At 43.7% G+C, this 1042401-nt stretch overlaps 3 protein-coding genes across 6 annotated transcripts; 1 reads left to right on the top strand and 2 right to left on the bottom strand.

The window, feature by feature from the left end:
* Nucleotides 1-90602: 90602 nt before the first annotated feature.
* On the bottom strand, nucleotides 90603-95981 carry LOC118089943 (endogenous retrovirus group PABLB member 1 Env polyprotein-like). 2 transcript variants are annotated; one of them, XM_060278360.1, is made up of 2 exons: nucleotides 95528-95981; nucleotides 90603-92493 (listed from the first exon to the last, which is right to left on the bottom strand). In XM_060278360.1, the coding sequence occupies exon 2, from the start codon at nucleotides 91962-91964 to the stop codon at nucleotides 90954-90956; it is 1011 nt and encodes a 336-aa protein (XP_060134343.1). In that variant the 5' UTR covers nucleotides 91965-92493; nucleotides 95528-95981; the 3' UTR covers nucleotides 90603-90953. The 2 variants fall into 2 exon arrangements, with proteins under 2 accessions (XP_060134343.1, XP_060134342.1); XM_060278359.1 differs by having other exon boundaries at nucleotides 90603-92695.
* A 338343-nt stretch (nucleotides 95982-434324) lies between these two features.
* Nucleotides 434325-974886, top strand: CTNNA2 (catenin alpha 2). Of its 3 annotated transcripts, XM_035103044.2 has the most exons (19): nucleotides 434325-434521; nucleotides 491548-491654; nucleotides 533581-533776; nucleotides 555247-555413; nucleotides 568763-568882; nucleotides 571259-571525; nucleotides 592559-592762; nucleotides 817849-817929; nucleotides 838032-838184; nucleotides 891336-891428; nucleotides 891765-891921; nucleotides 894839-895039; nucleotides 917439-917590; nucleotides 927527-927640; nucleotides 933578-933759; nucleotides 935774-935879; nucleotides 941933-942067; nucleotides 955794-955937; nucleotides 973636-974886. In XM_035103044.2, exons 2-19 carry the CDS (start codon nucleotides 491553-491555, stop codon nucleotides 973921-973923), a joined length of 2862 nt encoding a protein of 953 aa, XP_034958935.1. In that variant the 5' UTR covers nucleotides 434325-434521; nucleotides 491548-491552; the 3' UTR covers nucleotides 973924-974886. The 3 variants fall into 3 exon arrangements, with proteins under 3 accessions (XP_034958935.1, XP_034958937.1, XP_034958938.1); XM_035103046.2 differs by lacking the exon at nucleotides 955794-955937; XM_035103047.2 differs by lacking the exons at nucleotides 434325-434521; nucleotides 491548-491654; nucleotides 533581-533776; ... (2 more) ...; nucleotides 571259-571525; nucleotides 592559-592762 and adding an exon at nucleotides 766227-766331.
* LRRTM1 (leucine rich repeat transmembrane neuronal 1) lies at nucleotides 763262-766104 on the bottom strand. Its single transcript, XM_035103048.2, has one exon. The coding sequence runs from the start codon at nucleotides 765215-765217 to the stop codon at nucleotides 763649-763651; it is 1569 nt and encodes a 522-aa protein (XP_034958939.1). The 5' UTR covers nucleotides 765218-766104; the 3' UTR covers nucleotides 763262-763648.
* Nucleotides 974887-1042401: the final 67515 nt, after the last annotated feature.

Below are 1042401 nucleotides of genomic sequence, written 5' to 3' on the forward strand. Positions count from 1 at the left end.
ACCACTGTGGTGCACCAATGTAACACGATGTCATGACATCATGACGCCATGAATCTCATTACATCGTGGGCGCCATTGGGCACCCATAACCTGGGGCCCAAGTCGACACCCTTGCAAGGAACTTACCACCTCTGCTGTGCCCAGTGGGGATGGTCTGTGCTGTTTCACGAGATGGTCTTAGCAGGCCTACACCACCACCTCCTCGGCTGATATGATCTCTGTGGTGGTCACAGCTGAGACAGATCCAGATGTTCCAGTGCCCAGGAAAGTGGGAAAGTCACAGGGTTAAAGGAGGTGATTTCAACCAGTGGTGACTTGCCTTCAAGCAGGAGGTTTGCCTCCTTGCAACACAGAGGGTCCCAGAGGCCCCTGACAACTTTCTTGTCCACCTGACATATGACTCACCTCTCCAAAAGGGTATGGGAGGATGTGATGCTAATGATCAACACCAAGACGAAGGAGGTCTACCGGGCTTATGTGTTGAGCACTCTGCTTTGTGGTAGGGAGTTGTGGGTAACTGACACCCACCAATGCTTTCCACGTGTGCTGCGTCAGGAAGAGTTTGGCCATCACATTGCAGGACAGAGTTGCAAACAAAAACCCAGGTCTGCTCTCTGACTCTCTTACAATTACACCACCCTAGCAACTTCCATGTGAGACAAAGCCCACCTCCAGCCCCAGAAAGGCAACTTCTGTGGCCCAATAGGTAGATATTTCAGGGGGCCATCGCCACTCAGAAGTGGTAACTTAACCTCTGTGCTCCCCGCGAGATTTGGGAGCCCATCAAATAAACCAAACTGCACAACCCAACTACCAGGAACTTGAGATATGTTTAAGGAGATCTTGTATTATCTATGATGATCATTTCAATGGGGCAGATTTAAAAATAATGCCCCCCCCCAAAAAAAGCAGAACTGTGGATCTTGCTGAATGGCAGCATCTTAGGACATTTTTCTCTCCCTGATAATTCATGGAAGCCGTTGTTCTCGAGGGTTATCAAGAGACTGCTGTCTGCTCCCTTCCCAGTAGTGTTGCTAAGCGCCTTCTGCACTTCCTGTGTGCTTTTTATTGGCATATTTGCTGCTAATTGGCCTGAATTCTCATCCCACAGTGGTCCTGCCGAATGTTAAACTGTTATGACCTTTCTTTGTTTACAGCGTTCCACCATGGAGAAAGTCCAGAGCCACACTCTGGAAAAAAATAAATCATTTCCCATCCATCTGTTATCTGATGTGTGGCTGTTTTTCTCAGAAAATGTGCACATTCAGCTTTCCAACACTCATGCCCGGACCCTCAACCACACAAGCACAATTTCGGAACAGCTCATCCGTCAATATATGAATGATGGGTTTTGTTTAATGGCCGCCAGAGCTTAAGAGTCCTGTATGACATCTATGGGCATCACATAATCAGGGCTCTTGTTCCCCAGCAACTGGCATCCAGAGGCATGCTGACCCTGAGCAAGGAGTTAGGATATAATCGTGAGGACTATTCATGCAAATGAACCAGTGTGGTGTAGTGTGGGGAATCGGGTTCGCGTCTCCACTCCTCCACATGCAGCTGCTGGGTGACCTTGGGCTAGTCACACTTCTTTGAAGTCTCTCAGCCCCACTCACCTCACAGAGTGTTTGTTGTGGGGGAGGAAGGGAAAGGAGATTGTGAGCCGCTTTGAGACTCCTTCGGGTACTGATAAAGAGGGATATCAAATCCAAACTCTTCTTCTTCTTCAAATGGAGAAGGAAAAGCCCTCTGCTGCCTTGCGGCTGTCCTCATTCAAGAGAAAGGCTTGGGGAGTAAACACAGAGGAAAGATCCATACCAGCTGCCTTGAAGGACATATTCAGCTAGACTGGTGACTGGGAGCAGCCGCCAAGACCACATAACACCGGTCTTGAAAGATCTACATTGGCTCCCAGTATGTTTCCAAGCACAATTCAAAGTGTTGGTGCTGACCTTTAAAGCCCTAAACGGCCTTGGTCCAGTAGACCTGAAGGAGCGTCTCCACCCCCATCATTCTGCCCGGACACTGAGGTCCAGTACCAAGGGCCTTCTGGCAGTTCCCTCATTGCGAGAAGCCAAGTTGCAGGGAACCAGGCAGAGGGCCTTCTCGGTAGTGGCGCCCGCCCTGTGGAATGCCCTCCCATCAGAGGTCAAAGAGAAAAACAGCTACCAGATTTTTAGAAGACATCTGAAGGCAGCCCTGTTTAGGGAGGCGTTTAATGTTTAATAGATTATTTTATTTCATTTTTCTGTTGGAAGCCGCCCAGAGTGGCTGGGGAGACCCAGCCAGATGGGCGGGGCATAAGTAATAAATTATTATTATTATTATTATTGGCTCAGGAGTAAACCCTACACAAATCCAGAGTGGAGTCCCTAAGGCAGTTGGATGGCATCTTGTATGCCTCTTTCCAACAACTCCTGCAGCCAAGCTGGTACCAAATGTATGCTTTCCTTTGGAGCACATATGTGAGGCCGAGAAAGGGGTCTTGTTGTCTGGGCAGACCAGGACCTCCATACACACTGCCCAGGCTTGTGCCTCGGGGAGGTCACTTGGGTGCTGCTAACACAGCAGAAACAATGCGCAAGGCAGCAATTATGAGTTACCAGTCTATGCAGCCACTGCAGGCGCTGTGATTCTCCAGCGGTTTGACTTCACCCCTTGAGACAGATGGATGCCAGCAACAACAGTCATGCAAATGGGGCATATTACCCATGACTTATACATGGGCCAGCCCCAGAGGCTTGTGCCCAGCGGTTGCGTGGCCACTTCTGCATTGCCCAAAGGGGGCAGATCAGCATAAGAGAGATTGATTGGTAACCAGATTTCCTACTGGGTCCAGCCTGACATTTCTTAAAAACAGGCAATATCTAATTGTCTGCTTGTGCTCTTAACATGCAGGGCCGACTCTAAGGCAAGGCTGGGTGGCGCAAGGCGCCAGGGTGCCTGGCCGCCAGGGGGCTCTGCACTGCAGCGCCCGCCAGGGGGGCGTGCTGGGAAACGGGGTGGGGGGTGGAGGGCGCTGGAGGGATCTTTGAACCATGGCGCCAGGGCACCAGATATGCTTAAGATGGCCCTGTTAACATGCATACTGTAGTCCAGGCTTCCTCAACCTCGGCCCTCCAGATGTTTTGAGACTACAATTCCCATCATCCCTGATCACTGGTCCTGCTAGCTAGGGATGACCATGGGAGTTGTAGGCCAAAAACATCTGGAGGGCTGAGGTTGAGGAAGCCTGCTGTAGTCATCTGCTGGCTGTAGTGATGAGATGCAACATGTGTCTCTCTCTTTTTGCCAAACAGATAACATTTGTCTTGCAATCTGCTTAGCAGTTATATTTATGCCAACTGCATAAAACTATGCTTTTACTGAGCAAGTTTTTGAAAGCGTAAAGCTGTAACCCATTGCTGTATTCAGTGGCTTCCACTATCGATCAACGCACCATCTTCAGAAACAGTCCCTGAAAAGGTTTCAATTTGGCAAATGGCTTCCGTGTTATTAAAAGGCACATAAGAACATTCATTTTCGGAGTAGGAGGATAAAAGAACAGATCAAAGGATGCTCAGTGAAAAGAAGGGTGTGGAGAAAATGGGAACAAAACAAACCATCACATCCAGGGAGGGAGAAATAAGCTGACCAGAATAGAGTCACTTTAAGAGATTTCTTTTGGGGGAAGTGGGGAAGAGGAGGAGGATAGAATTAGGGACATGAAGAAAGAGGAAGTGAATCTAGTTATGAATGGAATGAATAGAAACATTGCTTCTCTCCTGATTTCTCCCCCCAAATCTAAAGAGGCCCTCGTGACCCACAGGAATTTGTGAATAACATCAGTGTCGTGGCAGAATCTAGGGTTTCTTTATAAGGCATGGCATTTCTATGTATCCCCCACCCACCTCCACTGTTCTGATTTAGCAGATGATGGATTGTTATTCCTATTTATATGGTGTACTCAGGATGCTCAGTGAAGCCCCGACGGACATCGGAAGAGGCTGTGAGCTGCTCCTAGAGTCCCACATGAATGACATCTCATTCTCATATGGTAGCTAGCTGTATGCAGGGCCGGCTCTACCATTGGGTAGAGTGAATTGGCTGCCTCAGGCGGCAGATGCAGTTGTGTTGGAGGGAGCAAAAAATGTTGGAGGGCACCACTGTGTGTGCCATGTCACCAGCCCGGTATGAGCTTCCTGCCTTTAAAGGGCAGTGAAGGACACTATTCTGTTGACAGTAATGGAATAAGATTCAACTGCCGGTTCAGTTGGCTTCTCTACGTGAAATGGGACAGGATTACCATCTTGTGCTTGGCCTCTGGCAGCAAAATCTCTTAGGCTGGCTGTGGCCAAGTGAGGATCCAGGGCCGGTTCACAGATGCTTGATTTCTCTAGACCACAACTGGGGAAACTTCTTCAGCTCCGTGGGCCAGATCCTTCTCAGGACTGGCCTTGTGGTTCAAATTTGGTAGGTGGGTGGGATTGACCATCGGTCAGTCTTCTGGTAGGGAGGAAGGCAGGGAGCCCCAACAGCAGGTGGAGCTAGATCCCATGGCAGGCAGAACCAACTAACCCTAGTCCCCCCCCCAAAAAAAACTTCTTTGCTGAGTTCTACAAGGGCAACACTGAGACTCAGAAGGAAGAGGACGTTGTCAGGCAGGACCGGGGCCGTCTTAAGCATATCTGGCACCCTGGCACGAAGATCCCTCCGGCGCCCCCCCCCGCCCCGTTTCCCAGCGCAGCTGTCTGGCGGGCACAGCGTGCAGCGCCCCCCCCCACTAGCAGCCCGGCACCCTGGTGCCTTGCGCCACCCAGCTTTGCCTTAGAGCCAGCCCTGGGTAGGACCACAAACCTGGAGGGCTTGTAAGAAAGAAGTCAGGCAAGTGGGGGATGCTGAGACCTTGCCTCCATTGCCCTGATGTAACAGCCTCCGCTGCTCCCTTTTACACAAGCACCTACACTTTTGTAAAGTTCCAGACTTTAAATCTGAGTGCCCCTTTTAAAATTTAAGCCAGTCTTTGTATCGTTTCCCTACCTCCCCTCCCCAGCCCCTCCACAAAACCCATCACATTTGGTAGTCGCGGGGCTCTTTTGCTCTAGCTCTCCAAAACTGGGGAATACCTTACGAAAAAGAGAGAGAAAGAAATAAGGGGAGCTTTATCAGTTTATTCTATTTACTGTGCATTCAGAGCTAATAACACCAGCTGGTGGAAGGACAGCAAAATGCATTACACTGCAGTTGAACTGGAATTTTAATGCCTTGTAACACAAGATTGCATTTTTATGTATCCCAGTGAATACATTATATGTTCGGCGCAGAGAAACTGTCAGCCTCAAAAGGCGGAATAATAAAGAAACACATCCTCTAATCAGTTGCATGGGGGTTACATCTGGATGATGTTTCTGAATCCTGTTGAGCTATTCCACATTTAGTCCCAGACAAACACCTTTTCAATTTAGCCCCCAAGCTATTTCCATAAATCTTTTCTCCCTCCCATCCCCCAACCCATCCTCCGCACTTCTACGTCCTTTCAAATGTGTGAACAATTTTCTGTTCCATTGCTTTTCCGATGGACTGTCAGACAAGTGTGAAGAAGCGCAGAATATTTATGAAAAGCAGAAACCGTATAGCTCTAGAAACTTCCCTAATGTTGGGATTCTATGCATGTCTGTTCAGAGGGTCTGCCCCACTGTGTTTGAAGGATCTCACTGTCAGGGTCAATGTGTACAGGAGTGTAGCCTCAGGCTTACCCAGGAGAAAATAGGGATAGTGCAAGCTCACCTAATTCCATGAACAATCTGTGAACCGAAACACACAAATTTGCCTTCAAAATCTGTACTCCTCTGAGCTTTGCACCACAGTTCCCCAATGTAAATGCATATCTTAGGGAATATAGTTATACATATGCATATAATTAGTGGGAAAAGAAAAAAAAATCATTGCATTAAGCAAAATGGCTTTCAAAAGCCAAAATTGCAGCCAGGCTGTGTATGTTAAGAGATATGCAGATTAAAATGCTGATGAATTTGTGTCCACCAGGACATATGGCAGCCCTCAAATAGGATGTCCCTATTTTCATCAGCACGAGGTAGACAATTAGTCTGGCTTAGGATAAGACAGTTTCATATGCTCCTGTGATCTGATAGGATGGGGCTGAACTCTTGCCTCCCAGTCCTTGCCTAATCACACTGCTTTTAGAAGGAGGATGAAATCCCCACCCCCCACAATCCCTCCATAGGGCACACAATCCTATTTCCCCCCTCTCTCTTTCATTCACTCATAGATCAAGAGCGTGAGAAGCAGGGGGGGGGGGCCTAAGGCAGTTGGCACCTGAAGCAAACCACAAAACCATGTTGCTTCTCCTAGATCAGGGGAGAAGGAGGGGAGTGAAAACTTACATCAGGAACAAGGGTGGGAGGAGACCAGCAGAGGGCGCTGTGAGGGCGCCAGATCAGGCCTCCAAGGAAAGCGCCACAGCCGTCGCTGCCACTGTGGCAGCAGCAGTGGGCAATGCATTCCTTGGTGATATGGATCTGCTGCCCCGGGGGATCCTGCCACCCGGGGCAGCTGTCCCGCCTTGCCTCAAGGGTGTGTCAGTCCAGTTAAGAAGGTCCTGCAGGATCAGGCCTATGGCCTTCTAGTCTTTGGCCCAGTTTACCTGAAGGAGCGTCTCCACCCCCATCATTCTGCCCGGACACTGAGGTCCAGCTCCAAGGGCCTTCTGGCGGTTCCCTCCCTGCAGGAAGTGAGGTTACAGGAAACCAGGCAGAGAGCCTTCTTGGTAGTGGCACCTGCCTTGTGGAATGCCCTCCCATCAGATGTCAAGGAAATAAACCACTATCTGACTTTTAGAACACACATGAAGGCAGCCCTGCACAGGGAAGTTTTTAATGTTTTGTCGTGTTTTTAATATTCTGTTGAGAGCCACCCAGAATGGCTGGGGGAACCCAGCCAGATGGGAGGGGAATAAACAAACAAACAAAACAATTTACCTGTTTTGTTTTGTTCATGGTGGCAGGAATTTGCTTTTTGTAAACAACCACCACCACCCCAAAACACCTTTCTGAAAAGCAACTTTTTTTGATAAATTGGAAGACTGTATTTTAGGCAATTTCCAACATCATAAATTGTAAAGGGGCTGTGTGAGGAGAGTCTGTGCTTTTGTTGGAATGGCTGTGGCGTTTGAGAATTACGATGAGTCCAGTCTGAGTCATGCCTGGTCGTAGTTGAACAGTCTGCCATAAGGGGAGGACAAAAAGTGTATTCCAAGAACTTAATTATCTGAAGAGTTATGGTTAGCATTTTAAAGTTCCTCTAAGGGCAGGGTGATCTGGTGTCTAAGAACGTGAGGATATGCAGCCTTCCGCCTGCAACTGCCCTTGTCCTCATAATTAGGGACGTGCAGCACCTATTTTCACAGGCGCTGCCTTCATTAGAAACTAACAGTGCATGTTCGGGGCACTATTCTGGAAGAGGAAATCAGCCCAATTTTCGCAATGCTAATGTGAATAATTGCTGCACATTAAATATGCCCTGCTATCCACTGCCTCAGTTGGCTTATTTGTGCATCACATTCCCTATTCGAAAAGTGCAAGCAGCTCCCTAGGCAGAGTGATGCCGATCTGAATCATTAGCTCATCACAAGGGTGTGATTGACTTGCTTTTGCATCCATTCATGCAACTCTCCCCAACAATTCTCATATAACAGAATTCTAAAGCCTGCTGCCTGCTCAGTAAACAATGTAATCCCCCCCCCCCCGGAGTGGAATGTCACAACTGCTTGGCAGCATCCCTCCTAAGAGTAATTTATATCTTACAGCTGCAGGATCATGCGCAATAGACCGCAGGCACAATCCACTGGGAACGGTGGAAGCACCAACTCCATTGGAGTGAATGAAAATGATTGTGCCCCCGGGTTTTAGATAAGGATGAGGGAAGCTTTTAATTGCAGAGGAATGGAGGATATATTGTCACAAGGGAAAAAAAACAAGGACGCATTTTAAATTGGTGCATGCACACAGATGATTGTGTCTATAGGTGGTGAGGTTTTTTTTGTTGTTAAAGTCATCCAGGTTGTAAACATGGGGAGAGAGACATTTTAAATGCAACTGTTTTCATTAAGGCAATGAATCATAGAGTTGGAAGGTACCCTGAGGATCATCTAGTCCAGCCCCCTGCAATGCAGGAATCACAGCTAAAGAATCCCTGACAGATGGCCATCCAACCTCTGCTTAAAAACGCTCAGTGGAGGAGAGTCCACCACCTCCCCAGGGAGACCGTTCCACTGTCGAACAGCTCTTACTGTCATAAAGTTCTTCCTCGTGTTTAGTCAGAATTTCTTGCAAGTTGAATCCATTGGTTCAGGTCTTATACTCTGGAGCAGCAGAAAACAAGCTTGCTCCATCTTCCTAATAATAATAATAATAATAATAATAATAATAATAATAATAATACCAGGTTTGGAAACAAGACAAAATCCCAACATTAGAGGATTGGCGTAAAAAGATGGTGGAATTTATGGAAATAGCCAGACTAACATAAAAAATAAGACAACAGGATAATGAAACGTATGAAAATGAATGGGGAAAATTTGTGAAATACATAAACAGAATGTTAATACCATAAGCAATACCAGCAAAATGAATATAATCTCACAATTATGGCTTAAATTTCTTTATTGGCAACTCAAGAATAATAACAAATTCAATGTATTAGATAAGAACTCAATTTGACAAATATACGAAGTGGAGGAGGAGGATTGACATAAGCATGAAAAATGAAATTTAGTACATTTATGAAGTGAGTGATAACAATGGATTCATGACCTTAAACATAAAGAAAGTAAATTGCGCAAACTGAAAATAAGTCTTTAATAAGGCAATCGAAGGCAGAGTGGAAGTCATATTTTGAGTATTTGTAATAATATTCGTTATATATATAATGAATTTTTTTTCTTTTCTCTTTTTTGTCTTTTTAGCTATTGTAGCTTCTTCTTTTTTACCTTCTTTCTTAGGTTTTGAAGAGTTTTGTTTTATGTGAAACAAAGTTGGAGGAAAATTGATGTAAGTGAAATATATCTGGTGGTAAATGTATAATAATAATAATAATAATAATAATAATAATAATAATATACCCCCCCCCCATCTGGCCAGGCTACTCAGCCACCCTCGGCAGCTCCCAGCAGAATATTAAAAACACGATTAAACATCAAACATTAAAAACTTCCCTAAACAGGGCTGCCTTCAGATGTCTTCTAAAAGTCAGATAGTTGTATACTTCCTTGACATCTGATGAGAGGGCATTCGACAGGGTGGGCACCACCACCGAGCAGTTCCTCTGCCTGGTTCCCTGTTACCTCACATCTTGCAGAGACAGAACCACCAGAAGGCCCTTGGTGCTGGACCTCAGTGTCCAGGCAGAATGATGGGGGTGGAGACGCTCCTTCGGGTATACTGAGCTGAGGCCGTTTAGGGCTTTAAAGGTCAGCACCAACACTTTGAATTGTCCTTCTTGAATATTTTTGAAGATATTCAACTTCGTCATGTAGACAAAGGGGCCCAGCCCTACCATTAGGCAGAATGAGGTGGTGGATTCTGTGAGGTGGGGACAGGGAGAGTGGTGGCTGGCCCCCAGCCATCCCTGCTGAGCCACCCAGCCATCCCTATCCTCCCGAGTTAGCACCCCACAGTTTGTGATGTTCATGGAATGCTGGCCTGGACTGGCTGGCTGCCTTTCCCAGGGAGCTTCTCTCAATGTGTCACACAGAGCAACACGGGAATAGGCTGCTGAACAAGTGAGCAAGTGGAGAGGCAGGCAGGCCTTCCTGGCAATGTACACCAGCAGGCCTCATGCACTGCTCAGTTCACATGCTGGCACTGTTGCTGAGAGACAGCAAGTGGAAGCCGGCAGAGCCGTGAGTGAGTAGCAAAAAGAACAGAGTGTGACATGTGCATTTTCTGATGAAAAACAGATGTCCCGTTCCATCATCATCACCACCACCACCATCATCAAGAAAACATTTAACTTAGGACCCTCGTACCTGTGTAACACTTTGGAGATCCCAAGCCATAAGATGGTTAGGTTGGTCTCAACTAGGGCCAGGGCCTTTTCAGTATTAGCCCCAACCTGGTGGAATGCTCTGTCACAGAAGACCAGGGCCCTGCAGGATTTGACATCTTTCCGCAGGGCCTGCAAGATGGAGCTGTTCTGCCTGGTCTTTGCGTTGGACTCAGTCTGACCCCTATGTCCCCCCCCCCCCTTATGGTTTCGATTTATGGGCTACTTTAAAACGAGGCTGCATTTTAAGTTTTTAAATTTTAAACTGTATCTTAATTGGTTTTAATCAATTGTTTTTCTTTCTTTTACATTTTATTGTAATTTTATTGGTGTCAGCCGCGTTGAGCCTGGTCTTGACTGGGGAGGGCGGGGTATAAATAATAAAAAATATTATTATTATTATTATTATTATTATTATTATTATTATTATATTAACTTTAAAAAATTCCCTATCCAGGGTTGCCTTCAGATGTCTTCTAAAGGTTGTATAGTTACTTATCTCCTTGGCTCGGGGGTCGCATAACTTCATGTCCTCCAACATTTCTCCAATAGGAAGTCCTAAGAAAAAGTGGGACATTCTGGGATCAAATCAGAAACTGGGACCGCTTCTATAGATCTGGAGAATAAGGACACTTGGAGGGTCTGTATGTGGCCTGCCCTGTCCCTGGAACCCCAAGCGGAGGCCACCATCCCTCCATTGCCCATGTGGCGGTATGATTCAACAGTCAATTGGGTCGGCTACTGTGCATGGGATGGTGTGAGGCACCATCTTGGCCTTTCCTCCATGCAGCAAAATGTCTTGAACCAACCCAGACTTGCGCACCTCTTAGTTGATCAAGACTGCTGTGTTTCAATGGGAGTATGTTGAGTCTGTTGTAGGAGATGCTGGTGGGGATGTTGGTGTGGTTGCATACTTGCAAAGCATCCCTGAAGCTGGAGGAAACCGCTTTGTGTCAACAAAGAAACCTGCAAGAATAATCCATTCACAGGCAGCAAAAAGGGACAGGAAGTTCCTTTGGCATTAAGCTCCCAATGAATAATTTAGCCTCTTCAGTGAGAACCAAGGGGTTGCTTGACCTCTTGTATTCAGAGGAGACCTATGAAGATAATAATAGCTCCAGAAGACAAAACAGAAGGAGAAAAACTGATGGAGCTGTGGCCTAATGAAAACAAGGAGTGGGTGGGAAGACTGTGGGAGGATGTGTTGACTGTATCTGTCATGAATTGCTGGTCAAATTCTCTAAATTCTCTATTGCAGATTCTCCCTGGATGTGCAAATTTGCATGAAATATTCTCATAAAAAATGAGCAATTACCATCAACGATTCCTAAAGTGGCTGTTAACCACTGAGAGTATCTGACAGATGACTTGTAATGGCGTTCAGTAAAGTTCCTTATAATATTATTTGTTCAGTTAACCAACTGGGAAGCATGTATTTGCAGAACCAGGGATGGTTGTGTGTGTGTGTCATGAGTTGAAAGCTGAATATTGTGGTTAAATGCTGACATTAAAATCCAAATGGAAAAATGTGAAAGTTGTCTGTCTGTCTGTCTGTCTGTCCATCATGTTTCACTTCTAGTATTAACAGTTTTGAAATAATGGATTTCGGGTGCTGGTGAATTGCATTCCCATCTTTCCATAGGAGGCCCACTTAGCACAGCAGGGATTCTCTTACTTCAACTGGGGTGGGTGGGCATAGGAGCATAGGAAGCTGCCATACAGAGTTAGACCAATGATCCATCCAACTTAGCGATGTCTACAATGACTGACAGCAACTCCTCCAGGCAGGACCAGCCCACTTAAGAGGCGGACTGAAGCAGCTGCCTCGGGCGGCCAAATCCTAAGGCGCAGTACCCCTGTGGGTGCACCGCCTGCCCACAGCACTGTGGCATGACCTGCGTAAGCAAGGCTTAGCAGCGGGGTGTCCTGGGCATGGGGAGAAGTGGCATCTACCAATCTTACCTCAGGTGGCAAAACAGAATGCCTCCAGGGTTTCCAGTAGGGGATATTCCCAGCCCTACCTAGAGATGTCAGAGATTGAAACCAGGACATGCAGAGCTTTGGACTGATCTTTGGACCACAGAGATCAGCCCTTGTGTGAGGGCAACCAACCTTCCACAACATGGGGCCCACTGAAACTCTTTGGACTGCAATTCCCATCACCCCTGACCATTGGGCATGTTGGCTGAGTCCTATAAAATCTGTAGGACACGGGATGGGGAAATATGGTCTACACACCGAGTGATAGTGGCTCTGCAGGGTTTCATGCAGGAGACTTTGATCACACCCACAGCCTTCACTGAAAGCCAATCCATAGGACTGCAACAATCATGGCTTCCTCCAAAGGATCATGGGAGTTGCAGTTTATTGAGTGATCATTACCTCTGAAAAAAAGTACAGTTCCCTGATTTCTTTTGGGAAACCCATGTGTTTTAAATTTGAATGTGACCTTTCTCAGATTTACCTTGAGATGCTGGGGACTGGACGTGTGATTTTTTAAGGGAAAGAGATGCTCTACCACAGATCTATGGTTCTTCCAAATGGGGCCTCTGATCATGGCTCCAGGTATTTTGATGGAGCTGCTCTTGTGAATGAGAATTTCTGAAAAAGTGCTGGACTTTGTTTTTATGAAACTCTGTAAGATTTTCCCCCTTCCTGGTGTCTTTTAACAAACGAATAAATTCACGATATTAGGCATTTCATTTTTTATTCTGTTTTATTGCTGAATTATATTGGCTATAATGGTGTTATTGCAGTTTTCCTCTTGGGCTGTGAACCACTTTCAGAAGTTGACAATGTGTGCTTTTAAAGAAAATGGGATAAAAACGGTTTTGCACAAATAAATTGACCAATGAGGTTATTATAGCCAGAAGCAATTGCTGGTTTATGCGGAAAGTCTGACCGTGGATGGAGCAGGGTAGCCGCTTGCTCATCGCCAAAACAGAGGGCAAAAGAGGATACATGGATTTGCACTTGTTCTTTTGTTTGTGAAGACCCAAACTGAGAAACAATGGCTTTGATTTAAACAAAAATGCAATGCATCTCATCCTGGTAGGGAAGACTGTGAACAGAGGACCTTTATGCCTTTTCAGTCTGTTGTCCAGGTTCTCAGTGGATGGACAACTTCAGTGGCAGGTCCTGAGCACAGTTATACTCTCACCATTTGTGATTCATAGCGACTGGCATTCAAAGGCACAGTGACTCCAACCGTGAGTCACAAGTCACCAACTAGCCATAATGTGTAGCAAAGTGGGATTCGAACCAGAGTCTCCTCCCCAGCCCTAATATGATCCTCAAATAACGACACCACACAACAAGGGTGAGCAAATTTCAACCTGCTCCCACTCCCACTCCATTTTCGTCTCCATTTAAAAAGGAGGGAGGTGAGCTTGCCCTGCATTTTTATCCTGAACCCCACCCAATTCAGGGGGCACTTTCAATATTTCCAAAATTTGGCCCAGCCATAGAAGTAACAAAACACCCCTTGATGGGCGGGCCAACTGCACAGTTCTGTTTTCTAACAGCCAAGACGGCCCATAAAATCCTGGATAAATTTAGCAGGAACTCTTGTTGTGTTCCATGCATCAGGTCTCTCAAGTCTCCCAATCCAACTTCCATCTATTGCACTCCAAATCCTCGTGGCAAAGCCAAGTCAGCAAATGTTTTTGCCTTGGAAAAGTATGTCCATTTATCGGGGTGAGGAGGAGGAATGGGGTAAGCAGCTTTGTCAACAGCCCGGCTGCTGCCCCGTCTCTCTCTTTGCAATGACTTCCTTGGTGACTTCTAGCTGTCTCAAGGAAATTCCTTGCACTCTCATATTCCCCTCGTATCCCGGCTGTCAAAGGGAGCCACTGGCTCATTGAAAGCCGCACTCGGCTGCATGTTTTCAATCGTTTCCCCTAGTGTCTTCCCCTCTCTTTTCAACTCATCTCATGGAGTCCCAAGGGATATTTTGGCAAGGAAATAATCTGGCCAGTTTATCTGTTGTTCCGATAGCGTGTGGGAACAGCTTACAAAGGACACCATTGCATTGTTTTCCCTTGGGAGTAAACAAAAGGAAATAAAAAGAGGAGAGAGAATGAAATGTGTGTGTGTGTGTGTGTGTGTGTGTAATTTGATTTCTATATCTTTCTCAAATAAATAAACATCTCTCATCACTGCACAATAAAACTTGCATGGGGGCCATATTGGATAATTCCAATATGGATTTTCCCTTAAACTAAAACTGAGTAAACACAAGCAATTTAAAGTAACACACTACTTTATTCCCCCTTAACTCTGTTTCTCTCTCCGCACACACACTCATGCTTCCCTTTGTTTTGCAGGACAGCTGTAGCATTTTTTCTTTAAAGTCTACAAGGCTAGGATATATTTCTGATTCTCTGGGAGCTCATTCACTTCCCTTGCCGCTTTCCCCAAGCAAAACGTTCTCTTTACCCCTGAAACAGAGGAAACATCAATTGGGTTTTCCATGGATTGATGTTCGCTCTGACTCAACTCTAAAGAGCAGGTTTTCCCAGGGAAAGCAGTGGGACAAACAGAAAACTGGGCCTAGAAAGTGTGGGAGAAGTGGAAAACCACCTGCACTCATGATTTCTAGCCATGGGAGAAGCAGAAGTGTGGATGAGCCCTATATCTTACTATATCATAATATTTTAAGCCTGGCATCATGCTGTATTTCATGTGGCTGCCAGTAGGTGAAGTGGTGGGGGTGAACTGTGAAGGGAGGGTTTGGGAAAGCTGCAAGGGTGTAAGCCAGGGGGTGGGCGAGGTTTGATCAGAAGTGAAAGGGAGAGGGGTTGGCCAGGTGTAATAAACAGCAGTAACACTGCTCCACATTAGAACATTGTTGTGCAGGGATAGTGTATTAGGGCATATCCAGAGGGTCATTTTATTACGAGGAGCTGGGGTGATACTCTGCAAATGTCTCCTATGGATGCCCTCAAAGATGCCCAGACCTGGGCCTAGCACTTGCTGGTAGTAAGTCTATGGTAGATTTGTAGAGCAGAGTTCTGTAAGGGTTCATCATAGCTTGCTATAATCAGTGCTCATTATAGAAAAGCTACCTGACTGAAAGAGTGGGAGAAATGGGGTCATGTGGCTTTGTAGATCCGGCCACCTTGGGTACCCATGTGAGTCATAAGACTCTGGCTCTCCTGTGCTGAGAACCACAGGATTCTTGCAGCCGTCAAATCCCTTTGTAGTCCACTGTTGACTACTCCTCTGACCTTGCCAGACATAAACATAGACATGGGAAGGTGACCCTAAGCACATGTGATCAAGTGCCATCAGGCCTCCTAGCCAGCATATAAAGCCCAAATGTATCAAGTACCAATAGGAATCTCAAGGCAGACGTTGCTGTTGGCACTGATGCTGCAACTTATAGGGAGTCCTATGCATTGCTCAAGAAGGTAAAGAGATTCTCTGGTAGCAGATGGGGCCAGAAGATGTCGTCTGCTTCCTTCTGCTTTGTTCTCTTGTTTTCCTCATCCTGTAAATGAAACCTGTAGAGAAGCAATTTGGTGGTCTTCATTACCCATCTGGAATCTGTGGCAGCACAGGTTGTGTCATAGAATCACAGAGTTGGAAGGGACCCCAAGGGTCATAAGAGTCCAACCCCCTCCCATGCAGGAATGTCAACTAAATCATACATGACAGGTGACCATCCAAGCTCTTCTTAAAAACCTCAAAGGAAGGAGAGTCCACAACCTCCCAAAGGAGACCATTCCACGATATGCTAACTACCGTATTTTTCCATGTATAAGACACCCCCATGTATAAGATGACCCCTATTTTTTTAACCCAAAATTAAGAAACAATAAGTTGTTTAGCTTTGGGGGGTGGGGTGGGGGAGGTCACTTCCACTAATCGCTCACCCACCTGCCCACCACTGCCTATCACTTGCCACAGCCACTGCCAATCGCACACCTCGCCGCAACCGTCAATTCAATTGTCTGCCTGCTCGCTGCCACCAACAGCCCACTCGCCCACTTGCTGCAGCAGCCAATCGCCTGCCTACCTTGCTACACCCACCAATCACCTGCCCAATTGCCGCAGCCTCAGCCAATCGCCAGCAGCCCTTGTCACAGCCACCAATCACCCGTGCAATTGCCACCACCAATCTCCTGCTTGCTGCTGCCATTAATCGCACGTCCCCCCTCTGCATTCACTATCCGTGTATAAGACGACACCCAATTATTAATATTATTTTTTTAGCAAGAAGCATCATCTTATACACGGGAAAATATGGTACTCCTCCTATCTCCCCTGGCTATTGGCTGTCTGACTGGAGCTGATGTCACCTTGGCTGCCTCTGTTATAAGTATTATAACAAGATGACGGTTGAACACTGCAAGCTGCTGTCTGAATGCAAAATATTAATTACGATAAAGCTAGCATGCTGGCTTGTGCTCACAATACAATGAGGACTTCCAGGAGCGCATATGATTAAACACAGAAACCATAGCACTTAACGGAATCAGTTTACTTTTTTAGAGACAGAAAGAAATACATTCCATAGCTCCTGATAAGCAGGAAGAATACTCCATGCGCCCTCCTCCCGAGTGATCCCAAATGAGGAAGCATCAGACATAATAGAATTTAGCAATTTAACAAGCCACTGAAAGATGTTGGCAGATGTTCCGTGGATGTTTGGCAAGCTGAATCAGCGGGGAAATAACAAAGCCATGGTAATACAGTCCTTAGATTGACTCAGAACAATACAAGACACAAACCCATTTAAAAGGCGGGGGGAACACCTATTCCCTTCCTTTGCATAATTAATTGAGCTTCTGAGATGTCAGGTTTTTTCTCTGCAAAGAACTTGGACTTTTTTTGGCAACTCTCAGAGTGGCAGGCGGGCGCTGTGGAAAGAGAAAAGAGGCAAAGGATACATGGAAACATCAATGGGGATGTGTGTCGTATCTGAAGAAGCCAGGAAACAGCTAAAATTAACCTGTTGAGGCTGGTCCTTTAGGACAAATGGGGCATTGTTCCACCAAACTCAGTCTGCCCTTAGGCAGTCGCCACCTGCCTAGCTGTCTCCAAGTTTAAAAGACCAAGACCTGGTTGTGCTACCTCACTCCTGCATTTAAAGAGAGATATTGTGTGACGTCATGTGACATGCAACGGGCCGCCTCAATGTTGGGTGCAACTTGGCGCCTCTGGTTTGAGCCCCATGTTGGGTGAAAGATTCAATTCTGTGATTCGAGCAACACTCTCCCAGCTTCTGATTCCCAGCCAACTGGTATTCAGAAGCATGCTGCCCCCAGAGGCGGACCACAAACTCCTCAACTTCAATAACATTTCCCCCACCCCACCCTGATGTTTTCTCCACATAGCTGCCAAGTTATCCCTTTTTAAAGGGATTTTCCCTTATGCTGAATAGGCTTCCTCGCGAGAAAAGGGAAAACTTGGCAGCTATGTTTCTCCACCATGTTTCCTGTGACTGAAAATTCCACAAAGGGGTTACACAGTTTGAGAAACTCTGGCTTGCAGCTTTTGACAAAGCTCTCCTCCAGCCCCAGACGTCTGGGAACGACAGAGAAACTTGTTGACTTAACAGGCTTTGGAAAGGAAAGTCAATGGTAAGGCATGTCTCAGGGAGAAAAAAAACAAGGTAGGATGACACAAAAACATCCCTACCGCTAACCTAGGAACAAAAATAATTCCATGCATCAACAGCTTTGTGGCAGTCAACCGAAAGCAGGAGATGGGGAGAGGCAAAAGAGGTGTGGCCACTTCCAACAGATGCACCAGCAAAAGATACCAGAATGATTAAATAATAGTATTTGTTCTTACAGACCTCAAAGCAGAGTGACAGTGGCTTTTGCCAGTGGCTTTTTTTACTCGTATTTTTTGTGGTTTTAATGATGATTTTTAAAATTGTGTGCGTTGTTGTTTTATGACTGTTCATCTCCCTGAGATTGTATGAGAGGAAGGGGGTGGGTATCTGCTTGCCATGCAGAAGGTTCCGCGTTCCATTTCCGGCATCTGCAGAGAACCCTGATGGAAATCCTGGAGAGCCTCTACCAAGTCAGTGTAGACAATATTGAGATAGGTGGAACGATGGGCTGGCTCAGTAAAAGGCAGCTTCCTGTGTTCTGGATTGGAGAACCACATGGGTTAAATATATTCCCGTATATAACCTGCATATTGTGTCCTTCTGTTACTCAACAAAAGTATTGTTCTGTGGGAAGAGCCCCAAGGAAATTTTGGAGAGCTGCTCCCAGTCAGGGCAGGCCCTCCAAGTGTCCCTATTTTCCAGGGACAGTCGTGGATTTACTGTAGCTATCCCAGTTTCTGATTTGATCCCAGAATGTCCCGCTTTTCCTTAGGACGTCTCTATTTTCATTGGAGAATTGTTGGAGGGTATGGTAGGATGTCCCTATTTTCATCAGAGAAATGTTGGAGGGCACAGAGTTACCTGAGCCATGACGGTGTATTATTTTAATGCTCTTGAAGATGTGGTGCCCATTGCCTAGCTGTTACGCTTCGGCGTGTCTCACATTGTATTGCATAATTAGCGAATATGCGATTTCATTGTTGTTAGTGGAGACGAGAGCCTGCCAGTGGGCTGGAATTGGCGAGATCGAAATGTCAGATGAAACGTAAATAATGAACAAGTCCTCGAGAGGGAGTACGTTTCGATAGCGAACCACCAAGGTTGACAGACAAAGCTCTGTAGGTGGCAGCTTTTTCTCAGCAGATTTACTTCAGCTGCTTTCCCCCGGAGGCAAAAAAAACCTTCCAAGGCAGTCTTCAGCCCTGATTGATAGTATGCTGTAAGTGGTGTGCTTTCATATGTTGATGCAAGGCACTGGTCTCAATTTATCACCTGTTCCCTAATATAATCTAAGAGCAGACATTGTAAGGTGGGAAAGCCCATGCTTTTCACGCAGAAGTTCTCCTTCCTTGGAGGTTTTTAAGGAGAGTTGGATGGCCATCTGTTATGTATGGTGTAGTTGAGATTCCTGCACTGAAGGGGGTTGGACCCTCGGAGTCCCAACTCCACAATTCTATGATTCTGTGAAAGTTCCAAGGTCCCCCCACAGCAGTTCCTGGTAGGGCCAGAAAGAGATTCCTGCCTGAAACCACTGCTGGCAGACAGTACTGAACGAGATACACGCATGGCCTGAGTCAGCGTGAGGTGACTTCCTCTGTGACGTATTATCGCAGTCAAGGAGATTAAGCTCAGATGTCTCATACTCTGTTTCCCTGCAGCTACCAGAATCTGCGTGTAGGATTTTTCCTTTCTCACTTGCACTATCTACGAGTTGCATCATCAGAGAGTTCGGAGGGCAGCTCGCAGCAAGACACAACATCCGCACAGGACCTATTTATATAAATGCTTATGTTCACAAATGCTCAAACCACACAGCAGAAAGTCCACATGAGATCTGGGAAATGACTGTGCTTTTCTTAGGGGTGGGGCAATGCATGTTGGGGGTTCCATGTATAAGCTCAAAGTATATGAAATATCAAGTAGGATAGATTAATAATGGGGGAGAAATCCAATTCCGTTAGCATTTAAAGGCAAGCCTATCTAATCTGTACTTACATGAACCGAAACACAGCCATCCTTCAACATTTACAGGTGTCTGAATTTTGCAACACAGTTCTCCAGCTGGGTAATGTGCAGAAAAATGCACAGCCTCAGGCAAATTTTGCATAAAATGCATATTTTATTGGAAATAACATAACAAAGATGCATTATGCATGGTGTTGGGGGAGGGGTAATTGTTTTGCAAAGATGTGAATGTAAGAAGATAGTGCATATGAAAATGTGTACAGCAGCAGATATTCACATGAAAATGCTGGTGAATTTTCATGAGGACTGGGGCCAGCTCAAGACATTTTGCTGCCTGAGGCAAAGGACAAGATGGTGTCCTCCCCCAAGACCCATATAGAAGCCAGTTGGACTGGTAGTTGAATCTTACTCCAATACTGGTGAAAGGACAGGCATCGTCCCCAGCACTTAAAGGCAGCAAGCTATCGTCGGAGGCACAATACACTCACAGCACTGGCAACTCCCTGCACCTCAGCATCCACCGCCTGAGGCAGCTGCCTCATTCGGCCTCATGGTAGGGCTGACCCTGATGAGCAAGTTTTGCTCATCTCTAAAGATAGGCACATTGATGGGTTGAGGGGCATGATCTGACAATATTTCACCATGCATAGGCTCCACACCATGAGTAGCCAACTTGGTCCCTTCCACATAATGTTGGATTCATATCTTATCGTCTCTTAACGTCGGCCAGGCTTGCTGTGGATAATGGAAGTTGAACAGCATCTGGGGTGCAACAGGTTGGCTAGCCCTGCTCTACACATTAAGAGCCTCAACCTAACATGCCCTCAAAACTGAGCGCTTTATATTTGGTGAAATCTTCAAAGCTGAAGAAATAAGTTTTTGTATCTCTTGGGATGGGGAGCTGCAGTTTCTCGAATAGCTCCTTGACCTTTCCCTTGAGTTTCAGAAGCAGATTGTTTGTTTTTTTTTTTTAACATAATTTTTATTGGTTTTTACAAATTACAAAAAATGGTACATACATAAACACCTTTTCCACCTTCTTCCCACCCCCCTCCATGGGTCCTCCCCTGCCACAGAAGTATCCCACGCAGGTGATCAGTCAGAAGTGGTCCATTTTATGATTGGGTTTCTGTCCTCCTCCCCCTCCCCTGCCCCCCAAGCCCCCCCCTGCCACCAGGGAGCTCCAGTGAACCAGGGCAGTACGCAGGAGTTCATCCATCCAACCATCTATTGTCATACCAAAAAAAAAAAGAAAATACAAAAAGAGAAAAAGAGAAAAAAGAGAAGAGGAAAAAAAAAGACAAAAAGGAAAAAAGACAAAAAAAAAAATTCATCATAATTGTTAAATTCATAATTGTTAAACCATATTTTGTGGGCTTCCCCACCCTCCCACCCTTCCCCGGTTTTCCTCCCTTATTTATCATCTTCAACAGTTTCATAGTTCATATTTTATAACATACACCTTTATATCTTATACCACTTTTAAACTATTATCATTTTCGCCTATTGTCCAATCACTGAGAAATCAAACTCCCATTTTTTCTTCCCGTGCCTAATTTTTACCCCTCTATAGGCCTCCATATTTTCACCTAGAAGCAGATTGTTTGATTGAATAAATGTATAGGCCATGCTGTAGCTGGGGGCTCCAAGTGTACTGCACACTAAAAACATATTTTAAAATATACACATCAAATGTGTATTTAAAATCTATAAAGCTGACAAGAAGAAGACCTTGATGAGGTGATGAATGTCAACAGAAGGAAGGAGAGCTGTGCAAAACAACTCCATGGTGTAAAAGAAGAAGAAGAAGCAGCTTTCTTTGTATGTTGCAGGCTGGTTGCAGAATTAAGATTTTCTTGGTTTCCAATTTAGATTCAAGTGCCTAACTCAATATGAAACTGAAATGGCACAACCCACCCCTGAGAGAAAGGGATCGGATTCAGCAGGCTGTGGGGAACTCTGAGGTTTGCAAGGGCACCAAAATATATTTTAGGGGGTGGAACCAAAAAGGGACAACCATCATCTTGTAGACTGTGGTGTAACACTGAGTAGGGCCTCAACCAAAGACTTGAGAGTACAGGAAGGGCTTTTCTATATTTCGGCTTATCTTAGGTCCACATTGTTTCCCCCCCCCCCTTTCCCACTCTTTTCCCAGGGAAAACCTGCTCTTTAGCTCTAAATTGGGGGAGGGGGGAAGCAATCTGTGGGAAACTTGATTGCAGTTTGCTCTGATTGAGCAGTAAAGAGCAGTTTTCCCCGGGGGTAAGCAGGGGGACAATAGGAAGTGTTGACAAGCCTATATTGTAGACTGATCTACACGTTAGACAGAGCAAGGTGTCAGATGGACAGAAGGTGGTAGAAGTCTGCATTGTATCACTGCAGTCTGCCACCGAGAGATTGTATCTTTGGATATTCCCCCCAAAAAGAAGCAGGGGTGGGGTGGAGGGGGGAAGAATCCCTGCATGTAGTAAATAAACACCCCACAAGTGTTTATTTATTTGGGCAATTCATGGACCACTTCATATTTCAAAGAAAATCTCTGCACAGTTTACAACTTCCTAAAAATACCACAAAGCAAAGGAAACAAAACAGGGAAAAAATCCATCTCTTAGCGCAGCCCAGATAACACTTAGATCAGATATTCCCTTGTAAAGCGTGTCCTCCCTAAAAGAGGGCAGGAAGTATTTGTCACTTCGCCTGCCTGGGGATGGTCCCTTTCTGGTTCACGTGGATGGGAACCCATTGAGGAGGCATCAATTTGCTGCAGTGATGTGTAAGGCAATTGCAGCCTGTGGCCTGTTGGTCAGTGAGTTTGCACCTCATTCCTTTCACATTGGTGCTGCCTCCACTGCTGGGCACTGGGGCCTGTCTGTTGACAGGATCAAGGATCTGGGCCACTGGAAGTATGATGCATACAGGATTTATATTCAGAAGCGGCGCTGAGGTGCAGTGGTTAATATTCTTTTGTTCATTCCTAGGTCTGCCTGCCCTGCACATCTGGATAGTCAGGCACAGCATTGTCCACTGGGCCAGCAGGAGGACAACGGAGTCTGGATTCGGACGCAGGCTCCGACTCCCCGACCACATGCACGTCTCCTGGATATCCAGACAAGGATTGCGTTGGGAGTGGGCGAAGGTGTCTGTGGAAGGCACGCCTGTGGCGATGATGGTGCAGCTGGGCAAGAACGATTTGCCGGAAGCTCCCGGATTGAGCCTGAGGACCTGTATGCAGGAGGACTTGGAAGAGTTGAAGGCAGCTCTTCGTGGACTCAATATTTTTTGGTCGCAGCTGTTGCAGCGACGTGTGTGGCAAGGTAGCCAATGCCCAGCTGCCACCAAGAGGGCCAGGAAGCGTGTCCAGAGCATTGTGGCCAAGAAGGTTCTGGCCTTGGGTGGGATGGTGATCCGTCACCCGAGCATTACCTTCCATGATGCATCCTTTTACAGGCTTGATGGGGTTCATCTGTCTGTGATTGGGAATGATTTGTGGCAGACAGCAGTGTCAGAGGGGTTAACGGATTGGTTGCAGGTGTGAGTGGTTGGCGGCGAGCGTGGGTGATCGTGTGGCGGATAGGCACTGGTTAAGGTGATAGGGATGGGAGAACGATCTCGCCATCCCTATGTGAAGGGTATTCCGTTAAAGGAATCCAGGGACTCAACTTGGTTTGGTCAACCCCCGAGAGGGGGTTGTGCTCGTGCCTGAGTCCAGGAGAGCATTTGGGGAGTGAACAAAGTCTATCCCCGGTGTGAGGGACAGGGGATATCGGGAGGTCCCTCCCATCTTGAGCTCCAGCCCATCTCCGAGCGCTGGGGAAAGCAGGGAGAGCTCCGACTCAAGTGGAGAAGCAGGAAGTGGTGTCCGAGGCTCAGGCAAGGTAGCAGAGCCACTGCCCAAGGTGGGAAAGGAAGGGGGGAGCAAGGGGGGAAGGCCAATCCCACCGACTCCGGAATTGCGCAAGAAACGTCGGGGGAAGAGGCTGGGTCTCCCCAAGCTTTTATGCTGGAGGAGAACGCGCCAACCTCCATTCGGAGGTACTGAAGAAGACGGATAAGATGTGTCAATCTCTGTAAATAGCACTGCCTTTAGCACTGTAAATACACAGCACCAATAAAAGAATAAAATGCAGAGCTGTGTGGAGTCGTTACTCTGAAGTAGCCCAGCCAGGCCACTGTGACACCCGGGTTTTTCACCTACCTCAGGTGTTCACCCTTGGCTGACCTATAATAGAGTTCTGGGTCAGTGCTGCCTGCAAGGGTGCAGGGAGCTAGTTGAACCAGAGCCAATGCAACCACTCACTTTCTGTAATCAATAAAGTTGTGGCCTAAATTCTGCCAAAAACCAAAACTAAAATTTGAGTCAAATGTGTGTTTATTTAGGGGGGAGGTCTCTGGGTCTGAACACCCAAAGCCATTTGCACATGTTGCCATGCAACCAGTCCATGCAGAATGTAGACACCCTATACAGTGGTATCTTGGTTTGCAACCGTTTTGGATTACAACTGTTTTGGATTACAACCACGTCAAACCCTGAAGTGTGTGTCCCTTTTTTTGGATTACAACCAATTCTTAATTATTATTTTTTGGGGAGGCCCCATTGGCAAAAGCGAGCCTTGGGTTACAACCTGCTTTGGTTTACAACCGGGCCTCTGGAACGGATTATGGTTGTAAACCAAGGTATCACTGTACAGTATATAGAAATGAGCAAACCAGAGATATTTTAGGGAGCAGGCAAGCAGGAGGGGCCCTTTACTTACATCATAGAAGCCTATTCAACACAAAACACTGTTGTTGTATGGAGGCTTTATTTTATTTGTTTTTAAACTTATGTTTTGGAAGTGTACACCCAGTTTTTTTCCTTTAATTTTTTGGGGGCGCCCCAAGACAGTGGGGCCCTAAGCCAGGCACCCCCAAACTGTGCCCTCCAGATGTTTTGGCCTACCGCTCCCATGATCCCTAGCTAACAGGACCAGTGGTCAGGGATGATGGGAATTGTAGTCCAAAACATCTGGAGGGCTGAAGTTTGGGGGGTGCCTGCCCTAAGCTATAGCTTGTTTAGCTTATACGTAAATCCGGCACTGGGTGGGGAACATTTTCTGTCTGAGGGCCACATTCCCTTCTGAGCAACTTCTGAAGGCCGCTTGCAAGGCTAGAGTGAAAAGCGGGAAGAGCAATGATTGCAAATTTCACTTCGGTACAGCTGGCTAGTTTCAGCTCACAATCACACAGCTCTCTAGCCTGCGGAGCAGAGTTCTAGGACATAATACAGCCACACAAAGGCAACTTAAGTGATTATCCATATTGAAAGGATGAGCTCCGGGTAGGATTTTCAAGCACCCGCCCGCTGCTGAGCCTTTCAATCTCCAATTCAGAAGTTGAAAGGATCACCATGGGGTCGGCTTGGCAAGGTGCGGGGAAGCTTGGAAATCCATCCGTGCTTCAAAGGATGCGTGCAGGGATGCTACCGGAGGGCAGAAGGATTCTCTCCTTTGCTCCCCACCTGCCACAGCTGCTACCTGGGCTGAGTAACAGGAAGAAGTTTGCATTTTGAAACACAGGCTTTCCTCTCTCATTCACTGCAGCAGCAGGAGGGGCGAAGGGGAGAAATAATTCATTGTGGTTGTGGGTTCCCCTTCACGGGAGGTTCTTAAGCAGGCGTTAGTTGGCCACCTGTCATTGATGCTTTCATTGAGATTCCTGCCTTGCAGGGGGTTGGACTGGATGACCCCTGGAGGCCCTTCCAACTCTGCAGTTCTATGATTCTATTCCTGTTTGTCCTCCCTTGAGCTGCTGCACTACCACTGGTGCTGGGTTTCATTCATTTGTTCATTTTAGTCGCTTTCCCACCAAAAATAAATAAAAAATGCTTATGTAAGCAGCTTACAACAAAGAAACAGGGGTGCATTTCATTTTTAAAAAATTTGTTTTACATAGTTTTATACAGTGCCGGATTTATGTATAAGCTAAACAAGCCATAGCTTAGAGCCGCACTCTCTTGCCCCCCCCCCCAAAAAAAAAATTAAAGGAAAAAAACACACCTGGATGTACATTTCCAAAATATAACATAAAAAACAAATAAAATTAAAATAAAGCCTACATACAGCAACAGTGTTTTGTGTTGTGTAGGCTCCTATTTTTTATGTGCAAATGGCTTTAAATGCCTACTAGGTCCATATTACCTACTAGGTCTAAATTACCATATAGCATATATCCAAGTCAAAACTGTGACAATTTGTTGTTGACAAAGGACAGCTGGACATATAAAGGGCCCCATTACTTTCAGTAGCTTAGGGCCTCATCAAACTAAATCCGGCACTGGTTTTATACATTTTAACTTAAACCATTTCAAATAAAAGGTTCTTTCAAACCTTCGGACTACCATCCCTCTCTCCATGGGTTCCATATTTAAAATAAAGTATTCTCCACCTGTTGTATATCCTTAGTTACCATAGTTGATTCCACATTGCAAGTGTCATGTATATCTATATACATGTCATTTTCAATGCTATACATGCCATGTTCAATGCTATATAAGTCACTTACATTTATAATCATATTGTACTACTTTGGCTATGTGTTTAATAAAATATTTAATTCTTGCATTGTGAAAAACGAATATTCAGGTGAAAAGTGAAAAACATAAATTGCAAAAGAAAACTAGAGCTTACAGAACAAAACCGACTTCAGATATGGAATCAGCATTGAAAAAACATATAAGAACAGTTGAAAAATCTCATGCAACAGAAATTGAAAAAAAAATGTTCCTCAGATTAGTTCACGATAACGTATCAAAACAATAGCATAGGAACAATTTCATAATAAAGTAGCAAAACAAAAATGCAATAATCTTTTTTATTTTTTTATAATAATTTTTATTAATTTTCAAGAGATAACAACAAAACACAAAACACATAAAAATACAACTAAAATAAAGAAAAAAGAAAAAACAAGAAACAAGAAACAGAAAAACAAAGAACAAAAATATTCCTTTTTCATATCACATTGTCTATTGGGACCCCCTCGGGTTCCCATCCACTGCAGTTCTCCTACCAATTACATTTTAGCAATTTCTAATACATTTCACTCACATTATCTAAACTTATTTTACTCTTCCATTTAACATACTTCATTCCTTCCACAGCTTCTTTCTATCCTAATTCTATTCTATTCTATTCTCAATATATAACTTTAGCATATTTTTTCAAATATAATTTAAAATCTTTCCAATCTTCTTCCGTCGCTTCTTCTCCCCGGTTGCGGATTCTTCCGGTCATCTCAGCCAGTTCCATCAACTCCATCATTTTCATCTGCCAATCGTCCAATGTTGGTAACTCTTGAGCTTTCCAGTTCTTGGCTAGTAAAATTCTTGCTGCTGCCGTGGCATACATAAAAAACGTTACATTTTTCTTGAGAATCTCTTTACTTACTATGCCCACTAGAAATGCTTCTGGTTTTTTAACAAATGTGGTTTTCAACACCTTCTTCATTTCATTATAAATCTTTTCCCAGAAGTCACTTACTAGTGGACACGTCCACCACATGTGGTAAAAGGAACCTTCCTCTTTCTTACATTTCCAACATTTATTATCATGGTTATGATAAATCTTGGCTAATTTCACTGGTGTAAGATACCATCTATACATAATTTTCATTATGTTTTCTCTTATCAAGCTACACGCAGAAAATTTAATATTTTGTTTCCACAACTTTTCCCAATCCTCTATCATGATGTTGTGTCCCACATCCTTTGCCCACAAAATCATAGCATTCTTCGTTAATTCATCTTTCGTATGCCATTCAAGCAATAATTTGTACATTCTGGAAAGTAATTTCGTCTTAGGTTCTAACAATTCTGTTTCCAACTTTGACTTCTCTAATTGAAAACCAATTTTTTTATCCATTTTAAATACTTCATTAATCTGATGATATTGGAGCCAATCATCAAGTTTATATCTTAGTTCATCATATGTTAACAAAAATGCAATAATCTACAAAACACACACACATTTCAATTCTATAAATATAGCATGATTACTTAAACAGCATGCTGCATCTAATAGCAAAAATAACCCAGGAAGCTTCACAGTTTCACCTTAGTCCTAGAAACACCCCTCCCACGTTGTTGCTCACTGTCATTCTCTTGCAAGATTCTTATAAGATCAGTGCACTGGGAGGGAGAAGAGGGGGATGCAGACTTCTACCCCTTCCTCATGGGGAAATCTGGAGATTAAGCACTGATCACAGAATCTAGATACTGTATTTCTCTGTATATAAGATTATTTGTTTTCCTTAGAATTAATAGGCAGAAATTGTGGGTCGTCTTATACACAGATAGCAGGGGGGGGCAGTCGATTGGTGGCCGCAGACAGCAGGAGATGGATAGTGGCGATTGTACTTGTGATTGGTTGCAGCAATACCTGCTGCCGATTGGCTGGGGCTGCAGCAATTGGGGGGGCTATTTACAGCAGTGGCGAGGCGTGCGTGCAATCAGCTGTGGTTTTGTTGAGTGTACAGGTGGGTTTTTGTCGGCGAGTGTGGAGTCGATTGATGGCCTTGGCGATGCGTGCAATTTTGGAGGTCTTTAAGCAAAGGCTTGACAACCATATGTCAAGAATGTTTTGATGGTGTTTCCTGCTTGGCAGGAGGTTGGACTGGATGGCCCTTGTGGTCTCTTCCAACTCTATGATTCTATGATTCATAGGTGGGCAGGCTGTAGGCAGGCAGGCTCATTAACTCTGGGCAATCTCCCCACCCCCCAAAAAGCTCAACACATTTGGCAATCCCCCCCCTAAAAATTTTTTTGTGGCCCCCCAAAATAGAGGTTGTTTTATACATGGGGGCATATTATACACAGAAAAATACAGTAAATTCTATAAACTCATCTCCAGTGCTCCCCTACCCTATAAAAAGCATTATTCAGAAAGAGTGGTTTGCATGGCCCACTAAGGAAGATAATACCACAAAAATAATGTGGCCCCCCCCGAACAAAAACCAATTAAAACTACTTGGTTTAATTAATTCAATAAAATTGATGTACTGTGATCAGGTGTCCCCTGTACTGCCCACACTGGGAACTCCTAGTCTAAAGGAAAACACAAACAGCATCTAAATCTGAATTATTATTTTTTACATGTAATTTGGGGCCAAGCGGAATTTAAAGGTCACTTCAGGAAGGGAATTATGAGATTACTGCATAGGGAGGGATTCATGAGGGCTAGGGTGAGAATTTCTGAGCTCCCATTCACGATGGCTGCCTGTTGATTTAAGCTGCTCTCAACAAATAGGAGGCGCTGTTGGTCTCCTTCCTCCCCTAGGGAGGAAATGGCAAGCGATGACCTCTGGGGTTCCCTGGGCTCTGTGATTCAGAGCAGGCTTCTTCCTCCACCTCCTTATAATGGTCTTTGATTCCAACTTCAGCTGTTAAGTAATTGATTGCACCCATGCTCCCATTGTAGATCTTTGCTCCCTCTTTTCCCAGTGAAAGTCTTTGGTTCCCCCTCACCTTGTTATCCTTTCTTCAAGCGTTCTCTGGCCACATTCAACTCCCGATTCTTTTCTGCTCTGCGCTTCCCTAGGCCCACACCTGCTGAAATCTTTCTGCATAAATAAAGGAGATGGCATTACCTTGCAATGCAAAACTCCCTTCAATTCCAGGGATGGAGGTGGATGGGGGTGTGTGATTTATGTGCTTTCAGTCTCACACTGTATGACCTTGCCTATTTTTACGTTTGCCCATTTACTCTGCTTATCGTCTGCTTTGTATACCAGGAATATATATTCCCTGAGTGATTGGTTGAAGAAATCTAATACTGAGAAAAATAGCGATGGCTCAGGGTGACCCAACGGGTGATGCTCATCTTGGTGCAATTTGAGGCAGTAAGGCTGGGTGGATTCTCGGCACTGCGAATCTCTAGGAAACCAGAGCTCACAGTTCAGATTTCTAACAGGCCCAGTTTCTAAGGGATTTATTTCCCCATTGTAGTCAAGCAGGCTAGAAACCGTCGTGGGTTATGAATCCAGATAACATGGACCAAGGCTTCTGAAGATGTTTTCAGGGCACCTGTACCTTCTCTCCAGTGCTTTTTTCTAGGGAGAAAAGGTGCTGCTACTGCATACTGTTGAGTACCGCCAGAAAAAAACACTGACAAAAAGAATTCTGGGACCTGTAGTTTGCTCATCGGTGCTGCATTTCCCAGCACACTTAACATACTTTGAAGTATGGGGTGTACACAGCCTCAGAGGCAGGCTGCCTCTGGCACTGGAGATCACAGAATCATAGAATTGCAGCATTGTAGAGTTGGAAGGGATCCCAAGAGTAATCTAGTCCAACCCCCTGCAATGCAGGAATCTCAGCTATATCAAACATGATAGATGCCCACCCAACCTCTGCTTAAAAACCTCCAAAGAGAGCCCACCACCTCCTGGGGGAGACCATTCCACCGTCAAACAGCTCTTACTGTCAGAAGGTTGTGGCTTATGTTTGGTCGGAATCTCCTTTCTTGCTGCCATCATGACTTACCGCCACTGATATGTCTTCGTGGAACGGCGATATCTCTGGAGACGGACTAGTGTGTTAATTGCCTACATTCATTAAGTGCTATGAAAAGTATATTTACAGTGCAAGCGTATGCATGTCTTTGCAGAAGCATGCCCTAGGGGATTCAAGCAGACTTGCTCCCCACGTACATGCACACATAATTGCAAACCTTAGACTAACTTGTCTTCTTCTTCCTCTTTGGTGATCACTCGTTGCTGAGTAAGGTTGCCTTCCATAAACGCGGTTTTAACAGTGAGTCCGTAAGTGACTGTGGAGGCCAATTCTGGATCCACACGTCCTTCCACAGTGGGGACATAGGTTTCCTGGTGGGAGTTGATCATGGTGAGGGTTTGCCAAGCGTTCCTTCCTTGTAGCACATTTCTCCCTTGTGTCCTGAGTTTGAGCATCTTCAAAGCCCATGGCACCTTTGGTAAAGGCTGTTCTCCAATTGGCGCACTCGCAGGCCAGTGTTTCCTAGTTGTCAGTGCTTATACTACATTTTTTTTAGCTTTGCCTTGAGAGAGTCTTTAAACCTCTTTTGTTGACCACCAGCATTACACTTTCCATTTTTAAGTTCAGAATAGAGTAGTTGCTTTGGAAGATGATCATTAGGCACCGACACAACATGACCAGTCCAATGAAGTTGATGTTGAAGAATCATAGAATCATATGCCTGTCAAGCCTCTGCTTAAAGAGCTCCAAAGAAGGAGACTCCATCATACTCCTTGGTAGCAAATTACACTGCCGAACAGCTCTTACTGTCAGGAAGTTCTTCCTAATGTTTAGGTGGAATCTTCTTTCTTGTAGTTTGAATCCATTGCTCCGTGTCCGCTTCTCTGGAGCAGCAGAAAACAACCTTTCTCCCTCCTCTATATGACATCCTTTTATATATTTGGACATGGCTATCATATCACCCCTTAACCTTCTCTTCTCCAGGCTAAACATACCCAGCTCCCTAAGCTGTTCCTCATAAGGCATCGTTTCCAGGCCTTTGACCATTTAGGTTGCCCTCTTCTGGACACGTTCCAGCTTGTCAGTATCCTTCTAGAACTGTGGTGCCCAGAACTGGACACAGTACTCCAGGTGAGGTCTGACCAGAGCAGAATACAGTGGTACTATTACTTCCCTTGCTCTAGATGCTATACTCCTATTGATGCAGCCCAGAATACTACTCTGTCCACACTTTCCAAGGGAGTGAAATCCCACAGAACTGCATGAGATTTAATTCCTAACAGACAGAGAGATGATGACATTGTTAAATTGGAGTCCAATACATACATTACTGGGGAGTCTTTCTGAATAGGCAGCTCTGGGCCTGCACTGTACATATTTTGAATAACAAAAACCTTCCCAAATCTCCTGACACCCCCAGAATGCCCTTTTTGCCTACCAGCTTTTCAGCTTCATGAGACCAGCAGTGACCCCACTGATGCTCCCCTTCAATGCCCTCCAAACAGCCCCCATCATCACCCCTTCCACTCAGGCATCAGCGCCCCCAAAGCTACCCTTGCAAAGATTTCTCCATCCCTCCCTGCAAGGCTTCCTCAACTGGTACCTGCCACCGGACCACTTCCGAGTCACGGTAATACTTCACAGCCAGCAGAGCTGCTACTAGGACCAAGACTAGATCCAGTTGGGGCAAGCTCGGCAGTGGCAGATGGCACCAGGAGCTGGCGCCACTGGCCACATTCTCGGCCTTGCCAGATGCACCTTCTGGCAGAGCATGGAGCAGCTAGGCCTCTGCATACTCCATCAGTTTTGTCTGCCACTCCTCCTTTGTTGGTGTTGTTCTCTCCTTCCATTCTGAACATATATCATTCAGGATGCCATGGTTGCAGAGAGAAACAAATTCTTCTGATCTCTGGGGACATCTGTTCCTAATATTCCTAAAAGCAAAGCTTCTGGTCTTTTATAAAGGCCTTTTAAAACTCCCCCCCCATTTCATTATATATTCATGAGTAATTTCGTTGTTCCCGCAAGGGGACAATGACAATAAAGATATCATCTCCGAGAAGTCCTTAGATAATTGACATGTCCACCACATATGATGAACGGTACTCTCCATTTCTTGACATTTCCAATCTCCATTCCTATTGCTGCTTCAACAACACTCCAATGGACATTTCTTCCCAGCTGGCCTTGTTAGCATGCTGTGTTGGGGGTAAATGGATTGACTTTTGTGTCCTGCTTCTACTTGCTCCCTTGCTGCTGTGTAAGTTTGAAAAATCTGTGCAAAAATTGAATTGATCTGCAAATTTCATCCCGAATTTTGGATCAGGAAAGCAGTAGCAGAAGCACAATGTCTCTCAGAGCTCATCATGGCCAGCAAATTTGATATCTAAAATTGATGAACTCTCCCCCTCCCGCAAAAAAAAAAATCTAATAAGGAGCAGGAAAACAAAATAAATAATCTCCCCGGAGGCATGAATCCAACATCTGGGTCTATGAAAGAGATATGCGCACAAGGGTGTAATTAGGCTCTCATTTGAATTACAGCAATTGAATTTAATTATTCTTGTGACTTTCCACTGGGAAGGAGCATTTTGCAAATATCTCTGTCAGACGTTGAAGCGGAAGACACCCTCCCTGCTCTGCACTGGTTTATTTGAATTGTTCTCCAATTCTAGCATTTGCCACGGACAAAATGAACTTAATGAATAATTTCGTCTCACCCCATTTATCATTGTAAGCTAGAGTTCCAAACTGCCTGCCCTCCCAAGTTGCAGGAGATGAAGATCTACAGCCGTCCTTTACTGGAATGGGCAATTAGTTTTGCAATCAGTGCAAACACCTTCCGCCGTGTAGGGAGTGGTGGTGGAGGCAAATGCCCATCATTATGACAGATGCCTGTGGACAGAACGCTTGCATGCTGAAAACCCCCAGGATTTGGGTGTTTTGTGTTTCTGTGTGCTCTGCAAACAGAGGATTGCATTGAACTAAGTTCCTCTCAGAGTAGGACCATTAACATTAATTGATCTACTTTGAGTAGGACTGATGTTTGCTGCAAGTCACAGCCATACAGATGAAGCCAAGCCAAACCAGAGTTTAAATCAGGCATCCCCAAACTTCGGCCCTCCAGATGTTTTGGACTACAATTCCCATCTTCCCCGACCACTGGTCCTGTTAGCTCGGGATCATGGGAGTTGTAGGCCAAAACATTTGGAGGGCTGCAGTTTAGGGATGCCTGGTTTAAATCATCAGCGTCACCCACAGTTGCAGCAAAATGTCCCATTTAAAATGTCGGCAGTTGCTGAGATGTAAACTGATCATGCTAGACTTAATTTCACCATCACTCTGCACTACTGATGCTGGTGGATTTCAGAACTGGGGAAAGTTGTGTAATCCACACCTAAGGATGGGCAAATATGTCAACTTTGGCTTCTCTCCCTTTCTGCTTTTTCCAACCTTCAAGTCTCCTCATTTTCAGTTCAGTTTGTGATTTTTGATGAAATGCTTATGAAAACTCAGCAGCATCCCAACCAGATGTCCCAATGGGAAGACTGGAAACAGCACCTGAGCACAACAACACTCTCCCCATGTGTGATTCCCAGAAACTGGCATTCAGAATATACTGCTCCAGACACTCGTTGACATAATATAGCCAGCATGGCATGTGGGTATTGAAGCACAAACAGGGCTGGTGCTAGGGTTTTTTGCGCCCTAGGTGAGATCACCTTCTGCCCCCCCCCCAAATTAAATAAAAATAGAAAATAGAAAAATAAAAAATAGAAAAAATGAAAATGAAAATGAAACATAGGAAAAAAATAAAAATTAGAAAAAATAAAAATAAAATAAAAAACAGTTGAGAGGCGCGGGGAGGTGGTCCCAGGCTCTCGCTCCCGCGCACCTCCGGAGCTTTGCACAGGAGCGCAAGCCTGGGGCCACCTCGCTGCGCCTGTCAGCTGTAGCTTAAAGAGTGGCTTCAGGCCGCTCTCCGGAGGCATGCGTGCACCTCGGGATAGCGGCCTGAAGCCGCTCTACAGCTGAGAGGCGCAGCTACCGTAGGTGGCCTAAGGCTCATGCTCCCGTGCGCCTGCGGAGCCTGTGAGCCCAGGGCACCTTGCTGCGCCTGTCAGCTGTAGCTTGTAGAGCGGCTTCAGGCAGCTCTCCGGAGGCACGTGTGCGCCTCGGGATAGCGGCCTGAAGCCGCTCTACAGCTGACAGGCGCAGCTAGGTGGAATAGTGGACATCCTTATTTTGTGCCTCTTAGAATTTCTCTGTCGCTTCCCTTTGGATTTCTAACTAGACTCCGTTATTGATTCTTATTTTCGCTGAGGCCTTAGAGTAAATATGTTTAAGGATTTGTCAGAAGTTAGCACCAAATATCATTCGGGTTAGTACTTTCTAAGAGGTATTTCTGGTCCAGACCATCAAAGTCTTTAAGGATGTCTAGAGACATGACCATTAATGGGGATTTGCTTGTTTTGCTGTGTTCTATCAGGTTTAGTATTTTCCTAATGGGGTCTGTTTTATTCCGATCTTGTCTAACCTTTTCTCTCTTTAAAGCCCTCCAAGTTGCTGAGAGCAAATCCCATGGTTTATCTATGCACTGCCTGAAGATGTAGCTCCTTCTGTCTGTCCTGAATCTTCTGACACTCAGCTTCTCTGAATGGCCCTGGTTTCTAGTATTTTGAAAAGCAGAGACAAACTGTTCTTGAGCCAGTTTCATTTTATGAACGTCTGCCATGTCTCCCTCTCGTTCACCTTTTCCTTCTAAACCGAAAAAGCCGCAGATGTTGTGACCTTTCTCCGAAGGGGAACTGCTCCAGCCCCTTAGTCATTTTGGTTGGCCTTTTCTGAATGTGCGGTGTGTTATTTAAAATGAGATACAAGGCCAGGGAGAAAGTGGGGAGGTTGTTAAAAAGTTCGCAGCATGTAGTAAGAGGAGATTTTAGCCTTCTCAGCCACAATCTCTGTGAAAATAACACACCCACACCCACAGCGATCAGCATTTGGGCGAACCAACATTCACTGACACTAATAGGAGCTCTCTCTTTTTCCTTTTTTTGCTAAAACTAATTGCCACATGGTAGGGCATCATATAAACTTCAGCTGGAGATGGAAGATTCAAACGTCCACTCCCCATTCACTGCAATGTTGTTGAAGGGTGAGAAGAGCATGTACCTGGTATTTAAATTGTTAAAACCCTTTTTCTTTTATCTATTTAACAGGATTAATATACCGCTTAGCTAAGTGGCTTTTTAATACATAAAATATACATCAAAATTGCCAGCAAAGCAAGTTATTATTAAACACAAGTTAGCCTAATTTTCTTCAAAATAAAACCAGCAGTTTTAAAAATATGCAGCACCAAATAAAACCATGGGCTAAAATACTTGCCAAAGGAACACATCTGGGCAGGCTTGCTTTAAACAACAGCAGCAACGGTTTTAGCCACAAACAGCACAGTGGCACCTCTGGTTACGAACTTAATTCGTTCCAGAGGTCCGTTCTTAACCTGAAACCGTTCTCAACCTGAGGTACCACTTTAGCTAATGGACCTCCCGCTGCCGCCGCCGCCGCACAATTTCTGTTCTCATCCTGAGGTAAAGTTCTTAACCCGAGGTACTACTTCCGGGTTAGCGGAGTCTGTAACCTGAAGTGTTTTTGTAACCCGAGGTGTTTATAACCCGAGGTACCACTGTACTGTAAAAGCACCCACCTAATATCAATGGGTAGGGAGTTCCAAAGTGTAGGGGCTGCCACCCAGGAAGGATCGATTCCTTGCAAGTGTGGAAGGAACATTACGCGGCACTTTCAGCTTGCAGATACACCTGGACACGATGTACTCAGCTCTTCAGGGCCCTTCCTGAGCGCAATAATCTCGCTCAACCACCCAACTTGCCTTCACCTCCTTCCTAAATCACAGCACATTCCTTGCTGACAGAGCCCACACATCCAGCTTTGGGTTTGTAGAAGGAGAGGTGTCAAAACTGCTCCTGGGCACTGTTCTTACTGCCAGCTTGGTTTATGAACGCTGTTCGCTCTTTTGCTAAGACTCATAAACTAACAGTATACAAAGCCAAAGGTGAGTAATAAATTTCCCCCATGAAGCTTCAAACACATTGTTTTATTACCTAAGAAGTTTCCACATATTTTCAGTCCCGTGGTTATATATTTCTGCAAAAGGGCAAGAGAGTAGGAGGAACAGAAGAGGCTACTACAGCATAGCTGCCAAGTTTTCCCTTTTCTCGCGAGGAAGCCTATTCAGCATAAGGGAATTTCCCTTAAAAAAAGGGAGAACTTGGCAGCTATGTACTACAGCACAAAGCTGTACTCGTTCAACCGCTCTTGACAGGGCTACAACAAGCTGTCATGCTAGGGGTCCACATATTCAGTTATGACAGTTGTGGGGAAGCCTGAACACATAATTTGGTGAACTGGTGAATGGGGGTGGGGGAGCCCCTGACTGGCTGTAGGGCTCCTCTTTTTCACCTCCTCCATACTGATGGGGGGGGGGTCCTGTTCTTGGAGTGGCATTTTTGATTGGTTTAATTGGTTTTCAGTTTGGGCAGGAAAGACTAGTTGTGATCTGGTGTGGTAAATACCCAAGGCATTAATGGATCAATGGCAGTCTTGTCACCCTACATTGCCTTGGCGTTGGGTCCATTGGGGTGCCCTGTAGACTTGGCAGGCGCACTGGGGTGAACGTCAAACCAGTAGGGCCACAGCGTGCTTGCTGGGTTCACATTCTCAAGGTTTTCATAGCAAGGAGGAGGAACGCCTTCCAATCCTTTCCTGCGGGTCCACAACTGGACCTTGTAAACATGCCTAGGGTTGAGGAGGGCATTTCCCTGCCAGGACTATATTTTGGTTTTGCTAACTTTACTTATACTTTGACTTTGATAATTTACATTGTATGGACTGTCCCATTTGGTTCCCTCCATCGGCTCCCATTCTACGGATTCCTGTTCAACTGAAGAATAACACTATTGATTTAGTCCACCTGGCAACTCGGCCATGGTGCTGTGCCATAATAACGGACGATGCAATTAAACCATTGATTCATTGGTTGACCATTTTCCATGGAGAGAGTCCTTTACAGATACTTTCCTCTTATCAAATACTTTTAGAGCTTCCTCAGATATGAAATATTGGCTTAACGCCCTGCTCAAATTTAAATGCAAATATTGACAGCACACTGTATATATTAGATGTGAGATTTTAAAGTCCAGCAATCTCTCCCCATTTCCTCCAGCCCTCCCTATGAGTTGGTGGGCAAACTTAATAGCGCAGAGTCCGCTCTGTCAAGTTATCGTGATGGCATCACCCATTAGGATTTCCACAAAATTGCATCTCCCCTTTGATCACATTTTAATGCAATTTCTTTTCTCATTAATTAATAGGGAATGGCAGAATAATAAATAAAAAACCACTTGAGAATTTCCCCAGCACAGCACTCATTTCCGATGCAAAATTACCTGTTCTGATAGGAGTCTGCTTCAGAAAAGACAGAACCAGTTCCCCATAGGAGCTTTTATGAATTCATTTATTTCTCTTGGTACATTAGTAGTTCTCCCAAGACACGCTAATGTGCTCTGGTACATCACATAGTAATGACTCCATTAAAAAACTTAAATAGTTGCAGGGAAGTTTTTTTTGGGATTGCTACTAATCATGGTGCTGGAGGAGACTCTTGAGAGTCCCATGGACTGCAAGAAGATTAAACCTATCCATTCTGAAGGAAATCAGCCCTGAGTGCTCACTGGAAGGACAGATCGTGAAGCTGAGGCTCCAATACTTTGGCCACCTCATGAGAAGAGAAGAATCCTTGGAAAAGACCCTGATGTTGGGAAAGATTGAGGGCACTAGGAGAAGGGGACGACAGAGGATGAGATGGTTGGACAGTGTTCTCGAAGCTACGAACATGAGTTTGACCAAACTGCGGGAGGCAGTGCAAGACAGGAGTGCCTGGCGTGCTATGGTCCATGGGGTCACAAAGAGTCGGACACGACTAAACGACTAAACAACAACAACAACTAATGTACCAGCAGAGTTATATAGTCGTTATAGGGTGGAAGGGAGCAATTTCCTAGGTTGATTGCCAGCTATCTGGGTTGGACCTCTGGCTCAATGGGGTAGATTCATAGAATCATAGAACTGTAGAGTTGGAAGGGACCCTGAGGGTCATCTAGTCCAACCCCCTGCAATGCTGGAATATGCAGATGTCACATATAGGGATTGAACCTGTAACCTTGGTGTTAATAGCACCGTGCTCCAACCAAATGAGCTATCCAAGTCCCTAGCTGGTAGCTTACCGGTTCAGATCATCCCAGTTTTATGGTAATTGCTAGGATAGGTTAAAAACAGCAACACCCAATCTCTTGAAAATTGGGGGGAAATGATGTGTGGTCTTTCCACTTATTGGAATTTTCTGTGCATTTATTGTACAGCAAAATGGGGCATAAGTAGCATTTACTGGTGGATACTGCTGGAATGTTTAGGAATGTTTGTGGGTGTTCTAAACTTCCCTGTGTTAGGTGATCTTCTTTATAGTGTAAATGAGATATTAGAAAATGGACTGGCTGGCACTTAATGAGCTGCCATGCGAAGGATGTTTCTCATGAATAAGCAATAGAACAAAGCCATTACAGTACCATGGACAGCTTGAATCATCATCCACGCAATTCTTCAACTGAACTTATGCAAAGGCATAAATGTAAATGTTACCTCTGCTTTGTTTCCACACTTTCCCATTATTTCGAACTATTCCACAGCAGGGTGGAAATCTGCGGCTAGTCAAGGTCACCTTTGCTGCACGAAAGCAACCTGGGGGCCTGTAAAAATCCACCTTTTTCTTCTTAGAAATAAATGTGCAAGGTTGTCAGCCAGCAGAACTATGCTCTGACAGTATGGTTAGTACAGTATTAGAGAGCTGAGAATTCAGTCAGTGTCAGATTAGAGATGGGGAAAACTCCAGCCTCAGGGGAGGGGGGATGAAAGGGAGGAAAGAACTTTGCTCATTCCAAGAGCAATTCAGACGACAACCACATTCACACTACATTTTTAAAGCACTATGATATCACTTTAAACAGCCATAGCTTCCCTGAAGGATTCCGGTGCTTGGTGGGGGAACTGCGGGGGGGGGGTTCCAAACCCTGTTGCATTCCTGATGACCCTGCTAGGGGCATGACAAGGGTTACACACCACTTTGGGGAACTATCCAAATTTGTAATCCCCCCCAAAAAAATCATTGATTATAATGTTAAAATAATAGTTCAGTGAGAAATATAGAATGAAATAAAATAACAAAAAGAGAAACAAAAAAGAGAAAAAACTGTGCAAAAAACAACAACCTGGGTTCACAGCCGTTACTGTGTAAATTAAAGTGCAATCTCAAGAAACGGCACAATAAATTAGATGCAACAACATCAACAAAACCCTGACTTTATGCAAAGAGAATACAAAACAAATGTTATGACTAGCAAATACAGCCATATTTTGTCGGGACTTGCTATCCCTGTGACTGACTTCTCATATAAATAAGAAATGGTCACCAAATGGCCACAAAATCCATTGTTTAGCTACACCCCAAGATACCCTTAAATTATGAGTCTTCCCCCCCCCCCCCAGAAACACGGATAAACATTTGCATTTCTGAGCCTGAACACACAACATTTTGTTGCACCACTCCTCTGAAAACTTGCTCATGTCTGGGGACCCTGCTGGGCTAAAATGTGGGGTAGAATTCTTAGCGATGAATAAGTAAATTTCCATTATCGTACTTTTTAGAGTGTGGTTTTGTACTTTACATGCACTCCCTTTCCACCTCCTAACTTTCACACATTATGAACTTTACTACCGGTATTTGATTCCACTCACATTAAAATATTTCTTGGGGAAGATGTTAAATGCAAGCCTCTGGTCACAGTGTCTTCATTTCTTCTCCTGCAACGAAGAAACAATGGCTCAGAGTTAAAGGGTAAAGGGAAGTCTTCTTGTGTGTGAACCAGTTCACTAGGAAATATATCAGCATGTTGGATGGGACACGGGTGGTGCTGTGGTTTAAATCACTGAGCAGGGGACTTCCGGTCCGTCGCGCCGGCAAAGAAGGACGCAGGGACTTCGCGCTCCGAAGTCCCTGGCCTCGCGGAGGGGGGGGGGAAGTCCGCAGAGCGAGCGGACTCCCCACAAGAGCACCGGGAAGGGCGTCCCGGTGACTGAAGCGCCCAGCAGCTGCTCCGTTCGCGGCTCCTTCGCTGCCCGAGAGCTCCATAGAGCGATCAAGAGCCAGCGGAGTGGAGCCGCGGGAGCCATTTTGGGATCCAACTTACCTCCTAGAAGCGAAGCTCCGAGTCCTCACCCGGCAAGCGGCAGATTCTTCCAAGAAATAAAAGATTTGATCAAAGTAAGTGAAATCTTCATTTGGACTTGTGGATTTCAAAAATAATAATTCGGAAAACAGGGAGAGATTCAAAAACGGGAGTCGATCTCTTCCTAATGGTCAATCAAGAGGCGTATTAAATATTCCAAAGCTGAAAGGGATACTTTGTTTTTCTGTATCCGAAAGAAACAATCTTTTCACCCCTTCTCAAACCCCGGCGCCGGCAACTCCTGAGGAACAGCAAGTGCGTTAAGGGGAAAAATTTTGACAGCTGTCAAAGCTGTCAAAACTGCTAAAAGACAAGAAAAATTTATAAAAATTCGTTGAGAGTTTAACCGGCTGCAAGATCTTATTAAAAGAGAAGCATTTGGACTTAAGAGATGATTTATTGTGGAAAAGTTAAAGACAATGGAAGGAATAGCCAAGATGGAGGAAAGCGTGAGTGAATGGAAATTTCCAGTATGCTCTGTCTCCTAATCTCCTGCCTGTTTGTGGTTAGAAGGAATGAAAACAAGGTATTCACCAAGCTTCCAAGAGGCTGTTTTGAACTATTTAGAGATTCTGAAGGACATCCATAAGACATTGCAACACTCCAGTCTAACATGTTCAGAGACTTTGGTTCAAGATCAGGACTCAGAGGATAATGTTGAAAGCCAGTTTGAGATTAAAGAACAAGAAGTGGACATTGCAAAAACTGAGGTGGATTATAAAAAAGATGACTTGGAGGAAGAACAACAAGGACTTGGAAAAGAAAAAGACTGCTGCAAGGAACAACAAAATGAAATAAAGACCCAAGAAAAGAAGGCCTCTGGAGAGACTGAAATTTGGGGATGGGCAATAGAGGGAAAGGAAAGGCAGAAGGGGGGGGGGACAAAGGCCTGGATTTGGAAGTGGGAAAGAATTGGTGTGGGGTGAGAATTTTAGTTAAAAGGTACTTTGGTGGTTGAACAACGGTTTCTGAAATCTTGGCCTGTTAAAGGAATGCTGATCCGGGGGGGGGGGGGGGAGGCACCGGGAGGGGGAAGGAGAGTCAACAGATATAAAATTGAATTTTCTGGAGGGAGGTAGAAGAGTGGTTTTGGAAACAAATTTTAGATTTGTATTAACATTTTTGTGTTTAGATGAGTGTCTGGGTAGAGGGCTGACTTCCCTCCTCTCTTTGCTCAGAAGCACCTAGTGGCAGGGGGTGCTCTGAGGGGGGAGGAGGGGGCGGAGGGAAGCCCAGACACAAAAATGGAACCTTTGAAGTGCTGCGCCCCGCAGGTTCCTCTTGTGGCAGGAGGGGACTTGTGGAGGGGCAGTATGAAGAAGGAGGAGGATTGAGTGAATATTATAAGGATAAGATTTGGAATTAGAATAGAAAATCCGCCATAATCAATTAGAGAAGTTAAGAAAACCAGGAAGAAGAGAATCGAGGAAGTCATAATGACAATGTTAAGAAAATAAGAAGTGGGAATCTTTTTTTGTGTGTGTGTGTGTGTGTTGTGTTTTAAAGTTTGTTTAAGGGTTGTGTTAAAGGAGCAGCTGGGGGAAAACCAATCCTCAGAACCCCTCCATCCCTGTCCTTTCAGTGGCAGGGAGGGGATGAGGGGGGAGGGGGGAGGGGGAGGTCAAACCCAGCCTTACAATGGACCCCTCTGATTCTCAATGCCCACAGGTACTACTGGTGGCAGAAGTGGACTTGTGGGGGGAGGGAAATTGGAGGGACAGATCATATATTGTGTGTTTTGTTTGTTTTGTTTCTATAAAAAAACCAATAAAAAATTATTATAAAAAAAAATCACTGAGCAGAGGCTTGCCAATCAGAAGGTCAGAGGTTCGAATCCCTGCGACGATGGAGTGAGCTCCTATTGCTCTGTCCCAGCTCCTGCCAACCTAGCAGTTCAAAAGCAGGGCAGTACAAGTGGATAAATAGGTACTGCTGTGGCGAGAAGGTAAATGGCATTTCTGTACGCTCTGGTTTCCTTCACAGTGTCCCATTGCTCCAGAAGTGGTTTAGTCATGCTGGTCACATGACCCAGAAAGCTGTCTGTGGACAAACGCTGGCTCCCTCGGCCTGAAAGCTAGATGAGCGTTGCAACCCCATAGTTGCCTTTGACTGGACTTAACCGCCCAGGGGGCCTTTACTTTGACTACATTACCTCTCAACTTGAATCCTCACTGAGCTGTTGATCTTGCCAAGAACGATACAAGCTGGAAGTGTCTTTCTCTTCGCTATTCTCCTCTCACTCTCTACTGGAGCTTAATCACGAAGAACAAAGTTCAAAATTCAGGCATGGAGTGATGTGAAATCCAAGGGATGGTGTGATCATGCAGCCGACATTTTTCCGAAGAACATGCTTTCACAAAGGGATGCAGGATCCAAGAGCTGCGTCCATCATACATGCAGGGCATAACAATCTGCCACCCCCCAAATTGAGGATCCTGCTGTTGTTGACTGATTATGCTAGCATCTGATTTGCAAAAGTTCAATATTCAATACAGTATATATATAGTTGTGTGCATCCCGATATGCGAGCAGCAAGAGACACCAGGTGTGCTTGTGCTCTCAGGATATTGTTGTTGTTGTTTAGTCGTGTCCGACTCTTCGTGGACCAGGAGCACGCCAGACACTCCTATCTTGCACTGCCTCCTGCAGTTTGGTCAGACTCATGTTGGTAGCTTCGAGAACACTGTCCAACCATCACATCCTCTATCGTCCCCTTCTCCTTGTGCCCTCAATCTCTCCGAACATCAGGGTATTTTCCCACAAATGGGAAGCCACTGCAAGAAAGTCCTGTTTCTTGAGTTGCTGTCGTCTCATGGAGGAGGTACATAAAGAAAGGCCTCAGAGGATGGTCACAGGGTTTGGGGTGGTTCATATGGAGACATGTGGTAAAGTATTATGGTCCTGAGCCATTTAAGGGTTTATTAGTCAAAGCAGTGCTTTGGGGGGGGCACACAGGGGTACATATACCCCTAAACATTTTGTGAATCCTTGTACTTTTGTCCATTTACTGTATTTTTTTCTGATTTGAACTATAAAATGGTGATTTTCTTGAGTCAAAATGAGAGTACTACCCCTAAACATTTCTATTTTTAAAGAAAAAAAGCACTGGGTCAAAGCCAGTATTTTGAATTAGATCCAGAATGAATGAATGAATGAATGAATGAATGAATGAATCTTTATTTGCATCAGCCATCGGCCATAGCAATAAAACAACAACAATACAATATACAAAGAATAGAAATAAAAAGTCAATGATATAAAATACATTTCAGGGTTTTGAATCAATAGTCAAATAGTGGGTCTTATTCTAATTGCCCCAGCTAAAAACCCTTGCAGCCTTTGCTGTCATCTGCTCATCTTGTTGTGCCAAGAGAAAGGACACTGTGGCAGTGGTTGGGTGACCTGAAATGGACAATAAAAGAGGGGTGATAACTTCACTCCTCAAGTCTTTAGAACTAATTCAAATCTAGTGCAGTCGGGCCAGGATTGGCATTATATGCTTACACTGTCTTGCCCCGCTGAGCCACCTGGCCACTGAATTCTGCACCAACTGAAGTTTCTGAACCGTCTTGCAGCAGGCAAAACAGATACCAGGATGCCTTGGTCTTACTGCTCCAGTGCCTGCTTTGAAACCTCCAACACCTCATACGGAAAGGACACCTACTTCAACAGGTGTATTTCTAGCATTCGCGCCACACAGGAGTTGCTGTGAGAGCCGGAACAGACAGTATCATGGAGAACAGCAGAGGTCTAAAGGGAAGTGCAATATTCATAGCAAATGAGCATGCATCTCCCCCTCTCTAAACAAGTGTCGTGACGAAGGAAATAAAGATGACTGTGCTCCCTTGGGGAAATGTGGAGCTCATACCCCAGGACTTTATGTATTTGTTTAAGCCTATATGGTCCTTAAAATTACCCTGGGAAATATAGTCACAGGGTACAGGAAGGTTATGTTTCCTCTGAGCTGTAATTTCCCAGATGAAATTAATACAGGCAGGCAGAACATAAGGATTCCCCTTGGACTTCTGACTTGTGGAAACACAGTACTGTCACACCAATCTGTAGCTTCTATCTCCTACTCTACATGTCCTATTGATATGAAAATGACACCCTTAAACACTTGACTATGGTTGTGGTTCTTGACCTTGGATCTACAGTCATACCTCGGTTTAAGTACGCCTCGGTTTGAGAACTTTCAGTTTAAGTACTCCGCGGACCTGTCTGGAACAGATTAATCCACTTTCCATTACTTTCAATGGGAAAGTTTGCTTCAGGTTAAGTACGTTTCAGGTTAAGTACGAACTTCCAGAACCAATTACACTCATACTTTCGGTTGAGTACGCTTCAGGTTGAGTACTCCGCGGACCCGTCTGGAATGGATTAATCCACTTTCCATTACTTTCAATGGGAAAGTTCGCTTTAGGTTAAGTACAGTTCAGGTTAAGTACAGACTTCCGGAACCAATTGTGCACTTAAACCGAGGTAGCACTGTACTCAGAAGAATTTCTCCAAAGGGTCCTTTTATTCTTGGGTGGTGCCTCTTCAACAACCACCCTATGATAAAGCTTCTCATGGCAAGGGGTGTGGCTTCCGGTTGGTCTCCTATCCTGGTACTTACCTGATCTGGACTTCTTAGCTTCATCTTGGTGGTGGGCACTGCCCATGTTGGCTGGGGTTGATAGAGTCCAACCATTTCTGGAGGCCCACAAGTTCTCCAGGCCTGCCTTATATGGGGAAATATTTTTGTCCGAGTCTTGAGAACTGGGAAATGCCTCCTATCCCAGAAAACTAAGTTTGTTTTTCCTTCTTGCTCCTCTCATCAGGTTGTATAAATATCCACCAGTGTCCTTTGTCCTCCATTTCTGTCCCTTTATTTTTATTTTCCCCTTTCCACAGTAAAATTGAAATAAAATCTTTGGTAATAACATCAACTATCAACTTCATAAGAACCTAAGAAGAGCCTAGAGGCAGGGGGCACTGTGCAGCTGCGCCCGCCCACACGCCTGGCCGTGCAGCTCCGGCCGCCCCCCGCGCTGGGAAACGGGGCGGGGCAGGGGCGCCGGAGGGATGCGTCACACCACGGCGTCAGGGCGCCAAATATACTTAAGATGGCCCTGCCTAGAGGCTCGGGCAAATGCCCATCTAGACCAGCTTCCAGTTCCAATCGTGGCCGACCAGGTGCCCATGGGAAGCCCATAAACAGGACAGGAATGCAACACACTCCCCGCTTGTGATTCTCAGCAACTGGTACTCAGAGTCATATTGTCTCCAACAGCACAGGAGGAGCCTAGCTATCCTGGTGTCAGGGACTGGGCAGAGGAGGAGTGGTGGAGAGCACTTCCCCATCCTGACCCTTCCAGGGAGGAGGAAGAGGAAGACAGTATATATTTACAACAGTGGCTCAAAGGCAGATTGGGGGGGGGGGGAGTTGAGAAATAATGGGAGAGGAAGAGAAGGAGGCAGAACCAGAGCAGCAGCTGGCAGACACAGTGTCATCAGAAAGTATCCCAGACCCTCCATCTCCCAGAACCCAGTGAGCCTTAAAAGTAGGAGAGCAAAGAGCTCAAAGACAGAGGGCACGTAGCAGCACCTGTAGAAGTGACAAATGAGGAAGTGGGAGAGGCGGGTGGGGCAGGGGTGGAGAATCACTCAGGACAAATGCCATTATCCAAGAGGCTGGGTCTTTTACCTTTTAAAAGAACCTTTCCTTGTCTTTATACTTTCCTAGGCAACCAGCCGGGAGCCGCTATCAGCATCCTGACACCTGGCTCCTAGCCATTGCTAGCCTTGATCTCCATGAATTTGTCTAATCTTCCTTTAACGCCATCCAAGTTGGTGTAGGAGTGAATTAAATAGTTGAACTACATGCTTTGCAAAAGAATACTTTTCTGTTTTCTGTCCTGACTCTACCAACATTCAGCCTCTTTGGAGGCCCCTGAATTCTAGCATTATGAGACACTATGCTTGATTTTATAGACCTCTGTCATGTCTCTACTTACTTGCTTTTTCTCCAAACTAAAAAAGTCCCAAATGTCACCCCTTTGGTTTTAGTGATTTTTGTTTTTAATCTGTATGCTGCCTTGAGTCTTGTAAGGGAAAAGTGAGGTATAAATTATTTGATGATGATGATGATAATGATAAATGTTGAAACTTTTCCTCATAGGACAGTTGCTGTATTCCCATAATAATTTTGGTTGCCCTTTTCCAGTTCTACAATATCCTTTTTCAGGCGAGGTGACCAGAACTGGACATAGTGATCCAAGGCTAGATCTATACTGATTGTAAAAACACTTTAAAAAATAAACGCTATATAGCTCTCAATGCAATTTTACATTGATGATGTTACATTGCTCTACAGCACCCTCTGGTGTCACATGCTTACAACACATTTATAATGTTTTACATTGACTAGTATAGATTAGCCCCAAGTGTGGTCTCCCAGTTTAAATGTGTTGTGATATTTGCAGTTATAAGAATGCAGGCTATACAAATATATGGGGCAACCTCATTTGAAAGATTGCCAACAATGCTGTACATCTTGGGCTCTTCAAGCAGATGGTTTTGCTCAGACCCTTCCTAATCCCCCAGCATGCATTTTTCAGAGAACACGCTCAAGTCACAGAGCAGCAGAATCATTTGCACTCTCCCTCACAAACAACAGAAGCTGGGGTGAAACACCTGTTAGCAATTATGCAAATCAAGCATAATCATATGAATCTCCTTTGCATAATAATTGCCATATCTGATCAGCATAATGTGTCAATTATGTTGACTGGATCTGGGTGGGGACAGTGGGCATTGCCATGATATTTTTGACTGATGGGAAGATGTTGGGCTACAGCTCTCATCACCCATGACCATTGAGCACGGTGGATGGAGGCTGATGGGAGATGGAGTCCAACAACATCTGGAGGACCACACAGTCTCCCCATCCTTGACCCACAGAAGTAGGGTATGGTTTTGGTTAAGGTCAGAACTGGGGTCGATAAAAAGAGGCTAAAGGGGAGCCTGTGGTTTTGTCTACTAACAATGCTGATTGGAAGAGGATGATAGGCAGGCTGAGACCCTACCTGCCCGTGGACTGTCGCGCCAGTGGTGCATGCTCTAGTTATCTCTCGCTTGGACTACTGCAATGCGCTCTATGTGGGGCTACCTTTGAAGGTGATCCGGAAACTACAATTAATCCAGAATGCGGCAGCTAGACTGGTGACTGGGAGCGGCCGCCGAGACCACATAACACTTGAAAGACATGCATTGGCTCCCAGTGCTTTTCCAAGCACAATTCAAAGTGTTTGTGCTGACCTTTAAAGCCCTAAATGGCTTCGGTCCAGTATACCTGAAGGAGTGTCTCTACCCCCATCATTCTGACCAGACACTGAGGTCCAGCGCCGAGGGCCTTCTGGCGGTTCCCTCATTGTTAGAAGCCAAGTTACAGGGAGCCAGGCAGAGGACCTTCCTGGTTGTGGCACCCGCCCTGTGGAACACCCTCCCACCAGATGTCAATAGAGTATTGTATTTTAATATTCTGTTGAAAGCTGCCCAGAGTGGCTGGGGAAACCCAGCCAGATGGGCGGAATATAAATAATACATTATTATTATTATTATTATTATTATTATTATTATTATTATTATTATTGGACTCCAGTAGTTGCTATAAAGAGATGATGACTGTCTAACATTTACAGGAGAGAATTCCAATGGGTAGGTGCCACATCACTAAATGTCTGATTCCCGCGTCACGGGGTTCCTGATGATATGGAAGTGCAGTTATCGATCAAGTATATTGGGGATGAGACAATCTTTTAGGTATCCTGGTCCCGAGGCATAGAGGACTTTGTACACCAGTACCTTGAACTTAGCTCGGTAGATTTTGGTTGAATGTAGGAGGAAGTTCTTGACAGTAAAGGAGCGGTAGGGCAATGGGATAAATGATCTAGAAGGGTGATGACCCTGCTTACTGGGGGTCTTCAAGCAGATGCTGGGCAGCCTTCTGTTAGGGATGCATTGAGAAGGGAGTTGGGCTAGCTGGCATGAAAAGAAGAGCTCAGGCTGAACTGGCTGTTCTTTGTGACCATCAGTAGAAGCAATTCTGCTCTCCTGGGAGCAGCCTTTGCCACGCGGAAGTGAAAATGAAAAGAGAATGTTTCCTGTGATCTTCTGGGAATCTGAAATGTGAATGGAAACAGCAGGAGCTGCAAGCAATCACAAACTCTTTGTAGAAACTCTCGGCAGCTTACAAGGAGAGAGAATAACCTAAAGGTTGTGAAGACAAACATGCCTGATGGAACACGGGGCTTTGTGTTTTCTGAAAAATGATTGAGGAAGTGCTGGAGTTGTTTGTGACTCTTCCCCTAAATATCTCGTGGTGCTTATTTGTTTTGCTTTGAGCTCTCTTCTGAAAGGATCTAAGAAGTTGCATTACACCAATTCAGATCACTGGATCAGCTAGCCTAGTATTGTCAATAATATCTGGCAGTGGCTCTCCAGGTTTTTCAGATGAGAGTCTTTCTCAGACGGATCTGGAAATGATGGGGATTGAACCTGCGACTTTCTGCATGCAAAGCAGATGCTCTATTTAAGTTACAGGTAGGTAGCCGTGTTGGTCTGAGTCGAAGCAAAATAAAAAAATTCCTTCAGTAGCACCTTAAAGACCAACTAAGTTTTTATTTTGGTATGAGCTTTCGTGTGCATGCACACTTCTTCAGATACACTTGAAACAGAAGTGTCAGACCCTATATATATATACAGAGGGTGGTGGGGGTGGGTGGGAATGGGTGATGGGAGTGGTAAACCTGTAGATGGCTGTTAACGACTGCTGATGACTGCAATTAGTCCTGGGGGGGGGAAGCAAGGGCTGAGGCGCTAAAGAAAGCTTGATCATGCATAATGAGATAAGAATCTGATGTCTTTATTCATCCCAGGTGGCTCCATGGTTTTAAGCTTGGTAATGAGTTCCAATTCAGCAACTTCTCTTTCCAGTCTGTTCCTGAAATTTATCTGTAATAAAACAGCTGCTTTGAGATCTTGTATAGAATGTCCTGGGAGATTGAAGTGTTCTCCTACTGGTTTCTCTGTCTTATGGTTCCTGATGTCAGATTTATGTCCATTTATCCTTTGGCATAGGGTTTGGCCTGTTTGTCCAATATAGAGAGCTGAAGGGCACTGTTGGCATTTGATGGCATACACAATGTTAGAAGATGAGCAATTAAATAATCCTGAGATGGTATGTTGGATGTTGTTGGGGCCAGTAATGATGTTGTCCGGGTGTATGTGGCAGCAAAGTTGGCATCTGGGTTTATTGCAGGCTCTGGTACCAGTGTCCATGTTAAGTCTGGTGGTTGTATTATTGTGGGTGAGGAATTGTTTAAGATTGGGTGGCTGTCTGTAGGCAATGAAAGGTCTTCCTCCCAGAGCTTGGGAAAGGGAGCTGTCATTGTCAAGGAGAGGCTGTAGATCTCTGATGATGCGTTGTACTGTTTTAACTTGGGAGCTGTATGTGATGACTAGTGGTGTTCTGTTATTTTCTTTTTTGGGTCTGTCTTGCAGCAGGTTCTCTCTAGGTAGCAGTCTGGCTCTGTTGACCTGTTGTTTAACTTCATCAGGTGGATATTTTAGTTCTAAAAAGGTTTGCTGTAGATCTCTTAGGTGAGATTGTCTGTCTGTAGAGTTGGAACAGATGCGGTTGTAACGTGGGAGAAGATGATTGCATAGAGGGTAAACAGCTAATATTTAGCCTATATAATGTGTACTATTTAAATACATTTTTAGCTGTTTTTAACGTATGTGTGTAAATTGCCGAGACATCAAGAAAAGGAGATTCATAAACAAATACACAAACACAAAGGCACCAGAAGGCTATCCATCTGTGAGCACTACCTAAGTCTAAGAGGATGAAGCCAGAATCTGAAGTTATCATGAAGGAGAAGGCTATCAGTAGCTGCTAACCAAGATGGCTATGCTCTGCCTCCATGGTCGGAGGCAATAATGCTTTTGAATATCATTTCTGCAAACCACAGGTGGTGAGAGTGCTCTTGTGCTTGCGCCCTGCTTGCTAGTTTCCTATGGCCATCTGGTTGGCCACTGTGAGAACAGAATGCTGGATGAGTTGAGCCATTGGCCTGATCTAGCGGGCTCTTCTTATGTCCTTATATTTTCATGAACACAATCTGAATAAGGATACTACTAATGTTCTAGGAGGGACGTGGGTGGCGCTGTGGGCTAAACCACAGAGCCTAGGGCTTGCCGATCAGAAGGTCGGCGGTTTGAATCCCCGCGACTAGGTGAGCTCCCGTTGCTCGGTCCCAGCTCCTGCCAACCTAGCAGTTTGAAAGCACGCCAAAGTGCAAGTAGATAAATAGGTACCGCTACAGCGGGAAGGTAAATGGTGTTTCCGTGTGCTGCTCTGGTTCGCCAGAAGTGGCTTTGTCATGCTGGCCACATGACCTGGAAGCTGTATGCCGGCTCCCTCAGCCAATAATGTGATATGAGCGCCACAACCCCAGAGTCGGTCACAACTGGACCTAATGGTCACCAGCATTAGACTTACCATTTTTAAATTCAGAGTAGAGCAGTTGCTTTGGAAGACAATAATCAGGCATCCACACAACATGACCAGGCCAACGAAGTTGATGTTGAAGAACCATTGCTTCAACACTGGTGATCTTTGCTTCTTCCAGTACACTGGCACTGGTTCGCCTGTCTTCCCAAGTGATGTGTAAATTTTTTTGGAAACACCGTTGATGGAATCAAAGTAAGTCCAGGTACAAAGCTCTTTGCATGCTTCCTGGCTGTTGCTGAAGCAACATCTCCTTCTAACTCATCTGCTTGTGTTGCAGTTTGACTCCTGTGTTGGACAGCTCTTCAGCTCCTCCAGCATATCTTGCCACAGACCTGCTCTTGTCCTGCTGGACAGCTCATGAGTCTCACTGATATGACCGGAAACCTAGCAATCCCATTCAAGATTGGCCTGAAAAGGACATGGGCTGACAGTGTGTATTGTGGAATCATTATTTAAAAAGTTTAAAATAAATCACAAGAAATGCAAACAACTTGCAAATGCATCATTTTATCACTCCTATTAAAAAGAGCCTTTTTGTGCCTTGCAATGTAATACACTGTAGTTCCTTTAAAAAAAAAGCACAGAATCCCAGAATGTAATAGTCCAGAAAATAGATTGAATTCCATTTTTTTTTTATTGCAGTGTGCTTTCCTTCTGACTCCCTGGGTGAAACTTCGGGTCATATTATGCTGCACAATATGTGGAAAGAAGGAAGGCGCTAATGCCTTCATAAAGTCCATTCCACAGAAGATTTAATGGCATTAATATGAGGGGGGGGGGGAATAGCAACTGGTGCTTTAATTCCAGTTAACTTGTGAACTACAGCAGTGTTGTTTTCTTTTCTGTTTGGGAGTTGTTCTTCCAGGGCTTCCTTTTGTTCCTTGATGCTTCTTCCTTCTTCACGTTTGCTGCAGTCCCGTGCAACACCAAGGACATTGAGCTTACCAAAGAAAGTAAAGCTGTGTTTGGAACCTAACACTATGCTTCAGATCCAAATATCCAGTGGTCTATGTGCATGCTGAAGTGTGTGGCCTGCAAAACAAATGGATAACAATTGCATTTCAGATGAGGTAGGGAGGAAATAGAAGAGGGTACATGTCTTGTGCCATCATATTCAGAGCGTCTAGAAACTTTAAAGAAACTTACACTTTTAAAAAAGCTGGGGATCTGGGAATTATGAGTCATATGGGAAGGGGAAGTGACCCCTGGAATAGGGTAAAACTGAAATTATGAGAGCTAAACTAAAATTTGACTTCGAAAACTGGAAAACCATGTTTCCAGTTGGGAATTTAATCCCTAGAAGAGCTGGGTGCTCTTATGTGTCATATTCCTTTCTGCATCATTAGGGGAATGGGCTGGCCATTGGGTTGCCTGTGATAGTCAAGAGGAAAAGGAATCTAATTATTGTTATTCTTAGCAGTGGGGAACTTTTCTTCTTCATGAATGCATCATTTCATTAAGCATAATGTGTATAGAGCTGTACTCTAAACTTTCAGAAAATGTAAGGGGAAATTCAGAAATCATTGCTGCATGGGGTCATTTTCTTTGTGACTCGAGTCTAGTAGTATTCTGTGAAGGGCTTTGATGCCTTCTGCATAATGCTTTTCAACAAGTACTCCAGAATACAGCCAATGTAATCATGCCTAATTGAATATCAGGGGTCTTTATGTTATATAAACTGAATGGGAAATGAAACAAGAGATCGTTGAGCTGGAACAAAAGGCAGGGTAGGAATTAATTTGTTTCAGAACAGACCTTATATAATCAAAAGGAAGGGGAAAAGGAGAAACTGAGCTGGTAGAACAGCCCACTTTGTTTAGGATAACAGGAATAAAGAAAAGGCTTTTGGGGTGAAGAGACAAGGATGCGCTCTTTGGATATCTAGCCTGGACATGTAAACCACAAAGAAGGTTTTCCATTTGAAAAGAAATGCTTTCAGGTCATTCTGCTTACAGGTCTTCAAGACCTTCATGCAAAAGGTGTGACATTTGGGAGTGGACCATATGACAGACACTTTTGCCCCTGAGTGTCAAAGCTGAACCCTTGTAGAGGGTTAAGGAAACCTTCCCAGGTGTGGTGGATGTGGTCGCTGAACACACTTTCACAAGATTCTCATTTGTGGCCTGCACAAGAAGGAGGATGTGGTGGTAAAATCCTGCGGAGATAGAAAGGGCTGTGCCAGATCAGATGGCAGAGCACAGGTCATTTCTTAAAAAAACAAAACAAAAAAACTTGCAAATATAAAAGGGGCACAGTAGAGAGTAGACTCTGCTAGGAATATCCTCCATGGCTTGATTCCACCCCCACCCCCGTCTTTTCTGCAGGAAGTTTGATGTGGAGAAAGATCTTAAAGTAGCATTTCCCTTAGGTAGCCTGAAGTGTTGGTACTCATGTTGGTGTTCTACCATCTCATTCTGCTGCCTGGGCCAATGAAGTCTACAGCAGTGGCTTTCATAAGATAGAGTATGCCTGCTCAAACTCTCTCCCCCATACTTAGAATCACGCATGCCAAAGAAAACTTTGAAGAAGCCAATAAACTCGAAGTGTATTTGGGTCTACAAAACGAGTAGACAAACCAGTTCTTTGTACCTTGGCTTCTGACTCCCAGGGCCGGACCTGTCATTAGGCAGGCTTAGGTAAAGGGACCCCTGACCATTAGGTCCAGTCGTGACCGACTCTGGGGTTGTGACGCTTATCTCGCATTATTGGCCGAGGGAGCCGGCGTACAGCTTCCAGTTCATGTGGCCAGCATGACAAAGCCGCTTCTGGCGAACCAGAGCAGCACACGGAAACACCGTTTACCTTCCCGCTGTAGCGGTACCTATTTATCTACTTGCACTTTGATGTGCTTTCGAACTGCTAGGTGGGCAGGAGCTGGGACCGAGCAACGGGACCTCACCCTGTCGCAGGGATTCGAACCGCCGACCTTCTGATCAGCAAGCCCTAGGCTCTGTGCAATAAAATTTGTCATAAGGCTGCAGTCCTATGCCCACTTAGCTAGGAGTAGGGATGAAGGAGGAATGTGATCCCAGTTTGCATTTAAAGGCGAAACGGATTTTCGAAGTCAAAATTCAGCACATCAAGAGAAAAAGTTCTTGCTGAGACTTCTTCCTGACATGCTCTTTTCCTATCTGTGCAAAGGGGATAATTCAAAAAATGTAACCTGCCTGGTGTAGTCTGATATGGCACAGTCCATTTTATCCTCCACCTGCAGCCTGATGTGGTATGATCCATTCTGCCACCTGGAAAATCTACCACTTCATTATATAATAATAAAAATAATTTATTATTTATACCCCGCCCATCTGGCTGGGTTTCCTCAGCCACTCTGGGAGGCTTCCAACACAAAATTAAAATACAATAATCTATTAAACATTAAAAGCTTCCCGCAGGGCTTGTTGTTGTTGTTGAATAAATATAGACGACACCCTTCATCCAGGGACTATAGGGTGGTTTACAGCATACAGTTGGGAACCTCAGGTCTAGTAGCCAAATGAAGCCCCCACCCAGGAGTCTTGCTAGACCACACTACTCACTGGCCTTGCTTTGCACCCTCCTTGAGTTGCTCTTAAATACATGGAGAGAAGTGCTTGTGGTCTGTGGGCTTGACTTTGTGTGGTGGCTAGAATGTCTCCCCCTGTACATTGCCCCACCCACTTTAATCTCTGACCCCGCCCACCACTGTCATGTGACCCCTGGAAGGTTGCTTGCATTGGATTTTGCCCTCAAGGCTGAAAAAGATTTCTCCACCCTGTTCATCCCTCCTGGAGCATGATCCTGCCAGTAGGATTGACATCTGGGTGGCTCACAACACTTCCACTGGAGAACCATGACAGCTGATGGAAGAATTTAAACATTCAGCAATATCTAGTTTCCAGAAGAAAGGAACCGCACGATAGATGTGGGTTTTATTGTTATTAACGATCTGCCCTGTAACGTTAAAGCTATGCCATCACTGCTGCCCTGCTGGTCCAGCTGTGGGGGAAGGAGTAAAAGCGGCAAGATATATATATATATTTCTTTTAGTGTTTTTTGCTGGGTGAGTGCAAGTATGAGAGGTCCCTCTGGCACTTGCTCTGACAAATGCCAAGTGCACATCTCCGATGAAGGGATGAATCATGCCCATTTACCATATATTGTGCTCTGTGCAGACGTTAGCTAATTAAGCAGAACTCTCCCAAACAATGGGGAGCGGAGATGAGCGGGAAGAAGAGGAGGAACAACAACAGAAGGAGACAGATAAGACGTGGGGGAGGCCAAAGTTACATCTGTTGCTTCAAACAAACACCAAAGGTAACACAAAGAAATCTCTGGCCCTCTCCTGTCTACGCTAAACAAATGAGCATCAAATGATGGCTCCCTTTTATTTTAAATGCCGTATTCATTATTTGTGTTGGTATAGCTAATCCAAAGCACTTGCCATTTCTTTACTGCCATGATTTATAGCACCTTCAAGGTAAATGCATGTTCCTGAGATGGCTCGTGTGAAACAAAATAAGTATATTTTAAAACAGAGAAATAAATAAAAAAAAAGGATACAAACAAACACAGCAAGGTAAATCAGCAAAAGCCCATTAAAACAGAGAGAACAGCTCATATTTATACATACTGGCTCTTAATATAGCATAGGGAAAGATAAATGCTTTTTCCTGGGGTTGACAGAATGGTAATGAGAGCAGCAGGTGGGCCTCCCTAGGAATGAAATGCCGAAGTCAAGGAGCCACCACTAAAAAGGCTCTCCCTGCAGTCAACAACCACATAGCAAGCCATTCACGTATTTATATTTTCAGGTTACATGTAGATGTGACAGCAGATTTTTGATTGGACATTCTGCTTTAAACAAATTAATAGCAGCAAATGGGCAGGGGGAAATCTGAACAGCGCAATCAAGGAATCCTGAAGTGCTTTAGCCATAACACCTATATCACCATCTTGGGCTGCCAAAGAAAACAGCAACAAATTTTAAGAGCAGTTGTGGTTACCTGTTTATATCACAAACTTTCATAATGCTGTCTATACACAAGTCAAACAGTTGGCTATTTTCAGTGGTGGACTTGGGTTCTATGATGTCCTATATGAGGTCAAAATTTGGCACCCAGCGCCCTTTCCGAGGGTGATGTCAGGTGCTGGACTGAGGAGGAATGATGGGGACAGCCCCCCTTCTCCTGAACCTTCCCGAGAACAGGAGGACAGTATAGATTTAGAACAGTGGTTTGCAGAAGGGCATAGTTCAGAGGCTGTAGAGGGCAGAAGCTGGGAAATATTGGAAGAGGAACAGCAGGAAGAAGAAGCACCAGGGGAGAGACAGCTGACAGACTTAGTGTCATTGGAAAGCATTCCTGACCCCCCCCTCCCAGAACCAGGTATTAGAACAGAGAGCGCAGAAGCAGAAAGCTCAGATTAGCCAACACAGGAGTGACATCTAATAGGGGAGACGTAGGGGAGTGGGACTTTACTTGGAGCAATGCCATTATTAGGGAAGGCTGCATTCCTTCATCGCTCTCTGTGAATTATTGGATAAATTGTTTGGTAATAACTTTATTGTTTCTCTGATTGCCCAAAGCCTGACAGGTGGGTAAGGAGGTGCCTAGACATACTGACCCATTGCACCACAGAGCCTGTTTGCATTAAGGGAACCCTTGAGAATAATCATAACTTGAATAGCAACAAGTAGAACTGCTGGATAAAGGGAAACATCTGGTTCCAGCCATAGCCAGATGCTCACTTAATTTAAATATCTGAAGCTTCCTTATGCCAAGGAAGACCACGGGCCAACTTAGCTCAACACAGGGATGCCAGACAATTCTGACCAAAAATGGAAACAGAAGCAGAAACTGTAGGTGTCTGTTTCTCCATCCCGTGCCCAGAATGAAAACCAATCCCCCCAAATACCAGTTGGTATTCAATGTTGTTTCACCCACAATAAGTAATTGTCAATGTTTTCCAATTTAAATTGTGTTTCTCTTGCACTGAGATGAATGGCGGAGGGGATAATGACATCATTAAATATGCTAAATTCGTAACTCATGTAAATAATTGCACAAACTGCATTAAATGGTGGACAGCAAGTTAAATAGTGTAGTGCTTGGTGGAAACTGAGCTGCAGCAGAATGGAAACAGCGGTGACAGTGATGGAGACAGTTCGGAATGGCAATTGCTGTCTTAGACTTACGTCATAGGACAGTACTGCCTCTTTGGATCGGCGGCAGTTCTCCACAGTCTCCAAAAGACCTGCATGTCTTCCCTTCCCTGCTGTCACAGATCCTTTTTAGCTGAAACTGCAGAGAGTTGTACCTGGGACCTTCTTCATGCAAACCATGCTCTCAACGACAGAGCTCTCTGCCCCAAATGAAACTCCAACTACCGCTGACAGTAATTTATATGGACATCTACAATGCCTTTTGGGTTGCGAAGGCTCCCAAATGGCGGTAATAAATCCCTGTGGTGGGAAAAGAAACCGTTAATTAAAAGCCACTTTTCTGACATTGTAATCAAAAGCTGGCTTTGCCATTTGGAGATTGCTTAACTGCCTGGAGGGTTCTAAGGCCACCAGCTGGAATGCGCCTTCTGAAAGCTTCCTTTGTCATCGCTCCAGTAAATTAAATGTGCCCTGTATACAACTGTTGGGGGGGATCCATCTTGGAAAGAGGCGAGGTATGCTAATGGACTTCAAATTTCGCCTCTTTCTGAGCTGAAAAGACAATAGACGTGCATTAAAGGAAGAGGATTATTTACATTTCTTTCAAAAATCCAGTTAAGACCCAACTGAATTAGCTGAAATGTAAAAGAAACAGCTACCGGTACCTCCTCTCAACCCTCGGCTGACTTCACAACAACCACCCCCAGGACCAAATCAGGTCTTATTTCCCTCCCACAATGCACTAACCATCACCATCAGAGCTTTTTTTCAGCCGGGACTCATTTCCGGCACCTCTCAGGTGGACGCCATTACCATTGTAAAAGAATGTGAGGCATTCATGGTGAGTGAGAACCTCTTTTTTCTATAAAAATAGCATTGATAATAATAATTATTATATGCCATTCATCTGACTGGGTTGCCCCAGCCACTCTGGATGGCTTCCAACAAAATATTAAAACACAAGAAACCTTAAACATTTTTTAAAAACCTTCCAACAATGAAGAACGTTCATTGGCCTGGTTTGTTCTGACTGGTAATGGCACAGCTTCTTGAAATGGGACATGGGTTGTCCTTGAAATCAGACATGTGTTGTCCTTAAGGGTGTTGTTGTTGTTGTTGTTGTTTAGTCGTTTAGTTGTGTCCGACTCTTCATGACCCAGGGAGAGAGGGAAAAACAGGGGAAGTGAACAACTGGCTTCGCAAATGGTGCAAACAGGAACGGTTTGGATTCCTAGATCACGGTCTGCAGTTTCTTGAAGATGGACTTCTGGCAAGTGATGGACTGCACCTCACAAAAGTTGGGAGGAATGTTTTTGCCACGAAACTCAAAAACCTCATCAGGAGGACTTTAAACTGACTTATGTGGGGGAGGGAGACAGTGGTCCTGAAGGTAGGAGTCTATCAAATGCTGAAGATGATCATCCGAATGTCAAGGACCAAATGGAGCAAGCAGCATGCAGACCTAGTGGTGGGACGAAAATATCCTTAAATAAGAGACATGGGGGAATGATCAACGGTCTTCAATGTCTGTATACTAATGCACAGAGCATGGGAAATAAACAAGATGAACTTGAGCTCTTGGTACAGCAAACTAAATATGACAAAATAGGCATCACTGAAACCTGGTGGGATGAGTCTCATGTCTGGAATGTAGTAATAGAGGGATACAATCTATTTAAGAGAAATAGACCAAACAGGAAAGGAGGAGGAGTAGCTTTATATGTTAGGGATATGTATACCTGTGAAGAGATCCAGGATTTAAAACTTCAAAGCCAAATTGAGAGTATCTGGGTCAAAATTAAGGGAGAGAAAAACAACAGTGATCTCATTGTGGGAGTTTACTATAGATCCCCAAGCCAAACTGAGGACACAGATGATGCCTTCCTGGAACAGATGGCCAAGCATTCCAAAGGAAGTGAGATAGTAGTAATGGGGGATTTCAACTATCCTGATATTTGTTGGATGTCAAACTCAGCCAAGAGCATAAGGTCGAACAGATTCCTCACTGGCCTTGCAGACAACTTCATTGTCCAGAAAGTGGGAGAAGCAACAAGAGGATCAGCCATTTTAGATCTGGTCCTAACCAATAGTGATGACTTGGTTAGTGGGGTAGAAGTGGCAGGATCATTAGGTGGGAGTGACCATGCTCTTCTGGAGTTTATTATCCAGCGGAAAGGAGCAACCAAGCATACTAAGGTCCAAATTCTAGACTTTAAGAAAGCCGACTTCAGAAAACTTAGGGAAACGCTGGGTGAAATCCCATGGACAGTAATACTAAAAGGGAAGGGAGTTCATGATGGTTGGGAGTTTGTTAAAAGGGAGATATTAAAAGCACAACTTCAGGCAATACCAATGAGACGGAAACATGGAAGGTGCCTAAAGAAGCCAGGGTGGCTATCTAAAGAACTTTTGACTGAGTTAAGATTTAAAAGGGATATGTACAAAAAATGGAAAAGGGGGGAAATCTCCAGAGAGGAATTCAAACATATAGCCAGCACGTGTAGAGACAAAGTCAGAAAAGCTAAAGCACAGAATGAACTCAGGCTCGCCAGAGAGGTTAAAAGCAACAAAAAGGGCTTTTATGGGTATGTCCGTAGCAAAAGGAAAAACAAGGAAACAGTGGGGTCACTCAGAGGAGAAGATGGTGAAATGCAAACAGGGGACAGAGAAAGGGCAGAACTCCTCAATGCCTGCTTTGCCTCAGTCTTCTCCAAGAAAGAAAAAAACGCCCGACCTGAAGAATATGGAGCAGATGATTCAGCAGGGGAAACACAGCCCAGAATAAGTAAGGAGGTAGTACAAGAATACTTGGCTAGTTTAGATGTATTCAAGTCTCCAGGGCCAGATGAACTACATCCAAGAGTATTAAAAGAACTGGCAGAGGTGATTTCAGAACCACTGGCAATAATCTTTGAAAATTCCTGGAGAACAGGCGAAGTTCCAGCAGACTGGAGGAGGGCAAATGTTGTCCCTATTTTCAAAAAGGGGAAAAGAGAGGACCCAAACAATTACCGCCCAGTCAGCCTGACATCAATACCAGGAAAGATTCTAGAGCAGATCATTAAGCAAACAGTCTGTGAGCACCTAGAAAGAAACTCTGTGATCACTAAAAGTCAGCATGGGTTCCTGAAAAATAAGTCATGTCAGACTAATCTGATCTCATTTTTTGACAGAATTACAAGCCTGGTAGATGAAGGGAACGCTGTGGATGTAGCCTATCTTGATTTCAGCAAGGCCTTTGACAAGGTGCCCCATGATATTCTTGTAAAGAAGCTGGTAAAATGTGGGCTAGACAATGCTACCATTCAGTGGATTTGTAGCTGGCTTACTGACCGAACCCAAAGGGTGCTCATCAATGGCTCCTCCTCATCCTGGAGAGTAGTGACTAGTGGGGTGCCACAGGGTTCTGTCTTGGGCCCAGTCTTGTTCAACATCTTTATCAATGACTTGGATGATGGGCTTGAGGGAATCCTGAGCAAGTTTGCAGATGACACCAAATTGGGAGGGGTGGCTAACACCCCAGAGGACAGGATCACACTTCAGAATGACCTTAACAGATTAGACAACTGGGCCAAAGCAAACAAGATGAATTTTAACAAGGAGAAATGTAAAGTACTACACTTGGGCAAAAAAAATGAAAGGCACAAATACAGGATGGGAGACACCTGGCTTGAGAGCAGTACATGTGAAAAGGATCTAGGAGTTTTGGTTGACCACAAACTTGACATGAGTCAGCAGTGTGATGCAGCAGCTAAAAAAGCCAATGCAATTCTGGGCTGCATCAATAGGAGTATAGCATCTAGATCAAGGGAAGTAATAGTACCACTGTATTCTGCTCTGGTCAGACCTCACCTGGAGTATTGTGTCCAGTTCTGGGCACCACAGTTCAAGAAGGATACTGATAAGCTGGAACGTGTCCAGAAGAGGGCAACCAAAATGGTCAAAGGCCTGGAAATGATGCCTTATGAGGAACGGCTTAGGGAGCTGGGTATATTTAGCCTGGAGAAGAGAAGGTTAAGCGGTGATATGATAACCATGTTCAAATATATAAAAGGATGTCATATAAAGGAGGGAGAAAGGTTGTTTTCTGCTGCTCCAGAGAAGCAGACACGGAGCAACGGATTCAAACTACAAGAAAGAAAATTCCACCTAAACATTAGGAAGAACTTCCTGACAGTAAGAGCTGTTCGGCGGTGGAAATTGCTGCCAAGGAGTGTGGTGGAGTCTCCTTCTTTGGAGGTCTTTAAGCAGAGGCTTGACAGCCATCTGTCAGGAATGCTTTGATGGTGTTTCCTGCTTGGCAGGGGGTTGGACTGGATGGCCCTTGTGGTCTCTTCCAACTCTATATTCTATGATTCTATGATTCTATGATTCTACCCCATGGACCAGAGCACGCCAGGCACTCCTGTCTTGCACTGCCTCCCGCAGTTTGGTCAAACTCATGTTGGTAGCTCCGAGAACACTGTCCAACCATCTCGTCCTCTGTCTTCCCCTTCTCCTAGTGCCCTCAATCTTTCCCAACATCAGGGTCTTTCCCAGGGAGTCTTCTCTTCTCATGAGGTGCACGTGGGCTTCCAATAGGCATCTGGTTGGTCACAGTGATAACAGGATGCTGGACCAGATGGGCCATTGGGCTGATCCAACAGACGCTTCTGATGTTTTAAAGTTCTTGGAATGGACAGCTACAGATTTTAAATCCCAGGGAATTGTTTTCCCAGGGCAGGGCACTCCAATTGCAGAAATTTTGAGGGGGTGATAGATTAAAAGCTGTGTCTGTCATGTGGATCTATATCTATTTCTATGCAATTGGATCATGTCCAAAAAAATCTTGGGATGGCGGGCAACAGTGTCCTTGCTGTGGGGCTACATTTCCCCCACCACAATCTTTCCCGGGGAGTTTTCCTCCACCACCTTCCCCTATGAAAGTCAACGGAGAGCATTCTTTCCCAGGGAGAAAAGCAGCTGTATCCAGTGGCAGAGCATATGCCCGCACTGCCCAAGGCGGGCATGCTCCCGAGGGGGGAGGGGGGCGGAGGGTGCCCTCCCAGGCACAGGATACACGGGGTGGCATGGGCACCCTGCAGCTGGGGGCAGAGTGAGCCACCCACGGGGGTGGAGCGAGGCACTGATGAGGGACATTCGGTGCGTGACTCCCAAGCCTCCCCCAGCTGTCAAAATGAAGGGTGAAGGGGGGTGTGCCGCCAGCAAAGCAGCGCAGCTCCCCCTTACCCCGACAGCTCGGGGTAGGCTTGGGAGTTGCGAGCAGGCGGAGCACCGAATGTCACCCCCCCTCAGCGAAGCCACTCGGGGCGGTCCGCCCCACCACACCCCCTTCCTCTGCCCCTGGCTGTACCCCCCCCCCAAACCGCAGAAGGCAAAAGGCCGCTCCCACCCTTGGGGTAACGGTGTCCTTGCTGGGGTTGGTAGGGGTGGCAGTTTTCCCACCCAAGTCTTTCCTGGGGATCTATGCTCTTTTGCCCCACTCCCCTGGCCCTTAGAATTCATGTTGAATCCACATCAAAACAGTACAGCATGCAGGCATTATTCTGAACTTGCGCAGGCTTCATCCCCTCAGGGAGGGGTAACAGGGCCTGCCAACTGCATACAGTTCTGGCAGAAAATGATGGTAGATTTTTCTTTTTTTCTTTTTTAATCCAAGTTTACACTTGCTCTGCATTTAAAAAAACACAGTGGGTGTATAATCTGCTTACAAGTTGGCAGGCTTCATCTACTCTGCTTGAAAATCTCATCCACTGATGTGAAATGGAAGAGGGGGTGGTCTGAATGCAGAAGGTCCTATTTTCAATTCCTGGCCTTTCCAGTAAAATAGTAGCCTTAGTAGCAATAGTAGTAGTAAATGTTCTAATAGGTGAACCAGAAGATATCTCTCTCTCTCTCTCTCTCTCTCTCTCTCTCTCTCTCTCTCTCTCTCTCTCTCTCTCTCTCTCTCTCTCTCTCTCTCTGTATGTTCTAGCCACAATAGCTTCATTCTGCTAGAAGCCTGACCTGCTCTGCTGTTTTATATATGCTTGGCTGCATAGCCCAGAGGACTGTCTGTAAGCTGTTATTTACTCCATTCTCACTGCTACCGTTTTTGTCAGCCAATGACTTAGCATAGTTTGTCACGTCCTTCACTTTCTTGACTCAGTCTGCTTCATTTGGGACTGAACGTGTGCTTTTCTGTACCTCCAGCCAACATGGCTGACAATTAGGGAAGAGGGGAGTCCCAGTCCACAACAACTGGAGAACACAAGTCCCAATGTTGTCATCGGCCTACAGCCTCCATCATCCATGACCATTGATCATACTGGCTGGGGTTGATGGGAACTGGAGTCCAATAATGTTTAGAGAGTCACAGGTTCCCCATCTCTGCTTTACAGAAATGCATGTGCTCAGTCACTTAGCTATGGTGGAGCCCCAAAATGGTAGCACAGTTGCCCTCCCTCCCTCCTCCGTTCAAAGGATTCTGAATCCTTTAGAAACCCGCCTTATTATTTCTTCCAACGCTGGATATATTTGCTCACTTGATCCTAATGTTCACTTTTCAGATGCTCTCATCCGTGTTCCGTTCTTGGCAACTATCTTGGTGTGCCCCTGTTATATTTTCTCAGTTCTTTCATAACCCTGGCTTGGATTCCAAGACATATAACTGAATGTTATCACACCGCAATTAATTACACCAAATCTTTTACAAATCCCTCTGTCAACCTCTCAAGGGCATTCGAGGAGAAATCCGTTGGCTTTTGTGCAACGCTCAATAGGAAGAAGAGCCAAAATATTTTAAAGCCTCAAGAGATTTGTTCTCCACATGCATCGACAACCTGCTGATAGCATCAGCTTACAACCCACACTGCCTAGGGTGTTGTTGATCCTTTTGGGGGGTTGTTTGTACTCGATACTTGGAAGGCCCCTTGAAACATTTTTTTAAAAGATTCAAAGCTAGTTGTCTATGAACAGAACTACACATTATTTTGTTAAATATTTCCAGAATCATCATCATCATCATCATTCTCCCAGGGATGGTTGGTTGGTTCCCATTTGGACTGGTAGGGTGAAAGGCAGGGAGGCAAACAGTAGGTGGCAGCAGTCAATGACAGGCAGACGCAATTGTTTTGCCCCAATCTTCCTCCCTGCTAAATTCTAAAATATGAAGCATTGAGACTAAGGAGGAGGAAGCAGATTGCCAGGGCAACCCCATGGATTGTAAGTAAGAAGACAGGAAGATGGGGGCTGGCTGAGGTTAGACCAAGATTGCTGGGGCAACATCCCACTGGCCCTAATGGGGCAGCCCCCTTTGTCTAGGCTGTGTAGAAACAAATGATGAGGTGAATTCACTCACATTTCCCGTTCCTTTTTACAGATGGATGAACCAGACTAAATCTGTTCCACATCACTTTTGCTCGCATTCAGTCTTTGGTCCGTTTGAACCCATTTTTTAAGGATTTTCTAAAAGAATGCATGAAAAATCCACATGTAAATTCAACTCATTTTGAACGTACCCTTCTCATGAAATATGTATCTTAAAGGCACTACAGAGCATTTACTCTTCAAACTCATATTTTGTACACACTTTTTAATGCAAAACACATTTAACAAAACTACATTGCAAAATTTGGAGAAGTGCATTATTTCTCAGATGGTTTTGTGTTCTAATCTGCATGCAAATCCTGGAATGCTGAAGAGAGCACATTGCTGGGGGAGTCATGTGGTCTGGGGAGCGGGGAATCTTCAACACCAGATACAGAAGCCCAGAGGGCTAAATTGAGGTTAGGGCGTTCAACACATGTGAAATGGAGACCTTGCAGAATGTTTAATGTATTCTCTCCTCCTGCATTTTGTGACAGCGTTGCATTTAGGTTTAGAAAAAAAGGTGAGTAAGAGTAATAAAATTATGCCTAGTACAGAGAAAGCAAGTGGAATACTAGACATCCAATGGAGCTGTATGCTGGAAGATCCAGGACAGACAAAAGAAAGCTCTTCTTCACACACCCAATGATGGGCACCAACTTGGATGACTTTAAAAGGGGATTAGATAAACCCATGGAGGATAATGCTATCAATGTCAATGGCTACTAGCCATGATGGCTAGGTTCTGCTCCACCGTGGGAAGCAGTACGCCTGTCAGGGGCCGGTCTGGATCAGAAGATCGGGGAATGCAATCACAGGAAGATCAGTTCCTAACAGAAGAGGAGGGGGAATATTCAGCCCACCTGCTTCCAGTGTTTCCAGAAGCAGAGAGACAGGCAGACACAGAAGTTGCACAGTTGAGAGAGGAGCTACCCAGCTATGAGATAGTAGCTAAGCAACCAGAAGGGTCTTTCAGTTCTTGGCTAATAATACTCTTGCCGCCGTTGTAGCATACATAAAAAAATTAACATTTTTCTTGGGAATCTCTTTTCTAACTATACCCAATAGAAAGGATTCTGGTTTCTTAATAAATGTGTTTTTCAACACTCTCTTTAGTTCATTATAAATCTTCTCCCAGAAATCCCTTACTAGTGGGCAAGTCCACCACATATGATAAAAAGATCCTTCCTCTTTCTTACATTTCCAACATTTATTATCCTGATTACGATAGATCTTAGCTAGTTTTACTGGTGTAAGATACCATCTATACGTAATTTTCATTATATACATCATTTTCATTATATTTTCTCTTAAAAGAAAAAGGCAGACACAGAAGCTGCACAGTTGAGAGAGGAGCTACCCAGCTATGAGATAGTAGCTAAGCAACCAGGAGGGAGGGAGCAGCTGGGTAAGACATCAATCAAGAGGGGGGAGCCCCTCCCTCCCCCTGAACTTAGAGGTCCAAGTGTGTCAGAGAACAAAGGTGACTCAGGGTGGGGAGGAACTTCCCATTGGCGCACTGCGGAAGTGGAAAGGAGTCAGAGTAGGCAACTGAAATCCTTGTGGAGGGTGGCCTGTTTGTGCTTGTAACAAAATGCTGTAATAAAAGGACTATAAATCTACCCAATGCTCATTAATTCTTATTGGTGAGCCTCCGGAAGAGAGAGGGAAACTCCTGTACCTGACAGCGCTTCTGAGTGTCAGTTCCTGGAAACCACAAGTGGGATAAATGCTGTTGTGCTCAGGTCCTGTTTGTGGTCATCCCATTGGGACATCCCATCATTGACCACTGTGAGAATAGATACTTGGACTAGCTGGACCATTGGTTCAGCAGAGGTCCTCTTAAGTTCTTAAAAATGTCTGATGACTCAGAGTGGTACAACTGAGCTGTTTATCAGTTCGTGAATGGAAGACGAGGACAAGTTTATGCCTTACTTCTTCTGACAAAGCTGTTGACTGAAAAGCACTGTAGGCTGGTAGAAGCAGAGATGGTTTGAGCTCTCTCTCCCCCCCTTCACCATTGGCTAGCATTCATTCCTTGGTGCTGCATTCTGGCCTGCAGAAAAGACCAAGAGGTGACATGATAGCCATTTTCCACAGGGATGATGGAGCTCCAGATCATAGGACCTGAACTGATGGGTTCAAATTACAAGAAAGGAGATTCCAACTAAACACCATGGCAAGAGCTGTCTGACATTGGAATGGACTCCCTCAGGTGGTAGTGGGCTCTCCTTCTTTGGAATTTTTAAAGTAGAGGTTGGATGGCCATCTGCCAGGGTTTCTTTAGCTGTTGCTCCTGCATTTCAGGGAGTTGGACTAATCCTTGGGGCCCCTTTCAACTTTGCAGTTCTATGACTAGAGAAAACACTGCATAGGGAAAGTGAGGAATATCCCATGTGTCTTTATTTATTCATATTGGTTCTCTTTTATAGGAAAAGAGCATGGTAAGTGAAACAAGAGCAGTATTGAATGCAAAGCACATCCCATTGAACATCCATTCATAAATATATCACACTGTCTGCTTTTGTCCACATGAACAAAGCCTATGAGTTCAAGTTCAATGCATGAAAGCTGGATCCTCCCTACTTTGTACAAGCTTTCATTCTGCGGGAAACATCCAGCCCCTTGTTCAGTCAATTTTCCCCCAGTTTAATTAAAATGTGCTGGTTTTTTTTAAAAAAAATTATCTTCCCTCTCAGAAGCACAGAGTCATAATTTTCAAAGACGATCTGAAGTATCGCTCCGTTTCCACCCTTCCAATTATCCAAATGTGACTTCAAATATGTCCTATTTCAGTGCTTTCTCAAGCCCATCTGTTATAAGCACCCCCAGCCCACCCCGCAAGAGTCATGCTTTCTTATACAAGCACTGGTTGTATAAGAACTCTGCAAAGTACATTGTGCCATCTTCCATGCCTTCCTTTGGTGTGGTGGATCTGATTGTAAACTTATGGTACATTATATCTCCTGCCTAGTCTGTGCCTATATAAATCGTAAGCATAACTGGGTTTGGAGAGGCTGGGAGCTCTGATTTCATATCAATGATCATCACCTAGGAAGAGCCTGCTGGATCAGGCCAATGGCCCATCTAGTTGTCAGTTTGCATTTCTTACTTAGTGTAGAGATCTTTCCTATTCTACTTATTTCAAGAGGGTTCTGGAAGCTTCTCTGTGTGAAAGAAGCAAGCAGAAGGTTCATGATGTTTGGGTTATTCTTTCAGAGAAGCTGAGTACAGCTGGTTTAAACTGGTTCTGTTATCTCTTTCTGTCAAGGTCATGCTGACTATAAAAGTAGGGTCAGAAGGAGCCTGGGTTTCACTCTTTCTCTTTCTATCTCTTTTCCTTCTGGTGTGTTGTTCTATACATAGTATGCTTAGTGTTAAGGTTTAGACTTATTATAAGTTATTGTAAGTTTGAGTTAAGTCTGCTGCAACTGAATTTCTTATGGACAGTGTGAGTTCTGGATGTATTGGATTTGTGACCATTATGCTCATTTGCCTTCAGTAGCAGTAAAGCTCTGCTGGATGAAATACAATTGCCTCTGGTCTATATATATATATATATATATATATATATATATATATATATATATATATCCTACAAGGTGTTTAAGTTTTTACTTTGCTAACTATACGTCGGAGTTCTGCTCTGGATCAATATTGAGTAGAATTCCATGACACTAGTCCAGCATCCTGTTCTCACAGTCACCAACCAGATGCCTGTGGGGAACCCAGAAGCAGGGTTCACACACAAGATCACTCTCCCTTCCTGTGGTTTCCAGCAACTGGTACTCAGAAGCATCGCTGCCTCCAACTGTGGGGGCAGTGCCGAGCCATCATGGCTAATGGCTAATAGTCTTAGCTTCCACCTCCTACATCTCTAGTGGAATGAACTTCAGCTGGCAAGACTGAGATAAGACTCTGCCAAGGACCCTGGAGAGCTGCTGCCAATCAGAGTAAGCAATACTGGGCTAGACGGAGTGATGATCCGACTCAGTGCAAGACAGATCCATATGTTTCCATTTAAGTGGCATTTCAGAGCTTTCAACAAGCTTCACACACATTAGCTGGTAATATCTTAGAAACATATGGAGGAGGAAGGAATTGGGGGGGGGAGAGTTATTTTTTTCTGGGTCAGAAAATTAAACAAAATGAAGAAGAATTGAGAAAGCCTCAGAGAACGCAGTTGATTAATATAGCGTTAGACAAGAGTCCTTAACAAAGAAACAAAGTGAGTAAGGACAATTGTTTTTTCACTGGAAGATGAAACTGCCAAGCGAGGCAAAATTGTTCATCTTTCATTTGACTGTGCCAAATGAAGCATGGCTGAATTGAACTGGACAGGAGTTTTGTTAAAGAGAAAGAAAGATTTCTAAAGACCTGTTTACAAAAAAAAAAGGGAGGGAGGAAGATTCAAAGCAATATATTTGTATTGTGTATTCCAGTAAATCAAGATTGGAGTTGATTTCTGTATTATAGAAGCTGAACAGTACCTGTCACTTTTTGTCTTGTTTCAGTGCAATCTAGGAGTAAGTCGCATTGTACTCAGTGAGGTTTACTACTAAGCAGAAATGTATTGCATTGCACTGCTAGGTGCTAATAACACACTAAAAGGTGAGAAAAATGAAGACTGCAGAGTGTCCCAGAAACAGCTGAGGGTAAACAATAACGTAAGCCTCTACCATTTTCCTCTTGAACTCCTTCCTAGGACTCTTAGATAGGGTCATCTCCCTTTAGCCAATTCATGTAAGGTAAAGGTAAAAGGTAAAGGACCCCTGGACAGTTAAGTCCAGTCAAAGGCAACTATGGGGTTGCAGCGCTCAACTCGCTTTCAGGCAGAGGGAGCCAATGTTTGTCTACAGACAGCTTTCTGGGTCATGGGGCCAGCATGACTAAACCACTTCACAACAGAACACTGTGATGGAAACCAGAGCACAAAAAAACACAATTTTCCTTCCCGCTGCAGCGGTACCTATTTATCTACTTGCATTGGCACGCTTTCAAACTGCTAGGTTGGCTGAAGCTGGGACAGAGCAATGGGAGCTCACCCCGTCATGGGGATTCGAACTGCCAACCTTCCGATCGGCAAACGCAAGAGGCTCAGTGGTTTGGACCACAATGCCAAGCAACAGGATAATGAACATTTGGAGGGCAGGTAAATTGAATCATTGCAGCAGGCCCCAGCATCCATATCACATAGCCGGTAATAGTTGCTAGCTGGGGCTGATGGGAGTTGCAGTCCAATAACTTCTGGATGACACCATGTTGGCCTGCACCATATGCTTTCTTCTGTAGATGTTGGACTACAACTCCCATCAGACTCATCCATAATGTCCAATGGTCAGGGCTGATGGGATTTGTAGTACAGCAAATATCCAGAGGGCCAACCTAGCTTTACAGCATTACTTCCTTTGATTATTAGGCTCCTGTCCCAGAGGAATCTGCACTTAAATTCTTATTTTCCCCCCTAGTTCTGTAAAAATCCTTAATTAGTTGAGCTCTGAAGTAGGAGAGTGAAAGAGTCTATTTATAGCAATTGTAGAATGGAGAGATAAAAACAAAATGAATTTGAAGCATAAATTTTGGAAGAAAGCATGAAGAATTAACTTTCAAAACATAGATTATACAGGAAGGAAAGACCAGTTGCTATCAGAAATCTCCATTGCATTAAAAATGGTTTATCAACTAGTTTTCCCCAAGGAAGCTATGGGGATTATTATTATTTGCTTAAAGAGGTCAGCAGGAAATAATGTGAAAGCGGAACTGCTGAGTAAAGAGGCTCAGAATTTAGAAATGCTTGGCATAAAGAATAGATTGATTAAATCAGTAAAAATCCTGACTCCCATCTGCTTGCTTGCCAGGAAGAGAGCTAAAAGAGCAAGCAGGAAGTACCAGCCAATGCGCCTACTTCTCACCAGCACCATTCCCTTCCAACTCTATGATTCTACGATTCTCCAAAATTCCCCATCCCTCTCTCACTCCTTCCCAAGCTGGTTGTGCTACCCTAAAACCACCTCTGATTCAGGGAGGAGAAAAGTATGGCAGCTCCCCCTGGCCAAGAAAGCAGAATGGAGCAAGCAAGCCTGAGGCCTTGTATTCCATACATTTTAAAATGTAAATCCCCTCCCCCCACATCATGTGGTTATTTGATAATTGATTTTATACTTGTAAACTGCTTAGAAGCCATTTTGACATGCAAGTGCTATCCTACTCCTACTCCTACTAATAATAGTTGTCGATGTCTAGCAACATCTGGAGGGCATACATATCACTGATGTACAAAGAAGGCTTAATTCTTTTCTATAGGAAAGTGCTGGTTATGCATCCAATGAAAACAATAGCACCATTTTAAAAAGTAATATAGAATCCCCCCCCAAAAAAATACCTCAATTGCCCATGAATTTTGCAAGCTCATATTGCAGTACAGCCAAGATTTGCTAGCTTAACGGTTATGTTTTCCTGCAAGTCTTATCTAATGTACACGGAGAATAATGTTTCCTTCCTTCCTTCCTTCCTTCCTTCCTTCCTTCCTTCCTTCCTTCTCTCTCTCTCTCTCTCTCTCTCACTCACACACACACACACACACACACAGTGTCACACACACAAACACACACAGTGTCACACACACACACACACACAAACAAACAAACACGAAACATGAAACACACACATAAACACACACCCCTTGAAGGAGCAGCAGCTGTGGAAGTGACAAAGAATTTTAAGGATAAGATGAAAGGAATATGTTTATGTGTAAATTAATGCCATTACTGTTCCCTCTTGGTGGTATCTTTCATCTTATGGTCTAGAAGATAATGGATAAACAAAGCAAGCCCATGCAGTTGAGGAAGGTGAGGCTTAAAGAAATTGGGTTGAAAGGTGAAAAATATACAGTTCTTCGTGCTCTTTTAAGCAATTTTCAGGCTCCCAAACTCCTCAGTTCTGACATCAAGAAAGGATGGCAGGACCATCCACTGCTTCAAGTCATACTATTTAGCATTTACAAACACTACCACCATAATGAACAAATCACAAAAGTGGCCAAATCTGTGTTCAGAATCCATATAGCTGACCAGGGATGGCAAACCATGGCTGAATTCTTGTGTGAGTCACCATGTGAGGAGGAAAATGGAGTTTCCAACTGTGGATTTTCCTTAGAAGGGAAATATGAAGAGGAGGGTCACAGATACTAAAGAATCTACCCTATTGTGTCAACTCACTGATTCTCTACTCCAAATGTCACTGATGGTTTAATTGCTTACCCCCTTCTCCAGTATCCAAGTAGGATGTAAGTCTAGCTTGGGGGAAGCATTTGAAGAATGAATAATTGGTCACAGATTTGTGGCTAAGCACCCATCCCTCTGATTCAGCTCTATAAAACCACCTCCCCGATCCATTCAGGGGTGGCTGAATGTGTCAATTTTGGTTTCTCTCAGTTTCTCATTTTCCTCATCTTAAGTTCAGTTCTCCACATTTGCACGTCAGTTTGCAACTTTAAAAAACAGCAACCAAAATTTCAGCATTTTAGTGTGAATCTTTCCTGCTGCACACACTTTTTTTGCAAAGCCACTTCCAGAACACAGTTACAGGTAGGTAGCCATGTTGGTCTGATGCAGTCAAAAAATATATAAAAAAAATCTTTCCAGTAGCACCTTAGAGACCAACTAAGTTTGTCATAGGTATGAGCTTTCGTGTGCATGCACACTTCTTCAGATAGTACACACTGAAGAAGTGTGCATGCACACGAAAGCTCATACCTATGACAAACTTAGTTGGTCTCTAAGATGCTACTGGAAGGATTTTTTTTTCCAGAAAACAATGCATATTTGTGTTGTATTTTCACACTATGCATTTCTGTGCATATAATTTGGTACTGGAAAGTTTGGAATCGTGTGAATTTGAGGGATGGCTGCAGTGCTTTTTTTTCTGGGGGTACGCCGGGGCACGCATACCCCTAAACATTTTGTGAATCTTTGTACTTTTGTCCATTTACTGTATTTATTTTTTCCTGATTTCAACTACAGTCGTTCCTCGGGTTACGACCACCTCGGTTTGCAAACAGTTCGGGTTACGAACTGCGCAAACCCGGAAGTGTTTTCGCCGCGTGCGCACGCGCAGAAGCGGCGTGCGCGCGATCTGTGCATGCGCAAAATGGCGGTGCCCATCGCGTTCGGTTTACGAACTATTCGGGTTACGAACTGCGATCCGGAACGGATCGCGTTCGTAACCCGAGGTATTACTGTATATAATGGTGATTTTCTTGAGTCAAAATGAGAATACCCCTAAACACTTTTTAAAGAAAAAAAAAGCACTGGGTGGCTGTCTTTAGGTTCTCCTGTTGTTTTGGAAAGTGTAGGCAGAGTTAAGTTCCTGAGTTAAATGTCTCTACCATTCAACATTCAAGTTGTCTTTGCAAATTAGGCTTTGAGAAATAGTATTTAGGTAAATTAGTCTGTACCACCCTAATTGCATAAACTTATACTGGAGTTGCACACAGTTCCTCTTCCTTCTTGACCTGAAATTTCTACATAAAGTGTCACCAGCATCACCTGATCAAAAAGAGCACGAGTCTCTGATCTTGCATGGGAGGCTGGCCAACCTCTGCACAAATCTGAAGACTTCAGGACAACGCTAGTGCAATGTGGAAGCGATGTGTTTCTGAAATGTGTGAGAATTTTCTCCTTGTGTCAGCAAAACCCTGATAGGAGGCTGTACAAGTTCACACCTTAAATTTAACCAGTGTAACTTTCTCTGTAGATCAACCCTGATTCTCCAAAGTGATGACAACCTTCTCATGAAAAAGAGCCACAAAGTTCTATTGACTTCCGAAGTTGTTAAGGGTAATCAACACTTTCTCTCTCTCTCTCTCTCTCTCTCTCTCTCTCTCTCTCTCTCTCTCTCTCTCTCTCTCTCTAAAAAGCAGCAGCTCACAAAAAGGAGGACCTGGGTTTTAATGAACCCACCAACTGTACATCAACTTTGTTTTTTTGCCCAACTGTTAGAAGGGCATCTTTTTCTTAATGCACTAATTAAGAGAGAAAATAAGAGTCAGGTAGGATAAATGGCTGGTTTTACCTGTTAAGTGCACTGTGTGTGTTGAAAGAGGGAAGAGATGTTTCTGAAAAGATGTAGGTGGTAAAGCTGTCCATGGATCAGCAACTTTTGAGAGTAAATATATAACTTTGTATTTCTGAAACACTTTGTTTTCTCATATCTTGTTAGTAAGTTAAGTTCTGTTGTTCCCCCCCTTATGGTTTCGATTTATGGGCTACTTAAAACGAGGCTGCATTTTAAATTTATAAATTTTAAACTGTATCTTAATTCATATTTTAATCAATTGTTTTTCTTTTTTTTACGTTTTATTGTAATTTTATTGGTGTCAGCCGCTCTGAGCCCAGTCCTGACTGGGGAGGGTGGGGTATTATTATTATTATTATTATTATTATTATTATTATTATTATTATTATTTGTCACAGATGGGTGTTGGCTACTCCCGAGTAAGCACTCCACACATCCTCTGGATTTTCATAGTTTTATTGTGCATGCTATATACAGTGGTGAGATGTCTCAAATCATGTCTGCTCTGCATGGGGCAGAAGCCCACAATGGCGTCTCGTGGGCTCTGACCCCCCTTTTAAGACTGGGCATCCACACGCCCCTCCTCCTTGCTCTATGGGTCCTCCGTGGTCCCAAAACAGGCTCCTGAGGTGCCCTTCTACTTACTCCCTCCTTTCCAGCCCCTGCTGAAGCTAGCTCCTCCCCTGCTTCCCTGCTACCAACCTGGAGCTGAGCCACCAGGACTCTGCAGAGCCCTGGACCCGTCTTAACCCTTCCTGTTCCTGATTTAAACTCCCAGACTTACTGCTGCTCTCCCATCTGATGGAAGTAAGCAGAGTGGGCTGCTCTCTGCAAGCCCTCTCTCTTACATCCACTCCCCCTCCAGGCTCCCCCCTCCGTCTGTCCCCTCTGCCTGGACTCGCCTCTCAGCCTCCTGCACTTCCACGCCACCATGCCTCTCAGCCTTAGAGCCAGCTTGTGCTGAGGGTCGCCCTACAAAGCGCTGGCCCGTGGCGGCAATCAGCTCCTCAGCCCTCCTGAGTGTCCTCTCTGCTTGTCCAGCCTCCGCTCCTCCGGCTTGGCTGTGTTCAGAGCTGCTCGGTTCAGTAAGCCTGGCTTCCCCTGTGCCCGGGTGCCTACCTGGTGCTTGAGCCGTTCCATAGTTGCAGAGTGCTGGCTGCAGCTTGCTCTCTGCTGCTCCCCTCACGCGTGCCAATCCTTCCTTGGCATTTCTCTCTTCCGATTTAGATGCTGCCACGTTCCCAGGTCTCTCCCCTCGGGGTAGCCATCAAAAGATTGTGGGCTTGCTGTCACAGTGGCCGGATGGGGCTACTTCAGAGTAACGACTCTACACCGCTCTGCATTTTATCTTTTTATTGGTGCTGCGTATTTACAGTGCTAAAGGTAGAGCTATTTACAGAGACACATCTCAGCTTGAATCAGTACCTCCGAATGGCGTTTGGCGCGTCTTTCGCCAGCATAACAACTTGGGGAGACCCATCCTCTTTCCCCTACGCTTTTTGCGCAATTCCAGAGTTGGGGGGATGGGTCTGCCCCCCTTTCTTCCTCCTTCCTGTCCCACCTGGGACGATGGCTCCTCTACCCTGCTAGAGCCTTGGACACCACTTCCTGTTTCCCCACTTGAGCTGGAGCTTTCCCTGCTTTCAGCCGCGCTCTGGGCTGGGCTGGAACTCAGGAGGGGAGGGACTTCGCGATAGCCCCTGTCCCTCACATTATTATTATTATTATTATTATTATTATTATTATTATTATTATATTAAGATCTGGAATGGAACTCTTAAATGGGGTGGTGAACAAAGAGGGCATATTTTAGCTCAGTCTTCTTCCATAAAGTCTTTGGCTTAACTCTTTAGCCTTTGGCTTAACTCATCCCACATTGGAACTAAGCTTAAATATGTGTAGCTGGGGCATAGGAAACCTGTGGCCCTCCATATGTTGTTGGACTTCCATCAGTCATAGAAGGGGCAATGGTCAGAAATGATGGAAACTGTAGTTCATCAGCATCTGGAGGGTCACAGGTTCCCCAGCCTTGGTGCAACCAAACTAAGAAATAGGCTTCCCCTATTACTCTTGCCTCGTCTTCCTTTAGTCTCCACGTGTCCCCCTCCCCATAAATTAGATGGAAAGCTCTCCAGGTCAAGGCCTGCTCCTGTTTTTATGTTGCTGTGTACAGGGCCATGGGAATGATGATGATGTGTTAGCATTCTGTATTTTTCACTTCCCCAATTAATTGATATTTTTGGTGAATCTGCAATGTTCTGGGCTGATGTCAGATCTGTAGAGAAAGTGGGAAGGATGGAGGCAGGTTGTATGCTGGTGGACCATGGATAGCAACAAGTGAGCAACTTACTGCAACACAGGTTGGGAATAGACCATAGCTGCCAAGTACCCCGTTTTCCCCGGGAAACCCCCGTATTTTCTTACCGTTTCCTGCAGGTGTCCCGAATGGCAAAATATTCCCCCGGATTCCCCCGGATTACGGAGCTCCTGCCGGCGGCCATGTTCTTCTGGTGCCGCGCCGGCACCGGAAGTCACTTCTACGCACTTCCTGAAATACCTTGGTGTTAATATGACGTCAAAGAATTTGAATCTATTTAAGGACAATTATGTTAAATTGCGGAATGAAGTTAAGAATGACCTAGAAACCTGGACGAATTTGAAATTGTCTTTGTTGGGCCGTATAGCAACTGTTAAGATGAATGTATTGCCAAAGATGTTATTTCTGTTTCAATCTCTGCCAATAGTCGATAAGATGGAATGTTTCAAAGAATGGCAAAAGGTGATATCGAAATTTATATGGCAGGGGGGAAAGCCAAGAATTAAATATAAGATACTTACTGATGATAAACAAAGAGGAGGCTTTTCCCTGCCTGATTTTAGAATTTATTATGAAGCAGCTGCCTTTTGCTGGATGAAAGATTGGTTCTTGTTGGATAATACGGATATATTGGATTTAGAAGGTTATGATAATGTTTATGGTTGGCATGCATATTTATGGTATGACAAAGTAAAGGCCCACAGAGGCTTCAAAAGCCATATAATTAGAAAATCATCGTATAATGTCTGGTCCAGATACAAAGACTTGTTAGAAAGAAAAACACCTAAATGGATTTCACTGTTGGAGGCCAAGGTTCGTAAAAGATTAAATATGGAAACCAGTTGGCCAAAATATAGAGATTTGTTGATTGAAGAAGGAGACCAATTTAAGTTAAAGACATATGAGGAGTTGAAATGTAAATTAGATGATTGGCTCCAATACCATCAGATAAATGAAGTGTTAAAAATGGATAGATTACTTGGTTTTCAATCAGAGAGGTCAAAGTTGGAAACAGAATTGTTAGAACCTAAGACGAAAATACTTTCCAGAATGTACAAATTGCTGCTTGAGTGGCATACGAAAGATGAACAAACAAAAAATGTTATGATTTTGTGGGCAAAGGATGTGGGATATAATATTATGATTGAGGAATGGGAAAAATTGTGGCATGAGAATATTAAGTTTACTGCCTGTAGTTTATTAAGAGAAAATACAATGAAAATGACGTATAGGAGGTATCTTACACCAGTAAAACTAGCAAAGATCTACCACAACCATGATAATAAATGTTGGAAATGTAAGAAAGAAGAAGGTTCCTTTTACCACATGTGGTGGATGTGTCCACTAGTAAGTGACTTCTGGAATAAGATTTATAATGAACTCAAGAAAGTGTTGAAAAACACATTTGTTAAGAAACCAGAAGCATTTCTAGTGGGCATTGTCGGAAAAGAGATACCTAAGAAAAACGTACCCTTTTTTATGTATGCTACGACTGCGGCTAGACTGCTGATTGCTAAGAACTGGAAATCACAAGTATTACCAACGATTGATGACTGGCAGATGAAGATGATGGAATTTATGGAACTGGCTGAGATGACCGGAAGAATCCGCAACCGGGGAGAGGAAGCGACGGAAGAAGAATAGAAAGGCATTAAGTTGTATTTAAAAAAATATGCAAAAGTGACATATTAAGATTAGAAATTAAGTTGTAAATAAACTGTGGAATTTATGAATATTTATGTGAAAGGGAGAATATAAGATTATACAAGGTGATTAAAATGGTTCAGAATTTGCTAAGTATAAACGAGCTAAAGAACCACAGGGGAAGGGAACCCGAGGAGGTCCCAATATACAATGTGAACAAACAAAAGAATATGTATTTTTAATATGTACTTGTTTTTCCTTTTCCTTTTCTTTTTTCTCTTTTTTCTTTGTTTTGTATTATTGTTCTATCTTTGAAAACTCTAATAAAAATATTATTTAAAAAAAAACAGGAAGTCACTTCTACGCACTTCCAGACATGATGTCCGCAGCGCCAGAAGTCGCTTCTACGCATGTCCGGAAGTGTGTAGAAGCGACTTCTGGTGCGGCGGACATTTTGGAAATGGGCACAGCGGCATCGGAAGTTGCTTCTACGCATGTCCGGAAGTGTGTAGAAGCAACTTTCGGTCCCGTGGCGCTGCTGATCCCGGATTTTTCAATCCAGAACTTGGCACCTATGGAATAGACTGAGTCTTTTTAAGCCTCGGTCTCCAGCCTATCTCCTATGGGCTCAACCAGTGCTTTTTCTTCTTCTAAAAATGTTTAGGGGTACTCTCATTTTCCTACTAATATTCAAATACTGCCCTTCAAATACTCCCCTGCATCCCCCCAGAAAGAAGCACTGGGCTCCACCCCCCTTCAGAGTATTAATGGGCCATCCCTCTGACCTTACAATGTGCAATCTTCCTTCATTCCACAACCTCCCTTCTAGTGTTCTTTTTGCACTGGTGATGTCTGGTGGGAGGCATCTAGTTCTTCAGACTAGGGGGTAGGTACTGGTGAGGGTCCAGGCTGTGGCCCTATAGACCCCAGTACTCTTGGCTATCCTCTGCTGGGCCCTGTATAACCTCCATAGGCACAACACTCTCCCTATCTTCAGCAGCCAGCTCTGAAACTCCGGTGTCCCTGCAGTCTCTATGTGTCTGGATTACTGCCAGATTCAGGGCTTACCCTGGCCAGGGATGGGGAAGCTTTAGACTTCCAGAGCCTAATGGACTACAAATCCCATCATCCCATATCACTGGCCATAATGCCTGGGGCTGATGGGCGTTGGAGTCCAACAACATCTGGAGAGCCAAAGCTTTCCTGCACCTGAGCTGGACCAGCCAGGTCCTTTAAGATTCTATCCATGATTCATTTCCCCTCACCTGGCATTACAAATGATGCATTTTCTTTTACTCGTAGTGAAAGTGCTGGTATTAATTTATGTTTCTCCTCACAGTAGCAAATAGAATTATCACTATAAATTGATAAACTGTGGGGGTTTTTCCTCTCCTTCTTCCGAAGCAAATACCTCAGGAACAAGCACCGGAGATCCCATCATTGGTGTGTGGTGGTTCCTCACACCTGTAAGACATATCTTGCACTTTCTTTCTTGCTACCTTTCCGCACACCTGCCGATGTGTCTTCCCACCTCTTCATTTGGGGAAAAAAAGTTCCATCTCACCATCTGGCAGCCCAGCATCACATTTGAATGAGGTGTTCCACCTAGCTACTTCAGATCTCTTGCGCTTATTTCTATTGGATATCAAGTTCTAGGCATTGGTTCCAATATGACTATTGTCATGGTCTCTAGAGCAGTGCGCAAATGGACTCTGGAAAATTCTCCATCATATTTGTGGGGAGAGAACTTGGGGAAGGGGAGGGGAGATGGACCATATCACCAAGTTTATCCAGGAGGAGGAAAGAGAACCTTCAGGTATCTGAAGAAGTGTGCATGCACACGAAAGCTCATACCAAAATAAAAACTTAGTTGGTCTTTAAGGTGCTACTGAAGGAATTTTTTTATTTTGCTTCGACTCAGACCAACACGGCTACCTACCTGTAACTCTCCATCCCTGGCATCTCCAGGCGGAGACCCCAGTCTGAAATCCCGGAGAGCCTCTGGCAGTCAGTGTAGGCAGTATTAATCTAGATCAGGGGTGGCCAACTCCCAAGAAACTGCGATCTACTCACAGAGTTAAAAACTGGCAGTGATCTACACCCCTTTGGGGGGTTCAGGTCAAAGTTGTTGAGCTTTTTCAGGGAGGAGATAAAATTTTGAGCTTTTTAAAGGGGAGCCACAGTTGTTCAGCTTCTTTGGGGGGTGCCAATGATCTACCAGTGATCTACCGTAGACGTCCAGTGATCTACCAGTAGATCACAATCTACCTGTTGGACATTCCTGACCTAGATGGATGAAGGACCTAACTATCTACTCCAGCTTCCTGTTCTCATAATGACCAATTAAATGCCTACGGGCAGCCAAACAAGCTGGACCTGGGCAACTAAAGCAATCTCCCCACCTGCAATTTCCAGCAATTTGTATTCAAAGGCATACTGCATTCAACAGAGAAGGTAGAATACAGCAGTTGCAGCTAGTAGTCATGGATAGTATAAGGCAGTTTCCTCTGCTCCTGTTTTTCTCTGGGAGCTGGGCCCGCCATTATCAGTAGCCATGGAAGAGCTTCTTTCTTTTTTCTTAAGGTCTTTTGTTTTTTTTGCTTTCCCCCTGATCTTTTTGTTCTCGTCATGTGACAGGTGTTTTTGTGTGGTAGTCCCAGGAGGGATGCACCTTGTGATCTTTTTCTCTGAAGAAAATTCTCACCTGCCTCACAAATTTGCATCTCTGTAATAGAAGGCGTAGAGGGCATTCAAGGTGCTAGACAGGTACTAGATTGCCTCTCTGTTACAAGAACAGAAGAAACTCAGGGAAATCTCAGGTCCACCAGAAACAACCAAGTTCAGAATCTCCCTGTGGCACTGTCTGAACAATCTCCATGCTAAGAGTCAACAGTGAAAAGCAGTTGCCTGTTATGTTCCAATCTCAAAACACAATAAAGTGGTTCTTTTTCTTTCTTTCTTTATACAGTATATATAATTTTTATTTATTTCCCATTTAATATCATACATACATTCACATCATCATTATCCACTTTGCCTCTTTAGAGCCTATCGACCTCCCTCTCTCCCGCCTCATGGCTTTCAAAATTAACCTTTATGTCATTGCATTTTGTATTTTTTCCAATTGCGTGTTCAGACCTTTAATCCTCCCCCTTAAATAAATTCAGACAAGACTTGAATTTTGGTTTGGTTTTTGGCAGAATTTAGGTCACAACTTTATTGATTACAGAAAGTGAGTGGTTGCATAGGCTCTGGTTTGACTAGCTCCCTGCACCCTTGCAGGTAGCGCTGACTCAGGGCACCAGCATAGGTCAGCCTAGGGTGAATACCTGGATAGGTGGAAAGCTGGGAACAGGCTATGCCCGCCACCCAGATGTTCCCCTGGACTCAGGCACGGGCACAACCCCCTCACAGGGTTGACCAAACCATTGAGTCCCTGGATTCCTTTAACGGAATACCCTTCACATAGGGATGGCGAGAGTGTTCCCCCATCCCTATCACCTGAACCAGAGCCTATCCGCAACCTTACAAGTTGTGACGATTTGCTACGCTGCAGGCGAAACCCAAATGGCACCAGCCAATCAGGCAAGTGGGGAAATTTCCTGCCATGCCCCTGTCCCAATGACAAATGACACACGATGGCATAGCAAGGTCAAGCACACAAGCCCTAAAAGTAGGGAGAGGTGGGCGGGTGTTCCAATGCCGAAAGAGCAGCTCTGGGTCACGTGCACAGGTATATAGGCATAGGTCCTTTGATCCGTTTAGCCTGCGTCCCATTGGCCTGATTAAACCCTGCATCAAGGGACCTACCGATTGGGTGTTGTGACCATCCAATCATACCTGAAAGAGTGTCTCCACCTCCATCATTCTGCCCGGACACTGAGGTTCAGCACCAAGGGCCTTCTGGCGGTTCCCTCATTGCGAGAAGCCAAGTTGCAGGGAACTAGGCAGAGGGCCTTCTCGGTGGTGGCGCCTGCCCTGTGGAACGCCCTGTGGAAAACAACTACCAGACTTTTAGAAGACATCTGAAGGCATCCCTGTTCAGGGAGGCTTTTAATGTTTAATAGATTATTGTGTTTTATTTTTCTGTTGGAAGCCGCCCAGAGTGGCTGGGGAAACCCAGCCAAATGGGCGGGGTATAAATAAATTATTATTATTATTATTATTATTATTATTATTATTATTATTATTATTATACCCATCCACAACACAGGGTTTGGTTGCCAGGTCTCACCGCAACATGTGCCCTCTTTAAGGGAGGACCCGATTTCTAATTACACTCATTACAAAATAACTCAAAATTTCAATAAAAATAGAAAGATAGAAAATTTCTCATTACAAGTCTTCTGACAACCCTGCTTTGTTGTTGTTGTTGTTGTTGTTTAGTCATTTACTCATGTCCGACTCTTTGTGACCCCATGGACCAGAGCACGCCAGGCACTCCTGTCTTCCACTGCCTCCCGCAGTGGAGACTCAGACTCACGACAACCTTGCTAGTGATGTTAATTGCTTAGAAATCTTTCAGATATCGTATGAATTTACTCCAGTCCTTTTGGAGTGTTTGATCATGCTGGTTTGGGATTTTTTCCTGTCAGCCTCACCAGTTCTGCAAAGTCCATCATCTTCATCTGCCACTGTTTCGCACAACAAAGCGATTCTTACTTGAGACTAAAGGAGATAATTTTACTCATGCCAATAACAGTCAAGGCCTAGTAGCAAACACTGGATACTCTTGCAGAGACAGTGCTCTTGTGTAGATCCTCCTTGAAGGTTTCCCACAGAAATCTGGTTGGCTACTGTGAGAAAAGGATGTTGGACTAGATGGGCCATTGGCTGGGTTTAGCATGACCTTCTAATGTTCTTATGTAGAGACATCAAGATCCCAAGGCACATGAGCAAGGCAAGAGACACAGAATTGAACAGAAGCAAGGAAGATGTCCCAACATCCAGCATGCCCCTCCTCTCAAGCTTTTAAAGATGAGGTGGGACCACCACATGTTCAAACATGCACTCCATCTGGGCGGCACCCACGTTCAAACATGCACTCCATCTGGGCAGTTCTCAGTAACAAGACAGTGTCCTGCCCCCTGACTCCACCTCCTCCTGCTCCTGCTCTGCCTCTCCCACTGGCTACTTGAAGTCCCCAATGAGGCTCTGTGCTCCACAGGAGTGGCAATGGGGGGGTAGAGAAGGCAAATCTGTCCCCCCTTCGATGTCTCAAATCACAATGTGAGGACCTCCATCCCCCATCACTGGGTGCCAGCCTTCAAGCACCTCACCCCACAAATTAAGAACATAAGGAGAGTCTTCTGGATCAGGCCAATGGCCCATATAGGCCAGCATCCTGTTCTCACAGTGGCCAACCAGATGCCTGTGATAATCCCACAATCAGGATTCAGGCACAAGATCACTCTCCCCTCCAATGGTTTCCTGCAACTGGTATTCAGCAGCATTGCTGCATCCAACTGTGGAGACAATAGCTATCATGGTAAAGGTAGGTAAAGGTAAAGGGGCCCCTGACCATCAGGTCCAGTCGTGTTCGACTCTGGGGTTGCGGCACTCATCTCGCTCTATAGGCCAAGGGAGCCGGCGTTTGTCTGCAGACAGCTTCCGGGTCATGTGGCTAGCATGACAAAGCTGCTTCTGGTGAACCAGAGCAGCGCACGGAAACGCCGTTTACCTTCCCGCCGGAGCGGTCCCTATTTATCTACTTGCACTTTGACGTGCTTTCGAACTGCTAGGTGGGCAGGAGCTGGGACCAAGCAACAGGAGCTCACCCCGTTGCAGGGATTCGAACCGCCGACCTTCCGATCAGCAAGCCCTAGACTCTGTGCTTTAACCCACAGCGCCACCTGGGTCCCAAGCTATCATGGCTAGTAACTATCAATTTCCTCATCTGCATGAATTTGTCTAATTTTTTTTTTTTAAAAAGCCATCTATGTTGGTGGCCATCACTCCCTCCTGTGGGAGTGAGTTCCATAGTTTAACTATGCACTGTGTTTCCTTTATCTGTCCTAAACCCTCCCTACTTTTTCTTCCTCCAGCTCCTCTTCTATCTGGGGCTGCCAAACTATGCCCGATCCTGACATGGCTGATGAGCCCATAACAGAGCACAGCTAATCTTCTTTCTGGCTCACCGAGAACCAGTAAATGATCTGATCCTAGAAGGTCTTTTACACCTTGAGCTGTTACGAAGATATGCTGACATTAAATGAGAAATAAATCCATTGAGCTAATTCTCAAGACATTTATTCATGATTTATTTGCACTAGCCATTTTTGTCTCTTTAAAAAAAACAACCCAAAATGGCTGACAAGAGTGGAAAATAGCAGCACAATAACAAAACAGCAATTAAAACTAAATACTTTAAGACCTGACAGCTTATAAAACATACATAAAAGCCGCCACCCCAAATAAAACCAGCCATTAAATGTCTCGTGGAACGAAAAGAGCTTCAGAGCCCTTCTGAAAACATGAAGTCTTGGAGGAGATCCCCAGGGAAGAGTTAGAGTTGCTTTCTTGATGATTTTATAAAGCTTATTCAGAAAGGAAATATGTATCTTAGTGGCTCCTCAACACACAGATGTATTCTGTTTTCTTTTTCTGCTTATTACAGTGATAGCCCACCTTTTTGTCAAGGACCTCAAGGTAGCACACATGGTTCTCCCTCTTCCTTATTTAATCCCCACAGCGACCCTGTGAGGTAGGTTAAATTGAGAAACAGTGACTGGCCCAAGGTCACCCAGTGAGCTTCGTGGCTGAGTGAGGATTCCATATTGTCTTCCATATTGTGGTTATTAATTTTGTACATATGGAATGAATAAAAAATACTCTTCTCCAGTCCAAAAATAGGGTTCAAAGGCTTTACTAACAGAACTTGTTCCAAAACAGACAACTTAAATCAAAAAAGGTTACATCCAAATACACGCACAGGCAGAGCATCTTAGAAATATGAAATTACTTTGTCCAGAACTGAAATCAAAGTTCTGCCTCTCTCACACACAGACTCCATTTGCCTGAGGCTGTGTTGTCCTAGAGAGAGAATAAGCACACATCCTTTCTCTTCCAATGCTTGAGAGAGAGAACAAAGACCAGCTCACACAAAACAGAGCTTTACAACTGAATACTCCCCATGTGATCTAAAGTTAAACACCTTGCGTCAGAGTAGCAGAGATACATTCTAAGTTAATTATCAACCTGTTAGGCTCTCAGCAACTCCTTTGTTTAGCTACTGCAGAAGTTTCCATGCTCTGCATTTAGCAGTACACATAAAGAGTTGTTTTCCATCAGACAATTGTACTTAACATTCCAGGTCGTACTCTGACACTCTAGCTGCTATGCCACACTGGCTCCTGGTTTATTATACTCTGCATTGTCAGTATGAATGACTCCATTCAGGGGAAAATTTAGAGGCATGGTGGTATCACCAATGCACTGCAAAAAAACGAGGACTTGATTTGCATTTGCTAATGCATATGTATAGATGCAAATTTAGAGAAACTTTGTATAGAACTATCTCTCAACATAAAGAGTAAGGCTGTGAGCAGGTGGCCTTTGTGCTTGCTCAGTTTTCTATTCAAAGGCTTCCTGCAGGTGGGCTGTTTCCACCACCACCGCTGCCGCTCTCCTTTTTTATGGTTTTTAAAATCTTTAAACTGGACCTGGACCAGACATCCCTTCAAGCAGAACTTTCCTCTGAAAGACCTTCTGGTAGATGGCAGACACATGGCAACTGCCTTGGGGAGAGCCTATCAAGGGCTATTGTAAAACTGGCTGCACTGATCTATGGTCAAATGTGTATTGACATTTCGTGTGTGCGTGTGCTATTTGCATGGAAACAACACAACATCAGTGCCCATTAATCAAACACTATGTATGTGAGAGATTGTGATCAGATCCATGCATGCAAATGTATTGCCATCTACAATGGGGATAAATTGTGCATGCAAAATCATATCTGAAAATCCTGAAATGGGCTATAAATGAAGCTTCTGATTTATTTATCCATCTGTAGTAATACTTCTTTCCCCTTTACTAGGGTGGGTTGCAACACTAAAATGTGCAATTAATGAGCAAAGAAAATGGGGAAGCCACAAAACAAGAAAAGGTTGAAAACCATTCCATATATAAATTATATAAAAACAATTCAACATCTAAAAACGTTTTGAGTACAGATATGGACTGGGATAATGAGCTCCATTTTAAAAGTATTGTTGAAAGGGAGAGATTTTCAGTAAGTGCTGAAAAAACAGCAGAAGTGGCACATGCCTGATATTTAAGGGGAGGGAATTCCTAGGTTATGTGCCACCACATGAAAGGCCTGATTCCTGGATCATACAGAATGAATCTCCTGATAAGTTATTATTTGATGGAGGCCCTCTCCGGCAGACTACAGTGAGACAATCTTTAAGGTGAAGGATAAAAGAGAAGATAGTCAGAAGCTGGGGGGAAACGAGGGTATCAAAATTGCTCTTCAGTTGGTGTTCAGCTAGGTATTTGCCATTCCGTATTTGCCATTCTGTGAGGGAAGGGGAAGTTGTCAGTTTGGCTGGCATCAGACTCCACACAGACCCAAGGGTTCAGTGGCTTTTGGAATCAGGCTGAAGACTGGAAAGGCAAGCCAGGAAGCTGAGAGGCTAAGAAGAAGGGAGCCCCAAAATGTAGCAGCTGCAGTGAGGGTGTGTATTAAACAAACTGAGAAATGGAACGCCATGGTACCAGTGGTAAAGTAGGTCTGAGGGAAAGAAGGATGGAGACAGGCAATTGGGATGAGAAGGGGCTAACAAGAAAGTTAGTTTTCCCACCTCAAGTTGAACTAACCAATGGTTCTTGGGTAGTACGTGTGGGTGTTCTGAGATAAAACAGAGAGTGGGAGAAAAAAAAGGAAGATTGAAAACATGTCTTTCCAGCAGAGTGGATCCATAGTTCATTTCCCTCTTCTCTTTGGGGTGGTGGTAAGAATTTTTCCTTGGCAGCCCTGAAGTAAGACTTTCTATAAAGTTTTGTAGCTCAATCTATTGTAACCAGACAATGCAATACCATTGCACCAAAAACAAGATTACAGTATAAGTGATTTATTATTTATGGAATGCAACTCATAAGGTTTTATATAAAAATTGCTACATTTTAATAAAAATCATGTTCTGAAAACACATCTCGTGTATATATATATACAGTGGTACCTCGGTTTAAGTACTCAATTGGTTCCGGGGAGCCAGTCACTCCTTGAAAAGTACTTAAACCGAGCACCGATAGCGTGCGTGCGCAAAGTGTCGATAGAGTGCTTCTGCGCATGCACGAACCGCGCAGATCGCTTCTGTGCATGCGCGCACCGTGGAATCCGGAAGTAAACACTTCCGGGTCCACAGAGTACTTAAACCGAAAGTACTCAAACCGCAGCAGACTTAAACCGAGGTATGACTGTACTTTCAAAAGGCATTCTTTTTGTGCGTCTTAGTGTTGTGAGAGCTCTCTCTCTCCCCCCCTCCCTCCCGTTCTCTCTCTCTCTTTCTCTCTCAGAGGGAGAGAGACCAGACCAAAATGCGTCTCTTTCTCTCTTAAGAAACCTGACTGTGTGGAGTGGTTGTAAATTTAAAAGAGAGCTGGGTGCTCTGGTGTGTCTTCTGGGCCCTTGGATGTAGCCTCTAGCAAGTTTCCTCCAAGGAAATTGAACCGTCAAGGTAAAAATGTTTGGCCAGGGCCACTTAAAATATATGCTGTTATATCTGCAGTGACCTATTTAAATATCCAGGGCATGCAGTTTTTTTTTTTTTTTAAGAACTCATGAATGAGCACAATGCTTGATGATCTCAGTGTCGACATTCAACTGCCAGTCATCAGGCATCGAGCAATCAAGTGCTGTGCATCTCTGTGAGAATCAGTGCTCCATGTCATTCATTCATTCATTCATTCATTCATTCATTCATAACATGTTTTTAGCCGCCGTTCCAGTATTTGCTCAAGGTGACATCCAAGAGTAAAAATAGGCTGCAATAAACCTAACATTTCAAGCAAACAAATCGTTCATCAGACAATCAAAACATCCGGCGTGAGAAAAGGAAACGCAGCAGAAAACGATCTCAGACAATGCTGGAAAAGGAATTAAAATGCCTTTGGAGAGCAAGGTACAGTTGAAGAAGCTGAATGCATGGATATACGGATGGAGAAATAGCACACACTGCTCACAGCCACCTGTCACTTCTTATGGTTGCAAAGCCAGGGGAACTGAGTTCCAGGACAGCATGACTGCAATATAATTGGACAAGAAGAAAATCAGGTTCCAGCAATTGAGGCCCTGAGCTACAGGTTGAATATAACCAGGGGCGGAGGAAAGGGGGTGCGGTGGATACGGGCTGCCCCGAGTATCACCACTGGGGGGGGGGGGCAAAATGCCGAGCGGCACTCACGGCGGGGCCTGCAGCACGCCAGAGCCACACATCTCTCATAGGAGTGACATGGTGGCTTGGGTGCATGCAGGCTCTGAGCTGCCCAAATGGTCCGCCTGCTGCCTCCCCCCCCCCCAGCTGTAGGGTGGCTGAGTGGGAGGAGGCAGGCAGACTCTGGAGGCCCTGTGGTACACCCCGCCCTCACCCTGCCCCTATGGGCGGCTCGACCTGCCACTGGGCATGCCGCCCCAGGCGCCTGAGCGGCTTCCTCCGCTGCTGCATAAAACCATGTATCCTTTGTAGGGATGTACCAATATCTATCAATTGTAGTTCCTCTTGGTTTTTCACCTTTCCAAGCTCCAGTTCAGTTCTGCACATTTCCACATCAGTTTGTATATAGAAACAGAAGCCCTCATGAAAATACACCAGCATCTAAGTGTGAATTTATCTTATCATGCACATTTTTCAATGTAGAGCCATTTCCTGTGATCCAGTGCCTTTTCTATGTTATTTTCACTAATACGTGCATTTTTTGCACACTTTATCATAGTAGAAGCATAGTATCTCCATCGTACTATAAACACATGGCTGGAGACAGAAATGCTTATGAATGCCAGTTGCTGGAAACCACAGGAGAGGAAGGTGTGCTCAGCTCCTGATTACCAGCTTCTTACAGGCATCTGTTAGGCCACTGTGAGAAGAGGATGCTAGAGTACATGGGTCATTGGTCTCAACCAGCAGGCTGGTTCTATGTCCTTATGTCACTGCATAGCGACAGCCAGGAGCCTTCAAACAAGCACCACATTGCTTCTTGGCAATTTGGCACAGTCTGTCCTGACTCCTAGAGGGAGCACTGATCCGCTGATTTGTGCTTATAGCAAGCCCCCTGCACCTGCCAAAATGTCCTGCAGGGGTTGGAGGAGTTCAGAATCTGGCCCAATGGTCAAATCCTATTCCTCACACGCGGTGTATAGCAATTGGCACTTCTCCTAATTGTGCAGCAATAAAACTGCTGGCACATTTGCAAAGCTAAGCAGGGTCCAATATGGTTTCAGATTGGATGGGATCGTTGTTGAGATTTCCTGCATTTGCAGGGGGTTGGACTAGATGATTCTCTGGACCCCTTCCAACTCTACAATTCTATGATTCCATGACCTGTCTTTAGGTGATGTTATTCCACCCACTACAGAGCAGCCCACTTTGCACGAATGAAATGGAAAAAGAGAGCTTTGTGTCTGACGGATTTTTCAATCTCTTTGTCAAGTTCACATCCAACTTTGGAAGAAAAAGTAGCCAGAGGTGAAGATCTGAATTCTCATCTCTTTCTCTCATCTAGCCATGCTGTTTGTGCTTTAATGATATTTTGGCTGAAAGGGAACAGATGAGGTCATGTATCTATTCTTTGGCTCTTCTTGGATTTTGTATCCAACTTTCTCTCTGAAAACACTGTAAGATCTGGCTTCGTTAAGAAGACCTGCTTCAAAGGAAACCATACATTTAAAAGTCTAGGTTTCCATTCTCTCCGTCCTCCCAGTCCTGGCAGGGAAGGTGAGGTCACCTCATACGGTGCTTCAAATGGTGAGCTCTACTCCAGGTTCTTCAATACTCTCTGTCCTGCCCTCAGGGCAAGATGGTTCCTGGGTAACACTGTGGTGAAATTTGTGGAACCCATGTTGTTATGTATAGCTTGGATCCTAGAACAATAGGCAAGTAGGATCCTAGAATGCAGCAACTGATTGGCTTGCAGGAGAAGACCAATCAGGCCCCAGGAGGGAAGCAGAACCAGCCAATCAGACGGGACTCATTGTGTAAATAATGTATATAAAAGCCTGAGGTTTGGGTGGCATTTCATTCACTGTTTTACAAGCTGCAATAAAGAGCATGAAGTCACTGCAGGACTCCGAGTATATTTCACATGTCAATGCAGCACCAGGAACCAGATGATGAACAGCTCTTTAGGCTGTTCCACCTTCTCTCTCCCCTTCCACCAGAACAAGATGGTCCTCATATATTTGTTTGTTTTAAAAAGCACTCCAAGAAGGAGGTAGGAAAATGGAAGGCTCCTTCAGAGCAGAAGAAAACTCTCCAGAAACTAGAAGATGGGTTTCAGTACAGCGCAAGAAAGAAAAACAGGAGGAAATGCTTCCGGCTGCTAAAAAGCCAAGACATTGTGGTCTCCAGAACACCTGAGAATGTGAGGAAAACATCTCTCACTTCTGCAGCCTCATCTCTGGGCTGTGAAAATGAGATGCTGCTCTCTGATTGATCCTACTACGAGTCTCGTTCACCGTTCCTTTGAGCAGCTGGCAGAGCTTCGTGACAAAGATACTGCTTTACATCTCATCTCCTCGCAGCCTGGAGCTGTGGGAACAATGGTAAATGTTAGCATGGAAATCTCACTGTTTGCACAATGCATCTTGGCAAATGTCACTGTGCGGTGCTAGATTCCTTTTTTGGCTCGCTCACAGCGCTTGTGATCCCCCCTCCAGTGGTAGCTACTGTACTGGTGGGGGAAGAAAACAGGGTCAGCTCAACTGAACAAGCAACCCAGGTGATCTCTTGGGGGGGGGGGTCACAGTAAATTCAGGACAGCAGCAGAAAAGTGTTTCCAGATGGAAGCACATTTCAATCTAGGCAATCTTCTTAGTGGGGTGGATGAGCACATACTAATGGTGGAGTGAAAGGCAAAAACAGATGCAGTATGTCGGAGAACCAGCCGACTCTTAGGTGCGAGGAAATCATGAGACGAGAGTCAGGAGTTTCAGATAGAGAGCATGAGCAGAGTGCGCTGACTGCCTCTCAGCCTCAGCTCCTTTATTAAGGATTCTGTCCTCGTAAAAAACATTAACCTTTTAACCTATACATGACTCATGCAAACAAGGAAGATGTGTAAACAGACAGGCTGGCGCCAGTGGTCACTTGATTGATTACCCCCAATAAACCTGTGCCTTACACAGCGAACTCCATTTGTACATTCCCACAGAGTGTTTCCTGTGTATTTTCCCACAGAGTGTTTCCTGTGTACATTCCCACATCACCTCTTTCTTTTTATTTTTAAGCAACAGGGTAAATTAACACGTGGGAAGCCAGATAGGGAGTCGCTGATACCTCGCAATGAAGGCTCCACGTGAAATTCCAGTGGAGAGGTGTGCAGCCTGAAACCAGGTCATACATTGACCAAAGAGGGAGGGTAAACATTGAATGCAGCAACATAACATAACCAAGCCACAGGCTAATCCTATAAGCGTCAAAAGTGTTTTCCTGATCCAGGCACCGTTAGGCAACCAAGACAGCAGCCATTCCCATGGATCAAAACCCACGGCAGGTTGCAAGGGCTGTGCAGCCACCAAGTTCTCCATTTCTTGTATAGTATGAGTAATGTTAGGACCATTATCTTGCACATACATGCAACAATGACTATGTATTAAGGCACATACGCCTCTTTCCGAGGCTAAAATAACATCCTGTAATTCTGTATTGATCAATTTCATGCCTTTAACTGTGTCATTGAACAAAGCCTCTGTCCAGTTAGCTAAGTGATGCAAATCTCTATAATTCATTGCTACTCCTAATAATGGCAAAATACTACGAGCTATCTGAGTATCAGTATATTGTGTAAAAGGGGGATTGACTTCGTGTTTATTGCGCAAGCGGGTGTGAGGAAGAGCATCTAACTTATACACCAGTTGTATCACTACCCCTAGAGTGCAAGTCCCTGAAAAAGCAGAGGGAATCTCTTTGTATGCTTTCTTACCACACAAAAGCCACATATTTGATTGTAACACGCATGTGGATCTCCAACTCTTCTTCATCCAATCAAACCATGAATGAAAATCACGGCATGTAGCCTGTTGGTAAAATGTCATGTATCTGGTAACATTATTAATTGTTACCTTGGGCCTGCCTCTTTGGGTAGTGACGTTAAGAAAACAAGAGCTACCATTAACATACTCATAAGTCCAATTACAATAAGGATAAGGACCTAAAAATCTGCTACTATCGTGATTAAAACGAAAACATCGTGGAGCTACTTCTAATAATGATAATATAACAGGGGGTGAACTAATACGATTATCACTCATATTATTACTAATTCTAAAAGAGTCATTAATAGGAATACCATGCAGTAATATACCCAAGTGTTGTGACTACGAGGGAATATGTAAGCAAATCCAACAATCAGAACAGTCAAGCAATTTCGCAAACTGAGAAATATCCTGTACATAGGTATTATTATTCCATATGGAATGATAAGAGTCATGTCTTTGATACTTCTGTAAAATGGCAGCACGCCTAGAGCGATAATGGCTTGCAGATCGAATAAATGGAAGGTGATCTTAACGGAGTGCAGCCATATTTAGAGCACGATGCCGCCAGATGCAATGGTGTTTCAGACCGGGTGACAGGTGCTGTCCTCCAGAAAGAGTGTAGAAAGGTCTGCCTCCTCCCTCAGCGGCATCTGCGACTGAATGGGCTGAAGAAGAAGCTGTAGATGATTGCCAGGGTCGTACACAGCGTGCTGGCACCCACAGAGGGTCCCCATCGATGGCATATCCACGTCCCCAGGTAATCAGCAGTACAAGGCCACGCCATGCTGGATCCGGATGTTTCCTGAAAGACACAAGGGGGCGAGGCAGCTCCTCCTCTTTTCTAAAATGTAATTCTGCTGGAGGAAGCTGCTTATTATGTGGACATAAAAGATTAAAAAGCACTTGATGCACAATATAAGATATTTTAGCAATAGGAGCGTCCTTTCCCCTGAGTTGTGGAAAAAGCAGAGATTGAAAAGATGAATGCTCAGCAATTGCTTGTCCTGTAGAATTAAAAGGAACACCGTGAGTTAATTTCACATTCCACAATGTACAGAAATCAGAAAATCGCTTAGAAATGTACGCTGGGCCATTATCCGTTTTGATGCTGCTAGGCTTTCCCATGACCGAAAAACAGCGCAGAGTGTGCTGTATTACGTGCCTGGCTGTCTCCCCTTTTAAGGGCGTCGCCCAGATGAAGCCCAAAGACGTGTCCACCGTGAGGTGCAGTCTTGAAAAAAGAGGCTAACAACGGGGTGAGAGTGACATCCATTTGCCAAATTGAGAGAGGGGCAATCCCTCTGGGATTGACAGCATCAAAAGGAAACATGGTAGGGGCTTTAGAACAAGAAAAACATTGCGAGATAATGTCTCGTGCCTGAGAAATTGATGTTGGAAAAGACTTGGCAAGAACCTTGGCAGATTGGTGAAAGGTGGCATGGCTCAGCAGAGGGTCAAAAAACAAAGAAAAGACCTGCTCTTGCTTCAAAGCAGCATCTGCTACAGCACCTTGTAGCAGACGCTGCAAAGAGAGAAACAATTGCAACAAAATCATCATCCAGAGCAGGGAAATGTATGCCACTGACAAGAATGTTAAAAATCTGGAGACATACTGAGTATCAACAATCAGGTTAAACTTCACAGTCTGAAATGGATCAAATGCCAAAATCACCACAGCCAATTCAGAACGCTGAGCGGAGTTCTGCTCCGTTGTAAATCTTGTCTTCCAGGCCCCCTCCTCCCTCCACACAACCACCCCCCTCGTCTTTGTCCCATCTGTGAAGAGGGTGAGAGCAAAGGGGATAGGGGAGGGGGAGCACAGTGAACAGAGGAAATAGGAGACAGAGGAAAGAAAGATCAATGCCACAGCACATTGTCTTCCCTTGATAACAACGTCCATAACAACTGCTGGAGAAGTATAGACATTTTGCAGTGGTGCATGGGGCAGGTGTAGCCATTCAACAAGACAAACGCGAGACTCAGAAAATTCTGCAGGCCGGTAGAAAACAGCTGTGGGCAGCAATTTTGTGGCAAAAACAGCCAATGACAATAGTCCTGTGGAATCCAGGCGATCCACCATAGATTTTTGCAAATGGTGATTAATCGTTGCCAGGGCTGATTCCATATCCAGTATGATGTCTGCCGGTTGCTTATGTCCTTTCAGGGCATTGTACAAAGGTGATAGTACACACGTTGGCAAGTCTATGTATGATTTTGCCCAATTCGAATGTCCTAACAGCAGTTGTAGATCCACCAGCCAGAGTACAGCTGGAAAATGCAGCTGCAGTATCAGGGGGGGTGCTGCTTGTTGCGTTTCCTTGTGTTCCAGGTATGTGATAGGCAGGGTGCGTTGAATTTTTTCCGGGGCGATTTTAAGCCCTGCAGAGGTGAGATCCTCTGTCAGCTGGTGCACCCATGTTTCAGGAATGTCTTTAGCGGCAAGCAATTTTGCTGTGTGGGATTCAGAGCCAATTGATTGACAGGCTTTTAACATGTCGGCTATTGCCACATTAGGTGTAGCTACCAGCGGGCGCAAAGATTGTTTACAGTCTTCATTGGCATTATCAAAGGCTAATTGTCTGATAATTACTTGTGGTGCTGTATCTTGAACCTGGCGTCTGAGGGTATTGTACAGTCTATTTATGAAAGCGTCATAAGGTTCAGTGGGTCCTTGCTGCACGCTCCCCCATCGCCCCCCTTTTCCTAACTTCTCAGGAGGAACAGACATCAAAGCCTCCTGGGCAGCTGAACTTGTGGCGTCCCAGTACTGAGGATCCAGAGCCAATTGCTGCGCAGTTGTTAAAAAATTTCCAGACCCTGTGAGACCATCCAGGACGTCTGCAGGTGTTAACATAACAGGGGGAGGGAGGGGGGGTGCCCCTGCTGCCAAGGCTGCAACGGCATTGGCATGTGCTGCCAGTGTAGCATTATTCAAATATATTTGGATATCATGGACTCGGCGTTGACAAGCCCAGGTCCAACTTTGCATAAAAATGATCACTTGATTTGGTTTGAGCACTGTTCTAGCCAGTAATTTGATATCCTCTGGCAATAATTGCTGTTGAAAAATAGTGCCAAAGAGACCAAGAGTATATGGGGAATGCAATCCATTGTCTCTTACTGACTGATACAATTCTTTGATGTATCGGAGTTCAAATTGCTCGTGCCGTGGTGCCCCACCCCCAGGTCCCACAGGCACAATCACAGTAGACTCAAAAGCCAGCAAAGGAGCTGCTGCTTTAAGAGATTCCTGGAGCTTTGTAGTATTCCCCCCCTCCTGCTTCACAGTGGGCATGGTACTTTGAAATGCAGGCAAAACCTGAGAGACATAGGCTGGAGGGGGTGGGGTGGCAGACAAAGAGAGTTGCTGTTTTCCTGGCGGAGCTAAATTAGGTGGGTCCGGACCAGGGGGGATGGGGGCAGGCAATGCTGGATAAACAGAAGGCTTCAGTGGGGGGGGCGTGCATGCGGGCGGTGCAGAGGGGAGGCTTGAAGCAGCTGCCAGAAAGATATTCTTTGGCACGACTAGTGCCAAGCATGCTCTTATTTTCCCCCACGTATTTAAGACACGTATTCCAATGCTGGGATGAGCATGAAAATGTTCACCTAGTTTGTCCCAAAAATCTAATTCCCAAGTTCCATCCTCCGGAAACCATGGACAATGCTCATAAGCAGTATGAATAAAAGCAATGAGATCGTCTTCTGAGGCATGCTGATTGTTAGAAGTCAGCAGGTATTTTAAGTCTTGAAGAAAACGTTTCTGTGGCACGGAAAGCGAAGAGCCCATTGTAAATGCAGGAAGAGAAAGATAAGCAATAGCTGGGAGCCAAACTCACCGGGGATCCTGAGATGAGGTAGACGTCTGAACCCTTGCCGGGCGGGTGAGTAGCTGATGCAGGACCACGACGTGCGTCCTTTCAACAATGGCGTAGAACTTTTTAGCCTCACACGGGGCACCACTTGTCGGAGAACCAGCCGACTCTTAGGTGCGAGGAAATCATGAGACGAGAGTCAGGAGTTTCAGATAGAGAGCATGAGCAGAGTGCGCTGACTGCCTCTCAGCCTCAGCTCCTTTATTAAGGATTCTGTCCTCGTAAAAAACATTAACCTTTTAACCTATACATGACTCATGCAAACAAGGAAGATGTGTAAACAGACAGGCTGGCGCCAGTGGTCACTTGATTGATTACCCCCAATAAACCTGTGCCTTACACAGCGAACTCCATTTGTACATTCCCACAGAGTGTTTCCTGTGTATTTTCCCACAGAGTGTTTCCTGTGTACATTCCCACAGCAGTAATGGATATGAATTGTACCTTCGTCCACAGAATCATAGAATTGTAGAGTTGGAAGGGACCCCAAGGCCCATCTAGTCCAACCCCCTGCAATGCAGGAATCACAGCCAGGCTACATTCCGGCATCATCATCATCATCATCATCATCATCATCATCATCATCACTTATTACTTATACCTCGCCCATCTGGCTGGGCCTCTTCAGCCACTCTGGGCATCTTCCAACAGAACATTTAAAACACAATAAAACATCAAACATTAAAAACTTCCCTAAACAGGGATGCCCTCAGATGTCTTCTAAAAGTCAGATAGTTGTTAATTTCCTTGACATCTGGTGGGAGGGCATTCCACAGAGTGGGTGCCACTACCAAGAAGGCCCTCTTGCCTGGTTCCCTGTAACCTCACTTCTCACAGTGAGGGAACCGCCAGAAGGCCCTCGGAGCTGGAACTCCTTCAGGTACACTGGGCTGAGGCTGTTTAGGGCTTTAAACATCAGCACCAACACTTTGAATTGTGCTCAGAAACATACTGGGAGCCAATGTAGATCTTTCAGGACCGGTGTTATATAGCACACTCAGAGCCAAACACTCAGATGCAATATCCAGGCAACCAAGAGGCATTATCACAGCTCAGGGACATATTGCAGCTGTTAACCGGGTGATACACACCAAGCCAAATCCTGGCCAATGTACTAGCATTCAAGGGATCCCAATCAAGCTTTGATTTTGCTCAGTAGCATCCCAGCGGAGCAGGATATAAAGCTTACAGCCTCCCCCGCCCCATGACTTTTGGATGTGACCGGGGGAAGGGGGAGATCATTGGTTTATTGATGTACAAAGCTTAATAGAAATGAAAAATTGGAATGATCTGAAATGATGTTGGCTTTATAGAGAAAACAGAATTTGAAATGTACAGGGATACATACAAAATTAGGTAAAATATGATTGGATAATTAGGAATTGGATATGACTCCCCTTGAACTAAAAAGCAGCATCGACAAACAATCCATCAAACTAAGTACGGTAACCGTCCTGAGCAAACCCAGCCCAAGAAGAACAAATGGGTGATAGCTTAATTTATTATGGCAAAGCACTCAATTGCAGCGACTTGCAAGGGGCACAAGGGTATACGCACCTGCTGCTTAGCTAGCTAGGCATCTAATCCCCAGGCTTGAGCCCTGAACTGGACCATTGGAGCAACAGTGTGACCATGTCTCTTCTCTAACTTAAACCCCTCACCTGACGGGTGCACACAAGCAACCTGAAACTTCTGCATAGCAGCTCCCACTGTGCCTGGTGCTTTAAACTCATCCTTGCCTTGGCTGCTTTTTTTAAAAAATGTTTTGTTTATGTTTTGAATCCTGCTTTCCCCCCATGTTGTAAACTGCCCTGAGCCTGGTTTTACGGTAACTGTGGAAAGGTGGCATAGAAGTAAAATTATGGATGTATGATGCTGCCCCTGCGACTCTGGACAAATAGACACAAGGGAGCATGTGCTTCCACAGTGCATGTGTTACAGAGACATTCATACTACAGTAGCTTCATCTTACCAGGCGCGTAGCAAGGGAGGGGCATAGGGGGCGGTCTGCCCCTAGCTCCAGTCTGGGGGGCAGCGTGTGGGGGCAGCACCCCCCGGCCCCTGGCCCGCCCCTTGCCTCCTCTGTCCGAGCAGAGCATGCTATGGAGCAGGTTGCTGAGTGGAGGCGGCGGCAAACCGCTCCATAGCGCGCTTTGCTTCAGAGCGTGCTGGCCGAGCAGAGCAGCATCTCCAACCTGGACGGACTGTGCATGTGTGGACACAACGTCGTGCTTCGTGACGTCACAACGCATGCGTCATGATGCATGCGCGCTGTGGAGCAACGCCCCACCCCAGGGGGTGCCGCCCCGGGCAGCCAAGCGGCACCGTTCGCCCCTGCATCTTACCATTACTGCATAAATACCCAGGGGGCACAGGACAATTCTATACCTCCTTGCTGCTTTCAGATACCAACCCTGCTACAAATACAACATTGCCAGATTCTGCACAGCAATGCTCAAAATTCGTCGGACGATGACCTGTGTCACAAACTAGATTTCATCAGCACTCATATTAGAGTGCTCTGTAGACTGATAGCTTTAGTCTTATCAGGGCCGGATTTAGGTTTGATGAGGCCCTAAGCTACTGAAGGTAATGGGGCCCTTTAGATGTCCAGGTGTCCTTTGTCAACAACAAGTTGTCACTGTTTTGTGTGTGTTGAATATATGCTATATGGTAATTTATGGACCAAATAGGTAACTAAAGCCATTTGCACATAACAAAACATGTATTTTATCAAAGTAATTGTTGAACTGAAATACAATTAAGAAGAAGTATATTAATAGTGAAATACAATTAAGAAGGGTTTGGGGGGGGGCAAGAGAGTGGGGCCCTAAGCTATAGCTAGTTTAGCTTATACTGTACATAAATCCGGCACTGAGTCTTGTATATACTAACTTCTGCTATGCCACTCCCATCTAATGTTCCTTCTTCTAGACTTTCCTTGCTTCCTTTAGATTTTTATAGACTTTTAATTCTTTTTAGTTTTTCAAATCGTTTTTCAGATTTTAAACGACTTTAGTCCCTCCTCCATATGCTGGTCTATGACTGTAATAAAGATTTGATTTGATTTGATGTATATTTGTAGATTCATTGGAATGATTTCCATTTTGGACATTGGACAAATAAGCAAACATTGCCAGTTTCTGCTCCCGTTTCGGTTTTCATCAGACTCCACCGACACCTGTAGTTACAGGCCAGATAATTATGCTTTCTTCTTTTTGTTCTTTGCCCCCCCCCAAAAAACTTTGGTTACCCTGCAGTCCTTCCCCAAGCTGTGCATGAAATAAAGAAAGGAGGAGATTCCAGCACCCACAACCAAACAGCTTTGGGAACAAAGGAATAAGATTAACCAGCTTCCCATCTGTAAAACACAGGCATTGATATAATTATATCGGGACCAGTTTGATTCAGAGGGCTGAGAAAACCACTCTTGATAACCCAATTAGCCGATCATCCTGGCAAGTGGAGCCAACGGGGGTCCTGACACATCATGAATCCCAACCCTGTCCAATTTGCCTCATCAGCTGCTTTATAGAAGTGTGTTTTTTGCTTGGTGTGCTCCGAGGGACAATCTGTGAATACGTGATTAGCGGAATAGCCACATTTGTTTGATCGAGATGGAGTGAGCTAGATCGAATGCAACGAAGAGAAGCTAAATCAGAGACCAGGGGTGAGAAAAAAGTTTCTGGCTCAAAATGAGGAAGGAGGGAGAGAACTCTGACTCCTACTTTTGTGGAACTCACGATTTGTAACATTTAAAATTGCACTGGATGCGCAAGATTGCCAGAATCAAATATGCTCCATGTCTGTGTTGTAATAAGGCCCAGAACTGTCCTGATCAAGTATCCAGCCACTCCCTTCCCTCTTTTCCTTTCCCTCCGGCTAGGAGAAGCCATGCTGCAGGCCTGTGCTAGGAACCCTGCCAGGCAACTGTATATAACCTTGCAAATGAAGCAGTGATGTTATGCATGCCCTTGCGGAAATCCAATAGCCACGGTTCAACCAACAGTCCAGTGCCAGGTTTTACACATGGATATCACCAAATGGGCAGCATCGAAATCAGATTGATTATATTCTCTGCAGCCAAAGATGGAGAAGCTCTATACAGTCAGCAAAAACAAGACCTGGAGCTGACTGTAACTCAGATCATCAGCTTCTTATAGCAAAATTCCAGCTTAAACTGAAGAAAGTAGGAAAAACCACTGGACCAGTAAGATACAATCTGAATCAAATCCCTTATGAATACACAGTGGAAGTGAGGAACAGGTTTAAGGATTTAGGTTTGGTGGACAGGGTGCCTGAAGAACTATGGATGGAGGCTCGTAACATTATACAGGAGGCAGCAACGAAAACCATCCCAAGGAAAAGGAAATGCAAGAAAGCAAAATGGCTGTCCAACGAGGCCTTACAAATAGCGGAGGAGAGGAGGCAAGCAAAATGCAAGGGAGATAGGGAAAGATACAGGAAACTGAATGCAGATTTCCAAAAAACAGCAAGGAGAGACAAGAGGGTCTTCTTAAATGAGCAATGCAAAGAAATAGAGGAAAACAATAGAATGGGGAAAACCAGAGATCTGTTCAAGAAAATTGGAGATATGAAAGGAACATTTCGTACAAAGATTACCATAATAAAGGACAAAAGTGGTAAGGACCTAACAGAAGCAGAAGACATCAAGAAGAGGTGGCAAGAATACACAGAGGAATTATACCAGAAAGATATGGAGGTCTCGTACACCCCAGGTAGTGTGGTTGCTGACCTTGAGCCAGACATCTTGGAGAGTGAAGTCAAATGGGCCTTAGAAAGCACTGCTAATAACAAGGCCAGTGGAAGTGATGATATCCCAGCTGAACTATTTAAAATTTTAAAAGATGATGCTGTTAAGGTGCTATACCCAATATGCCAGCAAGTTTGGAGAACTCAGCAATGGCCAGAGGATTGGAGAAGATCAGTCTACATCCCAATTCCAAAGAAGGGCAGTGCCAAAGAATGCTCCAACTACCGCACAATTGCGCTCATTTCGCACGCTAGCAAGGTTATGCTTAAAATTCTACAAGGCAGGCTTAGGCAGTATGTGGACCGAGAACTCCCAGAAGTGCAAGCTGGATTTCGAAAGGGCAGAGGAACCAGAGACCAAATAGCAAACATGTGCTGGATTATGGAGAAAGCTAGAGAGTTCCAGAAAAACGTCTACTTCTGCTTCATTGACTATGCAAAAGCCTTTGACTGTGTCGACCATAGCTGCCAAGTTATCCCTTTTTTAAAGGGATTTTCCCTTATGCTGAATAGGCTTCCTCGCGAGAAAAGGGAAAACTTGGCAGCTATGGTGTCGACCACAGCAAACTATGGCAAGTTCTTAAAGAAATGGGAGTGCCTGATCACCTCATCTGTCTCCTGAGAAATCTCTATGTGGACAAGAAGCTACAGTTAGAACTGGATATGGAACAACTGATTGGTTCAAAATTGGGAAAGGAGTACGACAAGGTTGTATATTGTCTCCCTGCTTATTTAACTTATATGCAGAATTCATCATGCGAAAGGCTAGACTAGATGAATCCCAAACCGGAATTAAGATTGCCGGAAGAAATATCAACAACCTCAGATATGCAGATGACACAACCTTGATGGCAGAAAGCGAGGAGGAATTAAAGAACCTTTTAATGAGGGTGAAAGAGGAGAGCGCAAAATATGGTCTGAAGCTCAACATCAAAAAAACCAAGATCATGGCCACTGGTCCCATCACCTCCTGGCAAATAGAAGGGGAAGAAATGGAGGCAGTGAGAGATTTTACTTTCTTGGGCTCCTTGATCACTGCAGATGGTGACAGCAGTCACGAAATTAAAAGACGCCTGCTTCTTGGGAGAAAAGCAATGACAAACCTAGACAGCATCTTAAAAAGCAGAGACATCACCTTGCCGACAAAGGTCCGTATAGTTAAAGCTATGGTTTTCCCAGTAGTGATGTATGGAAGTGAGAGTTGGACCATAAAGAAGGCTGATCGTCGAAGAATTGATGCTTTTGAATTATGGTGCTGGAGGAGACTCTTGAGAGTCCCATGGACTGCAAGAAGATCAAACCTATCCATTCTTGAGGAAATCAGCCCTGAGTGCTCCCTGGAAGGACAGATCGTGAAGCTGAGGCTCCAATACTTTGGCCACCTCATGAGAAGAGAAGAATCCTTGGAAAAGACCCTGATGTTGGGAAAGATTGAGGGCACTAGGAGAAGGGGACGACAGAGGACAAGATGGTTGGACAGTGTTCTCGAAGCTACGAACATGAGTTTGATGAAACTGCGGGAGGCAGTGCAAGACAGGAGTGCCTGGCGTGCTTTGGTCCATGGGGTCATGAAGAGTCGGACACGACTAAACGAGTAAACAACAACAGGCAGAAGCAGGGAGGATATAAGGGAGAGAGTTGGAGGAGAGAGGGTTAGAACAGAGCTAGGGAGGTGAGCTATTGTGCTGAGTCTGAGAGAGAATTAAGAAGGGAATTTCAGAGTCAGGAGGACGTTGGGGGAACTAGGAGGAAAGGATAAGTTTAAGCAAATGTACCTGAGAAACTGTGAAGAATTTATTTGCTTGTGTGATCATCTTAAATAAACTTAATTGTTTGGTTTACCTTTCACGGGGGCCCTTTGCCGGTTTATCATGCCACAGTGCCCTCCAAACAGCCCTGGAAAGAGTGGTCAATGGTCAGAGGGATGATGGACCATTCTTGCAGGAGTGGCAAATCATTTTTCAGTCTGACGGCCATGTTTCCTTCTGGCTACCTCCCAGAGGCCACTTCCCTGCCTGGTAAGCAAGGTCAGAGGAAAAACGTTTGTTGCTTTGTGCAGTAGGCTAGTGTGTGTACGTGCACGCACACCCCAGGGGTGGAGGAAGGTGGATCCGGTGGGGGCGGTTTGCCCCGGGTGTCACCACTGAGAGGGGTGACAAAATGCCAGGCAGCACCCACCACGGGGCCTTCAGCGCGCCTGAGCCACACGTCTCTCCTGGGAGTGGCGCATTGGCTTGGGTGTCCGCAGGCTCCGCGCTGCCCCAAATGGTCTGCCCGCCGCCTCCTCCTCAGCTGTAGGGTGGCTGAGTGGGAGGAGGCAGGCAGACTCCCCGGAGGCCCCGCAGAGTGTCCTGCCCCAGCTCACCCTGCCACACGGGTGGCTGGCCCTGCCCTGGGCACAGGGAACACGTGCCACCCCAGGTGACTGATCAGTTTGCTCGGCCACACACACACACACACACACACACACACACAGCGTTGGTTGCCAGAGCCTGGGGTGGGCGAGAATGCCAGGGGTTGTGTGCATGTGCCGGGTGGGGAGATGCCAGCCAAGACCTCGCTGTCGATGCGCTGGAATGACCCAGCCCCAGCAGAGCAAAGTGAGATGCCTGCCCATAAGGGGAGCCTGGCCAGCTGATGCAGTCCTTGGCAGATGGAAAGGAGCACTGGGCCAGGCTAGGCTTGGGCACCTGCTTCTCACCTACTGAAAAATTGTGCCCCATGGCTCCCCTGGCATCCCCTTGGCTGTGGGTTGTAAGTTAACTGAATTTCCAAGTGGGGGGTGGAATGTTAGGGAGTGAAAGAATGAATGCAGCTCATAAACATATAACCAGTGTGATTTGTGGGTATTTTGTGATGTTGCTCTTTTATTTTCGAGTGGTTTATTGCATTTATTTTACTTTTATTGTGCATTTCTTTTGGGCCACATTAACATGCTGTTCAGGACTTCAGGCTGAAAAGTGGAATATAAATAAACCGTAATATAACAATTAAGCAGTTTTCAGATGCAACTTCCAACTGTAGGCAATTTCCCAGTCGAAAGACACAAGGTTTATTCCTGCTCAAGAGGACTTGCATTTTTCAAAGCACAAGGTGTTCTGTCTTTTCACGCCTCCTCCTTGAAGTATTTTCCAAGGGAGCAGGGGGGAGCCATGGTGTTGAATGAGAACATGACAAAATCTAATTTCAGAAGGATATGTTTGCACTGTGTTCCAAAGCAGACTTTGCTGTAGTGTGGGGAAACCAAGTTAGACATTTCCTTTCTGCAATCTCATTGGTATTCTCTTACCTTTGCACACAGAACTCGGTGAAAGGTATGTGCCATTAGCTTTAAAAGAGACAAATGAATGAATGGAGTTGTTTGCTCAAAACATCCAAGCTTTCGGCAATCTCCATAGTGACGTTGTACTTAGACGTTGAAACAAGATTTTCGTTTGATGATTAAATCCAGCTTTCGGAAAGACAAAATAATTGTATTTGATGGCCGGGAATTTAATCTGTCAAGCCGAAAACATCAATTTTTGTTAGTGTTTACAACTTCCAACAAGCAGTGTCCTTTATTTTGATGAAATATTCAGTAGCGGATAAAAAAGACACATAAATCATCAATTTATTGCATCTCCTCCTCTTTTTTTGACAATGCAGGTGGTGGTGAGGAGAAACACAATACAAAGTTTAAAACCTACCTAAGTCAGCTAGGCAGGTGGATTGATGTTAATTGTATTGCCTGCTTTGAAACCTATAACTAAGCTGTCGAAAGCTACGGCTCGGATCTCAGGGATGTTTTCTTAAGGAAATTCCACTTTTTAAGCAATACTAATTCATTGTTAAAATGCAAGTGTTTTGGCACCTGTACTGCGGGCAACATCTCCGAATAATTTCTAATGGTTTTAATATTTCCACCTTGCCACTTCACTATAATTAGAAATGGACTCATTGAATCAGAAAATTGTACAGTTGGAAGGGATCCTTAGGGTCATCTAGTCCAACCCCCTGCAATGCAGGAATCTCAACTAAAGCATCCATGACAGATGACCATGCAAATTCATTGGATAGCTAATGGGTGCTTTAAGTGCATTTATTTTCCAGATAACAGCTCCAGGGGCTGGGAATTGTATTATTTAATTTTGATGGAGGAAATAACATTGGATAATTATGGTTTCTTTTGCAGGGAAGGGCCATAGCTCAGCAGCAAAGAATCTACCTTGAAAGCAGAAGGTCCCAGGTTTTGTCCCCAGGATCTCCAGGTAGGACCCTTTATAAAAACCCCGGAGAGCTGCTGCCTTCCAAGGTATGACTGTATTCTTTTCGACCAGAACCGTGCCCAGTATTCCATCTCCAGTGACAATGATCATGACTGTTGTATCTTGGGACATGGTAAGCCCACAGGATGGGGAAAGCTTTAACACAAGGGTAGGCAACATGTCAGCTCCAGAGATTGTTGGCTTACAATTTCCATCCAGCCCAAAAGCACGGCCAATAGCCAGGGCTGATTAGAGTTGTGGCCCGATAACATCAGGAGGGCACCATGTTGTCGACCCCTGTTCTGCAGAGCACCATGCTCTAACCAACTGAACTATTCATGGTACATGGGGAGGGACAGTTTTCTTTGCCAGAAGGGCTGTATAAAGCATGCACACAAAATCCTTTTTTTGAAAATAATAATAATAAGTCCATTAATTACTGGGAAAGGAGCAGAGAGACATATAATCCAACATGAGAAAAAGAAGCAAAAGGGAAAGAGTGTTGCATGTGTAGACCCTTTAACCACCCCCAAATAAATTCAGACAAGACTCAAAATTTTGGTTTGTTTTTTGTCAGAATTTAGGCCACAACTTTATTGATTACAATCAAGTGAGTGGTTGCATAGGCTCTGGTTCGACTAGCTCCCTGCACTGTTGCAGGTAGCGCTGACCCAGGGCACACCATAGGTCAGCCTTGGCATAATGGAAAGTGGGGTCAAGACAGTCCACCTGCCAGGTGCCCCCCTAGACTCAGGCTCAGGGCACAACCCCTCTCAGGGTTGACCAACCAAAGAGTCCCTGGATTCCTTTAATGGAATACCCTTCACCTAGGGATGGTGAGACCGTTCTCCCATCCCTATCACATGAACCAGTGCCTATCCGCAATCTTACAAATTTGTGACAATTTGCTACGCGGCAGGCGAAACCCAAATGGCACCAGCCAATCAGCCAAGTGGGGGAAATTCCTACCATGCCCCTGTCCCAATGACAGACGACACACGATGGCATAGAAAGGTCATGTGTGCAAGCCCTAAATACAGGGAGAAGTGGGTGGGTGTTCCGATGCACTGGCCCAAAAGAGAAAGCTCAGGGACACGTGAATGGGCTTAAATAGAGGTCCTTCGATAGAATCTAGCTGACATCCCATTGGTCTAATTGCACCCAGCATCGAGGGACCTCCAATAGGGTGTTGTGGCCATCCAACCTTCCCACCCACAACACAGGTTTTGGTTGCCAGGTCACACTGCGACACATGCCCTCTTGTTAGGGAGGACCCGATTTACGGAATAACTAAAAAGGAGTAAGTGTGACAACAGGCCCTTTAGGGATGTATTTGCAGCTAAATAATGTGTGACGCTCATAATCTCAGCAGCCTGTTCTGAATCAATGAGCTGAGAGCCTTGTAATGTTGCTGTTAACACCTCCAATAAGGAGGCAAATATTTCCCCATTATGTTTCCTTAAGCATGAAGGGAAAGTATTCATTGGGTTATAACGGAGTTATGGCAAGGAGCCAGGGTTCTGCTGCTACACCAACCAATACAGTGGTACCTCGGGTTACAAATGCTTCGGGTTACAAACGCTTCAGGTTACAGACTCAGCTAATCCGGAAGTAGTACCTTGGGTTAAGAACTTAGCTTCAGGATGAGAACAGAAATCGTGCTCCGGCGCCGCCGCGGCAGCAGCGGAAATCCCCAATAGCTAAAGTGGTGCTTCAGGTTAAGAACAATTTCAGGTTAAGAATGGACCTCTGGAACGAATTAAGTTCTTAACCAGAGGTACCACTGTATTTCCCTCTGGATCTTCAAGTACAGAACAGCTATTGGGGTGGGGCGCTCAGAACATTAATTGCTTTTGCCAGTGCTTTTTTCCTTAAAAAAATGTTTAGGGGTACTCTCATTTTCCTACTGCACCTCAATGAGGCCAAAATTAGATTCACGAAATGTTTAGGGGTATGTGCACCCCTGTGTCCCCCCAGAAAAAAGCACTGGCTTTTTCACAATTAATTTCACCTTTATAATTCCTATTCAGTGATATTGATTTCCTCTCTGCTGCTGCTCCATTTTTTTTCCTCCTGAGGGCTTTCATTTTCCTTCCCAAATTACTCGCACAATGGCCGTAGTCTACCAGGGATCCTATAACAGACAAGGTGTCGTGTTGGACCAGTCTCTCAGATTTGTGAGTGAATCCAGAATAACCTTATTCAGTTGTTCACATGCACACCATCCCTCAAACAGAATCGAAGGAAGGGGAGAACAGGGGTACCAAACATGAGAAGAAGGCTAGTGAGAACATTTATTGCTGCATTAGCCCCATAAATGATCCCGTCTAGTCCAGGATAAAGAACCAAGAGAGATGATGTAACACCACTATGTCGCTAACAAGATATAAAGGTAAAGGGGCCCCTGACCATCAGGTCCAGTCGTGTCCGACTCTGGGGTTGCGGCGCTCATCCCGCTCTATAGGCCAAGGGAGCCGGCGTTTGTCCGCAGACAGCCTTTGGGTCATGTGGCCAGCATGACAAAGCTGCTTCTGGCGAACCAGAGCAGCGCACGGAAACGCCGTTTACCTTCCCGCCGGAGCGGTCCCTATTTATCTACTTGCACTTTGATGTGCTTTCGAACTGCTAGGTGGGCAGGATATAACAAGGTGCTAATGCCACCAAGAACAAATTAAATTGTTGCCGCGGTGGCTATTATATTTTATTACCCTCCCGGGCTGAGTTGCAATCATTTAAAATACAACATTAAGAACAGCTTTAAAACACACACACTTTGCAAATGCGTAGGTTCTCAGGTGTCAAAGGCCAGGATAAAGAGGTGCATTTCCAGCATTTGCCATAAACCATTTAATGAAGTTGCCAGGTGCATCTTTCCACAACTTAGGGGACACCACAGAGAAGGTCCTGTCTCGCCACCACACTTGAATTTTTGAGGAAATCAGAACTACCGAAAGGGCCCCCTCTGCTGATCTTTACACCTGAGGGGTTTTGTAGAGAAGGAAGAAGTCTCTCTGATATTCGGGGTCAGAGTCATTTAGAGATTTCATCAGAATAAGGGCAGTGCATCCTTTTTGGTAACTGCAAAATCACTGCAAGTGGTGTTTTGTTTTGTTTTGTTTTTTGTTATCATTTTTTGATGCTGTCACAAATGCAGAAATGGTGAATAATTTTGCCTTAGCCATACAATAAGTTACTTGAAATGAATCTCCTAGTTTGGGCATGGGTGCAACAATAGGTGCTATGAGCAGCACTTTCTGGGACACTTTCAAGTCTAGGAAAAGTAGTTTAACTAGTTTAACTATCCATAGTTCAAGTACCCCACAGCACAGCAAACCATGACTTGCTGGATTCCAGCCTAGGTTTTCCTAGGATCTACTACTGGATTCCTCAGGGGAAAGGTCATTGGCTATGTGCCACTGCTTAAATACTTCCCAGAGTCATAAGGCTGAATGCTGTTAGAAGCAGGATGTTGGACTAGATCAGGGTTGAGGAACTAGTGCTGCTTCCCAGATGTTGCTGCACCCCAACTTCCATCAGCCGCCCACAGCATGGTCAAAGGTCAGGGATGATGGGAGTTGTAGTCCAGCAACATCTGGAGGTCTTGACAGGCTGGGTATTACTAGCCTAGATGGTGGTTTGGTCTCCTCCAACAAAGCTCTCTTTAGGATTTAGGTTCTTTCATTCTTACGAGACATTCTCAGCGCATTGTGTCTCCATTCTTTTTAAAAAGAAAAATAGTTGATTGCAAAGCTGAAATACAATTGAGATTAGAAGTTTGGTAGCGTGTGTGTGTGTGTGTGTGTGTGTGTGGATCATACTGTGAGCAAATTAGAGAGACTTGAACAAATCCAGTAGGCTAAATTTACTGAAGAGCTTTCCTAATGCCAAAGACGAAAGCATATTTTTTTAAAAAAATAAAATTGGACATATTCATATTTGACAATTTAGAGATAAGGGAGAGAGAGAGAGAGAGAGAGAGAGAGAGAGAGAGAATGAGAGAGAATGAGAGATGATGGTTTAATGAGTAGGTTAGTTATACATTCTTCCAATAGCCTGATTGGAGAAATGAGACATTTGTTCAAGACAGTCTTTAAGAAGTACTCTGTATCCATCTCCTCAGTGATCTTCTCTAATGTATATCTTTTCATTATTCCTGTGAAAGAAGAAAAATACAAATCACTTCTTTCAAAAACAACCACAACTTCAAAGAGGAAAACTTCGTGTTACAAAACAGCACAAACAACTGGAAATGTCTGTATCGAAATTATGATTACACTTCCAGAAATGGACGAATGTGCAACAGCTTTTGCCATTCCCCACCCCCACCCCCTGGCCGCCTCCCATCTCAAAATCTTGTCAGTTGAGTAAGTTTTTGACTTTGGTGTGATAAGCCACCTTTTAGGCCAGGCATCTTTTTACAGATAATATTTTAACACCAAGTCTGTTCTTTGTAAGTAACTGTTAGGAATGTGCCCCACCCCCAACAGCGCAGCGGAAGGGTCTCAGACATTGAGCTTCAGAAATTGAGCTAAGCGAGCAAGGGGCCAACTCTGCAGATGTAAATAAACATACATAAAACTGCTTGCCTGCCAAGAGATCATTATAGTAACTGTTATGTATTAAGTTAACTGCAGTACTCCTTCTGGCCACTGTGGCTGCAGTTCTTACCCTGCTCACTGTGGCTGCAGTTCTCACTCAGGTCCACAATGGGTGTTATGTATTGTTGTTTAGTCGTTTAGTCGTGTCCGACTCTTCGTGACCCCATGGACCATAGCACGCCAGGCACTCCTGTCTTGCACTGCCTCCCGCAGTTTGGTCAAACTCATGTTCGTAGCTTCGAGAACACTGTCCAACCATCTCGTCCTCTGTCGTCCCCTTCTCCTAGTGCCCTCCATCTTTCCCAACATCAGGGTCTTTTCCAAGGATTCTTCTCTTCTCATGAGGTGGCCAAAGTATTGGAGCCTCAGCTTCACGATCTGTCCTTCCAGGGAGCACTCAGGGCTGATTTCCTTAAGAATGGATAGGTTTGATCTTCTAGCAGTCCATGGGACTCTCAAGAGTCTCCTCCAGCACCATAATTCAAAAGCATCAATTCTTCGACGATCAGCCTTCTTTATGGTCCAACTCTCACTTCCATACATCACTACTGGGAAAACCATAGCTTTAACTATACGGACCTTTGTCGGCAAAGTGATGTCTCTGCTTTTTAAGATGCTGTCTAGGTTTGTCATTGCTTTTCTCCCAAGAAGCAGGCGTCTTTTAATTTCGTGACTGCTGTCACCATCTGCAGTGATCAAGGAGCCCAAGAAAGTAAAATCTCTCACTGCCTCCATTTCTTCCCCTTCTATTTGCCAGGAGGTGATGGGACCAGTGGCCATGATCTTGGTTTTTTTGATGTTGAGCTTCAGACCATATTTTGCGCTCTCCTCTTTCACCCTCATTAAAAGGTTCTTTAATTCCTCCTCGCTTTCTGCCATCAAGGTTGTGTCATCTGCATATCTGAGGTTGTTGATATTTCTTCCGGCAATCTTAATTCCGGCTTGGGATTCATCTAGTCCAGCCTTTCGCATGATGAATTCTGCATATAAGTTAAATAAGCAGGGAGACAATATACAACCTTGTCGTACTCCTTTCCCAATTTTGAACCAATCAGTTGTTCCATATCCAGTTCTAACTGTAGCTTCTTGTCCCACATAGAGATTTCTCAGGAGACAGATGAGGTGATCAGGCACTCCCATTTCTTTAAGAACTTGCCATAGTTTGCTGTGGTCGACACAGTCGAAGGCTTTTGCATAGTCAATGAAGCAGAAGTAGACGTTTGTTATGTATTATTCTACAGTAACTGTGCTAGCGGCTCAGGACTGTCAGGTGCCAAAGAGTCATATTGGTTCCATACAATGTAGCTCTGGGTTCTCCAGGCGCCCAAATAAAGTTGAGAATGCTTGAAATAAAAAGAAGCGGTACCCAGTGGAAACCGTCACAAAATCTGCTTGTCCATTTGTTGCCCTTACTACTTAGTTAGTGCTGGGCATCAAGCGATGCCACCTGGGCACTCACAGATCACAACACACAACACCTGAACCGCCCCCACCAGCCCGAAAACAAATCATTAGTCATTTATGCACCCAAGCTGCTGGACCAGATCTGCCAGCAAAAGGATGCTGCTATATCCAAATCATTTCTTAGATGTTTCCTAATAACCCCTGCAAAGCTCGAGGCAACTGGCGAAAGAAAGAGCAAAACATTTCTCTGTGGAAAGTGCGCATTCTCCATGTGTCCTGCTGTAGGACTCTCCAATTATTCCATCTCTTCATAACTGGCTTCTGTAGGTGAGGGGAGTTAACCTTATAAATTCGCAAAGGGCCCCTTGTGATATTAAAATTCTGCGGTTCCTAAATATTTAATATGTATCAGCTGCCTAGCAGAACCGGAGTTAAGAAGATCATGCCAACACATTGCTTTCCTTCAAGAAGATTGCAGATGCTGCTCACGAATGGCAAAACATTTTGTGTTCAGACCAAGCAGTTCAGTGTGTAAGAGAATCTATGCACGTGCTTCCTCATTTTCCATTTAGAAGATCCAGTAAAGGTTACTGTGGGCTATGTACCAACATTTTCTGCCCACTAGCACATGAGTTCTTGTGTGGTATAGCGGTTAAAGTGTTGGACTGGGACTTGGGACACCAGAATCCAAATTTCTACTTGGTCACAAAGATCACTGTGTGACCTTGGGTCAGTCGCTGCCTCTCAGCCTTACCTACCTCACAGGGTTGGTGTTGTGGGAATTAAAGGAAGAGAGGGAGAGCCATGTATGCAACCAACAACAACAACAACAACAACAGGCAGATGAGTTTTAATGCTGTGCAACAGAGGAAGCCAGCAGAGCGACTGCACTAGCAGAATCTCATTGTGAAATGAATTGTGCCGTCTGTATTGCAACAAGGTTATCAGCAAGCAGCTTATGCGTTCTCTTGTGAAACCCTGTTCCACTAGTGCAAGACATTTCACCAACAGACCATGCATACTACTAAATGACTTTAATTTCAGCACTACATTAGATAAAACCACCCATCCATTTCTAGTGCGCTGGGTGGATTATTTTAAGAAGAATAGAGAAAAGATTGAAAATGGAAACCATGGAAGGGTGGAGGGGAGCCTAAGGATTTAGGGCAGCCTAAATGATGATGATGATGTCTAATGTTTGAATTTAAATGTGTAGTGTAAAACTGAATAAAAAAGATTTTTTTAATATAAAAAAGACAATACATAGATGGGTCTGACTTGGTGAAAGGCAGCTCCCTGTTGCTCTCATGTTGTTGCTATGAGATCTTACTCATTTTCTCCTACATATTCAAGGAATTGAGCAACAGCAGGATTGTTTCCTCACCGCTTAATCTTGCACCAGCATGCAAAAGCTGCAAAACAAATTCCAAGGAAACAAGGCAAAAGTTAAAAACGCAGACGCGAAAGGGATGCCACGACAATGAGGCTTTGCCAAAAGAGGCTAAACTGAAGCAAACAAGTTATTTTTCCTTGGTCTAAGAGAGCAGGAAATGAATTGGTTTTTGAAGTGTGAGAAATGAAGCAGGAGTAGCTTGCACTTCCATCATCTAATAAGGGACAGAACGAGAACAGAAGAATTGCTTTGCTGGATCACACAAAGTAAGGGATGTCAAATCTAGTGTTTGGGTTGCAACAAGAGCCAGTCTGCTTTTCCCCCTCTTCGTTTTTTCTCAGGGAGGCTGTGAGCCTCAACCACATCATGCACATAACAATTTCTACTCTTTGCACAGAATAGACTGCCTCTGTAAATGAAGGTTTCATGTAGTGATCACAAATAACAGCCATTGCAGGTGTTGGGAAAACATTCTTTAAGAAACAGATAAAAGTTCCTGGAAGCTTTAAATTGGGTTCCAGAATTTTCTTTAGTGTGTAGGAGGTTTGATTGGTGTCAGCTGGAGGTGCAAATAAAGAGAGGAAGTTGCAGGCTGCAATTTCTGCATGAGGAAAGCGTGTGTGTGTGTGTGTGCGCGCACACACACACTGTCAGCACACACACTGACAACCAGGTTGGAAGTAAGATAATGTGTGCTGTTGATACTGTGTCAGGATTGTTAATTACTGAACTGAGATTATACCGTGCTAGAGAGATAGAGAAGGAATGTAAATACAGTATATAATAGTAACAGAAATTCTTGTACAACCAGTCAAGCAATAAAGAAGCTCTTTATTGAAGAATTTCAGTATGACTCCTGTTCTTGTCCTCTGCCTCCGGGGAAAACTCTGCTACAAACAGTAAGAAGTGGTTTTACTGAGGTTCCACCACACAAGCAGAAAAGCGCAGCGGAAATGCGTTATTACAGTACAGTCATACCTCATGTTATGTCCGCTTCAGGATGTGGCCTTTTCATGTTGTGAACGGGCCTCCAGAATGGATCCCGTTCGCAACCAGAGGTACCACTGTACCTTGTCTTTTTATTGCTTAGTTTTTAATCGTTTTATGCTGCTAGAACACTGCTCATATGTCCCTATGGAGCATTTTACCTTCTTACTGCATTCAAACTCCAACCCCCCTCCAATGGCATTCAAAGGGGTGGTGTTCAGTTTCAACAAAGGACACAGAAGGACAGAGGGAGGAAGAATTGAAATGTGACACCCGAGTGTGGAGGTATTTACTTACAATTCAAAAAACAAAACAAAAAAAACAAGGTATTTTTTTAAATTAAGAAGTATGCCCTGTGACGTTTTAGAATGACATATCTACTATTGTTCTAATAGGGGAAATAACACTGAACAGGTCATTGTAGATCCAGCCCTGGTTATGGGCTCTGGCTAGGTGTGTGGCTAGTCTGCTCACCTTTTATCTGGTGGGCGGCGTTGCAGACAGTCAGCCAAGCCTCGACAGTTTTCTGGAGTAGGGAGAGGTATACTCTGCCTCCCCCACCACTTCATGGCCAGCTGTGTCACCTGTCCTGGGGACAACCCCAGCCAATCTGCTGCCAGGGTAGATGTGGCCGTGGGCGATTTCATCCCAGAGCAGCCAATCGGCGCCCTCTTCTCGCCAGTACTGGGTAAGCCCCCGTTTGGTTGGAGGGAATGTTGTTGCCTTTGCCTGCCCCTCCTCAATAAGGGTCTCCTGTTAAAGGGATCCAGGGTGTGAATACTGTCCGAAGCCTTGGCGTGGGCTAGGGTCATGTCACAGGCCCTACGGGGACCCCTCGGGTTGCCACAATCTGTTGTAAGTTATAGAGCACCCCCTATCGGGGGTTTACCTTTCCATGGACTCCTCCCTGCAGACAGGCCTGCCTTCACCCCAATGCCTAAGCCAAACCGCTCACATCTGTAAGCAATAAAGTTGTGTCTTATTGGAACCCATAAACCAAAATACTCTGTGTCAGTGTGATTTATTGTTCTCCTGGGAACTTTGTGGCTCAGGTGCCTTGGCATGCAATGGGCAATTCTCGGAAGGATGGCTCTGAACTCCTTTGAGGCACGGCTACGGACTCTCCTTGTATGCAGGGGCGTAGCAAGGGGGGAGCGGAGGGGGCGCCAGGCTCCTAGCTCCGTCTTTTGGGGGGCAGTGCGAGTGGCACCACCGGCACCCCGCTACGTAGTGCACATGCGCAGCGTCGCTACATAGCAATGCATGCGCCATACGTAGCAACACATATGTCGTACGTAGGGATGCTGCACATGAGTGCTACGTAGCGACGCCCCGCCCCTGGGTGCATGTCATGTTTGCCGCTCCGGGTGCCCAAGTGGCTTCCTACGCCACTGCTTGTATGTGTGTGGAGGGGTATCTATAGCAGCAGTCAAGATAAGCTCCTGCACTTCAGCATTCACCACTACCTCAGTGGATTTCCAGGTGAGGCCAGCCCTGTTCCAAACCAGGTGGGAGGCTTCCATTTCATGTACCCAATGCTGCTATGTCCCATTTTTTTTTTTGAGAAGAGAGGGAATAAATGCCCCATCCCTTAATTGCACTCTACTATTTGATGAGCATTAATGCCACATGCGGTCTTTGCTGTTTGTCACAGATTTGTTGTGCACAACGGAAAAAAAGCAAATGTGTCAACACAGATAGGTTCAAGGCATAATTACTGAGTAATACTGCGACGGCTGGGACTGAATTTTTTTTTGGGGGGGGGGGGAGATGGGGGTTCTGCCAGGAAAAGATAGCATCGATTTCTTGATTCCCTGGGTCTCATGACATACGATTTATGTCCAGCCAAACCAATTATTATATTAAATATGAAACTGCTCCCAAGAAATGATCTGACATCGTTGCCGACGGTATGCCTTATGTTGTTTACTGCAATCAGGAAAGCAGGCTATATAATTAAGGAAAGATGTGAGAGGACCGGCACAGAACCAAGCAGAGCACAGAACCAAAGACTGCCTTTTATGTCCATCAGTAAAGAGGAGCAGAACGGAATAAAAATCTGGAGCATTTTTGCTCCCGCTCCCAGGCAGCCACTACAAAAGGCGACAAATTTCTCAGATTAGGAGGCTTTCCCCAGAAGGAATCTCAGCAGAGAACAGAAAACCCCAGCAAGACACTGTCTGTGATATAGTGGTAAAATTAAATGACTACAGTATCTTCATACATACATCGTATGCAGAGACATCACCTTGCCGACAAAGGTCCGTACAGTTAAATCTATGGTTTTCCTAGCAGTGATGTATGGATGTGAGAGCTGGACCCTAAAGAAGGCTGATCACCGAAGAATTGATGCTTTTGAATTATGGTGCTAGAGGAGACTCTCGAGAGTCCCATGGACTGCAAGATAATCAAACCTATCCATTCTGAAGGAAATCAGCCCTGAGTGCTCACTGGAAGGACAGATCCTGAAGCTGAGGCTCCAATACTTTGGCCACCTCATGAGAAGAGAAGACTCCCTGGAAAAGACCCTGGTGTTGGGAAAGGTTGAGGGCACAAGGAGAAGGGGATGACAGAGGATGAGATGGTTGGACAGTGTTCTTGAAGCTATGTAGATGAGTTTGACCAAGCTGCGGGAGGCAGTGGAAGACAGAGCCTGGCGTGCTCTGGTTCATGGGGTCACGAAGAGTCGGACATGACTAAACGACTAAACAACAAACAACAAACAACAACAACATCTTCTTCTTTGGTGATCACTCATATAGCTGAGTAAGATTGTTTTCCATAAAAACGGTCTTAACAGTGAGTCTGTGACTGTGGAGGCCAATTCTGGACCCTCATGTCACTGTGGGAGGACAGAGGTTTCCTAGCAGAAGTTGATCATGGTGAGGGTTTGCCAAACGTACCTACCTCTTAGCATGTTTCTCCCTTATGTCCTGAGTTTCAGTGTCTTCAAAGCCTATGACACCTTTGGTAAAGGCTGTTCTCCAATTGGAGTGCTTGCAGGCAAGTGTTTCCCAATTGTTGGTGTTTATACTACATTTTTTTTAAAGATTTGCCTTGAGAAGTCTTTAAACCTCTTTTGTTGACCACCAGCATTACACTTTCCATTTTTAAGTTTGGAATAGAGTAGTTGCTTTGGAAGACAATCATCAGGCATCCACACAACACAAATCACAACGGTCCAAAATATATAGTAGATAATTTGCACCTAGATCCTACCCTTCACGGAATGCTCCCAGAGCTGGTTACAGAAACATCACAACTATAACAAGTAGATAGCATAATAAAATTATAAAACACAACCACAGAATTAATCAACAACTCAGTTAATGCGTTGATGTGTGGAACATCAGTGAAAGAAGTGTGAAGAACACACCTTAAGCACAGATATGTCATGATCAATAGATGGTGCAAGATAGATCCCAATTCCACAACCTGGGGGCCACCAAAAAGAGGTCCCTGTATATGTCAAAAGTCCCTTTGGCTCCAATTTCCTTTGAGGCATAGGAACCAACTCCTAGGGGCCAAGGTCCCTTCGGCCTCCCCAATAATATATTTGAGGGGCCCGGGCCCCCCCAAAGTTCATAAGCATTGCCATTCAAATGTACCACCCCTCTCTCCCCCCCTCTTCCCCTTAAAGCCTATACTAGATACAACATGGTCTTACATTGAACATAACTAAGGGACTCTATGATCTTTGGGGGGGGGGAGGAGAGACATAGCACATTTTTTTGTAATTCAAGAAAAAGTTTAATAAAAATTATTTCCCCCAAAATGGTGTGTGCGCACCGCAGATTGTGATCAATTATGTGGGACGGGGCTTACCTCTCCGCTCGCCCCAAATATTTTATTCAAGTCGGTACCCGTGCTCTGAGGCCACTACCAAATGAATACTTGTGTAATGTTCCTTTCAATTCTTTTCTTCCAAACTGATCACCGCTCATTTAAAGACTGAAGGGATGTCCGAGCTTACCCTCCCCCCCGCCTCCCAACAAGCACCTTCAAATCCGTAGCGCCAAATATCTTATATAACCCAATATCATTTTATGTGCCAGTCTGAGACTCCACAATGCAAGGGGCTTGTTTTGATCTCCAAGAGCCCAGCTCCATTCAGGTCTCCTGTCCCATTTGGCACTGGAAAGGCAATTAAATATATTGTTTGTTTGCGCTTGAACAAAGCAATATGTCTACAGAAGAAAGGAGAGGCGGTGTTTTTTGGGGGGGAGGTGGGCTTATTCTCTCGGCCAAATGAAACTGGAAAAGTAAAAGTAGATTCTGTTTTGTTATCGCAAGGTACAGTCTTAAATAAACTTCATAAATCTCCTGGACTGGAACATTTCAATGCTGAAAGAACAAAGCAAAGGGCTTTGTTGGAGGTGTTCCCTCCCTCTATTACCCCTGCAGCTAAATTATCAAGGTGGTGAAAAGTAGCCAGCAAGAAGTTGTCAGAAGTGCAATAAATACTTTTCAGCGGAAAGACGCACAAGTGCTTTCTATTTGAAGTTAAATGTCAGTGATTGTATTAACATCCCGCTATAAAACAACTGCAATAATTGTCAAAATAACTGTGTGTGCAAGATGGGAAGAGGGACACACCTCCCCCCCCCAGTGCTATTCTTGCACATCCCTCATCATGTTTAATCTGACAAAAGATTCAGACAAGCTGTTTCAAAAGTGGTACAGTCATCACATGGGCTGATACATCCAATAATAATAATAATAATAATAATAATAATAATAATAACAATAACAACAATAATAATATATTATTTATACCCCGCCCATCTGGCTGGGTTTCCGCAGCCACTCTGGGTGGCTTCCAACAGAAAAATAAAACACAATAATCTATTAAACATTAAAAGCCTCCCTAAACGGGGCTGCCTTCAGATGTCTTCTAAAAGTCTGGTACAGTAGTTGTTTTTCTCTTTGACATCTGATGGGAGGGCGTTCCACAGGGCGGGCGCCACCACCGAGAAGGCCCTCTGCCTAGTTCCCTGCAACTTGGCTTCTCGCAATGAGGGAACCGCCAGAAGGTCCTCGGTGCTGGACCTCAGTGTCCGGACAGAATGATGGAGGTGGAGACGCTCCTTCAGGTATCTGGGTCAAGGCCATTTAGGGCTTTAAAGGTCAGCACCAACACTTTGAATTGTGCTTGGAAACGTACTTGGAGCCAATATAGATCTTTCAATACCGGTGTTATGTGGTCTCGGCGGCCGCTCCCAGTCACCAGTCTAGCTGCTGCATTCTGGATTAGTTGTAGTTTCCGGGTCACCTTCAAAGGTAGCCCCACATAGAGCGCATTGCAGTAGTCCAAGCGGGAGATAACTAGAGCATGCACCACTCTGGTGAGACAGTTTGCAGGCAGGTAGGGTCTCAGCCTGCGTACCAGGTGGAGCTGATAGACAGCTGCCCTGGACACAGAATTGACCTGTGTCTCCATGGACAGCTGTGAGTCCAGAATGACTCCCAGGCTGCGCATCTGGTCCTTCAGGGGCACAATTACCCCATTCAGGACCAGGGAATTCTCCACACCTGCCTGCCTCCTGTCCCCCACAAACAGTACTTCTGTCTTGTTAGGATTCAACCTCAATCTGTTAGCTGCCATCCATCCTCCAACCGCCTCCAGGCACTCACACAGGACCTCCACCGCCTTCACTGGTTCTGATTTGAAAGAGAGGTATAGCTGGGTATCATCCGCATACTGATGATGGGGAATCTGAAAGCAGTCTGGATAAGGCTGCTAAGGATCAGACCAGGGATCCTAATGTTGGGAACATCATTTGGGAACTCAGGGCTGAGAACCATAGCTGCCAAGTACCCCGTTTTCCCCGGGAAACCCCCGTTTTTACTTACCTTTTCCCGGTGGTCCCCCGTATCACTTCGTCTCCCGTTTTTCTTCGTTATTTTCTCCTGCCGGCGGCCATTTTTTTTCTTTCCGATTTGCCCTTCTATGGGCACCCAAAATGGCCGCCGCTGGCTTCAAAAGTCACATCTACCCATGTCTGGAAGTGCATAGACACGACTTCCGGTGCCCATAGATGGGTGGAGCGACACCGGAAATTGCGTCGATGCACTTCCTGACATGCGTACAAGCGACTTTCGAAGCCGGCAGTGACCATTTTTGGTGCCCATAGAAGGGCAAAGCGACACCGGAAGTTACGTCGACGCAACTTCCGGTATCACACGGATGCCGGTCCCGGATTCTGCAGTCCGAGACTTGGAAGGTAAGCTGAGAACATGATTCCAATACTGGAGTTAAAAAAAATATTATTATTATTTTACAGAAAACCAAACTGAAGCTCCAAACAGATTGCCGCATCCAGTATCAATTAACTATGGTTCAGGCTGTCCAAACAGGAGCTGGCAGTCCTTAGCTAGGCATCTCTCGGAAGGCAGGTGCCCAGAGATATGTGCAGTGCATTAGCACATGACTGATGAATGTATCAGTTTCCAGCTTGGAGACCTGTTCTTTCAAAAACACATTTAATTTTGCAACCAGCACAACACTGGATAGCAGCGAATCCAGTAAGCCAAAGGTTCATTATGTGAAGAATTCATCCTTCCCCCTTCTAGGTATAGGTTCAGATGTTTATTGAGTGTACCCTCCTCCTTTCCTTAGCCTGAAAATTAAATTTTGCTGCATGGGCTTCTCTGTGTTACAGACAAACTGCTTTAATATTAAATTCCTTCTTCTTCCTCCCACAGAGTTCCGAGAATTGTTGTTTCTTGATGTGGAGTAAAGGTCTTTTGCAGCACCCTACCGAATCCAAATTCCCGGGGTTTTTTGGTTTTTTGCTGTTGGAGAGCTCGGATGCAGGGTTCAAGGAGACTATAAAACTGATATATCTTTGTGGAGGAGACTGGGCTTGTTTAAGGTTGAATCCCTGCCAAGGGGGTAGTGAAAATTCCTGCACACACACCCCTTTTAAGGACCCAGTGTTGTTATACATCATAAAAAAAAAATTGGCCTGCACCTAGAACTTGTGCCTGTTTTAAAAAAGTAAAGTACAAGCTGTCCACAACAGCTTTTGAAATGTATGTTTCATTGTTGTGATATAAGTGCATTGGCTGGAGATATGTGAGGCTGGGAGATTTTTTAAAAAAGCAAAAATAGGAAATGGACCTAATTTTAGAGACAGAGCAGGGCCATTATGATTAGAGTGCTTGCAGAATATTCTGTACCAGGGTCGGGCCTTGTTAATGATTTCTCTGAAGTAGCACAAAATCATTGATTATATTTGAGCAGGTGAATTCAACCAGCACAGCTTTGAGTGCCAAACATTACCTTGGATGGGGTGTAATTAATTCTATAATAAGGCTTCAGTGTGCTTTATTACAAAGCCCCTAATAACCGTAGAAGAGCCTTGCTGGATCAGAAAAAAATGTTCAGCTAGACCAGTGTCCTGCTTCCCACAATGCACAACCAGGGATGTCCTTGAAGCCCCCCAAGCAGTCGTTGCAGGCCCAGGGGCTGAATGTGGCCCTCAAAGCTAGCAAAAACAAAATAACGAAGTTGAACATTGTCTTGCTATTTTGTTGTTCCAGTACAGAACAAAAGGAACCCATCTGTCAACACAATCATGTATTCATCCCCCCCGCGTCATCAGCAATAAAAGACAACATTGTCATTAACACTGTTGACCAGTTTCTTTTAAACCATCCCAAAATGGATTTTGCACAGTCAATAAATTTGCTCTCCCTTGGCTGCTAATGCAAAGCAGCAGTAACCTCCCAGCTGGCAGCATGCCACCATTTCCACATGTTACGACAGTGAGGGGCGTACGTGCGCACCCCTTGCACCATTGCCAGCAGAGAATTCTCGTTTCAGTGTTCATGAGGTCCTGGCCACAGTGTAATCAGCCTGCGGGTTAGATTAATTAGATTCTATTGTGTAATTACATTCCGGCCGCTCTGGAAGAGAGCAGAAGGAAAGCAGGTGCATGCTTGGTGAAGAATCTACAAGTAACGGAGGGAGCAAGAAGCTATCATCTTGATTATCACGATTCTACCTCGGTTTGCAATCCATTCTGCGGAGGCGGTCGCTCGCCGCAGGCACGCTTCTGCGTGTGTGCGAAGCACTGATAGAGTGCTTCTGCGCACGCGGGTGCCGCGCAGATCACCTCTGCGCATGCGTGCACTGTGCAGATCGCGTCTGCGCATCTGACGCCGCGGAACCCAGATGTAAACACTTCCGGGTCCGTGGTGGTCGCTCACCAAAGCGGTTGCTCGCCAAGGTAGGTGTAAACCAGGCACCCCCAAACTGCGACCCTCCAGATGTTTTGGCCTACAACTCCCATGATCCCTAGCTAACAAGACCAGTGGTTGGGGAAGATGGGAATTGTAGTCCAAAACATCTGCTGGGCCGAAGTTTGGGGATGCCTGGTGTAAACCAAGAGTTGCCGGATCTCTGTACAGCTGCCCCATGTGATAAGAGATAATACGGGTTGCGGAAGGGCTGGAAGAAGTCCTCAAGGTTTGGGGAGGGCTGAGCCGAGGCAGGCTTGAAGTCTGGGGGGCGTGATAACAAATAATGTCAATTTTGATTGGCAGGACGGCCCCTATTTAATCTCAGCGTCTTTTGTTTTTGGCCACTCTGGCTGGCGTTTTGAATCTCCCTCCCACCCGCCGCGTGTTAAAAATTGCTATGCCTGTCATGGGGTCGCCTGTTGAAGGGGCCCAGTAGGAATTTTGCCATCTGGCTGATTGGCTGTTGCCATTTGGTTTTTGCCTACTGCTTAGCAACTCATCACAACTTGTTAGGTTGGCGGTTAGGCTTTTGGTTAATGAATTTGGTTGGAGGAGGGGTGTGGCATCTACATGCCTACCCTCTTCCTAACGTTGCTCCACATAGAAGTATTCCATTAAAGGAATCCTGGGGCTCTCGGCTCTAGTCCTTACATCCCTGCTATAGGTGGGGCTGAGGGGGCCATTACAGAGTTTGAGCCTTGGGAAACATTCATGGTCGAGAGGGGGGAAGGCCTGGGCACAGCTACCTCCTCTCCCATGGGGTGTTTACCTGACTTCCCTATTCGCATGGGGAAGTCGGAGCTGGTCCTGTCCCTAGTGCACAGATGGTGATGGTCCTGACCCAAGTGGTCAGATGGAATTGGTCCTGTCCCAAGCGGGACAGATGGAAATTGGTCCTGTCCCAAAGAGGGGGACAGATGGTTTAACCAAAAGCCTAAGCCAACACTCAAATAATAAATGTATTTAAATAAAGTTGTGGCCAAAACAATGCCAAAAACCCAAACCTAAAATCTTGTGGTTACAGGTAGGTAGCCGTGTTGGTCTGGATCGAAGTAAAATAAAAAAATTCCTTCAGTAGCACCTTAAAGACCAACTAAGTTTTTATTTTGGTATGAGCTTTCGTGTGCATGCACACTTCTTCAGATACCTATCTGAAGAAGTGTGCATGCACACGAAAGCTCATACCAAAATAAAAACTTAGTTGGTCTTTAAGGTGCTACTGAAGGAATTTTTTTATTTTACTAAAATCTTGTGTCTGTTGTGAGTTATTAGGGGGGATTTCGGGCAGCTTCGTCTCGCAAATCTGTGAATTGCGCTTTGCCTTGAAGGACCTTCAAGCCCAGGCTCCTCAGATTTTGTTGGACTACTACACCCGGACTACTACACCCTCCTTCTTTCACCCTCAGTCGGCATGGCTTCAATGGTCAGGAATTATGTGTAGCCCAACAACTGTTACTGATATAGGTCTAATTGGTCTTGTAAGCCAAGATTGATTCGTGGGAGATTTGTCTTTGTTTTCATTGACTTGTCAAGTGACTCAGTGCTCAGGGTTTTGTTGTTGTTCTAGTTTGATTAAAGATCATATTCTTAAAGAGATGCTGAGGACCCTGAGATCTAACTAGTGCTGCCCCCAGGCCTATCATTTGCTCTCCATTGTTCAGTCAGAATGCAGTTCTCTGCTAGCTGCATGCCCATTAATCTGCCCCCTTCCAATATCCTAATGATCGTCATTTATATATATAAACTACTGTATAACTGTGGAAAAATGCTTCCAGCATTCTCCTAGGACACCAAAACAAATCTTCAATACAACGAGCTGAGCCTTCCACTCAATCCAGTGGATTACTGCAGACTGTTAATTAAACTGGCAGGAACTATTAATTCTAAAAACTCATTCCTTCATCATGTTTCCCCCCCCCCTTTGCTAAATGAGTGTGTAGCATATGTATACGCTGAAGCTTAGGAAATAATCCATCACTAAGACACAGCTGGATACTTGGGTAGAAATCTACTTACATTTCAACAGAGCCCCCTTCTTTCCTCCCTCAAGATACATCAAAATAATAGAGTTGGGTTGTTTCAGGAGGTCCAGAGGGTCTCCAACAGATGGTTCTCCAGTCTCTGCTTGAAGATCTCAAGTGAGGGGAAGCTCCTTGCACTCTAGATAATTAACTGCGTTGCTGAACTGCTCTCAACATCAAGAGGCTTCTTCTAATTGCCAACCAAAATGTATGCTCTTGTAACCTAAGACCATTTGATCTAGACCTGGGATGGAGAACCGGGTCCAGCCAGTGGGCTAGATTTAGAACATTACCACCCTCTGGAGACCACCACTGACAGAAGGGTGGGACCACTGAATTCAGCACCAAACGGAAGCTCTTTGTTCAGCATGCATCTCTTCTTATGAGGTGGCCAAAGTATTGGAGCCTCAGTTTCAGGATCCGTCCTTCCAGTGAGCAATGAAGCTTTTGCATGATAGCTTTAACAATAGTAGAAATCAAGCATCCCTACGACCTCCCCAAAGTTCCCAGATGTGTCACTGTAATTAGGTATTGTTCTGCCTCAGCCAGCTGTCACTATTGTAGGCAGTGACTAAATGAAACTACGGAGCTGGAAAGCTCAAAAGGAATGTAATTGGCAAGCAGGACAGGACAGAGCTGTGTGCAGATTATCCTTTATTTCAGAAGGCAGAGCTGCTGACAGGGGACTAGTATGGTGATCAGGCATGAATTTGCCATTTTGAGACAAAAACAACAACAACACTGGCAGAACTCTGAAAATGTGTGCCAAATGAAAATCAGGGGAACGAAGAGCATGGCTCTGCCATGTAAAACCAAGCAATGGTTTGGCAAGAACTTAGAGCAAAAATCCGGTCCATCTGAGCTCAATATTGTCTACACTGACTGGCAGAAGCTCTCCAGGGATTCAGGCAGGAGACATGCCCAGCCCTACTTGGAGATGCCAGGATTTGAACCTGGGGCCTTCTACATGCCAGGCATATGTTCCGCCACTGAGCTGTGGCTCTGCACTGATGTGAGCCAAGACGAAAAAGGCAGTCACTTGGATGTGGCGCAATTAAGCATATGGAATACCATTAAGATTCTCTCCTGTTTGTGAGTACAAGTTGTAATCTTTGCAATACAAACATTTGACGGTGGTTTTAATTAACAAGGCAAGGTTTAGTGACTCTAATGCCTCTATAATTAGTTTACAGGCTGCAGTAACTGTGTATTAGATATATGTGGCCATATATTCAGTTTATGGATGCTGGGATAGGGTAGGTTTTTTTTTCTTTTCAAAAAGAGAGAGAGAAGGGTTTTGCTTGTAGATTTTAATATCAATGGAATCACAGAATCATTGAATTGTAGAGTTGTAAGTCACCCCTAGGCCCAACCCCCTGCAATGCAGAAATCTCAACTAGATAATACATGTAACCACTGCTCAAAAACATCCAAGGAAGGAGAGCCGACACTGTCAAAGAGCTCTTACTGTCAGAAAGTTCTTCCTAATATTTAGTCAGAATCTCTGTTCTTGTAACTTGAATCCACCCTACCCTCTGGAGCAGGAGAAAATAAGCTTGCTCCACCATGACAGCCCTTGAGATATTTGAAGATGGCTATCATAACACCTCTTCACCTTCTCTTCTCCAGGCTAAACACACCCAGATGATGATCTGTTACTGAGATGTGGTCCTTCCTAGAGAGTCTTTGCAGCAACAGTCTGAAGGTAATGTGCTTGGTAATAAAGGAGGTGGAGACTCATGGAAGACATAGTGTGTTCCATTATCTTTGGGCAGGTTCAAATACTGAAGGTGACAATTAAAAGTTGATTTAATTCACTCTTGGGGTGGGGTATCTCTTTCTCCTAAGCTTCCTTCAAGTTTGCTTATAATGGCGACTCCTATCCAAATTGACCCTGAGGGAAATCATGCTTTTTACCAAAAAATGGTGTCATGGGGAAATCTGAGCACTGCTGTTTGGATGGTAATTGGATTTTCATATACAACGACGGCTTAGGATCCCAACACTTGACAAAAAATTTCTCCTGCCATGAACCAGGAATGTAGGAAGCTACCTACCTTATGCTGAGATCATTGATCCATCCAGCCCAGTCTTATCTCCATTGACTGGTACCAACTCTCCAGGGTTTCAGACAAGGAGTTTCTCCCAGCCCTACCTGGAGTTGTTGAGGATTGGACCTGCAACCTTCTGGATGCAAAGCAGATGTTCTACCACAGAGACTGATATTGATGCAACCTTGGTTTTGCCACTCACTGTCGCTTAGTTAGGAACACTGCTGTCCTCTTTCTAGATAGATATAGACAGAATTGTTTGTTCTCCATCATAGTTCTGTATCAATACATGATGATCACAGTGCAAGGCTATGTATGCATCTACTCAGAAGCAAACTCCACTGAGTTCAATGGGAACTTTTGTTGTTGTTTAGTCGTTTAGTTGTGTCCGACTCTTCGTGACCCCATGGACCAGAGCATGCCAGGCACTCCTGTCTTCCAATGCCTCCCGCAGTTTGGTCAAACTAATGTTCGTAGCTTCGAGAACAGTGTCCAACCATCTCATCCTCTGTCATCCCCTTCTCCTAGTGCCCTCAATCTTTCCCAACATCAGGGTCTTTTCCAGAGAATCTTCTCTTCTCATGAGGTGGCCAAAGTATTGGAGCCTCAGCTTCAGGATCTGTCTTTCCAGTGAGCACTCAGGGCTGATTTCCTTCAGAATGGATAGGTTTGATCTTCTTGCAGTCCATGGGACTCTCAAGAGTCTCCTCCAGCACCATAATTCAAAAGCATCAATTCTTCAACGATCAGCCTTCTTTATGGTCCAGCTCTCACTTCCATACATCACTACTGGGAAAACCATAGCTTTAACTATACGGACCTTTGTAGGCAAGGTGATGTCTCTGCTTTTTAAGATGCTGTCTAGGTTTGTCATTGCTTTTCTCCCAAGAAGCAGGCGTCTTTTAATTTCGTGACTGCTGTCACCATCTGCAGTGATCAAGGAGCCCAAGAAAGTAAAATATCTCACTGCCTCCATTTCTTCCCCTTCTATTTGCCAGGAGGTGATGGGACCAGTGGCCATGATCTTGGTTTTTTTGATGTTGAGCTTCAGACCCATAGCTGCCAAGTTTTCCCTTTTCTCGCGAGGAAGCCTATTCAGCATAAGGGAAAATCCCTTTAAAAAAGGGATAACTTGGCAGCTATGTTCAGACCATATTTTGCGCTCTCCTCTTTCACCCTCATTAAAAGGTTCTTTAAATGGGAACTTACTCCCAGGTAAACGTGTATGGGATTGCAGACTTATTGCTCCAGTGCCCCCCCCCAAAGCATGTGACTAACACACCAATATTTAATGTCAGGAGGGTTTCATTTTCTTCCGTGAAGTTCGTACAAGTCAAATATCTATGAATATAAATGTATGATTTCTGCCTGGGTGATGAATGTTTTAAGTTGAGCACACAACTAATATATGCTAAATCGTTAACCTTGGCAAGGACCAAAGCAATTCCTAACTGTGCAGCTACATAGCTCCAAGTAGTCATAATGTTCCCCTTCAGAGATAGGCATAAGATGACTGAAATTGACAACCACTTTAAGAAGGATAATTTACATTCAGGCATCACAGCAGGGAGAAGAGGATGGAGGGTGTGATTAGTTCGAGGAAAAAAGGGAACAGTCTCAGTGGTGCTGTGATGTGGGGTCCAGTATGGATCCTGTCAGGTAGAAACTTGTATTCTTTCCCTACCAATGTTGCCACAACCTGACATTTCAATGGTGCCAACTGTGTGCAGGATGCTGTGCATAATCAAGAATTGTAGTATAGCTTACAACGGGAGGATCCTGTTTTGAATAACATCAAATGGAGGATTCCTGTGGATTCTAGTATAATTTGCACCTCCTGGACCAGAGTGAAAATTGGAATTAATTTATCCATTGGCTTTCATACTTCCTGTATGTTCCATTGCAGTTCTTGGTTCAATGAGCATATCGAAAACCTTATAAACTGTGCATTTCGAGAGAAAATCCATTTAGAGAGGCTTAATTTGCGAGGAAACACGTTTAGTAATGGTATTCAAATGTGCATTTTTCTGCACCAGGAAGGGGGAATCACAACTTAATGTGCAAAGCAGGATGGATGGGTCAACAAATGTGAAAAGTGACATGAACTGCAAACAGACTGATAGGAGGCATGAAACTTAACCTCAGAGTTGCACATGGGGGGGGGGGGTTCCTGAAAATTGAGGTATACATTTCTGTGGGATGTCTAGCAGAGAATTAATGCACACAATTCATGCTTTCGTACGCCTTACCTACAACACGTATATGTGTTATACATGGAGGTATACATGGAGGTTCAAAGTTCACAAAACGTACCTGAACTTTGAGGAACAGGAGAAGGTAGAAGGAATGAAAAGATGGAGAAGAAATATTAGCTGGCTCCTGCAATTTGTGTAACTTTCTGGCTGCTTCAAGCAGTGAGCATCATCCAAAAGAATATGAACACCCAAGCTCAGCCACTCTTCAAAATTCTCCACATTTTGCTGCTTGGCAGATCTCCAACCAAGTCATGTGTACAAAACTCACATCCTGGGTGGGGGAAGCACACAAAATAATCTGTATAGGAGTGAAAGCGATGTACAATAATGCGTGTGTTTGACAAAATGGCATAGAAACATGCATATTTGAGAAAATTCACACTAAAATGCTGATAAGTTTTCATGAGGACTGTTTCTTAAAATTGCAAAATGATTTGAAAATGTGGAGAACTGAACTTAAGACTGGAGAAAAGGAGAAACAGGGAGAGGCTGAAATCAATAGTTTTACTCATCTTGAACCCAGGCTAGTAGAGTTAAGGCAAAAGGAAACTAGTTGGAAGTCACTTTGGATAATAGTAGCCACCAGATAAGGGGCAAGGAACCTTTAGCTGGCCAGATATTACTGAACTACAGCTGCCATCATCCCTGGCCTTGGCCATGCTTGCTGGGACTGATGGGAACTTTCCTTCACCAATATGTGGAGAGCCAAAGGTTGCCCATTCCTGGTCTAGGTGGTTGGAGGCTCTGCTATCTAAAGCAAAATTCACAATCCTGAGTGAAAAAAACATAGTACTTTTGTGAAAAAAGAAAACCCAGAAACTCTTAATTCTGCATTGATGGAATCAAAGAGAGGGATAGTCCCATAGTATGAATATGCAGTGCATCTTTCATAATCTTTTCCAGAAGGGAATATCGCCTACAAGGACAGGACACTACATAACTGAGCATAAGTCGAGCAAATGAAACGTAAAGGAATTTGACATGCTATTCTGCAGGCTGAAAAGCGAAGGAAGGAACACACAATTCTCAGCCAACCACGTGCTGTAATATATGATCTTGCTCATTAGCCGTGCAAGCTATGAATATTATAAACAAGTTTTCAAGATCCTATTAAAGCAATTTCTAGCAAACTGCAAAAAACTTTGTAGGAAGGGGGAAATAGAATATATATCACTGTACGCATGACTGTCTGAGAGATTAACGCCGTGAGGACAAAGTAAGTGGTACTTAGGAGTTATTAACTGCTGGTGATTAAATTAGCCAAGCGTGAGCAAGCAATTGCTGTGTAGCCATTGTGCAGAATGACAGCAAATCAGATAAGCAGATTATACCGAGAGAGCACGATGTTAATTAATGGTGTCAAGATATGAGGGACAACCCACACCCCAGCAGCAGCCAAGGCCTGCTTTGAGAGTAAGACATTCACCCATGCTTCCTTACATAAAGGCATAAGAAGAGCCTGCTGGATCAGGCCAGCGGTCCATCGAATCCAGCACCCTGTTCTCATAGTGGCCACCCAGATGCATTGTGGGGAACCTTCAAGTGGAACCTGAGCACAAGAGCACTCTCCCCTCTTGTGGTTTCCAGCAACTTGTATTCAGAAGCATCTCTGCCTCTGACTGTGGAAGCAGGATGTCAGGGCTGGACCACGCATGAGGCAAGGTGAGGCAATTGCCCAGGGGTGGAGAGTAGAGGGGGGTAGACTGCTGGGGCACATAGCTGTCAAGTTCTCCCTTTTTAAAGGGAAATTCCCTTATGCTGAATAGGCTTCCTCGCGAGAAAAGGGAAAACTTGACAGCTATGCTGGGACATGATGTCTTTGGTTCTTCACACTGCCCTGCCAGCCCTGTATCTCTTTGCGAGGCTTGCATCTAATCTGAATGATTTGCCTGTGGTTTATCTCAGGTTCCAAAATGGCTAGTAGACATTGGTAGCCTTAGCATTGGGAGCGGCCAACAATACCATATAAAACCAGTCCTGAAAGACCTACATTGGCTCCCGGTACATTTCCAAGCACAATTCAAAGTGTTGGTGCTGACCTTTAAAACCCTAAATCAGGCATCCCCAAACTTCGGCCCTCCAAATGTTTTGGCCTACAACTCCCATGATCCTTAGCTAACAGGGTCAGTGGTCGGGGAAGATGGGAATTGTAGTCCAAAACATCTGGAGGGCCGAAGTTTGGGGGTGCCTGCCCTAAATGGCCTGCCCTAAATGGCCTTCAGTATACCTGAAGGAGTGTCTCCACCCCCATCGTTCAGCTGGGGTCGTTCACTGAAGTCCAGCTCTGAGGGCCTTCTGGCGGTTCCCTCACTGCGAGAAGTGAGGTTACAGGGAACCAGGCAGAGGACCTTCTGGGTAGTGGCACTTGCCCTGTAGAACACCCTCCGATCAGATGTCAAGGAAATAAACGTTTAGAAAACTTCTGAAGGCCACCCTGTATTGGGAAATTTTGTATTGGGAATTTTTAAATGTCTAATGTTTCACAATTTCTTACGTGCTGTAAGCCACCCAGAGTGGCTGGGGAAACACAGCCAGGTGGGAGGGGTATAAATAATAAAATGATGATGATGATGATGATGATGATGTTATGGAAATTATGGGGGGCACATCTTTAAAGTTATTAAATGTTACAAATATTATGCTTGAATGTATCATTTCAACTTGACAGCTCAGGGAAGTTATTTAGCTTTAAAAATAATATAAAATCAACTCCTTTGCCAGTTTCCTCCATTCCAATGCTATTTTGCCCCTGAAAAAGGGACTCCAGGAAGTGCCCAGAGGTGACAACTGCTGAGCTGATTGTTGGCCAAGGAAAGCCTTATCCCATCACCAGACTTGCCAAGGGGTCCAGACATGCAAAGGAAGTTATATTGTACTTTGGGTTGTGGGATTTCACAGGTGTTTGCCTATGCTAATCTTATACCTGGGTCTTGCCCTGTTTATGCTAATCTTGAACCAAGGACTTGTCTCGACATGTTTGCCAAGCTTGAACTAGTGTAACCCCTGTCTACCCCTCCCCTTTGGTGACATGTCAGTGATGTAAAGATGATGTATCAATGATGCTGTGCAAACTGTATTCTGGGATGTGGTGGGAAGTTTTAATAGTCAATGTGCCCCCGTTCTCTGGGTTCACTCGCTACTGTTGTTCCTATTGTGCAAGAATAAAGGCTCTAAGTCAAACTGACTGCTGATTTGCTCCAAATTGCTTGGCTGGAATTTCCTTCTTTTACTGACCGCATGGACCCATGGGGGGACTGGTACCCCAACAAGCTGGGCTATTGAGTAGTCTCTCAATCCAGAATTTTCCTTAACAATTATTATTGTTATCCTCCATTAAGTTGCCCAACCCTCTTTTAAAGCCATCCAAGTTGGTGGCCATCACTGCCTCCTGTGGGAGGGAGTTCACAGTTCAGCTATGGGCTACATCAGGCATGGCCAAACTTGGCCCTCCAGCTGTTTTGGGACTACAATTCCCATCATCCCTGACCACTGGTCCTGTTAGCTAGGGATGATGGGAGTTGTAGTCCCAAAATAGCTGGAGGGCCATGTGTGGCCATGCCTGGACTACATGAAGAAGTACTTTCTGTTATCTGTCCTGGAACTTGCAACATTCAGCTTCATTGAATGCCCAGGAGTTCTTCAAGCATCACAGACCCCCTTGTGAGGATTTGTGATCTGCTTTCCATATCTGATTTATAGTGGAATCACAGCTAGTGCTACTCCATATTAATGCATTGAGGTGGAATTTTTCTTTGCAAAACTTCCATATATTCATTGATGTTTCCACAAGGGATGTTTCTAAAATTCTCTTCATTCAGATCTCTCATCTGCAGAGTTTGGAGTTTCAGCTTGCTTTGTGACAGACATCTGGGATTCATGCTGGGAGGGGGAAGAAATTGCTGGGAGCGAAAGGGCAACTTGTGACCCCAGGGCTGTGTGTGAGCGTCAGGATAATGTCATGCAGGGAAAATAAATGACACCCTACGCAACCTGGAGCAATATCACCTTAGGGTGCCAGGGCAGCATGTTGAGTCAGGGTGATAACTGGCAGTTCAATGCCTACTTGGAAGCAAGTCCCACTTTAATGGGCTTGCTCCTGAGTAAACAGGCACAGACAACAACTTTATCATAGCCATCTCCAAATATTTGGTGATGGCCACATAGAGCAGGCATAAGGAACCTTGGCTCTCCAGATGTTTTGGAACTACAACTCCCATGATCCCTAGCTAACAGGGTGAGTGGTCAGGGATCATGGGAGTTGTAGTTCCAAAACATCTGGAGAGCCAAGGTTGCCTATGCCTGACATAGAGGATGGAGCAAGTCTGGGGCAGCAATAAACTGTTAGCACATTTTCAAAGCTAAGCAGGTCATGGCAGCAGCTTTGAAAAGATAGCCCCCCCCCCTGATAGAACAGAACACAATAATAATAATAATAATAATAATAATAATAATAATAATAATAATGGTTCTTTCTCTACGGAACACCCCTTGACATCAGCGTTGACTCTGTGATAATATTCTGTCCCAAGAGGTTTGAATGACAAAAAATAGGTTTGGCGGAAACAAACATTAGGAAGGAAATCCTGATTGTATAGGTAGACTGCCTTGGAAGGTGATGTACTTTCCTTTATTAGAGTTTTGAAAGTAAATGCCACCCATTAGAGGTAGCGCAGCAGTGAGTTCCCTGCATCAACCGGGGGTGATGATCTGTTTGGTACCTGTCCACCCGATGATTCTACTCCATCCTTTCACCAGGCCCCTCACTGATGCCGCAATCCTATCCTCACTTACCTGGGAGGAAGCACCATTTAAGTGAATGGGACTAACTTCTGAGTAGATATGTAGAGAATGGTGCTATGCAATTGCCCTAACATTGTATCCATGTGCTGGTGGGTGGACAATAAAAATTAGTTCAAGCTGTCCACCGATAAAGGAGTTTGTATTACTCACCAGCCGTCTACAAATGAGTCAGTTAATTAATTATTATCCTCAAATAAGCTGTTATATTGTCAGTATGTAAACACAGGTGCCCTTTGAGATATTAAAGGGAGTATGAGAACATTTAATTATTTTTTTAAGGGAGGGAGAGAGAGACCACCTTATTCCAGTCATTATAGTAAAATATCAGGACAAAATTAACCTCGACAAGCAAGAGAAAATGCCCTTATTTCAGCCCCTGACAATGAAAGCTGACCTCCATCTATCCGTCATTGCAAGTTTGAGTCAGCCTAGCAATTAGACCTCGCAGCCTTGGAATTAATATGTCAACAAGTAGCCAACTTAATCTCTAGTGCAATTATTTGCAATGCATGGATCACAATGGCCAGTTCTGTGGCCAAACTTTCCCATAATGCCTCGAGGGAAGGGAGGGTGACAATGCTCGAAGGAAGAGCAAAGGAGGAAATAATAGGCGAGCATCTCAGACAAGTCACTATCTCAGTGACTTGGCACAATGCTAACAACAATTTATTATCGTCTTGGCTATTTCCCCCCTCAAGGGAACCTCATAAGGCAACCCGACCTAACTCATAGTGTTGCTGTGGGAACACAATTAGTCAAAGTGATTTGTTTTAGCTAGTGCTTTTTCCCAAATGCTATGTTGACTTTCTGCAAAAGGAATGATAAAATATTTTTGGGGACCACTATGACTTAGAGCCATGTTCTCAGTGATACAGTGGAAGGGGGAGTGTTACAGAACTTAATGCACCTTCCACGCTCTGGTGAATAAATGAGGGAATAACAAGACTTCCAAAATTTACTATTGTTTGTGACAGATTAGCCCAGAGGAAATAATGAAGCAGGAGGTTGAATACTAGGAAGGGAGGGAGGGAGGAAGTTATTGCCAACCATAGGATAAGTAAAAGGTAGAGGGTCAAGGACCCCTAGACAGTTAAGTTCAGTCAAAGGTGACTATTAGTCCACAGACAGCTTTCCAGGTCCTGTGGCCAGCATGACTAAACCACTTCTGGCGCAACGGGACATCGTGATGGAAACCAGTGTTCACGGAAACACCATTTACCTTCCCATCACAGCAGTACCTATTTATCTACTTGCACCGGCATCCTTTCGAACTGCTAGGTTGGCAGGAGCTGGGACAGAGCAACAGGTCATCACCCTGTTGTGGGGATTCGAACTGCCGACCTTCTGATAGGCAAGCCCAAGAAACTCAGTGGTTTAGACCACAGCGCCACCCAAGTCCCAGGATAGTCATCTGGTGACTGGTGGTAGTGGAATTTGTCTTTGGAGACCTCCCCTAATATCTAACTCACATAGATCCAGGACCAACCCAAACTGTGTCCTGCTCTGAGCTCTTGAAATCTGCACCTCTCTTGCCTCTGATAATTCATCTTTACTGCGTGCCTTAAAGCTCAAACAGGGTGAAAAAGGAACCCATCCACCCTCGTGGCTCATTCTTGTTCAAAGTCATTCAAATCCAATTGCACATCCTCATAGTTTAATCCCTTTAGATTATAACATATTGGCCTCACACGGGGCTGCCAGTTCATGAAGCCCATTTTCCGGGGCGTCTTAATCAATTTAATTAGCTGCCATGTAATTTCAATCTGAACAGCTGGAATACGGCTTCCTCCATCAATTAAGCCTATCAAATCAATGGCATGGCATGGCTGAGCAGCCTCCTTTGAAGCGTGTAGCTTTGAGATCGTATGCGTGAACAAATCCCTCTTATGCAAAAATGGCATTTTACAGGTGCCACATAATATCTGTTCAGCATTTGCAAGAAATTGATCTTTTGGTGTGGCAGCACCCACACTTCGAAGCTCTCTGGCTGATGACTTGGGACAGGTTCCTTCTCTGTGCTCTTTTTGGTGCCTCCTTAAAACATTTTTCTTTAGACAAGCCTAGCCAGAGATGTCAAATGCCAACATGTGTCTTAATTTGTTTTTAGCTTATCCTTGCTTTTAATTGTTTTTTTTAATGTTTCAAATAGCTGATTTTAACTGTTTTTACTTATAATTTTATTGTTTTGTCCTGTGTGCAAACTGCTTTATAGGTTGTTGGTTGTTGTGTTGTTGTTTTTTTTACCGTTAAGCCGTGTAGATTTCTTTCATGAAATAAATAAATAAAACAATGCTGAAATTTGGGGGAGCATTCTCGTTGCTCAAAAATCATTTCTCTACTACATTTTGAACCTTCTGTACTGCACTTGGATTCTATGAATGTGTCCTTCTATTCTGCCATTTCCATGCTGAAACTCATCAGCAGATGTGTGGCTCTTTGCTGGCCAGTCTGCCAGGAAGGTCAGCTCAATTCTGTGTGAAACATTTGCTGTGAGATATAACCCCATGGGTGTCATAGGATCATAGAATTGCAGAGCTGGGAGGGACCCAAAGGTTCATTTAGTCCAACCCCCTGCAATGCAGTAATCAATAGCAGCCAAATTTCTATCTGTGCCAGTGAGAATCAGGAGGCAATTGGAGCTCGGGGGATTATTTCCAGTGAATCATCTGAGGCAATTGGTTATTTCCCATAAAAATGAGCTGCTGTTTCTATGTCCTTGCACTCTTTTTGTATTTTGTTCTATATTTAAGATTTTGCTGTACTGTGTGCTTTATTTCTAGGCTTGTTCAGACGCTGTTGGGCTGTAACTCCTATCGTCATCCCTGGCCATGTTGGATGGGGTTAATTTGAGTTGGACTCAAGCGACAAGTGGGGGGGCTATAGGTTCCTCTGAAGGAGAGGCTGCATCATGGGGACTGAAACCCTAAACTTTAATGACTTGGGAATAGGGATGAGCAACTCTGTCAATTTCAGCTTCCCCCGGTTTCTCATTTTTCAAATCTTAAATCCAGTTCTCCACATTCTCACACCAGTTTCCTATTTTTTCTTAAAGATGTCCTCATGAAAATTAATCAAGATTCTAGTGCAAGTTTCTCCTAATGAATAGATGCATGCAACTTTGCCAAACGTACAGATGCTTTTGGAGCAATTTCCCCGCATATAATAATGCATTTTGTATATTATTTTAACTAAGCATTTTACGCTCCTTTGCACTTGTTACTGGGCTGGGGGAAGAACCTTATTGTAAAATCTGGAGAAGTAAAAATTTCAAAGGGTGGCAGTGTTTTTGGTTCTTGTATTGTTTCCAGAAGAGTGATTTAGGTAGGTTTGCCTTTGAATGCACACTGAATTGAATTCATCCTCCATCCCTAATTTGGGAGCAACACACTCTGAGGAACTCAAATCCTCGGCAGAAGCTGGGCTGCACAACTTCAGCAGACGAGGGAGTTCTGCTCTCAAATACACTTTTCTTCCCCTGCCTGCCTGTTCTTCTTTCTAAGGCAAGGGGAAAGTGTTGCCTTGTTATTCCCTCTTTCATCTTCTGATAACGTTGTCATTTCCCCCTACAAAGCCAAAATTATTTGTGGCTAATGGACTGCAGAGTAGTAGATTGCTGCTGTGTGGTCTCTGTAGCGTCAAAGAACATTTAGGGGGAACACACACATACAATGCTCCAGTGAACCAGGTAGCAAAAACAGAAATGCTATTCAATTACCTAAAGTAAATTCTGAGACATGGCTGGTTTGTGAATGTCCAGTGTGCCACTAGCCAGCCGAAATGCACATTGTTTCCATTAAATGGATGCAGCCCTCTCCCCAGCTCTGTGGGTAATTCCCCCAGGAATGTGGATCTACAGTGGTACCTTGGTTATCAAACTTAATCTGTTCTGGGAGTCCGTTCGACACCAGGAACCATTCTAAAACCAAGGTACGGCTTCCGATTGGCCGCAGAAGCTTCCTGCACTCAATCAGAAACCGTGGAAGCCACGTTGGATGTTTGGCTTCTGCAAAATGTTTGCAAATCAGAACACTCACTTCCGGGTTCGCAGCGTTCGGGAGCCAATTTGTACGGGAGTCAGGCTGTTCAACAAACAAGGTACCACTCTCTGAGAGGCACAACTTTCAGGCTCAGGATATAGTATTTGTTTAACTGGAAGTCCAGATCCCATTTGCAATGATGTTCCTGTTTCTACTAGCTGGTAAAAAAAATCACATTCCACAGGATTTCCCAAAAATATAGTTTTTAAAGAAAATATCACACGGGCCTCAGGGTACTCACCATATACCGTATCAACCTCCCCCATTTCCTACACACCTAACAAGTCACCAAAGTCAGTTAAATCAATCTACCTATTTTCTCAGAACCCATCGCTAACTACTCTCTACTCAACAATGCAGTGTGGACTGGGGGGAGAGGGATCTCTTCCGCTAGCCAAGCATACGAAAGGATTAAAAAATCCCTACTTGCTTCCACTGTGGCAGCCAGTTAAACCCACAAACTGTATACCAGGAAGGTGGAGCTGGGTGTCATGCTCCAAAAGGAGGAAGAGGAGGGTGGCCCAGCCTTCAGTTTCTCCACCTGTCCTTCCCCCTAGCTGGAGCTTCCCAGCTTCTGGTTTCATGCCAGTCACACAGCAAACACACTCCTGAGCAGATCTCTTTTAGTGCTAGATAGAAGGGCAATACTGTCTCATGCAAGAACTGTGTTGCATCCATCTGGAAGCCACAGATGACATACCCAACTTTGTTCCATCTATCAAATGCCATCTTAAAATGGGATTCTTACATAGGAACCCCATTAGGGCAATGGCATCTTTTCCCCATAAGTGTTCATAGCTGCCTTATGAAGAGTCAAATAAGAGAAGCTCAGCAGTGGAACGAACTCCCTTGGGAGGTGGTGGACTCTCCTTCCTTGGAGATTTTTAAGCAGAGGTTGGATGGCCATCTATCATGGTTGCTTTAGTTGAGATTCCTGCATTGCAGGAGGTTGGACTAGAAGAGCATTATGGTCCTTTTCAACTCTACAATTCTATGATTCTCTTAATTGTTATTAATTTGATATCCCACCATTCCTCCCAGGAGCTCAAAGCAGCATGCATGGTTCTCTCCCCTCTGTCCCCATTTTATCCTCACAAGAACTCTGTGAGGTAGCTTAGGCTGAGAGACAGTGACCGGCCCAGTGAGTTTTATGGTTCAGTGGGGGATTTGAACTCTGGTCTCCTATGGTCCTAGCCTGATTCTCTAACCACTACACCACCCTGGCTCTTAGTCCATCTGGCTCAGCCTTTGTAAACCCTAACTTCTGGGATACTTGCCATTCTGCCTCACTCTACTTCATGTAAATGGCTCATGCCATTTCTGTCCATTTCATTTTGTTTGCATTTTCGCTAGGCGGAATGACTTATTCTCCTCCTGCTAAGCACTTCTCATTGACTGCCTGGTGTCTACTAAGCCAGTCTCTCTGCCCACTGCCAGCTGATCTCTGATCATGTCTTTCTCTGCTTATTTTGATGTCTCCATACCCAGCTTCCAGTAAGACTGGCACCGAGCCACAGTTCTCTTTTAAGCAAGCGTCTGTGAAAGACAATTCCTCGGAGAGCCAATTCCCAAGTTTGTCGTGCTGCCTGTTCTCGCTCAGCGGGTGTTTGGCACTCCATCAGAACACAGAGAAGCAATTGCCTCTCAGCCCTGTGTCTTTCAGACTTTCTGCTTCCAAGGGCAGCATTTCACACTGACTCATCGACAACCGGACTCCAGAGGATTCTGGGACTCGCGCTAGGGCACAAATTCAGTTATTGCAGGACTCACTGCTGCCCCACTTCAAATGAGAAAATCATTGATATGGGCAACATTCTCTCATGGTGAAACCATGCAGAGAAGGATTTGCAGGCGTGGGCAAGCTTAGAGAAGCTTGCCCACCAGTATTGATCTTCTCATTGAGACCTTGAGAAACCTCAGATACCGCCCGAACCAGAGTCTGGAATCACTGCTGTAAAGCTTAACCTCACTGGGCAATCATAAAGTGTAGGTTTCTTCAATGTCCCGTGTCCCCATACTTCTGGTTTTGGTTCTGTTCGTACAGGACCACTGGTCCTGATAGCCAGGGATGATGGGAGCTGTAGTCCCAAAACAGCTGGAGACACAAGTTTGGAAAACCCTGCTCTAATTGAACAGAATTGGGACGACAGAAACAAAGGGTTTGGCTGGTGCAGTGGGTTTTGTTCAATCTCCATGCACAGCCCTTGGTCCTGCCTGGTGCACATGCTCTGGGCACCAATAAAGGATGTGACGCCACTGCTCTAGGATATCAGTTTAAATGGTCATGGTTTCCCTGAAGAATTCTGGGATCTGTAGTTTGTTAAAGGAGTTGTTAGGAGACCCCCCGCATTCCTCGCACAGAGCTATAATTCCCATAAGTCCCTGGGAAGAGGGATTGACTATTAAACCACTATAGCTCTCTAGTTCTGTGAAGGGAAGAGGGGTGGTGTTATGTACTGAGCTGAATCCTAGAACAATAGGATTCAGAATCAGCGGGAGCTACCCAATCCAACTCCAGGTGGAAGTGAATCCGCAACCTGATTGGCCTGCTGGAGCAGCCAATCAGGCGGCTGGCAGAAGTGAATCTGCTACCTGATTGGCCTGTAGGAGCAGCCAATCAGGCTGCAGGCAGAAGTCAATCCACAATATAATTGGCCCACAGGTGTAGCCCTGAAGTAGCCAATCACGCAAGGCCCATTGTGTAAATAATGTATATAAGCAGATGGTTTTGGGAAAAGAGCCATTCGTCTTCTCTTCTTCTCCTTGATGAATATGAGCTGAATAAAGAGCATGAAATTCACTCTCGACTCCGAGTATATTTCACTGGCGACGAGGATGGGATCCTGCTGAGCTGACCGCCACCACGCACTGCACCGCAGCACCGCCACCTGCTGCACCGCTGCATCGCACCGTGCATCCAGGCTTCAGCTCCAGGACCCAAGGAACCCAGAATGGCAACCGACAGCAGCTTCTTGCCATTCAAACCAGCATCAGGAGACTGGGAAGGGTACGCCGCCCGTTTCAACTTCCTCCTGCAAGCGAAAGAAGTCACCAACGATGCCATGAAGAGGGCGACATTCTTCAGCGTCTGTGGAGAGGAGACGTTTTAAATCGCCCGGGCTCTCCTTGCACCTAGAGATGTCGCTACCGTCTCTTACAAAACAATAATGGAACGGCTGAAGGAGCACTTTTCACCACAGCCCTCGGTGGTAGCTTGCCGAAATGCCTTCTACGCAAAGCGGCAAGCCCCGGGGGAAACCATAACTGGGTTTGTGACCTCCCTCCGCCAAGCCGCCCGGTTATGCAACTTCTCAGAGTTGGAGAACATGCTTCGTGACCGCCTCGTCGGTGGCCTGAGGGACGAGATGTTGCAACGACGCCTCTACGCCAAAAAAGACCTCACGTTCCAGATTGCTCTGGAGGAAGCCCTGGCAACCGAAGCCGCCGAGAGGTCAACGCAAGAGGCACGACCGGCCCCGCCATCCCAACCGAGGGTCTACCACGAAGACCTCACCGACGAATCCGAATCTGACAGGGAGGAAGTACACCGAGTACAGCGGCGCACTCAAGCAGCACACACACCACAGCAGCCTCGACGAGAAGGAGGGAACTGTGCAAGCTGCGGGGAGAACCACGAGAGGAGGACCTGTCGTTTCCGCAACGCAGAGTGCAGGCAGTGCAGAAAATTGGGACACATCGCCCGGGTGTGTCGGGCTCGACTCACCCGTCGACAAGCATCAGATGACCGACCCAGGAGCCCCAGGTCACACGGCACCATGCACCAAGGCAACTCGACGGAGATCACGGACTACCAGGTATTCCAGTTGCCCCATCCCAGCACAGAGAAAATTTATATAGAGGTACAGATAGAGGGAGCCCCATGCCGCATGGAGCTGGACACGGGTTCAACTCTATCCATAATCTCGGCCCGAACATTAAGGGAACTGTGCCCTAATGGGGGTCCCAAACTAAGGCCGGCCCCATTCACCCTCCGGGACTTCCAGAAACGTAAGGTCCCTACAATGGGGGTGGGGACATTCAGGGTGCAATATCGAGGGCGAAAGCAACAATTGGACTTGCTGGTAGTTAAGGGCCCCTACGTTAGCTTACTGGGACTGGCATGGTTTGGACCTCTGGGGCTAGCCGTTACCGGGGTGAACCGCACTAGCTTACAAGTGGACGTGGACGCCATATGCAAAGAGTTTCCAGGGGTTTTCGATGGGGCATTGGGACGATATACAGGACCCCCCATTGCCCTACAGCTAGACCCCACTGTACGACCCATCAGGCACAAGGCCCGCCGGGTCCCGTTCGCCCTGAAACCCCGCATAGACGAGGAATTGGACCGGCTCATGGAGCAAGGAGTGCTGGAGCCGGTGCCCAACGCCCCCTGGGAAACTCCAATTGTCACACCCGTCAAGCCTAACGGTTCGGTCTGCATCTGTGCAGACTACAAATGCACCATAAACAAGGCTCTCACGGCCCATGCATACCCAGTGCCAGTGGTCAGCCATGTCCTCGCCACCCTGGCTGGGTCAAAAATCTTTGGCAAACTGGACTTGGCCCAAGCGTATCAACAGTTGCCTGTGGACGAAGCCACAGCAGAGGCTCAGACGATTGTGACGCACAGAGGGGCATTCAGAGTAAAGCGGCTGCAATTTGGCGTTAGCGTGGCACCAGGCATATTCCAGAATCTAATGGACTCTCTCCTTAAAGGGATTCCTGGCGTCACCCCCTTCTTCGATGATGTACTGATCGCCGGGCCCACACCAGAGGAATTTGAGGACCGCCTCCGCTCCGTCCTGCACCGTTTCCAGACGGCGGGCCTCAAGGTGAAGCGGGAAAAGTGTTTACTGGGAGTGCCGCAGGTGGACTTTCTGGGATTTAAGGTGGACGCAGAAGGGGTCCATCCAACCGGTGACAAGGTACGGGCCATTTGTGAGGCCCCAGCGCCCAAGAGCAAGCCCGAACTTCAGTCATTCTTGGGACTATTGAACTTTTACCATGCCTTCCTTCCCCATAAGGCAGCGGTAGCGGAGCCCCTACACAGACTCCTAGATAAAAGGGCCCCTTGGGTGTGGGGCCAGCGACAAAGGGCCGCATTCCAGGCAGTCAAGGACTTGCTCGTCTCAAACTCGGTCTTGGCACACTTCGACGAGAGGCTGCCAGTGGTGCTGGCATGCGACGCCTCTCCCTATGGCATCGGCGCTGTCCTGGGACACCAACTCCCGGATGGAAGAGAGGTGCCGGTGGCATACTTCTCCCAGACGCTTGCTGCAGCCGAACGAAACTACTCACAGATTGACAAGGAGGGTCTGGCAATCGTGAAGGGCGTAAAAAAATTCCATGATTTCTTGTACGGGCGGCCCTTTACCATAGTGACTGACCACAAGCCGTTGCTTGGCCTGTTTGCCCCCGAGAAGCAGACCCCCCAAGTGTTGTCTCCACGTGTCCTCAGGTGGTCAATTTTCCTTGCCGGCTACCAGTATGCACTAATCCACCGCCCTGGGAAGGCGATGGGCCACACAGACGCACTCAGCAGGCTACCACTACCAGAAACAGGCCCCGACCCAGCGCCTGCGCAAGAGGTTATGACCCTGGAGCTGCTTCCCGACCGACCCATTCAGGCACAAGAAGTTGCGCACCATTCCACAAAAGATAGGGTCATCTCCCGGGTCCTGGACGGGGTGTGGCGAGGATGGCCCAGCAGCAGCCCCGGGCCAGAATTCGCTGGCTACACAAACCGCAAACATGAACTGTCGGCCCACAAGGGGTGCCTGTTATGGGGAAGCAGGGTTGTTGTTCCCCAGCCCCTCCGCAAAAGGGTCCTCACAGCCCTACACGAGACACACCCAGGGGTAGTGAGGATGAAGGCCCTTGCCAGGAGTTATGTGTGGTGGCTTGACAGAGAGATAGAGGCCTGGGTCCAACACTGCCAGACCTGCCAAGAATCCCGCCCGGATCCCCCAAGGGCCCCAGTCCAGCCCTGGGAGTCCGCCCGACATCCATGGTCACGCTTGCACGTGGACTTCGCTGGCCCCTTCCAGGGAAAAACATTCTTCATAGTGGTGGATTCCTACACCAAATGGCTGGAGGTCGCACTGGTACCGTCCACTTCTACGGCGGCAGCCATCCGGGTACTACGTAAGCTGTTTGCAACCCACGGGCTCCCTGACACCCTCGTCTCGGACAATGGAACCGCATTCACGTCAGAGGAGTTCCAGACCTTCACAGCGCAGAACGCCATCCGCCACATCCGCTCAGCACCATTCCACCCTGCCACCAATGGCCAAGCGGAGCGCATGGTGCGGACCACCAAGGACAGCCTCCGCCGCATAACACAAGGGGACTGGGAATACCGCCTTGCCGCGTTTCTTCTAGCACAGCACAGCACCCCAAGCACAACGACGGGCCGGAGCCCAGCTGAACTACTCATGGGCCGGCGCCTTGCAACTAGACTGGACCGACTTCACCCCGACAGAGCTCAGGATGAGGTAGTGGTGGGGAAAGGCAGGAACCCCCGGACATTTGTGGCCCAGGACCCAGTGTATGCAAAGAATTTTGGGGCAGGCCCAGCATGGGTACCCGCCACAGTCACCAAGGTGACCGGTCCCGTGTCGTACGAGGTACTAACGGAAGGGGGGCAATGTTGGCGCCGCCACTGCGACCAGCTACGGCGACGATTCCCAGGAGGAACCCGGGAGGAGAGCGGGACAGAGGGGTCCCAAGGGGACAGCAGGGCAGTGAGGCCTGTAGAGCGAGAGGGGTGGGCAGGGGAAGCAGAAGCAGTAGGCACAGAGGGGCGCCCCGAGGCTGGAAGGACACCGGAACCAGAGTCACAACCTAGTGGTTCAGTGGCGCCAGACCAGACAGCCCCGGCACAGCCAGCAGCCTTGGAACACGAGCCAGAACCAGAACCCCTGACCAAGGAACACCCCAGGCCACAACGCACACGGAGGTGGCCAGCAGACCTTGGGGACTACGAATGCAACTTCCCGGGCAGGACTGGAACTTAGAGGGGAGGGGTGTTATGTACTGAGCTGAATCCTAGAACAATAGGATTCAGAATCAGCGGGAGCTACCCAATCCAACTCCGGGTGGAAGTGAATCCGCAACCTGATTGGCCTGCTGGAGCAGCCAATCAGGCGGCTGGCAGAAGTGAATCTGCTACCTGATTGGCCTGTAGGAGCAGCCAATCAGGCTGCAGGCAGAAGTCAATCCACAATATAATTGGCCCACAGGTGTAGCCCTGAAGTAGCCAATCACGCAAGGCCCATTGTGTAAATAATGTATATAAGCAGATGGTTTTGGGAAAAGAGCCATTCGTCTTCTCTTCTTCTCCTTGATGAATATGAGCTGAATAAAGAGCATGAAATTCACTCTCGACTCCGAGTATATTTCAGGTCCCCTAACAGCACTCAGTACCCTTAACAAACCACAGCTCCCAGGATTCTTTGAGAGATGCCATAACTGTTTAACTTGGTATCCGAGTGCTCTAAATGTATGGTGTGATTTTGGCCTAGATGGGCATTTGACCTGATACAACAGCCGGGATCTTTTATGTAACAGGAGGGCCTTCTGCTTTTCCAGGAACTTAATTTCAGAAGAAATCTGGTTGCACCTCTAAAACCAACACTAAATATCCCATTACAATCCAACAAAAACACAACTGAGCATTTCAAAAATAGCCTTGAAAGGGCAACTTTCACTATATTGCTTTTCCACAACGCAACATGCAGATCTTATGTTGAAAGCCGCCCGGAGGTAATACTAACAACAACAATGATAATCATGATAATCAAGCATAAATCCTTGAGGCCTCCAGCTCAATGTTACGAGCTGGAGCCTTCTGTTTTTCTCGCAATCCCATTTTGAGTTTCTTTTTATTAAATCCTCCATGCAACGGTTGACATTTCTACCTAACAGTTCTCCCCAGTGTTCAGCTTCCTTTTGCAGCGGCAGTTTGGTGGTGCAGAGGAACGAAACCCACACACAAATCTGTCATGAAAATTCTCCTGGAAAGATTGCCCAAAACTTTTCGTTTACAAAACAAACAAACAAAAAAACCCCACCCAAATCCCCCTCATCCATTTTCAATAAGATAAATAGGCCGTTGATTCACTCTGTTATTTCCCTTGACAGTTCAATAATTATAAGAAGCTTTGCTGCGCCTGCTTGTCTTTAACTTAAGGCATAAATTTCCCATCCTTAACTTAAGGCACAAACTTTGGGAAGCTTAAGTGTTTCTCAGCATGTTAATGTGGAAACTTTGCCAGCTCCCAAGAGTTGTCCCAGCACTGTAAACAAGACATGGGAAAGGCAGGGATGAGAAAATGAGAGAATCAACAGCCCTCGGGGGGGGGGGGAAATGACACATTCCCAGAATTGTTTGGAGATGCCTGCAAAAAAAGAAAAAAGAAAAAAAAAGGGAGCCCTTGTTCTTCTGATGCCACCAATGGTCCTTGGTTGTTGGGAGAGATGGTGGCCATCCCCCTGTTCCATAACTCACTTCAAAGTCTGGGTGAACCCAGACCCTCCATGACAATTGATGCCCAGCTGCAGTGAAATCTATGTTGGGTCGATCTACACTCATGGTTTTTAATGTTAAGGAATGGTTTTGATAACGTGGATGGACACATAATGTCCTACTTTTTATGTTCAGAATGTGTGATTACCTTGTCTTTTTATCACTTCATTTTTAATCCTTTTATGCTGCTATATCGGCGAAACGCTGTTCATATGTCCCTATGGAGCATTTTACTTTTTTAAAATTGCATTCGAACTCCGACACGCCCCCTTCCAACGGTATTCAAGGGGCAGATAACAAAGAACATGGAGAGAAGGAGGGAGGGAGGGAGAATTAAAATGTGACACCAGAGGACAGAGCAGAGTAACCAGTGAGCAGCAGCAGGGAAAGAAACAGCGTTTTGGAAAATGGTGTGGCCAGGTATTACTTACATTTGATGGGAAAAAACCAAGGTAAAAAGTGTTTTAATTAAGAAGTGTACCCTGTGACGTTTTAGAATGACATAGCTAATATTGTTCTAATGGGGGGGATGACATTAAACAGGTCAGTGTAGATCCAGCCTTTGTATAATTTCTCTTCCTTTTTATTTGGCCAGAGTAAATCATACCTCTGGTGATTCTAAGCCTTGAGCCTTGATGTCAGAGGCAATATACTTCTGAATACCACTTGAGTAGACCCACTGAAATTTATGGACGTAATTAACATAAGCTCATTCATTCCAGTGGATCTACTCTGAGCAGAACTTAGTTGGACTACAACCCCAAAGGTTTTGCAATTTGAATGTATGGCATATAGAAGACATGGCTAACCTGTGTCCCTCAATATGTTGCTGGGGTCCAACACCCATCAGCCTCAGTCAGGGTTGTAGTCCAGCAATATCTGGAGGTCCATGTGTTAACTACCCCTGACTGTCATGGGCTGCTTGGGCACAGAGGAATGGTGGGAGGAACCAGCTGGGTGACCCCCAAGGAAAAATGGCTCAGAGATCAGGGAGTGGTGGTGGGACAACAAATAGGGAGAAGAGGGAGCAGACTGGGAGGAGGAGATGTCAGAAGCTGGGGAGGCAACAGGGCTCAGTGAGCTGGGAGAGTCTGTGGCAGAGAGAAGTCCAGAATCAGAGACAGAAACTGAAGCAGGAGAGTGGGATGAGGGAGGCCAAGAGGCAGAGATGGGTCAGGCTTCTCTCTCCCTCCTGCTGTGGCCAGCTCCCAGAACCAGAAGAGGCTTGAAAAGGGCAGAGGAAGGATTGGCGATGCATGGGCACAGCCTCCAATTGCTTGGGAAAAAACCCTGGAGGGGAGGGGACTTAGGCAGTTGTGGGGAGGTAGGGAGCTTCAATCTCTGCAAGTGCTCTGCAGGACTGGGTTCGCGTCTCCGCTCCTCCACATGCAGCTACTGGGTGACCTTGGGCTAGTCACGCTTCTTTGAAGTCTCTCAGCCTCACTCACCTCACAGAGTGTTTGTTGTGGGGAAGGAAGGGAAAGGAGAATGTTAGCTTCTTTGAGACTCCTTAAAGGTAAAGGTAAAGGGACCCCTGACCATTAGGTCCAGTCACGGATGACTCTGGGGTTGTGGAGCTCATCTCGCTTTACTGACCGAAGGAGCCGGTGTCCAGCTTCTGGGTCATGTGGCCAGCATAACTAAGCCGCTTCTGGCAAACCAGAGCAGCACATGGAAACACCATTTACCTTCCCGCAGGAGCGGTACCTATTTATCTACTTGCACTTTGACGTGCTTTTGAACTGCTAGGTTGGCAGGAGCAGGGACCGAGCAACGGGAGCTCATCCTGTCACGGGGATTTAAATTGCCGACCTTCTGATCGGCAAGCCCTAGGCTCTGTGGTTTAACTCACAGCACCACCCGTGTCCCACGAGACTCCTTAGGGTAGTGATAAAGCAGGATAGCAAATCCAAACTCCTCCTCCTCTTCCTCTTCCTCTTCTTCTTCTTCTTCTTCTTCTTCTTCTTCTTCTTCTTCTTCTTCTTCTTCTTCTTCTTCTTCTTCGGAGCAAGACCTACCAGAGAGGAGTTGCTGTGCTCATTAGTCCTAACATGCCTATGTCAATTTTGTTTTTGCTTATAAAGAGTTAATTCAAACTTTCATGGTGTGATTTACTGCTGACTTGCCTCTGACACTGATTTAATGCTAGCTCTTCCTATCCCATTTTCTAACATTCCTTTCACATTGTAGTACCTGCTGAGTTACATAACTGGCTTTTTGACCAATATGCCGCACAAAATTTCATTCACACCAGTGAATGTCACTGGACAATGTCCTTACTCCCCGATGAGCATGCATGCTTTTGTTTTTCCATGATTCACCCACGAAAACAACAAGAAAGTACTGTATGCTGGTATACAGTTCAAATTTTAACATTTTGCTTCTGTGATTTTCTGGGATTAATGGGGTTGCAAAAGGATTATTTCTGGAACCTGTCCTTTGTATTTTTGATATGTTTTATGATCTGTGATATTGTGCGTGTTGATGCTGGTCTGCGACCGTATTAATAAATTCATTCATTCCTTTCTGGAACCCATTAACATGGAAGTGATCTCTAAACTTTCACTGTATTCTGCTACATTTCCAGAAGTTGCTTTTGCAGCATGTAAAACCTCAATTGTAATATGGAAATTAACAGTTAGGGAAACATCGGGGAAACAGAATGAACTGTCATGCGAACACAGCCTTATATGGTCATTCTCCTATCAGGAGAGACATACTGTGTCCAAAGAGGAAGCAGAAAGTTGGATGGGGAAAGTAGTTCAGTCTTCACTTGATATCTCTAATTAAACTATGGTGCTGTTATTGAGAAACCTCAAGCCCAAAATGTCATTTTTTGCTTTGATTCCCCCCCCCCCAAGGACATGTATCTGTTTTCTCCTAGACTCCCATTCAGTCAGTTGGATGACTACGATACAACATAATGGTGAGAAGAAACAGCCCAAGAGGATGAAGTTCAGGTGGGGGTGGGGGTGGGGGTGGAGGGGGTGAAACAACATGTGAGATGTGCTAATGCTTCTCTTTTAAATTGAGGATTTGGGATGGGAATAGACCCCAGAGTAACTCAACAGATGTTGACACAGATGTTTCGGAAGCAAAAATAAATAAATAAATCTTGGAGTCAATGGTAGAATGATTGAAGAAGAAATGGAAATTATTACCTATTTCATTTCAAAATACATAGTCATGGGGTTATCATTTCTATATATGAAAGGAAAAGGCTCCATTGAGAATATAGTACTCTGGGCCGGGCCAGGCCAGATCTGTATGACCGCAGAGAGTCCGTCTAAGAACTGAGGGTGTTTGAAAGGTACCTGGTCAGAGTAGGTCAGAATCTGGGCAGTCTTCCAGGCAAATACATCACCTGGATGTATTTATGGCCTGGCCAAGCCAGAGAGAACCAATGAATTGCCTCTGTGTGAAAAGCTACAGGGGAATCTGGGAGAATAGCACAACTGTTTGAAGTCTGAGTGGTTTGCCCCAAGAGGCTAAAGACCAGAAGCAAGACCTGCGTATTACACCCTGCTTTGAATCCCCAGCTGCTCCCAAGTCCTGACAAATCCATGTTGTAGATGTTGTTGATGCTATATTTGATGATAAAAGTGGAAATCAGGTATTATTTACAATGTGCGTTCACAGGGCCGTCTCAAGCATGTCACGCACCATGGCGCCATGGTGCGGAGATTGCTCTGGCGCCCCCGCCCTAGTGGGCGGGCGCAGCGCGCAGCATGGCTTCCACACGGCTTTGCTGCGCGCCAGCCCCCTGCCGGCCCAGCGCCCTGGCGTCCTGCGCCAACCAGCCTACCCCTAGAGCTGGCCCTGAGCGTTCAAGATCTGGTCTATGGGCTGCCTAAGGTAGAACTGTATGTCAGAATTCCACCCCAAATTTCACCATATGACACGATCCATGAAAATGGCGGGGAAATGACAGCGCAAAACTCCCCCAATCGGGGTGGGAGGCTGACAATGGACTATTTCTGGAAGCAAATGAAATGGAAATGAGTGCTAAATATTCACTATATTATGCTGGTCTTTTCTGTTGTGCGGAAGATGAAATAAAGTGTGGAAATTACCGGGTAAGGAAATATTAGGAAGACAGAATAATCTCCCATGTAAACATGGGCTTAGAATTCTGAGAACCTCAAGTTCTCTAGGCCTCATTAAAAGCTAGAAGGTGAAAGCTTTGCACTGAACAGGTTAAGAGTCAGTTTTCAGCATATGGTTTCTCTACAGAGAGGTACATAGGAATCTTTCCTGCATCTTAACAACGTGAGCTTGGACTACCTGGGTTTCAAGCTTGTGTTTCTTCCACACCAGTTTACCAAGCTGCATGAAGAAGCCGCTCCTGAAACTGTGTGGAATTATAACATATACTTGCTGCAAACGATAATATGAGACCACGGGAGATTGAAACGTGAAACACAGTGAACTTCATTTAACTCTTGCAGCACCTACTTATCTCAAAATACCCACTGCTTTAGATTTCTGCTGATCTCCTCAAAATCTAAGTGCCTCTTCATTCATCCACTCAGGGAGCACTTTGATTCCTGCAGTAATGACAAAGGCAAGGGGCATGGAGAGGGCAGCAGCAGGAGGAGTCAAATACAGTATTTCAGATCCCCACTGCAAAATCTGAAATGAAGCCTGTTTTTGAGATGTGGGAAAAATTTGGTTTTTGTTCAGATTATCCTTATGAATTTTATTTTATTTTAATGTGTATTTCTTTCTTTTATTTGTGCTTCGTAATTAGTTCAGGGTTGGCAAGGGGAACCTGTTTCCCCACCCCAAATGCTGCTGGATGCCAACTCCCATCAGCTCCAGCCACCAAGGCCAGTGGCTGGGTGTTGTAGTCCAAGGCCACAGATTCCCCATCCCTGATCTAGGCTGCATTCGGACATGCAATTTATTGCATTAGTTTTCCTGGTTATAAAGCTAGCACTTCTGTCATAAAGGTCCTTTTTGACATAGTGCTACCTGTGGGTGGCGCTGTGGTCTAAACCACAGAGCCTAGGGTTTGCCGATCAGAAAGGTTGGCTGTTCGAATCCCAGCGATGGGGTGAGCTCCCGTTGTTCGGTCCCAGCTTCTGCCCACCTAGCAGTTCGAAAGCACGTCAAAGTGCAAGTGGATAAATAGGTACTGCTCTGGCAGGAAGGTAAACGGCATTTCCGTGTGCTGCTCTGGTTCGCCAGAAGTGGCTTAGTCATGCTGCCCACACGACCTGGAAGCTGTCTGCGGACAAATGCCGGCTCCCTCGGCCTATAGAGCGAGATGAGCGCCGCAACCCCAGAGTCATCCGTGACTGGACCTAACAGTCAGGGGTACCTTTACCTTTAACTTTACCTGCTGTATTATGGAACTATGGCTATAACTTCCACCTCTCCAACCCCCAACTTCCCCCCTGACCTGCTAGAGTTCTCAGTGTTTCTTTTGTTTCTCAAAAGAAAAAAAAAATAGGTTGGGTGTTTTTTGGACAGGTGAGGCCACAAAGTAACTCAGAAGCTCTGTGAGCTTCCATTCTAAGTCAAGGCAAGTTGCTAATCTAATTTACAAAGACCTTCCCCAAATCACCCCAATTCAGCTCGCAATTTGGGCACACACAGGGCTGATGCACACCCTCATAACATCCAGGTCAGCCACTAGTTGTGTTAGGTGGATACTTTGCAATAGCTTGTTGCTGCAACCATTGCTTCTTCCAGATGTCCAGGGATGGCTTTGACTTCAGGGCTGCAAAAATAATTGACCTTAGTGCTTCATCTCCACCACCTGTTGTTGTTGTTTAGTTGTTTAGTTGTGTCCGACTCTTCGTGACCCCATGGACCATAGCACGCCAGGCACTCCTGTCTTCCACTGCCTCCCGCAGTTTGGTCAAACTCATGTTCATAGCTTCGAGAACACTGTCCAACCATCTCGTCCTCTGTCTTCCTCTTCTCCTAGTGCCCTCAATCTTTCCCAACATCAGGGTCTTTTCCAGGGAGTCTTCTCTTCTCATGAGGTGGCCACCACCTAAGCAGAGAAATTACATAAAAGGCTCCAATAAATTTTGACTGGATCTCACCCTGCTTTATTGAAAAAGAACTTCAAAACGTTTTTGAATTTAGTTTCTCCTGTTCCCAAGCACCCTGTGGCACTCATTCGTTACCTTCCCCTAAAACTACATCTGTCAGCATGTTTTAAAATCCAAAGCAAACACCTACAGTATAGCTTTGTCACTTAGCTCATGAATGAACCGTGGGTTGGTAAAAATGTCACTCCTCTATTGTTTGGAAGACGCTCAGAGATACCACCTTGGGAAGAAGTACAACAGACACACAAATTGCCCTATTTATTTGTGAAGTACTTCAAGAAGGTGGGTGGGGTGGGTGGGGGAGAGAGAGAGTTTGCTGACAAAGACGTTAGCAGTCAATCTCCTAACTCATGGGTAGGCAAATGTTTTCAGCAGGGGGCTGGTCCACTGTCCCTCAGACCTTGTGCAGGGACGGACTATATATTTTTTTTGTAGGGGATGAATGAATTCCTTTGCCCCACAAATAACCCAGAGATGCATTTTAAATAAAAGGGCACATTCTACTCATGTGAAAACATGCTGATTCCAAGACTGTCCGTGGGCCAGATTGAGAAGGTGATTGGGCCGGATCCGGCCCCAGGGCCTTAATTTGCCTACCCATGTCCTAACTCCATGCACTACAGTTGAGTTAGGATTAATCATTTTTTGGTTTGCATTTTCATGAAAAACAACCTGGTTTGCACTTCTTGAACCTGTATGTGGCCTGAAGCACCAGACAAAATGGGATACAAACGGCATCCCTTGGGAGAAACATACACAGAAATGTGTACAGGTTTCCTAGCAGAATAATTTTAGAAACATTTGCAAATGGATGCAGAAATCCGATGAACAGAACTTAAGGCTGGAAAAGCAGAGAAAGGGAGAGAAACTGAAATTGACAAATCTGTTCATTCCTATTCCCTGCCCAGGTGGAGCAACGAGAAAGAAGCAATAAAGAGGAAAGGATGAAAGAAAGAAAGAAAGAAAGAAAGAAAGAAAGAAAGAAAGAAAGAAAGAAAGAAAGAAAGAAAGAAAGAGGCAAAGGCAACAAGGACTGAAAGTAAACTTATACTGTTAGATTTCCTGTGCCTTTTTTTGTTCGAATGCAGAAGCACTCCTACAGTTTTCTCCTCCCAATACCTGATGGAGTTCATTTTCAGCACACACACACCCCAAATCCCATTAGGATATAAATAAACCTTCTGAGTTTTACTTCCCATCAGCTTTAATTACAAGCTTCACTTTCCCTCCTCCAGTTGTGTCCTGCCTCTCTTTAACAACTAATTTCTCACCGAACAGGAATCTAGGTTGAAAAACACTTCTGATGCGGGTGGGGGGAACATACTTTCCTTGCTGAGTGATTCTCAGGAATTTCACAGTCTTTCCTTCCTTGCTGCCCGCTTTCTTCCCCCAAACCATGATGTTTTTAGGACCCACCTTAATTTTATGATTGCATGTTGTCCTGAATAGATTTTAGTTTGGTGGGTGGGAAGTAAATAAATAAATGGCAGCCTGCTGGATCAGGCCAATGACCCATCTAGTCCAGCATCCTGTTCTCACAGTGGCCAATCGGATGCCTCTAGGAAACCTACAAGGAGGAACCGACCACAAATACACTTGCCCCATCCTATGATTTTCACCTGACAGTGGAGGCAACGCATAACTATTATGCCCATCACAGGTCTCCAACATGACACTAGTGGGAACAAAGTTTCCCTTCCGGTCTTCCTCTGTCATTCACAACCCACCTCCCTGCCCTCCTCCTTCACTGCCCCTTTGATCATGAAGTACTGTTGGTTACCTTTTCCTGCCTTGAAAACCACATAGAGATGAAGTAAGAAGTTCCTAGACTGGCAGTCTTTCCCACTTCCTCTTTCAGCTCTATGTGCTTTTCAGTACTCAGAATAATTCTACTGGATCCTACTCTGATCCTTTGGATAACAAAGTGTGCATGCATGGGCATTTTTCACACTGTTTCTCAGTAGGATGAACTGGTGAGCAGGGAGTGGCATGGCGGAAGGGCATGGCACCCACAGCACTTGCTCAAAAACCCAAAGGTGCCCGCAGGTCTAAAGTTGTGGACCTCTGCAAGAAAAATGGGGGCAAGTGAAGAATGCCATAGAATGGCAGCTTGAAATCAATTTGGTGGGGAACTGGCCAGGATCTGCGGGAAGTGAGGAAGGCTGAAGTCTACATATTGCTCTGGAAAACTGGCCAAAAATCTGAGTATAGAGCCCAGCTCCATCTTTCATGCAGCTTTTTACTATAGTCTTACCTTGGCTCCCGAACGCCGCAAACACGGAAGTGAGTGTTCTGGTTTGCAAACGTTCTTTGGAACCCGAATGCCCTACGGGGCTTCCACAGCTTCCAATTGACTGCAGGAGCTTCCTGCAGCCAATCAGAAGCCTCACTTTGGTTCCGAACATTTTGAAAGTCAAGTGGACTTTCAGAGCAGATTCCATTCGACTTCCAAGGTACGACTATACTTGGCTCTTTCTTTCTTTCTTTCTTTCTTTCTTTCTTTCTTTCTTTCTTTCTTTCTTTCTTTCTTTCTTAAAGCAAATGAAGCAATAGCCTTTAGCAATTATGGTTTTATTAGAGGTGGGGACAAAGAGGATTAAGAAATCTTACAAGGTCAAGCTCTTTGAATTAAGACAGATCAAGAATGTCCATTGGCAAGCTGTGATGAAATGCATTATACCCTTGCCCCCAGATGACAGCATTTATACAGTCCATGTCTGAGGATCGCTAATGGCTTCTTTTGCTCTCGGTGCCATAAGAATGAATGATCATCTTCCCAGGGAAATGAAGGTGGGGTAAGAATATCATCCTTCTTTCCTTGTAGACCTTTCAATGAGCCATTGACACATTTGGTTCTCTTGGGGTATCAGAGTTCCAAGAGTTCATCTGCACAGACATTATATGGTTAGATCATTGTCTCTGCAGAAGTGTGTGGCAGTATTTTTCCTCTCTCTCCAGATATTTTTTAATCTTCTATGGCATACCGTCCAACATTTCTCCAATAAAAATAGGGACGTCCCATTCCATAATGATAATTTTACTATTTATACCCCACACATCTGACTGGGTTGTCCTAGCCACTCTGTGCTGCTTCCAACATATAAAAAATATTAAAAAAACATAATAAAACATTAAACAAACTTCCCTATACAAAATTGCCTTCAGACAGCTTGGGGGGTCAGATAACTCCACACCTTGCAACATTTCTCCAATGAAAATAGGGATGTCCTACGGAAAACTGGGACATTCTGGGATCAAATCAGAAACCGGGATGGCTTCTCTAAATCAGAGACATCCCTGGAAAATAGGGACACTTGGAGGATCTGCTGTGACACCCTTGCATCTATTTATTTTTAGTGATAAATTGTGCCAAATTCAATCAGCTGTATTTTTGTCGGGCTCCCCGGTTTTTGCAATGCAGCACCGTGTGATCTGCAAAGTTCTGTAGCAAACTGCTCAGTCCTCTACCATCAGTCTCAGACAGGAACAGGAAGACTCAGAAAAACCCTGATTCAGGTGGTGGATTCTGACGTAAAGCATGCATGGGTGTGCATTCACCAAAAATTGTATAGTGGAGATACCAAATGCACCTCTGTGGGGAGGGAATTCCACAACTTAGGGGCTGCCCCAGAGAAAGCCTTTTCTCAGGCTGCCACCCCCTGAACTTCTGCAGGATTTGGAACCACAAAAAGACCCACTGCTGATCTTAACACCCAGGAGGACCTGCATTGAAGGAGGCGATCTTTCAGATATTTGGAACCTAAATTTTTTAGGGTATTCAACACTAATGTGAGCACCTTGAATTGGGCTCAGAAATGAACTGGCAGCCAATGCAGCTGTTTTAAAATATGAAATCTAAAGGGAACTGCAGCCAGGAACCAGGCTGCTGCATTTTAGACCAGTTGAAATTTTTGAGTCATCTTCAAGGGCTGCCCCATGCAGACCACATTGCAATAATCCACTCTGAAAGTTACCAGAGCAGGGAATGCTGTGGCCAAGTCACCGCTGTGCCAGAGGGGTCATAGCTGGTGAATCAGCTGAAAGAAGGTTACCCAGTGAGCTTCATAGTGTCATTAGCTGAGCAAGGACTGGAACTAGGCTCTCACCAGTTTAAGGCTGGATCTACAGTGATCTTCTGAACGTTATAAAGCATAACGTTCTTTAATGTTTAATGGCAGTTTCCCTTTGCCGGTGGCTCGCTGCTCTGCAGCACCCCCTGGTGTCACATTTTAATAACACATTTTAAACGTTATAAACAATGAGTGTAGGTCCGCTCTAAGTGTGATGCTAGCTAGCATACCTTTGGATAATGTGCTAGATTCTTCCCATTCCCCTTCTCCTGCAAAAAATTAATAAAAATGCATTCGAGTAAGAATTCAACAGCAGGCAAGGCTAGCCAGCATGATGATCACCAGAAGTTGTTGGACTCCAGCATCAAAATAATTTTTCTTTTGAGTATTTAATGAGAAATACCCTTTTAGAATTCTGGGTCTCACCTCTTCACCCTGTACACACGTCGTCTGCTTTGTTTGCTAACAAGGTATTAATGTTTGCTCTGAATTGCTTTGATATGCACCTGACACCCCGTGTTCTAGCATTATTAAATTAGAAGTGTAGACGATTAATCCCAAGATGTTGGTGATTTTTTAAAAAACAAAATATGATAAACAGCCACCCACAAGCTTGAAACCATCCATTTCTAATCACTGATGTAACACTCTATAAGGGGGGAAAGCTCCATTGTCTTCGCAACCATGTCATCAAGTGAGTCATAGCTGTCCCTTTTATTAAAATTGGAAGCTGAGAGACCTTTTAATCTGTCAAGGGTGAGGAATTTTTTTTTTCAGCCCAGGAGCCACATTCTCCTGTGGGCAATCATCTGAGAGCCACATGCCAGGGCTGGGTGGAGCCAGAGAGAAAAGAGAGTGGAGCAACTAAATCCAGCCTTTATGCAGAAGGTTTGTTTCTACACCCATTCACACAACATTGTTTGGAGACCCCTGTATCCTCTCTCCCACCTGAGCTACAATTTCATACCCTCTAACATCCTGCAGGAAATTATCAGGATGCACATCTTTCGGGGGCACGCTCTCGCAGCAGCCAACTGACTTACATGAGAACACAACCCCCCAAAACACGCATCGTTCAGGGCCATGCTCTCAGGAGAGCCAGGTGACTCTCATTTTAGGGAGCATGGCCCCCTAACATGGGCGTCTTTGGGGACTATACTCTTGAGAGAGCCAAAATGGGACATGCCGTTGGGGCGTCTTCTGTAATTCTGGGGTGTCCCACTTGGGACAGTTGATAGGTATGCAATTTCCAGTGTGGTTCAACTATCAATCCCTCTGTGAACTGTACCTCTGGGAGAATTTCGGGGATCTTCTAACAGTGGTGTAGCATGGGTTGCCAGGGCCCGGGGCAGGCAAGCTGCTAATGCAGCCCAAGGGCCCCCACTGGAGCCAAGCTGTGCTGTGCGATCTGTCTGCATAGGGAGGAGCCTGACCCTTGGCAGGTGAATCCCCCTGACACCCGAGGAGAAGAGCACTGGGTCGGGCCTCTCTGGGGTCGCTCCCTACCAGATTCCCTCCATCCACACCCACTCACTGTGGGCCTCAGCTGCCCTGCCACCTTTGAGGTGGGGATCACCATGGAAGCTGGCATCTGTTGGGGGGGGGCACCTGGTTGCATCCCCTCAGAATTTTGCACCCGGGGCCATGGCCACCCTGCCCTACTCACTCTACACCACTGTCTCCTAATTATAGTAACAGGTAGGTAGCCGTGTTGGTCTGAGTCGAAGCAAAATAAAAAAATTCCTTCAGTATAAACCTAGTTGGTCTTTAAGGTGCTACTGAAGGAATTTTTTTATTTTGTCTCCTAATTATGTTCAGCATCCTGAACAAGCTACAGCTCCCAGAATTATCTGGGGGAAGCCATGACTGTTGTATCACCATGCTTTAAATGCATGGTGTGAAAGTGGCCTTGGTTGAATTAGTATAAGGCAGTTTCAAGCAGCTCATCCCACCTCAAAGCTGCTTCCTCATTTGGATGGTGACTGAGAGTGGCCATGGAGACCATATAACACCAGTCCTGAAAGACCTACATTGGCTCCCAGTACGTTTCCGAGCACCCAAGTGTTGGTGCTGACCTTTAAAGCCCTAAACGGCCTCAGCCCAGTATACCTGAAGGAGCATCTCCACCCCCATCATTCAGCCCGGACACTGAGGTCCAGCTCCGAGGGCCTTCTAGCGGTTCTCTCACTGTGGAAAGGAAGGTTACAGGGAACCAGGCAGAGGATCTTCTCGGTAGTGGCACCCACCCTGTGGAACGCCCTCCCATCAGATGTGAAGGAAGCAGACAACTGTCTGCTTTAGAAGACACCTGAAGGCAGCCCTGTTTAGGGAAGTTTTTAATGTTTGATGTTTCATTGTGCTTTTAATATTCTGTTGGGAGCTGCCCAGAGTGGCTGGGGAAACCCAGCCAGATGAGCTGGGGTATGAATAAATTATTATTATTATTATTATTATTATTATTATTATTACTATTATTAAGTGGCATGATACCCCCTACAGCCTGCCTGCTCTTCCAAGCTCCCTCTGATGGGGAGGCAGCTCCATCCCTTTGAGTCTTTCCATTTCCATTAAGCGTTTCTCTTCCTTATCCAAAGCTCCCCCTCATATTTCAATTACTTCAGCGTCTCTCATGCTATTTAGATAATGAGGGTTTCTTTCCAGGGCCCACTTAAGCATAATTCAATTATGTTGCAATGTGACACCCACCAGAGACACACTGGAGAACCACATTTGCCCTGGAGGCCGCCACCTGCTCCATGCAGCTGTGATTCAGGCTGCAGGCAGCACCTTGGATGGAGCTCCTTGCTTCTGTATGGTATTATGGATGTGCAGAAGGCTGCATGGACAATATCATAGGGAAATGTAGCCGGGGTGGGGGTAGGGGTAAAGCAGTGGACATGACATTTGTGGGAGGTAGGGAAGTGATGTGGAGGAGAAAGGAGGTGACAAAGACCCAGGAAGCTGGTTGGAGATCTCATGGATGTTCTTTGCTCTTTCTTTTTTTAAAAAATAATAATCTATTTTTTATTGATTAAAATGAAAATTTACAAAAAAAGAACAAACATAAATACACAAATACAAACACAAAGCACACATAAACACAAACACTAATACAAATACAAACACATACAATTCATTTCAGTTTCTACTATTTACACTATTTTCACTTTCCGTTGACCTCCAATTATACTTGCTGCATCGTTTTCAGTTAAATGAGTAATTCCGCACAGTTTTTTTTATCTAAGTTACCTTTTCCCTTATTCTATTCATATTCTCTGTCATATTTGTAGTATCAGTTAATAATTTACCAAGGTCAGTCTAGTTTTTCCAGTGGAGTTCTTATTACATTATTATTTTTTAGATATTCTTCAAAGGATGTTCTTTGCTCTTTCATTAAAATAACTGAGGCTTTCTATTTGGTGTTTTAGGCTCTTTTTATATAGCGATGGCCAATGTAGATGGCCAATCTGGGTGGCTCGAAGCCATGACCTTGAGAGTTAGGGTCTCCTGCTCTACCAACTGAGCTATCCCACATAGAGCTTCTTGTTTAGTCGTTTAGTTGTGTCCGACTCTTCGTGACCCCATGGACCAGAGCACTCCAGGCACTCCTGTCTTCCACTGCCTCCCACAGTTTGGTCAAACTCATGTTGGTAGCTTCGAGAACACTGTCCAACCATCTCGTCCTCTGTCGTCCCCTTCTCCTTCCTTGTGCCCTCCATCTTTCCCAACATCAGGGTCTTTTCCAGGGAGTCTTCTCTTATCATGAGGTGGCCAAAGTATTGGAGCCTCAGCTTCAGGATCTGTCCTTCCAGTGAGCACTCAGGGCTGATAGAGCTAATAACAACCAATTTCACCATTGTTCATATCAGTGTTACTAAGCATCACCAAAAGGGCAAATTCCAGAAACTGAACTACTGGTACTTCTCAACTGCAGCCTCACACAACACAAAGCACTTTCTGATCTTTGTTAATCATATTTAGGTGGGGATGATACAAAGCTACTGATATATACAGACAAACAATCCGGCCACCAACCATCTGAAAACAGCAATTATAGGCTGTGGATCCACAATGCTTGCCTGTTCAAGGAGAATAAAGAGATGGGAGAAGAAGAATAGACTGATAAGCTGTTGCTGCTGGAGGGAAAGATGGGCTACGCCTAAGTGCACTGGAGAAATTGCTTCAGGGGAGCATTGCTTTGTGAAAATAATATGGGCATTTGAATGCAAGCGATTGTCCGCATGTTTGCATTGAAAGGAAGGAAGAGAGCATACAGGTGAAAGGTCTCTCTCTCTCTCTCCCCCTCCCTCCCTCTCTCTCTCTCTTTGGGGGTGGAGGAGGTGGCTCTCTCAGGACATCTTTGGAGTCAGTTGAGCACCATGCAAAGTAGAACTCCTTTTGACAGATGCCTGGAAAATCCCAGGCATTTGCCAAAGGGGAAAATATATCTATAATTTGGCTCTTTACTGCTTAGTGCAATCAAGGACACATCTAAAGGAATTGAAAACTGCATTGAATAGGTAAAATAAAAAAAATTCCTTCAGTAGCACCTTAAAGACCAACTAAGTTTTTATTTTGGTATGAGCTTTCGTGTGCATGCACACTTCTTCAGATACAGTGAAATAGAAGTCCCTGTATCTGAAGAAGTGTGCATGCACACGAAAGCTCATACCAAAATAAAAACTTAGTTGGTCTTTAAGGTGCTACTGAAGGAATTTTTTTATTTTACTTCGACCCAGACCAACACGGCTACCTACCTGCATTGAATAGGGTTCTTTCCGAGCTGTGGTTTTATAGGTATTTATCAGTGCCATTTATTGTATTGCTGTTGCCATTGTGTGATTTCACTGATATATTTTATTTCTATGGAATTATGTTTTTAGTTTCCTGTTTTTGTTCAGCTATATAGAGGAAGGGTGGGGTATCAAAAACATCATTTATTTATTTATTATTATTATTATTATTATTATTATTATTATTATTATTATTATTATAAAAAATGGAACAATGTTGTTGCCAGGGCCTCCTTAATGGGTTAAGAGTAGTGATGAGGGAGAAATTTGCTTTGGTGTGCATATTAATGAAAACTTACTTAGTTCACACTAATTCCCCAAACCACATGTTAGCTGAAATGCAGCTAATTCTCAGTCCTCTATTTGGTTGCAGTTTTCCAACCAAATAATTCATAGAAAAATGTGTCTATTAGGGGAAATGTGCTTTAAAAACAGTGCTATTTTTCTAGAGAAAGAGATGCCACAACTCACCATGAACACCTCCCCTGTTCTCTTATCATGACAATGGTGCCCTGCTGAGAGGTGCCAGAACTGAGTTCCGGCAAGGTCAAGCTGAAAAAATGTTATGCTTAAAAATATGTATGTTCATGAAAATAATGTGTGTGTTTGTGTGTATTTGCGGTAGGTGGGTGTTAATGTGGAAATGTGGTGAAATGAAGCAAAAAATCAACAGGTTTTTCCATTCCTAGTCAAGAGAGTCCACTTGGTTGCCAAATAGCATGGAGGAACGTCCTGTTGCAAAGATGGAAAGATGGAAAGCCGCAGTTGCTGGTAGTGGCCTTCCTTGAATAGCCATTGGTCTTGTTCATTCATCTGAGCACACAGATCTTCTTTACACAGTGCACAGTTAAAGAGCTTCAATATGTTGATGACAATGTAGTGTGTGTGTGTGCACACTCGGAGGAAGACCTCCAGACAATCCCAAATACCTTCACAGAAGCTTACGAGAAACATGGCCTATCACTCAACATCCAAAAAACATCCAAAAAACCAAAGTGCTGCACCAACAAGCACAAAACAACCCCTCTGCAGTGCCACAAATCCAAGTCAATGGTGTAACATTGGGTATAAATCACTTCTCCTTCCTGGGCAAAATAAAAAAAAATTCCTTCAGTAGCACCTTAAAGACCAACTAAGTTTATATTTTGGTATGAGCTTTCGTGTGCATGCACACTTCTTCAGATACACTAGAAACAGAAGTGTCAGACCCTATATATATACAGAGGGTGGTGGGGGTGGGTGGGAATGGGTAAACCTGTAGATGGGTGTTAATGGTTGCTGATGGCTGCAATTAGTCCTGGGCTGAGGTGCTAAAGAAAGCTTGATCATGCATAATGAGATAAGAATCCGATATCTCTATTCATCCCAGGTGCTTCCATGGTTTTAAGCTTGGTAATGATTTCCAATTCAGCAACTTCCCTTTCCAGTCTGTTCCTGAAATTTCTCTGTAATAAAACAGCTGCTTTGAGATCTTGTATAGAATGTCCTGGGAGGTTGAAGTGTTCTCCTACTGGTTTTTCAGTCTTATGGTTCCTGATGTCAGATTTATGTCCATTTATCCTTTGGCGTAGGGTTTGGCCTGTTTGTCCAATATAGAGAGCTGAAGGGCACCGTTGGCATTTGATGGCATACACAATGTTAGAAGATGAGCAATTAAATAGTCCTGAGATGGTATGTTGGATGTTGTTGGGGCCAGTAATGATGTTGTCCGGGTGTATGTGGCAGCAAAGTTGGCATCTGGGTTTATTGCAGGCTCTGGTACCAGTGTCCATGTTAAGTCTGGTGGTTGTATTATTGTGGGTGAGGAGTTGTTTAAGATTGGGTGGCTGTCTGTAGGCAATGAAAGGTCTTCCTCCCAGAGCTTGAGAAAGGGAGCTGTCATTGTCCAGGAGAGGCTGTAGATCTCTGATGATGCGTTGTACTGTTTTAACTTGGGAGCTGTATGTGATGACTAGTGGTGTTCTGTTATTTTCTTTTTTGGGTCTGTCTTGCAGCAGGTTCTCCCTAGGTATCAGTCTGGCTCTGTTGATCTGTTGTTTAACTTCATCAGGTGGATATTTTAGTTCTAAAAAGGTTTGCTGTAGATCTCTTAGGTGAGATTCTCTGTCTGTAGAGTTGGAACAGATACGGTTGTAACGTAGGGCCTGGCTGTATACGATGGATTGTTTGGTATGTTTGGGATGGTAGCTAGAAGCATGTAGATATGTTTGTCGGTCAGTTGGTTTTCTGTATAAGGTGGTGTCTATACGTCCATCCTGTATTTTTATAGTAGTGTCCAAAAAATGTATTTCTTGCATAGATTGGTTCATTGTTAGGTTGATGGTGGGGTGAAAGTCATTGATTGTCTGGTGGAAGGTTTCCAGGGTCTGTTGTCCATGTGTCCAGATAATAAAAATATCGTCAATGTATCGAAGGTACAAGAGAGGTTTGAGTGGGTAGGAGTCTAGGAAACCATGTTCTAAATCTGCCATGAAGATGTTGGCATACTGTGGGGCCATGCGGGTGCCCATGGCTGTGCCGCTGATCTGGAGGAACAGGTCATCACCAAATTTGAAGTGGTTGTGGGTAAGGACAAAGTGGCAGAGTTTGGTAGCAAAGTCCGCTGTGGTTTTATCTGAAATGGTGTTCCTTATGGCTTGTAAACCATCATTGTGTGGGATGTTGGTGTATAGAGATTCCACATCCATAGTGGCTAGTATAGTATTGTTAGGAAGATTGTTCAAAGATTGTATTTTCCTCAGAAAATCTGTGGTGTCACGTACGTAGCTGGGAGCACTGATAGCATATGGTTTCAGAACAGAGTCCATATAGCCGGAAACACCCTGGGCAGTTATCTTTCCACAAAGGCCAACATTGATGCCGAAATCCAGCATCGCCTGAGCTCTCCGAGTGCGGCTTTCTCCTGATTGAAGTGCAGAGTGTTTGAGGACTAGGACATTCACTAAGAAACCAAAATGCTTGTTTACAAAGCTATTGTACTACCTACAGGTGAAACTCAGAAAATTAGAATATCGACGAAAAGTGCATTTATTTCAGTAATGCAACTTAGTATTTTTTCTTTTTCTTTTAATTTTTACAAGTGCTTTCTTTTGGAAATTCCACAGTAATAAAACAAATAGTTACAATAATACAAAAATAAACAAAAATAAAATCGCTATTACATTTCATTAATTCCATTTCATTTATAATTGACCCGCCTAACGACAAATAATTACAATTACAACAAATAAAGGCTTGACATATCTTGCTTTGCATGTCATGCATCTATCTCATATATTGGTTCCACCTTTTAAGTTGCATTACTGAAATAAATGCACTTTTTGATGATATTCTAATTTTCCAAGTTTTACCTATATTTTACTGTATGCTTGTGAAACATGGAACACTTACAAACGCCATCTCCAACTCCATGCAAGATTTCATCAACGGTGTCTTCGAAAATTGTTACACATCACTTGGGAAGTGTGTAAAGGAAGAAGCAAAGATTATCAGTGTCGAAGCAATGATTCTTCAACATCAACTTCGTTGGACTGGTCATGTTGTGTGGATGCCTGATGATCGTCTTCCAAAGCAACTACTCTATTCTGAACTTAAAAATGGAAAGCATAATGCTGGTGGTCAGCAAAAGAGGTTTAAAGACTCTCTCAAGGCAAATATTAAAAAATGTAGTATAAACACCGACAACTGGGAAATACTGGCCTGAGAGTGCTCCAATTGGAGAACAGCCTTTACCAAAGGTGTTATGGGTTTTGAAGACACTCAAACTCAGGACGTAAGGGAGAAACATGCTAAGAGGAAGGCACGCTTGGCAAACCTCACCGTGATCAACTCCCACCCAGAAACCTATGTCCCCACTGTGGAAGAACATGTGGATCCAGAATTGGCCTCCACAGTCACTTACGGACTCACTGTTAAAGCCGTGATCATGGAATACAATCTTACTTAGCTATGAGTGATTGCCAAAGAAGAAGAAGAAGAGGAAGAAGAAGAAGAAGAAGAAGAAGAAGAAGAAGAAGAAGAAGAAGAAGAAGAAGAAGAAGAAGAAGAATTAAAGAATGGAATTTGCTCCCACATGAAGCAGCTAAGATTAGACCATGAGACTCTTAATCTCAGGGTTGTGGTTTCAAGCCTCCTTTGGGTGAAATATTCCTGCATTGTGGGGGGTTCGACTAGATGACCCTCGTGATTCTTCCAACTCTGCAATTCTATGATTATATGGTTCTATGAGGTAGTGATAGCCAGCAACCTTGGTGACCATAGGCACATTCCTGGAGGGAATGAGAAACCAGATATTGCAGGATTCCAACTTCCATAAGCTCCAGCCAGCATGCAGGATTCCAACTTCCGTAAGCTCCAGCCAGGGATGAGGGGAGTTGTAGTCCAATCAGGCAACAGTTGATGCTGGAGACCCTGAAGTGCTGCTGCCAGTCAGAGGAGGCAAGACCAGGCTAGCTGGAGATAATGTCTGGTCTGGTGTAGAGCAGCCTCCCAAACTATACATTGCATTATTGGGTATTGGGTATGACTTTATTGGATTTTGTGTTAGTAGTTGACCTGGGAAAGCTGGGTTATAAATTTTTAATGTTCCTTTTCATTTCCTCAATTTAAGTTTCCATTGCTATTTGGATCCCTGCGCATTTCAGTCAATCTCTTCAATTAAATAGCATATGGTATCTACTGGCAAATTGGGGGCAGCAGGTGTTTTACAGCCATGGGTGAAAGCAGACTTCTGTCAGTCAGAAGAAATGGGGAGAGAGGAATCTTTTTAAAATGCAAATTTTGAGTCTTTTTTTAGGAACCACAAGAAAAATCCACAGAGTAAACACATCTGTCTTTGGATGAGCTGGGAGAGTTTTAAGGCTCAGGAACACATTGAAGCCTGGATATTTGGAGAAAGTTTAATTGGTGTTTAACTGGCTGTTTTCATCCTTATAGCAGAGAAAAGCAGCCCCCCCCCCAAAAGCATTAAGTACTGTATTGTCAATTTCTGATTTAAGGGGAAAAAAGTAGTTCCCCAGGTAGAGACAGAAACAAAGCAAAAGACACACCACACACACACACACACACACACACACACACACACACACACACACACACACACCTGAGGCATTTGCAACCCCCTCATGGAATCATAGAATTGTAGAGTTGGAAGTGGCACCAAGGGTCATCTAGTCCAACCCCCTGCAATGCAGGAATCGAACCTACAATGCTGAGATTAAGGGCCCTCATGCTCTATCAGCTGAGCTGTCATGGATGAATTCCTGCAGGATGTGCCACTCAGTTGAATTATTACTTGGCTAGTTGTGACACCTTTCCCCTCCAATGCAATTAAGCAGGAGTAAGGATGGACCTGAATCCCAAACTGGAATTAAGATTGCCTGAAGAAATGTCAACAACCTCAGATATACTGATGACACAACCTTGATGGCAGAAAGTGAGGAGGAATTAAAAAACCTTTTAAAGAGGGTGAAAGAGGAGAGCACAAAATATGGTCTGAAGCTCAACATCAAAAAAACCAAGATCATGGCCACTGGACCCATCACCTCCTGGCAAATAGAAGGGGAAGAAATGGAGGCAGTGAGAGATTTTACTTTCTTGGGTTCCATGATCACTGCAGATGGTGACAGCAGTCACGAAATTAAAAGACACCTGCTTCTTGGGAGAAAAGCAATCACAAACCTAGACAGCATCTTAAAAAGCAGAGACATCACCTTGCCAGCAAAGGTCCATATAGTTAAAGCTATGGTTTTCCCAGTAGTGATGTAAGGAAGTGAGAGCTGGGCCATAAAGAAGGCTGATCGCTGAAGAATTGATGCTTTTGAATTATGGTGCTGGAGGAGACTCTTGAGAGTCCCATGGACTACAAGAAGATCAAACCTATCCATTCTGAAGGAAATCAGCCCTGAGTGCTCACTGGAAGGACAGATCCTGAAGCTGAGGCTCCAATTCTTTGGGCCACCTCATGAGAAGAGAAGACTCCCTGGAAAAGACCCTGATGTTGGGAAAGATTGAGGGCACTAGGAGAAGGGGACGACAGAGGATGAGGTGGTTGACAGTGTTCTCGAAGCCTCCAACATGAGTTTGACCAAACTGCAGGAGGCAGTGGAAGACAGGAGTGTCTGCTGGCATGCTCTGGTCCATGGGGTCATGAAGAGTCGGACATAACTAAACGACTAAACAACAACAACAACAACAAGGATTGACATTAAAAACAGCTGTAATGGCTCAGTTTTGTTGGAGAGAGGGCCACACACAACCTTGGCCAACCCCCCAAGGGCTGCATGGGTGTGACTAAAAGTGGGCATGGCCACCCAATGCTCTTTCAGAGAGGAGGCGCACAGAGTGAGAGATCAGCAGGAGAAGGGAGTTAAGGGCTCCTTCCCCACTCATAAAATGATCAGTCTGATGACTGAGGAGGAGACAGCTTAAACCGCTATCAAGGCACTAGGATGGGCACAGAGGTTTGTATCTGTAACTAAATTCTCTCTCGCTCTGTTCTGCCATCACCAAAATCAATGGGGTCTTGGAGGGAGGTTACTTGGGAGGGAGGCAGATCAGCCCCCCCCCAAATAGAGAGTTAGCCACCTTGATAGAGAACTGTGTTGAATTTGTAGTGGCAGGGTGGCTGTTTGTATCTTTTACTTTCAGTTCCCTGCTGGTTATCAGATGAAGACAGAGCCGGGGGTGGGCAGATTCGCAGATAACAGCACGAGAGCAATTTCATATTCCTCACACAGCTCAGGCAATATTCTTGTCCAGAAACAATGATTCAGTGCGGCCAAGTTAGGCTGAGATTAAGCATAAAGGCATGACATTCTTAATGCCAAGAGCAAAATGAAAATGAAAAGTCCAGTAAACAAAGTAGCATTTGTGGGCTGTGGGTATAATTGGTACCTGGAATAGTATGCTTTCTTATTGATTGGAAGGAAAGATAAAAGGAAGTACTTACACTATGGAACTCCCTCTCACAAGAGGCCGTGATGGCCACCAACCTGGATAATAATAATAATAATAATAATAATAATAATAATAATAATAATAATTTATTTATACCCCGCTGAGGTATAAATACTCTGAGCGGCTTCCAACAGAACATTAAAATATAATAATCTATTAAACATCAAAAGCTTCCCTAAACAGGGCTGCCTTCAGATGTCTTCTAAAAGTCTGGTGGTTGTTTTTCTCTTTGACATCTGTGTGGGTGCCACTACCGAGAAGGCCCTCTGCCTGGTTCCCTGTAACTTGGCTTCTCGCAGTGAGGAAACTGCCAGAAGGCCCTCGGTGCTGGACCTCAGTGTCCGGGCAGAATGCTGGGGTGGCTTTAAAAGAGGATTAGACAAATTCCTGGAGGAAAGGGCTGTTGATGACTACTAGCCATGATGACTGTGGTCTGCTGCCACAGTTGGGGACAGTAAAGCTTCTATTTACCATGGTCAGAAATACTCAAAGAGGGGAGGGAGTAAAAGATGGATAGGAATTTCTTCAAGCTGACATATTGAAGGCACAAATGCAGACAATTAAAAAAAGGGGGCAATTGGGGTGCTGCAGGGTTCTGTCCTAGTTTCTGTTGTTGTTCAACATCTTTATAAGCGACTTGGATGAAGGAATTGAGGGGATGCTCATCCAATTTGCAAATGACACCAAATTGGGAGAGGTAGCTAACACTGCAGAAGACAGAATTAGGATTCAAAATGACCTTAACAGATTGGAGGACTGGGCCCAAAGTAACAGAATGAATTTCAATAGGGACAAATGTCAGGTTCTGCACTTAGGCAGAAGAACTAGCTGCACAAATATAAGATGGGGGGCACCTGGCTTGCCAGTAGTACATGTGAAAAGGATCTAAGGGGTCTTAGTAGACCACAAGGTTAGAATGAGTCTACAGTATGAAACAGCAACAAAAACTAAAACTAAAACTAATGCTATTCTAGGTTGCATCAACAGGCGTATAGTGTCTTGATCAAGGCAAGAGTTCTGTTTCTGGAATAAGACTGAGATCAGAATACAAAACAACAAAGTTAATGAGTAACTGGGGGCTCAGATGAACTTCAAATCACAACACAAGGGAAGACTTCCCCTAAAGGGAGGACTTAGAACATAATTCAGCAACCTATTCAGAATTAGACAGTCCACATTTGGCGTAATGCCTCCAGCTCTGGTTACTGTAGTTTAAAAATGATGTTGATAGACTGGGACATCTTCAGAGGAGTGTTAAAGCTGTGATAAAGGTTCTGGAACACAAACCCCATAAAGGAAAGGAAAAGCAATTGGGTATGTTTATCTTAGGAAAATAAGCAAAACATGTTCCAAATACCCTGAAGGAAAGCTTAGAGAGAATACAAGGGGCACTGTTCCTATGAAATCCAATGCTAAAAGCTGTCATTTTTGAGAATTGCAATGTAACTGGGAAATTCCTGAAAATGATTGATGCTGTTTATGGAAAGAATAATTGGATACTGGATTCCCCATATTTTGGCAAGGATAAGGAACATGACGTAAGAAGACCCTTCTGGATCAAGCCAATGGTTGTCCACTTACTCCAACATCCTGTTCTCACAGTGGCCAGCCAGGTGCTTATGGGCAATCCACAAGTAGGGCCTGAGTTCAGTAGCAGTGCTCTACCTTTTAATAATAATAAATAATAATAAATTTTTATTTATACCCCGCCCTTCCCGGTTTAAAAACTGGGCTCAGGGTGGCTAACAGCAAATATAAAACACTGATTAAAATGTGACTTTAAACAGCATAAAACAGCATAGAATACAACATAAAATGCAGCATCAATATCAATAAAATCCAAAAATCCAGGGGTCATTTTTGGAAGGAAAAAACCCCAGTCAGCAGACATCGAATTAGTTATGACTTCCACCAACTGATATTCAGAAGTATTCCTGCCTCTGACAATGAAGGCAAGACCTTAGAGGCACAGCACAACCATCATGCCTAATAGCCATGGGATGCCTCTACTAGGACTGTCAATTTATTGGATTCATCTTACCGGAATGTGTGTTCAAATGATTGAATATTAACTGATCTTCATATGTATGCATTAGGACTTAAACAATTGCTTTGAAGAGGGAAACATACTTCAATGCATGCATATATTTCAGCAAGAACCATTGTGGGAGGGCAGTCTCTTTAGAGAGAATGCCATTTGACAAATATGCATGCCATCTGCAGTTTTTAAAATAAACATTTGTATTCAGGTGAATTAACCTTTTTTAAAAAATACTGCTCAATTAATGGATGTGTTTTTAGTCAGTGGAATTGCAGTTTACTTAATCTAACCAATAAATCAACTGAAGCTTGCAGCCCCAGTCTCACAAATATTGTAAAGCCATAAACGCTACAGAATTGCTAAGAGGTGGTGGAAGCATGGCAGGTTCTTTTGCCCTTTGCTTCGGACGGCAAACTGTCTTGGTCTGGCCCAGGGCACAGGTATAGAGATGCACTGGTGGGTCACCAGCTTCCATCCTTGATGCACATCCTGTCTTTATTTTATTATTATTATTAATTATTATTTATTCCCCGCCCATCTGGCTGGGTTTCCCCCGCCACTCTTATATAATTGATGACTGTCAGTTGAATGCATGAACTAAAGTCACAGAAAAGCTCTTGGTCTGGGCTGCTTTGAAGCAAAATTAAATGAATATGGCATAGAGATTCCAGAGGCGGCGGCAGCAGCTGCATCTTGCATCTGCTGAGGTTGTCTTTAGGTCCTGAGCCTTTTCCTTGCTTCTGTGGCCTGTTCACCAGCCTTCTCCATGTGTTATTGCCCTGGACCAGGACTTCTCAGGGTGGGGTCTGGAGACAGTGACTGATGGCTGGTCCACAGACTCTGTGGAATCAAGAAAGCCCAGAGGAGAGATACAGTACTCACAACTGGAAAGCCCATTACTTTGAAGGAGACGAGCTGCAGAAGAAGGCACCAGTCATTTAAACAGGTCAGTACTAAAAGGGAGAGCATCCAGCCAATGGCTTCCTATCCTTGCTATAAAACTCAGCCAATTCCTGTGGAACCTTGCTGAGACAACTTGGATACCGGTACTTGGCCTCAGTTGTAAGAACACTGTCCATGGTCCTGAAACCACACCTAATCCAAGGGGCTGAAATTTGCCTTGCCTTGCACAGCCGTGCTCTCCTGCCTCCATTGAGGAACAGGAACCACTGACTTCCCTATGCTTGGACCATCAACTCTCATCATTGTTGGGCATTCCCACGGATCACAACACTAAGTGATGTGGGATAGGGGCTAAAAAGAATGAGATGTAGCCTTGTTCCACCTTGCTCTCTTTGTTTTGGTAATGATGCAGATTGCTCCCACGTTGCGCCAAGTAACTCATTTCGTCAATGCAAGGATTCACACTTGCACAACGGAACTTTCCCCCCAAATCTATTCTGCGTTTCCTCTCCCACAAAACCTACAAAGCAGATTTAGGCAGAGTATAGGGCATAGGGAGAGGAGAAGGAGGAGTTTCATTATGCAAACATAAATCCTTGCACTAATGGAATGGATGTGTCGCATATTGCCCACAGCAAGGAACTGTGCGGCAGCAACAGTAACTAAGAAGTGGAGCTACTAGGGGTAGGGGGATCCTGAGGGCCTGTTACTCCCCGCCTCCCCAAATCAGAAGTTGACACTGCTCATTCACAACATGCAGGTGATCACATGGTGTTGCAGCCAGGAAGCCATGAGTGTCTATTTTTAGCTATTGTATGTTCCAAAGTATAGTTGTGATTTTATTTCTCAATTTCATTGTTTTATCTATTTGTAAACAGCTTGGAGGTTTTCTTTTACAATCAAGTGGTGTATAAATTTTACAAAATGGAAAAAAAAAATGTGTGTGTGAACCTCCCTTTTGGCTCCCAAAGCCCACTTTCCATAAAGTAGGTACAAATGGTCCAATTGTTGCATGCAAGGTTCCAGAGATAATTTTGGATGCTTCCTTTTTTTGTTCCTTGCCTTTTCAAAGGCCACTTTAACTTCACAGACCCCAGTGCTGAAATTCACTGCTTGAGTTCCATTTTATCCGAGAGCCAGAGAAATATGTGTCACGTTTAAAAATCTTTCACAGTTTGCTCCACTTTCTGTGCCAGATGCTGCCCATTTCCCCTGGCAGCCAATCCCCAGGAGCCTGGCTTTCAACTCCCCAGGCTACTAGTTTTCAAACCAGGAATGTGGGGTTGCTCCTAGCAACCCACTGGGCCTACCTACCATTTTCCCTCTCCGGGACAAATAACTCTTGTGCAGCAAAGGTCACCATATGCCCATTGTCTCCTTGCAATCTCCTATTATTCTTACAGACTTACAGAGAGAATTCAGCCTAAATGTGGAAGTCCAATTTAGCTTGGGTTGAGCTGCCTTCTAACCTCAGAGGCAAAAACCCCTGTGGAAATAATGATATAAGTGGCAGTTTTGCCCAAAGAACAGGTCCATTTATTGCTTTTTTGTGTGACTTGGTTAACCTTGTTTTCTGAAGCAGAATCAACAGCATCAGCCCTAGACTTGTCCTGTGATTGACCAGTTGTAACTTCATAAAAGCACCCAGATTGTGGTTCATTCAGGGGATTTATCTAAAAAAGAGCATTATATAGAGAGCTGCTTTCCAAGTGAGGAAGACTGAAAATCATTAGACGTGGTTGATGGAAGTCCTAGCCTTATAGCCAAAATCTTAATGTGTAAGATAAAAGGAGGTGTTATGTTTTGTTTGGAAAATGTATATAAAATAATAAATAAATATAAATAAATAAAAAATAGAAAGCTGCTTTCCCTCTCCCCCCCTCCCCAGGTGAGACTATTGATCCATCTTAGCACACCACTGTCTACACTTGTTGGCAGTAGCTCTGCAGGGTCTCAACCTGAGGGCCTTTCTTATCCCCTCCTTCCTTATTCTTTTTAAACTGGAGAAGCTGGGGTTTGAACATGAGACCTTTTTCATGCATCGTGGATCCTTGTCAAGAGCTCTGCACTGCTTTCAGCATCAGACTTCAGTAGACCACAAGCTTACCATGAGTTAAATGCTATTCTAGGCTGCATCAACAGAAGTATAATGTCCAGCTCAAGGGAAGTAATAATACCACTCTTGGAATACTGTGTCCAATTCTGGGTACCACAATTTAAGAAGGATGTTGACAAGCTGGAAGGTGTGCAGAGGAGGGCGACAAAGATGATCAAGGGTCTGGAAACTAAACCTTATGAGGAGCGCTTGAAGGAGCTGGGTATGTTTAGCATGGGAAAGAGGAGACAGAGAGGAGATATGATAGGTAAAGGTAAAGGGTAAAGGGGCCCCTGACCATCAGGTCCAGTCATGTCCGACTCTGGGGTTGCGGCGCTCATCTCGCTCTATAGGCCGAGGGAGCCGGCGTTTGTTCGCAGACAGCTTCCAGGTCATGTGGCCAGCATGTCAAAGCTGCTTCTGGCGAACCAGAGCAGCACACGGAAACGCGGTTTACCTTCCCGCCGGAGCGGTCCCTATTTATCTACTTGCACTTTTGATGTGCTTTCAAACTGCTAGGTGGGCAGGAGCTGGAACCGAGCAACGGGAGCTCACCCCGTTGCAGGGATTCGAACCGCCAACCTTCTGATTAGCAAGCCCTAGACTCTGTGGTTTAACCCACAGCGCCACCTGGGTCCCCCAGCATGGGAAAGAGGAGACGGAGAGGAGATATGATAGCCATCTTCAAATATTGAAAGGACTGTCTCATGGAAGAGGGAACAAGCTTGTTATCTCCTTCTCCGGGGGGGGGGGGTAGGACCCAAACCAATGGCTTAAAAGTTACAAGAAAGGATAACCTTGGCCAAGTCACTTTCTAACCTCCAGTTTCTCTCACCTCAATATATAAAACGGGATATAATACTAGGTCAACACAAAGAGTTGTTCTTGTTACTCTGTCTTAAATGGTTGTTGCAAGGATTACTCAGATCACAAAAAGGCACTTTGGATTAGAGAAGATTCAAGAAAATCAGGTGTCTGAAGCAGAAAATGCAAATAATGTGTCCCTTTAGGGGAGGTAACAAAATAATGACAAACAAAGTAATGGCCAATCCCCTTTCCGAATTCCAAAATCTAACTGTGCGAGATGGATGGCTTTCCCAGCTTAAAGCCAGAAAAATACACACACAGAGAGAGTGGACATTTTAAATCACTACATGAATGCAAAAATAATAAAAAAATTAAGGATTGCAATCCTTACTCCTCAATGATGAGAAAAGATTTAACATCTCTCTCTACATGCACTCCAAAAATAACATTTGTCAAACAGAACAAAAACATGAAAATTAAGGCCCTTAATTTGGCTGCTTTACTTCAGCAACAAGGATTTGAGCTTTCTGTTTGCACAAATGGGCACGGAGGGGATAAATACAACTTTCTGGATCCCTGCAAGGAGAGAAATGGACCTTGTGGCTTAAGTACGATGTTGTGGGATCCTCTTTGTATAATCCCCTCCCCCCAAATGCAAAAGCCTTTTACGTTGGAATCTATCTATCTATCTATCTATCTATCTATCTATCTATCTATCTATCATCTATCTATCTATCTATCATCTATCTATTTCATAGACTCATAGAATTGTACAGTTGGAAGGAACACTGAGAGTCAGCTATTCTAACCCCCTATGGCGATCAAGGGTCTGGAAGTCAAGGCTTGTGTGGAGTGGTTGAAGGAGTTGGGTATGTTTAGCCTGGAAAAGAGGAGACCGAGAGGAGATTTGATAGTCATCTCCAAATATCTAGAGGGTTGCCACATGGAAGTTGGAGCAAGCATGTGTTCTCTTGCCCTGGAGGGTAGGACCCAAACCAATGGATCCAAATGACAAGAAATGAGATTCTGACTAAATATTAGGAAGAACTTTCTGGTGGTAAGAGCTGTTTGACAGTGGAACGGTCTCCTCAGGAGTTTGTGGGCTCTCCTTCCTAGGAGGTTTTAAAGCAGAGGTTGGATGGCCATCTGTCATGGATGCTTTAGCTGAGATTCCCACATTTCAGGGGGATTAGACAAGATAATCTTTTTGATCCCTTCCAACTCTATAATTCTATGAAATGCAGTAAAGACCCCCATTTAAAGCATCATTGGGGAGTCTAGGAGTGAGGGAGAAATTTGATTCCGTTAACATCTTGGACCAGACGCTGCCTCTCAGCCTAACCTACCTCACAAGGGTGTTGTGAGGATAAGATGAGCAGCAAGAGGAACCATATACCCCACCTTGAGTTCCCTGGAGAAAAGGTGTGATACAAATGCAATAAATAAATGAAATAAATAAGATTGAAAAGTGAATCTATCTAATTCACACTTTTCCTCTGAAAGCTGCAATGCATATTTTGTGTGCTATTTTCACTAATGCATGTAAGTTTATGCACACTTTAATACAACGTGGGTTGGAAAGCTTCTCTGCAAAATTCAGAGATGTGCAGATTTTGAAGGATGATTTGAGTTTTTTGATTTGCATATTCTTTCGGAAGGTGTGGACTAAGGTAGGTTCAGTTTTAAATGTGAGCTGGGCCAAAAATCTCTCCCATCTGTAGCCTGCAATTTAATTCATTGTTCAGTCTTAAGAGTTGCCTGTGGACTGAGATTTTTTGACATACGTGGACTCTTAGACAATGGCAAAGCAAGTCAAATACTCCCTCTGCAGGAAATGGCAGGGCAACGAATTTCTTTTTTATGCTAGAAACCCACTTACTTTCTGCTTTGATGTGGCAAATAACAGAAATACATAATTGCCGACTCTGGCTTTTTGGTTGCCAGGTATCTGAGTTACTGAGTTATTTATTAGGGGTCATTTCATCTTCCTGCCTTCAACTCTAATGGACTTGCTGGAGAGCAGAGCTGTGTTGCAAAGTGTTTGGATTTCATCTAACACCGATGTAAGGAAGCAGTGGCCTTGTAGACCAGGGTTTCCTGAACTAGGGTCTCTAGCTGTTTTCAGACTACAACTCCCATCATCCCTAGCTAGCAGGACCAGTGACCAGGAAGGATGGCAGTCCAAAAACAGCTGGAGACCCAAGTTCGGGAAACCCTGGTCTAGACATTGCTGGACTACAACTCCCATCAGCCTCAGCCACTAGCATGGCAAATGATGAGACATGATGGGAATTGGAGGCTGGCAACATCTGGAGGGCCACGCGTTCCCTTCCCCTGATGTACTAAGTCCACCACATACTATATAATCTTCCATGTATATGGGGTGCCCCGTGACCCGATTCTCTTATATTCATTGAGTGCAGTCCAAGACCCAATCTATGACCTAGTATCAGAAGCTGTATTCCTCTAAGTATCAGTTGAACTCATATCCTGCTTGTGGGCTCCTCATAGGTCTGTCTGGCAACTGCGCTGACAGCATGCTGGATTAAATGCAAGGCTCTTCCTTTGTCCTTAAATTCCCAAGTAGTTTTACAAGCAGAGCAGATACGGATGGACAACAGAGGTCAACAGCATGGCTGTATGGTGGCAGTGAGAGTGCTTGCAGTGGTGGCTACCATCTTCATTTTCCCAGAATGCCTCTGGAGCATGTTGCAAAGGATTTCTGGGGAAATAAAAAACATGGTGGCTGCTGCAGGCACTTTGCTAAGTACTTTCCTTATCAGGTCTAGAGTAAGTGACGCCACCCAATTATTGGGGTTTATTTTAGGCAATGCCGGCAGTTGGCACCATTTGGAGTGGGCTCTCTGGGCCCCTGCAGTTGCCCCACCATGTCAGGTGTTGATGTTGGTCCTGGATAGCCTCTACATCTCTCCTCCTTCATATCAGTGTGCAAGAATAACATCAAGGAACCCTCCTTTTTGGCAATTCTAGTCCAGTTCTTTTGTCTCCATTTCTTTGCCTCAAATGAAATGTAACTCTTTCCACAAACTAAAAGCAGAATTTGTCATGGGGCATTAACGCCGGTGCTTTCAAAAGCTTACATTACACACTGAGCAAAATCAATTACAATTAAGCTCTATTTTTCATAATGATGATTCCTTACTTCTGCTTTATTTACGTTCAAAAGCAAAATGAGCTCTTTCTTCCCCAATATATCTTGGCCGTGCTTCTGCTAGGGGAGGGCCACAGAGCCTTGGGGTCAGAAGTGGGTCTCAGGTTGTTGTTTAGTCGTTTAGTCGTGTCCGACTCTTCGTGACCCCATGGACCATAGCACGCCAGGCACTCCTGTCTTGCACTGCCTCCCGCAGTTTGGTCAAACTCATGTTCGTAGCTTTGAGAACACTGTCCAACCATCTTGTCCTCTGTCGTCCCCTTCTCCTTGTGCCCTCCATCTTTCCCAGCATCAAGGTCTTTTCCAAGGATTCTTCTCTTCTCATGAGGTGGCCAAAGTATTGGAGCCTCAGCTTCACGATCTGTCCTTCCAGGGAGCACTCAGGGCTGATTTCCTTAAGAATGGATAGGTTTGATCTTCTAGCAGTCCATGGGACTCTCAAGAGTCTCCTCCAGCACCATAATTCAAAAGCATCAATTCTTCGGCGATCAGCCTTCTTTATGGTCCAGCTCTCACTTCCATATATCACTACTGGGAAAACCATAGCTTTAACTATACGGACCTTTGTCGGCAAGGTGATGTCTCTGCTTTTTAAGATGCTGTCTAGGTTTGTCATTGCTTTTCTCCCAAGAAGCAGGCGTCTTTTAATTTCGTGACTGCTGTCACCATCTGCAGTGATCAAGGAGCCCAAGAAAGTAAAATCTCTCACTGCCTCCATTTCTTCCCCTTCTATTTGCCAGGAGGTGATGGGACCAGTGGCCATGATCTTGGTTTTTTTGATGTTGAGCTTCAGACCATATTTTGCGCTCTCCTCTTTCACCCTCATTAAAAGGTTCTTTAATTCCTCCTCACTTTCTGCCATCAAGGTTGTGTCATCTGCATATCTGAGGTTGTTGATATTTCTTCCGGCAATCTTAATTCCGGCTTGGGATTCATCTAGTCCAGCCTTTCGCATGATGAATTCTGCATATAAGTTAAATAAGCAGGGAGACAATATACAACCTTGTCGTACCCCTTTCCCAATTTTGAACCAATCCGTTGTTCCATATCCAGTTCTAACTGTAGCTTCTTGTCCCACATAGAGATTTCTCAGGAGACAGATGAGGTGATCAGGCACTCCCATTTCTTTAAGAACTTGCCATAGTTTGCTGTGGTCGACACAGTCAAAGGCTTTTGCATAGTCAATGAAGCAGAAGTAGACGTTTTTCTGGAACTCTCTAGCTTTCTCCATAATCCAGCGCATGTTTGCTATTTGGTCTCTGGTTCCTCTGCCCTTTCGAAATCCAGCTTGCACTTCTGGGAGTTCTCGATCCACATACTGCCTAAGCCTGCCTTGTAGAATTTTAAGCATAACCTTGCTAGCGTGTGAAATGAGCGCAATTGTGCGGTAGGTGGAGCATTCTTTGGCACTGCCCTTCTTTGGAATTGGGATGTAGACTGATCTTCTCCAATCCTCTGGCCATTGCTGAGTTTTCCAAACTTGCTGGCATATTGGGTGTAGCACCTTAACAGCATCATCTTTTAAGATTTTAAATAGTTCAGCTGGAATATCATCACTTCCACTGGCCTTGTTATTAGCAGTGCTTTCTAAGGCCCATTTGACTTCACTCTCCAAGATGTCTGGCTCAAGGTCAGCAACCACACTACCTGGGGTGTACGAGACCTCCATATCTTTCTGGTATAATTCCTCTGTGTATTCTTGCCACCTCTTCTTGATGTCTTCTGCTTCTGTTAGGTCCTTACCACTTTTGTCCTTGATTATGGTAATCTTTGTACGAAATGCTCCTTTCATATCTCCAATTTTCTTGAACAGATCTCTGGTTTTCCCCATTCTATTGTTTTCCTCTATTTCTTTGCATTGCTCATTTAAGAAGACCCTCTTGTCTCTCCTTGCTGTTTTTTGGAAATCTGCATTCAGTTTCCTGTATCTTTCCCTATCTCCCTTGCATTTTGCTTGCCTCCTCTCCTCCGCTATTTGTAAGGCCTCGTTGGATAGCCATTTTGCTTTCTTGCATTTCCTTTTCCTTGGGATGGTTTTCGTTGCTGCCTCCTGTATAATGTTACGAGCCTCCATCCATAGTTCTTCAGGCACTCTGTCCACCAAATCTAAATCCTTAAACCTGTTCCTCACTTCCACTGTGTATTCATAAGGGATTTGATCCAGATTGTATCTTACTGGCCCAGTGGTTTTTCCTACTTTCTTCAGTTTAAGCTGGAATTTTGCTATAAGAAGCTGATGATCTGAGTTACAGTCAGCTCCAGGTCTTGTTTTTGCTGACTGTATAGAGCTTCTCCATCTTTGGCTGCAGAGAATATAATCAATCTGATTTCGATGCTGCCCATTTGGTGATATCCATGTGTAGAGTCTTCTCTTGTGTTGTTGGAAGAGAGTGTTTGTGATGACCAGCTTGTTCTCTTGACAGAACTCTATTAGCCTTTGCCCTGCTTCATTTTGAACTCCAAGGCCAAACTTGCCAGTTGTTCCTTTTATCTCTTGATTCCCTACTTTAGCATTCCAATCCCCTGTAATGAGAAGAACATCCTTCTTTGGTGTCATTTCTAGAAGGTGTTGTAGGTCTTCATAGAATTGGTCAATTTCACTTTCTTCAGCACCGGTAGTTGCTGAAGAAAGGTAGGGATGGGCAAATCTTTCAACTTCAGTTTCTCTCTTCCTCATTTTTCCAACCTCAAGTTCAGTTCTCCACATTGTCCACATCAGTTTCTGATTTTTTCCAAGTCCTCATGAAAAATTATCAGAATTTAATTGTGAACTCCTTATATATACAACATGTTTCTGAGCACAATTCAAAGTGTTGGTGATTACCTTTAAAACCCTAAATGGCCTCGGACCAGTATACCTGAAGAAGCGTCTCCACCCCCATCGTTCAGCCCGGACACTGAGGTCCAGTGCCAAGGGTCTTCTGGCGGTTCCCTCATTGCGAGAAGTGAGGTTACAGGGAAGCAGGCAGAGGCCTTCTCAGTAGTGGCAGCCACCCTGTGGAACGCCCTCTCATCAGATGTCAACGAAACAAACAATTATCTGACTTTTAGAAGACATCTGAAGGCAGCCCTGTTTAGGGAAGTTCTTAATATTTAATGCTGTGTTGTTTTTAACACTCAATTGGAAGCCGCCCAGAGTGGCTGTGGAAACTCAGCCAGATGGGCGGGGTGCATATATTATTATTATTATTATTATTATTATTATTATTATTATTATTATTATTATTACAGTTTTGGTGTCTGCTCTTTACCCTGAGCTTGACTGATTCCCTTTTAAAGCCATCTAACCTAGTGACCATCACCACATTGAAGGAATTCATGTCTATGTGAGATACTTTCAAATGTGGCCTCAGCACCCTTCAGCAAGTATTCCACCACCTTGCTTAAAGGTGTGTTTTTGTAGCCTGTAGGAGCGCTTCCCGCCCCTGCCCCCATCTGAACTAGGTAGTGACGGCCGAGACAACTTCAAATGATTGTAAAGTTTTATCAAGCTACAACTGCCACAAACACATACAAAAGAATAAGCAACACATACTAAAGCATTGGATTATAATGGCCTCTTAGCTTGGGGTGTCAGGGGAGGGGCAGTACTTCTGGTGGGCAACATGTCTTGCTCCTTCTGCGGTAGTTTGTCCACCTTTGGTCCCCACCCTGCACTCAGCTCTCTCCTAGGAGCTGTCAGGTATTCTTTAGTTGTGTTGCCTGCCTTGCAGAGGGTTGGGCTAGATGACCGTTGGGGTCCCTTCCAACTCTACAATTATAGGATTCTAGGAGAAGCTTCCTCAGTCACACTGGGCACTCTAGAGCGAAGCATCCCACTAAAATGGTGAAAAACAAACTTCACATTTCAAGAAATTTTAGTTGTGATAGAGCAAGGATGGAGGGGGGGGGCATAGCGGGATAATTTCACCCACTCTGCTACCTTGCAATCTTCTTGTCCTCTAAATGCCTTCTCCAATTTGTCTCAGATCTCCCAGGAATTACTCCCCGCCCCCCATTTATATAATAAGCACAGGCCTGCAAACCTTTAGGCACGCTGGTTTAGTGTTGTTGACACTGTGATTTGGCAGGGCCATGGTGGAAAAATGTTAGGTTTAGTTGGAAAACAAATGGATATTTTTCTCAAACGTTTATTGTGCATGGCTTTGCAGGGGATAGCAACAGCATATGTGACACGATCCGGGTGCAGGGAACAAAGGTTGCTGAGAAATTGCCTCCACCATTTGCTAACGGTGGCTCCAGACTGTCAGTATTTTGTGGGAGAGATTCTTGGAAATTCTGGTTTGCACAATTGAAGTGGATCGAAGCACAAAAAACCCCCCACATTTAAAAAGAAACAGACTTTGTAGAGCAATAGAAAAGTAAAGAGGGAATGCATTCGGAAGTGTGACATGAAGAAATGATTAATAAGTCTTATAATCCACTTTTACAAAGAGACAGACCTTTTGGAAAAGTAATGAGGAAATGCGTTGAAAAATGCAGGGTGATTGAGGAGAAGACTTATAAATGGCCTGCAATGAAATCAGAACAAATGCTCAATAAAGACTTGATATAATCTAACCTCCATGGATGCCGTGTGAAAGTAAATCAAGATTAATGCCCAATAAAAGTTTCTATTCTGCCAGGCAATTAAGAACACATCTTTTCATAATAGTTAGTTGATGGTCTCTGATTTTAAATTTGATGGATTTCTATTATGTATACAGATATCATTGTAAACTGCTTTAATGTTTTTAAAATATGGTGACAGCTGATTTTTAGCAAATAAAAAAATAATAGGATGGCTGTATGAGCCCTGAGCCAGGTCCCCCTGCTCGGCCCCACTCCCTTAACCCCATTTAAGATAAGTCTCCTAATTAGAGAAACAGCAAACCAGGAATTTATCTCAAACAGCCAAAAATAAATAAATAAACCCCCATCATTCAGCACTTAACCTTGCCAACTCCTCTCATTAAAACGTGGCTTATGATAGCACTTTCAAATAATCAGGTGCATGTGAAATGTCATTTGGAGAGAATGAAGAGCTTTTCCTGCAAATGCTGTAAATATATGGTTAATTACACATTAATGAGTACTTTTTTCCTGATCAAAATAGCACTGAGATCACAGCCAAGAGTGTTGATGGATTAATTGGCTCTCACTGTTGTGCTTTTTTCACTGCGGACAAAATGTATCAAACTCCTGTTAAGGCCGCTGACAGCACAATCTTGTGCATGTCTATCTGCTGAGAAGTAAAGCTCATTGCGTTAAATGGGAATTGCTCATGTGTAAATGGGTATAGCAGGAGTGGCTAACCCTTTTATTTTTTTTGCTCAAGGGCAACAGCCAGCCTTAAGCAAATTTCTCTCTCCCTCCCTCCCTCCCTCCCTCCCTCCCTCCCTCCCTCCCTCCCTCCCTCCCTCCCTCCCTCCCTCTGTGTGGTAATAATATACAATGGACCCTCTGGATACGAATTAAATTCATTCCAGGGGTCTGTCCGCAACCCAAAAAGTCAGCAGGCAGAGGCACTGCTTCTACGCACATGCACGGCGTGATCGAACACTTCTATGCATGCGCACACGGTGAAACCGGGAAGTATACACTACTGGGTTTGCCGCGTTTGTAACCCGAAAGTTACGTATCCAGAGTGGTACGTAACTAGAGGGTTCACTGTATCACATCTCCCTTGCTGTCGCGGTGAGTGGGTTTGCACATTCCTATGACCCTTGTGGGGACCCAAGTGGCGCTGTGGTTAAACCACTGAGCCTAGGGCTTGCTGATCAGAAGGTCGGCGGTTCGAATCCCTGTGACGGGGTGAGCTCCTGTTGCTTGGTCCCAGCTCCTGCCAACCTAGCAGTTCGAAAATACGTCAAAAATGCAAGTAGATAAATAGCAACCTGGAAGCTATACGCCGGCTCCCTCGGCCATAGCTGCCAAGTTATCCCTTTTTTAAAGGGATTTTCCCTTATGCTGAATAGGCTTCCTCGCGAGAAAAGGGAAAACTTGGCAGCTATGCCCTCGGCCAATAATGCGAGATGAGCGCGCAACCCCAGAGTCGGTCACGACTGGACCTAATGGTCAGGGGTCCTTTTACCTTTACATGACCCTTGTGAGCGAAGCCGTCGGGAATCTCTTACTCCCAGCAGGGTCAACCAAGGCGGTAATGTCAAAGGGGGAAAGCTAGACAAAGAATGATCCAAGAAGTCCTCAACGGCAGAACAGGCGGATGATAAAAAGCAGTATGTAACAATGGCTGTGACGGCAGATGAAGGCTGCAGCAGATAAGAATCTACCGGTCGTTGTGATTCTCATGACATCGGAATAGAGCCTTACTGCGAAGACTGTGCGTTAGTCAGTGTCACTGATCTACACACATAAAACAAATTTACGCACAGGCACCTTCCAAAAACCCATCCCAAACCCCCAAAGTCCCATGGGGATTGGCAAATGGTGTAAACCCTCACCATGATCAACTCCTGACCAGAAACCTATGCCCCCACTGTGGAAGGACACGTGGATCCAGAATTGGCCTCCACAGTCCCTTATGGACTCACTGATATCACACGAAGCCCACTCTGATCACATATACCAATGGCTCCATCCACCAATCTGGCCCTCAGAGAGTTGCCCATGAGGAAATTTGGACCTTGGTCTAAAAAGCTTCCCCCACCCTCCCTCCCTCAGCATTGTTAAAACCAGCCCGCCCCACAGTAATCCTGCATGTGCAGCACAAATTAACAAGGACACAGCTGTTCCCACGAGGTCAAAATATCAGAATTCTGAATCAGAAAAGTAGATCATTTTAATAGTACCTACAAAGCACTAAGGCTGTTAAAAGCGCTTCTCTTCACATGAGGGGGGAGAACTTGGTCCATGGGGTCACGAAGAGTCGGACACGACTAAACAACAACAACAATAGGCAAAAGGGACACTGCCACATGTCCAGATATCCCCAGACATTTTTAACGATTTACGCCCAGATGCTGCTGCCAGGAAATTCCAGGAATTGCCAGGAAATTCCAGACATAGGGCAACCCTAGATTCCCCATGCTTTACACCTAGCCCCAAACTCCTACATCTCCTTCCACCCACAGCCAACCCAACAGCTCCTCCTGCCCACCGGTCAAATTGCCTGACATCATAGTGACATCAGGCAATGCTTCCTGAAATATACTCGGAGTCGAGAGTGAATTTCATGCTCTTTATTCAGCTTGTAGTAGCAAAAGAGAATAAGAGAAGAATGGCTCTTTTCCCAAAACGTCTGCTTATATACATTATTTACACAATAGGCCTTGTGTGATTGGCTACTTCAGGGCTGCACCTGTAGGCCAATCAGATTGCAGATTCACTTCTGCCAGCAGCCTGATTGACTGATCCTGCAGGCCAATCAGGTTGCGGATTCACTTCTGCCTGGAGCTGGATTGGGTGGCTCCTGCGAACCAATCAGACTGCTGCATTTTGGATCCTATTGTTCTAGGATTCAGCTCAGTACATAACATTTCCCTTAGAAGCCCCAATTGTTTGGACTTCAAAGTGAATCGTGGTGTTTTCAAACTGCCATCGAAAAGCAAGAGGATACCTATAAAGAGCTTTCAAAGACCAGTGGGAATTTGAAGGAGATGGCGGGGGCTGGATGCAAGCTTCTATCCACCCATCAGCTTTGCCAACCCCACCTGTAATAAGGTTTAATGGAGGGGAGCGCTTCACAGAACAGCTCACCTCTCTCCCTTGCAGCCATTTTTAAGGGTGGGGCAGGCTCTTCTCCTAGCGGCTTGCTAACCCACAGGGTGAAAGCCCTCCCCATCCCTCCATTAAACCTCACTGTGAGCATGTTTGATGGAGAGGGGCAGGTGTTTCACACCTCCTGCTCCCCAGTCTGTTGAACAGCTTGCTGGGGCTGTTCCTCATGCTGCCAATAGACGGCTACACTAAATGCAGAGCGTGATGACACCTTACATTTCTATGCATATAGGAAGAAACACTTCTCCCATTGCTAATGGGGTTTCTACCTCAACTTTTAAATGATTCCATATTCTAGCATCCTCTGGGGACCAGGACGTGGTGGCTTTTTTTGTGATGCTCATTTCTGCACCCCACTGCCGCCGCCCCGCCCCCAAATTATTGTGCACATGGGTATGCAGATGGTACATTCATGGAATGCCACTTGTGAATAACTATTAGTGTACAGGGCAGGTATTTGTGTACACGGGTACACAAACTGTACATGTGTTTGATGATGTAATGTGTGGATGCCACTACAGTCTACAGCCATTGCAACTGCCAAGATTTTCTTCACATTTTGAGAGAGGGGAAAGAGCAGAGAAGTCCCACTCTACTCTAATAAAAATATATAATCGATAGTACTAGGCAAAAACAACAACAGCTCTCTGCTAGAATCCAACCACTTGATATAATGTTCCCCTTAAGAAGACTTAAAGATAGCTGCAAGTCAATAAAAAGTGTGTATTCACTGGTCTAGTCTAAGGTGGGCTGCAAGGAACCTTAGTTCCTTCCAAGTATCCTTTTATTCCAAAGGGCAGTGTGACATGGCATGAATAAAATAAAAAAATTCCTTCAGTAGCACCTTAAAGACCAACTAAGTTTTTATTTTGGTATGAGCTTTCGTGTGCATGCACACTTCTTCAGATGCATGCACACGAAAGCTCATACCAAAATAAAAACTTAGTTGGTCTTTAAGGTGCTACTGAAGGAATTTTTTTATTTTACTTCGATCCAGACCAACACGGCTACCTACCTGTAACCATGGCATGAATAGAATGTAATGAGTTGGAACAATTTGCCAGAGGAAATTCTAGTGGCCCTCTTTAGCTCAGTGAAAAGTTCTCCGTTGGTTGGAGTCAGTGAGCTTTGATGGGGGGGACGAGGGTTGGACTCCCCATCCCACAAGCCAACTGAAGCAAAACTAAAAGCATTTTCTGTTTGTTGTTCAAGTCCATGGCTCTAATCTTAGCTCTGGCAGAACTGTGCAAAACAAACAAAAACATAAAAAAACCTGGAAGCTGGTTTTGAAGGGTGGGGGATATTTTGCAGTCCTCAACGAACCAGGGGAAATCTTAGTGCAGGATGAGCTTCTCTACAGCGTTGCAACTCATGGGCTTATACGTGGGGTTTGGGGGGTGGCTCTTTTATCAGTCACATGACCTGTGGGAGGGCTCACAGAGAATATATAAAGGGAGTCTGCTTAATCACCGTTAACATCAATATTATTATTATTTAAAAGGTACACCAGAGACTGTATTTCTTGCGACAACTAAGGAAATTTAATCTGCCCCAAGAATCGCTGGTCCAATTTTATATAGGTACTATTGAAACTGTAATTCCATTACTGTCTGGTATGGTACGGCCTCTAAGCTGGGGTCTTTTTGCTGTGCTGTTGTATTGTGAGGGGAATAGTGGTTGTATGAGGTACTTTTCTTTTCTTTTCTTTCATTGCAATGTAAAGGTAAAGGTAAAGATAAAGGGCCCCCTGACCATCAGGTCCAGTCATGTCCGAATCTGGGGTTGCGGCGCTCATCTCGCTCTATAGGCCAAGGGAGCCAGCGCTTGTCCGCAGACAGCTTCCAGGTCATGTGGCCAGCATGACAAAGCCACTTCTGGCGAACCAGAGCAGCACACGGAAACGCCGTTTACCTTCCCGCCGGAGCGGTACCTATTTATCTACTTGCACTTTGACATGCTTTCGAACTGCTAGGTTGGCAGAAGCTAGGACCGAGCAATGGGAGCTCACCCTGTTGCAGGGATTTAAACTGCCAACCTTCTGATCAGCAAGCCCTAGACTCTGTGGTTTAACCCACAGCGCCACCTGGGTCCCTTACATTGCAATGTAGTCGAAGCAAAATTCCAAGTATGGTTGATACTTGACCAATAAATTATTCTATTCTATTCTATTCTATTCTATTCTATTCTATTCTATTCTATTCTATTCTATTCTAGTCTAGTCTAGTCTAGTCTAGTCTAGTCTAGTCTAGTCTAGTCTAGTCTAGTCTAGTCTATTTGGCATCGGCATCATTCACTTGTTTGCACCCAGGGTCAAGAAGCTTCCCTAAGGGGAAGCAGGAAGACTGAGGGATGCTCACCATTTTGTGGAGCAAGAGCAAAGAACCTCAGGCCTGGATCTAAAATATGGCCCTCCAGATCTCACTGTCTGGACCTTAGGGTTCTCCCCAAAGCACACCCTGCCCTTCCCCTCTGCTTGCACTAGTCAAGTGTTTTTAACTGCTGGAATATATCTGTGAATTGAGGGGGGGGGACACTTTTTGCATGTTCAGGTGGAAATATGTCTTTAACAGGGATGTAGTAAAGCATTGTCTTCTTTTCCATACTATATTTGTTGCATGTAACACTGTATCCATTCTGCTGAATATTATCTTCTGCAAAAAACAAAACAAAAAACACAACCCACACCTACATTAGCCGTTTCACTGTCCTCTGTTGCAAAATTACATAAGTTACATGATTTGCATAATTAATTACATATTTTAGCCATTGTGGCTAGTAGCCATTGGTAGCCTTAAACTCCATGAACAACAACAACAACAACAACAACAATTTCAGGTCAGGTAAGATGACTAGGAATGGTTTCTGAACTTCTGGATATTCCTTCCATTTAGCTCATGGAGTTCAGACCTCCTCTTTTGCTCCCCCTGCTCCATAATTCCAGCTCCTTCCTTGCTGAGTTGTCACCGAATTCTTCCTGAAGTGAAATTTCAAGGCATATTTGGAGGTTCCTATTCAAGCCAAAAAAATATTGTTTCTATAAAAAAAGTAAAGAGAACTTTGATAGGATGAGCCAAGTGAAAAGGAGGAGAGTTCCAAAATGATATCAACTCAGAATTAATACCCAGTGAAATGCCAAGGCAGGCATCTGCTATCAATGCATAACAAAGAGGAATTGCCATCTTTGTTGACATGCGCGTGCAAATAGTGGTCTGAAGCTGACTGGCAAGAATTGCATTTCCTTGGCAAATGACTGCACTGTGTACACATGATTAAGCTTCCAGCTTGAAATAATAAACCACACTGAGTGGTCATTTTTATTATTGCCAAAATCGGGGATTAATAGATTCCGAATGAAGTTGTAGCTAAATGCAAATGGCTTGAGGGCAGGAGACTGAAGGGTTGAAAGCTTCAGGGATTTCGCCAGTGAATTTTGCCGAAGCAAAGGTAATTTTTTGCAAGTCAAGAGTGTGTACGAAAGAGCACAAACACAGCCAATTTATACTACATGAATAAATTCAGTCCACATTCCTCATGCATATATATTTATTTGCCATAATTGCATCCATACATCCAAGACATATCATTATCTATATATCCAAATTATCAAAATAAAACTCAAACAGAGAAATGTAAGTCTTCAAATCATAAGTTTGGTACATAGTTCAACTTCCCGTCCTTTTAAACATCTTTTCACTCTAATAAACCCATTGCCTTAAGTTATCAACATATTGATGATAAACTAATAATATACATCTGTGTAAACATACCTTATTCTTACCCTTATATCCTTAATTATTCACAGAGCTTACTCAAATGCTGTAGCCGAATTGAAATTGCAAAACTTATTTTTTAAATTTCACTTTAGAGGTCCCCAGTAATCCTCATGCATTCTTGAATTCTAGAAATACCACCAAGGGCAATTCAAGTATGTGACTGGGGCTATAGCTCAATCCATTGCTCATCATGCCATCTCCTGTCCAGTTTTCCTTTCCTCTTTTACATTGTCCTGACTAGAATGTTAGATATATTCAGCAGTTTTGCATTTTCAGACCTTGCTGGTAACTATAGGCTCATGGGAACCATTGGCGCATTCTGTGTCAGATGCCTTGGTCCTTTGAGCTCAGTCTACATGGACTGGATGGGTGGCGCTGTGGTCTAGACCACTGAGCCTCTTGGGCTTGCCGATCAGAAGGTTGGTGGTTTGAATCCGCACAATGGGGTGAGCTCCTGTTGCTCTGTCCCAGCTCCTGCCAACCTAGCAGTTAGAAAGCACGCCCCAAAGTGCAAGTAGATAAATAGGTACCACTGTGGCATGAAGGTAAACAGTGTTTCCGTGCACTCTGGTTTCTGTCACGGTGGTCCGTTGCACCAGAAGCGGTTTAGTCACGCTGTCCACATGACCTGGAAAGCTGTCTGTGGACAAACGCCGACTCCCTCGGCCTGAAAGCGAGATGAGCGCCACAACCCCATAGTCGCCTTTGACTGGACTTAACCATCCAGGGGTCCTTTACCTACATGGACTGGGAGCACACTGGCTCCCCACACCTTCAGATAGGGGGCATTCCCTACCCTAGTTGGAGAAGACGGGGATTGAACCCGGGACCTTCTGCAAACAAAGCGTCTGCTCTGCCACTGAGCTACAGCCCCCAGAAATATCAAACTTATTTAAAATCAGATCATTGGCCCACCTAGTTCAGTACATGCCCTCCATTTGAAGAATAAGTGTACACTCCCTGGTCACTCCCAGGTTGTATGTGTCCAAGTGTGGTAGCTGGTTCTCACTGCAAATTGGTACAAACCATGCAGCGGCCACCTCACCACATCCTAGATGCAAGGATGCAAAGGATAACATCACGTCCCGTCTGCAACTAGCCATACCTCCAGGGAGAGGTTAATCCCCTTAATTTGAGAGTCCCTGACCGCTGACAAAAACGGCCTTGCAGTTCTGGTGATTTTAACAGTGCCTCTGTAAATCCAAATTTGGTAGGAAGAGAATCTCCAGGTGGAGGGAGGGGGAGAAATCTTCTCCCTGACTCCATCATCATAATTGACTTGGCTGCAGAATAGATAAACCAACTTTGACAACGTATTATTGTTTTCAGCTCTTGGCTGAAGACATGTTTATTTGCTCTCCCGCTGCTCTTGTGCGAATCACAATCTGCTTCCAATAGCGTCCTTTGTGTGGTGCCTTTTTGCTACCCTATTTTATTTTAAATAGATTGCTAAGGAGAAAGAGAGCCTTGCGCCATGTGCTCCATTATCTCTGCACATAAATCAAAATAAACAACAATGGTGAATTAATTCAGCCACTTGAGGCCTTTCGGTTCAAAGCGGGGGTAGGAGGTTGGGATGTATAGGAATGTTAGCCAGGAATCTTGAAGGCTTCTTTGCACAACCAGCTCATTTTGTGTTGCTCTCAGAAAAGAGCCAACCTAGGCCAACTTCTAATTGTTTTGACCCAGAGTAAGGATGGGGAATAAATACAATTCAGCTCGCACTTAAAGGCAAATCTATTGAATTCACATTTTCTGAAACATTAGGTGAAGCAAAACGTAAGTTATTCTTTGAAATTTACATTTTTCCACATTTTGCAGTGCAGTTTTCCAGCCAACTAATCTGCACAAAGTGTGCATAGATTAGGGTAAAGGGTCCATATAAATAAATACCATAGCCAAAATAATATTCAAAATGCATTATGTACTGCAAAATTGCAACCGCAAAAGTGCATATCAGGAAAATTCACACCCAAAGCTGATGAGAGTTCATGAGGTCTTTAAAAAAAAAAGCAAGCTGATGCAGACATGCAAATAGTGGAATTTAAGATTGGGAAGAAGAGAAACTGAAATTTACAGATATGTCCACCCTAGCTCAGAGTAAGGCAATCATGACACAGAACTGCTGAGGTTCCAAAAGCAAGCAGGGTTTGTCGTGGAGTAGCTGAAACCATGTTAGATGCTAGTCATGTCCTGACAATTGCTCCTGCACAAACACAATGCTAATGAACCCTGGTTCCAACACAGGGGTGCAAAACCTTGTCAATCAGGACCACTGCTTAATTTGGGGACTCCTGCTTAATTTCTAAAAGGTGCCAGGTGCTACAGACTCCTGCTACAGACAGTCACCTTCCACAAGTTGAAAGTTGACAGAAATTGGGAGGAGGGAAGAGGGAGCGTGCTCATTTCCACATTCACCCACCTACCCACCCACGAGTTAGTTAGTACTTTAACCTAGCACCAGAGGAAGGCTATAGTTTCTTAAGGTTTCACACGATGGGAGTGACATGGGATGTACGAAGGCATTGTTTTCCCTTCCACTTTGCATTCATCACACACACCACTGTTTCCATTCCACTGCAGTTTGCCTTCAGCCAAAGCCTATATTATTCATCTCTCATAAATTCCATTGTCGTTATGTTATTTCTCCCCACTCATTTCAGTGCAAAGGAAATGCAATGCAAATGGAAAAGTGGGGGACCATAATCAATAATGCCTTGTTTGTGAATGGAGAGCATCAATAACAGTCCATAAACAGAGATCAGCCATTTTTGCTCCCATTTCCGTTTCCATTGGAATTCTCTGACTCCTATTTCACTTATTTAAAGATGTGGTAAGACAGTTCCAATGTATTTGGGAGGGCACTTCTTATTCTGCTGAGGGGGCCTCTGGCCTTCTGCACCCAAGGCCCAACCTGATGGAGCCACTGACATTTGAGAAGGGGTGGGTTTTGTCTAAAATTGTGAGCTGATAGGGCTTGTGGATTTCAGAAAAGGTTTCCCCTACCCTTTTCCTCCTACAATTCAACCACATATCTACTATGGACATTTCACAGGAATCTCATATGCACTTTTGTGACTTTTTTGTATGTCCGCCGACATTGCCTAAGCGAAGCCCTCTGGCAACACAAACCAATTTTAGAGTAGTTGCAATTTAGCCAAAGAAACAGAATACTTTACTGCATTTTCCGCCCGTAATTCAGACCCTTTTATAGGTTTCAGCAGGATGATTGGTATACCAGTAAATTCACAAAGGCGAAGCATCTGGAAATTTTAATAAGCTGCACCCCTAGCATCTGATACCATAAATTCTTTTTATTTATATAAGTCCTAGAATTAGTAAATGCTTTCTAGCAATGAGTCACATTCATTTCCCTTTCACTGGCAGGACGACCCATCAATTCTGTAGCACATATTACATTTACTAGCACGTAAGTCTCTCTCTCTCTCACACACACACACACACTCCAGTACATTTTTAAAAATCTTTTACCCAATTGTTTGAAACTGATAATGTTATGAACTTTCAGAATGTACAAGGCAAAAAGAACCCAAGGCTTTGGTTAACCACTGCATTGACTGAAAGGTTGTCGGAACACTGCAATGAAGTCATCAATTGGATGAAGCTGTCGAAAGGGATTCCAAAAATCAATGGGGAAGTGGGAAAAGTGAAAGTTCATTGGCACTGAAAGGGGGGGATGGAAAGCTATGAATATGTATAAGCTAAGAAATCAATTGAATGCCATGGAAGGACAAATTACATTGCCCAGTATCTCAAAACAGTAGAAGGGCAGCATGGAGCCCCAAATATAGTTTCATCAATCATTGGGGGGGGGGCAATATGGGCTTCTAGAGGCAGAGATTAATTCAAGTGTACTCCCAGAATATGTTACTGTTCCATCAGGATTGCAGTCCCATCCAGAAAATGCAGTTTATCTAATTTCCAAGCATTGAAACTACCTGTCCACAGGACCTCTGACTCACTGGGATTCAGCTTCAGTTTATTAGCCCACACCCAGTCCATCCCTGGCTCTAGACACCAGTCCAACACTTCTGATTCAATGAATTGGAAAGGCAGAGCGGGTATCACCAGCATCGTGATGACACTGTGCTCCCAATCCCCTGATGGTACCTTCCAGTGGCTTCATATAGATGACAAACAGCATGGAGACAGGATGGAGGCCTGTGATTCTACATAGCATAAATGTCATAGGGCCAAGGAGAAGCCCATCATTGCCACCTTCTGGAAATAGCCCTGCACATAGGAGTGGAACCCCCATTTCACAGCACCTTTAACCCCCAGTCCAGAGAGGCAAGTCAAAGAGATACCATCTTCAATGGTTTCAGAAGCCACTGAGAGATCTAAGAGGATTAACTTCCCTTGCTTTCTCCTGGGGTCATTTCAGGATGACTAAGGTCATTTCCATTCTGAAGGAAATCAGCCCTGAGCGCTCCCTGGAAGGACAGATCGTGAAGCTGAGGCTCCAATACTTTGGCCACCTCATGAGAAGAGAAGACTCCCTGGAAAAGACCCTGATGTTGGGAAAGATTGAGGGCACTAGGAGAAGGGGACGGCAGAGGATGAGATGGTTGGACAGTGTTCTCGAAGCTACGAACATGAGTTTGACCAAACTGCGGGAGGCAGTGGAAGACAGGAGTGCCTGGCGTGCTATGGTCCATGGGGTCACGAAGAGTCGGACACGACTAAACCACTAAACAACAAAAGGTCATTTCAGTGCCCAAACAAATTGAAATGGTTCTAGATCAGGTTCAGATTTTTGGCCTTCTAGAGACTACAAATCCCATCATCCCTGGCCATTGGCCATGCTTCCTGGGGATGATAGGAGTTGTAGTTCAGTAACATCTGGAGGACCAAAGGTTCCCCACATCTGGTCAAGGTAATACACTTCCTCCAAGTAGGCCGCCCTGAACCCACAACCAGCTTCTCAAGCACTTTGACCTTAGGGCATTGCAGATGATGGTATTTCTTGCATCTTGTGTCAAGATGTATTGCCATGTTATGGATAGAGGATTTCATTTGGCACACACTTTTAAGCAAAGCAACTCAGTACAAAACTCCTGAATACACAGATTGGAACCCAATTAGCAATCTTCGCCAAAGATTGTTCTGTGAATCTGGAACAGACATGGAGCTTCAAACTGGGAACTACAATGTCTGCATGAGCAAACCAAGTTTCTTATTAATGACAGAGATCATAAGTATTTTTAAGGGGCTCGTCTATGGTGAAGAGTTCCAAAGAGTAGACTGACACTTAGGTAGGCTTCTAAGCAGCAACATTCCCTGGCTCTCTCTCTCTCTCTCTCACCTTCCCAAAGAGGAGGTCAGAACTTTCCCACATTCGCTCCACTTACAGTAAGTACCAGCAGTCAGCAGAGAATTCCCAGAAGATCCTTGAAGGCACAGAGGATTTGCATGTGGATGGCTGCCAAAGATGAGTTCCAAAGAGTGGAAGTTAAGCAAGACTTGAAAACTCCCAGCTTGGGCTCCTGAAATCTAGGACGAAGCCGACATCCTGGAAAGGGATGTTTGTTGTTGCTGCGTTTGGCAGCAATCAGCTTCCAGTCACCACTGCTACACGACTTGAGTCAAGCTCTAGCCACTTGCATCAGACCCAACAGTCTTCTTCCCTTGTTGTCAGGCCACACAGGGCTTAAACCAGGGATCCTGAAGGAGATGTGTGAGTTTCTTTCTCAATGCACCATTTTGAAAACCCATAGAATCCTAAAGTGGTCATGCCTGGTGGATTCCCCCCCCCCCCACACTTTTCCCTTCCCTTGGTCTGTCATATCCCACAGTGCCCCTTTGTCCATAGCCTTCTGCTCTGGTTTTAATCATTCACCTGCCCACAGGAGTGGATCTGCCTGTTTCAGTTTCATGCCAGCTGCAGCAGTGTCCAATCATAAATCCATTCCACCTTGTGTTCTGCAGATTTTTGTAAAACCTGTCCCCAAATTGCAGTTAGAATCATAGAATCATAGAGTTGGAAGAGACCACAAGGGCCATCCAGTCCAACCCCCTGCCAAGCAGGAAACACCATCAGAGCATTCTTGACATACGCCTGTCAAGCCTCTGCTTAAAGCCCTCCAAAGAAGGAGACTCCACCACACTCCTTGGTAGCAAATTCCACTGCCAAACAGCTCTTACTGTCAGGACGTTCTTCCTAATGTTTAGGTGGAATCTTCTTTCTTGTAGTTTGAATCCATTGCTCTGTGTCCGCTTCTCTGGAGCAGCAGAAAACAACCTTTCTCCCTCCTCTATATGACACCCTTTTATATATTTGAACATGCTTATCATATCACCAGTTAAACTGGATATTTCCCTAATATTGTGGGAGAGACAGGGCTAGGAGTGACCCTTGTCTGGAAACTCAGAGAACCACTGAGCTGCCTGATAGGGCCCATTCACACCCCCATTTGCCCCAGTATTTCCCCTTGGGAAAACCTGCCATTTACCACTGAAATGGATCAATTGGCAATTCAGTTTTCCACAAATGTTAGATATATGCTGTTTGTTCTGATTCAGGAGTAAAGAATGTTTTCCAGGGACAGCTGTGGGACAAGTGCAAAACCGCTGGACTCACGCCTAGAAAGTACAGAACAAGTGGAAAACTGCTCAGATATGTGTCTTCTAGGCATGGGAACAACAAAAATGTGGACAATCCCTTAATGGAGGCCCCCCAATAAAATATTTGAGAGGGCTGAGTCCCCCTAAAAGTTGATGGGCATTGCTATTCAAATAATGTGTGTGTGCCGCATCATGTGATTGGTTATAGCCATCTTCAAATATCTCACAGGCTGTCACATGGAAGAGAGAACAAGCTTGTTTTCTCCTGCTCTGGAGGGTAGGACCAGTGACTTCAAGTTACAAGGAAGGAGATTCCGACTCAACATCGCGAAGCACTTTCTGACAGTAAGAGCTGTTCAACTGTGGAATGGACTTCCTCGGATGATTGCGGACTCTCCTTCCTTGGGGGTTTATAAGCAAAGGTTGGATGGCCATCTGTCACAGGTGCTTTAGCTGAGATTTCTGGTTGGACTAGATGACCCTTAGGGTCCTTTCCAACTCTACAATTCTCTGATGATTTAGCGGAGTTTCCTGTATTGCAGGAAGTTGGGCTAGATGACCCTTGGGGTACCTTCCAACTTTGCAATTCTACAAATCTATGTGGGGTGGGGCTTACCTGCCTCCCCCATATTTTATCCAAGTTGGCACCCCTGCATGGATCGGTGATCCAACTCAGAATAAGTCAGTTTCATTTGTTCCTAATATATGCATTATTAAGGCACTTCCTCATAAAATAGTTTGTACACATTCCTGTCTAAAATATTAAGTCTGAGTATGCATTTTAAAATTCAGAGAAGTGTGCAGTCCACTTGATAAGCACTTTCTGATCTGTGTAAATGTATCTGGGGACTGCAGATTAGGTCAGTTTCAGTTTAAAATGTGGTCTGGACAAAATTGTCCTCCATCCCTGTCTGCCCACGAACTTGCAACGACCTGGCCCTATCTATCTTGTCACCCAACTCCCTGGATCATCACCTGTGATATTCTCAACTTGATTTTTGTATCTACTCTATGCAGAGGCTAAAAAAGATATCAATAAACTCAATGACTCCTCTCTCACTTTCTCTTTTTGGCACCACTTTTAGTAACTGACCTTTCAGCCATCCAGGATAATCGGTTCTGCAGTGTGATTGTGCAAAAGTGATTCTCTCCCCTCCCCCTCCCCCCCCCCCCGCTTGAAACTTGCTCCCTGTTAAATGTCATCATGCGTCCTTGAATTATGGAGGATGCTAAACAGTATCCACTAAAAGCACGTGCAGAATGGAACGTGTCTTGTTATATTTAGGTAGTTAATGGAAGGAGGGACTTTTATACTCATATTTGAGCTCCTGGATATATCCGAGTCAGTATTCTATTTCCTCTGTACCTCTCAGCCAAGCCTAAAATAAAAAGTACAGCTATTGCAAAGAGATCCCTCCCATATGTCTCTGGGCACAAAACCCATGTAAAATATAAATATTAGGACGACTGCCAATTTTTCAGCCCCATATGTGCAGGTTTCCACTCCCTCCTGTTGCAGTGAGGGTAATCCAAGGAGATTACATTGCCTGGGGAGGACTGCGGTACTTCCCGTGCTATCAGAATCATACATCTGTTCTGAGCATGCTCAGAGCTGTTTCCTTGAAGGCCACACCCACAGAGCATATTTCGTTCAAGTAAACGTGATGCAATAACGTTTGTCTAGAAAACACAGTACAGTGGTACCTCAGGTTAAGTACTTAATTGGTTCCGGGGTGCCATTCACTCCCCGAAAGGTACTTAATCTGAGTGCCGATAGCTCGTGTGCGCGAAGCGACGATAGAGCACTTCTGCACATGCGCAAACCGCACAGATCGCTTCTGCGCATGCATGCACGGCGGAACCCAGAAGTAAACACTTCGGGGTCCGCAGAGTACTTAAACTAAAAGTACTCAAACCGCAGCATACTTAAACCGAGGTATGACTGTAGGTGGGGGAGTCCTCTGGCATCTTAAGAGGAGAGTTACAGTGCAATTATATGCATGTCTACACAGAAGTAAGTCTTCCTGGGGACTTAGGGAAGAGGGAGCATATGTGTTAGGGGCCACAGATGAAGCCAATGCAGATTGATGAAGGCAGTGCAGGATGCTTCTTCAATGTTGAGAGGATATAATTTGTGAATGAAGAAGATTGGTGTCCCTAAGCATGCACAAAGTGCCTTTTCCTCAGTCCTGCATAACTGCAATCCAGTGCCAGCCAGTGCCTACAATCACTGTACTGAACCACCCATGATTTCTATTCATGGTTACAGATTTTCACTTTATAACTGTCACTTAAAACATGCATTATCCTTTTCAACGGCAAAATGGTTGTTGCAAATGTGCTCAGCAGGAGAAAATCTCATTTTATTCCTGCAGTCATGACAGTGTGCCAGATTGAGTTAAGCAAGTTTAAATTGTGAAACTCTGTACGTGTGCCATGTCGCATATATATATATATATATATATATATATATATATATATATATATAAGCAGAATTGTCATTGCTATTGCTGCTGTCATCATAATTCTGTTGTGAGGAATGAACCAGCATAAATCATGGAATGTGGGGTTGCTTGACATTTCAAGTAGAGTGAAGCACATCCTTATCTGGGATGGAGTCTAGGGTAAAAAAAAAGCCTACCTGCCCCCTGGTCACAGATGGCAATTTACTTGTAGAATTTAAATATATGAAGCAGCACTCCAAATTTGAAGAATAGCGGAGAGGTTACTTCTGGTGAGTAAGTGATCAGTTATACAGAGAAACACCGCTGCTTGCAAATTGACTCAATATAGCCAGGAAGGGTGGATTGCAAAATTGGCCTGCAATTTTACCTTGATAGGAACTGAAATTTCTGGATAACATCACCCGAGGAAACAATCCAAGAGTTGGCTATTTCATGCTAACTGGGAAATTATAGGCACAGAAAATTCAATCCAGAGATGCCTATAAATGGTGCAGATTTGAATAATTTCCCTTCTTTTTGCAAAATGCATTTTGTAGTTTGTTACTCTTTTGTATATTCCCCCCTCTCCACATTGCAGAAACTCTCTCCTCAACCCAGTGGTGTCTGGTGTCTGCTGGGACTGGTAGGGAGGGTCTAAGGGAGCCCACCAGTAGGTGGCGCCAGAGTCAATGGCAGGCAGAGGCAACTAATTCCCATTTTGTCTCCAACCCCCTCCCACCAGAGTTCTAAAAGGGCAACACTGTCCCTAAGGAAGAGGAAGGCCGACCCGCAGGACTCAATGTGACTTAGAAGATAAGCAAGTGGGAGCTGGCTAAGGATAGGCTGGATTTTGTGGGGAACTGTCCAGTTTGCCATAATGGATCAAGCTCCACCTCCCTCATCCCTCCAGCCATCTCTCTGGCTTCTGAGATTATCTGGACATAGTTATCATAAATTATTTATTTATATCCTGTCTTTTTCCTAGGCCTGGACTCGATGAGGCTTACAGATAAAATAGAAAAAAAGCTAAAAACACAGAGAAGATAGTAATTAAAAACAATTAAACATTAGAACAATATTAAAAAATCTATTTAAAAATACAGATAACAACAACAACAGAAATCACAGCAACAGTCCTTTGCAGGCATTTTCCAAATGTCTCTTGACCTAAAACGGTCTTCACCTGCCAGTGGAAGGACAACAAGCACGGAGCCCGTCTAACTTCTCTAGGAAGAGAGTTCCAAAGTCTGGGAGCAACCACTGAGAAGGCCCTGGTGTTTCCTTGATGTTTCCCTGTTAAATTCTGCATTATATTTGAGGTTTCACGTGATGTAAAAGCCAGTTCTGGCAATCTAGTAAAATCTAGTGAAAGCGTAGTGCTAATTTCTGTGTTAACTGGTTCCAGCAAAAACAAACAAGCAAACAAACAAAAACACTTTTGCAACACCATGTACCCAGAAAATTGTGCAAGTAAAGTGACAAAATATGGGACTGTATGCCAGTTCAAAGTCCTTTCCTGCCATTTACATGGGGAAACTAAAGCATGCATGTGTGGAAAGGTTAAGGAGACAGGACATTATTCAGCAACATTCGTTGCTGTGCTGTACCACACGCACTGGTGTGAATGAAATTTAGCAGGGCATGTTGATAAATTGGTCAGAAAGCTACAGTCCCATAATGCAACAAGGACTGCAGTGAGAAAGAAATGGTAGAAAACAGGAGAGAAGCACTAAGATAATCAGGAAGACTAACACAATATTCCCCATGACGGAATACACCCTGAACGGTGGTGGCAGGAACCACGTACGCAAGACACTTCCTGTGAAGGCGGTCATAGGCATCTAATTCTGTGCTGCTGCTGCTGCTGCTGCTGCTGTTATTTAGTCATTTAGTTGTGTCCGACTCTTTGTGAGACCAGAGCATGCCAGGCACTCCTGTCTTGCACTGCCTCCCACAGTTTGGTCAAACTCATGTTGGTAGCTTTGAGACACTGTCCAACCATCTCGTCCTCTGTCGTCCCCTTCTCCTAGTGCCCTCCATCTTTCCCAACCTCAGGGAGTTTTTCCAGGGAGTCTTCTCTTCTAATGAGGTGGCCCAAGTATTGGAGCCTCAGCTTCACGATCTGTCCTTCCAGTGAGCACTCGGGGCTGATTTCCTTCAGAATGGATAGGTTTGATCTTCTTGCAGTCCATGGGCCCATCCCATGTACACGCTGTCAACTCTTTTTGCCTTGCAAAAGGAAAATGCAGAGAAACACTCCGTTTGGCAGGACAGGGCATCAGGCAGCCTTGCAGCCAAAGTTTTTCTCTGTCACGTATAAACAAATATTTTCGTCCAATGTTACCCATGTAGGCTATTAGCCAAATGGACCAAGAGTGACAGAAAGCACTTTGAAACCAAGCTGGGACGGACTCAGCTGCATCCCGAGAGATTGCTCGGGATTGTTTGTGCTGCCGGCGAAAAATAAAGCAAAATAACAAAGCCTCCAATGACAAACCTAATCTAGCAGCAGATTTTGAAACGATTTGTATTGAAATTACTAGTACTGGCAGCACCCAGCACTGTCCCTGCAAGGCGTACAATGATGGCAGTTTGGGTTCTTATAGCGGCCTCCAAGTTGGAATCCGTTTCCGTAAACTCAAGCCCTGAGGAGCTGAGCAAACTGGGAAATTTAGCAGAACTGCAGAGTGTTATGCGGTTTGAATTCATACCTCTACATCCCAGATGTAAACTGGCACAGACCAAAACCCCTCTCTACTCTGGAAGCCACGGGAACTGTACCTCTGGAAAGGTGCTCTAGAAACATAAAATTCTCATCCAAGATCCTTTGTAGCACATTGTGATAGCAGGTACAGCAGTAGGTGGAATATAAGAAGCCTGAGGAGCTTACACCAGTTTACATAAAGCCAGCATAGAACCACAGAACCGTAAAGTTGGAGGGGACACCAAGGATTATCAAGTCCAACCCCCCTGCAATGCAGGAATCTCAGCCAAATCATCCATGACAGATGACCATTGAAGCTCTGCTTAAAACCTTCTGAGGAAGGAGAGTCCACCACCTCCCAAGGGAGACTATTCCACTGCTCGGTTCTTAATTGTATTTTTATTGGTATTTATCTCTGATACTTTTATGATGCTGCAAACCGTTTAGAGCCTTCTTTGAAGTATGACATGGTGCATAAACGACCTCAGTAAATAAGTGGTGACTCATATAATTTGGATGCTTATTCATACAAAACAATTAATAAATCCATAGCTGTACTGCAGTGATTTGTCTACAAGAGGGTTGATAATAAGATGGGCTTCATGTTGATCAATGAGAAACAGCTCCATCCAGTCTCTTGCACTAGGAAACTGACAGAGTTCAGCTGTAGTGAAGCAGGTCAGTTGTACTCAAGATGAAGCAAATACTTTAAATTCCAAGGTGGGGGAGGGTTGGCAGAGAGAGAGGAAGAGAGAGGAAAGAAAATGAATGAATGCCAGAAGGAGGAGGACATTCTAATCTTCAAATAGGTTGGGCTTTAGAAATCAATTCCACCCTAGGAATGTCAGGTGTCCCTTTTTCTCTGAAGAATTGATTTTATATACATATATATATATATATATTAAAAATATTTATATCCTGTTTTCTTGGAGAATTCAAGAATTAAAGGGGAGACAAAAAAGAGTTTACTGAAGAAGACATTAGAAAAGTAATGGAAGCAGTCACTGAAGCACTCTCAGATTACAGACAGGCGATTTTAGTATTCTCAGAGGCCACTGTCTGGGCTGAAGATAGCCAACATGGTGACCACCAGCTGTTGTCAAACTACAACTCCCATCAGACTCAGCAAGGCCAATGGTAAAAAATGATGGGAGTTGTAGTACAACAACATTGGGAGGGTTCCATGTTGGGTATCCCCAGTCTATATGGTGTTCCAAGTGTACTGCCCTACGATTTTATTATTATTATTCTCTTATAGAGTGATCCTAGCTTCCCTAGAGTTCCCTAGAGTCTCCACCCCCATCGTTCAGCCCGAACACTTCTGGTGCTTCTCTCCCTGCAAGAAGTGAGGTTACAGGGAACCAGGCGGAGGGCCTTCTCGGTAGTCGTGCCTGCCCTGTGGAATGCCCTCCCATCAGATGTCAAGGAAATAAACAACTACAGTGGTGTATCTGACTTTTAGAAGACATTTGAAGGCAGTCCTGTACATGGAAGTTTTTAATGTTTGATGTTATATTGCTATGATGATGATGATAATGATAATGATAATGATAATGATGATGATAATAATAATAATAATAATAATAATAATAATAATAATAATAATAATATTCTGTTGGGAGCCGCCCAGAGTGGCTGGGGAAACCCACCCAGATGGGCAGGGTATAATTATTAAATTATTATTATCATTACATAGAGTGGCCATGGCTGCAGGAAGAGGCAGGCAACTAGTTGGCCACTGTGAGAACAGGATGTTTCCCCCCTTTTTGTTTGTTTTTCGTTCCTTAATAAATTTGCAACAACAACAATCCATCCTTATCCACACCTATCACCTCAATCACCTCACCCCAATGCTATCAATTTTATAATCAACTTTACCTTGTCCATCATGGGCCACTGAGTCTGAAGCTCAAGAAAAGAAGACTGGTTTTGTGGGAAGGAATCAGAACTATGGATTTCTGGAAGAGGCATAGTGTTGGGGGACCATGGCCCCAGGCACACATTTTTGAGTGGGCACAATCAGGCACCCCCACGACGGGCACAGAGCTCTGGCAGCTGAGGCATGACAGCAGGTAGGTTGGTCTAGTAAGGAGGTGATGGGCAAGGAGCCTGTTGGAGGTGGGCTCGGTTCACCCTCCACCCCAGCTTCCCAGTTCATCAGGGGGCAAAACACTGGTCCTGTCCCGGGCCTCTCAACCCTTGCTATGTCACTGATTTCTGGGTCTTGATAACCTCACTAAACTAATGCTTCCCAGAGGGGGCTATAAAGGAAACATGGTGGCAATTCTAACTCCAGTCTGCAAAGTTTACAGTTTTCATTCTCCCACTGTTTTTAATTCCAATATAAGAGAAAACCAAACAATTTGAGGGAGAACGCAGTCTGTGGTTTGCATTGCAGAGGGATTATCTGTATTTAATTCTTTAAAAAGAAAGATTGATTAAAGGCAGGGAATTAAACAATAGCCATTTCCTCTTCCCCATTATTGTAAATCTCTGTTTTAAACCTCATTTCAAAACTGCTTCTTGAAAGGCAGAAAGCAGATATAGATAGTGCTCAGATCCTCTACTATCCTGTCAACAGAGCATGAAATTTATGAGTGTTGGGCTGGAAAGGTCTAAGGGTTCTTATTTAAGAAATCCCTGAAGATAAAAAATAAAAGATAAAGATAAAAAGAGCTGACAAAAACAAGCACTGTTTTACAATTAGTGCAGTGAAGTAGAACTGTTATTTACTTACCTATTAATGCAGGCTATCTGAATGCATATAAATGGGGGAAATGTAAGTTAAGTGGTTAATGTGCAAGGCATTGAACATAAAATCATAGAATTAGAAGGGATCCCGAAGGGTCATCTAGACTAACCCCATGCAATGCAAGGATCACAGCTAAAGAAGCCCTAGCAGATGGCAATGCAAACTCTGCTTGAAAGCCTCCAATGAATGAGAATCCATCACCTTCCGGGGGAGTCACTTCCACCACTGAACTGTCAAAAAGTTCTTCTTAATCTTTAGCCAGAATCTCATTTCTTGTCACTTGAATCCCTTGGTTTGGGTCCTACCCTCCAGAGCAAAAGAATACAGGCTTGCTCCTTCTTCCATGGGACAGGCCTTTAGATATTTGAAGATGACTATCATATCTCCACTCAGTCTTCTCTTATCCAGGCTAAACATACCCAGCTCCTTCAACCGTTCCTCATAAGGCTTGGTTTCCAGAACTCTGATCATCTTGGTTGCCTTCCTCTGCACACGTTCTAGGTAGTCAATATCTTCCTTAAATTGTGGTCCCTAGGAGAGTAGTACTATTGTTTCCCTTGATCTGGACACCATACTTCTGTTGATGCAGCCTAGAATGGCATTATCTACTTTTGCTGTTGCATCACACTGTTGACTGTTTGGGGCAATGGATGAGGAAAAACAGAGCGAGATCAAATTTGGGAAGACAGAGGCACTGTGGGTGAGTAGTTCCTTTTTCCTCCAAATCATATTTATTTGATTTTACAAATACTAAATTATAACAATCCAAATGCATATCCATATACAGTGGTGCCTCGCAAGACGAAATTAATTCGTTCTGCGAGTCGCTTCGTCTTGCGATAATTTCATCTTGCGAAGCGCGGTTTGCAGTGGCAAAAAAAAACCCCGCAAAAAAATTCGTCTTGCGAAGCACGGCCATAGAAAACTTCGTCTTGCGAGTCACCAAAAACATCGCAAAATGTTTTTGTCTTGCGAGTTTTTCATTGTGCGAGGCATTCGTCTTGCGAGGTACCACTGTAAAGAGATTACTCTGAATATCATGGCTTCCCTCTACCCCCTCCGGGGGCCCTATTCTCCAAATTTATAACTGCATATTATTCCACAATCTCTATTTTATATCAATCCATATTATCCATAATATCCATTATTTGACCATTGACCCAACCGCCCCCCCCAATGTATTTTATATAACTGACTTTTTTACCTTTATCCTCTGTATACCACATTTTGTTTGTTTTATTGCTGTGGCTGGTGGCTGCTGCAAATAACGATTCATTTATTATCCATGGTATTTGTTACATTACAAGTGAGATTAAAACTGAGATTAAAATCCTGCTAATATTTCCAGCTGCTTGCATTGGTCTCCTAAATAACTTATAATTTTTTCCCATTCTTTTAAAAAAGTTTTTGTCCTTTTGGTTCCTGTGTTTTCTAGTCAGCTTTGTCATTTCAGCACAGTCCATCAGCTTGGTTTGCCATTCCTCTCTGGTAGCGACTTTGTCTTCTTTCCATCTCTGGGCTAGTGGCATCTGAGTGGCTGTTGTCCCATACATAAAAGGTCTCTTCTGATCTTTTAGGAAGCTGGTACCTATAATTCCTAATAAAAAGCTTATGTTTTTTTTAATAAAGGTTATTTTAAACATTGTGGGTGAATAGTTCCTGTGTCTGAGAAATTGGTCAGTTGCCTAACCTGGATAGGGTTGTACGACCCCTGAAGAGCTAACTGGAAGGACAGATCCTGAAGCTGAAGCTCCAATACTTTGGCCACCTCATGAGAAGAGAAGACTCCCTGGGAAAAACCCTGATGTTGGGAAAGATGGAGGGCACAAGGAGAAGCGGATGACAGAGGACGAGATAGGACAGAGGATAGTGTTCTCAAAGCTACAAACATGAGTTTGACCAAACTGCGGGAGGCAGTGGAAGACATGAGTGCCTGGCGTGCTCTGGTCCATGGGGTCATGAAGAGTCGGACATGACTAAACGACTAAACAACAACAACCCCTGAAGAGTTCTAGTTACAAGTAGGTAGCCGTGTTGGTCTGAGTCGAAGCAAAATAAAAAAAATCCTTCAGTAGCACCTTAAAGACCAACTAAGTTTTTATTTTGGTATGAGCTTTCGTGTGCATGCACACTTCTTCAGATACACGAAAGCTCATACCAAAATAAAAACTTAGTTGGTCTTTAAGGTGCTACTGAAGGAATTTTTTTATTTAACCCCTGAAGAAGCAGGTTTGCAGTTTGGAGATGCTACTGGGTTTAGTTTTGCCCCTGCAGGCTCTGGTACCCTCAGTAGTTGAAAGAGCATTTGACCATCTTACATCAAAAGGTGTACCAAGTTTCTCCCCTATCCCCCATCCAATCTACAACTGAGATAAATGCATGAAAATGAGATGTGCTCCCTGATGGTAGCAGTGATTGCATTCGGTTTGGAAGCCTCTTCCCTTAAAAATTTAGATCTCACAGAGATGGCAGATCTTTGTACTGGTTATACCACTTTGGTCTGCAGAAGGGGTTCCATGATGGAACAACCAAAAGGAGGGTATAAATTATGGCCACTGGGGTCCCTTCCAACAGTACAATTTCATGATTCTATGAAATAATAAAGGCTTGGATCCAATGCCAGGCCTATGTGGAGCTGACCCACTGAAATTAATAGGCATGTTTAACATATCCCCATTAATTTCAATGACCTGCTATGAACAGAATTTTGTTGGATGCAGCCCAAAAGTCATGCATTCCTCAAATTCCATTTAATACATTCCTATTCACATCTGATTGCTAGGATATTTAATAGCAGCCTTTGCTCCAGACCTTGATGTGGGCATCACTGTCCACTGTTAATGAAAACCAGTATGAGAAATGGCAGTTGCTTTAAAAAAGGAAAGAAAAAGAAAAAAAAATCAAAAACTTCGTTTCTTAACATGCATCCGTGTTTCTTTCTTGTACTCTTTTTCTTTATTGCAAGAGTTTAAAATAACATAGTAAAGTTGTCTGCCCCAGAGCCCTTTGACATCAGTTCTTGAAAATTTCCAATCCTGGGGACAGAATCTCATCTGTCCAAGGTCATGACAACTGATATCTCAGAACTTCATCAGCAATTGAACTATGCAGAATGTTTCCTTAGAAAATTCTTCTCACCAATTTCAGATTTCTTCTTGTGCCACAAGAACCTTGTTTTTTTATCATTCCATTTTGGATTCCATTTTGAGTTCAAAGCAAAATGCCTGGGGCCATGGAAAGCAAAGTTTCCCTAAAAGCAGAGGTCAGCCCCAAAGGCTTGGTGCTTCCTAGGAGAGCATGTCCTCTCCATACTGGATCCAAATGAGCCAAATTCTGCACAGCACATGGTGAAAGTGGATAGAGAAATGCTTTTCATAACACTTGAATTCATGGGCATCCAGTGAAGAAGAGTGAGGAAATCAAACCCTGAATATGATACTGTGACTCTTCTTTCAAAATTGCCATTGCGCTCAGCTCTCATTCGGCACAGAGATCTAAGCGCTCATATAAAAACCCAGTTAAATATATTTCACACCAAAGTTTACTGTCTAGAAAATTTATCCCAATTTCCATTTTACATGCTCCCTAAAATGGAAGCTGCTTGGGATAATCCATTCATTGTTGGAGCACCACAGATTATAATAATAATAATAAAGAAAACTGCCCCTTAATTATTATTGTGTATAGGTAAGATCATGAAAACCAAAATTTGGGAGTTTGAGGCACCCAGCTGGGAAGATTTGAACAAAAAAAAATCTATTATTTATCCTTAACTATAACTTAAAGGAGAGAAAGGGAAACAAATATATAGGAAATGACACTTCCTCTCCCTCTCCAGCATGGACTGGTACTGTAGGCTCATTTACACTTGCAGCAGTCTCCATGAATGTTGAAATTGCAACAGCAGGGATCATCTAGTTTGTAACTTAAGGGTTAATTCTGTTAGTATTAAAGTCTACCAGCCATAAGGGGGAAGAGTGGAGGTGTTCTTTAGCAACCCAGCAGAGCAGCATGAATTTTACTGAGGTAGCACATTCTCTGATTTGCCATCCAGTTTCTGAGGGAGCTTTCCCCTTGCATGTTTAGTTGAATGCCTCCCTGCTATAAACAAGGCCTGAACTAAGAAAGCCCAGACATCTCTGTTCCATTTTTCTTCAAATTATACACAGGGTTTTTTTATTCGGTATCAAAGTGTTTTCAGGATTTCCTTTCTCGTCAGCAGCCATCTCTAGGCCTCACTTTGTATGCTCTTAATCCCCCAAGCTTGTGGGACAGGGCCTCACATAGCCTCTCAAAGACTTGGATTGCCTGGATTGTTACCTAGAACACACTGAGAAGAACTTGGTGGCTTCTCTGTGCATTATGGGAGTGGATTTTGGGCTCCGTTCCAGATTACAAAAGTTGGGAGAAACCTTGAAGGTTAAAAGACCTGCCTGACTCAATGCATGGTCTGCATAGCTGCCAAGTCTCCTGTATTCCCCGGGAAACCCCCGTTTTTCCAGCTGTTCCCAGCCGAAAAAATGGATTTTTTTGTTTTTCCCCGGTTTATTCTAACACGGCGGCCATTTTGGAACTGGGCAGAGCATGCTCAGAAGCGACTTTTGATGCTGCTTTGCCAAGTTCCAAAATGGCTGCAGAGCGACTTCTGGTGCGGCAGCCATTTTGGAACGGGGCAGAGCAGCATCAAAAGTAGCTTCTGAGCATGCTCCGCCCAGTTCCAAAATGGCGGCAGCGCTACTTCCGGTCTGCTACTCCCGGTCCAGTCCCTTATTTCTCAGGCCGGAACTTGGCAGCTATGATGGTCTGCAGGGGCAAGATGCAACCATTGGTATCTGTCCACCCTCCTTGCTTAAATATATCAAGCAAAGGAGAGTCTCCTGGTTCCATTGAGGAACAGCTCTTAAGGTCAGAGTTTTTCCTGTTGTTTTTCACTGAGCTCTGCTTTCCTGCAATTTCCAGCCGTTGGAACGTACGGAGCTGCCTTGTACCGAGTCTCCGACAAAAGGACCAAGTCACCAGGAACCCAATTAAGAGTGATCCCGATATAAACATATGCATCAGCCTCATGCCAAGGACACTGAGTAATTACAAGCAAAGGCTGCTACGTGAACAACAACGCAACACTCCAAAGAGTACAGCACATGGAGACGGCAAAACAATTGTCCAAACAAACCAGGACAGCATCTCCAAGGCTGAGCATCATTCCATAGACACCAACTGGAGGATATACATGTATGGCAGCTATTAACCCTTTACTGCCTCAATTCTTCTTTCTGGTAAAATAAAAAAAAAATTCCTTCAGTAGCACCTTAAAGACCAACTAAGTTTTTATTTTGGTATGAGCTTTCGTGTGCATGCACACTTCTTCAGATACAGTGAAATGGAAGTTTCCAGGCACTTATGTAGAGAAGGGGTGGGGATGGGGAGGGGGGATCACGCAGAAGGGTGGTGGAAATGGGTGATTGACTGACTGATAGCTGTTGATGACCGCAAACGACTGCAAATGGTTTTGCATGAAAAAGCAAGGGTTGAGATGGCTGAAGATCGCTTATCATGTATAATGAGATAAGAACCCGATATCTCTGTTCAAACCAGGTCCCTCCATGGTTTTGAGCTTGGTGATAAGTTGCAATTCAGCAACTTCTCTTTCCAGTCTATTTCTGAAATTCTTTTGTAGTAAGACAGCTACTTTGAGATCTTGTATAGAATGTCCTGGGAGATTGAAGTGTTCTCCTACTGGTTTTTCTGTCTTCTGGTTCCTGATGTCAGATTTATGTCCATTTATCCTTTGGCGTAGGGTTTGGCCTGTTTGTCCAATATAGAGAGCTGAAGGGCACTGTTGGCATTTGATGGCATACACAATGTTAGAGGATGAGCAATTAAATAGTCCTGAGATGGTATGTTGGATGTTGTTGGGGCCAGTAATGGTGTTGTCTGGGTGTATGTGGCAGCAAAGTTGGCATCTGGGTTTATTGCAGGCTCTGGTACCAGTGTCCATGTTAAGTCTGGTGGTTGTATTATTGTGGGTGAGGAGTTGTTTAAGATTGGGTGGCTGTCTGTAGGCAATGAAAGGTCTTCCTCCCAGAGCTTGAGAAAGGGAGCTGTCATTGTCCAGGAGAGGCTGTAGATCTCAGATGATGCGTTGTACTGTTTTAGCTTGGGAGCTGTATGTGATGACTAGTGGTGTTCTGTTATTTTCTTTTTTGGGTCTGTCTTGCAGCAGGTTCTCTCTAGGTATCTGTCTGGCTCTGTTGATCTGTTGTTTAACTTCATCAGGTGGATATTTTAGTTCTAAAAAGGTTTGCTGTAGATCTCTTAGGTGAGATTCTCTGTCTGTAGAGTTGGAACAGATGCGGTTGTAACGTAAGGCCTGGCTGTATACGATGGATTGTTTGGTATGTTTGGGATGGTAGCTAGAAGCATGTAGATATGTTTGTCGGTCAGTTGGTTTTCTGTATAAGGTGGTGTCTATATGTCCATCCTGTATTTTTATAGTAGTGTCCAAAAAATGTATTTCTTGCATAGATTGGTTCATTGTTAGGTTGATGGTGGGGTGAAAGTCATTGAATGTCTGGTGGAAGGTTTCCAGGGTCTGTTGTCCATGTGTCCAGATAATAAAAATATCGTCAATGTATCGCAGGTACAGGAGAGGTTTGAGTGGGTAGGAGTTAAGGAAACGTTGTTCTAAATCTGCCATGAAGATGTTGGCATACTGTGGGGCCATGCGGGTGCCCATGGCTGTGCCGCTGATCTGGAGGAACAGGTCGTCACCAAAATTGAAGTGGTTGTGGGTAAGGACAAAGTGGCAGAGTTTGGTAGCAAAGTCCGCTGTGGTTTTATCTGAAATGGTGTTCCTTATGGCTTGTAAACCATCATTGTGTGGGATGTTGGTATATAGAGATTCCACATCCATAGTGGCTAGTATAGTATTGTTAGGAAGATTGTTCAAATATTGTATTTTCCTCAGAAAATCTGTGGTGTCACGTACGTAGCTGGGAGCACTGATAGCATATGGTTTCAGAACAGAGTCCATATAGCCGGAAACACCCACTGTAATGGTGCCAATACCTGAGATGATGGGGCGTCCTGGGTTTCCTGGTTTGTGTATTTTGGGTAGAAGATAGAAAGTTCCTGGCCGAGGTTCCGCTGGTGTGTTTGTGAGGATCTGTTCTTGGATGTGTAGGGGTAGCTCCTTAATAATCTTGTTCAGTTCTTTTTTGTATGCTTGTGTGGGGTCTGAGTCCAATTTCATGTAAAAGGCAGTATTGGAAAGTTGTCTGTGGGCCTCCTGGATGTAATCAGTTTTGTTCATGATGACGACAGCTCCACCCTTGTCTGCCTCCTCTTCTTTCTGGGTTTTCTTCCTCTCAAGGAAAATCCTGCTGAAAACCCGTGAAGTGCTCCTGAGAATCCAAGTATAGCCAAGGCAGTTTCAACTCCAAACAGTTCAGTAAAGGAGGATTTCCCCCCCCACCACGCATAGAGGAGGGGCGAACATATAAAAGCTGCTGGTCCATCAGGCTCAGTATTGTTGACACTGACTGACAGCAGTTGTCCAGGATAAACATCTAATTGACTTTTAGAAGACATCACCACAGTTCGAGGAGGATACTGACAAGCTGGAACGTGTCCAGAGGAGGGCAACCAAAATGGTCATATGAGGAACGGCTTAGGGAGCTGGGTATGTTTAGCCTGGAGAAGAGAAGGTTAAGGGGTGATATGATAGCCATGTTCAAATATATAAAAGGATGTCATATAGAGGAGGGAGAAAGGTTGTATTCTGCTGCTCCAGAGAAGCGGACACGGAGCAATGGATTCAAACTACAAGAAAGAAGATTCCACCTAAACATTAGGAAGAACTTCCTGACAGTAAGAGCTCTTCGGCAGTGGAATTTGCTGCCAAGGAGTGTGGTGGAGTCTCCTTCTTTGGAGGTCTTTAAGCGGAGGCTTGACGGCCATCTGTCAGGAATGCTTTGATGGTGTTTCCTGCTTGGCATGAGGTTGGACTGGATTGCCCTTGTGGTCTCTTCTAACTCTATGATTCTATCTGAGGCAGACCTGTACTGGGAGGTTTTTTTAATGTTTGAGGTTTCTTGTGTTCTTTGTTGGAAGCAAGAAATCAAATGCTGCAATAAGATGCTCTTACCATTGAGCTTCCCCAGATGTAATGGCAATGGCATCCCGATGCTCACAGTTCTCAGCTTTATGGGTTGGAAGCAACTCCATTGTTGGATTGGGGCACTCAGGGCCGGCCTGCCCGTAAGACTAGGTTAGACAACCGCCTCATGTGGCAGGACCCCAGGGGTAGCAGATCCCAGGGTTGATCTTTCTCTCCCCCCCCCTATTTCCCCTCCCCCGTATATTGATCTTCACTCACCCCTTCTTCCCTAGTGGGGAGGAGGGCACCCCATTTTGGGGTACACCTCAGGTGCTGAAATGCATTGGGCTGGCCCTGGGAGCATCAGCTTATTTTCTGTTGCCCAGAGGGAAATGTTGTTTTCTCCTTTTCCCAAATAAAGAGATGCTTTTTTAAAAGAAAAGCAATGTTTTAAAATATTTATCAGTAGAATCAGCTGCGAGTAAATCGCTGCTTATTTTGGATCAAACTTCCTGTGGCTCACAGCCATGAGAATCAAATGACCAACATTTGATATGTTGTTATCACGTTGTCACTTCATTTGCAGCTTAACTGAAAAGAAACTATTCCCCCCCCCAGTGCCTTTTTTTCAAATATTTTTATTGAAGAAAAAGAATTTTCAAACAACACAAATGACCAATAACATAGCCGATTGCAATTCCCCCCTCCCATTCCCCCCTCTCCTATCCTCTCCCACCCTCTTAGGACTTCCCTCATCTCCCCTCTCTGATTTTTTTTGTACATATTGTTTTCTGCATGTTATAAAATTGTACATATCATTCCTTGTCTATCATATGTTCTACTAATAAATGGTTGATGTTTATTCAAAACCTGCCAAGGAGTCCAAATCCTTTTGTTGTCTTTTTAAATAGCTTGTAAAAAATTCCCATTCTTCCTTTTCCGTTCCATCACGCGTTCCAGCTGAATTCATTTTCTTGCTGCATATCAGTACAAAATGTGTTAAAAGTCATGGAATCATAGCATCATAGAGTTGGGAGGAGCCCCAAGGGTCATCTAGTCCAACCCCCTGCAATACAGGAATCACAGCTAAAGCATCCCTGACAAATGGCCATCTAACCCAGGCATCCCCAAACTTCGGCCCTCCAGATGTTTTGGACTACAATTCCCATCATCCCTGACCACTGGTCCTGTTAGCTAGGGATCATGGGAGTTGTAGGCCAAAACATCTGGAGGGCCGCAGTTTGGGGATGCCTGATCTAACCTCTCCTGAAAAACCTCCAATGAAGGAGAGTATTCGAAAACTAATAATAAACATTAGGTTTCTGTGCAGACACAATTCTAGAACACTTATTAGAAGGTTACACATTCATCACCAGGATCTCATGCTAAGGCAACTATGCAAAATGTGGCCTGCCAGAGACTATTTTCCCCTTAAAATTGTGCATATAACCCATAGGACAAATAAGGGTTGTATTCACAGGGTGGAAAAGGCAAGCAGGACCAGCAACAAAATGTTGCAGCATGGAATATGCCTACTCAGTGTTTCAGCCGGCTTTCCTTCTTTCAAGATCTTCTTCTTTGGCTATCACTCGTATCTGTGTAAGATTGTCCTCCATAAACACGGGATTAACAGTGAGTCTGTCAGTGACTGTGGAGGCCAATTCTGGATCCACACGTCCTTCCACAGTGGCCAATTCTGGATCCACACGTCCTTCCACAGTGGGGACATTGGTTTCCAGGCAGGAGTTGATCACGGTCTGGATTTGCCAAGCATGCCTTCCTCTTAGCACGTTTCTCCCTTGCATTCCTAGTTCGAGTGTCTTCAAAGCACATGACACCTTTGGTAAAGGCTGTTCTCCAACTGAAGTGCTTGCAGGGAAGTGTTTCCTAGCTATCAGTGCTTATACTACATTTTTGAAAAAATGCCCTGAGAGAGTCATTAAACCTCTTTGTTGACCACCAGCATTATGCTTTCCATTTTTAAGTTCAGAATAGAGTAGTTGCTTTGGAAGACGATAATCAGACATCCGCACAACATGACCAGTCCAACAAAGCTGATGCTGAAGACTCATTGCTTCAATACTGGTGATCTTTGCTTCTTCTAGTACACTGGCATTAGTTTGCCTGTCTTCCCAAGTGTTGTGTAAATTTTTGCAGAGACATCGTTGATGGAATTTTTCGAGGAGTTGGAGATGACGTTTATAAGTGTTCCATGTTTCACAAGCATACAGTAAGGTTGGTAGTACAATAGCTTTGTAAACAATACTTTTTGGTTTCCCTGCGAATGCCCCGGTCCTCAAACACTCTGCAGCTTCAATTGGGAGAAAGCTGCACTTGCAGAGCTCAGGCGATGCTGGATTTCGGCATCAATGTTGGCCCTTGTGGAAAGATAACTGCCCATGTAGGAGAAGTGATCAACATTTTCCAGAGTTACACCATTGAGTTGGATTTGTGGCAATGGGTTGTTTTGTGCTTGCTGTTGCAGCACTTAGGATTTTTGGGTGTTGAGCGATAGGCCAAGCTTTTCGTAAGCTTCTGCAAAGCTATTTAGGATGGTTTGGAGGTCATCCTCTGAGTGTGCACACAAAATACTCTATGCCAGGACAGAAGAAATCCAGTTCGTAACTCAGAAGTAGTAGCTGCTCTGACTCCCCAAGTGGTAAGTAGGTCAGCCAACCTGGATTGGGTTTGAGAGCATGGCCAGAGATTGCATGGAGAGAGAGATTGCTCTGGCCAGAGAGCATGGCCAGAGAAGTACCAGGATTTCTTGTTCTTCTGTAGTTCAGTAAAGAGGCATTCAGGCAAGGAAGCACTTCAGCTGGAATTATGCCCACTTCCTGTTGTCTTATCTTCATCAGTGATTTGTCCAGCTCCGGGACATTGAAGAAATTCAATTCGATTCATGTTGCAAGGTGAACGCCTACCTAATAAATCACAATTTCTGAAACAGTGCAACCCAAAACACAACCATCCTTGAAATTTTGCAGTGCGGTTTTTCAGCCAAGTTATGCATATACAGTGTATGAGGGTATAAGTAACATCAGCCTTCACTGTATTCTTTATTCTTAACCTTCACTGTATTCTTTATGGCACCTGCCAAAAAATTATTTTTGTTTGGGCAAACCAGGCCCGCCTCAATGATATTGGGCGGCGCCATGGTTCATAGGTCCCCCCGACGCCCCCCCCCCGTGTCACCTTTTTACAGATAGGGCTGCTTGGGTTGCGGAGAGGGCGGGCGGGCGAGGCAATTTCTCTTTCACACCCCGTCGAGGAAGGGGTGCGAGGAGAGGAGGACGCCGCAGCAGAAGCCCGCGGGGGAAGGAGCTGCGCCTCCGGGAGAAGGAGGGCGAGCTGAGGAAACGCCAGTGTGGGAACTCCTGAGCTGGCATGAGGCGGAGGTCTTGGGAACGCACACGAGGCAGCGGGGAGATTTGGGGTGTCTGCCACCTGGGCTTCTCTGGTGGCGGCTGAGGTCTTCTCACTGCCGCAGCTCCCGAAGGAACGGCAATCTGGTCTATGTGGGCAGCGGCTGGAGGGCAGCTCCTCCGGCGGTACGGAGGCTCCGGGCGCCACACGGCATGGCGGGGGCGGGCGAGCTGATGTGGAGAGGCACCGCATCCAGCCTCCGCCTCTTCCGTGGCGCCCTCCAGAACTGGGCGTCGTGGTTGCCCGCGCCACTAGCCTCTATGGCTAAGACGCCCCTGAGGCAAACCTATCCTGACATGTAGAAAGTTGACTTGTGTTTTAGTCTGGTTTTTAGCTTGTTGGTTGTGATTATTTTTGAATGTTTTAAAAGGTTGTTAAATTTTTTCTTACTGATAACTTCATTGCATAATTACTTCATTCTTTTTGTACATCACTTTGACAATGAACACGACCAATGATCAGGGATGATGGGAATTATAGTCCAGAAATATCTACAAAGTCACATCCTGTTTATCCCTGATCTTGATGTTTATTTGTTGCTTTTTCTGCCACACCATTTGAGTTGTTCTGCTTTTGTGGCTGTTTGGGGAGGCTCCTTGCACATTGCTTTAGAGACTGACCCCCCCCCCCCCAGATATTCAATTGTCTCTTGTTGTGGGTCACTTCTTAAAATGCCTTTTGCATTTTAAAACACCTAGTGGGTCTCTACAAGAACTGCAACATGGTCTACAAATATAGTAAACATGTGGATATCAATAAATGTAGCATTCTTGTGGGGAAGGCGCAAAATTAACAAATAACCCACCCTATCCCACCTGATCCCTTTCAGTAAAGCCCATCACAGACACCCATTCCTTTCCTTCAGACTCAGCCCTACAAAAAAAATCCACTCAGCTCTATTTCTCCTTTACATCTGCAGGTGAGGCAGTGGAAGTGCTGAACCAGGGTCTTGCCTCGGTAATGGACAGGATGAGAGCCAACAAACTGAAGCTCAATCCAAATAAGACTGAGGCACTGTTAGTGGGTAGTTCTTCAGACCAGATGGCTGAGAGGTCACCTTCTCTTGACAGGGTTATGCTTCCCCTGAAGGAGCAGGTTCATAGCTTGGAGGTACTCCTGGATCCTTTGCTCTTGCTCAAGGCTCAGGTGGCCTGGAGTGCCTTCCATCAGCTTCGGCTGGTGGCCAAGTTGTACCCCTATGTGAACAGGGATAGCCTAACTACTGTTGTCTATGCTCTGGTAACCTCAAGGTTAGATTACTGCAATGTGTTATACATAGGGCTGCCTCTGAATTGTCAGGAGTATGGGCAGGAGTCAGGCTCTGGGGCCTGTAGTGCTTTGCAGGACTGGGGCCTGCCTCAGCTTGTGCTGGAGAGGCAAGGAGTGGTCACTCAGGTGAGGCCACTTGATACCTCACTGCACCTGGTGGCAGGAGCTGGGAGGGAGAAAAGCTCAGCATTTCCCTTCAGCTCTTTGCCACAGCAACACTATCCCTGCCTGGTTACCTCTGGCCTCTTGCTCCATGGACCCTTGCCTTGCCGACGCCTTACTCCTCGAACCTTGGACCTTTGCCTTGCTGACGCCTTGCTCCTTGACTCCCAGACCTTCGCCTCTGCCTTTCTCCTTGACCCTGAGACTGCCTGCTGCTGGACCCTCAGCCCTGCACCTGCTCCTGCTTCTACACCACCATCTTGCCTCTGGTCCTGACGTCCTCAGCCAGGGCTTCAACCGCCCGCCGACCGGACTGTGACATGAATACGGTTCAGAAACTTCAGCTGGTGCAGAATTCAGTGGCCAGGTTGCTCACTGGAGCAAGACGGTTTGAGCATATTACACAGATCCTGGTCCAACTGCACTACCAATTAGTTTCTGGGCTCAATTGAAAGCACTGGTTTTGACCTATAAAGCCTTAAACGTCTCAGGACTGCTGTACCTCAAGGACCGCCACTTTCCATATGAACCTGCCCACACCCCGAGATCATCCTCTGAGACCCTTTTTCGTGTGTCTCCTCCTAGAGAGGTCCGGAGGGTGGCAATACAAGAACAGGGCCTTCTCTGCAGTGGTTCCCCATCTGTGGAATGCTCTCCCTAGGGAAGTTCGTCTGGCGCCTTCATTATACACCTTTAGGCGCCAGGCAAAATGTTCCTTTTTAACCAGGCCTTTGGCTGACCTAATCAACATCCTATACCCTGTAAAATGTGGCTCCTTTGGGGGGGGGTGTTATTGGATTATTGTTTTGATTTTGATTTTATATATTGTGAGCTTTTTTGTGAACTGCCCTGAGACATCCAGGTATAGGGTGGTATATAAATTCAATAAATGATGATGATGATGATGATGATGATGATGATGATGCAAACTCACAGTGGTGGTGGTGGTGAGGTTTTTTTTAAAGACATCAGAAGAACATCAAATGCAGATGTTAATTAGAGCAGCTTCTAAAGAGGCAAGCACACAACGCTCCTTCCTGATCATATAGCTTGGTCTAACATAAGTTGGAGAATCACCCAACGTCCCTGAGTTTGCAATCAAACTGAGACAGCTAATTAAAAGAGCTACCCAAACATATAAAGCTTCTAATGAGATGGTGAGTATTATCAGATCTCTGCAAACTGGTTATTAATGATGAGTAATAGCTTAACGATGCTGCAAAGCTGAATGCTACAGCAGAAACAAGGTTAGGATAACTGTTCAGTCCTGTGGGTTCATCTGAGGAATAGCAGCAAAAGCAATGCAAATTGCCCATATGACATCACAATCTTCTCAGAACTGTTGGAGCAGCCCCTTTTCTCACCTATGGTGGGACTGCCCACAGATATTGAAATTCTGGACAGTTGCTTGTGAAGAAGTGACCAAATGCTCACATGGTGTCAGAGACCACGTTGAGGAGTACTGCTCTGATGAGGAATGGTGGGAGCCTCCCCCTCCTCCTGACCAGGATCCTGAAGCTGCCCAGGAGCAGTGGAGCAGTATAGATTTGGAACAGTGGTTTGCAGAGGGGCATAGTTCTGAAGACAAAAGTTGGGGTGAACTGGGGGGTGAACAGCAAAATGAAGAAGAACTGGAAGAGAGAGAACTAACAGACTCTCTTGCTGGAAAGTATTCAGTATATCAGTCCAAGGTCATGAAGAGCAGATAAGGTGGCTACAGGAAAAGCACAGTGGTTGTGAGATCAGGTTGCAAGGCACGGAAGTGACTAGGGGGAACTGGGTAGAAACCTTAATTGGGAACACCTTCATTCCGAGAATGGCTGCTTTGTTTTTTGCTGTGATCATTAAAGACTCTTTAAATGGTAAGTGATTCTTTTCACTTTGTCCTGCTTATCTACGGCATGAGGGGGAGGAAGCAGAGTCCCCAAAGCCTGATGCACATGCCATTCCAATCACCTTCACTACAATTTTGCTTACTAAATCTATGGGATTATCAATTGAAAGAGTTTAGCACTCAGGAACTCTTGACATGGATGCTGGAAGATGCCAGACCCTCAATTGCCCCCAATTGGAAAACCTTACATGAGTTGCAACTTTTGCTCTGGTATTTTAAAAATGTGGAGTTTAGCATTAGCTGAAAAAATAAGTCATCAATTACATGTTTCAAAGGCTTGGATGACCCTGAAATATCCTATGGTGTTTGGTGGAATTGTGTCTTATAAACAACAAATACAGGTGCACAGGACTCCCCCTCTGCAACAATGTGGAATTTGGATTTTCTAATGGTCTTAAGTACTTTAACAACCTAATATTCAGTCTCTCCTGAATGAGGTGCTCCTTTTTGTATGTTCAGACCTTTAAACCGCCCCCTTAAATAAATTCACACAGACTCAAATTTTGGTTTGGTTTTTGTCAGAATTTAGGCCACAACTTTATTGATTACAGCAAGTGAGTGGTTGCATAGGCTCTGGTTTGACTAGCTCCCTGCACCCTTGCAGGTAGCGCTGACCCAGGGCACCAGCACAGGTCAGCCAAGGGTGAACACCCAGATAGGCGGAAAGCTGGGAACATGCTATGTCCACCACCCACATGTCCCCCTGGACTCAGGCATGGGCACAACTCCCTCACAGGGCTGACCGAACCATTGAGTCATTGGATTCCTTTAACGGAATACCCTTCACATAGGGATGGCGAGAACATTCTCCCATCTCTATCACCTGAACCAGAGCCTATCCACAACCTTACAAGTTGTGACGATTTGCTATGTGGCAGGCAAAACGCAAATGGCACCAGCCAATCGGTCAAGTGGGGAAAATTCCTGCCATGCCCCTGTCCCAACGACAGGTGACACACGACAACATAGCAAGGTCAAGTGTGCAAGCCCTAAAAGTAGGGAGAGGTGGGCGGGTGTTCCAATGCACTGGCCCAAAAGAGGAAGCTCAGGGACACGTGCATGGGTATATATATAGGTTCCTTGATTCGTTTAGCCTGTGTCCCATTGGCCTGATTAAATCCTGCATCAAGCGACCTACCAATTGGGTGTTGTGGCTATCCTATCATACCCACCCACAACACAGGATTGGGTTGCCAGGTCTCACCGCAACATGTGCCCTCTTTAAGGGAGGACACAATTTGAATTTTTATTATTTTTATTGCATTGATTTTGCTTCAATAAAATCTTTAAAAGGATAATAAAAAAGCAAAAGCAATATGTTCCAGAGCTCACGTTGCCCTCAACAAGTATACAATCTGTATACACAAATAGTTGAGTTGCACGGTCATAGAATTAGTCACATGTAGCATTCAATGAGTGTACTATCTGTGTACACAATAGTTCCACAAATGTTCCCTGACATCTTCAGCTAGGGCTGGGAATGTCTCCTATATGAAGTCCTAGAGAGAGCTCATTAACCCCATAGGGAATAATGGGTGTTGCGGACGGACCCAGCAGAAAAGCCTGTGTGTGTGTTAAGGGGTGGGTCTAAGCTAAAAGAGAGAAGATGATTGGAGGGCTGAGTGTTGCTGGGGTAAATTGCATGTATCCATTCTATGATTGACAGGGCGAGTGCTTAAGTACTCAGCGTTTTCGGATACAGCTCATTCCTGGGTAGTGTTTTGAATCTCCCTCCTGCCCATAGCAAGGTTTAGAGTGTCCTTGCTATGGCGCCACCTGTATTCAGGGGCCAGTAGGATTTTTTTCCATTTGGCTGATTGGCTGTTGCCATTTGGTTTTTCGCCTACTGCTTAGCAATAGTCACAACTTGTTAGGCTTTGGTTGATGTGTTTGGGAGGGGCATCGCATGGAGGTGCATGCCCCTCAGTGTTGCTCTTATAGAAGTATTCCGTTAAAGGAATCCTGGGGCTCCGGGGCTCTAGTCCTTACACCCCTGCAATGGTGCGGGGCTGGGGCCAATACAGAGCACGAGACTTGGGGAACATTTCTGGTGGGGGAGATGGCCTGGACTCAGCTATGTCCTCCACCATGGGGTGTTTACTTGACTTTCCTACCGTAGGAAGTCAGAGCTGGTCCTGTCCCACTGTGGGGCAGAAGATTAACCAAAGCCTAAGGCCAAAACTCAAATTAATTTGTGATTTTTTGAATAAAGTTATGGCAAAAATTATGCCAAAAACAAAACCTAAAATGAAGTGTCTGTCTGAGTTATTGGGGGGAATTTTCTGGGGGTCTCATCACGCAACTGCTACCCATCTGTGCAGTGCTGATCTGGATAGACCAATGGTCCAAATCAAGGATAAGGCAGTTCTCTATTTTCCTTTGCTTTTGTAGACTCTGCCTTATATTTACCATCTCAATACTCACCTACCTGCCCAAATTCCAGCTCCTACTTGATTCCTTCAGCTTCCTGAAACCTAAAGCACACACTTCAGTTCATCTCCCATCCAGTTTCCATCCCACATTCATCATGCTCTGTCTTGCCCATTTATACGCAACAACCAATGCTGCAATCTGGATTGCCCCCACACTCCTGGCACAACAGCAGCTAGCATTCCAACACTGCGCCTTTTCTTGCTTGTAAAATGGTGGAGTAATCATCAAGATCAGGCTACATTTAAGCTGTCGTACAATGCTTCCAGATTGATTCCAAAGACCATTCTTTTGTTCTTTAACCTTAAGGTGACACATGTAAAAATAACAACACAAAAAATCCCCAAACAGCTTGTGTACTATGCTGAATGTCCCTAAGTCTCCCTTTGTCATGGAAGGAGCCAAACTATTGCACAACATGCCACCAGGATTTCTCCCATGTGTTTCTGAAGATCCAAAACAAACATGCCATTGCCATGGAGAGGAACCAGCAGACATGTGTGCTCCCAGAGACTTAGGGCTTTAGTGCTATTGTTATCCTGTTGCTTTTTAGTTTGAATATTTGTCACTGGGAAATCACAAGCGGGGAGAGTTCTGCTGTGTTCAGGCCCTACTCGTGAGCTTCCCATAGGCATCTCATTGGTCACCATGAGGCCAGGATGCTGGACCAGATAGGACCTCTTGGTCTGATCCAGCAGGGCTCTGTTTCTGCTCTTAGTTTTACAGGGGGGGGGGTGTAGCTGTGGAGCTTCATTCACAATGGCTATGTCCTACCTCCTCTGTCAGAGACAGTATGCTTCTGAATCCCAGTTGCTCAGCATGTTCTTGTAAAAGTCAATACTTTCCTTACTGGTATTGAGAGCTAAAGAGTTAAAACATTGATCTCCCTGCTTGCATATGGTTGGGAGGAAGTCGACAAAGGCTTGATCATGTAGAGCAGGACTGGGGGACAAGGGCAGGTATGACCTTCCCGTTGTTCTTGAACTACAATTCTTATCAGCCAAAGCCATCGTGGTCAATGGTCAGGGATGATGGGAATTGTAGTCCAACAAACACGTGGAGTGCTGTAATTCTCCCATTCTGAATGCACTTTACCCTAGAAAAGCCCTAGGAGCTTTTCACATTGCCTGCCAGTATATAGTGCTGCTTTAACATGGCTACTAGGAGGCAGAATATTATTTATCACATTTGCATCGTAACCCTCCTTCAAGGAGCTCTGAGAGGTATTTTGCAGCCTTATTCCATACGTATTTGATTATAAATCCGTTGAGCTGACATCAGTGGAGCTTAGCATTTAGATTCACATAAAGCTGGTGAAGTTGATCAATCTGATAAAAGGTCACAGCCAGTGAGCTTCATAACTGAGCAGGGATTTTATTCTTGTGCTCAACAGCTGCTATGCCCCATATATTAGATTCCATTTCTTTTAGAAAGAAAACCCCTAAATTCTTATTTGAACATTGGCTTCGTCGTGGGTTATTGGGAAGGTTTCAAAGACATTGATCGGCAGCAGATGTAGGGCAGGCAAATGAACACGCTCCGAACCACAGCACATAATTAGTGTGTGAAATTACCCGCTGCAAGATGTGGTTGGTGGCCTCTTGGGGATGAAGCACATTCATAGAAGACAGGTCTATCAATGACGTCAATTTGGTCTTGATGGCTGGCTGGTTCAGAGATCATATGCCAGTGAATATCGTTTGCTGGGGAGCTTTAGTGGGAGAGGGCTGCTGTCTTCAAGCTCTGCTTATGGGCTTCCCAGAGGCATCTGATTGGTCATTGTGGAATCAGCATGCTGGACCAGATCTATACCTCTGGTCTGATCCAGCAGGTCTCTTAAGTTACTATGGGCACTCACTGTCATACTTCTGATGGTGTAGAGATTTCCCTTAATGTGGTGTGGTTTCCTCTCTTGGGTCCTGTTTCAAAGACCTTCATTTTAGCAAGGTCCCAAAGCAACCCCCCACCCTGATTCTGGAAGGGGTTTCCATGGAAATCTTCCTACACTTGTGGTCAGGAGTTAAATCCCGCAGACTTGGCAGCACAGTCTGTTCCCTGCTGGGAACAAGCAAGTGCAGCCAATGCAGGGTTTAACCCCGTCCTCCCACCAAACGTCATCAACCGCTGGGCAGCTGGCAACAGTTGGGAGAAAATGGGTTCGTGGGCCAATTGGACCCTATAGCAAATCGAGATTGGCTTGTGGGCCAGAGACTCCCTACCCCTGCTATGGGAGGGCAATGAAAGGGGTAGTGCCAGAATCCCTACTAGCCCACAGTTGGGGAATTTATGATCCAACAGTTGCACTCCAACTCCCATCAGCCCCAACCAGCATAACCAATAATCAATGATGATGTGAGCTGTGACCCTACAACACTGGAATCCCTGAGGTTCCCCATCCCAGATTAAGCCTAAGGCTGTATGATTTTATCGCACAAGCCCAGTGTCAAAGCAAGACTATGGAGGCCTCTTGTTATTGTTGAATATCTGCACTCCAAGGTCTTCCAAAGGATAAGTCCAAGCACCATTAGGATTCTTGGATGTGATCTGCTTGAAAACAAAAACAAAGAACCATAAATCATAGAGAGGCTCTTTTGCTTCCCAGCCAAATGCTTAAAGCCTTGAGGTCAGCCACCCTGACCTCTCTCCTTTCAGGCCCAGCTGTGAAGGAAGAGCTAAAACATCATTATAGGGTTTTGTTGCACAGTGTAAAAATAATTTTAGTTTTTAAAACTTTCCTTTTGTTCCTACGTAAGTGGCTTCCTGTTGTTTAGAGACAGGCTCCCACCAGTTTCTGGGCAGAGAACCTGTCCTGAACACAGGAGCTGCCTCTTGCTCAATCGCAACATGGTTCAAGTAGCCTAGGATCCTTCCTCTTCCGAAAGCAGCGGGCCTTATATACTTTTGCATTTTCAAAAGTAGGGTTTATAGGCAGATGAAGCCTGGTCCAGATGTAGTTAGGATTTATTTAAATTGTTTTTAGCCATGTCTTCAGCCAGAAAGCAAAGCTCACAGAGTGGCTTGCGAACATCCATTTTAAGATAGTCCCTGCCCTCTAAAATCTATCATTTATAATCTAAAATGACACAAAGGGAGGAGGTGGAAAAAGCAAACACCACACTAGTGGAAGAACTTTCTGGTGGTGAGAGCTGTTTGACAGTGGAACAGACCATGTTGGAGGGGGGTGGGCTCTCCTTCAATCGAGGTTTCTAAACAGAGGTTGGGTGGACATCTGTCAGGGATGCTTCAGGTATGATTTCTGCATTGCAGGGGGTTGGACTAGATGACCCATGGGGGATCACTTCCATCTCTACAATTCTATGATTCTATAAACAACTGGCTGGAACGGAAAGGGCTTTAGGAAAAGAGGAGCCAAATGTTCTTGGTGGAGATGACCTATAGCTCCACCCCTCCTTTCAGTGGCACCAACTCCAGGGGGCCCTGGGGGCCCAGGCCCCCCACAATTTTTATTTTTTTTGCTGTGTGTGCCCTGCCTCTCCCCCTCCCCTGTTTTTATTTCTTGCCCACCTAGAAATATACTTTGCTCTTTCTGTACCCCCACAAACCATTTTTCTGCCTCTGATTGCAACTGCTACCCAGCATGGCCAACAGCCAGGGATGATGTAGTCAGCAGCCTGAAGGGGAGGGGGGCTGCAAATGTTCCCTGCACCTGGTCTAGAGGATGCTAAGCTTTTTACCTCTCCCTGTGCCTTTATGCTGCAGCTTTACGTGCCAGCATTAGGCAATTTTGTTTATCTTATTCATGCTGTGAAATCTACCGATTTCTGCTGATGAAGTCATGGCTGAATGCACAGGAGCAGGCCAGGCTATGTTTTTCTGGTCAGTTGGCAAACGTAGAACCACCTGAAAGGAAACTTTGCCTGGAGGAGAGAAAGAGAGAGAAATTACTTGCATTCCATGCTAACTGCAGAGACATAATGGTCTGACATGCTATTATTATTTTTATAACGTCAGTAGCTTATGACTCATTCCCAAGAGAGGGAGGGTTTTTGAGGTTGGTTTTTTTTTTTTTTTGCCCCTTCCTGGTCAGTCTTCATATTAAATCTCCATTTAAGCACCACACACTTAGAATGCTGCTTTATCTGCATCCTAAATAGGTACACGAAGCTTTGAGAAAGACGGAGAAAAATTAAGCTTATCTAGCTTTTCATTGTCTGTTTTGAAAAGTTAGCTTCTGTTTCTTCTCTAGTCTTTGTTCCCTTCAAGGAAATTAATGTACCTCTTTGAAAATAAATTCATGGCATAATCCTTTACTTGAGGGTTGCCACGGGGTGGCCAATAAGATTCGACGGAAGTCTGGCTACACTGAATGAGAGAGACACTGGGCAGGACACACCAAATATGGTGATGAAATGGCCAAAATGAGCCAGAGTCACAGGGTGTGAGCAGATGAGGTGAGGACCAGATAATATCCTATACCCCTTCAATCCTCAGGCATGCCCTCCCCAAATTGAGGTGGTAGCTTTACATTGGGCCTGGAGCAAAGAATGCATTTATTTATTTACTTAATCCATTTTTAAAAAAATTTAACACTCAATGTTTTATTGCCAAAAGGTAGAATCCACAAAGTCCAGGCACTAAGTGGGAGAAGGAGGGTGGGAAGCAGATATGCATGTGGTCTGTCATCAAAAGAGTGTGGGTCCAGACCCCTGCTGCAACCTGTTCATGGAGGAGAGGTTGACTGTTGGGCACTAGCCAGGATGCCTCTGCTCTGCCTCCACAACCAGAGGTTAGCTGCCAAGTATCCCGTTTTTCCTGGGAAACCCCCGGATTTTAATCCGTTTCCCGCTGTTCTCCCGAATGGAGGAAAATCCCGGAAATCCCCCGGATTTCCTACCTGCCACGGAGCCTCCATTTTGGGTGCTGCTCTGCCCATGTGTGGGCACCGGAAATAGGGCAGAGCGGCACCGGAAGTCGCTTCTACGCATGCCCGGTGCTGTGCCGCTGCTGATCCCGCATTTTTCAGTGGGAGACTTGGCAGGTATGAACCGGAGGCAGCGATGTTTCTTAATGCCAGTTGCTGCAGATATTGAATGAGCCATGCAATATAATGTATTTGTTAGATAAAGTTAAAGTAAGTTAACGAAAACAACTTCATGCAACTGTGTAAATAATAGTTTAATTGTAAATTAGTACAATGGGTATAGTCGGAAGTTTCTTTTCTTTGCTGATCCAAACAGTAGATATTATTATGTCTTTGCCCTTAGTCACACTTTCATTCCTCTTCTTTCTCTTTGTTTTTTCTTTCTTCTGGTCTTTTCTGGTCTTTTCTTTTTATATTTATAATCTTTATAACATAGTGAATGTTATTTTGTTGGTATTGCATGTATTTTAAGAATCAGTTTGTCTAATAAAATCTTCAATAAATAAATAAATACCAGTTGCTGCAAACCACAGGACGGCAGAGGGCTCTTGTGTTCAGATCCCGCTTGCTGGTTTCCCAGAGGCAGAACATGTTGGACCAGAAGGGGCATTGGCCTGATCCAGCAGGCTCTTCTCAGATTCTTGTCAGCAACTTGTCCCACATCCAGAGCTGTTCAGTTCTTGCCTGTGCATTCGTGAATGTCCAAATACTAGGAGATGCAACAATCCAGGCATACAGACTCCCCCTCAGACAGCTCAGCCTCCTTGCAGTGTGGAGGGGCACATTTGCAATGGTGGGCACTGATCATTCTCTTCTGCACATCAGCCATCATCTCCAGTTCCTGCCAGCTGCTGAGCCTGCACGGAATTCATCATGCATCCAACTATTTGCCCTTGAAGCTCCAGCCACCGACATCAGCCACAAGGAACCCACTTCACCCAATTTATATATCACTCAGTGATAAGAAAACCTCTAAGTAGCTTACCAAAACAAAACAAAAATGGTGGTTTTGCGCATCTCTGATATCATTGCCAGTGGAGCAATTTCATTGAGTGCTGAATTAAACCATAGCCACATTCCTTCCCATTGACTTCCCATTATTCAAAAAAGGTTTAAAAGAAGAAAATACCCACTATCCCCATACACAGTCTCTTCCACGAGCTCATCCCATATTCCCCCAACAGAGCACGGGATATGGTGTGATTCAGCACCCAGTGGAAGAAATTAAACTTCACACTACATTGATTGTACCATCACTGCCGTCTACTGACTGGAGGCATGCAAGGCAACTTATATCCAACGCAACATCATCTGTGGAGGGGCCACAGATTTCCCATCTCTGGTTTCTTGCGTGCCAAGGCCCTGACACCCCAGAATTCCTTAGGGGATGAATAACCACACAAGAAAACACACATAGATTTATGGGTTCAAATAGTTCACAATTTTATTGGTTGCAGATGTGAATGGTTTGGCATAGGCATTGGGTGAAGCCAAATTATACCACTCCATCCCATATGCTGGGGGTGAATAGAAGTGAAATATACTCGGAGTCGAGAGTGAATTTCATGCTCTTTATTCAGCTCATAGTCATCAAGGAGAAGAAGAGAAGAATGGCTCTTTTCCCAAAACCATCTGCTTATATACATTATTTACACAATGGGCCTTGCGTGATTGGCTACTTCAGGGCTACACCTGTGGGCCAATCAGGTTGTGGATTGACTTCTGCCTGCAGCCTGATTGGTTGCTCCTACAGGCCAATCAGGTTGCAGATTCACTTCCACCTGGAGCTGGATTGGGTAGCTCCTGCGGACCAATCAGACTGCTGATTCTGAATCCTATTGTTCTAGGATTCAGCTCAGTACATAACAAGAAGGATAAACCACCACTTGGGGGGGGGGCGGGCTATGACCTGCATCAAACAGGGATACCCACGATGGGTACCCACTGGAGGAGTGCTATGGCCCTAGCCCCCGCCTGGGGGGTCATACAGAAGTCACTCCCCATGGATCCGTTTAACAGGATGCCCTTAACCCAAGAGGGACAGGCAGAGGCTAGAATCTCCTCTCCAGCCAAGACCAAGGCTTACCTGATGCCTATCCTAAGTTGTGGCGATTGCTATGAGGTAAGCAAAGAGCAAATGGCTGGTGCCAACAGCACCCACCAATGACGGTGAGCGGACTTCTTGCCTATGACACTGTTTTTTTGTTTATAGCTCACTCTCCCCTCTTCTCAAGCAAAAGTGTGATGCCTTCAAGAGTAAACAAACCTGGACAGAATTCTCCTGTCGTCATGGCAGGAAGAAGAATTAAGTTTCTTGATTATTCTCATCACCAGGTCTCAGCCTGGGGAATATGACTCATGCTGCAGTAAACGGATCACGGACAACAATAACTTCTGGATTTTGGGCCTGTGTCTTGTATACAATCGAGTCCTGTCCCTTGATCAGAACTTTTGCAAGTTCCAGCCTCATGGATCAATTCCTTTACGCTTGGAAATGAGACACGAGTATCTTCATCTGTGTTACTGCAGGGTTTGTAAAGCCTTTCCACCATTGTGGCCCAATCGTTACCCCCCCCCCTCTATCCTCTCAACCTCAAGCATGTGTTTGTGATGAAATCCGAGCAAGGAGAATCCTGGGTACTGTAGTTCCTCTCCTCATGGCGATATCATTCCCCAGAATTCTTTGGGAGAAGTCATCTGCTTTAAAAGTACATTGAACATGCTTTAAATGTATAATCCCCATGGAACACCCTCCCTTCAAAGGTCAAGGAGATAGAGAATTACACAACTTTTAGAAGACATCTGAAGGCAGCCCTGTATTAGGAAGTTTTTAATGCTTGGTGTTTTATGCTTTTAGATACAGTCATATCTCGGTTTAAGTACGCCTCGGTTTGAGTATTTTCAGTTTAAGTACTTCGCGGACCTGTCTGGAACGGATTAATCCACTTTCCATTACTTTCAATAGGAAAGTTCACTTCAGGTTAAGTACGTTTCAGGTACAGTACAGACTTCCGGAACCAATTGTGTTTGTAAACCAAAGTACTACTGTATGCCGTAAGTTGCCCAGAGTGGCTGAGGAAACCCAGTCAGATGGGCGGGGTATAAAAAATAACATTTTTACTACAGTATTTCTATTACTTTTACTATTACGGTACTAATCTAGCCAGGAGCTGCCCTCCCAGGTCATTGTGGTTTCTACTAGATCAGTGGTTCCCAACCTTTTTTTGGCCATGCGCCATCTAAGCATCTCTAAAATCCTGATGACACCCCCCCCCCCCGTGACATAGAATTCTTATTGAACTCCTATTCACATGGAGGAAGCCTTAAAAAGCCATTCGCTGTTAATAACTCATTCTTGAATTGCCCCCCTTAAAAATCAAATTGTCTCCCTGTGGGGTGTGTGCTCCACGTTGATAACCACAGAACTAGAGGAACCACATGCCAATATTTAGTCAATAATGAATACACCTCCCACCCCCCACCCCCCGTGAGTACTTCTCCCTGGCTTGAATGTGTCATTGAGCTATGATAATTCGTCTTGTTTACATGGATGGAGAGTTTGCTTAGGAAACTCTGAGCCCTGGCCACACCCAGCACAGTCACGGGACCCCCTGCCCAGAAGGTTGCATATGACAGAAGGAGGCCCACAGACTGAAGAACATTCTTCATTCCAGTTCTAGAGCAACACTGTCAGGAGTTGGTGCAGGAGTCAGGCCCTGGGACCAGCAGGGCTTTGCAGGACTGGGATCCTCTTCGGCTTGTTCTGGAGAGGCAGGGTGCAGCCGCACAGGTGAGGCCACTTGGTATCCGCTGCACCTGATGGCAAGAGCCGGCAGGGGATATAAGGCCAGCATTTTCCCTCAGCTCTTTGTCGCAACGCGCTCTCTGCCTCACCTTTTGACCGTGACTTTGTGCTTAGACCTTTGGACTATGACTTCTTCCCTTGTGCTTCTTGACCCTTGAACCTCTGCTCTCCAGATGTTTATGCCTACCATCTTGCCCCCGGTCCCGGCGCTCCTTGCTGGGACTTCGCTCGTAAGCAGCCCGGACCATGACAAACACAATGCTAAGAATGGTGGACTGGGTGAATGGAAAGGAAGGGCATATCTCTATATTACATGCCCTACTTGGTGTCCTGGGTACCGCTTGTTAGAATGATGAAGATCATATGAATTTCTCCCTCCAATAAACAACATCTCCCTTATCTCTCTACAAAACATTGTTCACCATTACTCACTGCAGTAACAATATTACCAAGAAGATGCTCCCAAGAGATCAGAGATTTTACTTTTTAAAACAAGAGGTACCAACAAACATTAGGGTTGTGTGCCAGATCCGGCCAAATCTTGGATAACAAACTGGGGGGGGGGGCAGAGAAGGAGACATACAGGCAGTGGCCAGCAGTTTCCAAACAGCATACCCTCCAACATTTCTCTGAATGAAAATAGGGATGTCCCATTCTATAATGATAATTTTACTATTTATACCCCACACATCTCACTGGGTTGCCCCAGCCACTCTGGGCAGCTTCCAACATATATAAAAACATAATAAAGCATTAAACATATTTTTTTTAAAAAAAAAATCCCTACACAGGATTGCCTTTAGGTGGCTCGGGGGTCAGATAACTCCATACCCTGCAACATTTCTCCAATGAAAATAGGGACATCCTAAGGAAAAGTGGGACATTCCGGGATCAAAGCAGAAACCAGGATGGCTTCTCTAAATCAGGGACGTCCTTGGAAAATGGGGGCATTTGGAGGTTCTGAAACAGGTCTGGGACCGCAGGTGAGGCCACCAAATGTGTGATAGCCAAAGGCATAACCACAGCAAAATCCTACCCCTCATAAACACAGTGGAAGAGTCTTGGAGGGTGCAGCAAAACTTCTGTGTGGTCACATGCCGTTAGCAACAATCAGACCCTTGGTCCACCTAACAGTGTTGCCTACACTTTGGGACGTGGGTGGTGCTGTGGTCTAAACCACTGAGCCTCTTGGGCTTGCCTATTGGAAGATTGGTGGTTCGAATCCCCACGACGGGGCGAGCTCCCGTTGCTCTGTTCCAGCTCCTGCCATCCTAGCAGTTCGAAAGCACACCAGCGCAAGTGGATAAATAGGTACCTCTGCGGCGGGAAGGTAAATGGTGTTTCCATGCACTCTGGTTTCCGTCACGGTGTCCTGTTGCGCCAGAAGCAGTTAATTCATGCCAGCCACATGACCCAGAAAGTTGTCTGTGGACAAATGTCGGCTCCCTTGGCTGGAAAGCGAGATAAGCACCACAACCCCATAGTCGCCTTTGACTGGACTTAACCGTCCAGGGGTCCTTTACCTTTACCTTTATTGCATACACTGACTGGCAGCAGCTCTCCAGGGTTCCAGACAGGAAACCTTTCTCAGTCCTTCCTAGAGATGCTTAGGGATCAAACCTAGGAGCTTTGATGTATGGAGCATATGCTCTAACACTTGGGCCTGATAAGCCTCAGCTTGGGTTAGGAATATGACTACGGTATTACTCACAGATCCTTTGTATTAGAGTGACACCATGAGGCTTTGGAGAGTGGCTGCATCCAGTTATCTAATCCACCCACCAGGCAACAATAGCGCCGTGCAGAAAGACCTTTAAAGTTCCATGTAATGGAACTGTAGTCCACCTACCGCTTAAAGCCACTCATTCCAACACTAGCATTATTAAAAATAAATATTAATCAGTTGCCCTTTAGCACTATCATCTTCCTACTCTCACTGTTTCAAATGGTGATGTGAAAAATATATGATTTGTTCTTGGTGAGGAGCTTGGAAGCCCACTCCTCCGTGCTTTCTTGAAAACCCCCACATTTTGATACTATTTCAGAGCCTAATGAGGAGAGATTAAGAGTCATCATGGATATTACACTCTGCTCAGTTGTGGAGTAAAGGCTTTACATTACAAGTGGCCTATATAAGCCCTTCTCCTGCTGAAGAGTCATCAAACAGGTAGCAAGAACCAATTTAGTGTCATCTAGGCTGGGGCTGGGGAAGCCTTTTCAGCTGGAGGGCCACTTTTCCTCATTGGCAACTTTCTAGGGCCGCACACCAGCAACGGGCAGGTCCAGATGGCAAGGTAGGCAGGGCAACGGTTGTGACGGTTAAGACCACATCCCTGTTGTGCAAAAAACCAGAGGGTTTTTTTTTTTGCATGCATGCATGGATGCATGCATGCATGCACACAAACACTCTGTTCAAGGGCTACAAGCCATGATGATAGCCTTGCTGACAAAGGTCCGTATAGTTAAAGCTATGGTTTTCCCAGTAGTGATGTATGGAAGTGAGAGCTGGACCATAAAGAAGGCTGATCGCTGAAGAATTGATGCTTTTGAATTGTGGTGCTGGAGGAGACTCTCGAGAGTCCCATGGACTGCAAGAAGATCAAACCTATCCATTCTGAAGGAAACCAGCCCTGAGTGCTGAACTGAGTTCCTAACTGAACTGGAAGGACAGATTGTGAAGCTGAGGCTCCAATACTTTGGCCACCTCATGAGAAGAGAAGACTCCCTGGAAAAGACCCTGATGTTGGGAAAGATGGAGGGCACTAGGAGAAGGGGACAGCAGAGGACAAGATGGATGGACAGTGTTCTCGAAGCCACCAACATGAGTTTGACCAAGCTGTGGGAGGCAGTGGAAGACAGGAGTGCCTGGCGTGCTCTGGTCCATGGGGTCACGAAGTCGGACATGACTAAATGACTGAACAACAACAAAGCCATGATGGTTGGAGGCAGCAGTGCTTCTGCCAGAAGCCACAGGAGGGGAGAGGGCTTTTGTGCTCCGGTCCTGTTGGAGGATTTCCTACAAGCATCTGGGTCGCCACTATAAGAACAGGATGCTGAACTAGCTGAGCCATTGGCCTGATCCAGCAGGCTCTTCTTACCTAGAGACACTGCTGCCTCCAACTTTATTGCATGATTTCCAATTTCCAATTTCCATAATTCACTAATGATAGCGGGAAAAGATGCACAGGGGTGATTTAGGGAAACTGATTTTGCATTATCTTCCCAATAATTTGGAATGCCTTTTGTGTTTTGGTTTTCAGTCCCTAACCTCTGACTTGTTCACTGTTGGAGGCATTACCAGATTCTTAGTCTTACCATTTGCCTTCTGATGAAATGAGTGCTTTCTGACTTGTCATGTCAACCAAGGTAGCCACCTTGTGAATGGACACCCACCCACCCCATTTTGTAATGACACAGACACTCACCAGACCAAAGAAGCTGCATACAAGATGGGCCTTCCCTTACAGATTTCATTTCCAGTAATGAGATAAGGGCCACTGCTCACTCACAGAACATCTGCTTTGCATGCAAACTGGCATCTCTATGTAGGGGTGGTAGAGACTCATGTCAGAAAGCCTGGAAAGCTGCTTCCATTAAGTGTCAACAATTCTGAGCTAGATGGACTAATAGTCCAACTCAGCTTCCTGTTTTCCAAGCAATGTCTCATAAGAACTACAGTTGCCATGATGCAGCGTAACTGTAGAAGAAACATCGCCATGCAAAGGAGCTGTTAAGTTTTCACTAGAACTTCAGGTACATTGTTCTGACCCATCTCAACCTCACACGTTAATGTGAATTCTATCTTAGTTGAAATTCATAAGCAACCCTACATTTCCTCCTAGGCTATGCCTCTATGTTTTCTACTTGCAGTTAATCATCTAGGAATAGGGGTTGATGAATCTGCCGATTTCAGTTTCTCTCGGCTTGTCATTTTTCCAGTCGTGAGTTCAATTTGCCACATCTCTACTTCAGTTTGTGATTTAAAAAGAAAAAAGAATCCTCAGGAAAATTGATTGGCAGTTTAAGGTGGATTTCTTCAAATATATGCATTTCTAGACAAGCAGACACACCTGCTGCATGTAGACAATATTCATCAGAAACATGGGAACAGTGTGGACAATTTGTACGATTAAGATCCATCTTGAAGAAAAAAATTATACAGTAATCAGATCTAGAATATGACAATTCACAGCACCCAATTCTTCCCCAAAAGCATTTCCTTTATGTTATTAACCCAGAGGGAACAGAAAAGAGAGGGAAATGTCTGGGAGCAAGACAATATGTCTTGATGAGCCAAACGAGAAAAGAGACTTTGGGAAATTCTAGAGCAAAATTTCCACAAAAAGTTAGGCCAACAGGTGATGCATTTATTGCATAAGATGTCCACTGATTGGCATTGGAACAAAATGCCTGTGATGAGGCTGCCATAAAAGTCATTATCTTGCAGCAGTCAAGAGCATTTCTGCAAGCTCAGAAATACCTTTAGATTCTAGATGAATGGGAAACTCAGTGGGACGTCATTGGTTAAAAGCTGCCAATCATGGCAATGGCTACCCGATGCTTTTAAAAGCTGATGAGATGCCAAAAAATTCTGAGCCGGGGCAGGTGTGGGGATGAGAGGAATACAGATAAGCGTGCTGTGCTGAAACATGCAGAATTCTATATTGAATCAAAGGGCAAGATGGGGATCAGAAAGTTGTTTCAAGTTAGAGTCCCAAGATAGCATCCTTTACATAAACTACATATGGTCCCCCCCCTTTTCTTCTTTTTAGAAAAGCAAGAGAACGATGTACCAAGCCACTAGCTAAGAAAGTAGATTCCAATCACTTCCGCTTCTGAGTCCAGTGATACATTACAGGATAAACCTTAGACATTAAGGCACCCCAAATTTCTCAGAATAAAGTTATTTGAGTGGGGGAAACTGATGGAGAATCCCACCTCTTCCCTGAATAGTATTTTTTTAAAAAAACTCCAAACCACAAATAATATGGAGAATGTTCGGATGTCATTTTCATTCAGTCCAGCCTTGAACTTCTCACCTGAGATCAATTCCCCTAGTTTCAAGCACCAGGTTGCAGAGGACAGAACTCTGCAACCATCACTTCTACAATACAGACCACACAATACAGACCTCTTCAGGTGTTACAGCAGCAGAGATGAGTGTGTTAACTCCACCACCTCTCTGTCACCACCAAATTCATGGAAGGCAAAGGTCTGAAGAGGTGAAGGGGGATTTGAGGTGACTTTCAGCACTATTTAGAACTCCAATTCTACACAAGGCGTCTCTATAACAGAGGCGGGGGAATGTTTCTCAGCTTGAGGGCCGCATTTCTTTCTGGGCTAGCTTCCAAGGGCCAAGCAACAACATTTGAGGTGTGGAGTGGGGCTGGTGAATGTTGCATTCTGGGCAGAGGGAGTGCAGCCCAGGGAAAGGTCTGGGGTAGCAAAAGAGGCATGGAAAAGAAACTCAGAAAGTTTGCTTTTTGTCACCTTTTGTGCTCCACCGATGACTTCCTTTGCAGCTATGGAGGTCGGGTCAGGTCTGCTGCTCCTCCCCTCCTCTTCCTCCTCCATCAGTCTATCTGCCTGCCTTCCTCTGCTCACCCCCAGCATGCCTCAGCTGGACCTTCCAGAGCAGTGGAGGACAGTCCACTGGACAGGTCTGGACAGTCCAGAGCTCAGGGAATTCAGATGATCAAAGAGCCCAAGGGTTCAGATGGAGAGCTGGAAGCAGCAAGGTAGAGTCAGGAACCAAGAGGTGTTGTTTCAAGCATCTGACCGCTGCTGAGAGTTCTATTTAAGAAGGCTGGAGCTAGCTGGTTCTCCTCAGGGCCTTCTCCTCCTGTCCTTGAAGGCTGATGCTCGGCAGGTGGAGTCACTCTCCCTTCTCCTCCTTCAGGCTGCTGTTCAGCAGGCGAAGCTGACTCCTGGACCATGACATCCTGGGTGGGCCTGGGCCCTTGGCAGATGCCAACCTGGCCAATCCCTAAGCATGCCCCTGGAGAGGGCTCTTGTGCTCAGGTCCTGCTTGCTGGTTTCCCGCAGGCATTTGGTTGGCCTGTGTAAGAACAGGATGCTGAGCTATGTAGATGGACCATCAATCTGATCTGGCAGGCTCTTCTGTTCTTAAGTGGGCTTAAATTTTACCAGAGCTGGGGGGGACGGGACCCTGAACATACAACACAAATCATTTTGAATCATCCTTCCTCCGCCACCCTCCCATGCACAATTGCCTGTGTGGTTTGGAAGCTTGCAAGTTTCCCAGCATATTTGCTGTTCCACCAGAATAAAGCAACCTCACCTCCTCTTCAGGTTCACCCGGGACGGTTTCCATGGCCTTTTCGTGCAAAGGCTTTTTATTGAAATCCTTTTCATAAATTTCTCAGAATTAGCCTTTAAAAGCTGTTGACACTCGGAGTCATTCCCATTTAATAATGTCCTCCCCTACCGCTGCAGCCTATTCACAGAGGAAATGGGAAGAAAATGAAATTTCAATATGCGATAGAACGTATTGTAGCAAATCTTCAACAGAGGAAAAAAATGTACCTCTGATCCCCCGAGGAAATATGGTTTTAATTGCTTATTCCAGCAGATATATTGCTTATTTATCTAAATATCAAGTTATTCAGATGGGGAGAATGCAAAGGAAGAATTGAGGGAATCAGCTGAATTGTACTGTGACAAAAACCATTTATATTTTTCAAGTCATGCGTTGGCTGCTTACGCAAATATGATGAATCCTCCTAAGTAATACAAACATTTCCGTTCTACTAATATGTACCACTGCTAATAAATTAATCTTGCATTGCACTATAACCCCAAATAAAAAGAATAAAGAGACATAAGTGATGGGATAAACTGGGGCAGCAGCTTTATCTGAAGGTGCAAAATGCTGTTTTAAATGCTGTTTTAATTGTATTAGCCTTTTTAAAGCAAAATTCTGCAGCAAAATCTGCAAAGCCTGCGTGGGGAACAGCAGAGAGAAAGGCTACCTCTTTCTTGCCTTTTCATCTTCAGTCCCGGACAGAAACCTCAAGATTAGGGGTGCCAACTTGATTAAAATATTGGGGGGGGGGAGGTAAGTCCTGCTCTACATAATTGATCACATTATGTGGTGCATGCACACCATTTGAATTGCCATGTCCATCAACTTGGGGGGGGGTGAAGGGACCCGGCCCTAGGAGTTGGCTCCGATGCTCAAGATCATTAAATGGAAATTTGTTTTAAATTGTCATTGTTTCCCAAAAGTTTTGATCTGTTGCAGAATGGAAAAGGTCCTGTGTTTCCCCCTCCACAGCATGACTGATGGCAAGGCAGAGAAAATTCCACCAAAATTCCCTCTGCGGAAAAGGAAAAGGAAAGGAAAAAAACATCAGAACAACTTGAAAGACCAAGAAAGGAAGAAATAATAATGCATGGAGCATTGACAGAATTGGTTATTGCTGTAAACTTGCTGCAATCTTGTAAGAAATAATTAATATTTTATCTCGGTTTCTTTTGCACGATTCAGCCCTTTCATTCCCTTCTGAAAGATACAAAGGATGTTTGCTGAAACAGAAATGGCTGTGTTCTCTTTTCTTCTCCCTCAACACAAGGGATTGCTTACTATTAAACAATGTTTGCAGAATAACTTTCAAAATGCTTTTGGGGGGAAAGCTCTTGTAGAACTAAATAGAATCTTTATTATTAAAAAAAAAGGGGGAGGGAAGCTTTGTTCTTGAGGTTCCTCTGGGACTTCCAGGTTTGCTCATTTTTGTTTTGTTTTTTGCTCGTAGTTCATCATTTGGGCAACATTTGAAGGAAATGGAAGATACCATCTTCCAGTTCTGCACGTCATCAAAGAAGAATGAGCTTTGGTTGGCCCTCCTACTTTGAGCAGAATTACAACTTATTACTAAACTGAAAACTATGGAGAGACCTGGTCTGAATAGAGATATTAGATTCTTATCTCATTAAATATGCTAAAGCTATTTTTGGTCATTTGCATACTATCCCTTGCTTTTTCCTGTAGGACTAATTACAATCGTTATCAATAGATCAATCACAGTCGTCAATCACCCGTCTCCTACCGGTACTACCCTCCTGAAAAAAACCCCATCCCACCCTCCCACTATATATAAGGGTCTGCTGACTTCTCTTTCAGTGTATCTGAAGAGCTGTGCATGCACAGAACTATAGATAGCTCTTAGCCAAGGGTGCCAACTTGAATAAAATATTATTCACACGATAGCTTATACCCAGAACAAACTTAGTTGGTCTCTAAGGTGCTACTGGACAATTTTTTTATTTTTTTTATTTGCGTGTTCAGACCCAGAAACCTCCGCCCTAAATAAATTCACACATGACTCAACACTCATCCCCCCCCCACTTTCTGAACATGGCCCAGGAGGAAGGAGCGGAACCATTGTATGACAGTGCCCCCAGCTCCCAACCCCTCTAGATGATCCAGAAGGATGTTATGGTTGATTGTATCAAAGGCCGCTGAGAGATCCAGCAGAACTAGGAAACAGCTCTCACCTTTGTCCCTAGCCCGCCGGAGATCATCAACCAGTGTGACCAAGGCAGTTTCAGTCCCATGATGAGGCCTGAATCCCGACTGGAAGGGACCCAAATAGTCCCATCACTATCACCTGAACCAGAGCCTGTCTGCCACACGAGCACCCGCACTCGCCGCCAACCACTCACACCTGTAACCAATCCCTTAACCCCACTGACACGGCAGTCAGTCATAAATCATTCCCAGTCACAGACAGATGAAGCCCATAAAGCCTGTAAAGGGATGCATCATGGAAGGTAATGCCCGGGTGCGTGTGAGGGGCTTAAAGTCAGCAGCGTATGCCTAATTGCAGTAGGGAACGAGAACAAAAAGGTTAAGGTAAAGGATCTGGGTGGAACTCGCCCTCCCCTGACTAAGAGGAAAGGAAGACACAATTAGGTACGTCAGCAGAGTGTTCTCTGCTGACGGGTTGCTAATGTAATAGGGGTGTGACCTTCAGAACTGCCACAGGAAAATGTCACATTGCACATAAGGTAACAAGATGTCTGTGGCCACAATTAGCTTGAGAACACGAGGAGGCTGAACTTAGTGGGTGAGCACAATGGCATGGAAATCATCACATCACCTATGCAAGGAGGATATCAGGTCTGCATGGGGATGGAGAGCCTGAACAGCGAAGCAGGAAACCTCTACTTCAAATCTTGCTGCTGCCATGAATTGACAAGGCATTCCTAGACAAGTCACTTGCTCAGCCTCAGTACCTCCTCCTGCAATATGGGTATAATAGCAACAGCAGTAATAATGGCTACATTGACAAAACTGCATTTCCAAAGAGTCCCTTTCCCTGCATTGCACTGACATCTTCATGTCTGTGATCAAAGCACAGACAAGGCCCAATACTCTCTTTCTTAAATTTATAACTTGCCTTTCCTCCAAAGAGCTCAAGGTGGCCAGTATAGGTAGGTCTGGCTGAAAGAGGTGACTGGACCAAGGTCACCCACTGAGCTTCATAGCTGGCTAGGAATTTGCATCTGCGTTTTCTCAGTCCAAGAATCTAACCACTATACCACATTGCTCTTCATGTGATGATTCTACAGAGTACTGTGCTCAAACAGTGACTAATAAGTTGGAGGCATGAGTTAGATACCAAGGATCTGCCTAACTGCAGTGCTTAAGTCATAGAATCATAGAATCATAGTTGGAAGAGACCACGAGGGCCATCCAGTCCAACCCCCTGCCAAGCAGGAAACACCATCAAGGCATTCTTGACATATGTCTGTCAAGCCTCTGCTTAAAGACCTCCAAAGAAGGAGACTCCACCACACTCCTTGGTAGCAAATTCCACTGCCGAACAGCTCTTACTGTCAGGAAGTTCTTCCTAATGTTTAGGTGGAATCTTCTTTCTTGAAGTTTGAAGTGACTTTTGTGATTATCCTTGAAATGAAGGAAGATGGAGAGGCAACCAGAACAGCTGGCCACACCCCTCTGACCTCATTGGTCACACCCCGTGACTTCCCAGGAGCCCTGCCAGGTCCAGAGGCTACCACCTGCTACTGAGCGAGGGCAAGGCATCCCTTTCTTAACCTGAGAAAATCATTCACAAGGAGACACAGAGAAACAACAGCATCACATCCAAGCATCCCCACCCCACAAAAAAACACTCTTTAATCTTGATTATCTACAAATCGGGTCCTCCCTCAAAGAGGGCACATGTTGTGGTGAGACCTGGAGACCGACCACCTGTGTTGTGGGTGGGTAAGATTGGTCAGCCACAACACCCGATTGGTAGGTCCCTCGATGTTGGGTTCAATCTGGCCAATGGGGCGAAGTCCAAAAGGATCGAGGGACCTATATATACCCATGCACGTGACCCAGAGCTTCCTCTTTTGGTGCGTGCATTCAGAACACCCGCCCACCTCTCCCTACCTTTAGGGCTTTGTTGCTATGCCGTCGTGTGTCGCCTGTCGTTGGGACAGGGGCACTGCAGGAATTTTCCCCACTTGGCTGATTGGCTGGTGCCATTTGGGTTTCACCTGCCATGAAGCAAATTGTCACAACTTGTAAGGTTGCGGATAGGCACTGGTTCAGGTGATAGGGATGGGAGAACGCTCTCCCCATCCCTATGTGAAGGGTATTCACATCCAGGGGCTCAAATGGTTTGGTCAACCCCTGTGAGGGGGTTGTGCCCATGCCTGAATCCAGGGGGACATCTGGGTGGTGGACATAGCCTGTTTCTGGCTTTCCGCCTATCCAGGTGTTCACCCTTGGCTGACCTGTGCTGGTGCCCTGGGTCAGCGCTACCTCAAGGGTGCAGGGAGCTAGGCGAACCAGAGCCTATACTTTCTGTAATCAATAAAGTTGTGGCCTGAATTCTCCAAAAACCAAACCAAAATTTGAGTCAAGTGTGCTTTTATTTAGGGGGGAGGTCTCTGGGTCTGAACACGCAAATAAACTGCATTGCTGTCAGGGCCGGATTTAGGTTTGATGAGGCCCACAGCTCCTGAAGGTAATGGGGCCCTTTATATCTCCAGCTGTCCTTTGTGAACAACAAATTGTCACTGTTCTTTGTGTTGAATATATGCTATATGGTAATTTATCAACCTAATGGGTACCTAAAGATATTTGCACAAGCAGAATGTAGGCACCCTATATATAGAAAGGAGCAAACCAGTGATATTTTAGGGAGCAGGCTAGCAGGCGGGACCCATTACTTATATCAGGAGCCTACACCCCACCAAATACTGTTGCTGTATGCAGGTTTTATTTTATTTGGTTTTTATCATATATTTTGGAAATGTACATCCAGGTGTTTTTTTCCTATAATTTTTTTTGGGGGGGGGGCAAGAGAGTGGGGCCCTAAGCTATAGCTTGTTTAGCTTATATGTAAATCTGGCACTGATTGCTACAGTGGTGTCCTTCCAACTTCTTCCTTTTCGTATGTGGGAGGAGGGGAAAGGAAGCAAAACAATAACAAAAAACGGTCTAGCATTTATCCAAACCATTTATAAAACTTTCCCCTGTAGCAGAATACTGCGCATCACAGGTCTCTCCTTAGTTTAGGATCTGAAGACATATGTTCCCTCACTCTTCACTGCCAAAGCCAAGCCTGGGCTCCACCATCCATCCATCCCCCTCCATCAATAATATTCCGCCTTGCTGGCGACACTTTACATTGGCTAGAGGGATTGTCTTCCTTAATTGCGCCATTCATCCTCGGCGACATCTCAGCATAGTTCTCTCCCGCTCCTGCGACGCCAACCCAGAGACAAGATTGATCATGCCCCCATCATAGGTTCTCATTACAAGGTTGTGAAATCATATTTATGGCAGGACCGCGGGGCACGGCAGAATCTTGTCTGTCCCTGTGGCCAGTTGATACATACTGGTACTGTAGCCATTTCATAGGGCTGTGAATGAGGACAGAAAACACCTGGGGCTGGAGAGCTTCTGTAATGAAAAGGAATTCCCTGTTCTCTGGGAACACCCCAGCAATGCAAGATAATTCCTTCTCTCACTCGATGCCAGCCTGGCAAAGGAGAAAGAGGAAAGGTTGCTGCCGCGCCGGGGGGGGGGGGCATGTTCAGAGAAAAAGTGAGCAAGAAGTGACACAATAGAAGTTTGCAAAATCATTCATGGCATGGAGAAAGTGGATAGAGGAAAGTTTTTCTCCCTCTCTCATAATGCTAGAACTTGTGGATATACAATGAAGCTGAATGTTGGAAGATAAAAGAAAATACTTCTTCACGCACCACATAAACTATGGAACTCACTGCCGCAGGATGCAGTGGTGGCCACCAACTTGGATGGCTTTAAAAGAGGATTAGATGAATTCATGGAGGAGAAAACTACCAATGGCTACTAGCTATGTTGGCTAGGTTCTTCCTCCACAGTCAGAGGCAATAATGCTTCTGAAGGCCACTTTTTGGAAACCACAGGAAGTGAGAGTATTGTTGTGCTCAGCTCATGGTTGTGGGATTTCCAGAGGCATCTGCTGGATCACTGTGAATACAGGACGCTGGATGAGACTGGCCATTGGTTTGATCCAGCAGACTCTTCTTATGTTCTTGAGTTCCTATACTGAAGCTCCTTATACCGTTAGACCACTGGTCCATCAAGCTCCATGATATCTGCACTGGCAGAAGCTCTCCTGGATTTCAAACACAGGTCTCTTCCAGCCCTACCTGGAGAAGCTGGGGGTGCCAACCTGGACCTTCTGCGTGCAAAAGAGATGCTCTACTAAGCCACAACCCTTCCCCTCTCATGTAATCTGACATTGGCCTCTGTTTCTGCTTTCCGAATGACTTTGGTAAGTCTTTTAAACCCATCTTCTTGTCAAAGTGTATTAAAATTCAAAGTAGATGGCAGTAGCATCAGCAGCTGGCTAATTTCTGTGCGCAGTGCAGTAACTTGCTTCCCTCGCTTGCAACAGAAAGCTGTTGCTTAAGACTTCGATCCCACATCCTTATGCATAAATCACATTTCAAGTCAATGAGATGTACCCGCCAGATAATAGACAGACTGCCATTACCTGGATTTCAGAGCCAAGAGGTAAGCTAGGCTGCAGCTATGAGTTACTATAACCTCAAAGCCTATTCTCCATTGCAAAGCAGTCTAGCTGGGACTCTACCCCCCACCTATTCCCCCTGTCTGAGTTCTAGACCACCTCCCCACAACCTGGTGTTCTCCAAATGTTGCTGGACCACAACTCCCATATCCCCTGACCATGGGCCATGTTGACTAGGGCTGATGGGAGTTGCGGTAATGGAGGGTTGGGGATTCTAGATGTTGTTTGATCCCAATTGCCATGTGGACAGCACCAGGCTGGGGAGGTTGTAGATGGCCTGTGATATGCACACAGAGAGGGAGTATAGAGTCTGACTTTGGAGAGCAAACATGGTTGGAAGAAAGGCTTGCAGGACCTTGGACAGATCACAGGAAAGTATTTGATCCAGTGGAATCCCAGCTGTACCTGAACCATAAGTCTCTTGGCCCTTAAGACAGTTCCTGTGTTCCACCACCTTGTTGAGGCATGAGTACCCTTAAAGAGGAAGCCCTCAGACTTGGGGATGTGCATTCCATCACTTCTCTGGTACTCTGCTTGCAGCACTCCCTTCACTTGTGAGTGTGCTTTGGAGACCTGGTCCTTGGAGCCTTTTTGGGGAAGAATGGTCTCTGGAAACCCAGGTTCAAAGGTCCTGAGCCCCAGAAGCTCTTGGCTGCCAGATTTAGGCTTGGTGTGATGCATGAGACCCACACCTTTGCAAGTGACACTGGTGACCCAAATTGGACTGATTTTCCCCCTTCCATGTCAAGAATCCTAGTCCAGAATCATGAGCCAGGCAGACCACCAAACCCTGATCTCCCCTACCCAGGTTTGCCTTTTATTTTCCCACCCTGGTTCTCATTTAAAGGAGATGTTTAACCCAGTGCAACAGAACTTTAGGCAATGGCATCCATCTCTGCCAACTCTGCCTTTGTTCTGGTCTCTTTGTTAGCTCATTATCATGTCTTTAAAGCCCTGGTATTCCTCTTAAAGTTTGTGAGTGGCATGCTAAAGCCATCTGCTGCTTTAAAAAAAACCAACAGTGTTGGAATAACTCTTTGTTCCTGCTACATTTTACATTGTCAGTTGCCATTTTGAGTGTAATTTTGCAACCCAGTAGTACAAAACAGAAACAGAAACAAAATCAATTTCGCTTAAAACCCAGGACAAGTTGTGGGGCAGTTAAATCCAAATGAGAGAAGATATTTGTAACTGCATTCTTGGACTGTTCTATGCCTCTCATTCAACAAGTGGAAGACCAAATGTGTCTGCCCAAATCTTCCATCTTCTGTGAGTTTGCCTTGCCCTCAACCAGTCTGCCCCAACTGCATCAGATTTTTTAAAACTTTTGTGCCACACTGCATTTCATGGTGTGGGGAAATGTAGAATATAATGGCTAAAAGAAAAATGAAACATTAGGAAGGACTTTCTGAAAGTAAAAGCTGTTAGACAGTGGAGCTGACTACCTTGAAATGTGGTGGGCTCTCCTTCGTGGCAGGTTTTTAAACAGATGATGGATGGCCATCTATCAGGGATTCCTGCATTGCATGGGGTTGGGCTAGATGACCCTTGGCAGTCCATTTCAACTCTACAATTCTATGAAAGCTATAAGAAACACCAAAACCTAAAGCTATTTGTTGTGGGTGTTTTGTTTGGTTTTAAGATTCTTAAGGAAAGCTTAATCCACACAAACATAATTTTCTAAGCAAGCCAAGGGAAATTCACCTATCTCTAGAAACCATGCATTTAGCAGACTGTGCAGAACCACACACAGCTTCTGTGTCTCTTTACAAGGATACAGCCACTAGCTTTGGGTATCATATTTTTTGGCACACCTGTGGCAAGAATCCCAGAAATGTGTTCATCTCTTTGCCGTTATAATCTGCTTAATAGTGTTCCTAACTAAGTGTGATGCTTTAGCACAATGCCAATAAAACATGATTTACAAATTCTCTTAAGAGCTGAATTACATTCACAATGTGCGCAATTAAGAAAGAAAGTCATAAAATGTGCCTAATTGCATTTGCCTAATGCAAAGCCTGATATATTTAGCATCGTTTTTCTTGGCACAGGTCCCAACCAGCTGTAGAAATGGGACTAGAGTCTTTTCACATTGTGGACAGGGCAAGGGTCCGGTTTTCATTGCTCAATTCTTCCATGCAATCCTATATGCTAGTAAAGTACTAGCATGATATCGCCACCTTGGGTTCCAGGAGAGGAGAATGGCAGAAAAGGAACATAAATAAAGCTGGGTGGAACATTCTCAATATTAAATTTGTGTCACACATAAAACAATTGTGCAATGAACAGAGCACAGACAAATATTTATGGGGCACATTTATGGCACTATTCAACAAATTGACTTCCTTGTCTGTGGATTTGACCACTAGGCACAATGAGCAAGAACTCCACAGTGGAGATTTACTTCTGGCTTAGATGCCACAGGATTTAGACCAGAAGCCCTGAGTATGAAACCGTGGTTTCCTAAGACACAAAATCCCATTCATTTTCATTATTAAAAATGTTGTCCACTGTGGATATTTGTTGCCTGCTCATTAAAATCTCACTTTCATTTTGTAATTTGTTTGTCAGGGACGTACTGATTTTTGTTACTCAACTTCGTGTGTGTATCTTCCTAATCTTTGTTTATTATACAATGTTAGCCTGAATGACATCCACCATTTTTTGTTCCCCCAGAATAATAATGCAGTGCTCAGGACATTGCTTGCAAATAAGATAGCAACTACCGGGAGTCAGTCATTGAGTGCACCTCTGCTGCTACCAGAAAAGGCAAACCTCTCGCTCCAAAATGAGCAAGCAGACATTCAAAATCCTTTGCACAAACTGGATAATGAAAATGAACTCTGCTGGTACCCAAAACAGAAAAACCAGTAGGAGAACACTTCAATCTCCCAGGACATTCTATACAAGATCTCAAAGCAGCTGTTTTATTACAGAAAAATTTCAGAAACAGACTGGAAAGAGAAATTGCTGAATTGGAAATCATTACCAAGCTTAAAACCACGGAGCCACCTGGGATGAATAAAGACACAGGATTCTTATCTCATTATGCATGATCAAGCTTTCTTTAGCCTCAGCCCTTGTTTTTTCCCCCCGCAAGATCTATTGCAGTAATCAACAGTCGTTAACAGCCATCAACAGGTTTACCACTCTTACAGCCCATCACCCATTCCCATCACACACACCCCACCCTCTGAATATATATAAGGGTCTGGTTGCTTCTGTTTCAAGTGTATCTGAAGAAGTGTGCATGCACACGAAAGCTCATACCAAAATAAAAACTTAGTTGGTCTTTAAGGTGCTACTGAAGGAATTTTTTTTATTTTGCTTCGACTCATACCAACACGGCTACCTACCTGTAACTAGAACTCTGCTGGTACCCGTTCTTCCTTCTTTGCATAGGTTTTGTAATTAATGAAATCATTTTTTTTCATATGTTACAAAACAAGCACACACCCTGACTTTTCATTGCACAAAAAAGCAGAAGGCCCAGCTCACTGCAGTTGTTCTTGAAGAGCTGAAACAAACTTTTCCAAGTTGTTCTTAAAAATCACTTCCTTTCCTTAAATGCGTTGGGAACTCAGCATGGATCTGACATTGCATTCTCTTAGTAGCATCAAAATCCCAGTACAAGCCCATATACTGTATGTATTAATCCTTGCTCTCTCTTCTTCCTTCAACCCCCAGTCAAAAAACACAAAAAAACCCACAACTCTGCAGCATCAGATGTCGAGCTTAGGGCACCCTCTTGTGTCCATATTCCATAAATGCATACCAACTAAGTTTTTATTTTGGTATGAGCTTTCGTGTGCATGCACACTTCTTCTATCTGAAGAAGTGTGCATGCACACGAAAGCTCATACCAAAATAAAAACTTAGTTGGTCTTTAAGGTGCTACTGAAGGAATTTTTTTATTTTACTTCGATCCAGACCAACACGGCTACCTACCTGTAACCATAAATGCATGACTGACTTTTATTCTGTAGCTGCTTGCTGTATTTTGCCACTGCTGATAGAATCATAGAACTGTAGAATTGGAAGCGACCCCAAGGGTTATCTAGTCCAACACCCTGCAATGCAGGAATCTCAGCTAAAACATCCATGACAAATGGCCATCCAACCTTTGCTTAGAAACCTCCAAGGAAGGAGAGTCCACAACCTCAGGAGGGAGTCCATTCCACTGTCAAACACCTCCTACTGCCAGAAAGTTCCTTCTGATGCTTAGTCTGAAAAGGACCCCCTTGCTTAGTGAGCCTTCTGGGAATAACTGGTTCTAAACGTGAGACAGGAACCGATTCATCTTGAGTCTTGTGCCACATCAATGCAAACGATGCATGCATAAACGCTGGGGCACCTGTAGTGTGTCATTTCACACACCGTAGCTCCTGTGATACATTTCAAACTATTGAAAAGATATTGTAGATCAGTTCCATTTTCCCTAATATATCTAACAAAAGAACACCATATTCCCCCCCCCTTTTTTAATCTACGCGGGATTGGCTGTTGCAGAGTAAATTATCACAGCGGGTGGAGAAAAGGCTTGAACTGCAGCCTGTGGTGGATCAGCCTGCATCTCATGTTTGGCCATAAGCAGAGGGCATGGAAGAGGTTGCCAGCGAAGGCAGGAGATGCAGCGATGCCTCCAGGGAGGAGGAGACTGGCGCTGAGGACAAAGATCACCCAGAAGGGGTTTGCTTGGGAGAAAGTGAAAGCGAGGGTGAAGAGTGCCCTAGGCTGAGTTGTCAGGAGGATGAGGCGGACATGGGTAACCCAGAAGAGGGCAGCTTACTGGAGAGTGAGCACAGAACCAGTGGAAGAATTATAAGAGAAGTCTGAGACAATCAAGAAAGGAGCCAAAACACTCCCCTCACCTCCACCGCTGTCATCTCAAACCCAAAGGTGGGCAAGGAGGGAAGAGCAATGTTGTTTGCCTGGGAGAAGGAGTGAGCAGCTGGCTGAACATGTTAAGCAGCCTGGAGAGAATGACAGGTATACACAGGTGGGGAATGCCTGAGGAAACACTCACAGCTGTGCCTAGTGCAAAGCATGGGACCCCTGCACCTGTAGACTGTCCCACCATGCCAGGGCAGTTTCAAGCAGGTTGGGCGCCCTGGCGCTGAGGCGCGGAGATCGCTCCGGCGCCCCCACCCTCGCAGCGTGCAGCATGGCTTCCGCGCGGCTTTGCTGCACAGCGCCCCGCCTGGCGCCCTAGCACCCTGCGCCACCGGGACTATACCTAGAGCCAGCCCTGGTGCATGCTCTAGTTATCTCCCACTTGGACTACTGCAATGCGCTCTACATGGGGCCACCTTTGAAGGTGACTAATCTAGAATGCGGCAGCTAGACTGGTGACTGGGAGTGGCCATTGAGACCATATAACAGCAGTCCTGAAAGACCTACATTGGCTCCCGGTATGTTTCTGAGCACAATTCAAAGTGTCGGTGCTGACCTTTAAAGCCCTAAATGGTCTCGACCCAATATACCTGAAGGAGTGTCTCCACCCCCATCATTCAGCTCTGAGGGCCTTCTGACGGTTCCCTTGCTGTGAGAAGTGAGGTTACAGGCAACCAGGCAGAAGGCCTTCTTGATAGTGGCACCCACCCTGTGGAACGCCCTCCCACCAGATGTCAAGGAAATGAACAACTATCTGACTTTTAGAAGACATCTGAAAGCAGCCCTGTTTAGGGAAGATTTTAATGTTTGATGCTTTAGCGTGTTTTTAATGTTCTGTTGGGAGCCACCCAGAATGGCTGGGAAAACCCAGCCAGATGGGCAGGATATAAATAATAATTTTTATTATTATTATTACTGTAGTTGAATTGGATTGAAACCCGCCCTAATAGTAGTGCCCTATATAAGGAGAGAAGAGGCAAGCCCCATGTAATGGGCACAACTCTTCAGAGTAGGCAGGAGGAGGAGGAGGACTATCATGAAGACCAAGGGCAGGCTTCCTGAACCTCGGCCCTCCAGATGCTTTGAGACTACAATTCCCATCATCCCTGACCACTGGTCCTGCAAGCTAGGGATCATGGGAGTTGTAGGCCAAAAACATCTGGAGGGCCGAGGTTGAGGAAGCCTGACCAAGGGGGTAATGTTGGAGTACCAAGGAGGAAGAAGGAGCAACCTACACTGGATGAAATTATGTAATTGTTTTATATATGGAAGTTCTCTTAATTGTTTTTAATGTCTGATTGTTCTTAATTGTCGTAGAGTGATCCAGAAATGGAATTAACCAGATAAATAAATAAAGGCATGCCCCCCCATTAAATGTTGCAGTATTTTATTTGTTTTGGTTCGGTAGAAACGAGAAGCTGGGAGGGGAAGGGGCCCTGAGTCCTTAAATTCACAACTTTATACTTTATCTCATTGAACTGAACAGCTATCATTTTCTTCCCCAGAAAGAAGAAGGGAGGTGGGGGGAATGGTTTATTAGTTTAAACCAGTACTGCTTTATTGTATCCTTGGGGTCTTAAACTTCTCAACCCCTTTTCCTTTCCTAAGCTTATAAAAGCACTTATAAAACCATTGATGGATGATCTGTGATATCTAAAGAGCTTTTCCTGATCCCCTTGCTTACCCTGCTCTTCACACACACACAGATACTCCCCCCCCCCCAGTCTGCTCTGGGCATTTTGCCTGAACCATTCTTTCTCTACTGCCTGGTCTTATTCCCAAGGGAGGAAAGGATCCATCAACCCTGTATCGATCTCCATGTTGTCAGCATAATTTCCTCGTATCAATTTTCCCTTCTGTTGGCTCCAGCCCCACCATTGCTAGGCCCATTCAGAAAGCTCTCAAAGGCCAAGAGGTCAGCGTGCAATTCTCACATGCACAGAGAGGTGGAGGAAGAGGAAGAGACTAGGATTGTCACAGGCTTTTTACAGAAAGAAAGCACAGCTCTTTCCAGCACCACGAAGCACAGTGAAGACCTAAACTTGCAGCTGGTTAATGATCAGTCATGAGGGCGAAACCCCACTTAGGGATGAGGGGAGAAGCTGAATTCTGTACACGTCTAAAGACTAAGTTACCTAATCTGCATTTACTGAAACACGGCCGTCCTTTAACATTCACACCTCTCTGAATGTTGCAAGGCAGTTCTCCAACCAAGTAAGGTATACAAAAAAGCATGTACTGGGGTAAAACGTGCCCATAAATGCATATATTTGTGAAAATAACAAACAACAGTGCATTGTATTCAGGGAGATATTGCTTTGCAAAAACTGCATGCATTAGCCAAAATTGCATACAAAAATGTACGTTTCTGGTGAGATTCGCACTAAAATGCTGAGGAATTTTCCTGAGGGTTTTAATCACAAACTGTAGCAGAAATGTGGTGAATTGAATTTAAAAGTGTTAAGTGTCAATGACTCAGTTGCCAGGAGGTCATTTGAGTGCCTTCCACTTCTTGCCCCTTCCTGTACTGATGAAAGTCTCCCCTTGCCACATATGTTACCCAGACACCACCACCACCACCCCAATGACCTGGTAGATGAAGGGAACGCTGTGGATGTAGCCTATCTTGATTTCAGCAAGGCCTTTGACAAGGTGCCCCATGATATTCTTGTAAAGAAGCTGGTAAAATGTGGGCTAGACAATGCTACCATTCAGTGGATTTGTAACTGGCTTACTGACCAAACCCAAAGGGTGCTCATCAATGGCTCCTCCTCATCCTGGAGAGTAGTGACTAGTGGGGTGCCACAGGGTTCTGTCTTGGGCCCAGTCTTATTCAACATCTTTATCAATGACTTGGATGATGGGCTTGAGGGAATCCTGAGCAAGTTTGCAGATGACACCAAATTGGGAGGGGTGGCTAATACCCCAGAGGACAGGATCACACTTCAAAATGACCTTAACAGATTAGACAACTGGGCAAAAGCAAACAAGATGAAATTTAACAAGGAGAAATGTAAGGGGTAAAAAAAAAAAGAAAGGCACAAATACAGGATGGGTGACACCTGGCTTGAGAGCAGTACATGTGAAAAGGATCTAGGAGTCTTGGTAGACCACAGACTTGACATGAGTCAGCAGTGTGATGTAGCAGCTAAAAAAGGCAATGCAATTCTGGGCTGCATCAATAGGAGTATAGCATCTAGATCTAGGGAAATAATAGTACCACTGTATTCTGCTCTGGTCAGACCTCACCTGGAACACTGTGTCCAGTTCTGGGCACCACAGTTCAAGAAGGATACTGACAAGCTGGAACGTGTCCAGAAGAGGGCAACCAAAATGGTCAAAGGCCTGGAAACAATGCCTTATGAGGAACGGCTTAGGGAGCTGGGTATGTTTAGCCTGGAGAAGAGAAGGTTAAGGGGTGATATGATAGCCATGTTCAAATATATGAAAGGATGTCATATGGAGGAGGGAGAAAGATTGTTTTCTGCTGCTCCAGAGAAGCGGACACGGAGCAATGGATTCAAACTTCAAGAAAGAAGATTCCACCTAAACATTAGGAAGAACTTCCTGACAGTAAGAGCTGTTTGTCAGTGGACTTTGCTACCAAGGAGTGTGGTGGAGTCTCCTTCTTTGGAGGTCTTTAAGCAGAGACTTGACAGCCATATGTCAAGAATGCTTTGATGGTGTTTCCTGCTTGGCAGGGGGTTGGACTGGATGGCGCTTGTGGTCTCTTCCAACTCTATGATTCTATGATTCTATGATTCTATCTCCAGAATGTGAACTTGTTTGTTTCATGGAACCCCATGCAGAAGACCATCTCCAAACAAATAACCTGCTCTCCCAGAACCTCCGTGTTGTTGGGATTGTGTTCCAGTTTATGGACCTCCTTCCCGGTTCTGGGGAACCTGTGTGAATTCCTGTATGAAGCCATCTGCTCCACATCTCACAAACCAAGGTGTGGATCTGAATTTTGTCATCCACCAGATTTCTCGCTTCCCCATATGTTGCAATGCCATTCTCAGCAGTTTGAAAGCATCGGCATATGTAGCTAAGTGTGTGTGCAGACAGTAAAGGAAAAAGAGTCACAGAGGAGGTGGCAATGAGATGCAACAACAGGTAAAAACACTCAGAAGTGCCGTGGATGATGAGGTCTGCTTGGCACCTTTGTTGAGATCTTTTTGGTGCCAGGCAAAGTCATAGCATTTCCCCCCAGACTTTTGATGAACTCTGCTTTTTCCTGGGGTGACACAGGGGGGCGCGTACCCCTAAACATTTTGTGTTGCCCTGACTGACCAACGGACAGAATGACATGCCAGCTGTCTCCACAGTAGCAGCGTAGACTGGAGCTCCCTCATTCTCTCTGCTGGTGCCCGGGGAGGGAAAGAAGAAGAAGAAGAGTTTGGATTTGATATTCCGCTTTATCACAACCTGAAGTAGTCTCAAAGCAGCTAACATTCTCCTTTCCCTTCCTCCCCCACAACAAACACTCTGTGAGGTGAGTGGGGCTGAGAGACTTCACTACACCACTACACCACACTGGGGAGTCTGGAGCAACCACGGTGGAGGCTCTGCCTCCTCTTGCCACTCTGTAGCCAGCCAATGAGTGCTCGCCCCTCCTCATTCAAGCCAACCCCACCACCATTGCTGGGGACCTTCCCATCCTCTCAGTGCTGCCACCGCCTCGAGTCCCTCGTACGGAGGTTGGGAAGGGGTTGGGGGAGGGGGGAGGGGGAGAGGAAGCAGCCAAAATGAGAGTACCCCTAAACATTTTTATTTTTATTTTGTAGAAAAAAGCACAGGATGAACTCTTGCTTTGTTTGACAGTGTGCCGTCACTGTTCAGGTGGAGGTTGCTTCATTTATGTTTTATATAAATTGCATGTGCTTTTGCGTGACTGAACATAAGAGCATAAGAAGAGCCTGTTGGATCATCAGGGGGTTTGGGCTGGGTGTTCATCAGTATGCGGATGATACCCAGCTCTACCTCTCTTTCAAATCAGAACCAGTGAAGGCGGTGAATGTCCTATGTGAGTGCTTGGAGGCGGTTGGAGGATGGATGGCAGCTAACAGATTGAGGTTGAATCCCGACAAGACAGAAGTACTGTTTGTGGGGGACAGGAGGCGGGCAGGTGCGGAGGACTCCCTGGTCCTGAATGGGGTAACTGTGCCCCTGAAGGACCAGGTGCGCAGCGTGGGAGTCATTTTGGGCTCACAGCTGTCCATGGAGGCGCAGGTCATTTCTGTGTCCAGGGCAGCTGTCTATCAGCTCCATCTGGTACGCAGGCTGAGACCCTACCTGCCTGCGGACTGTCTCACCAGAGTGGTGCATGCTCTACTTATCTCACACTTGGACTACTGCAATGCGCTCTACGTGGAGCTACCTTTGAAGGTGACCCGGAAACTACAACTAACCCAGAATGCGGCAGCTAGACTGGTGACTGGGAGTGGCCGCCGAGACCACATAACACCGGTCTTGAAAGACCTGCATTGGCTCCCAGTACATTTCCGAGCACAATTCCGAGCACTGTGTCCAGTTCTGGGCACCACAGTTCAAGAAGGATACTGACAAGCTGGAACGTGTCCAGAAGAGGGCAACCAAAATGGTCAAAGGCCTGGAAACGATGCCTTATGAGGAACGGCTTAGGGAGCTGGGTATGTTTAGCCTGGAGAAGAGAAGGTTAAGGGGTGATATGATAGCCATGTTCAAATATATGAAAGGATGTCATATAGAGGAGGGAGAAAGGTTGTTTTCTGCTGCTCCAGAGAAGCGGACACGGAGCAATGGATTCAAACTTCAAGAAAGAAGATTCCACCTAAACATTAGGAAGAACTTCCTGACAGTAAGAGCTGTTTGGCAGTGGACTTTGCTACCAAGGAGTGTGGTGGAGTCTCCTTCTTTGGAGGTCTTTAAGCAGAGGCTTGACAGCCATATGTCAAGAATGCTTTGATGGTGTTTCCTGCTTGGCAGGGGGTTGGACTGGATGGCCCTTGTGGTCTCTTCCAACTCTATGATTCTATGATTCTAATTCAAAGTGTTGGTGCTGACCTTTAAAGCCCTAAATGGCCTCGGTCCAGTATACCTGAAGGAGCGTCTCCTCCCCCATCGTTCTCCCCGGACACTGAGTTCCAGCACCGAGGGCCTTCTGGCGGTTCCCTCGTTGCGAGAAGCCAAGTTGCAGGGAACTAGGCAGAGGGCCTTCTCGGTGGTGGCGCCTGCCCTGTGGAACACCCTCCCAACAGATGTCAAAAAGGAAAACAATTACCAGACTTTTAGAAGTCATCTGAAGGCAGCCCTGTTCAGTGAGGCTTTTAATGTTTAATAGAATGCTGTGTTTTATTTTTCTGTTGGAAGCCGCCCAGAGTGGCTGGGGGAACCCGGCCAGATGGGCGGGGTATAAATAATAACTTGTTGTTGTTGTTGTTGTTGTTGTTGTTGTTGTTGTTGTTGTTGTTGTTAGGCATCCAGATATCTGTGGGAATCCCTGGAAGATCCATTCACTAGAGTACCTTTCTCTCCTGAAGTTTCCAGCAACTAACATTCAGAAGAATAACGGCCTCTGCTTGTAGAGGCAGATCATAGCCATTGTGAGGCAGATCAATAGCCCTCTCATCCACGAATGCACCGTAACCCCCTTTTAAGTGGGGGGGGGGATGCCTGCACCCAATTCCCTCAATCCAATTTCCTCAACAGAGCAGACTGGGCCTGAGGGTGCTTCACTGAGAAGCTGCAGTTCAGTGGCTCCCCACACGAGGCAGATGCTTACAGGAGCTCCTGGCAAAGGGTTCTGCATCCCTTCAAACTGAGGAAGCTTCTTGCCCGAAGGGGGGGATTATCTGATAAGTCATATCCGTGTCTCTATGCAATTTGTTTTGCATTGCGCAAGCAACCCAATATGGCATTAACACTAAATCCGATAAGGTGGGAGAATGGTCTTGTGGGCGCTGATAAAAATCTCCAGATTCATTTCCTTGTTGTTGTTTGCTTGGCAGCTAATCAGGATTTGGCAGCTGGGTGAAAATCTCAGCGCAGTCAGACATAAATATGTAAAACAGAGGAGTAAGCTCTCTGGTTAATTTCCAAGGAGGCAGGGGACTTAGTGGGGACCACAGTTGCCGTGGCAACCAAGCATGACAATGTATCAGACAAGTTAATTTTAGGAAATCAACTGTTTCTGAAAGTTGTTAAATAAACAGATGGGTTATGTCTTAAAACAGCTCTGGAGCCTTTCTTCTCCCAAAATAAGGATGGATGCAGTTTGCACAAAACCTGCTCACATGAGTGTTTTGCTGAGATGATAGGGTACTTTGAGGGTACGTTGAGAGAAGAATGGCGCAACCATTCACCTGAGCACCCTTTAGATCTGGCTCCCCCCCCCTTATAATAGACATGAGCAGCCTTCCCCAACCTGCTGCCCTCCGGATATTTTTTTAACTACAACTCCCATCATCCTTGACCATTGACCATGCTGGCTGGGGCTGGTAGGAGTTATAGTCCAAAATATCTAGAAGGCTGGGCTAAGAAATAATGATCTGTGGGTGAGCCAGCCAATGATGGCTCCATTTTATGGTCTGACCTTCAGGATACTTATAGCCTCCACAGGAATGGAGCACCATTTTCTATATTCCACCCCTGGAGAATGGTGAGCTGGATGGCTTTTTAAAAACAACAGCAACAATTTTAGGGTGTTTTGCTGTACTTTTATCAGGTGAACCTGCCAAAGCCCCTAGCATCTGCTTGGAATGAGGGTTTGGCTCCCAGACCATTGATACAATCACCCTTAAATATCCTAAACTAAAACATGGAGACATTTTTGCTGGAGCTGAAGGCAATGAAACAATGGAGCCAACAGCAATTATTATTATTATTATTATTATTATTATTATTATTATTATTACTAATTTATAAACAGCATGACAGCCTAGGGCCATCTAGGCTGTGTAGAAAAAGATAAAATGAAATTAAGAACAATTAAAACCCCTCCCACAATTAATATTTAGTAAATGACTGGGTTACACTTCAAGGAAAGCCTTCCTACCAAAATAAAAACTTAGTTGGTCTTTAAGGTGCTACTGAAGGAATTTTTTTATTTTACTTCGACCCAGACCAACACGGCTACCTACCTGTAACCATTCCTAAACACAAACAGATTCCAGTGTTGTATATAGGAAACGTGCATGGAAACTCAATTGTATCCCAGAAGTCATAACACCCAGTCTCACCAGGTCACGGTCAACTCTTAATTAGAAGCAGATAATCTCAACCTGCCAGGACAGCATGCTTACTTGCTGGGGCTCTATGAAAAAAAAATAATTGTCTTCTCAGTGGTGCCGGGTTCTGCAGGAACTATGTTAGCACAAACCCTTAACAGCATGTTTTCTCCTCAGTGAGTATCAATTAATTTTTCTGTGGAGCTTGGTATTCAGGTACATGGCCTGCAGAAAACTTGTATGGTCCAATGAGTAGGGCTTATCCTCGCCTCCCATTGCTCCTGTCGTATTGCATGAGGAAGTGGGAATCAGGGCTGTTTCTAACCTCACAAGGTCAACCAACATAACAAAGTAGTATTCCAGGACAACCTCATTTCTCTTCCGTACTATCAGCCTCAGCTGGTCCCAGATCAGGAATTTTTCTGATACTCCCACCACTGTCAAATGCAAATACTAACTCTAGCTTGCTGAAAGAATAAGGAGTCAGTTGGCTGCTCTCAACAACTATTATTAGCTTGACTGTCCCCATGTCTCAGGCTCCCCACTGACCACTGCTGACCTTGTCTGGGAATAACCAGAGCTTCCGAGTCAGCACTCTGATCTTCCTTGAGCAACTGGACTTGGTCTATGCAAGCGTGAGGAACCACAGGCCTGGGAAACAAATGTGGCCCTGCAGGCCTTTCTGTGTGGCCCTTGGCTCTCTCCAAAAGTCTTGCCCCATCTCCACAAGCCACACTCTTCACTGGTCCGACTCCACCCCTTCCCTGAGTGTCCTTGAATGGTGTTAACCCCTCTGAGCTGCTTGGATGGAGGATTTAGAGGTGGGAGGGAGGGGTCCACCACCTTCTTTTGTCCATTACTTTCTCTACACTTCCCTTAGTGATGACCTTCGCTGACTACGTGCCTTCACATGTGCAAAGCCCACATTTACAACTCATATGTCCTCCCAACGTACTGTCTATGAGTCAAATGTTTCACCGTTTCCCTGTGTATGTATGTGCTTCTGTAGAGAATGGGCATGTGCAGAGTTCCCAGTCCTCTTTCTTATTGCTAGCTGTAGCCTAACCACAAGCTGTATTTACTGTTCTGATGCAGCAGCTTTCTTACTTTTGAAATGTGACAGGTACTAAGCCTCAACATCACCCAAATGAAATTAATTTCATTTCTAAATCTCTCCTACAGTTTCAATCTGTGTTTGAAATCAATAAATGTGGCTTAGCAGGAGAAGTGGGGAGATATTTTTTAAAAAAATGTAAATTCTTATTATCCTAATACGGTTGTACCTCAGAAGTCAAACGGAATCCATTCCGGAAGTCCATTCGACTTCCAAAACATTCAGGAACCAAGACGCAGCTTCCAATTGGCTGCAGGAAGCTCCTTCAGCCAATCGGAAGCTGTGGAAGCCGCGACGGACGTCCGGGTTCCAAAGAACGTTCACAAACTGGAACAATCACTTCTGGGTTTGCGCCGTTCAGCAGCCAAAACGTTCGACTCGCAAGGCGTTCAACTTCTGAGGTACGACTGTACACATGTACTTTTCAATAACCTAATATATTCTGTGTAAACTCATTCCAAATATCATTGTATTTATCCAAAGACCATTTCTATAAGCTGTCCATTCATATGTTGCCAATGTTGTCATGTCACCAAGCCATAGATTAAGGGGAATCATATCTCTATTCTTCCAATTCATCATATCAGTCTCTTGCACCTTTATTGTGCATAGAATCCATTTTTGCTGTCCTGTTGCCAATTTCCATACAATGGGTATATAGTTCAAGAGCATATTCGCCTCTGAAAATCTTAATTATTTCCACAGAGTCTTGTTTCTATAGTCCAGCACTTTCTCCCAAAACTTAGTAAGTGTGGGACACAGTAAAATCATATGTTTCAAAGAACATTGGTCCATATTGAGTGAGGAGATCAGATTATCTCAAAACATAATCATATGATGTCAAGGTGCCTACATATTGTTTGATTCACTACCATGGTGCACATGATTTCCCTCACCTTATGGCAGTGATGTAACTACATCCCATATCAGCATTTAACATTGCACTCTGTCATGTCTGGGTCTTCACTGACTGCGTAATATCACATGACATAGCAGGTGTTATTGTCTGCCGCTGAGACATCAGAGCTGGAGGCAGTTGCAGTTCCTTTTCCCCAAGCGCATAATAATGTATGCAAAATGACACAAGTTGATGCTCTCAATTGTACAAATGCAAAAAGAAAATAATTCTGCACACCTATAATTAGATTATATTCTATTGCAAGAACACAAAATTCCACAATACTAAAGGAATGACAGAGAACTAAACCGAGGACCTACCATTTCAATGTAAAAAAAAGAGTATTTTCCAAAGCAAGTAGAAGAAGAAGAGTTTGGATTTGATATCCCGCTTTATCACTACCCGAAGGAGTCTCAAAGCGGCTAACAATCTCCTTTCCCTTCCTCCCCCACAACAGACACACTGTGAGGTGGGTGGGGCTGAGAGACTTCAGAGAAGTGTGACTAGCCCAAGGTCACCCAGCAGCTGCATGTGGAGGAGCAGAGATGTGAACCCGGTTCCCCAGATTACGAGTCTACCGCTCTTAACCACTGCACCACACTGGCTCCCTAGATAATTCACCAATCGAATGAAAGGGGTTGGGAGTTTCTTGGTAATGGCCCCCTAAGTCTGCACCACTAGTTAGAAAGAAAAAAAGGCATAGTTGGGATATGTGAGCTAGAAGCTAGAGGCAGGCTGCGGGCTGGGCAGCTGAGAGACAGGACCATGCCTGGTTTCTGCTGGGATCCAAGGCTGTGGCTACGGGAGAAGCAAGACCTTATCGGAGGGGCTGGGAGAGATAATGCTGTGAGCCCCTCCATTGTAGGCTCAGGTTGTATATATGTGTAAATGAACCCTATATCCCAAAGGGCAACACAAGCTCTGTGGCACCTCATTCCAAGGAAACCAAAACCTGGTTAAGCGCCTGGAAGCCCTGGAATCTTCTGCCACTTGAAGATTGAGGTGGAGTGCAACAGCAGACAGACTCTAGAATTGTAACATGCAGAAAAATAATATTGCTAACATGTATATGATGGTACTATTGTATGTCAGTCTATAAGTCTTATCCCATTTCTCTTTTCAATGTATGGTTCTACTTGTACCTGTTATTGTTTAGTTGTTTAGTCATGTCCAACTCTTCGTGACCCCATGGACCAGAGCACGCCAGGCACTCCTGTCTTCCACTGCCTCCCGCAGTTTGGTCAAACTCATGTTTTTAGCTTCGAGCACACTGTCCAACAATCTCGTCCTCTGTCATTCCCATCTCCTTGTGCCCTCCATCTTTCCCAACATCAGGGTCTTTTCCAGGGAGTCTTCTCTTCTCATGAGGTGGCCAAAGTATTGGAGCCTCAGCTTCACGATCTGTCCTCCCAGTGAGCACTCAGGGCTGATTTCCTTCAGAATGGATTTCCTTCACACTGGTCCTGCTAGCTGGGGATCATGGGAGTTGTAGGCCAAAAACATATGGAAGGCCGAGGTTGAGGAAGCCTCTGCTAGCAGATTCTTTACTGTGGACAGGCCGTTTCTCTACTAATTCCACACTCTGTTTAATCATGGTGTGTTTAATGGGGATCCCAACTTCATAGGGACCTCTCCTATAGACCTTATTTGCCATATGAACCAATCTGGACCCTGTATTCATCTTCTGAGGCCCTTCTTCATGTGTCCCCTCCTCAAGAGGTCTGCACAAGAATGGGCCTTTCCTGTGGTGGCTCCCCGTTTGTGGAATGCTCTCCCTAGGGAGGCTCATTTGGCATCTTCACTCCACTTCTTCAGTCAAAAACATTCCCCTAGGAAAACCAGACCTTTGACTTTTAACTATCTGTGGCCTTTTACACGTGGGTGGGCTGTTTCTAATGTACTGTATTTCTATTTCCTCTTGGTTTTAATGTATGTGGGGTTTACTGTCTGGTTGGGTGGTTGTATGTTGCTTTGGGCTCCCTGCAGGCATCTCCCTCTCTCTCTCTCTCTCTAAAAAGAAAAATGCAAATTTGTACCATGTGCCTTGAATCCTTTAAATACCCAGCAACACCCTGCTGGACCTGCAAAATATCTTCTCTAATATTGGCTAACAAAGGAATTCATCTGATAGAAAGGAGATCATTGACTGATCTACAAAGAGGATCTGATCAGCCGACAGAACTAATCAGCACACCCCACCACCCCAGAAGGCCTTTGTCTAACTCGAGGTAGGTTGCAAGACAGATGGTGAATGTCGATAGCTGCTGGTTGTTCCATAGTTTCTAATTCTCTCGAGCAGATAACAGGCAGCACCGAGAGGCGCTCAGAGCTCAATAATTGGTTGATGACTAATCCCTTCTTCAAAAATGAGAAAGCAATCAGTCCTGTGTTTTGCTGTCTGGGCTTTCCTCTACAGGTGGTATTAAACTTGGAGCCAGCCTTCCTAACGATAATATCCACAAAATGAATTTCCCCAGACTGGCACTTAAATTAAATTTAACCAGAGGCCTGACGTGATTTAACGAAATCTCGGGAGGTGGGGGCTGGGATCTAATTCTTTGTCAGAGTAAAAACCACACATAGAGAGAGGAAAACCAGGGCAGCAAATGTCTAACTGTGTAGCTTTGTGGGGTGATTTGCTGAGCATTTTAAAATAATGTTTATGAGGATAACTAGAGAACTGAACTCCACGCACAAACAAACGCACACATATTTTTTAAAGACACACTCAGGAAAACCAGAGGATCCAACATCTAACTTGTGTGGCTTTCTTGGTGATGGGACTACAGCAACAAATGCTTAGATGCAGCAGTGGAGACCCTCTGGCTGGTCTGCCCAAGCCCACCAGCCAGTTCCCTCTGTTGGAAGGCAGAGCCGTGTGTGCCACACAGTCTGTTCTGAACAACTAATCTGATCCCTCAGAGATGTGATGAAGCATTACTGATGCTAAATATAAGATTCTGCTGCTGACCCAGTCGATTTCTGAACAGGGAAAGAGGACCAGGTGCCATCTTGTTCTTGCATTCAGGCAGCAAAATGTCCTGGGCTGGCCCTGTTTGTATTTTTAAAGAATATGTATTAGGATAAATAGATAACAGAACCCTAGTGCTATGGAGAAAGATACACACTCACACACTTTCATAACTGCAGTGTGTTCTCCCCCAAGGCATAGCTGTCAACTTTCGGATTTGAAAATAAGGGATCAGCAGCCTCACCTGTCCTGGGGACAGTCTATGGTGGTGGTTGTGGTTGTTGTGGTTGTTGTTTAGTCATTCATTTATGTCCGACTCTTCGTGACCCCATGGACCAGAGCACGCCAGGCACTCCTGTCTTCCACTGCCTCCCACAGTTTGGTCAGACTCATGCTGATGGCTTCGAGAACACTATCCAACCATCTCGTCCTCTGCCGTCCCCTTCTCCTTGTGCTCCCCATCTTTCCCAATACCAGGGTTTTTCCCAGGGAGTCTTCTCTTCTCATGACATGGCCCAGGAATTGGAGCCTCAACTTCAGGATCTGTCCTTCCAGTGAGCACTCAGGGCTCATTTCCTTCAGAATGGATAGGTTTGATCTTCTTGCAGTCCATGGGACTCTCAAGAGTCTCCTCCAGCACCATAATTCAAAAGCATCAATTCTTCGGCGATCAGCTTTCTTTATGGTCCAGCTCTCACTTACCATACATCACTACTGGGAAAACCATAGCTTTAACTATACAGACCTTTGTCGGCAAGGTGATGTCTCTGCTTTTTAAGATGTTGTCTAGGTTTGTCATTGCTTTTCTCCCAAGAAGCAGGCGTCTTTTAATTTCGTGACTGCTGTCACCATCTGCAGTGATCATAGAACCCAAGGAAGTAAAATCTCTTACTGCCTCTATTTCTTCCCCTTCTGTTTGCTAGGAGGTGATGGGACCAGTGGTCATGATCTTAGTTTTTTTGATTCCTTCAGTAGCACCTTAAAGACCAACTAAGTTTTTATTTTGGTATGAGCTTTCGTGTGCATGCACACTTCTTCAGATACAGTGAAATAGAAATTTCACTGTATCTGAAGAAGTGTGCATGCACACGAAAGCTCATACCAAAATAAAAACTTAGTTGGTCTTTAAGGTGCTACTGAAGGAATTTTTTTATTTTACTTCGACCCAGACCAACACGGCTACCTACCTGTAACCAGTTTTTTTGATGTTAAGCTTCAGACCATATTTTGCGCTCTCCTCTTTCACCCTCATTAAAAGGTTCTTTAATTCCTCCTCACTTTCTGCCATCAAGGTTGTGTCATCAGCATATCTGAGGTTCTTGATATTTCTTCCAGAAATCTTAATTCCGGCTTGGGATTCATCCAGCCAATCCTTTCTCATGATGAATTCTGCATATAAGTTAAATAAGCATAGAGACAATATACAGCCTTGTCGTACTCCTTTCCCAATTTTGAACTAATCAGTTATTCCATATCCAGTTCTAACTGTAGCTTCTTGTCCCACATAGAGATTTCTCAGGAGACAGATGAGATGATCAGGCAATCCCATTTCTTTAAGAACTTGCCATAGTTTGCTGTGGTCAACACAGTCAAATGCTTTTGCATAGTCAATGACCTGTCCATCGTGGGTGGCCCTGCACGGCATACCTCATAGCTTCTCTGAGTTATTCAAGCCCCTTCGCCACGACAAGGCAGTGATCCATGAAGGAGAGTCTACGGTATATCTAACAATCCAGGATAGCAGCAGGAAACGGCACTGAAATAAGGGAATTTCCAGCAAAAAAAAAAGGGAAGGCTGACAGCTGTGGCTTGGAATAAGGGAGTTTCCTGCAAAAAATGGGTTGACAGCTATGTCCCAAGGGGATTCATTAATTGGGCAGAATTAGGGTGGCTAAGTGTCCCACTTTATGGAGGACAGCCCTCTATTTTGAAGGGCTGTCCAATGATGGTCCTCTCTTTGGGACTGTCCTCTATTCCAGCCCAAGTCTGGTTTAAAAGTGAGGAACTATTAAAAGAGTCGGACACGACTAAACGACTAAACAACAACAATGAAAAGGGAGAGCAGGTGAGCCTTGAAGTTGCTCATCAACAGCTATGTAACAGTGTACAGTCAGCAGACCATAGCACGAGCCACTTGGTGTCCAATGCAATGAAATGCATTGTATTTCTGTTCAAATTTTAGTTGATGTGTCTAAATTTGCACCTGATGCGTATGCATTACTGTATGCAAACTGGTGTGCTCTCTTTTGGTGATGCAAATCCTCTGCTTTGGCTATGCATCACAGGATACAACCTATGGAAAATGCAACACTGAGCAATTTATATCAACTAGCAATGTTCAAAAGTGATACATACATTAATAGCCATAGTCTGTTCATTTATACACTGCATTTCCACAAATGTATTGTTTGTGCTGTGGCTGGTGATCCAAACCATCCTTGCAACAATCCTGAAAGGTAGATCAATGTTATTATCACCATCTTGCAAATGTGGGGCTGAGGCTCAGAGAAGGCGGCTTTCCTGGGGCCACCTGCTGAGGAGACTGTGTCCATTTGAAGCTTCTCCCAAACTGGTGGAATTCTAGCACAGGATATTTGTGTCCTGAAACATCCTAGCACATTCCTCTACTTTTCCTCTGCTATCTTTATCTTTTAACAGGGAACGATCTCAGCGAGGAGAGACATGAAAACGAAATTTAACAAGCACTAAGAAGTGTATTTCTGGCTTTTCCAAATGTGTGTGCGTCTGTCTTTTAACTGAACTTATAAATCTGGAGAAGATATAACAGGGAGTGTGAGCGGGGGTGGGGGGGAACCTTGCCTGAAGAAAGATAAGGAAGATGAAATGATAAAAGTCAGAGGCAAGCTGTTAAACTAATTTAGCAATCGAATGAATGAAAGGATGCAGAGCTTTTATCAGGGTGGGTTTGTACTGCCTGCAAAATTTGCCTGGAGCATCACTGACCTTTAAAATTACATTCTGCGCCCAAATATTGTTCTGTTTTTGCTATTTTGCAGCCTCTGTTTATCAAGCTGCTCCCTTTCTATTTACCTTGGGCCTTTCAGAAGCAATTATACAAGAGATGAGAAGCAGCCGCAGATAATATGGGCATGGAGTAATAAAAGGAAGGAGAGAGGGAGAGATTCTTGGGCATAGCTGAGGAAGAAGAGGACCCCAAACCCTACTGCACAAAGCCAGTTAGAATGGTACCTGTTCCCATTTGGCCCCGTGTTTGGCGGTGGGGAGAGTACCTTTCCCCTCCCTCCACTTCTGGTGCTCCTGGTGACATCTCAGCCCATGGGCTCATCTTTGGAGGAAGACTTGGGAAGACCCCAGCATTGTACCAAGTTTCAGGTCTGGCTCCATCTGGGGATGGCGAGCCAGGACCCTTAGATGAGTCCAAACCAGGGCTTCTCTGCATCATACATGAGTCAGGCTTCTGATGGCATGGTTGATTGAGTTCTGAGCCTATGGGGGAGATGGTACCTCAAAGGCCAGACTGAAGCCCGTCCCATGCAGAGTAAAAGCTTCCTCTCAAGGAGACCTCTGGACCAAGGCAGCAGATAGGAATCAGCTGAGGTCAAGGTGTGGTTCCAGGACCTAACAGAATCATAGATTTATAGAGCTGGGATGGACCTCAGGTGTAATCTAGTCCATTGCGGGAATTACAGCTAAAGAATCCCTGATAGATAGCCATCCAACCTCTGCTTAGAAATCTCCAAGGAAAGAGAGCCCACAACCTTCCAAGGGAGTCCATTCCATGGTCAAACAGCTCTTACCACAAGAAAGTTCTTCCTAATGTTCAGTTGGAATCTCCTTCCTTGCAATTTGAAGCCATTGGTTTGGGTCTTTGTGGGATGTAATCCACTGGGAGCAGTCAAGTACAGCATTCCTTGTAATGCTAGAGAAGACATGTGAGGGAATGTTTGGTCCAGCCAGTTGAAACTTCCTGTTCCTGTTCCTCCTGGCTGGAGCATCCTTCCTTTTGCATGTGATAGAGGGCGTGACCTAACCTGTCCAGGTAACAAAAGGACGAGTCATGCAGCGCACCTCTCTCTTTTTCCATCTTCCTTTCACCGCGTGAACTGCTGGACTGCTAGCATGCAGTCACTAGGATTATTCTCCCACATGGGGTAGATCCACATGTATATATTTGTAACTAAGTCTGCCTTCAGGGATCACACTGTGCTCTGCCTGATGCAAGTAAACTTCTTTTATTAGCTTTGAATAAGATTGTGATGTCTTTATTCTGTTAAGAGGGATTCAAAGGAACTTACCAGGAACATGCAATTCAATCTGAGACAGACTGAATTGTATAATAGTGAGAGGCTCACACGAGCCTGCAACCAGCTCTCCTCTGTGCTGTGTAAAGGGGAATGCACTATGCTAAGTAAAGAAACTTGCTAACGCAAGTTAGGAAGCATATTAATACACAATATATCCTCTCCTGCCACCCTGAACATTCCCACAGTCTTCCCGTCTGGAGCAGCAGAAAGCCTCCAAATTAGTCCACCCCATGGCAAGACTGGAAGAGCCGCTGGAACAAAGTGGTGTGCCAGCTCTGTGCTTTGACTTTAATTGGAGCTGCTGAGCATGACCTTGGCCTGCCTTGGCCTTGTCTCTCGCCTGCAGCTGTTTGACTATGGAACACCCTGATTGTGGTCTTGCCTCCCACCTGACCCTTTGCTTTGTATTCCAGTTACCTGGACTAGACTTAGTCCTAGTATTGATGGTGGTGACCATGATGATGGCTGAGAATGGATTTGATCCTGCCTTGCCCTAAGGGTCCCTTCCAATTCTACAACTCTATGATTCCTGATCTCCCAGGTCCTGATCTGGCACTTTAGCCCATATATAACAGAAGGACTTATCCAAGTCCTTCAGTGTCCCTTAGATGCCCAGTGACCCTGCCATCTCATGCCTGTTCCAACATCACCTTAGCAGGGTGTTCAGTTGTTTCTTTGGGTGTTCCTAGAAAATAGCAGATGACATGTTTTATTTTCCCCTCTGGGATAGGCAACAACCATGCATGTTTTCCATTCCAGAAAGAAAACATGCCAATTAATTTGGAGTGGGGGAATGAAGAAACATAACCAAAGCCTGATTCTGCCCCAGCCTTTCAAGTTGTATTAGACAGAGCAGTGAAAGCAATCATTAAAAGCAACACCCTGCAAGCATTTGGCTTGGTTTACCGTACATGGAGGCCGAAAGCAAAAACAACATAAAGATGGATGAGTTTGTTTAAAAGGAGAGCAGGATTCAGGTATCACTTGTGGAGAAAATGAATAGCCCTTTCTTATCCCTGGGAACCGGCCCCAAATTCAGCTTCCCTTAATGACCCAGGTCATTAGTAGCTTACAGACCGACTGAAAAATAGTGACAGCCTGGCATTCACTGATAGAATGAAAATGTGGTGCCATTCAAGGTTGATGTCAGGGAGATGCAATTCAATGGTTGTGATTTCTGTTTGGGCACAAACTCTTGAGTAACTCCCATCCACTTCACGGAGGCTTACCTAGGAGAGGCATAATAGATGGTACCCATTAATTGTATTGGTGTGTCTTATGATTTTGTACCACACAATGTTGTGTTTTCATACACTACAACTGGCAGGGAAGACCCTGTTGTAATGCCACCTCTGAGTTCTGCCTGACTAGCATTGACATTTATTGGGGTCTTTTTGGTGGTGGTTCCCCATTTTTGGAATGCTTTCCCTGGTGAGGTGTCTCTCTCACCATTAACACACGGGGGGGGGGGGATTTGAAAACACTGTTTACTCAGGCATTGGATGGCTGAAAGATACCATTCCTGGCAACAAACCATTTGTTATTCGGCATTTTTTTTTTTATGGGGGAAGGCAGGAGGGACTGTTGCTGCTCAGTGTGGTTAAGCAAACATATGAGCAAGCGTTTTGGGTGGAGCGTCCCGAAATGAAATTTTGCACCATTTCAAACATTTTGCAACCCTTCAGAAAATACGTATTCCATAAGACAAGTTGTGAATTCAAAAAACACTTGCGGGGTTAGAATTCCTTTGTTCAGCCTGGAAACCTTTCAACACAGAGACTCATTTGTTCTCTTTGAATTAATTGCACAAATACCTGAAGCGTCTTGTGTCAGTTAATGATTTGTCCCCACAACACATGGAGAATGGTGAACTGCAGGACAAAGAATGTCAAATGTTGGATCTTAATATACAGATAGTGATTGGGCAGACAACAACAGTGCCTGGAGACAGACAGACAGACAGACAGACAGACAGACAGACAGACAGACAGACAGACAGACCATGCATCTATAGCAGTGATCAGAGGAGGAATGACTGCTGAGAGGAGTACACAGAAAATAAACACAATGATGCATCTGTAGCAGTGAAACAGGATTCCTTCACCTGCCCAGGCTGCAACGAAGCATATCTCTACAGCTGCAGCAGGCACTGTAACTTTCCAATGGTTTGACATCACCCCCAAAGGCACACTCCTCCATTGCCTCCCGAGACAGATGGATACCAACCAGGGCAGCCGTTTCATTCTTCATAGAACCATCTCATCCAACCCCCTGCGATTCAGGTATCTGAACTAAAGCATCCATGACAGACAGCCATCCAAACTCTGCTTAAAAACTGCAAATGAAGGAAACTCCCAAGGGAGTCCGTTTTCCTTCCCTGAACTGCAGCTGTTATTTGGTATCGTGGCACATTAACAAATGCATCACCGGCAATCCTGCAAACATTCCTCAGCCCCTTACCAATGGAAAGATGAGAAAACGGAATTGGCCGATCTGCCCATCTTTACCCACGAGGCCAAATGCAGCTCAACAGCTGAGTAACTGCCATGATCCTTGACCATCTTAAGAACATAAGAAGACTCTGTTGGCTCAGGCCAAAGGCCCATCTAATCGAACATGATCTTCTTGCTTTTGCAGCTAACACCCAGCTAATGGCATGCACAGATTGCAAGCCACTAAGTCAAACACAATGAAAGGAAGAGATGTGGCAGGCTCCTGGAGGGGCCCTAGTGTTTTTTTTTTAAAAAAAAAAAAAAACCACACACAGTTAATCTTAAACAACTCACTGGTTTAGGATTTCATGAGCCAACCTGTGCCAGGCTCTACAGGGGAGAAAGCTACGCAAGCAGATCCAACTTGATTTTTAAAGAAAACTAATTACATCAACCCCGTGTTCCTTCAAACAGGCTTTTTTAATCAAACAACGCTTACATCGTGTAGGGTGCTTGTGAAAATATAAACAGCTATTCACCTGCTGAAAATCCTATTAGAGCAAAAAGAAAAGAAGGTGAATTGAACTGAATGAAAGCCTGAACTTTCTCAAAATGTATTTGGAGTCTGCTGTTTAGTAAATAATTAATGGGTACAAATCCTGGCTTTGGTTCAAGATTGTAAAAGAGCAAGTATTTTAGAGACCAGAGCAAGTATTTCAGATACCAATATTCCCCGCGGGGCATCCAAACTCCCCACTGTTGACAAAACTGAAAATATAAAATATATATATTTTTATTTCATTTCATTTTATTAAGTGGCAATCAATTCCTAAACTTACATCCTTCCTTTTCCCATGGACTATGCTTTTCTGGATTCATTGCAGCGTTGAGGGGGCTGGCCCCCCTGATTCAAAATATTGAGGGGGCTGGAGCCCCTTGGAGCCCATATACCCGGAGCAGGTGGGCACGTCTGTGCAATTGAGAACTGTTGTGGCCATTCCATGCGCACCACAACTCTCTCATCCTCAGCTGCAACACATGCCAACATTTTTCCCCACCTGTCCCTAGAAAAAGGCGACCATCCTTTTCTGGAGAAAAGTGTCCCCTGTCCTGTTTGGATGCCCTTTTCATGTATTTGAGCTCAATCTATTTCTCATCCTCAAAACTGTGTGGGCAGAGGGTGGGTCCGGTTGCAGAAGGAGAGCTGAGAGTGAGAATGAGAGTTATTGCAGGATGTGAGCAGAAAGGGGGGCGGGAGGAGGAGTTTGAGAGAGAGCTTTTGCACAGACAGAGGGTGGGTCATGGAGAGCAAGTGAGGGGCGTTGCATGGGCCTGGTCTGTCCCGTAGAGGGGGGGGAAATGGTTTTTGCTTGGGCAGAGGCAGGTGGGGGGTTGAAGAGCAAGAGGGGGTGTTGCACTTTGCACATGCCTTGTGCATCTGGTCTGAGGGAGAGTTTGCATGGGCAGCGAGGAGGAAGGACAGCTGGCCGAAAAGCAAGATTGGAAGAAAAATTAATCACTGAGTTCAGTGCAGCAGCCAAAATACGATGGCACAAAACTCCTTCCTTGCAAAGTATTGGTGTGCCAGCTCAAATTCTTGCTTTCTGATTATATTTACAGTTGTAAATCAAAGTGCTTTGTTGTTGTTGTTGTTGTTGTTGTTGTTGATATTTTTAATAAAGCACCGTAAACCATGTGTACCATTGCAATGGATTGCTTTGAAGTCATTTCTGCAGCAGGTAAATTAAGTTGTAGCCTCCCTAATTCGCCCTACTGACCTGTCCCATATTTTGCCTGACCAAAGGTGGCAACTTTACCTGCACATCCTGGTTAGGCTTCTGCAGGGAGGGGGAGAATTCTTTTGGTTTAGAGGTTGTATTGCAACCAAGCAGTAGATAAATCTTGTTAAACAAAAATAAATAAATAAATAAATAAATAAATAAATAAATAAATAAATAAATAATAAAATTGCATACAGAAATGTAAGCAGAATTTCACTGACACTGATGAATTTCCACAATGAGCTTTTTTTAAAAAAGAGAAAAGATCTTTTAAGAAAAAAAAGACTGTATCTAATGTGGAAATTAACTTAAGATTGGGGGAGAGGCGGAGGAGAATGAGAAAATGAGATGGACAGATTCACTGATCCCTAATTAAAACAAATTTACAAGTTCTATGACAAAAGCCAATGGAAAGAAACAAATGGTTTACTCTTGACTTACCATTCACATTTATCTTGCCCTAGTATTGTTAAAGGCTCTCATAATTTATCACAAGTTTTTGGCATCCAGTTCCATCATTCCCCGATAACTATTGGCCTGTTTGGGTAATTAGCATCAGCTATTGAACATTCCAGCGACTTTGCTGTTGATCTACTGTGTAAAAATGCTTGATCTATAGCTGCAAATATTTGACTGATCCATGGATCCTCTGTATTTATTTATCACAGTTGAACAAGAACATGCCCTATAAGGCTAACAATAAAATAAGCCCATGAAAGATGCTATCACATGAAATATCACAATATAAAATCCGGCATGGCCAATGGTCCATAAATATTTGTAGGGCAATATCTGGAGAGTTTGTTTTCCTTACCCCTGGGCTAAGAAACTTAGGAATGAATGAAGTAGTTTTGGGTTCAAACATTGCATACCCTCCAACACCAGAGTGAGGCAAACCAGGACACGACCTCGACAGAGGGAGCACCCCAACTCACTCAAACCCTGCCCCCCTCTTGGCTCCCTCCCACCTTCACTTGCTGCAGCTCGACGCAGTCACTGCGGCCACCACCACAGCCACCGCCGTACTTCCGGAAGCTGGTACCACTTCAGGAAGTGGGGCCCTGGCTTCCTGAAGTATGTCAACCGGAAAGTCATAGTGGAAGGAGGAGGACAAGTGGACAATGTGTGGGAATAAAGTTGGCGTTGTCTTTTGGTTCCTTTTTTTATTTTGTTTTGTTTTGTTCCACACTCTGGTGTGAGCCAACTAGACTTACTTCACCTATCCAGGCAGGCTATGGGAGCCTTCTGGCCAGGAAGGAGCCAAAGAGGGCTTCCTGATCCCGTTGAGCCTAAAGGGTGACATTGGATGCCTGCGGTGCTTCAGATATGAAATCTTCATGGCTCAATGCCACTCCTCGCATGCACTTGAGAACTCCTACAAGAGCAATTGCCGTGCACAAGCACACAGGCACATTAGCATTTCCAACAGGATGTGCAACACTATTTTGATCCTTCTGGCAAACCCTCACTATGATCAACTCCCACCCGGAAACCTGTGTCCCCACCGTGGAAGGACGTGTGGATCCAGAATTGGCTTCCACAGTCACCTGCGGACTCATTGTTAAGACCATGTTCATGGAAGACAATCTTACTTGGCTATGAGTGATTGCCAAAGAAGAAGAGAAATACCATGTTTTAAATCAATGGTGTGCGGTGAAATTTTCCGTAGGGGAACAGTTAAGGCCAGAGGCACCAGCTTGAGAGGGTGGTGGGAGGGCAACACGCATGGGATGAGTCTCCTTCCCTAAGCCTTGCAGAAGCTTCTTGGGCTTTGGGAAGGTGGTGCCAGGGGAACATTTAGGGAACTTACCTAGATAGAAGGGGAGAGCTGCAAGCTTTAACTTTATTTATTTATTTATTTTTGTTCTGGGAGCCTGATTTTCAAGCTGATGTCTCTCTCTCTGCTGCTTTGAAAACATTATCTACTAGCACTGCATTCTTTTGTTTCATTTTGCCTAAGGGACTACCCAAGCCCTCATTTCTTCTCAGAGGTTTCCTACAGCCACCGTTAAAGGGATTTTGCAAGGCCTGAGCTTGAAGCAAAGCTCTTTCCAAGGCCTCAGCTTCTCCGCAAGCTCATTAGCTTGTCATAGGGCTACTCCAGGGCAGGGGGTGAGGTAAAGGTACATCATAAATCACCCTGAAATTTTGGGACTGGGGCGAGAAAGAAATCCAAGCAAGCAATAAAATAAGCCCTAAGGCATTTTGAACGAAAGAAAAGCTTTTTACAAGATAATTAAAATAGAATTGGCTTAGCCAGCTACACCACCATTTGATTTTAAGGGATCCCAGTTGTGCCCAGTGTAACTTTAATGGGGAATGGTGAGATGTTCCCAAAGCAGAGATGAGGAGATGATGTTAAACTGCAGTTCCTACCTCCCCTAATTACTGACCATGGTCACTAGGGCTGTTTAGAAATGGAGTCCAATAACATTTGGAAAGAAACAGGTTCTGATACGAACATAGCCTTAGTCAGATCATTGGTCTATCTAGCTTGGTGGCAGTGGCTGTCTAGAGTTACATGCAAAGAACATTCCCAGACCAACCTGGGGATACTGGACATTGACCCTGGGAGCTTCTGCATGATCCATGCTGGATCAAACCAAAGATCTTTCTATCTAGCCCTGCATTCTGCCTCCAACAGTGGCCACTCTGGGAAGCCCACAAGGCAGACCTGAAGGCAGCAATTCTCCCTTGCTTCTTGAAATTGGCACCTGACGCTCAATGATATATTTCTGCTCAACATGGAGGGTCCGTTTAGTGACCGTCGCAAATTGCCATTGATAGGCCAGTCCTCTCTGCATTGCACTAATCGCTTCAAAAAGCCAACTGAGCTATCAGGTATCAAGGACGTTCTTCAGAGTTTCCTTTTAAGAACCCCAAACTAATCATTGCAATAATGGCAACACCTCATTAAATTATGATTGACGGTGATAAAAGAATTAATTCTGCCAGAGTCTGAAGAGTAATTGAATATGCTGCTAGCTTAAATGACTTCTGTCCTTGCAGTCATTCTCACTTAGAAGCTGAAGATGCCATCTGTTGGGGCTTTGAAGTGCGAGCATCATTAATTTCTTGCCATCCAATCACAGCGTATGAAGAGCAATCGACAGCCCTGTTTATTCTTTCTTCTCCAGCTGATGATGGCATTGTCACACATTTTAAACTAGGGAATGACAGCTAGAGCCCTAGGGGTTCAGTCTAGGGGCTTCCTTCATGCTTCTGGAAAAGCCCCCCCCCCCCAAAAAAAAACCTCCTCCATTTATTATACATCTCAGATGTTCCTTCTCATCTACACTACAGCATTATTGTTTATATGGAAGCATCCCTATAATAGAATTGTGAAGTTGGAAGGGAATCTGAGGGTCATCTAGTCCAACCCCCTGCAATGCAGGAATCGCAACTAAAGCACCCATGATAGATAGCCATCCAAGCTCTGCTTTAAAGTCCTATCCTTCTAGTTCAGCTTCCAGGACTTGGGCAAGTACCTTAATGCAGCCTTCGCCAACTTGATGCGCTCCAACTGTTTTGGACTCCAGTTCCCATCAGCCCCAGCTAGCATAGCCAATGGTCAGGGGTGATAGGGGTTGTAGTCCAACATCTGGCATGTATGCATGTATCAGGGTGGCCCAACTTTTCATACTAACTGGGCCACAAGAGTACTTCAACACAGAACCCACAGACCACACACTGCCTTGTCGGGGGCGGGGAGCTAAAACCTGAAGCCCCCCCTTCCAGCCCTTGCACTACCTTCCCAAAGCTAGCTAAGTGAAGGACTCTGCCAGAGCCCTCATGCCACTTCTTTTACAAAATTTCAGGAATTAGTTAACTTTTTCAAGCTTCTCTTTCTGGCAAATCACCGTCTGTTGCTCTGACCTCCTCCAGGTTGGACGAAAGTGGTACCTTGCAGCAGTGATCACCAAAAGCCGTGAAGGATCATTGAACCAGCAGATTGCCTGTCTTCTCCTGCTCTGCTGGGAAATAGAAATGTATTTCTCTGCTGTAAAGAATCTGGGAAGGGAAAGTGAAATGGAATTTCAACTTTTAAGGGTTCTGAATGAGGCCTCCCCGGAGGGCAGTAACTCTTGGTGTAAGTGCTGAAAGATACTGTTATGGTTTATTAATGCACAGTCATCGTGACCTCCAAGGGTTAATTAATAATGCTGGAATCTTTATGCAATTACCTCTCAGAAACATTTCATGATCAAAATCCTTTTCTTCGGGTGATAGACAGATACAATCAGGGACTGATAGAGAGGCATCAACCAATAAAGAGGCTGTGCAAAAGAGGTCTGCCAATTTAGGAAGTCGGCTGCTTACATTGAAAGGTGCTCCAACCCCCTGCAATGCAGGAATCACAGCTAAATAATCCCTGAAAAATGGTCAGCCAGCATCAGTTTAAAAGCCTCATGGAAGGAGAGCGCATCACCTTCCAAGAGACTCCATTGCATGGTCAAAAATCTCTTACCATCAGAGAGTTCTCCTAATGTTCAGTCGGAATGTCCTTTCTTGTCATTGGAATCCATTAGTTAAAGTCCTATCCAGTGGCAGAACTTCATGCTCCGGCACCGGGGGTGGGGGTGGAGAGCAGGTGGGGCGAGGCTGGCGTGCGTCCCAGGGGTGTGGCATGCCACCTGCGGGGGTGTGGTGCCCAGCGTGGGCAGGGAGGACAGCCACGATGGCACCCCACCGGGATCGCGCTGCCGGGGGGCAGTGCGCTCCCCCCGCACCCCTCTTCCTCCGCTAGTGGTCCTGTCCTCTAGAGCAGCAGAAAACAAGCTTGCTTTGGCCCAGTATACCTGAAGGAGCGTCTCCACCCCCATCGTTCAGCCCGGACACTGAGGTCCAGCGCCGAGGGCCTTCTGGTGGTTCCCACACTGCGAGAAACGAAGTTACAGGGAACCAGGCAGAGGGCCTTTTCAGTAGTGGTGCACATCCTGTGGAACACCCTCCCATCAGATATCAAGAAAATAAACAACTATCTGACATTTAGAAGACATCTGAAGGCAGCCCTATTTAGGGAAGTTTTAATGACTCATGCTTAAATGTATTTTTAATCTTTTGTTGGAAGCCACCCAGAGCGGCTGGGGAAACCCAGCCAGATGGGACAGCTAACCTATAATTGGTTTGATTATTTAATTTCTACACCACTACATACAGGTATAACTGCCCACTCACAACTGGCAGATGCAGTGTATTTATTTTGAACAGTACAGTACTTCAAAAATGTTTTCAGCAGTGTGCCTCTCTGGGTTCCTTGTTCCCCTCTCATCCCAAATGACACAGCATATGCTTGTAAATTTCAAACTGCTAATTAAACTAAACGTGGCTAAGTAAGGAACTTTTAATATATTTCTTCCAAAAAGAAAAAAGAAAAAGGAAAGACAAACATGGTCTCCCATTATTGAGAAGCAAAGCAAATACCAGTCTGCTAAAGGAGTTTTAATGGGCTATGCCATCTGCATTTCAAATGTTGGCCGCCCACATTGAAATCTTTTAACTCCAACATCCTCACTTAACCTCTCTCCACAGAAAGTGACACATTGGAGACCCTGCCTGCACTGCTCCGGCACAACCGCTGTAATGTTTTGTGGTTATTAAAGTCACTGGGGTACAGCCGCCAAAGCACTCGCTGCCAGATTACTCTAATCGAAAATTGCACGATGCAAAATTGAACCATCCTTTAAGAGCTCAGGAAAGGGAGTAATTGGAATGAAATCGAAATCCTTCCCTCTCCCTGCCCCCCCCCACTAAATTAAGGAGTAGCAGCCTAGTTTTAAAATCCCTTCTAACATAGGGAGACCCATAATAATAATAATAATAATAATAATAATAATAATAATAATAATAATTTATTTATACCCCGCCCATCTGGCCGGGTTCCCCCTGCCACTCTGGGCGGCTTCCAACAAAACATTAAAATACAGAATATAGACTGCAGGATCTCTGGACAGCTGTTTGTTGGACTGAATTCTTCACGTGAGGGTGGGTGGCACTGTGGTCTAAACCACTGAGCCTCTTGGGCTTGTCGATCAGAAGTTTGGCAGTTCGAATCCCATTGCTCTGTCCCAGCTCCTGACAACCTAGCAGTTCGAAAGCATACCAGTGCAAGTGGATAAATAGGTGGGAAGGTAAATAGCATTTCCATGTGCTTCATCATGCTGGCCACATGACCTGGAAAGCTGTCTGTGGACAAACGCCGGCTCCGTCAGCCTGAAAACGAGATGAGCGTCGCAACCCCATAGTTGCCTTTGACTGGACTTAATAGTCCAGGGGTCCTTTACCTTTTGCCATACCTTTCAAGTACCCCAGAAAAAAATGAGACATCCCATATTTTTCTTGCTAATTAAAATCTTTAAAAATAAAATATTTTGGTTAAATATAATACCCTGTTTCCCCGAAAAATAAGACATACCCATAAAATAAGCCGTAGCAGGCTTTCTAACACATTTGCACAATATAAGCCATGCCCCGAAAATAAGACATAGTGATAGGCACCGTTCTGGAGGGTGCCAAGGAAGAGGCAAGGCTGGACGTGTAATAAAAAAATAAGATAACCCCTGAAAATAAGCCATAGTGTGACTACTTGAGGAAAAATAAATATAAGGCAGTGTCTTATTTTCGGGAAAACACGGTAGCAGTGACAGATATTGAACTTCAGTATACTTTATTCATCTCCTTTATTTATACCATATGTGCTGCATCAGGAAGATTTTGGACATAACTTGGCGGAATAGAATCTCAAACAAAGATGTGCTCTTCCAAGTACAGATTCCCAGCGTGTTCACACTCCTACCTCAGTAGGAGCAGACTCCAAATACATTTTGAGAAAGTTCAGGCTTTCATTCAGTTCAACTCACCTTCTTTTCTTTTGGTCATGCCCACAGAATGGAAGATGCCAGGATCTCCAAGGATGTGTTCTAAGGGGAGATGTCTTTAGGCACCAGGACCATTGGCAGACCAGCTCTGCATTTCAAAGTTCTCTGCAACCATGACATAAAGGCTGGCAACATCGAACCTGCCGTGTGGGAATACCTTGTAGATTATCAGAGTGCCCGGAGACAGGCAGTCTGGTCATGTATCCACAGCAGTGAGTAGAGGAGGAATGACCGCTGGGAGGAGCGCAGAGAGAATAAACGCCCTGGTGCATCTGCAGCAGCATGAACAGATGCCTTCATCTGCCCCAGCTGCAAGAAAACATGTCTCTCCTGTATCTGTCTCTGCTTCCCCAGCAGGCACTGTAACCTTCTAACAGCTTGACCCCCCCCCCAAAGGCTCACTCCTCCAATCATAGCTGCCAAGTTTTCCCTTTTCTCACGAGGAAGCCTATTCAGAATAAGGGAATTTCCCTTTAAAAAAGGGAGAATTTGGCAGCTATACCTCCAATGTCTCCCAAAACAGATGGTTGCCAACAACATTTATTTATTCGATTTCCCTTCACTTCTTAGCTGACTAGTTCCCAGAGTGGCTTACAGTAACAAAGTAATCACATTAAAATGCAACAGAGCAGCAATTAAAATGATATTTAAAATCCATCAGTCATAACAATCAAGGGCAGGCAGAATGACAGATCTGTTGGTTAGGGAACCAAAGTGTGGCAAACCCCACTGAGTTATAATTAATAAATCCTGAAGTGCTGATTCAGGTGGTTGTGTTTGGGGAAAGAAGGGAATGTTGCCTTCAAGCTGAAGAATATTCCCCACCCTGCTCTACGCCCATTTTTTCTATTAAAAAGAACCTGGCCCTGAGCTCAGAAGATCATTCCACAATAGGGGTGCCCATAAGGATCTGCTAGTACCTTGGATCTGGTAGCTTGTTGTGGTTGTTGTTTAGTCGTATCCGACTCTTTGTGACCCCATGAACCAGAGCACGCCAGGCACTCCTGTCTTCCACTGCCTCCCGCAGTTTGGTCAAACTCAGGTTAGTAGCTTCGAGAACACTGTCCAACCATTTCGTCCTCTGTCATCCCCTTCTCCTTGTGCACTCAATATTTCCCAACAGCAGGGTCTTACCCACACATTAAAGTTCTGATGTTGGGGGCATCCATAAGAGACAGTCTCCCACTGATTTCAAGAATCAGCTCAGGACAATGAGACTTCAGGAGCTGAAACCTTTGAAGCAAACCCAGGAACTAAGCATGTGCCTTCTTAGAAAATATAAAGAAGAGCCCTGTTCAGATTTAACTCAGATTTAACTAAAATTAATCAGAAATAAGTAACTCTAAATTGAAATTTCATTATTTTCCATTTTCTTTTTCTTCCCCATTCTAAATCTAAGGATTTGCTCTGCAACCTGGCATTGCTGTGTCCTGTGATTTGCATTAGGAAGTGAAGGGGACAGCATCCCTGAAAACACATGGTTGGGGTGAAACCACCCATCCATCAAGGGACCTGTTCTCCCAAGTTTCCTTCATGGGAGGAAGGTGTTGAAAATAACTGAGGCAGGAAGCCCACTCCCTGCCTGGAACCCCTGGAGCAATGGGGTCCTTGCTGAGGGGTGGGGTCTTCTGCCACCAAGGTATGGGAAGCCAAAAGCCCAACTAAATCTGAATTAGCAAAATTCAAATGGAATTATTATAAACAGCATTGCAGAGGGTTGGACTAAATGACCCTTGGGAACCTCCCAGCTCTACAATTCTGAGTCACGATGACTCTGCGATTATGACTATAGTTTTGAAGTAAACAAAATGAAAGTATAAAGAAGAGATAATCCAGTGCATATTCCTACAAGAATTTCAGTTGTAGCCAGTACAGCAATTTGAGAAGTGCTTTTTAGTGGTCTCTCTGAATCATCTTTGCCTCCATATTCTGGACCAGTTGCCATTTCTGAACACCTTCCAAAGGCAGGAGATTGTAGCTATCCAGTCATGTATTACCAGGGCTTGAATCAGTGCCTAGGTCTCTATTCACCAGGAGAGGGTGCAGCTGGCACAGAGTTGGGAAAAGTCACTCTTGATGACCATCAATCAAAGCCACATAAATATGAAACAGCACAGCCTGGTTCAGAATGCCCCAAACTCTTAGAATTATAGAATAGTAGAGTTGGTATCCCAAGGATCATCTGTTCCACCCCCTGCAATGCAGGAATCTCAACTATAGCACCCTCAAATGAAGGCGAGACTACAAGCTCCCAAGGGAGTCTGTTCTTGAACCCAATGTGATTACTATCATATCCAGAACCATGGCACCACAGAATTGTAGAGTTGGAAGGGACCCCAATGGTCATCTATTCCAACACCCTGCATACAGGAATCTCAGCTAAAGCATCCATGACAGATGGCCGTCCAACCTCTGCTTAAAAACCTCAAATGAAGGCATAGAGCACAACCTTCCAAGGGAATCTGTTCTTGAACACTATCACCCAATGGGATTGTTACCATAACCAGAACAGCTGGGATACCACATCCTATTTTAGAAGAAGAAGAAGAAGAAGAAGAAGAAGAAGAAGAAGAAGAAGAAGAAGAAGAAGAAGAAGAAGAGTAGTAGTTTGGATTTGATATCCCGCTTTATCACTACCTGAAGTAGTCTCAAAGTGGCTAACATTCTCCTTTCCCTTCCTCCCCCACAACAAACACTCTGTGAGGTGAGTGGGGCTGAGAAACTTCAGAGAAGTGTGACTAGCCCAAGGTCACCCAGCAGCTGCATGTGGAGGAGCGGAGATGTGAACCCGGTTCACCAGATTACGAGTCTATCACTTTTAACCACTACACCACACTGGCTCTCAATAGGTTAAAGAGGTGCGTCTTCAGCAGCCCAGCTGGTGCAAAGCATATTGCTCTTCTTTTGTTTAGACCATATCAATGAGGACCAGAGGGGGGTCTTGTCATCTGAGCAACCTAGGACCTCCATACGCATTGCCCAGGCTTGTGCCCCAGAGAGATCACTTTGGTGTGGCTAACACAGCAAAAACAATGCAGCATCTACGAGTCTCCAGTCTCCAGGTTGACTTCACCCCCAGGAGTCTCACTCCAATGTCTCTCAAAACATACAGGTGCCAACATTTTCAGCAGTCCCCAAAAGCTATGTAATTGAGGTCTCCTGGACTGCCACCCTCTGAGTGCCTAAGTTCAGAGAAACAACCAGGAAGGCCCCTTCCACTGATCTTAGCATCTGGGTTGTCTGTAGGGAAAAACCAACATGACCTAGGGAAAATATTGGGTAGATTGGTGTACTCTCAGCCCTCTCCCACTCACTAAGATCATAGGAAGTATCCGGCTGGATCAGCCCAAAGGGCCATCTTGTCCAACACCCTGTTCCCACAGTGGTCAACACCATTGGGAAGCCTGAAGCAAGACATGAGCGCAACATCACTTTCTTGTGTTGCGCACTCCAAGAACTTGTATCCAGACACTAATGGATGTCTAGAGCCTCATCATATCTCAGTGACTTGGACCATGCTGGCTGAAGACATTTTGCTGCTTCAAATGGAGCCCAAATATGCTTCCTCTTGCAAAGATCAAAATGTTAAAATGAGGGTGTGGGATTCACCTGATGAGAGATGGGAGGATGGAAAATGTAGTTTTCTGGGACATGTCCTAGTTTTTATGGAGTCAGAGAAATGCCTTTCTATGTATAAAGGAAACATGGAGAACTTGTGGCCTTCCAAATGACATCAGACTCCAACTTGTATCCATCCTGGGCACATAGCTGCCAAGTTTTCCCTTTTCTCGCGAGGAAGCCTATTCAGCATAAGGGAAAATCCCTTTAAAAAAGGGATAACATGGCAGCTATGCCTGGGCACCACAGGCAATGTTCAGGGATAGGGAAAGGTTGAGTGCGACATCATCTGGAGGGATACAGGGACTCTATCACTGCTTTTTAAAAGGGTCCTGCTGCAACATTCAGACACCAGTCGTGCCTTCATGGGCTCAGGTGAATTCAGGTTGCTACAATCTGAGGGTGCGGAACAACCCTTTGCAAATTTTTGTACTTCCTGGCTCATTCTGGTGATGAGCCAGGAGGTGAGCTTGTGGTTTCTTCTGCTGGCAATGAGAAAAGCATGGAGGATGTTCCCATTCATTTCCTTAAAGCCACACATAGTGATGGAATCTTTTTGCAGTCCTGCGTAAAAACTGTTCCCACTGCATACTCTGTACCCATTAGGGGACCTGCATTCAGAATCCAGCAGCTGTCTGAGTTAAGTGTTTAATATACACATTGGCAGGTGCTTCACAGTGGAAAATCCATTGCAGGGTTTTTTTTTTTCTCCCTCCAAGCCAAAGCAGGTGTTACAAGTGATGGGCTAATTGCTCCATTACTTGTCTTTAGAAACTAAGGAGGATAGTTAACAGTAATTAAGTTGGGAGTAGAAGGGCTTATGGATGGGGGGCAGAGGAAAAGGATAATTTGTAAAGTGCTGCCCAAGACTCTAGGTCTTTGGACCTTGGAATCCAGGACTGACTGCCATCAGCTAGAAATACAGTTAAAATATTACATTTATTCTCATAGATGATACATTGGAGATATATATTTGTTTGCTGGCACAAATACACCCATGATGGCTTTATGGAGTCTCCTTATAAAAGCAGAACAGGATTACCAGCCATTGCAGTTTGTTTATCGTTCCAAAATTGTTTGAACCATTTCCAGTGTTGTTCAAATTCCATGCAAGCATACATTTCCCCGGCTTGCACAAATAGCCCAAGTTAATTTATTTGGGGATGCCATATCCCATCATTTAATACACTGTTCTCTGAGTCCTGGTATCTGATTTGGTTTCCTTTCGCTTGTAAACAGCTCTAACTGCCACAATAATATCTCTAAGAAAGGAGCCTTTTTATCCTTAGTCACCTGCCCTTTAACGTAAGTTAACAAGAATACTTTAGGGTCAAGAGAGAGGTTATTGAGTTTTTCTTCATAAAGAATTTTATTTATCGCTGCCAGAAGTCATTTCCAGAATCTCTTGGCTTCTTTGCATTGCTGACAGCAGTGATAAAAATCTTCTCCTTCTTTGTCGCATTTCCAGCAAACATCAAAATAATCCTCCTATATCTTCTATATTTTTTTAGCAGAGCCATTAGCACAGCTTTCTTTTAGAGATGTAGCTGCTGTGTATTTATATATCTGGCTCCACATAAATGTTCACGAGGCCACTGCTGCTGCTCTTTGAAAATCCCTATTCCTGGATGATCCTTCTTTATGTTTAATAAAATATTATAAATCTGAGATAATGACTTTGGGGAGTTTGTTCACTAAGTTCGGTTCAAACTAGGTCAATGGTCTAAAGCAGGGGTGGCCAACTTCCAAGAGATAGAGATCTACTCACAGAGTTAAAAACTAGCAGTGATCTACCCACTTTTTGGGGTTCAGGTCAAAGTTGATGAGCTTTTTTGCTTTTTTTTAGGAAGTAGGAAGGCCCATTTGGGGGGGGGGGTTCAGGTTGAAATTGGTGAACTTTTTTTAGGGAGGGGAAAGCCACATGTTTTAGGGGTCCAGGGCAAAAATGTTGAGCTTTTTGGGGGGGAGCCAAACTTGTTGAGCTTCTTGGGGGGCCCCAGTGATCTACCACAGATGTCCAGTGATCTACCGGTAGATCACAATCTACCTGTTAGACGTGCCTGCTCTAAAGCAACCTGATACCCTCCAGATCTTCCCATCATCCCTGACTATTGGCCATGCTGGCTGGGACTGATGGGAGTTGTATTCCCACAACATCTGGAGAGCATCACATTGGGGGTTGTCAGTTAAAAGTCATTAGTCCCTTGTCTAATACTCTGCTGCTGCTAAAAAAAAAGGCCCTCTAATATGAAATATGCATAAAGAGCAGTGCATCTCCTTCTGAAATAATATGTATATGATTTAGCATTGATAATTGTTTCATCTTAAATCTTTATTACATCCAGGCTGATATTTTTGGCCAAGCTGGTCTTGATCATTTGTGGATAGAGAGTCAAAAGAAAAGATAAGACAGATGCATGGAGGATAAGGCCATCAATGGCTACACAGCATGATCTGTATGTTCTCCTTCCATGTTTGGAGGCAGTGAATACTTCTGAATGCCAGTTGCTAGGGATCATGAGGAGGAGATGCTGTTTTCAGCTTCCCATTGTGGCATCCTATTGGCCACTGTGGAAACAGGATACTGGGGCACATAGACCTTTAGTCAGACCCAGCAGGGCTCTTCTTGTAATCTTCTGAAAGTGCCTCCTCACAAAATAGAGGCTGGTGGGAAGGGAGGCATTTCTAAGAATTTACTTTACATATGAGGTTGCTTAGGGTGGGTTTTCAATTCTAGTTTTCTTTTTTTTTTCATTCTCTTGTTTAAAAGTGCTGCTCCTGCCCTCAAAATGCTTTGGGTCCAGGATACCCATAAGTTCATGATCCTGATCGTCCTTTGATATCTGTTAGAGATGCTCTGCCCTTCCCTATCACCATTCAAAGTTTGTTTGCTGGGCATCCAGGGCTTCCGCTGTTGCACCCAAGCTTTGAAACTCTTGGAAGAACCATGTTGACCCTTCTCTTTCCATGTCTATCGAAAGGAAAACTGCCTTGGTTAAATGGGCTGTCAGTTTTGAATATATATATATACCAATACTGCCATCTAGATGCCACCTACCTGTGAGTGCTGAATGGACAGCACCTTTGGGGTGTCTGTTCATGAACCATCAGCTTTGAGCGCTTTGAAATCTCCTGTAATGCTGCAGGGAATAATGGGATCTTTGCTGTGACCTTCATGACTGAGTGGGAATTTGAACCCTGGTCTCCCAGGTCCTAGTCCAGTAGTCCGACTACCACACAGCTCTCTCCACTCCCCTACTCTTTTCCGCTCTCACATGACAAGGGGGACCTCCAGGGGACCCTCAATAAGCTGCTCTTAGCTCTTTGGAAGCACAGCAGCCTAAGAGTGCAGTCAATCCATCCATCACAATTAAAAACTATTTAATTAGTTTTTTGAATACTCCTCCACCTGGGGTTTGGGGATGGGCTATAAGCTCAAATAAATAAATGAAATAACCCAAATATAGAAATGAAAGATTGAAAATGAGGAATGCTCAGCCTTTGTTTTGTTCACTGTCACTCCCTCTCTGCCTCTCTGTCTCTCTCTCTGTCTCTCTCTCCATCACACACACCACAATTTCCCTCCTTCTCTTGCAGTTCCTGTAATCTGAGTGAATACTTCCATCTGAGACCTGCCTGGTATAAATGATTCATTGGGAACTTTTGTCAACCCTATTAGCAGTGCAGGAATCAAGGTAAATGTCAAGCCATCTCTGTTAATCCCCCATCCAGGCAGCTGGGAGTAGTTCTCCACCAAACAATAATGTGTTTGATCTCCAGGAATGTCTGTGTTGATTGCGCACTCTCTTTTGATGGGTTAGCAGCAACAAGTCTTGCTATCAGATAGACAGCAGCTCATCTTCCAAGCACAGGGAGGTCCCACGTGTTTGTGTGGATCAGGGTGGAGGGGTATTATTATTATTTCCACACACTAGAAAATGGTTTCGTCAACAGGTGTTTTTGAACTCCAGCTGTGAAGGCTTCCCATAGATGGATGGTAGGCCACTGTGGGAACAAGATGCTAGAACAGATGGTCCCTTGGCATCCTCAAACAGGACTTTTCTTATGCTCTTGATGTGCCCCTGCATTAGAGTGTGTGTGTGTGTGTGTGTGTGTGTGTGTGTGTGTGTGTTTGGGGGGGGGTGATGGCTGATTATAGCACAAATCAATGTGACACTTGGCTTCTACATGCACACCTATGCACACATTTAAGATGCACCTTTGACCTTTCTGCATCCGTGATTCACACATCCAACAATATTTATGTATTTACTTAGACAATTTATATACCACTTGGGCATGGCTTCCAGAAAATGGCTTGGTGGGCCAAATGGTGATGACAGGTGGGCCACGTTTGGCTCATAAGAGCCAACTTCTAGGGGCTGATGTCCCTTCGTCGTCCCCCCATAAAATATTTGAGGCCAAAGTTGATGGACATTGCCATTCAAATGGTGTGCATGTACCACAATTTATGATAGATTATGTGGGGTGGGGCTTAACTGGCCCCCCATATTTTATTCCAGTTGGCACCCTTGGGGGCTCATGAGCCACTGGCTCCCAACCACTACTTGGCAAGCACTGATGGATGTGTTATTCAAACACAAATAAATCCCTATCTCCTAACCATTCATTTCCAATTAAGGAAGCAACAACCAGCCAATCTAGCTAACAAAGAAATGGCCAGCCAGAAGTAGTAAGAATATGTTTGCATCCATATGCTTGCAATATCATTGGGGTGTGAGAAGATAATGGCAGTGCCCCACTGATAAACTGGAGTGGGCTTATAGCTGACTAGCAGAGCACACATTTGTTTTATATGTATAAGGCATGGGTAGGCAAACTAAGGCCCAGGGGACGGATCTGGCCCAATCGTCTTCTAAGTCCGGCCTGCGGACACTCTGGGAATCAGTGTGTTTTTATATGAGTAGAATACTGTATGTGATATTTTATTTAAGATGCATCTCTGGGTTATTTGTGGGGCATAGGAATTCGTTTATTTTGTTTTATTTTTCAAAATATAGTCTGCCCCCCCCCCCAAGGTCTGAGGGACGGTGGACTGGCCCCCTGCTGAAAAAGTTTGCTGACTCCTGGTATGATAATAATAATAATAATAATAATAATAATAATAATAATAATAATAATAATATAATCTATACCCCGCCCTCCCCGGCCAGGGCCAGGCTCAGGGCGGCTAACACCAAATATGAATTGCAATAAAATGTAATAGAAAACAACAACAACAACAACAACAACAACAACAACAACAACAACAACAACAAAGACAGACAGACAGACAAACTAACAAACAAATGGTTAATTAAAATATGGCTTAAAATACAGCTTAAAATGCAGCCTCATTTTAGTAGTGGCCCATAAATCAAGACCATAAAGGGAGGAAACATCAGATATTCACCTGAACCAGCTATCCATGCTGGTCCTACAAGGGTCAGCAAAAAAGCCAAGAGAAAATTTTTATACCAAATCCCATATAAGGGGTCAGAGTGAGTCTAAGCCGAAGGCCACGCAGAACAGCTCCATCTTGCAGGCCCTGCGGAAAGATATCAAATCCCGCAGGGCCCTAGTCTCTTGTGACAGAGCGTTCCACCAAGTCAGGGCCAGTGCTGAAAAGGCTCTGGCCCTAGTTGAAACCAATCTAACCCCCTTGAGGCTTCGGACCTCCAAAGTGTTGTTATTTATGGACCTTAAGGTCCTCTGCAGGGCATACCAGGAGAGGCGGTCCCGTAGGTACTAGGGTCCTAAGCTGTATAGGGCTTTAAAGGTCAAAAGCAGCACCTTAAACCTAACCCTGTACTCCACCGGGAGCCAGTGCAGCTGGTTAAGCACTGGAGAATGTGATTCCACGGCAAGGACCCCATAAGGAGCCTCACCACGGCATTTTGCACCCGCTGAAGTTTCTGCACCCGGGTCAGCTTCAAGGGCAGCCCCACCTAGAGCAGCCTGGAGGTGACCGTTGCATGGATCACTGTGGCCAGATCAGGGGGAGAAAGGTAAGGGACCAACTTCTTAATATGGCAGAGATGGAAAAATACCACCTTTGCTGTGGCTGTAACCTGCACCTCCATAGAAAGGGAGGCGTTAAAGGTTACACCCAAAGTCTTGACAGAAGGCATATAGGGTTTCTCTGACATCTCTAATATTAAAGATCTTAGGCAAGAGAGCTGGAGGGGATGGCTGTTTCAGACTCTGGCAAACTGTTGGCCTTCAGAGTATCTAGGACTGATGACCTGGCTCCTATGCGAGGCAGCTTCATATGTTAAGCCTAAAGCCCCGAAGTCATGTTTGTCTATAGAGTATTTCTCACGCGGAGATGTCAGGAACAGCTTACAACCATTAATTTAAACTCCGGACAGTCTGCCATACACTACAGTGCAGCATTAATTTGTTGGGCAACTGGGTCTCCTGAGATGCAGGCTTGATGTTGATGGCTTAACAGTTCCACACTTTTGTCAGACATTTGCTCCTACCTGAACTGAGTGCAAAAGCGCTGCCAGGTCAGAGTCCCCTTCACTGCAAGCCTTGCCTTTAACTTTCTACAAAGCGGAATGAAGACAAGCGAAAGAGAATTGTCCTAAGATTCATTCGGACATCTTAACTTTGTCAAATCCTTCTTCATACCTTATCAGGGTTCAGAGATGGCTTGAAGAAATGCCCGGAGGATGATACAGGCAAATCCATAACTGATGAAGATTGGCAAAAAAAAAAAAAAGCTTGGGTGGGATTACCTGAAACCAAGAAGGATTACCTCTTAAATCTGTTTCAGCCTGAGTGAAGGAGAACACAATTAAGCTCACTCATTGCTGGCATTCATACTTGCAGAGATTTTGCAGGAAACTGGAACTGGGGAGTAATCAATTCTGGAGAGGGTGCAAAACCATGAGCTCCTTTTACCAGATGCAGTGGTCCTGCACTAAAGTTGCATCATTTCTATGAAAAGCTTTTAAAGAAACTGAACACATAACTAACCACATCTTACCACCCAATCCCAAACTTGTGTTGCTTTCCTTTTTTTTATCCCCGTTCTGAAAAGTTACCCTTTAATGACTGATTTTGGCACCTAGACTGGCAATTGCCAAGCAACTGGGGACATAATGATGGAATGGCCTACTCAAATTTGGACATTTGGCATTGATGGAATGCTTGACATACAAAGAAATAAAGAAATGAGAACATATCAGAAAATTTTATGCAGGCTGGTAAATTTTTACTTTTTTTTGCTCCGCTACCGAGGAACACAGCTTCCATCCATCTGGTACCCATGGCCACACATGGACTAGTACCGGTACTTTGGGATGTCTTTAGTTTTGCTTGCCAGGTTGACAGGGGCTTGGTGGGGCTGGAGCATAGGTAGGCAAACTAAGGCCCAATCACCTTCTAAATCCAGCCCGCAGACGATCTGGGAATCAGCGTGTTTTTACACGAATAGTATGTGTGCTTTTATTTCAAATGCATCTCTGGGTTATTTGTGGGGCATATGAATTCGTTCATTATTTCCCCCAAAAAATATATTCTGGCCCCTCACAAGGTCTGAGGGACAGTGGACCGGACCCCTGCTGAAAAGGTTTGCTGACCCCTGGGCTGGAGGGTGTGTTCTTCTCTTGTTCTTGTTTTTCTTCTTCTTTGTACCTTCTGCTTCTGTAAAACAAAGCAATTTATTTTTTAAAGATTCATTACAACTCAGGGTTACTGTGCGGAATGGACTGGCAGTTCATAAGTTCATGATTGACATAATGAAGTGCTTCCTCAAATGCCCATGTACTCAGGATGGAAGAGAATTGTGTCCAGTTCCCATTTTATTGCAAACCTAGTACATTTGCATTTTTTCAAAGAGCTCTCCTTTGAAATCCTCACTTCTCCAAATTTTGTGATGCAGTTTTCTGACTAAAGAATGCATACAGAAATTGTGTGTGCTTATGAAAAATGAAAGGAGGATACCAGTGAAATTATGGGCAAAAATGAAAGGCCATTCCATTAAGGTAAATAGTGGGGCTGTGCACAGTCTCCAGTACTCTCAGTTTGGAGTGGGGGGCATGCTGGTTCTCCACCTTTCCACCCTGTGCATTTGCCCCTGGCAGCATTGGAGCATTCCAGGTATTCTGGGGTTCGTCCTGCCCAACTGGGATGCAGCCCAGACCTCCCAAAATCAGTTTACTTCAGTTTGGTATTCAGCTGAATACCCTGCACAGCCCAAGCAATTGATTTGAAACATCCATATACTCAGCAGAGTAGTGTACCTAAGTCCGTACATAGGAGAAATGTGCAGAAAAAAATGCATATGAATTTCCATGCAGGCTTTTTATTTTATTTTATTTCAAAATAAATAAATAAATGAAAACATCTGCAGAAAGGTGGCAAAGTGAACTTAAAATGACAGGGAGAGCTAAACCAAGACTAATACATTCCCCATCCAAACTGGGGACTGGGAACGAGGGTCCATTTTTATATGTATAAGCCACTTGCCCTCTGTTGCAAGAAACCAGGAGCAATTGTGGCTTATCATGGTATATTTGTGTGCACCTTACAGCAAAAATACAGGTGATCTCATTGCTCAGTTCACCTCAGGTGAAAACTAATTCTTCATTGCAGGCAGCATCCCTTAGAGGTCAGTGTCAAGTAAGGCATGATTTCTTGTATTGCTCAAAACACAGAAGCCCCTCCGGTCATGTTATCGGATATGGCAAATGACATTAGCTGAAAAGTTGAGTCAAGAATGTAAGGTAGGCAGAGGAAGGAACTGAACAAGGTTTGCTTTTTAGATACGTGGTTCCATTTCACCTCTTACGTAAATTCTACTCTTGGTTTGACCTCAGATTGCTCAGAATTCACCTTGAGGGGGGCACGCACACACGCAATCTTAGATTTTGTTGTGCTGTCTCACACCCTGCAAGTGGATGTCTTGCTGACGCAAGACAGATACTGAAAAGAGCACAGGGCACCATGACTCACAAATCTTGTCTTCTTTGAGCTTTGATGTATGCCTTCCAGTGGTACCTCAGGTTACAGATGCTTCAGGTTACAGACACTTCAGGTTTCAGACTCCACTAACCCAGAAATAGTACCTCGGGTTAAGAACTTTGCTTCAGGATGAGAACAGAAATCACGTGGCGGCGCGGAGGCAGCGGGAGGCCCCTCTAGCTAAAGTGGTACCTCAGGTTAAGAACAGTTTCAGGTTAAGAACAGACCTCCAGAATGAATTAAGTTCTTAACCCGTTGTACCACTGTATATTGTTAGGTACAATGCTGAAATCTTTTCAATATGTTGTGGGGGGGAGGCTCCATATATGATGCATAAAGAAGGAATGCCATGACAAAGAGAGGGAGGATTTTGTGATTTTGAACACTTGTGTAGCATCTGATAGGGTGAAGAGCCAGCAATCAGGGCCGACCCTATCATTAGACACAGTCAGGCAGCAGGTGCTAGAGGCGCTGGAGGATAGAACTGTGTGTTCCAGGTGGCTTGCCCTGGGTGCCGTAAGCTAGTCTCCTCCCTTCAGGTGCCATGGAGGATGCTGCTTTATCTCCAAGTTTAAAGAAATATTCTACTGCCAATCTGGTTGGCTTTTGTAAGCGGGCAACATCTTGTCCTTTGCTTCAGGCAGCAAAAGATCCCGTGCTGGCCCTTCTGTCAACCTGTTGCACATGGGTTTAGAGCATAGCTGCCAAGTCTCCCGTTTTCCCTAGGAAATCCCCGTTTTTCCAGCTGTTCCAGCTGTTCCTAGCTGAAAAAACAGATTTTTTTGTTTTTTCCCCGGTTTATTCTGGCGCGACGGCCATTTTGGAACTGGGAGGAGCATGCTCAGAAGCGACTTTTGATCCTGCTTTGCCCAGTTCCAAAATGGCTGCAGTGTGACTTCTGGCGTGGCGGCCATTTTGGAACTGGGCAAAGCAGCATCAAAAGTCACTTCTGAGCATGCTCCACCCAGTTCCAAAATGGCGACAGCGCTACTTCCGGTCTGCTATTTCCGGCGCGGTCCCTTATTTCTCTGACAGCAACTTGGCAGGTATGGTTTAGAGGTGAGCTGAAACCCCTTAATTCACATCATTTTCTTCTGCTGAATCGTGCCCCACAGTTTTCCACACTCAGCCTCCTTGGCCCATGCTGCAAAAGTTGTAGTCCTGTCAGAGAAAACTTAAAAAGGAGTTCGTAGACTGGAGGCCTCCCTCCCAGAAACCCCAAATAAAATGATTCAGGCTCCGAGTGAAAAGATAGACCTCTATTGAAATACAAATGCACCTCAAAAATAAGGAGGAGGCTGCAAAGAACCGCATCCAAACCAATGGGTTTTATACACTTGCAGATTACACATATTAATAGGTACAACCCAATCACCATAGCTGCCAAGTTATCCCTTTTTAAAGGGATTTTCCCTTATGCTGAATAGGCTTCCTCGCGAGAAAAGGGAAAACTTGGCAGCTATGCCAATCACATCATCCTGACCCCAATCAGCATCATTTAGTTCTTCAGATCAGCTGTCATCATAATATCATGTGATTACATATAACAATTTTTCAGTCTCTTTCTTTGCCTTTGACTAGTTCTGTGCTGTAAAAATGGTTGGGCACAGGGCTTTTCAGTTTAGCTAGGCCATGGGCTCAAAAGAAAATGGAATCCTCAAAACAATACCTTCATGAAATTATTAATTTCTCCAACGGTCCAAAACATTTGGAGAGGGGGCACCAGGTTGGGGAAGGCTGATTTACAGATGAAACAGCTATGCAAGCAACAGTGAGAGGAAAGCATCAGAAGCAAGAGAACTGAAGTGTGTTGAACACTAACACAGAAATGCAAATGTCTGCTAAGATATCTTGCAGCCGCCACTACCACTGCTTCTTTCAGCTGCATCAAATGTGCTCCTTTGAGAGCAAATCTTGAAAATAGAAGATACAGTATTCAGTGCAGTCCTACATGCGCCTCTGCTTTGGCAAGTGCTGTGTGTCAAATGTCAGCCTCACAAACACCCCTGGAGTAAGGCGCAGGGGAAGCAGAGATTTGTTGGAAGCCAAAAATCTGTGCCCGCTCCGATAACACAGGCGCCCGACCAGCAAAGTTGAAAATGGTTCTGTTTAAGGGGAAAGCGAAGGGAGGGACCTTCTACCGCACGGAAGCCTGTCAGCTGCTAAGTCGCAGATGTTCTTTTATGCGCTGACCTCCTTCTTCTCGACATCCAGAGGAGGAGAGAGAAAAACAAACACCCCACAAGGAATTTGGTCGCAGGGAGTTAAGCACACAGCCAAGCTCACTGAAAAGAACAAGCCGAGGAAAGACTGGGTTCATGATGGATTAGACAAGCTCCCCGCTTCACAGTGAAACTCAAGAGAGTTTGCAAAGCTTGTGTCTGGTCCAGGCCTCTTTTTATAGTCTTGTTTTTGTCTTCAGCTGTCATGAGGCTCCCTGGCTCTCCTCTTCGGCTGGGAAGAAACATCAGGATTCTGCCAGGATTTGGCTGGCACGCAAAAGCATGCAAAAGGTGCTTGGAGTCTCTAAGGGAGCTTGATTGGTTTGGGCTGGAAATGAAATCACTAGTCACAAGTGGTGTTTGGTGGATGGGTATCAGGCTGCTCCAGCATGACCCTTGGAGTTGCAGCCTCCACCACAGCCTCCTGGTGGAAGTGCAGCAGCAAAGATCATTCAGTTTGTAACATAATGGGTTGATTCTGTTCTCAGTGTTAGACAACTACAGTGGTACCTCGGGTTAAGAACTTAATTCATTCTGGAGGTCCATTTTTAACCTGAAACTGTTCTTAACCCGAGGTACCACTTTAGCTAATGGGGCCTCCCGCTACCACCACACCGCTGCCACACGATTTCTGTTCTCATCCTGAAGCAAAGTTCTTAATCCGAGGTACTATTTCTGGGTTAGTGGAGTCTGTAACCTGAAGCGTCTGTAAACTTGAAGCATCTGTAACCCGAGGAACCACTGTACCTGGAAAGTGGGGAGAGGAGGTGTTTCTTAGCAGCCAGCATGATGTTTACTGAGGCAAATCATGCTCTGATTGGCTGTGTATAGTTCTGAGGGAATTCTCTCCCTGTATGTTTAGGCAAATGTCTCCCTGCTATGTTCGAGGCCTGAAGAAAGAAAGACAAGATCTCTCTGTTCCTTTTCTCTCATCTTATGTACAGTGGTACCTCAGTTTATGAACACAATTGGTTCCGGAAGTCTGTTCATAAACTGAAGCGTTCATAAACTGAAGCGAACTTTCCCATTGAAAGTAATGGAAAGTGGATTAATCTGTTCCAGACGGGTCCGCGGAGTACTCAGCCTGAAGTGTACTTAACCCAAAGCATGGGTGTAATTGGTTCCGGAAGTCTGTTCATAAACTGAAGCGTTCATAAACTGAAGCAAACTTTCCCATTGAAAGTAATGGAAAGTGGATTAATCTGTTCCAGACGGGTCCGCGGAGTACTCAGCCTGAAGTGTACTTAACCCAAAGCATGGGTGTAATTGGTTCCGGAAGTCTGTTCATAAACTGAAGCGTTCATAAACTGAAGCAAACTTTCCCATTGAAAGTAATGGAAAGTGAATTAATCCGTTCCAGATGGGTCCGCGGCATTCGTAAACCGAAAAATTGTAAACCGAGGTGTTCATAAACCGAGGTTCCACTGTATTGTTTTACTCAGTTTTGGTCAACCAAGTGTCATCAAGACTTTTGTCTCTCTGAACTCTGCCTGCTTCTTCATTGAGGGACTGAAGCTTCAGTCCTCTGTTGAATTTCTGTCTCCAAGGTACTTGATCCTTTCTCCAAGGTATGTTGAACTCCTGTCGAGCTCAACATACCTTGGAGAAAGGATCAAATAGAGTTTTAACTCCAAGTGTAAAAAGAGGCCTGCATGATCTTGTCAGGTGTGTCCTGCTATGATCTATAAAGGACTGTCAAGTATCAGAGCCTTAAATCCCCTTTCATGCATGGAGATCATGTGATGAGTCTCTTATACGTGAAACAGGAAGAAGGTCCACCTCGTTCAATACCCTGTATGCCCCCAAGGGAAGCCCACAACCAAGACCAGAGTGCAACAGCCCTCTCCTACTTTTGATTTCCAGAAATTGGCATACAGAGCAGAACAAAGCCATCACAGTGACTTGCAGCCAACGATAGCCTCCACTATATTCTGGCAGTGGGTGGATCCATAGACTGTGTTGGGTGGGGCAAGAGTCAATAGGGGGTGTGGCTACCCATCTCCCTCTCCCTCCCCACCCTGTTCTGAGACATTGCAAGCAGGGATGGAGAGAGAATAGAACCTGCCACACACAATATGGTGGATAAGGTGCACAGAAAAAAATTGCACAGTAGTTTCCTTTTTCGAGCAGAATGGGGAAAAGGGAAATCTCAGAAGTTTCCTCAGCGGGGGTGGGAGGAGGGGGAGAAAAATGTCTTCTGGCAAATTTTGGCTGCTCTCTACTCCTCACTTTATTTCAGAGCCAGGCGTCATTAGAGAAGCTGTTCAACTCCTTGATGCCTGCAGTAGGGCATGGAAGCTGCACAGCTACGCCTCAGGATAATCAAGGATGTATCAAAGTGTGAGCCAGGACACATTTCATTCTGTGAGCTCCATATATTTGGGCTGCTTTCTTTACTGCTTCCTCTGGTGCAGCTTAAACGGGGCAAGGGGATTCCAGAGGCGTAAGTCAGGAAGGGCACGGCCCACTGTTGCGTTCGATCAGTTTTGTAGGGGGGAAAGGTTTGATCCAGACTTAGTCAAGACCCTCCCAATGAGAGAGACCACTGCGCTGGTATTAATTCTGTTTTTTTGCTCCAAAGCAGCCCAGGCAAGCAATTTATGGCCTCACTAATTTGCCATTGCTGCCAGGGCTTATTGATTTCATTTTTATCTCTACATGGCCTTCAGGCTGTGTTCGCGGCGTCTCAAAATGGAACTCGTATATTTGAGAGAGGGGAAATAAGTACTGGCCATAGCTTTTGCAAGTGATGTGGGGATTTTATAACTGAGGAGGGGAGAGAGGAGGTGTTGTGGATTACAAAAACAGCAAAACGGCGTAGCCGGTAATATTATGGGAGAATATTGAGATAAATTTTATGGCCGTCGTACAGAGCAATTTGTATGCAGGGAAAGATAAAACCAGCTGCTGTCCATCACCCTACGGGCAAGCGGGGTTTAGAAGGAAGATGAGGGCCAAAAGTACTTTTACATTGCCATCTGCAAGAATATTGCTATCTGGAAAATTAGAACTCCATTAGTTTTAGTCAACTGGATCTAACAGAGGGAAATAATCAGAAAATGTGTCCCAGAACTGTAATGCCTTTCCCCTGCACTTTCATGTACCTTCCTGAAAATCCAAATATCATAATTAACCAGATATAATCCTTACCTAAAGCTATTTCTCAGGTTGCCACCTCTCTCCTTGACTAAGGATCCTGTGTCTTGCAATGGCCACATAATGGTGGAGAATGCTGCTCCCACCTTGAGTGGGGGTGAATTTGCCACACCCCAGATCCATGGGGAAAAGACCCAAAATGGTTTTGACCTAGGGAGGATTATTATTGTTATTGTTATTAGTGGGATGCGGGTAGCACTGTGGTCTAAACCACTAAGCCTCTTGGGCTTGCCGATCAGAAGGTTGGCAGTTTGAATCCCCACGATGGGGTGAGCTCCCGTTGCGGTCTGCCCCAGCTTCTGCCAACCTAGCAGTTTGAAAGCACGCCAGTGCGAGTAGATAAATAGGTACAGCTGTGGCGGGAACGTAAACGGCATTTTCATGCACTCTGGTTTCCATCACAGTGTTCTGTTGCACCAGTAGTGGTTTAGTCATGCTGGCCACATGACCTGGAAAGCTGTCTGTGGACAAACACTGGCTCCCTCGTCCTGAAAGCGAGATGAGCGCCGCAACCCCATAGTCGCCTTTGACTGGACTTAACCGTCCAGGGGTCCTTTACCTTTACCTTTTTATCTACTATTATTATTATGGGGAAGGGTCAGGTGGGCCATCTGGCCAATAAGCTGGCTCTGCCACAAACACACTGCAGTGCCCTCTTCCTCTCTCTGCAGCATGGGCTTTGCTAGTTTCCTGTGGGGAGGCTGTGTAAGCATTTTTGTGTGGGGGGGGAGCCCCTGGAATGATGTGGTTTGTTTGTTTGTTTGTCTGTTTGTTTGTTTGTCTGTCTGTTTAATTGGCTTTTAGTCCAGGCATGGAAGATAAATTAACATGTTGTTGTTGTTTAGTCGTTTAGTTGTGTCCGACTCTTAGTAACCCCATGGACCAGAGCACGCCAGGCTCTCCTGTCTTGCACTGCCTCCCGCAGTTTGGTCAAACTCATGTTGGTAGCTTCGAGAACACTGTCCAACCATCTCGTTCTCTGTCGTCCCCTTCTCCAATTAAGATATGGTGGGGTAAATGCCTGGGGCATAACTGAGTCAAGGGCACTCTTTGTCACCCTACACTGCCTTAGCACTGGGTTCTTTAGACCTGACAGGCTCTCCAGAGTGACAGCCAGCCTGGTGGGGCTACAGGTCAGAGTCACATAGCAAGGAGGAAGAGTTCCATCCAGCCCTTTGCTGCAGTGACACACTGCACACAGCTACCCCCAGTGCTCTGAATGTGAGTTTTATTTTATTAGATAAAGCTACACTGCCTGTTTGGACATATTTATGGGTTATTCCTGTCGCTTTTACAACTGTGTATTGGAATAGATAAGATATTGTCCCTTTAAGAGAGTAGTTGACGGCTGTTACAGCTCAGTGTGGAAACAGACATTGTAACATTAACTTATAAAAGTGCTGATACTCTTTCATCCAAACCACCAGGGGTAACTTTCTGTAGTGCAAAAATCCAATAGGGTTCCAGGTGATCTATAATGGTCGTAAATTTATATTAGTATAACATGATACTGTCCGGATGCAGTTCCATATTTTTGTTTTCTGGGAGAACTGTTTAGAGACTTTAATATTGTGCACCGTAATATTCGCCACTGCGCTAAAATATAGCCCCTCTGAGACACGAAAAAGGACAGTAGCTCAGTGGTGAAGCAAAAGTTTTATGTGCAGACGGTCCCAGGTTCAATCCTCAGCATCTCTATGTAGATTTTGGAATGACAGACATCAAATAATAATAATAATAATAATAATAATAATAATAATAATAATAATTTATTTATACCCCGCCCTTCCTGATTTGAAAACCGGGCTCAGGGCAGCCAACAGCAAATATGGAACATTAATTAAAAGCAACTTAAAAAACAACTTAAAAACAGCTTGAAATACAGCATAAGTATAGCATCCATGTCAATAAAATTCAAAAAATTCAGGGTCATTTTTGGAGGAAAACCCCAGTTTAGTAAATGTCAAGCAATTGCCAGGGCTAACTGGCCAAGTTTGGTCATGCTAGGGCCAGCAAGGAGACCAGGGAAGAGTTTAAATGTGGGGTCCCAAAAGGGTTTCTTCATAGAAAAAGGAAAGGGAAAAAGGAATGGGGGATCAGGCTAAATTGAAGGCCAGGAGGAATTACAGGCCCTGTGGAAGGAGATCAAGTCCTGCAGGGCCCTAGTCTCATGGGACAGAGCATTCCACCAGATCGGAGCCATCACTGAAAAAGCCCTGGCCCTGGTGGAGGATAATCTGGCTTCTTTAGAACCCAGGACCCTTAAGCTATTATTATTCATGGACCTTGGGGTCCTCTGTGGGACATACCAGGAAAAGTGGTCCCGTTAGTACAAGGGTCCTAGACCACATAGGGCTTTAAAAGTCAGAACCAGCACCTTAAACCTGCCCCGATACTCCACCGGGAGCCAGTGCAGCTGGTAGAGCACTTGGTGAATATGCTCCCATGGCAAGGACCCCGTGAGGAGCCTTGCTGCCTGCAATGAACTCCTGCCTGCAATACTAGAAGATAAGGCTATGAGTGGCTGCTGATATGATGGCTATGCTCTGCCTCAGTGATCTGAGGTGGTAACGTTTCTGAATACCTGTCAAGGGGCTGTCAGGAGAATGCAGGTCATCCACAGGTCAGGAAAAGGACTTGAGACACGAAATGCAATTCGATTTTATTCACAAAAGTAGAAACACAATAGAGTCCATCTGGGCTAGTCTCCCCTAGCTGAAGATGTTGCTGGAACTGGCATATGGCCCCCTCCTCCCCTCTCTAGCCTCCTTAGTCTTGACTCCTCCCAAGTAGCTATAGACTGAGGCAAGGGAGAGGGCTTCCCCTCTGGGCCTGTCTAGGCTGTTGCTCAGCAATGTGCAGGACTTTTCGCATTCTGGGTGTCAGGGTAGAGCCAGGAGGGATGCTAGTCCAGATGCTGAGCAGTAGAAGCAGCTTCCTCCTCCTCTGACAGAGAGCAGTCTGCTCACACTCTCAGCATTCAGCCCTGTCCTAGAATGGCTTCCTTCTTCTCAGACCTCCTACTTCTAGCACTTCCCAGCTCACCCCTTCGGGAGACTGATCCCCTGTGTCCCACCACCACTGTTCTGTGTCTAGCAGGGCTTCACCATCCCTCACTGTTGTCAGACAGCAAAAAAATTATGGCAACTATCTTTCGACTCACAAGTGAAGAATGAGCCAGCCCTTTGGATCCTATTGCAATTAAAACAAATCAGGAATATTATCAAGAGGATTCATGGTCTGGACTTCCTCTGGGCAACTCTCTCTTGTTGTCATGGATATATATTACTAATCATACAACCGCAAGCCACTGCTGCAGTGAATTTTTTTTGCTTATTTAAAACAGTGAATTCTCAAGGGCCCCAGTGATTTAGATTTCACTTCCTCCTGTTCTGCCCCTTGTCTAATTTTCACTCTTTCTGCATTTTTTAAAAATGCACCTAATGTTGTTTCATTTTCCCACCACCAAGTCACTGCGGAGAAGACTGATGCCGTTATCATGTCACCAAACAAATTAGCATCCTGACAATCTTGCTTGCAAAGGCAAAAGGTGCTAGCAAAATGGATATCGTTGAGGAAGGCAATAATTTGGTTTTAAATGGGTAAGAGATCCTGTGGGGAATTGATAGTGACTGAGAGTATGCAGGGCAACTGAGTAATAAATCCAAAGGTGGGGAAGGGGAAAGGCTTCACGTCCCTCGATCCGTGGGTGGGTGGGTGTTTTCCCCATGCTGACATTATATATATATATATATATATATATATATATATATATATATATATATATATAAACAGACAGAGAGAATTTTGTTGTTGTTGTTGTTGTTGCTGCTGCTGCTGCAAAGTACAATAGACTTTGATTTCCTGTGCAGGAACATACAGTGGTGCCTCGACTTACGAATTTAATCCGTTCCGAAGGCACCTTCGTAGGTCCAAAAACTGTAAGTCAAAAAGCGCCATTGGAAACGCGATTTCCCATAGGAATGCATTGGAAAAAACAGAAAAATTCATTAGTCCAAGCAACCCCATCTAAAATTCGTAAGTCGAAAACCCTGTCTAAAACCGCCACGGTTTCCGTTCGGATGTCAAGAAATTTGTAAGCGTGTGGCCATTTGCCCCACTCGTAAGTAGAAAAATTCGGTTGTCGAGTCGTTCGTAAATTGAGGTACCACTGTACTCAAATGTTACTGAGTGCATTCTAAACATAACAAGAGGCGGCTCTGCCTCTCTATTTAAAGCTCTGTAAAAATATGTTTGCAGTGAAGAAAGAGGTACATTAAAGCCTTGGTAACATCTGACTCATGTATCATAGCTACCTCCTCATAATTTGGAAGAATTCCATTCCCCTTCTTATATGGGGGTAAATTTGCCGTGCCTGGTCACTCAAATGATTTCACCTTGGGGAGGAGCTGCATGAATTGTCAACCGACCAATCTGGATTCCACAGTTTTTACAGGTCCATACAATACACTTCTCCATCCTGCCAAACCAAAAGTGCCATTGCAGTTCAAGGCCTCATTCAAAGCCAGGACAGGCATTGGGCAAGGCCAGTGAAGTCCATCAGAGGCCTGGGTGGTTCCCCATCTCTGCCTTAACTGAAATAAAAGTTATAGAACTGGTTCAGAATGGTAGGGGCCCGGATGGCAAAGAGCAACCTTGCTGAAATGTGAAGTGCAGCCTTTGATTGACCCATATTTCCAGCTGCAAATTCTGCTAATGATGAAATAAATGACAGGCTGCGTGATTCCTACAAAGCCTTTAGGAGGTGTTATCCAGTTCTGTCAAAGGAATTGTTAACAAGTCCCATGGTGAACTGACATGGAATGTATTAATATCTGTAAAAAAAAAAACTTCTCCATAATTAGCAGAATTGGGCAAAACTTATGCTCATTCAGTTAGAAAATGGATTTCATAGGTATGGGATGTGACAGGCATGGATACATTTTTAAATGCCACTAATACTTTTCAAAAACAACCCAAGAGCTTTGTGCAACCTTATTATGGCTCAAACATTTGCAGACGACAGTCACTTCATCAGATGCATGGAATGAAATCCCAGGTTGTTACACAAACACACACATACACAAGGATGTAAAGAGGACAAAATTGTGGAGGTTGGAGTTAAATGGCAACAGGATTTGTTTTTAAAAAATCAATTGATGCTTAAATATATGGAAAATGACCCTTCACCTCAGCAAGAACTGGTGGGAACACACTTGCTACAATCGCATTTACCTGAGTAAATTGTGTAAAAATAAATTGATTGTATAAAATATTGATTGTATGCAGGTAAAACTAAGACACTGATCAGCAGTGGTTGGTGGGAGCAGATTCTTTGTATCACTGTTGAGTGAATGAGTAACTGCAGTGGGTAAGGAAATTGTTGCTTCTCTTCAGAAGATCCAAATGAATAAAATAAAAACCTTTAAAACTATCAAGGGGGCCTACCATTTTCACATTTTGCCAATCTTAAATTCAGTTCTCCGCATTTCTGCAGCAATTCATGATTGATTTGTTTTCACATCCTCATGAAAATTCTTCGGTGTTTTCATTTCAATTTCTTCTAATAAACACATCTTTGTATGAAGATTGTACTCACCTTTTTTTTTACATTTTTGCAAGCTATCCCCAGTTATGTGCATTTTTGTAAATATTATTTGGAGAACCACATCATCAAATTTGGATAAGTGCACATGTTGAAGGATTGCTGTTTCAATTCTCATATTGTTCCAAAAAGGGCAAATTTGATCAAGTCATCTTTAAGCATGTATGGGGTCTGCATGAACTGACAAGCTTCAACCCATAAGCCAAACTTATGCAAGTCTCCAGCTCATTATATTAACTTTGCTGGAGTTTCTGTAAAAATAACTGTACACCCTCACAGTTGGGTCCAAATTTGTTGTTAACATGGAAAATGTGATTCAAGAATGTTATCAAAAGCCCTGAGTAACTGAGAGAGCAGGTTCTGAGCAGAGCAGCCTAAAATCAACTCATCGCATTGATTTCCCTTCCCAGAACCACTGCCTTAAAATGTAACTCAGCTGAGCACATAAACGTTTAATAGCTGTATATAAAAACATGAATGTATACCTATCTCAGACCACTGGAGCTGAAGTCAGGAGGGATGTGCTTTTGCATTCATTGGCACAAATCTCTCTCTTTGAGTGCTGGTGTGTGTGTGTGTGTGTGCAAAACCCTGACCCCTTCGGTTGCTGTTGGAGATCTGACAACTCTGGAATGTGCTGGTTGCAGTGTTGTATTTGCTTTTACCGCTCCAGCCCCGAAAGAATCTGTGCCTTTTGAAAATTTTATGTCCTTCCCTTTGTTTGCAGCGTTTCGAGTTTAGTGCCATCAGCACATTGCAGGCGGTGTTGTCTATTCAGCAATGTCACTCTTGGAAAGAGGAAAAGGTCAGGACTCAGGAGATTGAAATATGGGAGTTCTCACTGTCCCTCGGGAGGACCACAGTCCTCTTATCACAGGTGCACACAAACAGAGACTGTATTGGCACCCCCTCCAGAAAAATAATCACTTTATTGCCAATGCCCATTAGAAATTACAATGTTTTACATGACCCAAGTACTCAAAGCATCTGGAGTGAGGGCAAGGAGAAGTGGAAGGGTGGGGGGGAGGGGAATGCATTCCTTTGCTTTAGCTGAGATTCCTGCATTGCAGGGTGACCCTTGGGGTCCCTCCCAACTCTAGGATTCTAGGATTTGTGCCATGATACAAGGACAGAAAGCTTATCCCACATTTGATCTCATCGGTGGTTGTCTTCTTCTTCTTCTTCTTCTTCTTCTTCTTCTTCTTCTTCTTCTTCTTCTTCTTCTTCTTCTTCTTCTTCTTCTTCTTCTTCTTCTCTCGTAGCCGAGTAAGATCGCCTTCCATAAACATGGTTTTAACAATGAATCTGTAAGTGACTGTGGAGGCCAATTATGGATCCACACATCCTTCCACATTGGTTTCCAGGTGGGATTTGATCACGGTGTGGATTTGCCAAGCGTGCCTTCCTCTTAGCACATTTCTCCCTTGCGTCCTGAGTTCAAGTGTCTTCAAAACCCATGACACCTTTGGTAAAGGCTGTTCTCCAACTGGAGCACTCGCAGGCCAGTGTGACACATCCCCCCCCCCACACATCACAGTCCATAGTCCGATATTTTTGCACACATCCTGTGGCCTGTGCACCTGGTGGGAGCCAGTTTTGCTAACCTCCAGGTACATCTCTGCACACAAACTTCTCTTGCTCAGAAGCAGGGCAGCCTTTTATTTGAACCCTTCTTCCCTGCTCAGTTTTCATGTTAACATGTTTTGCAAAGGCCTTCCTAAGAATCTCAAAGCCAGCCAGAGCTGTGAAAGATGTTCTCTAATGCTGCTGTTTTTTTTTGGTGTTTTTTTTAATGTAGCACACTGGATGGAGCAGTTTACTGAAAACAATCTCGCCTCACCAAATATGGGGAAGGGATATGGGTCAGTGGTGTAGTGGTCTGGGGTTGCAGAAGGTCAAAGGTCCATTGCTGTTTCTGCAGTCCTACAGCCAGCTAAACAGCATGTATGCTCCAAAACGAAGCATTTTTTGTTGTTTAGTTGTTTAGTCGTATCCGACTCTTCGTGACCCCATGGACCAGAGCACGCCAGGCACTCATGTCTTCCACTACCTCCCCCAATTTGGTCAGACTCATGTTGGTAGCTTCATGGATCACTGCCTTGTCGTGGTGAAAGGGCTTGGATAACTCAGAGAAGCTATGACCTATGCTATGCAGGGCCACCCAAGATGTCATAGTGGAGAGTTTTCACTAAACCTGATCCACTTGGAGCAGGGACTGGCAAGCCACTCCAGTATCCCTGCCAAGGAAACTCCATGGACAAAGACAACAGGCATATAAACTAAGCATTTAGGAACACAGAAAACACAAGATGATTCAGTGTCAAGATGATGCTGTCCAGGTTCACCATTCTGTGTATTGAGCTAGATGGACCAAGATTCTTACACAGTGAATGTTCTTTTATTTTTATTTTTTTTAAACTGGCTTTGACATTTTTCCATCAGCTCTAATTACTATCTTGGCTTCTGAAAACATTGTTCAACACACCATTCTTCATGTGTATCCTGTGTCGATACAGACCTTTTGACAGTTTTCAATCAATGTCACCCTTTCTCTGACTCAATATTCTCAATAAGAGGAGTTGACAGGCCTGGTTATTAATGCTTGCTGCCAACCTATCCCCAGTTTCCTAATTATAGCTAAAGTAACACTGCATGGGTTTGTTCATATGCTTCAGTAGAGATGTACTTTCTTGGTTGTAACCAGCAGAATATTTCAGGGTGGGCGTTATTTGCTTTTAATACTTGCCTCAACAATTCATTGCCCCAAACAATATGATTCTATCTTTAGCCGTATAAATCAATATCACTTGCATTCTGCAAGCTGGGTGACATTTCTGAAACCTCCACCCACTCCTGAGTGTTGGTAAAGAATGTGGAAGTGGGGAAGGTCTATCAATGTCCCATTTCCAGGCATCCTGTCCTGCTTGCCACTTAATAATAATAATACATTTTTATTTATACCCCACCCTCCCCAGTCAAAACCGGGCTCAGGGCGGCTCACACCAATAAAATTACAATAAAACATAAAAAGCAATTAAATAAAATGCAGATTAAAATACAGTATTAAAATTTAAAATGCAGCCTGATTTTAAGTAGTCCATGAATCCAAGCCATGAGGGAGGAAAACACAGGGGTCAGACTAAGTCCAACCCAATGGCCAGGCGGAACAGCTCTGTCTTGCAAGCCCTGCGGGCCCTGGTCTCCTGTGAAAGAGCGTTCCACCAAGTTGGGGCCAATGCTGAAAAGGCCCTGGCCCTAGTAGAGGCCAATCTAGCCCCCTTATGGCTCGGGATCTCCAGAGTATTGTTGTTTGTGGACCTTAAGGTCCTCCGCGGGGCATACCAGGAGAGGCGGTTCCGTAGGTACAAGGGTCCCAAGCCACAAATCTTTCAAATCTATTGTCACCCAATCAGAAGCTAGACCAGAATCCCCAAAGTCCAACATTCCTTCCCCTATTGAAATAGACAATGCCCCAGGTTTTTCAGGGAAAGAGGTAAATATGTCTTTTTTTCATGACTTTACTGGGAAGGAGCTTGACAGTAGACAGAAGTCTAAGAACACTTTCAAATTTCATAATATTCCAAATGCTGAACCCAAGAAATTAATGAATGTTAGGCTCTAGCTGATATTTGGAGTATTGAAGGGAAGATTCAAGGCCAGTGGAAGAATACAGTCTAGACTTCTTTTCCAAACCAGGGTCTCACATAGGATAGATTTGTTAAAATGGCAAGAGGTGGTTCATATGAAAGATGAATCCTCTCCTGGCTAGACAGGGGTTGCCAAGGTGACAGGGAGGGGTCAAGCTGTGTTCACACGAAAAATGTCTCTTAAAAACTAGGTGGGATAGCAGGTAGGTGGGGAGGAGCTGCTTGAAGCAGGAGTTGCTGGGAGCAAGAATGGAGAACAAAGGGCAGAATCATCTTGGCTGCTGACTGGAGAGGCTGCAACCCAGAGGTTGGGGGCATGGCTGGATGATCTGGACTCAAACTGGCTGAAGCTATGAGAGGGTCTTGAGGGACATTCTTGGAGTACTGTATAATGTTCTGCACCATCTCCATGGAAGACTTTAGGTGCATATAGGTGTACAACAGACTACATAGCGAAAGAAGAATGGATACAAAAACTTGTGGAATATGCAGAAATGGCGAAAATTACTGGAGAAATAAGAAATCCAAGATAACAAACTTTTTATAAAAGAATGGAAATGATTTATTGAATATTTACAAACAAACCATAAACAGATAAGAACATTGGCAGGATTGTCATAATAGCTTGCAGTTTTATAAGAGTGTATATTTAAAGTAGATGAATAAATGAGTAAATTTAGTTAATCTGGAATATGCAGGAACTATAAAGAATAAATTTAAGGAACCGCAGAAAAAGGGGAAAGGAAGTCAAGTTTTGAAATGTTAAGATGATTGTAAAATTATTGAAATGTCTATAACTGAAAATCATAAATAAAATAATAATGCTACACACACACACACACACACACACACACACACACACACACACACTACAGCCTCTGCCCTGAATTCACAACAGACCCTGAGTGAGTTCCTTCCATACCTGGAATCTTGCAACTTTGCAACTGCTTGGCAGAGATTGGGGTAGCATGTAATAATATTCAGCCATAATGAGATAGGGGTGGGGGGAAGGAGTTGCTTGAGGGGAAACCTCAAGATGTGTTTTTGTTTGTTTGTTTGTTTTGTAGCACAGCTGCAATTGTATGGCGAGTTGGTGTGCTTAGTTAAAACCCTATGGGCTAGGAACTTGAAAAATCAGAAGCTACATTTCTCAAAAAGATTATTTGAAGTGCAGATGAGTGGAATGCAAAAAAAAGAGTGATGAACAGTTGGACCCATTTGAATTGCAATAGCACATCGCATGATAAATCTTCAGGTCTAGCAGAGAGACATCAAGGACTGCTGAAGAGTTCAGTAGAGTTTGAAGATGCATTGAGTTCAGGGGAGCAGAAGGAAGCTCAAATTGGTTTTCTTATGAAAGCCCAGCCGTCTCTTCCAATTCCTACCCTGTGCTTGTGAGGTATTTTCTTTCAGATCAGAGAATCTATGATGGGGGGGGGGGGTATAGACAAATCTTCTCCAGGTGTTCTGGCCTGTGCTTGAAAAGGTGGTTCAGGCAGGAGGACAACAAATCATTTTATTTCCACTCCAGTGACATTTGCTACATCAAGGGGTTTACCTCTGCAGAAGTGAGCACTTTCATAAATAGAATCAAAAGGGGGAGAAGAGGCAGCTAGCTCTGGCAGAAGCAAACACAGGAAGAAAAGCAGGCAGAGTTGTGATCTACTGCAGTTGCAGAAAGAATGGAGACATTCCTTCCTTCAGTTACCAATAGCTGCTTTTGTTTCCCTTCTCTTTCCATCACTTGCCCTCACTGTTCCAAAGCAACAGCAGAAGAATGAAGAGGCAACCCCAGCTTCCCTGTACAAAAATATGTTTAGATTCCCCTTCCCCTTTTCTTTTCTCAGAGGATATGCTCTTAATGGTCTTGCCTGGGTAATTGCTTCTCAGCTACCAAGAAATGTCACAGGAGTGTGCAGGTGCATAATCACACAGTTCAAAGTTGAAGTTAACTCTTTATTAGGAAACACATGGTCTCCACAGACTTGGTTGCGTGTCAGGCCTAACGTGCAGAGCAGCTCGTTCCCGGTGGTCTTACTCCATGAAAATTAGTTGCTGAGACCCAAAACCATTTTGGGTCTTTTCCCCATGGATCTGGGGTGTGGCAAATTCACCCCCACTCAAGGTGGGAGCAGCATTCTCCACCATTATGTGGCCATTGCAAGACACAGGATCCTTAGTCAAGGAGAGAGGTGGCAACCTGAGAAATAGCTTTAGGTAAGGATTATATCTGGTTAATTATGATATTTGGATTTTCAGGAAGGTACATGAAAGTGCAGGGGAAAGGCATTACAGTTCTGGGACACATTTTCTGATTATTTCCCTCTGTTAGATCCAGTTGACTAAAACTAATGGAGTTCTAATTTTCCAGATAGCAATATTCTTGCAGATGGCAATGTAAAAGTACTTTTGGCCCTCATCTTCCTTCTAAACCCCGCTTGCCCGTAGGGTGATGGACAGCAGCTGGTTTTATCTTTCCCTGCATACAAATTGCTCTGTACGACGGCCATAAAATTTATCTCAATATTCTCCCATAATATTACCGGCTACGCCGTTTTGCTGTTTTTGTAATCCACAACACCTCCTCACAGCCGTCTATGTCTCCTCCTTGCCAGGGCTTTTCCTAAGCAATCAGAGACTGCACCTGCGTGAAGATAACCTCTCCTCCATCCTTTTCATGCCTCTTTTGGTTCTGAGAGACAAGCAGGAAGTGGAGCAGGCGTGAAAGACACCCGTAACTCTTCACCAGCCAAACTCATCTCTGCCTCTGGGCCTTCCTCCTCTCCTGCTTCAGCTTCTGCCTCTGGTTCTGGTCTTCTCTCTGCCACAGACTCTCTCTGCTCACCAAGCCCTGTTACCTCTTCAGCTTCCGACACCTCCTCTTCCCAGTCTTCTCCCTCTGACCACTCATTGTGTTTCCACCACCACTCCTCGGGCTCTGAGCCTTCTTCCCTTGGTGGTTCCCCAGCTGATTCCTCCCACCATTGCTCTGCATCCAACCAATCAATGACAGCAGAAATTTCTGTATACTGAACTATTTTAATGCTACTTTAGCTGCTTGTTTGGGTGTTTTGCATATTCTTGTTGTTGATGTGCTTTCAGATGATTTTTTTATAAACCATTTGGATGTTTTCTTTTAAATAGTTGTTCTTAAGCTACACTCACACCCAAGGGCTTAGCTGAGCATGGTTGGCAAGTGAGAAGTGAATGAATGGATGGATGAAAATCCTATTAATGGCCACCCCACCATTTGCCTTCACTGTAGGTGATCAGGGGCAAGCAAGGTTGGTTCTTCACAGAACTCTTACCTGGTAAGACCTCTCACTTCTCTGAAAAGCCACCTTTAGCCTAATGCCTTTGGCCAAACTGTTCAGTGCTCCCTCCCAAATGAAAGTAAGCATACAGGTTTGTTGCAGTGTTTGATCATTAAAAGGAAGAAAAAAGGAATAGTGAAAAGCACCAAAAGCACCTCTCCAAACTTGGTAAATGGGCATTACAATAGCAGATGCAGTTCAATGTAACCACATTGAGGACAAAAGGAAATCCTAATTTCATATATACACCAATGGGGTCTGAACTGGTGGGGTCTGATGGTGAAGGAGACCTTAGGGTCATGGTGAGTAGCTCAATGTTAAGCCAGTGTGTGTGCAGAGGCTGTGCAAAAGCGAAATATATGCTACAGAATATTAGGAAAGAGATTGAAAATTAAACTGGCAATACCATAAAGCCTATATTATGATGGGGTCTGAGCTCACAGTGCCTGAAAGAAATTGTTGGGTTATGCATGCGAAGAGCCTCATGAAAAGGTCAACATAGCGTGTGGCTGCTACTGCAGCAATAACAATAAAATCATGGAGGCTATATCTTATGGCATGCCACCCCAATCTCTGAGCAGTACAAGATTCAAGGGTTTCCAAGTGTTTACCCTCGGGTTCGTGTTTCCTAATGGAAATAAGGCACAGGGGAGACTGTGGTATCTTTATGATATATGGTTTATTTACACATATATACAACCTGAGTATATGATGGAGGGGTTCACAGCAACAACATCCCAATTGCTTTGCCTTTCTGCCTTTCCAGCCTTCAGCTTCTGCTTCTAGGTCACATCACACCCTAACCACTCTATTCTAAACTCTGGCTTTATCTGTTGAAGGAGTAGAGTTCTACCCACCTGTCATTTCACATGTGCCCCTTGATTCTTTGTTCTCTTGATGGCCCATCACTTGGGAAGCTAGCTAGCCTGGATCCAGGGATTAGACGTCTGGCACCCAGCTTCATGCACCAAGCCTTGAATAAATTCTAACATTTACTGGATCCGTGAATTTAGAGGGGTCTGGCACCCCCAAACTTTTTGTGACATGAGGTGAGGGACAATTTGGCACCCTCCTCCAAGGCACATACAGAAGCCAATTGGACTTGAAACTGGAGAAGGAACAATATCTTCAACTGCAAGTGAGGGCAGCAGGCTACCATAGGGGGTACAAGACAAACCACATGGCATTCGCAGCTCTGTCCACTCCCCGCAGCTCAGCACCTGCCACCTGAGGCAACTGCCTCACTCTGCCTCATTGTAGGGCCGCCCCTGGTATGGGCCCTCAGTCTGAGCCAAAAGGCCTCTTCTCATGTCTTTATGTCAATCAACAGCTGCCACCCTGCCATGTCCATCTGCAGCGCTCTCTGGGTTTGGCAGGGAATTCCCTTCCCACTCCCTGCCCTACATGCCAGGAATAGAAACTCACGGTTTCTCGCTCAATTTCTGCAGTGCAAATCAATGCTTGCAAGGCAACAGCTCAAAACCAATCTATAGGTTCAGGCTGTTAGCTAATGACAGAGGTGCCATCTCCGTCAGCCAGTCTGGGAATCGGCTGGTGGGGGGGAAGCATTGGAGAGAGGATGGACAGATGCAGCAGCTGCGATGCCGTGCTCCTGTAAAACAAAGTGTCAGAGTCTTGCGGTGCAGCAGAATCACTCCCTGTGTCCCAGCTGCTGGCAAAATTGCATTTCCTGACCTCCCAATTGATAGCTGGAGAACCTTCTGCAGTGACGCTGCTTATTAGCACTCCAGGCGTTGGAATAAAAAGAGAGTGCTCCCTTGTAATTATCATCCTGACAATGGTATTTGCACAGGTGTGAGCTTTGGAGGGAACTCTGCAAACCTCAGGGGCTAACTACAAGCTGCACATTAATGCACAAAACACTGCCCTGTTTAAGACATTCCTCTGCCACTCTAACAGTCATGACTTCCCCCAAAGAATCTTGGAAGCTGTGAATCAATACAGGTGCTGAGAGATGTTAGGAGGCCCCTATTCCCTTCCTGGAGCTACACTTGCCAGAGTTCCCCGAGAAGAGGTTTTGATTTTTTAAACTACTCTGGGAATTGGGGAAAGGGCAATGCCTTTAAATGCATAGTGCCCTAAATATATGGGGGTGGCCTAAAGAAAAAAAAAACTTTGTGTGAGAGGGTATTTATTGCATTTCTTTCTTTCTTTCTTTCTTTCTTCATTCATTCATTCCTTCTATTTATATTCCATCTTCCAACTTGCTGAAGGTGGCACACATGATTCCCCCCCCCTTCTCATTTTATCCTCAGGACAAACCCTGGAAGGTAAGTAGACAAGTAAGGCTGAGAGATAATTCATTTTGTTTATTATATTTCTATGCTGGTTTTTACTCACACAAGTCACAAAGCAGTTTAGAAACAGTAAATGGCAATAACAGAAGAGAGCACCACGGCCACAACACAAATAATATAGAATGATTACAAGATCATCAGTAGGACAATTGCAGATCATCAGTAGAACAATTACAGATCATCAGTAAAACAACCACCTTCTATTTTTAAAAAATCTGCTAGCAAAACAACTAATGAAATAAGCTAAACAGTGCAGCCACAACAAAAGGCTTGTTATAAGGTTCAAAAAGTGTTACAGCACTCATAATCCACAAAACAATATTAACATTAACAAACCAACAACCAAAACCAAACTAAGCACTGTTGGGATTCATGCACTCACTCTCTCCCCATCCCCATGACTCAGAATCATAGATTTGTAGAGGGTACAAGGGTCATCTAGTCCAACCCCCCGAAATGCAGGAATCTTCCTCTCAGTTCATCAAAAGACTGGAGGGTGGGGCAAGGCTGGAAGGAAGAGCAATTGCCTGATGGTCGGCATTCCCCTCACAGATAAGGACTGGCCCAAGGTCACCTAACAAGCTTCATGGCAGTGTGGGATCCCAGTCCGACACCCTAACCACTACACCATACTCTATTTAGAGAGGCTATTTAGAGAGAATGAGGCAGAGGAGGAGGAGGAGGAGTGAACCCTCTCCTTTCCCCACCCCAAATCACTCCCTCTGTTAAGGTTACCAGATTATTTTCAATGAATCCGGGGACACTTTTCAATTTCAATGGATTTTGTATGGGGGCTGATTTGTAAATCCGGGGACTGTCCCCGGGAAACGGGGATGTCTAGTAAGCTTACTCTGAGTTGATTTCCCCTTGTCCGTGAGACTTTGTGGTACTTATTTCTATATCACCTCACAAAGATATGTTTTGAATACCACTGTTGGGTGGAGGGCATGATTTGGAGCTGGGGGAAGAGGGAAGAGTTCGGCACCCTTTCTCCCCGGGGCCCACACTATCCTCTTATGTGATGGCTTTGCTTTTTGAAAAAAAGGACTTGGAGCTCTGTTGCACATGTTTTCATGTCACACATTCTCCCCTCCCCCCCGAATGCTTCCCGTTACAATATCTATTGCAGCTGCTCTTGTTTCACCCTTGCTACCTTGGGCTACCCAGGTAGGTCGTGCCTGAGATCCTTGTAATCATTTAACAGCTCTGAGACATGGGGATTTGCTCAGTCTTCTAGATAACAGAGCCGGAACGTGCATACACAATTCAGCAGACAGGCAGCTTCAGCTATTGCTAATACTTAGAGATCCAAGAGGAGCAGGGGTGATAGGAATCAGGGCTCATGCCACCAGCTTCTCTGGCATGTCAGCTGTATCAGGCATCCCCTCCCAGCCCAGCCATTCATGACAAATAGCTACTATCAAACTTTAAAAATTGACACCCAAGTTTGATTTTCTCCTCTTCCCTCCCAGTTCATTTCCCCTTTCGTGTCATGTATTTTACATTGTAAGCTTTTCTGTCAGTGACTGTCTTGATTTAATTGATTACATGTGAGTCACCCTGGGAGCCTTTTTGGCTGAAGAGTTGAGTATGATGACTGTGGGTTGCTTCCAGGAAAAAAAAACACCCCTTGAATATTCAAAGAATGCACAAAGAGCTTACATGCCTCTGCCTTGCCTCCCCCTACCTCCCAGTGGCCACACATCTATGCCACTCAGTTGTGCATTCAACACACATAGGAAGGAGCTGTACATGCATGTGCACAGAGCTCCAGTAGGAGGTATCATGATTGGTCCAGGATTCACTATCTCCTGGAGGAGTTTGATGCATGTACATTGGGCTGCTTCCTGCAGATGGCAGGAAGCATAGCTGATGTTTAACCTGGCAGGAGGACACGGCTACTGGGTGTTTCCGCACTCCACAACATGTTGCACAATTAATTGAGTGGTGGTAGTGAGAGGTGGTGATTCTGACACTCACCCCCTCAAGTCCTCTGCTGTCTCAGTAGAGCAGATGCAATAAATACAGAATAACTGATCACAGCCCAGCTGGAATGCAAAGCAAGAACGAAAAGGGTTGATGACCCACTAGGCTAAATGTACATCTTATTTATAAATGAAAACGTTGCAATGGAAGAATCTGAAGAAATGGCCGTGGCCCTGGAACAGGTGCAGAGACTTCCTATAACAGTATTTGCTCCTCAGTATTTCCCAAGTGTTCCCATGCCAACACCAGAGTCTGCATCTCATTCTCCAAAAGCAGAGAAGATACATCTGTCCCCAGACTCAATGACTTGGTTTCATACTTCTCAAAGGATCAGGAAAGACACACACACCCCCAGGAAATTCCTCCAAAAATGTCCCTACATCTTGAAAACTGTGTTGCCTAGAGGAAGCCAGTGGCTGTGGAACAAGACCCTGGCTAGTGGTAGTGGCTGGTGCCCATTTGAACTAGTAGGGAAGGAGGCAGAGGTCACAAGAAGGAGGTGAATCAAGAGCCAATGACAAGCAGTTTTCTCTCTATCCTAGCACAGATGATTAAGCTCTAACAATGGCTCCAATACACTGCTAAGCCTACTTGCTTTTTCTGCCTGAGTTGTAGGACTGCTGGCCATGGTACTGAACCAGCCCCTTGATCCCTGTCCAAGGTCCTGACTTTGCCTTGTCTTACGCAGGCGGCGCTGTGGTCTAAACCACAGAGCCTAGGGCTTGCTGATCAGAAGGATGGCGGTTCGAATCCCAGCAACGGGGTGAGCTCCCATTGCTCGGTCCCAGCTCCTGCCCACCCAGCAGTTCGAAAGCACGCCAAAGTGCAAGTAGATAAATAGGTACCGCTCCAGCAGGAAGGTAAACGGCGTTTCCATGCTCTGCTCTGGTTTGCCAGAAGTGGCTTTGTCATGCTAGCCACATGACCCAGAAGCTGTACGCCGGCTCCCTCAGCCAGTAAAGCGAGATGAGCGCCTCAACCCTAGAGTTGTCCACAACTGGACCTAATGGTCAGGGGTCCCTTTACCTTTACCTTTGCCTTATCTCCAAGTCTGTTGCTCTCCATCTTGCTTGAGCCATCACCTTCCCTTGATGGACATCAAAGACATCACAGTGGATTAGGACAAAAATCACAGCCATAGCAGACGCAATGTGGGTCACTGCTTAGCCTGCCTCTCAGGGTTGTTGTGATGGTAAAATGCAGAGGAGGAGAACCCTGTATGCCATCTTGAGCTCTTTGAAGGAAAGGGGAGATATAAATATAACAATAACAACTTGATTAATAAAGCATGTGCATTTGTATATGGACACCTTCCAATGAACATTCTCCAATAAGTTAAGGGTAGTAATTGTAGGGTTTTCTTATTTCTTTATCTCCACAATAGTCCTCTAAGGCAGGTTAGGCTGAAATAGACTTAATGGCCCAATGCCACCCAATGCGCTGTGCAGGGATTTGAGCCTATGTCTCCCCATTCATCTAGCTATGACAGCACCAACAGCTATAAAGCCAAGCATGTGCAATGGCTGAGCAGCAATGCTTCTGAATTCTAGTCTCTGGAGACCATGGGGCTTGCTCTTGTGTTCTGTTCCTGCTTCAAAGTTCCCCACAGGGATCTGGTCGGCCACTGTGAGAACAGAATGCTGGATTAGAGGCTTTTGGTCTGATCCAGCAGGCTTTTCTTGTGATCTTGTGTCTATCATGCCACACCTCTGAAGGAGGACAATACCTACAAGCAATGCAACACTCTGTTGCTGTGATAAATTATGTGATCTCACCAAGAAACATGTTGCTCTTGTTCATTTCAGTGGTGTACACAGGATAACATCTTGGTGCATTATGCCCACGGTTTCATGAATTGCCAGTTGATAGTTAGAGAAATGCAGTATGCCTATCATATATGCTACCAGGTTCTCTCATCCATCCTTTAGCATAGATTGGTTTGGGGGTGTTTTGTATGCCACAGAGCAAGAGCTCTGATGCTTCTGCATGTGCATACTCTTAGCATCCCTTTTTAAAACAAAAAAGAGAGAGAGAATAGAATACTTCCTAATCATGGCTAAGTAAGAAACCCAAAATTACTATTTACCCTCTGCTGGGATAGTTACTTACACGCAAAGTGACAAGGTAGCAAACAGCCCACACACACAATTGCTGTGATTATCCGTTCTTTGTTGTTTGAGATATATTTATTTTGAGAAGAGCTGCAATGGGCTTATGCATTTTTACTTGATATGAACACAGCTCAGAAGCTGAATTTTACACCTCATCCTGGGCTCAAATTCAGGGAATGTGTGTGTGTTGCCAATCCTCTTTGAACTGCATTATGAAATACAGAATACCTGTATTCTCCCGTCTCCTCTCTCACCTTGGTTTTCAAGAAGCCATACAATATCCCACCCCTACATTCTGCAAATCCGCTGCTTCTATTATGATGCCGGTAAAGGGAATGTGGGCTGCTATATAGAATAGATTATCCACATTGGTCATTGTGCTGGCTTTCCTTGGTAGCAAAATTGGGCACAGAGTCTAGTTTCATTATCTCAGTAAATGAATTTAGCATAAGTGAATTCTCCGCAGTACACACACAAAAACTCTTGCTGCACTTCCCTGAAGCTCAGCATACAATTCTTGACAGCATAATGGGGTCCAGAGGTGGAATTACTTCCCCTCCAGGGCAAGGGATAAGTTGATAGATGTGTCAGAAAGAATCTCTCACCAACATTTGTGATTAGCTGTACATCTGTGCTGGAGAAAAGACTAAGCAGCCGAACACTGAGTTGGGCCACTGGTCCATCGAAGGCCACAGTTGTGTACAGTGACTGGCAGACAACAATTCTCCAGAGTCTCAGGTAAAGAAGGCCTACCCAACCATGCTAACTGAGATTGTTTTAACTGATGATGCCACAAAATGAACCTGGGGTTTTTGGCATGCAAAGTATGTGTGCTATCTCTAAAGTACAGCCCTTCCCCCTCTCACCCATGCCCAGCAGACTTGGCAAGCTGTTCATGAGTGAAGCTGGCAGAGGGTCCTGGATAGTGCCCTAGGTGAGAACTGCAGTCACAATAACACCTTCACAAGTCTGCCTCTGAGAAGTCTGCAAGCAGATTTGAGTGCAGCACCCATCTCCCCACACTGCCTGGTCCTAACATTGCCTAGTCCTTTTTTGAAGGCATGAAGGTTGGCGGTCATCATTGCCTCCTGTTAGAATAGCTATGCAACTATGTGAAGAAGTACTCCCTTTGCCACCCTGTCTCCCCTTGCTTCCATTTCCCTCCCTTTCCTGTAGTGTTTCCTGTGTGGAATTTCAGATTGGAAGCTCTTCAGGGCTGGGACCTGTCCTCTTGTATACTGTTAGGCACTCTTGCTGTGATACTCATCACCACCACTTGCATAACTGTGCTATTTTAACATCCTTTCCAAATTGAACCATCTCCTGTTAGCTTGTCCCCATTTCCCAGGCTAGCATCTTTTCACACTAAGACTGTGTGGGCTTTTCTATACATATGGCAATGCAATGCCTCAGCACAGCGACAGGCAAACAAGCACATGCAATGGACCTGTGTTTCTGCACATTTAACAGGGGCTAGCAGGCAGATAAATAGGTACCGCTCCGGCAAGAAGGTATATGGTGTTCCATTGCACAAGAAGCGGATTAGTCATGCTGGCCACATGACCTGGAAAAGCTGTACTTGGAAAAACACAAGCTCCCTTGGCCTGTAAAGTGAGATGAGTGCTGCAACCCCAGAGTTGTGACTGTGACTGGACTTAACTGTCAGGGGTCCTTTACCTTTACCTAGGCAGCTCCCCAGAGTAACTGGCCCGGGCAGATAGAAACAAAGCCAGGCTGGGCATGGCTTGGAAGTGCCAGTGCTTGGGCTCTGATCTTCCAATGCAATCCCAGCGGTTATATATGCCGCTGCTTCAGTTGGAGCTGTGGGCAGCAAAGAAGCATGCAGAAGGGGACGGGGTTGGGGGAGGAAGAGGAAAAGGAAGAGAAAAGGGGAGAGGCCAGAGAGTTAGGCCACATTCACAACATTTAAAGCATTGTTGAAGCTCTTTAAACAGTCATGGCTTCCCCCAGAGAATTCTGGGAGCTGCAGTTTACTGTGCTGAGAGTTGCTATCACATCCCTATTTCTCTCATAGAGGTACAGTTTCAGAGTTGCCTGTGAAAAGAGATTGAGTGTTACACCCAGTCCTTTCTTTCTGGGGGGATGCAGGGGTACACATACCCATAAACATTTTGTGAGTCTAAGTTTGGCCTCATTGAGGGGTAGTATTTCAATATGAATAGGAAAATGAGAGTATCCCTAAACATTTTTAGGGGGGGGGAGCACTGGTTACACCACTCAGATTCCCTGAATGCTTCTGCTAGGATTGCCATGTTTCAAAAAGTGAAAATCCCAACAGAAACCTTGTTTAGTGGGTTGTTGTTGTTTTGCAAAATCTCAAAGATTTTTTGAAGTTTTCGAGCTATTTTAAGGGAAATCTACAAAAACGACACAACCAACATGGGTTGCAATATGTACGGATTTCCCATGACATTCAGCGATTTCCACCCAGGCACTGTTTTCGACACCCAATTGCCTGCTATGTCCAGGAAATTCTGGAGGTGTGGCAACCCTATCTGAGTTTTAGCCTTTAAGGCTCAGGACCCCAATACCTCTGGCTAAGAACTTAATTCGTTCTGGAGGTCCATTCTTAACCTGAAACTGTTCTTAACCTGAGATACCACTTTAGCTAATGGGGCCTCCTACTGCCACCATGCTGCCGCTGTGCAATTTCTGTTCTCCTGAAGTAAAGTTCTTAACCCAAGGTACTACTTCTGGGTTAGCAGAGTCTGTAACCTGAAGCGTTTGTCACCCGATGCGTTTGTAACCCGAGGTACCACTGTATCTTCTGGAACACCTCTCCCAAAATGAACCTACCTGGTCCCTCCAATCTTCTGAGGTCCTTCTCCAGGTCTGCTCTCTGAAGAAGGCTCACATGTGATGACAAGGGAGACTGTCTTTTTATTTGTGGTTACAGGTAGGTAGCCGTGTTGGTCTGGATCGAAGTAAAATAAAAAAATTCCTTCAGTAGCACCTTAAAGACCAACTAAGTTTTTATTTTGGTATGAGCTTTCGTGTGCATGCACACTTCTTCAGATACAGTGAAATGGAAGTTTCCAGGCACTTATGTAGAGAAGGGGTGGGGAGGGGTGGGGATGGGGAGGGGGGATCACTCAGAAGGGTGGTGGAAATGGGTGATTGACTGACTGATAGCTGTTGATGACCGCAAACGACTGCAAATGGTTTTGCATGAAAAAGCAAGGGTTGAGATGGCTGAAGATCGCTTATCATGTATAATGAGATAAGAACCCGATATCTCTGTTCAAACCAGGTCCCTCCATGGTTTTGAGCTTGGTGATAAGTTGCAATTCAGCAACTTCTCTTTCCAGTCTATTTCTGAAATTCTTTTGTAGTAAGACAGCTACTTTGAGATCTTGTATAGAATGTCCTGGGAGATTGAAGTGTTCTCCTACTGGTTTTTCTGTCTTCTGGTTCCTGATGTCAGATTTATGTCCATTTATCCTTTGGCGTAGGGTTTGGCCTGTTTGTCCAATATAGAGAGCTGAAGGGCACTGTTGGCATTTGATGGCATACACAATGTTAGAGGATGAGCAATTAAATAGTCCTGAGATGGTATGTTGGATGTTGTTGGGGCCAGTGATGGTGTTGTCCGGGTGTATGTGGCAGCAAAGTTGGCATCTGGGTTTATTGCAGGCTCTGGTACCAGTGTCCATGTTAAGTCTGGTGGTTGTATTATTGTGGGTGAGGAGTTGTTTAAGATTGGGTGGCTGTCTGTAGGCAATGAAAGGTCTTCCTCCCAGAGCTTGAGAAAGGGAGCGGTCATTGTCCAGGAGAGGCTGTAGATCTCTGATGATGCGTTGTACTGTTTTAGCTTGGGAGCTGTATGTGATGACTAGTGGTGTTCAGCAAACCTTTTTAGAACTAAAATATCCACCTGATGAAGTTAAACAACAGATCAACAGAGCCAGACAGATACCTAGAGAGAACCTGCTGCAAGACAGACCCAAAAAAGAAAATAACAGAACACCACTAGTCATCACATACAGCTCCCAAGCTAAAACAGTACAACGCATCATCAGAGATCTACAGCCTCTCCTGGACAATGACCGCTCCCTTTCTCAAGCTCTGGGAGGAAGACCTTTCATTGCCTACAGACAGCCACCCAATCTTAAACAACTCCTCACCCACAATAATACAACCACCAGACTTAACATGGACACTGGTACCAGAGCCTGCAATAAACCCAGATGCCAACTTTGCTGCCACATACACCCGGACAACACCATCACTGGCCCCAACAACATCCAACATACCATCTCAGGACTATTTAATTGCTCATCCTCTAACATTGTGTATGCCATCAAATGCCAACAGTGCCCTTCAGCTCTCTATATTGGACAAACAGGCCAAACCCTACGCCAAAGGATAAATGGACATAAATCTGACATCAGGAACCAGAAGACAGAAAAACCAGTAGGAGAACACTTCAATCTCCCAGGACATTCTATACAAGATCTCAAAGTAGCTGTCTTACTACAAAAGAATTTCAGAAATAGACTGGAAAGAGAAGTTGCTGAATTGCAACTTATCACCAAGCTCAAAACCATGGAGGGACCTGGTTTGAACAGAGATATCGGGTTCTTATCTCATTATACATGATAAGCGATCTTCAGCCATCTCAACCCTTGCTTTTTCATGCAAAACCATTTGCAGTCGTTTGCGGTCATCAACAGCTATCAGTCAGTCAATCACCCATTTCCACCACCCTTCTGAGTGATCCCCCCTCCCCATCCCCACCCCTCCCCACCCCTTCTCTACATAAGTGCCTGGAAACTTCCATTTCACTGTATCTGAAGAAGTGTGCATGCACACGAAAGCTCATACCAAAATAAAAACTTAGTTGGTCTTTAAGGTGCTACTGAAGGAATTTTTTTATTTTTATTTGTGGCTCACCATCTGTAGAACTCTCCCCCCCCCCCCTTGAGATCTGCCTGACACCTTCACCAATATCTTTTCAGCACCAACGACTTGACTTTCCCCTAGGCTTTTGATGGACTGAAATTACCATATTTTCCCATCTATAAGATGCCCCCATGTATAAGACGACCCCTATTTTTTGAGCCCAAAATTAAGAAATAAATATTTTAAACATTCCATGTACAAGATGAACCCCCAATTTTAAACTTTAAAAATTGGGGGGAAATATAGTCTTATACCATGGAGTTTTCTTGGCAGGGATACTGGAGTGGCTTGCCAGTTCCTTCTCCAGGTGGATCACGTTTAGTCAAAACTCTCCCATGGACTGCAATAAGTTCAAACCTATCCATTCTTAAGGAAATCAGCCCTGAGTGCTCCCTGGAAGGACAGATCGTGAAGCTGAGGCTCCAATACTTTGGCCACCTCATGAGAAGAGAAGAATCCTTGGAAAAGACCCTGATGTTGGGAAAGATTGAGGGCACTAGGAGAAGGGGACGACAGAGGACAAGATGGTTGGACAGTGTTCTCGAAGCTACGAACATGAGTTTGACCAAACTGCGGGAGGCAGTGCAAGACAGGAGTGCCTGGCGTGCTATGGTCCATGGGGTCACTAAGAGTCGGACACGACTAAACGACTAAACAACAAGTCTTCCCAAATGGCAACAACTTAGTTGTGTGCAAGCCTGCCGCTTCCAAATTGCCGAGCCATTCTAGTAACCTTCTTGCCTCTCAGCAAGATGCAAACAACTGAAAGGTTTACAATGGTTTGGTTTTTTAAATTGTTGTTAAAAAATACAGCTGCTGAGCTACAAGTATTGGAGTATTTAGATCGTGGGAATGTTACTGAGTGGTTTCTGAGGCAGCCAGTGTGCTGTTCAGCAAGTGACAATTTCCTGCTTAGTTTGTCCTCCAATACGTGGGATTCAGAGAAATGCTTCCTCTAACATTAACTCCCTGATGAAAGCAAATGCCATCTCCCATCCCCCAAGAAAAGGAGGGGCCTACCCCTAAAGTCTAGATAGACTGCAGGGAGCCAAGGCAACATAAGATGCACTGATTATTTGATAGATCATTCCTCAGTTCAGCTTCCTGATCTTCATCAGGAGAATCTAAAGAAACATACCCACAAATCTTGCTAGGGTTATTATATAAATGTATGGTTATATATTCACTTTAATGACTTCACTTTAATGTTGCTGGCAGATTCACAGTTACTGGGAGGATTATTTTTATGCCATAGTTAAATTATCTATTTGCGGATATGTGTTTTTGTAGATTCCCTTGGTGAAGATCAGCTAATAATAATAATAATAATAATAATGTTGAGATTTATTAGCTACCTCATTTTGACTTTGCCTCTTTCATTCATTATCCTTTCACCCCAATAACAGGTTATTTATTATATAGTTAGCATTTTTTAAAAGTCCGCAAAAGACAGAAGATTGAAACAATGGAGAAGATAAAAGATTACCCAATGCAAGAAGATGAGGAAAAGAACAATAATTTTGATGAAAGTATTTATTTATAGTCTACCTTCTGCCACGCTCAATGTAATCTGATCTCATCCTCTACCTCCAAATACTGGTGTATCTTTTAAAGCTTGCAAAACTATATACAGGACCTTCTAAAGCAGAGATGGAAGCCAAACAGAGTTTGAGAGATCTTGCAATTACAGTGAAGGCTAATAGGATGTTCCCAGGTTATATTCAATGAGTGTACACTCTGTGTACTGTTTGTTTGTCACATTCATATCCCACCTTTTCCCAAGGAGCTCAAGGTTCACCCCATCTCATTTAATTCCCATGACAACCCCGTGAAGTAGGTTAGGCTGAGAGGCAGTGACTGGCCCAGCATCACCCAGTGAGCTTCAAAGGCCAAGTGAGGATTTGATCCCTCATTTACCAGTTCCTAGTCTGACACTTGTCAAGGTTTCAGGAAAGCCATTCCTCCCCCTGTTGCAGCAAATATACGGGAAACAAGGTAGAGTCCTTTTTAACGAGTGAGTTCATTCATAATAGCGAGAGACAACAGAACGCAGCAAGCCCTGACAATGGCGTTCCTCCAACTAGGCTACTCCTTCCTAGCAACAGCACCTCCCCTTATGGTGGCCGCTTGTGGCCAGGGGCATAGGAAGGGGGGTGCAGGGGGTGCAGCCCACCCCGGGTGCCACCCTGATTGGGGGTGGTGACAAAATGGTGGGGAGGGCACTTGTCACCACGGAGCCTACAGCGCGCACGAGCCACACATCTCGGTGCCTGCAGGTTCCACACTATCTGCCTGCTGCCTCCCCCCCCCCGGTGGTGCCACGGTGCCCATAGGGATGGCACAGGATGGCATGGCACGGAGTGCGCGGCGCCCATAAGGATGGGATGGCACGGCATGGGTTGCGCAGTGCCCATAGGACAGGACATGCCACGGCACCCGTAGGTATGACATGGGACACCAAGCGCCCCATTCTGTCCCTATGGGCACTGTGCCCCACCCCTGGGCACTCTACCCCAGGTGCCCAAGAGGCTTCCTCCGCCACTGCTCGTGGCCAAGTGTCTCTGAGTCCTTTGTTCCTGCACTCTTAATGAACACCGAGTTCTGGGAGGAGGAGGGGGGGTCATAAATACTCTCCAGTGACAACATGTCAGCTGGCTGCCCTGCCTCTGTCTCTCTCCCCCTTCTTCTAACACTTCCTAACTCTGCTGTTCATCAGTCTATGAGCTGTGACCTTCCTCAAACCCCTGCTGTAAATCAAGGCTGCATTCCTCTTCTCCTGCAGCATCAGGAGAACTGAGGGTGGGGTGGGGTGTTGAGCTCCACCATTCCTCTTCCCTCTCATTCCCTTGAGTCCAATCCCTGACAACACACTAACCAACAAGCATACACTCTTTTACACAAACACTTGTATATGTATAGAGACAGCTTGTAAAGTGTCCAATGTAACATGTGGACAAGCCTTACACAGAAGGCCTGGTGTATGTCCCATGTTGGCCAAATGGCTGAGAACAAAGTTTTGGGATCTTATTTTCAAGCTTTAGACCTGCAAGTACTGATACCCCAATATTTGCAATTCTGACTGTCATACTCCCATGTCTTCATTCAAAACAGTATATTTCCACTGCTAGGCAAATGAATTTTACCCTACTAGACTGGGTCAAACTTTCATCTAGCCCAGTATTCTGCTTCCAGTGGTGCCCAGCCAGATGCTTCTTGGAAGCAGATGAGAACTCACAAGGGTGACGGCCCTTCTCTTTTCCTCCAGCATTTGGCATTCAATGACAAACTGCTCTACATGGAAGTCTCATTTAGCTAATAGCTCCTATGACTAACAGCTAACCTGTCTGCCATCAATTTGTCTGAGTGCTGAGCCAACATTTTCTCAGAAGGGAAACATTATTTTTTTCACACACACACACCCCACCCGAAAAAGACCACTTTCAAGGATTATCTCCCAATTTTCACCACCATTTATTGTATTTTTTTTTTTTTTGCAGCGCCCACAATTACCTCCCTCCCTACAATGTCTGGGAATGAGGTTGGGTCAAGGACACTGTGAAGGAGAAGCAAAATGGTGGCCAGGCTGCTGTCATGGGCAAAGCCATCCCAGAAAGAAAATCTGACAAAAGGAGACCAAAAAATACCACACACCATGCTACTGCCTATTCAACTACGTTTCACTCAGAGTAGACCCAATGAGAAGAATGAAGATACAGTATCTAAGTTATCTCCACTGGTTTCCATAGGCTAACTCTGAGTGAAGCCTAGCTGAATATCACCCATTGCTGAAGGTGAGCCCAACCCCTATTTTATTCATTTTTATTTTATTTAACAGGGTTTCTATATATCATTTGAATTGTCAACACCTCTAAGCAGTTTATGTAAAATATGCATTAAAACTACTGATTTTGACGTAAAGAGCAGGTCTGTCTGAAAACCCTTAGGAACTCTTGGAGAATTTCTCCTCCTGTGAAGAATTTCATTGAAATGGTTCTCCTCTCCAGCTCAATTTCTGTGCCCATAAATAGGGTGCAGAACATTAGGTCTGTTTACACATTACACTGAATGCAGGTACAGTCTGTCTCTACACATGCACGAAATGATTGCATAGCTCAGTTCTTTGTTACACGTAGGTAGCTGTGTTGGTCTGCCATAGTTGAAACAAAATAAAAAAATCCTTCCAGGGTCACCTTAGAGACCAACTAAGTTTGTCATTGGTATGAGCTTGGTGCATGCATGGTATCTGAAGAAGTGTGCATGGACATGAAAGCTCATACCAATGACAAACTTAGTTGGTCTCTAAGGGGCTACTGGAATGATTTTATTATTATTATTATTCAGTTCTTTGTGTACAAGTTGCAAGGAATCACAAGCTGGGAGATTGCTGTTGCACTCAGTTCCTGCTTGCAGGTTTCCCATTGGCATCTCTGGCTTGTGAGATACATGATGAGATACATGACTATAAGGTCTTTTGGCTGATCCAGCACCTAGGCTGGTCTTATGGGACTTGCTACAGTCTCCTTGACACATGTGGTAGCATGAGCCTGGAGTTCAAGCTACCTGCTTGTCTAGGTTGCTGGAATATATGTTGGCCTATATATATATATATATATTACAAGAGAAGGAAGATGCAGTCCTTGGGCACCATAGTATGAGAATCCATAAGTGAGAGGGGAATTCAACAATTCCAGATGTTCAGATATGCACATCGGTCTGGGTGCATTGGATCCAGAGCAGCTCACCAGATTCCTTCCTCCCCAATAATTGCAGGCTGCAGATTCCAGATTATGTATGCATTTCCTTGGGGGGGGGAGAGGGTGTGCTGTTTTGAACTTACTGGTAATCAAATCCCCTGGGTGACCTCAACATTTACTGTTATGAGACAGGGAGCTGGGGTATTGTCAGTGCTATTTTTCTTTTCTTTTTTCCCTTTCTTTTTTTTTAAATGGGTTTTATACACAAGAATAATGCTATACAAATAAGTATACCAAGTTTTCTCATGTCCTTTCTATATCACAAAATTAGCATAATAAATGTGGAAAAATATCTACAACATATGTTTCATTATTAGTGGTCAATGTATAAATTATTGGTTCATGACTTGGTTACTTGGTTTAAAGAATGAGGAAGAGGAGGAGGAGGAGGAAGAAGAAGATGAAAGGGGGGGAGATGTCAGCATGTCCAGGAGGATGCCTACTCGTGAGTAAGGCCATGGCAGAGACACATACGTGACTGACATGTTCCCTCCCTCCTGGGAGATCGTTCTGGAGCTTCTTGAGCATTCTTCAGCCCGAACATCACAGTGACTGGTGTGATGAAGCACCAGCACACCTTCCACATCTGCAGAGGCTTGTGCAGTTGCGTAACAGGCTCAGCAGCACAGCATTCTGGCTAAGCTAGTTTATTTACATGTAAACAGACTCGGAGCTCTTCATCATGGCTCCCTCTCTCTCTAGCATCACAGGCAGTAAAGAGAAAGAACAAAGGAACAACAGTCCCACTTAGGAACACAATAAGACAAACATCCTGTCTACGTCACTTCCACTGTGTGGGAATGAAAACACATACAGTCATATGACAGACAATAAACCTATGACTGCAGATGGGGAATGAATCTCCCAACAGAAGAGGGGCAAAAAAGGTGCTGGAGCTCACCATGAACTTCTCCCTTGTTCTCTTAGACTAGCAATGGCACCCTCCTGAGAAGTGCCGGAGCTGAGCTCTGGTTGTTAGGATTTTGTCTATCCTTAGCTGCTACAGCAAGGACTATTGGGTTTGGTTTAAATCACATGAGTATCTGAGAGAATGTGAGAAAGGAAGTCTATCTTATCTCTTCCGCCTAAGTGTTGTTATTGTATTTGTTAGTTTCACTTCTGTCGTGTCACATTTCTGTACTCTTGTTCGGAGAACACAGATGTGATTATGGAGTCTCTGTATGTAGACTGAGGTAGTTTAGAACTACAGATGAGTCGTCTTTCTTCTTGCTACCTGATGCTAGAAGACCTGCGTGCTCTTTTCATGAGGAAAGGGTCACACATTACTGGCACTCTGGACTCAAGGGACATGCCAGTCAGAGAGGGCCACCAGAAAGACACTCCGGAGTCTTGGGGAGTACGCCGTCTCCCCAGAGTGTTTTTCTTACACTGGTGAGCTCCAGCTAAAACAAAAGCCCTGGGTATTGTCTACACACACACTGTGTTTCCTCTCCACCCCCCAAATTCAATGTAGAGACATTCTGAAAACATCTGGATGTTGCAATCAGAACACATTATTTGAATGCATTATTTCCCTGCCCCTTATGAGATGGAGGAGGGAACCAACCCTTGTGTAGATCATGCATTTCCTTCTGTATGCAACTCTCCCTTTTTTTCCCTCCCCGCTCCCCTTTTAGTTCCAGATTAGCAAAATAAAGCAGTTCGAAGTACCGGAGTCTTTAGCAGAGAAATATTACAGAGAATAAAAATCTGAGCAGAAGGAAATTATTCTGGTGCGAAGAGAAATAATTTACTCTTCTCAACTAGAAGTGGGTGGCAGGGAGAGAGAATGATATTTGTGATTAAAAAGATGCACAGATATTTGCTTTCATGCAGATGCGCCAACTTGCACAGAAGATTGGGGAGGGGAGGGCGATGATGCAGGCTTGACATCAGGATGCTGGGAGGAGCCAGGGGGCAGAGCTGAACATGGCAGCAGTGCGGCTTCAGTGGCCAGCAGGTCCTCTTCTCTTGTGCATGGCCTCCTGCTGCTGCTGCCACTGCTTGGGAGCTGCTTCCCCTGCCTTCCCCATACATGGTAGGAAGAGAAGGAGCCACCAGTCACTGAAGCTGCCCCAAGCTGCACCGTGCCTGGATCCATGATCGGCCACCTCCTCCTGCCTCTGCCACTGGCCAGCAACTGCTTCTCTGCTCCTTACCCTCCATGGCAGGAGGAGGAAGAGCCGGTCATTGACGCCATGCCATGCTCAGTTCCATGCTTGGTCTCCTCTGCCCCATGATTGGTCTGAGCATTGGAGGAGCCTACCACCCAAAAAATAATTATCAGGGGGTCCCAAAAGAGCTGGCCTCCATGAGTTGGCACCTATGCTTTTTTGTGTGCAGCATGGTAAAAGTAGGGAACTGGTGGCCCTCCAGATATTGCTGGACTACAACTCTCATCACCCCTGCTACTGACCAGGCTGGCTGTGGCTGATGGGAGTTGGAGTCCCTTCTAACTCTACCATTCTATGATTCTGTGATTCTAAGGCAAACGTAGCCAGCCAGTTATTGTGGTCTGTCAGCATGTAAACCTCATGTTTAAAGCCAGTGGTTAACACCAGTGGTTGTCCTATCAGGATGCTCACAACTGCTGCTTCTGTGCAGCGAATAGAGTTTCCGGTATCTCTCAGCTCAATGGTCAACCCATGTATCTGCATAGTGGGATGTGCATATTCTGTGATTCTATTTGTTGTTGTTGTTTAGTTGTTTAGTCGTGTCCGACTCTTCATGACCCCATGGACCAGAGCACACCAGGCACTCCTGTCTTCCACTGCCTCCCGTAGTTTGGTCAAACTCATGTTGGTACCTTCGAGAACACTGAATAAAATTCACAGCTGTGTTTGTGTGTGTGTGTGTGTGTGTGTGTGTGTGTGTGTGGACGGGAAGGTGCTGTTGTCAAAAGAACAGGGGTAGTCTGATTTCACTGTCAGTAATTTGAAATGTTGGCAAGTGCATCCATATGGGAATTAATGGGTCATGCCCTACAGGCTGCAAGAGATCCATCAGCATATATTTTTTCATCTGGTTTAAATAATTTGCAAACTGCAGTCTTAGATGATTCAGGTCTCTGACCCTTAATGTCAAGTCAAAGTCAAAAGAAAAAAGCTGAATCAGGAACACTGGCTTAGTTGCTTTCAAATATATAAGTTATCAGAAGATACACACACACACACACACACACACACACACACACACAGAGAGAGAGAGAGAGAGAGAGAGAGAGAGAGAGAGAGAGAGAGAGAGAGAGAGAGAGAGCATACCAGTTGAGGCTGAAGAGTTTGAGTGTCATTGAATGACCTGTGAACTCCTGCTGTCTCACTCTTCACCTGACTCAAGAGCTGTTGACCTTTGATTGCTTTTAATATAGTTTGTTGTTTGATTCAGATGGACATAGAATCATAGAATTGGAGGTGACCACGAGGGACATCTAGTCCGACCCCCCTGCAATGCAGCAATCTTATTGCCCAGCATGAGGCTCGAACCCACAACCTTGAGATTAAAAGTGTCATGCTCTTACAAACTGAGCTATCCTGGCCCATTCAAATCAGTGATAGTGTGGATGCTGATTTATGAGGCTTGTTACTTACCCAAAAGTCTACAAGCACCTTACAACACATTTTAAAACATTAACATAAATACACTGTACCATCTCTCTTGCACAAAAACATGCCCCCCCCCAACAGAAACAGGGAGCTTGGGCAGGCCACAGACAGCAAAACAACATACCGTATTTTTCTGTGTATAAGATTATTGTTGTTGTTTAGTCGTTTAGTCGTGTCCGACTCTTCGTGACCCCATGGACCATAGCACGCCAGGAACTCCTGTCTTCCGCTGCCTCCCACAGTTTGGTCAAACTCATGTTCGTAGCTTCGAGAACACTGTCCAACCATCTCATCCTCTGTCGTCCCCTTCTCCTAGTGTCCTCCATCTTTCCAACATCAGGGTCTTTTCCAAGGATTCTTCTCTTCTCATGAGGTGGCCAAAGTATTGGAGCCTCAGCTTCACGATCTGTCCTTCCAGGGAGCACTCAGGGCTGATTTCCTTAAGAATGGATAGGTTTGATCTTCTTGCAGTCCATGGGACTCTCAAGAGTCTCCTCCAGCACCAGAATTCAAAAGCATCAATTCTTCGGCGATCAGCCTTCTTTATGGTCCAGCTCTCACTTCCATACATCACTACTGGGAAAACCATAGCTTTAACTATACGGACCTTTGTCGGCAAGGTGATGTCTCTGCTTTTTAAGATGCTGTCTAGGTTTGTCATTGCTTTTCTCCCAAGAAGCAGGTGTCTTTTAATTTCGTGACTGCTGTCACCATCTGCAGTGATCAAGGAGCCCAAGAAAGTAAAATCTCTCACTGCCTCCATTTCTTCCCCTTCTATTTGCCAGGAGGTGATGGGACCAGTGGCCATGATCTTGGTTTTTTTGATGTTGAGCTTCAGACCATATTTTGCGCTCTCCTCTTTCACCCTCATTAAAAGGTTCTTTAATTCCTCCTCACTTTCTGCCATCAAGGTTGTGTCATCTGCATATCTGAGGTTGTTGATATTTCTTCCGGCAATCTTAATTCCGGCTTGGGATTCATCTAGTCCAGCCTTTCGCATGATGAATTCTGCATATAAGTTAAATAAGCAGGGAGACAATATAGAACCTTGTCGTACTCCTTTCCCAATTTTGAACCAATCAGTTGTTCCATATCCAGTTCTAACTGTAGCTTCTTGTCCCACATAGAGATTTCTCAGGAGACAGATGAGGTGATCAGGCACTCCCATTTCTTTAAGAACTTACCATAGTTTGCTGTGGTCGACACAGTCAAAGGCTTTTGCATAGTCAATGAAGCAGAAGTAGACGTTTTTCTGGAACTCTCTAGCTTTCTCCATAATCCAGCGCATGTTTGCTATTTGGTCTCTGGTTCCTCTGCCCTTTCGAAATCCACCTTGCACTTCTGGGAGTTCTCGGTCCACATACTGCCTAAGCCTGCCTTGTAGAATTTTAAGCATAACCTTGCTAGCGTGTGAAATGAGCGCAATTGTGCGGTAGTTGGAGCATTCTTTGGCACTGCCCTTCTTTGGAATTGGGATGTAGACTGATCTTCTCCAATCCTCTGGCCATTGCTGAGTTTTCCAAATTTGCTGGCATATTGGGTGTAGCACCTTAACAGCATCATCTTTTAAAATTTTAAATAGTTCAGCTGGAATATCATCACTTCCACTGGCCTTGTTATTAGCAATGCTTTCTAAGGCACATTTGACTTCACTCTCCAAGATATCTGGCTCAAGGTCAGCAACCACACTACCTGGGGTGTACGAGACCTCCATATCTTTCTTGTATAATTCCTCTGTGTATTCTTGCCACCTCTTCTTGATGTCTTCTGCTTCTGTTAGGTCCTTACCACTTTTGTCCTTAATTATGGTAATCTTTGTACGAAATGTTCCTTTCATATCTCCAATTTTCTTGAACAGATCTCTGGTTTTCCCCATTCTATTGTTTTCCTCTATTTCTTGGCATTGCTCATTTAAGAAGACCCTCTTGTCTCTCCTTGCTGTTTTTTGGAAATCTGCATTCAGTTTCCTGTATCTTTCCCTATCTCCCTTGCATTTTGCTTGCCTCCTCTCCTCCGCTATTTGTAAGGCCTCGTTGGATAGCCATTTTGCTTTCTTGCATTTCCTTTTCCTTGGGATGGTTTTCGTTGCTGCCTCCTGTATAATGTTACGAGCCTCCATCCATAGTTCTTCAGGCACTCTGTCCACCAAATCTAAATCCTTAAACCTGTTCCTCACTTCCACTGTGTATTCATAAGGGATTTGATTCAGATTGTATCTTACTGGCCCAGTGGTTTTTCCTACTTTCTTCAGTTTAAGCTGGAATTTTGCTATAAGAAGCTGATGATCTGAGTTACAGTCAGCTCCAGGTCTTGTTTTTGCTGACTGTATAGAGCTTCTCCATCTTTGGCTGCAGAGAATATAATCAATCTGATTTCGATGCTGCCCATTTGGTGATATCCATGTGTATATCTTCTCTTGTGTTGTTGGAAGAGAGTGTTTGTGATGACCAGCTTGTTCTCTTGACAGAACTCTATTAGCCTTTGCCCTGCTTCATTTTGAACTCCCAGGCCAAACTTGCCAGTTGTTCCTTTTATCTCTTGATTCCCTACTTTAGCATTCCAATCCCCTGTAATGAGAAGAACATCCTTCTTTGGTGTCATTTCTAGAAGGTGTTGTAGGTCTTCATAGAATTGGTCAATTTCACTTTCTTCAGCACCGGTAGTTGGTGCATAAACTTGGATTACTGTGATGTTAAAAGGTCTGCCTTGGATTCGTATCGAGATCATTCTGTCATTTTTGAGATTGCATCCCATTACAGCTTTTGCCACTCTTTTGTTGACTATGAGGGCCACTCCATTTCTACTACGGGATTCTTGCCCACAGTAGTAGATATGATAGTCACCCGAACTGAATTCGCCCATTCCCTTCCATTTTAGTTCACTGATGCCCAGGATGTCGATATTTATTCTTGTCATCTCATTTTTGACCACATCCAGCTTACCTCCACTCATGGTTCTTACATTCCAGGTTCCTATGCAATATTTTTCTTTACAGCATCGGACTTTCCTTTCGCTTCCAGGCATATCCGCAACTGAGCGTCCTTTCGGCTTTGGCCCAGCCGCTTCATCAGCTCTGAATCTACTTGTACTTGTCCTCCGCTCTTCCTCAGTAGCATGTTGGACGCCTTCCGACCTGAGGGGCTCATCTTCCAGCGTCATAACTTTTATATGCCTGTTGTCTTTGTCCATGGAGTTTTCTTGGCAGGGATACTGGAGTGGCTTGCCAGTTCCTTCTCCAGGTGGATCACGTTTAGTCAAAACTCTCCACTATGACCTGTCCATCTTGGGTGGCCCTGCATGGCATAGCTCATAGCTTCTCTGAGTTATTCAAGCCCCTTCGCCACGACAAGGCATTGATCCATGAAGGGGAGAAGAAGCTTGGGAAGACTAGCTTGTCTTTATTCTCCCAGGGTTGTGGACCTTCTGAAATAACATGATCCCAAGCAGAAGTGAAGTGGTTTGGGGTTGTAGGGGTTGAACCCATACTGCTATTTCCATAGCAGGGTCCTATAGCTGCCCAATCAGCATGAAAGGAGAGCTTTTTAGCCATTGAGAAGTTATCTCGCTGATTGGAGCCAATCAGAGTGGAAGGACGTAAGTCAGCCACTGCGGATTGGCTCCTAAGGTCACTCTGGAGAAGGCACACAGCAGGAGCAGTACAATGGATCAGAGGGCTGGGTTGCTCTGTTAGTCAACCATGGTTGCTGTGCAACTTGACTTAGGAGGAGAGTGGGATTGCATTCTGCCCAAGGCAGTTGTTTTCCTCAAGCATCAAAATGTATTGGCCAACCGTAAAGTCATATTATGCAAATATGATGATAAAGGATCTGCTAAACTCAGCTCTATATTTATATTGCCATGCTGACATGGACAGAACTTCCTTTCTTAAAAAGATGAATAAACCCAGTTTTCCCCTACAAAAAAAGCTTAAGAAGACAATGTAAATTTGCAATATACCCTATTGTGAGTTTTACTTTCAGTGAATTTACAGTAACTCTGAAAAGAGAATATGTGAGTGAAAATTATTAGTAGTTTTGTTTAAAACCAGTCTTTAATGTTGCTTGATGTTTTGGTCTTTTGTAATTAAAAAAAATGTTCAAAGTCATTTTTAGAGTCTTTCTATAGAATACAAAGGGGAAATGGATGGATCCTCTTCTGAACCAGCAATGTCTCCCTCACATTCTTAGATCTTCGAATTTGTTCATGCACTGGATGCAATAAAAGCATCACAGTTTCCCTACAGACCATCTACTGTGCGAACAACCTACTTTCTCAGAGAAAATGTTTCCCATTTAAAATAATGATGGGGTTTCAACTGGAAGAGCAAAGTGGGGAAATGAAGTCTGCAGCTCAGAAATCAAAAACGTGGCTGTGATTCACTTGAGTAAACATGGTTCTGTGTGAAACCCAAGCCAAATGATCAGGCGGCGCAAGTGAAGCGCTTGATACCTCCTTTAATTTTGAGTGCACAAAATCAGACACTCCTGAGATATACCCTGAGAATTGCCAGCATCCTTTCCTTGAGTGAAGTTGGTGTTTTGTCCTCCTTAATGTCAGGCACACAACATCTGTAGGAGTCTAAATTGCTTAGGAGTTGCCCTTGAAGACATATCAGGGGTGGAAAAGCAGGATCTTGAGCTACATGCCAAAAGGCATCATGCTTATTTTCTGGTGGTGGAGCTCCTCTAGGAGAGTCCCAAAAGAACATAGGAAGCTGCCTTTAAAATAATGTCAGGCTACTTGTCTATCTAGCTCAGTATGCTCAGCACTGATTGGCAGCAGCTGTCCAAGGTTTCAGGCAGGAGACATTCCCATGCCTTGCCTGGAGATGCTGGGAGCTTCTGCCCTTGCCCTATAGCATATAATGGTACAACCTCTTCGTAATTGTTATGGATTATTCATATTGCGGGAGCTCTATCTTGAGCAAGTCTATCTTGTGTTGTCATTAGTTATTTTCCCCCCTCCAGAAAATAAATTCCTAAAGGTTAATGGCAAATGGCACACTGATAAATTGAATGCATTGATATTTTCACTGCCTACGAAATGCAATATACAATGCAATATTTATTTTCCTTCTGTATTTAATACTAGTATGATTAAAGCCACATCGTCTACGATTGTACTGCAGCTGCAATTAGCCTCTTGCTGCCCTACCCATATTTCCATACTGACATGACAAATGCCGAGATTGCTCTGAACTCACTCAGCAAAATGGCAGTGACCTTAGTGTCTCCCAGTACCTCCCGTAGCCAGCTACAGGGCACAGTCCATAGATCCCAAGGAAGAGAACGACTCCAATGTCTCGTCATGTTTGCTGCTCCAGGTGCCCAAGCGGCTTCCTACGCCACTGGTCTGTCCTCAAGGAACATAGGAAGCTGCCTTAGACTGAGTTGGAGTAACACTCCATGAAGACCAGTATTGTTTACAGTGACTGACAGGGAGCCTTCCCCAGCCTGGAAATGCTGAGGATTGAACCTGGATAGAGGACAGAGAAGAATGTGTGTGGACAAAGGAGAAATAATAAAACTTACCTCTGTCTGGAAGGAAATGTGACCCTTGGGCTGAAATGTATTCCCTCCTCCTGCCCCCAAAGGTGGTTCCTCCTCCTCCTCCTCCTCAGCATCACCATTAACTTATTATTTACCTTCTGCACAAATAGTCTCAAAAACACAAACACAAGATATAGAATCATAGAGTTGGAAGAGACCACAAGGGCCATCCAGTCCAACCCCCTGCCAAGCAGGAAACACCATCAAAGCATTCCTGGCAGAATATATTTAAAGCAAAGCAGAAAGGACACAAAATAGACACTAATGGCAGAGACCTATTCATGAAGCCCATCCCGGGGGGGGGGGGGGAGTTTCCAATTATTTCCAGAAAGTGCATGTAGTAGGTGCTGGGGAGGGGCCTCAGGACACCCCTGAAATTTTCAAGGTGGGTCAGGCTCCCTCCAAATCCTGCATGTGACGTGAGCATGTCGCATGACACTGGCCCCCTGAAGTGCAGGAGGAAGTCGAAGCGCCTGGTGGGCGACTGCCATATCTTGACAGGAAGGGTGCCATACTGAAAGCTCTGCTCTAAGTTAATGCGGAGCAGGCTTCTGGGTACTTGCAAGAGAAGCTCTTCCTGCAGACTGCAGCAATCTGCTGGGTATTTGAGGGATAAGGCAGCCTCGCATGTAACCTGCTCTTGAGCTTTATAGGGCCTTATATGTTTGTACCAGTGTTTTGAACGTGGCTCAGTAGCAGGTGGGAAACCAGTGCAAATTCCACACAAAAAAAGGTGTTACGTGCTGGTGGTAGTTTCTCCCCACAAGCAACCTAAACACCACATTCTGCACCAGCTGCAGCCTCCAGAACAACCCTAAGGGTAGCCCACATTGGGCACATTGGATTAATCCAGCCATGAAGTTACGAATGCAATTGTGCTGGTCAATAATGCTGTTATTCGATTGCTTGATGCACTTGTTATTTATATAAAAAATACAGTTTGAATCCATTCTCCCCACCCCTCAAAAAAGGACCTTATGTTCAGATGAATGGAGCTGTGATTACATTTGCCTAATCTTTTTTCTTCGCTGCCTTTGAAATCCGGCACAGTGTTTGCAGGCCACATATTGACAGCAGTCTCAGAAGGCGTTTCGGAGAGGCAGGTTTGATTGCAATGACAAACCTCTATTCTTTTCCTAATAAGCACCAGGCAGAACCTGGGCAATGTTGCATGTGCACAACCGGCGTCAAGGCCACTGGAGCGTAGGGAACAATTGCCTTAATTTGCACAGGCAGGACTTGATGCAAAAGATGAACACTGTGATCCTATTAAGTCTGCTACACTCAAGCTCTTAACTTGCACAAAGGAAGCCCAGTTTCACTTCCACCTGTCTAATAAGAAAGCCAACATTCGATCAGCAGTGGTATGTGATGGGGGTCGGAGTGGCAGTGGCACCCTAATGCAGTGGCTCTGCCATTCATCACAATGGGGTGAGATGGCTCTGGAGCACAGACACTGAGAGTGCTGACGACATGCGCACAATGAACATCATGTGTGTGTGACACCTATTGCATCAGGAGAGGTCAACCAGACCTCCTCCCAATGCAACATTTGCATGGCAGGCCAAATTAATTTCATGCATGGGATTGGTTCACTGTTGACTCCCCGCAAGGCCAAGTAGCATCGGGAGATGCTGTGTGGCCGGGGCGACATCCCACCAGGCTTCCTCTTCTGCCTCTAGACTGAGGGGGGGTGAGTCCTGTCCCAGCAGATATTGGGGAAACTATAGAGGCCTCTGCCCCATAGAGCTGGCACACCTGCTATGCTGTCAGAGGAGGAGGAGCCTCACAGGTATGTGTGGACCAGCAGAGCTGTCAACCCAGACCTCCTCTGAATTTACCACCACAAGGAGGCTGCCACTGTTGTGTGTTCAATACAAATAATATAGCATCATCATTGCATATCAAGATGTCAGAAGAGCCCTGAATATGGGCAGGGTAGCCTATGTGTAGAATAGTTTGCCCCCATAATCAGGGTGCTTAAAAAGTGCTCATTGGGTAAGATGTTTCACATCCTTTGTTCAATTCATGTTCAAGGGTGAATTTGGGATGCTAATCCGTGTTTGCAGTGTTGAATACAGAAACAGGATGCAACAGCTACTCTAGATATTTCCCCCCGATAACATTAGAACTCGTGGACATCCTGTAAAGCTGAATGTCGGGAGATTCGGGACAGACAAATGAAAGTCCTTCATCTCACTGTGCATAGTTAAGCTATGGAATTCACTGTCTTGGATGGCTTTAACAGAGGATTGGACAAATCCATGAATGGCTACCAGCCACAATGGCTATACTCTGTCTCTATGGTCAGAGATGGCATGCCTCCAAATACCAGTTGCTAGAAACCACAATTGAGGAGAGTGCTTTTGAGCTCAGGTCCTATTTGCAGGCTTCCTGTGGGCATCTGGTCAGCCACTGTAAGAGCAGGATACTGTTGAATTATCTGTTCTAATTATCTGTCCGGGTATCAATGTCAAGCTCACTAGTCGTAGTTACCTGGGTCTTCCTCCCCCCCCCCCTTGAATATGGGGACAACATTTGCCTGCCTTCAGTCCGTAGGGACCTCACCTGTTATCCAAGAATTCTCAAAGATAAAGGGCAAAGGCTCCAAAATTACATCCACAAGCTCCTTTAGCACCCTAGAATATCATCAGGCCCTGGATATTTGAATTCATTTAAAGTAGTTAGGTGTTCCCTTACTACTTCCTTTCCTATCTTGGGCTGCGGCTCCCTCCTTACATAATTTGTTCTGTTATCACCAGGTTGGGCATTGCTTTCCTTTTGGGTGAAGACAGAGGCAAAGTAGGTGATGAGTAGTTCCGCCTTCTCTCTGTCACCCAATAGCATTTCTCCATCTTCCCCATGCAGAGGATTTACCATGTGCTTGTTCTTCCTCTTAATTAGGACATAGCCAAAGAAACCTTTATTATTATTTTTTAACCTCTCTTGCATGCCTGAGCTCATTCTGAACTTTAGCCAGCCTGACTTTCCCCTTGCAACTGTTGGCTACTTGTGTCTTCTCCTTTGTGATTTCCCCTTTCTTCCATTTCTTATATGTTGTTGTTGTTTAGTCGTTTAGTCGTGTCCGACTCTTCGTGACCCCATGGACCATAGTACGCCAGGCACTCCTGTCTTGCACTGCCTCCTGCAGTTTGGTCAAACTCATGTTCATAGCTTCGAGAACACTGTCCAACCATCTTGTCCTCTGTCGTCCCCTTCTCCTAGTGCCCTCAATCTTTCCCAACATCAGGGTCTTTTCCAAGGATTCCTCTCTTCTCATGAGGTGGCCAAAGTATTGGAGCCTCAGCTTCACGATCTGTCCTTCCAGTGAGCACTCAGGGCTGATTTCCTTAAGAATGGATAGGTTTGATCTTCTTGCAGTCCATGGGACTCTCAAGAGTCTCCTCCAGCACCATAATTCAAAAGCATCAATTCTACGGCGATCAGCCTTCTTTATGGTCCAGCTCTCACTTCCATACATCACTACTGGGAAAACCATAGCTTTAACTATACGGACCTTTGTCGCATAGCTGCCAAGTTTTCCCTTTTCTCGCGAGGAAGCCTATTCAGCATAATGGAAAATCCCTTTAAAAAAGGGATAACTTGGCAGCTATGCTTTGTCGGCAAGGTGATGTCTCTGCTTTTTAAGATGCTGTCTAGGTTTGTCATTGCTTTTCTCCCAAGAAGCAGGCGTCTTTTAATTTCGTGACTGCTGTCACCATCTGCAGTGATCAAGGAGCCCAAGAAAGTAAAATATCTCACTGCCTCCATTTCTTCCCCTTCTATTTGCCAGGAGGTGATGGGACCAGTGGCCATTATCTTGGTTTTTTTGATGTTGAGCTTCAGACCATATTTTGCGCTCTCCTCTTTCACCCTCATTAAAAGGTTCTTTAATTCCTCCTCGCTTTCTGCCATCAAGGTTGTGTCATCTGCATATCTGAGGTTGTTGATATTTCTTCCGGCAATCTTAATTCCGCCTTGGGATTCATCTAGTCCAGCCTTTCGCATGATGAATTCTGCATATAAGTTAAATAAGCAGGGAGACAATATACAACCTTGTCGTACTCCTTTCCCAATTTTGAACCAATCAGTTGTTCCATATCCAGTTCTAACTGTAGCTTCTTGTCCCACATAGAGATTTCTCAGGAGACAGATGAGGTGATCAGGCACTCCCATTTCTTTAAGAACTTGCCATAGTTTGCTGTGGTCGACACAGTCAAAGGCTTTTGCATAGTCAATGAAGCAGAAGTAGACGTTTTTCTGGAACTCTCTAGCTTTCTCCATAATCCAGCGCATGTTTGCTATTTGGTCTCTGGTTCCTCTGCCCCTTCGAAATCCAGCTTGCACTTCTGGGAGTTCTCGGTCCACATACTGCCTAAGCCTGCCTTGTAGAATTTTAAGCATAACCTTGCTAGCGTGTGAAATGAGCGCAATTGTGCGGTAGTTGGAGCATTCTTTGGCACTGCCCTTCTTTGGAATTGAGATGTAGACTGATCTTCTCCAATCCTCTGCCCATTGGTGAGTTTTCCAAACTTGCTGGCATTGCTTGCTGGCATTTCTTATATATGCCCTTCTTACTCACAGCTCATCTGCAAGCTCCTTGTGCAGCCACATCGGTTTCCTTAGATGCCTCCCACTTTTCTGTATTGTCTGCATTTGGGCCTTCAATATTTCTCCTTTTAGAAACTCCAATCCTTCTTGGACTCCCTTGTCACTGAGTATTTCTGACCATGGGATCACACCCAGTAGCTCCTTCATCTTTTTGAAATTGGCCGCCTTAAAGCCCAGAGTGCATGTCCAGCTACACTCAGTTTTCCCTTGCCTCTGTATCCTGAAACTCAGGAGAACATGATCACTTCCTCCCAAGCTTCCAAGCACTTCCACTTCAATCAGTTTCTCCCTATTGGTGAGGACCAGGTCCAAGATAGATGATCCCCTTGTTGGTTCTTCCACCTTCTGGGAAATGAAATTGTCAGCGATGCAATGGAGGAATTTGTCAGACCTTACACTTTTGGCAAAGCTTGAATCTCAACAGATACTGGGGAAGTTGAAGTCCCCCTTGGTTACTATTTCTCTCCTTTTTGAATGTTTTGCAGTCTGCTCTAGTAAGGTATCATCCAAGTCTTCAGTTTTGAGAGCCAGTGTGGTGTAGTGGTTAAGAGCGGTAGACTTGTAATCTGGGAAACTGATCAGTTCGTTTGCGTCTCCGCTCCTCCACATGCTGCTGCTGGGTGACCTTGGGCTAGTCACACTTCTCTGAAGTCTCTCAGCCCCACTCACCTCACAGTGTTTGTTGTGGGGGAGGAAGGGAAAGGAGATTGTGAGCCGCTTTGAGACTCCTTCGGGTAGTGATAAAGCGGGATATCAAATCCAAACTCTTCTTCTTCTTCAGTCTGGCTTGGCAGTCTATACCAGACACCCACAGTAAGGTCACTGTTGTTTCTCTCTCCTACAATTTTTACCCATATACTCTCAATCAGCTTTTCATGGATTTCTTCATAAGTGTACACATATCTACAACGCTGCTGCTACTCCCTTCCTGTTTGGTCTGTTTGTGAGCTAAGTTTGACTGCTGCTGGTTGCTAACTCCTCCCCCAGCCTGGCTTCCTCTCAGCTGTAACTCCTCCCCCTCAGATCCTGTGTTCCCACAGAGCAATCAGCCACACACACCCTCAGGCCTGCAATGAAAGAAAAGTAATCAGGAAAAGTAATCAAGCCTCTAGCAGAGCACTCAGCCACTCCCTGAGGCCTGCTATCAATCTATCAAATTTATAAACAGCTCAGAGAAGCAAGCAAGCAAGCATACTCCAAGAGACACAAGCTCACTCTCTTCAGTCTCCTCCAGCAATCCTTGTCCCTGGTCGCGAACTCCCAAGATCTGCACAGAGCTAAGTTTGACAGCAGCTGGTTGCTGCTGGTTAGCTTCTCTACACAGCAGAAGTAAAAGTCAAAAACATGCTGCTCCAGATCTAAATAAAAATGAAGCAAGGCAGAGCAAATATCTCATCATGAGCGCTGAGAAATTTTGCATTAACCAACAAGCGCATAGAGGAGTGATAACTAAGGAGACCAAAGACACGAGTCAAACATGACACTCCCTGTTCCCTACCCCACTGAGATGAAAGACTATCACATCTAAGCGAAAACTGTAGGAGGCTGCAGCAGCAGAAAAAGATTTTCTAGTGGTGTTCTTTCACTAGGTGAGAAAATGTGAAGCTTTTGGAGGGAAGCCAGACTCTGTTATGGAACCGAACATTGTTGTTGTTGTCAGGGCTGGCTCTAGGTAGACTCCCAGTGGTGCGGTGCACCAGGGCGCCGGGCCGGTAGGCTGGGCGCTGCGCGACGAAGCAGCGCGGAAACCATGCTGCCCCTGCAAGGGCGGGGGCGCCGGAGCGATCTCCGCCCCTCAGTGCCAGGGCGCCCGACCTGCTCGAGACTGCCCTGGTTGTTGTTGTTTTTAAAGTGAACACTTTCCCCATGGCTCAGGCATTGGCTGGGTTTGCACATCATGCTAAGCCAAACTTTGGCTCGGCATCAATGTGCAAATGCACAGGCTGCTGGAAAGGAGCTTACAGCTGCTTTGTTCCTCCACAGTCCTCATAGCTGCCTGCCACATCACGCTGCATTAAGCCTGAGTTTGGCTTTACATGTTGTCCAAGCCAGGGCTCATGGTTAGACGCTCTCCTGATTAACCTCAAGCTATAATCAAACATTAGCACAGCTCAGCAGGGAAGCAAAAATGAACCTGAAAAGAGCAAAATGGCTGTGAACTCCTTTCTGGGAAGCTGCATGGCTGTTTACTGCCTCCAAGATCAAAGGCATAAAAACAGAAGACAAATCTGTTGGATCAGGCCAATCGCCAACTAATCCAGCATCTTGTCCTCACAGCGACGATCAGACACCAATGGGAACCACACACGCAAAAGGTAAGCACAGCACAGCAGCACTCTGCCTGCTTGTGTATCAGGGACTGGCTGGATGAGGCAGAGTGGTGGGACCCTCCCACCCAAAAGCCCCCCCAAGGAGGACAGGGAAGACAAGGACTTAGAGCCCGGGTCCTGGTGGTGAGACAAGAGGGAGGAAGGGGCTGGGGAAGAAGCAAGCTCGGAGGTGTTGGCAGCCAGGGGTTGGAGTGCAAGAGGAGTCAGAAGAAGAAGGCCCTTCCAGGATAGGACAGAGGTGGGTTTCCAACAACATCTCAAGCTGAAGGAGTCGAGTCAGGGAGACCCCACTGTGTTACTTTCTGTGAATAAAAATTCACAGCCTTGTGAATTCACAAAGCCTTGCCCTGACTTGCGGAGACCTGCATTTCCCTGTCAGCCTCATGACATTCTGCCAACCAGAGGCATAATGCCTTTGACAGTAGAGAGTAGTAGCCATTGATAGCCTTGCCCTCCATGAATTTGTCCAATCCTCCTTTAAAGCCATCCAAGCTGGTGGCCATCACTGCCTCCTGTTGAAGCATGTTCCATAGTTTATCTATGCACTGCATCTTCCAATATTCAGCTTCTTTGGCATCTTGCTTCTCACCTGCCAATCACTGGGGCACACTTGGGGCTAATGTGCTCATGACCTGTTGCAGGTTTCCAAAAATCATCTGATTGGCCACTGTGAGGAACACAATACTAAACTTGATAGGTCTTTGGTTTGATCCAGCAGAGCCCCTCTGGAGTTCTCCCGCATTTCATTCTGTTTTCTTCTATTTTGTTCTTTTCATGATGCAGCATGCAGCAAATAAACAAGATTTTTGCATTTCTCACTTATAAATAGGAATATGGTAGGAGTTGCCTGAGTTTCGGATGCATTTGGAGCTTTTCCAAACAGGATGAGAAGCAGAAACTCCTTGCTTAAGTGCTGTTCTGCTGTATCTTGTCATGAGCAAAACTACCACATCACAGGCTAGTCTTTTCATCCTTCACACACATCTAATTCTACATAAACCATAGAAAACACAGTTGCTCCACCACCTGTAAAGCCTCACTAAGGGTTCCATTCCTCAGTCACACACAAGTGTGACCAAGAGATGGAAAGCTGGAACTGACTCACCCATAGGCTGCCTACCTGTCTGCCACCCTGATGAGTGGGAGAGAGAACTTGCATAATATGGGGTTCACATTATTGCATCCCTCACCTGAATAATGTTAAAAGCATTGTGAAGTGATCACACTTCCCATCCCCGCCTTTGCTGATGAAGATGTGTGCATTGCCTACCCTCCCACACCAAAGCACACAACAGCTGCTCTCCACCAGACATGCATTTGGTGCTTGTGAGAAGTGGTCCCATAGCTGTACTAACACATGGATGTAAGATTTCGCTAATAGAGGTGTGAGGTGAGATCCTGAGTGACCCAGGATCTGCCCTCAGTGGAAGAAGAGCCTGCTCATAACCACTGAACACATGGCTGTGGAGTAATTTTTCCACCCTGAGGGCCATATTCCCCCATGAGCATCTTTCCAGGGGCCACATCCCAGTGGTGGGCAGGACCACACAGTGAGAAACACATTGCATGGGACAATGAGAAGGGCCCCCTCAGGGTGGGCCCAGGCTGGCTGAGATGAAGAGGCACAACCCTTCTGAAGGACCACAAATTCCTGGAGGAAAAGGTTCTCAGAGGCTACCTGCCATGATGGCTATGCTCTGCCTCAATGGTCAGAGGCAGTGACATTTCTGAATGCCCATTGCTGAGAACTGCAGGAGGGAAGAGGGCTCTTGTGCTTGGGTCTTGCTTGAGTGTTAATCACAGCCATCTGGTTGGCCACTGTGAGAACAGGATGCTGAACTAGATGGGCCATTGGCCTGAATTAGAAGGTTCTTTTTATGCTATGCACTTTAATGACTATTATAAAATTACAGCTGTGAGGATAGGTGGTCCTAAACATACTTGGGGAAAGGAGAATTGACACAGTACAGTGCATAAGATATTTATCTCATGTGGCAACGCAGAATGAGCTTGTGTGGACTCAAATTCAGAGGAAGCCCCATGGAAGTGAATAGGGCTTGCTAGCTTGCTTTGTGGGTGCAAGACTGCACCTTTGATAACAGCTGAATGCTCTCTCGCTCTTGCTCTTGCTCTCTCTCTCACACACACACTGCAGTTCTGCATTATCTTGCCCAGCACACCATGCCATCAGTATTAAATTGCTTCTCTATATCAGTGCTGCGTTAGTCACTCACTGTTATCACCGGCTCCTTCTTGTTGAGACAGCTTGATCTCCCCACTGCTTCATTTTACCTCCTTAAGCACTTGCTCTTCTGCACCTGAAGTCCCTGTGAAGACAAATGGAGAGCTGGAGGGCAGGCACAACCCAAAAAAAGAACAACCCTCATTTATTTTCATGCTCGTATTGGCCCACAACCAAGACCGTGGGCTATTCTCGGTTTTTCTCTCTTATAAACATTCTTCCAGCCCACTCCTGAAATGTTTGCCTGGGTTAATTTAAAACCAGCATACATGACTCAATGGGAAGGCACATGACATGAAATTCTGACTGCACAATTAATGGAGCTTGCATGTTCCCTGATACCCTGTTATGGCCCATGCAACTAGGCCATGCATCAACATGTCCTTTTGGTTGCTCAATATAGAGCCTTATTGGCTGCATAAGAAGAGTCGGATGGATCAGGCCAATGGCCCACCTAGTACAGCATCCTTTTCTCACAAGTACCGTAGCATCTCATCTTGATCTGGTTCACTTGATACATAAAGGCAGCAGTTGATGAACAGCAGTCAAGCAGAAGATAACCCTGTGTTCTTCTCAGAATGTGTCATAAGGTGGCAGAGGTATGAAGGGTGATATCTCCCAGTGCTATGTGGGCACCTGGTAGATAGCCCTGTCTAATGTGTACAACAGCTGCCCCATCCACTTGGCCAGGAAATTGTCACATGCTCTGCTCCTGGATCTGATCACGGTGGTGGCAGTGGTGGAGAAGAAATTGCCTCCCAGGAGACAGCCAGAACCACCATTGATATTGACGAGGTGTTGCTGCTCTTGTGGACATCCATAATCTGCATAGACAGGACCATAGGTCTCCACAGTGCACTTGCTTCTCCCTCTTTCCACCCATTCTGGTTTCCCTGTGTGTTCTGTCTTTTTAGATTGTGAGCTTGAAGACAGAGACAGCCTTAAGACTGTTTTCTTGTACAGGTATGTTGCTCTGAGAGCATTTTGAGGGGAACGAGGAAGAACAAATCCCTTTCTCTACTGCAAAGCGGTATGCCCCCTTCCCATTGCAGCTGGGCTGGCAAATGAATCTGCTAACAGAATAGCATCCTCCAATGCAGCAGGAAGTGTATGAGAGGCATACATAGCTCTGATCTCCAGCAGAGGGGAACGGGCAGTAGGCTCTGGAAGAAAGGCAGAGGGGACACTGCTGTCCCTCCCATTATGCCACCTGAGATAATTACTTCAATCTGTATCATTGCAGTCCATGGGTCATGATGTCAGCGACGAGTGCTAGGCACTTACTAGTCATTTGATCACCTGCATGTTGATAATATAGAAACCCCCAGGTCTCTACCACCACTTCAGAAGGGTGCTGCCTCTCTCTTTCCAATGACCACCACTACACGAGAGCTGGTTTTCCACCTTTGGAAAACTCCTTCCCTAGCTGCTGAACTGATTCCACCCGAGTCCTTCTGCTGCAGCCGTTTCGCTCTGTCCTTTTGCAAATGCTGAGGCCCTGGTAGCTTCCCCTCAAATGCCCCCACCTTCTAGTCACGGCTTCACAACTCTCACCCCAAAAGCATCAGACTTCAAGGGGTGAAACAGCCTTTTCTAATTGGCCATCCCAACTGAACCAGCAGAACCCAATTTCCACCTACCCCACCAATGCGGAGCAAATGTTTCGCGAAGCTCATACTGTGATCCCAACGTGCTGTTCCTTTCTAAAGGCAATGGTGATTTCTTTGCATAAGAGGTTGTTTGATGCTTCAAGCAGGGTGGCTGTGCAAGGAAGAATACAGTCACACACACTGGTTGGAAGAAAGAAGTTTAATCTTAACAACAGCATTCAAGCACATGGTATTCACGATCTATTATACATGATGCTGTCCCAGTTTCTGGGAAGTTAAAAAGACTCCTTTCCGAATTGCCAGCTCCCTCGCTGGGAAGATATGAGTCAGAATTATGTTTGTCTTGCTTATTTTATTTCCTGATCCTTGAGATCTGGCCATAGAAAGGAAGGGGCACGTAATTTATGAAATGCAGTGGTGTGCCATTATGTCCAGCAGCGCAGATGGCTTTAAAAGGAGATTAGACAAGTTCTTGGAGGAGAGATACATCAGTAGCTTTTGGTCATCATGGTTACATGGAACCTCCAGTTCAGAGGCGCTCTACCTCTAAAGACCAGCTGATAGGGAGCAGCAGTGAGAGAGGGCTGTTGCTGCATGCCCTGCTTGTGAGTTTCCATGGGGCACCTGTTCGGCCACTGTGGCAAGTAAGATTTGTTTTTTGTCTAGATCAGGGGTGTAATACCTCTAGAAGCTGTTGAGCTACAAGGTCCATCAGGTTCAGCAAGCATGACCAGCAACATTCGAAAGGTCAATGGTTCCCCACATTGTTCCCCACATTTGGACCTTTGTTCAAATACAGGAGAACTCTTCTCGTGGGACACAGTCACAGAACAGATGTTTTTAATGGTGCCAAACCAGCTATAAAGTTCCCTTAGATAAGATCCAGCTCTGAGGGCCTTCTGGCCATTACCTCATTGCAAGAAGTGAGGTTACAGGGAACCAGGCAGAGGGCTTTGTTGGTGGTGGCACCTACCCTGTGGAACGCCCTCCTGTCCGTTGTCCAGGAAATAAACAGCTATCTGAATTTTAGAAGACACCTGAAGGCAGCCCTTCTGATGTCTTATTGTATTTTAATTTGTTGGAAGCCACCCAGAATGGCTGGAACAACCCAGTCAGATGGATGGCATATAAAATAACAGCAGCAGCAGCAGCAATAATATTCCATCTAAAATGCATTTACTTTCTTAAACCTGCATATTTACTTCACATTTCCACCTCCCCACATCTTCTATGTGCTAGACAAATTTCACAGTCATTGGAAACGTTCTCCCACCCATTGGGCAGATGTGACAATTGTCCTGGTTTGCTAATTTTCAAGTGCTAGTAAACAGCCGCTATTCTGTTGCTGCTTTCATAACTTGCAGCTATGTTAGAGCTATATTGTGGATGGATAACTTGATGAACACATTGACCAAATGTGGGGGGAAAGGCAAATTACAATTACAAGTCCAAGAATGTGCTATCTCCCTTGCTACATCTAGGGCTTCCTTCTGTGCCTAGGCTGCACTACTTGAGAGCACCAGTGAGGGCTCACACACAGGACAAGGCTGTAGCTCAGTGGCATCTCTGCAAGAGGGCCTCTGCAAGTCAGCATAGGCAATTCTGAGCTATAATGATCAACTGACGCAATAACAAGTCATTTTCTCTGTTCCTAAAGTTCCTCTCTACCATGCTTGCTTTCTACAGCAGAGCATTCCCAAAGTCAATGGGAACTAAAATCCACTTAAGCAACAATTAAGTGGATTAAGTGGACCAATCAGGCCTCATCCTATTCTCATTCTAAATGTGATAGATATAACTTTAAGTACTGCACGGACTTGCATTCCCAAATACTGGTGTAGTAACCAGAGCATTGAGATTTGATGGGGGAAACTTGATTCCAAAACCTTTACAGCCCTAAAAGTCTTGGGAAGATCTCTCTTTAGGGAGGGGAGACTTTGAGGGCGGGACCCACTCTACACGCCAAGCAGTGTTTGGCCCCCTACTTCACCTATACCTGCTGTCGCGCTCAGGCTCCTGGCTGGCCAATAGGGCCAGCTCATGGGCGGGGTTTACCTGCTTTAAAACAGCGCGGCAGCATCCTTATCTCCCCTTCTGCTGCGGTGACACCAGGGGGAGCTTTCAGTTGTATTTGCATCAACAGGCTCCTTCCTCGGGGTGTTAACCTGATATGACCCCCCACAGAGTGGGGTGGAGTCATGCTTGCTAGGAGTCCAATGCCTAACCCAATACCTCTCACTTGCTCTATCCAATAAAGTTGTGGCCTTATTTTACCCATTAACTCAAATACCATGTGTCACTGTGTCTTTATTTCTCGCCGGGGGGGGGGGGTCTTGAACCGCAAGATGCTATCTCTCACACTTATCTAGCTTACACTGCCACTCTGAGATCAGACTGGCATAGCCTTTGGTCTGCTGGTGGGGTATACATTTACTTTCAGGTGTGCACCAATGTGGCCTTGGTAGCTCCAGCTGTAGGTTACAATAAATCTGCCTGGTCATAGCTGCTCAAGAAACCTCTTTTGCATGGTGTGTCTGGATCAGAGGGTCGAAATGACAACATTAATGCCTGGTTATAAAATCCAATGCCCATGTCTCCGTTGTTTCACATATATGCTTTGCCTCCCTTTCTCAAAGTTACCCACTGCTTTATGCAACCATCGATTCCATGGCGCCTCCATGTGCAGCATATTTTCATCAAGCGTCAGCCACGAGGCAGCAGCAAACAGGACTGTACAAAAGATCCTCATTTGAAAGGATGACATGCAGTCTTTCAGCCCCAGCTGAACTCCTTTCATTTCTAGTTAGCTTTAGAGCAGTATTTTCAGGGACCCAGAAATACATCATTGCCCACTAATAGCAGTGGTGACCTCCGATCCCAGCATCTGGTGTGGGTTTTTTCTTTTTCTTTTTCAAAGCTGCTTTATAAAAAGGGCCTGCTAAATAATCCTGCTAAGAGTTTTGGTTATTTGCTTGCTCTTTATATTCCAATTCCTTCTGACCTTTTTATGCTGCTAATTATCAGAGTGCATTTCTGTTTCGGGCTGAAGCAACGCAGCTCCACACTGCTTTAGATTTCAATTGACAGTGACAGCTTATGGGCTCATAATGCTATTAAGACATTCCCCTTGAATTCGTGACCTCACCTTGAATTGCTTCATGTCAGTCCCGTTCCCCCCCTTTTTTTTAACTAGCGTCCCTTTGAAAAACAGATGGCACACATTTATATGGGGGTGATTTCACAGTGTTGGAAACTGAACACTGGGATAGAAATACGTTTTGGTCCAATCTACCAGGGCTCTTGATATGTCCTTAAGGGCAGGATTCAACAGATGAGTCCTACTAGCAGGAGACAGCATATGGACTTTCACCCGAGCAATGGAAATTTTCCCCCTCTCCCCCCTCATGTGCTGTCCTTCCTACTTCCCCCCCCCCTAGACAGTTGTGGTGGACACATGAGGGGAGAAGAGACATTTCACTAATCAAACTCCTTTTCACCCTACTGTCAAAAATCTTTGAATTCTCCAACTACTCCTTGAAACTCTGGACTCTCCTTTAATCCATTTAGTTTATTTCCATTATGATAAAAAATCTCACCACTAAAATAATTTCACAAAGGGGGGGAGAGACCTCTTAATACAACTTGTTTCCTGTTTCCGGCTTCTGTTCTCTTTCAATCATAATTCCATCACACCTTTTGAAAAACTTCCTTAGTTTCCACACATTTGTTTTTCACTCCCTCCTCTGACAACCCCTGAGAATTTCAATGCTGCTCTCTTTCTTATTTTACCAGCTTTCAGCTCATTTTGAAATAATAGTCAATCTTCCTTGTTCTGTTGTATTCTTGCATCAATTGCATCTTTCTAGAAATTAGGGATCCCTTTACGACTAAAAAGTACTGCTTCCGATGTATGCAAAACATTGCTGTTCGACAGATCTTATAATAAGCTTTTGCACCAAGCAGTCATTAACACCGCAATAAAAGCTAGATAATTGCATGACAGGATTCACATTCCTTGATAAAGTGTCCTATAATAATTCGCAAACATTGCTGATCTTTCATAGGATTGTTTAATCCTCTTCCTTCACTAATGAGTGTGCATGATATAGCCATTATTGCAAATGTTTCAGGGCAGGGGCGTACCCAGGATCAAAATTAGGGGGGGCAAGGAGCGGGGGCAAGGGGCGGGAGGGGAGGGGCCACAGTGGGAATGTGGGCAGGGCTACATTGCCTGCGTCACCCAGCTCTTCCAAGGAGGCGGCCCCACGCTCCCGCTCCAAGCTCCAGAGGCGTGCAGGGAACACGAGCCTGTGGCTGCCTCCTCCACTTACGCTCCCCGCTCCTGCTTAGCGCTCCTCTGCTTACGCTCCCCGCGCGCCTCTGGAGCTTCGGAGCGGGAGCCTGGGGCTGCCACGCCTGCGCCCCTCAGCCTTTTGCTTCTGGGGGGGGCAATTGCCCCCCCGCCCCCTGCCTACGCCCATGTTTCAGGGAGAGGGAGCTGGGGATGGGTTTTTATCATTCAGAGGAGTGTTCAAAAAAACCCTCTGTTGACTGAAGTGCAAAAGCAGGCACCAGGGTGGCACAGAGTGGCATTGCTCACCTCCCTTCTCAGCACAAGCATTGGCTGAGATGTAGAGGAGGAGGGGCAAAGTGGTGCAGGCATAGTGGTAAGGAACATCAGATAGGCTTCGTTGCTGTGCTTGTACCACACTGAGCTCTTTGCACCTCCCCTGTCTCTCTTGGGAATCAGAAGCAATGCTCAATGTGTTAGGAAGGCAAATGAGCAGGGCCACCTTACCTGAGCCATCCCATTGCCCACGATCGCTGACTTGAGTCTACAGGTGGAGGAGAAATTCGGTTCAACTTTAAAGGTGAGACTGCCTGTCATGATAAACAGTATGGGAATTATAGAATAGGACTTGTAGCGTAGACAACCTTGGTTCTGTAGTGATGCATGTTGGGAGAGAGCAATGCAGACTGGGCTTTTAAACACCAGCCTGTGCCTTTCTCTACTTCCTCCCATATAGCTGTCTGTAGAGAATGTGTTACGGGTAATTGCCTCTGGTTGTGAAAGAGGCCCAAGTGTTATCCATTTCTCTGATTTACATCTGAATGGCCGGGCTTGTGGCATGTGATGGGAGGATGGACAATAGATCAATAAACTCTTTCACCTGAGAGTCTGCTTTCCCTCAATTAGGCTGGGACGAATAGGGGAGTCGCCCTTAGACATTCCAATACCCAATTAAGGTACCTAACTGTGGACAGCTGAGAGTTATGCCTCACACCTAACATCATTGGTGAGAGCTAATTGTTGTAATATTTTCATTGGTTTAATTTCGGAACCCCTTGTGGGGTGTTGTTGTTTGTTGTTTAGTCATTTAGTCGTGTCCGACTCTTCGTGACCCCCATGGACCATAGCATGCCAGGCACTCCTGTCTTCCACTGCCTCCCGCAGTTTGGTCAAACTCATGTTTGTAGCTTCGAGAACACTGTCCAACCATCTCGTCCTCTGTCATCCCCTTCTCCTAGTGCCCTCAATCTTTCCCCACATCAGGGTCTTTTCCAGGCCCTTTGTGGGGTATTTTGGGATAAATATGGAACCTCCAAGAACAGAACTTGGCACTTTGCCAACTTGCCAACCCTGCCAGAGCCTGTGTCAACATGAGGCTGTAAGAAGGAAGGGGGGCTGGGGGACCTCGTCTGTCTAAGACCTTGCAACATGATTCTATCTCTATTTTAGCTAGAGCAACTGTATGCTTTTGTTATTATTTTCTATGTTTGTAATCTTCCTAAGAAATGTGCACCATTCTTTTAAGCGGTCTTGTTTTATATTTTAAATAAATCCTAGAAAAGGAATACCATTGGGTCTTATGTGCTTTGTTGAGGGTGGAGGAATCAATCTAGTCCCTTTAAGCCATTTGGTCGCTTACCGCTTGTTTAAGTCCTGCTGGTGCCACAGTAATTAGTGGGCCAGGGTCTTGCAATATACCTTTTGGAAGTTAATCCTTCCGTGGGCTGCACAAGAGAGTGGGCCTGGGTTTGAGTTAAGGAAAACCAAACTGGATAATTTCTGTCTGCTTCATAAGAAGAGACGAAGAGCCTTGCAGCCAAGTAAAAGGCAGAGAGATTTCCCTTTTGGTCTCTCTTCCCAGGTGCAAGCGTGAGAATGGGTGGTGGCAGCTTCTACTGAAGTTTGTTTTGTCCAAAGTGTCACAGATACGTGACGGGGTTTGGCTATTCCCACCAATCTGTCCGAAGTCAGGAGAGAGGGTTGGGAGGAGCGACAGGTGCCACAACCTTACACTGCCCAAATTCACTACTTTTCAGAACCGAAGGAGAGTCAACCTTCGAAATTCGCTCATCTCCGAAATTTGCAGTTCAGTTCTCCAGCCAAGCAATGTGTACAAAGATGACTATTTAGCAGTGCAAATGACACACAAACATGCGTTAAATTGAGCAAATTTGCATACCTCAATATGTACATTGGACGAAATTTGCAGTGAAAAGCGGTTGGATTTGTACTTTCTGATTTGAGAGCCCTCTTACTTTCCCCGTCATCTTTGCCAGTTTGAGGTATTCAGTCATAAGAGTCTGCCATGCTATTATCGTGGGTAGTGTTTCATTTTTCCAGTTTCTTGCCACTAATATACTGGCTGCTGTTGTTCTCTACACAAACAATGGTCTTATATCTTTTCTGATTTCCGCTGACATGTCAGCAGTAAAACATAATTTTTAGGGGAAATAACATTTTTCAAAAATGTGTATTAAAATGCTGGGGGGAGGGAATCACGAAGACTTCTTTTTTTAAAAAAATACACAAAATGATGTATGAACATGGACACAGCCAGGAGGCAGGGGGCAGATGCCCCTGATCAAGTAGATTAATAAAAATGCTTAACTAAAAGTAGAAATTGTGGAAAGTTTTTGACAGATTTTTCTGAGTTGTTGTTGTTGTTTAGTCGTTTAGTCGTGTCCGACTCTTCGTGACCCCATGGACCAGAGTGCACCAGGCACTCCTGTCTTGCACTGCCTCCCGCAGTTTGGTCAAACTCATGTTCGTAGCTTCGAGAACACTGTCCAACCATCTTGTCCTCTGTCGTCCCCTTCTCCTAGTGCCCTCAATCTTTCCCAACATCAGGGTCTTTTCCAAGGATTCTTCTCTTCTCATGAGGTGATTTTTCTGAGTACTCGGGGTCAAAAGAAAGTAAATTAAAATGATTGTTAAGACATTTTGTTCCGAATCTGCTAGACAGAGGCCATCAGAGGATGGTGATGGATGGATGCCCCCCCCAACATAAATCCTAGCTACCTTCCCCACCCCCTGCAACATAATTCCTGGCCACATCCATGTGTGCAAATGCAGAGAATTGAATTTAAGATCGGGGGGGGGGGAGGATGAAAAACGGAGAGAACTTAAATTGACCTTCTTGCAATGGGTTGCAAGGCTCTTGTGTGTTCAGCCTCCTTGTAACTGGAGACACTCTTTAACCAGCGTGTTCAGTTGAACAGACTTTAAAGCCGCATCATATCTTTGTGCAAATGTTAGGAGTGGAGAAGGCTGGCTGAGAGCACACGAGGAAGCTGAGTGCAGGGCTAGTGCATACGTACCTGGTTACCCTCGTTTTCCTTTCTGCCAAGTGGTCAGGCTGAATGCCTGAAGAGGGCTATAGGTTGTAAGTTGCTGCCATGGAATGGCCAAGTTAGTACAGTGAGAATGGAGGATTGGTTGATGACCTGGGGGAGGTCTCTAGCAGGACGTGTGTCAGGGACTGTGCTGAGGAGGGCTGTACTGAGGAAGAATGGTGGGAGCCACCCCCTCCCCCTGATCCTGAATCTTTCCAGGAGCAGGAGGACAATATAGACTTGGAACAGTGGCTTGCCAGAGGGGCATAGTTCAGAAGGAGAAGCTATGAAATACTGGATGGGGAACAGCTAACAGAAGAAACCCTAGAACAGATTCACAGTGTCTGGACAGCATTCACACACACACCTTTCTCCAAAAGATGGAGAGCTCAGAAAGTGTTAGAACAGAAAGCACAGAGACTAGAAGCTCAGATTACAAGACGTAGGAGTGACGTAAATTAACAGGATGGGGGGAGTAAACCTTAATTGGGAGCACCACCATTTCTAGTAGACGTGTTCTTTTCTCTCTCACTGTGATTATTAAAGAATCTAACTAGTAAGGCGTTCCTTTCATTTTATCTCTTCTTATATACTGTCATGGGGGAGGAAGTTGATTCCCTGAAGCCTGACAACGTGAAAGCCTCTTCCAGAAGTGGGGCAAAATAAAAAAAATTCCTTCAGTAGCACCTTAAAGACCAACTAAGTTTTTATTTTGGTATGAGCTTTCGTGTGCATGCACACTTCTTCAGATACAGTGAAATGGAAGTTTCCAGGTACTTATGTAGAGAAGGGGTGGGGAGGGGTGGGGGTGGGGAGGGGGGATCACTCAGAAGGGTGGTGGAAATGGGTGATTCACTGACTGATAGCTGTTGATGACCGCAAACGACTGCAAATGGTTTTGCATGAAAAAGCAAGGGTTGAGATGGCTGAAGATCGCTTATCATGTATAATGAGATAAGAATCTGTATGTGATGACTAGTGGTGTTCTGTTATTTTCTTTTTTGGGTCTGTCTTGCAGCAGGTTCTCTCTAGGTATCTGTCTGGCTCTGTTGATCTGTTGTTTAACTTCATCAGGTGGATATTTTAGTTCTAAAAAGGTTTGCTGTAGATCTCTTAGGTGAGATTCTCTGTCTGTAGAGTTGGAACAGATGCACCACTAGTCATCACAGAACACCACTAGTCATCACATACAGCTCCCAAGCTAAAACAGTACAACGCATCATCAGAGATCTACAGCCTCTCCTGGACAATGACAGCTCCCTTTCTCAAGCTCTGGGAGGAAGACCTTTCATTGCCTACAGACAGCCACCCAATCTTAAACAACTCCTCACCCACAATAATACAACCACCAGACTTAACATGGACACTGGTACCAGAGCCTGCAATAAACCCAGATGCCAACTTTGCTGCCACATACACCCAGACAACACCATTACTGGCCCCAACAACATCCAACATACCATCTCAGGACTATTTAATTGCTCATCCTCTAACATTGTGTATGCCATCAAATGCCAACAGTGCCCTTCAGCTCTCTATATTGGACAAACAGGCCAAACCCTACGCCAAAGGATAAATGGACATAAATCTGACATCAGGAACCAGAAGACAGAAAAACCAGTAGGAGAACACTTCAATCTCCCAGGACATTCTATACAAGATCTCAAAGTAGCTGTCTTACTACAAAAGAATTTCAGAAATAGACTGGAAAGAGAAGTTGCTGAATTGCAACTTATCACCAAGCTCAAAACCATGGAGGGACCTGGTTTGAACAGAGATATCGGATTCTTATCTCATTATACATGATAAGCGATCTTCAGCCATCTCAACCCTTGCTTTTTCATGCAAAACCATTTGCAGTCGTTTGCGGTCATCAACAGCTATCAGTCAGTCAATCACCCATTTCCACCACCCTTCTGAGTGATCCCCCCTCCCCATCCCCACCCCTCCCCACCCCTTCTCTACATAAGTACCTGGAAACTTCCATTTCACTGTATCTGAAGAAGTGTGCATGCACACGAAAGCTCATACCAAAATAAAAACTTAGTTGGTCTTTAAGGTGCTACTGAAGGAATTTTTTTTATTTTACTTCGATCCAGACCAACACGGCTACCTACCTGTAACCAGAAGTGGGGCAGTCTGCTAGTGAGGATCCGGGGTTGTGGGGTTCCCTCAACATGCTGTCTTGTCTCATCCATCCCTGCTACAACAGTCATGAGCCCTGCCTCCATCTCCATCTGACATTCCCATGTTGCTCCTTGCACTGCCTACCACGACACTATCAGGTACTGGGAGTAGCTTGCCTACTGAGAGAGGGATGTTCCACCACAGTAAGCTGAGCATGAAAGCCTTTGGGGGGGGGGAATCATTCTTTGAGTCTTTCTTCTTCAGAAACTGGGAGCCAGGACAGTTACCATCACAGCTTCCGATAAGAAGAGCCCTCTAACCCAGCCTTCTTTTTACTCGCAGTGGCCAATATGTTGTGCCTTATTTAAACTCGGTATACTTACTAAAGAATATGAAAGCCCTATCTGTCTAATTAGCTGTGTATTTAAATCCAGAGCCTAATTCCTCTCTTCAAGGCAGACGAAATGAAGTACTTCTGCACACATCACAGAGTTAAACTATTCACTGTAGTGAGTTAATTGGCGTTGGCCACCAATGTGTGTGGCTTTAAAAGATTAGACAGATTATTGGAGGATATCAATAGCTGCTAGTCATGATGGCTATATTACTGCAGCTTCAGAGGGATATATGCATCTGGGTACCAGTTGCTGGGAATCACAGGTGGGGGAAATGCTGTGGGCTTCGCACAGTGAGCATTCATGTGCTGGCAACTGTGGGTCAGCGTGAACATATGACACCTATATTATGACCACAGAATGTAGGATTGCCAAGTTTCAAAAGGTGGTTGAGCTTTTCTTGAAAAATCCATCCACCCTTCTGAGTAATACCTCCCTCCCACCATCTGACTATACATAAGTATCTGGGGACTTCTGCTTCAGTGTATCTGAAGAAGTGTGCATGCACACGAAAGCTCATACCTATGACAAACTTAGTTGGTCTCTAAGGTGCTGCTGGAAGGAATTTTTAAATTTTGTTTCGACTACGTCAGACCAACCCGGCTACCTACCTGTAACTAGAAAAAATGAAGTTTTTGAACTATTTTTAAGGGAAATTGCCCAAAATGGCACTGCCAACAGGGGTTGCCATACATCCAGATTTTCCTAGACATTTCAGTGATTTTCGCCTGGACACTGTTTCCGGAGGCCGATTGCTGGCTATGTCCAAAAAATCTGGACATCTGGCAACCCTAGAGAATGGAAGATGGCAGGATCCCCAAGGACACACTCTGGCACCAGGCCAATTGGTAGACCAACTCTGCACCACAAAGATGTCAGCAAACATGACACGAAGGCTGGCAACATAAGCCCTGCCATGTGGGAATCCCTTGCAGACGACTACAGTGCCTGGAGACAGCCAGATTGTGCACCCACAGCAGTGACCAGAGGAGGAATGACTGCTGGGAGGAGCTTAGAGAGAATAAATGCCATGGTGAATCTGCAGCAGCACAACCAGATGCCTTCATCTGTCCCAGCTGTAACAAAACATGCCTCTTCCTTGTCGGTCTCTACAGCCACAGCAGGCTCTGCAGCCTTCCAACAGCTTGACCTCACCTGCAAACGCACACTTCTCTGTTGTCTCCAGAGACAGACAGATGCAAACAACTACTGGTATGACATCTCCATTAGTTGATGGTTTGCTAGTGGGCACAATTCCAAATACTGGCTTTAACCCTTAAAGCTCCCCGTGGACAGGGCCCTGAGTACCTCCACTGAATGTCTTCAGCTGATAGGTGCCATCAACTAGAGAAAACCAGTTTGGTGGTGGTTCCAGAAGTGCTCTGTGCTCTTCCTTTGGAAATGTGCTTATTTTCCTCTTTGGTCTCTTCCTGGAGGCATGTAAAAACATTTGTACAGTGGTACCTCGGTTTAAGTACACAATTGGTTCTGGATGTCTGTACTTAACCTGAAGCGAACTTTCCCATTGAAAGTAATGGAAAGTGGATTAATCTGTTCCAGATGGGTCCGCGGAGTACTCAACCTGAAGCGTACTTAACCTGAAGTATGAGTGTAATTGGTTCTGGAAGTCTGTACTTAACCTGAAGCGTACTTAACCTGAAGTGAACTTTCCCATTGAAAGTAATGGAAAGTGGATTAATTCGTTCCAGACGGGTCCGCGGAGTACTGTACTTAAACCGAAAGTACTCAAACCAAAGCGTTCTTAAACTGAGGTATGACTGTATTCTGAATGAGTTAAGTGTCTGTCATTGTTTTCACTGTTCCTCTGAACTTTAAATGTGTTTTAAAGTGTCTTTTGCTGCCTTGATATTGACACTTTTCAAGCTGATTTTTCCATCCATTGGATGTGTGCTTTTTATACACATACAATCAGATAGACACAACACATTCCCTACCCACATGCCTCTGAGGAACCATTTCCACTAACTGCCTGAGCTTAAAATCATATTTACCTCTGAAGGCTTTTGCAAATATCCCAGGAATAAGCATATTGCATGTGTATTTGCTTAAGGCTTATACTGGAAGCAGATATAAATGTGCATTTCTCTGTGGGAGATGGCGGTTTTCTGCAGGGATCTGATAAGGATATCAGAACAATGTGGTATCAACATTGCACACAGATACACTACACACACACACACACACACACACACACATATGGAAAAATGAAGATTTCCATGGACGCTGTTTCTACCCTCCCGCTTCAAAGACCAGTTGCTTAATCTATCTTGAATAAGGAGCAAAAATCTCTGTGCATCTCTTTGTCAATCATTTTCCTCCTCCTGGGGTTTATAGATGTACTTCTTAGAGAAGCATTGACCTGATAAGAATATGGATAATGTACCTCTGAACTCTTCAAAGCCTCTGCATTACAATGATACCAAATGTAAGCTGTTTCTTTAAAAACCTGAAAGAAAAACCTGAAGCCGTGCCAATTTTTTTTTTACCTATCCACCTTTAAAAAATTTTTTTAAAAAACTGACCTTGAACCTCAACTTTGCAGGTGATTTTCTCAGCAGCCAAAGCAGTGATTTAACAAGTAGTCACATTTTTCAAGATTACACATAGGAATAATACGCAGTCTTACAAAAGTTGGGCACCTCCTTCTCCACTCTCCACTCTTCCTACCAAGCGGTAGGAAGATTCCAGGGGGTTCCAGACACATACCCAGGGTCTGGGTTCCTTTGAGATTCAAGAGGCAGCAAAGACTTAGCATTGAGAAATATAATTTATTCACATATTTACACCTTCCGTCTGCATGGAGGGAGTCCAGATCTTATGGCATGGTCTTCGCAGGAAGGGCTTGTTCCTAACAGCAGTGCAGCATTGGAATAAAAGTCTTCAGCCCAGGCACAACACATGTGCCGTACGCAGCAGCTCCGCACATGCGGGCTACGCAGTGGAGTCGCCGGCAAACCACCCAAGCGCTGTACAGGGATGCTGCCGCCTGGGATCCTCTGCTCACGGAGCCGCGAGCAGAGGATTCCGGCAATAGAGCGCTAGAGCGGCACTACCGGCAAGCCGCGAGCAAGCCATGGAGCGAGGTTTTTTAGAAAGCCTTGCTCTGCAGCTTGCTCGCTCACCGGCTCAGCACAAACTTTGCTTGTTCCTGGGCGAGGGGCGGGCCAGGGAGGGGCATCAGCGGCTGCCACACTGAGCAAATGAGCAAGCAGCCAGCCGCCGAGCGAGCGAGGCTTTTACCAGGTGGCGGCTGGCTGCTCGTTCGCGGGGAAGGCCTGAGTATCATCCTCCCCAGAGTGGAACCTGGGGCGCCCCGCCCCCATTGCCCCCTTGCTACGCCCCTGCTTCAGCCAGCCTGCCCAAGATGGATCCTAGTCTTTCTTCTTCCCACCACACCTTGCTAAAGACTCTTCCTGTCACCTCAGACACCCAGCTACCCTGGCTGGCAACCTTCGAAATCCGCAGTCTCTGTTCAGGGCATGGAGGGAGGGCAGTGGTCTTGCATTGCCCGTGGCCCCGTATTGTTTCCTCATGGCCATCGCTTGGCCAAGTCATGTTCCATGGACTATCTCAGGAATTCCTCTGCAGCTTGCATTTCTTCCTTCACAAATCAAAATAATACCATTTTAAATTTTAGGGATGGGGGTGGCCCCCCTCAACCTATAACAGTATTAATATTGTGGCATTTGTGCGCTTAAGCAAAAAAAAGTTAGCCCCTACCCCACAGCATAAATTTTGAGAATGGGGAGAGAGCAGAGCTGCTTTGAATGCTTATAAAAGTATAAATGTGAATGCATTTTGAATGTCCTTTCAACTTGTAGAATCTGCAGTGCAACATCCATTGCCCCATATATGCATTTGTCTGTATTGCGGTCTGGATCAAGCATGGAAGTAGCAGCACAGTTACATGTGGTTCTTTATAAAGTAGCATAAACAACAACAACAACAGTTCCCTGTTCCAAGGAGCATGCAAGTTAAATTACATCAACGCCTATCATACCCTTTCACAGATAAGTAAGAGAATTAATTTGATTCAGTGCTGGTACTTTTTATTCTGTTGGGTTTTTTTAGGATTTTATAATTTTATGATGTTTGCATTGTTTTATTGTGTACCGCCATGATTTATTTTCAACGAGTGAGGGGTTTAGAAATACTCATAAATAAAAAAGCAAAATTCAAGGTGGCTGCGTGCATTCTCAGAAATTTCTGTTTTGACAAAGACTGTCATTCCATCAAGTACCAACCCCGGTAGGGACAGAACAGACACGTTCATGTACCAGAGAAAAGGTTCCAGCTACTCAATCAGTCTAGCTTCAGACATTCCATAATAAACAGGAAACATTAACTGCAGCACAAAGCATGTGGAATGCAATGAGAGAAATCAGGGGTTTTTTAAGTAGTTACAAATTCATCTTTAACAGAGCTAGAGCAGCACTACCTTGTCATTGTCATTATCATTATTATTAGGCACATCTGTGTTTTGTGCACACATGTTCATCATTTACTTTACTAGGGAGAATAGTTCAAAAACAAGGGGGAGATTGATGCCATAAGTGCTAGCCAATAGACACATGCAACAGCCGATCACATGAATTTTCTATTTGATTTGTACACTTTAAGGTAGAAGCACAACTGGTGCTTTTAAAAAAGAAAAGATGGAAAAATAAAGCTACACACAGTAGCTTCGCTTATTTATTTTTAAAATTATTATTAAATTGGTATATAGTGGTACCTCGGTTTGTGACTGCAATCCGTTCCGCGGGGGCGTCTGCTCTTCGAAGGCACACTTCTGCGCGTGCGCAAAGTGCCGATAGAGTGCTTCTGCACGCGCTGCGCAGATCGCTCCTGCGCATCCGACGCCGCAGAACCCGGAAGTAAACCCTTCCGGGTCCGTGGCGTTCGCTCGCTGAAGCGTTCGTAAACAGAGATAGTCATAAACCGAGGTTCCACTGTACTGCTCTTCATCTACAGATCTCAAGGTGGCTCACAATATAAAAATACAACATAAAATCAGAAAGCACAAGATAAAAACGAAGAGAAAACACACACACACACACACACACACACACACACCAATAACGCCCCTCTTCCCCAGTTGGGTAGCCTTATCTGCCTTCATGAAGAGGAGAGGTTGGCTTTCCCCTTGTTCAACCTGAAATGAACCGACCCCCTGCAAAATCATTGAAGAGAGAATGACACAGGAAACAGACATCTGTGCTGCTGACAGTGATGACAATATCAAACTGCTCTCACTGCTCATCCCCATTCATTATTTAGAGAAGTGTCTACAATGTGCTATGCAAAGACAAAGGCAAAGCGATGAGGCCCTGCCTGAAGGCTTGCAATCGAACAACAGCAACACAAAAGGGAAGGTCAGTCAGAAGGGTGATTGTGTTGACCCCCTTAGTATCAAGTGGCACTGTGGGTTAAACCACAGAGCCTAGGGCTTGCTGATCAGAAGGTCGGTGGTGCGAATCCCCATGACGGGATGAGCTCCCGTTGCTCGGTCCCTGCTCCTGCCAACCTAGCAGTTCGAAAGCACGTCAAAGTGCAAGTAGATAAATAGGTACTGCTACAGCGGGAAGGTAAATGGCGTTTCTGTGTGCTGCTCTGGTTCGCCAGAAATGGCTTAGTCATGCTGGCCACATGACCCGGAAGCTGTACGCCGGCTCCTTCGGCCAGGAAAGTGAGATGAGTGCCGCAACCCCAGAGTCGTCCGCAACTGGACCTAATGGTCAGGGGTCCCTTTACCTTTACTAGAATATGGCTTGTCAGCCTGGAGGATGCGGTTCCTTCTTGGAATGGGAGAGGACCTGCAGTAAACCCTGACTTTGAAGCCTAGGAACTCCTGGTTTAACCACTGGCATCAGGGAAGGAAGGAAGGAAGGAAGGAAGGAAGGAAGGAAGGAAGGAAGGAAGGAAGGAAGGAAGGAAGGGAGGGAGGGTCCTGCCAGTGGTATAGCAGGGGGCGGGGGGGCATGGCCCCAGACACAGAATTTTGAGAGGACGCAACCCGGCACCGCCATGGCAGGCTCCCTCGCCTTAGTCACGTGGCTGCCACATTCCAGAGCCGCAGGGAGGCGAGCCGCATCCAGGGTGGGCATTCAGGAGCGGTGGCTGCAGTGACGCAGTGGCATTGCTTGACCTGGGTGCTGCCAGTGCATGCTACGACGCCTTCTTCCTTCCATACATAACTACAAAGCCCCTTTCCACCCAATTATGATGTCACCATCATCACCTGTTCTACAGCCACTTTTGTACCCCTCCTTTCATCTTCACTCACATTCCAAGGCATCCGACTCCCTCCTTTTTTCAAACCGTTCTTTGCACACACACACTCGTTTCCCTTCCCGTCTCCTCCTTCCTTTCACTGTTGGAGGTAGTTTTGCTTCTGAATACCAGTTACTGGAAACTGCAGAAAGGGAGAGTGCTCTCTTGCTCAGGTCCTGCCTGCGGGTCTCAACTGCAGGCATCTAGGTGGCCATTGTGGGAACAGGAAGCTGGATGTCTGTAAAAGAATGTATGGAGCATCGTATGTTCATGTAGATGCATAAGAATGTTAAGAAGAGCCTCGTGGATCAGGTCAATGGTCCATCATGCTGAAATTCAGCATCGCCTGAGCTCTGAGAATGTGGCTTTCTCCTGATTGAAGTGCAGAGTGTTTGAGGACCAGGACATTCAAAGGGAAACCAAAATGCTTGTTTACAAAGCTATTGTACTACCAACCTTACTGTATGCTTGTGAAACATGGATCACTTATAAACGCCATCTCCAACTCCTCGCAAGATTCCATCAACAGTGTCTCCAAAATTTATACACATCACTTGGGAAGACAGGCAGACTAATACCAGTGTACTGGGAGAAGCAAAGATCACCAGTGTTGGAGCAATGATTCTTCAACATCACCTTCGTTGGACTGGTCATGTTGTGCAGGTGCCTGATTATCGACTTCCAAAGCAATTACTCTATTCCGAACTTAAAAATGGAAAGTGTAATGCTGGTGGTCAACAAAAGAGGTTTAAAGACTGTCTTAAGGCAAATATTTAAAAATGTAGCATAAACACCAACAATTGGGAAACACTGGCCTGTAAGCACTCCAATTGGGGTACAGCCTTTACCAAAGGTGTCATGGACTTTGAAGACACTCAAACTCAGGATGAAAGGGAGAAATGTGCTAAGAGGAAGGCACACCTGGCAAACCCTTACCGTGATCAACTCCCGCCCGGAAACCTATGTCCCCACTGTGGAAGGACGTGTGGATCCAGAATTGGACTCCACAGTCACTTACAGACTCATTGTTAAAACCGTGTTTATGGAGGACAATCCTACTCGGCCATGAGTGATCGTCAAAGAATTAGATAAACCAGCATCCTGTTCTCACAGTGGCCAACAAGATGCATCTGTGAAGTCCACAAGCAGGGCCTGGGCACAAGAGCACTCTCTCCACTTGTGTTGCCCAGCAACTGGTGTTAGAAAAAGCCACTTTCAATTAGGCTCATGCAGGAACACTCTCAAAACCTGATATGAGGACGGAAAACATTTTCATATAAATGCAGCCATAGAACCCTGACTCTTTTAATTTTAGAAATTAACCCCTGGCCTGTGTTGATGCAGAAAGATAACAGAAAGATCTGAGTAAAACTGTATATTGAGCATTGCTCAGCTACCCCAAGGAACTGCTGTTTTGCTACACACAAACGACAGACTTTAGCCAACAGCTGTGCAGCTTTTTTTTCAGCTTTTGAGGAATGAAATCCCAAAGCAGCCCCAAGAAGTAAGACTTGTAAATCTTTTACTTTTAGTTCATTGTTAATAAATGATTTCTCCTCACCACTCCCCTCATTATTATTTTTAGGGTTGCTACCAACTCCAGCAAAGAAAACCCCCACAGAGATCCTGAGATGGCTGCACACACAGAACAATGTTAAATTTAGCCACCGCTGTGTTTGCATATTGGAGACAGGGGTATTTACTTAAGTTAATGAGGAATGTGATCGGCTCTAATACATGTATGCAAATGAAAGTAATTAGCATGAGTAAATGAGCTATAGGTTCCAGGGGAAGTTTGCTGTTTGCTTTCTAGTTGTGTGTGCCAGTGATCAAAATAAGTTTGGTAAATCTTCCTTTCCATATATATGTTGTAATAACAAGGATGCTATTATGATTTTCTGGACTTCAAAATGTTAGGGCTCACCACAGCAATTGGCATGCCAAATATCATTTCACCTGGGGCCACATTTGGGCCAGGCACTGGCAGAGGAAGGGGGTGCGGTGGGTGCGGTCCGCCTTGGGGACGTTTACCGCTTGCTGCGGGCAGTCTCCTGAATGCTCGCCCCACCCCCACAGGTGGCTAGCCCCGCCCCCAGGTGCACAGCATATGCGCCGCTCTGGGTGCCAGAGCAGCTAACTCCAACTCTGGGGCCAGGGACATCTACTGCAGAAATTGAGTGCACACACCTCAAATCCATTTGTATTATCAGTACCTACTGCAGCAAAATCCCTCAGTTAAGATGGGAGCGGGGTAATGTGACTGGGTTAAACACTCCCAGCCTGAGATTCTCTTGATGTAGTAGCAGTTACTGATATCCAGCAGCAAGGAACCTAAGCAATTATTATTATTATTAATAATAATACCCCACCAATGTGGCTGGTTTTCCCCAGCTACTCTGGGTGACTCCCAAAAGAATATTAAAAACACCATAAAACATCAAACATTAAAAACTTCCCTAAACAGGGCTGCCTTCAGATGTCTCCTAAAAGTCAGGTAGTTGTTTATTTCCTTGACAGCTGATGGGAGGGCATTCCACGGGCGCCACCACTGAGAAGGCCCTCTGCCTGGTTCCCTGTAACCCCACTTGTCGCAGGGAGGGAACTGCCAGAAGGCCCTCAGAGCTGGACCTCAGTGTCTGGGCTGAACGATGGGGGTGGAGGTGCTCCTTCAGGTATACTGGACCGAGGCCATATAGGGCTTTAAAGGTCAGTGCCAAGACTTTGAATTGTGCTCGGAAACATACAGTGTGAAAGGAAAACCTGTGACCACTTATCCCTCAGCTGGAGGATCAAGGTAAGGATGAGGCACTTTGAAAACAAAACTGGAATTTTATGTAAACGTTCTCGATGAGGGTTAGTGCTTAATAGTTACTTTGATAAAGCCAATCACTTTACTTAGAACAGGCATCCCCAAACTTTGGCCCTCCAGATGTTTTGGACTACAATTCCCATCTTCCCTGCCTTCAGATGTCTTCTAAAAGCCAGATACTGTGGTTGTTTATTTCATTGACATCTGATGGGAGGGCGTTCCACAGGGTGGCGCCACTACCAAGAAGGCCCTCTGCCTGGTTCCCTGGAACCTCACTTCTCGCAGTGAGGAAACTGCCAGAAGGCCCTCAGCGTTGGACCTCAGTGTCCGGGCAGAACAATGGGGGTGGAGATGCTCCTTCAGGTATACTGGGCAGAGGCTGTTTAAGGCTTTCAAGGTCAGCACCAACACTTTGAATTGTGCTCAGAAACATACTGAGAGCTAATGTAGGTCTTTCAGGACCAGTGTTATATGGTCTCGGCAGCCACTCTCAGTCACTAGCCTAGCTGCCACATTCTGGATTAGTTGTAGTTTCCGGGTTACCTTCAAAGGTAGCCCCACGTACAGCGCATTGCAGTAGTCCAAGCAGGAGATAACCAGAGCATGTACCACTCTGGAGAGACAGTCTGTGGGCAGGTAGGGTCTCAGCCGCGTACCAGATGGAGCTGGTAGACAGCTGCCCTGGACACAGAATTGACCTGTGCCTCCATGGACAGCTGTGAGCTTTTAGTTGTATGAATATAGAAGTGAGTCATGGGCAATTTACACCCACCAGGAGTAAGAAATCTTGCAAGTAAAACCTTTTTTATATGAAAAAGAGAATAAAAGAATATCTCCCAGCATAAGGTGACCTGAAATGCTTAAAGTCCTTCAAAGTCCTTTAGAGAGTTGCAAGAGAGTCCAGTAGCCAGGAACAGCTGGAGCCTCTGTGACCTGAGATGATCGCTGCCTAAAACAGCTGGGCTGTTAAAATATCTTCAGTTTCTCTGTTCATGGACTGGCACTGAGGGGGGGGGAGGGCAGGGGAGAGGGGAGAGGAAGAAGCACTTCAAAGAGTGAGCCCCTTTGCCCAAAGCATTAAGATCTGAGAGTCCTGCTGCTGAACATGGTTACAATTCCCAAGCTAGACCGAGATCAAAAACGGGAGCTTCACGAGCTCTCCCTGACAATAAAGCTAATCACATTAGCCACTTCACAAGTAATAAATCTTTCATTTCCATTTCACTTTGATTCTTCCCTTTCTGGCTTCAGCCGCAATGGGAAGTGGTTTTGCACACAATCACATTCAGGCAAAAGCAATGCACAGAGTACACATTTGGGACCGCTTTGCGCCAGCTCTTAATAGTAACATTACCTCTTCAGCCATTTCAAACAGCCGCAAAAACAGGGTGGTGGGATTCTGCAGAAGGTTTTGGTCCTCCCATGCTCAGGTCTCAGGCTTTAGCACCCCCTGGGGGTAAATGCAAGGGTCTCGCCTCTCCTGCCACCCCCACCTGCTGCAGAAATAGCAACTTAGCACTACCTGCCAGTGAACCATTTCTCCCTGCGGTCATTTCTGATCAGGCTAGAATATGATTCCCGGGTCTCAGATCTCGGCCGTGTGATTCAGGCTTTGGGGCAGGGAAGCTTTTTGGACCAAAGACCACATTCCCTTCTGGGCAATCACATACCTGTGGTGAATGGGACAAGAGGCAAAAGTAGGGAAAGCAACAGATGTGAATTTTACCTTTTGCACAGTAGGATATCCTCCATGCAGACAAGCAAGATTTTTCAGGCAGGCAAGGACACTCAAGGTGGATGCAAAGCAGGCCTAGGGCAGGGGTGTGGCCTTGTGAAAGTCACGAGGACTAGAGAGGACTGGAGGGCCACATGTGTTATTCTAAGGGCACTGCTAAAAAAGCAGGTGAATGTGGGGAACTAGAGATTCAAAAGAGAAACAGGATTGGGTCTGACTCCCCTGCCAAGAGTGCAACTGGTGGCAAGCCTGAAGTTCGCGTACAGGAACATATTACCGGTAGCTCAGGGCTGAATGAGATGGGATGTGGGAAATTCCTGATTGACTTCACAGTGTCTTATTCAAAGCTTGCTGGGGGTGGGGCACTCTGTTGCAGGACGGTGGCGTTGGATAAGAGGTTTTACTATTTTCCCCATGCGGTTTTCCCAACCAAAATCTTGCCCCCTACAATGCAGGGGGGGGGGGAATCTGCAATGCAGGAAAATATCAAATGCCAAGATTGAGAAGAAAGTGGAAACTTCTCGAAAATTAGAAGAAATTTTGATAGATTATATGGACAATAAATACCAAGGGGGTCCCTTCTATTGAAATGGTTAGTTTTGTTGTTGGTTGTTTTTTTGTTGTTTTTAGGTTTGGAAATTGTAGCAAATTTTATTAGTGGATGAATGGTGATAGGAAAAATTGGATACAAGGAAAAAACTAAATCAATAGCAAAAACTTGACAGTAGGGCGAAGAAACACTATGAAAAGAAATATGTAAAAATATATCAGTAAGATGTGTTGAATGCATTAATACTAGCAAAATGAATTCAACCTCATAACTAGATGTTATAAAATACTTTATTACAATAAAATAACAGGGTATGAATATTAAAACATAACATACGATACAAAAGAAGTTCATTAATTTGGTATAGTAAATACATGATATATTAAAAGTCAGGTTATATACTGTATGTATATTCAATGTTATGTTTATAATTTGTGAAAGAAAGAAGAAAATTAAAATGAACTGTGAAAATATCTGCGAAAAAGGGAAAGATGACAGAAGGAAGACAGAAGAAAGAAGAATGGAAGTCCAACATATAAAGTTGAATAGAAATTGGACTTAATAATGTTTTTGTTTTAGTTTCTAGCTTTATGTTTTCCCCTCCTTTTCCTTTCTCCTTTTCTTTTCTTTCTATTTGATTGGAAATATAAGAATTTAAAGTCATGATAAATGTAATGAATATAATGTAATGAACATAGAAATGGAAAACTTAATAAAAATTATTGAAATTATATATATATATATATATATATATATATATATATATATATATATATATATCAGATGATTCAATGCCAGATCTCCCGCCTAGTTAAGAAGAGCCCTTCTGAATCAGGCCAGGGGCCCACCTAGTCCAGCATCCTGTTCCCACAGTGGCCCATCAGACGCTGTGAGAAACCCCTTCTATGGCTTCTGGTATTCAGAAGCATTGCTGCCAGCCTGTGGAGGCAGAGGATAGTCATCAAGGCTAGCAGCCGCTGAAAGCCTCCTCCTCCACAGATTTTTCCAAATCTTATTTAAAGCCGCCCAGTTCAAGCCCAAGCATTGAAGCAGGAGGGATGCAGCAGAAGATAGAAGACCTCCCCAGGCATGCAGCAAATGGAGGAGAAGGGGAAACTGCTGTTGGCCTGCCTCTCTATTGCCCAGCAACCCTTTTTTGTTCTGTTCCCAGGGGAATGGTCTTTTCCCGGCAATGCTGGGCACTTTGCTCCACTCCTCAATTCTCCCAGCCCGCCCCGCCCCCACTTTTGGAATGTCAATCTCTGTGCGAATGGAAGAAAACTCATCTACTGAATAGTACCGTCTGTGACATCCAGGGATAGAATACATGCGTCTGCAGGGGGACAGGCAACATTTGCATTTAATTTCCTTGCTTTTTAACATAAAGGAGAGGAAAGAGAAAAAGAAACCCTCCGTCGCCAGCATTTATATTTCCATGAATTGCCTCCGCTTCTTTGGCAGATCTCTAACAGTCTAACACACAAAAAAGCTCAGATGCTTTCCTTCATGCTGCAGTCACTGCCAGGGAAGGCCAGGAACTCGCTTGGTGTGGAAAAGAGGGGATCTTTCTGATCCACTTGCAGCAATGCTGGGGGAATTTCGAAGTGGGACTCCAGATGTTCAGTCCCAAACAGCGGCATTGATAGCCACATTCTCTACCAAGGCCACTAATGGTTCAAGACCAGCAGCAGAGAGTTTGCTATTTCCACCCAGGGCAGGACTCGGAGGGAGTCCGCTGTAGCCACATCAGCCCAGAACTCACTGCTGCCACCAGCCCTGTGCAGATTGGAGAGGCCGGGGCAGAAATTTTCTCTTTTGCAAGCTGGAATCGGCACCACCATAATTGCAGACACACATTCTGGAATTCTGCTACAACTGAGTTATTCCTGATTCAAATATTTCCCTTTGCAGCAGGAGGCGGGGGGGGGGGGATCCTTGCCTCTGAAACACAAGAAATCCTTCCATCTTAGCCCCAAGTGATCACTTCAGTCTAACCATTTATCCTGAGGGCAATTCTTAACTTCAGTCTTCCACAGCAATTACTCCAACACAGCAGCTCTTAAAATGTGGCCAGGGGAGCACCTGGAGCCTCTGACGTGCTTTCAGGGGATCTGGGAGATCATGATGGAAATAATCAAAAGTGCTGAAGACCTCGGGGCGGAGAGTAAGCAGCCACGATCCTTAGTCATTTCCACTTGGTGCTGAAGGGAAAGCTTGCTTTTCTGTGTACATTTTAAACAGACAACCAAGAACCTTGCCTAGAGCCAAATGGATGCAGAAATTCGGAAGAAAGGGAAGGGAGGGATAGGGAATGGAACTGCATAGAGAGGGCCAAGTTTCATAGTAGGAAACATAAAGGCAATGGACCAGGAAGTGTGCCGGAACCAAGCTGGAACTTGCCGGAACTGAGTTCTGGCACCTTTCAGGTGGGTGCCATTGTCATTGTAAGAGAACAAGGAGGCATTCGTGGTGAGTTCTGGCCCTTCTAAATATGTGGCAGTGGTATCCATTTAAACTGGTGGGGTGGAGACAGGACCTGTCATAGGAACAACTTCTCTCACAGGTGCACATCACATTGTTGCACTTAATACAGCCACACACACCTCTGACACTGGTGTGCACGAGAGAGAGAGAGAGAGAGAGAGAGAGAGAGAGAGAGAGAGAGAGACCCGCTTCTCTCTTCCCTATTGTATGAGACTCAGCTCACAGATCCAGCCACCCCTCCACTCCACTCCCCAATTTGTGTGTGTTGTTCCTAGCTAAGTTCCTGCCTCCCCCCCCTTTGCTCTCACCTTCCTTCTCATCCTTCGTGAGCAGGCTGATTAGCTATTGAGCTGTTTTCTCACTCCCTCACTAGCTTGCTTGGCATCCAACTGGGCAGCTGTTCCAACAGCGATTTGCAAAACATTAAAGCAAACACAGGGAAAGGAAGAATACACGGACAAAGTGAGCCATCATCTTTAAATGGAAATAGGGGGAGGACCCTCACTGTGGTCCCTAATAACATGGTGATATATTGTGAGCCTTGTCTAAGGCTTCATGCAGTGCATTGAAAACTAGGGAACTTGCTCCCCCAGGAGGTAATGATGGCCACCAACCTAGATGGCTTTAAAAGAGGATTAGACAAATTCATGGAGGAGAGGGCTATGAATGGCTACTAACCAGGATGACTATGCTCTTTGGTTGAACCACTGGCACCTCTTAGACTATGTAATTGTCCGAGCTCAAGATCGCCATGATGTGCTCCTTACCAGAGCTATGACGAATGCTGACAAGTACTAGACAGATCACCAATTAATACATTCCATGAGCAAAATGAACACTCAAACCCTTCAAGATCCTATTAAGCGGGATTGCTTCCAAGCGACTCTTAAGGACCATCTGCTTTTGGAGTTCTACCATTCCACCTCTGCCCAGTCCCTGACATAGAGCTACAGTATGCTGATGACAACATAATGTGTGCACACTCAGAGCATGACCTCCAAACCATCCTAAATATCTTCACAGAAGCTTACAAAAAGCTTGGCCTATCGTTCAACATACAAAAAACCAAAGTGTTGCTCCAACAAGTACAAAATAACCCCTTTGAAGTGCCACAAATCCAACTCAATGGTGTAATGTTGGAAAGTGTTGATCACTTCTCCTACCTGGGCAGTTATCTTTCCACAAGGGCCAACATTGATGCCGAAATCCAGCATCGCCTGATCTCTGCAAGTGCAGCTTTCTCCCAATTGAAGTACAGAGTGTTTGAGGACCAGGACATTCACAGGGAAAACAAAAATTCTTGTTTACAAAGCTATTGCACTAACAACCTTACTGTATGCTTGTGAAACATGGTCACTTGTAAACGCCATCTCCAACTCCTCGAAAGGTTCCATCAACAGTGTCTCCAAAATATTTTACACATCACTTGGGAAGACAGGCGAACCAATGCCAATGTACTGGAAGAAACAAAAATCACCAGTGTCGAAGCAATGATTCTTCAACACCAACTTTGTTGGACTGGTCATGTTATGTGGATGCCTGATTATCATCTTCTAAAGCAACTACTCTATTCCAAACTTTAAAATGGAAAGTGTAATGCTGGTGGTCACCAAAGAGGTTTAAAACTCTCTCAAGGCAAATCTTTTAAAATGTAGTATAAACACCAACAACTGGGAAACACTGGCCTGAGAGAGCTCCAATTGGAGAACAGCCTTTACCAAAGGTGTCATGGGTTTTGAAGACGCTCGAACTCAGGATGAAAGGGAGAAACATGCTAAGAGGATTGGCAAACCCTCACCGTGAGCAATTCCCACCCGACAACCTATGTCCCCACTGTGGAAGGATGTGTGGATCCAGAATTGGCCTCCACAGTCACTGACAGACTCACTGTTAAGACCGTGTTCATGGAAGACAATCTTACTTGGCTGCAAGTGATTGCCAAAGAAGCAGCAGCAGCTCTGGCATCACATTTGGAGGCAGCAATGCTTCTGAATTCCTGGTGCTGGAAATCACAGGAGGAGTGACAGTAGTGAGTTGGCAGTAAATCCCACAAAGTAAAAGGAGTTAACTCTTTTTTTAGAAAAAAAAACAGGATCTGCACAGGCATGTCAAACCTAACAAGCACAGCAACTCTTCTTTGGTAGGCCTTGCCCCTATGAAGCAGTGGCAGAGACTGCCTTCCAGCATGTGTCTGTCCCCTCCTACCCAGGGCTTTTCCCAATCTGAGACTGTGCCTCTGTGCCTGTCTTTGCTTCCACTTCATGCCTCTTCCAGTTCTTGGGAGAGCAGAGGGGAGGGGAGCTTGCTGCAGCAGGAGAGGGAGACACCCATGCCTCTTCAACAGCTGGACTCCGCTGTGCCTTTTATCCTCCCTCCCAATTCCAGTGAGGAGCTATATGTTCATGAAGTGGAGATACTTTTCTGCTTTGGTTACTGCTTTCTCGGGGCAACCTCTGTTGCAAAAATAGGAATTGAAATTAGTAAACAATTAAGAGCCCTAATTCTCTCTTTCTTTCTTTTTCTAAATCAATCAGGCTGAATTATCTGACACAAGAGAAATGAATCTTAATGGGAGCTTCTGTTTGCTTGCTTGCTTGCTTGCTTGCTTGCTTTTGGAGAAAGGAAATGCATTGAAAACCGGAAGACTTTAATCCAACAGAAAACGATGTAGAAAATAAATCTAACAACAGGATGCAATTATAAAGCCAATATTGATTTCTGCCAAGTAAGATGCCTAGTCTGAAACCAAATGGTTCCTAATGTGTGTGTGTGTGTGTGCGTGTGTGCGTGTGTGTGTGTAGATAGACAGATAGACAGACAGATAGACAGATAAACAGACACACAGATGGACAAGAGAGTTCTTTGAGAGTGTCAATAAGCATATAGAAAGAGGTGACCCACTAGACATCTTGTACATGGCCTTAAAATAAAAAAAATTCCTTCAGTAGCACCTTAAAGACCAATTAAGTTTATATTTTGGTATGAGCTTTCGTGTGCATGCACACTTCTTCAGATACACGAAGAATATCAGTACCTCTATCTGAAGAAGTGTGCATGCACACGAAAGCTCATACCAAAATATAAACTTAGTTGGTCTTTAAGGTGCTACTGAAGGAATTTTTTTATTTTGCTTCGACTCAGACCAACACGGCTACCTACCTATAACTATGGCCTTAAAAGTACAGGTAGGTAGCCGTGTTGGTCTGAGTCGAAGCAAAATAGAAAAAAATTCTACTGAAGGAATTTTTTTCTATATGGCCTTAAAAGGTTTGTGGTAAAGTTCATCATCAAAGACTCCTGAAAAATCTTAGTAGCCATGGGATGAGAGGAAAGATTATCCTTTGAATCAGTAACTGGTTTAAGAGCAGGAAGTTAAATGGACAGTTCTCACCTTGAGAAGGGTCGTGAGGCCACCCAAGGATCTGTATTGAGTTCAGCACTTTTAAACTTGTTCATCAGTTACCTGGAGTTAAGAGTTGAGTGGTGAGGTGGCCAGGTTTGCTGACAATACCAAGTTGTTTGGGGTTCTAAAATTAAGGGGGGGATTGTGGGGAGCTCTGAAAAAGATCTCTCCAAACTGTGTGAATAGGCATTGCAAAGGCATCGCCTTCTATCACATTTGTAATCTGAATAACAAAATCCATGCATGCATTTAACATATCATCCAGTTGGACTCTTGGCCATTTTGCAGTAGCACAATCTTCATCAACCTGATGGCCACAATTCTCACCAGCTCCAGCCATCTTTGACATCTCAATTAAAGGGAAAGGAGTCCTTTTACAACAGTGTTTCTCAACCTTTTTTGGGCCACGGCACACTTGTTCCGTGAAAAAAATCACGAGGCACACCTCCATTAAAAAAGTTAAAAAATTTAACTCTGTGCCGCCCTATATTATAATTATGACTGTAAGAAACACTTGCCAAATATTGCTTTCCGGCGGGTCAGTTGTGTATTGGCGGCCGCCAGGCTCGTTTGCACTGAGCTTTGGGAAAGAGGAGGAGAAATATTGCTTTCCGGCGGGTCAGTTGTGTATTGGCGGCCGCCAAGCTCGTTTGCACTGAGCTTTGGGAAAGAGGAAGAGAAATATTGCTTTCCGGCCGGTTAGTGCAGCTTATTGGCGGCCGCCAGGCACGTGACAATGCAAATCGCCCTTCTCGTCGCCGCACGTCGCCGCACACCAGCCAGTGTCTCGCGGCACACTAGTGTGCCGCGGAACAGTGGTTGAGAAACGCTGTTTCACAATATGGCAATCACAATCAGCATACAGAGGGGAAAACACATGCACAAATTTTTGGAGGAAAACTGAATAGGAGCCTGCAGAAACCAGAAACAGGAAGAAAGAGAATGAGGTTTGGATGTAAACAGAGGCAAGGTTGTGTATGTGTGTGCGCGCACGCTTGTTGTTGTTGTTGTTGTGTGTGCGCACACACACACACACACACACACACACACACACACACACAAATAAATAAGTTTGCTTATAACACCATTTGATCATTAGTGTCCCTGCATGCTTCAATTTAACATTAAACAAGAAAGACCCTTGATGATTTACACCCACACGGTTTTTTCTGCAGGATAAACACATTTGTTTTTACAAAAATGAATGACCCACTCCAACACCTGATATTCCCAGTCTGCTTTTTGCATAATCTGTTAAACACACTCTATTTAACTAATTTCTCTTTATAATCTTCTCTGTTCCTTAATATCACTGTTAGTTTTTTTAATCAGATATAGCTGTTCCCAGTTTTTTTCTAATTACATATTGTTTGTCTGGTTGAGGAATAATTTTCCCAGCCATGGCACATAACACTCAGAAATGCTCAGAACAGCACCTTTGCCTGCAGAATATAACAGGGGATGCTTGTCATGGTGCATAGGGAAGAACTTAAGAGTCCTGCTGGATCAGGCCAAAGGCCCATCTAGTCTATCATCCTGTTCTCCTGGTGGCCCACCAGATTGGATGCCTGTGTGAAACCTAAGAACTGAATCAGAGCGCAGCAGCCCTCTCCCCACTCTGGCATTCAGAGGCATACGGCCTCCAACTGTGGAGGTACATAGGCAGTTACCACCCCACGAACCATCATTCCCCACTTTACTCTCCATGACTTTGTCTAGTCTTCTTTTAAAGCCATCCAAGTTGGTGGCCATCACTGTCTTCTGTGGAAGCAAATTCCATAGTTTAACACAGGCATCCCCAAACTGCAGCCCTCCAGATGTTTTGGCCTACAACTCCCATGATCCCTAGCTAACAGGACCAGTGGTTGGGGAAGATGGGAATTGTAGTCCAAAACATCTGGAGGGCCGAAGTTTGGGGATGTCTGGTTTAACAGATGCACCTTCTCCAAAACTACACTTCCCAAGGTTCTTTGGAGAAAACCAGGGTATGTGTAAATGAGCACAAAACCAACATAAATCTGTCATGTCAATCTGCCCTGCCCCTACATGCATTTAACTAAAATGATCAGACATTGCCATTTTCAAAGGCCCCCCATTCCTTACTGGCATCTCCAATTAATGTGACTCATAGTTTCATTAAACTTATATACAAAAGTTATTTATGTAAAGAGCACACGCATTCTGTTCGACAAGGCTCTCGGTTATGCCAGGCATTTCATAAGTTAAGAAAACTGTGATTAAACCTTGTTAAGATTCAATAAGCGCAGCAGAGGTTAATTAAATCTTTATAGATTTATTCTCCATTCGGGGTTTCCTCTATTGCAACGATCATTGCCAACTTGGTGATGGGAGAAATTGAGAACTCCAAGCTACATCAATCTTTTCCTTAGATTGCCATGGCAGTATGAAATGGAAGGGAAATTGGAGGGGGAAATAGAACGAAAACATTGCTTTGACACCATTTAGATGGCAAGTAGAACATTTTCTCTCTCATACAGACACTAAAGAATGAACTCCAAAATTCAATCCCTTTTCACACATTGAGCAGCTGCATTTGGGGTGTTGTCTTTGGAATCAGGATCATCAGGACTGACCCAAGATACTTTGCTGTTTGAGACCCAAGTAGGGAAGTAAGAAGGCAAAGTTTTCTATCCCACCTTGTATTTGACAGTTGCAGCATTACTTCCATTCTGCTGCAATTCATCATCCACCAAAAAACTACGTTATCCATCTTACTGTCTGCCATGGTGGCAATATGTAACTTATGTAATTTATGTAATCAATAATGGTGGTGGCATCTGACTGGATTGCCCCAGCCACTCAGGGGCAGGGCAGCTTCCAATAAAACATATCAGAATACAGCAAAACATCAGACATTAAAAACTTCCCTATACAAGGATGCCTTCAGATGTCTTCTAGAAGTCATAGAATCATAGAGTTGGAAGAGACCACAAGGGCCATCAGGTCCAACCTCCTGCCAAGCAGGAAACACCATCAAAGCATTCTTGACATATGCCTGTCAAGCCTCTGCTTAAAGACCTCCAAAGAAGGAGACTCCACCACACTCCTTGGGAGCAAAATCCACTGCCAAACAGCTCTTACTGTCAGGAAGTTCTTCCTAATGTTTAGGTGGAATCTTCTTTCTTGTAGTTTGAATCCATTGCTCCATGTCTGCTTCTCTGGAGCAGCAGAAAACAACCTTTCTCCCTCCTCTGTATGACATCCTTTTATATATTTGAACATGGCTATCATATCACCCCTTAACCTTCTCTTCTCCAGGCTGAACATACCCAGCTCCCTAAGCCGTTCCTCATAAGGCATCGTTTCCAGGCCTTTGACCATTTTGGTTGCCCTCTTCTGGACACGTTCCAGCTTGTCAGTATCCTTCTTGAACTGTGGTGCCCAGAACTGGACACAGTACTCCAGGTGAGGTCTGACCAGAGCAGAATACAGTGGTACTATTACTTCCCTTGATCTAGATGCTATACTCCTATTGATGCAGCCCAGAATTGCATTGGATTTTTTAGCTGCTGCATCACACTGCTGACTCATGTCAAGTCTGTGGTCTACCAAGACTCCTAGGTCCTTTTCACATGTACTGCTCTCAAGCCAGGTGTCACCCATCCTGTATTTGTGCCTTTCATTTTTTTTTGCCCAAGTGTAGTACTTTACATTTCTCCTTGTTAAAATTCATCTTGTTTGCTTTGGCCCAATTGTCTAATCTGTTAAGGTCATTTTGAAGTGTGATCCTGTCCTCTGGGGTATTAGCCACCCCTCCCAATTTGGTGTCATCTGCAAACTTGCTCAGGATGCCCTCAAGCCCATCATCCAAGTCATTGATAAAGATGTTGAATAAGACTGGGCCCAAGACAGAACCTTGTGGCAGACAGAACCTTGTGACAAATAGTTGTTTATTTCCTTGACATCTAATGGGAGGTCATTCCACAGGGAGGGCACCACTGCTGAGAAGGCCCTCTGCCTGGTTCCCTGTAACTTGACTTCTTGCAGTGAGGGAACTGCCAGAAGGCCCTCAGAGCTGGACCTCAGGGTGGAGACGCTCCTTCAGGTATATAGGGCTGAAGCCTTTTAGGGCTTTAAAGGTCAGCACCAACACATTGAATTATGCTCATAAATGTACTAAGTATAGAGTGGGGGGGCGTTATTTCAGCAGCCATGTATTTTGTGGGGGAGGGATGAAATCGAAAGGTTTTGTAATAACCCGTGCTTGAAGGTTTTCCCCACATAGCAGTCATGAATTCCTGTTTAAATACATGTAAACAATCACAACAAAGTTTGCACTAAAGATTGTGCAATTGTAATGCACTAGCTAGTTGTATCATTTCATACACGTGACCCCTAATTGCACATCCAAACCAATACTCCTAGAGTATTAAGTCGCTTGTTACATTGGAGTTCGAATGTTTGCTTTGTGCTAGCTAGTTCAACATTTTTAAAAACCAAAATTACCAAAAACCAATGAAGGAAACCAGAACAAATACTTTTTTTTCAAAATAAACTACATTGATTGCTGCTAAAAACCTCATCAGCACTGGAAACTGGCTTTCAAACAACTGCCCCCAGATTCTCGCTTCATACTTCAGAAACCCACTGATCACCGACACGGCGTAGGGGATTTTCTTGTTCTTCTAAGCCCCATTGTTGTGCTTGTTTCCATATTCATGACAATTCAAATAATTTGACATTGTGCGCTTCCAGATTAAATTGCTTTATTTCCGCCGAGACATTAGAAGCATGCCGTTTCCTTCACAATCATTTGTGTAGCGCTGGGAATCATTTTCCCTACGTGAGTGCATTTTGCCTGCACATTTCCTGTACCTGAAAGTTCGAGGTAACTGCCTAAAATTAATACCGAATTGCTCGGCATCACTCTCAATGGAGCGTTCATCTCTGAAAACATCCCGTCAAAATCCGAAACAGCACATACTAAGAAAAGAGAGGATGGGGCGAAAAAGCAGGAGTATGATGTGAATGGGAAACCAGACTGAGATACGTTCCTTGCAACAGGGGATGTCGCCAAACGGGCCCATATAAACGAAATGTTTAGTAAGAGAAAAGAAAGGCTCGCTGCACAATCCTCTTGAGTCTTCTTGGGCTGGGACTTATTGTTATTGCCCAGTAGGGCTGCCTTTCTTAGAAGCTGACTCCAGGGACTTCAGGTAAACTCAGTTTTATTTTTATATAGTAGCTGATAAGGCTACAACATGGGTTTTGCAGCATTTCTACCTCAGTCACAGTCTTATCTAAATTAGCTGCAAGAGCAATGGTACCACCAAACAAACATATAGTTAAGGAGGAGGAGGAGGATCCCCAAATATACATTTGGGATAAAGGTGGGTATTGAATCTAATGGTGGTGGACCTATGCTTTCGCCAACCCCAGAATAAGACAATTCCTTCTCCTTCAGCCAAGACTAGTCTCTTCCAGCACAACCAGAAAACCTTCCTCAATCATAAACACAGACTCCATATCTGGCCACCAAGTCCTCCCCTACATAACCCCCCCCCCAGATAGCAATCAGCCATATGCATGTATAAGCTCCCCACCCCCAAAGCCAGCTACCCCACACAGCCTTGTACATGCCACTCAACCTACCACCACAGGTAATTTCACTATTTCCCATCTTGATCAGGTTATCAAGAGAATCCTCACATTCTTTAGGAAATGGATCACCACGTTGGGGTATTAATGGCTAGCTAACAAAATGTTCATTTTAATTTTATTGCAGCACTCCATGTCCCCGGTCTGTGCTGCACACTGGTGCTATCCAGATGTTGTTCTCAGCAAGCTGAGAGATCCTTTTGATGAAACGTCCTCTCCAGGAATGCTTGGAATTGGCAGGAGCACGGCATAATCCAAAGGGCATGCCTTTTACATTGTCACAGTCCTTGTCTTGCTTTAAAAGCCTGGCTCTCTATGGATCCTGCCAGCGAGCAATCGTTAGATTCCAGAGAGAGAGAGCCAAATTGACCCTCCTGTAGCATCCAACAAATCATTTATTCATGTCAGATCGTCTTAAACCAGCGAAACCTGGAAGGCTGCCCACACACTCAACTCAACTCATAGACATATAAAAAGATAATGGATAAAATTTGACCTACATAAATAATCAATAAAACACTGTGAGCTTCACCATTTTGGCAGTGCACGGTGTGTGGGTGTGGATGTGGATGTGGATGTACTGGGGGTGGGGATGTAGCTCAGTTTTTTTAATTCCCTGAATTCCTGGATGAAGCAGCAGTCTGGGCTCTGACTCAAGAAACGAGGGGCTGGCCAGATTCATCAGCCTTATGAGACAAAAAGCATATTGCTGTGGGTTGGGCTGGGTCAGTCTAGATGATGTCCCAAGTCCCTTCCAATTCCTGGGGTCCTGAGGCTTAGTGCCTAATAGAGGATTCTATTGCTGAACTAGTCAGACAAGTTTCTTTGTAAGACAATGACCTTAGCTGGCCTCTTAAGTGTCCTCTTCAGCATCCCTAAAGAATAAGCTAGGTAGCAAGAGCTAAAACTATGGGATGTTGTTGCCCTTTAGGACAATGTGTGGGCCTTCCCTCCACCCCACTCACCTACAGTAGCTGCTAGGTATGAGAACAATAGCCAGAGTGGTGTATAGGAGCTGAGCTGGAAACAGGCTGGAAGCTGAAGACAAAGAGACACACTTGCTCTGTCCTGGGTCCAAAGCTGTCACTAATGGAGAAGCAAGGTATTTGGGGGCCTTAAAGCTGTAAGCACCTCCATCGTCTGCTCAGCTTGTGTATGTGCATAAATAAGACCATATATCCTAAAGACAGCACAGTCTGATCTGACCTTCATTCCCAGGAACCCAAACTTGGGTAGGACTCGAACCAATAATAATAATAATAATAATTTATTATTTATACCCCGCCCATCTGGCCGGGTTCCCCCAGCCACTCTGGGCGGCTTCCAACAAAACAGAAATTCTAAAATACAGAGATCCATCAATGGATTCAAGTTACAATATTCTGACTAAACATCAGGAAGAACCTTCTGACTTGACAATGAAATGGAAGATTGTGGACTCACCTTCACTGGAGGTTTTTAAGCAGAGGTTGGGTGGCCATCTGTCATGGGTGTTTTAGTGAGATTCCTGCATTGCAGGAGGTTGGACTACATGGCCCTTGGAGTCCCTTCCAACTCTATGATTTATGAAGAGCCGGAACCTATGAAGTGTCTCCTCAATAGAAGGTTGGAGTGGTGTGTAGCAATATCTTGGTGCACCTGCCTGGTGCATCAGCCTGACTCTAGCCTGACTCTAGCTCAGAAGATCCAGTCCACCTATCAGCATCAGGGGTCAACTCAGGAGCCAGCACCGTGGCCATGGCTGATCCACAGTTGAACCAGGTCATTTTGAGTCTGTATCTCAGCCAGAGAAGTGTTGGAGGGTATGCATTTATACCCCCACCTTATTCTCCAAGGAGCTCAAGGTGGTGTTCACTCCTTTCTAATTTAATCCCCACAGCAACCCTGCAAGGTAGGCTAGGCCTGAGAGTAACTGACCCAAGGTCACCAAGTGGCTGAGTGGGGATTTGAACCCTCACCTCCCAGGTCCTAGTCTGGCAGTCAGACCGCTACACCACACTGATGCTCAAATAGCCAAACATCTGAGAAATCCAGAAGAAAAACACCAGTTAGGATCAGGCACTGGAAGAGAAGAGGCTTGTGTGGGAATGTTAGGGATGTGGATTAGGATATATTATTAGATAGATCCTATCCAAGCTTGTGTTAGCAAGCTTCCAATATCAGCAGAGTGACATTCCCCTTTTGCGCGCAGCAAAGCATGTGCGTTAGGTTCGCTAGAACCTCTATAACAATAATATTATACTTTATACTTCAATATTACACTTCCTGGCAAAGGTCCCCTTTGTCCCTCTTAAAAGAAATACACAACACAGTATTTATAAAATAAGATAGAGTTTACTTACAGTTTCATCCTGAGTTACAGCATAGTCTCAGAAAGGCAGGCTTGCTTAGAAAAGTTACAGATATATACATGTGGAGACTACTTTGTAAAGTAAGGCTCCATTGGTCTCACTCTTGGCTGCAGGCCTAGAGTGAGAACCATCCTAACTAGAGATTCTCTGGAGATGTGTCCTCATCGAAGGAGGAAGTAGCTAAGAGAGCGAGTGAATGCAGGCTAGGGCTCAAATCAGCTAATCTCATCTGCATATCAGGAGGGGACAGGAACTGACCTGTAGTCAGGTGTCCCTTCAGGTGAGTTCCTGTTAGTGGACACTCTAGGAACTGTTGTGACTTGTCTGCCCCAGTGTTCCATCCCACAGCTTGCACCTGCCATTTGCTCTATTTCTGGACAAAAATAACTCAGGAATTGGCTGGGGTAAACACATGCCCTCAGAGAACCAGCCGCTCATATCCCATCAGCACATTTTCATGACCCATTAACAGTCAATTTGTTGACTGCGTGTTCTTTCCTAAGGCATGCAAAAAAACAAAAACAAAAAAAAACAAACTCACTTTATGCTTACTGAGTAGTTACCAAAAAGCCTTAGAGGGCATCTTGTGTCTAATTTTTCTTTTATGTCATCCTCATTATTTGCCCATTCAGTTTGTTCAATGGAATCACAGCATCATAGAACTGTAAGTTGGAAATGCTGCTGAGTGCCGTCTAGTCCAATCCTAGCAATTATTTCTCCCATTTGCTGCTTGTGCGCGAACACTTGAAATAGTTCTGACTTTGAATTGTGCATCTATTTGTCATTTTGAACCCTTTTAATTTTTTGCCTTGGCAGAGAGGAAACCAGCATGACAAAAGGCATAGGTCTTTAGATTGAAGGGGAAACGTTAGCAACCAAAATGCAAAAATCTATTTTTGCCATAGGTCCCAAGGGGTTTCTAGGATTACAATGCCCCTCCACCTCCACTTATTCTGACCTTTAGAAGCTCCATACTTGTCAATGTATACTTAATAGACGGTGCAACAAAATGTATTAGTTCCCAGGCAACAGAATTTAAAATCTTATTGTCCTGCCAAACCAAGACAGAATCCATCAGAAATGTACAAAGTTAATTAGCAAAGCCAAAACAGTTCAGAATTTTAAACCTTTAGTTTAAAAATAACTTATTGGATTAGTTCCATTACTAGTAAGTTCAGAGTTGGTGTGGTCTATGAGGACCAGATCTGCTGAATATTTATCTGTATATTATATTTTAATGCACCCTTCCTCTGAAGAGCACAGGGAGGCATTCATTCCCTCTTTTTTTAATCCCTGTAACAACCCTGAGAGGTGCCTTAGGGCAAGGCAGAATGTAACTGTCTCAAGACCACCGTACATTAGCTACAGAGCTGAGTGGAGTTTTGAATACATGTTAAAGAGTATCATACCACCTCAAACAACCACAGCTTTCCCGTAAACAATCCTTGGAACTGCAGTTTGTTCAGGGTGCTGAGAATTGTTAGGAGACTAGGGTTGCCATATGTCCGGAATTTCCTGGACATTTTGGGGAATTGGCTGTCATCAACAGTGCTCAGGTGGAATGAATGGCAAGGAGGTATGGATTTTCCATTTGCCCATCAACTTTTTTTAGAGAGAGAGGTCTTGCAAAAATGAAAAAAATGAAAAAAAAACCCCAACAACTTTTGTGTCCAGATTTTCCCTTTTGGAAATATGGCTGCCCTACTGTTGACCTCACAGAGCTACAATTTTAGAGCGGCTTAACATTCAACTACTCTTCCCAGAGAACTCTGGGAATTGTTGTTCTTTGTGGAGAATAGGGGCCCCCTGGCAATTCTCTATACCAGGCAAGGCCAGACTTGGCCTTCCAGATGTTTTGGGACTACAGCTCCCATCATCCCTAGCTAACAGGACCAGTGGTCAGGGATTATAGGAATTGTAGTTCCAAAACATCTGGAGGGCCAAGTTTGGCCATGCCTGCTCTACACTGTTAACAACGTACAGTTCCCAGGATTCTTTGGGTGAATCTTTGACTGTTTAAAGTGGTGTCATAGTGCTTTAAATGTATAGTGTAGATGGGGACTGGGTCTCTCTAGGTCTAGCTACAAATTGTAAACACTAAACCATACCATTCTGGGTTTACAAACACATGCACCTATATTGTCCAAACATAAGCAGTATCATCTGGGATCTGTAGTTTGTTAAGGGTGCTTAGAGTTGTTAGGGGGCACACACCCATTCCTTTCCCAGTGCTACAATTCTCAGAGTTCCATGTGAAGGATTGGGTGTTAAACCACTCTGAGAATTGTAGCTCTGGGGTAGGAGGAATATAGGAGTCTCCTAACATCTGCTTAACACCCCACCCACCCACACATATTTGCAGAGTGGGGTGTGGCCTGTGAAGACTCTCAAGGGCCTGACAGAAGCATCTGGAGGGCCACATTCAGAAAGTAGTCTTGAGGCTTCCCACCCCTGAGCTAGAACATTCCACCGCAGTGCCACAGATCAAAACTGCTCTGACTGAAGGAGTACACCCTGGTCATATTATTTGCATTTGAGGAAATTAGGCATTCTCACGCCAAGGAGAGCAGGCAGTTCAGATCATCCTGTGTGTTTTGTGTGGAAACAATGGCTTTCTGCTGGAATTAATCAAAGGTTCCATACATATGTTAGGCACTGAGCTGTTTTCTAAGCAGACAAAGCAGCAAAGCAGAAAAACTACCAGCGTTAGCGACTAATTAATTGCATGTGCCAATGGTAATTATGAAAGGATAATGCTTGGTATCAATAGTATGTGAAATATTAGGAAACATTCTCTATTGTGGGGATAGAAGATGAAAACAATATGCAGATTTTTTTTCCACAACTGAAAATGATTCCTCGAGCACTGTTGAAAACATATTGCTTCTTCTTTTTTAAGTGAACAAAAAGCTAAAAAGATACAAGTCATATTGTGTCCATAGTTGCATCAGGGCAGGGAGGAGATGATGAAAGAGCATTACTGGATATTGTCACCTCCTAGACTTAATACTTTATTTAGAGTGTAATTTCACATAAAGGTCTCTGTATTTAGATATACTCTCCAAAATGTTGAGTCCCAAAACAGGAATGCTGTCTTCCTGTCTGTGCTCCTGTGTGAGTCATGTGACCCATGCAAGATAATGGAGCCCAAAAGATGTACTCTTTTCGGGGCCATGCTCTCATGGTGCCCCTAAAAATGCATGTGACAATTGATAGAACCTCTGCTGGTTTTACAAAGTGCTCTCCTGCTCTTAATAATGTATGGGTTGCCCATACATTGCATGAATTCAATCTATAACGTTCATCTGTGTCAAGCTGTGAAAACACTTAAATCTTCGTAGTTTATTCTTGGATGGAGGAGCCGCCAGTTCAACAAAAGCATGGCAGATGTTAGTTGCAGCCGCCATAATATTCAGAACAATATTTCAAAATCTTTGGAGCCATGGGATTCAGCTTGAATTTTGCTTTGGACTAATTTCAGTGGTAGCTCTGGAAACAGCCGCTTAATGTGGCCATGTCTAGGCTTATTAATTCCACCAGCAAAGCCAAGGATGTAGCGAGAAGGCTTCTATTTAAAGCACTGGAGTAAACAGGCACATTTAGTAGCAGCCCAGGAAGCACTGTAATAAATTCGCATGGAAGCTCTTTGGGCTTCAAAGTAAACAACAGAAACATCTGCCAACTCCAGGGAGGGTAGCCGTCATCTAATCCGAAAGGACAGATTCCAGAAAAGGAGCCCAGCTAGTCTGTAGCAACAAAAAGGCAAAAGGAACTGTGCCGCTTCACACATGCATATCATTGCTCAGAATCTCATTGATCACCCGTAGTTACTCAGCTAAATGCATGGCTTGCCCCCACTGAAAAATGTTTGAGACAATGTCAGGTGCCATGAAAACTCTGCCTGTGGTGTTTGCCCCACACTGTCCATTACACACATACAAGTTGCCACGCAATAAATAGGTAGGTGAGAACTCAGGCTAACTGGAAGAGGTTAATGACAAGGCCGGCTCTACTGTTAGGCAGTGTGCGAGAGGCACCTCAGGTTGCAGAACCTGAGGGCATTGGAGTGGACACAGCTGTGTATACTATGCAATTTGCCCTGCACCCCCTAAACTAGGCTACTGCCCTCAGGTGCAGGTGAGGATGCTGTCCCCATTGCCAGTGCTGAAATGAAATTCATGTGCCAGTCCGGTTGTGCTAGGAATGGGGAGAAGGCACCGTCTTTGCCTCAGGCAGCAAAACGTCTTGGGCTGGTGGTGAACAGGGGTTCTGGGTTTATAGACGAGAGCCTGCAGGATCTCGGGGATTAGGAGTAGGATTCATAAGATGATAAGAAGAGCCTGCAGGACCAGGCTAATGGCTCAACTATTCCAGCATCCTGTTCTTATAGTGGTCAGCTACCCAGGACCAGAGCACAAGAGCACTGTCGCTTCCTGCTAGCAACTGGTTTAAAGGGTAAAGGTAAAGGGCCCCTGACCATCAGGTCCAGTTGTGTTCGACTCTGGGGTTGCGGCGCTCATCTCGCTCTATAGGCCGAGGGAGCCAGTGTTTGTCCCCAGACAGCTTCCGGGTCATGTGGCCAGCATGACAAGCTGCTTCTGGCGAACCAGAGCAGCACACGGAAACACCGTTTACCTTCCCGCTGGAGCGGTCCCTATTTATCTACTTGCACTTTGATGTGCTTTCAAACTGCTAGGTGGGCAGGAGCTGGGACCGAGCAACGGGAGCTCACCCCGTTGCAGGGATTCGAACCGCTGACCTTCTGATCAGCAAGCCCTAGACTCTGTGGTTTAACCCACAGTGCCACTTGGGTCCCTAGCAACTGGTTTATGGAAGTGTTATTGCCTCCAAAATTCAGGAACTGTGGGGGCCCAGCATGCAGAGAAATATGCCCCCAATGAAGAATGATAACTGGCAAGAGTGACCATTGGGAAGAATGGTCCACCCCACACATGCCCTCTTGGCAGCAAAGTCACTGCTGCCTCCCAGGAGACAGAAGGCAAGGGTGGGGATTCAAACCCTGGTCTCCCAGGTCATAGTCCAACACTCTAACCATTACATCACATTGGTTGTCCAGGGAGAACTGGATACAAGGCACCATTCATATTTCAACTTCTGCTTCCTGTTAGAAGACCACCTCAAGACACCTCCACATGAAGTCTTTCCCACCACTGCCTGTGTTGAGTTCTATCCTTAGTTCCTTGCAAATTTATCGCTCTCCAAGATCAAGAGTGTTGGAATTAAAAGGGCAAATAAATTCGCAGCACCCAATTAAACCACCATTTAATGATTCCAAAGCTGAAGCACACTTATATTCTGAGAAGTAGCTCTTCTGGAAAACAGAGGGAAGAGTTGACAGCTGGGCCCATCATTAAACATTAGAGGTTTAACGGGCTAAAGGCCCATGATTCCACACACAGTGCATGTGCAGTTGAGGCAGAGAATAGGCCTGAGCTTGTTTAAAGGTGCAAGTTCCACACAAGCATTTTCAATGTGTTTATGCCATAAATTCTATTTTAAAGGCATGGAGGAAAAAATAGGTCACACTTATTTTAATGCATAAACTGAAGGTGTTGTAGGTGACTTCTGTGATGGATCCCCCACCTCACTGCTTTAACCTCAGAGGCTCTCCCTGTGCTTCTCCACAAACAGGAGAAAAAAACCTCCAGAGTCCAAATTGGACTTGTCTCCAGAGTACCTCAGGCTCTGCGTTCGAAACTTATTGCCACCAGTGGGGTCTCCCTCCCTGGGATCCCTACTGCTACAGTGTGCCTCTCCCTTAGGCAACTATGTGGCTCCTTCGGCTTCGCTAACCAGCCCTTTGTATGACAGGAGAAACAGCAAACAGTTTCCTCTTCCCCAGGAAAGTTTTGTTCTCCCCTCTTTGTCACACCTCTGAAGGTACTGAGACACTGCCGAGTCAGTGAACGTTTAAGCACATTTAACTTTATTATTTAACTTATAAACATGAGTTTCTTTGGTTCTTAAAAGCACATATCTTCTTTTTTATTTAACACAGTTTTCTTCATACAGCTCCTGCATCCCTCTTTAACACTCTTCTCTCTACCAACTCCCAACTGTCAACTGCCAACCACCTAACTGACCAAACCGCTCCTCTCTCCTTTTAAACTGGGAACAGTCCCGCCCCCATCAGAATGTTATGTCAGTCAGGCTGGAGGTGGATTAACTCTTTTCCAGCCAGGTAGGAATAAATATTTCAAAACTGTGTCAATCCGTTACAACTTCTAGCTGAATCACTTCAACCTTCTTCAACCTTCAAATAGGCTTCTCAGTGGCTCCTCCCAGACCTTGGAACTCCCTCCCTAGAGAAGATAGGCAGGCTCCCTCCTTGATGCCCTTCTGCTGGTAGGTGAAGACTGTCTTATGCCAACAGGCATTTGGGAACTGACTAGGTTTTTTGAAAAAAGGAAAGGGCTTTAATCGTGCAATACTGTTTTTGTTATCTGTATTTTAATTGGTTTGTTTTATATATTGTTTTAATTATATTAATTACTTTTTCATGATTATCTTTTGTATGTTTTTAGCTTTTTGTATTTTAGCTACATTGTTTTAAGCTGTGTAGCCTGCCTTGAGTCCCAGTCTGAGGAAAATGCAGGATATCATCATCATCATCATCATTAGCCAGCTTTCTGATCAATCATTGCTAACCTACCTCACACGATTATTGTGAGGATAAAAAGTGTAGGGGAGAATCATGCATGCCACTTTGAGTTTACTGGAGGAAAGACGGGATATAAATATAATGATAAATTAATTTAATTGATTGATTGATTGATTGATTGATTGATTGATGCCTGGTACTAATACTGTGTGCTATCAGCACAGGTTCTGTCAGCACAAGTATTTATAATTGCACAATGGAGCTTCCTCCCTCCTTTCTCTGTGCTTGCCCCATGGCCACCACCAACCCGCTCCAGAAAGTTAAGGGGAACCCCAGAACAAATTTAGGGGGTGCACAGATGGAGGGAAGTTCAATTGCATAAGAAGAAATCGTTGCACAGACAGAAAAAGTTAGTTGCTCTTTTCATTAAACTCTGTCCCCTAATTTTAGCCCTCAGCAGAACAAAGTTTTATTGTCACCAAGGACATAGCAAATTTGCATATTTTCCCATAAATCCACCGGGTGCAGCTCACTCACATTTGATGCAACAATAATAAATAGAACAAAATACCCAAAATAGTAATCATAATTTTGCAAAGGCTCCTTCGTCTCCCACAGTGACAATCAAAGCCAAACCAAGAGGCATGATTTTGTCCAAAGATCTGACAGAGTTCATGCTGACTTTGCTCCTTGAAGATCCTCAAGTTGTTTATTTCACTTTCTTGCCTTTCATCCCTCCACTGGTGTTGTTGCTGGGCTCCGCAAGGGCTTCTCTGAGTTCCAAAAGAGCAGAGATTTGTTCTCTCATTTCTCCTGTCTCGAGATCCCTGTTCCAGCTCTCATCCCAAGTGAGCCTTCTGCCACACTGAAAAACCTGCAATGCTTACCAACGGTCCTGACAGCTCCGATCTTCCTTACCTCCATGCCTTCTGCCACAATGGCATGCTGCTGAAACACTATTTCTGAACAGCATTTGGTATGCTGCTTCCGAGTCTGAAACCCTACTGTATGTCTGATTCAAATCCTTCCCTGCAACCTCATATACGTCAGGTCCACTCCCCACACTGAGAAGTAGAAGAATCTTCCAGTTCTGGCACCGCAGTTTAAGGAGGATATATAGGTGCCAGCTCCCACAAAATTCCCCATGAAGGGCCCAAGAACCCACAAATTATGGTGCAGGGCCATGCCCGTTGTTTGGCACCCATGGTCATGGGGCCAAGCTGGCACTCTTGAAGGAAGATATTGGCAAGCTGGAAGGTGTGCCAAGGAGGGTGATCAAAACGATCAAAGTTCTGGAAACCAAGCCTTAGGAGGAACTGTTGAGGAAGTTGAGTACAATTCTATGATTATTTGAGAGAAGTAACATTCAGCTGGCAGTGGATCTGACTATTATGGGCTAGTCAAGTTTGTATTCTAATCAGAGATGGGCAAATGAGTCTTTTCAGCCAGTGTGTGCATCCCATTTCTTCATTAATCTGCCTTTAAAAATTGTATTTAAATAGTGTTTCCAGGCGCGTTCTCTCAAAGTACACTTCTCTAAACACACATTGATACGCGTTTTGACTACATCATGGGGAAATTTGAAATCTGGTGGGTAGCTATTAATGTCCAATCCATATGTTGCCCCACAAGGTGTGAAACGAGTCTGCCCATATTGGAATTAAAAAAGAAACCCAATGCCTCAGTCAACCTGAATTCTGAGGAGAGGGGAGTATTTGGTTCAGCAACAGCACATCCTCCATTCGCCACCTGAACTGCATGCCAGGAAAAAGGAGGGGGCTTACTGCCGACACATTGAGTCCTGCTCTGAATTTGTCAAGGGCCTATTTCTAACGAGTTGGTAGCAAAGCCTTGCAAATCCCAGGTGTCTTCATCAGTCTTTTCCAATCCTTCCTGTAGAGCCACAGGGCTCTGCTTTCAAAGGGATAACGGTATTCATGAGGCCATCTCCACTCATTCAAGCATAGCAGGGTCACATTTTCCAATCTTGCAGTAGCTGTAGGTTTCCTCTTGCCTCCAGTTTCACAGTGTCTCACGTGATTATTGAATTTACAGTAGCTGCATGGTGAGTAGCGATCCATTTCCTTGTTTACTTTGGGCTCAGCCGGCCAAAGCCATCTCCTCCATATTCTTTGGCACAGCGGTGGGAGGAGTATATCTAAACAATCCATTACAGCAAATCAATTCTTCTTTGCTTCTTGGGTGCATTTAATTGCCTTTGTAAACTAATTACATGTTATTTGAACAAAGATGGGCTGAAAAGGAGGCTTAGAGCACCGTTGTCAAACAGAGCTGGGATTCCACCACGTAGATCAGATTGTTAGATGAGAATCTGAGCATCAGCTTGTCTAAATTGATACATGGCAGTTTTTTGACAACCTAGCACCCTCTAGATCAGGCATCCCCAAACTGCGGCCCTCCAGATGTTTTGGCCTACAACTCCCATGATCCCTCGCTAACAGGACCAGTGGTCAGGGATGATGGGAATTGTAGTCCAAAACATCTGGAGGGCCGAAGTTTGGGGATGCCTGCTCTAGATGCTTTGAACTACAACTCCCATCAGCTGGAACCAGTACAGCCATCAGTCACAAACCCTATGGCTGCTTTAGACTGCAACTCGCATCAATCACAGTCACCACAGCTGTTTTGGATAACAACTCGCATCACTCATATAACAAAAACACTGGGGACCTCCAGACTGCCTGTATTTTGTGGGAGCACTGGGAGATTTGGGCTTGCACCATTAAAGTGGGTTAAAGTCCTCTGTCACCCTATTGCAGTAAATCAGCTTTTGAAAAGAAATGGACTATTTGCAGATAAGAAAGTGATGGGGAAATTCATTGACCAATATGGAATGAACAGGTGATTAATGGGAAGATGTATTAAACACCTTACAAGCAATTCAGGATAACTGCAGGATGACTGCTTATTGTCATATAACCTCCGTGCAAACCAATCGGAACAAATGTTTAATCTCCACATAAGCTTTGTACAAACAAATCGGAATCAATGCAATGAATATGTATGAAGAGGAGCCTGTTCTGTTGCAAAGACATGAGAACATAGGAATCTACCTTTTAGTGAGACAGACCATTGGTTCTTTTAGCTTAGAAATTTCTACATTGACTGGCAGCAGTCTCCTTGGACCTTCTGCATCCAAAGCAGATGTTCTACCAAGAACATGTGAAGGAAACCAAAAATGTGAAGGAAACCTTGGTTGAAGACTGAGCAGTCAAGGAATGTCCATGGGTTATGAGGCATATTTTGGCTCTGGCTGAAACTTCAAAAGATTGACCGATGTTGTTCATGGATCAAGACTGTTCTAATATGACAATTATTAGTCTAACTTTCTACATCACATCTTGCTTTCTCTGTATTTTTGAAGATACCCTTGTGAGGCAAGAAAAGCTGTGGTAGCTCTGTTAGGGACCTAACAGGGAAACAAGCAGCAGATTTCACCTGCTGTTTTTATCCCAATTAATTTCACTACAGAACTGAGGAATCTGCTTCCAAACATATGACAATTGTATTTTAGGAACATATACAAGGAAGCCTCTCCGGTTTTAAAGGGACAGGTAGATCCAGGGGGCTTATGAAAAGCATAGTGCTTTGAGAAAGTTGACTACAGCTTCCAGTAAAGTGGAATACTTTGAAAGGTCTATCATTATTTCCATATGCTATTGTGGTTGCATAATGTTTGATGACAATTATGTGCAATTTTTCAATTTTCTGGAGATGCATTTTTTAAGGATGCAGCATTGGCAAGAAGAACTGGCATAAGGGGGAACAAATAGAAAAGTGGATTTGGGGGGAATAAATGGCCACAGCTAAATGGATAGTTGAAAAGTTGCCAGCTGAAGCCTTGGCTCCTTGCAAGACCTATCAATGGGGCTGTAAAGACCAAGTGCTGCATGGCAAGGAAAGCTTTTGAACACATGGAACTGTTTCATATGTGATTCATGAAACTGCTTCATATGTGGTCTATCCCAACCTACAGTATTGACAACAGCTCTCTCTCCAGTTTTGGGTAGCCAGGGGGTCTTATTCAGCCCTTCTACTCCCAAGCCTGTTTACACAGCGAGGTGATGATGGCTGCGTTCTAGCTCCACTGACACAGAGGCTGTTATTATATACAGTGGTACCTCTAGTTACAAACTTAATTCGTTCTGGAGGTCCGTTCTTAACCTGAAACTGTTCTAAACTAGAGGTGTGCTTATGCTAATGGGGCCTCTTGCTGCCGCTGCACCACCAGCATATGATTTCCGTTCTCATCCTGGGGAAAAGTTCTCAACTTGAGGCAACTCTTCCAAATTAGCGGAGTTTGTAATCTGAAGCGTTTGTAACCTGAGGCGTTTGTAACTCTAGGTACCACTGTACAGTGGTACCTCACGTTTTGGTCTGTGGCCATTTAATAAAATTTGATTTGATTTGATTTGATTTGAGTGGTACCTCGGGTTATGAACACGATCTATTCCGGGACGCAGTTCGTAACCCGAAATGGTCGTAACCCGAAGCGCCATTTTGCGCATACGCAAACCACAATTTCTGTGATTTTCACATTTTGCACATGCACAGAATGCGCATGCAGTTTGTAACCCGAGGTGTTTGTTACCCGAGATGTTCATAACCCGAGGTACGACTGTACTGCAAAGTTACTGACTCACACTTGTGTGCATGAAAGGGTTAACCTGAGCCCTGAGCTCAATTTGCCAGTGGGTGGAGCTTAGCTGGCTCCCAGCAGCCTTTGCTCTCCCTTCTTTCTGTCTCTGCCTGCTTCCTCAAGGAAGAAAGAAGTCAGTCAGAATGGCTCCCACATAAATGCAATCTCTCTAAAGGGGTTTTTACAGCCTGCATCTTTGCGAATCCAAATACTGCATGATTCCTTTTGTAAGGAAACCAAGTTCTTTTTAAAAAAGTTTTTAGGAACCTTTTTCTTCTTCTTTTTACTGCCAACAGATGGATACTTGCTTGCTGTAACTCCTGAAACGCTGAGTAAAATCTTCAATTACTTACAAAGCTAAATGTCTGTGATTTATTCTAACCTAGGTACTTTCATGGGGAACATTTGTTTAAAAGTAGATGAGGGCAGATGTAATTCTAACCAAGTTTAATGTGCTTGGAGCAATCACCATTGTGCTAACTCTGCTATGAGAGAGTAAGGAATCTCTTCCAAACCTCTCATCTCCAGCAAAAGCCTTTGAATACCCGGTGCTGGAAATCACAAGTGGGGAGAATGCTGTGCTCAGGTCCTGCTTGGAGGTTTACCATAATGGGCATCTGGTTGGCCACTGTAAGAACAGCATGATCCAGCAGGCAATTCCTGTGTTCTTAAGACACTTTGCTGAGAGCCCTCAACCCTGGAACTGACCCCACTACAGGTGGCAACCATTTTGCCTAGGCGTTCTGTTCCTGGTCCCCATGCGCATTGGCAGAGCGTTCATAAGCCTTCCCCACCCTGCTTCACCCCATTCCTCCCTCTTCTGGGTCCAAAAGGACCCATATGTTGGCAGTCATGTGTAAACTGAATACGCCTAAAATCGTACCAACTGTGGTTGTACAAACACAATCAAACACCATATTGTAGCTCAGCCTTCCCCAACCTGTTGCTCTCCTGACCCATCAACAGCCCAACAGCCCATGAATGGCCAATGGTCAGGGGTGGTGGGAGTTGGAATCCAATAGTACTAGAGCATTGGGAAGACAGCCTTACTTTGTCACCCCATGTAACTCTTTGTGTCATTGTAATAATGGAGAGGGCACTTGGTCTTTTTCCTCCCTCTTGTCCTTTGGAGAGTCCCCATTGAATTGAAGAAGAGCAAATGAGGACACTAATTAAGGGAAGCCTGAAAGAAAAGAGAAGCAAAAAATAGGTCATAGCTGGGTTCTGAGTGAGTAAGAACAAGGACACTTGCATTTGGCTCTTTTGTGGGAGTGGGATTCAATTAATTTAAAGCCAGCCTCTTAATAGCCACCCACCTTTTTATCTTGTTGACCAGCATTAGTGGCCTTGGACAGACAAAGGGAAGTCTTTCCTCATGCAAAACCATCATTCTGTTGTGGCGAAGGCTAAGATGACTTTAAAAAGACTCTGAGACAAAGAAAGGAGGTTTGTTCTTTCATGAGATTTTATGCTGTTCACCGCTGATATATTTTCTTTTGATATAGCTGGATACATAGTTGTATAATAAATAAATATCCATGGCTATGAGTCAAGATGGCTATATTCAATCTCCTTGTTTAGAGGCAATATACCATTTGGGGGGGGGGCATAGACTGGAAGAGGGCCATTGTCTTCATGTCTTGCTTCTACTTAGGATAGCTATCTCCAGGATCAGAGCCACCTGGCCTCTGAATACTAGTTGTTAAGAACTGTGAGTTGGAGAATGTTGCTGTGTTCATGCCCTGTTTTTGAGCTTCCTGCAGTGGCAGACTTTGGTACTATGGCACCCTGAGCTAGACTAAAATTTTGCACGCACCACCTCCAGCCTCCGCACTGTGCCGGGCTTTGGGAAGAAGGCACAAGGGCTCCAGCAGGTCCTAGGACCTTCCCACTTCCTTCCCAAAGCAGGGTAAGCCCTAATTAGGCTTTGGGGAGGAGGTGGGAGGACTCTGGGACCCTATCAGAGCTCTCACTTGTAGCTGGACAAGTGCTTACTGGGTGCACTCCACCTGGCGCTCAGTGTAGAGGAGCCGGTCAAATGGCCCTAAAAAAGAGATTCTCTGCTTCCTGTAGGCATCTGATGTATTGTCTACTGTTGAAAACTGGGCGTTGGACTAAATGGTCCTTTGGTCTGATCCAGCAGCCTCTCAAGATCTGAAGTGGTTCCTCTGTGGCATGGTGGGGAAACACTAGAGAAACAACAATCCTTGACAGCCTCCTGGAACAACTTTTGCCTAGACTCCTGCTTAGAAAGCCATGCTGGTTTCGGAACTGCCTTATGCACTGTTACATCTAGCCCAGAATTAACTTCTTTGTCAGGGGATCTCAGGCAAAAGAGGTCTTCCCCATCACCTGCTACCTGACTTATTCGACTGGAGATGCCAGGGACTGAACTGCTTGTCTGATTGTTGAACAGTTCTTGTCTGTGGGTTTGGTTGTAAGTCACTTAGGGTTTCCCTGAGCAACATAAAGTGACTGACAAATTGAATGAATAGAAATATGGGTCTTTCTGCATGTAAGACAGCCACTGAGCTATAACCCTGGCCTAGTTAAACTGGCTTAGTCAGTCTTGAACTTTGTTGGGTCCAAAGCAGGTGTCGACCTCCAGGTGTTGCTCCCATCATCCCTGGCCATTGGCTATGCTGATGGGAGTTGTAGTCCAGCAACATCTGGAATCTTGTTTAGCTCCGTTGGCAGAGCAGGAGACTCTTAATCTCAGGGTCATGGGTTTGAGCCCCACATTGGGCAAAAGATTACTGCATTGCACGGGGTTGGACTAGATGATCCTTGTGGTCCCTTCCAACTATGTGATGAATTTCAATGAGCCCAAGGTTCCCCACATCTGTCCTATGAATAAGGATGCAATTTCATATACAGTTATCAGACTGGGAGTAAGTCTGACTGAGCTCAGTAAGATTTACTTCTGAAAAGAGGCATGTAGCTCTGCACTGCACAGAACTATCATTGCTTTGTAAGTGCAGGTGAATGTTCAGAAAGAAAAGAATGACGGCACGATAATTAATTGGGCAAACGAGGCATTTGGCACCGATTGGATAGCTGCAGCTGAGTCTTCTGAAATGTTGGTTAGAGAAGTGTGATCGCATCATGAAAATCAGCTGCTCTGCATTCTGATCATCAGGCGCTGATGATATAATTGTGTTATAATGAAAAGTGTTCAGTTGATTATTCCACAGAGACCTTCTTTACAGATAATATTCAAATTTACTTTAATTTGGCATCATTTCAAAGAAAATGCAAATACAATGAGAACAGCTGGGCTGTGAGATTCAAAGCGTATGAAGTGCATCCCTTATTTTCACCCGCTGTCTCTGCAAAGTCCTCTTTGAAAAGTTTCATCACATAAATAATACTAACCCCAGTGTGTGTTTCTCTCTGTGTGCGCTAAATGCCAGCTTATTATGCAATTTGGAATTCATGGTCAAAATATAAAGCTGCAGCTTCATTCAGCCATTCCATGTATATAATCCACAATGGCTTACTTAATAAAAAAATTAAATTGCAAGGACACCCACTCAATAAATACAATGGAATCTCTACTGTCTATCCAGAATACAGAAATAGAATACTACTAAACATTCCAATGCTGCAGCAGAAGCACCAATACAATATTCTTTCATGGAGTCTCTCTTGGAAGGGAAACGTCTTCATCTGATGTCTTAACCATCAAGGATGGGAAAAACCATTCCATAGGGAGTGAGTTGCACCAATGGAGGCCATCACGAAGAAGGCACTGTCCCACATCCCCATATGGTTAGCCCTCCTCGCAAAGAGGGGCCACGAGGTTAGCCACTAGGCCACTGGGTTCAGCCTGGCCAAGAGTGGCACTCCATCAAGTAGCTGAATCCTAAGTCATTTAGTTACAGGTAGGTAGCCGTGTTGGTCTGAGTCGAAGCAAAATAAAAAAATTCCTTCAGTAGCACCTTAAAGACCAACTAAGTTTATATTTTGGTATGAGCTTTCGTGTGCATGCACACTTCTTCAGATACACTAGAAACAGAAGTGTCAGACCCTATATATATACAGAGGGTGGTGGGGGTGGGTGGGAATGGGTGATGGGCTGATGGGAGTGGTAAACCTGTAGATGGCTGTTAATGGCTGCTGATGACTGCAATTAGTCCTGGGCTGAGGTGCTAAAGAAAGCTTGATCATGCATAATGAGATAAGAATCCGATATCTCTATTCATCCCAGGTGCTTCCATGGTTTTAAGCTTGGTAATGATTTCCAATTCAGCAACTTCTCTTTCCAGTCTGTTCCTGAAATTTCTCTGTAATAAAACAGCTGCTTTGAGATCTTGTATAGAATGTCCTGGGAGATTGAAGTGTTCTCCTACTGGTTTTTCAGTCTTATGGTTCCTGATGTCAGATTTATGTCCATTTATCCTTTGGCGTAGGGTTTGGCCTGTTTGTCCAATATAGAGAGCTGAAGGGCACCGTTGGCATTTGATGGCATACACAATGTTAGAGGATGAGCAATTAAATAGTCCTGAGATGGTATGTTGGATGTTGTTGGGGCCAGTAATGATGTTGTCCGGGTGTATGTGGCAGCAAAGTTGGCATCTGGGTTTATTGCAGGCTCTGGTACCAGTGTCCATGTTAAGTCTGGTGGTTGTATTATTGTGGGTGAGGAGTTGTTTAAGATTGGGTGGCTGTCTGTAGGCAATGAAATGTCTTCCTCCCAGAGCTTGAGAAAGGGAGCTGTCATTGTCCAGGAGAGGCTGTAGATCTCTGATGATGTGTTGTACTGTTTTAACTTGGGAGCTGTATGTGATGACTAGTGGTGTTCTGTTATTTTCTTTTTTTGGGTCTGTCTTGCAGCAGGTTCTCCCTAGGTATCAGTCTGGCTCTGTTGATCTGTTGTTTAACTTCATCAGGTGGATATTTTAGTTCTAAAAAGGTTTGCTGTAGATCTCTTAGGTGAGATTCTCTGTCTGTAGAGTTGGAATAGATACGGTTGTAACGTAGGGCCTGGCTGTATACGATGGATTGTTTGGTATGTTTGGGATGGTAGCTAGAAGCATGTAGATATGTTTGTCGGTCAGTTGGTTTTCTGTATAAGGTGGTGTCTATACGTCCATCCTGTATTTTTATAGTATTTTATATAGGAACAATCTTCCTAACAATACTATACTAGCCACTATGGATGTGGAATCTCTATACACCAACATCCCACACAATGATGGTTTACAAGCCATAAGGAACACCATTTCAGATAAAACCACAGCGGACTTTGCTACCAAACTCTGCCCCTTTGTCCTTACCCACAACCACTTCAAATTTGGTGATGACCTGTTCCTCCAGATCAGCGGCACAGCCATGGGCACCCGCATGGCCCCACAGTATGCCAACATCTTCATGGCAGATTTAGAACATCGTTTCCTAGACTCCTACCCACTCAAACCTCTCTTGTACCTACGATACATTGACGATATTTTTATTATCTGGACACATGGACAACAGACCCTGGAAACCTTCCACCAGACATTCAATGACTTTCACCCCACCATCAACCTAACAATGAACCAATCCATGCAAGAAATACATTTTTTGGACACTACTATAAAAATACAAGATGGACGTATAGCCTTTGGCTATTTAAGCAATCTATGGCCTTTAAAACTGTGGTGGTGGAGGCTATTGTTTTTGTTACTACGTTATGTATTTTTTGTTAGGAATCTGTTCTGGTGCTTTGTTTTCTCTACCCCATACAATGACAAGCCCAGTGGGTTTGCTGAAAAACAGCAGTACACGCCCACATTTTAGGAAGTGCGTTTGGTGATTATGTTTTAACCACCAGAAAATCATTTATTGCTCTTAACGGGGCACAGGTGAAGCCATCCGGAGGTCTTTACCCACCATGTAATCACACGTTAGGAGTGACCACTTAGAGGGATAGCTATTTTCTCAAAGAAAATTGTCCGCACTTTGTATGCTGTGCATTAGGGATTGACCTATTCCCTAGATCTCTGCCCTCTGTACGGTTTATTTTTGTCCAATGTATTTTAAGCTTCTCTCAGACCTTTCTCAAAGTCCTGTAAGGCGTAGTTTGCTCTGATGCTCAAGTTCTCTACAGTTTCATTCAATCTGTTACAGCAAGGGTGGTGAATGAACCCTTTTCAGCCTGAGGGCCATGGTCCTCTCTGGGCAAGCTTCCAAGGGCCACATCCCAATGGTGGGTGTCAGGGCAGTCTCAAGCAGGTCGGCCGCCCTGGCACTGAGGGACAGAGATCGCTCCGGCGCCCCCACAGAGCGCAGCATGGTTTCCACGCGGCAAAGCCGCGCGGCGCCCTGCCTACCAGCCCGGCACCCTGGCGTACCGCGCCACCGGGGGGCTACCTAGAGCCGGCCCTGGTGGGTGGCAAAAAAGAGGCAAAAGTGGACAGTGGAACTCATGCAAATTTTAACTTTGTACAATAAGCTACTTCTGCAGCTGCCCAACTTGAATTCGCCAGTATGTGACAGAACCCCACCCAAAATAATGGCAGCCTTGAAGCACCCCTATTCCAGTAGTATCATATTCTCATAGTGGCCACCCAGATACCTATGGGAAGTCCACAAACAGGGCATGAGCACAGCAGTCCTCTTCCTTCCTGACGTTTCCAGCAACTGGTATTGATAAACATGCCACTTCTGACAGTGCATAACCCAATGCTGTAGCCACGATGGCCATGTGAAAAGTTATCACCCTGTCTTTTTCCTGCATTTTAATTTCCCCCTTACTGGGTCTCATATTTACAACTCTATCAGTATTGCAGTGATCTCTCCCTTTCTCCACATCATCCTCTTGCATCATTTTGAGACCTCATTTTTCCAGAGTGCTTATCCTATTCCCAATTACAGGTAGGTAGGTAGGTAGCCGTGTTGGTCTGACGCAGTCAAACCAAAATAAAAAAATCCTTCCAGTAGCACCTTAGAGACCAACTAAGTTTGTCATAGGTATGAGCTTTCGTGTGCATGCGTGTGCGTGTGCATACCTATGACAAACTTAGTTGGTCTCTAAGGTGCTACTGGAAGGATTTATTTTTATTCTATTCCCAATTGTGAAGGAGGCAAGTAGGCACTTATATCTCTGTTGCACTCCCAGCATAACCACGTGCGGTTATGCATACATTCTGCTGCACCCATCTTTTTGGCATTCATTATTTGGGAACCTAGGGTGGAAGATACAGAACCCAGTGACCTTGAACTGACCTTGCCCTGCAAGTCTAGACCCCATGGCAGAGGAGAAGGACCTCTCTGCCCAATGGAGGATTCCCCCCCTCCTCTTAAGTTCTGCAGGATCCCTGAAACAGCAGCCAAATTTCATCTCTCCCAATGCCCTTTGTGCTTTGCTTGCACAGGATCATGGAACATAACGTGCGTTAGCCCCAATGCCCCCTAAATCCACCCCTGATGCACACACTCCAGCGCCAAGATGCCTTAGCTCATTCCACAGTCTGTTGAAGCTAATTGGAAAAGATGCTGCAACTCATCTATATTCAAAGGCACAGCAGGTGTCTGCCATTTGGCTGGCCCTCGCAATATTCTGTACCCTTCAGAAGATAGAGGCGTTTCGATTGCCTTAATTGAAAGCCAAACTGTGACATGAGTTTCTGCTTTTGAAGAAGTTGGACACAATCTGGATAACATGAGGCATGCCATGGATCTCATTGGACTGACTTTTTTTTTAAAGGGTGGGGGCTTGAGGAACACGCTTAACTTTTGACATGCTGATTGCAGGGTGGAAACATCAAATCAAGGTTGTCCATCCATAGCTGTTCCTTTCTTTCCCAGATCCAGTCTGGGGTCTGTGAATGGAGCTGTAATGGTAGGTTGATGTAATGACAGAGTAAAGTTAGCGAGCGCTGGTTTGACAGCTCTGACTTGCCAGCTATTACGATTTCATAGAAAGTTGGCTTTTTCGCACTGGTGTAGGAGTAGGTCATTCTTTGATGACAACCGGGGCCCAATTCGTTTCTGCAGAAACCAAGCAGATCTACAATTTTTGTGGTTTTATACTTCACTGGGTAGAGCGGGGGGACGACATGTGGCTCTCCAAATGTCATTGGACTCCAATTCCTGGGCTGCCCAGAGTGTGGGGGGGGGCAGGGGTGCATGGGGATGCAAATACAGCATATTATGCAAATTTCACTGCCGTTGGTAGCACTTTGGGAATGCTGCCGAAACAAGAGGGCATATTTTCTATCTGGGTTTCTGTGCATATATTAGAGGACAAGTTCTAGTATCACTGAGGTCAATAACACATGCTGCACAAATTAAGAAGGTAAAGGTTATGGCCTAGAGGACAGAAAAATGATTTCCACTTCATACTGCATGCATATTTCAAGCATTAAAATGAATGTTGTATTGGAAAGTTTGCAATGGGGGAAATCAAGGAAGTGGTTTATTAATTGTCACTTCTGCAGGCCACACTGTTCAGAGCCAACATCCTGTCCCTGCTGTATGGAGATGTAACAGAATTCATAGAAGCTGGACTTCAAATTCCCAAAGGCAATAAGGAAGTTACTGCAAACACAGAAGACAAGGACAATCTCATTATAAGAACAATTAGTGTGAAATTACAAAAAAGCTTTGTTCATCTCACTATAATTAAAGACCTTTCTGTGCTTCCAATTAAAGCACCTCCATTGAATTAGCTGCAAAAGTTCACTTTGGGCTAAGTTGCAAGGTTTCAGTCTTCGAAACCATTACAACCAGGAGGGTTTTTTTCCCTTTCCCAATTTAACTTACGAGTGTGATTTGCTAATTAAAATTGACTGCATGTTTAAATGGAAGCGAGGTGGAAAGTTATTCTATTATATAAAATAATTGCTTCGTTATTTCTCTCCTTGTTTAAACTGCCAATTTGTACAGCCAGTTCTCAACAGTGATCATTCATAAGGGGTTGTAATTACATGGACATTATGCTGATATGTATAACGAAAGCTTCATAGAAGCTACACGTGTCATTTATTGTAAAAGGCATCTTTAAGGTTCTAAAAAGGCCGCAATCGGTTGTTCTGGGATCAGAATCCTAGCACTTGAGGATTGATTTGATTGGTATGCTAGATTCTCGAAGACTGAATCAGAGGTTTAAGTCTGGCAAACATGATTCAATAGCCACTTGTCAAGATCAGGGATAGCTAACTCACCCCCCCCCCCAAGGTTGTGATCAAGTAAACAACTGCAGGATTCCCTTCAGTAAATCAAATTCATAGATATACAGGGCAGGTTAGATGTTTGGGGGTTGGCAATGCCATTGCCATGGAAGAAAGGTAATCACTTTTTTGTATGCTGCCTGGGTAAGTTAGAGCCAACTGGCCAAGTCTACCCCAAGGCAAATATTTTAAAAAATACTCTGTTTGAATATTAATGCTAGTGACAATTACAAGAATGCAGTTGGCTTCCAGGGTCTCCTTTAAACATTCAAAAACAGCACTGCGGGGTACAGTTTTATTTGCACTATTTAAAGTTCAGCACTTGAATCAATCTTCCCTTAGAGTCGAATTAGACATGTGTGAACACAATCAATGTGTACATAGAAAAAAAAAGAATTATCAGTCCAGCAATTACACTTTTCCACTCAAAAGTTATTCCTGGTGATGGAAAAGACTCCTTTATTGCTGAAATGATTATGCCACTGCAGTTTAATTTGTTCAACTAGTGCTGAGTAGGGCTGGGTGATATGTCACGAATCAGTGTGTGTGTGTGTGTGTGTTACACAAAAAACACAATGCGGGGAAAACCATGAAGCCCGCCCATGTCTCTGCATGTCTCCATCCTTATTTCAGACATGGTGATATATCGGTATAGTGCAATGTTTAGCTGGTGATATATCATTATGTTGAAAACCAGATATCACCCAGCCCTAGCGCTGAAAAACCTGCACAGGTTCTATTGGATTTTTCCTTTTTTCCTTTTGTTAAACAAACAAACAAACAAACAAACAAACAAACCCTTTTATTGAATGTTTGAATCAAATTCCAATAGAACATAACCATGAACCCGAAGACAACTTTACATTACTCCTTTTGGCCAGCTAAGGGTCTGTTTCCTAATATCAGTAAAAAAATGGCCACCATTATTTTGTTCCTTTCTTAAAATCTCTGCTGACACCTATCAGGACCCCAGATTGGACCGAGGCCATTTAGGGCTTTAAAGGTCAGCACCAACACTTTGAATTGTGCTCGGAAACGTACTGGGAGCCAATGGTGTTATGTGGTCTTGGCGGCCGCTCCCAGTCACCAGTCTAGCTGCCGCATTCTGGATTAGTTGTAGTTTCCGAGTCACCTTCAAGGGTAGCCCCACATAGAGCGCATTGCAGTAGTCCAAGCGGGAGATAACTAGAGCATGCACCACTCTTGCTAGACAGTCTGCAGGCAGGTAGGGTCTCAGCCTACGTACCAGATGGAGCTGATAGACAGCTGCCTTGGACACAGAATTGACCTGCACCTCCACGGACAGCTGTGAGTCCAAAATGACTCCCAGGCTGTGCACCTGGTCCTTCAGGGGCACAGTTACCCCATTCAGAACCAGGGAATCCTCCACACCTGCCCGCCTCCTGTCCCCCACAAACAGTACTTCTGTCTCCAACCGCCTCCAGGCACTCACACAGGACCTTCACTGCCTTCACTGGTTCTGATTTGAAAGAGAGGTAGAGCTGGGTATCATCCGCATACTGATGAACACCCAGCCCAAACCCCCTGATGATCTCTCCCAGCGGCTGCATATAGATGTTAAAAAGCACGGGGGAGAGGACAGAACCCTGAGGCACCCCACAAGTGAGAGCCCAGGGGTCTGAACACTCATCCCCCACCACCACTTTCTGAACACGGGGGGTGGGGCTTATTGGGTTGTTTTTGCTTTTGTTTTGGTTATGTATTTTGTGGTTTTATATTCTGATTTTATCCTGCGAACTGCCCTGAGACCTGCGGGTAGAGGGCGGTATACAAATGTAATGAATAAAATGACCCAGTTGAAGTCCTTTAGCTGGGAGGAAGATTCAGCCTTCAGCTACTCTTACTGAGCTGAAGTTTCACTGTGGGAGTCTTTCTCTTTCCTGATGGCAATTTTTTTTCCTAGGCCACAAACGTTTTGCTTTAACACAGCAGGCCTTGGGGGAATGAGAACATCGCAGCTAAGCTATTTTTTTAAAAAAGAAAGAAACAGAAACAAAAGTGATAACCTAATAGCATTGCTGCACATTGATCAGCAGTAGCTGGTGGAGCTGAACCGTGATGTCATAATCCTGTTATCCAAGCAGAGTGTGTTGAGTTTCTGCTGTTGCAGGGCAAGGACATATACTGGAAAGCTATAATTACAACAACAATTCTTGTTCCTCTGTCTATTGAGTTTATAAGCGAATGCAGTTATGGGACTGGGGTGGGTAACTGGAAGTTTGCAGAACCCCCCATTATGTTTTGCTTGATAGATCTGTAACTGAAAGAATAAGGGCACTCTTTGGCAAGTGGAGTGGATCCTTTAGCGGTATGTAAAATCGGAGGCGAAGATATGCTCGGCAATTCATGGGACAAAAATAGAGCTGTTTATATGGTTAATTCAAATGGGCCCCTTTCACTGACATGCACAGGGTCACTAACTTACATTTATATCCCATCTTTCCTCCAAGGCACTCAGGGACATAGAATCAAATAGAATTGTAGAGTTGGGAGGGACCACAAGAATCATCTAGTCCAAGACCCCTCAATATTTCACTCAATGTGGGGTTCAAACCCATGACCCTGGGATTTAGAGTCCAATGCTCTGCTGACTGACCTATTCCTCTTAAGACATGTCATGCGCTCCAGGTGTTTCCCACCCACTTTCCATTTTATCATGACTACTGTCTTGATGGACTTTCAGTGGCCCAAGGTCACCCAGTGAGCTTCATGGTTGAGTGGGGATTTGAATCTTGGTCTCACGGGTCCACAACTGACACTTTAACCACTGCACCACGTTGCTTGAAGACATTCCAAGAGAACTTTGTGCTTCTATAACCTCTGCTGCAGTTCTTTTTTAAAAAAAATATGTAATGAATGTTACAAGGAATTTACAAATGGCTCGTCTTTAATAAATATCTTCCGTCCTCCATTATTACACCATCATTATAAATAGCCATAACTGTCTAAAGGTTGCACGAAGAGCAGTTTTGTAATAATTCATTCTGAGCCATGGGCCTATTTATGGAAACATGTAGCAACCCCAAGCTTTTTGTCAGCAAGGTTAACAGTAGCCTTCATTCTCCATTCTTCTTTAGGTCCCACATGTAAGACCTGAACCATCCTTCCCCAACCTTGTGCTCTCCAAATGCTTTGGACTATTATCCCCAGCTAGCATGGTCAATGGTCAGACATGATGGGGGGAAATAATTTTAAGTGTCTGGAGGGGTCCAGTTTACATTCCCCAGCAATTTTCAGATCTGTCCATCAGACCATTTCCCCATCTAACTCAGCATTGTCTACACTGAGGGCCCATCTTCACTATATATGTAAATTCCGTATGTTGTTGTTTAGTCGTTTAGTCGTGTCCGACTCTTCGTGACCCCATGGACCATAGCAAGCCAGGCACTCCTGTCTTGCACTGCCTCCCGCAGTTTGGTCAAACTCATGTTCGTAGCTTCGAGAACACTGTCCAACCATTCCGTCCTCTGTCGTCCCCTTCTCCTAGTCCCCTCAATCTTTCCCAACATCAGGGTCTTTTCCAGGGAGTCTTCTCTTCTCATGAGGTGGCCAAAGTATTGGAGCCTCAGCTTCAGGATCTGTCCTTCCAGTGAGCACTCAGGGCTGATTTCCTTAAGAATGGATAGGTTTGATCTTCTTGCAGTCCATGGGACTCTCAAGAGTCTCCTCCAGCACCATAATTCAAAAGCATCAATTCTTCGGCGATCAGCCTTCTTTATGGTCCAGCTCTCACTTCCATACATCGCTATGTAAATACTCTCTCTCTCTCTCTCTCTCTCTCTCTCTACATATATATATATATATATATATATATATATATATATATATATATCGAATGCCCATGCGGGGTGAGCTCCCGTTGCTCTGTCCCAGCTCCTGCCAACCTAGCAGTTTGAAAGCACACCAGTGCAAGTAGATAAATAGGTACTGCTGTGGCAGGAAGGTAAATGGCATTTCTGTGCGCTCTGGTTTCCGTCACGGTGTTCATTTGCACCAGAAGCGGTTTAGTTATGCTGGCCACATGACCCAGAAAGCTATCTGTGGAGAAATGCCAGCTCCCTTGGCCTGAAAGCGAGATGTGCGCCGCAACTCCATAGTCACTGGCGGAGGAAGAGGAATGTGGGGGGAGCGCACTGCCCTCGGCAGCGCGATCCCGGTAGGGTGACATTGCAGCTCACCCCCCCCCCCGCGCTGGGTGCCATGCCCCTGCAGGTGGCATTCCCTGCACCAGGACGTGCACCACGCCCCCAGGACACGCACCAGCCCCGCCCCCGCCTGCTCTCCGCCCCCTGGTGCCTGAGCATGAAGCTCCGCCAATGCCCATAGTCGCCTCTGAGTGGATATAACTGTCCAGGGTCCTTTACCTTTTTTTACCTGATATGTAAAGCTGCATCTTATCGCTTGAAACAGATATGGCTAGGAACTATAGTTTGGTACGAATCCTCAAAGTTGTTAGGAGACTCCTATTCTGCTTACAGAACTCCAGTTTCCAGAGTGGTTTAACAATCCAGCCAATCTTCTCTGGGAACTGAGGGGTATTCTGCTGCCCTCAGCAGGGAAAATCATTGTGTTTTTCATTTCATTTTTATTTATTACACTAGCTGGCCCTGACACGTGTTGGTGTGGGTCCCCCGTTCCGTTCCCTGCAAACCTGAGCTATACTGTCCCTGCCCTGCCCCCCACCCAGAATGCAGCCAAATCCCCAGCTCTGTTCCCTGCAAACCTGAGCTGATGTGTTTTGGGACGTGGGTGGCTTGGGGCAGTATCCCAGCGTGGCCCTTTGTGGAGGAATGGCCGTTCTGGCAGGTATAGCATATTGGTTGCTGAGACGCAGGTTCGGCCTTCTATTTCTCAGGATGCACTCTGTCCCGCCCTTGGAGACGAAGCTTCTGGGTTCTATTTCCCAGCATGCCTGGCAGTGTCTGCTGTCTGAGTTTTGAGGTCCACAAAATGGGGTTTTACCTTGCGCTGCGGTGTCATCTGTGTACGCCAGGCATTCCCAAACTGCGGCCCTCCAGATGTTTTGGCCTACAACTCCCATGATCCCTAGCTAACAGGACCAGTGGTCGGGGAAGATGGGAATTGTAGTCCAAAACATCTGGAGGGCTGATGTTTCGGGATGCCTGGTGTACACAAATTGTATGTGGATACTTGCTTATTCACATGTGACATTGTGTCCAAATTTCATTGGCATTGGTCAAGCGGTTTTGGTGAAATGTGGAGACTAACACACAAGCCCCTTTCACATTTAGATAGATAGATAGATAGATAGATAGATAGATAGATAGATAGATAGATAGATAGATTTATATACCACCTTTATCTTCCAATGATCTTAAGGTGGTGTGCATGGTTCTCCTCCTCATTTAATACTCACAACAACCCTGTGAGGTAGGTTAGGCTAAGAGATGGTTACACTTTGGTAAAAACCAGAGGAAAACATATTATAACTGGGAAAGTCACATCCAAAGATCCACCCACTTTTGCCTCTGGCCCCGCCCACCTCTGGCATCTTGTCTTTGGTCCTCAAAAAGGAACGTGCTTCTTGGCTGGGAAAAGATCCTTCAATTCCTTCTTCATTTCCTGCTTCTGGACTTTCCAGATGTACCTTGCTGGCTAGGGTTCTTTTTTTATAACAAGCCATCTTTTCTATCCATAGAAACTCTGCATAGGAAGATACTGTCCTTTTGTGTTTGAGTGTCATATAGCACTTTGCAACTAGGGAGACACCATATCTACCCATTTCAAATTCATGGCACTGTGAAGAGCTCAACATCAGGCCTCCTCTCATATCTTTCCAAACCGACACAAATTGCTTGTGAGAGCCAAACTCAAAGCACTTACCATCAATCCTGGGTCATATCATTGTATCACCTATACTTATCTTAGGGAAAGTGTCACCTTCAAACGCGGAAAGATTGGGAAGGCCAATTACATTAAACATCAGGATCATCCACTAAGTTTGAGAATGTAATACATTTTATAGACTACAAATGTCCTGAACACCACATAGAGCAGGTTGGGAAGATGACAACAGACCAATGTAATCATTTCAGAAATCGCACGTCTACAATCACAATGAAAAAAGCTTGAGCCAATTGTGAGTCATTTTGATTAAGACAAACACAAAACGTGGAAATATTTCCAATAGACAATAGATTCAATCCAGGGGTGTTAAAAGGAAATGAGTCTGTATCTGTATTGGATTTGAAATTGTTTGAAATTAGTTTTTTACATATGAAAATATTTTAATTGTTACATATGACAATATTTTGTGTGTGAAGCTTTGTAATTGATTTATATTTCTGATGTTTTTTGTTGTGATATCTCTTTGAGATGTTTTATGGGAAGTGATTCATAGAAGGAAATAAATAAGAGAGAACTTTTAAATATCAAGAGTGAACATACCCTAATACCCCATGGACTCAACTTGGATTTAAACCCATAAACCTTTACCTATGCCTTTAAATCTTTGCAGAGCAGCTCTCACAAATCTGCCCACAACTTGGGGTTGTGGATGAAAAACTGATTGCTTTCCCCTTATTGGATTATCCATCGAACAGGAAAATCATATTAAATTGGAAAACAGGGCAGGCTGGCCTTTGGATGCATGCATGGTTTTCCTCAGATCCACATTAAACTGTCTTGTGTACAAGCTCCCAGTCTCTGATAACAGCCTTTCCCAACCCATCGCCCTCCAAATGTTTTGAACTACAACTCCCATGATTCCTGACAGCTGACCACGCTAGTGTTAGGATTCTTGCTCTGTGTTTGCAGTCATGGGATTGTTGTCTATCATATGACGGTGTATGTTTTCATTCCACAGTGTGGGAAGTGACGGAAACAGGATGTTTTGTGTTACTGTGTCCCAGAATGTGGGAATGTTTTTCTCTCTTCGCTGTCTGATGAGAAAGAGGAAGCAGCTAAATCGGAATGCTCTGAGTGTATTATATGTAAATAAAAGTAGATTACCCAAGATGCTGAGCTATTGAGTCTGTTACTTGAACCGCCAATGCTCTGCAGGATCCCTAAGCGTGCTAATGCCTTTTGGTATCAGTCGCTGTGATGTTCGGGCTGAAGAAAGCTTTTGAAGCTCCCAAACGATCGACCAGGAGGGAGAGAACATGCCACTTGGGCATGTGTCTCTACCAAGGTCCTACACTAGAATAGGACATTCCTAACAGCTAGCTGGGGGTCAGTGGGAGTTGTGGTACAAAAACTCTGGAGGGCACAAGGTTGGGGGAGGCTGTGCTATAGCATCTTTCCTGTGTATTTGGGGTTCCTGAATCCTAAAGAAAGCTATAAAAGAAACTAGTAGTAGAATCTTCCTGGTGCTGTTCCCCAAAATGACCTTGCAACTGTTCTCCATCAATTAATAAGAAAAACACACAATTGTTTTTGAAAATTATCAAATAGGGGATTTGTGTGAAAGCTTCATGAGTGGCTCCTGCTGTTGTGCTTACTTTGATTTTGAGGTAATTGAGGAATTTCATCAATTGAGGAATTGAGATTATGCAAATCTCTCTGCTGGGCTGCACTAGGCATCTTTCTCAGTAGCTCCTGCTTACAGGAAACTCAGTCAAGGATATCATGGAGTTTTGAGAAATCATGACAGGTGAGAAGGCTGCAGATGGTTATGCTATTCAGGAGGACGCTCATTCCCACACATACCTCAGCCACCTTATAAGTAAGTTCAAGCTTTGCTAGAATGAAAATACAAAATACAAAATCTTTTCTCAAGCATCCTGAGACATTGGTGTAATTGGGGGGGGGGAGACTCAGCTACTTTTGCAGGGGGCAAAGACTAACTATAATAAAAAAATATAATAATCTATTATTTATACCCTGCCCATCTGACTAGAAATTGGAGAGAGCAGAATACAGCACAGGAAGGCAGGAAGCTGCCTTATACTGCATCAGATTATAGGTCCATCTAGCTGAATATTGTTAACACTGGCTGGCAGCAGCTCACCATCATTTCAGATCGGGAATCTTTCCCAGCCCCAGCAGGGATCGAACTTCGGATCTTCTGCATGCAAAGCAGATGCTGTACCGCTAAGCTACAGTCCTCCCCCAATCTCCCATAGTAAACAAATAAGCAGAACATCCCACTGGCGGTGATTTTATTCGAAGCCAGTGAAGCTAAAATGCCATATTGAGAGCATTTGCTGATTGCTTAACTCAAACACCATCCACGCTCCTACCAGAATGGGAAAGAGCACTGAGCATAAACATTGGCCAAGAATAGCAGAGTGGTAGAGATTACTTCCTCTTTAAAGGATTCATCTGTCTCTATTAGGCAGTTCCAACCACAGTTTAAGCCATTAGCAAGAATGCACCCGGCAAATGAGCTGAAGGTTTCAATCCAAAACTCAAATAGGCTGCAGAAGCTGCAGGCAGAAATATGCGTCTCTTCCAGGACTCAGAAATGAGTGTTCTCTCCTAGTCAGTTCTATGCAGAGCAGACATAACAACATCAAGGATGGTCAGCTTTATTTGCAGCTGTGAAGTATGGCCAAGAGAGGTGGTGGCACCTTCTGCTCCTGCAAGAATGCTGTCCAGTGGCTGCAGTTTAACAGCTCCTGAATTTTCAGAGCAGAAGCTCCCCTGTCCTAAGTGAATTCGTCCTATGAATGGCAATAACCCAAACTAGTTGTGACGATAAATATAGAACTCTTCATGGAGGAGAGGGCTATTGATAGCTACTAGCCACAGTGGCTCTGCTCTGCTTCCATAGTTGGTCTTCCTTGCGGATTTCCCAAGGGCATCTGATCATCCACAATGAGAACAGGAATGCTGAACTAGATGGGCTATTGATCTGATCCAGCAGACTCCTTGGCAGCAAATTCCACTGCCGAACAGCTCTTACTGTCAGGAAGTTCTTCCTAATGTTTAGGTGGAATCTTCTTTCTTGTAGTTTGAATCCATTGCTCCAGTTGTTCCTCCCTCACACTAGTTGCCTCACCTTGCCTCATAGGTGGACCGGTCCTGGATGGGGTGGTCCTCCTGGTCACACCTCCTGTGTCACATGATTATCACCAGCCTCATCCTCCTCCACACATTGGGGTTTGAACTTCTGCAGTGGGGAGCCAATTCTGTTCATAAAGGCTCCTAGCACAATGCTGGTCTGGAAATCAAGCCTTATGAGGAATGGTTGAAGGAGCTGAGTATGTTTAGCCTGGAAAAGACGAGGCTAAGAGGAGATATGATAGCCACCTTAGAATATCTGAAGGACTGTCACATGGAAGATGGAGCAAGCTTGTTTTCTCCTGCTCCAGAGGGTAGGACTCAAACCAATTGATTTAAGTTGCAATAAAGGAGATTCCGACTAAGCATCGGGAAAACTTTCTGACAGTAAGAGTTGTTAGACAGTAGAGTGGATTCCCTTTTGAGGTTGTGGACTCTCCTTCTTGGTTTTTAACCAGAGGTAGGATGGCCCTCTGTCATGGATGCTATAGCATAAACAAATGCAGGGAGGATGAGCATATCCAGAGACTCATAGAATCATGGAGTTGGAAGGGACCATGAAAGTCACCTAGTCCTGAAATGCAGGAATCTTTTTGCCCAATGTGGGGCTCGAACCCACAACCCTGAGTATGTAGGAATAGTCACCGGGCGCAAGGCACACCACTGCCCACAGATAAGCCAAGGCTTGACCTGAACACCTTGCCCTCGCTCTGACCTTTGGCTTTCTCAGTAGCCTGTCGTGCCCTGTCTGTGACCTTTGCCTCCTTTTGGAGAGGCATGGCTCACTTTCCACTTGGTGGGAACATGACATGGTGGAGCAGGTCTCGCAAATATCAGAGGAAACATACCGTATGTGTCAGTTCATGATGTAAAAGTGCTAAAGGTCAGACTGTTCCTAAACGTGTGCATATTGTGCTAATAAAAGGAGCCTCTGTGGAGCTAGCAATCAGCTTGCTTACACGCAGCTCACCTGCAACAACTCCCGACTGCGTACTTCACTTCACTGAGATGAAGAGTCACATGCCATATCACAATGCTTTTGGATCTCAGCCCACACTGATATTTCTTTTTTTCTTTTCTTTTTCGATTTTAAGTAGGTCCCTGTTGCTATCTTCTTTGGTGCTTATGCAAAAAACTGGGGCGGCAGCGGGGGGGGGGGATCGTCATTTTGCTTTAGGCCCTTTTCAGACCATTGTTTGATTGTTGCATAATTTAGCAGACACCAACTTTAAAGCAGTTAACTTTTTGTTTTTTTAAACATTGTTTTCCCCATCATCACCAACAATCAGGTAATTGCAGAACACATATTTTTAGTTTAAATGTGTGTTTTTTGTGGTGTTTTTTTTAAATAAAAAAATCTCACTATGTACTCTCTCTCACTTTTGCGGTGTGGGGAAACACTGCTTCCAAGATCTATAACAGCATTTCTCAACCGCTGTTCCATGGCACACTAGTGTGCCGCGAGACGCTGGCTGGTGTGCCGCGACGTGCCGCGACGAGAAGGGCGATTTGCATTGTCACATGCCTGGCGGCCGCCAATAAACAGCACTAACCCGCCAGAAAGGAAGCCGGCCGGGTCATGACGCGGAGCGAGCGCAGCTCTCAACAGCCACCACCACGGGAGGGTGGTTTTAGACAAACTTAAAGAAGCTGGCTGGATGAGCTCAACCTGAAACTTGCTGAGCAAAGGATTGTGCTGGCAGAGAAATCAGCGGCTTGTGAAGCCTTATTACAGGAGATTGCAACCAACACAGCAATTGGCAAGTGTTTCTTACAGTCATAATTATATAGTCAATATAGGGCGGCACAGATTTAATTTTTTTAACTTTTTTAATGGTGGTGTGCCTCATGATTTTTTTCTTTTTTTCTTTTTTTTTTTTAAATTTTAAAAACAACTTTATTTCAGATTTCAGAATATACAACAAAAGAAATAACAAACTTAAATGAGATAAAATCCATCATTTACATAAATGCAACCCCCCATTACCCTCCCTCTCCCTCCCCTCCCCTCCCCTCTATACTTCCCTCCGCACTAATTCGACTTCCTTTTCCATTCTTGTACTCACTCGTGCATTTTCTTCCAATATAATTCCACTCTGCTATTTAAATTTCCAATTAATTATTTTTGTTTTTATTCCCTTCATATCCCCTAGCCTACACATATTAACATATCTTTTTTCGAACAATATTTCTTCATATACTCATCGTAACTTTCCCACTCCTTTCTTAATTTCTGCTTCGACTGATTCCTTACAGCTGCTGTTAATCTTGCCAATAATAAATACTCACTCAATTTATTAATCCATTCTTCTACTGCTGGTATCCTATTAGATTTCCAATTTGCTGCTATTAGCATTCTTGCCGCTGTACTTGCATATAGGAATACTTTTATATTTTCTTTAGGGATTTCCTCATTTACCAAACCTAATAAATACATATCTGGTTTTTTTGATATTGATTGTTTCATCATTCTTTTCATTTCTTCATGTATATTGTTCCAAAATTTTACTATCTCCTCACATTCCCACCATAAATCGATAAAGGTTCCCGGTTTTTTACCACATCTCCAGCACAAATTGGATTTGATTTTATAAATCTTCGCCAGTTTCACAGGTGTTAAATACCATCTATAGTAGATTTTCAAGAAATTTTCTTTTAAATTGTTAGCAGCTGTAAATTTGATGTCCTGACCCCACAACTTATCCCATTGTTCGATAGTAATTGTATGGCCAAGATCTTTTGACCATTTTATCATTGCCTCCTTCGTACTCTCCTCCATCAGATCCCAGTTTAAGAGTAAACTATATGTTTTAGATAATACTTTCTTTTGATTCTGAATGACCTCTAATTCAAATTTAGAACTTTCTTTTATAAACCCTAATTTTTTATCTTTTTGAAAAACACTAATTAACTGTATATATTGCCAATTGCTAATTCCTAACTTTTTTAATTCTTCATATCCCTTCAATTTATAATTACCTTGTTCTTCTTTTACTAGATCTCTATACCTTGGCCAATTCTTTTCATTATATAATCTTTTGATGGCATATGCCTCAATTGGTGATATCCACCAAGGCGTCAACGGTTCCGCAAATCTCTTATATCTCCTCCACACTTTATATAGCGCCCCTCTTAATATGTGGTTTAAAAACTCATTATTTACTTTCTCTTTTTCATAATGTAAATACGCGTGCCAGCCGGATCTGCAATTATAGCTTTCCAAATCTAAAATTCTATTTTCACCCAATTTAATCCAATCCTTTATCCAAATTAGACATTCTGCCTCATAATATAATTTCAAATTTGGCAATGAGAACCCTCCCCTATCCCTTCGTTCTGTTAATAATTTATATTTAATTCGTGGTCTCTTTCCTTGCCATATAAAATTCGTTATATCCTTTCGCCAGACTTCGAAACATCCTTCCTCTCTAATAATGGGGATTGTTTGAAATAGGTATAACATCCTTGGCAGAATATTCATTTTAATTACTGAGACCCTCCCTAATATTGATAATTGCAATTTTTCCCACTTTTGTAAATCCCTTCTAATTTCGCCCCACACTTTCTCATAATTATTCTTATACAAATTTATATTTTTCATCGTTATATTTATACCTAAATATTTGGCTTTATTCACAATTTTTAATCCAATTTTGGTTTCTAATTCCTTTTGCTCTTTTTCTTGCATGTTTTTTACTAATAACTTTGTTTTTTCTTTATTTAATTTGAACCCTGATACTACCCCAAATTCATTGATTATCTCCAATGCCTTGCTTATACTTATCTCAGGGTCTTCCACCGTTATTATAACATCGTCTGCGAAGGCTCTCGTTTTGAAAATTTCCTTCCCCACCTTTATGCCTTTTATTTCTTCCTCTTCTCTTAATTTATTCAATAGTATCTCCAGTGTAAATATAAATAGCAACGGAGATAGGGGGCAGCCCTGCCTCGTACCCCTCTCTACTTGGAACCAGTCCGTCCTGTCTCCGTTGATTACTATGTTGGCCCTTTGTCTCTCGTAAATGGCATTTACCGCCCTACAGAAATCCGTCCCCATATTGGCCATCTCTAAGGCTTTCTTTAAGAAACATCTAGAGATACTATCGAAAGCCTTTTCGGCGTCCACTAACATAAAGCCTGCTTTTTTACCCGGCTGGAGATCTAAATATTCAATCAAATTGATGATTAATCTCATATTTGTTTTAATATATCTATCTGGTAAGAACCCTACTTGATCTTCGTTTAGGATATCCTTCAACACTCCTTTTAATCTATTGGCCAAAATGCCCGCGTAGATTTTATAATCATTATTCAAAAGAGAGATGGGCCTATAATTTTGTACTAGCTCTCTGTCCATATCTTGTTTATGAATCAAAGTTATTGTTGCTTCTTGCCAGGAATTTGGTACTTTGCCATCTTTCATGATTTCATTCATTAATCGTTTTAATGGTATAGCCAAAGATTCCTCTAATTTTTTATAATGAATTGCTGCCAAACCATCCGGCCCAGGTGCTTTGCCAATCTTCATCTTTTTAATTGCTTGATGCACCTCCATCATTGTAATTGGGTCATTTAGTATTTTGATATGATTTTCACTTACCCTGGGTATGTTTTTCCTCTTGAGATAATTCTCAACATCCTTTTCCGTCTCCAATCCTTTAGAATATAAATTCTTGAAATATCTAAGAAATTCTGCTTTTATATCCTCTTCTGTCTCTAATACTTTCCCTTGATGTTTTATTTTATTTACATACCTTTCTTTTTGCCGCTTTTTAATTTGCCACGCTAGCATTCTCCCTGTTTTGTTTCCCCATTCAAATGTTTTTTGCTTCATCCATTTTAATTTGTTTTCCAATTCTTCAGCTAATAATGTAGATAATTGTGCTTGAAGCAATTTGATTTTCTGGCTTAATATCTTATCTTTTGGTGATCTTATTAACAATTTTTCATTTTCTTCTATTTCTTTTTGTATTTTCTTTAATTTAGCTTCTCTCACTTTTCTCTGGGTTGCATTCTGCTGTATATAGAAACCTCTTATGTATGCTTTGCCCGCATCCCAGACTGTTCTAATGTCTATCCCATCTCTCAAATTTAAATCAAAGAATTCTTTCATTACTTTTTGTGCTTCTTCAGTTATTTTCTCATCATTTAGCAGCCATTCATTCATTCGCCAACCTTTATTTTTCTGTTTCATTTCTTTGATTTCCATTCTCACTGGGTTGTGGTCGGTTATTGATTTTGTCATGATTTCTATTCCCGCTACTTTTGTTATTAATTGTCTCGAGACCCATATGGCATCTATTCTACTAAAGGATTTATTCGAATCCGAATAGAACGTGAATTGTTCCTCGCTATCGTTTTTATCCCTCCATGCGTCCACTAAATCAAATTCCTCTATAAACTCAAAGAAAATTTTTGGTAATCTGCCCGATCTTAACCTTTGCTTTCCTTTTGATCTATCTTTTTGCACCGATACCACTCCGTTCCAATCTCCCATTAACACCAAATCTTCATTTATATAATCTAATAATATAGTTTGTAATTTTTTAAAAAAGGATCCTTGATTATTATTTGGGGCATAAATACCAACTAACAATAATTTTTTATTATTCTTAACTATTTGCACCCCCAATATTCTTCCCTCTGCATCCCTAAATTTGATTTCGGTCTCATACTTGGGGTTGATATACATTACTATTCCCCTCTTCTTTACTTTATCAGACGCTATGAATTCATTCCCTAATCTCTTATTTATTAGCACACGCTCATGTTTTTGGGCGATGTGCGTCTCTTGCAGGCAAATCACGTCCCATTTTCTTTTCTTTAAGATATGCTCTATTTTATTTCTTTTCTTCTTATCGTTGAGTCCATTGATATTCCATGAAATTATATTTAAATTCATTTTACTAATTGAAGACAAAATTATTCAACAAAATTTATTGATATCCTCACAAAATCATCTGTAGAAATTCATAAAATTAAAATAGCAATTTCCCTTCAGCTAGAAGTGCTACCCTCCTCCTCCCCCTGTTCTTCCTCTCTATCCAAATTCCCCTCGCCTCCCAGTTCCTTTCTATAAGTCCTTCTACATTTATCCATTTCGTCTACAGTCCTGATAAACTTTTTCCTCTCTTTAATTGTAAAAGTCAAACCTTCAGGGAAAAGCCACTTGAACCTAATACCCTTCGATTTTAGGGCATCAGTTAAATCTTTATACTTTTCCCTTTTTTCAGAATTCTTTTGGGTATTTCTTTATACACCAACACGTTGTGTCCCTCCATTGTCATCCTCCTTTTCTGGACTATCTTATCTCTCAGAAGTCTCGAATTGAAATAAACCAAACAGTCTCCGGGGCCCTTAAACTGCTTTTTTGGGTCGGGTCTTACTCTGAACACCTTATCTACATCTAGCAGCAGATCTTCCTCTTGTACATCTAGACCGTCAGCTAATTCCTTGACTATTTTTTCTGTTATATTCTCTCCCGGCGTCTCAGGAACACCGCGAAATCTCAAAACCATTTCTTTTTGATACATCTCTAATACAGCAATTTGATCTAACATCTCCTCATGTGCCTTTTCTATTTTGCTCATCTGTGCACCTGAACTTTCCTGGGATCTCTTAAAGTCTCTATTCTCTTGCTGCAATTTTTTGGTCATTTCTTTCAGTGCTTCTTCTTGTTTGACCACTCTAGTGTCCAATTCTGTCACTGACTTTTCTATTGTCATATTCTTTATTGTTAAATCCTTCATTTGGCCCGACAGCTCTTGAATCATCTTTGAATTCTGCTCTATCTTCAGACCCATATTGTCTAGTTTTTCATTGATTGTTTTATTCATGTTTACTATTAGCTCCCGAAGGTCTGCATTGGGGTCCAATTCAGCCGTTGACTGTCTTCTTCCTGTCAATGTTGCTGTAATTGTTGTCTGGGATGGAGTTTTCTTTGTAGAAGTCATTTTTCTTGTTCTATTTTTGCAATATAGAGAATTAATAAATTGCTGTCCCAGTGTATAATCAATCTTTCCTGCTGATATTCCCAACATTTAATGATGTCGGACAAGGAAAAGCACCAAATTTATCAATTAAGATACCTCAAGACCAATATTTTCCTTATTTAGAATTCATACCCCACATTCATCAATTTTACAATTTGGAATTTAATATCTAATAATTTACTGTAACCACTTCTTCTTAATTAATAATTCTTAAATATTTCTAAACAATCAATCAATAATACCAAATTAATTATGCGGAAAGAATCAATTATACAGAGAGAAATTCATTATCTCAAAAGAAAATTAGATAATACCCAAAGCACTCTGATGCCCCCCTTTCTGAATTCCTATTTTATCAGGCTTTATTTTAACTCTACCTCTCCCATTAAACCTGGGGGCACATGGGGAGATTGGAGTTTTCTTAATTCATCTCTTTTTTTCCATTACATATATCCTCCTGTCCTCTAGAGAGATTTATATTCAACCTGTTTTTCCAATCCAAAAACACAAGTGGACTTCTCTGTATCTCTTTCTCCCTACTTCTTCCAATTCCTGTCTCTGTGTGGGTTACAGTTGAAGTCAAAAAGACTGCAGCCCCGTTATCAATTTAACCTTAGTCTATTTCCGCATTGGCCAGGAGGTGTCGCTCTTCCTTGTCCTTTGCTTAGCGTTCTCTCGCGCGACTTTATAATCTCCCCCTCGGTGAAGAAGACGGAAGATGATTCAGCTTTTATCAGTCGCCATTTTTAAATCCGCTTTAAGGCTCTTAGAGTGTCGGATTTTGAAGATCCTCAAATAAAAACCCTGTAATCTTTTCCACGTTGCGCTCTCCCTCGATTTCCTGCTTCTTCCAGTCCTCTTCACTTCTCCCACTTCTCCCTTTGCCTTTTGCTCGCCTCATGATTTTTTTCATGGAACAAGTGTGCCTTGGCCCAAAAAAGGTTGAGAAACACTGATCTATAAAACAAGATCTGCTTGGAAGCAATGCTTCTTCTCTTGGACTTTCAGCTTTGAACACCATAAACCTCCATCCCTGTTGCCGCCGCAACTACCAAATGGAAGTACGGGAATAAAAAATATATCAACATAGGAAGCCACCTTATATCTTCACCAGTCTTTGTCCTCCGGATGTTTCGGACCACAGTTCCCAACATCCCCATGATGCTGGAGCTGCTGGGAGTTGTAGTCCGAGTTATCTGTACAGCACCAGGTTGAGAAAGAGTCAACCAATTGATTACAAAGTGTAATCAGACCTTTTTTTAAAAAAAGATTCCCAAAGGCCAGTGATTAACTAAGAGAGATCTTACACAACCTTACATTTTAGTATGATTATATCATTGCCATTGTGATGGGACATTTTCTGCATCCAATGCTAAAAAATCTCCTGGATTAACTAAAGCAGAATACGTGAGTTTTCATATTGCATTTGTCACCATTATCCTTTGACACATCTAAAGATAAATTTTGGATGCATAGCATACCTTGAGGCTAATTTCAGGGCTTTAAGTACTACTACTGTCTTATTCGTGAGCCAGTTCTCCTAGTCTGTGTTATTATCATTGCTGATGCTAGGGATCAAGTTCATCTCATTAAACTGATGTTCTTTCTTCTTTAGAGATAAGCCATTTTTAATGGTCATGTTATGTAATGCACAGCCAGGAAGGAAGGTCTTAGACCGTGCTCTTCAAAGACAGCCCAGCTGACATTTATTAGATGTGTCTGATCTACACCACTCACTTAAAGCACATCCAATGCACATGACTTCCCCCAAAGAATCCTGGGAGCTGCAGTTTGTTATGGGCACTGTGATTTGTAGCTCTGGGAGGGAAATACTACAGTTCCCAGAATTCTTTGGGAGAAGTCATCTGCTTTAAATATGCATGGGATGAGCTTTAACTCTATGGTGTGGATCTGCCCTTAGTATCCTTAAGTACAATCTTAAATATATCTACTCAGAAGCAATTCCCATGATTTTCAGTGGGGTTCCCTCCCTTGTAAATGTTTTTTAGGATTATGTGATCACAAAGGAGGAATGTTGTGGCACTTACTTCTCAGGAAACATGTACACTCTAAGGCAGAGGTTTTCAACCTTTCTGAGTCCACGCCTCCCTTGACCAACTACATTCCTTCTGCAGCACAACTGTGGGGCTCAGAAGTCCAGTTATGTCACCCCTTGCCTGCAGAGCGGGCAGCCTCTCGCCATTTTTCAAACACCCTCCCTTGTGGAGTGTTTCCTCAGCCTCCTTTCCTCTCCCCTCTCCTTGGGAGTCCTCTGGGCAGCCAGAGCTGCTGCCCCTGGTCTCTGAGCTGCCCCCCCCCCGCCCCAAAGACAGGTGCCTCCTCACACTGCCCCACAGGGGCCTGGGGAGCACCCCATGGCACCATTCAGCTGGGGAGCTTGAAGCCAGGGCTGCTGCAACAAATAGCTGTGCAAGCCTTTGGGAGGCAGAGATGGAAGCGGGGAACAGAGGAGGGGGAGAAGGAATCAGGGACAGAGGCTAGTGTTGCCCGTGGCACCCCTGACCATCATTCAAGGCACCCCCACTCTAAAGCATTGTTTTCATTGGAGCTTACTCACAGCCATATCTATGCATGCACCTGAGAGTAAAACCCAACAAACACAATGAGATTGAGTGCAAATGACACATGTTGTGGAATGTAATGATAATAATAATTTTATTTATATTCCACCCAACTGGTTGGGTTTCCCCAGCCACTCTGGGCAACTTAAAGGTAAAGGGACCCCAGTCATGACCGACTCTGGGGTTGCGGTGCTCATCTCACTTTGCTGGCAGAGGGAGCCGGCATACAGTTTCTCGGTCATGTGGCCAGCATGACTAAGCCGCTTCTGGCAAACCAGAGCAGCGCATGGAAATGCCGTTTACCTTCCCGCCAGAGAAGCACTTTGACGTGCTTTCGAACTGCTAGGTTGGCAGGAGCAGGGACCGAGCAACAGGAGCTCACCCCGTCACGGGGATTCAAACCACCGACCTTCTGATCGGCAAGCCCGAGGCTCTGTGGTTTAAGCCATAGAGCCACCAGCGTCCCTTACAGCATATATAAAAACAATAAAACATCCAACATTAAAAACAGAATATCTTATACAGACTATAAATAAACCAATAAATCAATAGAAAATAATAATAAATAAATAAATAAATAAATAAATAAATAAATAAATAATAAACAGTTTGCGGTTATACCCACATTAAAATAACTGCCAACCCCAACTAAACATTTAACCAACCCTACAAAAACAACAGAGGAACCAAAATAAAAACCATTTAAAACATTTCAAAACATTTTAGCCAGTTGCCCCAATCCAACCCATTGTTCCAGCAATGTCTCTCTGGTCTCCCAGGAGCCTCGTTTAGCTGTTCTGCTAAAAGCCCCACCCCTAAGCTACCAACTGTTCAGGTCCTACTATTGGACAGGGATGATCAAATTACTACAGCCGTAGCTGAATTTTTGAGTGCTGTCCATGCAGAAAGGCTGGGCTATTACAAAGAGAGTTAGTGCTCCTTAATTGGTAGGCGATGCGGCAGTGTTGGGTTGTAGTATTTATATATATTTATATTCTTCCTGGAGTTAAGGACCTGACTGGGATAAGCTTTGCTCAACTGAGCTTGTATTTTGTATTTTGTATAACTTTGTATAACTTGTATACAAATTTTATGTGATAACTAGTGTTATTCAGCCCGTTCAGAAAACGGGCGCTAGAACATGTGAGAGGAGCGGCAGCCTTCTGAAGCCCGCTTCCTCCCGAGTAGACCTGCCTTCCCTCCCTCTCTGCGCTCGGCTGCTGCGTTTGCTGCGTCTGGGAGGAGAAGGGGAGGCAGCCTTCTGAAGCCCGCTTGCTCCCGAGTAGACCTGCCTTCCCTCCCTGTGTGTGTGTGTGCGTGCGAGAGAGAGAAAGAGAGAGAAGCGCACGGGTCTATCTCGCAGCCTCCTCCTCGCACTGCTGCTTAGAAGCGAGTGGTTGGCGGCCGCAGGTAGGTAAACGGTAGGCAGAGGGGTTGGGGGGAGAGAGCGTGTGCGTGCGTTCTAAGTCTCTTGTCCAATCCCTGTGTTCCTGGCGCACATGCGCAGTACCCCAGGGACACACGGGACAACTTGGACGCAGGGACAACTTGGACTTTATTATATAGGATGTGTGGTTTGAAATGCCTAATAAAGGATATTTGAATTTGAAAAAAGCCCCACCCCCTAAGTCAGGTAGAAATGGGCCTTGCAACAGGGAGCAGGTCTTCCTCACAGCAGCAGCAATATCTGTGGTTGACTCTCCCAGCATGTTTGAAAAACAAAACTTAAAATCACCCGCAGGTGGGAGATGAGGTAACTGTCTGTGTGATGTAAGAATTAGAGCAGGGACTCCCAAATTGTGGTCCATGAGCTTCATTCAGTTGCCCCATGGTGTGCCTGTCAAAATGCAATTAAAAACCCTATAGCACATGACAATTGCTACAACGGACGGGGAAAAAATAGTCAAGTGGTCTGCCAAGACCCTCAACAATTTTCAAGTGCTCCAGGGGGTGGTCAGCTTTTTAGAATGGAAAAAATGCCAGACTAGGACTGGAGAGCTGCAGTTTCAAATTCCCATCCATCCATGAAGCTCACTAGATAACCCTGGGCCAGTCACCATTTCTCAGCCTGGCCGACCTCACAGTAGGATAAAATGCAAGGATAAAATAGAGAAAGGGAATGAACCATGGACCCTGCCCTGAACTCCCTTGTGGGAGGCCTGGATAGGAATGTCTAGATGAATTAGATCAAAACAGATCCCGGGGAAAGATGGTTTAACTCCTACTCCCGTGACACCTTCTTCAATCAAAATTGGACCTTAGGTCTGGGGAGAGGCAGAGGTACAATGGTTTTCCGCCTTTCTTCTCCAACTGGAGCAAAAATGGCTCTAGGGGGGAGGTTTTTGATCAGGGAAGTAAAATCTTCACTTGTACGCTCCCCACCCCTCCCCGAGCAGCTACTTTTAAGCCTTGTTTTAAAATGTCAATCTGATCAAAGGGCATTCACCATTGTGTATTCGCTTGGCCCTTCCTTCTGAACAAACATGCACAGATTCAGGCTGCATATCACACTTTTAGGACACCAACTGTTCTTTCAATTATCATTCTGGTCACTCCTGGAATCTCATTATAATTTATAATGATACAGATTTCAGAGGGAGTCTGGAGATAAAAGAGTGGAGAAATTAGACTTTTTTCCTTCATTTTGTTGTTTTTCAAAGGCTATCGGCGGCGGCTGAAGTCTCTTTTTTCTTCCTTTTTATTATATATCTATACTGGTATATATACATAGAGAGAGAGAGAGAGAGAGAGAGAGAGAGAGAGAGAGAGAGAGAGAGAGAGAGCTGGAATAAATTTCTAATATCCTGGGATGTTTGAGGGGTTGTCCGTTCTCAATCTGGCTTCCCGGTGAATTGCTACTTGCAAACAAAACGAATGAAAACACACAGAAGTGTGGATGTGTTAGCAATTAGCATGCAAAATGCTTTCGACCCTGCTTTCAGTCATCTTAACAAGAAACCTGTGAGGTTAAACTCTGCTGGGGGGTTGTGTGTAGAAGACAGAATTAGATGGGATTCTCTCAAGGTCATCAAGGCAGAGAGGGATTCCACAGAGGGAAGAAGTGAACCCACGAGGGGGGGGGGGCAGACTGCCTAGCTGTCCTCTGAAGCCTGCATGCTCTTATATTTTCTATGGTAGGAATAGCCAACATGGTGCCATAGATGTTGTAGACCACAACTCCCATCAGCCCCGGTCAGTGTTACCAACAGTCAGTGATGGTGGGAACTGTAGTCCACAACACCTGGACCGCACTATACTGGCAAAAGAATGGGCCCCTCTGGTTTATGAATATGCCTTTCCAAAGCCTTTGGGAAGCCTTGCAGGGACAGGCCTAATAATTCTCAGAGGGTTCAGTGCCTCTGTGAACTTAGATGCAATAGCAATGAGTGTGATTTGTCCAGTACTTGTATTAACATACCCTCCAGCACGACAAGGAATAGGATAGAATACTTAGCTCCAGCTAAGTATTGGCAATGGGTTTCCTGGGTAAAAAGGGAAAGGAGTAAGCCACTCAAAGTTGCTCAGTTTTCTAACTGCTAGACACCCCTTACCATTTCATTAGTAGTCATAATTGGTGAATTTACCAACTGCCTATCAAAAGTGGTCATTTTGGATATGGAGGAGGCAAGATGCTGTGGGTTGCTGATAATGAAAGGTGTGGGGAGGAGTCCCCTGGTTTTTTTGCCTGTATTTAATTTGGGGAGGGGGGTTGTAGGTGTTTTGCCTGTTGTTCAGGGATGTTCTGACAGTTGTAGGGTATGGTATTAGCCATTTGCGGTTCTGCCTCAGGCAGCAAAATATCTCGGGTGGCTTTGACTGCAGGAGAGGCTGCATACAGGGGAAAGGCATAAATCAAATACCAGGCTGGTTTTTCTTTGCACCTTTTTTATCCCTCTCCTAAGCATGGACAATGATGAGAGATTGGGGTCACTACTAATCCTCAGTCTCAGCAGCTCAAGAAAATCCACCTATGGCCATATGAGTGGACAGGGAAGCAGCTTGCCCTATACCCAAAGACCATGGTCACTGGTTATTTTGCCTAAATTGGATTCCTCACAATGCGGGTTGACGACGTCGATTTTGCAGCGTTCAAATACTCTCAGAGTGAAGGTGAACACTCTGCCCATCCAATGAGGGGATGGTATTTTATTTCACCGCAAACATATGCACCTCTCTCCCATCTGGAGCCTGGAAGATGGAGATCTCTGGGGAAAGGCTGGAAAGGACTTGGCAGGCTAAATGGGGCCGAATGGGCTGTCACGATTATAGCAGGTTTGCGGATGTACATGGGATGGAAGGAGGGCATATGATGAACTCCAGTCAAACGGCTGTCCTGCAGCATATTTCGCCATTTAATCTCCAGATCAGCATGTTGACAAGAACGACCTTGATAACAGCGCAATTCACAATCTGTTGGAGCTGGCACGTTGCTTGCTGCTGGGTACAAGCCAGGTGGCTTCAGAAGGGCTAAGCCAGCACAGAATTTATAAAACAAGAGGTTGCAGGGGGCGGGGAATGTCTGACTGCCCTAATACTGAGGGATGGTTCCTGTTACTCAGTTGAAAGGAAAAGTGTGTGCAGAGAATGGCTACCAATGGCTCCTAGCCATGATGATTATGTTCTCCCTCCACAGGCTAAATGCCTCTGAACACTAAATGCCTCTGAATACCAGTTGCTAGATGGGCCTTCGCCCTGTTCCAGCAGAACTCTTTTCATGTTCTTAACACACGTGTTCCTTACAGGACTCGGTGCTGTAAGTAAATAAGTAAATAAATAAGAGTAAACCTTGTCACAGCCTAACTTTTCAAATGCAATCATTAGTTCACACATTATATTGGCTTGCTCAATATAGACATTACTAGGGGCTGCCATCCCTGTTCACTCTGGTCACCAGCCCAACGAACCCCTTAGCCAACTGCCCGTCCCCACATCTGACCAAGCCCCTTTCCTTCACATCTCATCTCACCTCACCTCTCACAGTTCACCCAAACCCATTTTAAAGGAGGGGGGGGACACTTCACACAGTGGTGAAACAAGCTGCTCCTCCCCCATTAAATAGCTCACCTGGGCTACCTGCTACCTGCGTCCGTGCTCATTTGCTTGCCTGCTGCTTGTTATGCTGGAGTTGGCATGACCACCTATTGGGAGCCATACAAACTGCAGAGTGACGACAGTATTACATTTTTATGTACAGCATATAGGAAGGTATGCGTATATAAGGGATGGAGAATCAGTGGCCCTCCAAGGCTGAATTCACACTATGGGTGACATTCAACTATGTTCTACTCAAAGGAGACCTATTGAAATTAACAAACGTGACTAAAGTAGGACTGGTTGATGATTGATGATTGGTTCAAAATTGATGATTGGTTCAAAATTGGGAAAGGAGTACGACAAGGTTGTATATTGTCTCCCTGCTTATTTAACTTATATGCAGAATTCATCATGCGAAAGGCTGGACTAGATGAATCCTAAACCGGAATTAAGATTGCTGGAAGAAATATCAACAACCTCAGGTATGCAGATGACACAACCTTGATGGCAGAAAGTGAGGAGGAATTAAAGAACCTTTTAATGAGGGTGAAAGAGGAGAGCGCAAAATATGGTCTGAAGCTCAACATCAAAAAAACCAAGATCATGGCCACAGGTCCCATCACCTCCTGGCAAATAGAAGGGGAAGAAATGGAGGCAGTGAGAGATTTTACTTTCTTGGGCTCCTTGATCACTGCAGATGGTGACAGCAGTCACGAAATTAAAAGACGCCTGCTTCTTGGGAGAAAAGCAATGACAAACCTAGACAGCATCTTAAAAAGCAGAGACATCACCTTGCCTACAAAGGTCCGTATAGTTAAAGCTATGGTTTTCCCAGTAGTGATGTATGGAAGTGAGAGCTGGACCATAAAGAAGGCTGATCGCCGAAGAATTGATGCTTTTGAATTATGGTGCTGGAGGAGACTCTTGAGAGTCCCATGGACTGCAAGAAGATCAAACCTATCCATTCTTAAGGAAATTAGCCCTGAGTGCTCACTTGAAGGACAGATCCTAAAGCTGAGGCTCCAATACTTTGGCCACCTCATGAGAAGAGACGAATCCTTTGAAAAGACCCTGATGTTGGGAAAGATTGAGGGCACTAGGAGAAGGGTATGACGGAGGACGAGATGGTTGGACAGTGTTCTCGAAGCTACAAACATGAGTTTGACCAAACTGCGGGAGGCAGTGGAAGACAGGAGTGCCTGGCGTGCTCTGGTCCATGGGGTCACGAAGAGTCGGACACGACTAAACGACTAAACAACAACAAAGTGGGACCATTAATTCTAAGGGGCCTAATCTGATTAAATACCACCCCATGCCTTTAAAGCACCTCACCAGAATGCTGGGAACTGTTGCTTACACCTTCCAGACCTCTGATTTCCAGCTCACCATTAACAAACTAAAGTTCCCAGGATTTGGGAGTGTGCTTTAAATGTTTGATGTATACACAGCCTATAGGTCATGAGACTCCGATTCCAATCATCCTTGACTCTTGGCTGTGGCTTATGGGTGTCGGAGGTTGGCAGGTACTCCCTGTTCCTTGCGTGTACCTTTAAAATAGAAAATGTGGGGGCAAATGAAACGTTACAGGCAAATGTGTGTAATGAAGTTCCAGGGGCTGTGTTTTAAAAATAAACTAAAATGAAAGCAGCCTCAGAAGACTGACTATGGCGAAAATGCTTCCCTACTGGCTCCTTTTCCACTTAAAAAGCCCACCCAAGTGGCTTCCTCCCTCTCCACACACACACCCCCCCGCCGCCACCAAGACTTGAGGTTCCAGATGCATATATAGAAGGGGAAATGTTTGCAAGTCATTTGGGGGCTGCACTGTTTAGCTTTCAGCACGTTGCGGCTGAACAACTAACTGCGCAGGCTTGCCATTATGCAGGCCGTGTCCTGTCACTTACCTTCGTGACATTTCGAGTTAGCCTTGTTTGCTTTTCCTTGTACCGGTGGCTGCAAATACATCTATGAGACCTGCGAAGCATCCGAACTGCTTGAATGGCACAATGAGATATTTCGAGTCCTCAGGAATACCAGACAGAATGGTTAGCTTTGGGACCTCCTCACTCATCTCTGGGAGCTAGTTCAAATGTAGACGATTTTCTCATGGCACTGGGTAGCACCTCACCATTCAGGCAGGGGATCTCTTGCTTGAATGCACCCTGTTGAAAGCTCCCTGCACATGAAAAGGAATACTGTACATCAGGGAGTTTCTGTGGTACAGACCTATGTTCATATAACATGGTATTGGGCTTTGAAGACAAGATAAGTTGCAAGAAATCAAATCACTTGATTTGCGGACAAGCCAGTAAAAATTAAACAGGAAAATAAAGACCTGTATTTTAACACTGAAGAGGAGGGAGTGCAAAGAAGTCAAGACAACTACAATAAAATGGCCCAGAGATGATAGAACACTCCTTTAGGGGAGCAGCAAGCCTTGCAAACACTCTTTTGGGGGGTGGCTGCGTGAATGAGAGGGTGACACAGGTTCTGTTTATTTGTAAATTACATTCAGCTTACAAAGTTCATGGATAAGAATGTTCTGTGCTTACTATTTTGGGCACTAGCCAATAGGTGCAAGTGTGACGCATTCCATATCGCATGCAGTGCATTAGACACAGCCGTGGTAAGAAAATTGTATTTTCCCAGTGGTGAAAAAATATTATGATTTTTCTGCTTGGATACCTTTGGAGAAAGGAATCTGAGTTCCCCTCTGAAAATTCAGTAATCGCTGCACAACATGATTGCCTGGAAAGACTCAGTAAGTCACCTCAGCTAAAGGTATGAATCCACCTGGAAATGATCACAGCTGTGAGACTAAAATCTATTCAATGAATATGTGAATGCTTAGCCGGTTAACTGAAATGGAAAATAATAATAATAATAATAATAATAATAATAATAATAATAATAGACTGAGCTCTCTCAGAAATAATAACAACAATTTTAAAAGGTGGTATAAAAGAAGAACTATGGATGGAGGCTCGTAACATTATACAGGAGGCAGCAACGAAAACCATCCCAAGGAAAAGGAAATGCAAGAAAGCAAAATGGCTGTCCAACGAGGCCTTACAAATAGCGGAGGAGAGGAGGCAAGCAAAATGCAAGGGAGATAGGGAAAGATACAGGAAACTGAATGCAGATTTCCAAAAAACAGCAAGGAGAGACAAGAGGGTCTTCTTAAATGAGCAATGCAAAGAAATAGAGGAAAACAATAGAATGGGGAAAACTAGAGATCTGTTCAAGAAAATTGGAGATATGAAAGGAACATTTCGTACAAAGATTACCATAATCAAGGACAAAAGTGGTAAGGACCTAACAGAAGCAGAAGACATCAAGAAGAGGTGGCAAGAATACACAGAGGAATTATACCAGAAAGATATGGAGGTCTCGTACACCCCAGGTAGTGTGGTTGCTGACCTTGAGCCAGACATCTTGGAGAGTGAAGTCAAATGGGCCTTAGAAAGCACTGCTAATAACAAGGCCAGTGGAAGTGATGATATTCCAGCTGAACTATTTAAAATTTTAAAAGATGATGCTGTTAAGGTGCTACACCCAATATGCCAGCAAGTTTGGAAAACTCAGCAATGGCCAGAGGATTGGAGAAGATCAGTCTACATCCCAATTCCAAAGAAGGGCAGTGCCAAAGAATGCTCCAACTACCGCACAATTGCGCTCATTTCACACGCTAGCAAGGTTATGCTTAAAATTCTACAAGGCAGGCTTAGGCAGTATGTGGACCGAGAACTCCCAGAAGTGCAAGCTGGATTTCGAAAGGGCAGAGGAACCAGAGACCAAATAGCAAACATGCGCTGGATTATGGAGAAAGCTAGAGAGTTCCAGAAAAACGTCTACTTCTGCTTCATTGACTATGCAAAAGCCTTTGACTGTGTCGACCACAGCAAACTATGGCAAGTTCTTAAAGAAATGGGAGTGCCTGATCACCTCATCTGTCTCCTGAGAAATCTCTATGTGGGACAAGAAGCTACAGTTAGAACTGGATATGGAACAACTGAGTGGTTCAAAATTGGGAAAGGAGTACGACAAGGTTGTATATTGTCTCCCTGCTTATTTAACTTATATGCAGAATTCATCATGCGAAAGGCTGGACTAGATGAATCCCAAGGCGGAATTAAGATTGCCGGAAGAAATATCAACAACCTCAGATATGCAGATGACATAACCTTGATGGCAGAAAGCGAGGAGGAATTAAAGAACCTTTTAATGAGGGTGAAAGAGGAGAGCGCAAAATATGGTCTGAAGCTCAACATCAAAAAAACCAAGATCATGGCCACTGGTCCCATCACCTCCTGGCAAATAGAAGGGGGAGAAATGGAGGCAGTGAGAGATTTTACCTTCTTGGGCTCCTTGATCACTGCAGATGGTGACAGCGGTCACGAAATTAAAAGACGCCTGCTTCTTGGGAGAAAAGCAATGACAAACCTAGACAGCATCTTAAAAAGCAGAGACATCACCTTGCCGACAAAGGTCCGTATAGTTAAAGCTATGGTTTTCCCAGTAGTGATGTATGGAAGTGAGAGCTGGACCATAAAGAAGGCTGATCGCCGAAGAATTGATGCTTTTGAATTATGGTGCTGGAGGAGACTCTTGAGAGTCCCATGGACTGCAAGAAGATCAAACCTATCCATTCTTAAGGAAATCAGCCCTGAGTGCTCCCTGGAAGGACAGATCGTGAAGCTGAGGCTCCAATACTTTGGCCACCTCATGAGAAGAGAAGAATCCTTGGAAAAGACCCTGATGTTGGGAAAGATTGAGGGCACTAGGAGAAGGGGACGTCAGAGGACAAGGTGGTTGGACAGTGTTCTCGAAGCTACGAACATGAGTTTGACCAAACTGCGGGAGGCAGTGCAAGACAGGAGTGCCTGGCGTGCTATGGTCCATGGGGTCACGAAGAGTCGGACACGACTAAACGACTAAACAACAACATAAAAGAAATCAACTTGTAAACACTTTACTGCATAACTTTGCAAGCTGATATTTTGTTTTCTCCTTTGGATAGATTGCAACCAGATTTCCTCTGGGTGGAAAAAGGGTATTTCAGTTGCACATTATCAAAAAGCAACTCCAGATGACCTGTTTGTTTATTCACCATTCATCCTGATTTGCATGTATGTGGTGGTTAGTCTACTTCCTGTCATTACTGAGCATTCAATCTCATTTGCATATGGGGCTGTTATATGACAATGTGCATTCATTTTCATCAGCTAGCAGGATGTTTCCATGTCTTTCTTTTAATCATTCATTCATCTTTTCAGTGTGTTTCCCCATCACTTTCCTAACTGCAAAAGGACCATTTAGGAAGAAGAAGAAGAAGTTGAATTCTTGTACTAGGGTGCTTTAATCAGCTTCACCTGAGCAAACCCAAAATTTCAGTATGCACTTAAATCCCTATTGCAAAATAATGAATCTGGACGCACTCAAAATTCATGCCACAGGATCCTAAGCATGTTTATTTAGAAGTCTCAGTAAATGCCATGGAACTTGTGCTTACCCATGCAGCTGCTGCTATAAATGCTTACTCAGGAGCCAAACATGGTTGGTGGTTCGAGCCCACCCAGTGACGGCTATGGGCAGGATTCCTGCAAATGAAATTAAACTGTTTCATATGAAACAAAACACGCCTTGCTCGTTCCCTGAAATGCAAGACACAGAGGATGGTGGCAATCTCCTCCCATTGCCACATGAGCCGATTACTTCCTGTTTCATTTGGGCATATGTTAACATCCCAGAGGCATCTGCAATCATTTCTTGCAAAGGATGCGCAACACTAGCACATTTTTATTGCTGAATTACAGGGAGTATTCCTGCATTGCAGGGGGGTGGACTGGATGATCCTTATGTTCCCTTCCAACTTGACAATTCTATGATTCTATATTTTAACTATCCTTAATGTGAAAATGTTGTGTTGTTTTAGGAACATTAGACTAGGCCTGCTAGATCAAAGGACCATGCACTCCAGCATCCTGTTCTTACAGTGACCAAACGGATAGCTAAGTTGTGATTCCCAATAACTGCTATTCGGAGGCAGATTGTCAGTTGTAGTGGAAGCACAACTTATCCATATTGGCTATCGAAAAGGGTTATGGAGAGAAGACCAATTGAACTCAGTGGGGATTTACTTTCAAATAATTATTATTTATTGAATTCATCTACTGCACTATACCCGGAGTTTCTTCAAAAGAACCTGGATCTGGTCTGCGACCACTCACCCCAGAACCTTGCTCAGGAAAGGGAGATTAGCAACTGGCCAGTAGTTAGTTAGGTTTTACGAATCCAGGGAAGGTTTATTAAGGAGTGGTTTTACCACTGCCTCCTTCAAACAGGCAGGGACCCCCCCACCCTCTTGTAAAGAGGCATTAATCACCTCCCTGGCCCAGTCAGCTGTTCCCTCCCTGCTGGTTTTTATCAGCCAAGAGGGGCAAGGGTCTAGAGCTCAAGTGGTCGCCCTGGCTGATCTGAGCACCTTGTCCACATCCTTGAGCCTTACCAACTGAAACTCATCCAACACAACAGGACTAGACTATGCCCTGGACACCCCAGGAGATTCATCTGCTATAACCATAGCTGCCAAGTTATCCCTTTTTTAAAGGGATTTTCCCTTATGCTGAATAGGCTTCCTCGCGAGAAAAGGGAAAACTTGGCAGCTATGGCTATAACAGCAGAGTCAAGGTCTTGGTGGAGGCAAGCGGTTTTATCCTCAAAATGCTACCCACAGAATTGGGCTCTGCAGTTGTGATCTTAAACACGATCCCTTGAAATCAACGCGGTATATGTTACAGTAAGTAAGACTAGGATTTCAAAAACGTTCACATTTGCCACCAAGTGTGTTTCTAAAAGCTGGATGTGCTATAGAGCAAGACTTTTGAATATATTCCAGGTTTCCAAACCGCATTCCTAATAGCAAACAAAGGATGGATCTTTCATGTGCTGCTCACGTCTGAAAACTACAGGAAGGATCACACAGCAAAGGGGGAGCTAGGAAAGAAAGAAAGAAAGAAAGAAAGAAAGAAATTATTCCTAGGACTCTGAAGGAAAAGCATTAATAAAAGGATGGTTTGTAGAGAATTGATGATATGCACATGTGAGGCTCTATCCTATGCATGTTTACTTGGAAGCAAGACCCACTATGTTCAATGAGTCTTACTACGCCCAGGTGAGCATGAAGAGGACTCTAGTCCCGAGGGTTCTAAATCCAGCTTTATTAAAAAGGGAGATGGAGGGAGATGTTACCCCATCGCCTTTGAAATGTAAATGAGGGTAGAGGGCTCCCCTGGGGTTTTTCCAAAATAAACTACATCTGCTCTTTCCCCTTCTAGCTATTGCATACACAAGCTAGGATAAGTCCTTGGCTGCTTTGAGTGACAGGTTGTTCCAAGCCAGACGAGGAGGAACAGAATGACTGAGGGCATGGCGAGTGACCAAGAGTGCCAGACCTCAGCTTGCTGATGACTTTGCATACAATGCCTACTTTAAACGACTTGTGAGATTTGATAGCTTTACTGCCACACACTGGGCTTCTAATACTAATACCTGTCAGTCTGAGGCCTTTAGACACCAGGAGTGGCAAATGAAACAAGAAAGGACTTGATTAGGTACCTGGCATCAAGGGCCTAGTACTCCAAGGAGGTAAACTTGCATCTGTGTGCTACTATTTCGGAATGCAGACAGGATCATGGGATTGAACACTCCTCCATACAAATATATTCCTACCAAGTTCATAAAAATAGATGGCACAGAGAGAAGCTAGCTTTATGTACACAAGGATTATTATTATTTGCACAGAGCAGCGTTCAGCCATGAAAGCCAGCAGCACGCAACTGAGACTTTAGTTTCCCACCTCAAAAAGGGCAGGGACTTTCAAAGATAGGATGCACTGGCAGGGCCGGCCCACACATGAGGCAGGTGGTAGGGACAACCACCTGTTGGTCCCCTGATGGCATACAATTCTTCCTTTCCAGTCTTGCTTGAATTCAAGTCGCAGCTGCAAAGATCCCTGCTAAAACCAAGGTGGCAGGGATTCTCTCCATTCAGTAGTTCTTGAGTGAAGCCAATCCAAGCAGGCTTTGCACTCAGTGCTGATCTGGCCTATGGTGCAGAGGTTCTGCATCTGTGGTGTATACTTTGCAGGAAACACTGACACTGCCCCAGTTCTGTGATGTGACTTGGCCCAAAATGTAAAGGAGCAGTGTGGTGCTTTCCCTTCTGCCTCCTCTTCAGTATCCAGTGATATAAAGATGAAATGAGAAACAACAAAGTGAAAGCAGAACAGGTCAGCCTGTACGCAAGAGAATGGACACAAATGTGACATTAAAAATGGCAGTGTTCTGAAATTAGTGGGGGGGACATTTCACTTTCCCAGGACACATTGCCGCTGACCTCAGTCACCAGACTTCAAGAAAAATAAACTTCAAAAGGACTCTTCAGTATGAAACTGCTGAAGTAGAATTTATTAGCAAATGCAGTTCTGTAGAATAGAATTCAGGCTCAGGTGAGGTTGGGGATTTCTGCCCCACTAGACAAACTAATTATTCTGCTTATGGTGTTCCTTTAGTATAGAAAGCAGGAGCATATTTCCACCAAAGACTGCAGTTGTGAAAGGTCATTTTGTTCTTAACTTGTATATATTTGGATCTTTATGGCCATTTCTACACACAAACATGCTTGTTGCTGGCATCCATGTATCTCAAGAGAGGAGGGATTGCATCTCTGGGTGAAATCAAACCACTGCATTAACAGCACTGAAGTGACTGCCCTGGGGCGCAAGCCTGGGCAGTGTGTATGAAGGTCCTGGGCTGCCCATGTGACGAATTTCCCTCTCTTGGCCTCGTTGATGTGGTCCAAAGGAAGAAGAGCAATATGTCTGGCACCAACTTGGCTGCAGGAGTTGCTGGAAGGTGTACAAAGTGCCATCCGACTGCCTTAGGGACACCACTCCAGATTTGTGTTGGGTTTACTCCTAAGCCTTTCCTTCTCCTGAAGATACCCCACAAGGCAGCGTGTCTTTGCATGCAGGGGAAGTTCTATCTCAGTGAGGGTTTGAGGCCCATCGGCTACCCTCACCCAGTTTAGACGGCCAGTCAGAGCTGTTCCTGAGATGTGGTCACTTTTGCATGCTGACAGCTTCTAGGAGCCACAGGTGAGAGCTGAGTGCAGTGTCAGGAGGACCAAAGGTGGACAAACTACCCAAGGAGGAGTATGATGTGTCCTCCACCAGAGGTGCTACCCCTCCCCTAACACCCCATACACACTGGCGGAGGAACAGGAGTGTGGAGAGAGCAGACCACCCCCGGTACCAGCATTCCAGTAGGGTGCCATCGCAGCAGTCCCCCCCCCCCCCGGACACGTGTTGTGCATACCCCCCCTGGTGCGCTGGGTGCCACGGCCCTGCGGGTGGCGTGCCATGCCCTCGCGGGCGGCATACCATGCCCCTCCCCCAGATGCACGTTACACCGCCAGGGCACCAGCCATGCCCCCGCTTGCTCTCCACCCCCAGTAGCAGAGCATGCAGCTTCGCCAGTGCCCATACAACAAACATACTTAAGCCACAATAAATATGTTAGTCTTTAAAGGTGCCAGAAATCTAGTGATTCTAGCCACCATGTGGAACTAGTTCACATTACATAACAGCACATAATATAACTATGGCTGTGGTTTTTTATCATTGCAGCATGCAAGCATGGAATTTGACATCAAATGCACAATTCCGCATACTGAGCATCTCAGCAGACTTTTTATCTAAAAAGCAACAAGTTTCTAGCCCACGTGACTGCAAAGTTTGAAAGCATGTAGGGCCGTTTAGGGCTGTTGATAATCTGAAAATATCAAAGTGAGGTTCAATGGGTAAAATTATACAGCAAATAATAATCATAAAACACCGAAGTAAAATACAGCATTATGGTTCTAATCTCTAAATGATTGATAAATGCATTCTTATTGGAGAGCAAGTCCCCCACTGAGATCAGTGAAATTTGCTTTCAAGTAAACATGCTGAAGACCGCACTGCAAGATGAATTGCTATTTGTCAGGGCATGTAAGTGCATTACTAGTCTGCACAGAATCTCTTTATCACAGACAGAAGCAGAATTGTTCATGCAAAGAAGCAAATATGTGCACATTCAACTTCTCCGCATAATCAGAATGTAGAAAATCATGGTTTTAAGAACAAAATTCAGGATACCTTGAAAAAGAATTTTCAGTATTTTTATTCTGTTCAGCATAACATACCATTTGCAGTCCTGCAGCAACCCATTAATGAATACAGTACCTAAAAAACCCCTCTCTTTTGCATTCTATATGGCATCTAGACCACCAGCAGCTTTGTCATGAAATGTTGAGTCCCACCTTTTCGACTAAAGCAATTATGGATGCCTATCTAACCCAGGTGGGATCAGGAAATCAAAAGGCTATTGTGAGAGTTTGTGAAAATTAACACTTTTTTGTATTGCAATCCTTTTGTGGCTCTAGCTAAAATACCCTTTTCTGGGATGTTTTTCTGGTGGCTGCAAAGCTTTACTGCAACCCAAAGTCAACTCAGGGATGTCACAGGAAAGCACATCCCTCTACACACCCAAGCACTTCTCACCCACCTGGCAGTGCAAACTTGAGTACTGCAACATGTGTTTTGCTCAACAAAGGCACAATTGGCTAATTTGTGGTCTAAAAGCATTTCTGGAAATTTCCCGCAAGCTTTGTTTCAGCTTTATTGAGTTATTGATGAGAATTTTTTTTGTACACCACTGTGGCTGCTAGAACATTAATTGCCCAGAAATGGAAAACACAGGAGATTCCTTCGATAGTGGAGTGGCAAACGAAGGTATTGGAGTATATGGAAATGGCCAGATTAACCCACAGAATCCGGGAGCTGGGTGATGAGAAATTTCAATTAGCATGGAGTAAATTTATGGATTACGCTAAAGAAAATTACAAAGGTATGAAATCGCTAGCGGTATTGACATAACTCCTACATCGTTGGGAATGTATTGGATTTAGATAATACGAGAACGGAGTGAATTAGTTTACCATTTGATGGGAGGAGGGAAGTCGAAGAGTCTGGAATTATATGTTGCATAATTGTATAAGCGTATTGTTGTATTATGGTATAAATGAATAAAAAAATATTGGTTAAAAGAGAGAGAGAGAGAGAGAGAGACTGGGTTTCAAAATCTAGAAGTACTTCCCTGTACAGTGGTACCTTGGTTTACAAACACAATTGGTTCCGGAAGTTTGTACTTAACCTGAAGCGTACTTAACCTGAAGTGAACTTTCCCATTGAAAGTAATGGAAAGTGGATTAATCCATTTCGGACGGACCGTGGAGTACTTAAACTGAAGCGTACTTAACCTGAAACAAACTTTCCCATTGAAAGTAATGGAAAGTGGATTAATCCATTCCAGACAGGTCCGCGGAGTACTTAAACTGAAAATACTCAAAATAAAAAAATTCCTTCAGTAGCACCTTAGAGACCAACTAAGTTTATATTTTGGTATGAGCTTTCGTGTGCATGCACACTTCTTCAGATACACTGAAGAAGTGTGCATCTGAAGAAGTGTGCATGCACACGAAAGCTCATACCAAAATATAAACTTAGTTGGTCTCTAAGGTGCTACTGAAGGAATTTTTTTATTTTGCTTCGACTCAGACCAACACGGCTACCTACCTGTAACTGAAAATACTCAAACCGAGGCATACTTAAACCGAGGTATGACTGTATTGGAAGGGTGTTTTTCCCTCCCTAAATAACCAGACAAAATTAACATCACAGGCAGAATACTTTCTACAGAAAATGGCAATGTAATTGCCTCATCAAGTTTTGTGAGAATGGGAAAAGACTGTCCTTTGGTTTCTCCAACCTGATAAATGTTGCCTTCTCAAGCTAAGAGGAACAAGCATTTTGCTTCAGTTTCACTTGAGGCAGTTAACAGTAATCAAAGAACATCAAGGCTTGTTTCTAACTAGCTGTTACCATAACATAGATAAACACAATTTTGTACTGCATATTCCTCCCCTCGCTTCATCTTCCAGAGCTCATGACTGCCTGGGAACGAAGGGGGAAAATACATTTAAAAAACTGCTTCTGATATTCAGCTGTACAGATCATTAGACTGAAGCTTCTGAAATCCTGACATCATGCCTTCAGAAAGGGGGGTGGGTGGGGAGTAATCAGCCATAAATAAGTAGGGAGAATGACACAGTGTAAAGATGTATAAGCATGGCCCATAGAAGTCACCTGCAGCTGAAATTACAGTAAATGTTTCCAGGAAAGAAAAAATACTGTACTGTAATGTTCCTCTTCACAGCTTCATCTGCTGATTGTGATTTCTTTATTAATGCTGTGGGGTGAATGGAGTGTTAGGGGAGGGGTAGTACATCATGCTCCTTCTGGGGTACTCTGTCCACCTTTGATCCCCACCCTGCACCCCACTGTTTCTTGAAACAGATGGATGCCAACAACACAAAGTCCTTGAGACATTATTATTATTATTATTATTGAAACGTTTAATGTTTAATAGACTACAGTCATACCTCGGTTTAAGTATGCCTCGGTTTGAGTATTTTCAGTTTAAGTACTCCGTGGACCTGTCTGGAACGGATTAATCCACTTCCCATTACTTTCAATGGGAAAGTTTGCTTCGGGTTAAGTACGCTTCAGGTTAAGTACAGACTTCCGGAACCAATTGTGTTTGTAAACTGAGGTACCACTGTATTGTGCTTTAATATTTTGTTGGAAGCTGCCCAGAGTGGCTGGGAAAACCCAGCCAGATGGGCGGCGTATAAATAATAAATTATTGTTGTTGTTGTTGTTGTTGTTATTTTTATTATTACTATTATTAAAACTGATATTTACATTATGCCGATTTCTAACCCTATTTTACATGGTCGACTCATCCTCATTTCATTTTCTTGCCCACTTTTCACTATAAGGTCCCAAAGCAGGTTACAGCAATTTAAAATTATTAAAATCAGTTTTGTTTTTTTAAAAATTAGTCAAGGAAATAGGGAGAGCCTTTGGAGTCAGCCATCAGTGATGAGCAAGTGAGATGTATCTCCCAAGGGCCTCTTATCTCACGGTCCACACAACTCCCTTCTTCACTAAATCATCCACAGACTTCCTGTGAATTTCATTGGTCACCATCCCTTCCTGCTCTAGACTAGAGTTTAATTTTTATTTTATTATTTGGCCTCCAATGATTCAACTCATGATTGGGGACTGGCTTTGCATTTTTTTTTTAAGAAGATTTATACACAATTCAACAAAAATAAATAAAACCAAGCTGTTTATATATAAAATAATACCCAAAACCAACAGACTTTAAAAACATGTTGATGCAATAAAATTATAAACATCTTTATAAAATCAGTCTGAGTGGGCTTGCTATACATTTACAGGTATAGTTTTCCTCTCTTGATGAAAGTTAATAGTTGTACTATGACATTAGAATGCTAAAAGAAAGTTCAGAAAAAAGTCAATTTCATATATGTTACTTATGTGTTAATATAGTTGATTGTGAAATTAGCAAGAATTGGATTATTTCAAATCGTTATAGAAATACAGTATGTATATACACTGGTGCCTAGGTTGTTTCGGATTCTGTTTCTAACCCTCCCCCACCCACTTGCCCTCCCTCACGCCCTTATCCTTCTCTCTTCCCACAGGCCGACCCTCCCCCTCACGCCCCTCCACCCCCCCCGTGCTTTGTAACGGGCGGCGCGTGGCCGCCGCGGGCGCTTAGCAACGCCGTTGTCATCCCCACAGGCGGCGGCGGCACATGCGCACTGGCCTCTGGCCGGCCCCCGCTCGCCTGTTCTCTCAGGTAACAAGCACCCCCCCAACCATCCGCCCTTCGCGAGCCCCCCCTCCACGCCCCGAAACGTCTCCTCAGCGGGCGCCACCTGCCGTTATTCCCCCAGCGGCGCAGGCGCGCTCGCGGAACCGTTGGCTGCTGCGCGTCGTATCTCTCACTGCGCCCTTCCCTCACCGCCGCCGCCGCCGCTTGTCAGGAGGAGGGAGGCGGAGGCGGGCCTGAGCTGGAGAGAAAGGACGGGGAGGGAGGAGGACGAGGAGGTAGGCGGGGACCGCCTTGGCCGCCGCCAGTCGCGCTCTCTGGCGTGCGTGAGGAGAGCCAGGGGAGCCCTCGCGAGGCAGCGCAGCCCGCCCGCTCGCTCGTTGGGCACCACAAGCCCGGCGTGAGGAGGCGAACGAGGCGGCGGCGGCGGCGGCTCTCCCACCACGCACCGAGCGGAGGTGAGGCCGGGGCTCAGCAGCCTCCCCTGCCATCCCTCCCTCCCTCCTTCCTCTCTTCCTCCTGCTGCTGCTGCCTTTCATCCTCCCGTCTGTCTCGCCTCCTCCCTGGCACCTTCCTCCCATCCCTCCTTCTCTTCTCCCCCTCTCCCCCTCTTTTCCTTCCCGTCCCCCCCGCCCCGCGACGCCCTCTCCCCCATCCCTCGCCTCCCATCTGCCACCTTTCGCCCCCTCCCCATCCTTACCTTAGCATCGCTTCCTGCATCCCTTCCTACATCCCTACATCCATCCTCCCTCCTTTGTGTTCACCCGCTTTCTCTCCACCAGCCAGGCTGTCACAGCGCTCACTTAACCCCCCCCCCCCAACCTCCATCAAAATGCTTGTCTATGTACAGGATTTAAAATCGGGAACACATACATGCACAGTGTGTGTGTGTGTGTGTGTGTGTGTGTGTGTGTGTGTGTGTATCTATCCCCCCCCCCGCCACCGCCTCTTTTCCTCTTTTCCTCTTTTCCCTTCTTCTTTCTCACATGCGTCTCTCTCTCTCTGTGCGCTTGGGAGAGAATCAGGCAGAGAATCCATCCCTCCTGTCCCCCTCCCCCTGTTCTGAATAAGTGGTCATTTTTCTGCAGTGTGTGTACTGTATATGTGTGTGTATAAAAGGAGGGGGGACCAGAGGAGCTTTTTGGTGTGTGTGTGTGTGTGTGTGTGTGTGTGTGTGTGTGTGTGTGTGTGTATGTCTGAGAAAGAGAGAGAGAGAAATATCTCCTTTCCTCCTATTCATAGGGAAGGGATGCTTGCTTGTGCCCCTTTCATGTTAGCGGGTCCTTTATTCAATACAACATTTTCTTTTCTCTGGGCATTGGTTTTATGGTTCAGTGTATGCATTTAAACTCGTCCCTGGGCGGCCTCTAAATTACAAGTCTCCTCCTGCTTTTAATTGTCTCAGTAAGATGCCACCAGGAAAAGGGAATAGAGAGAGTTGAAGAAGATAAGCCAGCCCTTTTGCTGCTCATTCCCTTTAGGCCTATTTAAGCTTCTGAGCAACTTCAGGCAACCTGCTTTATATCTGAGTCAGGATCCAGCTTGAGAGGTCTCTGGTCCCGCCAAGGCATTTGTTGAAAATGATGAAATGACATGAATTTATAACTTAGTATAGTTATTACGGTATAGAGTTATTTATACCCAATTGGTTTGAGTATCTTCCTCCCTCTCCAAGCAATCTAATAAACAGAGGTTTTGGAATGGGAAGTAATTGTGTACAGTATATGTGTGAGCATTACGTTGGCAGAGTAGTATCTGAACTGTGTTAGACTTTGCGTCTTGCGTTTGTGTTGACTTGTGTGACAGTGTTGAGAAGTGTGCAGAAAAGAGATGCTTGATTTTAAAACTTCTACAATTAGTAGGCAGCTGCTTGATGGTTCAGTGTACCTTTGACTTATCACAGCTGGAAAAGGGTGATGACATTACACTTGCAGTTCACATTTTAGCTGCTGGGTTATGTGTTTTCTAATAGATATCATGGGAGTGTTGCCATTTCGCCCTTCCCGTAGCAAATATATCGTCAGCAGTACTGTGACATTTTCAACTGTGTTGTTAGATAATATATTACACGTAAAATTCCATTTTGAGTTTGCCTATTGAATGAAGAAGTTTATTATGTACTTTGTCAACCTGAGCCTGTACTCTGCAACTTTGACATTTCCAAAATACTACAATCAGCATTGTGCGGGTTTGTGTGTTACTCCCGCCACATATTTCCATAGAAAAGTTATGTTCTGTTAACTTGTCAAAATTATTGGCAGGGTTCTTAATTGTGTATTCTGAATATGTCGTATTCGTTACATAATTTTTTAAAACTGCTTTTAAAAAATCATGTTTATTTCCTTAGTTGGAAGAGCATAAGACTGGCATTTTATCATTGATAAAAGAAAATTCTATAAACAATATCATAATTACAAACTAAATAAGTATATAATGATGGCTACTTGTGCAAGTGTTTAATTTAAAATGGTTTGTCTAATGTTGCAACTATATTTAAACAGAGCAAGTTTTATCTTTGTGAAACACGGTGAGCAGCTGTTAGTAAAGGCATCTCAAGATGTATAAATTAAAACCCTAAATTAAAACTTAATTGACATGTTGAGTTCGGTAAGAACCTACTACGCATGTGAGTGGTTTTAGAATTGAGACTTTTTCACCTGCATTTATGGGATCTGTTGGTGGCCATGTGAATGAAATTTCAATGCTCTTTCAGGGCCAGAACTCTTAAGGCAGAGTTATGACTTTTATTTTGATTGTCCTTGCAGAGGGGGAATATTGTTAAATGTGAAATATGACATCAGTAGTGTCACTGATGTGGCTGAGTCACGTTTGTTACAAATCCCTGAAATATATATGCAATTTTGTGAGAAACTGTAGGACAAAGTGGATTGATGTCAATATACTCTGGATAGCTAAGTTGATAGAGCATGATGAGACTCTTCATCTCAGGGTTGTGGGTTCAATAGCCATGTTGGGCAAAAGAGTCCTCTATTGCAGGGGGTTGGACTAGATGACCCCCCATTGTCCCTTCCAACTCTACAAGTTTATGATTCTATGATCTTACAAGGTTGAAATAGGAAGATTATTACCTGTATTAAATACACATGCATGTCCTTAAACTAGGAAGACAATATTGATGCATAGTATATCCAAACATAATGTGGAACTTGTAATGTGAAACTCACTGTGGCAGTGTACAGCCAATACATTGGTTTTCAATCCATTCACTTAAAAGATATGTCTCTGTGTCTCTATGTTGGTGTGACTACTCTATAAAATTCTATCTATAACACTGCTATGTTGTAAGTCAGTTTAGAAAATATGTGATTAATGGGGTAGAATGAGTTGCATCTGGGGCAGGGCTACATTTGATGGGATCCTCAGTGGTAGAGGAACCCTCTCCTTATCTTGGTAGTGTCAGGTGGGTATAGCGCCAGCAGGATTTTTTTATATTTTTTTAAAAAAACTCATCTAGCAGGCCAGCACTGCTTCTGTTCCTGCCAATTAAATTCCCCCAAAAGGTTTTTGTGCATCTGGTAGTGTGTCCCTCTAGAGCAGGCATGTCAAACCTGCGGCCCTCCAGATGTTTTGGCCTACAACTCCCATAATCCCTAGCTAGCAGGACCAGTGGTTGGGGAAGATGGGAATTGTAGTCCAAAACATCTGGAGGGCCGCAGGTTTGACATGCCTGCTGTAGAGCAACACTGTCAGGGACCCAGCTGCATTGTGGGGAGATTAATATGGCAGGTGATAGACTCCAAGGAGTGCTGAACCTGGATGACTACAGCTGTTGTTCTGGGTGATGACTAGGTAGGCAGCTGTCCTTCTTGTGGATTTGGGCTGTTGACCACTGTACAGTGATGCTGAACTGGCACCAGGCCTGATCTGTAGCCCAAGCCTGCCCCTGATGATGTTGAAATTCCCTGAAGTCCCCTGTTTTGGTTAGAATGGCTCTGTTAATAGTGTAATCATACACATCTTTACTCATATGTTCATCTCACCAAGATGTGTTGAGGACTGTTGGATTTAATTTTCTAATCTTGATAGTGCCTTGATAATCACATTAAATGTACATTTCAGACACTTAGAATTCTGCTGGAGTTGATTAGCCAGAATCATAAGCACAGACATATCTTCCTTTGTTCCCAAACAGAAACAAGCTGGGGATGAATTTTGTCCTGTTATTGTTTCTCGCTTTGTAGAAGAATTGCATGTGTGTCCTACTCCACTGCAAACAAGCTGTTTTTTTCTCCACTGATTCAGAAGGGTTTGCTAGCTGGTTGTGCATCACCCATTTGAACTTGCTGTCTGCTACCATTAGCATGCTTTTTCAACTGTTACTAGGACGTTTTCACAGTTTCAAATAGAAATATTTGAATCTTAAAGTTAACTGTGTACATCTCCCAATGAAAGTGCCTTGTAAATAATATGAATATAAAATTAGGTCAATCACTGCAACCCCAAATTAAATCCTTATTCCTCCCATTGGTTGTATGAAATGTTCAAGAGGTTCACATCTAGGCAAAATGTTGGGATCAGGTCCACTGGCTCCAGCTGAGGAATACTTAAGCCAAAAGAAAGAAAGAAAGAAAGAAAGAAAGAAAGAAAGAAAGAAAGAAAGAAAGAAAGAAAGAAAGAAAAGAAATTAAAAGGAAAAATAGAGGAGAAAGAGCAAAAGAAAAATCTACTCCCTGTGAACCTTGTCTTGAAAGAAGAAGAGTTTGGGTTTGATATCCCGCTTTATCACTACCCTTAGTCTCCTCTTAGCAAGAAGACAAACTTGGCCAAGAAAATGGGCTAAAAGCAAAATGCACAAAGCTTACAACTCATCTCCTCAAAACCCCATGCCACAACCTTGAGCATTTAGGAGAAATTCTGTTAGGCAAGGGCGGAGGGACAGTGCACAGAGTAAAGGAAGAGAAATAAGGATAGAAGTAAGGTAAGGGGTAGGTAACTCTTTGTGTGTTTCTCAGTATAAAGACCTCTCTCATTTAAAATCTTCCCCCAAACTCTTACTTCTCTTTCTTGTTATACTCCTGAATAACTTTCTCCTCATTAAAAACTGTTCCATTAATTTATGACTTTCATGAAGATCCATGCCTTCTTTGTTTCTTACCCCTCCCTTTCATCCTTTAATCTTTCAGCTTTCCTTATCAAAAGTACCAGTAAGTTGCAAAGTCTGTCCAGGCCTGGACAAAAAAACACACCTTCAAACCACCTGGTTTCTAACTGTCTCAAAATGATTGCCCCAAACAAAGGTTTTTATCTCTAAACTGGAATGAAAATGTTGAGTAAAATAAAAACAATGTACTATAAAGGCAAACACCTGGGCAATTACCAGATGACAGGGGAAGATGTCTATCACCACAATACTGAGTGCCCAGTTCATATCTTCACCCCAGAGTTTATAATAGGAGATTCCCTCCTCTTGAATAGCTGCTTCATAGTTTAATCAAACAGACACAGATAATTCCTAAACTCTGATGAGGAAACATGTACCCAAATATATAATTGAATAAAAGTAATATTTCATTCCTAATTAAACCAAAATTCTGTGTTGTTCCAGCATAAGCTCTAATTGGTTAGAGATAATTTTTCTCCCTTTTCTTGTTAATTAGAACATGGAATAACCAGATTGTCCTCGTCTAGGGGTCCCTTGGGTGCTGCAGTCAGAGAACTGTTGACCATCCGGACACCCATCTTCAAAGGACGATATAGGGCCCATTGCTGTGCTTGTCTCAAAGTTTGCATGGTAGGCAAAATGATACATGCATTCAAGAATGATTCAACGGTATCTTTTCTGCTTCTCCAGGCTTCAGTTTAGGCATAATGATCATCACTGCTTTCTGAAACTAAACTTTAGTTCATACAATATGTGGATCTGATCCTTCCGTTTAGTTCCCCAGAGCCCAGAAAATAAGTTCAAAGAGGACATAACTAACAAAGGGATGCCCTATTGGCTCCCCAAATGGGTTCAAACACCCACTGACCCTTACTAATAGCTGATGGGTTGAGAGAGAACAACATCATAGAAGTGGTGTTTCCAGCTACCCATCCCCTGCCCTTCGAAGCCTTGCAAGTGTTTGCAGGAGAGAGACTATGAGCAACATTATGGGAGGTGTGTTTCTAGGACTAAGGTGAAACAGTGAAGTTCTCTTGTTACTTTTGCTGTTGGATGCTGCATGATGTTTAAGTAATCTTGTTAAATTTATAGTATTGAAATGTTGCTTTTTGTATATTATTATACTTGCTTTTGTTTTGCTATGTTATTATGAAATTGTTTCCATAGTGTTTGTTTGAAACATATTCCTGTTTTCTTTGTAAGCATGATTTTGTGTGTGGAAAAGCGGAATACAAATAAAATGAATGAATGAATCTAGGAGCAGGTGCAAACCATGCTCTGGAGCTATAGTCCTAACGGCTTCGGCTCTGTCTACCTGAAGGTTCTTCTCCACCCATCGTTCAGCCCAGAAACTGAGCTCCTGCTCTGAGGGCCTTCATGGTGGTTCCCTCATTGCAGGAAGTGAAGTTACAGGAAACCAGGCAGAGGGCCTTCTTGATAGTGGTGCCCATCCTGTAGAACACCCTCCTGTCAGATGTCAAAGAGAAAGACAATTATAGGACTTTCTGTAGACATCTAAAGGCAGTCCTGTATTGGGAAGCTTTTAATTTCTGGTGTATTGTGTGTTCTTTATATTCTTTTGGAAGCTGCCCAGAGTGGCTGGGGCAACCCAGTCAGATAGTAGTATACTATCAGATAGTCAGATAGTCAGATACAAGTAATAAATTATTATTATTATTGTTGTTGTTATTATTATTATTATTATCCACAACATCTGAAGTGTACCATATTGGCTACATGTGTGTGTGTGTGTGTGTGTGTGTGTGTGTGTGTGTAATATTAGATATAGCTATTCTCTCTCCTTTTTAAAGGTGAGAAGATTTGGATAATTTATATACTGTGTCAAATCAGTGTGGTATTGTGATTAGAATCTGGGTGTAGACATTGGACTAGAGGGTTCAGCTCATTAAGCACTTATTTATTCTTTAGGCTACAATCTTGTATACACTTACCTGGGAGTGTTGCATTGAACTCAGTGGGGTTTAGACATGCATAGGATTGCACTTATTAAGGACTCATTGAAGAGGGAAGGAGGATTTGCTGACTTGAAGCCGTGGAGACCCTGTCTGTAGCCGTGGAGGCTACAGACTGAGCTCTGCGTTGACCACACCAGGCCAACTTGATTCCTAAAGTTTTCTGAACAGGCTCTTCCTTCTGACCTTACCTATCCCTAAGCGCTTCTCAGCTTGTAGAGAACAATTGGGCTTGTGATAATTAGTTACTGCTTGTAGCTGGAGGGAATTATTTAACTCAGTGAAGTTCCATATTAAAGTACCACAAATTTGAGAATGGGTGGAGTTAGTAGTTTATTTAGGCTGCGTACATACTATACACACTATAAAGCACATTTGAAGCAAATTTTATCCCCTCAAAGAATTCTGGATGCTGTAGTTTGTTAAAGGTTGCTGGGAATTGTAACTCTGTGAAGGTTAAACTACATTGCCCATAATTCTTTGAGAGGAGAAAGTGTGCTTTGAATGTGTTAAAAAGCTATAGACTGTACACAGCCTTAGATTAATTACCCTGCTCAGGACCGCAGTACATTAAGGACCGCCTTTCCCATATGAACCGACCCAGACTCTGTGCTTGCCATCCAAGGCCCTTCTTTATGTCCCCTCCCTGAGAGGTTTGGAGGGTGACAGCATGAGAACAGGCCTCTTTGTCATGGCTCCTCCTCTGTGGAATGCTCTCCCCAGAGAGTCTCATCTGGTACTTTCATTACATGACTTTAGGTACCAAGCGAAAACATTTCTATTTACTCAGGCCTTTGGCCATTAAATAATCTATGGCCTGTTAAATGTGGGTTTTGGGGAGCAGTTATTATTATTTAATTATGATGTTGTGTATTATTAGGCTCTTTGTGATGTTTGTATACTGTGTTAATTATGTCTTAATGTTGTTACACCGCCCTGGGATCTTTGGATAAAGGGTGGTATATAAATCAAATAAATAAGAATAAAAAGTGAAATAAAGGTTCTCTGCTGTAAACTAAAATACATTTATGCTTTGTTATGCACATACGTTTCCCTATTTTTTGTGAACATTAAAACCTGAGTTGAATAGTGTGTGTGTGGGTTGCATTCTTGTGTTTTGGTGCTCTAGAAACAGTCTGGGCCCATTTGCATTGTCTTCTATGTTCAGGCAATTCCAGCCTGAATTTTTCCAGGCCCCAAGTATTCATGCAAGAATACAGGCTACCTCCAGCCTAATAATTCTCCCCAGTCCACCAAATCATGAAATGACATTGAAGTATAATGGTGGTGGAAGCATGCCCAGGTATTCTCCTGACAGCTTAAATGCACAAAGCTTGTTCTTTGGTTGGCTGACAATCAGTCAGCTAGGCAAGAAATTGTTAAAGGATTACATGCCCCAAAGAAATTTTCCTCACTGAGATCTTCTAAGTACTTAATCTGTAGTTGAGGTGGAAGAAATCAATTGAACAGCGATTTTTTAAAATTCCAGTTTTTCTAATCTTAAACTGTGAGTAATTAAGGATAGTGTTTGCAGTTTTTATTAAAAGCTTTACTGTTGCTAAAGCCACATTGAAAGAGGAAAAGGTTGCCAGGTTCCATGTGGGCCAGAAAAACACTATTGTGGAAGAAGATTAATCTTACTTCTTCCTTCAGTGTACAGAAGTTGCAAGGACCTTGCCCTGTACTAAATCTTTAATTTCTAAAAGAGATTTGAGATACGTTGGTGGAAAAATTTCCTTAGATTCTGAAGGATATGCTTTGTAACACATCTGTTTTCTGCCTTTCTTTGGGATGGGATTGAAAACAGCAGTCACTATCTCTCAGCTCTCTCTTTTACATCATTGTGACCATATTACTACTTTCTTGAGAAGGACAACCAGAGGGAGGGATGATCTAGTGAGAGATCATCACATGCTCTCATATCCCATTTCCCTGGCCATCCTGCTTGTTGTGTCTCTCCCTGTCACCCTGCTAACTGCCCATTAGTTTTCCCTGTCTATATCTGTTGTCTCATTTTGTTCAGCTTTTGGCTGCACTGTTTCCATATTTCACTGCCATTTGCCTTTCTTGACGGAAGAGTGAGGGGCAAGGGAAGCTTTAGGAGCTGCTGATTTAAGGTGCATGAGGTGCCTTGAAGAAGTAGCTCCTGCCCTTTGTCAGGAATGGCAAGGGGTGGGAAAGCAGTGGCTCTTGAAAGGGAAGTGTGGAACTCCCATGGAGGAGAGACTATGGGCTGTGGTATACACAGCAGAGTGCATTAGTCCATGGGGCCAACATTTTTCCCCTCCTGCTTTTGGTCTTAGTCTCCTTTTTCACAACCTGTCAAATTGGTACATAGCCAGTTTTGGAGGCACTGAGTACCAATTGCTGAGAATCACAAGTGGAGATAGTGCTGTTGCATTCATGTCCTGCTTGTGAGCTTTCCATAGGTATCTGGTAAGATGTTGTACTAGGGCAGTGATGGCGAACCTATGACACGTGTGTCAGACATGACACGCAGAGCCCTCACTGCTGGCACGCGCCCCATCGGCCCATTTGTGCTGATGTTGTTGTTTTTCTTCCCCCATTTGTTCTCTCGCTCCTCCTCACACTACAGCTTGTCTCCGCTGTTAAAACCCATTGTCTCCGCTGTTAAAACCTGATCCTTCTTCTTCTTGTTGTTGTTGCTGGTAGCCAGAGATTGGTTTTTTAACCCTTTCTGTGCTGTTTTTTCTGGCGCTTTGGCAGACGATGATTAGGTGTAACAGTGTTCATTTTTTAACCTGTTCTGTGCTGGTTTTTTGGGTGCTTTGGCAGACTATGTCGGTGCTGCGTGTTAGTTCCAGCGAAGGTATTATTCGCCATTTATTTCTGTTCTCTTTCCCTCCCAAAAAGCGCAGCAGCTTAGGGGCACCCCCACCAAAAGCAAAGAAACTTTTGCACCCCCCAAAAAAACCCTCCAAAACTTTGGTCAGCAGCTCCCCCCCAAAAAGCTCTACAACTCTGGGCAGTTTGTGATAAATAAGGGGTTTTTGGTTTGGTTAAATAATTAGTTATTGGTTTATTAAATACAGTTATATATTACAATTATACATTTTTGTTATTTAAACTATAAATATCGTGAAATTATGTTTTTCTCTCTCGAAATGACACACCACCCGAGTTATGCTCGGTTTTTTTGGCAAATTTTGACATGCCAAGCTCAAAAGGTTGCCCATCACTGTACTAGGGGGCCTTTGGCCTGATGCAAGGCTCTTGTATGCTAAAAATTGCAAGTCTAGTAATGTACATTTGAGGTGCTCTGCTCAAAATTCGTTTGAATGTGCTTTTTTCTCTCCTGCTGCTGTTTTTTTAGTTCTTTGACATGAACTTATAGACTTTTCCACAATGATTGTACAGCTTAACAAAACAGTAGTCTGAAAAACTGGCTCATCTGAAATATTATGTATTTAAAGATGGCTTGAGTGTATAACTAAATACATCAGTACTTGCTGATGTGCACAACAAATTAATATCACTATTAAAAATGGATGAAACTGTTTCCACAACTGTGTTACTCTGGTTTCCGCAGGAAAAAAGGCATGCCTTTGGGTTGGGATGATTTGCCATACATTTTCAGTCTATGGGGCAGAGAAGGAATGTTTTCTGGATTATCCAGTGTGTCTGCGCACAATGGTTTTTTTGCACAATGCTTCCAAGTCTTTTGCACATTATTCTAACTTTGAAAATTAAGTTTTAACATTTCAGTTTCATAGGATTCCAAACTTAGTTGCCTAGCATTAAAATATTAATAAGTATGGACAAGTATAATGAAGATGCTTTGAAGCCTGGCATTATGACATGGCCCCCAAATTGCCCCAGCATTCACATTTGTGTGTGGGGAAGGGTATTTCCACCAGCTTCTATTAATTGTTATGAATCATCTTACCACTTCTATGTCTATTTCTTATACCTATATAATCTGATTTATGTCTGCTGTTTTTGATAAGGCTGTGTATGACTAGGAGGACTCTGACACAAATGTGGTATATCCAGAAATACTTTTATTATTTTATACTAATCAATACTCTACTGCAGAGAAAGATACTGTATTGGAAGAACTGCTTTTCAGAGCTGTATAGTGTTTTGAAAACCTAATATATTTTGTATGCAGTGATTAAAACATCTGCTGTTATGAAGATATGATAGCATTTTTAAAACAAAACTCAAATACTGTATAAGTGATATATTCTTTTTTTCCCACTGGCCTTTTTTATTTAACCGTGAACCAAAAATAACACGTTGGTTATAGGAACAAAATGTCAGCACTGTTGCCAGAATATTCCAGTGCTATATTTCTTGAACAGTACGAAGTGTGAGATATTTAAGTAAAACAGCAGTTAAATTTATCTTTTGAATATGCCATAAATCTTTTCACAATCAGTTTCTTCAACACTTGTTTTACTGAATGTTGTTTGCCTCCTTTCTACACATAAGAGAGGCAGGTGCTCCCCCCCCCCCAGCTTAGAGATATCCTCCAACCCATTGCATTCCCTTTATTGCTGCTTTCCGCTTCTCCTTTCCTTACCAGGTGGTAGAACAGAAAGGGGTTCTTCCCCCGTCCCATATTTTGCATTTCAGGGAAGTGGCTTCCAGTTGACTGTAGCCATTTCTGCCACCATTTGACCAAAGTGGCTCTGGGCCCACCTAAAGCTATTCTTGACAAATATAGTGCGCTTGGCTGGAGCCAGGCCAGGTGCCAGTTGCACAGGCCAGGCTGGTGAAATGGGGATAGAGCACTCTGCTTCACCAGCCCTGGCAGCTTCTGTACTGATTGTGGAGAAAGTGAAGCCACTTTTGTAACCACTGAGGAAACCAATTGGGCCAATGAAGCAGAGTGTTCTGTTCCATACTTTGCCCATGATTTAAGGCTCCATCTCTGAGCATCCTCTTTCACCTCCTCCAGAGCGTTCTCCACAAAAACCCTCTCTTTAAAGCTGCGGAAACTGCGGAAAACCTGAATTTACATTTGCTCCAATTGAGCACTAAAGAGCAGATTTTTTTGTGGGGGAAGCTTGGCGGGGCGGGGAGGGAGAAAACGGCTTGGACAACAAGCATTAAAGTGCAGACCTGTGCATGGAAAGAGCAGGGCTAAAGGTCAAGTGTGGATAAGCCTTAACTTGCATGGAATTCCTGGTTGCCAATGGTGGCCACCAGGTGAGTGCTTAAAAGGCAAGATTGTAGAGAATAACCACCATTTCTTTTTCTTCCCAAATGCAGCATACATAGAGATGGAAATAATATTTTCCATATCAGAGCCCTGACATCTCGATTTTATGAAGCATGAGAGTGGAAGCCAAATTAAAACTACTAGTGTAAATAGTTAAAACTTACCCTAATGTGGCAGTAGCACATTATCAGTAGCACACTTTGGAAGCGAAGCCTGAATTGTGTTGCCAGCTAAACATACTGGAGTTATTGCTTTCATTCCTGGTTATGGTTCTTTTGGATTGTGGTGGTGATTGAAAATGCTATCTTAGTTTTTTCTGCTTCTTATTCAACAGTGGAGTGTGCCTTTTGTAACATCATGGTGGAGATGCTAACTGTTTTCTTTCTGGGGAAAACATGTATCACAGATTGTGGAAGTAGATTTTGTTCTTTGCAGATAGTTCCTCACTTTCAGCTCAGTTCTATTCTGCGTGAGAATTTATTATTGTTAATAGCAAAAACACATTGTGCTTATATCTCACCTTTCCTTCAAGGAGTTCAAGGCAGTATTTCTGATTCTTTCCCATCCTTCTTTATTCTCATAACATTTCTCTGAAGTAGATTAGGCAGAGAGATAAGTGACTGAATGAAAATCACCCAGTAAACCTCATTCCTGGCGCTGTTTTCATGAGCTTCTATTTTCCATATTAATGCTGAATTCATTAATATTTGTTTGTGGGGAAAAAGAATACTGTTATTTTGCAAGTGGAGAAGATAACAGCATGTAAGGGCATTAATAAATGTAAGGGAAGAACTTGCTGTTGCTGTTGCTGAAGAAAACATAAAAATAACAATTAAAGATAAATTAAGTTCCTGAGCCCACAGATATAAAATAGATGTAAAATTTTGTTTTCTTTTAAACACACAGGATAGCTATCAGTCAAATTGAAATCAGCATGGGGTAGATTTACTGCATGTCACAACAATAAGCAAATCATTATAGAGCAGATGCATCATTATTGGCGGACGTAAGTAAAAAGAATGTGAACATGTACTTTAATCTCAAAGCTAGTAGTTTTGAGGATGGATGAAACCCTTTTCACACATTGAACTAAATTGTGGGAGGGGCGTGAATCCTAGAAAACATAATTTAAATCTGTAACTTAGCGTCTTACTGGCTGAAGGTGTTGATCCTCTAGGTGCGCACAAAGCACCCATGAGCACATATTAATCTGCACATGGGCAAATATTAACATGGGAGAGGGCAGATTCCTATAAACCTTATTAGCATGTCTAATAAGTGCTCACATTAATACTATATCTGGTGAAGGGAGGAGCTGCAGGGTAATTATTGTCAGGAGATTCAGTTCCACCTTAAGACTTAGGCATGTTGCTGCTGATATATGTCACATGTCTAGGTATATCCGTTTGGACTTTTACTTTCAGTTCTGTTCTGAACTGGTTTGGTTCTGATCTGTTTGATCTGATGGAAGAGAGTAAGCATTGTTCGCTCTCTCTTCATGCTGTAATATAGCTGTAAATAAACCACTTTAAAATGCCTCTCTGCTGCCTTATCATCTCCGCTGAAACTGCGTGGGCATCTCTGCTGATTGCGTGCTCAGCTTGCTGAGACCCTGAGTCGTGTTCGTGTTCCATGGGAATCACCGGGACTGAGGAGAAGAGGGAGCTGCCGGCTGGACCTCCCAATGGTGAAATCCCAACAAAAGGGTTCCGGGCCCAGAAGTACAAGGGTCGTCAAGCCCAGAGGAGATGGTTGGTGGTCTCTGGACCAGCCAGTTATGGATCCAGGAGCAGGCAGTATGTTCCGAATGCGGCTGATCAGTGCTGAAAACATCGGAGCATTTGAGAGGTATGTGTGGAGAGCGAAAGGCAGCAAAATGTTTATTCAGCAAGCTGCTGGCTGCTGCCGGAGAAAGCTTTGAAGCAGACAGTCGTAAACCTGTCCCAGTGATTAATTGACTGTGAGATAGAGCTGGAATGGAGGCATTTTTCCAAAGTGATTGCCTGTAACGGGTGGCTGGAAAAATGGAGAATATGCTTGGAAGCTCTAACCAGATAATTCTTCTGGATGGGACTAATTATCATACATGGAAAATATATGTAGAAGGCAAGTTAAGACTTGCAAAGCTCTGGCATGTGATTGATGAGAACCCCCCCGTGCCAGTGACGAATGCTTGGACTCAATGTGATTCACAAGCTCACGGTTTGATTACTGGATGTGTCTCAGCTACAGAATTAATTACCCTTGTTGGAAAAGCGTCTGCGAAACTAATGTGGGAGGGACTACGTGAAGTCCATGAACGCAAACAGGCAGGGTCAGTTCTATTGTTTTTTTGGACTCTGCACAACATGAAACTCCAGCCGGGAGGTGATTTACGTGCCCACATTCTTGAAATGCAGCGGCTGAGGGAGGAACTGGTGAATCGTGAATTTGTTTTGCCAGAAGCTGTGTTTGCAGTGTTGATTCTGGATTCTTTAGACCACAGCTTTGATGCCATTGCTAGCCAGTTAGCAGCCCTCCCCACAAGAGATTTAACAGCAACTAGAGTAATTGCTGTATTGCAAAATGAGTGGGATCGGAGGAGAGCTGAGGGCGCCAGTTGCAAATCACAGGAGCCAGCTGCTACGTGCCAATCTCAAGCTGATAACGCTAGAGCCTTCACGATCAGGTGCTATGGTTGCGGAGGTCTGGGTCACGTAAAACGAAACTGCAGGAAGAAGCAAGATAAGCAGAGACCGACAGCTGCTGCAAATTTCAAAGGCAAACAAGGAAAGGGGGGTGGCAGCGGTGGAAAGCAGCCAAGTGGACAGCGTGAAGCTATGATGGCTAAGATAACAGCTTCTTCAAAGGCTAATAACTTTTTTGTTGTCGATTCTGGTGCCACGAATCACATCTGCCGAGACCGACATCTTTTTGTTTCATTTCAAGCCTTTAAAGGGAAGATTTTACAGGCAGGTGGATCATCTTTGGACATTCAAGGAACTGGGACAATTGTATTAGAATCTCTAAACCTAGAGATTGCTGATGTGCTTTATGTGCCAAAAGCAAAGGATAATTTACTTTCAGTTCCACAGCTGGACAGAAAGGGTTTTCACATCTCTTTCAGGAATGGCATTGCCATTATCACTAAGAACAATGAAGAATACGTACGTGCTGAAAAGATTGATGAACTGTTTTTGATGACTTTTGATGATGTAGAAGTGTCTGAGGGTGAACCTGATGAAAATGTTGCTTATGTTGCTAACACAACTAATAGGCCTCTTCATGCAGGTTGTATTCACGAATACCATTGTATTTTTGGACACTTAGGCTGGCAAGCAGTGTCCAAGATGCCCAAGGTTGTGCAGGGCCTGAAGCTTAAACCCTGCAAGTATCATATGAAGTGTGTTTCCTGTGCACAACATAAAGTAAAAGTTGCACCCAAAGGGAAAGTGTCTGGGAGGAAGGCAACCCAGCCTTATCAGATGGTCCATGCAGACCTGGTAGGTCCACTTTCACCATCTGTGAGTGGATATAGGTATTTTATGATCCTAATAGACTCCTACACCAGATGTGTTCACGTGTTTGTGCTAAAACAGAAATCAGATGCCTTTTTAAAGTTCAAGGGTTTCTGTGCATGGCTTGAAAATGCCAGGGGCCAAAAGATAAAGTGCCTATTCATTGACAATGGAGGGGAGTTCACTTCTCATGAATTTGAAGCTTTTCTGTCTGAGAAGGGAATTCAACACGATCTGGCATGCCCCAGAAGTCCTTGGGAAAATGGTCTATGTGAAAGGGCAGGACAAACTTTACAGCAGGGACTAAAAACCTTGCTGCATGATGCCAATTTGCCAGAACAGTATTGGGCCGAAGCACTATCTAATTTTGTTTACACTCTTAATCGCAGGTGGCATTCAGCGATTGAGTGTACCCCTTATGAGAAGATGTTTGGCAAACAGCCTTACATCAAACACATGAGGATCTTTGGATCTGACATGTGGGTAAACACCCCACAAAGTGGTAAGCTGGGGACACGAGGTGAACCTGGTATATTCTTGGGATACGAAAATGGAGCGTACAGAGTGTTGATGAAAAACACTCAAACTGTAAGGATCACCAAGAGTGTCCAGTGCAATCCCAAATGGGGGGAAATGTGGGGATTTTTCAGATTCATCCTGTTGATGAAGATGAAGAAGAAGCACAAGCTGAAGTCAATGATGAGCAGGATTCTGGTTCTGATTCTGATTCAGTAAGAGGCGCAGGTGCACTATCAGCATCTGATAGTGTCACTGCAGATTATTTAAGTGCAAAAGCCTCAATCAGACCATCAGATGCGTCTGACACTGAACTAGAAGAACCTCTGTTCACCATTGGTCGCTTTTCTCCTAAAAAGGAGGAGTTAAGTAAAGATGAAGAACGGACTGTTCGAAGGTCCGAGAGGGCCACAAAGGGGAAATCACCCAAGAGATATGCTGACGAATATGCAAAGACAGCTGTTGCTGTTCTTGGTACCTCTGAAAAAATCTTTGAACCTGCGAGTTTCCAAGAGGTTCAGGAATTGAACCCTAAGCAGGCTCAGCCATGGCTGGAAGCTATGAAGGCTGAAATTGACTCCTTAGATAGAAATCAAACCTGGGAGCTAGTTCCAGTTGTCCCGGGAATGAGACTTGTTGACAGCAAGTGGGTGTTTAAAGCCAAGACTAACCAGAATGGAAAGATTATGAGACACAAAGCAAGGTTGGTCGCCAGAGGATTTTCGCAGGTACCGGGGGAGGACTTTCACCAAGTCTTTGCTCCTACCGTGAAATACGAGATGGTGAGACTCATGCTTAAATTTGCGTCTGAACAAAAGTTTCAGGTCTCCCATCATGATATTGATACAGCTTTTTTATACGGGGTTTTGCAGGAAGATATATTTTTACTGCCCCCTGCTGGTGTGGATGTACCAAAGGGAATGGTATGCAAACTAAAGAAATCACTGTATGGGCTCAAACAGAGTGCCAGGTGTTGGAACACCAAACTTACAGAAACATTGCTTTCTTTAGGATTTAAGCAAGGTATCGCTGATCCGTGTGTATTTGTCAAACAAGAGGGGGAGCAAAAACTGTATTGTATTTGTTTTGTTGATGATTTGCTGTTCTTCTGGAAGAACAAAGAGTTGTACTAGAGTACACTTGTGCAGTTGAAGGAACACTTCAATATGAAAGACGTAGGTGAGATTTCCAATTATCTTTCTCTACAGGTTGAGAGAAACAAAGAAGGTACTTTTCTGGTACACCAAACTCAAAAGATTACTGATGTGCTGAACAAATTGAATTTAATTGATGCAAATCCTGTTGACACACCTATGGTACAAGGTTATAAAGTTGATGATGATGCAGAACCATTTACCGACACTACACTGTATAGATGTGTGTTAGGTAAGTTAAACTTCATCGCAAGAGTTTCAAGACCTGACATTGCTGTTAGCTGTAATTTGCTGAGCAGACGTGTCAACAATCCTACTGTTCAGGATTGGCGTGCTTTGAAACACATTTGTAGGTACTTAAAAGGAACCATGCACTACAGATTGCGTTTCACAAGTCAAAAGACTGGAGGTCTGGAAATCTTCGCAGATGCAAGTTTTGGTAGTGATGTCACAGATAGCAAAAGCACTTCAGGTGTTATGTATACAACCATTGTCTTTTTGATTGGATGTGCAGGAAACAGACAACCGTTTGTCAGAGTTCCTGTGAAGCAGAGCTCGACGCTCTCTCACTCTCCTTAATGGATTGTGAATGGTTGTTGCAACTGTTCAAGGATATTGGAGTCAATGTGTCTTGTCCTATTCAGGTATATCAAGACAATCAGTCCTGTTTAGCTTTGCTAGCATCCGAGAGTTGCAAGCAGAGGACCAAATATTTGCAGATAAAATTACATCGTGCAAGGGAATGCATAAAGAAAGGACTGGTCCAAATATCATACATGCCAGGTAATGAAATTCCGGCTGATATGTTGTCCAAGGTTGTAAATAAAGAACAGTTGCACAGTTATATGCAAAAGCTACAGTTTGGAACTGCTGAGCTTAAGGTTTCACAGAATGGGGGAGTGATGTCAGGAGATTCAGTTCCACCTTAAGACTTAGGCATGTTGCTGCTGATATATGTCACATGTCTAGGTATATCCGTTTGGACTTTTACTTTCAGTTCTGTTCTGAACTGGTTTGGTTCTGATCTGTTTGATCTGATGGAAGAGAGTAAGCATTGTTCGCTCTCTCTTCATGCTGTAATATAGCTGTAAATAAACCACTTTAAAATGCCTCTCTGCTGCCTTATCATCTCCGCTGAAACTGCGTGGGCACCTCTGCTGATTGCGTGCTCAGGTTGCTGAGACCCTGAGTCGTGTTCGTGTTCCATGGGAATCACCGGGACTGAGGAGAAGAGGGAGCTGCCGGCTGGACCTCCCAATGGTGAAATCCCAACAATTATTTGGATGAAGGATGGTATAGAAATTCAATAAATAATAATGATAATATAACCAACCCATTTTGTAAAGATGCTCTTTAGTGCTGTATGAGGAAAGCCCAGCAGCTATGTTGTGGAATTGCAGTTGCTTTCTAAGTAGTGATTTTGGAGTGTGTAAAGTACTTAAGGCAGGTGTGGGGAAGCTTTGCCCCTCCGCGTGTTGCTAGACTACAGCTCTCATCACCTCCGACCACTGACCATGCTGGTTGGGGTTGATAGGAGTTGGACAGCTATGTAGCTGCTCACCAGCATATGCAGAACACCATTGCAACTGCTGGTTTTGTTTTTGGCAAGTGCCATAGGTTTTTGGCAACTGCAGGCATGTTAGACCATGTAGGTGGCTTGTGGCAGTGAGCTTGGCTAAGTGTCCTCTAGATTCCTGCCCATTATGGTTGATAAAATCTAGTAGGATGAGTGGTCACTGTCACATTGTGGGAGGTAGTTATTCCCAGTGCATTGAAAGTAGAATTGGTGCATCCCTGTTTTATGAGGTTTTCGGAAAATACTGCCCAGTATCTAATATTCCTTTTTTGGGCAAGGTGACTGAAAGGGTGGAGGCTGGCTGGGTGCAGGTATGGCTGGAGGAAGCAATTTTTCTAGACCCAATTCATTCTGGAACCTTAGCACTAACACAGCTTTGGTTGTTCTTGAAGCTACCAACATGAGTCTGACCAAACTGCGGGAGGCAGTGGAAGACAGGAGTGCCTGGTGTGCTCTGGTTCATGGGGTCACAAAGAGTCAGACATGACTAAATGACTAAACAACAACAACAACAACAACAAAATGACCTGTATTTGGTGAGAGACATGGAGGGTATGGTTCTCCTTGACCTCTCAGTGGCTGTTGACACCATTGACCAAGGTGTCTCAGAGTGACTTAAAAGGATGGAAGTTGAAGGCATTATATTATAGTGGTTCTGCTCCCAGCTGCAGGGATGTCACCAAAAAGTAGTATTAGAAGATTGTTGTTTGACCCTGTGTCTTTTGAGTTGTAAGGTCCTGAAAAAGAGTCCATTCTGTCTGCTATTCAATATATAGAGCTGTCATTGGGCATTTGGAGCATAGTGCCACCAGTATGGTGATGAAATGCAGCTCTATCCTTTTCATCTCAGTTGGGATGGGGATTGCACTTCCCCTGAAAACACAATCATAGTTTGACAGTATTCCTAGATTCTAATTTGTCACTGAAATTTCATGTGGCATCTATGACATCAAGTTACAATGCTTATCTTAGGCTGATTTGCCAGGTATGGCCATTCCTGAACTGGGATAGCCTTGCCTCAGTTGTCCATGCTCTAGTAGCGCCACCTTAGACTACTATAATGTGCTGTATGAGGGGCTGCCCTTGAAAACATTCTGAAGGCTGTAGCTACTGCAGAATGTGGCTGATAGATTGGCAGGAAAAGGAGAACCTTGGAATAGTGGCATTTTAAAAGGAAAATTTCTGAACCCTTTGCACCAAAGGATCAGCTCTAAAAATAAAATAAAAGGCACCCCAAAAGCACATACACATAATAGGTTACCAAGTTGAGGCAATGGAGTAGGTTTGGGACAGCAGTGAGGAGACTTTTCAGGCACCACGTGACTGGTTCTCCAGATGTTTGAACTAAAGGTGTTAATTATCCTCAAGTTGCAAATCTTTGGTCAAGCTTTAGTGCTGACTTGAGCTGCTTCTTACCCTCCAAGGATTTTATGGCGTTGCTGTGAAAAGTGGGAACTTTTAAAAACCTTAGCAGTTTTTAATGTGTTAACTACAGCACTCTTAATTTTACCTCCCCTCTGTTGTTGTTGTTGTTGTTTAGTCGTTTAGTCGTGTCCGACTCTTCGTGACCCCATGGACCATAGCACGCCAGGCACTCCTGTCTTCCACTGCCTCCCGCAGTTTGGTCAAACTCATGTTCGTAGCTTCGAGAACACTTTCCAACCATCTCGTCCTCTGTCGTCCCCTTCTCCTAGTGCCCTCCATCTTTCCCAACATCAAGGTCTTTTCCAAGGATTCTTCTCTTCTCATGAGGTGGCCAAAGTATTGGAGCCTCAGCTTCACGATCTCTCCTCCCCTCTAGTACTTTTTTAAAAAAGTACTATTTACTATTGTTGTGCATTTATCTATTATCCATTGCTGCTTTCCTATTCAAGCCTTCATAGGTGTTACCAGAACAGAGTGGACAGTGAAACCTTTAAGTTTACCCCACACTGGACCGTCTGTGAAACAAAGCTGAGAGCAGCTTAGTTTTGGAAGCAGCTTAGTTGCTTTAATAATGAGGAAAAAATAAATAAAGTGAAGATGCCTTAGAAGTCGAATCTTGTACAAAATATCTGATTATACAAGGTGTACAGGGCTGTTGATTCCATAGCTTTTCTTAGGTTCAAAGTTCTTACATGTGCATATACTGTTACATGCCACCCCAATCTCTGAGCGGAGCAAGATTCCAGGGGTTCTGGTGTGCTTTACCCAGAGACCATGTTTCCATTTGGAAAATGAGGCACAGCAGAGACTGTGGTGTTTTGATGATATGTGGTTTATTTACACATATATACAACCTGAGCCTGCAGTGGAGGGGTTCCCAGCATTATACTCCAAGAGGAACTTGCCTTTTTGATAGGTGCAGCTAGTGATGTGAGGTGAGAATATTCTCCAGAGAATATTCTCGAGAATGAGAATATTCTTGAGAACATTCTCTGCTAGAAAATTCTTCTGAGAATATTCTCCACAAACTGTAAATTCTAATGTAAGAGCCAGTTTACAACCCACATTTATAAAATCTAGTAAATAATAAGTCACGCTGTGGTATTGCCAGTGTAAGTAATGAATAATGATATTTTTTGATCCAGTTACATTACTGGGCATTGTGTCATTCACCATTGGCAGTTCTGAAATGTGAGCTACAGAAAACATTTTTTTTTTTGGGGGGGGGTTAAAAATGCTATTCATTTAATTTGATGAACATCTGAATTTGTATGTATTTCAACTATATGTAACAGCCTCCCCCCCCTTGCTATTTTGGTGTGACCTTATTCTTAGCAATTCTGTACAATTCTGGCCATACAGTGAATGAGAAGCAAAGAATGTGAATTCACTGCATTGCCCCATTGAATAAAAGTATCTGTACAGATTTTGGTTGCCATCTGAACGAGATTATCCATGAATAAACATGTATATTCACTAATTATATCATTTTCAATGCATTAAAATGAATATTCTCCTATTTTAAATGAAAATTCTCTAATATTCTCATTAATTGAGAAAATTCTCCAAAAGATTATTCTCAAGAATTTAACATTACTAAGTGCAGCTCTGAATCCTAACAGACAACAGCCATCATCCTCTCACTCCAGCCTGCTACTTCTACGTTGTACTACAGTGGTACCTCGGTTTATGAACACAATTGGTTCCGGAAGTCTGTTCATAAACTGAAGCGTTCATAAACTGAAGCGAACTTTCCCATTGAAAGTAATGGAAAGTGAATTAATCCGTTCCAGACGGTCCACGGAGTAAGCGTTCATAAACTGAAGCAAACTTTCCCATTGAAAGTAATGGAAAGTGGATTAATCCGTTCCAGACGGGTCCGCGGAGTACTTAAACTGAAGCGTTCATAAACTGAAGCATGGGTGTAATTGGTTCCGGAAGTCTGTTCATAAACTGAAGCGTTCATAAACTGAAGCAAACTTTCCCATTGAAAGTAATGGAAAATGAATTAATCCGTTCCAGATGGGTCCGCGGCGTTCATAAACCGAAAATTCATAAACCGAGGTGTTCATAAACCGAGGTTCCACTGTACTTCAAACTGATCCAAACATTCAGCTTACCTTCAGCCTAATGTTAATCTCATAGAATAAGCATGTGTTAACATTGTCTAGTACACAGTTTGATATACATGGTTCTGGCTTAATACACATTGGGTCTGGCTTAAATACACATTGGTTCTGCATACTCAGTTTTAACACTCCAAGCACTGACTAACACCTTTTAGACCCAGGAATTTAGGGTGTCTGGCACCCACAAACTCATTCATTTAAAGCTTTCAAACTTGGAAGTATAGTACAGTCATACCTCGGGTTACAGCCACTTCAGGTTGCGTCTTTTCGTGTTGCGCTCCTCCTGGAAGTACCGGAACTGGTTACTTCCAGGTTTCGGTGCGTGCACAAGTGCTAAATCATGCTTTGAGCATGTGCAGAAGCGCCGAATCATGACCCACGCATGCGCAGACGTGCAGGCACGGGTTGCGAATGCTGTGGGTTGCGAACGCACTTCCCACACTGATCACGTTCGCAACCCAAGCGTCACATAGACAAGAAAGGAAGGAGAGTTTGGATTTATTTCCAACCACCGTGATCAAGTAAAGAAACTACATAAGCGCTATCAGTATTTTGTTCTTTCCCTTTCAAACTCCTTTAACATAAACACCCAATAAATATGTGTTGAAAACATGTACAGCTTTTCTTTGGGGCTGATACTTGCAGGGCCAAGTTTCTGCCCGAAGCAAATTTTTACAACTCTGCTTCAGACTTGGCGTTTATAGCAGAATTGCTGACATGTTATTACTGTGGCAGCCCTAATATTTCCCCATAGAGGTTGTGGGGGGGGGGGTCTATTGTGAGTGGCCTGAGGTATAGAAATCATGATGAGACACTTTGGAGTTTCTAGAATATGATTCAAGCAGTGCAGAATATAATCTTTTTTCAGGACAAGGAAATATTGCTATGCACTGCATTTTAGGAGTGAATCATTGACACTACTGGGACCTGTGCTTGACCTGGGCAAAACGTGATTGGTGTCTAAATGATCATAGTAAATGTAATAACTAATCATTTGTACGATTTTTGACAGCTTAGAATAAGAGAAATGTAGTATAAAAGGGCCTGCAACTGTGGATCCAAAGCTAGAGGAATCACTCTCTGCATTAGTCTTGATGCTTTCTCTATATATGCATGAAGTTTCTAATCTTTATACTCACAGATCTTTCCTCACCAGTGACAGCTTAGCTTCTTGTTGCTCTTACCACAGTCTTCTTCTTGCTGTCCTTGACTTCTCTCTTCTTTTCCTGTTTTATATTCTGCTGTGTGACTTCCTTTGCCAGGAATAGCCTTTTCATCAAGCCAACTTTCTCCCCTTTAATTACTCTAAAATCTGACAAAATTGACCTTAGTTACTATTGTTTCTTTCTCCTCTGCTACCACATAAACATCCTCTACTATCAATTTAAGATCTTACAACTTTGGTCAGTCTCTAGTAAAGTCACCCACCCCCAACCCCAGGAGGAAGCATAATATAGAATCTAGCACACTGGGGAGAACTGCTATGTCGTGGCAGGTAGCTGGGAAATGTGTAATAATAATAATAATAATAATAGGAGATCCACACAGGAAATAAGAACCAATCAGCTAGTGTAAAATCCCAGTAAAATGTGACAATGGATTGCCAAAAAGAACATAAGAAGAGCCCTGCTGGATCAAACAAAAGGCCCATGTAGTCCAGCATTCTGTTCTCACCGTGACCACCCAGATTCCTCTGGGACGCCTGCAAGCAGGACCTGAGTGCAATAGCACCCTCCCCACTTGTATGCCGAGGCATACTGCCTCTGACACTACACTGGAAGCACCAGTTTATGAGCCTTGTAGGCTTGGTTTGAGTGGAATCCCAGACAATACTAAAGATCTGACTAGATAAACTTTGGGGTCCTATCCCTACAGGTGAAACTTGGAAAATTAGAATATCGTCGAAAAGTGCATTTATTTCAGTAACGCAACTTAAAAGGTGAAACCAATATATGAGATAGATGCATGACATGCAAAGCAAGATATGTCAAGCCTTTATTTGTTGTAATTGTAATTATTTGTCGTTAGGCGGGTCAATTATGAATGGAATGTAATTGATGAAATGTAATAGCGGTATTTATTTTTGTATTATTGTAAATATTTGTTTTATTACTGTGGGATTTCCAAAAGAAAGCATTTGTAAAAATTAGAAGAAAAATAAAAAAATAAGTTGCATTACTGAAATAAATGCACTTTTCGATGATATACTAATTTTACGAGTTTCACCTGTATTTGTATGAAAGAGAAGATGAGTGTTTAATGAAGCGTATGCCATCTCTAGTATGATGCATGTTGCAACTTTTGAATCAAATAATTGTCTATCCGGGAGCTATTTTTACACTGGTAGGACACAGTTTTGTTTGGCATTTGCTTTCTGAACAGGCCCTGAAGCCCTTAAAATTGTTCTCTGTCTGGTATGAAATGTGTGATTTGGTGTTGGCTTTGCATGTTCCTGTAGGGAGCATGTTCAGTCTACATAAACTCTGAATGTACCTAATGGGAAAGCTAACCTATCATTTTATTGCATAATTGAAAGAGTGATACAGTATTGAGGTTGCTTGCATTTAATGGCTGCCCTTGGTAAACCATCAAAATCCTCGCTACATAGTGATTTTTATTAAATATATTTACACCTAACATTTCCCACTCTGCCTCCTCAAGTCTCGATGATACATATTGTTAGGAGCCCATTTTAAAGCAGAAAAGGGGCTGTTTGGCTTTTCAGATCTAGGAGTATGTCCACTTCTTTATAGTCTTTGTGCTCTCCTTTTATACAATGATTTCCTACTAGGTAAAAAGGTAAAGGGTAAAAGACCCCTGGACGGTTAAGTCCAGTCAAAGGTGATTATGGTGTTGCGGAGCTCAACTCGCTTTCAGGCCAAGGAAGCCGACATTTTCTCACAACAAACTTTCTGGATCATGTGGCCAGCATGATTAAACCGCTTCTGGTGCAACGAAACACTGTGACGGAAACCAGAGCACATAGAAATTCTGTTTACCTTCCTGCCACAGTGGTACCTATTTATCTACTTGCACTGGCGTGCTTTTGAACTGCTAGGTTGGCAGGAGCTGGGACAGAGCAGGAATATACTTTGTATATATACTTTGTAAATACCAGCATCCATATACTTTGTAAATACCAGCATCCAAACATCCTTTTTTTGTACCCAATACAAACTTGTAACATGTCCACTCCACCTTACAGTATATAATTTACTCATTAGCATGGTGATTGATTTCCTTGATAGAACCTTCTGTCTGAGCAAAGGAACCACCAGCAGGAGTGAGGAAATTCAAACAGGGTGTCATACTGTCTCTTATATTTATACTCTAGTGCAGTGTTTCCCAACCTTGGGTCTTCAACTGTTTTCAGACTTCAATTCTCATCATCCCTGACCACTGGTCTTGCTAGCTAGGGATGATGGGAGTTGTAGTCCAGAAACAGCTGGAGGCACGAAGCTGGAAAACACTGTACTGTATAGTTTCTCATTTTTAGAGGTGGGCTTAGGTCAGCAACTCACTCTTAGTTTTTTTGTTTCACTCCAGCAATTTTCACAAATTCTCAGATCCTATATAGAAGCATGACAATAAGATTGCATAAATCTCCTCAGCTGTAATACAGTGGTACCTTGGTTCTCAAACTTAATCTGTTCCAGAAGTCTGTTCCAAAACCAAGGTGCACTTTTCCATAGAAAGTAATGCAAAATGGATTAATACGTTCCAGACTTTTAAAAACAACGCCTAAAACAGCAAATTAGCATGAATTTTACTATCTAACAAGACCATTTATCCATAAAATGAAAGCAATCAATGTACTGCAATCACACAATCAATAGCTGAACTGGGCTCCATACAGTCACAAAAACAAAACAAAAAAAGCCACAAGAACGCAAAATAAATAGCAAAAACAGACCGACCTCAGAATAACACTCAAAACGGAAGTGTGGCACTCAAAACGGAAGTGTAACACTCAAATGGAGTATGTTCAGCTACTGAAAAAAATTCACAAAGTGGAACACTTACTTCTAGGTTTGTAGTGTTTGGGTTCCAAGTTGTTTGAGTACCAAGGCATTTGAGAACCAAGGTACCACTGCATATGAATAATTTTGTCCTCAGTTCCTCCCCTCTCCCATTGTAATGAATGTTTAGCTCAGATTTGAGGACCTGCATATCTGAATAGTGCCATAGCCACATTCGAGCCCCATGATAGACAGCTATGCATGCTGGCCTGAAAAAAATATGATGGTTGGTAGTGGGTGACAGTCGAACTCTATTGGTGCTAATGCCTGGCTTGCCGATTATTAGCTGTGTTTGGTTTTTTGACAGTCTTTGAACAATGGCTTAAGCTCACTACACCACAGTCATGTCTTTTTACAGTAAAAAAAATGAACTAAAATGATGTACTCACCTATACTGCCATAAGACATGAAGGCTTCATTGGTGACCCTAACTGCTGCTTGGTTATTCAGTGGCATGCCATTAGAGCCATATTACACCTATTAAGTCACTTACACTTACCACCAGAACCATTCAGAGTCCAGTTCAAGGTGCTGATGTTGGTTTGTGGCCCAAATACTTAATGGAGTGCCTCTCCGGGTTATGTGCCAACCTGGCTTTTAAGATCCTTGGAGGGAGCCAGTGGACAATTCCAAATTGGCAGTGATTCAGGTTGGGGCCTTCTTTGGTAGTGGTTCCCTCTCTGTAAGTCATAATTAATGAATTCACTGTCTGCTTATGACACACCTCTTTACCCAGGCTTCTAATACTGTTTGTCGTTTGTCCTTTGGATCTTTTGTCCTTTGTCCTTGGATCTTTTGATTTGTTGCACTGTTCAGCAGATTTGTTCTAACCCTTATTTGAATTATGTAATGGTTTTAGAGATTTCAAACATGTTTTATTATTTTTTTGTGCTGTTTTATATTTATATCAGGGTTTCTGAACCTCTACAATTTTTTTAAAAAAAGTAAAATCAGATATACATTAATACACTAGAGATGCCAGCAGAATTTGTTATTTCAGGATTCTAATAAAATTTCAGGGGCTCTTAATACTCAGCTTCAAAGAAGAGGCAAGTATTAGGAGCCCAGGTTCTATGGCTTGAATTAAAATCAGAGATAGAGAAGATTCCTATCCAAGCATCCTTCCCATCTAGCTTTCCAACTCCTCTTTCCCTTTAAAGTAATTTTACTTCATTTGTGTAGCCTGTGATAGAAAGTAGTTATGGAGAAAGGAAAGGAAGAGGATATTTGTTTCCCCCATCCCCAACATCTGGTATGCCACCTTGCAACATACCAGGAGGACAAAAGTCCTTAACAACCCTTAGGAAATGTAGTTTCCTCAAGGGTGATTTCAATGTCAGTAGCACTTGGACAAACTACGGTATGTTTACCTGGGACAGCCAGGGTCGTGCATTTTCCTGGCATGCAGCTTTGAGAAAAATAGGTCTGGCTAAGTTCAAATTAGCTTGAAAATGAGTGGACCTTTCCTCCATTTTTTTGGGTGATTGTTAATAACTTGGCTTATTTTTGAGCCACTAAGTTTGGGTGGTTCACTCATCTGTAATATGGAGCGGTGGTTTGTGTAGTAGAGACCAAACTAGAATTAGCTGGGGTTGGGAAGGAGACTGCATTTTTAATTTTGTGATTTCAATTGTTTTTCTATATATAATATGGGGATGCCATGTGATTCACATATAGCTTAGGTTCTACTTACCCTAAGTGGTGCAGGATGATAAATACAATTGATTGAACAGGAAAATGTAACCATCTTACAAGAAAACACAGTATTGTGCAATAGAATGAAGTTACTCTGTCTTATTTCATCAGCTTCAATTAAAGAAGTGACCATATTTTGTTTCGGTTTTTATGGGTTGTTCTGCTCTGAAAATTTCAGGCAACATGAAAATCATACTACCGTATATAACAATTTATCTTGCCCTTGATTTTCTTATGGAAATGGTATAGGAATGAATATCAGGGCAACTGGAGTTGAAGTGGAGGAGAATTTTGTCAACTCTGATTTATTGGATACTAAAAATCCATTTGGATGCAAATCATCGTTCAGGAACTGATGTGATGTGACATGTGTCATTGCTTTACTACCATTAAACTGTTTTTTCTTTGGTTAACAAATTTACTTTGAATGAAGTTTCCTTATCGGGTTCCGGTTTCCGCCGGCAGGAATGGCGGACCTGTTTTCCATCTCTCTGACCTTCGTAAGGAATTTGGCGGTTGCTAGGGGAGTAAATGGCAACCCCCTACCCTCTCCGGGGGTTACGGAGAGGGGCCGCTGGCCCGCGATGCCCCCAGACCCACTCCGACTGTTTTTGGAGTGGGGGGAGCTTGGGCTGAGCACTTACGAGGGCCAGGACTCCCGGACGCTAATCTGCATGGCGGGGATTTCCATGGTTAAAGAAGATAATTAGGCTTAAATCTATGGACATACTTCAGAAGGAGGGGAAGAAGCGCTGTTTACTGCTGAGAAATTTATGCTGCTGAGGGAGAGGAGTCAAAGGCTGTATTTCATCTGAAAGAAGGATTGATGGGGACGGAGCGATAAGGGAAGTGAGTTTTTTTTTTTCTTCATATGAGTTACTTCGTACCTTCCCAGATGCGATGTCCTGGTTTGTTTGGAGTGAAAGAGAAGCAAAAGACTGTGTGAGTTGAACTTTATAAACTGTTGTTACTGAGCATATTTTTTAAAGATGTGGAGTTGCCGACGAGAAAAGCCCCCCTCTAGTTAGACGGAAGGAGTGCCTGGACGCGTTCGGAGGATTTATGAGCTGTGACGCACTTTGAATTGGAGCAGCGACCTGAAGCTAAGTTCAGCTATAGGGCAAGGAGATCCATTAATTTACCAAGAGTCTATGGTTTGATGTTTGGGTCTTCTGCCTGGAAAAGCTGTAAATTTTATAAAGATCGTTAATCTACCCGGTTATGAGAGAAAACGAAAGTGTTTTGAGTTTTTTTAAGATGGCGCTGCTTCGTGTTGACGCAACAGGGAGCTCCAGACCAAGAAGATTTATGGGGAGGCTGGACTGATTAACCCACACAGGAGAAAGAACATTTGTGAAACCTTGTTTGATATTTATCTCAGCAGCTGGGAAACAATCGGTTGAAAGTGGAAAACATCTATGTGATTGTAAGGGAAAGATTCGGATTATTATGAACTTGGAGAGACGATTTGAACTTTAGAAAAAAGACGGCAGTGGACGGTTGCGAGGAATCCCCAATTTCTTGAAGCATGGGAACCCAAAAAATTTTTTTAGATGATTTGGCATAATATTCGGTTTGATTGATATATATGTGTATAATTTGAAATAACGAATGTGATATAATTGGTTTTAATTGGAAAATTAATAAAAATATGTTTTAAAAAAAAGAATGAAGTTTCCTTATCTAAGAAGAAAGTTAGAGTTAAATGCAGCAAATAATAGAATTACCTGCTTGTCTACTGATGCACACTATCACAGTTTGTTTCTTTGCTGCTTAAAAATACCACAGCAGCACTGCTAACTCCTCTTTATCAGGAAGGGCAAATGTTTTGGAGAGAATTGTGCAGTCACAGTTGTTAGTTTGTTCATATTAATATTTTTCCAGTTAAATAATTAAAATACAAAACATAATGGATGCATTTTAAGTTTTACTTATTATTTGAATTTTTAAAATCTGCTCATTTGATTAAGCTCCACTGGTTAAGCAAATCAGTGGCCAGTCCACTCTGTATATGTCTTTGTGTTTTCCTGTGTATTTAGTAGATTTTTATACCCACTGCCTTGTGGGACATCTTCAAGAGAAGAAAAGGGTAAGGAGTAAGCCCTACACAAATCTTGAGTGGAGTCCCAAGGCGGTTGGATGGTGTCTTGCATGCCTCCTTCCAGCAACTCCTGCAGCCTAACTGGTGCCAAACATACTGCTCTGCTTTCATTTGGATCACATCAGCCCAGGACCTCCATACATACTGCTCAGGCTTGTGCCCTGGAGAGGTCACTTCAAAGATTAGGGGAGTTGTAATCCAAAACACTTAGATAATGGAGAAAAGTTGTTTATCTCAATTGGTTTTAGTACTTCCCTGCTGCTTGTTGAGTTTATTGTTTCCCAGTTTGCAAATGTTGAAGACAGAAGTGATGGAAACCTTCACCTTCCCTATACAGCCATTATAATAATAAGTTATATGATGATTTGAACCACCTGTGGTGTTCACGTCTGTTACAGTACTTTGAGAATTTGATGATCTTTACATTGTTTATGCACCCTCTCTTACATAAAATCTTCTCTGGGTAGGTGTTTGTTGAAAGTTGCACTTCTACACAGCATTTTTTATGTCCAGCAAGCAAGCACTTTGTACAGAATACTGTTGCTTTATTTATATAGCACCATCTATTCATGGCACCTTTGTTAGTCCCTAGTGAAAGGGACCTGCAACCTTAAAAATAGGCACGGGAAGCAACAAAGGCAGTGGTAAAATATGCAATTACTTCAATTACATATACTTGTTACAGTAAGGCATTGAGACTAGAGAGTTGTTCCAAAGTATTCAGGGAACCAGTATATTCCGAAAACAGGTATGCAGGAAGTAAGAGGATGGATGAGGTATCACAGAGTGTTCTGGGTGCAAAGATAAGGGGCAGCAAGGGTGGAGTAATTTCAAGGAGTAGGAAGCTTCTCTGGTAGAAATGTATGAGGATATAAAAGCAGAGAGATAAGGTTGGCAAGGCTTAGGGGTTTTAAAGGAGGTAAAGTGATCAGAGTGATGAAATAAATTATCATGGCAGCAAAATCATGGCAGCAAAGTCAGACAAACGCAAAATGATGAGGGCATGGATAAAAAAGGGGGGTTATGAGGAAAGGCTGTATTTTTCTTCTAATGTTAAAGAAGCATCAATATGATTTGGTGATGGATTGAGTACAAGGAGCAAATACAAGAGAGGAGTCAAAACAGAAATTGCTAGACACAGCATGAAGCTCCGCCACCGGGGGCGGAGAGCAGACGCGCTGCCCCCAGAGACGTGGTGCACATTTTGGGGGCGGGGCGTGCGCAGGGGCGGGACGCATGTTTGGGTGTGTGTGTCAGGAGTATGGGCAGGAGTCAGGCTCTGGGGCCTGTAGTGCTTTGCAGGACTGGGGCATGCCTCAACTTGTGCTAGAGAAGCAAGGCGTGGCCACAGGAGTATGGGCAGGAGTCAGGCTCTGGGGCCTGTAGTGCTTTGCAGGACTGGGGCATGCCTCAACTTGTGCTAGAGAAGCAAGGCGTGGCCACACAGGTGAAGTCCTCAGCTTGTGCTGGAGAAGCAAGGAGTAATCACCCAGGTGAGGCCACTTGAGATCTCACTGCACCTGGTGGCAGGAGCTGGGAGGGATAAAAGCCCAGCATTTCCCTTCAGCTCTTTGCCACAGCAACGCTATCCCTGCCTGGTTGCATCTGGCCTCCTGTTCCTTGGACCCTTGCCTTGTTGCTGCCGTGCTTCTTGGACCCCTGCCTCGCCTTCGCCTTGCTTCTGCCCCGTGGACCTTTGCCTTGCTTCTCGTTCCTGGATCCTTCGCCTTGCTCCTTGCTCCTTGGACCATTGCTTCGCCTTCGCCTTGCTCCTGCCCCGTGGACCTTCGCCTTGCTTCTTGTTCCTGGACCCTCGCTTTGCCTTTGCCCTGCTTCGTGCCCCGTGGACCTTCGCCTCTGCCTTCGACCCTGCTTCTTCACCACCATCTTGCCTCTGGTCCTGACGCCCGCCGACCGGACCGTGACAGGGTGGGATGGACAGCCGCGATGGCGCCCCTGGGATCGTGCTGCTTGGGGAGGCCCGCCCCCACCGCCCCTATCTTCCTACGCCCCTGGCTAGACAACAGTGTGAATAGTAAGGTTGTCAATACATAAGCGTGAAAAAGGAGAAGAGGGCTTGGGAAGAAAAGTAAGATTAGTACCGTATCAAACTTCACCCCCTTCAGATTAATCTGTGTATGTAGTAAACTCACACAGGCATTTAAACCTCTGCGCCCACCCCCAACACCACACTGGTGATGAAAATCATGCCATTCCGGTTGACACTTTCCCAGTGGCAGCATTGCTCCTGCTGGAACATTGGATCAGTGGCTGTCAGGCAACTTAGGTCAGGAAAGCTTGGTGGAATGCATCAGGTTCTCTGCCTTAGGTGGTTCCTCTTGTATCCATTTTAGAGACAGATAAAAGTCTATGAAAACTGTTTCAAGGTAAATTGAGTATGTAATGTGCTACAAAAACCAAGGCTTTTCTTTTTAAATAAATAATAACAAGCTCCCACTGCTCTTCACTTGAATTTTACCAACAAATATAGTGTACTTTGCTAATCGACATTTCATGTTCAAGACCCAGCTGGAAATAAATAAATAAATAATGAGCATTGGCTGCCTATTTGGCTGGCTAATGCTTTAAATGATTTCATTCTGTTATACGTGGCGTTTCCACCTAGTTTACTTGCATACCAATTCCCACTCCAGTTCTGAGCAGTTTAAAATCACGATTATGCTCTTCACTGTTCCCAGCTGATTCTGCTCACAGTTGATGGGGATTCAAAAGACTCTTTCTTCTTCTACCTGCCAATGCAGAAGGTCTCTCCCATCATCCCTTCTTGCCACCACCTTGCTTGTGCTTGTCAGAGTTAATTGAGCCTTCTCAAAAGTTCTGTAGCAAGCTTTGCAGATTGGCCATTTCTATTAATCTCAGAAATGTTAGTAGTTTATGAAAGGTGTTTTTAGAACTTTGTCTCATTTAAATAAATAGTAAGATATTTAATTCCTCAGGCACTTAAAATGCAAGAGGCCTCAACAGATTTGTTTGTATTTGGGTGCTGAATTACTGTAAGGATTATTGTTGTATAGCCTGCTTTCAATTAAGTTCATTGGCTTTTGCCTCCCATATCTACTGCAACAGCAAAAAAAATAGCAGATACATTCATGCACACACACACACACACACACACACACACAGATGTGTGCGTTTTAAATGGGAGGGGGTTTGAAGATTGAATGTGGCAAGGTTTGTGATTGAAAAGTTGAATCAACTGTAAGAAAGGAGCAGAGAATATAGGCACAATAAACTTCTTGATATCAGTAATTTTGCCTATGATTCACTTCATTGACGATATTAGTTCATTGTTTTGTATCTGTTCTCTAGAACAAAGATATGACGGTGTACCATGTCTAAGGCACTCTTTCCCCTTCCCATTATTCTTAAGTGTTTCTCTCGTGATTTTAACAGCTTAAAAAGATATAACAATTTCTCACCATGTCCTTGTGAAAGTCAGTTGTTGAACATCTGCTGACTGAATGGAACTTTTGTTGTAAATTTACTAACTTGAGATTTTTTAGCCCACTCTCCCTTTGTGAGTAGCAATTTGTACTATAAGTTTCATTGTATATTAAAATTTAGCAAGTGGCATGACTGCTATCTACCACTCTTTTTGTTCAAGGATTAATCATATCTGTTGCAGTGCTGGCAGTTGAAATGGAAAGAGTTTGCCAGGTGCATCCTTGCCAAGTAGTATGCACATGTAGGCATTTGCATATTGGTGGAAAATTGTTTCTTCCTTGGTGTTAATGCTTTCCCAAAGTATGTGTTTGCTGAAAAAGTTAAGATAAATTTTCTACATGACTTCAGATACAGCTTAGTATGGATGAGACTTCACAGTACACAAGTATAGTCGATGAGCATAGTAGTCTGCCAACAGGTCATCCACACTATATAAAAAAGGGTATTTGAGAATTTTAGGGGAGGGCTAATATAGGTGGAATACATTTAAGAAAAGCTTATCTGAACCAGTTGTAGGTATTATCATTTCTGTTTTATATTTGCATATATAGTCAGAGATGGGAGTGACTAATGAGTGAGGGTGTGTCCTTAAAATATAAGACACTTTTTGTTTTCTGTCTGTAATTTTTCTTAGTGACAACTTTGCCCATGGGCATGCTACTTTATTACTCCATCATCTGTGGGTGCCGTCATTCCAAGTATATTTGACAGACAATATATTTCCTGATACTGTACAACCTTACAGATAGGGAGGGTTGGGGGACGCAGCAGTACCTAAACATGACTTTGGACAAACTATACTGGAAATGCTAGAAACCAGCCAACAAAAGTAATACTTCTCTACCCAGTTCTTGTGCCAAAGCCCCAGTGGGCAAGGCCTTGGAAGTGCTGGCATGTTGACAAAGTTACCACGCTGCCAAATCAGTCTGGACTAATATAGAGTATAATGCTGGCACTGCAGTTTGCAATCTGGCACCATTCCTAGATTTGAGAAGATATTGCCAACATTTAAAAACATCTTGGCCCCTTTATCATTGTCTCATTCAGTTTTGTTCATGCATCCTCATTGAGTTGCTTCCACCAAATCTGGCAATTGGTGAAGCAGGCTGCAGTGCTGAAAATGTGATAAGAGTATATATCCCAGTCAATAATATTACTAAGTGGTTGCTTTCAGGTTTTAGAGTGCAGAGTTTTAGGGCTACCAAACTTAATTCTATAGTAGAATAAGTCATTCACATTATTTTTGGAGTACTTGTGCTCACTTCTCTGTCAGGCAGGTTCAAGTTAACTTTTGGTAGTGCCAGAGAGACATAATAGTATTTCGCAGCAAGAATTTTCCCTGCTTCGTGGATTCTGATTGTTTTAGACTAGCATTGTAACTGAATCTCATATATTTGCACATTTGCTTAGCACATGTTCAGATGTATTTGGGTGATAGTTAGCTCCCCCCCTATAACTCTGTATATATAATTCATATGCAAATTGCTAAAATTAAATAACAATAGACAATATAGTAATTCCCATATTGTGGGATTTTGTTTTTAACAGCTTTATTATGAGTATGAAAATTATATGTAATAAAATATAATTACATTTCATTTTTTCATATTGTTTTCTATTCATTCATATTGCTCAGAAATGCTGGGATTTATTACCTCCCTCCACCCCATAGATTAGCATATTTTGGTTTCTCTGTGAATGTTTCAGTCCTCAAGCTCTCTGCTATTTTACTACCAGCTTTACTGTGAAACATGGACCACTTATAAACACCATCTCCAACTCCTTGAAAGATTTCATCAATGGTATCTGAAAAAATCTACACATCATTTGGAAAAACAGGTCAGTGTGCTGGAAGAAGTGGTGGTTGGGGGACGGGACAGTGTCAAAGCAATGATTCTTCAACACCAACAGTTGGACTGGTCTTGTTCAGATGCCTGATTATCATCTTCCAAAGCAACTACTTTATTCCGAACTTAAAAATGGAAAATGTAATGCTGGTGGTCAACAAAAGAGGTTTAAAGACTCTCTCAAGGCAAATATGGAAAAATGTAGTATAAACTACATTATATACACACACACACACACACATACACATACGTAGAACCAATGTGGCGTAGTGTGTTTAAGAGTGGTAGTCTCGTAATCTGGTGAACCAGGTTCACGTCTCCGCTCCTCCACATGCAGCTGCTGGGTGACCTTGGGCTAGTCACACTTCTCTGAAGTTTCTCAGACTCACTCACCTCACAGAGTGTTTGTTGTGGGCGAGGAAGGGAAAGGAGAATGTTAGCCACTTTGAGACTCCTTAGGGTAGTGATAAAGCAGGGTAGCAAATCCAAACTCCTCTTCTTCTTAAACAACAACTGGGAACACTTACACTGGACTTCCGCTTGGATCGCCATAGAAAATGGCTGAAAATACCATCTCTCCGGTTACCACGGGGTAATTTACAAGGCTGTAAATGGGAGTATGCAGCCTCCCAAAGTTTTCCCAGGGGGTACGCGAATATGCAGTCTCATCTACAGATGCCCACCACCAGCTTCTACTTCCGAAGGAAGGAGGGGCTGGGGGCACTGGATGAAAAGCCCCCATCGGAGCTTGGATCTCCTGGGAAGCCGATTCTACGAGCGAAAACAGGCTCCATGACAAGAGAAAGATTGGATATAAGTCATGGACATGCTTCAGACAAGGAAAGAAGATTTATTCTGCTAAGCTCAGCCACTGAGAAAACAAAAGATAACAGAGAAATGTACCCAAGAGCAAGAAATGGTATGTGACGGAGCTGAAGGGGGGAGTGAGAACTTTATATCGTTGCTTTACTGTGTCTTACAATTTACTTAACAAAACTCCCTCCTGAAGAACCATAAACAACATTTACAAGGCAAGCGAGATCAGAAAGTGGGAAATTTATTGAATTAATATGGTTTCTTAAATATATAAACTGTGTGAATTGAAAATATGTATGTATTCTTGGATTCGCTTGGAATGTGGTTAAAGATTCCTTAAAACATGGACATCAAAGAGAAGCAATCTCATTAGCGGCTGGAAACTTGTCAAGAAACTTCTGAGTTATGATGCAGTTATAATTTAGATTCCGCCATATTGGAGATAAAGCCGGCTATGATATTATTCAAAGGGGGAGGGAGCCATAAATAAGACATTAGATGTGTGTTTATAGCTCTGACCTGGCAAAATCTCCCCTGAAAAGGCTATATTGAGTAGCGATCTGGAGAAATCATCACAGAGGCTTAAAGCTTTGATTTATGGGGACTGCTCGAAGATGGCGGCAGCTGGCCTTGAGAAGGATCTTTGGATTTCTGGACGGACTTGGCAAGATACCAGCGTGCGAAGAGACAGTGCTAATTTACAGAGGAATCATAGGCATAAATTCACACAGAAATATACGGTTTGGTCAAACTTGCTTGCTCGAATAACTCAGGGACTTGAAAGTAGATAGAAGGATTTTAATAGACTATTGGATAAGATCTGGACTATATTGATTAGAAATGCAATGACTATAAGAGGACTAGGCTTTCTGAGTCTGAAGCATGGGAAGTCAAATTTAAATTTGTATAATTTGGCAGAAGATTTGGATTAATTGTTTAATTGATATTTGTATAATTTGAAAATGGATTAGATATTTAAATAGGAAAACCTAATAAAATGTTTATTAAAAATAAAACAACAACTGGGAACACTGGCATACGAGTGCTCCAATTGAAGAACAACCTTTACCAAAGGTGTCATGGACTATGAAAAAGCATGAACTCAGGGTGAAAAGGAGAAATGAACTAAGAGGAAGGCACATTTGGCAAACCCTCACTGTGATCAACCTCTACCCAGAAACCTGTCTCCCCACTGTGGAAGGGTATGTGGATCCAGATTTGGCCTCCATAGTCACTTACGGACACACCATTAAGATTATTTTCATGGAAGACAATATTACTCGGCTTCAAGTGATCACCAAAGAAGATTAGTGTATAGACACTGTGCCGCCCCCCTCCAGTACACTGCATTAATCCTTAGGAGGCTTTTTCTTTATTAATAACATGTATGGTTGTGAATCTGAAAAACTCATAGAATATTATTAGAGTTATTAACATGTATTCATATTTGACAACCACACCAAACATTTTTCTGCCTTGCATCAGGAGAACATAGGATCAAATTTCAAATTAAAGAAAGAAGCAAATTAATTCCTCGCTAATAACTTTTGCTTGACATGTGATCTGCTTATCTTCTGTTAAATCAGCCAGTTGTAATTAGATCACATTTCAGAGCAGCATCGTGAACTGGAACAGTTCATGTCAGCCTAATTACCAAGGAGTGAAACTTGTAGAACTGTACATGTATACTAGTGTATCTGTTTGAATTTGACTTTAAGTTATTCCTTTTCCATGGTGCATTTTAAACAACAAATCATTGAAATGTCGAACTCCAAGGATTATTGTCTCATCTGCTGTTAGTTTATTTAGTAATTAGTAATAGAGATAATAGAAAAGAACAAATGGGCTCCTTGAAGATTAGTTGGTGTTCAAAAAATAAACACTTCTGAAGAAGTGTGCATGCACATGAAAGCTCATACCAATGACAAACTAAGTTAGTCTCTAAGGTGCTACTGGAAGATTTTTTTTGTTTTGTTTTGTTTTGACTACGTCAGACCAACACGGCTACCTACCTGTAACAAAAAATAAGTGTATGATTGTTGTTATAATTTGCCATTTTGTGTTTTTTGATATAAATATAAACTGGGCAAAATGTTCAGGCAACCCTTGTAAGGTCCAGGTCTGTTTCCTGCCCTATAACAATGGTAGTAGTGCCTTGGAGGAAAAATTCCTGGATTGGTCTCCCCACCTAGATCCCTTGATGAGTATTGAGGTGGTGCAGATAGGGACTCCCCACTCCACAGTCACAATTGCATTTGAGTATGATGGTACTACATACTCTCCAACTTCTCTCAGATGAATATAAGGACATTTTTCACTCCCCCCTCCAAAAAACCCCCCTGACTCTCTGCGACTCCACAATTTTTGCCCCCGCCACCAAGCATTTCCTATCATAATAAGGTCCAGTGCCATCACCACTACCCCAATGAGACACAGCACACATGCACTTCACCATCTTAATCCCAATTTTATTTCTTTGGCAGATTTACAAAAAGAAAACCTACACCAATAATTAGACGTGGACATACAAAACATTTTGTTTAAAAATTGAGATTCCTTGCAGTCCACTCCGCTCCCCCATTCTTTCTATCCAGGGTAGCCCTGTCCTCTGCCTGCTCTTCCAAGCCAGCACACCACATGGGGCTGTGCCTTGGTGGTTGCAGCCTCTCCTCCTCCTTATCCGCTCTCCAGCAGCTGCTATGAGCTGCCCAAGGGAATAGGCTGGCAGCAGCAACCATAGGTGGGATGCTCCCTTGCCGCCACTCAAGACATGCACTGGCTCATCCTCCTTCCCAAGCTCGGCAGCAGTAGCACTGGCAAGGGAAATAGGGACATTTCAGGATCATCTCAGAGGCCAGGATGGCTTTTGTAATTCCAGGACTATTCCTGGAAAACTGGGGCACTTGGAGGGTATGGTACCAGCAGCTTCTATGAGAAAACAACTCTTGTCAAATTTCAATTGCTTTGGGCTTGCAAAATACTACAAATTAAATCTGTATAAAGAAAGAAATAGCGCTTCTCCCTACCCCTCTCCCATTCATATTTTATTTCCTTTAAGTTTTAGATTTAAAAAAATGAAGTCAGAAATGCTTTGAAATATTTTCCTATGCAAAATGCCAGTCTTTTATGTTAATCTTTGAATGAAATCTTTTGTACTAAAGAAAAGGCGAAAAGTTATAGAAAAACATCTTCAAAGCTGATGCACATAGAACCCAATAGGTAGAATAAGTTATAGTTCTCATTCGATGTCATTGTTTGAATAAAACATCTTTTGAGTGTGGAGAAAGCATTAGTATTATAATTTCTCTTTTAATTGGAGTAATACCATTCTTGCAAATGTGTGAGAGGGACCTTACAGATATTTAACATAAATGTAACAAAAATCTAAGTAATTGCTTCAGAAGGAATATGGGTGATACAAAGGTGAGGAATTTTTTCTTATTATTTTAGTGTCTAACAACACAATCATGTGCATTCTAGTTGGTCCCACTAAATTCAATGAGTTTTATTTACAGGTAATCTAGTATAGGATTGTAAAATTACTGATTTTGCTGGGAATGGGGCTTAAAGGTAAACATGTACAAAAGATACACCAATAATATTTAAACATGCAAGGATGTAACCTGCTTTGTCTGTTCTGTGCCCGTTTTAGAGTTTTCTATGTGTATGTATGTACATGTTTGTAGATGCTCTAGCTAGTCATTGAATAATCCTGATCACTTGGAATAAGTTTTTAACCCCTATCGCCTTCTTCAGTATTATTGGTGGCCTGTTACCAATAATAGTGGAAGTGTCCCTCATGTAGATTTCCAGTGAGATATATATGTATATGTATATGTATATGTGTATATATATATATATATATATATATATATATATATATATATGAGAGAGAGAGAGAGAGGTTTCCACAATTTTGGCCACTAGTATAAATGCACATTGCTATCTTTTAATATCCTCTTTATTACTTTTGTGTGCAGAATCCTAATGCTTGAGTTCTGAACTAAAAGATGCTGAGAACCTGTCTAATCCATTAAAGCACTTCAGAAGGTGCTTATGCTTGAGGAATTCCACTGGAGTCGAGACTAATCATGTGCAAAGAGATGTTTATGCCTGGCTGCTCCATCAGATGAAACTACTTAGCAGTTTGTTTCAGGAAAGAGACTTTGAATCCTGCTTCTTCACTTTTTACATTGTATATTTAATTCACTCATACCGTATTTATCCTCTGATTACCAATACTGTAAAGGCAGGTATTCATAACCAATGAGTGGTGGGGTTGATGTTTCTCTCATAGAGCTATAAACAAAAGCAGTCAGATTTTGGCCTGCTAGTGGTAATACCCTTGATTTAGTACTCTTTCCTCAGTGAGGTATACTTGGCTGGTTCCCGGATCAGTTTCCTCAGACTAAGAAATACCTTCTTTAAAAAAGAGGTCGGTCTTCCATCACTCATTGGGGACAGTTTGCTTTATTTTAAAATCTTAATGTTGACATATCCTGCCAACCTAGCAGTTCGAAAGCACGTCAAAATGCAAGTAGATAAATAGGAACCGCTACAGCGGGAAGGTAAACGGTGTTTCCATGTGCTGCTCTGGTTTGCCAGAAACGGCTTTGTCATGCTGGCCACATGACCTGGAAACTATACGCCGGCTCCCTCGGCCAATAATGCGAGATGAGCGCGCAACCCCAGAGTCGGTCACGACTGGACCTAATGGTCAGGGGCCCCTTTACCCTTTACCTTTAATGTTGACATATAGCTCTCACATCATAGCTCTGTGGGAGGAGAGTAAAGGAGGGGGAAGTATTAGTATTTTATTAGTATTATTAATATGGTTTATGATTTTTTAAATGTATGAATGCTTTAAATTTTGTAAGACACTGTAGGCATCCTTTGTGGACTGAGTGTTGCGTGGTAAAAGCAAATAACAGAAAAGTCAGTGGAGGTGGATCTACTAGGAGTTTGCAAATAGTGAGAGCAGTTCAGGAGATTTTGAAGCTGGGTTCCTAGAAAGTTTATCAGAGATTCAGTGGTGGCAATCAGCTTTCCTGAAAGGCAGCTTGGCCAGTGTCCACTGTTGTTGATTTCTTCTACATTGCACAGCCTCAGGTGTGTTTTGGCTGCATTCTAGGCTGTTTTCAATTTGCCTGCTGTAATCCCTTCACAAAGCCTAATAGGATGGCCCCGTGCCCAGGACAAACTGTTTGCCTTAGAATGCATTTTAGGGGGCTTGGCAGCACAAAGGGAATTGTTTCTTTGGCAAATGGTTAGCTTTAGGGGAGTCCTTGGAAGACAAATCATTGCCAAAAATAGGAAGTGAGCATCTCTGAAAAGGAGGTAGATTGGCTAACAATACAGCAGTGGGGAAAAACAGGTAAAGCAGTCAAAACAATTTTTTAAATCTAATGCACAGACGTGTGAAATGTAATACAATTGGTATAAAATCCCTACCTCCCAGCTAGTCCCCCTCCCCATTTTTTTTCTTACTAAGACAAGACTTAGTTGCTATGGTAGCCTATGGCAATTTTGCAGCTATATAGAAGAATTGCGTGTGATTAGCCTAGCTACAGAAAATCCATATAATCCACAAGATGACTTCCTATATGAAAGAAAGCAACAAAAGCTGTAAATTTATAGGTTTGCAAATTGAACTTGTTGACAGAATAAACTTTCATTTTTTAATGTTTTTTGAAGCTAATGAAAAGCAAGAACAGATATTCATCCAGAAAGAAAACAGTAATAAATGTTACATCAAATCACAATAAATTCTTCTTAAAATTATAACGACTTCCTGTCACCCCATCATGCATCTACCACTTTTTTTTTCTAACACACTACCCATTTTCCTTAATTAATTTCCATTAAAGATTTATTCTATAAGTATCCACAATATCACAGAAATCATTCAAGGCCTGCCATTGAAGTCATGTTATTACAATGCTCCTTACGGTATTTTTTTTGTACATGTCCCATTCTTTAATAAATGTCTGTTCACTATGATTTCTCAGTCATTTTTGCCAACTTGGCGTATTCTAACAGTTGCCACTCCAGTTTAGTTGGGTTTTTTTCCCCCTTTTCAATTTGTAGCGATTAATATTATTGCAACTACTGTGGCGTACAAGAATATTCCCCTCACTTTTTAAGGTATATCTGTGCCTAGTATCCCCAGGAGGAAGGCTTCCATTTTTATTTTTATTTTAAATAAAAGATATCTTGAACATCCTTTTGATCTCATTATAAATTACATCCCAAAAATCCTTTATTTTCTTACAGGTCCACCACATATGTAGCACTGAACCTTCCGCTTCCCCACATCTCCAACATTTACTTGAAGTGTTTTTATACATTTTAGATAATTTTAATGGTGTCAGGTACCAGCGGAATCACATTTTCATGAAAAATTTCTTTCATGGCACAACATGCGGTGAACTTCATATCTACCTTCCATTGCTTTTCACAAACATCCATAGGGATGTTGTAACCAAAATCTTGAACCCATTTAGCCATTACTGATTTTTCCTCCTCCCCCTTGACTTCCCAGTCAAGGAGGAGTCGGAACATTTTAGTGAGAATTTTCCCTTTAGAATTGATCAGTTCTTTTTCCAGTCTGGAGGGTTCCATTGCAAAACCATTTCTTTTATCAAGTTTAAATATCTTGTGGAGTTGGTGATATTGTAACCAACCTGACAGGTACCCCCTAATTTCTTCAAAGCTTTTTAGTTTCAAATGATTTTCTTCCTCTTTTAACAATACTTTATATGTTGGCCAGTTCCCTTTCATATTTTTCTTCTTCACTGCCAGTGCTTCTAGGGGAGATATCCACTATGGAGTTTGGGGCTCAAGCAAACCTTTGTATTTTGCCCAAACCGTATATAGAGGCTTCCTTATAACATGGTTTAAAAAACTTTTGTGTATCTTGACCTTGTCGTAGCCTAAATAGGCATGCCAACCGTAACGAAGAGGTCTGTATTTTGTAATATACACCATTCCCTGATCCAGGATAGACAGGCCGCCTCATAGTAGAGTTTCAGATCTGGCAGGGAAAATCCCCCTCTTTCTTTGAGATCAGTTTATAATTTATGCTTAATCCTGGTCTTTCCCCACTGCCAGATATATCTCGTTGCCAATCTTTGAGGCAGTCTGCTCCCCCGATCACGGGAATTGTCTGAAATAGGAAATAGGAAAAGTATTTTCGGTAAAACATTCATTTTGATGGTGGATATACCCCCAAAAGATAGTTTTAATCTGCTCCAGATTTCTAGATTTCTTTTAATCTCCGTCCAGATCTTAATGTAATTATCTTGAAATAGGTTGATATTTTTCACAGAGATCCATATTCCCAAATATTTTGCCTTTTTACAAATCATCAAGTTTGAAGCTCTTTGTAAATCATCTCTCTCCTGTGCTGTTAGATTCTTAACCAGGAGCTTTGTTTTAGAACTGTTTAGTTTGAACCCCGCCACCTGCCCAAAATCCTTAATCGTTTCTAATACCTTTAACAAACTTTCTTTTGGGTTCTCTGTCATAATGATGAGATCATTGGCAAATGCCTTTAGAGAATGCTTTCTTTCCTAATGTTATTCCTTTTATATTTTTGTCCTCTCTTATTCCCCCCCCCCAGCACCCAGCACTTCCATTACCAGAATGAATATTAGCGGGGATAGCGGACACCCTTGCCTTGTCCCTTTTCTTATTACAGTCTTCTTTAATGTTACCATGTTGCCAGATCTTAGCCCGTTGGCTGCCTCTTCGAAGTTCCACTTGAGAATGCGAAGTTGGAATCTTGCATTCACCCTAGATATAGTACATACACTTCACATTTTTTTTAAAGAATGGTAAACTTTATTGATTTTTGCCATGCTCATAAATTCTTATACCTTTCATGAATTTAAGAACCCTTAGGAGCTGGGGCAGTACCTAAACCCACCATTTTTATAACTTGGTTACTTCCTTCTCCCTTTCTTGATATGCAAAATAGTTGAGTAGTTCTTGCTCACTGGATTATACACAGACCAGTTAGGCTTTGTCTAGTTATTTTATGTTTTAGTGCAGAGATTTATTGTGTGTTTCTGTGAGCTTTCCTTGTATCTTTAGAATGTTGTCAGAACTTTTGAGTGTCCACTCAAACGGGCTTGTGCAAGTATGGGTTTTCTGTTCATTTGCATTGATTGTCTGGGAGTAGATGAATATGAAATTGTCAATACTTCTTGGAATGACTTAATGAAAGGTATACAACATATAGATCTTTAAAAGAAATAAATACACATGTTTTACATTCTTGGGTTGTGTAAATCCCTCTTGGTTTAAATTTGCTTTTTTCCCATGAAACAAAACAGAAGGTAAGTAATTTAGGGTTGCCATATGCCTGGATTTTCCCAGATATTGCTGGGATTCAGCCGTTGCAAATAGTGTCCGGGTGAAAATCTGGATGTGTGGCAACCCATTTTGGCAAAATCCCTATAAAAAATGCTCAATGACTCCGGATTTTCACTTCTCGAAATATGGCAACCATAAATAATTAAAACCATTTCTTGGTTTCTTTCTAATAAGACACAGTGTGTTTGTGTCTAGGATGGAATTGTTGCTCAGAAAGCTAAAATCAGGGATTAACTTAATCTTCATTTTATCTACTCCTACATTTTGTGATCTAATACTTAATCTTGTTTTTAGTCATTTGGGACATTGAGCTAATGTTACAAAGGGGAATGTAGCTGTATCTTTAACCTGAGCAAAGATAAAATGCAATAACAACATACAGGTCCTTTCAAAACAGCAGAGTCTGCTAACCTATGAGATTATTTAGAAAACCATGCATGACAGTGTTCTTAGATTCATACGAGTGAGCCTGAAGTCATAACTTTCTGTTGTGTTCCAGGATTTTGTAAGCAGCTGAAACTAACACATCTGATAGGTCCAGCTTTTCCTGTTCAAGTTGTGCAGTACTGGTAGCTGCCTGCTTCTCATCAATTGGGATATTCTCATGCCCTGCCCCTGCCTGTACAGTATCTGATGAAGTATCTGCAGTATGTGTCTGGGGCTCAATATATGCATAGCTGCCAAGTTTTCCCTTTTCTCGTGAGGAAGCCTATTCAGCATAAGGGAAAATCCCTTAAAATAAGGGATAACTTGGCAGCTATGTATATGTCTTCTGCTTTTTGAAGTAGTTGCAGATATCCATAGCTCAACAAATAAAACCAGCTGTGCTGATTTGCTCTCTCTCTCTCGCAACCTAAATGGAAAAACTTCATGCCTTTCTGTCAACCTTCAAACCAATCAAAATGATAAATTTCTGTTTCCTAGGAAAAGGATTTTTGCTATCATTTCCTGAGAACCTCGCAAGTGCTTTTAGTTCTTACTCTTCTGGGCTAGTTTTATTCTTGGCCACAGCCTCTCCCTGCTCCTCAGAAAGCATGATCGGGTTCAGCTGCAGCTCCAAGTGCCTCACCTAATCACAAGAAGGCATAACTCATTTGCTTATATTATCATTGCTTTTTAAGGGTTTTCAAATCTTGCAACATTTGCAGAAGCATCATCATTAGAGCAGAACAAGCAGCATTCATCTGAACTGCCTACTGGCCCCCAGAAAAGTGCGGTGTTTGGCAACCAGCCTCAACAGGAGTTGTCTCAGATATCATTCTAAACCTCTTGTTGACTGTGTGTATCTGTGTACATTAAAACAAATGCATTTAGGACTCCTGGGGCGTGGGGTAAGACTGGCTGATTATTTCTGTTATGGTTCCTTGATTGTTTCACTTGGCATTTGTTTGCTTGTGTTTTATTTGTGGGACATTTTCTGTTGTCTAATTGTTTTGCTCTTACGTTTGCGAGCAGTTCCCCTGCACGGGGCACCAAGTGGAGGGGACACAAAATCAAGAAGATCTATAATCGAGAAGATTCATTTGGGGGTGCCAATATTTGGCCTTTGTCAGGGCACCATATTACCAAAGATTACCAAAGTCTCCACCCCTGGCATAGGTGTAGATATTCAGAGTTCTTAATGTTTCTTTGCTTATTTTTCTTTGGTGGGGAAAAACCTATCTATTAGTGCATAAACCTGTAATGTCTCTAATCTCAATTTTTGTGTGTCCTATAACTTCTGTTTGCCAGTGTTATGTGTATTGCTGATCTGTTCATCTGCCTGTATTAATTTGGCTGTGACTATAGGATTAGCCCCACTGTAGTGAAATCTGCTGCTGCTGTCCTGCAAATTCTGCCAACTGGACCCTCATTATACTAAACTTGTCCCGTATTTATTGCGGTCAGCACATTTTCCATAGTGCTTGAAGCTGAGAGCTTAGCAACTATTTGTTTACTTATTTCAAAGAACATTGTTACAGTCTAGACAGCATTACTGGAATGAAGTACTGTAATGCTGCCTTGATTATGCCATGTGAATGACAAGCAGAAAACAAAATCTGAGGAAAAAAATTGAAAAATTATTTTCTGTGATTTAGTCCAATTTACATGCAGGAAAAAATTGCTAGCTTCTAATTAATACTCCTAATTGATACTCCTTAAAAAAAATATCCAGAAGAGTAGTTCGGTAATGTGCAGTTGAGTGGTCTGCTTCCTTGGAAACTAGCATACTGTTCTGACTTTTGGCTGTAAAATCTCAGGCCATAGAGTATCAGTGGCCAACTTTTTTGGGACAAGTGTGGCAAAGTCAATTTTTTTAAAAAAATATTAAGACTGTAATGTGTGCTGTGCTACACATGGCGATCACACTGAACATGTGCTCTATGCTTTGGAGGGTTCTATCTTTTGTCTATTATTAATAATTAATAATAATAATAATAATACATTTTTATTTATACCCCACCCTCCCCAGTCAAAACCAGGCTCAGGGCGGCTGACACCAGTAAAATTATAATGATGTAAAAGAAAGAAAAACAATTAATTAAAATACGGGTTAAAATACAGTTTAAAGTTAAAATTTTAAATTGCAGCCTCATTTTAAAGTAGCCCAAATCAAAACCATAAGGGAGGAAAACATAGGGGTCAGACTGAGTCCAGCCCAAAGGCCAGGCAGAACAGCTCCGTCTTGCAGGCCCTGTGGAAAGATGTCAAATCCCGTAGGGCCCTGGTCTCCTGTGAGAGAGTGTTCCACCAAGTCGGGGCCAATACTGAAAAGGCCCTGGCCCTAGTTGAGACCAATCTAACCACCTTATGGCTCAGGATCTCCAAAATGTTGTTATTTGTGGATCTTAAGGTCCTCCGCAGGACCTTAAGATTCACAAACTGAGTCAGGATTTAGGGAAAAGTGCAGTCCTGACTATATCATACCTACATCTATAGGTCCTCCTGTTCATGCTTCAGCAAACCCCTGCTGCCTGTAACATCTGTGCCATGATGGTCCATGCCAAAGTATATTTCATCAGATACATACAGTGGCCTGTGCATTTAATAATGTTGGCTGGTTCTTCCTGCAAATGCATGTGTCTAGGATTTAAATTAAGCCTGGGCTCGGTGCCAGGACTTTTACAATGATGTAATAGTTGGGACATTTTTTTCCTGTACTTCCATACTGCTTTGAGAGGACAGTGTGTCTGAGCAAGTGCTGATTTGTTCCCACATAATGAATAATCATAGTTGGTTGTCACATATATGAGTTTAGGAGCAGGGTCTTCAGGTCAGTTTTTAAAATAATGCTTGATGCCAAAGAATGCTTCTATCTTACGGAAAATAGTAGTATTTGCTTAGGTTTTTATGTTAGTTTTAGAACTTGCAAACCAGCACAGAATGGGAATCTACTATAAGCAAGTTAAAGAATGGATTAAAGAGCATAATGTGGATACATGAACTACAGAGTGTAGTACTGCTTTAAATGTTGCTATGGAAATGATTGTTGCAGATTTTTGGGATACCTGCAAGGAATTGGAGGCAGAGGAAAGGAAGGGAGGATAAAAAATTCAAATGTATAGAATGGAGTGAGGCCTCTGTGCAAGTTGTCTTTTCCTTATTCAATTGGATTTGGAGCAGTGGGAGGCAGGGAGGGGGAAGTTTGGGGGTAATTAATGTGTCAATTTCTATAGGTGAAACCACTGCAGGAAACAGTATTTCCTCCTTGGCACTTACATGGAAACTTATTTCGTGAAGGAGCACTTTTGTAGTATGGTTGCCAGTTAAGATATTCAGAAAATAACCAGGATGGGAACCTCAGGGTAGGGCACCTCAGGTCTGAGGTTGAAATGTGGCCCTCCAAGCTTCTTTTTCTCACCATAAAGGCTTTCTCCAGGCTGCCACACTCCTCACCAGCTCTGCTTCACACCCTCCTCCAAATGCTTTTGCCTGGCTGGAATGTGTTTTCACCTGGATGGAGGAGAGATAAGGGTTGTTGAAATAACCTACTGTACAAACGTAAAATTTTGCATTTCTTGCGCTGCCCACTTTTGCTTCTAGCTGCACCTACCAGTGGCATGTAGTCCCTGGAAGATTGCCCAGAAGGGAATGCAGCCCTTGGTCTCAAAAAGATTCCCCATTCCAGAATAAAGTAAATTATAGTCTTACTGTGCTGATGTATGTCTTTGTTCCACAATGCCACATCATTTCCAATGGCAGGAGCTGTTCCGCAGTGGAATTGACTCCCTCAGAAAGTAATGTACTGTCCTTCATAGGAGGTTTTAAACCAGAGGTTGGATGGCCACATGTCACGGATGCTTTAGTTGAGATTCCTGCATTGCGGGGAGTTGGGCTAGCCAGATGACTCTCAGGATCCCTTCCAGCTCTACAATTCTATGATTCTATGTTTCACCACCTCTCAATCTGTCAGCTGAGCCAATAGGCTCACATTGGCTTATGGATGTTACAGTCCTGGTTCTTCACTGCACCTCTCCTCCCAATTCAGTAATACTGTATATGGAGCCACTCTGAGTGAGTAATAAAAGAAAAGTGTCAGGCACACCCTGTAAAACTTAACTCAAATACATTTATTTGCTTAATTTTTTAAAAAAATTACTACCATTGAAGATGCATAATAATATTGAAAGTTAACAAATTTTAACATTTAAAATGACATTCAGTGTTTTAAATCATAGAATTTTAGGGTTAGAAGGGATTATTAAGAGCAGGCACCCTCAACCTGTGGCCCTCCAGATGTTTTGGCCTACAACTCCCATGATCCCTAGCTAACAGGACCAGTGGTCAGGGATGGTGGGAATTGTAGTCCAAAAATCTGGAGGGCTGAAGGTTGGGGATGCCTGCAGGAGTCATAGCTAAAAATACCAAATATATGGCTTTCCAACCTCTGGTTAAAAACCACAAATGAAGGGGAGTTCACCACCTTCTGAGGTGGTCCTTTCAATTGTCAAACTGGTCTTACTTTCAGTAAGTTATGCCTAATGTTTATCTGGAATCTTCTTTGTTATATATCAAACCAATCTGTTAATCCCTGTCCAAAACATGAATTCTTTTGTATTAACATTGAGCAATTTGAACACCAGCCTTGCTGGACCTTGGAAGAAAAGACTATAGAATTAACATGCCAGTCCTAAGTGCCTCTACCTAATAAAAAATTGCAGCATGGGGAGCGTCGTCAATAGTCCATTATTGGTTAAAGAAAGATTGCCCTGAGAACGCTGGACCTTAATGCCAGGAACAAAAACAAGCAGCTTTTTTGAGGAGCGGATGGGTGGGTGGGGGGTGTCAATTTAGTAAACTTTTAAATTCAGGTACTTTTATCTCCTCATTCTTTTCTACACATGTCTCCCTAGTAAGGCAGTTATCTTTGTAATATCACATTGGACATGGTAGTTCTATATTTACAGTAGTTTACAGATGTGAAAGTGAAGTGCAGTGATCAAGTGTCTTATCAGATGATACACAGGGAACTGACATGATGGCAAGGAACTGAACAAAAAACCCCAAGTTCTTGTAATAGGGCTAGACTGCCTTGACTGACAGAAAGAGGGAATATTTACTTTGCTTTTGTTAATTTCATTGATCTTTAACAAAGCGCAAAACTAGACTGCAGTATTGAATTGAAAAGGCTCAGATATGAAAATGAAATATTGAGATCGCCCCAGGCAAGAGTACCCACACCGCAGACTGTATTCCAGCGCTTCACAGAACTCTTAATTCATATATGGGTATGTTTACAAAACTCCACATACATAAGATTGGCTGTCACAAAGGTAACTGGGAATGCAAAAGTTCAGATTCTCAGGGTCTTTTGGGCTAGCAGACCTTCATCACCTTGGATGTGTTTTGGCACAATGTTGCATAGTTTGGGCTTGTAGCAGTGATTCTTGTAATTTTTAGAAGCAATGATTTTGGTCTGCGCTATACGGAAGCTGCTTTTACTCTATCTCATAATGTCTTTGATGGTTCTGTTAACATGCATATGTCTCCTTCAGAAGTTTTAGAATTTGCAGAACATTGTTTGAAGCTTGTAGTCACAGTGGGAGTCTATATAGTCAAGCACTAATTAAATCTGGGAAACATTTGCCTAAGCAAGTTGACTTTATACCATTAACATTTTTGCTGTCATTCACAACTTTGAATCTGCCAGTTTTGACACAAAATGGTTGCTTTACAGTCTGACAGTCTAATCTTCTGAATTGGCTTCCAATAGTGCTCTGCACTAGCCTTGCAGGTGGTAGAGAGTTAAGAGAGCTGAACCAAATCAGTGACAATTTTTAAAATGTTACATCCAAAAGGCTTATGTAGAATAGGCAAGAAGCTACAACCAATGACAGTTTCTGTTTTGGTTTACTGTGCTTGCCATTTGGCGAGCCAGTTTGCTGGATATTTTGCCAAAAGGGCCAGAGGTCTTGGCAAAGTGCAAGTTCATCCTTATACTCTACTCTCTTTCCCAACACTGGGACAGATATAATTGACATGTTGTGTTGTGGGATACATGATATGGCACTGACTCTGTCATTGCCGAACTTCTGATCCTTAAAAAGTTGTGCTGGCCTAGGTCCCATTTAAGAAGGGTATGACTTTCAGCTTGTGGAGTTTGTTATGGCCTGGGTTGTAAATTGGTTTATAGATAATTATTGCACTGTGAAATTAAGTCCTCAATTTGCTCCATAAAACAGGAATTGCAGGAAAGTAGCAGTAAGCTTCCTCATTCTCTCCTGCCAGTTCTTCCTACCAAGCTTAGTAGACCAACTGTGCAGTGACAGTGATTGTCTCCCCATGGCCACTTTAAAGACATTAAGTGAATGGCTCTAGGTTTTTGGGTTGAATGTTAATCATTAGCATGCAGTGTCTGCTCCCTACAGCAAGTGCTCTGGTTTCTAGCTGCAACAATTTCAAAATGCTAGTGACACTCCTGTCTTCTCTGTCTCCCTACCCTCTCCAAAAACATGGACTGTGATTTATGGCCAAAGTTAGAGATAGTGAATTAAGTCCACCCTTAATTTTGAAAGTGGGAATATGGTATGTATTCAACTAAGTTTTACGCAGAGTAGTCCCATTGAAATTTATGAACATGACTAAGTTAGGTCCATTCATTTCAATGGGTCTGAGTGAAGCTGTTGAATACCACCCATTATTTTTTTAGAAGCTCAGTGGGAAAGGAAAAGTATTATTAGAGTGAGACAGATCTCTTCCTCTATCCTACTTGTGCCTGTGAGGCAAAAAAGAACACGCTTCAGTGCACCCACTTCCAGGCCACTCACAACTCGTAACTGCACAGGTTCATTATTACTCTTGAGATATTTGGTCACTGTCAGAGGGTCGTCGTGGCTACTCTAGACTAACTCCGCCTGAGTCTAGTTTGTCTTCAAAGACGTTTATTGTGCTATTTATTTACAGTGTAGAGACAGCTTAAAACATGACCTCTCATCCCGAATCAGAATCCGGCAATGGCATACGCCTGTTCCTACGCCAGCAAAGTAGTCTGTGCACCCCAAAACGCCATCCCCTTGACCTGCGTTGTGGTGCTCTCCTTACTCTTGCGCCGGAAGGAGTGATGCCCTTTCAGCTTCCTCCCTAAGCGGTCGGTGCCCTGGCTCTGCAACATCCCTGAGCATCTGCCTGCATCCCTCCATCCCCGAGCTTTCCCATTGTTCCTCCCTCTGATTTCTCTCCTTCTCCGAGTCTCTCCCTTCCCCTCTGGCTGCTTCAGAACCACTGGTGCTCTCTGTACTTGACGCGGTGGACATCAGGATGATGGGGGCTGGCTCCCTGTAGGGAGTCACCCTTACAGCCACCTTCGGATTTTACTTTTGCAGGCCTCTTGAGAAGATTGGTATGAAAATCGACTGAAAACACTGGCTCTCTTGTAAACAGAGTTTGGAAAGAGCGAGATCCTCAAAATTTTCACTGTTAACAGTATGCAGTGGAGAGGTGGTGTACTGTGTGGGGTAGCATGCATAGGACAACATTCACTTAAGTAGAAGAGTTAACATGTATGTGCAATATAGAAAAGTGGAAGCTATAACTGATGAGAGGATTTGCTAAATTGTTAGAAATTTAGGCCAAATGCTGTGCATCTGTTTTTTTTTTAACCTAACCAGAGGTACCACTGTATAGGTTTGCTCAGTCTGACTCCACCATTCTGAACACTGATTTAAAAGAAGCAAGGCTGTTTCTGTTTAAGATATTTGTTTGCTCCTTTCTCATTGATAGCATGGCTGTCTATGCAGCGAAGTGTTCATTAAATCACGAATACCTGTTTACCCATAAATTTTGTAAAATTCTAATTAATGTCAAGTTATCTTGTTCTTTGAGGAAATTAAAGGATTAATTGCAATCTAAATGGGAAGGTTAGCTGCAGTCAAAGGAGATTATTTCTTTCAATTTAGTAGTAATGACTGTCCAGAATTGTTTAGCATAATCTAAGAGAGGTGGGTAACACACCCCATGCATTCTTGATTTCATGTTTTGAACTCCAAAGTCCTCTGAGAGAATCAGTTGAGGCATTGCTCCCTTTTCCTCTAGGGCTCATACTGGCCATTAGCTCTTCCCTTCGATAACAGTATTTCCCATCTTTAGGCAGGTAGCCGTGTTGGTCTGACGCAGTCGAAAAAAATAGTAAAGTAGGCACCTTTGAGACCAACTAAGTTTGTTCTGGGTATAAGCTTTCGTGTGCATGCACACTTCTTCAGATGCCAGATATGTCTTCAGATGCTTCAAAGCATTTTATTTAACCAACATGGTTTGCTCATTAGGTCATGTATGTCATCATAATTGTCTGCACCTGGAAACCTTGAGGGTTCAAGATCATTTGTCGGATGAGGGCAATTGCTGTAAAAGTAATGAACCTCTTCCTGATTTCCTTTTCCCTGTGTTCATCACATATATTATTCTGTTAATTCACAAATCTAAAAATTTATTACCTCATCCTGGAGCTGCTCAGTTAAATATTGTAGTGGGATTATAAATTCTTTACAGTGACAGTGACTATTTTAGCTCTGGGATAGAGTCTAGCAGAGGAAGGTAAGGTGGAGCTACACCATTTTCTGCATTTGAATGAAGATTAGATGCCTTTCTGAATGAGAGGCAGTGGCCAAATTCAAGTTAATGGGCCCTGATATTGTAATTACTGGAGGAAATTCAATCTTCTATTGGAATCCATTCTGCTAGCTATGCTTGAACTGCAGAGCCAATATTGCTGGTTGTGATATGCATTCCGTTTACTCTCAGGGATTATGGAGAGCGCATTTGGAGAAGTGTAATAGACCCCTTCTATATCAAATGGATTGTATGAAGAACTTCACAGGCGATTTCTTCAAAAGCATTTGAGTTCTTTTCTGACACCACTAGGGAGAAAGCTTGAGGCATTTATTCAAAAGTGTTGTCCTCTGGATTGTGAAGTAGTTCAGTTGGTTGAACAGTATTATGAAAACGACTGACTGAAGAATAAGCTATCAGAAAGTCAGGGATATAATATTTTCCTTCCTTTGTGATAAGTAAATGCACAATTACAGTACTCAAGTTCCTTTTCCATCTCTTGCCAGATTTCCCAATATTAAGTCTCCCCCCTATTTATTTATTTATATATTTTACATATCTTAATACATTGATTATACAGTCCAATATGTGTGTGTGTGTGTGTGTGTGTGTGTGTAATTTGTTTGTTTTCTCTACAGGCAAAGGGCTTTGTTATATATTTTAGGACACCTGGTGCAGCTAGCTAACATGATTGTTGCAGTCTCACATTAGTTTTTCCTACTGAAAACATATGATATGCATGCATACATATGTAAGCAGTTTTCAATGTGTTTTGGGCTGCCTAGCCCAATCAAGACTGGTGAGCATTGCTTCCTCCACCATGTTGTATGAATCATTCTTGATAAAAGAGAAGAAATGCTGGATTTCCTTTTTTCAGGGCAAATGTTTCCAGTCCATATGCTTAATCTGTAGTTTAGAGTTCCCCCTCTTTGTTCAAGGTAGTGGAACAAACACAACTACAAATCTTAACTATGACTGCACAGGCATTGATTTAGTAATTTTTAAATTTAAGAATAGTTTGTAGTCCAAGCTGTAGAAGTAAAATGCTAGCAAAGTCAGTGTGAGTTATGACACATATGCCATTTGTAGACGTCATTCCTGCCCTCTTTAAAGCTAAAGGGTGGCAGTCACTGTAAGGCTGCAGGTTAGTGATTATTTCTGTTCTGTTCTTCTATGAACGTTATAGAAATCATTTTAAAGGTTATACAACTTAAAAGTATGTAACAAAGTATGCCAAAACCATGAAGTTTAGTGGTGCAAAACATCCATTGGAACTATCTGCCTGAGTTGCATCTATTTTTTTCTGTGGCTAAAAGACAGCTTGGGCCCCCTCTGTCATCTCTTGGAGGTTGCACCGCTTGTCAGTGAATAGTGAGAGGTGCTTATAACCAATGTGTGTTTTCTTGATGCTTGTTGCCTTTCTTTTCTCTAAATTTTACCTTCATTTCTGTTGCCTCTGCTTCTTTCTTCAACAATCCCACAATCCCTCCCATATATTTTTGTTTCCTTCTTTCTCCATCTTTCTCTCTGCCCCCCCCATCTCCTTTCTATTCGTAACTGAGTTCTAGTTGTATCTGTTTCCATACATCACTGTGATATCCATAATAGGATTCATTATTTGGTTGAATACAAATTGATTAACCTCTTTGGTTGTTTGTCTTTAGGTTAGACAGCACACCCCTAGGGGATGCAAATTTGTTTTCTAATATTTATAATCCTTTATATGAGGTAGCTATGTAGCATTTTATACTACTTATAAAGGGTTTTATGCTAGGTAAAAGACTGCAGAGAACTGGCAGAATTTTTTTGGTCCCATATATTATTATTATTTATTAAATTTATATACCACCCTTCATCTGAGGACTACAAAGTGGTTTACAGGATACGTTTGTTCAGACATAAGAAACCATGATTGTTGTTACAGGAATGAACCTGCATTAGCCTTCGTCTTGCTCTCCTCCCCTCCCCTTCTGTTTATATGAGTAGACGGTCAAAAGCACCCAGCCTACAGCTCTGTTGGTAGAGCATGAGACTCTTAATCACAGGCTCATGGGTTCGACCCCCACAATGGGCAAAAGATTCCTGCATTGCAAGGAGTTGGACTAGATGACCCTTGTGGTCCCTTCCAACCCTGAAATTCTATGATCTATTTTTGAACCAACTACAGTTCCCCATTATGTCTTAATTCAGGAAACTGTGCTTGCTTTTAAAAGTGGATAGTTAGAAAACCTGAGTGTCAAACCATGGCACTTGTGTAGACTTATTTTCATAATAACAAATCATGGATTGTTGTTAAACATCTGAACAGGACCTTTTCTTTGGATGGGTTTATCTGAACCAGTGTGGTCTAGATGGGTCAAATTGTACTTAAGTCATGAATTTACTGGTAAAACTAAGCTAGATACTTTTGACTATGTCTAACATCCTCACTGATACAAATGGAATAAGTGCCCTACATAAAAAGGGTTGCCAAGGGATTCTGGATATTAAACTATGAACTTTGTGGCCTAGATAGGAGACCTAGCCTGATGAAGTTGCCATAGATCTTGTATGCTGAATCTTCTTCAGAGACAGATAGAAGCAGGTGTATGCAATAGCATGATGCTTCTGGACTGGCTGAACTTGGTATAGGGACTTTACCTTCAGATGGGTGCATACTGCACTTAGCACCAAATTCCTGCTTCTTTTGGACACCCTCTGGCCTCTAGGCTAGATTTGGATACAGCCACTCAAGTCTCCAACAGATGCAATAATCTGTGAAGATGACCCAAAGAAAGATAGTAGAGTATATTGTAAACTGAAAGAGCAGTTGAAATTATGATTTTTTAAAATTCAACACATATTTTCTATGCTACATATCAACTTCAAAAATGCTTCCTTACATGTACAGTGGTACCTCTACTTACGAATGTAATGTGTTCCGAATGCACATTCGTAAGTCGAAAAAAATTGTAAGTCGAATCCCATAGGAATGCATTGGGAGAAAAAAATTGTAAGTAGAAGCAACCCTATCTAAAAATTCGTAAGTAGAAAAAATCCTATCTAAACCGCATCCAAGATGGTGGACAGAGCTCCGTTCGTAAGTAGAAACATTCGTAAGTAGAGTTATTCGTAAGTAGAGGTACCACTGTAAATTTTTTTTTGTAATTGTAGGTATGGAATGGAAAATGAGTTCGTATTCACTGGAACCAGCCCTAAGTCAACAATAATTTAAGTTGCTATCATTGCCATCAGACTTTTAGGAAACTAGGAGATAGCGTATTCTCAGTGTCTACGTTGCTGTTCACAGGATTTTTATTTTATTTTTTAAAAAAGACTCTTTGGCCAAAAAGACCCCAACAACACATTTGTAGAAATGTTGTCTTGCTGATTCAAATCAGAAATAACTCTTATGGGGAATGTAAACCATCTCTAATGTAAACCATTATTATTATTATTATTCCTATAATTAGTAAATGTAACCCTTTTCTAATTTGAGTCTGATTTAAGTTCTTAGTGATATGCAACTATGTACACAGGTTTAGAATCATAATTGACTGATTTGTTGTTTTCTTGCTCTAGGGAGCATGACTTCTGCAACTTCACCTATCATATTAAAATGGGATCCCAAAAGTTTGGAAATCAGGACCCTTACTGTGGAGAGACTGTTGGAGCCACTAGTTACACAGGTAAGCACAGCATTAGCTGCTGTTCTGTTTGTTTGGTCACATTTTACATACAGTAATTTTCAGTATTTATAGCATGGTGGTAGCATCGTTAACTCATGAATGTAAGACGGAAAGACAAGGTAGGTTAAAGAATATCTTTAGCTGAAATAGTTGTACAGTCGTACCTCGGTTTATGAACCGCTCGGGTTGCAAACAGTTCAGGTTACGAACTCCGCAAACCCGGAAGTGTTTTTTGGCGCGCGCGTTTTGCGCATGCGCAGAAGCGGCGCTCGGTTTGCGGCCTTTTCGGGTTACGAACTGCGACCCGGAACGGATCGCGTTCGTAACCCGAGGTACTACTGTACAGTATTGCACATTTTTCAGGCTGCACCAAGATTTGATTTTGAGGGAGAGGGTGAGCCAAATTTCAAGTCGGATAGAATAATGTTCTGAATTATGATGGGTGGCCTTGAGTTGTCAGGTTTTCTTTGTCACAACTAATCATATACTAAAATGTGGATAGTAATTTAGCATTAAGAAGATGAAGAAAACCTTCAGTACATGATATGAATGTTAATGGTGGTTACGTGTCTAAATACTTCAATATCATTCATAGTTGTTTGCTTGCTGCCATAGTTATCAGAAGTGTTCAATTAACAAAAAACCTTTTCTTTAAACATGGTGTGAAAATGCTTTTCCATGTCCATTCAGGTTACAAAATGGCGGGCGATTGCATCTGTCAATGGCCACACTTTTAACAGATTTCTGCTGAAAACCTTTATATTCTGACAGGCTTATTCAGGCAATTTTTTAAAAAATACATTTTTCTATAATAGTTAAGTGATCTTTTATCTTGAAATTCTATATGTTTTTATTGAATGCTCTTATGTATAACTATTGCAATCTACGCTGATATTTTTATGACTAGCGACATATAAATATTTTTTAATAAAAAAATAGAATGAATTATAAATGAGTATGATATAGTAGCCCAACCTGTGGTTAAACTTCGCCAGTTCTTTGGCTCTAGTTTGCTGTCAGAAGCAGAGCAGTCCCAGATTTGTATGTTCACTGGAAGCTACCATTCCACATTACAAGTACTCACCTGGCAACCAGGACCAGCCCTGTGAAAGGATACAGTTTGGATGGCCCTTGAGAGACTGCTGCCTCTTGAGCACTTTGTCCCCTTGCCTCCACATCTGTGAAAACTTAAGCTCCAAGCTCTTTGAGGTTCAATCCTATTTTTTGTGCATTGTTCACATGTGAAGTCCCATATATATTGTAGTTCCATGTAAATAATAACATTGCTATTAATTTTCCTAGTTTTTTGTGGCTTACTAAGACTATTGCAGCAAAATATTAAGGAAAACCCTTTTTCTTTTTGACATCATTAGAATAAAGGCCTGTTGCCAATGTGTTTCACAGTTGGTTATACCAAAGATAAGATTGCCCCACCCACCCCGTCTTCACAGAGACGTCTAAACACTTTTATTAGTAGTTGCAGAAGCACTAGTACTGGCCTATTGTGTAATTTTAAAATAAATGAGTGCTCTACTAACTATTGCTCCTATGTGAAGAGACACTTATTATTATTTTTATCTCTCATGCATTTCTGTTTTGTAGACCATTTTGTCATTTGTGCAAGGTAGATAGATATGGAAATAGAATAATAATCCAAATTATAGAAGCACAAAGTATTTGCTGCAGAAGAAACTAAGGCATGCCCAGAATATGAAAGGGTGAGAAAGGTCAAATGCACTTTTGTAGGATAAAATACTTTAAATATTTATCAGTAGCAATTGATAAATACTGTGGACTCATTCAGATATAATTACAAGGAAAGGTAAAGGTAAAGGGACTCCTGACCATTAGGTCCAGTCGTGACCGACTCTGGAGTTGCGCGCTCATCTCGCATTATTGGCCGAGGGAGCCGGCGTATAGCTTCCAGGTCATGTGGCCAGCATGACAAAGCCCCTTCTGGCGAAACCAGAGCGGCACATGGAAACACCGTTTACCTTCCCGCTGTAGCGGTTCCTATTTATCTACTTGCATTTTGACGTGCTTTCGAACTGCTAGGTTGGCAGGAGCTGGGACCAAGCAACGGGAGCTCACCCTGTCACAGGGATTTGAACCGCTGAACTTCTGATCAGCAAGCCCTAGGCTCAGTGGTTTAACCACAGCGCCACCTGGGTCCCTATTACAAGGAAACATTTCTGTAAATAATAATGAACCTGGGAATTATTAAGAAAAATAATTATAGTAACAGGAGCAATATTGATGAACATTAAAATATATGCTCTTCACCAGATAAAGACTGGAGAAATTGCAATCAGTCTTGCTGAAATCTTGCACAGTACAAATAAAAAAGCAAGTTGCATAAAAAGGCTAGGAAACTACTTTCCAGTATGAAATAACTTCATTCATTCTTTCATTCATTCATATATTTTTATATATTTTATTTTATTTATATACTGCCCTTTATCACAAGGTTTCAGGGCAGTTCACGAAATAAAATATGAAGTAAAAGAACAAATTAATTGTTAAAACATAAACAACAAAGTCTGTGAAATATTAAGCACCTACAGCTTGCCTGAAGAGTGTTTTCTCTTGGCGCTTAAATATATACAGTGGTACCTTGGTTTATGAACACAATTGGTTCTGGAAGTCTGTTCATAAACTGAAGCAAACTTTCCCATTGAAAGTAATGGAAAGTGGATTAATCTGTTACAGACGGTCCACGGAGTACTTAAACTGAAGCATTCATAAACTGAAGTATACCTGGAGTGTCTCCACCTCCATCACTCTGCCCGGACACTGAGGTCCAGTGCCGAGGGCCTTCTGGCGGTTCCCTCGCTGCAAGAAGCCAAGTTACAGGGAACTAGACAGAGGGCCTTCTCGGTAGTGGCACCCGCCCTATGGAACGCCCTCCCACCAGATGTCAAAAAGAAAACCAACTACCAGACTTTTAGAGGACATCTGAAGGCAGCCCTGTTTAGGGAAGCTTTTAATCTTTAAGAAATTAGTGTATTTTAATATTTCTGTTGGAAGCCTCCCAGAGTGGCTGGGGAAACCCAGCCAGATGGGTGGGGTATTAATAAATTATTATTATTATTATTATTATTAAGCGAACTTTCCCATTGAAAGTAATGGAAAGTGGATTAATCTGTTCCAGACGGGTCCGCGGAGTACTCAACCTGAAGCGTACTTAACCCGAAGCATGGGTGTAATTGGTTCCGGAAGTCTGTTCATAAACTGAAGCGTTCATAAACTGAAGCGAACTTTCCCATTGAAAGTAATGGAAAGTGAATGAATCCGTTCCAGATGGGTCCGCAGCATTTGTAAACCGAAAATTCGTAAACCGAGTGTTCATAAACCGAGGTTCCACTATATAATGAAAGCGCCAGACAGACCTCCCTGAGGAGAGCATTCCACAAATGGGGAGCCACTGCAGAAAAGGCCAGCTCTTCTGTTGCCACCCTCCTGACCTCACGAGGAAAAGGCACACAAAGAAGGGCCTCAGAGGATGAATGCATGAGCCTGGGCTAGTTTATATGGGGAGAGATGGTCCTTGAGGTATTTCGGTCCTGAGCCGTGGCGCTGTGGGTTAAACCACAGAGCCTAGGGCTTGCTGATCAGAAGGTCGGCGGTTCGAATCCCTGCAATGGGGTGAGCTCCTGTTGCTCGGTCCCAGCTCCTGCCCACCTAGCAGTTCGAAAGCACATCAAAGTGCAAGTAGATAAATAGGGACCACTCCGGCGGGACGGTAAACGGCGTTTCTGTGCGCTGCTCTGGTTCGCCAGAAGCAGCTTTGTCATGCTGGCCACATGACCCAGAAGCTGTCTGCTGACAAAAGCTGGCTCCCTCGACCTATAGAGCAAGATGAGCGCCACAACCCCAGAGTCTGACTCGACTGGACCTGATGGTCAGGGGCCCTTTACCTTTACCTTTACCTAGGTCAAAACCAGCACTTTGAATTAAGCCCAGAAGCTAATTGGCAGCCAGTGCAGCCAGTGCAGGATGGGTGTAAGATGCTCAAACCGTCTTGCCCCCGTGAGCAACCTGGCTGCAAAATTCTGCACCAGCTGAAGCTTCCAAACCATCTTCAGAGGCAGTCTTGCATATAACGTATTACAATAATCCAACCCAGAGGCTACCAGAGCATAAACAACAGAAGTTAGGCTCCTTCTTCTTTTCTTCTTTGGGGATCACTCATAGCCAATAAGATTGCCTTCCATGAACATGGTCTTAGCGGTTTGTCAGTAGGCAACTGTGGAGGCCAATTCTGGATCCACACACCCTTCCACAGTGGGGGCATAGGTTTCTGGGTGGGAGTTGATCATGGTGAGGGTTTGCCAAGCGCGCCTTCCTCTTAGCACGTTTCTCTCTTGGTTCCTGAGTTTGAGTGTCTTTAAAGCCCATGACACCTTTGGTAAAGGGTGTTCTCCAACTGGAGCACTTGCAGGCCAGTGTTCCCCAATTGTTGGTGTTTATACTACATTTTTTAAAAGATTTGCCTTGAGAGAGTCTTTAAACCTCTTTTGATGACCACCAGCATTACACTTTCAATTTTTAAGTTCAGAATATAGTACTTGCTTTGGAAGATGGTAATCAGGCATCTGAACAACATGACCAATCCAACAAAGTTGATGTTGAAGAATAAGCATCACCCTCTGGGAACTAAGTGCTCCCCCAAAATACATTTTGTGGAATTGAATTATCCACCTTCTAGTATAGTATGATGGGAGCAGTGCAGACTGAAGCTGTGGATTGGAATTAGAATGTCTTCTTGAAATGGAGGGATTGTTATTTTGAACTTCAATTATTTAATTTTGTCTAATAGTTATGAAAGTTTGCTCACTGACAGTGCCTTTCTGCAACTCTTGAATTAGATTTATATTCATCTTAAGAAAGCCATTAGGAAAGAATAACAAAATAGGATTGGTAAATGTTCATTAAGAAGATGGAAATGCAATGTCTCTCTCTGCCCTTGGCAGGATGGGGAATGAAAATTTCCAATCTAAATAAATACAGTTGGCAGCTCATTTTGCTTCCTTGCTGGCAGCAAGGTCAAGGACAGAAATAATCTTCCACCTCTCAGTCATACCTCACTTGTACTTCCCAGATGTCATGATTCAGCTTGTTGCAATGGGTTACTCGTATAGGAAAATGGTTATGTAGAAAAATGTCCAGAATTGTCCAGTGATTAGGGCACTTTTTAGCCCACAGATCAAGATGTTGATGACAGGTTTATTGGACTAAGTGGACCTTTTTTTGGCCAGAATCACTGTCTCCCTTAAGAATCAGGTCAGCTAGTTGGCAGTACCCCTGGAAGCGCAGTTGGCATATATGGATGAGAATCCTTTTTCCAACTTTGGCTGAAAAACTTCCTGCAATTCTCCTAGGAAATGCTGGACACTAGTCACTGTTTTCTGTGCTCTGTTCATTTCAGATTGGATCTCTGTAGTGTTCTTTGCTGTGTTGCCACACAGCAGAGCAGAGATTTCAAGGTGTTTTAGAATTTGGTTGCTCAGTTATTTCCTGGTGCAGGTCACAGAGCCTGTATTTATACTTTCTTTAAAGGAGCTTTACTAATTCCCAGTTAGTTTCTGGGTGAAATTTATGGTATCAATTACTTTTTTTCAAAAAAAAATCTAAAGCAACTGGGGCCATGATCTGACATTGTTTAAAATGTATGCAGAACTCTATAGAGTATTCAAAACTTGTTGAATATTTATATTAGCTTGTTATATATTAGTTTGTTGAAATGTTAATGAATTTACAAAGCAGGTCAGTATTATCACCCCTATATTGCAGATGGTGGGACAGTCTGAGAGAAAGAGTGGTATTTTTTAAGGTTAACTACTGAATTTATGATGGTGGTATAATTCAAACTGGGATCCTCTTATCCATAAGTCAGTCAAACATTATGCTCTCTGAGCACATGCTCCCAGTTTCTCAATCATCTGAGGTTTGACTGGTTAGTATGGCACTATCTGTGGTCCTTTCCTCATTGTAGAGTGGATCTTTCTTGTGATGTTTAAACTCTGGAAGCTTTCTGTTCCACTGAGCCTTTTGTCTGCTCTCTGAACCTTTTATTATGATCCAAGCAACTAGTTTCAAATCTGGTTAGCTTTTGAAATTGTGTTTATTCATTTACTTTTTTGATTTGTTGTGCAGTTTTGCATTGTATTTTACTTCGTGAGCTACTTTGTGGCCAAAATATATAAAAGGTTGTGTGTGTGTGTGTGTGTGTGTGTGTGTGTGTGTGTGTGTCTGTTCCACATCACTGTGTAGTGCTTTGATTAAATATTCTGGTGTTAAGCCAATTTGCTTCATCATATAGTGGTTGTGAGTATGGTGAAATTGTAATTGTACAATTATTTTGTAAAGTTAATCCTCTAAAACCGACTTCCAGTAGGATTATATTGGGAGTAAGTTAAAAATGATCTCAATAGCCTTGCAAATATATCCACAAAAGTTACTTGAATTTATCTCAAACCATAAATTAAAGTTAGTGTTATGCTGATTAAGTTTCAGACACCTTTGTTTGTATCAGAATGTACCTACCCCTTTATTGCGGCTAAAAGCCCACACAAGCAAAGTACATCAAACAGAAAAAGTAAAACGACTGCATTTCAGAAACAAAACAAGAACAAACAGCATCTCTATAAAAATTACACCACAGCCATTTGGGGTGAACGCAGTCGAATATCTATATAATTGTTTGTATTAGTAAGTACATAATTTAGCTCTCATAAACTGTATTTGGCATAGGCATTAAAGAGAACCTCAAGCGTCATCTTCATTACCTTTCTTGGCATATGTTTGCATTGTGCATAGGAGGCCAAGTGACCAAAGAGCCAAACAGTCTGGCTTAGCCTTTTCTTGCCAGCTCCCTGGGAGAATTGTCAAGATTCCCAGTTACCCCTTCAGCAAGGCTCATATGTGCAGAATTTTGAAAACCCCATAGGAACCAGGGCTGGTGCCAAAGCACAGTGAACAGTTGTGGCATCTAAGAAGCCAAAATGCCCCCAGCTGAGAATCAGTGTAGTTTAGTTTAGTGTATTGGGTTCAGTCTTGCAGATTTAAACATGCTTCTACCAAAGGCTCAGTATTTGGGTTTCAGCTGAAACAGGATGACTTGCATATCTTGCAATAAATAACTAATTTGTTGCTGATGTAAATGTAATTAAGACTGGCACACTCTGTGAAAGTTGAAAAAAACGTGTGCAACAAAAGGACTTGTGATGCTGGGCAAATCAAATTAGAGGGAGAAACACCAGACCAATTCTGGAAGTTGCTAGTCAGAATGCCTTTTGACAGCTAAGCTGGCAAGCAAAGAGTATAGTACCCCTTGGACCCTAATCAGAAATGACTTCTAGATTTGGAAGCTTTGGACAGTATGAATTGCTAGCTTAGTGCCAGAGCCGGCTCTTTGGACAGCGCCCTGGTGCTGAATCATGCAGGGCTCTAGCTGCAGGCCTTAGCAATTAAGAGGCTGAAGCAGTAGGAGGGCCATAAAATGAACACTGGAATCAGAAGTGTATTTAAGTAGGTTTGGTGCAGAGAATATATCAAGAGCACAGTTAGTTGAGTAAACACTTAAGGCTTTTCCTTCTACACCCAGTTATTTTTGGAATTAACCTATAGATTCCTATTAGAATCTTTAAATCTTATTGCTTTTAGCATAGTATACATGAGTCGTTTTGTTTTGAATTTTTGCTGCCCTTTTGCAGATGAGCAGAAATCTGGAAGGAAGAACTCCAAGTTACTAAATGGTTTGGGAATGTAAAGAAGCAAGTAAATACTAAATTCACCCCCTCCCCCAAATGCCCTACTGAATATTTCTAAGATCATCTATCTCACTGGCTCTCTCACTCTTAACATTTGAAAGTATCAGTTACATAAGAAGAATGTGGCAGAGCTAGTGGTATCTGTCAACTTATTTTAATTTCTTACAGGTTCATGAAAATGCTGTCCATAATATGTTAATAACATGCAATTAAAATATGCAAATTTAGTGTGGCTCATGATCTACTTCCTACTTAGCCTTTGGTGCTGAACAAATTGTCCATTCCTAATTTAGCACAGGAGTCTGCATCTTCACTTCTATGATTCACCAAGATTCATGGAGTAATAGGATTTGACCCTGAAAGGGAACTTAATTTGTTTCATTCAGAGCCTGACACCTTAATTATGCTTCTGAGCCAAGGGGAACAAGCAGTAAATGGAATGTAGGACAGATGCAATATTTGGCAGGACAATTCTATAATCAATATATAGGTTTGGTAGGATGTGAGCTGGCTACATATTTGCCTCCTTCAGTGTTCAGGTCATAAATAGCATCACTTTTACAATAACCTTTGTGTATATTTGCCTGCACTTCTTTAACTGAAACAATATATACACATTTTCCTTAACTAATTCTACAATATTCCAATTGCAGAATATTCCACTATTCATGTTACAGTCAAGCATGCTAATTTTTACATTCTGCGATGGTGCCATACTGAAACAAAAGTTCCTTAATTATTCAGATGTTTTTTTCAGCAGAGTTTGATGGAAGGCAGATAAAGGAAAATAAGGACTATCTGAGTCTATAATATGCTTATGAGACCCTCCCTACAGGAGGTATCCTGAGGAAGGGGGAAAAAGCCTCACAAAATGCTGACCACCAAGCACACTTATTAAACAGGGAAAGCCCTTAGGTTATGTATAAATTTGGGGGACATTCACATTCTTTCTCTTGGAACAATACAGTCACACACACCCAGTCATCAGAAAAGCATACAGGCACTCTCTGATTACAGTTTCATAGGCAGGTCCCCCTTGCATCTTGAGAACCCAGCCTATGTATTATATTCTTACTTCATTTGCTGATGGATTATATTTGGTTTACACTTTACACTTTTCCTTCAAGGTTGACAGATAGGCACAGTAGCTGCACAATTCTGTGATACTTACATGGTGTTCAATGATACTTACCCCCAGTCTCAGATAAATTCAGGGTGACTACCTGACAGATTGATGGATGCAAAGCACAGAAATGTGGGAGATCCTGGGATCAGTGTGTGTGTGTGTGTGTGTGTGTGAGAGAGAGAGAGAGAGAGAGAGAGAATCTGACCCCTGAAATCCTACCTGCATAAGATCCAAGCACACGGAACAGGAGTCAAAGTGACCCCCCAAACTGTTGCCACCCCACCCCACCCCTCCCATGCAGTTGCAGTTCTGACTACAGTATCTCTCTACCTGTCCATCCTGGAGGGGGTGTGGGGAAGAGGCAGATACGAGGTATCATTTCCTTATTATTACGTGTGTGTGTTGGATGAGGTGGGGATATTTAAAAGCTCCCCTCACCAATCTAAAATCAGGAGCCAGAATTTGCTCTTCCATGCCAAGCAGGGTTTTTGTTTTGTTTTTGTTTGTTTTTTGCACTGCCAAGATCTACTACTCTGCTGCTCCTCCCCATCCCACTGATTCCCCTTCTTCAGCCCCCAGCCAGGCCCTTGATCTGCATGCACAGGAGAGAATGAGGATTTCCTGTAACTGAGCAGCAGCAGCATTGCCGTGTCTCTGCTGATTTGGGGACTTTGGGGCGGCTATCACCTAGCCCCCTCCACTCCCTCCTTCCTGGCAGTGGTGGGCAGGGATGTAACCATTCCCCTTGGCGTTTTCTCAGTCTGGCAAGCGCTTCCCTGGCTTTGGGGGAGGAAGTGTGAGAGCTCTGACAGGGTCCTAGAGTCCTCCCGCCTCCTTTCCAAAGCTGGGAAAGCACTAACTAGGCTTTGGGAAGGAGATGAGAGGGCTCTAGGACCCCATTAGAGTCCTCACGTCTCCTTCCCAGTGCTGCCATCACTACTACCCCAGGAGCTGCTTCCTGTTCCCTGCCCCGAGGCTTCCAAATGTGGCCCACATGCCATGTGTTGGATCACCCTGGGTTGGTCTGAGAGACTGAGACACGCCCAAAGTCAACCAGCTTAGAATAAATATGCAACTTGTGTTTCTCACATCAAACCCCATTTATACTAAAACCTGGTTGTGGTTTGCCTTTGTATTTGTCTTTAGTATGTTTCTACTATGGATGTAGCCTGTATAAGTACTTTTGTTTGACCCCAACATTGAAGGCTTGTATTCTGAAACTGTCTTCTATTTTATTTTTTGTAAGAGGGATAATACAGCTCTCCCGAGCCTTCTAAATATATTACTTCCTAGAGGTAAACTAATAAGATAGTAGTAAAAGGACCTGATAATGTAAACAGAAGTAACACAAATTAAATAGTTATGCATTTCACACTACCTAAAGAGCTCCTAGAATATCATTTAGAATATGGATTAGTTTGAAAGCTACACCAAGAAATAAATAACCATGTATTTTAATAGCAAATGTGCTAATACATAAGTGCATGCACCTCCCACCAATTTGAATTCTTAAGTCCCCTTATTTGAAAAACTTTCATAGAGAAATTGGTACAGATTGTGGTTTCAAGATAAGGTCATGTGAAGAAAGAAAACAGATAGCTGTTTAGTAAGTTTCTGGAAGTGTAAACTAAAAAACCAAGTGTCTTAAGCAACCAATTGCCACAATGATTTGCTCTAGTCATCTCAATGCAATTATTTCATCAAAAGATTATTTGTAACTATGTCTGCTTTATTGCTCTTAACCCCCTACTCCCCATGCCCCAACCCAACTTACAGAGTTTGAGGATAGCTTTATCATGCCTTCTTGGTTGGATGACTTTCCATGCAATCAGCGAGAGCACATACCACACACACACACACACACACACACACACACACACACACACACACACATGAGACAGATTTCCCCTAGCTCACCTCTGATGCTTTCCAGGAGCAGAACATAACATGAGGATCATTAATAATTAATAGAAAGGTTTTAGCTGAGAAAAATAGAAAAAAGGTATGAAAGCTCTTCCTAAAAACAATATTTATCTCTAATGTAGAATCATAGAATTGTAGAGTTGGAAGGGACCCTGAAGGTCATTACTCCAAACTCCCTGCAAGACAGGAATCACAACTAGATCATACATGATAGATGACCATCCAGTCTCTGCTTAAAAACCTCCAATGAAGGACAATCCTAGGGAGTCTGTTCCACTGTCAAACAGCTCTTACCAAATTCTTCCCAATGTTTAATCAGAATTGCTTTTCTGGTAACTTGAAGTAATTGATTCAGGCCCTTTTTCAACAAGCCTTTTAAGCTGAGATATTTCCTTGTCTGCACCTGTATTGGAATTGTTTTTATGATAATTTAACTGTTTTATAATTCGTTGTTTGCCACTGTGGATGGGATATAAATATAATAGATAGGTAGATAGATTTTCTTCCTAGCATCTTAGGAAGAGATTACAAAACATCCTTAGCAAGTTACTTATTTGCTGAAATGTTCTGTTTTATTTCTGTTCATTTGCTTAATGACATACATTGTTTAGCATTAAAGCTAGAAAAGCTACCCAGTTCATCTCTGCTATTGAAGGGATAAGCCAATTATGAGCTCTTGCTTCCCAGCTTAATTGTATAAATATGCTTTTGTGTGGCCATTTGGAAGGAAATGCTGTTATTTTTCTACTCCCAACATCTGAGAGCAGAGTTTCTCCCAATATTCTAAGATAAACTGAACTCCATTTTATCTAATCAAATGCTTCACACTTTAAGAACTTAAAGTGGATCTTAAGAACATAAGGAGAGCCTACTGGATCAGGTCAATGGTTCATTAATAATTCTAAAATAATAATCTTGTTTTCACAGTGGCCAACCAGATGCTTGTGGAAACCCGCAAGCAAGATTTGAGCACAAAGGCACTCTCCGCTCCTGATATCAAACAGAAATTCTTACGGTCATTTTCTGTTTCCGGGGTTTCCTGGAGGCCATTATCATAGGGTCATGATGTTTGGTAGTTGGTTCTGCCAGCGCCATATATATGGGGTGGTAGACAGAGACTGGGATTATTCTCTCCCTCTGAATTTCTGTATGTTCATGTGTTCTCATTCAGTTATAGTTAGCCAGTGTAGCTCTTAGAATTGCTCACAGGCACGTCTCTAGCATATTGATTGAGTTGATTATAACAACAAGTGATTTCATTCCTCTATAGTCAGTATCCTGTGCAATTTGTTCGCCATTGGACTACTGGAAGGTGTTATGCTGTGGTATGTTTGTAGCATTTGTTATTCCTTCTTTAAGGACTTTCGTATCTGTTTATGCATTTAAAACTCTGAATATACTTTGCCTTCTATTGCTATTTTAATCTGCTCATGTGGAATCATAATCATTCAAGCATTCTGAACCATTGCTGAATATTGAGCTATTTCTAGAGGACATATAGTCATCTATTGAAGCTTTCACAGCAAATTAAGCATATGTGTGCATTGCAGAACGGAGTGATTAAGCTTTAATTCATGGTTTGAAATGCTTTAATTAACGACACATTGTTACAAAAGTTTATACCGAGCAAAGTGCAAAATAGTAAAAGTTAAGGCATTTAAGACATGCATTTAATGTTTAAAAAAGTTAGACCTAAAACAAATATTGCTTTTGCAATAAATTGTACACTTTGTTAGATTTCAAGACTTACACAATTTTGAATTAAAAGAAAATTTTCAGTGTTGAGCATTCCATCATTAGTTGAATGATACATTGATCAATATTGATCAAATTTTGAACAACAACGGGCCCAGGGTTGAACTCTGTGGCACCTCGCTTGTCAATTTTTACCATGATGCTGAGGAACCGTGACCCCCCCCCCCCCTTGCCAGGAAACTAGAGTAGCAGCTCCACACCACCTGGCAATCTACTTCTGATAAGTACCCTTCCTTCTTTCCTGGCCAAAATGGTGAATGGTGTTTCTTAAATGGTGTTGTCAATCTGTGATGCTAATGTTTGGGTATTAATATTTTCTTTTTCCAAAATTACATCCCAGACATAACAATGTTGAATTCTACAACATTCGTAATAAACAGATTTGATATACAGTGGAACCTCGGTTTACAACTACCTCTGTTTATGAACGCCTCCTGTTTACATCCGGGTTCTGTGGCATCGGATGCGCAGATCGCTTCTGTGCAGCTCGCGCATGCACAGCAGCCATTGCGCAGTGGTGCTCTATCGGCGCTTCACGCACGTGCAAAAGCGTGCTTTTGGGGAGCGAATGCCTCCATTTACAAACGCCTCCGTGGAACGGATTGCGTTCGTAAATTGAGGTTCCACTGTATTTGTATTCATTGCCTTCTTTACCACATATAGCAGTCTATTAGTAACTGTAACAGTAATTTAAGAAAAGTTGTATGCATAGCAGCACTTTGGCTGTAGTTTCTATATGAAACAGATATTCTTAGAGGCATGTGAAGTACCAGTGAAAACATGGGTAGCCTACTCCTGTTCTCATGTGCATTGAGCTATCAACCATGACTTCAAGATTTCTCTCCTGGTCAGTCACTGTCACTTCAGATCCCATTAATGTATATATGAAGTTTGGCTTTCTTGCCCCAATGTGCATCAGTTTACACTTGCTTACGCTGAGTAACACTTGCCATTTCAAAAACCATTCATGCAGTTTGGAGGGATGTTTTTGGAGCACAAATCTTTTTTGTTTTTTATCACCCTGAATGCTTTGGTGCTATCAGCAAATTTAGAACCTCACTGGTTATGGACTTGCTTAAACTTGCTTAAACAATTATGGACTTGCTTTAAAATTATGAAGAAGTTCAAAAGCACCAACCCAGAGGCACCAACTTGCAAGGGAAATTGGGGGGGGGGGAGCACCAACTTTGCACATGATTTCCTGACATTGCATGCTTGATGTCAGGGCATTGAGAAGAGCTGGGGTGGGGCCAAACGCTGTGGTCGCATGGTTTCAAGGCCGGTGACTCAACCCTCTGCCGCCTCCTGGCCAGGGCCATCTCGAGCAGGTCGGGTGCCCTGGTGCTGAGGCACGGAGATTGCTCCGGCGCCCCTGCCCTCGCAGCGCGCAGCACGGCTTCCGCGCGACTTTGCTGCACAGCACTCCGGGAGTGCACCTAGAGCTGGGCCTGCTCCTGGCACTGCCACTGGCGGGAGGCTGCTTCCACCCTCCTTCCCCTCCACAGAAAGAGGAGAAGGAGCTGTTTACTCCACTCTGCACTGCTCCATCCCCTCAACATTGGCTATTGAGGGGGTTCAAAACAGCTCAGGCCCTCAGAAGCTGGTGCTCCTCCTATTACCAGACTTGATGAAATCACACACACATATGTAACACCCAGTTACATATGTAACTTTGATTAGCATGCAGAAGGCATTGCCACCACTTATCTTTTTAAAGTTACACCACAGTTACACCACCATTCTGAAATGGTGATGCTTTGTTTGATTTGTGTATTACCTATTTTAACCAGGAGATGCTTTAAGTAGAGGAGCGTGTTCTCAGGCTTCTATTTGCAGATGTCTATCAAGATAGAGACGTCAAACACTTTGAACCTTTTTTCCTCACTGTTTGAAATGTTAGTAAAAAATCTTTAAACAAAAACTAAACATTGATTCCATTTTCTTAGTGGTTTTTTTTCCTTGCAGAAAGAGTTGCAAAATGTCAATAGCTGTGTGAATCAAATCCTGAGGAAGCAAGTTCCCCCATATAACGGAAAAATCAATTACATTATAATGCCTGCAAAACTGGCAGTTCAGAAAGTATTATTATGGTTGAGGAAAGTGGGCTGCAGACCAGGTGTTCTCGTCACCTGTTTACTTTGGTTCTCCGCACAATTCCTGCTGCTGTTAGGGCTGAGGGGGATATTGTATTAGGCAGGATTGTGGTATCCAAAATTCAAGTTGAGGCTGAATTACACATCAGTTTGGAAATAAATTCAGTTTTAAAGTTATGGGCTCCAAATAAATGCGTTCACAATTAAGTTAGCACTCCGAATTGATTTTGTTTTTAGCCTGTAATATTGTCATTTAAAAATAAATTTTGGCTGCATTAGTCACAAATACTGGCGATAAAATGCATCCATTAGCATTGCTGGGGCTGCTACTAGGAATAGGACCATGCATTTTGGGTTTCTGGGTGTTACTATATCTCATCAATCATTTCCTCTTCTATGCAGAAATCTTAAAACAATTCTTCTTTTTTTGGCCTAGAGTCCAAGCCAGGCTTGGCTTAACACACCTAGATAGATAGCAACAGCCTGCTGGACTGTCCAGCTTACCAGCTTCTTTCCATCTGTCTCAATAAACCCTGTTCCTGACAGGGTTATTACTATTACTATAGTATTACTATGCCCACCAACCCGTGCTAACATGTTTTGTGCCCAGTAGACCCATTGTTGCTACTAGGAATCTTTTTTGCTTATTGCATGCAGTTTCTTTCCATATAGAGAAGCAAAGGTTTTGTTCTCCCATTCTTTTCCTCCCCCCACCCTTGAATAGCTGGAATATGGGAAGAGAAAAGCTTTGTTGCCTTACTGTCAACAAAGTGCTGCCTTGTAAATGGAAAGGGCCACATAAGCAATGTCTGTTCTGTGGTGTTCCTATGTGGGAAACTGTAATGTATTAAAAAAGGGTAAAGGACCCCTGATAGTTAAGTCCAGTCGCAAACGACTCTGGGGTTGCAGCGCTTATCTCACCTTACCAGCCAAGGGAGACAATGTTTGTCCACAGACAGCTTTCCTGGGTCATGTGGCCAGCATGACTAAGCTACTTCTGGCAAAACCAGTGCAGCGCACGGAAATGCCGTTTACCTTCCCGCCGGAGCGGTACCTATTTATCTACTTGCACTGGCAGAAATAATAAAAGCTAAGGCGGACTGGTGGGCACCATTCTTTTTCTTTTTCTTTGAAGATTTATAATATTTATTTATTAAAACTAAATTTGATTTTCAAATCAATCCAATACAAATCAATACAAATCATAAATTTCCAAACTGAAGGATATATCCAAACAATGTTATATAGCATTGTTAATCCCACCACCTCCCCTCCACCCTTTACACCACCCTTCCCTCCACCCCCGCTTCCCTCCACCATTCTTAGCCAACCTCTTTACTCACATAGAGGATACTGGCCGCATCCCCAGGGATTGGGGAACAGCCATAATGGTTCCATTCTATAAAAAGGGCAACAGAAGGGACCCAGCGAATTACAGGCCGATCAGCTTACTAAGTGTGACTAGTAAGCTCTATGCAAAACACCTCTTTAACAAGTTTACAGAATGGCTAGAGAAGGAAGATATCCTGGCAACTGAACAAGCGGGCTTCAGACCCGGCAGGTCCACAACAGACCACTGCCTAATGTTACAACATCTCATAGACAAGTACAAATCATGAGGGCAGGCCTCACTATATGCCGCCTCCCCCCCCCTTTTAATAATATGTTTATTGAAGATTTTTGGGTAGAAAATATAACAAAAATACAGAAAAATAAAAGAAAAAAGAAAAGTACAAAAAAGCAAAAAGAAAACAAAACAAAATGCAAAAAAACCCAATCTTGTTAATATCGTATCATCGACTTCCCTGTCCCTCCCTTCCTGAATCTATTTTAAATCCCATTATACAGCTTTCACAATGTTTGCAAAATAATTCAACAATTACAAATCTTATTCTTCACTCAATAATATATCTTACTCAATTTTAAACGACTTCTTAACTTCTTCTAATTATATCCCTTAGCCTTTAATTCCTCCCTGAAAAATATATCGTTTTCCCAAATCTTCCTTCTTCATATGTATTTACAATTTCTCTTAAATCTTCCCCTCCCTCCCCTGGGTAACAATTCCCTCTATTCCCCAACCAGCTCCTTAATCCTTTCTGTTTTCAGACCTCTTTAAACCATCCATTAATTGATATTCCATAAAAAATTTTCACCCCACACCCTCTCTTGACCACTCCAACCCACACCATTCGCCTCTCCTCCCCTTCTGTTGTTTCGAATCTTCAGCCAGTCTCCCTCCCACATCTTCATTTTCCTTATCCCCTGTTATCACCCATCTTCTGTCTGGATTGTGTCCCCCTTCTCTCACTAGAGAGGCACAAAACCAGACCCAATCATCTTCATCTACCACAGCTTGATTGTCTCTGACTGGGGCCTGATCTCCCTCTCCCACTGGAAAATCAGGACCCCAAGTTCCATCTTGATCTGGAGATCCTTGAATCAAATAAATGTCCTTCGCAGCCTCTCTCACAGGTTGCTCTTCAATCTGCTCCTCCTCCTTTTCTTCTTCTTGTGGATTTTCATTATTGTTGTCTTCTTCCTCCTGCTCTTGTGATTGTAAATTTTCTATTAGGGGCTGTGAGTTTCTATTACAGTTACACATTTCTTGAGTCATTTCTTGGATTAATTCCAAAATGTACTGTAAGCTGTTCTCTACTGACTGTAGGTTGGGTGTTTTGTCTGGCTGCATCCTTTGTCTTCTCATATTACAACGGAAGGCATATGTTATAGTACCAGAGGTGGTGCTATATTCTTTTGTTGTATTTTGTCCAAAATAAATCCTTTCTTTTGTTTCCAAGGTCTGGAAACTTCTTATATTCCAAAGTCTCTTAGAAGTCAAGTTAATACATCGATAGTATTGTAGCTAAAAATCAAAAGTTCGCCATTGTTGATACATTCTTTCCCTTCGTAGCCTCGCTGTTTCAGCTGGTCACGGCTTCGAGGGTCTTGCTCCCAGATTACAGAGGGGGGGGGGTGTACTCCAATCGTATTTTGCAGAGTTCAACAATTTAAGTATCTTTATGAGAGTTCACAACCTCCTTCAAACAACGTGGCTGCAGGCTAGTTAGCTGCGAAGTGGTTATATCGGTGTGGGGGGAGCGACCTCCGTTTCCTTTTTTAACTCCCCTCCCGTGACCCAATTTTTTCTAATTTCTCAAATCAATCTTGCATCCATTTACTCACGATCAAATTCTTTTTTTGGAGGTATCTGCCACTCCGTTGTCTTTGGATCAGAGCTTTTCGTCGCCGAGGTAGCAAAGGACCCAAGGTTCTGTCACGATCAGTCTGCTCTCGAGGCTCCAAAAAGGGGCTTTCCGGCAGCGATTGTAACTTCAAAGAGCACGGCTGGGAAATCCAGGTCCCCAGAACGCTCTATCTGGGGGTTCTCTGGGTGGTTGTGGCGCTCACGCGACTCACCCCCCCTTGGCGGCGATGGGGGCCTCAGAGACCGAGACGCTCCCCGCCGAACGACACTATACGCCGCCTTTGTAGACCTAAAAGCAGCCTTTGATACAGTTTCCAGAACTAGACTCTGGGACAGACTACAGGGCACCACAATTGATAGACAGCTTCTGCTACTAATTCAGGCACTGCACGCAAACACGGCTCTCAGTCAGGTACAGCCGCCTAGGACACCTAACAGGCCACATTAAAATCTACAAGGGAGTCAGGCAAGGGTGCCTTTTGGCCCCACTACTATTTAACTTTTTTATAACTTAGTAGCCACACTTAATGACTTAGAACTTAATCCACCAAGGCTCGGAAACCTGCACATTTCAGTCTTGTTATATGCCGATGACACAGTAATTCTATCTAAAACAGGGGTCCCCAGACTTACCGGGCTTCGGGCCGGTGCCCGCCGCACCGACCGCGCGTCGGGCCGGAGGGCAGGGGAGTGCGTGCGCAGCGGGCCGGAGGGCGGGGGAGTGTGCGCCCGTGCGCATGCGCGCACGCACACGGTCAGAAAAAAATCGCCGAAAATCGCTTGTGTGCATGCGTATGGACCTCCCCAGACCCGGAAGTGCATCGGAAATGACCTCTTCTGGGTCGGGAGAGGCCCATACGCATGCACACAAAGGATTTTCGGCGATTTTTTGCCGATTTTGAAGATCGCCGCCGCGCGCCGCGCCGTAAGAGCGGGCAGCGGCAGCGGGCGGCGGGGGTCGTCGCGGGCCGGATTGGGAGGAGCCGTAGTATGGGGACCCCTGATCTAGAACCCCTATTGGACTCAAAAGGGCACTAAGAAAGCTTGCTATATACTGTGAAACCGAATGTCTTAAAATCAACTATCAAAAAACCAAGATACTAGCCTTTGGGGAAAAACCAAAGCTTAGAAGCTGGGAACTTCAAGGCCACAAATTAGAACAAGTCTCAAATTATAAATATATTGGAATGGTGGTACAGGCTTCGGGATCCAACAGACTTCACATAAATTCTACCGGAAGCTCCGTGGAAAAAAACCGCAAAATGCATCCTCAATTTTTTGAGAGCTCAAGGGGGATTTTTTGTCCCCACAACCCTTAAACTATTCAAGGACAAAACGCTGGCACAGCTCCCTTATGGAGCCTTTCTGGGTCTGCCTTCCTCTACCTTCTCCCCCCTGGAGTGTGTGCAATCCAAATTTCTTACAGCTCTCCTACAAGTCAACAGATGCATTTCAAACAGATGGGTCAGACTAGAAACGGGGATGATGAGAGTGGAGGCTTTCATCTGCCTAACATCAGTTTACAAAAGGCTGGCATTAAATCTGCTCCCTCGAGGAATAGCTCATTTGGTCCTCTGCGACCAGTTCCAGTCAGGCTGGCTGACAGCAGTCCTGAACACCCTCCAGAAAATGGGTTTTTCCTCCCCAAGCCCTTCTAAGTCTGGGGTTAGGCCAAGTAAAAGCCACGGTTAGACAAAGAATCATAGACATTGAGAGACAACAGGACTGCTCAAGATGCCCCGACTATAAAATTGGAGAAACAGAGAGATATACAGCCGCTCTGGCAGCTTACCTCTCCTTCCTCTTAGCCAAAAAGGCAAGAAGGGCTTTCACACTCACCAGAAGTTCAGCCCTGCCTCGCCAGTCCTGGAAGGATCCTACAAAAAAGTACCATACACCCAAAGACTCTGCGCCTGTTCCTTAGGGGAAATAGGAAGCCCAGAGCATCTATTTTTTAGATGTCCCTTCTATGAAGAGGCTCATAGGGAGATCCTTGATTCCATGCTGGTGAGGCTAGCTGACCTCCTAGAAAAGCAAATATACAATCTGCTCCTGTTAGGCAAAGATCAGAAGACAACCTGGATGGTCGCCAGATTCTGTGTTCAGATCTGCAGACATAGACCTTCCCCTGAGCCAAACTAGTTCGTTTGAAAGTCCCTAAATCCAGTTCCCTGAGCGACCCAGGGCCTGTTCTCTGCGGCAGCTTATCTTAAAGTTTTAAGTACTGTATCTTTATGCTCACTGCATTTATAAACATTAATGTTATCATTGTACAAAGTTTTATGTGTATGTTTTGTCCTTTGGGATTGTTCCCCCAAATGTGTTTTAAAAGCTGGTCTCCAACCATAATAAATTATTCATTCATACTTGCACTGGTGTGCTTTCCAACTGCTACCGTGTTTCCCCCTTTTTAAGACACCGTCTTATAACTTTTTTTACTCAAAAAAACAGACGGTGTCTTATTTTCAGGGGATGCCTTGTACCTTAAGGCCTCCTCGGAAGGGCCAGGCCACTGGCTCGGGGTGCTGCTGGGCGCTCTGCGCGGCACCGAGGTGGCAGGCTGCTGGCTCGGCGCTCTGCCCAGCGCTGCTGGGCGCTCCAGGCGCTCGGCGCTGCAGACTGGCGGTTCCGGCGGCGGGGGGCAGGCCTCGGGCAGCTCTCCCCCCAAAAGAAGAGGCCAGGCGCTGCAAGGCGCTCCGAGCGCTTGGCGCTTCGGAGCGCTCCGCTATGCAGCCGCCGCTTCCGACGGCGGGGGGCAGGCCTCGGGCAGCTCTCCCCCCCAAAGAAGAGGCCAGGCGCTGCAGGGCGCTCCGAGCGCTCGGCGCTTCGGAGCGCTCCGCTCTGCAGCCGCCGGCCTCGGGCAGCCAAACAAAAAGAGAAGAGGCCAGGCGCTGCAGGGCGCTCCGAGCGCTCGGCGCTTCGGAGTGCTCCGCTCTGCAGCCGCCGGTTCCGGCGGCGGGGCGGCAGGCCTCGGGCAGCTCCTCCCCCCCAAAAAAGAAGAGGCCAGGCGCTGCAGGGCGCTCCGAGCGCTCGGCGCTTCGGAGCGCTCCGCTCTGCAGCCGCCGGTTACAGCGGCGGGGCGGCAGGCCTCATGCAGCTCCCCCCCCCCCCGCAAAAGAAGAAGCCAGGTGCTGCAGGGCGCTCCGAGCGCTCGCTGCTTCGGAGCGCTCCGCTCTGCAGCCGCCGGTTCCGGTGGCGGGGCGGCAGGCCTCGGGCAGCCCAAAAAAAAGAAAAGAAGAGGCCAGGTGCTGCAGGGCGCTCCATGCGTTCACTGCAGCAACAGCAGCCGGTTCCAGGCCCCTTTGGCTGGCTGGGGCGCTCGGCGGTCTCGCATGGAGGTATGTCTTATTTTCGGGGGGTGTCTTAGATTTCACTAATGCTAAAAAATGCTGCCATGGCTTACTTTCTGACTACGTCTTAAAAAAGGGGAAACACGGTAGGTTGGCAGGAGGTGGGACCGAACAATGGGAGCTCACCCTGTCGCAAGGATTTGAACTGCCAGCCTTCCGATTGGCAAGCCCAAGGCTCAGTGGTTTACATCACAGCACCACCCACGTTTCTCTGTAATGTATTAAGAGGTCCTTAATGAGTATTTTTGGGTTAGTCATTGCCTCTCCACTTCATTTTCTTCTCTTTAAGCATGTTGAATCATGTGGAAAGCAGTGTTCAGCATTAATATTACACTACTTAAAGTATTATCTCAGTAACAGTAGGTAGCCCAATATTATTATCCCAATATTGCCATGTGGGGTGAGCTTAGAGAGAGGCTGTGTCTTAATTGGGGGATGAATGAAATAAGGATTCTAAATCAGGATGCGTAGTAGTTTTATTAATTAACAATGATTAACAATAGTAAATGATTAAGTAAATTGGATAGTACATCTTTTTCCTCTTCTGCAGCTGTACAATCGCAGATAGGTCTGAAAATTCTGTCTGAAATGAAAACCAAATAACAGTGAGGCAAGAAGGAATAAAGCAAAAGACTCGAGCCTTTTTATTTTATGATTTCCTCTGATATCTCTAGGGACTCTTTGAAATCAAGTAAACGAACTGTTCTGTGGATGGTAGATATGAAAAAAGGAAAAGAAAAGAGGCATTACAAAAAGGGAATACATTTAAGTACCAACTCATTTTAAGGAAGTTTTATTGCTTAAAGAATGCATTGAAATGCCTTTAAAATTAGGACATGTGTTCATTTGAACAGATGCTGTCTCATATTATTTGGTTGGATAAAAGAAAAATGCTCTCACTGCATGATTAAATGGAAAGCCGAGATTACCCAAAAGTTTTATTTAAATATGTTGCCAGATTTATTTTTTTGTTTTTGCAGATGCACTCTTAACACTAAAACATTCAAGCTAAACGCCTTACATTATTCATTCAGTTACCTCAATGAATATTGGGCAGCCTCAGTAATGCAAACCAATACATGTAGGCAGGCTTTGGCAGTTTGACAGCATCTCAGTGGATCTGAACAACCCAGCTGGTTTGCATCCTACAATACAGATGTTGTTGTTGTTGTTGTTGTTGTTGTTGTTGTTGTTGTTGTTGTTGTTGTTGTTTATTAAATTTCTATACTGCCTTTCATACTAAGATCAATTTTAACAATATAAAAACACAAAAATACATACTGTATCATAATTAGGCACACATGTACAAGTAGACATATTTAGTCAGAATCAGAGGGGTGTGTGTGTGTGTGTGTGTGTGTGTGTGTGTGTTACAAAACAGACACCCACATGCAATATGTTATAAAATGCATTGGGCCACATTTTAGCTGCTGCTACATTGTGAAGGAACCTTTGATCTTGGGATTCTTATACAGTATGTGTGCAGCAAGAGTGCAGTCCTTCATGAGCCTTTCTCCTGATCTATGAAAGCTAGTTCTGCCACAAGTCAGAGAGGGCATTGAGTCTAGCAAGCCAGAAATCCCCCAAAGGGGCAGACTCCTCCATGAAATTGTTGTGAGTGGTGATACCGGATGAAGAATGAAATCCAGGAAACATCCAAAAGAGGAAATGTTATACTAATGCATGACTTCAACTATCTTCACATAATCTGGCTACATATGGACATTTCTCTAGTAACTCATAGTATTTATCACATTTCCTTAAAGGCAGAACCCTGGAATTCACTTCGAATTTTGCTTTAGTGGAGATTTTGGTAGTAACTTTAGGTGAGAGAGTGAGCCTGGCAACTACCAACTGTCAATTACTTTGCTAGCTTGCAAATACTGAAAAGGGGGGGGGGGGCTGTAGTTGATTAACTTTCTCAGTGTGCATTGAGTCAGTCTCAGCATGTACCAGAGCATTTATCTGACAAAATAAATAGCATATGATGATTACTTTTAACATATTGCTACCATATCCAAATGGGCCTGTCATTATTTGGAATGGTGAGGCTGCTTTTGATTAGCCATTTTCCTTGTATGGTCCATCTTAAAACAAGGCCCATTTTAAAAATAAAACAAATAGTAGCATATCAACAGTTTATACTTTTTAATAAGACACAGGAATTGCTATGTGCTGCTAATTTCTTCAACATTTCTGGCCTTCTGAATATTGTAATAGGTTAAAAGGAAAGTGATAAGAAAACTATTTGTTCCTGTGGCTTAATTAGAATAAAGGATGATAAATAAAATGAATTTATACTGTTATGACAAGTAACTCAATATAGCCTTTCCCCATCTCAATAGAGTTCTACTGTTTCTGACAACAGTGACTAGATATTTCAGAATGCGCAACTTAGACACTTTTATAATTGACCATATGTGCTGTGCAGTGTTTTTGCTTTGTAACTTGTAGTATCTCTGCTAAATAGCTTGTCCTGCAGATAATGACTCTGTATTGTCCATTTCTGTTATTCAAAACCCTTGCCAATTATTCTTACCATCTGTTCACTGATAGATTTTCAGTGATATGTTTTCTTAGCTCAATTAACATAGTACTAAATATATTCTGCTAGTTCCTTGATAATGTAATGAAATTGACTGATCAATATATTATACTTTTATTTGCATTTTCAGTTCCCTAGGGATGTGTTGGCTGGGGCTGTTGGGAGTGGTGGTTCAAAACATTTGGAAGGTGCCAGGTTGGTGGACACTGCCCTGTATGATAGCGCCTGTGTATCTATTTTGCTACTCCTATAACCTGTAGTGTAGAAATGCTGCTAGTAATCAATTCAAATAACATAAATTGAACATTTTTCTTGATACAATACAGAGCCTTTCATTCTTGGGACTCCTTGTGTCTCTTGTTTATTTCAGCTATAGGTTTTGTTTGTTTGTTTCTGTATCTGTTTCTTATTATTCTTATTCTTATTTGTTTGATTTATATACCACCCTTTATCCAAAGATCCCAGCTGTCTACTCTCTTTTCTTACAATGGTACTCTTCACTTACCTGTCTGTGTCTTCTCACAAATATTCAGATAACCAGCTTTATCATTTCTCATTGTGAATGTACCATCCCAATGCCAACCTAGGTTTGGTTTGGTTTTTCTGTGTTTGTCTCATGAAGTTCTGTTTCGTTGTTTGGTTTACATGGGAAAAATTCAATAAAAATACTTTTTTAAAAAAAGTCTTGGGTTTTATATATTTATTAATTAAAAGATTTCAACACCACTTTCCATTTAAAGAAAGAAATGCCAAAGTGATTTATAGTAATAAAACATAACAAATTAAACAAAAATAATTGGCTTTTGGAATACATTCATTGGGGAATGAAGGAACAGAATATTAAATGTGGGAAAGGACATGAATTAAAAAGGAGGGGTGTTGTAACATATGTATTGATCACTGTATATTATGTATGGGATGGTTGCGTTTTTCATGTGCCAATTCAGAAGAGCTTTTTGAAAGGTATGGAGAATTTATTTTCTGAAATAGTAACTGGTGGAAATTTTGTGTGTGCCTCTTTCCCCTCCATATTCAACCCCAAATTGATTTATATTAATCAGCGCAGGCAACATGGACCTATCTTATATATATTGCCTTCATAATACATCCACATCTTCAAAATTTGATTTGCAAATGCTTGCGTAACTATGCTTCTAGAATGAAATAGTATCATTTTATTTAATTGAAGGGCTGCAGAAATAATTACATGCGATAAACCTTTCTGATTGAAAGAAGCAACCAGTGAAGATTTGTTGATGCAGTGCAAATGTTACTTCTGGTTTTAGGAAAGTTAGCATATTAAATCCCTATGTGTGGAGAGCCTTGTTTCCCTTACCTGATGTTGATTTAAAGTCTGAATGGCTCTTTGCCGATTTAGAATGATGCACAAGGCGATTTTGTGAATTGATTTTTTAAGGCTGATCTGAATGCTGCCTTGAATTTTAGTTCTGCCTTCCCACTTGAGAATTAATTAAATCTCCTTATTGTTTTAACTGTGAAAAGAAGTCTTCATTATTGGAACAAATCTCACCGTTAATAACATTTAAGCTTATGTTTTAGGTGCAATACCCAGGTGCCCAGTAAATGTAAATTTTACATTTGCTGTTTTACTGAGCTATGTTGACCTTTGCTGTTCTTGCTTATTGAAAAAAAAGAGTCTCTAAAAACCGTATCAGAAACTTTCACATAGCAATGGCTCAAACTGAGTTGGAAAGTCAATCTTGCATTGTTATCCATTGAGCACAAACCATTTTTCTTATTCAGAATTGCTGGTTAGAGACTAACAACAACAACAACAATTTTATTTATACCCCACCCATCTGGCTGGGCTTCCCCAGCCTCTCTAAAATTTGGCCCTACTCCTTTCCCACTGGGTGGGAAGGGGCTGTTTCCCCCTTTTATTCACCTTTAGTTGGGTATATGTGTTGTGTGGTGCCATCACTATCTGCATCTCAGCACTCTTGGAAGATGAGGATGGCAGGCCCAGATGGAATCTCAACACTGGGTTCTCTGCTATGCAGTGCTCCGACTGAAAGGAAAGGAAAGAATGGGACCCCATCAACCCTAGTCACTCCCCTAGTCAACATCAAGTGGTGGGAATAGCAGGAGGGGGTCCTTTTGCACCATTTAGTCGGTCTTCCAAATGCACCTTGGTGAAATAAAGATGGCGTTCATGACCAGGGCTTCGCCAGGCAGTTGCTGTGCAGTGTGCCCGCCTAACTTAAGGTTAAGGGGTGAGAGTGGGGGAAGGGTGCAGAAAATCATATACTGACTGGCGGGAGCCCTGGGATATAGCCGCCCTTGGCAGTTGCTAATGTTGTACCTGTTGTTGCTAATGTTGTACCTGTTTCTTCCTGTGCCGCCTGCAGTTTCTGCTTTTGTCAATCTGCCATTGCTTTCTGTTCAGCAGCTCCAGCTTTTGTAACTGGAGTCAGTTAGGGACCTGCCCTCCCAGGCCAGGTGGAAAAGGCATGCTAGGCAGGTCTCTAAGAACTCACAGCCAATATTTAAATTTAAATAGTTAAGCCACAGAGCCTAGGGCTTGCCGATCAGAAGGTCGGCGGTTCAAATCCCTGCGATGGGGTGAGCTCCCGTTGCTCGGTTCCAGCTCCTGCTCACCTAGCAGTTCGAAAGCACATCAAAGTGCAAGTAGATAAATAGGTACTGCTACAGTGGGAAGGTATAAACAACGTTTCTGTGTGCTGCTCTGGTTCGCCAGAAGCGGCTTTGTCATGCTGGCCACATGACCTGGAAGCTGTACGCCGGCTCCCTCGGCCAATAATGCGAGATGAATGCCGCAACCCCAGAGTTGGTCACGACTGGACCTAATGGTCAGAGGTCCCTTTACCTTTTAAGTATGTGGTGAACTGAGAATAGGAATTATTCTGTAAGTAGGTCAGAGTTGGCAACAGAATCCAGAAGCAGAGCAGGGTCTGCTGAATTAGCATCTTCCCTAAATTGGACCTTTCTTTCTGATGGAGGTAGAATAAATAACTAGAGATGTTGGTGTGAGAGAGGGAAGCTTCTTTTGAAAGTTATGTGGTATTCCGAGGCCTGCCTTTAAAAAAATGTATTTTTTTCTTTTGAAGATAAGAGCCACTCTGTGTAGCTAGAAAGCTCAAAATCGGCACACAAATGCCCACAGGAGCAACAGGGCTGCCCTATCCTGGATAGCAGAAAGGAAAGAGTATAACCAATTAGAAATCAGATTACATTTAATCAAAAATTGCTATGCAGAAGCCGAAGCATTGTGAGTTCAGCATTACTATCCCCATATGGCAGCTGAGGCATAGAGAATAGTAGTTTTTCTATAGTAACCTAGGGACGCGGGTGGCACTGTGGTCTAAACCACAGAGCCTAGGGCTTGCCGATCATCGCAGTTCGAATCCCCGTGATGGGGTGAGCTCCCGTTGCTCCGTCCCTGCTCCTGCCAACCTAGCAGTCCAAAAGCACGTCAAGTGCAAGTAGATAAATAGGTACCGCTCCGGCGGGCAGGTGAACGGTGTTTCTGTGTGCTGCTCTGGTCCGCCAGAAGTGGCTTAGTCATGCTGGCCACATGACCCAGAAGCTGTATGCTGGCTCCCTCAGCCAGTAAAGCGAGATGAGTGCCACAACCCCAGAGTCATCCGTGACTGGACCTGACGGTCAGGGGTCCCTTTACCTTTACCTATAGTAACCTAGCAGAGGACAAATTTGAGCCAGGAAGTCCTTCACCAGGTATATGTGCCTGTTTTCTCTTGGCTTTTCTCTGGCCATTAATACCAGTTCCTGGACTTCCTGGTTACTGTGATTTATATTTTAACTTTGTTTTATTGTGATATTTTGCTGTGGTTTTATTTGTTTGTAAACTGCCTTGGTGTTTCTTTTTGAAATAGAAGGCAGTATATTAATTGTTTGTAAGGTAAAGGTAAAGAGACCCCTGACCATTAGGTCCAGTCGTGACCGACTCTGGGGTTGCGCGCTCATCTCGCATTATTGGCCGAGGGAGCCGGCGTATAGCTTCCAGGTCATGTGGCCAGCATGACAAAGCCGCTTCTGGCAAACCAGAGCAGCACATGGAAACGCAGTTTACTTTCCCGCTGTAGCGGTTCCTATTTATCTACTTGCACTTTGACGTGCTTTTGAACTGCTAGGTTGGCAGGAGCTGGGACCGAGCAACAGGAGCTCACCCCATCACAGGGATTCGAACCGCCGACCTTCTGATCAGCAAGTCCTAGGCTCAGTGGTTTAACCACAGCGCCACCTGGGTCCCATTAATTGTTTGTATAAAGCATTAAATAAATAATAGCTCTGCCAACTGTTGGTAGCCATTTTTTGTGAAAATAGTGCAGTGTTCTAAACTCCTGCAGAAGAATCTAATGCTTTTTTTTTTTTGCTGTTGCTCCCTGCGAATTTGATTGGTGAAAATGTAACAGGAAATGGATGAAAAGGTTACATGTGTTTCATTTCCCCCTTCTGAAAGCTTTACAAAAATGAAGTAGGTTTTATAAAGGTGATTAATTTGAGAAAGTTGACGAAATGTGAAAAAATAAACTGCATTTCTTCCCAACTGTAATTACTTACAACGAAACTTTCAACAGATAACTTAAAAAGGACAGTTACAGGTAGGTAGCTGCGTTGGTCTGCCATAGTTGAAACAAAATAAAAAAAATCCTTCCAGTAGCACCATAGAGACCAACTAAGTTTGTCATTGGTATGAGCTTTTGTGTGCATGCACACTTCTTCAGTTAAGTCTTCGGCTTTATTGAGAATCTGTTTTCACAGAGAGCAAACGGCAAAAAGGAAAATGAGACATTATGTTTAAGTAGCTAAATTAAATACCTGCCCAGTTATTTCTAGTTTGGCAGAAAACATATTGTAATATTATACACTAAAATATGACAAAAGTGATTAGGGTCACTTTAATATTTAAAGTGTTGCTTTAAAATATTACACTATTGCACATGTAGTTAAATAACACTTTGCGATCTAATTGGAGTACAATGAAGTACAGATACAGCAACAAGGCCCCAAGTTGACAGCTTTACTGTCTAATACTGTAGGCTGATGTTGGAAACGAAGAGGCCCTTTGGGGCCAAGTGATAGAAAATGAGTGTGTTGCTTTCAGCTCTGGAAAATGTTGAGAATGTTTTGCATGTGAGCATTTGTACTGTGTAATAGATAGACTTAATTAATTTCATAGCCAGTACCCTGTACTCATGTTAATTAAAAATGAAACATCATTTGGAAAAAAACCCTAGCATGAACTGTATGGATTGTAGTGGTGGCATTCTGATTATGAGAAGCTTCATGCTGGGCCTACTGAAGGATTCTTGCCCCATTCAAACTTGTCTGCACATTTGTGTGTATAAGAACATTGTGCATGTGTCTATGGGCATGCAGTTCCCCCCTGCAACTCACCTGGGTTTGACACTCCTGCTTTAAAAGCATATTGTTTATACATAGATATAGACTAAATCACAAAAAAATGAATGTATTTCGAGAGGATTTGGTCCTTTCTGTAATGCCTCATAATTACAGCATTGTTATCAGGCAGATTTCTGTAAGCAAAAGCATTTGTGCCTTTTGCATGCACTTTTGTTTTTGTGGGTTAGGTATATGACATTTACTTGTATGTAAAAGTGGGGGGTTCTCTAGAGCTGATGGGTGGGAGGTTGCCTGCTCTTGATGGGGTTATGTTTCCTTGGAAGGAGCAAGTTCGTAGCTTGAGGACGGTACTCCTGGATCCTTTGCTGTCACTTGAGGCTCAGGTGGCCTCAGTGGCACCAAGTGCCTTCCATCACCTTCAGCTGGTGGCCCAGCTATGCCCCTATCTGGAGAGGGATAACCTAACTACTGTTGTCTATGCTCTGGTAACTTCAAGGTAAGATTACTGCAATGCGTTATATGTAGGGCTGCCTCTGAAGATGATTCAGAAACTTCAGCTGGTGCAGAATTCGGTGGCCAGGTTGCTCACCAAGGCAAGAGGGTTTGAGCATCTTAACACCTATCCTGCCCTGACGTCACTGGCAACCGATTAGTTTCCAGGCCCAATTCAAAGTGCTGGTTTTGACCTATAAAGCCTTAAACGGCTCAATATTGCAATACCTCAAGGACCGCCTCTTTCCATATGAACCTACCTGGACCCTGAGATCATCTTCTGAGGTCCTCCTTTGTGTGCCGCCTCCTCAAGAGGTCCGGATGGTGGTAACACGAGAACGGGCCTTCTCTACAGTGGCTTCATGTCTGTGGAATGCTCTCCCCAGGGAAGTTCACATGGTGCCTTCATTATACACCTTTAGGTGCCAGGCAAAAACGTTCCTTTTTAACCAGGCCTTTGATTAACCTGATCAACATACCATACCCTTTTAAAATGTGGCTCTTTTTTTAGGGGGTATTATTGGGTTATTGCTTTTATTTTTATTTTATATATAGTGATCTTTTTTGTGAACTTCCCTGAGACCCCCAGGTATAGGGTGGTATATAAATTCAATAAATAATAATAATAATAATAATAATAATAATAATAATAATAAATTTTATAGCATTGTATAGAATTCATGACTTGGCCAATACAACTTTGCTTCCTTTCCTATCAACTTCTTCCCCAATCCTCCTTACCTCTCTTCAATCTTACTTTTATACTTGAGTTGAGAAGAAGTGCAAAGCTCACATATCTTATTGTTATCCAATGGCCAAGAGTGTCTGATCCTCAATAATTTTTAAGGAGCCACGTGTGAGCTGCCGTGTTCTGATCCTTAGGACAGCCTCCTGATTAATTGCAACCCGTTGAAGAAGAGCTTCTTCCAACTTCCTTCTGCCATGGAATAAGCAATATTTACTCTGACAGGGGAGGTGTCCCCCGCCCCCGGTGGCATAGAACCCCACAACTCACTGGTCTCTTCTCCATGGTTATCCTCCTCCTTATCCCATCTCACCACTGGCAGAGCCTTAGTTTCACACTCTATCCCATCCCCTCTCTCTGGGGCCCCTTCATCACCCTGCTAGTCCCTGGCATTTACTTTGAAATATATCTTTTGAGATAATGTAATTGAAATGTTAGTAGTATTTGTTGATCTATGAAAGTATGGTTATGGGTAATGCTTATACCTAAAGTACTATTCAGTGTAGTCGTGACAAGAAAATGGATTTGTCCAGAACAGTTCACACCGTTTCCTATAGGCAGCATGAGAAAAAGAAGGGTGGTAGAAAAATAAGGTAAAGAAGCTAATTCAGAGATCTGGTTTGTTTGCTTTGAAGGTGACCAGGTGCTTTTCGGTGAACAGGTGCAATTGACCACTGATGCTGTCTGGGGTGAAATATCATCCCAGGCCAATGAAGTTGCTTGTCTATCCTCTTGACAGCTACCAGACGGAATGTTTGACTCAATGAAAAATCCAGTACTTGGAAAATAAACCATTTGAAGTATGGACTCAGAAGTCCTAAATACAACTTGCATTCTTTTCCATATTTTATCCCTGCCCCTCACCAAAATATAAGGGTTCTGAAAAGCTGTGCTTTGAGGGATGCTACTGGTAAAATCAGTCATGCAACAAGATAGTGCATTCAAGTGGAATGCTAGCATCACATCTAAAAGGGATAAAGTCTTTATACTAAAATGTCAAGGCTGCCTTTTATTCAGGTCATTGACTATTTCCAGCAGCTCAATGATATATAAGAATTTTATGAAGAGTGAGAAGAATACACAGTCATTTATGGTTTGTTGTAAATTGCACTATGTCTGTGTGTGGTGGTGGGGATATTTATATCAATGCTGATAGTATTGCTGCATACGGAACTATTGCAGAAATTCTATTTTTACGTAGTAGCTGATTTCCTTTTAGTTATCTTTCTCTCTATTACTTTTAACAGTGGGCTGATTCATACAACCAGGTGTACTAGTTAGAAGCTCCCTTTCCATTGCTGCAACTTATGGCAACGCAATGTGCATTAATGTCTCTGTTTGTGAGGAATCACTTGCATATCTGCACCAGAGATTCAGAAATTAGTATGGAAGTTCCAGTTTTATGTTAACTTAGAAGCAAACTATTAAACAGTTCCTTTCATTTTCCAATGTTGGGTTTTCTTTCTTTCTTTCTTTCTTTCTTTCTTTCTTTCTTTCTTTCTTTCTTTCTTTCTTTCTTTCTTTCTTTCTTTCTTTCTTTCTTTCTTTCTTTCTTTCTTTCTTTCTTTCTGCTTCAGTGCTCTTTTCAAAATATTTTAGTCAGTAGACAGAATCCTGTGATTCTTCAATGGCATCATGTGTCATGAAATAATAACATTTGATGTACTAAAAGGTAACAATTTTCTTCCACTTGTTATTTTGTTATACAGTTCTGCTTTGCTTCCACTCGTTATTTTTAACAAAAACCTGGATACAACTGTTTTGGTTGCTTAAAACTCTGTTTCAAAACTCCCCCCTGCCCCATACCAAGGGAAGCCCAACATAAGTTATCTTTCAGGGTTTTTGAAAACCGTTTGAAGAGAGGTCTGACAAAACTGACTTTCTTAATTGGCTTCTGTTGGATAGTGACTGCTTAGAAAATGCCTTTGCTTATCTCAGTTATTTTTGATATGATATTATTTGCTATTGATTTTGGTCGGGATACAATCCTCTTGTGCACACGGTAGAATGAGAAGGACAATTTCCCCTTCTGGATGCATCTTCCCCAGCCAACTGAATTTCCTATAGAGGTTCCCTGAAGGTCAGGGGAAGCTTTCAGGTTGCATTAGGGAATGATTATGGAAAACCCTGGGTGCCTGCACTGTGTAGGCTTTTCAGGCTTGGCCTTTTGAAAGAAGAGGGGTTATGCCATGAAAGAGCAAGTTGCTGAATGTCGGTTTATTGTGCATTTTATAATGTGAATTATAACCTTTGCAAACCATCTCTGTGTTTAAACTTTTATAATAATTTATAATATAATATTACCATCTTGTACATATTCAGTGTGACCTTTTTGGAAATTCCTATTAATGAATATATTTACTACAAAACTATTTCACCATTTACTACAAAAATCATGGTAATTTCTGGATTTCTCCATTGAACTCCCATGTGTGTGTGGTGAGAGTCATACATTGCTATTGAGTGTATACAATAATATGGCTGCAATCCTGTACACACTTGCATAGCTGCCAAGTTATCCCTTTTTTACAGGGATTTTCCCTTATGCTGAATAGGCTTCCTCGCGAGAAAAGCGAAAACTTGGCAGCTATGCACTTGTCATACATAGCAGGAAATAAACCCAATTGCACATAGGGTTGCCAGACTCAATAGAGGACAGGACTTCTGTGCCTTTAATTGCCCTGCTCTCTTTTGAGTCTGGAAACCTTAAAGAGAAACCAGCAGACCCTTTGTTTAATTTCCAAGCAAAGTGTCTGCTGGTTTCTCTTTAAGGTTTCCAGACTCAAAAGAGAGCAGGGCAATTAAAGGCACAGAAGTCCTGTCCTCTATTGAGTCTGGCAACCCTAATTGCACACATGCATACAGTTATATTTCAGTGCCCAGAATCCCAAAGAGATACTTGAAGCCAGCCCAAGCCATCAGGTTATGACTTTCCTTTTGAAAAACAAATGTGTGCCATCTATGTATATCATAACTTGTTTCTGAAAATCCTATTAAGTTCAGAAAAAGTTTGACATGTGGCTTTATGTGTTGCTGTCCTAGAAGTACCAGTTTTAAAACTCTCTGGGACATACTGTCATCCCATTTTTTTGTCTTGTTTTTAATCTAGTCAAGGCTAATACCTGTAGTTCAATGATTTCATATATGGCATATTGAATTCTATAATTTTCTAACAGCAGAACATTGCAGCACATTGTTGAAGAAAATGTAATTGAAATCACTTTTCTTTAAAAGGTCAGATTCAAATGGCATGACCAGGCATTCAACATAGAAGCTAATATTGTAAAGTGCATGTGCAGCAGAAGGCATGTGTGAGTGTGTGTGCATGCCTGTGTTGGGTGGGTTATACAAATGTGTCAAACCTACACACAATCTGGCTAGGTATCCCCAGCCACTCTGGATGGCTCCCAACAGAATTAAAAGCACAATAAAACATCAAACATTAAAAACTTCCTTCAACAGGGCTGCCTTCAGATGTCTTCTAAAAGTCAGATAGTTGTTTATTTCCCCATTGAAAAGTGCTTTCCACTTCTTTGTTTACATACCTGCTTACTTTGCTGCTGGATCCTTGACTGTCTATCCATGGGAGGTCCCTCCTTGATTGTCAGCAGGTTCTTCATAATTAGCTGAGCTCTGAGAGTTTTTGAGAGCAGGAAGTTCTGCTGAAGAAGTTGGTTTGTGTGTTTCTGAGGGGTTAAAATTGGCTGCAGCCTAGGGCTTCTATCCTTTTTTTTTCAGCCAGGGGAGGAACAACAAAGCAGGGACAGAGGTGACTATCTTCTTGCTGAGGAAAGTAGCAATAAACATACCAGTAAAGCTGAAAGAGTTTGCTGGTTTGTGTGAGGGCTTATGCTCATTTCTTATCAGTTAGAAGGGAGGAGGGAGAGAGCAAACAAACCCAGAAAACTATCAGCAAAGTATCTGTAAAAGTATCCATTCAGCTGAGCTACCCCCCTCCCCAGCTGTCAAGTCTCAACCTTTTGTTCACTGGTATATTGCCTTGTTTAAATACTTATCACAATGTTATTTCAATACATTCCTACCTTGGTTCTCAAACGGAATCTGTTCCAGAAGTCTGTTGACTTCCAAAAATGTTCGAAAACCAAGACGTGGCTTCCGATTGGCTGCAGGAGCTTCCTGCACTCAATCGGAAGCCATGGAAGCCACGTCGGATGTTTGGCTTCCAAAAAAAGTTTGCAAACCGGAACACTCACTTTTGTATATGCGGCGTTCAGAAGCCAAAACGTTCAAGTTACAGGGTGTTTGAAAACCAAGGTTTTCAATTGTTTGGCGCTTTATTGTACAGCCCTAGATGTCTAGTTGAGAAACATTCTTTCCAGTTAGTTATGGTGGTCTTATACTTGGCTATATCTTTTAGTTCTAATGTGCAACAGGGGTTCTGGAGACTGCATGTAAAGCTGAAATCAAGGAAGAGCCAGAACAATCCTGTTCTGGGTGTGACTATTTCTACCTTTCCAGAGCTGGTGCACCAAGCAGGCCTTGTCCTTCATGTAAAGCAGAGAGCTTTTAAGCCTAGCTTACCAGGCCCTGGGAAGGTCTCACATGGGCTCTGCAGCCCTTCATGAGATCTCACATTGCCCCGTAATATCTTGCAAGACCTTCCCAGAACTCTGAAGGCAAGTCTGTGAGAGCTTAAAAGCACTTTATGCGTCATAGCTTTTAAGCTCTCCACCTTGCATGTGTTTAATTTGTGCAATTGCGTGAGGCTGGATGCCAAGTGCGCAAATTGCAAGGTGACTGTATACAAATGAATAAGGATTTTGCAGGGACAGTTACTTGGACTTGTAGCAAAGTCACAGATGCAAGAAATAAATTAGTTGTGGGCTCAGCAAGTAGCTGAGAGAATCAATCTTTTCCTTGAGAAAATTCTGAGCTGTATACTGTATAGAACTTCCAGGAAAGTAGTCTCTTCAGCAGAATGTATTTGAGCTGTTGACAGTTATTTGCACTAACCTGTCTCCGCTCTCACTTTACGTGCCCTTCCTGCCCTTTATGTCTCTCCAGACTCCCCCAGGTGCACTGGAATTGTACTTCAAACTGCAGGTCTTAGTATTTGAGCTGTGTCAATCTGAGGTTGCTTACACAGGTCTTTCAGTGTTGTCAATCTACAAAGCTACCCATATTTAAAATTAGTGCAGTTATGTCTCTGGCTGCTCCTCTTGTTAACATTAATATGTCTGTTCATCCAAGACTGGAACTTGTATAATAATAATAATAATAATAATAATAATAATAATAATAATAATAATAATAACAATAATTTATTATTTATACCCCACCCATCTGGCTGGGTTCCCCCAGCCACTCTGGGCGGCTTCCAACAAAACACTAAAATACAGAAATCCATCAAACATTAAAAGCTTCCCTATCCATTCATCACATAGCTTTAAACATTATCCTTTGTTCAAGGTAATGTCATGAAATATATTATTCAAGACTAGAAAACACCTGCAGATTTCCCTTCTCCTTCTTGAGACATATTTTTCACGTCCCAACAGGGTTTAGCAGAAGCTAAGGAAGCTAAAAGGGGCTGATTAATTCCAGAGTACTTTCTTTTGAACAACCTTTGTCTTGTTAGCATGCTTATTGTCATGCTTAGAGGTCTTCAGGAGGGAAGGAAGGAAGGAAGGAAAGAAGGAAGGAAGGAAACAACCATTATTCAACATGCTGGACATGTCTATAGTTTTGCACAATGTAAGACACTCATACCATGTCTAAAGTGTCCCTTCGACATTCAGAACTATCTATACTTTTCTTTAAAAATATATGTGCCATATCTGTTTAAACTCAGATTCACAGCTCAGAGTGTCATATCCTGGTGCCTTCAAGTGTTCCACTGAATTTCAGCATGCTGACTTTTTTGTTTAAAACAAGCTGGCCTAGATAATGATATTTTTAATCCCCTTACACGGCAGCATAAAAGCTGCTTAAGCCTTGTTAGCTCAACATCTTTTTAGCACTTTTCAGATTTGGAAAGTAGCCTGAATTAACAACATTTCTTTTTAGATTTTAATTGAATAGGAGGGATGGACTTTGAGATGTTTTGCATGTTTTGTACCAATGAACCCACATGCTATTGCAAGAGAGGGATTCCCCTTTTGGACTGCTTGTGTATGATTTATGACTCATACTCTAGTAGTATGCTCACTGTCAGGGGTGATGGGCTTCCTCTCTTCACACAATCACCACGAGAGGCTCCTGATGTTTATATAGTCTTTACAGTATTTACAAGCGGTCATTAGCACATAATGATCATTCATCAGAGTCACTCAGTTCAGATCTCTGCTGAGCTCTGTGTCCACCCCGCCAACACGCCAGGAAATGGCGAACCTGCTCACTTCGTCTTTCCCTCCTCCTTTTCTCCACATGTCTTGCAAGAGCCAGCTTAAACCTCCCCCTGGAGTCTGAGCTAGAACTTGACCCTTGCTGCTCCTCTCGACTGACTTCAACAACTCTTTCTCCCCCCCCCCCCATTGGCACATCTTCCTCCATCACTGCGTTTCCCCCTCCCTCTGGGAAACCTGACACCTCTGGCTCATCCCTGACACTCACATAGTAAAACAAAATAAATTTTCTTTATTTTAAATAAAGTACAAACTGATATGTGGTAAAATATGTTTATATGTTTCAACCTAAATACATTTTCGGGTGGAAAGAACTATATGATACAGCTTTATCTTCTCTTTTAAATCTATTTATTGAATATATATTTAAAAAAAAGCAACCACAATGCATGTTTACCTGAAAGTAAGTCCCATTATAAGAAGTAGGGCTCACTGCTTAATAAGTGCGCCCAGTATTGCTCAAAATCATCATGTTCAGAATAAGAAATTGAGCGCTCTGTAGAAACAAAGTAAACTGCCCTTCAGAACTCTATTACAGAGTTGTATTCTGTATAGATGACTTTTGATAAATTATTTATTTAGGCTTAAAGTCTGGAAAAAGGTTTACCCCTCTTAAGTTTGCTTCATTCTTGCTTAACATTTGGCAAATGTCAGTATGGCTGCTGTCAACACATATATATGAGAAGTTTGACAGTTAATGGGTGAAAACACTTTTTCATAAGCCAGGATCCAAAGAAAGGTGATTTGTCATGCTGTATAGTATAAGGGGACACTTCATACGAAATGAAAGTCCAAGCTTCCATTGGGTACATGGAAAAGAAGTTGTCTGGTTCCTTAGATCCATACCTTATTTAAGAAAACTTATTAGAAAATCTATCTAACATTAACTGTATCTTCAGAATCTCTTGAAAAGTAGTCATAGTCATAATCATAATTAAATACTCTCTCCAGCTCCTTTTGCATAACCACCACATCACATAACTACATTTCACTATCATCTGCTTAATATCAGCATCTGTTATTATCTGCTCTTGACCAAAGTGGCAGATGGCAGACCACTATCTCATACCACTTTAGAAAATCATATTTGCCAAACCTCCTTTGTGTTTAATTTTCTAAATTTTCACCCCATTTTATACTTAATATTTATGCTTACTCTAATTCATCTTCCAAGAAGATACAACAACTTTTTGATCATTGTATTGGTTCTGTTAGTATCAATTTATTCTAATACTTAGGGCCATGGTGGTATGTTTTACTTGGTTGTTGTTGCAAAGATAATAGAAAATGCTTTATGTAGTGATAGAGATTCAGTAGATACCGGTACCACATTCCAATATAATCAAATATTTCTTATAAAGAAAGTTTAATATCAGTCAAATCTCTACACTTAATGTATCCTAAAATCATCTAGGTATATAATAAAACTCTGTGAAATATCTCTAAATCAGATGGCAGAGATGATGCACTGGGATTTTTATTCCACTTTGTAGACCAGGAGATGGAGTGTTCCAGCTTGTATTCAGCCTCTCTCAAACCATAATATGTGCAAAGAAAGAATGACTGGAGAAGGAAACTTGGGTATATGAATTCCCAGTTCAGCACCACAGGACTCAGGCATGACTGCCTTATTACAAGAGCTTCTGAGGATTAAGGAAAATCCAGCTGGATACTGTACACAAGGTTCTAATTAGCCCTCTCAAGCTTTATTTATTCATTCATTTTTTAAAGACACATCTATACCACCTTTCAGACTAAGATTCTTCTCCAGGTGGTTCATATAAAACATAACAATAAAATACAATAGGCATTGAAAAAATATCAACAAAACAATGTCATATTATTTAAACTAGCAGTCTAATATCAAAAGTATACCATAATAGAATCACCATGATCAGACCACAAAGCCACATCCCCACAGCAATTACTTTCAGTAAGTCAAGTTAAAAGGTATCCCCTTACCCTTATTGATGATTTAGTTATTTTACTCTTTCCTAAATGGTCCATGGGACTGCTTTAATCCCACGACACTGGTATTGAACTACTTGAATATGAATTTGTTATACACAACTGAATGTTGCCAATATTGAATCTTCTATTCTAATGGGGAAAATATGGAGAAAGGAATTGTTTGGTAGTCCATAACTAGAATGATTTTTTACACTTCTACATATTTGGCAATTTATTTTGCATTGTTTCCATTAATTCATCAACATTGAGTCTTGCTGCTCCGAGGTAGTAGGCAGCAGGAAGAGAGGACTTGAAGTCCCTTATGCTGTTCTGGGTCCGATGCAGACATTAGTGACATAGTTGCACTATCCATCAGTCTCATTATATATTTCCCTGCTCCACTTTGTGTTGGCTTTGAATCAGTACATAATCTGATGCAGGTCACATGGTGTCTTCAAATACTGAGGCATGGTTGATGTTCAACATCATCTTTGGATTTGTGTAGAACTCATTACAGCCTTGGGTATATCGTCCAAACTGGCACATTAACAGTAAATCTAAGCCTTTAGTGTCTTAAATAATAATAATGATAATAATAATGATAATAATAATAATAATAATAATAATAATAATAATAATAATTTTTTCAATACAAACAACCACAAAAGACACGTACAACAAAAAACATAATAACAAAAATAACACAATTTGACAATTCAGATTTGAATACACTGATATACCTATGACTACACCTTTTAAACAATATTTTCCCACCTCTCTCTCCTTCCCCTACTTCCCACCACTATCCGCCTTATCGTTTAAATATTTGTTCCAGATTTCTTCATATTTATCCATTCTTATTTTGCATCGTATGTAGCTAATCTGTCCATATTATCAATCCATGTGCTGAATGGAATCTTTCTGTGGCTCTTCCAATTAATCAAAACAAGGTTTTTTTGCTTCTAATATAGCACGGTACATCCATTTTTTTTGACCCCTTGAAATCTCCCACGTTTCCGGAATATAATTTAGAATTAAATTCAGTTCCCCTTGCCTTGCCTTTAGTGTCTTGATTTTTTTTTTGTCCAAAAGTTCACTATATGTAGAACAGACTCAAATTGCACTTATGATTCATACACAGCATAACAGAACTACAGTTTAGTGTCTTTGGAGATAATCCTTTTATAGAATCTCAGTTGTCATTTCAGTAACTGATCCAAGCTTGCATGTGTCTGCCAGTATGTGTGTCATCTATACAGCTGAGTTGAATAAAACATTCCTGAAGCTGGAAATTACTCGGTTCATCTTTCTTTCCATAATCTTTTGCTCTCAGTATAGCATGGTAGGCTGCTTTCAGTTCATTGTGTGAAAGCTGCCAGAAACCACTTTTCTTTGTTTCAGATGCTACTAGTTTGTGCTAAGCAAGCTGTCTATTGTAAAAAAACAGCAAGCCATCTGTAACTTTCAATCACTGAGTATCTATTATTGGTGACATTATACCTTTAGCACTCTTTAGTGCCCATTCCCCTGCGTCCTTTAGCTCTAACTGTGTGTGGCATGTTGTCACTGTGGGAATAACATTTTAGCACTGTGCCAAATACCCACAAGATCTGCTGTAGTTTTATTTTGTATGGTAATAGAGGCAGCACATAAGAAACGAGAGTTTAGTACAGAAGCAAGGATTTGTATAATTATTCCATCGAGGCATTGCACTTATAAGGGAATAATACTTTAGACTACAGGATTCCACTTCTTTCATGTAAAAATATACTTCTGTAAAATATCTATAAAGCAACTTTGCTGAACATACCTAATTTTCAATGCACTTTCTCTCACCTGGTTGCTTGTGATAATAAATAATCATATTGGGATACAAGGCAGGGAAGTTTGTTTGGTTTTCAACCACAAATTAATTTAATTGGTCTGTGTGATGCACGTAGGTTAGGAAAAAAATATGTGTGGACTAGTAACTTCTGTGAACTCACATGCAAGACTGCAAATATATAGTCCAGGATCCATCCAAAATCCAGGGGCCAATGTAAACCCTCTGGAAGCTGCTGTAGGGAGGAGACATGTCCTTCATTCATTGGATCTCTGCAGCAACCGTCACCAGAGAGTTTATGGCCAAACTGCGTGGTGCGCAAGAAGGACAGCTTTCCCATTACCTTAATGATAGGGCTAATGCTGTGCTTGCAATGGGGAACCTGGAATTCCTTTGAGTGGACAGGCTGGTTAGGGTTGCTTGCATGGCATGCCACATTGGGTTTAAAGGAGTATAGGGGGTTGAGAAGTAGAGAAACTCAGTGTTTTGTGGTTGTTTGCAAGAAAAGCAATTCTAGACAGAAGGAGCTAGACCAGGCATCCCCAAACTTCGGCCCTCCATATGTTTTGGACTACAATTCCCATCATCCCAGACCCTGGTCCTGTTAACCAGTCAGGGATCTGTTGCTCTCTTTTGCCAAAGAAGGACATGGCTGTGTTGTAGATTGCCTCTTTGATGCGGTTCCACCATGCTCCAGCACTATCTCTAGGGCAGTTCAGTAGAGCTTCTTCAATGGAATCAGAGAAGTCTTCACAAAGCTCATATATGACTGATAAAAGTAGTGTGGAAGTTTTCCTCATCTCTCCTGGCTTCACATGCTCTGACAACATTGGTTCTCTTTTTGCTCTCAGGATGAAGGGTAGATGAATAAAGTTGGTGACATCTCTAATCAAATTAATGAGCATAAGTTTTAGACTATCACTCTGCATGTTGAGTGTCATTTTCAATTTTGATATAATAATAATAGTAATAATAATAGTAATAGTAATAATCACTAACTGTGCATCACCATTAGTGTGCATGTTGTCTTAGAATTATATGGACAAAGACTAAGCTGTCTAATATAGACAACAGAGAAAACAGAGAAGGAAAGAAGGAAGAGGTGAGACTAGAATCCTGTTTTTGTGTTTACTGCTCTCCTTGAAGTCAGTACAATCTCAGGGTATCCTTGAAGGTGGATTGTAGCTGGAGCTGTTTTGGTGTATTTATTAATACTATCATAAATGCCTTTATGGTGCCACAAGACTTTGTTGTTGTTGTTGTTGTTGTTGTTGTTGTTGTTGTTGTTGTTGTTGTTGTTATTTTAAAAAAACATTAGAAAATGTTGAGTCATGTGTCTTATGTCTGCTGAGAGAATTGTAAAACAAATTAAAGTTATACTCATTAAACTTCTTTTTTAAAACTTCTTTAAAGGTGACAACCCTTGTAAATACAAGTAACAAAGGGCCATCTGGTAAAAAGAAAGGTCGATCTAAGAAGGCTCATGTGCTGGCTGCTTCAGTTGAGCAAGCGACTCAAAACTTTTTGGAAAAAGGAGAACAGATTGCAAAGGAGAGCCAGGACCTAAAAGATGAACTGGTGGCTGCTGTGGAGGATGTGCGAAAGCAAGGTGTGTATCTCCCTCTCCCCATCTCTCCCTGTCTCCCATGCCTCCCACCTCTTTGTTAACATCAGATTACAGGTGTCTCCTTGATCATGACAATGCCATTAAAACTGCTTATATTGAATGCTGGGTATATTATTTATGTATTGTGGAGGAACCATTTAATTTTCACATATGTGTGCAAGAGCAATTTGATTGAAAAATGGTTTTAAGGTGGCACTACCTCTTCATGCAAGGTTGTACATTGAAAAATGAACAAATTGAGATGCTCTTGGTAAAAGTGCCTCTTGAAATCATTATTGCAGAAATTTGTTTCATGTGATTCTTCTTCAAAAATGCAACTTTATCATGGGAAAAACCAAAACACACATTGTACAAGGTGAATTTTCCCCTTGAATCCATCCTCACAGTTATTTCATGTGACTAATAACCAAAACTATGCTAGTATGGTATAATCAGACTTTTTAACTGTTTGGCTTAAAAGTTGGGATAAATGTTGGCTTAAATGTTGAAGTACCCATTTAATGGCAAAATTTGGTTGTAATTTTTTTTAAAAAAATACAACTATTTTGTTGCATTGGTTTTGGTAGACTCTGTAATAAAAACAAATTTTTAAAAGTGTCTTACATTGTGTAGGGTGCAATGATACCTGTTATATTCTATATGCTGTTGGGTGGGTCCCATGATGACTGGCGGGGGTGCTGCTGCCATGGTCACTCTGTCACTCATCTCCCAGCTGCTGCCCCTGGAATGGCTTACAGATGCTGACACTGCCTCTGTGCCACCATGGCCGAGGATGAGAGTGAGAGCCTGGAGTTTCCCAGCAAAGGGTTAGGATGGCTATCCAGTTGACTGCCTGCTTCGTGTCCTATATCACTGTTAGGTCTTAAGGATGCTGAAGAGCAAATATTGAAATGTATCCCAAGTACATACAGTAAACAATATGTCTTTCTATCCAATGAAAATAAAATTTAGACACTAGTGTTCTCTCACAGCCTCTTGCAGAAAACTCCACTTGTTCTTCTCCATGGATTTGGAGGAGGTGTTGGACTTTGGGCACTGAACTGTGAAGATCATTGTGAAAACAGGACTGTGTATGCATTTGATCTCTTGGGATTTGGTTGCAGTAGTAGGTCACAGTTTGACACAGATGCAGAAGTAGCAGAAAATCAATTTGTATGGACTATGCAGAACTGAATAAGATGATGGGAAGAATTTGAAACCGACGGGACCAGAGGTTCTTAGAAGATTGGAAAAAAAATTGTGAACTATTTGAAAGATAGCTGTAAACAACAGATCACGCGAGTAGGACTACAAGAAGTTCTGTAAGGAGGATTATATGAAATATTGCAGGGAAAATTTAGGAAGGACATTGAGTTATGGTGTATTTGTAAGTAATAGTGAAGATAATGAAATGTAAGACTAAGAGTGATGAAGAGGGGAAATATTTAGGCGTGGCTGAGGAAAGTCAAAAAATTGTATAATATATGAATGAATGTAATAAGAGGTTGGGAAATTATATACAAAAATAGTGTGCGTGTTTATATATATACCTCTCGGGGGTTGACCAAACCAAGTTGAGTCCCTGGATTCCTTTAACAGAATACCCTTCACATAGGGATGGCAAGACCCACTCTGGGTGGCTTCCAACAGAAGTATTAAAATGCAATAATTTATTAAACATTACAAGCTTCCCTAAACAGGGCTGCCTTCAGATGTCCTCTAAAAGTCTGGTAGTTGTTTTTCTCTTTGACATCTGGTGGAAGGGCATTCCACAGGGTGGGTGCCACTACTGAGAAGGCCCTCTGCCTGGTTCCCTGTAACTTGGTTTCTCGCAGCGAGTTAACCGCCAGAAGGCCCTCGGCACTGGACCTCAGTGTCCGGGCAGAATAATGGAGGTGGAGACACTCCTTCAGGTATACTGGACCGAAGATGTTTAGGGCTTTAAAGGTCAGCACCAACACTTTTGAATTGTGCTCGGAAACGTACTGGGAGCCAATGTAGGTCAAACATGAACCAGTGCCTATCCGTAACCTTACTTGTGATGATTTGCTAAGTGGCAGGCGAAACCCAAATGGCGACAGCCAATCAGCCAAGTGGGGGAAATTCTTGCCATGCCCCTGTCCCAACAACAGATGACACACGACGTCTCTTTTAGGGAGGACACGATTTAACAGAAAGTATATGCAGTATCCAATGAAGTAGTACCATGAGTGCAAGGGTTTCTGTTTGTGCAGTGGAACTTCCTTCTCTTCTCCCCATGCACCTCACATCCTTCTCACATCTGCTCTGAGGGGTTGGGGGGGGCATGTAGAGCAGATCTGGGGCATGGGTGCAATGAAGAGAGAGCAGGGAAGTTCTGTTGCACAGCTAGAAATCCTTGTGCTAATGAAACTACTTTGTTGGATTCCAACCTACGTCTTCATAAAATGCATAACTGAATGAAATTTGCTACCAAAATGTGCTTGCCAGAGTGGCACCCACAGGTGCCAATGTGCTTGCTACAACCTCCTGTGGGCACCCAAATATCCCGTCCTGACTAGCCTGCTTTAAAAGTTGGTTCATTTGGACCACTATAAAATTCTAAATAAGACGCCTTATTAAACTTGGCTGCATCATCATTAAGACCAGTGTTGATGTATCCATAACCATTTATCATATTTTATTGCGGGAAATATTCATAACCTGCTCTAAGTATTTGCCATCAGTTCCAATTGTTATTCAGGTTTGCCAGTTCTCGTTCTGTGAAATATTGTGCACTAAATGTCATTCTATGCAAATATTCTATTGTTAGTCCTCTCAGACTCTCTCTAAATCCATTAATTATCTTTCAGCTCTCAGAAAATGGAGATTGTGAAAGGCATTACATTACCTGTTCCAGGATGATACAAAGCACTTGTGATAAATGAATAGACATTGTGTGGGATCTTAGAGGTGAGGGAGATATGTTCAATTTACCTTTCTCAAGAACACAGAACTGTTTTCCATTTGGTAAACAGACTTTAAAAGTTTGTTGTCTAATGAGGGAAGAGCAAAAGCCAAAGCTGCCTTTTCTCAGTTCATCATCTACTGCTTTAAATTAAAGTAATCAGTCTGTTTGAGTGCAATTTTTTTGTGGTAACTAAATTCTGAAACATTTGCAGTGATTTACTTCCTTGTGTGATTCACTGTAGCTCAAGGTACTTCTTGCCTTTTTACTGAATTTCTTCATGGGCACATGCCACAATGGAGAAGTAATTTCTAATCTTCTAATGGGTGGGATACCTCCTTCCCAAGAACTGCATTCCTGTGGGGAGCAGGGCTTTTTTTCAGCCAGAACTCATCTCCTGCACCTCTCAGGTGGGCGCCATTGTCATTCTAAGAGAACAAGGGAGAGGTTCTAGAAAAATAGCACTGATGAGGGCTATGAGTTTTGGGGGGGCACATCAGTCTGCAACCCCCATGCGTCCTCAGCCACACAAGAACAATCTCTAGTCTCACAGCTGTCAATGGAGCTGCAGGTTAATTCTGTGTCCAGGAAAGCTGTATACCAGCTCCATCTGGTACGCAGGCTGAGACCCTCCCTGCCTGCAGACTGTCCGGCTAGAGTGGTGCATGCTCTAGCTATCTCCCGCTTGGACTACTGCAATGCGCTCTACTTGGGGCTACCTTTGAAGGTGACCCAGAAACTACAATTAAACAAGAATGCGGCAGCTAGATTGGTGACTGAGAGTGGCTGTTGAGACCATATAACACTGGTCCTGAAAGACCTACATTGGCTCCCAGTACGTTTCTGAGCACAGTTCAAAGTGTTGGTGCTGACCTTTAAAGCCCAAAACGGCCTCGACCCAGTATACCTGAAGGAACATCTCCACCCCCATCGTTCAGCCCCGTACACTGAGGTCCAGCTCCGAGGGCCTTCTGGCGGTTCCCTCTCTGCGAGAAGTGAGGTTACAGGGAACCAGACAGAGGGCCTTCTCGGTAGCGGTGCCTGCTCTGTGGAACGCCCTCCCATCAGATGTCAAGGAAATAAGCAACTATCTGACTTTTAGAAGACATCTGAAAGCGGCCCTATTTAGGGAAGTTTTAAATGTTTGATTCTGTTTTTAATCTTTTGTTGGGAGTCGCCCAGAGTCGCTGAGGAAACCCAGCCCAATGGGTGGGGTATAAATTATTATCATCATCATCATCTGTCTCCATTTGTTTTCTTTCTCACTCACTGCCACTTTCATCCAGCCTAGGGCGACTCTCGCTTTCAGCCCTACCCCCTCTTCCCTTTCCTCTCCATATTGCAGCTACAGGTGGCCTGAACCAGACCAGGGCCCTGGTGTGGGGGCTGTTGTTGTTTAGTCGTTTAGTCGTGTCCGACTCTTCGTGACCCCATGGACCATAGCACGCCAGGCACTCCTGTCTTGCACTGCCTCCCGCAGTTTGGTCAAACTCATGTTCGTAGCTTCGAGAACACTGTCCAACCATCTCGTCCTCTGTCGTCCCCTTCTCCTAGTGCCCTCAATCTTTCCCAACATCAGGGTCTTTTCCAAGGATTCTTCTCTTCTCATGAGGTGGCCAAAGTATTGGAGCCTCAGCTTCACGATCTGTCCTTCCAGGGAGCACTCAGGGCTGATTTCCTTAAGAATGGATAGGTTTGATCTTCTAGCAGTCCATGGGACTCTCAAGAGTCTCCTCCAGCACCATAATTCAAAAGCATCAATTCTTCGACGATCAGCCTTCTTTATGGTCCAGCTCTCACTTCCATACATCACTACTGGGAAAACCATAGCTTTAACTATACGGACCTTTGTCGGCAAGGTGATGTCTCTGCTTTTTAAGATGCTGTCTAGGTTTGTCATCGCTTTTCTCCCAAGAAGCAGGCGTCTTTTAATTTCGTGACTGCTGTCACCATCTGCAGTGATCAAGGAGCCCAAGAAAGTAAAATCTCTCACTGCCTCCATTTCTTCCCCTTCTATTTGCCAGGAGGTGATGGGACCAGTAGCCATGATCTTGGTTTTTTTGATGTTGAGCTTCAGACCATATTTTGCGCTCTCCTCTTTCACCCTCATTAAAAGGTTCTTTAATTCCTCCTCGCTTTCTGCCATCAAGGTTGTGTCATCTGCATATCTGAGGTTGTTGATATTTCTTCCGGCAATCTTAATTCCGGCTTAATTCTCTGTGGGGGCAGAGAAGCTTTAATCCTTTGCCTTTGTCAAGTGAACAATTTTCTGCCCAGTGCTGCGAAAGTCCCATTGATCAGCTGATTGTTGGCACTTGTAAAGTGCTGTGAAGGAGGCTATGCAGGTGGGGCTTTCAAACACCCTTTTGGCCCATCAACATCTTTATTTGCTTCATACCTGATGTCAGATATAGGATAGTTGGCTGTGACTTCACCAAAATGACCTCATGGGCCAAATGGGGAGGTCTGGTGCATCTAATTAGGCACACATGCTGGTGGTTCTAAACCTTGACCCACAAAATTTACATGCTTAAACGTTAGAAATGAGATGTATTCCAAACATTGTCAATTTTAAGTTAAGATATTAAGTATTTATGATATACATTAGCACTTGATTATGTCTGAGTGTCTAAAGTGTTAGTGCTTATATAATTAACATTGGCTGGGTTTGTATCAGGCAGTGCTGAGGAGCTCATACTAATGACTGACTGATTATGGGATGGTATTTATATGGAAATGTACTGTGTCAAGAATTCCTGACCTTTAGAGAGGGGATGGTAAAATGTATGTACAACTTTGCCTCTACACTAGCATTTTATATTTGTTCATATGAATAGTTTATATCAGGGATGGGAAAATGGTGATATACTCCAATTTCCATCCGTCTTAGCCAGCATAGGATGATGGGACTTGTAGTCCAACAACATCTGGAGGACACCAGCTGACCTACCCCTGGTTTAAGCCTTAGCCATTCATTGAATATCTCATTTATTTCACTGGCACTACTCTGGAGTTCTCTCTCTCTCTCTTTCTCATAAGAAAAATTTGGCACATGGGAGGAAAATATTGAATAACAGGAAATTTGTTGTTTAGTTATAATTGGAATTCTAATTAGACAGTAAAGAGTGGAATAAGGACTGGGGCAAGCAGTGTAAGATTTGTATGCCCAAATCATGTGTTTTCCGTATCATTTTCCTACTGGTATTAGTGGGATTTGCAGCGTACAATTCTAAACTAAGCATATTAATTCAAAAAGAAAATCATTCAGATTTAAATGGGTTTTGTTCCATATTAATTATGTATTGGATTGCTGCCTTAAACACAAGTGCGGATTTGTCCTTTGGATTAAAATAGGGCTGGTAGATTTGTTTTTGTCTTTCTCTTCATGCTGCCTTTCCCCCCTTCATCTAAAAAACACACACCCATTTCTCTCCTCATAATGTTAACTTTACTTTGAGGAAGGAGAAGGGGCATAACTCTATTAGTTTTCACAGTATTGTTCCCTTTATGCCTCTGGACCATCTTAGATTGTGTTATAAGTGACATTGATTTATTGATTGTGGACTACATGTGCTGGGTTTTCCCTCCAGAATAACTGAGCTATGTGCTCTAACCAACCTAGCTCTCTAGGGACACTTTGCTTTCATTCATATTCTGCAAGGAAATACCATGGCTTGTTTCCCTCTCTTTCAAGTGAAAACATGTCGAACATTATCGCTTTATGATCCCGTAAGTTCTTCCTCATTTTCAGATGTGTTTTCTTTCTAAAGCTTTCAAACGTAGCACAAATAGAACAGACAGGACCCCCTGCCTGCCTTTAGGAGGTGATAACATTTTTATAGCTATGGCGCTAGGAAGCTATCAAAACTCCACACTATTAAAAAAAAACATTTTGTCATTGAGAGCAAATAATGAGCTTGGGCTGGAAAGAGTTTGTTTTTTAGTTTAATATAACATCTATGGATTGTCTTCTTGTCTAGTAGGGGTATTATCCTTTATTTTAGGTTTTCCACTGTGCTACAGAATTAGGTAGGCAGTTTAAGGTGTATTCCCTGCCAACCTTTGTTTGGAAGCCACATCTTCCTCCCAGTTTCTTCAAGGAGTAGTGGCATATGTAAAAATAATAATAAGCATAAAGTGTTCCGTTATCACTATTTTGGTAGTGTTCTATTCTTCAAGCATTTATGCATTATGCATCTCTTGATAAGAGAAGGTTATCCATTTTGCATTAACATAAACTGCCACAGAATTCTGATTTTTATCAGTAGCAAAATGTCAAGTATTAAAATTTTACCAGAAATCAAGACTAGGTCATTGCTTGTTACAGTTCATTGTGTTTTCTTCTAATCTAACACCCCCTGTTTTTGCCTTGATAAACAAGAAAATGGATGTACCTTTCTTACAAGCTGACAAGTATGCTTGTTTATTTTTTAAGCAAATGATTATTTCTTTGTAGCGAGACTCCAAAACGTGGACCTTGACTTTCTTGAAGTTTCCATCTCCTTCTGTCTTAACAAGCCCATTTGTTTCTTTTCCGTTGAAATATTCCAATTTTTAGTTCTTGAACTATGCCACGCTTGCTGCTGCCGCCACACTAATTATGCCGTCTTCTGATTTATATAGAAGTAGGCTCTACCTACAAATGCTGCCTCCCAAACTGCAGAGGCATGGAACTTTCCATTCCCGCCCCCTCCACAAGGTATCTCCACCTCACTGAGCTCTTACTCCACACTGGGGACAATTCTGAGGTCTATCCAACTTTTGTCATTATTGTTCTCCTTTCAGAGCATGGGTTGGATATGATGTGCAGTGAGCCTGTCACTTATGCAGTGCTTCGGTTCTAGGGGTCCATGCACAAGGGCAAAATTGCTTAAGGTCAGGAACTCTGAAACTGCCCCCAACCCGTGACTCTCCCTACCTGTCTGGACTCTGTCTGAGAGCCAGTGTGGTGTAGTGGTTAAGAGCGGTAGACTCATAATCTGGGGAACCGGGTTCGTGTCTCCACTCCTCCACATGCAGCTGCTGGGTGACCTTGGGCTAGTCACACTTCTCTGAAGTCTCTCAGCCCCACCCACCTCACAGGGTGTTTGTTGTGGGGGAGGAGGGGAAAGGAGATTGTTAGCCGCTTTGAGACTCCTTAGGGTAGTGATAAAGCGGGATATCAAATCCAAACTCCTCTTCTTCTACTCTGGGAAAGTTAGGTGAGGGCCTTGGGGTACATCCTTTCCAAAGGCTGGTAAGCAAGGTGGAGAGCTCAAAAAGCTATTTCCAGGGCGGGCAACCTGGTGGGGAGCTAAAAGGGGTAAATGGGACCTTAGAAAAAAAGCTTTATTCAAAAGTAAAGGCAATGCCTTCCTTACCAGCTTCTGGGAAGGAGGTATGAAAGCTTTGTGAGCTTCCCAGAACCGGGTAAGTCAGGCAGAGGCCTTAAAAAGCTCTTTCTGTGGCTCTTTCCATCGACCCACCAGGCCATATTGGGTGAATCTTAATTTGCAGCCACAGCTTAAAGTTTCGATCACCTGATGTCACCTGGTGTCATATGTCATATGACATCAGGTGATTGACAGGTAGACAACCCCACCAGCCTAACCAAGCGGCCATCAGAGAGTTGGCAACTTCGGGTGTAGGTAGTTGTGAATTATGGGGTAGCGGTGGCTGCTGGCCATGTGAAAATTATGTAATTGAGATTTTGGCACATGGCTACTGTTGCCCAATAGCCAAGGAAGTGCTGCACCGAGACAGGAACACAATCTGTGGTTCTGACCTAGGAAGTGATTACTGCTCCTCTGTAGAGGTTGCTAACAGGTGTTCTGGCAAATCTAGATAGCGAAACTGCATATTGAACTGCAGCCAGGATGATAGAGCAATTGCTATTGTGCCTAGGATACAGGTGTGGCGTATTATATTCCTCTACAAAATGGGAGCTATAATCTGCCTTAAGTAGCAGTGTAAAAGCAATACTCTAAGCAGTATAAGAATCTGCCTTGTACAGGATGTTCAAGTGTGTGTACTTCTTTTTGCTACTGTGAAAAAGCTCCTGTTATATGCATGTCACATTTAAGGTTAGCACATTTATGTAACCATTTCAATCTTAGTACATTAAGTCAATACACTTGATTCAACTTCATTACACAGTTCTATCTCCCTCTCCCTCTCCCCTCCCCCAATTTTTTTTGCAAACACCCTTACAGGATTGCATGCCATTAGTGCCTCAAGCTATTTTATTATGAGATTTGCCAATAAACAACATATTTTTAAAATTGAATTTCCTTTCCACACATTGGATTTTGGTGTAAGAGTTGTTCGAATGCTACTTCTTTATTTAGTAAGAAAAAAAATACAGTTTGTGGAAGGACTGGTTAAGATTGTATTGGAAGTGCATGCCTGACTAATGAAAGTTAATAAAATGCTGTATTCAAGCCTGTATTCTTCTTAAAATATATATAATCAGATAAGTTTGTTTGTCTCAGGCCAAGCTTCCAGCATTTTTTTATACTGTAACTGTTGACAATCTTTATGGAATATAGTACCGCACCAGTGGTTTGATCATCCACAACTCTGCAGTACCAAGATTCCTTTGAAGGGCATGTGGGGGAGGATGAGAACATCTGTTCAGATAACCGGTATTAGACTTTTTGGGTGCTGTCTTGTCCCTCTTTTCCCATTTTGATTCAATAGGGTCAAAAGGTCTTCCTCTGCCAGTCTGTTCCTGAGAGGGCAGGGCTCCTCCTGGAGAAGCTCATGAGTTTGGCCCTGTCTGCAGACACCAGAAGGAGATAGATGGCAAAAGGCCTGCAGGAGACTTGGAGAACAGAAATTCATGCTAAATAATTTCATTTTGTCATACTTGGGAGATGGGAAGTCTTTTCTTGAGTGGTTCCTCCCATTGTTCCCAGAGTGGCTGGGGAAGCCCAGCCAGATGGGCGGGGTATAAATAATAATAATAATAATAATAATAATAATAATAATAATAATAATAAATATTCAGGTAGCTGGTCCTTGTCAGATGACCATATTCTTCTGCCCTAGTCTGTGCTGATGTGTTTATATTTCAGACAAGGTCATGCACTGTGCCCATGACAAGGCATGCCTGATTGTCCAATAACTTGTATGTAGCGATTTCAAATAACTTACATGTAGCAATTAATTATCTAATAGTGAGCCACTTGCCTGAAGTTGCCTGTTTTTTGCAATCATAAAAAAGTCTTCTAGGCTCACACTGTCAGAGGTTATGTAGCTGTACAGAGGAAGGACTTTTTCCATATGGTAACAATTTCCCAGAGAGCCATCAAGTACGTAATACAGGCGGTGACCATTTCATGCAGAGGTTCCATTCCTGGCCCCCCTCACACATCAGCAGAGCGGACATAAGCCCATCCTACCCTGCCCCTCGTTCTGCCCTCTTCCGGGTCCAAAAGGACCCACACATTGGCAGTCACATATCAATTGGACATGAACAAAATGGTCACCGCCTGTCTCCTAGTCTAGTGTTTCAGACAGCAGGGTCAATATGGTTTAATTTTTAGCCCGGGGTTTTAATAAGCAATAATTTGGATGGTTTTAACTGCTTTGAATGTTTTATTATATTAATTCATTCATTAGTAATGATACAGTGGTGTTTTTATGTTTTGTTGTTGTTGTTGTTGTTTAGTCGTGTCCGACTCTTCGTGACCCCATGGACCATAGCACGCCAGGCACTCCTGTCTTCCACTGCCTCCCGCAGTTTGGTCAAACTCATGTTCGTAGCTTCGAGAACACTGTCCAACCATCTCATCCTCTGTCGTCCCCTTCTCCTAGTGCCCTCCATCTTTCCCAACATCAAGGTCTTTACCAAGGATTCTTCTCTTCTCATGAGGTGGCCAAAGTATTGGAGCCTCAGCTTCACGATCTGTCCTTCCAGTGAGCACTCATGGCTGATTTCCTTAAGAATGGATAGGTTTGATCTTCTTGCAGTCCATGGGACTCTCAAGAGTCTCCTCCAGCACCAGAATTCAAAGCATCAATTCTTCGGCGATCAGCCTTCTTTATGGTCCAGCTCTTTTATGTTTTACCTGGCTCTTATTTGTTATTGGAAACATTAATTTTGGATTCAAAAGTTGGATACAGATCTCAATAATAGTTGAAGATCCTTTGTGATTTTCATCCCAGTTATTGAAATGCTACTTCTAGGTAGTGCTCCCCCCCCCCAAGAGGGTACTCAAGGGCGCACAGTTCCGATACCTCTTTTGTTGTTAAAAAGTGTGGGACTTACTTTAACAACTTCATGGTGAGTATCAGCACCTCTCTTTTGTTGTTGTTGTAAGCGTCACACTTTTTAACTGTAACAACTTCATGGTGAGTACCGGCACCTATTTTTATAAAAAAGAAAGTATTGCTTCTAAGAATAGTGAGAGTTATGACATGCAGAAAATGCTTAAAGTTTGCAAGTTTTCAGTCACAAAGAACCATTCATATGAAGAGGATTAAAGGTCATTGAAATGAATTTCTGGTTTACATAAACTTATTTACAGCTTGGGTGGTGCTGTGGTCTAAACCACTGAGCCTAGGGGTTGCTGATCGGAAGGTTGGCAGTTCGAATCCCAGTGACGGGGTGAGCTCCCGTTGCTTGGTCCCAGCTCCTGCCCACCTAGCAGTTCGAAAGCACGTCAAAATGCAAGTAGATAAATTGGTACCACGTTTGTCCACAGGCAGCTTCCGAGTCATGTGGCCAGCATGACTAAGCTGCTTCTGGCAAACCAGAGCAGCACACAGAAATGCTGTTTACCTTTCTGCCGGAGCAGTACCTATTTATCTACTTGCACTTGATGTACTTTTGAACTCCTAGGTGGGCAGAAGCTGGGACCAAACAATGGGCACTCACCCCGTCACGGGGATTCGAACCGCCAACCTTCTGATTGGCAAGCCCTAGGCTCTGTGGTTTAGACCACAGCGCAACCCGTGTCCCTTATAGGCATGGTACATAGGCACAGTGAAGAACGGGATTAGTGTAATGGCTAAGACTTAACCGAAAAAAATTGTGCTGTTAACAGCAAGGTGACATTTGTGAGGTGCTGTACATCAGGTTGATAGTTTTGTGGCCTAAAAGATCGTCAAGTTCAGCATTCTCCTCCAGCTTCCCCTGGGAAAGACTGTAGTTACGATAATTAAAATCTATACATTTAATGGCCTGTGCATTATGTGAAGCTGTGGGTGATTGGATCTAAAAATGTTTCACAGCCTTAGGAAAATCCAATACGCTATATAATCTTTAACTGACATTGATGTTGATTTTGTGATCCTGACACAACTCAGTCGTTACTAGCTTTTTAATACATAACGGTACATAAGCCATTGTGAAAAGGCAAAGGCAATAAATAAATAAAAATGATATGGCTCTAAAGAGTTGCCTGGGACAAATAGATGGAAGCTATTTAAAGTAAGTTAATGATGCAGCTTAGCATTTAGAAAGTTAGAGTGGGAGTGTGAATCATTGTCAGAAGAATTGCTAATCACTGTTATTTAAAGTAGTGGTGCACCTTGAGCTTCATTAAATATAAAGTGTTGGTAACGTTTGGAGCTATTATACCTGACAATCGTGGGTGGATGTCTTTTTTCCTCTCCCCTGTCCCCAATCCCGCAGTCTTTTTTGTTGTAAGGCAGGAATACTGCCAGCATATGGGCACCCCTCAGACTAGGAAACAACTTATGTCCTTAGCAGAAAGGCATGGGGTTGGGGGGAGGGTGTGAACAGGTACTGTAAGAGAACAGAAAAATATGACATTGGATCCCAGCTTGCATTGGGCTCCATGGGAAAGCAAAGTGATGTAGAGAATGGAGAAGACTGTCCTTTTCCTGTTCAAACTGAGTGACTGACTTGGAGTACCTAGGATCCAGTTTGTGTTGCTTAAGACAGGGTGAGAGGTAATTGTTTCTTTTCCGGTCAGCATGAACAGCTGGGAGGACATATGGTAAAATTGCCCTGCATTCAGAATAGAGAATAATGATGCTCACATCGCTCTTGGAGATGTGGGAAGAGAGAGAAAAAATAAGGATGAATAAACTTCTCCAGTAGCTACTGCATACGGCTCATAATTAATCAAACCCCTTTGGGGGTTTTCTTGTAGATGCCTGCAGAATTTTCATTGATTGGTTCTATAGCATAAAATATTGGGTGCTGAGTGGTCGAAGGTTGCAGACTCAAGCCAAAGCCAACCCTTATACCACCATGTGTTCCCCTTAAAATGCAAATGAGGTAGTGGGTTTTGGCTCCCCATGTCAGTCACTTGGAGTTCTGCTCCTCAGAGTAGAATCATAGTACAGTATTGTGGAATTGGAAAGGACCAAAGGATCATTTAATCCACCCCCAGCAATGCAGGAATCTCAGCTGAAGCATTCATGGCAGATGGCCATCCAACCTCTGCTTATAAACCTTCAAGGAAGGAGAGTCTACAACTTCCCAAGGAAGACCTTTCCACTGCCAAAGTTTCTCAGAAGAAGCTTTGCTGTTGCCAATGATAAGCCCCACTCTGAGAAACTGTTGAAAATCTTTTTCTTTTCCTGGAGAAATCAAGTGAAATAGCCTCCTAGTTTCCCCTTACAAACAGGGAGGAGAATTTAAAGAGGCCTTATATGTCTAACTCTAGAAAACACAGTCTTCTTAGCAGCTCACTAAAATACTCATTAGTTTAGATTAATTTTTAAATCACTGTATACATGTAGGGTCATGTGTGCTGTGGATTTTCCAGTAAGAAAATAGTTTTTGTTTTTCTTCAATCTCTTCTGCAATATTAGATGTTTTCTAATGTCTCATACTACCAATGTGCCAAGCGATAATGTGGAAAGATGGCTGAGAGCTGCAGATTTCTTTTTCAAATATATATATATCCTCCACATGTGGCAAGCTTTGCCCTATTTTTTCTTAAGTAGGTTTATTTCTGTTTATTTCCAAAGGCAGAACTGCTGAGGTGTGGAGCTTGTACCATTTTATTAATGTTTTCCCCCTCTCTCACTAGATTTTCAAAATGCTTTAGGATTACTTGATATGCATCCTGCCTCTAAAATAAAGCCACATCACCTAGTTTATTTTAAAATCTACAAGAAAATCATTTGACTCATTTCTCCCCTACTTGAATGCCATTCATTTTTAAATTAAATTTTCTGTTGAGCTTGGCTGAGTGCTATGCTTAAAATGAAGTGTCTGGCATGTGTCACAAATTACTTTTATTATACACATACACCTCTGTGTTACAAACTTAGTATTCAATATAAAAGTAGAAGATATGCAGTTTATTGATTGATTGCATTTCCAACGAATTCATCATGGTTCACACAATCCCAGAGTGAAGAACACTAAAGACCATACATATACAGTATAATGTGTATGCTGCCTTTACACAGTTAAAACCATGCTGAAGGCAGCTTACGACATGAAAAATATATTTAATTACAAACATAACAAAAGTAGTTATAAACAATAAAAACATCAAAAACAAAACCTAATTGAAACAATTTTCACATAAACCATAATATCTAAAATAAAGCTACAAAAATATCAATAACAGCAACAACCCCCATCCAACAAAATCCCGTAAAAAATACCCCAGTTTCTGCATCCAGAGTCAATGAGGGCCCGCCTTCCGAGGCAGGTGGAAAAGGCCTGCAAGGCAGGGAGCCGGTCTTCCAGGAGTCACAGGCAATATGGTCCCTGGCCTCTTCAGCATACAGAAAAACATTTAATTTAAATGCAACATATAAAAACAAATATACTCATAGCTGAAGTACACCAGCCACTTTAGTAAGATGCTTGGGTAAATAGCCACATTTTTACCTGGCATCAAAACTTCATTAGAGTCGCAGCTGAGAAGGGAAGGCATTCCAGAGTTGTGGGGCCACGTACTGTATCTCAGAGACCTGTGGCATCATGAGAAGCTCACCCCACTAGGACCTCAAAATCCAGGCAGCTGTAAAAGGGATCAGGTGATCAAGGGCTTTATATGTCAAAGCAAGCACTGTAAATCCAGCTTGGTAAGCCTGGCAGCAGTCAGTGCTGCGCTTTCTGCACCAGTGTTATATGTTGGTGGTAAGCTGCCCCTGCAAGCAGTCTTGCTGCAACATTCTGCTCTAACTGCAGGCAAGATAATTTTGCAGGCCTGCTTAGATCTAGTTGAGGCAAAGACAGAGGCATTATCATTGGATCAAAGCAAGGCCAATCCAGGGCAGAGACTCTGGCCTCTTGCTTCTATTATTTTGAGTTAGCTTCACATTTGTATCTCAGCCTTCCTATAATGAGCTTGGGCTGGCAATTGCCGGCCCAAGGTCACATCGCCTGTTCTTCATGGCTGCATTTCAATTCCAGTATGCATCATACAATTTGTTTTAATATTATTAATGGAGTGGGTGGTCCTAATTTACCTCATTCTTAAAATGACAGTAGCTTTCCTCTACTGCTGGCATTCATTATGCCCAAACTTCTGATTAAGTTATCAGACAATTCTGTGTAGAGCAAGTTAGTGTCATGTTTATTTTCATTTTCTGTACAGCTGTATTGAAACTATATTAAATCTCCCCAGGATTTTGACAAGTGACCTTATATAATTTCTAATATATATGTTTGTTAGGGGAGAAGGTGGTGAAGGTGAAACATATCCAAGCAATATGTTTCTTGAAATAGGCTTGAAAGAGTATAGCCCAACCTTTGCAATCCAGGTGCCCTCTAGAGGTTTTGCGCTACAACCCCCAATAGCCCTAGCCAGCATGGGTGCTGGTGTAGTCTCACAAATGTACCATGCAATCCCACACAGTACAGCCCTGGTTCCAAGAATGTAGAAGATCTTGATTGCATTTGATTAAGTATTCTCTGCAACTCGTGGTTGTATAATTCAATTTTGGTGCTCATTATTTTACGTAAACTTAAGTTGTTTCAGTCGGTAGAGATCTGCACCAATTTGACAGCTTCCAAAAGTATAAAATCACTCGCACATATTTAAATTATGATATCAGCTCTTCAACAAGAATAAACTGCAGTTCATAATTTGCTTTAAATCTTTACAGCTTCAAAGAATGTATTAGCAAGTGCAGTTCAGGAAAGTGCATGTTGGGAAAGATTGAGGGCACTAGGAGAAGGGGACGACAGGACGAGATGGTTGGACAGTGTTATCGAAGCTACGAACATGAGTTTGACCAAACTGCGGGAGGCAGTGGAAGACAGGAGCAATAATCATTGTCCATTCACTCCAATGATTATAGACTTTTAGTTCACAAAAAAGGAATTTGTGTTTGTGGCAGCCAAGCACTCCAAAAAACAAAACCAAAAAACCCCATAATGGAAACCCTATGATCACCTCGCCTTCTAGATATGATTCCTTTTACCTGTATTTTCAAGTGTGGGTGCTGATGTAACCAAAACATCACCATCAGTTCACAAGAGATGAGTTATCAGCTGCCCCGGGCATGTTTTGTAGAAGTACCCCCCAAAATGCGAGGGGATCAAAGGAGGGACACCCTCCCGAAAAAAAGGACTGTGAATACACAGTGGCAAAGAAATGCTGACTGATTGATTAATGAATGAATGGGTGGGACAGAAAATTGGGTGGGGGATTGCATGGATCAGAATGCAGTATTCTGGAGGAGAGCATGGCTGGCTGCAACACTAAACACTTCCTCATTTTGTTACAGGCCCTACCTGTCTATATTTTTCTCACCTTTTCTCACCTTTTGTCAGAGAAATGACTGTATTATATTGTTTCATCCCTGACTCCTTATTGTATTCACAATAATATTTCAACCCTCTTCCTCTTCAAAACTCTTTTGGCTGGCTGGGGGAACAAAATATGAAGTTTGATAGATATAATTCTGATGTTGAGGAAGGTGAAAGCCTCTTCTTTGTTAGAGAATAGCTGGCCACATATCAGGGATGCTATCATAGTGGATTTCCTGAATTGGTAGGGGATGGACACTGTGATCCACATCCTGTTTGGAAAATGAGCACTGAAATTAAGACACAAGTTGGACATCAAAGGCAGCAGTCTTTTTTATATTATTATTTGTGTTTGTTTCATTTGTTCCTCTCCAGATGCAGTGTTCATTGTCAGTGTGGCCATGACAGTGCCACATACTGTGTGTCACAATGTTGTCTAGTATTGTGCCACTGAATGTGAGACCATGTGGATCGGAGTGGGTAATTCTTGGTACAGTGGTACCTCGACTTATGAAGGCGATCTGTTCCGCGGCGCTCTTCATAAGTCAAAACCTTTGGATGTTGAAGTGTCCATTTTGTGCATACACGAAGTGCGATTTTGCGCTTTGCGCATGTGCAGACCACGCACGGCGAAAATACTTCTGGGTTTGCCGACTTCGGAAGTCGAAACCTCCAAAAGTCAAGGCATTTGGAAGTCGAGGTACCACTGTATATGGGAGGTGACAATAATGGTGATGACAGCTATAGCAACCATGGACTGGGCAGCACAAATTAATTGGCATGGGATAGTGACAAAAGTACCAGGGGAATTGTAGGTTCTTTTTTAAAAAAAGGCTCTGAGGGAAATGTCAGTATGTCTGTTTCAAGAAAGGTGTCAAAAGCCTGGGGAACTCTGCAGTTCTGTGAGAAAATTCTTTAAATCTCCCTAGTTTTTACACAAAAGAAAAATGATTTATTTATTTTTAGGACAGACCTAGGCTGGTCCATTTGCTCTTGTTTCTAGAGTTCTATCAGCTTTTCTTTAGAGACAAGGACAGAATGTGTGTGTACTTCGACAATGACAGTAATTTTCTTTATTCAGAATATTTCCCCACTGCTTAACTGCAAATTAATTTTTATTAATATTTTATAATGTTTAATATTTAATCAAGAATTTTATTCCCTCCTACCCTGAAAGATATGTCAAGACAACACACATTTTTATCAAGCTGATTTGTATATATGGGTGCTGAAAATATAATGGATTCAGTTTATTTCTTTTGAAGCGCAGTTTCAAGAATGAAGAGTGAGAAAAGTAACATCTTGGTACCCTGATGTATTGATTCAAATTATACTCTGGGCTACACAAAATGTAGCAATAATTAAGCTTAAAATTGAGTACCAAGGGAAAGAAGCATTTATTGGATGTAGTTCTCAGTTTCAAATGCCTGTGTCTGTCCTAAGGGCTATTTGTACTGCTTTCTGTGTAATATTTTATTTAAATGCACTTTTAATGCCTGTATAAACTACCAAGATAAAATTGGATTGTAGAGAAAAGAATGCTGTTCTACTAAACCTCTGTGTGATGCAGAGAAATTTACAATTTTACGAAAGACCACTTCCTTCCCTAATGACACTCTTGATGATGAGCAGAGAGGACTTTCTTGGTAGAAGTTCAGGGTAGAGACCAGGAGAGGACATTACCTGTGATAGCCCCTAAGTAGATGTAGAATTCCCTTGCCAAAGAGGTTTGCCTGGCACCTTCATTATATCATTTTTGTCCTATACTCTGGGTTTTGACACTTGAGATTTATTTATTTTTAAGGACTCAGACTATTCTTGTGGCTGTAATTTGTTTTAAACTCTATTACATACTGTATTTTTTAAAATTTCTGTAACCCACCCTGAGACCTTGTGGTGAAGTGTGGGTACGAAATTGAAGTAGTAGTCGTAATAATAATTTCTGCTATTAGATTCTACTAATTAAGGGGTACATAGGGAAATGTTGGTTTTCCTGGGATTTGTGGTATTTGGTACTAATTTGCAAACTTACAGTATACAAATAATCTTCTCATTGGATCAACACCTTTGGTTCGCAGTTTATGTAATAACAGAGTGAAATGTAACACGGTATCTACCAGATAGTAATTCAAGATTTTGGCAAGAGTTCTCCTGAGCTCAGCTCAAAAGATGAACTTCAGTCACTCATTAAAAACTCTGTCAGAGAAGAGGCATGCTTTACAAAACAGCTTGGGGGGACACACAATTTTGACTAGAGAAACGAATTGAGGAGAAATAAAATCAGTCCCTCTTCACTGCTCTGATTAGATTCACCATCCCCTGTGGCTGATTTTTATTTATTTTTTTAGTCATTGAGAAACTGATCTTAACCCACTGTTTGGGCCCTTTTCTTACTTTGTAAGGAAAGAAAACAGTTGAAAGTTTCTGTGTCGTTAGAGTCAGACTAACATCATGCGAAGAAGAAGGAACTTTGTTTGTCTTCTGAAGAAAAGCTCTTCTCCTGTTCAGTCTTAAGACTCCCTGCCCCCACCCCCACCCCCAGATGCTTTGGATAGGATGTGTCACCTACTTTTCTAGTGCAGCATCTGAAACCAGGCTGTTGGGAAGGCTTTAGAGTGGTGTGTAAATGTTTTAAGGTTGTGATTTAATCATTAAAGGTTTAAACCACAGCACCACCTGGGTCCCTGTGATTTAATAATTGCACATGCATTAATTCTGGGGTGGAACTGATAAAACTGGTTGCATGGCTCCCAGAGGCAGCAAAGGAACCGGCCTTCAAACTGATACTAGGATAAGTGTATTCCAAAGTCTGGCAAGTGCTGCCATACTTTTTGCTGTCCTTGTGGCATCTCATAGATGTTTAGCTGTCCAAGAGCAAATAACAGCAACCCAATCCTGTCTGTCTTTGTTTGCAAAGATTAAGCGGTTTTTATGACAGAGTGGCACAGCAGAACAAACCATTAGCATCAGCAAAATACAGGATTTTGTTTGAACTGCCTCGCAAATAATTAAGAGTGCCACCGCTGTGGCTAGTTCTTGAGAGCAGGATGCTATTGTTATACTAGTCTCAAATCTACCATTCTTGGGCAAGGTGATTGAGCGAGTGGTTGCTGAACAACTCCAAGCACGCCTGGAGGATGCGGACCATTTGGATCTCTTCCAATCGGGATTCAGACCTCATCATGGGACTGAAACTGCTTTGGTTGGGGTGGTTGATGATCTCCGGCGGGCTAGGGACAAAGGTGAGAGCTGTTTCTTAGATCTGCTGGATCTCTCAGCGGCCTTTGATACAATCGACCATAACATCCTTCTGGACTGTCTAGAGGGGTTGGGAACTGGGGGCACTGTCATACAGTGGTTCTGCTCCTTCCTCCTGGGCCGTGTTCAGAAAGTGGGGGTGGGGGATGAGTGTTCAGACCCCTGGGCTCCTACTTGTGGGGTGCCTCAGGGTTCCGTCCTCTCCTCCATGCTTTTTAACATCTATATGAAGCTGCTGGGAGAGATCATCAGGGGGTTTGGGCTGGGTGTTCATCAGTATGCGGATGACACCCAACTCTTTCTCTCTTTTAAATCAGAACCAGTGAAGGCAGTGAATGTCCTGTGTGAGTGCCTGGAGGCGGTTGGAGGTTGGATGGCGGCTAACAGATTGAGGTTGAATCCTGACAAGACAGAAGTACTGTTTTGGGGGGACAGGGGGCGGATGGGTGTGGGGGACTCCCTGGTCCTAAATGGGATAACTGTGCCCGTGAAGGACCTGGTGCGCAGCCTGGGAGTCATTTTGGACTCACAGCTGTCCATGAAGGCACAGGTTAATTCTGTGTCCAGGGTGGCTGTCTACCAACTCCCATATGGTATGCAGGCTGAGACCCAACCTGCCCACAGACTGTCTCACCAGAGTGGTGCATGCTCTGGTTATCTCCCGCTTGGACTACTGCAATGCGCTCTACGTGGGGCTACCTTTGAATTAATCCAAAATGTGGCAGCTAGACTGGTGACTGGGAGCGGCCGCCGAGACCACATAACACCGGTCCTAAGAGACCTACATTGGCTCCTAGTACATTTCCGAGCACAATTCAAAGTGTTGGTGCTGACCTTTAAAGCCCTAAACAGCCTTGGTCCTACCGTATATACCTGAAGGAGCGTCTCCACCCCCATTGTTCAGCCCGGACACTGAGATCCAGTGCCGAGGGCCTTCTGGTGATTCCCTCACTGCGAGAAGCAAAGCTACAGGGAACCAGGCAGAGGGCCTTCTCGGTAGTGGCACCCGCCCTGTGGAACGCCCTCCCATTGGAGGTCAAGGAGATAAACAACTACCTAACATTTAGAAAACACCTAAAGGCAGCCCTGTTTAGGGAAGTTTTTAATCTGTGATATTTTAATGTACTGTATTTTGATATTTGTTGGAAGCCGCCCAGAGTGGGTGGGGTATAAATAATAAATTAATTAATAAATAATAATAATAATAATAATAATAATAGCGCCTTCCCTATACACCTTTAGGCACCAGGCAAAAATGTTCCTTTTTAACCAGGCCTTTGCCTGACCTGATCTACATCTTACACTCTTTTTAAAATGCTGTCTCTTTTGGGTTGTTGTTTTTTAAATTGGGTTGCTGTTTTTATTTTTATTTTATGTATCTGATATTTTATGTGAACTGCCCTGAGACCTTCGGGTATAGGGCGGTATAGAAAATAAATAAATAAAATGAAATAACTTGAAATTATGATTGATTCTTTAGTATTAGATACTATAGTTCTTCTGGAATAATTTCATTTTTCGTTATTGACTTGTACATTTTTTCAAGAAGCAGGGAGTAAGAAGTGGCTTTTGTAATCAGCTTTTAAAACATGCTTGTTTCTAATTGTCCTCCAGGTGAAACGATGAGAATTGCTTCGTCTGAGTTTGCCGATGATCCCTGTTCCTCTGTCAAGCGAGGCACCATGGTCCGAGCAGCACGGGCTCTGCTCTCAGCTGTCACTCGCCTGCTCATCCTGGCTGACATGGCAGATGTCATGAGGCTTTTGTCCCATTTGAAAATCGTAAGACTTCTTCAATACGTTATGCTCTTGTATGCGCTGTGGTGAGCAAGTGGTGGAAGGGATATGGTATGCTACATACAAAGGAAGGGCAACCAGGTTTATATGGGGCTCGTATTTTGTACAGTGGTACCTTGACTTACAAAGACGATCCGTTCCACAGCCGTCTTCGTAAGTCAAAGTCTTTGGTTCTCAAAGTGCCCGTTCTGTGCATGCGCCGACCCCGCGTGCCGCTTCGGAAGTCGAGTCATTCGGTTGTCGAGGTACCACTGTAGTTGCAAATATTTTGGGGAAGTATCATCATCAAAACCAAATACCCCACCAGTATTACTTCCTAGGCATAACTATGGCTTACTTCTGTTTGGTAGTGGGTGGAATTCTGGATGGCCACAGCTGGGTCTATTCCTTGGGGTTCGGCTTGCCAGCTGAGTACTGCATTTGCTTATTTGAATGCAGAAGTACATCACAAATAAGAATTGGTAGTAAGGGTTCTGGGGGGTGGGGGATTAAAGTGTGAGCCCATTGGGATGTATTCAGACGCTCCATCAGACACACCTATTCAACATTGCTATGTGTTCTGTAAAAAGCTACTGTTGCTTCTCTTCACCATGCTTGGTTAAAGTTTGAAACTGAGAATGGATTTTGTTATGCAAATTTCATGTCTGCATAAAATAATAATGAAATCTATTTTTTTGCTTTGTTACATATCATACAGACATCCACACATATTATTACATGCTGTTGACTAATCCATGCATACTATGTGTAATGCATCACTGGGCTATGCAGATGCCTTTCCAGTAGTGTGTTGTCATTGCCTTGTGGACATTATCACATTTTTTTAAAAAAATTGAATGGCCATAGTTGGCCTCACATGCACAATAAACCACAGACAAATTAATGTAGGGTCACAATAGCTTTATGCTACCCCCAGGATTGAAGGCAGCATCCTTGAATACCAGTTGCTGAGGACCATGAACAGGAGAGAGGACCGTCCTCGCTTCCTGCTTTCTGGGCTATTCAGAGGCACGTTGTTAGCCCTGTGGAAAAACAAGATGCCAGGCTAGACATGACTTTGCTCTGATCCAACAGGGCTCATCTTTATTTTCTTATTGGGGCGTGGGGAAAGTGGTTTAGCCGTAACAGGTGCACACTGTGTCTGTGCTTCTATGAGAGCTGCTTTTCAGACTGTCCTGTAGCGTAAGGAAGCTGTAGACTTACCACCCTCTTGTGGTAAAATTAAAGCACAGCAGTGTGCTTTTGTCTGTGAGCCACAGTATGAAATTAATTACATCCAAATGTCAGAACACTTTTGATTGGAGATGGAAACAGTGAGTGCTTAATGAATCATCAAAGATGAAAAAAATATATAAGAAAACCACAGAGGAATCGCAGAGCGGCAAATGATTTACTGTGGGTTTGTATTTGGTTTGCCACTGTCTGCCTTCCTGCCTACAGAGGCATGTAACAAAATGCTTTGTAATTGGAGCTAACCAGTGTAATGATTGATTTCCCCATTCCTCTCTTCATAATTTAGCATTGCTAATTATGCTGCTGGTGGAAGATCTGTTGTGTAAACTGGACTGAACAGAATGTTTATAATCTTTTATTTTCTTGATCAGATCCCCCCCTTCTCTGCCCCCTTCCTTTTCCCCTTCAAATGGCAGTAGAATGTTGTTTCCGAGGCAATGGTGCATTGCAACCTTTAGCTTGGAATGAGATCTAGGCAGACTCTTCTTGAATTCCCCAGAATTAAGGTTTGCAATGGAAAAATGCCAGATCCTCTCTTGCAGGAAGGTGACAGTCCATGCTTTAATGAATACAGTGCTTTTCTACTCAAAAAATCAACCACATTACCCTATAAATATTTGCACAGCTAGCAATGCGTGTGTGACCATATTTTTCATTTCCTAATGAAGACTGGTCCAACTCACACAATCTCTTGACACTGCAAACTTTCAAAGTCGTTTGGCCTCAATTCCCCTTCATACAAATACTTGAAGGATAAAAACTCAGTTTTTATAGTTTAACTACAGCCATCATATTTATAGACTTGATTGATTAATTTGTGGGCATCATGACACATTAATATTTGGGAACACTTAGTGGGAGGGTGGGAAAGGAACATATGTAACCACTCCCCCCCCCTTTCAAGAACTTCTGTAAATCATCATCATCATCATCATCCACTTAAATATATTTTGTTTACACTATTTAAAATTTGGATTACTTTAACTTTTAAACATTAATTTGTTATTAATTAGTTTTGGATATTTCAGCCATAGTCATTTATTTAATACATTTATAATACCAACCTTTACACCCTCATATATGTTGTATATGTACAACGGAGCTTCCATTCTCACTCCTGTCCCCTCCAGCTCCCACCACCTAGAATTGGGGGACCTTCTACATTAGATTTGGTTGGTATGCAGGGCTAAGAGAGGAAACAAGTTTCACTGCAGTTGTAGAAGTAAGCTTATGGAACATTGAAGACAGCCCAGTATTAAGATACAACTTTCTACACAGACTCCCCAGCTGAGACACTAACATAATTTTGGATCCTACCTTGACTAGATTCCTTCCACATCTCTTGTGCCACAGGCCTGTGCCTTGCTGGAGTGGGAACTGTCAGGAGATGTGAACTACTGTAAAGTAGACCAGGTTTAGACTTCACATCTCAAGATCCTCAAGCAAGTACAATCTGCTTCAACAACAAATAGCTACTTTCATTACTTCACAATATTTATTCATATCTTCTAATATAGACAGAGTTGGAAGAACCATTTTGCTATGTTATTACCTGGAAGTTCACCTCATCCCTTACCTGGTAGATCACTACACTCTGCAGGCGAGGGCCTCAAGCAGAGATCATCTTAATCAGGTGGTTCCTTCTGCAGAATACAGGAATTGGACTCCAGTTTGGAATTCCCCCCAGTAAAATATCAGACAGGCACTGCTTCGATTCTCTTTTCTACTGAAGACCTTCCTTCAAAGAAAGCCTTTTAAGCTGAGATCTTTTCCAGTCTGCATCTACAATGGAATTATTTTTAAGTGACTATTTTTTTATTGTTCTATCTCTTTTGTTTACACCCTAGGCTCCTTTGGAAGGAAGAGAGGGATATAAATTTAAACTAATATAGGAGCACTACTACAACCTCTAGAGGTTCCATAAAATTCCTTCAGTAGCACCTTAAAGACCAAACTAAGTTTTTATTTTGGTATGAGCTTTCGTGGTATCTGACGAAGTGTGCATGCACACGAAAGCTCATACCAAAATAAAAACTTAGTTGGTCTTTAAGGTGCTACTGAAGGAATTTTTTTTATTTTGCTTCGACTCAGACCAACACAGCTACCTACCTGTAACTAGAGGTTCCATACTTAGTGAAAAGCAGCAAGATTGTGAGAAACACTCTAAAGTTATTTATAATATAAAGTATTATATTATACAGATGCATTTGGATTGTGTATTGCCCCCACTGACCATGGGGAGATCCCATTATACAATTAAAATAAGTGAATGCATCTGTATATGAGAGAGAAAGATGTGAGAGTTAAGTTCAGTGTGCTGTGGCTTCTAGATATTAGGTGTGCTGAGAACCTTTAGTCTCCTGACCCCACTAGAAGCCTTCTACCAATGTGTGTATATTACAGTGGTACCTCGGCATTCCGTTCCGGAAGACTGGTCGAGTTCTGAAACATTTGAAAACCGAAAACTCAATAGCCGACAGCTAGGCCTCCGGATTTTGCACTCAGTGGAAGCTGCGTGGCATGTTCAACTTCCGAGGCATGTTCGAAAACCGAAGCATATACTTCTGGGTTTAAGACGTTCACAAACCAAAATGGAAACGTTCGAAAGCCGAGGTACCAATGTAGTTCTAAGCTACTTTAAGAGTTCTCTTCAGCTCTGCTAATCCCACATCACATAATATAGTAATAATAATCAAATTCTTTGAGTGAAACTTGGGATGGATAAAATTGGCTGGTGCACTTCAAGAACTTTCTGCATCAATATGACAGCCAGATAGTGGAGTACAGTAACACTATTCATTGTGGCAAAGGAGATGTTCATAAACTATTATACATAAAAAGGGGATAGCATGGGATAGTCATCGCCAGCTTTAAAAGAATATTACATGCAAAAATATTAAAAAGTATACGAAGGGTTAAAACATATTCCACACTTTTCTGGGCAGGCTTCTTTTCTCTTGTTCAGTTTCAGAATAAGCCTCCCTTTCCGTCAATGCAGCCTGAATAATTTGTCCTTCCAAAAGAGCCAGAATCATATTGCCACCCATTCCACAATCTCTATTCTGACCCACTCTCCATCTCATCTCACTCTTGTGCTAATATCCAAGTTTTGGTGCTGAAGCAAGGCCACTTAGCTCCTGTTCTGGTTCCTATCAATCATGTCTCCTCCTGGTTTCCTGCAAAACCCTTAGGAAAGAGGTGGCCCAGTTTGAGGAGAAGCAGCTTTAAAAAGCTTGTGATGCATTCCCCTGCAGGTGTTCCATGCAGTGACAGCTCCCACCGGAGCAGATGGGACCTAGGTAATTCTGTTCACCTTTGAAAATCAAGCTGCTCCAGAGAAATTCTAATTAATTATGTAGAAGTGTCACTTGGTAGCAAGCTGGCTGAGCTAACAAAGACTTTGACCCTAAAAATAAGTCACTTTTTTCCCTGGCACTGATGTCTGGAGCAAACCACTGTTTTAGACATTCTGATGAAATATTTACACCTACACAAGTCAAGCAGTGTTACAGAAATGACACTTTGTCCCCTAAATATAGTTTGCTGACATGAACGTAACTTTGCAGTGTTTTGCTGCAAGCATACTTTCTATTTGTACCTCTACATATATTTCCCTGAAAAGTTTCAGAAGTCATGATTTGAGGCAGTTATTCTAAGACAATTGCCTAATTGCATATTGCACAAATACGCACAAATATGCAGTAGAAACATCTAATAGCCTCACAACCTGTTGTTCTAACCTCTCTTTTTCTCTTACACCAACCCACCCACCCCTGGACTGAAGACATTGACATTAATTGAAAAAGGAGGGAAGCTGGTCTGTAATAGAATGTCAGCAACTTCATTTGCATAAGAATGGAAGTGATAGTGGTCCTCTTTATCCTAGGATTGTAGCAATTTTCCACGTCACAAAATCAGTATTTTTAGTGGTGGTGAAAAAGCAACTGGAACAAATTGCATGATGATGAGATTCTGGTTTTCATAGTAATTTTCTTAACTGTCATGGCAATCAGGAAGGTTTTTGTACCTGCACTTCTTTCAACAGGAATGGAATGAGTTGATGCTATGATTGCTCAGTTATAAGCTGAATACTGTTTACCCAAATACTGAATATTATCTACAGGCACCGATTCAGTTATGCATGTTTTACTGTAGAGCTTGCAATAGTAGTGGGTTTCCTGTCTCTATCCAGGTAAAGTCTCAAGTGGTGAAGCTGATAAATGGCACTTTGAGGTGCAGAAGCTACCTGGCCTCTACTGAGAGTGCTGGTTGAATAAACTTCCCCAGACTGTAATCCTGATCCCCATTTAGAGCAGGAGTGTAACATCCTCTAAAACAAAAAAAAACCTTCAGTAGCACCTTAAAGACCAACTAAGTTTTTATTTTGGTATGAGCTTTCATGTGCATGTACACTTCTTCAGATACACTGAAATAGGAGTCCCTATTCAGTGTATCTGAAGAAGTGTGCATGCACACGAAAGCTCATACCAAAATAAAAACTTAGTTGGTCTTTAAGGTGCTACTGAAGGAATTTTTTTATTTTACTTCGACCCAGACCAACATGGCTACCTACCTGTAACCATCCTCTAAAACAGTTTGACCCAACATCCTTCTTTGGTGTCATTTATAGTAGGTGTTGTAAGTCTTCATAGAATTGGTCAATTTCAGTTTCTTCAGCACTGGTAGTTGGTGCATAAATTTGGATTACTGTGATGTTAAAAGGTCTGCCTTGGATTCGTATTGAGATCATTCTGTCATTTTTGAGATTGCATCCTGTGAGGGACAAGGGATACAGGGAAGTCCCTCCCATCTTAAGTTCCAGCCCATCCCCAAGCGCTGGGGAGAGCAGGGAGAGCTCTGCCTCCAGCGGAGAATCAGGAAGTGGTGTCCGAGGCTCAGGCAAGGTTGCGGAGCCCATGACTCAGGTGGGACAGGAAGGGGGGAGCCCGGGGGGAAGGCCAATTCCCCCAACTCCGGAATTGCGCCGAAAACGTAGGGGGAAGAGGCTGGGTCTCCCAAGGCTTCTTTGCTGGAAGAAAACGCGCCAATCTCCATTTGGAGGTACTGACACCTCACCGTAAGCATGTATATAGATCGCTCTGAGCACTGTAAATAATCAGCAGTTAATAAAAGTCTAAAAGGACTATGCTGCGAGGAGTCGTTACTCTAGAGTAGCCACATCAGCACCTCTGACACATCCCATTACAGCTTTTGCCACTCTTTTGTTGACTATGAGGGCCACTCCATTTCTTCTATGGGATTCTTGCCCACAGTAGTAGATATGATAGTCATCCGAACAGAATTCGCCCATTCCCTTCCATTTTAGTTCACTGATGCCCAGGATGTCAATATTTATTCTTGCCATCTCATTTTTGACCACATCCAGCCTACCATTATCTATGGTTCTTACATTCCAGGTTCCTATGCAATATTTTTCTTTACAGCATCAGACTTTCCTTTCGTTTCCAGGCATATCCGCAACTGAGCGACCTTTCGGCTTTGGCCCAGCCGCTTCATCAGCTCTGAATCTACTTGTACTTGTCCTCCGCTCTTCCTCAGTAGCATGTTGGACGCCTTCCGACCTGAGGGGCTCATCTTCCAGCGTCATAACTTTTATTTGCCTGTTGTCTTTGTCCATGGAGTTTTCTTGGCAGGGATACTGGAGTGGCTTGCCAGTTCCTTCTCCAGGTGGATCACATTTAGTCAAAACTCTCCACTATGACCTGTCCATCTTGGGTGGCCCTGCATGGCATAGCTTATAGCTTCTCTGAGTTATTCAAGCCCCTTCGCCATGACAAGGCATTGATCCATGAAGGGTCTCTCTCTCTCTCATTACAATGGCTATTTTCCCACTGTCAGGAATCTGAGGGACAAGTTGCATATTTTTGTTAGGAGGTCAACAATTTCACATTTGAGTTATCTGAGAGCTCTTGGGTGGGTGCCATCTGGACCTGGTGATTTGCCAGTTTTTCTTTTGTCCAGGAGGCCTCAAACTTAATCTCTCATCACCACTATCTGCCTCATCTCGTTAGACTCCTTTCAACAAAAGTTACCGTAGTTCAGCCACTGGGATCTGTCATATACCTTCTGCTGTGGAGACAGATACCAAGTATTCATTCAACATCTTTGCAGTCTCCTCACACTCATTCAGCACACTTCAACTCCCTTGTAATCCAAAGGTCCAACAGTCTCCCTAACCAGACTTCTGCTATGAACGTATTTTGCTGTTGCTGGTCGTTATGTTTTTGTTTGTTTTGTTTGCCATGTGCTCCTCACATTCCCTCCCTCCCTCCCTCCCTCCCTGCATCTCTCACTGTCAGATCATATTTGTTTGGTCAAAGTTTGGGTTCCTTTTCGTTTCTCTTATTTGAAGGAAGCCTTCTTGCCTGTAGCAGCTTCTTTTAATTGGCTTGTTAACCAATCTGGTGGTATACATTCTCAACCCTTTTCCAACCATGGCCCCCTTCTGACCTTGTTTCCTTCCTGTGCCCCCCTCCTGTCCTACAGGTAGAAAGGTAGCTATTTACGGTAAATGTTTTGTTTTGTAACAGCAAATCCCCCCCCCCAAACACTTCACAATTCTTTGATATTTGCTCCCTGTTCCAAAGAACACCACTTTTTGCATCTTTCAGCTACTACCACAGGAGTAATGCTACAGGACTAATGACCAGGCACACTATCCAGTCTTGGTTTTCAACTTTGCTATTAGGATGTCTCAGAAAAGAATGTTGCTTTTTTTCTATCATTGTTAAATCAGTCATGCCCATAGTTCTGCTGATTAGATAATGTACTCAGAATTTCCTAGCAAAGCTGTTTGATGCTGGAATTACTAGATCACACGCCCCCTTCTACTTTACCCTGTACAAAATTTGGAGCCGCTTGAATTAATTCTATGTTTTCATTTTACTGTAATTTAACATTTTTTCTCTTTAACAAAACTCTCACAAATATCCAAGTAGTCACTTCCTTATTTGTATTATATAAATGAGGGCTACTGATGTACAATAAGTCCGAAAGCTTAGAATCATCTCTGCTAGCTGGGAAATATTGATGGCCTTTGCAATCTTCTATATTATTGACATACAAAATTGAGAGAAGGCCGAAAGGCATCCCTGTGGGAAATATACTCTGAGAAACTCACTCTAAATGTCTGTTCTGTTCCTATATAGAGTTTTCTTCAGGACTGATGCTTATCTATATTGGTATTTAAAAGTTTAAACTAGAGTTGTTCTTTATTGACCTGGTCAAAGGCCAACGCTGAATTAATAAAAGCTACATATAGCTCTTGTCTTGTTCTTTTGACATATTCTTAAATCAAATGATCTAAAACAAAGCATTGATTGATCGTACTTTTCCATGTACAGAATCCTTCTTGCCTTCTGCTATAATTTGTCCAATTTTCAGAATGAGGTAGTTGATTGCCAATGATTATGTTCACATGGCATGGTAAGCCAGACTATGATTTACCTTGACCAATTTTAGGAGCAATCCCAGTTAAAAAAATAAGCGTGCAGATTTTGAAATAGTTTTAACTTCCTTTTTAAAGGATTGACATAGCAATGCTAGATTCCCATCCCTTTGAAGGCTGTACTTGTGTTGTTAATAAATATAACTGAAATATAGTGAAATTTTCCAGTTATTATACCTCTGGCACTGCCTTTTGTATAGAGGAAGCTGCAGACTTCCTGTTAGTCTCAGGCTGTCATCAGTGCCACCTGTTTAAAAAAAATCTGTGTTGAGAGACTGCTCAACAGCTCAGCTTGTCGGGGTACAAGTCCCCCACGGGTCCATGCAGTCAGTAAAAGAAGGAAATTCCAGCCAAGCAATTTGGAGCAAAATAGCAGTCAGTAGACTTATTTATTGTTGAGCAACAGGTTCAACAGCAGCGAGAGAACCCAGAGAATGGGCGGGGCGACATTGACTTTTAAAACTTCCCCACCACATCCAGAATACAGTTCACACAGCATCATCAATACATCATTTTGACATCATTAACATGTCACAAAAGGGGAGGGTTACACAAGATTACAATAGACAGATATGTCAGGGCAACACCAAGTACAGTATAAGATTAGCATAGGCAAACATGTCTTAAGTACACACCGCCCAAAAGTACAATAGAACTTCCTTTGCGTCTCTGGAGCCTGAGGCAAGTCTGGTGATGAGATTTGGCTTCCCTTGGAGAACAATGAGCCCAGCAATTGTCATCTCTGGGCATTTCCTGGGGTAGGAGGTGTGTATACATGTATTCAAGCTTGGGGAGGTGGCAGGGGAAAGAGTCCCTTTTCCAAGGGCAAAATGGTGTTGGAATGGAAGAACTTGGCAAAGGGGTTGATTTTATATGATTCAAAAAGCCAGGTATCTTTCCTGAGCTGTCAAGTCGAAAGGATACATTCAGGCATAATATTTGTAACATTTAACAACTTTAAGGATGTGGGTATGTAATTTCCATAACATACCCAACAGGGCCAATGGTCAGAAATTATGGCAGTTGTGGTGCAAAAAAATATAAACAGGGCAACAGGTCCAACCCCTGTTATAGAGGGTTTAGCTTCATGTAACCCATATCATACTAAACCCAAAATTTTGCTCAGTTTCTTTCTAATGTAAAAGGTAAAGGTAAAGGACCCCTGACCATTAAGTCCAGTCACAGATGACTGTGGGGTTGCGGCACTCATCTCACTTTACTGGCCAAGAGAGCCGGCATTTGTCCACAGACAGTTTTTCCGGGTCATGTGACCAGCTTGACTAAGCCGCTTCTGCCGAAACCAGAGCAGTGCACGGAAACACTGTTTACCTTCCTGCCTGAGCAGTACCTATTTATCTACTTGCACTTTTGGCGTGCTTTTAAGATTTCATAATTTTATAAATAAATATTTTCATAATTCTATAGAAACTGGGCTAGGGTATTGTTTGGTTTTTTGTTGTGGGTTGTTGCATATGCAATTTTATTATGATTCATGTGGAAATTGTTCAGTTTGGTTGCGTATTTTTTGATGTTTTATTTATTGTTTATGACTACTTTTGTTATGTTGTAAGTATGTATATTTTCATGTTGTAAGCTGCCTTGATCATGGTTTGAACTATGGAAAGGCAACATACAAATATTAATTTCATTTTATTTATTAAATTTCTAGACCACCCTTCATCCGAAGATCTCAGGGCGATGCAGTAATCTAATCTAGAGGTTGCCAGAGCATAAACAACAGAGGTTAGGCTATCCCTGTCCAGATAGGGGCATAGCTGGGTCACCAGCCAAAGGTGATGGAAGGCAGTCTGTGCCACTGAGCCTACCTGAGCCTCAAGTGACAGCAAAGGATACAGAAGTACCCTCAAGCTATGTACCCACTTCTTCAAGAGCAGGCAGTCTCCCATCCATCTGGTCTAGGGAACCACTAACAGTGTTTTAGTCTTATCTGGAATTAGTTTCAGTTTGTTGGCTCTCATCCAGTCCATCACCAAGGCAAGACACTGGTCCACCATATCCCCTGCCATACCTGCATATGTAAAGGAGAAATAGAGCTGTGTGTCACCAGCATATTGCTGACAATGCACTTCAAAACTCTGGATAACCCTACTCAGCAGTTCCATGTAGTTATTAAATAGCATAGGAGAGTAAATTGAGCCCTGAGGTACCCCACACTAAAGGCTCCATGGGGCCGAAGAATACTCCCTAAGCATCACTCTCTGGAAACAACCAAATAGGACCGGAACCACTGCAATCAGTGCCGCATACCCCTTACTTTGTCAGCTTGTTATTCTGCCCTTTGACACACTAAATGAATCAGAAATTCTGAGAAACCTGCAGCAATCAGTCTTTTACATTGGCCTAATCTATTAGCATGCCACTGCTGCTCATTTAAGGCACAAGATGGCAGGTAACAAGGCAGACAGTCCTTCAGATACTTGGGCCCTAGGACTTCAAGTGTGTTATATAACTCAGTGCCTTAAATTTGGCCCAGTTGCAAACAGGCTGGCTGTGTAGATACTTAAAGACAAATCTCATTTTTCAGCACAGGTCCATGACCCGACATTCTGCATCACAGTGTGAAAATATATATTTTTTTAAAAGCACAAATCACACTATCTCCTTGCACATAAATGAAAGCAAAATTCCCCAGTGAATCATCACTTCCTCCACTATTACAGATATTCATCTGGTGTTTGTATGCCAGTTTGAGTTGAAAGTGGCTATTCCTGTTAAAAAGGCTGTACCTGGATGTTCTTTGTGACTGCTCATTTATATCTTCTACTATGATGCTTGCATTTTCACAAATGGCTTAATTCCAGGTTACCTAAATAATGTAGGTTACCAGCCAAGAAGTTAGAAAATCTGATCTAATGCCATTTGTTTTCCTTAAAACATTGTCCAGTTCTTCCCATGTCTCCTTCTTCCTACTATTAGTATTTCAATTATATTCCATCCTTTGGCTCAAATGAACCCAGGGCAGGAAACACATCAATAACAATATCATTAAAAATTTCCTGAAACCAAAAACATTATAAAAACAGTTAAAAAGAAACAAATTCTTTCGGCCAATGATTTCAGGATTGCCAGGAACAGTATATTCCAGCCATCAAATATCTGGGTAAACAGAAATGCTATTAAATTTACCCTGGAAGTCAATAATGAGGGAGACAGTGCACCTCACTTTGGAGGGCATTCTGCAAATAGGGAACTGCCACAGATCAACACCCAACTGGGCAGCCCCAGTGGAGGTACCACCAACAAGGCATCACAGGCAAATCATAGTGTTCAAGATGTTGGTATTGGGTAAGGTGCACATTTAGGTACTTAGATCCCAAGCCATTTAGCTACCGGTATATGCTAGTACTAACATCTTGGGGCTGGTAGCTCACTGGCAGCTTGTGCACTGCTTACAGGACTAGTGGTCCATGGTCCCATCAGACCACTCCACTTACCAGGTTAGCAACTGCATTCTGCATTAGATGCGGTCTCTGGACAATTTTCAAGGGCAACCTTACATTACAGTGCATTACATTAGTCCAGATAGAAGGCAATCCTTTTTGAATAACCTTCTGTATGAAATGTTACGACACCTGTAGTATGAGAGAGGCAAGAGACAGAGATGAACAACACTGTAAAAGTTTTGCATAGCTTGACTGAAATTAAGGTGACCAAACCTGCTTTGCATCCCTCCTAGATTAATCTTACAAGAATTGTGTAGACCATATATATTGTGTTTATCAACTTGATTTCCCTCCAATAGGCAGAACCATTTTTTCAAGCTGACTGAATACATATTTGGATATCCTTTTTCATAATCACCACAATGACAAACTTTTACATGAACAATCCTGAAGTAGTATGGCAATTTAGGGTTCTTTTTGAGGGGTTGGGGATTGGGGATTAGTAATGTGATGAAAACTTCAGAGTTGCTCTTTTCGTCTGGCAACAAAGAACAACTATGGGTGTATGTTCTTTTCTGCCAATAGTTTTGCAACAGATTGAGTGGAAGCACACATGTTAAAAATGGAAGGTTCAAAATCATCCTGATTGCACTGCTGCCATTCTTTATTTTCAGCTGTTCTTTTGTTGCGGGAAATGGGTGGATTATACAGCATATGGCATATCATAAATAGTTTCAGCACTGCATGTTTCCCGGTCATCTGCTTTCCCAACTGTTTGAAGTGTACATGCGAAACACACAAGGATATCTGCTTCATACATCATGACAGACACCTCCAACCTGGTCCCTTCCTGTTGATTTGAAGTCCCACTCCCATCAGCCCCAGGTAGCATGGCCAATAGCCAGGGATGTGAAAAGTTGTATTCCCAAAAGCCTAAAGGCCAACTGGTTGTGGATGTCTGTGTTATGGGTTACAAGCAGGTGCATGCTAATGCATAAATCCAAAGAACCATGCAATATTTTCCATATGAAATCCACACTGTATCTATGTTTGCAGGTATTTAACCTTTAATCAAATTTTACATGAAAATCTGTTTGCTTCTTGTGATGCAGGATATAGGCATATATGTGCCAAATCTGTAATGTGTGAAGCAGCTATTAGGCTATAAATAATATCTGAAAATCAGCTGGCAGGAATTTAACCTTCTGTCATATTTTTCTCCCTTATAGGTAGAAGAAGCATTGGAAGCCGTGAAGAATGCCACAAATGAGCAAGACCTTGCAAACCGCTTCAAAGAATTTGGGAAAGAGATGGTGAAGCTTAACTATGTAGCTGCTAGAAGACAACAGGTGGATATAATTAAAAACAGTAAATGAAGAAAAGAAAACAGTACTATTTCAACATAGTATGCAAAGATTATAGATCTTTTATCAGTTTCAGAGACCGGGAAAGGGGGTGCGGCTCCAAAGAGCCCCTGTAATCTGGGGTTCCTGATGTTATCCTTTCCCATTGCAGCCTCTTCAGCCCCCTGAAAAGCAACTCCAAAAATAACCATGTATGCCATCTTGAGCTCCTAGGAGGAAAAGTGGGATATAATTGCAACAGTATATAGAATAAATCTTGTAGAGTGGCACAGCATGAGGAGCTATACTCATAGGAAACTTCCTTGTATCATATGATGGGTCTACCTTGAGCCTAATTCCAGATTCAGAAATCCCATTGCATTTCCAGTTAGGTCACTGGAGGGATGGTGGGGTCACCAATCCTAAGGCACATTTGGGGAAATGCCATAGCTCAGTGGCAGAGAAGCTGTGGTGCATGAAAAAACTCCCTTGTTCAATCCCTGACATCTGCAGATAGGGCTAAGGAGAGGCCCTTACCTGAGACTCTGGAGTTCTACTGCCATTGTAGACAGAACTGAGCTAAATGGGCCACAGGTCTGATTCAGTAGAAGGCAGCATCCTTATATGCCGTCACACATGAATCGAACACCCATAAGTGGGGAGATGCCTATACTTCTTCTGAGCCTGGGAATTATGAACTTAAGTCTCAACGTTAGATAAAAATCCCGCTGTGATTGTGGATATGCTTCTGTGCCTTCTCTCTTCGCCTTCTATTTGGAGTCATCTTTAGCGTAATTTCTGGAAGAGGTCAGGGTACCAGTGACCCCTTATAGATAACCAAACTACGTTGGGATGAGTAATTACTTCCTGTGCAGTAGTAATGAGGATTTTATTATGCTTTACATGCAGATGTGTGATAAAAGCAAACCCCTAATAGGTCATCTTGTTATACTGGTTCTCAGCTGAAAGATTTCATCTGAAGCTGATTCAAACCAGACTGAATGAATCAGGCTGCTACTGGGCAGGGGCGGGGGCGGGGAAGTGTGTGTATTTTTTAAAATGCAATGCAGAACGTCCTCCTTTTAAGAACCCTAATCATGATGTGCTTCCTTCCCAAATGGGCCATGCAGTGCTTCAATGGGAAAAGAGGGCTGAAAATTAGGCCAAGTTTAACCCATATTTTAAAGTTTTGAGTACAGAAAATCTTTTTCTTTCTTTCTTTATTTATTTTTTTGTATAAAAGGCACTACTGTTAATCTTAAAGGTAAAGGTAAAGGGACCCCTGACCATTAGGTCCAGTTGTGACCGATTCTGGGGTTGCACGCTCATCTCGCATTATTGGCCGAGGGAGCCGGCGTATAGCTTCCAGGTCATGTGGCCAGCATGACAAAGCCGCTTCTGGCAAACCAGAGCAGCACATGGAAACGCCATTTACCTTCCCGCTGTAGCGGTTCCTATTTATCTACTTGCATTTTGACGTGCTTTTGAACTGCTAGGTTGGCAGGAGCTGGGACCAAGCAACGGGAGCTCACCCCGTCACAGGGATTCGAACCGCCAACCTTCTGATCAGCAAGCCCTAGGCTCAGTGGTTTAACCACAGTGCCACCTGGGTCCCTACTGTTAATCTTGGGATGGTTTAAAAAGATGACTCTTTGGCTTATTCTTCCCATTAATGAAGGCAAAAAAGAGAGTGGTTCAAAAGTAATAATATGAAATGATCTGCAGTTATATCCCCATTGTTCCTAAAGAGCCTCTGGGTATAAAAATAAGTAGCCTATCTAGTCAATTTTGCTTGTCATGCTGCCCAAGATTTTAATTGTGCACACGATTAATTCTGAAGCCTTGCTTCAACCTCCACATCACTCGCCTTTTCAATTCCATCAAAAGTCTCTCATAGTCCTTTCATAGAGCACACACTTTGGACACATCTATCCAAATCATAGCCCTGGTTCATATGTTCAAAAGTCCCTAATGATGACCTGTTGGAACTTGCAGGATAGGAATTGTGTGGAAACCTGGTATCTACCCCCCCCCTCAATTCTCTGCCCTTTTGCTGCTGCCACCTGCATGATCAAGACTGTCCTTTTTTGAGCAGCTGCAATTGCGTGGACCTTGTCAGCAGTCCTGTTATGGAGGTCTTGGCTCATACAGTTGATGCAGCTACAGTTCCTGTTAGGATGTAAGACTGCCAGGACCCCCTCATATGTCCATAGAAGATGGTTTTAGGGCTCTTGAAGAAGAGAACTAAGGTGTTATGTATGCTCTCTGAGCTCCTTGGAGAAAGCAGAGGGTCCAAACCAGACTTTTAACATTTCCTCCAAACCATTGGTTAGGGGAAAAAACCCTATGCTTATATATGTATGTCTGTATATTTTGCAACAGGAACTCAAGGATCCCCACTGTCGGGATGAAATGGCTGCTGCTCGTGGTGCCCTGAAGAAGAATGCCACCATGCTTTATACTGCTTCTCAAGCTTTCCTCCGTCACCCTGACGTAGCAGCAACCAGAGCTAACCGGGATTACGTCTTTAAGCAAGTCCAAGAAGCTATTGCTGGCATCTCAAATGCTGCTCAGGCCACCTCACCAACTGATGAAAACAAGGGACACACTGGCATTGGGGAACTCGCTGCAGCACTGAATGAGTTTGATGTAAGTGTGTGTGTGTGTGTGTGTGTGTGTGTGTGTGTGTGTGTGGTTTTTTCCCCCAGCGTGCATGAAAAGAAAGAGGGGGTGTTTACTTTCACATTGCAATGATTTCTAGGAGTGAAGGCTAAAGTTGGAATTAATACAACACAGTGAAAAACAGTATGCAGGACTGGCCTCAAACATTCTGTGTCTTCTGGCACAGAATAAGAAGATGTCTTCTCTTCTTTCCATATACCTAACCAACTGGACCAACAGTTTACTCTTCCTTTAGTGCTGGTGATGGCACTGCACCTTTATCACATCTTAGTGTAGCACATTAGCTGAGGAGGGACGGAATGGACCACTTTGGTATATACAGCTATGTCCTTGAGTAACTTGCTGCCACTTCCTGCCTCCAGCATCTGCTACCCAAGGCAGGTGCCTCACTCAGCCTAATATTAGGTCTGACCCTGATGCAAAGCACTATACTATTGGGAACATGTTATCTGAAAGATCTCCTACAAACCTACCTGGCACTAAGATTTTCCTTGTAGGCACACACTTTTACAATTCATTTAGTTTCTGTGCATGAGAGATACAGTTTTTCCTTTAGGAGTCCCCAGATTGTGGAACTCCCTCCCCATGGAAGTGCAGGTGGTTTTAAAAACAAATTTCATTTGTCCCACATTTTCGTTAATTTAGGCCTTACTGTATGGTTTTAATTTGTAGAGGTGTTTAAGTGTGTATTACTTTTATCTGCCAGGATTTATTTTCATTACAATTAATTTTTTTGGAATTACGTAAATAAATTGTTAGCTTTTTGGTTTGGTTTTGTATTGCATTGCAATGAATTGTGTCTTTTACTTATGTTGCCTCTTGTGGGCTATTCTCAAAAAGGCAGCCTATAAATTAGAGTATAGCTAGATAAGTACTGTAGTATGAAACTCTTTCTGGCTTTTCCTGCCAGTGTATCATAAGCCTTGACCAACTGAGGGTTCCATTGAGGGTTCCTGCAGCAAATGTGTGATGAATTTACTTGCCATCAATGGTGGCTTTGCATAACTTAATTAGAAACCAACAGCAGAGCAGGTTGTTGTTGTTGTTTAGTCGTTTAGTCGTGTCCGACTCTTCGTGACCCCATGGACCATAGCACGCCAGGCACTCCTGTCTCGCACTGCCTCCCGCAGTTTGGTCAAACTCATGTTCGTAGCTTCGAGAACACTGTCCAACCATCTTGTCCTCTGTCGTCCCCTTCTCCTAGTGCCCTCAATCTTTCCCAACATCAGGGTCTTTTCCAAGGATTCTTCTCTTCTCATGAGGTGGCCAAAGTATTGGAGCCTCAGCTTCACGATCTGTCCTTCCAGGGAGCACTCAGGGCTGATTTCCTTAAGAATGGATAGGTTTGATCTTCTTGCAGTCCATGGGACTCTCAAGAGTCTCCTCCAGCACCATAATTCAAAAGCATCAATTCTTCGGCGATCAGCCTTCTTTATGGTCCAACTCTCACTTCCATACATCACTACTGGGAAAACCATAGCTTTAACTATACGGACCTTTGTCGGCAAGGTGATGTCTCTGCTTTTTAAGATGCTGTCTAGGTTTGTCATTGCTTTTCTCCCAAGAAGCAGGCGTCTTTTAATTTCGTGACTGCTGTCACCATCTGCAGTGATCAAGGAGCCCAAGAAAGTAAAATCTCTCACTGCCTCCATTTCTTCCCCTTCTATTTGCCAGGAGGTGATGGGACCAGTGGCCATGATCTTGGTTTTTTTGATGTTGAGCTTCAGACCATATTTTGCGCTCTCCTCTTTCACCCTCATTAAAAGGTTCTTTAATTCCTCCTCGCTTTCTGCCATACGAGACTATAGGACCGTGTGTTACAGTCTCTACCTGCTCTGCTGTGGCAGACAGCAGAGCAGGTAGAGACTGTAACACACGGTCCTATAGTCTCGTATGTTTAGGCTAATATACACGTTATACAAAATGCCTACAGTGATGAGAGGAATTTCCCAAATATATGCTACTTTTAGTCTGATCATGTTCTGGAACTGGCAGAAAATTCATTCCCTCCCCATTTCCCACATGGTAATATGCACTGCACATTTTAAGCTCACTAAAATCACCTGATGCTTGGCAGCTTCAAGCTAATGCTAGTCAATGCCATCCAGAAAGGACTGCACTGAACACCAACAGGGGACATTGTGTTGCATCATAATAAACACAGTAACAAATAGGATGGAGGACACTATGCAGAGCTTCCAGCAGATACTCTACATTGCTGTATTTTACTTGCATCCTTCTAACTACAGGTAATTTTTTCACACTTTTTGATGGGCTTGAGAAATGTCATTTTATCTCTCTAGTATAATTTGTAAGTTGTTTAAAAAGGGGAAGTGATTGTGCATTATTAATATGACAATATTTCCAGTTTATGTGTGAGTGACTTGCTTCCTTTGCACTTTTTTGTTCTTCAGGTGCATGTGATATTTCGTGAGGTTAATATATATGGCCTTCAAAAATAAGCCTTGTTTTCCCTTGAAACATAAACATCATCCTTTTATAGCTTCAGCTGCTGCCTACATTTCTGAAATTGTTCTTGGTTCTTGCATGTATATGTTAAAGCTATCAAACAGACCAGTATAATGTGAACATTGCATTACACAGATTTCAGATGAAGGTCAAAATAAATCTTCTAGAATAAAGTAATGGGAATATTTTAAATAAGACAGGACTGGAACTTCTGATGACAGGGAAAATATTAGAAAGCAGCAGGCCATCCTGGAAAGTAGGCTTTTAAAGAACTGAACCATCAATTACACTTTACAAAATGAGGTCTGGCATGTATTTTAACTTTGATTGTTTGCATCTCAGAAACCCCAAAACTGCTATCTGGATATTTCTGCAGAGTAATTGTTGTTTTGTGTAGTAGCCAGAAAAGTAATTTATTTGTCTGGAAGGATCATTTGTGCATATACCAAAACTTAGAAATCCATTACGTGAAACTTTGTATTTTCAATCTTTTAAAAAACTTATACACCTAGGGTTGCCAGACTCAATAGAGGACAGGACTTCTGTGCCTTTAATTGCCCTGCTCTCTTTTGAGTCTGGAAACCTTGGAAATTAAACAAAGGGTCTGCTGGTTTCTCTTTAAGGTTTCCAGACTCAAAAGAGAGCAGGGCAATTAAAGGCACAGAAGTCCTGTCCTCTATTGAGTCTGGCAACCCTATATACACCTCTTTCCTTTTATCCTGCATTCAGTATTTAACATACTGAATAGCATTCAGTATTTAACTACTTAAAGTGCACCTTAAAAGTTGAGGTTAGATTGTGGCAGTTACTGTACTTCTTCTAATCTAGAGTAACACATATTCTGCTAGCTACTTTATTCTAGGACACAAAAATGTAGAAGATGCATTTAATGATTTGAGTATATAGGTACTAGGGAACAAGTTCCATGCTACCTTGGAAAAAGAAAGAAACACTTTAATGAGATACAGTGGGTTTAGCAGCTAGCCAATTTATTTTTATTTCACATAATTTGCATACTGCTTCAGTCTAAACCTCTAAGCAGTTTACAGATAATATAAAATATGCCTTGCAGTTGTCAAAAAAAGTTTTTTTTTAAAAAAAGGCAAAGTTAAAAATCACTTAAAAAACCCAGAATATAAATAAAACCAGCAGTTCTCTCAAGCCATTAGACCAATCCAACTCCCCTTCCCCATAAATTATGACTTTGATTGCGCTTGAAAACAAAGTGAGTTTTGACACATGTGTGCTGTTTTGCACCTGTGCTTTTTAGAATTCCTCAGACTAGGTGGCTGGTTTTGGCAGGAGCTCAAAAGCTGATTACTTTAAATCCCTTATTTGGTCTCAGTGGAACTGTCCTAATTACTGTAATTGATTGAGTAGTTTGTGAGTTAGACAAGAAGCAGAAAGCAAGGATCACACATCTCCACCCGCTGTTGCTCTCACCAGCTGGGCCAGGGGATGGTGAAATGGATACATCCCATCAACCATGAAACACTTTGTCAATCACTTGAGGTCAGGTCAAGGAAATTCAGAAGCACACTCTGCATGCTCAGTTATTCTTTTCTTCCTTTAAACACAGTGCCAACTTGCAAACACTGCTTTGGGCAGATATTGGTTTCACGCAGGAGCTCTGATCAGGAGACCCTGAGTGGACCTGATTTTCGTGGGCCTTGCACTCGGTGCTTAACTTGAATTTAGTGTCAACTTGCAATCTGTTTTCAGCAGGGATGAGGTCCACTCAGAAGTTCCCATTGAAGCAGTCCTAGCAGGGCTTGCATTTGGCACCAAATTTTAACGGGAGCCAAATACAAGCTCTGCTTGCCAACAAACAATTGGGAACACACTTTAAATATTCCCTTTCTCTTGCAATTGTACCTTTATCTGCTCCACACCTGATATTATAGGTGGCTTGGAAGGGGGGGGGAGACTGCCTCATAGGCCAAATTTTGACAGCTGGTGAGCCTGCTTTGGCTTGTGGGCTGGAGATTCCCTGTACCTGCTGTGAGGCAGGGGTGGGTTAAGTTGTGATCATCCAAAGGTTGTTGCAATTACAAGTCCTATCCAGGGGTGTAGCTTGTTCCTCCAGTACCTGGTGTGGAGTGACCTGCCCACAGGGCCGCCACTGCAGCAATCCTCACGCGTGGACTGCCACCGCGAGCCTCGTGTGCCCCCCCTCCCGAGTGGATCGACATGTCGGAGATCGGCTGGGGGTTGACAAAATTGCCCCCTGGGGAAATCGCCGACATGCCAGTCATGCATGACACCTGGGCAGGGTGCCCCTCCGCCCCCCTATTCCTGCGCCAGTGGTCCTATCACCCCTGACCATTGGCCATGTTGTTCAGGGCTGATGGGAGATTCGAGTTCAACACCATATGAAGTGGGACAGGTTCTCCTCCCCTACTGAAAGGCCAACAACTCTGATTGGGAGGGTTAGGTTATCATGTTTTTCCCCACTTCAGGGGCTGTTGTGGTTTAGTCGTTTAGTCGTGTCCGACTCTTCGTGACCCCATGGACCATAGCACGCCAGGCACTCCTGTCTTGCACTGCCTCCCACAGTTTGGTCAAACTCATGTTCGTAGCTTCGAGAACACTGTCCAACCATCTCGTCCTCTGTCGTCCCCTTCTCCTAGTGCCCTCAATCTTTCCCAACATCAGGGTCTTTCCCAGGGAGTCTTCTCTTCTCATGAGGTGGCCAAAGTAATGGAGCCTCAGCTTCACGATCTGTCCTTCCAGTGAGCACTCAGGGCTGATTTCCTTAAGAATGGATAGGTTTGATCTTCTTGCAGTCCATAGGACTCTCAAGAGTCTCCTCCAGCACCAGAATTCAAAAGCATCAATTCTTCGGCGATCAGCCTTCTTTATGGTCCAGCTCTCACTTCCATACATCACTACTGGGAAAACCATAGCTTTAACTATACGGACCTTTGTCGGCAAGGTGATGTCTCTGCTTTTTAAGATATTGTCTAGGTTTGTCATTGCTTTTCTCCCAAGAAGCAGGCGTCTTTTAATTTCGTGACTGCTGTCACCATCTGCAGTGATCAAGGAGCCCAAGAAAGTAAAATCTCTCACTGCCTCCATTTATTCCCCAGGGGCTACCAAGACCTAATTGTTTTTAAATTGCGAACTGTCCATTTTCATACAAGCTGGTCATATGTAAGAACCTTGGAAGGTTAAGGGGAAGGTTTGGTACCTGAGTTTGCTTCCCTTCTTTCCTCTACCCTCACCCTACATTTCATTTTCTGTCATGTATTTTTAGATTGCAAGCCTGAGGGTAGGAACTGACTTGGTTTTTATTGATTCATAAGCCACTGTGGGAGTCTTCCTGTTCAAGAGTAGGGTGTAAATGCCTTTAATGACTGAGTGAATAAAGTTGCAGTGCAAATTACAGAAGATAATAGAATATCCTGACTCTTGAAACTAGGAGAGTGAAGTATACCTAAAGGGTATCACATTGATCATGTAAATGTGACCTTTACATAATGTAAATGTAACATTTTTTTTTCTTCTGCGGGAGAAAAAAAAAGCAAGTGGCATTTCAAGAATGCACATTCACAAAAGCAAAACCATGAATGCTTGAAACAAAGCCAGTTGATCATTTTCGATCAATTGATGGTACCTCTCATAACAGGCACTGCAGGAACCTTTCTGTTTACTATTGAACCACATAACCTTCCTCTTCCTTGTTGTTGTTTAGTCGTTTAGTCGTGTCCGACTTTGTGAACCCATGGACCATAGCACGCCAAGCACTCCTGTCTTGCACTGCCTCCCGCAGTTTGGTCAAACTCATGTTCGTAGCTTCGAGAACACTGTCCAACCATCTCGTCCTCTGTCGTCCCCTTCTCCTACCGTGTTTCTCATATTATAAGACATGTCTTATATTTATTTTTTCCTCAAAAAAAACCACTATGGCTTATTTTCAAGGGATGTCTTATTTTTTTCCTCCTGCCATGGCTGGCATTGCTGCTGCGCCTATCACTATGTCTTATTTTCGGGGTATGGCTTATATTCCTTGAATGCTTAAAATCCTGCTATGGCTTATTTTATGGGTATGTCTTAAAATATGAGAAACAGGGTAGTGCCCTCAATCTTTCCCAACATCAGGGTCTTTTCCAAGGATTCTTCTCTTCTCAGGAGGTGGCCAAAGTATTGGAGCCTCAGCTTCACGATCTGTCCTTCCAGTGAGCACCCAGGGTTGATTTCCTTCAGAATGGAGAGGTTTGATCTTCTTGCAGTCCATGGGACTCTCAAGAGTCTCCTCCAGCACCATAATTCAAAAGCATCAATTCTTTGGTGATCAGCCTTCTTTATGGTCCAGCTCTCACTTCCATACATCACTACTGGGAAAACCATAGCTTTAACTATACGGACCTTTGTAGGCAAGGTGATGTCTCTGCTTTTTAAGATGCTGTCTAGGTTTGTCATTGCTTTTCTCCCGAGAAGCAGGCGTCTTTTAATTTCGTGACTGCTGGCACCATCTGCAGTGATCAAGGAGCCCAAGAAATTAAAATCTCTCACTGCCTCCATTTCTTCCCCTTCTATTTGCCAGGAGGTGATGGGACCAGTGGCCATGATCTTGGTTTTTTTTGATGTTGAGCTTCAGACCATATTTTGCGCTCTCCTCTTTCACCCTCATTAAAAGGTTCTTTAATTCCTCCTCGCTTTCTGCCATCAAGGTTGTGTCATCTGCATACCTGAGGTTGTTGATATTTCTTCCGGCAATCTTAATTCCGGCTTGGGATTCATCTAGTCCAGCCTTTCGCATGATGAATTCTGCATATAAGTTAAATAACCTCATAAAAATCCTCTTTTATATATCTTTGTAAACTTAATCCAGAATCCCGATTCTAACAGGAGACTAGCCAGATGCCTGCAGCAAATCAGCCAAGCTGCCATTGGTCCCCAGTCCCTGGCATTCAGAGATCAACTACCTCTAAAGCTGGAAGTTCCATTTACTCTAACTTACCTTATTTATTTGACAGGATGTAGAAAGGAGACTATTGCAATATGAACTCTTAGCATCATGATTAAAATAGGTGTATAAAACAGAAGGCTGGGCAGCTGGATGGCAGCACTGAGCACAGAGGTGTCACATGGACTGCTGGATATCAAATGACTTCTGGCATAACTGATAAACAGATCTATTGTGTTTGTATTTTAAAATGCAAACTGAGGCATGAAAGTTTAGAATGGTAAACACAGGGAAAAGTATAGTAAAGAAGCAACAACAACAGAAAATCATGGGAACCTCTTTGCTAATGTGATTCTAGAATTACCCAGTAACAGAGGAAGCAACAGAATAAAAGCAACTGTTTTCAACAATGCTGTGTTGACAGTGCCAATGGCAAAGAAATAGATACAGGAACAAAGAGCAGGCATAAGCCTGGAGGCAAAGCTGTGGTAATGCAGAGAAAGAACCCTTTTTTTGCATCCTTTTACAAAGTACACTCGTGCCATATACTTTGGACATGGGAAAATACCCCCTGTGTGTAAATTGATGCACAAATGCACTATAATTGCCACTATAATTACAGAAGCAGAAGCAGCAGCAGGAAAACTGTCAGTCAATCGTTCTAGGAAAATACAGCTGGAAACAGGAGAAAACTCTTCAATAATTTAGGCCTCTTTGTGACCTGTGCTCACATTGGCTTTCCTCCTCTCTTTTTAAAAACCTTTTGTATCCCCCCCACCCAATATCAGCCTGGCTGAACTGTTGTGCTTCTGTTGTTAGAGGGTGAAGATATTGATAAATGCAGTCAATGAAGGGTCAACAAAGTCAAAATGCTTAAGCATTTTGCTTCCAGTTCCTTTTCTTGTCAAAATCCCTCCCCCACGTCTTTTGCTAGGAGGGACTCAGTTCTCCATAGTATGTGTGTGTGTGTGTGTGTGTGTGTGTGTGTGTGTGTGTGTGTGTGTATGTGCGCGCGCGCACACACACACACACACATAGGGAGGGGAGGGGAGATGCAGGCAGAAAAGGGGGTAAATAGCATTTGCCCCTCTATTCCTCCAGTGAAATTCTCAACTTCTGTTTTCTTTAAAAATAAAACAAAACAAAAATCTGATAATAGCTACTGTCAGGGGTTTCTTGCGACTACTCTAAAGTAATGACGCTCCTCAGGTCACTTTTTCATAATGTGTTTATTGGTGCTGATATGTACAGTGAAGCAGGTGCAGAAACATGTCTCCTTACTCCGATGCAGAATCAGGAAGTGCCCCTTGGCGCGAACGCCCCCAACATAAAAGGTGCGGGACACTGAATCTCCTCCCCTTTCGTCTTCTTCGTAATTCCGGAACCGGAGGAAAGGGTCTGTGTTCCATGTTTTCCCTCTCCCCCTTGTCCCCTTCTCTCTCCTCCCGTCTGTGGAGTCTGGGCTCTTTCATCCTGCCTGAGCCCGGGCACTCTCTCTCTCTGTGTCCTGACTTTCCTCCCCCGAGTCTGTGTTTCCTTCGCTACTCTGTGAGGAGCTACTCTTGATTATAGGGGGAGGTATTCTGTACTCTCTCCCCCTTACAGCTACTTTGTGTAATTTATAGTTTCTCTCTCTCTCTCTCTCTCTCTCTCTCTCTCTCTCTCTCTCTCTCTCTCTCTCTGTGTGTGTGTGTGTGTGTGTGTGTGTGTGTGTGTGTGTGTGTGAGAGAGAGAGAGAGAGAGAGAGAGAGAGAGAGAGAGAGAGAGAGAGAGAGAGAGACTCCTTGCCCTGTCTCTTTCACCAATTCAGCAATGGGAATTTGCTATCTGTTATAATTTTTGTTGTGTGATAGAGACATCTAGTGGGCATTGCATGGAACATTTTCCCCCAAGTTAAAAGTTAAAATTCATGAAATGCTCCGTGCAGTGAGTTTCTTGTGGTAATTGTATTTCACATTTGAAGACGAATGCTTTCATGTATAGTTCATGATATGGCCAAGCTTTATCTAAGCGGAATCAGTCCCTTTCTGGCAAATGACTCAGGCAATTCATTCAATAGGTTTAGTTAACATTCTGGCTAACTCCTTTAAAGAAGGACAGTAATAACTGAATATAAACAATTCTTATGATACAGAGGAATGGAAAGAATTCACAGCCCTACAGGTATTACTGTGGTAGAACTTTGAAACAGAGACAGGGGTGGGTGTTGTGTTATAATTATTATTTTCCTGGATTCATTTCCAGCCAGGTCTTTCTCTGTAGGACAAATAACCATTTTGGTTGCCTTTTTTGCACTACAGTTCCCATCAGACCCAGCCTGTGTTAACAGTAGTCAGGGCTGTTTGGAGTTGCAATCCACAACTTCTGGAGGGCATCCAAATGGATACCCTCAATCTAGGGAGTCTTGTCCAACCCAAATGTGTAAGTTGCCCCAGTTGCTGCTGTGGCATTGATGGGACTCCCAAATGCTGTCACCTCTCCTACCCTCAGTTTTTGCAAATTACAGCAGAAAGGAAATCAGCCCTGAGTGCTCACTGGAAGGACAGATCCTGAAGCTGAGGCTCCAATACTTTGGGTACCTCATGAGAAGAGAAGAGAAGAGAAGAGAAGAGAAGAGAAGAGAAGAGAAGACTCCCTGGAAAAGACCCTGATGTTGGGAAAGATGGAGGGGATGACAGAGGACAAGATGGTTGGACAGTGTTCTCAAAGCTACCAACATGAGTCTGACCAAACTGCGGGAGGCAGTGGAAGACAGACAGGAGTGCCTGGCATGTTCTGGTCCATGGGGTCATGAAGAGTCGGACACAACTAAAACGACTAAAATACAGAAGAAGAAGAAGAAGAAGAAGAAGAAGAAGAAGAAGAAGAAGAAGAAGAAGAAGAAGAAGAAGAAGAAGAAGAAGAAGAGGGGATGATGGCTCTAGAAACCCTATGGCAGGAGCACAGGTCTTGGATACAGTTGCATTCCAGTAATCAATCTTGCCACCCACCCAGCTTTTTAAACTGCGGAACCCACTCCCCCAGGAGGCAGTGATGGTCACTAACTTGTGGGGCTTTAAAGAGGACTGGCCAAATTCATGGAGGGAAAGGCTATCAATGTGTCAGGATTACAGATGTCCCTCTTACACCAAGAACACAGCAAGTTGGCTGTTTAATTGCACTTAGATTTATTAATAATTACACAGTAGTTTCAGTCCCAGCTCACAGCTCAATCATCTACTGAGGACGATGTTGAGCTCACTAAAGGGGGGGGGGTGCTCCGCCAACAGGATATCCTCCATCAGCCGCTCCTCCTCCCATTGGACTGACGCCAAGCCTGGACCCTACTCCTTCTTCGTGTCTGTGGGGACTCGGGGGCAGTTTGCCCATCCCTCCCTGTAGCTGTCTCTAAGGCTGCAGTTCCTCTGAACCTGCCTCTGTCTGACCTACCCTATCTTGGGAATTTACAACCGGCACTCCAGGACAGAAGGGGCTTGCATCACTCTCAGTATGGAAAGGGAGGAAGCCTCTGTTTTCCCCCAGCCTGCCATCTCTCCTCTTCGGAGCCCTTCCTGACACAATGGCAACTAGCTACAATGACTATGCGCCACCTCTGTTTCAGAGGCATTGTGCCTCTGAATGTCAGTTTCTGGGAATTGGAGGTGCTCTTGTGCACACATCCTGCTTACCAATCTTCCATGGGCATCTGATTGGCCACAGTGAGAAGATGATGCTGAACTAGATGTTCCATTGGACTGATCCAGCCTGCTGTTCTTGTGTTTTTGGGTTGCTCAATCCCTTCCCCCCAGTTTCTGTTTTGTTTTTGTTTTTGTTTTTAATGGTCATTGATCTGAGATATATGGAAAGGGTACAAAGCCATCAGCGAGCCTTGTTTTATCACCTTCTGACAGCTTCCTAATCTACACTAGTTTTTTGTGACAGCTGAATTAAAACCACAAATGGTTATTCTTGGATCTCAGTGTCGCGAATCCAGTCATTACAGCACCTTTCATTACCAAACAAACAGTCTGTTGTCAGACTTGTCAATGTGAGGTGATTTAAAGGTCCATATTTTAAACATATTGAAGGAACACTGCCAATTTCAAAATTTAACACCTGCAAATTAATGCCAAAGACACTGTATTTAAGTAAAAATGATTTAATTTCCTGTTTATGTGTGTTTTTCTATTGCTCATTCACTTAGGCATTTTTTTGTAACTGACTGCATCTGCCCATGGATGCAGCATTTCATGAAATCCTAAGTGCTGAGGCCAATTGAGCTTTTGGATCAATACCCCCCCCCCACAGGCCTTGCTTACTATATTCCATCTGTGCACATTCTACAAAGAATATTGTAATCTTCTCTGCCTTGTGATTGTTATTTAAAGTAAAACTGGAAAGCCAAGGGAGCTGAAATTGCAAGGCTTTACATACAGTTGCAATCGAAATTATTCACACACACACACCCATTGCAAGTCAGGTTTATTATCTAAATTTACAAACTTTCAGCTGTTTGCAATGAACAAATCAAACTAAAACAATTGAAGTAGTGCAACACAACAATGCTTCAATGCTTCAAGTGGTCTCCCCAAATTCAGCTGAAATTGCAGCTTATACAGGCTTTTCCAGTCTTATTATTCAACCCCCTGAATAGAATCCCTCACAACATCACAATACAACAAGTGTTGTCTCAAGCACACCAGATGCAACTAATAAATGGATTCTTTAGTTGCACCAGGTGTGCTTGAGCTGGAACACATGAAATACCTGAACTGGCTAGGGGTTTGCTGAATGTCATATTTGGCTGCATGTTAGAAATATGGCTAAATCAAGAGAATGATCCAAGAAGGTAAAAGAAGAGATAATCACCCTTCACAAACAAAGAGCAGGATACAAGAAAATAGTGAAGGCACTGAGTGTTCCCAGAGACACCTTTGGAAGCATAGTTCACAAGTTCCAAATGAAAGGAACAGCAGCTACACTACCTGGACAGGGCAGAAAAAGCAAGCTATCTGTGGCAGCAACCAGATGGGGAAAACCCTTGAGCTGCAGCAAGACTTGGTGGCAGCAGGCACTAATATTTCAGTGAGCACTAAAAGCAGAAGGTTTCCATGCCAGAATTCCAAGACGTACACCACTGTTGTTGTTTAGTCGTTTAGTCGTGTCCGACTCTTCGTGACCCCATGGACCATAGCACGCCAGGCACTCCTGTCTTGCACTGCCTCCCGCAGTTTGGTCAAACTCATCATAGATCAATGCCTTGCCGTGGCGAAGGGGCTTGAATAACTCAGAGAAGCTATGAGCTATGTCATGCAGGGCCACCCAAGATGGACAGGTCATAGTGGAGAGTTTTGACTAAACGTGATCCACCTGGAGAAGGAACTGGCAAGCCACTCCAGTATCCCTGCCAAGAAAACTCTATGGACAAAGACGTACACCACTACTGACCCACAAGCACAATAAAAGTCGGCTCCAGTATTCTCAAAATCATATACTGTAAATAAGCCACAGAAGTTTTGGGATTCTGTTCCATGGAGCGATGAAACCAAATGGGAGCTTTTCGACCCCATGGATCAGCACTATGTCTGAAGGAAGCAGAATGCAACATACGCTGAAAAGAACACTCTGCCTACAGTGAAGCATGGTGGTGGCTCAGTGAAGCTCTGGGGCTGCTTTGCAACCTCTGGCACTGGAAACTTGCAGCATTTGGAAGGCAGGATGGATTCATTTACGTATTGGGAAATCCGGGGGGGGGGGGGGGGACATCATGCCAAGGATACCTCAAATTCCATTAAGGCTTGGTTGCAGAAGTAGTCCTGGAAGGTTCTACAGTGGCTATCACAGTCACCTGACTTGAACCCCATAGAAAACCTCTAGTGGGAGGAATGGGCTCAGATTCCCAAGGAATGCTGCAGGAAGCTGCTGTCTGGCTATGCATCCCGTTTGCAGCAGGTCATAGCAGCAAAAGGCTGCTCTACTACCGTAATTACTAAAGATGCCATTACTATTTGACATTCTAGTACAGGCACCCCCAAACTCGACCCTCCAGATGTTTTGGGACTACAATTCCCATCATCCCTGACCACTGGTCATGTTAGCTAGGGATGATGGGAGTTGTAGTCCCAAAGCATCTGGAGGGCTGAGTTTGGGGGTGCCTGTTCTAGTGCTTCCGCACAGCATAACATCTGGAAACTGCTTGTTTTGTGGATCAGTCTGAGGGTCACTACAGTGATACCTTGGCTCTCAAACGCCTTGGTACTCAAACAACTTGGAACCCAAACACTGCAAACCCAGATGTAAGTGTCCCGGTTTGCAAACTTTTTCCGGAAGCCGAACATGCTCCGTTTTGAGTGTTACGCTTCCGATTTGAGTGTCACACTTCCATTTTTAGTGTTATGCTGAGGTCTGTCAGTTTTTGCTATTTATTTTGCAAATGAGGCTCTTTTCGTTTTGTTTTTGTGACTGTGTGGAATCCAGTTCAGCTACTGATTGATTGATTGTGTGACTGCAGTACATTGTTTATTGCTTTCATTTTATGGATCAGTGGTCTCGTTAGATAGTAAAAGTCATGTTAAATTGCTGTTTTAGGGGTTCTTTTTAAAAGTCTGGAACGGATTACTCCGTTTTGCATTACTTTATATGGGAAAGCGCGCACTGGTTTTGGAACGCTTTGGTTTTGGAATGGACTTCTGAAACGGATTTAGTTTGAGAACCAAGGTTCTTACACATTTATATTAAACTAGCTGGCCCTGCCACGCGTTGCTGTGGGTTATTTGTGTGATTTCCCCTACCCTGTGCCGATCCATGACATATCCCTGTGATTCCCCCACTCCTCCCCTCAACCCCCTGGCTTATCCCTGTGATTCCCCCCTCATCCCTGTGAATCCACCAACTCTGTCCTGATCCATGACCTATTATGCCCCCTCTTCCCACCCCCCGGCTTATCCCTGTGATTTCCCCCCTCTCCTCCCCCTACACCCCCACTTACCCCTGTGATTTCCCTCCTCTCCTCCGTCCAACCCCCCCCCCCCCGGGTTTTCCCTGCGACCCGTTTATTTTGCACACAATCATTCCCCCAATGTGTGTGTTGAACCCTGAGGGGAAACGGAACAGTCGTTTATCTTTGGTCATGGAAATAATCATAGAATCATAGAGTTGGAAGAGACCACAAGGGTCATCCAGTCCGAACTCCTGCCAAGCAGGAAACACCATCAAAGCATAAAATCATGTTGTTGTTGTTTAAAAATAATAATTTATGGTTTCCAATTACTGTATATACATTTCAATAGTTTTATAATCATTCTAACATTTCAAAACTCGACTTCCTTCCACCGTTTCTGCAGTTCCTTAAATTTATTTTTTTACATTTCCTGCATATTCTAACTTACTCTTTTATTCATCTACTTTAGATATATGCTCTTATGAAACTTTAGGTTATTACAATAATCCTGCCAATGTCCTTATCTGTTTACAGTTTGTTCGTAAATATTCACTAAATCATATCCATTCTTTTACAAAAAGTTTGTTATCTTGATTTCTTATTTCTGGAAGTTTCACCATTTCTGAATATTCCGTAAGTACTGTATCCTTTCTTCTTTCATCGGAACTTCTTTCCACTTCCATTCTTCTTTCCACTTCCATTATTCTTTCCACTTTTGGGCAAATAGCACTCTTGCCGTTGTAGTTGCATGCATGAATAAATTTCTATACTGTTTAGGTAGTTTTACCCCTATAATTCCCAAAAGGAAAGCTTCTGGTTTTTTTTTATACAAATGTTATTTTAAACATCTTTTTCAATTCATTATATATCATTTCCCAGTAAGCTTTAACCTTACTACATTTCCAACACTTACTTGATTTTGATTTATACATTTTTGCCAATTTACTGTGTTAGATACCATCTAGATAACATTTTCATGTAGTTTTCTCTTAGACATAGCATGCTGTAAATTTTATATCTGTATTCCACAATTGTTCCCATGCTTCTATATCTGTCTTATAACCAATCTATTGCCCAATGTATCATTGAAGACTTTACTTACTCATCTTTTGTCTCCCATTCCAATAATATCCTAAAAATTTTAGACAGCACTTTAACATTACAGTACATTCCAACAGATCTCTCTCCAATTGTGATGTTTGTTCCCCAAACCCTTGTATCCTATCTTTCTTAAATACTTCATTCAAATGGTGATATTGTATCCATGTTGTTAGCTTTCCTGATAAATCCTTAAATTCTTTTAATTTATATTCTACTCCCTCTTTGTTTTAATAAATTTTTATAAGTTGTCCAACCTTTGATCATATTTTTTTTTCTTTACCGCTGTGGCTTCCAATGGTGAGAGCCAAAGTGGTGTTTTGTCTCCAATAAATTTTTATATTTATCCCATACTCAATGCATTTTTTCCTAATTAAGTGACTTGTAAATCCTTTATGTACTTTCACTTTTCCATACCACAAATAGGCATACCAACCAAAAATATTATCATGACCTTCTAAATCTAAGATATGTGGATTCTTCAATGTCATCCATTCCTTCAACCAACAAAGACAAGATGCTTCATAATATAATCTCATATCCGGCAGGGAGAAACCTCCTCTCTCTTTTGGATCTCTCAGTATTTGATATTTTATTCTCAGTTTTTCCCCTTGCCACAAGATATATTTAGAAATACCCTTTTGCCATATATTGCAACAATCTGTCTTGCTGATCCTTGGAATTGATTGAAACAAAAATAGCATTCTTGGTAATACATTCATTTTTATAGTCAACATTCTACCTAACAGTGAAAGTTTCATTCTGTTCCAAATTTCTTTTAATGTCTTCCCAAGTTTTTAAATAATTATCCTTATACAGATTTATATTATTTGCTGTTAACCATACACCTAGATACTTTACCTTCCTTTCAATCTTTAGTCCTGACACATCTTGTAATTTATTTTTGCTCTCATCATATTTTTTACCAAGAGTTTAGTCTTTCTTAATCTTAAAACCTGCTACACTCCCTCCCCCCTTTTAAATCTCTTGTAATACTTTCAGAATTAACTCTATTGGTTCTTCTAGAGATATCACCATGTTGTCTGTAAATGCTTTTAGTTTATATTTTCTCTGTCTCACTCTTTAATTTATTGGTTACATCTTATTTTTGTGCCAATACTTCTAAAACTAATATAAACAACAATGGACAGCCTTGTCTTGTTCCTTTAGTTATTTTGCAATTCTCAGTCAGGACATTATTTACTATCCATTTGCCTGACTGTTCATTTGCCCTGACTCCATTTGCCCTGACTCCTTTTATAGAAGTGTCTCCACTTTTACAAAAGTGTGTAAAATCATGTGTTGACCATCCCACTACAGACACATTTTCTATTACTTTGTCGTTGGCAGCTAGGAACCTCGGAACAATTAATCATAATCTGGATTACATTGTCAAGCTTTGATTTATGACTTCAATGATTTTGATTAATTACAAATGTAAATGAACTGGAACACTTTACATTAGTCATTCACTAACTGATTGTCAGTAGCTATGGGAAGTTTAAGGCTGCCATTGTAGAACTTTTGAGTTACTAAAAGTAAGACTTTCATTTATTTATGTTTGTATCAAAACTTATTTTTCCTGTTAAAAATGAAAAATGTAAGTATTGAAACAGGCCATTATTATTATTATTATTATTATTATTATTATTATTATTATTTTAAAAAGTGTTAGAAATGATTCTCACATGGTGGCATGGGTCATACTTGAATTCAGGAGTTTCATTTATAGCTCATTTTATCAGTGTGTGTGCAAGCATAGGTGCCAACTCCCAGATTTAAAAATCCAGGATCGGCATGGTGTGGCACCGAAAGTCGCGCTGTGGCCATTCTGGAACTGGGCAGAGTGGCACCGGAAGTTGCTTCTACGCATGCTCTTCTTATTTCCAAAATGGCCGCAGCACCAGAAATCGCTTCTGCGCATGTCCTGAGACTCCAGACATGCGCAGAAGGAGCCTCCCCGGGCCGGTAAGAATCCGGGGGATTTACCGGGTTTTTTAAAAAATCCGGGCTGCCCTGCGGGAAACGGCTGGAAAAATTGAGGTTTCCCAGGGAATATGGGAGACTTGGCAGCTATGGTGGGTGAGAGAGAAAGATGGAGAAAGGGAGAGAGAACGAACGTGGTCAGCTCTAGTCAGAACTTCAGCTTAGCATGTGCAAGTCATGGAATAGAGCTACTATATATATATATATATATATATATATATATATATATATATATAATTTAAAGCATTTTCCTTCTACCCCTTTCACACTATATGATTTTGTAGAACTGAATAGGGCTCATTGGGTGCAAAAAAAAAAAATCAATGTGCATTTTTCTTCTTCTAATTGACTAGGAGTTTTGGACCCGCACTAATTTCCCTATTACATTGTTTTACAAATTCTGTGAAGGCGGTGCCAAGGCGGGGAAGGCCTCATCCTTTGTTACCAGGGGAAGCCATTATGCATTCTTATTAGTCTATCTCTTCGTAGCACAATAGTTAAATATTTATATTAATGTAGGGGATTTTGCCAGCCTGTTTTGTTTCATGGCTTTCTTGGTTTTCCTACTTGGTTTTATTTCCTTCTTTTTTTGAAGTGCCTTTCGCTTTATGCTCTGACTGCAGAGAAGAAGGCAACTTTCTGCTTCCGCAGACAGATTTCTCTTAAGCCAATTCTTTTGCAGCCTGTTTTATTGAGCAGCTGGCAGTGTGGGTAAAGTGCCGCAAGACAGGAGCACAAAATGACACTGTTTCTTGCAGCTGCCACCTTGAACTATAAAGAGACTATCATGAGTTAGAAAACAACCCAAGGGTGACCTAAAGCCCCTTATCATTGGGATGAAGGATTCTGCAAAGGGGGAAGGGATGTGCCACCTGGGATTCTGTCTTGCTGCCTGTACTGGAAATCAAATTGTAGGTGGCTGCAGAAAGCATTAGTGTGGCGATAAAATGTCCTTAACGTAGTAAGACCAGAAAATCAAGGAAATTGTATCCACAAAAATAAATATTGCTTTGAATTGGTGTACAACTGTAAAATGGATCACTTTGTGGCTTTACACTTCAAAAATGAAAGAACAAGTGTGATTAGATGCTCACCGCTCAGGGTCTAATCTATTTGTAAGATCCATTCAATTCAGTAATCTGCTTTTGTGAGCATTTTTTTTTCCTGGCTCAAAATCTTTCAGGTTAATCCAATCTCTGCTTTGCTATATGGTTTGAATAGAAATTTTCATTTTACCTCCTTCTCCTCCAGAATCTGAGTAATTGCTCCCTGCAGTTGCCTTACCTTTGTCTGCATGGGAGGTGCAAAGGTCATGGCTTAGTACGTACATTAGAGGAAATAAGGGTAGAAAGATCACATGGGGCAGTGACTGCTTCATGTCACTTACAGGTAAGGAAAGTCTAAGAAGAGGGATGGCATGAAATACTGGAGATGTGAGAGGTGAATTATTTTTACAGTGGGGTTTTGAGATGCAAGAACAGAGAGGGATAGACTTACAGAGTTGGAAGGGACCCCAAGGGTCATCTTGTTCAACCTTCTGTAATTGCAGTCATTAACAGTCGTTAACGGTCATCAACAGGTTTGCCACTCCTATCAGCCCATCACCCATTCCCATCACCCCCCCTCTGACTGTACATAAGGGCCTGGTGACTTCTGTTTCAGTGTATATGAAGACGTGTGCATGCACACGAAAGCTCATACCTATGACAAACTTAGTTGGTCTCTAAGGTGCTACTGGAAGGATTTTTTATTTTTATTTTAACCCTCTGTAATGCAGGGAATGCGAAAGGCTGGACTAGATGAATCCCAAGCAGGAATTAAGATTGCCGGAAGAAATATCAACAACCTCAGATATGCAGATGACACAACCTTGATGGCAGAAAGTGAGGAGGAATTAAAGAACCTTTTAATGAGGGTGAAAGAGGAGAGCACAAAATATGGTCTGAAGCTCAACATCAAAAAAACCAAGATCATGGCCACTGGTCCCATCACCTCCTGGCAAATAGAAGGGGAAGAAATGGAGGCAGTGAGAGATTTTACTTTCTTGGGCTCCTTGATCACTGCAGATGGTGACAGCAGTCACGAAATTAAAAGACGCCTGCTTCTTGGGAGAAAAGCAATGACAAACCTAGACAGCATCTTAAAAAGCAGAGACATCACCTTGCCGACAAAGGTCCGTATAGTTAAAGCTATGGTTTTCCCAGTAGTGATGTATGGAAGTGAGAGCTGGACCATAAAGAAGGCTGATCGCCGAAGAATTGATGCTTTTGAATTATGGTGCTGGAGGAGACTCTTGAGAGTCCCATGGACTGCTAGAAGATCAAACCTATCAATTCTTAAGGAAATCAGCCCAGAGCGTGAAGGTGAGGCTCCAATACTTTGGCCACCTCATGAGAAGAGAAGAATCCTTGGAAAAGACTCTGATGTTGGGAAAGATTGAGGGCACTAGGAGAAGGGGACGACAGAGGACGAGATGGTTGGACAGTGTTCTCGAAGCTACGAACATGAGTTTGACCAAACTACGGGAGGCAGTGCAAGACAGGAGTGCCTGGCGTGCTATGGTCCATGGGGTCACGAAGAGTCGGACACGACTAAACGACTAAACAACAACAACAATGCAGGGAAGTCAACTAAAACATCCATGACAGATAGCCATCCAACTTCTGCTTAAAAACCTGCAATTAAGGTTGCAGTAATCAAGAGATTACCATAGCTTGAATCTTCCTTCCTTCCTTTCTTTTTCCTTGACACTGAACTGGAAGATCTAAGAGCAAAGGGTGGACATTTGCAATTTTGTGTAGACAAAAGTCATTTGGTGACAGATTGAATAAAGGGCAGAACATGAAAAGGACCTGAATCAGTAGTGTGGTGGGAATGTGAATGTAATGTGATCTGATCCTGTCACATAACTTAATAGTGACATCATTTGCATGCAACATTAAGTCAGGAATCCTTTGTCATAAACCTACTTTTGGTGCACAACTGCAGCCAGGCAGCATCTCTACTGCTTTGCTCCCTGTTTCAATGAAGTGGCAACAAGTCAGGATTTAATATTTAACCATGGCTTCCTCTTACGTGCAAACCCCAAAACGATGCCAAATGTGTTCCAAACAAACCACAATATGAAGGCAACTTTAAACTATGTCATTATATTGTGGCTTATTTTGAAGCAATAAACCATGGGCTCCTGGTTGGCATGTAACAAGAAACAGTGCTTAAGGAATGGGCTCCTGATTGGCATGTAACAGGAAACAGTGCTTAAAGAATGAACCCTGCCTTGTTTTGGTGTTTCAGCAAAGAGGAACAAAGCAGCCGCAAAAGGTCAGTATATATGTTTGACCTGCATATGCATTTTGTGACTTATGGAACGCAGGTGCAGATGCAGTCAATGTTTGCTACATTTCAAAAAGGACGATTTAGGAAAAAAATATACTTCTAACCACTTGTTTTCATTTGAAGGTTACATTTTTATGCTTTAAGTATTTGCAGTGCTTTCCTTCACTAGATATATGTTGAACTTTAATTTTGAAATTTGAAACAATTATATATACATTCTTTCAGGACCAGCTGTTTTGGCATGAGTTCCTTAAGTAATTGCTAATGGTTTTTTATTTTTCAGAACAAGATCATTTTAGACCCCATGACATTCAGTGAAGCCCGATTTCGACCATCTCTTGAAGAGAGGTTGGAGAGCATTATCAGCGGTGCAGCGCTCATGGCCGACTCCTCCTGTACTCGTGATGACCGGCGGGAGAGAATTGTAGCTGAGTGCAATGCTGTACGACAAGCCCTCCAGGACTTGCTTAGTGAATACATGAATAATGTAAGTGACATTCTGCTTTTTGATTTCTTGTTCCTCTCTGATTGTTAAATGGTTCCATAGACATGGTTAAAGGTGTGTATGCTGTGGTAGATCCTAAGAGTCCTGACCACTCGCAACCATGGCAGACAGTTTAAGTAACAGAAAGAATTCCCCATTTTGAAGTCTTGTGAGACCATCCTTCGACGAATGATGTAAAGGCACACAAGGTTCATCTGTGGTGGTTCGACCCTAAATAATGCTTGGGTTGCTGCAATATTGGAGGTAACCTCCAGCACACTTCTGCTGCGCTACTCTGCTTGTGTGGTGACACTTCGGTAAAACCACTTCTTATTGTTTGTAGTAGAGTTTTCCCTGGAGGCGGAGGACAAGAACAGGAGTCATACTCAAATTCACAATCAATAGCCTTTTTATTGCTTGAATGGTTGCACAATGCACAAACATTTCTGTTACAATTATATACAAGCTATTTACATTCCTTCTCTATCTCTCCAGCACGGTATAACCTCAGTCCAGTAATTAACCATCCTGACACAGCAAAACTCACAGTATCAGCAGCACATACTGTTTTACTTCCAACCTTGTTGCCAGTGTGTGTGTTGATAGTGTGTGTTTTAGTCGTGTGGAAATTGCAGCCTGCAACTTCCTCCCTTTATTTGCACCTCCAGCTGACACCACTCCTACACACATTAATGAAAATTCTGGAACCCTCTTTAGAGCTTCCAGAAACGTTTATCTGTCTCTTAAAGAATGTTTTCCTAACATGCAAATCATGTATAAAGCTCTGAGAACCTCAGAATAAGAGTTAGTTAAGAGCTTAAGAAGGATTTTCTTTCTTTCTTTCTTTCTTTCTTTCTTTTTAAATAGGCTATGATTTGGCCTGTTATTAAATAGCTTCTTCTGTGGCTGTAAAGAAGGCAATTAATTAGGTAATTATTCAGCAAACAAATTGAATTGATTATATACAAATTGCATATGGGCCTATGCATACTTACTCAAAATGGGGGGGGGAGCCTGCACAGATCTCTGTTAATTGTTTTACTCATCCACATTAACAGATGACTGAAATTACCATCTCAAAGCACCTGCTTATGTATGATGTATTATCTTTTAAACAGCCCCTAAGGAACACCTTTAGTCACAGCAGGCCAAAACATGTTCAGCTGTTTCTAAAGAATAAAACCCTCATTTCATAAGCATCTTGAGATACCATCTCCTTTGTTTTGGATGTTCACGTTTTTCTGCATAAAAAAAAAGTTTAAGAAACAAATTTGTTTTCTAACATTTGTTTTCTAACATTTTATCATCTCGTGAAAGGGGACTGGGCATGTTCTCCTGACAACATATAATTCTGACAAAATACCTGCAAATGTTTTTGAACTTGCACTTTTTATATTTCTAAAAAGCTCAAATTCTGCCACATAGTGGGTAAATTCTGCTAGATATGTACTCAGCAGGAAAATGTGCAAGTCAGGTGAAGCCTTAAACAGTTACCCTATGTTTCTTACACACACACACACACACACACACACACACACACACACACACACACCAGTTCCTTTTATTAGTTAGAAGCATAATTTCCTCCATTATTAACTGTTATGACAAATGTGGGAATGTGCGTGGGAGAAAGTGAAACTGTAAAGGAAGGATAGCTGTTTGCTAACAGTCTAATTGGAGCTATTAAATGAGTGTGACTTGCCTGAGTTCCCTGGAGGTGCTGAGTAATCTCTTATCATTATGGCAAGCACACTCAGTGAAATATTTGAAATCTATTAAATACAGTGATTTGAATTTCCAGGCATATGAACCACAACCTTACCCAGCAAAATACACAATACTTTATATTATTCAGGGAATATTGCACTTTGCAATATTGGGGATAGTCTTTCCATTAAATGGTACATCACAGCAAAGTACTTCTGGATTTGAACCATTAATGGTTTACTCTACTATTTCCATTTCTGAAATGTACAACATAAAAAACCACCACCAGTCACTTAGCATTTGGTATGTTGCAGAATAATTTCTTTGTTTGTTGTCAAGAGTTGTATATTTCTGAATAACAGAGCATTTTATAATCATGGATAATACTATAGAATAGCTTTTCAGAGGGCTGCACAGGCATCCATCAATGTTCCAAAGCCATTTTTTCTTGACAATTTCATGTACCGGTATTGTGCCATTTCATGTTCTAAACTGGGGTGTCAGTGTGGGTTTTCAGTTGTGGACTGTGCTTATCAAAATGAATTGTTTAGTCCAGCAGAAATAAAGTGCACTGCAAATTGAGCATTATCTCTTCTTCACCCCACCTCCTTTGAGATGTAAAGGTTCAAGAAATATTGAGTTATTTATTGTATCCCTCTTATGAAAAGCCATAAATGTGCAGCATAAAAATGAAATTCTCATTGCTTTATTTTATGTGTGGCAAAGGCAACTTTGTTTTAATGCATCAGATCACTTTTACCATTCAGTCGAATGGCACTGACTTCAAAGAATTTCTCCTTCCCAGATAGAAATAGCTTGCTGTATTTTATGAGGTGACAGTTAAGATGTTTGAGTACAATTGACAATAAAAGGTGGGTGCAGGTTTATCTTGAGGTGAGAGCTATAAAATGAGAGGGTTAAAAAAACAGGTGATTATGATGATGTGAAATATACTGCTTTGGCATTGCTGAATATAAAGTCTTATCTTATGGAATTACTGCTTTTTGGTGGAAGCTCTAAAAGGTCTTTCCCTTAGATGGTTCGTGGCTGATGGATGGTTGTCTTCCCTTACTAGCAGTGCATTTAAAAAAAAAAAAAAACGTGCAAACTTCTTTGTGATAGCAGAAGACATTTACCCCTTTATATGAAAGTTTGATTTTATTTTCTGAAGCTGCGTTTGGAGAAATTCTTAAAGTTGATTTTGTGTGTGTATATATATCTACATGTGCATGTTCTATAGCCATATTAAACCTGTGCCTTAAAGATGTAAAGGGATTTGGAGGGGGGCTGTGGGTTTCACCCCACAGTTGCGATATTATCCACACTGAATTGAACTAGCAACAATCAGCCACAGAGCAACTGGCCCTGTAGGTCTGTCATGAGAAGTTGTCGTTCACACAGCTGGACCTTTTATTTGTGAACACTAGTAAACCATGATAGTTAGAAATGTTCTGTAATATGTTGTTTCATGAGGCACAGATATTTAACAAGGCTGGTGCGCTTGAATGTCAATATAATCATGTCAATGTTTTTAATCAATATTTTGGATTGCTTTTTTTAAAAAACAAAAACACGCTTAGAGGTCTTTTGTTCAGGTAAACAGCATATAAATTTTATTAAATAAACAAATAAATGTTGTGACCAAGAACCTTTCGGTTCAGTTTTGCTACGAAGAATGTAGAACAGACAACCATAGTGGTTAATTTTATATTTCTGCTCACCAGTAAAAACAGAATATTCTGTAGGATGAACAAAAAATGTGACCCAGTCAGCACTTGTGCTATATTTGTAGACTGAACATTTATACAAACAGTGGGGCCAATCCACCACTTTGCCATCACAGATCCATTGTGATTCATTGAATCACATAGGTTTCTAAAATGTGCCCAACACTGAAGGAGAATGAATATATATATATATATATATATATATATATATATATATATCAGATTACATTCCAAGAATTGAAAGATAGTATTTGTACCCGTCTTTTTAAACCAAGGAGCCATTTTTCCATTTTTAGGATTGCTAGCAGTGTCAAATCCTGCTTTGCAGAAACACCTGTTATCTTCAACTCAGTGTCTAAATTAGCAACTGATATCCTGTCATTCACAGTACCTCCTGCTGGAAACTTTCTGAGATGATTCATGAGCGTTCATCTCAGTTATACTGTCAGCTGACCAAACCTGCCAATCTGCCCAGTGAATCATTAGAGAGAAGAAGTTCTTAGCAGAACTCCCATAGCAGTGGAATGGAGAGTCAGACCCCTAAGCAATGTCGAAATGGGGCTAAACAGATTTGGGATTATTTTAAGTCAGTTGGTGCAATCCAATCACATAGCATATCAATGGTTATTTATTTTCTTGGTTTAAATGAGTGGTTGGTTCAAGCGTTAGCCTCAATGAATCATTGGGAAAGGGTGACATCATTCTTAATGTGTTTTTAAAAGTGAACAAGATAGCTGGCAGCTGTTGTAAGCAGTTAGCATAATTACAAGCTGTACTTTGTGCAGTGAAAGGCTGTGGAGAATGACAACCAAACCAGAAAGACTGAAATTGAAAACCCAAAGAGATTCCCTATACAGTGGGAAAAAGCAACATAAATGTCCCATATGGATTTTCTATGGTAGTTGGGTTCAGACAAGGAGGGGTCCACTGCAACAAGATGGTCTATCCATCTGATTCTGTTTGAAAGATCTTGCATTTCTAAGGTAAAGAAATCACAAAGCATTGGATGGTTTTGCTCCATGTAGTACAATAAATAGTTTTCATGGACCCCAAAATAAGACTATGTCAAGTAGGCTTGACGGTAAATGAAAGATGAAATATTTTATTGAACACTTAGAGGCAGCTGTTCTAGAAAGCAGAACGAAACTAAAATGAAAAAGGTCGCAGGCAAATGAAAATCTATGAACTCACAAGATACTACCCAAGCCCATATTTAACATCTCTGGCTGAGCCTCATGCTTGAAAGGAAAGGAGAATAATTTTTGTACTCCTTCAAATGGTGACTTGGAACTGTACAAGGTTAATCTGGGAGATAGTGAGCAGTAAATTACATTCATGAGACAGCAAAATATCCATAGCTGTCTCCAACTCACTCATCAGTGATTGGTGCGAGCTGAGTCATCAGGATTGCCTAATTTAGTTATGGTAGCCTAGAAAGGGCTATATATCAGTTGGTCACAGTATTGTATTTCTGGTTTTTCAGGGAATACTGAGAAAACCCAGGCTATTAAATGTACATGCTAGCAATCTGAACATTATTATCTCAGCTAGTTTTGATAAGTCCTAGGAAGTTTTGTCCCTGAGTTTGGATCAGAGATGTGAATTGCAAGCATCATTTTCTCAACACAGTAGACTTTATTGCTTGGAAGAAAAGGATTTGCTGGTAAACTCATCTTCATTTCAAATGTCAAAGCAACTGAATCCTTAGAAGAAGTGTGCCAAACTAAATTTTGTTTGAAGAGGTAATTAAAATTCTGAAATGGATTGTTTCAAAGCCATTGATCACACTTTCTAGTTTGTCCTCCCTGTATATTGAGGGCATTCCTGGCTGCAGAAAGAATTAACCTTGCCTCCTGATTGCTTATGATCAAACTTGTTTATATTTATTTAGCAAAAAATGTCTACTGCTTAATTGCAAATAAAACCTGTAAGTTATTAGCAAAGAATATAAAAGAGTATAAAATACACAATAAACTACATCAATAAAAAGCAGAGTTGGAAACAAGTTTTGTAAAAAATCAAAATATTACAAACTTCAAATACATACAGTGGAACCTCGGTTTATGAACACCTTGGTTTATGAATTTTCGGTTTATGAACGCTGCGGACCCATCTGGAACGGATTAATTCACTTTCCATTACTTTCAGTGAGAAAGTTCGCTTCAGTTTATGAACACTTCAGTTTATGAACAGACTTCCGGAACCAGTTACACCCATGCTTCGGGTTAAGTACGCTTCAGGTTGAGTACTCCGCGGACCCGTCTGGAACGGATTAATCCACTTTCCATTACTTTCAATGGGAAAGTTCGCTTCAGTTTATGAACGCTTCAGTTTAAGTACTCCGTGGACGGTCTGGAACAGATTAATCCACTTTCCATTACTTTCAATGAGAAAGTTCGCTTCAGTTTATGAACGCTTCAGTTTATGAACAGACTTCCGGAACCAATTGTGTTCATAAACCGAGGTACCACTGTATTAAAATACACATCAATTTGCATGTCAGTTTAGGCTTGCCTAAACAGAAATTTGTTAGTCAGCACTAAAAGAATGCAGTAAAAAAACACCCTGCTTAATGTGAATGAGTAGGATGTTCTGGAGTATAGGAGTCACCATATTAAAAAATTGATTCCTTGTGGGTGCGGAACAAATGTTATAAAAAGTAAAAGTTGTAAAAGTGCCAGTTTCACAGATTGAAGTGGTCAAGTGGGCATATATAGCCATCTGTTTTATAAACTAGTCCCAAGCCTTTAAGGGCAATATATATATATATATATATATATATATATATATATATATATATACACACACACACACACACACACACACACACACACACACACACACACACACTAATAGTAACACCTTGAACTTGGCCCAGTAACAAATCAGGAGCTAATACACATGGGGGGGGGGGTTTACAGACAGACAGGGTCTCAGTCTTGTCAGCAATCACAGTGCAGCATTTGGCACTAACTGCAGTTTCTGGACCAGGCGCAAGGAGATCCATACACAGAGTGCATGGCAGTGATTCAGTCTTGAAGTTATGACTGCACTATTGTGGTCAAGCTGCCCCTGTCCAGGAATGGAAACAGCTGCCATCCTTCAGCCCAGACACTGAGGTCCAGCTCCGCCCTCTCATCAAATGTCAAGGAAATAAACAACTATCTTACTTTCATAAGACACCTGAAGGCACCCTTGCTCAGGGAAGTTTTTAATGTTCGATGCTTTATAGTGTTTTTAATATTCTGTTGGGAGCCGCCCAGAGTGGCTGGGGAAATCCAGCCAGATGGGCAGGGTATATATATATATATATATATATATATATATATATATATATATATAGTCATGGCACCTGGAGCTTCTAGAAGGCACTTCTAGCCACTGAAGATTTCCGGGAAAATCTGGACCTATGACAACCCATATCAGAAGTGGTGATTTTGGCATTGGGGGGGGGGTAGCTCAAAAACCTACCCCCCCCCAATTTTGCAAAGAAAAGCTCACTTTCTGAATTATGGAAACCCTATTTATTGTGGATAGTACACACACACACACACACACACACACACACACACAAACAAACACACACACTACAAAAGTAGTTTTTCAAACAAACTACAAAAGTAGTTCAAGACTTGTTTTGCTTCACTTTTCCTTGGTAATCAGATCTTGGCCTTACAAGCCATTGCTCTGACTGCTCGAAAACTCGTACAGGCGGAAGCCTCCAAGCAATCTCTGGATTCCATTATTTAATGGGAATTGCTTGCACTCGGACTATCCTGCTCTTGGCATGTCTTCATTTTTCAGGTCCAGAATACTAGGTTGCAGTCTTCCAATAAGTACAAGTCAAAACAGAGTAGCAGTGTGGAACCCCTAGGATTGCCAATAAGGCATCTAAACAATTTGTTGCAATTTTTTGCTTCAATGGTCTCATTCCCTCTAGCATGCTGTTGAAATGCTCAACTAGATCTTCCATTCACAGAGGATAGACTGATGCTTTCTCTAAGTTAATATTCGAACAGGCAACATATTTCTTTCAAAAGAGAGACATTCTGTGTTTTGGTCGTGGTGGCGGCAACGACAGCAGCATCAACAGCCATGCTTCCTAAAGGTGCCGATCTTGGGCTTCAGTTCTCAGCTTTTTGCGGAGAGACTGTGTATTTCCAGGACTGGAACTTTTCTAATCTCAGAATAATACACTTAAGCTAGACCAAGGTCCCATCCTTCCTTAGCTGACCATAACTTCAGCAGCAGATAACAATCTTGTGTGAACATGTGTGAGGAAGGAGATTATTGAAGGAGAAAAGTTTGATACAACATTGATCTTAGATTTAGGCAGTAACTGGACTAGATTAAAATAATAATAATAGCAGTAACAACATAAGACTCTTTGACTACTAGTTCATCCTGAGTTACAATTTGTTCGTGCATAATCTATGGATGTTCCATGTTACCCTGCTTCGTTGCTATTGTTTCTTCTGTGTGTACGTATTAGCCCAGTAGAAATACTGTGGGAAAGCCAATCAGCTTTTATTCTTCCAAATCCCTCTCTACAGGCCAGTCAGTGAATCAGATTTGTAAGCTGAAAACCATTGGCCATCACAAGACTGCGAACGATAGATACATTTTTAAGTTGATGATCCTCAGCACAGGGGCAGAGGAAGGGGTGGGTGGTGGGTGCGGGCCACCCAGGGTGTCACCACAAAGGAGAGTGACTAAATGCCAGGCGGCACTCACCGTGGGGCCTGCAGTGTCCCTGAGCCACACGTCTCTCCTGGGAGAGACACGGTGGCTCGGGCATGCGCAGGCTCCGCGCTGCCCAAACGGTTCGCCCGCTGCCTCCCCTCCCTCCAGCTGTAGGATGGCTGAGTGGGAGGAGGCAGGCAGATTCCAGAGGCCCTGTGGTGCACCCCACCCCTATGAGCAGCTCGCCCCAGCCTCACCCTGCCCCTATGCATGGCTCACCCCTGGGTGTGCCACCCCAGGCACCCAAGTGGTTTCCTCTGCCGCTGCCTCAGCAGATTGTACCCTGTTTTGTGCATGGTTACAAATGCTTTAAACATCAGTTTACAAGTACCTCCCCTCTAACCATACTGTGGGCATATTTTGGAAACTCATAGCAATACATGCTTTTCTCATTGCACCAACGGACAATGCCAAAAAGTAATCTGGAGGACCACAATCAGATTTAACAAAATGGTAAAACGATTACAGCCACACAGTGTAAGGATGACATTGTTTTACAGCTCTTTGACTAGTTACTATTAGGATGTTGGGAATTTGCCCATACTTAATTATACAAGGATTTCATATTTATTGTCTCAGCTATTAGAAATTCACTCCGGATAACATTTTTTGGGGGGAAGGGGCTTGTATCTGGCTTAGGCTGTGATTTCCACACATATTCGTTCCCTCTCCATGTTCAGGCAGTCGACTTTTAGTAATATAAGTCAGGTATAATTGGCATTTGGGTTTTTTTACCTGTGAATTCAAAGGAAAACCTTGCAAATATAGTAAAGACCACTTGTTTCAACTTCCTATAGTGGCTTAGCCTAAGTCAAGTTTTTCTTTGAACAAAACCTAAGGATAAATTTAAATTTAACTTTAGAATAATTTATTAGAAATGACATTACTGTTTTTTATTTTTTAAAAAATTGGGTTTTATGGTCTATCTTTGTGAACAGTCTTGAACTTGTATAAAGGTGAAATATAAATATTACACTCTATAGAGTTGTTTTTGTGTCAGGCATAAAGTACCAATGCAAAGGAAATACCGTTTTTCTGAGCTGCTGAGATAATCTCTGCATCCTGATGAAAAACAGATACTTAATATTGCAAAGTATGTCTGTGTGTGCTCATGTAGAGACCCCTGAGAGTGCTTGTGCAAACTACATTATTGCCAGAGCTTGGGAAAGTGTGCTTTGAATGTGCATCATATTGCAATAAAACAGCTGAAGCCAATACAGAAAACGGGTTTAGTATGCATCTTCTTATTGCAAATGCAGAACAGTGAGATAATTTGTGGCTTCCAGTTTGTGATACCTCCACTAGGTGCCACTGCAACCTGTACAGTATATAATATAATGCAGTTAGAATTCAGTGCCCTCTATTCTCTGCAGGTAGAAAACACTGTGTGACATCTTGAACGTCTCATATGGCTTTCTGTTTTACTCTTGAGACCTTCTCTTTCCTTTTTGGGGCCAGATCTACAACATTTGGATAGTGTACTCAATATTTAAATAATACTCTAGTTTGCCCCGTTTGGTCATGTGAGATGAATTCAGTTTTGTTTTGTTCCACTCAGGATCTTATGTTTCAGCTCTTGGGTACTTTAGATTATGGCTTGTCTGTCATACTGTGAAACTGACTTACCCTCCATGTTATGCATCCTGCTGGATGGGTCCTTTTATGGATTGTTGCTTAGTCGTTTAGTCATGTCTGACTCTTTGTGACCCCATGGACCAGAGCACACCAGGCACTCCTGTCTTCCACTGCCTCCCACAGTTTGGTCAGATTCATGTTGGTAGCTTCGAGAACACTGTCCAACCATCTCGTCCTCTGTCGTCCCCTTCTCCTTGTGCCCTCCATCTTTCCCAACATCAGGGTCTTTTCCAGGGAGTCTTCTCTTCTCATGAGGTGGCCAAAGTATTGGAGCCTCAGCTTCAGGATCTGTCCTTCAAGTGAGCACTCGGGGCTGATTTCCTTAAGTATGGATAGGTGTGATCTTCTTGCAGTCCATGGGACTCTCAAGAGTCTCCTCCAGCACCATAATTCACATAATTCAAAAGCACCAATTCTTCGGTGAGCAGCCTTCTTATGGATTAGTAAGTAGTTAAAGGACAGGATTCAGAATGGAAGCATATGTGCAGAGTTTTCATAATGTGGTGATAAACAGACAATGGGACCCTCTATTTAAGGTCTGGTACTAGTGCTATCCCTAAATTATCTGGATAGGTGACAGGGAGATACAAAGTTGGCTAAATTATTAATGAACATTAACAACATCAGAACTGACTATGACTAATTAGGGAGGAGATATTGGTGTCACTGTAGTTTGCTCCATGAAAATGTAAATGCCAGGTTACAGATTATTAGGGGTGGGGGGAATTGAAAATAAGACTTGGCTTTACGTCAATTGTGGTGTACAGTCCCAGTTTCCTCATCCCAGTTGCCTCAAAAACAGAGCTGGGAGAGCTGCAAGAAACAATAGCTGACGAATTTCAAGGTCTGGGCATCTTCCATATGAGGAAACATCTACAGCGTTTGAGGCTTTTTAGTTCAGAAAAAAAGACACCAGGCATGATAGAGATAAAAAAAAAAAGTTGAAGGGAAAAAAAATATCAAAGTGATACATGCAACAAAATGTAACAGTATATCCCCCTGACCCTTGGAATGCTGCTGTTCATCATACCAGCTGGTTATGCTCTCCAGGATACTCTGGGCTGAAATCAGGTAAATTCACTCAACATTCTATAGCAGGGGTCAGCAAACTTTTTCAGCAGGGGGCCAGTCCACTGTCCCTCAGAACTTGTGGGGGGCCAGACTATTATTTTTTTTGGGGGGGGGAATGAACGAATTCCTATTTTCCACAAATAACCGAGAGATGCATTTAAAATAAAAGCACACATTCTACTCATGTAAAAACACCAGGCAGGCCCCACAAATATCCCAGAGATGCATTTTAAATAAAAGGACACATTCTACTCATGTAAAAACATGCTGATTCCCGGACCATCTGTGGGGCAGATTTAGAAGGCGATTGGGCCCCCCAGGCCTTAGTTTTTATACCCATGTTCTATAGCTCTTAAGGGACCCTAAATATATTGTTGCACGCCACCCCAATCTCCGAGTGGTATGAGATTCTTGGGGTTCTAGGAAATAAGGCACAGGGGGAACTGTGGTGTCTTTAGGATATATGGTTTCTTTGCACATATATACAACCTGAGCCTACAATGGAGGGGTTCACAGCATCAAATCCATAGCCACAGTCTTGGGTTCAAGCAGAGATCCTGCCTGGCTCTCTCTCTCTCTCTCTGCTTGCTGCTTTGCTTCTAGCTCAGGGGTGGCCAACTCCCAAGAGACTGCAATCTACGCACAGAGTTAAAAACTGGCAGTGATCTACCCCCTTTTTGGGGTTCAGGTCAAAGTTGTTGAGTTTTTTCAGGGAGGAGGTAAAATGTTGAGCTATTTTTAGGGGAGCCACAGTTGTGCAGCTTCTTTGGGGGGAGCCAATGATCTACCAGTGATCTACCACAGACGTCCAGTGATCTACCTGTTGGACATGCCTGTTCTAGCTCACATCCCTGCCCAAAACTCACAGCTCTCAACTCTGGCTTGCCATCTCCCACAGAGCCCCTTCCTTGGTTCTCCTTACAGCTCTCCAGGAGGCTAGCCTGGCTATTCCTAGAAGTAGAAGCCTTGATTAGATTTTAACGCTTGTTGGATCCAGAGATTAAAAGGGTCTCTGCACAGTGTACTTCAACACTCCTTCCCACAAACTCATAACAATATGTAGTCCTTGTTGGGTTGTCTCCTCTCTCTTTGTGCATATACAACACCTTTGTTTCTTGGTTTCCTCCTTGTTGGTTCCAATCGTGGTGTGAGCACTAAGTTGCTTGACTTAGCTGTTATGGGGTTGGGGCCAGTCTGTAACAAAATATTGCAGGGCATATCCTTGGCATTTTACAGCAGTATTCCTACTGATGGCTCCAGTCAGCATGGAACAGAAGCCTTATGCTGCAGTTCAGCCTCTTTTTTTTTGGGTAGGGGGGGCAGAATGTACACAGCACTAGGAAGCAGTTTGTTGAAACTCAAGTATACATATTGTGGTTGAAGGTACACAGTTCTGCAAAATAGAAAGTCCATCCCCTAATCTAAAGCTTCTAAAATGACTGGGCGTATAAGACGAAACCCCCCCCCCCCACTCAGTTAACATATACGGCGAATATATCCCAAACTATATAAGAAATACGACCCGGCATATAAGACAACCCCCAACTTTTGAGAAGATTTTCCTGGGTTAAAAAGTAGTCTTATACGCAGGAATATACAGTATTTTCAGCTATCAGCAGCTATCTCATTCTCTACCTTCCCCTTCCTCTTTCAACTCACAAACATTCTGTCTCTCAAACTGCTCTTGGACATTGACTTTATTAGTAAGACTCACACAGACCTCTGGTCCCCTTACACATTTCCACTGGTGTTGAAAGAACTACCCTTAGAATTCTTACTAAATGTCTTGCCTTCTCTTTTGACTCTGCTCTTGGGAGAGCTTACCCCTTGCCACTTTTCAGACTTCAATTCAGCAAAGTTCTTGAACATTAACTTAAAATTCAGTAGATGCTTGGCTTCTTTGCTGGTTTGGGGTCACTGTAAATCATCCTTGGCTTTCTGCTCTTGACTGCAGGCACTGCTTTAGAGGAGAGCTGTAAAAGCAGAGTAAAATAAGATAGATGTGCCCCTGTTGATAATTTTTGGCTGCATAATTTCTGTAAGAAGATGTTAGTTATACACACACTCACAAAATTATATTATCAACTTTGCAAAGTGAGCCTTTTTATGTTATAGTGTTAGGCTGAAGAAATTAAAGGGATCAGTTATACTGAATGACTGAGCAGACCCCCCCCCCAATGACTTTACCCAGGGAAAGGGGGGATCAGTGGAAGATTGTACTCTAGAGCTGTGTGGGGTTTGAGAATATGCCTCAGGAATTTGCTTTAACCCCTCTATTTTCTGGGTATAACATGATCTAGGAGGGACGCTATTAAGCTGAAACCCATTTCTTGCAAAAAAATTACCTGGCTTAATCACATAACCTGCAAATGTCCTGGAAAAATCAGGACATCCCATTTCCCCTTGTGAGAGCATAGCAGCCATTTTGGTCACCATGATCTTGCACAATTTCACATCAAGATCTCACCCTGAAAAGTGCTTTTGGGGAGCCCTGATCTCATGCAGCAGCTCAAAATGCATGTTTTTGGGGGCGCCGTAAGAGCACGGCCCTGAAGAAAGTGCATATTTTGGGCTTCATGATCTCGCAGGAGCACAGATGGGAAGATGTGCATCCTAGTTTTGGGACTCAACTTGTTGGAAGGTATGCAATCATCAACTCTGATTTATTGGAAGTCTCACTAGGCCCCACAATGTGCAAAGGCTTCCACAACCTTCTCTTCTTGCTCAAAGACTTGGCTAAAATGTGCCAAGATCTAGCAGCCTTACACAACATGTTGCTTGCTTTTCTTCATTCTAAAGTCCAGCTACATTTTCCATTTCTGGGTTGCCAGGTTTCCAAGGAAGTGCCTTGTACCCAAGCTCACCCTGAGATATCCTCCGATGGAAGGGAGTTGACAGTCCTGTGCTTTGCAGAAATATTTATTTCCCAATGGAAACTCAAGGCAACTTGTTCCCTGTATGTTGTTTCTTTCCCTGGTGATGTCTGTGAATGAGCCTGAGGCATGTAAAGGCTAAACTAGAGCTTTAATAAATATCCTGACTCTCTGTCTCTCTTTAGAGTGGAAAGTCTGTGTGAAGGAACTTTGGGGGATGAGGGGCGGTTTATACATTTCAGCTAAGTATTTGACTAAGTCAGCCCTGATACTTCAGTTAGCGAACTGGCTAGGCATAGGCTAGGTGTTAATACCATATGCTGTGGAATTGTACTTAGAGTGTCCAGAAAGGGGGGGGGGGAGAATTCCTATCAAAATTGTGGATGCTGCAGTTGTGAGAGGGATAAGCTAACATCCAAAGATAGGAATCAATTCAAAATGATTTTGATAGAATAGGAAACTGGGCCAGAATGAACAAAGCATGCTATTAGGCTACATGAAGGAGACCCTAGTTTCTAATCACAAGAAACCATAGTGTCACTATTTTCTTCACTAATCTGCTGTTACCTGTAGCACTGTGTCTGGCTCTGACTGTCACACTTTAAGAAGGATATGGACTAAATGGAACATGTTCAGAGGAGGGCAACAAAGATGGTAATAGGACTGCTAAACAATCACCATGAGGAAAGGTTGCAGGAACTGAAGACATTTAATCTAGGGAAGAGAAGACCCTGCTGCCCCATAGGGCAGGGCAAGAACAAATGGGCTTAAGCGACAGGAGGGTAGATTTAGGTTGAGCATTTAAAGAAACATCTTAACAAGCAGTTCAACAATGGAAGCAGATACTCAGAGGGCTTCAAGCTGAAGCTGGGTTGATTTCCTGTGTCAAGCAAGGAATTGCACTAAATGGCCTACAAGGCGTCCTCCAACTCTGTGGTTACTTTGAGAGCATGGGCAGTAAAGGACTTGTCATCTATCTCTTTGTTGCTTTTAACATGCAAAAGCTTAATATTCCTGAATTTCATTGCTTTGCGAATCTAGGCGCAGCAGCAGGATTGTTAAGCTGCAGAGATTCTGGACAGGTCTGCACATTATAACAGCTGCAGTGAAACACCTTTTCCCCAAAGCAGATGTTGACATTTGGATACCATACAAGCATGCCTATGCACAAATATATGGCAAAGGAGCCTATTGCGTTTGCACAGGTTGGGGTTGCCAGTGCATTGCAACAATGGTGAACTGCAGCATGAAGGGTTCTTCCCACCCCCACCCCCCAATCCCATAGCAGTCTTCAGTATGGAATATAAACATTCCCTTGATATACAAACGTTTTTGAATGTATAAGTTTTCTATCTTTTGGGTGGTCTTGAATGTGTGGTCCCCCCCCCCCATCTGCAATTGATTCCTTGTTTTTGTGAACCTATCACCTTTCTTACATGAATGTAAAGATGAAGACATATATGTATGTTTGATATACACATGCCTTTGCTGTAATCAGTATTGTAATTGTGGGTTGTTCATTTTTTTTGCAATGGTTGTAATGTGAGAGCTTTACAACCCTTATAGGAGATTGTTAAAACACTATATAAAGTGCTTTCTTGGCCAGCCAGAAGATGGCATACTTGCACACTACAATACTTTTCTGCATAATTGGAAGATCTGTATTCTGCTGTGGTACAGCTATAATAAAAATGAAATTTAATAATAATAAACAAAATGCAGAGCTTAGTTTTATGAGGTACAGGATCTTTAACAAGGCACTGTATTCTGACGGTTTCTCCAGCATATAATAACGATGTAAATGGTCCTACAAAAGGTCAAATGGAAGCCCCACTTCTGGTATTTTAACATAAAAGTATTAAAAGATTTGGGGACTTACTGGTGGTTGTGGCAGGGCATCTGTTGGCAGCAAGCTGCTTCTTTGGGAAGGTAATGGGTATATAGGAGCAAGAGTAAGGTAAAATGCTGATCACTGTGTACTGCATGTGATCAGTACAAATATATATATATATATATATATATATATATATATATATATTTACAGGGAGAAAGCTTCCTGTTGCCTTTGTTTAGAGTATTAATACAGAATCACTTTGTGAATGAACTCCAGTTCTGCAGTTCTTGCTCCCAGTTAACACCTATGGTCATCACATTCTGAATCCCTGTATATTAAATCCCACAGCTGGATATCTTAAAATTAGGGGTGCAGAGAGGCTTGCATTTCATTTATTTTGAATGTGCTTTTACCATAAAGGTAAAAAAGCAGGCATCACAGGAGAGAGACCTAGTTAACTGACAATATATTCACATCCTGATTGTAGTGTGAGAAGTGGCTCGTTATAATAGTTCCATGTAATCAGTAAATTATAAAATAAGCCGGCAAGCCAGTCATTAAGTGCTGACTTGAATAGGGCGGTGTGCTTGGGCATTTCATTTTTTGTCCACAGAGTTTATTGACTAGCAATGCTTGTAAGCTAGTTTGTATTATTGCTGGGAAAAACATTTTCCCCTATGAAATAGAACAGAAAAAGAAGATAAGAATAGCCACCCTTAAGTATGTTACACCAATAGGTCCTAGATAAGTTTTATGCAGATGTTACTGTATATATTCTCACTTGAAAAAGATAGCACCTTGCACTTTCATGCTGTAGTCTTTTGTAAACTTTCTAACCTGAGACCGTTAATCAACTTCAGCATCATCCACAGAGACAGAGATCAAGGAACCAAGCCATGTACTATTAACAGTACATAACGTCAAACGTATTATCTCATTCGCTGGCACATTAGATAACAAAGTGTTCCTGCTTAGAGCTTTCTTTACAATCAAGCAGTTTATGAAAGTTGTGAAATAAATAGAAATATACATTTGTTCCACTTTCATGCTATAGTTGGTTCCTCCCTAAGACTACTTACAGGGGACAATGGGTGTCCCATGCTGGAGATACATGACTACATTGTAAGATGGGCTCACAAGGGAGTCATGACAGTTGCCAATCTATGCAAAATCCAAGCACAGTTGAGATGTAGAGAGCTAAGGACTCTATCTTTTAATAGCATTTATTTTATTATTGCTATTAATTTGGTACTATGATCAGGCAAATTATTCTGCATTGTGAAATCAAAGAGCCCCAGCTATATATTTCTTTGTCTTTTAAAATGGACACTGATTGGATTTTTTAAACACTATCCAAAATACCTTAGGGTACAGTTACTGCAAGGCTGTCAGATTCATTGTCAAATAGTGTTCTGAATCCAGAGATCAGATAAATTAGATTTTAATTGGGTTTTAAGGCTAAACGGAATAAGTAGATAAGGTGGAATTAGACAGAACGACATTAATGCAATGAAACCCCTGGTTACTTTTAGTCTATTGTATTAAAGACCATGCCATATATCACTGATAGGAGATGTCGTGCTAGGGTTGAGAGAGATTGACATTGATAGGTAGAAACAAACAGTGGTTCTAATGTAATCATGTTACCTTGAACACTGGAAATCCCAGGAAATGGGCAAGCCCATGTTGGTTATTCTATAGTATTTCAAAACCAAAACCAAATTGAGTTTCACAATGCCGGTAGGGGACCATTTGAGCAGAGAATTGAGGTTTTCTTTTCTTTTCTTGAAAGAAGGCAAAATAAATTACTGCTTACTCTGAGAGGATAGTAACATTAGCCTATTTATCTCACTTATTAACAAGCTTATGATGTTTTTTTAACAGTGCCAAATGTAATTTTCATTGCAGACATGACCTTTTTCCTAATAACCTCATTTTGTCTTTCATTTAGCTTTTAACGTAGGCATGTTCAAATGACTGAAATTTAAATAAGGCTGTAAAACTCAAAGCACTGAATTAACTCCGTATTCCATTAGTCAAGTTAAAATATCTGTCTGTTAAGAATTGCAACTATGCAGTGCTTTACATGCAGAAGGGGTTGGTGCTAGCCAGCATTTGTATCTGCAGATCATCTCTTTAAATGGATTATTTGGCCAAATGTCTGTCTGGGCAGTAAACATTTGTTGTTTTCCACTCGGGAAAAAATACATATATTCAGAAGAATCCAGTTAGCAAATGAGCGTTCATAGAGTGGCACATGTACAGAAAGGTGCTGCATAGGATGCCTCTCTGCAACCTCCACACTCACATCATGGTACTTGAGCTGGCTGCATGTTTGGTTGTATGTACCCTTCTCTGCCAGATGGTCTGTGTCCTCAACTTTGATAGTACCCATCAGCTGTTGTGAAAGGGCTGAATCTACGCTCTTAACTCGACTGGTGATCAGTGGACCTGACTTGACTGCAGCAAGTCAAGTGATATGCAGTATAATAAGGACTCAGGCTTCTGCTTTAAAATTTGCCCATGTCTTGATGTCATTAGTATATGATGTGATGGGAAAGATGATGGGGCCAGGAACATAGGAAGCTGTGTTTTACTGACTCAGAACACTGGACCATCTAGCTCAGGCATCCCCAAACTTCGGCCCTCCAGATGTTTTGGCCTACAACTCCCATGATCCCTAGCTAACAGGACCAGTGGTCAGGGATGATGGGAATTGTAGTCCAAAACATCTGGAGGGCCAAAGTTTGGGGATGCCTGATCTAGCTTGTTATCATCTACACCAGCTGGTAGCAACTCTCTCTTTAGTTGAGATTCCTCCATAGCAGGGGGTTGGACCCTTGGGATCCCTTCCAACTCTACAGTTCTATGATTCTCTCAGACATGGAGCACTCCCAACCCTAACTGGAGGTGCTAGGGATTCAGCCTGGGACTTTCTGCATGCCCAGCAAATGCTCTGCCAGTGAGCTACAGCCATCCATTGTTCATCTTGCCATTTTAATGGCTTAAACAAGCAATGACTTCCATGTTCATTCATGCTGTGCTCAAAAGGAAGGGAACTTCCTGTTCCCTTAAGGCAGTGGTTCTCAAAGGGTGTGGCATGCCACATTGGTGTGGAAGGAGATAATGGCAAGTGTGGTGGAAAGACTTAAGGATGATCAAATAAACATTTGAACATTCCAGCATAGCATAGCATCAAAATAATTGTTTTATACTTTCTGGATGTCCCATGATCATCTTATGAAGTAGTTGTGTTATATGTTATAAATCAAGCACTGCTATGAGTTATTGTCTTTTGTTTTCCAAAGTAATTCTTATTGAGAAAAAAAATATCAGTGTGGCACAAGAAAATTTTTACTCTGAAAATGAGGTCCAGAGGGGAAAAAAAGTTTGAGAACCACTGCTTTAGGAGTAGTGATGTGATGATGAGAACCATCATCCTCATACCTTGACCTTTGAATAAGCAACCAGTTCACAATGTATAATCATATGCTCCTATTCAGGATTCAGAACTGGTCAGTCACATGTTGTCTGCTAGGATACAGTAAGCATGACTTCACCTTCTCCCCCAAAAGAAAGTTTTCCAGTTTACTTTTCTGTCATTCAGCATTCTAGGGCTCCTGAAAAAGTTCAGTCCTCATTCTCCTGTTTTGAAGTGTTGCTGTTTTCATACTTTGGATCTTAAAATAATAATTATGTACCCCACCCAACCCCCCGGCAAGGATTCTGATAAACCTGTATAGTTTCTCAGTGGCACTGTTTTTCCTCCATTTTTTAATTTATGTTTGCTATTATAGGAAGCAATGCATGCCTGTAATGAAGATCAGACACATTTTTGCCAGAGATTAAGAATAATTAAGGATGGGGGGGGGAGTATTTATTGAGGAGAGTTCAGATTGCATGCAAAACGACCTTCAAAATACTGCTTTGATATTATGGCATAAAGAGGAATTAGTGTGTATGTGTGTGGAAAGTGTCGTCTGATCCAGTTTTTCATTTTGTATCTCCAAGGTACCCCAAGCAGATGGTTGCTTGATCTCTTCTTGGAAATCTCTGAATCATGGAGACTCTGTAGCCTTCATATGTATTCTGCGAGTAATGCTAAATAGGCTTGGCATAACTTGGATCAAATTCTGATCCAAGAAAATCTCAAGTGTGCTTCCCCTTCTTAAACCTTGAGTGTATACCGTGAAATTGTTTGTACTTAATAATTTAAGAGATAAGGCCACCATATTACTAGGGCTCAAGGTGAGTGGTTAAGCTGTGCTAAAGTTATGCAAGTGAAAATGCTAATTGTCCACTATTCTTAATATTCAGTCAGTAAAATCTATGACCCGCTATAGGTATGTGATAACAGTAGACTTTATCTGAGCCGATCCACACACATCTATTGTAGAGGTAGCAGACAATAAAACTTGAAGGCTCATTAGCTTGGAATGACCCAGCTGTGTTTTATGCATAGGGGTCATTTCTTTACTAATGAGCCACTAAACCAGATGGCTAACCCCACAGTAGTCTAACTGCATTAGTTTGATTTAGCTCTTTAGGCAAATTACTTCGGGGAACAAAAGTACTCAGCCTTTGAAAACCTCTTAGGTAGATGTGAGATGGCTGTTACTTTATTTATACAAACCATCCACTCATTTGGGTAGAAATACATAGCATAATGATGATAGTACCTTGTAGCTTCTAATGGTCCATGGGCTGCCTGTGAGTTGCTTTTTGAGTAATGCCATTCTACAGCTGGTTCCTGGGCGAAGATGGAAAGTTAATCCATGCATTATGCTTATCACATGGCCTGTGTTACTGCTCCTTATGTTTCACATAGTGATTTGGTGATGATAACTGTAATGTGCTAATATTGGCCCACTAGGGCCCTTTCAGATTTGTATAGAATTGTATAGAATATAGGGTGTTGGCTCTATCAAAGCTAGGCAAGAGAAATTTTTATATTTTTTTTGGAAGTTTTATTACCTCAGTATGCAGTCAAGTAAAAACATCCATGTGAATGCATGATGCATACTTCCTCTTACTCAGTTGTTCAGACACTTTCCTTCAGGACACGATTGCCTTGGCAGTTCTGATAACCATTTTCACCTCCATGTGGTTGATTGGTTTGATTATGACTATGCCACCTCATTGTTATCAGGATCAGCCATTGCCATCTTCAGATTTATATGGATATTGCACTCTGTTGGCCAGAAGGATTCTTCATTGTGCTATCTATCTATCTATCTATCTATCTATCTATCTATCTATCTATCTATCTAATTATTAGGTTGTTTCCTTTTTTAACATTGTGAGTCAGCATATAATATTCAGCAATTAAGAATTCAAGCAGAAAATTATGATCAGAAGAAGGAAACATTGGAAGCTGCATTATTGGTCCATTTAGCTCAGCATTGTGTGCACAGACTGGCAGCCGCTCTCTGGGATTTCAGACAGGCTTTGCCCTCAGTTCTTTCTAGTGATGCCAGGACATTTTTGTATGCAAAGCATGCCTGTTGCTAGGTTATCCCCCTTCCTTGGAATTTTTTTATTCCTTCCAGATGAGTTGTGTACAACTAGAAGGAGAGTAATATGTGTAGATATGCTTGTTTTTCACCAGTGTCTATTTAGGGCTCTGAATATACTTTAAAAGGTTGTGCATATTGGCCAGAGAATGTACTCTAAATATGTACATGTTCCACAAGTCCTGTTGAATATTATTCATATTGACTGGGAAATGTGCACAGTTCCCTCTTTGTAGACAGATATGTACACATCTACCATGAAGTATGGTGAATATCCACAATGGCTGGTTGTTCATGTACATTTATCTAGCATATGTATAGTGAAAAACTGCTGCTGCCTTAAATGGGATTGCACTATCCAGCTGTATGATGTGCTAAGCATTGGTAAGTCTGCCTGCCTGCTATCTAGCTTAACAAATATCAAACTGGAAATAGATTTCTGTTTCTGAAAACCATATGGTACTCAGTAAAGTCAGATTGTAATTTTGATCTAAAGAGGGTAAATTCAAGGCAGAGTTCTTCTCCTTTGATTTCCAGATCTAAACTGCTTTAAAACTTTCAGATTCATATTAGATATGTTGGCAATGAAAATGTCCGAGGCCATTTCTGTTTATAAACAACACATATCTGATTTTACAGCTTGACTTATCTAAGGAACAACAAATGCAGAATTTTGTTCAGCTTCACTGATTGCTTAACCAAGTGCTGCTTCGTATAGGATATTTTGTGTTCAGGTAGAGATATACACAAATTGTGCTGGTTATGAAGAGTGCACTCACATACAAATTATTTTCCTACCAATTAAAATTCATTAACCCCCCCCCAAATGATTGATTAGTTCAAGATTTAGTTGATTGATTGATTTGCTGGTTAAACAGATGAAAGCTTGCTGCTATGGATAATACATATTTATGGGAAGGCTAATACTTTGCTAAAGAAGAATAAAAATGTTTACTTACCAAACCAAATATGTGTTCAAGCCACTAAATTTATTTTCATGACAAATGGATTAATATTGCAGGAAGAAGAGTGAGGACTGCATCCATATGGTTAAAAAGGTGCATTTCAAGAACATTTGATTCATAAGTTGATACTCCTAAAAGTTCAGTGCCAATAAAGCAATATGTTTTGCCCATTATAATAGGCTTGACGATGGGTGAACCCTGCAGTTGATTGTTGATTATATGAATAGTTGTGTGATTCAGCATGGACTAGGGAAATTGCCCAGTCTCCTCCCTCAAAAGAATTATGAATGGGTTTTGAAATGGAGTGATGGTGGTGGTAGTGTGTGTGTGTGTGTGATGCAGGGGTAGGCAATGTAGATAATGTTGGACTCTGGAAGTCATTAGCCCTAGCCAACCTTGGCCAGTGATCAAGAAGGGTGGATGTTTGGGTCCAGCAACTTCTGGAGGAGGGCACCACATTGCCTACCTCTGGTGTAAGGGATGTAATTTTGCGATCTACTTCCTCTCACTTTTATATATATATAAATATAACACTAAGCTGAGAAAGACCTTCTAGTACCAGTATTGCATAATGGGGGTATGTATTGATTCCCACTAACGGGCCTCATCAACTCTATATAGTAGGTGCTCTAGGTGGTTGGGGAAGCTCCATCCATGTGCTGTTGCCCTAGAATAGACAAAGCTACACTATCTGGGGACTGGAGGAGGAAATGCTGAGATGAGGGTGAGAGTGTCCATCTTTTTAGGTGAATCTGGAGTTTGAAGGGGGTGTAAAGAGATCCAGATGGGATTTGAGGAAGAAACCAACACTCAGAAAGTGAACATATACTTTGCATGCAGAAAGCCCTGGCTTTAGTCCCTTTGCCTATCCAATTAAAATAATCCAGTTGCAGGTGATTGGGAAAACTACTGCCTGAGATCCTGAAGATCTGCTGCTAGGCAAGAGTAGATAAACTTGGGCTAGTTGAGCCAAAAATCTGAACTGCTCTATGGTAGCTTCCTGCATTCCTGAGAGATGAAGAGAGTGGTCCAGATGAGAGCTGGATGGTAGCCTGCTATGAGTGAGAGATGTGGCTTCCATTCAAGGTAGGTCTGTGATTTGTGGCTCACCCTGTTGCCTTCAAATCTGCTGACTCTGCATGCAATACACTTGGTATGTTTTTGGTATGTTTCCGAGTTTCCTTCCTGCTTCCTGCTGGCTGGTATGATTGCACTTTTTGGAAATTTATATTTATTTTTTTAAATAAACTGTTTCTGAAATTATTTTTGCGTTTCTTGATAAGCAGTTCTTCATTACTTGCTATACTGATATTGTTATGTTGGTTGAAATGTTATTTCATGTTCCCATTTTTAGAAGGAATAGTTACTGTTGTTGGGATTATGAGGTGAAAAAAAACAACGTGCTAATATCAAATCAAAATTATGTGAGTCTCAGAATGGAGCATATTGAGTGATGGGGATATATGAAACCCTTATAATGCTCACAAAATATTGAGGGCAGGAGCCCCAGATCTGTTTAATATAATTTTTTCCATCCAAACAAATACTACTGTAATAGTTCTAGTTACAGGTAGGTAGCTGTGTTGGTCTGAGTCGAAACAAAATAAAATAAATAAATAAATAAAAATATTTTTTATACTGTCATAGTTGTTTTTCTCCCTCAAAGTTCTAATGCTCCACATCTACAATATATTTAAAATTAGGTGGGCCGAGTGCCTTAGATCTTCCATTAGAAAATGGCCACAAGAACATATATCTTACCACAAGTATAGTGTTATAAATTCTTTTAAGAGACTATAATGTAATTGACTTCAAACGAAGAAGGGCAGAACTGCTGATGTTTGCATGTAATTTTTAATTTCCCCTTTTTTTTATGTGAGAGAAGCTAAAGTTGGGCTTTCTAGTGACCTGTGGAAAGAACTATTAACAATTCAAAACGGTTCCCAACTGTTCTTGCTTTGACGACGTCTCTATTTTTCTTTATGGGGTCATTTTCATTTCTCTGACTCCTTTCAAGACTTCATGACACTCAACTGACAAAGCCCACCTGGAACATAATGCATGAAAGCTCCAGTGAAGGTGTTGGCAGAAGCAAGATGACACTTGGATATTAAATGCAACCTTTCCCTGACACTTTGTTCTATATTAGAATCATGAATGGCAGCACCAAGCAACATACCTTTGTTCATCTGCCACAAAAAGAGATATTGGTCTACTAAGGTGAGGAGAATCTCTAGAAGTCTTTCTCCCATCTTTTATGATACTTGGAGATTTATTGCATTCTGTTCCATCATCTTCTTTTAATTCTCTTTAAGAACATAGGCAGAACATAGGAAGAGTCTGCTGGATTAGGCCAATGGTCTGTCTAGTTCAGCATCCTGTTCTCACAACAGCCAACCAGTTGCCTGTAGAAGACAGGCAAGTAGAACATGCTCCCCTCCTGTGGCCCTCCAGCAATGGGTATTCAGAAGCATTACTGCCTCCAACTCTGAAGGTAGAGCCATCATTGCGAGTAGCCCTCTCCTCCATGAATTTGCCTAGCCCTCTTTTAAAGTCATCAAGGTTGGGGGCCATCAATGCCTCCAATGGGAGTGAGTTGCATCATAGCTTAACAATATGTTGCGTAAAGAAATGCTTATATCTGTCCTGAATCTTCCAGCATTCAGCTTCATTGGGTGTCTACAAGTTCTAGTGTAACAAGAGAGGAAGGAAAACTTCATGTTTCCTTTAGTTTCAGCTCCACTTTCTTCATCTACACTTTCTTCATCTTTATCTTCATATGAACCTGCTATGGTACAACCTATCTTACAGTGTAAAGTTGTAAAGATTTCTTTACAGTTGTAAAGATTTCTGAGAAAATATGCCTGCCTAATAAATGCTTAATGCTACTACTACTATTAATAAGCTGCTTGAAGTCCAGCTTGCTTAATAGCTGATGCTAGTGAATACTATCCCGTGGTCTTCAAAGCAGCAAGTAACTTTGATGCTCTTTGTTCACTGCTTACCTAGTTCTGCAAAACAGGAAGATACCTACCACCAATGCTATTTTATTTTATTTTATTGAGGTTCAGTTTTCAACAAGAAAAGTGGACTTCTGAGATACAGAAATAAACCATCTTAGAAGTCTCTAACTGTTTGTGTGCTCTTGCTTGCAGTCCGGATATAATACTGCTTCAGTGTCACTATCCTTTTCCGCTGCATGGTCCCCGTCCAGTTAGGAATCACTTAGTTAACATTCTGATGCTACAATGATAGATATAAGGGCAAACAAAGTCTTCCTATTATGCTTACTCTGAATGAGATCATGGAGAGAGAATATGTCTCACAGTCTCTCTTGTCCAGGCCGCTGGTATTACCATGTGTCCTTGTCCTCACATGCAGGTTGCATATGCACAGAACATTTGTTTTCAGGCCTTTAGCTCAGAGTCAGAGTGCATCATGGGGAGGGTATACTTAGTGTTTTTGTTTTTTTCTTTAAAAATGTTTAGGAGTACTCTCATTTTCCTACTCATATTGAAATACTGCCCTTCAATGAGGCCAAACCTAGATTCACAAAATGTTTAGGGGTATGCGTACCCCTGCGTACCCCCCAGAAAAAAGCACTGCTTATACTAGTGGTATCAATGGGAATTAACAACCACACAACAAGTTTAGAATTAACTGGCAACTTTGGAGTTAACTCTAAGAGGCTGTATTGACAGAAGGGATCTAGTGCCAATTACTGAGAGAAGAGGCAAGCAGGTACCAGATTGGCATGTGTAAAGGTTAGACAGAGAAGTTAGGATGTGAATACACATTGTGCTTGAGTGACAGCTAGGAAGAGAGAGTGAGAGACTCATCCCCAGGAATTGCACTGAATCAGAAGGTTGTCCTCAGCACTTGGAGACCATGGATTACCTGGGCTCTTCCTTGCAAATTCTTAAGACAATAAAATACCTTGTACTGTATAATAGGACTATCTTCCATGAGAAAAGCAGTGATGGGGTACTTAGACCTGTATTTTCTGGAACTTCTTTTTCAGTGAAGGGAGATACAGTCATTCAGACTTCCTTTTGTGCCACATTTCTAGGCAGAGGTCTGTGTCCTATGGCTCTGTGTCCAAACACTTTTTTTTTTTTGCCCTGGTGCTTTCAGAAAACCCAGATTGCTGTTTGTTCCAGTGCAGCATTAAAGAGCAGGTTTTCCTGGGAGAAACAGTTTGGGGGGGGGTGTTGCTTGGACACAGAGCTTTAAAGCATGGACTTGTGCCTAGAAAGTGTGGGGCAAAATGTAAGTGTGGATGAGTCCATAGTTGTGCATCTAGGCACTACATTGGTGTACAATATCATATAATTGAATAAAGTGATCCAATGCTGATGTCAAGGCAGTTTCAATGAGAAGCAGATGTGGCAATACAATTTCTCTTTCCACCAATCAATTTTAAAGACATATAGACCCCCCCCCAAAAAAAACCTTCCACAACTAGTTGTCTACCATCTGACTACCAAGAAAAGACTAACATATCAGCAAATTAAATTATTTTCTGCTTAAAAAGTTAGAGGGGGTTGTTGTTGCTGCTGCTGCTGTTGATTTTCCTATTAGCAACAATTTTAGAAGTCATCCAAGACTTTTGAAAACAAACCAAAATAGGGCTCTGTTTCAGGTCTGAATCAAGGTGACTCACTATCTGAAGCAATGAAGTGGGTTTCAGTTTGAATATTACTGATCTTTTTTTGCACAGACTCAATAAGGCTACAACAGGGAGTCTTTTAATCCTGCCGACAGTCCTTCCACACTGAAACCCCACTCTTTGGAACTGAATTTTGCAATGATACTCCTGGGAGCAGATGATAGGTGGAAGTCATAACGTTTTCATGAGCCAGGTTTGTAACATTTCACGTGGAGGCATAGTCATGGTGTCTATCTGTTCATAACATTTTTAGAAAAGTAGTAATACCAATTAAGTGTATAATGAGTTCAGTCTACTGAACTTCCACTGTGTATAGGAAGCTGGCAGAAGCTGCTAATGGTGTAAGAGGACAACTTATCAGAAATAATAATGCCAGCTGTAACTGTGCCTGCCCTGTGCAATTAATTCTTAGGGTGCAAGGTTGTGTTCTTTCTGTGGTTTGTTGTGAGATGTTTTTTTGAGCTTATCTCCTAAAGATTTTAGCTTGTTTGCACTGGGCTTTAACTTGATAGTGGTATCTGGGGGCTGATATGACTCATTTATCAGCCAAGCATGGAGAGATTCAGAGTGATACTTCTGTCATTTACTACTGTCAAAATGATCTATTTTCTTACATCCTAGGTACTGCATAATAGCTCAAGTTTCACATATTGTGCAGGGCAAACTTGTAGGAAGAAATGCCATGAGGAAAACAAACACAGATGGCAGATGTGGTACACCTTAGGGCACAAAAAGGTGGGAAGCTGCTTCTTCACTCAAAGCATGGATTTGTGGATAAATAGTAAGGTAGAATGACAGGAGTTGTTTTAGTTTGTTGTTCTGAAGCATAGAGTAAGGAGGTGGTGGAGGATAAGAACATAAGATGAGCCTTCTGGATCAGGCCAATGGTTCATCTTGTCCACTGTCTTGTCTCTCAGATACCTGTGGAAAACCTGCAAGCGGAACCTGTGCACAAAAGCACTCTCCCCTCCTGTGTTTTCCACTAACTGCTGTTTAGAAGCATTACTGCCTCTGACTGACAGTTGCTACTTTACAGAGGCAGAAAATACACCAGGTGGGTCCCATGTTTGCCAGTAATCTGCCACGGACCTAGTTTACCTTGATTTCAGCAAAGCATTTGACAAGGTCTTCCATGATATTCTTGTTGTCTAGATAGTAAAATAGGAACTGGAGGGTACTACTGTGGATCCACAGCTGGTTCGACAATTGTACCCAACAAATTCTTGTTATGGGCTCTGGAGCTCTATTAAACTAAGCTCAAGGGACTGTGTCAAACTGGAGAGAAGTCTTGAGTGGAGTGGCTCCGGGCCCTGTTCCAAGCTCTGTGCTCTTCAGCGTTTTTTTATTAATGACTTGGATGCAGGCATAGGGAGGATGCTTATCATATTTGCCCATGACACAATGCTGGGATGGATAGCCGATGCCATAGAAAGTATCAAGGTTTCAAACAATGTTGATAGGCTGAAACACTGGGCTGAAACCAAAATATGAAATTCAGTGGAAATATATGTAAAGGCCTGCATTTAAGTACAACAACAACAACAACAACAACAACAACAACAACAACAACAACAACAACATCAAATCAAAGGGACAAGTAGATGGGGTAGAACTGGCTTGGCAGAAGTACATGTGAAAATGATCCTAGCATCCTAACAGTTCACAAGCTGAACATGACCCAGCAGTATAATGCACCCACTGAACAAGATAATGCAACCTTAGACTGAATATACAAAGTATCCAAATTACAGGAAGTAATAGTTCCACTAATGCTGCACTCGTCAGGTTACATTTAGAGGAGGGTAAATGAAATGATATAATGTCTGAAAATCATATGCTGTGAGGATTGGTGGAAAGAGCCAGGCCTGCTTAGCCAAGAGAGGAGAAGAGGAAGGGGAGACATGGTAGTTAATACAGTTAACACAGAAGATGGAGCAGACTTGTTCTCTGTTGTTCCAGAAAACAGGAGAGTAGATTCATAGAACTGTAGAGTTGGAAGGAATCCCAAGGGTCATCGAGTTCAACTCCCTGCAATGTAGGAATCTCAACTAAAGCATCTATGACAGATGGCCACCCAACCTATGCTTTAAAACCTCAAGTGAAGGAGAGTCTACCTCCTTCCAATGAAATCCCTCCCACAGTCAAACAGGTCATACCATCAGAAAATTCTTCTTGATCAGGCATCCCCAAACTTCGGCCCTCCAGATGTTTTGGACTACAATTCCTATCTTCCCCGGCCACTGGTCCTGTTAGCTAGGGATCATGGGAGTTGTAGGCCAAAACATCTGGATGGCCGCAGTTTGGGGATGCCTGTTCTTGATGTTTAGTCAACTTCAGTTTACAAGAAAGGAGATTCCATTGGCTCCAGTCCTACCCTCCGAAACAGGAGAAAACAAGCTTGTCCCATCTTCCATGGGACAGCCCTTTATATATTTGAAGATGGTTAGCATATCTCCTCTGTCTTCTTCAACCGTTCCTCATAATACTTGGCTTACAGACCCTTGATCATCTTGGTTGCCCTCCTCTGCACATGTTCCAACTTGATCATTCTTCTTAATTTGTGACGCCCAGAACTAACAGGTGGAAATTGCAGGGAAGCAGATTTCATCTTAACAGTTGGAGAAGCTGTTTGGCAGTGGGACAGATTGCCTTGCACGGTGGTGGGTTCTCCTTCACTGGAGATATTTGAGCAGAAGCTGGAGTGCCATCTGCCAGGGATGCTGTAATTGCATCCTGCATTGTAGATCTTGCATTGATCAAGCAGTTGGATTAGATGCCCTGCAAGATTACTTCACTTTCTTTTGTCCCAAACTCCATGTATAGAATGGTTGAACTCTCATGAGATCACATATTGGAACATGCTTGACATATTGACTTGGTTATATAGCACTTGAAATTAATGAAATACAGAGAGAGAGGGAGGGAGGGAGAATAATTGCTGTTCATGTGTATCATCTAATATCGTTTTGTACAATATACCATGATCATGTTACTTCTCACCTTTCGTTGTGGTCATGACATTCTGAGTGAGGGCTATTGAAGGTTGAGCAACTTTAAATAGCTTAGTTAGGCTAATCCAGGCATAGGCAAACTCGGCCCTCCAGATGTTTTGGGACTACAACTCCCATCATCCTTAGCTAACAGGACCAGTGGTCAGGGATGATGGGAGTTGCAGTCCCACAACATCTGGAGGGCCGAGTTTGCCTATGCCTGGGGGCTAATCAAACTATTACATGATAGAATTCAAGATCTCCAGAACTTTTCATCAGAGTAGATGTTAACGAAAGCAGTGTGGGGTTGGGGTGAAGCCATGGGTCATCATCTGGCCACAATCTTAAGGGAGGAGCAGCTAGCAGACATTCAGATTAGGGTATTTTAAGTTTTATGCAGGCTCGAGCCCTGCACCAAGATATTCTGGGAACAAGAAGCATAGAAATGGCTGGTTTTTCATCTTGGAAAACAAAACAGCACAAAAGCTGTTATTCACATCTGATACCCAGATGGAGGCACACTTGAGTAACAGACAGTTCCTCTTCTCTCTCTCTCTCTCTGACACACACACACACACACACACAGAGAGAGAGAGAGAGAGAGAGAGAGAGAGAGAGAGAGAGAGAGAGAGAGAGAGATGGACTATGGAGACCTACTCTTCTGTCTCTCTTTCTTACACAAATCACATATCTACTTGCCTCCTGTTTCTCTCTCTCTCTAACCCCAACCTGCCTGCTTCCCTCTCTCACACACGCTTCCTACTCTTCAGTGGCAGATTTATGGTTTGTTGGACTTGCATGCAGCCAGGAATGGGGGGGGGGGTCGGCTTTATTAATTCATGTAAATAAACATGAACAGCTTTTTTATGTGTGACAGAACTAGATAAAACTGATGGCTGCTCTGCTGCCGCTCATTTAGGCTTTTCAAGTGGATGAAGAGGGAGGGGGCCGTCACTCTTAGGCTTCAGAAGAAGGTGTGTACAGTGGGGAGGGCAGCTCAGAGGCCTTTTGGAAATGTCCTTGGTGTTTTGCTTCTTGATGATTCTCACAACAGTGATGAGAAAGCCTGTCACTGTAAATAAGACTGGGGTGGGGGGGCAATCTTGCTTCTCCTGCTGCTTGCTCCTCATAGCAATGAGAAGGCCCACTGCCAAGAAGAAGACAGGAGTGGGGGTAGGGATTATGGCTCTAGGCGGAGGGCTGACCACAGTCAGTGGCAGTGGTAGATTTATAGGTGTGCAGTAAGGGTGTGCTGAGGGACCCCCCTCAGTCACACGTGGTCCTTCTTCTTTGCATATTGCATGTGCCTATAAATCTGTTGCTGCCTCTCTGTCACACACTCAAACAATAAATCTCTTCCTTCTTTCTCTCTTTCTCTCGCTCTGACATTAGGGATCTTTTGTGTGTGTGTCCACACAGAGAGAACACAGAGCAGCACCTCCTCCCAGGGCCATCTTTAGCATATGCGATGCCGGGGTGCAAAGATTCACCCAGTGCTCCCAAATTATTATTGGGGTAGCACAAAGTTGCTGCTGAGCTTTTTTTAGAGGAGCAGCTATAACTCTGTTTTTGCAATCATGTGAAAATGAAAGACACCATCCGGGGTGCTGCTGCATATGTTGATTCTGCAGCTGTTATGCAAAAGAGAATGGAAATGACCCATCGGCCGCAATCACCCAGAGGTCGCAGTTAAGAGCTTAGGCGGCTTCAGCGGTGGGCACTCCCCAGAATTTGGTGCCCTGGTGCACCACACCCGTTGCACCCCCTGGTAAAGAGGGCCCTGCCTCCTCCCGTCTGGAAACCTCCTTTACAGAAAACAAACACCCAAGAACAAAGCCCTGTTGTGGCTTCTTCCTCCCTTAAGAATTAGCAATGCCCCTTCAGAGGGCAGAAGATGTGGCTGGCATCAAACATCCCAGTTGCTTCTCCTCTTCATGCTCCTCTTTGGATGAAGCAAGCAAACAGGTGCCAGCAGCACATTGATCCTTCCTCCCACCCCTCACGTTCAGGAAAACCCTTTCATGGGGAAAAACAAGCAAGTTCCTCCCCGTTCCCCAAAACCCCCTGCTCTCCCCACAGCTCATGTCTGTGTGTCCTGCTGGGGAGGAGGGCATCAGGTGAGTGCTGATGGACTGGTACCTAGAGGCCATGGCACTGCTGCTGCCAGCCATGTATTTTTACCATCCCTACTTCTTTCCTGTTTGCTGCTTTGTTAAAGCTGAGCTTTGAAATTTCGATCCACTTTCACCTTTTCTTCAGCTGTGCTGAAATGCCACCCACACCCTCACACTTTCCTTTCTCGTGATATTTAACTTTGTCTTCTGCCATCTGCGTTTTTGAATTGGCAGTTTCAGTGTAAAATTTGGAATCAAACTGAGTTGAGAGCTATAAAATATTTTGTTTTGATTTAATCCTGTGCTTCAGAGCTTAGCTGGTTTTAGAGCATGCACCTTTTAATACCTATTAATGTTTACTAAAGCTGTAAAACGTTTCAATCTGCATTTGCTAAGCAATCTGCTGTATCTATTTATCTGCAGAAAGACTACTTTTAGGGGGGGTGGAGGTGCAAGGCTGATGTTTCTTCTTAACCATGATTAAGCAATTGAGAGGAACCCTCAGGGTTGTTTGTGCTACTTCCCCAGCACTGTCCTTCCATGTGCAAATTTCCAAGGTTGTCCCTTCTGCTGCCCTCCATCATCCATCAACATTATATCTCCACTGTCAGGTGCTGTTAGCCCTATCTAGGGTTTTCCTCAACCAAGCACCTGAAAGCTTCTGCTCAGAGCAAGCTGAATAATATTAAATATTACTTATAGAAAAACTCAACAATAACCCCTCCCATCCCAGGGTGAAGCAGAACTTCAGCTGATGCACAAAGTGGCAGCCAGGGAGGTGCCCTAGGCTCATAAGGGACGCAGGTGGAACTGTGGTCTAAACCACTGAACCTCTTGGGCTTCCTGATCAAAAGGTCGGCAGTTCAAATCCCTGCAATGGGGTGAGCTCCTGTTGCTTTGTCCTGGCTTCTGCCAACCTAGCAATTCGAAAGCATACCAATGCAAGTAGATAAATAGGTACTGCTGTGGCAGAAAGGTAAACAGTGTTTCTGTGCGCTCTGGTTTCTGTCATGGTGTCCTGTTGTGCCAGAAGCAGTTTAGTCATGCAGGCCACATGACCCGGAAAGTTGTCTGTGGACAAACACTGGCTCCCTCTGTCTGAAGTGAGATGAGCGCCCCATAGTTGTCTTTGACTGGACTTATCCATCCAGGGGTCCTTTACCTTTTTTTTAAAAAAACAACAACTACAAATTCAATCTCAGCAGGCCCATGAAAGGGAAATTGTAAAATATATCACAAGGAGCACAACAAGGAAGGGTATTAGAATTCTCTACTACCATCTTTGGTCTACAACTGATCTCTAATATAAAAAGTAGTGGTTGTCTGTTTTGCATCTGACCATATCCCACAGAGGACATTGTCATTGTCTCACAGCCATTGTGTGTGGCCCTTTCTTTAGTACCACAGCTGTGAACTATGTCAAGCAACACACTCATATATAAAGAAACCTTCAGTGGAAGAAGACTGTTTTATCCACCTGTTTTACTTGGATCAACACCTTACCCTTTCCTTTGATTTTGGGACAATTTATCTCTTCCCGAAACCAAACTCAAACCATGCTACCTTGCAGCCTTGACCCTTCCCTCTAGAGTGTGAGTTGAACCAAGGTGCTGAGAAATGCTTATGCTCATGGGAAGCCTAGAAGCCTAGAAGTGATGCTGGTTAGGAGGAAAACTTGCTACTTCCCTTCCACTCTGTGTGGGAGGCAAGGAACAGTATCCTAAACCCGTTTCAATGATCAGTTGGTAGAGAGACTAGCTGTATTGTAAGCAGGCCAGGTGATTAATGGTCCTGAGGCTTTCTAAGGATACCTTCCACCTATTTGAAAGCACCTTGATGATGATGTCAGCTTCTACCAGTCGAGAAGTATAGAGAAAGTGAAATGTTCCATTTGGCATTCATATACTTGTTTTCTTCTTTTAAACTTTCCATGACAGAGTTTGAGAATCTCAGCAGTAAACAAAATTTAGTAGTTAGTCTCTGAACTGAAGGAGAATTTTAGATCCATAAATCCAAACCGACCCGCCTTCCTTTTCAATGTGTTGAGTTCAGTAGATAAGAACTAGGAAATGGATCATTCTGAATTATGGCTCACCTCCCCCACCTAATAATTTTCCCTTGTGAGATTATAGAAATATCAATATATCCAGGGTAGTTTATTTTACATATTCATCTTTCTAAGAGATTTGTCAGAGGAATGACATGTGAGAATCTCATAAATCTTTTGTGTCATTCTTGCAATAAGCTGCTATGATAATAGCTACTTGTTCTGCTTCTACAGGTTCATAGTTGATATAATTATTTGTTACAGTGCTGCTCATTGGCCTGATGGATGCTCAGTTGCAGATGAGGACCTCTTTCAGAAGAAACATTTTCACTGGGGTCAAGATCAGCCTAAAGACTCTGTCATTAGGTTTCCAGCTACCGTACCTATGCTTTAAGCACAACTTTATGTCACCATCTGCTGTGTTCTAGCCCTTCATCTTCTAGCTTTTCTTCAGGCTGTGAGCTGCCTTCTTGTTGCTGATTGAGTTCCCAGTGACCAAGACAAATATCCCATTGCATGCAAATACATGCAAATATGTGAGAGTGAGGGGGAGGGGACTCTGCTGCCCTTTACACTGACTTGTGAGAAAGGGTGCAAGAGATCCTGCATCTTCTTCTGCAAAAGCCCCCCCCCCACCCCATACCTCTCCATATGTAGTGTACTCAGGGTCACTACAAACAGTGACTGGTCAATGCTAAGCCAGCATTTGTGAACCCCTGATTAAAGCAAATGCAGATACAGACTTTGGCTATGTACTTTTGACATCTCTTATTATATTGGGATGTTTTACTTTAAATGAATGTCACGGTTAAATCTTCCTTGTTTCTTTTGTTCTATAAATGGCTTTGTCTTCCATCTCTATGGCACTGACAGGTATTGATGTACTTTGTCAAGGAAGAAATATCTTCTGCAACTAGGACTAAAAATTCAATGATTTTCAGCAGACTTTCTGAAGATAATAAAGTAATTTGTCTTCACGTGGGGATTACAGTCAAACCTTGAAGGTGGGGCGAAAAGAGAAAGAAAATAACTCCAAATTAAAGGGAACATCTCTGAAAAGACAGCTTTTGTAGAAACTTGCATTAATTCTTCCCTCAAGTCCTTTCCAGCCACAATAATTCTTTAATAATAAGGTGGTCTTTAAATTAGGAATGTTTACATGTCTGCACATGTATAACATTTGTTATATTGGGCTTGGTTTGTAAGGCAGTTACACCTTTTCAGGGTGTGAAGTGAAGGTGCACCCCACAGCTCTGTAGCCACACCCCCAAGACACACATGTCATAGCAGCCTTCAATGAAATCTGCAATTACAGTATCCCCAGCCAATAGTGACAAGCCTGTGGCTCCTGTCTTCTCCAGCAGCTTATAAACCTCCATGGATTTGCAGTGGTGCCTTAAGATTTGCTGCACAGAAACTAAACTGTGAAGTTTTGCTGGAGTTCAGCTCCCTCCAGTAGATGTTGTGGAGCAAGGGGGGTGGGGTGAGGAGAGGGGACACACCGGCACAATGGGCCACTTTTTTGGACAGCTTCCTTTCTTGTTCCCATTGGCAGCTTTCAGACAGAACACCTTAGCTGCAGTGTATACAGTAGTATCTTAACAAGAGATCTGTTCAACATTCTTTCTTTCTTTACTTACGTTGTGCTATGTCATAGTTCAATTTCCCCCCTTTTAATCAGGCAATGGATTATTTAATGAATAATACTGATACAGTAAGGAAGAGGCATTAATGCATGTTCTGGGATTAATCTACATAGCAGCATTTCTTTCTTTCTCTCTGTCTCAAACAAAAACACACAGACAAAAAAATGCTGAGGATGCAACAGGTTCCAATTTTGTGATCCCAATGCTTTCTAGGGGCATTTCCTGACTTACTGTTTTCAAGTGGGATTTAATCACATCCCAGTGAATTCAGGTTGTATAATTAAAGCTGATTTGGAAGGCTGGCAAAACAAACCTGTTTCCCAAAACGATTAGGCTTTTTGCAATAAGGAAAGTCAAAGGAAAATGCACTATAAATTCTGGGATAATATTTGTTTGACACAATGTTGTCTAATCACCCACAAACAAACCAGGATGAATACGCATTCAAAAGCTGGTGTTGTCTAATCTCTTGACAAACAAATCAGGAAAAATGTTCATTAAACAGGTTGTTTGGAAGCAACCTAGTAAACATGGGTTTGGCATGCAGAAACATACCTGTTTCTCCAAAAATAAGACATACCCATAAAATAAGCCGTAGCAGGATTTCTAAGCATTTGCGCAATATAAGCCATAACCTGAAAATAAGACATAGTGATAGGCACAGTTCTGGAGGGTGCCAAGGAAGAGGCTAGGCTGGACACGTAATAAAATAATAATAAGACATCCCCTGAAAATAAGCCACTTTGTGCTTTTTTGAGGAAAAATAAATATAAGACAGTGTCTTATTTTCGGAGAAACACTGGTACTTGAACGCAAAGTTACACATCGAAAATCATCAGAAGATTCATGTAGACTATACTACCTGGGTATATTTTACATGACCAACAGAATATAAGATAATAATATATGTTCTATTAAATATATACAAATCTGCAATATTCATAATATGAAGGGGAGTGTCTGTTAGGTGAGAGACATCTGAAGTGGAGAAAAACGTAGTATTTATCTTGCTACTGTTTTTCTGTTTAATCATGCCGTTTTGATAGTTATGTCATGTGGACTTAAAGAAGCAAATGGGCCAAAGGTCTGGAGTCCCATTGGATGCCAAACAACCAGACTTTGCTGATTTGCTATATGAGAGGTGTGCATAGTTTTGATACAGTAAGACTAGAAACATTTTGGAAATTCATGCAGGCCTTGAAAGTCATCTTCATTGTTCTGGTTGTTCAAGTCCCTGCTCTCTATGAAAGGAAATGCATGGTTAACTTGTTTCTATAAAATCTCTGAGTACGTAGGAAATGATCAGAAGTAGCTTTATGAAGTCTCACCTATAAAATGGAGCAGGTTTGGAACTATCCAATACCTGGCTGGGGGATCATTTAGGAATGTCAAATAACCAATTCTGAGGTTGTTGTAGGAAGAATGTGATATAAATGCAGAAAATCAAAATCCAACTCAAATGAGTCTTCTTAACTATCTGTATTACAAGACAACCTATATGGGTAGTACAGTGGTGGCCAATTTTTTTGCTTTCCCAACCCCACATTCTGATCCTGTTTGCACTCCTGTTGCAGTGACATCTACACTGGCTTGGTCATGTCCACAGAATGGAAGATGGTAACATCAAGACCTTGCAGATGGCTGCAGTGTCTGCAGACAGACAGTCAGGTTGTGGTGGCACTGTGGTCTAAACCACTGAGCCTATTGGGCTTGCTGAATGAAAGGTCAGTGGTTCAAATCCATGCAACAGGGTGAGCTCTTGTTGCTCTGTCCCAGTTCCTGCCAACCTAGCAGTTCAAAAGCATACCTGTGTGAGTAGATAAATAGATACCACTGTGGCAGGAAGGTAAATGGTGTTTCTGTGCGCTCTGACACTCGTCACGGTGTCCCGTTGCACCAGAAGCAGTTTAGTCATGCTGATCACATGAACCAGAAAAGCTGTCTGTGGACAAACACTTGCTCCCTTGGCCTGAAGTGAAATGAGTGCTGCACCCCATAGTCACCTTTGATTAGATTTAACTGTCCAGGGGTCCTTTACCTTTACCTTTTTACCATATGATTGGCCAGAGGAAGAATGGCCACTGGGAGGAGCACATAGAGAAACAACGCCATGGTGCATTTGCAGTAGCAGAACTGGACATCTTCATTTGCCCCCGTTGCAACAAAACACGTTTCTCTCACTTTGATCTCCACAGCTACAGCAGGTTTTGCAACTTCCTAACAGTTTGACTTCATCCTCAAAGGCACACTCCTCCATTGTCTCCAGAGACTGACAGATGCCAACAAAAAATGATAGCCTATGGGGTAATGATTCATTAGCCCGAAAAAGGGTCAAAGGAATGGTACCTCTCCCTCAGTTAGAAAAAGCTGGAGTTCAGGGATTGCAGTTAGATGTTATGCAAGGGAGCTAGTAAGCAGGGGGCTAGAGAGTCAGAGAGCAACCTTTGCGAGCAATGGTTGGGGTCTGTTTAAGTCCAAGACTGCTGAGGCTATGGAAGAAGCCAGAGCCTCTTGGGGTGTGAATGTTGTGTACCCCTCCATCATAGGCTCAGATAAGTATATACAGCATATACACTGTATATGGAAATAGACCACATATCATAATGGCACTGTGTTGTAACAGTATAAAATGAATAACAGTTAGCTTCCTTCTGTGGTGTTAGTAGAGAGCAAAATGTTCCACTAAAAACAGGATGATCTGAATAAGCTAACTAAAGTCTTTTGTTAATGCTGAATCTTAAGCGAAAGATTATTGTGCTTACAGTGACAGAAAGAGTTCTTGCAGTTCTTTTGTCTGATTACATCATTTGCTACATTAAGTTCATTAGGAATATTAAGTAGAAAATAAAGGGCAAGGGAAATGAACCATTTTTTTATTATTATAGATGAGTGATGGGTATTACTGAGACCATTTATTGAGTCAGGGCGAATAGCTAATAAAACCAAGACTTAGTTTCCTTGACAATCTATTAACATGTGGGGTGCTAAGTGTTTTCATTCAAGCACATAAATACATTTATGAAGAATCAGGCTGTAAGATAAATGCCAAAAGCATTTGGAACCCTAATATATTTTATTTTATTTTATATGTTTCAATCAGTTTTCTTGCAGTACCCAAAACTTTTGCAAAATATCCTGGTAGAACTGCCTTATTTGGTTCGAGGTGATGAACTGTATAAATAATTATCTCATATGTATAGGTTATTGTTTTGCAGTCATTTAAAATGTATCCTCTTTCCATCTCAGAGAAAGTTTAGCCGGTACTTCAGGTCAGAATTACTACCCTCATCCTCATCTTCCTTGATGGAAGAAAGGTGGGATAGAATGTAAGAAAATTAATAAATCAGTTCGTATATAAACGAGCTAAAATTTTTTTTAAAGCAAACCAGAGCTGCTAGCCATGATGAATGTGTTCTGTGAATACTAGCTGCTGAGATTCACGATGTGTCTCCAACCAGATATATACCCTTCATTTAACATCCCATACAACCTGTATGTGCCATTTATTAATATACAAAGTGATTCACCATATTTTCTGTTTTCATAACAATAGGATTATATTTTGTTGCCACCCATCCATGTTGTGTTATTGGATGAATAATATTGCCTCGGTAGTTTCATTCAACAGGCAGCAAACATGCTATATACATCTTTTAGTCCTTTTTAAGGTATGGTTGGGAGAGAGAGAGAGAGGGAATTGAAATAAACTCAGCTGAGAATGAGTAGGAAGGCAATCTTAACACACTAGTAGCTATATATAGATTGAAGTATGTGTCTGCATTACCAATTACCTTCCTTTGTTTTGGTGTGATGGTGCTTTGCATTGCTCAGAGCAGATTTGTGTCTAAATATCTAATATTATGATATTATGAGAGTGCCATCTGCCCCTCATTTCCCACTGCAGCACATGCAGTAACCACCCGCTTGATTGTTGGACCCACTATTGCTCTTGTCTGCTCAATCTGCCAGAGCCTGTCTTTGTATTCAGGGGAAGTCCCTAACTCAATGAAGGTAGGAGACCCTTTGCTACCCTCACCTGGTTTAGCCAGCCAGTCAAAGCCATTCCTGGGTTGTGGCGACTGTTTCATGCTGACAGCTAATAGGAGTCACAGGTGAGAGTTGAAGTGCAGGATGGGGAACCAAAGGTGGACAAACTATGCCAGAAGGAACACGGCACATCTTCCACCAGAGGTACTACCCTTCCCCTAACACCTTCCCTCTGGGAAGGTAGGCTCTAAGTAAATTGATAACAAAAAGGAAAGAAGCCAAACTTGTATTGGAGCCCATTTGTTTCTTCCTCAAATGTAACTGAATATCTGCAGGGGTTCAAGCACTTAATCATCCTGAAGCATCCTGGAGCATTTGTTGCTTATTCTGAAGAGAAAAGGAGGCGAGTGCTGAAATGAAACATCAGCTGTCGCATCCCAGTGGCTTGGCATAGTTTAAGAAGCTAATGCAGCCCTGACAAGGAATTTGATTTTCTGCTGCTCCTTTCATTTCAAGGTGAAGAAACAACGCTGAAAGGCAGTGTTATTTAATCTAAGCCTAAGGAATGATGCAGCAAACAGGGCAAAAGCAGGCGGAAAGAGACACTATGTTTAGGGGGCCAGATTGCTGGGATGACTAAATTAGAAATTGGCAGTTCATCCAGCTCAGTCAAAGATATGTCAGGGTAACTTGCTTAAGGTGGCTCAGATGGCTGAGCAGAAACTGGTATAAGCACCCCCAAATGGCTGTGGCAGGGGCGGGACCAGGTAGGGGTGACTAGCTGGACTTTAAGAGTCCCCTGAAAAGAGGAATTGCTTGACAAGCCACTTTGGGAATTGTAGTTTTCTGAGGGGCATTGGGGTCTCCCTAGAACTCTTGACAACCTTGACAAACTACAGCTCTCATGATTGTTTTTAAAGGGGCAACTGTGACTTGTTAAAAGTGACATGATATTGCCTTAAATGTACAGTAAAGATGGAACCTTGGAAGCAGCTCACTTGAGTTAGATCCTAGTTCAGTTCAAGCAGAGTGCTTTATATGTTCCATGCTACTCCCATGAGTGTTTTTTCTTTGTTTTCAACAATTGGATCAACAAAACAGGCTTTTGCTTCCCCCTGCTCTTGGGCCTCTCCTTCTCTCTCCTGCTGCTTTATTGTTGATAGGGCCAAATGAAGTGCTTCACTGTGACCACTGAGTGAAAGCAAGGACTTTCATTCTGCAGCAGCTAAACATGGACAAGTTACATTGATTTCACTGGGAATTTACTTGTGCTTATCTGTCACATTGCCACCAATAGATACAAATAAGTAGGTTCAAGCTTGCTAAGAGCCAGATTTTAAATTATTTCCCATTAGGAGACAAGTCAGTGGTATTTTGTGGCAGCTTAATTGGCCTATTTAGAATAAACATCATCTGTTTCCTATTTCCCCTGAATGTTATACTCCTACTCTTGGACATTAAGTGCTCATTGGATGGGCAATCAGAACAATTCCAGCATCAGATAGCCAAAATGAAGAGTTGCATTGCTTTCAAATGTACTTTTGCACATTTCCCCTAAACTTTAGTCAAAATTTTGGGGAGGGGGAATCCTGTTTCATGCAATGTTCCTAAACAAACTACTCCCCTAATATCTTAATGTGGTTGTGTATTTCCCCAGATAACATTAGGTGTTTTCATTCATTGCTTAGTGATTAATTTAACTTATTTCAGCAAAGAGTTTTAAGAGGTTGAGAGGGGATAATTCAAGTTGATTTAGAGGTGTTTCTGGTTGATTAAACATGCTTAGGATTGCAACCTAACTCTCTTGTTTCTAGTGTGAGTTGTTGTAAGATTATGTCATGTGCTTGAGAGGTAATATTCTTTAACTATACATTCCTCTATGGCCTGCTCCCAATGACTTTTAGAGGGACACTTACTTTCTTAGTGATCTTTCATGTGTTAACCCCTGTTCCACACACATGTAAGTATTTTTGATCTAGATTTATACACTGCCTTTGGGCAGAGCTTCCAGGATGGTTTACAGAAACAAGATAAAAACCATAAATATAAATAACTTGTTAAAAATGGAAAATGCACTTTAAAAGTAATTTTTACCACTTAGGCATTTTAGTGGTTTGAAGGCTTTCATTTGGAAACCAAATAAAAATTAAGTCTAACAGTGTAAATAAGATGTAATTCCTCATATTCAGTTTTGTTATACTCCCCACCTCTTCCAAATGGTGAAATGACATTATTGAAAGCTTTCAAGATAAATATATATATATAATTATACAAACAAAAATGCTTAGGCACTCTATTATCATCTCTCCTCCTGTAGCATCTCATTTTTAATTGGCATATTTAAAACATGTGGAGGTGGGGGTGGGGAGAGAGAGATTCCTACCCTCCCCCTTAATTATATTTGAGGAACTGTGAACTTGTTTGCAGAAATAGCCACGGTAGAAGCTGAAATCACTGGGCTTATTGGGAGTGTTGACAGCTTCTGGTGAAAATCCCCCATGCTTGTTTCTGATAAATTAGTCTACTCACAAATTCTGAACCAGTTTATTTGAAAGTCACTCTGATTCTAGTGGAACTTATTTCTCAGCAAGTGCTAAACCACATTACCCTCCTATTTTGATGGAATTGTGTGAACCAGTCCCCTCTTCCAGTTCAATCTAGCCAAGTCCCATTTGTTTGTTTGTTTGTTTTTCTTGTCTGGGGTGGGTACAGATGTTACACCATTATTTCTTTAAACACGTTTCAGAGATTGGAAAGGGGCTACAGAAATACACTTTCTTTTTCTCACATGTAAACTGCTTGCCTCCTCCTCTCAGTGGCATTAATCATAGCTCAAGTCTTCAACAATCTGGCTAATGCTAGCCAGCTAGATTTGAAAGCATGCTTAAGTTCACGATTAGCATTAACCACTGTTCAGGCCATCAAGGAAGGATGTGGGAATGGACATAAGTAACTCAATCCCATTTATTTCAGTGGATCTAATCTGATTATGGCTGACACTGGGTATCATCTATTGCTCATAATACACTCAGATAATCATAGAGAGCTGTCTTACACTGAGTTGGACCACTGTTGCATCTAGCTCAACACTGACTGCCAAGTGGTCTTCCAGGGTTTCTAGCCCTATCAAGAGATTCTAGGGATTGAACTTGAGACCTATGCAAAGCAGAAGCTGAGCAACTATATCTCTTTGGTATATGCAATGACTACTTCAAGGTCCAACTAAGTGACACGCTAAATATGTGGTTTGCTGTATTTTGAATAATTGCCAACCATCAGTAGCGATAGAGCCAATCCACCACTTACTAGCTCAAAAAGTAGACTGAAGAGTCTTTTCACGTACTATTTAGGACTGCAACCTTCATGATGTGTTTAGGAATTGGCAGAAGTCATAAAACATATAAGCTACATCTCAGAGCCTGCAGTCTATTTTACTTCATTTCTTTATACTTTACACTATCAAATACTTTGTTTTTGAGCTCTTTAAGTTTTTCTTTGAAATATAGATAGAAGCACTTGTTCCAAAATTGCTATCCTGCACTCTATAATCAAGACCTTGTCTGTCATGCTTGCTCACTACAAAGTTTTATTAACCCTGGAGTGAATTTAGTGTTCAGCTCTGACTGTGAGCTACCTGACATGCTGTATATAACAGAAATGAAAACCGCTTGATATATGGTTGGAGGGTAATAGACTTCTCTCACCCAGACTGATAAGTCATTACTAGCACTTGCATTCAATAAATCAGAATTTGTTCCTAGACTGCAGTCTTGGGTGGGTGTTGGAGGGAGAGTTCATCTTGTTTCTTTTAATACTTGTCAGTCTTGCATTATCATACGTGAGAGATGGGTCGTGGTGGGGAGAGATTAAGAATAACTGTGAACTTGGTAGCAAAGTGAGCAATGGAGCCAGAAGATGTTGAATCTGTATTCTGGCCAGTCGAACTCTCACATTTCCTCATGCTTACATTCATATATGGTGCATTATTGTTAACACAGAGTGAAATGGCATTCTTTGAAACAAGGATGGCCCTCCAGATATGAAGTACAGCTCAGTGACTATTTGTCATGCTCTCTGGGACTGATGGGTGTTGGAGTCCAACAACATCTGTTGAGCCACAGTATAGCTGTACCCACTTTAAATTTTAAAGAAATAAAATGAATTTATATTCTAGTGGCCATGGATGTTGAGGAGGAATGAGAATGTTATTAGAAGCATGCAACAGGGTCATAAACCAATGTACCTGTTATTGGTCGCAATCTATTGGAATTGGATTATCTGGCCCATTTGGTTCATACAGGATCCAGCTATGGCAGCAGATGGTATGCCAAGACAATATCTCTTTTGAGTTTTTGCGGCTCACAACTGGTGGAGTGAAGCTTGGATAGTAACTCAGGTACTTAAGGACTTAAGGCATATGTGACACACATTTAAAGCACATGACAACCCCCCCCCAAAAAAAAAAATTCCTGGGAACCCTAGTTCATTAAGGATGATAGAAATTGTACCGGTAGCTATGTGAGGGAGAAACTCCACTTCCCAGGATTCGTTGGGGAAAGCCTTATGTGTGTTGCATATGCTTTAAATGTACAATGCTTTTCTAATTTCTGTTAATTCCTGATCCTTGTGGAAGCAACCAATGTCTTGTTCTCCCTGGAAGTTTTCCCACATTCTTACTTTGGTCTCCTGCTATCACCCTTTGCTTCTAGCTTACTGATTGTTGTTACTATTTCTCTCCACTAGGGCCATCTTAAGTATATTTGGCACCCTGGCGCCATGGTGCGACGGATCCCTCCGGTGCCCCCACCCTGCCCCGTTTCCCGGCACGGCGGATGGGCGGAGCTGCGCGGCCGGAGCTGCGTGGCTGGGCGAGCGGGCGGGCGCAGCACAGCTGCCGGGGGCACAGCTCCACGGCAGGTGGGCGGGCGCAGCTCCGTGGCGGGCAGGCGCCCTGGTGCCCTGCGCCACCCAGCCTGGCCGTAGGGACGGCCCTGCTCTCCACCCCATTCCAGGGTGTTTTGTATTTCTTCCATGCTTAATCATCATAGAAATGCAGTGTCACAGCATAAAACTATATCAGAGGGTTTGGTTTTTTTTAGGGGGAGGGCTGATTGAATAAGGTGTTTATAGCCCTGTTTTTGCCACAGGACCATGCAGTTATATATAACCAAAATAAGCATTACAGAACCCTCAAATCTCACGCAGCTCTGGGGGGGAGAGTGTAAAGTTGCCTTGTCAGGCTTCTACAGCTTTATTATTCTAAGTCAGACAGGGACAATTGCTCCGTTATCTTCGCAGAATGGAGGAGAGCAAGGTCAACACCAAATCTATACCCAGCTGGTACTTGGCCAATTGTTTCTGCAAAGTTTTGCTTGGATTGATTCTGCTGTTCATGATAAAATAGTGTTCCACCAATAGACAAGCAAGTAGCCAGAAAGAGAGAAAAGTTTTTAAATATTCACCTAGGTTAACTGCAGCACTAGACCTATGATATGACAAGTTAATGCTGATTCTACAGACAGTGTTATCTATGGGCAACCTTTAGATGACAGTTAGCTACAGTTGAATGGAATTGACAAATCAGGGTGGATCAACTTAATTTGTTTTGAATACATTTCACTAATTGTTCTTTAAATTAGATTGTAAGAGAGTTCGACCATAAGCACTTGGAAGAGCATATCAGAGAAGAAACTGAAAACTTGCTGTTGTAAGAGAAAATACTTAATTTTAGGGCCATTTGTACATAAAGTTTCACCCTAACTGATAGTGTTTGAAATATATGGCTGTGCAAGCAGCAGCAATGAAGAGAAGCTTAGATATTTAAGTGGTTGTGATGTGGACAACCAGAATCTAGTCTACACTTTGAGATGCACTAGGTCTATAGGTTATAGAGTGTTCCACATTGTGTTAGAAATGCTTTTTAAAATAAGTATTTTGCATTTTAAAAAAAATCATTGAAAATAGAAAATATCACTGAATGTGGATTATGTGAAATTTCACCCAGTGCATCATTGTGTTTTATTAGTAGATAACTAAACCAGTCCACTGACTTCCTATCATCTTCAGTTTTTAGCACACAGTTCTTTTGAAGCTCCCAATGTCCTTGCCCCACCCTATCTTTCATCTCTTATTTCTTAAAGTATCAGTTCTTGCTACCTTTCTTTCTTCAGTGCTACATACTCATTCACCAAATAGTCCCTTGCACCCATAAAATCTGTGTTTTCCTGTTTCTCTTCCTTCCCCAGTTTGAAAACTCAAGTACTCCCTATTGTCCAGATGTAAAGTGCAAACTTATAGGGTGCAGATCTGAGATTTTTGGGAGCTATGTTAGTTAATGAGGCATGTGCAGTACTGGTGCTAAAAGAAAGAATGATCGAATAACATTATCTGTTAAGTGGATAGGAACCAACCTGTCATTAAATGATGTATTGAGTCTCACCCTTTCCTTTTCCAAAAGTAGCAAGGAAACTATATCAATGATTTCAGTTGTTTAACCATTAAAAATACTTTTCATGCACACACACACAAATGTGTATAAAGATATCAGCCTGAAGCAAAGGAGAATAGGGTGCAATATGCTGAAATGAACATTGTGAAAAAATCACCAGTATGATTCAAAGAGGCAGAGAGCATATGAGAGGAGCAATAGCAATGCAAGTGAAATGAAAAGACTCAAACAATAATCTATGTAAGAATCAACATTATATATGCAGGTATTCATCATGACAGAAGCTGAAGTTACTGTTGTATTTTCATTGTTCTTATTTATAGGAAAGTTTCTACTTATTTTGTTCTCAGTATGCAACTGCAGATGGTCCAGGGCAGGCATAGGCAACCTTGGCCCTCCAGATGTTTTGGGACTACAACTCCCATGATCCCTAGCTAACAAGACCAGTGGTCAGGGATGATGGGAATTGTAGTCCCAGAACATCTGGATGGGCAAGGTTGCCTATGCCTAGTCCAGGGATGTAGTGACCAGATTATTATCAAAATTTGACTGTAAGGTCCATATAGAACTCTACTCAAAGAGCTGTACAGGTTCAGTTAGCCTTTGGGTCAAGTTTACAGTAATAATACTCAGTCAATCTTCTACATCCCAAAAAAGGTGAGTCTGGGATGCTCAAAGGATAACTTCATCCAAAATGTGCTCCTACACCCCAACTCTGAATTAGTCAGGGCTTCCAGTCCCGCCTGCCCTAATGGAGGCAGCCCCCACAACAGTGGGGGATCATCAGTGAATGAAGAACAAGGATGACAGAGAGTAAATCATCCTTGAAAACTCCCCCAGAGGCGGAGGGAATGGGCTTCACTTGCAGTTCGTCTCAGTACCTGGCCCTCACTCCGGCATTGAATGTGTGAGGCAGGGAGTTGCTGAATGGGATCTCGGATAGCAATTTCTGTCTGAGAGTCCATGGTTGGTCAGAGTAAACGACAGTGCGCTAGATGAACCAGTGATCTGAGAGCAGGCAACTCCTGTGTGCCACTTGGAGGCTGCCATTTCATATTCGGAGAGCAGTTGATCTTTGTTACCAGGTTTAGATGACAACCTGTATCAATATGATTCAGCAGCAGTGCATCACCATGCACTCAAACCTTGGTCTACTTTTGATTTGTCCTGCCTCTTTGACTTCTCTCCCCTCCCTCCCTCTTGATTTTGAATGTTGTCGGGCTTATGTTACTCAGTAGCCCCCTTTCTGGATGCACAGATACTCTTGCTTCAAGAAGCGCACAGTTAATTCCATTGGCATCAGAAACGTGGAAGCCAATTCCCCGAGGATGTATATCACAGCTAGCCAAAGGCATTAGTAGAAATTCACCTGCAATTCTTCACAATCCCCCATAGATTTTAATCAAGGGAATTTGCAAATCTCACTGTGTGTAGAATTGCCACCTGGCTTATTCTACAATGAAACTTTCTCCACCCCTTCCAAACATTCACCCCTCCACTGTTTTAGGTCTGCCTCAGTGCTAGCATTGGGCAGTTTTAACTTGGCATGCATTTAAATGACTTTATATATGCAAATACAAAGTGGATGAAGTGTCTTTGCTCAGTACCTCCAATGGTTTTGATGACTATCACAATAGTCTCTTGTCTTTACCATTCATTCATTAATTCATTTGCAACGTATTTATTTGTACCAACTGGTCCAAGGGCAGTGCACATATGTAAAACAATAGAAAGCATCTAAGTTAATAATTAAAATAGCTTTTTTTTAAAAAAAACACACAAACGGTTGAAGGAAGTAGCTACCTTCAAAGTAACACATACCCTGTCCCCCTCCCTCTTAATTGCCTGCATCGGCCTGGACAAACATCTATTTACCTGCTGAGGTGAATGCCTGCTGAAAACATGTCTGTTCCGCCAGGCCTATGTAGGTAATTAAAGAAATCCCTTCCAATAGCACCTTAGAGACCAACTAAGTTTGTCATTGCTATGAGCTTTCGTGTGTATGCACACTTCTTCAGATACCTGAGTATCTGAAGAAGTGTGCATGCACACGAAAGCTCATACCAATGTCATACCAATGACAAACTTAGTTGGTCTCTAAGGTGCTACTGGAAGGAATTTTTTTTTATTTTTTGTTGACTACGGCAGACCAACACGGCTACCTACCTGTAACTACGGCAATTAAAGAGTACATTCTGCACAATATTCTATTGATGTCTGGCTTTATTTTTAACTTGTTTTAACTTTTTATGATTTTATTGTCTGAGTCTACGTTTTTATATTGTTGTGAACCGCTGTGATCTATATATATTTTCTTCTACAGAGGATATAAGTATTTTCAATAAATAAATAAAGCAAGCATGGAATGTTGGTTTGAGGACATTCCACAGACCAGGGGCCACTACCAAGAAGGTCTTCTCAAGCAACACTGCTCCTGGACCACTGCATCCATGGCAACTGGTTTATTATAAATCACCATACCACCACATGGCTAGCAACCTGCTTTATAGCAACGATAAGATGAAGAGTATTTCTTGCCACATGTATTTGTACCTGTGATGTATTGATGCAGCCCTATGGCTCCCCTGGAGGCGTTGAAGCCCCAAGCAGGCATTCTGGGTGCTGCCTCGGCATTCATGCCGAAGTCTACCAATGCCACCTCTGAGGCAACCTCTGCCGCTCTAACAAGAGAGGTGGTGGGTGGCCCATTCGCAGCATTCTCGCTCTGTCTCTCAGGCCCAAGGCTAAGAAGAAGCCATCAAGACTGGTCCCAGAGTGGATCGGCCTCCTGGAGACAACTTATGACTTGCTGCTTTAAAAAAACCAGCACCTTAGGCTTCTGTACATTTGCTTCTGTACATTTGTCAAATCATTAAGAGGTTTGACAATACTTTCAGGGTACAAGTAGTTTTACATGTCTTACCTCATTTACCTTGACAACAAGCTTTCAAGTCACATTAGGATGAGGATACTAACTTTTTCCTGCAAGATGGCTATGTTACTGAGATAATTAATGGACCAGAAGATTATTCTGAAGGCTATTCAGCCCAACCATCTGCATCTAGGGAAGTTTTGCCATGAGGATTAGACTCACTCAAGTAACAGCCTTTAAAAAGTGGGGGTGAGGAAAGGTATCAGCTTGCCATATGATGTTACCACTTCAGCAATGTGTGCTTTCCTGGCTCTTTTCAGGACCTTGGACAGAGGGATCCTGAATTCTTTCACAGCAAACAGAGGTGGGATCTCTTGCCCGGATTTTCTGGGACCATGTTCATGAAAGCCATGCTGATTATTACTGAGCTAAGAGACCTTTCCCATTTGCTTAGCAAAGTAATACCCTGGTACAAACTACTAATTGTGATTTTAAAATAAATGCTTTCACTTTGCATCACATCACTTGTTACAGCAGTGATAAAGCTGAAATGCTGCTGCAATTTGCGTGCCAAAAGAAAAGTCAATTTTTCTTTGTCTCTGCCTCTTTAGCTGATGAGTTTCTGCAGGCGCTGCTTCTCCAGGGTGTGCACACCAGACAGCCACAGTTGAATGGCAGGACAAATCTAATCTAATCTAAGCAGAAGGCAAAAGCAATGTTGAAAGTAACTTCAAAGATGTGATTAAACATATTTATAACAATTAGTTTCAAAGGATCCACATTTTAGTAGTGTTTGAGGAACACAGCCTTTAATGAAGCAAAATAAATTACACGCCGGCAAATGAGCACTTTTCTTTCTCTAACTACCATTTATCTCCAGCTCCATTCAATGTAAAACATCTCAGCATTTCTTTAAATATAGGTATTCACTCCAAATCTACTTTTCATCTTCACTTCCCACACAGCCACATAATGAAATTGATTATAACATTTCCATTAGATTATCCTACAGAAGAATAAAAAAGAATTACTTATTTCTTAATTAGATTTTCATCAAGAAAAACTGATGCAAGACGAGTGTTCCATATCTGAAGTGAGCTCTCACTACTATTATATTTATACTTTTTTTAAAAAAAAGGAACGCACATTTGCAAGTGTTACACTGTTTAAAAAGGTCTAGATAGATACATGTACTTAATTAAAATTCAATATTTTAAAAAACCAACAAAAAACTTCAGGCTGAAGTAGCTGAGCCATATAAGTACCTGGTGGTATTCAGCTGCTGTTTCTCCACCGATGGAAGTACTCATCAGAACCGGGTAAAGGTAAAGGGACCCCTGACCATCAGGTCCAGTTGTGACCGACTCTGGGGTTGCGGCGCTCATCTCGCATTATTGGCCGAGGGAGCCAGCGTACAGCTTCCAGGTCATGTGGCCAGCATGACAAAGCCGCTTCTGGTGAACCAGAGCAGCACACGGAAATGCCGTTTACCTTCCCACTGTAGCGGTACCTATTTATCTACTTGCACTTTGACGTGCTTTAGAACTGCTAGGTTGGCAGGAGCAGGGACCAAGCAATGGGAGCTCACCCCATCGCAGGGATTCGAACCGCCAACCTTCTGATCGGCAAGCCCTAGGCTCTGTGGTTTAACACACAACGCCACCTGTGTCCCATAGCCCCTGTCTTTTCCAACCCCAGAGAAGCAGGAAAAGACATGTATTTGCCACACACAAAAATACAAGTTGCACAGAACGTTCCAAGGAGTCCCCTTCTCTGTACATTTACCTCAAGGACAAACTCTTTCTCTCCTAAGAGGGAAAGGAAAACACTAATTGAAACAGTAAGCTCATTGTATTTATTTATTTAAAATACTTATGTACTCCCGTTAACTCAAAGTTCTCAGGGTTGTTAACAATAAAATGCAACAAAATAGACATATATAATAACACCAGAACATAAACTTACACCCTATATCAAACCCTTTCAGCTGTACAACAGTGATACCCCAGTGTTGGGTTCTAAAGGCATGGGTAAACAAGTACATTTTAATCTGGCATCCAAATTTCAACAGAGAAGGTGTCAGGTGGATTTAAACTGGTAGGGAATTTCAAAGCTGAGGTGCTGCAGCTGAGAAGGCCCACCTTCAAGACTCCAATGTATGGAACAGGTGACACATAATTACAATTTCACATTGGTAGGAACTCCTTGCCTATTAAGATCAAGCAGGCACCGGGACTTCCGGCGGATCGCGGAGCAATGGTGGGCGCCATTTTCCTCAGCTGAGGAGAAGGCGGTGCATTCGAGGAAGGGGGAACCGCTCCAGCGCAGCGGCTCCCCAGAAGAAACCCCAAATCAAGCGTTTTGAGGGACGTGGATCCGGCAGACACCAGAAGTGAGCTCCCCCCTACCTGGTTTGCCTATTTTTAGATGACGAGAGAGCAGGGGGTCAGAGCAAATTGTGGCGCATCGGAACAAAGCTACCTCGGAGGCACGAAGCTGCGACCCTGCCAGGCAACAGCGATTGGTTCTTCAAAATAATAATAATAATAATAATAATAATAATAATAATAATGAAATTTTAAAGAATGTGAGTACTGAAACAATTGGATTAAAGGGGTAATTAGTAAAAATGTGGTCACAGGAGGAGATTTAAAAAGGAAGCCGGTCTCCCCCATTGTGAGAACAGAGATGCAGTTAACTTGCCTATAGCCAGAATAAGTGAAAGGAACTTATAAATTACTAAAGAGTGGACTTAAAACCTTCCCCCTGAGGCAGGGTAAAGGGGAGAAGGGTTAAATTCATTAAAATCCCTGTAAGAACTTTATAATTTGGACGGGGGGAAAAACCCCTGGAAACTGGCTTTGGGTCCCTGGAAGGATTAGCGAGCCACCATTGTGACATCACAATAAGAAAGAATTTGTTTACCTCTTTGAGGCTGAGAACTGTTAACTTTGAAGAGAGTGCAAAATATAAGGCTGTGGACAAGAGGTTTGACATATGCTCTTTTCATGAATGGGCACATGATTTTTTTAAGACATGAAGAAGAATTAAAAAATTGGTTTTGAAATACAAATAGCACCGTCTCCTGCTTGGTAATCTGCTCTTTTCCCATGAAATCTGAGACGACCAGGATGTCTGTAGTCATAACATCATTTGAGTCATCTGAGTCCTAGGACTTTTAGAAAGTACTTTTGGAACAGCTTTTGGACCTTAAAAATGATTTGATGCAAAATAATATACAGAATTTAAACAAGAAGAGGAAGATGCATGGACTATTGTTCCCCCAGTAAGAGTGGGGGAACAGGACATCTGTTTGATTCAAGGAGTGCTCACAGAAGAACCAGTGTGGAAAAATGTCCTCTCAGTGAGAGAGGGAGGGCAGGATCCACACTGGGCCCATAATTTAGAGGGAAAGAAAATTGAGACAGAGCTGGAAAGTGGAAATATAACTGGATGGTTTTGTGCTACAATTTTTAAAGAATTGGTGAGACAGCAGGGGAGGATCAAGGAAGAATGGCAGTTAGGATGGGATAGAGTGGGAGTGGGATGAGGGGTATTAATGGATGTAAATTTTATGGATGGATTTGAATGGTCCGAAACTGGAATGATTCATGGAACTCACTGAAACATCTGGGAGACCTTGAGCTCAGGGGAAGGGGGGGTCGTATTAATTTTAAGTGTTAAATGCTATTGTGATATAAGATTCATTATTGGAATTTATGGGAAATCTTTGGTAATAAAATTTGGGCTAAAGGGAGAAATAGAAGATTGAAGGATGGGAAATAAATTTTTGATTGGGATTAATTGATTAATTATTAATTATAATACTATATCATTATATATAGTTGATGTTTTTAGAATAGAATAATTGAAAGATAATGATAAAAGGTATCAGATTGAATTAAGGTATCAGATGGAAATTGCTTAAATTGAACTCTAAAATGGACCCAGTGAGAGAGGAATCGAGAAAGTCAACAATGTTAAGTAAAATGTAACAAATGATGTTTTTCTTTTTCATGGGTTTTTTGTTTGTTTTTTGGATTTTGGTTTTACTATTATTATCATTTTTTTTTCTTTTGTGGTGTTGTTTTTGTGTTTTGGCAATATTGGAAAACAAATAAAAAATATTGGGGGGGGGTGGAGAGAGAGATCAAGCAGGCACCTTCACTGTACTCTTTCTGGGTCCTGCCAAAAACATTATTGTTTAGACAAGCCTACCCAGATGCTTAAAAAGTTGAGGTGATTTTAGTGTTTTAATTTCTGTGTTTTAAACGAAGGTGGCAACTTTTTCTTGATTTTTGAAGGCTCCTGAATGAAGGTGACAATTTCTCTTAAAATACCAGAAGTTCAGATTAACAAAAAATCAGCCCGCTTAAACCAACAGATAGACTTACTTTCATCAAATTTGTGAGTCAAACAAATGCTAGTCTATAAAGGTAACAGGTGAGGCCTCAATAAAGTGACTTTTATTAGCGAAGCCCTGGATATTACTGGAATCAGTTGGCACTGGGTCTCCCCCCCCCCTTTAGGGCTGCATTTATAATGTTCACAGTTCACAAGGCCAGTAGAAATCATACAGCTATAGACATGTAGGCAATAAACAACTAAGGGAAGGCCAGAGAATTATGTCAAGGGAGATTTGATTCCACCTTTGGTGTGCCTGGGTAAGCTGAAACATTTGGAAACAAGCCGATAAGGGGAAGGTTAAAGCAATGATACTTCACTTTGCTGTTAATAAATGAATATTTTTATTAGTGAACATCTTTATGCATTAATAAACATCCCATGTGTGCTGACTTGGTTGATGTGAAGGGAGAAGGCAAATGATAAAATGAGACCTTGATAATGTGACCAAAATAAAAATAAAAATCTATCTATGGTTGCTGTAGGCTTGCTACATGGTTTTAATCTCTTTTGATAACCAAATCAGTTTGTTAACTAGGAATCTGAAAGTTTAAACCAGCCTTTACAATTTGTTTAGCCTCTGTAAGAGAGATTGGGGGGGGGAAGAGATTTTAAAGTACTAATTAATAAATAAAATACTCTGACCCATTTTGGTATGCTTCCCTTTTTGGTCAGAAGAATGTGCTGTCTTACGCACCCCTTACTGATCCCTTACTGAACAGTGGAGGGAAAGGAAGGGGGCTGGCTTGCAGAGCCCCACTGGCAGGAAGAGTGCCTCCCTCGCCAAAGCAGCTGTCAGCAGGTAAGCGATGGTGACCTGAGTGGAGGCCTCTTCACAAGAGGGACAGTGCCCCAGTAGGGGGGTGGGCGAGGGAGCATCAAACTGCTAACCCACCACCACCGACTCTCCCCCTGCCTGACTGTAAACAATATTTAAATATCTGAAGAAGTGTGCATGCACATGAAAGCTCATCTCAGTGACAAACTTAGTTGGTCTCTAAGGTGCTACTGGAAGGATTTATTATTATTATTATTTAGTTTTATCTTGTTTCAATATATAAATAGATTTTAAAATGAAATTAAATGAAAACACTGCAGCTGTGTTGTGGCCAATTAAAAAGAAACTGGTGCAGTTCAGGTTCATCAGTTCATCCATGTGTCAGTTTTGGTTTTATTTCAGACATTAACTGGTTTAAAGTAAGCAGTTTCCCCAACTTTATAGGCATGATTGAGTTCTTCTTCTCTTTGTCCCAAAAGGGGTCAAGGCTTTTGTGCAGGCATTGGAAGTGAATGTGCACTGTACAAGTGTTGGGAAAATCTTGCTTGTTGCCACGCACCACTCCCCTGCAGGAAGATAATAGAATTTCATTTGGGATGAGGGTATGCAGAGTGCTCACAGGTCCCACCCGAGCATCTTTCATTTCTGGGATGATAAAGTTCAGAATCACTGGTAGGAAACTGACATTCTGCATGTCATTCTCACAAAAAATGGAAAAGGCGGGCTCATGTTTGCTTAGACTAGATTCACATTGATAAATGAAGGCAGAAGGGTTAGATACATTAATGGAGCTTGCTTTGGTCAAGCATTTTTAGCTTGGAGGAGTAGCTAAAAATAATAATTTGAAGTTTTTTTTAAAAAAAAAACAAATCAGCCACATTCAGTGGTGAAGCTGCACGATCCAGCACCGGGGACAGGTAGCAGGTGGGGGCATGGCTGGTGTGCGTTCCGGGGTGTGTGACATGCATCCCAGGGGCATGACACGCCCCCGCGGGGTGTGGTGTGCATCCTGGTGGCATGGCACCCGGTGCGGTGGGGGTGCGTGGCACATGTCTGGGTGTGTGTGGCCGTGATGGTGCCCCCTTCCCTGATTGTGCCGGGGGCGGTGCGCTCCCCCCTCCCGTTTCTCCACCAGTGGCCACATTCACTTAATTATTTGGAATATTCATCTTTAGAAACTCCTACAGTTTAGATTTGTGTTATTCTTTCTCAGAGTGATGCTCATCTCACTTCTGAGAAAAACTGTTTGTAGTTAGAGTTCAAGGTAAATGATGAGTCACTAAAACTTTGCCTCCAACTCCCTTCCTTTGGTTTCCTAAAATAAAAAAAATAAAAAAAATCACTTCATGTCTCTACGGTTGGTGGCTCTTATTAGTGCCCAAATAAGTTCCTGAGTATTGAACCTCTTTAAAAAAAAAGATGATCCCTGTTCTTGTGTTTAAAGGCTCATTCCCGGTTTCTACTGACTCAGAAATGTTGGGTTCAATTTTGTTTCAGTTCCCTGGCTGCATCACTACAGTTTTGAATTTTGAGCTCCATATCAATTTGCACAATAAAATATTATTATTTTTATTCTCATTATTTAGAAAACTCTAAACTGTCCAAGGGGGTTAATGCCTGTCCTGATTAATTGGAAGTCTGAAAAGCCATGCCAATTAAAACTTTAATTGAATAATCAGTATAATTAAAGCTTGCTGCTCTATATTTTTTAAAACACTCAGAATAGTACAATAGTAACTGGTTGATACTTTAACATAATACATTTTGGACTTAATTAAAGTTTCGTTTGTATGTCTTGTGTGATAAATCATACTGTGTGTCATTTTGAGTGTCTTTGGGGAACATAGCTAATAAATGTCATAAATGATAACTTGAAAATTTTCTGGTTGGAGTCACCTTGGGTGCCCATGACTTTATGGAAAAAATACCACACAAACCTCATCACTAATGATTTCTCTCACAATCCCCTTTTGCTGAAGCATCAATGACTGTCACATGTAGTCTGGGATGTTGCTAGGAGGGATGTTTACCAGAAAAATAAAATGGATTTTTATAGAGGTTAAAAGGGGGTGGGGAAGGGAGGAAAGAAGGAAAGTTTCCCCCTTCAGTGTAGTGTAGGGTAGTTCTCAGTTGTTTGAACCATCTTGTAGGTGAAGTGTATTTCAGAAGAAAATAAAACTTCAAGTACCTTTGGTATAAGTCCCTTTATCAGAACTGCCTATGACTTATGGTCATGATGAGATTCAATCTAAATGGCTTGGGCCCAGGATACCGAAGGGACTGTCTTTTCCTATAACAGCTGCCCCAGTCCTTAAGGTTTGTTGGGGGAGGCTTTCTCTGCATCCTGATGGCAGCACATGTGATAGGGATTTTTCTGTGGCTGAGTTTAGACTGTGGACCCCCACCCTCCATTTCCTAAACCTGCTTTCCCCTCCTCTCCTTACCGTCTGTCATCTAGCTAAGAACATTTCTACTCCAGGCTTAGGAGTTTTAATGATGGCCTGTTCTTAAACTAGTTTACCTATCAAAACTTTCTTTTTTGCTCTTTTACACTTTTATATTGTAGTATTAAACCTAAGCACAAATCTTAACCAATTACACGACCTGTCCCATTTCCCCATGCCCCCATTTCATTCCTCTCTGATTTTTTTGTGTGCCGTAAGAGCAGAGACCTATTGTCTTTTCCTTTGTGTAGCACCATGGAGGGAAAGGAGAAGATTTGTACTGTTGCAAGCTTCCCTGAGTGCTGTAAATATTGTAGAATGAATGGGATATGTGCTTTGTGAAATAAATTACCAAAAAGGATCCTACTGGTAGGTAGGTTTATTTTTTCCTGGGGTTGGGTAGGAGAAGTCTAGAATGAATGGCCTTTGAAGCTCCCCTGTGTGAAACTCCACCTCACAAATTCAGTCATTATTTGTGGGCACAGAGGGTCAAGTGAACATTCAGTGAGACAATCATTCATTTCAGTAAAGGTGGTAGGCACAGGTACTCAATGAGACGTATGCATATGCAACAGCTCCTCAACATTGAAATGGACAGGAAGCCTATTTTTGTAGGAGTTGTGTGTGTTCAAAGAAGCCCATGTGGTGCTGAGGATCAGGCCATTCTTCCCTTTCCCTCCCTCCCTCCCTCCCTCCCTGCCTCCCCACTATGGAATCTGGAATTTGTATGCTGCCACTCACTCATGGAGAATATCTGTAGCAAGTCACAGTTCATTTGCTTTGAATCCTAAGTTTCTGTAAGTTGCATCTTGCCTAGGGAAATATAATTTAAATGACTGTGTTACACTGCAGAAGGCAGTATGCTGAGCTGCTATAATAACATCCCTAATGATAAAAACATTGACAAATGAATTTGGTACTGATAATTTTGAGGGAAAAAATGACTTATTTATCACTAGGAACTACTGCATTTAAAAATGAATTCTACATTCACCTTTTTTCAAGAAACCTTGGAGTCAATTTTTAAACAAGTTTCCTCGTTAATTTTCAATCTGTAATGTACATTGTGAAGAGGCATTTTAAAACATCTAGGGATGGTTCATAATGGATTTCCCTCTTGAGCCCTAATATTCCTTTCATTATGATAAAATGAATAGACAAAGAAGTAGGGGGAAACTAAACACATAAATAAATAGTTGCCGTAATTATAAGATTTTTAAGCTGCTGGCTTTAAACAGGAGTGGGAGAGAGAAAATGTATTGTAGTCAACACATAGGATGTGACAGGAAGTAACCCAGGATATACATATGTGTGACAATGTGTTATATTTTCTGTTAAAGACACTTCAGTTTATTGAGTTGATTATCTGTAAGGAAAGCACAATTAGTTGCAACTTGATATTCAGTTTAGGCTTATTGGAATGGAAAGCAATTGAATGTAGGAAAATGAAGGAAATAAAAAATCATTCATTAAATTGCTATGCCATCCTTCATTCAAGGATCACAGGATGGTTAACAATACAAAAATAAAACTAAATAAATAAATAGCATAGTAAAACAGAAAACAACACACACACACCTAGTTTAAAAGGCCATAAGTTGTTTAATTAGCCAAAGGCTAATTATAAGAAATCCTTTTTTCCTGGTGCCTAATGATATGTAATGAAGATGCCAGGCGAGCCTCCCTAGGGAGAACATTCCACAAAGGGGAAGCCACCACAGAAAAGCCCCATTCTGGTGTTGCTCCCCTGCAGACTTCTTGCAGAGGAGACACATGAAGAAGGGCCTCATATGATCTCATATGATCTCAGGTTCTGGGTTGGTTCAAATGGGGAGAGGTGGTCCTGAGCCATTTAAGGCTTTATAGGTCAAAACCAGCACTTTGTATTGTGCCTGGAAACTAATTGGCAGCCAGTGCAGTCATGCCAGGATTGGCATTATATTCTCAAACTGTCTTACCAAGAAGTGTGCATGCACACGAAAGCTTATACCTATGACAAACTTAGTTGGTCTCTAAGGTGCTACTGGAAGGATTTTTTTTTACTTTGTTTTGTCTTGCCCCTGTGAGCAACCTGGCTGCTGAATTCTACAATAGGTATAGTTTCTGAACCATCTTCAGAGGCAGCACTACATATAACACGTTGCAGTAATCTTCATTAGAGTTTACTAGAGCATAGACGACAGAGGGTAAGGCTATCCCTGTCCAGATAGGGGTTCAGCTGGGCCACCAGCCAATGCTGATGGAAGACACTTTGCGCTACCAAGGCTGCCTGAGCCTCACACCACAGGATGGATCCAGCAGGACCCCCAAGCTGCAGACCTGTTCCTTCAGAGGGAGAGTAACCCCATCAAGAGCAGGCAATCTCCCAGCCATCCAGTAGAGAACCATCCACTCAGTCTTATCTGGATTGAGTTTCAGTTTGTTGGCTCTCATCAAGTCCATTACTGAGGAAAGATGAAGTTCCAGAAAATCCACTACCTCATGTAAAGGAGCTGTGTATCATTAGCATATTGGTGACAACTTAGTCCAGAACGCTGGAGAACTTCACTCAGCAGTTCCATGTAGATGTTAAATAGCACAGATGATAAAAATGAGCCCTGAGGAACTGCACATTGAAGGCTCCACAAGGCTGAAGAGCACTCCCTCAGCATCACCCACTTGATGCTGAGTTAGGGCATCCACCCCTAACTCAGACAGCCACTCCAGAAGGATACCAGGCTTGATGGTATCAAAAACTACTGAGAGGAGAAATAACAAGGACAATTTTTCAGTCTTTCTCCTGTGCCCATTAATCATGGGAAATATTTTATGTACACTGCATGCACCAGATGGATCAATATCTAGTTGATAAGCTCTTCATGTTGGGCTTGCACGTTTCCCCTAATGCACAGATTCACAAACTTGAGAACGTCAATCCATTTATTTTACTTTATTTTATTTACTTTATTTATACTGAAGTGGACTGTAAAAGCCATGCAGGAACTACAGATCTGCAGTTGAAGTGTCTGACTAGCTGCATGTAAGGTTAATCTGAAGGAGTGGAGTTTCCAGCTCATTTATACTCTCCCTCTCCCACTCCCTCCCCCCCTCCCTCTGTCTGTGGTACTTCATTGCTGAAAGTAGCAGACATCATCTAAGCTCCAGTCTTACTCATGTGGGGAAGTGATTTTGTGCAGATATTGCAATTTTTAATTTTATTTTAAAAATTAAGGGAGGAAGGTGTGGAGAAGGGTAAGGGCAGTCTGACTGTTTCTCTTCTAGCTGTTGATGCATAAATAGAAAGGAAAGGAAAGGAAAAAGCAAAGCAACATGTAGGAAGGGGAGAACAGTCAAGTTTCTGGCTGGACTGCAATCTTTCTTTGAGGGTTGCTCCTCATTTTCTCTTCCCATCACTGCTTTCCCTTCAGCCCACAGAAGGTTGAAAACCAGCAGCTTGAAAATCTGACAAGCTGTGTTTAACAAATGCATTATTAAGTTGTCTTCCCCTCTGCTTCTCCCGACATTATCTCTTAATTGCTTAATCATTCTTGTTTTATATATCAAAAAAGCTAAAATGGCACTGAAGGAAAGGAATGTCACTGTGAAGATGAAGGTACAGCCAGGGGAGCTGAAGTGAAGAAGCAAAGTTATTTGGCTCAGCTTCCATAACCATCACCAACACCATGCTCATGGTGAAAGAGCTCAACCTCCACATCAGCACCATGTGGAGGAACAGCAGGGAACATGTGAGGCTCCCCACACCCCAATAATTCTGTTGAGTGGATGCCTTGTAAAAAAGTGAGTGAACAAGTGTGACAGTTTGAGACCAAACAACTGGTATAGAAGCAGACATCATTATTCAATTGCTCTTTAATAATGTCCATGCTTTTCACAGCGATCACCTGCTATGATAATAAACTCATCTCTCTTTTTTCTTCCAGTTGTTGATGATTTTATTCTTTCCCAAAATTGTGTATCTGTGAGTGAGAAAATAATCAACCCCAATCATATGGATTTTTGAACTGCTAGGCTAGATTTTATTGTGAAATAACTAAGTCAGGTAGCACATGAAATCAGGGTCCTTGATTCATTAACATGTCCTTGGTTAAGTTATCACCAGCTCTGGAAAGTCCTGTTTTGCTTGTTTGCTTTTATTTTCTCTCTCTAGCTTGTTCACCCAGCTTGAGTCTTCAGTTCCTTTGAAGACAAATAGTGTAAAGATTTGGAATTCTTTAGCAGCAATGGCCCATAATTGATATGGGAACACTAATTTTGGCAGCGATCTGATGCCAATATATAGGCGTTTAAACCCACTGACTTTCTTAGGACTACATGTGCATCATTTGGCATTGGTTTACAGTCTGAAATTGTTATTTGCCTAAAACAGCAGTCAGGGGTAGAGATTATCCAGTACAGCAATCCTTAATGACATATCCCATAGGAACCAATGAATTTCCACATTCCACCGTTTATGCTAAAGATGGTTAAAATCGCCACAATGCTATATTTTAACACGGTATCAAGAAATTAAACCCTCAAGCTCTACATAAAACATAATTCCTAAACTCCTGAATGCCGTGCCCATTAATGCTGAAGGTTTTATTTAATCATAGAGCAATAGGGAAATATGTGTGCCTGTAATTGCTCACAGCAGAGGTTTCATGCAGGTTGTAACTATTTGTAATTCTGCAGCTGCGTCTTCCTGTAGCAAAGAGACAAAGTTTCTTCATGCTTTGAAATAGTTTGTATAATCTGCTCCGTTATTATCACTTCATTTATTTAATCGGCTGCTAAATATACTAATTAGGGTTGTGAGTGGTGCCTGGTGTGCAGTGCAGTAAAAGGGGGGGGGGAATCAGAGTTAGTATATTTGCTTCCTTAAACATTTGCAAATAATTAGCTATATAGTGTGTTGACTCTTATATCCTTTGTTCTAGTATTGAGTTCTGTTAACACAACTGGTGCTTAGGATTTTGCTGACACCAAGTAGAATGCGTTTAGGTTTTGCAGAAGTGTCTTCACACTGTGGGTGGGTTGGAGGTTACAGCATATAAATCATTTTAGGAATTCTCCAAATTGTGTAAAATTCCTTATCAAGCAAAATAAAGCATGATTATTGGTGAAAGAAACCCAGCAGCCATAAATCTCCTAATAAAGTGACATATTCAGATATGTTAAGTCATAGCTTCCATGATACCCTAAAAACAGACATTACATTCAGGCAAGCAAGCATGCTACATTGTTGAACCTGCAGGGTATCTTTAAACTAAATTCTGATGAAGACAGAGCCAATATTACAGATGTCAGGAACACTGAGTCCTGGGGGAAATAGCTTAATTGATGCACAGGAAACTGAGGTGGTGGTGCTACAGAAACCCGTTAAAGGGCCGGAACTTAAAAGAAGGAAGCAGCTAGAGGGAATAACCTGTGGATTCAACTGCCTCTATACTGACACACAGACTATGTGAAACAAGCAAGATGAATTTCAGCTCTTAATAAAGGATAATAAATACTGCCTAATAAGCATTACTGAAATCTAGAAAAAGCTGTAAGACCTGTAAGACCAATTGCAGTTAACAGTCGTCAACAGCTATCAGTCAGTCAATCACCCACTCCCACCACAAGGAGGGAGTAATACCCCTCCCCACCCTCTCACTATATATAAGCATCTGGTGACTTCTGTTTCAGTGTATCTGAAGAAGTGTGCATGCACACGAAAGCTTATACCAATGACAAACTTAGTTGGTCTCTAAGGTGCTGCTGGAAGGGATTTTTTTTAATTTTGTTTTGACTACGTCAGACCAACATGGCTACCTACCTGTAAATGAAATCTAGATGATTGTTCCTATACTGACCAGCAGGCATAGTTTAGAGGCAGGAAGTGCCTGATGGAGCGGATGCAATGAGCTCTGCTTCCTATTTCTCCCACTGAGCCAGCCTGATGACATTCCTGCCCCCAGATGACAGTTGCGAAGAGAGAAGGCCTGATAGAGCTGGCCTGTCACAGCAAAGTCGATGATGGAGTGAGCTCTGTAGGTTTTTGGGTTTCTTTCTTTCTTTCTTTTGAGAAGTTTAGCAGTTGTGCCATAACTTTCACTAGAAGTAGTCACAACAGCACACTTGCCAACCCTTGGGTTCTCTGTTGTTGCTAGACTACAAACCCATGAACCCCAGCCATTATGGCCAAAGGCCAGGGATATGGCTAGTTGCAGCCCAACAGATTCTGTGGATTCAGAGTTGAGGAAGGCTGTTATAGAGGTGGTCTGCCTCCAGACTGACCACCTTGGCAGTTTTCAAAAGAAGCAGATCTGTAGCAAAAGTGCTGATTAGGTTATTGGAAAAGGGGACACACATTAATGTGTCTAAATCTTGCTATGGGAATTCAGTGAGTGTTTTCAGAGAGGGGTCCAGAGTACTTTTAAAAGGTATATAATTATATTTCTGCATCTAATCACACATTTGTTCAGGGCTTTTAAAAATAAATAAATCAGGAATTCTCCCTGAATGCCAAAAAGCTATTTCCCCCCCAAAAGGTTTAGTGCATAATTGGCTGCTTCTCATAAAAAAAGTGGATGTCAAGGATCATAAACAAGAGGGCAGGACCATATTGCCTGGTGCCACAGGTAGGTTTGAATCCAATTGTGGAGCTGTCTGTCTTAATAACAGCTTGCCTTGTTATGGCCACCCGAGAATGTGCTCAAATAGTGACTTAGTACATCTCCTGTGGAAAACCATGAAATTTGCGACGAGAATGCAACACATAATTTCAGGTGTGAGTCAAAAGAAATTGAACTGCCTGGTGCAGTGGCAGCTAAGATGATGGGCTGAGGTCTGCTATTGGTTGGGGGGTGAATTAATTCATGCCTGTCCTTCCTTTTCACTTCTGCATATTGTAGACAGTCCATATCGCTTCAGTGAAATTTATGCTACAATCACACTTTTCTTTAAAATGATAAACATTTAAGAAAGCCACACAAAATCTTTGTGCACACCTTACTGGGAGAATAATTCATCCCAATTATTCTGGACTCTTGCAGTTATGCTTGGCTGTATTGCATAGAAAAGAATTTTATTGGAAGTGGGGTACATCTAGAAAGACAGAGCTGTGTGTGGTGTATTCCTTTTTTCTTTCCCTTCAACTCCAGAAAGGATGAAGTGCAAGTGGATAAGAAGACATTTTAAGAGGTAGCATATAGTAAGAGCTGGAAACCATATTCTGCCCCATGAAAAGAAATATGCTACTCAATTACTTTATGGAAATTAATACTAAGCTATGCATTTCAACCCCCTCCCATTCTGCATTGAGTGAACACTGTTTAGCTGTTTTTACAAAGCTGAAGCTACAGCTTTTAAATTCATGTTTAAAACATTGTGCTTAAATATACAGACCATTAAGATGAAGGCTGGATACGACATTTTTAATTTATTTTGTGGGAGAAGGCACATGCTTAAAATATTTTTTCCCTCTCCCTTCCTCTTCGTTTGCAGAAATCACCTGCATGTTTTTCTAACGGCTTTATACAAACTATTGTTTATCTCTGTTGATCATCGGTAGGCAAGACATCTTCTTCCCCACAGCCCAGAAGTAATCTTTCCTTCCTTTCTGAAGCACTATTCCAACTTGCTGGCACACAAATACCTCAATTTGCTCCACTGCTACTGCCCATCTAGTCACCCTGTTACCACCTGGCAAGCTTTTTTGGGGGGTGGAGACGGCTGCCCCGGCCTTCCAGGGCCTCCTCTTCTTATTCACCCAAAAGGGTATCTATGCAAGAACTGCTTTGAGATCCCTCAGTAACAGCATATGTTTATGCAGGCATGACTGGGGTGGCTGGCAAGGGCTAGTTGGTACCAATAACCAATTGATACAAACACAGTTAACAGGAGTGGGGAGGAGAGGCATGGTGACCCTTCTGGACACAGAGACACAGAGCTGCTGCCCTCAAACTAGATTTTTCCACTCCTGAATAAGTCAGACCTCATCCTACTGAGGCATTAAGGGCTTGTAGAGGGACCACCTATGGTGCCAAGGGAGCATGTCATCCACCGTATAACAACAACCCTTCCTCCTTTCCCTGACCAAACCTCTGGCCCTGGGAGGGCCCTTTCCGTCTATTCCTCTTATGTTGGCCTCATGGCCAAACATCTTGCCTTCCTTCTTTTTTGAGTCACAGCTCTTTCATTTAGCTTTCTGTCCATTTGTGAGACCTCTTCACACAATGCATCCACCGTGAATCCCACATTAGGGCCAAAATATGGGACCCCACAAGACTTTTTGGCTTCACTTAGTTTCACGATGACCATAAGTCATGGTCTTTGAGAGGCTGCAGGAGGAAGAAGAGGTGATGTGTCCCTCAATAGCCACAATCACCCACCTTTCCCGATGGGGAGCTCGATGGAAGGGCGAGGGCTACGTGATTAGGTCCATATTCTTTTACCCAGTACAGTAGATTCCATAAGATCTCTCCCCACCCCCACCTGGCCGCTTCACCAAATAAAAGTTGCCAGTTGTGTTTTTATTTAGGAATTGCTATGAGGTTTCCCCCATCCTTTCATGTTTATGATAGCTTCTTCCTCTCACTTTCCACTGCCATGACATTCACCTAGAACGCTCTTAATGTTTCATTCTTGCAAACATTTTTGAAGCTAACCAATTAAAAACTGGCTTGGGAAAATAATTATGTGGGGTGGTTGGAGCCGAGAGATAAAATGGGATTTGAAACTCACATTAGCTAATGCTTATTTTGTTACTACTATCAGCTACTTTCTGAGTGTTGTGTTTGCAGCTTCAGCTCCTCTACTTGTCATCCTAATTAAACCCAGCAGCATGAATAAAAAAAGATGTAAAAATGCAATGTGAACACACATCCAGAACAGTTGTAACATTTCATTGCTGTAATTTAATTGTTACTGAGGGTGCCCTGCCTATAAACAAAGGGACCTTGAAATCCTTGAATACTGTATAGGAGTCTTCAACCATTAAAACTGTTGGAATCTTATGCATGTGCAGAGAAAGAAAGAAAGAAAGACAGACAGACAGACAGACAGACACACACACAGAGAGAGAGATATTTTTAAACACATCCAAGGTGTGTCAATGATACCTCCCATTACATTGCTGAAAATAGAAATATGCTGCTTCTTTCTTTTAAAAAAAGATGCTTATGTCTAATTGACTGACCCATGCACTAAAAATTGTCTCAGAATCCAGCTACTTGTATGCCATAGAAAACTGAAATTAGTTGCCGTGGTCTAACAGGTGATAAATGCAAGCAAGTCTCCGAAACAAGATTTTATTATTTTAAAAAAATCTCTGTCATTTAAAATATGGGATACACCTCTTAACAACACCCAGCAGCATTCATGCGTGAAACAAGGCAAGGCATAGTTGAGATTGGGCTGTTCGAATCACTCTTCGCACACTCGAAGCAGTATCAGATTGGGGGGGAAAGGGAGAATTTACTGTAGATCTACCACATTTGAGAGTCCATTGCATTCTCTTTTGTGTGTGTTGGGGGAGCAGTTCTGTGGTAGTGATTTATCATTATTGGGAAAGAAAACAGTGCAGCACTGGATGTGAGTGAGTTTTAATGCCACTACTTGCTTATGACAGAGGTGCTGAAAAGGAACCCATCACTTTGGCTGGGTGAACATTACCATTTATTCTGGCTCCGATGTGCTCCCACCAGTGTTGTTTGAAGAGGAGCACACGTAACATTAGCCACAATCCGTATCTTTCTTGAGAAATGCTGCTGTTTGATACATTTCCTCTTAAACAAGTTTCCACTCAATTTGAAAACATAAGCCACCATCATTCTGCAATTAAACTATGCACATTTGAGACAACCATTGCACATGCACAACTGACAGCTTCATTGACAAAGGTGTTGGGGGGCTGCAGACGCAGGAAAACAAAGTCAGGTAGTGGAGTGTACAGCAATATAAAACACAACTCCAAACACAGTGTGGGGAGATAGCCTTGCTGTATTTGAAGAGTGTGTACATGCTCTTTTGTCTCTTGCTTGGGTCTGTCAGAATTGCCATTTCCAGTTTCCACATATTATTAATATTCATTTGTATTGGGTTTTGTGTATTTCTGAGAGGTGTGGGTGGTAATATCGCAGCAGCCTCTTGTTTGTTTGTGCTGGTTTTATGTGTTCTTTGTCAATGAGAATTCAAAGGTATTGTGAATTGACTAGTTTCAAGGCACACCTTTTCTGCTTAACACAAAGCAAAGTGTCCTTGCACTATGTGGGTCAAGCGAAAAAATCAATCCCTTCTTTGGCCCCAGAACTCTTCAGCTTGTGGCTTTGGCTAAATGAACTACCAATGCAATATTTTGTTGACACTTTCCTAGCTAGTTAGAGATAGGGATATGTCTCTTTCTTTCGTAAAACCTTATAATGCTGTGAAAGGGAGGGTGCAGTATGCTGATTTTCAAGTGCATTTTTAAGGATTAGGCAGGGATTCAACCAAAAATCCTCAGCTCTGTTTGCAAATGCTCCTGCTCAGATGGTTCCGAGAGGAACTGAGGGAGGGACAGCCTGCTGTGAGCAGCCCTTTCAACTCATGATCACAACTCTTCCTCAAAGTGAGGGCTTTTCCATTTCTTGGACAAGAGGGTGATAGGGAGGAAATGAAGGAGGGTGAGCAGCTCCACCCTCTCAACATTAAGATGAATATATGGAAAGATTCATTGATGCCCTGGGGCAAGAAATAATACAAAGGAGTTACCGATATATGGTGAGGAGAAGCCCTGCCCTTTTTTGAACACTGAGATCTTCATAACTAAAATAATAATAATAATAATTGTCCAGTAGCACCTTAGAGACCAACTACGTTTGTTCTGAGCTTATACCCAGAACAAACTAAGTTGGTCTCTAAGGTGCTACTGGACAATTTTTATTTTTTATTTTATTTTTTATTTATTTTGACTGTGTCAGACCAGCATGGCTCCAGTTAGCAGCCATGTTTCTTGGTGTTAATGTCCAGAGAAAGATGCCCTCCATGTGCCCCGGACTCATATACACCAGTGTCCTGTGCTGCCAACATTTCTAGCAGCTATCGATCCTGAAACTAATGGAGTGACCAATGCCATCTGCCATATGAGACTACAGCATCCAAGGATTTCATTTTTGATGAAGAAAGCCGAGGATGAACTGCTATGAAACATTTTAGAGTTAAGATGTCTGGATGTTTAAATACTCTGTATAAATACTGTAAGTAAGCAAGTATCTTCAGAGTCTAAAAGCTGCCTGAGCTTGACATTGCACATCTAGTTTCTGCAGCTCCTGGCAAGGTGATGAAATTCAACAGACACGCTTCTGGGCTTATCCACACCTCCCCGCTGTGCTCTTTCCAGGCAAAAGTCCACACTTTAAAACTCTGTGTCCAAAAGGTTTTCCCCCTGTGTTGGTGCTTTCCCCACAAAACCCTGCTCTTTAATGCTCAATCGGAACAAACATCAGTTTTCTGCGAATTGCTGTTTCCTCTCATTCAACTTTACAGAGCGGGTTTTGACAGGAATAGGAAAGAGTGGAGGAAAGGTAAGTGTAGATATGCCCCCTGCTGGACTTTCTACCAGATTTTTCCTCTGCTGGTTCTTTCCTGTCCTCTTTACCTTGACTTCAGATGCTGTGGCCACAGCTATGGTGTTTAACGTTATGAGGCTATATTACTTTTCCATTTCCAAAAGTGAATTGTTTCATCAAATTAATCAGTGCCACTAATGAAGAGATGCAATACCAGTAAAATTGGGCAATTTCTAAATTGTAATTAACTTTCCCTGGTGACTGTACATCTCAGGGATAAGTAACCCGTCACCCACATCCTACTGGTATATACGTAATTAAAGCACAGTTCATTGATCCTGTTACATTAGTAGGTTTTTTTTAATTAACCATGTCAGGAGTGCATGCTAATTGAGCCATCACATTTTAAAATATTTACAAGTATTCTAATAAAAAACCATTTGAAAATCCGATAGTTCCAAGGACCGGGCTCCGTTCTCCTACTACATCAGCCAGCCTCATTCTCTGTCCAGTGCAGTTGAGCATAAGATGACTCAAAGCCCTGATCTGCCTTCGCTCTTCTTCCCCCGCAGCCCTGATATTTCTCTAAGCCCTGCTCAGCTGTAACTGAATATAATGTCTGTTTGAGGGACAGAACAGTGATTGCACTGAATGGAGGCTGGAGAGTTAGTGAAACAGCACTGAGGCAGAATTTGACAGTTCCATCAATTTGGTTCAGTACAGGTAAAACAGGTTACGGTGCATGGAGAAAAGCCAGTCTATAGTGCAGAGAACATTTTATTTAAATTTCAACTGGTACTTTCCTTATTCCAGAGGTGCTATGGAAATGTAAAAGGAGCTGAACCTTTAGGGACATTCTCTTTATTTCTTCTTTAAGCTACAACATGCAAAAACATATCAGGGAAATCTTCTAAAGGTTCACACCTTTAAGACAGCTTTGAAACAGTTGAAACAATATTTCTTTACTCCTCGAGCTCCAGCAAGCCAAACAGGATCTCTTCTTGAACAATACACCTGGATTTAAAATCCTTCCACAAAGTGCATTTTGAAGTAACACTATTAACAATTAATATTCTACATTTTAATATACATAAGTATAAAATTCCATATGAACTAGTGTCTTTCACCAACAACGGCTTCCAAAGCAGGATTGGGCAGTGGGTGTGGGAAAGTCATATGCCTTAAAAAGTTGTGGGGAAGTAGAAAACTGGAACAGATTTCACGAGACAGAATTACAGTACAGTCCTAACCATATATTACCTAACTCCCAGGTAAATGAGGTTCGGATCACATCCTTAGTCCCATTTCTGTTCAGTAGAAAGAATTCAATTCTAGCCCCACAAAAGCCGAATCAGCAGAACATAATTTCCCAGGTGAAGGCTGTTTTTTTATGTGACAGACTGTGTAACACAACCCAATTTTCTATTTTTATGTGACAGAACAAACTGTGAAATATGTTACTGTTTTATGGATTTGTACAACTTCAGTAGTGGCGTAGAAGGAATGTCAAACTTTAAATAAAACCAGCAGTAATGGTCCTGCGTTCTGTAACACTCCCACCTTTTTATTCTTGTTTTGCAGTGTAACAGAGTGCAGCATTCTTTAAAATAACTTGTAATGTATAGCATGAAGGAGAGTATTTGCCCTAGCTTCTCATAGCTTTTTATCTACTGCTTGTGGCCACATCATGTTCTTCCCACACAGAACATCTGAGTATATTTCCTGTGCAAGCTTTTTTACTTAACACTTACCATGTCTGCACTACCCTTAAAACACCTATTAACAATCAAGTTAAATGGGCCTAATTCTTTCAGATAGTGGCATTATTCTTTGCTTTGGGAGGGTTGTTAATGTGATGCAGAACCTGATTGTCGCATTCTGCATAGCTTGTATCATAGCAACCTTGCATAGAAGCTACATGACAGGATCATGTTAAAAGAATTACAAGGAACTTTTCTTTTCTTTTTCATTATGAACTGGGAGGAACCACCCATCTTTTGACAGTTAGGCTCAAAGGAGAAGTGTGTGCTCTTATTCTGGAAAGTCTCGACTCTTCTTCTATTAATAATACATCTCATTATTTCCAGTAGACATGGGGGATTTGCCATTGGGAATGATCTTAATAGCATCTTAAGAAGCAGCCTTCCTTTTCAGATGGGATTCCTTCAATTTTGTAATGTCTCCTTTGCTGGTTAGAGTGAGCTGGCTGCGGTTATATTGGGCATGGTGTTGGAGGAACCCAGAACTGAAGATGCTTCAGGTCCAGCTTGGAAGTTCATGGTCTCCATCGCAACCATGAGCCTGTCTCAAATAGTCATCAGTCCAACCCACAGGCCAGGACATACCCTTCATATAGGCCTTGATCTAACAACTACCTTGGCTTGAGTGGGCAGTCTACAATTGCCATTTTAAAGCTTTTTCACACTGTCCTCTCACTCCGAAAGGTTCCAGGAGCATTTTTGGGGCTGCAGTTCTGAGTCTAGCAGGACTTCCTTCTTTGTAATATTGCTAGAATTGAGCACTGTGGCTTATATTGCTTTTCTTTGCGGGTCTGCAACTAGAAGTATTTCTAACCTGCATGTAATATACCAGCACAATACTATGCCTCAAACCATTTCTAATGTATGTTTAGGCGGTACTGCTATGCTGTAGCTGTGAGGTACAATGCAAGCAGTAGGGAGGTGAGAACATTATCTACCAGAAACACAGAGCTGAAGAGAGTTACTTTTAGCCTGCTGGAAGGTCCATGGGGGATCCTGTCTAATGTACAAAAGGCAAGAATTCAATATGAAAAGTGATGTGAGGAAAATGCAGCTGCAAATTGCTGTGGTAGCATTTGTCCTTTCCCTCTTTCCCCTGTTATCTTGCATATGGCAGCTGTGTAAAATATGCAAGTAGAGGTAATGTGTTATTGATTCAGTGTATGTGCGCACGCGCACGCGCACACACACACACATTATTGACATGCATCTTTTGCTGTAAAGCAAGCAATGGGAGAATTCACATGGAAGAATATTATATCCTCCCCTCCAAAAATGCCCTTCAAATGTGGGTTTATTTGGTAAAGTCAAAATTAGTTAAGTGATCATGCATAAAAACAAAAAATATATGTGTGTTTTTGTCCAGTTCTTTCCTGTAAAGGGGTGGGGCAGCTTAGGAAAATTGTTTGTTCTATATTTATTGCAGAAGTTATGGACAGTAATGGAATCATCAAAGGCCCCTGCCTTGCGAGGGAGACAACTACTGGTAGCTGAAGCATCTCAAACAGATAACACTCAGCTTTTGGGGGGAAACTTCAAAGAAAGAAGCTCCATAAACATCATGGGCAGAGGTTCCCATTGCCAAATTTTATGAAGAATTTGACTCACATCTGCATGCCTGTAGTTAAACACATGAACTGTCACTATTTTGTAGGTGAGAATCAGACATGTACCAGAACCTCAGGTTTGTGGAATTAAAAGGAATTAAAGCACTCTGTAGCCCTAGTACAACAATTGTACTTCTTTATTTCTTTTCTTTTTAAAAAGATGATTCTTTGTTGTTCCAATTAGCAGAGAAACTCATGGGGAAACAGCTTGAAAAGTGTGGAATAAACTAATGATTCATGGAAAGCTGTGTAAATACCCTGCAAGAAAATCAGGATGAATGCTGTTTGTCACATAACCACCCCATAACAAAATCAGAATGAATGCTCAATAGCGACTGCATTTAGTATTTGTGACTTAACATGGACACTGGTACCAGAACCTGTAATAAACCCAGATGCCAACTTTGCTGCCACATACAGCCAGACAACACCACCACTGGACCCATCAACATCAAACATACCATCTCAGAACTATTTAATTGCTCATCTTCTAACATTGTGTATGCCAACAGTGCCCTTCAGCACTCTATATTGGACAAACAGGCCAAATTCTATGCCAAAGGATAAATGGACGTAAATCTGACATCAGGAATCACAAGACAGAGAAACCAGTAGGAGAACACTTCAATCTCCCAGGACATTCTATACAAGATCTCAAAGTAGCTGTCATATTACAAAAGAATTTCAGAAATAGACTGGAAAGAGAAGTTGCTGAATTACAACTTATTACCAAACTTAAAAACATGGAGAGACCTGGTCTGAATAGAGACATTGGATTCTTATCTCATTATACATGATAAAGTATAATCATTATACATGATAAAGTTGCTTTCTCCTGTAAGACCAATTGCAGTCATTGTTGTTGTTGTTTAGTCGTGTCCGACTCTTTGTGACCCCATGGACCATAGCACGCCAGGCACTCCTGTCTTGCACTGCCTCCCACAGTTTGGTCAAACTCATGTTCGTAGCTTCGAGAACACTGTCCAACCATCTTGTCCTCTGTCGTCCCCTTCTCCTAGTGCCCTCAATCTTTCCCAACATCAGGGTCTTTCCCAAGGATTCTTCTCTTCTCATGAGGTGGCCAAAGTATTGGAGCCTCAGCTTCACGATCTGTCCTTCCAGGGTGCACTCAGGGCTGATTTCCTTAAGAATGGATAGGTTTGATCTTCTTGCAGTCCATGGGACTCTCAAGAGTCTCCTCCAGCACCATAATTCAAAAGCATTAACAGTCATTAACAGTCATCAACAGGTCTACCACACCTATCAGCCAATCACCCATTCCCACTACCTTTCTGATTAATACCCCTGCCCACCCTCTCACTATATATAAAGGTATGGTGACTTCTGTTTCAGTGTCTCTGAAGAAGTGTGCATGCACATGAAAGCTCATACCAAGAACAAACTTAGTTGGTCTCTAAGGTGCTACTGGACAATTTTTATTATTTTTTATATACTGTATTTCTATTGTCAAACAAACAGATCATCTGGAGGAGTTGGCTGGTGCTTTGCCACTGTGAGAACAGGCTGGGATAGTTGTGGCGTGTTGCAGAGTAGGTTTTGTCTCACCATGTTGAAGGTGGGCATGGCTATAAACTTAAAGCTGGATTTAGTAACAGTACAAGTAACTCACAACTTACACACTTGTTACTTCTACAATTTCTCACCCAGCCCACTATTTAAAACACATCCTATTTGTGTCCAACAGTTAGTTTTTCATGAGCCATCTCAAGGCTGGAACATTATGCTGGCACAGTGCTATAATTTTTTTGTCAAACTCATCCAGAACTTCCACATTGCTCAACGTGTTCAAGTGGCAACAATCGTCCACATCCAGGTGTTCTTGTAATTGAATGAAATGCTAATGAACAAAATTAGTCTCCCCGCATACACATTTACTTGTAATATTTTCCCAAATGTAGGGTCCCCTCCCCCCACAATCCATGTGGTGATCACCTATAATAAGTCCTGCAGTATGAAAGGGAATACAATTGATATGCCATCAAATTGTTCCTGACAGAGAAATTTTAAAAGCTTTTAGAGTGGCTGTAAAAAAGGAAGTTTTTTCTTCATAGAGTCCACTTAGCTCATCTATCTGCATTAAATATCAAACAGTTACACTGAGCAGATATGACATTTTAAATAAGAGTAAGTGCTGCTTAACTTTATAATTCCATGAACATCTTCTTGTTTCATCATTCTGAGCTATATTTTTTTTAAAAAGAAGTTTGGTGATTGGTTTGATTTTCTTTTTTCCCTTCTTTCACTTTTTGTGAGTTGCCATATTGGCAAATCTGAGCCATCTAATTTCACTTAATTCTTTTGATATAATATTTATCAAGGACAAAGACTCATTCGTGCAAACTCAACCTTTAGTATTGCATGGATTTCAGTTTTAGGGATGGGTCAACCCAGTACTATTTTTCTAGAAAAAAAGTGGTGCCAGAACTCACCATGGACACCTCCCTTGTTCTCTTAGAATGATAATGGCGCCCACCAGAGAGGTGCCATAAAGTTCTGACCAAGTTCTAGCTGGAAAAAAGCCCTGAATCAACCTGTAAATGAATTGAGAAGACTTCAGATGGATCAAATGAACATCAACATCATTTCAAGAGAGACTAGTGCTTGAATGGGTGCTTTAAAGGGGGCTCAGTTGCAACCCATCCAACTACTGGGTTCTGCCAATCCCTGGTGGGGGGGGGGGAGAAGAAGCTTACCTTGGAGGCCATGGAGGCTAGCAAGGAGAAGCAGCCCTGGTGGCCCATCCAACCCCCATTTGTTGCATTCCAAGCTAAAGGAGATGCTTGGAGTGTCCTGATACTAAAGCTTTTCCTTCCACCTTGGATTATGGGGGTTAAACTATAACTCCCTTCACCCATAGCTGGAAATTCCCGTGGCTGTCGAAGATAGGTGTTGTATTCCAGATCTCATGTGGAATGTGACACCTGAAACATCAACATTCTCTTGGTTTAAAACAGCAACAACTCACTAAAGAATTGCAGGTGTCCAGTTGGCTTTTAACCATTGAAAGAAGAGCCATAGCACTGATAGAGTTGCCACTTTCTATTCTGTATTAATCTCTCTTTTGGGAACTATATCATCATCATCATCATCATCAACATTTATATACTACCCTTCATCTACAAATCTCAGGGCAGTTCACAACATTAAAAAATGACAGCTGGAGTATGCACAAGCAGAATAAGAGTGAGTGGCCTGCCCATTCCCAGATGAGATGTGCTGTGTGGTTTGATTCTGTTCCCAGAAATCTAGCAGGAATGCACTGCTTTGATGTGGATGTGCCTACACATAAGTGGGTACCTACACTTCTCTCGGAGGACTCTTCTGCTCTGAAGATCTTCAATGGCAGAAACCACAGCAAATTTTTATTGTCTTCCAAAGGATGGTGTCCCCAGGCAGTTGTTAATTGTTGGTATAAGTCACATTGAACACTTTTCGAAATGCACAAGCTGCTTGAAGGCACACATGCCACATTTCCATGATGGAGCAATTCAATGCAATCGTCCGGTCGAATGTCCCTGCGTAAACCAGCTAGTTGTAAGTCCAATGGTACACACATATTTATGGGGAAGCAAGGAACACTATCCCAGCACAGATTTTGCACTTGCTAATCTTAATAATTGTTTCATCGATAATATTGTTCAGATGGTCTTTATAGTGCACCTGAGAAGTCATTATGTGATCCCCCTCAAACAGAGGAAGGGTTGAAAGGTAGCCCATATAAGACAAAAACAGCAACTTAAAGGTAGGGTCACGTATGGCTGAGCACTATCCTGAGCCCTTTGGGATGGGATGGCTATAAATATAATCAGAATGCATTTGGTTAGCTTACTGGGTAGATTTCCCAAACACGTTCAGATGTTTCCTGTAATGCTCCCTTTTGTTTTCTTAGCAGCTGAGGTTGGGCAGAGGAATTAGGGAGATATTCTGGATCTTAAAGTTCTAATCAAGCAGAAAACCTCTTTATCCTCTACTCCTCTTTCCCCTTTTATCTTTGCAATCATTGAGATAACACAGTCCTGAATAATAATTTATATTGATTTGTCTTATGTTTCTCTTTTCAACATTTCTCAGAAATTGAACATGATATTCCTTTGTGTACCAGAAGATTAAAAGATACTCTCTTTGCATTTATCCATTTAAAGGTTAACAGGCTAATCCATTAAACCATTGAAAATAACACCCTTACTTGTATTAGTTTACACACACACACAAAAATAAGACGAGACTCAAGTTATTGTGGGAAATGATTCTTCCACTTCCTCCAACTAGAGAATAAGCTATTGCAGAGAGAAATGGGGGGGGGGGGTATTCCAATGAATAGAGTTTCTGTGGACATGTTTTAATACACTTAAACATTTATGGGGTGAAATTAGTGAGTCTGTTGTCATCTTTTTCCTACCATTCAGAATTTAGTTATATGAAGGAAAGTCATGCTTAAGTGCAAAACTAGCTTCAAAAGTTGCAAGGAAGAAGTCATTTCAGTGACCCTTTGCACTTTGAAGGTGTGTGTGTGTGTGTGTGTGTGTGTGTGTGTGTGTGTAAGAAGTAGTGGTAAACATTTTGTTATCTTTTGATTTGCCAGAGACCCTGCTGATTCTCTCACTTTCTGCGAAGCCACACATACTTCTCAGCTTCACCCAATGTAGCACTTATCAGAATGTTTCATTTTCTTCATCCAAGGTAATACAAAGTATAAATGTGTGACTTGCATATGCTAAAATTATTACGGGTCACCTGCCAGCCTTCCTTAATACCTTCCTGAAACCAGACCCAGGTACCTCTCTCATTTGGGTTATGCTGGGCTCTTTGATAAATATATCAAAACAAGGAGATGGACTTTTATTTCTTTCCTGCTGTGCTGAACGTCTTTTGAAGAAATCAGGATTCTCCACTACATTTAAAGAAGCCCACATATCTATAAAATACTGTTCTTTGCTTTGTTCCCTTTGAGGAACATATCTGGCATAGGTCTTGGGTGAAAGGGATTCACATAACCCTTGGTTCTTTGATGTGGCTTGAAGATGTTATAAAAAACCCTAGTTTTTATTATTACATTTTAGTCTACAGACTGTAAACATTACACATGGTCAAAATAGATTCTAACAACTGGGAACACAGCTTGAGCTATCAAGGCAAAAAAAGATACTTCCCCAAAACCACAAGACCAGAAGAATGTGTGATAAAGCAAACAATGGAACTCATTGGAAGAATGACAGACAGACTTGTTTCAGCTCAGTACCCCAACCCAAATAAGCCTGGGTTGCTCCTGAAACCATTTCCTTCCTTGTATCCAATTGCAATGACAGTTACCAACTGCAAAAATATCTCACTTATCATTATTATTACTTATTGAATTTGTTAGTTGCTTTAACTTGCCCAGAGCAACCCAAGTTACCAACCAAACAGATGGATACCCCTCCCCCATAAATACATTAAAACTAAGAGGGGAAATGTGTGTGTGTGTGTGTGTGTGTGTGTGTGTGTGTGTGTGTGTGTGTGTGAGAGAGAGAGAGAGAGAGAGAGAGAGAGAGAGAGAGAGATCACTTTTCTAAGGCCACAGATAGTTAAATGTCAAAGGCTTAGTTACCAAGGCATGTTTTTGCTTGACACCTAGATATATATATAATGATGGTGCCGGGCGAGCCACCACAAAAATGCCCTTTCTTAGGTTGGTACCCTCCAGACCTCTTGTGGAGGGTGGCACGCACAGAAGGGCCTCAGATGATGACTGCAGGGTCTGGGTTGGTTCCTATGGCTCTATGTGGCCAGTTTATGCAACAGAATAAAAGAGTTTATATTGCCCATGCTATGTGTTTGACTGGTCTCTAATCAGAGGAAAGCTGGCTGGAATTTGTATTATGAGTTGAGTGTGATGTGAGTCAATATTTAAAATTTAATCTTTCCCACACCCCCACTTGAACAACCCAGAATGTACTAAATGAATGAATGCTTGAGCAACTGCATTGCTAATGAACGACCACAGGGAGTTGCTGCATGAGGATGGACTGCTTTCTGCACCGCTCCTTGCATCCTACTTTATGTGAATGAGGCTAAACAACAGCCGTGGTGCAGCACCATCAGCAGCCACTGTGATTCTTTTATGTGAGGCTAGGAAAGCTCAACTCAGGCTGTGGACAAGTCTATTTTTGGATGAAATTTCCAGAGCAACTAGACAGCTCTGTTGAATTTAATTAGCAATTGCAGGATTTTAGATGTCAGTGTGCTCCGCTATCTTTAAACTATGTGCACGCTCTATCAGTCTCTCCCCTTGTTCATTATAAATGGGCCGCTCATCCTTTTAAAAAGCATACATGATCTTCTTCTTAATTTTTAAACAGTGAAAGATTGGAGGGGGCAGGGGGGAGACCCAGAGGGGACAACATTTTCTGTAAGTGACAAGCCTTTACCAAGCTTCTTGGCTCATCCTCTTTCTCCACTAAAACTACAGTTTTCCTGATGTAGGCTGGCAGTTCTAGTGGGCTCTCTGTATCCTTTTTTACGTATAGCCTGAGATTTGGGGATTGCAGAAGTGTGGAAGTGACTTGCATTCCTGATTCTCCACTTCTCTTTAACATCAGAAGCAGGGCTCAACAGAGCTCACCAACAGGGAGATACCTGAACTGCAGCAAACATCAATTTCACTCATCTCCCTGTTTCTGCTTCTTTCCTTTCCTCCCCCTAGTAAGGTGGCTTGTGTATGTCCTTGAGAAAGGAGCTTTTCATGTATGTTGATGGTATGTGAGGGAAGAGACTTTAAAGATCACAGTTTCCCAGGTTTTGTTAGGCAAGCTTCAAGCTACCTGTCTGACCCATTGGCTGTGTTCACATCATACATTTAAAGCACATCCACTACAATTCCCAGCAACCTTAGCCCAGGGGATGCACTGGGGAAAAGATTCCTGCGTTGGACTAGATGACTCTTGTGGTTCCTTCCAACTCTACAATTCCATGTGTAATGTGTTGGCAGCCTAAAACTTAGTGACTGTTTTCTGGGTAATGTTTAAGCCAAGTTAGTTGAGTGAACACATGCAAACCAGCTGCCTTCTTTGTATTTAGAGTTCTTAAGGAGGAAACAGGCATCCTCCATTCCACAGACAGCAAAGGGGATGGATTTCCATATATTAGTTTGTTAGGCTGAGATGTTCCCGAGCCTTCTGTTCATTTGTAATGCCCTTTCTTATGGCTTCCATAAGAAAGCCAGTGTGGCTTCCATAAGAGAGCCAGTGTGGTGTAGTGGTTAAGCGCGGTAGACTCATAATCTGGGGAACTGGGTTTGCATCTCCACTGCTCCACATGCAGCTGCTGAGTGACCTTGGGCTAGTCACACTTCTCTGAAGTTTCTCAGCCCCACCCACCTCACAGAGTGTTTGTTGTGGGGGAGGAAGGGAAAGGAGATGGTTAGCCACTTTGAGACTCCTTCGGGTAGTGATAAAGCAGGATATCAAATCCAAACCACTCTTCTTCTTCTTCTTCTTCTTCTTCTTCTTCTTCTTCTTCTTCTTCTTCTTCTTCTTCTTCTTCTTCTTCTTCTTCTTCTTCTTCCTTGAAATATTGGCTGGAACATCTCACCATACTATCAATGGAACCAATGGAAACAATTCGAATTCCAATATTTAACTTTTTAAAAACAAACAAACAATGTGGGAGCAAACTGTGTCCTAGTGTAGGATCTGTAGTAGGCACTAATTTGGAGTGAAATATATAAAATTGAGTAGAAAATCCACATCATGCCCACCCCCACACCCCATACGTTTATGGGGAAAAAATGATTTGTGTTTTATCTCTGGAAGTAAGTATATGCTGGAAATTCAGAACACCACAGGGCAGAGGAGGGTTGGGCTCCTTATGGGGGTGGGGGTGGGGGATACCATGTGGAAATTTATCTCTAAATTTCTGCTCATTGGAAGGTTTTAAAAAGCTGCTAGTGTTTGCATTTGTGTGAAATGTGGAGGGGGATTGAGAAAGAGAAGATAATTGCTATGTCATTTGACTTGCTTTTAATGTTTATGGAATTCACTCAAATTACTTCAGCCAACATAACCAAATATCTGAATCACTTATCCACTTGGGAAAGTTGTTTTTTTTCCCAAACAAACAAACAAACAAACATGTAAATTGCCAGACCTGAGAACTGTTTTCATGATAACTACAACTGAATCATATGTGCTATGAGGAATTAAATTTCTGCTATATTGAACAATGAGTTGAAAGAGGAAGGGGTTTGTTTAAGGTTAGTGTGCAAAAAGTATATGTGCTGGTGGGGAGAACTGATGTGGTTTTTTTTGGGGGGGGTCAGTTTCCCTAAATTGTTAGCTAGCACTTAACACATTTAGTTTATTGTCATTTTTAAGCATATCATTTTAATGTTACATGCTTTTTAATAAAAAAAATATTGTTTTCTCACCCCCTCAACTGAGCTGAATTTTGCTTATTTCCAATAAGTGGGTTTGGGTTTGCAGGGCAAGGAGTGACAAGACTCCTGATCTTCTCTTGCTCCCTCTTTCACTTGCGCATAAAGACTTGCTAGCACAGCTTCCGGGTTTTTGTTTTGGGCAAACCATAGTTTATATGTGAATATTACAAACCAGTTTGGCAAGAGACTAGAAGTCATTTAGGACAGGGAACACATGAGCCTGCAACTTGCTCCCCCTGTTCACATAGCATTAAATGAAAAGTTGGCAATACATGTGAATGCAGCCTAAGCCTCATAGAATGGGCCGTGGCAAATATTTCACCCAAAGAAATATAACACAAACAACTCTGGGATAACAAGTAGTGACAAGGTAAAGTCCCGAATATAATAATAATAATAATAATATCTAATACTGCTTTAAGGCTGCTGTTTAATACTTTAAAAATTAAGGTTAGCTTCAGCTATGTCTAAAAGAAGATAATTAATGGGCTAGTTTATTTATTTTATTTTTGTTTGAAGTTAAGGTGACATAACTGTCAGCATGAGTAGTACAATGCTTGTCTCATGCAGTGATACATCATGTCAATCAATAGCATCATATTTAGCAGAGCTGCTGCTACTCTTTCTTCCCGTCAGCCAACATTTCGGTTGAAAGTTGAGAGCTTTAACTTTTTTTTAAAAAAAAATCAAACTATATCAGAAACCATTTTTCGGTAAATTGGGCAGCATATTTCACAAGAACATGAGAAAGGTCCTGCTGGATCAGGCCAATGACCCATTTGATCCAGCATCCTGTCTTCACAGTGGACAACCATATCCCCACCAGAAGCCCACCAGAAGTATCTGAGCACAACAGTACTTGACACACTTGTGGTTTCCAACAAGTCATATTGAGAGGCAATACTGCCTCTGTCAGTGGAGGGAGAACATAGTTGTTGTGGCTAGTCTTCATAGATAGCCATATTATCTGTGAAGTTGTCTAATCCTCTCTTAAAGTCAACTGAGTTAGTCACCCTCACTGCTTCTTGTGAGAGTGATTTCTCATCTCTACCTCTTGTAAGAAGAGCCCTGATAGATTAGGCCAAAGGCCTATGGGTTGCAGCATTGTGTTCTCATGGTGGCCAACCTAGGGGAATCCCACAAGCAGGACTTCGAGTGCAGCAGCTCTCCTTTTCTATTAATTTAGTCTCATGGTTTTTCATTTTCTCTTCTGTGAATTGGACAACACAATCCCTTGAGTTTGCACAGCTCATGGAAACTATGTGAGGTGCTGTGCTGTGATGTGATGTGAGGAGTAGGCTTGGCCTCAAGCACTGAATTTTCATTTTTCACAGTTGGCCAGCTTTTACTCAGATTCCATTTTCCCCCTCTAAATTTTATTAAGGAATATATACAGAGGTAACAGTGGGTGTGTATAACAACCAAAAGTAACAAAGCTGTTCCGATTCTGATTTCAAACTATGACATGAAAACGCTGGCCTGCTAATACTATGCTCATGAATTACAACTCCTCTGGGATATCACTGATCCTTGCCAAGGGTGCTGTGGAGGAAGCAAAGAAGCTCTCTAGTTATTGTCCAGCAGATGCCTGGCACTGGTATGTGCTTTGGTATATGTAATAAAGCTTTCCTGGACAGTTCCACCAAAGGTGGAGATAAGATCCCTTTTGTTTACAGCCTCTCTGGCATTTCTGTCACTGACTACTTGCTGTGTGCACAAGTTTAATTGGTGTGTAGTGCCATCCATCTATCAACTAGCTTAAAAGAATTTTATTTTGTGTGTGAAGAGATGGATTTATGCTAACATACAACATTCCAGCGCATGTCACCATGTTGACTTAAGTCTCATTTGTGTTCTTGTAGATTTTGTGATTAATAATACCGGTATATACCTACAGAGGGACACACATATTTGAAACCAGGTCTTTTAAGTTCCCCCTTTGCTTCCAACATTACCAAATCAAATATTGTAACAGGTGCCTAGCATGGCTTCTCAGTTAGCATGGATGATGATGATGATTTCAAAGCTACTCAATAGAGTTTGTAGAACCAGATATGCAATAAATGTGAGAAATGAGCCCATTACTGCCTTTCATGCTTTTAGGTAATGAAGGACATAACAACTACAACTGAAAGTAAGAGTGGTAGCCATACAGGCAAAAAGTGTAATATTCTTTCTTCTACCTGAAAATTTTCGATCTCTATGCCACTACCCTATGAACCCCACTCCCACTTCCACCACCAAATAAATCTCTGAGATACATTTTCTTTTACTAAGCAATTTACATGGGTATCAAATTAATATGCTCTGGTAGGCAACATGTGAGTCCTTTGCAGCTTTAAGAAGTGATATTTCTCATGCAATTTCCTTGATGTTCCTCATCCCACAAATTCTCATCTGGAGGAAAAGCACTAGACGAGTCTCAGACCTATTACTCTGTTTGATTTGTTCAGCCAAGTACTGGTTCTGTGCTTTCAGCTTGAAAATAAGGACCGAAGAACAAATTTCACACTTAAAATGAATGTATTAATGGTGGTAACAGTGAAGAGCATGGGAGGTTCTTAGACTAACATGAATCAATGGGGAGGGTGGAGGGTACTGAGATAATACAAAATGTAAATTGCTGAATATTGCAATTACCAGGGTCAAAGCATCTATAGATTAGTATTTAAATAATATTCTGAATTAATGTTTACTTAACATTTTGCTGAGTGGGTGGCTATTAATACTGGAGGGCATGGAAGTTTCTGAAGAGCAAGATATGCTCAGCTTCCAATGCTTCCCCACATTATCAGAAAGGCTGACAACATGATGTTTCTCTCCCCTGAAAAGCTCCGGAAAATTCCTCTAATTTATAAGTTGAATGTAGGGACTCTGAAAAGAAAAGAAATATGATGCTGAAAAATTGTTCTTAGATTGCGATAGGACTGACCAAATAACAATTTATTATATTAACTTCCCTCTATAACAAACTGTTGTGCCTGTGTTCGAAATGCGGTTCACAAATCAACTTCCTTCTGCACATGTCCATATTTTATACAAGAAATTGATTGGGGGAAAACGATTTTCTTTTTAAAATTAACTGATGCAAGATTACAGCTATGTGCTGTGTAAAAATCAAATGCCTCTCATTTATGCAATCAATACAGGCACTTGTGTCCCACCTTGATAGCTGGGAACCATGCAGACACCCTGTGGAGAGAGAGCAAATGCAGAGTATTTGTAGTCCACTCATATTCTTTCTGGAGCCTCAGAGTCTCTGCCTCCCCCCAAAAAAATGTTTAGTGAGGAAATGTAGAACATAATACACAGATATATGGAACATGGCAAGCACAGATGTGTTTAAATACTTTTAAGTGCATTTCGATATACCTCCCCCGCCCCTCAGAAAATAAGCAGGGAGTCAATGTCCCCAGTCATTTAACACAGCTGAGTTTTTAACGTTTAGAATTGTTTAAAAAATGTGCTTCTTAGTTTTGGAGATCTTTCTCAGTTGTCTGGAATTGTATTTGCTTTCCTAAACCTAGCATAATTGTAGCTGTTCTATGGCCCTCGTATGTGTAAAACACAACTGGATGTACGAACCTAATTTTTGAATGCTCTAATCCAGTGGTTCCTGCTCCCGCCCCAGACCACTTGAAAATTGTTGAGGGTCTTGGCAGACCCCATAATGATCCCCCCTTGCCTGTTGTAGCAATTGCAATGTGCTGTGATAGATGCTGAATGATTTTTAATTGCATTTTTATTGCAAAAAAATTGCAAATTGTTTTAAAGAAAACAAACAAAAATACAATTAAAACACAACCTGAATATTTATTGTGCTGCATCCTGTTCGTGGTGGCTGCTCTTGCTGTTTTTCATGGAAACACCTCAGATCACCTGGCTGAAGTGTGTGGACCACTAGTGGCCCACAGACCACAGGTTGGGAACCCCTGCTTATTTCTCATCTACCTGATTTGAAGACCTACCACCACCAACACCCAAGCAGTGTCACCACCCACAAACATTTCCTGAAGAAAAATGTTAAGCACAAATTAGCTGGGACTTGAGGGCTCAATGCATGTGTAAAGTCACTTGCTCTTTTCCATTTTTTTACCCCATTGCTGCACAGAGATAGTGGCAACAATCCTCTTGGTGGCTGTAGGCTGGTAGCCATATTCCCCACTCCTCTGTCTGTGCAATGTTAACAGGATGGGGGCAGGGGTGTGTGCTTTTGGAAGGCAAGAGTAGATCTTGAGAAGATTGCTGCTGCCCCCACCAAAAGGGAAAGCTCAACCTAGCCTGAGATGAGAGATCACACACAAACACACTCCCAGAAAATTACTGAATGATGGCGAGCATTTCAGTTCTGCAATAGTCGCAATACCAGAAATGAGATAAAAGTACTCTGAGAGAGCAGCTGAAGAGAGGGTTCAACTTACTTGCCGATGGACTTCTTAAGCTTTTAAATTTGACCTCCTCTTTCCCTTCACTGGGAAGCAAGCTGTTCCACCACCATGCCCTATTGGTAATGGTAGGATTAGGAAATGAGAGACTAAAACCAATCCATTTGAGTAATCTAGAATGATAATGATGATCATGGTGATTTGAAACTGCTGTGCTCCTTGGCTCCAGTACGGCTAAAATTAGCTTTTGGGAATGATCACTGGTCTGGTTTGCACAACACAGGAAGAAAGATCTCACTGGCATACCCACAAAGGAAATGGCTTATTTTGTGCTGTCAAAAGGGTGCCATTAGAATGCTGGAATTAATAAGGCAACTTTGACTAGTTTATTATTTTTGTATTTTTGACACTGTTGTAAAAATTTTGCAGAGCTACACGGCCCTAGAATTAAGTGGATCCTTGACCCAGGAAGAGTCCAGGTATCCTGGCAAGCAGACAAAGTTTAAGCGTCTCCTGCCCACCAAATAACAGAGACCAAACCAGGACGTGCGAAGCAAGGCACTTTTATTTTTGCTGTTGCAACAGGGTCCTTCCTCTCACACAGGAGAACAAGGAAGGAACCCCAAACAAAGATGTCTTGCCCTTAAAAAGAGATTTGAAATTGGTTTCAGCCCACCCCCCAGAAGCATCATCCATATGTCACAGAAGGGGTGTAGCCCAAGACCCCCCCTCCCTAGATTCATCATAGGTACATCATGAAAGGGGAGGTCTGGTGGCAGTAATCTGAGCACCCTGGACCCTGCCCCCTGCCCCCAGAACCTAATCAACAAAATTGAGAGATATTTACATTTCCCTGTTTCCCAGCCAAGTTAATCACACCCTTTTGTCTGGCAGTCAGGTATCAGGATGCCAGGGATTATCACTTTAATTCCTGAGACAATGAGAAGGTTCCCCCCACCCCCCTTCTTCCTTGCAGAGGAACACCTGGTCAGAGAGAGTCAAAATGGTGTCAGTCAGGCCTGTTTTCCTGTGCTGCTTCAGACATGTTTCTGTACATTCATGTACATGTTTTATGAACAATTATTATATATATATATATGACCTCAAAATTCTTATAACAATATCCCCCATTTGGGGCTATAATTTTTCTTAAAAATTGTTGCCCCACAAAAGAATAACCAGATGTGTTGTTTTAGTACTTTGGGAGAAGCATTTCTCAAAAATGGTCTACGTATTTCATTTAACAGGATGGTCCACCAATATTGACTGGAAAGTGCAGTTTGTTTGTTTACCCTTTTGTGTGTTCTTCAGGTGTCAAAAGCTAGCTCTCCTCTGGTTGCACACCTCCATCGTGGCACAACAGCAACAATCCCTGGTGAATCCCCTTAGGGCTTTCATATTGACCATGTCGCCTGGCACCCCCCATAGCTGCCACAGGTTTGGACATGTCATGAGAGAGATGCCTTTGCCTTGGGCTTCCTATGGGCCTTTATTATAGGCTCTGGCCTTGCACTGTAGGGAGTTGCCCAGTTGCTCTTAAAGGAAGAAAGCTACTTGCACCTTGGATACACTTGCCCAATTAGAACTGACCCAATTAGAATTTATACAGCCCCATAAAACATGTCCAAATTAGTCAAATTTAACTCTAAAAGGGATCATTCCTGTTAAATCAAGACATAAATACCTTCAATTATCTGGTGTTTCATGGATCTTGGAGCTTATTCTTGGTAAAATGAGTAAAAACAATTTTAAAAAATGTGTAGAGAAGGTTGGCACACTGCAGAGTGCCAGGTGGGACAAGAAAACATGGTCATAAGTTGATCTAATCTAAATACTGGACTATGCAATATCCTGATCCTTTAAAAGGCATACAATAATACAAAAAAAATCATTGGGACACTATACATTAAACATAAAAAAACAATTAAACACAAAATTGGTTCACCCCCCCTCCTTGTGGAAATAACATACTGTCAGACATAGTTCAATGTTTCTGTCGAATATCACACAACATAAAACATAATCATATATCAGTTGTATGTCTTGAGGCCATCATGATCTTGAGACAATTCCGGCTGCTTTTAAATCCTAGGGCACAGAGTCTTGAGGTCAAGGAGAGAGAATGTCCTTGCAATTCACTTTCCCCCTTTGTCCCAAAGTCATTTGACACATTTCAGTGTTCCTATATAACACATAATGCACAAAACCTTCAAATTATTAATTATACGCCACTTGTATATCTTGAGGCAATCAGGTGAACTTGAGATAATTCTTGCTGCTTTTGCATGTATCTCCAACAAGGGGGTTTTCTTGTCTGCCTTCGAGTCACTGGGAGGAAGTTAACAGTACTTCTATGCCAGCACTTCTAAACCTTGCTGAAACGTTATAGCTTTCTAGGTCCTCCTTCTTAGGTTGTGATCAAAGAGATAAAATGTCAATTTGGTTTCCTGTAAAACATCCTTTTGAAAATAGGCCTGCAGGGGGTTGGGGTCTGAAGATATAATTAGTTAAAAAATAATAATAATAAATAGTATAATAATGATAAAGTCAAGAAAGGGGAGAATATTCTAGAAATTTCTTCTTGGGAAGCTGCAAAGAATATAAGATCATAGTTAAGCATTTTATTCATCTAAATATTATTATTATCATTCATATTTAATTACTGCTGTTATTGTCTGCTCAGTCAGTTTAATTTACTTCACCTAGTTTGGCTGTGGAGGAAACAAAGGACAAAAATTTTGTTAATTAGGACACAATCGATAAGTTATTAACATTTTCCTTATGTGGTTCTGAATTCTCTTTGAGGTTCACGTATCTTGTTTGAAAGGGATTAATATTATTATTATTATTTACAGGAAAGAATGAGTTAGATGCTACATTTGTATGTACAGAAAGAAAAAGTAGAAATACCAAAAAAAAGATACAAAAATAAAATAAAATTTAGATTACCACTCACACAACAATTTTTCAAATGAAATTGGACTTGACACAAAGATATCAGATTTTTTTTAAAAAAAGAATTATCATTAAATAATACAAAGACATTATAAATTGGAGAGGAACCTTAAAGATCTGAAGGTGAAATATCCAATTAAGATGGGAAAATGGTAAAATAACGGAAAAAGCTTTGAAATTCATCATAATAAGAAATACTCAGGCAAGACTACCTGACAAAATACAGTCACAAAACAATACCTGGTTATTGTTAGAATAATTTCATAGACATAATGGAAAAACTGATTTAATAAATGGAAGCAGATTATTTATAAGCTAAAGAGAAGCGCCAAAGAGAAATGAAATTACTGTTTGTATCTCCTCACTCCTCACTTTTTCTTTCTTTTTTTTTTTTGTGCTGTGGAAGAAAAAAATTGGCAAAACACTCAATCATTGCTACATTAGAAAAGGGAGGGTTATATTAACATAGGGTAATGCTTCGGGGTGAAATGCAAATGAGAGATAAGTATCCATCCTGAGTACCTGCTAGGAAAGAAATGGAGCCTTTTGTTTGCATAGTCTGTCAACTGGTAGACAGCAATTTTCTATGAATTTCCAAGTGTGGAGGGGGCTTGTTTAGGTGGCGTCCCCCCCCCCATTGGGAGATAATTTTGCATTAAGGTTCTGAAAGAATTTCTCTGCACACTGAATCTCAGTATCCTGCTGGAAAGGGAAAATTATTTCATGTGAAAATCAGTCAGGAAATGTTCCTAAAATGTACAGAGTTTTGCATGTTGAACTGGAATTGGCAGCTTCTAAACAGTTGATGGTTCTCAATGGTTCTTTATCTATTTATTTATTTTTACATAAAGAAATTTAAATTTAAGTTTCATGTGCAAAGCATAACCTTGAACCTCTTAATTAATTTATAAACTACTCAAGAGACAGACTTATAGTAGTACTCTGCTATTTATACCTGTGGAAAGAATCTGGCATGTTAAGATTTTGAAACTTGGCAACCATTTAACTTTGATGGACCAGTAACATACATGAGGTTGTTTTCCCTCAGTGGTTCAAAGCTTTACATTAAGAAATTTGAATAATATTTCATGAGCAGATTATAACCTTTTCGCCCCTTAGTTTAAACCTCCTTTTTCTCCTCTATTTTCCTCTTCAAGCTGACATAGCCTCTGTGCATGTACAGAGTTCATGATTCGGCAGTCTATTATACCCTTTTTTTTTTTTTTTTTAAAGTGCTGTACCTCTTGACAACATTACCATCTGAATAAAGGAAGGGAAGGGGAAAGAGTAGATTTTAAAGTAGGGTTAGATTTCAAACAAAAGATAGAAACATAGCAGTGTTTTTTTTTTCAGAGCCAGTTTAAATTCTTTTTCCTTGTTTGGAGTCCTAATACAATTTGATACATTGTTTCTTGTTTCTTGCTGCTTAAGAAGCAGGCTTATAAACCTTAAACTAACTTGGAAGCTGCAATAAAAGTTGGGTCAGATTAAAGTCCTAATGAAGTCACCAAATAAACACCTCATACCCCAGGCAAAATAAATCTTGATTTGCCCCCTTTATCTACAGGGTTCGGGGTGAATTCGTAATTGCAAATGTTTTCGTTTGTTTGTTTGTTTTTAATTAATTTATTACAGCCATGGCAGACTAAATTCTCTGCCCCTTTATCTATGGGTAATATGGCCATAGAGCCAGAATTCATAAAATCCTTTGCATTCTCATTGATTTTCAGCCTTACCAATTCCAGACAAAATTTTCTGGCCCTTTATTTACTTGAACTGTTGGCTGGAGTTTTGCAGTTAAAAAAAATAGCTGACAATATGGTGGAAAAAATAACACCAGACATTCATTTTCAATGCATGATATACCATCTCTACCTCTTTCTGAATGGCACCTCAAACTCTTCATGCCAAACTTTAAAAATCTATCTTTCCATCCTTCTCCACCAAAGAGTAATGCTTGACTGAATTCAGGCCATTTCACTATACCACCAGGGTTTAAACTCACTTTTCAGTGCTTACAAACACATTTTCTCTCCCTCCTTTTTCTAAGTTTGGAAAGGGTTGGAAGGGATCTTGAGTAATCTAGTCCCCCCCTTCTGAAATATGGGGATCTCAACACTATCACTGCCCTTAGGATACACATACATTTGAGTACAGACGCCTGACTGGGAAGGAAACACAGGCTATGCCCTATCACGGAAGCACATGTGTGTACTAAGGGAAAAATAAGGAAGGGGAAGATTAAAAGTACCAACGTTATATAGAAGCCTTTAGCAAACCTTAAGATTGGATAAAGATTGGGAAATGTTCAAGACTTTCATATGTGCTTAAACTTTAAACCTTAATAGACAACGTGATAAAAACTTATATAATCACTCCATAAAAAAAAACAATTACACTCTTGTTCCAACTCTGAAAACCAATAATCTTTCCTTGCCAGAAAGCAGAGCTGGGCTGAATTTCAACCCATCACCACATCAGACACATTGCCTTTCACATAGCTCTAAAATGGGGGTTAGAAGGGACCCTGAGGTCATTTAGTCTAACCCTCTAAGATACAGGATTCACAAGATTTGAATGAAAATACCAACTTTATACAGAACCCTTGAGCAGATGAGTTGTTTTTTTCTTAAGAGACTGATATTAGGAGCCCAACAATAACCCTTCTGTCCAACACAATTGAAGTTAAAACTAGACTCAGATAGACAATTCCTGGCTATGGAAGCTCTACCTTTGACAAACAAATCACCTTTATTGGAATAGCTGTTCAATTTTCCTTTAGTCAATATTCATCTAGTCACTTGGAGAAAGACTCCCCTTTGGAGCCTCTCTCAATAACAAACATTTGCACACCTCATTCTCATATTTATAATGTTTAAGATTGATCGGTTCAACATTGTTTCTATACTAGAAATTTAAACAAGTTGGCAGTTTTAACTATGCACACTTAAGAAGGCAGTCTATGGATGTTGTAGCCAATTTAAACACACCCCATAACATTCTAAACCTTGAGTACATCTCTTATCCACTTATAGCTGGAGTTTATGAACATTTTCAAGTTTAAAATATTTTCAAAGCATTGAGCAAGCATTTTTAAACTTACAGCTCGTTATTTTCCTTCATCCTGCCCCCTCTTTTTACTTTTGGAGAGGAAACAATGGCCTTCTACAGCCTCTTTAAAACAAACCTTTACACACTACCTCCACTCTTTTAAATATTTGCCATGTTTTTGGGTTGATCAAGCCCTTACATAAGATTATTTAAGCAAGCTTGCCTTAATTTTTATATTATTTTAAACTATGCATGCTTTAAAAAAGGCAGTCTGTGGGTGTCATGGCCAAATTTTAAACACAAACCCCTAATTTCCTAAACCTGGATTATATCTCTCATTTACTTTAAAGGAAACAACTATCTATAGCAGACACAAGGAACAGACGCACATACACGTAACAGACAACACAGACAACATGTAACATGCAAACATATATAATTTTATACCATAACATACTTTGCAGGATTCCTCACAAAACTTTTCCCATTCAGAGTTCACCAGGGTTAATTTTAAAGCGGAGATTCACTGTATGTTAAAGGAACCTCCTGGTAGCCATTTCCCCTCATCTGGGTGGTCCATAGTAAATCGGACCCTATGTTTTTTTCTTACAAAGTTTTTGCAATTGGTTCCCTTCAAGCTTGTCCGCCCCGGGGATTTCATGCCAATTTAAGAGAACGAATTGGAGTGGACTTTCATCCTCAAAGTCCTTACCGGAGCAAAGCCTCAGTTGTGCTTTGCCTCGGTTGGGAGTCTGGGAAAGGAATTCCTTAGAGTGGGTTGCACCCATTTTACTTCTGTCTTTTTATACTGCAGTTCTGGGTCCCCGACCCTGTTCCTGGACACTCTTAACTTCCCGAGTCTATGACTCACCCCCACGTCCTAGTGGTGTTCCTGCCTGCCGTTCGCGTGCACTAACTACTAGGCGGCCTGGTGCAGCTAAAACCCTATTGGAACCCTCCCACTGGTCATCAATTGCCTGAGGGTTCCACAGCAACTTCCTGCCTCTTACAATCTAATAGAAAGACTACCTGCCCTGGACGCTTGCCCACGCAATGCCGGGTGGTTAGCCTTGGAAGGAAGGTTTTTTGAAAAGAACGGGTGACCTTGCGATCTAGAACAACCCCGTCACTTCCCGGTGGGGATCGGGGGTGTCTAGGGGCGGCTTCACCCGAAGATTAAGAGCAGAGGAATAGGAAACAGAGCTGGGATAGCCAGATTCCCAGATTGGTAGAAAAGCGACAGTTTGCTCAGACTTCTGCTCAGTTTGGCAGAAGGGAGCTGGGACAGTCTTTCTAAGCTCTGCGTTTAACGTAAAGACTGTTGCCCGGGACCTCAGTTCTACTCTGTAACTGTGCCTGGCAGCCTTGCTGCAACTAAGGTCCAAAGAGGAGAGTAGAAAAGGATAGTCCAAGTGGAGAAATAGATTTTTAGTTGCTGTGGTTCTTAGCTCACCCAAGGTGTCCCCTTTTAATACTCACGACCGATCCTTTCAGTCGAATCCCGTTGTCTCCAGCTTCCAACTGGTTCCTAAAAAAAAACAGCCTTGTCCCTTTAAACGTTGCTTCGTCCTGGGGGTCCCGCTTGGACTCTCAATTACTACCAAGTGCCTCGGGTCCTGAGGTTGGTTTACCCCCCTGCAAAAGAGGCAAGGGCGCGCTGGGCTCCCCTTCCTCAGTGAACCCGGAGCTCAAGGCAAAACTGGGTCCCCGAAGTGGTCGCCAAACTGTTGTAAAAATTTTGCAGAGCTACACGGCCCTAGAATTAAGTGGATCCTTGACCCAGGAAGAGTCCAGGTATCCTGGCAAGCAGACAAAGTTTAAGCGTCTCCTGCCCACCAAATAACAGAGACCAAACCAGGACGTGCGAAGCAAGGCACTTTTATTTTTGCTGTTGCAACAGGGTCCTTCCTCTCACACAGGAGAACAAGGAAGGAACCCCAAACAAAGATGTCTTGCCCTTAAAAAGAGATTTGAAATTGGTTTCAGCCCACCCCCCAGAAGCATCATCCATATGTCACAGAAGGGGTGTAGCCCAAGACCCCCCCTCCCTAGATTCATCATAGGTACATCATGAAAGGGGAGGTCTGGTGGCAGTAATCTGAGCACCCTGGACCCTGCCCCCTGCCCCCAGAACCTAATCAACAAAATTGAGAGATATTTACATTTCCCTGTTTCCCAGCCAAGTTAATCACACCCTTTTGTCTGGCAGTCAGGTATCAGGATGCCAGGGATTATCACTTTAATTCCTGAGACAATGAGAAGGTTCCCCCCACCCCCCTTCTTCCTTGCAGAGGAACACCTGGTCAGAGAGAGTCAAAATGGTGTCAGTCAGGCCTGTTTTCCTGTGCTGCTTCAGACATGTTTCTGTACATTCATGTACATGTTTTATGAACAATTATTATATATATATATATGACCTCAAAATTCTTATAACAACACCCTGTTCCAAAGGCTCAAGGCAGCTGGGAATAGTCTCATATCCACAAAAACACTGCTAGAACAATCTCCTTGATTATCTTCTGGCCAGCAAATGTCTGCCTGAATGATGCTCAAACCTTGGTTTAGCTCAGTGTGGCAAGGCAGTAAAAAGAAAAGGACTGGGGAGGAGCAAGGTGGCTGCAAGCTTGAGCTTCTCCCCGGGAGACAACATGTTCTTGTGGCACCAGTAAGCGTGACCAGCAGCAACATCCTTCCAAATCAAAAGGAATTTGGCAGACATTCTCAAGACGGGGGAAGTTGATAACATTCCTCTGCTCTCTTTGCCCCAGCAACTTTGCCCTGACAATAACCCTTATCCACAGTAGGATATTTACCCAGGATATTAATCCACAGAAAAACCTGAATTCTCATTTGTTCTGATTCAGCGGGGGGAAAGGACTGGGTCAAACAAAGAAAGAAAGAAACCACCTCTGTTTGGACACGACTCTTTAAAGCACAGACCACTGCCCAGAAAGCACAAGTTTTTCCCATTATTTCTAGCCACAAATTCCAGACATTTTTATTCGCCGCCGCCACCACTTTCCCTGGGAAAAATTACGGTTTACTGCTGAATCAGAACAAATGTTTTCTGTGGGTTGACATTTGCTCTAATTTAGCTGTAAATGGCGAGTTTCCCTGGGGAAAGCGGTGGGATGAAAGAAAAACATTGAAATCACCGGACAGAAGGCAGCATGGATGAGCCCTACCAAGCTTCATGCCAAGTTTAAGTTTCCAAATACAGTGGTGCCTCGCTTAACGAACACCCTATAATATGAAATTTTCGCTTAACGGAAGGATTTTTCGAGTGGAGGTTGCCTCACTAGACGAATTCGTTTTTACGAAAAATTCATCTAGCGAATCACGGTTTCCCATAGGAATGCATTGAAATTCAATTAATGCATTCCTATGGGCAAAAAATAATTTTAAAAATTCAATGCATTCCTATGGGATTCACTAGACAAATTTTCCGTTATAAGAATTGACCCGTGGAACGAATTAAATTCGTCTAGCGAGGCACCACTGTATAGGAACTATTCAAAGAAGAATCTGTCAGAGCATGGGAAGAGTACCTAGCCATCACTACTGAGGCTACATTAGATCTCAGCCTGACCTTGTGTATGAGAGAGAGATAGAAAAGGAGGGGAGTGGTAGATGGATCTGCATGTGTGGGAGAGGGAGATAGTCAAACGTAGGTCATTAGATGTGCATGAGAGACAGAGGAGGGACAGGTAAGAAGGTAGGTAGGTCTGTGCTCCTTGTGACTAGATAACAACCTCATCAATGTGTAGGGGAAATAATAAGGATCAGCAGGATATAGCTAACTTGGGGTTTTATTGTGTTTGCGGGAGTTGCACTGCCAGACATACAGTTCTCTAGACATGTTGATACCATGAGGAGGTTTTGTTGGAGTTGATAGTCTACATGCAGCTTGGCAAGTGAGCAGTTAGTCTTTTGACTACAGGCTAGGGAGACAGAGCACGGGAGAAATTTGCCTGGAGATAAGAGGACCTAGTAACAGCTTGGTGATTGGCTGAGGTCTTTCATATAGGCAGTATGACCTATGACATTGTTTGACTAGTTAGGAGTAGTCTAGAGTACTTGGAGAGTGATGAAGTTCGTGTCTGTATATAGTAACTTGTATATAGCTTGTGAGTTTACTGCTGTATATAATGAACTACAAAATCAAGTTACTAATTGTCGGCTTTGTTCCTGATCGTCGTCCTGACTGAGCAGTTGCCTGACTGAAGAAGTTCAGAGATGAAGAGAGTGGTTCTAGTAGCATGTGAAAGGACTTCAGAAAATGCTCACAGGCTTTGGAGTTTTAGCAAGTTTATTTGTTAATCCAATCTGATAGTCTTCAAGGTTCAGATGTAGGGAAGCTTTTAATGTTTAATAGATTATTGTATTTTAATATTCTGTTGGAAGCCGCCCAGAGTGGCTGGGGAACCCCAGCTAGATGAACAGGGTATTATTATTATTATTATTATTATTATTATTATTATTCAACACATAATTTTTCTCCCTTGCTGAAACATCAAAATACCAAATTTCAAGGGGAGGGGGTAAAATTTACTATGTTTTTTTCACTTTGGGCACGTGCTTTTTCTGTGCATGTATCTCTTAAGTTATACACTGCAATCACATGTAAGCCCTGATGAGTTCAATGGGTCTCACTGCCAGGCAGGTGTGTTGAAATTACCTTTAACTGATATTGGTGATAGAAAAGCTGAAAACAACAACTAGTGAAATAGTGAAGTTTGAGCTTTTCCTTTGACAACAGACCATCTCCCTATTGGTAAAAATTGTTTTTATTTAAATGGGTGGAGTCAAGAGGGGAGAGTTATGGTTTGAAGAGATAAGGAATGGGCCCAGTGGCCCACTGATACCCTGTGGCCATGATCCTGCCAATAATCCATAGTTTGGACTAGCATGTTGTGTGAAGGAGGCCATCCTGAGTGGACTGCTTCTACTGGTTTCAGAGGAATGTAGTCATGATGAACAAGATGAGCTGGATAGAGGGACCTCATCACTATCAGTGCAGTGTGCCGAAAGCAGCCTTTGCAGGACACCCCCTGGGTATGTCTGAACCAAATTGAACCAGGCACATTGTCCGTCTCCGTTTGGAACAGCAATTAATTTATATTCCATTAAGATCTTTCCCCTGGAGGCATTTTCTTGAACCTCATTCAGGCAGACATTTGCTGGCCAGAAGATAATCAACGGGATTGTTCTAGCAGTAGGGTCTGTGGATACGAGACTATTCTAAGCTGCCTTGAGCCTCTAGAGAAGGTTGCTGAATGAATGTAAAATAATAAACTAGTCAAAATTGCCCTATTAATTTCAGCATTCTAATGACACCCCTTTGACAGCACAAATAAGTCATTTCCTTTCTGGGCATGCTAGTGGGATCTTTCTGTTAGAGCTGGAGAAGGTGCTGCAGAGATGAGTTACTGAATTAGAATTCGACTGAACTGCAAGCTCCAAGATATTCCTTTTTATCTTTGGTAAACACACATTCTCAGGCACAACCTCATGAGTGTTTTCTTCCAGCCAGAGCTTTCTAAGGGCTACCCAAATAGTAAATGTGTTGATATAAATTAAAGTGGGTATTATTCTCCTTCCTCCTGCTTCTCCCCACCCCCCTTTTACTGGTCTTTTCTTTGTAAGTCAAGCAATGTGACGTGATAGGAGCCGTTGCTCGACTTAGTCTCCCATGAGATTTGATATGCTAACTTCAGAAGATATTTGATGCTGCCGGTGTCTTGGTCATGTGTGGGATTGAGAAAACTGATAAAAGTCTCCCCTCCCCATTCTCCTGAACACCCCGGCTACATAATATAGTTAGAATCAGGGCTGATTACCAGCCCTGATTGTGAGCACTTTATTGCTTATATAGCCTAAGGAAGAGAGAATAGTGTGGGCTTGGAGAGGACATTTTTATTTTCATTAAAAAAAAAAAATACCCAACTTTTTGGCAGGTGTTCCCCTGATCCTAGTGCTCACAAACTTGCAAGACTGTGTGCGCTAGTCAACACTGTATACATAAATATTATATTATGAGAAAATCTACACTAAAATGCTGATGGATTTTCAAGAAGGGTTTTTAAAAAAATGAAAATTACTGTAGAAATGTGAGGGCTCATCCACACTTCTGCTTGTTCCATGCCTAGAAAGCATGGGTCTAATTGGTTGTCTTGTGCTTTCTGTGCATGGGTTCAAGTGGTTTTTCCTTTGTCCTGCCGCTTTGCCTGGGAAAACCTACTGTTCACCGCTGAATCAGAAATAAATGTCAGTCCACAGAAAAGCCAAAAGTCTTTGTTCCGAGTCAGTGGTAAACAGTAGGTTTTCACAGGGGAAAGCGGTGGACATGTCCTTAATGTGTGATCAGAAAAATGTGAAACTGTGAGAAAACAATATTTACTTATTTTTCCATACCCAACTAAATTATACTATGTGCTGTTTGGGACTTAAGCACACCAATATCCCTCGTCCTTTCAGCTAGCACCTTCAGAATTCCACAGTTCAAATTGGTCTCAATTGCTAGACTACCACAAATTCAGACTTTTGTTCATGGGAGGCTCCCAAATGTGTTCAGCTGAATGTGCTTAGGATTTCTATGCAGACATTAATGGGCCCTACCTTTTGAGTAATCTCAAAATACACACCCAAACATTTGGTTTCATAGGAGAATGGAGAGCAGGCAAAACTCCAATAAATGTTTAAAGAAAAGAAATGTTTCAGGCATTCTTGTTGCATGCCCATTCAGTTTCACGTATAGGTCCTCCTATCTCCTCTTACAAAATGATTCCAATCAGAAGAGCTACCAGTGGCTTTTCCTTTAATTATGAAGTCTTTATTCCTATCAAATAATTGGATTTTTATGATACAGATATGCAGTTCCTGTGACTTGCAGCGATTTTTTAAAAAAGTTTTTCTCTGTACAAGAAAACTGCAAAACAAAAGAGTGAAGGGGAGATCATTGAGATATTGAGTTTTCATTTTCCCCTTTAAGAAAAAATGAAAGACTCACGGGTGTATTCATTAACTTATGTCTCCCTCTGAAGAAAGCACTCTCACATTCTTGTGTCTGCTGCCAAAGGAACACTAAAGGCAGCGGGTTGAGTAAATGACAGCAAAACCAAATCAGTTTGCCATCCCAGACAAGTGTGAGTGACACTCTGCATCCTATCAATCAGCATTTAAGCTGTCCAAGAAGGTGCAAGGGGGGAACTGGAGTTCCTTTTAAGGATTGCTTTCAGCAGTCATGCTAAAATAAAAAAATTCCTTCAGTAGCACCTTAAAGACCAACTAAGTTTTTATTTTGGTATGAGCTTTCGTGTGCATGCACACTTCTTCAGGTATCTGAAGAAGTGTGCATGCACACGAAAGCTCATACCAAAATAAAAACTTAGTTGGTCTTTAAGGTGCTACTGAAGGAATTTTTTTATTTTACTTCGATCCAGACCAACACGGCTACCTACCTGTAACCAGCAGTCATGCTGACACAGTCAGGGATGGTTGCCAGATCTTGGGGTGGGGAGGCCTGAATGCCAAACAAATGGACTTTGTCTAATGAGTATCTAGGAGGTGTTCTTTGTGTGTGTGTGTTTGTGAACTTGACTCTCCACTTCTCAGATTGATGGGTTCAGATTCTCTTTAGAACCTGATGGTGTGTCTTTAGCAATTTCATTTGAATATGTTTGTCAGTGTGAGGCTGCTGGAAGCTCCTGTTTCCTCCCTCACTTAGTGGGTAGGGCATGCAGTTGGGCTGTTCCATGAAACAATTGGGCTGTTCCTGGCTACTTCCATGAAATCCTGGTGCTTATTAATTGCAGTGCTGACTTTTCTGAATTGCTGCCCTGTTCCCCAGTTGCATCACACTTCCCAGTGGAAGACTATGATGGAACACTATATTATCAATGGGGTGGTCCTTGTAACCCACCCTGGGACCTTAGGGTGAAAAGTGGTTAATAATAATAATAATAATAATAATAATAATAATAATAATAATATGCTTTGGGAGACATAGCTGACTCGCTGTCAGGCACATCTCATGAGGAGGCTCTTCCATGACAGGGGACGACACCAGAGGCACCCCACAATTGTTGACATACTTCTTGGGGTGTCTGATATCACATAAGTAGGGTGCTGCCCTGAAATGCCACTACATCATTACCCTGAATCCAGATCTCAAGTTCTCATCCCACAATCTGCTAGGACCTTTCCCTAGGTTGGCCTCCTATATTTCCCAAATTCCTCCTATGGCGGGGAGGAGGGTTATTGGTTTTTGTTTGTTTGTTTTGTTCTTGTTCTTGTTTTTGTTACGTATTTTGTGTTTTTGTCTTGTATTTTATTCTGTGGACCACCCTGAGGTCTATGGATGAAGGGCAGAATGCAAATTTAATAAATAATAATATTAAAAATAATGTATCTTCTGGCCATCCAGCCATCCTCTGTGCATCATCTCCACAGAACTCACAACACACCCCAGTCTACTAAAGCATCTGCTGATTTATCTGGGAAAGGGCTGTATGTCAGTGGCAGTTCATGTGCTTTGAATGCAGAAGGATCCATGTTCAATCCCCAGCATCTGGGCTGGCAGAGACACTTGTCTGAAACCCTTTAGACTTGTGATCTGTTAGTGTAGAACAGGGGTAGGCAACCTAAGGCCCATGGGCCACAAGCAGCACACGGGGGTTGTTTAACTGGTCCATGAGCTGCCCACGAACCAAGCCACCCACTCGGTGAGTCCCCATGCGCTGCACTAAACCGGTGCAGCACGGCGCAGGGACTCGCTTCCGTGGCGCCGAAAGTCATGTCTGCAAATGCACAAGTGCTGGATATTGTGTCTGTACAGATGCAGATGCCAGAAATCGGAGGCACGCACACTCACGCTCACACTCAATCTGGCCCACGAGGGAAACTCCGCTGGAGTGAACCGGCCCAGGCAAGGTAAATCTTGCCAACCCCTGGTGTAGACAATACAGCTCTGACTCAATACAAGACAGCTTCCTTCACTCCTACAGTGGTACCTCAGGTTAAGTACTTAATTGGTTCTGGAAGTCCGTACTTAACCTGAAGCGTACTTAACCTGAAGTGAACTTTCCCATTGAAAGTAATGGAAAGTGGATAAATCTGTTCCAGGCGGGTCCATGGAGTACTTAAACTGAAGCGTACTTAACCTGAAGTGTACTTAACCCAAGGTATGACTGTAGTCACAAAAGCATGCAGTCTTAATAAAGATTTTTTTGAAGTGTCTAGCAGGGGAGAGAAATCCAGTATAGGACTGAATGTGATGTATGTTTGCTTGATTCAATTTGATTTATTGACTTCTTTAATGGATAATTATAATCAAGCATTCCCCACTGGCAAGAGCAGCTGCTACCTTGACAAAAAAATCAAAACAAAAAACCCTGAGATGCAAACTTACAAGAACCTACCGGGCTATTTATGTTTTATTTTGGGGGTGACACTTTAGGGGGATGACTCTGCCCTCCTAATCTGGATGAGGAAGTCACTAGAAGCAAGAAGTACCCAAAGGCCATTAGAGAGGCTCTCTTGGATGCTGCAAGACAAAGACTTAGCAAGCCTTATTATCATCAAGCTACCTGGCTTCTCTCTAGATGTGGCTGCTTGGAAAGAGAGAGGCTGAAAGCAAAATAACTTTGATTCCCCCTTCCTCTACCAACAAAACAAAACAAAAAATGCATTCTGAGTGGATAGGCATGAATAAGTCACTTATTGTAGCCCTCTTCTGGCGGTGTTCTGTAAGAAAGTGAAAACTTGTTAGATCCTCAGCTGCTCTGGAGAGTGTCCTCATCACCCTTCAGCAGGGTGACTGTCTTGAGCAGGGAGTCTTCTTGCACACTTGGAGGTCCTTTGTGTGTTTTAGAGGACTTTGTGCTTTTTTTCCTGTGGGTTTAAAGAAGCGGCCCAAGGCAGTTTGCTTCCCTCCATTCCACATACAGAACTGACTGGATTGGAAGCTCAGCCTGGCAATGAGACAGTTTCTGCCACTGCACCTCAAGGGGAGAACAGGCTAGCTTAAGGCGTGCAGAGAAAACTGTGTGGCACACAAGAGCTTTGTCCTCCAATAGAAGGTCTGGGGAGCTCAGGATGAATGGCCGGGGGCCTGATGCACCTCCTCCTCTCCAGAATCTACTGCCTGAGGTGGTCACCTCACTAGTCCTAATCGTAGAGTCATCCCCCTAGAGTGGTGGCACAGGAGTCAGCTGGTGCGGAGGTTGTCATGAAGTGGTGTGTGCCTTTTATTTCAGGTTTGCCAATGCTGAATTTGTGCTGAAGGCACCAAATTAATGAGGCAAATTGCAGTCAAATATAACTAACAAGCATAGGGCAACTCAATGCATGAAAGGTTAAGAGCACCTCACTGCATTCCTAGACTCAACTAGGTCACACCCCTCACTTGGAAGGAAGGAAGTTAAGTTCCCTTCTTATTTCATTCTCTTTCACCATGTGAATTCACTGAGATAGGAGGTGCTGGAGCTTGTCTGCTACAAGCTCAGACTGTGTGCTTATAGCTGTTTCTGTATTTTGTAATCCCAATACTTTCTACCTGTGTGCTTCGTGCTGCTGCATGGAATAACACATGAACATGACCTTTGGAGTTTGTAAGTAAAGCATTTAAAATTACTGATGGTGTGGTCTGTTTTTTGCAAGAGGGATAGAATTGGAGAGCAGTACAAGCAACTCAGGATGAGATATTTAAAAGGTCTAACAGCCTATATTCCTCACGCTTCATACACTTAATGTGCTTCATGATCTGTGTTTTAAAACTCTGCCTCTGGGGGCTCTCTCTTGCTGGAGAGTGTGTTTAGCCCTGCACTTTGGGTCTAGGGATCCAGCCAACTCTTTTGTTAATCACTCCACATGGGTGATCTATATATATTTCCCCCCACGATTAAATTGCCAGCCAAAGGTTTTCATTGTAACAATGACACTTCAGGAGTTGCATAAGGGGAAGGTCCAGTTTTCTTTCTGACAGATGAACTGACAGCATCATGCCCTTGTTTCTCCTCCATTTCGTCCCTGCAGTCACTCATTCCTCAGATGGACGTTTATGAGCTCTGGAATGATGAGTGCCCAAATGGCAGCTGCAAATGCCAGTATTTTACATCCCAGCCTTTGCTGGGATCTGATGTGCTGCTGAAAAACAGGATTTTGGCCTCAGATTTGATAGCGGCTTTGGGTTCTGCTGTTTTAAAGCTATGTTTAGGGAATTGTGTTTTGTAGGATGATAGTGATTTGGAAGAGGTTGTGTTGTACACACACATACACAAACACACTTGCCTGTGAATTTGTAAATCATGAAATCTTTATGAATTATTGAAGTAACACATAATGGGGGGAAAAACAATCTGGAACACAGGGCAAGGAGAGGAAAGGGAAATATCCCTGTAATTTACTTATTCACACACATAACTTAGTTGGTCTTTAAGGTGCTACTGAATAATTTTTTATTATTATTTTGTTTCGACTCAGACCAACACGGCTACCTACCTGTAACATAAGCATACATTTAGATTTGTACCTTATAGTCATATTTAAAAGTCATGGGTCTCCCTATGTTGTAGAATTGCTGTTATGCGTCCTGGGTTCTTCAGATGAAGGGCAGGTTGACTAATGATAATGCTGCTGATAATAATAATAATAATAATAATAATAATAATAATAACAACAACAACAACCTCCATTTTCAGCACAATCGGAATAGATTTTAGTTCAATAAAACAGGAGTGCTTTGTGGAGCTCCTGTTTGTTTCTGCGGGGCTTGTTAAAGCAAAACTTTCCTGCAAGTTTTCTTCAAAAAGAACTTACTTGTTATTGCTAAAGAGAAGAGAAGACGGCCCATGCAGAAAACCCCAAGTTTCAATTTCCAGCAAATCCAGAAAGGGCTGGGAGAGACTTCCGTCCAAGATGCTGCCAGTCAGTCTTTGCAAAGCTAAGCTAGATGGATCAAGTCTCTGATTTGGTATAAATCTTTCCCCTATGTTTCTGTTTTCCTAAATTCATCTGTGCCTCATATATCACAGCTCGTTGCCTCCCATAGTGTTAATGTGCCCCAAGTTTGCCATTTGCTGCAGCTGCTTCACATTGTCCCACTGCAGAGCCAGCACAAAATATAACCATTTTTAAAAGAATGAATTATTCCATACAGTTTAAGACCAAAGGAAATAGGGTTCTGAAGCTTGAAAAGTAACTGCTGTGGGATTTATTTATGTCCATGCAATATGTGTCCTCTTTTTTGCTTTTTTTATCGAAAAATATATATATGGTTGTAATCATATCCCCATGCATCTCCTTGGGAAAAGGCTGGTTTTGTTTGTCATGAAAATATTACCATCTTTTCAAGCAGATCTTTTAAAACTCAGATATAGATCTGTGCTTATAAAGCCTCCCCCATCCCTTAACAAAGAACATTTTATGAGAATTTCAATTTGCATTGCTTCTACATACAAGTCACAAAATCATATCATGTATACAAATAAACTATTTTGATAGATGAGAGAACGACAGACATTTTACATAGCCTCTCTTCTCATATGCCATTAATAATTGTTATTTGTGATTCTGTGTGTATGTGTCTTTTATTTAGAATGTCCATTAAAAATGTCTGTTGTTTTGAAACAACCTAAATTATGGGGGGTTTATGGCACCAGTTGAAGGAACAGGTTCATAGCTTTATGTTCCCTGTAAATGTCATTCAGCATTTATCAGTGCCATTTGGGCCATTTGTAGATCACATTTCAACGTTTTGTTTTTAAAGCTAAATAGTGTTGCCTATGGTAGTCCATTGCCAACTTGGGAATTTAATTCTAGTCAGGCTAACGTATCTGAACACTGGTTTTATGTCCCTTTATGATATCTGAACACTGGTTTTATGTCCCTTTATGATATAAAGAACCACCATTGACAAGGTTCACTGATCAGGTATGTGACCTGGTCTAAAGTAGCTTGATCAGGACAGTCACAGTTTTCTTTAAGAAATATGGATGGAAGCAAATAGTAGTTTATTTTTAAGTCATTTGTAGGCAGTTTGCAAGAGGGTTTGCAGCTTTCATTCTATACACACACTTTTGTTTCTGATTAGCAGGTTTTGTACCGTATCGTTTCAAAAACATGCAAAACTTGTTTGATCAGGGGCAGCAGTCCTCCCCTAGAGCTGGCCCTGTGATAAGGCAGAGTGAGGCGACTGCCTCAGGTGGAAGATGCTGAAGGGAAGGGAGGTGGAAGATATTGTCCTTTCATCAGGATTGCAGTAAGATTCAACTACCAATCAAATTGTCTTCTGTATGTGCATTGGGGAGGGTGTCGTCTTTCGCTTCGGGCAGCAAAATATGTTGTGCTCACCCTGTCTCCCTCTGCCTGAAAAACACTCACACCATGTGTAATTACACCTTCAGAATCTCAAGAACCACTGTCTGTCTTTGTCCTAAGTGGAAACACGGAGCTGGGCTCAGCTTATGGGAATAAGGATAAGAGATGTGCTTGGCACCGTAAATACTTTGCCGTAGAGACTCTCAGAAAGTGCTGGCATGTCTTTCCTGGCTGCCCCTGCTCACCCTGCTCTCCATTTGACACTGTTTTGAGTTAAGAGATATCTGAGTCGCTACTGTGGTCTGATCCTTTGGCCCGATCCGGCTGGGAGCACAAGTCCTTATGAGGCTTCAGTTGCCTGTTTTTTTTTGTTTTTTTTGTTTTTTTTTTTAAATGAACAAACTATCAATCTGGGCATGCTTTTATTGCAATTATTGGATAGATGAGCAGTAGACGAATGGATCATGGGTATAATTGCAGCCAAATAGTTGTACTGCTTTGAACCCTAGCACATTTCCCCCCAAATCCCCACCCTGAGTTTCTCTCCATGCAAGGTGAAATGCTGTGTGTGAATTAGCCCATTAGTCCATTATCTGACGAGATTTAATTCATTTCCAAAGCAGCTACCTAACCGAAAGATGCCTCCTGTATACCAGGCACCAGAAATGTTTCTAGATCTGGTTTGATCACAGACTTGAATGAAGGGCTCTCGACCAGGTTTGCCTTGCAGGCTAACTCACTTTTGCTTTGCCACTCAGTGAGCTTCCCAGATGAAATAGGAATTGACCTTGGGTTTCCATCTAACAATCTTGGGGTTGTAACCATCACACCACAGCATCTCTTGTAACTTACTATGGACATTTACATTGATAAGAACAGAAATGCTGAGGCTCTACCACACCTGAAGTTATGTGATGTGAGGTATGAGGCAGGTGGGAATTGGTGGAGAAAACAGCCTTTGCAAATCCTGGTGGGCCTAAATCGGCCTAAGCCTTTGAAGAAGAAGAAGAATCTGGATTTTTCCAAGGTAGTGTGATGGATAGTGTTGTACATAGCTGCCAAGTTATCCCTTTTTTACAGGGATTTTCCCTTATGCTGAATAGGCTTCCTCGCGAGAAAAGGGAAAACTTGGCAGCTATGGTGTTGTAGCTGGACAAGGTGAGCCTGGCTGACCTTGGACAAGTTACTATCTCTCAACCTCAATTACCTCATAGGATTGTTTGGAGGATAAAATCAGCCAACACCTTGTCCAGTTCCAAGAGCTCCTTGAGAGATGTACGTTCACGGTCACTTGGACAGTTCATGAAGCACAGCATTGGACATTGTGATCTGAGCTCCTGTATTCCAATTTTGCAGCCTTAAGAGGTACCTACTGGACGGATTGATGCAGAGCCTGAACATTAAATGTGTGCCTGCATTTGGGGTCAGAGAGAGTGCTTGAGCTGCTCTTGGTAAATTAAAGAAGCAATGAGAAGAAAGCAACTGAAGCAGGAAAGAGTCAGGGGCAGAGAGAGGTCATTTGAGCTGGACTGTGAGCACCTAATCATATATGATGCTGAATGTAAAGGGGTTTGTTTATTAAATACAGGTTTTCTTAAAAGAGCAGGCTGGGATTCACCAGTGGGTATTGGGCCACTTTTGGTTGAACACCAGTACTGTCCTGTAATTTCTCATTTGCCTCCCCACCTTCAAGCCGAGCCTTAGACTTTTGGTGGGACCAATGCCAACACCAGCAATTCTTTGCATGCTGAGTAAAGGTGGCCAGGAGACAGCAAAAATCAAGGTGGGGCTGGGGTGAGGATGGAGAAGGGGCAGTCTATCCCCTCTGAGGGGAAAATGGATAGTGGAGGTATTGAGGGAAATTAGAAAGTGAAATAAAGGGGTTAAATATCTGTTAATATTAACTGTAATATTATATAAGAACAAATGTTGCGGGAATGGAAAGGAAGCAGATGAGAACAGAAGGCTGTCACAGGAGGAAGAAGTAAAAAATGTAAAAGGATCAGGGAGGAGGGATGAAAGAATCTGGTAGTTTGGGGAGGGGTGAGGGTAAAGTACATGTCAAATGTGAAAGGAGATTGGGAGAAGTGATTACAGAAGACTGGTAAAATTACGGTACTTTGAGATACATGTGAATTTGAGCTCCTGAAGCATCACATAAAATGGGAAGGGTGAATCACTATACCTCTAGAACAAATTCTTTGCTTGTGGAAATTTGAGCTATGTAACTCCTTGACACAAGGAAAATGTTGTAGCAAAGAATTTAGGAATAGGAATTTCTAAAGGTGGGTTAGATATCAGTATAATTATGCCAAAATCCACCTCCCTCTCACCATTTTGCGACTGGGTGTGTGTGTGTGCACTGTAATTATCAGTCATCTGTAGTGGAGCCTGGAAATAAAACATTTGAGAAACCACAATTTAATGCAAAGGTAGCCAAGGTAGTCCTTTCCAGATGTTAGACTTCCAACTCAGACCCAGCCTGCATGGTGAATGGTCATGGATGCTGGGAGTTGTAGTCCAGGAAAAACCAGATAGCACCATATTGGCTTTAAGTAAGTGCAAGAGGGTTGTTGCTGTTGTTTTGACACTGCACCACATAGGGAAAAGTGGCTTTCTCCACTCCCCGCCCCGCCTGTGTTTTATGAAAAATAAAATTAAAAAAAAAGCTTTCATTGTTGCCAACATTTCCCATTCACAATGACATTTAGCAGCGTTAGGTGGGATCTGTATATAGGGTGTCCAGTTATGCATTGCCAAAAAGGAGGAACCACATTACCAAAAAAGAGAGCCCTTATCTGCATAACATTTGCACATGCTAAACTGTTAATGCCAATTTATTTAGATTATTATTATAATTTAAAATAGGCATGGAAACTTCTCGTAATTGTTCCATTTGGGCAACATCATTGCAATGAAATTTAATTTTGGTCAAAATAAATATCTTTAAAAAATAAAAACAAAGGTGGTTATTGAATGTTATTTCTTGAGCCCAGTGTAAAACATTTTGCTTTGGGTCTTCTAATGGTATAACCTTTTTACTGAGTTGTTATTTGGTCTTACCTACAATTGAATGCAGGAAATTGGATGATGGAAAAAAAATCAACATTTTTGCCTGCTTAAATCTTGTGTGTATTAAAGGGTCTTTGTATGTATTTTGGGGTGGGTGGATGTGGGGGACACAAGCAGGAATTGGAGTTTATTGTTATTTACATCTTTTTTATTTTGTTAGTCGATACTATGGGTGCAGCCTCTTTGAAGAAAGTGAGGTTGGGGGGGGGAAACACTTTTGCAAATAACCTCTGACATCTTTTGTACTAATGGAAGTAGGAAAGACAGCATTACAAGCTCTATCTTTCTGACCACCAGCCATTATACATTGTGGGTGTCTGCCTGTGACCAGAGCCTGAACATTAGAAATGGTGATAAATCTTTCCAGGCCGCCATCAAAGAATCCCATTCTTAATATGATTAGAGGCCTTGTTCTGACCTCTTATCCCACACAGGTTGTCGCCCACCCTTCCAGTTTGATCATATGAACTTGGCATTGGGTCTTTGTGGGTCTATCTCATTAGCGAGACAGCATGACTCTGGATCCACTTATTGCTGCTTTCCCAGCCTTAGGTGGTTCTCGTTAAAGTGCCGCTGCATCTGTTCAGGAATTGCAAGCATAGCTTACAATGGATGGTGTTTGGTTCAGGATCAGAGGTCAGCTGTGAAAACAATATCTACAAATGAACAGCCCATCTTTTCTTTTTAAAGAAAAGAAATAAAGTTAAAAAAAATTGTGTGTTTGTGTGTCTGTGCAGATATAACCTTGAAATACATTATAGCACCATGCCATGTGTTGCATAGAGTTCAAAGGAACTGCGTGAACCCTGCCAATTTTTAGGAGATTGCAGACCCTTGGAAATGCATGCTCCCCCACTTCCCAGCCAATGATGCCAAACGTGGAAAAGCAAAGTCAATATAAGAAAAGACTTGCTGGGTCAGACCAATAGACCACCTAGTTTACCTCCCTGGCTCCAGCAGCTGCCACCCAGATGTTTATGGGTAAGACCACAAACAAGGCATGGAATCTACTCCCCATTGTTTGTCCCCCAGGAATTGCTTTTCAGAGGTACACTGCTTCTGAACGTGGACACTCTATTTAGCTTCATTGTATGTATTGGGTGGGTTAGTGTCATGGATTGGCTGGTCACAGAGGAGTGGTGGCAGGTATCAGCTGGGGAATCCCCCAGGGAAGAAGGCTCAGAGCCAGGGGATTGGTGGGGGGATGGCAATGAGTGGTAAGAGGGAGTAGACTGGGAGGAGGAGGTGTTGGAAGCTGGAGAAGTAACAGGGTTTCGTGAGCAGGGGGAGGCTGTGGTAGAGAGCAGTCAGAAGCAGAGGCTAGAAAGGAGGGGGGTCAAGAGGCAGAGATGAGACAGGCTAGCGAAGAAGCCAGTGTGTCTCTCCCTCCTGCAGTGACCAACTCTTCTTTCTCTTGGTCTCCCGAAATACGGAGCGGAATGAAGAGGGTGAAGCAAAGACAGACACTGCAATGGAGTCTCAAATTGCTTGGGAAGGATGCAGTGGACTTAAGGAATTGTGGCTAGCCAGGGACCTTCATTCCCCATAACTGCCTCATAGGGGCAATATCTACTGGGACGAGCGCTCACTAGGCCTGGCCTCCTGAGCAGACCTTGCTTCCTTGAATAAAGAATTAACTTCACTCATGCTGTGTGATTTATTGCTTACCTGCTCTTGACTCTTGCTCCTGACAGATGATTATTTTTATGCTGTAAGTCCCCCCCCCCCTGCTGATGGATACTTTTAGTATATTTGTATTGTTGTCATGAATTTTAATTGTGTACATCTTGAAGATCAGGGGTGGGGACCCTTTTCAGCCTGAGGGCCACATTCCTTTATGGACAAACTTCTGGAGGTCATATGCCAATGGTGGGGGGGCAGTGGGTGGAGCAACAAATCTCAATGTTAGCCTTGTGTAGTAAGCTAGTTTCTACCCACACCTTCTCTAGCCTGCATCCATGGAAGCAAAACGTATCATCAGAGTTCAAGGACACATTCCAGCCAGGCAAGAAACACAGAGGTGCAAAGCAGGGCCAGAGAGAGCTGTGGCTTAAGGAGAGTGTCAAGGGCCGGAAAGAGAGCCCCAGAGGGCTACATTCGGACCCCAACACTGAGGTTACCAGTGGTTTTTTTTTTCGGGGGGGGGGATGAAGAGGTACGCATACCCCTAAACATTTTGTAAATCTAAGTTTGGCCTCATTGAGGGGCCAAATATGAGTAGGAAAATGAGAGTATCCCTAAACATTTTTATTTTTTTTTTAGAACAAAAACACTGTTATAGGTTGTTGTAAATCTCTTCTGGACTTTTTCTGTGTGAAATAATTTAGGAATTGAATTGAATTTTTTATTATTATCATTATGTAAATTTGGAATGCAATTCAGTTTGTTCCATCTGAGAAAGGGTTTTCTTAGGGCTGGAAGGGTGCAAAAAGGGGGAAGCTCAAACTAACAAGGGTAGTTCAAATACCCTCCCAGGAAAACAAAATAAAACTATGACGACTGGGACTTTTTGGTTTGGGGCCGGGGGAATACTGTGGGGGTAATGACAGAGGTTTGTAAAATGGTTATGTGAAGAAGTTCCATAATTTATGAAAGGTTTCTTTTTCTATGTCTGGATCAAGGGAAATAAAATCAGTTCAACAAGATGTCACTTACAATGGTGTGGAGAACCTTTATCCCTTCAGATGTTATTTGAGTCTCATCAGTCCCAGAAGCTATCATGGCCTACGGTCAGGGATGATGGGAGTTGTAGTCTAGCAATTTCTGAAGGACCAGAGGTTCCCCAAACCTGACTTAAGGAGTTCATTTGAAAAGTTGCTTCTGCATGATATCCTCCCCCCCTCCCCCCCACACACTTATTGGCTAAGGAAATGGAAAAAAATTGCATAGGATGGTCAGGCTAAGTGCAGATTTAAAGCACCCAACAAACAAATGCATGCAGTAAACTAAAAACCTGTTGACTCATTGTCCTCAAGGGGAGTTGAAAAGTCTGCTTGGCATAGCAGTGGGCAGTGTGTGTGGGCAGAAGAGGTTCCTCTTAGCTGGGTATGAATAAGCAAACCAGCATGGTCCCAGTGCAGCACCACTGTAATTTATTCCAGTGGTCAAGCCCTGAATGCCTCTTGTTCAGTCATCCTCTTTTGGACAGGCTGCATCAGATGGCTGAATCTCATCACAGCAGGGCTGACGGCAAAGTTCAATGTTACTTAACCACCCTTTTCATTCCTCAGCCGTCTCCCTCTCAGGCTTCCCAAAGAGATCCTTTTTCATACTGACAGTCTGCTTTCCAGGGACAGGAGAGACAGTGAATCCTTATCTTAAGCGTGGCTGGGATCAGTTGCCATTTGCCTCCTCTCCTTCCACAACTCTGTCATGATGTGGCCCTGGATTTTCTGGTTCCCCTCCTCTTCTGCCTGTCCCTTTGCTCTTTAGAATTGCCTGTATACTAAATTGCCCTTTTAGAAACCTGAATTGACTGGAGTGCATTGGCAGAAAGACAGTGCATAAATACAGTAGCTTGCTTGTTGAGCTGGGACACCCCACCAATGGCTTCAGCCACCTCTTCTGAAGGAGATGTACTGGCTGCCAATAGGGTACCAGATGAAGATCAAGGTACAGTGGTACCTTGGGTTACAAACACCTTGGGTTAAAAACATTCCGGGTTACAGACTCCGCTAACCCAGAAGTAGTACTTCAGGTTAAGAACTTTACCGCAGGATGAGAACAGAAATTGTGTGGCGGCGGCAGCGAGAGGCCCCATTAGCTAAAGTGGTACCTCAGGTTAAGAACGGTTTCAGGTTAAGGACGGAGCTCCGGAACGAATTAAGTTTTTAACCAGAGGTACCTAAACAGCTTGGGGCCAGGTTAGCTAAGGTTACCTGATCAAGCCATCCCACACATTGCAATCAGCCAGGAGGAAAAAATAAAACCCTCTTACCTGCAGGCAAGCAGCAATCACACTCAGAAAGGCAAACTCTCAGGCTTATGCAGGCAAAAGAGACACACTCCTGCTGGCTGCACTGGCGGAGGAAGAAGAATGTGGGGTGGAGCGCACCGCCCCCGGCAGCGCGATCCCGGTAGGGTGCAATCACGGCTGCCCCCCCACCTGCACTGGGCACCACACCCCTGGTACGTGCACCAGCCCCACCCCCGCCTGTTCTCCGCCCCCCTGTGCTGGAGCATGAAGCTCTGCCACTGGCTGGCTGGGAGAGAAAATTGGGCAGGGGCCAGGATGATGCCAACCAGCCACTCCCTGCTTTGTTCTCCTGTACACATGTTCCCTTATATACCCCCTGTGCAGTTCCTGCAGGAGAACTTTCTTTTCCCAGAGATCCCCCCCAGTGTTACTTTTATATATTTATTTATGTATTTATTGCATTTATATCTCAGAGGCGCACTTAATTGTCTCACGAGAGTGATGGATCCCAGCACTATCCCACCTTTTCACCCCCAGGAGTTCAAGGTGGCATGCATGGTTTCCCCCTTCTTGTTTAATCCCCACAACAACCCTGTGAGGTAGGTTTGGCTGAGAGGCAGCGAGTGGCCCCAGGTCACACACAGTGAGTTTCAGGGGGATTCAAAGCCTGGTCTCCCAAGTCCTGGTCCGACACTCTAGCCCGGCCTTTCTCAATCACAGGTTCGCATATGTTGTTGGACTATGACTCCAATCATCCATGGCCAGCAGGAGCAGCAGTCCAGGATGAAGGGAGTGGTAGTCCAACAACATCTGGGAACCCCAGGTTGAGAAAGGCTGCTTTAACCACTGCACAGCACTTCCTTGAGCACCACCCTACCTGACAAACATGGTAAATAAAATAAAGCATTTATTTTCACAAAGTTGCTAATTTTTTCCACCCTGCACAACAACAACAATATGGTGCATGTTTCTTTTCTTTTCTAGCATTCTGTCAGTGTAAGTATTTGAAAGAGTGTGCATACATTTCTGTGACTGTAAACTTTGGGGAGAGAAAAACACTGATAAGCAAAAGTGGGAGTTCTAAAAGTAACTGGAGGGGGACAAAATGAAAAGTTGGCTGGGAGACTCTGAAAGGAAAGTCCTTTGCCACAATTCATGTAATAAGAAATAAGCAAAAGTAGCTGTAGGCGCCACCTAGTGGCTTAGAGTCTGAACTGCAAGTCAGAGAGCCACTGAAGAAAACTGAAGGTTTGGGAGCTGGTGGAGTTTCCTCTGCTGCCTGCCAGGTACTTTAACGGGGGATGCAGAGTAATATTCAAGCCCATTTTCAATCCATCCTATTCAAGTTGTTTCATTTGCAGTAGGGATACCTAGATATCCTACATCCCCACTGATGAGGAGAGAACATGCAACCTCTGTTCCACATAACGTCTCTTCTCTGCAAGCCCTCCTATTAACCTGTTTCAGGATATGTGAAACCTTGCTCAGTGACACAATCAGTTATTTACTGTTGGTTGCATTGGGGCTTGTTGGGGATAGCAGTGAGGATCAGAGTTTTCTCTTCACAATTGGGACGTGTAGCTGGCAAACTTGGTGTTTTCTAAAAGGCTAGTTAAGGCAGAACGTAGGTCGAATTAAATAACACTACCATAGCTAATTAAGCAAATGAATGCTTGCAGAAGATAGAGGGGGTAGCACCAGTAAATTTTCCACTTTAGGAAACAGAAACACTCATATGGCTTTTGCTCTGGGCACACGTCTTGCAGAGACAATTAAGCAGTTTAATTTGAAAGTGTAGGAAAAAGTACCCCCCCCAGAAGATGGCAGAATTTAATGTGCTGGCACCACTTCTTTGCAATCCCAAAGTCCAGCCCCACAGTCTCCTATCATGCAAGAGAACACTGAGGAAATCATTAAACTATCCTAAAATTGCAGAGAAACAAACAGACTAGATAAGAAGATTGCTGAGTTGGTGTAACTTTCAAGTTGAATTCCTGAGGCCACACATTTCTTCCCTAGGGGAAGGAGATGAGGGCAGGTCTTTGAGAACCATCTCCTCCTATTCTGTTGTTGCACCCATAATGATCAAAGTTGAATTTAGATTATAGCATTAAGCACTGATGCCTTTTTCCTTCCTCCTTTTTCAAGTTCCATCACCAAGAGACATAAGGGTTTAGCCTGCTGTGAATATTTATAAGACTTGCTGCAATGGTTGAGTGTTTTGTCTTGTACAACCACATCTAAAAGCCTTGTTTTGAGAATAATACTCTGAGCAATAGAATTCAGGCAGGACACAGTGTGATGCCTGCAGTTAAAATAAAATTAAAGACCTTGTTACTCTATGAAAGACTTTCAAAAATTAATCTGCAACACCCCACACAGCACCAGGGGGCTTAAATACTTTATTGACCAAATGAGCATTTGCAGTCTCTGTTGCTGGAGTTAGGAGGACCCAGCAGCCATTTATCTTCCCCCACACAATCCTCTCACAGCCATAAATCTTTTGCCTGACTCTCTGAGCATTAAGAGTAGGCTGTCATGACTGCCTTTACTTGTGTTCTCCACAAACCAAACCAGAGGTTTCAGTGTTTCGTGAAAAATCATACACAGTTGGAAATGTAATCTCTCCAGGTGCATGCATATGGATGCATTTTCTGTGCCCCATATTTAACAGCTTGTAAGATGAAATGAATGGAACGCAGGTGGTGCTGTCATCTAAACTACTGAGCCTTGGGCTTGCCAATCAAAAGGTTGGTGCTTTGAATCCCTGCGACGGGGTGAGCTCCCATTGCTTGGTCCCTGCTCCTGCCAACCTAGCAGTTTGAAAGCACGCAAAAAGTGCAAGTGGGAAGATAAACAGCATTTCCGTGTGCTGCTCTGGTTTTGGTGTTCCGTTGCACCAGAAGCGGTTTAGTCATGCTGGCCACAGGACCTGGAAAAACTGTCTGCAGTGGACAAATGCCGGCTCCCTTGGCCTGTGAAGCGAGATGAGCGCTGCAACCCCAGAGTCATTTGCGACTGGACTTAACTGTCAGGGGTCCCTTTACCTTTACCTCTAAGATAAAATTAGGAATATTTAGCCTGGAACCAGCAGTTACTAGATGATCTCTGGAGTTTGGCTACTTGATATCAGTAGTTGGCTTTACTTCCATCCTGTTCTACTTATTCTTTCTTGTTCCAGTAACATTATTTTTTCTGTTTGGAATATATTCTACAGGAATCCCACTAGATGGAGCAGGGCTGCAAATTTGAATGGTGTGTGATGGTCAATGCAGTTGTTTAGTTGGAAAGGAGTGTGTCTGGGAGGAGAAAGGTGAGGATCATGTGAAGGCATACAAACCCCACTGTGGGAGATGATGTGTTTTAGACTTCTGCCATAGAAGGAAGGAAAGAGAAAAGCTCAGATAAGGTATAAAAAAGCACATTGAAATAACATGATGGAAAGTGGGTTTACTTTTTAAAATACCATCATAGAGTGGTAGAGTTGGAAGGGAACCCAAGCGTAATCTAGCCCAACCCCCTGCAGTTCAGAAAAATCAGCAAAGCATCCATGACAGATGATATCCAACCTCTGCTTGTGTGCACAATGTCTACATTTGGCCATGTTTACCAGAATGGGAATGAGCTTGAGTGGTCCTCAAGTTCATGTGTCTCTTCTAACCCAGCTGCAAGGAGATCAAAAGTTTCCATGTCCATTTTGGATGAACCAATATTGAGTATTACATCTGAACCATAAACTATGGTTACTCTTAACTATGATTTGTTGGAAACAAGCCAGATTCATAACCTGGGGTTGGAAGCTGATGTTTGAAACAAGCCATGGTTAAACTTAAGCACACTTTGTCAGATTTGGACGACATAAGGGACCATGTTTAGTTAAAAAAGAAGCAAAAGCTTCCAATACTTTTTGGGCATTTAGGGGTGAAGAGGCCATGGGAAGTAAGTGAGAGGTGAAGGCTTGTACATGTTCATTTGTTTCCTAATAAATCATGGCTTATTACGATATCTGAATGCAGGCATTGTGTCAGTGTGCTCATTATTCGATGCCTATTAATGTTATTAATATAGAAAGCCTCTTTTTTGTTCTTAGTGCTTATGCAGAGACACCACGGTCTCTGCCAGCAAACTTGTGGTCCAATAGACAGAATACAATAGGCAGAATTCAAAAGGGAAAAGGAACAGGGAGAGCAGCAGAAAATGGGAAAATCAAGGTGCCAATTCTTAGAGCATTATACATGTTTCTCTCCAACCATGTTCAACTGAAAGTGGGGCAACTTAGATGGCCTGTGTTTTGCAGGGAAATCTCCTCATCAGGTAGCATTTCCCTGTGTTTCATCCCACATTTATTCATCCCTATAAATGCCCTCTCATATGCTGAAAATGCTCATGTGGTGGTGGGAAATTCAGCTACTGAACATGAATATTAGATTTTCTGGGGCTGTATTTAAATGTTTCAATTTTGTGATGATTGAATGAATGGAACCGAGGGGCCTTCAGAAGAAAGTCCTCCCTGCTAACACCACAGGGATGGATTCAACAACCCTGTTCTGCTAGCAGAAGCCAGCACAAGGACTCCCACTAGTGAAATGGGGCTCCTCCCTCTCCTCTCCTGGCATCTCCCTGAAATGTACTATGGGGTGGCCGGGAGAATCCCCCGGAACAGTCCAGGGAGGCAGAGATGTGTTTCATCGGGCAGCAGAAATGCTTGCAATGATGGAACAATCTCCTTACTGTAAAGCTGAATTCCAGCTAAATCATTCCTTGCAGGGGGCTGGACTATATGAATCTAGGTGTCCCTTCCAACTACAATTCTATGATTCTATGCAGCTAACATTTATTTATCTGCTTGCTTGCTTGCTTGCTTGCTTGTTTCTTTATTTAGGGGTTTATAGGCCATCCATCACTGTGGCTATTTCCAAGGTGATTCACAATATAGTAGTTTGAAGTGTATAATTCAAAAAGAAAACAGCATGTAAAGAGCACACCATCTCCTGACATGTCAAATAATGATAACAGTAATAATAGTAGTAATTTATTTATTTATTTATACCCCACCCATCTGGCTGGGTTTCTGAGTCCAGAGGCCAATTCACATGACAAAGTTCCAATTTCAGAAGCCAATCCCTGCAAAATCCAAAGATAATAATAATTTATTATTTATACCCCACCCATCTAGCTGGGTTTCCCCAGCCACTCTGGGCGGCTCCCAACAAAAAATTAAAAGCATGACAAAATATTAAATATTAAAAACTTTCCTAAACAGGGCTGCCTTCCGATGTCTTCTAAAAGTCAGGTAGTTGTTTATTTCCTTGACATCTGATGTGAGGGCGTTCCACAGGATGGGCACCACAACCGAGAAGGCCCTCTGCCTGGTTCCCTGTAACTTTGTTTCTCTCAGTGAGGGAACCGCCAGAAGGCCCTCAGCACTGGACCTAAGTGTTTGGGCTGAACGATGGGGGTGGAGACACTCCTTCAGGTATACTGGGCCGAGGCTGTTTAGGGCTTTAAAGGTCAGCACCAACACTTTGAATTGTGCTCGTACTGGGACAGTGGAAAAGCCTTTCCTTGTCTGGCCATCAGATGACATCAGACAAGTTGGGGCTGACAAGAATCCTTGGGGAGACCTCTTCCAATCAATAACATTGCCATTCTGGGGGGAGTTCCTTTTTTCGGTCCAAATTGTGGTCACTTTTTGCACCCAAACATATACAGTCATACATCGCTTTACAACCGCCTCAGTTTACAAACACTGCAGACCCATCTGGAACAGATTAATCCACTTTCCATTACTTTCAGTGGGAAAGTTCGCTTCAGGTTAAGTATGCTTCAGGTTAAGTACAGACTTCCGGAACCAATTGTGGTTGTAAACTGAGGTACCACTGTATATACAATTAGAAGAAGTCAAATAAGACCTCAATTTTTCTACACAATTAGAACTGTCTGACTAATTATTTAGTTCAACTAAAAATAGGAATTACTTGAAGCTAAATGAATCACATCAATTGTAATTAGATTCTATAGCAAAAACCAGACTCAAGTCAAGATTATTATTGAGCTGCTAATATGTCAGAAGAGGTAATGGGGCATAGACCAAATTAGGGGTGTATATGTGTCAGGCAACACATCTGAGGCCCAGGCTCAGAATCCCTCCAGGATCTATGATATTATAAAATAGATTTTTGGCCCCCACCAACAAGCTTTCTCCTCTTTCTCACGTGTACCAAGGTGGAAGGAAGGTGAAGTAAATATTTCATGTTTTTAGTAGCCCTGACACTTGCTGTATGTGCTTACGGAAATGTCCAGTGCCTGAAGCATGAGCCACAATAGGAAATGGGTGCCTTAGTGGGAAAGGAAGTGCATGTCTTCAGGATGCAGCATCTCAATGCAGAACTGACCGTGTTTGAAATGTGAAATGGGATTACTTTTGAACATCTTGCAGCTGGTATTCTCCAACTGAGACTCAATCTGAATCACATGTGGTTTGTGGTGTTTGGAAGGGACATGGGTGGTGCTGTGGTCTAAACCACTGAGCCTCTTTGGCTTACAGATCGGAAGGTCGAATCCCCACAAAGGGGTGAGCTCCTATTGCTCTGTCCCAGCTCCTGCCAACCTAGCCATTCGAAAGCATGCCAGTGCAAGTAGATAAATAGGTACCACTGTGGCAGGAAGGTAAACAACGTTTCCGTGCGCTCTGGCACTCGTCACAGTGTCCTGTTGTGCCAGAAGTGATTTAGTCATGCTGGCCACATGACCTGGAAAGCTGTCTGTGGACAAACACCAGCTCCCTCGGCTTGAAAGCAAGATGAGCTTCACAACCCCATAGTCGCCTTTGACTGGATGTAACCATCCAGGGGTCCTTTACCTTTTTGTGGTGTTTGCCCATCAGTGGTCATAAAATGGGAGCTCCCAAGGTGGGCTTATGTAGGTTTATATTCAATAGCAGATGTTGTAGAAGCAGACAAATTTGCCTTGTCATGAAAGCAGGTTTCCCAGTAAGAAGCATGACAGTTGCACAGTGGTGGGTGGTCATAGGCAGAATGTGGTGGTGACAGTGTGGTGTGCAGATCACAAGTGACCACCTGAACCCGATTATGTGGCTGCCTTTGTTAATGTGGAGCAGCTCCTTTACAGCCTGATCTTAAACAAATTCTCTTCACAGTAAGGATGCTTTACCCTGCCAATTAGGATGCATAAATCCAATTGACTTTGTCAATAAGATTTTAGCATAGCTGTCAAGTTTTCTCGTGAGGAAGCCTATTCAGCATAAGGGAATTTCCCTTAAAAAAGGGGAGAACTTGACAGCTATGGATTTTAGATGTCTGTCTGCAGCATTGCAGCATTGTTGCTCAAAAGAACTGGCCCATCTGGACCCCCCTTCTCATTTTGTACCTAAAATATGCAAAACAAAAACAGCTCTCAGCAACTCCCTCTCCCTGCTCTTCTGCACTGTAGGAGCAGATGAGCAGCATCTAGCAGCAGAGGAAGTCACCTGGAACTGCCTGACAAATAGAATATACAGCAGATGTATTGCAAATGTCCACTTTTCCATCTGGGAAACCTGGACACATGACATTCTCCTCCAGACTCTGCACTAACCTAAAAGAAACAGAAAATTAAAGGAGGAACAGAAAATATTTTCCACGCTGCTGAGCCTTGAAAAATACATTGAATAATTAACTTCCTGTTGTGAATGCATTACCTAAGTAAATAGTTACAGGTAGGTAGCTATGTTGGTCTGAAGAAGTGTGCATGCACACGAAAGCTCACACCAATGACAAACTTAGTCTCTGAGGTGCTACTGGAAGGATTCCCCCCCCCTAAGTAAATAGGTTTTGGTTTGGGAGAACACTTGAGGGGATTGGCCCTCCCCCCCACATCCATTATTTTGTTAGTTGTGCTAGGCAGGTTTTGCAAAATGATGCTTTGCTCTGAGTTAACTGCATTGCTGGCAGCATTTAACTTCCTTCACTTAATTTGTATTTGATAGGTATCACTGCAGACAATGGCTTGTCTCCAGCTAAGTTATATTTAAGAGTAGACCCATTGAAATTGATGGACCTAAGCCAGTTTGTGGACCTATGTCAGGGTCTACTCTGAGTAAGAGTAATTTTGTGTGTGTCCACATTACACACTAGCAGACCTGAGTTGTTCTACTGCATTAGTATTATTATTGTTATGAAAGTTATATCCTTCCTCCCAAAGGAGCCCAGGGTGGCAAACAGCAAACACTAAAACAATGAAAACATCTAAAAGCAGGTCCAATACAGATGTGGACTGTACTTAAAAGGCTTGTTGGATGTGGAAGGCACTGAAAAGACCACAGATATAGTGGCCGTCTAACAGTGAATGGAAGGAAATCCCAAAGAGTAGGTGCCACAACACTAAAGGCCTGACTCCTCTACTGTGCAGAATAGAGCTCCTGTTAAGGTGGTACTTGCAGGAGTCTCTCACTTTCAGACCTCATTGGTTGACTAGGTATAAAAGAGGTGAGTATCTTGGTCCCAAGCCCTACAGGGCTATACTCACCAAGACCAGCACCTTGAACTTGTCCTGGGAGCCAGTTGGCAGCCACTGCAATTCTTTCAGCAGCAGCGTAATATGGTGGTGATATCCTGCCCCAGGGAGCAGTTGAGTTGTCACATTTTGCACCAGTTCCAGCCTTTGGGGGAACTTCTCAGGCAGCCCCACGTGGAGGACTTTGTCTGAAATTACATGCATTCTCTAATGATGGGAAGGGGAAGGGCTCCCAGAATGTTTAGCTGGCTCAGATCACTTGTGTTCTGCAGTACTAAGTGATTTCTTGCATGGATTGAATTCACCACAGGTGTAACTTACCACCCAACAGACATTGGGTGATCTATTGAGTAAAGTTACTTCCATGGCTGGATCAGTCTGTAGAGCAGAGCTAGAGGACTTTTTCAGCCCTCTCTGAGTAACCTCCCAGGGGCCACATGCCAGTGGTGGTGGTGGGGCAGAGGCAAAAGTGAGCAGAGCATGTAAATTTGACCCTTATACAGAAGGGACACGGGTGGCGCTGTGGGTTAAACCACAGAGCCTAGGGCTTGCTGATTAGAAAGTCAGCGGTTCAAATCCCTGCGACGAGGTGAGCTCCTGTTGCTCAGTCCCAGCTCCTGCCAACCTAGCAGTTCGAAAGCATGACAAAGTGCAAGTAGATAAATAGGTACCGCTACAGCGGGAAGGTAAACGACATTTCCGTGTGCTGCTCTTGTCCGCCAACTCCCTCAGCCAATAATGCGAGATGAGCGCCGCAACCCCAGAGTCGGTCACGGCTGGACCTAATGGTCAGGGGTCCCTTTACCTTTACCTTTACAGAAGGCTATTCTCTACACAGATTCACACACCCATTCAGACAAGCATGAGGCTTTATCCAAGTTCAAGGACGCATTCCAGCCAGGCAAAAAAACCCTTAGGGGGCGAAGTAGGACTAGTGAGCCATGTGGCCTAGGAAGAGTTCCCAGGGTCAGATAGAGAAGTATGGAGGACCACTGTGGTTTCACACTCCTGCTATAGAAGGACTAAGGAGCACCACTTCGTTTATTGCACTGATTATGTAACACAATTGTGCAAATTCTTCCAGAGACATTTTGGTGCCCTTCTTTCTGGCATCACCAAGGCACTTGCTCAGAGCACAGGTCAAATAGTTGCTCCTGTTTTGCCTGACTCCTGCCCATCGCTCTCTGGAAATAAAACAAAAAAACAAAGCGGTCACTGAGAACTCTGGGCCTTGCATATGCATTGGGAAAAAGGAAAGGAAAGAAAAATATGCATTTTGAGTATGGCATTGTCTGAAAGAAAGGGCCCTGCAAGAAACGTGGCAGGCATGACTGGGGAAGAAGAGACAACCAGAATTATTCCCCACCCACTCCTTTGAAATTCTGCCCAAATGATTTACTAGAAGTAAAAATGGTGTGTTAAACCACAGAGCCCATCTTTGATTTCAAGCCCTGGTGCACCAGTTCCCCAGTGGCAAATGATCCTGATGGTGGTGTGCACTTTCCCAGTCTATCCTGCCATGGCAAGATGGTTGTAAATACCCATAGCTGATGCTTATTGCCATTTGTGAATGGATTTCTAAGGTGTGTTTTAAATGTGCATTTGTATTGTATTGATTGGGATTCTGTCTGAAGGTCACTGGAGAGATAGAAACCGAGTTCACCATAGGGATTCAGAAGCCTGATTAACTAAAACATGTCTAGTTTTGTGAAAAGTGAAACCTTTCTATCCAGTCTCTTAACATTTATCTTATATGAATTAGTAATGTAAGGCAATGTCCCCCCCCCCCAGTAAGAAAATTATTTATTGATTGAAGTTAATGGTATGTAGCTTGTGGACATTTCTCCTCTTGTGCCTCGTTGGACTTTAAACTCCTAACAGTTTATGAGAAGTTAAGGTCACACCATCAGTCTTTCAACAGGCATTTTCCCTTCTTTCTAGTGAGAGTTTCAGATGTGATATGAGATTACTGCACTCCATCAGGCTTCAGTTATCTTTCATTTGTGAAATCCATGAGCTGAGACAAGTTGATCTGCCTTGGCTTTCTGTCTAAAGCTGTGTTTGTAGGGGCCAAGGCAGAGTCTGCTGAAACTAATCTAAGGCAGAAAATTCTGGACTGATGTTGATGCTTGCCACATAATAAGTTGTGTTATGCTGCTCTGAGAACCAGGGCAGTTAAAGTGCACGGACAGTGGAGCCAGCCCAATACATTTTGGCAGCTGAGGCAAACCACAAAATGGTGCCTCCCTCCCTGCCAGGCAGTGGCGTAGCAAGGTCAGGTGGAACCCGGTGCGGAAAATTTCTTGTCCCGTCCCCCACATTGAAATCTAGTTGGACTCCCAAGAGACTGTGACTTACTCACAGTATAAAAAAGACTGGCTGTGATCTACCCATTGTCATTGGCAGGAGTTGTTCAGCTTTTTGGGGGGAAGGATTGACCAATGTTGTTGAGCTTTTTTATGGGAGGGTTGTCCAAAGTTGTTGAGCTTTTATGGGGGTTACAGTTGAGGGAGCTTCTGCTTCTATCCTTCCCTCCACCCTCTGCTTGTTGTTTGCTCACCAGCCTCCTTCCCGTCCACTCCCTGCATGCCTCCTCCCTCAGCCCAGGAGCATGGGGCTGCCAAAACGGCAAAGCGGCACAGCTTTCCACCTTCCCTGACGGCTCGCGGTAGGCGTAGGCAGGAGTCACGGTCAGCCAGCACACAGAATGCTGACACCTGGGGTGGACCACCCCCACCTTGCCCCATTTTTCCAGCTGTTCCTAGCTGAAAAAATGGATTTATTTGTTTTTCCCCGGTTTATTCTGGTGCGACGGCCATTTTGGAACTGGGCGGAGCATGCTCAGAAGCAACTTTTGATGCTGTTCTGCCCAGTTCCAAAATGGCTGCGGTGCACTTCTGGCGCGGCGCGGCGTCCATTTTGGAACTGGGCAAAGCAGCATCAAAAGTCACTTCTGAGCATGTTCCGCCCAGTTCCAAAATGGCGACAGCGCTACTTCCGGTCTGCTATTTCTGGCCCAGTCCCTTATTTCTCTGACAGCAACTTGTCAGGTATGAGAGTAATGCTCAACTGGAACAGGATGGGCACATAATATCTGGCCCACCCATTAATTCTCCCCGTTAGAAATAATCCTTAACAGGTTTTCTATTTAATTTCTGGCTTCACAACTCTCTTTGAGAAAGCAATAATGTTTCCAGATTAATTATCCCCTAAATAATTGTTTAGTTCCTTTCAAGCAATGGACCTCTGAGCCACCTAAAACTAGCTACCTCTCCTTATGTTAAATACTTACCGTACCTTATTTCTAGTATATGTAGACATTTAATTATTATTTTTAATGCACATCCTTCATGTTGCTAGGTCCAGGGATTGTGTAAGCTTCACCAGGAGTCATCATGAGTTTAAGTTTGCTTGGAAGATTTTAGATTGATTGAATCAATTACCTTTTTGGCTGGTGTGCAAGAAACACATTTAATGTGAAGTGTTTATTTCCAGAGATGAAAAGTCAGCTCCCTCCGCCCCAATGAATCGTGTGCCCTTTGAGTATTCCACTGAAAGGCTCTGGGGCTTTTTGAGTGTTCCATAAAAGAATTATGGAAGAGTCTTGTTTCCCTTTGCCTGCCTGTCTTGATCCCCAAGGGAAGAAGGAACCGTTCACTGAGGGCAGAGAGAGAATGTGGGAGCAGGTGACTAAAGTGTCTTCCTCATAGATGGGAGAAGCTAACCTGGCTTCTCCTTCCCTCCTAACAATTTATATAGTTGCAGCCAGTATAGTGATGTTGTTTGTGTCTTTTTCTGCCAGGGAAGTTGAACTGCAACCCCCCATTATCCCAGTGCAAAACCCACCTGCTTAGGGCTGATTGCACCCATTTTAAACCAAGGACAGCAGATGACTCATTTACTCTGAAAATCACACTTTCTCTCTTTTTTAATGAATTAAGAAGGTTTTGAGTAGCCTGGGAACACAGGCTAGGACAATGCTAAATATTAGATTTACAAGTATAGAAGTATGATGCTTTATATTTGTATGTTTTCATAGAATTGTAGAGTTGGAAGGGGTCCCAAGTGTCATCTAATCCAGGCATCCCCAGACTTCGGCCCTCCAGATGTTTTGGACTACAATCCCCATCATCCCTGACCACTGGTCCTGTTAGCTAGGGATCATGGGAGTTGTAGGCCAAAACATCTGGAGGGCCGCAGTTTGGGGATGCCTGATCTAGTCCAACCCTCTGCAATGCATGTATCACGGCTAAAGAATCCCTGGCAGATGGCCATCTGACCTCAGTTCAAAACCTCTAGTGAATAAATGTCTGCCACCTTCTGATATAGCCTAATCATTTACTCAATAGTTCTTTAACGGCCAAAAATATATGAACAACACAAATCTCAGAAGCCCACAAAATTTTCTTAAATGACTCATCACAGGCAAGATGTAGGGAAATGTCTCTCGGGCTTCAGCTTACAAAAAATGACCCATAGTAAGCAGCATGAGCACGTGAAATTGCCATGTCTTCTTAAAATCAAAGGAAGTAGTTTGTACCTCTCATAGTAGGAGATACTTCTGATGAAAGGTGTAGGTAACAGATGTGATGTTGATATTCAGAAACAGGTAATAAAATATTAGAAGGACAAACCCATATCCCTGCAGACTTGCTCAATGCTGCTCAAGTCAGAGGAGCTTTCCTTTACATGAAACTAACATCCAAAAAGTTTAAAATGGACCCTCAGCTGTTTTTATAGGAGCACAGAATGACACAGATTTTAGTGGAGCTTCATTTACTGCTGCTCTCCAAGGTTCTGACCTTCCATGCCTGATTTCATTTATACCTGTTTGGTGTTAATTCAGTGGCAGCACTGTCAATAGAGTTGCTGGATTTCTCCTCTTTAGGGTTTTGAAATTGCATTTTCATTCTCAGGAGCTGCCTTGCATTTTATAGATGTTCTAAATTTGATGACCATCAAGGGTTGTTAAACAATATCCTGTGGTTTTAAAACCGCCCACAATAGTTCCCTTTGCTGATACTAGGTGTTTTCTAAAACTGTCTCGATAAATCTGATGAGCAAAAGCCATTTACACTTTTAAGATTCATGCCTTTCAGGCAGCCATGCTAATGCATGTCCCTTGAGTCATGAGGAGAGAACACAAGGATGTCATAGAAGGCATCCTGCTGGATCCAGCCAAGCATTTATCTGGTCCAATATGCTGCCCCCCCCTCGATTGCCAGACAGATGCTTGCGAGAAACATGGAGCTATCTGGATCTGATTATCCCCAGTATGCCTGGCTTACGCCAACGATGGGCAAACTCCAGATGTTGTTGGACTCCAAATTCCATCAGCTCCAGCCAGGATGATGAAGGATGATGGGAGTTGTTGTGCAGCAACATCTGGTGGGGCAGAGGCTCCTTGTACCTGGCAGAGAATATGCAATATTTGGCACCTTCATTTTCTAATAGCCAATTAAGGAAAGACACTGTCCGTTCACATTGTACAGAGAGAAAATGGATTCAGTTCTACTTGTGTGGGAGCTGCTCCTAGTTTAGCACTTGGATTCCTAACTAGAAGTATGGAAAGATTACCCTTTTGCGTCCCCATCCCCATATACATCACCACCTTGTGGTGGTGGTGAATCTCCATACTCACATTGTACCTTCACTCATGTCTGCATTGCTGGGCTTAGGTTAGTCTGCTATGCTCTGAAAAAGTGCATCCAATACCTAATAAAATCCCAGTAATTATACACTCTGGGTTCACCTGGGTTCACACTGAGAACCAGTGTGGGGTAGTGGTTAAGAGCGGTAGACCCGTAATCTGGGGAACCAGGTTCGAGTCGCCACTCCTCCACATGCAGCTGCTGGGTGACCTTGGGCTAGTCACACTTCTTTGAAGTCTCTCAGCCCCACTCACCTCACAGAGTGTTTGTTGTGGGGGAGGAAGGGAAAGGAGAATGTTAGCCTTAGGGTAGTGATAAAGCGGGATATCAAATCCAAACTCTTCTTCTTCTGGTGCGTTCTTAGCTGGAGCTGTTATTTGTAACCTGTTTCTTTTAGAATCATAGAATCATAGAGTTGGAAGAGACCACAAGGGCCATCCAGTCCAGGAAACACCATGAAAGCATTCCTGACAGATGGCTGTTGAGCCTCTGCTTAAAGACCTCCAAAGAAGGAGACTCCACCACACTCCTTGGTAGCAAATTCCACTGTCGAACAGCTCTTACTGTCAGGAAGTTCTTCCTAATGTTTAGGTGGAATCTTCTTTCTTGTAGCTTGAATCCATTGCTCCATGTGTTCACAGCCTCACAGGAAATAACCAATAAGTCACAGGTTCAGATGTCCCACCCCCATGATTTTTAGATGTATTAGGAAAAAACTTGTTTTTCACCAGGTGGTCTGTGCCAACCATCTACTTAACCCCCCCCCCATGTTATATTTAATATACTGACTTCTGTCTTAATAGCTTTGTATTTTTTTGTCTCCTGTTCACATATTTTTATTTTATTGGGTGTACACTTTTAAGGGGAAAAGGGTTGGGAATGCTTGTGCTTGTGTGTGTGTGTGCACAGACACATGCAGCAGTTACAGAGGCAAATGGCTACAAATTTCAGAGTTGGGTAGTTGTTCTTCTCTTTAATATATTAAGTAGGATGTGCCATGCTATTTTCCAAGTTCAGTTAGCTTTGGAAGGACATTACCCATCCGTTGATGGCAGAAGGAGACCCAGAACTTCAGCATCAGGCTGCCAGACTTATTGGGGGGGGGGGGAGAGACATAGAGACAGAAAGAAGTACCATGGCTATGTTGTGTGAATAGGAGTTTTGCATTTCATTACCTTGACCAAATAGTTCAAGGAGCAAGATAAGAATGAGTCCTTTGGGTGATGCAGAAAAGTATCAGTTGGGTGGAAAAGAAGAGAAAGGAAATCCTCTGGAGCCAGGGAAGCCAATACAATGGAATTACTAACAAGGGCAGCATGGGAGAAAACTAACAATTGTGGCAAGAAAGGTCACCCAGAGGAACAATGACTTGATTATGCAGCTAATCAAAGAAATCAGAAAGACATTCCTTTTTTGGCAGCTTTATCTGCTATTGTTTCCTCCAACCCCCTTCTGAAGAATGCAGCCTTGAGAGGATGATAATTACAGGAAGGTGTGAAAAGCCACCCTCCCTTATCTTGGAATTTGTCTGTATTTGTCAGGTTAAAGGACAGTTCATTATTATTTTTTTACATGTCCACACTTCACAAGAGATGAAAGCTGTGAATTCTAAGAGGTAATGAGTTGTTTCTAGTGATGTATAAAAGAGTGGAGGACTATTAAGGATCTTAAATGTAGCAAATCACATTTGCAACAAGATTGTGTGGGCTCTTTAATGAAGCCTAAGAAAATGAGGTATTCATATTCCACTGAATAGGCAACAAATAGCTGAAGACCTTGAAAACTGCTACTTGTTGAGGTGGCCCACAATGACAAAATTTAAGGCCTTTCTTTATTTAGCACCTACAACATGTTAGACAGTAAAAAGGGGCTATCAATCTTGTTCATGATCTAAAGCACTGATGACGAACCTATGACACACGTGTCAGACGTGACACGCAGAGCCCTCACTGCTGACACGCGTGCCCTAGAGCCGTCTTTACCTTTGAGCTGACTGGCAATACCCGCTAGTCCCACCAGCTGCGCCCCGCCAACTATATGGCTGGCGACAGTGGCAGAGAAGCGCTGGCACCCCCCGGCGGGCGGGTGCACCCATTGGCTGCCCTGGCGGGTGGGCAGATCACGTGGCTGCACCAACCAGCACCCCCGGCGGGCGAGCAGATGGTGTGGCCGCGCCAATCAGAAGCCCCGACAGGGCTCCTTCCCTCCCTGGGATCTGTCCTTGCTCTCAGTGGCGGGGGGAGAGGAACGACCAGCAAGAAAGGGCTGCTTTCTCCCCGGTTGTTCCTCTCCCCTGCCACTGACGGACGCACAGATCCCTCCCTCACCAGGATGTCCCTGAAGAGCAGGGCCAGGTTGGGGGGCTCCACTTTGGGGCTGGGGCCGGCGGCAGGAAGGAGTTTGCCAGGGCAGGAAGGCCCCCTTTGCTGGCTGAGGTGGCATTGCCGTCGCCCACGGCCAGTAAGAACATCCCCAGAGCAGCCGCTGGGGCCGAGGGAGACGGAGCAGGCAAGGGAGGCTCACCTTTGTTGCAGAGAGGAAGGCTGGGGAGGCGCCGGCGATGGTGCAGCCGCCGCTGCGCCGGGAAAGGGGGCAGCCGGGCAGGAGTTTGCCAGGGAAGGAAGGCCCCCTTCACCACAATGGGGACAGCCTCCTAAGCCAGGCCTTGCCCCTGCCGGCGCCACAGCAGCCCCTTTTCCCTTCAAGGGCTGGAGGCTCCGATGCCCCGTGGGATTACTCTTTTTCTCCCCCCCCACTCGCTGCTCACCCCAGTTAGGCCGCCTTTGCTAAACGTCACTCATTCCGTGTCTCCCGTGCCCCCCCAGCATACACGACAGATATTTCCATATCGCACAAACACAGACTTATTTATTATTCTGAAGTCTCGTTTCCCGTATTTCTGCATTGTGTTCCTGCATTGTGTGCAAAAACCCATAATGAAAACCACCACTATTTAAGCGTGCGCGTGCGAGGTAGGCTGACCAAGCCTTTAAAGAGCATTGCAAACACGTTCTTTTCTATTTTATCTTATTTTTATTGTTGTTGTTGTTACCTGTGCTTCTATTATTACTTTTATCCCTATTTTTATTCTTACTTTTTCAGTTTCACTTTTTTAAACCCCCTTTGCTTTCCCCCATATCAACACTTTTATATCATTATTATTACCCCACCCCCACCTTTAATACATAGACCCCCTTTGTTACCAACACCCAACCCCCCCCCCTTACTCATCTCTTCCAGAAAAAGAAAGTATTTAAAATACCTGTTTAAAACTGGAGGGGTGTGTGCTTCCCCTGCCTCCCCAGTAAAATAATATGCTAGTTCACAGCACACCACACAAGTTAAATAATATCAAGACCAAAAAGGAACCGACTGACAGATTAGTTTTTGGTTTATTAAATACAGTTATATATTCCAATTATACATTTTTGTTATTTAAACTATAAATATCGCGAAATTATGGGTTTTTTTCTTGAAGCGACACAACACCCGAGTTATGCTCGGGTTTTTTGGTGACTTTTGACACACCAAGCTCAAAAGGTTGCCCATCACCGATCTAAAGCAACAGCGGTGGCTGGCACTCACTGATACTGCTAGGGTGGAAATCAGGGAGTTCAACAGTAGGTGGAGCCAGAGCCAGTGACAGGCAGAGTTGGTCATTTGTAGGTGTGCCCCCCTCCCTGTTGAGTTATAGAAGATTAACACCTGAGACTAAGGAAGAGGAAACAGTCACCCAAGGGCTATGCCCTAGACTGGTTGTAATTAAGAAGATGGAGCAGCTGAGGGCAGACTGAGGTCAGTGGGACAAAGTCTCATTTGCTGTAATGGGCAAAGTGGGCAGTCTTCAGCCTAGTCCCGTGCAGCCTGCTGGTTGCCTCACCAGGATTGTGAAATGTATCCCATTGCTGCATTAGGAATTTGGTTCTAAAGGCAGAAAAAAGGAAGGAAGGAAGGAAGGAAGGAAGGAAGGAAGGAAGGAAGGAAGGAAGGAAGGAAGGAAGGAAGGAAGGGGAGAAAAAGTATGAAAGTGGCATATTAGACTGTGTGTTGGACTTGAAGAGAATATTCAAAATGCTATATTGAAGTACAGTATAGACATATTTCTCTGAAAATAGCTCTTCTTTCTTCTTTGGCAGTCACTCGTAGCTGAATAAGATTGTCTTCCATAAACACGGTTTTAACGATGAGTCCGTAAGGGACTGTAGAGGCCAATTCTGGATCTACACGTCCTTCCACAGTGCGGACATTGGTTTCCATGCAGAAGTTGATCACGGTGTGGATTTGCCAAGCGTGCCTTCCTCTTAGCATGTTTCTCCCTTGTGTCCTGAATTTGAGTGCTCAGAAATGGGATATTGCCATTCAGAAATATTTCTTTGGCATGGGCTTGACCAATGTAAGAGTGCACCTGCGCCGTTCACAGAAAAAGTTGGCCAACATCTTAATATATAGATAATATACTGGACTTATACTGTATCTGGAAGCTTGGAACATGTTATTTTGGGTGGGGAAGAGAGAGAGAGAGAGAGAGAGAGAGAGAGAGAGAGAGAGAGAGAGAGAGAGAGACTATAATTTGCCTAGGATTATGCTTCGAGAGCAGACATGATTTGTATCATTTTTTGATAATTTATCTGCAACAGGTGGTTCAGAGAGAAAGGTGGGGTGGGGGTGGGGAGTGCCTCTTGAAGGTGCTATGTGGTGTTTTCACTGGAATTTAGTGTAATCCACTGTAATGGCTTCATTACAAATCTGTTTGTGTGCTGTCAAGTGCTACAGGAGGTAAACTTTAAATTATAGCTCATAACAGGTTGAGACTTCTCATAGGTAGCAGTAGATCTTTGGGCTAATGCAAACCGGTTAATCCAAACTGGCAGGATGAAACATAATGGAAATGAATCTAAATCTTTCTCTTGAGTGTACACTGTGATCATGAGGAGTATAAGTAAGTCTGTGATTGTGCATGCTCATTAGAAAACTTCAAAAGCCAGCAGATTAATAGTGCAACAGTGGTCTTTTTAAATGATTCTTTGTATATTAATTGGAAACCTTATTTGTGCATGCTATTTTATTTTGCACAAAGGGCCAACAAAGTGGCCAAGCAGATGCTTGCAGAGGTTTGCCAAGCAGATCCTGAAGGCCACAGCACTCCGCCCAACTGTGATTCCCAGCAATTGGTACTGCCTCTGACCTTGGATAAGGATAAGCTAATAAACTGATGATCTGGGCAACAGATGAAATGACAGTTGAGCAAGATTATGTGTGAGCAGTAGCAACCCTGTTTGGTACCACGACTTCAAGAAATATCAGACTTGTCTTTGTGTGCAGAGAAGTTAGCCCAGCTTGCAGACTCAGGCTGCTGTATGATCTCTGAAGGTTATGAATGCTGGTCATTGCAAGCCCCATAATTCTTCTGGCTGGCTGGAGAGACACACAGGAATAGTGCTTAGGATGCCTCTGAATCCAGTGCTGCGATGCTGGGAAGGACAATCCCCTCTTGAGATATAAATGCTGTCAACTCTCTCTCCATAAAACTCAGATGTAAATATGTGTGAATAAAACATATTTCATAAAGACGCTAGTCTCTGCCGTGCCTCATTTCAAAAGAACACCAGCCCTGGTTAAGTGCCAAGACCTCTGGAATCCTGCTACTGCCTGGCAAAGATTGGGGTGGCTTGTCACATTATTTACTCTCTCTGGCATTATTAATGTCCATTACATGGCTGTCAGTGCCACAACAATATCAGCAATATCTGCCTGTTGTTACAGCTGTGCCTTAAGCCTTGTGGAGTTTTTGATGCAAGGAGAGCATCATAATCCCATCGTAGCAGATCATGCCCTTATTTTTCAGAGCAAGCTGTAGAGCTGACCTCTCAAGTTTTGATGCAGTCTGGATAACGGGGATGGGGGTGCTTTGTAGCTGACTTCGCTGGGAATCAGCATTTGCCAATTCTCTCTTGCTTCTTTTTGTGTGAGTGGATGTGCATGCCTGGTTGCCTCATTTGTGGGGAGGCATTTAAAATGAAACATCTGAGGAATAACTCACAATGGGTTTATTGTCGTCTTTGAAGCTGTGCAGAACTACTGCAGTAGGTAGAAGCATGGAACTATTCTTTCGAGAATTTGTAAACATACCGTTTTCATTAGTGTTCTGATAACTCTGCAGATGTGGAAATTAGGAGATAAAAATTAAATTAACTCAGATGATTGTTTTAAACTTTTGTCTGGCATTTTGCAGGCTAGCAGATGTATGAATACCACCTCTTCATTTGTGTTCTATTAAGATTTGGAAAACCCTCTAAGCAACCCTTTTGTTTGAGCAATGAAATTTAGAGGCTAATGGATGCTTATTGTTCCATGAAGATGGGCTAATTTCTTTTTTAATCAAAGGAATAAGACATAACTAGCCACCATTACCACTCCTTCACCTCCTTCAGTTATTTCACACTGAATCTGGACTTACAAGCACACAAGAGATGAAGCTATCCATATTCATACCATTTCTATATCTGGGGCTGCATTTTCCTCTCTTGGATATAGTTAGTATGTGGGTCATTTTAGGAATCTCCCCGTGACACAGATTTTGATTGAAGTCAATTTGCATATTGACTTTTTTTGAAAATGCAGTATATCCCCTTTCCTGAGTCTATAACACACAGGTGGACTGACATACAAACTGATGGCTGCACGATTTCCTGTGTGCTATGCATTCACCCACTCCCTGTATTAATAACGGTAGGCATGGAAAGATGCTCAAATGCAATAATAGCATTAGCTCTCGTGAGCTCCATTGGGATGGTCCTATCCTGAGGCAAAGAGTAGGTCCGATCCTGAGGCCTGAACCAGAGAGGGGGCCAATGATCGAGGGAGCCAAGTGCTGAATCCCAGGGAAGCTGTGAGCTGGTTTACAGAGAGGTATGCCCATAGCTGCCAAGTTTTCCCTTTTCTCGCGAGGAAGCCTATTCAGCATAAGGGAAAATCCCTTTAAAAAAGGGATAACTTGGCAGCTATGGGTATGCCACCCTTGTGTTCTTAGAACAGATGGAAGTTAAATTGTAAAGGTCACAAAGAAAGCAACACACAGGCAGCTTTTAAGCTTAGTAGTAAATACTGTGCCTCTCATAGAGCCTGTGTGATGTTGTGATTAAAGAATTGGAATAGGGTCTTGGAGACCCAGGTTCAAATCCCTACTCAGCTATGACACTCACTGGGTGACCTTGAGCCAGGGACTGTCCCTCATCCTAACTTACCTTACAGGGTTGTACTACCTTGAGCTCCTTGGAGGAAGGGTAGAATATAAATGTAACGACAACAGTTGGCAATAGCTGTAATCTCTTCCTCCCTTCCAACCACTACACTGCTGCTTTTGCCTTTTCCCATTCCCTCACCCTCTTGCACTGGGCCTCATTGCTGCTGATTTTGTCCGAAAGTCTGCTATGCTGTTTGCCTGACTGAAGACAGACTTTGCTTCTTCTCAACCCCTTCACTGCACCCCCACAGCTCCTCTCCTTGGCATGGCTTCCTTCCAAACCATGTTCAACTCACCCATCAGATAGTTTCTGTGAAATATGTTCTCTAGCTCCTCCTTTCCTGCTTTGACTTCCAAGGTTGGTTGGAATATCCCTCTCTCGCTCTCTCTGCCTCTATATATCCAACTCTTTGTCTCTCTCTGTATATAATGTGAGAAAAGGAAGGTCTTTTTTCTATCAAGATATCCATTAATGTTTCCGTATTGGCGTAATAAAGCGAATAAAGGAACTTCATTCCACTGCAGATCAAGATAGTTTCCTAAGAATTGTAAATTATACACTGCCTCGAGATATGCAGAGGCTATCTGTTGGCCTTTTAAGGCAGTCTAAATTCAAAGGACTGAAGTAATTCACATAGGGCTGGTTAATATTCCCATGGCAGAACATCTGATAAACAGAGCAATATCACACAGAACCCATTCTCTCTTTTTTTGTAATCTTAGGTGCAGTCATTTCCCCCTCCATAAGGTAGTGAGTTAATTAGCAAATCCAAACGTATTCTCTGGTAGAAGCCGTTCTTCTCCTTTCTTTCCTCTTCTTTTTTTTTTTGCAAGGAGAGCTGCAAAACCCACATGGCTATTCAGGCAAAAAACCGGACAAAAAAGATTGCCTTTTGAGTCCTGTGAGCAAAGTCGGACTTAGTGGCTCTGGCGCTGGGATGGGGAACCTCTGGCCCTCCAGGTGTTGCTGCGCTACAACTCCCACTAGCCCTGACATGCTGGCTAGGGTGGATGGAAGCCGGGGCCCAACAGCATCTGAAGGGCCACAGCTTCCTCGTCGCTGAAAACACAGCACCTGGCACTCACAGATCATCTTACCTAGCCAGCAATTTGATCTGTTTATCAAATGTCTATCCTGCTCTTCCTTCAGAAATCCCATATGGTTGATACCTGCTTAGAAGTTGCTGCTCTAGTTGCCTTGGACCGTTTGCATAATAACTTGTGCATTTCACCCCACTCTGTGCATTAGAACTAGAACTGAGCTGAAATAGAAGATAAAGCCAAGAGAGATTCCTGCATTACATAACCCTTCTTATGTGCAGGGATGGGGATAACTTTTCACTTTCATACTGAAAGTGTACAGCAAGCATTCAGCATAATGAAAACTGCTGCTAAAATGAAAAGAACAAAAGTTTTACCACTACAGTACAGTATTTATATTTTGGCATTACAGAAACCTGGTGAGGCCTTTGTCAGAAAAACAAAAGAAAGCATTATATTTTACACACCATTCCAGCATAGAGGAAATTAAAAATAGCATTGCAAAGTTGGAAAGGAGCTGAATATTTAATGTAAGGTTTTATGAGAAATACAAAGATCACATTTTGAATGTGACTCAGCAGAAAATGCCTTCTATCTATATTTTTAATCCCTCACATGAAAAACGCTGAAAGACTACTGCCTTTAAATCAGATGTGCTGATAGCACTGCCTGTTTTGTGTCAGTATTAATTAATAAGAGGCTCTTCCAGATAAATATTTTTTCCTTGGTGTTACTTTGTTTTCCATGCATTGAAACTACTCAAAATAATAGTTCTATAGCACTTCTTCATCGGCCATCTAATATGACTTACATGCCTGAAACATGTATGTTTCTGTTCAGCCTGAGCGTTCCATTTGATGTCATTGCTCCATTCCAAGAAATGATGTGTTTCGCTTCAGTGACAAGATGGCCTCCTATATAGACACGTATTCAGAGTAGATCTGGGAAACCTTCTCCATATGCTGTTGGAGTACCTTGTCATTGCCACCTGGCCATTTAGTCTCTTGTTTGCCCTTTGGCTGCTTCCGTCTTGCATTCTTACACTTTATCTGGATCTCACCACTCTTCCTGCTTTGTCATCACTGATCCCTGCTCTGGCTGCAGCTTGGATTCCCAATTAATTGTTTGCACCTAGTTCTGTCTCCACTGTGCTTTGCACTTTAGTTCTTGAGCTTGCCCTCTTTTTCTTCTCTATTTCCCCATTATATCATGACTCCACAAAGCCAAGTATATATATCTTCTCTTATATCTGAACATGAGACCCTACCGTGCTTGTTGATGCTTCTGGCAATTAGAAACCATATTTTGAATGTGGTCATTTCCCAGGGACTTTCAGTGCAACCTTGCACTGCCCTTGTGCTATGATAAAATTCTTTTGGTTTTGTATTAGTGCTGTTATGGTGGTGGTGTCTTAATTAAATTTGCTTCTTCCATGCATTGCTGTGCACTTATCTGTAATAATTTATCAATGAGAAAGTGCTGAAGAAATGAGAGATCATCTCCTGTAATAACAACAAGCTTTTTGGAGGACATCAAATCCCTTGACAGATGTAGGCAAGGAATTATTTTCTTCAAAGTTTAACTAAAAAAGTGTCAGGCTTATTTTTACTATTTAAAGATACTGAAGGCAAAGGTTAGAACAAAATGATTTATGAATGATAATTCAATAACCACATTTCATAGCTTATCTGTTTCTGGAAACGATATCAACCTATTGTTAAGCACAAACAGCACTGGATGTGTATTATAATAGGTGAGGCAAAATATGACTTTCCATTCTTGTGTTCGAACCTAATTCTTCTTCCTCCTGCTCCTCCTCCTCCTTCTGTGATCACTCGTACCCAAGTAAGATTGTCTTCCATGATCACGGTTTTAACAGTTAGTCTGTAAGTGACTGTGGAGGCCAATTCTAGATCCACACGTCCTTCTACAGTGGGGACATAGGTTTCCTGGTGGGAGTTGATCATGGTGAGGGTTTGCCAAGCGTGCCTTCCTCTTAGCACATTTCTCCCTATTGTCCTGAGTTTGAGAATCTTCAAAGTCCATGACACCTTTGGTAAAGGTTGTTCTCCAATTGGAACACTCACAGGCCAGTGCTTCCCAATTGTCGGTGTTTATACTACATTTTTTAAAAAAATATATTTTAAAAAAATGCCTTGAGAGAGTCTTTAAACCTCTTTTGTTGACCACCAGCATTACACTTTTCAATTTTAAGTTTGGAATATAGTTGCAAGAGGCCACAGGAAATAATGAAGCACTAGCCAATTGCTGCTTCAGAAGGACACTGTCGCAGTCTGCCTCCCTTCAATGCACTAAATGGTTGTGTGAAGTGGGTGCAGTTAGGTTTTACAAGTTTAATCCTATAGTATAAAGGTCCATGGCTGGGTTTGCACCTTGCAATGGAGAGCTGGAAATGGTGCATTTGCCTCAAATGTCTGATACTCTAATATACTCCAGTATTATTTTAATGTGTACATTCGAGTCTCTGGCACAGGTTCTCCCAGTGCAACTAATGGGCCCTCTGACATTCGCCAAGGTGGAAAACAATGTCCATCTATCAGTTGCATTTTCACCATAGTGGGTTATGAAGCTTGTATTCATAGACTGTTAAATTGTCAAACAAAACTGATGTGATGCCCATGCATAATGTAAAGATGTTTTCTTCATCGTGCTTTAGCTCAAGGGCTTGGATGTGCTTTCCATTTTTCTGATATTCATCCTAGGGTAATTTCTATGCACCCTGTCACAGTGGCCGGAGCGGACTACTTCAGAGTAACGACGCTACGCAGCTCTGCATTTTATTCTTTTATTGGTGCTGCGTATTTACAGTGCTAAAGTCATTGCTATTTACACGGAGTGATGTGATCAGTCGGTTTCAGAACCTCCTAATGGCTTTTGGCGCGTCTTTCTCCAACACAAAAGCTTTGGCAGACCCATCCTCTTTCCCCTCCTCTTTCTGCGTAGTTCTGGCGTTGGGGGGATGGGTCTCCCTCCCTTATTCGCCCCTTCCTGTCCCGCCTGGGACCCTGGCTCCTCTACCTTGCCTGAGCCTCGGACACGACTTCCTGCTTCCCTACTGGAATCGGAACTCTCTCTGCTTTCCCCTGTGCTCGGTGATTGGCTTGAACTCAGGAGGGGAGGGACTTCGCGATATCCCCTGTCCCTCACATCCACCCCCCTCCCAAGCTCTCCTTCACCCCTCCCCAGGTCCCCCCCAGGTGTCGGTGACGACTGGAAGCCTAAGAACTCAGTGCTTTCCGAGCCCGTTGGTGTGAACACCTCCCCCCAGTCCTGCAAGCCCCCCCCCTTCCGCCTGGGAGGATGGGAATCCCAAAAAGTCCGTGGCGTCAGAGCTGGTGGGGGTAAAAATGTTCTGCCAATCTGCTCCTTCCTCTGACTGGGTGGATCTCGGTGACACCCATACCTCATCCTCTGGTTCCTCAAACTCCGCTTCCCAGCGCCATGGTGAACTGCTCTCCCGTGCTTCCTCCCCCTCCCCCTCCCTTTCCATGTGCCAGGGCTTGGGTCTATGGGGAAAGAGGGCGTGAAATTCTTCTACCAGGAATTCCTCCTGTATCTGAGTGGCTGGGACCCATTCATTCTGGGACGGTGGAGCATCCTCCCATGCCATGAGGTACTCCAGTCCCCCCACCCCCCACCTTGAATCCAGGATGGCCGTGGCCTCATTGAGTTGCTCCCTGCCTTCCCTCTCCCCCCCTCCCTCAGGGGTTTGTTCGCTGTCTCGGAGCCTGCTGCTTTCCCTGTACGGCGACAGCAGCGATCTATGAAACACAGGGTGCACCCTCATGTCCTCTGGCAGTGCCAGCCTGTATGCCACCGGGTTGACCTGTTGCGTGACCGTGAAGGGGCCCAACCTTCTGGGCGCCAGCTTTTTGCATCGCCCTCTGATGGGAAGGCCCTCCGAGGACAACCACACTTTGTCCCCCACCCTAATGACCTCCCCCGGTCGCCTGTGGCGATCTGCCCCCTTCTTGTACGCTTCCTTGGCTCTCTCCAAGTGTTCTCTGAGCTGCTGGTGCACCGTCTCCAGTTCCTCTGCCCAATCCTCAGCCTGTGGGCCCTCCTCCTCCTCCTCCCCCTCCCTCTCTGGGAAAGATCTGAGGTCACGCCCGTAATTGGCCTTAAAGGGCGACACCCCTGTGGAGACGTGCACCGCATTGTTGTAGGCAAATTCTGCCAGTGGCAGGCGATCCACCCAGTCCGTTTGCCGCTGGCTGACGTAGCATCTCAGGTACTGCTGCAGAATGGCGTTGACCCTCTCCGCCTGTCCATTGGTCTGCGGGTGTCTAGCCGTCGACAAGCTGACCTCCACCTGCAGGAGGTTCATGAGCCGCCGCCAGAACCTGGAAACAAATTGGCGGCCACGATCCGAAATAACCCTTAAAGGTAATCCATGCAGTCTGAATACGTGATCCACAAACAGTTTGGCTGTCTCTTCTGCAGAGACCGCCCTGGCACACGGTATAAAGTGGCACATTTTGGACATGAGGTCCACCACCACCAACACTGCGGTCTTGCCCCTGGATGAGGGCAGGTCTGTGATGAAGTCCATGGACACTACTTCCCACGGCCTGTGCGGTGTGGCTAAGGGCTCCAGCAAACCTGCTGGTGGCGCTCTGACCACCTTTGCCCGCTGGCAGGTGTCACAGCCCCTTACATAATCCCTCACATCCTCCCGCACCCCTGGCCACCAGAAGTGTCTCATGACTAGGTGAGTGGTTTTATCCCTCCCAAAATGACCCGCCGTTGGGTTGTCGTGCATCTGCTTGAGGACCGTACGTCTGAGCTGGGTGGTGGGCAGGTACAGTGCACCCTTGTAGAAAAGCAGCCCCCTGCGTTCTGCAAAGTCTTTTGCCTGCTCCCCCCCCTCAGTTCTCTGAAGATGCGGTTGGCAAATTCATCCGCTGCCGTCAGTGCTGTGAGTTCTGCCTCGCTTACCACTGCTGCTCCGCAGGACCAAGCTGACGGGGGGAAGATGTGCCTGGGTGCCGGTGGCGCCTCCTCCTCCATGTACTCTGGCTTGCGGGAGAGGGCATCCGCCCTGACATTCTGCTCTCCCGGGATGTAGTGTATGGAGAAGTTGAAGTTCGAGAAGAACTCTGCCCACCGTATCTGCCGCTGGTTGAGCACCCTGGCAGTTCTCCAGAACTCCAGGTTCTTGTGGTCTGTGCACACCTGGATGGGGTGCTTGGCGCCCACCAGGAAGTGTCTCCAGTGCTGGAACGCAGCGTGGATCGCAAGAAGTTCCCGATCAAACACCGTGTAGTTTCGCTCTGGCTGGGTCAACTTCCTGGAGAAGAAGGCACAGGGTCTCCACTCTCTGTTGGCGTCCAGTTGCAACAAAATGGCGCCCACAGCTTTATCAGAAGCATCTGTCTCCACGCGTAGGGGCGCGTCCTGAACCACGTGGAACAGGTTCTGGTCTGAGGCGAACACCCTCTTGAGGCTTTCAAACGCTGCTTGCGCCTCTGGAGTCCACCTGAACTGCTTGCCTCTCAGGCAGTCAGTGATGGGAGCCGTAACGCGAGAGAAGTTCTTGATGAACTTCCTGTAGAAGTTGGCGAAGCCTAGTAGGCGTTGGGCATCTTTGCGCGTCCTGGGGCTGTGCCAGTCCAGGATGGCCTGCACCTTGTCCTTGTCCATCGCCAGCCCCTTGTCTGACAGCTTGTAGCCTAGGAAGTCCACCTCCTTGGTGTGAAACTTGCACTTCTCCAGCTTCACATACAGGTGGTTCTCCTTCAGGCGCTGCAACACCTCCCTGACATCCTTCACATACTGCACTGGGTCATCGGAGTAGATAAGGATGTCATCCAGGAAGACCAAGCATTTCCTGAAAAGGAGGGACCCCAGGACGTGGTGCATGAAGGCCTGGAAGCATGCTGAGCCCCCTTGCAACCCGAAGGGCATCACGAGATATTCAAAGGAGCCCAGAGGCGTGAACATCGTGGTTTTCCATTCATCGCCTTCCCGGATCCTGATCAAGTTGTACGCCCCCCTCAGGTCTAGCTTGGTGAAAATCTTGCCCCTGCGTGCCGCTGTCAGGAGATCATCCACTCTGGGCATGGGGAAAGCCACTGGCTCTGTCACTGAATTCAGTCGTCTAAAATCCACCACAAGACGGCGCTGTTGCGTGTCTTTCTTGTCCACCCAGAAGACCGGGCTGCCCCCTGCTGCCTTGCTTTCTCTGATGAACCCCCGCTTGAGGTTCTTGTCGATGAAAGCGCGCAGATCCTCCAGTTCCTGGTCTGACATGGCGTACAGCTTGGCTGGGGGTATAGTTGCCCCTGGCACCAGGTTGATCTGGCAGTCAAAAGGCCTGTGTGGGGGTAGGTGGTCGGACTCCGCTTCGCTGAAGACCTCCTGCAGGTCCCAGTACGGCTTGGGTATCGCCTCACCCCCTTTGACGTGCATGGTGGCCACCGTGGCTATCGGAGGCCCCTCCCCTGGTTGGTGCTGCATGCAATGTTCCAGGCAAAAGTCCGATCCAAAAGTGATGCATCTTTGGTGCTGTGAGGGACAGGGGATATCGCGAAGTCCCTCCCCTCCTGAGTTCAAGCCCGTCCCCGAGCAAAGGGGAAAGCAGGGAGAGTTCCGATTCCAGTGGGGAAGCAGGAAGTCGTGTCCGAGGCTCAGGCAAGGTAGAGGAGCCAGGGTCCCAGGTGGGACAGGAAGGGGCAAGTAAGGGGGGAAGACCCATCCCCCCAACTCCAGAATTACGCAGGAAGAGGAGGGGCAAGAGGATGGGTCTGCCAAAGCTTTTGTGTTGGAGAAAGACGCGCCAAAAGCCATTAGGAGGTTCTGAAACCGACTGACAACATCGCTCCGTGTAAATAGCATTGACTTGAGCACTGTAAATACGCAGCACCAATAAAAGAATAAAATGCAGAGCTGCGTAGCGTCGTTACTCTGAAGTAGTCCACTCCGGCCACTGTGACAGCAACCTCCTAATCATTTTTGGGCTACTTTGGAGTTGCCGGGATGAGCGTGTCAGAGGCGGAGAAGTGGCGGCAGATCGCTGAGCAAGCCCAGCTAGAACTGCAACAGCTGTCGCTGCAGGCGCAGGGAGAATTGAAGGCAGCTAAAGAGGAGACTAAGAAGGTCCAGGACGACCGGCTACAACTTGCGGAACAGGTGAGAGAGCTCCAGGAAAAAGAGCAGCATTTAAGGGCGGTGGCGGTAGACCTCCAAAACAAGCTGGATGCAGAGAAAAACAAGGCGGGAGGGGCACCCCAAGTCCAAGTGCTGCCAGGAAGGAGAGCCGGGACCCTAGTAAGCAAGTTCAATGGAGACCCGAAGGAGTTTCAGGGCTTTGAGACTGAGATTGTGTATGCTCTTGAGCTGCACCACGATGAGTTCCCTGATGATGAGCACAGAGTAGCGTTTATTGTGGAGCACCTTACAGGGGCGGCCAGGGAGTGGCTAAGACCGTTAATTGCAACAAGGAATCCTTGCATGAAGAATGTCAAACTATTTCTAGAAGGTTTGAAAACGATGTATTCGTCCGATAGTCATATGGACCAGACTAAGGAGGAACTTCATAATTTACGCCAAGGAAATATGACAGTTCGCGCGTATTGGGCGAAATTCACCATGCTGGTGCACAGATTGGGGTGGGATCTGGAGTCTGCCCCAATGCAAGCGGCGTTTTACTTGGGGTTGCATGGGGAGGTGAAGGATGAGCTCTCGAGAGGTCCAAAGCCCAGTAATATGGATCAACTGAGCAAAGCGGCTCTGGCGGTGGGGGTGAGGCAGGAATCCAGATGGAGCGACAAGCAAGCAACGCGCGCAAAGCGGGCTTGGTTCCCACGGTCGCAGGAGAAGCCACTCCCTCAACAACCCTTTCAAGCCACGCCTGGGGCCAGTCAGGACCAGGAACCCATGCAGATTGATAGCGCGCGAGCGCGGGCTTTTCAAACCCCAGCGGCGCCAAGACGCAAGGAGGGAAGGGGTGGGAATTGCTTTCTCTGCAACTCCCCCCAGCATCTCGTCAGAGACTGCCCACATCGCAGGGAGTGGCAAGGAAAGGCGGGAACGGTTGTGCCCTCCCCCACTGACGCAGCACCACAGCAGGGAAACGGGAAAGCCTGGCTGCAGGAGACAAGGGGCGGCAGCCAGGCACAGTCAGCAGACAACAGCCCCAGCCCACCCACCCGCACAGAGAGGAGCAGAGCCAGCCCACCCCTCCCAGAGCAGGAGTGGTTCTAGAAGTGACGCTCACGCTCCCAAATGGCTATCCATTGACGGTCCTCGCCCTAATTGACAGTGGTGCCTCAGCCAACTTCTTCTCGAGAAACTTTGCAGAAGAGCACCAGATCCAGCTTCTGCAGCTGGATTTTCCTCTGCACGTGGCAACCATTGACGGCAGAGAGCTGCTGGGAGGGGCCATCACTCATCAAACCCCCCCCATGAGAATGACGGTTGGACGGCACTCAGAGACACTGGCATTCAACGTCACCACCATCTCAGACCCCCCAATCGTTTTGGGCATGAGCTGGCTGGCGCGCCACGACCCCTCCATAAGTTGGCATCAGAGATGCATCACTTTTGGATCGGACTTTTGCCTGGAACATTGCATGCAGCACCAACCAGGGGAGGGGCCTCCGATAGCCACGGTGGCCACCATGCACGTCAAAGGGGGTGAGGCGATACCCAAACCATACTGGGACCTGCAGGAGGTCTTCAGTGAAGCGGAGTCCGACCACCTGCCCCCACACAGGCCTTTTGACTGCCAGATCAACCTGGTGCCTGGGGCAACTATACCCCCAGCCAAGCTGTACGCCATGTCAGACCAGGAACTGGAGGATCTGCGCGCTTTTATCGACAAGAACCTCAAGCGGGGGTTCATCAGAGAAAGCAAGGCAGCAGGGGGCAGCCCGGTCTTCTGGGTGGACAAGAAAGACACGCAACAGCGCCGTCTTGTGGTGGATTTTAGACGGCTGAATTCGGTGACAGAGCCAGTGGCTTTCCCCATGCCCAGAGTGGATGATCTCCTGACAGCGGCACGCAGAGGCAAGATTTTCACCAAGCTAGACCTGAGGGGGGCGTACAACTTGATCAGGATCCGGGAAGGCGATGAGTGGAAAACCACGATGTTCACGCCTCTGGGCTCTTTTGAATATCTGGTGATGCCCTTCGGGTTGCAAGGGGGCTCAGCATGCTTCCAGGCCTTCATGCACCACGTCCTGGGGTCCCTACTCTTCAGGAAATGCTTGGTCTTTCTGGATGACATCCTTATTTACTCCAACGACCCAGTGCAGCACGTGAAGGACGTCAGGGAGGTGTTACAGCGCCTGAAGGAGAACCACCTGTATGTGAAGCTGGAGAAGTGCAAGTTTCACACCAAGGAGGTGGACTTCCTGGGCTACAAGCTGTCAGACAAGGGGCTGGCAATGGACAAGGACAAGGTGCAGACCATCCTGGACTGGCACAGCCCCAGGACGCGCAAAGATGCCCAACGCCTACTAGGCTTTGCCAACTTCTACAGGAAGTTCATCAAGAACTTCTCTCGAGTTACGGCTCCCATCACTGACTGCCTGAGAGGCAAGCAGAAGTTCAGGTGGACACCAGAGGCGCAAGCAGCGTTCGAAAGCCTCAAGAGGGTGTTCGCCTCAGACCAGAACCTGTTCCACGTGGTTCAGGACGCGCCCCTACGCATTGAAACAGATGCTTCTGATAAGGCTGTGGGCGCCATTTTGTTGCAACTGGACGCCAACAGAGAGTGGAGACCCTGTGCCTTCTTCTCCAGGAAGTTGACCCAGCCCGAGCGAAACTACACAGTTTTTGATCGGGAACTTCTTGCGATCCACGCGGCGTTCCAGCACTGGAGACACTTCCTGGTGGGCGCCAAGCACCCCATCCAGGTGTGCACAGACCACAAGAACCTGGAGTTCTGGAGAACTGCCAGGGTGCTCAACCAGCGGCAGATACGGTGGGCGGAGTTCTTCTCGAACTTCAACTTCTCCATACACTACATCCCAGGAGAGCAGAATGTCAGGGCGGATGCCCTCTCCCGCAAGCCAGAGTACATGGAGGAGGAGGCGCCACCAGCCCCAAGGCACATTTTCCCCCCGTCGGCATGGTCCTGCGGAGCAGCAGTGGTGAGCGAGGCAGAACTCACAGCACTGACGGCAGCGGATGAATTTGCCAACCGCATCTTCAGAGAACTGAGAGGGGGGAGGGAGCAGGCAAAAGACTTTGCAGAACGCAGAGGGCTGCTTTTCTACAAGGGTGCGCTGTACCTACCCACCACCCAGCTTCGACGTACGGTCCTCAAGCAGATGCACGACAACCCTACAGCGGGGCATTTTGGAAGGGACAAGACCACTCACCTAGTCATGAGACACTTCTGGTGGCCAGGGGTGAGGGAAGATGTTCGAGACTATGTAAGGGGCTGTACCACCTGCCAGCGGGCGAAGGTGGTCAGAGCAGCGCCACCAGGGTTGCTGGAGCCCTTAGCCACACCACACAGGCCGTGGGAAGTGGTGTCCATGGACTTCATCACAGATCTGCCTTCGTCCAGGGGTAAGACTGCAGTGTTGGTGGTGGTGGACCTCATGTCCAAAATGTGTCACTTTATACCGTGTGCCAGGGCAGTCTCGGCAGAAGAGACAGCCAAACTGTTTGTTGATCACATTTTCAGACTGCATGGATTACCTTTAAGGGTTATTTCGGATCGTGGCCGCCAATTTGTTTCCAGGTTCTGGCGGCGGCTCATGAACCTCCTGCAGGTGGAGGTCAGCTTGTCGACGGCTAGACACCCGCAGACCAACGGACAAGCGGAGAGGGTCAACGCCATTCTGCAGCAGTACCTGAGATGCTACGTCAGCCAGCGGCAAACGGACTGGGTGGATCGCTTGCCACTAGCAGAATTTGCCTACAACAATGCAGTGCACGTCTCCACAGGGGTGTCGCCCTTTAAGGCCAATTACGGGCGCGACCTCAGATCTTTCCCAGAGAGGGAGAGGGAGGAGGAGGAGGAGGGCCCACAGGCTGAGGATTGGGCAGAGGAACTGGAGACGGTGCACCAGCAGCTCAGAGAACACTTGGAGAGGGCCAAGGAAGCGTACAAAAAGGGGGCAGATCGCCACAGGCGACAAGGGGAGGTCATCAGGGTGGGGGACAAGGTGTGGTTGTCCTCGGAGGGCCTTCCCACCAGAGGGAGGTGCAAAAAGCTGGCACCCAAATGGCTGGGCCCCTTCACGGTCACGCAACAGGTCAACCCGGTGGCATACAGGCTGGCACTGCCAGAGGACATGAGGGTGCATCCAGTGTTTCATAGATCGCTGCTGTCGCCGTACAGGGAAAGCAGCAGGCTCAGAGACAGCGAACAAACCCCCGAGGGAGGGGGGGAGAGGGAAAGCAGGGAGCAACTCAATGAGGCCACGGCCATCCTGGATTCAAGGTGGGGGGTGGGGGGCCTGGAGTACCTCATGGCATGGGAGGATGCTCCACCGTCCCAGAATGACTGGGTTCCCGCCACTCAGATACAGGAGGAATTCTTGGTGGAAGAATTTCACGCCCTCTTTCCCCACAGACCCAAGCCCTGGCACATGGAAAGGGAGGGGGAGGAGGAGGAGGCACGGGAGAACAGCTCACCATGGCGCTGGGAAGCGGAGTTTGAGGAACCAGAGGATGAGGTATGGGTGTCGCCAAGATCCACCCAGTCAGAGGAAGGAGCAGATTGGCAAAACATTTTTACCCCCACCAGCTCTGACGCCACGGACTTTTTGGGATTCCCGTCCTCCCAGGCGGAAGGGGGGGGCTCGCAGGACTGGGGGGAGGTGTTCACACCAACGGGCTCGGAGAGCACCGAGTTTTTAGGCTTCCAGTCGTCACCGACACATGGGGGGGGCCTGGGGAGGGGTGAAGGAGAGCTTGGGAGGGGGGTGGATGTGAGGGACAGGGGATATCGCGAAGTCCCTCCCCTCCTGAGTTCAAGCCCGTCCCCGAGCAAAGGGGAAAGCAGGGAGAGTTCCGATTCCAGTGGGGAAGCAGGAAGTCGTGTCCGAGGCTCAGGCAAGGTAGAGGAGCCAGGGTCCCAGGTGGGACAGGAAGGGGCAAGTAAGGGGGGAAGACCCATCCCCCCAACTCCAGAATTACGCAGGAAGAGGAGGGGCAAGAGGATGGGTCTGCCAAAGCTTTTGTGTTGGAGAAAGACGCGCCAAAAGCCATTAGGAGGTTCTGAAACCGACTGACAACATCGCTCCGTGTAAATAGCATTGACTTGAGCACTGTAAATACGCAGCACCAATAAAAGAATAAAATGCAGAGCTGCGTAGCGTCGTTACTCTGAAGTAGTCCACTCCGGCCACTGTGACAGGTGCCAACTGATGGAGGGGTCGTGGCGCGCCAGCCAGCTCATGCCCAAGACGATGGGGGGGTCTGAGATGGTGGTGACGTTGAATGCCAGTGTCTCTGAGTGCCTCCCCACCGTCATTCTCATGGGGGGGTTTGATGAGTGATGGCCCCTCCCAGCAGCTCTCTGCCGTCAATGGTTGCCACGTGCAGAGGAAAATCCAGCTGCAGAAGCTGGATCTGGTGCTCTTCTGCAAAGTTTCTCGAGAAGAAGTTCGCTGACGCCCCACTGTCAATTAGGGCGAGGACCGTCAGGGGATAGCCATTTGGGAGCGTGAGCGTCACTTCTAGAACCACTCCTGCTCTGGGAGGGGTGGGCTGGCTCTGCTCCTCTCTGTGCGGGTGGGTGGGCTGGGGCTGTTGTCTGCTGACTGTGCCTGGCTGCTGCCCCTTGTCTCCTGCAGCCAGGCTTTCCCGTTTCCCTGCTGTGGTGCTGCGTCAGTGGGGGAGGGCACAACCGTTCCCGCCTTTCCTTGCCACTCCCTGCGATGTGGGCAGTCTCTGACGAGATGCTGGGGGGAGTTGCAGAGAAAGCAATTCCCGCCCCTTCCCTCCTTGCGTCTTGGCGCCGCTGGGGTTTGAAAAGCCCGTGCGCGCGCGCGCTATCAATCTGCATGGGTTCCTGGTCCTGACTGGCCCCAGGCGTGGCTTTAAAGGGTTGTTGGGGGAGTGGCTTCTCCTGCGACCGTGGGAACCAAGCCCGCTTTGCGCGCGTTGCTTGCTTGTCGCTCCACCGGGATTCCTGTCTCACCCCCACCGCCAGAGCCGCTTTGCTCAGCTGATCCATATTACTGGGCTTTGGACCTCTTGAGAGCTCATCCTTCACCTCCTCATGCAACCCCAAGTAGAACGCCGCTTGCATTGGGGGTGACTCGAGTTCCCACCCCAATCTGTGCACCAGCATGGTGAATTTCGCCCAATACGCGCGAACTGTCATATTTCCTTGGCGTAAATTATGAAGTTCCTCCTTAGTCTGGTCCATATGACTATCGGACGAATACATCGTTTTCAAACCTTCTAGAAATAGTTTGACATTCTTCATGCAAGGATTCTTTGTTGCGATTAACGGTCTTAGCCACTCCCTGGCTGCCCCGGTAAGGTGCTCCACAATAAACGCTACCCTGTGCTCATCATCAGGGAACTCAGCGTGGTGCAGCTCAAGAGCATACACAATCTCAGTCTCAAAGCCCTGATATTCCCTCGGGTCTCCATTGAACTTGCTTACTAGGGTCCCGGCTCTCCTTCCTGGCAGCACTTGGACTTGGGGTGCCCCTCCCGCCTTGTTTTTCTCTGCATCCAGCTTGTTTTGGAGGTCTACCGCCACCGCCCTTAATTCCTGCTCTCTTTCCTGTAGCGCTCTCACCTGTTCCGCAAGTTGTAGCCGGTCGTCCTGGACCTTCCTAGTCTCTTCTTTAGCTGCCTTCAATTCCCCCTGCGCCTGCAGCGACAGCTGCTGCAGTTCTTGCTGGGCTTGCTCCGCGATCTGCCGCCATTTCTCCGCCTCTGACACGCTCATCCCGGCAACTCCAAAGTAGCCCAAAAAGGATTAGGAGGTTGCTGTCACAGTGGCCGGAGCGGACTACTTCAGAGTAACGACGCTACGCAGCTCTGCATTTTATTCTTTTATTGGTGCTGCGTATTTACAGTGCTAAAGTCATTGCTATTTACACGGAGTGATGTGATCAGTCGGTTTCAGAACCTCCTAATGGCTTTTGGCGCGTCTTTCTCCAACACAAAAGCTTTGGCAGACCCATCCTCTTTCCCCTCCTCTTTCTGCGTAGTTCTGGCGTTGGGGGGATGGGTCTCCCTCCCTTATTCGCCCCTTCCTGTCCCGCCTGGGACCCTGGCTCCTCTACCTTGCCTGAGCCTCGGACCCGACTTCCTGCTTCCCTACTGGAATCGGAACTCTCTCTGCTTTCCCCTGTGCTCGGTGATTGGCTTGAACTCAGGAGGGGAGGGACTTCGCGATATCCCCTGTCCCTCACACACCCCATACCATGTTTTATGCCACAGGCCAGGACTGCCAAGCTGCCAGGGCTGGACTTTTGTGGGGCCTTTGCCAAGAGAGTGTCAGCAAGCAGTGTTGATGACCAGGGGGGGGGGGGGACAGCAACCCTAAGCTTGGCTTATAACACTTTTTGTTGCTTCCAAGTCAAAAAGAGGCAATTGCTGATGTGGGTGGGTGGGTGGGTGCAATCGTTCTGAGGCCTAGAAGTATATCACAGCTCAGGGAAGCCTCCAACACATATGGAGAAGTTCCACATGGATCCATGGGTTCCCATTGTAGCCCTAGCAGTTCCTGTTCTACACAATGGATGTGTATGTTCAGTTTGCTTGGTTTCGTTTTCAACAGCTGCATTTTACTTTGGCAGAGTCAGCCCTACCGTGTTTCTCCGAAAATAAGCCATACCCCCCAAATAAGCCACACACCCCAAATAAGCCATACCCCCAAAATAAGCCATACTCCGAAAATAAGCCATGGTGATAGGCAGTTTAACCTTGTAGGTTAAACTGTACCATACTTCATAAATAAAAAAAAGACATCCCCTGAAAATAAGCCACTGTTTTTTGTTTGTTTTTTAGGAAAAATAAATATAAGACGGTGTCTTATTTTTGGAGAAACACGGTATACTGTAGAAGTGGCTTAACACAAAAGATAGTGTGCTCTGTATCGGGCAGGTGCCAGCTATTAGACCAAGACAGACTGTCTGCATGATGCCATCTTTAATCATGCTGTAAATGTCCTGACATTTGATGTAAGGTGGCAGTGCCAAAGATACCTGTCGTGCCAGGAGCCTAAGGAAAATTAATCTGGAGGTGGACTGGAAGGAAATTCTTTTGAGCCACTGCAACCATTTGATTCATTTTTCTTTTCCTTTTTTTAACCTTGTATGAGAAACATGGGATTGGAAGTCCAAATAGCTTTTGCAGTTATCGAATACATGATTAGGTTTCCTGTGCTTGTTGCATTGAAAATGCAGATGATAGATGGGCTTTCTTTAATTTTAATAGGATCCCAAAGGTATTCCTGGATGCACTCCGAACTATCAAACATATACAAATACTTAGTAACTCTTTACTGTGAATTTAGATGCCTACTGAGTTGCTAATTTGTTTCTAAGAGCTGTTGGAATATTACACATATGAAAGGTAAATAGTGTTGAGATAACATCCAATTGTAACAACCCCCCCCCCATTTTTAAGCAAATGTTTTACAAATGTTATAGTCATAGACTGTTAAATTGTAACCAAGTATAATTCAAACATTTTGTATATTAGTTTTTGGTCATGGTTTAAATGATTTCTTTAACATGACTACTCAGGCTAATCAAATTACACAACTAATGTGTTGTTGATTGGTCTTACTAATTTAGAAAGTCAGTCATTCATGTCCATAAACATCTGCAGGCAGTCCACTTCCTCTTGATCCAGGTTGCAACTCAGCAGCATGGACCTGAAGGGAAGCAATTATATAGCTGACCCCAATGTCATCTTCCATGGTCATGGTTGATATGAGAGAGACATTCTTGGCCCAGCGCTCCACAACTCCATAGCACTAGACTGAGCTGCTGCCCCAATCTATGCGAGCCAATGTGTGCATGTTTTTAAGTTATCTTTGAAAGTGTACTAAGCTCTTCATGACCTACCATCAATGCTAATATTAACATTACTAATGATAAGAAACAAAATAATGAAAATAATGGCTATGCACCCTACTCCAATATCCAACTTAGACCAAAACAGGAGTAGCTAGTGTGGTGCCTCTCATTTTGTTATTGGTCTCCCAACTTGCACCATCCCTGATCATTGGTTGGTTTGGGATGGAGTCATTGTGAGTGGGAATTCAACAGCATCTGGGGCACCATGTTGGTCACCATGGATCATAGCATAGAAGGCAAACACAGAAGTAAATGGGAGTACCCAACCAATGTGCTCTGTCAATGAAGGATTCCCACTTCCCCTCCAAACACGCCTAAACCTCTTCTATGAGTCTCCCCAGTCCGTCCGTCCCCCCAGTTGATTTGGAGGAGGGAGGGAAAGTCCCATTGCACAAATGGAAATCCTTGCATTGACATAATGTATTAGTTGGATACTGTCCAACATTTTTAAAGTATAGTTCAACTTCCTGCTCAGCCATGTATGCAATCTTGGGCTCCTTGAAGGGAGGGATATAATTGTCATGAAAAATAACAGCAACGAGAACAACAAACTCTAAAACCTTGTGGTGAAATATGACAAAATCAGTGTAAAGCCATCTTCTTTCAACAGAACTTGTTCTTGTCCTCACAACGCCAACTTTATCTCATGCCAAGGGTGGGATCAAATTCTCAATAGCAAAATCAGAGCTCTTCAAATAATAAAATCAAATACCCTCCCCTCCTCCCATCTGATTCCAGATGATACATTTGGTTTCCTCTTACAGATAGTGATTCTTCAAACCATACACATCTTAATATGGCCTAGAATCTCTTGCATGGCTGCTTCGATCCTATTTGGTTGCTTGTATTTTTAATTGTTGCAGTGTCCTTCTAATGACTGATATAAGAGATTTGGGGGTGGAGGAGAGTTCACCAGCAGTTCAAGATAGCTACTGCTCAGCAGGTTTTCTAAGAATGCAGGTATTTTGGAAATGAAGAATCAACCCGGCATTGTCTGGAAGCACTCATGCCCTGTGTGCAGATTTCCTATAGGCATTTGGTTGGCCACTGTGAAACCAACAAGCTGTACTGGATGGGCCATTGACCTGATCCGGGAGGCTGTTCTTATGTTCTAAAGACTGCAGGATAGTGGGAACCAAATTGAAACTTCATAGCAAATCCACAAATGCACTTTGTAATACAAAATCATCATCATCATCATCATCATCATCATCATCATCATCATCATCATCTATTTTTAGTTCCATCACTACAGGGCTGAGGGACCTTTGGCCCACAAGTTGTTGCTGGTTCCACCTCCCATCTGCCCCAACTAGAAAGGCAAATGGTGAGGTTTGGTGGGAGCTGGAGTCCTACAACATCTGGAGGGCCACTGGTTTCCCACCCTTGTTTTAATAGAAGTAGTTTTTGGTGGACAAATGGGTCAGAGGCAGTTAGCAATGTGCCTCTTTATTCAGAAGTGCGTAGCAACTATACACATCTAAAGGTTTAAACAAATATCTATGCATGGTTGAGGTCAGGGATAGATAACCTGTCAGTTTTGTGTTTGCTTTTGAATGCACAATATTGTTCATAGGTGGAAGTGGCACAGTGCATATGACCACCCCCAGCTCTGTGGGACTGGCTGTTTTCCACCTACAATGGGATATCACATTGGGTTAAATATGAAATAATAATAATACCACCATTTCCCCCAAGCACATGGCATTAGCCAGATGAGCTTGTGTGCATAGATCAGTTGTTCCAGGCATGGAATGGGAGTGTCTCAGGAGCTCTTATGTGTGCTACGGTGTATTTCTGCAAGTGGGAGAAGGTGCACATTTTAGATTTTGTTTCTCTTAACATTGTGACAGATTCTGGGAACCTATGGATCAAGAAGCTGCTGAGCTTTCGAATAGGTATTTATTCATGTGCAAGAAGTATCTGCCCAGTGTAGGCTGTTTTGTAAGAGCTTTTTTTCCCCATCTGGCAATGCCAAAATGTTAAACGTTGTAGGTTTTAGGGGGAAGAACATCTTTCATTTTCATTATTTGCATGACTAAAGTCATTCAATTATCATTCCATTTAATTAAAGAGCTTTTTTATTATTTTATTCTAGTGAAGGGAAAAATGATCAGCCATTAAAGTTGTGATTAAATAGTGGGGTTTATTTATTTATTTATTTTTAAAAAATGGGGTAGATTGCAGGAAAGAGCCTTGGGATAAAGTTAGCAGGGTGCGGTAAGGAGTCCTTCTGATAATGTGGGAAATGTACTATCAGCAATGAAAATGGAATTGGTGTTATTTACTAATGAATGATTAACTTGCATGCCTTTTATTTTACTTCAGTAAAAAAATTTCGCCTACTTATTTTACTCCTTTGAAATAAATCAGTTTATCGTAATGGAATGGGGAAGGGGGGGGAGAGAGAGGAGAGGGCTGCAATACACAATCAAGTGTGTGTGTGTGTGTGTGTGTGTGGAATAACAATTCAAAAGTGGTCCAGTTATCACACTTTTCTCAAAACTTCAGTGAACTGCTTTTTGTTTTGCATCATTGAGTTCTTCCCTCTCAATTTGAATAATAAGCCACATTTTTTTTTAATGACATCCAAAATATATGCATAGCTGCCAAGTATCCCGTATCCGCCGGGAAAACCCCTTTTTTCTTACTGTTTCCCGGCGGTCTCCCATTTGGTGATAAATCCCGGCATTCTCCCTTAAATTCGCTTCTTCCCGGCGGCCATTTTTCTGGTGCCGCTTTGCCCTTCTATGGGCATCAGATAATGGCGGCGCCGGAAGTCGCTTTTACGTGTTTCCGGTCATGCGCGGAAGCAACTTCCGGCGCTGGCGCCGCCATTTTCTGATGCCCATAGAAGGGCGAAGCGCCACCGGAAGTTGCGTCACACAACTTCCGGTCATGCGCGCGCTGCCGATCCCGGATCTTTACGACCCAGACTTGGCAGCTATGAATATATGTGGTTCTGAGATGACATCAGGACATCTGTAGGAGGTGACGACAAATTAACCAGTTTGGTACCGTATTTGCCTGAGTTGCACTAACAGTGCAATTCTAAACTTACTCAGAAATAGGTCTTGTGAGTTTAGCATGGGTCGGCAAACTAAGGCCTGCGGGCTGGATCAGGCTCAATTGCCTTCTAGATCCAGTCCGTGGACGGCCCGGGTATCCAGACAGCTGGCATAGTGTGTGCGCACGATGGTTTTTGCAACTCAGCCAGGCTTGGGGATCAAAAGTAGAGGTGGGCAGCTGCTCAGGACAAGCCCCTTCTCCATCTGTCGTGCATGCACAGCAATCTTTTCTTCCAGGGTGGGGGAGAAGGAAAATGAGCCACAGTTTGGATTTCCACCATGGAGCTGCCAGCGACTGACCTCAGGAAGGGCAGTTGTGGTGGCAGGGGCTCGGAGGTGCCTCGAGAGCGATGCCTGCCAGTGTCTGTGGCGCCGCCGCTCCCTGCTGGAGGAACCAGGGAGTGTTTGGGCAGCTGCACTCCAAACCAGTTCTGTGCTCTGCTGGGGAGGTCACTTGTTAGCTACACGGTGTGAGCCATGGAAAGGTAAATAGTCGCCGCCTCGTCTTCCCTCACGCAGGGAAACACGCATTTTTGCTTGAGCAGCACCAGCCTGAGTTAACGTGGCCAACGGCTTTGCCCTTCACCCACACATGTGCACACGCTCTCCAGGGCTGATAGGAATGGCACACTTACCTCAGCCCCCCACCCCCACCCCACCTTATGAGAGAAATAATAACACAAAGGTAGCAGCGTGGGTGTATGAGGGAACACCCCCCCCCAAAAAAAAATCACATTTGGGCAATGTTGGGGTTGGCCCAATAAGGGTTTTTGCCAAAAATGTGGGCCATAATCTTGGCAACATAAAGTCTGGGCCCCCCACAAGGTCTGAGGGACTGTCCCCCTGCTGAAAAAGTTTGCTGACCCCTGGTTCAGTGGATCTTGCTTCCAGGTATCTGGGGCTGTAGCCAAGATCACTTGATACCAAGAAACACCAAACCATTTTTTCCCACCCTTTCCCCCCTCCATTACTTTTAATGTTACGGTCCAGCCTGCTGCCATCAATGTCTGTATCCATTGACGTAAGTCATTATAGCTCATACATTTTCATTTGTGTGGAAAGGAACAGACATTCATTTGTATTGCAAAGGAAGGGTTATGGTTTTTGTTTTTTGTGGTTTTGTTTTGCAATGCAGAGAGGAAAGTAAGATGTGCACAGCTTGTTCCAGCACTGGCCAAAATACTTGCAGTGGCATAACTAACTGCTGTTGCTCAATCCAAGGGCTATTGGGAAACGGAGCATATTACATTACTGTATGTCTGGAGTGGAAGATAAGTACAATATAAATACATTTCTGACCTGGGACAGGCACTGCAAATGGGCTTTTGGACTTTGGCACTTCCTTCTATGCTGGCTGCATTATGAGGTGGTAAAAATTCAGCTGTCTTGGATTTATTTGTGTGCTGTTTGTGATGCCAAATGGTCCTCTCAGTCTTGGGCTGTGACCTGCTGTACTGACACATGATGTTCTCAATGTAGATTTTCACTCACCCCTTCATCCCTGGTGAGGGGAAGGGACCATTCTGTGTTTTGCCTCAGGTGCCTAAAGGTCGTGGTCTGGCCCTATGCTTTACATAATTGTTTCTACTTGGTTTTTTTTTTGGGGGGGGGAGGAACTGCAGTTAGTACAGAATGTGGCATCTTGGCTGTGGTCCTGGAGCTGGCCACTTGGCATGCATTATATTAATTTTAAAAGAATTTCTAGTTATTTTTCCAAGATAAATTCAAGGTGTTTATGTTAACTTTTCAAGTTCCTATAATTTCTATTAATAATTGTAAAAAGAATTGCAGTTGTATTCCCCCTTTCCCATCCCACCCAGGATCAGAGGGGTTATTGTGTGTGAACTTTATGTCACATATTAGTGAATTAAATAATTTCCTTTCTGATTTGTCAAAATTTACTATGAGGCTGTTCTGATAGTAATACTGCAGGTAAGAACCTTCATGTAACATGTTGATTTTCCTACTTTCTATAGATTCCTTCTTGGCCCTACCTTAATGTTGTGTGGGCGTGGGTGCTATTTATAGCTGTAATATTTTCTTTTTCTTTTTCTCTTCCTTTTCTCTGCATTTTCCTTTCTTCTGAGATCTGCCACTAGAGGGAGAGTTGTTACACATTTTGCAACAGCGTACCAGTCTTTCTTCATAGGGACATTTTTCCTATATCCATAAAAAAAAACATATAATCAAATGAACAAACCCCTATTGTCTCATTCTGCTGCCATATCCCTCTTTTCTTAATAGGGTGACCCAAATAAATGTCTTTCATGGATGCAATTGGAAGGGCTATATTATTCACAGCACGGCTATCAATCCCTGTATGTCTTGTATTGCTTTGTATCTTCACCATTGCTGTCCATTGACTAGTGGTCATCAAAAGTCTTCGAGTGGTGGGTAGGGAGCCATAACTGTTTTGCATCCCCATCTAAGGTTGGTTGAAGCAGTGACAACATCATAATTTTATTTCTTGATGTAATAATTCCTATGGTCATACTGAGATGCTTTTTCACTGTTTTACCAGTGACCAGGAACATGTGTGCACTTAAGTGAAACTCCATCTAAAAATGATCAGTTGGGTCACATCAAGTTTGCTATTTTTTATTATTATTGTTTGATCAGTACATGTGTCACAGAAGTTTATGCTTCCCATTTTAGAATGGCCCTAGTTAAAATGGGCTTTAGAAGAAGTGAGACGCAGGGCAGAGGGAACCCTTAAAGAATAAAGAAATGCAGTGGGGAAACCCACTCATGTCATTAAAAATGCATACAGTCATACCTCATGTTATGTCCGCTTCAGGTTGCGTGTTTTCATCTTGCGTCCCGCAGCAACCCGGAAGTACCAGAACAGGTTACTTCTGGGTTTTGTCGCTTGTGCATGCACAGAATCGCTAAATTGTGTTGCGCGAATGGGCCTCTGGAACGGATCCTGTCCGTAACACAAGGTACCACTGTACAAGTGCTTGGATCCATTCCTGCTTGGACTCAATATTAGGGACATAGTCCATAGCAGAAGTGTGCAGAATCATGTCAACTGACATTGTCATATGAATTTTTTGCTAACCATGCCAGCTTGATCATCTTTCATCTTGGCTCTTGAGGGAAGCTGTTGAATTCAACCCTACTCATCAATGAAATGCCATTGCAGGGAGGAGGGATATTGCCTGTTCTCAAAGAAGTGATTATAAGGCCCTTACTGAAGAAAACATCTCTCTCCTCCCTTTACTGTGGAGACCAGTTTTGCACTTGCCATTCCTGGCCAATGTAAACAAGTTGGGACGGGAATACCCTCAAGGAGCTTATAGATGAAATCTGTTTTCTGGACTTGTTTTAGGCTGGCTTCAGGGTAGTCTTCAGGAAGGAACTGACTTGCTCACTCTGACTGAAAAAATGCATAAGGGAACACATCATGGAGGTTTATCCATTTGATCATTGTGGATCTCCCAGTAGCTCTGGATATTACTGATCATTGTCACTGGTAATGGAGCTACTGTCCACTAAAATAAGGTTGTTATTGTTATTTGCTACTTCCTGGAACTCCCTCTGTTGCATTGAACTGAGCCACCTACTGCACCAGCCTTTAAAACAATCTTCCAATAGCTTTTAAAGATTCCTGTTTGACTTTTACTATTTTGTGGGTGTTGTTTCAATTTAGGTTTTTCATTGAAGACACTTTAACTGAATATTTTAAAGTGTAGTATTTTTTAGAACAAACAAACAAACAAACAAACAAACATGTTAATGGTTTTATTCTAAGACACTTCAATGGTTTAATGGCAGAAAACCATTAAAGCATTTTTATATCTAAATAAATAGTTTATTTTGGCCCTATTTCTGGGTCCCAGGACTGAAAAGACTAAAAATTGTACATAGTCATTGTTATACCTTTACTTAATTCGTAATTAGTTCAGTGTCTGAATTAAAACTAGTAAATAATTCAACTTATTGGACGGGATTCACCTAATTTGCCCCATCAGCAGAAATCCTATGCAAGCACTTCTGCTTGTGCTGTGGATCTTGTATGCCCTGCCCCCATAAAATTAGCTGTGCAGGGCTTGAGAGAATGCCCAGAACAGCACATGGAGGGAGGAAAGGGGTGATTGTTCCATCTGGCAAGCTGCAATGCTTGCAGGAAGGGAACATTTGTGATAAGGTGATGTTGAATTCTACCCATTATGTGCTAAATTCACTGATAGATTCCTTAGCACTCTTATTTTGTCACCAGTTTGGACCTATCTTTATCACTTCTCAGAGATGTATCTTTGGCCTCTGTCTTCTGACTTGTTGAAGGTCAGGAAGAAGGTCCCACTTTAAAAGTCAGCTGTTCCGTCATTAAAACACAGAATTGACTTTTCGGCCTTCTGCACTTAACCTTATAGGCTGCCTTCTCACAGACATTTTGCCTCTCTGTCATCACCGCTCATCATTACTGTGACTCTTTCTACTGTTTTGAAAGCTCATTTTGAGGGATTCCTTCATGGGTACCCCAAATATTTAGGTCTTTTACACTCTCTTCTCGTTCCTCCACTGTAACCATGTCCAAAACAGAACAATCCTGTCATGGGCCCTGCAATATGGAAATAAAACTGAATTAAAACAAAGGGAACAGTGACCACCAGCCGGGCGGTGATGAAAGGACTGCTATCCTCATGCTGCTAAGGAGCACAGGGAGAGCAATTGCAGCAGCCTCAGGGTTGCTGAGGGGTGGGGGCACCAAGTCCCCCTGCTTCCCAGTGGTTCTGATTCAGCTAAGATATGTGCTGCTAAGAGGATTGCTGGGGAGTGGATGCCTTAACCTCCCCCACTGCAATCCCATTACAACCTAAATGTGTGCAAGTGTGTGCATGTATTAGTGTGTGTGCCCACATGCCAAACGCCATGCGCATGACCAGCATTGCACACACTCAGCATGGGCATGTGGCCCAAGAGTAACCACACACAACTGCATGCAACCTCTGGAGGTGAAAAGGTTGCTGACCCCACCTTATAACCTTAGGATACTCAATTGGGATGGCGCTGTGGGTTAAACCACAGTCTAGAGCTTGCCGATCAGAAGGTCAGCAGTTCAAACCTCCACGATAAGGTGAGCTCCCATTCTTCGGTCCCAGCTTCTGCCAACCTAGCAGTTCGAAAGCACGTCAGAGTGCAAGTAGATAAATAGGTACCGCTCTGGCGGGAAGGTAAACGGCATTTCCGTGCGCTACTCTGGTTTGCCAGAAGTGGCTTAGTCATGCTGGCCACATGACCTGGAAGCTGTATGCCCGCTTCCTTGGCCAATAAAGCGAGATGAGCGCTACAACCCCAGAGTCGGTCACAACTGGACCTAATGGTCAGGGGTCTCTTTCCCTTTACCTAGGGGTAGTATAAAGTAGTCTGGAGGTTCATACTATGAAGGTTTAGGTAGTTATTTCCCCCCTATTCTTGTGCTACTGGAATATCATGATTCTTTTTACCTTTACAAACACATGACATAAACATCCAAAATAAAAATAAACTATATCAATTATGGTCTAGTTTTATGGGTTTCCCCCTTTCTTCTGTTGTGGTGATAAAGTTTATTAGATGGTACCGTAGTATTGCTCCATGGGAGAGTAGTTTATTTTTAGAAGAAGAAGAAAAGCTCTGCAGTTTCATCCATGTCGTTCAGAATTTCTGTATTTCATCTGATAACTTGTTGACACTTAATATATCTCCCCGCACCGCTCTCCTGGATGACTGTGTCCCTGACAACACTAGGTGTTATGATTCTATATAAAAGAAAACTACCCACCCACATTCAGAATTTAATCATCACGGTTAATTCTCTGGGAGGGAATTTACCTGGGCTGTTGTAACAGGGAAACTCATATAACGAAACCTGCGGCTTTCCAGATGTTGCTGCAGTGCATCTCCCATCATCTTTGACTATTGGCATGCTGGCTGGGGTTGATGGGAGTTGTTGGAGACTGACAACATCTGGAGGTCTACAGTTTCCCTACCCCTAGAGCAGACCCACAAGATGGTTAGGGTCCCTGCTGTAGTGTATTTATCGAAGAATGCCTTGATAGAAGATGGAGTATCATCTGGCTTCCTTATCACTCCCCACAGCTGCAGGAATGGAGCAATGTTTCTGATCTGAATTACAGAAAGACAACATGATTTTGGCCTGTCCATTGTGAGGAGAAGAATGGTGTGCCTGCTATTAATATGATCGAACTCATTATGGGAGCAGATGAAAGGCTGCAGAAAACAATGCAACTTGCTTCATAGAAATGGCGATCAGGGTCAGGATGAGACATGACAAACATTTTAGGATTCAGATCCTATTGGATCTTGAGGGAGCGGGAAGGAAAAGGTTGAGACAGGAGGGCAGCATGTTGACACTTTACAGCAAGAGTGACCAATGTGGTGCCCTCCAGATGTTACAGAACTCTTAACTCACATCTGGGTCAGAGATTCTGAAAGTTGAAGTTCAATAACATCTGGGGGGGGCACCACATTGTCTGGCCCAGATCTACACATATTTGCAAAGATCCAAGAGTATTTTCCCTTTCCAAAGGGAAAACAGTGGAAAATATTGGCCATAGCTCAGTGACTGAGCACATTATTTGAATGTCAAAGGTCCCAGTGCCTCTGGTCCTTGTATCTCCAGGTAGGGATGGGAAAGACCCACCTGAAATTCTGAAGAGCCACTGCTGGTCAGTATAGTAGGCTGTTCCGAGCTAGTTGAGTCAATGGCCTGATTTGTATATAATGTCAGCTTCCTACATTTCTATATCCCTCTGAACTGCATTTGGTTTACATGATAGAAAGACCTTTATTATTATTTTAAGAGAAATTCAGCTACTTATGGAGTCCAACAGAATGTATTTCTCTGGAGGTTCTCAAGCAATAATTGGACAAGAGTTTTAGAACGTTCCAAGTGCAAGATATTATGCTTCAGGGCAAGGGGTTGGTTGGGATTTGCCATTGGGTCCTTTTTAAATCATACAGTTCTGTCTATACATAAATCTCTAGATATATCTATGTTAGAAATGTAAAAGTACACCTTATTACCATCTCCACACACACATTCACCCACCCACCAAGGAATTATACTGTGAGGAAGTGTTCACAAAACTATCATTTCCAATATCATTTTGGTTTATATTTATTGCCTACTTCTGGCCAATTTTCCTTCAGGCAAAGGACCATGTGCAGTGCAGGATCAAAGATGAAGAAAATTCTCTCTCTCTCTCTCTCTCTCTCTCTCTCTCTCTCTCTCTCTCTCTCTCTCTGTGTGTGTGTGTGTGTGTGTTTGTGTTTGTGTTTTTACACACACATGCACACACTCCTTATTCTTTGCTTATACAAATTAATGACAGATTGGGCTAAACTTATCCAAGCATTAAAAGGGAAAGTGTTCATATGACCTGCAAAGGGAGTTCATTGTGTGGATGTGTACCTTGCATAGTATGTGAGGTGTATTTTGAGAGCAATGTCCAAACAAAACGTCAGCAGGGATTGTAAAGGAAGCAGAAATAATTTTTGGAGGATTAGGAACATTCCTCTTGTGTTTATGTGCATACACACGCACCTCCAGACCATCGTTGAGTTTTACCTAAACTAAAATTGATGGTGAATATATTTGGAGGATCTTGCTCATACACCTGTGTTGATTGAACTCTAGATGACATGGCCTTTTTATTTTTATTTTTGCAATCCAATTCCTAATGGCATTCTGGTTGAGACCTGCCAGTCAGCCAGAATTTACTCTTTGAAATGTTTACTTTAGTGATTGTGTTTGTATGCTTTGTATGTCACTGTGTGAGTTAAATCCTTTAGATACTTGCTTCTGTCACAGGAAGACACTGGATAAATGTTGGTGTTTATAATAACTCCCTGAAGATTCAATATAGGAACCTTGGATGGTAAAATAGTGAAGCTAATCAACGTGGTAATGCAAATATTTAGCTAACTGGAAGGTCCATATAGAAACAGTATACATCTGAATACCAGGTGTTGGGGTTCAATAACCCAATGTAGGTATCACCACCATGTTCTGCAGGCAGGTTCCCCAAAAGCATTTAGGAGGTGGTTATTTGAAATGGAATATGTGATTAGGTGAGTCGTTGGTCTGATCCCTCAATGCAGCTCTTATGATATTTTTAAATAGGAATCAGATATCATTCATCTTCCTCCAGACAACCTGCTTATTAAACTTTCAATCTTAATTTGCTTGCACAAATCTTACACGGGTTATGCCTGGTCTTTATTGAGCATAGAATGTTCAACCAGCCAAACGGCTGGTTATAGTGATTATTATTATTATTATTGCCTGACACCTAAAGATATGCAAGGAAGACACCAGGTGATCCTTCCTACATCCCTAGCAGAAACAGAACTTCATAATCTCGACCTGGAGAAGTTCTACTAGAGATTTAGACATGTAGCTGGCCTTTTGAGAAGCGGGCACACATTTGGAATAACAGCTAGTTTGTGCCTGTGGCTTCCATACATTTCAAGTGCCTGCCAAAGTCTCCTGTAGTTAATTGGGTTATCACCACTTGTTAATGAGAGCACTGTTGGCAACATAACATTGTAGAATTTGAACTGGTGAAATCTCCCATTTGGTTGTAACTGTTGATTTAAAGGTGGGAGTTAAAAAGGCTTCCGCCTTGTAGCTTAAGACTCTGCACAGAGACAACTGAGGCAGAAAAGCCAAGGGAAATGGCATCCAAAGCTGTTATAACATTTACATGAAAGTGGAGCAAACATTTGGTATTCAGCGACCTCTTTAGCACAGGGGACTGAAACCCCCTTGACAGCGGCCGCAAATGTATGTTTGCTGTTGGAAAATTGCTTTGGGAACTGGTCTGGGTTGGGGAAGCACATTTGCCATCAGGATAAACTTTCATAGTAAGCCAAGTTTAGTCTTTAAAAAATAATAATCTCCAAGTGTAAAAACATTGTTATTAAATTCTTTTTAAAATGATGCTTTCTTAGCAAGCCAGACTGTCAGTTAAAGTGCTGAAGCACAGACAATCAGGTTTCCTCCAGAGAGGACAATTTAGCTCTGGTTCTGCACAAACACGAGCTGTTGATGTGAATCATAGAAATGACAGTGGCTGAAATGATTTTTCTATGCACATATACACACACTTAGAACATTTCATATCACATTTCTTGAGGCTCTGTGTTCTAATCTATGTTCCGAGGAGGTCTCAGCAGGCAGCCTTCAGTAAATAATTATCTCTTAACCTCAGGTAGTTAGTGGAGAAATGTGTTTAAATTCCTGCTTGGCCATGAAACAAACTTTGTGATCTAAAGAGAATGCCCTTATTGATCAGACAAAAGATGTATGCCATAGAGGGTTGAGCAACCTTTCTTGAGGCCAAGGGGCTGCATTTTTATGCAGCTCTAGACAACTTTCCCCCGTATCAGTAGTTGTCCCTTCCTTCTCTCTCTTTTCTCTTCTCTGTCTCTGCCCTCCTCTTCTCTCCATTCATATTTCATTCAGCCTTCAATTGCTACCAGACTTTTGTTCTCCTTCCACCTTCTCTTCTCCTTAGATGACACATGCAGGCAACTTGCAAAGATGTCCCCTCATTCATTTCCAGCTTTCTCAAGATGGACCTGATCCTCAGCCTAGGAAAAAGTCCATAGAGGTGAGGGAAGAAGTCGGGAACCATGGAGGTTGGGTGCAGCCTGGCCATGACTCCCTCTCGGGTGGCGGATTCTGGAGGAAGATGAGGAGGATGTGGAAGGCTGGAATACAGAGAGGGCCTCCCTTCTATCTGTTCCCATCCAGTTCTGTATTTTAGAATTTGTTTTTTTGGAAGCTGCCCAGAGTGGCTGGGGGAACCCGGCCAGATGGGCGGGGTATAAATAATAAATTATTATTATTATTATTATTATTATTATTATTATTATTATTATTATTATTATTATTCTAGTGTGGAAGCATGACTTCTGTCCCCTTCCCTTCCTGATAGTAGCAGAGAGTTGCCAGAATCTAGGAAGGGCTCTGTTGGGATGGCTGAGCAGGTCCTGAGCAGTAGGGAGGCAGGTCTGATACTCTCTCCCAGAATCAGGTGCCACCTCCAGACAAGGAAGGAGAAGTGTTCTGCGCCACCCAGCCTTGCCTTAGAGCCGGCCCTGACAGAGACCACAGGCTATGGGTTTTCAAATGTTTTCCAATTGTAACATTTAGATAATTAAAATGTTCTAACTATAATTTTTAGATAATTGTAGCTATAACTCCTCCCATCACTGTATTTGGGGGGAACCATATTCCTTCTGGCCAGTGTCACATGACTGTTTTATGTAGTAGGAGAAACGATTAGACATCAATTCTACTCAAGTGAGTTTCATGGGTGATGCATCTTTTAAAAGTATCAAGCCTTGGTCTCCCATTCGCTACACAACATTTGTTTGATCAGTGTAAAAAAATGGGTAGACTGTGAGAAACACTAATTTGAAGATTGCGGAGAGGATGGGAAAACTATATAAATGGATAAAGCTTAACACTGATTTTCCCCATTGCCTTTTTTTTTTAATGTGCCCAATCAAAGCTCTATATCTGCTAAGAAGCTTCTTTCTTAGACTCCTTTCCCCCCTCCACTGCCTCCCTTAGTAACCATTAGAGCAGAAGGAGAGCATAATTGTTCCAATGAGGCTGAAGAGCTTAATTGGATAAGCCCTTTCTCTACCAGCTTAATACACACATGTATATTTCTTGTCAGGGACTTTATTGAGAAAACAATTTGAGGTCTTCTGTCATTAAACTCTGCAGTTACACAGCTTGCCTGTTTGCAGGAGGGGGATGAGAAAGAACAGAACAGCACGTCTTGAAAATGAGCACAGAAGGGCAAAATATGTAAACAAGGGGGACTGTGTGCTTACCCAGTAATGACATCAGTCAAGCATAATTTAATGCTGTGCCATCTTCATTAAGAGGGGAAGGGGGAAGGTTAGATAACACACTCAGCTAGTTACCAACCTGTTGCACCTGACATTGTATTTTGCTTCAGATCTCTGTAATGTTCCCCACATTCATTGGGGAGACGTTTGCATGGCTGGGGGGAGGGGAGACTTTGCACAACCCTGTAGGCAACATATATGCTGGAAGAATGCAGACTCCGAGGCAGTGCCTTCTGCAATACATGAAATCTGCGAAAAAAGTAATTGATTATTTGATTGACTAAAACTCTTAGGACTCAGCTAGACTGGTAAAGACAAAGGGATTTATATGTGTTGCATGTGTGATATAACATTGTGCCACCAGGTGGCGACGTGGAGTCCCATTTTTCTCTACCTGTTTTCCCTGTTTAAATTTACGATGCTTTAAACTGAAACACTTCTCTGATGTGTCTTGATCCAGCCTTAATTAGCCAAGAAGTGTGGCAGCAGTCCTGCATTTTACTGTATGCCACCATACTATCCCCATTCTGCAGACATAGGGGAGGTGCTGAGGCAGAGAGAGAATGCCTTGCACTGCATGAAGACCACCAAGCGTGTTTATGATGGAGATGTAATTTGAATTAAAAACTCCCTGTGTCATAATTTACTGTCTTAACTGTGGCAATGCTGATTTTTTAAATTTTCTTTTAAGGAAAGGAAGGGAAGATTTAGAGGAATACAAAATATCATCGGGGGGGGGATAAATAGACAAAGTGTGCCACCTCTCTGTGCCCCACCTGATTCCCTTTGGTCTTGACCCACACTGTATAGTCAGGGCTCACATAATGAGATGTCACACCTCTGTCCAGCCAGCCATGTATGTGCTGCGCTGTGAGGGCAAGCACTGCCATTGCCACAGCACAGGAAGGGTAAGCATGGAACCAGGTGCGAGTTTTCCCACTCCCAGTGCAGTTCCATTGCCACCTCCAGAGGGCAGCATGGTGAGAGGGAAGCAGCAATGCCCAGTTCCCTGGGCAAGACAGTGATGCCCTCCTTTCCTCTACACAATGGCAAATGCTTGGGCCCCTGTTGGCAAGTTCCCTGAAGCAGCACTGAGTGGGGGGGGGGGGAGGCACCTTGTTGAAGGCTCCCAAATAAGAACTGTGAATTCAGTGGCCAATCTTGCTTCAGCCCAAGTTTCAAGCACTGGAATACTCTGGCTCTCTTAAGACGTTAATTATGCTATTAATAGTACTATTAATAGCACATTTCGGGGGGGGTGCATTTTCTTACCCACCTTAGCTAATGACCATGCACACATCATAAGGGGTATAATCCACCCCATCTCAAGCTCTTATATTCATTTTTGGTTTTGTAGAGAGAGAATATAAGGACATAGCCCTTCTCATAAGGATCAGTGAGTCTTAAAGGCACTAGGGCTGACTGGAGTTTTCTTTCTTTCTTTCTTTCTTTCTTTCTTTCTTTCTTTCTTTCTTTCTTTCTTTCTTTCTTTCTTTCTTTCGTCCTCCTGCATCGGATCACGTTAAGCTAATTCATACCGTACCTCTCGTTTCTTTTTGATACTTTGCCTTTCATTATTTATCAAAAAGAAATTAAAGGGAGATAAAAGAAAATCACATCTCCTCTTTCCTTTTCCCTCCCTTTGAAAATTAGAGTATTATGGATGATCAATACTAGAGAACAAGAGCGGGGAGGCGGGGGAAGTGGCTTAACTGCGAGGAAAGGGAGCATGTGTGTTCTTGAATACCAAAAATGGCATGATGCTCTTAATAAAAGAGAGAGGAAGAAATTGCATGCACCTTGGAGATGCTCACCAGGTTTCACAACAAATGCATTCATTATAAAGCTAGACACAGTCCCATTTAAAAATAAAATAAAATCACAGTGTTCTTCTGCATTCATGTGGGTTTCTCTCACCCACCCACCAAATTGCTTCCCCTCCCTTTGTGTTGCTAGAATATTGTATAGTTTAATTTACCTCTTTTCCAGACTATTTTTCTGACCACAAGGCATTGTCTCCTCTCCCTCCCACCACCAGGTGCCTATGCTGCAGCAAATGTACCTTTGGGGAGATTTTAATTTATTTTCTTCAATTATTATTATTATTATTATTATTATTATTATTATTATTATTATTATTATTAACAGCCAAACCAGTCGCTCCAAATACTTGTCTGGAATAAGAGGATGCTCCAGCAACACACCAGCTAGACAAAATGAAGAAATGAATTAATGCAGGCTCAAGAAAAGTGTGTGTATATATAGCTCTTTCGGACCAGAGCCTTGGGTGTCTTCACACTAGACTGGTATATGCATACAGTCAGGACGAGAATGTGTAATAAGAAATCTTGTGGCTTGTTGACCAATCATCCATGAAAGGGAAGTAAAAAAAGAAACCCAATGGGTATGTGGCTGCCATTGCATTGGCTTAAGAAAGCTGGTCCTAAGCAGTGGTGCGCAGTGAAATTTCTCGTAGGGGAACAGTTAAGGCCAGAGACGCCAGCTTGTGAGGGCGATTTTTTTGGAGGAGGGGGCAATGTGCACATTACGTGCCTCCCTCCCTAAGCCAAGCAGGAGCTTCCTGGACTTTGGGAAGGAGACGCCAGACCTCTGACAGGATGCTGGGGCCAGGCAGGGTTTGGGGAGGTGGTGGGAGGGCTTTAGGACTATCTAATCCCCCTAGTCCACTGGCCACATGCCACTGGTGCTTAGAGTGTGCCTGAGTCCAGGGCCTGATGATACAATGGGAGATCTGTTGTTCTTCAGCCTGGGTCTCAATATATTTTGAGTGATTCGCTCCGCCATCCATAGAAATAGCTTGTTTTCAACAACAACAACAACAACAACAACAACAACAACAACAACAAAATAAATAACAAGTGCCTGGTACTCTACAGAGAGAAGGGATAGAGGTTAGAGATAGAAAATGATTTCCTATTATGTCTGGTAACAACAACAACAACAACAACAACAACAACAAGCCATGCCTGTCACAATAATTTCCTTAATGTTCTGATATTTTTATGGTTTCCATTTGCTCCTTGGTTCTTTTTTTAAGTGTTCCTAATTTAGAGCTGTCATATTTTAGAAGTATTAGGAACACTTCTTTGTTATCTGTACCGAGCTCTCAATAAATTCATTGCAGGGTGGGACCCTGCAGCTGGTTCAAACGAAGTGCACCATGGTTGGTTTTGCTGGCAAGAGCAGGGGGAGAGAATGTGATCTGGGAAGTAAGTCTGCAGACACCTTGAGGAGGAAGAGAGTTTTGTGTCTCTTCCTCTCCTTGCAGGAAATGTGGGGGTGAGCATGCGACATAACCATTTTTTTTTTTTATGTCAGAGTTTCCCCTTGGTGACCCCCTGATAAATGCTGCTTCGTGTGGTGGTTTGGTGGTGGTGATGATATTCCACAGGAGAAACTCCAGTGGCCGCAATTGCTGTAGTTGCATGGAAGAAGCTGAGACAGTTTGATTGATTTATTTTTGTAGTGTTACATTAGCTGTGTACCTGTGACTCTCCCTACTCTGTTCTACTACACTTCCATACCACCAAGAACAAACATACTCTGAAAAAGATAATAAAATACCATTTCAGAGCATCCCCATCTTCATTACATCCTAATGCCTTCTAATCTTTCTTGCAAAAGACATGTGCAATTTTTGTATCGTGTTGCCCTTTCATCTTTACTTACAGTTTCTGCAAACCCTTTCTCCTCTGTCACTTCCCTGAGATGTATCCTCTCCTCCCCCCCAAAAAAAACCCCACCACACACCCCTGTCAAGGAGGTGTCAACCCATCCTCTTCAGATTCAGCATCTCAGTGTTGTTTCCTATGTACCTCTATGCTTTTGGGGGGGGGTATGAGAGAGGGAGAGGGACACACACACACACACATACTCATACTCAGCTTCACTGATTTCTTCCTTCCTTTTCTCCCATTGAATACATTTCTGTCCCAGCTATGCACCCTCTAAGCTAAGTCATGTTGCTCCCAGTTCCGACAATCTAGGCATTTGGTATAAGTGGGGCTTTGTTCAGCATCCCTTTCCTCTCAGGGGCAGGCAGGCAATGAAGGAGCACGTTCTACATGTTCCTCTCCGAAGCAAGCTCTGTTTCCCTCTCCGAGCTGGTGGGATTGCTTGCCCTCCTCCCCTGAGCAGGATCCCACAATCTGGGGAATATTTTTATAGGTTTCTGCCTTTCAGCTGGCAATTGAGCTCCCCTCCTTAGTCCACAATGGGGAAGGCAGATATTGCTGCACATACAATGCCCAGCAGGCTTCCCACTGAGACCCCTGCAAGCACTCAAGTCAGTGGCTCACAGGTCCTCCACATTTTCTTGATGCAAAACATATACGGAAAGTGGCACCTTGGCACTGATTTTGCAAATTCTTCCCCTTCCATACTACAGAAGAGGGAGACCTGGAGGAAGATAAATCATTCCTAATGTGCATTCAAAACTCCGCACTGTCGGGGTGCCCAAAAACATGACTGTATGCACTTGTGTAGGTGTGTAGGTGTGTAGAAAAGACACATGCCAACAGGATTGATGCTTGTACCAGAAAACCTCCTGTGAGGCAGGGTTTAAATTTTGGGGGGGTGCCTGCTTGTCTGCCTGTCTCATCGCCAGTTTAATTGGTGAAAGCAAACAGATGCTTTTGATAATGTGGTCAGTTAGCTCAGTGTGGGAATTAGAAAGAGCTCCGGTCAGAGCTCTTTCTCCTGTTGCTGCTGTTACACATGCACTTTAAATGCAGTGGTGTTTAATCAGATCTCTGACAGCTGCCTGGAAAGGTGGGAATGACTGCAATCTGATTTGGGTTGCAGGAAATCAATTTTTTGCCCTTTGGGTCTGCAATTATTAATTCATTTCTTATGATAACTTTTCATTGTCTTGAAAGTAGCCCATGGAGTACTAGGGTGGGATTGTTTGGGGTTTTTTTTTTGTGTGTGTGTGTGTGTGTGTGTGTGTGTGTGTGTGTTACTTCTTCATTTGCCCCATGTGTTGGGATTTCCCATGTGTCCTGTTCTGCTTATTCTCCTTCTTTTACTTTACCCGTTTCTTACCACTTTTGGTGAAACATCTAAAAGCAATTGACACTGCAATGGGTTTTTTCATGCAATATTTTGACAACAGCATGCACTTTACCTTTCAGAACTAGATAGCTAATGCATTATTATATTGGCTCATGCTGGCAAAGTAGCAGCAAAGGGAATGGACTTCCAAAGCATAACTCTGAAATCAAATCAAACCTTGCAGCACCTGGTTTAAAATTGCAACCATAGGAAGGGGCCAGACATCTTTGCTCTTTTCTGTCCATTGGTGCTGCTACCACACTAGTTCTTCTCCCCTGCCTGTCTACCAGCTTTTCTGTCTGCTCATCCTCAACTGGAAACACAGCCAATTCCTGATCAAGTTCTTTCAGAGTCTCTTAAGTGCCATCTTGTACACCCTGTAACCTTAAAGCAAAATCATGCAATTCTAAACAACCGTACACATCCATGAAAACTCATGCATATGTCTTCCCACCCCCAATAATATATCCATGCAGCAACAGGAGTCAATGAGAGCTTCCCATTATTGGCAAGGATTGTATTGCTATCACTTATATATAGCAGTTCCACTGGAGTATTTCTCATCATACCTCTTTGCATAAAGCATCTAAATAAATATTTACACAAAAAGGCACTGCTGGTAGCTTTGTACAGATTTATGGGACTTTTGAAAGCTACATTCTCCAAATCTTCACCAAGCAAAGTGCCGAAAAGGATATCATGATTAAGAGGAATCTGCATGATTTCCTCTTAACTCAGCATTGCACAAAATATGTGTTGTTCCTAACTATGCCACCTTTGCTCCAGTAGGAGGCTGCCTCTAGCCATTCTGCAAATGCCAGAACCTTTAACTAAAGTCTAACAGGGTTTGGGACATGTACATTCAGTGTGGCATTGGGCTTTGCAGGGAAGAATGTGCCCTCTCCGAACTTATCTATCACCTGGGGCTCTGTAATTCAATTTTGGTTGTGCTTTATCAGTGGTGCAGGAGTTTACCAGAGAGAGTAAACATAGCCTATTTCCCTGCCAGGAGAAGGAACTGCTATGTGAGGAGGGGTTTGGGGGGTTGGGAGGGGGAGTCTAGCTGTACCCATGCCTTGTATGCATTTTATGGACCTCTAGCCCCTCCTCCACCCCACACTTTAATTTATTTATTGCATTTTCAAGCAGGTGTTAGCTATCTCCTTCCTACATCTATTTGCTTCAAAGCAGTGACATTTCGAGATAATTAAATGTAAGATACCACAGTGGCATTTGCTTCTGTCTCTGCCACTCTGAAAAACAGGCAAAGCATGTGTTGTTGGTGGGGGTGGGGGTGGGGGGAACCCACCCATCCTTTCTTCATTTCAACAATAAACTACCTGATTATGATGAGAAAAATATGCACTTGCCTGATTTTGCATTTTATGGAGGGGGAAATTCCACAGGTATGGTGTGTAGGCCTGGATACTGTTCTAAAAGTGCACTTGATAGATTTGGCCATAGCCTAGGGGGTGGCAGGTTTTTTTGAAAAAAAAAGAACAGGAGGGAGGGGGCTAACATAATGCAGCCATTTTTTTAGAGGGGCACTGAAACAAAACCACCAAGTGGCTTTGCTGGCAAGTTTTGCTGATTGTACCTAATGACATCCACTCAAGCAATGAGCCAGAGATGCAAAATGTGTGATTTTCTCTCTCTCTCTGTCACATTGACTAATAAGGCCATCTAGGGATGGGCTACCTCCCCCTTCCCCAACTTCTTCTTATATGGTCTCGCTGTTGCAACCAGAGGCATGTTCTAACCATTCTGTATGCAAAGATACCGTTGGTGCGTTATGCTAAGGGTTTTACTCCCGAGCCACATGCACAGAGCTTTTGCCATAACAAATGAATCTCTCTCTCTCTCTCTCTCTCTCTCTCTCTCTCTCTCTCTCTCTCTCTCTCTCTCTCTCTCTCATCTTGCTCTGGGGAGCATGGATGGAGTAGTTCCCCTTACTTTTGGGGGGCTACCACATAAAACAGTGGGTTTGGGAGGAGATAGTGAGACCTGATATAAGTCTGAGTCATCAGAGGAAGAGGTCGAAATGGCAAGTTGGGGCAGGCTTTCTGTTGCTGTTTTGCCCAACCCTATCCCACCAATTGACATATTGTGAAAGAGGGAGAGAAAGACAGGCAGGCAAGCAGACAGAGGGGCTGCATTTTGTGTGTGTGAGGCTCTTAAAGCAACTTACAGGGAAGGTGTGTTTTAAGCCCTCTGCAGTGTTGACAGAGTGACACAGCAGCTACTGGTACATCCACTTTTCCAATCAGACCAGCCCCTTGGAGACTATATATAGGTTTTACAGGTAGCATAATAAGGAGGAGAAAATAATCTCCAGTGCCCTGTATTCAAATACACAATCCACATCATGGTACAACCAGCCACAAGTACCCAATAATTTTCGCTACATGGGCAAGAGAGATAAAATTCATGCTCCCTCCCTCCTCTCTCCCTCCCCCCCTCTCTCTTTTTCTCTCATTATTCCTCCTCCCCCCCAATATATATTAATATACACAATCCAGGCAATGTACACCAGTCTGTAAAAACTGTAAATGCTATTTTGCTTTTATTTTAAACATATTTTTGTTGTAGTTTTACAAAAAAAATCAATAATTGGTACTTTTTTACACTCTGATTTTTTTTTCTGAATATTGACAGATCTGTAGAGAGAGCTGTTAATGTGAAATATCTTATTTCTTTTTGAAAGTTGAATGTCTTGAAGGTTTTAAGCCACAATAAAGCTAAAATATCAAGTCTCTCTTTTTTGGGACAGCTCCTCTTTTTTATTTTTTTAAAATAATTTCAGCAAAGAAGGGCATTGGTAAGCAAACGTCAACCCTCCAACTGTCCTTTAATTTGCCCACTGCTATTTGGTTGCACACACCGTGTTAAATCCCCCACTGGAAAAGAATTAAATCACACCTCACATTCCCTTGCTGGCTGCTGGTGGCAAGTACAGGATCCATACTCATTAATGATCACCAGAGCACCTTCAATATGGTTGGGTTTGTAATCAACGTAATACTCCTGGGCTGACATAGCAGCCATTTGATGCATGGTTTGTTTTTGCTTTTGCTTCCTGCGCTGTGTCACAAAACACTGTCTCAGTTGCCTAAGGCTGGCAGGGAAACACTTCCATGAAACGTACAACACCAAAACTACTATGAGGAACGAGAAGATGAGGGCCATGGTCCCTGTGACCACCTTGTGGATCTGAACAGCATTCTCGGTGTTCTCGTTGGGCATAGTTACCGTGATGGCATTTGTCGTTCTATCCCCTTCGATATCCTGCACATCGTAGTTCATTGTGGCAGGGCTGTAGCTGAATGTTTGGTCACTGTTGTTTGCTACAGCAGACAGGAGGTTAATGTCCATTGTTGGGTCTGTTGCATCTTCGCATAAGTGAAAAGCATATACTGCATCTAAGACATCCTCACCCTGTGTATATTCAGGGGTGGCACAGAGGAGGTTGCTGTCGTAGCGGCCTTTGAAGTTGCTCAGCCAAGAGGCCAAGGCGCAAATGTTACGTCCACAATCCCAGACATTTGCAGAAAGGCTGATGCTCACGAGGGACTTCCAGGAGTTTAGGATCCTCGGGTGGATGTAGGTGAGCCGGTTGGAATCCAGCTGCAGGTACTGGAGTTGAGGTACACTTTCAAAAACATGAGGCTCCATGTATTCAATCTCATTGCCCGAGAGGTCCAGTTTCTCTAATTTCCATATCCAGTCCAAGGAATTCACCACAATAGTGACTTTATTCCTGCGCAAGCAGAGGGAGTGCAAGGAGATGAGCCTGGGGAAATGGGCCAAGTTCACTTTCACCAAGTCATTGTGCTCCAGGTGCAACTCGGTGAGTTTGAACAAGCCTGCAAAAGAGTTTCGAGCCAGGCTTTTCAACTGATTGTATCCTATGTCCAGAAACTTCAGGCTGCGGCAGTCTTGGAATATTCGGACAGGCACAAACTTGATGGCGTTGGACCGCATGTGCAACGTCGTCAGCTTCCGCAAGCCGTGAAACAGGTTCGGCTCCAGAGCCTGCAGGTTGTTGTAGGATAAATCCACACTGCGCAAGTTGGGCATGGGCCGGAAAGTGGTGTTGGGCAGTTGTGTGATTTTGTTGGAACTCAGGGTGAGCTCCTTAACTCGCCGCAGCTTTTCAAAGGCATTTTCCTCCACTGAGCAAATGTGATTGTGATCCAGATATAGCCACGTGAGTTGCATTAACCCTGTGAACTGTCCGTCAGGCAGCTCGGAAAGGCTGTTGTACCGCAACGACAAGCCCATCACGCCCGACAAGTTGTGCGGCATCTCTGTGAGATTCAGGGATTCGCAGTAGAAGAGCCTCCCCTCGCACCGGCAGAGCTGCGGGCACCCACTATTCACGGCTGGAAGCATTTTGAAAAAGAGACCCAGTGTGCACAGGATCAACCCTGGGGGCTTCCTCAGCAGCCAGTTTAAACAGACACCAATAAGAAGGAAATCCATTAGCGAGAATATCCCCAAATGCGCTCGAGAATGTCCATTGAATCTTTTGTCCGACAGTTCCCTTTACGAATTCTGCATCATATTGTATGTAAAACAGGGGGTGAGGGGGTGGGGGCGAGGCAAAAACAAGAGAACCATGGGGGCTAAAGATGTCACTTTCGGGGCTTTTGCCCTGTTTAAAAAAGAACAAAACAAAACAGCATGCAAAAATCTGTACAGCATTAAAGTTCAGAGAGGCATTCAAAAGGTACAAGGGGTCTTGTCCATTTTTGCTGCCGCAGCATAGAAATGAACAATTCTTTAAAAAAGAAAAAAAGACCTCTCTCTTCACGAAAGAATGAAATTAAAAAGTGCCTTACCCACCCTTTTCCAGAGAGTGACAACCTCCATTCAGCGGCTTCCTTTGTGTTTGGACTTAATTATATGCAAGGCTCCAAAAGAGCTCTCTGTTGCTACAAATTCTGTCTCTTTCAGCGTTCTGTGAGGCTGGCAGGCTCACAATGTCTCACTTTGCTCCGTCTCAAAGGGCGAGAGGCAAGTCCAGCTAGCTTCTCTCCCCTCCTCTCCACTCTCCTCCCTGATTTTTAAGCTGACTCCCAGGACCTTCAAGTTTCAGAAGTATGGGCATAAGGCTTGATCTTCCTTCCTCTTCCTTCCTTCCTTCTTTCCTTCCTTCCTTGCCTTCCCCCCCCACCTCTCCCCCTCTGTCCTTTTTTTTCCCCTCCCTTCCTCTGCGGTTAATACTGTGACGTGGGGAGGGAGAGAGAGGAGGGGGAGGGCAAGGAGAAAAAAAATGAAGGGGGGGGAGAGAAAAACCCTTTCCAAAAAACCACCCCAAAAACCAAAACCTCTTTACTTAACGGCTTCCCAGGATTTGACATTCCCTTTCATGTCCATCCTTGCAGACGCGGGCGGCGGCAAGCACCAAATTTTTTGTTTTGGTTTTGGTTTTTTATTGACTCCGCTGATGCAGCTTTACCATTCCTTCCCTGACCGGACCGGCGGCATAAAGATGGCTTTATTCCCCATTGCTGGTTCGCCTTGCTGGTTCGAAGATGCTTAAGAGCAGAGAGCGAGAGCGGCAGCCCAGGATCCCTTCCTTCCAGCAGAAGCAGTATGTAGCTACAGCACGCAGAGGCACCGAGCGCTCACTGAGCGTCGTGAGCTCTCGGCGATTGTATGCCTGCGCCGCGCTTCGCAGCAGACAGGGGCGAATGGGAAAAGGGGTGGGCATTAAAAAAAAAAAAAGCCAACATTTTAGTGAACCAGTAAAGGGATATATGTTCTCTGATGAAATGGAAAATACTTTAAGCTCCGCTCGCCTTTGCTCAAACACACACACACGTATGCACACACACACACGCTCGCGCAATCGACAGCTGCAGCGGCGAGGCATTTCTTAAGGAGGCGACCAAAACAGGGACCCTTTTCCCTCTCCCCAGCAGCCGCTCCTCTTTGTTTAAAGGGTCCCAGCGCAGACGAGTCAGGCTGAACGTGGGGGGGGGCCTTTCAGGAGAGATGTGTCCAAATTGCGACATTTGGGGAATATTTGGTTGCTCGAGATGAGGCATTGACTCCCACCCACCCCCCTTTTCTTTTCTCGTTTAGTTCCTGCGGGCGAGAAACGTGCGTGGCGCGCACCCTGTCCGTCCGTCCCCCCTCAGTTTGACGCCTGTTTTGGAGCAACGTTTCTTTCTTTTTGCGGTGGGGGTGGGGGGTAGGAGGCTCATGCTGCCATCACTGGGTTCATGTGGGAACGGAATACCCTTTGGGCTTCCTACCCTACTGCATCTAGGTGTTTAGCATATGCTCTTGCTAATGACATCTTTGTGACAAAAACAAAATTGCAGCGCTATACGCTACAGCATTCGGAAACGTGATGTGTGCGTTTTGGATGCAAGCATTTGGGAATCTAACTACCATGCAGTTTACTTCGTGTGTGTGTGTGTGTGTGTGTGTGAAGGGGTGAAGCTGGAAGGATTAGACTCCCAGCCCTCAAAGACTCTTTTGTTGTTTTGTTCGATAGACTAAGAATTGCCTGCCTGCTAATTTTCGACCTTCATTGGATTTGGAAAAGGCCATTGTTGACAGGCGTTTTCCCCTCATTTTCCCCTCTTTTCAACATACCCCAAAGTCTGCTGGTTGCCAGTGCTTTCAGAACAGGTGGTTCACACCTCAATATTTTGATACTTGATTTCTCAATCCTGGCACAGTTGACGTGTTTATCGAGGTGTTGCATAAAATAGGCATGCCAGGTAATAAAAGGGGTGTTCCTTTGAAAGCTGCTCCACTGAGGAAGGTGTTGAGATGATGGGCTTCTTATTGTCCTTTGGCTAGTATTGACTGAAATCTTGAATTTGCATTTGGTGTGATGCATCATTGAACAGGAAAGAAAGAAAGAAAGAAAGAAAGAAAGAAAGAAAGAAAGAAAGAAAGAAAGAAAGAAAGAAAGAAAGAAAGAAAGAAGATGCATTAGAATTGCCATTTCGGAAAAATCCTCCCAAACATCACTTATGGAAAACAATGTCAAAAATGTAGAGAAGAAGCATTCAGGCACAGTGTATTCAAAGCTTGCCTTTATTATTTGCAAAGTTCGGTCTGCACTTTTCAACATTTCTCATTTATTTTAATATGCATACCCGGGCGCTTAAGCAAAATGCAAAGCCTGACTCCCAGGTGCATCTCTTTTTGGGGAGGGGAGGAAGACTCAGACTCCTCCCCCTGTTTCTTTATTCCCTGCTCAGATGGACCTTTGCTGCTGATCCTGCCCAGTGGAAGCAATGTATACAAAACCAGCATGGAAGTTGATAGAGAGCAGGCAGGCAGGCAGGCGAAAGGATGCACTGGATGACAACTTTCTGTATCCTAGGAGTGGGTCATGGTAAACATGGAAGGTTGCTTAAGTCACAGTGGATGTGGAAGGCATTGGTAATGCAGATCTTCAATGGGTCAAGGGGTCAACCTGAGTTCCTGCTCAAAGCTTTTGACTGCCCTCTGCAAATGGAGACGTGGGAAATCTGCCTGCAAGTTTCAGAATTAGTGGTAGCAGTGTGTGGTGGTGATCAGTAATACTATTTCAAAAACCTCTTTAGCACATTCCAGTACCTGATTGCTTTAAAGATGTGGAATGCTCAGATGAGCTGCAAAACGCACGGCCTCTCTAAGGCTAAAATCTTAGGAGTATAAAAAAGATGCCTTATACTGAGTCAGACAAATTGGTCTGTCTAGCTTAGCATTGGCCATCCTGACTGGCAGTGGCTCACCATGGTTTCAGACAAGGGAGTTTTTCCCAGCCCTGCCTAGAAGTGCCAGGGAGACCAATGAACGCAGATGTGCTGCCCTAAACCATTGGAGTCCATGTGGTGGTAAACAGCAGAAAGATGTTCTTAACACATGCTTCTAGATGTCTACTGAGAAATGAACCCCAACTAAGGCGCATGTGCACAGATTCACAGACTTAGTTTGCAAAGGTGGGCAGAGTGCAGAATTGGCTTGAGAATACACAAAAAGAAAAAGAAAAAAGACCTGAAGATGGGCAACAGCAGGAGTTCAGCCAAAATTAACCTAGAATTCCTTGCCCGTGTAAAATTGGGGCTGTTGGTCTTGGAATGTGTTCCAAGCAGTGCAGGTTGGTCTGTTCAGGTGAATGGGAAGCTGCCTCAGCAACCTTATTCTGTTCACAGCCAGCCCCCACCTATCTGCCTTCTATGATAGATCTAGTCCAGAGGATGAAAATAGTCTGTCAGCTTCCTTCTCATAACAACAACAACAACAACAACAACAACATCAACTTCTACCTCACCCATCTGGCTGAGTTTCCCCAGCCACTCTGGGTGGCTTTCAACAGAACATTAAAAACAGAATAAAACTTCAAACATTAAAAACTTCCCGAAACAGAGCTGCCTTCAGAGTTCTAAAAGTCAGAGAGTTGTTTATTTCCTTGACATCTGATGGGAGGGCGTTCCACAGGGTGGGCACCACTACCAAGAAGGCCCTCTGCCTGGTTCCCTGTAACCTCACTTCTTGCAGTGAGGGAACCACCGGAAGGCCCTCAGGGCTGGACCTCAGTGTCCGAGCTGAACGATGGGGGTGGAGATGCTCCTTCAGGTATACTGGGCCAGTGTTGCCCTTCAACAATGCAACAGGGAAGGATGGGGCAAAACTAGAATTAGTTGTCTCTGCCTGTCACTGGCTCTGGCTCCCTCTACTGTTGGCCTCCCTACCTTCCACCCTGCTAGTCCTAACATACAATAGGCACCATTGTTTCCAAGGGAGCCAACAGTCTCAGGTTTCCCAGATAATATTTTTCTTTTCTTTTTTAATAGCAAATTTAACTAACAAGAAAAACAAAGTAAGTGGAGGAGGAAAAACAACAACATTTCTGTGTATTTTTAAACCATGTTGATGCATCATTAAAATGCTGGTAATCTGCAATGTCTAGAGTGTTGGGTTCCCTAGAATTGTAGAGTTGGAAAGGACCCCAAGGATCATCTAGTAGTCCAACCCCATGCAATGCATCTCAACTAAAGCATCCATGACAGAGAGATCTGGTTTCCAAATTCCTGTTAAACCATGAAATCATGGGATATTTTTGAATGGATCATTACTCCTTAGTCCTAGTTTCCTATCTGCACAAGAATACTCATGGGTGTCCTGGATTTTTGCTGCCTTGGGATGACTTGTGAACAAGAGAAGAACCGTGCAAAGGACTCTTTGTAGAAGTGGTCTCTACAAAGTATAATTCACTTGTGCTAGTTGTGGGACATAGAAGATCAGTCATTTAACAGACATGGAAGAAATGTATCTCAGGACCTGCACAGAACAGGATGTGCTGTAGAACTCCCACCTCCCGATTTTGTTTTTAGTGGTGGGGGAAGAAGCAACCACTGGAAACTGTAACTAGGAACTGATGGAAGGGAGACTGGAGGCCATGTGTTAGATACTAGACACACATCTTTTCTATAAAAAGTTGCTGAGAACTAGAAAAGAAAAAATTACAATGGTATTTGAGAAGGCAGTAGAGGAAGAGTTTGCATCCCTTCCTTATCCTGCCTTTGCTGGTTCCAATTAAAAGCCTCCAGTACTCACTCTTAGAAAGCAGCAGCATGTAACTTTGGGAGAAATTATACAGAATTCCATGGATATCTATCTAGACAGGCTGCTCTCTCCCCAGCATCCCAAGTGGTAACCAATCAGCAATGTCCTGTGTCATCTTTTCCCCAGAAACAATTCCTGGGCTGCAGTCCTTTGCATACCTGGTAGCAAGTCTGATTGGATTCAGTAGAGCTTAGTTCTTAACAAAGGGGGATAGGATTGCACCACACTGCTTCTTTATGGTAGCACTTACAATAAATAGATTCTGCCACAAGTGGTTTGCAGCAGTTGTATCCTCCCTCCTAGGTGTTGGACCCAGCTCTTTTGAGCTTGATGACAGAAGTGAGACACTTGTGGTCTATAGCAAGTAAGACCGGTGAGATGACTTCATGACCTGAGCACACCTAGCCCTAGAGGACAAAGAGACTGCAGTTTAATTCTCTGTTGAGAAAGCACACACTTGCAGGTGCACTGAGCAACCCCCCCCCCCCGTTTTGGCGACTAAGTAGCTGGTATCTCCTCGCCAGGCTTCTGCCCTGAGCTGGACTGCTGGAACAATGGTGTGACCATGCCTCCATCCAAACTTAAGTACCCTCACCTGATGGGGCATGCACAAACAACCTGTGATTTCTTCTACATGGGAGTTGCTGTTCTGCCTGTCTCTTGAAGCCCCTCCTGATCCTTGGAGACAGCGGGGAAGGGGACAGAGGGGAGTCTATCATCCTGTTCCTCTCCAGAACAGTCTCTTCCGCTATTCCTGCCATATCCTGCACCTCCTTCCATCTCTGACTGCTTAGACTTTCCCCCTTCTTCTAGTCCCTTCCCCTGGATCAGCTTTGGGGGCCCTGCCTCTGCCACACACTCCTCAGAGACCTGCCAGTCCCTGACATCTGACCTGGAAGCTTTTCAAGAGGATTCTAGGAGTTCCAGCTTATTACTGCAAGGAAGGTGTTTGCTCCCTACAATACCTTCCTTTGCCCATCTGATTCCACACCTGGTGTCCTATTGCAGTATTGAGGATGGCACAAGTAATTGCACAACTCAGAGGAAGATGAGATCAAGTAAATCCAATCCCATCTCATAGCAAGGTCCTTCAGTGACTAAACACACATCAATTCCATCAGTACCACACATTAATCCCATGTGGACAAATTTATGAAATTGCTATGTTATTGTTTGCCTTCCTGCAACATTGAATGGGGTGTGCCATACAGGAATTCTTTAGGCAAGGAATACAGGTCACCCAAGTTGGCTAAACCACTTCGTGCAAAAAAAGGCCATTCCCTCCCTTAATTAGGAATTCTTATTAAACTAACCAATCAAAACATTACTTCCTCAGTCTCTCTTTGCTATATCAATACCAATATCAATATTTACATATATCTATATGCAGTGAAACATGTTTCTGATCAAATTATTCTGGAAGTGTCCTCATTCTTTCCCTCACTTTAGGCTTTCATCAGTGCTAAAACACTACACTCGCACATTCTTCCCAAATTTTTTAAATGTACCCAGTGGCAGATTTGTATAAATTAGCAGATTTAAATGAGCTTTTATTTAAAAAAATAGTTGTTAGATGGTAAGCAGCATACATGTATTTAGAGGAAAGTGACTAAAAATATGCAATATTACGCTGCAAAAGACCCATTTAAGTAAACTTGTGGGAAAGGAATAAGCCAAAAATATTCATAGTGGTAACACTGGTGTAACTGGTATCGTTTTTTTTAAAAAACAACAACACTATTCTCTGAATTATCTTACACTAAAATATTGCCCCCCAATCATATTTGTGATATCCTGTTTTGTTGACACAATGTTACCTTCACATTCATATTCTCTAACTTGAAGCCAACAATGGGAGCTACTTACAACATGGGACCCACTGTTGATTAGAAAAAGGTGTCTGCCTGTTTCTCCACTTTGCAGGATGACCAGGTGCAAAATAGGACAGGGCTTATCCGGTTCTAATGACCATGTAAAAGAGGAGAGTGTTTGTTTGTTTGTTTGTTTGTTTACAAGTGTGGCCTGTTCCATAGGAATTTTATCTGTGTGTTTGTTTTCGAACCAACTCAACAATTTTTTAGCAGAAAGATGCATTGCTGCCGCTGAAACTCAGACGTTCTATATTTATTTATTTTAGCAAGATTTATATGCCAGAGTAAAAAAAGAAAGGAAAAAAAAGCTAAGTGGTTTGCATAAAATGGTGTAAAATATTCATTAAAAATAGCAGTAAGGACACTTTAAAACAGCCGCCCTAATAACATTACCAAGATATAGATAAAAATCAACATAATTTAATAAATGTATATAATTAAGTTGTATGCTAAAGTTGAGATACATATGGTCAAAAACAATGCAAAAAAGGTGCCTGTCTAATATCGATCTCTTTAAAACTCCCCTCCTTCATTCTTAAGGGTACAATCATAGCTCAGTGCTGGAACACTCATTTTCCATGGAGAAGGTGTATCATTCAGACTGTGGCATCCCCGAAAGGCATATCATGTATTAAGGATGGGAGGGACCTGAGGCCCTCCTAGACAATGCTGAACCCCAAAGCCCATCAGTCCCACCCAAAGATGATTGGAGTTGTAGTTAAGCAGCATCAGTAGGGCCACAGGTTTCATGTGCCTGCCACAGAGCAAGGCTCAGTAACCCACCTGCCAAGGACCTGGGGGCCATTGCTGGGCAAGGTACGCTATACTTGGCTCGACAGATCGGTGCACTGATTCAGTATGGCAGGTATTCTTCATTTTTTTCCCCCATTTAAAACCGTGTTCCAGCTACCCTTCAGTTAAATTCTCACAGCAATATAGAATAAGGATGATAAAGGACCAGAATAAAAACAAACTACAGAGAGCAGAGCAATGGTGAAAACAATCAGGCTGAATCTTTCCCAAAGCAGTAAATTCATAGTGATAGTTCAAACCGTGGGCAGTAAATAATGTATTTTCTAGACACTGGGGTGACTTCAAGGATGTTGTTGGGTGAGCCTCCCTGGGGAGGACATTCCATAAATGGGGTGCAACAACAAAAAAGACCCTGCCTCCTCTCACCACCAGCTAACCAGGTGGTCGTGGAATATGGAGGAGAGCCTCAGTTGTTGAACACAGTGTTTGAATAGACTTATGTGATAAAATAAAAAGGCAGTTTTTAGACACCTTTGTCCCAAGCTGTGTAGTGCTTCATAGGCACTATTGAATTGTGCCCAGAAACATACCTGTAGCTGATTAAGAACTGAAAAAATCTGTTACATGTAACCAGTTAGCAACGCTTGCTAACATGAAGTTGCAGAATACCAACAAAGGCTGCCCTGGCAACCCATGTGCATTCCTTGCATGAATATTGAATAGAATGCTAGTCTGATTGCAGTTTTTAAAACATGCAGGCATATGGATAAAATGGACCTGTGTGCAGTTGTTTCGTGTGTTGGCTTACACACATTTAGCACATTGCTTCCTTCTGCAAAATACTTCCAAGGAGGAGTTCTATAATGTGCAAAAAGGCCTTAAGATCACCCAAGAGTGCCTTCTTAGCAATATAAATCAGTTTGTCACATTTAAATGGCAAAACACATGGAGATATGTTTGCTGGCGGTGTGCCAAAGCTCTAGCATCTTTGAGGAATGAAGGCATGTGTATACATGCATATATTTAGCCAGCCTACCAGGGTTTAAGAAACTATAAAATATGTGCTATTTTTACACTGGTGGATGAAGTTATTTTCCTTTCCTGTATACTTAATATTTATATATTACTCATGCAATATGATATGAAGATAAATTAATAATATGTCTCACCCTATTAGGGAAACAAAACTGTGTTTAGGCCAGGCAAACAAGTACATAGAACCTGTCACAATCCACAGATCGGGTGCACTGTAGATGTTTCAATGATGTTGCATTAATCCGAGCGATTGCTCCAGAGTAAATGGATGGTGTGGCACTTTGAGATGTTCTGTTTACTGTGGTGGGGAGTGTGAAGTGTGGGAATGTTGTGGATAGTAGGAGAGGATATATTGATTAAATATTCTCCTTCTTCACTCACACTCGTGAGCTAGTAAGCAGAGCACATTCCCTTGCACATTGCTGGAAGCAAGTTGGTGGTTTGTTAGAATCATTTGAGTTGAGCAATCCAGTCTGGCGTGTCCAGATTGGATTGTTCCTGGTAAATTTTCCCTTTAGTTCCCTCTTAAAAACAATAATGACATGACAGTCTTCTTTTAAAAGTAATGGTAAAGTTTACTTACATTCAGTTCACAGTATTGTCCTGAAGGCAGCCTTTATTTTTGTAGTTGCAAGTAAATATGTAGAGAAAATAAGTCTGAGCTAGGCATCAGACTTTCTACCTTGTGGCTTCCATCCTCTGTAGGGATGAGCCATGTGCTGCTGGCTAAGAGCCAGCAGAAGGAAGATGGCAATGTATGACAGGAAGTCCTCCCTGTCTGGAGCAGCATTCCCCTGTGTGTCCTCTCTAGGAAACAGGAAATGTTGTATTTGACTGCTTCAGTGAATGATGCATCCCACAGGGTGTGTGTCCTTTAAGTGCTGCAGTGGTTGTATTCATTTAAGGAAGGGATGTGAAAACTTTGCCTGTCCTCCCAGGCCATATTCAGCCCATCTGTCTTAGGAGTCTCTCCTACCTGACCCATCTCCCTGAGTTCCATGCTGGCTGTAGGAGGGAGGGGAAATGCAGCAAATGACAGGCTGGTGCAACCTAGACTTGGGTGGTGCCTAGGAGGTCCCTGACCTCCCCACCCCTTGAAAAAGAAACAGTGGACCCTTTAGCAGTACAACCGCACAAATACTTGGCGTCTATAGTGTTGTGCCTTGGTTCAGAAGAGGTCTCTGTTGTCATCATTGCTTCTTCTCCTGGGAGAAAACTTGTGTGGCCCCCACCTGCCTTGGTTCTCTTATTTGGAAGGCTATGAACTACACAGACACACAGATTCGGAAAGAGCAACACCCATACGAAGAATGCCTGGCTTTGATTGGCTTAAAGTGGGTGGTCATAGGCTTGTCCTTCCCCCTGCTTATTTTTTTGTGTGCTTTTGAGGCTTGTCCTGCTTTAGCTTCCAAGAGAGAGAAAGGACGCAGAAGGGGTCATCACCACTCTTTCCCTACCCGAACCCTTTTCTATGTGAGATAGTTTCATATTTATTTATCAGACTAAATGTTTTCCCTCCCTGGAGATAGATCTGAAGATGAAAACAGGTCTGACACTGCCTCCTTAAATAGAGCTATTTAACCACCCCTTGAGCAGCTATGTTCCTCCATGTGAGGATGGGAGTGTTTCAATCTCACATGGTCTTAATGCAGGCCAGGCTGGGATAGTGATGGATCCAGTCCCCACCCCTGAAAAAAACAAAAAACAATCCATCATAACAGCATTGGACTAATCATCCTGAAAATGATTATGTTTGACATTAGCTTTACATTTGAATAATTGTTGTTCCGAAATCTGCCACAAACGGGAGGGGGGGGGTACCATTTGGTTAGCTTCTTCAATGACCATGTGTTCCTTGCTCATTTTAGTGATCAGCAGGAGTCAAAAGTTGAGAGCTTACTCTTCAGGGTACAAGAGTAGGCTTTCTGATGCTTATATTTTTCTCAGCTTATAACCATCAGCAAGCTGTAAAAATGGAATTTGAGTAGTGATTTTAATTTCCCTTTGTGGCTGGCAGTGGGCAAACTCAAACTTTGATCTTTACTCTGTTGTCTTTAATTTCCAAGTGCAGTGAACCATGGTGCTTCTTATAAAGGGAACATTTAAAGAGAAAATCAGGGAGGGAAAGATGACTTCAAGAGTAGTAAGTTAAATGAGTTATTTCTCTGATATTTACATCCGGAGTGCTGCTGACATTTGGTACACGGACCCTGCTAAATGGGTTTTTTAAAAGAATTTCAGTTGAATAAGGAGCCAATAAGATAGATTAATGTGGCATTTGACCTGCTTCCCCACCCCCACCAAAATGTCACTAATTTTCAGCCCAAGAAAACTTCAGGGTGCTGAGGTAAGTGTCATTAATTTTCAAGCTGTTGCTTCATTAGCACATGGAATGTGTTATCCTCTGTGAGCATTGGATTTGCTTATTAATATCACCCTATTTATTTTGACAATGTGCTAAATGCACAACCATTCACTGTAGATGCACTTGCTGTTATCACCAGCAGCTTCCCAGATAGCAGGTACAAGTGTGTAACTATAAAGTCTGTTAATGAGGTGACCTACATGCATATTTATTAGTAGTAGTAGTAGTAGCAATTTTTGAATACTAGGATGCAATAGCTTCATGGGTCTTTTTGCAGGACTGTTCTCAACTATTATCTCACAAAAACCAGACCAAATGTGAACTATTATTATTTGGATTTCTTACCTGCCATTAGGTTCCAAGTGGGTTACAACCATTTAAAGAAAGAGTATTAAAATCAGATAAAGCAGATTACAATCATAATGCAATGGATTCTACAATTTGAAATTTTAAAGCAAGCAAATGGTATGTGTGGTTTGAAATAAATGGATGAGGAGAGCCTGGCCTCAGCTGTCCATGCTTTGGACCTCCTTTATGGGCTATTGCAATGTGGGGCTTCCCTTGAAGATGACCCAGAATCTGCAGATGGTACAGAATGCAGCTGCAAAAATGTTAAGTGGAGCAGTCCAATGGGGTCATGTGTTGCTGGTCCTGAAAGTGCTGGCAGGCTGCACAAAGTGACTTGGGACCCAAGTACCTAAAAATGCACCTTCCCTAAATCAGGCATCTCAGACCATACAGTAGGCAGGTGAGGACAGGTTATGTGGCCATCGGCAGGGCTGCCTGACTGGCATAACAGGCCTTTACAGTGATCGCTCCCCACTTCTGGAATGTCCTCCCTGGTGAGGTGTGTCTACATCCCTCATTATTGACTTTCAAGAGGAATTTCAAAACATTCCTTTGATAGCTGAAAGACACTGTTCTCCAGAGATCCCTGAGGTCCTTTTTTTTTGAATTGTTCTAACTGTTTTTAGGGTTGCTGTTGTTTTATTTTAAGTTTTAGTATTTGTTTGTTTGTTTATTCATTCATTTCCCACCATTTTCTCTGATGGGACTCAAAGTAGTTTAAAGATAACAGCAATAGTCTCAAAAACAGCAACAACAATAAATAAACAATTATTTAACATTGATAGAATTACAATAGAGCGAGCGAAAACTAAAACTATTAAAAGCATACAAATAATTGCAATAAAAACAGTACAGCACTGGCCTTTTCATTAAATGCAGTCAGTTCCCCAAAGCCTATTGAAGAAACAAAGGTTGTCACCTGTTGGCAGAAGGACAATAAGGAGGGAGGCAGCCTATGCAGAAACCCCCTTCAACAGTAAACTCAGACAGAGAGGTTCTATAGCTAACCCCCAAGTATAGCTGTGGATCTGGACATTCATCTGCACTCTTATGAGATGGTCACAGTATATGCCAAAATTACCAAAATGCCAAATGTGTCCAACACTCTATTGAGTTGGGTGGGTGGAATGCAGGGCCCTGTGAATTGACCTTGCTTTTGAGGCTTGACTCAATTTCAGGACATTGCATCATGCATTTCATAGCATTCAAAGCAGGCAATATTAATGCCCCTTTTCTTTCCATCCAGTTCGGAGATGTAAACCATTTCCTGTTTTGCTGCCTGCTTGGCGCCTGCTACTTAATGGCTCTGTGTAATGTTGTATTCAGAATTGAATTAAAGACCTTTGTGGTTTACTTGTTGCTGGAAAAGGTTATGGGTGTAAATAAATGAACCAGGCAACACGGTATCTAGAAGGATGGAGCAGTCTTCTCTAGCCTGGTGCCCTCCAGATGTTTTTGACTACAACTCCCATCCATGGTGGCTCAGTAGAGTTATAGTCCAACACATGGGGGGGGGCGCATCGTGATGGGAAGGGCTATTCTATGTATATGTCATAATCTTTTGAAATATTCAGAGGAATGGACCCTGGGACCCTCACAATCTAAAAACAAGACTTGTTCAAGTTATATAGGCATGCATGCCACAGGCTCAACCTACTGTAAGCTGCTTTCTTCTCTTCTATTAAAACAGCCACCTCTTTGCAATATCCACACACCTGTTTATTTTTCTAGGTATGGCCTGTTTATTTAGCTGGCTGTTTATTTATTTAGCTGTGGCCTGTTTATTTATCCTTCACTTCAGTCATTCTGCCACATTGCAATAAAGGCAGAACTTGTAATTAAGAAGTAGAGCACACAGGGCCTAAACTGGATCCAGAACTGGCCTGGGACTGCTTGCTTCAAGATCTTTCAGAGATAAATTCTTTGAAGGTCAACAATCCGGGAAAGAGATGGAACAGGCAGTGCCTCTGAAACATGAAAACTTATGTTTATGCAACAGGTTTTATTCTGCTGTTGCATATAACTCTGATGTAAGTGCCATGACAACCAGATTGAACAACTTGAGAAGAGAAGAAAAAAATCCTCAGGCTGCTAATATCAGCAGCATAGCTGTCAAGTTTTTCCTTTTCTCATGAGGAAGCCTATTCAGCATGAGGGAATTTCCCTTTAAAAAGGGGAGAACTTGACAGCTATGATCAGCAGTCACTTTGAAACACAGTCCCAAATGTACATACAGACTTCCCTGTGAGATGGGTTCCTTTCCATGTGCACCAAGCCTGCATGGAGAACTCCCTGGTTCAACATGGATGGAGGGAGTCCTTCTCTAGAGGGAAGCAATGGGTGCACTTGGAAACCCTGTTTCCATAGCAGATTGCTGGCTCTGAGTAATCACTTCAGAACGAAAAGACTTTGCATCAAAAAGATGTTCCACTTCAAATTTTGTAGCATAAGATTAGTCCTACATGAGAAACAGAGACAAAGAAACAGTAATCTGCACTTGTCTTTTCATCCTGTCTCACTGCCCTTCCCAATCATTGAGGATCACTTCCTACTTTGGAAAATATTTCCCAGCCATTATCTTACCTGTTCTCACAATAACCATGTGAAAGTGATGCAATACAGTGTTACCTTCTTTCACAATTTGGGAATATAAATTGGAAGAAGATAGCAACTTCTCCAATGGATTTTATTAGGTCTCTCTCTCTCTCTCTCTCCCTCTCTCTCTCTCTCTCTCTCTCTCTCTCTCTCTCTCTCTCTCTCTCTCTCTCTCTCCTATATGCCAATGCCTGACAAAATATATCCTAACATGCAGTAGAATATGTGCCTTTCTTCCTTTCTTATTTTTTCTGCCCCCAATTCATCCCAGATTGATGTTCATTTGAGATGCACCGATCAAAATCTTAGATGTAGTGAAAGTGTCAGGTAATAATTGATTCCCCCCTCCCCCCCAGGCATTTCTGGGCCATGCTGGAGAGACTTGTTTTAGTCTCATCAGAATTGTATGCACTAGAAGAGTGCAGCTGTTGGTGTATATAAAAAACAAAAAACAAAAGAACCCCCCAAGCTGTTAATTGCATTTCCTCACCTGTTACAAGGGGTGCTTCCATTTCATTACCTGTGTATTGCCCTTCAAGCAGATGTCAAATAGTTAAACAACTGTATAATTTTTCATAGACATATGAAGGCAACCCAGTTTCAGGAAGCTTTTAATGTTTTTTTGCTGCTGGTGTTGTTGTTTCTGTATTTTTGTTGAAAGCCCCCAGAGTGGCTGGGGCAACACAGTCAGATGGATAGGGTAATAATAATAATAATAATAATAATAATAATAATAATAATAATAATAATGTTCCATGAGCATCCATGCTGATTTGCCTGCAGGGAGGCTAGGCAACATTAGCTGTTTAACAAACATTCATTCTCATTTGTTTGTGAGGGAGGTTAGATGATGTTGTGCCCAAGCAAATGCTGTCCCACACTTTCCAGTGACTTTTCCAGTGACTTTTCCCCATCCATCATAACAAACAGCCTGATCTTTTGGGAAAGTACAGAAGAGCTCCCAGCAGGCCTGGCTCACCCATGAGCTGAGGTGAGGTGTCTGCCTCAGGCAGCAGGATCCACAAGGTCAGCAGAAGCCAATGTAGAACTTAATTCTCTCCCCCCCCCCCCGAGTTCTACATCAGGATCTTCACTCACTCCTTCATTTCTGGTGGCAAAGGGGGCGCCATTTTGTGGTTCGCCTCAGGTACAAAAATGTTTTCAGATGGCCCTGGCTCTGCTCCCAGTCAAGCATAAATGGGCAACCTGAATTTTCCTGTGTGTGAGTGAAGCTCACCTGGAAATAGTGACAGTCTGGAAGCATTCAAGGACGGGGTGGAAAACATATTATGAACAGCAGTTCATGTTTGAGCAGAAATACATGTGTTGTTCTTTCCAGTGAAAAGCTTAGACAGGAAGGAAATTGACACTAAATACCCGCGTTTTTTCTATGCTTTGGTATTTCATTGGAGTTTAGTACTTTTCAATAAAATTCCATATTCGTGTAGAAACAAATGTTACTTTTGGTAGGGAACTTTCCTTATTTATATTGCACCGTTCTGGACAAACCAAATGGCTACTTTTTCAGTTCTGGCAGTCGCAATCCTACTTTTTAAATAGTGGACCTTAGGAACATATTGCCTTCTGCTGAGTCTGACATCTGGTCCATTCTAGGTCACTACTGCCTACTACATTGCCTGGCAGTGGCGCTCCAAGGTTTCAGACATGCTAGATCATGATGGGTTGAACCTGAAACCCTTTGCATGAAAATCATGTGTTCCACCCCTGAACTTGATCATTCCCCCCTAGAGCCATGGCCCTTCTGGTTCTTCTTTACAGCATCTGGCATAAGGAGGAGGAAAGCAAAACTCAAAATTTAACAGAGCTCAGTTATTTCCTGTGCCCCCAACCCAGTTCAATCAAAACAGCTTATAATAAAAGTATAAAATACACCAGACAGAGTAAAAGCAATTGGAAAAAGTCCATCCATCACAACCATAAAAACGGTGGCAGCCAAAACATCAAAAAGCAGTGCAGAAAAATCTTAGAAACTCCAACAACTGGCAGAATTAAAAGTGTAAGCAGCAAATCTCATATGTCAAATGTCAGCTGAAATATATACATACTGAAAAAGGCTTTACTACCCATATGAAAGATGGGAAAAGTGAAATAGATAAGGTGTGGTCACAAGGAGTTAAGGTTTACTCTTACAAAAGATCCTGGACAAAGACATGTAATGTAACTTTCAAATATTTCCCCGGGAAATTGTATTTCTCTCCAAAGGTTTAGTAGTCTTTGCAAATGCTCTAGGCATGCCGCCCACCCGCTTGCAGGATTTTAAGCTATTATGCCAGTTGTCATTCTTTGCACATTCCAGCAGATGGCAACTCCAGTCTTCTTGACATCAAATGTCTACGGAAAGTAGAAATATTTCTCTCTCCCCCACCCCCACCACTGGCTCAATCTTTCATCTATATACACAGATAAGGCATAGATAGACACATGACTCAGTTCTATTTTTACTGGAATCACCCAATAGAATATGATTTTAGACCAACCAGAGAGAAATGGCTTGCCACCTCAAAAGCAATAGAATTGCATGCATACACACACACACACACACACACACACACACACACACATATATACACCCACTGCATGCGTGGATGTAACACCCTTCCTCCGTAACCGCTGAACCAGATTGCATCAAATTAGGACAAAGTGTATCTTGCCCATCAGGGAGGGATCTGGCATATTTTTTTTTCCTAAAAAAGCACACCTTTCATACCTGAAATAATGATTGAACACAAAAAAAGTGGCGTGCAAATTATACATCACCAGCAGAAGCTCTAAAGATTCCAGCAGCATTCAATAGAAAGGCAGATTGTGCACTGTCACCAGCAAAAACTCTGACGGGTGGTGCCAAATACTGATATCATCAACCGAGCAACTGAAACCACCAAGGCGGCCATTACCAGACAACCCACAGAGTCAGGCCGGGGCCAAGGAATGGAGATACAGGGCGGAGGCCTCGGCTCGCATTTAAATACTAGCCCAAGCCAACGCTGACAGACTAGGCCTCGCCTCTACTTTAAAGCCTACAAGCTAGGGCTCTGCTCTACTTTACAGACTAGGCCTCAGCTCTACAGCCCTTTAAATACTACCCTGAATGGAGCCCTGGGTGGGGGGCCGGATGGGAGTGAACACAGGGATGAGACACAACCAGGGGGGGGCACATAGTCCAGGGGGAAATGGACACATCCTCCCCCTTTCCTGGGAAACATTGACCCTGAGCATAGCTGTCAAGTTTTCCCTTTTCTTGCGAGGAAGCCTATTCAGAATAAGGAAATTTCCCTTTAAAAAAGGGAGAACTTGACAGCTATGACCCTGAGTCACTCACAGTAACGTGTCATGGATCGTCACAGGGTGGGGGCAGCCACAGGGATAACCCACAACAATATATGATTTAGAGATTGTGTTAGAAGGATTGGTGATTAGACATTCTGTAAGTTGAAACAATGTTGAAAACATGGCAAGGCCAAACTGTTCTTTACAACATGTGAGCCTTTTGATTATACAGTGGTACCTCGGTTTATGAACACAATTGGTTCCGAAAGTCTGTTCATAAACTGAAGCGTTCATAAACTGAAGCGAACTTTCCCATTGAAAGTAATGGAAAGTGGATTAATCCGTTCCAGACAGTCCGCGGAGTACTTAAACTGAAGCGTTCATAAACTGAAGCAAACTTTCCCATTGAAAGTAATGGAAAGTGGATTAATCCGTTCCAGGCGGGTCCGCGGAGTACTTAAACTGAAATGTTCATAAACTGAAGCATAGGTGTAATTGGCTCCGGAAGTCTGTTCATAAACGGAAGCGTTCATAAACTGAAGCGAACTTTCCCATTGAAAGTAATGGAAAATGAATTAATCCGTTCCAGATGGGTCCGCGGCGTTCATAAACCGAAAATTCATAAACCGAGGTGTTCATAAACCGAGGTTCCACTGTACTCTTGAAACCAATGGAACATCGATGTTCAAGTCAGATTGTTTTGTGCACAAGAATTCCTTGATCAGACCTATGTAAAAATGCTGAAGAATGATTGACTAGCCTTCAGAGATGAAGAAAATACATCAACTGGATGTGTTTGGAATGAGAGGGATTCAATCATTTGAACTGAAACAATTACAGTGGTTTGGGTGATGTAGCTGCACATTTGAAATGATGTAAGCAAGCTCAAATTCTCTGTTCCTCTCCTCTTGAGACCACTACTAAGCACAGCCTTTTTTGTTTTGTGCTTTATTTATTCCTCCCTGCTTTTCCTTCAGCTCCTGTCTTAACCTTTTTACACATAAAATCTGTGTCTGGTGGATACTTGCCTGCAGAACTTCTAGCAGCAAAGGTCAACATCTTCCCTTGAACAAACACCAGCTATAGGCTACAAATAGGTATCAAATATGCAAGTTCCTTGTCTACTCATTGTAGAAACTAATGCTCTATATGAGGCAGACTGTCCCTGTCTCTATACAGACCATAGCCTATTTTCCAATGGTTTCCATTTTCTGGAAGGTCCTTTGTTTGTAAACATCTCAATGGTGAATAGGGGCTAGAGAGAAGAGGTGCACTGATTTTTGACACCTTGCATGAAATATACTGCTAAGTCCTCAGGGATTCAGGGTGCTCCTTCTTTATTCATTTGGTCCATTTGGCATCTGCCTAAGATGATTTCGCACCTCCAGCCCAATCATAGGGTGGGCTGAATAATAATGCTCACACTGGTGACTATATTAACGACACCTAACATTTATGCAGATCTTTGAGTATTTTAAGTACTTCACATAAGTCCTATCAGTGATCCCTGGGATAAGGCTGAGGCTGAGAGAATAGTGCCTCTCCTAAAGCCCACCTATTGTGTCCATTTCAAAAGTGAAATCTGAACCTACCTGGGATTTCCTCCTTGACTTCTCAGTTTTTGAGCTTCTACAGTGACCCTCAGGTAGGAAACTTGGATTGTCATTGAGGGATCCCAAAATTTGGACACATTTAAAATAACTCCCTATCTCAGCAGTGGATTGGGGAAGCCCCTCTAAAATGGTGCTACCCCAGAGCAGTTGACATTAAAACACAATGCCTATCTTGGAGGTACTCTGTAGCTAACACAGCAAAGGAGGAGGCAACCCCAACTTCATGGTCGTAGGTAGATTACTGATGCTTGGCAGACATAGATCTTTCATTCTGGGCAGCCATTGTGGTAAGGTTGCTTCTAGGTATTTCAAATTTAGAAGCCCAGGCATGAGGAGGCGGCACATTGCAGTCAGAAAGGGCCCACGTGGTTTTGGGTGCATTGTAGCAAATTACTACTTGGTAACTAAATGGTCAGCCACAGGGTTTAGCATTTTCTTTTGTTCTGGAAATGGTCTCTGAATATGTCAGCACGGTGAGCTTGACTGAGTTATATGTAACAAATTAGTGAGCAAGGTAATTAAAACTCTTTTTGGATGTTAGCTTCATCTCTGGAAGGAATCCCCAAGAAACTGACTTTTCAGGTTATATACAGGTCCTGGGTCTATCACTGCTAAGTGGTTTGTTTCTCATTATCGCATTTAGTGCTACAGCAACGGCTGCACCAGAGTCTTCATTAAAACTTGCTTAAGGCTAGCATTTTCCCCCGGGTCAATAATGAGTTTAGAGGAATGGATGTCGAAGCGCCATCTCTTCTAGCTAGTGGAGTGAATTATGTCTCATTGGGGGCCCCAGGCCAGCATTTCAAATTTGCCACAAGGTGCTTCATCAAAAATTCTATTTCTGTGCTGAAAATACACCATGCATCTATTAGCAAACGCAGAGCACACAGGAGGGTTTTATGGGCGAGCGCTTAAGATCTTGATCTCTCCTCTTTTTTCGGGTGCAGTACACACTAATGCATGGTGTTTCCACGAACACTTGTCCAGAATGCATTTCCGAATTAACCCACCTGTATTGCTGAGGAGGCTGGCAGCTCTTTTATTTGAAAGGAAGATAGTGCATTACAAACCGATTACTAGACTCCTTTGGGTCATTAAAAAAACTATACAGTAGGGAGGGATGAATCTATCTACTTCCAGAATACATATATTCTTTCTTTCAAAATATGCATTCCTAAAATACACATCAAGAAATGTACATTGAGATGCATTTTTAGAGCCAGACACTGTGCTTGGCAAGAGCAATAGCCAGTGAATGACCGTATTCAGATTCACATATTGATCCGAAAATTGTGAATCATGTCATGAACTGAATCGGAATTTTCGAAGACTGAATTCATCAAGCATCCCTATGTCACAACATTCAGGATAGGGCCAGGATTTGAATGCAGCACTTGGTGCAGTGACCCATGAGAAGTAGGTGGATCATCTCAGAAACTGCTACTCACAACTCGTCCAACGTGACTTGTTTGCATTAGTATTTCATCAGACACCATGTTCCTAAATGTGCTATTTCATGTTGGTTAATTAGGGTTAATAATATCAATCTCGTTTCTTTCACTGGTGTTTATAGAAGACAATGGACTGCCCAACACCAGAATGAGCCTATGGACAGGAACTAGCTGCATCATATTCATCTCAATCTTAGTATAATCAGTCATTGGCTGCAGTCACTAGAAGTGGGAGAGTATCTTATTGTGTTCATCAGGGTACAGATTAGACACAAGGATCCTAGGATTTATACTTTGTCTAGTCAATCCAGAACCAACAGACTGCTTGCAAGTCTCTTGTTGTTGTTTAGTCATTTAGTCGTGTCCGACTCTTTGTGACCCCATGGACCAGAGCACGCCAGGCACTCCTGTCTTCCACTGCCTCCTGCAATTTGGTCAAACTCATGTTCATGGGTTCGAGAACACTGTCCAACCATCTCGTCCTCTGTCGTCCCCTTGTGTCCTCCATCTTTTCCAACATCAGGATCTTTTCCAGGGAGTCTTCTCTTCTCATGAGGTGGCCCAAGTATTGGAGCCTCAGCTTCAGGATCTGTCCTTCCAGTGAGCACTCAGGGCTGACTTCCTTAAGAATGGATAGGTTTGATCTCTCTCAAGAGTCTCCTCCAGCACAATAATTCAAAAATTATTAATTATGGTGCGAGTCTCTAGGGAGCCCTATTCTATGCCTGAGCAGGATTCTGAACAGTGGTGTGTGGTCAGTCGACTAGGGAGACTAGGCTAGTCCTCTAAATGTTCCCCTGGTGCCTCCTTTGCCAAACCAGGAAAGCTTTTGCCCGGCTTTGGGAGGGAGGTGTGATGCGCATGTGCATGCCGCCCCCCCCCAAAAAAAATGTTCATGCAAGCTGGTGCTTCTGACCCTAACTGTTCCTCTACAATAAATTTCTCTGAATGCCACTGATTCTGAAACATGAGTACTTGAAGGCCCGGGTATCTCCCTAAGCAAGTGCAAAGCCCTAAAACATGAGGCTCCAGGTTCTAGTTCAAGGGCCCTTCCAGATGTCCCTTTTATTGTGCATTCATGATTATTCATGCTGCTGGTGATATTGGGTCTAGTTATATGTGGACTTGCTTTCAATTCTGTTTGCACCTGCAAAAGTACTGCTTTGCTTCCATTCAGTGCATAATTCCATTCAAGTCCCATAATCTCCTGCAGAAATCTGGTAACGTTTTATACCACATATATTCCAGTTTGATTTTTGTTCCATTTTTGTTGCTCCCAGATGGCAATCATCACAGAACAGCTGATGAAGTGGAATGATGTGAGGCTGGTTCAGCATAAATCTACCGCTAGCGCACGATTATTGCATCAAGTGATATGTTGCAGAGTATACCCATGCACAAAGACACAAAACACCACTCTGGAAGGCCCATAAATTAGATCCAATGCAGCAAAAAAGCACACATTTCAAGTCCTGTGCTGTCTTGGCTAGGTAGGGTATATACTGCTTTGTAAGGTAGTGAACGGTGGCTCTGTAGTGGTTAAAAAGATGGCTGGCAGAGATGGCAGCTTGCAAGGGCAATTGGTGGGTCAGCATTGTGCGCATGATGTCAGAATGTCAGGCGGAGCCAAAAGCGGCAGCCATGTGACTTCAATGGCTGGTGGCCCCATCTCTGCCTCCTCCTAGTACTGCCACTGGTGGGTGGCTGTGTTGTTGTCGTCATCATCATCAGATTTTAATGATAATAATATATTATAATTATAATTTTATTATAATATTATATAATAATAGCAATAATAATAAGTTTCCATTTTTATCATTTATTTTTTGTGAAATAATTTTTATTGATTTTACAAATACAAAGTGTAACTAAACACAAACTAATGATAACATATCTATATAAAGAGATTCTCTGAATCTCGGGACTTCCTCCCATCCCCTCCTTTTGAGCATTTACAACTGCATATTCATCCGTACTCAAACCACATTGTCCCATAATTATTTTTATACTATAAGTGAATTGAATCAAAATTCTGCTCTTATTTCCATCTGCTTACAGTGGTCCCCTAAGTAACATATATATATATATATATATATATATATATATATATATATATATATATATATATATATTCCTATTCTTTAATAAAGTTTTTGTCCTCTTGGTTTCTGAGTGTTCCAGTCAGCTTTGACATCTCAGCATAGTCCATCAGCTTGGTTTACCATTCTGCTCTGAGCTAGAGACTATCTTCTTCCCAATTCTGGGCTAGTAGCACCCAGGAGGCCATTGTTCCATGCATGAAGAGTCTCTTCTGCTCCTTTGGTATGTCAGTACCTGTAATTCCTAGTTAAAAAAAAGCTTCTGGTTTCTTATCAAAAGTTATTTTAAGCATTTTTTTTCCATTTCATTATATATCATTTCTCAGAAAGCTTTTATTACCTTGCAAGACTACCACATATGATAAAAGGTACCTTCTTTTTCTTTACATTTCCAGCAGGTATTTGAACTTGTCCTATACATTTTTGCTAAATTTCTAGGAGTTAAATACCACCGGTACATCATTTCCCTGTAGTTTTCTTTCAATGTACAACTTGCCGTAAATTTAAAATCTGATTTCCATAACCTTTCCCAGTCTGCCATCTGAATATTATGTCCCTAATCCTTTGCCCCATATATATTAGTTTTCCAATATACCCCCCATAATGGGCAAATTATGACAATAACAATTAATTCCCAAATTATGCATTTATCAAAATGCCTATCAGCTTCCAATTAATACATTTTAGTGAAAGTGGCTCCCCCACATGATGGTTTGGGTGCTGTTGCGGGTGGTTGTTTCAACCCTCCTTCCCCTCCATAGCAGGAGGATGAAGAACAGGAGCCAGCCACTGGAACCACAACGTGCTCAGCCTCTGCACTTTTTGGAAATTGGGGACCCTGGCCCCCTCCCCCAAAATATTGGGCCCCAAAAAAGGGATTGGCCCCTCTGATGGCTGACAAGCAGCCCCTCCAGATTTCAGATCAGGAACTGCCCTCAGACATGCTAATATCCATCAGCCCCCAACTTTAATGGCATACCACCAGACTACCTTACAGGACAGTTGTAAAGACCGTTAAAATACTGTGTGTGTGTGAAGCACTCACTAAAAAGATCTGTATGTGTCACTTGTATTGAGCAAAATCAATAAAAGCTTCACCAACAAATACAGTTGAGGCATTATGAATATATGGAGGAATCAGTCATTACCCCCCATGCACACATACAATCAATACTTATTACATTGGGTTTGCATGCATTTTATTGTCATTTCTCCCCAGCTCTTCAGATTTGGCAGTCTAATGGAGAAAAGCAATATAATAAAGTGGTTAATATACTTCAAACTTGTCAGTTGCCAAGACACAAACAGGAAGGTGGGAAGATGTGAGCTTGCGTCAGTTGAGCAAAAGACCATGAAGTCCCACCGCCATTTTCTCATGCAGTTTATTCAAAACTGAAGATCTCGGCTGACTGTAGCAAATCAAGGGGGCTTAGGTCTGAATAAACAGGCTTGGGGTTGAGACATCCTTCTGTGGGGTTGTGTAACAAAAGCAGCAAGCCCATGGGGCACAAGACTGGCAACATTGGTGGTGTCTTTTCCTCTTGTGAAAGTGCCTCTTCTTATTCTTGCACACAATCATTCCTATGAGGTTTTATTACTCAGAAAACAGTAAAGACAATTCAGTGACTTTTTGAGGTACAGGCAGTGCTTTTTCCCTAGGAAGAAAAAGGTGCCGGTATTCACCATGAAGTTGTTGCAGCGAGGGCCACACTTTTTAACAACAACTAAAAGAGGTGCTGGCCCTTGAGTACTTCCTGGGGGAAAAAAAGCACTGGGTATAGGGATGAGTCAGATCATTGGTCCATTGCCGAAGAATTGATGCTTTTGAATTATGGTGCTGGAGGAGACTCTTGAGAGTCCCATGGACTGCAAGAAGATCAAACCTATCCATTCTGAAGGAAATCAGCCCCGAGTGCTCACTGGAAGGACAGATCCTGAAGCTGAGGCTCCAATAGTTGGGCCACCTCATGAGAAGAGAAGACTCCCTGGAAAAGACCTTGATATTGGGAAAGATTGAGGGCACAAGGAGAAGGGGACGACAGAGGACGAGATGGTTGGACAGTGTTCTTGAAGCTACGAACACAGGAGTGGAACACAGTGGAACACAGGAGTGCCTGGCGTGCTATGGTCCATGGGGTCACGAAGAGTCGGACACGACTAAATGACTAAAGAACAACAGATCATTGGTCCATCTAGCTCAGTATTGTTTACACTGACTGTCAGGAGCTCTCCTCGTTCAGAAGAGGCATGCCAGGGAGCAATCCTGGGAACTTCTGCACTCAAAGAAGATATGTTAGGTGGGTATGGCTTGGGGAAACTGCCTCACAGGCCGAATTACCCCAGACCCCTCAAGTGTCTCAAATTATTCAGGACATCCTGAATTGGCAGAAGATGTCCCCACTTCTCCTCCCAACCTGAATGTCCAAATTTTGCTTCCCCACGCTGGTCGTGCCAGAGTGAGTTAGCGAAAGATAGACGTTATTTCGTTCAGCTGTGGTGCCAGTCCAGAAACAGGACCAAAAAATGGGAAAAAATCTTACCTTGATGTCCTCTTCCAGAAGTTTGTCTGTGGTGCCGGAAGCAGGTCCAGTCTGTGCCGCATCGGGAGGTTTCATGTGGCAGATATTCCTGATGTAACTAACGCCTGTTCATGTGCATTTGGTCTTACGCAGCCTTTGAGGTACCAGTACTTTCAGAACTTAGATATGCTCTGAAACTCTTCATTCCCAAATATGGAATGGAACAGTTATCCATATTTGAAGATACTGCCTTTGGTTTTCTGCTGTGGTATACAAATTTAATAAATATCAATAATAAATAATAGCACAAATAAAATTATTCAGGTCGAATAATTTAGAATAGATCAAAATGTTAATGGAAATTTGAGGGACTTAGAAGTGCTACATAGTGGAATGACAAGATCAAACACCTCTGATAAAGCCTGCAGACTGAAAATGGCAGCTTGACGTCAACATGGGGGTTAACTCTGGTTTGTGATGCACAAAATAATTGATCTTTGACATTTCCCTTCCCAAATAGGTAAAGCTACTGTGGGGGGAAATGTATCCACCCTAAATGAGCACGCTTACCACTCTTGAGTCAGCATTTTGCCAAAACTGCTGCATCATCCCTAATGTCTAATGAAGATGAGAGGCTCTGAATGGGTTAGGCCACTCCCCATCTTATGGTGGCATTTAAGGGAAGGAGGTTGGTTATTTAATGTGCAAAATGTGGACACCAGTTATTTAATATGCAGAAAATTACAAAGTGAGCCAGGTTAGCACTGCAGACTTGGCATGCTGCCTAATGATTTGGGAGAAGAATTAGAAACTCTGGGCAAAAAAACCCTACCTGATTCAGTGGCTGTTGGACAAGACAAATGGAAAACAGTAACAAAAAAAACCCAACAACAGCAAGCGAGGGAAGTAAAAGAATGAAATTGCAATTGTATTTACAAATTAATCCCTTCTATTCTGTTGCTGCCAGGAGGGGTTTAAAACCACTGTGATTCATGAGGTTGCTTTTTCACTAGGAGAGACTGGATTCTAACTAGTGATAGACAACTGTCTCTTTCCATTCCTTGACACTTTTACATGTGTTCACCTTTAAGCCCCTTCAGTCCCATAAAACAAATTAATCTATACAGTATTCTTAAAAATAAAAATCTGCTTGGAAAATCGTTTTAAACATGTATTTATGTATGTTGCACACTGCTTTGATATTATTTTAACAATAAGCAGTTTAGAAATGGTTTCAAATAAATAAAATATGTATTTTCAAATGTATTTTCTCTCAAAATACTTTTAAAAAAAAATAATATTTTGAAAGGTGATAACAGGGTCAACTACCTGTTGAAACACTTTACTTTGCAGAATGAGCAATATGTAAGCTAGTGAGTCTTGGCTAGACAGCTGACTTTACCTTTTGCTTCATATACACATAGACAGAAAGGCAGGAAAGTAAGAAAGTGGTTTATTGTAGGGCATGCATAGCTTACCAATAACAGTTTCTAGTTCTAGTCTAACAACCTATTCCAGAGGAGAACAAGGCAACAATGCTCTCTTCTTCCTGCTCTCAGAGAATATTAAAGATGGCCTTTCATCTTGAGTTTGAGAGATAAGTGTGGGAAAGATGAAGGAGTTGTAAGCAGGATGCAACCTGAGAATATCAGTCTAACACCAACGAGACAGTGTGGTCAGCTAAAGAGGTTAAAGAAACAGGGATAGTCTGAGAATTTGGAGGTCCCTAACTGTATTTGTCTTAACTTATACAAAAGCACTCTTCCACAAGTTGAGTTGCACCCAAACATCCAACACCAAAACCGCACCAGAACCTTTGGGATTTCCGATTTGCACATTAGTCCAGAAGCCACAGATCAAGTCAGTTCATATCCAGATTAGCAAATACTGAACTCATTAAGCTAAGGTTACCAGATGTCCCCGTTTCCCAGGGACAGCCCCCGGATTTACAAATCAGTCCCCATACAAAATCATTTGAAGTTGAAAAGTATCCGCGGATTCACTGAAAAAAATCTGGTAACCTCACCTTGAGCACACTAATTTTAACCAATTGTGTCTATCCAACTAGGTTCCTGTTGGTGAGGGCAGAGACCCTGCAGTGTATAGAAGCAAGCAAGTGTCTTATAAATAAATATAGCTCTTTTGCTTATAAAATAAGATGATAAAATCTGAGTTTCATTTGATTTATTGGTGGTGAAATTATGTTGAACCCACTTCCCACTGTTACATCTTCATTGCGACTCCAGAACTCAAGAGAATTTAATAGAGAAAATATCACTCTGTGTCCCCAGGATAATATTGCAATTATAGGGGTGGGGTATCTCTTTCTATGACACACACACACACACACACACACACACACACACACACACACACACACACCTTTTCATCTGGAAAGAAATATTAGCTGGAATAAGGACAGCACTTCTAGCAAAGGTTTCATTGCTGTGATCTGCATTGTAATTTTAGGTTAAAACAAAATATGTTACCAGCATATAATATTGTTTTCCGCTACAGCACATTGCCAAGCTATATTATTGACTCAAAACAACCCTGTTTTCTAAAGGCATGCCAAACAACCTTAATATTAAGTTCTCCATTTTTCGTCAAACTAGTTATTAATCATTGTTTCATATTTCATCTTTCTCAAGCTGTGCTGGATTTCTTTGTGACTTATTTGAAACAAGGCCAGGCTTTAGACATTCCTGAATTACAGAGGAAAACTTGGATTGGGGCCCTGATATTGCATCATGATACCGAGTAACATGCAAGGGATAGCCATCTTTTACAACTATATTCTCACTTTCTGTATAGTATGTGAACAACACATTCGGCTCTAAATTATTTTCCTTCATCTCAACCGAGAAACTAAAAGATGTTCAAAGAATGCATGCCTATTGCTATCTGTTGGTTTGTTTGCGTTGCCCATGAGGCTATTCATTAATTGGCTGGACTGCTATGATGTCACTGAATGTTCTGAAAGGGAGAAGTCAGACACAAGATACTGACAACTAGTGCTAGACTTAACCTGGCCTGATCATTGCATTATTTTTGATGCACAACTCCCTCTTGAGTTTAGTTGAGCTTACTCTCAGGGTGAATGTGCACAGCTGACTGATTCCTACGAGGGGCTGTCTTAGGCCTGTAGTCACATAGGATGGGGAATTCTGGAAAGCAGAGTGATCTCCTTCAATTTTAAAGATTATTGCTATTATTATTTTAGTTTTCCTGTTGCAGAAGGTGGAACAGTCTAACTCAGGCATCCCCAAACTGCGGCCCTCCATAAGTTTTGGCCTACAACTCCCATGATTCCTAGCTAACGGGACCAGTGGTCAGGGATGATGGGGGTGCCTGGTCTAACTATTGAAGAAAATGCTTAGAAGGTTGCCTGCACATTGTGTCTCATAACTTCCTTTCTACAATAGCTAGAGACTTCTTTATTAGAAAAAGAAAGAAAGCTCAGAGTCTACCCTTTCTGGTGGCTCCCAATCAAGTGTTAAAAACAATGCAACATTAAATATTAAAAACCTCCCTAAACAGGGCTGCCTTCAGATGTATTTTAGAAATAGGATAGCTGCTTATTTCCTTGACATCTGATGGGAGGGCATTCCACAGGGTGGGCGCCACTACTGAGAAGGCCCTCTGTCTGGTTCCCTGTAACCTCACTTCCTGCAATGAGGGAACCGCCAGAAGGACCTTGGAGCTGGATCTCAGTGTCCGGGCTGAATGATGGGAGTGGAGACGCTCCTCCAAGGCCGTTTAGAGCTTTAAAGGTCAGCACCAACACTTTGAATTGCGCTCGGAAACGTACTGGGAACCAATGTAGGTCTTTCAGGACCGGTGTTATATGGTCTCGGCAGCCGCTCCCAGTCACCAGTCTAGCTGCTGCATTCTGGATTAGTTGTAGTTTCTGGGTCACCTTCAAAGGTAGCCCCACATAGAGTGCACTGCAGTAGTCCAAGTGGGAGATAACTAGAGCATGCACCACTCTGGCGAGACAGTCTGCCCTACCACTGCAGACAGGTCTCAGGTAGCACCAAGCTCTCTCTCTGTGTGTGTGTGGTGTGTGTTCAAATCACTGATGATGCACTGTTGGTGAATGCTTTGTTCATCGGCACCCCACCTGGTGAGCTACAACATTCCGTTGTTGGCAGCTCCCCCTGAACAGTTTGAGTGTTTGTGGACATTATATGGCATCATAGGAGAAAAACCGTCTCCGCCCAGCTTCCCCTCCCCTTTTGGTCTCATATGGTTAAATGAAAATAGTGTGATACAGGTGAAGGAAGACGGGTCTAAACTTTTGTTTGTCAATGTTTTCCTTCCCCAGAAGTAAAATAAAATAACCACTTAAAAGTGCCTTATCGCAAAATAGATCCCATCCTTCGCGGTGGCATTGTTCTTTCCCTTTGACAAAAACCTGGACTATATAAAATGATAAATAGCTCTCTATGGCAGTTTCTCCCTTTTGCATGTCATTGCAATTTGTTTCTGATGTCAAAAGTGTACATTTCTGAGAACAGAATGGTATTTGGCGAAGAGGACTTTGCTCTGGGAAGCATTTGTCACATTATCCTGCCCCCGGTTCTCATCTTTCACTGGGGATGCCACCCTCGTCAGTCATTCTGCCGCCCATATTTTCAGAAGTGGGGAGGGGGAGGAAAGTCGCAGATACCCACCTGCAATTTGCACTTCTTAACTAAATCACTGCATGAAAAGTGCTTACAATTTTCCTTGATTTACTGGGTTACCCTGAAAGTGACATTTTTATCCTTGAATATTTAAGCATGTGCTATAGCGGGAAGTCCCAGTAGCTCTGTTTTTCCTTGTCCCCCTCCTCCAAGAAAAACTTATCTATGCTAAACTTTTTTAAAAGATAAGGAGAAACACCTAAAAGTTTGATTCATACCTAGCCAACATGGAAAACGCTTGAAAACAGGCTTCATTGCTAACTAGTTCAGATGACATTAACATTCATCTTGTAATTCTGAAAATTCCTCTCTTAGCCCCTCTCATCCACTTCTCTCGTTTATCTTGCTTCTTGATTTGGTAAAAATGACTATTGAGCAGTATAATATTTGCTGTGTATTTAAGTATGTACTGGGGAAAGGTTGTAGCTAATGGATGAGTACATGTTTTGCAAGAAGGAAGTTCAAACACTAGTCATTTAAAGGAACTCCAGTGAACCATTGCACTGCAGTGGGGAACCTGTGACTCTATTGGGTGTTGATGGGCTACAACTCTCACCATCCCTCACTATTGGTCATGCTGGATGGGGCTGATGGGCGCTCATTCATTCATCTGTTTTATTTGTAAGCCATCTTTGCACAAGAAGATTGTGCCCAAAGAGGCTCACAAGAAATGAACAACAATAACAATTCAACAGTTGATATCCAATAGTACCCGTCTGCTAATGGTGCATAATTATTATGATTAATCATGATAATTTATTTATACCCTGCCCATCTGGCTGGGTTTCCCCAGAAACCCTGGGCGGCTTACAACAGAATATTAAAATACAATAATCTATTAAACATTAAAAGCTTCCCTAAACAGAGCTGCCTTCAGATGTCTTCTAAAAGTCTGGTAGTTGTTTTTCTCTTTGACATCTGATGGGAGGGTGTTCCACAGGGCAGGTGCCACTACCGAGAAGGCCCTCTGCCTGGTTTCCTGTAACTTGGCTTCTCACATCGAGGGAACCGCCAGAAGGCCCTCGGCGCTGGACCTCAGTGTCCGGGCAGAACGATGGGGGTGGAGACGCTCCTTCAGGTATACTGGACTGAGGCCGTTTAGAGCTTTAAAGGTCAGCACCAACACATTGAATTGCGCTCAGAAACGTACTGGGAGCCAATGTAGGTCTTTCAAGACCGGTGTTATGTGGTCTTGGCAGCCTCTCCCAGTCACCAGTCTAGCTGCCGCATTCTGGATTAGTTGTAGTTTCCGGGTCACCTTCAAAGGTAGTCCCACAAGGAGCGCATTGCAGTAGTCCAAGCGGGAGATAACTAGAGCATGCACCACTCTGGCGAGACAGTCCGCGGGCAGGTAGGGTCTCAGCCTGCGTACCAGATGGAGCTGATAAACAGCTGCCCTGGACACAGAATTGACCTGCGCCTCCATGGACAGCTGTGAGTCCAAAATGACTCCCAGGCTGCGCACCAGGTCCTTCAAGGGCACAGTTACCCCATTCAGGACCAGGGAGTCCTCCACACCTGCCCGCCTCCTGTTCCCCACAAACAGTACTTCTGTCTTGTCAGGATTCAACCTCAATCTGTTAGCCGCCATCCATCCTCCAACTGCCTCCAGGCACTCACACAGGACCTTCACCACCTTCACTGGTTCTGATTTGAAAGAGAATTGTGTTTGCTCAATGAAGTTTTCCCTTCTCCCCACAAGCATATTCCCCAAATTTGCTTCAGAGGGTTAGGGGACTAATCTCATATCATAAACATCAGGCTCTTCCATACTGTCATTGAATATGAATAGTAAGCATCCTATACTTCTGTCAGTTCTTGCTTATTCTCCTCCAAATCACTACCTTACCATACTTCCCCTCCCTCAATCTGGATTTTCTCATATCAGGGGCACTCAGAAATGAAAAGCGCATGACAAAATCTGTCTTCTGCAAGGGAAAGGTGATTTGGCAAAGAATTTAAGGCAGTACAGGAAGCTTGCTATTCACATTAAAGGACAGTATATATGAGCCCTGTATACCATTTTACAAACATGGAATTGAAGAGCAGAAGCCGGGAGCAGGGGGAGGCACACTTAGCTCAGATTTTAGTCCCCATATTTAAACCAATGGTCTGATTGTTTATCATTAAAAGACCCCCCCATCAAACTTTTTCTAGTTGATTTGGAGGCCTAAACCCTCAACATATTGCTACATTAAATGTGTCTCAGAGAAAATGTAAGGAAGACAGAGCCTTTGCTTGGTAGCCTGTTCCCCCCCCCCCAAAAAAAAACAAGGTAGAGAAGCATAACCTCAATTACCTCGAAGCTCTTTCAAGATCAAACCATAAAACCACTTTCCCCTTCATCTCTAGGATAGCAGCAGTGTGTTTATTTAGATGAATGCCAGCATTGCTTATAGGTAGTTTGTTGTCAATTATAAAGGCGCCTTTTGACTTTTTTCTTCTTCTCTGCACCCCCTCCTGCAACTGAATACACCAAGCAGAATCTTGCTTGCAGTTAGTCCTCTTTTGTCATCTCAGCGGGGATTATCGGTTACCACTTTGATTTTTAATTTGAGAAAATAGCTCTCTCTTATCTCTTCGGAATGAGCATCCCATATAACAACTTAGAAGACCTGCAATTTGTGTTGGTCATTTACACAGATGAACAGGGCCATTAGCCTAAAACTCTGTGTGCTTCAAGTTGTGGCTTAGACTGGCACTGCATTAGCACAATTCTCTAAAGCCTAATTTTGGATAATATTTAAAGTGTGGGCATCTAAATGGCTTCAGAACTTTTGCTATAAGGTTTTATCCTGCAGCTATATTATTTTAATCCTTGCTTTGTAGCACTTGTACTTGGCCCCGTAACATAAAGTCGTCTGGGCAGTTTATAATGCACATCAAGTATTTTGCAGGAAGCCTATGGGTTGTGGTACCCTGTGGTACCAACATGATGTGTACCAGTGGGAGTGCTCTGGAGAATAGATTTCCTCTTTGCAAAGGAGGAGAGGTTCCTGTGTCCATTTGTAGCCAGCCTGTAGGATCAGGGTTTGATTTCCCAAAGTCATCCCACCTTCTGCCCTGTACACATTGTGGTAGCTGGTGCAAATGCCTGCTCCTTGCATTTCTCCATGATGGTGTCTTGCTCCTTTTTGAGCAGCTACATGACACAAGCAGCACTGGAGGGGGCGGACGAGTTTTTTTTAGGGCCCCTGTTGAAATGAAGGAAGCCTGTTTGGTCATCAGAATAAATCAGTTGCACAGTTTGCTGCAAGGCAAAGGAAAACAGAAGCCATGCAAATCAGTCAGTTCAGGACAGGACATTGTGCTGAGATATATATCTTGGTACATCCCTGCCAACTTTTGTTACTATAATTGAAAATCAAGGTAGAAACCAATACGCCTGCGAGTCTCGGAGGAGCAGGAGAGAGATGAATAGGCAAATGAGAATCAGCCTAATGCTCTATGCTTGGAATAACAGTAATAATAACAGCCAAGTGGGTCCGTGCCCCAAATGAATGCCTGGTGTGTATGTGTTACCTGAGCCATTGAGGGAGGGAGGTAGTAAATTTAGCATCAAATACAGTAACCCCTTCTCTAATTTGAGTCTTACTTACTTAATTTTAATTTAATTATTTCAAAGATTTGGAAGTGCAAGCTGTCTATGTCAGTGGAAGTCAGCCCATTGGGTTAAATGGGGCATTGTCCCGCTAACCTCAGTCTTAATTCCTCCAAGTCCACCTGCCTTGGCAGAGGGTGGCTAACCAGAGGGTGGCCCTGACTGTCTGCTTCCTCTTGTTGGTCTCAGCGTTGCCCCTTGATAGACCTCAGCAGGGAGGTGGATGGAGACAAAACTAGAATTCATTGACTTTGCATCTAATTGGCTCTGGCTCCTCCTACTGGGGGGCTCCTTGCCTTCTGCCCTACCACTGCCAATGAGCAGCAGCCATCCCTGGTCTACATGCAGGTCAGTGGAGCATGCAGAAGATCCCAGGTTCACTTCAGATCATCTCCATTTAGGGCTGATAATGTGATGATTACTGGTAGTCGGGGTAGACAGTGAGCCTCCTCCACATGAATTTGCCTCGTCCTCTTTTAAAGCCATCTAAATTGGTGGTCATCACCATATCTTGTGGTAGCAAATTCCACAGAGTAACTATGTACTGTGTGAAACACATTTTTTAAAAAAATAAATAAAAATACATTTATATACCTCCCTTCCTCTGAGGATCGCAGGGCAGTTAACAAAATAAAAATACAAAAATACATACCATAGTAACAAACAATAATTCCCCCACTCATGGTTTAAAAGGCCACAGGTTGTTTAATTAGCCTGAGATAAGAGGAATATTTTCCTCGACACCTAAAGGTGTGTAACAAAGTTGTCAGGCGTGCCTCCCTGGGGAGAGAATTTCACAAGCAGGAAGCCACTGCAGAAAAGGCCTGCTCTCATATAGCCTCTCACGGAGGATGCACATCAAGAAGGTTCTCAAGTGATGGGCCCAGCATTCAGGTGGAACTACGGAACTTGCTTCCGCAATAGCAGAGAAGGCCACCTCATTGGATGACTTTAAAAGAGAACTAGTCAAATTCATGGAAGAGAAGGCTCTCCGTGGCTACCAGCCATGATGACTATGTTCTGCCTCCATGGTCAGAGACAGTATGCTGCTGAATGGCAGTTGTTGGAAACAACAGGAGGGGAGAGGGCTGTTATGCATGGGTCAAGCTTGTGGGCTTCCCACAGGCATCTGGTTAGCCACTGTGAGAACAGGATGCTGGGCTAGATGGGCAATTGGCCTGATCCAGCAGGCTCTTCTTATGCTCTTTTGATTAAGTACTTCCTTCTTTTTCTTTCTGCCCCCCTCTCCCTCTCCCTCTCCCTTGTCCTACCAGAGTTCTCAAATGATTGCTTGCAGAGAGGGGTGCTGACACTAGGCCAGCAGGTGCCTGGGGTGCAGGTTCCCTACCTGTGTTCTGTGTGCTGGATAACTTTATCTTTAAATAAAACTTTCATCAATATACCCAGGGCAGATGTTAAGCTAACTGCCGTATAATTTCCTGGGTCCCATTTTTTGAAAAATGCTGCTACATTGGCCACTTTCCAGAATTCAGGTATGGAGTCTGATCATATCAACTGACAAGTGGCATATTTTCCGTTAGAAGATCAGCAATTTCACATTTGAATTCTTTAAGAACTGTTGGGTGGATACCAGCTGAACCTGATGAGTTATGTTTTTAAATTGTCAATTGGGCCTTGAACTTCATATTTTGTCATCAGTATTTGCCACAGTTCGGTCACAGGTGCCTGCCCTTCATCTTCAGCTGTGAAGACGGACATTCAGAATTCAAAATGCATGTCGTCCCCCCCCCACTGCAATTGCCTTATCCAGCTTAAGCTTCTGTGTCCTTGTCATCCAACAGCTGGCATCCTGCTTTTGATGTATGTTTTAGTATATGTTGGGCTTTAATGGGTGTTTAATGTTCTTTTTCTGCTAGCACAAGAGACTTCTTCTCATAGAATAGAACATCTCCCTCCTCTCCCCTGCAGCACCGACCCCCTGCACCTTCAAAATGAGAAGAGAATGTGTGTGTGTGTGTGTGTGTGTGTGTGTGTGTGTGTGTGTGTGTGTGCACCAGGCAGGGAGAAGACAAAGGGGAATAAGAAGTGCAATGAAAATCAATGAGAAACATATTGCTAGAAACATTGTAATGTCAGTCTATAGTTCCAATATGCTCAGGGAATCATAGAATTGTAGAATTGGAAGGGATCACGAGGGTCATCTAGTCCAAACCCCTGCAATGCAGAAATGCAGGAATATTTTCCCCAATGTGGGGATTTTGAGGGGTATGGCTGTGTTCCTTTCGTTCTTCTCAACTGGGTAATATTTCCATTTGTAAAAAAAAGAAGAAGCCTTCATGTTCCCAATAACTTTATTTACCCTGCTCATGGACCACCTGGCATCCTCTTGGACTTTACGGGACCTCTCCTGTTCTAAGTTAAATACTCCAGCCAAGCTTTTCTTATTGGGAGTTTGAATTACCCCACCAAGCATTCTGGAGACATCCCCATTCAACTTCCTTTTTTACCATTTCATTTATGAGGAACTTCATCATTTGAAGCCGCATGGGACTGTGTTGGACTTCCTTGACAGCTGTCCACTTGTGTATATTTTGAATTTGATTAGCACTGTGGTCACCGATCCTAATTGGTTCAACTACATTTAGTCCCACGCCAGTTCCTGGATGCCAGTTAGGATTAAGCCCAGGGCTGCCTGCCCTCTAGTCTATTCCTGGGCACAGTCATTTAGGGTATCTAGAAATGTTACCCTCTGTGTTGTGACAGCATTCCCTCTTTTGATTCCTTCTTGATTGTATTCCCCATCTCAAGATCTCCCTGAGCATTTTTGCACATTCCCTGTTACCCAGTACTAAATTATGACAATTCTATGGAGGATTCTGTCCCTTTTAGGATTTCTAACTTGTTGGACTTTTTGCCTTCTTTTTGCATACAGAGCAGCATCACTCACAGGGCTCTCATCCCTGCTCCAGGGGTAGCAGTATCCCACTGGTACTTGTCATTCTACTCGATTTCCTTTATTCCTACTAAGTTCTGCCTTTGAGCCAAATGCTCCAACTCCCCCATCTTGACTGGGAGGCTTCTAGCCTTGGCATTTGCTCTCCAAATGTCTCCAACCATGTGGCTCTTCCCTTATTGCCCTCTGCTGTTGCTTTATTTTCCCGCTCTCCCCCCAATGTGAAGCCTTCAAGGTGCCTTAGCCTGAAGGGAGGATTATGGGAACAGAAAGATTTCCCTTTAAAATGTGCCTGGTTTATTTCATGCTCCTTGTGCCAAACGACAGCTAAGGAAAGGCCAAAAAACCTCCTCCAAAATAAATATATGAGCTTTAATTAGTGCATAGATGAAAACAGTGTTCATTATTAGTGGCACTTGCTATATTCCCCCCCTCGGGTAATGCTTTTAATTAAGTTTTTTGATGGAAAATGTCATGTTGGTTGGTTTCTCCAGCTGCAAGTATCCCAAATGGACCTTTTGCACTGGCTTTGCACTAATGCCCTGTAATTGTGTTTCACTTTCCCTAATTAAACTGACAAGCAAACTTGAATTGCTATCACTTAGAACATTGATCTGAAGAGGTGGCAGGAATATATGGTCTGGTGTTCCTGGCCGGTGTGTCTTATGCAAGATTTGTTGTGGAGGTGCCTGGAATGGCGAGGAACCACGGATGATTCCTTCCCAGCTGTCACCCTTTGTGTTTCTCTTCCCATGTCCACTTAATTTAGAATATATATTATGTGTTTCCGACTCTGTCAGGCCTCATGACAGGGTCCTAGAGGGAAATTCTTAAGACTCAAAGAGCAGAGCTAATGCTCAGCAGTGCTTCATTATTTACACTAATGAGAATCTCTTCATCTTCTTAGCCAGCCAGCCATTAATTCAGAGTGATAGGGGGAAGTTATGCTACATGACCAAATTAATCATATATATATATATATATATATATATATATATATATATATATATATGTGTGTGTGTGTGTGTGTGTGTGTGTGTGTGTGTGTGTGTGTGTATGTATGTATATGTATATATGTATATATGCAGTGCAGGTGGGGTTCTGCTGGGGGATGGCCAGCTGGACAAGGCTATAGCTCCCAGGCATGCAGGTCACTGCTCTCACTAAATTTGACTTGTTCATTAGAGGATATGTGGTATATGGTTGCTACCTCTCTCTGTGTATGTATGTGTTTCAGGAAAACACTAATAATGACACCAGCAGTGGGGAACCTCTAGCCCAGGGGCTAACAAGACCCACAAAGCCTTCCCATTTAGCACACAACTCTCTGGGATACAAGCCTGGGCAGAGTGTATGGAGATCCTGGGCTTCCCAGATGACAAGACCCCACTCTCAGAGTCACTGATGTGGTCCAAGGGAAAGCAAAGCAATACCTTTGATGCCAGCTTGGCTGCAGGAGTTCCTGGAAGGAGGCATACAAGGTGCCATCCAACCATCTTAGGGACTCCACTTCCAATATGTGTAGGGTTTACTCCTTAGCCTTTTCTTCTCCTGAAGATGACTCTCAAGGCAGCAGAGGTTTAGGATCGGAGATGTCCTTCTCCTAGATGAGCTCCCATCTGCCCCTCACTTCTCTCTACGTAACATGCAGAAACCGCCTTCTTGACCATCGGACCCACTATTGGTCTTGTCCGCTCAATCCACCAGAGCCTGTCTTTACATGCAGAGGAAATCCCTAACTCACCGAAGGTTTAAGACCCATTGGCTACTGTCACCTGGTTTAGCTGGGCAGTCAAAGCCATATCCTGGGGTGTGGCTGCTGTTGTATACTGACAGCTTCTAGGAGCCACAGGTGAGAGCTGAGTGCAGTCCAAAGGTGGGCAAACTACCTTAGAAGGAGCATGATGTGTCCCCCTCCCCGTATACCCCATACAGACCAAAGGAGGCAAAAGCCTATGGCGCTTGGTATTCCCATTGCAAATACCAATGATCATCACTCCTTGCAAGTACTGTACAGAACTGTGCCTTTGTCTGCACAGTTTGCTTTCAAACCCTGTGGGCAAAAATGAATAACCTGACTTAGTTGTGACATCAGGTGATTGAGAGATGTGCAGCCTCATTCACAGCCAAACTTGGCCCTCAGGTGGGTGAGATAGGAATCTAGCCCACTGGTGTGATCCAGTTCCCCACCCCTGAATTGGGCCTTTAAAAACAAGCAAGGACATATCCAAGCATGCACTGTAGTGTAAGGCCGACAGTGGAGATTATCAGTTCCAGTGGGAAGTTGCCTAATCCTATGTCTACATGGCATGTAGAAGGTGGATATCTTCTCATAGTCAGCAAGACCTGAAAACCTAGATCATCATAAAGGTTGGTGCAGAGAATGGTGTAAATGTTAAACATAATTGTTTAATTTCACACTGAAATGGAGAATGCCTATATTGCTGGAAGGGTTTAAGACTGGAAAATTCAGTTGAAGCATACTGAAGCTCTCTGAGCTCTAACAGGTTGTTGAATAACTGTTTATGTCCTCTGCTCTTACATGTGAGTGTTTAACCTTAGGTATTCAATTGCAAATCTCCATTATGAGAGGGAGTTGTCTCTTGAGTCTTTTGTTCCCAGGCACAGTCAGAAAAAGATGTGATAATGAACCCTCTCCAGGAGCTGCAGAGGCTTAGGCTGGATGCAGGCCAATGAAGGCTATGGGAGAGACAGAGCTTTGATTTTTGCTCTGGTCATAATTATGTTATATATTTAAGAAGAAAAACCTATCCTTGGATAAGCATATGCTTTATACAACTATTTAGATGATCCGTTGATTGTTTTTGTACCTGTTTTGAAGAAGTTCTGATTAGTAAAGCTTTTAATCATAACTGTGGGTCTGGGCAATTTTTTATTCTAAATGGGTTCAGTTTGTATACTTCCAATTGCTTCAAGCTGTGCAACATTAGTCTCTAAAATAATAAATTTATGTCTCCCTTACCTGTTTTGTTTGCTTCTGCTTCTCTCGTTCTGTAAGAAATAGATAGCATGATGTGTTACATTAATATTCCACCTTATATGGGGATCTGGATAGATCCATAAAGCTAACAGGATGGAGCCATGAATGGGAGATTTCCCACAAACTGTTATTATTTGGAAGGATTATTATAGATAATTAAGTAGATGGTTCTCTTACCTTGGAGCCATCTCTCTGCCAGAGAGTTAATATTCTTTCATCAATGTACTAGGAGCCCCCCTAACAAGTGACTACACTTGAAAACTTGTTATCTGAATGACAGTTACCCGGAACTCCTCATTTTTCAGATTCACAATCTTTCCCCATGTGAGTATAACTCTATAAATAGTACTCACTTCTAATTATTAATTGGATAGAGTTGGCAGACATCTAATGTTGCAGATTAGTATAATGGACTCTACATTGATAGAAGCTGATAAGGTTCTAGAGGAGGACAGGCCTATAGTGCTTGTAGTGGGTATCAAAATGGGCAAGATTTGGGACCCATTGCCATGTTTAATATGCCTTGAATGAGTTGGGTTGGTTCCCAGGAATATTATGGCAATTGTTATATGTACTTATTTCCCCATCCCCACCAGTATGTAAGCTGTCTAGATCGGGACAGCCAATGTGATACCCTCCAAATGTTGTTATATTACAGCTCTCCCCATCCCTGACCATTGGCCATGTTGGCTGGGGTTGATGGAACAGCAACTGGGAAGGTACCACATTGGTTTGGACCAGGCACAGGGAAGGTTTTTCCACAGCCCAAGGGCCACAATTCTTTGTGGCTAATCTTATGGAGGCTGCATGAGAAAGTAGGCTACATTCCAACCATGGAAAATCCAGAGTTTTTCTCAGAGAAAAGCACCCAAGGTGGGCACAGGTTAATGAGGGGTATAGTTCAGGGAGAGTCTTGGGAGTTATACAGAGAAGCCTATAGAGCAACATCTATTTCTGCCCCTGTACAAGGTTCCTCACCCATGCCCTGATCCTCTGTGGTTCATCCATGCAGTACTTCTCTTGCTTTTTGCAGTACCATACCTATAGAGGGATGCTGATGGCTTTTAGGAGTGATTAGTGAAAGGAATGGGAATGGGACCCAGGTGGCGCTGTGGTTAAACCACTGAGCCTAGGGCTTGCTGATCGAAGGTCGGCGGTTCGAATCCCTGTGACGGGGTGAGCTCCCGTTGCTTGGTCCCAGCTCCTGCCAACCTAGCAGTTCGAAAGCACGTCAAAATGCAAGTAGATAAATAGGAACTGCTACAGCGGGAAGGTAAACAGCGTTTCCATGTGCTGCTCTGGTTTGCCAGAAGCGGCTTTGTCATGCTGGCCACATGACCTGGAAGCTATACACCGGCTCCCTCAGCCAGTAATGCGAGATGAGCGTGCAACCCCAGAGTCGGTCACGATTGGACCTAATGGTCAGGGGTCCCTTTACCTTTACCTTTAGTGAAAGGAATAGGTTGGAGGACTTTAAAATAACACTATGAGGAGGTCCATAGTTTTCCTGTTGAGGACTAGAAGTGAATGGAGTTTGAGGAGTACCTGTGAGAACAATTGGAGGAAAGTGTATTTTGGTATTGACGTCTTTTGGTAATGATGATCCTCTGTGAAAGGGAGGCCGCAGTAGCAATGATAATCATTGATAATGATTTATAATCAATCAAATGAAAGGGCTTTTCTTATTTTGCTTGTGATTTGATTGTTCCAATTCAGGCCAGTGCCCTTTCCTCCTCTGTTGCAGATTACTGAGTATACAGTATTAACAACACTTGCTTCCTGTGCATTACCTTTGCCCAAGCATCATTTGCAACTGGGAAGCAGAGCAACTGAAGTGAAAATGGAATCAATACAGATTGCAGTTTGCAGCTGGCAAACTGTGGGTCCTTAAATTATGAGTTTCTTGTGAATGGTAATTAGAAGATTAGCTCTTTCAATGAAATGTTGGCTGCCATCTAAGCAAAGACATCTGCAGGCTTCCCTCTCAAAGGCCAGTTGCATGCATATATATATATCCCTGACTTAAATGGACAGTTAACTAATTAAGAAAAGCATGTTCTTACCTGATCAAAAGGCTGTGTCTTTAAACAGAAGAAGAAAATAAGATGAAAGGACAGTCAAGGAAACTGCTCAGGTCATTACTTTTCAGCATCTGGTTGATGATCAGGCCTATGATGGAGGGGTTGACAACATCAGCACCCCAAGGTGGCCTTGCTTCTCCCATAGTGTAGCCTTGGATTCAAGCAGACATCAAGCATGGCTTTCTAACATTGCTCCCCACCTCGCCTAGGCCCTCTACTCTAAACTCTGGCTTTATCTGTTGAGGGATGGGGGCTCCATCCAGTTGTGCATGATCCTTTGTTTTCTGAATGGCCCTTCACCCAGGCCTGGCTTGATTAGCTTTTAACACTTATTGGATCCAGGGATTAGAGAGGTCTGGCACCCACAAACTTATAACACTTGAATAATATTAATTATGTTGCATATTTGCTTTGGTTTTAGTGATTGTAATTTATTGTTATTTGTTTTGAGACAAATCATATGGCTGGAAAGGCAGGATACGAATTATGCACACAAACAAATAAAATATATCAGCCTTGCGTAAGACAAGCATATAGTTCGGCCACTCCACAGCATCTCCTGTGGAAAGACTGCTGAGAAGTTGCTGGTCTATGGGGGTTCTTGTTAGTCCTCTGAATTTTTGCAACGTCTGTGGAGTAACTGGAATAATCTTTCTGCCATTCCTAGCATCATATAGACAGCTCTTGCTTTTACAACCCTCTAATTTTAATATATAGATGTGTTGGTTGGTGGTGCTTCTTTTAGAAACCTGACTTTATTTTAAGTAACAGTATTCAATGCCCCAACTTTTTTTCCCAACCAGCCACATTATCACAATTCTTTTATTGTGTAATAAAGTAACTCTGTTTTCCTACCAATGTTGCTCTCATCTTTGATCTGTTATTATTAGTCACTTTCATCACAAGTGACCCAAAGCAACTTACAAACAGTATAAACCCTACAACTATATTCAACAACCAATATAAACCTCGAACCCAGCTATACATCTGAAAAGATAGGTCTTACAGATCCTGCCCCACTAAAAGAGGCCACAAGTACTTAAAGCCCTTGAAATGAAGCCCAGGTAAAAAGGAACATTTTTGTCTGGCATCTAAAACTAGGCAAAGATTGCGCCAGGTGAGTGTCCCTTGGAAGAGCATTCCACAAGCAGGGAGCCGCCACTGAAAAGGCCTGTTCTCATGTTGCCACCCTCCAGGCCTCCCCTGGAAGGGGACAAATGGAGAAGGGCTTCAGATGTTGATTGCAGGGACTGGGTTGGTTCACGTGGGGAGAGGCAGTCCTTGAGGTATTGGATTCCTGAGCCACACAAGGCTTTACAGGCCAAAACTATCACTTTGAATCGAGACCTTTCACAGGTTGATTTTGCCAACACCAGAATTCCCAACGTCCTAATTACTAGTTCTTTAATTGTTTTGAAGTTTGCTTTTCTCACTGTCTTCTTAAAATGGCCAAATAATATAGACTTCTCAGAGGAAAACTGCAAAGCCGAACTTTATCCTTAAGAGGATGTGCAAATGGCCTAGGTAAGAGAACACTGCCTTCATTAACATACCAGGTATCTTCAACCTAGGATGCAGTGCAGGTGTGCTAATGCAGAACAGACACCAGTGGGCATTCCCAGTTTCTTCATGTTGGACCCCTTCACAGAGAAGGAGATTGGTACCCAGCCACGTCTGCCACAAGCAAATAAATGTGTTTTTACCAGCCAAGTCTGTAAGGAGAAATTTTAAATGGTCCTCAGTAATAATTTGAAGCATTTGTAGAAAATATGTGGTTTTTCTTTGGCACACTTGTCCATAGAAGGGAGCAGGAAACCCAACTAGAGAAATTTCATTTTGCTATCGAAAGTTTTTTTTCCTGCAGTCAGGAAGGAGTGGGAGGACAAGCTGTGTGCGTTTGGGAAAACAGAAGTTTGAAGGTAGTTAGTTCTGATGCATTTGAAATAATTCTGAAAGCATTAGAAATCATTACCAAAATTGGCTTTGATTCTTATCTTAGTTCACCAGTATGGAAATACTTTCAGATGTCTCATCTATCCATCAGTACATGTGTGCCCATTTCCAAACTTGTCCCATTCTCTTGATGTCATCATTGGCTCCAAGATCATATCTATTTATTTAAATCTCCCCCCCCTCTATCTGTATTTCTCTTGCTCGTGTGTGTGTGTGTGTGTGTGTGTGTGTGTGTGTGTTCATCTGTGCTCTCATGTTAATTTTTAAGTGCTCTGTAGGAGGATGAGTCTACTACCTCCTGATAAAATCTCCTTGCACAAAAACATATGCCTGTGTTAAATTGGAGGCACCTGTTTTCTTCGGATGTAATAAAGTGGGTGTATTTTTTTACTCATTTAGAATTGAAATAGTGCATCATTTCCTGAAGTAAAAGTGAAGATCACTGATAGATCTTTGAAATGTGGATTATTCTAAGAGTTTTGATGCAAATTTAGATAGCTCTTTGGCTACAATCTAAAGTGTCCTTGAGACTTCTATTGTTTCTCCCAAAAAAAAAAAAAAGATTATTTGTGGCCTCTAAGCCACCTGTTTGAGTTGCACTGTGAATGCACTCTAGTGTATGTGTAATCCCAAGGATATGTGTATTTATTAAATCTAACAATTGTAGCCATCACAAGTTAATGGGTGGAAAAATGTTACTTTAATTGATGGAATTTTCTTCATCCCCCCCCCCTTTCCTGTTTTGTTCTGCAAACATAACTGTACCTGATTATAGTACATTGACAGAGGATATGCTGTGAATGAAGATGAGCCTATGTCCAGTCCCTATCCTCTCCAGATTGCAAGGCTGAGAAAGAGCTTCAGTTGAGATATTGGAGAGTGATTACTATTTCAAGTAACTAATACTATAGTAGATTGACCAAACTCCATATGTATATATGCTTCTTTGTCACCCACCCAATTGTTCTTTGCATACATATTTTCCAGACAGCTCAAAAAGTATCAAAGAATGTGGACCTGAATATCCCATATTTTGACCTATGGCAGTCTTGACAGTGTCAGCTCAGTGCTCTGTAGACCCAACTGACCTCGAATCAGTTACTGTGTTGCATGGTGGTTCTTCTGCTCTTGGCAAATATCTTGGCACTGCTGCACTGGCTGTACATTTCTGGGCCCAATTCAAAATGCTGACTTAAATATTTAAACTCCTTTACAGCTCAGGACCCCAATACCTACTGAGACTCCAACCAATGTGAACCTGCCCAAAACTTTTTCTGGGTTCCCCCTCTGAGGGAGGAGGACCATTTAATGTTTCCCCCAGTTAGGTCTGTCTGGCACTACCATTGATACCCATTTGGTGCTAGGCTAAATCTCTCTTCTCAGGAGTTTGACGGATTATGACAAATTGGCTGATGGCCTTTAGGATGAAATACCATTTTTATTGATTTTGTTTGTTTTGTTTTCTGCCGGGTTTCTTTGTGAGCTATTGGAATGATGTCATTGAAATGTATTCTAAATTCAGGTAGGTAGCTGTGTTGGTCTGACACAGTCGAAATAAATTTTAAAAATGTCCAGTAGCATCTTAGAGACCATTTTTTTTTAAAAAAAAAAATAGATTTTAAAAATTTATTTCAATTGAAATGTATTGTTTTTATATGAATATGTCGTCTTGGCGCTTAACCTTTCTGCAAGTTTCTTAGAGACTTCTTTGCAGTCAGCAACTGAAAAGTCAAATGAATCATCACCTTCTAGTTATGTTATATGTGTGTGGCTTGCTACTGAAAATAAGTGTGCTGGCATAGATTTGTATCAGGGATCCTTTATAGCCACAGCTGGAGTGAGTCATCCCTTAGGAATGATTCTCACAACCCAGTCAGCATGTGACATTCAGGGCTTTAGATCAGCCAAAGACTTGGTCCATCCATGCATGTATGCCTCTTGATGTCACTGCATCTCATTTCATTATTTAGAATCATAGAATTATTGAGTTGGAAGGGACAATGATGGTCATCTAGTCCAACCCTCTGCAATGCAGGAATCTCTTGCCCAATGTGGGGCTTGAACTCACGACCCTGAGATTAAGAACATCATGCTGTATCGACTGAGCAGTTTTGACCATTTATACACTGCATAATTGCAATTCTCTGTGTATGGTGTACAATATTCTTGATATAATGCAAATAAAGATCTGTTAAAGATATAAAATCACAATTCAGTTATAATGCTAGTTGGGATAATAATAAGTCTTCAGTAGTTGCTGGAAGTTGAACAGGGAATGGACCTATCTGATCTCAACTGGAAGGGAATTCCATAAAATTGAGTCCGCAGTACTGAATGCATGGCCCTTAGTAGATACAAGCCACACATCTGCTGAGGACTACTGGCTGTGACTCCACAGAAGAACTCAGTGACTGAGCAGGGATATAAGGGATCAGGTTGTCCCTGAGGTATTCCAGGCCCAAGTTGTTAAGGGCCTTGTTAATTGATACAACAACCTAAACCTGATCCGGTAGCATATGAGAAATCAGTATAAGCTTTTGAGCACTGGAATTATAATCTGTCCCCATCAGCAGTCTAGCTGCAGAATTTTGGTTACAGTGGTATCTCGCAAGACGAATGCCCTGCAAGACGATTTTTTTGCAAGACGAATGCATCTTGCGGTATGATGGTGACGCGCAAGATGAATTCGTTTTGCGAAAAATTCATCTTGCGAATCACGGTTTCCCGTGGAATGCATTGAAATTTAATTAATGTGTTCCTATGGGCAAAAAAAAAGAAATTTCAATGCATTCCTATGGGAAACCACGATTCGCAAGATGAATTTTTCGCAAAACAAATTGATTCGCAGAATGAATTAAATTCATCTTGTGAGGCACCACTGTATCTCTCAATGATCAGCAGTTCTTTGTGTGAATTGACTTCATTGAATGTTATTTCCTGAGAGACAGTGTAAGAAGGCATAAAATTATTACATGTGGAACTCTTTGTGATCACTCATTCACACACACACACACACACACACACACACACACACACACACACAGACATCATCATCACTGGATACTGAAAGTGGATATGGATAGCATGAACCAGCCTTGACTCACAGTGAGTGTGTTGACCCACCAAAACCAATTACAGGTCTCTTAATTTGTGAACAAGGTCCCATCGCACATTCTCTATCAAAAGACGCATTCACTCCAAGAGCTCTCTCTGGTAATCCTTGTTGATGTGGCCACCTGCCCTAGTTACATATGACTGCTAGAACACAGAGTGCCCATCCATCCTTGGGTCATTTGGGAGGGAGGAAGCAGATGGGGTAAGAGAAGTCAAAAGGAGGAGGAATGTGGTGGCACATATAATTAATGGTCCTTCCTGGAGAAATAAAATTGCTATGTCTACCAAATGTTCCTGTGACTGGGTTTTACTTCCTTTTACTATTACATTTCTGCCTACCAGTTCTGAGATATTAAGGAGAATTCCTTTAAAAGAATGATGATGTTTTCTAGTAGGAAGGAAATACTGGGAATCATTTTAGGGTCATCATCCCCAAATAGTAATGCATGCCTTAATAAAAGAGTGTGATATTGAAGTTCTGAATGAGCTGTGAATAACGGTGTCATCTTCCTTGCTTGATGATCTGACCATGGGTGGGAGGGAGTGAAGAGAGAAAGAGAGGGATGGAAGAAATGTACATTAAGGCACTATAGCTGTTAGATCGATAGATAATCTGTCTGGCTGTCTCTTCCTGGATAAATTACTGTGTAAATGGCACCGGGATGTTTTGGACATACAATGGGTAATAATATGTTAGTAGGTAAGCTGCCGGAGCAGTTTTAGCTTTCACTTGTATATCAGTTGCACAGACTCCACGAGGGAGCATTTCATTGTTGGAAAACAATGGCCCTTGTTTTCTATTTTTTTTTATTATTATTTTTTGCAGAGCTATTTGAAAAAGCAGGAATATGTCTGTGTTATGAATTGATGCATTGTAAATTGCCTTATATTTGCGGCTGGTGCTTCTTGTACAGGAAAAGGGGGGCCTTGTTTCTTTAAAACCCCTTAATTCTAAGGCTCCCTTCATCTCACTTTCGTTACTAGAAGCACGATGGCACTTTGGTACAGCAGTAAACTTGAGTGACATGTACTTTTCCTGTGCAGCTTTTGCTGCCACCATTCTTTTAGTTAGTAAATGGTGCTCTTGCAAAGGTTGCAATTCTGAATGCACTTGTTACAGATTCCAATTAAATCAGGACTAGATTCATGTTTGACTGATGCCCCTAGTTTTTTTTGTTTTGTTTTAGAGGTGTGTGTGTGAGAGAGCCACACATACACACAGAGAATGACTAGCATTTGTTCTCTAGTTTATGGAGCCAAATTAATTTATGTCAGTGTATGCTTTTGACTGCAGCACTGGGGAGTGTAATAGCCTCTAGGAATTTGTAATAGCCTCTAGGAATTTCATTCCAAATTCACAATTTTGATACATAGGAATTTTCCAGACGTAGATGGGATTTGGTTGTTGGAAACAGTGTTAAAAGTCTGGGAAAATCCGGACATATGGAAGTGTAGATTATCACTAATGACCTTAAAAATAGCTCAAAAACTTTGCTCTCTCTTTTTTTAGATTTTGCAAAAAAAGGGGGGGTCAATAACTTTGGGCAAAACTAAGAAACAACATCAACAAAGAAAAAGAAAAGAGGCTCAACAACTTCCCCCCAGAAGCTCAGGATTGTCACTTTTTGAAATATGACAACCCTATGATGATGAAATGTTAAAGACTGAGATACACTAAGTATACTTTAATAAACACATATATTTCCAGCATACAACAGATGACATACAAAAAAGCGGTCAGCAGCTATGATCCATCACCTGCCCCCCCTTTAAACTATTTAAACTATATGTATTCTAGTTCTCTGGATGTCTTCCTTTAGGATACCTGGATCATAGGTTCAAGTAGAGGGGTTTCTTTCCCACACCAAACTCTCTCACACATTTAATTTCCCTACATATTAAGAAAGAGTACAATTGAGTGCCAGGTTATACTCTGGGGGCAATTTGATCTATTAATAGTTATGCAGTATGGCTGCCCTTCTGTGTGTGTGTTTGTGTTGATTGTACCCATTACCAGATGAAAGAGAACATCATGTTAGTGTTAAAAGACCTTTAATGATATAATGCACATATCATTACAATAAACATTAAAAACAAAAACAAAACAAAAGAACCAAACCAGCTTATAATGTTGTTTGTTCACATTATAGCAATACCCAGCTCTATTTTTTGTGTCTAGATGGGGAGTATACAGATAAATACTGAGTGCCCAGTTTCCTTCTTCCACTCTTGTGGGAAGGTGGCTTTTCCAATCTCTCAAGCTAACCTGTCATAACACCCTCATGTTTGGGTGCAGGGGAAGATCCTGCCGAGAGTTTCTGGAAGGTGCAGTTGTTTTGCTCTGGTTATCTCCCACTTGGACTACTGTGCAATGTGCTCTGTGTGCAATGTGCTCCAGAATGCGGCTGCTAGACTGGTGACTGGGAGTATCCACCAGGGCCATGTAACATCAGTTCTAAAAGATCTGCATTGGTTCCCAGTACGTTTCTGAGTGCAATTCAAGTGTGGGTGCTGACTTTTCAAGACCTACATGGCCTCAGTCCAGTATACCTGAAGGAGCATCTCCACCCCCATCGTCTGGACACTGAGATCCAGCTCCTAGGACAGGGGTCAGCAAACTTTTTCAGCAGGGGGCCGGTCCACTGTCCCTCAGACCTTGTGGGGGGCCGGACTAGATTTTTTTTGGGGGGAATGAACAAATTCCTATGCCCCACAAATAAGCCAGAGATGCATTTTAAATAAAAGGACACTTTCTACTCATGTAAAAACACCAGGCAGGCCCCACAAATAACCCAGAGATGCATTTAAATAAAAGGACACTTTCTACTTATGTAAAAACATGCTGATTCCTGGACTGTCCATGGGCCAGATTTAGAAGGCGATTGGGCCGCATCCGGCCCCCGGGCCTTAGTTTGGGGACCCTGTCCTAGGACCTTCTGTTGGTTCCCTCACTGTGAGAAGTGAAGCTGCAGGGAACCAGGCAGAGGGCCTTCTTGGTAGTGGTGCCCGCCCTGTGAAGCGCCCTCCTGTCAGATGTCAAGGAAATAAACAGTTATCTGACTTTTAGAAGACAGGCATCCCCATATAGAATAGTTTTTAATGGTTCATGTTTTACTGTTTAAAATATCAATTTGTTGTGAGCAGGGCTATTTTTCTTGAAAAAAGGGTGCTGGAACTCTCCATCCTCTCCTCCTCCCTGCTGTGGGGCTCACAATGGCGCCCACCTGAAAGGTGCCGGAACTGTGTTCCAGCTGGAAAAAAGCTCTGGTTGTGAGCCATCCAGAATGGCTGGGGCAGCCAGAATAGATGGGCTGAATACTACCGGTACTACTACTACTACTACTACTACTACTACTACTACTACTACTAACAATAATAATAGAGTGGATTATACTAGCAGTATATGTGAACACATGGTAATTCTGAATAATAATAATAATAATAATAATAATAATAATAATAATAATTAATAATACGATGGTACCTTGGTTTATGAACACAATTGGTTCCGGAAGTCTGTTCATAAACTGAAGTGTTCATAAACTGAAGCGAACTTTTCCATTGAAAGTAATGGAAAGTGAATTAATCCATTCCAGATGGGTCTGTGGTGTTCGTAAACCGAAAATTCGTAAACCGAGGTGTTCATAAACCAAGGTTCCACTGTAATAATAATAATAATAATAATAATAATAATAATAATAATATAATTTATTATTTATACCCAGCCACTCTGGGCGGCTTCCAACCAAATATTAAAAACAATACAGCATCAAACATTAAAAACTTCCCTAAACAGGGCCGCCTTCAGTTGTCTTTTAAAAATAAAATAGTTGCTTATTTCCTTGACATCTGATGGGAGGACGTTCCACAGGGCGGGTACCACTACCGAGAAGGCCCTATGTCTGGTTCCCTGTAACCTCACTTCTCGCAATGAGAACCACCAGAAGGCCCTCGGCGCTGGATCTCAGTGTCTGGGCTGAACGATGGGGGTGGAGACGCTCCTTCAGGTATACAGGACCAAGGCCGTTTAGGGCTTTAAAGGTCAGAAGAGAGGGGAGGTGCTGTAGCTTAGTTTTCTACTGCAAATGCAGAAGTTACTCAGTCCAGTCCCTGACATCTCCAGAAGAGGACTGGGGAAAGGCCCCATCTGAAAGCTTAAAAAGCCACTGCCAGCCAGCATAGACAATACTGAGTTTGATGGAACGATAGTCTTCATATATTCACATGCTCGTCTGTTGTCTGAAGCATTGCACAATACCAGCTGCTATAGTGTATCCATTGTTTTATTTTCAAATACTTCTGCAAGTATATGTGTTGTTAATGAGGTCTGGGTGTTGGAGTTGTCTGCAACAGTTTGCTCAGATTCTCTGATGTAGCCTTGTGCTCACTGCAGAAAGTCAGACTTTGTCTCTTGCAATTTCCAAGTGTGGCCACCCACTCATGGCTATGTTTCCTGCACTAGTAGAAAATACATTCATTTTTTGTGGAGTTCATAGTAACCTCTGACTATTCTAGTTTTCAGAGAATAGAAGGCAGCACTAAGATTCAAATTGTGCAGTTCTTGGTTGTTGTTGTTTTTATAAAATATGTGATTAGAGATTAACCAATCTTTAAAGAGACAAGCTTCTTCTCAAAAGCAAGATAGCACATACCCTAAAATCATTTAAAGCTTTCCCTCCCTTTATTATTATTATTATTTGACCGTGAACTATAAAATAGTTTCCACCCTCCCAACTTCCTTTTTTAAAAAATCAAACTTGAATTGAGGATCTTTTTGTGTTGAGACTTCCTGCAAGGGGGAAAATGTTTTAAGTGGAAGTTGCCTTTATCCTGCACCTAATGTCTGCCAATGTAAGCCTTGTTACCGTCATAAGGAACATTTTCCTTCTGTCCTCAAGCTGTTTTGCTGCTTATTATCATGTTTTAACATCCCTGCTGCCTGGCAGGATGGAGATTAGAAGCTCTTAATATTCGTTTTATAGTGAGGAGTATTGCCAGATTTTTTTTTCCTAGAGCAAAGGCTACAGTACAGGGATATAATGCATTAGCACAAAACTTCGGTGCGATCTACCGAGTCACCTTAATCTCCCCTCTTCATCCTTTTATGATTTGTTTTAAAGTAATCTGCTGCACTCAGCAGTTATCCCCTTAATATTGGAGTTGAAAAACTTAATATAGGAAATAACTTCCGATTGGCGATGAGACAGAAACAAGCAGTATAAAGAGGGAGGGCACAGTCCTACAGGCCAGGATGTTTCCCCATTAAACAAAATGGGGGCTATGCAAGGCACAGCAAGAAGACATCCAAGCAGACTTGTCAGCCAGGTAGCTGGAGGCTGGGTGGAGGGTGGGGAGGTCTGAGATTGGGTGATGTGCTATGTCACCCATGTAGAGTGCAGGAGAGAGAGAGAGAGGAATAGAGGTGAAATGAAGGACCTGAAAAGGAAAAGGGTATTATATGTGTACAAATAATCTGATGTGTAGGAGAAGTACCAGCTGACAGTGGAGTCATGGGCATCTACAGAATGAAGGATCTGGCAAGAAATTATGGCCAGAGTTTTATCAAATGTCAAGGAGGATGCATTGGAGACCTTTGGGTTTTGCAGTTGCAAGGTCACTCTTGTTTTTATCAAGGTCTGTCCCAAAGGAGTGCAGGCAGCTAAGATAGGTGTTGGAATAAAGTCCCCCAACAGAACACACCTCTATAGTCCCAAAGTTGTTTTGCTGCTAAATACATGGCATTTGTTCTTATATCTGATACTAATGAGGACCACTCAAAAAGCTGAACACTCCCATTCCTGGACTGTGTTTCCTACAATCTAGGACACCACATTCATTCTGATGCATTTGTGTGCTCCTGGGTAGACAGATTTCAACTTCGGTGGAGGGCAGAGATGGCTGCTAGTTGTGATGGCTTTGTTCTCCCTCCACCATCAAAGTAATCTGAATATGTGTAGCTGGGAAATGCCATTAGGGAGAGTGCTGTTTCACTTGAATGCTGCTTGCAGACTTCCAATGGGCATCTTGTTGACCACTGTGGGAGCAGGAGGCTAGACTAGATGGATCTTTAACTTGATCCAGCTGGGCTCCCATATGTGATCAAATCTTTTTGTGTATACTGGAGTGGCTGCTGCTGGAAGGGAGTGATGTTGTACATATTTTATGCAAGCTGAAGTTCCTAATGTATTTTTTTTCATTGTGTTTTACCTAATTAATTTTTTAATTGTACTTTATCTTTTGAACAGACTGGAAGGAAGGAGAAAGGAGACCCACTTAACATAGCAATTGACAAGATGACCAAGAAAACAAGAGATCTACGAAGACAGGTACTTTTTGTTCGCTGAGCTTTTTATTATTATTTATTTTAAGGAAAGCTTCCATACTGGATAGCCAGCTGCTGAGCCAATAATAGACCAAGAGAGATGTGTCCTATTTTGGCAAGCATCTCCTCGCACGTCTCAGTGTGGACTCTTTGCTTCTGAAACTGCAAGCTTCCAAAGTAGGAGCAAGGGAGTCTGGCAGAAGCATGGATTTGCAAATGTCTCTTGTCTATTATCTGATTCCCGTCCCCCACTTATTTTTTTTTTTTTAAATATTACTATTTTCCCCTTTGGCTTATCAGTTTTTGATGCAGATCACAAAGCTACGCAAGCAGCCAAAAACAATAAAATAAAATTAGTGATGGTGATATGAACCTGAAAAAGTAAAAATGCTGCTTAGAGTACCTCGGGTTACAAACACCCTGGGTTACAAACACTTTGGGTTACAGACTCCGCTAGTCCGGAAGTAGTACCTCTGGTTAAAAACTTTGCCTCAGGATGAGAACGGAAAACGCATGCCGACGGCATGGCAGCAGCGGGAGGCCCCATTATCTAAAGTGGTACCTCAGGTTAAGAACGCTTTCAGGTTAAGAGCGGACCTCCGGAATGAATTAAGTTCGTAACCAGAGGTGCCACTGTAGAGACATTGTGGTCATCCTTGGGTGAAATTACATTTCTCGGGGGCTAGCAGAGCCTTTTGCCTAGGTGCCAGAGAGGAAAAGAAGAGACCCCATTCCCTTCCTTATGGTGGCTTACCTCTGCCAGCCTGGTAAGCAAAGATTAAGTTTGTTTGTTTTTAGAATGGAAAGGATTGGGTAACAGGTGGGTACCCATTGAGAGGGGCAGGGCCTTGGGCTCAGAGAGGTAAAGTTAGCTCAAATTTGAATTGATCCAAATTTCATTCTTTCTTTCCTTTTTTTTTAAAAAAATGAACAACTCTGTTCCAAAGCAGTCTGATGTGAACTAAAGAAGGGAGGACCACCCACTTTTAACACAGAATAATAGCATCAGATTAACTGTAACAGATCTAAACTTTAACAGATCTAAACTTTAGGGAGCTTAGAGCTAGGCTGGATATATTCTGGGCCATCCTCCCCCACCCCTTATTATTTTTATTTTTTAAATGCATATCGTGTAACATTGCCATTTCAAAAGGTCGGGGGCAGCAGCTGAAGCTGAACACAAGTGATAGGAACCAGCAGATCAGCCCATTGCTTAGAAAACCATCAGAAGTAGAACATTTGGAAAATGAGACCCGATTGTAATTTGAATAAATTATAAAACAATGAATATGTTGGCTTGTTCTGCATAATTTATTCTACTGTGTTTGAAGAATTTGAATGGGGGTGGATTTTTGCATAATTTGAGGCGTTGCAAGGATAATTGAAAGTGTCTTGACTTTTGTCTCCCATCTTAGTACTGATTTCTTTTGCCGCTGAAGCTATGTGACTCAAAAGCTCACTTCTAACCTTTAGCAAACTGTCTCGTCCAAATGGTGGAATCCCCACCCCCTCACACTTCCTCTCTGTTTCTAAGTATTATACAAATATTATTGGTTGGCTGCTAAAAGTGATTTGTCAGCTAAGCATGATAGATTCATCATGGCCTCTTGCCTGCTCCTTTTAGTTCAGGAGGGGAAACCTCAGGCCTAGGGGCTGAATACTGCCCCCAAAACTTTCTATTGTACCCTCAAGACTTTCCCCACAACATATTCACTCCCCAGATACCCCCCTTGCTTCTCAGGCCATGTCCATCATTGACCCTGATTCAAACCCTCCTTGAGTGTTTTTGCCTGGCTAGAATGTGGCCTCAAATTCTAATAATGCCCTTTGCTTGCCTGGAGAAAGGATAAAAAGGTGTGTGTTGATTTGTGTAGAAAGTAGTTTACTATACAATGGCCAAATTTGCATTTGTTGCTCTGACCCCTTTCCCCTCTGACCCCACCCATCACTGTCATGCAGCCCTTGGAAGATTTCCCAGAATGGAATGTGGCCCTCGGGGTGAAAAGGGGACCCATCCCTGCTTTAGATAATACTACCAATTTTGCTCTTGTAGAGAGTTTCATAGCTGAGCCAACGGCAGGTATGAAATTATATTCCAACGACATAAATACAGGGAAGCAACACCTAGTGTTGCTGCTAGGTGCTGTTTTTCAGTGTTAAGGCACCCGGAGCTGCTTTGGTGGAGCTGCTTGAGCCCAAATGTGTGATCTTGCTTGGATATGTGATGGTGATTGGTTCAAGGTGCTCAAAAAATTTCTGCCTTCAAGATCCCTGGCAAAGTTTATCTGCAATTTGTCATGCAGCTAATACTCTTTCCAGTTTGAGAGGAGTGAACATTGGGTTGTTCTCACTTAACATTATTCCTTGAGTACATTAAACATATACACCTCCATGCATCCCTTTCAAACATCAGTCAACGAGAAAAGCAAGGAACAAAACCCGGCTGCGAACAAATTGCTTAGGAGCGAGCAGTCATGTCAGAGGCAGCAGCACACAGCTCTGGCTGCCTCTCCTTCTGCTGCATGGAAAAGATGGGGAGTTTGAAGTCTGAACGGAAGTTGTGCCAACTGGCAGGACTCTTTACTCTTCTCCTGCAGAGAAGCTTGTCAGACAGAACAAAACAAGCCTCTTTCATTGCAGGCTAGGGCACAGACAGACACATTCACAGCAGCAGGGTGATTCCCTCCTGCCGGTTATTTTGGGTTCTTTAATGTTTTATATCTTCTGGGGGAGAGGGGGAGTAGAAACAAAAGGAAATCACTAAGTTGATAATTTCTTAATGGTACAAGTTGTCCTACAAGAGCAGAGAGCACATGGTTCCTAAGAGACTATACTTCTGCAGTTGCATTGCATTGAGTGAGGAGGGCAGACTGAGGAGCTTGCCTTCTATCCAGGGATGCCACAAGCCTTCCAGGGCCCAGCATCATTTCGTATACATCTCACTGCCTGCTGTTTGCCTGTCTGTCACTACCCCAGCATCCCACATATTCCGACTTTTCCCTCCAGGCATTGCAATCGCACCCCGTATTGGATGGTTTCTGAGCTGACTGGGCAACTGGTCCTCTTCTTCTCTAGCTTTTTAGGCTGTCCTCCCATTTGTTGTCTTAGCTAGGCAAAGTATGTTCAGAGAGCCAGATCTTCAGTGCCAGAAAAGACAATAAGGTCAGCTACCCTTCATCCTGAGAAGGTACTGCTACCATCCTGAGAAGGTACTGCTACCGTTCCAGGCAATAAAATGCACTCAAGAGTGTGGCCTCGGGATAGGGGGTCTGGGGGTCCCAAAGGCCATATAGAGAGGCCTGGGGTGCACATGCTCCCACCCCTGTATTGAAGCAAGCAGGGTCTCCTTTAAGGGATACCTGAAGGAAGTCAAAATCCCATTTTAGGTTGGCTGCTGAAGGAACATTCAAGTACTACTTGTTGTTGTTTAGTCGTTTAGTCGTGTCCGACTCTTCGTGACCCCATGGACCATAGCACGCCAGGCACTCCTGTCTTGCACTGCCTCCCGTAGTTTGGTCAAACTCATGTTCGTAGCTTCGAGAACACTGTCCAACCATCTTGTCCTCTGTCGTCCCCTTCTCCTAGTGCCCTCAATCTTTCCCAACATCAGGGTCTTTTCCAAGGATTCTTCTCTTCTCATGAGGTGGCCAAAGTATTGGAGCCTCAGCTTCACGATCTGTCCTTCCAGGGAGCACTCAGGGCTGATTTCCTTAAGAATGGATAGGTTTGATCTTCTAGCAGTCCATGGGACTCTCAAGAGTCTCCTCCAGCACCATAATTCAAAAGCATCAATTCTTCGGCGATCAGCCTTCTTTATGGTCCAGCTCTCACTTCCATACATCACTACTGGGAAAACCATAGCTTTAACTATACGGACCTTTGTCGGCAAGGTGATGTCTCTGCTTTTTAAGATGCTGTCTAGGTTTGTCATTGCTTTTCTCCCAAGAAGCAGGCGTCTTTTAATTTCGTGACTGCTGTCACCATCTGCAGTGATCAAGGAGCCCAAGAAAGTAAAATCCCTCACTGCCTCCATTTCTTCCCCTTCTATTTGCCAGGAGGTGATGGGACCAGTGGCCATGATCTTGGTTTTTTTGATGTTGAGCTTCAGACCATATTTTGCGCTCTCCTCTTTCACCCTCATTAAAAGGTTCTTTAATTCCTCCTCACTTTCTGCCATCAAGGTTGTGTCATCAAGTACTACTAGAAGCTCTCTATGATACTACTTTCTCACTCTGTTTATTGGAGATCTGACCCTGCTTTTTTTAAAAAACATGCATAGGAATAACAGGGGATAATGGGCAACGGAGCTCACATATCTATTAAGTACAGTTTGCTGTGATGATCCTATCATTGGTTGGATTTTCCAACTAACATTCCATCCAGTGCTGCCTCTGTGCTCAGTCCCTGGAGGACAGTCCCTCAGTCAGTTGGTTAGAGCGTGGTGCTGATGATGCCAAGGTTGCGAGTTTAGTCCCCATACAGGCTACCTTCATAGTCCTGCATTGTAGATGACCATCAGGGTCTCTTCCAACTCTTCCAACTCTGTGTTTCTATGGACAGCTAGGAAGGGGTTGAAAGCATCCCTTGCAGCAGCTGAGAGTTGCACCAAATCTTAATTAAGGTAAAATCTGAGGTCCCTTGTTACATTAGCAACCTGAGGAGTTCCAAGCACTGCCACAGATACTTTTGATCAGACTAGTGAAAATCCTAAGCGGGTATCATCTAAATTTCACTCCTGGGCAAAATTGCAACCAAATTTCTCAATTTTTATTTTAACAACAAAATTTAAGGAATCAAGAGGAAAGTTAAGAGTTTTGCAAAGACCGGCAACATATTTATAAGGGGGTTTCAAGCTTCCCTGGTTTTCTCCTATGGGACTCTTCTGGCACTGCAGCAGTGATGTCTCCATAACTATGCCAGATATTGGTGATTGGTTTAGAATAGGCATGTCCAACTTCCAAGAGACAGCGATCTACTCCCACAATAAAAAAAAATCAAATCTGGCAGTGATCTACCCATTGTATTCACCAAAGTTGTTGAGCTTTTTTGGGGAGGGAGACCCGGAGTTGTTGAGCTTTTTGGGAGAAACTTCAGCAGAGTTGCTGAGATTTTTGGGGAGGGGAATGTCCAGCGACCAACCGGTAGATCGTGATAGAGCTGTTGGACATCCTAGTTTAGGACTCATTCACAGCATTAAATTCAGTGTATAAATTCAGTGTACTATAGAATTTACCATCCCAGTTCTTTGGGGATTTAGCTATATAAGAGCCACAAATTCATTATGCTGTACACCAATAGTGGGGAACCTCTGGTCCATGTGCCTAGGGGAGTCCAGATTAGGATTGCATTCTCCAAACTGCACCCACCTGCCCACTTGTAACTTCAGGTGTAGGGCACATAAATATGTGGCTGGAATCAGCTGCATGCAGACTTCAAAGGGTCTCTCTCCATGTCCATCAGCTGATTGGCATCAAAAGTGAACCCATTGGAAGAATCACTGTCAGTGCCAGTCACCTGAGTGGGGACCCCCTTTGAAGTCAAACAGGTGATTGGCACTGGCAGCGGACCTTCTTCTCCGTGGCCATGAACTGAAGAGTGCTGAGATAAGGTCATCTGAAGATGATGCAGCACCTGGTTTGCACTGATGGCACAGGAACACGGTGCAGGACAACTTGCACTGAGAGGAAGCCCCCTGTGGTTGACAGATGGAGGGCCCAATCCACTTGCCTGTGGGGTTGGGGGATGTAAGGTTCTATAAGTGAATGATCATCTGAGACTCTACCTACATCAAGCATTTAGAGCATTTAGAGCTAACATTCTGATACAATGGGAGGCATTGGGTGGCACCCCAGTCATTGTGCAGCTGCAAAATCATGCTTATTGGATTTATCTCTACATAACAAAGATTTGTTATTGGAGTCAACAAGCTCTCTGTCTTTGAAATCTGGTTTTATGGAAGCAGTAACAACAAGCTATCTTTCCATCTGCCAATCTCCCCAGTGACCTTTAAGAAATTAATTATTTGTTATCCTGTTCCTCACAAAGAGATATTATTAAACAAGCAGCAAATTGCCATCAGAAAGATGGGATCTCCGTTCTGTTTAGCAGCTCCAGTGCTGAAGTCAAGGATCAGGAGCACACACAGTAATGAGGACTTGGGGCTGTTTTGTCAATATCTATTTTTTTCATCTGTCACTGTAAACACATAGGGCAGCAAATGCCTCTTCTTCCTGGGTAGCATTGCCTGAAAAGAATAGGGACATTTGTTCACAATCCTTCAGAAAATGCCCTCTGATAATTCTACCACAAAGTACTGTACCCAAAGATACTACCTTAACTTTTTCTAGAGCCTGGGAGCACGATGACAAATGCAGCCCTCTATGCTTCTCTCACTGGCCCAAGGTACTCTCCCAAGCCTTGTCCCCTCTCCAGCAATACCTCTTCTCCTCTTATCATCCTTTGTCGAGTGATTTCGCCTGGCAGGAATGTGTCCTTGAGCACTGATACTGCCACTGGCTGGTCTGGATGGAGGGCATGTGCATGCAGTATGTCGGAAGTAGCTTACTGTTCAGAGACAATTTTACAGTGGTTGCATTTGATCCTGTCCACCCCTGGCCTGTGGCCTTCAGAAGGGAATGTGGCCATTCACCTGAACATGGTTTTCCCTCCCCTGATCTCTAGCCTGCTTCAAACATGAGGCTTAAAGATGCTCTACAGGGTAAGGTTGTAGCAGCTGTTGGTTCTTTCAGGTACTAACTAAAAGACTGCTAGTCCAGACTATTTCCTGCACCAGTGCTGGAGCCGTTACAATGCTAGAAGGGTAGGAAGGACCTGCTACCGGTACCTTCTTTCTCTCTGATGCTGCATTCATGAAGGATCTGTGTGGTGATGGAGAAGGAGCAGCAGTGCAGAGATAGGCTCTCCATCTGACTTTGGTTCCTGCCAGATTCAACAGGACTTCCATTTGGAGGCAATCTGGGCCCTTTGATGTCCATGAATGTCAAAATATCTAGTGCAAAGTTGGGCTGTCTATTTAATTTTCCCTATGCCTGCCCACCTAAAAAAATAATATAAAATCATAGAATTGTAGAGTTGGAAGGGACCCCAAGGGTCATCTAGTACAACCCCTTGCTCTGCAGGAATGTTTTCACCTGGGATATGCACTGTTCCTCAGATAAGGATACAGCTTAATAAGAGAGCATTCCACTGGCAGAAACTTCTCTTTGCCATTGCAGAATGTCTCTACTTAAGAGAATACACATTCCATGGAAAAAGGCAGTAGTGTGACTCTTTCCACATTCTGTGTACAATATGTCTGACACTGGTGAGACAACACTGTTATTTTCTCCCCCTTCCCATTGTGCTGCCATCCTAGTTGAGTTCATTATTCAGTCTATTTCATTTCCTTGGTGTGTTTTTGTTAAGATCCTGACCCAATTTCAGCCTCATTAGAAGCGTACTTTGGGGTTGTGTACACATACACACACTCTAAAAATATATATGCAAAACTGAATTTTAACTTTAGATTGGGCTGAGCTTATTCCTAGGGATGATTTGTTTTGTGGATGGGGATGTTGAGTTATTGGAATATTGAGCTGCACTCATCTTGCACCTGAATACATTAGCCATTGTGGCCATCTCTTTCTAAGGCTGCATGGCGGCCAAGAGATGAGAGATCTGTTGTCCTCCAAGAAAATATGCTGCGTATGATTGGTCATATAGCTTCATCTCAGTGTTCTGGCACTTCTGAGATCGAAGCTGCAAGGAATCAACATCCAGCACAGCTTTGAGCCCCAAAGCACGGATGGAAATTGCACCAGTCTTTGCTCATCTCTGAAATCCCTCCATGCCAAGTCTTAGAAGTCCAAGAGGTAGGACTTGGTAAACATTTTCATGACTGCAGGAAGGAGCCTGTTTTAAAATACTTTTCCACAGTGTCCTGGAAATGATATTACAATGTTCACGTGAGGCAGAGAATGCACAGCAAAACATGGAATTAATTTAAAATATTCTAAAAACAAACACATACCCTCACAGTTAATAGTTTCAAAGTTGCCAGGGGTTCCCATCTAATGTCTGGGAAAGTTTCAAAGCCCTCCTGAATATAATGAGAGAGGTGGATGAAATTCACCAGGAAAATTCTGCACATGAGGAGCTGCCACTGAGAAGGCCCTGTTGCAGGTCTGTGATCTGGGCAGGAGCAGTTGTTGTTTCAAACACGCCTCTTCCTTCTTTATTGAAGCAGCAGCAATGGGAGGAGCAGATGGCCTTTCCACAAATCATAGCATCATAAATGTGTAGGTTAGCACAATCCCAATGTCTTCCCCTGAGTTTGTAGAAGTCCCATAGTTTTCCAGCACTGGTTGTGTTATATTTTGTAGCTGGGGAAATGTGATTAACCCTTCATCTTCAGGTAGCTTATTCCCTTTAATGGACAGGCAGAATATAGTTTTGCAGTTGACATTAGTGCTATTTATTGGACATTATCTGTGACATGATGTAATGAGTGGTGGTGAATTCATACAACTCTAAGTTTAGGGGCTGTCTATATTTAAGCTTTAAACTTTGCCCAGTCATTGCAGGAACTTTGATTTGTATATGTTGCTTTGGCGTTGTTGTTGTTTAATTGTTGTTGCCACTGTGCTCCCCTCCTGTGCAAAGCCAGCACTAGAGTGGGTGTTCAGCCCCCATTATTTTAAAATTAATATCGCTAACAACCATTTGGTTATTGCTGCACAACAAGTCTGCCTACATAGATTACATTGGGGGGTAGAGGGTAAGGAGGTGGATACTTCACTACCAGATCCAGATGGATTTGAGACCATTATGCGTGTAAAACAAGCTATAAAACATGGCTGATTCTCGCTGTGTGGAGGGGCTCCAGATTTCAGCACCATGGAGAATGGTGGTTTGGTTGGTGCCTTGCTTTGGCTTCAAATTACTCATTCTGCTACCCCCCCCCCTCGCCCAACCGAATGTCTTTCCTGAGATGTTTATCACTGTGACATGGTGTGTGTTGTTTTTTTATGGCACTCTAAATCACTTCAGAGCAAATGGAGAGTGTGTTAATGTTGCTGATTTACTTTGCAAGGTCTGCCGTAATTTCCTTGCTACGTAATTATAGGGTTCAGATTCATTTACTCTACACATAATGTTTACTGAAGCCATATGTTCCCATGTTATGGAAGACTATATGCCACTTCCTTGAGCATTAACCATGGATGGCTTTCACAAAGGGTTGTTAGTTAGTTAGTTTGTCCACCACAGGCCATGTCTCTTGTTCCTATGTACTCCATGAGACAGCACTCTGGGTCTCCCCATCAAAGCAAGCTTGCAAATGCCTCTGCTCACAAGTTCTGCTCATGAGCTCCCAGAGGCTGGAATCCGCTAAATAGAACTGCTGCTGGCTGCAAACTCCTCCTGCAACCCACTTCTTTACTCGGCCATATATTTGTATGGAAGTAGTGCTGCTGTTGTGGCCTACCTTACATCAGGCCAAGGCCCAGAAGCAAGTACCAACACACCAGTTGAAGATCATTGGTTTAGACCACTCAGAGCACTGTAGGATCCATTGCTAGAAGCAGCCGGAATCACTTTTGTGAAGGATGAGCCTGGCCAAGATGGAATCAGTGGGGGACCCTTGTCTGAGTTGTTCTGCCTCCTTGCTTCTGCTAATGCTGTCCAGTCACTAACCCTCGTCCTCTGGGCTTCTTCTGCCAGAAGGAGAAAGCAAGGCAAACAGAAGCCCCTGCCATCAGCAGTAACAAGGAGGAGGAGGAGGAGGAGGAGGAGGAGGAGGAGGAGGAGGAGGAGGAAGGCCATGGGTCTCTGGGAGTCAGCAGTTTATCCTGACTAAGAAGTGGGCATGTCACATGTCCGACAATGCCATGCTGATGGCAGCAGGATGGAAGATCCATTGTTTAAAGTGAAAACTGATCCCCCACAATAAAATAAACTGGCAAATTTGGCGCTCCCTGAAATTGACACTTTCCCCTTCAAAAGCTGAAACTAATGAAACTTCAGTTTAGCAAAGCCCAAGTCATTTGTTAGAGATTCCAAGGGTCTCTTGCATGTGTGCCAATGTACTGCATGGACATTCTACAGTAAATGGGTAGTGTCCACGTGGGGATCTGGGGCCAAAATCATGCCTGCTAGCCCTGTCCATTTCCAAGGTCCATCCATTCAGAAGCCTTTGCTACGATCCCCGGCATGCGAGCTATATCCATGGAAATCAACAGAAAAGTTTGCTAAAGGTTCACCCCCCCCCAAGATGATTATTTTTTTCCCTCTTCTGATTCTCAGATTTTTGTTTCCTTTTAATGAAACTTTCTGACATTGATAAAATGTACAGGCACTATTTCCCCCCCCCCTCAGTTTTGGGGCAGTGGGTGGGCAGAAACTAATTTTCCCCCTCTTTCAGTGTTTGCTTTCCCCACCAGAAAAATTGCAGTGGGTGCCATTTTCACCACCGCTCATTCTTCTGGGTCTAATCTGCCTACAAGGGGGAAAGCGAGATGAGAAGATTCTGTGGCTCCCTCCTCTTTAGAACATTTGTTGTGGCTGCCAGTGTCTGTGTCCTGCAAAAACTGAGGGCACCAAGCCCATTCCTGTTGGGCTTTGCATCCATAAGCAGGGCTTTAGAATGTGTGAAGGTTGGGTGGTGTCAGGGAGTAGGGCCAACACACATGATGAGGATGTTTTTATTATTTATATGCTACCCATCTGACTTGGTTGCCCTAGCCACCCTACAAAATATTTTAAACACAGTAGAACATCAGCCATTCAAAACTTCCCTGAACAGAGCTACCTTCAGATGTCTTCTAAAAGTCAGATAGTTGTTTATTTCCTTGACATCTGATGGGAGGGCATTCCACATGGTGGGCACCACTACTGAGAAGGCCCTCTGCCTGGTTTCCTGTATCCTGACATCTCCCAGTGAGGGAACCACTAGAAGACCCTCAGAGGAGGACCTCAGTCCACCTCAACACACACAATTGTCCACTCTACCAGTATAGGGAAGGTTCAAGTGCTCTGCCACCGAAGCTATCTCCTTCTCCTAAATACATCAGTCAGTTCTCATAATGGGAAACGTTCGTTCCCATCAAATAAAAAAGTGAGATTGGGAAAGTGGAAATTTCCCGCTTGTCTCTTAGGGGTTGGCAAGTGCTGTTTGGAACCTTTTGATGTACAGTGCTCCCTTAACCTCCCCAGCGCTTACCACAGTCAATACCTTGATTAACGTTAATGCTTAGCTTGGCTAACTGCAGGCGCTGGCTGCCATTTGGAGCAATTAGTAAATATTTAATAAATTCTCTTAGTTTCAATATCTTTTTATGGGGCTGCATCAGCCATAAAGCACACCCAGAGCTGTTTGCCGCTGGATCCCTGGCCGTGTTGCATCATTTTGTGGTGACAGTTATGGCCGTACTCAGCTTGTGGACTGTGCTGAGCAGTGGTGGCCGGGTAGGGGGTGGTTTCAAGAATGAAGTCTGTGTGTGCCACTTAAACATGGAAAATTCTGTAACGCCAGTTTTTTTGTGCCAATATGCCCAGCCACTCTCCTTAAAATAATTTGTTATAGATTAGTCATTTTTGAAGAAGCATACATGTTTGGAAAGGCACTGGAAGAAGCCAGCTGCCTGTGTAGCAAGAGGAACAAGCACAAAAATGAAGTTCCTGTCAAGAAGCCCTGCTTGTGTAGAAACCCCAAAAAATCATTTCAGGTAGGATTCAGGCAGCTAGGCTATATCCCCACCCCTCCATTGTGAGTTGAGTTGTCAGTCACAATGCCACTAAATTCCAAATTCCAAAACAAATGGAATCAGGTTGTCTGAAGGAGTCTATCAGTAATGGACATTGCAACGAATGCTGCTGGCATTTAACCAGTGCCGGATTTACGTATAAGCTAAACAAGGTATAGCTTAGGGCCCCACTTGGGCCCCCCAAAAAATGTAAAGGAAAAAAATGGGATGTACATTTCCAAAATTTAATATAAAAATAAAATAAAACAAAACTTACATACAGCAACAATGTTTTGTTTTGTGTTGCTCCTATGATGTAAGTCTAGCCTAAAATACCACTGGTTTGCTCATTTCTATATCAATTACTTTGATAACATACGTATTTTGTTATGTGCAAATCGCTTTAGATACTTATTAGGTCCATAAATGACCATACAGCATATATTCAACACAAAAAACAGCGATAATTTGTTGTTGACAAAGGACAGCTGGACATATAAAGGGCCCCATTACCTTCAGTAGCTTAAAGGTAAAGGGACCACTGACCATTAGGTCCAGCCGTAACCAACTCTGGGGTTGTGGTGCTCATCTCGCATTATTGGCCAAGGGAGCCAGCGTACAGCTTCCAGGTCATGTGGCCAGCATGACAAAGCCGCTTCTGGCGAACCAGAGCAGCGCACAGAAACGCCGTTTACCTTCCCCCTTGAAGCGGTACCTATTTATCTACTTGCACTTTTATGTGCTTTCGAACTGCTAGGTTGGCAGAAGAAGGCAATGTATAAATCTATTTTAAAAATAAAACCTGTAAGTTAAGAGGAAATTATTACTATTAATCAATTTTCTTTAGCTTCCCTTGAAATGCTTATAAATGTGCCACTGAATCTGGGATTTTCAAAAATTTCCTGTCATTATTACCTACCTCATTCTGTCAATATGGAGTGGACCGGATGTATGGCATGTCCATTTTCTGCCTCTTCAAGATTCACAGCCTTCTTTTTTAGTTCCTCAGCAAAAAAATTAAATAAATATTTGTCTTGTTTTATGAGCACAATTCCCAGATCTCCCCCGCACCTTCCAGTAATACAGCCTTTGACTTTAAGGTACAATTTCTGTCTCCAGGTGTGATTAAGTTGCAGTGGAAAGGCTTGCTTCTGTTTGTGCCAATCAATATTTGATTGCGCCCACACAATAGCCAACACAAGTCATAGGGTTGTCAGTGGGTTCTCAAGACACCGCACACTAAACGGGGAAACATTGAAAGCAATGCTGTTTGCAGCAGTTGCAAAGAAAGGTTTGGCAGACTTTTGTTAGTGGTGATCTCTGCAGCCCCGGGAACTTGATGGAAGTATGGCATCAGTGAGAGCCATAAGTCTTCTATTATGTTATTAACTCTCCATAACAGAAATTGACAATTTAATTTCCTTCATGACAGTAAGCAGCAAACAGGTAATAATAATAATAATAATAATAATAATAATAATAATAATAATAATTTTTTTATACCCTGCCCATCTATCTGGGTTTCCCCAGCCACTCTGGGCACCTCCCAACAAGATTTTAAAAATAGAATCACAAATTACAAACTTCCCTAAACAGGGCCGCCTTCAGTTGTCTTTTGAAAGTAAAATAGTTGCTTATTGCCTTAACATCTGCTGGGAGTGCATTCCACAGGCCAGGCGCCACCACCAAAAAGGCCCTCTGCCTGGTTCCCTGCAACCTCATTTCTCGCAGCGAGGGAACCGCCAGAAGGCCCTTGGCACTGGACCTCAGTGTACGGGCTGAATGGTGGGGGTGGAGATGCTCCTTCAGGTATACTGGGCTGAGGCTGTTGAGGCCTTTAAAAGTCAGCACCAACACTTTGAATTGTGCTCGGAAACATACTGTTTGTGTGCAGGGTAAAATCATTATAGAACAATAAAAAGTGGCATTCTGAAGGTCAGTTTAACTTCTGAATGCAGTTAGAAGTGGGGCTGGTAAGCGGAGCACCTGCTTTCATAGAATCATAGAATCATAGAGTTGGAAGAGACCACAAGGGTCATCCAGTCCAACCCCCTGCCAAGCAGGAAACACCATCAAAGCATTCTTGACATATGCCTGTCAAGCCTCTGCTTAAAGACCTCCAAAGAAGGAGACTCCACCACACTCCTTTGCATGGATGAGACCCCACGTTCAGTCTCTGGCATCTCCAGGTAGGGATGAGAAGTCACCACACATGCAGCTTTCTATGTTCCTGCAACTGGAAAGCCTATAAAATTTCCAGTGCACCTCACCTTGGGTATTGTGGCCAATTTGCAAAATCACTTTATAACAGGTTCGGTTGCACTGGGTGCGGAGCCTTAGGGGTGCTGAAGAGGGAGACACAACTATGATTTAGAATGGAACACGAGCAGCAGTGGGTGCCAAATTTTGGTGTCACACAGGGCTCAGCTGAAATTTGAGGTCTTAAGTGAGGTCCTGGAGTGAGCTAGATGGACCAGTGGTCTGATTCAGTATAAGGCAGCTTCCTATGTTTCTGATGACAAAGTAGCCCAGAATGGGGCGTAGGGAGAAAGAGAAGCTTTCCCCGCCAGCTTCCCACTTCCTAAACAGGACGCAGAAACCTGCCCTCGTGATATGCCATTAATTGCTTTAGGTTAAAAGTATGGATATGTTATGTTGTTGTATAATGTGATACGTTGTTTGGGAAAATCCTGAGCACCTTCCTGATCAACTGGACACCTGAAAAGAAAAGTTGATTGCTCAAGTGTATGTGAAGCAGAGTGTTTCTGCCCATCCGCCACCACGACTGCTGCAGGCAAATGCCAGCAAATGTTTTTTTTGGGGGGGGGAGGGGGGCTGAATAATGAATTGGAGCACACCTGACTTGAATCAGTATTGCATGTCATTTGTACTTAATAATAGATGTGGTAATAATATTTAGCATTTATATAAGGGATTTCAAGGGTTTTCTGTCATACATCAGCTGAGTAATCCTTTCAAAGCTCTTGCAAGGCAGGTCAATATTGATTATCCTCATATTACAAATGGGGGGGGGAGAGAGAGGTGGGGCTCAGGCTGTGCAAATAGCTGCTTGCTTACACCCCCCCCCCTCAAGAGTCCACGGCTTCCGCACAATTTGATTATGTATTTTCCCATGAGATTTCTTGCCTACACCGTGAGGTCCCAGGGCAGGTTACAACAATACCATCAGGCGATGATAGAATCAAGGGAAGGGGTTTGAAAAATTATTAAGTAAGGACTTCCCAGGTCATACTCATAGCCACTACGAACACAGCATGGTATTTTGTATACTGCCTACTTCTTTATGGAGCTGGTGATAGCACCTGCTGGTCATGGTTCCAGCAGGAGATATGAGTTTGAGTGGACTATTTACCACCAAATATATGCCTTTGTGCTTCCTGGCAGATGACACTGGGGACACAATAGCAGAAGTGGTAAGGAGAGCAAGTGGTGGGCATTGTTCCTGTGTGGAGTTCTCTGTGGAACTCTTTCTTTCCCCTCAAAACAACTGTGCTTCTCCAAACACATTCCCCATGCTCAGTTGTTGGAGAGGACCTGTGGATGCTGATGCCAAAATGCTTTAGTAGGCCTCCAAGGTGTCACAAGTCTCCTTGGCTCTTTCTTTCTTTCTTTCTTTCTTTCTTTCTTTCTTTCTTTCTTTCTTTGCCGGTGACTAGCTTTGCTGGCCTTAAGGAAGAATTGCAAGAGGAACCTGGTCTTTGTTGCAATGCATAGGTGGGTGGGTGAATAAGATTACCGTAGCTTTCGAACAGTTATTTACATTGATGAATGGCCCTAATTGGATAGAATAGACTGGTTCTGCTGAGCTAATACCTTTGAATATCTTGTCTGGGGCAATTAATATTCCCTTGTCACGCATCCGTTCAAGCTATTAGAAGAACGCCTTATGTTCACACTCCTGTCACATTTAACAAATGATTTTGTCAAGACATTCCTTATAGGCTATTGTTGATAGATTGCTAAATTTTTGGTATCCCATTACATATGTAAAAGCTGTTAACTGTACCTTTCAACATGCATACAAGGGCACTTCAAAAGCTCAATTCACAAAGACATGACACTTGTTTGCTGAGAGTGCAAATAAAATTTTATTCTGATAGAAATTGGGTTAATCTAGTGTAGAGAAGTGAAAAGAAGATGTGCTGATATGCATTTTTTGGTAAAGAAATTGTACAAAGTAGCCTCTCTCTCTTTAGAACAAAACCTATGGGTGATATGCAACTATGTTTTACTTAGAGTAGACACATTAAAATTAATGGACTTCATTTAGTCATGTTCCAGAATTCCCATAGGTCTACTCTAAGTAGACAAAGTCAAGGACCCCTGGACGGTTACGTCCACTGAAAGGCAACTATGGAATTGCGGTGCTCATCTCACTTTCAGGCCGAAGGAGCTGGTGTTTGTCCACAGACAGCTTTCTGGGTCACGTGGCCAGCATGACTAAACCACTTCTAGTGCAACGGGACATCATGATGAGTGCCAGAGCACATCAAAACACTGTTTACCTTCCCGCCACAGTGGTACCTATTTATCTACTCATGCTGGTATGCTTTTGAACTGCTAGGTTGGCAGGAGCTGGGACAGAACAACAAGAGCTCATCCCATCATGCAGATTTGAACTGCTGACTTATGATCAGCAAGCCCAAGAGGCTCAGTGGTTTAGACCACAGTGTCAACTGTTCCCTTTACCTCTACTCTAAGTTGAGTGATTCCAATTGCATGTTGGAAATATGACCCAATGGTCATCCTCACTTGTATATTATAGTGTCACCTGCATAATGAGCCACAGTTTGTTTTTTGCTGCTGCGTCACACTGCTGACTCACATCAAGCTTGTGTTCTAGTAAGACCCCTAGATACTTTTCACATGGCAATCCAGGTGTCCCTTGTTCCTACCTAAGTGCAGAACCTTCCATTTTGTCAGGAGTATGGGCAGGAGTCAGGCTCTGGGGCCTGTAGTGCTTTGCAGGACTGGGGCCTGCCTCAGCTTGTGCTGGAGAAGCAAGGAGTGGCCACTAGGATATAGACCTCAGTTTGTGCTGGAGAGGCAAGGAGTGGTCACTCAGGTGAGGCCACTTGATACCTCACTGCACCTGGTGGCAGGAGCTGGGAGGGATAAAAGCTCAGCATTTCCCTTCAGCTCTTTGCCACAGCAATGCTATCCCTGCCTGATTGCCTCTGGCCTATTGTTTCTTGCTCCTTGGACCCTCGCCTTGCTGACGCCTTGCTCCTCGACCTTGGACCTTTGGCTTGCCGACATATTGCTCCTTGACTCCCAGACCTTCACCTCTGCCTTGCTCCTTCACCCTGCGACTGCCTGCTGCTGGACCCTCAGCCCTGCACCTGTTCTTGCTTCTACACCACCATCCTGCCTCTGGTCCTGACGTCCTCAGCCAGGGCTTCAACCGCCCGCCAACCGGACCGTGACACATTTGTCCCCATTGAAAATCATTTTGCTAGTTTCGACCCAGTTCTTCAATCTACTTAGGTCATCACGAATCCTGATTCTATCTTCTGCGGCATTGGCTACCCCTCCCAGTTTGGTGTCATCTGAAAATTTGATGAACATATCCTCAATATCTTTATCCAAATCATTCATAAAAATGTAGAACAACAATGGGCCCAGCTAAAAAACGTTGACATCAAACCTCTTATCCAGCAAATCATCACTATCTGCCAAATGCCTGAGAGTATAAGTGTTTTCCTGGTGTAGAAAAGATGTTAATGATGGTGCCAGGTAGACCTCACTGAGGAGAGTATTCCACAAATGGGGAGCCACAAATGAAAATGTTCTCCCCTTTGTTTCCATCCTCTAAACCTGCTTCAGAGAGGGCAACCAGACAATTGCCTCAGATGAAGATCTAAGGGTCCAGCTAGGTTCATACCAAGAGATTTCCCAAAAGAGGCGGTGTTCTATTTTGTTTTTTGTTTTTTTTAATAAAAACTTTTTATCACATTGGTGTGATAATGGTCCTTGATAGACTAGCATGTTGATTTCACTTGAAATAAAATTCTTTTTAAAAAAGAAACGATTAGCATTGAATTTAACAGGGTTTTTTTTTTAATCATCTGGTTTTATTGATGGAACTTCTGAAGAAAGTGAAGGAAGTGCTGTATTTGTAGCAAAAAAAACTCTACATGTCTTTGAAAGCAAACTAAGAGGTTAAAGATGTGTGATTCTCACAAACAACAGCAAACAACACAAACAACAGCTAAAATATCACTTAAAAATAACAGCACCATTTTCTCTTGTGTCACTCTAGAAACCACACATTAGTCATACTTTTTCCCAATTTTTGTAAGGTAAGGAAAGATGATTGAATCCTTGGGACTGCAATAGTTCGGCGATCATGTAACACTCATTGCTTTGTGCATTTCCCTAAGGTTTTGGGGTATAATTCTTATTAAACATGAAAAGCTGTGCACTCAAAGTCAACAGGCTTGGAGCCATGTAGCCTGAGGGTCTAACAAGAAATTAGTCTCATTTAATCATATATCTCTTGGGTGGACTGGAGGTCAAATAAGGCAATTGCTCTGGTTTGTAATCCACCACAATATACACCTAGTGAGAATCAGCTAGGTAGACGTCTGGCTGATGTTGTTCTGATTTAAACCTTCTAGTCCTCAACAAAGAAAGCCTCTCTGCCATTGACTGAATCCCCCCCCCCACACTTATTCCTCTTCTCACACTTTCCACTTTGTGCAACCTAATCTGCTTCCTCCCAGCTTTTTCTTCTATAGTGACTCACATTGAATAGTTGAAGTAGAAGGTAACTCGATGGATCATCTACCTACCTCCATTAGCTGACACCCATCCCCTGTTATCATTCTCCCATTTTTCGGTGTCTCACTGTGGTTCTTAGGACAGAGACACACGTGCTTTCTACTAATTCTGTCTTGCTGCAAAGCAGAGCCTACACTGATAGTTCTGTAAAACAAACATCCCCACAATCATTTAGTTCAATGGCTTCCAAACTTACTTTCTTCTTGAGAGTTTTGGTGGACCACTTAAAACTTTTTTCCCCTGCCCGTTGTAGCTATTGTAATGTTCTGTGCTAGATGCTTTGTGGTTTTTAATTATACTTATATTGCTTCTTCTATTTCTTATACACTGTGTGTTATTGCACTGGAATTCAAATTGTAATGCAACAAAATGCAATGTAATAAATAAAAGAAGCAATAAAATGCAATTGAAAATCAATATAGATGTTTCATGCAATGGGTGTTCCATCACCCATCTTCAACTACATGTTGTGGACCACCTGAGCAAACCTCACAGGCCACTGGTGGCCCACAGACCATGGATAGGAACCCCTAATTTATTCAACTCACCTGTACAAACCCTGGGTGTCCTTATATAGTCATACCTTGGATCACAAATGCCCTGGAACTCGGACATTTTGGCTCCCGAACACCGCAAACCCGGAAGTGATTGTTCCAGTTTGCAAATGTTCTTTTGGAACCTGAACATCCGATGGGGCTTCTGCGGCTTCTGATTGGCTACAGGAGCTTCCTGCAGCCAATCAGGAGCCACGATTTGGTTTTCAAATGTTTTGGAAGTCGAACGGACTTCCGGAACGGATTCTGTTTGACTTCCAAGGTATGACTGTACATGTCAAAGAGGGCCTCTAATTAAGGGGATTCTAGTCCCCTTTCCAGCCCCCTCTCTACATGTGTGAGAGTTTGTGTTACATTATACCAGTGTTTCTCAACCAGTGTGCCTCCAGATGTTTTGGGACTACAACTCCCATCATCCCTAGCTAGCAAGACCAGTGGTCAGGAATGATGGGAGTTGTAGTCCCCAAACATCTGGAGGCACACTGGTTGAGAAACACTGCATTATACCATCATAAGATGTCCTTTCTCAGACACCAAAATGTCTTGGGTTGTATTTAAGGTCTGTAGCCGTGATGATCGACCTTCCCTACAGGTTCCGTGTTAAGAATTTCATTTATTTTATCTTGGCATCTTATACATTACTCTCTCTTGATAACTACCCTGAACATTTTGGGACTGAGTGCCCAAAACTGAATGAATTTAATGAATAAGGCTTCAATGGGATTTTTTTTATATAGTTGAAAGAGATCTGTGACCTGTCCCTGCCCTGGTCAGTGCTATCTACTTAATCAGCAGCTTGGGTTTTTTATTTTTATTTTTTACATTCAAGTTGGTTCCATTTGTTCTTAATGCAAAAAATGAAGGGAAAGGCTAAAAACCAATTCTTACAATACCTTGGTAAGGGACGGTGAATGTATTCATAATGGCAAATGGTAGATCAATGTCGTCGGCACCATGTACAGATAAATGTTCCGCCGCTTACTGCTCTCTGCTTTCTTTTATCACAGCTCCGGAAAGCAGTGATGGATCATATATCTGATTCTTTCCTCGAGACCAACGTTCCATTACTGGTTCTCATCGAAGCAGCCAAGAGTGGTAATGAGAAAGAAGTGAAGGAATATGCTCAAGTGTTCCGCGAACACGCCAACAAGTTAGTGGAGGTAAGAAGACAGTGCTCTAAGCACCTTGCCTTGGCAGGAATGTGGCAAAACAGCAAAGTGGTATGTTAAAAAAGTAACTTGTGCAGCACACACACACCCACACACACACACACACACACACTTACCCTGGAGCAAGCCCCAATGCACTCAGTGGGACTTGCATCAAAATGGTCGCATATACATTGCAGCTGCAAACTTTTAGGGTTTATCCTGAGCCACTACTTACTGTGAAGCTAGTGGGGTTGCCAACAAGAGTGGCAATGTTTGCACCTAACAGTTAAGTTGTGATTTGTTTTAGCCATGGTTTGTTCAACAAACCACATGCATCCCCTAGATGAGCAAACAAGCCACAGTTCTTGCTTCATTTTCCTGTTTTGATTGGACATAACGCCAAAACAATAGAGTTTAAAAGCTATGGTTTGTAAGGCAGCCACAAACCACAGCTTTACATCATGATTTGTTGCTTGAAAACAAGCCATAGTTAGTCTACTGGATGCTCCAACAAGCCATACTTTGCCGAAACAAAACATGATTTAGCATTTTATACAAACCAGGACACAGTGTGTATGTTAGGGGGGTTTTTTTGTTTACTTCAGGAGAGGAGATGTCTCAGGTTTAGCTTAGTTGAAATCTATTTACTTCCTCAGTTTAGTCCTATAGGGCCTTATATTTCACCACAAGCTTAAACTGCACCCAGTCGATTGAGAGCTAGCTCATATTTCCTGTGTCTCGTCAATAAATGCCTCTAACATCCACCAGTAGATTTCACTTAAATCTTTGCCAGCCAAGCAGTACAGCAGGGAGGCTGTCTGTACCAGGCACAGGGCCAAATAGATGTTCCAGTGCACTGTAGCTGACACAAATGGATTAGAAAGCACATTGGGTAATTATTAGATTGTCTCTCCAAAATAGTTAATGCAGTATTAAAAAGAGGATGCAGGGTGGCTTTCTAGTGAGTGGTCCTTATATGCCTAAATTCAACGTAAGATAACCAGAAAGGCAGTTGTGTTTCTTTTAGACTTAAAGGTTTACATCCTTGGAGGGTAAAGTGGTTTCAGGATCTCAACCTAAAGATTTGTGCATGCATTGTGTTTCCTATAACACACCTGCATAAAACTCCTTGTTTGGCATATTCTCACTGAAGCTGGAACTGCGCAAACCTCCAGGCTCCTGCAAAGAAGTTCACTGCCCTTTTGCTCCACCTAAATACTTAGCTAGGAGAGAGCTTAACCACAAAGCCATGTCCAGGTGTCAAGCTGAGACAAATTTTGGAATAGCTCAGGGCTTCTCCACACTTCTGCTGCTTCCCCCCGGGGAAAACTGCTCTTCAGTGCTCAATTGGAGTAAACAGCAATTGGGGTTTTGCCTGGATTGCCATTTGTTCCGATCCATCACTAAAGAGTGGGTTTTCCCATGGAAAGGAGCAGGGCGAGGGTGGAAGTGCTGTGAGTCGGACCCATCCTTTCTAGGCATGGCCATTGCTTTTTTCCAGGGGGTACTCAATGGTATGCAGTCCTGGCACCTCTTTTTTGTTGTTAAAAGGTCTGGCACTTACTGTAACAGCTTCATGGTTAATACTGGCACCTGTTTTTCTAGGAAAAAAGCACAGGCCACAGCACAAGTGGGACAAACCCGCAGTCAAAAAAGACTTGGGAGGAGCAAAAAGGCTGCCAGCTCCTTTCCAGTAGTACCCATCTTTGCATGGTCCCAGTAAGGCGTAATGTGGCTTGCCATGATTTGTCAATGAGGTTGCTGTGGCATGGGAAACCCTTTCACTGATATCTTCTCTGGGGTTGTGTGGCCACTGCAGATTGCACCAATCTCACTGTCATATTTTCTGCCATGTTGGAGGACCACTGTAAACCTCAAGGGCTCAGGGGTGGGGGTGGGCCAGGGTTGAATACAAACCGACAGGGGGGAATGCACAGGTCCAGCTCCCACTCCCAAGGCTCTGGGTGGGTACTTTACGACTATGGAAACTATGGCTCTCAGTCATGCAGGCTTTTCTCTCCTGCTTTCTGAAAGTGGCAGCCAAGTGCTTCAAGTGGTCATCAGCAAGAATGAGAAGGCTGATAGAATCTGAGCCTATAGAGGAAACAAGTAATCAAACATATGGAGCTTTTTTCCCCTATGAATAATCTTCACATAGCAGGGTGGTTTTTTCTTCTTCTTTCCTTTTTGCTTTCAAGCATCTAGCAAGGCTCAAAGAAGAAAAGAAAAGTGAGGCTCGCAAGGATTATATGGTTGCTGGGCTACTGAATGGGTTGCTAGTTCCATGGGGAGTTCAGGACTGAGATGACTGGTTTGTCTCAGGAGAGACTTGCTCACTCTCTTCGATTAACAGCAATTGAAAGCATATTTGTTTCTCAAGAACACAGCTATAGTTCCGTTTTTTGTTTTTATGTTCGCTATTCTCGCATGGAGTTACTGACCATTTGTTATTGGCCTCCTTTCTCGGTTGAGTTGGCAGATCCTCAGCTGTATTGCGTTGCTTCTCATGCTACATATGAAATCAAAACATAAATGGGATCTCCCCAAAAATGCAGTTAAGACCCACCCCTTCTGCAGTCTCTATACTTTCTGGTGCTATTAACAGAATGGAGGCCTGTGGTCTGTCTTGACCGGAACTCCCTCAGGTAGAACTGTTGCTTCAGCAGCCTGTGGAAGCCTTATGAAGGGTGTCCAGCCACAACCTTAATGTTTTCCTCACCCCTGTCAAAGAAGTGTCTGTCCTTTTAAAGGGCAATTGCCCCACTTCGGAACCACAGTCTCCTAAGATGTGGAGGCACGGAGGGCTCTTGCAGTTGGCAGCTTTTAAACTGATTGTTTTCCCACCACGGCAGGGAGGGGAAATAAAATGGCAGCCCCCCCCCCCCAGTCAGTGTCCCCCCTCTGAAAGCGGCAGCCACCATTTGCCACCTGCAAATGGAGGTTGAACTGGGACAGCTGCTTTGGTTTGGCCCTAAAAGGTTCCATGCTCTCACTTACAAACCTGTATATGAGGAAGCAGTTCCTAAGTGCTGCTATTACTCTTAATATAATTACTTTGCCCCCCCCCCCTGCAAATCTGCCAGTCTCAGCAGAGCAAGGAAGTTCTTACCTCCCTTTGGTCCCCACCCGTTTGGGCTCAGTCTCCTTCAGAGCCTTGTTCCCAAAGACAGTCACTTTGCATTAATAAACTGCAAAGGAGGATGTTGTGAAGCCTAACTCTGTACCAATCACTTTCCCCTCTTACAGGTTTCTAGGGATGCCCAAAATAATCAGCTGTCTGCAAAGAGCACTTGTTGGTGGCAAAGCTGTATAAGCCTATATTTTATGGTGATTAAAATTTGATATAGTGCAGGCAAATCAATAGACTCGCAGGGCAGGATAGTCATTTGCAACAGATGGAACTAAAGAACAGCGCTTCTATTTCTGCTTTATAGTCTCTTTGTCTATTAGGCTCACAGGAGCTGTTCATTAATATCCCCTTGACCATACGGATGTCATTTGGGAAAAGATTTCTTTTGGTTTTGCAAAGTCAGGAAACGGCGTCTTCCCTTCGGTCTCTCCCTTGTGGAATTGTGGCACCTTGTTCTAGACAAGACTTTGTTCTATTTTCCCTGCTATGCCCTCACTGGATTCCTCAGCTTGCATTGAACCCCTTTCTCTGCATGTACTTACTGTAAGGTCCAACTATGTCACCCATTTTGCTGGGTCCATAAACCAGGGGTGGGGAACCTCAAGCCCAGGGGCCAAATGTGCCCACCCAAGACTCTTTCTCTGGCCCTTGGGACTCTCTCCCCTGGCCTCACTCCTCGCTCCTCCATGCCCTCCTTAGCTGATTTTGTCCAGCCAGAATGTGTCTTTGAGCTTATATACTGTATCTTGTTTGCTTGGATGGAGAAGCTTTTTTTGTGGACGTTTTTGTGGACAAAATGTAAAGGGACACATCGACTGCTTCCTGCCCACCACTGCCATATGGCCCCCTGAAGGCTGCACATGGGGGAATGTTGCCCTTGGGCTGAAAATGTTTCTCCACCCCTGCTGTTGTGTGAGAAGAGAAGGAATGAACGGAACTTGAGTGTCTCCTGTGGTATGAAAGAGAGTGAACCTCCTTTTGCAAACTGAGTGTCTGAGCAGGGCATCCAAGTGGCCATTAGTAGCATGTGTGTTGGGCTGGAACCGCCCTCTCAACACTGCAGCTTATCTCCTGGAGTGCACATGGCAGTGGTGAGGTCAGGCAGGCATGCTGATGCGAGTGCCAGGTTGGGAGTGTTGCTCCCACTGGTGACCCTGCATATCACAGACCTCATAGCACCAGCCAAGTGTCTAGAAGACACTCTCCACTACTGGAAGGGGCCAGACTTTAAAACCTACATGTCACATAAAATCAGGTTGCAAATGTTTTCCTTGTGTTAGGCTTTCCAAAGTATTCTACATTGTTTTGTCATGATCCTTACAGCTGGTAGAATTGTACATTTGAGTGAGGATATCAGAGACTAAGTGGTGGCTTGCCTATGGCCACCTAGGAGGTGCATGGCAAAGGTAGGATTCAGGTGGGTGATTCCTGGCTCAATGGTTATGCCACTGTGGCACATGCTACCGGCAGCACTAGCCTCCTTATGAGCATGAAAAGCATCCCAGCACACCAAACTAGCAAAACCAAACAGCTATTTATTGTGCATCCGCTTCAAGAAGTAGTACAATCCAACCACATTTTAGTGGAACTTTATTTCTGAACTGGCATCATTGTGAGAATGGAATGCATCCATGGGATTTGTCTCCAAGTGTGGCAGGAGGTGCTTGATATGTCGGCTGCTTGTCTATTTAAGCCTTTCTTATTCCCAGTTCTCAATAAACACACACTGACTGCTAGACAGGTGGGATGACAGGAATGGGCACATAGTTTGATTCTCCCATCCCCCCCCAACAAAATGAGCAAGGTAATAGTTTGATGTTCTTCTAAAATGATCTTGGTTTGTGCTGTTTAGCCCCCACGTGCCTGAGGAGCAAGCATGGCTTGTGCCAGCCTTAGGTCTTGGCGTAAGACCCCAGGAGCTGGGGATTCTGGCAAGGAGACGATGCAATTGCAGATCCTGGCTGCAAAGCTCCCCCTGTGGCAAGCTGGCTTTGCAGAAATGGGTCGAATGGGCTGCAGATGGAACGAGGGGGCAGCCCAGACAGCTGGTGTTTTGCCGGTTTCAATGCATCCCTTAACAACTTTTACTGGCAGAGCTTGTATGCAGCAAGGGGAGTTCAGGGAGGTGACATGTTCAGGACTAATTTGGGTGATAATAGCCCTATGAATTTTTAAAGCAGTGCCTTGGAAGCCATAGATTACCCACTGCCATTGTAACATCTCCCCGGGGGGGTGGAGGAGGGGGTGGGGCGGCTTGAGCAGGTGTATTTATGGGCTCCAAAACTTGAATTCACCCTGCATAAAGCTGCCAGGATGTTTATACCAGTGGAGGCTGCACAATAGACAACAAAAGCTGACCTTATTAAGAGGATGCATATCTGAGACCCCATTCATAAGGAAGAAGAGAAGAAGAAGAAGAGTTTGGATTTGATATCCCGCTTTATCACTACCCAAAGGAGTCTCAAAGCGGCTAACATTCTCCTTTCCCTTCCTCCCCCACAACAGACACCCTGTGAGGTAGGTGGGTCTGAGAGACTTCAGAGAAGTGTGACTAGCCCAAGGTCACCCAGCAGCTGCATGTGGAGGAGCGGAGACGCGAACCCGGCTCCCCAGATTACGAGTCTACCACTCTTAACCACTACACCACACTGGAAGGACTGTATGTAAAGGAGGGCAGGCCTATGAGGGTGTTTCAGGATGTGTGACCTTTCTCTCCCTCCCATGATGAGCAATGCCTTCCAAAATACCCCTCCCCCAATGCAAACCCTTGTGCCCAAGATCAGTTGTTTAATATTTGTACCACTTGATTTATTCCTCGAAAGCATTTTCACCCCACTTTTCCACTTGCAAAAAAACCAGTAGTAACACAATCCCTGTCCTCAAGCTTACAGTCTAAAAGACATGTGCAGCAAGGAAAGGGGGTGGGTTTGGAGGGGGGCGGGAGAGTAAGCACAAAAACCAGATCTCAAAATTAAAGGTTTTAGGCTCATGCAGGAGGGAGGTCCTGTATAAATGTTCCACTATGAGACAACCCCCTGCACATATAGAAAACTAGCACTTCAGTTTAGGAAGAGATCCTCTCCATGGCATTGTAGTTTATATTAATCAGATGCAGGAAGCTTGGCAGGTTTAAAAAGATCCCTCTGAAAGAGAATGCAGAGAAAGACTTTCATTCTCTTGTCTTCCTTTGTGGCTCATACATTCTTACATGCCAGTCCTAACTATTTTTATTTGAGATAAATGGGAATTATTTCTCTCTGTGTGCATGCATCTGCATGTTTTGGATTGTGGTCTGAGTTGTTTATCTGGTGCATTTGAACCTTATCCACCCTCTGCAACATTGTTGGGAATCCTGTGGCCCTACAGATGTTGTTGGATTCCAATGGGAGCGTTTTGGAGAGCCATGATTTCCCCATCCTTTGCTCTTAAGGGCAGTGTTTTGGGGAGTTCCACAGTAATTTTATCTTCTCAGTATAGGTTAGGCCACAGGTGTCAAACCCAAGGCCCGCGGGCCAAATGCGGCCCGCCAGACCTCCTCATGTGGCCCGCCGAGCGCCCCAGCCAGCAGGACCCAGCAGCGGGACCTTGCTGCTGAAGCGCCGCGCTGACAAACAGGCCGCTATCTGGAGGCGCCCAGGGAGCGCTCCGCTTGGAGACTACAGCTCCCAGGGGCTCCTTTCGGGAAACCATTCTCGCCTCTTACTCTCGCGAGATGGCCCGCCGCCGCTCCCTTCCCCAACCCCACCTCTCGCAACTTCGCGCTCGCTTTTGGCGCGGTGGTTGAATGTGGGGCGGGGCGGTGGCGGCGGTGGCAACGCGCTCCGCTGCCGCGTCGTCTCCCCTGACGAAGCTGTCCTTGTCGCCGTTCGTCCGGAAGCTCCGTAAGTCCTCCAAAGCCCCTCTCCCTTTCTGGCTAGAGGAGACAAGCGCGCTGGAGCCGCAGCCGCGGCTTCCAGAGGCGCCGGAATGAGCGGCAGAGGCAGGGCTGGCTGCTGCTGCTGCTTCTCCCTCTCGCTCGCTCACTCTGAACTACCCAATGAAGGGTTGCTTCACTGGGAGGGATCAAAAGAGCAGCGAGGGGTGTGGGAAGGGGGAGGGGTGGGAGAAAAGCAACAGTGGGGAAACTGAGGTCGGGCTGCCTTTAAATAGGAGTTTTTTTAAAAAAAGGTTTCAATCCAAGTGGGGGGGGGGAGGAAAAAATCAACTCCTCCTGATTCCCGAGGAAATCAGAAGCAGATTTCAAGACATTTAATCACACACAGGGTGTCACTCTCGTGTGTGTGTGTGTTATGTTTTTCAAAATCTGCTTCACCCAACAAGGACAGCGAATTTGGGTTTCCTGTAAATTTCCCAAATGGAGAAGGATTGATTGGCGAAAAAGGGGAGGGGGAAGGGGTGGGCGGCTAGCAAAGGAGCGGAGAAGAATGGCATATTATCTGGCAGGGGAGGGGTGGCAGGAGGGAGGCAGCCCTCCATTCCTCCCTGGATAGTTTATATAGATCAGGGGTGGCCAACTCCAGAGAGACTGCTTGAGTTGTTGAGCTTTTTTTAGGGAGATATATGGTCCGTTTTCTGAGGAACGAACAGAAGCAGCCACTAACGTTACGGAAAGGGTTAAACTCCGGCTTCACTTCCGCACAGGGAGAGGGGGCGGGGCCAGAAGGGCAGAGCCTCGCAGGGATCGACCAATAGACTAACTTGCAGGCTGCAGCTAGCTGCAACAGAATATTCTAAAGTAGAGCGGTTTGAGAATTTGTTGAATATAAAACATTTTTACTTGTCCTAGATACCTGCGTGCTTTGCTGATTACTGGATCCATGGTCCCTTGTGTTCACATTAATGTTTGCATATCGTATGACTTATGAGGCTCAACCCAAGGCTGCACTTCCACACCCATTTATACAAACCTATGCTCCATTGGGTATTAAAGATACATAGGCTTGCAGTGCAGAGAATTCTTACATTTGCCCTCTGCTCCATGAAGCGCCAGAGCAGGAGCCCCCCCCAGCCCCCTTCTGCCCCCCCCCAACCAGCAGGAATGAGGAAGGGCTGAAGGCTTCCTCACTCAGCCCCACACCCAAGCCCCTCTCCCCAGAGAACCCTGTGAGGCGCAGGGGGATGATGGGGGACCCTTGTAAATCCATCTTCCTGAACAGCAGCTCCAAGCGTTTGGCAATATTTGTATGTTAAAAAAAAATACTGTCGGTTACCAAAAATCATTTTTCAATAAATTGTACAATAATTGTACATTTGAATATCTACTTGCCATTATTCTGACTATGTTTCTGCTTTCAGAGCTAGTTATTACTTACATTATTACAAAAAACAGTAATAATTGAATGCAGTGACAATAATTTATGATAATAAAGAGTGGACACATAGTCCTACAGATGCAACCGGCCCTTTGAGGGTGACCAAACTGCTGATGCGGCCCTCGATGAATTTGAGTTTGACACCCCTGGGTTAGGCTGATGGACTCATTTATCTGAAGCCATCCAATGAGATCTACAATTGAGTATTTGAACCCTGGTCTCCTTTCCAACACATGCACACATACACACCATGGCATTGCTTCTAGTGGTGGCCTTTAGCCATGTAGTTATTTATTCAAAATCCTTCAGCTCTTTCCTTGCCTTTTCCCTGTAAGTCACTGAATTTTGTGTCCCTTTATATACTCACAATATTGTGTTAACACAAACACCACCCCTCCTCATTTGATAGTCTCCCGCTGTGAATAGCTAAAAGGGGGTGTGATGTGTCTGAAGGCAAGGAAAGTTGCTTCCTGCCCATTGGCCTCTTTTGGAAGAAAGCCAGATGTCCTTGTTTGTCTAACTAAAATGCCTGGCAACTTCCAAAGCAAATGTTGGACACGGCAGAGATGGATGTTGGGGTGTGTGGGCAGAAGTGCGGGGAGAGGGGTGGGCAGAAAGACATTGAATCCATAGAGGGTAGCCATGCTAGCCTGTTGTTAATAAGGACATCAGACGAGCCCTGCTGGATCAGACGAAGGGCCCTTCTGGTCCAGCATCCTGTTTTCACAGCAGTCAACCAGATGCCTATGAAAGGCCCCAAAGCCTATTATCATAACTCATGTTCAGTCTTATTGTGTTGGGTTCCCTGTACACCTCATAGATGGGGCTGTGGTTAAGTGGTATGCAAATAAATAAAACAAGCAGGATCTGAGTGCAACATTTGTGCTCCTCAGCAACTGGGATTCAGAGATATATTGCCTCCTATTGTGAAGGTAGAACAAAGGCATCGTGGCTCATAGCCATTGATAACCTTATTCTCCATAAATTTGCAGTCTTTCAAAGCGATCTGGATTGGTGGCCATCATTGCAACCTATGGCAGTGAATTATAGTAGTGGTGGTGGTAGTAGTAGTAGTAGTAGTAGTAATAATAATAATAGCTGTTGTTATTTGTTGAAGTACAACTGTGCTTAATAAAATAAAATAATTCATAGCTTGTTCCCTGTAGCAAAACCAAACCAGAGCCCTATAGCAGTTGATGTTAAGCTTGAACTAGGCCTACTTTGGATCATGTGTGAGCTCCCTTCTGCACCAGAGATGCAGGTCAGTCATAAACATAGGTGCCAAGTTACGGATTGAAAAATCCGGGATCAGCAGCGCCGCAGCACCGGAAGTCGCTTATACATACTTCCGGACATGCATAGAAGCAACTTCTGGCGCTGCGGACATTTTGGAAATGGGCACAGCGGCATCGGATGTCGCTTCTACGCATGTCCAGAAGTGTGTAGAAGCGACATCCGGTGCCGGCGCAGGACCAGAAGAACATGGCCGCCGGCAGGAGCTCCGTAATCCAGGGGAATATGGGGTATTTTGCCATTTGGGACACCTGCGGGAAATGGTAAGAAAATAAGGGGGTTTCCCAGGGGAAATGGGGTACTTGGCAGCTGTGGTCATAAAACAAACCATTACCTTTCTGGCCTAGGAAGTCAGGTGGCACTAGGGGGCCAGCAGCTGCTATAATGCTCTTAGTGATACTGCCTCCTCTCAGCCTTGTAATATATTTCAGAGAAAGTCCTCACCCTGAGCACTTGATAGCCATAATAATTTTGTTAACCATGAAGCACCACAAGACTCATATTTGTGTGTGTGTGTGTGTGTGTGTGTGTGTGTGAGAGAGAGAGAGAGAGAGAGAGAGAGAGAGAGAGAGAGAGAGAGAGAGAGAGAGAGAGAATCTGGTTGTGGTAGTTTGCTTTCTGTTCCTGGAACAGGTACCATCATCTGAAATTTGCTATGAGTGCTTAATTAGACATAAAATGGACACATTTGAAGCACTGATTCACAAAGCATTTTTGCTTATTTTTATTAGAGGGAGGTTTTTGTTTTGTTTTGTTTTGTTTTTAAGCTCTAGCTGTCTATTTACAGATCTCAGTGTTCTGTTTGTCTACCTCTAGAATGACCAAGGTTGCAACCATGTGCTCATTTGCTTGCGAATAAGCCCCGTAAAAAACAATAGGGCTTCCACCTGAATCAACATGCATAGGTTTGGGCTATAAGAAATGGAAATCCAGCCATTGCCTTCCTGCCATTTTCAGCAAATAGTTATTTGTTCTTAATAAAACTGCTTGTGTCTTGATTTGGAACATCCACTGCTTCTGATACTGTGTTCTGTGATCTTCTCTCACTTACTAATACCTGCCTAGGATTATCTCTAACCTTCTTTCTAAATGGCTAATCCCTTTTCGTACCAAAGTTGGAATGGAGAAAAGAAGAACAAACATATTCCAAATGGAGAGGGCTGGATTAAAGACTGCCAGTGGAGACTTGGGGCTCTTTCACTTTCACGTACATTAGCTTTGCAAACCGATACACAGGCTTCTCCGCTGTCCAAGCTCATTTTGCTGTCTGTCCCTCTCCCCCCTCGTTTTGCAGGACATTAACATGGTGTCGCTGCACTGTATTTTCATGTTGGAAGTTGGAAATGTGGGGCTGTTCCTTCCATCAGTCCCAGTTCTAAATAGTCTGTGTTGGATTGGACACCCTGCATAAATGCACGTGTCACAAAAAATAACACACACAACTCCATATCCCACTGTGCAATGGGCAGTCCTCTGGTTGCAGGGCTGTCTGGCCCAAGCCCAATGGAAAATGGGAAGGGGGAACCGAGAAACTTTGCCCATCAATGGTGAGCACCTGGAGAGAAGATTGAGCCTGGTCACAGTCTTTCTCATTGTTCTATTTAAATTGCAACTGTTTCTCAATTTCCATCTGTAACATAAGTTAGTTAGCACATCGACTTTTTATGGCAAATCAACAACCTCTTTTGTCCCCTCTTCTTGGAGGCATTCCTAAGTGGCTACCCCAACACTCATGGGCCACATTCACACCATACATTTAAACCACTGTGGTCTCTAAAATTCTCCTCTCCTTCCTCTTGCAGTATGTTGGACTTCAGATGTGAGGTGCAAGCACAAACTTACTTGTTTTTACTTTTTACTTGCTATAATGTTGTGGCTTTGTGATTTAAAGAGGCTCGTGAGAACAAGTTTTGAGCCTCCAAACTTCAGAATGAAGGATGATCCATGTTTTATTAGACTTTTCCAAATACACAATTAGTGTTCCTTCGATAGCTACATTGTATCCTGTCCAGGATACACTTAAATGTCTTGCTTGGTCATTTTTAAAGTTATCAATGGCAGCAGCAGCTGACATGTGGGGAAAGTTAAGGTTCCTATTGCTGCAAAAGACTGAGGAATGTGCTCTTGGGTTTATGCAGGGAGGCGGCAAAGACCTCTTGGCTTGAAAGATTGCCTTTTTCCAATCCAGCTGGCTGCTCTCATCCATTATAGTGGTGCAAAATATATTTGCCTAGACTTTCTGATGGGCAATTAAGTTAGTAAAAAGCAAAAAGGGAAAGTTAGCAAGAAACTCAGTTGTGCTGGAACTTGCAGTGTGAAGACCAACTGGACTGTGATGTTCAGTGAAGATTGGGGTTATGGGAGAATCCAGAGCATAGGGAGAAATAAACAGAAGTCAACACAGCATGAAATGTTTGCTCAGGAGGTAGCTTTTACAGGTTCATTAAGGGTAGTAGAGTAGATGCCAGATAAAGCCATCTTACTGTGGGTAGATTTAGTAAAAAAAGATTTAGTTCTTGTGGAGGAGCCCATAGAGCAAAGCAGAGTAGTTTTCACAGGACCATGGACAGCTCATAGTGAGCAACCTGCTCTGAAAATGATGGAAATAAATGAGGCCTTTGGAGCAGCTGCCTCACATCCATCTCCTATGTTCCATCCTTCTTTGGCAAAGTAGAGTCTCATAGAAAGCTTGAATTTGAGAACATCTCCTGCACTACGATCCTCTTTGCACTGGCGAGGTAGTGTAGGAGGCACTTTGTGGCTCAGGGAAAGGTATCCATGAAGGTCCTGGCCCTAGTGGCCCAGGTCATAGGAACTGGTTCAGTGGGCATCTGCCTTAGGTTCAATGGGCATCACCAGCATCAGGCTCAGAGCCAGGAATTCAGCTGGCTTTTCAGCCAGTCTTGCTATAGTCTGCAGCTTGATCACTGCTGGAGCCTGGAGTCAGGACAAGAAAGCTCTCCTGCCAAACCCCAAATGGAATGGAATGGAGTTGTGCAACTCCCGTTCATTTCAACCAGGTTTGAGTGGGAGAACTTCCTGATGTTTTTTACAGCCCTGTAATTATATTGTGTGTGTTTGGAGGGCCCCCATTTTGATTTTCAATTAGGCTTGGTCCACCTTTGGAAACCCTGGAGAATAGACAGATGACAAGCATCCCATTTCTTGGCACTGCAATGTACACGCCGGGTCCTGGATCTCAGAAAGCTCCTTTGTGACCATATCAGGCATTGTAGTATGGAGGAGGAGGAGGAAATCTCAGTTTCTCTGTGTGAATAATTACTATTTTCTCATGCTCAAACACCTTAAAGAAATGGTTGAATGGATTTTCTTCAAAGCCCCAGCAAGATTTCACCCACGGGCTCAGAAGCAAGCATGAGAAATTTTCAGCCTCAGGGCAACAGCTCGAGAAAGTTTATATGAGATGGAGAATAAGGGCTTAAGTACGAGCGTGCCATCTCAACCTTAAGAGCCGTGCCATGGCAGATCGGCTGCAGTGCACTTAAGAAAAAAAAAGTGTTTTTCTGATCCTGTGTTGACTTTAAAGACTTCAGAAGTTCAGAGGATTGCAGTGGTGGAATAAATCCTGGAAACAAGTGTGCTTTCACAGTAGTTTATTGTAGATTTATTTTATTTTTTAAAAAAAGATAAAATCCAAGGAGAGATCATAGGAATCAAGTGATGCTTACCAAAAGAAGCAAGCGCTCTGTATCTCAGGTAAGCTGTGTAGACTTAGAAACATAGGGGAGCTGCCTCATTCTGAATTGGACCATTGTTCCATCAAGCTCAGTATTATCTACACTGACTGGCAGGGACTCTGCAGGGTTTGTGGAGATGTTGGGAACTGAACCTTGATGCTCTACTGCTGAGCTATGGCCTTCCCAGCCTATCATATCAACCCTCCCCCTTTATATATGCACCTGTTAGTGCAGAGCCAAAATGCTCTCCAATGTCATTTTTGTTTCAAAATTGTTGTGGTGGAGGGGGGGGTCTCCCCTGGAAAACCAACTTTCCAGTGACTAGTCCCCCCCCTGTTTCAGAGAACCTGTGTGTGTGTGTGTTTGTGTGTGTGTGTGTGTGTGTGTGTGTGTGTGTTTCACTGCTCGCTTGGGTTTTGTGCTACTAACCTATCAGGCTTACCTATTTGATTGTGTCACTAAGAGCAAGTAAAAGCTCGTTAGAGTATCAACAATGCTGACTGTGCTGGTCACATGGAGAGATTATATGATAGCCATCTTCAAATATCTATAAATGGCTATCATGAAAGACGGCACAAGCTTGTTTTCTCCTATTCCAGAGGGTAGGGCCCAAATCAATTCATTAGATTCTGACTAAAGATTAGGAAGAACTTTCTGGCACTAAGAGCTGTTTGACAGTGGAATGGACTCCCTCAGAAGGTGTTGGACTCTCCCTCATTGGAGGTTTTATAAGCAGGGGTCGGATGACCATCTGTCAAGGATGCTTTAGCTGTGGATTCCTGCATTGCAGGGAATTGGAACGAACTATGGGGTCCTGTTCAGTGCTACAATTATATTATTCTATGAGTAAGGGAAGCAACAGTAATATGCAATAGAAAGTGTGACAGCCTTCCTGCAAGGTCCATTCTGCCCACCCACCCCCAAAAACCAGGACAAAACGGGCAGGTTGTCTTCAGTGGCGGAGCTTCATGCTCTGGCACCAGGGGGCGGAGAGCAGGCATGGACGGGGCTGGTATGCATCCCAGGGGTGTGGTGTGCTCCCCCCGCATTCCTCTTCCTCTGCCAGTGGTTGTCTTCCACATTCTCTGACAGCTCTGCTCAATTTCCCAAGTCTGTTGGCCCTTGCAAACCTCTCACTTATTGCCCTGTGCTCTGGGACAGGCCTAACTCTGCCCCTCTTCACATCCAGTGCCTGAATCACCAACCCAGTGTCTGCTAATGGTTGCCTTACTCGTTTCATTTACTTCTCTGGTGAGTCCCAGGTTTTTATGCCCCCCCCCAGCATTCCTCTTTCCACACTGAGTTTTAGCTGCTTCTCTTTCAGCTTAGGAACACAGGAAGTTGCAGGATACTGGAGGGCACCACGTTGCCTGCCTCTAACCTACGCTGACTGGCAGCAGCTCTTCATTATTTTAAGAAAGGAATGCTTCCCTGCCTTAGCTGAAGATGCCGGGGATTCAGCCAGATCCCTTTTGCATGCAGAGCATGTGCTCTACCGGCTTCTTCACAATGCAGAATTTAATCTCTTGTTTCCTTCCTTAAATTTTTTATATCAATTGCTGCTTTGATTTAATACCCGGCTTCCTCTTTTTAACTACGAGTGTTCTTTGTTCATAAATGGGAGGACATACCAAGCACTGCTGCATTACTGTTCATGTGGTTTCTCCTTTTACGATTCAAAGCAGGCGTTGCTGTTATTTCTGTTAAAAACAAGGTGGACTTGCCATGCATGCAGACACATTTCGTCAGATTGCACTTTCATCTAAAAGAGCCAGGTGCCATTTTTTCTCTGTAGCCAAGACAATAGCCTCCCAGTTCAGGGTGTAGGCATTTTAAGCCCTGGGAGGGTGTATTTTGAGTAGAGGAGTTGCAGGTCATAAGAGGGAGCTTAACCATTTCTGCCCTTTCAGCATTCAGAATCTTCCAAGATGCCCCCAACCACCCTCTGCACAGCTAGGGTTCCAGATATATGTTGCAAATCCACCTAGAACCATAAGAGTTGCAAATCCACCTAGAAGCATACGAGAAAAAGTAGCCAGGGAGAAATTCTGAGTGGGAAAATGGATGGCAATGGAGATACACCCCTTGTCCTCCTGAAGCTTTTCTGCTCAAAACCGCAGCAACCCTTGGCTGTTTTTGCTTTCTTTTCTTCTTACAATTTTTGCTTGGGGTTTTCATTATATGCCTGCATACGGAAAGCAATATGGAGAAGTTCAGTAATGAAAGAGGAAGAGAAAGCAGAAGCTGGATGAGTTCCACTGGGGCCAGTATGAAGGGTTTTAACTTAAGTTCATAAGGGTTTTAACTAAACCTTCAACAGAAAGGTTGTATGCCTACATTAAATTCCCTCCTCCTTGGCTATCAGGAATTTCATACTGGGGAAATAGCATTGCATTTGGTGGGCAATGTTGGTCCTCACATATAACAGCACTCCACCTGGGATGTTACCAAGAAGCTCAGTTCAGCTGGATCTCTAAATGTGGCCCGAAACATTGTGTTTGTTTTGGCTTCACTCTGAGGAAGAGTCTGATGCTAGCACAAGTAATTACAGGGAGCTCAAGCCAAGTATAAATTAAGCTTAATCCCAGTATCATTTATTCAGGGGAAACCCCAGTGGCTCCTGCCAAAGATCTTCCCCAGAGTCGCTGCTGAACAGGGCAATCTATTCTACAATACGCAATCTCTGCAGTGGGATCCCTTAAGTATAAGCCTAATCAGTCACCAGAACCTTAGCCATGTTGAATGCAGGTATATTCCCTTGTTTAGCATCAATCAAGTATAACATAGTCGCTGAAAAACATATTCATTCCAGCGAGCATCTCCCCCAAGTAATCTGATTGCGTACATTTACATTTCCTGGGATAGTGATTGCCTCTTTTAAAATAAACAAAAACAGATTTATTTATTTATTTATTTATTTTTAAAAAATGATTTTCAACAAGTTACAAACACAAGACAGAAATTTATCTGTTTCCACCCTGCTCCCTCCCAGAAGAGGTCAGTTTATCGAGTCCCGCCACAGTGTTGTTTGTGAACGCAGTGGATGCCAGTGTTAGAAAATTTTACAAAAGGGTACCATATTTGAATACAGTCATCCACATCACATGTGCTGTTCAAAACATGCACCCTTTCTGTCATTTTGGTTGGCAGAAGCGAACACTGAAAATAGGATTTCATCACTAGATCATAACTCATGATCAGCAGATCAGACCATCTCAGCCCTTCCCTTGAGACAGTCAGTTTCAGTCTTCAAGTATAGAGGTTAACATTAGGAACAACAATCATTCTAAATCCAAAAGGAATCATTTTAGTAAGGAAGAATTAATCCTGTTTGCCATGCTTCAAGTAATAACTCCCCAGTTCTTGGGGGTCAGGGAATGTAACATTTGCAATGCGTTTTGGGTGCTGTCCTGCTTGCCCTTTCCCTTCCAAACGCAATTAACAAGAGGCAAGTCCACACGTGTCCTATATTGTAATTATGACATTTTGTGTAATGTGGTAGTTGCATTGGTTTTAGAACTCTTGGTCTGCGGAGTTATTTAGAATTGATGGGAGTTGTTTCAGGGAGGGAGAATGAAGGGGGACAGAAATGAATGGGAAACCAGAAGCATTACTTTTCTTGCATTCAAAAAATGGTGGGAAAGTATTGGCGTTTGAACTTGAACATTTCAGTATCTCAGTCTTCAAGCAAGAAAGAGCATTATGGTCTATTTTGCATTGTTACTCCTTTGATAAATGCCTGTGTGAGAGAGGGGGTTGACACAGGGCTTGGCATTATGTTGGAAAATTGCATAATCATAAATGCATATTAGCAAGTTTCTGAGTGGTATCTCAGCACTAAAAGGTATCTGTGTGTTATATCTTTACTTACCATCTTGATCACTGGTGCAGAAGTGAAGCTGGCAATGGAACCTGAATTGCAGAATTATGTCTTGAAATTTATTTCCAGTGTTTCAAGGAAGAAGAAGGCAAAGTATCCCCCCATGTTCATCATTAGTATAATAGATGCTGCACTGCATGCCATCTGTCATGCATTTCATAAGAGCCAAGCGGTCTCCTTTAGCATTTCTGTCATGCTAGACTCTGTGGCTCCTTCTGCTAAGTATTACTAAGCAGTGCAACAGTGCTATATTTTATGATAGCAGCAACATGCAGAATTGGGGGGATGCTTTAATATGTCTGGAAATGCTCAAACTGTCATGGAGCTGATGATAATTGTGTGATAAATACACTTGTATCTCGCAGTGAAAGACTGACATAAAACTGAGGAAAGTGGCAGTGCAGCAGACGAGTGTCAGTTAAATGAGAGATAGGTAGACATTTTCAATAAAAAGGGCCCTCTGTTCATATATTAGACAGTTTGTTGACTTTTGTTGGCAACAGCGAGACACTAATCTAAGCACGAAGGCAATATTCCTGGGAGTAAAGGATGAAGACGATGGGTGACAGTTAAAAGCAACCACACTATTCCTGCCGTGCTGTCAAGATGCAGGACTTGTTATGAAGTAAATGAGCAGGAACTTGGCTTGAGGTTCAAAGGCTTGTAAGTTTCAGAAGAGGCCTCGGCTGCTATCCAACCCAACCCAGTTCTCTGCATTACAGCAGGATTCGCACCTGCACTTAAATTATTCATTATGAGCCTCTGTCCCAAAATTCCCTGAAACTGTATGCTGTTCAGACACACGTATATCAGTATAATGCATTTGCCAGCAGGGTGGTGCAGTTCTATCAACAACCTAGGGAGATCAAGGAGGCAGGATGACCAACTTTCCTTTTGGTTAAAATCAGCTGTCCACTTTGGTTAGTTAGTTTCCGGAAGAGAAAACAAGAGTCTTCAATATTGGAGGCTAAAACTTGAAGGTCACTTCTGTAACCCACCAGAAGAATAGGCTGAACAGCTGTCATGTTTTGGAAGGTTTCTGGACATTCAAAAAGTGAAAAGGAAGCACTAGTCTTAGCATTAAGAGCCTGTGCTGCTACTGCAGGGAAAATGGGCAGGTGATTTCAGCTGAAAGACTGAACAGAGTAAAATGATTCTTATTCTTTCTTTTGGAGTGTAAGTGTATACACTCTTAAAATACTACAATTCAGGACTGTCCAGTTTATCATTTATTAGCCAATGAAATTGATGGGCCACACGTGTAAGAACAGGAAGTGCTTGTGCAGAAAAAAATATAAAATTAATTGTCACAATATGTGCTGGATGGCTTTTACAATAAATGAGACAAATTGACGGAGGAGTTGTACTTCTGATTACAAAATTCAGGGGCAAATGGAAGCCTTTGTTCCCATCATGCCTTGCTTATGAGCTTTCCAGGTCACCCAGCTAGCCCCAGTTAGCAGGTTGATCTAGATGGAATCTTGGTGTGTTCCACTTGTAGTTAGTGCTCTTCTTATGAAAGAACATCCTTATACAATATATAGGGCAAGTTATAGGGTTTCAATGGGGAGAGAGGCAAGGAGGTTAAGAGGCAGAGGGGCTTTTGGTCAGGAAGTTGGGAAAACCAAGCAAACACGGGAAAGGGGATGTCTGAATTGATCCTGTTGGTTGCAATTAATCAGCAGTAGATCTTCGCAGAAACAAAACAGAACAGATGTCCATCTAATTATGCACTTAAAGGTCAGCAAAGCATAAAGTAATAGCATTTCCCGAGACACTCTTTGAGATAACCTTAAAAACCTCATTGCTGATATGTGTTGAAATTTACTCAAATCAAAGCAAGAGGGCTATGCATAGGAGCTGTTTCTTTGGCTTCCTTTGTTTTGAATTTTGGATGTTGCTGAAAGACAAAGGAAATAGCAAAACATTTTAACAAAAGGGAGTCATCAACTGTTAAGAATCTCATGGGGACTCCTGAAGAATGGAATGTGGGTGTCTTTTTTATCTGTCTAGAAAGCAAATGAGTTCCATTTAACATGCAGAAGTAAGATTACAAACGTCTGTGTTGGAAAGGAAATTATTTGCCACCCTTTTCATTCAAGCAAATCCACTCTTTTCACCCCTACTGCGTCCTGAGCCTGCATTTGTGATGTTGTGTTCCAGGCTTCTGAGGCTGAATTTAAAATGTTCTCTTACCTAGAGAGTTTGGCCAGACCAGTGCTGGTGTTGGTTAGGATTTTCAGGGTGATTCCTGAGCTAAGGAGAAACTTATGAGAATATCTGTGCCCCTGTTCTTATTGTTTGCATGTGGTACAGGAGTGGTCTGTTGAAAAAGGTGCTGTTAGCTGATCTTAGAAATTGCAGTAGGTGAAGGCAGTTCATGGTGTAGGCCAGGAGTTGCAGTACCACGGAGAGCTCCAAGTAAGCTTGTTGCTCTGACAAAAGTTGAAAGCAAAACAAGGCTTTTTAAAGGCTTTGCCTCCAGATTACCTCTCCCAGACTCTGCCTCCTTGTGGATAACTTAGCTTCTTAAAGGGACATCCCTCTGGCCTGAAGATGAGCACTTCTCTGGCTTTCCATAGCCTTTTGCCTGGTGTGCTCCTAGCACTGCTGGACTACTAAGGTATTGCACGTGGTATATGAGGGGAAGATGCCTGTGAAGTTCTTGAGTCTAAAGCCCTCAATGCTAGGGAGATTGTTCTGTGGACTCCCATCTGTCAGCCAGGGAAATGCGCTTTTCTCACAGTGCATGACAGTGTCAGGTCACCTGGGAAAATGGCATTTCCCAGTGCTGTTGGTGCCAGAAAGACTACAGGTGTAGGAGGAGGAGGAGATGAGAAGAGACAGAAAGTCTCCTGCTTCCTGGGATGTGACCTGTGGATTAGATAGATTTAAGTCTATTTCGTATCTATGATTCTAGTATGTTATTTTTGTCTGTCAGCAGCTTCATTATTGCCAGTTATTAATATTTTTGACCTAAACTAAAAATCCCTTCATGGTAGAGATTTGAAACAGCATTGTTGCACCAACTTAGCCTCCCACACCTCCCCTGGAGGGGGAAAAAAACTAGACCATTTAATTATATGACATCCCCCTTGTTAGGATGGGCTCGGGATGGGGCTCATTAAAGAACAAAATGGCTTGATAACAGCAGACGTGGTTCCCGTGCTTATTACAGAGAGATGATTATCTTAGTTAATTTGAAAATGGCCTCGGTGCCAGCAGGTGAACACGAAGGGAAGGGAAGCCTGTAGCCCTCTCAAATCTCTACAAATTGTTCTCAGCTTTGATAGAATAATTATGAGTTAGGCTGTGCCAAGGTGGGGCTTCAAAACTGAGCTATCTCTGGGATTGTGTGTAAATGAATAAGTCCCTCGTATACGGAACTGAAGAACCAGACATTAGTATTATGGATTTCAGTCTCCACTGTTCAGATTTCCCCCCCAACCATACCTGCTCCATGGTGATGGGCAGTGCCACTTCTCCCTGTCCTCTACTGTTGGAGGCAGTTGCCAGGGATCAGAAGCTTGTGGGCTTCCATGAGCATCTTGTTGGCCACTGTAAGTACAGGATGCTGGACTAAATGGGCCCTTGGCCCCATCCAGCAGGGATCTTCTTCTGCGCTTATTTTGATGTTCTTGCTTTTGCTGCAAAAGCACACAGCCTGGATGAGGGTCTGGGTCTCAAATTCAGGTTCACACTGCATCTCTGTGCTGTGTTGCCTTGCTGCCACTCCTTCCTCCTCCATTTACCTAGCCACATAAGTCTTTTCTTGAGGAAAGTGGTAGCAGGCTATGGAGGGCTGCCTCAGGACAGGAAATGGGGCTCTCCCCAGGGGCAGTTGACTTCTGGGGCATTTTTTTTTTTCTGCCAGAGATCATGAGGCTTAGCTATCAGCACCATATTCCTGGCATAAAATACTTCATATGTGCATTGCTACCCATGAGAATGCCCCACGGTGGCTCTGCTGACTTGAATGAGATCTCACTGCTTGCTGGCCCCTCACCCAAGGAAAGGCCTTCTAGGTTGTGGGAGGGGCAGCTGGGATGGTGGTGCAGTGGTAAGAATTTGACATGTTCTGGTGCATATCAAATCAGTCACTTGAAAGACACCTTCAAGGCTTTTGGAGTGATCAACATACACATACTAAAAATACTGGTGATGGATTAATCAGTTGATTGAAATGCAGTGATAGGATTCAAGCAACGTAAGAGCATAAGAATACCCTGCTGACCAGGCCCATCTAGTCCAGTATCCCGTTTACACACTGGCCAACCAGGTGCCTGTGGGGAACCACCAAGAAGGATTCAAGGACATGAGCCCTCTCCCCTCTTGCATTTTCCAGCAAGTGGTATTCAGAAGCATGGCGACTTCCAACTGTGGCAGCAGAGCATAGCTAATAGCCATTGATAGTCCTCTCTTCCATGAATTTGTCTAACCTTTTAGAGCCATCTTTACTAGGGAAGAAATAGTTATATATCACAAAACTCACAGAGACCTTGTATGTACAGGAAAAAGTGAAGGGGAAATCCCAGTGGGTGGACCTTAAACTCAAGCTCATCTACCCACCTGCTGATGCTCCAGAATTTGCAGAGAAAGCACAAATCCATTCACATCAAGACCTAATATGGTGCTCCATCCGCTATCCACTTTGAGCATAGAATTCCTCTTGGAATAGAAGTGAATGGAGAATGCTGTCCCCTGAAGCCATCAGAGCTACATAAAACTGGCTGAGAAGTGTCCAGATAAAATCATTCCAAATTACAAGAAAGTCCATTAGCTTCAAAAAGTGCAGAATTTCAGTTCCGGGCTGCCACAATTGTGGCTGGCTTTTGCACCACCACCCCTCACTGCTTTTTTAAAGAATTCAGAATATGAGCATCTCTGAGCCTGCAGGTTCATTTGTAAATTATGCATGTTTGTAAGGATTTATACATTCATTTAGTTTAATTTATATTCCGCCCCATCCTCATGGCTCAAGATAGGTAATGATGCTGTTTAAAACCACATAAAATACACTAAGTTGAAAATTAAACACAGACTTGCTTGCTTAACCCCCATCACCAAATGCTGAACCAGCAGAGAAAAGTCTCACATACATGTTCACTTGGAGCAAAGCCTTAGTTTGCTCAGTTGGACTTATTGTCTTGAAAAGAGGACACTGGGTTGCACTACATGATTACTTCTGAAAGCTGCTCAGGTACAGTTCAGGTGAATCTTTCAAAGGAGAAGTTCTGCAGATAATAAACCTGCCTACCTGTGAACACCTAACCACTGCAGTTCATTCACTGGTAACTTCAGACTGGATTACTGGAAGGCATCCAATGTGGGGCTCACCTTGAGTCTTGTCCAGAAGCTTCCTTCTAGTGCAGAATGCTGTGGCTAGACTGGTGATGAGACCAGATTACCATGGACACATGACAGCAGTGTTAAAAGAGTTGCTCTGGCTTCCTATCTGCTACTGGGTCAGGTTCATGGTTCTTCTGTTAGTGTACAAAGCCCTGGACACTTTAAGGACCCCCTTATCCTATATGTCCCAACTGTATCTCAGAAATAAAACTAAGCATTGTTCAAAACAGGGCATGAAAAACATGCTAAAGGCCTAGGTCAGGGGTAGAAAGCAGGCCCCTGCCCCAAGGTTTAGACTTTCTTTTTTTTTTTTTAACTTTTTAAAAATTTCTTTATTGAAATACATTATTTGTACAAACAAGGAGAATAGAAATGAAGAAAACAAACATTAATAAATAACAAAATATAAAACATCAAACAAAAACAAAACAAAAATAATACATTTTTTCCAAGTTGTACATATTTTCTTATACTCCTATTTCCTATATCCCTCCACCCTGCCCACCACCCACCGTGCGTGGTTAGATACTTCCAGCCTTATTCTATTCTGCGCCTTTCATGTTCTTGCGTGCAATTGTATACCTGATTTCTTATTGTGGTACTGTTATTAAACCTTTTTGTATCTGAGCCCTCATATGGCTTCTGCTACCGAGGGATTTTCCACCAATGTTCTTAGATAGTTTCTGTATTTCCCCCAATCTTTGTTTCTAACTTCCTCATTTATTCCTTTAACTTCAGCATTTTTTGTTGCTGAGTTATAATATATAAACAATTTATTTTGCCAATCCTCTATGGTCGGTATCTTATTGCTTTTCCAATTTGAACCAATTAAAGTCCTCGCTGCTGTTCCTGCGTACATTACTATATTTCTGTCTTTTGGTCGGATTTCATCGTGAAGCATTCCCAGGAGGAAGAGTTCCGGATTCTTTTTAAAGGAGTATCTGAGCATTTTTTTCAATTCCCTATATATCATATCCCAATATGGCTTGATTTCACTACATCTCCACCATATGTGAATATAATTACCTGTCTCCTTTTTACACCTCCAACACTTTTCATCTGCTCCCTTGTACATTTTGGCCAATCTGTGTGGGGTTAGATGCCATCTATATTGCATCTTGATTAGGTTTTCTTGCAGATCGTAGCTTGGTGTGAAATACGTATCTCTGTTCCAGAGTTTTTCCCAACTCTCAATCATTATTTCTTTTCCCAGATCTTGTCCCCAGCGAATCATTGAGGTCTTAGTTAATTCTTCTTTTGTTTCCCATTCCAATAGTAGATTATATAAATTTTTTATGTATTTGCTTTTGCCGATTGTTAGAATTTTATCAAATTTAGACATTTCCTTATTGAATCCTATCTTTCTGTCTTTTTGAAATCTTTGATTTAGTTGGAAATATTGTAGCCAGCTGTTTAGAAGATGTTTTAATTCATTGTAGCTTTTTAATTTTAATTTGCCCTCGTCTTCTTCTAATATTTCTTTGTAAGTTGGCCAGTTTGTGCCCATATTGCGTTTTTTGACTGCCACTACTTCCAATGGGGATATCCACTTGGGGATTTTTGTTTCTAAGATGCCTCTATATTTTACCCAGATTCTATAAATAGACTTCCTAATAATATTATAAAAGAAAATATTTTGGGGCCTTAGATTTTCTTGAAGTAAATAAAAGTGCCACCCGAATCCTAACCCATCCCCTTCCAGGTCCAATATTTCATCATTTTTGAGGTCCACCCATTCCTTCATCCAAAAGAGGGCTGCTGAATCATGATATAGTTCCAGGTCTGGTAGGCCCAGGCCACCTCTGCTTCTGTGGTCTATTAGCACCTTATATTTTATTCTGGGTTTTCTGCCTCCCCATATGAATTTGGTGATATCCTTTTTCCATTCACTAAAACATTTCATTCCTCCTAGGATGGGTAGATTTTGGAAATAATAATTCATTTTCGCTAAGACTGACATTTTAACCAACGATATTCGCCCTAATAAAGAGATTTTTAATTTTGTCCAAATTTCCATTTTCCTTTTAATCTCCTTCCAGATTTTAACATAATTTTCCTGAAACAGGTCAATGCTTTTTGACGTTATTTGTATCCCTAAATATTTTATTTTATTTTTGATTTGAATACCAGTCAATTCTTGTAATTTTTCTTTTTCCTCTAATTCTAAATTTTTTACCATCATATTTGTTTTATTATAATTTATTTTAAATCCCGCCAACTTTCCATACTCCTCAATTTTTTCCAATGCCCTGGGTACGCTATTGATTGGGTCCTCCGTTGTTACAATAACGTCGTCAGCAAATGCTTTTACTTTAAACCTTTTTTGGCCTATCACCACCCCTTTGATTTCCTCTTCATCTCTTATATTTTTTAATAGCACTTCCAGCACTATTATATAAAGTAGGGGGGATAGGGGGCATCCCTGTCTGGTCCCTCTTTTTATGTCTATTTTATCCGAAAGGCCACCATTTATTATCAATTTCGCTGTTTGATTAGTGTAAATCGCATCTATTGCCCTTTCCAGGTTATTTCCTAATCCTACCTTTTTGATTAATCTATTCATAAAGAGCCATGAGACTCTGTCAAAGGCCTTTTCCGCATCAATTGATATCACTGCTGCCTGTTTACCTCTATTGTTCTCCAAACATTCAAAGATGTTTATGATGTTCCTGATATTATCTTTTGCCTGTCTACCTTTAACAAATCCCGCCTGATCTGGATGTATAATGTCTTTTAAAATCAAATTTATTCTATTAGCCAATATTTTTGCATATATTTTATAATCCGAATTTAATAATGAAATTGGTCTATAATTTTGCGGTAATTCTAAATCTGCATTTTGCTTGGGCAGCAGTGATACCAATGCTTCTTTCCATGATTCGGGTAATTTCCCATGCTCCATAATATTATTAAATAGGTCTTTTAATGGTTTTAATATTACTGCTTCCAGACATTTGTAAAGCTCCGCCGGTAGGCCATCCGGACCCGGTGCTTTGCCCCTTTTTATCTCGTTCAACACTGCTTTGATTTCATTTTCAGTGATTTCCTGATTTAATACCTCTATTTTTTCCGGTGGTATTTGGGGTGCCTTGTATTTTTCCAAAAACTTTTCAATCTCAATAATAGCCGGGTCTTCATTTTGGTAGAGCGTCCTATAATAATTTTCGAATTGTTTCATTATATCTTGGGGTTGATCAACAATTTCATCCTGAATTTTTAGTCTATTTATAAGTTTTTGATTTTGTCGTTTCTTTATTTTCCATGCTAATAATTTACTTGGTTTGTTTGCCCATTTAAAATTCCTATATTTCCAATATTGGATTTGACGTTCCAGCTCTTGATCTACCAAATTTTCATATTTTGCCTTTAAAATTATTAATTCTTGATTGATTTCTTTTCTGCCTGATTTGTATAATATTTTTTCTTTATTTCTTATTTCCTCCAATAGATTCGCTTTAAATTTTTCTCTTTCTTTTCTTTGGAACGAATTTTGCTGGATTAGGTAGCCCCGTATCACCGCTTTTCCCGCGTCCCAAACCGTATTTATGTCTACCTCGCCATTTGCATTTGTATCGAAATATTCTTTCATTAACTTAAAGGCTCCCTGTACAATTTTTTCGTTGTTTAATAGGAATACATTCATCCTCCATTTCTTTGCGGCATATTGGTTTCTTCCCTTTATTATAATTTTGATTGGGTTATGATCTGCCAGGAGCTTAGGTAATATTTCTACCTTATCGACTCTAGAGATTAATTCCTTTGGTGTCCATATTGTATCTATTCTGGATGCCGTTTGGTGTACAGGGGAGAAATATGTATAATCTTTTTGTGTAGGATGTTTGAATCTCCAAGCATCAATCAACTCAAGATTTTGCATCATTTCTGAAAATTTTTTTGGAAGTTTGTTATCTTTTTTCATTTTTTTACCTTTTGTTCTATCCATTACCGGGTCTGTCACTCCATTCATGTCTCCCATAATAATAATTTTAAGCCCTAAATAATCCAATAGTTTGTTTTCCACTTTTTTGAAAAAGTCCACCTTGCTCCCGTTTGGGGCGTACAGTCCCACCCACAACCACTCTTCACCTTCAACCAGTGTTTTTACCATCACGATCCTACCTTCTGCATCACTCCACACTAATTTTGGTTCCCATTTGTCTTTAATGTAAATTACCACACCCCTCTTTTTTTTTGCATCTGCCGATATGAATTCTTTTCCCAATTTTTCATTCTTTAGTATCCTTTCATGTTTTTTGTTAATATGAGTTTCTTGGAGACATATTACATCGAAATTCCTTTTTTTCAATATATGAGTTAATCGATTTCTTTTCTTCTTATTATTTAATCCATTTATGTTCCAAGAAATAACATTCAAATTCATCATTTTAATTTGGTTTTTTTTTTTTTTATGTATTTCGAATTGATAATAGAGGGGAAAGGGGGAGAGAAAGAAAAAAATAGATAAAGGAGAAAAAAAAAAAGAAAAGAAAAAATATGTGTTAATAAATAGCCAAAGGGGGAAATAGATTAATTTGCAATTGATTAAGATGATCGGGGGGAGGAATTGGGGAAAAGGCAAATGGGAATATTAAGTAAACTTATTCACAATAGTCCTTCAATTAGCAACAGGGGAAATTATATATCAATTTGCGTTCTTTCTTTACTTTTGTAATTCCCCCTCTTCTTCCTCTTCGGCCTCCTCCTCCCCCTCCCCCTCCCCCTCCTCCTCCTCTCCCTTCTCGTGCTCCCCTTCAGACAGATCCTGGTTCAGCTCCTGATCTTCATCAGATAAATTCATATCGTCTTCTTGTTCTTCCTCCGGTTCTGCTTTTTCCTCTTTAGCCCTCAGTCTATTCCCGCCCAGCTGGTTTGCATAAGTCCTCCAAAATCTTTCCGCATCAGCCAATGTTTCGAATCTTCTTCTCCTGCCTTTGTAGGTAAAGCTTAATCCTTGAGGATATTCCCAACGAAAAAAAATTTTCCTCTCTTTCAGGGCTTTGGTCAAGAAGTGATAGTCTTTTCTTTTATGAAGGAATCTTGGTGGAATTTCTTTCATTATGAAGATTGTTGTCCCGTCTATTTTAAATTTTTTCTTGCTTTTGGTCTGTAGCATTTTGTCTTTTATCCATCTAGACTTGAAGGTAACCAAGCAGTCTCCTGGCCAATTGTTTATTTTCGCTTTCTTGGAATTAACACGAAATACTCTTTCAATACTCGCTTCCACCTCCTCTTCTTCTAATTCTAACCATTTCGCCAGTTCTTGTACAATTTTCCCCCCTATATTTTCATTTGGGCTCTCTGGAATATTTCTCAGTCTCAACGTTTTCTCCCTGATCTGCATTTGGATCAGGGCGAGGGCGTCATGTGCTGCCTCTTGCATCATCTTTTGCTCCTCCAGGTCTTTTTTAACTTCATCTAATTCCCTCCTTAAATCTTTCTTTTCTTTAATCAATTTTTTGATGTTGTTTTCCATTGCTTGGTATTTAGTATTAATGTCCTCCTTAAATTTTTCAAGTTCTAGATCTTTTTCCTCCGCCTTTTTTATATGCTCCTTAACTTCCTGAAGTTCCTGCCTGTCCACCTCAGCATTTCCTTCCAGTTTTACGACTTTTTCTTCCACTCCTTTGAGCCTTTCATTCATTTCCTTCTTAATTCCTGCGATGTCTTGTCTTAATTCCTGCTTGAAATCTACAATGTCATTTTTTAGGCTCAAAATGAGCTCTTTCAAATCTAGTTCATGATCAGCTATAGATGTTCTTCTTTGTTGGGTTGTTCCTGTTCCTGTTCCTGTTCTTTTCCTCTCTCCCATTTTAGATGGCTTTTATACTTTCAGGTTTAAGCTTCTGCTTCTTCTCTTTTTTTTTTTCTGGCAGGTTATATGCAATTACTCTTGTTGGCGCTAGTTGTCGCTGTTCGCTATTCAGTTCTATGGAGGGGTATCCTCTTTGTTTATCTCTCCTTGTTCGCTGTTTCTTTGCAGATCCGGCTACACCAGGTAAGCGTTTTTTGCTTAATCACTCCCTGTGTTCGCCATTTTTTCTGACTGGATATTGACACCGTTTGCCGCTATTTTTATAGGTGTTTTGGCTCAGTTCTTATGTATACTTGTTTTCTACACTGCAGAACAAATGGCTCCTCAAGTTTCTTCCTTTGTTAACCTTATTAAGTTGCTTTCTTTGGTTTCCCGGCGGCGTCTTATTAAAGCTTTCTTAAATGCCTTCACGTTGCCCCCTTTCTCTTGCCCGCATTCACCTGGTATTTTCTTCAAATTTTTGTTGTTATTGTCCCCTTTTTAGAGCCTTTTTAGGGCCCCATTTCTCTCTGTCTCTCTCTCTTTTTTACGCTCCAGAAGGGGGGGATTTAGCGGTGGGGGGGCGGAAAGAACTATCTCTGGCGTGCTCTCTACACAGTAACCACGCGCCCCGGCTTTAGTTCAAATTATCGGCAAAGGAATTTTACCGACAAGATCGCTCCAAACAGCAGGCTTCTCGCTGGGTGAGTCACTTACTTTGCCTCAGTACCCCGGATCCTTCCTCTCCTCAGCGCGTTCGCGAGGGATGCCAAGGAAACCATGCAGGCACCACCGGCTTTTCGGTCGGGGAGCGCTTCCCGGACCTTTAGATTGTGTTTGGGGGGACGTTTAGCCTCCGTCACCCCCTTAATCCCAGCAATAACCCCCTGAACTCCTGAGAGCCTCAGGGGTGCGTTGGTTGGCGACCCGCGGCAAAACCGGAAGTCCCCCAAGGTTTAGACTTTCAACTCCCATCGTCCCCAGGCACCATAGCCAACACTAATGAATGATGAGAGTTGTAGTACAACTTCTGGAGAGTACCACATTGACTAACCTTGGTTTAGGTGGTAATAATAATAATAATAATAATAATAATAATAATAAGCACTGAAACATTGTTTTCCAGGGGCAGGGGGTGGTGTCCATGAGATGGCCGGGGGTCTATTGGATCCACATCCTGCTCGGCTGCTGTTGCATGACTGCATCAGACCCAAACCAGGCCCAGTTGCTGAGCCAGTTCCAGGCTAGCGGACATCCCTGCCTGCTCCCCTCACTTTCTCCTGCACTTGCTTTTCATGGCAGGGCTGCATATGTGGCAGTGAACCTACTGCTTCATAACCCTGTATTGAACTATCCTTGCACCTGGTCCAGAAGTTCCAGCTGGTGCAACAAGCTGTGAATGGACAGTTGATGGGCATATTTGCCAGTGCATAACTTTGCTGCTTAATATGGCTACCTATATACTACAGGGTCAGGTTCAAGGTTCTTGTATTAATTTACAGGGCCCTTCACAACATGGGACCAAAATACCTCAGGGACCACCCGATCCCATGCATCATGGCCCGATCATTACGCTCTTTGGTGGAGTTGGCAGTCCTCCATAAAGCACAATATTAAAAACAGTGTAGAACAACTTATTAGGCTAGCCCTTTCCTTGCTAAACCTCAGGAACAAGGCTGAGACTTTCTGTTTCAACCTGCAACAATTGCAAGTTGGTTGCCCTACTAGAAAACAAGGTTGCCCTTCTGGAAGAGAAGGTACAGCAGCTTCAGGGGCGTGTATCTACGCTCCAGAGAATTAAAGAGCTGGAGCTTTTCTTGGATGCAGCAGAGCACACTGTCTGCACCAAGGAGGAGACAGGGGATCTCCCTGAGGAGGAGGTCAGTTCCCCAACACAGCAGCCAGATGTATGGAGAAACGTGACTCATAGAAGTAGAAGGCAGTTGATGAGGAATATGAAGACGAGCAACCAAGTCAGTCCTCTGGGAATATGCAGGTAACCTTGGAAGGGACAGCACATGGAAGAATCCCAACCAAGCCTATGAAGAGGCGTGTAGTGGTGATTGGGGATTCCCTACTGAGGGGTACAGAAGCAGTAATCTGTGGGCCTGACAAGATGTCTCGAGAGGTGTGCTGTCTACCTGGGGCCAAGATCAAAGATGTTAACAGAACGGCTGCAAGGAATCATAAAACCCACCGACAAATACCCCTTCCTTTTGGTGCATGTGGGAACCAATGACACTGCAAGCCATAGCTTACAGAAGATCAAAAATGATTATGAGGCTCTGGGCAGGAAGTTGAAGCAATTAGATGCACAAATTGTCATCTCTTCTGTCCTCCCAGTTGAACGACATGGCCCAGGGAGAGAGGGAAAAATAGGGGAAGTGAACAACTGGCTTCGCAAATGGTGCAAACAGGAACGGTTTGGATTCCTAGATCACGGTCTGCAGTTTCTTGAAGATGGACTTCTGGCAAGTGATGGACTGCACCTCACAAAAGTTGGGAGGAATGTTTTTGCCACGAAACTCAAAAACCTCATCAGGAGGGCTTTAAACTGACTTATGTGGGGGAGGGAGACAGTGGTCCTGAAGGTAGGAGTCTATCAAATGCTGAAGATGATCATCCAAATGTCAAGGACCAAATGGAGCAAGCAGCATGCAGACCTAGTGGTGGGACGAAAATATCCTTAAATAAGAGACATGGGGGAATGATCAACGGTCTTCAATGTCTGTATACTAATGCACAGAGCATGGGAAATAAACAAGATGAACTTGAGCTCTTGGTACAGCAAACTAAATATGACATAATAGGCATCACTGAAACCTGGTGGGATGAGTCTCATGACTGGAATGTAGTAATAGAGGGATACAATCTATTTAAGAGAAATAGACCAAACAGGAAAGGAGGAGGAGTAGCTTTATATGTTAGGGATATGTATACCTGTGAAGAGATCCAGGATTTAAAACTTCAAAGCCAAATTGAGAGTATCTGGGTCAAAATTAAGGGAGAGAAAAACAACAGTGATCTCATTGTGGGAGTTTACTATAGATCCCCAAGCCAAACTGAGGACACAGATGATGCCTTCCTGGAACAGATGGCCAAGCATTCCAAAGGAAGTGAGATAGTAGTAATGGGGGATTTCAACTATCCTGATATTTGTTGGATGTCAAACTCAGCCAAGAGCATAAGGTCGAACAGATTCCTCACTGGCCTTGCAGACAGCTTCATTGTCCAGAAAGTGGGAGAAGCAACAAGAGGATCAGCCATTTTAGATCTGGTCCTAACCAATAGTGATGACTTGGTTAGTGGGGTAGAAGTGGCAGGATCATTAGGTGGGAGTGACCATGCTCTTCTGGAGTTTATTATCCAGCGGAAAGGAGCAACCAAGCATACTAAGGTCCAAATTCTAGACTTTAAGAAAGCCGACTTCGGAAAACTTAGGGAAACGCTGGGTGAAATCCCATGGACAGTAATACTAAAAGGGAAGGGAGTTCATGATGGTTGGGAGTTTGTTAAAAGGGAGATATTAAAAGCACAACTTCAGGCAATACCAATGAGACGGAAACATGGAAGGTGCCTAAAGAAGCCAGGCTGGCTATCTAAAGAACTTTTGACTGAGTTAAGATTTAAAAGGGATATGTACAAAAAATGGAAAAGGGGGGAAATCTCCAGAGAGGAATTCAAACATATAGCCAGCACGTGTAGAGGCAAAGTCAGAAAAGCTAAAGCACAGAATGAACTCAGGCTCGCCAGAGAGGTTAAAAGCAACAAAAAGGGCTTTTATGGGTATGTCCGTAGCAAAAGGAAAAAGAAGGAAACAGTGGGGTCACTCAGAGGAGAAGATGGTGAAACGCAAACAGGGGACAGAGAAAGGGCAGAACTCCTCAATGCCTTCTTTGCCTCAGTCTTCTCCAAGAAAGAAAACAACGCCCGACCTGAAGAATATGGAGCAGATGATTCAGCAGGGGAAACACAGCCCAGAATAAGTAAGGAGGTAGTACAAGAATACTTGGCTAGTTTAGATGTATTCAAGTCTCCAGGGCCAGATGAACTACATCCAAGAGTATTAAAAGAACTGGCAGAGGTGATTTCAGAACCACTGGCAATAATCTTTGAAAATTCCTGGAGAACAGGTGAAGTTCCAGCAGACTGGAGGAGGGCAAATGTTGTCCCTATTTTCATAAAGGGGAAAAGAGAGGACCGAAACAATTACCGCCCAGTCAGCCTGACATCAATACCAGGAAAGATTCTAGAGCAGATCATTAAGCAAACAGTCTGTGAGCACCTAGAAAGAAACTCTGTGATCACTAAAAGTCAGCATGGGTTCCTGAAAAATAAGTCATGTCAGACTAATCTGATCTCATTTTTTGACAGAATTACAAGCCTGGTAGATGAAGGGAACGCTGTGGATGTAGCCTATCTTGATTTCAGCAAGGCCTTTGGCAAGGTGCCCCATGATATTCTTGTAAAGAAGCTGGTAAAATGTGGGCTAGACAATGCTACCATTCAGTGGATTTGTAACTGGCTTACTGACCGAACCCAAAGGGTGCTCATCAATGGCTCCTCCTCATCCTGGAGAGTAGTGACTAGTGGGGTGCCACAGGGTTCTGTCTTGGGCCCAGTCTTGTTCAACATCTTTATCAATGACTTGGATGATGGGCTTGAGGGCATCCTGAGCAAGTTTGCAGATGACACCAAATTGGGAGGGGTGGCTAACACCCCAGAGGACAGGATCACACTTCAGAATGACCTTAACAGATTAGACAACTGGGCCAAAGCAAACAAGATGAATTTTAACAAGGAGAAATGTAAAGTACTACACTTGGGCAAAAAAAATGAAAGGCACAAATACAGGATGGGAGACACCTGGCTTGAGAGCAGTACATGTGAAAAGGATCTAGGAGTTTTGGTTGACCACAAACTTGACATGAGTCAGCAATGTGATGCAGCAGCTAAAAAAGCCAATGCAATTCTGGGCTGCATCAATAGGAGTATAGCATCTAGATCAAGGGAAGTAATAGTACCACTGTATTCTGCTCTGGTCAGACCTCACCTGGAGTACTGTGTCCAGTTCTGGGCACCGCAGTTCAAGAAGGATACTGACAAGCTGGAACGTGTCCAGAAGAGGGCAACCAAAATGGTCAAAGGCCTGGAAACGATGCCTTATGAGGAACGGCTTAGGGAGCTGGGTATGTTTAGCCTGGAGAAGAGAAGGTTAAGGGGTGATATGATAACCATGTTCAAATATATAAAAGGATGTCATATAAAGGAGGGAGAAAGGTTGTTTGCTGCTCCAGAGAAGCGGACACGGAGCAACGGATTCAAACTACAAGAAAGAAAATTCCACCTAAACATTAGGAAGAACTTCCTGACAGTAAGAGCTGTTCGGCAGTGGAATTTGCTGCCAAGGAGTGTGGTGGAGTCTCCTTCTTTGGAGGTCTTTAAGCAGAGGCTTGACAGCCATCTGTCAGGAATGCTTTGATGGTGTTTCCTGCTTGGCAGGGGGTTGGACTGGATGGCCCTTGTGGTCTCTTCCAACTCTATGATTCTATGATTCTATGATTCTAGGTTTTTAAAGGTAGTATTTGGTTTTATGATTATGATTATGTATTGCCCCATTTTCTGTGTTTTGTTCTTATATTGACTACTGAGAAACGTGAATTGGCAAATAAATGCTGTTAAATAATACAAGTAGAGAGCCACTGTAGCCATCCCATTGCAATGGCTCTGCCCCTCCCAGCGTCGTGTCCTTTTGAAAGGTGAGTGTTAGAGGGGACAAGATGGAAAGCCAGAGGCTGAATGTCCCAAAAGGCCAAGAGGCCCATTTTTGTTTTGTCTGCAGCTGATTGTACTATCTTGGGAATACCCCTCTGTGGGGCAAAACCCCATCGTCAGCCTAGTTCAGCCGTGTCAGCTAATTGTCCTCCAAATGGCTTCTATTGGGAGGCTGGAGAGTGGCTTTTTAAAAAAAGATTTCTAGAGAAGGAAAAAAGAAAGACAAACAAATGAGCTTCGCTTCTTGCACAAAACAAAACTCGGGCACGTCGACCCCAGAAATAAAGCCAAACCTTCTCTTGTCACTGACTGCTTATTATTCAGGTATCATTCGAATGCAGTTTTCTCCCTGTTCAATATCACTTTATAAACCACGTTGCATGTGCACTGACCCTCGATAACTAAACAAATCCCGGTTGTAGCTAGACAAATAAGCAACAGTGCAAATATATGAGGAGGAGAGAGACCAGGAATTAAAATCAATCAATCGTTAAATCCATGCTCCTCAGAGGAAACGAGGAGGATGAAGGAAGAGTAGATACACAGCACATTTGTTGGGCAGAGGGCTTTAGTCTTTATCTTCTGAGTTGGTGTGCCCCCCCCCCGCCCCCAAGTTTGCAGATGGGGAGCTGTACTTCGGAGGGGAGGAAGGGAGAAAGGAGAAGCAGAATTGTCCATCTCTGACCCATTTTCTTCACAGATTGGCTTGGTATACCTTAGTACTTTTATTTTTTTTTCCTGTTCTAGGGGTTCAGAACCAACTCCACTATGGAGGCTGCTGCAGTTAGGTGGCAAACCACATGTCTTGCATTTATAATCTCCCAGTTTCAGGCTCCGACAACTCCAGTTGAAGAATCTCAGTTGGTAGGACCGGGGGGAGGGGGGAACCCTGCATGAGATCCCGGAAGGCTGTTTCCTCGTCAGAATAGACCATTGTGGGTTAGCTGGAGTAATGAGCAGACTTTGATGAAGCATCTTCATATGGCAGAGTGGAACCGTTGCTCCCATAACTGACAGCAGCAGCCTAAGACCAGATCTCATGTCCTGCTGTCTGTCAACAAAGCAGAACCTGCACAAAAATCAGAGTATTCATTACTAAGTAATTATTAAGTGTGATATATAAAGTGGTCTGTTAGGCTGCTGAATGAAAAGATAACAACGGGGCAACTGACTTTCGGGTTTGGTGTGTGTGTGTCAGTAAATGAGGAGAATTAAGACTAAGTTAGCTGAGTGGGGGTGCTCATATTGTACAAGTGACAATAAAGTATTTCAATTTCAATTTCAATAACAACCACTAACTATGGAACAAATGTTTGTTTATTTGATCTTCTTCTTCTTTTCTGTTCGTTACATTTGTTACATAGTTTTTAAAAACCAATAAAGCATTTTTTAAAAAATAAATCAGAGTGGGAAGGGATTTCTTCCCATCCCATCTCAGTCATGTGGTTTGCATCAATGTTCGAAGCTTCTTTTTACGCATTGGCTCTTTCTTCTTCTTCTAATGTGGTAACGCTTGCTGATAACACTATAAATCATTTTTTAAAAAGATGATCCTGGAGGATGCATATACAGCCTTAACGGCCTTCACAGTTCATTTTATTTGCTGCATACTGTACAGTCACTAAGACATTTCAACTGGCTGGCCTTTTTAAAATACTAAAACAAAATAAAAATACAGAGGGAGGTGGTGTTGTTGCATATTCCCTCTTGTGCTGTTCTTAGGGCCACCAACATTTGAATTCAAAAATAATCCCTGGGAAATGGAGCTCCAAAGCAGCCTCAGAACTGGCACAAAAACTGGATTTTGAATGTTGCACACTTTTGGGGGAATATGAAAAAGTCCTTGGTGGGATGAAGCATGCCAAGTTCAAGGATGTACTCAACAACAATACCAAAGGCTTTGTTGGGAGAGCTCTAAAGTTTACTGACTTTCCATACCTTGATAATGACTACCAACTAAACTATTTCCTCCGGAAGAGCTGTAGAGTAGTCTAAGTGTCTTGGAGAGGGGTTGCTAAGATCTGATTACTCTGGGTTCCTAAAGGATACTTGAGATTCATTTGTTTGGCTACAGTTATCTATCCACTGATAAACCTCAAGACTGGATTATTGCAATGGGCTTTCTACGGAGCTCCTTTCGAAAATGGTTCGGAAATTTCGACCAGTGTAGAATGTAGCTGCCCAATTGTCCACATATTTGAGGTGAATGGATCACATAGCACCAGTTCTGTGAAGGCAATACAGGCTTACTGTTTGCTTCTGAACACAATTCAAAGTGGTGGCTTTGAGCATTAAAGATCTTTATGGCTCAGAACCCCAGTAGCTTCTGTGATGCCTATTATAACATGAGCCAACCGAGACCCTTAGTTCTTCATCTAGGCCCTTCTCCAGGTCCCCCTCTGGGGTAGCTGCTAAAAGGGAGAAAGCCTTTTAAGTTGTGACTCCACCACCTGGGAAACTTTTTCCTAAGTATGTTGTCAAAGTTTCCTGTGGCTGTTATGAGAGTGGTTTGGAGACCAGCATAATCAGGGCCAACCCGCCTATGAGGCAAGGTGAAGTGATCGCCTTTGGCAGCAGGATCCGCAGGGGCAACAAATCCAGCCTCCAAGGAACACATCACATGTAGATTGTCACTCTTCGCCCTTGTTGCTGTTGTAGATCCCCAGCTCACTTCTTCCCTGGCTTTTTTATTTTTTAGGGTGGGGGGCATTTTGTGATTTGTGTCAGGTGCCAAAATGACTTGGGCCAGCCCTGAACACAATATTGCTTGACTTGCCGTGATAAATGTATGTGTGCATAAGAGTCCTGTTGATCCATTTATTCAATGGATTGAAGACCTGATTATGCTTGCCACCTGTGAGCCAATTGCTTATTGATGTAGACTGCATGAACAAGTATAATGAAATTCTGATAGTAAGGGCTGTTCAACATTGGAATGGTCTCCCTTGGGAGGTTGTGGACTCTCCTTTATTGGAAGTTTTTAAGCCATCTGTCATGGATGCTTTAGTTGAGATTCCTGCATTGCAGGAGGTTGGACTAGATGACCCTTGGGGTCCCTTCCAACTCCACAATTCTATGATTCTTTGATTCTGTGAAATTTGGAATTTGTTTAAACAAAATACAGTAGGTTAAAAATTATAATTGTTAACAATTGTTTCTATTGATATACTTTACTTTTTTTCTTTGTTTCCTCTTTCTTCACCTTTTTAAAAAAAGCACCTTTATGTGTTGTATTTAAATTGAAAATAAACAAATAAGAGAAGAGTCCTGTTGGATCAGGCCAAAGGCTCATCTAGTCCAGCATCCTGCTCTCATAGTGAAGAGTTTGGATTTGCTATCCCACTTTATCACCACCCGAAGGAGTCTCAAAGCGGCTAACAATCTCCTTTCCCTTCCTCCCCACAACAAACACTCTGTGAGGTGAGTGAGGCTGAGAGACTTCAGAGAAGTGTGACTAGCCCAAGGTCACCCAGCAGCTGCATGTGGAGGAGCAGGGAAGCGAACCCGGTTCACCAGATTACGAGTCTACCGCTCTTAACCACTACACCACACAGGGCATCTCATAGTGGCCAAACAGATGCCCTGATGGGAAGCCTGCAAGCAAAACCTGAGCACAACAGCCCTCTCCCCACTTATGATTCCCAGCAGCCAGCATTCAGAGTTATACCACCTCTGATACTTGTCAGGGACTGGACTAAGAAGGAATGGTGGAGAGGAGAGGACAGTATAGATTTATAATGGTGATTTGCAGAGGGTCACAGCTCATAGATAGAAGAGGGGCAAAGCTGGGAAATAATGGGAGTATCAGAGCAGGAACAGCTTGCTGACACATTATCACTAGAGAGCTCTCCAGACCCGCTTTCTCCCAGAAGCCAGGGAGCAATGAAAGTAGGAGAGCAGAGAACCCAGAGACAATTGTCCCTAAGCAGACACCATAAGGAAGGTAGAGCTGTTGATGACTGAGAAGGTAAGGGGGGGAGGAGATTACTCGGAGCAAAGCCATTATCTTAGAGAGAGCATGCTGCGTCTCTCTCTGTGAATATTGAATAAAATACCTTGGTAAGAGCTTCTTGTCTTTCCAATTACTAGCCACCCGCTGTGAGGGAGGGGGATCAGATTCCTTGAACCCCATCATAATGGCTAGTAGCCATTGACAGCATACACAAACCCAAGTATGTGCACAAGTATACACACACAAAAAAAAACTATTAAAAGTTATGTTAGTTAGAAAGCGGATTCTTAGTTAAATTTCTTTTGGCATTTAATGCTGAGGCTTTCCGAATACATCATTAGTTGTCACCAGAATAAATGCTTAGGTTTGTTTAACCATTCACATTTTAAGGTTCAAATTACAGCCCTTTCTTGTTTTCCTCAACAGAAGGAAAATATCACCACTTAGTCTTAATCATTCAGTGTTATATTAACGCAAGAACCATTGTGTCTAAAAATAAAGATATTAACATTTTGTTTAAATATATGTTGCTCTTAGATATCACATTGCCTTTAGCAATCTGCTTAGAGGAAAAGTCAAGATAAATTAGCAATGCAACTTGCAGAAATGTATACGTAGATGGGAGAGGATTGTAGGTGGTTTTAACAGAGAGGAAGGCATACACTGCAAATATCAATTACTTTGGTTTTTGAAAGCGAAAGTTGCATATCTGTAGGTGCTGATGAAGTTTCTTTAGCAACAAGATTCTAAACATTGTTGCAGTGAGGGACATTCCTGTTCAAAGTTCCATTCAGATAGCCACACCCTTCTCCAGGATAAATCCATTGCATTCTTCCTTTCCTAGTTTTCAATCTCTATCCCACCAACTAACTGTCAGCATTTAATGACCACTGAACATGCTCAGTTGTCATTGGGCTGGCTTTTTATTTTGCCGGGGAGAGTTCCTCTTTAGCTTTCCCACCTTCATTGCAATGTATTGTCCCTCCTAGCTTGCCATACTAGAAAGTTCTCTCAGGCATGGTGCCTTCAATTTCAGTTCTATGTTGCAAGCAGCAATATGCTGTATGGCAGGGTCCCCAAACTAAGGCCCAGGGGCCGGATGCGGCCCAATCGCCTTCTAAATCCGGCCCGCGGATGGTCCGGGAATCACCATGTTTTTACATGAGTAGAATGTGTCCTTTTATTTAAAATGCATCTCTGGGTTATTTGTGGGGCCTGCCTGGTGTTTTTACATGAGGAGAATGCGTCCTTTTATTTAAAATGCATCTCTGGATCATTTGTGGGGCATAGGAATTCGTTCATTTTTTTTCAAAATATAGTCCGGCCCCCCACAAGGTCTGAGGGACAGTGGACCGGCCCCCTGCTGAAAAAGTTTGCTGACCCCTGCTGTATGGCCTTTTCTCTCTAGGCCTCTTGATGTTAAAAGTTCTTGTTTACCATGTGTCCTCTGTGTGCCCTCTTCTTTACTTTGAGTCACACAAACGGTTTCCTTTTGGATAACAGACAGGGAAAACACACACACACACACACACACACACACACACACACACAGAGAGAGAGAGAGAGAGAGAGAGAGGGGGGGGGACAGTGCTATCAGAGGTCATAACCACCTACCTGGCTCCAGAACCTATTAGGTCAGATGCCTTCAAATATCAGAGGCTATGAAAAGCTCTCTTTTCAAGTAAACACACTCTGTACAGTGCATTTGTTCAGACAATTTGAGGGCAGGGTAAAAAGGTAAAGGGACCCCTGACCATTAGGTCCACTCGTGACCGACTCTGGGGTTGCGGTGCTCATCTCGCTCTATTGGCCAAGGGAGCCAGCGTACAGCTTCCAGGTCATGTGGCCAGCATGACTAAGCCGCTTCTGGCGAACCAGAGCAGCACACGGAAACGCCGTTTACCTTCCCGCCGGAGCGGTCCCTATTTATCTACTTGCACTTTGACATGCTTTTGAACTGCTAGGTTGGCAGGAGCTGGGACCGAGCAACAGGAGCTCACCCTGTCGTGGGGATTTGAACCGCTGGCCTTCTGATTGGCAAGCCCCTAGGCTCTGTGATTTAACCCACAGGGCAGGGTATATCCTCCTTGCTCTTATTCTACCCACAAAGTTTCAGATACATTAATAAAGCACATCAAAAAGTTAAAGTCCATGCAAATATAGTTCATTAAATCATAACTAAGTCCCAATGCCTACTTTTCATAGACATAAGACCCTTTCCAGTCTGTTATTTTTCTCTTTCTCGTCTAGATCCAGAACCTTAGTGTTACCATTGTCCAAGGATTCAAGTGCTCAAATTTTGTCAGATGTTTTTTACATCAGGCTCCAAGGTAACACCACCAGATTGAGAAATCTCTAAGACACAATTTCCCTGAAATTCAAGCACTACTCACAAATGGGTACTAAAATGGAGACTTTGGTTCTCTGTTCAATGATTAAGTATGGTTTGGCCAGGACTCAATAATCTGGGATCTGCCATAGTCCTCCTTAAAACTGTGTTTGAGCAATCGCCTTGTGCATTGTGAAAGTCACGAAAAAGTCCCCCAAGAGATGCATTTCTTCTGGGAAATGGCTACCCAAGAGCTTACACTCCACCAACACTCTTGTGCATTGGGGTTGCCGTTTTGGTTGCAATGAGAAAACCACCCACTTCCCCCATCAAAGATAAAATGACGGCCTCCTTACCATGAAGAAATTTACATATCCCCTTTTGCAGATGAGAAAGTTTGAGTTTGCTGTGTCACTTTTGTTTGCAAGGAAGCAAATACAAGATTCAGAGTAAGGGAAAACAGGGAAATGATATTTTTGAAATCCTCTTTCAAATCACAGCTGTTGTGTTAGGCATGCAAGAGCAAATAGCTATGTGTAAGCTTCAGTCCAAGGTGTTCCATCCCTGCTGGAATTAAAATTGAGGATTAGACTGAAGAGTTGGGCCTTCGTCCCCCAGTGGTTTGGCAGGAAAATGCACTCTTGCACTCACAAACAGCAAACCTTCAGCTAGCCAAAACGGAATGGAAATCCTCCATCTGCTCTTGCCTGCTATAGAGGGCAGCAAGTGCCATCTTTTCAGATTTAAATAGAATACAGCCACAGTGTAGTTCTCAATTAATGCAATGAAGAAATGACCCAGTATCCTTCCATGAATAGGAACTTGGCAAGCTGCCTTATACGGAGTCAGACCATTGGTCCATTTAGCTCTGTATTGTCTCCACCAGGGGCAGGGAACATTTGGCCCTAGCAAACATGGTCAATGGCCAGGGGTGATGGGAGCTGCAATTCAACAACATCTGGAGGACCAAAGCTGCTACATATTTGGTCCACATTGATTGGCAGCAAGTCTCCAGGGTTTCAGGCAGGGGACATTTCCAGCTGTGCCTGGAATAATGGGTATTGAACCGCAGACCTTCTGCATTCAAGACAGATGCTAAACCTCTGAGCTTTGGCCCTTCATAGATATTCTTCTCTGAAGGAGAAATGCTAGGTTGGGATTAGCTCTTGTAGTAAAATTATCAAGAGCATTCAGACATCAACAGCTAAATTCATGTTTTAGCAGATCATCTTTTTCTTTAATCTAGAGCCCCATTTGGAAACTTATGCATTTTTTAATAATAATAAAAAACCAATTAGTGTTTTCTTTCCTGTTTTGTGCTGCACAAGAGTGGGTTGCTGAAAATATTTCTTTTAAGTTATGCTTATTAGAAAATCATTACAAAAATTGCGTTTAGTCGGCCTGAAATGTTTTTAATTTTTTGTTTGCTTGTTTAAGCAGCGCAAGAGAAGCCATCTAATCAGAGGGCTTTGAAATGGAGAGAAAGGCAGCACAATTATGTGCAAACGGTCTTATGTATTTACGAGCTAATAATGCTTCTTCGAAAAAGGTAATCTGCTTTCATGAGTTAAACTGCAAATCTCTGAGGACTGAGGCCTAATCAGGGATATTATCCCCGTAGCAGTCCTTAATCAGATAGGCCATATGGCTTGGTTTACTGCTCAGCTGAAAATTTGTACAGTTCCGTTAGCTCTCTAATAAAGATTAAACTGTAGCCAAAACCTGGAAAAAATGCATACTTTAATTTAGACATCCCATAATTTAGAGATATGTATGTATTCAGTGCATTCAGTGATTAATGTTGGAATAGCCAGAGTCTACAATAAATTGTTCTATCCCCCGCCCCATGTTGTAGATTTGTCTGTCCCCCCCTCCCCCGCCTGCACCTTTAAAAAAATAAAATAGCAACATTTTTTCGGGGTGGTGGTGTTGCTGAAGTATTTGAGGAATAAATCTAAAACTCTTATTTCAAGCTTACATGGTGAGTCTTAACTCTAAGAAGAATCTTTAAGAGAGAAGCTGAATCTCTTGGCTGTTTGCTCCAGAATCTTCCTATACCACTATCAGATCTCAGCTAGAAAGGTGGGATTTCCTCCCTTTTTTCTGTATTTGTTGATGCAGAACTTCTGAAGTTACAGCAATAATTCTGTTTGCATCGTGCCATTTGCAAAAAAACACAAACAAGCAAGCAAAGGTTGGTCTGAGCAACACTCACTTCATCGTTCCTTATCTACAAGAGGGAAAACAAATAATCCTTCATTGCACCTTGGGGTATGCCTTCCATGCAGTGGTTCGGAAGGTCAAATAGCAAGCTCAAAGTAGCTCTTAAACCTGGGTCAGAAACATAGAGCCATGTGTGGGCTGGTTGGTGGGGCTTGCAGCGTGATGAAGACTGCAGGGGGCGGGGGGCTATGTGGAACTTCACAAAGGTAGCCATTCTCATTTCTGCAATCATGGCAGCACCCAAAATGGCTCTGCAGCTGTGCTCCTCATTTTAAGTGCATTTAATGACCTCATGTAAGTTGCATCTATTCAAGTCAATGGTGTATGTGTTCAATCCCCACTGTTTTGGTGGTGGTGCTTCTTCATCCCACTGGCAATCATGTAGGGCAGGGCTCACCAATGTTCTACTTTTGAGATGTGGTGAACTTCCACCTTGTTTGACCATACTCGATGGGGCTTACTGGAACTGCACTCCGAAACACTAATGTTGTCTTCCCCTCATGTAAAAGGGTCAATCAAGGCTGCCCAGTGACTCTGAAGCACTGGATGCAGTAACTCTGAATATCTTCCTGCAGTATAGGGTGTAGATCCTGTACACCAGGGATATGGAAACCTCAGATCTGGGGGCTGAATGCACCCCTCCAGATCTCTCTGTCTGGCCCCTGGGACTCTCCATAGGTCAGACACTCCACTAGCCCTGTTCATCGCTAAAACAAGTGATTATACCTGACCACAGTATGCCCTTGAACCAGGGTCGACCCAGGATGCTTTGCCACCTGAGGCAAAATGGAAAATGATGCCTGCTGCCACTGCCTGAGGCAACTGAAGGTTGCCCAGGGAAACCCTGGCATGCTAAAGACAGTGGCAGACCATCCGAGGGTCCCTATTTTCCGGGGACAGTCCTGGATTTACAGAAGCCATTCCAGTTTATGATTTGATCCCATCCCAGATAGTACCACTTTCCCTTAATATCCCTATTTTCATTGGCGAAATGTTGGAAGGTATGGAGTTATGCGACTTCTAAGCCAAGATGACAAGATACAACCTTTTTTATATATATAAAAAAATCAAACTGTACAGTGGCACCTTAGAGACCAACTAAGTTTGTTCTGGGTATAAGTTTTCTTGTGGTCCCAGAAAAAAATTAGTTGGTGTCTAAGGTGTCACTGGACAATTTTTTTCATATTTCTAAAAAAATTTTTGACTGTGTCAGACCAACATGGCTACCTACCTGAATATACAACCTTTAGATGACATCTGAAGACAGCCCATATAGGGAAGTTTTTAATGTCGATAAGTTTTATTATGTTTTTATATATGTTGGAAACCACCTAGATTGGCTGTGGCAGCCCAGTAAGATGGGCTGGGTATAAATAATTAAACTATTATTATTATCATTATTATTATTATTATGATGATTATTAAAAATAAGGTGTCTCTATTTTCATCAAAGAAATGTGCAACAAGTGCAGGAGGCAGTGAACAGGGCATTTCTCAGGGCAGCTCTTGCCTGGAGGTATGGGAGTGTGTAGTGTGTAGTAGTACAGTGGGTAAAAATGGTGATATGTCCTTTATATGAAGGCATTCAATTACAAGTACCTCCCTCTGTGCCTAGTGTGCATTTCTGTCTACTCACTGGGAAGCATGCAGACATATCTCAGGCTGTGGACCCTCCAATCCAGTCCAAGAAAACCCTCGGGTCCTGTCCCCCCTCCCCGCCCCAACACTCTATGTATGGTAGTATATTGCAGTGGCTGTAAATAGAAATAAACAGATTGATTAAATAATGCCAACCATGCAATGATTCAAATCATCTCCCATCCATTGAAAAGAACAACAACACAGAAGCTATGTTATTAAAATCTTGCCTCTGTTTGGCACGGAGTTAATCTTTGCTTTGTCCTGTCACAGTGTGCGCTGCAGAAAATTGGTCATGACTTCATAGGAAAGTTGAAGGCACACCAACGTATCTGGGAAGATTTCGTGCCCATTCGCAAGCACTGTGTTCTTTGTGTGGGAGGTGGGTTTGCAGATTTTCCCCCTTCAACATCGGAGACGGTTAAACATCTCTTGCTCCTTGCTTGTTTCTCATTGCACTGTTTGTTCAGTGCTTTCTTTTCAGTATGGAAAATAAATAATCAGGTAGAACTGCTGGTGGAGTGGGGGTAAAAACAACAACACACCAGCACCCCCCTTTACTCCATTCTCAGATTGAACATTGGAAAAGAACCCTCAATTTGGGGGAAGACAGGTAAAAGGAGATGGATGTGCCCATTTATCTCTGACCTTCGCAGAAGGAATTCTGTCAGATAGGAGTAATAAATTTTTCTTCTGCGAATTGAAGGAGCATAAATGTGCACCATCAGGAAGTAAAAAGTGTTTATCCGTGTGCCTTAGAAAATAAATCAATCACCTTAATTTCTCCCTGTCGCTTCCAACACTATTTCCCCATCAGTCCCTGTTGGCAGGGGCAGGGGCTGTGTATAATGTTGGGGTGGCATTTGGCAGGGAAGAGAGGGGGGTTCCTTAGTCCACCCCAAACTCTTAATATGTTTGTAGGAGGAAAGATGCCAGTGGAACTTTCTGGCCTTTGGCTCGGGTAAAAGCTTTGGGATCTCATAATGCACACCTCAAATAAGACGCTAGGGTCACAAGGCTTGTAGGTTGGTGGAGAGTGAACACTCACCTTTCCACTGTCATCTAACACTCACCTTTCCAGAGAGTCCTTTGCATTGGGATGGATTCCACCACAACAGGGTTTTTTGCTCATACAGATTCATCAAAGTTCTTCCACCTACAGCACAATCCTATCCTACTAAGTTCAATGAGATGTTTTGCCACTCGCAGGCTAGTGTTTCCCAGTTATCAGCGCTTATACTATATTTGTTTTGATTTGCCTTGAGAACACCTTTAAATCTCTTTTGTTGTCCCCTGGTATTTCAATGGAGTGATAAGTGATCCCTGACTCTCAAAAGTTGCCTAGTGGCATCTATTTCAGACTGTTTCAGAAATAAAATGGCCATGTTCCATTTTGGGGGGAAATGTTTTGACTTATTTATGAGTCATTCGAAAATGAGCTATGGTTGACTTGTCCATCTGTTGCTTTCATATAAAATGGAATCCCCAATTATAGATGCTACAGATCACCATGCGGAAAAGTGGAGCAGGGTATTTAATTTCCAAAATAAGATAAGTGAATCCCAAACCTGCTGGAAATCTGTACCTAGGTGGCTATGGACTAGTTGTGTACTCAACTGCACTCATCTAGAATGAGGACAGCAGACACAGTGAATGGGTTGCACTATGGGACATGCTTTCCTATAATAGTAATGTTTAAGGGTGCATACCCGCCCTGATGCAGTCCAAGTGGAAGATCTTTGTCTGCTTAGGAGAACACCAAGATTAGCAAGAGGAAGGAAAGAAGGGAGGGAGGGAGGAAAGAAAGAAGGAATAGCAAAGAGGGCAGATTCTCTCCAAACTCTTAAAAAGCACTATGCATGCATCACATGCATAAATAACCCAGGTCTCTTGTCAGGTGAATCCACTGGAATGAAGGCTTGCACAGCAGACTGCACAGAGCCATTGTCTGCATTTGATCAGAGGAGGAAGCAGGAAGTACCAGAAGATATAAGGGAAATAGCGGAAGGGAAGAGATGGAGGGGATGGAGCAGCTTAGAGGAGGAAGGAGGTGGGATGAAGACAGGATAAAACAGAGTAGGAGGCGAGGGGGCAGGGAAGGGGTGAAGGAGAGCGATGAGGGCAGAACCAGATGCAGCTGGTAGGAGGAACTGAGAAGTGGGAGGGAGGGAGGTGGGGTCGACAGAGACAGGGATGACAATAGACAAGGGGGAAGAGGTGAACAAGGACATGAGAGTGGGAGGGCTGTAAAGGAGGAGAGAGAGAGAGAGAGAGAGAGAGAGAGAGAGAGAGAGAGAGAGAGAGAGAGAGAGAGAGAGAGAGAGAGAGAGAGCAGGAAATGGCAGGATAAGCATCCAAGCAAAGAGGAAGAAAAGGCAGCAAAATGAGGAAAACAGCAGAGGAGTGGCATGGAAGATGGACCAGTATGGGGAAGGGGAGCAAGAGAGCGAAAGGCTTGTGTGACACACTCAGTTCTTTTGCAATTCCACCAGAGGCATATTTAAGTGAGTGTGAACGGTTCAACCACACTGGACTGGGTGCAGAGCTGAGAGGGTGCCGCAGGGGGCACCAAAATAAGGATTTAGAACAGAGTGTGAGAGGCAGGGTGTGTGTCAAATTTTGGCATCGCACAAGGGGCCACTGAAATTTAAAAGCCCAAAGACCGCCACTAATCACCACCCCACCCCTTTTGTTGTGGGCCCAACATTTTAACAGTAGAATGCACTGGTCTCCCCAAACTCAATGCAGAATTACTTGCTGCCAAATTGAGAGGTAGGAAATGGTGTGTCCAGCTGTGCTCACCGGGAGAATCATCAAAGGCTGAACTTCTCCAGAATGAGATAAGTCCCTGTTCTCACCAGACAGAGGACACCATTTATATGTTCAACAGTCTTGCTCGCTGGGCTGAGCAAGAAGGAGAATTTATTCTGGATTGTTCCCTCCCAGTTTTGCCTTGCCCTCCACTCCAGATGAAACCCAAGATAAGCCTGGTCTAGCCTGCACCAGTTTTCCAAATAATCATCTATAAGGTCTTGCCCCTTCCTCCCACCTTTCCACATTCCCTGCCTCCTCAATTCACTTTTTGCTTTTGATGAATGTGGCTTGAAAGTTCACAGTGCAAGAAACCAACTTACCTGCATGGTGCTAAATAGCTTATTTTTCTTTTATACCTGTTTGTGGAATTAACAATCATTGGTTGTAACAGTAATAGTAATAGTAATTCCCTCCATGGACTTTGTTTTCCTAGCTGAGTCAGCTGTCCAGTTGCAGAGCTAATCTCTGTGACCTTCTAATAAAAAGTCCTTTCTTCTTCTTCTGTTGAATCAGCCTTACAAAAAGCACACATTTAGCTGCTTGAGCCACTTAATGAATACTAATTTAGAAACAATTTAGCCAGGTACCTTGGCATGCATATATATTTTATGGGCCACTTGCGTTGGCAAGAACCTGGTTCTCCTTAAATGCATTGTTGCTCCCACAGTGACAAATGGACTTAGATCAGTTCCTGAAGGCTGAAGTAGATATGACGAAGATGCAAACATGCTGTGTGGGTGGGTGTAGAATCTGGATCAATAGTGTGAGTGTGCGTTCAACTTCTAAAACAACGTACCCCAAACAACTCTATCCTCCATCCTGGCAAACAAGAGGTATTATTACAGTTCATAGAATCATAGAATTGTAGCTTTGGAAGGGAACCTGAGGTTCATCTATCCCAACCCACTATATTGCAGGAATCTCAGATACAGCATCCATGGCAGATCCAACCTTTGCTTAAGCATGGGGTTTTCCAGAGTTTTGGAGTACATTGACAACAATAGGCTAAGGACACACAGTTCTACCTCTCCTTTACATCTGCAGGCAAGGCAGTGGATGTGCAGGACTGATGTCTTGGCTCTGTAAAGCAGCGTTTCTCAACCGCTGTTCCGTGGCACACTAGTGTGCCGCGAGACGCTGGCTGGTGTGCCGCGACGTGCGGCGACGAGAAGGGCGATTTGCATTGTCACGTGCCTAGCGGCCGCCAATAAACAACGCTGACCCGCCGGAAAGCAATATTTCTCCTCCTCTTTCCCAAAGCTCAGTGCAAATGAGCCTGGCGGCCGCCAATACACGACACTGACCCGCCAGAAAGCAATATTTGGCAAGTGTTTCTTACAGTCATAATTATAATATAGGGCGGCACAGAGTTAAATTTTTTAACTTTTTTTATGGTGGTGTGCCTCGTGATTTTTTTCACGGAACAAGTGTGCCGTGGCCCAAAAAAGGTTGAGAAACACTGCTGTAAAGGACTGGATGAGAGACAACAAAGTGAAGCTCGGGTTACACTGCCTCTGAAGGAGCGGGTGCATAGCTTGGGGGTACTTCTGGATTGGTACATGGGTCTGAGCCACTGAGCCTCTTGAGCTTGCTGATCAGAAGGTCAGTGGTTTGAATTCACATGACGGGGTGAGCTCCCTTTGCGCTGTCCCAGCTCCTGCCAACCTAGCAGTTCAAAAGCACGGCAGTGCAAGTAGACAAATAGGTACCACTGTGGCAGGAAGGTAAACAGTGTTTCCGTGTGCTCTGGCTTCAGTCACGGTGTCTCGTTGCACCAGAAGTGGTTTATTCATGCTGGCCACATGAACCAGAAAGGTGTCTGTGGACAAACGCTGGCTCCCCCCCCCCAAAGGTGAGATGAGCGCCACACCCCATAGTCACCTTTGACTGGACTTAACTGTCCAGGGGTCCTTTACCTTGCCTTTACTCTGGATCCTTTGCTTTCACTTGAGGCCCACATGGCCTAAGTGGCATGGAGTGCCTTCCATCAGTTTCGGCTGGCGGCCCAGCTGCACCCCTATCTGGACATGGCTAGCTTAACTTCTGCCACCTATGCTCTGGTAATCTGTAGGTTAGATTACTGCAATGCATTATACATAGGGCTGCCTCTGAAGGCAGTTTGGAAACTTCAGCTGGTGCAGAATTCGGCAGCCAGGTTGCTCACTGGGGCAAAATGGTTTGAGCACAGTACACTGATCCTGGCCATACTGCACTTGCTGCTGATTAGTTTCCATGCCCAACTCAAAGTGCTGGTTTTGAACCACAACACCTTAACGGCTCAGGACCACCATACCTCAAGGACCACCTCTTTCCATATGAACCGACCTAGACCCTGTGATTGTCATCTAAGGCCCTTCTTTGTGTGCTTCCTCCATGAGATATTTGGAAAGTATTGACACAAGAATGTGCCTTTTCTAAGGTGACTACTCCTAAGTGCAGAACCTGACATTTGTCCCTATTGAAATCATTTCTCTTAGTTTGGGCCCAGTTCCCCAATCTGTTAAGGTCATCTTGAATCAAATTCTGTCTTCTGAGGCATTAGCTAGCCCTCCCAGTTTGGTGTCATCTAAGATCCTGAAGCTGAGACTGCAATACTTTGGCCACCTCGTGAGAAGAGAAGACTCCTTGGAAAAGGCCCTGATGTTGGGAAAGGTTGAGGGCACAAGGAGAAGGGGATGACAGAGGACGAGATGGTTGGACAGTGTTCTCAAAGCTATTAACATGAGTTTGACCAAACTGCGGAAGGCAGTGGAAGACAGGTGTGCCTGGCGTGGTCTGGTCCATGGGGTCACAAAGAGTCGGACACACCTAAACAACAACTTTTTTGATGCTGCTGATGATGATGATGATGATGAGCATCCTCTCAATTCCTTCATCCAAGTTTCATCCATTTTTTTATTGCAAGCTCTTTCAAAGCATTGTGACACTCAGGTTGCCACTCAATAGAATGAAGTATATTTGTGGGACTCCCATGAAGAAGTGGTAAACACCCTCCAAGTAGGGTTCTCCATCATTACACCCCATGATGAATCATGAGTGTGATAAATAGTTGTCTGTGTGCCTTGTCTCACACCCATCCTCCCCCCCGCATTTTAATATCTTAAAACAGCCTTACCCAACCTGGTGCCCTCCAGCTGTTTTGGACTATAGCTCCCAACAGTCTGGGGCCAACTGTAGCTGCAGTCGAAAACAACTAGAGAACATGAGGCTGGGAAAGGCTCTCTTGACTCAATCTGCAGCCTAGCTTGGTGAAAATTGATGAATTGTTGCTTCTAAAAAGCAGGACAGCACTAGCACTTAAAGTCAGACCTAAGCATTAGTGTATTCAGCATGTGATTCCCCACCCCTACAAAGAAAGAGTCTAAGATGACCCACCAGTGATGGATTGAAAAGGCTTCTCTTTTCTTAGCCTGCTACCAGCTTGATGGTTCTGTTGCCATTTCAAGGTACCCTATTATGGTGCCATTAAAGTGGCTTTCAGGTGATATTCAGTGGACTCAAGAATAGGTTAGATATATATATAGTGCTTTTGGAGCCTTAGGACAGTGCTTTCATCTTGAGGATCATAAAAGGGGAAAGGAAGCTTGAAAGATGGTTTATTTTGTAACAGGAGAAGCACATGTCTCTGTCTGCCCTGCCCATCTGAACTTTAATGTTCCTTGCTAGTGTTTAAGGCCCCCAATCCTGCACTGTCTTTTAAGTTGAAAGATCTGAATTCCTAGCCCTGCCTTCGCATCCTAATTACTGTTTGCTGTAGCTTTGGGGGGCTTTTTAATGAAGATTAGGGGTATCCTTTGATGTATGCAAAGCAGCAGCTGACGAGCAAACACAGCAAATCAGCTGGAGCCTGTCATCTTAACGGAGCATTTCTGATGTGGGCGCTGCAGGGCTGTTAGTGAAAAGGCCAATTCATTTGTCTCCTTTTGAAATAAAAACAAGATCCCTCACGTTTCAATCAAGAGCTGGGACGGGATGTGTCTGGAAGGCTTTTCTTGGCGCCTAGAGTGGCTGTTGCTTCCATAGGTCTTGACACGGCAATGCATGCAAGTCGAGTCCTTGATAACAGTGGAGTGAAATTGGGGGAGGTGGAGGGGGGACGCTACTTGAACAGATGGATCCGGGCTTATATGGTGCTGTGCATTGGAAACAGGAACAGATTAATGCCACGAGGGGAGACCAAAGGAATGGCAAAAGAGGAACAGAGGCATTTGAACTCATTCATGAATCATTTCCAACTGGTAGCTTTGCCTCTGGGCACAATAAATAATACCCAAGCAGAATATTTATTAAACACGTTTTTTTTTGTTTTAATAGAGAATTAGAATTTGGAGTCGATAAGCTTTTCAGATACCCAAGCCAGATCTGGCTTCATTTTTCACATCTGCCACTCAACTTGCTTTGCTTATTTGTTTGATTAATGTTAAAAAGTTTTCAGGCCAGGAGTTCCTCTTCTAAACTTCTTAAAGCTTAAGTGTTGCACATATTGTATTTTACTTTATTATGGGGGGATGCTATCTGGAGGGAGAGAAGTTCTTGCTTCTGTTCATGTTGGCACAGTGATTTGTGAAAAACACAGTCTTAATAACAGTGGATAACAATATCATGAAGGATAAGGTTGCCAATGGCTACTAGCCATGATGGCTGTGCTCTGCCTCTAACAGTCAGAGACAGTACCTTCTGAAAACCAGTTACAGGTCTGCCACTGTGAGAACAGGACACTGGATTGAATGGACTTGATCCACATCATTTGCCATGATTCTGTGTGGCACAGTTCTCTATCCAAAATTAGCACTAGAGATTAGCAACATGGGATATTTATGGGATTTGAACCAGGGCCAGATAACATGTTGCATTTATTGTTAATAAAAGTGTAGGAGAGGCAGAGGGAGTTCAAGCATGAATAATTCTTCTGATAATTACCATTTCCAATGCACCAGAACTTCTCATTCTTTCTCAGCGCAAAGCTCCCTGAGCTTAGGATGGGAATGGGGGAGAAATTTGTTTCAGTTCACATTTAAAGTTGAATCTACCTAATCTAATTCAACCTCTTGGGAACAATATGTTAATTGAAACACAGCCATCCTTCAAAATGCAAACTTCTCCAAATTTTGCAATGTGGTTCTCCAGCCAAGCAATGTTTATGGAAATGTGTGTGCTAGTGTAGAGTAGATATTTTTATGAAACTAGCATGCAAAAGTGAATTAAAAGTGGTGCCTCGCAAGACAATTTAATTCGTTCCACGAGTCAATTCGTTTTGCGAAAAAATCGTCTTGCGAATCGTGGTTCCCCATAGGAATGCATTGAAATTTCTTTTTTTGCCCATGGGAACGCATTAATTAAATTTCAATGCATTCCTATGGGAAACCACGATTCGCAAGATGACTTTTTCACAAAACAAATTCATCTTGTGAGTCGCCATCAGATCGCAAGATGCATTCGTCTTGCGAAAAATTCGTCTTGCAGGGCATTCGTCTTGCGAGGTACCACTGTATATCAGGGGAACGTGCTTTGCAAAAATGTCCCAGGGGGGGGGTGAATTTGCATTTACGGAGGCATTTTCATGAGAACTTTTTAAAAAATGTCAAAACTGATACAGAAATATGGAGAATTAAAGATAAGGTTGAGAAAATTAGAAACCTGAAACTGACACCTTCGGCCATTCCTACCTACCTAAGGGACCTCAAGGCATAGGCGGTCTTTCTGATTATGTTGCATCATGATTCAGCAGCTTGTTCTTTCAGCCAGGAGCAAAGATAGATTTGGTAAGTGAACTTTCTACCCCCTTTTAGGTCTTACTTTCACTCTGGGAGGTTTCTGATCAAGATTGATGAAGGCTCACAAAAAGCTAATACCCTTAACATGCAATTTCTTTGTTCCTAGGCATTTTTCCATACAGATAAAAAAGAGAGAGGGGAGAATTATCCATATTGCCAGCAAACCCATTTTTATTTTTTATTTTGCTGGCTTTTATTGCAGGTTGCCAATTTGGCCTGTTCAATTTCCAATAACGAAGAAGGTGTAAAATTAGTCCGCATGGCAGCAACCCAGATTGATAGTCTGTGTCCACAGGTAAGCCATATTTGTGCATGAAAAATATGTCTGTGCGTGTATATACTTGGAAGCCTTCTGCAGTATTAAAGAGCATAAGGTGCTTGACATAGAAAAACACCCGGTACGAAGATTAGAGTCTTGTGCCTTCCATTATATTGTTGATTGCCTTGCCCAAATAGCGAAAAATGCATTTGTATACTGAGCCTCGCTTAATGAACGGAGCGATCAAAGCACACAGCTGGGCTTTTAATGTAGTCTTTAATCAAATTGTTCTTTTTTTCCCTTGAGAAGGGGGTCTCTCTCTCTCTCTCTTTCTCTTTGTCATTGCTCACAAGAACCAATTCTGACTCATAGGTGATAAACGCAGCCCTGACATTGGCTGCCAGGCCCCAAAGCAAAGTGGCCCAAGACAACATGGACGTCTTCAAAGACCAGTGGGAGAAGCAAGTGCGGGTTCTCACCGAGGCCGTCGATGACATCACTTCTGTGGATGATTTCCTCTCTGTCTCAGGTAACACCATCCAAACAACATCCATTAAATGAACAGGTGGAATTGTTCCAGGATGAGTCTTCATAAGCCAAGCCCAGCTTTATCAAAGCATGAATCACTTTCCTTAGGGCATCTCTAAGTGATTTTTCAATACAATGAAACTATGAAAAACCAAAAAAGGAACAATTGCATATATAAGAACAACATCACACACACACACACACACACACACACACACACACAGCAATTTGAAACAGCAGCAGCAATTTGAAACAGCAGCCGATCAAAGTGGTCAAGTGGGCACATGTGGAATAAGGCAATTTTGTTATGGACTTGATAAACTAATAGTAACACCTTGAACCTGGCCTGGTAGCAAATCAGCAGATCTCTGAGTACAGGAGTTAGGCATCCCCAAACTCTGCCCTCCAGATGTTTTGGGACTACAGTTCCCATCATCCCTGACCACTGGTCCTGTTAGCCAGGGATGATGGGAGTTGTAGGCCAAAAACATCTGGAGGGCTGAGTTTGGGGGTGCCTGAGTTAGATGCTGGCAAAGCCTCACTCCTGGCACCAGTCATGCCGCAGCATTCTGCACTAACCACAGTTTCCAGGTCCAAAGTGAGGAAAGACCCACATAGAGGGCATTGCGGTAATCCAGCCTTGAAGTAACCAGCACATGGGATAAGTACTCTTTTTGCCATCCCTAATCTGATTCAGACCAAGAGAGAGCCTGTCAATGTCGCAATGAGCTTCAGCAGCCACATGTTCAATCCTTGCCCTAAACATTTCAAATTTTTCCCCCTAATTTTTTTCCCCATAACTCTGTTGGCTGTGGATTGCTGTGGAAAGCACAAGAAGCACTTTGAAAACTAGCAGAAGGGTTTGCAAAGGAAGTTGCCCGGCAACTAATGCTCTAAGACAAATGGTAAAAGGTGCACAAATGACAACTGTGGATCAAGCAGGCATTTTGGAATAGCTTCAGCTGTTGGCACACGCCTCCCAAAATCAGCAAGGTCAGGGACAGAGACTCACCTTCTCTGGGACCATCTGTTCCCCTTGAACCTTGTTTTTTACTCCAGTGGTTCCAAGCAAATAGCTGCCATTTGGCAGTCTCAAGTACCCTTTGCTGATAGGAACTATGCCAAGATTTTGAACATTATTTTAGAGTAAAAAACATAGTCTTATACACGGAAAAGTACGATACCTTTGTTTCAATGGTAAATAACTTTGTGTCTGCATCTTTATTTATAATTATTTATTAAATTTGTATACCACCCTTCACCTGCAGATTTCAGGTCGGTCTGTAAAGATACAAGATAAGAACACCAAATGCATAATAAAAACAAGAACAAGAAGAAAACAAAGCAATAACCACTGCCTTCCTGCACCCCCTCCCGCAAACACATTTAAAAGAATATAGAGTGTTAGTCTGAGGGTTTGTGGTAGTTCACCCACAACTGGAATCTAGCTGCCGACAGCTAGCTGATTTTTTGTTTGTTTGTTTTAATTTATATACCAGCCTATACCCAGAGGTCTCAGGGTGGTTCACAGAAAAGTTCACAATATATAAAATCAAAATAAGGACAGTAATCCAATAGCACCCCCCAAAAAAGAGCCACATTTTGAAAGGGTATGGTATGTCGATCAGGTTAACCAAAGGCCTGGTTAAAAAGGAATGCTTTTGCCTGGCGCCTAAAGGTATATAAAGAAGGCGCCAGGTGAACTTCCCTGACGAGAGCATTCCACAGATGGGGAGCCACTGCAGAGAAGCTCCGGTTCTCGTGTTGCCACCCTCCGGACCTCTCAAGGAGGAGGAGGCGCATAAAGAAGGGACTCAGAGGATGATCTCAGGGACTGGGTAGGTTCATATGGAAAGAGGCTGTCCTTGAGGTACTGCGGTCCTGAGCAGCACTATCTACTGGGGTTATGCAGACCTCATACCTTGTCCTTGGTAAATAAATCTTAAGAGTTGAATAAAATGTCTCAAGTAAATAAGGCATGCAGTTGGCTAGCCTGCTTAGTTTCAACTCTCAACCAAAGTGACTCCTACATGCCTGACACTACCTTGACTCTCATTGATCAATGAAAAAGGCAGGGAATGAATGAACGAATGAAACCTGCCCTCTCCCTCCTCTCTGCTGAATCTTCCTTTCCTCTATTGTCTTGGTTGCTGCTGACATTTATATTGTATGCTCTTTGGGGGCAGGGATCTGGCAACATTATTATTGTTGCTGCTGTTAATATTCTTATTTGTGTCCTACAAGTTTGCCATTCTTTGCCAACAATGGAGAGGGAAAAACACCCTGAAATTTTATGAAAGCTCAAAATATCCAGTTGAGTATTCAAACTGAACAAGCTTATGCAAAATAAGTAAATTGAAATGCATAATTTCCCCTGAGAACAGGATTTGGTTTTCTTTAAGGAGGATTTGCAGGGGGTTTTTCCCCTCTCCCGTTCATCTCTCCTGGTATGAACAGTGCTGATTATAATAATGAAGTCTAGGCCAGTGCTTAGGGAGGGAGTCATGGTGACCAGCACTGCTAGTGTGACTCCTAGCAGATCTCCTTTACACTAGCTGTGAACCAGTGGATTAAGGCATCTGCCTTGTGGAGAGATCCACATTTGTCTCATATGACAGAAGTCTGTCATATCCCGTTCCGTTATTTTAATTTTGGCTCTGCTAGCCCAACTCCAAACTTCTTGGTGAAATATTGAGCTGTAGGCTACCTGGACTTTAATCTTGTTCACCCAAGGATTCACTGAGGGGCACTGGGCCTGTCTCAGTCATCTCATTCCATCCCCACCTACCCTAGATGCGTCCGTAAATTAGGATTTTGTTTGTGATCCGTCTCGCAGCCTTGCTGAAAGGACAGATCATACCGTTCTTTGAAAGGAGCCACACAGCAAACATTTGTCTTGTGTGTCTGTTTGCATGCAGAAAACCACATTCTGGAGGATGTCAACAAATGTGTGATTGCACTGCAAGAGGGAGATGTTGACACGCTGGACAGGACCGCAGGGGCAATCCGAGGCCGTGCAGCCAGGGTCATCCATATCATTAACGCCGAGATGGAAAACTATGAAGCTGGGGTTTACACGGAGAAGGTGCTAGAAGCGACAAAGTTGCTTTCCGAAACAGGTGAGTGCGGACAGCAAATGGTGTGCATTACATCTCTTTTCTTTTTCTTTCCGTTTAAGGTCAATCAACAATCAGTCCTGTGACCTGTGGCGAAGCTTGCATCGCGCTGCTTCCGACCCAGTCACCACCACTACATGTTGAAGCAAGTTTGATAGCTCCAAACCATGGGCAATCGGGCCTGGTGCCAGTGTTCAACCAAGTTGGGCACTCGCCATGAGCCCAGGCGCTCAGAAAGGCCCATTACCAGCCAAACCTGTCTGTGCCAAGTTTCCTCAACAGGCCCCAGATGGCCATTGGGGCAGTGGGTGGGTGCTGCTGCTGCTGCTTTTGAAGGGAAGGCAAGCTCAGCACCCATCGCCTTAATTTACCCAGAATGCAATGCCTCAGGGGCCTTTAGAATTATGAAGATTATAAAATTGTAGAGTTTATAGGCCAGGACAATACATTTTGGGTAAATTAAGCTGGTGAGCAGTCACTGTTGATGGAAGCCCATCTTACAAGGGCGTACCCACCATGCGGCAAGTTAGGGCAGCTGCCCTACTCTAGAAGCAGGGCTGGTGGGCAGAGGCGGAGCACAGCCCGGCGGAGCGCGAGTTCGCCATTCCCGCCGCACCGCGCCGCACCCTCCCTCCAGCTCCCCGTCGCGCCCTCTGGCAAGGCCAAGCGCGGCGGGGAACCAGAGAGCGCGGCGCGGCGGGCGGGAACGCTGAACTCGCGCTCCGCTGGGCTGGGCTCCGCCTCCGCCCACCAGCCCTGCTTCTAGGGAGGGGCACAGCCCGGCGGAGCGCGAGTTCAGCGTTCCCGCCCACTTTGTGGCCCCCCCCTTCCGTGCCTTGGCCCCTCCCCTTGCCCCCCCCTAGTTTTGATCCTGGGTACGCCCATGCCATCTTAGCTCGTATTAAAAAGCTTCACTCCCTGTCTACCTTGAAGATGTTTCTCCGTGGACCCTCTAGGGAGCACAGTGAGTGGTATTGCTGTCATTGCTGTGGAGGCAGCAGTAGAAAAAAGGAATTGTGTGGGGTAGGATTGTGTATTGTGGGGCTGGGCCCCATCAGCATCAATAAGCCCCCAGCAGTCTGTTACTGATCCTGTGTGCTATGTTCTCCATGGTTTTGGTATCTTTTTATGGAAACAGTTTGGGAAAGGTTAATACAACCCTTACTGATGAAGCCGTACCTTTCTTCCTTGAATGCAGCCTTAAAGCATCCTCTTCCTGGAGATTTCATGTTTCTCTCAGAGCAGAACGTGTGAAATCAATATTTAGTGGATTCTTAGTTGAGTTGTGAGTTGCTGCTCTCAGAAAACTAGAGTTTCACACACCTCATACATTTAGAGCAGGCACGTCCAACAGGTAGATCGTGATTTACCAGTAGATCACTGGACGTCTGTGGTAGATCACTGGCTCCCCCCAAAGAAGCTCAACTAGTTTGGCTCCCCTAAAAGAAGCTCATCGTTTTTGCCCTGCACCCCTAAAATGTGGCTTTCCCCCTCCCTAAAAAAGTTCAACAACTTTGACCTGAACCCCTAGAAAGGAGGTAGATCACTGCCAGTTTTTAACTTTGTGAGTAAATCGCAGTCTCTTGGGAGTTGGCCACCCCTGTTTTAGAGCATATGTCCCCACTGGCGGACGAAGAGGGGGGCGGGGAAGCGCACCACCCCGTCACCACGATCCCAGTGGGGTGCCTTCAAGGCTCCCCCCCCCCGTGCTGGGCACTCCCCCCACAGGCGGAAGCCACACACCCAGGGCACGCTGCACGCCCTCAGGATGTGGGCCAGCCATGCCCCCGCCTGCTCTCCGCCACTGTATGCCCCCCCAACCCTCCTTCAGAGAACTGTAGTTTATCTCCCACAGAGCAACAGTACCAAGTACCCTTAACAAACTATGGCTCCCCTGCTTCTCTGAGGGAAGCCATGTGTTTTATAAATATAGTTGAAAACCACTGCTGTAAGATATCCTGGTTGCACCTCTTTAATTGGGGAGCAGAGAACTATCCAACATGTAGGCTCCAACTCCCAGCTCCCCCGACCAGTGCCAGATTTACATAGAAGCTAAACAAGCTATAGCTTAGGGCACCACTCTCTTGGGGGCTATCCAAAAAAAAAAAAAAACTAAAGGAAAAAAACTGGATGTACATTTCCAAAATATAAGATAAAAAATAAAATAAAACCTACATACAGCAACAGTGTTTTGTGATGTGTAGGCTTCTATAATGTAAGTCATGGGCCCCACCTGGTAGCCTGTTTCCTAAAATATCACTCAGTTCTATATATAGGGTGCCTACATTCTGTATGGACTAGCTGTAACAATTACATTTATAAAATACATATTTTGTTATATGAAAATGGCTTTAGATACCTATTAGGTCCTTAAATTACCATATAGCATATATTCAACACAAAAAAACAGTGACAATTTGTTGACGACAAAGGACAGCTGGACGTATAAAGGGCCTCATTACCTTCAGTAGCTTAGGGCCTCATCAAAACTAAATCCGCCCCTGCCCCTGACCATTGACCATGCTGGCTGGTATTGATGGGAGTTGTAGTCCAATAGCATCAGGAGGGCTTCATATTGTCCAGCTGTAACCCGGGGCATCAATATCTCTCTCATTCATGTCAGGGGAAGGAGGAGTCCCATAAGGACACAGAGGTGTGGGCATGGAGTCTCCTTTTCCTTTGGAGGGAGCAAGGAAGGAATCTTGCTTTTGCAGATGATCTGCATATGCACCAGGATGTTCATAAAGCTGTGGATTAGAGCCTTTTAATTGCCTGTTAATAGCCAGTTAGCCCAGACAATGAAACCACCTAGAGGTGTGGATTGGTTTTTATTTATTTATTATTTATTATTATTATTATTATTATTATTATTATTATTATTATTTAATAAAACACATCACACAAACTGATGCAATGTGCAGCAGATGTGGGTCTAAAGTTCCCCAATGCAAATCCATCACCAGCTAAGTATTCTCTCCATTTCCATTAGACCCTTCATTAATAAAAGGTGAGTGTTTGCTTTAAACAAAAAAAAAAATCCTTTTGTATTCTGGCATGCTCAGTTTTCAGTATATATAAAAAAGACACCTATAATTGCTAAAATTTCAGGTCCAGCATTATGCAAAATTTTGCCTATTTGCTTTTCATAAAACTAATTCACAATGATAAAAACACAATAAAGCAAATCTGCAGCAGACACATTAAATGGTTCCATGGCATATTTAATGTGCTCTTTAATAAAGCGTGAATTATAATAAAGTACTAACAGCCCTGTAGTAAATGCGTATTTGGCCAAGCCCTCCTTTCAGGGTTTTTATGCAAAAAGAAAAAGGAAAAAGTTTAAAAGATCTAATTGCTGTGCTGTGCTGACAGAGAGTGCCTAATTGCAGATGCCTGTTTTTTTTCCCCAAAAAAAGTGCACGCTGTATTACATTGTTCATTTGCAAGACGACACAAGAGGGCTCTTTCCAGTATAGTTTGAGAACTTCTTTTCATACAATTGCATCAAGATCCCTTTGGCATGATAATTTTCCCTGTGTGCGGAAGTGACTGTGCACAGAATGAATCCTGATGGAGCCACATACATGGTTGTTATCGGTGATGTTCTCGTTGAGTTGTAGTGTAGGTGAGATGAGGGAAGAGGCCAAAGGAGCGGAAGCTTCCTATAACTTTGGCCAAATCTGCATACTCTAGATTCTGAGAATGATTTTAGCAGTTCTACGGTTTAAACTGGAATTTGGGAGCAGGGAACACAAAGCAGAGGAACCATAAAGAGGGGAATTCTCTCATTCCCAGTACAGAGGAGAGCAGTAGCACAGTGACAGAGAATCCACATTGAATGTAGACAGTCCCAGAGTCAATCCCTTGCATCTCCATGTAGGACAGGCCATTCTACAATGCTGGAGACCTGCTGCAAGTCAGTGTAGCCAATACTGAGCTTGATGGAGCAATGGTTTGACCCAGTGGAAGGCAGATTCCTATGCTGCATACTAAATCAGTTGAAGTGAGTCTAAGTATATATTGATATTTGTATCTATATCGTCTATATCTATATCATCTAAATCCATACCTATATCTATTTCGGCACCTCCTGTATTGAGAAGTTTTTTACATTTGACTTTTTATGATGTTTTTATATTTTGTTGGGAACTGCCCAGAGTGGCTGGGGAAACCCATGCAGATGGCTGGGGTATAAATAATAACATTTATTATTGTTATTGTTATTATTTTCCCCCTGTTTCCCCCAATATCATGCTCACTACAGCTGTGTCTGAGCCTTTCTCACTTTGTAACCGCTCTATTTGTTCCATAACTACTTTCTTCTCTGGTCTAGTTCTCATGAACAGCATGTTAGGAGACAAACATGGCCATTGGTGCACTCTGTTAGGTGGGAGGCCCTGTGCTGGATTTCATTCTTAATTGTCTTCCTGTGGAGGAGCACTCAACTGTGTGAATCCCCACTTGCAACCTGAAGTGGTACAGTGGAAGCAAATTCACTTCCTCATCCCCTGTCCGTGAGGACGATCCCAGGTCTCTCTCACTGCACCACTGTCTCCCAGTACCCACTTCTTATTCACGCTGTGTGATTCATTTCCTTTATTTGTCAGCCTCCCCTCCCCGGTCTCTGTACTCCATTACTGAACATTATGAGCAATTGACTATTCATTTGCTACAGTCTTCCATTATGGAACTCCTAAGAACATTAGAAGAGCCTGCTGGATCAGGCCAATGGCCCATCATGTCCCACATCCTATTCTCACAGTGGCCGGCCAGGTGCTTGAGTCGAGAACCTGTGGGCAAGATTCGAGCACAAGGGTACTCTCCCCTCCTGTAGTTTCCAGCAACTGGTATTCAGAAGCTTCCCTGCCTCCAACCATGGAGGCAGAACTTGGCCATTGTGGCTAGTAGCCAGCGATAGCCCTCACAGCAGAGTGTATGGGGTTCCCAGGCAGTGCCCCATCCAGGCATTGACAGGATCCCAGAGCTGCTTAGTTTCAGCAAGGTTGGCGCATCCGTCTTCAAACCACATCTTTGAGACCACACCAGTGAAGGACCCTGAGAGGTAAGAGGGTCATCCAGTATGGCTGATTGGAAGGCTGGCTGCAAGGAGCTGGAAAACCAGGCAGGTATATTACTCTGCCTAATGGTAGGGCCAGCTGTCTTCTCCACCCCAGTGGCTCCTTGGCAAGCAAGCTATCCCTGTCAACTTCCCGGCTTTAATGTGTAGTAAGACATGTCCATAGTTAAATAACTCTGATATAACTCTAGCTTTCTATGAAGGAAATTTACCATAAATCAAATCACATTTCTGTAATTTGTGCATTCTTATCGCTAATATTCACTTTGCCCCTGGTAAACCAATGACTCTGATGCTGGGGAAATGCAAATGGGTATGTAAATAAGTAAGTTGTTGCTGTTGCACAAGGCCAGATTCTGCCCTTGATGCTTAAACATCCTATTGTATTAGACCCGCATGTGGGTGAGACCGTTTTGTACTCCATTTGCTTCCCCACTTTTTCTTTAATTGAACATTTATTCATTTTCAAATGAGGAGCTTTGGAAGATTTAGAGGGGAACTAATTTGAATGATAATAGAAAAGGGGAAACTGGGTGCAGCCCCCTCTCATAATTATTATTTACACTTTCACAGATCTGTCCAAGGAAAGCATCTGGATATTGAGCTGGAAAAATCCACACAGCTTTGAAAAGTGCTATTTTTCCCCAGCTCTTTTGCTGGGGTTAGGCTAGGGTGTATTTTCTTCTCCTTCTCATTTGTGGAGGCATCCATGCTAAGGATATATATGGAGGAAAATAAATTCCTACCGGAGGGCAGGATAGCCTGAGTTCAAAGAACTCCAGATTTAACTAAAACCCTGAAATGAGAGCTGGGCTACATGCTACATTGATCACATCAAACGCTGCTACAAGTAAGCAGGCTGTCATTTCAAAAAGAGGAGATTGACAGCCAGGAAACTGATGGTCCCCTTTCCCTGCCCAGGGTTTATCTCGGCTTATCCCAGCTCTCCTTTAGCGACTAATTTCCCCTGCTCCTCAATGACCCCACCCCATCTCGGGACACTTAGCAGCTAAAGGAGAGATGAGATCATTGAAGGTAACAGAATGGGCAAGAAGCCAAACATTTCTGTGATCCCTGTCGTTCTGGTATTGTCAGAATTTCCAGTAGCCTGAGTCTGGCTTACTCACTGTTGTTGTTGTTGTTGTTTAGTCGTTTAGTCGTGTCCGACTCTTCGTGACCCCATGGACCATAGCACGCCAGGCACTCCTGTCTTGCACTGCCTCCCGCAGTTTGGTCAAACTCATGTTCGTAGCTTCGAGAACACTGTCCAACCATCTTGTCCTCTGACGTCCCCTTCTCCTAGTGCCCTCAATCTTTCCCAACATCAGGGTCTTTTCCAAGGATTCTTCTCTTCTCATGAGGTGGCCAAAGTATTGGAGCCTCAGCTTCACGATCTGTCCTTCCAGGGAGCACTCAGGGCTGATTTCCTTAAGAATGGATAGGTTTGATCTTCTTGCAGTCCATGGGACTCTCAAGAGTCTCCTCCAGCACCATAATTCAAAAGCATCAATTCTTCGGCGATCAGCCTTCTTTATGGTCCAGCTCTCACTTCCATACATCACTACTGGGAAAACCATAGCTTTAACTATACGGACCTTTGTCGGCAAGGTGATGTCTCTGCTTTTTAAGATGCTGTCTAGGTTTGTCATTGCTTTTCTCCCAAGAAGCAGGCGTCTTTTAATTTCGTGACTGCTGTCACCATCTGCAGTGATGGTGGCTTACTCACTACCATCATTTTATTATTTTTACCCTGCCCATCTGACTGGGTTGCCCCAGCCACTCTGGGGGGCTTCCAACATATACAAAAACAACTCCTGAACTGCCTGTCCTGATTCGAATGGAATGGAGAGGCCGACCTAGGTGTCATCAGCATGCAGATGACACCTCACGACAAACCCTGATGACCTCTCCCCACAATTTCATATAGTTGTTGAAGAGCCTGGGGAACAAGAATGATCCTGCAGCACACCACACATCAGTTCCCACAGTTTCGAGTAGAAGTCCCCCATTGCTACCTTCTGGAAACAGAAATAAACAGTAAATTGCAATAACTTGGCCCGAGTTCTTGCAATTTACTGTTTATTTCTGACCTTCTGGAAACAACCATGTAGGTAGAAGCAGAACCAGGGCATGGCAATGCCTCCTTTTCTTACCCTCTGTGTCACTCGAGAATACCATGGTCAGTGATGCTGAATGCCACAGAGATGTCAAGGAGACTCAACGGCGCTGCAGTCCCTTCATCCGCCTCCTAACAAAAGTCATCAACCAGGGCATCTAAGGATCTGAAACTGGATTGAAATAGCACCAGGAGAGTTCTTATCTGAATTCACAAAGATCAATTTCCCTAATCAATCTGTCTCATGAGACCAGGGCCCTGCGGGATCTGATTTCTTTCCGCAGGGCCTGTAAAACAGAGTTGTTCCGCCTGGCCTTAGGCTTGGAATCAACTTGATCCCCTCCCCCTCTTTCCTTTTTACCTTCTGTGATGGAACCCCTATTTGGGGACTTCCCTGGCTTTTTCTGGCCCACGTAGGACCAGTCTGGATAGTTGGCCTTGGTGAAGATTTGACGTTTTCTCACCCCAAACAGCTTTGATCTGAGCTTCCACAGAAATGAGGCTGCATTTTAAGTTGTATTTTAATCCTGTTTTTAACTTGTATTTTAATCAATTGTTTTTATACCTGGTGTTAGCCACCCTGAGCCCGGTCTTGGCCGGGGAGGGCGGGGTATAAATAAATTTATTATTATTATTATTAATCAAGAGGGACATATCAAGGAAAAGCCAGGGGTACTCAAGACGTTCCAAGCAAGTGGAAAAACGGGAAGCATGACTGACTTATGCTCAAGATTACAGCAGCAGGGTAGGGCCACAGGAATATGTTCTCGGCAGCAGGAAAAGTAAAGTTGGGGCTTCACAGGAACACTAGTAGTAGCAATGGATTGACTCTGCTAGAGCATCTGCCCCCCTGCAGCCTCTCCACTGCCTTGTTCTTCTTCCTCCTTGTAAATGACAATGTCTCTGCCGCTGAGAGGCTATTCCTGCAGCTCCTGCTTACCAGGAGAGCCATTCCTGACCATATCAGCCAAAATTTCAAAAATGATTAAAATTTATATATCAACATTTGTCAAAAGACCACAGGGCAGTTAAAGTAGCATAACTACATACAGTAACATGAGATCAATTCAATGCAAACAATTGATGCGGTTATACACAGCATAATACCTCCTTCTGAATAATAAAGGAGGGGGGAGCCAAAAGGGTGTCTCTCTTCTCGCCTCTCTGCTTGCTTGAAATATCTGAAGCACCTCTGGGGTTCCCTTTATGGGGCAGGGGGAGTGCCATGCTATAGCTCCCCTCAAGGCCTCACCCCTTCTGATGAAGAGAGAGAAAGGGTTGTATGACTGCTAGGCAGAAAAGAGGTTGCATAGGAATGGAACTGCAAGATGAAAAGGATGCAAATGTGTAACTGAATACTATTTAGGAGGCTTTTTTGTTTTTAAGATTAGGAAAACATCACTAAGGTGGGGAGATGTAGTCGGAGGAAGAAAGCAGAGGTAAATAGAATCAAGACAGTTAAAACACATGCCTCTTGAAAAGTGCATTTTTCCCTCATTTTCAAAATTTGTGGGTTCCCTCCCTCCCCATAATGTGTTTATATCCTTTCTGTGTTTAGTGCAATATTTGGGATTTCTCCCTCTCTGATCCCTGCCCTATAACATAATGGAAGCCACTGCTTGCATTCTTGGACTGTCTATAGCCTCAGCTGATCCCATCCCTGTTCCCCGGTGTCTCTGGCATCCACATTTGTGACTGCTCAAATGCTGCAAATAAAATTTCCTTAAAGTGCTCTTGTCTCATTACAGTCCCCCTTTAAAAAAATAATGCACGGCACTTGATTACCGCTTTATGCCAGCCATGAAACCGCAAAGATGCATAAACTCAAATATTTGTGCATTTCAGTGAGACTAAATTGCATCCTCTTAATGAGACAGAATAGAACTCTTAAGACATTCTGACATCTCTTGAATTTCCCCTCCTGTAATTATACACAATGCCAGTTTTCTTTCAACCCCAGCTTAAATGATTTGAATTGCAGGCTACATGTTAGGTGGACCTGGCTTTGTACTCTTAAATTTCCATTTATTCCAATGCATGCCACTCATATTAATAGTGAATGGTTCCGCCTGTCAATTTTTGTCATGGTCTGCTGGGCAATAAAGCAGCTAATTTGCTACTGTGTTCCCCCTTTCCCGAAAGTCAGCCTCTTCTATTTAACACACAGCAACGTGTAGCATCACTGTTATAATTTCTATAGCTGTAAAACAGAGTTGATATATCTTTGGACTTTACAAATCCTAAATGTGCTTCTCTAGCCAACATTCAGAGAGGCTCGTGAAACTAGGGCCCAATGTCTTTATGCTACTGCTGTAGCGGAAGAGGAAGGGAAAGCTGGGGGAAATTAGCCTCATAAGAGATAGCAATGAAGGTTGGGATGAACCAGGCAACGTCTTCAACTTCCTGTGAGTATGACTCAGCTGAGAGGGAAAATCCAAGTAATGATTCAAACCCCTTAAACTTTCCTTTCTTGTTGGGGCTAACTGTGGGATGGAGTCTTACGGATTCTGATCCAGCTGAGTCAGGCTACAAATATGATCAGGATAATGGATAGCTGGGCTCCAAGATCTCAACTGATTGGATGTGGCATAATCAAAAGGGATGGAAAGACCTTCAAAAAATCATCTGTGCAAATTGTCAATGCCTACCCCATCAGTTTTGCAACACATTTAACATACGCTAACAAACAAATGAAACATTTTTTTTTTGAGATGTAGCTGCAAAAAAGGGCTCATGCTGTTCTAGGCTGCATCAACAGAAGTCTTGTGTCCAGGTCAAGGGAAGTAATAGTCCCACTCTATTCTGCCTCAGTCAGACCCCACCTGGAATACCATGTCCATTTCTGGGCCCCACAATTTGAGAAGGATGTTGACAAGCTGGATTGTGTGCAGAGGAGAGCGACCAAGAAGATCAAGGGTCTGGCAACCAAGCCTGATGAGGAACGGTTGAGGGAAGTAAAGAGAAGCTGCAGCAGAGAGATCACACAGGGCTCTGCAAGCTCTTGCGAGAGATCTCTGTAACACTTGTGTTCCCACTTCTCCTCGCTTCTCCAGTATTGGCAGGGGTAGCAGACAGGCAAATTAGTGGGATCTGCCACCTTAGGATCCCAGCAGGATCCTACTGCCAGAGGCAAGTGCCTCAGTTGGCTTAGTGCTAAGGCTGGCTCTGCTTATCTTATTTTTCATATGTGATTTATTAATTTGATGAATTCCAGCCTAAAAAAAAATCACCCAGCCTAGCAACCTCCTACGTCATTTAATGCCTCATTGTGGAAGACCATTATGTTAGTGAATGTAGTTATTCAATAGGCCCCTAGTGCAATCCAAAGACACACGTAGCTGAGAGACTTAATTCCGTGCAAGGTGGAATGACAATGGCAAAATCCCCATTCAAAATGGTGTTGATTATCTTAAGAGAGGGATAAATCAGCATGCATTCTGAAAGGTTAAATCATGCTTCTCTTAACAGCCAGAACTGTTGTAATGAAAGTGTGCTTTGGAAAGGAAAAGGGGGGAAAATAACAGTACAATGCCATACAAAGTAGGGATGTGTGGGCATAATTGAATATGTTTCAAAAGATTTTCCACATAGTCTGTCACGAGTTTATTTTTGGAAAACCTCTGATGAAAGGTAAAATATATAAATACAAAAACACCTTTGATGGATTAAGTCCTGGTTAAAGAGATAGGGAACCAAATATAAATCAAGCAGGAGAGGATTTATCCTGCAAGAGCCTAGAGATTGGTCATACGGCTAGCATTGTGTGCTGCAATTAATTAACAGGCACAGAGCAAAGAAGACAAATTCATCAAAAGACAATACATCCCAGGATACAATTAACAGAAATGGCTTTTGGAATGGTTGCAATACAAGGTCAAAGAGCAGTTACTAGCCTACCCTGTTTTAATAGCAGTGCTTTGTATCAGGTTTGTCTCATACGCCAGCTTCAGTCATATCCGGATAATCACCAGTTGAACAATATGTTGTTGTTGTTGTTGTTGTTGTTGTTGTTGTTGTTGTTAATTTTTATTGGTTTTACATATAATCACATTACGTAACATCATATCCTCTTATTTCATCTCTTTGGCTCAACTGAGCCTAACGGCTTCCCTCCCTACTGTTTTATGGTTTACAAAATTAAACTTTGCATCTTTACATTTCACTTCGTTTCCTATCCTTGTTAGATCACTACCTAAAATATTATATTACTCAACCTGAATAGGTAGCAATTTCTTCTTACAAATCTTCTGATAAGCCTGCTAATGATGTTAATTGCTTGCAGTCTTTCAAAAATAATAAAAATTTGTTCCAGTCCTTTTGGAATGCTTGGTCTTGCTGGTTCTGGATTCTTCCCATCAGTTTCGCCAGTTCTGCAAAGTCCATCAGCTTCACCTGCCACTCCTCTTTTGTTGGTAACTCCTGTTGTTTCCATATTTGGGCTAACAAAATTCTTGCCGCAGTTGCTGCATATAAGAACACAATTTTTTAGCTTGTCTCGGTATCTCTCTACTCACTATCCCCAATAAAAAAAGCTTCTGGTTTTTTTAACAAAAGTGTTTTTAAACATTTTCTTTAGCTCATTATATATCATTTCCCAGAAAGCTTTCCTCAGCATGGGTCCTTTGTTTCTTTGTTAACTGCATATTGTATGACATCTAACTCATCATAAATTATCTATAATCTTTGTAGCATATGACATTGCAGAAGTTAACCAAAGCATGTCAAAAATTTCGTATGGGAACAGTGTTCTTTTAAATATAATATGTATATATCCCATTCTTTGTTAAACTTTTGATTTGTCTGGTTCCTAATTTTTCCTGTCATCTTTGCCAATTCTACAAGGTCAAATCATTCCGCCTGCCATTCCATTTTAGTTGGTATTTTATCTCCCTTCCACCATTTGGCTATCAGCATTCTCGCGGCAGTTGGCCAATGTAGTCCATGCAGTGCTAACCTTGAGACCAATTCATGCAATGCACTTTATTTGGCCCTGTTTTTGAGCCTGGTCCAAAAATGCCAACTGTTTCAGGATGCAGGGGCTAGACTGCTGATGGGAACAGACAGAAAACAGCATTTGACACCATTGCCTTCACTGGCCGCCCATGTACTAGGTTCAGGATTCTTGGGTCCAGCATTCCTTAAGGGTAGCCTGATCCCTTGTATCCCAGATCAAGCATCATGAGTTGTCTCATGTTTCCGAGGCCCAAATCCCTCCAATTAGAAGTTGTGCATTTTTTTTTGTCTCTGGCCCCATCCTGTGGAACCCTCTTCCAGGAGAGATTCAGTAGTCATTCTCACTTTTGACTTTTACGCATCTCTTGAAGACCCTTCTATTTCAGCAGGCCTTACCCCCTGCTTATTTTTGATTAGCCATTCATCTTTTAAGTTTATCTGCATTTTTGGACTATATAATAGGATTTTAAGATTGCTGACATGCTGGAGTTGGCTTATCACTACGTAAGGAAACACTGCATGAATTTACAACTTAAATCATAATATTTATTTATAGTGATTTATTTATCAGAATATTTAGAAAGCACCAGTTCATCTCTCTCTCTCACTCTCTCTCTTGTATAATAAAATCATTAAAACACCATAAAATACAAATGACCCACATCAAATCACATTATTTCTCTAAAAAAGAGAGAGAGATGTTTTCAGCAGGCGACGTATCAGTATTTGTAGATGCCTGTCTGATTTCAGTAGGAATAGTGTTCCATATTACTGGTGCCACCATACTAAAAGCTTTGGTGCATTCTTTTATTTATAAGAATATGTATAAATAATATAGTTAAAGAATGAACAGTTGTTCAGCTCAAAATAAAGCACATAAAACAGAGATGGGAGTGGGCAGATGTAATGAGGGAGAGGAAAAGGGCACAGGAAAGTTAGATCTCTCGGGCTCATTCTTGCAGGATCAGGCCAGATGTACATTTTGCAGAGTAAGGATTAAGAGTGAAGAGCCAGTGACAAAGTGCCAGCAGGAAAAAGACTCTGTTAAGGCTTATGCTCCAGTGCAAGAGCTGTCAGGTCTGACAAGCTGTATCTAGTGCAAGGCGAAAACTTGGTATGTGGCCAAAGTACTGGCACAATACATGAACCACATCAGATCTGGAGGCTGGGACTGTCTTACAAGGTGTTTCTGTTGACAAATCACTCCGTCTCTGCCCTTGTCCCTAGACAGTGGTACCTTGGTTCTCAAACGCCTTGGTACTTAAACAACTTGAAACCCCAACACTGCAAACCCAGAAGTAAGTGTTCCGGTTTGCGAACTTTTTCGGAAGCCGAACGTGCTCCTTTTTGAGTGTTATGCTTCCGATTTGAGTGCCACACTTCCGTTTTGAGTGCCACACATCCGTTTTGAGTGTTACACTGAGGTTTGTCTGGTTTTGCTACTTATTTAGCATTTTTGGTTTTGCGACTCTCTCTTTTTGTTTTTGTGACTGTGGAAGAACCCGGTTCAGCTATTGATTGATTGATTGATTGTGTGACTGCAGTACATTGTTTATTGCTTTCATTTTATGGATCAGGGGTCTTGTTAGATAGTAGAATTCATGTTAAATTGCTGTTTTGGAGGTTGTTTTTAAAAGTCTGGAACAGATTAATCAATTTTTGCATTCCTTTCTATGGGAAAGCACACCTTGGCTTTGGAATGCTTTGGCTTTGAAACAGACTTCCGGAATGGATTAAGTTTGAAAACCAAGGTACCTCTGTACAGTATAACACAGGGATGGGGAATGTCAGGCTTCTGGGTCAAATGTGGCCCTCCAGGCGTCTCTATTTGGCCCTGGCACTCTCCCCATACCATACCCCCTCCCTAGCTACACATCTTCTCTCCAGGCCACACCCATTGTTGGCTCTGCTTTGCCTCCTCTTTGAGTGCTTGTGCCTGGCTGGAATGTGTCCTTGAACTCTGATAATGCTTCTCGTGATGGAGGATAGAAAAAATATATGCACGAGTGTGCAACTAGCAACAAAGATAACATTCAGGTTTGTTGCTCTGCCCCCATTTGTCTCTGGCCCTACTGAGTCCATGGAGGGTTATCCAGAAAGGAACGTGGCCCTTGTGGAACCTAATAATAATAATACCCCACTCATCTGGCTTGATTTCCCTATCCCTGGTGCTACATTTTTACACCGTTTTGAAAACTCATGCAAATTATTATCAAAATGGGGAGCACCTTTTACATGGCATAATTGTTTTTTGTTAAGTGCACCCTCTTCCCTGTTTCAGCTCAGCCCTAATATGGTTGATAATTCCATAGCTAATAAAATTTAAGCTGGGAACAAAAATTTACCCTGAGATCCCTTATGAGCTTCATTGTGGATCAGGGATTTGAACCTGGACCTCGCAGTGTGAGGCTTAGCAGGAGTTTCCAGCATGGTTTGTGCTTTAGGATGTATTCAGGACTTATTTTGAAGTAAGATTTGATATTTGCAAAGATTGCTTTTTGAAATAATCCTGTGGGCACATATCCTTGGAGGAAATATGAACTTGTAGGCTTGTATGTAAGTTTTCTGGTGATATTCCCATGAGCCGGAGAGTGGAGGAGTAAGGATTGTAAGTGGAGTGGATGGGGAAGAGATTCTGAACAAGGAGAGGTGCAAAAAACTGAGGCTATTTATTCTGGAAAAAGGCGAATAAGAAGAAAACCTGGGAGAGGCACACAGGGGAACAACATGTATGAACATTTGCATATGCCTTTGTTATTGTTCAGATTCTCCCGGAAAACTCTGAAGGTCTAAACTGACTCTTCAAAACAAGGAGCAAACAATGAATTTGTCTCCAGAGGCTTTAGCACTAAGTTTGAAAAGTACACTGAAGGTTGATGACATTCACAACACATCTCTCAATCACTGCCTTTTAAGTGTGTGTGTGTGTGTGTATGTGTGTGTGTGTGTAATTTATATACTACACACACAAAAAAAATCTTTTTACAGAAGCATGCAAACACAGAGAAACAGTTTGCCTTACAGATCGTTGATACTCCGTTTTGAAGGCCAAGCTAGGAAAGTAAAGTTCTTGGATGCCACACAGAAGTATATCAATTGCTAGTTTCCCAGTCTTCTACTAAGGCATTTCCACAGGAGTTCAAGCAGATGATTCAAAATGTACCTGGTTTAGAGTATAATTCTGTTTTTAGGCTAATCCGTGCCCCTGCCCAGATGATGGTGGATTCCAATGCCCATCAGCCCCAGCCAGCTGGATCAGTGTTCAAGGATGATAGGACTTGTATACAGTCCAAAGAAATCTGGAGAGCACTAGGTTATCCATCCCAGTTCTAGGCATTCTTAATCTAAACCCTGAATATTGTCAAACGAATCAAAAGTGCACTCCCGATTCTTCCTTTGCACCCCCAACTTGAATTCAAGTAAGGGATATTTTCCCTTTGCAACCACGATGCAAAGGACAAAATGTTCCTTTGCAGCCATGGCTTGAATTCAATGTGGACTGCAAAGGAAGGATTTGATTAACATTTAAGAATGTTCTCCAACCTTTTCCTTTGAGGCTGGCTCACTTGATGTCAGGTGATTGACAGATGCTATACCCGTCCCCGTCCCCCCATCTCCCGGTAAGCAGCAATGACACAACCTACCAGAGATCAGATGAGCGCCACCGCCCCAGCATGCCCCCCTCTAGTGGCTGCTAACTATCCTCCACAGATTTCTATAATCCTCTTTCAAAGCCACCTAGGATAATGAACAGCACCATATCCTACAGCAGTAAATTCTGCAATTTTCAGTTAATTGCAGTTAATTATGCCTTGTGTGCAGAAGTGTTTTATTTTCTTTATCCTGAATCAATTGAAGGTGAATGTTTCTAGGTGATCCTCAGTTAATTGATGAGAGAGGCAGAAAAATGAAACATAAACATAATATCTGGTCGGAGGATTACAGAAACCATTGGAATTTCTGGCAAAGCACCGCTGCCCAAATCTAACCAGGACGTATCTACGTGAAAAACTGCTGAAATAGCTAACTCTCTCTCATGGGACTGTATTTATAGTGAAAGTTCTTGAACCCCAGAAGGACTTGTATATCAATTTCCAATTGGCAAGCTTTTGAATATTTGTGATATATATGTGGATGTTGAATGCATACTAGATTAATTGCCAGTGCCAAATCGTGTAATACTGTTATGGCACTACTGTTAAAAGCATGCTTTCTTTTAATTATGCCCATAACAATCAGGCTCAAAATGTTGGAAATTAGCCACACAAAGCCTTTTATATCAGATTTAAATGTAATAAAACATGCATGAAATATTTAGAATTCTCTGGCATGGAATTTACCGTCCTCATAGAAGGAGACTTTGCCAAACACTCCAAGCTAAATAAAATGTCATGTTTAATTCTTCATTTTTCCCATTATAATTCAGAAATGAAGGCATTTCCCCACCATAAAATAACTCTGTGGTCTTGATAACCAGTTGGGTCATTTTCAGTTTCAAATAATTACATTTCCATGTGGGCAGTGTTGTGTTGCCAGAGATGATTTTTTTCCTCTTTGGAATGTGCCAGCTTGAGCAGAAAAGAATTCATTCTGAATTGATACAAATTGCTCTGAAATCTGTGTTGCTTGTGTGCTAGTTTCCCTTGAACATGATTTGTGTTGTCTTGGATTTGGGTTTTTCCTATTTATCTTTGGCTATTTCTTTTGATCATATCTATATTATTGCCATTAATAATTATATTTAGTAAATTGCCTCGTGCTGTAAGGAAGCCTCTGGATGATGTACAATGACATAAAAAGCAAAAGCAAACAGTTTAAAAACACAGCAGAATACAAACTCTTCAGAATAAAACTAACCTACAGCAACAAATGGCTTGCCACCTTGGCTGCCTTTGGAGAATGGACAAGTAGAATGATTAACTCAATCATCACAGTCATATAAAATCCATGGTTGAATCTGACTAAGGCCTGCTACAGTCCATAGAAGATTGCAATGGCTCTTCTCTGAGTAGAGCTTAAACCAAATGCAACTCTAAAAAACTCCACTGTGAAGGCTCAAACTCACCCAACTGGTGAAACAGACTAAAATTAGACAGTATTAAAATATCATAAAAGTGTTATAAGAGGGGTTAAAAAGCCTGGCAGAAAAAGGAGGTTTTTCTTTTGGCACCAAAACGCACACACACTGTGATAGGCAAGCCTCTTTTTAGAGACTTCATTCCCTGGCTGGTAGTTAAGAGGGGGCATGATATACATAGCAATACCTGTGCTACGAACATGAGTTTGACCAAACTGCGGGAGGCAGTGCAAGACAGGAGTGCCTGGCGTGCTATGGTCCATGGGGTCATGAAGAGTCGGACACGACTAAACGACTAAACAACAACAACAACAACAAACCTGTATGTATGGAACACTTTCCTCGGGGTTGTATCCCATAATAGTCCCACAAAGAGTGGACCCATTGCAAGGACTGAGTGTTGTTGACTGTTCATTGGTTTCAATGAGTCTTCTCTGTGCTTAGTTGGCTACAACCTCATATCTTTTATGGTCACTTTTAATTTGTGGCGTAAAAAGTTCTAAATTATGTGTATTGTCTGTTTTATACGTTGTGTGCTTAAATGTCAGTTAATCAGTTTATGCATATATATATATATATATCACTGTGATCACCTGGAGAGCCATGCTGACTGCTCCCGAGGTACCATGCATTTCTTTAGCTTTTACACAAACGAAGGCTTGTAGGGTGTTAGCACCAGTGACTCAAGTGTCGGTCATTTTCCCATTTGTTTATTTTTCTTTAAATGAATTGGTAGAACACTCAATCATAAAGCACCCTTCTATATTATCATAAAATCAAATACACAATTTGTTCTGTGTTTTATGGCTTTAATGATTCCATTGTACACGGCCGTTGCATGTTGATGAAACTGCCATTTGTAAATACTCAAAAAAATGAAGGAGGGGAATATATTCAGATTATATTCTTTTTGGAGGGGGCGGGCGGGCGTTTCAAATGCTGGTTTTCACACCCTGTCTTGTTTCAAGTTGTTGCACTGCATAGAACGTCGAAGCATTTAAAGTGCACATTTTCCCAAGCATATTTCCAGGGTGCCGGCAAAGCTCTCACGCTGCATCAAGTAAATAATCCCTTTAAAATATTCAGTGCTTTAGTCTCTTATTGCTGTGCCTTGGGCTGCAATTTCCCTGGTCTTCTGCATATGGCCAAGCTAGAAGGCCATAAAGCACATGGGACCATAAAACATGTGGAACTTGCCCCTCCCCAACAGGTTTCTGCTCTGCTCTTTGATTTCCATGAATCTTCAGTGCTTGGATCAAAGCTGATGTTAGACCAAAAGTGCCTGTTGCGGTCGGTTGCTATGTCTGGAGAACAGAACGTTAATGGGGCCACGAGGGAAGAGAAATGATACGTGGTCTACAGTTACTATACAGTATTAAAATAAAACAAAAATGGAAGGGGGTATTACCCAGAATGTGTACTTACGAGATAGTTAGTTACCTTGCTGTTTAGTGGTTGTACACCAGTCTGATACATGCATTGAAAAACAAAGTAGGGTAAGTCTATAATGGCCCCATCCCACACTGAGAAAGGCACTACCCCACTTTTGGGGGTGTAAACATGTGTGTGTTGGGGGGAGTTCAGGACAATAAGATTGAAAACAGTAGCACAACTCTCGCATTAACCTGGAACGCCAGTTTCATGTATTCCGTGATGTGTTTTCTGCAAAACTCTTGCCAAAGTTTTGTGCCAGTCTGAAGTGAATTGGACAGCGTTGGGTGTTGGGGTGCCCCCGTGGTCCCCGGGTTTGAGGGTTTATTGCCCAGTTTGTGGAGTGCTGCGAAATGTGGGGTTTTCGCTGCAAAACCTTTGCCACAGTTTTGTGCCAGTTTGGATGGAATCAGACAACGTTGGGTTTGGGGGGTCATACCCATGACCCCCACTTTGCTTGTAAATCACTCCATTTGTGGGATACTACAAAACGGTTACACAACTTTGGCACTAGTTTCGAGGAGATCAGACACTGTTGGGTGTTTGGATGTGAACTACAAACCCTGGTTTGAATGATCAATTACTCTGTTTGTGGAGTGCTACAAAATGTGGGGGGTTTGCTACAAAATGATTACAAAACTTTGACACCAGTTTCAAGGGGATTCCAGGTATTGGGGTTTGTAGTTAATGAAGCTCATAGGCCCTATGGATTTAGGCTGTTGAGCAAAAGCATGGCATTTAAACTAGGCAACTGCTGTCCATCCCTTCTGCCTGATTAGCCAGTTTGGCCCCACCTCTCATCCCTCCATCTCTGTGTCACAGTGCAGCAATTTAAAACCAACAAGAAAGAAAATGGGGAGACATCTAAGGAAACAGGTGTGGATGCATAAGGAGCTTACAGATGAGCTGAGATTTAAGGCCGTGTACAAACCGTGGGCAGCGCAGGTGGCGCTTTGAGTTAAACCACAGAGCCTAGGGCTTGCCAGTCAGAAGGTCGGCAGTTCAAATTCCCGCGACGGGGTGAGCTCCCATTGCTTGGTCCCTGCTGCTGCCCACCTAGCAGTTTGAAAGCACGTCAAAGTGCAAGTAGATAAATAGGTACCGCTCCGGTGGGAAGGTAAACGGCATTTCCGTGTGCTGCTCTGGTTCACCAGAAGTGGCTTAGTCATGCTGGCCACATGACCCGGAAGCTGTACGCCAGCTCCCTAGGCTAGTAAAGCGAGATGAGCGCCGCAACCCCAGAGTCATCCGCTACTGGACCCTAATGGCCAGGGGTCCCTTTACCTTTTACAACAGATGGACGAAAGGGGAAATCACAAAGGGGGAGTAGACACAAGTAGCCAACATTCCAGGGGGTTGGACTAGATGACCATTGGGCTTCCTTCCACCCCTACATTTCCATGATTCTATTAAAACTGTACCAGCTGCAGGCAAGTACAGGAATTTGTAAAAGTATGCCGGCCTCTCACCGCCGCTCTTTTAGGTAGCCCTCTTCCAAAATGGCAGGTGTCGACACGCTGAGCACACAGACTAAGAAGGCAGCGCTCGGAAAGATGTGCCCACTGAGCCATTATAAAGTATGTCAGCAGAGAGAGGAAGGCTGGCAAAATTAATTTCATTTTGGATAGATTAAGTCCTGTAGCAGGCTTTACTCCAGTGAGTCATGTTCGGAGCATAACATTTAATGTAAGAGCTGCTCCTGCCAAACTGTGCACAAAGCAAGTGTCTTGAATCATGCAAAGAGCTCAGTAATGTGAAAGGAGGGGGTTCAAAGTTGCTGCCACTTTGTTCTTCCAAGCATAAAGGAACAGCACCCTGCCCCCAAACAACCGTATTGTCTTTTAAAGAATGGAAAGTGTGCTTCGGGGGTATTTTTTCACTCCAAAAAACAATAATTGAATACACATTATCATCACTTCTAAATATGTTAGCACCATAACCTGATCATTAAGATAATGCGACTTTTGAAAAGCATTTATTAAAGAGCATATCAGGGGAGGTGGGAGAGGTTCATTATGTAGGCCGCTCAGCTGCCAGCTCGGCCTGTAAAGTCTTTATACCAGCATCATTCTCATCACGGATTTCGGGATTTTAAAAATCCCCTTTCTATTGCATCCTGCACAACTTAAGTTTCCGGGGGGAAGGGGAGGTGGGCAAAAGAAGTTGGACGAATTAAGAAACAGGAGAATGTAGAGGGAACCTGGGTGCATCTCAGAAAAAGAAGGGCGTGGTTCAGGAGAGTCTCTGTGCAGTCAGTGTAGACAACACTGGACTGCATTGGTCCCCGTCCCCCCACAGAGTATACTAATGCTGGACATCAGCCCTGTGCGCAAACAAGTTCTTGTCCTTACGATCCCCTTTTTCACAGGATTGTTCATCGCTATTAGCATTTCTGTGCAAGTCAGCAGAGAAGTCTTCTAAGATTTGTGTGTGTGTGTTTTCCAGCTATGAAAAAGCCAGAGCAAGGGTATATATTGCTGAAATAAATATTGAATGCGACCATTATGCATATATTCATAAACTATGTATGCACGCCCCAACCATTAATACTGGGAACTGCTCACGGATAACCATTAGCATCTTTCATGCTCTACACACTGCTGGAAATAAGAAACTGGTGGGTCTTCCGTGTACTTCGAGGTATCTCGTGCATCAGGGTTCAGCGTTGTAAGGAACAACCGTCGTCCTTGTTCATGGCGAGCTACACTGTGGTTTGTTAGTTAAAATGAGAGCGGGCAGAAGGTTTCTTGGCTCATTTTGTCACAAATTAAGACTACTGTGTTCTGTAAGTTCAAATTGTCATTTTACAGGCATGATATGGAGTAGCCAAGGTGACTATTGCTCAGTTCAAAAAAAACAGCCGCTGGCCTGCCTACCTGCACTTTTGGCTTGACATGGTTTGTGACAGTGTTCAGTAAATTGCTTTTCTTTTCTTTTTACATGGCATAGACGTTGACAAACAGAAAACTGTAGCAGAGGTAGCAATATTAGTACGGTATTACTATTATCCACCACCACATTACATACCTTTTAACTTAACTTATTTAATTTTCGATGATAAAATTATGAACTTCTACAGGCTGCACTGATCCAGTCTAAACTAAAACAGCCACTCCCCACAACAGACATATGAGGCAAGTTAGGCTGAGAGGCAATAACTGACCCAAGGTCACCCAGGGAACTTCAGGACCAAGTGGGGATTTGAACCTTGGTCTGCCAGGTCCTAGTCTGACACTCTAATCACTACACTGTCTCCCTGAGTCAAGCCCTTCTACTTACTTGGCATCTCTATGTCATTTTAAGGTTCTCAAAACACTTTGCACGCATTATGTCAACATCCGTGACAACAACCTTGACAGGGATAACAGGATTAACACCCCCATATTACAGATTGGAGTAGTGAGGGTGAGAGAACAGTCTCACTTGACTTACAGGAGTTGTAGCTGTTTGGGACCATTTTTTTTTTTTTTTGACTTGAAGCCACACCATCATAAGCTTGCAAGTTCTTTGCCACGTAGACTCTGTGTTGATAAAAAAAGAGGTTGTTTCATTCCCCTCAGAGAACCACACACCTCTCCCCTGTTGGTGTAAAACTCTTCGGCAAAGTTCTCTGTTTCCTGATTTCTGCGGCAGCCGCTAATTCCGGGCCTGCTGGAAAGTATTGAAGCCCAAGGGCAAGGAAGGGAGGGGTGCGGAATACATGAAAGGCAGCCCGTGTTCTCACAGCTTTTCATTTGGTTTAATCTAGTTATGCCACGTTTTGCCGAACAAGTTGAAGTCGCCATTGAAGCCCTGAGTGCGAACGTCCCACAGCCGTTTGAAGAGAACGAGTTCATAGACGCCTCCCGCTTGGTTTATGATGGAGTTCGCGACATAAGGAAAGCTGTTCTGATGATAAGGGTATGTAAAGCTCCCAGGGAAATGAAGTGGCTTGGACCTAGAGGGGACGTATCATGGCAGGCGGAAGGGATATGAGAACAATTTGGCATTCACGTGGTGCTGTCATCTGTGAGGTTCGTTGGGCACCAGAATAAACGTGGAGCAGAGATGGCAGATTAAGTTTGTGTGTGAAATCTCTCTCACTAAATAAAGAAAAAGGTCTAGTTCTTTTGATTCTTGCATTTGTGTTTCTTCTTCCATCGCAGCTGTGTTTTCTCTTACAACAACCCTGTGAGGAAGATCAAGATGAGAGGGAATATCTTAAACCAGGAGCCTTATGACGAGATGCTCCCATTTGTGGACTGTTTGGCTCATCCCAACTTCCCTTTGCACTGTGCCTTCCAGACCTACGTCTTTACTTTAAAGCTCCATGTCTAAGCATTGGGGTATTTATTTATTTTTTGTCCCAGAGCTTTCCCTGAGAAAGCCCATGTTTTATCGCTGAATCGGAGCAAACGGTAATCTATGGTAGACCTAACTGCCATTTCTTCTGATTCAACGGTGAATGGCAGGTTTTCCCGGGAAAACGACAGGACAAAAACAGTAAGGCTTAGACACAGAGCTTTAAAGTCCAGGTCTGTGCTGAGTTATGGGACCTGGCAATGAAAGATTCTTCCTGGGTGAATATAGGTGTAGTTGACAGCTTTCTGGCTTATTTCTAACCATATTGTCTTACAAATAATACTCACAGCCACTCCGATGATGATATTGCTGCTACAGCTCTTAGTTAAATCTCTTATTCTTTTATGGTGTTTTATTCCGCTGGACCTGTATTTTAAGTATTGTATATTCAATTAGTATATTGACTGTTAAAACCCCATATCAATCGTTTTTATTGTTTATGTAGAGAATTATGCAGAATTTCTGTTTTGATATGCTGGCTGTTTGTCGTAATAAACATTGACTGACTGATACTCACAGCCATGCAATTGTATCTTATCAGATTTGCTCAAACACATCAGGCCCATTCTAAATGTTGGTCGTGACAGGGACCCTTTTATTTACCCGTGAACAAAATTATACCAGCAAAGTATGTAGATAGGAGACAGATTTGAGGGGGGGGCTGGAAATGGTGAATCTACAGTTTATCCATCATCAAATTTATTATTTATTTATTTATTTGCTTGCTTGCTTGCTTGTTCATTTATATCCCGTCTCCCTCCCCCCCCCCAACTGGGACTCAAAGTGGCTTACACAAATTAAAACAACCCAAATAAAATACAAAAAGCTAAAAGCATATCATAGAATCAGAGGAGGAGGAGAGCCAGTCTAGTCTAAATAATAATCAGCATTTGAAGGCCAAACATGTGCAACACTCCCCCCCCCTTTTATGCACATACCCTTCTTTGGCGTAGAAATTGCACATTTCAATATCTGCTTTTACTATAGTTCAATTGTGTAATGAAGATTAGAACCAATTGTGTCAGTTTGATGTACGTATGCAGCTCAGGGTATGAGATAGGTGTTATTAATATCTAAATGAATAAATAAATTAACTTGCTGCTTCACTGAACCTCCACAGGGATGGTTTTCAGCGCCTGTTCAAGTAAGGAAACTGTCATTTCAACGTTGAGTAACCAGTTGATTTGATTTTATCAGGCATTCCTTTTCCCTCTCCTCAATAAACGATAAACAGCGTAATAAGTGAGGGAAGGGTTTTGCATGTGGCCTTCTAATGTTGGCCTTACCAGCTTGATAAAAATCCTGAGCGCTCCTTCGAAGCCAAAGCAAGGAATGGGGAACTGGGCCCGATGGGTGGGATCCTTATCTCTGCAGGTCACATTTGAAGGTGGGTAGGGTTGCCTGCCTGCCTGATGTCACAATGTCAGGAGCCCCATTTTCACCCTTCCGGTGCTTTGAGACCCCAGCTATGAGCTTAGAGCAGGGGGAGACAACCTGCTGCTCTTCAGATGTTGTCAGACTTACAACTTCCATCATTCCTGACCCCTGACCAGGCTGCCTGGGGTTAATGGGAGCTACAGTCCAACAACCTCTGGATGGCCCTGTGTTGACTATCCCTCACAGGTAATATGGTTGTGTGTGCCTCTTATACTTCTATATCCCATGGTTTAAAGTTTCAGAGAATGGGGCATACACAATTTGGAGCCACTAAACTGGCGCTCAGATCTAATATGAAGATATAGAGACATAGATATAGATAAAGACACAGGGCCGGCCCTCTCATGAGGAAGATGAGGCGACCGCCTCGGGCAGCAGGCTCCACAAGGGCAGAAGAGCTGCTGCAGTGGCACCAACAGCTGTGGCACACTCTTTGGAGGCTGGCTTTGCCCCCTCCTTGGCGGCCCCTGGCCGCATGCCACTGGTACAGTGGCCTCTTGGCTAATAGGGGGCACTGCTGGTATTCTCCCACCCTTGTTTCCAATGCAGATCTTTATTCCCCCTTTGTTCCTGATGAAGATCTTGACTCGCCCCTTCTTCCCAGGTGGGAAGAGCACCATTTTGTGGTTCGCCTCAGGTGCCAAAATGTCTTGGGCAGCTCTTTACATACATTGTTGTTGTTGTTTAGTCGTTTAGTCGTGTCCGACTCTTCGTGACCCCATGGACCATAGCACGCCAGGCACTCCTGTCTTGCACTGCCTCCCGCAGTTTGGTCAAACTCATGTTCGTAGCTTCGAGAACACTGTCCAACCATCTTGTCCTCTGACGTCCCCTTCTCCTAGTGCCCTCAATCTTTCCCAACATCAGGGTCTTTTCCAAGGATTCTTCTCTTCTCATGAGGTGGCCAAAGTATTGGAGCCTCAGCTTCACGATCTGTCCTTCCAGGGAGCACTCAGGGCTGATTTCCTTAAGAATGGATAGGTTTGATCTTCTTGCAGTCCATGGGACTCTCAAGAGTCTCCTCCAGCACCATACATATAGATACTTAAATAGATACAAATGCTCAGATAGGAACATAGATATATTGTGAGCTATTCGTTCAGGCACTGTAAGTCTCATGTTTCCCTCTCGTTGTGCCTCTTTAGGCTTTTTCTGAAAACCTGCACATTGAAATGATTTGTAATCTCATCAGGCTGTCTGTCAGAGGCATTCATTGTCCCGCAGCAATTGTTCAGGGTACACATCATGGAACAAAGAAAATTATCTGAGATATTTGTCTCATGGCACGTAGGAAATAAAGCCTCTTTATTAAAAAAAAAAATAGATGAAAGGTTTTCCCTCCCCGCAACTTTAATAAATGCCTTGCCTCCGTTTTGCTACATTTCAATGATCTGTGGAAGTGAATCGGAAGAGTAAAGAAATAATAATATTCTCTTACGGGGCTTGGGAATCCGTTCCCTACTGAACATTGCAGGGTGAAAGAGAGAAATACTTCCAATGTCATACATTTAGTTGGTAGATTTCAGCTGCTGAATTTGAAATGGAAAGTTATAGGCTAGCTGAAAGGCTCCTTCCATCACTCCATAGGCATCCTGGTACATATTCTTTTGTCACACTAACTCTTGGTGTTTCCCCTGGATGTTGTTATAATGAAACCCACTAGAAAAAAGCTCAAGACTACACACACGCACAGAGAGAGAAAGAGAATTTTCTCCACTCCTTTGTCTCATTTTTCAATTGTCCGAAAGTCAAGCGATGTGTTGGATGACTCGCCTGCTGTCCCCCGGCAATGCTTTTCTGTTTCTTAGATTTGATCACTGAAACTCAGGGAGCGCAATCCATTTGAACAGAGTGACATGGACTCCGAACGGTGTGTGTGTGTGTGTGTTTTAGCACACCTTTCATCATGCTTCCTTTCTTGAGCAGAATCCTGCACAGTTTTTTTTTATAGCATGCAGTCAAGACGGCTGGAGACTTTTCAGCTTAGGCCACTGGAGCAGGCTGCTTTCTACTAAGTCTGATCTATGGTCCTTCCAGCTCAGTATTCTATGCACAGATTGGCAGTGGCTCCCTGGGGTTCCAGGCAGGGGTATCTCACAGCCCTACCTGAAGATGCTGGAGATTGAACTTGAGAGCTTCTGTACGGAAGGCAGATGCTCTACTACTGAGCTACGGCCCTTCTCTACTGCTTCCCAATCCACTCCAGTAAAGCCAGAATGGATGTGGAAGAACCAAGAACATGCAGAAAGAGCCACTCTAGCATCAGCCTCATGTCACTTTTTTGATGCTCGTCACATGATGCTGCTCATGTAAATTGTTCTCTCCTAAATGCTTCCTTCATTCATAATGAGAGCACAACTGGTTCACTTAAAGGTCCACTGGAGCACCATCAAAGAACACATTGTAGCTTCAGATGCTGCAGCCCAAGGCTGCAGACGGGATGCTGGCAGTAGTGCGAGTGACAGCATGCCCACTTGATCCCTGCCCATCCCGGCTGATAAAAATCTATTAGGAGATGACTGACTGGGTGGGTCCAGGAGGTGGTTAATGCCCCAATAGGGGATGGAGTTATGATGTAAGAGGCGATGGTGTGGCACCTCTTGAAGAAGCCCTCCCTGGATCCAGAGGTTTTAGAAAACTCTTGTCCAGTCTATCATATTCCGTTCCAAGGTGATTGAGGGGATGGAGCAAGCCAGCTGCAGGTAAGCTTGGAGGAAGCAGACTATCTAAATCCATTCTAGTCAGGTTCAGGACTGGATTTTGCACCAAAACAGTCTTGGCTGCCTTGATGGATGTCCTTTATTGGGAGAGAGACAGCGGGAGTCCGACCCTGTTGGTTCTCCTTGACCTCTCAGTGTCTGTCAACCATAGTCTCCTACTAGGAGCTACTCGTTGAGATGGGAGTTGGGGGTAAAGTATTACAGTGGTTCTCTTCCTGTCTGCTGGATCACTATCAGAAAGCAATGCTAGGATACAGGCGCTTGCCCCTTCATTTTTTAGTTTTGGGGTCCCACAGCTGTCCATTCAGTCTCCTAAACTATTCAACATTATATGAGACCATTGGGAGCCGTTGCTGGAGGATTTGGAGAACAGCACCATCACTATGCTAATGACAACCACTTCAGTATCTCCATTCCATCTCAACCAGGAGACGATATGCAAGTGGAAGGAATGATGGGTTGGACGTGGGCCAATAAACTGAGCTGAATCCTGATAAGACAGAGATGTTGTGGGTGAGTTCTCTGTGGGTCTAGGAATTAGGTGTACAGCCTGTTCTCAGAGGGGTCACACTTCCCCTGAAGGAACAGGTTTGTCTTCTGGGAGTGATCCTGGCTTCCAACTTGTCTCTGGAGTTTCAGATGGCTTCTGCAGCCAGGAGTGCTTATGGCATTCATCTCAAAGCAGCATCAGGCCAAGCTTTCCCAGTCCAAATAGGCCTGAACCCAGGCAAGCAACCGTTTTGAAGAAAGCAACTCTTGTAGTAGCTTTCAGTCGGCAAATCGTGTTTTACTTATAGGCTCTCAAGGCCTAAGCCCCCAGTGTGCATTTTGAACCAAGGACTTGTTGGTGCCTGTGAAAAGGAAAGTAGGAAGTGCAGAAAGATCAGCCAGAATTTTAAAAAGATTAAGTCCTTAATAGGCCAGGGAAAGGCCCAATCCTTACAGTAGCTTCCAGGTCAGACTTGCCTCCTAATATAAATTTCATTGCTAATGACCAGATGCTCTGTTGCTAGTTAACATTCCACATCTATCCATTGTGAAATGCTCACTCTGGCTCTCTATCTTAGTAAACTTTGCAGAAACGGTTGGTACAAATTAAACATTCAAATCAACATGGTATTTTGGGGGAGGATCATTTTTTGATATTCAAACCCCACCCACCCCCATAAATGAGCCCACAGAATGCCAATGAAAATGTGCCATAAGCAGAGCATAGGAGTCTGTTAAGGCGTACTGTTCCTGGATTGCACCAGAAGCCTGTAGCAAGAGAGCCTATCCATATTCGCGTTGGCATTATCAGGGTGCAAAAAAGAAAGTTTAGCCCCTCCTGCAAAAAATAAATAAATTACCCAATCACCCCAATATTTCTTGTTTCATTCCTGTTCGTGGTCCTTCTGAGTATGTTTCTCACACTGAACATGCTGGGGAAGCAGACCCCAGCAGGGCTGGATCCTCCTCTCACCAGCTGGTGGGCAGAAAATTCAATCCTGCTGGTTGTGGGGGTCCCTTAGTCACTACATGACGCAAGTTCATCCCATGAATTTCCAACAAGCCAGAATCCTTCGAATTTGTGACCTGGCAGAGCCTGGTAGAGGCCTGAGGGAGGTTGTCTGTCATTGTTAATTGTTGTTTGGTTGCGACAGGGGTGACAAACAGAGGCTTCTCCCCGGCTGTCCCTGTACTACAGGCAATCAATGTTGCTTGTGCCTGCAGAAGACAACCATGGAAAAGTGCGGGAGCATTGCAGCAGTGTCAGGGGTGCACTATTTATTTGAATCATGCAGGCCTTTGGTCTCCAGCAGTCACTGTTGGACCCGCTCCTCCCAAGGTACAGGGGCGCAGCCTGCCTCCATAGGGAGAGGGATCAATGAGTATGTTTCAAATAAGAGAGAATGACTCTCCTCTCCTCTTCTTGCTACGATAAGGTTACCTTGACTGTTTTCTTCTTACCGTGTTTCCCCCTTTTTAATACGTAGTCAAAAAGTAAGCCATGGCAGGGTTTTTAATCATTTGAGAAATGTAAGACATACCCCGAAAATAAGCCATACTTCCGCGATGTGCGGAGCAAGACCACTGAGCGCCCCAACCAGCTAGCGGGACCCAGCATGCTGGCTGCAACAGGAGGAGGAAGCCTGCTGGGTCGGGTCAGTGCCCGGAAGCGGTGGCTGCTGCTGCAGCGCCGATAAAGCGTGCAGCAGTGCCGCACGGAGCACCGAGGGCACAAGCCAGCAGGACCCAGCTCCTGCAATGCCGGCGATGGCAGGAGGAGGAAGCCTGCCAGGTCGGGTTGGCGCTCGGAAGTGGCGGCGGCTGCAGCGCTGACAAAGTGCGAAGCAGCGCTGCACACTCTGTGTGTGTGTGTGTGCGTCCGTCTCTTTCTCTGTGTGTGCGTGCGCGTCTCTCTCTCTCCCCGTGCGACTTTCTCTCTCTCTCCCCCTGTGTGCGCGTCTGTCTCTCTCTGTATGTTTGTGATCGCGTCTCTCTCCCCCCCCCTCCCCGACAGAGAAAAGGTGCCGCGCAGGTTCCTCTTTGGCTCATCATTCAGCTGCCCTGGCCTCCTTGCCGAGAGCTGACGCCGCTCCTCTCCCCCTCCTTCCCGCACGGAGCACCAAGGGCACGAGCGTCAGGAGGAAAGAGAGAGGGGCTCGTTGCTTGCGGAGGGAAAAGTGTGGGCTCGTTGCAGGTTTACCTCACAGCTGAGGGGGCAGCAGGGGCCAAGCACCTTCCCACCCCTCCCCAGAGCCCAGCCCGCAGGCTGTTCCCCTCAGGAAATGCGGCTCTTCCCGTCCCCGAGGAGAGCCGCCGGCCCTGGAGCGCCTCTCTGCCGCCCGAGGCTCTCGAAAGGCCGCCTCAGAAGCAGGCAGCTCCCTTACGCCATCTCCGTATCCCGCCGGCGGGGTTACTCAACCCGTTTGGCAGGACTGCCCCCGCCCCCGCCTCTTTGCAGAGTTTGTGCAGCTTGTGCGGCTCTGCCTAACTTCTTGCGCGGCAGGCAGGCGGGCGTCCTCCCATCGGCGCGGCGAGCTTTGCAGAATCGGGTGCTGCAACTCGGAAGCCGGCCAGGCGAAGCTTAGCTGCCAATCAAAAGGACAGGGGTGTACGCAAGACGTTCTCCTTAGTTGCTTGGACCAGTTTGGTGATGGTGATAATGATGCCCTTTGTTGAATCGGTAGAATTGTAGAGTTAGAAGGGACCCTCGGGGGTCATCTAGTCCAACCCCCTACAATGCAAAAATCTCAGCTAGGTCATACATGGCAGGTGGCCATCCAGCCTCTGCTTAAAAGCCTCCAAGGAAGGAGAGCCCTTGACTCAGGATGGGTAGGAGGGGAAAGGGAGAGAATAGAAGAGGCAGAAAACGGAAAGGACCATAACAAAGTGGCAGAGCACCCTGTGCTCTGTATGCATAAGGATCCCAGGTTTAACCCCCAGGTACCCCCAAGTTTGAAATCCTGGAGAGCTGCTGCCAGCCTGGTTGACAGCAATAATGGTAGAGGACACACGTAGCATTAAAAAATCCCAGTTTCAATTGCTGCAATTGCTTGCTATGTATTATGTATTGTATTTAAATAATCTCCTTATTTTCTTGTTTCATTTAATGGATGTTATGTACATCATGTTGTGCATTATGTTACAGTATTATGTTGTAAAACCTGGATAGCTCAGTTGGCTAGAGTGTGGTGCTGATAATGCGCGTGGAAGAGAGCGCTGAGCATCCTGAGCCAGTGGGACCCAGTTGTACCGGCACTTTAAAAAAAAAGAAAGAAAAAAAGACACCCCCTGAAAATAAGCCACCGTGTGTTTTTTTGAGGGAAAAAAGTTATAAGACGGTGTCTTAAAAAAGGGGAAACACGGTATGTGTGCAGAACTCCTGCTGATTTCATGTGGGAGTTAAAGGGAGATCAGCAAGAATAGCAGAGCACAGTCTCGGGTTGGGGGAAAGGGGTGTTTGTCCTCTCGTGCACTTTGAAAACAGCATAAAGCTATCTTAGCAATCCAGAGAGCTTCCTGGCTTTTATTTTTTGGCCCCGATATCCTGTGGCTTGACATGCCTTGACACCTCATACACACCCCACCAGGCACCATGAAAGAAATGCCATTGCCTTATTCTATCTTGCCAGGGCACATCTCGCTCTTTAAGGCAGAGGGCATCTGCAGCCCTGAAACCCTAAAATGTTCTATGGTGTGTGGAGGAGGGAAAACTTGACAAGAACATCGACTTGACATCGTTCAACCTGGACACTGAGGTCCAGCTCCGAGGGCCCTCTGTCAGTTACCTCCCTGCGAGAAGCGAAGTTACAGGGAACCAAGCAGAGGGCCTTCTCGGTAGTGGCACCCGCCCTGTGGAACGCCCTCCCATCAGATGTCAAAGAAATAAACAGCTATCTGACATTTAGAAGACATCTGATGGCAGCCCTGTTTAGGGAAGCTTTTAATGACTGGTGTTTTTATGTATTTTAAATCTTTTGTTGGAAGCTGCCCAGAGTGGCTGGTGAAACCCAGCCAGGCAGGGAATGAATGAACGAATGAATAAATAATCAACCCAAGAAGGATTCCCATTTCCTTCACCTGTACTGACCTGGGGGTGTTGCGCATCTTGTGTGCCACTTCCTGCTGCAGAGTCCCTTGCATCACCATAGAATAATAGAATTGCAGAGTTGGAAGGGACCTCAAAAGTTATCTAGTTCAACCCCTTGCAATGCAGGAATCTCAGCTAAAGCACCCATGCCGGATGGACATCTAACCTCTGCTTAAAAACCTCCAATGAATTCCACAATCTCCTGGGGGAGTCTGTTCCACTGTCGAACAGCTCTTGATCTGCCTAGTAAAATAAATGGACAAATTACATTTCAGAATGTCTCCAGTTTAAATTTCTCTTTTCTTTTCAAGTTCCTAGCTCAAGGTGCCTCCCTAATCTCTTGAAAGATTTTTGCAATCAGTTTGGTGTGATAATTTTATTGGGTCTTCCTTTTCCAGAGACCAAAAACAATTATTTTGAAATATCATGTTGGGGGGGGGGCAGGTCCAGTGGGTGTTAGTCTGCAAAATGTATGTTCACCCCATTAAGAGAAAATCATAGCAAGGTGATGAGGAATGCCAGTTGTAAATGAACAGGGTTAGAACAGCTTCATTTTCTTTTCTTTCTTTCTTTCTTTCTTTCTTGGACAATTCAATTTGGGGTTCTGCCTGCCTTTGCAGACAAGTTAATTTAAAATAAGGAGGGGGGGCAGTGTTCTTTGGGCAGGTAGTTGATGAAATAGAGTTTTCGTTGGTTAGGGTTTGTTGATATCCTTTGTAAGCCTGCCAGCTCTTCTCTTTCTTGCTCTATTTTTAAATCCAGACTCCCGAAGAGCTAGAGGATGATTCTGACTTTGAGCAGGAAGATTACGATGTTCGCAGCCGGACGAGTGTTCAGACTGAAGACGATCAGCTTATCGCCGGCCAGAGTGCAAGGGTGAGTGTAAAATCTGTGCAACCCATTAACACAGCTTCAGATTCCTCAGAGAACGTGTGCTACCGTAAGTCTTAACGTGACTGCAGACAGCGGAGTTTCAGTTTGGGTTCCCTAGCATCTGCAATTATTTATGACACAGGCATTCTGTTCACTCGAGAAGTTTATTGGAAAAGAAAAGTTTCACAGAGCTTACACGATGCTTATTTCCCCCATGATGAAGGTTTACACCAGGAACGAAGGAATCTCACTTCCAACACTGAATGAAGCGCAGCTGTTCAGAGTGCCAAGATTTCCTATAACCTTAGAGCAAGTTTCTTGATCTCATGGAGAAAAAAGTCACAGAGCTGTCATATGTTTGCTGTCTGTCGTGACCACACCAGATCTTCTTGGGCTATATTTGGCACATTTCAATGTTTTATTTATTTTCAGGGGCAAATGTGTGTGTGGTGGGGGGAGAGCTTTACAGTGATAGTGTGCCACTACTTCACATCCTTTATACTGCTGGAAGGTTGAAATTGATCACAGGTTTCCATTGCATGTTGCATATATAAGATCAGAAGAAAAACCCTGCTACCTGGGTGAGTCAAAAGCTCCATCTAGTCCTGTTCTCACAGCAGCCAATCAGGTGCATGCAGGGAAGCCCACAAACAGGAAGAAAGCACAATATCTCTCTCCCCAGTCATGGCCCCCAGGGAATACTGCCTCCAACACTTGCACACATGTCATAGGAGGATGACTTTGGAGGCGGGGGGATGCCAGGGGCTGGGCTGAGGAGGAGGAATGGTGGAGACTGCCTCCCCATCCTGACCCTTCCAGGGAGGAGGAAGAGGAAGACACTATAGATTTACAACAATGGTTTGTGGGAGATCACACATCAGAGGCAGATGAGGGGGAAAGCTGGGAAATAATGGGAGAGGAGGAGCAGGCAGAGCCGGAGCAGCAGCTGGCTAACATGTTCTCGCTAGAAAGCATTCCAGACCCTACATCTCCCAGAACCCGGCAAGCCTTGAAAGTAGGAGAGCAAAGAGCTCAAAGACAGAGGGCATGTAGCAGCACCCATAGAGGAGGTGATGATGATAACAAATGAAGAAGTGGGAGAAACCAGGGGCAGTGTGGATATTCACTCAGGACAACGCCATTATCCAAGAGGCTGGGTTCTCTGGCCTCTCTCTGTAAAGTCTGAAATGAAAAAAGGACTGTACAAAACTTTCCCTTGTCTTTATACTTTCCTGGGCAACCAGCCGGTAGCTGCAGACAGCAACTTGACACATGTGCACTTGTCACACACGGTGAAGTATGCACTGGCGGAGGGAGAAGAGTGGGGGGGGAGCGCACCACCCCCGGCAGCGCAATCCTGGTAGGGTGCCATCGCAGCTGCCCCCCGCCCATGCTGAGCGCCCCGCCCCGCCTGTTCTCCGCCTGCTCCCCGGTGCCGGAGCATGAAGCTCCGCCACTGGAAGTATGTGTGGGTGTTTTTTACCTAGAGGTAGAAGATCTACAGTTGAAATGAGATGCCCCGATTCTGCCCTTCACTGTGTTTCTTTGGAATGCGCGGCAGCTGTGAGCAGGCAGGAAATGAAAATTTTAAAAACCACTGAGGACACAGAGTGTGTGCCACACTCTGCAAAGTTGTCTATTAGTCATGGTTTCCGGTCTGTTAATTTGTCTTGGAGAACTGTTGCACGTTGCTGAGTCGTCTCTGCAAATCTAATTGCAGCGGAAGATGCTCGTTACTGAATCAGGGCAATTCTACCAGGGTAATTGTTTCATGATAAAGTGAAGATGCTGTCCCAGGTGACCTTAACTTATGCAAGGAGACTGCCGATTAAGTTGACAAGTGACCCTGGCAGACGGAGATGCTTGAAAAGTGAGGCTCTTGAACCCTCAGGGTATTTCCACTCCTGGATTAATGGTTTACCTTTTGCTAAGTAGCCTGCAACAGCTGAGATAAGAAACTGGTGTAATTCTAGGCCAGAATCCAGAGGCAGGCGCTATCCAGAAGTATGAAAATGCAGCTCCGTTGATGGGTTTTTCCATCGTTAGTTCTGCTTACTGCTTCCAAAAGAGAAAATTAGGAGAGATATAATATCAAGAGGAAGGGTTACTACAAGGCAAGATATTTGATTGCGTCTGTTGTGCTAATTCCCTTGCTTGCCAACCAAAAAAAACCACTTGCTGATTATTTGAATCGCTGAAGATTTCTCAAAAAGTGTTACCCCATCCCTATCACCTGAACCAGAGCCTATCCGCAACCTTACAAGTTGTGACGATTTGGTACGCGGCAGGCAAAACCCAAGTGGCACCAGCCGATCAGCCAAGTGGGGAAAATTCCTGCCGTGCCCCTGTCCCAACGACAGGCAACACGCGACTTCATAGCAAGGTCAAGTGTGCAAGCCCTAAATATAGGGAGAGGTGGACGGGTGTTCCGATGCACTGACCAAGAGAGAAAGCTCGGGGTCATGTGCATTGGCATATATAGGTCCCTTGATCCATTTGGCTAGCGTCCCATTGGTCAGATTAAGCCCAGCAACAAGGGACCTACCAATCGGGTGTTGTGGCTATCCAATCATACCCACCCACAACACAAGGGTTCGGTCCCTCTTTGAGGGAGGGCACGATAAACAACCCAAGTTAAAGGGAAAATATATACACATATATGGGTATTAACTTTTATTATCAAACATGCTGATAAGTTACGCAATAGGTTTATTTAAGTATTTCTTCAGTTTCAATAAACTATGCTACTTTTACTATTCAAAGGGGAAGACAAGGAAAACCCCAAACCAGGCATCCCCAAACTTCGGCCCTCCACATGTTTTGGACTACGATTCCCATCTTCCCCGACCACTGGTCCTGTTAGCTAGGGATCATGGGAGTTGCAGACCAAAACATCTGGAGGGCCGCAGTTTGGGGATGCCTGCCCTAAACTATCAAAACTTCCTTCCCAGCCTCAGGTTTATTTATTTATTTTAAAAAATAAAGAAATGAAATGGGAGACTCCCAAGATGAAGGACTCTTCACCATAAACTAATACCTTCATGTTTGTGCAGAGCTGTTGTACAGCACATGCAGAAGTGTCCTTGGGTGATGTAAAGCTGGAGGCTACTTGTGGCTATAATACCACTGCACAGAATATGTTAGCCTTTTAATAGCTCAGTGCTTTATCTTTGATTAGAAATATATAAAACAGAATATGCATGCCTTGCTGCAGCTCCTACAGGGGAAAAAAAGGACTTTTCTTTCTCCTTCTAAGGAAAAAGCGCTTTAAAAAGAGGCACAAGGATGTCAAGGTTAGTGTGCCAGCTAAGTCGGGAACAACGCCACATATCAGTAACAGAAGGGGTTCTGCAAGTCTGTACATGTACACACATCCAGGTATTTATCATCTTGCAATACGGAAGAGCATCACACACATAAAAGAAGCTCATTTTTTCCCCTTTCAGATACAGAGTGGGGGCTCAATTTCTTTACCGTTTTTTCTTTTAATGGTAGAAGCTTTTGCACGCTAACATTTCAGACTGCTGAGTTACATTGATAAGGCCTAATTAAAACTCAGGCATAGAATTCTAATTTGATTAACTTGCCAATTTTCTCCATTTTTTTTAATCTCCTGCTTCTATATAACCTTTTTTAATCCTGGTTTCGGAAAAGGTCAATTATGAATTTTTTAAAAGCCAAGAGCACTTTAAGAATACGTAGAGGGAGACTACAGCTGATTGGAAGTGACATAAACAAGAAAAACTGTAATGACACTTAAATATATGTCACACCCCATTAAATGTGCAACGCAACTTGGTAGAACCCCTGGAGCCAAACAGTATCTCAGCCTGGAAATCATTGCTGAAAGTGCCTATTTGATCTTCAAAAGCAATTATTATAATTCTACTGTTCTGTGTTGCAACTTAGTTGCTGGTTTCTTTGGGAAGTTCGAGTAAGCTAGAATCCATCAGTCTAGGACCAGCATCATACCAGAGGCGATATATTTATTTGTTTGTTTCATAAAAATTATACACCTCTTGATTTTTTTAAAAAAACAAAAACCCTCAAAGCTGTTTACAAATGATAAAACGTAAAATCAAGAAGAAGGAAAAAATACACACAAATGTTAAAATACAGATTAAAATCAGCTCAGGTTTCTAAGCATCTGGGTAGGCTTGTCTAAACAGGAACATTTATAGGTAAAGGTAAAGGGACCCCTGACTGTTAGGTCTAGTCACGGACGACTCTGGGGTTGCGGCGCTCATCTCGCTTTACTGGCCGAGGGAGCCAGCATACAGCTTCCAGGTAATGTGGCCAGCATGAGCTGGGACCCAACAATGGGAGCTCACTCCATCGTGGGGATTCGAACTGCCGACCTTCTGATCGGCAAGCACAAGGCTCAGTAGTTTAACCCACAGAGCCACCTGCATCCCATATGTTTTTAGCAGATACCAAAAAGAGTACAGCGGTACCTTGGTTTAAGAACAGCTTGGTTTATGAACAACTTGAATTAAGAACGCTGTAAACCCGGGAGTAAATGTTTTGGTTTGTGAACTTTGCCTTGGAAGCAGAACATGTTTCGCTTCCTGTTGAGTGTGTTCCATTTGTAAATTGAGTCCCCCACTGCTATGGCAAAGCATGCCTTGGTTTAAGAATAAGAATGGACTTCTGGAACGGATTAAGTTCGTAAACGAAGGTAGGCTACTGCTGTGCAGTGAAGGCACTCGTTTGATTTCAAAAGGAGTTTCAAAGGGTAGACACTACTACATTAAATGATAGAGTTCTTACAAATGTGGAACAGGTATTATGTGGCACCTGTCATAGCGCTAGTTCTGCTGATCAAAGCAGTTGAGTGGGAACTTGCAGAGTAAGACGATCTCATAGGTAAACTGGTCCCAAGCTTCTCGCCAAAGTCTGTTGCCTCTTCAGCATCGAACCATTCCTCCTCTCCTTGTCTGATCTGTCCTCACTGTCCCACCACCACTCCCCTGGCTCTGAGCCTTCCTCCTTCGGGGCTTCCCTAGGGGGTTCCCAAGAGGGTTGGTGCCTCCCAACATTCCTCTTCATCCAGCCGGTCCCTGACAATGGCTGGCAAGCAGAAAGTGAAATAGCTTCCTCCCGCCCTTGAATCTTCTGCTCTCTCTACAGCTGCTTTCCACAACTGAAGGAAACTCTCAGTTGGAAACGCATATGCAACTGCACACACAGTGTATATGCATTGCTCGGGCACACATACAAAGGAGCATCTCATGGGGTGGGGTAGAGCCACGTTGGGGAAATATCAGGGTTCAAGCCCAATGCCCTGAGCTGCCTGGAATGGAATCTAGAATCAGTAAAACATTTGTTTAAGCATTGCAAGGTCGGTGCAACATAACCTCAACCAGCAAGTGGTTGAGGGATGGCACACCAACTATGAAAACAGCAGAAAGATTTATATACTTAAAAGAAGGTGGGTCGCTGCTGCTTACCGAGAAGGGAGGAGGCCGTGGGGAGGTTGGTAAGAGCACTGGGTTGGCTCTGACACTGAATTAGTGCCACCATATCGTCCCCACCACTAAGCAGTGGTGATCCAGGAAGTTAGCACAGCGACCTCACCTGACAAGCCACTTCTGCACAGACACATGTTAACAAACTGTCTGTTTATCTCAGTATGAAACAACACAGCTGGCAATTTTGGAGCCAACCATATTTAATACTCTGCTGAGGTTTCTGGAGCCAATGTTTTAAGCCCAGAAGGTGAAATGCACAACCTGTAGGGTGTCTGAAACCATTGATTTACTCCTGGAAACAATACAAACTGCAGAAGCAGATTATCCCAGCCAGTCCTATGGAATTTACAAAATCGAGCTCTTATGAACTGGTTTCTCCAGTTATGTGCAAGTGACTGGAAGCATGTGTTCTTACGACGACTTCAGCTGTTCTTCTTCTTTTAATTGTGCTGTTTTTGCTTCAATCCAGGCTATCATGGCCCAGCTTCCCCAGGAGGAGAAGGCTAAAATAGCAGAGCAAGTAGAGATATTCCACCAAGAAAAGAGCAAACTGGATGCCGAAGTGGCCAAGTGGGACGACAGTGGCAACGATATCATTGTGCTGGCCAAGCAGATGTGTATGATCATGATGGAGATGACAGACTTCACTAGGTATGTATGATGGCTCAAACATGATGTCCTTCTTGTCTGCAGAAGGCATCAGGTTCAATCGCCAACAGAGCTGGGAATGTCTCCTGGCCTGAAAGCCCGAAAGCCTGAAGAGCTGCTGTTGTTCAGTGAGACAACAATGGCTTAGATGGACCAATGACCAATGACCTGACTCTGTATAAGGCAGCTTCCTATGTGGGTAATTGACGAGCAGTTTAGGGGAGCATGATTGGATCACCTGCACTGCATTTCTAGCCAAGCTGGTGCACTGCAACAAAGGCTTAAAATGGAAGATGTGTGGTGAGACGGGCACTGAATTTTGGCATTGAACAAAAGCCCAAGTCCGGCACTGATTTCAAATGAGGTATTTCCCTCACTTGAATACTTCTTTGAAACAAACAAACAAACAAACAAAATTAAAACCCCATCCACACAGAAAACATCCCTGTGAAAACAGGAAGCTGAATTAGATAGGCTTTTGTTCTGGTTCAGCAGGGCCTTTCTTATCACGGGGAAACAATAGATCCTTGCCTTCTCCCTTTAAAACTAGTTCATTGTTCAGGAAATATTATTTGCATGGGTGAGTGTTCAGTCATGTGGGGCCCCAACTTCTGCTTGAAGTAGTACAGCCCAACAAGAGATTTGTCACCTTAGAGAGTCTACCACCCAGACCACCTTGTGATGCCTTGAATGCTTCAAATAGAAAATGCCCAGGCAAAGGCAGCACAGAGGAGATTGTCTTATACTGAATCAGACCATTTGCTCCATCTAGTTCAGCGTTGTCAACTTCGATGGGCAGCAGCTCTCCAAGGTTTCATGCAGGGGTACATTCCCTGCCCTAGATGGAAGATCGAACCTGGAGCCTCCTGTATTCAGGGGCATAGGAAGGGGTGGGGGGTACGGTTTGCCCCGGGTGCCGTCCCTGAGGGAGTGACAAAATGGCACACTGTGGGAGGTGACACTTATCATGGGAGTGACGCGGTGGCTCAGGGGCCCGCACTGCCCAAAATGACAGTGTGGTGCTTGCGTCCGCCAGGCGGACTCCATGGGCAGCTCACCGCGGCGCCCTCAAGCAGTGCCCCTCTGGGTGGATCGCCACGGTGCCCCCGTGCACAGATCACCATGATGCCCCCGTGCGTGGCTCACCCTGCCAGCTGCGCCCCTGCCTGTATTCAAAGCAGATACTCCACTACTGAGCTAGGCCACCCTTCCCCCAAATGCATGGAACTGCATGAGGCAAGGCACCGCTTGTGCATGTAAGGAGAGCTTTTCTTGTTGTTCAGGCGTGTGTCTTAAGGAGGCTGGTTTTTCCTACCCATGTCCTGACTCTTCAGGAACACCTGGATTTTTGCACTCATTACTGTGATGAAGAATTCAACGAGCCCCAAGGCGGTGGGGTTATTCTCTGACATCTAGTTGCTATGAAGCAATTCCAGTTGTTGTGAAGCAGAAGGAGGAACTGCGAAAAAGTGACTCTAAAAACAAAGCTGCTCTTTTTCGCTGCTTACTCTTAAATATATGCATTAGTGGGTCATTCAAGCTTGCTGCAAATGTTGCTTCCCACCCCACGGAAACCCGTGTGCCCCATTTCTGCATTTTGAGTTTGCATTAAGCATAGCTCGGGGAATAGCAGAGGGGTTCTATTCCCCCCCTCTCTCATGAAAAAAGCTTTGCATTCCACTAGGGACACTGTCTTAATGAGCACTTAAAAATGCACATGCTATTAAACATAGTTCATGAGCTTAGAGGCGAAATCAAAGTGCTGCCAAAGCATTTTGGAGCATATGAGGGAATCCAGACGGCTTTTCCTTTATTTTTTCACTGCCGCTTCTCCTAATCAAGCTATGCTATAATAAGTAGTTGAAAGGTGATGTCGTTCTAAATTGGGAAGATGTTCATACTACAGCTCTTTTTTTTCTTTTTTGAAGGTTTTTAAAAAACCTCTTATCCAGGATATTAACTCTATTTATTTCCATAATTTAATTAGATGGCACTGTAATTACCTTGCATTTTCCAGGGGTAAGGGACCATTAAAGAATACATCTGATGTCATTAATGCTGCCAAGAAGATTGCAGAAGCTGGCTCAAGAATGGACAAATTGGCCCGTGCTGTGGCTGATCAGGTAATTTCAATGAACAAATCCTCTTACAAATAAGTTTTTGAAAATATATGAGGAGAGCTCTCATGCTCAGGTGTTGCAGGCATCTGCTTGGCAACTGTGAGAACAGGAGGCTGGACTAGATGGAGCACTGGCCTGATCCAGCAGGCTTCCTGTTAGACTGTTACCATGATGCCCATGCTAGTGTGCCCCTGGTGTTGGCACGTTCAATGGATTGTATTTGGGTATCATAGAATTGTAGAGGTGGAAGGGACCCTGAGGATCATCTAGTCCAATGCAGGAATATGCAGCTGTCCCATATGGGGTTCGAACCTGCAACCTTGGCATTATCAGCACCTCGCTCTAACCAACTGAGCTATCCAGGCTCTCCATGATTTTCTCTTCTCCGACCTTCTGCCTTACCTGTTGGGCAGGCAGGACAGGAATAACTGTGAAAACTGGATTGTAATTGTCACAGTGGCCGATAATAATAAAAGTAACCAGCTGCTTAAGCATTTCCCAAAGTCATCTGGTTGGTCACTGTAAGAGCAGGATGCTGGACTAGATGGACAACTGGCCTGATCCAGCCAGGCTCTTGTTAACGTTCTTATGATCAGCAAACCCAACCCCACCAAACATTTTGCCTTGCCTTCATTGTATGCATCTGGAGTTGTGATAAGTGTGTTAAGCTTCACACAGAGCTACTTCCCCCTGCCTTATACCTTCCAGATGCTGTAGTCCAACATCCATCACTCCTGGCCATTGGTGCTGTTGGCTAAGACTTGTGAGAGTTGCAGTCCAGAAACATCTGGCAGGCTACAGGTTTCCCATCCCTGAAATTCCTATTAACTGGCATTCTTCAACCCTGCTGCCCTCCAGATGTTCTTGGTCTTGCAATCTCCATTCTCCTGGAAACTGTCCATGCAAACAGGAACATCTGGAGGGCATCACACTGGGAAAGGCTGGTGTAAAGAATGGGTTGCTTTATTCGGGGCTCCTGCCAGCAACTCTTTCCATGTCTCCTTCTCCCATTCCCGTAGTCATGGCAATGTTTTATATTTATTTTTGACCATGTTTTGAGAGACAGGGGTTTCTTTTAATAAAAAAATAGCCTGGTTGTCTGGAAGAAGCTACTTCAATGTACATCTGACAACTTAAGCACACTTTCATAAAGAGCCTTCACCTGGGGAGAACAACTGTGCCAACAAGAGCCTCAGAAGAAGACTCTCTCATGTACTCAGAAGGAAAGTGCTCTGTGTGTTACAAGGACAGCTTTTTATGGGGTGGTCAAAGTTCATAGAATACTATTCAACAGTGAACAACAGAGCATTATGTAATCACAATTTGTTGTGTTGTGCAATGTACTGTGTTCTGTATACACATGATGTGTATAGATCTTGGCCTTGATGAAGAGCGGTGCTTATAATTGGTTGGGGCAAATAAATATTTTGCAGTTATTCTTTCTGATATGGGGACAACCCTTCTTTGTTTTCTCAGAGCCGATCTCCTCTGCTCGCACAAAAAGGCATTTTGTTTGGTTAGTTCCAGAATGACTTAAAATAATGTGATGAAACCCAGTCTGTTTGCTAGCTAATGCCAGTGCCCCCCACTCCTGCTGCAAGAGAGCACCACCCATTTCTGAAAATGCCAGACCATTAAGTGCTGAACTCAAACCATTCCCAAAGTTTGAACCTGGCTGCTGCTGCTGCAGATAATGATGATGATGAACCAAGAATGGGGAAGTATAAAAAAGACAGGCTAACTACTTAAAAACAACTCTGGGTTTTTTAAAAAGACCAAATTATATATAACATGAATTTCCCACCACCAAAACTTTAAAGGCCCTTAATGATCAAACTGTATTGTAGAAGTTGGTGTACTTTAAAATTTTGTGTGTGATGGCCGATAAGCCAAAAAATGGGATTTACCAGAATTTCTGACATCTAAGTAATAGATTTTGAACAGGAACATTTATTATTTTCTTAACAACCCTTCACCAAAATGCCCCAGGGTCACAGCATATGAAAAGGCAATTATAATGGTAAAAAATATCCCCACCCATTATCCCAAAGTCAGAATACAAGGAGGGCACCAAAATCACTTCTTCAATTTTCAAAGAGCAGGGTAAAGAGATACATCTTTAGCAACTAATGGAAACAGTCAAGAAATGGTGCCAGATGCAACTGTGGGGAGTGAGTTCCACATCCCTGGGGCCATCACTGAGAAGGCCCCCTCAGAAGCTGCAGCCACCATACTTTCAAGATTGATGGAACCATCAGGAGGGCCTGGCAAGATATTTGGGGCCCAAATCTGGGCTCACCCTAGTGCCAGCACTCTGCACTACTATTGTGAAGTAAGTGAGTTGGGAGAGCTTGCAACAGCAATGGAGGTCTCATCATCAATGCCAAGATGCTCCTATAGGGCATCTATCACCATCCAGAGCTTCTTGCTGCAATCAGTCTAGTCTTCCAAGATGATGCCTCTGCCTCCTGATCTGCAATTGCAATTGTAAGTTTTAGGCAAATAGGAAATTTCCAGGCAAGACTTACAGAGAGTTCTCCTCGGTGCCCCAACATAAAGTACTCTAAAAACTTGATAGCTGGGGCTTACATGGTTCCACTCATCAGCTGATCATCTGGGCTTGCAGAGTGCTATGCAAAAATAGGTCATCTGATGTCACTGTGATGTCAGGTGATAGACAGGTGGGCAGTCCCACCCACCTGGGCGGCTTGGTCTGCAGGGGCTGGGGGGAGGTAAGAATTTAGCCTGCTAGATGAACCCATTTCCCTTCCCCAAGAGTTCTCTGAGAAAGCTCAGAGAAACTGACCTAATTACTGTGTTTCCCCCGAAAATAAGACACTGTCTTATATTTATTTTTCCTCAAGAAGATACACTATGGCTAATTTTCAGGGGATGACTTATTTTTTTATTACGCATCCAGCCTCGCCTCTTCCTTGGCGCCCTCCAGAACTGCACCTATCACTATGTCTTATTTTGGGGGGTATGGCTTATACAGTGGTGCCTCGCTAGACGAATTTAATTCGTTCCACGGGTCTTTTCTTATAACGAAAAATTCATCTAGCGAATCCCATAGGAATGCATTGAATTTTTTTTTTTTGCCCATAGGAACACATTAATTGAATTTGAATGCATTCCTATGGGAAACCGCGATTTGCTAGACAAATTTTTTGAAAAACGAATTCGTCTAGTGAGGCAACCTCCGCTCGAAAAATCCTTTCGTTAAGCGGAAATTTCGTTAAGCAGGGCATTCGTTAAGCGAGGCACCACTGTATTGCGCAAATGCTTAGAAATCCTGCTACGGCTTATTTTATGGGTATGTCTTATTTTCGGGAAAACAGGGTATATAGAATCATAGAATTGTAGAGTTGGAAGGTCCAACTACCTACAATTCGGGAATCACAGCTAAAGAATCCCTCACAGATGGCCATCTAGACGCCTGAACTCTCCCATTCCTAATTGTGAGTGATTTAGAAAGAAATTAGAGCAGCTATTGGGCAGGGACAGCAGAAAAGACTATTGGAGGCATAACTCCTATTTAAAATCACCCAGGGTTACTTGTCCTTCTTTTGAGTCTGAGACGTTTTATGGAAGTTTTGAGACCTCTGTGCAATGTAAACTTTTTATGGACTGTTGCATTTTTAATTACTGTTCTAAAGAGGGAGAGAGATCGAGAGATCGTAAGTTTTAATTTGCCGCAATGTGCTTCTGTTGAAACTCTTTCTCAGCTCCCCAGAGAGTTTGTTTTAAAGTTTCTTTCAGATACAAGGGCCTCCAGAGTGGAATAAATATGAGTGTGTTAAATTGTTACTAAGTGGGAAAAGGCTCTCTTTGGGATTCACACTTGAAAGTTATGTTAAGTGTATGTGCGAAAAAGAGATAAGATAAGATATCTTTATTGAGAGAGGGTTTTGTCCAGCCTAATCACGGCGCGCACACACAATGAGAGAAATGTTTCATGGCATTATCATATACGGAATTCTTAAGAGATTAGGCTTCATTACCCCAGGGAATTTTCACAGCATTGTTTTTTATTTATTCATTTGGGAGATGGAAAAATAAAACAGTGCCACTGCTGTTAAGATTGCTCCTCTGTATTCTCTTTTCCTGCCAAGTCTTTATCTTGATGGGAGATCTGCTTCCTCCTCCGCCTTGCCAAGTTCCAGATTGCAATGCAGCTCCCCAGGACTCTTGTGATGCTTCAGTGTGCTGCACATCTATGGGAAAGGCTCAGTGGCAGAAAACCTCAGGTTCAATCCCTGGCCACTCCAGGTGAAAGCCCCCTGGCCAAAGCCCTGAAGAGCTGTGGCCTTTCATGCCACAGTTGACAGAACCAGTGATGGGTGGCAGGACCAAGTCCTCTCCTGTGCAAGGATTAGGAAACCTGAGGCCCAGGGCCCAAATGCAGCCCCAAGTCTCTCTATCCGGCCCTCAGGTCTCTCCTCGGGCCACACCCCTCTCCCAGACTACATCTGTAGCCAAATCAGACATCTCAAGGAACGGGCGCAGCTGGTGCACTAGTTTGGTGGGGATGAGGGAGAGGGCCTTCTCAGTGGCTGCTCCCAAACTCTGGAACTCCCTCCCTAGGCTGGCTCCCTCCTTGTTGTCCTTCTGCTGGCAGGTGAAGACCTTCTTATTCCAACAACATTTGGGGAACTGACTGCTTTTGATGGTGTAATTATCTGTATGTTTTTAATAGATCTTTTATATTTATATATAGGTTAAATTCTATTTCTTAAAAATGTTTTTAAATCAGCAGTGGAGCATATGCCTGCATTGCCCAGGGTGGGCACACTCCCAAGGGGGGCATGGCGTGGAGGGTTCCCTCCCAGGAGCGGTATAACTGCTCGGATGCCCGGAGTGGCACGCGCGCCCTCCAGCCGGGGGCGGAGTGAGCTGCTCACGGGGGCTGAGTGAGCCACCCACCCATGACTCCCAAGCCTCCCCCAAGCTGTCAAAATGAAGGGGGGAACCCCACCAGCAAAGCAGCACAGGTCCTCCCCTTACCCCAATGGCTCAGGGTAGGCTTGAGAGTCACGGGCATGCGGCACACCGAATGTCACCCCCCTTAGTGAGGGCGCCCAGGGCGGTTTGCCCCCCACCCCCTTCTTACGTCCCTGTTTTTAATGACCCCATATTTTTAGCTGTTCCTATTTTACCTGTAAGCTGCCTTGAGTCCCTGCCAAGGGAGAAGGTGGGGAATAAATAAATATAACAAGAACTCCTTTCTCCACATGGGCGCTAATATCCTCTTGTCCCTCTTGCCTATCTACTTTAACCACAGATCTGCCAGTCCAATTTGAATTTTGGGTGTTTAATCAGTATTTCAGTTATTGTAATCATCTGCATATTACTCTCCTGTCATAAATTGTTTGTTTGTTCTAAGCCTGTGCCGTGGTTAATTCCCACTTGGATAAGTGTCATTTGTCCTGTGGGGTGCACTATGGCTGTCAGCCCAGGTACCAAACTTATCTTCTTCATGGACATGTTCTTGGGTTGCTCTTGCAATTCAGAACATAAGCCCCCCCCCCCCAATACCCTACAGTTGGAAACGAGACATAGAAAGGTATGATTTCACAAATTTATAGAAAAGTTGTTGGGACCCAGAAGTGATGTGACAAAATGGCTTTGCTTCTGTCCTTATGAAATGTTTGTGGGCCCGAAAGCACCTCTTTTCAACGTGGTCCTTACTGCACCATTTTTTTAAAAAAAGTGTATTATGCAACAGTAAAACCTTATGTTCAGTGCTAATGGAGCCATGTCCTAAGGAAATGGCTACAGAAATTACTCTACTTTACAGCTCATCAGGTAACTGACAAACAGTTCTGGTGGTGTTTCCTCCCCTCCCCTCTGCTGCCTGTGGGTCCCTTTGTGTCTTTAAATCACCATCTTGAGCTATGCGAGAGAATCATCCCTTGTTAAATATGTAGCCAAAGGGTTAAGCAGAACAAATGCCTCTAATATGGTGTTGGCAAACCTGCCCATTCTTCCCTGTATACTAGGCATATAAACCAAAGCCAATCAATTACATGCTGTTTATCTCTTTTCTTTATCTACAGTGTCCCGATTCAGCCTGTAAGCAAGATCTCTTAGCGTACCTGCAGCGCATCGCCCTGTACTGTCACCAGCTTAATATCTGTAGCAAGGTGAAGGCGGAAGTTCAGAACCTGGGAGGAGAACTGATTGTCTCGGGGGTAAGCCAGCTTCTGAATCTTGTCGTTGGCATGTCCTGCTTGCAAGTGAATTTCCAGTCCTTCCCCTGCCATCTCCCCAATTTGGGGGTGGGGCATGCTTTGAAGAAGCAAAATATGTCAGCTGATCATATGCGAGTTTCTTGCTATTCTTTTCTTTTTTTAAAAAAAATATGTTATCACCCTTTTATTTAGTTATTTGATTTATTTAGAGCATTTGTACCCTGCTCTTCAGCCAAAAAAGCTCCCAGAGCAGCTTGCATGAAATCAAAGCAAGACGCTCCCTGCCCGCAGGCTTACATTCTAATGAATGAAAAGACAACACACAGGGGAAAAGGAAGCAAGAGGAAAATAAAACTCAGGTGCCAATTTCTAGACAGTTGATCCTGTATTGACCAGCTGGCATAGTTCAGAGGCAGGAAGTGCCCAATGGAGCTGGCCCTCCAGCTCAGCATATGCAACGAACCCTGCATCTTATCTCTCCCACTGAGGCAGCCTGATGAAATTTCTGCCCCCAGATGACAGCCGAAGGAAGGGTGGTGTTGGTGGAGCTGGCCTGTTGCAGCATAGCCGATGGAGCAAGTTCTGCTTCTCAGCTCTCCCTGTGCTGGAATGGTTGTCCCTAAATGATAACCATTGTTATTCAAGACTTTAAAGCTTTGATCTGCTATCAATAATGCCCCCCCCTTTGTATTTTGCAAAGGCAGGTGGACCAAGAGAGGAAGAGTCCTGTTCTTGTTATGCACCCTTAGATAATCTGAGATGGGGAGCACAGGTGCCTTTAACCCTATGCATGCCAGTCTGAACTTCAGCAAAGGCCTTGTGAGTCATTTAATGCTCCACAGTTACTCATCATTGACCTGTGCTCAGTGTGCAGCAGTGAGCAACCAAAGCACAGAAGCAATGGGCATGTACACTGTTCTGGAGGCCAAAGGAGCTTGAAGACTGACAGCTGCCAAGCCCTGCTCTATGGTGCCTTGCAGAACTGCTTGATCTCCTCCCTTCTGCTTCACCTGTTAAAAATTAGCCACCTTTCCAGAAGAAACGTAATTCAGGAAGCCCTTGCCTAGCCATGAAAATAATAATTAATTGAGACTTTTTAATACTGGCTCCTTGGAAATCCATTTCCTTTTGTGAGCCATAGTAATTTCCCTCCTCTGAGCAGAAATCTGTTCTGCTCTGTGTCAAGGGCAAATTTATTGTTAAAGTGGGGAGGGGGCAGGTCATAGGTTTGCACTCACTCAGGCCCCAGTGAATAACTGGGCTGAGCAAATAAAAGCCACCCATACAAAATACGCTTTTAAGTTTAAAAACCAGCTTTAGAACATTCACAAAAGATGTTCTTTTGGGACGCCTGTACAAGAGCTTCTTGGCAAAACAAACCCTCTCCCCTCCAAGGAAAGCCACGAACTTTTAATCCTTTGGACGACCTGAAAAGTGTGTAGAAATCCTTTTTCTTTTTTTAAAAAAACCAACACAAATAAAATAAACTTCCCATGTGACCAGAATAAATTTAACTGATTCAGCCATACAGGCAGGGTCAATCATGTTAGGACAAAGCACTAATATGTGCTTGTTTCGTATTTTAAATTTATTTGTTAAAGTATGCATACGATATCACATAGTATCATGCAGCAACATATACAATAAGACACAATAAAAACAGTATAAGATGCTGAAAATGGCTGGCTGATCAAAAACCCCAACCTTTACATAGGCCTGTGTACATAAATAGATCTTCAAGAGATGCCTGAAAAGTCAAAAGTGAGATGTCTGCCCCATTTCTTCTGGAAGCATAGGAGCCATGATACCAAATGCCCGAGGCCACCGTGATGCAGGGAAAACTAGCAGCAACCCTCCAGATGGTCTCAGGATTGAGCTGAGATATAAGAACTTAGGTGGTCCTTTAGATATTCTGGACCACAGCTGTTTAGGGCCTTTGTGTATTAATGCCAGCCTTTCCCCATAACAGAAATCCTCTTCCCAGTTTAGTCAACAAAGATGAAGATAGGGACTCATTAGCTACTGGGATCACGAGGGGGCAGGGATCACATTTAGCCCCTACAGGCCCCCTGAAATGTTTGCAATGCTTCTCTGCATTGCGCAGAGTGCCCAGAACACCCTCACCCGGCTCCCTGCAATATAGCAGCCCTCTGTTCACACATGTGTGTGTACACGTATGAAACAATATATATTTTGCTAGTATGCACTACGTGTTGGTTTTGCAAAGGCAGAGTAAGGATTTTACTGTTTTGTTTCTTTATTTTGGCTGGGTGCCCCCACCCCTGCCAGAATAATTGTGGCGAAAACTCCCATTTGATATCCTGCAACAGGGGCTACTGGAAATGTCCTGCTTTTCATCCTCTCTTCCAAATTGGCGCTGTCTCTTGATACACATGCAGCGTGTTGTAATTATTATTATTATTATTATTTTAAGTCTTGATGTTCTTAACAGCTGTGGGAACACCCCTCTCCCTTCCTCCTTTATATCTATCTCATTGCAACAGGCTTAGATCTTCCTCCTTTCTACCTGCTGGCATAACAGGATCTGCTTCCCATCCTCATTAATTATTATCACTTCCACCCGCCTCTAACCAGGCTCTCAACTCAGCACGTGCATCAGCTTGGCTGTTGTGCTTTTTTCGTTTCTGTCTTCTTCGCTCTCGTTATCTCTGGAGGAAGCTGGCATTGGGCTGCAGCTCGGATAGTAGCCTTTGCGTTCGTTGTTGTTGGCATACCATCACATGCTGTAAAACCAAAGCAGCCAAACTGCTTGACTTCTCCATTCCCAGTTTGGTAGTCTTTAGCATCTGTTGCTTCTGAACTTTCATCACCACTGTCTTTATATATTTTATTTTCTCTCTCTCTCTCTCTTTCTCTTCCATTCAGCCATAATCCTTGGCAATGCTAGCACCATTATCCTTGTGAATAGTTTGCCTTTGGCATTGCCATTTATCAATTTGTGTTGGAAGCCAAACTCCAAACCCAGAGATCACTGGTATTGACTTCACTTGATCTTTCCACTGTGAAATTTGTACAGGAAGATTTGCCTGCTTTTTTGTCCTCCCTTTTTTTTAGGTGGGGGGTATCATTATGTCTCTATCTCCATTTATTATTTGAAAAACATGAGCACGATACCTTTCTGGCAGATGCTTCAAAGTGCTGGGTACTGTATGCTCCAAGACTATCCAGAGATCTGGATTCCAGCTTCACTTCATCTGTAGTCTCCTTGCCCACTTCCTGCTTTCTGCTTCCATCTTGTTCTTCATTCTCTCTTGGATAGCCAATTGCAAATAAACTGCATTTTATTTGCATAAAATGGGAAAAAAATTTCTCTGGAATCTGCATACAGTACAGTGCTCATGACACCTCCCAAATGATGGTTGAAAAACCCCATGTAATGTTTTGACGTGTGTGACCCAGTCCCTTATGGCCTCGGGTTGGAAAAACAGTTACCTAGAAAAAGACTAATACGCATGTATTGTTGTCAGATGGTGTTCATGCTGAGATCTGGGGTGCTTGGTGTTTGCTGTGCCCTTGAGGCCGGAGAACTGTAGAAATACTTAACATGGTTTGTGCAAAGTCAGTCTCCCCCCCCCCCCTAGCATTTTCTTTATCCTTTAGGATCTTCATTAAGGATCCAGTACGGGTGAGATGGGAATATGACCTCTCCAGGAATTTTCATTAAGCAACAAATAATAGAAATGAAACGTGACTTGATATTGTTATTGGGAAATTGTTACAATAATAAATGAGAGCTTCAATGGAGTCACACGCCCCCTCGCCGATTGGAGCCCTTTTTATACATTTTGTTGGGTACAAACAAAAGCATGGAAAGGGGCTATTGGAATCATGCCTTGCCTCCAAGCTCCACATATTCAAAGGTAGAAACTGCACATTAGACAAATATGTATCCTGGAATGTAAGCATCTTCAATATTACAAAGGCATTCAGGCAAATGCACCCAGACTTCATGTAAATGGTGAACTTGATCATCCCCTTGGTGCTTTCCTTTTTGTAACAAAATGAACATCTGAGAAAGAGTTGCGGATGAGCTGACGTACTTGGGTCTAGCATTGCTAATGATGTCACTCAATGTAGGAAATCTCAGTATATTAATTTTATGAGTTTTTCCTATTTGATTGGATAGCTAAATTTATGTCTGTTTTCATAGCAATAATGCAATAGTTCTGAAGGGGTGGGGGGCAGTAAACTTTCATTGTTTTTAGATGATGCACACATATACACAGCAGCAGACATCAACTTTAAAAGAGATTTTCTCCTCTGCTTGTTCTAAGAGAGTGCCTGTCAACCACCGTTGCTTTGTAAGTTCTGATTAATTGAGCAAACTTGCAACCTTATTTGCGATGGGAGGGGGAATCAACTTTTTGGGTGGTTTGCGATGACAAGCTCTTAATGAAATACTTGTGGGAAACAGTTTGGGTCTCTAAAAGTTGACCTTGCTCTAGTGAGTAGGAGGAGGAGGAGTGGAAGGCTGATTACAAAACGTTGGGGACACTTTGAGACATGGGATACTGGACTGGATGAACTTTGTTCCAGCAAGACAATTATTTTGCTTTTAGGCTATACCTGTGTTCTGGTATCTGAACTCATGAAGGGTTAAAACAAGGATGCTGGCAGATGTGCACATGCAAACCCCAACCTCAACATCAATGAACAGGGGTTGGCAAGGTTTACCTCACCTGGGGTGGTTCACTCCAGCGGACATCCCTCTGTGGGCTGGATTGCGCCGATTTCTGGTGCCTGCGTCTGTGCAGACACAATTTCTGGTGCTGCGGAAGTGAGCCCCCGCACTGTGCTGCGCCGGTTTAGCGTAGCGCATGGTGACTCGCCAAGCAGACTGCTTGGTTCGGGGGTGACTCACTGGCCAGTTAAATGACCCCTGTGGGCTGCTTGTGGCCCATGGGCCTTAGGTTGCCAAGCCCTGTCCATGACATTCCAGAAATTCAGATTTTTTTTGTGTGTAATTTGTGCACCACTCTCAAAATAAAAAATGTTCAACTGAATGCATGTTAGATAGCAAACAGGAACTCTGACTAAACAGGGTTTCTGGTTATGGTGTCAGTTTCTAAACGCATTGAATCATATATCCTTTGAAAGCCCCTTTAGGCCATTGTGCAATTGCATTAGGAAATGCTATACAGAGCACGATTATATCTTGCATGCATTTAACTACCACACACATGATTTCTACCACACACAGCTGAACGCTCCTGGTTGAAATCCTGCATGTTAACCGCAAGTAAGGCAGAGAGCTTAAAAACTATTTTTCCCGCAGCATAGAAGAGCTTTTAATCTCTGCCCTGCTTGGGAACAAGGTACCCTCCCCGCGCCAGCTGCAGAAACCCTGGGATGCTTGTGAGAGGGTGGTTCCAGGGGTTCGAGTACACATACTTTTGCGTATATGCGGAACCCTTGGAACCGACCTCTGTGTAGGATGTGTATAGTATATACTGTATATAGTCTGATTTATTAAAATGTAATATATATATATATATATATATATATATATATATATATATATATATATATATATATATATTGGGGGGGGGTGACCTAGTTGTACTCACCTAGAGTCAAGACTGAGCTAAAAATGATGAACTGACAAGAGCATCACAGCATTATAAATCAGATTGTCAACAAGTTCAGCCTTCTTTTATTGTTTGTTTGTTTATATATTTATTTTAGGATTTATAAAGCGCTTCTACACTCACAGACTATCTGAGTGGTGTACAAACTAGAATATAAACATAATACAGATCATTAAACAGTATTAAAAAAATAAATACCCACAAGAATTAAGGACCTAGAAAATTTGCCGAATTTGGGGAATAATATACAAAATATAGGCGTGGAAGAAAAGAATTTGGTTTTATTGAACTCTGAGGGGCTGGAGAGGATCAGCAAGAGTACTGCATACAGTCATACCTCGGTTTAAGTACACCTCGGTTTGAGTACTTTCAGTTTAAGTGCTCCATGGACCCGTCTAGAATGGATTAATCCACTTTCCATTACTTTCAGTGGGAAAGTTCGCTTCAGGTTAAGTACGCTTCAGGTTAAGTACAGACTTCTAGAACCAATTACACTCATACTTTGGGTTAAGTATGCTTCAAGTTGAGTACTCGGTGGACCCGTCTGGAACGGATTAATCCACTTTCCATTACTTTCAATGGGAAAGTTTGCTTCAGGTTAAGTATGCTTCAGGTTAAGTACAGACTTCCAGAACCAATTGTGTACTTAAACCGAGGTACCACTGTATAGGTTATTGAATAAAATCTGCCTTGGAGAACATTATGGTTTCTCTTTTAAAAACAATATATCAGCATTTATCCTCCTCCTTGCTATGTTTGGCAGAAGCAACACTGAGACTAAGGAGGAGGAAGCTGGCAGCCAAGACTCCCTTCTAGATGGGTTGTAGGTAAGAAGGCAAGCAGCTGAGAATCAAGGCAGAGGTTAGTTGGGCCTTAGTGGACCATCTTCCACTGGCAAACCCTCTCTAGCACCTGTCAAGTAGGCTCCTTGAAAGTGGGCTTCCACTTTGCTTATCTTCAAGGATGGAGAAGGACAAAAGTGGTTGGATCAGATGCTCAATATGAACACCTTTTGAGCCTTTTGCAAATGTTGCAGACTTGATCCTTTTTCAAGTTGAACTACAGGATCCGTAGTTCATTGGGCCTGAGGTCTACCAAGTGACAGCTATATTGCACCGACTTTTTAATATTAGGCAATCCACAAAGGTGAAGAGAAAAGGCAATGAAGAGGGTAGAGAAGTGGATGCATATCACACCAACATGCACTTTTCAAGTCAATTCAGGCACATTTCATCAGTCAGGCGGGGGGTTGTTTCTTCGCGTAATTCCATCTCCGTGTTCAGGATCATGAGGAGTAGGTAGGGATGGGAGGACCTGCCAATTTCAGTTGCTCATTTTCTCATTTTTCCAATCTTAGGTTCAGTTTTCCACATTTCTGCAACATTTTTTTTCTCAAATCATCCTGAATATTCATCAGCATTTTCATGCAGATTTCTCCCAGTAAGCCATTTTATGTACACAGGTTTAACTAATGTACACAATTTGGAAGCAGTTTCTCCTAGCATAATTCATATTGTCGTTGTTATTTTCACTAGTGCATTTCTTTTTATGCACACTTCCCCCCTAATGTAATGCATTTTTATAAACATTGGTTGGAGAACCGCACTGCAAAATTCAGAGAAGTTCAGATTTCAAAGGATGGCTAGGTTTCTGTTGCCTTGTTGTTTCAGAAAGTGTGGATTTAATGGACTCCCCCTTAAATGCAAACTGAATCCAAAATCTCCCCATCCCTAATGAGGAGAAATGTACTGAGCAAACTGGCAGAATGATCCATTCTGTAGCAATTCATGTGATTGGAAACATCCCCAAAGCATTGTTGCGTTTTGCAGAAATTGCCATGGAACAAATGACATATGGGAAATGAGCACTAACTATCCACGTTGGTCGCTTAAGCCCTTGGATAAAAAGGCCTCTGCAGTTTAGGTGGTGTCTTGTGTTATCAGTTTATGGCAGATGTGAAAGTAATCTTGCTGAAATGAGCACAAAAGGACCTGGGGGATACTACTGCTGCACATGAGATGGTGTTGAATGTTGTTAAAAGAGGAACTAATTATTACCACCCTGTATGCTATGCAAATATGCTGATCTGTCATTGGAAGAGATGGGAGACAGTGGTGTATTTAAGCTACCTGCTCAGAGCCCAGCAAAATCCAGAGGTATGGTGCGAATTCCCAGCCCACATCTTTCACCATTTTCCGATTCAATAAAATGTTTAGGATTTGCTTTGTCTTTGCATGATGAAAAAGAGGAACAACAAAGCCTAATCTTCTGGAAAGAGGAAAAAAACACACATTTTCAGTGGAAAGGAAACCATCTGTGTCCTGAATTTTATCACTTGTCTTCCATAGGGTATGATGCTTATTCGCTTTCCTTAAGTGGGACACACCTTCTTTTTCCTTAAACGCAACTGTACAATAGTTACTCTTTTCAAGTCAATGGTATCTGCCTATTTCTTATGTTCTTTGAAGAATTGCCATAAATTCTACATGCCTTACATGCTGTGAGTCCTTATTCACTGGCCTGCCTACTTCCATCCCTCCAAAACCTGCCCATTCTTATACAGCTTTAGCTAAAAAGTTATTTCGTGTGCAATCAGCACAGAACAAATTGATTACCTGTTACTCATTTAGATTCAATGCACCAAAATACACATGGATCTAAGATTACTACAGCCTTCCTATGAAGTGCATCTCTTCATCCGTTTCCCTTAATAGTTTTCCATTTAAAATTGCTTGCACACAGAGGGATGTATCTATTTCCATTCTATGTCTACTTGCTATCTGATAAAACTTTCCTGTTGCTTGTAAATTTGATTACTCATTGATATAACCCTGTGCGCTGTTCCCTATCTTTGAAATTTATGATGTCTTCCAAATATTCTAGTTATTTTGTTTCACATTTGACTTGTCAGGCAGCCAAACATTCCCTTTCTCTCTCTCTCTCTCTCTCTCTCTCTCTCTCTCTCTCTCTCTCTCTCTCTCTCTCTCTTCATTAAATCCTACCCTCTAGCCTTCCTACGATGTTTAAAATCTATCTTGTGTCTCAACAAATCATGTTTCCAGTATTGAGGAACCCAAGGCAGATTGTCAACTCTAGCCTTATCAGTACTAACCAGTACTGAAGCATCTTCAGATCGTCTCCAATCAGTTTACAGTACTGTATCAAACTCTTATTCATTATAATCTAAGAAGGATCCTGTTGCCAGTTAGACAAGTTTTCTTTAACATCAATAGAATGCCAGGCATCAAAACATAGAAGTGAGCAGAGCAGAGGTAGAAGCAGAGGCAGGGACTTGATAAAGATTCTATTTGGGGGGGGGCAAGTTAGTGGTGCCACCAAAATTGCTATTTCCCAGCTCAGAAATATGAATCTCACCAACTCATAATGCAAAGTGAGCATTAAATTTGTTCAACTCTAGTATAAAAATTTTGTGCATGCCCATCGCGTCCCGCATCTAATTTTAGCCTAAGTTTGGGACACTAGTTAGTGCTGACGTAGAGCTAAGGAGATGCTCCTAAGAGGGAATTTTTATGGCAGTCGGTAAAACTAGTGTGCAGCTGCAGAATTTGTCTGACCAAATTCTGAGGAACTTCCTAAGTAAAGACTAAGTAAAGGCTTTTAGTATAGTTTCTGCTAGAGGCAAACTCTGGCCCTCCAGGTGTTTGAGACTACAATTTCAATCATCCCTGACCACTGGTTCTGTTAGCTAGGGATGATGGGAATTGTAGTCCCAAACATCTGGAGGGCCGGAGTTTGCCTATGCCTGCTCTAGCCAATCTGGTGCCCTTCAGGGGTGGTGGGAGTCCACCTCCCATTGCCTGAACCAGGCTGCCCAGTAGTTTGAGATGGTGTGAAGTGCAGATCAACAATATCTGGAAGTTCCCACATTGTCTGCTCCTGTGGTGGCCTATGTTTTAATGGCCTCTTCAGTACGTAGCATTAAGACACTAGACCACAAAGGTCTTGGTTCTCAGATGCCTTGATGTTCAATGCAAAGTACTATGCTGAACATGGATGTTCCAAGAATGGAAATCACACCACTGAAGTGGGAGGAAGACCAAATTGTTTCAATAAGAGCAAGACCAGCATTTGACCCCTTTTAATTTAAGATCACTATACCCCATAGAATACAGTGACTTTCCCCCTCCCCCTCCCCACCTTTTAGGACTAGGCAATATAGATTAATTATGCAAATGCCAAAGTTGAACCTCTCCCCTCCCTGCACCTCCATTCTCCCCTTAATATTAGATACAGTTTGTAAATACATTTTAATGATTAATAATCAATTGCACAAATCTGAATATATGGCCTAATTCATTTGTCTTGTATCCTTCGTTTGGCACTGAGTCCTTGCAGCCTCAGTTCCTTTCCAAGACTCAATATGACTGTTTCAGTAATCCTGCAGAATCTGCAGGGATTAATGACTGGTCAAAGCTCCATTCCAAGTACTTTTGCAATGCATATATGATCTCAGCAGCCCATTATATTTCTGTGTTTTGGAGTTTTAAGATTTACTATGCAAGCTAAGTCAAATAGGTAAAAAAAAAAAAAAACAGCCGCAGGCAATAGAAATACTAAATTTAGTTTGGATGAAGATAACAAAATAATTAAACTACTGGGAAAATATAAATAGGGATGTATTAACAGGATGCATTAAAAGGAAAAATCAATCCAACAGTCACTCTCTGAGGTTGGCTAATTTTCTGAAGATTATACCTTAATTTATTGGCCTTCCCTGGATAGGTACAGGCTGCAAGCCCCAAGATTGAATGCTCATTTATTTAGTTAGGTTTAAAATAATAATAATAATAATAATAATAATAATAATAATAATAATAATAATAATACTGCCCTTCATTAAATACATCCGAGACCAGTTCACAATCTAAAGACGTAGTCCTAAAGCCAGCCAAAGTCAAGCTAAGAGGCTGTTGGATGCAGCAGAAATGCTGCAACACTGGAGGAGAGGGAGAATTGCCAGCAGGAATGCATTTACATTGCCAAAGCCCCCTAGTACATTACTTGTAGGTAAAGGCTATCAATACCTGCTTGCCACAATGCTTATGTTCCTCCTCCACTGTCGGAGGCATTATGCCTTTGAATAATACCAGTTACTGGGAACCACAAGTAGGAAGAACGTTATTGCGATCAGACCCTGTTTTCAGGGTCATCTGTTTGGCCACTGCAAGAACACGGCACTGGAGTAGATAGGCCCTTGGCCAGATCCACCATAGCTTCTCTTACGTCATAGATGTCCAACCAGCATTGTAGGGGGAAGCAGGGCATTGTGGTGATAACCAAGGAACCATAAAATCCCAATCCCCTCATTTCCCCAACAAGTTCCCTAAGGAGTCATCAACTGCTGCTCAACTGGCATCGTCAATCCCCTCCCATTGACTGCAAGGGACGGGGAGAGAATGGCGAAGGAAAAGACCAGGAAAAGCCACTCCCACACTCCCCTGGGGCTGTGAGCTGGCAGGGCTTTGGAAGTGGCAGTAGCTGCCATGGAAGTCCTACCCCCTCTAACAATGGGATTTCCCTATGATAGAAATGAAACAGAATGAAATGCATGGCATTGCAATTGAAACAAAGCATTCACCAGCGCAGCAGGCAAATCAGTGGTACCATTATAGTTTTAAACATCATTCATTCCTAACCCAGTGCAGGGGTAGCGAGTGTGGTGCCTTCTGCATTTTGCTTAACTCCCACCTGTCCCAGTCAAACATGGCCGGTGCTCAGGGATGATGGGACCTGGAGTCCAGCAATATCTGAAAGGCACCATGTTGTCTGCCCCTGCCTTAGTGGAGATTTGATCATTGGTGCTGTGCTGGGCAAGTCAAAGAAAGCATAAAAATGTGGAAGGGAGCAGGATTCAAGTGATATTGCCAAATTAAATACCATGGATAGCATAAATGAAAATAATAGGAGGCTGCAGGGCTCCAGGAATTTAGCAGAATTGGCTATTTTTATTTTTATTTTTGAAATGAAACTCGGTGCTGGCCATGTTCTGCTGTCATGATAAACAATGTTTTATTGTGACATGTACTTGCTGAAGCCAGCATTAAGCCTGCATGCACCCCCATCGCCGCCTCCTGTGCATTCAGGAGGAGGACTTTGGAAGCTGTTATTTATTTATTTTAACCAACCACAGCTTCCTGATTCCATCCACATTAGTTGAGAAACAGATTCTTGCGACTGTCACCCCAAACCCTTCCCTACCCTGGTAATGTCAGTTATTTAGACACTGCGCTTGGATGCTACTCAGAGCATAGATGGAGAAACTCGCTTCACACATGTGTTCTAGTTTCTTTTGAAGGTAGTCAAATTTCCCTTCTGTCTGTCAGGAACTGCATATTTCTTGGGGGAGATGCATTTTCGTTTTAGTAAGGTGTCACTGGGCCTAACTGCTAGACTGAAAAGAGTGATCACCTTGGTATCATTTTGCTGACACCTCCTGGACATTTCAGGTGTGCTTTGTAAATTCGGTGTCTACCATTCACTTGCTCCCTCAGCACAGACTATCAGCATTCACACCTCAGTTTTAGAAAAATGCCCAGCAACCACGTTAGGGGAGGTAGTAAATAGCACAGAGAATAAAAATGTTCTGTCACTTGCAGTTAAAGTCCTGCAGTGGAGGATATGGCTCTCAATGGTTACTACCTACAGTGACTATGTTCTGCCTCCACTGTAAGAGGCACTATGCCTCTGAACATTTTTGGGAATGGCAGGTGGGTAGAGTGCTGATCTCTGGGACCTGGGTGGCACTGTGGTCTAAACCACAGAGCCTAGGGCTTGCCGATCAGAAGTTCGGCGGTTCGAATCCCCATGATGGGGTGAGCTCCCATTGCTCGGTCCTTGCTCCTGCCAACCTAGCAGTTTGAAGGCACATCAAAGTGCAAGTAGATAAATAGAAGGGAAGGTAAACGGTGTTTCCGTGTGCTGCTCTGGTTCGCCAGAAGCGGCTTAGTCATGCTGGCCACATGACCCGGAAGATGTACGCTGGCTCCCTCGGCCAGTAAAGCGAGACGAGCGCCGCAACCCCAAAGTCGTTCGCGACTGGGCTTAACAGTCAGGGGTCGCTTTACCTTTAGCTTTAGAGCGCTGATCTACCCAGGATAAACTTTTGCACCTTGCATGGGCATCTGACTGGTGGCCACTGTGAGAAAGAATGCTGGACTAGATGGGCCTTTGGCCTGATCCTGCAGGTCTCTTCTTACCTTCCCAGGTATTTGAGAAGGCCACTTCATGCCCCTTATCCCTCACCTACAGAACGTATTCCGCTCTGATACCCAGACATATAAGGCTCAGGAAAAGCAAGTCCGTTCCTTATTTAAGTTCAAGATAGAAACCATGCCAATAATATACTTTTATTTAAAAACAAACAAACACCTTTCTACTACAAAGTTAGCAACCTTGAGATCACTGTGCCACAAGTGATCTAGAAAACAGACCCCATATGGCATTCCTAGATAGCAGGAAGGCCTGGCTCCTGCCTGCCTGTTCAATGTTATGCTGGTTTAACTTTCCCCTTGTTAAACAGACTAAGCCCAAGGCATGAAGGGATTGCATAAAGTGCAGCATTCTCCGACCTTACGCCCCCAGATGTTGTTGGACTACAACTGCCATCATTCACAGATCCAGCTCAACCAGTGGTCAGGGTCAATGGAATTTGTAGTCCAACAACATTTAGGGGCCCAGGATGTTGAGGAATCCTGCTACAGTATGTGCCAGAGCGACATCATCTCCTGTGGCCCGAATGGTTGACAGCTGCTGTTCTGGGATGTTTTCTTGGCCAGCCACACAGAACCAGCCTTTAACTGGTTCGCCCCCAATCAGTTTTAGGCCCTAAATCTTGCCCTGCCTGCAACCTGTACTGTTGTTTGGTTTTACCTGTGCTGAGGGAGCAAGTGAGAGGGATAACAAATCAGGGTTCCTCGTCGCCAAAGAGTCCTTGGCTACTTTGTCGAGCTTAGCTCTTTCAGCATACATTCCCCTCTCCCCCTCAAATCCCCAGCCCCAGCCCCACTTCTCCCCCTCACCCCCTACTCTGCAATAGGGCGCAATATTTCTCTTGCTCTCTCTCTCACTCTCTCTTTTCTGTATCTCTCGGAAATCAGACTGGAGTTCAAAGCACTTTCAATACCTTTTATGAGGTAGAGTGTGATGTCATAGATGGGGGCAGGGCTAGTCAACTTTCTACCCACCTATCCACCTGTGCTGAGGGAGCTACGCTTGCAAACGGAGGCGGTGACTCTTCCATGGTGAGTAACCTCGCTTCTAATCTCTATGCTTTTCCATGTGAGCTTAAGTGGTTTTGATTGTGGGAGGCGCTGCCCCTTTAAGCGGGATTGGTACAGTAACGTCACTTTCTGCGCTCAACAGGAACAGGAAGGAAGCTTTAGCCTGCTCATTTCCCAGTGTTCCCAACCTAAAAACTGCAAGAGGAAATAATCCAAAACTTGGCTAAGGGTGGCAGGATCTGTCAATTTTGGTTTTCTCTGTTTCTCATTTCCCCCCATCTTAAATTCAGTTCTCCATATTTCTGCAGCAATTTGAGTTTATTTTTTAAAATGCTCATGAAAATTCTTCAACATTTTAGTGCAAATTTCTCCTGGGGAAAAAATGCATATTTTTATGCAGTCTCGACTGCTGTACACATTTATGGAAGCAATTTCCCTGAATTGAATGCACCTTTTCATGTTATGTTCACTAACACTGTCATTCTTACGTGCCCTTCCCCTAATATACACATTGTTTGGTTACAGAACTGTGTAAGTGCAGATTTTGAAGAACAGCTGCATTTTGGTTTGTATGACGTGCGAATTTCATAATTTCCCCTTGAAACTGGAACTGAATTGAATTCCTCTCCCATCTCTCATCTTGGCTATGGAAAAGCAAAGATTCTCTGCAAGTTTAATTCTTTGCCTTTCTGTGGGAGAGCACCAGAATTCTGTGCACTCGTTTTTGCTATTATTCACAGCCAATGGCTGAAGTACTGCTTATATCTGTTTGGTTGCCCTATGACTAAATCCAAAAAGCAGCTTGCCCCAGAAACTATATGGAGAGGTGAGAAATTGTGAGGGACAGTAACAGATACATTGAACATGCCTTTTCTGACCAGCTGACTGTACCTGATTGCAAGCCATCTCTAGACATACAGTTGCCATCAAATTTTATTAAATCAAAATTTTGGCACAGGTGTAGAGGGTGCTTCTTGAGCAGTTTTTAAGAGATGTTTTGCTAAGACCTGAAATGTATCATGGGTGTGATTGGGTCTGTCATCCTTAGGCCACTGACAAGTTTCACCTAAAGATTCTTGCTCAGCCAAAACATTAGAAGAATTTTGAGGGAAGCAAAACATTTTAATAAGAGCTCCAAACTTTCTCTGTTTTTGTGTGTGTTCGTCTGCAGATTCCTAGTATCCATGGTGATGACAGTGGAGTGGGGTGGGCAAGGGGGTGAGACAACACTGCAGTCAATGAATTGGACTGCGCCACCTCTGCCAGCTCATTTGGGTTGGCAGCAAGATGTGTAAAGCTGGCATTTGGTGGGTGTGCTGTGCACTGATTGAGAACCTTTGACGTGACATTTGAAACCCAGCGTATCCAGAAGCACCTGGTTCGATTTGTAATGGCACACTCCTGTTGAAATTTATAGTTAATCACAATGTTCAAATGTGTTTTTATTAATAGGTATGATTAATTACCACAATTATGATGAAGATAACCAAAGATGTATTTACCTTTCCAGGAAAGAATGTATTTCTCTTGCATTTAGACTGCACATGTAAGGTCATTATGTGACCCCTTCAAAGGGGTGCTGACCTCACACAATTCTTGCATGTGCTGAAATGTCCCTCCCATACCATTCCACAGAAGGCAGCTATGTCAGGAAACTGAGGGGTAAGAAGCTGCCATACTGAGTCAAGCTGTTGACCCATCTGGATCAGTATTGTCTACAGGCAGCAGCTCTCCAGACATCAGCCAGGAGTCTCTGTGAGGGGATCAGGGGTCTCCTGGCAACTCTCAGCACCCTTAAAAGACTGCAGTTCCCAAGATTCTTTGGGGGAAGCATGACTGTTTACAGTGGTACTATGCTGCTTTAAATATATGGTGCAGCTGAGACTAGAGATTGGATAAGGTACCCACCTATCCCTAAATCTCCACAAATATTCATTTATTTAGAAGCATTTACACCCCACACACTAGGCAGCATTCTGGAGGTGGCTTATAATATATATGAAAAGCAGTAAAATAGTGATACAATAGACCCTGCAATGGGGCAAAGGGCTGGAGTTCTCCAGTGTTCCAGTAAATGCCATTCTGTTGCCAAATCTCCTGGTCATATGTGGTTTGCATATGAACAGCAGTGGGCCATTGCAAAATCAGCCTTCCAGCTTCCCATATTGAGAGAAAACAGCTGTTCCATCTCTAGAAGGTAGCTCAATATTTGGTCACTTTGGGGGATCTACAGGGCTGAAAATGAAAATCAGGGATGGGATGTCCTTAAAAGAATAAAAATCCAGAATCAATACATTAAAAAGGTAATTGTGATTTTTTATATATAACTGGTTTGGATCAGTGAATCTAAGCCTCCATTCTGCACTCTGTTAAGGTTCTGGTTCTGGTTATCTAACCTTTACAGCTTTTTGCTACAGGCAAAAATCTTATTTCAAAATCTTGTTTTTGAACAACATGTGGTTTTTCTTCTTCTTTACGGGTTCTCCTGCTGCCTCTTGACTCTTCTTATCCCCCCTCAGCATTTGAATAAAGAGAAGTGAGAAGAGTTTTCTCTCTCTCCTTCTCTCCCCTCCCCCCTTTCTATACTCTTGTTCTGCCGCTTGGGTACCTATTAAAGCTGTCAAGATGTCAAAGCTCATGCGTGGAAAGGCCAGGAGATGTGTCATGTGAGAATGTCTGCCTGCAGGGTCTGTAAAGATTCCCCCCCCCTCTTGGTTATTTAATTCTTTGTTGCCAGCTCTGCTGGGGGTCCAGTCTTAGGTGATCTGGGGAGGTGTTAAACAGCAGCTGTGCCTATTCTTTGTGTCAAAGCAGAAGGTTAGTCCATCCTCATGGGCTTTTTGCTATCGTGACTGATGAAAGATTAAGAAAATTAGAAGAACCAATGAGAAGAGTCACATGGGACTGCTATCTATTGAGTACCATCCTCCAGGCACCAGTCCTAACTAGGTTATCACTCTTTTATTCTACATTTATATTGAAGATCAATTGTTAGTAGGAATGGTCAAATCTTACCATTCTGGTTTCTCTCAGTTATCCCATTTCAGTTCCAAGTTCACTTCTCCACTAAAATCTGCATTTTAGTCCAAATTTCTCCCAACACACATATTTTGGTGCATAGTCTTCCCCAACAGATACATTTTTGCAAATCCATTTCTCCCAGTATAATATATTAATATAGTGTAATCGTAATATAATACACACTGTGGTGTATGTTATTATCATTAACACACTTTATCCATGCTTGTGCCTTTTTGTACACATTGCTTGGCAAGAGAGCTGCATTGCAAAATTCAGAGAACTGCAAATTTCAAAGGATGAGTGTGTTTCAGTTTGCATGTTGTTTGTGAAAGTGCAAATGAAATAGATCAGCCTTTAAATATGAACTGAATCTAACTTCTCTGCCCTCTCTAATGGTCAGACACTTATACTTGTCTAATGAGCTGTCTCAGTACAAAAAGCCAAGAGAGCTTCCAGAGAGCTTCCGATGGCTATTAGTGACCATGGATACCAGATATTACCCATAGCCATTAATTTGATCATTAGTTTTTCTAGAAAGTGGATTATATTCGGGGGGAGGGTGTGATCATTCGATTGGACTTTCTGAAAGGCAAATTTTAAAATCCAGCCAGACGGGCAGGGTATGAATCATAAAATTAGCATCACCATCATAGATTATGGAAGTGTCAGATTCATAAGTGTTTGTTTAGCAGAAAGGAAGAACCTCTGGGTGCCATGGGGTTCGCAAGAGCCTACAAAGTAGGGCTACTTACACTTTCTCCTAGTTAAGGTGGATTCGACCAGATGTGGCTAACCTTAACTCTCCAGATGTTGCTGCACAGCAGCTCCCATTAGTCCCAGCCAGTATGGTCATTGGTCAGTGGTGACAGGAACTAGCCAATGTTTAACCACCCAGCTAGAGATAGTCTGTAGTTGCCCCTTTTCTCCAGTTTTGCTTCTACCCAATGTATTCTCAGGAATGTTTAGGATTCCAGTGCAGTCTGAAGCTTTTGAAGGGTGAGCTAGCCTGGGGTATATGTTTAAGCAATTGTACTGTTTGTTTGTTTGTTTGTTTGTTTGTTTGCTTGTTTATGAAGTTTCTCATCTGCCCTTCACCATAAAGTCTCAGGGAGGTTTACAACAGTACGGTATAAAATTATAAAAGCAGATAAAACCTCTACACATACAAATCAAGTAAAACCATCCAGAATGGAACAGAACAGAAAATCAACAAAAGAGCTGCGGACCCACAAAATAAATTCTGTTAACAGTCAAAGGCCAGGGTAAAGCATATGGCAGGGACTATACAATGAAGGTGCCAGATACTCTATGGGTAGGGAATTCCACAACGTAGGAAAGCCCTCTCCTGGGCTACCATGCCTCACACGTCTGAGGCTGGTGGAACTGCCAAAAGAGCACTGTCTGCAGATTTTGATACCCAAGGTCAGCAGGGATGGAGGCTGTCTTTAATATAGACTGCCTAAGTCATATAGGGCTTTCAACACCAACATGAGGACCTTGAAATGCAGGTGCTGAGTGCACATAAACCTGACAATAATCCACCAAATGCTTCCTCTGTTGGACTATATTTATACCACTGGGGACCACTCTGTGAGCAAAGAGTTTGGGTACCGCAGCTTAATGAACCCAACGATAGAACCACGTGGCATTGAGCAGATCAAATGATAACAACCTGGTGTTTTTTTGTGGGGGGTGGGGTGGGTGGGATGCACACTTAGACTTCAATATATTTGGTAGCAAGTCAGTAGTTGAAATTCCTCTCCGGTCTACTTATTTTGTTGATCTCGTTTCATGTATAGTACAAGCACCATAAATACATTGAGCTGAACAGTTTGTTCCAAAGAGGTGCTTTGAACTACTTAATCCCTACTCCAAGCATCTTGGTTTCCCGAAGCAAAAGTTACATTGCAACATATTTTGATATGTCAAAGTGGGAAGTGCAGCTGTTGCCTTCCATTATAATACATTGTTGTGTGTCTCTGCCACTTTTCATTAAAAAAAAGAATGTCGATTGGAGGAACTAATTGAAAAAGTGGAAGTACTGGGAACCTTGGGAGGAAACGATCATGTCCTCTTGGGTTTCATGATACAAAGGCAAGGCAAGGCTGAGTGTAGTCAAACATGCCCTCTGGGCTTTAAGAAGCCCAGCATCAAAAATCTGAATGAACTACTGGATCAGGTCCCATGGTTGAAAATACTAAAAAAGAAGGAGTCTAAGATAGATGGGAGCTTCTTAAATATGAATTATTGCAGGCACAGATGCAGACAATTCCAACAAGAAAGAAAAGTGGGAGGCATCAAAGAAAACCGCTGTGGCTGCATAAAAAGCTTACAGATGATTTGAGATTTAAGAAATATAAGAAATGAAAGAAAGGGGAGATGAAAAAAGAGTATACACAAGTAGCCAACAGTTGCAGGGTGAATGTGAGGGGGGCTAAAGCTCAGAATGAGCCCAGACTTGCAAGAGAGGCTTTAAAAAGTGCTCACAGATGGTTCTTCATCATCCTGGAAAAAAGTGATAAGTGGGACACCATTGGTGTTGTCCTATGCCCATTGTTGTGTTCAGTTTTAAGTGCCACAATATAAGAAGGATATTGACAAGCTGAAGTGTGTGCAGAAGTGGGCAATCCAGAGGATCAAGGGTATGGAAGCCCAGCCCTTCAGGGAGTTGGGTACGTTTAGCCTGGAAAAGCAGAGACTGGGAGAAGATTTGAGAGCCATCTCCAAATATCTCAAGGGATGTTACATGGAAGATGGAGCAAGTTTGTTTTCTCCTGCCCTGGAGGGTAGGACCTGAACCAACAACTTCATGTTACAAGAAAAGAGATTCTGACTAAACATCAGAAAGAACTGTTTGTGACAGTGGAACAGATTCCCTTGGGAGATGGTGGACTCGCCTTCCTTGGAGGTTTTTAAGCAAAGGTTGGATGCCTACCTGCCATGTATGATTTAGTTGAGATTCCTGCATTGCAGGGGTTTGGGGATCCCATCCAACTCTGCAATTCTATGATTCTGTGAGTAAATCCATACATCTCCATACAAAGTGAAAGTAACCACAGAATCCCTTGTGCTTCCTCCTTTCCAGGCACCTTCATTTCAATGCTTCAGTTTGAGTAGATTGCATTATGCACAATGGCCATGAGTAGACATGGATTCAGCATTTCCTTTCCTCTTACTTCTACTTGGAATGAAGGAGTCTCTAGATGTTCGATCTTCGGAAGATCTGGCCATTGTGCAGTGTGTCTCTTGTCAGGATGATAACATGCAATAATGAAACTTGCAGGGAACTCATCTTGTAAACATCCCCTTTAAAAGCATTTCCTTGTACCAGCTCCAAATTTCCTCTGCTGAGGCTTGAACCCATCGCTCTTGACATTTCCATCATAGGCTTTGGTCAGTCATCACTCACTTTAAAACAACATTTTAAAAGCACACATTACATTCTCCCTTTGTCTGTCTTGCACCTGGAGCAGGAATTGTAAATGCCTTGGGCTTCATAGTCCTTCATCTCTTCTAAAATGCAACTTTTTCAGCTCCCCCCAACCCCGCGAAGCGTACACTCTGATAAATGTGTATCTCATTACTTTGGGTGCAGATTTTGTGGAATATTTTTTGTGGCAGATTTTGGAGAGTGGGTGGTGCTGTGGTCTAAACCACAGAGCTTCTTGGCTTGCTGATCGGAAGGTCAGCGGTTCAAATCTGCATGATGAGGTGAGCTCCTGTTGTTCTGTCCTAGCTCCTGCCAACCTAGCAGTCTGAAAGCACGCCAGTGCAAGTAGATAAATAGGTACTATTGTGGTGGGATGGTAAAAGGTGCTTCCATGCACTCTGGTGCTCGTCATGGTGTCCCGTTGTGCCAGAAGTGATTTAGTCCTACTGGCCACATGACCCAGAAAACTGTCTGTGGGCAAACGCTGGCTCCCTTGGCCTGAAAAGTAAGATGGGCATCACAACCCCATAGTCGCCTTTGACTGGACTTAACCATCCAGGGCTCCTTTACCTTTTGTGGAATTTATGCATCAGATGAGATGGAAACACGGGGGAGCAGTTTTTGCTGTTTTGACAAAGAGAAAATGTCACTCACTTCCTCAATCCCTGAAAACAAGTCACAAGCTAGGGAAAGGAATTTTAAAGTTATGTCTCTCATGTAGTTAACACTGGCTAAAATAATATTGCCTTCCTTCTTCCACACTTGCAGCTTTCTTGCTGACTTTCAAAAGCAGGAGCTCTTTTATTTTTGACAACTGTCCATCTTCTGGAATCCTTCCCACTGAATACAAAGCAAAGGGAACAGCAATTGTCAGAATCCTTTCCCCTTGCAGAATTTGTGGCAGATGCAGGGAGTAAAAGGCAGGATTTAAGTGTTTCTACTAGGCTGGAAGGCAGCCAGTCATAGCAGGAATGCTTGCCATATGAATAGTTCGGCAGCATTCCTGCATCTTTGCTCACATTGCACATTTCCTCTCAAGGTGTTGGGGTATTTGCTCTTACTGCAGCATATTCAGGGAATAAAAGCCAACCTGGGATATAGGCCAGTTATGTATTGGTGACATTATGAGGTTGCTAGTTATACCTGGAGTTTGATTACTACAAATAGATTACTTCTAATGGACATGTATCCATTTTTATTTTTTATTTTTAACCCAGAATGGTGGCATATTCCATCTCTATGCTCTTTTGGTGCAACAAAACCGCAAAATGCAGCACCCAGGAAGGACACAGGAAGACTCTTCAGCCTGTGTCATAGACAGCTGATGAAAACTGGTTTAGCTTCATGGAGATCCATGTGACTGATAGGGGTGGGCGGCATATAAATAAATCATCTGGAAGCAATGTGAAGTTCAGATTGCGATAACGGTTTCAGAATGGCAATATATCGCCAGAGGGAGCTTTAAAACAGCATTCATGCCCAGCCACCGGAAGGGGAATTGCTGGGAAGGACATGCCAGAGTGTTCACTGGGCTATTGCTGTTCCTGCCCACTCTCTCCCTCGCTGGGAAGGACGCGACAGAGCAATAGCTGAGTGCGCCAAGGGCAGACAGCTCAGCCAGGAAATCACTCCTCCTGCCTACGGTACTCCCTCCCTCCACAGCCCAGGACCTTGACATCATGATATATCCCAGGCAGTAACCTTACATCGAGCTGCCAAACAGACCTATTGTGATTGTTGGCTGCTGTGCAAATCACCCAGAAAAAGCCTGCACACCCGATGCACCCTCCCCACAAGCAGCTAGTGGGGTCAACTGTAACCAGTGAGGGACCCCTGTGTGTTAGCAGACCTTGCAGCTTGCGTGAATTAGATTGGAAACTTACAGTTTCTGGAGTTCAAAGGTTTTATTCATGCAGGAACTATTATCTCAACAAGTTGCAAGAGAACAACCAACGAAAGGGCTCAGCTTTAAGTGAGGCAGTTAATTTAGATGCAGAGGCTACAAGCCCATGGTGACTAGATTATTAGTAAAACAGTGCCTTGTTTGGTTTCAAGTAACCCAAGTGTTTACAAACTCAAGAGAAGGAAATGTAACTGCTTTTCTCCAATTGGGTCCTTATTCCTGGTAACCCTGGCCACCCTTTAAAGCAGGGCCTGCCACTGTGCATCTGCAAATAAAAATATTCTCTTCTAAAACTCAAGTGGGTGCCATATGCTGCAGTGAATATCTTTGAAAGAGGCATGCAACACTTTGTTGCTGGCCCTATTTGTACACTGTATATTTTTTTGTATGATATCCACTAGCCTCTCCCAATCTGATACACTCCAGAAATCTTGCCCGACAACTGACACTGATGGGAGTTTTAATACAAAATATCTGGAAGACACCAGCTTGGGAAAGGCAGATGAACACATTCATTTTACTTTACTGGTACCTGATCCCATCTTCCAGGATGAGGTGGAATGGGATTTTTAAAATGTAAGGTCCCGAAGAAGAGGTCACATCTGATTCAGGTTCAAGTTCTTCCTCCACCAGCTACCCCCAATCTATATTCCCCAAGCTCTAAGGCTGCATTCTTTCATTTGAGCCTACCGGTAGTTTAGAAAGTAAGGATATTTTAATGCCATTATTTAGGGTAGTTCACACTGCCTTGTTTTAAGTGAGCAGATTTATGTATCAACCAGTCTGATTTAAAATTAATATAATTAGAATTAGCTGTTAAGAGCAATTATTATATATTGTAAACTTAGGTGGAACAATATCTATTACTTCTTCAAGGACTCTTTCTTCCATTAGATCATTCACGGGACTGAACTGGAATTTTAAGGCATATTTAATTATCTTTTATGATTGCATTTGTGCCTCGTTTCCCCCCTCCCCAGTTATCATAAATTAAATATCTACTTATATTAAAAAGAGAGTTTCATGCATGCAAAATGAGATGCAATTTCATTTTTTAATTTTATTGTTTAAAAATTACATTGGCTAAAGCAATTAAATCATTCTGTTGAAGAAATTTATCTTTTTGAATGCAAATGTGCGTACGATATGTGCTTGCTCAGGAACACCCTGTATATTTTGGGATTGTCTTTGATATTTGTCATTTATTTAGTTCCCTTCCACAGTGAAGCTAACAGCCGAGCCGTTTTAAGACATCAATCTATGTTTTTAGAGTCACAAATATTTCTGCTGCACAGCTGTCTACAGCTTTTGCAATGTCTGGAGAAAGATAGCATTTGTAGGCCACATTAAAATTCAGAATTTGTTAAATATACAAGTAATTTTGTTTGGGGGTCCCAGTGGTTTTCTTACTAATAATTGAAAAAATGCAAATGAGTGCAACTAATCAGTGGATTGGCCAGCAGTACTACCCAGCTATCTGCCATAATGAATTAAAAATGCATCACGTCCAGATAAGTAAATTACTTTAAATGGGATGAGGTGGAAAAATGAAGGAATGGAGAAAATAGATTCTTCCTCCCCGCCCTTTTTGAACTTAAAACATGCCTTTGAGTCATGGCTACATACCAAGAGGAGTGATTTTATTAAGCTTCCTTGCAAAACGCTCTAGTAATTTGATTTTACCAATATAAGTTTCTCTTCTAGTATACTGTTAATGACTCAGACTTGGTTTAAATATATATTGAGATGAGATGAGATGGGAATTACCTGGTAGAACCCTTAAGTGCCAGAAAAGGCTGTAGCACATCTTTGTGTTGTTATTTTTTCTACTCGGAGGAATTTTTTAAAATCGCAGCAAGGAACAGGCTGAATTCCACCCTGACAGGCTAGTTTTCATACTTGCAGGGGTTTTTTTGGGGGGGGTTAAATGTAGAGCACTTAAATGAGACACTCCCCACCAGGTAGTGGCATAGTAAGGCAGCCCTGTTTAGGGGAAGCTGTTAATGTTTGATGGATTTCTGTATTTTAATATTTTGTTGGAAGCTGCGCAGAGTGGCTGGGGGAACCTGGCCAGATGGGTGGGGTATAAATAATAAATAATAGTTGTTGTTGTTGTTGTTGTTGTTGTTGTTGTTGTTGTTGTTGTTCAGTCAACTACTTCAAGATCAATTCATTCTACAGCATGCATAGCTGCCAAGTTATCCCTTTTTTAAAGGGATTTTCCCTTATGCTGAATAGGCTTCCTCGCGAGAAAAGAGAAAACTTGGCAGCTATGAGCATGGGTGGATTCAGTCAGAAAGTGGGATGGATGCAAATGAATCCCCCAGTTTGAATTTCACCTCTGATAGAAAATTCTGGAGGGGGCCTTAGGTAAGCCATTGTTAACTCTGCCTGAGCACATGAGCTGCAGCATAGGAAGAATAAATACCAGCCTGTCTTATATAAGGCACTTTAGGGCATTCACAAAGCTGCATTTCATGTGCTATAAGCTGTGATTCCCAATCCTAGACTTGGCTGCGGGTTTGATTGTTGGAGGGAACTCTTATGTGGCCTACGGACGGTGTCTATAGTCCACTTCAGGAATTGTGTAAAACGGACTGCACGGCCATGCCTTTGATTCCACTTCATGACTCCTTCCAGATTTCCCTTGCTCTGGTATGGAACAATCTTTGGGATGGTGGGGATGTTTGGAATTTCAAGAAAGTTCCATGGACGCCCATCACAAAATGGCTGCCATGCAGGACACTATGGAGCACACTATGACTTCCGCATCTAAAAGAGACAGGACCCCAAAATACTGTTTGGAATTATCAGGAGAGAGTAGGAGTGGTGTTCAGCTATCTTTTCCCATGAACACGAGGATTAGTACTAGCTCCAGAGCATTTTCCCTCTCTCTTACCCCTGGGTAACCTCTTTGCTGTCCACAAATCTGCTTCCGAGGGCTGCAGAGGGGAACTCAAAATAGATTTAGGGGGTGTGGATGGAGGAAATATGGTGCTCATTCCATTGTGCAAGGAGAAACCTTTGTGCTGATAAACGTTCACCTTTATGCCGTGTTGAGTACAACCCAAATCTCCCACTTGAGAGACTCTCTGTTCCTTCCCAGGTCTGATGGTAGCTGTTTTCATATAATATAATCTCCTTTTCAAATGCAAGCCATTGTTTTTTTTGCTATTATAGCTGTCATAACAATGTAACAAAACTTTTTATACCTTGTTGCCATCTGCAGCTTCCCCCACCCCCACTTGCCTGGGAGTTGCGACGCTCACTCATTTAAATGCAGGGCCTCTTCCTCTGCTGTTACGTTGACACTCCCAGCAGTCAGTGCAGTGCATAAAATCAAATCCTTTAAAAGGTCTAAAGAGCAAACACATGCACAACAAAAACGGGTGTGCTACTGGGGCTAATTCAGAAGTTGCAGCAGGCCCGTCCTAGCCATAGAGGCTAGTGGCACGGAGAACCACGGCGCTGGGCGCTGGAAGGGCGCTAAGTGAGCGCAGGGTTCGGGTGATCTGGCCAGGACTGCGCTCCTTCTCCGAGGACTCCGCACTGTGCCTCCTTCTCGTTTCCCCAGCGCTGGGTTCTGCTCAGTCGAGCTTTGCCACCAGTGCGCACACAGCGCCCAAGCAGCTCTTGCTGGTCCCGCGGTGCGCGCGCTGGTGGCGAAGCTTGACTGAGCGGAACCCAGCGCTGGGGAAACAAGGAGGAGGCGCAGCACGGAGTCCTCGGAGGTGGCCTCCTGCTGCTGCCGCGGTCCGCTTGGCACTCCCGGGCCCTTGGAGAGGTTCTGGAGGGGGGCGCTGGAGGGACCTAGCGCCAGGGCGCTGGGTGGGCTTAAGACAGCCCTGAGTTGCAGGCTTGTTGGCCCAACACCAGCATTGCAATGTTGCACAAAACTTGCTGAAATTTTGCGAGTCTCATCTGAACCTTTTGGAAACTTTTTTAAAAAAATCATATTGGAAGCATTTCCCCAAGTCTAGCTCAGTACTGTTCACACTGACTGATAGCAGCTCTCCAGCATAAGTGAAGTGGCTATTAGCCCCAAGTTGTGGGGCCACCCCTTACTGGAGCTAAGCAGTTCTGTGTCTGTTTGACAGCTGGATGTCAGGTTACTGCCTAGGAACCACATGCACTTCGTCTTTGGTTCCATCATGAAGGAAAGGCAGGATAGAAAATGTAAGTCCGGGGAATAGTAATGATGGCTGCCCAACTCCACTTGGTACTTTATTATTATTATTATTATTATTATTATTATTATTATTATTATTATTATTATTACACCAGCTGAGACCCTAGCTGCCCATGCACTGTCTTGCCAGTGCTGCATGCCCTGGTTATCTCCCGCTTGGACTACTGCAATGCACTCTGTGTGGTACTACTTTTGAAGGTGACTTGAAAACTACAACTATTTCAGAATGAGGCAGCCAGACTGGTGACTGGGAGTGCCCGCCGAGACCCCTAAATGATCTGCACTGGCTCCCATTATGTTTCCAAGCACAATTCAAATGCTGGTGCTGACCTTTAAAGTCCTAAACTGTCTCAGCCCTGGATAAATGAAGGAGCGTCTCCACCCCCATCATCCACCCAAGGCCCTGAGCTCCAGCTCCGAGGGCCTTCTGGTGGTTCCCTCACTGCGAGAAGTGAGTTTATAGGGAACCAGGCACATGGCCTTCTTGGCAGTGGCTCCCGCTTTGTGGAACGCCCTCCCATCAGATGTCAAGGAAATAAACAACTATCTGACTTTTAGAAGACATCTGAAGGCAGCCCTGTTCAGGCAAGTCTTAAATGTTTAATGTTTCACTGTGTTGATGTTTTAGTTTGTTGGAAGCTGCACACAGCCAGATGGGCAGGGTGTATATATATATATATATATATATATATATATATATATATATATATATATATATATATATTATTATTATTATTATCATCGTCAACATCAGAGGCACCGTGCACCTGAATATCAGCCATAGGGGAACAATTTCAGGAAACAGCCTGCTTGTAGTCTTCATAAAAGCATCTGATTGGGCACTGTGGGAAACAGGACACGACATCAAATATGCCATTAGCCTGGCCCAGCAAGGCTGTGTGAAGTGGGATCACAGCCTGGGCATTCCATGTGGGTCCTTATCTCACATTGCCCAAACACATCAATAACTATACTACATGGGATGTTAGTCATGCTGGCCACATGACCCGGAAAGCTATCTGCGGACAAATGCCGGCTCCCTTGGTCTGAAGTGAGATGAGCGCCACATTTTCATAGTCAAGTTTGACTGGACTTAACAGTCTAGGGGTCCTTTACCCTTTTTTACCTTCATATAAATTTCCATTTCAAGGTGAAAGGTCTTCATGGAAGATCCTTAGCGTTATGTATTGGTTTAATTTGTGTACATGAGTTTATCAACTAGTCCTGTAACTACCTTTCCCGCTCCAGGGCGATTCAAATGGGTGTGGTGACAGTTGCTATTGGTTAACTTGTTAGCACAATTTGGATCCTCACTCTGATAGGGTCCCGCCAAAATCTAAATGTAGCCTTTCCCCAGCCCCTGCTCCTGAGAGTATAAAAGGAGCTCACCCTTTCCCTCCAGTTAGTCAAGATTCCTACTGCAATAAAGAAGATTGTTCTTGTTATACTTGACTCCTAGCATTTCCTTGCTAGTATGCTGACTCACTACTCAGAGCTGACTTCACGAAGAGCTGAAATCGCACTCACGACATAACACTTAGCATATGCATATTGCCTTTGTTCAGTCTAGGCCAGGCATCCCCAAACATCTGGAGGGCCGAAGTTTGGGGATGCCTGGTCTAGGCTTTTCATGGCCCACCCTACAGGATTTCTTTTGCACCAGCCCTCTTTGACCCCTGTTATCCCCTCCACAAGGCAAACATTCTTTAGCAGGAGGGCTAGGTAGAGTCAGGGATTGGGCGAGGGCTCCCAGTTTGACACATGCCTAGCTTGAAGCCCTATTCAAGGTCTCCTATCATGTCTGTTTCTTTTTAATATACCATCATTTTGAGACCACTCCTTGCTTGGCTGTCAAGTGAAGCCAGTTGCCTTCAGCAAATGTACCAGGCCTCAGAAGAATGTTTAAAGGCACAAGTCTTGCTACCCATCTGCTCTCTCTCTCTCTGCTCTGACACCCAGCGCTTGTTGCGAACGAGCCATTCAACAGCCTGCAATGTTTGATGGCAGATCTCAGTGGTAATTTAAAATATCCTAATTTAATAGCGTATGATCGGCTATTTGCCAACAAACACGCAAGTTGCGTCGTAAATCACGCCGCGGAATGGTACAAGACCATTATACCGGGCGATACATCACAGCTCTCTGTTGAGTTGGCATGTTGTTGCCATTATAATGTTACTATCCATCTTAAAACTTGTTTTTCTTTCCGAAAGGGAAAGATGGAAAATAAGCGTCTGTTTGTGTGGGAAGGGGGGTGTTCTTGAATCTGGAGATTAAAAATTAATTACCAATCTGAGGGATGCATGACGATGAATCATTTTAACCAATTAATTTAAAGTCCTCATAATTGTTGGTACTGTAGGTAGGTTAGTTTTTCTCTTTCTCTGCCCCCCTCAATATATCTATATAGCTGTGAGGAACTCTGAAACTATATGGACTTTTAAAAAATGTTCTTATAGCTTGGCAGCAGGCCTTTACAGCAGGAATGTGGGAAACCAAAGTCCAGGGGCCAAATGAAACCCTCCAGACCTATGTAAATGGCCCTCGGGACTCTGCCCAGGCATTGAGCCATGCCTTGAGCCACCCAACTTTACACCCTCCCTGAAGTTTTTTGACTGCCTGGCAGTGGCGTATCGCGTGTTACCAGTGCCCGGGGAGACGTGGAGGGGATGGGGTGGGAGGGAGGGAAATGAACAGAGTATACATGTGCGTTCAACTGCCTAACAGCATCTGTGTCACCCAGGAGATCACAGCTGCAGAGGTAAGAAAAGAAGTGTTGTTCCATTGTCTGGAAAAGTCACTTCTTGGAGAAGCCATTTTCAATAGAGCCCAGCAACAAAAGCGTGCAGCTAGCTGTATTGAGGCAGCACCAGGTGTTGAAATTTTGCACCCACCCCTTGCAAGCACCCCTGTTGTACCCCCCCACACTACAGCACTGCTGCCTGAGATGTGTCCTTCAACTCTGAGAATAGAATAGAATAGAATAGAATAGAATAGAATAGTAATTTATTCGCCAAGTACTTACATACTTGGAATTTGCTTTGGCTAATTTTACAATGTAAACGTACTTTATACAAAATATCTGTTAAATATCTGTGCGAGGATCGGAGATCCCTGTACCCTTCAAACAGCTACAGGTTTTCAGAGTGGTTAAACAATTTGTCTTCCCAGGGAACTCTAGGAATTGTATCTTTGTGGGGGAAATAGGGTCCTCCCAACTGTTCTCAGCAGCCTTAACGTAACTACAATGCCCAAGAGTCTTTGGCGGAAGAAGCCATGACCGTTCAGAGTAAAATGATACTGTATTCAGTGCATAGGGCCTTTGGCAGTTCTGCTCACCCGCATGATGTGCAGGAGGGAGCAGCAAATTATTTGGCCTGTGAACAGAACTGCCGATCATGTGGCAAAGTCAAGAATCTGAAGATATGGGGAACCAGAGCTAACTGGTATTGCCACCTCTAGTTTGGTCAGAGCTACCTCAAGACCTTCCATGTGCATATTTGCTAAGGACGTGGGTGGCACTGTGGGTTAAACCACTGAGCCCAGGGCTTGCCGATCAGAAGGTCGGCGGTTCGAATCCCCACGATGGGGTGAGCTCCTGTTGCTTCTACAGTGAGAAGATAAACGGCATTTCTGTTTGCTGCTCTGGTTCGCCAGAAGCGGCTTTGTCATGCTGCCCACATGACCTGGAAGCTGTACGCAGGCTCCCTCAGCCAATAACGCGAGATGAACACCGCAACCCCAGAGTCGGTCATGACTGGACCTAATGGTCAGGGGTCCCTTTACCTTTACCTCACCTTTACCATGTGCATATTTGCTAAGTTTGCATCCTGCATAAGTGTGCACAGTTAGGTTGTGACTTGAACCTCCTGTTTCAATTGCCGTTTTAAATGTTGCAAGTGCTTTACTGCATATTTTTAATGTGGGTGTTTATTTTTTGATAAATTGCATAATGTGTATTTTAATTATGTGTGGTTATATTTTTTCACGACTGGTTTTATACCTGGAAACTGCTTAGAAGCTATCTTGGCAATTCAGTGGTATATAAATGTAATCCTCATCACCTCAACCGGGTGGGATATTTTCTGGTTTTAATGCAAATATGTCCGGGTGGGTGGGTGTGTCAATAAGTCATTTTGTAAATTGCTTTGAATTGCGCCCCACCCCAAAAAAGAGTGACTAATAAATTTAGTAAAATGAAATCCCCATCAATTTGGAGGGCAGCCCCTTCAAACATTTTATGGGGGGGTGGCAAAATAACCTCAGCACCCAGGAGTTGACTCCTATGCTGCTTACTGCTGAATCCAAACAAATGTCACTCAGGTTTTCTGTAGATTGACATTTGTTCTGATTCAGCAGTAGAATCATAAAATCACAGTGTTGGAGTGGAGCTTGAGGATCATCTATTCCAGGAATATGCAACTGTCCCTTATGGGGGTCAAACCAACTGAGCAGTGAGTTTTCCTGGGGAAAGTAGCAGGTCAAAATTAAAACTTATTGGAACAATCATGGGACAAATCACAACCACATCCTTTCAGCCAGTGATTTTAGGGTTGCTGGGAACAATACTTTTCAAGCATCAAACGTTTGAGTAGATTAAATTCCTCCTGAAAGTCCATAATGAGGGAGACAGACACATCTCACTAGTGGGCGATCTTCTGAGAAGTGTTGTTACATGCATTTGCCAGAATTGTGTCTGACTGCTCTAACATTACACATTTTAGCCATAAATGTTGTGAGTTGGGAATAGCATCTTAATATTCCAGGTTAGTAACAGTCTCGGCGTTGCATCAGCACGTGGTTTACTTTTTGCTTTAGAGCAAGCAAGATCAGGTTTTTGGTGGGCACATGCAAAACTCTTCTTTACTGATCCAATTAACCTGGGAGAACTTCCACTCTCTTGCTCTGAATTGAAAATCACTAATGTATAATGAAATCATCAATCCATTGGCAATGGTGCATAAAAAAGTTGGGAAACATCCATTATTCACGCTGTGTGAAGGCAGCTCCATGTGTATGGCAGATTGGCATATATCAGTCTATATGTCTTTTATACAGAGGTTATTATTGCACAATAGCCTTTTCAGCAAGACAACCAGCTCCGCTCCGTGAGCATTACGTTCCTCCAACCCAGGCTGGCAATAATCCTCCTGTTGCTTCCTTTCCTTTTCCCTAGCTCGACAGTGCCACCTCCCTCATCCAAGCAGCTAAAAACCTGATGAATGCCGTGGTCCTTACTGTGAAAGCTTCCTATGTGGCTTCGACCAAATATCAGAAGGTCTATGGCACGGCCGCCGTCAACTCGCCTGTTGTGTCTTGGAAGATGAAGGCGCCGGAAAAGAAACCTCTAGTCAAGAGAGAAAAGCCGGAGGAATATCAGACAAGAGTGAGGAGAGGTTCTCAGAAGAAACACATTTCTCCGGTACAGGCTCTAAGTGAATTTAAAGCGATGGATTCCTTCTAATTCACTAGGCTTCAACCTTTGAGGGGTTTTCTATTTCCTTCCTTGTTTCTTTTTGTATGCGTACCTGCCAACTTGTATTCATCTGGCATGGGGGAGAAAAGAATAATGAAGCAGTTTCAATGTGCATGCAGTCCAAGACTCTATTAAAGTCATTAAACAGTCCGCAGTTTCCCTTTCAAAAAGACACATGGCGATTCTTAAGTTAAATAGAGGTCCATCATGCTGACCTTTGTATTTCCCCCAAGAGCATAAAATAATGATGATGATAATAATAATAATCGGCTCCCCTCCCAAAAAAATATTGTATTGTAAGAACCGTGGTGGGGGAATGGGAGACAGTCAACTCTGAAGGGTGGAAAGCAAATCCTTAATGCATGCAAGAAACATTAGGTTGGCAGGTATATTTATAGGTGGGAATCCTGGAAATGGTAGACCATAAAACCTGTATTGCTTTTGTTACAGTGTAATCATGTAACTAGCCAATATGCTTGGATGTGTGGCCCGAGTAATGAGACGATTTTAACTTTGAGTCATCTTCATTATGATATGTGGATTTTTAACCAAGATGATTTTTTAAAAATTAACAATTCCTTTAACTCTCATTTTCTTTCCTTTTTTTGTTTCTAGTAGTGTTAATGATGATTCTGTTTCAACGATGATGACTTGAACAAAGTTATTCTCTTTTTTAATTGTTTTCTTTTTGCCAACTGGATTCTTTTTTTCTGGTGGAGTTCGAAGCACAACTTGGTGGTTGACATTGCCTTTTGTATTATTATTATTATATTATTATTATTAATATTATTATTATTAGAAATAGAAGAACCGGTGATGGAATGTGTAGAGACATGGAAACTGACACGTGTGAGAATTTAGAGGCAAATGTGTAGGTGTAGCTCTGGATTACAAGGTATCTGATATACCGTGGTAACCGCTAACTCTCAATAAACTTATTTAACCTTGGAATTTGAAGTACGGCTCATAATGTTCAACTTTTCTGCTGTTTAACTTTAAAATATCCTCTCATCCCAACCCCATTCTCTGATATTGTGCTTAAATTTGGCAGCTGGGCTGTCAAATCATTTTATATTGACATGTCAGTTGGAGTCTTGGAAGACAAGAAGGAAATTGCTCCCTCTCCTCCTCCTTATGCTCTTGCCTAACCCTTGGCTCTCCCATCTGAGTGTGAAAATCTGTGCCAATACAGTGAACAAGATCTCAATTCTGTGCAAATGTGCTTCTGCAATGCCCATGCAGATCTAGGAGTCACAGAAGTTGGCATTTGTACTTTTCAAGGCTAAGGAACCAACTGCTAAGATCACTATGTTAAGGGATGGTGGAATCTGGGGTTCCTTACTATGTAGGTTGAAGAAACACAACACAATTCTACAGCTGAATCTACAGGTGAAACTCAGAAAATTAGGATATCGTCGAAAAGTGCATTTATTTCAGTAATGCAACTTAAAAGGTGAAACCAATATATGAGATAGATGCATGGCACACAAAGCGAGATATGTCAAGCCTTTATTTGTTGTAATTGTAATTATTTGTCGTTAGGCGGGTCAATTATAAATGGAATGTAATTATTGAAATGCAATAGCGATGTTTATTTTTGTATTATTGTAACTATTAGTTTCATTTCTGTGGAATTTCCAAAAGAAAGCATTTGTAAAAAAAATAATAAAAAAAATAATAAGTTGCATTACTGAAATAAATGCACTTTTCAACGATATTCTAATTTTCCAAGTTTTACCTGTAAGTGGGTCTGACTACCTAGATGGGAGATGATGTAGGAACCCTACCTAAGGTGTTCTGAGCTTGTTTGTGGACATGTGGGGTATCAATGCATCATTGGAAATCAGTATGCTTTTGATGGAGGCAGTTTGCCTCTGAGGACCAATTGCACTCAGGTCTTCCCTATGGGCAGCCCATAGATAACCACTCAACCACTGTGAGAATAGGATGCTGGACTAGATGGGCCTTTGATCCTATTCCATTCTTAAATGTAGATCACTCTAAAATGTCTCCATCAATATTGCACCTACAGTGCAAATAACAAAAAAGTAAGGATCAAAATGCTATTGATGCTCAGCTGGGTGGAGATCTGACAATGCCCCAAGAACATCTTTCACAGCTTATGACAATGTCCGTCTCCTTGACAGATGACATGCCTAATATTCCATTTCAGTGTGTGTTTAAAATTATTGCTGAGTATCTGTAGGAAAGAAATAGACACCCATCACAAATACATGTCCCAGTGACAAAAATCATTGTCAGATGTGATAACTTCAGCAGGTCCACAATAGGATTCTGCAATTGGTACTGTAAGGGGGAAGGCTTATAGGGAACAGCCCCCCCCCCAATCAGGTCGAGTTCCTCGCAGAGTAGTAAGTCCAAGCAGCGGATCAGATTACAGGAGTCAGGAAGCAGAGGGGGAGAGAGAAGGCTCTGGCAGCATCGGACAGCCTCTCCTCCGAGTGGAGGGGGAGAAAGGTGGGGAGGAAGGGACCGGAGAACAGTCAGAAGGACAGCCCTTCCCCCCAACGCCTGAATTGAGACGTGCGGCTCCCAAGCTGTTGTGTTGGGCGCGAAACAGAAAGAAACCATTGCGAGGTTCTGACACAGACTAAGCAGACATGATTTGCAGACACTTCACACTGTAAATAATATGCACAATAAAAACATCTTAAAGACAAGCAGATGTAGAGAGTCGTTACTCAAGAGTAGCCACAAGAACCCCTTACAGGTACATAGACACCCAACAGTGCCTTGTGCTGGCTAAGCACATTTGGATTGGGTTTTCCTTCTCTGCTGATATTTTTGGACGTTTCCTTGGATATGTTTTAATGTTGCAGCAATTGTTTTCCAAATTGCTTTCATGATTGTGATTCATTTTGTTGTTTCTTATGCTGTTCATCTCTTTGAGTGTCACTGTGGCAGAGAATGGGGGACAGAATATTTTTTTAAAAAAGGGGGCGGGGACTTCAGACGAAGACTAAAGCTGAACTACTTTCACCTTAGAGAGTCACACAGTCCAAATAGTTAGATTTGATGCACTGGGTGGCTTCTGCACCTACTGAAGTTGATGACTAAAGTAGACCCCAAAACTGATGGTAGAGCAACATTGTCCTCCATACATATTACATGTATGGTGACACGGTGGGTAGGATCTAGACTTAAGTGAGTTGAGTTTAGGTCCCATTGAAATGAATGAGGCAAGTTAATCATGACTTATGTCCAACTGATTTCACTGGGAACTACAGTCAGCTAATTTAGTCTGGAACCACTCCCAGCATTTATAAGCATTTTGCTTATAAAGCAAAGGTACAAAGGTAAGGGGCATATTAGCATTCATGCAACCCAGTACGTACCCCCTAATACCCCCAAAATATTTCCAAAAGGTGAAGAACCTTCCTCCAAGAGGCACACAGTTAGCATGGCTTCATTGGGGGGTAGCAACCTCCATTTTCATCAAAACGTTTGAAGAACCCGGCAGCCCAGCATCTTGTTTCTGACAGAGGCCTGTAAGATGCTTCTGAGAAGCACCCAAGCAGGGGCATGAATGCAAAAGCAGTTCCCCTTTTTGTATGCAACTTTGGAGCAAAATTACTTTTCTATGTTCAATATGGAAGCTCACATCAAATTGCCAGTTAGGTAGACTTTATTCAGTAATGCACTACCAACCAGAGTCCAAAAGGTAGTGCATATATAGCACATATAGGGATTATACATCATCTTAGTTTTTCCATCCTCTAGTCAACCACCTTCTGCCACCCCAGCATCTCACCATCTCTTCTTTTAACAACAGTCCTTGGAGACACTTATTCAACCATTTTTTTTTCTGCTAAATGTGCAGATCCCTCCTTGTACCTTATCAAGAGTTACTTTTCATTCTAGCATTCAGCTTTGGGCTCCTCCTAAATTGGTCCTTACAAGTTTTGTAGTCAGGTCATGCTCTTATGTAGCGATGCTGGCCTCAGCGATAATTTCTGCCTCACCATTTGGGAACTGGAACACAGAGTTATAACTGCCTCTGATATGCATTTGGCATGGTTAATGGCAAGCCCTCCACAAATTCATTTGACCTTTTAAAGCTGGGTATAGGGCAGTGATGGCCAAACTTGGCCCTCCAGCTGTTTTGGGATTACAACTCCCATCATCCCTAGCTAACAGAACCAGTGGTCAGGGATGATGGGAATTGTAGTCCCAAAACAGCTGGAGGGCCAAGTTTGGCCATCACTGGTATAGGGGAAGTGCTATTTCATGGGTTAAATGTGGTTTCTGGTATCACAGCCGAAAGTAATAGTACCACTGTATTCTGCTCTGGTCAGACCTCACCTGGAGTACTGTGTCCAGTTCTGGGCACCACAGTTCAAGGAGGATACTGACAAGCTGGAACGTGTCCAGAGGAGGGCAACCAAAATGGTCAAAGGCCTGGAAATGATGCCTTATGAGGAACGGCTTAGGGAGCTGGGTATGTTTAGCCTGGAGAAGAGAAGGTTAAGGGGTGATATGATAGCCATGTTCAAATATATCAAAGGATGTCATATAGAGGAGGGAGAAAGGTTGTTTTCTGCTGCTCCAGAGAAGCGGACACAGAGCAATGGATTCAAACTACAAGAAAGAAGATTCCACCTAAACATTAGGAAGAACTTCCTGACAGTAAGAGCTGTTCGACAGTGGAATTTGCTACCAAGGAGTGTGGTGGAGTCTCCTTCTTTGGAGGTCTTTAAGCAGAGGCTTGACAGGCATATGTCAAGAATGCTTTGGTGGTGTTTCCTGCTTGGCAGGGGGTTGGACTGGATGGCCCTTGTGGTCTCTTCCAACTCTATGATTCTAAATTCAAAGACTCCTTTGTCTCTCCTGGCTGTTGCATCATGGAGCAGATCGATGCCTCAAGACCTGAGCACTCTGGCAGCCAATCACAGTGGCAAAAGATGCAGCCTCCTTTCTCAGCTCCGATAACTGTTAAGGCCACCCTCTATGCACTGCTGGGATTTAGGGAATGCTGAGCCTCCTCCAGTCTTTGCAGACTTCTCCCTGGTAAGTGGCTGAGAAGATGTCACTCTTATGCCAAAACCATGGAGCTTGGTTGGGAAATATTCAAAGGTCAATCTAATCTCAGTCATCCCTGTTCTGTGCAATCTTACCATACCCTGAGAATTTTTTTTTTTAAGAAAACTTGGCTACGGGGTAAACAAAATCAGCACGTCTGAATAAATGATTGCCGCAAAAGTGACAGTAAGTCGGCAATCCGGCAAGTTTGCAAACTGAAGGCAATGAAGAACTACACACAGTAAAATAAAAAAAAATCCTTCAGTAGCACCTAAAAGACCAACTAAGTTTTTATTTTGGTATGAGCTTTCGTGTGCATGCACACTTCTTCAGATACCAGGGTGAATTTTTTTTATTTTACTTCGATCCAGACCAACACAGCTACCTACCTGTACACACAGTAAATTATTCAGTTCATCAAGAAAATTGTCTTTTCCGAGTGAGTTCTGCTTTAATGGGAAAATCTCTGTTCAGGAGCAGGGGGCGGCGGGATCTTTGCAATATATAACAGGCCATCCAATTAATGTAATGAAGGAATATGCACTGTAGAATTACACAAAAATAAGTCTCTGTAATCAAATACAGAGTTATATAAAAAATATGCTATAATCCACTTTTTTTAGTCCTCAGAAGATGCAAATGAGCCAGACTCCAGATCTGCTTTCTGTGCTTCATATTTCCCTACAGTTCATTAATTCTCAAAACCATGTCAGGCCATAATAAGCTGCATATGAACTCTGCTCTTACAATCTTAATTCCTTCGCAAGTACGTCAATGGGGTGCTACTGGTTTCGGCATAGCCATGTATCTCTTAATCATAAAGTCTTTGGGATGTTCCTAAATTGCCCCAAAATGTGATTTGCCCAAGAACTTCTGCCCTTTTCCCTTGGAGATTCAGCCACTGAAAGACAATCTTGTCATTTCATGAATGCAGACAACAGGCAAAAGGGTAAACTGCTTCCTTGGACCCCCAGCTCCAAAGATGCTGTTTGTGCCACTCCCCTTTTGGCAGGTTATTACATATTACAGAGTTTTGGAGTGGAAGAGCAGTGTTTCTTTTTGGCTGCCTTCCCTACATGAGATCCTGTTTCCAACAGGCTTTAAAAGTCCTGGCATGCATTCTCCATGATGTGGCTGTTTCTTTCAGTTGGCTGGATGTGTGGCAGAACGCATTGGACAGGCCTTATTGACTGCCTGTCAGATGTGGCCATTCCTTCTGATCTCGGTGTGTCGATCATCTCTTACAAAGAGTCCCCTGATCTTTCGCCTTTATAAATGGAAAATGATCTCTTTTATTGCAACGGTCATACGTTGGCACAGGCAAGTTTATATATGTATTAATTTGCAATATACACCACTAAAATTAAGAAGAAAATACTGTGGCATAAAATCAGCAGTTACATTAGATCAATCAAACAGATGCAAAAGAAAAAAAACATCACGAATCCATAGATCAGGTTGTTGTTGTTGTTTAGTCGTTTAGTCGTGTCCGACTCTTCGTGACCCCATGATCAGGTTAATGCACCAATATAGCAGAATCCTCTCTCAAGAAAAAACTTGGTGTACCGGTAGTTTTTCAAGCCTGCAGTTCTCTGGTTTGACATTATGTCTGGCAAGGAGGAAAAAAACAGGCATTGGTTTTGAAATGCCTTTGATACAGATTTTTTCAGGGCTGCCCCCCCCCCACTTTCTGCAGATTTCAGTCTAATATGAACAGTAAATATGTAGGGTGAATGAATGCATTGGGACAGGGGGGGTAAGAGCCCCCTTTCCCAAGTCTCCACAATTAAAAATACTATCACCATCATTTTATGTGTATGCCGTTTCTCCATGGTCAAAACCATGCTCAAAGAGGCTTACAACATGAAAAGAGTTACGCAATTACAAACATAACAAAAAGTGAAACTCCTCAGAAAGTACACAGCCAAACTGAACAATTTCCACATAAATCATGAGATCTAAAAATAAAGATACCCAAGATTAAAAACAACAAACCCCCAACAACCTCCCTTAAAACAGTACCCCAGCCCCATCTATAAATAGTAGTAGTAGTAGTAATAAATTTTTATTTATACCCTGCCCTTCCCGGTTCAAAAACCCAGGCTCAGGGCAGCTAACAACAAATTTAAAACATCTAAATTTAAAATCTAGGTATTCTATGATTCTCCTTCAGCTAATCATTCACTGCAATTCAGTTTGTCCGTGTTTGTCTTAGCCTGCTGAGTGCCACCTTAATGCGACTGGCGAAAAGGATTGCAGATGTTTAAGGCTAAAGATTGTGCTTGAGTGCTTGGCTTAATTAGCGGCAATTTAAAACCAAAGGAAAGAGCAATGCTGTAGTGGATCAGAGGTGAGCAATTTAACAGTAGCGTGGGAAGTGTGCTGGGTAATTCACTGCAAAAGGCACCAACACACAGGTGTTCCTTACTGTGCCCTTACTGACAGGCTGGTCTGGGCCAGAAATGGAGAAATCCCCACCAACCCAACCTGCTCGCAAGATGGTCCATTAACCTCTTCAAACCTAGAAGTTATCTTATTTGCAAGGATATCCTGAATTGCTAAGCTATCCTTTAGTACTGACTTTGCCCTGAGAAGTTAATTCACTGCAATGAACTTCAATTATTGTTAAGTTAAAGCAAGGCGTGGGGGGCCCTTTTCAGCTTCAGGGCCACATTCCTTCCTAGGCAGGCTTCTGGGGGGCCACATGCCAGGGATGGATGGGGCAAGAGGCAAGAGTGGGCAGAGGAGCAAATGTCAAGTCTTCTCCGCAGGTGTACAAATATTTGCACATGCAATCAAATATACATTCCTTCATGCCATCCAACCAAGCAAGAAGAAACATCCAAGGAGGGTGCAAAGCAGGGCAAGTGAGATGGTGACCTGGGGAAATGGGGTGTGGCTGGGGAAACTGAGGCAACTGTGTGAGCCTTCAACACAGCCATTAGGAGCAGGAACAGGAACAATTTTATTGGCCAAGTACCAACATACTTGGAATTTTGCTTCGGCTACATTGCAATGTAAACGTACCTTATACAAACACTGTTCCATTCACAACACAATAGCATAGTAAAGGAACTCCACCCATAACTGGCCTCCCCTTCTGCTACACAACTACAAATTTAACAATAAGGGGGAGGAACTGTTCCTGTGCCTAGCCGTTTTTGTGTATAGAGTCCTGCAGCGACGTCCAGATGGAAGTACCGTGTTTCTCATATTTTAAGTCATCCCTACAAAATAAGCCATGGCAGGATTTTCCTGAGTTGAAGAAATATAAGACATACCCCAAAAATAAGCCGTAGTGGTGGGAGCAGGTCTGGATGGCGCCATGGAAGAGGAAGATGCCTGTAAGCGCCCGGAATCGGCTGCTGCTGCCCCTCCAAAATGTCCAGCAGCATGTACCGTGCCAAGCGCTGACCCGGCAAGAGCTGCAGCGCGCGCTGCTCCGAGCCCCGACCCGGCGGCGAGACCCGGCAAGAGCCTCAGCGCGCGCCGCGTGGAGCCCCGACCCGGCGGGACCCAGCAGTGTGCCCTGCTGAAGCGCCGACAACGCGCGCAGCAGCCGCCAGTTCCGGGCGCCGAGCCGCGACAGGAAGAGGAGGGACGCAGCGGGACGCAGCTACAACGACAAAAAACACCCGGCCGAGCCTTCATTGGCCGCCGCGGCTGCCACTCACTGGTCCCTCCTCTTCCTGTCGCGCGCGCTGCAGGTCCCCGCCGGTCTCGCTGCTGGGTTGGCGCTTGGCGCTGGCGCTGTGGGACGCAGCAAGAGCCGCAGCGCGCGCTGCTCCGAGCCGGGATCCGGCAAGAGCCTCAGCGCGCGCCGCGTGAAGACCCGACCCGGCGGGACCCAGCAGCGTGCCCTGCTGAAGCGCCGACAACGCGCCCAGCAGCGCAGCAGCAGCCAGTTCCGGGCGCCGGACAGGGGAGGTACCATACTGTATTTTTTTAAAAAAATAATAAGACACCCCCCGAAAATAAGCCATAGGCTTATTTTCTTGAGAAAAAAAGATTATAAGACATGACTTATAATATGAGAAACACGGTAAGTCAAACAGATGATGACCGGGATGCAAAGGATCTGCGACAATTTGCTCTGCTCTCTTCCTAGATTGGATAGCATAAAGTGACTCCATTGAAGGCAAACTATTAGAAGGTCTGGCGAACCCAGAGACTGAAAAGTGCCTGAAAAATAACATGGCCAGATCACCGGTTTCTAGGCAAGACTGGGGTAGCCAACCTGGGGTCCTGTGGGTGCTCTGAAGTACAGCTCATGTGTTCCCTCTGTTTGACTTGCTTCGCCAACCGAGTTTGCGCAGTGACTGGGGCGATGGAATAAAAAGTTGCCTGCAATATCTTTGCTTCCTTTTTATTTTTAAATAATAATCAAACAGCTCCAACTCAACACCACTCTACACCAGCCAGTACAATACAAAGCATTTGGTCAACTTAAATACAGTTTTCAAAATAATCAATTACCCTATCCCATCACTGCATTCGGTGCAGCAGGTAAACACCCCCCTGCTAATTAGTTAAACTGTTAAGATATTACAGGTGTGTTGAGCTCACATATGTGCTGCCATGCAGGTTATAATTACAAACACACACCTCTGAGTAGCACCATAGACTACATCAATATAAAGAAAACCCAACACCTTCACCATTGGGGATGCAGGCTGGGCTCAGATGGACTCTGTCAAGGTTACTGGGGTATCTCACCCTCACAGGAGGCTCACCTGGTGCTTTCATTACTTAGCTTTAGACACCAGGCGAAAACAGATCTTTTCAGCCAGGAGTTTGGCTGATTAACATTCTACATAGCTGCCAAGTTTTCCCTTTTCTCGCGAGGAAGCCTATTCAGCATAAGGAAATTTCCCTTAAAAAAGGGAGAACTTGGCAGCTATGCATTCTATGGCCTTTTAAATGTGTTGGAAGCAGTGGCGGAGCATACGCCTGCACTGCCCAGGGTGGGGACTCTCCCGAGGGGGGGCATAGCACAGAGGGTGCCCTCCCAGACAAGGGATAGCTGCTCAGGTGCCCGGAGCAGCATGTGCACCCTGCAGCCGGGGTTGAGCAAGCTGCCCATGGCAGACATGCAGTACACCACACGCCTGCAACTCCCAAGCCTCCCCCAAGCTGTCAAAATGACAGGGGAAGGGGCGAATGCCGCTGGCAAAGTGGCACAGCTCCCCATCCCCACTCTGACGGCTCGGGGTAAGGTTGGGAGTCACGGGTGGGCGGCACACCGAATGTCATCCCCCTCTGGGAGGGCACTCAGGGAGGACACTCAGGGCGGTCTGCCCCCCTTCCTACACCCCCTTCCTACACCCCCCCCCACAAATATCTTATTGATTTCAATCAACAGCCAACAATCCCACCTGCCCACAGCAGAAGAACCAAATGTCTATTGATTTCAATTAAATTTTGAGTCACTTCAGTTTTTAAACAAAAGTATCATTCCACAAGCTGCTATGTGTCCCCAGAGGTCTATAACCATGTCCTATTAATATCGCATACAGGCATATAATAAAACAATGGCAGGTTAGAATCGTAGAATTGTGGAGTTGGAAGGGGCCACAAGGGTCCTCTAGTCCAACCCGCTGCAATGCAGGAATCTCTTGCCCTGAGATTAAGAATCTCATACTCTCCTAATCACCCCAAAGCACTTCCAAAAATATTTTGCCTTGGTTTGGAGAAGCACACGAATCTATCCAAAGTGGCCCACTTCAGGTTTTGCCCAAATCTGATTAACACCTTTGGGATTGCCTTTGTCAGAATCCTAAGCAAAAGAGGGCACCCCAGTGCTCCAAAGGCTGCAGGACTCTTTCCAGAATTGGCTTCAGTTCCCTTAAGCCTTTGACATGTTGCGTGTAATTGCTGCTGTCTTGGTGTGTCTTGTTTTGAAAAGGAAAAAGAAAAAGTAACTGATCATTAAAAGAAAATTCAAGCCACCACTCTTCTCCCCGCAACCTCCCCGATGACAGGACAAATAATTAAACTGAAGAAATAACAATCTGTATCCTAGCAGTGCTGGCCTTGGAAGCCTCCAATAAAGGAAACAATTATTAGAAGATCACACATCATAGTTATTTTACTGAGATGACAAAACTAATGGTGTAAGCAGAGACCCTTTGCTCACGGCCACATCTTTCATTATCTTCTTTTTAGTTTTCCTTTGTCTCCTTAGATACATCCATCTCGGTCTTCCCCAAACCTCTTTTCCCCTCTTTCTTTTTCAGATGTGTCCTAACCCTTTATTGGGTTTGAAATGACAGTGCTGCAAATGCAATCGCCAAGAGGAAAGGATTTCTGGAGAAGCAAGAAAGTCAGGCAGCCTGGACCTCCACATTTGCCAGGTGGAGGGCTTGACTCGCCCGGTGTGTGTGTGTGTGTGTGTGTGTGTGTGTGTTTTAAGACTAGGTATGCAGCTGAAAACTTCAGGCTAGCATCTGGGGATCTGCCCTCCTTCACTCCCCTCTCCCAATTAACCTCCATCACCAGGCTTCAGCCCTATGACATCACCAGGGACCTCCCCCAGTGACATTACTGGGGCCACCCATAGGTCTCAGATTTGGACCCTGAAACCTGGCAACCCTAAGCTCAAGAGCTGGAAGAATAGTTATTAGTAATTACCAATAGTTACCACACAGACTCCAAAGATGTTCTCAGACACAACACCAGGGCTGGTGGCTCCGATACACCAGTTAGCTATGCTGCAGTCCTCTGCCCTTGGTAGTTCCAAGTTGTCAGCAATGATGGTTCTCCCAAAGCGCCTCTTGCCTTCACCTCCCCTCGGCGTCCAGTTTCACAGCAGATCCCCAGCGTGATCCATATGCTCCTCCACTGTTCAAGGGATGCTCTCCTTGCTTCCCTCCATCGTTTTTGCCTCTGCCATTCTCCAATGTCCCCTGCCATGTGACTCTCACCTCAAGGCTCAAGCTTCCTGAAAAGTTGTGGCAACTCACAACCTCTCCTTTTATATAGTCCTTAGCTGCTGGGCAGAGATTCACTGCCGAGGTCTTGGCTTCAGTGGTTCTAGGTGCTGGTCTGGCTCTTCATTGGCTGTTGTGGTGAGTCATAGAATCATAGAGCTGGAAGGGAGCACAAGGGTCATCTAGTCCAACCCCCTGCAATGCAGGAATCTGTTTTCCCAACGTGGGGTTCAATGACCCTTAGAGTAAGAGTCTCATGTTCTACTGACTGATGAATCCCAGCAGATCATGTGCTTTCAATCACGCACTTTTTCTTCCTGGCCACCCCAGCTCTTCTGCCCCCTAATTCTCCTCCTGGCTCTTGGAAACTGTGGAGGCTAAGAGTCATGTTCTTCCAGGATCCTACCCCCCTCTGTGCTGCAGGGCTGTGTGATCTCTTCTTCCCTGTGTCACTGGTGTTCACGGCTGTCTTCCTGCTCTCCCATTGGCTCCTTGTCTACCAGGTCCTCTGATGCCTCCCTGTGCTGCTGGGGTGCTGAGGTCTCCTGACCCATGTCCTGAGGACACCAAGCAGCCGCTGACATGCTCCTCTGGGTTAGTCTCACCCTGCCAGTCTTACCCCATCACCACCACCACTCCATGACAGGGTCTAGTATGAAAAGGCTTGCTATTTTCCCTTTTTGAAGCACACACCCCCTAATCCCCCAAGTACCAGCTGTACTTCCGAGAACATTTTGCAATTTCGCCTTACCTGCACATAGAATATGCTTTTAAAGTTTGTCTTCGGGGATGTTAACTAAAATGGTGATGCTCTGAGCAGGTTCGTTCCATGCTGCTCCTTTGTGAACTTTAAAGGTTTTGTTAGAAAATAATTAGAAAACGGAGGGCATGGAAGCAACATTCTGGAGAAATCATTCAAACCGACGTGGAAATGCTGCCGAGCCTGTCTGGTCCCTCTTCGGTGGACCAAGAAGGGATCCTACCTCTTTCTCACTTCATCTGCCTTCCTTTGTGGGGGGAAAGAAAGGAAGAAATGCCTTTGTTTAAGAGACGAGCCTCGTTAAATTTAATTGCTTCCCTTGTGGATTAGATGGTGAAGGTGTGATTTCTAGATGAAAGGTGGTTGTGTCTTGAAGATGCCACAGCAAAAAGGGCAGGTGCTGGAAACAGGCCTTTGTTACCTTTCTTCTTCTAAGAGCGGAGGGAGGAATCAAATGTTTGCAAAATGGCGTTTGGAGGCCACAAAATTCTGCAACACAACCTACCTCTTTAAATGCACGAAGGTTGCATATGGTGGGTAACCTTTGGTCAATGGTGAGGGCGACATAGACAGGATCTAAGAAGCCACAAAAAATTAGGGTTGCTGGTCACACATCAACAATGGCTTCTGATGCAGAAGCATTTGTAGCTGGGTGAGGTCAGGAGGAGCCAATGGGCAACTGGGGGCAGAACCATGCTTGGAAAACATTGCTTCCTCCTCTTCCTTCACGCCGCAGCCTTGAGGAGCACCAAGGGGGCACCAATGCACAGACTTGCAGGCAGCTGTTATGAATGTCAGCTGGTATAATGATGTAGCTTCTAGGTATTTTCTAATGGTCTCTCTCTCTCTCTCTCTCTCTCTCTCTCTCTCTCTCTCTCTCTCTCTCTCTCTCTCTCTCAAATTAAGGGCTGTTCCCTCCCCATTCATATCAACTGGATACCAGGTTTTCTGCCTTCGATTGCCACTAGGATTCTCTGTTGCTAATTACATTTGATTGGCCTTTTGTTAGAAAAACCATTCATGCATCGTTTGGCATTCCTGCAGCAGCCTTTACAAATCGCAGGCCCTCGTTAGACGAGCTGGCGCAGAAACGTAACTTAAGTCCCACTTATTCTATACGCGTGGAATGGGTCAGCATTTAAAAGTGCCCTCTCTTGGGCCTAAATGGCGTATAATTATATTGTCACATTGGCCTTGGAGCTATAAATTAAATTAGATGATAATGTGCTGACATCATGTTTGTGCACATTTATTCTGCTACCAGGTGAGAACCTGACCCAGCTTGGGAACACTGTTGCTGTGTATAACTCCCTGCTCCCCATGTGCTGTCAAATAGTTTCTTTTCACTGAGACAAAGAAACTCACCATCATGTTTAACATTCCACTGTTGTCCAATGACATTTTGCATTCCGTTCTTAAGTTGAGAATAGAGTAGTTGCTTTGGAAGACGATCATCAGGCATCCGAACAACAGGACCAGTCCAACAAAGTTGATGTTGAAGAATCATTGCTTCAACACTGGTGATATTTGCTTCTTCCAGTACACTGGCATTAGTTCGCCTGTCTTCCCAAGTGATGTGTAAAAATTTTCAGAGACACCTTTGATGGAATCTTTTGAGGAGTTGGAGATGGCTTTTGTAATTGGTCCACATTTCAGAAGCATACAGTAAGGTTGGTAGTACAAAGCTTCGTAGACAAGCGTTTTGGTTTCCCTACAAATGTCCCTTGTAAACTGTAGTATACAGTGAGTCTGGTTGGCATTACCATGGAGAGCATCCGTTCGTGCCAAATACTGAACCATGTTTAATGCAAACAAGGAAAAGGAGGAAAGATGGATGCATGCCAGGAAGGAGAAGGCGTGCAGGCTCCCAGAAATGTACCAGTTTGGAAATGGTGGTTTGCAAGAGGGTGGAGGATTGCATCTGTGCCAGAATATGAAGGCAGCCAATTTATGCAGTCAAGTTATAGTACTTTCAGGCAAGAAACCATGTAAGGCAGCTTCCTATGGCCACTAACCCTGATGACTATGTTCTGCATTTACTGTCAGAAGCAGCGATGCTTCTGAATACCAGTTGCTGGAAGCCACAGGAGGGGAAAGGGCTCTTGTGCTCGAATCCTACTTGCAGGCTTCCCCCAGGCATCTAGTTAGCCACTGTGAGAACAGGATGCTGGACTAAATGGACCCTGGCCTAACCCAGTAGGAATGTTCTTACGGTTCTACGGGTTACATGTAAGAACTGGTTGAAAAATAAGCCTGAGTGTCACGTATGTCTTGCAAGCACTGGGAAATTGTGCCTGAAGGCCAATTTCAAATCAAAGGGGTTTGGGAGAAGGGGGGGGGGTGGAATACTGCTGGCGAACCATTCAGTCTTTCCAAGGGCTTGAAACCCCCAGGAACCGTGTTTACTTGATGGGGCCTACCCATGACTCCTAAATAATAGGGTCTTTTTGAGCAAAGCTCCTGGAAACCTGAGGGTAGGTGTTGTTGTGTTGTGTCAATAATTGAGAGCTCAGAGAGTTATGTGCGAGGGGAAAGAGCAGCATGACGAGGGTCCGTCCTTTCAGTCATTGCTGTGGCAGGGGAGGCTGCTATTCTTCAAGCGCTCAAAGCATTTTATGTTATTTCTTTCCCCCCTTTTAAAGAGGCCACTTCTATTGCTGGAAGCCTGGATGTGCTTTTGCAGCTCTTGATTGCACAGACAAAAAGCAAACAACTGGCTGGCTCGAGACAAGTATCCTTGTCCAAAGCTCCACATGGCAATAGCCTGGGTTGCCTGCTTCCAGGGGTCATTTTGTTTGCAGCTCTCTAGGGTGGGCACAGGGGTGTCATCTTAAGTTTGCCTTAGGATGAGAATCACCAACCTGGTGCTCGTGGTGAAATGGGTCAAGATAATTGTTTTCATCCAAATGTACTTGCAATTGTTGTGCCCTCTCAATTGTTGCTGTTTTTGGCATCTGTCTGTCTTGGGCAACAATGGAGCATGCCTTTGGGCGAGGGAAGTCAAATTATTGGAAGGTTGCAGTGTCTGTTGTAGCTGTAGAGACCCATACGGGAGAGACATGTTTTGTTGCAGTGGGGGCAGATGAAGGTGTTTGGTTGTGCTGCTGTAGATTCTGCTCTCTGCACTCCTCCCAGCGGCCATTCCTCCTCTAGTCACTGTTATGCATACACGACTTGACCACCTGTCTCCAGGCACTGTGGTCTGCCAATGGGCCTGGTGCCTTAAGCCAGCTCTCTGCAGAGCAGGTCCTTGGGGATCCTCTCAATCACTTTCAATAAAAACAGGTTATTTGCAACCAGGGCGTAGTTACTGCAAATCAATGAAGTCTAGGGTGGGCCTTTTCAGGAGTGGTCAGATCACTGCCTCTTTGAGGATGGCTGGGACCACTCCCTCCTGCAAGAGTGCATTGACCATGCATGGTTGGGGTGACGAAATGAAATGCAGAAAGGTGATTATAACAGGCAACCGTTCCTACAATGCGAAGAAAGGATGCAGTTTAGAGGAAAGATGAGTAAAAGGTGATGTGATAGAGGCTTCTAAAACATAGAGAAATGGTTTCCTCCCTCTCTCATGTATTTGAACTTGTGGACATCCAAAGAAGCTGAATGAAGGAAGATTCAGGACAAATAAAAGAAAGTCTTTCGAACAGCACATTGTTAACTTATGGAACTCACTCCCACAGGAGGCAATGACGGCCATCAATCTAGATGGCTGTAAAAGCAAATTAAATCAATTCAGAGAGGAGAGGCTATTAGCCATGATGGCTGTGCTCTGCCTTCACAGTTTGAGGCAGCAATGCTTCTGAATACCAGTTGTTAGAAACCACACGAAGGGAGAGAGTGGCTGGTTGTGTGGCAATGACCCTCCCTCCCCAGAAATAAAGGACACGACACAGTGAAATACGTTTAAGTGGGTGAAAAGGCCACAACTTTATTGGTTAAGGATGTTGAGCGGTATTGGCTTAGGCATTGGAACCTAACCGACTATATCCGACTGTAACCCGTGTGTTACAGTCCGGGAGAAATTAACCACCAGGTAGGAGCCCCAGTGATATGTATCTACTGAGACACCTCCTGTGGCCACCGTTGGGGGGTGCTCTAAGGCCCTGACCTCCGTAGGCCCAGGACAAAGCGACCGCCCCCGGAACCCCTTTAACGGGGTTAAATCTCCAATTCCGGGCAGAGGATGACGCAATCTGCCCCCCCATTCTTTATCTATGTAAATTTTCCAATGCCTAACCGCCAAACCAAGTTGTGACGGAATGCTATGAGGTAGGCGAAAAAACCAGATTGGCTAACCCAAGTGGAAAAAATCCTACCCGGCCCCACGGCCAACCGAGGCGACCGACTAATTCCATAGCAGCGTCGGCCTACCTGCCTAACTGCCTATCAAGAGGGCGGGTGGGTGGGTGATCCAAAGGTCTGGGTTCTCAAGGGGAGAGAGGCTGTGTTCCCGCCTCCGTCCTGATTTAAAGGTAGTGGAGGCCCCGCCTCCCAACGCTACTGGTCGGCCGGGTATGACAGAGGCGGGAACCTACGACCGCGAGAGGGCTGAACTGCAGCCCCCTCGCGAGGGTCGAGACGGGCCACGCCCACAACACCACCTCCGAGAAATGCGGAAGTGGTTTTGTGTGGCAATGACCCTCCCTCCCCAGAAATAAAGGACACGACACAGTGAAATACGTTTAAGTGGGTGAAAAGGCCACAACTTTATTGGTTAAGGATGTTGAGCGGTATTGGCTTAGGCATTGGAACCTAACCGACTATATCCGACTGTAACCCGTGTGTTACAGTCCGGGAGAAATTAACCACCAGGTAGGAGCCCCAGTGATATGTATCTACTGAGACACCTCCTGTGGCCACCGTTGGGGGGTGCTCTAAGGCCCTGACCTCCGTAGGCCCAGGACAAAGCGACCGCCCCCGGAACCCCTTTAACGGGGTTAAATCTCCAATTCCGGGCAGAGGATGACGCAATCTGCCCCCCCATTCTTTATCTATGTAAATTTTCCAATGCCTAACCGCCACTCGAGCCCCAAAGGCTCGCCGCCAATACGCTCACACCCTCAACCAATGCTCTAACCCCCTAGTTACATCACCTAACCAAATGTCATTCCCCTTTGGTGAAAGGTGTACTCCGTCCTTGCGATAAAGGGCTGCTTCAGTACGTACTATCTCTGGGTGGGGAATAATCTGCCCATTCAAATCGAGGACCCTGCGCAATACAAATGAATTCAGTAGCCTCCTGGTCCTGTTCAAAGCCTTCGGGCAGAGCCCCTCACGCCAAACCCGCCTCTGCAATAAGGCGGACCATATCAACGTCATCCCCGGGAAAGAAGCCAGTAACTTGTTAAAGTCCTCAACGATATTCCATTTCAATTCCACCGCGTTTCGAAACGCCAAATCATTCTCCCCCAGCTGTATGACCAGCGCATGGGGGGGCCCAACTGAAGCAGCCCTTGCCAAGACGGCAGGCAAAAGTTCTTTCCAGCGCATTCCACGCCTGGCAATCCACGATACTTTGACATTTTCCGGGAGGCCAAGATCACTCCCACGACCGGTTTCGATTGCCCTTTCTTTGGCCCAATGCACAATACTGTGACCCGCAATCCACACATTGATGCGGCTCCCACCTGAAAAGGAAGTAACGACAGATGGGGGATCAGGTACAGGCAAACAGGGGATTCGTTTAGAGCCTGGAGTTATGAAGTGGGGCGCAGGTAACCTCTATAAGCGTTGGACTTCCACCGCCCCAGGTCTTGAATCCTTTCTGCTGAAAGGCCCAAGTGCATCGCGGAGGTAGCTGCCCCGATACGAAAGGAATGAGCGGAGAACTGGCTCGGGTCAACGCCACACAACGAGAGGGCCTTACGTAAAACCCGTGTAAACTGGGTGCGCGTGAGCTTAGAACTGTCTTGGTGAATCAACAGCGGGTCTGTGCCGGCCGGTCTCAAATGTAGGAAGTGCCTGAGGTCCCTCACGGGACACGGACCTTGGCCCCCCATCGCTGGGAGGCGAATGGTGGCCCCCAATCCCCGCTGATCTGTCTTAGAGCGGCGGATGTGGATTACTGCTAACGAGTTTGACAAAGATACATCCTGCATCCTGATCCCACGGGAGGACCCGTCGGGGTTGACCTCACATACTAGCTCCCCCACTCTGAGGGCCCCAAAGTATGCTAGTGAGAAGGCCGCGGAGAACAAGTTCGCCTCATAAGGGGACCAGCAAAGGGTCGGCAACTGACAGTGAATCTCACACAGCAGGTCAAAAGTAACGGGTCTTCTGGTGTCACCAGCTGGTGGCTGTAGCCTCCGCCATCCCTCCATGGCCCTACGTAAGTGGAAGTTGTTACAAGGATCCTTGGAGTACAGGGATTTGCAAAAGAAGGAGATCGCTGCCGTGTGAATATTAAGAGTTTTGGCGGCACGACCCAATCCCCTTAGGTGAACCACGTACTGCATGACCTCCCTCTCCGTGGGAGGTCCCAAAGGTGAAGGGGAGGGACCTTTATTTCTGAATTTAGAAAATTCTGCCCAAACGCGTTTGTAAGAGTTCAGAGTTGAGGGGGCAACCGAAGCGAATACTCCCTTCAAGATTTCTCGCTCCCAAGGCTCCATAGGGATTCCGGGAACGGCTCTGGACACTGCTGCGCCCCCGGTGCCAGCAAGCGGAAGCGGTCCATCTGGAAACGAGACAACGCATCGGCAATATCATTATTGACCCCCGGAACGAATTTGGCCGTGAAGTGTAAATTCAGTTCTAGGCAGCGCAGCACGAAAGCCCGCAGAAGGGCAGAGACCCTCGCAGAACGGGAAGATTGTCTGGACATCACGCTGACCACCGCCTGGTTATCGGTCCGGAAGCAGACCCGGCGGTTCCTGAATTCGTCGGCCCACAGGTGGACCGCGACCACGATTGGGAAGAACTCCAAAAAGGTTAGATCCCGTGTGACTTCTGAGTCATGCCAGCTGGCGGGCCAAGGCTGAGCGCACCATCTGCCCTTGAAGTAGACTCCGAAACCCAAGGACCCGGCAGCATCAGATTGTACTTGGAAGTCTGAATGTAAGATCAGATTGTCCTGCCAAAGTGACACACCATTGTAGTGATCCAAAAATGTTAGCCAAGCCTCGAGGTCGGCTTTTACTCCCTTGGGTAAACGGACCCTATGGTATGGGCGCTTGAGACCTGTTGTCAGCCTAGCTAGGCGTCGACAGAAGGGGCGCCCCGGCGAGACGACCCTGCAAGCGAAATTGAGATGCCCAAGCAGGGATTGAATCTGTTTAAGAGTGACTTTCTTAAGGGGGGTCAGCTGCAGGATTAGTTCCCTAAGCGCAATCAGTTTGTCCTGAGGTAAGCGTGACGTTTGGGCCACGGTGTCTAGTTCGATGCCCAGGTAAGTTAAGCTGACTACAGGCCCTTCCGTTTTCTCAGCTGCAAGCGGGACCCCGAGGTCTCGAGTGAGGGAAGCAAAGGCCTCCAGCAGCCTCGCGCACTCGCCAGTATTTGCCCCGCCCACAAAAAGGAAATCATCGAGATAATGTGTAACACCTGCTAAGCCTGTTTTAAAACGGAGAGCCCAGTCCAAGAATGTGCTGAAGGCCTCAAAGGCTGAACACGCGACAGAGCAACCCATAGGCATGGCTTTGTCAATGAAGTACGCACCCTCAAACTTAAAACCCAACCACTTGAAGTCGTGTGGATGAACTGGCAGAAGCCGAAATGCCGATTCTATATCGCATTTGGCCATCAATGCCCCCCTTCCAAATTGTCTGACCAGTTTAACAGCCTGGTCAAATGATGCGTATTTCACTGAGCAAAGGTCCTGTGGGATGCCGTCATTAACTGATTTGCCATCTGGAAAAGATAGATTGTGTATAAGTCTGAATTCGCCAGGGGTCTTCTTTGGTACCATGCCTAGGGGGGAAATGTGCAGGTCCGGTATGGGAGGTGTCCCAAACGGGCCCGCCACCCGACCTGCAGTGATTTCTTTATTTATTTTCTTGATTGCTATATCCGGCCTATCGCGCACGGATTTTTGGTTTGGTGGGTCACCTGCTAACGGAGGGGTGAGCACCGGGATTCTAAAACCCTTCGAGAAGCCATCCCAGATGTAAGAGGAGGCGGTGAGATTGGGATAGATATTCAAAAGTCGGCGCAGTGGAGAAAGCTTTATGGGGGTGAATGCCAGGGATAGGGACTTATTAGTACCTATTCTGGCCGGAGGCTGATCCCTGGGCGGCACTTTGGGGGTTTCTGGGACCATGGCTGGAGCCCCCCCCTTTTCCTCCACGAAAGGGCTGCCTCCCTTTGTAGCAGGACACTCCGGGGTGCTGACCGAGACACTTGTCGCACTCATGCACGTACTTACAATTGGGCCTCTGACAGAGGCCCTTGTTGTATTCCCAGCAGACCCTGCGACGCGGGTCCTTCCTGGGCTCAAACCTGGCTGACTTTTGCGGCTCCGCCTGCTTCTTTTCGACAAATGGCACCACGTGGTTACTCCAGTAGTGCTGATTCCTCTGGTCCCAGCGTGTTCTTGAGTTCTGAGAGGCGTTTCTACGGAAATCCTCATCGTAGTTAAGAGCCGCCGCCTCCCCCGCCATCGAGTAGGCCAGCCTAACATCAGCTACATAAGCTAATAAATGCATTGCCCGCTTGGGGTATGCTGCAGCAATTACTGCCACCCAAATGTGGATACCGGTCTGCCAGTTCTCGAACGTGCGGTCTGCACGCGGGGTTCGATACCTACGCTTACCAAATTGCTTCCTCTTCTCCCCCTTTCCAAGCATATGAGTTGGTGGCAGCAGCGTGAAAATATCGATGTAATCGCCATTCAAAATTTTTTCACGCCTCCGGTTAGACAGATGGGATCCCAAAATTATGTCAGTGTCCGAATTGGTGGAGGATTTAGCCTCTGGCACCAATGCCCCACCCCGGCATTCCAGGGTACCGTCAAAACCCTTGCGATGGGAACTAGAACGCCTCCTGTGCACCCAATAAGGAAGCCCCATCTGTTCTTCCGCCACCCCCCAATAGTCCTCCATGGGAATATCTGCATCGGAATCGGACGACGTACCTGAGTCCTCATCTGAGTCGTCCCTCTTGGTGCGCTTCCGCTTCTCCGTCTTCTTCTTTGCTTTACCTCCCGCCTGACTAGGCTCGGCACCCGCTGGCTCGGTTATTGTCCGCGTGTCAGCATTCTCCCGCGATGATGCTGGAACCGCAGCCAGCAGAGAGGGCCCAGCTTGGGCTTGCACGGACTGAGCCCTAAAAAGGTCTGAAACGGACTGAGCAGACATGAGAGGCGAAGCTGGTGTGCAAACCTGGGTATGGGTGGGGTCAACTGTGACCTGAGAGGTGGCTGACGAGGCGGTCAGGGAGCCCTGAGCCATGGTCTGGGCCTGTTGAGAGTGCTGCGGGAAAGCGGCCGAGGTGCCCTGCTGGGGCGCCAAAACCTGTTGCATGCTGTGTCCCACCGGGTCGTTTGGAGAGCCTAACTGGAGGGAGATAGTAGAGAGCGGGGCAGACTGGAGGGAATTACTGGGGTTCTGAGACGCGACTTGAGAAGCTTGCGTCATGGCTTGAGTCTGCCGGAGGATCTGGAGGGACGCAGCTGACGTGCCCGGTTGGGCGCCCATGTCCTGCTGCGAGTTAGGAGACAGGGCAACAGCTGCGCCAAAACCCCCACCACCGCTGGACTGTGAGCTAAAGAAAGAGAGAGAGCTGGATAGCTGGCTATTTCCAGGGGGTGACTCAGGGACGCAGGTTTGGGTATTCCCAATATTAATCTGAGCCCCCCTGTTCGCGGAGGCAAGGGATACACACAAAGGGGCCAGCGTGGAACACAGGGGTCCCAACTGATTGCAAATATTCTGCAAATTGGAAGCTACCTGGGCCAAGGCTTCGGGATTAAATGTGGAAGCCGGGGCTGAGGAAGCGGCGTTGGCACCCCCTACTGGGGCAGCACCCTTGGAGGATTTGCTACGCGTGCTACGTCCCGAAGGCATCTTCCTGCAAGATTATTTGCCAGCAATTAAAGGAGTAACGCAAAACGGGAATCTATAATGCGTCCTGCGAGAAATTACGCAACCTGGGGACCTGGAGCCAAGGGTAATGTTAAGTATGACTCCTGGTCAGATATGAAGATAACAAAATGCTCAGTGATGAAGATACGCCTCGTCAGTCCTAATCTCCCTTTGGAACCGACCCAATGAACTTATACCATAAATCAAGTAATTAACGGACTAGAGAATCTGTGTAAGGCGACTATATGCTAGAGAAATTCCGGATTAACTAATCTGGCTAATTACAATACGACTAAGCAGTATTCTTCTTGAACTGCGGTGCCCAGAACTGGACACAGTACTCCAGGTGAGGTCTGACCAGGGCAGAATACAGTGGTACTATTACTTCCCTAGAACTAGATGCTATTGATGCAGCCCCAGGTGAGAAAATTTTTTTCAATAAATGAATTAGGACAAGAGATAAGCGACTTGCTCAGACTTAGCAGCCAAATCAGATAAGGATCACAGAATAAACGCGCTGGGGCGTCACTTAAAGCGCCCACCAATCGCACAATAAGCGCCCACCGGGAAACAGATTAAAGGATGCCAATTGGTTCCCCCTTTGAAGGGGATGTTAAAAGAACAGACCAACTGGGGCAGCGACAATAAGGCAATGAAAAGGCTATAAAAGAAAAAGGCTTAATAAACCATAAAACCAAGCAAAGGCACGGCAAGAGCCCCAGCTGTTGTGAGGGCGCCTTAGGCTAGCAGCGCTGCGCAGCGGACCCAGGCTTTAATAAGGCCTGAGGGGAGGGGGGAATTGCGTGTCTTTCAAACGTGCCACTGCCAAGACGCAGGAGAATGATCTCCTCAAATGATGGACGATGGCCGCCGATAGAGAACGTTTCCCAACTAAAATGGCCGCCCGGGGGAGCAGGAAGACACACTCAAAATGGCCGAGGGTGGAGGGCGCTTGCAGCCACTCTCAAAATGGCCGCCGCTAACGCACGTGTCCCCACTAAAATGGCCGCCCGGGTGCTGGAAGCCACACTCAAAATGGCCACAGGAAGCACAAACGGACACACTAGAAATGGTCGCTATGGCAACCCCAAGCCGACAACAAAATACTACAGGCTCTGCAACAGGTCCAAGCCCCCACGGAGGAGACCGCGCCGCCCCGCTAGCAACAAGAACGAAATGGAAATCAGTACGTTACCGCACACAGAACGTAAGCCGCGTTGGAGTTGCGCTTTTTGCCACGGAGTCCCCGGCGAGCCCTGCCGGCGTGTCGTGGAGAGAAGCAAAGGAAGGGGTGCCTGCGCAACGGTGCCGAGGGTTAAAGACGGTCCCGGGTGGGTAAGCCCCGCCGGCAAGCGGCTCCTGGCGGCGTCGCTATGGAAGCCCCGACCGTGGCCCTCCTGCTCGCAGCGAATGTTGTACAAGAAGGAGCGGCGCCGGAGAAGCCGAGGGTAAAGCCGAAGCGCTGAGCGAGGTGAGGCTGGTCGGGACAGTGCCGCGCGGTCTCGATCCTGCTGAGGGCTGCTGAGCCTGACGCTAAGGAAGAAACGTGGCGTTTAAAAACGCCGTTTTTGTAGTGATTTCAGCTCCAAAAGAGGCAAGACTGCAGCGGTTTCTGCAGCGATCCTCAAGGCACAGAGGTATGCTCCGATCCGGTAAGCTCCGATCCGAAGAAGGTAAGCTGATCCAAAGGTCTGGGTTCTCAAGGGGAGAGAGGCTGTGTTCCCGCCTCCGTCCTGATTTAAAGGTAGTGGAGGCCCCGCCTCCCAACGCTACTGGTCGGCCGGGTATGACAGAGGCGGGAACCTACGACCGCGAGAGGGCTGAACTGCAGCCCCCTCGCGAGGGTCGAGACGGGCCACGCCCACAACACCACCTCCGAGAAATGCGGAAGTGGTTTTTCCCACAAGCATCTGGTTGGCCACTGTGGAAACAGGATGCAGGACTAGATGGGTCATTGGCCTGATCCAGCAGGTTTTTGGCAAGTGCTTACTATTCACGCACAAAAAAACCTAATAACATGGATGGTAGGCATGCTGTTTTTGAGAGTCTACAAATGTTATGTTTGAACCAGCGACCATCTCTCCTGCCTCCTCCTTTTTACTACCCTTAGAAAACAAATTGAACATCATCCCACTTGTTTTTCCTTTTATTGATGTTCTTGAAATAACTGTAATATGAAGGAGGTTAGCCACAGGGGTATTTTTCCTTTTTGGTGTGTGTGTGTGTGTTTAAGCCAGTGAGTTGATGTCACTGAACTGCACTTTAAGATGAATGACTTATAATCCCCAACAGCCTCTCTCTCCATCCCCCTTTTAAATAGACACTAGGGGTGTTGCTTACCTCATCAATAAATCAACTGGAGATAAGCTGATAAGAATCAAGAGTCCATATTACAGACATGGATGGAAACTGTCGAAAAGTATTATTGTGGCTGTAACAAACCAAGCCGTGTGAGGAATGGACAAAGGAGTTGGGTCTGTTTAGCCTGGAGGGGAGAAGAATGATAGCCATCTCCAAACAGTAAGGCTGCATATACACCATACATTTTAAGCACATTTTAAGCGCATGAACCACCACCCCCCAAAAAATTCTGGAAATTGGACTTCATCCCTCAAAGAGCTACAATTCCCAACACACTTACAAATAGTTACCAGGAAGTGCGTATAGGCTAAGAATATGTAGAAAGCACAATAAGTTGAATCGGAAGTCAAAAGTGTGTGTGAAGTTAGAAGATTTGTTGTTAGTGTGTGTGTAGTTGTTATTGATGTACTGTTCTTTTTTTCTTTTCTTTTTTTGGTCTGTGCTGTTTTAAGTAAACTGTTTTGCAATACTTTTTTTAAAAAAATAAAATAAAAATACTTTAGTTCTTTGAGTTCTTTGTGAGAAGTAGTGTGCTTTAAATATGCCTTAAATGTGTGTGTGTGAAAGCAATGGATCACAGCCACATCCAAGGATCACAGGGTGGTGTTCTCTCTCCCTCTCCCTCTCCCTCTCCCTCTCCCTCTCTCTCTCTCTCTCTCTCTCTCTCTCTCTCTCTCTCTGATAGATTTTCTTAACAAACAAAAATACTGCCCACCCACCCAGCTCAAAAGGCCATTGATTGTTTAATTAGCCAAGGCCTGGGAGAAGAAGAATGTTTTTGCCTTGAGCTTAAAGATATGTAACGAAGGCACCAGGTGAGCCTCCCTGGGGAGATCATTCCACAAGTAGGGAGCCACCACAGAAAAGGCCCTGTTCTCAAGTTGCTGTGCGCCCCCCCGCCCCACTTCTCGTGAAGGAGAAACATGAAGAAGGGCCTCAGATGATGTTTGCAGGATCCAGGTCAGTTCATATGCGGAGAGGTGTCCCTTGAGGTATTGCAGTCCTGAGCCATTTAAGGCTTTATAGGTCCAAGCCAGCATTTAGAATTGGGCCTAGAAACTGCCATATTTACTCAAGTCTAATGTGCCATAGATTCTAATGTGCACCTCAATTTCCAGAACCTTGAAACCAAAAAAAGTATTTGCTGGCGAATGTAAATATACCTTTGAATCTAATGCATACCTTGATTTTCGCAACGTAATTTGACCAAAAAAGGTGAGCATTAGATTTGAGTAAATACGGTAATTGGCATCCTTTGCAGTCAGGCCAGGATTGGCATTATATGTTCAAACCATTATATGCCCTGTGGAGAACCTGGCCACTGAATCCTGCACTAGCTGAAGTTTCCAAACCGTCCTGAGAGGCAGCCCCACGTACAATGCTCTGCGGTGATCTAACCTAGAGGTAAGTACATTCAGTGGGCATTTAAAGCACATAGCTTCCCCCAAGAAAACCTGGGGACTGTAATTGGGAATTCTGTTGGGAATTATAGCTGAGAGAGAGAGAATCTACAGTTCCTGGGGTAATTGTTTGCGGGGGTGGGGAACCACATGCTTTTATATGTGCTCTGGGGGTGCTTTAAATAGATGGTGCAGATGTGAGCATAAAAAGAAGAGGAATTAGTGTACATTCGTCTGATCACCTGCAAACACACAATGGATTTGGCTTGGCTCTGGAGGTGCTGCCCTCCCACTGCAAAGTACAATGTAAGAGCTACTAAGGTGTAATTAATGAGCAGTCACTGCTGGTTTCTGTAGGTGGCTGAGCTGTCTTGTCTGCCATGTCGAATGAGGAGCAGAAATATGAAGGAGAAGGTGAGTGCCCCCGGGTCATGTGCAGAGCTCTGAACTTTTGATCAGTTCTCCGTTTGGATGATGAAAGATGACACAAGCATGCTTCGAGAGCAGATGCATTTTGCACCAGACTAGTAAGCATATGTTCCTCACACTGCACAATTGGGTTGCATTAAATTGGGAACAATCACCTTCCATGACAGTTGTCAAAACAAGAGGTGGCAAAGGGGGGGAAAACCCTCCTGTTGGATTTTCCAGTGTTTCTCCCAACTGTCACCAGTCAAAAGAGATTAAGGAGGAAATTTGAGAGAACTGTGATTTCAAATGGGTCTTAAAAACGTAGGAGAAAGCATTTTGGTTGGGATGAATCATTTGCAATGGTGCCTAGCTTCTTGGGGGGCAGCTTCTGAGTGCGCAGTCAAAATTGTTGGGTGCCCAACTAAGTTTGGCTGCATGATAGCATCACTGATGGAAAGCGAAAGCAAGAGAGAGCTACTGAAGAGAAACGAAGCAAATACAGTAAGTGACAGTTTTCATTATAACTGCAAAACTCACAAAAAAACCCAACAACCCTCAAGAGACATTTTTTTTTTACCATGCCCCAAAGTATAATTACAGAATATTAACTTTTTGTTTAGCACATTATGCACATTTGCTAGCAGATGCCTTTTTTTGGCTTCCTATCGCCATGTGTGCTCCTCAACTGGACCACTTTTTGGGTTGGACAACAATTGTCACAAGTGCCACGAAATAACAGTGTGAAAAGGCTGAGTTGGCAGGGATAGGTCTTTGCCAAGATCTGAATGCTCCAGTTCACTCATTCAAGAGACTGCTTTGAAGTAATATTTGCATGGAGCGGTACATAATCTGGATGGGTGAGATTAAGTCCATACCCTCTAACATTCCTCAGATTAAACTAGGGACATTTCCCACTGCTCCACAATTGAATGGACCCCCTTCCCCCCACTTTTGTTTCCCCTAACCAGAAAGCATTTCCACCACCACTGCACCAATGGGATACAGCAAACACACCCTCCACCATCCTGAGAAAACTCCTTAATCACAATTTTATTTTATTTCATTCTTTGGAAGATTTACAGAAAGAAAAGCACACACCAAGAAATAAATTTTAAAAGGGGCAAGATGTGGATGCACAAAGATTACACACACACACACACACACCAAGACTCATTGAACTCCTCTCTGCTCCTACTTTCTTCCAGCCCAGGGCAGCCCTGCCCTCTGCCTGCACCTCAGAGCATCACGTGGGACTGAGCCTCAAGGGCTGTAGTCTCTCCTCCTCTTCAAATGCTCTCTAGCAGCTGCTAGGAGCTGCCCAAAGGAGAAGGTTGGCAGCGGCAGCCATGGAGAGGTAAAGGATGTTATTTCACAGCTGCAGCCACTGCTGCCACTCAGAACAAGCACTGGCTCACCCCTCTCCCTGAACTCAGCGGTGCTGGCTCTGGTGGGGGAAATCGGGACATTCCAGGATCAAATCAGAACCTGGGATGGCTTTTGTAATTCTGGGACTCTGCCTGGAAAACAGGGGCACTTGGAGGGTAATTCTCTCCCCCCCCCCCGAAGGTGACGTGCACCTTGCTAGAATGCAGTATATCTGCCTGATGACTGGGCATGCATATCTGCAATGGCGTTAATGTGTTAGTTCTTCTAGATCGGCATAAGAATATAAGAAGGACGATGCTGGAGCAAGCCAAAGGCTCATCCTTTTCACATCAGGATTGTACCTCTGAATTCTTCTGCTGATCTAAGAATATAAGAGTCCTTCTAGATCAGGCCAATGGCCCATACAGTCCAGTCATTGGCCTGATCCACCAAGCTTTTTGCATGTTCTTACAAAATTTGTGTGGTTCTCTCCTGGTTCCCCCCATCCACTGGTTAATGAAGGCTTTAAAAACATGGTAGGCATTGAACTTGTCTGAGTTGATTTTAGTAGGAAACTGTGTTTCCTCTCCTTTTCTAGCCCATGTCGAGTTTGCTAGTTCTGTTGTTCTATTTGTATTTTGTGATTGTTATAGTGTGACTTTACAGTTCATTGTTATATTGTGATTTTAAATGATATAAGCCATGTTGACCAGTATGAGTATATTAGAACATGAGAGGTATAGGGGTTCCCCTCCTCTCCACCCCATAAAATCAAAATAAATTGAGAGCTGCCTTTGCATATCATCGAAAACTCACACAACTGACATTCATCTACTTGTGATTTATTATTCCATTTAGATGAGCAGTATTGAACTGTGCATGGGGCAGGATTTTAAATATAATCACAAGGGAGGAGAAGGTGGATATATGCCTGGGAGTGGGGGGGGGGTAGTGCTGGGCTATTATATTGGATTACTTCTGGATCAGTGAAGCAAAGAAAAATAAGACGGCTAAGCGATGAGAGGGGGGGGGGATGTAAGCTATTTGACACTACCAGATGGAATTAATTGGACAAAATATTCATGGAAAACATAGAGAGAAAATCCTTCCACCAGTGACTGACATCCCGTAATAGTCATTAGTTTCATACACGGGCTTAGGAACCAGCCAAAAATGAAGAAGTAGATTAAATAAAATGTAAAATGGGCCCCAGTGTTGGAGAAAATTGCTCAAGACACTCTAAGAATGAGTGTGCTAAATAATGGAAGTAGTAATATATTGAAGTCTACAGGCTAAATTAGAAGCCAATAGATGATATCTCCCAATATTTATGCACAGCCTTTTATCGTAATAGATCCCTGAGTACTGGGCAAAGTGTGCGAAGATATGTTTCGTATACCTGTTGTTGAAATGGATCCGTGGCGTTGGGATGTTTTATCTCTCCACGGCATTTTATAAGTCTTCCATTACATAGATAGCGAGAAGCCTTGGGATGCTTGTGGAATTTATTGCATGGTACGGGAAGATATTTCTCCCAGTGTCACACATGTGAAAAACAGAAGGGGGGAGAAAACCATTAGATCCACAGCCCAGTTAATGTAAAAGCTCCTAGATGTATAGCCCAAGAGTAACCATGTTTAACTAAAAGTAAGTCACACTGACTTCAATGGGGCTGGCTTCCATTGTTGTTGCTCTTCCACACGAGGCTCGCTCATGTGATATATCAGTGGATATGGATGCTTGCCCCTTATGGTCCCACCCAGACACACACACATGCATTGGAATCCATGGAAAGGGCCCATGAACATTGCATAGGCTTGGTTCACAGCTTGAGATGACCATGGGGTGGTCTTGAGTGGATGTGGGTGTGTTCATGCTTTTCCCTTCCACACATGGAAGTGAAGATATGCCTTGTGGACGGTGTTACAGCTCTACAACATCCTCACTCAGCCATGAAACTCAGTGGGTGACCTTGGGCCTGTCACCATCTCTTAGCCTAGCCCAGGCTTCCTCAACCTTGGCCCTCCAGATGTTTTGAGACTACAATTCCCATCATCCCTGACCACTGGGATCATGGGAGTTGTAGGCCAAAAACATCTGGAGGGCTGAGGTTGAGGAAGCCTGGCCTAGCCCTACCTCACAGGGTTGTTGTGAATATGAAATGGAGGAAGAGAACCATGTACACCATCTTGATATCTTGGAGGAAAAGGTGGCATATAAATGTAATTGTAAATAAATAGTTCAACAGCATTTGGAGGAGACCACATTGGCTATCCTTGGTACTGAGTTACATAGACCAATGGTCTGATTTGGTTTAAGGCAGGTTCTTCTTATGGCTAAATTCATCTGACAGAGAGAAGTATGAAAGAAAAACATCTTAAGGGTGTGGGGGGGGGAATCCATTCTTTTAATTATGGGACCCAAAAGCAAGACTTTAATTCTTATCTGCAGCTGGTTTGTCAGTCCAAAATAGAACAGATATTTCATTAGAGACATAATGGCAATTATTAGCTCAACCAGAGAATTAGTAAAAGGACACAAAGGTCAGTGAAGAACACTCTTCAGCATGTCCTTGAAGCTGTCACAAAAATAAGAAATGAAGCGGTCATCAAGGGCCATCAAAGCATGTGATACCACTTCAACCAGTCCTCTTAGTATAGAGAGAACCACATACAATCATAGACCTGGAAGCAATCTTAGATATAATCTAGACCACCTTCCCCAACATGATACCCTGTAGCTACCATCAGCCCCCATCAGCATAGCCAAAGGTCAGAGAGGTGATGGAGTATAAAACGTATGGAGGACACTGGGAAAACTGATCTCGTACACACACACACACACACACACACACACACACACCCTGCCAATGCAGGAAACCCTCTACATAGAATAGTAGAAGTTTGTTCCGTTGTTGCGTTTGTTCAGTAATTAATGTTCAGCTTTAGGGGAAATAATTCCTTGTACAGAAAAGGATGGGAAGAAATTACCCCACACAAGTATTAGTTTAACATTTCTTCAGACAATTGGCAAAGAATAAATTGATCCCCTTCTGCAGGGGATTTCTGCTCTCCCAGGGGAGGCGTTAGATGTCATCTCTCTAATTTGCTAGTTAAAATTTGTGCATGCAGCTTGTGAGGGAGAATTGATTGGAACTCATTTAACTGTTACATGAGCTACACATCGGTAAATATAGAGACTGTGCTGGTATTAGCTGAACCTCTGAGCCACAAAATACTTTCTCCCCACTTCTCGTTTGAGGGAAGAACGGCAGCATTTATTTTGTGAATAATTAACTCCCAAATTTAGTCAGCATTCTGCATCCTGTTATAATAATTAGAATCACACCCTATTATTTAGATGATTTCTTTTTAAGGAGAAGAATAATGCTCTTTCCTAGCAGAGACTGGATTTAATTAGACAAACTTCTTCTGCCAAATATTGAAAAGAAGATGACAATCGGTGCACATAAGAACATAAGAAGAGCCCGCTGGATCAGACCAATGGTCTATTTCACCCAGCATCTTGTTCTCACAGTGGCCAGACAGATGCTGTGGGAAACCAGCAAGCAGGACCTGAGCACAAGAGCCTTGTTGACTCCTGTGGCTTCCAGCAACTGGTATTCAGAAGCATTGATGCCTCCAACTGTGGAAGGCAGAGCATAGGCATTGTGGTTAGTAGCCACCAATAGCCCTCTAAATTTGTCTAATTCTCTTTTAAATCCAGCTTGGTTGGTGGTAATTTCTGCCTCCTGTGAAAGTGAATCCCATAGTTTAATGATGTGCTGCATAAAGAAGTACCTTCAAGTGCTGGTTTTAAAGCTCCAAGAGGTCTGCAGGATCTCTCTTTTCTGGCCATGGCTGGGTCAAAGCTTATAGGACACAATAAAGTCTTTAGGAACTGAGGGGAACCATATAGGGGCTGCAGAATCAGGTTTCCTGGGGGCAAAGGTTTATATTAGAGTTGGTGGAGGTTGACAGAGAGCTAGTGACTGCAAGAGTCTGGATCGAATCAGCCAGATACAAAAGCTGCAGAACTATGGACAGCTCCCAGGGACCTTTTCCCTCCATTAATGTCTCTTCTTCTTTTTTGGTGATCACTCATAGTCGAGTAAGATTGTCTTCCATGAACACGGTCTTATTAGTGAGTCCCTAAGTGACTGTGGAGGCCAATTCTGGATCCCCATGTCTTTCCACAGTGGGGACATAGATTGCCGGGTGGGAGTTGATCACAGTGAGTGTTTGCCAAGCGTGCCTTCCTCTTAGCATGTTTCTCCCTTTTGTCCTGAGTTCGAGCGTCTTCAAAGCCCATGGCACCTTTGGTAAAGGCTGTTCTCCAACTGGAGTCCTCGCAGGCCAGTGTTTCCCAGTTGTCAGTGTTTATACTACATTTTGTTTAGATTTGCCTTGGGAGAGTCTTTAAACTTCTTTTGTTGAGTTACACTTTCCATTTTTAAGTTAGGAATAGAGTAGTTGCATTGGAAGGTGATTATCAGGCATCCAAACAACATGACCGGGCCAATGAAGTTGATGTTGAAGAGTCATTGCTTCAACACTGGCAATATTTGCTTCTTCCAGTACACTGGCATTAGTTCACCTGTCTTCCCAATGTCTGGACCCCAACTGATTCACAGAGGGTAAGTGATCCCATGGAAAGCCTGCCAGTAGGATCTGAGTGTAATAACACACTCCCTACTTGTGATCCCCAACAACCAGTATTCAAACCCATACTGTCTCCACCAGCAGAGGTGGAACATGTCTACCATGGCTTGTAGCCATTGAGTCTCTTTACCTCCATGAATTAGTTTGATCCTTTCTGCAGAGGAGGTCCTTCTCTCAATCTCCTATTTAAGGGACATGCCTTAGGAATGGATGTGCTATAATTCTTTCCCTGCCTTAGGGAATTGCATTCTTATCCAGTAGCAATGATAGGTATGTAAACATGCTATATTTGAGGAGAACAGTTAATACCTTCCTACTTTGTTATCCCCATGCAAAAGTCTAAAGCAATTGTGTGAATGCAAGTGAACAGGGATTTCAGCTAATTCAATTCAGCTCAAACCCATATCCCCCCCTATATTTTGTTATTAAATTTTCTGTTTAACGTTTTAGAATATTCATTTAAACAACCTTAACATATCAATGACTTCCCCTCTTCTCTTTCCATGGTTCATTTTGCATAACATAAATCCCTGCATATTTTACATAAGCTAAACCATTCAGTATTCCATTATTACATCCATCAACACTTATTTACACTGTTGAATTTATCTTAATGCTGCCAACATTTTCAAATGTACACAATTTCCCCCTATATATTCAATAAACATTTTCCAATCTTCTTTAAATGTATGTTCTTCTTGTTCTATTTTTCTATATGTTAGGTCTGCAAGCTCTGCATATTCCATCAGTTTAAATTGCCCTTCTTCTTTAGTTGAGACCTCACTCATTTTCTACCTTTGAGCTAACAAAACACAGGCCGCAGTCATGGCATACATAAATAACCTTTTTTGACACCTGGGAATTTCTGTCTGAATTATCCCCAACAAAAAGGACTCTGCTTTTTTTTTGGGGGGGAGTACTTTTAAACATTTTTTTCTTTCAAACCCATATCCTTATGCAGAATTCAAGTTTATGGTTCTTGTAAGAATTTGTGGTTGACCCCATCCAGTAAATCTGTTCCTTTATCAGAAAGCATGCATTGCTTGCACACCTCCATCTTGCTCATAGCTGCCAAGTCTCCCGTTTTTCACGGGAAACCCCCGGATTTTAATCCATTTCCTGCTGTTATCCCGAATAGAAAAAAAATCCCGTAAATCCCCCGATTTCCTACCTGCCAGGAAGGCTCCTTCTGCACATGTCTGGACATGCATAGACACGACTTCCAGTGCCGTGCCACTGCTGATCCCGGATATTTCAACGGGAGACTTGGCAGTTATGATCTTGTTGCCACTTCCTCATGGCATACTACACTCCCTGTACACTTCTGCATGAGACCAGAGATTGCTCAATGAGCACCAGCAGAACACTTTGATCTCTTCCTCAGGCTTGAGGCAACACAGGAGAGGCTAAAGCCGATTGCTTGAGCAGAACTACACAGATCAAGCACTGTATAAATAAATTCCCTATCAAACTCAATATCTCAGAATTACACAATGCTAGACATCCTGTGCTGCTCTCTGGGCTATATTCCAATATGGATTTGTAACCCCTTTGTTGTTGTTGTTGAGTGCCTCTGCATACTTAGCAGGCAAATGGATGCATTCTTTCCCTGGGAAAGTGGTTTGCTATGCAAGGAGGGTGTGCATTAATCAGCTGAATCAATAAACACTCAATTCATTAAGTCTTGCATGAAGAATATGAATCTCGGAGAACGTTTCCAGCTCCACGCAGACTTAGCTTTTTCTGTGTCATAACAGCATAGGGAGCCCATGGATCATAACTTCAATCCCAGGGGTCAGCAAACTTTTTCAGCAGGGGGCCGGTCCATTGTCCTTCAGACCTTGTGGGGGGGCCAGACTATATTTTGAAATAAAAACAAAAATGAATGAATTCCTATGCCCCACAAATAACCCAGAGATGCATTTTAAATAAAAGGACACATTCTACTCATGTAAAAACATGCTGATTCCTGGACCATCCACAGGCCGGATTTAGAAGGCGATTGGGTCAGATCCGGCCCCTGAGCCTTAGTTTCCCTACCCATGTCCTATCCAGTAATGTTGTGGCAAATTCAGAAGTGCCAGGTCCCTTCATGATAGTCACAGCCCCCTTCTAAAATAATAATAATAATAATAATAATAGATGCATTGCGATGATCAATGGAAATCTCACTGTGATGCCTTTCAGCTAGAGGTACTATTTTACTATTTTCTGTGCATTTACTATTTTACCTTTGGAATCCCTTCCAACTTTACAATTCTATGATTCTATGACTCTGTGTACATGGACAAACCATTTTGAGAGCTCCAGTATCTTCTTTTGGAGCAATTTCCTTTAAGTTCCATTGTACATAAAAGAACTTGCACACCATTCTCTAGAAACTGAAGCATGTGTTGCATTTTCAGTGTTCCAAAATGCTTAGCTTAGGTAGTTAGCCTGACGGTTCATAACTGGCCTGAAGTCACCCAAGGAGATTTCATGTCTGAGTGGGGATTTGAACCTGGGTTTTCCTGGTCCTAGTACAGCACTCTAGCCACTACACCACACTGGTTCTCTTACTAGGTGAAAGGGATCTTGTTGGAACAAGTCTCCCAGTTTGAAAAGTAAAGGGAAAGGGACCCCTGACCATTAGGTCCAGTCGTGACCGACTCTGGGGTTGTGGTGCTCATCTCGCATTATTGGCCGAGGGAGCCGGCGTACAGCTTCCAGGTCATGTGGCCAGCATGACAAAGCCACTTCTGGTGAACCAGAGCAGCACACGGAAACACTGTTTACCTTCCCGCTATAGTGGTCCCTATTTATCTACTTGCACTTTGACGTGCTTTTGAACTGCTAGGTTGGCAGGAGCTGGGACCGAGCAACAGGAGCGCACCCCGTCGTGGGGATTCGAACCGCCAACCTTCTGATCGGCAAGCCCACATCCAGTACTTTGAAAAGTACTTCATGCCTAATCTGTGTTCTTATACTGGGGCCCTTCTTTCCATGGAGAGAACAATTCATCTGCACAAGCAGGTTCTGTCCATTAGTTATTTTTTGTTCTACCACAAAGCAACGTGTTTCTCCCTGCACTTTTATAATTATCCCTGACTGCAGGAGAATGCATGGTCTATTTAACCTTGCACTGCACATTTAGCAAACTCTGTTGGTCTTGTCAGCAGGGCTGGCTCAAGCTTGTGCACAATAATGGACAAAGCGAATCAGACATGGCTGTCTTCCCCTTCTGTATCTGCAACCAACTTTCTTCCATTCTCTACTTTTTCAGCAGTCAGTGCTACCTAATGCCTGTGGAATGCAAAAAGTTGCTTTATATACCAAGTCTGAGCAGTGGTCCAACTAGTGCTCTATTGTTTACACTGCTTGGCAGTGGTTCTGCAAAATTTCATGGAGGGTCCTCTCCAGCCCTACCTGGACATGCTCTTCCACTGAGCTATGGCCCTATCCCAAGAACCTGAATCACCTGCAAGGGAGTTAAGTCAATAAGAGTAGAGTATACTGGTTATGAATTTCATAATAACTGCTGCCAGCGAAGGATGCTTGAAACCGGCTCTTTTGTGGGGACTGCACTGTGCACCTTATGAAGCTGATAACTTGCTCCAGTGGCATCCGCATTAGGGGTGGTCAAATCTGTCAATTTTGGTTCCTCTCAGCTCCCCGTTTTTCTAGTTTTAAATTCACTTATGCACATATACACATTTCCACATCAGTTTGCAAGTTGTTGTTAAATCCTCCTGAAAACCCACCAGCATTTAACTGTGACTTTCTCTTCATATACACATCTTTGTATGCAGTTTTTTCTAATACTGCAAAGTAACATCCCGTCTTATAACCCATTGGTGTATGTTATTTTCACCAGTATAGAGACAATTTGCACTGGTATATGCGTTTTTGTACATGTTACTAGTCTGCGGAACTGCGCTGCAAAAATTGGAAAACTGCAACATTTGAAGGCTGGCCGTGTTGCAGTTCACATTTTCCGCCCGCATTCAGAAACTGCGAATTGACTAGGTCCACTTATAAATGTGAACTGGACTGAATTCCCTCTGCTTCCTAATGCACACATCACACAAGACACATGCAGCTGCCACCTCTCCATTCATTCATTTCCTATGGCTCCTGTGGTCCCTGGTCCCTGATGGTGAGCATGGTGTAAGTTTCCCTCTCCTGCAACTTCACTTTCTCAGCCACGGAACCTTTACTTTCTCCATTAGAAGTCAATTCAGCCCCAAAATGTCAATTCAGCCCATCGCATTGATGAGCCCTCTGCTCACAGCTATAATATTCAGCAGCGTCTAGGCTCAAAAACATGGTGGTGCATAATTTGTCCTATTAATTTGGTAAGCCGTGCCGCTTTGCTCCCGTTTTTATTTTGTAAAGTGGTATTTAGCAGTTCTACATCATTCTAATCTCTTCTTGATTATTTCCCATTATTTGGACACCTTCATAAATTACTCGCCAATTTATGATGATGGTTTTACAACTTTTTCAGAGATTAGGCAGTCAGATCGCTATCTTTCTTGGAGGAGATGGAGGCGGTAATTATGCTTGTACCTTGGGTATCTTTCGTAGGCCGGTGATTAAATTGTGCGTTTAACAAGCTGCAGCAGCTGGACTTTATTTAAGCCGGCTTTGGAAGAACTAATTGCTCACTGCCAGTGCTCATCCTCTGAACTTGTGGGGAGCAGCAATGATGATTAGAGTATCTCTTGGTAAGTGCAGAGTGCCCAAATATTCTTGCAGGTATTGCGGCAAAAGTTGTTTGTGGCAAAGTATAGCTCCTTTGTACATATTTTATTTTATTTTATGCTTTACACTTACATAATAAACATAATTTAAAATACCATCAACAGCAACAGCAAAAATAGCAGCTAGTCTGTCATGTCTTGGAGAAAGGTGTTAACACCAGCTTAAAGTCAGAACCACTACTTAGAACTTGGGTGCTATGGTGCCTTGTGTGAGCCTAAAATTTGGTGCCACCACCTCCAGTCCTTGTGCTGCCTTCCCAAATGCAGGTAAGAAGGTGTCCTCAGTGGTGGAGCTTCATGCTCTGGCACCGGGGGACGGGGGCGGGGCGGAGAGCAGGCGTGGGTGTGGCTGGCGCGCGTCCCAGGGACATGGTGCGCTGCCTGTGTGGGCGTGGCACCCAGCACGGGGGGGCAGCTGCGATGGCACCCCACCGAGATCACGCTGCCGGGGGTGGTTCCCCATCCCTGAATTAATGGGGGGAGGGGAGGTTCCAAAAATTATCAAAGGGAAGAGAACATCTTGGTGAAATGTTTATGGTTGGGATGCAAGGGTTTTTGTTGTGCTTAGCTTATTTTTTAGGTGGCTGAGGGGTGTTCAGGAATGTCCTTCCTTCAAATCTCCACACTAGTGGTCTGCACTCTGCAGCATTCCCAGGTGCTCACACTTCAGTCAAAGAACAGGGGAGAAGATCATGAGGTAACTCTTCCCATGGGGATTTATTTAGGAAGTGCAGGCAGTTGGGGAGGCTGCATAGTTCTGGAAAAACATTTACTAGGAACCACCCCCCCCCAAAAAAAAACCATACCCACCACCTTCGGCCACCTCACAACAATTAAGAAATCTTAAAACCCTACAGGTAGGTAGCCGTGTTGGTCTGAGTCAAAGCAAAATAAAAAAATTCCTTCAGTAGCACCTTAAAGACCACACAAAAGCTCATACCAAAATATAAACTTAGTTGGTCTTTAAGGTGCTACTGAAGGAATTTTTTTATTTTGTTAAAACCCTACACTCACTGAAATTCTTAAGTGCCCTGAGAATGAGGGCAGGAAAGTGGAAGGAAACTTTCAAGAAATTGGAGGATAGATTTCAGCACCGTGCTAGTACTTCATGCTGCAGTGGGTAAAATGAGTGCATAAAGTCAGTGTCACTGAGGTTAGCAATTACCTATCCTTGTGAATGAGTTAGATTATCCTGTTACCCAGGAAGCAGGAACAAAAAATGAGATGTCAATTATAAAAGCACAGTATCCCCCTCCCCTGCATATAATGCAACCATGATTGCTCTTCATGGCTAGAAGCAACAAGCAAGCTTGTTTTCTCCAACTAAACATCAGGAAGAACTTTCTGACAGTAAGAGCTCTTTGACAGGGGAACAGTCTCCCTCGGGAGGTGGTGGGCTCTTCTTCCTTGGAGGTTTTTAAGCAGAGGTTGGATGGCCATCTGTCATGATTGCTTTAGTTGAGATTCCTGCATTGCAGAGGCTTCTACAGTTCTATGATGCTATAATTCTAATTGAAATCCAATTATGAAAAGCAGTTTAAAACAACTTACAATTGCAGAAATGAAATGGAGCCGAAAAAGCAGACCCCCTCAAGTGTCAAAAGCCAGGTGCATTTTCAGCATTTGCCAAAAGAAAATGACTTATTTGGTTGAGATCCCAGAAGACTAGTAGTCTAAGATGCAAAGACCCTAAATAGAGGGTTATTTGAAGAAAATTTCAAGAGCAGGCAATGGAGAGAAATTCAGGAACCCATGGGAAGGGAAGGTTGAGGAAACAGACTTGAGGACAGAGACTTCCAAGAACTCTGGCTGTGGAAGCAAAGGAGACATAGAATTGCTAGCAGCTCTGGGACCTTGAAAAGTCACCTGCATCCTTAAAGAGCTGTATAGAAGGGAAGGTTTTCACTGCTATGGCATCTGCCATGATTTTACCCTTCTTATCCAGCAATTCTAAGGTGGTGAATTAACCAGCCCTTGCCATTTTGAATGAATGAATCTTTATTTGCATCAGCCATTGGCCATAGCAATAAAACAATAAAGAACAGAAATTATAGTCAATTATAGTACATTTTAGGGGTTTGAATCAATAGTCAAATAGTGGATCTCATTCTGATTGCCCCAGCTAAAAACCTTGCAACCTTTGCTGTCACCTGCTCATCTTGATCTGCCAAGAGAAAGGACACTGAGACAATGGTTGGGCGACCCGGAATGGACAATAAAAGAGGGGTGATAATCTCATTCTTCAAGTCTTTATAAAGAGTGCAAGCCAGAAGGGCATGCACCACCAATTTGGTACTGCCATTTCCACAGGCATAAGTGTTTTTCGTGTGGAATCTGTTGGAATCGCCCCTCTAGTACAGCCGAGGGCAATACATTCAAACTTGCCATTTTCTTTATTGACTATGTTTGTAGAATGACTGCATATTGATGTCACAGGGGAAATGAAGTCAACTAAGAGTGAGGGCAATGCTTTCCGAATATGCAAACGTTTTTGGAGCAATCAAACCCCCTCCCCTTGATTGCCAAAGCTGTTCAACACTGCAGCAAATGTTCCCTAAAATCCATAACTTTCCACTCAGGCTTAACTGCTTACTTTCTAAACCCGAGAAAACAAGTCGAGGAGGAATATGCAAAGTTGGCAAAATTGTTCTCTGAAGGCTCATATCAATTTGCTGAATTAAGTATTGGAAGCAAAAGACAGGAGCTATTGGCATTGATATAGGAAACCAAAGCACCGGGGTGAATTTCTGAAGACCTGTGGATTGGAAGAAAGTTGAGCCCAGGGAGATGGAGGGAAGGGGAAATAACTGAAGATTAAAATGTCTTGGTGTAAAGTTTAATGACAGGAGCAAAGTTGGGTTGATAGCCTGGTGGTAACAAGGACAAGGGTGTAAAAGGAAATGCAATGAAGCAATATTACATTATTGATAATAATAATAAAAACCCTTATTCCAACCTAATAGTGGTAAGAGTTCCTAAGGGAACTCTTTAAAGTGGGGGGTGAACACCTTTAAAGTGGGGGTGGTGATAATACAGGTATTTCTCCAAAACCCTTAAAAAACCAAGCCCCCAGCAGCAACACAAACTAGCACATCTGCATATTATTTCTTGTGTTCTTATTTCAAGCAGGAACGAAAATATATTTTGAAAAACTGTAAGTGGTGAGCTTACCACATGCCAGATGTTCTTGAACTACAACTCCTATCATCCCTGACCACTGGCCATGCTCCCTAGGAATGATGGGAGTTGTAGTCTGGCAACATCTAGAGACCCAAGTTTGGAAAAGGCTGTCATAGACAATACCTGTGTAGACAATGCTAAGATCAAGGTCTATCAGGCTTGCATGTTGAGCACTCTACTTTACGGTAGTGAGTGCTGGGCAACTTAACAACCACCAGGAGCAATGTCTCAATGTTTTCCACGTGTGTTGTTCCAGGAAGATTTTGGGCATCACATGGCAGGACAGAGTCTTAAACAAAGATGTGCTTTCCCAAGTCCACAGTCCCAGCACGGTCATACTCTTGTCTCAGCAACGTCTACACTGGCTTGGTCATGTACACAGAATGGAAGATGGCAAGATCTCCAAGGATGTGCTCTACAGGGAGCTGGCTGCAGGCACCAGGCCCGTTGACAGACCAACTCTCCATCACAAAGATGTCTGCAAACAGTGCAGTCTTTAGCATATGCACCGCTGGGATACAAAGATCCACCCAGACCCCCAAATTTAGTTTAGCCCCCAAATTAACTTTTATTATGCTTATGTCAGACACCACGCTTATGCCTTATCACTTGTTTACGAAAGAAGGGAAGGAAAAGGGAAGTGTTGGTGCTGACCTTTAAAGCCCTAAACGGCCTCGGTCCAGTATACCTGAAGGAGCGTCTCCACCTCCATCGCAATGCTCGGACACTGAGGTCCAGTGCTGAGGGCCTTCTGGCGGTTCCCTCGCTGCAAGAAGCCAAGTTACAGGGAACAAGGCAGAGGGCCTTCTCGGTAGTGGCACCCGTCCTGTGGAACGCCCTCCCACCAGATGTCAAAAAGAAAAATAACTACCAGACTTTTAGAGGACATCTGAAGGCAGCCCTGTTTAGGGAAGCGTTTAATTTTTAAGAAATTAGTGTATTTTAATATTTCTGTTGGAAGCCACCCAGAGTGGCTGGGGAAGCCCAGCCAGATGGGTGGGGTATAAATAATAAATTATTATTATTATTATTATTATTGTTGTTGTTGTTGTTGTTGTTGTTGTTGTAACAAACTTTTTTATTTGCTCATTTATTTACAATGCACTTATACTTAAGTATAGGGACCCAGGTGGTGCTGTTGTTAAAACCACTGAGCCTAGGGCTTGCTGATCAGAAGGTCGGCGGTTCGAATCCCTGTGACGGGGTGAGCTCCCGTTGCTTGGTCCCAGCTCCTGCCAACCTAGCAGTTCGAAAGCACGTCAAAATGCAAGTAGATAAATAGGAACCGCTACAGCGGGAAGGTAAATGGCTTTTCCATGTGCTGCTCTGGTTTGCCAGAAGCGGCTTTGTCATGCTGACCACATGACCTGGAAGCTATACGCCAGCTCCCTTGGCCAATAATGTGAGATGAGCGCGCAACCCCAGAGTCGGTCACGACTGGACCTAATGGTCAGGGGTCCCTTTACCTTTACCTTTTATACTTAAGTATACAACACCACCAGACTTAAACTTATAAGTATTGTTTAGGCACCTACGGTACTTAGGAGAAACATCAGCCGTGTCAAAGGTGCCGCTGACCCCGCTGCCGCATAGCAGCTCAATACAATACATAACATAATATTTTGATGCAAGAGTTAATTGCGCGTGCACAGCGCCCTTGAGAAGGACAAGCCGTTGAGTCAGGCGCCGCCATTGTGAATGACAAGTGCAGCCGCTGGTGTGACGCGTCTTTGGTAAATGAGCACACAAAGTCGAAAGTCCTTTAGTGCAACGGTAGGTATACATTTCGGTAATACCTAGGTATATATGTATTTTGTTTTTCTATCTTGATCAAAATTATTCACTATTTCATAACAGGTAGATAGTTAAGAGCTTAGGTGGCTTCACCAGAATTCGGCGCCCGGGTGCCCCACACCCCTTGCACCCCTGGGTAAAGACGGCGCTGTCTGCAAATGTGACATGAAGGCTGGCAACATCACCCTGCCATGTGGGGCCATGCATCCATAACAGTGACCAGAAGAGGAATGACCGCTGAAAAGCACAGAGAGAAACACAACCAGGTGCCTAGATCTGCTCCAGGTGCAACAAAACAGGTCTTTGCCATATCAGTCTCTCCATCCACAGCAGGCTCTGTAACCTTCCATCAGTTTGACTTCACCTGCAAAGGCGCAATCCTCCATTGTCACCCGAGACAGGATGGATGTGAGATAAGAGTGCTTTCTATATTTCTATAGCTGCATTCGCACGGCAGTTTATTCACTTTTGATGTTTCTCTAACTGTTAATTCCCACAATTTTATTTGAGCTTTCATATGATGTAAAAGGCCCTTTGAAAAATATAGTGGAGTACAGCGGGACTCCAGTGGAACATTGCGTAAGTTTAGCACTCGTTTCCTTCATATTTGCAAACAGATCCCCCCCCCCCCGGAAGCAAATAACATGGATATGAGCATTAAGCTTGCACTACGTTCCGCTATGCTTACAGAAGTTGGTTTTATGTTGTGTGAAAACTCAGATTTAATGAGAAAATTAACAGATAGGGGAAAGTCATGGAAACAGAATAAACAGCCATGTTAATGCAGGGGCTTAGGAGGATAGGGGCGGTGGGGGAGGGGCACCCCAGGTGGGGTGATCCCAGGGGTGCCACCACAGCTCCCCGCCCAGCTCCCAAAACACATGCCCCGCCCCTATGCACAGCGCACCCCGCCCCCAAAATGTGCACCCCGTCCCTGGGGTGCCTGCTCTCTGCCCCCGGTGGTGGAGCATGAAGCTCCTTCGCTGTGTTAATGCAGACTGTCTTGGTGCAGCAAGTTAAGCTCTTATGAACCCAATACAGGGTTGTAGAATAGATATTGCCAGGTTTCTAGTGTTTGAAGCATGTTGGCAATAATAAACACATTATAAATTCTTCCCTTCCAGTGCAGGGGATCAAGGCAGCTGCATTTTTTTGAGGAGCCTGCATGCATCAAAATGCACATGAGGCTCTGGAGTAAGGAGTTTCCCCTAGAGAGACTAGACTGCTCTGTAGAGACATTTTGCCTGTTAGATACACCCCCCCCAGCCATTCCTGCACAAACACCCCTGTTTCCAAGGCTTTAAGGAAAGCAGACTCTTGGTTTTTATTCTCAATCTCCTGTGCATGACCTCCAGAATTGCTGACTCACGCTATCCTGGACCATTGCTTTCTCCTGGCAAATGGTTCAGATTTTTTTTTTTAAACAAATCCGTACTTTTAGTTCAGACATGGACATATTAGAAGCTGAAGTTAATAGAATTGCAGTCTATTCTTGCTGACCTCTGTCATGAAGGGTGAAATATTTTGGCTTGGGGGCAGGGACTCAGGATGGCAAATAAAAGGAAATGGAGCCTGATCTAGTAGATAAATGAACTCTCCTTCCTCTCTCGGGATTTTTGTTTGGAATGAACTTATAAAGTTACTCAAGTTCTTGCACCTTTGCACATCTGAGTGCTTCTGTGTTTAAAAGGCAATACCGGTATCTAAAGCAAATTATTGGTTTAAGTCTTTCTGCACATTGCCGACAAAGGTCCATATAGTTAAAGCTATGTTTTCCCCAGTAAGTGATGTATGGAAGTGAGAGCTGGATCATAAAGAAGGCTGATCGTCGAAGAATGGATGCTTTTGAATTATGGTGCTGAAAGAGACTCTTGAGAGTCCCATGGACTGCAAGAAGATCAAACCTGTCCATTCTGAAGGAAATCAGCCCTGAATGCTCACTGGAAGGACAGATTCTGAAACTGAGGCTCCAATACTTTGGCCACCTCATGAGAAGAGAAGACTCCCTGGAAAAGACCCTGATGTTGGGAAAGATTGAGGGCACTAGGAGAAGGGGACGACAGAGGACAAGATGGTTGGACAGTGTTCTCGAAGCTACCAACATGAGTCTGACCAAACTGCGGGAGGCAGTGGAAGACAGGAGTGCCTGGCGTGCTCAGGTCCATAGGGTCACGAAGAGTCGGACACGACTAAATGACTAAACAACTATAGCACATTTGTTTCTGAAGGAAAGTGTTGATAGGAATGAAACTGGGAGAACAGAGGGGATTTATTCTGATATAATGTATACCCCTAAACTGTCCCACTTTGAGCAGGACATCCCAGAATTACAGAAGCCACCCTGGCTTCTGATTAGATCCCGGCGTGCCCTGTTTTGGCTAGGGTAGGAGCACAGCCCATGTGGGAGGCTATGTCAAACAAGTTGACCTTAGCTAGCCACTTAGATGTTCTGATCAGCATCTCAAAAGAATGAACTAGGTTGCAATAGTTACAACTAAGGAATGTTCAGCCTGCTAGGCAGGAGAACAAGAGCTAGACAGAGCGAGCTGAGCTGGAAGCAGGCTGGAAGCTGGAGACACAGTGACGTGTTTTCTCTGTACTAGATTCAAAGCTGTGACTAAGAGAGAAGCAAGATCTGTTGGGGTGCTAATGGCACAAGCCCCCCCCCAATCTTATGCACAGGTTGTATAGACCCCTACTTTTTTGAACACAAAATAAATTGGGCCAGAGCCCAAACCCAAGCCTGCGCCGCCCATGCGCAAACCCAAACCCAAACCCAAGCCCAGGCCACCCACATCAAAGCCTGAGCCCGGGTTTGAGCTGCCTGCACCAAAGCTCAAACCCAACCCCCTGTGCATTCACCATCTATGTATAAGATGACCCCAAATTTTTGACTATTTTTAAAAGCAAAAAACATTGTCTTATACATAGGGAAATACGGCATATGTAAAGAAAACCACATATCTTAAAGCCACCACAGTCTCTGCTGACCTTCTTTCCAAGGAAACCAAACCCGTGGGAGCCACCTGGAACCCCTGAAGTCCCTCACCGCTTGGAGGTTGGGGTGACAGGTAATAATTCAATCAGCCAATTCTTTGTTGTGGGCTAATTTTATTACACGATTACCAGAATGCAGAGCAGCTAGCCCCAAGGTAGCTCATTGTGCTGGAATAATTTGTGCCTGCTAGCATTCCACTTCAATTGTCCAGGTGATTATTGTAATTTTCTTTCTAATGTGCAGTTGGAAGTCACCTCTCTTCATTTTTTATAATTTAGTTTTGTTTTATTTTTTTGCTTTTCAGCATGCACAAAGAAAGATAAATTCAGCCTATGGAACCGCAGGAGATGGCGACCTTGCAGAAAGCAAAGATCTGAAACTAACTCCATTGCCTCTTGAGAATGAAGAGGCTGAAAGCTGTTCATGAAGCCAGCAGTGTGACAGAGGAATAATCAGATATCCCTGTAGACTGCAAGAGAAGGCAACAATAGCACAGGGAGGAATTTGGGAAATGAGGTCAATGGCACTGTCCCCATGAAGCCAGTGGGGCATTGGAAATTTGTTTCCAAAACTACAGCCCTCCGCCTTCATGCTCACAAAACGTTTCTGAGATTCAAGAGTTCTGGAAGCAGTTTGCAATGCAATATGGCCCTCTGCCAGTCAGAGTGGAAATGCCTGTTGGACACTGAATTGGTGTGCAGCAAATGAGTTCGCTGCTGGATAGGATCAATGGCCCTTGTAATTCAACTACCTGTTATCTGCAGTGGCGAATCTGCCATGGATGCTCCATGTAGAGAGTCCTACATTGTAAGGTATTGGACTAGATAAACCCTTGGGGAGCTTCCAACTCTACAGTTCTTTGATTCTATGATCCTAATCGAAATCCTATATGAAAAACAGTGTGTGTGTGTGTGTACATATATATAAATAAACTAGCAATCACAGAAATAATCTGGATCCTAAAAACAGACACTTCAATTATCAAAAGCCAGGATAAGCAGCATTCCCAAAAGGAAATGGCTTATTTGGTAGTGTCAGGCGGATGTCAGCAACTCCCACAGCCGGTCCCAGGAAAGTACAAAGACAAGGAATGTTTCTTACCACCCACTTTTTATTATGTATTTAAAGAGAGAGGTTGTGGAACCCAGCCTCTTGGATAATGGTGTTGTCCCAAATGAATCTCCACCCTCTCCGCCTCTCCCACTTCCTCATGCATCATCCCTATGGGTGCTGACAAGTGCCCTCGCCTTTGAGCTCTTTGCTCTCCTACCTTCAAGGCTCACTGAGTTCTGGGAGAGCTGGGGTCTGGAATGCTTTCTAAAGACACTGTGTCTGTAAGCTGTCACCCCCCCTGTTGCTTCTTCCTCCTCCTCCCTCATTATTTCCCAACTTTTTCCCTCAACTGCCTCTGAGCCGTGACCTCCCTCAAACCCCTGTTGTAATTCTGAACTGTCTTCCTTTTCTCTGGAAGGGTCAGGCTGTGGAGGTGGTCTCCACCATTCCTCCTCTGCCCAGTCCCTGACAGGTAGAGATCCCAGATGCCTCTAGGAAGCTCAGAAACAGGGCAGGAAGGTAACTGCCCTCCCCCTTGACTTGATCATATTGTTTAGTAATTAGATGTTCTATTTATCCTAGGACCCCCAATGTGGTTGACATGGGCATTACGGTGCCCCCAGGTGTCCACCAAGACCTCCAACCCCTCCCAATTTTTTAATTTTAGAGAACTTATTTTGGGGACGTTTTTCTCATAGTTTGGTTGGGGTGCATGTATGCTTGTTTTTTGGTGAGAACCCCTGATTTTTCTGTTTTTTAACATGTGTGGGTAGAGGTTTTGTATGTTCTGGAAGGCATGTGTGTCCTGAGTATTGCTAGTTTTCCTTCTGTGGAACAGAGATGGTATGGTGGCCACAACAGTTTCCTGGAGCCCCAAACATGCCCCCAGGCTCAAAAAGACTGAGCACCACAATTGAGCCATTGATATGCAGACAGTGCAAATTTATACATGTGTACTGGGAAATAAGCCCCCTGGAATTCAATGGGGCTTCTTGCATGGTATGGCTCCCTGTATTAATCTAATCCCTTTAAAACCCATTTAAGGCAGCATCCATCATTGTATTTATTTTAAAAGATTTATCTGTTCTATAAAATAATCCAAGGTGACACACAACCCCCCCCCAAAAAAGGATACAAACCCCATGAGACAATAAGCATAGTAAAAAGACAGAGCAGCTGTAAAACCATCCTAGACCACAGGAGATCTCAACCTAAAAGGCCTTTGAGAATAAAACAATCTTTATGCCCAGTGGCAATGGGTAAAGAGAACTGTGGTGTGATAAGCTTCCCCTGGGGAGAGAGGATGTATGAGGTCTCAGGGTCAGCTGGTGATATTTTCCACTGAAAGCCCTCAGTAGTGATGGGGCAAAGTTCTTAGCTTCTGTTTGGTACCTGGAGGAATACCCTACACGGTAACGAGTTTTCTTTAAAATGACATTAAAAATGTAAAACGCACAGAGAACAAAACCAGTTGGGCTTGCTTGAGAGATTCCTACCATGCCCTTTCAGCAACTCCCCAGAGGCATCTTCTTGCCAAACACACACAGGCACACGTACGGAAACTGAATACAAGAAGTTAAGATGTAGAAATGATATCTATTAATGCACAGGAATTCTAAAACAGTATCATAAACCCATGGATGGCAAAAGTAATTTAATGAAACAATAAAAAAACCTGGGGGGAAATGATGGCTGCATCCTGCCTCCATGGTTGGGGGCAGTAAGGTTTATGAATGCTTCCAGTTGCTGGAAACTACAAAAGGGGTGAGTGCTCTTGTGCTCGGATTCTGCTTGTGGGTTTCTCACAGGCATCTGGTTGGCTGTTATGAGAGGCAGGAGACTGGAGTAGATGTATCACTAGCCTGATCCCCCAGGATCTCCTGATTAAAGGCATTTGTCCTCCACCACTATGACATCAGAGTAGACACCTGCAAGACTCCCTGGTGAGAATATTTCATCATCTGGTGCTGCCACTGGGGAGGTCCATCCCTCAGTAGCCACCTGCTGCTCTTCGGATGGTGTGAGGACACCTTGGAGAAGTTCTTTTGCTGAAGATGTTAGGATATAGCAGGGAACAGCATGCAAGCACCATTGCACTCTCCAGTACCTCCTGGGGTGCCAGCAAAAGGTCTCAATAAACATCCTCTGGAAAATATGCAGTACGTAAGACCAGGCCTACGCAGGGCTTGTCTGAGGCTTGAGGTAGGAATCTTGTTCTTGGAATGACAGTGTAAGTCCAGCAGGCCTCTGACAGGGGCCAAGACAAATGTACCCAGTTGGCCCCGCTCTGCAGGGTGGGCATGAGTGTCACACAGTGTGCTGGTCAGTAGATTACACAGTTCAAAGTTGGAATTAATTTTTTATTAGCACAAAACATGATCTCCACAGACTTGGCTGAGTGTCAGGCCTAATAAGCACATCAGGTCTTACTCCATGAAATCAGTTGCCAAGACTGAAGGTCCCTGCCTCCCCACAGTTGTCCACGTCTCCTCCTCTCCAGGGTTTCCCCCCCAAGCAATTGGAGACTATGCCTGTGTGCAGCCTATCTCTCTTCCATCCTTTTCATGCCTCTCCTGGTTCTGGGAGACAGTGGGGAGGGAAGCTCGTCACAGCAGGAGGGGAAGACAGCCATGACTCTTCACCAGACTGACTCATCTCTGCCTCTTGACCTCCCACTAGCCAGCTTCAGCTTTTGATTCTTGACTTCTCTCTGCCATTGACTCTCCCAGCTTACTAAGCCCTGTTACCCCTTCCACCTCCTCTTCCCAGTCTTCTCCCTCTGACCACTCTTCATTGTCCCACCACCACTCCCTGGGTTCTGAGCCTTCTTCCCTTGGTGGTTCCCCAGCTGTTTCCTCCCACCGTTTCTCTGTATCCAGCCAGTCCATGACAGTAAGAAACTGTTTGCTCTTCCTGCTCAATTCTAGTTTACACTTGCTCAGACTCTTCTACACTGAAGCCATGATGCCATACCCCTACAGCAGCTATTTTGTGTTGTGCCTTGCTCCCATAATAGCCATTTTGTGATTGGTGCCCATGGCAATTTCTTAAAATTCCAAGTGTTCCCACTAGCCAGTTTGGTCAAACGTTTGTGGCTTTGAGAACACTGTCCAACCATCTCGTCCTCTGTCGTCCCCTTCTCCTAGTGAGCCTCAATCTTTCTCAGCATCAGGGTCTTTTCCAGGGAGTCTTCTCTTCTCGTGAGGTGGCCAAAGTATTGGAGCCTCAGCTTCACGACCTGTCCTTCCAGTGAGCACTCAGGGCTGATACAAGGCATTATTTATATACTTGGTTTAATGGAATACTTTCCCAAGATCAAATACTGCCAAACATGAAGGTTGAACCTCTGAAGCAGGGGCTCTAAGTTAAGGCTTCAGGGATGGGGTAAAAAAATCATGAAATAGCCCCCATAGCTCCTTTCCCCCGCTTCTTTTCCTGCTACTGCCTCTTCCATTGTTATAAGGGCAGGGGGCAATGACAGTCCTGGAGAACTCCAGCTGTTGGCTGACATAGATTTTGCTTATTCACTAGGCTCCAGAGTGAGGGCAGAAAGCTCTACCTTCACTCTGATTAGGCTTCATGCTATAGCATTGTCACGAAGCCTAATCAGACTGAGGGCATGTTGGCTGCCTTTTTTGTGGCTCCTAGTTAGTAAACAGGCCAACCCAACATGAAATTTACCCTAAAACCTTGTACTGTTTGCGCTCCGAGCCCTGAAGTCATCAATATGTCAAATCTGTAGCAGGGAGCAGACTCCTTTTGGACTCGGCGCTAATCAAATCAACATGCACATTGGAATCTTGATGCAATCACATCGAGATTCCTCTTGGCCTGTTTGTTTAAGCAGTGCACATCGGTCCTGGTGCACATCAGAAATGTTAATGCAAAAAAGAAGAAGAGGCAGACTCGAAAACTGCTGCAAACTATAAATGAAGCAATTCTGAAATCAGTTTTAGAAACTCTGCAGGTTAAAGCAGAAGACAGGTGGAGCAAAATACAAAATATAATAATCCTCTGGGAATAGAACAGATTAGAATAGTGCATTCAGCTCAACCAAAATATGGTACCAGCCTAAAAAGCTCTCTGCTCTCAGTCATTTTGCAAGGCTTCTTGAAGTCTTGGTGGCTGGCCTTCTATTTGTTTCCCATCGTATATATATATATATTTCTGCCAGAAAGTGTAAATTGTTTCCTGCCACTCTGCGAGAGCTCTCTCCCTTAATGATACGGAAAAAGATAAAGTGCTTATAATGCCATCGGAGGTAAAGGTGCTAGAATAAGTAGTACTTCAGGCACTAGAGTGATATACTGCTACTGGGAGTAAACTCAACAGAGATTCATATACTGTGTTGCTGCATAGTCTATCTGCCACCCTTGGTCATTATCTCCTGGGCCACAAATCTCAAAGGAAGCTTCAAGGTCAGTTTGTCGTCTGTGGATCAGATAACGGTGTAATTGATTGGCAACCTTCTTCCTTCTTCCAGCATGTATTAAAGTTTGAACTAGAGATGGGGAGAGAATTTAGATTTAGTTTGCATTTATAGGCCCACCTATGTAATTTGCACTTTCTGAAGCAATATCTAAATCACATTTCCCTGAGTTTTGCAATGCAGTCCCCCAGCCTAGTGATATGTAATGAAATGCATACACTAAAGTGCTTAGATTTGCATTATATTAGGGGAAATCACTTGGCAAAGATTAGTGAAAATTGCATGCAAAAATATGAATATTGGGAGAAATTCACACAAAAATGTTGATGAGTTTTCACAAGGACTTATCAAAAGTGCAAACAGGAGTGGAAATGTAGAGAACCGAATCTGGTGGGGGGACAAGATGGCAAGAGACATAATAATTGTCAGAATTGTTCATCCCTAGCTGGGACATCTTCCATTTAGGATTTTGTATGGTGCAAGGTCGCTAAATAGAGAGACGTTGGTGTCAGGTTTGATGCAAGCTCTGTTCAGACACTTTCTAACCATGCAGATGGTAGTTGGCCTCTGCTAGTTTGAATTTCTGTGGAAATTCCAATACCTAGGGGTATCTCCAGCCTGCAGACCTAATCAGGGCCCATCTGCACCACACATATAAAGCATTGCCATACCATTTTAAACAGCCATGGCTTCCCCCAAAGATTCATGGGGTCTGTAGTTTAAGGGTACTGAGAGCTTTTAAGAGACCCTGTTTCCCTACACAGAGTTATAGTTCTCAGAGTGGTTTAACAAGACAATTGCTGTACCAGCCTGCAGCTGGTGTGATAATTGGGCCCAGATGAGGCCTGATGGTAATGGGACTGGCTCAGAATCCAATGGATCCAATGGTCAATACAGTATACCCTCCAACATCCCAGTTAGGCAAATTGGGACATGACCTTGACAGAAGCCGTGCTCTCTCTCACTCAGACCCCACCCCTCTCACTGAGGCCACACACCCTTGGCTTTCAGCTCTCAATTCCCTCCCTTGGAAGTCATCACTCCCCCCCCCCCCCCCGCAAACCCACTGATGAGCCCTTCAGTCATCTCTGCTGCTACCGCTGCCTCCTCCAGCTGGAACCCACAGTGGAAGAATAGTGATTCTGTCTTTTGGTCCCATAGTCTGGTGTGAGCCAACAGATTTGCACCACAGCACAGAATCAAAAAACACAACCAAAAAGGGACAACTGGGATGGGATCAGAACCACAGTGGCTTCTGTAACATCCAGGAGGTCCCACTTAAAATGGGACAGCTGTGTGGTATGATACAGCCTTTCTCCCTAACCTCTGGAACACGCAGTTTGGGGGCCTTCTATGGGCTGCTGCCAGCAGGGATCCCACCAGTGGTGGAGCTTCATGCTCTGGCACCAGGGGGGTGGAGAGCAGGTGGGGCGGGGCTGGCACGCTTCCCAGGGGCGTGGTGCATCGCCTGCAGGGGCTGGGGGCACATCCTGGGGTGGGGCGCGCCACCTGAAAGGGCATAATGTACACCCTGGGGGCAGGGCGCCCAGCGCGGGTGCGGGACAGCCGCAATGGCACCCCACCAGGATCGTGCTGCCGGGGGTGGTGCGCTCCCCCCGCAGCCCTCTTCCTCCGCCAGTGGGTCCCACCTGTGGCTCTTCCCACCTGCCTGTTCAGCAGGTAGAAGGGGAAGCTTTGCAGTGTAGTCCAGTTTCTGAAGCAGAGTTGGGCTGACATAGATCTCTGGCCACAACACCCCCCCCCATTGTGGTATAAGTGGGGTTGGATATTTGGAAACCGTGGGCAGTTTGTTTATGTTTTGTTCTGTTTTGCAGACAATCATTGCCTTTCCCAAAGCAGCTCATATCACCCAAAAAGGAAAGACAGATCTTCTGCTCTTTCTCCTGACTCCACCATTAATCTGTCTCCCTAACCAGACTGCTGTACTTGAAAGGAATGGGTCCTCTTAACTCCACTTTTAGGCCTGTTTTTCCAGAAGCCAAGTAAATGGTGTGGAAGGAGAAAAAATATTCATGGGGCTGAACTTTCCATCTTGTTCTAAACCTTGATCAATGTCGCTACGGGGACATCAAATTCAGCAGCACAATGTTAATCAAGGGCAGTGACTTTTTATTTGAAGCGAATAAGGGTCATGTCAGGGAAGATGTATCTCTTGGATTGTTTATGGCCGCCTTTGCCTGACAGTGATTAAAATCACTGCTCATCTGTTAAAGGTGCCCAGAGAAGAAGAGACAGAGGAGGAGCCCTGCCTGTAATGGTTAATCTATTAGTCAACTTTCTGAGGTGTGACACTGAGAAGTGGCACTGACCACAGAGGATGTCGAGACAAGCCAAGGGATCAACTGACAAAAAGAATCAAGGACTATTCATTAAGATAATATCAGGCAAAGGGTCATGACTCATTGATAGAGCAAATGCTTTGCAAGCAGAAGATCCCAGTTTCAATCATGGGCGTTTCCAGGTAAGGCTGGGAAAGACTCCCACCAGAAAACCTGGAGAGGCATTGTCAAACAGTGTAGACTAGCCTTCCTCAACCTGGTGACCTCTTGACATCACTTGACTACAACTCTGACCAGCCCTAGCCAGGCATGGCCAATGGTGAGGGATGATGGGAGTTATAGTCCAAAATATCTGGAGGGCTCTAGGTTGGGGAAATGCTGGTGTTCACAGTCGAAGGTGTGACTCAGTAAAAGGAAACTTCCTACCTGAGTAAAGGAAGTGGAGGAGGGCACAGAAAGTATAATTCTGCCGGGAATTAGGATTCAAAGTGACCATAACAGATTGGAGAACTGGGCCTAAACTAATAAAACGATTAAAATGAATTTCAGTAGGGAAATATGAGGCTGGCAGTGGCTTTCCAGGATTTTAGACAGAGTCATTCCCAACCCTACATGTAGACACCAGGCAGACACCTGCTGCCTTCTGCATGTGAAGTAGAAGCTCTACTACTGAGCTACAGCCCTTTACCCAATGATGATGATACTGCCTGTTTTATTTTCAATCTATTTCCTAGCAATCCCTATTATGAAATTTGCTTTCTACATCATTGCTGCACTGAGATGACTTTTTCAGTCTTGAAATTGGTTGAGAAGTCCCTCCTCCCCCAATCTTCAGAGGCAGGGAGCAAAATTGTCCAAGCAATTTTTGGGGTTGTTCTTTTAGGGGTGCTTGAGTACAGTAGGACCTCGGGTTGCGAACATGATCCGTGCAGGAGGCACATTTGCAACCTGCAGTGCCGCGTCTGTGCATGCGCGTGACGCGATTCGGCGTTTCTGAGCATGCACAAAGTGCAATTTAGTGTTTCTGCGCATGCGTGAGCGCCATAATCCGTTCCGGTACTTCCGGGTTCAGCACGTCCATAACCTGAAAAAGCATAACCCGCAGTGATTGCAACCTGAGGTATGACTGTATACTGAATCAAAACACACATAGAAATGGGTAATTTTGTGAGGAAGTGCAATATGCATTTAAAGGTTGGTTTTTAATGTGGATTAGGAAGTAGCTGATTAATTTAGAAATGGGATGGAACACATGTCAATGTGGGTGGAATGGTAAAATGATGGATGCATCCTTTCTTATGTGCTTAACACCAGCTGTTCCATGTGAATTATGGTTCAAGTGGAAGCTTATGGGGAAGGCGGGATAAGATGATGTTTATAGTTTCCAAAAGTTGCCAGGTGAGTTATAAGTGCTTTCTGATCTTCTATGCAAATTCCAAGTCATCCACTGGTGACTGTTTTTGGAGACAGGGGAAGAGTTCAAATTGGACCATTTTGTCTTATGGATGCATACAGTTTTCTTAGTATTCCAGGGGCCTCCATTTGTCCACAGAAGAAAACTTGTAATGCATGTTGTCCTGGTTGAGGAAATCTTTTCTGTTTCATACTATGAATATCAAAGACTGCAATTCAAAAGTAGTTTACGCAGACACTCACAATTCTTTCTTTTGTATTGCCAAGGTCAGTAAGCTGCAGAGTTATTTTGATGCATATGTCCCAGTTATGGAAAATTGTATCCATGCCTCAGAAAATTGCCAATTTTCTCCTGCAAGCAAAGGCAGTTTCCTCCCCCCATGTGACGATTTGACTCCATATCTCTTTTCCAATCTCATCTCACAGTCACTTGTCTCTTCAACTCATAACTCACTCTCTAGTAATGCAGTCATATCTCGCCTCGTTGCATTCTTATTTATGTATTTTTAATGTTCCTATCATTACATTTTTGGAGTACAAACAATTTCAAGGAAGCCTCCATGTCCAGCCGCTTGCTAGTAAGATTTTGCAATATGTGTGGGATGTACGTGGTCGATCTTCTGAACTGACCGAGGAGCAAAGCTTTTTTGGAGGCGGCGCAAACTCTAGAGTAGGCTCGGAATGCAGCTATGAAGATAATAGGTGAAATACATTTACAATTATATAGCTTTTAATATAGATATAACCAGAGATTATTTTATCTGAGATGAGCCCTTTGCAGTCATTTATGATTAGTGGTGCTTGGGGGACTTAGATTTTGCAAATTCTGACGTGATCCATGTCTTCTGGACTAAAGTTTGTCTCTTACCCATATTTTTTTAAAAAAGAAAGATTGAACATGTTTCTTCACCATTAATAAGAATAGGGGTAAAATTTTAAAATACATAAATAAATTAAATTAGGTGCAAGACAGGTTGCAGGATGCCTCTGGGGCTATGTGAACAAGGAAGCAAGACTAGCTCTCTCTCTCTCTATTCTTTTATTCTTTTATAAATATGAAATATGGTAGCTACTTGGGTTGTGTCTCCAACTGTATTCAAAACACAGCCAGTCAGTTGTGGTCACTGTTGTACAGCAGAGCTGTGGAGCCACCTTCTTGACACGAGCTTCACTATGGTTTACCTGGATAGCACTGGGATGAGCCACTTGGGGCTGCCCATGTCGTGAGCCCCACAATGCTGTCAAGTTGAGTTTTGGAGTGGTGGGCTCTGATGCAGAAGGAGAGAGAGAAAGAAAAACTGGGAGAGGGATGAATGGTGGGAACCAGGGTTAGAGGAGGGGGGGGAGACATCACTTTTCTACCCAAGCTTCAGCCACTTCAGAAGACAGGAGCAGAGACACTAGGTCTCCCCCATACTTCCTGCTCAGTGGAGAGTCTCAATGGAGGCTGGAAAGGGCTTTGGGGCAGCTGAGTGGGGAGGCAAAACCAGAGGCATCAGTAACTGAACAGGAGGTTTCAGTCTTGCCACCTAGAATCAGGAGCCACCTTCACAGATGGGAATAGAGCAATCTTCTCTGAGCAGATTTTTTGCAATCCTGACATTCCCACAAGGCAAATGAGTCTCACAAGTGAGTGTGCCGTGCCTTGTCATTAAAAGCTTTGTGGACAGGGTGTGTAAACTTGTTGGGGCATCTTCCATTCTTCCATTCAGTTCTGAATTTCTTGCCTTGCCATTGAACTCCTGAACTGTGACCCCTGAGCCTTTTCTCTGCTACTGAGCCTGCATAGCTATTTACCTAAAGGAAGATCCTTTTCTTACTTACAAATAAAAGCACCTGCTGGCATGTTTTAGGGTGGGAGCCTGGACAGCACAGACATGCCAGCAGAGCCAATGAAGCATTCCCACTGATGCACCTGTGCAATCTTGACCTCACCATTGCCCTACTCTTCCCCTACCGTAGGACCATCTACCTGCAGCAATGCAGGTGTCAAGAGGGCACTTCCGGGGCACTACCCTTCCATGCGAGCTGCTACAGCAAACAACTTGTGAGACAGAGAAACAAAACCCCCAAATATTTACTACTACTCTTTAGCAGCAAAACTAGAGATTTATTTTAGCCGGGCACTGAGCACACTCAGAACCATTTCAGATGGCTTTAAAAGAGAATTAGACAAATTCATGGCAGATAACGTTATCAGTGGCTACTTCTGATTTCCGGATGCTGAAAACCATAGGAGGGGAGAGTGCTGTTGCACTTAGATTCTGCTTGGTGGCATCTCATCGGCTTTTGGTTGGTCACTGTGAGAACTGGCTGTTGGGCTAGATGGCCCATTGACCTGATCCAGCAGGCTCTTCTTGTGTTCTTATGTGATGAATTGCCTAATCTTTGAAAGGCATGTAAGACCTCCTCTCTGGTTAAGTCCCATCTTCAGTTAGTAGACTATAATTTCCCTCCAGTTCATAGATCCCCGTACTAGACAAATAAGTGCAACATCTCTGAATCACACAAGATATGTTTAAAATGCATTTTCTTTGTTAGGGTCAACCAAAGTATCACAAAGTTGTGAGCAAGCTTTCCTGTCTCCTGAAAATCTTTGGCAGGCTGTGTGCGAAAAACAGGAGAAGGGGTTATATTGATGTTCTGGAAATACAGAACTATATGATGAAATGAGTCATGAAGACATGACTCAGTAGCGCTGAAGCAGAAGACCGTCTCACTGCAAGATATTCAGTTATAGAAACATGTTGGGCATGTTTTCATACTCATCAAACCACAACAGCAAACGAGCTGGTATTAATGACATGCATAGCAACTGAAGTCATAATTACATCTAAAGACCTTTTCAAGGGATGCCAGATATCCCTAAATAATACCTATATTTGTAAATGTTCTGGTTATCTCAATGTGAATCACCACTGTGCCTGTTCATTACGCTGTCACCATGCAGTCCCAGCAGACACTAGAGTCTGAAATCCACAGAGTTGCTCCTCGACCTGCAGCTTCCAGGCGGAGGGTGTGCTTGCTGCCCCCATGCATGATAAGGTATGCAGTAGAAGGAACAGTGGTGAAGCAGGGCTGGTTGGTCAGCCAGGAGGGAGCAGGCAGCCTACCTTAAAGTGTTCATATTGGAAGTGTTTGGGCATGCTGGAAGGCTCCTTCTTACCCACCAGGTATGTTGCAGCACGTGCAAGTGGGTGGCCACAGTTGGACATCAACCTAAATAAATAGAAAATCCCCATTCAGACTAATAAAACCACCAGCAGCGAAATATGGTACTCTAAAGCACTAAATAAATAAACCAAAAAAATGTACTTTTTAATTAAGTCAAGTGGACCTAACTTGTCATGAATGAGACAGCTCCCAGTGAAGGTTTGCAGCCAACTGAAGAAAGCAGACAGGAACAGAGAGAGTTAACTGTCATGCAAGAGGAACATCAGCTAGCGCCAACTCCCCCGTCCCTTGGAATGCCGGCTGATAAGGGAATGACTGAAAGTGAGCAGGAGCCTAGCCAAAGCTCTCCGGGAGCTCAATTAGGCATGAAAACACACAGAGCAGTAAGAGCTTGGGGCTAGTTAAATCTCCCCAAGTTCAATCTCCCCAAGGAGTTGTTGAATGGGAGGGCTTCTCGATTGGAAGCAAAACCAGAGGCGCAAAGGAGGATGGTTCAATATATTCTGTCGAAAGCGAAAGAATTCTTCAGAAGGGTCATCTTGATTGATGATGTCAGAGGCTGTCCAGAGCTGTTTGTTTTTGATAATAAATCAACCTTTTTAATTAACTACGCTTGCTGTGCTATCAAGTGGGAACCTGGGCTCCTGACATAACTTGATACAGCAGTTTAAACTTGTATAGGATCTTCTCTCTGTCTCTCTTCACCTTACCTTGGAAACCATAACAAGTTTAACAGGCACTTAAAATACATTTAACAAATCATTGTAAACCTGTTGAAATCCTCTGCTCTTGGTGGAAGGCCAGCAGAATGCAACATAGGAATGAAAGGATTGCTTAAAATGGTTTTGTGGAATACACTCATCCCTAGTATACACTGGGTTGACAAGATGCCACAGACATTTTGCTTGTTTCCTTATTCTGCTATAGTGACTCTAGGGATGTCAGAGGAAATTCAGTTTCCCTCACATTTTCATGCCTGCTCAGTGAATTCAGACTTCCCAAAATAATCATAGAATCACAGAGTTGGAAGGAACCCTGAGGAACATCAGTTCCAACTCCCTGCAGTATAGGAATATGCAACCATCCCTTACGGGGATCGAGCCTGCAACCTTGACAATATCAGCACCATGCTCCAACTGAGCTGTCCAGCTACGCTAAATGGGATGCAGTTATCCTGTGAGATTTCGTGATCCAGTTCTCCAACAACAACAAAAAACTGTACAAAACTTAATAGACATGGGGAAAGTGTACACCAAGATCCTTATATTAATTAAAAGAACATACACAATTTTCCTTAACACAATGAATTCTTGCATGCTATTTTCACTGCTGTACACTTTTGGTACACTTTCCCCTAGTAGACACATTTCTTGCACAGATGTTGGATGTATTTTCTTTAAAATAAAGTCCTCACCTGGCTTCCAGATGCATAAGCTTATCTGAAGAATGTTGGGGTTACACTGCCCATCAGCATAGGCTATGGGTGTATAACCTGGGGACTTCCAGATATTGTTGTTGGGCTCCAACGCCCATCAACACCACCCATCTTGGCCAGTGTCTGAATGAGGAGACTTAGAGCTCAATGACATCTGGAGGGCTGCAGATTCCCCATCTTCAGTGCAGACAATATTGAGCTAGGTGGACCCATGGTCCGATTTCATATAAAGCAGATTCCTACATTCCTTCCTATAGAGCTCTGTCTTTAGATAGTAGGTGAGTTAACTAGTTTGGAAGAAGAGGTGATGGGAATCATTTTATGTAGACTACATCTGTTTTCAGAGGTGCTACTGAGATCTTCCTTTCGTCTCCCCCCCCCCCCAAAAAAAACATCAACCCTTAACTGAGAAGAAATTAATGAGGAAGAAGCAAGAAAGGGTTGAGTGGTTATGCCACAGAGTGTTCCTAAGATCTTTAATTTATTGCATTACCATTGACAAGGAGGGGGGGAGCCCCCCATGTAAATGCCGCCAAGCTCTTGGAGTTTTCAAACCAGACATCTCTGCTTTCTTTATTTAACCAATATGTTTAATCAGCAGTGACTAAAATTTCTGTCCAAAGTGCATACAGATTAAAGAAAGTGTAGCCTAATTGAATCATTCCAATTCAAACACGGTTTATTAAATGCCTCCACTCCTTTGGCGTTATTAGACAAGCACGAAAGGAGAGAGGGATGTGGATTAAAAACTGAAACTGCCCAGCAGCTCCGTGCAGAGGCTTAGGTCCGGAAAAGCTTGACAAAGCTCATTTAGCCCAGGTCTTAAAATCCATATGCTTGTTAACGAGAAACGGGCTACTTCCCAACATGAAAAATGGAGTTTACATTCCATGCCCTGTATTTGTAAACTGGTAATTTAAATTGATCCACATCTAATTTGCTGCCTCCATTAAGTTTCATAAGGTAAGCATATGTTACGTTGAGCCAGAACTGGAAGGAAGGACTTTATGGGCATCTGTAAGGGGTATACAAGTCTTTTCAGGGGACTGCACTGAAGGCCACAAACAGAAGCTTCAGATTGTCATGAATGCAATTGCAATGCTTGTCAATGCTGTATGTACTAGGTGTGTTCATCGGTTGTGTGCCAGATTGCAAGGCAAACAGGGGTGATTTGGGTAAGGTTTTTCGTATTCCTAAATTGGACCATGCTATTTACAAAGGATCTCAAGTCAGACCAGGTGCTTCCTAAAGTTCTGAATCATTTTTGCAGTTGACACCAAATTGGGTGGGGTGGGTAATACCCATAGCTGCCAAGGTCTCCCTTTTTTAAAGGGAAATTCCCTTATGCTGAATAGGCTTCCTCGTGAGAAAAGGGAAAACTTGGCAGCTATGGTAATACCCCAGAGGACAGGATCACACTTCAAAATGACCTTAACAGATTAGAGAACTGGGCCAAAGCAAACAAGATGAATTTTAACAGGGAGAAATGTAAAGTACTACACTTGGGGGGGGGAGGGGAATGAAAGGCACAAATACAGGATGAGTGACACCTGGCTTGAGAGCAATACATGTGAAAAGGATCTGGGAGTCTTGGTAGACCACAAACTTGACATGAGCCAACAGTGTGATGCAGCAGCTAAAAAAGCCAATGCAATTCTGGGCTGCATCAATAGGAGTATAGCATCTAGATCAAGGGAAGTAGTAGTATCACTGTATTCTGCTCTGGTCAGACCTCACCTGGAGTACTGTGTTCAGTTCTGGGCACCACAGTTCAAGAAGGATACTGACAAGCTGGAACGTGTCCAGAAGAGGGCAACCCAAATGGTCAAAGGCCTGGAAACGATGCCTTACAAGGAACGGCTTAGGGAGCTGGGTATGTTTAGCCTGGAGAAGAGAAGATTAAGGGGTGATATGATAGCCATGTTCAAACATATAAAAGGATGTCATATAGAGGAGGGAGAAAGGTTGTTCTCTGCTGCTCCAGAGAAGCGGACACGGAGCAATGGATTCAAACTACAAGGAAGAAGATTCCACCTAAACATTAGGAAGAACTTCCTGACAGTAAGAGCTGTTCGACAGTGAAATTTGCTGCCAAGGAGTGTGGTGGAGTCTCCTTCTTTGGAGGTCTTTAAGCAGAGGCTTGACAGGCATATGTCAAGAATGCTTTGATGGTGTTTCCTGCTTGGCAGGGGGTTGGACTGGATGGCCCTTGTGGTCTCTTCCAACTCTATGATTTTGTGAACTCAGGTGGCCCAAAATGCTGCATTTTAAAAATGTATTTTGTTTTGTTTTTTTTGTAAAGAAATTGACTAGGGGAGTGCCCTGAGCTTGAGTGGAAAGGAGGGGAAATATTTTGTTTTTACAGTACTTACATGTGTGGGTTTTAATCCCAGGGAACAAAAGCACAAAATAATAGCCTGCTGGATCATAGCAATGGCTCATCTTGTCCAGCATCTTCTTTTAACACTGGCCAATCATGGATGTCCATGGCAAACCCACAAGCAGGATTTTTTTTTTGCAAAAGACCATATCCACCTTCTGTGCTCTCTAGCAACTGGTATTCTGCCTTCATTACTGCCTCCAGCTGTGGAGGCAGAGCACAGCCACCTTGGCTAGCAGCCATTGATAGCCTTTTCCTGAGTTTGTCCAAACTTCTCTTAAAGCCATCCAAGTTTGGTGGCCATCACTGCCTCATGTGGCAGTTAGTTCCATAGTTTAAATGTGCACTGAGTGAAATTACTTCCCCCAAATATGTAACTTACATTGATTTGGGGGGATGGATTAAAACACTGTGTTTGTTTTTTACGTGGATTAATGCTGCTTTTGCCACCACCAACCCTTACTCTATGCAAATCGGTTGCCCACTTATCACAGTAGACCTGCCTGATCCAGTGAGCTTGAACACATTTGCAAACTGGAGCAAAGCTCCCAGGTGAATTATGCGCATCTCTGGATTTTGCGGTGTAGCTTCAATGCAGAAAACGTACACACAAATATGTATTTACAATGAAAGATGTATACAAAATTTGCATGTTATGGGAGAAAGCATGCAAAAGCATCCCAGTGTGTGTATTTCCAGTTTAAGAAGCATGTATTTTACATTAAAAGTGCCTATAAAATGTGCAGAATTTAAATGCAGCCTTTTCATGCACGAAAGGCAGCAGACAGACGATCGAGTTTCAGTGAGATTCAAATGGGATGGAAGGCTAAAGCCTTTCCTGTCACAGAGAGCCATTGACCCTCTTCGGTGAGTAGAATCTTTTCATATCAAGGCACAGAAGTAGCTCATGGGGGTGGGGATCCAACATTTGGAATATGCTGATCTCCCTTCCACCTCACCCCTTCCCTGTTCCCTCCCAGTAAGCAAGAGCAAGTCACCTGCCAGGAAGGTGGTATAATGACTTCACCCCACCTGGCAATACACTTCTGTTGAGGCAGATGCTCCAAACCGCAGCTGTGCTGACTGGAGTCCTCCAGCTTTCACCCAGAAGGCTTCTGACACAGTCATTATGTGGTGAGCATAGATGAGAGCCAGTCTTCTGTGTTTGCTGTTACAAATATTCCAGCAGCTCTTGCCTTTGCTGTGTCTGCATTTACAGTCAGTATATCTTAATAGCATGGTAAAATAATAGGTTGCCAACGCGGTCCCTATGGGCACACACATACCTTCAGGTCCTCCCTCCATTACAGTTAGGCTTGACAGTGGAATAAGTTGCTGTGAGTACTTGATTGTGGCTTGCGTGTGGTTGTGTTGTGTGTGCGTAACACACACACAAAAATTATGGTTTGGAAATGCTGCCATGGGCCCCAGGGGCGTAGCAAGAGGGAGGCGATAGGGGCGGGGTGCCCCGGGCTCCACTCTTCAGGGAGCAGTGCCCCCTCCCCACCTCCACCAACAATGGCCGCTGCTGCCGTGGCGTGACCGCCATCGCGGAGAGGCCCCAATATAATAATAATAATAATAATAATAATAATAATAATAATAATAATAATATATTATTTATACCCCACCCATCTGGCTGGGTTTCCCCAGCCACTCTGGGCAGCTTCCAACAGAAAAATGAAATAAAATAATCTATTAAACATTAAAAGCCTCCCTAAACAGGGCTGCCTTCAGATGTCTTCTAAAAATCTGGTAGCTGTTTTTCTCTTTGACACCTGATGGGAGGTCCCTGCAACTTGGTTTCTCGCAATGAGGGAACCTCCAGAAGGCCCTCGGTACTGGAACTCAGTGTCCGGGCAGAACGATGGGGGTGGAGACGCCGATGTAGCTCGGCACGCGCTTTGCTTGTTCCTGGGCAGGGGCGGGCCAGGGAGGGGCGTCAGTGCTGGCTGATGATACCCCTCCCTGGCTCTCCCCTCAACCAGGGACAAGCAAAGGGCGCGCCGAGCCGGTGAGCAAGCAAGCTGCAGTGAGGCTTTTCTAAAACCTCGCTCCGTGGCTTGCCAGTGGCGCCGCTCTAGCGCAGGGATCCTCCGCTCGCGGCTCCACAAGCAGAGGATCCCAGGCGGCAGCATCCCCGTACGGCGCTGGGCATGTTTGTCGGCAGCTTAACATGCATGTGCAGAGCCTCTGTGTACGACGCATGCGTCGTGTGCTCCCTTCACATGTGCCTTGTGTGTACGCTGCATGCGCCACCGCCACGCATGCATGCTGTGTGGGCAATGCCCCATCCCCGGGGCCACCCCGGGCACCGAAAAACCTTTGTCCGCCCCTCATGGGCCCCCCAAAATTGGCAACTAACTGCTGGGTTCAGCTATCTGGTTTTCTATACATGCCTCCTCTTCAGCAAGTCAAAGTTCCAGGCTCTTTATTGAAGTTTCCATTTCCTTCCATTCTCTTCCACTTGACACACCACAACTCTGGTGTGCATCTGCTGAAGTGTGATGCTAAGTTGGTGATTCATTTGTATGGCCGGAAGAAACAGAGTTAATCAACCATAAACTCACAGGTAACTTCGCTTCGCTTTTGTACATCCCAGCTTTCACACCTGCATGGATAATCCTTCCGTCTGGGTAATCACCATTTTGAATTTGGATGCTTTAATTTATTTTATAGCACTTTAAAATAATGGGGCGGCGGTGGGGGGGAGAAGCTTACATACAGTAATGGAAATATGGCAGGCCTCTGTATTTTGAGGAGTTAACCAGACCCTTCTATTTAACAAACCAACCCCCTTTCACCTGCCCATTCCTGTTGCTAGTAATGATTCTTCACTGCCCCTCTGCCCAGTCAGTGCCTGGGGCATTTATCCCTTTCACAAAACATGACTACTTGATTTGATCTTTGGGACTCTGTGAACTAGGGCACTGCTGGAATTTAGGGTACCATGGAGATTGGGGATAAAAGAGATACATTGGGGGCATTTGAACAACAACAACAACAACAACAACAACAACAACAACAACAACAACAACTTGATGAAGTCTTAGGATAAAAGTAAAAGAAGCCTTTTCTGGGTCCCATTTCAAAATGCTGACCTGATCCTCACACCTTCCAACATTTATTGGAAGTGACTGCTCTGAGAAATTCAAGAGCAGGAGATTCAGTGGGATGCAAGGCACCCACCAGCCATTCAAAGGAGATTATCTATGTGCTCTTCCATTGTAATAAATTTGCCAGATTGCATTGTTGAAGGGCCGTTTGCAGTTTAAAGAAGAGATTGTGTGTTGGCTTCAGTGACGAAAGGATAATAACATGAGTACTAAATAGTAGTTTCTCAAATGTCTTAGAACTCAAGTATATTTGGATCCAGCATTTCAATCATCAAATGCACAGCCCCCCCCCCAAAAAAGAGTAGAGGACAGAGGCCTCTTAGCAATCAATAACAATTTTTCCCAAGAAATTGAAGGACACAGAGTAAATGCCCATCAAAGGCAGCTGAAATTATCAACAATTTCCATCAGTGAGAAGATTGTAGGGTTGAATTAGGCCATGGGACTCATTGGCCCCAGCTTCCTGATTTGAGGCCGCATCTTCCATCTATCAGACCTCCCACAGGGGCCACATAATTCCTCTGTAATTCCTGCAACCAGCGAGCAGCAACAAAAGAGATTTCACAATACTAAAATCTTGATGAGAAGATACATCGCAAGTGAATGGATCAAGTCACATGCTACTCACGAAGAGGGGAAACCAAGCCTTTTTAGATATCGCTGGCTAATCTAGGCAATTGCATATATAATCTAGATTAAAGGTAAAGGTAAAGGGACCCCTGACCATTAGGTCCAGTCGTGACCGACTCTGGGGTTGCACGCTCATCTCACATTATTGGCCGAGGGAGCCGGCGTACAGCTTCCAGGTCATGTGGCCAGCATGACTAAGCCGCTTCTGGCAAACCAAAGCAGCACATGGAAACACTGTTTACCTTCCCGCTATAGCGGTTCCTACTTATCTACATTTTTATCTGCATTTTGACGTGCTTTCGAACTGCTAGGTTGGCAGGAGCTGGGACCAAGCAACGGGAGCTCACCCCGTCACAGGGATTCAAACCGCCGACTTTCTGATCAGCAAGCCCTAGGCTCAGTGGTTTAACCACAGCGCCACCTGGGTCCCTATAATCTAGATTAGTATTTATCAATACTTTTGTAAACAAACAAACAAACAGGTGGTATCCAATGCAGTGCTAAGTTAAAGTTACCTAATGGTATACTTGTTGCACTGACAGAACTTTGTTGCACAAAGGAACACTGAAGCACATTGCATGCCGAGGTACCAAGACTTCCCACCAATAACTCACACTTCACACAGAATTTAAGTTTAAGGTTTTTGGCATTAATTTACTTTATTTAAATACAACCAATGTGAGTGGTTGCTTAGGCATTGGTTCCCTAGCCATCTGCCCCCCGCCTGGGACAGATCTGACTCCCCTAGCATACTGGGGAAGCCAGGATAGGTAAGCACCCTCTGAGAGAGGCCGGGCCAGGACCACCAAGCCCTTGACCTCTCTCCCAGATGCTCCCCGAGGCTCATGTGCGGTCCTAGCCCCTACCGGGGGTACGGACAAACATGTGGAGCCCCAGGATTCCTTTAACAGAATACCCCTAAAGGCAGCAGCAATTATGAGGGGCAGGCCCAGCCAAAATCCGTACCCCTCCATCATCCAATTTGAACCAATGCCAAAACCGCAACCTTACAAGTTGTGACAGTTTGCTATGTAGTAGGCAAAACCCACAAGGCACTAGCCAATCAGCCAAGTGGCAAAATTCCTACTAGCCCCCCACATCAAAATGGACGACCCCATGACAGGCACAGCAACGTCATGCGCAAACAAACCCCTAAATATAGGGAGGGCGGGTGGGAGATCCGTTGCAAGCACCAAAAGTGAAAACTGTAAGCTGCTTGCTCAGTATATCTAGGCTGTGGCTGTCAATCAAATAAGTTTCAACATAACATTTCCCCCAGCAACAAACCCCAGTGGCCATCCAAACTGACCCGCCCAACAAACCAGGGAATGTCTTGTTAACCCTTCTGCAACCCATGCTCTCCTTAAGGGGAGGAACCTGCTTTACAAAAAAAAAAATTGTGTGTGCAACAGATTGCACAAGCATCCATTGCTGTGCAAGGGATAACACAAGTACGTAAGGTAGCTTGTTGTGCATCAGATTGCACAAAATCCAGCTGTTCGACAGAAAGCAGCAGCTACTGTGCAAGAGATGACACAGTTGCAATAATGAAGAGTGTTGTGCATGCAGATTGCAAAACAAGAACCAGCAGTTTCACTTGCAGCTTCGGCCAATGCAACTGCTGCACTGGAATCCTTTGTTGGACATCTTTTACACTGCTGTCTGCAGCAGGAGGACTGTTTTGCTGGTGAACAGTGGTGGACACCAGTGTTGCTGCTATGTATGGCCTGAAGACAGATGTTACAGCAAAAATTATTTATTTGCAAGACTTGTTATCCACTCTTTACTATAAGGCCCCAGGGCACATTGCAACAATGGAATATACAGTTACAATATATATAAAAGTTAAAGTTTGCTGAAGCTAAGTAGGTCTGGCTCTGGTTAATTCCTGGATTGGAGACTGCCTGGGAACTCTCTGCGTACCATCCTGAACTCTACAAGAAAAGAGGCAGAATAGAAATGAAATAAATACAGAAACTGATAGTTTGGGTACTCCTAGTGGGCTTTAAACAGCCTCCCCCAGTATCAATGACTCAGTCCTTTTAAACAGTTTCAAGATCCTGCATCCAGTCAAAGCAATTTATTGTTACCTCTTGGCTATTACGAACCAATTCCAGACATCATAAAATATGTTCATTGTGCAATGTTAAAATATACGCATTGAAAAACCCAACAATAAAACCGTAAGATTTAAAATATGCTACATAATACTTTCAAGAGAGATCTGATCTTATTTGCCAAGATAGCCAGTGCAAAAATTATTTTGTTATTTTTATGACCTCATAAAAATGCCAGATTACTAGTGGGAGGCATATAGGAAAAATACAAATTTGAAAGCGCCAATGCTCAAGTGGGCTCTTTAAAGGGGGAAAATAGTAATAATAATGCAACAGACAGTTTAAGAGAGGACTTGGCAGAAATTCTACAATTTGAGAATTGTGCGGTTATTAAAATTGGATGCCTCTGTGCATCACCAAGGAAATGAAGTTTTTTAAAAAAAATAAAATAAAATAGAGGAAGAAACAACCCGAGGAGCAGCTCATATATGCCTTGATTTCACGAAGCTTTTTGGTGTGGCAGATCCTGCCCTGTGGAACTCCCCGACTCTAGAAGTTCAAAAGGAACTGACCTTGCCTCCTTTCAGAAAACTTCTGAAAAGTGAAGCAGGTCTTCAACAATATGGTTTATTTTTATTTTTAACCAACTAGTATTCACTGTGTTTCACTGATGTTTTAATTACATTTTATACATATTTATAAACTGACCCCCCCTCCATATAAAACAGCCTTGGAATATTTTACGGGAGTGTGAATTATACCTAGTTAAATAAATAAATAAATAAATAAATAAATAAATAAATAAATAAATAATGA

This window comes from Zootoca vivipara, chromosome 9 (assembly GCF_963506605.1).
Source record: "Zootoca vivipara chromosome 9, rZooViv1.1, whole genome shotgun sequence".
In the NCBI taxonomy this organism is placed as follows: Eukaryota; Metazoa; Chordata; class Lepidosauria; order Squamata; family Lacertidae; genus Zootoca; species Zootoca vivipara.

What these genes read in the sequence shown, in the direction of transcription:
- LRRTM1 (XM_035103048.2), bottom strand. Translation starts at nt 765,217, where the DNA reads ATGGATTTCCTTCTTATTGGTGTCTGTTTAAACTGGCTGCTGAGGAAG.
- CTNNA2 (XM_035103044.2), top strand. Translation starts at nt 491,553, where the DNA reads ATGACTTCTGCAACTTCACCTATCATATTAAAATGGGATCCCAAAAGT. An exon ending in TTTTGTCCCATTTGAAAATC is followed by an intron (nt 555,414 to 568,762) that starts GTAAGACTTCTT and finishes TCTCCCTTATAG; the next exon opens with GTAGAAGAAGCATTGGAAGC. An exon ending in TTAGTGAATACATGAATAAT is followed by an intron (nt 592,763 to 817,848) that starts GTAAGTGACATT and finishes TCTTTTGAACAG; the next exon opens with ACTGGAAGGAAGGAGAAAGG.
- LOC118089943 (XM_060278360.1), bottom strand. Translation starts at nt 91,964, where the DNA reads ATGAGTGATAATCGTATTAGTTCACCCCCTGTTATATTATCATTATTA.